This window comes from Euleptes europaea, chromosome 19 (genome assembly GCF_029931775.1).
Source record: "Euleptes europaea isolate rEulEur1 chromosome 19, rEulEur1.hap1, whole genome shotgun sequence".
Taxonomy (NCBI): domain Eukaryota; kingdom Metazoa; phylum Chordata; class Lepidosauria; order Squamata; family Sphaerodactylidae; genus Euleptes; species Euleptes europaea.
The window spans coordinates 30,672,420-31,637,400 of record NC_079330.1 but is presented as its reverse complement, the minus strand read 5'-3'; the positions used below and the strand labels follow the sequence as shown (position 1 = coordinate 31,637,400).

Here is a 964,981-nt window from a genome sequence, read left to right as displayed (position 1 = left end):
TTTGCTGACAGTTTAGTCCCCCTACTCAATTACTTTATAAGTATTTTATTATCTAAGTGGTATGCCTGTAATCATCCTTATATTTTCATATACCAAATAAATGTGAGGCGTTAAAGAGTATCCTTTAAATTGACCCATCAAGAAATATTTTTCACAATAAATTCTCCACACCTCCCACTCCCCCTTAAACTATTAAACACCTATTTCAACAAATACAAATAAGCAGTAAAGATCAGTTTCCGTTATTTAGCTATCCCTTGATATAACAAATTTTTAAAAAAGGTCATTTTGCATCTCCATACCTTTATAATTACAATTTACACTTTCCTTCTTCCGATACAAATTTTCCCCTTTCCCTCCCCCCACGGACTAATTTCACCCAGCCACCCACTTTCTCCCTTTAACTGACTCTCAGCATTCTGTGCCTCCTAGAGCATGTTCAGTCCTCACAAGTCTGTTTTTTTAAAAAGTTTTATTTCTTTTGATTAATTTACAAAAGTCATTTTTAATACCCAGAAAGTCCATTGTGCAGTTTTAATGATATACCAACCCATTCCCTCCCCCAAATTATTCATTTCAAGCCTCTTACCATCCATCTATTGCATTTTCACTCACCCTCTTTTCAAGAAGTTCAGGCTGGTAAACATGGTCCTCTCCCCTCCTCGTTTATTCTGATAGAAGTTTTGACAAATACATCTAATACAATTTCTATTTCAAATAGCTAAAGCGAGTGCCTTCCAGGGTGGCAGATTTCAGAGGGTAAGCCATTTGAGGAGGAGGAGGATAAGAGTTGATTTTTATATGCTGACTTTATCTACCACTTAAGGCAGAATCAAACAGGCTTACAATCACCTTCCCTTCCCCTCCCCACAACAGACATCCTGTGAGGTAGGTGAGGCTGAGAGAGTTCAGAGAGAGCTGTGACTCGCCCAAGGTCCGCCAACTGGCTTCATGTAGAGGATTGGGGAAACAAATCCAGTTCACCAGATTAGCCTCTGCCGCTCATATGGAGGAGTAAGGAATCAAACTCAGTTCTCCAGATCAGACTCCACCAAACCACTACACCACAAGCTATCTTGTGATACCTTCAAGCACAATCCTAAAGAGATCGACTAGGAATCCTACCCAGGTATATAGAACTGGGCTCATTCCCAGGGACGTTTTCTTGGGATTGCACCCTAAGGGTATTGGGGCATCAGTTTTAGTGGACTAGAACTCACTTTGTCAGAGGGCCAGCAGTTCATCAGATGTTCATGTGGCACACAAAAGTGTACACCACAATAATACAATTGTTTTGAGCTGCTGAAGAATCCTTTTGTTGGCATTCAGATGCCAGCAGAATTGAAACAATAGTTCAACACAGCACTTAATACATTATATAATATTCATCTAGTGCACAAAAGGAGTGGTGCTGTGAGGAAGAGGGGTGAATGATGTTGTAAGGTACTTTTCATCAATATTGGGAACAAAAGAAGAGTATAAGTATCTTATTATTTGCCTCATTATATATTTTTTATCATATGCTCCAAATTAAATCATCTTTAATATAGGCTCCACTTTCCCTTTGTTCTCAGCCTAGTTAATTACCCTCCATTTTGCTTGGGGCATTCTTAAATCAAGAGTTACTTATCAGTCCTTGTTCCCTTGGAAAAGGGGGAGTATCTGTACTGCTTTTCACTTTGTAACTAATCAAAGTAACTGATCATATTTTTATCACTTGAGATTACAATACCACAATAACAAAATCATCATGAAAACATGTTAAATCAGCAGTATAGCGTAATAGTTACTGTGTCTGACCAATATTGAGGAGTCCTGGGTACAAAGTCACACTTAGCCACAAAGCTAAAGTACAAGAATGACCTTGTAGCAATGTCTCAATCTAACATTTTATATGCCAGCATGGTGCCATGGTTAGAATGTTGGACTAGCACCTCAGAGATCCAAGTTCAAATCCCCACTCAACCATGGAAGTTCACAAGGTGACCCTGGGCCAGTCAAACACTCTTAGCCTAACCTACTTCACAGGGTTGTTGTGAGGATAAAATGGAGGACAGGATAATTATGTAAACTGGTTTGGGTTCCCACTGGGAAGAAAGGTGGGGTATAAATAAAGTAAATACATACAGCTAGAAGGAGAAAGAAACATTTGGCAGGATAATAGTCTTGAAAAAAAATTCAACAGCACTGGACTGTCCAAACTGCAGAGTCTGGCCCTACAGTTGTATTTCAAGTTTCTTTTCTTTCTTTTCTCTTTTTTTTAATGCCACAAATCAGGTCTGAAAAAAGATGAAACAGCAACACAGGAAACAATGGAATGCAATTGTTATCTGGACTGCTTGTTACAAAGGGAACACATATTGGTGATGGTAGACTGAGCAACTAACTGGGAACCACCCTGAGTCTGAAAGATATCACAGATTCCCGAGGGTTTGGTGGAGGTGGTCTTTTGCAAGAAATACATAAAGGGGTCTTGTAGTCTCTTAACGAATAACAGACTTACAGTGCATGCAGGCGATTGCCAGTGGGGCTGGCCATTCAGAGCAGCAACTGAAGGCGATTAACACAATCTTCCTCAACCTGTTGAGCTCCCTTTAAGTATTTGAAGGACTATCACTTAGAGGAGGGCAAGGAGCTGTTCCTGTTGGCAGCAGAGGATAGGACCCGCAATAATGGGTTTAAATTATGGACGGAAAGGTACCAGCTGGACATTAGGAATTGTTTTTTGTGGTAAAAGTTGTTCAGCAGTGGAATTGGCTGCCTAGGGAGGTGGTGAGCTCCTCCTCTCTTCAAGGACCAGCTGGATGAACACTTGTCAGGGATGCTCTAGGCTGATCCTGCATTGAGCAGGGGGTTGGACTAGATGGCCCCTTCCGTGATTCTATGAGATTTTTCAGGCTGCACCTCGAGGATAGCAACCCTATGAGAAAAATACCATTAAGGTGCCTACATTCCAACATATTTATGAAGCAGTTTCACGCTGGAGAAGGATGACAACTTCGGGGTCAGCAGCAGAGCCTCCTGATAGGAACACCGGACTCTTACTGGGGTTTTTTTTTGTTTTTTTTTAGGAGAAATGCAAGTCAGGAAAGCATGAACAATTCTTCCCTGGAGAACAGCTGGCAAAATGTGCTTGGAATTCAAGTGGCTTTTTTGTCTGTGCTGCTGAGGATGCTGCTCTTTTTTGTTTGCTGTGTTTCTCCCCCCCCCCCCATGCAACCACTAGATTCCTTTGATTGCTTTGGACTCCCTTCTCCTAATACCCCCCTACAAGTTTATTGCCCCAGGGCAGGAAAGGATGGTGGCTCCTCCACCTGCTGCCCATTAAACCAACAGTTTCCTTTTCGAATTAAGCCTAGGGACGCTAGACAGAGGCAGGCAATGGCAAACTCTCCACCACCATCCAAGGGCCCTGGAAGTTGGTATAGACCAAGCTAGGCCACCAGGTTATCTGCCTTTGGAATGCCTTCTCCTGGGAAGCTCGCCTGTTGCCTGCCTCACTCTCCTTTAGGTGCCAGGCTCAAACATTCCTTTTTAACCCAGGCTTTTAACTCAACATTTTATTTATGTTAGCTATTTTAGGCCATGTTTCTGACTCAAAGACTCTTATTGATACCATTTGAGGCTGCATGTTTTATGCTCATCTCATGCCTTGGCATGTTTTAATGGTCGTGTTTTAATAGTTTTAATTGTTATAGCTGGAAGTCCCCTCACACAGGTCTCTGGAGAGGTGGTATATAATTTCTTACAATAAATAAATAATAGGGACCACTATTGTCTACTTTGGCTAGCACTGGCCCTCCAATGTAGGGTCACCCAACTCCAGGTGCGGCCAGGATTTCTCCCAGCATTACAGCTGATCTCCAGACTAGAGACCAGTTTCCCTGGAGAACATGGCTATTTTGGAGGATTGAGTCTATGGCATTACATCCCTGCTCCCTCCTTTCTCCTCCCCAAACTCTGCCCTTTCCAGGATCTGGCCCCAAATCCCTAGTAATTTCCCAGTCTGGAGTTGGCAACCTGATCTCCAAGGCCTCTGGTGGACAAAGGCACCCTTTCCCAGCCCTACCACTTGAATGCCTGTTTTAATGGGCAGAGGATCTCAGTGGGATGGAGTAGCTCCCCCCGCCCAAACTGCTTACAAAATGTGCAATTTTGCTCTGCTTCCTCAGTCTCATCTGACCAGCAGCAGAAATTCCAGGGCCTGGGCAAAGTCCTTCCTTCCCACATTGCTTCCTCACTGGCAACGCTGGGAACTGAACCTCAGCCTTTCTGCAGGCAAAGCAGATACTCCACTATTCAGCTGGTGGTGCAGACGGGGATAATAATCCTATCTCTGCTACTGATGGTGAGGGGTGAGCCACATCCCTCCTATGTACCGGCATTAAGCTAAGGTATGGCACTGCTTGGCTGGACCTGCCCTTGCCATAGAAAAGTATCTGGAGAGTCCCTAAAGCAGGGCACAATCCAGCTGAAGTTTGAACCACACAGATATCAAACACATGCTTAATTCTCTCATGGAAAATCAACACAGCTTAAAGGTGCTTTAGTCATGCTCTTCTACATGGGTGTCCTTTAGGGTTGCCAGGTCCCTCTTCACCACCCGCGGGAGGTTTTGGGGGCGGAGCCTGAGGAGGGTGGGATTTGGGGAGGGGAGGGACTTCAATGCCATAGAGTCCAATTGCCAAAGCAGCCATTTCTCCAGCTGAACTGATCACTATCGGCTGGAGATCAGTTGTAATAGCAGGAGACTTCCAGTTAGTACCTGGAAGTTGGCAACTCCGGTGTCCTTCCATTCTCAGAGTGAGTTTTGAGCTTCCCGTTTCTCCATTTTGAGTTGCTGGTTGGTGAGCACCTACTCGATATTTGGTGAGAGCCTGCTCTAGTTTTGTGCACTTCCCTCTCAGCCCACTGTCTGTGACAGAAATCGTTCAGCAAAGCATCTTGAGACGTTGCCGTTTTGAACTTGATGGTCCTGGATCTTTCCTACACAACAGCAAGCAGGTTGGCAATAAACGCCAGATCCTCCACAAAGCTGCACAGATTTGTGAAAATTACCAGCAGGCTTCATTCCAGAAATCTCATCAGGCTCCCACACCTTTGCTTTTGTTCTTTATGTTTGTTTTTGGACTTCAGCCTCTGAGTACAATCATCTTTCTCCCCACCCCACCCCAAAAAAAGCAGGCGGTGGAAATTTGCAAGATAAGAAGGAGGCAGGTGCTTTATTTTAAGCAAACGTTTCCACTACGAGAAGATAAGATTAAAACAGGCCAGTTTTACAAGCAACAAGGGTGACCTGCAGGAGGAGACTTTTCTACAGCTCCAAGGCAAGATTGTTGGAAGAAGCAGAGATGAGAAGGCAGTCAAAGCCAATCATGTTATAAGGACTGGACCAGTTAAGGGTGATTTGGAATTTCTCAGTGCTGCTGCTTCAAACAAACAAACAGTTTGGATTGTGCTTCTCCAGAGTGGCTTCATAATTGTGTGGTAAAAGATAAATAGGATTCTGACTAGGATAATAATAATAATAATAATAATAATAATAATAATACTTTATTAATACGGTAACTGACCAGAGATGGATTGACTCAATAAAGGAAGCCACAACCTTCAATTTGCAAGATCTGAGCAAGGCTGTCAAAGATAGGACATTTTGGAGGACTTTCATTCATAGGGTCGCCATGAGTCAGAAGCGACTTGACGGCACTTAACACACACACAACTGACCAGAAGAAAAAATAGCAACAGTACTGACTAGGATGGTAAACTGAACCTACTAACATGAACACATGAAGCTGCCTTATACTGAATCAGACCCCCTTGGTCCATCAGAGTCAGTATTGTCAACTCAGACTGGCAGCGGCTCTCCGTGGTCTCAGGCTGAAGTTTTTCACATCACCTACTGCCTGGTCCTTTTAACTGGAGATGCTGGGGGTTGGACCTGGGACCTTCTGCATGCCAAGCAGAGGCTCTACCACTGAGCCGCAGCCCCTCCCCAAACCTCTGTATGATTTGTTTATAGAACTGAGGATTAACTTGTCAAGCTTTGTACCAAATTTCTTTTTAATGAATAAAAATGTTATTTTAAAAACCCTCAGTCATATCACTTCAATGGGAGAAGGAATAAACCAGTTCATTTCAGAGTTTTGTGCAATAATGGCCTTTCATGCATGGCTGTTTCCCTCACCAACTCCTCCAATGACTTTGGGTCTTTGTGTTGATTGTGCCTGCCGTTTCCAACCATCAGAGGTCACTTCGCGCTCCCCCTGCATTTCCCCACATTTTGCCCACGTTTTCAGGGATCTGTTTTATCTCAAATTTGAAAACACGGGCAAAAAGCAGGGAAATGCAGGGGGAGAGCGAGGTGATCTCTGACGAACGGAAATGGCACACATAATCAAAACAAAGACCCAAAGTCATTGGTGGGGTGACTGCGAGGGAAACAGACATGCATAAAAGGCCAACATCTCACCTCACAAACAAGAAATGTGTACAATGTGTACAAAGAAACCAGCAGTGGGAAGGGGGCATCCTACACTCCTTAGATGCTTGATGAGAATTGCTCCTCCCTCTTTGAGGTTTTACTTTACAAATTGTGTGGTGCAGATGTCTCCACCTGTTCAAGTGGAAAGTTTGCATCCACTGTAATTCTTGAACATCATCTCAGATTACTTTTGATTTCCCCACATACAAGTGATTACGCAAGGTTGCCAGAAGTTCAGAAAGTTTCAGTAACTTTGGGCAGAGGTGCCTTGACTCACCTGCCAGGCCAACAGTCTCAGTGAGGACACACACAGGTAAACTTGCGTAACACAGAATCTTGCATAAATTAAGTTGGGAGTAGCTGACCCACTTTCATAGGTAGCCCCAGAGGACAACTAGTTTCACTGGTTAAAGTCAGCCTGGGTTTGTTGATCACACATCCTAGAAGCTGTACAAGGAAATGGATCTCGTTTTCTGAAACCTGGGAACAGTCTTAGCAGCCTCTGGGATGGATCTTGGCCCACAAGATATGATTATCTTGCTCCTGTGTTTGGCTTCATCAATATTTTCCAAAGCAAGGTGCGGCAAAACGTTTGCCTGCAAAGATTATTATTTGTTTCTAAGAGGAATTTCAAGTTATTTTAAAAGACAAGAACTGGAAAAAGCAAATAAGAGGAAAGGCAAAAAATTCAAGACTATTTGGTTTAGAAAAAAGATGACTAGAAAACAGGATAGAAGTTTATATCATCATGGATGGAGTAGAATAAGTGGAGAGATATACCTTTTTCTGACTCTCCCACAATACTAGCATTTAGGTCTCAGCAGAGTACCAAGTAAGTAATATGAGTTCAAGTTCAATATTCAAGATGAATAAGAAGCCACAATCTTCAATAGGATACGACCGTTTCAAATTCACAATAATGTAGAATCCTTCTTCAGTCCTTCCTGTATTTTAAAATTGCAGTACATAGTCATATACTCTAGATTACAGCTATTCAAAATACAACGTTAAATGAATTAAACATACAGAAAATTGCTTCTAAAGAGTGTATAGTCATACACAATCATTTTCATATCCCACACAGGGTAAGTATAAATCAGGTTACTATAAGACGTTCAAAAGGTACTTCACATCATGCAGCATTAGAAAATTAGAAACTAGCTAGCAGCTATGTAGTAAACCCAGGTATGCGTCATTACAGTCAGATCTGAAACGAAAGCCAGACCTTGCCACCGGCATGCATGTATCTTAAAGGGGACAGAAGTATTTTAGAAGAAGCATGTCAGATCGTTGTCCAAATTTAAACCGTGTGGAGCCAGCGTGTTCAGGAGATGTATGAAGAAAGCCTCCTTTTGTCTCAGTATCTTTTCATTATTGCATCTATCAAAACGTTTCCTGTTTAAACGCCAGATCACAAAGTAGCGAAGCTCATTCTCGCTGTGGCGCTGCTGAAGGATATGTTCCACTACTGGGGCAGAAATCAGTTTAGCCAGTATCTTGGACTTATGTTCAAGTATACGACTCTTAATAGGTCTAACAGATGAGCCAATATACATTTTTCCACACGGACAAAGGAGGCAGTACACACAGAAACGAGTGTCACAATTGGTATAGGATCGCAACTTGAAGGTAAAGTTCATGTCAGTTCTAGTAAATTCCTTGACCTCAAGGCATAAATTGAAAGTCATGCATTTGTGACACTTAAAGTGTCCATACATAGATTTACTGTCAGTAACCTTATATATGTCTTATATATGTCGTATATATTCATGATTGAAAATGATTGTGTATGACTATACACTCTTTAGAAGCAATTTTCTGTAAGTATGTTTTATTCATTTAACGTTATATCTTGAATAGCTGTAATCTAGAGTATATGACTATGTACTGCAATTTTAAAATACAGGAAGGACTGAAGAAGGATTCTACATTATTGTGAATTTGAAACGGCCGTATCCTATTGAAGATTGTGGCTTCTCATTCATCTTGAATATTGAACTTGAACTCATATTATTTACTTGGTACTCTGCTGAGACCTTTGAAAGACTTTTTGCCCTTTGATGGTATATTTTGTACATACTGTGTGTTGGTTATAGTGTGGTTACTTGTGTTTGTACATTGCATGTATATAGGTATCTCAATAGCTTATATAAATTGCACCTTGTTTGTAAATGTTCTTCACTCCTATACTACTAACCTCCAGGTACTAGCTGGAGATCTCCTGCTATTACAACTGATCTCCAGCCGATAGAGATCACTTCACCTGGAGAAAATGGCTGCTTTGGCAATTGGACTCTATGGCATTGAGGTCCCTCTCCTCCCCAAATCTCTCCTCCTCAGCTCTGACCCAAAATCCTCCCGCGGGTGGCGAAGAGGGACCTGGCAACCCTAGGCACAGAGCAGGATCCAAAGGTAGCTATGCTAAATCTGTCTTCTCCATTATAATGTGGAGTCCTTGCCAGTCTTCGTGAGATCCTGGACAGGTTCTGCAGCAGGATGGACAGTAATTAGTTACCGTAACTGGAAGGGCAAAGTCCCACCCATTGGGGAACCAGGCAAAGATGCCTGATTCAGACAGAGGGAGTCAGCTTCTGAAGTATGTATTTTTGCTACCTCTCTGCGTGTGGAGAGACTGAATAATCAAAGGCATGAATTATAGGAGACAGCACAGGATTACCCACCCACAACAGCGGCTGACTGATTGCAGGCAAAGCCAGAGCAGTGAATCATGCAGACATGCAACAGGCAGCCTCCTCTATATGGTGGGTAATTGGGGCTTTCATTATTTAGTTTGTGGTCTCACACGAAACGTTCTTGCGCCTCAGCAAACTAGCTATGATCTTTGGTTCATACACTGGGCTCCCTCTGTCGAGCTGGCTGCAAAAATGTAGACTTCTTTACTGGCTATATTGCAGTCAGATTTTTTCTCTCCCATCTTCACCATGTGTGGAGGGGGTGTCATATCAAGAAACATTGCGTAGCCACCAAATGTCACTGGGCGAAGGGATACTTGAGTTATCTCTAGAAATACGAGATGGTCATCTTGGTTCATTTGAAAGTAAAAAATTCTCATCTTTCTGACAATTTTATTTTTAGGACTGCATTTGACTGATTTAGTTTTTATTTATCGGCAGTCCTAACTGGAGTTTTGAAATTGTGACATTTTATGTATTTTAATAATTGTTGTTTTACTTATGTTTTTATTGTGTTTTTATAACCATTTTATTTATATTGTAAGCCGCCTTGAGTTCCACAAGGGAGAAAGGTGGGCTAATGAATGTTTTAAATAAATAAATACATATCTTCATCCAGGACCTAATTAAAAACTTTCCATCGTAATACAAAGATCTGGCCTCCAGAAAAAAAAACCAAAATATCCAACTTTAAATTTGTGGAGCCCTGGTTGGCCCTGGTTAGTATTTGGACGAGAGACCACCAAGGAATACCAGGTATTGTATAGCGTGGGCGATAAACGAGGCATGAGGCAGAGATAATACAACATTGCTTTATTGTGTCTACAGCTACCTAACTCAGTGTGCATCGCGCTTATATGACAGCTGCGCATGCAATGAGGAGTTGTGGTGGTCTTTGTAAAGGGTATTTTCTGTTTCATTGTTGCCAAAAATACTAGGCACTATGCCTGGGACAAAATGTGCCTCCCTGGCTCTCCTGGCCAAACCACCCCCAGTATCCTATTGGGCGGCTACAGCCGTTCTAGCCAATGAGAGCACACAAGCCCTCTAGTCTGTGATTGGACAGTTACGGTCTTTCAGCCAATATGAACACGCAGCTCAGGAGCCTGGAGAGAACTCCAAGCTCTGTATAGATGCTGCTTTCCCCATGGATTAGCCGTCCCAGTGCATCTTTCATGGTGCGCACCATTCTCTCTGCTTGCCCGTTTGTGGAGGGGTGGAAAGGGGCCGAAGTAACGTGCCTTACAAGATTCCATGTCATGAACTCCTGGAACTCGGCAGAAGGGAACTGTGCCCCGTTATCCGAGACGATGGTGTCCGGCAAGCCATGTGTTGCAAAGATTTCTCGCAACACTCTTATCGCGACCCGGGCGGTCATTGGCGTGATGGGGACGACCTCCAGCCATTTGGAGAAAGCATCTACGACCACCAGGGACGACCTCCAGCCATTTGGAGAAAGCATCTACGACCACCAGGAAAGTCCTCCCTTGGAAGGGCCCCGCGAAGTCAATGTGGATGCGGGACCATGGTGCATGCGGGGTCTCCCAACACTGTATCGGGGCGTGTGGCATCTCGGGCCGGGATTCCTGGCACACCTGGCAGCGCTTGACCCATTCTTAGATTTCTGCATCGATGCCCGGCCACCACATGTAGCTCTGCACGAGTGCTTTCATCCGGACGATGCTGGGGTGGCAGATGTGGAGGGACTCTAGGACCCTGGCGCACAGCTTGGCGGGGATCACGACTCGGCTTCCCCACAGCAGGCAGCCCTTGTGTGCCGAGAGTTCGTGCTGATGGCTGTGAAGGGCGCAAATTCGGCGGCTGGTCGCTCAGATCTTGTGGGTATTGTCCGTCTCCTCCTTAACCTCGTGGTGGACAGGGATGGCAGCGGCGGGGGGCGTAATTGCTGCCAGGGCCGCAGGACGGGGCACCTTCTCGGTGGCCTTGGACGCCATTGCTTCCTCTAAGGCCACCGCGAACGTGGGGGCCTTCTTTGCGAACAACTGCAGCCTGGTCTTCTCGTCCCAGAGTCCAATAACCAGCTGGTCTCGGATTCTATCCTCAAGGTCCGGGAACTCGCACCCTCGAGCAGCCTGGCGGAGTGTCGACACGTACTCGACTACTGATTCCGTGGGCCCTTGCTGGCACATCTGGAAAGCATTGTGCTTGGCGAGTAGGGACGGTTGGGGTGCGAAGTGGGCTTCATGATGCTGTCGAATGTGGCCGCGTCCAACTGCACGGGAGCCCGGAGTCCCTGGGCGATCTCGAATGTGGGCAGGCCGCAGCTGCTGAGGATGGTCGCCCACTTCTTGTTGGCATCCGTGATGTCATTGGCCGCCATGAAGAATTTCAGGCTCATGGCGTAAGAGTCCCACTTCTCTGGAGCGGCGGGGTTGAACGGCTCGAACTTCCCTGGGGCAGCCATCGCTGCGCCTCTGCGACTCTCCCCGTGTATCAGCTGGTGATGGGCTGGATTGCCTACCAGCGCCTAAATCCCATCCTCGTCGCCACTATTGTGTAGCATGGGCAATACACAAGGCATGAGGCAGAGATAATGTGACTACAGCTACCTAACTCAGTGTGCATCGCGCTTATATGCTCATTCAACCTTCCCAGCCAAACCACCCCCAGTATCCTATTGGGCGGCTATAGCCGTTCTAGCCAATGAGAGCACACAAGCCCTCTAATCTGTGATTGGACAGTTACGGTCTTTCAGCCAATACGAACACACAGCTCAGGAGTCTGGAGAAAACTCCAAGCTCTGTTTAGATGCTGCTTTCCACTACATACATAACACCAGGATTGCTACTTAGCAGCAGGCAATGGCAAACCACCTCTGTTAGTCTCTTACCTTAAAAACCCTACTGGGTTGCCATAAGTCAGCTGCCACACGACAGCATTTTACACACTTTACACACACAAGAGCAGCAAAGAGAAACCAGGGAATACCAGAGGTAGATGGAGGGAACATCCAGGACTGGGTAGCTGCCTCAGGGCAGAGGGACGGCAAGCGAGCATTTGAAATCAGAGACTTAAGAGCTGCTTTGAAAGGCAAGAAAGGAAGCAGCATGCTGACCTTTGGATGCAAAAAGAGGAGGTGAAGTATTCTTGAAGTTAACTTTTTGCAAATTAAAACTGAGAGTTTAACTCGTAGAGAGATGAAAGGCGCCAATGTAATTTATCCATACCAGCCACAGAAAGCCTAGGATACATTTCTGAGACAGTACAAGAACCACTTTCAAGTCTGACACCAGTGGGTAAGTGGACAGGAGCACCCTACAGGAAGTGTCTTGGTTCCAGACCAGCTGGCCAGCTATTCTGACTAGCAGTGGCTCTCCAAAGTCTCAGGCAGAGGTGTCTTTCACAGGGGACTGAACCTGGGACCTTCTCTGGGCAACCCATGGGTCCCTCACAGAAAAGCTACCTAAAAGGATGACATGTCTGAGCAGAGAGATAACCATGTCTGAGCCGAGCTGGATTTACCCACCAGCTAAGTAAGGTAAAGGCCTCAGATTATGAAGAACTTCTAAATACCATATGTGTGCCATCTGCACACACACACACACCCTGATCAGGGTAGCCCAAGTTAGCCTGATCTTGGAAGCTAAGCAGGGTCAGCCCTAGTCAGTACTTGGATGATGATGAAGAAGAAGATTTGGGTTTTGTACCCCGATTTTCTGTACCGTAAGGAGTCTCAAACCAGCTTACAATCACCTTCCCTTCCTCTTCCCACAACAGACACCTTGTGTGGTAGGTGGGGCTGGGAGAGTTCAGAGAGCACAGTGACTAGCCCAAGGTCACTCAGCAGGCTTCGTGTGTAGGAGTGGGGAATCAAACCCAGTTCTCCGGATTAGAGTCCACCGCTCCTTTTTTTTTTTTTTTTATAATTTTTTATTGATTTTTATAATAAATCCAAAAAAAAAGAAAAAAAGAAAAAAAATAATAATAGTAAAATAAAAAGACAAAAAATAATACAAACATAGATAGAGCGTACAATTCTGTTACACATACGTTGTTATACATATAGAAATATATATTACGCCCTACTTCAAAAATCCACCACCCACCACAGTGCCCATCACCAATGGACTTCCGATGGGGTGTAGTGACTAATAAAAGAAAATCACATTATTATACATTAATTAAAATCACGTTATACTATAATTCGTTAATTAAATTTTTAAAATCCGTTTTTGCCGATTTATCCCAATATGCAGCGGCCTTTGACCACATAATTTTAAATTCCTCCATGTCTTTACCATGTAAAGATGCTGTAATTTTGGCCATCCGCATATATAACCATAGTTTTTCTCTCCATTCTCTAATTGAAGGTTTAATCGTTTGCTTCCACTTTTTTGCAATTATAATTCTAGCTGCTGCAAAACTATATTGGCATATGACTCTATCACCTTTATCCAATTCTCTATTTGGAATGCCCAATAAACAAAAAGCGGGATCTCGCTTGATTTTTACTTTAATAAGATTGTTAGTTTCATTCATAACTAATTGCCAAAATCTTCTAATTTTTTTACATAACCACCAACTATGCATAAACGTTCCTATATCAGTACCACACTTCCAACATAACACTTTGTCATCTTTTTTCATTTTACTCAATAGAACTGGGGTTATATACCATCTATAAAACATTTTATATAAATTTTCCCTTATTTCATTCGAAATAGTAAACCTAAATTCATTTTTCCAAAGCTTTTCCCAAATTTCCAAATCAATATTATATCCTAGATCTCTCATCCATTTCAACATGACTGGTTTAATCCTTTCTTGTTCTAAGTTCAATTCTATAAGTACTTTATAAATCCTACCAATCAATCCTTTATTACCTTTCAATAATACTGTCTCAAAATTAGATTTGGTGTGATTAAATCCCAATCTATTATCTTTAATAAAAACATCATTTAATTTATAATACATAAACCAGTCTTTTAATTGGAGTTCTTCACGTGTTTTCAATATCCATACCCCATCTCTATAGTCTATCAATTCTCTATAAATATCACAGTCCAAATTTAAATGTGCACCTCTTCGCATAAAAGCTTCTATAGGATTTATCCAACCGGGAGTTTTACTTTCTAAAGCATCTTTATATTTATTCCATACATATAATAAATTTTTCCTAATAATATGAAAATAAAATTCCTTATTCACTTTCTGCTTCTCATACCATAAATAAGCATGCCACCCAAATCGTAGCTTATATCCTTCTAATTCTAATAACTTTGGATTCTCCAAGAGAATCCAATCTTTAATCCAGGTGAAACATGCCGCTTGGTAATACATTTTTAAATCCGGTAATCCCAGTCCTCCCGTCTCCCTTAATTCTATTAAGTTATTATATGCAATCCTGTGTCTCTCTTTACCCCAAATAAATCTCAGAATATCTTTTTTCCATTCCTCAAATGTCTGTACGCCTGCCACTATTGGTAAATTTTGAAACAAAAAAAGCATCTTGGGCAATAACATCATTTTAATTACTGATATTCTTCCCCAGAGTGATAAAGGAATCTTTTCCCAGCTTATCAAATCTTTTTTTAATTGTTGCCATTGTTTCACATAATTATCCTGAAATAAATTAAGATTATTATTTGATAACCATATTCCTAAATATTTAACTTTATGTTCAATATTGAGTCCCGACTTTTTGGTCAATGTTTGTTGCTGTGAGAGAGTCATATTTTTAACCAAAATTTTTGTTTTTGCCTTGTTAATTTTAAAACCTGAAAGCTTTCCATAAACCTCCAGTATTTTATTCCATTTGTCAAACTGTTCATTCGGGTCAATCAAAAAACATACTAAATCATCCGCATAAGCTTTAAGTTTATAATGATTTCTCCCTATTCTTACCCCTACTACATCATTAGATTTTCTAAGATTATTCAATAAAACCTCTAGTACTAAAATAAAAAGTAAAGGGGAAAGAGGACAACCCTGTCTCGTTCCCCTTTGAATTTGAATCTTTGGTGATAAAGATCCATTCATAATCAAATTAGCTGTTTGATGTGTATATATATTTTTTTATGGCAGTTTTAAAGCTATCACCAAAACCCATATATTCTAATACCTTAATCATAAACTGCCAATTAACATTATCAAAAGCTTTTTCAGCATCCAAAAATATAAAAGCAATTGGTGTTGTGTCTTGTTCCGCATATTCTAAAAGATCTATTACCACCCTAACATTTTGACTAATCAATCTCCCTGGTAAAAATCCAGCTTGATCATCATGTATTAATTGATTCAATACTCCTTTTAGTCTAGTAGCTAAAATTGCTACAAATAATTTATAGTCAATGTTCAACAATGAAATCGGTCTATAGTTTTTAACTTCCAATATATCAGAATTCACCTTTGGTATTAAAGCTATATTTGCTTGCTTCCATGTTTGAGGAATAATACCTTTTGTCATCCCTAAATTCATAACTTCCAAAAGATAGGGGATTAATTGTTCTCTAAATGTTTTATAATAATATGCTGTAAAACCATCTGGTCCAGGAGATTTATTCAGTTTGGTTTTTTTTATAGCCTGCTCCAATTCATCCTTGGTTATTGGAGAATCTAAAAGTTCTTTATTTTCTTGTGTTATTTTCCGCCAATCCCATTTAGCAAGATATACATCCATTTCTACCTCTGAAACTAACTTTTTTTTATATAAATCTATATAAAATTTCACAAATGTATCTACTATCTCCTCTTTAGTTCTTGTTATCTTGCCCTCCCTTCTTATTTGAGTTATTGATATTTTTTTATCTTTCTGTTTAATTTGCCAAGCTAACATTTTACCTGGTTTGTTAGCATGTTCAAAGAATCTTTGTTTGGTATACGTAACTTTTCGTTCAATTTCCTCAGCAAGTAAGAATTCATATTGAAGTTGGCAGTTTCTAATCTTATTTTGTTGTTCTTGTTTAGCCTCTTTATCTTGCAATCTAGTTAAATATCTCTCCGCTTGCTTTATTTCATCTAATATACATTTTTTCTTATTCTCCCTTTCCCTATAGTATCTTGTGTTTTGTTGAATTAAAAATCCCCTAATTACTGCTTTACCGGCATCCCAAACTATGTCTTCACTGGTACCTTTATCGATATTTTCTATGAAATAATTTGATATTTCAGTTTTCAATTTATCTACATTTTTTTTATTTTTTAAAAGAAAGTCATTCATTCTCCAGGGTTTGTAACCTCTATTTCCCATTTCAATTTTAACTGAAACCGCGTTGTGGTCTGACAGCACCCTAGGTAGAATCTCACATTTTTCTAACTTCTGTACCAGACCCTCTGACATCCATATCATATCTATCCTGGAACACGTGAGATGTCTCTGTGAAAAAAAAGTATATTGCTTCCTATTACCATGTGTCAACCTCCAGACATCAAACATATCCCACTGATCTATAAGAACATCAAAAATCCCTGGTAACTTTCCTTCATTACTTGCTTTTTTCTTTTTCCCAGATCTATCTAGCTTAGGTACCTTAACTCCATTAAAATCCCCCATCCATATCATTTTTTCAGTAGCATATTCAGCTAATAATAATGCTAAGTTCTCATAAAATACCTTTTGATTTGTATTAGGTGCATATATTCCCACAAGCAATACCTTTTGGAAACCAATTATTACCTCCAACAACAAAACTCTTCCCTCTATATCTTGATAAATAACTTTTGGTTGTAATAAAGCAGATATATACATAGCTATACCATTAGTTTTTTTAGTGCTATTACAAGCTGTAAATAAAGTACCCAACCTAGCATGTTCCAGCCTCACAACATCCTTTGGGAGTATATGCGTTTCCTGTAAGCAAATAATATTAGCATTAGATTTTCGTAAATGATGAAATATTTTCCTCCTTTTGTTGGGAGAGTTCAATCCATTAACATTCCAAGATATAGCCTGTAACATATCAAATTATCAGTTAGATTCCATATATTTTCACAGTAAATACATACTTGACTCCTACTACCACAACCCCCCTCTACCCCCCATCTGTTCGATCTTCAGTCTTCAGGTTCATCATTTAGAGAGTCCTCTGATGAAGCTACTGGCAAATCTCCGCCACCAGAAGCTTCAGATGCCTTTTCTTCTTCTGTAGATTCTCTAGTTGGAACTTGTTTAGCTGACTTGAAAGGTTTAACCAGTTCTGCATCATATCTTCTTAAAAACTGGTCTGCCTTATCCACTTCTGTGTACTTGAACCTTTTCTCCTTAAAAATAAAAGAGACACCCTGCGGATATTCCCATCTGTATTGAATTCCACTGAGTCTTAAGCGCTGGGCAATCTCCATGAAGTCCTTCCTCTTCCTCAGTAGTCTTGCAGGTATTTCTTTCATCAGCCTCAGAGACTCACCTCCAACCTTCAGTGGTGTTTTATAATGAGTATTAAGTATTAAGTCTCTGTGGCTTCTAGAAAATAGTTGAATCAGGCAGTCCCTCGGTACTTTATTCCTGGTTGCATATGCTGAATTTATTCTGTAGGCTGTCACAATCATCCCTGCAGTCACCTCCTCAGATTCTTGCAAAAAATCTGCCAAGAGAACCGACAGATATTTGCGCAAATCCCGCTCCTCAATTTTCTCTCGCAATCCACGAATACGTAGGGAAGATTCTTTTATCTTGAGCTCCATCATTGCCATCTGATCATTTTGGGTCTCCTGTCTGTCAGCTACAGATGTTATTGACATCTCCAGGGTATCCACCTTCTTCTTAGTTTCTTTAGTATCCTGTGAATTTTTTTTGAGCTTGGTTTCTACCCTGTCTTGCCTGACAGCCAAAGATGAGATTGTATCCTGCAAGGCAGCTATTGCAGCTGAGTTCTGAGCTATAGTAGCTGTATTCTGAGATAGCTCCTGTTTCATTTCAGTGACATCCTGATGGGTCTTAGTTAGCAATTCAAAAACAGAAGTCAAAGTCACTTCAGGTTTAGTTTTTAAAGGCATCTTGGCAGCAATAGATGTTGTTGCAATTGGAGAAGTTGTCTGTTTGGTTGTTTGAGTTATTTGAGTCACAGAGGACCGTCTAACAGGAGGCTGTACCACCAACTTTGTGTCTTTTAAAATGTCCTTAGTGTGTTTCTCTTTCTCACCCATTGGTGAGGCAAAAAAAAAACTGGAGACTGAAGTTACAAATCCATTATAATCCAAGGGAAGGAAGGGGGGGGGCAGAAAGTTTCTTTTATTTCATTTCATTCAGAACAAACCACTTTGGAGAAAACAATCACTGTGACCACTATAAAGTTTCTATGCCATGTCACTTGATTATCCTCCAATTCTTTTCTCTTAGCTCAATGGTCTTTAGTTTTAAAAGAAACTTTTTTTTTTGTGAGTGCGTCACTCAACTGGCAAAAAGCCAAAAAAAGAACAAAAAAGCGTAACTGAATTATAGATAGTTTCAGAACTGTCCTTCAAGAAAGAAAACTGCCACACACCCCAAATAGTGATTTTTAAAAGTCAGAAAAAAACTTTATTAATAATCCATAAAAGAAAAAGTCAGGTCCCACCTCGCTCTCTCCTGCCGTCTTCTTTAAGATGGCGCCGGCTATTTGGTGGAATCTGCCAGAGCGACCGCCGCCGATTTCTCGGCGGCTATCGCTCCCATGGCAGCTCCGCCACCGGCACCCAGGACTGCATCCCCTCTTGTCCCGAGGGGTGCCGCTTGCAGGCTCTTCCCGGGGCTAATTATGTGCCCCGTAGCAGCGGACAGCAGGAGCGCTGCTTTCGCGATTGCAACGGGGGGGTCACCTGACCCGGAAGTCAGAGTCCACCGCTCCTAACCACTACACCACATTGGCTCTCACGATGGGAGACCGCCAAGGAAGTCTAGGGTTGCTAGACAGAGGCAAGCAATGGCAAACCACCTCTGTAATTGCCATTGTTGTTGGTAAATCTATGGGGCCTCTTCAACTTGACATAGTTAGGACCCCAGCATGTCTGAATTTGGCTTTGTATTTGAGGAACCACTCAAACCCTGGACCATTCAATGAAACATCTGTGCAGCTACCTCGACAACCAGACTTGTCCTCCCTCCCACTTTCCTTCCTGGGAAAGCATTTCCTCTCCTTCGATTGTCCTAGCAACTCGGAACCAATTTGCCTCAGAAGTGACATCACAAAAGTCGGGCTACCATCAAAACACCCACACACACTTCACTACAATTCATAAGTCCTTTTCATCTTTGCCGCAATGGAGCTCCTTGGGAGCAGAGAAGGAAAAGGCGGGATTTGGCTGGCGGAGAAGGTTCTCCTGAGCGAAGGAAAAGCCAGAAGAGGAGTGGCCCTAGGAGACTGGAAGACCAGCCAGGGCTTCCAGGTGTGGCAAGGGATATTTCCATGTAGAATTCTTCTTTATCTCTAGTTATTTGTCATTTCATACACCGCAAGGTAACAAAAATGGATTATAAACCAGTCGATGATCAGTCACCAATATTCCTATTTTATAAGAAAGAAATTGAAAGATGGAGGCCCTGATCCAACTAAAAGTTGTTCAAGACTAATAGTGAACACTTAACCTGGGATTAAACCCCACTGAACACAGTGATGGACTTCTTGAGAAATCATGCCTAGTGTTGCTCTGTAAATCCCAATGAAAGGTTGAGTGAGTTGAGACTAGGGTTGCCAGATCTGGGTTGGGAAATACCTGGAGATTTTGGGGGTGGAGCCTGAGGAGGGCGGGGATTAGAGAGGGGAGGGAGATCACCTGGAGGTCACCTGGAGATCACCTGGAAGGGAGGTCACCTGGAGATCAGTTGTAATAGCAGGAGATCTCCAGGTACCACCTGGAAGTTGGCAACCCTAGTTGAGATCAAATTGTTCAATCGCTTTCAACAGATGACAACTAGCCGGAAGGGACTTGACCAAGCCTCTCCCGCTCCAATGAGTCCATGGGAAATCAAAGATTTAATCCCCTGGTCCTCTTTTCCAGGTGAAAAAACTTTACTATACTAGCTAAATAAAGCCCAGTTCACACATCTCCTTTGCGAGGTATCAGGTGATTAATTTGCGGCTTTTATTTGATCTGTCTGTTGTTTTATTCATTTATGTCATTTATAGCCCGCCTTTCTCTCCAGTAGGGATCCAAAGAGGCTTACATCATTCTTCTCCATCTTATCCTCACAACCACCATGTGAAGTTGAGGTTAGGCTGAATGTATGTGACTGGCCAAAGGTCACCCCAAGCTTTAGTGGCAGGGTGGGGATTCGAACCCGAGTCTCCTGGATCCTAGCCCAACATGCTAACAACTACACAACAATGGCATAGTAAAAAAAAGTTGCATCTCTACTTTTCAATAGTGTGACTCCCCCCCGCTCGCCCTTCTTTTGTTTGCTTTCCTCTCACACTTTTCTTCTATATGTTTTTTGTGGGCAGGAGGCGTTCTTCTTGTATCGACAGTTCTTATAAACCTCCTGTCAACAGTATGAAAAATGTGGGTGATATTGTAGAAATGTACAAAATCTCTTTCATACACAAAAAAACTGGTTTTAGTGGCCAAAATCAGTGGGTCTCACAATACCCAGAGCCTGTTTCAAACACCTAAAGCCTTGAGACACACTTTCCATGTGAGGTGGCAGGTTACTTTAGTTTAGTTGTATGTTTTTAAAAATATATTCCATAACTCATACCACTTCTGGGGGATGTTATCAGGTATTTTTGTGACCAGACAGAGGGCTTGGAATGGATGTCCCTAGGATACTGAACAAGGCATCCTCCGATCAGTGCTGTCTGTAAAAACTTGGGTGGTGTTTTTTTTTTTTAACCCCGGTGCATTTGCTCAGGTAAAAAATTACCCTAAGCACAAAAAGCAGTGATTTTTTCTTCTGGCATCACATCTAGTTTTATTTATTTCACTTAAAACATTGATTAGCTTCCTTTCTTCCTTGTAGAACTCAAGGCAGCTTACAATGCAAATGAAACAACAATGCTAAAAAACACACACACAGAGAAGACCACAATTTAAAATCTCACTTAGGACTGCCAATCAATAAAAACTAAATCAGTGAAATGCAGTACTAAATAAATCGGTCTTCAACTGCCTCCTGAAGACAGACACACATGAACACATGAAGCTGAACCAGACCCTTGGTCCATCAAAGTCAGTGTTGTCTACTCAGACTGGCAGCGGCTCTCCAGGGTCTCAGGCAGGGGTCTTTCATATCACCTACTTGCCTGGTCCCTTTAACTGGAGATGCCGGGGATTGAACCTGGGACCTTCTGCATGCCAAGCAGATGCTCTGCCACTGAGCCACAGCCCCAGGGGGACAGAGGCAAGTTGTTCCATAATTATGGGGACGCTACTGAAAAGGCCCTCCCGTGCCCACCAGGTGAAAGTTTTACACCTCACCGCATTTTCTGTTACAGAAAGAAAACTAAACAGCTACACTTTGGGGACCTTGTTGAATAACTTGCAGCTGACAATATCCTAAAAGGGAAATTTTCTAGAGCCACTTCTGTGTGCGTACTGCACAAAATAAGTGCAACCGGGAAGGAATTTCACCCAGAATGCTGGTGAACATTTAAAAAAAAAACTTGAACAAAAATCTTAATAATTACAGAATTTAAAAATATGGGGCTGTAACAACTAACCTGCGAAGTGCGACTGTTTGCAGGCGACAGAGAGCCAGCTTCCAACCAGCCGGGCAAAGGAGGCAACGACCAGAGAGACCCTCGTCAGGCCTACGTCATCTGGAGAGTCACTCGTCTGTTACACCGATGGGCTCACGCAGGACGCTTTCAAAATAGTGAGATGTTGTGTTAGTTTTACCATAACCAAAATAAAGAATACTCTTATGCTGTTGCAATAGGTCACGAAAAAAAGTTACAGCATATATTTTGAAGCAGTACAAACGGTTATTGAGACACGTACCAAATGGCCTCGATGAAAATGTAGATGGGGGCTTCATATATATGAATGCATACCTTTAAATGATTTTCTGTTGCAAATGTATATCAGGACCAGGTGAAAGCAATTGCATTTGACCAAGGTTTTGGCAAAGATGAAGCAGCGAAATATTACTGCCCTCAAGAATTAATACTATGAGTACAATTTGAACATTTTTCAGGGTGAGTTATAATTTGTATAATGATTATTGGTTTAGTATATTATGAGGTTGACAAACAACTTTTTTAACTGTTTTATTGATATAGGAGAATTGAAAAAGCTAAAACACCTCGGGAGTAATAGCGAAACGACTTTATTTAAGGCTGCCAAGTCGTCTTCTCTCCTTCACCACGTTTGCCTTTGGAAATTCTTCTTGCAAAAGGAAGAGATAAGAACTTCAAAACCGTCACATAAACTGTTTATTAACTCACCTGTGGCTCCAGTGAGGTGCCTCTGTAAAGAAAGAAAGAAGAATAACTTCATATTCACTTACAGACTTAAGAGTTGTTAAACAGACATTATACATTGTATGTTACGTGTGTGTATATGTGTGTGTACATGTTATATGTCTATATATATTTAATGTGTCTCAGTAACCGTTTGTACTGCTTAAAATATATGCTGTAACTTTTTTCATGTGTTAGTTTTACCGCCAGATTCCTGAGCACCTTGTCTTTTACAACGCAGGGAAAATGAGACTCCAGGGGCAGATGAATGACCAACACATTCCTTCATTTACAAAAGAAGCTGCTTTAGGTCTTTCGCTTTATTGAGGGACACAAGCAGGTTTGCATACTACCCAGTTGATCAAGAAAGTGCATCTGGGAGCCATTGGCCTCACAGCATTATAAATTGGGGGGGGGTGCACTCCTCTGGGCCCACCATATAGCGCCCCTTACGAATGCCCAAAGTGAGTTTAAGTGAGTTTCTACCTAAACGGGACCCAAAGCAGCTTGTCACATCTCCGCCTTATCCTCACAACAACCCTCTGAGGTAAGATAGGCTGAGAGACTGTGACGGGTACAAGGTCATGACGGGCTTCCAGGGCAAAGCTGGGATTTGAGCCCAATTGGCCCAGGTCCTAAGTCTATGCTCTAACCACTACGCAATGTAGCTTGGCCAGTTTTCTATGCTTATCAAAGTTTCTCTTCTAAAAATGCTATGCATGGTGTTGTTTGTCCCAAAGAAAGTCCTGAAGTATCATGAGCAGTGCAGAATCCCCAGCAAAAATCCAGAAGCATCTGAGACCCTGCCCCTTGAAAACGCTGCTTTGTAATTGGCTGTAGTGCTTACTGTGATAAACACATCACCACCACCACCCTGGTCCCCTCTCCCCCCTGGCAACTGGCCATTTTATAACCCAAGCTCTTTAAAGAGGACAGGGTGAGCGGGAGAAACCCAAGTGCCATTTTACAAGCCGTTTTACAACCCAAGTGCTGTTTTCTTTTTCTTCTGGCTGCCTTCTTCTCTGGCTGCCCTCTGCTGTTGTTGTTTTTGTTTCTCCTCCTATGATAATATATTGATATATCATTAAAAATATCAATACAAATGAAGGGAGAGGCAGCTGAGGTTAAGATCAGGTGATTGCTCGCCCCCCCTCCCCTGGGTAACTCATCACCCAAATGCGGGGGGGGGGGGTCCAATCTAGCCTCAGCTGCCTCTCTCTTCAATTTTATTTATATTTTTGATGATCTACTGATATACTATCATACCAGGAGGGGGGGGGAACGGCGGAGGGCGGCCAGAGAAGGAGGTGGCCACATGGCCAAGTCCTTCTCCGGTAGTCAGTCCATGAGTCAAAGTACCCATGCATAAAAGACCTACGTCTTTCCAGTTTTCCACATCCTGCATCAAAATATCTGTTTCTCAAGTGTGGCCCTCATCTGTGGATACCTAAATCTGTGGATTGGGGCCACACTTACCCAAAACAGATTTTTCTGTAAACTGGGGTGACCCCCCCCCACACACACACACAAGTTTGCAGAAAAATCTGAAATCTTTTTTTTTTTAAAGTTGGAGGTTAATTCCCCCAAAAGTAAAATAGTGTTTTCTGTGCAAGAACAGAGAGTGCTCTTTCTTACCTTGAGCATGGCAGTTGGCCCAGCGTTGGCTGTGGTGGAGCCTGGGACCTGAAGCAGCTGCCTCAGTGCCCGGGACCTGCAGCAGGCCCACCGCGAAAGCGGGTGGGGGGAGAGATGGGATTCCCCACCACGGGTCTCACGGGTCCATGCTTGTAATTATCTCAGTCTCTATCATGTTTCCTCTTGGTTGCATTTCTTTTTCTTTAAGTGCTTCTGAAGAGGATTTACTTAGGGTATTTCCAGCCCAACCAAGTCTGATGGTCCCCCCCTCACCACCACCAAAGTTCCTGGTTACAGATTGATCAGTTTATCAAAACCCTCATAAATTATCTTTGCCAGGATGAAAAAGCAAGTTCAACAATCACTCAAAGAAAACACATTTGCATTGATCCTATTTTAATAGCCACTGTTTCCAGCAGTGTGGAATAATGAAGCATTGTGTTCTATCTTACACAAACGAGTGGCAGTTTTTATTTTTTCCTCTTTGCTCCCCAGTGCAAGGAATATCTGAGGCCCTTCAAGAAGTGCCTGCGGAAGCTGAATCTGCCCAAGGATTTGCCCAAGGAGAAGAGGGTCAGTTGCACCAGAAAGAACTTGACCATCCTCGGAGACCACATTAACATGTTCCTTCAACACTATTGTAAGACGTGGGAACTCAAGCGCTGGAAGAAGTAAGGCATTCTCCACCATGGGGGCTGCTCTTGTGTGTCAACCTTCTGCAGCCTGACAAATATCTGCAAACTAGCCCATCACTGTGACATATTCTCCCCCTACAGAAACCTGACAATGGGGGGTGGGGAGCTGCCACCCAGAGTTGGGGAGAAGGGGAGGTTTGTCCGAACTGTCCCCAAGAATGTTGTGAACCTACTGGAACCTGCTGAGCTGTCCCATTGGAAATCAAGGCTGGTCGCTCCGCCTTTTTATCTGCATAGCCCCAGTCTAGATTCTTGTAGGACAGAATATCAGAAACTGACTTCAAGTATAGAGTTTCAAAAAGTGAGGACACATGAAGCTGCCTTATACTGAATCAGACCCTTGGTCCATCAAAATCAGTATTGTCTACTCAGACTGGCAGCAGCTGTCCAGGGTCTCAGGAAGGGGTCTTCCACATCACCTTCTTGCCTAGTCCCCTTAACTGGAGATGCCAGGGATTCAACCTGGGGCCTTCTGCATGCCAAGCAGATGCTCTACCACTGAGCCACAGCCCCTTTCCTCCTCCCCCAATGTCTCTGAGTGGTAGCACATTCTAAAGGTGTCTTAGTAGCAGTAGTAGTAGTAATAATAACAGTATGTCATCAAGTTGCAACCAATTTATGACGATCCCAGGATCCTGGGGTTTTCAAGGCAAGAGATGAGCAGATGTGGTTTGCCATTGGCTTCCTTTGCATAGCAACCCCAGTCTTCCTTGGTGGTCTCCCACCCAAGTACTGACTGTGGCAAACCCTGCTTAGCTCCCAAGCCCTGGCAAGTTCAGGCTAGGCTGAGTTATCAGGCTGCTGTGTTTGTGGTGTAAAGTGACATCAAATTGCAGCCAACTGTGATGGTGACTCCGTAGGATTTTCAAGGGAAGAGATGTTCAGAGGTGTTTTGCCATTGCCTTCCTCTCCATAGCAACTCTGGACTTCATTGGTGGTGTCATATCCAAATACTAACCAGGGCTGACCCTGCTTAGCTTCTGAGATCTGATGAGATCAAGCTAGAGTGAGCCATCCTGCTGAGGGTTTCTTTGTAATACCTACCTGCAAATACACAAGCAGAGCTTACTACAATGAGCAGGTCTCACAAACAGGCAGCACAACCACTAATCCTGCATCAGAAATCAATGGACTCAAGAATGTGCATCTCTGGCATTGTATATCCTGTAAAAAGAAGGAGCACTTTTGAGATTTTTTTCTGATAAATCAAGCCACGAAATAATTTTTAAATGAATTATCATCTGCCTTTTAATCAATAGCCAAATGATTATATTAGTACGAGGCCAGAATTGCAGTGCAGTGCCTCTCTGAGATACTGAAGGAAGCGTGAGGTAGTTTTCCAACCTAGTAGATAAGCACCACTGTTCATTGCTCAAAGGAAAAATAATTTTGGTTCTTTTTTCTATAGCTTATTGAAATTAAGACAGCATAATAGCTATGGAGTCATAATAACTAAAAAAAAAATAGCCAACAGACCCTTAACCCCCAGTGTCATTGACTAAACTTGGGTTGGATCTGATTCATCAAGCTAAGCTTTAGCGGATTTCACGCCTAATTAAAGCTGGCCGGCTGACTTGGAATCGGTGCCTTGCACAACTATGCAGGTCAAGGAGACGGGAACCACGTGGGACGAGCAGCAGCCTCAACCTTCCCCACGTAGATCAGCACACATCTGCTGCCATCTTCTCTCACTTGTAGGGTTGCCAACTCTGGGTGCAGAAATTCCTGGAGATTTGAAGGCAGAGCCTGGGGAGGGATGGGAGGGGTTCTCATTTAGGCATATAACACCATACAGCCCACCCTCCAAAGCAGCCATTTTCTCTAGGGGGAACTGATCCCTGTTGTCTGGAGGTCAATTTTAATTCTGGGAGATCTCCAGGTCCTCCCCACTTGGAGGCTGGCAACCCTACTCACTTGGGTGCTTTTGTCAGCCAGCTCTCAATATATTTACTTTCATTATCTGCCTCATAAAGACTCATTATTTCTTCATCTTAAACCCCAAAATTTCCTTTCAGTTCCCACCTTGGCAAGCGTTAAGGTTGCCAGCCTCCAGGTACTGTAAAATAATTTCACCTATGCTGCCTAATGTATGGTCACTATAATATAAAGCAGCACAAAAGCTCCAAAGCAACAGATATATTATCTACATAGCTTTAGTGTAATTGATAAAAATGTGAAATACAGAAAACAATGTATACACATAACACAAATATCGTATACAAGAAACATGCTACAAATCACACCAGGGGAAGTCCAACAAGTTCATATTCAAAGTCCTTAGAGACTTATAGTGCCAAACATAGGGTTGCCAACTGCCAGGTAGTAGCAGGAGATCTCCTGCTAATTCAACTGATCTCCAGCCGATAGCGATCAGATCACCTGGAGAAAAATGGTTACTTTGGCAATTGGACTCTATGGCATTGAAGTCCCTCCCCTCCCCAAACCCCACCCTCCTCAGGCTCTGCCCCAAAAATCCCCCGCCGGTGGCGAAGAGGGACCTGGCAACCCTAGGCCTGGAGATCTCCCAGAAATACAACTGATCTCCAGACTACAGAGATCGGTTCCATGGGAGAAAATGGATTCTTTGGAGGGTGGACTTAGGGTTTCCAGCTCCGGGTTGGGAAATACCTGGAGATTTTGGGGATGGAGCCTGAGGAGGGCGGGGTTTGGGGAGGGACATCAACGCCATACAGTCCACCTTCCAAAGCAGCCATTTTCTCCAGGTGAACTGATCTCTGTCGCCTGGAGATCAGTTGTAGTAGTGGGAGATCTCCAGCCACCACCAGGAGATTGGCAACCCTAGGTGCACTCTATGGGATTGTATCCCCCCCATCCCACCCTCCCCAGAGTTGGCAACCCTACCTGGTCTCCTTGAGAGGCAGGACTAACCCTGCAGATTCTCATTTGCCAAGGTCTGGAGGGCAGGAGCAGGCAAGGCCTGGAGCTGGAGGGCAGGGGCCCAAAGGATCTGGCAAAGCTCCCTTCCCGAAGAAAAGCAACCCTGGTTGTTCTTTACCCCCGGGTCTGGCACTTTCCTGGTAAAGGTCTTAATTGGGCCAGAATCCTGCAGAGACCGAGGTTCTACCGCAGCCGCAGGGGTTTCTAACCCAGCATTTAGGTTTGCCAGGTCCCTCTTTGCCACCGGCGGGAGGTTTTTGGGGCAGAGCCTGAGGAGGGTGGGGTTTGGGGAGGGGAGGGGCTTCAATGCCGTAGACTCCAATGGCCAAAGCGGCCATTTTCTCCCGGGGAACTGATCTCTATTGGCTGGAGGTCAGTTGTAATAGCAGGAGATCTCCAGCTAGTACCTGGAGGTTGGCAACCCTACCAGCATTACGCCTCCTCTCAGCTACCTCCGCATGAGCCCACTGCCTCTGCTGTGCCTGCTGGGTAGAGGCTAGCGTTGCCAACCTCCAGGTGGTGGCTGATCTCCAGGTGACCGAGATCAGTTCCCTTGGAGAAAATGGCCTTTTTGGAAGGTGGGCTCTATGGTATTAGACCCCACTGAAGTCCCTTCCCTCCCCAAACCCCAGCCTCCGCCCCCCAAATCTCCGGGTATTTCCTAATCCGGAGCTGGAAACCCTAATTATACCCCATTGATGTCCTTTCTTCACCAAACCCTGCCCACCTCAAGCTCCAACCCCCAAATCTCCAGAGATTTTCCAACCTGCAGCTGGCAACCCTAGGGTCATGGCAACCACCTATCCATAAACGCTCCTTTTACCTCTGGTTGACAACTAGGGAACCAGGAACCATCTTCCAGTGGGGCAAGATCTGGCCCCAAGGGTTGCTGGTTGCTGATTCATAGCATAATTGGACTACCCCCCTCCCTGCCCCATACAGAGTTGTAAGCTTTAAAACCACCCTTCCATTTTCAGGCAGGCAAAGCACAAATAGAACCAAAAAAAAGAGAAGCTCATCTTATCTGTCGGAGCAAATAATTATTTATTGTTTATAGCCAGAACGTTGATGGATCGGGAGGGAGGCATAGTGATTGCAATTTGGTCAGCCCTGCAAAAAGAAAATAAGAACATCCGTTATTCCAACAGAGTTTACCCTCTAAATAGGTCAGCAAAGGGGTTGAATGGGACGATTTACGAGGGCAGCGTGGCACTTGATAGCCTGTCGGTTCGATATCAGCCATTGTTCAATATCTTGTTAAGCAGGGATGAACTCTTCGGCATCATTATGGTCTTCCAGACATGACAGGTCTGCCATATTGCCCAGAAACAGGAGTTAATCAAAAGCCCGTTTGCATAATTGATTCCATCCGATCAATAGGGCAACCAGGAGGCTGGGTTTCCTGGACCTTGCAATAGTCCTCTGAGCTTTCCAGCAATGCACCGATACAACCAGGGAAGATCCTGAGGTTCACACCAAAGACTGGATCTCCCCTCAATTGTGCGTTGCTGAAGATTCTACTCTGTTGCAAGCTGTTTTAATTGCCTCTCTAACAGCCAGTCCTCCAATGATCTAAAAACCAAGACAGTGCTTGTTCTGTCGGCTAGAAATATATCGGAAATCATAATTTATTCCCCACCTTTCTTTCTTCGTGGAGTGTGAATTGGCAGACATGAAGGTCTCAGGAGACAGGACTGCCAAACTTCCAGTGGGACCTGGGGCTCCCTGAAATTAGAACTGATCTCCAAACTACAGAGGTCAGTTCTTTTGGAGGGAATGATGGTTTTGGGTACCAGGCTCTATGGCACCACATCCCCGCTGAATTCCCTCCCCAAACTCTGGCCTCCCAAAGCAGCTCCCCACCCCACCCCCAAGATCTCTAGCATTTTCCCAAGCCAGGGTTGGCAACCTTACCAGGAAGTGACCTTGGGCTAGACACAGTTCTCTCAGAACTCTCTCAGCCCCACCTACCTCACAGGGTGTCTGTTGTGGGGAGGGGAAGAAGTGATTGTAAGCACTTTGATTCTTCCTTAAGCGGTAGAGAAAGTCGGGATATAAAAACGTCCTCTTCCTCCACCTCCTCCTCAAACACTTCCAGACTGGCTTTCCCTCAGCAAGGATGCCATCTCGTATGCTTTCAGACAATGCCCTGGTGTGATTCTTTGGTATTGGTGAGTATATAGTTTCTGGGTTCAAAATATAGCTCCGTGTCTGCAGTGTCATATCTTCAAAATGGACATCGCAGGGCTGGATAAAGTACACAAGAGGGCAACCAAGATGATTAAGGAGTTGGAGCACCTTTCTGGAGATTGGTTGTAATTCTGGGGGAATTCCAGGTCCCCACATGGACATTAGAGTCCTGCGGCACAGAGTGGGAAGCTGCAGTACTGCAGTCAAAAGCTCTGCTCATGAGTTCGATCCCAACGGAAGTCAGTTTCAGGTAGCCGACTCAAGGTTGACTCAGCCTTCCATCCTTCCGAGGTTGGTAAAATGAGTGCCAGCTTGCTGGCGGTAAAGTGTAGACGACTGGGGAAGGCAATGGCAAACCATCCCGTAAACAGAGTCTGCCTAGTACATGTCAGGATGTGACGTCACCCCATGGGTCAGTAATGACCCAGTGCTTGCACAGGGTGGACTACCTTTACCTTTTTGCCTGGACATTGGCAAGCCTAGCCCTAGAACAACGGCCTTGGGATAAAGATGGTTTGAGCCCTCATATGGTGCTGGATAGCCGTAAGGTATGGAGTCTTGTCTACCCTCCCATTTTATGAAACAGTCATGTTTCCACCGTCTGCTTCTAGGATGCTGTGGAGGTTTGTTGCCCTTTTCTCAGCGCTCGATGAGAAGCAACTGTGCAAATTGTACCGGTACAGCAAGACCAACCAAGTATCCAAGTTCCTGGTAAGATTCTTTGCTAATGAGCTATGACCTAATGAGTGGTGGACTCTAATCTGGAGACCTGGGTTTGATTCTCCTTAAAAAAAGGTAGAGAAAATCGGCATATAAAAACCAACTCTTCTTCTTCTATATGGCAGGAAGATCTGCCAAGTATTGAGTGTGTGTGTCAGCATTATGGGATAGCCCCAGACAGCCTATAAAGATCCCAGCAAGACTCACTCTTCTCTGGTATTGCTCTGTAGTGCAGACGATCTGGGTTCTAGTCCCCCTACCCTACCAGATAGAGTGATTCCTCAGTGGAACCGGCTTCCTCGGGAGGTGGTGAGCTCTCCTTCCCTGGAGGTTTTGAAGCAAGGCTAGATGGCCATCTGTCAGCAATGCTGATTCTATGACCTTAGGCAGATCATGAGAGGGAGGGCATCTGGGCCATCTTCTGGGCATGGAGGAGGGGTCACTGGGGGTGTGGGGGGAGGTAGTTGTGAATTTCCTGCATTGGGCAGGGGGTTGGAATAGATGACCCTGGTGGTCTCTTCCAACTCTATGATTCTATTATTAGACCTCGCTTCCCCGCCCCCCCATCCAAAATGATTGTTGACATCAGGATCCCAAAAAGGAGGTCTTTGCCTTTCCCATCTCTCTAGGGTGAGAATCAACGCCCTGCCTCCTGTTTTCCATTGACGTGCACTTTCCTAGCAAGCTGCCAGGGAAACGACAGAGCATGGACTGTACAGGCTGTTGCAGCTTCCATAGTACTTCGTTCAGGTAGCCCCAATCCATCAAAACCTCTGTCTCACTGAGAGGGCAACATAAACATGCAATATTCTGAAAATGGTTGGCATGCATTTTATTTCTTATGAGGAATCTGTGGTTCTGCATGCCATAGCCCCTTGTACGTAGGGAAGTGTAGCTGTGTGTGGAAAGAGCTGAGAGCTACCACCACAAGCAGTAGTTGGCAACATACAGCTCAAAGGCAGAGATCGTCCCCTGTCCCGCTAAAGATAGCTGGTCCAGAAGGGCAATTCCTTGCCACAACCTTGAATTGTCTTCATGGAATCAGTCCAATTTATTTTAAAAGGCCCTTTTCCTCCCTTTGGTATAGCCAAGGCAGCTTTGAAAATGGTTATCAACAGCTATTGGCCAAGGAAGCTAAATGGAACTTCCATGTTCAAAGGAAGTATACCAGTTTTCCAGATGAGGGTAAGCATTGGCGCAGGTAATGGCAGTCACCTTCAGGCACTGTGAGTGCCCAGAGGCACTGGGACTGGCCAGTACTGGGAACTGTATACTGGGGTTCGGTATGCTCTAGCAAAGCAACTGCACTCTTAAGTTTGGCTCTTGTCCCATTCGCCAGTTGTATTTATTTATTTGTTTGTTTATTTTTTTAAATCATGTCTATGCCACCTTTCCACCCAATTCGTGGTCCCCAAGATGCAAACATTAAAAACATTTCAAACACTGAAAAACATTTTAAATGCAGATAAAATATTTAGAACAAATCAATAAAACATATAAACACATCGGCACAGTTGCAGACGGGCAGCTGTTTATTGACCTGTTTGGGGCTTCCAAACAAGTTTGCTTCAATATATTCCTTCCTCATATGTAGGGTTGCCAGCCCTGGGTTGGGAAATACCTGGAGACTTTGGGGGTGGAGCCTGGGAGGACAGGGTTTGGGAAGGGGAGGGACCTCAGCAGGGTATAATGCCATAGAGTCCACCCTCCAAACCAGCCATTTTCTCCAGGGAACTGATCATGGTCATCTGGAGATTAATTGTAATAGTGGGAGGTGCTACCCGAAAGGGGACAACCCTACTCAGCCCAATGACCCACAGCCCAATGGAGATCTATTCCCCTCCCACGATTGCTAGATTGTTAAAGCAATCACAAATCATATAGATCAAACCTGTATGCCAGGCACTCAAACCATACTGAAGCAGATCAATTGCTGTGATAAATGGCTATGTTTCTAGATCTTGTATTTCACTAAAAAAAACATTATCTTGCTTAACCAGCCTCTTCAAGCAATGACTCAACTTTGAATTGTGTTAGAATTCCTTTTTATTGTTAATGCTTCAATAGTATTAATGAAAAAGTAACTGAAGAGATTGGAAATTCTTTGCCAGGCATGCTTACATGCTGTCTGTCTGAGAATTCTCCCTGGCATGACACATTAATGGGTATGTAATTCTATTGTATTTTTACTGTATTTCAGATCTGTTATAATTTGTTAGAATCTGTTAGATTTTTTCATGTAATCTGACTTTCATATATTCCATATAAGTGTTTTTTACTTTTTCATTGTATTGAAGTATTAACAATAAAAAGGAATTCTAATACAATTCAAAGTTGTGTCATTACTTGAGGTGGCTGGTTAAGGAAGATAATGTATTTTCCAGTGATAGACAAAATCTAGAAACATAGCCACTTATCACAGTAATTGACCGCTTCAGTTTAATGTCAAACTCAACAGACCTGAAGATGAAGTTTGATCAACACAGCTGAACATTTGAAGCAGGACTCTTGAATACATTTGCTGCAATATTCTCAGCATCCCTCATCAATAGGCAGAACCAAAAGGATATTTGGCATGTTTCCCAACACTGCTGATTTTCTTTATGGCGGTCTTCGAGTTTTATTAAATCTATGGAGATGAGCAGGACAGTCAGGGTTGACAAGGTCTGCTATGACTGACAGGCGTCCTCCTTCCTGAGGCCTTGGAAATGGCCTGTTTCTCCCAATCCCATAAAAAAAAGCAGCAAAGGCGTTTCTAACCAACATGGGGAGCTAAATCAAGGTGGAAAGCTCCAAAGAACAAGAATGTTGCATTCGCACAACGCCCCTGCACAGAAAGCCAAAGATTTCTTCCTTTAAAGTGAAGTGCCTGGTTGTACCAATCCAATAATTGCACAGTCTGAGGAAGCAAATTGAACTCTTATGCAAAACAAGGATACTTGTTACTATCTCATGTGCTATATACATCACAACAACAAACAACGCATAGCTACAGGTGCTAGCGCTTGTAACCGGCTCAACCAGCAGTAACGGGATTTGAACCATTGGATTGGTCTACGCGTGATCAGCTGACCGCGACTGAGAACGATTTTGATTGTACTGCCTGATTCGTGGCGGATTTCAATACACCTGTAAAGACTTTGTGGACCTTACTGCTGATCGTAAGAATTATTCCCCGGGAGGTTTTATGTTCTGGAATGTTTGTAATATTAAGAAGAGAATTGTGAAGTTGTATAGAGTGTTAAAGCCTATTATTGTCATCACGTTCAGGCTATTTGCAGCTCAGAACTTTATTTAAAAGAGTGTTACGCATACATAACGTGCATATTGTAGTAGTATATAAGTAAAGTTGCATATGTTGAAACGATTAGTGGCTGTGTACTGAGATTATCTCCTTAGGGATTTACTAGCTATATATCAGTACACCTCCAGTTTATAGTACCTGGAGCTTGGCAACCTAACGGCAGATGTACCCAGTAGGTCCTACTGCCTGCAGCTCTGCCTAGTAAGCCAGGGTCCTTGCCTGCAAATAATTTGTATTTGGCTCTTTGTTACTGGCTAACTGCACAAGACCCTGGGAAAAGGAGGGATCAGTTTTTGTTTCCTCCTGGAAAATAACTTAGGAATGCATACCCCCACACACCATAGAAGTCCAGACATTGTTCATAGGCAGGGCTATGTGTGCTTCCATACTTCTGCCATGCGAGCCTGGGATTCAGTAAGCCGGCAGATTTAACTTGGCATTCTAAGAATTTCACATGACTTTCAAAAGGCAGGTTCCTAATCCCTATGGTTTGCAGAACTTCCAGCGTACAGGGCAGAGCTAGAGGATTCTCAGAAGTCAGAAAATCTAGAGTGAGACTTCCAGGTAAGGTTGCCAGTCTCCGGGTGGGGCCTGGAGATCTCCCAGAATCACAAGTCATCTCCAGAATACAGACATCAGTTCCCCTGGAGAAAAAGGCTGCTTTGGAGGATGGGGGCTCCATGGCATTATATGTTGCTTTGGCCCCTCCCCTCCTCAAACATCACTGTCCCCAGGCTCCATGCCCAAATCTCCAGGAATTTCCTAACCCAGAGGTGGCAACCCTCCTTCCAGGGATCATGCTTATGTAATACGCATCTTACCAAGATTTGGTGGGGATTGATCTATGAAGGAGGCAAATCCAAGGCTACTGTTATGAATGCCCCAAACAATGGCATTGCAGTTGCACAAATTCCTTATGAACACAGCACACCGTTAATGAAGTCATATCAGATTTTAAAATAGGGGCTTCTAAAACCAGTGGCAGATCTACTATGAAACTAATGAAGCTTAAGCTTCAGGGCCCCTAATCCCGGAGGGTTTGGGGAGGGACTCCGATGGGGTATGATGCCATAGGCCTTGCCTGCGTGGCTGTTTCCCTCGCCGTCACCCCTCCAACGACTTTGGGTCTTTGCTTTTATTATGCATGCCGTTTCTGACCGTCAGAGGTTGCCTCCCTCTCCCCCTGCATTTCCGCACGTTTTACCTGGGTTTTAAGGAACCACTTTTATCACGCATTTGAAAATGCAGGGAAACGCGGGGGAGAGCGAGGCGACCTCTGGCGTTCAGAAACGGCATGCACAGTCAAAACAAAGACCGGAAGTCATTGGAGGGGTGACCGCGAGGGAAACAGCCATGCATAAAACGCTATACAGTCTACCTTCCAAAGCAGCCATTTTCTCCAGGGGAACTGATCTCTGTCACCTGGAGATCAGTTGTAATCCCAGAAGATCTCCAGCCACTGCCTGGAGGTACAGGATTTGCAGCCGCGGCCTCATCAGGCCTCTGCTGCCTGCAGAATGTCTCTCCTCTATGCCGTGAGCATGCCTGGGTTGAGGCAAATTACTACCACATAGCTCAGGTTTACATTGGATCATTAACTTTCATCTGAAAATCAGAAAGAACACAAACATCTGTATACCCAAGAATGCTGTCAAGGCAGTTGAGTACCTCTGCTTTAATTCTTTCTAAAGAGGGGGGTTCTTAGAGAGAGTCAGGCCCACATGAAATCCTGCCCTGTTCGTACATCTGAATTAATGTTTGTTTTATAAAATTGCTTTTACATTCTTGTCACCCACCTTGGGTTTGGAGATGCTCACAAGAAAGGCCGGCACGCAAATGTTTTAAATAAAGGCAAGGGAAAACTCTTAGCATTAAGCCCTGTATCATACAGAGGGAACAGTTCTCCGTATATGAACCCACAAAGTAGCCGTATACTGAATCAGACCATCAGTCCATCAAGGTAACTATGGTCTACTCCAGGGGTGCCCAAACTTGTCCAGTTTGCGGTCACCTTTGGGATTTGGACACAGTGTGGTAGGTGCAGCCAGGAAGCGGCTGCCACAGAAGGCAGAGCCAGGCCTAAAATGGTCATGCAATGAAGATCCTTGTGCTGTGATGGCAACTGTCCCCATAAGGATGTTTTTAAAAATCGACACAGCCAATCAAATCCCCAAAGGTCAATCAGAAGCCCCACTTTCTAAAACTACTTGGCAGGTGCCAGGTAGGGTTGCCAGGTGGGTGGTTTCGGCAGGCGATTGTACGCCAATCTGTCCGCCAGGCGTCCCTGACAGTGGGGAGAGGGAAAGAGGGAGCGGCTCCGCCCAGGGCAAGCTGGTGGGGCGCGGCAACACCTGCTTCCCCACTGTCGGAGCAGGAGGAGCGCCTGCGGCTTCCCAGGGAGCGCCTTCCACCAACTCGCCCGGTGCCGCTCACCAGCTGGGTGGTGGGTGGGCCCGGACGTTATTGCGCCTTCCCCAGCAAGCACAAGGGAAGCCGGAGGGAGGGAGGCCAATGACAGGCCCTCCCAGGGCAGAGCCAAGGGCTGGGAGGGGGTGGAGCTGCGAGGAAAAGGGGATTTAAGCCCACGGGAGCTGAGGCCGAGGAGGATTGATGTGAGGTCCAGCGTGGACTTGCTGTGTCAAATGGGCGCAACCCTGGCAACGTCAGGAGGGGGAAACAGCTCTGGTTCTCCTTCTGAATGGTCTGAGGTTGAGGAGGCTATACCTCAGGACGACTCAGGTGGAACCGCCAGCTGGGGGTCAGGGCTTCACACAGGGCCTCAGGCCAAAGTAGTATCCTTTTATGTTTCAGCCTTTTTTTAGAACAAATGCAGCTTTGAAATAAATGTTTTGTAGTATGTGCAAATTTTAATATCACCTACAACCTCATCCTTTTAGCTGGAGAAGCCAGGATTTGAACAGCAGACCTTCTGCGTGCCAAGCAGGTGCTCTGCCATTGAACCGCAGCCCTGTGTACTTAATTACTTCAGATACAAGTCTTTTGAGGTCAAAGAAACCATGGGTAAAGATGAACGGGGGCGATGCCCAGTGGGCAGACCAAGAGAAGAACCACCGAACTTCCAACTGGCTCTGCAGCTTTCTTATAAAATCTAGAGTCTAAAAAGCCCTCTCAGCAAGTGACTGACCAGCCCGGTGCATGGATTTCATTTCAGAAGGCTTACCATCTCGTGGAAAACCCGGATTTAGGCGCTCTGCCTGAAAACAGCCACCTTCTGAAGCTGCGTGACTCCTGGGGTCTCTACGGGGGTGTGAAGAGGCAGGAGAAACTGACCCAGGTGTGCCCACAGGCACCAGGTGGTGACCTACCTGCAGGCAAGAGCATTAAGAAAAGGTAAGTCGAGGAGAGGGGATTGGCTACTCTGATCAGGACTTGGGGGATGAGCTAGAGAAGGAGTGTTGAACTCATTTGTTACGAGGGCTGGATACGACATAAATGTCACTTGGCCATGCCGGGCCATGCCTCGCTAGCCCAGATTGGGACTGGGTGTGTGTGGCTGCTTCAGCTGGTTTGCGGGCAGGATAAGACCTGTCAAGGGGCCGGATCCAGCCCGCAGGCCGTATGTTTGATACCCCTGAGCTAGAGAGTGAGACAGGACTGAGGCCAGCCTGCCTCAATGCGATTTCTTTATTTGACACTTTGAACCTGCTTTTCCCCATTCAGTGAGGAGGCAAAACAGTTTGCAGTGTCAAAAATGACAACAGAAAACCACCAAATGCTACAAACATTTGAACCCGGGATATTTAACAGCCAATCTACCTGCCCTCAGCAGATGAATCCGTCCGGGGTGTGGGTGGGGGTAAGAGCAGGTGATAAGAGCTTTGCCCTTGATGATAAGTCTTGCCTCTTTTCTTCCTGTGACTCCTGTGATGGGCTTGCGGCTCTGACTAGGGTTAGAATAATAGAATCATAGAGTTGGATGGGACCACCAGGGTCATCAAGTCCAACCCCCTGCACAATGCAGGAAATTCACAACTACCTCCCCCCTCCACACCCCTACTGACCAGAAGATGGCCAAGATGCCCTCCCTCTCATCATCTGCCTAAGGTCACAGAATCAGCATTGCTGACAGATGGCCATCTAACCTCTTCTTAAAAACCTCCAGGAAAGGAGAGCTTACCACCTCCCGAGGAAGCCTGTTCCACTGAGGAACCGCTGTTAGAAAATTCTTCCTAATGTCTAGACGGAAACTCTTTTGATTTAATTTCAACCTGTTGTTTCTGGTACGACCCTCTGGGGCAACAGAAAACAACTCAGCACCCTCCTCTATATGACAGCCCCTCAAATACTTGAACATGGTTATCATATCCCCTCTCAGTCTTCTCCTCTTCAGGCTAAACATACCCAGCTCCTTCAACCTTTCCTCATAGGACTTGGTCTCCAGACCCCTCACCATCTTTGTTGCCCTCCTCTGGACACGTTCCAGCTTGTCTACATCTTTCTTAAATTGCAGCGCCCAAAACTGAACACAGTACTCTAGGTGAGGTCTAACCAGAGCAGAGTAAAGCGATACCATCACTTCGCATGATCTGGACACTATACTTCTGTTGATGCAGCCCAAGACCGCATTTGCCTTTTTAGCTACCGCATCACACTGCTGACTCATGTTCAGTGTTTGGTCTACTAAGACCCCAAGATTCTTTTCACACACACTACTGCTCAGACAAGTCTCCCTCATCCTATAATTATGTATTTGATTTTTCCTACCTAAATGCAGAACTTTATTTGTCTTTGTTGAAGTGCATTTTATTAGTTCTAGCCCACTTCTCCAGCCTGTCAAGATCATCCTGCATCTTGGCTGTCTTCTACTGTATTTGCTACCCCTCCCAATTTAGTATCATCTGCAAATTTAATAAGCATCCCCTCTATTCCTTCATTCAAATCATTTATAAAGATGTTGAACAACACAGGGCCCAGAACTCCACTAGTCACTTCTCTCCAAGTGGATGAGGAACCATTAACAAGCACTCTTTGGGTACGATCTGTCAACCAGTTGCTGATCCACCTAACAGTAATAGGATCTAAACCACATTTTCCCAATTTGTCAACTAGAATACTATGTGGAACCTTATCAAAAGCCTTACTGAAATCTAGATAAACTATGTCTACAGCATTCCCCTGATCCAGCAAGGTAGTAACTTTCTCAAAAAAGGAGATAAGATTAGTCTGACATGACTTATTCTTGAGAAACCCGTGCTGGCTCTTAGTGATCAGATCCATCCTTTCTAAATGCTCAAGGACTGATTGTTTGATGATTTGTTTGAAAACTTTCCCTGGTATAGAAGTCAAGTTGATGGGTCGGTAGTTACCCAGATCCTCCTTTTTCCCCTTCTTGAAGATGGGGACAACATTTGCCTGCCTCCAATCTTCTGGCACCTCACCTGTTTGCCAAGACTTTTCAAAAATAATGGACAGAGGTTCCGAAATTACATCTGCAAGTTCTTTGAGTACCCTTGGGTGCAATTCATCTGGCCCAGAGGATTTTGTTTCATTTAAAGAAACCAGGTGTTTGTGCACTACCCCAATGCCAATTCTAGGCTGCAAATCCCTTCCCTCATCACATGTTCTGTTTATGCCATGTTGAGCACCACTTTCCTCACGAGAAAAGTAGGAATTGAGGAGTTCTGCCCTCTCTTCATCTCCCATTACAATTTCACTTTCCGGTCCATTTAGCGTCTCTCGCTAGCCTAAGTTCATACTGAGCTTTAGCTTTCCTAACACTCTCCCTACAAGCACTAGTTATTTATTTGTATTCCTCTTTGGTTATAAGGCCCTCCTTCCACTTCCTAAATGAGTCTTTTTTATTTCTCAACTCTTTAAAAAGCTGTTTATGGAGCCACCCTGGCCTCTTTAGGCTCCTCCCATTTTTCCTTTGCCAGGTCCCTCTTTGGTGGGTTTTTCTGGGCAGAGCCTGAGGAGGGCGGAGTTTGGGGAAGGGAGGGACTTCAATGCCAAAAAGTCCAATTGCCAAAGCGGCCATTTTCTCCAGGTGAGCTGATCTGTATCAGCTGGAGATCAGTTATAATAGCAGGATATCTCCAGCTAGTACCTGGCGGTTGGCAACCCTACCTCTGCCATTACGTGGGCATTAAAACGGTGGGTTCTAGGTCTGGGAAAGTTGAAAAACAATATGGTATCCTGTATCCAAGAAGCCTCCCATTCCAGAGTTCAGTTTGCCTTACATTACTCAGACCCATGGGAGTAGAGCTCCTCTCTTTCTCTGCTGTGTACAAGGGATGGATAGAACTTGGTAGGGCCTGAAGTTCTCCCAGAATGACAACTGATCTCCAGACTGCAGAGATCAGTTCCCCAGGAGGAAATGGCCAATTCAGAGGATGGACTACATGGAATTATATGGCTGCTGAACTCCATCCCCTCCCCAAACACCATCCCCCAAACATAGGGTTGCCAACCTCCAGGTACTAAAATCTCCTGCTATTACAACTGAATTCCAGCCGATAGACATCAGTTAACCTGGAGAAAATGGCTCCTTTGGCAATTGGACTCTATGGCATTGAAGTCCCTCCCCTCCCCCAAACCCCCCCTCCTCCAGGTATTTCCCAACCCAGACCTGGCAACCCTACCCAACCCCCCAGGAATTTCCCAAGCTGGGGTTGGCAATCCTACCTCATAGGGGTTTTATTTCTCCAGGCCCTGTAAGACTTCTCTGACCGGGAAGAAGAAAAGCGTTGACAGACACAGGTTCATCAAAAAGCCCCACGATGGTCAAGCTTCTAGCATTGCCAGAAGTGATGCGGGGGAGTTTTCTTCGCCGCCAGAAGCAGCTCTTTGAGGATGGACCAGGATTTGTAACAGAACATCAAAAATATTCCTTGCCAAACTGAGAATTTGAAGCTTTGCTAAAGTTTGCTAACTGCATCTCAACACACAATTGAAGCAACCACCCCTAAACCCAGCCCTATGCTTCATTCTTGGCATTTATTAAACCTGTCGTCTTGTACGGTTTTGACTTTGTGCTTGGGAGGAGAATCTTGTTTGTAAAAGCCAAGAGGTGAAATTATCTTGGAATGAGCCAGAATATTTTGGTAACTTCCCCTTAACATCGTTAAGGGCCGTGTAAGAAACAGGGCATAGCAAAGGTTTAGGGGAGAGATCAAATGCATTTTCCCTCTGCTCCCCCATACAGATGGTTTATACAAATAGTACAAACATCTGGAACAGCCTCCCAAAAGGCTAGGGAAAGGATCGGTGGAAGAGTCTCTGTTTTGTATGCGGAAGGTCACAGGTTTGGTATCTCCAATTGGAAAAAAAAATCAGGTAGCAGGTGATGTGAAAGAGCTCTTTCCTAAAAAGGAGGAGGAGTAGTAGTTGGTTTTTATATGCTGACTTTCTCTACCACTTAAGGAAGAATCAAACTGGCTTACAATCACCTTCCCTTCCCCTCCCCACAACAGACACCCTGTGAGGTCGGTGGGGCTGAGACAGCTCTAAGAGAGCTGTGACTAGCCCAAGGTCACCCAGCTGGCTTCGTGTGGAGGAGTAGGGAAACAAATCTGGTTGACCAGATTAGCCTCCACCGCTCATGTGGAGGAAGTGGAGAATCAAATTTGGTCCTCCAGATCAGAGTCCACCGCTCCAAACCACCGCTCTTAACCCCTACACCACTCTGGCTGCAGCCAGTCAGAGGAGACAATACTGACCTTGATGGACCAATGGTCCGACTCAGATTCATTGGTTCAGGGCCAGATAGATTTGACTGGACGCTGTGAACTGCTCAAGACTCTCTTGAGCCTGAACTAAAATAATGTAGCAGTGACCTCTAGTGTCCATTTCTGTTCTCTTCCTGGGCTCTGGGAGTCTCCTGTGAAAAGCAAAGCCTATCTCAGCAGAGGGGCTTGTGACTCATCTGTGTTCACCTGTCCATTAGGACAGTCCACCTCCCCCATCTTTCCTCCAAGGAGCTGAGGGTGGTGTTTGTGCTTCGCCTTGCCTCAAAACAAACTTGTGAGGTAGATGAGGCTAAAAGAGAGTTATTGGCCTAACATTACCCAGCAAGCTTCCATGGAAGAATGTGGATTTGAACTCAGGCCTTCTGGATCTTAGTGTAGCATTTTAACAACTAGACCACAGTGGCTGTAGTTCAGTGATAAAGCACACCCTTTTTATACTCAGGGTCCCTAAATTCAGTCCCTGTCACCTCCAGATTAAAAATAAAATCTGAGCTCAAGAACATGAGTACCGGTCCACTAGTGTATAACTGAACATCCCTTTTTGCTCCACATAGGCCAGCCAGATGCCTTAGGGTTTTCAAGGCAAGAGATGTTCAGAGATGGTTTGCCATTGCCTGCCTCTGCACGGGCTGAGAGAGTTCTGAGAAAACTGTGACTGGCCCAAGGTCACCCAGCAGGCTTCATTGAGTGGAGAATCAAACCCAGTTCTCCAGATTAGAGTCTTTTGCTCTTAACCACCATATCATGCTGGCTCTCTCCAGTTCTCATAGCAGAAGTTAAATTTCTAATCTCTCAAATGAAATCTGGTAAGGCACCAGAATCTGATCTGGTGCCTACAGGGTTATTTAAAGGAAATGCTGACTGGCGGGCCAAGATTTTGGCACCTATTTTTACTCAATGAGACAGGTATCATGCCTCCCTCTTGGTGACATGCAATAACATCCCTTGGTGACATGCAATAACTACAGAAAAGGTGATCCAAACAGATCCATGTAACTATTGTCCAATAAGTCTGCTGTTAGCTGCGGGAAAGTCATATGCTTCCCTGCTTCATAAGAAATTATTATCATGGATAGAGACGAAGTTATTTTGGGATGAGAGAAAGCTAGATTCTGTAGAGGCATTAGTACAGTTGATCACCACATTCCTCAGTTTCTTGTGGATAAATATACCAGCTCAAAGGATGGCATGTTGACTTTGGCCTTTATGCGCCTTAGAGCTGCCTTTGATTCAGTGCCTAGGCAGAGATTATGGGATAAACTAAAGAAATTGTCTACTGACACGCATCTCCTAAGTTTGATTCAACAATTAGATGATCGGCCTACAGCTCAAGTAAGATATGGTCTATTTGGTGAACTGACTAGAACTATTGTATTGGGCAAAGGAGTGAAGCGTGGATGTATCCTCGTTCCTCTGTTATTTAATTTGTATATCCTTACCTTTCCTTTTATCCCTTAGAAGCTCCTTGATCAATTGATCTTGAGCAGCATATATCTATGTTGGGGGGATATAAAGACTGAAACAAATCTTGCCACTGACAATGTAGCCTTGGGGTCCCTATCCAAAGATCTTTTCAAACCAATTCTTGTGCGGGACAGGAGAACTGCATCGTCAGCATAGAGCAGAATTGGGTTGGGATGACTTGCAAGCTTTGGGTGGTGGCAAAACTCAGAAATTGGTTGCCATATCATTCAGGTATGGATTAAACAAGAGAGGAGCAAGGAGGCAACCTTGTCTAACTCCCTTGACCAGTTCAAAGGGCTCAGTTAGTTCTCCTTGGTTGCCACAGCGAACCTGAGCTGTGAGGTCAGTATGAAATTGCTGAATAAGCCATAATAACCTCCTATCCATAGTAGAATTTGATAGTTTCAACCATAGCCTCTCCCTCGGGATGGTATCAAAAGCCCCCTTAAGATCCATAAAAACCGTATAAAGGGTGCCATTTCGGGGGGAGGAATATTTCTTGGCTAGATGGGAGAGCACTAAACAGTGGTCCGTGACAGACCAACCCCTTCTAAAGCCAATCTGTTCCCAGCCAAGGATGTCATTACTCTCAACCCAGTCCAACAGCCTCTTTAATAAGTAGGAGGAATACAATTTGCCTAAGCAAGACAAAAGGCTGATTGGATGATAACAGCTTGGGTCAGAGCGCTGACCCTTTTTAAAGATTGGGATGATAATAGTATGTCTCCAAGATTTTGGAATGGCTCCTGATGCATTAATTTGTGTAAATACAGGAGCAAGAATGTTGGCCCACCATTTACTGTTGACTTTAAAAAGTTCGTAGGGAATTAGATCAGGACCTGGGGCTTTGCCTGAGCATAAGCGATCAGTGAGCGGTTTAATTTCATTAGGAGACACATCTGGCCAGGAATTCAACAAAATAGAAGGTGCTACAGGTATAAGTCCCTGGTTTTCCACAGAGTAGGAGAAGAGGCTCTTGAAGTAAGCTACCCAGACCGATGGCGACATGCGGGGACTCTGGCATAGCCATTACTTAAAGAATTCACAGTCCGCCAAAAGGTTGAATTATCATTGTTGTTTATAGCTGTAATCAAGCTCCTCCAATTTTTATATAGGGCCTCTTTTTTCCTCCAGTTTACCAAGTCCTTGTAGTTCTTTTTAATGGTTAACAATTCCTACAATACTGAAATAGTATTGTTCCTTCTGAATTCTCTATGTTTCCTGGTTATTGCTCATTTGAGTAGTCTACACTTGCGGTTAAACCAAGAATTTTGTTTGTATAAAGCATGCAAGCTTGAGGTGGTTTCTTTAGTAAATAAAGGTTTAAATAAATCAATTAATCTGAAAAAAACATTTAAGACAGTGGCTGCAGACTCTTGCTTAAGGAGGGCAGCTTTCAACGAAGTCACCTCCAAAAGCTGCATTTTGCCACGCGCCAAGGAATCAAGCTCAGGGCTCCAGTAAACATGAGCTAGGGCTTTTTGGGATTGGTGCAATATTTGATGGTAAGACGGTATTAAGTGTTGAACACATAATTGGTTGATCGAAAGAGAGATAGGGAGATGGTCACTACCCATGTAATCGCAGACTTCCATATTACTGATTAGATGTAAGAGATCTAATGAAACCAGAAAATAATCAATAACACTGGCACCATTTTGGCTAAAAAAAGTAAAATCTCCATTAGGGTCGATCCGCGATCGCCCATTTACTATTATTAGGTTCCTCTGAATAACGAATTGGGCCAGACTTAAGCCGCAAGAATTAATTACCGAGTCCCTGGAAGTTCTAGTATACCATAGGGAACTCAGGAAAGATTCATCGAAATTCCCTATAAGATTTTGGAAGAGAGTATTATCATCCGGCCCTATTCGAAGATCTAAACTCCTATATTTCCAGAGATGAATCCATGTGCCTCATCTAGCTCATGTTAAATTCCCATGTCTTTCGTATGCAGATGATACAGTTCTTCTCTCAAGATCCGTGGTTGGCCTACATAAACTTATAGCCTCTTTTTCAGAGCATTGCTCCAAAGAGAGCCTAACTATTAACGTTTTTAAGCCAAAAGTCCTTCTCTTTAGCAAAACCCCCCCGATGAGTATAAGTGGACTGTAGCAGGTCAGTTTATAGAGCAAGTAGAGCAATTTAAGTATTTAGAAGCTAGATTTCAAGTGTATCTTTGAGATTTTCTTATTCCTCTCAGGGACAATATGTTCCGGCAACAGTTAAAGCATTTAATGTTAAAGGTTCTGGCCAGGTTGACAAGCCTTTTTTTTCCCCCCTACTGAGGGGACGCACACAACTTCCTAAGATTTTTGGGGTCTAGGTTTGTTTTGAACTAGAAACCTTCCCCTCAGTTTTCACGTGTTCTAAAGGTACCAATTGTATAGGCTTTGGGTTCGCTGCCCTGAGGTACGTTTCGTGGTGCACAAGGGGAAGATGGAGACCACTGAGGCAGGATTAGCGCATCAACAACTAAGAAGATGTATTTATTGACAGGTTGGTTCAAAAGGAACAGATCAGCAGCACAGGTCTCCAGGGAGGCAAGGGAGAAACCGGGCTGAGGCACACACATTTCAACTTGTTCTGGCTTCAGAGAGCAGTTAGAAGAAGTGTCTTTGATGCTTTCAGGCACAAACTGGCTTTTGCTGACTAGCCACTAGGTTGGATCCTCTCTCACACTCAGGAATCAACTCACACCAGCCTGCTCTTTTCCCCAAGAGCCAGACTCAATGGTACCAGGTCTGCTCATCCCCAGAGACGGGCCTCACAATCCCGGGTACTCTGTCCTCTCCCAGAGGTAGAGTTCAACCACTCTGCCACATCACCAGGCAGAGACACCCTTCTTCGCTCCATCTCCATCCTGAGCCAGACCTGAGCGGTTCCTGCTCTCTCCCCGAGGCAGATCTTCACTCTCCTCCTCCTGTTTTCCACCTACATTCCTCAAAGAGCAGCAATCCTGTGGGCTCATCTTAGTGGCTCTTTTCCTCTTCAGGGGCAGGACAGCTTCCTGTCCATCATACCAGTTTTTGTATGCTGTAGGGGTGTAGATTAGTGTGGTAATAGATAATATTGATGGACTGTTACCAAGATTTTTACACAATATCCTGGGAACTCGGAGATCTGTGGCAGGAATAACTCTGAGAGCCAAGATTGGGGAGATGTCTTTTGAAGCAAAGACTTGGTGGAGTTTAATGTGAAAATGCGGATATTGAAATCAAATTTAGAATCAAGTCTTCTTGGATTAGTTATTATGCTGGATTACCATACAAGTGATTGGGACACAGATTTGGCATTCAAATTATTATGTTTGGGCATCACCAATGATATGATAGAAACTATGAGTAGCTGTGAATCGAGTCAGTCAATTAAAATACGTTTGAGGGATCGTGATTATGAGAGTATGCTGGTTACAGCTCACAGAATATGCTCATCCTTTTCTGTTAGTATTCTTCCCGACAAAAATGCCAAACTCCATTTGAATTATCTCTTCCAAATACAGGGTGGCATTTATGCTTGCACGTTTGAACACTTTGCCATTGGTGGTATTGTTAGGAAGGTTTAATGGTATTCCGTACTTTAATAGATTTTGTGGATGTGGTACTAACCACATTGACTGTATAGATCATATTCTTTTGGACTGCCCTGAATTTTAAGATTTGAGAGCTGAATTGATTTTTCCTTTGCTTAGGCAGGACTCTCTCTCTCTAGAAGCTAAGTCTTCTTGGGTACTAAGATGAAGACGAACAAAAGTGTTGCTAAATTTTTGATGGCTGTAGTAAAATCATGTTGTAACTCAGGTAGTAAACCTCAGGCTTCCTTTTTAGTGTGCAATGGCTCACTGCTTATGACTTTTATCATGAAAACAGTAATTAAGAAGAACCTTGCTTCATGTGAATTGCTTGCATGAAATTATAAGATGCTGCCTCAGATAAACAAACAGTCCAAGGAGTACATTAACACGTCCCTCTCTCATTTCATCTTCACACACAACCCCATGAAGGCAAAGAAAAGAAGCAATGGGCGTACGACCACCCAGCAAGTTTAATGAGTTGTGGGTAGATTTGAACCCAGGTCTCTCAACACACTGGCCTTTGTACTGCTGACAGACTCAGCTTCATACTCCCCGGCCCTTCAATTCCTCTAACCTCAATCTAGCCTTAATTCCATCTGGCCCCCCCATCTCCACTATGGAACTCCAAGATTTGTTGGTAAATGGGTCCCTTGTACAGTGCATGATGAAGTCAGAAAGTCCAAAAAGCCACAATGGATCCCACATACCATTTGCTACGGACCAACCATCCTGAGTCACAAACAAACACCCCCCCGCCAACGCAGGAACACTATATTTATTAGGTCAATAATTCATTTTAGCAATACAATTACAGAATATCACAATGTCAGTTACAAACATACTCAGTATGGTTTTTGATGGTTACAAAGAATAAAATCGGGCACTGCAGTCCATTGTGATGTCAGATATACAAAAATAATAATGGTGGACACGAAAAGGAGGATGACGGCCGAGAGTGATCAAGATTACCTTCATATAAATAACTGTGGCACTAAACGAGAAGGGGATTCAGATTTAGAGACGCTGGGCAGGTGTGCTTGTTCTACTTTCAGCCGTTGGCTTCCAGCACTCTTGCTGATGTGGTTTTTTAAATATATATATTAATCCCCTATTAGTTTCCATACAGAGTTAAAAAAAAATAGTAGTGAACCAGTAATATTTGATAAAATGTAAAATTCATTCACCTCCGAGAAATAGCTCTACAAGTTTTTTTCTTGTTTTAAATTACCATGGCAACAGAACTTCCTATAAAAGGAATATACATACAAAGGAAAGCCCCCCCCCCATTTTTTTTTAAAGTTACACGCATGGTACCTGCGAAGTTAGTGATCCAACACTGGAAGAAAAAAAAACTTGTGCGCCACAAACCAAGTTTCTAGATATCTATATATATTTTATATAGTATATATATTTTCCCATCTTAAAATCTTTTTAATGTCTTGAAACAAAAAAAATGTGCACTTTGAAAACAATTTACTAAGGCCTCTCATGCTAGAAGTTAACCTAGGATTGCAATGAACCTTTTTGCTATCAAGAATGCTAGAATGCGCACTGCGATATACCCAACAGAAAGAGACACCCATTTGCACTGCCTCAAACATTCCTGAGTTTGGGAAGGGGGACACAAAAGCATTACCGACCTCACAGACGTTCTCCCCCAACATAGGTTTTCCTCTTCCCTTCCTACCTCACCACAACAAAAATCCTACACACTCAGCAAAGAAACTCCCAAAAGGCCAAGAGGTGAAATGTGCAACAAGCCAACAGTGTCAAAGACACAAAACCAAATGAACTCTAAAAAGCAAGCGTCCACAAAGAGCACGAATGTTCTGAATCACAATTAATAGCACTTGAGCGCTCAGACTGATGTGATGGGGGAAGGGGTGCTACCAAAAAAAGGGAGAAAAAGGTGCCCCAGGTATCCAACCCAAGTTTTCCCCTTCCAGATATGCCCATCTGATAAATTCCAACACAAAAATGGCACCAGAATGGAGGCTCAAGGCTGTTCTTTGAAGAGCAGCATCGCGAGATGGATTGATGGTTGGATGCCATGTTTTCTTGCCACCACGGCAGAAGAACTGGCTCCCCCTCACGCATGAAGTCAAGCGGCACCTCTACAGCCAGGCCAAGGTGGGCCAGAACACATGGCCGAGCCCATTTCCTACCGGTATTTCTCTTTCCAAAAGGAAAAAAGGACCTTGTACAAAATACAGTGTTGTATATGTAAGCATTTACACAGTCAACGAGGATAAGGAAACATTGATTCACAAGATACTTTTGTTATCTCCGTCCATGCCAATCTGTTACCGCTTGCTTCACCAAACAGCTTTGAGGCACGATGCGTTAAAGTCTGCCAACGAGTGGAAAAGGAAGAGAAACTACAAGAGACCCGCTCTCCATTTCCCGTAACATGATTAAAAGGTTATCAGACCAAAACCCCTAACCGTGTTAAGGGGCTGTGGGGGTGGGAAGGCAAAAAAAAATTTAAGCAATTTTATAAGCCCCACTACCTTCAGTGGAAGAGACCTGAGGACAAGTTTAACTCTCTCCTCGAAATCAGCAGAACTTCAAAAACACTTTTAAACCTCTCCCACTTCAAACTTAATGGGACTTGTAAGTACTTTGGTTTGGATGAATTGTGCCCACTGCTTATAAAGGAAGGCAGGGTTTGTGCATCAGGTAGGGTCAGTTTTTCACCTACTTAGGACTCAGTCCCACATGGATATCACCCAACGTGAGATGCAGCAACTCTTGTGGGCCAACTGGATATACATTAGTAGCATCCAGAGTTCATTTGGGGTATCAGCTGTCATGGAACGACTAACAGAGCCAGACCAAAAGGTACCAGCTCACATGGCATCATTCCCATGAGTGAAGTTGTGGGAATTATTTCAGTATCATTGGATGTTCTTAACTGGTCCTTAGAAGATAATCCAAGAATAGACTCCTGCTTCAAAAGGCCGTTTTCAAAAAGATATGGAAACAATGGGTTTCTGTAGAATCAACAGGAAAAAGCTTCAGCCCATAAACAATTTAACCTCTAAATGGGAACAGGACCACTCCACAGAGCCTGAGGTATAACTCAGAAGCAAATCCTCCCCACTTGAAGCAAAGTACATTTAAAATTGCAGTTTCACTTAAATGAATATGTGCCAAGACTTAACAGACTGGTAGAAAAGAAGGATTTTATCAGTCAAGCAAGTGGGTAAAGACAGTTCCAAAATTTTGCTATCTTACCATCTGTTTCCCATTAACCCTATTTCAAAGCAAAATCTGTAAACATGGAAAAGATTCTTCCAAGTGCCATGAATTCTTCCTAAAATCCTTCATGAATTCTTTTAGAGGTGCTTTGCTTCTCTCGTGTAACATTTTCTTTCACTTGCACAACCCTAAAGCATTCTACGCAGGGATTACACCTAACTCTAGATTACACAAGAGAAGAAAAAAGGTGTGAGATCTGCAATATATACAACCATGTGGCCTCTTCTGGATTTTAGCGCATGGCCAGTCAGCTCTGAATACTTGCTGATTCATATGCCTACAAACCATAGGGAGATTCTGTAGAAGAGGGCACTTCTAAATCTGTGTACACACTGGGTGGCAGAACAATCTGGAGTTCCTTTCCCTTCTTACTAGAGTCTGGTTCACATATGCAGGGGAATGTTGTGGCAGAGACCTGGTAGAAAGGACTGATCCTTCAACCTCAAGTAGCACAGAGTTTGGAGTGCTCTCCTACGTTTTAAAAAAATTCCTCGCAACCAGAAAACCAGCCTGCTCTGCTAACTCTCCATCTGCAGGAAATTTTTCATGCCAAGCACCATTGAAGGCTGGCATCCACCACGTGCCATTGGAAGCAGCCCGGCCCAGTGCACCAACTCAGTGGGTGTGAAGCAGATGTGAGGCACACAACCCGTTAGCAAGCACTTTAAAAGCAAAGAGGGTGGGGCCCCACAAGGATGGGAAAGCCCAGACCTTCATGGGCAGGGCTGAGACTTCAAACTGAAAAGGCATCTTTCATGTTATTTATATCACAGCCACTGTGCCTTTGTGAAAACGGTGCTCCCACCAGACAGGCGTAACGGCACATTTTACAACCTTGTACCGAGTCAAACATAACTAAATGGTTTCTTCTGAAAGCTTGTCAGATCAGTTCATGTCACTGGGTTACAAGCTGCATGTTCACATTTCGACTGAATTAAAAGCCGGAGGGAACGTCATATTGCAGCTAAGTCACTATCCGTTGATCTCTCTGATAAAAATTCAATTTGGCCCAAGCTCTACAGAAATTTCTGGGGCAAAAATACCCCTCCCAGACAGCACAAGAACAAAGTTTCTCTGCGCATGTGAAATCTTCCACTGTTAAAAGCGAGACACAGAAATATGCTATTTGCCTTTTAAAAGACCCAAGACAATTCTTTATAATATAGCAAACCTGCAAGGGATTTTGGCCTCCCCTGTATCTTTGAAGCTGAAATGTCACAATAGCCGTGCCATCACAGGGGCAACTACACATTACATTTGTTCATTTCTTTACACCAATTTTCCTGTGTTCTCCACAGCCACACAGCACCTGTGACAAACTGTTTCTAAAAAAAGGGGAGCTCAAACAGGCTCAGAATGGCACCATGGGAAGAGGAAGCGCTCCCGCCTCCCCCTGTAAGCAGTTTTCTTGTGCAAAGACTGCAAGGGGGGAGGGGTTATTTCACCAATTTCCATTTGGAGCAGAAAAATGGTAGAAGTTCGTTGTAGGAGCTGCGTGTATTTGTGTGGACCCTTTCTCTTTTAATAATCAATTGCCTGTCTTTAAATATCTTAACTCCATAACACAAACATAGCAGAAGCTACTAAACCAGTGATGCAAGACAATCCAAAGTAAATCCTGATATGCAAATAGCAGCCTTTGGCCAATGTAATAATGCCCATCCCCAAAACTGAGAGTCTACCTGAAAAAGCAAGTGAAAACTCAGACTCCTGCCTTGACTTCCAAGGAGCACAGGATTTTAAAGAAGCTATTCTTCTGAATTTGCTCAGTCTCCAATTAGTTCTTTTACTCATTTGCCCCCTTCTGAGGACTATGCTCCAAGCAGAAAGCTAACCAAGTAGTCAAAGATTTTTAAAAGTTCAGTAGTTAGCTGTTCAAAGGGTTTGTGGGGCTTTCGAGGGGGGGCTGCTGAGATTTCAACTGTGACTAAGCTCCTACTCTGCAGGAAGCAAAGAGAACCTAAAGAAGTTCTGCCACTTTTGTGTTCTCCAGTAATAAAACATAAGCCCCTCAACTACACTGAGGGCCAGTTCAGCTACCAAGGATTTTGCTGAAGTCGTCATGAGCAAAATCATGCACAAGGCGGGGGGGGGGGGGGACAGGGGACCTAAGTTTGCATTCTACAAACTAGAAGTTAGTTTTGTCATTTCAATTTTGTGGGGACTGCAACAGGCAGAGATTTGACCGCTTCGGTGCCTAAATAACGCTGCCCATATGTGTGAAGTCAAAAGGGCAGCAGAGGAACCTGCCATTGACTCACAGGTCACTCATGGCGATTCCAGGCAGGAGATGAACAGAGGCGGATTGCTACTGCCTTCCTCCATGTAGCAACCCGTTTTCCTTGGTGGTCTCTTCTCCAAGTACTGACCGTGGCCAACCCTGCTTACCTCCCGAGCCCTGACAAGCTCTGGCTAAACTGGGCTAATCAGGTTGTTCAACAGGGCACGAGTTGACCAGCAAAACAGTTCCAAGAGAATCTGGAAACATCTAGACCTTTTGGAACGCCAAGGCAAAAGCTCTCCATTTTCCCTGGAAGAGGTGCAAAAAAATCATACTTCAACCAAATCTTTTTGTATTACCTTTCCTTTAATGATACAGCTTTATTGGCCAGAGCCTAAAGCCTAATTCCTTTCGTACTACAAAGTTATCAGTATGTTCAATTGGATAAACGCAAGTGGAAAGGGTATACAGACCACCGGCACAAGTAAACATAAAACAATCTCCCTTCTTCAGGTGTCTGGATCAATCTGGCAAATCCCCAGTCAACATGATTTAGAAGGCAGGCCTGTGCATTTAATAGTTATGGGGGTGGAAGTTTGTTTGACAATATCACATGTCATTGGGCTAAAAAGCCTACAAATGACTCAAGTAGTTTATACTGCGACTTCACACAGTAACACGGGGAAAACATGAGAGGGAACAGCTCAGAAACCATTCTTGTTGACAGGAACGGTACGTTAGACCCTTTTGTACTCCGAACAAGCTTTTCTGCTAAGAAGATTTGGAAGGGGATGACCCCTGGCCTACACAAGCAGGAGACTCCATCGGTCTCACTCCATCGGTCTACTAAAGGCTGCCCTGCATACATTTAGGAGCACCCCCAGAATGATATGCGCAAAGACCTTGTGGACTGGCTATATAGCATCCTAAACCGTAAATCAAGACAAAACTAGAACGGCAAAAGGCCTAAGACAGCACTGTTTCTTATTAAATTTGGATTCTAGAGACTCGACAGGCTTGTCCAAGTGTTGCGCTCAAGGAATCTCAGGATTTCTCAAATCCCTTTCGATTGTGGGAAGTCATGAACAAACTGGACTGCACCATGTTTAGCTCAAACAAGTTCTTTTGGACCACACAGTCAGTACCTGGAAACTATGGGGGGAGGGCTAAAATGAAGGAGAGTGTCCTCTTCAAGTCAGTACGGCAACCCATTTTGTCTGCCGTTCTCTCTCTGGGATAAGGGGGAACAGGTAAACATACACACACACACAGCCTTTGACCAGCCAGGTGTTTGCTCTCGATTGCACTGGCCACAATAGGCCCAATGATGCCAGCATTCTGTCTTTTCTCTAAAGGTCTCCCTTGGTTGGAGAAAATGATTTTCTAGCAATCTACACCAAGGTTAACATCCTGCGGAAGATAATGGCAAAGGTCATGTCATGGAGCAAGCTCCTAAAGTCCATTTTAATCTACTGAACAAGGTTTTAAAGAAAAAAATTAACTTGTTACTTCAGTCAGAGTATTCCAGTGGTACACTGTTAGTCTCTTCCATCCCATTTTTTATTTTGTAAGGCAATATAACTGGTATTATTATAAAGGCGGGAGCAATTCCAAAATAGCAACAGTGGAAATGCAATGGGTTGCTTTGAAATATATTTTTTGTTACAGCTGAAACTTATAAAATTGTTGCACTTCAAAAACCAACAAAATTCAGAGCTTCATATTGTTTGACATACCACAAACACTCCCATTGTGTAGTAGAAAAGAGCAAGAGTCCAGGTATCTTCAGGTATCTGAAGAAGTGAGCTGTGGCTGACGAAAGCTCATACCCTGCCAGAAATCCTGTTAATATTTGAGATGCTACTGGACTCTTGCTCTTTTCTACTGCGATTGACAGACTAACATGGCTACCCATCGCGATCTATGCCATTGTGTACTAACTATAGATCTAGAGCCCCTTGCTTCATTGTGGTGCCGTCCCAATTATTGGATCAAACAATTTACAGAGTAGCCAAGGAGCACTTGTTGAATGAAAGATACTAACTGAAGACTTGGTACTTTGGGTTATGAGTACAAAACTTTTATTCTTGAGAACATTTCAGGTTAAAGGTTGACAAATTAGGATACAGCTGATGGCCGCGGGGTGGAAAATGCATTCAGAGAACACGACACCCTGGTTTTGGAGGCTCGTGTTACCCAATCTGCACAGAAAGCACCGTGGAGAAAGGTTGACTCTGACATACGATGACAAGTTGTTAAGATTATCCTACTGCAGATGATTCTGCAACCCCTTTTGACTACAGTGATTCCTCTAAGAGCTAAATCCACACAGCTAAATACATCCATTTGAAGCAGGATATCACTGGACATTCCCCCCCTCCCAAAGGAAAACATTTTAAAAGGCACAAACTATCAGCCCACCATATTCCATGTTAGAAGCCAAAGGTATTGCTATAAGTTAGGGAATAAGAGAAAACTCAAAAACCACCAACTGGTAACTCATCACACAGGTCTCTCCCCGAAACCCTTCACACTCCAAAAATATGCAGAGATTAATTTAGAATACTGTAGAGAAATTTGGGGGGTTAAGCCTGAGCTCAGAGGGAGCTTTCCCATGGCCAACTTCAAAAAAACCCTGAAAATAGGGGAGCCCCCCCCAAAAAAAACTTAAGTATGGAGACACTTCTTGTGACTCCATATCAACAACTGAGGTAACAACAACAATGATTTTTCCACCCTTATCCTGCTGGCCACACTACATTGGTCTTCCAAATTTTGATTAATACCGCAACATAAAAAAAAAAGACTTGATCAAAGAAAAAAATAAAAGCATAAAAACAAGCCATGTACACAATGGAAAAATTAAGACAAGCTAGTGAGACAGGCATAGTTATATATCTCTTTTTTTAAAAAAATATGACAAGACGTTTTAAAAATATAATAAAGGAATCAGGATCAGGCTGTTGTTGGAAGTAAAAATAATAATGAAGTTTTTGTTTAAAGAGAGAGACTGACCAGTTGTGCTTTTTTGGCATTATCCATCGACACACACCCCGCCTGCAATTTGTATAATAAACTGTCATCTCCAGAAATTCAAATAAAACCAGAGTCTTAAGGGTTGATCCTACGGTCTTGTTCTGCCAGCACTTGTCAGGCGAAGGGTCGCTGCACTGGAGGAACACACAAGCACCAGGGGAACAAACCAGCAGGATCCGACCCAACATTTGCACAAGCAAGTTATAGCCTTTTAGAGAGAGCCTACTTTGAAAATGCTGAAAGAAAAAAAGAAAGAAGAGGAAATAAGAAGCATCTTAAGTTTTGCTTATGGCATTCACATCTAGTTTATCTGAGTAACCTTAGTATTTTGAAAAGACATGCCATCGCTACCGCCAACGAACATTGAAGCTCCTAGTTTTGTTACCTATTACATGTATATAAAGTGTTCATTATCACTGGAAATACACCTTGATGAAATAACTCTACTGGGATAGAAGTGAATGCGGGGGGCGGGAGAGGAGGGGGGAACTCATCACATAGAGCCATTGGTCCAAGACAGCACGCTTTTTTAAGGACGGGCTGGTCCGTTTTTAATTCTCCTGGTCCTGCGGCAGAAAAAAACTCAGAACTGTGGTAACTCTTGTCTCTCTACCAACAAGGAAAGTCAAGACAGGTTTATATTGACTTCCGACGATCACTGGTCCAGTACGGATGCTCGTAGAAAACCCAGGTTGGTCAGCTGGCAGCCTAGCACAGTTCACAACCCAGCGTTGCTTCCCGGAGGAGTTTGTTGTCACGCTTCCTCGTAAGGCAGAAAAAAAAGGCAAAAGCCAGATCTTAAACCCCCCTTTTGTGTGTGTGAATATCCGTGATGTACCACCGCTGTTTTCTGACAGATCCATACTGAATAAGACAACCTTAGTGTAAAAAGGAACAAAACCACCTGGTGCTCTCCGACTATGACTTGTCGGAAGTGTTGACCAGACGGCCCCCTTCCTCTCACAATGAAGAATGCAACTCTTAGGACATTTAAATGGTTTTATTTCTCGCTTTTCTTGCAGAGATTTCCTGTAAAGTAGCGTCTTTTTCAACAAAAAAAGAAAAAAAGACGAAAAAACCAACATGGATGTCTTTTTTTTTTTAATATCAGGTTGAAAATGTGAGCTGAAAATAAACATGCTGGTAAGAATTTAGCACACATCTGTCTGTACAGGCACTCCACCGAAGTTGGGATCACCCCAAACTGGGGGATTTTTATGGACTGGACCAGTGTTTCAATGCGACTCCAGCCTCCTCAAGAAAGAAAAAAAACTACATGGTTTTCAGATTTCACAGTATGACTTTCCCGTGTAAATTTGGGGAAAACCGGGGGGGGGGGAATTAGCAGTTGGTAAAATTGACCAAGTTCCTTAGCAAATCTGTTCATCGATCGTCTGAGACATCAGAAAAGACTGGACCACTTCTTCAGTGGACTGAAGGCTGGTGCTGACATCCTCCAGGGCGTCTGTCACGGAAAACTGCCGGTCCCGCAACCGGTTCCAGTTGGCCAAAATATTGTGGTATTCAAATACTTTCTCATAATTGCCAATGGAGTTGTACAGTTTAATGAGGCCCCGGTAGTCGTATTCTAGTCCACTGTAACCTTCCCCAAATAACTTCTTTCCTGAAACAGTAATATAAAGAGAGAATTACTTTTTAAAGTTGCACAGGAAAGTATCTGTGAGGCAACTGTTTAGGACATAAGATTAGGACATTTAAAAATCTCATTAGTTGGAGCTAATTTTAGTGTGGAATAAAAGGACAGAAGAAATTCTGATTTTGTTTAAGCAAAGAGTTGTTCTTAGCTTCTCTAGAGGGTAAGACTAGATCTAACGGGCACAAGTTACAGCAGGCAAAGTCTCAGGCAAACATTAGGGGAAAACTTCCTAATGGTAAGAACAGTTTGACAACTGATCCCATTACTTGATGTGTGGGCTCTTCCTTGCTAGGCAGCCTTCAAGCAGAGCGTGGACATCCATCAACTGGAGTTACTGTATTTACTTGAAAGAAAGACAATATTTTTAAAATGTTTTTGGGCTTTACAAAAGCGGGGTGTCTTCCAACTTGCATACCAATTTATTGATAAGTTACCCTTTCCGAGAGACAATGTGGCTCTGGAGAACAGGGTTTCATTCCCAACTCCTCCATATGAAGCCTGCTGGCTGACCTTGGGCCAGTCACAGTTCTCTCCGAACTCTCTCAGCCCACGCAGTGGCAAGCAATGGCAAACCACCTCTCAACGTCTCTTTCCTTGAAAAGCCTTTGGGGTCCCCATAAGTCGGCTGTGATGGCACGCACACACAAGTTGCCCCCATACTATTACTGGCAGGTTCTGTTGGAGAGGGCCTGTGAATCTAACAGGTGGCACAGAGGAGGAGAAGGAGAAGAAGAAGAGTTGGTTTTTATATGTCGATTTTCTCAACCTTTTAAGGAGAATCAAACTGGCTTACAATCTCCTTCCCTTCCTCTCCCTACAACAGACACCTTTGGAGGTAGGTGGTGTTGAGAGAGTTCGGAGAGAACTGTGACTGGCCCAAGGTCATCTAGCTGGATTCATGTGCAGGAATGCAGAATCGAACCTGGTTCTCCAGATTAGGGTTCGCCGCTTATGTGGAGGAGTGGGGAATCAAACCCAGTTCTCCAGATTAGAGTCCACCACTCCAAACCACTGCTCTTAACCACTACACCATGCAGGTATGCCTTCCATAAGCTGGGTCCTGCGGGCTGGAAGCGCTGCCAGGTGCATGCTCTTCCTCCGGGATTGTGGTTGAGCCGTTCAAAAGCATGGAGAGAGGCCAGCCTCTACGTCAGCAGCAGAAGAGGCTGGAGGCAGCCCAGTTGCCCTGTGTAAGGAGAGGCCTTGCCCAGACTGGGTAGGCAAGAAGGAAGCCAGGAAAAAGATGAAGGGTGAGGAAAAAGCTCTCTTGCCCTGTGCAAAGCAGCAGGGCTGTATCTGGAGGGGGGGGACAAGGAGGGCAGCCACCACCCCTGTGGCATGCAGAAGGGGCAGCAGAACTGCCTTTCCTACAGGAGGAGCGGGCCGGGTAGGAGAGGCAGTTCTGCTGCCCTTTCTGCATGCTTCCCCTCATTACCCAGGCAGCAACCCCTGGGGTAGCACCAGGAGCATCAAAAGACCCAACAAGTGCCAAGTCCTGCTAAGACCACCACGATGGCTGGCCTTTGTATGGCGCCAAGGAAACAGGAGTGCGCTCAGCTCACGAGCCGGTGGAGGAATGGGAATGGCCTGGTCCTGCGGCAGAAAAAAACTCAGAACTGTGGTAACTCTTGTCCCTCTACCAACAAGGAAAGCCAAAACGGGTTTATATCACCTTCCGACGATCACTGGTCCAGTACGGATGCTTGTAAAAAGCCCAGGTTGGTCAGCTGGCAGCCTAGCACAGATCACAACCCAGCGTTGCTTCCCGGAGGAATTTGTTGCCACGCTTCCTCGTAATTACAACCAAACAAAAGGGCAACTCAGGCTGTGTTTAAACATACATGAACTTATATTTCAGGTTACCAATTCTCCAAAGTGACTCACAGTGTTTGCAACTAAGATTCACATGAAACAAACAACATTCCATAAGCTTCCTCGTAAAGCAGAAATAAAGGCAAAAGCCAGATTTTAAGTGCCCCTTTTGTGCGCATGAATATCTGTGATGTACCGCCGCTTTTCACAGGGCTGTGGTGAGAGGAGGAAGCAGCACGTGGGACTCAATGGAGGGGAGGGGGCTGGAAGGGGAAGACAGAAGCAGTTGCGAGGGGGCATCTCTGGCTGGCTGACCTCTTGGGGAGCATCGCATTCAGGATCATCTGCTTTTATGTATTGGCTTCTTCTTTTTTTAAAGGGGTCATCTTACATTCAAAGTCATCTTCCTTTCGAGTAAATACAGTAACTCTTAGTTTTTGATTCCGTGCAGTGAATCCGGAGAGTTGCAATAGACGGCTCTAAGACCCCTCCTGAAACCCTAAGGCATACACTCTGCCAACACTCTCGGTAGCGACCTGCTTGCCACGGTAATGGTGCAAAACCCGCCCAACCAGCATACACCTATATCACACGCAGGGCTTAGGATTCACACACCAATCGCTATTGATCTCAAGTACAGCTTTTCAGCGTTCTCGTATTGGTTCATGTCGTAGTTGTAAAGCGAGGCCAGGTGTCCCACGGAGAGGGCGACCTCATAATCCTCTTGGCCCAGAAGTTGCTCCTTGATCTGGATCGCCTTGATGTGCATTTCTTCTGCTTCCTGAAACGACCCCCAAAAGTTTAACCCTGATTATAAATTGTGTTAACACACATACGCTTAAAATTAAGGCAGGAATTTCTGAATCTCTATTGCTCACACACAGAAAAATCAAATACCAAGATGGTATTAATTAAACCACTGCAAAGATGGCCTGTTCAAAGAACACAGTGGTGGAGAATTCAAGGACTCCAGGCTGAAGGGCAGAAAAAGTATGGGGTTTGGCACAGCATTCTCAACTAGGCCTCCAGAGTGCTTCAGTTTACCTTAAATCAGGATTAAGAACATAAGAAAAGCCCTTCTGGATCAGCCCAAGGTCCATCAACTCCAGCAGTCTGTTCACACAGTGGCCAACCAGGTGCCTCTAGGAGCCCACAAGCAAGACATCTGCAGCAGCATTATCCTGCCCGTGTTCCAAAGCACCTAATATAGTCCCTATGGCTGTAGAACTAAATCAGGAGAATGCCAGTAGCTAGGAGACAGCCTGGATTGCTGCTCCAGGCTCAGGGGCAAGGTTTCAGGGGTAATTTTAGGCTGCTGTGGGGTGGGGTGGCGGGAAGATCATGCTCTACGGCCGGAAGTCCTTGCACCCATGTCTAGTCTGAATCCAACCATGTGTGCGCACACGCATAGCAAGCAGGCAGCCAGGCGGATTTCCAGGGCTTTAGCACCTTGCAGACTTTCTTGCATTTCCCCAGTAAAAGTAGAAAAGAGCAAAAGTCCAGTACCACCTTAAAGACTAACAACATTTCTGGCAGGGGATGAGATTTTGTGAGCCACAGCTCACTTCTTCAGATACAGCTGGAATGTGATTCCATCTATCCTTAAGTAGAGAAGAGTGAATAAGACACACAATGGTAGCAGTAAGTCAAAAGCAAGTACATTTTGTTAGTCTTTAAGGCGCTACTGGACTCTTGCTCTTTTATACTGCTATTGACAGACTAGCCCGGCTACCCATCATGATCTATCCCCAGTAAAAATAAAAACAGAATTATGACTAAGCTGCTGTATGCGGTTTGATGGTTGCTGTTCACACTATGTGCCTATTTTAGTAGTGCTTCTGTCTGCTATTAATGTAGGTCTTAGTTGTATTCATTCTACATTTTAGAGGTCTTATTTTGTAAGCTGCCCTGTGGGCTTCTACAAAACAGACAGGCAAGATATAAATGCCTTAGAAATAAATAAAACCAACATCTGTAAGCAGTAGCAGAGTTTTGATTCAAGAATCAGTATTCTTAAGGTCCAGAGATAATGATGACCATCGTTCAGTGAACGTGGCCTTACACAGTCAGACCACTGGACTATTTATCACAATATGGTCTACTCTGGGTAGCAGTGACTCTCCTGGGTTGCAGGCAGGGAAAGGGTGCTTAGGCACCTGATGCTACTGAGAGCCAGTGTAGTGTAGTGGTTAAGAGTGGTGGTTAGGAGCGGTGGACTCTAATCTGGAGAACCAGGATTGATTCCCCGTTCCTCCACACGAGCAGCAGGCACTAAACTGGTGAACCGGGTTGGTTTCCCCACTACTACACATGAAGCCAGCTGGATGACCTTGGGCTAGTCAGTTCTCTTAGAGCGCTCTCAGCCCCACCTACCTCACAGGTGTCTGTTGTGGGGAGGGGAAGGGAAGGTGACTGATTCTTCCTTAAGTGGTAGAGAAAGTTGGCATATAAAAGCCAACCCTTCATCTTCATTTTTTTATTAGAGACACCAAGGCTGTCATTGTGGTGAAAACGCACCTAAGCACGAGATGAAGCTCCCTCCAGGAGCCTGCCTGGCCAATCTACCACTGAGCTCTTCCCTTCTCAGGTTCTATCGGTGATCAACTGTCCCGCACAAGGAGAGAACGCCTTTCATTGATCAGCAGATAATAATCACACCCATGTTTTACACACAACAGGGGACAACCAGCATTTAAAGCCATGGATATTTCTCTCATGTGTGTCAGGTTCTTCGCTGAACACAAGATTCAGTCAGGCTCTTGACATAAGTTCAGGCCAAGTCCTGGCCACAAGTCAAGTCCTTGGTTCCCAGGGTTTGGATCTCCTGTATCTCCTGTGTATACTTCGTTTGTGCCGGTGCTCACAGCTACGGTGTGTTTTGTCTTCATTCATGGAAACTGCTTATCTCGCTGTTGCCTAGCAATGTTTATCTTATTCTCCTGTCCTAGTGGTTTTAAGCAAGTAACCTGTACTGGGTCTCCATTGCTAACCTCGCCTGCCTGCGTGCAGTCAGTTCTTTTATTTTGCCTTTTAGTTCCTAATAAAGTATTACTGCTTCAGATCTACCTGTCTGGATGAGTTTGCTTGAGGGATACTAGGGGCAGACGCCTGAGACTGACATTGTGGAGCCAAGCCCACATCTGCGATTGACCTGGGAGCTCCCAACTCACTGTTGTTGTTTAAGAGGCCACTTTGCATATGTAGGTAGGATGGAGGAACCAAGCCTACCAGCAGATCCGGGTGCCCCGACCTCTGCGCTCTGCTATTGCTGTAGGGCTGGTAAGCAGATCAGGGACCGGCCAGCATTAGATTGCAGTGTGCTGAGCTGGGCTGGACTCAGAGGCATCTAACTGCTGACCCCTATTCCAGATCTATGGTGGTGGAAAGTGGCATCAAGTCGCTGGCAACGTATGACGACCCCATAGGTTTTCAAGGCAAGAGACCTTCAGAGGTGGTTTGCTATCGCCTGCATCCGCATAGCAACCCTAGACTTCCCTGGTGGTCTCCCATCCAAGTACTAACCAGGACCAACCTTGCTTAGCTTCCAGGATCTGACGAGATTGGACTAGCCTGGAGACTGGACTAGCCATCCAGATCAGGGCAGAGACAAGCAGAGGTGGTTTGCCATTGTCTGCCTCTGCGTGGAGACCCTAGACTTCTTTGGTGGTCTCCCTTCCAAGTATTAACCAGGACTGACCCTGCTTAGCTTCTGAGATCTAATGAGATCTGGCCAGCCTGGGCCATCCAGGTCAGAGCATCCTAGATCTATAGCCATGTCTTTATTTACAGAATTTATATTTTGCCTTTCTACCCAAACAGGGCCAACGAGGTGGCAAAACTGAGAAGAGGAGTTGGTTTTTGTATGCTCTCTCTCTCTACTACTTAAGGAAGAATCAAACCAGCTTACAATCACCTTCCCCTCCCCACAACAGACACCCTGTGAGGTAGGTGGGACTGAGAGTGTGTGACTGGCCCAAGGTCACCCAACTAGCTTCATGTGTAGGAGTGGGGAAACAAATCCAGTTCACCAGATTAGCATCTGCCGCTCATGTGGAGGAGTGGGGAATCAAACCCGGTTCTCCAAATCAGAGTCCACCGCTCCAAACCACTGCTCTTAATCACTGCACCACGCTGGCTCTCTAAGAAGGTATGGAGCTCGTCAGTGGCTGGATGGGAAACTACAGGAAGCCCCTGGTAAGTTAATGTAGCTTTCCAAGAAAGAACAGGATCTAGTAGAAAATAAACTGGGGGGGGGGGGAGAGAAATATGAGAGTTCCTGGCGCCAGTGGAGATGTATCATAAGCACCTGCATAGTATCCCCTGCCAAAGCAAGCTGCACTTACCTTAAACTTCCTCATTGACTGATAAAGTCTTCCAAGGTTACCGTAGTGTTTTGCTGTCTGCACGTTGAATTCCCCAAAGGCTTTTTTAGCGAGCTGGAGGGAGGACAGGTGTAAGTCGTGGGCTTCCTGGAGCAACCGCTGCTCCGTTTCCTTGTTGTGACAGTCGATCGCAATCTCCTCCAAGATAAGTGCTTGCATGTGGAAGGAAGGAAGGAAGGTCACATCAACATGCTGAAAGGCACCAAGTTCAACTGGAAATCGAGTCACCAAAGTGTCCTTCTGCTCAACCCTTACCTTCTGTATTGCCTGTTACCAGATCAACTAGACCATTCGGAAAGAGAAAGCGTACATGCATACAAACCCTTTCACTCCCACACATATCATACCCTCATGTCAGATAATTGTTCTACCTAGTTCACAACTGACTACTCGTACAGAAGTCGTTCTTCAGTCTCAGACTGTCCCGGCTCTGCTATCCAAAAATCTTTTTAACTGGAGATGCAGCAGATTGGAACTTAGACCATGTGCCTACAACTAAGTGCTGGATCTCTGAGCTCAGGACTCTCCCAAAGGCTTCTCTACACTGCAAGTAATTTCCCTCCCATCAGCAGCCAAATCTCAAGAAATAAAAAAAATGTGAGTATGTGTGGTGGGGTGTCTGGAAAGCTGTGCTATTAATCCAGTACACTGGGGAGGGAAATGTCACAGAAAAGAATGGGAATGACACATGGGGTTGGATCTAGACTAAATTTTTCATCTGCTGAATGGAACTTTCCTGCTCTCCCCTCCCCCTGCTGCCCACTGATCTCCACAAAATGCTGCCCTGGGGGGGGGTGGGGGTGGCGGACAGGGACCGTGTGAAACAAAAAAAGGGGGAGAAATCAGTGGACATCACCAGTTTAGTCTGGATCGAGCCCAGGGTCTTGGAACAGACACTGAAATGCTGTGACTCTTTGCACCTTACATGGTACATTGAACGGTCTCAGGAAATGCTCTTTGGGGGAAGTTAATGGCACAGCACTGCTGAAACCAAGCAGGCAGGGACCTGAGTGCTACCCTGATGAGAGAGCTCTGGGTATCCCCAAGGAGAGTAATTCTGAGCTTTCTAAAGCATGAGCAGGATATTATAAAAATAAGTGGGTGTGTGGAGGAGGGCAGAGACATTGGAAGACATGGAGCCAAACAGTATCACTTAGACACCAACAGCTGAAAGAAGTTTGTTGGAGAGAGAGTTTAAATGGGAGTCACGCAGCGGTAGCTTGAGGCCACATGTCTGCTAACTATATTTCACCCAGCATCACTGCTTCGTCTTAAGCTTTCCCCCTTGCCCTTCAAGATTTTTTGCAGGAGCAGCCGTCATTCCTACTTCACCGAGCATGGGAGCTAAAAACAGCTCGCAAATACCTTTAACTCTCTTGGAAGAGGCCAGAAGAAGATGATCTTCAGGAAGAATGTGAGTTATGATGCCAATGGCACGCTCCGCGTGGAATCTAAAAGCAGGACAACAGCAGGTAAGAAAAAAAGATCCCTTTGTCTTGAAATGTTATTTAGTCAAAATAAGACAAATTCAATATGTTTTGTTTTTTTAAAACTAAGAGGGACAATTTAAACCATACTCTGACAAGGGATGCTTAACCTCTAAAATCCCGGTCTCCAAGAGTGTCAAACAAGGATGTGTTTTGGCCCCTCTTTTGTTTAACTTATTCTTGAGCAATCTACCTCAAAGCTTTCAATCCATCAATGGCCATCCTCCTAAACTAGGAGGCCGCACAGTTCCATTACTACTATATGCTGATGACACAGTCATCCTGTCTTATACGATTGGCCTCCAAAGATATCTCAAAACTTTCCATCAATATTGTCAGAAAAATAAATTGCAAATTAATTACTCCAAAACCAAAGTGATGATCTTTGCAAAAAGCTGGCATCCAGTGAAATGGAGTATTGATAGCACCCCAATAGAACAAGTTAAAAACTACAAATATTTAGGCATCACATTCAATTATCATCTATCTTGGACAGGGAACAGGAAAAGGGTGCTAAATTTGGCTAGACATTCAACAGCACAATTAAAACACTTCTTTTTCTCCAAGGGCAATCAGAACGTTACCGCAGCTATTAAAATTTTCGACCTCAAAACATGTAGCCAAATACTCTATGGTATTCCAATTTGGATAAGGGCCTTTAACAGCAATGTGGAGAGCCTTCAGGCAAATTTTATAAGACAAATACTAGGAATACCAAAATGTGTCTCATATTCAACCATCTCTCTCAAAATTGGCCGCAATTTAACAGAGATGAAAGCCTGGATATTGACTTTTAAATACTGGATTAAATTCCACTTTAGAGCCAACTTGAAAGATCTAATGTTCCATCTTCTGAAGGATCCATACAGGGCCAGCTGGTTCTCGGCAATTTTAGCCAAGCTTAATCAAATTGGAATTAACCTGGATGAATTATTAATGCTAGAGGAAAAAGCAGCTTTTTATATAATCAAACAACGACTCTTAGATCACGAATACCAGAAAATATGCCCGCTTACTCCGCCAGTATGTTCCCCACTTAAAATGGGTTTGTCAATATTACCCGGGAGGATGCAGCAATATTTTAGTACACTTGAGGAACCTCTTCAATGGAGAGAATTTATGCTAGCTCGACTCAATTCCTTTCCATCTAAGGTTTTATACGGGAGATTTACTAAGACTCCCTTTCACAAGAAGGTATGTCCATGCGGAACGGGCCAGCCAGACGCCCTACATCACATTATTTTAAATTGTCGTTTACATGAAGAACCCTGTAAAAAATGTATATTACCCTTAATCAGCAAATGGATGGCCCCTTATAGAACATCCACTTGCCAATTCTTGCTGAACGACATTACAACTGATGTTACGGTGAAGGTGGCGGAGTTTTTGGCAGAAGTTGTTAAGGTTAAGATTCAAACTCAATTTTAATCTAGATATGTATTATCTGTTTATCTCTGACCTTCTGACCATCAATTTTATTGTGCCAATAAAGGTTATCTGATTCTGAATTTAAACCATGCGCTTGAAGGACTGCCACCCCCCTCCCTGGCATCCTCCTGTGCCCGCACTTACAGAGGCGAGGTGGGTGGCAACTAGAGACAGGGCTTTTGCGGTGGTGGCGCCTCATCTTTGGAATGCCCTCCCCCTTTAAGCTCACTGGGAGCCTACCCTGCTGCCATTTAGATGATAGGTCAAAACATTTCTCTTTACTCAGGTTTTTAAGTAAAGTTTTATCCCATCCGCTTCTGGTGGCTATTTTGCAGCCTGCCTCCCATTGGAGTACTGTTACCACGGTTCTTTATGATTCCTTCTATTTCATGATTTTTAAAACAACTTCCAAAATAATTTGTTCCTGTTTTTTGCCGTTTTTACCCTTTTATTTATTAAAAAATGTTTACCCTGCCTTTCCTTGTGGTTCAAGGTGGCTTACAATGAGTTTAAAAACATTTCCAATTAACACCAAATTATAGCGAACCCCTCCAAATTTCCCCCCCTCCCCTTAAAAGATGCCTGCCATTTAAATGCCCTCAAAAGAGTTGGTGAACAAGAAAGCTTTGCAGTGCCTCCTGAAGATGTCCAAGGGGGGGGCCTCCACAAATCTCTTCAGGGAGCCCATTCCACAAAGCCGGAGCCACCGTGGAAAAGGCCCTAAGCTCTGGTCGATGCCAGACAGGCCACCCTAAGTGGTGGGAGAGCCAACATATGGCTACCTGAAGACTGAAGTTGGTGCACAGGGACATACGGAAAGAGATGGTCCCCTTTATAGGGCTCTTTCATGATTTTAAGTGTTTTTACTTTGTCAGCAGGCCTCTGAAGAGGCAGCGTCTAAATTTCCAGAATAAAAGGAGGGCTGAATGTGAAAAGTCTTAGCAGAGATACAAGGAGTTACTTCACATGTCCTCTTAACACAGTGGTTAGAAGCCCACATGCATAGTTCCCTGTGGGTCTCTCCAAAGTGGGTGGCTGTTTTGCCAAATTTGCCATCTCTTCTTTACTGTGGGCGGTATTCATTGTGTTCCCACCTCTTCTCTTGTCAATCATGGTTTGTTCCACTGCTAGCTAATGTCTTTAGTTTTAACCCTTTCCTGGACCTTCAAGGCAGATAACAGAAGGAAGCCATCTTCCCATGTCCCTGGCAAGTAAAAAATAAAATAAACAAAATCCCAATTCTTTCCACACATCGCTTCCCAGAGCGGGTACCCTGAAAGAGAAGCAGAGATCTTGAATATCTCAAGCACTCTTTTAAAAAAAGTGGCTAAGCATTTTCAACAACATCGTTGCTATGAGAAAATGAGCAGGTCCAGATTATTCTGAATGCATAGAGGGACTCAAAGTTTATTTCAGGACAACTGTTTACTACACGCTAAAACAGAATACAAAAGTAAGGATGAATGCTTTCATCAGAACTATGCTAAGTTTATATTTCTATACTACTTTTCTGCACTGCTCAAAGCAGTTTACAAGAAAACAAGTTAATTATAAACATTAACACACCCACACCCCTCGCAATTCCAACATTAGTCCTCATTGCTGGCAGTTGCTCTCCCTACATAGAGAAGCCAGAGGGGAAATGGCGGATGGTGGGGGGGGATGCAGCTTTCATTTTAAAATAAAGTGATTATATCCAGTAAGGAGAGAAATTCACACACCCCAATGGTGAGGAAAGACACTTTTATTTTGCTGATTCTTTTAGAATTCATGGTCACCCAATGAAGCTGACAGGCAGACACTAAGAAATGCCTCATAATGCAACATGTACTTCATCATATCACATGTCACACGAAACTACCTTATACTGAATCAGACCCTTGGTCCATCAAGGTAAATCCTGTCTACTCAGACTGGCAGTGGCTCTTTAGGGTGTCAGGCAGAGATATTTCACATCACCTCCTATCTGGTCCTTTTAACTGGAGATGCCGGGGATTGAACCTGGGACCTTCTATATGCAAAGCAGAGGCTCTTCCACTAAGCCACAGCTCCTCCCAATTATAACTTTACCAACTCCCCATAATAATGACTTATGATGATCCCTACCTTAGGCTTGCCCTGACCTGAACGGCCCAGGCTAGCCCAATCTAGTCAGATCTTGGAAGCTCAGCAAGGTAGGCAATGGTTAATATTTGGATGAGAGACTGCCAAGGAAGTCCAGGTTTGTGACACAGAGGCAGGCAATGGCAAACCACCTCTGAATGTCTCTTGCCTTGAAAACCCTACATGGTTGCTGTAGTTCAGCTGTGACTTGACAGCAATTTCCACCGCCGCCACCTTAGTCTTTTAAAAAAGTAATTAGGGAGGTGGATGGGTCTACTAATGACTTCTAACTATACCCAAAGAAGAAAACCCCCATGTATAGATATTTCATTTATATATGAGTACCCAGCTTGCTGGGGGTAAAGTGTAGACGCGACTGGGGAGGCAATGGCAAACCACCCTGCAAACATAGTCTGCCTAGTAAACGTTGGGATGTGACATCACCCCATGGGTCAGGAATGACCCGGTACTTGCAGTGTGGTGTAGTGGTTAAGAGTGGTGGTTTGGAGCGGTGGACTCTGATCTGGAGAACCGGGTTTGATTCCCCACTCCTCCACATGAGTGGCGGAGGCTAACCTGGTGAACTGAATTTGTTTCCCCAATCCTACACATGAAGCCAGCTGGGTGACCTTGGGCTACTCACACTCTCTCAGCCCCACCTGCCTCACAAGGTATCTGTTGTGGGGAGGGGAAGGGAAGGTGATTGTTAGCCTGTTTGAGTCTCCCTTAAGTGCTAGAGAAAGTCGGCATATAAAATCCCACTCTTCTTCTTCTACTACCTTTACCTTTATAGATGAGGCCTACCTGTGAGTGCCTGATACTGGAGACAAACAGGGAAGGGCCACCACCCTCACAATAAACATCTGGCTGGCTTCTGCTGGAAGAATAATTCTGGACTATTTGGACTTCAGTGTGATCCATCAAAACAGTTTTTAATATTTAAAGCAAAGCTTTAAAGGGACAGACAGCCTGTCATTCCAGCACCCTAAACCATACTGTGCCTTTGGCTATTTTAAAGGAAAGGGCACAATCTGTTCAACAGCTGTGGGATGCAGGTAGGATTTTCAGTGGTCAGGGAGAGCCACCCCTTGCTGCAGACATTCCTCTCCCGTCTGACAGGGCCCACTACTGACCATTCCTGCCTTCCTCCTAAAACTGCACAGGCTCCACCCCATCAACAAGGTCTTCACTATGCATCAACAAGGTCTTCACAAGGAGCACCACCTCGCCAACGTAGCAACACAGCCCCTGCACCCACAGTCAAATACTAGCAAGCAATGTTTCCGTGGTTTTATTTGCATAATTTATTCTGCTGGCAAAGGATGAGAAGGGTCAAGCGGTCCCAGCATACCTTTCAGTTTTGGATTTGCAGTAAACAACTATCTCCGTTTACAAAGTCCACCTCTGCCAATTCAGATCACAAATGGCCAATTCAAAGAAAAAACACTGGAGGCACAGGCCTCTCTGGATGTTACCAATTCAGAGTATGGAGCAGAGACAGGGAATTTACTACCTAGGTGCTCCCCCCAACCCCAATATAAAGAACTGAAAATCATCCTGTGAAGTAGGTTAAACTGGCCCGAAGTCAGCTAGCGAGCTTCATGGGCAGATAAGAATTTGAAGCTTCTCCCTCCCAGTCTAAAACTCAACTCAATACACCAGGCTGGCTAGTAGTGGTCTATGCAGCTCAGCCCCATCTAATTCTGACTGGCAGTGGCTCTCCAGGGTCTCTCATGCAAAGGCAGATCCTTCCCAGTGTTTGAGATGCTTTAACCGGAGATGTCAGGAAGGGAACCTGGGACTGTCTGCATGCAACTGCTCTATTCCCCGAACCACGGCTTTTCTTCCTAGGAGGATTGCACGTACAAACAGACTAGGATTTATGAGAGAAGAGAATTTTGGTCTAAAGGGAATGCAATACTCACAGCGCATTGTCAAATTTCCCCGAACTGTACTGGTGAACGTAGGAAGAGTACGCCAAATCTTCATGAGCCGTGGCTACGTGGATGTTTTTGCCACCGAACACCGACTGTCTGATGTCTAGCGCCGTCTGAAACGATTTGTGCCAAAGAAAACAGAGTTTCACTTACCTGTAGCTGTTGTTCATCTGGTGGATCTTCTATGCAGTAACACATTGGGACGGCGCAGGCCAGCCACGGATAAGATTTGTCAGCTTCTAGCAAAATCGAAAGTGAGAGTGCTCCCCCTCCCATCGGGGCATGCAGCCTTCCTGCCCAGCGGTCACATGACCCAGGGGGAGGGAGCACTCTCCCCTCCAGTTCTCCAACCTGCCGCCACGGAACCAATAACCACATGATTGCGGAGAGGTCCCACAGCAGGGAAGGAGGGAGGGATGTGTTACTGCATAGAAGATCCACCAGATGAACAACAGTTACAGGTAAGTGAAACTCTGTTTTCATCTGCGTGGCTTCTATGCAGTCCCACATTGGGAGAGTAGCAAGCTCGGTTCCCCGGATGGTGGGTGTGGGACAGTCACCGAAACAATGACTGCAAGACGGCACGTCCCACTACTGCCTCTCTAGAAGAATCCACGTCGACCTCATAGTGCTTCATGACGTCGCCACTCGACAGATGTCTCGGAGGTCAATTTTAGACGAACAGGCGACGGAGGCAGCATAAGCCCTTCTGGAGTGCGCCTTGATCATGTCTGGGCAATCCACATGTGCTCTCTCATAAGACAGTTGAATGGCTGAGGCAATCCACCTGGACAGGGACTGCTGGGAAGCCCGGTGCCCCCTACGGCAGTCACTACAGCAATAACATATTAATGTTTTCCCTGCAAACAAGATTCTCTGTAATAGAGCCCTCTCCGTATCGGAAGAAGGGGTCGGCAATGACACGGGTAAGACGAGACCTTGTGTGGGAAAGAAAACTTGGGTTTCAACACCACTTGATCAACGTGAAGCTTAGTAAATGGTGAGGAACGACAAGAGCCACTAAATCTCTGACACGACTGGCCGAGGTGACTGTGACCAGACAGGCAGTATCAAGGATAGCAAGAGAGGCCCCCGGTGGCCAAGGGCTCAAACGGTGTTTCATGAGTTGGGACAACATGAAGGGAAAGCTCCACTGAGGAACAGTGGAGATACCCGGGGATAGAGGTTGATTATGTCCCTGTATAAAAACTTCTGTGAGTCTGGGTGTGAAAAAAACACAGAAAGAGAGTCCAACTCAGCGTGAGAAGCTATAGACACGTCCTCTCTCCGTGGCGGCAGGTTGGAGAACTGGAGGGGAGAGTGCTCCCTCCCCCTGGGTCATGTGACCGCTGGGTGGGAAGGCTGCATGCCCCAAGGGGAGGGGGAGTGTAGCAGTCTCTGACATGATCATGGTATCTTATGAACATGTGCAGAATTAATTCCATATAGAGCTTAAACACATCATACACATACAGAGGTTTGTGTAATGTATAATGAAAGTCTGTGTCATGCTGACAGGCTAAGCTCTGTGTCGGGCTGACTGACTACTCTCAAGGTTAGCTCTATCAAAGCTAACTACTAAAGTTACTCTGGCTTTGTCCTTGAAGGGGCAGTGTAAAAGTCACCTTTCTGACTCAGCTGCCAGATGTCAGAATCTTAAATGGCCTTTTCAAGGTCTTAAGATATCTTAATGTACTAAGAGTGCATTAATAGTTGAACTTGTGCTTAAAGTATAGCCTAAAGGCATTATAAGTTCTCTCAGGATAAGAGTAACAAGCTTTCTTGCCTTTTGTAATCTGCCCAAGGCTGTCAGTTACTAAAAGATGTTACAAAGTGACAAATGTAAACAATAATTGTGTTTCATGAGTTCTATGGTTAAACGTTGTGCTACAGATTTCTAAGTAGTCTCATTTAATGCGTATAGTCCTAACGAAGAGGATGGTATAGAAATTAAATATGTAACTTGATCATGTAACTCAGAAATGAGTATTTATACTTTAGGCACAGAGAACTGAAAGAGAAGGAAATCCATATAAGGACATAAGACAGGAACAGAAACCACTAAGCTCCTGGTATTGGATAAGAAAGGGAAAATAAAGGTACCCTTTTGAAGGCAAAGGAAGAGGGGAAAAGGAACATTCTTCACTCTTAATGGGTCTAGAAATTGTATAAATACCAGCCACAGTCCAGCTTGCATTTTAGAATGCTATGACTGGCAGACTGCAGCTGTCTGATGTAGCACTTCTCCATCTCAAAAGGCTTGAGATGTAAAACATTGAAACTCTGATCCTTGCGTGGACAGAAGTTCAGAGATATCTTGAAATATCAAGATCTGGATATTTCAACATATCTTACTTACAGTCTTCTTGTGAGACTGCTCTATTCCTAGAAGATAGAGACCCTTAGAATTCCTATACTTTGAATAGGAATCTAAGTGCAGTGATCTTTCCATGTAATGGAACACTGAGAGTCCATCAGATTTATGGATTCTTACAGACTAAGCCTATTTGGCTTACCAATGCTAAGAAGCATCCTGAACACAGGGCTAATAGCTAGACCTCTGAGATTGTGTCAGAACATCCTCTACTTAACAGAGGGACTTCTGAACCTCCTCAGAGCAAGAGACCAGAAATGTTCCTGAAGGGAAAGGAGACTTTCTGTACTTTGTGAGATATGCACAATGCACATACACAGATTGGCATAGTCAAAGAGACTGTAAACAGCTTTAAGCTAACACATAGTATTTATATATTCAGCATTGCTGTCTAAAACTAGAAAGAGCATGCATAGCATGTACATAGACAATGTCTGATCTTAATGATGATCAGTTAAGAATATTAATAGAAGTCTTTAAAGGACTCCAGGTGACACAGATGACACAGCGAGGTATAGTGTGTCTTCTGTACAGAAATGTTATGATGTTTTGAATGATTTAAGTTAGGATGTTTCTAACCAAATCTTTCTCCAAAGAATTAACCATATTTTGACAGGATTTCTGTAACCTTATATTCTGAATGAAGGTGCATTGCACTAAGGATACTTTATGAGTATATTCTGACTAAGATACTCCTTTATGGAGGCATAGAGAATGTGAATGGTTACTTGCTACATAAACATGTTTAAGACTAATGATGTCTATCCTTATATGATATTTTAAGGCTTTGCAACCAGAAAGCATATATTGTATAATGTAAATAAATGTGTTTTATATATACTTCTACTCTTGTCCATTATTATAAATTTATTGGCGTGTTCAAAAGATGTCCTAGAAGCAATAACAAGTTTCTAGGAACCGTTGATTCCGGTCTAGTGGTGTCTTGCTGAATAAGATAACTCCATTTCTCAGTGAATGGTACATTCTAAGAGTGTAGGCACTTAACGGCCCGAACCGCGACAGGAGCACTCTCACTTTCGATTTTGGTAGAAGCTGAGAAATCTTATCCGTGGCTGGCCTGTGCCTGCGCAGTCCCAATGTGGGACTGCATAGAAGTCACACAGATGAACTCTTGTTATGCTGTCCACATTTCAGATGCTTCCACAGCAAATTTTCAAGAATCACTCAAAGTGCTTCCATATACAGGCATCACCGCGAATGTCTCAGAACACCGCTGGCATACGGCCCACTAAAACGGCCTGTGGCCAGAGCTACATGTTGGGACTGCGCATGCAGCAGCAGGAGGAGAATGAGCCAGACCACTTCAGAACACAGGCAGGGGTGGGGGATAACCCATCCAAATGTTCACCCATGTAAATAATACGTCCTCACAAATCTGAAGTGCGCATGAAAGATTCTAGCCCAGACCAAAGCTTGCTGTAATGGTTCTGCTATCTTTAAAATCTGGGGAACATTAAAAATAATAATGTGGTTCCCCACCCTCATAGTCTGAAGGGCACGTAGCCCGTTCAGTCTTCCCACCATTCCCCCATCTCATTCGGTTTCATATGTAGACCAAAGCCATGCATTAGGTCCATCCTCCAGTTAAGCCCTTCCAGGTGTTTAGGGTGGGATACTGAATTTTTATATGTTTCTCCCCCACTTACAAAAATCAAACAGCATCAACACCATTTCATTGTGTGGCTCTTCAGTCTTGTAGTTCTGGTTTAGTTTTTCCAATGCACTTCCCACTTTCGGGGCCCAGTTCTTGCTGTATTTTATACATGTTGTTTTTGTTACATGTATTATGTTGTATATTGTTTCTATTCTATTGTTTAATAAATAACTAATTAATTTTAAAAAATCCTGATAGTGAGGCAGGGGGTAGTTTAAGGAGCAGGATTCAAAAGCCACTCATTTCAAAAGAACTGTTTAGAACTGCAAGGCTGATTTAATCTGCTGTGAGCCAACATTTAGAAAAAATATGCATTTAGTTTCAAAAAGTCAAAAATTTGCACTCTAAAAATGGAGAGGGCACTGAAAATAGTGACATTTTACTGCCAGTGTCAGTTTGAGAGGTCACTGCCTCACTTGCAAGCCAGGAATTCCAAGATTTAAATGGCAACACATGCCCAATAAACAGCATTCAAAAGGCACAGACAGGAACCATACCTGGTAAATCGCAACCGACTGGCATATGTTGTCTACGTTGAGTAAATAAAACCCATAGTCAAGTAGTGTGTCTGAATATTTTGGGTGCTTGGCTCCAAAATGCTCCCTGAATGACAAAAAGAAAATGCACGTTAGAATACAGATAACATGCAACAATATCGGTTTTCAAAACACCTTTAGATACTCACCGAGCTAGATACACTGCGTGTTTTATCAACTGTTCGGCTTTCTTAAATTCACGTTTTACAACACAGGCCTGAACCAACAAAAAAAGAATGCACGAGTGAGAGACTATGAATATTCAAAGCATTCCTGTACACCGACTTACAGGAACCCACGTTTCCAGAACTACCACAGCCTCTTACTACAAAACTGGCACTACTTTTCCCCAGGAATGTTGGATGGGAGGAACAAAATAATAGGGAAAATAAACAAAGATCAACAACAGTCAGCTGCTTTTGGGGGGTGTAATTTGCTACTTCTAAAGCAGCAAAAGCATTGTGTAATTTGGCAAGCACAAAACAGAGTTGGAAATATTACTGGAGAATGAATTATCTGAGGATGGAATACACATAGCCAAGGAGCTTTTAAAACAGGGGTGGGGAACCTTTTCTCTGCCAAGGGCCATTTGGATATTTATAACATCATTCGCGGGCCATACAAAATTATCAACTTAAAAATTAGCCTGCTATATTTGGTCAAACATTTAGCCAAGAGGCACGACCAGAGACGACTCTGAGTGTCTGCCACATAGAGCGACTCGCTTTTGAGCTCTGCTGTCCCCAGCTGGGCCCAAGAGATTCAGGCAGGGCAGCATCCTTCTGAGCTAGAGATCTGCCAGGACCCATGAAGGGCCAGAACAAATGATTTTGCGGGCCTTATACGGCCCCCGGGCCTGACGTTCCCCACCCGTTTTAAAATAAAGCAGCCATCTGCCCAATGAAGACCTTTAATGGGACAAAGTCAGAAAAACCCACACAATCCACTCTGAAGGAAGAGTGGGACATAAGTTAAGAGTTTGCACAGGGCAGTGTTGCAGCTCAAAAGCAGAACTGGAACTCTGCTCCCATGCATGGTGCACACCGAGGGCAGAATGGGCAATACCACCTTCAGTCTGCAGGTGGGTAATCATGTTTCTGGATTACTTCTTGAGTTAAAACCTCCTTGACCTGTATCATCATCATCAATTTTATTAATGTTTTAGTTACAGACCTTAACAATATTAAGATTAAAACCATACAAAATATATAACCCACAACACCCAGAATTACATGAATAAAATATTTAAAATATTAAAAAGTCACGTATATACATATTATTGCTGATTTAAACATTATAGTTCCCCTAAAATATTCTTTCTATGGCAACTTTGGAGCCTAATTTTCAACAAATGTCTTCCTTAACTTAGACGCTAACATGATAAAAAAAGCCACGCTAAGCATGAGCTTAGAATTAACGTCTGCCATTAAAAATCTAACTGGACCTCAACTGTATCTAATACAGCTGGGATATGCTGGGGCAGGGGTCGCCAAACTCATTAGTCAAGAGAGCCAAATATCAGCAGTACAACGATTGAGATTTCTTTTGAGAGCCAAATTTTTTAAACTCAAACTATATCGGTAGGTACACTGTTTATTAACTTAATAAACTTTAATTAAACTTTAGCAGAAGTGGAAACCAGTAGAGCACCTACTGCACAGTGGGGTGGTGAATGGCTGTGGGGAGAGTGTTAAACCCCCCCCCCGGTTCCTTTTGAAAGAGGCACAAAGTAGCAGGAAGAGGGAAAACCTGTAGTAATAGGCCAGGGGAGGGCTAACAATTGCCAGACAAAAAGGCCCACTGTTTTCTCCCCACCACCACCATCACCCAGCGAGGGTCCAGATGTCCAGGGATCCCAGGCACAGAGGAAGAGGCCAGCAGGTCCCCGGTCTATGTGTGTTCCATGCAAACAAACAAGGGGGAGATGCACAGTCCATCCTTCCTTCCCCCCGCCACGGACATGCCAGTTCCCTCCTGGCCAGAGGGAGGGGCAGGTGCTCACCCCCCCCCACCATTCTGGGAAAGACGGGCTCCAGATTCAGGGCAGGCAGGCGGGTGCCTGGGCAAGGTGGTTTGGCTGGAGGAGCCCCCCCCAGCTGGGGGGCAGGCAGGCAGGGCCGCCAACTGCCCCTCCCTCCCTCCCTCCCTCGAGGCCACGGCGCCAGCCCCCTCCCCCCTCCCAGGGGCGGCCTGAGCATGGCCTTGGGCCCGCTCTGCAGCCCTGGGGGCGAGAGCGGCCGTACCGAAAGAGAAGCCCGCGCGGCAGGGAGGGAGGAGGTGGCGGCCGCCGGGGCAGCTCGCTCTCTGCCTCCCCCTCCCCTCCGGGCTGCGGGCGGCCTCAAGCGAGAAAGGCGCTGCGCGGGGCTTCCTCGTCCGGGCGAAGCGCGTCCAAAGCAATGAGAATTTCTCTCGAGCCTTTCTGAAGAGGGACTCGAGGAGCCAACAGCAGAAGCCAAGAGGCAGCGGGTGGGCTTACCATGCAAATATCGAAACGGCGGCTGCTCCCTCCACTGCTTAAGAAACCCCCAATCCCCACACCAGGCCAGCCAGCAGCAGCAGCACGTGGTTGCTCCTTTGTAATTCGAGCGCAGACTCTCTCCCCACAGCAGGCCCGCCAGCAGCAGCGGCACGTGGCCGCTCCTACGTAACCCAAGCGCCTTCTGCGCAGACTCTCTCCCGCCCCCCGCCCCTTTCGCTACTCAGCCGGGCCCGGAAATGGAAAGAGCCGCACTCAAGGGCTCAAAGAGCCGCATGCGGCTCGGGAGCCGCACTTTTGCGACCCCTGTGCTGGGGTAATTTAAAACGATTGGAGTCATAAAATGGGAAACTAAACAAAATATGTGGGAGGTCCTCTATTGAACCTGTGGAACAGGGACATGGCCTTAGAACTTGACCTGTAAACACACCAGCTTCTGAGTTACTATGGAAGATACATTTTCTGTTAATATTTTATTAATATGAATCTTACACTTTATTACCATTAAGCATCAATGCTAATTTTTTTTACACATTTGATGTTTCAGCACTAACACTCTACCAGCATTATCCTATTTTTATCTCGCCTTGTGCAAGACTTCAATTAAAATATTTTTAACTTTACTAGTAATTAAAGCCACAGACTACTACATAAAAACAAACTCCTTGAAACAGAAAGCCAGCACATTTGGCAAACAGCCAGGATAGTTCATTCTTCCCACTGCACTTGTTTTCTACTTGTTAAAGAGGCTTTTAAGAAACTGGACATATATTCAGAACAGAATCCCTTGCCTACACTACCGCTTAATTTGCTGTGTGGGTGAACTAGGCCTTGTTCAGATGAATACAGATCACACAAACACCGGCTGGGAGCTACTTTAGGGCTTTTGGCCAGGCTGAAGTGGAATATTTTACACAGCAGATCCCTGTGACACCTCACAGAGTTTTGAAAGTCTTTTTGTTCCAAAGACAGCTTGCTTATGAAGCTGGAGAGACTGCTGTTCAAGTTCAAATCCTCTTGAGTTGTGTGGTGTATTTTTGGGTTCCAGCCCTAACATTACGTATGGTACAGAGATGTACCCCCACAGACAGCTATGGCCCCAAGCAGCTATCTAAGGAATCATTATAAGGCAACCACAGAATACACCCTGACAATGTCGCAAATGTCTTTACCACCCCAGCATGCAAGGATTTTGCGGCCCTTTTCTCAGCTTGGTATAAGGCCTGGTTCCTGCACATCACATGCTGACCCCAAGAAGTGTGAAACCGTCTCCACTCCCACTCAGTTGTACATCGGTTGTTTACACCAAAGTAAAACCCACCTTTGAAGCTTGCCGTAAAACATCCACTACTACTTTTACTGGCAAGCCAACTGTGATCTCTTTCATGGCTTCTATACACCACTTGTAAGCCTGTGGAGCAGCAACAAGAAGAAAAGGCAGAGAGAACTTGAAAATAAGAACATGAATTTCTCCAAAATAGCAACCTTCCTTCATAATTAAAACATCTGCAGGTTTGATATGGCCTAATTTTGTAAGCACTAACAGCAACGTTGTGGCATACCTTGCAATTAAAAGAGGGAGAAAGATATAAAGGGACATGCCTTCCCCCCAAAAAAACCCACAGGGCTTGCAACTCTTCCTCTCTCTGGTGCAGAACTAAGGTTCCCCCCCACAGCTCTTACAAGACTGCACAGGTGAGCAGTTCCATATCAGCTGTCTTGCTGTCCTACTGCTTATCAGCTAAACTCTAGCCATTAGGCCAAAATCCGCTTTTGCGCCTTAATCCAGATATTTACAGAAGTCTGGTTACAGGCCTCTAGAATGAGGTTTTCAAACTTTGTACCTCAAGAAGTCACCGCTCGAATCTCTCCAGCCAGAGTGTGGAGCAAAAGGCAAGATATCCCAAACCCAGAAACAGGTTACCCAGGGGCAAGAAGTTTTGGGTAAGCAGGAGCCCTAAAGCAATTCCAGGAGCTGATCTGGAGACTAGATGTTCCAGCAAGTCCAAACGACTTGAGCCTGGTGACAGTCCATGGAAAGGTTCAACCTGCAGCTTCCAAGAGTGGCAGAGGCTCGAGTGCAGCCTGAAAAGCTGATTTTGTTTGGCATCAGCTTTCTGAATTACCATTTGTTGCCCAGCAGAAAGACTCAACAAGGCAAGCTTGTATGTGCACACGCGTCGCTGAGGAGTCAACCCCAGTAAAGTTTGCCCAAGGGAAATACTTGTGTGCATGCAGAGAAATTTTGGGATCGGATTCCTTGCAGCTGGACACAAGACACTCACCTCATCGTAATGGCTCTTTGCAAACAGCAGGGCGCACAGCTCCCCGTACAGGGCTGCTTTGTTGGCTTGCTGGCCGTGCTTTGCTAGTTTGTCCATGTACGACTGGGCTAGTTTGAACGTCTCTTCTCCCAAATGGTATTTACAATTGCCGTTTCGAACGTGCAGCAACCTGGGAAAAACAAATCAGGAGCTTGAACCTTGATGCGTTAGTAGAGTTGCCAACCTCCAAGGGGGGCCTGGAGAGCTCCCAGATCTCCAGACAACAGAGAAAATGGCTGCTGTGGTCTGAATGGACTGAATGGCATCATATCCTACTGAGGTCCCTCCGCAAATCCCACCATCCCCAGGCTCCACCCCAAAATCTCCAGGAATTTCCCAACCCAGTGTTGGCAACCCTAGCTGTTAGCTATGCAGTGCCTCACAACCCAGTGAAATGCTAATACTGGCACACAGTCTTACATCCTTGAGGAAACAGGGCACTGTACAAGGACCTCTCACCCCATTTTAAACACTAATGTCCCAAGCAGATTTTCAAAACGCATGGCAGTACAGCAGATGTTCCAAGCAATAAGACCTGGCAGAGAAGTTCGGAAGCAGCAAAGCTCTGAATACCTGATGTAGTTCTGTGGGTTCATTGAAATTATTTATCTGACCTATTCCTTATGTAAGTCTGGGCATCGCCCTCGGGGTCCCTCTCTCCCGTCCCAGTCTGGACGGCCTTAGAATCCCTAACTTGAGCCAGCCTAAGAAAGGGTGCAGACCTTCTCCAGTCTTACAGCCCAGGACTTCTGCCTACCACTCACTCTCAGTCAGGCTTCAGTCCACTCTCCTCCCCTGGCATGGCTCATTCTGCTACCTTTTATTCCTCTCTCCCTCTTCAGTCCTAGCCCCTCCCATTTCTCCCAGGTGCTTCCCTTTCCCCCTGTGCCTCTGTTAACCCATGGTTGTCTGAGCCCGGGTCTGGCTCTTCCTGTCCTCACAGGGCTCCTCGTGAGCCGTCTTCCCCAGCTTTGATGGCCTTCCCTCGCTCCCTCCACCTGAGATCTTGCCTCCCAGGTGTAGAAGAAGAAGAAGAGTTGGTTTTTATATGCCGACTTTCTCTACCACTTAAGGCAGAATCAAACCACCTTGCAATCACCTTCCCTTCCCCTCCCCACAACAGACACCCTGTGAGGTAGGTGGGGCTGAGAGAGTGTGACTAGCCCAAGGTCACCCAGCTGGCTTCGTGTGTAAGAGTGGGGAAACCAACCCAGTTCACCAGATTAGCCTCCGCTGCTCATGTGGAGGAGTGGGGAATCAAACCCGGTTCTCCAGATCAGACTCCAATGCTCCAAACCCCCACTCTTAACCACTACACCACGCTGGCATTCGGCAGCTTCTCCTCCCTGCTTGGCAGACAGTGCTTTTGAAGGGCTGCTGGCCTTGGGGAAGAGGGTTCTGCTGCTGCTGCACCTTCCCCTGAGATGGCAAGAGGGCAGGGCCGGTACCCTCCTGGACTGTGGGTGCTGTGGGTGCCCACTCTTGCCCCCTTGCAGGTAAGTGGGGCTGAGGGTTTCTGGTAGGGGCTGGCAAAGGAAGCCAGGAAGGCCTCCATGCCTGGGCTGTCGGCTCTGAAGGCCGGGATGGACTCTGCTGCCCTTGCTTGTGCATTAAGAGGTTTGAAAGAGCAACTGTTTGCTCCAAGGCAATGGAAGACGCCTCTCCCCATGCTTAGCTCTCAAAGGCAGCAAGAAGAAAACTTCCAGATATTTGTGTACGGTTTGAATCTATTTTGTAGCTCTTTCTCATCAAAAATTCACTGCCTGTAAACATTAAGTGAAAGATACTGGTCGTTCAAGTCTTTAGCTCAAAATTCGGCCCCTGATAAAAGCTACTTCCTGACCAGGGGCCAAACAGGTCCACACTTGGGTGTTTCTAATAGACAATGTGATTCTAAAGGCATTCTCCAACAGCTTCCATCAAGGACAAATCAATTCCTCATGATTAATGGCATACCAATTTCTCCTTGAGAACACACTTGGGGACTGACGGACATGGTTAAGGCCAGAGCAAACTACATAGGACACCACTGAAAAGAACCACACAGCTTCACTAGCTTAATCTTGTGGAAACTTGTTAATTCATCCTCACAGAGTATGTTTGCAACAGACATTTGTCATGGAGCGGGGAGAATCACACCGCCTGTTAACAAGGAAGAGCTTACCTCACACAACACTCCACTGCACGAAACCAATGGAGCATTTCGTCATGAAGGGTACATAACTGAAGGCAGGAAAGGAAGACCTTCTCAGCATCGCTATACCAGCCCGCATCTGAGAGGAACCCTCCTGGAAAGGCAAATGTTATCAGGGACATCAGGACACCACCCAGAGACAGAAAGGCCTGTGTCTTAATCATGCTATTCCCTTTTCCTCCAAGGACATTTTTTGAGCAACCGAATTTTGAGCTGCAAGCTGGAATTGGCCCTTCGAGAAGTTTCAATGCTAACTGAACAGGATATCTGAACTGGCAATTTTGTGATTAAGGTGGTGCAGAAAAAGGTAAAAGGACTGGAGCAGGCAATGGGATCTGAGCCTCTGAGGGACATCAGATGGAGCTGCCAGCCAGCTCTGGACAAGGGAGGGAGAGTGGCAACGGAGCACCTTATGAGCTCCCTGGACAAAGGGCAGGATAAAATGCAGTTGACTGCAAAGGCTTCTGATACGCTGTCCCAAATCAACATACTGGTTAGTATATTTGCAAGATACCAACAGCAGTAAAATACATGCGTCAGGCTCCAAAAAGCTGCTTGAAGAGTGGACACAGACTTATATAACTACCCCATTCCAGATGACTTGCTCCAGCCCTCAGGGAGCAACCTAGAACTAAGGAATTGGGTCTACAAAGAAGATGCCATAATTGATAGCTATTTTATTTCCCAGACGAAATTTGCCCCATGGTTTAAAACGATAAAAAAGATCACATTAGAACCTCCTATCTGGCAGATATCACAACCTATAGCCTTAGAGCAGCCTTTACATTGCTGCGCTTCCAAACTATGCCCACGGAACTTCTTGCCGGTCATTTCTCAAAAAACAACAACACTCTAGCTCAACTTATCTGCCTATGTAGTGGGGATGTAGAAGACCTTACCCATTATGTCTTGGCCTGCCCTTTATATATTGAACCCCGAAATAAGTTCTTGGCAAATATTCTATCTGCATTACAATCATTATCTGATGCTGATAAATAAATGTATTTGTTATCAGACACGGATCCCTATATTTCCCAAAAAATGGCACTTTATGGCCTGGCGGCCAAGAAAATCAGCAAGAAACTAATATAAATTGTGGAAAGCTGGATAGAATTGACTGGGCACATTTTAATGTGCTTTTTCTTTTTTAATGATATTGGCTTGTCCGTTTTAAAATTGCTGTTACATTGTTTTCAGATTGTAATGGCCTATGGTCTTATACAATAAACTACTATTACTTACTTGCTATATACACCCTAGATTGGGCTAGCCTGAGCCATCCAGGTCATGGCTGTGCGTGCCCAGAAGGCATTATACGCTTGTGGTAATTTTCAGAAGTTTACCCAGCATTGCTCCTTCTAAATAGCCTGCCCCCCTGCAGTTACCTAGCACAAATCCAATCTGGATAGCCTTTTCCTTCACGGCAGCATCTGATTCTGCTATGTAGGAGCACCGCCGGCTGAACGAATAGGCCAAGACTGAGGCCACCTTCACGCCATGGTCCATCAATGCCTGAAAGCAGTGATGAAGTAAGTGTCTGGGAAGGCAGAAAAGAAAAAGGAAATTAGAATGTGTGTCCCCCCACACACACAATTTCTTAATTAAGTAACATATACTGAAATACCAAATTGATTAAATTGAAATATCCACAGTATCCAGAATAAAACAGACTGAAAAATCCACAGTATCCAGAATAAAACAGACTGAAAAATCCACAGTATCCAGAATAAAACAGACTGAAAAATAACAGTCTGGTGAACTATTATGGAACAGATGTAGTTTTCCTTCTCATCCTTCTTGCTGTTAACAGAGAGCCAGAAACAAAGGTGAGATGCTAATGGATTCATCTTAGCTCTCTCTCTCTCACACACACACAAGCACACAGCATCTGCACTTTATACTGCTGAAAGGATGCAAGTAAGGTCCCTGACAGAGATAAACAAAATATTTTTGCAAAAACTCAAATGCTGCCAACGGCTGTTTTGAAAACAGGAAGCAATCAACTCTGAATTCCAACCTAGATGGATACATCAAGCCATATGAAATATAGTAACTTCACAAGCCTAGGAACACTTTTTAATTAAAAAGCACAATAGGGCAGGGGAGAGGAGCATGCGTGTGCACAGATACAGAGCTGTGAGAAGCGGGTGGGGCAAGAACATTAGGCAAGAGGATGGAGGCCCCCTGAAATGAAACTGCCTCTTCCCCCGGTCCCCGAGCCCAGTAGTGAAGCTCTGGATTATGTTGTATTTGGGGGTGGGGTGGGGCTCACATTATAGAATCCCCTTTGCGTGAAGACAAGGTTCCACACAGCCTGGCTTAGTTAAACATGCAGCTGCTATCAATTCCCCATTGACCCACCCAGTACTCCAGCATGCTGGGAACCTGGGAAAGAGGCAGAGGTGATGTATCAGGCATTCACTTTGATGCTGGGCATTAGAGAGGCAAGGACAAAGATAAAATAAGGGATTATACTGAAACTCACCAGACACTCAGCCACCTAGAACCATAGAGTTGGAAGGTACCCCCAGAGTCATCTAGTCCAACCCCCTGCACAACGCAGGAAATTCACAACTACCTCCCCCACACACCCCCAGTGACCCCTACTCCATGCCCAGAAGATGGCCAAGATGCCCTTCCTCTCATCATCTGCCTAAGGTCATAGAATCGGCATTGCTGACAGATGGCCATCTAACCTCTTCTTAAAAACCTACAGGGAAGGAGAGCTCACCACCTCCCGAGGAAGCCTGTTCCACTGAGGAACCGCTCTAACAGTTAGAAAGTTCTCTCTAATGTCTAGATGGAAACTCTTTTGACTTAACTTCAACCCGTTGGTTCTGATCCGAACTTCTGGGGCAACAGAAAACAACTCAGCACCATCCTCTATATGACAGCCCTTCAAGTACTTGAAGATGGTTATCATATCACCTCCCAAAAGAGAGGGTACACTTACATGTAGAATCCATTCATCATAAGCAGCACTGAGCTCTGAACTTGATCATTACAGGCCAGCATGGTGCAGCGGTTAAAAGTAGGGGTGTGCAAAAAGTAAAATCGGTAAAATTCAGATTTTGGATCTAATGGACCCAATTTTTTTCAGGTCCATTAGACCCCAATCCAAATTTGACCCCCTCCCCCTCACTTACTTTTACTGAGGCAGCTGGGGTGCCTGCCACCGAGCCCCACATGATGGATGCAGTTGGAGGCAGTGGCCAGTGCAGAGCTGCCTCCAAGCCCCACATGGAGCACAGAGGCAGCAGTGTTGTTCTGCCCTGGCCACCAGGTAAGTGAGGGGCAGAAGGAGGGTGGGAGGGAGAGGGATTTCCCCCCCCCCCAGTCTCTCTGTCTCTTTAAAAAAAATTTTTGGCAAGGCCAAAGTGGCCTGAATAATGTTGAATATATTCGGCATTATTCAGGATCCTCTTTTCGGTTCCCTTTAAATGCTGCCTTTTCCCCGGGAGAACCCCCGCAAATACCAAAAAGGTATTTTTCAGGTTTTTTGGTTTGGCTTTGCCGAATGCACATCCCTAGTTAAGAGCAGCAGACTCTAATCTGGTGAACCAGGTTTGATTCCCCACTCCTACACATGAAGCCAACTGGGTGATCTTGAGCTATACAGTTCTCTCACAATTCTCTCAGCCCCGCCTACCTCACAAGGTGCATGTTGTTTTTTGGGGGGGGGGAAGGTGATTGTAAGCCACATTGCGACTCCTTACGGTATAGAAAAGCGGGGTATAAAAACCAACTCTTCTCCTTCTTCCAGTCAACCAGACACAAGTACAAAATCCATGTCATCCCTTTTATTAGGACTAACCAGATAGACACAAAACATTAAAAAGTGTCAATTCGGTTGGTTCTAATAAAGGGTATTACACAGATTTTGTTCTAGTTTCGGATTTTGCATGGACCAATGTGGCTGTTTGCAGCAGAATTGAACAAATGCCAGTTGAACTGTATGTTTGTTATACTCGTAGTGTTAAACTCTGCAATCCAACAACATAGCCCCATAGCTCCACAGGAGGCCGAGGAGCAACCTGGCAATGTCAATCCAAATTACGTGTTCACAAGAGAATACTAGACCAGCAGAGTAACTACCTGAACTCTGCCGACTGAAAGACTCAGGCAGGGGTTATAAACCTTGGCCTGGGCTGTACCCACTTCAAATGGCAAGTGTGGACTCCCAGATTAATATTAAATATAAAAACAAAATGCTTCCTATCAAAAACTAGATGCAAGGTTTATATCTAGATATCCATGTTAATTGTATAGACATTAAATACCCCTCACAGATAAGTTGGTGATCACTTTTTGATTATATTATGTGATCAGCAATGTCTGAAAAGTTTTATATAATTTGGGTAACTATTTGACTATATGATTAGTAATGCCTGACTAATTTTCTTTTTCTTCTTTTCCCCCCTCAGAATTTGGGTAATTATTTGATTGTATAATGGCTCTGAAAAGCATGGCAATGCAATCTGTTTGATATGTGTGCTTATTTTTATTTTCTCAATTGTACTGAGGAAACCCTTTTTTTCCCCGTTCCATTTTTTTCTTTTGTACTCATCTATCTATCTATCTATCTATCTATCTATCTATCTATCTATCTATCTATCTATCTATCTATCTATCTATCTATCAACCTACCTACCGACCGACCTACCTACCTACCTACCTACCTACCTACCTAAACTAGATGCAAGGGAGAACAGTCAGCTATGAGCCACATCCTAGGTACAGGATTAATAGCACAATAAAAATTAGAATGTACAGCCCATTCCTAAAGGAGGGGTGGATACACGGCGATCGTGGACGGTGCAACCACGCCGCTCCTGTCAGGTTTCCCAGACGAAATAAAGGCAAATAAAGTATATTTAAAAATAAAAACTAGAAATATTGCCTCATTGCTTTTACCAAGGCTATGCTCGCAAAATAGATGGCATAGCAATGCCGCAGCATGAGGGGGGCATTCCTGGGGCAAAAGGGGTTAGGAAGCTGCCTAAAGGCAGCTCCACCCCCAGGAACGCCTCCCAGGATACCAGCGCGGGAGATATGGCGGGGAAAAGCTGGTGGGAGGCCGTTCTGGTGTCCAAGAGCCACGCTACTGCCACGGTCCAAAAGGGCAGACTTTTACAGTGTCTGTGCCAGTTCACATGGCACAAGTGGTATGGAGCCGTAGAGGTGACGCCGGCTCCTATGGGCTTCCCCCCCCCCTTCAGGATTGCATGGTTAGTCTCTTCCAGAGGGTGTGTGAGGATCTGTCCCGTGGACCCGGCCTCTTCACCCCCCCCCCCGGCCTGTTTGACTCTGGGGCGCTTCCCTGGCCTCAGGTTGGGTCGGATGAGGATCTCTCTCTCTCTCTCTCTCTCTCTCTCTCTCTCTCTCTCTCTCTCTCTCTCTCTCTCTCTCTCTCTCTCTCTCTCTCTCTCTCTCTCTCCTTCACACCCACGGCCAGTCCCTGCTCCACTGAGCCCGAAGCTCCACAGCGGACTGCCCCCTCTTCCTCCACGCTCCTCCCCAGGTCACTCTTTCTCTACCGAGGAAGGCTGCCGCGGGGCAGGGTGCCCAGGAGCGGCTCGCGGATGCGGCGCCTCTGGGGACCTCCCGCTGTGGGGCCGCGTGGCTGGGTTGCCCAGCTCTCTCCCTCCCCGCCAGGCCGTTTGTCCCTCCGAGGGCTTCGCGGGCGGCGGAACAGCCAGCTCCACACACACCCCCGACCACGGCCGGCCGGTCGTCCTGCCCGGTAAGTGCGCTGCCGGGTAGTCCCGCTGCCGGGGCTTGCCCGGCCGCGGGACAGGGTAAAATGCAAGGTTAAAACTGACAATACAAATCTCAGCACGAAAGGAGCACTGAAACTCCCCTTTTCCTAAGGTGCTTCCCACGTGACATAGGAATCTAAGTAGAAAGAGGAACGTGTCTCATGTCCTAATAGATGTGTGAAAGTCTGCAGGGGAACGTGGAAAACTTCAGAGGGCTGAAGGATTTTTTCCCTTCAATTTTTCCAATGGGAAAATTGAAGGGAAAAAGTCCGTCAGCCCTCTGAATTTTTCCAATGGAAAAACTGAAGGGATTTTTTTTTCCAATGGAAAAACTGGGACATTTTGGGGACCACTACAAAAGCTATTGAATGTTTTGTTTTATGAGTGGAATGAATTTTTAGGATAAGGTTTCATTCAATCTGAATGGGAAGTATCTATTGAAATTTTTATGTAAGAATCTACAGCATTAGATAACTGTAATCACTGAGTATACTGTAAACATACACAATATTTTCAGGAATATATTTACTTTTAAAATGTGACTCGTCCAGTCCACAATTAATATTCTATAAGTTACGTCATGTGGATAAGTTACTGAACAGTTCAGTGTTACCCATGTTATACAGTTTAATTCTATCACCAAATATGCTACTAGCCCAGGGGTGGGGAACGTCAGGCCCGGGGCCCCTGCAAAGTCATTTGGTCTGGCCCTTCATGGGTCTTGGCAGATCTCTAGCTCAGAAGGATCTAAGACTGGTGATCCGTCCCCTCCCATGGACAGGAATAGCCTCTGTTCAAGCCAGATGTTTGTTTTGCTGAGAAAAGGAACCTTTTTTTCCCTTGCAGAAGAGTCATTAGCTATGGAGCTGCTAGGAGTGCCCAAGAAGCTGTGTTAACCCTTTCCCACCTGGGCCATGGAGAAACATATTCCCTCTGTACTACAAGAGGGCTGGGGGCGGAAGTGGCAACAATGGAGGGGTTAAAAAAGGCAGGGCCAGAATGTGCGTGGTGGGAGGAGTTCTTAGCCAGTGTGTCCTCATTTCATCCCTGCAGGCGGAGGTAGCAGGAGCAGGCTGTAGAATCTGGCCCCGACCATGTGGAGCAGGAGCAACTCCGGCGTGCGGCTGGACGGCTACGCCCAGCTGGTGCAACAGACCATTCTGTGCCACCAGGTGGGCGAGTGCGCCACCGGTTGGACGCCTGCCTGCTTGCCCGTGTGTGTGTGTGTGGGGTCATCTGGGGAAGCTGCCTGCTTGGAGCTTGGTCGACTAATTTTTAAGTTGATAATTTTGTATGGCCCGCAAATGATGTTATAAATATCCAAATGGCCCTTGGCGGAAAAAAGGTTCCCCACCCCTGTGCTAGCCTAATTATGTCTGTATGGGACATGTCCGAACAACACACTTTCTTTTGTTTACCACAAACGTTGTGTTTTCTGTTTTCAACTTCTAATTTTTTCTGCTTCTCTCAGATGCCAAAAACAAAGATACTCCAAATAACAAATACAGCACGCTGGCCATAAAACGAAAATTAATCTTGTTCACACAAAATGTGTTCAAACTGCATAGGGTGCAGTAGTTTGCAGCTCTCTCTTTGACATTGTGTGTACAGTACTGAAAAATTGGAGGTAGAACAGGATAGAAATGGCATATCATGTTCTCACTGTTGTATAAATGAGGTATGATGTACCATGTGGTTTTATTAAGGTTGTGGGAACTAGAAAATGTGTGGGAAGGTGGGGAGGTAGAGAGAGAGAATACTGGGGGGGGGTGGCAGTCAAGTTGCAGCAGACTTATGGTGACCCCATAGGGTTTTCAAGGCAAGAGATGTTCAGAGGAGGTTTGACACTGCCTGACCCTGCATCATGCCCCTGGAATTTCTTGGCTGTCTCCCATCCAAATACTTGCCAGGGTCAGGGCTGAGAGTGTGCGACTCAGCCAAGGTCACCCAGCAAGCTTTCATGGAGCAAGTGGGGATTTGAACCAGGTTTTCCCAGAACCTAGTCGGACAAGCAGATCCCAAATTGTAGCTTGAAGACAACCACTGTTCCTGTTCTTAAAAGCTGAAGACTAAGCAGAACATGCAGCGTCTTACACAGGCCCCTCAGTGGTCCACAGAGGTCCAGGCTGTTTCCAGCCATTGAGGTACCTAGTCACAATGGCCACTGAGAGGGCAATTCTAATACTGCTTCTATTGCTTGGGCGACAGTTTTAGAACCCTCCTTTTTAAAAAGATTTCAGATTTTTCTGCATATCATTTGGGGAGGAAAAAGGGGTAGGGAGAAGCCAGAGGTTATGCAAAGGTGGCTTCAGAATCAGATGATTTATCTGCCTGAAAATTAGTAGCTTGCCTCTTCACTCATATTTAGGATGGTCATACTAGGCATGATTCATCCTTTTCTTAACCACTTCCAAGTTGCATAAATTTCAATAGAGAAGATTTATACACATGCTTAAATTTCTTCTATGGACACCAATGGAACTCAGCAGTGCTTAACTGGAGCTGGGACTGTACCCATTCCTTTCCTATTTGTTTTCCTTTCACACAATCCTTTTTGGGGGGGGGAGGTTAAGAGGGATGAGAAACTGCTAAAAAGAGGAACTGAATTATTGTTCTCTAAACATACGAAACTGCTTCATGCCCATCTACCCAGTGTGATCAATTCTGACTGGCAGCTGCTGTCTGGGATCTTAGGCAGAGAAAGGTCTCACCTGATTCTTACCACCCGAGAGCCTCTAACTGGATATGCCAGTGTCGTGTAGTGGTTAAGAGCAGTGGTTTAGAGCGGTGGACTCTGATCTGGAGAACCGGGTTTGATTCCCCACTCCCCCACATGAGCGGCCGACACTAATCTGGTGAACTGGGTTTGTTTTCCCCCTCCTACACATGAAGCCACCTTGGTGACCTTGGGCCAGTCACACTCTCTCAGCCTCACCTACCTCACAGGGTGTCTGTTATGGGGAGGGGAAGGGAAGGTGATTGCAAGCCAGTTTGATTCTTCCTTAAGTGGTAGAGAAAGTCAGCATATAAAAACCAACTCTTCTGCTTGCAAAATGGAGCCTTGACTACTTACCGTGAGGGCTCCTTCTCTTCTGAGGCGGAGGGCATCTTGGAACTGTGGGTTATTGTCCATGCCCCTATCCGGGGAGGCAGGACCAAAAAGATTTCCTGCTGCCCCCTATTGGGACACTAACCCGTTGAACCTCAGTCACAGGCTTGCTTAGCTCTTAAACAGGAATAAAACGAGGTCTAACGGAATGAAACGTAACCTTAACCAAATAACACAGGAAGGAACTTGACAAACAGACAAGAATTGGGACCGGCATTAGGTCTGAAGCTGTCTTCTGAAGATATGGTCGATAGCACGTTGTCTTGACTCTTCGTCCGGGTGGGCAAGATGCCCTCCGCCTCAGAAGAGAAGGAGCCCTCACGGTAAGTAGTCAAGGCTCCATTCTCCTCTGAGGCTCGGGCATCTTGGAACTGTGGGACCTATCAGAGCTCCCATCCGGGTGGGTCATGCGTTCTCTTCCACTACGTGCTGTAAGACCCTGCGGCCAAAGGCCGCCTGTGCAGATGACCATGTACTAATCTTGTAATGCTTGACGAATGTTGACACGCTTGACCACGTGGCTGCACGGCAAATTTCGTCAACAGGAGATTGCTTGTCAAACGCCGCCGTTGTAGAGGCGCTGCGAAGCGAATGAGCCGTAATTCCCGGTGGAAGAGGAGCCCCCGCGGCTTTGTATGCCTCAGCTATTGTTGACTTTAAGGTATAACTAATGGATGCCGCTGACATTCTGAGACCTTTGTTAGGGTTGGATATGTTAACAAACAAATAGTCCGTCTTTCTCAGGTCCGATGTTCTATCAATGAAGATGCGCAAAGCTCTACGTAGGTCGAGAGAGTGCCAAGACCGTTCCTTTGGGCAAGATGGTTTAGGACAGAACGATGGTAAGGAAATGTCCTGACCGCGATGAAAAGGAGAGTTAATCTTGGGGATGAAGGTAGGGTCTGGTCTTAATACCACCTTATCCCTATGAAAGATGCAAAGTCCCTGACGGATGGACAGGGCTCGCAATTCTGACACTCGACGAGCCGATGTGATGGCTACGAGGAATAGAACTTTCATCCTAAGAAGTCTAAGAGGAGCTGTCCGAAGGGGCTCGAAGGGTTCCTTCGTTAGGGCCTTAAGAACGATGTTAAGATTCCAGGTAGGGAACCGATGAACAGTAGGAGGTCGAGTCTGGGAAACTCCCTTCAGAAAGGAGACGATATGCCGATGCTTGGACAACGCCACTCCATCCACCATTGGAACTACTGTTGCTATGGCCGCAACCTGTCTGCGAAGAGTAGAAACTGCTAGGTTTAGTCTCACTCCCTCCTGTAAGAACCCTAGGATGTTGCTAACTCCTGGTTGAAGAGGGTCAAACTTCTTTCTACGTGCCCATCTGACAAACGCTTTCCAAGAAGCGGAATATATGCGACGGGTTGCAGGTCTGAACGCCTCAAGAATGGTGTTTACGACCTCTGTAGGGTAACCCAGTTTGACCAGGCTCATCCTCTCAAGTGCCAGACGGTCAAGCAGAACCAGTGGGGGTCTGGGTGGGCTAGAGGACCTTGGCGTAAAGTCCCCCACTGGGTTGGTATTCTCCATGGTTCTTGAACTGCTAGTCTTTGTAGAGTGACGAACCATGGACGACGAGGCCAAAACGGGGCCACTAGAAGCACATTGGCTTTTTCCAGCTGGATCTTGCGAAGGACCTTCGGAATGATTGGCAGAGGCGGGAAGGCGTACAACAGAGTGCTTGGCCAAGGACTGAGAAGAGCATCGATTCTCTCTGCGTCTGGGTGGAAGAATCTGGAGAAGAATCTTGGGAGTTTGGAATTGTCTGACGAGGCGAACAAATCGACCTCTGGAAGACCAAATTTTTGAGTGATGAGACGAAAGGAGTCCTGGTCTAAGGACCACTCTCCTTCGTTTACTTGCTGCCTGCTCAGCCAGTCGGCTTCCACGTTGAGAGCGCCCTTTATGTGTTCCGCCCGTATTGATAGAACCTTGAACTGGGCCCAGCGGAATAGTTTGACTGCTTCCTGATGTAACGTCGATGATCTTGTGCCCCCCTGTTTGTTCAGGTGGGCCTTGGTAGTCGTATTGTCCGTCCTGACTAGGACGTGGTGGTTGCAAACGTCCGCTGAGAAGAATAGAAGAGCCAGTCTCACCGCTCTTAGCTCCAGCACGATGATGTGAAGGGTCGACTCCTGAGCAGACCAACGTCCTTGGGCCATTTTTCCATTGAGGGTGGCTCCCCACCCCTCCAGACTGGCGTCCGTAAAGAGCTGGAGAGGATCCTCGTGCAGGTACTGTGTGGGTTTGGTTAAATTCTCCCTGGAAGCCCACCACCGCAGGCTCTTGCGGACACTGAGTGGTAAGGGAATGATTCTGTCCCTCTTCATCCCAATGTCCCCTTGGTAGGGGCAAAGGAGCCACTGCAATTGTCTGGAATGGAACCTGGCCCAAGGCACCACTGCTATGCACGAAATCATGTGCCCTAAAAGTTTCGCTAGGGACATTAGCCTGGCTGATTTGGAACTGGCGGCTGATGCTGCCCGACTGACAATTTTTTCCACTCTCTCTCGGGACAAGGTTACAGTATTCTTCCGAGAGTCTATTCGCACTCCCAGGTGTACCAGAGATTGTGCGGGGCTGAGGGAACTTTTCTCGAAGTTCACTAAATATCCATGGTCTTGAAGAACCTGGACTACTCTGTTGGTATGGGTCCGGGATTGTTCCCTGGATTGTGCACAGATCAGGATGTCGTCCAGGTACAGATGTACCTGGATAGACTCCTGTCTGAGGGTGGCCATAACAGTCACCAGGGTCTTTGTGAAAACCCGGGGGGCGGAAGCTAACCCAAAGGGGAGGGCCCTGAATTGATAATGATTGACGCCATGGGTGAACCGAAGGAACCTCCTGTGGGCTGGATGGATAAGAATATGGAGGTAGGCCTCCGTCAAATCCACCGCCGTCATGAAAGTCTGAGGCTGAAGGGACTCCATGATAGATTTTAACGTTTCCATCCGGAAATGTTTGCGCCTCATTCTTCGGTTCACATACTTTAAATTAAGGATAGCCCTCCAGTCCCCATTTTTCTTCGGAACCGTGAAGAAGATGGAGTAGATCCCCAACCCCCTCTCCTGGTTGGGGACCCTCTCCACGGCTCCTATGTGCAAAAGGTGTTGAATTGCTGTGGCGGTTCTGGTCCTCTTCTCTTTCTTTAGGGGTAAGGGGGAAGAAAGGAAACGATCCCGGGGTAGGGAAGAAAACTCCAGGAGATATCCCTGAGATATTATTTGGGATACCCACGAATCCGGGTTGGAACTGGCCCATATGTGACTGAAAGCCTGAAGTCTCCCCCCCACTGCCAGCAGTGAGGCGTCATTGTGAATTGTTGTTTTTGGGGAACTTATCCCCTTTGTCGGACCTAGCCGGGCCTTGTCTCTGGAACTTCCCCCCTTTCCGAAAGGATCTACTCTGGTTCCATGAGTTACTCTGGTTCCAGGAGCCCTTTCTGTAGTCTGCCCGATATCTGGGAGAGACCTTGGAAGAACGAAAGGACGGGTAGTAAGAGGATCTATTCTCCTTCCGAATTTGCCTAGGGAGAACGTGCTTCTTATCCCTAGTTTCAATCAAAATCCCATCCATTTTTTCTCCGAAAAGCCGACCCCCTTTAATGGGGTAGGACATGAGAATGGTTTTAGATCTGAAATCGGCCGGCCAGGCCCTTAGCCACAGGGCCCTTCTAATGGATGTGGTAGAAGCCATGGCCCTAGCCGTGAAGGACATTGTGTCCAGAGAGGCATCTGCCATAAGAGTGATGGCACTAAGCACTCTTTCCAAACCCCCAACTACCCTGCGGTTGTCGGGCGGTACCAATTGTAGGAGTTTTTTGACCCATAAATAGGAAGCCCTGGCAAAAATGGAGGTAGTAGCGCTAGCCTGAATGGCTAGGGCCGAAGCCTCATGAGCCTTTCTTGCCAAATGGTCAGTCTTCCTGTCCAGCTGGTCACGGATGGATCCCACCCCATCCTCGGGAATCAATCCAGGGGTCTGAAGGTCAGCCACTGGAGCATCCACTACATGAACCTTCAACATCTGCATGGCGTGAGGGGCCAGGCTATAATGTTTTTTGACGTAGGCCGGGACCTGCTTATTAGAGGAGGGGTTATCCCACTCATCCGTGAGGGCCCTAATGAAGAACTCTGGGAAAGGAACCAGATTGCTTTGAGTCCTCCTTCTGGGGAAGCACTCCTTCACTCCCTCTTTAAATTTTGACTTAGGTTCCTCTGAGGGCTGTTGCTCCTCATTAAGATCTAAGGCGATCATAGCCTTTGCCAACAAACCCTGAAAATCCTCTCCCGAGAACAACCTGGGCTGTTGGTCATCAGGACGGGGGGTCTCGTCCTCGGAGTCGAACTCCCCTTCCTCGCGTTCTTCCCCTTCAGATTCCTGATCAGTGGTAATGGTATCCTGATGGCTAGAGGAGTCAGAGCCAGTTTGAGAGATTGGCTGTGACTGTGCCTTTTTGGCGGCCTTAGTGGGCCAAGAAAAGGAAGTCTCCTCTCTGGATGGCCCCCCCGAGGTGGATGAACTGCCCTCCTCCCCCACTGCTTGGGGATGGAGAACTGATCCTGAAAAACCACTAGAGGTCTGAGTCAAGCGCATTTGGAAAGCCTGGAAGGCTTGCCACTGCCTCTGTAAGGCTATATTAACCATGTCATTAGCCTGATCTGCTGTTAAAAACCTCCCTGTTGCCGCCCCTGAGGTGGGAAAGGGGTTAAGAAAAGGCTGGTGGGCTGAAGCCTGCTGCATTGGCATAAAGTGGCCCCCTATAGGTCCCAGCGAAAAGGCGGGAATAGGTGCTGCAGGCTGTCTTCCTGTTTGCTCCGAAAGGGGGGGGGGTACGTTACCACCTCCCGACGGGAGACTGTCTGTCGCCACGGGATCTGACGTCGCGGGCGAAGATGCTGCCGAGGAGGGCTGGATCCGCGAGTAGACAGCCGGGGCCTTCCCGCTGGCTCTCGCCGCGCCGGCGAACTTCCCGCTGCCGCGCTTCCTGCGTTTAGCGCCGGCAAGGGACGGCGCCGTTTTTCGCGCCTTTTTTTGCTTGGGCTGAATGGCGCCTCCGCGATCTTCCTGCGGCTCTCCGCTCTCCTCCGTCGCCCGGGTGTTCTCTCCGCCCTTGGTCGGAGCGTTGTTGTTCGGGGCGAATTGGACCAGCCCCACTGAGTAGTCCTTCTCCGAGAGAAGGTCGTCTTCTCTGTTCAAAATGGCGTCCGCCATTTTCTCTCCCCTTCTTCTTCTCGCCCCAACACTCAGGACAACACCAGGAAGGTCGGGGGAAAGGACACCGGGTAGGTCAGGTCGGGTGGGGAGGTAATTGGAAAGGAAGGTTGAGGAAAGGATTAAGGGAAAAGACACAAAAAGCCTCTAAATCTAGCCTAAAACACAGAGCTGTGAAACTCACTGCTCTCCCCGCTAGGCAGGACAAAAGACTGAGGTTCAACGGGTTAGTGTCCCAATAGGGGGCAGCAGGAAATCTTTTTGGTCCTGCCTCCCCGGATAGGGGCGTGGACAATAACCCACAGTTCCAAGATGCCCGAGCCTCAGAGGAGAAAGCCCGTGCTCCAAAGCCGAGCTATTCTATTTTATTTACTTATTAATTATCTTAAGATTTATATATCCCGTCCTCCCCAGTTGAAGTCAGGCTCAGGGGATCATAACTCAACTAAAAATGGGGGGGGGGAGGTAGGGAGACTAGCATAGATGACATCTGCGGCTGCCCTCAGTTGTAGACCTGGTGGAGCAGCGCTCCATTTTACAAGCCCTGCGGAACTCTTTAAGGTCCCGCAGCAGGGCTCTGATGTTGCTAGGAAGGGTTTTCCACCAGGCTGGGGCCGAAAAGGCCCTGGCTCTCGACGAGGACAGCTGCACATTCTTAGGGCCGCGGACCACCAGTAGGTTATTATCTGCAGAACATAATGTTCTTTGGGGCGTGTACCAGAAGAGGTGGTCCCGAGGTGTACCTCATCTGTTTAGTTTGCCTTCCTTTCCCCCCTCAATATATCCAAACAATACTCAGAGGAAAGCCCTTTGGGGTTAGGGACAAATGTTGATGGAACTGCTGTAAGTCATTGTACAGGTCATGAAGGGTCTCAGATATGGGGTTGGGTCCAAAAGGTAAGCTTCCACAATCAGAAGGCGGACTTAGCTCACAAAAAGGCTACTTTATTGGGCACTTTCACACATGCTGAATAATGCACTTTCAATCCACTGAAGCTGGATTTTACTGTGTGAATTGGCAACACCCACTTGCAAACGATCGCTAAAGTGCACTGAAAGTGGATTGAAAGTGCATTATTCGACATGTGTGAAAGAACCCTTTATCTCTCAGGCTAGAACACTGCACGAAAAAGCTGTAACAGAATCCAAAGCTGCTGACCCGCCTGTGCAAGCACAAGGGCAGGCATGGTGCAGTGATAAGAGTATCAGACTAGGGCCAGAGAGAATCTGCGTCAAATTCTCACTCTGCCATGAAGCTCACTGAATGACCCTGGAGTGCTCACTCACTCTGAGCCTGTCCTACCTCACAGGATTGTCTGCAAGAATGAAGCAGGAATAGAAAACATGAGAAAAGACAAGCTAATCTAATAACCTAAATAACATGTGGACATTTGAGCATAATGTTGAGCATAAAGTCTCTGTGGAACTGTCAAGTCACTACTTTTCTTCCAATCACAGTTCTTTGAATCCAATCCAAACATGCATCTCACAAGTCATTTACACCTCCTACAGTGTCGGAAGAGACTTGAAGGCACTTAACACACACACACACAGGGTGGCTAAATAAAACTGGGCGTACAAGGCAACTGTAAGTTCAGAACAAGTAATTTTACTTATTATACAAACAGAAAGGAGGTAGAGAAATAATACATGACAAATTTAAAATCCTGTAACTCTCAAACTAAGGGCAATTTCAGAACACTTTGAAAAACAAAGCTAGGTTCAATCTTAGCATTGGTTTACAATCCCCCACAGGAGAAACCACACCTGACTGAGTTATTTAGGGTGGGTCAGATTGAGGCCTCCAGGCAAACTTGCCAAATTTGGTTGATCTCTTCCTTCTAGTTTTCAATCAACAACAACAATGAGTCTGTTGGTATAAGTACCCACAGGTGATCTAGTAAAAACGTCTGTAGGCTAGTAATACTTCTTATTGACAAGCGTAGAACTGTGAGGCACTTTACAAAGGCTGGGTGCAATCCAGCCCTTTGGAAGACCCACAGATTCCTATGAAGCACAAGCTTAAATCTTTCCCACTGAGACCAAGGAGAGGGGACAGAGGAACTGTGTCCAGTATGTTTTACAGGAAACCTTTTCCTTTTGGAAAGCGAAAAAGCAGTACTTTTTTGTGTGCATAGGCTTACCTCTTGTCTAAAGCTCGAAGAACCTTCGCAAAAACTTCTAGCTCACAAAATTCGCTACCCAACTGGCACAGTCGTCCTTGCTGGTAAAGCTGGGAGAAGAAAAGACAAGTGTGAATGGTGTAAATGATGGAAATGCAAATATTAAGACATGCACTCGGCCCAGCGGTTACCAAGCTGCTCCTCTACAGAACTCAGACACACAAATATTGACTCTTACACAGAACAAGCCATTTGGTGCACATCTGTGACTGTCGCTTAATCAAGGAACATACACCACTTGGTACAGTGTGTTGATGTTGCTAGGCTAGGAGGACAGTGACCTTCCCACGCTCTGCACAGAAAAATAAAAATGGTAAGGACACACGGGTCATTCATCTGTCTACCTTGTTCATACGCAGACCAAAAGATTTTAACTGCGTAAGGAGAAACGGGAGAAGGTGCCGACACTATTCTCCCAAACTATGCCTCATCTCTGCCTTGCGCTCCAAAACTTCCATTCTTGGCTGGAACCAGAAATGGAGGAAACAATGGGCTTCAGTGAGGTATGCTGTGCAGGGAGGGGAGTGGGTGTTTCACACTCCCACCTTCTGCTCTATTGTTCAGGATAGACCCCACCACTTTTAATGGGGTGGACAAATGAAAAGCAGGAAGTTTATATCTCCTACTCCATGCCCAGAAGATGGCCAAAGTGCCCTCGCTTTCATCATCTGCCTAAGGTCATAGAATCAGCATTACTGACAGATGGCCATCTAACTTCTTCTTAAAAACCTCCAGGGAAGAAGAGCTCACCACCTCCTGAGGAAGCCTGTTCCACTGAGGAACAGCTCTAACTGTTAGAAAATTCTTCCTAATGTCTTTTGATTTAATTTCAACCCGTTGGTTCTGGTCTGACCTTCTGGGGCAACAGAAAACAACTCGGCACCATCCTCTATATGACAGCCCTTCAAGTACTTGAAGATGGTTATCATATCCCCTCTCAGTCTTCTCCTCTTCAGGCTAAACATACCCAGCTCCTTCAACCTTTCCTCGTAGGACTTGGTCTCCAGACCCCTCACCATCTTTGTTGCCCTTCTCTGGGCACATTCCAGCCTGTCTGCATCTTTCTTAAATTGCGGTGCCCAGAACTGAACACAGTACTCTAGGTGAGGTCTAACCAGAGCAGAGTAAAGCGATACCATCATTCACTATACACTATACTTCTTTTGATACAGCCCAAGATCTCATTTGCCTTTTTAGCTACCACATCACAAAGAAGAAACGAAGACCCTGTAGGGGGCAGCTAGACAGGGTAGTGAGGTCAGACCTTCTCTCCTGTGCATCTTTCGTTGTCTGTCTGCAGGCGGCTACTCTTAGGGCAATATCCTCCTCCTTCACAGAAATTCCACAGCCAGTTCTCTCTCTCAGCTAGTTATGTAAGTTAGGAGACTATCTCTGTCTCTACCCTTTACATGTTAGTTCCTCAATAAACCTTTACCGACACTTTAATCAGTTTGTGCACCTTTGCTGTGTTAGTTACTCTGTCAACAAAGCCCAAGTGCCTAGAACCCTAACAATGAGCTATTTAACATATTATTCCAGCCCCTCTGCACAGCTGGTGCTTAAAAACACCATGCTGGCAAGCATAAAGGAAGGTGAGATATTTGCCAACTCTACTTTGAACAATAACTTGGCACAATTTCAAGATCTCCATCATTCTAATACAGGATAGTATTCATCTGTATTCTAAAGCAGTGGGCTTGTTTAAGACATTTTAACCCCCTTTCCCCCTCAATGACCAATGATAGCCAAATATGATACCATAAGAACATAAGAAAAGCCATGCTGGATCAGACCAAGGTCCATCAAGTCCAGCAGTCTGTTCACACAGTGGCCAACCAGGTGTCTCTAGGAAGCCCACAAACAAGACAACTGCAGCAGCACCATCCTGCCTGTGTTCCACAGCACCTAATATATTCGGCATGCTCTGATCCTGGAGAGAACAGGTGTGCATCATGACTAGTATCCATTTTAACTAGTGGCCACAAATGCCCCTCTCCTCCATGAATATGTCCACTCCCCTCTTAAAGCCTTCCAAGTTGGCAACCATCATCACATCCTGGGGCAGGGAGTTCCACAATTTCACTATGCGTTGTGTGAAGAAATACTTCCTTTTATCTGTTTTGAATCTGTTACCCTCCAGCTTCAGCAGATGATCCCATATTCTAGTATTATGAGAGAGAAAAGCTTCTCCCTGTCCACTCTCTCCAAATCATGCATAATTTTATAGATCTCTATCATGTCTCCCCTTAACCGCCTTCTTTCTTACCATCTCATTCCAATGTCCCATTTTTGTTTAAATTTTGTTTTTAAGCTATATACTTATTCAGTGTATTTTAAATTTTGGTTACCTGCCCTGAGCCTTGCTGTGCAGGGGGAGAGCGGGGTATAAATAGTAGTATAAATAAATAATATTGTAACAAATAAAAAATCAATTACTGACAGAAAGAACAACACAACATATCTAACCACTGGCCCTCTTACACTGCATAATCCAATTCAAATGAGTGGGTCCCTTCCAGAAGGCCATTGCATGATGTGGGGGGGGGGGAGTGTCGAGAAAAGGCTAAAGATCGTTCAAATCCTTCCAAAAAAGCAACAAAAAAGCAACACCTCAGCAGGAACTTGCAACCCACCTTAGAGTCCTGACTCATGTGACCACTGCTGTAAAAACTGAAGAAATTTCTGTCTTAGTATTATACCTGTTGAATGTTACCATTACATCCTAGTGTTATCCCTTGAAATCACACCAGTAAAGTATAAGCTCTATTTAAAAAAAAAAAGTCAGGCAACTTCTCCCGGTCAATAATTATATTCCACCTCCATTTTTTCTCAGAGCTACATAAATCTGGGATGTTGAGCATGGATTTTGCATGCACAAGTCCATACTTTTTCATTAATATTTTGCTAGTTTTACCTTAGCTTGGCAAGTCTCTTAAATGGGTAGGGAAGTAAGGATAAAATATGAACACTGTGGCAAAGGGGGTGGGATGAAGTTGGGGTGGGCGATCTGCCAATAGTTTTCACACTCTACATTATGTCTACATTGCAGGTTACTTTACATCTGTCTACATCGCAGGTTACACAGAGCTAGAATGCAAAGGGGGCCATGAACAGACATGGGGTGGCGGTGGTAAATGGCTGGGAAATTCTTCTCCCTGTTCCAGCCATTCCCTTCCAGGATAACTCTTGGGGGATTCAGAAGGCCAAGTTCTCCAACTCCATGTTTCTTCTTTTCTCCTCCTCAAATACCCACGGTATCTGACAAAGCAAGCTTTGACTCTCAAAAGCTTATTATACCCTGAAAAACTTGTTGTTCTCTAAGGTGCGGCTGTACTTGAATCTAGCTGTCAAGTATCCATGTCACAGTGTGCTGCAGGAAGAAGGCATTTAAAAAAAAATAAACACAGTCACAGTAATGTTTTTCTGCATACCTGGGGCAATCCTCCCAATATATAGGAACTCCCACCTTGCCTACACTTCACTGGCCTATGGACAGAAGAATGATCAATCAAGTTGGCTATCTGAGGGAACGCCACTAATACTAATTTTCAATTCCTTGTATGCTTCCCTTGGTCCCATGCATTCACATGCATAAACATATACCTGGGGAGATGGCAACAAGGGGTGCCAATCATGCCACTCAAACCTCGTCAAACCAGAGCTGTACTATGGAAGCAGGGAGCAAGTCACTGCCTATTAGTGAAGTGCGCGAAGAGCCATAAACCACAGAAATTCCTCTCTCTCACACCCATTTTACTAGCACTCAGTCATTTTACTAGCAGGTCAAGAAAAAGGAAACAATGATTTTTCAACATGGAATTGATTTGAAGAATTCCACGAGATGTGCAAATTGGCTACTGTAGCTCTGTTACTCACCGAGAGGGCTCTTTCCACTCCGAGGTAAAAGGGCATCTTGAAGCTTGGGTTTTCCCACCCTTTGCTCGGGGAGGCAGGACTAAAATTCTCATTTCCTGTCTACTGGGCGGGAAAGCCTCCAACTTCCAGTTTCCCTCCTGCCTTTGCGGGGAATAGCACGCTGTAGCAGAGCTCTTCTACTACTTTTACCTGTGACTTGTTCTGCTGAATGGGGACACTGGCTCATCTAAATCCAGCATTCTGTTTCACACAGGGCACAGAGGTCTTTCCCTGTTGGTACCTCCTAGGTCTGGTATTCAGAGTTTTACTGCCTCTGGATGTAGAGGTTCCCTTTGAATTTGTCTAACTCTTTTTTTAAAATACCTGGGTCTATTGATGTGGAAACCCCCTTGTGACTACCAGATGCAAGGCAAGGTGATCTCCTTTATACCCTGCTTGGAGTCTGCCAGGATATCCTGTTTTCTGCTGCTGGGAAGAGAATGCTGGCCAGGTGGAACTTCAGTTTAAGCCCATTAGGCAATTTTTACATTCTGAAAATCGTTAAAATACAGTGAACACTACAACTCCTCTCTCAGGGTACAACACACTCATCATTTTTCACAAAATATATTTAATCCTTAACAGAGAAAGGGGGTCAGGGGAGAAAACTGTGAATTACTTTTTTTAAAAAACAGCTTATTAGATTGTACACACTTTGCTGTTGGTAACACTCCTGCAAGCCACTTGGCCGTAAAACAGCTTTGTTCATTTGAACTTGGCATAAAAAAATGCAGCTCTTCCACTGACTTCACTAGAGTATAAGCCAACAAAGTTTGTTTACTACATTCACTGTTTGCGCTCTTTAACAGACTATTCAGTGGAAAATCAAGTTACAAGAGGCACTGTTAAAAGTATGGGCGTCAAACTTTAAGCAGGCAAAGATAGTGTTTTTTTAAATGCATGCCACAGAAAACATTTCATTTTTTAAAATCTTAGTCAATGGCTTATTTGTTCACCACGGTAGGCAAGAACCAACTGAGTCAAAGAAGTGGGGAAATGTGAACAGACTAGTAGACAGGTCTCCCCTTTCAAGCTACTGATGTGCCACATGGGTAAATAATTAACCTGAGAAGCGGGCTCTGCCTCAAAGACATCCATACCACCATAAACATGTTAGACTTTTAAGATGCCATCCCTTTGTTGTTTGGATTACAACAGATGAACAGTGTTGCCCTTCTGAGATTTAATTCATAGCAACATACCGGGAGATGGGCTACTACTTTTGATCTTTAGAAGGCAGTTGAAGACGGTTTTATTTAGGATTACATTTGGTTCAGTTTAGCAGCAGCCCTGAGTAGTGCTTTTAAATTTTGGATTTATGTTTTTAATGTATTTCACTTGATGTGTTTTATCTACGTTTGTAATCCACCTTGAACTCTGTAAGGAAGAAAGGTGGCGAATAAATGTTTTAAATAAATAAATACTTTTGTGGGCTAAGATGGCTGGGCAAGATGGTTACACAGTAATTTTAAATCTTTAGGCTGAGCAACCTCATAATATTCTACCCTGCATTACACCAGCTGTGTTATAAACCCTTAAGCATTTTAACATCAAGACAAGGGTGGGAAAGCATAAACTTGTTTAAATAGCCACAAGCAGCACTTGATTATTCAGTAATTATTACACTGAAAGTGTTCATAAAGTATTTCACCTCCTAGTAAAAAGGGTCACAGAAGCAGCAGCCTTTGGCCCAGTTTGCCAACTTGACTGGTGCCATGTCACCCCCCCCCTTTCTCAACTTGACTGGTGCCATTTCACACCCCCCCCCCTTTACTTAGAGGCACTGCAGGGTTTTTGTTTTTTTTTAATCTTCACTGGCCTCCAAGAGAAGGAATGAAAGAGAACAAGATTATCAAGTTAAACATTAGTTTCTCTCTGTTTAGTGGTACTTCCTAGGATGGAGAGAGACATATGAACTAACCCAAGCCTTCTTAAACTTTTTCCACTCACAACCCCTTTTCACCCGAGAAATTTTTACGCGACCCTGGGCGTATAGATATATAAAATAGGTATACAAATCAAACATTTACTGATAATAAATAATAAAGAAATTTATTTCAAAACAATTCTTTGGTTTTCATATAATTTTACCATTTATTAAAGACGAAAGCAAATTTCCATACTGAGATGGATGTACTTGTTTATTTTTACATAAAGAATTAAATCTTGCTGCCACATTTTTCATGACCCCCACATTCAGTTATGTGACCCCATACGGGATCGCGACCCACCATTCAAGAAGCTTACATCTAACTGAAGCTATGCATTTTTTAAAGAACACTGATATTCAGTGGCTGTGGAGACACCTGCAGCTCTTCCCCAACGTGGCACCCTTTCCATGTTCCAGGAAAGTGAGTGATGTGATAGGGTTTGCGGTTAGAAGGTGGTTACCACTTTAAAACAGCTGCTGCTGGAGGGACTGGGGGATGAGTAAACTATGGGTCTTACTTCAAGGGTGGAAGCAGTAGCAGAAGAGTTGGTTTTTATACCCCGCTTTTCTCTACCTTTAAGGAGTCTCAAAGCAGCTTACAATCGCCTTCTGTTCCCCTCCCCACAACAGGCACCTTGTGAGGTAGGTGAGGCTGAGAGAGTCCAGAGAGGGCTGTGGCTAGTCCAAGGTCATTCAGCAGGCTTCATGTAAAGGAGTGGAGAAACCAACCTGGTTCTCCAGGTTAGAGTCTGCTGCTCTTAACCGCTACACCATGCTGACATGTCCTCTCCAACACCCACTCCTCCTTCTCCGCAGTCTCTGCGCTCTCATCTCAGGATTGGGGCAACTGGCGGGAGGACAGGAAGATGAACACAGAGAAAAGAGCAAAACCACCACAGCAGACATCCAAGAAAAATGCCAGCTGGCCACAGTGGGGTGGTGAGTTTTACTCCCCTTTCGGCATAGCCAGATGGTCCTCCTCTGGACCCCTTGGCAATCTCTCTCACCTGAGTGACTGTGCCTCATCCTGATGAGAGAGCAAGGTGGCAAAGATGGGAGCTCTTCCCCTCATTCTTGATACACAAGGGCTGGCTAAGGCTCAGCAGGGGTGGGCAGAGACAACCACTTGCTCAGAGGCATTCCAGTAATTTACATACAGTAGAATCATAGAATAGAATCATAGGGTTGGAAGGGACCACCAGGATCATCTAGTCCAACGCCCTGCACAATGCAGGAAATTCACACCCCCAGTGACCCCTACTCCATGCTCAGAAGATGGCCAAGATGCCCCCCCCTCTCATCATCTGCCTATGGTCATAGAATCAGCATTGCTGACAGATGGCCACCTAGCCTCTGCTTAAAAACCTCCAGGGAAGGAGAGCTTACCTCCTCCCGAAAAAGCCTGTTCCACTGAGGAATTGCTCTAATTGTTAGAAAAGAAACTCTTTTGATTTAATTTCAACCCGCTGGTTCTGCTCTGACCTTCTGGGGCAACAGAAAACAACTCGGCACCATCTTCTATATGACAGCCCTTCAAGTACTTGAAGATGGTTATCATATTAATAGCTATATCTTATGTGTATGTTTGGTAGGGCAGTGCACAAGGTATACAATAGTTACGTGGCTCTTTTGGTTGCTGGTAATTGCAAATGCACCCTGGCCTGGATGGCTCGGGCTAGCCTCATCTCATAAGATCTTGGAAGCCAAGCAGGGTTAGTACCTGGATGGGAGGCCACCAAGTAAGTACTGGGTCGCTATGCAGAGGCTGCCAATGATAAACCAAACTCCCTGTTCATCTCTTGCCTTGAAAACCCCTTGAGGGGTTGATATAAGTCAACTTTGACTTGATAGAATTATACACACACACACAATTGTGAATATGGCTCTCTGTAACTGCGGAGTGAGTACCACTGACATATAGAGGCATAATCTGAATTCCTTTTGAGCTGGTTTCATTTCCACGAAGTAAACCACACTGGAAGGTGCCTTTGGTGTTTAATAACAATCAGAAGTTCAGACAGCTTCAAACAACTCTACTCCTCTTCTCCTTGTGTGTGTTAAGTCCCGTCAAGTCGCAACACCTCAAAATGTGCTTAAGTTTCTGGATCTCTGTTAGAATTTGAAAACTATATGTCCAAGCAACATGAGGTGGGTGATCTGGTGCAGGGAAAGGAGTCAGCCATTAAAAATTCATGTAGAGATGCAGGAATGTGTTTCCCGAACGGTTTTCAAGTTGTGTGCTGATAAAGCCTGGGGTGCCCCTGAGAAGAACATTAGGGAACCCTCAATGGTAAGACCCCTCATCAATCTTCTGAGAGCCAGCATGGTGTAGTGGTTAAGAGCGGTGGTTTGGAGCGGTGGACTCTGGAGAACCAGGTTTGATTCCCCTCCTCCACATGAGTGGCAGGTGTTAATCTGGTGAACTGGATTTGTTTCCCCACTCCTCCACATGAAACCAGCTGGGTGACCTTGGGATAGTCACAGCTCTCTTAGAGCTCTCTCAGCCCACCTACCTCATAGGATGTCTGTTGTCCGGAGGGGAAGGTGATTGTAAGCCAGTTTGATTCTTCTTTAAGTGGTAGAGAAAGTCGGCATTTATAAAATCAAATCAAATTTTATTTTGATACAATATTAGCTCTGAATAAAAATCAAAGTTAGCTTAAAATAATAAAAGTTGATGGTTCTGGGAGGGATGATTTGAAGAAGAGGAGGAAAGGAAAGATCTTCTATGGGAAAAGGTTTTCAATCAGCCGTTTACGAATCCCACTTGACCGGAGGCAAAATTTGGCTAAATCCGGATATAAAAACCAACTCTTCTTCTTGCACAAATCCACTGAATGGCCTCTGGTAATCAGAGATTCCATCAGGTGCACAGGGGGAAGTCTCAGGCAGAAGTCAGCACGCCACGCCGTCAGCCTTGCAGCATGGGATCCAAACCTGAAACAGAAGTGTTCCAGCCACCAGCCTCGCCCCCGGAGTCGCAAGAGCCCTTGGAATGCCAGAGAAGGCACAGCCCAGCACCGGACAACCTCAGGCTGCAAGCCTGAGTCAGATAAGGATCAGGAGGCCGACAGCCGTGCAGGCTGCTCAGCCACTGAGCAGAAGCACCTATCCTTGTATGACTCAGCAGGTTGAGCAGTTGCCCATTCCTGATCAGGGTTCTCCCGATAAAAGCAGCCAGAAAAGAGGTGAGCCAGCGTGGAAGCAATTTGTCCACAACCCTTGTGTACTTGCTGGTGTCCTGTGCCTTAGCTCTCAGCGTGTTGACCTTGCACCGGACCTGGACTTTGCTTATTGGATTCACCCCGACTTTGGACCGCGACCTGGCCTGTGCCCTTTGGATCTGCCCCTCTGGTTTGAGGCTTGGCTTTGGGAAACCTGTGTTTTGACCCAGGATTGCATTTGAACTATTCCTGTTACCTCTTGCCCCAGGTGCCTACCTGAACCAAGACAACCAGTTTACAGCTCTCCCTAGAGAAGAGGCCCCCATCTTTTTAGATAGATAGATAGATAGATAGATAGATAGATAGATAGATAGATAGATAGATAGATAGATAGATAGATAGATAGAGATAATTTATTAAGAGAAAAAAAGAAAATGGAAATATACCAGTACTAAAATACTCATAATACAAATTCTTGAAAAGAAACTAAAACAGTGCTGCTAATATAATTAAAATACCCATAACAGTGAACCAATTATTTATCTAAAAGCTGCATGATTATTACATCACTACCTCTCTATGATTTACACACGGGAGTGTTTTTTCCATCCTTGAAATTGTTAAGTTCCAGCGAGAGTCCAGTCCTTCTGTATTTTTGTCATTATTATAATACGTCAACTTAATTAAAGCATAAGTTTCTTTAACCTTATCAAGCAGGGGTCCCCAATCTTATTGAGCCTGTGTGGGCACTTTTATAACTTTGAGAACTGGGAATGGGCGGCACCATCACAAAGCGGCTGCCGTGGAGGGCCCAAAACCAATAAATAAATGGCTGTCATGGAGAACTGGAACAAAACCCAAAATGCGGGAAGTTGGAAGCCTCCTACTATGAAGTCAGTTGTTTCTGGGTTCTCCAGCAAAGGACATAGAGGAATGCTCTTTGCTCTGGGGAAGAAGCAAACGGGCAGCAGGGAACCCATGTGGTACATGTGAGTGCAACGTTTGGGATCACTGCCCTAGAGGCTTGAGGAGCCAGGAAGTGGGGCTGAGCAGCTGGGAAAGCTCCACCACTGGTGGAAAGTTCTCCCCAGGTGAACCATGAGGGGGGGGGGACCCAGAACTTCCCTCCCAATTTATTCCCCCTCTCCCACACCACAGATGTTTTGAAGAAACAGACAATTCTTATTCTCTAATCAAATTTAAGCTTCTTTTACTACCTCAAGAATATAGAACACATCATGATGTTTGATTTATTTGTTCAGATTTCCCCCAAAAAAACAATAATTACAAGTATTAGTAATGATAGAGATGGAAGTGCAATCTTCGTTTCTGGCCCTTGGCAAAATAGGAAAACTCTGTAAGAGCGGAAAATAGAAACCATCAAAATTGTAGTCAACAAAAGGACACTATTAGCTTAAAGTAGTCTTATTTCCATATAGTCAGTATTATCCATAAACTGAAGAAACGCACATTTTGAGAGGGCTGAGAAAACAAACAGCCCTATAACTAAGGCTGAAGGCAGAGTCAAAACACACTCTGAGAGAATGGAACATTGGAACTTACTGGGAAAGTTCCTTTTACCTAGAACGCTAAGGATATTGTTTTGATGAACGGGTATTTCCAATAATCCTAGAGGCAGGAAGTTGACTGCAAACTTTTATCTCCACCTTACTGGAAGCGCCCACCAACTTTCAGTTTGTAGACCTCTATAGCCATATAAGTAGTCCATCATGAAAAATTATTTATGTCTACTCAGAAAAGTTAAACATGTAGAACCAAGGGGAAAAAACAGAGGCAGTAAGCCTTGATCATAACGTCACAAACAGACATTGTAGGAAAATATGTATAGGAAAGGTAAGAACAGGTGCCTTGATCCAACTCCCAACACTTCTCCTTAAACAGGTTGGACAAAATTACTTCCTCCAAGTTCCAGAGAACTTTCATAGCAAGTTCAGTGTTTTGCTCTTGCCTGAAACCAGATTTTGATGAATGGGGTATTACAAAGCTGTACAGAATGAGGGCAGAATCACTGTTCACTTCCAGCTATTCAAAGGATTTGCTGGAGCACCCTTCGCCTGAATGCTACAATAGCCAAAACAATTGTATTCACATTTGTGGTGGCCAACAAATGTAGACAGTGAAGCCCAAGATACTGCTTCACAATTTTCTGCCACTGAAACATTCTCATCAAAGGCAAGCAGAACTCCTAATGCCTTGAGTAGTGATGCCTTCTGGGGACATGAGACCCATGGACTTGGAAGCTATGTAAATACTGCCTCTCAACCACTTGCTTACTGATGTCTTAGAAGCCTTCCTTCATCTAGCCATGGGATGGAAGAAGAGAAGCAAGGAATCAGATTTGCAGAACAGTGCCATCCTTCGAATACAGATGTGCTGAGACATGTGAGAGTTGAAAGCAGAACTCCAATGTGGCACCTGCCAAAACCTTCCCTGTTGCTCGCCAAGTGCTTTTAGAAATTGGGTGGGGCTTTTGCCCAGCAGAACTTCTGATTGCCTGGGTAGACTTAAAAGGCATCCTGTAAAACAGAGCTTCTACCTGAAATGTTGAAGAGTTACTATTAAAGTTACATATAACCTTGATCACTGACATTTTGTGGTTGGCTGTGCCTCCTGAACCCATTTTGTGATTGGCTCCACCTAGTGCAGCAGCCATTTTGTGGTGGTGCCCATCACCCAGTGTCAGAATTCCAAAGGTGCCCACCGGGTCAAAAAGATTGGTGACCCCTGGCAAACCACCTCTGAATGGTGCTTGCCTTGAAAACCCTACGGGGTTGCCATAACTCAGCTGTGACTTGACGGCACATGCACACCTCTAGCTAATACTTAAATGATCTGACATATGAAAGCTAATTAGACACCTAGGGCTTCTTACGTGCATGCCTATATCTGACTCAGGCCTGACCAGAGTCACCCAGAACACCTGGTCTGATGGAGAGCGTTCCCAGTTCCAACACACACCTCGCTGAGGTGACAGCAACAAAAGAGAACCTTGAGGGTGAGGTACTTCAACCATAGGTTAAAGGATGTCTCATAAATACCTGGAGGACTACATGGAGATGCCAGAAAGGAAAGTGATGAGGTGTAGGAGGGCATGACAGATCTGCTTAACATCAGGATGTCTGGAGATAGATAAACCATATACCTGAGGGAGAATAGAAGCCAAGCCAGCTACTTGCTAGCATAGCGTGTTGTATCTTAAACTCTGAGCCATGCTGGTTTGAAGAACCAAAATTCCCTTGCAACAGTACCACCTACACAAAGCCTTTCAAGTGCATTTATATACACATTGGCTGTTGAATGTATCCATGAAGTCATCATAACCACCGTGACTTCCTCTGGGAAGCCATGATTCAGGAGTGTTTGCAGCTTAATCACCATGCAACTGGGTGGAGTCAGGTAAGGTCAGGATGGAGAATCTGATCCTGTGAGAGTAGGTTTGTTGAAACTAAAATCCTTCAGGCAGGTGTTGTGGATAGTCCCACCAGGTTGGAGAACCATGGCCTCCTTGGCCAATAAGGATGGAGTGAACCTTGGCCCAAGGCACCATATCTATTAAAGCAATCATTAAGCCCTGTAATTGGGCTAACAGCAAGATGTCTGCTGAGTCCATTGTCTGTAACTTCCGAACCTTCTCCAAAGATTTTTTTTGTGAACTGTCTATGATGGCTTCCAATCATACAGCACACAATCAACCATGCACTACAGTGAGAAATCCATTTGTTTAGCTGTATAACAGGAACAACACTGGCTCGTCTTCATCCAGTTACACTTGTCAGAAAAAATCCAGGCCAGCCCATATCTAGCTAACCAGACTTTAAAAAGAATCCCTCAAAAGTAGGTCAGATTTTTTAGATTCTTCCTTTCTGAGATGAAAAGTGAAGTACAGTGGCAAGAATGAAACTATTAATCTATGTTAAAACAATGTACTGTGGAACTATCAGATACCAGACCATGCTTGCAAATAATATTCATTTGAAAACATTCAAAATGCTTTGCATACATATATCAACAATCCTTCACCACAGTTCTGTAAGCTAAGCCAATATTATTGGCTACATATTGTTGATAGGAAGAAGGGAGCGGAGATATAGCAGCTTAAGAGCCGTAGTTATTTGAAAGGAAGGCAACTCAATGTAAGACGACCTCCCTAAAGAAAAAAGCTATACACAACCAATAAAATTACTGGACATAACCTGTAACTTGTATGTCCGGGGTGGGGAACGTCAGGCCCGGGGGCTGTTTAAGGCCCGGGGGCTGTTTAAGACCCGTGAAATCATTTGGTCCAGCCCTTTGTGGATCCTGGCAGATCTCTAGCTTAGAAGGACCTAAGACTGGCGATCCGTCCCCTCCCGCAGACAGGAATAGCCTCTATTCAAGGCAGATGTGAGTTTGTTTTGCTGAGAAAGGAACCTTTTCCCCCCATTGCAGAGGAGTCGTTAGCTATGGAGCTGCTAGGACCGCCCAAGAAACTGTGTTAACCCTTTCCCACCCGGGCCATGGAGAAACGTATTCCCTCTGTACTACAAGAGGGCTGGGGGCGGAAGTAGGGACAATGGAGGGGTTAAAGGGGGCAGGGGCAGAATGTGCGGGGGGTGTCCTCCTTTCACCCCTGAAAGTGTGTCAGTGTGTCCTCCTTTCACCCCTGAAGGCGGAGGTAGCAGGAGCAACTCCAGCATGTGGCTGGACGGCTACGCCCTGCTGGTGCAACAGACCATCCTGTGCCACCAGGTGGGCGAGTGCGCCACCGGTTCAATGCCTGCCTGCTTGCCCGTGTGGGGGTCATCTGGGGCAGCTGCCTGATTGGGGCTTGACTGGCTAATTTTTAAGTTGATAATTTTGTATGGCCCACAAATGATGTTATAAATATTCAAATGGCCCTTGGTGAAAAAAAGGTTCCCCACCCCTGTTGTATGTGAATGTAAGATGACCCCCCCTTTTGTGTGATGGCATTCCTGGGGAAAAACCTAGTCCTGCAATGGAGTAAATACCATATGTGAGAATTCTGACATGTACCCCTGCCCTTATTGAAGGGAGATATGCACACAATCCTTATGCCCTGCTAGTCGGGCAAGGTAGAAACTATTGAACATGCCCTATTATACTGTTGTTTTTACCAGGAGATCAGAAACAGGTATATTAGTCCAATACTGCATAACTATCCAGGCAGACCAAATTATTTCTACACCGCCCTTCTTCTTGCCAACAGCTTTAATGAAACTACCCTCAAGGTGGCAAAATTTTGTGCATTGGCATGTCTAATAAGGCAGAAGAACGTAGCCTAATTAATATTAATTGTTAAATTCATGCTTTTATTAATTGCACTCCCTGTACAGAGATTTATGTGTATTCAAATGTAATTTTTGTTAATATCTATGTTTATGTCTGTAATGTTGGAATAGCACTTAGTAGCCATGTATTTAGATCAGGGATTTATCATTTTAATTGTAGTAATAATACCTGATAGTTTTAACAGGTTTTTTGGTCTTATATCAGATTTTGCTGGTCATTGACTGTAAATAAATTGATTGATTGACATGTACCCATCACCACTATTATGAAGCTGTATTGCCTCACTAAATCTCACGCATTGCGCAAATGGCCAAAAGCCCGGAACAAATCCATGTGTGTGCACCTGACCAGTAGGTGGGGAACTGCCTAGAAATCCATCCTTCCACGGGTGCTGTTCAGAACTCCTTGGAGAAAGAGGAGGGACAGAAGTAGAAGCAGCGTTGGTTTTTATACCCTGATTTTCTTTACCTTTAATGAGTCTCAAACCGGCTTACAATTGCCTTGCCTTCCTCTCCCCACATAATACACCTTGTGAGGAAGGTGGAGCTGAGAGAGTTCGGAGAGAACTGGGACTGGCCCAAGGTCACCTACGGTAGCAGGCTTCATGTGGAGGAGTGGGGAACCAGACCCAGTTCTCCAGATTAATGAGTAAATATTCAAGAAGTCAACCCATCAGTATAAAGTATATTAAGCTTGACTAAAGCTTTTTTGCTATAGCTCCATAGCATGAGAAATCCATAGCAAGAACCACCCCACAGACTTCACTACAGGATTAGAGACTTTAATTGTAACTCCATGTTGCTATTTATGGGGGGAAACAAAATGAAATCCCCTATCAGGCTTTTTTTGCTTTCTTCTCCAAAGCAGGGTTGCTAGGGTTTTCTCTCTCTACGAGATAATTCATATAATTCATATTCAAACTATAATCCTGCCTTTAAAAAAAAAACACTTCATAACCTCCTGGTTATATCTGGAAAATAAATTTTACCAGTTTCTCCTCCTTTTGGAGAAGAAAGATCATACATACAAGAGAGGAAATGGATTTAGCTAGCTGTAGATTAAGTGGGAGGCCTGAACATAGGAACTAGATCAGACTGAGAGTCCATCTCAGCCCGCATTCTCTTTCAAGCAAAGGCTAATCCGATGCTTCTGCCCACTCAGAAGCAGGGCATCAAGGCAACAGGCCCCCACCCCATTTCTACCCATAATCTGGTGTTCAGATGTAAGTTACACTGAACTTCCATGGCTACAGCCACTGTTAACTCCATCCGGTGCGACCATCTCTATTTCTTAGTCAGTTCCATAAATCAATTGCTTGATTAAATTTAAGCAAAACACACAAACTGGGAGACAAGGAATCACTGGGAAGGAGAAAATATTTGGATTCTTCGCCCTCCTCCTGAAATCTCCCACTCTAGGATTCTTCATGGTCTCAAGGACCTTCTCTCCTCTCTTATCCTTCAAGTGCTCTGAACATTTTGGTTGTTTCCACACATGGGGCATGAAAGAGGAGATGACTGGAGAGGAGATATGATAACCAACTTCAAGTATTTGAAGGGCTGTCACATAGAGGATGGTGCTGAGTTGTTTTCTGTTGCCCCAGAAGGTCCGACCAGAACCAATGAGTTGTAATTAAATCAAAAGAGTTTCCGGCTAAACATTAGGAAGAACTTTCTAACAGTTAGAGCAGTTACTCAGTGAAACAGGATTCCTCAGGAGGTGGTGGGCTCCCCTGGAGGTTTTTAAGCAGAGGCTAGATGGCCATCTGTCAGCAATGCTCATTCTATGACTTTAGGCGGATCATGAAAGGGAGGGCAGGAAGGTCTGCATCAGTGTTTGGCTCTCAGGGCCCTTTCTTGCATGCCCAGGGTAGTGCCGATTACCACTTTGGGGTCAGGAAGCAATTTTCCTCGGGCCAAATTGGCCAGGGATGCTGGAGGGTGTTTTTTTTTTTTTTTTTTGGCCATCTTCTGGGCATGGAGTAGGGGTCACTGGGGGTGTGGGGGGAGGTAGTTGCGAATTTCCTGCATTGTGCAGGGGGTTGGACTAGATGACCCAGGTGGTGCCTTCCAACCCTATGGCCGCTTATGCTTGGTAATTAGCAGCACATTCCAGGCTGAAGTGCCGGCATATTTTTTTGATTTCTTCATGCTGAAGCTTCAGCTGGCACATACCTGCTTCGCATTTCTTAACAGCCCCTTTAACATGAAGCATTCACTGAAGGAAGCATGCAGAATCCCAGCTGAGCCTTAGCTATGCAAACGACCATTGTTAATGACTATGAAAATGAAGTAGTAGAAAAGGGCAAGAGTCCAGTAGCACCTTAAAGACTAACAAAAATATTTTCTGGTAGGGTATGAGCTTTCGTGAGCCACAGCTCTCTTCTGTGGCTCACGAAAGCTCATACGCTACCAGAAAATATTTTTGTTAGTCTTTAAGGTGCTACTGGACTTTTGCCCTTTTCTACTACTGCAGACAGACTAACACGGCTACCTACTGTGAATTATGAAAATGAAGGAATGAAGGAGCAGGCAAGTGGGGGGGGTGGAATTTGTTTGACTTTCTCCTTTTGTATTGGGACCATGAATAGTCATTTTAAAGGGCGGATTTAAAAAATCAGCATTGAGCAAGGAGCAGAATCGACCCTGCATAAATGGCCTATGAGTCTATGAAAAGACACCTCTGCTGCAGAAGCAGCATCAAGCAGTGTGGAAGCAGGCAGAGGTTGCGTCCACATGCCCCGTTCCTGCACAGCTCCTGATGCTGTCCCCCTCCCAGCCCATCCTTTTTTGCTCCATCACAGCAACTCAGACAAATCACATAGCCCCTACCCTGTACCTTCCCCTTCTCAGCTGAGCTGAGGTACAAAACAATAAATAAATGAAACTGCTCAGAGAGTGTGTGTGTATGGGTAGGTGTGTGGTGTCAAGTCACACCTGACTTACAGCGTCCCCATAGGGTTTTCAAGGCAAGAGACATTCAGAGGTGGTTTGCCATTGCCTCTCTCCGCATCACGACCCTGGTAGTCAATCCAATCCAATCAACCTTTATTGGCATATAGACCCTGGTAGTCCATGGAGGTTCACCAATCCAAATTCTAACCAGGGCCAAACCTGCTTAACTTCTGAGATCTGATGAAATCAGGCTAGGCTGGGGCTATCCAGGTCAAGGTGTGTGTGTGTAATTAAAGGGCCAAAAATGGGGGAAGGCAAATGCAGAGCTTATTCCCCATATTTGCTGCAGGCAGAGTTTCCACACAGCTTTGCCCACAGCCACCTGCAAATCCATGTCTAAATAAGACCAAAGAGGTTATTCTTTGATCAGATTTAAAGAGGGAAGCCCTGGGAGCCCTACGAGTTGTGAGCATGACATCATGTCAAAGCTCCCCAAATATGCAGGGGCATTTGGCTCTCCATGGGGGTAAAAAAAAAACCATGTGGAAGCAGCCTTCCAGGACAATAAGCAGGCTCAGTCATCTTTAAGTTTTTTTTTACTATTATTTTTTATTAATTTACAACATCATCACATTTTTCTGCAGATCTAGAGAGCCTCAAGTGTTCAGAAACCTGTACCTTGTCTGTGGGTGGCCTAGTTTTGCAGCTTTAATATTAGATATAGCAATACATAATTTTCGCACATGACAGGATATGCAGCAACGCATACTCTATGACAGGGAGGCTGCCTCTTTGAAGGAATCCTGAAGAACACACAGGAAAATGGTGTGACAAACAGAACTGAAGTATTATGCAGACAGAGCCATTATATTTCCTCTGAAAATAACACAAATCAATAATTTAGGAGAACATGCTGCAAACTGGGGCACACATTTTTATCTGTTGGAGACTGTGCACCCCCACCCCAGATAAAGTAGTTAACCCCCACCCAGCAAAATTGGTTTAAGCACTAACATTAAGGATGCACTTGTGCATGATACTGAAAACCACAACGCCTCATAAACCTTTCTCCCATGGGTGAGTTTGGGGGAAATGAGAATGCATAGAATCATGCTTGGTTAACAATGCATTCTTGTCAATAATCCTCTGCAGACAACAGAAAAAACTTTTAAAAATCAGAATTCTGCAGACAAGAAGCTGGAGTAGCCCTATATCTGACAATTTCACCAGCAAATGAAATGTCCCATTTTCACTTGCACGGTGCACTTTTAAAAAATCATTTGTCTCCAGTTTTCCTTCTTTGGAGCTGTCCCATCTGTCTCCGCCCCCGCCCCCATACTGCAGGATAAATTACAGCCCATTCCTGAGGGAAGGGGCTGCTCTGGTGGCTGGAGGCAGCTGCCTCCAAGGAAGGTTTCAGCCCCCCCCCCCATGAAGGAAAAACCCTGCCCTTACCTTTGAGGCCCATGGAACCACTCCACTGAGTTCCTCGGGGATAATCCATCTTTTTAGGTAAGGGAAAAGGGGGTGTTCCCTGCCTGAAAGGGCTTAGGAAGCCGCCTGAAGGTGGATCCTCCCCTGGACCGGACCGGGAACACCCCCCAGGAGGATGGCACACAGAAGTGCACTGTCAGGATGCCGGCGCAAGGCTGTACTGCCGCAGCAGCGCCGAGAGGAGAGCGCACGTCCCAACATCGGCATCTGTGCCACTCTGGGCGACGTAAGTGGCAAGGGTGCCGGCGCAGGGGGCACGGATGCCAGCATGGGCCCCTGTGCTTCTCCTAAGCACTTTCAGCCCTCAAGGTGAGGAATGGGCTGTTAGGCTGTCACAGGAAACCAAAGCTTTTAACGATGGATAATATGATTATCTGAATGCAGGTCACCCCACTATGACTGGTAACAAACAAACCAGGTTCATTGGTTCTTGTAGGTTATCCGGGCTGTGTAACCGTGGTCTTGGTATTTTCTTTCCAGCAGCTGTGGCAGGCATCTTCAGAGGAGTAACACTGAAGGACAGTGACCGTGAAAGCCTTCGACAAACCCGTTTCAGATGCCATGGTTTGAGGATGGTTTGTCTTAGCTACAGTTTTGTATGAGGAATGAGTGTGGGTATCCTGGCTGGCTCCCTGGCGTTGCCCTTACTGCAATGCAGTCTGGGACACCAGCTGGGTCTTTGCACTGAAGAACCAAACCAGAATTTGTCAAGACAAACCAGGATTTGGATGACCGTGAGCCAAGTCTTAGTTTCACAAACTAATTATAATTAAAATATATTGTGATTTTATGTTATGTATGAGCCCAGCTTGTGACAGATGTCACCCAGATAGTGGGGTCAAATTGACCCAGAGAAGAGGGGAGAACATGATTTTAAAAATGATAAACTTCATTTTCAATCTGCAATCTTCAACCTTAATAAGGCAGGTTACTCCTCTGTGTTAATGGAGCATTCATATTTGTATTTTTTTAAATTGGCTGTGTATATGCTGGGCCTGTTGGGGGAATTTTTAACCCTGCTTGACTGAATGGGAAACTGAAGGAAATATAATGGGTGAAACATTAAACAAATGCAATTCTCCCTTGTATTTTACCCCAGGTTGCTGCTGTTCTATTTCTTCACCGCCAAAGAGAAATACTTAATACAAGCTAGATTTTGGGGGGAGGGGGCAGCTGGAGTCATACTCAATGGAACTCCTTGGAGATTTTCAGACTACCACATCCAGTTTGTGCAGGACACTTCATCTAAGCGAAGATCACCATGCCAGCTTTATCTGAATCCAGGTCTCCCCAAACACTAAACTCCAGCCTCTACACCAGAGGTGTCCAACATAAGGTCCGAGGGCCAGATCCAGCCCCTTGAGAGCTCTTACCTGACCTGTGAGCCACCTGAGGCAGCCACCCCCACCCCACTTTCAATCTGGGCTGGCAAGCCGGAGGCAGCCTCTCCCCCCCTCCCAATCTGGGCTGGCGAGGCATGGCACGGCCCGACCAAGTGACATTTATGTCATATCCGGCCCTCTTAACAATTGAGCTCGACACCCCTGCTCTACACCAAACTCACACTTTCCCTCCCCAATATTCAAATGGCTTCACGTACAACCTTGTGGTAAAACAGCACAACACCCCTCTAGTATGGATCTCTACCACAGGCTACTGTATGCATTAAGAATGTAAAAAGCAAATATAAACGGAAAACAAAGTATCCTTAATATTAAGAATACCGAGGCAGCATGTGCAATACATTTCAGCAAAACTTCACAATATATGAGCACCTGGAGGACTACAACCAGTTCTTTAACAGTCCAGCATTATGTTCAGCAGTCTCTGCGGAAACAATCTGAATCCACCAAAACATCCCTGTCTAGGAACTGGATCTTCTAGCAGACAACTAAGTGACTTTATCAGAAACATCTCACAAACCAAAAAAAAAAACCCCACAGTTCATTTGAATGTCTGTACTGCATGCCACTGTAATTTACATGCTTCACTACCAAAACAGCTTCAAATGCCTGGTCACCTTAACACTATTTGAGCTATGGCGCACCCTGCCTCAAACACACAGGCTGGGTAACACTGTTGTCTTGTATGTTGGGTTAACCCTCAGGAACCTAATTGTTTTAAAATACTTTTCCATCTGCAAGGGTCCATGAAGCAGCTATCACACTATGAATACTAAGGACAGACTATTACAGATAATTTTAAAAGGAAACCCTCCGATGTTCTAGGGCAGGGGTGTCAAACTCAGTTGTTACAAGGGCCAGATATGACATAAATGTTACTTGGTCGGGTCGAGCCATGGCTCACCAGCTCAGATTGAGAGTGGCCAGATGGCTGCTTCAGCTGGCCAGATAAGAGCTCTCAAAGGGCCGCATCCGGCCCACGAGCCTTGTGTTTGACACCCCTGTTCTACAGTGAAATTATACTACTTCAGATGGATTTTCTTTCTTGCACACTGAAAAAATTGGGGCCCCTTCTTGATCCAGTGTTGCTGCTGGAGAAACAGGTCAGCTTGGTGACTAAGAGTGCTCCCCCCTCCCCAAGTTGCATGTGGCTTGGAAATTCCCTACACTCAGTTGACTCAGCCAAGTTGATCCATGCTACTGCAACCCTTAGGCTTGATTACTGTAACAAGCTCTAAGTGAGGCTGCCCTTAAAGACATCTCCGAAGCCATCTCCGTGGCCCATCTTTCAACTGGAATCAGCTAACTGAGCACATTAAACCCGTTATTGAACACCTGCACTGCAAAATGGTTCAGGGCTCTATTTACCTTCCCTGGGACCCATGTCACTCTCTGCAGGAAGCTGTGCATTCTTCTCAGCAACTTCTACTGGCTCCACAGTTGCACAAGGGTATGAGGCCTGCCCTAGCCCCATTCACAGGTACTTTCTTGTAGCCCTCAAGTGCTCAAACTATCTCTCAGAAAAGGTCAGGCTATCACCTCTCCTGATGTCCTTTAGAAAACAATTTAGAAGAGATTTTTGGTGAAACAGGGTGTTGGATGGAATTCTGTTCTCAAAAGCAAAATTACACCCAGAAGTCTCTGAAAATCAAGTGAATATTATGTGTCATTTTCAGCTACATTAACTAGACACTTCTTTGCCATGTTTCAGGATATGGCCATATCAAGCTTTCATGTAACAGCACAATAAGGCCCCAAAGTATAAACCTTTACACTGGTGTACCTGCTTTTAGCACTGCAGTGACAGAGTTTGCAATGGTGCTCTACTTCCGCAGTCAGTAAGGTCTAAGAGAAGCACTGAACCACTCACACAGAAAATCTTGGTAGAAGGCCATGAACATGAAAAGCAACTGATAATCATTACTTTATTATTATATCCATTTTAACAACAGGGCTTGGTCAAGGACACTGTTATGATATGAGCTATGATCAGGTCTCCTTTCTCCAAAGCTGGCATTTTCTCCTGGATGACACCAGAACTTGGATATACATTTAAGGGCACCCTGATCATTAAAAAAAAGGAGATATATATCTCTAATAAAGGTAAAGGTAGTCCCATGTGCAAGCACCAGGTCATTACTGACCCATGGGGTGAAGTCACATCCTGACGTTTACTAGGCAGATGGTGTTTGCCATTGCCTTCCCCAGTCATCTACACTTTACTTCCAGCAGCTAGGTACTCATTTTCCTGACCTCAGAAGGATGGAAGGCTGAGTCAACCTCAAGTAAGTTAATATAAGGGAACCAGAAGGTCATCCAGTCGAACCCCAAAGGGACAGGTTTATTTAGATATGTATACTTCACTTTTCTCCCCAATGGGGACACAGGGGGATTTAAACTTTAATCTCCCCTCCGGCAGTTTATTCTCACAACAACCTTATGAGGTAGGTTAGGCTAAGAATGAATGACTGGCTCAAGGTCACCCAGCAAGCCTCCATGACACAGTAAGGTTTCAAACCAGAGTCTCCTGGATAGCGGTCCAATCCTCTAACCACTACACCAGGCTGGTTCATCCATCTAGTCTTGCACTAAACAGAATCCAACCTACCGTACTACCTCCAACCAGGAGAGATGCACTGCTCAGATATTCCAACAGTATAATAATATACATTAAAGCAATGGAAGTCATCAAAACGCTTATTTAGCATTCACAATAACTATTAAAGAGCGTGTAAAATGTGTGTTTTTCTCGCTTTCCTCACCTCAGCAAACCAAGTAAACAAGGTATTATTCGCAGTTTTCAGCTAGCATAGGGACAATTTCCTCTCTAGTCTTCCTCAGACACACAGATTCCAACCTCCCCCACCCAAATCGAGTTCATCCTCCCTTTTCGAACTAGTGCAGCTCTATCCCACTGAGCAACGATTTCAGTCTTTAGCGCATAGAGACATTTCTGGAAAACATACCACTTTCCTGGAGACTGTGCTAGATGTTTAAAGATTCTTTTGAGCGTGGGAGGGCCCCTTCCTCTGAACCAACACTTTGCCTATCCCTACTCGCTGGCAAAAGATGTCTTTTTTTCCCTTATAGAGGGCATCTGGAAGTGACCTCAATGGATCACATTACATTTCATTGCCCTTCTATACTAGGTCAATGTTTAATATAAATGGGGGAAGGGGAGAGTCCCTCCTATCTGAGACATCCTTTAAGGCAGACATATAGAAAAACATGTACATTCAAACAAGCATTTCAAGGTTAATAAAATCAGTCACTGCTCTGTCTTCTCAAAAAACAAAACAAAAAGGCCCGCATACTGGCAGCCCTCTAGACCACAAGAGAGGGTTGACCCTCTTTTAAACCACTCTCATTTTTGTAGAAGGCTGGATAAACAGCACAGCACAATGTGAATGATTGAAATGCTGCACAACAGTAAGCTTCATGTCTGAGGATGAATTCAATCACATCCAACTCACAGCAACCTATGAAATAACAAACATCCCTAGGAAAATATCAAGGCGAGACAGATGTGCACGCAGGTCAGCAAAGTCGGCAGTTCTGAGGTTTCCAAAGGCTCATTCGGAATGTTTATCCAGATAGCAAAAAAGCAGACACAGCAATCAAAGGAACAGAGGCAATAATTTTAGAAAAACAAAAGCTACATTTTTCTGTGTTAAGTGAATGTCTGAAGGTAAACACCCCATCTACACAGCCCCTGGTCAAAGCCTGAGGGAGGAAAAAAGCCCTCCTTAATTTGTAAAGAGCACCCCAATTCCACGGCCGATAACCCTGCATTCTCCATGCACGTGAGGACAGTATCATCCAAGATCACAACTGTACATCATCCTGCCCCTCTCAGAGAACACACACAAAACGTGCTAAATGCGTATTTGGAACAATTTGCCAGCCCTGCAATGAAGATGGCCAGCAGGGAGAGCAGAAAGGTGATTTGCCACTTAGGATCAACCCCCCACCCCCAAAACTCCTATCTTTGTAACTAAAGGAACTGCTTTTTAGGGTGTCTGCGATGCAAAGACAAGACTGAACAGATTTGGAGGGAACATATTCTGTAATTATTGGACTGTGTGTGCAATGGGTGGAGGGAGTTGCCAAAGAAATGGGTTTGTATTTTGCACACTCAGGAGGAAAGTATATAAAGGTTAAAATAAATTCTGAGGGGGCAAAGCTTAGCATAAGGGATGCAAGCAAACGGGTAAAAGGAATATTGTCGAAGGCTTTCACGGTCAGAGTTCATTGGTTCTTGTAGGTTATCCCGGCTGTGTGACCGTGGTCTTGGTAAAAGGAAACTTGAAAAGGCTGGTGCCAGGGAGGATTGCAAAAAAATAAGAGAAAGGAAGTGTAAAATATATTTTGAGGGGGCCCAAATTTCTCAAGGGGTGGGAAGCCCCTCCTGGATGGCGAAAGGGAAAAAGCTTCCAGGGAGCAAGTTTTACAGCTGGGTGTGTGTGAAGAAAAGAGGACAGTTAATATTCAGGTGGAATAATTATGTGTTCGAATATGTGCAAACAGATGTATTGGGATACTTAAAACAACAGACGATGGGAGAAACAGAAGAAATGGAACTGAAGACTAAGTGGAACCCATACGTTAATTGGGTGAAAAGAGGAGAAGCCAACGAAGAGACTTTAGTAAAACGAAAAAGGCTATGCTCAGGGCTGAAAATATGAAAATGTGATATTATGGATTGGTCCGCGGGGGGAGGGAAAGGGGGAAATTTGTATTGGAAGAAGGAAAGTGTAAAGTGTAATTATAAAGGTATGGAGATGTAAAATGACCTCCAATGCAATAAAAAAAATATTTAAAAAAAAGTTAATATTCAGTGGGGGGGAATACAAGGTAGACCAAAACAGTAAGGTAGTTTGGAGTGGTGGTTTCTACAGTGTGTGTGTGTGTGTGTGTGTGTAAGGGGTGGGGGGGATTACTTTCGCAGACAAGGGGGACGGAAGGCAACACAGACTGCAGGGGGGGGGGCAAATTCCAAAACGAAAGGGGGTAAAGAAAAGAGAAATGGGGGTCGGGCTTTTTAAAAAAAGGGCAAAGTAACCCCGATGGACAATTAATTCGCCATGGGAAGGGCTCCAAGTGAGAAAGGCGGGGGGGGGGGATGACAGCAGGCGACATGAGCTTCTGGGGGAAAGGGCCTTTTTCCCTGCAGCGGGGGTTGCACAGAAGGGGCAGCGCAGCTTCCATCCTAGAAATAAAGCCCTGCAGGGTCTAGGCGGGGGCCTTCTCTACAGGGGGCTGCAAAGGGGGGGGGAAGTGTAGGGGGGGAAGTGTGTGTGGGGGGAGAAAGCGCTTCGCAGCCATGCAAGACCAAGCTTGGGGGGGGCGCCCTTTAAAAGGGGGACCTCGAGGCCCCATCCCCACGTTCATACACGGGGGTTTCCTCCTCTCGTCGTCGTCGTCGTCGTCCCCCCTCATCGCCGCCGCCACCAGCACCCTCGGCCTGGCTTGCCCGGGCCCAGGCCTCCTCCTCCTCCTCCTCGTCCCCCTCCTCACCTTGTAATAGACGTCGAACTGGATGTTCTCGGGCAGGGAGCGGATGTCCCTGCGGCGCGCCCGGCCGTAGCTGTCGACCACGGCCGAGATGGCGGTGTTGTAGAGCGTCTCGGGCACCCACTCCAGCTCCACCGCCGCCATCTTGCGTGAGCCGAGAGGGCTCGAGGAGGGAGGGAGGGAGGGAGGCCCGCCGAGCCGCCCGCCCGCCAGCCCCTCCCCCACTCTCCCTCACCCCCGGCCTCGCCTCAGCGCAGCTCGGGCCTGCCGCGGGGCCTGCCTGCCTGCATCAGCCCTCCTGCTCCCACCGACCGACCGACCGCGCGCCCTCGCTCCGCCCCAGCCAGCCAGCCAGCCAACAGCCGCCCCGGCGCTCCCCGGGCTGAGGAGGCCTGGCCGGACGGGCGGGAGAGAGAGAGAGAGAGAGAGAGAGCCGCTGGGGGCGCCATCGGCCGCCTCGGCGGGAGGGAGGGAGGCGGCGGAGCCCTGAGGGGGACGAGGGAGGGAGGGAGGGAGGGAGGCCGCGAGCCTCCTTCTCCTCAGGAACGCTCACGCGTGAAGCGGCCTTCTCCTGAACCAGGCCCTGGGTCCGTCCCAGTCAGGGTTGTCCACTCAGACCGGCGGGCCAGGGTCTCAGGCGGGGGTCTTTCACATCACCTACTTGCCTGGGCCTTTTAACTGGAGATGCCGGGGACTGAACCTGGGACCTTCTGCAAAACTGTGTGAACACGTGAAGCGGCCTTCTCCTGAACTAGACCCTGGGTCCATCCAAGTCAGGGTTGTCCACTCAGACCGGTGGGCCAGGGTCTCAGGCGGGGGTCTTTCACCCCTAGTCCCTTTGACGGGAGATGCCGGGGATTGAACCTGGGACCTTCTGCAAAACAATGTGAACCCGTGAAGCGGCCGTCTCCTGAACCAGACCCTGGGTCCGTCCCAGTCAGGGTTGTCCACTCAGACCGGCGGGCCAGGGTCTCAGGCGGGGGTCTTTCACATCACCTACTTGCCTGGGCCTTTTAACTGGAGATGCCGGGGAATGAACCTGGGACCTTCTGCAAAACTGTGTGAACACGTGAAGCGGCCTTCTCCTGAACTAGACCCTGGGTCCATCCAAGTCAGGGTTGTCCACTCAGACCGGTGGGCCAGGGTCTCAGGCGGGGGTCTTTCACCCCTAGTCCCTTTGACGGGAGATGCTGGGGATTGAACCTGGGACCTTCTGCAAAACAGTGTGAACCCGTGAAGCGGCCGTCTCCTGAACCAGACCCTGGGTCCGTCCCAGTCAGGGTTGTCCACTCAGACCGGCGGGCCAGGGTCTCAGGCGGGGGTCTTTCACATCACCTACTTGCCTGGGCCTTTTAACTGGACATGCCGGGGACTGAACCTGGGACCTTCTGCAAAACTGTGTGAACACGTGAAGCGGCCTTCTCCTGAACCAGGCCCTGGGTCCGTCCCAGTCAGGGTTGTCCACTCAGACCGGCGGGCCAGGGTCTCAGGCGGGGGTCTTTCACATCACCTACTTGCCTGGGCCTTTTAACTGGAGATGCCGGGGACTGAACCTGGGACCTTCTGCAAAACTGTGTGAACACGTGAAGCGGCCTTCTCCTGAACTAGACCCTGGGTCCGTCCCAGTCAGGGTTGTCCACTCAGACCGGCGGGCCAGGGTCTCAGGCGGGGGTCTTTCACCCCTAGTCCCTTTGACGGGAGATGCCGGGGATTGAACCTGGGACCTTCTGCAAAACAGTGTGAACCCGTGAAGCGGCCGTCTCCTGAACCAGACCCTGGGTCCGTCCCAGTCAGGGTTGTCCACTCAGACCGGCGGGCCAGGGTCTCAGGCAGGGGTCTTTCACATCACCTACTTGCCTGGGCCTTTTAACTGGAGATGCCGGGGACTGAACCTGGGACCTTCTGCAAAACTGTGTGAACACGTGAAGCGGCCTTCTCCTGAACCAGGCCCTGGGTCCGTCCCAGTCAGGGTTGTCCACTCAGACCGGCGGGCCAGGGTCTCAGGCGGGGGTCTTTCACCCCTAGTCCCTTTGACGGGAGATGCCGGGGATTGAACCTGGGACCTTCTGCAAAACTGTGTGAACACGTGAAGCGGCCGTCTCCTGAACCAGACCCTGGGTCCGTCCCAGTCAGGGTTGTCCACTCAGACCGGCGGGCCAGGGTCTCAGGCGGGGGTCTTTCACATCACCTACTTGCCTGGGCCTTTTAACTGGAGATGCCGGGGACTGAACCTGGGACCTTCTGCAAAACTGTGTGAACACGTGAAGCGGCCTTCTCCTGAACTACACCCTGGGTCCATCCAAGTCAGGGTTGTCCACTCAGACCGGTGGGCCAGGGTCTCAGGCGGGGGTCTTTCACTCCTATGACGGGAGATGCCGGGGATTGAACCTGGGACCTTCTGCAAAACAGTGTGAACCCGTGAAGCGGCCGTCTCCTGAACCAGACCCTGGGTCCGTCCCAGTCAGGGTTGTCCACTCAGACCGGCGGGCCAGGGTCTCAGGCGGGGGTCTTTCACATCACCTACTTGCCTGGGCCTTTTAACTGGAGATGCCGGGGACTGAACCTGGGACCTTCTGCAAAACTGTGTGAACACGTGAAGCGGCCTTCTCCTGAACCAGGCCCTGGGTCCGTCCCAGTCAGGGTTGTCCACTCAGACCGGCGGGCCAGGGTCTCAGGCGGGGGTCTTTCACCACTAGTCCCTTTGACGGGAGATGCCGGGGATTGAACCTGGGACCTTCTGCAAAACTGTGTGAACACGTGAAGCGGCCTTCTCCTGAACCAGACCCTGGGTCCGTCCAAGTCAGGGTTGTCCACTCAGACCGGCGGGCCAGGGTCTCAGGCGGGGGTCTTTCACCCCTAGTCCCTTTGACGGGAGATGCCGGGGATTGAACCTGGGACCTTCTGCAAAATTGTGTGAACACGTGAAGCGGCCTTCTCCTGAACCAGACCCTGGGTCCGTCCAAGTCAGGGTTGTCCACTCAGACCGGTGGGCCAGGGTCTCAGGCGGGGGTCTTTCACCCTTGGTCCCTTTGACGGGAGATGCCGGGGATTGAACCTGGGACCTTCTGCAAAACTGTGTGAACACGTGAAGCGGCCTTCTCCTGAACCAGACCCTTGGTCCATCAAAATCAGGGTTGTCCACTCAGACTGGCGGGCCAGGGTCTCAGGCGGGGGTCTTTCACCCCTCGTCCCTTTGACGGGAGATGCCGGGGATTAAACCTGGGACCTTCTGCAAAACTGTGTGAACACGTGAAGCGGCCTTCTCCTGAACCAGACCCTGGGTCCGTCCAAGTCAGGGTTGTCCACTCAGACCGGCGGGCCAGGGTCTCAGGCGGGGGTCTTTCACCCCTAGTCCCTTTGACGGGAGATGCCGGGGATTGAACCTGGGACCTTCTGCAAAACTGTGTGAACACGTGAAGCGGCCTTCTCCTGAACCAGACCCTGGGTCCGTCCAAGTCAGGGTTGTCCACTCAGACCGGCGGGCCAGGGTCTCAGGCGGGGGTCTTTCACCCCTAGTCCCTTTGACGGGAGATGCCGGGGATTGAACCTGGGACCTTCTGCAAAACTGTGTGAACACGTGAAGCGGCCTTCTCCTGAACTAGACCCTGGGTCCATCCAAGTCAGGGTTGTCCACTCAGACCGGTGGGCCAGGGTCTCAGGCGGGGGTCTTTCACCCCTCGTCCCTTTGACGGGAGATGCCGGGGATTGAACCTGGGACCTTCTGCAAAACAGTGTGAACCCGTGAAGCGGCCGTCTCCTGAACCAGACCCTGGGTCCGTCCCAGTCAGGGTTGTCCACTCAGACCGGCGGGCCAGGGTCTCAGGCGGGGGTCTTTCACATCACCTACTTGCCTGGGCATTTTAACTGGAGATGCCGGGGACTGAACCTGGGACCTTCTGCAAAACTGTGTGAACACGTGAAGCGGCCTTCTCCTGAACCAGGCCCTGGGTCCGTCCCAGTCAGGGTTGTCCACTCAGACCGGCGGGCCAGGGTCTCAGGCGGGGGTCTTTCACCCCTAGTCCCTTTGACGGGAGATGCCGGGGATTGAACCTGGGACCTTCTGCAAAACTGTGTGAACACGTGAAGCGGCCTTCTCCTGAACCAGACCCTGGGTCCGTCCAAGTCAGGGTTGTCCACTCAGACCGGCGGGCCAGGGTCTCAGGCGGGGGTCTTTCACCCCTAGTCCCTTTGACGGGAGATGCCGGGGATTGAACCTGGGACCTTCTGCAAAATTGTGTGAACACGTGAAGCGGCCTTCTCCTGAACCAGACCCTGGGTCCGTCCAAGTCAGGGTTGTCCACTCAGACCGGTGGGCCAGGGTCTCAGGCGGGGGTCTTTCACCCTTGGTCCCTTTGACGGGAGATGCCGGGGATTGAACCTGGGACCTTCTGCAAAACTGTGTGAACACGTGAAGCGGCCTTCTCCTGAACCAGACCCTTGGTCCATCAAAATCAGGGTTGTCCACTCAGACTGGCGGGCCAGGGTCTCAGGTGGGGGTCTTTCACCCCTAGTCCCTTTGACGGGAGATGCCGGGGATTGAACCTGGGACCTTCTGCAAAACTGTGTGAACACGTGAAGCGGCCTTCTCCTGAACCAGACCCTGGGTCCGTCCAAGTCAGGGTTGTCCACTCAGACCGGTGGGCCAGGGTCTCAGGCGGGGGTCTTTCACCCCTAGTCCCTTTGACAGGAGATGCCGGGGATTGAACCTGGGACCTTCTGCAAAACTGTGTGAACACGTGAAGCGGCCTTCTCCTGAACCAGACCCTGGGTCCGTCCAAGTCACGGTTGTCCACTCAGACCGGTGGGCCAGGGTCTCAGGCGGGGGTCTTTCACCCCTCGTCCGTTTGACGGGAGATGCTGGGGATTGAACCTGGGACCTTCTGCAAAACTGTGTGAACACGTGAAGCGGCCTTCTCCTGAACCAGACCCTGGGTCCGTCCAAGTCAGGGTTGTCCACTCAGACCGGCGGGCCAGGGTCTCAGGCGGGGGTCTTTCACCCCTAGTCCCTTTGACGGGAGATGCCGGGGATTGAACCTGGGACCTTCTGCAAAACTGTGTGAACACGTGAAGCGGCCGTCTCCTGAACCAGACCCTGTGTCCGTCCAAGTCAGGGTTGTCCACTCAGACCGGCGGGCCAGGGTCTCAGGCGGGGGTCTTTCACATCACCTACTTGCCTGGGCCTTTTAACTGGAGATGCCGGGGACTGAACCTGGGACCTTCTGCAAAACTGTGTGAACACGTGAAGCGGCCTTCTCCTGAACCAGGCCCTGGGTCCGTCCCAGTCAGGGTTGTCCACTCAGACCGGCGGGCCAGGGTCTCAGGCGGGGGTCTTTCACCCCTAGTCCCTTTGACGGGAGATGCCGGGGATTGAACCTGGGACCTTCTGCAAAACTGTGTGAACACGTGAAGCGGCCGTCTCTTGAACCAGACCCTGGGTCCGTCCCAGTCAGGGTTGTCCACTCAGACCGGCGGGCCAGGGTCTCAGGGGGGGTCTTTCACATCACCTACTTGCCTGGGCCTTTTAACTGGAGATGCCGGGGACTGAACCTGGGACCTTCTGCAAAACTGTGTGAACACGTGAAGCGGCCTTCTCCTGAACTAGACCCTGGGTCCATCCAAGTCAGGGTTGTCCACTCAGACCGGTGGGCCAGGGTCTCAGGCGGGGGTCTTTCAGTCCTAGTCCCTTTGACGGGAGATGCCGGGGATTGAACCTGGGACCTTCTGCAAAACAGTGTGAACCCGTGAAGCGGCCGTCTCCTGAACCAGACCCTGGGTCCGTCCCAGTCAGGGTTGTCCACTCAGACCGGCGGGCCAGGGTCTCAGGCGGGGGTCTTTCACATCACCTACTTGCCTGGGCCTTTTAACTGGAGATGCCGGGGACTGAACCTGGGACCTTCTGCAAAACTGTGTGAACACGTGAAGCGGCCTTCTCCTGAACCAGGCCCTGGGTCCGTCCCAGTCAGGGTTGTCCACTCAGACCGGCGGGCCAGGGTCTCAGGCGGGGGTCTTTCACCCCTAGTCCCTTTGACGGGAGATGCCGGGGATTGAACCTGGGACCTTCTGCAAAACTGTGTGAACACGTGAAGCGGCCTTCTCCTGAACCAGACCCTGGGTCCGTCCAAGTCAGGGTTGTCCACTCAGACCGGCGGGCCAGGGTCTCAGGCGGGGGTCTTTCACCCCTAGTCCCTTTGACGGGAGATGCCGGGGATTGAACCTGGGACCTTCTGCAAAATTGTGTGAACACGTGAAGCGGCCTTCTCCTGAACCAGACCCTGGGTCCGTCCAAGTCAGGGTTGTCCACTCAGACCGGTGGGCCAGGGTCTCAGGCGGGGGTCTTTCACCCTTGGTCCCTTTGACGGGAGATGCCGGGGATTGAACCTGGGACCTTCTGCAAAACTGTGTGAACACGTGAAGCGGCCTTCTCCTGAACCAGACCCTTGGTCCATCAAAATCAGGGTTGTCCACTCAGACTGGCGGGCCAGGGTCTCAGGTGGGGGTCTTTCACCCCTAGTCCCTTTGACGGGAGATGCCGGGGATTGAACCTGGGACCTTCTGCAAAACTGTGTGAACACGTGAAGCGGCCTTCTCCTGAACCAGACCCTGGGTCCGTCCAAGTCAGGGTTGTCCACTCAGACCGGTGGGCCAGGGTCTCAGGCGGGGGTCTTTCACCCCTAGTCCCTTTGACAGGAGATGCCGGGGATTGAACCTGGGACCTTCTGCAAAACTGTGTGAACACGTGAAGCGGCCTTCTCCTGAACCAGACCCTGGGTCCGTCCAAGTCACGGTTGTCCACTCAGACCGGTGGGCCAGGGTCTCAGGCGGGGGTCTTTCACCCCTCGTCCCTTTGACGGGAGATGCCGGGGATTAAACCTGGGACCTTCTGCAAAACTGTGTGAACACGTGAAGCGGCCTTCTCCTGAACCAGACCCTGGGTCCGTCCAAGTCAGGGTTGTCCACTCAGACCGGCGGGCCAGGGTCTCAGGCGGGGGTCTTTCACCCCTAGTCCCTTTGACGGGAGATGCCGGGGATTGAACCTGGGACCTTCTGCAAAACTGTGTGAACACGTGAAGCGGCCTTCTCCTGAACCAGACCCTGGGTCCGTCCAAGTCAGGGTTGTCCACTCAGACCGGCGGGCCAGGGTCTCAGGCGGGGGTCTTTCACCCCTAGTCCCTTTGACGGGAGATGCCGGGGATTGAACCTGGGACCTTCTGCAAAACTGTGTGAACACGTGAAGCGGCCTTCTCCTGAACTAGACCCTGGGTCCATCCAAGTCAGGGTTGTCCACTCAGACCGGTGGGCCAGGGTCTCAGGCGGGGGTCTTTCACCCCTCGTCCCTTTGACGGGAGATGCCGGGGATTGAACCTGGGACCTTCTGCAAAACAGTGTGAACCCGTGAAGCGGCCGTCTCCTGAACCAGACCCTGGGTCCGTCCCAGTCAGGGTTGTCCACTCAGACCGGCGGGCCAGGGTCTCAGGCGGGGGTCTTTCACATCACCTACTTGCCTGGGCGTTTTAACTGGAGATGCCGGGGACTGAACCTGGGACCTTCTGCAAAACTGTGTGAACACGTGAAGCGGCCTTCTCCTGAACCAGGCCCTGGGTCCGTCCCAGTCAGGGTTGTCCACTCAGACCGGCGGGCCAGGGTCTCAGGCGGGGGTCTTTCACCCCTAGTCCCTTTGACGGGAGATGCCGGGGATTGAACCTGGGACCTTCTGCAAAACTGTGTGAACACGTGAAGCGGCCTTCTCCTGAACCAGACCCTGGGTCCGTCCAAGTCAGGGTTGTCCACTCAGACCGGCGGGCCAGGGTCTCAGGCGGGGGTCTTTCACCCCTAGTCCCTTTGACGGGAGATGCCGGGGATTGAACCTGGGACCTTCTGCAAAATTGTGTGAACACGTGAAGCGGTCTTCTCCTGAACCAGACCCTGGGTCCGTCCAAGTCAGGGTTGTCCACTCAGACCGGTGGGCCAGGGTCTCAGGCGGGGGTCTTTCACCCTTGGTCCCTTTGACGGGAGATGCCGGGGATTGAACCTGGGACCTTCTGCAAAACTGTGTGAACACGTGAAGCGGCCTTCTCCTGAACCAGACCCTTGGTCCATCAAAATCAGGGTTGTCCACTCAGACTGGCGGGCCAGGGTCTCAGGTGGGGGTCTTTCACCCCTAGTCCCTTTGACGGGAGATGCCGGGGATTGAACCTGGGACTTTCTGCAAAACTGTGTGAACACGTGAAGTGGCCTTCTCCTGAACCAGACCCTGGGTCTGTCCAAGTCAGGGTTGTCCACTCAGACCGGTGGGCCAGGGTCTCAGGCGGGGGTCTTTCACCCCTAGTCCCTTTGACAGGAGATGCCGGGGATTGAACCTGGGACCTTCTGCAAAACTGTGTGAACACGTGAAGCGGCCTTCTCCTGAACCAGACCCTGGGTCCGTCCAAGTCACGGTTGTCCACTCAGACCGGTGGGCCAGGGTCTCAGGCGGGGGTCTTTCACCCCTCGTCCCTTTGACGGGAGATGCCGGGGATTGAACCTGGGACCTTCTGCAAAACTGTGTGAACACGTGAAGCGGCCTTCTCCTGAACCAGACCCTAGGTCCGTCCAAGTCAGGGTTGTCCACTCAGACCGGCGGGCCAGGGTCTCAGGCGGGGGTCTTTCACCCCTAGTCCCTTTGACGGGAGATGCCGGGGATTTAACCTGGGACCTTCTGCAAAACTGTGTGAACACGTGAAGCGGCCTTCTCCTGAACCAGACCCTGGGTCCGTCCAAGTCAGGGTTGTCCACTCAGACCGGTGGGCCAGGGTCTCAGGCGGGGGTCTTTCACCCCTAGTCCCTTTGACGGGAGATGCCGGGGATTGAACCTGGGACCTTCTGCAAAACTGTGTGAACACGTGAAGCGGCCTTCTCCTGAACCAGACCCTGGGTCCGTCCAAGTCAGGGTTGTCCACTCAGACCGGCGGGCCAGGGTCTCAGGCGGGGGTCTTTCACCCCTAGTCCCTTTGACGGGAGATGCCGGGGATTGAACCTGGGACCTTCTGCAAAACTGTGTGAACACGTGAAGCGGCCTTCTCCTGAACCAGACCCTGGGTCCGTCCAAGTCAGGGTTGTCCACTCAGACCGGTGGGCCAGGGTCTCAAGCGGGGGTCTTTCACCCCTAGTCCCTTTGACGGGAGATGCCGGGGATTGAACCTGGGACCTTCTGCAAAACTGTGTGAACACGTGAAGCGGCCTTCTCCTGAACCAGACCCTGGGTCCGTCCAAGTCAGGGTTGTCCACTCAGACCGGCGGGCCAGGGTCTCAGGCGGGGGTCTTTCACCCCTAGTCCCTTTGACGGGAGATGCCGGGGATTGAACCTGGGACCTTCTGCAAAACTGTGTGAACACGTGAAGCGGCCTTCTCCTGAACCAGACCCTGGGTCCGTCCAAGTCAGGGTTGTCCACTCAGACCGGTGGGCCAGGGTCTCAGGCGGGGGTCTTTCACCCCTAGTCCCTTTGACGGGAGATGCCGGGGATTGAACCTGGGACCTTCTGCAAAACTGTGTGAACACGTGAAGCGGCCTTCTCCTGAACCAGACCCTGGGTCCGTCCAAGTCAGGGTTGTCCACTCAGACCGGCGGGCCAGGGTCTCAGGCGGGGGTCTTTCACCCCTAGTCCCTTTGACGGGAGATGCCGGGGATTGAACCTGGGACCTTCTGCAAAACTGTGTGAACACGTGAAGCGGCCTTCTCCTGAACCAGACCCTGGGTCCGTCCAAGTCAGGGTTGTCCACTCAGACCGGCGGACCAGGGTCTCAGGCGGGGGTCTTTCACCCCTAGTCCCTTTGACGGGAGATGCCGGGGATTGAACCTGGGACCTTCTGCAAAACTGTGTGAACACGTGAAGCGGCCTTCTCCTGAACCAGACCCTGGGTCCGTCCAAGTCAGGGTTGTCCACTCAGACCGGTGGGCCAGGGTCTCAGGCGGGGGTCTTTCACCCCTAGTCCCTTTGACGGGAGATGCCGGGGATTGAACCTGGGATCTTCTGCAAAATTGTGTGAACACGTGAAGCGGCCTTCTCCTGAACCAGACCCTGGGTCCATCCAAGTCAGGGTTGTCCACTCAGACCGGCGGGCCAGGGTCTCAGGCGGGGGTCTTTCACATCACCTACTTGCCTGGTCCCTTTAACTGGAGATGCCGGGGATTGAACCTGGGACCTTCTGCAAAACTGTGTGAACACGTGAAGCGGCCTTCTCCTGAACCAGACCCTGGGTCCATCCAAGTCAGGGTTGTCCACTCAGACCGGTGGGCCAGGGTCTCAGCGGGGGTCTTTCACCCCTAGTCCCTTTGACGGGAGATGCCGGGGATTGAACCTGGGACCTTCTGCAAAACTGTGTGAACACGTGAAGCGGCCTTCTCCTGAACCAGACCCTGGGTCCGTCCAAGTCAGGGTTGTCCACTCAGACCGGTGGGCCAGGGTCTCAGCGGGGGTCTTTCACCCCTAGTCCCTTTGACTGGAGATGCCGGGGATTGAACCTGGGACCTTCTGCAAAACTGTGTGAACACGTGAAGCGGCCTTCTCCTGAACCAGACCCTGGGTCCATCCAAGTCAGGGTTGTCCACTCAGACCGGCGGGCCAGGGTCTCAGGCGGGGGTCTTTCACCCCTAGTCCCTTTGACGGGAGATGCCGGGGATTGAACCTGGGACCTTCTGCAAAACTGTATGAACACGTGAAGCGGCCTTCTCCTCAATCAGACCCTGGGTCCATCCAAGTCAGGGTTGTCCACTCAGACCGGCGGGCCAGGGTCTCAGGCGGGGGTCTTTCACCCCTAGTCCCTTTGACGGGAGATGCCGGGGATTGAACCTGGGACCTTCTGCAAAACTGTGTGAACACGTGAAGCGGCCTTCTCCTGAACCAGACCCTGGGTCCGTCCAAGTCAGGGTTGTCCACTCAGACCGGCGGGCCAGGGTCTCAGGCGGGGGTCTTTCACCCCTAGTCCCTTTGACGGGAGATGCCGGGGATTGAACCTGGGACCTTCTGCAAAACTGTGTGAACAAGTGAAGCGGCCTTCTCCTGAACCAGACCCTGGGTCCGTCCAAGTCAGGGTTGTCCACTCAGACCGGTGGGCCAGGGTCTCAGGCGGGGGTCTTTCACCCCTAGTCCCTTTGACGGGAGATGCCGGGGATTGAACCTGGGACCTTCTGCAAAACTGTATGAACACGTGAAGCGGCCTTCTCCTCAATCAGACCCTGGGTCCGTCCAAGTCAGGGTTGTCCACTCAGACCGGCGGGCCAGGGTCTCAGGCGGGGGTCTTTCACATCACCTACTTGCCTGGGCCTTTTAACTGGAGATGCCGGGGACTGAACCTGGGACCTTCTGCAAAACTGTGTGAACACGTGAAGCGGCCTTCTCCTGAACTAGACCCTGGGTCCATCCAAGTCAGGGTTGTCCACTCAGACCGGTGGGCCAGGGTCTCAGGCGGGGGTCTTTCACTCCTAGTCCCTTTGACGGGAGATGCCGGGGATTGAACCTGGGACCTTCTGCAAAACAGTGTGAACCCGTGAAGCGGCCGTCTCCTGAACCAGACCCTGGGTCCGTCCCAGTCAGGGTTGTCCACTCAGACCGGCGGGCCAGGGTCTCAGGCGGGGGTCTTTCACATCACCTACTTGCCTGGGCCTTTTAACTGGAGATGCCGGGGACTGAACCTGGGACCTTCTGCAAAACTGTGTGAACACGTGAAGCGGCCTTCTCCTGAACCAGGCCCTGGGTCCGTCCCAGTGAGGGTTGTCCACTCAGACCGGCGGGCCAGGGTCTCAGGTGGGGGTCTTTCACCCCTAGTCCCTTTGACGGGAGATGCCGGGGATTGAACCTGGGACCTTCTGCAAAACTGTGTGAACACGTGAAGCGGCCTTCTCCTGAACCAGACCCTGGGTCCGTCCAAGTCAGGGTTGTCCACTCAGACCGGTGGGCCAGGGTCTCAGGCGGGGGTCTTTCACCCCTAGTCCCTTTGACAGGAGATGCCGGGGATTGAACCTGGGACCTTCTGCAAAACTGTGTGAACACGTGAAGCGGCCTTCTCCTGAACCAGACCCTGGGTCCGTCCAAGTCACGGTTGTCCACTCAGACCGGTGGGCCAGGGTCTCAGGCAGGGGTCTTTCACCCCTCGTCCCTTTGACGGGAGATGCCGGGGATTAAACCTGGGACCTTCTGCAAAACTGTGTGAACACGTGAAGCGGCCTTCTCCTGAACCAGACCCTGGGTCCGTCCAAGTCAGGATTGTCCACTCAGACCGGCGGGCCAGGGTCTCAGGCGGGGGTCTTTCACCCCTAGTCCCTTTGACGGGAGATGCCGGGGATTGAACCTGGGACCTTCTGCAAAACTGTGTGAACACGTGAAGCGGCCTTCTCCTGAACCAGACCCTGGGTCCGTCCAAGTCAGGGTTGTCCACTCAGACCGGCGGGCCAGGGTCTCAGGCGGGGGTCTTTCACCCCTAGTCCCTTTGACGGGAGATGCCGGGGATTGAACCTGGGACCTTCTGCAAAACTGTGTGAACACGTGAAGCGGCCTTCTCCTGAACTAGACCCTGGGTCCATCCAAGTCAGGGTTGTCCACTCAGACCGGTGGGCCAGGGTCTCAGGCGGGGGTCTTTCACCCCTCGTCCCTTTGACGGGAGATGCCGGGGATTGAACCTGGGACCTTCTGCAAAACAGTGTGAACCCGTGAAGCGGCCGTCTCCTGAACCAGACCCTGGGTCCGTCCCAGTCAGGGTTGTCCACTCAGACCGGCGGGCCAGGGTCTCAGGCGGGGGTCTTTCACATCACCTATTTGCCTGGGCGTTTTAACTGGAGATGCCGGGGACTGAACCTGGGACCTTCTGCAAAACTGTGTGAACACGTGAAGCGGCCTTCTCCTGAACCAGGCCCTGGGTCCGTCCCAGTCAGGGTTGTCCACTCAGACCGGCGGGCCAGGGTCTCAGGCGGGGGTCTTTCACCCCTAGTCCCTTTGACGGGAGATGCCGGGGATTGAACCTGGGACCTTCTGCAAAACTGTGTGAACACGTGAAGCGGCCTTCTCCTGAACCAGACCCTGGGTCCGTCCAAGTCAGGGTTGTCCACTCAGACAGGCGGGCCAGGGTCTCAAGCGGGGGTCTTTCACCCCTAGTCCCTTTGACGGGAGATGCCGGGGATTGAACCTGGGACCTTCTGCAAAATTGTGTGAACACGTGAAGCGGCCTTCTCCTGAACCAGACCCTGGGTCCGTCCAAGTCACGGTTGTCCACTCAGACCGGTGGGCCAGGGTCTCAGTCGGGGGTCTTTCACCCTTGGTCCCTTTGACGGGAGATGCCGGGGATTGAACCTGGGACCTTCTGCAAAACTGTGTGAACACGTGAAGCGGCCTTCTCCTGAACCAGACCCTTGGTCCATCAAAATCAGGGTTGTCCACTCAGACTGGCGGGCCAGGGTCTCAGGTGGGGGTCTTTCACCCCTAGTCCCTTTGACGGGAGATGCCGGGGATTGAACCTGGGACCTTCTGCAAAACTGTGTGAACACGTGAAGCGGCCGTCTCCTGAACCAGACCCTGGGTCCGTCCCAGTCAGGGTTGTCCACTCAGACCGGCGGGCCAGGGTCTCAGGCGGGGGTCTTTCACATCACCTACTTGCCTGGGCCTTTTAACTGGAGATGCCGGGGACTGAACCTGGGACCTTCTGCAAAACTGTGTGAACACGTGAAGCGGCCTTCTCCTGAACCAGGCCCTGGGTCCGTCCCAGTCAGGGTTGTCCACTCAGACCGGTGGGCCAGGGTCTCAGGCGGGGGTCTTTCACCCCTAGTCCCTTTGACGGGAGATGCCGGGGATTGAACCTGGGACCTTCTGCAAAACTGTGTGAACACGTGAAGCGGCCTTCTCCTGAACCAGACCCTGGGTCCGTCCAAGTCAGGGTTGTCCACTCAGACCGGCGGGCCAGGGTCTCAGGCGGGGGTCTTTCACCCCTAGTCCCTTTGACGGGAGATGCCGGGGATTGAACCTGGGACCTTCTGCAAAACTGTGTGAACACGTGAAGCGGCCTTCTCCTGAACCAGACCCTGGGTCCGTCCAAGTCAGGGTTGTCCACTCAGACCGGCGGACCAGGGTCTCAGGCGGGGGTCTTTCACCCCTAGTCCCTTTGACGGGAGATGCCGGGGATTGAACCTGGGACCTTCTGCAAAACTGTGTGAACACGTGAAGCGGCCTTCTCCTGAACCAGACCCTGGGTCCGTCCAAGTCAGGGTTGTCCACTCAGACCGGTGGGCCAGGGTCTCAGGCGGGGGTCTTTCACCCCTAGTCCCTTTGACGGGAGATGCCGGGGATTGAACCTGGGATCTTCTGCAAAATTGTGTGAACACGTGAAGCGGCCTTCTCCTGAACCAGACCCTGGGTCCATCCAAGTCAGGGTTGTCCACTCAGACCGGCGGGCCAGGGTCTCAGGCGCGGGTCTTTCACATCACCTACTTGCCTGGTCCCTTTAACTGGAGATGCCGGGGATTGAACCTGGGACCTTCTGCAAAACTGTGTGAACACGTGAAGCAGCCTTCTCCTGAACCAGACCCTGGGTCCATCCAAGTCAGGGTTGTCCACTCAGACCGGTGGGCCAGGGTCTCAGCGGGGGTCTTTCACCCCTAGTCCCTTTGACGGGAGATGCCGGGGATTGAACCTGGGACCTTCTGCAAAACTGTGTGAACACGTGAAGCGGCCTTCTCCTGAACCAGACCCTGGGTCCGTCCAAGTCAGGGTTGTCCACTCAGACCGGCGGGCCAGGGTCTCAGGCGGGGGTCTTTCACCCCTAGTCCCTTTGACGGGAGATGCCGGGGATTGAACCTGGGACCTTCTGCAAAACTGTATGAACACGTGAAGCGGCCTTCTCCTCAATCAGACCCTGGGTCCATCCAAGTCAGGGTTGTCCACTCAGACCGGCGGGCCAGGGTCTCAGGCGGGGGTCTTTCACCCCTAGTCCCTTTGACGGGAGATGCCGGGGATTGAACCTGGGACCTTCTGCAAAACTGTGTGAACACGTGAAGCGGCCTTCTCCTGAACCAGACCCTGGGTCCGTCCAAGTCAGGGTTGTCCACTCAGACCGGCGGGCCAGGGTCTCAGGCGGGGGTCTTTCACCCCTTGTCCCTTTGACGGGAGATGCCGGGGATTGAACCTGGGACCTTCTGCAAAACTGTGTGAACAAGTGAAGCGGCCTTCTCCTGAACCAGACCCTGGGTCCGTCCAAGTCAGGGTTGTCCACTCAGACCGGCGGGCCAGGGTCTCAGGCGGGGGTCTTTCACCCCTAGTCCCTTTGACGGGAGATGCCGGGGATTGAACCTGGGACCTTCTGCAAAACTGTATGAACACGTGAAGCGGCCTTCTCCTCAATCAGACCCTGGGTCCATCCAAGTCAGGGTTGTCCACTCAGACCGGCGGGCCAGGGTCTCAGGCGGGGGTCTTTCACATCACCTACTTGCCTGGTCCCTTTAACTGGAGATGCCGGGGATTGAACCTGGGACCTTCTGCAAAACTATGTGAACACGTGAAGCGGCCTTCTCCTGAACCAGACCCTGGGTCCATCCAAGTCAGGGTTGTCCACTCAGACCGGCGGGCCAGGGTCTCAGGCGGGGGTCTTTCACATCACCTACTTGCCTGGTCCCTTTAACTGGAGATGCCGGGGATTGAACCTGGGACCTTCTGCAAAACTATGTGAACACGTGAAGCGGCCTTCTCCTGAACCAGACCCTGGGTCCGTCCAAGTCAGGGTTGTCCACTCAGACCGGTGGGCCAGGGTCTCAGGCGGGGGTCTTTCACCCCTAGTCCCTTTAACTGGAGATTCTGGGGATTGAATCTGGGACCTTCTGCAAAACTGTATGAACACGTGAAGCTCCTCCTCAATCAAACCCTGGGTCCATCCAAGTCAGGGTTGTCCACTCAGACCGGCGGGCCATGGTCTCAGGCGGGGGTCTTTCACCCCTAGTCCCTTTGACTGGAGATGCCGGGGATTGAACCTGGGACATTCTGCAAAGCTGTGTGAACACGTGAAGCAGCCTTCTACTGAATCAGACCCTGGGTCCATCAAAGGGTTGTCCACTCAGACCGGCAGCGTCTCTCCAGCGTCTCAGGCGTGGGTCTTTCGCATCACCGACTTGCCTAGTGGACTGCCAAAAAAATAAACCAGTGGGTTCTACATCAAATCAAGCCTGAACTGACCCTTGAAGCTAAAATGACTAAACAGAGGCTATCGTATTTTGGTCATACTATGAGAAGACAAGAGTAACTAGAAAAGACAGTCATGCTAGGAAAAGGTGAGGGCAGCAGGAGAAGAGGAAGACCCAACAAGAGATAGATTGACTCTGTAAAGGAAGCCACAGCCCTCAATTGGCAAAATCTGAGCAAGGCTGTCAAAGATAAGACATTTTGGAGGACATTGATTCATAGGGTCGCTGTGATTCGGAAGCAACTTGACGGCACCTAACACACACACACTTGCCTAGTTCCTTTAACTGGAGATGCCTGGGATTGAACCTGGGACCTTCTGCCTGTCAAGCATATGCTCTAACACTGAGCCACGGTTCTTCTCATGCTGGATCTCAAAACGCTTCAGAAAGACTGTTCTCTTTTCAGGGTTCCCCCCTCTTGTGTAACTGGGTCTCTCCAAGTTATGGCTCTCTGAACATATGCAGGGTGTCTCCTCTGGGGACCATAATTAATTTTTTTTAAGAGCCCCAGGATGAAAGTGTTGTGCAAATATTCAGGATTCCTCACCCAGCTAATGTTTACCTTGCCCTTCCTTCAAGGAGCTTGGGGGTGCGGACGTGCTTGTTTCATTTTATCCTCCCAACAGCCCTGTGAAGGAGGTTGTATGTGTGTTAAGTGCCATCAAGTCGCTTCCGACTCATGGCGACCCTATGAATCAATGTCCTCCAAAACGTCCTATCCTTAACAGCCTTGACAGGTCTTGCCAATTGAGGGCCGTGGCTTTCGTTACAGAGTCAATCTATCTCTTGTTGGGTCTTCCTCTTTTCCTGCTGCCCTCAACTTTTCCTAGCATTATTGACTTTTCCAATGACTCTTGTCTTCTCATATTGTGACCAAAGTTCAACAGCCTCAGTTTAGTCATTTCAGTTTCTAGGGTCAGTTCTGGCTTGATTTAATCTAGAACCCACTGATTTGTTTGTTTGTTTGTTTTTGGCAGCCGATGGTATCCGTAATACTCTCCTCCAACACCACATTTCAAAGGAATCTACTTTCTTCCTTTTTTTTTTTTTTAGTGTTTAAGGTGCTACTGGACTCTTACTCTTTTCTACTACTGCAGACAGACTAACACGGCTACCCACTGTGAATTACTTTCTTCCTATCGGCTTTCTTCATTGTCCAGCTTTCACCCCCATACATAGTATTAGGGAGTCCTGTGGCATGAATTGATCTCGGTTGCCAGCAACACATCCTTACACTTACGAATCTTTTCTGGCTCCTTCATGGCTGCCCTTCCCAGTCTCAATCTCCTTCTGATTTCTTGGCTGTAGTCTCCTTTTTGGTTGATGATGGAGCCAAAGAATAGAAAGTCTTGAACAAGGAGGCTAGGCTGGGCTAAAGGGAGTAGCCCAAAGTCACATAGGGTTGCCACCTTCTAGATGGGGGCCTGGATTACAAGTAATCTCCAGACTACAGAGATCAGTTCCCCTGGAGGAAATGGCAGAGGGTGGTCAGATAGATAGGTAGATAGGTAGGTAGGTAGGTAGGTAGGTAGGTAGGTAGATAGATAGATAGATAGATAGATAGATAGATAGATAGATAGATAATTTATTTGCGGCACTTAGCCAGTCAAAACATGATAAAACTAGCATGGACTAATAGAATCTTACAATCAAAGAATTATAGTCTGAGTCTTAAAACATTGTTAAAACATTTAAAAAAAGAATTACAGCTGGGACACACCTGTCAATTGCGCTGTTCTAAGGCGACGAATTTTCATTGTTGCTAAACAAAATTTCGCAACCTGAAGAGTGGTTGAAGGATTACCCCCTTGTAGGAGCATCTCAAACCTTTCACCTGCCCTGTCAGGTCTCAGTCTTGATAAGAAGGGCTCAATAAACTTCGAATGGGGTAATGTATAGAAATTGCAGTTCAGGAGGGCATGCTCAACAGTTTCTAAGTCCCCTGATTTGCAGGGGCAGAATCTCTCTTCCCAGGGTGTCTTCTTATATTTCCCCTCAAGCAAAGCAGATGGTAAGGCTGCACTGGTGTGTTTCCAGTTGCCCACTTGCTTCCCTTAAACACCTCTTCTCCAATGCAAAGAGCCAGTCCAGACTTCCTTCCCCTCAGTGGAGCAAGCAGTTCTTCAGAAGGTATCACCTTTGTATTTGCAGGGAACACCCATTCCGAAATAGAGGCCCTCACAATAGAGGATGCCTGGCTTGGGAACTCTTAATCTTTCATAATTGCCTCCCTAGTAGCAGCCATTGTGTGATTGGTCCCACCTTCCATGGCAGCCATCTTTTATGTCACCCACAACGTTTTGTCAAAATTCCAAAAGTGCCTACAGATTCATCAAGGGACTTGATGTGCATCATAGGTCAACCACTGATTCAGGGCCCTTTTCCTTGGTCACTCGGACAGGTGGTTATTGTGTATAGCTTACCGAAACTAGGATCCTATTATATAATTTTTGCATCATTTAATGTGTCACATTCATACTTCTGCTTTGCTTCAGTTCTGTTTTTAGACTTCTGCTTGGTTCTACAACCCTAATTCCTATTGCATTGTTCATTGAATGTTCCATACTGTCGATTGTATTGAGTCATTCCATGCAATCTGCCTTGAGTCCAAGTGAGAAGGGCAGGCTATAAACAACATAAATTAAACAAATGAAAATTACCTGTCCATTACTTTAAAAAATTGCTAGGGGAAAAGTATGTGGCACTGGCCAATTATCTCTAACCTGCCCTTTCTGGGCAAGGTGATTGAGTGAACAGTGGCAGAACAACTTCCAGTCTTGCCAGATGATTCATCTGCTCTAGACCATTTTCAGACTGGTTTCAGGCCAGGCTAGGGTTGTCAACCTCTAGGTACTAGCTGGAGATCTCCTGCTATTGCAACTGATCTCCAGCCCATAGAGATCAGATCACCTGGAGAAAATGGCAGCTTTGGCAATTGGACTCTATGGCATTAAAGTCTCTCCCCTCTCCAAACCCTGCCCTCCTCAGGCTCCACCCCAAAAACCACCTGCCAATGGCGAAGAGGGACCTGGCAACCCTAGGCCAGGTGATGGGACAGAGATGGTGCTGGTAGCTTTAACTGATAATCTTCATCTGAATGTAGTCAAGTGCCATGCCTCCCTGTTGCTCCTACTGGATTTGGCTGCAGACCTTGATACAGTGGGCCCTGCCATTCTGTTGAGGTATTTGGAGGCAGAAGTGGATAAATTGGTCTGTGCAGACCAGACCAGATTCAAAGGGTTGCTGTTGGAGACCAGTTGTCATCAGTGTGGATTTGTCCGATGGGGTCCCACAGGGCGCAGTCCTATCCTCCATGCTATTGACTCTCTATGTAAATCCCTTAGGAGAAATCAATGAGTCTGGAGAAGCACCAGATCCTGAAACAGGTGGCCCACAGGTGCGTGTCTTGCAACTGAAACAAAGTGTTTCTACTAATATATACTCAGGCCTGGTTCACACATGCAAGATAATGTATACCCCACCTTTCCTCTTGGTTCAAGGCAGCTTACAGTAAGTTAAAATGTCCTCAGCTAAAACAAAAAATGTAATAACAAGACCTGTCACCCAAATCCCCCCCTTAAAAGATGCCTGCTATTCAAAGCCCTGGCAAACAGGAGGATCTCCAAGGAGGGGGACCCTCTTGCCTCTTCAGGCAGGTAATTCCACAGAGATGGAGCCTTGATGGAAAAAGCCAGTGCTGTGGTCAATACCAGGTGGGCCACCCTAAGTGGTGGGAGAGCCAACAGATGGCTGCCTGATGACCATAGAGACATATGGAAGGATGTCCTTCAAATATGTAGGTCCTAGGTCAAGAAGGACTTTAAAGGTCACAACCAGGAGGTCTCCCACAGAAAAGAAAGAAACAAGGGACATTCCAGAAGGGGTCCCAAGGACCAGTGTTGTAACAGCAAGACTACCCCGCCCTTTTTTGCCTCGCAAGCACTGGAGTCATTAGTTCCTCGAGGTAACCAATACTGAGCATGTTTTCGACACCATGAACAGAGAGTATTCTCCCAACTTCTCCCAACAAGTACCCAAATTGTGGGGGGGGGGGAACTGTTGCTGCCACCATGGGAAAAGGCGACCCCAACAATCCTCAGAGCAAAATGTCCTCATATGCTTATTTTGTGCAAACATGCTGCGAAGAGCACCTAAAAAAAGCACCCGGATTCCTCGGTTAACTTTGCTGAGTTCTCCAAGAAATGCTCCAAGAGATGGCAGACAATGTCTGCAAAAGAAAAGTTATAGTCTGAAGATATGGCACAGGGTGACAAAGCTCGTTATGAAAGAGACATTCTTCCTAAAGGGGAGAAGAAAAAGGATCCCAGTGCTCCAAAGCGACCACCATCTTCATTCTTCCTGTTTTGTTCTGAACATCGTCCAAAGATCAAAAGTGATCATCCTGGTTTATCTATTGGGCATACAGCAAAAAACAAACAAACAAACAAACAAACAACCCCCCTCCATAGATTGAAATGTGGTCTCAGCAATCAGAAAAAGAGAAACTACCCTTTGAGCAGAAGGCAGCAAAACTAAAGGAGAAATATTAAAAAGATGTTGCAGCACACCGTGCCAAGGGTGATGCAGGAAAGAAGGGTGCAGGTGGGCCATCAGGCTCTAAGAAGAAGGCAGAACCTAAACAGGATAAGGAAGAAGAGGATGAAGAAGAGAAGGAGGAGGAGGAAGAAGGTGAGTCAATTGATAACTTGCTGTAAAGATTTGTGCTCAAAAGGCTGTAAGGGCCTCCACAGAGAATGAGGCAATAGAATACAGAGGTGGTAGAATGGACTGCACCCAAATGAGGAGGATTGCATATTGGAATGCTCCCCTATGTTAAAAACTCCTTGCAAAAATAAAACCAGTATAGCGTGCACAGAGAGGAGGTCGGAACTTTCTCGCTGCTGTGATAGGTTTGTATTCTCATGGAGGTTGTGTGTTTTTTAATGTGAAGGAGAAATCAAAGTTGCCTTGCCCACCTGCAGTTTGAAGTGGTGCAGTTAATTCAAACATGTCACTGTTTAACCACTTCATTGATTCCTAACACTTTTGTATGTGTGAACTAGCCTTCATCTACTAATCCCTGAATCACCCCAAATCAGGGTGTCAAAAGGTGAATTTCTTCCACTGTTGTAATGTGTGCTTATAAGTGAAGAGTCTTTCTGAGAGAGTATATGACACTAACAGCTTTACTCAGAAAAAAATTAGACCTGTACTGAATAAATACAGAAAATGACAATAAATCTAAAGGTGTTTTACTGTGTTTTAAAACTCTGTTCAGTCTTACAGTTGATGTTTCCCTTGGATATTGCTTTGGACAAAGTGCTGAAATAAAAAAATCTAATAATACAATCCTGCAGGACAAAAAGATTTTGTACAGAAGCTCTAGGATAACTGTGATACTATTGAACTGCACACAGAACCAGTGATATTCTTGCCGTCTGTACCTGGGCACTATTTTCTGGAACCTTTCCCTTCAAAGTCATGACTGACTTCCCACTTCCTTAAAAGCCAATGTAGAAGCAGATTTTTCCCTGTGCAGCTGGAATATTTGTGAACCTACCTAGATGTCACTGAAGCTCAGCCATATGGCTAGACAAGCACTATCTGGTAGTCTTTTTTATTAACACTTTGTACATATACATGACAACTTCCAGCAGTATAATACAGCATATTCAGTGAGTCACCATTTCATTTCATTAACAGACATCATAAAATGACTATGTGGTAAACGACAGGCCGGTCTTGATTCATTAAGATGGAAGAACGAGCAAAAACAATCACAGTGAAGATGTCTTTTGATATGTTTTTTCTGACAATGCAGCTCCCTTCCTTGCCAAATGTTAAATAAATGAAATAAATTTCAAATACCTTTATTGGCATAGTACAATTTGCGGTATATAAAAGGATAAAAGTTAGAGTAAAATAAAATTAATATAAATCATTCCTAATGCCAAATGTTGCAAACGATAGCATGTGTTCCTGTAGATCACTCACTTACCAGAATAGGCGGGAGGGAATCTTGGGCTAGTACCAAGTGGTTGGGATTATGCCAAATATTAAAGCTTGTATATGGCAGAGACCCTTTCTGTGTAAAGTGCCTCATTGATTCACCATAAAATTATTATTGATAATTAAAGTTATAGTAATACCCACTAAAATCCTTTATATTCAAAATCTGATTTTATGGTAAACAAGTACATAACCCTACTTTAACTTGTTGGGAAACCCAGCTGTGGTGGAGATTCTCTGAACTTCCGCTCTTCCTCCAAACCACAGTATTGTTTGTCTGGCTGTCCAAAACATACTGACTTGTCGTTCCCACCTCTTAAATAGAGTTGCCAATAGGCAGGTCCTGTCCCTTCAATAAAGGCTTAAACTTGTGTAAGTAAGTAAATATTTTATTTGTATGTAGCCAAAGGCCATTGCAAAATAAATCAGACTATAAAACAAAAAAATTAAGACTTGTGGAAATGGGAAGCTGAAGCTTTTCATGGTACAGAGGTTAGTAACATCCCCTGGTAAATAACATCCCCAGACATTTCGCTCTCTCTATGCAGTTGGCAAAAAAATTCCCCTCCCCATGCAGACTTCTTTCCTCTGCAATGCATAGAATAGGGGCTCTGCAACTAAGGTTGCCAACTCTGGCTTGGGGGAAACTCCTGGAGATGTTGCGGGTGAAGCCTGGGGAGGGCATGGTTTGGGGAGAGATCTCAGCAGGTTATAATGCCAAAGAGTCCATCCTCCAAAAGCAGTCATTGTCTCCAGGGGAACGGATTGATCTCAGGTCTGGATCTCAATTGCAATCTCGGGAGAGCTGCAGGCCCCACCAGGAGGTTGGCAACCTATCAGCAGCTGAGCCAAATCATGCCGGCGTGTGCTGTCTGGGCTCTTCAAGCACCAGCCCCAGACCTAGGAACGAGTGAACAGCATCTGCAACAATGGAACCTGGCAGTAAACCATGTTGTGGGGTCGGGGGCATGGGGCTTTACCCGCCCCCCTTTGCAGACAGGCCCTCCTGCAACCCATCTTCTCCAGCAGAGATCTCAGCCTGATGGAGAAAACTGATCAAGTAATTCTGTCTTCTCATCCCAGAACTCTGAGCTCGATTGGTTGCACCTGGCTGCCCTAACGACAGCTAGCGGGTGGTTTTCTTTCTCCTTCCCAGCATGCTGAAGGTGTGATGACGTACCAGGGGGACATGCGTTGAGCGATTGGACGGGCCCGGAATGACGTGGATGTATTTTTCTGCTCTGATTGGTCGGCTTTCGTTCCTTCCGGGCAGCGTACTCATGGAATGCTGGGAAGGGTGGCGGATTCACTTGTGGCCGTACAGCGATGGCGGAGGATGTCCTCTTGAGCTTTCCTGCAACCATTTTTTTTTTTTTGGCTGGGTCAGAACAAAACAGTACCCTGTTTCCAACAGCAAGGTACTTTTGGGTAGCTCAGGAACAGGGCACGAAGGCCGCCGTCCTCCCTATTTACTTCATCTACGCCCTGCCCTTTCCCCCAAGCTGCTCACATCGTTCTCCTCTGCACGATTTTATCCTCACAACAACCCTGCTAGGTAGTTCACAGTGGGTAGCCGTGTTAGTCTGTTTGCAGTAGTCAAAAAGGGCAAGAGTCCAGTAGCACCTTAAAGACTAACAAAAATATTTTCTGGTAGGGTATGAGCTTTCGTGAGCCACAGCTCACTTCTGTGGCTCACGAAAGCTCATACGCTACCAGAAAATATTTTTGTTAGTCGTTAAGGTGCTACTGGACTCTTGCCCTTTTTGACTCCTGCTAGGTAGGTTAGGCTGAGTGTGTGATTGGCCCAAGGTCTCCCAGCAAGCTTCCATGGCAGAGTGAGGATTCAAATCCGGAGTCTCCCAGATCCTAGTCAGGCACGCTAACCAGGATGCACTATGTATCTTTCAGAGGTAGTGTATCTCTGAATATAGAGTTCCAGTGCTAATGGTCATGGCTAGTAAGAACTGCCTTGCGGGACCAGATATCTGGTCCATTGAGTTCAGTGCCGTTAGGGGGCAACCAGATGCTTCTGGGAAGCTTACAAGCATCAGGCCGTGAAGCTGATGCCAATCTCCTGCTGCTTCTAACCAGCATCAGCTATACTGCCTTCGCGCATGGAGGTTCACCAATCATTATAAAATAAACAAGACTCTCGAGGCACCTGAAAGATTTTTATTCTAGCTTAAGCTTTAGTGGACTACAGCCCATTTCCAGCTCAAAGGTTGAGCTGGAAACTATAAAACCAGCAAAATGATTATATTTATTTTATGGTGTACACAATAAGTTTGTTAAAGACCCTTAACAAACTTATTGTGCACACTATATAACAAATATAATCACTTTGTTGTAGATTTTACAGTTTCCATCTCAACCTTTGAGGCTACCTGTACTTTTCTGGTTGAGTCCCCCCCCCCTTTTGTTGTTTACTTGTCATTAGGCAGTCCTTAGGAGGTATATAATATGGCGTATATCTGCTATTTAAAAAGTCTGCCTAATGAGAAACCATCCCCTGCATCTGAAGAAGGGGGCTCTAGTCCACCAAAGCTTATACTAGAATAAAATATGGTTTGTCTTAACAGCTAAAGTCCCATTTTATTTTTGCAGCAACAGATTAACAGTACAATAGTAAACAGTTACACAATCACCCTGTTATTTTCAATGATCTTAAAAAAGTGTATGCAACTCTGCTAAGGATTGCACTAAAGATTGCACTAAGGATTGATTAGTCGTCCTCTGTGAATTTGTCTGATTTCCCTCCTTTTAAGGCTACACGTAGCAGTGGATGATCACCAAACCTTTGTGCAGTGAATGCAACTTGGCAGAGAATACACACGACCAATCTTTCTCGCTAAACCTGCTAAATTGGGGACTGGCAATCTCCCGGAATTACAACTGATTTCCAGACTACATACATCACGTATTTATTTGTTATTTATTTAAAACATTTGTTCCACTTCTACTGGAGAAAATGGCTGCTTTGGAAGGTGGCCCTGCAGGGCATATTATCCCCTCCCAAGTTCCCTCCCCTCCCTTAACCCCACTCTCCCAGACTCCACCCTCAAATTTCTAGGTATTTTCAAACCTGGAGTTGGCAACCATACCCACAACTTGCAAGAAATGACCTACCTTACCGGGTTGATGTAAAGACTACAAATTGCTAAGTGTGAATGACTTCAAGCATGTATTATTAATTTATATTCCATATTCCATTTGAGGCAGTATGCATAGGGTGTTTCTGTAATTAGTATTAATGTTATAATAATATTATTGTGGGTCTCCTGGAACACATACTAATCACTAGGCCCTTTCTAAATATTAATTTGCTAAGTCATATTTTTCTGCATACTTTGGGAATCCCCTACTTAAACATGGCATATATGGCTTTGGTGTTTTCCTGATCATAATATGGGCCAGGCTTTTCTCTATTAGATATAACAATTTATCACTACAATTAGTATCATTCATAATAAATATGTATGATTTGAGTTTCATAGAAGAAAAATGGGAAATCAATGCCAACAAAGGATTATCAGCATTTGTGTTTCATGGAAGAGAAGTTGGATAAAACATGAAGTAACCTGCTGGATCAGACTGATGGTCCATCTAGTTCAGCATCCCACTTCATTTAGTGGCCAACAGTTGCTCTGGAAGATGAACAAACAGGGCATAGAGGCTGAGGCCTTCTCCTGATTTTGCCTCCAAGCACTGGTATTCAGGGTTGGTGTCTCAGACTAACACAACCTAGTCCAGCATAAATGTTTGTGAATCAGAACTCCCCATGTCAGATTCATGCCGTGTTCATTCATTAGCTCTCACTAAGGCTTATGCCGGACTTCCAAGTCTTGAGATGCGTAATGATGCTTGTGGCCATCCCTACAACCAGTGGCAGTGAATTCCCCCCATTTAATTCTTCACTGAGCCAAACACAACTTCCTTTTGTCCCTCCCGAAGTGGCATTAGTGCCAACGAAACACAAACAGTGGCATTTCCATCTTTTCACTCAAATCCTCACACAAAAGGGCCTGAATTAAAAACCAAAACACAAACCACGTAACACCTTTCATTGGGACCAAACCAAAATGTATGGCATAGCAGTGTGAGTGTTGAACTAGGATTTGGGAGACCCAGGTTCGAACCCCCACTCTTGCTATAGAATCTGGCTGGGTCACACACTCACAGCCTCCCCTACCTGACAGGGTTGCTGTTGTGAGGCTAAAATGGAGAAGAGGATAATGTTGTCTGCCACTCTGGGGAGAACAGTTGTGCATAAACAAAGTCAGTAAATGTGTGCTTGTAAGTGCTTGGATAGGAGACTGCCAATGAAGTCCAGGGTTGCTACACAGAGACAGGCAATGGCCAACCACCCTACAGTGTGGCCATAAGTCAGCTGCAATGTGGTGGCCCTTTCCACAGCCACATTATTTTAGTTATGTTTCGCAGGTGGTTTGCTTGCCTGCCTCCGCATCACAGCCCTGGTATTCCTTTGAGGTCTCCCATCCAAATTCTACTAGCCAGGGTCAGGGCTGAGAGTGTGTGACTGGCCCAAGGTCACCAAGTATGCTTCCATGAAGCAAGTGGGGATTTGAACCTGATTTCCCAGGTCCTAGTCTGCCACCTTAACCACTACATCACACTAGTCTCCCTGCGTCACATACTACACCATCAATCCTCTTCCCCCTTTCCTCACTTTCCTTTACTGGACCTCAGCCCTGAAAACATATCTGAAGAAGCCAGCTCTGACTCACCAAAGCGCATATTGAAACCAACGGCACTAACCTTTACGGGACTTTTGTTATGGAACTCCTACCTCAAAAGATGACCCTGGACCCTCAGCCTAGCCTACCCCATAGGATTGTTTGGAGGATGAAACAAAGGATAGGAGAATTAATGTCAGCCGCTTTGGGTCCTATTACATTAGGTGCTGTGGAACACAGGCAGGACAATGTTGGTGCAGTGATCTTATTTGTGGGCCTCTGAGGGGCACTTGGTTGGGCCAGTGTATGAACAGACTGCTGGACTTGAAGGGCCTTGGTCTGATCTTGGTCTTGGTCTGATTTCTTATGTTCTTATGGCTGCTGGCCCTGGGTCTGATCCAGCGTGGCTTTTCTCGCATTCTGATGTCCCCCCATTGGGGAGAAAGGAGGGGGAGGAAGAAGAGCGAGTCAATACTGATATGCCTGTATTATTGTATTAATTCCCAATGACAATAACACTGTAGGAGGTTGAGAGTTCAAAGCAGTTTGTTTATTAGGCCCAATATACACACCGGGTGAGAACAGCCCCAAATGTGCAGGACAATTCACACAAACATCAAAGGAGTGCAAGCACGGATATAATCTTTGGTAATGGGAGGTACAAAAGACGAAATACATGGCATCAATACATAGAACCAATAATAGACATTTAAGGATCTGAATACCCTATTAGAGATTCGGAGGCATTACATAGAAATGGTGATCTAATTCTCACTAATGAGCAGTGAAGACCCTCATGGTCAGGTGCTTTTCTATTTGATCCTAAATTACTGCAGTTCTTCTTATCTTGGACCCTGGCAGCTGCCAAGGCTGACTAAGAGGAAAACTTCGATCTGACTAAGAGGGTTCCTAGCTGGTTCTCATCTCTGGAAAACCAGCTTATGCGAGCATACTAAAGCCATCTATGGATTCTTTAATTAGCTTCTAACTAAGGAGCAACAGTGGGCCTCTTATACTTGAGGCCTGTAACATATGCAAGGGATTGGTGTAACTATACAAGCCACCTCTGATATGCTGAGTGTGGCATGTTCATGAGTGCAGATATACTTTACTGAGCACAAAGAATATATTTCAAATCAAAGACTACATTTCCAAGACATTTCCCATAGCATATAATGATTTCAGGCATTACAATACAAGCGGCCCGATGTATGGTGGTTATATAAAAAAATTAAATGCTTTTGGAAAAAAGTACTGAGGGAAACGAATAATTTGATTAATGGTAGTGTAAAAAGGAAGTCAGTATTTTGTTTATTGGGAATTCCACCAAATAACATGAGTAATAATGATAGGGTTATTTGTCAATACAGTTTTGCTGCTGCAAGAATTGTGATAGCTAAAGTTTGGAAGCAAGTGAATAAACCTTCAATTACTCACTGGAGAGAGAAATTATGGATGTATATGAGGATGGCCAAATTAACGGAATTCCTACATGGAAAAGATATGGAAGAATTAAAAAAAACCTGGTCTAAGGCCGCCTCATATTGGGATAATTTGGCAAAAATGGATTTTACAACACTGATTAATGAGTTATAGAAATTAGTTTTACTAACTTTATATTTTTGTTTTATTAACTATAATAAATACTGTTTAGACACTTCTTCGGAAGTCGGGTGAAGGGTCACTTTTCCTTTTGGTGGGTGGAGGGTGAAGGGGGATCTTACTGAATTTTATAATTAAGTAACTATGAATGTAAAAAATTGGGTATATAGATACCCTTTCTGTTTTCTCTTTTATTGTATATATTTTTTATGTTATACCCTTTTCTATTGTTTTCTCTTTTATTGTATATATATTTTTGTTATAGATACCCTTTCATATTCTGTTTTCTCCTTTATTGTATATATTTTTTATGTTATAGATACCCTTTCATATTCTGTGTTCTCTTTTATTGTATATATTTTTTCATGTTACAGATACCCTTTTGTATTCGGTTTTCTCTTTTATTGTATATATTTTTTATGTTATAGATACCCTTTTCTATTGTTTTCTCTTTTATTGTATATATATTTTTATGTTATAGATACCCTTTCGTATTCGGTTTTCTCTTTTATTGTATATATATTTTTATGTTATAGATACCCTTTCGTATTCTGTTTTCTTTTATTGTATATATTTTTATGTTATAGATACCCTTTTGTATTTTGTTTTCTCTTTTATTGTATATATATTTTTATGTTATACCCTTTCATATTCTGTTTTCTCTTTTATTGTATATATATTTTATGTTATAGATACCCTTTCGTATTTTGTTTTCTCTTTTATTGTATATATTTTTTATGTTATACCCTTTCATATTCTGTTTTCTCCTTTAGTGTATATATATTTTTAGGTTAATTTTACTTTATTTGTTTTTGTTATGTTTTGTTAGAAAAAAAATTAATTAAAAACATTATCTATTTCGCCCGCCCCCGCCCCGCCCGCCCGGCCCCTCCCCGCCGCGCCGCCTCCTGGCCGCTTTCCCGGGAGAGGCCGGCGGGCCTCGCCTGGCCCTGCCCGGCGGCGGGCTGAGGGCCGCGCTCGGCTCCTCCTCCTCCTCCTGCTCGGAACGCGGAGCCGCGCCGCGTTGGGCGGGCGGGCGGATTGTTGCGCGCCGAACGCGGCCGCCGGCCCCGCCGCCATCGTCGCTGCAGCGAGGCGAGGGAGGCCCCGGGCCGCCCGTGCCCCTCCCGCCTTGCCTCGCTCCCTCCGCGTCCGCATGGCGGGGGCGCCGCGCTGGCTGGGCGTGAGCCTCTTCTCGGACCAGGGCGGCAGGAAGTACATGGAGGACGTGACCCGGGTGGTGGTGGAGCCCGAGCCGGCGGGGCCGGCGGGGGGCAGCCCTGCCTCGGCGCCGCCGCCGCCTCCCTCCCCCGGCGGGGCCCGCTCGGTGGCCTTCTTCGCCGTGTGCGACGGGCACGGCGGGCGGGAGGCGGCCCAGTTCGCCCGCGACCACCTCTGGGCCTTCATCCAGAAGCAGCGGGGCTTCCGCTCCCGCGAGCCGGCCGCCGTGTGCGCCGCGCTCCGCAAGGCCTTCGTCGCCTGCCACCGCGCCATGTGGAAGAAGCTGCGTGAGTGGCGGTTGGGGGGGGCGCGGGGGGGGACACGCCGGGGGTTGGGGGGCGGGGGGTTCCCCCTCCCCTTCCCCCTCCCCTTCCCCTTCCCTCCCCCCCCCCCGCGCCAGCGCATCTCCCTCGCCAGCGGGGTCCGCGTTCACACGAACAAAGGCGGGCCGGGGTTCAGGGGTTCGCGGGGGCGGGGGCGTGAATTCGACGGTTAGGAACCTTTTTGGGGGGGGGGGTCGTTTGAGCGCTCCCTCCTAACGTTTTGTTTGGAGGCAGCCGTGCCGAGTAGACAGGGTCGGGTCCCATTCTTCAATGTTTTAAATTATTATTATTATTTTATATAAAGGGATACAGAAAAGGGGGGGAAAGGGAGAAAAGGGAAAACATTTCATCCTCTGAATAATTATTATTATTATTATATTTTATTTTTATATAAAGGGATACAGAAAAGGGGAAAAAAGGGAAAGGGAGAAAAGGTAAAACATTTCATCCTCTGAGCCTCACCGTGATCTGAACTTGTGTGTGTGTGTTAAGTGCCGTCAAGTCGCTTCCGACTCATGGCGACCCTATGAATGAAAGTCCTCCAAAATGTCCTGTCTTTGACAGCCTTGCTCAGATCTTGCAAATTGAGGGCCGTGGCTTCCTTTTATTGAGTCAGTCCATCTCTTGTTGGGTCTTCCTCTTTTCCTGCTGCCCTCAACTTTTCCTAGCATGACGGGTCTTTTCCAGTGACTCTTGTCGTCTCATAGTGTGACCAAAATACAATCTGAACTTAAAGGAGGCTATTACCATAGTTTCTTCACAGTGGGTAGTCGGGTTAGTCTGTCTGCAGTAGTAGAAAAGGGCAAGAGTCCAGTAGCACCTTCAAGACTAACAGGAATATTTTCTGGTAGAGTATGAGCTTTCGGGAGCCACAGCTCACTTCTTCAGATACAGCTAGAATGTGAATCCATCTGTCTGTACCTGTGCAAGTTTCTTCACAAGGTTGATGGATTTCCATTCTGTACGGCTAAATGTGGTGCCTTCCATGAAGATAATTCACAGTGGGTGGCCGTGTTATTCTGTCTGCAGTAGTAGAAAAGGGCAAGAGTCCAGTAGCACCTTAAAGACTAACAAAAATATTTTCTGGTAGCGTATGAGCTTTCGTGAGCCACAGCGAAGTGAGCTGTGGCTCACGAAAGCTCATACCCTGCCAGAAAATATTTTTGTTAGTCTTTAAGGTGCTACTGGACTCTTGCCTATTTCTACTACCTTAGTTTCTGTCATTCATCCTGGACGTTTAAACATCTTAAAACTCACTAAAACACATTTCGTCCTCCAAGCCTCAGCATAACTTGAATTTAAAAAGAAAAAGAAACATTTAAACATCTTAAATCTCATTTAACATTTAAATGAGGTTGTTGTCTTGTTTTGATGTTGTGGGCATGGGCTGCTAGGCTCCCCGTCTGATTTGTATGGCTGCTGTGGGCAAATAAATGTAAACAGGCAAGCTCAGAATCCGATTAAAAAAGAAAGAAAGATGATATTTGGTATGCGTGTATCCACGCTAAAGAAGCAGGCTTCAGGTTCAGAGTTTTGTTGCTATATTGTGTGTGCCTGCAAGCATTAAACTAGTCTATGTTTTGGCCATCTTCAATTTTGTAGGGGAGATTTCTAAATCTACCCCACTCAGCAAGAAATTGCCCTTGTGGGAAGACCTGTATTGAAACAATTGCACATCTGCTCTTCCATTGCTCCTATTATGAAATTCGATCAAAATTTTTAACACCTATTTTGGTAAACAAGACTGGATTATCTGATCCTGTAAAGGTGTCTTTTCTCTTGAATAATTGTTCTCCCGTCATAATTGAGAAAGTGGCCAAATTCTTTCAGAGTGCCATAAAAGTACAACATGACAAAACCCAGGGATGAATATTGTGTACAACTATAACATTATTTGAGCCGAATGTAATAGTTTATTGTATAATTTCAGGTTTTTTTATGCCATTAAAGGTTTTGGTATTGGTGTTGAGAGAGAGATGTAAGGCTTGAAAGCAATTAAGCACTGTTGCAAGCAAGTTATGCCGATGATCTCTGGGTGCAGTCATATGCTAAATTATAACGTCTGCAAAATACAAACCAGCTGTTGTCGAAAGAGGAGGAATGTTTATCGTCTCTTTAGAATGACTTATTTTTTTGCCACTCGTTCATGTACGTGTATATGAATATTCTCTTCCAACCCACCATAATAACTCTGGCAAGTGTGGCATGCATTCCAGAGGTGTGGCCGGATCCTGTGCATGAATGTTGTCAGACTCTCTAAGGCCCACCAGAGTCCAATGGGGCTTGGTCCCACTGTGTAAACCTGAGTGTATGCTCCCCTTGAAGTGGGGAGTAAACTCCCCCTCCTATTGAAAAGGGGAATGTGGGATTGAGGCCACAGTTTTGGGACACTTAACTTGAAACTAAGGTTGGCCTACCTAGAAGTAAATCCCACTGAGTTACAGAGGGAATTGCTTTGGAATAGGCATGGGTAGGATGTTGTTATAAATCCCACGAAGATACGCAGTACTTCTAAGTAAACACAGATAGGATCCGGCTGCAGAAGGGGTCTTTTAAAAGTTCAGCTCTGCATTAAAAGTGTCTTACTTTCACACGCCTGTGAATGGGCATTGCCTCTCCTTCACCCAGAACAACCAGTTCTCTGTGTGGATGACCTTATCTTGTGTTCTTGTTCTCCTGATAAAGGGAGTTTCAGTGAGGCAGAAGCTCCACTTTTAAAAGGACAGGGTGTGTGGCTGCTCCCTCTGTTAGGATCGGCGGACATTGTAAGCTTGAACAGGGAATAAATGTTCCTTTGAAGCATGTGTACCATTAGCGGTGCCACATCTTTAATTCTGGCTCATGAAACATACCCCTGCAATAAATGAGTTAGACTTTAAGGTGCCACGTGTATATTGACATGGACAGTGATGTGGTTGCTTCTCTTCCTGTGGGCACTGTCTCGTCTTAAAGAAATCACCCACAAAGGCTCTGCACACCTTTTTCTTCGTGCCTTCTATTTTATCATCTGCTGTCCTTTTTGTCACCTAGTTAAAGAGAACCGAATTGCAGAAATTATAATTGATGAAATGTACTTTAATTAGGTTTTAGCGTCCGTAGCTTGCAGCTGCTTTGGCCTTTAGCTTAAATAAACTGATGAAGTCTTTTTACCCTACTCGGCTGGTTTTAAAACAACTTGATTATGTAGCTTGAGTGCTATCTCAGTCTTTTGTGAGCATTCTCTAGCTCTCATTCGGAGCTAGACTGCGGCAGATAATAGAGTGGCTCTTGGCGGCTGGACCACTGTTCATTAGGTCTTTTATTTAACGAATTTAGATCTGGCCTTTTCTTGAAGCTGTTTAAAGCAATTGCAAGAGATAGGACAATCACATTTGTTAAAATGTAGGCACATATCAAGAAATTGCTAGAAAGAGTTCAGGTTTTAAAAAATAACATCACCAAAAGACCGTCTGTGACAATACACACAAAACAGCATTGTCTCTAAAAGGTCTTAGGTGCAAGAATCAAAAACCTTTAACCAATAGCAGATTTTAAAAACTGTGTTTGATGCCCAGAAGGAAAGAGGCTAGACAAGTTCCGGGGGGGGGGGAGGAATTCCATAATGGGGGGCTGCTGAAAACCCTCCCTTCAGAGTCTGTCATGCTCACTTCTGTTACTGTAGACTTCTTGAGAAGGGCATCATTTGCAGTTTACGGAGTTTGGGTGGAGGACGTCCGTCAGGTACTTTGGTCCCTGGCCACTTACAGCTGAAAAGGTCATTGCTTTGAACTGAGCTCGAAATCAAACTAGAAGTCAGGGCAGCTAATATAACACCGGACTGTTCTGTTAATTCCAGCAAACTCCAGTTAGAATCCAGGTTGCTCTGTTCAGAATGAATTGTGGCTGCAGGTCCGGCACAGGTCTCAGCCTCTTTCAGAAACACTTTGTTAGACCTGCGGGACCTGGCTTTTGGAGACGAGCTGTAAACTAGAACACGACCCCGTGCCTGTTTTCTTTGAAGTAAGGCCAATAGGATTCAGTGCAACTTGCTTCCAGGCAAGCATGCGCAGGATTGTAGCCATAAGTCATTGCTTGTTGGTATTCTGTCCAGTAATTGAGCAGGAAGCAAACGGAGTTCCTGCCTTCTCCCAGTAATCTGAGGAATGAGTGCTAAGGTCCTGGGATGTGTTGACATATGTATTTTATCACTTTTTCATTAAAACCAGCTGAATGGAAGTATTTTTGCCTGTTTGCATTCAGGCTACTGCAGTATAGCTCTGATTTATGATGGCCCTTAGACAACAACCCCTTGTTGAATCCCAGTTGTTCTGTCTTCATCACCTTACATCTCTTATTTCTCAGAACATGCTAAATTTGGCTTGTGAAGTTAAGCAGAGATTATTTGAAATTATTTTTTGACAGCCGTCTTGATCTAAGAGGAAAGGCAGATTATAAATATTTTAATGAATTAATACATATTTTTAAATCATTGCAACCTTGGGAAGTAGTAACTTGAATGCATTATACTCTTTGACCGGTTAATGTCCTTGGAGATACACTAAAATGTGCTTGTGTAAGGTCTCTTTGCTGTGGCCTGGATGGCCCAGGCTACCCCAATCTCCTCAGATCTCAGACTCTAAGCAGTGTTGACCCTGCTTAGTACTTGGATGGAAGAAGAAGAGTTGGTTTTTATATGCCAACTTTCTCTTACCACTTAAGGAAGAATCAAACTAGCTTACAATCACCTTCTTTTCCCCTCCCCACAACAGACACCCTGTAAGGTAGGTGGGGCTGAGAGATCTGTGACTAGCCCAGGGTCACCCAGCTGGCTTCATGTGTAAGAGTGGGGGGGGGGGAATCCAGATTACCAGATTAGCATCCACCACTGATGTGGAGGAGTGGGGAATCAAGCCCGGTTCTCCAGATCAGAGTCCACCACTCCAAACCACCGCTCTTAACCACTACACCATGCTGGCTGTCCCTGGAGACCACCAAGGAAGTCCAGGGTCACTATGCAGAGGCAGGCAATGGCAAACCACCTCTGAACGTCTCTTGCCTTAAAAACCCCATGAGGCATTGCCATAAATTGGCTGTGACTGGATGGCACTTCACACAAACACGGTCTCTTTATTGCCACTTGTTTTGGAATCAAATTGATGATGCCGTCGGAAGAAGGGCGGGGGGAACGAGCCACACCTCCCTCATGCCTGGATCCAGCTCTGTTGGGAATGTGCTCACCAAGGGACATTGGCTATTTTTGGTGGGGTGAGCATATATGGATAACATCTGGGACACAATTCCCCCCACCCCGCCTCCTGAACTGACAGTGTCAGTATAACGCTGGGTCCCAACATGTGCTTCTGTATTTTGTGAATTTTCATTTATTGTATAGGGGGAAATCCCAATAGAGCTTTGCATCTCAACAGTTTTCAATTTAACAATGTCATAGATTTAATTAGAATTTGTAAGCCACTTTGGGAGCCGATCTTGCTGAACAGTGAGCTATATAAGTACACCCAAATAAGTTTGGTATTGAATTTTCATGCCTTTTATGTTGATATTTCTCTCCCTCTCCCTCTCTCCCTCTTTTAAATTCTGCATTCCATTGACAGCAAATTTTATCTGACAAGCAGGATTAAAATAAAACCTTCTAGTGTTACATCTGAAACAATGAACATTTGAATAGTAATAATCATTATGGTATTTTTGAAGCTGAGCAAGGACTCAGAGGTTGAGGAACAGTGTAGATTGTTATTAAAGAAAGCATTTGTGTGTGTGTGAGTGAGAAAGAGAGAGCTTGGGGTTATCCTTACAATTACCCTTTCTCTTTTAGTTCACTTGGTCCCCCTTCCCCATCTCAGCAGTCGGCTTGTTCCATGTATTTTTTTTAAGGGTACACTCAGAATTGGCTGGGGGTGGTATAAGCAGTCAAACAGGCATGGATTGTGTTAATGGCAGGAGGAGGGGAAGTGGGTAAACAAATTGCAAGGGAAGGTTTTTGGTAGAGAGCGGCGGGGGGGGGGGCGTTCTGGAATTGCCTTCCTTTAATGCTGCAGCCAGCTTGATTCTGGAGAGCTGACTTAAATTGTGTGTGTGTGTGTGTTCTGGTGCCATAGAAGGAAGCATAGGGGAGAGTTGTTTCTTTCCTTCTGTCTCCTGGAGTTTCAGAACACAAGTTGACGGTTTCTCAGGATTGCCTTTGGCCCCTTTCAAACGGCCCTTATAATCCATTTGAGCAGCCGGTTGCTAATGGATTTTTTGTGTCATTTCAGACACAACTGTTTTGGCTCCCGGCTGCTAACAGATTTTTTTTTAACCTTTTCAGACAAAGCCTCTTGCATTCCGTTCATGACGGCGGTAGACTTAACCGAGGCCTACCTCCACGTGCCCATTCATCCACGACACAAACAGTACCTCCGTTTTGCAACTGGTCAATTCCATTTCCTCCAAGGGAACTAATGTATGTAACCTGAAGATCAGTTGTAATTCCAGGAAAACCCAGGGCCCCAACTTGAGGTTGGTTTCTCTAGCTTAGATGCTGCTTTACCACCTCAGTGAGAACTAGGTTGAAAATGGGGGCAGCTAACACCTGTTGGTTAACACCTGTTATCCATACTGAAGGGTGGCACATCAGACCAATTTGCTTGGCACATGGGGCCAGTTCTCCTCCCAAGCAACTGAAGTGAGCCCCTGAGGCGCGGGCAACATGCTGGGGCTGGCAGCATGGGAGAAGACGGTAAGCACGGGCACATCTTCACCTCCCATGGTTGTGTGACTGCCAGCCAGTTACACACTGGGCCCCTGAGGTGCTGGCTGCGCTCCTGGGACTTGGCTTGCCAAGGACAACCCTCGCCTATCTCTCCCCTCCCATTTTGCTTGTCGCTCCAACCCACAACTTCACAGGCAGTGCAGGGTTTTTTTTTGTCATCACTTGGGCCAGAAAAGCCTCTACATGATCCGGCAAATAACTGCCTTGTTGGGGTTAGACCAGATGGTCGTTTAGTGGCTTGGGAGTGGCACGTGGCTCTTTTGACGTGCCAACTGTGGCTCCTCTAAGCACCATTCCCCAAAGTGGCACCTGCCCCCTGTTCCAAGGAAGTGGGCAAGGCCCTTGCCCACTGAGCCTTGTGGTCAGTGCCCAATTTACCTATAGGCTTGGCAGACTGAAGCCTAGGGCCTCAAAATCTAGGGGGCCGCCAACCTAGGTGTATAATATTTTTTATCACTACAGTATTTAACAATAACATCTTATGTCCTTTAGAGGAGAAATTGTGAATTGCTGGATTTTAAACACCCGTCATCATCCTCGGCTTTACTGAGTTTTGTTTAAAACATTCTTCCATCTTTCTCTAGCCATGAGGGTGGGGGATTGGGAGGGGCCTCACAAGCGGAATAGCCTAAGGCCTCTCTTCATCTAAATCTGGCACTGCTTGTGGTTGTCAGATGGCTCTCACCGCTGCCAGAGGATGGGTGAACTGCAAGCCGCTTGCTAGGGATGGAAGTCAAGGGCCTGGAAAATCACATGGATGCAGCCAAAAAACATAGTTCAATATTTAAAATTAGATCCTAGTTAGTGCGGTGCAGTTGTTAAGAGCGGCAGACTCTAATCTGGAGAACCAGGTTTGATTCCCCACTCCTCCACCTAAAGCCTGCTGGGTGACCTTGGGCCAGTCACTGTTCTCTCCGAACTCTCTCAGCCATTCCTCCCTCACAAGGGGACAGAAAGATGCTTGTAAGCCGCTTTGAGACTCCTTAAAGGTATAGAAAAGTGGTGTATAAAACCAACTCTTCTTGTTGTATGTATGTGTTGTCGCGCTGCCCCGTGAGCGGGGGCGTCCGGAGGGTCTCTGGCCTGGAGGACGTCAGGGCTGAGACAGTCTCTTCCGCCTCAGACCAATCCGAGGGGGAGTCAGAGCTCGACTCTCCCTTGGGTGTCGCCAGGGTGCCACAGGACACACCTTGCAGCTCACCTCTGGCTTCAACATCCTCCCCGGCAGGCAGACTTCTCTGGCCTTATATACCCTCCAGGCCAGAGAAGTCCCGCCCAAGATCCGCCCCTAGCCCTCCCCCCGGAAGTCCATATAAGGGCTGGGAGGATCCACCTCCCCGCCAGGAGACGTCAGACGCGGGCGACGCCCCTTCCCAGCTCGCACCCGCCCGACGGTCAGCTGAGCTGCGGGGAGGCCGGCTATTGCCGAGGCCCCACCCACGCTGCTCTCGGGATCCCCTCCTCCTGCTGCCGGATGTGCAGGCCGGCGGCCCTCGGCGGCCCGGGCCCATCGGGACCAACGCTGGCTCGTGGCTCCTGTGCCGGTGGCGTCTGGGCTGACACGGTGGTGGGGCCCGGCCCCCTCGGCGGTGTTGGGGCTGGCGTGGCGGTGGTCCGCGGTCCCCGCGGAGGTCTGGGCCGGGCTGGTGGTCTGGCCGCCGGCTGCTCCTGTGGCTGCTCCCGCCGGGCTCTCTCCTTCCGTGCTGGCCTGGTGGGGTGCTAAGGAGAGAGGAAGCCTCGGAAATGCCGCCCCCCCCTGGGACACCCGGTGAGTGTGGGGGCTGCCTCTCGGCCCGGGAAAGGGGGTTGGGGACCCCTCCCGGGACATGTGTTAGGGTAGGTGGCACATGGGGCATACTGTAGTCAGCGTGGTGTAGTGGTTAAGAGTGGTGGTTTGGAGCGGAGTCTGATCTGGAGGACCGGGTTTGATTCCCCACTCCTCCACATAAGCGGCGAAGGCTAATTGGTGAACTGGATTTGTTTCCCCACTCCTACACACGAAGCCAGCTGGGTGACCTTGGGCTAGTCACAGCCCTCTCAGCCCCACCTACCTCACTGGGTGTCTGTTGTGGGGAGGGGAAGGGAAAGGTGATTGTAAGCCAGTCTGATTCTCCCTTAAGTGGTAGAGAAAATTGGCATATAAAAGCCAACTCTTCTTCTTCATCATCATCATTTATGTCATAACAATTCAGTTTGACGCCCCTGCTCTAAGGAGCCTCAGAGTTCCCTGGGATTCAACAGCTGCTCAGAGAGAAGCAGGTGGTTGGGGTGTGTTCAGGTGAGGAGCCGCAGGCTGCTTGTTCAGACTTGCCAGGGATGTTTTTGTGTGTGCAGAAGCTCAGCTGCATGGCGAGGTGTTTCCTTTGGGTGGAGAGGTTTTAAAATATACAAAGCTTCCTTATGCAAAAACTGGAGCACCGGTTCATCTAGGTTGCTGCTGCGGAGGAAGGATCCTCCCATCAGCTGTCACTTGAGAGTCTTCTGCTCGAACCCGGGACCTTCTGCATGAAATGCATGTGGTCTGGAAAGCCAGTGTGATGTAGTGGTTAAAATATTGGACTGGGATCTGGGAAATCCAGGTTTGAATCCCCACACAGCCGAGGAAGCTTTCTGGGCGACTTTAGGCTAGTCACACACTCCCAGTCTAACCTACTCCACAGGGTTGTTGTGAGGATCAAATAGAGGTGAGGAGAATGAAGTAAGCTTTAGGTCCTCATTGGGGCAAAAGATGGGATACAAATAAAGTAAATAAAATAAATCTGTTGCTTAGCCACATCCCTCCTCCCTAGTTCGAGAGTCAGCTCTTGCAGGGTTTCTCGCTATGTGCATGAAGATGCATTTAACCCTCCATTGGAGTCTCTCTCAGTTGCTGCTGAATCACCCCGATTTGAGGTGGGAAAGCACATGTTTTTCCCTCCACTGCATTATTGTTCCCCAAGAACTACGTTTTACTTTTGCTTTGTGGCTGTCATTCCCTGCTGTAGTCAAAACTAAAGAGGTACACTTGGGTTCCATTGACTTGGGATTTATTTATTTATTTATTTTTAAAATCTTTACACCCTGACATTTTCTGCCGTGGAGACCCAAAGCTGCTCATGTTGTTCTTCTCCGTTTTCTCCTCACAACAGTCCTGTGAGGTAGGTAGGTAGGGCTGGGGATGTGTGGGATGGGCCCAAGGTCACCCAGCAAGCTTCCATGGCAGTGTAAGGATTTGAACCTGGTCCTTCCATATCTTAGTCTGACACTTCCCACTGCACCACACATGCCCTCAAAGACCGTATTTTCTTGATGGGGGGGGGGACAGTTTTCCCCCTCCCCCCAGCAGTTTTGCCTCATGGTAATCCATAGAATTTGCCTCCTGTTAACCCCACGCTGGAGAGCCAGCATGGTGTAGTTAAGAGCGATGGTTTGGAACAGTGGACTCTGATCTGGAGAACTAGGTTTGATTCCCCACTCCTCCACATGAGCTGCGGAGGCTCATCTGGTGAACCGGGTTGTTTCCCCACTCCACATGAAGCAAGCTGGGTGACCTTGGGCCAGTCACAGCTCTCTTAGATCTTTTTCAGCCCCACCTACCTATCAGGGTGTCTGTTGTGGGGAGTGAAGGGAAGGTGATTGTAAGCCAGTTCGATTCTTCCTTAAGTGGTAGAGAAAGTCGGCATATAAAAACCAACTCTTCTTCTTCTTCTTAATGGGCACCACTACCCAGAACTGTCTTTTCTCTCTGCCCTGTTTCTTGGTGACATCATAGTGGCACCTTTGGACTCTCATTTTGGCGGTGGGTTGTTGGAAAAGCGCTTCGTTTGAAAAGTTCAATGGTCCAAGCAAGTTTGACAGCCAAGCAGATGGCAAGCCTTTTCCCAGCTTGCTCAGTTCCTTTGTGGTGGGCAAGATAAAACAAATAATATTTCCTGTCTGCAATGTACCGAATACCAATAACGATCATTGAAAAAATTTATTTCCCAGTCCCCTGGTGTGACCAAATACTGATTGGTTCTTTGGGTCCAGGAGGGCCAGGTGATTTCTTGGGCAAGGGGTGGCTGTTGTTGACTCGTCCATGTGGAACATTGGTGGCCCTTGGCACGGGTTGAGATGTGTAGATAGGGGTGGCAAAGGGAGTGGTTATTTATCACTGGCCTTCACCTCCGTGCATTGTATCTACGAGAGAACTTTTGCTCAAGTTCGTTTCCTTCCCCTTGCAGCAGAGTGGCCGAAGACCATGACAGGCCTTCCAAGTACATCCGGAACGACAGCCAGTGTGGTGATAATCCGGGGGTCGAAGATGTATGTGGCTCACGTGGGCGACTCGGGAGTAGTGCTTGGAGTCCAAGATGACCCCAAAGACGACTTCATCCGGGCCGTGGAGGTGACGCAAGATCACAAACCTGAGCTCCCGAAAGAGAGGCAGCGAATCGAAGGACTCGGGGGCAGGTGATTGTCTTGTTGTCTTTCTCGTGGGTGGGCCTGATTTTGTACGCCAAATATGACCCATCCAAGTTGTGTGCGATTTCTGATTTTAAGCCACCAATAATGGTAACAGAGAATCCCGGACATTGTGGCCAAATACCCAGCCTGTGATGATTGAAGACGAAGAGTTGGTTTTCATACCCCTCTTTTCTCTCTAAGGAGTTTCAAAGCGGCTTACAAACACCTTTCCTTCCCCTTGTGAGGGAGGCGGGCCTGAGAGAGTTCTGAGAGAACTGTGACTGACCCAGCAGGCTTCATGTGGAGGAGTGGGGAATCAAACCCGGTTCTCCAGATTAGAATCTGCTGCTCTTAACCACTACACCATGCTCTTACCCACTACACCAGAGTATGAGCTCTGTCCCTATAGTGTGTTTGGATCTGGGTTGTGTACTTACAACCCCGCAACTTTTGTATGGAATCCCAGTTTGGATCCAGGGTTTTAATAAAGAAGTGGAGCGTCTCAGGGCAGTTTTTTTGAGACGCATCCTTGGCGTCACAAACTCTGTTTGTTATTTCTCTCTGTGCGCTGAGCTGGGACTGCACACAATAGAATCTGGTGCTTGGATCACTACTATCAAATACTGGTTACGCTCTCATTTTCGATCCCCCCCAAGTAGTTTATTGGCAGCTTTACATACTGACTCAACTGTTTCTAGATGGTCTCGGCTTATCTTAAATAGGATCAGATCACTCGGGATTGATCTTGATTCCTTGTCCAATTCCAGTGAATTATATATTTTTAGGTCAATCCAAAAAAGGATATGGGACAGTGATTCCCAAATAATAAAAGCCGGTGCTGAAGGTATCTGCTCCCCTCGTTTTTTAGGCCTTTCTTATCAAACAAACTCTATGGCCCAGTATTTTTTTAACTTAACTATACCTTCTCACCGTAGAGCATTTTTGATGGCCAGATTTAATATACTCCCTTCAGCTGTTGTTAGTGGTAGATACAAGGGAATACCACGCGAAGCAAGATATTGTAGGTGTCAATGCAAAGAACCTGACACAATACAACATATTCTCTTGTACTGTCCACTTTTCACACAGCTTCGATGCAGCTTAATTAGCTCCCTTCCTCAATTTACTATTGCAATGACTACTGGAAACATAGCCCATTTATTGGATGACAAAAGCTTTGAAGTTACCACTCAAGTAGCCGAGTTCCTGGCCAAGGTCCTAAAGGAGGGAGAAAGAAGGAGGGGAACCCTCATTTAATTGTTTATTATAATATTTACCGATGAACTGTGTATTTATTCTTTTTTAGATCCATATCTAGCTGCTTTACATGTTTGTTTTGTTACTGTTAATGCCAATAAAGGTTCTGTTTTCTGTTCTGTTACAACCATGTCAGGTCATAAGACATGCTCTGCTGGGTCAGACCAAAGGTTTACCTATCCCATAATTTGATGGTCCAGCTGTGGCTATCAAGAAGTTTCATAGAAACCTCAAAGTCACGCGTGAAAGCAGCAGCCCTCTCCCCAGTGTATGTTCACAGCATGTGGCACTTAGAGGTAGACTGCCTCTAAACATGGACATTCTAAGTATGAATGGCTAAGAAGAGTATGAGAGGTCTACCATTTTCTTGCACCACATTTGCTGTCATGCCAACCAGGGCTGATCCCAACCAGGGCTTGAAAGAAAAATTTGAAGGGAGGTTTGCAAACCTGGATGGGGGGTGGAACCTGGTTAGCATTAGCCATAGTTAGGTTTGGGGCAGATGCAGCCACAAGACAGCGTAAATATAGGAATGTAAGAGAGCCAGTGTGGTGTAGCGATTAAAATGTCGGGGTAGGACCTGGCAAGCCGGGGTTCAGATCTCTGCTCTTACATGAAGCTTACTGGATGATCTTGGGTGTGCCACAGTCTCTCAACCTAACCTCCCTCACAGGGTAGTTTTGAGGGCAGAATGGGGAAAGCAGTCTCCCCTGAACTCCTGGGTGGGAGGGCAGGATAAAAAGGTATTAGATAGGATTTTAAAAAGAAATTCGGGTGGTTTCTGATGCTGGCTGTATTCTTCATTTTTAAATTAGTTTTTGTATCAGTGGTTTGAGTGTTTCTGTTCCTTTTTATCTTCCCTTTCAGGTTTCTGGTCCTTATGATGGTCAAGATAAGGCTGGCAATGCAGGAAGTGGGTGATGGAATTTAGCATGTCAGGCTGGTCCTGAAAATTATCGAGTGGCGTTGTTGTTTGTTGCCTAAGGGGTGCACAACAGAGCCAGATTCTGCATTGTGGGCCAGGGCCAAGCTGTATAGAGCAATTTATTTATTTAAAACATTTACTGTTTCCTTTCCACCCAGATAACAAACATAACAACCCAGATAATATAAAACTATTAAAATATTTCAGTATTCAATATTAAAATATTTCAAACATTAAAATGGGTTTTAAAATACGCACATACACACACACATATATATGTGTGTATATATATGTGTGTGTGTATATATATATATATATGTGTGTGTGTGTAATATATTTTTATTTATATTATGAATATCAAGTCTTTAAAACAATTAAATAAAACATATAAACATGTACAGTGAGGAGGGCTAATTAAGAGTTAGTGAAGGAGTGCCAAACAAAACAAAAAAGTCTTCACCTGCTGGTGGACGACAACGTTAGAGGGAGACAGATGCATAAAAGACCGAGCGTTTGAGGAGAGGTATAAATAATTACAGTGGTTAATTGGGAAAACCAGGATTTTGCGTCCATGAAGAATATGGCAGTTTCTTAAAATTCATATTTCTAGTTCTTATGGTTTTAGTGGTAAAACCAGCAGCCAGGCACATGCAATTTCACAAGGCAAAGCGGTGATGAGTAATATTAAGCGCTACTCCCAGGCAGGTCCGGGGAAAAAATCTAGCTTTCCTGGGATTTAGCTAGCCCTACTAGGGGTTCAGCTCTTTAACCCTGTGGCCCAAAGCCTGTCGTTGTTATGCTTCTCTTGCTTGCTAAACTGAGATGTAGGTTTGTTATTTCACTTGCAGACATCTGGAAGCATGCCCCGCAAATCCAAGGCATGTGCAAATATTCTTAGTTTGCCAACTCAATAATGGAAATTATTTAGCATTTACCATGCATTTTAATGATTAGTCCAGTCACCCATGCAAAACCATCCTGGCAAGGGAGGTCAGTATGATGACCTCAATATTGCAGGCCCTGCTAGTGTGATATCTGAGGCGGCAGAGGTAACATTTGAACCTGGGACTTCTCATAGTGCGTGCTCCTAACTCAAAGCAGGGATGGAGGGTGGAGTCCCTGCTCTTCAGGCCTTGCTGCAGACAGATGTAAAATTTCCACTCTTGCGTGCACTCTGGACCTTCTCCCCTGTGATCCATATTGTTGTTGCCATTGTTCCTCCGTGGGGCAGAGACAATATAAAGAGCAGGTGAGTGGGCCAATCAGCTGCCCTACTGCTTTGTCGAAACACAATGTCTGGGGCATAGGAGCTGGCACTGCTCTTTCGCTCTTCAACTCCACACCAGCCAGGTGGGCACACTTCCCTCTCTTTTTTAGTGTTTGGGAAACTGCAACGCCCACAAAGTTTTCTTGCCAACGTCGCCCTCACCAGAACCCTCCCAGTTTGTTAATCTCCAGATAGTGGCACTTGTGGCAAGTGTCTGCTCCATCAGGGCTGGCAAAGGTCAGCCGATGGCTTTCCTCTTCGACCGGCTTCTGCCTTTGGATGCTTGTTTATCTTGGCTGGCTGAGTCTGAATCCAGGACCTTAACAGATACAAAACCTTTTGTACTGCTGCTGACCAGGGGACCCCCCTCCCCATTGTTATTCTAGTATAGCTGATACTCCTGCTATTGTTGAGTTAATACCCCCCTCCCCATTGTTACTCTAGTATAGCTGATACTCCTGCTTCCTTGGATGGCATGTTGTATGACCTTGGTTGGCGCTTCATGTGTCTTATAAAGTGGACCTCCAGTCCAAGAAAGCCTCTGCCGCAATCAAATCTGCTGAGTACCACAAAGACTTCAATCTGTTTTTCTGCTGCAACACTCCTTTTAAATTTGGGACCAGGAAGAGAGAACCCTGCTTGCTTAGACCAGTGGTCCATCGATCCCTGCATCCTCTTTTCCCACAGTGGCTGGTGAGATGCTTCCTGAATACTTGCAAGCAGGTCACTGAGGCCAAAACGCACACATCCCTCCCCGCATTACTGTACTTCACCAGCTGCCTTTCACTCTGACCTGGATGGCCCAGGTTAGCCCAGTCTTGTCAGATCTCAGAAGCTAAGCAGGGTCAGCCCTGGTTAATACTTGGATGGGAGACCACCAAGGTAACCCAGGGTCGCTATGTAGAGGCAGGCTATGGCAAACCCACCTCTGAATGCCTCTTGCCTTGAAAACCCTACAGGGTCACTGTCAGTCAGCTGACGGTGACCACCTCAGCTGCTTTTCAAAGGTACACTGCCTCTGGACGTGAAGGTTCCATTGAGTCACCATGGTAGATTTCAGTTTATCTCGGTAGTGTTTTATTTCTGTTTCGTTCTCCGTAAAACTCCTTTAGTTTTTCCCTGAAACATTAATAGTGAACTGGCATTGTGTGTGTGTGTGGGTGGGTGGGAGGGTTATTCTCCCCCCTCCCCACTTCTTGGCACTAACACCTGTCCTGCTGTTCCGCATCTGAGAGCAGGTGCTAAAAATGCTTAAAGGCGCAGCTCTCCTTCATCTCGATCAGGCCTCGCAACAAACCTTTGCCTCCGGACAGATGAGGCCTATCCTGTTATCTCCCTCCCTCCTTCTTTCTATTTAAAATTCTGTCTCCTGTTGTTGCTGGCGGAAATCCCAGGAGAACCCCGGCTGCTTTGAATCTTCCAATTAAAAAAGCAACTCGGAGCCAGGCCTAACTTCTGGCGGAGGCAAGAGATGATCTTTTGAATGCCTCTCTGCCCCATAGTGTGTGATTTGGCATCGGCATTACGGTTGCTGATGTCTCATAGTCTTTTTTTTAAGTCCTTTGGTCTGTTGCTCCCTTTTTTGAGGGTTAATTTTCACAAAGCTGGGAAGGAAATGTACTTGAAATAGAACATGAGGCAGTCACCCAGCTGGCCGGGAAACTGGTTTGTTGTGAGTCCTGACTCATGTCCAGAGGTGGGGAGGGAAGGTCGGTTGGGGAGGGGTTGAGGCAACAGCCGTAAAGAGACTATCAGAAAGCAGCAATGCTTCAGACTCCAGTTACCAGTCCTGACCTGGAAGTGGGGTTGCTGGGTCCCTCCTGGCCACTGGTGGTGGTTGTTTTATTGTTGTTGTTGTTTTGCCAGATCTAGATTGGGAAACTCCTGGAGATTTGGGAATGGAGCCTGGGGAGGAAAGGGACCTCAGTGAGGCACAATGCCACAGAGTCCACCCTCCAGTGTGGTACAGTGGCATAGTGGTTAAGAGCAGTGATTTGGAGTGGTGGACTCTAATCTGGAGAACCGGGTTTGATTCCCCACTCCTCCACATGAGCAGCGGATGCTAATCTGGTGAATTGGGTTGATTTCCCCATTCCTCCACATGAAGCCAGCTGGGTGACCTTGGGCTAGTCACAGCTTTTTCAGCCTCACCTACCTCATAGGGTGTTTGTTGTGGGGAGGGGAAGGGAAAGGTGATTGTAAGCTGGTTTGATTCTTTCTTAAGAGGTAGAGAAAGTCAGCATATAAAAAACCCAACTCTTCTCCTCCTTTGCCATTTTCTCTAGGGAGGCTGATCTCTGTCATCTGGAGATGAACTGTAATTCCAGGGGATCCCCAGGTCGCACCTGGAGGCTGGCACTTTTAAGCTCGCCCTCATGGTCTAGAAGCCATTTTCTTTCTTTCTTGGAATTAAGAACATGATACCTAGGATTCTGAAGTTGTGCAGCTTTTAAATGGCTTGTTTTGTTTTCTTCGCCTTTCCCCACTCCTCTGATTCCCCCCTCCCTCCAACTTTAGTGTAATCAACAAATCCGGCGTAAACCGGGTTGTGTGGAAGAGGCCTCGTCTGACCCACAACGGTCCTGTGCGGCGGAGCACTGTCATTGATCAGATCCCGTTCCTGGCTGTGGCTCGAGCCCTGGGTAAGTGGTGGCCAAACACAGAAGGCTTGGGTGGTGGAGAAGGTCTAATCGAGAGACCGGCATCACAAAGTAGACAGGGTGGACAGATCTTTTAGGGTAGCAAATCACCACTTCTGTGTATGCTTACTTGGGAGTAAGTACCTCCCCCTCCCACCCTGTAGGAGTGAGTGGCACTGATGGGGAAAAGGGGTGGGGTTTATTGAGGGACGTCATTGGGATGGGGGGGAAATGCTTCCTTCCCTTTCATGACCCCAGCCATTTAAGACCAAGCCACCCCTGGTAGGTGGCGCTCCGCCCCTTCATCTGCATAACCTAGGGTTGCCAGCTCCAGGTTGGGAAATACGTGGAGATTTTGGGGGTAGAGCCGAGGAGGGTGGGGTTTGGGGAGGGACTTCAATGGGGTATAAAGCCATAGAGTCCACTGGCCATTTTCTCCGGGTGAACTTACCTCTCGCCTGGCAGTCAGTTGTAATAACGGGAGATCTCCAGCCACAACATGGTGGTTGGCAACCCTAACATTACCTCATCATGGCTTCCATTCCCCCCTTCCCATTCTGAAGCAGTGGTACTCAGTCTGTGGCTTGTGGAGAGTAATTACCGTCAACCAAAAGAACCACATTTACTTCCAACCCTGGCGTGATGCCTACCTTTCAGGGAACCAAATGCCAACCACAAGCCCCACTGGGCAAGGGCCTTGCCCTCTTTCCTGAAAAAGGGGGCAAGGGCCACACTGGGAATGGTGCTCAGAAGAGTCAAGGTGGCTCCCGAGCCACTGAGCAGGGGGGGACCCCTTTTCTAAAGTGTGACCGAATGGCTGGAGCTAGTTTTTATTTCTATAACTAAATGCACGTGTGCATATCCCACTTCAGCACTGTACCCGTTGTAACTAACATTGGAGATTGTGTAAAGGACTGGTCTGTAAACTGTTAGGGCCGTTGGAGGCTAGAGCACATCTATTCGCATGGGGGTAGACTGCCCCCCACTTTGTGGTGCACCCTCAGTTGAGGAACGGGTGGATTTTTGTCAGCTCTGCAGTCTCGGAAAAGGGTTTCGGTCCACCCTAGACATGAATGGCAGTCATTCACGAATACGGGAGAAAGCGAAGGGCTGCAGTTAAGATGTTGTTGAGTTGTGGGGAGGCTAAGCCAGCGCCCCTCCTCTGGTGACCCCGCTGACTCCCTCAGACATTCATAGAATCATAGAAAACATAGAGTTGGAAGGGACCACCTGGGTAATCTAGTCCAACCCCGTGCATAATGCAGGAAATTCACATCTCCCCCCCACACCCCCAGTGACCCCTACTCAATGCCCAGAAGATGGCCAAGATGGCCTCCCTCTCGTGATCTGCCTAAGGTCATAGAATCAGCATTGCTGACAGATGGTCATCTAGCCTCTGCTTAAAAACCTCCAGGGAAGGAGAGCTTACCACCTGGTAATTTCAACCCGTTGGTTCTGGTCCGACCTTCTGGGGCAACAGAAAACAACTTGGCACCCTCCTCTATATGACAGCCCTTCAAGTACTTTTGAAGATGGTTATCATTGCGAATCAAGCCGACCCCTTTTTTCCACAGAGGGTTTCTGTCTTCTGATCAAGATAAGACAGGGTGACAGACTTTTGCACATATCTAGAAAATAGATACCACTCTTCCAATTTCCTTAGATTTTAAGGAAATCGAGCCAAGCTAGAATTTGAATCAGTATTACTCTGGCTAATGATCCAACTATTTATGTTTTTTCCTTTTTGGAATGCTTGAGAACGGCTCACATTGCTCCCCACAGTCTCCCATCCAGGTGTTGATAAAGCTAAGCTTCAACGTTGGGGCAGTAGCTGTTGCTTCTGAGCCATTCATTGTTTACTTGTTGCTTCTGCTGGTAGTCCGGGGTGTCATTGTCATTTACACTTTTAGCTGAGAAATTATTTACGGAAGCATGCCTGGCTAGAGTTGCCAGGTCCCTCTTCGCCACTGGTGGGAGGTTTTTGGGGCGGAGCCTGAGGAGGGCAGGGTTTGGGGAGGGGAGGGACTTCAATGCCACAGAGTCCAATTGTCAAGGTGGCCATTTTCTCCAGGGGAACGGATCTCTATTGGCTGGAGATCAGTTGTAATAGCTGGAGATCTCCAGGTAGTACATGGTTGGCAACTCTATGCGTGGCTAAACAGGCTAGGAAAACACGTTTCGCTTTGGCTGATAATTCTCAAGGACTTCTTTGTAGAAGCTATTTTATCTGCTGTGTCTCCCTGCATCGGTGAAGTTTCATTTCTTTTTCTCCCATGCTCAGATTTGCTTTTACACTTTGAATTGTATATCTGCAACAATGAGGAGTAGAAACTTATTTCACCCATTTAAAAATACTTTATGGTTACATGAACTAATTTCATCCAGTTTCTCTCAGAACTGAAGCAACAATGATTTGGACTGCCTCTATGTCCAAGGAAAGAGATTTGCAGGAATGCCTGGTCCTTGAGCAATGTATAGGGTTGCCAGCTCCAGGTTGGGAAATACCTGGACATTTTAGGGGTGGAGCCTGGGGAGGGACTTCAATGCCATAGAGTCCAATGGCCAAAGTGACTGTTTTCACCAGGGGAACTGATTTCTATCACCTGGAGATCAGTTGCAATAGCAAGAGATCTCCAGCCACCACCTGGAGGTTGGCAACCCTAGCAGTGTCATTTCTATTTGAACCCCTCTGTGCCTCTCTCCTCTTGCAGGCTTGGTTTCTTTTTTTTCTGCTCTGGGAGTTTTCAAACTGCCCAGATTTCCCTTTTTGGTCACTCAAGGAGGCATGCAGGCCCAGCTGTTCTTGTTCTCCCCCTTTCAAGAAGCTCATGTGGTGAAAATGGGGCCATGTTTGGTTTCCAAATTAATTGTCAACACCCAACATTCTTACTTTTATTTGCACTTTTGCCTCTGTAATTCTCGAACCAAGAAAGAGTGCTTTGGCCTTTAAAAGACTGTATAAGGCAAGCACAAGGTTATTTTGCCAACACTTGGCCTGGCAGCTGGATCTCCCCCCACCCCCATTCTTGCAGGGTTTAAAAGCACGCAGCATGGTTTTTTAGTCTCAACAGTAAGGATCTTAACCAGCCTGTTAGATCCCTCCCCTCTGCCCTGGGTTTGTAGCTGATCAAACAGCAGATTTAATCTTTTTGTAGGAGGATCGTATTAGAAAAGACCCTGTGAAGAACTTATTTGAATCCATATTAGGTGCTTTCATTGGATTTAGAAGGTGTAACTCTGCTTCAGACGACTTTGCAACTTGAGTAATCTTTGTAATCTGGACAAGACAAAACTTTTTCTTACATTGTTGGATGGGGAGAAAGCCTTCAACAGAGTTGAGTGGTCCTTATTGCTAGATGTGGTGGAGAAATTTAACTTTGGATCCTCCTTTGTTTCTTGTGTTAGAACTCAATGCAGGGATACAAGAGCCGAGACTGCAGATCAACAACGTTCTGACTAAATCGCTAATAACACAAAATGGCATAAGACAAAGTTGTCCTTTATCAGCTTTAATATTTGCTGTCAAACCCTTAGCTGTCACTGAAAATTCAAGTGCTTGCTTCTTTGGATTGATAGTAGACAGGAGTTACTTTTAAGTATATCTGCATGTTGCTTTAGCTGTGACTCATCCTGCAGTATCTGTTCAAACTGTTATCAAATTAATCTGTGGTTTTGGTTCTCTTTCTGGATATAATACATCAAAACACTGAAATACTTGGTGTGACAATTTCAGGTGCGGGTGGGAATCCTGTTAGCTCCCAGGTGCAATTTTTTGGGATTAGATACACTAAGAATTGGGATGGTACCCGTTGGAGCAGCAGTGTTTTTAGGTTCCCTTGCATTTTGGTGTTGTATAAAATGGAATACGATGCAGGCCAATACATCTGTAGCCTCCATATTAGAAGTCTGGGATACAGTGAGAACAAAATTGTCTTTTGTTTATACTTCTTTTATCCGGAATCAATACTTAATCATTTCTGGAGATGCAGTTGAATGGGTTTGACATGGTGTGATTAGATTTAATGATGCCATTAAGCTAAACTCTTGCTTGATTGAACAGGTAATTGGATGCATGATGGATGGGGCCGATCCATTCTGGTTCCATTAATTCACAGCTGAAAGTTCATGCTGATGTATTAACAGAGGTGGTATTAATTTGAAAGAGATTAAATTTGAAACCCTGTTTAAGGCTGTTGACTTATTAGAAAGGCATATTATCAAAATTTCTGTTTTTAACTCAGATGAGCTTTTTGTGTGTGTGTGTTAAGTGCCGTCAAGTCGCTTCCGACTCATGGCGACCCTATGAATGAAAGTCCTCCAAAATGTCCTATCTTTGGCAGCCCTGCTCAGATCCTGCAAATTGAAGGCCGTGGCTTCCTTTATTGAGTCAATCCATCTCTTGTTGGATCTTGCTCTTTTCCTGCTGCCCTCAACTTTTCCTAGCATGAGCTTTTTAGGGGACACATTTAAGGGGTTCTTGACCGGGAGATGGTATATACAAAGCTCTGCAACGTTTCCATGTGTTACCTTGAAAGAGAACTTTTAGAAAAAGTTGTACGAGTGGTTTTTGACCACTCTGTGATTAAATATATTTACCATACTGTTGAGGATAAGTGTTGCCAAAGCTCTCTGTCTATTGGGAATGCCTAGTTACTCAGAAATTTTGGAATGGGGTTGTGTGTACTGTTGATGTAACAATTCTTTTTGAGATACCATCAGATCTTTGAAATATTCTGCTTGGCCCTCTGTTCAGACCGGCAGAGAAGCAACATTATGAGCTGGTTTGGAATTTATTGAACGCAGTTAAAACTTTAGTAGCAAAATGTTGGTACAGTGCAGAACCTTTTTTGTTTCATCCCTCGCTTATTAAATTCTGGGACGTTCTGCCAGTGCCAAAAATAACAGATATCCTCTGCAGGAGAAAAAAGGCAAAGGAACTTATCATGCTTTATAGCAACATTTTGTTGAATTCATGATTCACCATTATAACATGGATTTTTAAAAAGTGTTTCGCTTTGGTGTAATTTGAGTCTTAGCTACTAGTTGTGGTGACGAAAACGAACCTCCACTTTCAGAGGCAGTAAACCTCTGTATACCAGTGTCAGGAGGCAACATCAGGGAAAGGCCTTGGCCTTTATGCCCTTTTATTCAACTTCCAGAATAACTGATTGGCCACTGCACAGTTCGGAATGCTGCACTTTTGATGGACCTGTGGTCTGATCCATCAGAGCTCTTTTGATGGGCTCTGTCTCCCTCCTCAGTGGAGGTGCTGTGACATCACAGAATGTTCACTTGCATTCTGATTACTGTTTGGGGAGCACAGTCACTCACAGAATGCTGGAAAACAGTGCAGCTTCTCTGAGGGATGGTGAAAGGTCAGGTTGTCTGTAGAGAAAAACTCTCTTGGGGGTCCCAGACCCCAGACCCCAGCCAAGGGTGTGTGTGCATTGCAAGAGGGCTTAAGAGGTGTGTCTGTAAAAATGAGATGGGACGCACCCTACGCATGCTGTAGTTGATGGGTGGCTCATGTGCCTTTTTTAAATAAAAACAATATTATATTTTTATGAAGTTTAGTACCTACTCGTCAATCAGTCATTTAGCTTTTAAACACACACTCTGTCTCTCTCTCACACACACACACACTTAATTTTTGCCCCCACTGAATTTCCCAACTTCCTTTTCAACAAAGTCCTTGTAATCCCAACCCCTCTTTTAAAGTTTAAAATCTCTGGATTTTATTTATTTAGACACCAGATAACTCTTTGGTGCTTGGTAAACGTGACAAAGACATAATCGTATAAGCAAGAAAGCCGAAGTGAGAGGGGAATAGGGAAAAGGGAAAGAAAGGGAGGGAGGGAGCAGAGAGAGAAAATAGGGGGAAAATATCCTGCCAGATAATCCTCATGTAATTGTATGTATTTGTACAGAGTATCCAGTTGACTGGGGAGTGCAGAGGCTGAGTGGTATTTATTTATTTATTTATTGCATTTATAGCCCACCCTCATTCCCAGCAAGCCGGGCTCAGAGCAGGTCACAACATTAAAATTCAGAAAACATCAGTTAAAACATACTCTAAAACATACTTTAAAACTATAAACAACAAACACAATAAAGCAAGATGGCACTAATACAAGATACAATCGCAGGCACTGGAGAAACCTGGCCAGGCAACCCAAGTTGGGGGCAACGATGGGGAGGCTAGCAACGGTAGTAATGGAGAAGAACTTGCAGCTGCCGTCCGTTGTAGGTCTGGTGGAACAGTTCTGTTTTGCAGGCCCTGTGGAACTCATTTAGGTCCCTCAGGGCCCTGATAATACTCGGGAGACTGTTCCACCAGGCCAGGGCCAGGACCAAAAAACCCTGGCCATTGTTGCGGGCAGCCGCACACTTCGCAGGCCGGGAACCACCAGTAAGTTGTTGTTCATTGAGCGTAAAGCTCTCTGGGGGGTGTACCAGGAGAGGCGGTCCCGTAGGTACTTCTAGTTTGGCTGTGCGGCCTAGGAACACCCCGAACCAAACAACTGGTATTCATTGTCCCATGAAATGTTTCAGTATGGCTTACTGGGGAGAGAGAGTGTGTGATCCCCTTTTATATCCACACAACACCCCTGTGAGGTAGGCCAGGCTGCAAAAGGGTGGCTAGCCCAGAGGCCACCCCCTTAAGCATTTCCCTGGAGAAAATGGCTGCTTTGGAGGGTGGACTCATGGCATTGTACACATCGTGAGAATCTGTATGAGCTGTCTTTTGTACTATGCCTATTAAAGGTTATTGAATTGGATTGAATTGCACTGTACCCCGCTGAGGTCCCTGTCCTCCCTAAAACCTGCCCTCACAGGCAGTACCCGCAAGTCTCCAGGAATTTCCCAACATGAAGCTGGCAACCCTAATCCTGTCACTCTGCTGGGCTGAATTTGAAGCCTTCCTACAGCCTAAAGGAAACCTTTTCCTCGGGCTGCAGGAAGACTTCAAATCTTGTCTCAGGGGAGCAGTAGGATATAAGCCAGTTTTGTGGAGGGGGGAAAGCCAAGCAGGCTTAAGTTGAACTTTTTCTTTTCAAGAAAATCTATTATCTGAAAGGCACATGGCAAAAACTGGCTCCCCCCCCCCCGCCTATCATAAGAACATAAAAGCCAGATGGACACCAGCAGATGGTTTGTGTTTTAATTATGCACTTCATTGAGTTAGATTAACCCCTTCCTTCGTGGCCTATCTTCCATCATGGCTGGGATCAGAAATGTAGCGTTTTTATTCACTAAAAGTGTCCATGTCCTTCCTTTCCACTATGCTTCAAGGCAGCTCATGACACCATTCATAGCAATATAGATTAAAACAAACAAGAAACAGTTAAATGAAACACTGGGGACCTAAAGTGGCTTAAACCATTTTCCTCTCCTCCCTTTTTATTTCCACAACAGCCCTGTGAAGTAGGCTATTCTAAGAGTGTGTGACTGGCCCAAGGTCACCCAGTGAGCTTCCATGGCAGAGCGGGGATTTGAGCCTGGGCCACGCAAATCCTAATCCTATGCTCTAACCAGTACACTACACTGGGTTAGTGGGGTGCCATTATGGCTCAGAAATTGAGTTTTGGTTCCCAGTGGGAAAGAAATAGGGCTGAGCCGAAAGGGATCAGAGGAGTGGGTTTCTTTCCTTTTTTGTTTTTGCTTTCCCAAATAGCATGCACACCCCTTTTGACATTTTTTTTTTACTCTGCTAAAAGGGAGCATTGCTGTTCACAGGGAGGTGATTGTCAGGATTGCTTTACCTTGCGCTGAGATGCGCATCCTGTTGGAATGCGCAGCAGCATCGAGGGATGACATCTGTCTTTTGAACCCAGCTCAAGCATATGCCTGTCTAGTTGTCTCTGTAAAGGGAAGGAATTCCCTCTCCTCCTGAAGAGGCAGCTTAAGCTATATGTTTTCTAGCCCTCATTGTGGTAGCTGAACACCTACGGGCTGGGATGTGATTGTGTTGGATGCTTACGGGTCGTGTGGTGAACTGCAGATTTGTTGTTTAAGTTCTGATGCACTTGTTAGTCTTAAAGACTACTGGCTCATTTTTATGGTTGCCTACGTCCAGGTACTAGCTGGAAATCTTTAAGGAGGTCTTTAAGCAGAGGCTGGATGGCCATCTGTTGGGAGTGCTTTGATTGTGGGATCCTGAATGGTGGGGAGAGGGTTGTGGGGGGGGGGAGGTAGTTGTTAATTTCCTGCATTGGGCAGGGAGTTGGACTAGATGACCCTGGTGGTCCCTTCCAACTCTATGATTCTATTACAGCTGATCTCCAGCCGATAGAGATCAGTTCACCTGAAGAAAATGGCTGCTTTGGCCATTGGACTCTATGGCATTGAAGTCCCTCCCTTCCCCAAACCCTGCCCTCCTCAGGCTCCACCCCAAAGACCTCCCACCAGTGGTGAAGAGGGACTTGGCAACCCTACTCAGTTTAAAGAAGAGGGGTGGGGAGGGGACTTCAGCCACAGCTGGGGGCGTAGATTTCAACACAGTTGCTGCCTCCCTGTGGGGCTTTTTGCAAGCCCCCTGACCTCCCTTTCTGTCCCGTCCTCTCCCTCACTCCCCAGTCTTGTGCCTCTCATCCTTCAAGCCCCTTCTCAAAATCCACCACATCTGTCAGGCTTTGGGCTTAACCCTAAATCCTTGCCTTCTAATTAAAAACCAACGCCTTAATTTGTGCAACTGCATTTTCTTGTGTCTGTGTCTGGTTTTCCTTGCATCTCCCTCCCCTCGGTTCTCCCCTCCCCATCTGGAATTTCCATTGTAGGCTTCCTAGGGGAAGGGACTTGTCTGTCTTGTTTGATATTCTTGATATGATATTCTTTAAAAACAGCCTGCAAGCCGCTTCTATCAGGAGCGGTTAATTTCTCAGCCTCACTCCCGCCCATCCTCCTGGCCTATTTCACAGGGCTCTTGGATCACTTAACATATGGTACCTTTCCAAATTAGGTCAGTTTCAGGTCAACACCGTGCAAAAGAATGCTAAGAATTTGGCCTTTTGTTTCTTGTCTAAATTGTCTGTTCTTGAGTAGATTTGCCACAATTTCTCATGGGTCGGATCCTGCAGACTTTGTGCTAGTACAAAGGCAAGATGATCTTACCGGAGTCCCCTTTTTGCCTCCCATTTTGCGTGGCTTTTTGCCCCTGGGGGTCCCCCAGCTGCCTTTTTGAGGGTCAAATGGGGTGTGCTGGGGGCAGGAGAACAATCTGGTTCCACCTCTGGAAAGCTGTTAAGACCCAGCGCTGCCTTAAGGTGGCTAAACGTATTTTGCCAGTTTTCAGAGGTTTGGATTGCAAGCTTAACAGTATAAGCATGATACATTAGGATGGCTTCTCCCATATGTTGAACACCCGTAGGGCAGGTTTCTTTGCCCCTGGATTAAAATAAAGGGCATGCTTCACTATTCCATTGATGATGAATAAGTTGTTTCCCAATTAAGCCTCCCTGGCCTGATCTCATCAGATCTCCCTAGCCTGATCTCATCAGATCTCAGAAGCTAAGCATGGTCAGTTCTGATTATTACTGGGATGGGAAACCACCAAGGAAGACCGGGATTACTACACAGAGGCAGGCAATGGCAAAACACCTCCATTGATCTCTTTCCTTGACCTGGGTGGCCCAGATCTCAGAAGCTAAGCAGGGTCAGGCCTGGTCAGTACTTGGATGGGAGACTGCCAAGGAAAACTGGGATTACTACACAGAGGCAGGCAATGGCAAACCACCTCTGAATGCCTCTTGCCTGGAAACCCCCCTAAAGCATTGCCCTGATTCAATGATGTCACTTCCAGGTTGGCGCTGGAAGTAATATCATGCATTGGAGTGCCAGCAATTTACATGTCTTTGCCCCTAAAAAGCTCCTGTTGATTGCCAGCATGGGACTGGCAACCCTATATGCGGTGTTTGGGGAGAAGGTGATTATACCTCCCCCCTGGTCTGTTTTCCTGACCTGTAATGCCCCCCCCCGGGGGAGCACTGGTTACCCAGTTGATTATTCCATCAGTATATGTTGGGCCCCAGTGTGGTGTAGTGACTTGAGTGTCATACTAGCATCTGGGTGACGCAGGTTTGAATCCCTACTCTGCCATGGAAGCTTGCTGGGTAGCCTTAGGCTAGTCACATACTTTCAGCTGAACCTTCCTGAGTTGTTGTAGAAGAAGAAGAGTTGGTTTTTATATCCCGCTTTTCTCTACCATAAGGAGTCTCAAAGTGGCTTACAATTGCCTTCCCACCACCCACAACAAGCATCTCATGAGGTAGGTGGGACTGAGAGAGTTCTGGGAGAACAGCCAAAGGTTCCTCCACAGGCTTCATGTGGAGGAGGAAGAAGAAGAGTTGGTTTTTATATGCTGACTTTCTCTACCACTTAAGGAAGAATCAAACCGGCTTACGATCACCTTCCGTTCCCCTCCCCACAACAGACATCCTGTAAGGTAGGTGGGGCTGAGAGAGTGTGACTAGCCCAAGGTCACCTATCTGGCTTCGTGTGGAGGGGTGGGGAAACAAACCCAGTTCACCAGATTAGCCTCTGCCGCTCATGTGGAGGAGCAGGGAATCGAACCCAGTTCTCCAGATAAGAGTTCAGTGCTCTTAAGCACTATGCCACGCTGGCTCTCAAGGATAAAATGGAGGAGATGAGAATGATGCAAACCACTTTGCGTCCCTATTGAGGAGAACGTGCAAAGTCACCTGATGAGCCTTAAGGCTGCGTGGGGATTTGAACTTGGGTCTCCACATTCCTAGTTAGACAGCCTAACCACTGTGCCACACTGGGGTTGTACGACTGTGTAATGGTGATGCTTCTGTGATTCCCCCCCCCCCCCTCATGGTAGCACAGGCTGTGCCAGGGAATTCTGGTGCATCTCCCACCTTTGGGATGAGTGGGAGGGTAAAGTCTGATGGAAGTTGTCAAAACTAGGACCAAAGTTTAAACTGTATTTAAACTGAAAATGAATGGACAGAGAATTTTGTGCACTGCTAATGTTATGTTTCGGGGTATATGCCAATAAAGGTTGATTGGATTGGAATAAGTCACGTGGCCTAGAGAGGTAAACAAACGCACCCAACATGACGTCTTGATTTTCCAAGAGATGCTGCCTTCCTTCCCAGGGCCCACTGCTGAGCGAGGTCCTTAGCCGTCGGTTTCCTGCCCACTCGTAAAAATAAAGACTTCATTCCACAGACATCACAGTTTTCCCTTAGAAAACAAACAGGTTGGGTTTGTGCGGTGTGGTATTTCAGGCACAGCCGACATTGTCGTGCTTTACACGCAGAGGAAATTGGATCTCCCTCCCCATCCTAGGCTTTGAGTGGGAGGGTCTGTTTTGTTCTCACCAGGTCTAATTAGATGCTTCTACAAAAGCTGAGCTTTCACGCTTGCTGTAGCCAATTTCTGAAAGTGTGTGCGTGTGTGCGTGTATTGGCTTGTGGTCATCCAGTAATGTTTCTCCTGTTTTAATTGGTGATGAAGAGCTAATGCATATTTCAAATCTGTTGTGTTTATGCAGTGTGTCTAGTCGTTGGAGGTTTTGTATTTTATGGTATTTATTACACACCTTTCTTCCAGGGAGCTCAGGTCAGCATGTGTGAGGTAGGTTAGGGTAATTAACAATGGTCGTCATGTGGCCCTCAGGAACGCGTGGGGGATTTGAACGTGGGTCTCCCTAGTCTAAGTCCAACACTCGTACCATATTTCCAGGACTACAGATAATATCCGGTTTTATTTTACTGTTTGTTGCGTTTATTATTTTTTGTGCTTGATTTCTGATTCTGTAATCCACCTTGCATCTCAGTGGGAAAGGTGGACTACAAATGATGTAAATTAAGTGAAAAAATAAATATTTAATGTTGACAACAGGCTTGTTAACAGCCTGGTCACCTGAAATTTTCCTCCAGGTGACTGAGGGGAAGACTTTGTATACTGGAAGTATCCCCCCACCCTTTCATACCATGGATATACTGTAAACTAGAGCTGGTATGGTGCGGTTGTATTAAACATTGATGCGCTAGGTGCTTGTCAGTCATCCTAGTGCCTGTTGCATTCTGTGACTAGAGTGCTGGAAAGAGAGAGCAGGTTTATTCCCTGGTCAGTGAAATATCCACAAGTGAAGGGGCTTAATTTTTTTAAAGTGAGTGTTGAAAATTCAGGGAAGGGGCCTGGAATCTGCTCCAGGGATCCTGTCTCCCATTGAGGGTTCATGCGTCCAGTAAAATGCCTTGCCTTTGCTAGACTGCCTTTGTTGTTTGGCCTGTAAATGGAGTGGGTTTTATTTGGGAAGGGGGAAGCTTCCTATACCCACCCCCCCTTGCAGGTCCAGCAGTCTGAACTGTGTACTGGAAATTTGCATTAGTATTGGCTTACTCAAGGCTGGATCTATAAGCATGAAGGATTTCTCCCTCCTTCTCTCTCACACGCGCAGTTGTCGTTTTTCTTTCTAAAAGCTGCTGGTCCCTTCTTCCCATTCTACCCCCCCCCCCCCGTGCAGACTTTCTGTTGTTGGAAGCAAATGCCTTGCAGAGCCTAACATAATCAAAACCAGAAAACAACGGCTGTGTCTGTGCCCGGATTCCGACCAGGGCTGCCTTCATGTGAATTCATGTTGTTCCCTCTAGGACACATGTGGATCTGCTTACCTTGCAGGAATTTTGCCTTTCCCCCATCAGATGCCACTGAAGCTTGAGGTTCATAACTTCATTTTTCCACCTGAAGATTCTTCTTTCCTGGCCTTCCTCTACAGGAGGCAATCCTCTCCTTGGGCTGTGTCTCTCTCCTCCCCAGCCTCCTTTCTCTGTTCTTTTCCACCAGCAGCTGTTTTCCCCAGCCCGAGAGCTTTGCCAAGAAGCATCTCTGCTCTTATGGAAACTTTTATTATGTCCTTCTCCCCATATTTGCTTTGACTTTTTCTTTAAAGTCCAATCCAGCAATAATGTAGGGATGTGTGGATTTCTCCGTCCTGATAGGGTTTTTTTTAGTAGACATTGAAAATCTTTGTCGTCGTTGTCCAGTTCCTGAAGAGGAACTCCCAGATTTTCTTCAAATTTTGCTTGAGGCAACAGTTTAGGGGCAGCTTTGCCCTGGCCAGTGCCCCGTGGGGCCGTTTTACAGGATGCATGTGGGGCTCGATACAGTTTTTAAAAAGATAACGACAGCTTAGATGAAGTACCGGGAGAAAGAGGGATAGGCTGTGGGCCTAGGATAGCAGGGCAGGAGTGAATCATCTGTGTAACTGGATGATGCTGACAACTGAATGTATTCAGACATCACATTGAACCGCTGTTGAGGGGGAAGGCGCATGCATCAGGCTTGTTGCTTGGCTTCTGCACATGTCTTGCTCCTCTTCCAGCGTGGTGTAGTGTTTAAGAGTGGTGGTTTGGAGTGGTGGACTCTAATCTGAAGAACTGGGTTTGATTCCCCACTTTTCCACATGAGTGGCAGACTCTAATCTGGTGAGCCGGGTTGATTTCCCCACTCCTGCACATGAAGCCAGCTGGGTGACCTTGGGCTAGTCACAACTCTCTTAGAGCTCTCTCAGCCCCACCTACCTCACAGGGTGTCTGTTGTGGGGAGAGGAAGGGAAGGTGATTGTAAACCGGTTTGATTCTCCTTAAGTGGTAGAGAAAGTTGGCATATAAAAACCAACTCTTCTTCTTCCTCTTCCTCTTCTCCTTCCCACGTGGAGAATCGTTGAAAACTTAACTCCAGTGATGTCAAAGTGCAGGTGTGTAGGGTAACTGGAGTTGGTTTCTGCTCCACAAATTGGGCTTTTAAACCCACATCTATAGGTTTAGGATCCCAGTGAGTGAGGAGAAAACTAACCCAAGCTAACCTGTGCATTTATACATCACAGGCTCGTTTTTAATGTCAATTTTCCATGTGAGGTGGGGGGGCAAGGTGTGTGCAAGCCCAACCACAAGCTGGGCTTGTGCTAAGGTTGCCAATTTTGGGTTGGGAAATTCCTGGAGATTTGGGGGTGGAGTTTGGAGAGGCGAAGAACGTCAGCGAGGTATAACACCGTACAATCCACTCTGCAAAGCTGCCATTTTCTCCAGGGGAACTGATCTCTGTTGTCTGGAGATCAGTTAAAATTTCTGGAGATCTCCAGACCCCACATTAGAAGTTGGCAACCCTGGTTTGTGCACATCTCCCCCCCTCCAGTCATGATTACATGTGATGTTTGAACGCAACCAGTATCTTCTCAGTAATTGTGCTAGTCTCTTCTGCCTTTGGGGTAAGCTTGTTTGCGGATACTTGCGTTGGATGAATAAGAATCTCCTCCAGATTAATAATAGTATTTGTAGTAAACTTGTATGGGGTTTGTTTATCCATGAGGTTGTAGGGCCTGAGTAGGAAATGTGTTCTAGGGCTGCCTGAGAAATGTATGGCGAACTGAGAGAGAGGCCTTGGCTGGAAGTGCCCTCTGCTGGGAGAAAGCCCTGGTCATCTCTTTGGTTGGCCGGTGAAACTTCCTAGGGCATTATCATCTGTGAATGTCTGCCTGTTAAGCTAGAGATACAGGAGAGGGCTATCTTGCTTGTTTTTGATTTGCATGCCCTTGTACTTCTGGCGAGCAAGAAGACACAGGAACACTTGCGGTGCAGAAAAGTTTGGAAGATGCTCAATGAACCCCAGCTTATTTCAGCAATCTAACAGTCCCTGGTTACTGCAGAGCTTTTATGCTCGCTCGTTTGAACGCCGCTCCTTCGGCGGTGTTAAATGGAAGATATGATAACTTACCTTATTCAGATAGACTTTGTCCATGTGATCTGAAGAGAGTTGACACACTACTTCTTATGGAATGTCCCCAATACAATTCTTATCGCGATCAATTTAATCAAATTGCCTGCCACTGTAACAAAAGATACCTTTTTGCTGGTGGATAGAGATCCAAGAACAACACTGGCAGTTTCCTTAAAGAAATAAAGGCTCCCCATTTACTGCTCAAGACCTTTGGGTCATGGGAGCTTGAAAAAGAAAAGGAACGGAAGATACTCAATGCTGCCACCTTGATTAAAATGCCTGGGACTGTAATTGTGACTGTGGGTTGAGACCCCATTGTAGCATAGATGCCCCTTAGGGTGAGAGAGGGAGAGACTTTGGTCATTTATGCATGGTCGCTTTAACCTTCTTTATTCCCCTTTTCAGCCAGGATCAAAGTAACCCGGGTTGGGGGAAACTGTATGCATTGGCTGAAAGGATCAGGGATGAAACTGTGTGCTAATGGAGGCATGAATACAGAAAAGCAGTCTCCCAAGTTCAAATCAAGTCCCACCCCTTTAAATGCTGCTCTGTAATTGGCTGACTGCAGTACTCACCCTGAGAAAAGATCTTCCCCCCAGACCCAACTGCTGCATAAAAAAAACATTTTAAGAACAAAAAACGGAGCAATCTGAAAGAAGGGGGCGGGGGGAGAAATCCAAGACTCGTTTTAAAAAAGCCTTTTTTTTTCTCAGAAAGAGCTCCCAGGAAGCAGGAAGCACTTGAATCCCTGCCTCTTTACCCACTGCTTTGTGATTGGCTGTGAGAGAAGCCAATCTTCTGTGCTTCCCCTGTTTGGCTATCTGCATGCTGCCTTGAAGAGGGGTTTGGAAAAGGGTGAGGCAAAGCTCAATCTGAGAACAGAGTATTCATGCTCAGTGACTCCAGGATGAGCCAGGATGAACGGTTTAATTAGGGCCAGAAGAGGAATGGGAAAAGCCGGGTTCGTTTTGGGTTGAAACACCGTTGAGCTTTCAAGGAATGAGGTAACGTGCATACTGAAAAATTTGATCCTGGCTGACACAGGGAATAAAGGAGGGTAAAGCTACCGTGCATAAATGACCTTTGTGTGCCCACGTTATTTGGTATCCTCTTGTATGCGTATCCTTAATGGTGGAAGGGTCAAAGTAGATGAGGTGCTAGATCAGTGGTTCCCAACCTTTTTCAAGTCGTGACCCCCTTTTACAATTGCCAAGTAACCTGCGACCCCCGCCACATTTGCATAATAAAGCCATAAATGACATTTGCATAATAAAGCCATAAATGACATTTTCAATAGGATAAAGAAAACATAATACAAATAGATTTTTCAGAATATAATTCCAACGTAATATTTAACTAATTTCATTAAATAATTAATTAATATTTAATGTGATGGTTGTGCTTGCATCTGGGTAACCAGCTTCAAAATTCATGGCTGAGTGTTTGTTAAAGCCAACCTCATGTCATCCTCAACATTTAGTCTGTTTCTTGTCTTTGAGCAAATAAGTATGTAGTATTGCCAACCTCCTGGTGGGGAGATCTTCCAGAATTACAACTGATTTCCAGATGCCATAGATCAGCTCCCCTGGAGAGTGTACTCTACTATAGAAGAGTGTTTTGATATGAAGAAGCGTTGAAAATCCACTCTCGCAGCGATATGTAGAGGCAAATGGAATTAAAACTCGAAAGGCGAGCATGGTGACATTTTTATGCTTTGGGCTGGTTTTACCTGATTACATTAGGGCAGGGGTGGGGAACCTTTTTCCTGGAAGAGGCTAGGGTTGCCAGGTCTCCAGCCACCACCTGGAGGTTTGCAAACCTAGCAGAGGCTATGCAGGGGAGGGAGAGAAGGAAAGGAAGGAAGGAAAGAAAAGAAGGAAATAAATGAAGGGAAAAAAGGAAAGGAAGGAAGGAAAGAAGGAAAGGAAGGAAGGAAAGAAGGAAAGGAAGGAAAGAAAGTAAGAAAGGGAAGGAAGGAAGGGAGGAAGAAAGAAAAGGAAGGAGAAAGGAAGAAAGGAGAAAGAAGAAAGAAAGAAAAAGGGAAGGAAAGGAAAGGAGAAAAAGGAAGTAAGAAGGGAAGGAAGGAAGGAAAGAAAGAAGGAAAAAAGAAAGGAAGGAAAGAGAGGGAGGGAGGCCCCCCCCCACACACACACACGCACTCGCCAGTGGCCCGGGGATCTCGAGCACACACACGTATACGGGGAGGGCTGGAAGTGACCCTCGAGCGGCCTCAAGGGGGACCGCCCTCTTCTCCAAGACCTGAACGGGCCGAGCCAGGGGAGCTTCCTCAGCCTCCCACACATCCTGCTGTGTCATCCAACCGACAGGCGAGACGAGGAACCGGAGAGAGAGAGAGAGAGAGAGGCGAGGAAACGGCCGGCCGACAGCCGGAAGGAGTCAGGCTGCAGAGACGCGGGTGGCTCGCTGCCGCACACCAGCTGTAGCCCCGCCGCCCAGGCAGGCCCGCTCGCCTCTCAGCTGGGCGGCGGGGCTACAGCTGGTGTGCGGCGGCGTGCCGCCACGTCTCTGCAGCCCGGCTCCTTCAGGCTGTTGGTCGGCCGGTTCCTCGCCTCTTTCTCTCTGGTTCCTCGCCTCGCCTCTGTCGGTCGGCCGGTTCCTTGCCTCTCTCCTTCCGGCCATCGGTAGGACGGTTCCTCGCCGGGATGGGAGCTGTCCCAGGACAGGGGCAGCGACCCCCCCAGAAAACACGTTGCGACCCCCTTGGGGGTCGCGACCCACAGGTTGAGAACCATTGCTCTAGGTGATCTGCAATTGGATCTCCGGCACATTTTTTTTCTTGTTTATATGGTGGATGAAGGCCGCCCTTATTTGGACCACAGCTGTGGAGAAGGGGAGAGGAGGATTGGAGTGGTCTTTCTCCCCCCCCCCCATGCTGATCTCCCCACAATTGTCAGGCAAATGGCATGTTTCTCCCTCACTGGGAAAAGATGGGGGAGATTAGCGTGGGACAAAGAGATAAACCTCCCCCTGCCGTGGCCTGAATTATCTTCAGCTGGTGTTTACCATGAAAAATCATGCTGGAGATCTGATCGTGGATCTTTGAGCTTCTTGTCTGGTGTGACCCTGAGCCAGCCGCTTAAGAGACAGAGTGAGTCACTGGTGAACTTGGCAGACATGTTTTTCTGTCTCGTTTTTTGGTCTTTTTTGGCTCTTCTTTTTTGTCAAGTTGCAGAACCTGTTAGATGGGTAGGTGATGTCACACTGTGCGTGTTTTGGGGTGGGGAAGGGTTAGCGAAATTCAGGCAGTGTGCCGTGACCCCACATAATCCCGTTCATTGTATTATGAGCTGCTGTTGAAATGACAAACGGCCGCGCCTCGCGGAATCTCCTCAGCTGCTCTTGTCAGTATGCTTTTGTCGTGTCTTGACGAATGACTCTGCTTTGGAGAAATTTCAGTTCCTTGGTGTTCGACCCAGGATGCTCGTAGTGGTTAGGGTGTCGGACTAGGTCTGGGGAGACCCAGGTTCAAATCCCCATTCACCCTTGCAGCTCATTGGGTGATGATCTCACTCCTCTCTCTCCTAGCCTGCCGCACAGAGTTCTTATGAGATTAAAAAGGAGGAATGGAAAACGCATACTTCCTGCCCATAAATGCTTGGAGGGTAGGGGGCATAAAAATGTATCACACACAGGCGCACACAAGAAAAAAAGAGCAAACACCTCAACTAATAAAGCAGCATAAAAGGTAGCATTAACAGCGGCACTGAAACAGGAAGAGTCAAAAACAAATAGCCGTGAGCCAGTCAATAGAGAAATAACATGTTTTTCACCTAACTCCTGATATTCAATACAGCAGCCAACAGATGAACTGCTGTAGGGAGGGTCTGTATTTTGGAAACCAAGATCTGACCCTGGAAACAGTATCTTCCATGTAATTTTTTTGCCATTAAGTCATAGCTAATTTATGGAGACCCCATGAGGTTTTCAAGGCAAGAGATGGTTTGCCATTACATGGCTCTGCGTAGTGGCCCCAGTATTCGTTCGTGGTCTCCCATCCAAATACTAGCCAGGTAACCTGCTTAGCTTCTGGGAACTGACGAGACTGGTCATACATGATTAAAAGGTAAAGGTAGTCCCCTGTGCAAGCACCGGATCCTTACTGACCCATGGGGTGACGTCACATCCCCACATTTCCTAGGCAGACTGTGTTTACGGGGTGGTTTGTCATTGCCTTCCCCAGTCGTCTACACTTTACCCCCAGCAAGCTGGGTGCTCATTTGACCTACCTTGGAAGGATGGAAGGCTGAGACAACCTTGAGCCGGCTACCTGAGACCGACTTCTGTCGGGATCAAACTCAGGTCATGAACAGAGCTTGGACTGCAGTTTAGTTGATATTTTTTCTTCACTGCGTAGTCATGCTCATAAAATAAAACATGTCCAGATGGTTACTAGAGTGAGTTTCTTAGAACCTTAGGGGGGATTAGAGGGAGACATGGAGAAGGGGAGGGTGGTCAAAGGCTGGAATATAACCTCCACATGCAAAGGCTGTGTGTCTCAGAATGCCACTTGCTTGGGGCTCATAGTGGGGGCAGCTGCACCCTTTGTGTGATGTTTGTTGGTTTCTCCAAAACATCTGGTTAGCCCCTGTAGAAAACAATTCTGAACTAGATGGGTGCCAAGGTCCTAGTTTTCCCAGGGTGCCAAAAAAACACCTTGAGCCAGCCCTGGATGGGTCACCATACCAAGTGAATTTGGACTTGTGGTGTAGCCAGCGTGGTGTAGTGGTTAAAAGCAGTGGACTCTAATCTGGAGAACCAGGTTTGTTTCTCCTCTCATGAAGCCTGCTGGGTGACCTTGGGCTAGTCACAGCTCTCTTAGAGCTCTCTCAGCCCCACCTACCTCACAAGGTGCCTGTTGTGGGGAGAGGAAGGCAAGGCAATTGTAAGCCGCTTTGAGACTTCTATAAGGTAGAGAAAATCAGGGTATAAAAACCAACTCTTTTTCTTCTTCTTATGGGTCACCATTCCGAAAAGGGTGTGGGAACCGCTGCCCTAGTGGGACATGAGGGTGTCCAATGCTCCTGTGGAAGGTAGTTCATTTGACATGTTCTCAGCCACCTCCCGGCCATCAATCGAGGCACTTAGCAATCAATTGTAGGTGGGTCAGCCTCCGTATGCTCTGGTTGTGTCCCCAAACCACACCTTGATTGGACCGTGCAGCCTGTTGCATCTGTTGTTATAAACTGCTGCTGTTGCAAAGAAGTGCGATGGGGTGAGCTCTGGGGAATGATAAACGTGTGCTTGCAGAGCCAATTAAGCCTTGGAATAATGCCACATGAACACACTTAGGGCTGATTCCAGTGTTTTGCTTTGGCCGTGGCTGCTGGCTGCATGATCACAAAGGGCAGAGCATGCACTGTGCCACATTCAGGCTGCTGGCGGAGAAATGTCAGAACTGGAATATTCCCCGCATTAAAAAACAAAACTCCCTGCATTTTAAAATTTAATTTAAAACATCTGTGCGCCACCTTTCCTCCCCTTAGGTTAGGGCCCTCAAGTCAGTGAGCAATTAAAAAGACATTAAAAACAGGATAAAACCACCACCGTGTATATAAAAAACACATTTGTTTAGTAAACTAGTATTGTGAGAAAGAAGGGGGGTCTAGGCTAAGTTTGCATCCTGTTCTAGTTTTCTACACACGGAGGGGTGTGTGTTTATAATGGGGTATCTCCTTCACTCTCATTTGAACTTTCCGGCACTTACCTGCGCCGTTCTGCTATCTGCTGCAAATGAGCTTGTGTGCCTCGAAGTTGCTTTTTTGATCATCTTTGCCAGAAGCGGCTTCAGTTTTCTTGTGCCTAATTGGTGGACGAGCCGGAGAGTGAATCCTTTACAAGCAGACTTGGCTTTTTAGTAGAGTTTTTTTTAATAGAAGTGTAGTGTTCTCTGTCTCTTTTGTTGGCTGTGGTGGCGGAGGTAAATTGGCTGTTGAACTAAAGGCCGGCCTGGCCTGTTTTGCTACAGTTAAGTGGAGCAATTGATGTGAATTACTGCTTGTTACGTTCTTGAAAACCCTGTTCAGTTTGATGGGCTCGAGCCCGGCTAATGACAAGATGTCTGCTCCAGAAAACAAAGGCCTTTGGGGAGGGGTTCTCCCCCATTCTCCTGGCAAGGATTACAAAGTGCGTGTGGAGGGGGGAGATGTGCAAAATGCCTGCTTTGTTCAGGGTCTGGATACTTAGAGGTCCAAGGTTTCCAGTTCGAGTGGGGTTGTTACTGTCTCATCAGATGTGAAGTCTTTTCCCTCTGTTTTTTTTTTTGCAAGCTGCCCAGACAGGCAGGCTGCGCAGTGGTGCTGGGGAAATACTGTACACCAGTCTATTATTATATGAACTTTTAAGAGCCAGTGTATATATAATCAGCAGGATTTGTTACCCTAAATAGGCAGTCTCCACTTAAGTTGGGGGAATTAGCTGTGAGACAGAGCAAGAGGCAGGTAACAGGGATTGATAACCTATGTATGCCTGGATAAGCCCGGGGGGAAACTCTCAAATAAGCAGTTATACGATTAAATAGGCTTCATTAAAGAATAAAATAATAAGGAATATACCTTTCAAGCAGTGAACACACACACCTAAATCATACAAGAGCTAAGACAGAAATGGGTGGAAAGGTGAATAGAGTTCAGGGGTGGGTGATATTTACCTGTCCAGGAGAGACATCCAGAGAAAGCAGCGCTGAGGAGGGAAACGGCCACCGTTTCCAGGAGCAAAGGAGCCCACATGCAAGTGGGAGTGAGCGCATGGATCCAATACACATGCTATGAATGGCCAAAGGGGCAGTATTTATACCTCAAAATGGGTCCTGAGGTAAGCTGGCAGGAAAGCCAGAGACAAAGAATTGATTGCTTTACCAGGGTCTGAACAAACAGTTAGGAGAGGCTTGATGAGTCGTCGGGATCCAAGAGAGTGCCTGGGCTATTCCTTTGAATACTGATTGGTTGCTAGGATGGGTGCAAACAGGATCATTAACTGTCAGAGTGCTGATTCAATCACTTTAAGGTGATACAATGGAGATTAACCAGCCCCATTGTGCAGCCAGGCACACCTTCGAACCAGGGAAAACGCACAGCTGCTCACCGCCTTCCTGCCCAAGTTAGACACACAAGATGGATCCCAAAATTCTTCTGAGAGGCATCGATTTTGTGGAGAACAGTGTCTTGCTTTGCTGTTAGTCTTTGATCCGTCAACTTACAGGTTGGCTGTATCACATTGCAGATAGGGGGCTGTGTAATCTATATAAGTCCACAGACTTTGTCATGCTATACATTTTGAATATATATAAAAAAATCTTACATTAAGATGCCTTTTACTTATTCTAAAAGAGGAACTATTTCATGGGAGGTTCTTCTCAGTGTTCCCCCAAATGTTCTGATTTTTCTGTTGAACAAATTGGGAGAGGGGGGGAAGGTTTTGGGGGCGGAAACTGGTTTTCAAACTGCACCCTGCCATGGTAATCTCCTGGGTGACCTTAGGCAAGTCACACACTCTCAGCCTAACCTACCTCACAGGGTTGTTGTGAGGATAAAATGAAGGAGAGATTAATGATGTAAGCTGCTTTGGGTCTCCATTGGAGAGAAAGGTGGAAAATAGCAGAGATTGCACTTTATATTGTTTCCTTGCGTACTGCTCCCAGAGCCAGGCTTTTGGAAGATATCCTTGATACTTTCCCTGACTTGCTGAGTAGCAGAGACAAGACTTGTCTGTTGCTTTGCGATCAAAATAACAATCTTCCAGGGGGGTCTTTGTTTTGGCTGTTCCCAACAGTTGCTGTGAGCTCATCCAATTGTTTTGCAGTTCCTTGCCATGGAGACAACAATAATATAATTATTGTTGTGGTGCACATCCATAGTACTGCTTGATTTGAATGGGATGTTGCCTGCCTGCATGGTGTAGTGGTTAAGAGCAGTGGTTTGGAGCGGTGGAGAACCCACTCCTCCACATGAGCAGTGGAGGCTAATCTGGTGAAATGGATTTGTTTCCCCACTCCTACACATGAAGCCAGCTGGGGTGACCTTGGGCAAGTTACAGCTCTGCTATGGAGCTCTCTCAGCCCCACCTACCTCACAGGGTGTCTGTTGTGGGGTGGGGAAGGGAAGGTGATTGTAAGCAGCAGCAGCAGCATTGGGAAGGTTGTGCCCCTGCTTTGGCAGTACTGGATATATTGCACTTTGCTTTAGACCTTTGGGTTTTAAATGACAAATGGATTGATGCTGCTGGTCTTGTAAATGGGCCTAAAGGCGAGGAAATGAAGGTTGTGGGGTTTGGATCCCACGAGGAAGGGGGGGATTAGACAGATTCAGGGAGGAGAGGTCTATCAGTGGCTACTAGCCATGGTGACTAAAGTAAACCTTCACGTTCAGAGGCAGTCAACCTCTGAATCCCAGTTCCAGGAGGCAGCATCAGGGGAAGGCCTCGTGCTCTGTGCCCTGTTGTGGGCCCTCCAGGGGAACTGATTGGTCACTTTGTGAGACGGGATGCTGGACTAGATGGACCACTGGTCTGATCCAGCAGGGCTCTTTTGATGTTCTTAAGGGATCATCCATCCTGGTGCACCCTTGAAGTTCTTCTGGTACAGCTTAACAGCCAAGTAACTGAGTTGTGGATCAGCTGTGAAGTCCCCGATGCCAATGTCAACTTCGCCATGACTTCATGTCCCGTTAGACATGTTGCATTCTCTTTCATTCTTAGCCCCTCCCCCAACATCTGCAACTTGACCCATTTTACAGAATCGGGGGTTGGCACTTGAACCCCTGCAATGTTGTGTTTGATAATGGCGCCTTTCCCCCTTTAAATAAACCTCTGTTCCCCTTTCCTCAATCCAGGAGACCTGTGGAGCTATGACTTCTACAGTGGAGAGTTTGTGGTGTCTCCTGAGCCGGACACGAGCGTGCACACGCTGGATCCTCAGAAGCACAAATATATAATCCTGGGAAGTGATGGACTTTGGAACATGATTCCACCTCAGGAAGCCATTTCCATGTGCCAGGACCATGAGGAGAAGAAATACTTCATGGTAAGCGGGGGCCTACTGGAAACCATACTGACTGACTGACTCTCTTTTTCCTGGGACACCTGTGCCTGGAATCTTGGGTGGGTGTTAAAATGGATCCTAAGAGTTCCTTCCTTCCTTCCCTCCCTCCAGCTCGGTTTTAGTGCTTTGCCGAGGGTCACATTGGATGTTATGAGGGAGGTACAACTTCCAGAAGGAGCAGCCCTGAGTCCCCTCCCTGTGTCACCCTGCTAACATCTGGCAAATAAATAAATATGGCAATTTGTTTTTGAGTTTTCAATTTGCCACTACGTCATAGCAGGGCTGGCAGTTAAAAGTGCAGTCATTTCACATCATGTGTTATTTTTTGATGAGATGCTAGCAGGGTGACCTGGGGAAGGAGAGGCAGGTGGGCTGGTCCCTCTTTACGCCGTCTTGTTTGACTCTGTAAAAGTGTGGGCTTCTAATAACATAGCCTTGCTTCAGAAACAAAGTGGTGAATTTGCTCTTACCTTCTTCTGGGGGATGGCTCATGGCCTGTGAGAGCCAGCGGGGTGTAGTGGTTAGGGCATCAGATTGAGATCTGGGAGATCGAGGTTGGAATTCCCCACTCTGCCATGAAAGCTTGCTGGGTGAGCTTGGGCCAGTCACATGCTTTCACTTTAACCTACCTTACAGGGTGGTTGTGAGGATAACAAGGAAGAGGGGAGAGTTATGTGAGCTGCCTTGGGTCCCTGGTTGAGGACAAAAGCAGGGTATAAATTGGGTGGGGAATCTTTTTTCTGCCAAGTGCCATTTAGAAATTTATAACATCATTTGAGGGCCAAACAAAATTACACACACACACACACACACACGCACGCACGCACACACTGGAGTCGTTATGCAGAGAAAGGCAATGGCAACCCACCTCTGTTGGTTTCTTGCCCGTCCCGGCAATACTGTGGATTGAACCTGCAAGGGTCCAGATTGGGGAGGGCCACAGACTACACAGAGAGAGATGCTGCACGTTTGGTAGTCCATCCTGCACCTGGGACCTTCTGCATGCCAAGCAGATTCTCTACCACTGAGCCACAGCCCCTGCCAAGCAGATGCTCTACCACTGAGCCTCCAGTTCGGGCTCGGGTCGAGCAGGGGGCGAGCGATATGGAGCGCCCCACCCACTTCAGCTGTCGGCCTCGGGGGAGAGCGAGGGGAGGGCCATGGAGGGGCCCACCGAGTCAGCGGCATGGCCAGCATGCAGGCCAGTGAGGGAGGAGATGGCTGCGCGAGTTTCGGGCGCCCTAGCAGCATCAGGCTGCAGTGCGGGGGGACAGACTGGGGGATCGCAAGCTGGGAGGGGAAGGTTCAGGGCCGGCATGGCCGGAGAGCCTAACGGCCGGCGTGGGGAGGACAGTACAGGCCCTCCAGGGACGGGAGGTCTGGAGGGCCTAAGCTGGCAGAGGGTGCGGCTCGGCCAGCATGCCAGCCGGCGAGGGGGGAGATGGAGGCACGAGTCTCAGCCGCCCCAGCAGTGTTAGGCCGCAGCGCAGGGGTGCAGCTGGGGGTCAAGCGGGGGGGCTGTGCAGGGGCTCACCTTTCCAGACCTTGGCTGTCTTCCAGCAATAACCTATTCATTTCACTGTGTTCCTGTGTGAAAGGGGAAGGGAGAGAGGCCCCTCAGAGCAAGAGAAAGAGGAGGCAGACTACAACAAGGGAGGAGAAAGGGGCAACTGGAAGGAGAGGTGGAAAGCAAATGCAAAGTCTGTTTGGAGAAGGGAAAGGCGAGCTACAGCAAGAGGGGAGAGGAAAGGGGCGGGTGGAAGGACAGCTGGAAAGAAAGTGCAAAGTCTGTTTGGAGAAGGGAAAGGTGAGCTACAGCAAGAATGGGGAGTAGGGTTGCCAACTGCCAGGTAGTGGCAGGAGATCTGCTAATTCAACAGATCACCAGCCTATAGAGATCAGATCACCTGGAGAAAAATGGCCGCTTTGGCAATTGAACTCTATAGCATTGAAGTCCCTCCCCTCCCCAAACCCTGTCCTCTTCAAAATCTCCCGCCGGTTGCAAAGAGGGACCTGGCAACCCTAGAGGGGAGAGAAAAGAGGCATCCTGCAAAGGCAAGCTGGGAGGGGAAGGAAGGTTCGGGGCTGGAATGGCTGAGAGCCCGATGGCCGGCATGGGGAGGAGGGAAGGAGAGGCCCTCCAGGGACAGGAGGTCGGAAGCTGCGGAGCGCGGCACACCACTCACTCACCTGGAAACAGCCGGTGGGACACGGGTGAAGGGGAGGAGTGCCAAGCAAACAAAGTTGGGCTGCCGAGAGAGCCAGCCTGGCCAGGCACACATTTTATCTCTCCAGGAACAGGAAGCAGGGAACAGGAAGCGGGGAGACTTGGGAGAAACGCCCTCACAATCACCCAATCAGCCTTGAGTTTTGTGTGCATGCACTCCCGCCTGCCAGCAAAGCCTGAAGTGCCAAGAGGGGGGCCTGGCTAGCGACAGCTAGCTCCGTGGAGCTCCCGGCCTCGGCAGGCGGGTCGTGGAACTCCCAGCCTCAGTAGGCGGGCCGCGGAGTTCCCAGCCTCGGCAGGCAGGCCAGATAAACGACCAGCGGGCCAGAGGTTCCCCACCCCTGGTATAAATAGATGAGAGAGAGCTCCTTCTTGACATGCAGAAGGTCCCAGCTTTAGTCCTTGGCTGCTCCATTCAAAGGATCTCAGGTGTTGGGAAAGACCTGTCATTCTGGAAAGCTGCTGCGAGTCAAAGGATACCATACTAGGGTAGGTAATTGGTATGTGACTTGATAGAAGGTACCCTGATAGGTTCGTATGAGGCACTCTTTCTTTATGGAGAGGGGCCGTTGCTCAGTGGAGAGGGGTTTAGTCATAGAGCACCTGGATTGTATGTAGAAGGTCCCAGGTTCAGATTTTGGCATCTCCTGTTAAAGGGTCTGGAGTAGCAGGATGTTTACCTGAGGGAGGGAAGAAGAGTCACTCTACATCAGCACAGAATCTAGATTGTCCCTGTTACACGGATTCAATAGAGGACCTCCCACATATGTGTTTAGTTGCCCATTTTATGACTCCGTTTGTTTTAAATTAACCCAGCATATCCCAGATGTATTAGATACAGTTGAGGGCCAAGTTAAATTTTTAATGGCAGACGTTAACTCTAAGATCATGCTTAGTGTGGCTTTTTTTTATCATGTTAACGTCTAAGTTAAGGAAGAAAATTGTTGAAAATTAGGCTCCAAAGTTGCCATAGAAAGAACGTTTCAGGGGAACTTTAATGTTTAAATCAGCAATAATATGTATATACGTGACCTTGCTGAATGTAACATTTAAAAAAATTATTCATGCAATTCTGGGGTGTTGTGGGTTATATATTTTATATGGTTTTAATCTGAATATTGTTAAGGTCTGTGACTAAACATTAATAAAATTGTTAGAATCTGGATGATATTGCTGTGAAGGGACCACTGCCCATGACTCGTATTAAGATGGCTTCATTGTTATATTCCTGTGTCTCTTTCCCCTGAACCCACAGGGAGAACACCAGCAGTCGCTGGCCAAAATGCTGGTGAACAGGGCGCTGGGCCGGTGGAGGCAGCGCATGCTCCGCGCAGATAACACCAGTGCCATTGTGATCAGCATCTCTTGTGTGGGGAGCAATCAGAGCGGCTTGGAAAGCGAAGAGGAGCTCTGCTTCAACTTGGCGGAGAGCCCATCCTATCACAGCCCAGAGACGTGGCCGATGACTCCCTCGCGGTGCTCCACTCCACCCGTCAAGGTATCGAAACCCACGAGTGTCATTTCTTGTTTGTGAGAGGGTTAAGCCCTTTAAGCCAAAATCAAGCAGTTTAGCTCCCTGATCGGTGGCCAAGTTTTTAACCGGAATGAGTGAGATTTTGAACATAGACCTAACACATAGTCTAGAGCAGGGGACCCCCACCCCCAGCCTTTTTGTGCATGTAGGCAGAATTCTGACACAGCATGGTGGGCGCAGTCAAAGAATGGCTGCCGCAGGAGGCTGATCCAGCCCCCAAAATAGCTGCCGCAGCTCACCATCAGTCGTACAGTGAAGATCCGTGTGGTGTGGTGATGGCTGCAGCCAACGCAACATTTTTAAAAATCTGCACAGCCAGTCAAATCTCCAGCAGCCAATGAGAAACCTTGCTGGGCAAAAGCCCCACCTGGCCCCTTCCACTTTCTAAAAACACTTGGCTTGCACCGGGAAGGGTGCTTGCGGGGGCCATGGCGCCCATGGGCACCACATTGGGGATCTCTGGACTAAAGTGATAAACAACTGGACATAAATCAGAAGCTATCACTGGCAATGGTATTCTATGGGTAAAGATGGGGTGTTGTTCTATCCCTGCTTCTCTCTGGTGCAAACTTAATTTTCCTGGCATTGGCTGTTATTTATTTATTTACTTTATTTATGTCCCACTTTTCACTTCAATGGGGACCCAAAGCAGCTTACATCATTCTCCTCTCCACTGTTTTATCCTCATAACAACCCTGTGAGGTAGGTTGGGCTGAGAGTGTCACTGGCCCAAGGTCACCCAGTGAACTTCCATGGCAGAGTGGGGATTTGAACCTGGATCTCCCAGATGCTAGTCCGACACTTTAACCACTATACCATGCTGCCTGTTAGAATGACAGCGAGTTCTGTGCATCGCCAGCGGTGTCAGTTGGGACTAAAGCCACTCGGTTTTTGAGTGGGGCGAGGTCTGAAAGGCCACTGTATCCACTGACATGCGATTGAACTGAGGAGGAGACAGGAGGGGCTTTGTAATCCCCTCCTCTGCAGTGCGGGCAGCAACGGAGGCTTGGGCAATAGGCCTTTCCTTCGGGTGCAGCTCACTCCATTCCAGTAGACAGGCAAAGGGCTCTTTTGCTCAGCTGTCTCCCCTCCATCTCCTTGCAAGCAACGGGGGCTCAGGCAGAGTCCCCTCCCTCTTATTTTGGCTGCCCATTGGCACATAGAAACGAGAAAGGTATTCGAGCGGGGTAGAAGGTGGAAGAGCCCTTTGAGGTTCACCTTTGTCTAGCGTAGGAGAAAATGGCTGAAGTTCGTAATGGGTAGGGAGTCTTTGGGAATGGCAAGAAGTGTTGGGGGCCAGACAGAAAGGTCTTGGAGACTGGGTAGAGCCCCTGGGGTTAATTGTGGCCTGTCCTTTTCTTAGCTGGTTCTGTGGCCTTGATTTTAAATGTCCGTTTGAAAGGTGGCATTAGGGGCAGCTTCATAAATTCTGTGACTTTGTGCCTGTTTTGCATGTGAACAGCAAACTTTGCAACAGATGCATCATTAACCGGTGGAACTGGTTGCCACAAGAAGTGGGGATAGCCACCTACTCCAGACAGCTTTTTAAAAAGCTGCGGGTGAAGCTGTTTCAGGCACGTTGTGGAGAGGTGGGGACAGAAGTATTTTTTAAAATTCAGGAAATTCACCAGTTTATGCCTCAGAGGCTGTAACTTAGAATGTCCCAAAGCAGAGGAAGTCTGTTTCTGCTCACAAGTTTTTTGGGGCTAATAGTGGGAATTCCTGCTTGGAGGAGTCAGCGACCAGATTTTGAGCTGTCTCTTTTCTTTCCCACGGAGGCTGTTGACTTTGGTTGCAGACAGGTGTCACAATTTCAGACCAGCAGGGCTGCTCTGGAAATAGCTTTGTGGCATCCGCTCCAAATGGTACCTTCCCCTTCCAGGATAGAGCTCTGAACTCAGAAAGTTTCATATAGAAGATGGTTGGGTGCCCCTGCAGTGGCTCCAACTGCCCCCCCCCCCCAATAATTCCTGGAGCAATTTTGTGTGTTGTTTTTCAATAAGGCGACAAATGGAAGAGGACCAAATGTAATTCTGTGCAACTGCATAGGGCAAGACTAGATCTAATGGGCTTATGGTCCACACATTATTTCTGCCTTGTGATCACTATGGGTGCTTCCAGCTGTACAGCCTGATGACTGCAGTTGGCACACAGGAACATGTGGAAGGAGACAGGCCTTCAGATTTTGAAGATTTTTGTTGAACATTAAGAAAAATGTTGTAATAATAAAAACAGTTCAACAATGCAACCAGTTCAACATTGCAACCAGACAAGTATCTGGGAGACCTAGGTTCAAATCCCTGCTCATGCCATGGAACCTCGTTGGGTGACCTTGGGCCAGTCACACTCTCAGTCTAACCTACCTCACAAGGTTGTAGTAAGGATAAACGGGAGGAGAAGAGAATGATGTAAGCTGCTTTGGGTCCCCGATGGGGAGAAAGGTGGGGTATGAATGAATTAACATAGAGGTGGGGTGGGCTGTCCCTTGCTGGAGGTCTTTCTTCAAGCAAAAACTGATCAGCCATCCATTAGGGATGTTTTTATTTTGGGCTTCCTCCATTAAGCAGAAGGAGGGAGGTTGGGTTGGAGGGTCCTTTCCAGTTCTGTGATTCAGAATGAACACACATTGTGTCGTGTGAACATTAGTGCATTTAAGAAATGGAAAAGATGGCAGCCTATCTGGATGGTCATGGTAGCTGATGAGGAGCATTTGATTTGTTGGCGCGCCCATCTTTCATTTCAGTGGTAGGATTCCTGGTGGCAGATTAGGACTCTCTTTCTGCATTTCACCTGTTTTCACTTTTTAGTTGAAAGAAGAAGCCTCGTGAATAGTTGCTTTGAATTTTAGTAGCATGAAGATTGGTTTCCTAGCCAAAACTGCCCTCTTTGGGAACAGATAAGTAAAGAAAAACCAACCCCACAATAGCCCGTGGAGTTACTTTTTAACTGCCTTCCTTCCTTCCTGAAGGGTAATGCCTTTTTTCCTGCTCTTCTGTAGAGGATTCTTGACTCACCCTAGGTGACCTTGAGAGTTGCTCATTTCCAAGCAGCAGAAAAGGCTTTTACTACTGTTGTTGCTGTTTAATAGCTTCAGTTCCCCATGTTTCTTGGGTGGGCACAAAACAAACAGCCCTCCCCCCAAACAAGAGATTCCCTTATTTGTCATCTGCTCAGTTTTTTCACATTTCTACCATCATCTTTTGTTGTCACTGTTTTATGAAAAGACGGGCTAGCACCCTCAGGCCCACGTCTGTCCCCTCCTTCTGTTCCAGTTGGAAATTTGGCCCGGTTGTTGTCCGAATGGAACCTTTTTGGACGCCTTTGTGCTGTCTGGCTGCAAGGACGGGGGGGGGGGGAGAGGGCAGCGCTAAGTGGAGTGTTGTGAAGCGGTTGGCAATTATCGCAACGACAACTGGCTCTGAATAGCTCTGTTGCTTTGATGTCCCTGCGAGCCTTTGAATAGCTGTCTTCTTGGCAAAGCGAGATGGAAAAACAAAGATTTGGACAAGCGGGCTTAACGCTCCAGATCCAAACGCTCTAACAAAAGTGAGAAGGTGGGCACGCTGTCTTCTGTGTACCTGCATGGGCGGGCATCTTTTTTCTTTGAGCAGCCGCATGAAAACCTAAATTGCCAGGGGGGCAAGAAAGAGCAGGATCTGGACTAAGGGTGCTCAGGGCAAAGGGGGGGGGGCACAGGACAGCATCCTAATACAGCAGAAAGCGAGATGTGAACATTTCTAATGTGTTTAAGTTGGCTGTGGTGGAAAGCACCCTCAAGTTGCAACTGACTCATGGCGACCCCTCGTGGGGTTTTCAAGGCAAGAGACATTCAGGGGTGGCTTGCTGTGGTCTGGCTCTGCGTAGGCCATGGTGGTCTCCCATCCAGGTACTAACTAGGGTCAACCCTGCCTAGCTTCCAAGATCTGATGAGATTGGGCTAGCCTGGGCCATCCAGGTCAGCCAGTGTTTAAATTGAACACATGAAGTTGCCTTCTACTGAATCAGACCCTTGGTCCATCAAAGTCAGTATTGTCTACTCAGATTGGCAGCAGCTTTCTAGGGTCTCAGGTAGAGGACTTTCACATCACTTACTTGCCTAGTCCCTTTAACTGGAGATGCCGGGGATTGAACCTGGGACCTTCTGCATGCCAAGCAGATGCTCTACCACTGAGCCATGCCCCCTACCCGTTCTTTAATAATTGAATTGTCCCGGGTCGCCCTCCAGCCGGGGCTCCCGGGACGTCCGACCCACCCCCAACAGGAGAGGCGACCCCCGGGAAAGGGAGGACTGGCCCTCAGCACTCCACTCACCAGAGAGGAGGCCAGGGGCCACCACAGGCGGCAGGTGGCCAGATCCCCCTCCCCGTGAACCGGCAACCCGGCTGGAGGCCCCAGTGGAGCCGCCGGAAGGCCTGCCCATCAGCTGATGGACCGGGGAAGAGGGCCGCAGGTACAGTGCCGAGGCGCTGAGACCCCAGGGCGGCAGCTGGGCAAACCAGGCTTCAGCCCACAGCCGCCGCGGGGAAGCGGTCAGGGAGGCAGGGAGGGGAATAGAAGCCGGGAGATGGCGCCTGACAAGGGGAAGACTCACCCCGGGCAGGACAAGCCCGGAAGAGCGAGGGCGGGGCAAGGGGAGACTCACCAACCAAGGAGAGGAAGGGACACGGGGAGGGGCCTTTGTAGCCTCTGATTGAGACACGGGGGGTGGGGTGGGGGTGGAGCCATCCATCAGGAGGGGTATAAAACAGAGGGGTGGAGGTCAATGAGGAGGCTGGCTGACTACTACTCTCACCACTTCCTGAGAGCTATCAAGCTCAGGGGAGGAAGGTTCGTCCTCCTCCTCCTCCTCTGAGTGGTCTGAGGCTGAGGAAATCTTCCCTGCTAAGGCGTCAGCCGGTGCGGGCAGGGCCCAGACAGGGGAAGCCCCTGTTGAAGGTGCAGCGGCACCAGAGGGGACACAACACGAATTATGCTTTTAAAAATGCTGAGTGCTCTGTCAGTCACCCCAGTGCCTTTGCACTCATTGGGCCAGAACACTGGAAGGCGGGCATAGGCTGTGTTTCATACTGAACAGCTGGGCACACCTACCCATCGGTCATCCCCCTCCCTCCAGCTGTGGTCAGTTGTTAGGTTTTGTTGGAGGGCCACTTTGAGGAGGGGCGGTGGGAGGCAGGTGGTTGGCCAGAGTCCCACTGCATTTTCTTGCTCACTCCCCCCCCCCCCACAGCAAAATAAGTCTTCGCAATCATCTTTCCACAGGTATCTCCTCCCCTCTAGCAGCTGAAGGCCAGCTAGGATCCTTTCAGGGGCTCTGTTTGGTCCTGGGGCGGCCACAGTTTCTGTTTGGGAGGAAAGAGGGGTAGTGGTTAGAGTGGGATAGTGGTTAGAGTGTCAGGCTACGACTGTAGAGACCCGAGTTCAAATCCCCACCCAGGCCTGAAGCTGATCAGGTGAACTTGGGCCACTCCCTCTCTCTCAGCCTAGCCTAACTCACAGGGTTGTTGTGATTATAAAACTGGGAAGGGAGAACCCTGTATGCTGCCTGAGTGCCTTGGAGGAAGAGCGTGAAAAAATGTGATAGGCGGGTTATTTTCTTGTCTGGCTTGAGCCATGAGCAATTGTCTGGAGAGGCAGCATATAAATTTTCTAAATATAATAATGTTTCACAACTTTTTATAGTTGAAGCATACTTTTTTGGCACATGCTGCCAAATCTTTTACTTTTAGAGGGTGTAAGGCTAAGAATTACATTTGAGGACAAATTAATTCAGCAGGGTTTCCACATGGAGAGTGAATGAATGTGTCACTTTATTAAGGCCAGTTGGAAGGAGGGACAGCCACAGCAGTGACTCTTCCAGAGTTGTGGTGGGCAGCCTCCTTTGCAGATGAGTACGTTGAGAGGATGGTTTCATTAATTTATCATGGCATGCTAACTGTTCCCTTGTGGCGCACTGTTTCCATTGCGGCCTTGGATCAAATGAGGTCTTTTTAAAAGGTTTTAGAAGCCCTGTAGGACCCTGAAAAATGTATTTGAACCGAGACCATACCTGGACACGAGAGTCTGTACGCAACCTGGGACGGCTTTGAACCCATGGTCACTGCATTTTTCAGAGGCAACATAGGATGCGTTTTCCTTGTTTGGTAGTCAAATATGCGTCAGGTTGCCAACTCCAGGTTAGAAAAGGCCTGGAGGTTGGGAGTGGAGGCTGAGAAAGGCGGGTTTGGGAGAGGGGAGGGACTTCCCCAGGGAGCAATGCCATAGAATCCACCCTTGACATCAGCCATTTTCTCCAGGGAAAGTGATCTGTGTCACCCGGAGATCAGTTGGAGTTCTAGAAGATCTCCAGGCCCCACTTGGAGGTTAGCAACACTAAATATGCCCGTAGGGTGTTTTTATAAAAGGCCGGTTCAGCCTTGGGATAGCTTCTGTGATGCCAGGCGCTTCTGTGAGTAACGTGGTGCCCTCTGTCCTCAACAGAAAACCCAGCTGTGTAGAAGGAAAGGCACGTGGGCTCGAGGCAAGACGTGGGGCAGAAGGAGGCGGGGTCTCGGATCATTCCCAGTAATGATCCAGAGGTTCTTAAAGAAACCCGGATGACTTGGCGCAGATGAGAATAAATATAGTAGCCTGACAGCCCGTGTGCCCGTGTGTGTTTTTGGGGGAAGTGGGGGTGGTGGCCTCCTGCCAGAAAGAAGACAAATAAGTTTGTGGAGCATTACCAGGGGTACCATGACAGCATGAACCGTTTCATCACATACATAAAAAGTTTTTAAGAAGAAGAGTTGGTTTTTATATGCCAACTTCTTCTACCACTTAAGGAAGAATCAGATCAGCTTACAGTCACTTTCCCCTCCCCACAACAGACACCCTTTGGGGTAGGTGAGGCTGAGAGAGCTTTGACTAGCCCAAGGTCACCCAGCTGGCTTCATGTGTAGGAGTGGGGAAACCAATCCAGTTCACCAGATTAGCACTCATTAGTGTTCATGTAGAGGAGTGGAAAATCAAACCTGGTTCTCCAGATCAGAGTCCACAACCCCAAACCACCCTTCTTACCCACTACACCACTACATTCTGTTACTCTCCAGTGTTACCAAGGAACCAGAGCAAGGCTATGCCAGTGAACTGTGAGTGGAGGGGGGGCATCTGTATTTAGATGCAGTCCTGGTTTTATAGTAGCCAGGGTTGCTGTGATCACAGAGCAGGCATCTCCTCCTCCCTCCCACACTGATGTTGTGCATGTAAATACAACCACACCTTCCTAGGGAGAGAAGTGATGCACTGCAGATCAGTGTTGAGGAAACCAAACCTGCCACGTAATTCCACGTGAAGTGGCTCATCACCATTGATAGGGACCCCGCAGGGGTGTCATGAATCTTGGGACCAGTGAGAGGTTTGGGTGGACTTTTGGAGACAAGCGTCCCCCTGAGTTCCCCCTTCGCCCCACATTGCTGCCATTCACAGCCAACTTTCCCCCTCCCCGGCAGTCTCAGCCCGGCAGCCACAGCCATTCCTGACTCTCAGTTTTACCTTCCCTTTTTCTCCCCACCACACTGGAGGGAGCAGAGAGTGGCCCTCCTACCCTTTTAGTTTCACCAATGCCAGTGGTACACGAAGGGCTTGCTGCAGGAGTCTGCAGTCTGTTTTCTATGGGTGCTCAGAGGCAACGTATTATGTGTCTGTGCTGCCTCTCCACACTCTCTGGGCCACAGGCAGGTTTGCAATACTTTGAAATAACTCGCAGCTGTCTAATAATCAAATAGCCACCTGTCTTAAAATCCATATGAATCATGTAGAACAGAAGGAGACAACATGAGTTTAATAGAGGAAAGAAACAATCCATGGAAAGCTTGCTAAGATCTTGGCCAGGTGCAGTGATAGGCGAAGGATGTTCCACAGCTAGGGGGCTACCACTGAAAGGCCCTGTCCTTCATGGCTGCCTGTCTCACCTGTGAAGGCAGGAAAGCGGGAAACGGCGTGTGATGACCAACGTCGCACTCGGGCAGGATTGCCTGTCACACGATTCCCTTGTGTTCCTCTTCCACCACTGCCTCCAGTTGTATTTTCTATGGGGAAAATGGAGACTAATCCAGCATCTGCAGAAGAGGGTGGGCCTTTGGCTAGGCTATGGTCCATGGCAGGTTCCAAGCGTGCTGGTCCTTATTGCTGCTCTTGATATGTTTCATTTTTCTCCCATTACACTCCCTTTATTAGCGGACTGTTTTTTCCTTGGTTTTGCAGCCATCCTCAGCTGTTGGTGTTGTGCGTTCGAGTGTGCAAGGCCCCTTTCTCATTCCAATCCATTCCACCCAACAATAGCAGAAAAGTCAGTGTCCTACTGGGTGCTTTCCTCTCCATGTTGCAAATCGGGCACCAGAATTCTGAGGCCAAGAGAACAGAATTCTGCAAGTTCATAGTTACAGTAATAAATTTATGTGAAGGCACAGTCGTTGATCAGTGTCAGCAGCGGTGGTAGGACCTTGACACCTGGCTTAAATTTGATATTTATTGCAAAGCAGTGTAAGAATATAAGATCAGCTCGAAGGCCCCTCCAATCCTGCATTCTCACCATGGACAGCCAGGTTCCTCCTGGAGATGACTAGCCCTCCCATTTTGTCCCCAGCACATGGGATTTCGTCATTTACCTCCACTGAAGATGGGAGCTTCCATTGAACTTATGGGGCTAGTAGCCATCGATAGATTTGTCTGTAGGATTTGTGTACAGGGACCATTGTATCTGTGCGCCTCTCCTGGTATGCCCCCCAAGGAGCCTTATGCTCTATTAATAGTAATCTCCTGGTGGTCCCCGGCCCGAAGAATGTGCGGCTGTCCTCAACAAGGGCCAGGGCTTTTTTGGTCCTCGCCTGGTAGAATAGTCTTTCTGGTGACATCAGGGCCCTGCAGGATCTTAAGGAGTTCAGCAGGGCCTGTAAAATGGAGCTATTCTGCCAGGCCTATAATTGAGGACAGCCGCGAGAGGATCCAATATTACTGGCCTCCCCATCCCTCCCCCCCACTCGTAACATCTGTGGGGGGTTGATCTGCTGATATTTTGTTATACGGTGGCACCTAGGTAAATTTAAGGCCACCTTTTAATGAGCGTATTGTGAAGTTTTATTGAGGTATTGATGTTTTAATGATACTTGATGATTTTATGTATGTTAATGGTTGTTACCCGCCCTGAGCTTGGTGGGCTATAAGTTTGAATAAATAAATAAATAAATACAACCCCTCTAATACAGTAGTATGGAGGGAAGCAGGAATCATTTTCTGTGATCATGTAAACAAACTGATTAATCAAATCTGCGGATAAATGATTTTCTCTCTAATTCCATCAGGTTTTGGAAGAGGATTTGTGGCCACAGCTGAACTCCTCGGAGGCTGTTCCTTCACTTACGCGTACCAATACAATGTTTGGTAAGCCTTCCGAGTTGCCCAATGAGATCACCAAGAGCAACCTGCCCTTACCGGTTATGTCTCCCTGGGATGTTGGTCCGCAGGAAGAAAAGAACAGTAAAGCCCTTGGATTGAGGGTACGAGAATCATGTGGCAAAAGCCCGCCAGGTACCCTCTCTCCTTCCAACTCTGGGAACACTGGCATGGACCCAAAGGTCTTCCGAACACCTCCGGGTGATCCAGCAAAAACCCAGGAATCGGAGAAGACATCAACAGCGAGCTTCAAAAGGACATTGGAAGAATCCAATTCAGGACCGGCAGTCAAGAAGCCCAAGCGAGGCCTGTCCCGGAATATTGGAGTCCAGCCTGAGAGTTTATCCTCCGCGTCCCAGCACAAAAACTCCAGCAAGCTTGCGATGCGCCGTAGCCTACGAGGACAAAAGAAACTGGGAACTCCGTTGTTCCAGCAGCCGAGGAAAGCACTCTGTGTTTGCTGAAGGGTGTCTGCAGTGTTGCAGTTCACACCTGGCCAGTTTGAAGTTGGTGCAGATACTTGAAACTGCAATTTTTGTCTCTTAAAAAAAAAAAGTAGAAAAGAGTTACCTTCCTCTCTCTTTTTTTCCCCCCCAGACAGCTTTATCCCTACCCTTGTAATCGCTTGTAATATAACTGTGAATTTTGTAGACGGTATTAGTATTAAAAGGAGTTGCTGTAAAAATGTGTGTAAATTTATATTCCTTCATACAGATGTAGTCTCTCTTTCTCTGTTTCCCAATCTAACTTCATTTTGCATAATCATTACAAACAGGGCTAAACCTTGGGTTTTTTTGTTTTGTTTTGAATTATATCTTTTTGTGGGGGGGGGCAGGGTAGGTTAATTTAGTACAAAGTGCTGAATTTATATAAGCTTCTTGTGATGACTTCACAACCCTTTTTAAAAAAAGTAAATTATTAAACAGAATGGAAGATATGTATTTTCGTAGTACTTAATACGTTCTGCTTGGCAAGTGTGTTCTAGAGAATATAATATTAGGCCTATATTCTTTCGTAGCTTTTAGATTTCTCTATTCAGAAATGAAATGGAGGAGATGTTGAGTTGTCTTTACATGACTCAATGGTGATTCCTGTATTTTAATTACAATACTATGCAGTACTTATTTTGGTTGTATGTTTTTGGTTTGTTTTGTAAAGGTGGAGGGCCAATATTTATTGTAGCCCTCACCAAAAGATTTCCTCCAGGAATTCATGGCTCCCAGGAACTGCTTTTTGAAATGTTCTTCAGCTACACGTATGGAAAAACTACACATTCCTTTAATACGAGCATGAGGGATTTTAATATTTCAACCACGGATGGTGCTCTTGATGGTGCTTTTTCCACCACAAGTTCTTAAGTTATTGGGATGGTTTTATAGTTTTCATTGCATATGTGGACCATGTGTACTTATAATGAAATAAAACTAGGCAAAAACTTGCTGGGGTGTCTTTCTGTGTGTACTTTAAAAAAAATGCTGCAGGCACAATCCTATATCCCCCCAAAGTTACATGGAACTCAGTGTGTATCAAAGCACATGGGAATGGCACAAATTGGTGTCAGAATCTGAGGTATGGGTCCTTCAGTATTCCAGCTCACAGAAGGTCTTCAATGGATAACCTGAGGGAAATCAGATGAGGATTGTCGTGCATGCTACCACTCATCTCTGATACACTATACCAACAAAAGAAGAAGAAGAGTTGGTTTTTATATGCCAACGTTCTCTACCAGTTAAGGGAGACTCAAACTGGCTTACAATCACCTTCCCCTCCCCACAAGACACCCTGTGAGGTTGGTGGGGCTGAGAGAGCTCTAAGAGAACTGTAACTTGCCCAAGGTCACCCAGCTGGCTTTGTGTGTAGGAGTGGAGAAACAAATCCAGTTCACCAGATTAGCCTCCGCTGCACATGTGGAGGAGTGGGGAATCAAACCTGGTTCTCCAGATCAGACTCCACTGCTCCAAACCACCGCGCTTAGCCACTATACCACACTTACACCAGTAGGTTACCGCTCTTTGATCAGCAGTCTTTTAGGGTGAGGCTTGATTTTGACGGTCTTGGTACCCTAAGAGCTCTCCTTATGTTACATACTGACTGCCTTTGCATATGAACACATGAAGCTGCCTTATAAGTGAATCAGACCATTGTCTATCAGAGTCAATATCGTCTACTCAGATTGGGAACATCTCTCCAACAACTCAGGTCAAGGTCTTTCACATCACCTACTACCTCATCTTTTAAACTGGAGGTGCCAGGGATTGAATCTGGGACCTGCATATGATGCCGATACTCTAGTACTGAACTGCAACCTACCTCATCTCATTTTTTGCTGCACAGGACCTTGAACTGACAGATTACTGGGTTCATGTCACACTGAGCATGCTCACGTTCGGTCAGGATTGAAACTTTGGTCTGTTCACCAGATGTTATCAACAGAGCTTCATTGAACAATAGCTGTGTAATTGATTCCCCCCAGTCAACATGTATTAAAATATTTTTGGTTCAGATTTATTTTAAAAAAACAGATCATTTACTAACACTGGGCCCTTGTTCTCTCACCTATTTTCTGAAATAATCGTTCTAAGGATGGGAGAGGGTGGGGTTGGAGCTGATTGGCTCTGCCTGTCCAGTCTCTGTCCTTCCTAACTAGGTCTCACCTGCCTCTAGAAATGGACCTCTGAGCATTCTGCATCTATTGAATGTGGTTCTCCCTTAGATGATCTTACTTTCAGCCTTTGCTCTATTTCTGTGTTAGTGTGTGTCTTTTTTGACAGTATTTGTGAGGAGCTGCATATTCCATGGAGCCACCAAATGTACTGCCACGTAGGCAGCTGGCTCTTATGGGATCTTCTAATAGCAAAGGCAGAAGTTCATTCCCCAGCAACATTGAATATAGGGAATACGTCAACTTACTTTGGAAAGAAACAAATGCTCCCAGCAGCCTCACACTGTTATCTCAACCACATGTTAAAAAATGGAGCTGTAGTGTTTGTGTATGATGTTTCACCAGCTGAGAATTGCACATGTAGGGTGATGTGTGAATAAGTATTTCCTTTTGGCATCCCTTGGTTCTGCTGGTTTGCAAATAGTTAAGTCCAACTGTGACTTTCTGCCACTCTCTGCCCTGGGAGAGGGGCATCCTTTTGTGCTGGTTTGCTCTCTTGAACTCTCTCCAGCCCAGCCATACCTTGACGTTTCTCTTTTGCTTTTTCCAAGTCAAGTCTCTTTTCTTACTAATGCTTTCCCATTCCAGAATCAAGTATCTTCTCTTTCTCCCCCCGAAAGAACTGAGTTTCCCCTTTAAGTATCCTCTGGACTCCTCCCATCTTACCTGAGGGGAAAATGCCAGCCCTTCCCTAGGCCTCAGACTTCTATGATTCCATCACTCCTGACATGGCATATGAAAGGCAATCCTTCACACCCAGGCAAACTGAAAGCTAGCTAGCAAAACTTGATCGGCAGTCTTTTGCACACCTGGAGATTTCAGCTTAACCTCCAAGCACTAACCATGCAAATTAAACTTTTATCTTCAGAAATTTTACACGAGCTACTTGAGGGCTGAATTGTTATTTCAGCACAGGAACATATTGTATAGGCAGTGTGACAGCAAGATAAGATTTCCCCTGAATGTGGAGGATCCACTTAAGCAGTATAGTATAATTGGTTCTTGTAGGTTATCCGGGCTGTGCAACCGTGGTCTTGGTATTTTCTTTCCTGACGTTTCACCAGCAGCTGTGGCAGGCATCTTCAGAGGAGTAACACTGAAGGACAGTGTCTCTCAGTGTCAAGTGTGTAGGAAGAGTAATATATAGTCAGAAAGGGGTTGGGTTGAGCTGAATCATTGTCCTGCAAAAAGTATCAAAGGTAATGTGCTAATCATTGTCCTGTAAGTATCAAGATAATGTGCTAATGAGGGTGTGGTATGTTAATATGGAACCATTGTATCCTGAAGTGATCTGTTAATGAGTGAAATCCAAAGCTAATCTGCATGGCTATTGTTGACTAGTCTTGCAGTCAATAGCCATGCAGATTAGCTTTGGATTTCACTCATTAACAGATCACTTCAGGATACAATGGTTCCATATTAACATACCACACCCTCATTAGCACATTATCTTGATACTTACAGGACAATGATTAGCACATTACCTTTGATACTGTTTGCAGGACAATGATTCAGCTCAACCCCCCTTTCTGAGTATATATTACTCTTCCTACACACTTGACACTGAGAGACACTGTCCTTCAGTGTTACTCCTCTGAAGATGCCTGCCACAGCTGCTGGCGAAACGTCAGGAAAGAAAATACCAAGACCACGGTCACACAGCCCGGATAACCTACAAGAACCAATTAATTCTGACCGTGAAAGCCTTCGACAGTATAGTATAATGTTTTAAACAAAAATATGTATATATCTGGTTTGTGAAAAGCAGCAGTTTTCCCTATCCACTCAAAGGCAGGATGGTTGTCCTGGGGTGGTAGCCCTACCCCTGAACTCACCAGCAATGGGCGGCCCTGCCTAGGCATCGCTGAGTCGGGCAGCCTGACTGGGGCAGTGGAGGGGTTAGGCGATGCCCAGAAATAGGCCAGCACCAGCCTCAAAGCTTGTTGGGCCTGGCTGAGGCCTCAGAGGGTAGGCAGGGTTCAGGCAGCAAACTGCACCCAAGAGCAGGTCAGAGAAGGAGACTAGCAGCAGCCTGGGCCTCCTGAGGCCTGGGCAGGCTGGCAGAGCAGCCTCTGAAAACCACAGGAAGGGCGGAGCAGGTGAAAGGAAGGCCAAGCCAGGAAAGCCATTGGCTCAGCTTACCTTTGCTCACCGTGGGCCCATCCCTTAAGAGAGGGCATTGGGGGCGTCTAGGGTCAGCGCACCCCACACAATCTTTTATGAGGCCACCCCACAGAGTGCCTGGGAGAAAGAGCTAGGGGGTGGGTATAGGGCTGGAGAGGGGGGGGGTCCATGCTGTGAGTGAACCCCCCTCCTTTCCTTATCTGAGGCACCAGCTGGACTTCTCACAGAAAAGGATGCTGGAGGTCATGCCCATACTGGATTGACTAGTAGAAGGCAGAGTCTGACAATGGTGTAATGGTTAGTGTTAAACTAGGTTCTGGGAGACCCACATTAAATTCTCCCTCTGCCATGGAAACTCACTGGTCGTCTTTGAGTCAGTCACACACACTTAAGAGAGAAGAATGATGTAACCTGTTTTCTTGCTGTCAAGAAAAACTGAGTATAAATAAAGTACATAAATAAAAAATAAAAGTAATTCTTACCGTTCATACAGCACTTTCAGGGGTTGCAAGTTCTTACAATTATTTTGTAATTTTTACAACAACCCTGTAAAGGGCAGTCTTATTTAATGTAAACAGGTATTTCTTACATTTGCATCAGATTATCTGGCTTAAAAAGAAAGTCCCCACTAAAAATCAATACAAAGAACCAAATTAAAAATACTGTGAGCACAGTTAGCCCTATACAAACAGAAACAGGGTAAAAAGGCATATTACATAAGCCGCTTTGAAAGAATGGGCCGAAAGCAGCCCGTATTTTAACAATAATAGTTATTATTTGATTTTTCTTTTATATTATGTGCATGTTAAAGTGTTTTAGAAGGTTTAATAATACTGCTTACATTTTCCCTTTCAAAACAGGTAATTACTTTTCCTACTAAATAACATACATGTTTACAATGATACACTAAACGTTTTTGAAAATTATGGTATTTGCAATTAATAGTGGGCCTACTCTGTACAGAATTTTTCAAGGTTTGTCCTTTTCCCATTATTAATATTAAATGCACAATTTACACAATGCTTTCCCACATTTTTAATAGTGAATGTACAATTTAAAAAAGTGCTTTCCTATGCAAAAATAGCTCTTACACCTTTAACTGAGAGATGCGTGGGGTTTTTTTTATTTTTATTTTTTTTAATTTTATTTATATAATTAAAGGGGTACAGGGAAAAAAGGGAGAGATAAAACATGAGTATAAAAACAAAACAATAATAAAAAATAAACTCAATTGTATGTTAAGCGACATTCTCTGTACTAAAAAAAAAACTTACAAAATGTCATTCTGTTATTACTTATATTAGTATTCTATTATATGAAGGTCTAAAGTTACATTACATTACTATTGTGTATAACAAGTTAAATATTACATAACCATCGTGTTACATTCAATTAACTGGAATTCATATTTTTTATTTTTTAATAGTCCACCGCTTTCCTTGCACCTTCACCGTTGCACCCATAGAAATAATTAACGGCTAGACTGACACCAACCCAGATCTTGCTGCAGAAATTGCAAGCCTCTCTCCGCTGATGCCACTCTATGGTCGCCGCTCTATCTCTTAGCCATTTGTATGGCTAACATCCCTTTGTATTTTCTCATCGGAAGTTAAACCCAGATGCCGTTTCAGAAAAGAAGTCCCGTTTTTTCTTTATGGCACACAGCAGTTATAGTCTAGTCTTCTCTCTCTATGGTCCAGTATGTACGTCATCACGTCGACCACGCCCTGGCGTCCCTCGCCTTTCCCCTGCAGCGAAAGAAGTAAACAACCTTCCCGATTCGTCGCCGATGGGCGTGGCTCTTAAGCCTCCTGACTCTCTTGAAGCCCATTGGCTCCGGCAGGGCCGCGTTTTGACTGGCCCGGGAGCGCCCCCTCCTTACGGGAATCCCCGGATGTAAACAAAGCGCTGGTGGGCGGGGCTACCTGGACGGCTGACTAGCCAGTTCCTCCGGCGACGCGCTGTCTCAATCTACCCTGGCTGCGGAAGGAAAAGGAAGGCAACGCGTAGCCGGCGGCGCAGGGAGAAGACCCTGGCGCAACCTCCCACAGTGTCGCCGCCGTCCCCTCCCAGTTCTCCGCTCGCTGATTGGCCGGACGGAAGCAGAGAGCCCGCCTCCTCCGTCAGCCGATTGGCTGAGTCTGTGTTGACCGGCGAGAGGGTCCCAAACACTGTCAGTGAGGGGGGGAAAAGCGAAGACGCAGCAGGTAGAGCCCGAAGGTGGGGGAGGGGCGGCAGTGGGGCTGCCCGTGAGGGGAAACATGGCAGGGACTTTGGGGGTGGGGGGAAGTTGTCGCGTAGTGGGGAAATGGGGGGGGGAGCCTGGTAGTTGCAGCCCCTCCAGGCTGGGGGAGGGGAAGTGGCCTGGGGGGGGGGCGCGCGCGCGCGTTCATCCCCAGTGTGGGAGGCAGGTGTGGGGGAGGGGAGGGGAGGCGGGTGTGGGGGAGGGGAGGTGTGGAGCCAGGGGAGAAACGGCCGGCGGATGAAGGAGGGGGTTTGAACACATGAAGCCGCCTGATCCTGAATCCGACCCTGGGCCCATCCCAGTCAGTATTGTCTCCTCAGGCCGGCAGCGGCTCTCCGGGGGTCTTTCTGTTCAGGGGCCGTGGCTCAGAGGTAGAGCCTCTGCTTGGCATGCAGAAGGTCCCAGGTTCAATCCCCGGCATCTCCAGTTAAGCAGTGGTTCCCAACCTTTTTTTGACCAGGGACCACTAGGACTTTTTTGTTCGGCGCAGGGACCCCAAGGTTCAAAATAAAAATTCCGAGAGTTTGAAAATAAACTTTAATCATAGCTGTTAGTGAAACATTAAACGCAGAATAATATTCGAATATATATTTTTATAATAGAGAACTTTTAATTGAAAATATTAATTTATTATGGGTTTATAACTTTGTTTTGAGGTCCTTAATTTAGTTCTCGCGGGCCCCTGGGGGTCCACGGACCCCCGGTTGGGAACCAGTGAGTTAAAGGGACTAGGTGGGTAGGTGATGTGGAAGACCCCTGCCTGAGGCCCTAGAGAGCCACTGCCGGTCAGAGTAGACAATGCTGACTTTGATGGACCAAGGGTCTGATCCAGTATAAGGCAGCCTCATGTGTTCATCACCTTCTTGCATAGTGAAATTGTGGAACTCCCTGCCCCAGGATGTGGTGACGGCAACCAACTTGGAAGGCTTTCAGAGGGGAGCGGACATGTTCATGGAGGATGGGGGATATCCATGCCCCGTTATCCTGTTTTAGCCCTACCCTACGCCATAGCATTGGTTTAAAGGGGGGGGGGAGAATTGGGACTAGCCCATCCAGGTATACTACCCAGGGATCCCTTGGTGGAAGAGTTGGATATAAATGTGAGAAATGAATGAGCAGCTGCTGTCTGACTCTGTGGGGAAAGCATAAAAGCACCAAAGTACCCAGTGGTGCTTTTGGTGGGTGGGCACTAAATACTGAGAGGGACAGTCCCACTACTCCACTCCCTCTTGAAGCTTCAAGCTGTGTGAGAGCATGGGTGGAAGTGGAGGAGGGGGATTCTGGGGGCCTGAGTTGACATATTGGCGGGGGATGTTCTAGTGGTAGTTCCTTCATTGCCAGGGAGATTGGGCTAGATGCCTCTGGTGGTCCCTTCCACCCCTGAGATTAAATAAATATATATCCTCTCTAATGGGGTCCTGAAGTGGCTTACAGCGTCGTTCCCCTCTTCCCCCTGTTTTATCCTAACAACAAACCTGTGAGGAAGGTGCAGCTGAGAGAGAGTAAGAGACCAGCTCAGCGAGCTTCCATGGCAGAGTGGGAATTGGAACTGGGGTCTTCCAGATCCTAGTCTGATAGTCTAAGGGGGTCTTCCTGATCCTAGTCTAAGCACTACACCCTGCTGGTCCTGAGTGGGGGAAGTGGGAAAACTGGGAGGTGTACTTGGTGTGTAGGGGGAGGAGAACTGTTCAGGATTAGGAACTGTTCTGTGTACATTGTGCATGGGGGGAGGGATCTGGGGCAAGATGGGAATGTGGAACTTTTGTGAGTTGTTGAAAATATGCATTCAGGCGATATGGGAAAGCTTGGAGGGGAGGGGGGAACATAATGTGTAGTGGCAGAAAGAGTAGTTGGAAGAGAGGGGGAGCTTTCAAGGCAAGCAATCCTTGCCCCTGTTTGCAAGAAACAGCTCTTGGTCTCAGTGCTGGCACACATGCAGGGGACTGTGGAGGAGGTGAGTGGGAGTTCAATGTTCTGGCCACTCCATGCCCTAGCAGGAGAGGGTTAACACCCGGAATCTGCCTGTGTGTGTTTGTATTCAGAGGCTGCTCTGCCAGCTCAGCTTTTGGGTCATCACAATGTGGTGTGGCCCCCTGCTGGTCAGTGTATTATATACATTTGAGGCAAGAGGAAGAAGAAGAGTTGGTTTTTATATGCCGACTTTCTCTACCACTTAAGGAAGAACCAAACCTTCCAATCACCTTCCCCTCCCCACAACAGACACCCTGTGAAATAGGTGGGGCTGAGAGAGCTCTAAGAGAGCTGTGACTAGCCCAAGGTCACGCAGCTGCCTTCGTGTGGAGGAGTGGGGAAACAATTACCAGTTCACCAGATTAGCGTCCACTGCTCATGTAGAAGAGTGGGGAATTAAACCCGGTTCTCCAAATCAGAGTCCACTGCTCTTAACCAATACTCCACGCTGGCAAGGAGGGGGTGGGCTTGTTTAGGTCACTTAGCTGGGTTTGACTAGTGACTAAAGAATTTGGATTATGTCCTAGCAATGAAATGAAACCAGGGTTGGGCTTGGAAGACAGTTGCCATAACTCTGGAGCACCTGTGCTTCACAGTGGGCTGACAGAGTGAAGCTGTTTAGAATCAGTCAATTTTATATTTTTCCTGGAAGGTGTGATGGCGAAGTTCCTTGTTGCTACATCAGCTTGCTGTTAACTGCCCTCCTGGTTTCCTGAGAGTAAGCTGACATGATCACATTCCAGGGAACAGGTATATGTGCACAAGAAATGCTATCTTGTGCATACTGTCACTTTAATTCCTCATGTGCATTTCCTTCCCAACCACTGGACACAGGTTCAGTAAGGGGTGAAAACTAATCACAGTCCCTTCTTAGGTTTCATTTGCCTTTCCTGATCTCCTCTGCTTTCAGCAAACTGGTTTCAGAACACATTTGTCCAACAGCTAGTCACATACTTGCCAGTGACATTCAACTGCTTCCCCTCCACACTTCTTTCTTTGAAGTATATAGTCACCAACTACAGAGTCTGAGGGGCCCAAAGTCTACATTTAGCAGTCTCAAATGTCAAAGCTTCTCCTGGATTGTAGCACTTCCAGCAGCAGATGGGTATGTGTGTTGCTCATTTGATTGCTGCCCTATGGGGAGGAGGACTGCCTTGCATGTAGAAAATCAGCATCTCACAGAGAAGCAAAACCCTCCTCCCTTACAGGCTAGTGTTCTACAGGCTTGGATTTTTTTTCTCTGTGAGGAAGCACCATATCCAAATCTATCCTGTGGGAGATGAGCTGGGCCCCAGTGTTTCAGGTTCTGGGCCCCTACAGCCCCTGCAAGAATCTACGTGGTTCACATCCTCAGGTTCCTCTGCCTTTTTATGTATTTATTTTTGGATTTATAAATAAATGCTTTGGCACCAGTGTGTTTCCTGAGTATGAAACATACTGGTGGATGTGCATCTCTCAAGCATCCCTCCTTGCGAAAAATATCCCAAACACTGTTTTCTCCTTGTTAATGTTTTTTGCTTTATGTCACTAGCTTGCCAGCATTCTCTCTCCTCAGCTGTTGTGAAAACAGGATGGCATTTGCAATAGGCAAATACTTTACACACACAGGGTAGGTGTAAAAATCTCTACCCAGGCCACTGTTGGAGTAAAGATGCCTTTTACAGCTCCACAACTCTGTATTAGGGCTCACATACAAACTGTAAGACATTTTGAAAATCATATTGCTTCAAATAACACAGAGGTGGGTGGGCAGGCAGTGGCTGGTCACCGCCAAACTATGAATAGGGCATGGATTGTTTGGCTCACACCAAATCAAAAGCTCAAACTTTTCTTCCTCTAGTTTTTTGGTAGAATAACTTGCTTTGTATGCGGAAGGTCCCAAGTTCGATTTCTGGTGTGTCCACTTCAAAAGGTCTGAAGTTTCAGGAGCTGGGTGAGCACTTTCCAAAGCTGAGCTAGGTGGGCCAAGGGACAGTACAGAGCAGCTTACATGTGTGTGCATCTTCCTCAGGCTGGGAATAAGGGAAGCTGTGGCCCCTGTCACCTGCCCTTAGCAACAACCATGGCAGTGGTTGTCTCATGTTTGGCTCTATATGAGTGGGCTGCTCATTGAAACAGCCAAAGGCTGCCCATTGGACCCCCTGTACTGCTAGCTTGGTTGAGTTGCTGGGGGTGGAACTAACTGGAGTTTGCTGTTGCACCTGAAAGTAGACGCTGCTCCTCCTTTTCTTTCCCTAGTGGTTTTTGCCTAGGGGAGGAGGAGCAAAAGGCTGAGAGAAAGTGTCTGCTTTGCCAGTAAGTCAATGAAAGGTAATAGCCCCTTGATTAGCTTGCCTGCTTGCACATCCTTCTGTGAATCATCTGTGATCTCAGAGGAGAGAAAGCCATACTTTTTATTAAGGTCAACCATAACAACACAGTTCAGTCGGTGGGCTTTATTGAGTTCTCCACAAGTTTTTCATAAGGCTGGATGTCTAAAGGGTGGGGGGATCTCTCAGACCATGACTTTGAGGCTCTTGGGCTCCTACAGCAGCATCCCCTGTATCCATCCTTCCATAAACCCAGCCTTGACAGATTATCTTTGGCTTCAGGAGCCCCTCCAAACATTTTGGAGCCAGCTTTATTTGTCAGCTTTCAAGGTTTAATATTTTAATGGCCATATTCTATAATTATTGCTACGAAAAGAAAACCCCTAATCCTAAACTCTTCTTGTCATATTTTAAAAGCTATAACAAAAGCATTGTAGTATATAAATTAATATGAGGTGACCCTTCTTGTTGTCATAACAAAAAGCTAACCTCTTTTTTTCACCTAAATAAGTTCTACTGAGGATCGATCACCAAGAGACTCTACAGTAAATGACTGCTAAAAATGCTAGGTGAAATTCTTAGGCTCCATGGTGCCCTGGCGCCTGGGATTTGTCAAGCTCTGCCATAAAACTTTAGCTTGTTGCTTGGAGATGATCCTTAATGGATATTCCCCAGACAGCCACTGCCAGTCAGAGCAGACAGCATGTAAGTCAGCTCTCACCAAGAACTTGGTGAGAGCTGACTTACATGCTGTCTGCTCTGACTGGCAGTGGCTGTCTGGGAAAGCAAGGAAAAGTCTCTAGACGCTTGTTGTTTGTTTAACTGAAGATGCCGAGGATTGAACCTGGGACTGTCTACATGCAAAGCATGTGCTTGGCTATTGAGCCATGCTCCCTCCCCTTGTATACCTACATGTGTAAAGAGAAGCATATATTTACATGTGAATGTATGTCAGTAGAAGCACACATTTCTATCTCTCCTTTCCATTAGTAAATGCATGTTCAAAGCATCTTGTGTTCAATTTAACAAAACAGTGCAAAACCAGAAAGGAAACTCAATCATCCAGTGTCATTAAAGAAGCAGCAGCACTGTAGATAAAATTATCCACAAACTAGGACAACAGTGAATATGTAAAACAGTTCTCACAGTAAGGAAGGGTGAAGGGCATTCCACAGCCATGGTGCCACAGCAGAAAATACCCTTTCCCTGGTTGCCAACTGCCTAACCTCCAAAGAAGCAGGACCCCATCTGATCATCTTAACATAGTGGCGGATTAATATTTAGTGAATGAGGCTCCTTTACAGGTTGAAAAATTAGGAGTGTAGTCCCTGAGCCGCTGAACATTTCCACCTGTATCATCTGCCATTTCAGCATGGGGCTGAGTGGAGCAGAGTGACCTGAGGCACGGCTCATTTGTTTCACTTTTCTGTCCAAATTGCCTCTCCCATTCTTCTGCTTCAGTGATGCCTTGGGTGCTATTTTGTTTTGGGGTGTTTTTTTTTTGCTACCTCTCCAGAAGAATCTTCCCCATGTGTTTAATATCAAAATAAAACAATCAGTAATTAAAATAACCTTCCAGCAATAAATCAGTTTTGCAGCAGTACATTATAAAAATAATCAGCATAGAAATAAAAATCTAACAGCAGAAAATCAAGGCATAGTCTGGACCCCCTTCCCCCAAAAAAAGTCAGGTTGAAAAAACTTATACGTGACCATAACAGAGATGGAAAACCTAAAATGATTAAAGGGAGGGCTAATCTTCATATAAAAGCCTGTGCAGCTGTAAAATGCCAGAAGAGCAGGCATCAGGCTGAACTTCCAGAGGGAAATGTATTCCACTGATGTAGTTCCATTGCGGGAAAAGCTCCCCGCAATTGACAGATGTCTCATAGAAACATAGAGCTGGAAGGGATCTAAAGGGTCATCTAGTCCAACTCCCTGCACAACACAGGAAATTCACAACTACCTTCCCTCCCCCCCCACCATGACCCCTGAAGTATGCCCAGAGAAAATCAACAAACCTCCAGGATCCCTGGCAAATCTGGCCTGGCAGGAAATTCCTTCCTGACCCCAAAGTGGCGATCGGCATTACCCTGGGCATGTAAGAAAGGGCCATGAGAGCCAAGCTCTGACTTATCCCTTCCTGCCCTTCCTCATGATCTTCCTGAGTTCACAGAATCAGCATTGCTGTCAGATGGCCGTCTAGCCTCTGCTTAAAAACTTCCAAAGAAGGAGAGCTTACCACCTCCCGAGGAAGCCTGTTCCACTGAGGAACCACTGTGTCGGGAATTTCTTCCTAATGTTTAGCCAAAACTCTTTTGATTTAATTTCAACCCGTTGGTTTAGGTCCAACTTATCAACATAGCAGTCTCTTGTTTGTCTTTCTGATGGGCACTCGAGGAAAAGTTGTCTTTGAGAGTGATCACTGGAATGGATCACTCTTGAGTCGAGAAGTTACAAGACCATGTGTAGAAAGGACTTCACAACTGCAGCCTCCTTCTGCTTGCAGGAATCTCCGGATTATCAATGGCTGCTGAATCTCCCCGCCGCCCGAGCCGATGTACCGGAGGAGTGGTGGTTCGCCCACAGGCTGTCACGTAAGTGTTTGTGGCATTGTTGACAGACTTCTGTGTGGGCCACTTGGGGTTGTAAGTGAAAGATGACCCATGAGGATGTTCCTGTGCCACAGAGATGTGGGTGCATTTGAGATTGGCTGAGTGCCTTTCTATGTTTTTTCCCCATTTTCTGTTATCTTTCAGGCAGTGGTATGTTGCATAGGTGCAAACACATGAAAGCAACTTGGAAAGGACATATTAAAAAAAGCCACATGTATGTGTAGGAATTTTGTCTGTTTCTTGGAACAGAACAGAGTCCAGCCTGTATCATTAGTTCCATGTGAATTTGTACCACAAGTCTTGGGAAATGCTCTACTGTGCCCTTTCAAATCCTCTGCAAATGTGTGTTCTGAGGACTGACAGGCCCATAACAAAGATCTTACATCCTTACAGGCCCAGCAATGTTGCAATTAGCACAAAACCTTTGTATGTTATTGTTGCATGTTATAGTCTTCATATGGGATTTGTCTTAATGCCCACATGATCATGTGCCCTATGCAGGTGGAGACTAGCCGTTGTAACTTATAGGGAGATTTCCCAGTGGACAGCTGCCTCCAATGGCCACTGGTAGCTGTGAGCAAGCAGATCCAACTGTGTAGTAGCTCTGCAGGGGCCACTCAGCCCAGATCTGTCCAGCGCTGCCTGTAATGGGTGCCAGCACCCCTGGTGGGTGCTGCTGGCAGGGTCTGGACTGAGTGGCCCCTGCAGAGCTGGCTTGTAGATACTCTGTGGATCTCTCAGCCTGGCTTGTTCCTGGGACGTTTTAACATCCTGGCCCTGTCCTGCCCACATATAGGGGTTTTGCAATAGTCAAAGCAGTTTTTTAGTCACTGCTCTTGATCTCTATTGAGTTGAAAGTTGAGGAATTCTAATTTTGGGGGTTTCTTTTGCAAAACACACCACTGAGGGGTTTTTTTCCTGTTCTTTCTGGGGCTGCTTTGCTGTATGACACTGTAACCCTTTATCACAACACAAATCTGCAACCTTATCTTTAGATTCTGTTACACAGTTTCCTAAAATTTAAAGTTGGCTTAAAATAGAATAATTTCTAAATTGTGCATTTGTATTTGAAACTAAGATCTTACAACAAAACCTCTTGCCTTTTAAATTTTGAATGCTTGCCAGGTTCAGCATGTTCCAAAACCTATTGTGTGTTTATGAAAAAACAAACCTATGTGGTTTGTTCTGTTCCTGTGAGAAAACCTAATTTTAAGTCTGTGTGAGTCTGCTTGCATTAGTCTCCAGCAATCTGTTTTGAGCTTAAAAGCCCAGCCCACTCCAATATGACAAAAAATGAGTTAGGCCAGAGAGGAGCAGACCGGGGGGGGGGGGGGATCAGTTCTCAGTGGCTCTTACTGAACCCTGTGGAGAAAAATTAGCAGGTTACAAACTGGGGCACAGAGGAAGCGATATGGGGGCCCTTGGGAAAGGTTTGGTCTTTATAGGGGCTACCAACAATACCCCTTTCTCCCCATTAAATTTAATGGCTGCTGTTCCTGTGAAGAATTTGGCCTTTCTTTGGGGAGGGGGGAGCTGTCCACAAGTTCTGACAGTGGCTAGCCTGAACATCACCACCAGAGTCTACATGGGTGCACATGTACGTGTTTCTCTGTAATATGCACACTTTTCCTCCATGAGCACATTCCTGCCTATCATATCGACAAGCATTTTTCTGATTATTTTAAAGGTTCTCTTTAACATGTTGTCAGAGAAGTAGTTGCATAGTTCCTGCATGTGAATTGTCATGTGTAAAGCTTTTTTTGGAACTGTTGTATTTCCCCCCCCCCCAAACATGTTTTGGGAGCTCTTGAGACAAAGCAGGAGATTCAATTATTTCATTTACATAAGAAAGGCCATGTTGGATCAGACAAGGCCCATCAAGTCCAGCTGTCTGTTCACACAGTGGCCAACCAGGTGCCTCTAGGAAGCCCAAAACAAGACGACTGCAGCAGCATTATCCTGCCTGTGTTCCACAGCACCTAATACAATAGGCACGCTCGTGTGATCCTGGAGAGAATAGGTATGCATCATAACTAGTATCCATTTTGACTAGTAGCCATGGATAGCCTTCTCCTCCATGAACATGCCCACTCCCCTCTTAAAACCTTCCAAGTTGGCAGCCATCACCACATCCTGGGGCAGGGAGTTCCACAATTTAACTATGTGTTGTGTGAAGAAATACTTCCTTTTATCAGTTTTGAATCTCTCACCTTCCAGCTTCAGCAGATGACCCCATGTTCTAGTATTATGAGAGAGAGAGAAAATATTCTCCCTGTCCACTCTCTCCATACCATGCATAATTTTATAGACCTCTATCATGTTTCCCCTTAACTGCCTTCTTTCCAAGCTTAACAGTCCTAAGTGTTTGAACCGCTCCTCATAGGGCAGGCTGAGAGATCCACAGAGTTTCTGCCCCTAAGCCATAGGCTTCTGAGGTGACAAATAATGAAGATGCAGTTGTCAGCACAAACCCATCATAAGAATTACCATATTTTAAAACAATCTAGCAGTACATCAGAAGAATCTGTTACCAATAAACCCATCAAAGCAGAATAAAAACTGTTAAGAGTCAGCGTCCAAGTGGAGGGATTCACTTGCTCCAGAGCACAATTAATCAAGTTGCTTAGTAAATAAGCAATTTGCTGTGAGGTTCTAAGCCCATTGATTTCCATGGACTTAGAACGGTGGAACTCTGCTTAGGATTCCACAATTAATATAGAACCTGAATACAAGATGATCAGATACGTGTGTATGTGTGTGTGTGGGGGGGGTAGTATTCCTTAAGCGAAAAGTTATTACAGAAATGGCCCTCTTTCTGATAGTCATCCATCTCACTTCTCAAGATGTGGGGGTGCATTCAGCAATGGACCTTGGCATATGATATGAGTTCTTTGATAGGCACATCTGGCAGACAGTAGTCCTTTAGGGGTACAAATCTAATAAACATGTTATAGTTTTACATGTATGTAAAGTCACTGAGGAGTCTCAACTGGCTACCATGTCTTAATGCATGTATACTCAGTAACTCAGTCTTGACTTGCATGGAATCAGGTGTGCCTTGGTTTGTCAGAAGGCTACTGTATACCTCAGCTTGTGCGTGTACCTGGTTCTATGGATGTTCATGGCTGTTTGCCATGTGAAGATTTCAATCACGCAGTTTTTAGACTTAGTACAATCCTATGCAAAGGGACTCTAGTCTAAACCCAATGTACATAAATGGGCTTAGACTGGAATAACTCTGCACAGGATTGAGCTGATACTGTAGTCCTTTTCTGAACAGGACCTCCTCCCTCTGACATTCTGCAGTATCAGTTGTACTTAAACTCAGTGACAGTATTTATAGCCCCTTTCATGTCCTTTCTCTGCTTTAGGGAACAGTCCTATATGGAAAGTGTTGTTACGTTTCTACAAGATGTTGTTCCTCAGGTAAGTGCCTACTCTTCATCAAGCAGACTCGTGTGGTTTGTTTTTAAAATGTCTTTGCTGCCTTAGTCCTTTGGCAGGGGTGCACCGTGGTGGAGATAGAAAGTGCTGTCAAGTCACAGCTGACTTATGGCGACCCCACGGGGTTTTCAAGGCAAGAAATGTTCAGAAGTGGTTGGCCATTGCCTGCCTCTGTGTGGGGTTGAGAGTTCTGAGTTATGTAAAATCAATGTAAATTGGAATAGTTGTAAAACTGGTGGTGACAATAAAAAGCACTATCCTTCTGTTTGTAACTGTATTACAGATTGGTAGTGTTGTATGGTCTGAATTGTTTGGGTAACATGAAACCTTTCTGATATCTGTTGTCTGTGCTTACAAAAAGCATCATCTTTTTGCATTATGATCTTTGGTGTTTTGGAATATTGTCTTTCAGGCTTACAGTGTTACACCCCCAACAGAGGAAAAAGAGAAGATCGTGTGGGTCAGATTTGAAAATGCGGACTTGAATGGTATGGCTGTTCTCCTCATCCCTGCCCCAATTCTGTGTTATTGGCATCATTGTCAGAAGGTCTGAAATACTGGGTGTCTTGGCATTCTTTTTTCCCATAACCTAAATTGGAATGCCCATCAAAAAGCAGTGTCCAACAAAATTAAACCTGGGGTTGGTGCTATTGTCAACTTTTTCCATACCAAAGGTGGCAAATATATTCCAGGGGCTATTCAAGTTTTCAATCTAAAAATTATTCCAATTGTTCTTTTTGGTATTCCCATTTGGATAACTATTGTCAATGAATCTATAGATCATCCATTGCTTCAGTTTTTACGAAAACTCTTAAATGCCCCTCGAGGTGTTCCTGGCGTTACCCTTCTCTCCGAGTTTGGCCAAATGTCGCTCGAAGCTAGGGCATGGATGGCTGCCTTTAAGCTATAACTTAAGCTGCGCTTTAGTACTGAGGGGCTCCTAGCTTCTCTGAAGCATGACCCTTTTAAATTTTCTTAGCAAAAAATCTTAGATGAGCAATTGTCATTGCTGGGCTTCTCGCAGGATATGTTATTAGATCTTGGGAAAATGGAAGCTTTCACCAAAATTAAAAAGCTCATTAAAGAGCTTGATTATAACAGCACTACTTTTTGTGCTCGACGTGTTTGTTCATCGCAGTTCTTTGGAATACCACCACCATGTGATTTGCCTGCTTATAATTATTTGACAACTCCTCATCTTTCTAGAGCCTTCTGTTTAGCTAGACTGAATGCTAACCCCTCTATGGTTATGCAGGGCAGAATTCTGAATATACCATACCCAGGCAGGACCTGTCCTTCCTCTTCTGGCTCTATTGATTCATTAGCTCATGCCCTCTTAGAATGCCGTTTTTATGAGGAACTTCGATCATATTATATCTCTCTCCTTTTAACATAAATCTAATGCCTCTGTGTCTGACATAATGCCTTTTTTTTACTAAGTGACAGGGATCCCAATGCTACATTGTCAGTGGCAAGATTTGTTTCAGTCCTTATATCCCTCAAACATTAGATATATGCTGCTCAAGATCAATGGATCAAAGAGCTTCTAAGGGATAAAGGAAAGGAAATACTGGGTGAGGGGTAGAGGCAACACTTTCAGTACATATTTTGTTGTCAGAGACAAATAATTCCTTTGCTCCCTTTGGATGGAACACTTCTTGTTACCGTGGCAGCCGTGAAGATGCTAGAGCCAGCAGGTGTTTTCTAGATAGCTATGCTACTATGGCAAGCCACTAAATGTGTCCGAGAATTCCTAAGAAGGGATTGGATGGCGGCAAGAGAAGGCCGGGTCCCACTCAACTGGCTTGTTGCTGTAGAAGCCAGTCTCCTCTGCATGTGTCTGAGTTGCTGTATCTGGCCAAGGATCCATCTGGACTAGCACAGCATTCTGTTTCCTCTAGTGGTGATCCTGGTGTTTCCAGGAAGCCAACAAGAAGGGTACCCCTCAATCTTAATATTCCAGTCATGAGTAATATCCCACAAAGTTTCAGTAATGCCTATTAGGTCAACTTGAAGCCCTAATACAGGAAGGGGATTTTGACCTAATAGGCATTACTTAAACTTGGAATATTAAGATTGAGGGGTACAACTTGTTTAAAAGGGATAAACAGATAAGGAAGGGGGGAGGAGTAGCTTTATATGTCAAAGATGTGTACACTTGTGAAGAAGTACATGAATCTGAGCATGGTAGTGCAGTCGAGACTCTATGGGTAAGGAGTAAGAAATAATAGTGGAGTAAGAAATAATAGTGATATTATGGTAGGGGCCTGCTATCGACCACCAAACCAGGTAGAGGACTTGGATGGGACACTCCTAGACCAGATCACAAATTTCTCAAAGAGACGGGACATGGTGGTCATGGGAGACCTGGATATCTGTTGGAAGTCCAACTCTGCTAAAAATGCAAGATCCAATAAATTCCTGACTTGTCTTTCTGACAACTTCCTATTCCAGAAAGTCGACAGGGTAACAAGGGGATCTGCTATCTTAGACTTGATTCTCACCAACAGGGAAGAACTGGTTGATGAGGTTAAAGTAGTAGGCACCCTGGGTAGTAGTGACCATGTAATCTTGGAATTTACAATCTTGAGGAAAGGAAAAACTGTATGAAGTCAGACATATAGGTTGGACTTTAGGAAAGCAAATTTTAACAAACTTAAACTTTTGCTAGGTAGAATTGCATGGTCAGAAATACTTAAGGAGAAGGGAGTTCAAGAAGGGTGGGAGTTTCTTAAAAATGAAATACTGAAGGCGCAATCACAAACCATTTCTATGAGAAGGAAAAATGGGAGGAGCCTAAAGAGGCCAGGGTGGCTCCATAAACAGCTTTTTAAACAGTTGAGAAATAAAAAAGACTCCTTTAGGAAGTGGAAGGAGGGCCTTATAACCAAAGCGGAATACAAACAAATAACTAGTGCTTGTAGGGAGAGTGTTAGGAAAGCTAAAGTTCAGTATGAACTTAGGCTAGCGAGAGATGGTAAACACAACAAAAAAGGGTTCTTTTCCTATGTACAGAGTAAGAACAAGGACAAGCCCATTGTGGGGACCGGAAAGTGAAATTGTTACAGGAGATGAAGAGAGAGCAGAACTGCTCAATTCCTACTTTTCCTCAGTCTTTTCTCGTGAGGGAAGTGGTGCTCAACATAGCATAAATAGAACATATGACAAGGGAAGGGAGTTGCAGCCTTGGATTGGCATTGGGCTAGTGCACAAACACCTAGTTTCTTTGAATGAAACAAAGTCCTCAGGGCCAGATGAATTGCATCCAAGGGTACTCAAAGAACGTGCAGATGTAATTTCTGAGCCTCTTACTATTATTTTTGAGAAGTCTAGAAGAACAGGTGAGGCCAGAAGGCTGGAGGCAGGCAAATGTTGTCCCCATCTTCAAGAAGGGGAAAAAGGAGGATTCGGGTAACTACAGACCCATCAGCTTGACTTCTATACTGGGAAAGGTTTTTGAACAAATCATCAAACAGTCAGTCCTTGAGCATTTAGAAAGGATGGATCAGATTACTAAGAGCCAGCACGGGTTTCTCAAGAACAAGTCATGTCAGACTAATCTCCTTTTTTGAGAAAGTTACTACCTTGCTGGATCAGCGGAATGCTGTAGACATAGTTTATCTAGATTTCAGTAAGGCTTTTGATAAGGTTCCCCATAATATTCTTGTTGACAAATTGGGAAAATGTGGTTTAGACCCTGTTACTGTTAGGTGGATCTGTAATTGGTTGACAGATCGCACCCAAAGAGTGCTTGTTAATGGTTCCTCATCCACTTGGAGAGGAGTGACTAGTGGATTGCCTCAGGGCCCTGTGTTGTTCAACATCTTTATAAATGATTTGCATGAAGGAATAGAGGGGATGCTTATTAAATTTGCAGATGATACTAAATTGGGAGGGGTAGCAAATATGGTAGAGGACAGAGCCAGGATACAGGATGATCTTGACAGGCTGGAGAATTGGGCTAAAACCAATAAAATGCATTTCAACAGAGATAAATGTAAAGTTCTGCATTTAGGTAGGAAAAATCAAATGCATAATTATAGGATGGGGGAGACTTGTCTTAGCAGTAGTGTGTGTGAAAAGGATCTTGGGGTCTTAGTAGACCAAACGCTGAACGTGAGTCAGCAGTGTGATGCGGTAGCTAAAAAGGCAAATGCAATCTTGGGCTGCATCAACAGAAGTATAATGTCTAGATCATGTGATGGTATCGCTTTACTCTGCTCTGGTTAGACCTTACCTAGAGTTTTGTGTTCAGTTTTGGGCACCACAATTTAAAAAAGATGTAGATAAGCTGGAACGTGTCCAGAGGAGGGCAATAAAGATGGTGAGGGGTCTGGAGACCAAGTCCTATGAGGAAAGGTTGAGAAAGCTGGGTATGTTTAGCCTGAAGGGGAGAAGACTGAGAGGGGACATGATAACCATCTTCAAGTACTTGAAGGGCTGTCATATAGAGGAGGGTGCTGAGTTGTTTTTCTGTTGCCTCAGAAGGTCGAAACAGAACCAGTGGGTTGAAATTAAATCAAAAGAGTTTCCATCTAGACATTAGGAAGAATTTCCTAACAGTTAGAGCGGTTCCTCAGTGGAACAGGCTTCCTCGGGAGGTGGTAAGTGCTCCTTCCCTGGAGGTTATTAAGAAGAGGCTAGATGGCCATCTGCCAGCAATGCTGATTCTATTACCGTAGGCAGTTCATGAGAGGCAGTTTATGAGAGGGAGGGCATCTTGGCCATCTTCTGGGCATGGAGTAGGGGTCACTGGGCGTGTGGCGGGGAGGTAGTTTTGAAATTCCTGCATTGTGCAGGGGGTTGGACTTGATGACCCTGGTGGTCCCTTCCAACTCTATGATTCTGTGATTCTATTCTATGATTCTAAGGTATAAAGATGGCAACTCTGCCCTGTGTGCCTCCGAGCAAACTGGTATTCGGAGGGAGACTGCCTTTGAACACACAGGTTTCACTAAAAACATAAGAAGTGGCTCATGGAATCAGACTGAAGACTTTCAGTTACAATATCTTGTTTCCCATAGTGGCCAGTCAGTGTGACTGTTGTTGTCCTGGTATGTGTGTCCCCAGAAAATCAGGAAATACCAGTACATATCTATTTTTGGAGCAGGTGGTCAGGCAAACATTTACTTTCACCCGATGTTGAACATTCACTATAATACATGTATGTATGTTGTGATAACTATCAGCAACATGAATATTGACATCAAGAGGCCCTGAGGGAAATGTCAGAAGTTCTGGGTATTTATCAGTAGAGTAAACTTGACCCAAGTCAAAGCCAGCTTGAAGGCCTTCTGTAAATATCTACAAGTCAGCCGCATTTACAGTTGGTGTTGGTTCCATTGTGCCACATTTAAATACCTACAACAATGAGACAAATGTGTCTGTCTTGGCTTCTTATGGCCCAGAGTTAGAAGCAATTGTCATAACTCACCAAGTTTTGGTACTTACCATAAATCTAGTTTAAGCTCCCCTGAAGAAGAAGAGGTGGTTTTTATATGCCGACTTTCTCTACCATTTAAGGAAGAATCACACCAGCTTACAAGCACCTTCCCCTCCCCACAACAGACACCCTGTGAGGTAGGTGGGGCTGAGAGAGCTCTAACAGAGCTGTGACTGGCCTAAGGTCACCCAGCTGGCTTCATGTGTAGAAGTGGGGAAACAAATCCAGTTCACCAAATTAGCCTCCGCCGCTCATGTGGAGGAGTGGGGAATCAAACCCAGTTCTCCAGATTAGAGTCCACTGCTCTTAACCACTACTCCACGCTGAGTGTCAGAATGCAGCCCCTGCTGAAAGCCTCCCTCCTTCAAACTTCATCTGCCACTGAGGAGGCCATCAAGGGAGGGCAGGAAGCAGCCGTGGTGCCTGGATCCAGATCCAGCTCAGAGGCCCCTCCCCAAGGAACCTTTTTGTTCCCTAATTCCTTTTGTGTCCAGAAAGGACCTGTCCTTGCTCTGCTGGCTCTATTGATTCATTAGCTCATGCCCTTTTGGAATGCCACTTTTATAAGGAACTTAGCTCATGTTATATCTCTCCCCTTTTAATATATAAATCTAATGCCTCTGTGTCTGACATAATGCCTTTTTAATTAAGTGACAAGGATCCCAACGCTACATTGTCAGTGGTAAGATTTATTTCAGTCCTTATATCCCTCAAATATTAGATTTAAAATTGATCAATGGATCAAGTAGTTTCTAAGGGATAAAGGAAAGGATTCCTTCTGTGGAAGCCAGTTGTCTGAAAGGCAGAATAAAAATCATGAGCCGTAATTAATGAACGAGTTATTAATCTGTCTAGAATTTTAATTTTATTTCCGCATACGTCACTTGTTATAGTTTTATCGGGCAGCGAAACTTGCATTAGAAACTGATCAGTACAAAAAAGGAAGAAGAGCTTACCCAGGCAATAAAAACAGTCCTTAAAAACTGTTTTGTTTCCAGGATCATTAATTTTCAAGCAGGCGAATTAAAAAAAATGTTAAAATGATTCTATAGTAGAGGAAAATTGAAATGTGATTGTTCTGATACCGACAAGTGTGATTACAATTTTGATAAATATAATGTATGGTATTTGATCGATGACAAATGATATTTGAGTGTATGACACCACCTTATGGTGGCACCATTGGATTATTTACTCTGAGTGCCGCCGGTTCTCCAAGTTCCCAAGCAGAGAGCACTCCTTCCTTGCATTTTTCTTTTCCTTTTAGCTGTGGCATTGAAGCTTGGACCTTCTGTGCCCAAAGAATTTGCTCTAAAAAAAAAGCCAAACTCTCAGCATTTAAGATAACCTCAGGAGGAGACTCTTTATCCTTCTCCCCCCATGTTCATACTTTTTTGATGATTATAGATAGCAACATTTGCCCTGCTTTGGTACTCCATTACGGTGACTTCTGACTTCTTGGTTTTCTTCTTAACCTTTTAGATACGTCAAGAAACATGGAGCTGCATGAGATACACAGCGCTGGGAATGAGCCACCTTTGCTGCTAATGATTGGCTACAGTGACGGGATGCAGATATGGAGTATACCTGTAAGCACCTTTGTTAGCTGGAGAATGCACGCGTTCTTCTGGATGCCCTGGTTCTGTTGGCTACAGCTTGGATTATAGCAGAGGAAAGTACGATGGAAAGTGGGGGGCCCAGTCCTAGGTGAAAGAGAGGAGCCCTGCTTTTTTGGAGTTGTTTGGTGGAGGCAATTTGATTGAATTAGATATGAGGAGAGGGAGCCAGTGAGAACACAGCTGCAGAGTTTGAGTGAGAGCACGGAGAAAGGTTTTAGCAATAGGCACAGTCTCCTTCATGCACGGAACTTCTTTCCATGTAACCTGGAAAGAAATCTTGGTATTAAGGTATATTTGCACATGAACACATGAAGCTGCCTTATGCTGAATCAGACCCTTGTTGCATCGAAGTCAGTATTGTCTACTCAGATTAACAGTGGCTCTCCAGGGTCTCAGGCAGAGGTCTTTACCATCACCTACTGCTTATGAAACCATCAACCAGTGTGAGAGCCAGAATGGTGTAGTGGTTAGAGTGCTGGACTAGGATCTGGGAGAACCAGGTTCGAGTCCCCACTCTGCCATGGAAGCTCACTGGGTGACCTTGGGCCAGTCACGCACACTCAGCCTAAGCTACCTCTCAGGGTTGTTGTGAGGATAAAATGTAGCGAGGAGAATGATGTAAGCCACCTTTGGTCTCCATTGGGGAGAAAGGTGGGGTATAAATGAAGTAAATAAATCAACGGTGTGCAGCAGCAGTGGTTGGAAAAAAGGAGGGCAAATTCAATTCATTCTAGTTAATTATTACCAAGAATGGGGCTGACTATAAAGCATCCAGTGTCAAAATGCTGTTGCGTACATTCATGAAAAGATTGCATTTGGGATACTGCTTATGTCTCTAGTCACCCAGTCTTGAAAACAGTCTTAGTTGGAAAAGTGCTATCCTTTCCTTTTATTTCAAGCTCATCTGACTAAAGATCTTGAGCGCGACATACATAAGATAAAAACAACATTTACAACATTATAGAATGTTAAAATATTATAAACATAAAATAAAAGCTATATAAAATACTATATAACTTTAAAATCTTAGGATTCATAAATCATTTTAAAATTACAAATATAACAATAAATAAATAGCTTTATAGGGATAGCAGTTTAAACAGTATGTTGATAACATCTCTGTTTAGCACATAATTTAACTTTATCGTGACTTTAAAGACAGTACTATTGCCAAATATTTGGCGACACCTCTAGTTATTTCTGGGTCCGAGTCTCCCATCAGTAATGAAACCACCCAGAGGTCAGCAGGAAGATGATGTCTTGATAGAATAGGAGCAAGCCAGAGGACCCTGGGTACAGACCATTGATCACAAAATAATAGAAGGTGATCTATTGTCTCAATTGCTCCTGATGCACAAGCATATAGCCTATTCGAGAATGGAGTTTTAAAGTGCTGTCAAGGCACAGCTAATTTATGGCAACCCTGTAGGGTTTTCAAGAGACGTTTGGAGGTGGTTTGCCGTTGCCTGCCTCCGTGTGGGCTGAGAGAGTTCTGAGAGAACTGTGACTGGCCCAAGGTCACCCAGCAGGCTTCATGTGGAGGAGCAGGGAATCAAACCCGGTTCTGATTAGAGTCTGCCGCTCTTAACCACTACACCATGCTGGTTCCGCAAGCAGTCTTAGGGCAGGATAAAATTGGAAAAAGCGTTCACTGCTGCAAGGTGCAGTGACAACTACTGGCTTGAAAAGGGAGACTTAGCAAATAGGTCTGTATTTTCTGTTTAGCCATTACGGCTAATAGCCATTTTCCACATTCAGGGGAATGGATCCGTAGTCTGAACCAGCACGGCTGCTCTTGTGTTTTTCTTACTTTTGGGTAATATTGTATGCATCCCTAAGGACCAGAATACATAGATGTGATCCTGGTGATCTGTGTTTCAGTTCCAAAAGTCTAGTTCAGCTGCAAAAAGCAGCCGGGGGTGGGGGCTTGATATGGGTTGGGGTAGGGGGTATTATGTCTCCAATCTGGTTCCTGTCTTCTCTGCCCCCGGGCTTACAGAAACTTGTGGGGAGCCATTTTCTGTTGGAAAAACAACACCAAGGAAGGAGGCCTGTTTCACCTGTACTGCCGCCCCGATCTCTGCCCTTCCCAGTGTGCTTGGCTGGGGTGGGGGTGGGGGAATGGACCTTAGTTGTATTTATAACCCTAAGGAGGCAGAATATAAAATATTTCACCATTCTTCAGAGATGCTTCAGATGAAAGACTAATCCTTGTACCAAAGTGTGAGGTGAACATGGAGAAAGGCTGTGCATATTTTTTAAATTTAAAAAGCCCAACTAATTGTTACTCTGGGATCTGGGTCATAATGCTAGCAGCTTATTTTTCAATCGTCTTGGCTGAGTGTGTGTCCCTTCACTGGCCTGTTTCTGCCAAAGGTGAGGATGAGTTTGGAAAGCTGCCACCCAGCATGCTGTAATGGGAGGCGTAACATTATCTGGCCTAATTTTACTTGCTGGATTTGTGTCCCATCCTCTGAGTAGTTCAGAGCGACTACTACTCCTTTTCCTCCTCCTCCTTGTTATTGTTATTATTATTGATTTATTTGACTTCTACCCCACCTATTCCCAACCAAGATCGGGCTCAAGGCAGCTAGTGTAGTTTCCTGAAATTCTTGTGAAGTACAATTGGCTTAATGAGAAAGGGACCGGGTTTAGATATTGGGGTCCTTGTTGCCCTTTTCATAGTGGGGAAGGAAACAAGAGCCAGGGTGGCACCATAGCTAGGGCTGGGGTCCAGGGCTCAGTCCCCACTCAGCTATGAAACTTATTGTGTGAGCCCTACCTGGCCACTCTGTCAGCGTGGCGAGTAGTTAAGAGCGACGGACTGTAATCTGGAGAACTGGGTTTAATTCCCCACTCCTCCACATGAGCCGCAGACTCTAATCTGGTGAACATGAAGCCTGCTAGGTGACCTTAGGCCAGTCACAGTTCTCTCAGAACTCTCTCAGCCCCACCAACCTCACAAGATATCTGTTTTTGATCAGTTACAAATCCGGGGGGGGGGGGGAGGATCTAACAGGATGGTTAAGATCGAGGCTAAAAAACCATGCTGCATGCTTTTAAACACTGCAAGGGGGGGAGAGAGACTCAGCTGCGAGGCCAAATGTTGGCAAAATAACCTTGTGCGTGGCTTGAGACAGTCTTTTAAAGGCCAGAGCATGCTGTCTTGGTTCGAGAATTACAGAGCCAAAAATGCAAATGAAAGTAAGAATGTTGGGGGTCGCCATGGTGTAGTGGTTAAGAGCAGTGGACTAATCTGGAGAACCAGGTTTGATTCCCCACTCCTCCGCATGAGAGGTGTATTCTAATCTGGTGAATCAGGTTGGTTTCCCCACTCCTCCGCATGAAGCCAGCTGGGTGACCTTGGACTAGTCACAGTTCCTTCTGAACTCTCTCAGCCTCACCTACATCATAAGGTGTCTGTTGTAGGGAGAGAAAGGGAAGGTGATTGTAAACCGTTTCGAGACTCCTTAAAGGTAGAGAAAACTGGGGTATAAAAACCAACTCTTCTTCTTCTTACAGGTTTGTTTGTGAGGATAAGATAGCAAGGGAGAATTATATATAGTGCTTGGAAACTCACTATGCAAACAAGGTCATGAGTAATCTAGCCAATCCTGCATGCAAATGCTCATGTGATTTGCCCAATGTAGATCATATTTTTATCCCAGCCTTCCTCCAGTGAGCCTAAGGTTGCAGGTGATGTTCCATTCCATTCCATAAACCTTTAATGGCATAGACATTATGACAAATATCACAAACAGAAAGCATACATCTTAAAATCGGTACGATAAGATCAAAACTGAGAACCATAAATATCAAAGATTTTAAGATTTTGGATTTTCATCACTTCAACCAAAAACTTGGCTACGTCCACAGTGATCTCTGGAGTTACATCATTCATTAAGAATTGGCATTTTACTTTATTAGGCAAGTGGGACCCCTGAAATTCCATATCCAAAAGTCGTTGCTTGATAATTTTAAAGATGTGGGCCTCAGAAGATAGATCTAGATGGTCAAGAGAGACTCCAATTGATCTTATTTTGGTCAGAATCATGTTGTCCCAGGAAGTATTGTGGAGTTCCTTTAACAGTAAAGATAAAAGGGAGCCTGCTCCGTTCTAAAATGTAATTTGATCCAGTAGCGAATAGTTGATAACCAAGCCTTGGTTTCGCACAGACTTTGGCCAAGTTCAGAGGTGGTTGACAAAATAAGATACACAACAAGGAAAACCCAAAATTTGTCTAAAATTAACTTGGAGCACTTCTAGGTCGCGATTAAAGGCGTTTATCCAAATAGGGATGCCGTACAGAATCTGGGGTAAAATTTTAGAGTTAAAAACCTTATCTGCGGCAGGGACGTATTGGTTGCCCTTACAGAAAAAAAAGGACTTCAGTTGGCTTAAAGATATTTTCCCAAGTTTGATGGTTCTAATTCTATGCACTGCCCATTTAAGGTTACAATTAAAGGTCATACCCAGGTATTTGAAACTCTTTACTTGTTGGATTTTGGCCTTTCCAATACGCCAGCTAGAGGGCAACCACTTCTTCGAGAAAACAAGAACATCGGACTTTGAGTAATTTATTTTGAGAAGGTTCAGCTGACAGTATTTCTCAAATGCTATTAAATAGCGCTTGAGTCCAATTTTAGAGTAAGATAGGATGACAGTGTCATCAGCATATAAAAGGATGGGAACTGGTTTACCACCTAATTTTGGAGGGTGTCCGTTGATAGAGTTTAAGGAATGGGCCAAGTCTGACAAAAACAGGTTAAAAAGAAGGGCAGCGAGAATGCAACCTTGCTTCACACCATTGTTCAATGTAATTTTATCGGTGAGGCCTCCACAAGAAGAAAATCTAACTTGGTTCGTTGTAGAAGAGTGCAATTTCTTTAGAAGGAATAGGAGGCGAGGATCGATACCTAGTTTAGACAGTTTGGCCCAAAGAATGTCTCTACAGATCGAGTCAAATGCAGACTTTAAGTCAATGAAAGAGACATATAGTTTCTTGCTGCCCAATTTCATGTACTTTTCTGCAAGAGTGGTGAATACTAAACAGTGATCCAGAGTCGTTTTATTTTTGGAAAATCCAATTTGCTCAAGTCGACGATGGAGTTATCTTTTACCCATCTTGAGAGACGCTGTTCCAGGTGCTTCGTGTACATTTTGCCTAAGATTGATAAGAGGCTGATGGGACGAAAATTTTCAGGCAGGGATGGGTCGCCCTTCTTATAAATTGGAATTATGATTGAGTTGAGCCAGGAATTTGGTAAAATACCGTATAAGTCAATGGATGTAAATAGTTTGGCAAGGAGTGGGGCCCACCATGTGATGGTCATCCCTTCCCATTTATTGACAGGCATATTGGGTACTTGGTCATGGCATAGTTTGCACGATGTCAGGTGCATCTGCTCCCAAGACCCTTCTGCACAAAGAATGTTACCGTGAACCTGAATTTTTTTGAATAGGAGCTTAATAGTTTTCCAGAAGCCACCCAAGGAACTCGGTGTTTTAACTTGGGTTTCCCAAAGTCTAAGCTGAGAACTGTCTCCTTTATGGCATGGTGGAAATGGTGAGAACTCTGAAGGGTCTCCACACTCTTCTAACATTTTATTTGCAGAGATCAGGAGCACAGGCTGAGGTTGTCCACATCACCTACAATCCGATCCTTACTAGAAATACCGGGGAATGAACCTGGGACCTCCTACATGCCAATCAGACGCTCTATCACTGAGCCACAGTCCCTCCTATATGGGATTCAATTACCAGGTGTTGAGGACTGTGAGGACCCAGCTGTACGGGAACCACAGCCTGGAAAAAGTGAAGGACCCGCTCGATTGACCAGGGAAGAAGACCAGGCTCTCGGTATTTGGACCAATCCAGAAGCTTCATACGGCCAGTCAATTGCAAGGGCTTACACCGCACACCTGTTCCCTTCTGTGCCTTGGCTAGGGGTCTGAACACACAGCCCGAGCAAGTCAACAGGTTGAGTCCAAGCCTCCTGCAAGGCTCCCAGTTCAAGTCCCAGAACCCCCAAGAGTGGCAAGCAACAAGAGACGGTGTAAATTAGACACCACTTTTTGCTGTGGGCATTCAGATGCCTGCAGTTGAACAAGACATGCCAGACAAGGTGGACCAGGGGTCTGATCAAGCAGGGTCCCATTTGTGACCTTAACAGAATTCTAGGCACCGCCTGGGCCATGCAGTCCGTGGCCATTTGGCCTCATAATCAACGTCTTGCACAACCCCCCCCCAACCAATTGTAAATTGCCTCGCTTCAGGCAGCAAGGTTTCCCATTCAATCAAAATTAAAAACAGAAACCCTTGTGAAATACGGGCAGGTTTGATGTAGCTCTCTAAGTCCACGACCTCTTCTGTACAGTGTACAATGAACGGTTTGGCTCATTAGCCCTGTGCATGCATTCCAACTGTGCATTTGATCAATGTGCGTAGAAGGGGAGTGGGTATGAGCACACTGGCTTTGCCCCGATGTGGTCACTGGATTGTGAGCGCGGCATCCAGGCCAAGGGGGACTGTGTGTGTAAAGGTACCACACCATCCTTGCGACTGGGAATTCTGCTTTTCGAATCTTCCTGGAGATAGCACCATTGCATATACTCATGGACACCATGCTTATGAGCCGGTGCTTGCTGAGAGGCAGGGGGCAGGTCTGGCACGCTTGTGCCTGTTTCAGCTCTGTGTGCATTGATGAAATGTGCGAACAGCTCATATGCAGAGGGCTATGAATAAAAAGTCTTCAAGGAGCCCCCAAACGCAGTATTTTTAGCTATATCATTGAATTCCAGATGTAATGCTTGTTACGAGGAACTGCTGTTCATACAGAGTTGGGACGAAGGACATGAAATAAGCAAATGATTAAGAAACGAGTGGAACGTTGTGCCTGAATTTGTCCTCTTGGAAAGGGTGGGGTAGTCTTGAAAGAAAAGGCCATCTGCTGCCAAACCTGTCGTCCCAGGGAATGAACACTAGGTGGCGGTAAGATACTGAGCTAAAAGATGGAAACTGTGGCTGTCTTTACCGCAGCAACTTTCTAAAGATCGCCCGGACAAAGGAAGGAGATAGACTCAAATCATGCTACATTTTCTTTGTCATGAGATGACATTCCCTGAATCCTTTTCAGACTTTCTACCTTCCCATGTTGACCTGTCTTGCTAAGGGACCCCTGCGTGGGGCAGAGGTTTCTGGGGAGTATTTGAAAGTGCGTGCACACACAGGGCATTGACTGGACCTGCGGGGCCCCGTAATCTCCCTGTATAGACTGAGAGCATCCCAGAGTGCACCCACCATTTTCCTGCCGCTTTCAAGATACCCCCAGGGCTTCCTGAAATATATGAGGGAAGTATTGTCCTTTTTGGCAAGTCACCTGAATCTTCAACGGTGTGATGCCACTTCCTTACGAGAGCAATCCCTTAGTTTTCTATATTTAGAGATCTTAGAGGGTTGGGTTTTTTTTTTCCCAGAAAGAGCCCCCGAAGTGCCAGCACTCTAACAGCGAGCACAAAAGCCTCACATTAAAGCAAACTTTTATCTGTAGTGTTGTGCTTTCATTCTCCATTCACCCGGACACCTATTCAGCACTTAATAACTAACGTGCTCCAGGCAACCCGGTTTGTGTCTTGAGTGATTATGAACTGTTTATGACAGTTCCTAAGCCGACACCCTCCATAATGGTGTTACACAAACTTGGAAACACTTCTCGCCCCTTCCTCTCTGACGGTGTGTCTCTCTCCAGTCTGAGTGGTTTTGCATTAAGTCCCCTCAGAGTAAGATCTTTCGGCTGCAGAAGTGTTACTTGCAAATGGAATATCCCATTTAGATTTGCTTCAAAGGGTTCCAGTAACAGTCGGGTTGCAATAACAGCTTGGGGGATTTTTTTTTTTTTTAAGTGTGGCATGTTAATCTATGATGCACAAGAAGCTGTTGACTCCAACTGCCTTTCCTTCATCGTTTTTTTTTTCCTTTGAAAGGGTAGGTGGGAAGGTTAAAAGCCATGTTTTTTTTAAAAAATTGCATGACTGTGGAATGGAATCAAAGAAGTGGTGCAGAGTCTGGCTTGTGAGTTGTGTAATGTGGGACTTCAGGGGAATAGAATCTGTATCTGGAAGATGCTGTCGTAACAACAACTGATCATTTGGAACAGTTTACTACTTAAAGCCAGTTTCCAAGCATTTGTTCAAGATGACCGTATCTTATATGTTAGAAATGAGTGTTCACTGATTTTTGAAAAATTGTCATTATTACATTGTACAGAAGAGGTCGTGGACTTAAGAGAGCTACATCAAACCTGCCCGTATTTCACAAGGGTTTCTGTTTTTAATTTTGATTGAATGGGAAACCTTGCTGCCTGAAGCGAGGCAATTTACAATTGGTTGGGGGGTTGTGCAAGACGTTGATTATGAGGCCAAATGGCCACGGACTGCATGGCCCAGGCGGTGCCTAGAATTCTGTTAAGGTCACAAATGGGACCCTGCTTGATCAGACCCCTGGTCCACCTTATTTGGCATGTCTTGTTCAACTGCAGGCATCTGAATGCCCACAGCAAAAAGTGGTGTCTAATTTACACCGTCTCTTGTTGCTTGCCACTCTTGGGGGTTCTGGGACTTGAACTGGGAGCCTTGCAGGAGGCTTGGACTCAACCTGTTGACTTGCTCGGGCTGTGTGTTCAGACCCCTAGCCAAGGCACAGAAGGGAACGGGTGTGCGGTGTAAGCCCTTGCAATTGACTGGCCGTATGAAGCTTCTGGATTGGTCCAAATACCGAGAGCCTGGTCTTCTTCCTTGGTCAATCGAGCGAGTCCTTCACTTTTTCCAGGCTGTGGTTCCCATTCAGCTGGGTCCTCACAGTCCTCAACACCTGGTAATTGAATCCCATGTAGGAGGGACTGTGGCTCAGTGATAGAGCATCTGATTGGCATGTAGGAGGTCCCAGGTTCATTTCCCGGTATTTCTAGTAAGGATCGGGTTGTGGGTGATGTGGACAATCTCAGCCTGTGCTCCTGGAAAGTTACTGCCATTCTAAGTAGAAAACACTGACTTCAATGAAACAATAGTTTGATTCAGTATAAGGCAGCTTCTTGTGTTAATGTAATTATAATACTCAGCCATTGGTTTAGGTACTGCAGCTAGTAGATGTTTAGACCACTTCTCCATTATGATGCCTGATCTGAACTGGGGGCCACGGCCGATGTTGTGCTGGTAAATTCCCTAAGCAAAGCCTTCCTTAGCCTGTTTTGAGCCTCCCACCATTCAGTGTCTGAGTTCTAGAACTAAGTAAGGAATTGTCTATCCGTATCAGTTTTAGGAAGGTTTTGTGCAGTTCGTTATAATGTGGTCTTCAGTAATGACCCACCTGGTCAGTCTGGCTAGGAGTAGCTTTGAAAGTGTTGAAGCTGGAAGGAGGGCAGAGCTGGAATTGAAATATAGTGAAGAAGTGTAACCAAAATACAGCCTCATACATATGAATTGCTGTTTCAAGTCTTAGAAATAGCTATGTGTGTGTTTCTCTCTGTTCTCCTCCAAAGGCTTTGCATGCTCAGTCTCTCACTTACAGATGACCGGATGTTGGTTCCTTAGCTGTGCTCATCCTCTGCATAAATGGATTTTTGAAATAACCAAAGAAACAGTCATCTTTTTAAAATGAAGGCTTTTCTGGCTCCCAACTTCTGGTTTGAATATTTAGAGTTTTACATCTACCAGTAGTTGGTTTATGTAAACATGTATATATTTAAGGCTTTAGCAGTGTGTTGGGATTCTCTTAACTCCAGCCCTACTTTAACAATGGTTTAAGGGATATATTGACATAGACATTATCTGAGATTAAGAAAACATACAAAACATTTCTGAGCTTTCATAATTGAAAGCCAGCATGGTATAGTGGTTAGAATGCCAGATAAGGATCTGGGAGAACCAGATTCAAATCCACACTCTGCCATGGAAACTTGCTGGGTGACCTTGGGGCTGTCTGACCTCTCAGGGTTGTTGGGGGATAGCGTGAAGGAGGGGAGAACCCTGTCATGAACTGATTGTGTCCCCGTAAGGGAGAAAAGTGGGGTATAAATAAGAGTACTTCACATGCTTTATCTCAGCTACTTCCCATCAACACCGTTAGCTAGGTCAGATTTTACACCCGCATTGGTGATGGGGGAATCTGACTCCACCGTTTGGAATGGTGGAGTCTGATCTGGAGAACTGGGTTTGATTTCCTACTCCTCCACATGAGTGGCAGACGCTAATCTGGTGAAGTGGATTTGTTTCCCCACTCCTCCACATGAAGCCAGCTGGGTGACTTTGGGCAAGTTACAGCTCCCTTAGAGCTCTCTCAGCCCCACCTACCTCACAGAGTGTCTGTTGTGGAGAGGGGAAGGTGATTGCAAGCCGGTTTGAGTCTCCCTTAAATGGTAGAGAAAGTTGGCATATAAAAGCCAACTCTTCTTTTGAAAAAGGAATGGTTTGCTCATGGTCATCTAGCAGGGTAGTGGCAGAGGAGAGAACCGAACTGTGGAATTCCTGGTGTGTAGCTCCCAGTATAATCCTCAGTAACATCCTTCTCATCCCATTGATGTCAGTTTACTTAGGGAGGTGCAACTCTGCTTAAGTCTTCATCACTGTTAGTCTCATACCCCTTATGATACGCTAGACTGTGCGTGAGACCAAAACCTGTTGGCCTTTACAACAGTTTGTCTCTGTTGGCAATTCCCTCAGTGGGAGGAAGTGTGTGAGCCTTCAGGCCCAGTCTTATGTCTGCCCCAGTTCATTGAAGATGAACGATTCACAGGCTTAGCCAAGGCTTAGTTCTCAGCATGCCTGGTGAAAGCCTTAATGTTTAGGAAAGCAAATGCCTGACTATTGTCTTGCAATTAGTCAAACAAAATTAAAATTTGGAGCCAGCATTTTATGAGATGCACAAAAAAGGGAAGCAGTGTCAGTTTGTTGACTGGTATTGCTAGGGCTGCCAGACTTCAGAACTCCACAGAGACTCTTGCAAGTCTCAGCGGTGCCTCTAAAAACCCTTGCTGCCAAATAATGAGCACCTCTTCTTTGATTTGGAAAATTAAAGTATCTTTCCTTCCTCCAATCCACCAGCCGCAGCCATTACAGTGCAGAGTGGGAAATTAAAAAACAGCAACAGTTCAGAATTACTAGTATGGAATGCATCAGTGGATTGGGGTATTACAGGTAAATTAGGATTTTTAATGCTCATCATTGTCATTTTATAGATTATTGCCTTGGGTATGACATAGGGTTGCCAACTCCAGGTAGGGAAATTCCTGGTGATTTGGCGGTGGAGGGGGGGGTGTGGAGAGGAGAGGGACCTCAGATGGTATAACATCATAAGAGTTCCGCTTCCAAAGCAGCCATTTTCTCCAGAGGAACCAATCTCTGTCATCTGGAGAATAGTTGTAAATTTGGGAGATCTGCAGGCCCTACCTGGAGGTTGGAACCTTAGTATGGGTTGACCCCCTCCCCCAGCCTCACCGCTCTAAAATCATGGTTCCCCTCACTATCTGGGTTCTCAGAACGGGCTGTTATTGGCGTCACTGTGACCGAAGTCCAAGAATTTTGGACATTGCGTGGAACACCACTTCAGGAGAGCACTTGTTGGCCGCCTCCTTGTTTGGGCAACAGCATGGTGACCTTCATGGTGTCAACTCAGAAAATGGAAAGGCGTTCATGAGATGGACCCATGTAGCCCTTGGGGTACTGGGTTATTGAACCCCTCTTAAGCCCCGCCTTAGGCAATGTGACGGGCCCTCCCCAGTGCAGTAAATAGGCAGTTAGTTGTTACATTTTTTACCACCCCAAATGGTGGGTGCTTGGATCTTCTGCCTCAGCTATCAAAATGGCATAGTCCATTTTCATCCAGTGTGAGAGCCAACATGATGTAATGGTTAAGAGCAGTGCTTTGGAGCAGTGGACTCTGATCTGGAGAACCGGGTTTGATTCCCCACTCCTCCATATGAGCGGTGGAGGATAATCTGGTGAACTGGGTTGGTTTCCCCACTCCTCCACATGAAGCCAGTTGGGTGACCTTAGGCCAGTCACACTCTCTCAGCCCCACCTACATCACAAGGTGTCTGTCTGTTGTGGGGAGGGGAAGGGAAGGTGATTGTAAGCCGGTTTGATTCTTCCTTAAATGGTAGAGAAAGTCAGCATATAAAAACAAACTCTTCTTCTTCTTCATCCTCTGGCTGCAGTCTCATCCCCTTTGTGGGTGTAAAGAACCGTCAAGTCATATCCAACTTGTGGTGACCTCATAGGTTATTCAAGGCAAGAGAAGTTCAGAGAAGTTGCCATTGCCTTGTTCTCTGTAGCGACCCTGGACTTCCTTGGTGGTCTCCCACCCAAATACTGACCAGGACTATCCTTAGCTTCTGTGATCTGGCAAGATCCAGCTAGTCTAGGCCATCCAGGTCAGGGTCTCATCCTTTTAATAACAGAAGATATGCTTTTTTACTCTCCAGGATGTATTGATTGACGTAGTTTCAGAGGGTAGCTGTGTTTATCTGCAGTAGAAGGGCTAGTTTCAAGGGACATTTGACTCTCGAAAGCTTATACCCTGAAAACCTGGTTGGTCTCCAGTGTGCTACTGGAAGCGAATCTATTAATTGACAAGTCTCTCTTCTACCTCCCCCCGCCCCCCCCCCCCCCGGGAAACAAAACATAGCTTGTATATATTTGTACCATAGCTTGACTTTCCACAGGCTTCAAAAAAAAAAAAAAAAAAAAAAAACCTCTCTTCCTCTGGTTTGGTGTACATTTTTCATCCTTTCATTTCGTCTTTTTCCCCCTCCCCATCTGAAAGTTATTTTCCATGGTTGGAAAATATTTGTTCGCACTGTAAGGAAAATAATGCTCCTCTGGTGTTGTTTATTATGGATGTGAACTGGTATGCTCCCAGACAACAAAGCCTGTCATCAGGCATTAAAGCGATGATTCAGATTTATCCTTGAAGTCGCTCTCCCCCGCCCCTTCTTTAGAAAGTAACGGTCCAAATTGTGGAGGGGCAGAAGGCAGAACTTCGCTTCCTCAATCTGTTGTCTCCTTGAAGTTGCCGAGTCCCCTCTGCAGCCGTGGCTGTCGGCTCTCCCTTCGGTGGGAAGGAAGCACCTGAGGCTGCTTTTAAGCCTCATATTCCATTCTCGAAACCTGTCTGGAAACATCTTTGACGCCTGGAAAGGCGAATGAGGAGAGGGGGGGGAAACTTTTAAAAGCCTGAGAGTTGCCACTTGGGACGTGCTTCTTAGTTGGAACATGTCCGAAATGGTAGCCATGAACAGGTTTTTCCACAGGTGCTTTTTGAAACTTTGTTTCTCTCTCCCCCTTCAGTTCAGCTTATGAAATTCACATGTTAGCTTGGTTTGGGACTTGCTGAACAGCTTGAGGGGCGGAGAACAGAGGGTGCTGTCCGCCTTTTATTTTTTTCTTTTCAAATATATGACGCATATGAACTTTTGTCAAAACTTTGGCCCTTCTGATCTACTCTGCTTGTCAGTGGCTCTCTAAATTTTTTAAATGTTATGTATTTAAAACATTCATTAGCCACCCTTCACCTGTGTGGAACTCAAGGTGGCTTACAATATAAATAAAACTAATTTTAAAAACACAATAAAAACAATATAAATAAAAAAGCAATGATAAAAACACGTAAAAAGTCACAATTTAAAAGCTTTACTTAGGACTGCCAATAAATAAAAACTAAATCAGCCAAATGCAGTCCTAAATAAATCTGTCTGCAACTGCCTCCTGAAGATCGACAGTGAGGGGGCCAGGTGAAGCTGTGTGGCGAGGTTGTTCCGTAATGAAGGGGCTGCCACTGAAAAGGCCCCCTCTCAGGTATCCACCAGGTGAGTTTCTTTGATTGATTTTGAAAGATTGTTTGATGCAAGTCTCTCTAATGTTATGGGGGATAATTCTCACACTACAGCCTTGATCCAGTTACACACACATTGCCTAACCTACCTCACAGGGTTGCTGTGAGGATAAATGGAGAAGAGCAGAGCAATGTTAGTTGCTTTGAGTCTCCATTGGGGAGAAAGTTGAACACATGAAGCTGCCTTGTACTGAATCAGACCCTTGGTCCATCAAAGTCATTACTGTCTACTCAGACCGGCAGCAGCTCTCCAGGGTCTCAGGCTGAGGTCTTTCACATCACCTACTTGCCTGGTGCCTTTAACTGGAGATGCCGGGGATTGAACCTGGGACCTTCTGCATGCCAAGCAGATGTTCTGCCACTGAGCCACAGCCACAGTTGGGGTATAAATGGAGGAAAATAACTAATAAAAAGTGTAGTCTACCAGCCACTGTCCAGAGTTTCAGTCAGAAAAGGTTAACGTTAGCCATGGTTGTGGAGAGAAAGGGAAACGGGAGCTGGTACTCGAGAGAGGAATTGTGGGGGCTGGGGAGTAGACAGGCCTGTGGCTGAGCTCTTCACCATGGTTCAAGGTGCTGTGTCTGCTGCATATTAGAGACCTCTGAAGGCTGTGTTGCGCCCCCCCCGTTAAGCCAATGAGAATTGCATGTTGTCAAATCACACGTTCAGCCCCCCTCCCCAACATCTAAGCATTCTGCGCTCACTTGCTTTTTGAAGGCTGAGAGGGGGTGGAACGACAAGTCTCTGGGATGCTGTCTGTGGTAGAACTGAACAAGCCATGTGTTTCCCATAGTTACAGGAGCAACCACAAAGTGTCTGACTAAAGGATTTCAAATATAGAACTTATTCAGGCTGGGATAGTATGTTTTCAGTCCCCCTTGCCTCAAGCTTCTGTCTCAAATTACAGGAGGTAGTTAGAAAAAAGAAAGCACAGATAAGAACATTAATTAACAGTTCAATATTTGTGGACATATAAGCGCTTAAATGTACTGTTAATATTGTATACCTCTTGTTCCGCCAATTTTATTCCAGAGTTGTCTTTATGTCAGGACCTCTCTCTTTATAAAAAAAGTTTAACCTCATTACATCTGTTTTAACTTCTTGGTGATTTGGCACGCTGCTTCAGAGTGTTTGCCATTTTCCCAGAAGTTTTGACATCCCATATCGGATCCATTACCAAACAGTTATGAAAATGTGTTGTGATGAGCCATTTACAGGAAGTCTGGAAAATACTCCCCCCCCCCACTAACCTTGAATTGATCTCTTCTAGGATTCCATTAATGACCAAATTAGTTAGATCGGGGTCTTCAGACGTGCTCGCCACGTGCCCCTGACCTCCAGCCGTGTGCAGATCCCTCTCCCAGAGGTTTCATTTTCACAGTGGTTTGGAGACTCCTGTGGTTCCTCACCTCCAGACCATGGCGCGAATGAGAGAAGATTTCTGGTTGTCTCCCAAGCACGCTGTTCATGCCAGAGAACCTAGGAAGGGGAAAAGGGTTGGCGGCAGCTGCAGACAGTGGCTGGCTAGTGAGGCAAGCTGTCATTTGTGGACCCCTGAATTATACTTTTGATTTTTGCACCTGCTCAACCAATTGAAAGCTTTACTTTAAGGGGATATTCGAAACAAGGTTTTTTTTGGGGTGGGGGTGGTTCCTTTCAGGTTACAAGTGAAACAAAGGCCACTTATGCATGGGATGTTTTGCCTTGGATTTGCTGCTCTCCGGATCCACATTTTCCCCATCCAAATTCTCAAAATTCTGCATGGGGGCTTATTTTTCAGTTTTGAGAATTCGGATGGGGAAAATGCAGCCAGAGAGCGGCAAACCCAAGGCAAAACCTCCCATGCATAAATGGCCAAAGGGGGATCCCCTCTGATAAGATATTTAACTTTTTTAAAAATCTACTGAAGTTCTGTTAGATCAGCAGTTCCCAAATTCTATGCCACAAAATGGGAATTAACCCCCCACACACACACACACTGAGGAGTTTTCCCTTTCCATCTCAGCACAGTCACTGCTCTGTCTTTCCCCCCTTTTCACCAGCTTCTGGTGGTGCTTTTTTGTTGTTGTTGCATCTCTGCTTTTGTTTTTTTTGTTGCATCTCTGCTTGTGGTATCAGTCAGGCACTCCTGGTACAATGATGTAGCAGAGAAGGAGTCTTTCTGTTGTGGCTCTGATTGAATAAATGCTCTGACTTCCTCCTAGTCAGGAGACATGCCTAAAACAGGAACTGATGCAGAAAATCAGGCAACAGGCTCTTTCTGGGAAGGATAATTTTCATGTGTTCTGAAAGCAAATCTTTTCATCTGTAAGGGTAAAAATTGCCTCCAATTGTAATTGGGGGGGGGCAAACCAAACCCCATGCCTCAGCTATTATAAGTTTGGCAAACATTGCCTAAAGATCAGTAAAGACCACCAAATTCCAAAAGTAATCAGTCAAAGAGACAACTTTATACAGTCCAACTTAATTCAAGTCCAACTGTATTAAGTTTATAAAGGTTGAAGGAGCTGGGTATGTTTAGCCGGAAGAAGAGAAGACTGAGAGGGGATATGATAACCATCTTCAAGTACTTGAAGGGCTGTCACATAGAGGATGGTGCCGAGTTGTTTTCTGTTGCCCCAGAAGGTCAGACCAGAAACAACAGGTTGAAATTAAATCAAAAGAGTTTCCGTCTAGACATTAGGAAGAATTTTCGAACAGTTAGAGCAGTTCCTCAGTGGAACAGGCTTCCTCGGGAGGTGGTGAGCTCTCCTTCCCTGGAGGTTTTTAAGCAGAGGCTAGATGGCCACCTGTCAGCAATGCTGATTCTATGGCCTTAGGCAGATGATGAGAGGGAGGGCATCTTGGCCAACCTCTGGGCAAGGAGTAGGGGTCACTGGGGGTTGGGGGGGGGAGGTAGTTGTGAATTTCCTGCATTGTGCAGGGGGTTGGAATAGATGACCCTGGTGGTCCCTTCCAACTCTATGATTCTATGATGGTGCTGAAGGGATTTGGTGGTGGTAGTGAAGCCTCTAGCAGTGATCGACTCAGCTGCCTGGTTGCCCTAGGTCTCTGGAAAGGTCTCTGTTGGCTGTGTTGCTGTGATCCTGAGAAGTGCTAATTTGCAATTGATCGAGGCTCTGAGAGGGACCAGGCAAAGCAGAGAAAAGACCCTCGGAATGAAGGGGTACAAAAAAATGTCTTGGGAAGTGTGGAGTGATCCTGGACAAAGGGGAAGTATTGAAGAAGGAGCGGAAAACAGAATGGTTTGGACAAATATCCCTTTTTGTTCATCAGAATAGTACAAGGAATAGTACATTTGCGTTAGTAAATTGGTTGAGTTTCCTCCACTGAAAGTTTAAGCTCGGCCAGAGACGTTTTTCGACACTCTGTGTATTGAAATTGCTGCAGAAACACTGGTGTTATGCTGATGGTTCTCTGCAGCAGATTGGTAACATGTGGACGCAATATTAAGCAAGCGGGGATATCTTTTAAGCCCCCCTTTGGGCATGCCTCAGGGTAACCTGATAGGGCCACTTTCCCTAGAACCTTGTGCACATCTGCGTGACGATCACATATTATGTGTCTGTTGTGGGCAAATAGTGTGTTTCCTTCTGTAGGATGTTAGGGGCCACTGATCTCAGCAAATTTAAGGTGGCATTGTTTAAGAAGGCATTTGAGGGAGGCTAATTTTATCTTTTCTTTTGGCTGTTTATTCCATGCTGTTATTGGATTGGTAATGCAGAAATACTTTTGGTAAATTGTGATGTCGTCTTGCTTTTTTTTTTTTTAAGTGTTTTGATCACTACCTGTTCTTTGACGCAGTCTCTTTTTATAAGCCTGCTTGGGCCTCCTTTTGGTGGGTAGGGGAGGTGGGATATAAATGTTCTTCAGTAAAAACTCTGTGCATTTGACTCTTCAAACCTCAAGCTCTTTAGTCGGCCTAATTATCTTTGACCTGCAGTTGAATTCCTTCCTTGGCAGAACAATAACCGCATATCTCAAGTGGTTCTTTATTTATTTTTTTCTTCCTCTCTCAGGTTTTCAGAGCATTTTTGTACCTCTCTGAAAGGGTACAGCAGTTGGTTCCAAGGCCGAGGCTTCCCTGTGCTAAGACTGTGGTGTTTCTTCTTTTTGTCTCCTGCAGATCAGCGGTGAGGCTCAGGAACTCTACTCCGTCCGACACGGCCCAGTCCGAGCTGCTCGAATCCTGCCGTCGCCACAGATTAGTAAGTGTGGGATTCTGCGCATTCAGTTCCCCCACCCTACCTTATCTGTTAAGTTATCTGTTAAGTTTCCTTATCTGGTTACGTTTATTCAGCTAGAGAAGAGGGAGTTATTGTGTCTGCCTCTGAAAGTTAAGGAGGAGACTGCCACATTTGCTCAAAGATGTCTGTCGTGCTCTTGAACAAAGCAAAGAATGGGGGGGGGTTGCGATTAATGTGCAGGGAGCAGAGCCAGCCCCCTCCTCATGAACACATGCAGTTGCCTTATATTGAATCAAACCTTCGGTCCATCAAAGTCAGTATTGTCTACTCAGGCTGGCAGGGCAGTCTTTCCGGAGCACAGGTTTTTCACGTACTGTATAGCCCAATCCTTTCAACTGGAGGTGCTGGGAATTGAACCAGCGACCTTCTGCATGCCAAGCAGGTGCTCTTCCGCTGAGCCACGGCCCTTCCCCTGGGGAACCCCCCCCCAAAAAATTTTTTCTCCTAATTCAGTGCACTTTACAGGGTAAGAGTTGAGCAGGGAAGAGAAAGAATTTAGAGGACTGACCGCAGGGAGTTTGAGCAGGTCACCCTTCCTGTAGCCACCAGCCCTTCAGAAGGTGGGGGAGAGACGTGGGAACCAGGGCCTCTGAAGGTGGCCCCAGCTAGCGTGGCCATCTGTCCAGTGATACATGTTGGGATTTCCCCAAACAAGTGTAAGCCTCTTGTGTGAGTATTTCCTCGGGTCTTGGTAGAGTTGCCAACCTCCAGGTGGGACCTGGAGACTTCCCGGAATGCCAACTGATCTCCAGACTAGAGATCAGTTCCCCTGAAGAAAATAGCTGCTTTGGAGACCCTATGGCATCACGTCCCTGCTGAGCTCCCTCCCCGGGCTGCACCCCCAGATCTCTAGGAATTTCCCAGCCCAGAGTTGGCAGCCCTAGGTTTTTATATGCTGACTTTACCACTTAAGGAAGAATCAAACCAGCATACAATCTCCTTTCCCTCCCCTTGGGAGGTAGGTGAGGCTGAGAGAGCTCTAAGAGAGCTGTGACTAGCCCAAGGTCACCCAGCTGGCTTCATGTGTAGAAGTGGGGAAACCAACCCAGTTCGCCACTCATGTGGAGGAGTGGGTAATCAAACCCGGTCCTCCATATTAGAGTCCACCGCTCCAAACCACCACACTTAACCACTACACCACGCTGGCTGTCCACTTCAGTGGACTGTGCCACTTCAGGCCGCAGGTGGTGGATTCTAGCTTGGAAAGTCCCTTTGCAGAAAAACTCCCCTGCAAAATAGAAAACGAGCGCATCAGGGCTGAAAGGTTCTACCCCCTGTCTTGGGTTGCAGTGCAGTTTTTCTGTTTGCCAGGGACTTTTAGGGGAGAGTTCAAAATGGAATCTGCCCCTTGCAGTTTGAAGGAGTATAGACCATTTTACCAGTTCAGTATAGAACCATCTCTTTCTCCCGTGAAGCAGGCTTTAGTCTCTCAGATGATGCAGCACCTTCCCTTCCTTGTGGAGGGTCATGCTTAGGTGGGCGTGTAAGAGTTGGGGCCAGGGGAAGATTTCCACATGTGCTGGAGCACTAGCAGAAGCAGAGACTGCACTGGCAACATGCACTAATTTAAGGTTATCGCATGCCAACTTGCATTTCGGCTTGCACAAGACATTGGGAACATAATTACAGCTGTTGTTCTGCATTGCACTATGTCTGTTGCTTGCACAAGTAGCCTTGTGCTATTATATATTATTTATACCCTTCCTTTCTGCCCTCGTAAGGGCCATTAAGGCAGCCAACAAATTTAAACATATATAATAAAATCACAGTTTAAAACACAAAACATCTTAAAAAAATTAAAATCAGAGCTAAAATACATACAAAATCATTAAAACAACAATTAAGCGAACTTGTGTTTCCATTCATGCATCACTGGATCCAACCTGAAGTGTGAAGTGGCACAGTCCATTCTACTGCTGCCTCATGCTTGTGTTTATGGGAACCAGGGAGGGGCTGTGGCTGAGTGCTGGAGCATCTGTTTTGCATGCAGAAGGTCCTGGGTTCAATCCCTGGAATGTCCAGTTAAAAGGACCAGATAGCAGGTGATGTGAAGGACCTCTACCTGAGACGCTGGATGGACCAATAATCTGATTCAATATAAGGCAATTTCATCTATGTATGTACAGTTTTGTACTCAACTGGGTGCAGTTGCCTAGTTGTGCTCCAAAAGTGCGGAATTTGTTGTTGGGCACAGAATTCTGTGTCCTAAGAATAATTCGAAAACAAGTTTCTAGCCCTCATGGTTAGAATGAAAGAACTAGTGAATTTATTGTCAGAAAATACGAATTCTACTGTGTGGTTGTCTCCTTTTGTTTGGGTGGCTTTGTATTCAGTCATCTCGCTTGCTACATAAAAGAACAATTCAAATTAGTTTGTATTAAATTGAATCAAATCTGTGTCCTTTTTTAATAAAATGTTTTGGATTTTCTTTACATAGTTTGGTAGAAAGTAAATCTTTGATTAAAAGCAACTGGGTGCATTATTGACCAGTCTTTGGAATGGGATGAAAGTAACTCTGTAATCGGAGGCCTCAGATAGCCAGCACATGAAACGGGATTGGGAGAGGAATAAAAGGGAATTTTGTAAAGAAGAAGCTGATAGCCATCAGCAGTGCTGAAACAGCCTCTTTACTGGGAAACTATTAAAAGGGGGGATGGTTGTATGTAGGGGCTGCTTGTGGAGGAACTTGGCGTGTTCCTTGAAAGAGATCGTAGCCTGAGATAAGTGACTCATTCCCAGGTGTGAAAGGGAAAACTCATGCTTTTAACTTGGTGGCTGTTTCGACATCACGGCTTAATAGTTTGTCCGCTATGTTGCAAAAGTATCATAATCCTTTGATGTTGCGTCCTTAGCTGCGTTGCGCTCTCAGAAGCATAAAGTGGCTCTGTTTGGAAGAGTTACTGCGTGCCTTAGCTTGGGGGAGATGCTTTGCTCTTTATCTGATTTAGCGAGCCTCTATGGCGAGGTCTGAGCGCGTGTGGGCGTGCTTGTGTTTCTTTCGATTTGAAGGCAGGATCAGACCCCTGGAGGTCTTGCAGTTCTGTGGTTTTGAGACTTTTCTAGCTTCAGGAAACCCTTTCCGCACCGTCTCATCTATCAAGGAACCCCAGCGCTGACTGCCATGGAACTGTGTGTTGCAGTGGATTGTGGGATGTGTGCCCTGAGGGTGTGCCGTTGCTGTGCATGAACCACAACAGCATGTTAAAATATGTCCAACCGTTCCCCTGCAGCTGATGCAGTGCAGAAAATGATAGATGGGCAATTTAGTTTTCAGGAAGGTTAGTCCACCATTATGGGTCTTCTCAGTGAAGAACCACTGGAATGCTTTTGAAGAAAGTCTAAAACAGGGCTCAACAAATCCTGGGTGCTAAAAATTTCATTTTGGCACCTAGTGTTTTCAGAAATGATTTTATTGTAGTGTCTCTTAGGCCATTTATGCATGGCTGTTTCCTCACCGTCATCCTGCCGACTACTTCGGGGCTCTGCTTTGATTATGCTTGCATTTTCCTACCGTCAGAGGTGGCCTCGCTCTCCCTGCGCGTTTCCGCACTTCCCCCCCATGTTTTCTGAATGCTGGCTAAACATGAATCCAGAAAACGCAGGCAAGACTCATGGAAATGGTTGGAAAATGCAAGCATAATCAAAGCAGAGCCCCGAAGAAGTGGGCGGGGTGACTGTGAGGAAATAGCCATGGACAAATGGCCTGAGAGACACTACAATAAAATCATTTCTGAAAACACTAGGTGCCAAAATGAAATTTTTTGTTACACATCGGAATGTATTTTGTTATATGGCATACAAATCCATGTGCATGAGGTTCTTGTCATTGCTTGTTTATGTTAACTTTACTCTAGGTAGATTAATTCATTTCTTAACCAGCTGATTTCTGTACTGGTTCCAGTATCCAATTAAATGCAACTTTTAAAAGCCTTAATGAAAATATGGAAATTGGGGAGAGAAGTTGGGTTAGGGTTAGACGTGAGCTTTTTGTTGTATTTATTTATTTATTTATTTATTTTACTTCATTTATGCCTTGTCTTTTTCCTCAATGGAGACTATTTTAAGATTAGGTTTTGTGGTAGCAATAATTAGAAAATAGTGGTGGAAAGTGCTGCCAAGTCACAGCTGACTTATGGTGACCCTGGTAGGGTTTTCAAGGCAAGAGACATTCAGGGGTGGTTTGCCATTGCCTGCCTCCATGTGGGCTGAGACAGTTCTGAGAGGACTGTGACTGGCCCAGGGTCCCCCAGCAGGCTTCTTGTGGAGGAGTGGGGAATCAAACCCGGGTCTCCAGATTAGAGTCCCTTGCTCTTAACCACTACACCATGCTGGCTCTCTAATTAGAAAATATGGTCGTTAAAATTCAGAATCCTAAAGGCTGAAAATGAGTCTAGCTCCTAAAGCCAAAGAAAATTTCATAGAATCATAGAATTGGAAGGGGCCATACAGGCCATCTAGTCCAGCCCCCTGCTCAATGCAGGATCAGCTTAAACCATCTCTGACACGTGTTCGTACAACCGCTCCTTGAAGACTGCCAGTGAGGGGGAGCTCACCACCTCCCTAGGCAGTCAGTTCCACTGCTGAACTACTCTCACTATAAAAATACTTTTCCTAATACCTAGCTAATACCTTTCCACCCATAATTTATACCCATTATTGTGAGTCCTATCCTCTCAACAGGAACAGCTCCCTGCCCTCCTCTAAGTGATAGTCCTTCAGATACTTAAAGAGAGCAGTCATGTTCCCCCGCGACCTCCTCTTCTCCAGACTGAACATTCCCAAGTCCCTCAGCCTTTCTTCGTAGGGCTTGGTCTCTGTTTGTCAAGGCCTCCCCTAAGATTCTCCAGAACACTATTTTGAAAGCTAGTTCTGTAGTTGGTTTTCACGATAAGGCTGAAATCTGTGTGTGGTAGTGAGTTCAACATCCCTGGGTTAAGGAGCTCGTTGCCGTGTAAACAGTTCCTATTCCCAATCTATCCTCTCAAACAATCCTGTGAGGTAGGTTAAGCTGAGGGAGAGTGACTGACCCAAGGTCACCCAGCAAGCTTCAAGGCATAGTGGGGATTCGGACCCAAGCCTCCCTGCTCCTGTTGTCTGGCCCAGACAAGCCTGGTTCCCTGTCCTAATAGATATGTCACAGAGTTGCTACATCGGCCTTCCAATGGTGCCCAACGGCCACACCCTGATATTCCATGTCTCTGCCTCATGGCATGAAGAATCTGGGCCATGAACAGTTTTCGTCAGAAGTGCAGGATATCCTGCTCCAATTGCGTAAACCATCTACAAGAAGATCATACGATATGAAGTGGACTCATTTCACAAAATGGTGTAAAGAGAAGGGGTACCCCTCTATCCATCATTTTTTATTATTTGTTATTCTTTAAGTCAACAGGGTTGAGTTTTGCAACTGTCATTGTCCATATGGCCGCAGTTTCGACCTTCCATAGCAGAGTGGGGAACTCCACAGGTTCTCACGCAAGCTGTCAAAACGCTTTTTAAAAGGTTTGTTCAATTCATACCCGCCTAGGTCTCCCATACTTCCCCAATGGTCATTGTCATCAGTCCTGGCCAAACTAATGCTTAAACCCTTCAAGCTGTTGGCCACCATGTCACTACATCTACTGTCCATGAAGGTCTGCTTCCTCGTTGCTGTCACTTCAGCACGAACGATCAGCAAAATCGCTGCGCTCAGTGTTGATCCCCCCTTCTTGAAGACTGAAAATCAGCTGCAGGTTCATTGAGGTCTTCTGTGCAGGTATACATTCCCTCCTTCCTACCCTGCTGCTAGCTCTCCTCATGCCGTAGTATGGGTGAGATGCTCCAGTGGCTCAGGAGGAACTGAGGGGAAGTGGCACAACAGCATCAGGACATGGGACTGGGCGGAAACGGACATAATGGAGCTGACATGCTGCACCCCCTAGTGGTAGAGCTGTCGAAAAAACCTCCGGTAACAGGCCTGCACATGCGCAGTTCCAGTGTGTGCCTGCCCAGAAGACTTCAATGAACGTCAGTTACAAGTTAGTGCAACCCTGTTATTTGGTGATTGATTTGGATGGTGCATTTGCACACACCAGTCATCCCAAGATGTCATAAGTCAGTGCCTGGAAACATGTGAGTCTGACCCAGCCCCAAAGCTGCAAAAATAAAGCCATGGTTTCTGAGCCATTTTTCCACTTTGCTTAGTTGACACCAAACACGAATATGATGTTGCACCATGATTAGTGGGCACAGTTTCCGATTGAATTAATTAAGGGAAAGTGATGTGCTGTCAACCAAATGACGGCCAAAGTAGTGTCTGTGAACCTGCCTCACAGGGTTGTTGTGGAGATAAGACAGACCCATGTCCTAAGCCCTGTGGAGGGAGGAAGTAGGATAACAAAAGAAATGGTTGCTTTCTCCCCCCTGTTCCCCAACACAAATGCTGCATTCCTTTTTTGGGGGGTGATTGAAGTTCAGAGAAGGCAGAGTGTTAAAAAATATTCTCTCTTACACAGCCTTGAAGCTTCAGGAGGGAGTGGAGTGGTGGGACTGACTCTCTCAGTATTTTGTGCCCACCCACCAAAAGCACCACTGGGTACATTGTTGTTTTTATGCTTTCCCCACAGAGTCAGATAGCAGCTGCACATTCATTTCTCACGTTTATCTCCAACTCTTCCACCAAGGGATCCCTGGGTAGTATACCTGGATGGGCTGGTCCCAATTCTCTCTCTCTCCCCCCTTTAAACCAATGCTATGGCGTAGGGTAGGGTAGGGCTAAAACAGGATAATGGGCCCAGGATGTGGGGTGCATGACAGAGTAGGAAATTGGGGTGTCCCCAGTGCAAGTGGGCCACTCAAACCCCAACATCACTTTGGCTTTTTAATGTTATATGGACAAAAGGAAAGGTGCGAGCTTGGGGCCGCTGTTGAATAGACCCTCAGTCTTTCCCCAGCAGTCCCTTCTCAACTATGTCCTACATTGCAGCTCATGTCCTTTGTCTTGTAGAACTAAATGGGAGCCACTGAGAACCGGGGAAGACTCTTGTAATGAAATGCTCCCCTTCATCCAGTGCTAGTCTGGGTGCGCACTGGAAGCTTATCAGAGCAATGCTCATGAAGGAACTGGGTGGACATATCACATTAGAGTCTCTGCACATGCTGCAGCCATTGGGATTTGAGAATTGAAGGTGACTGGCATGAGAAAGAAGCGTCGAAGAGAAAGATACATGGTAGCTGGCTCAGACAATGCAATGTGCTTGCAGTTTGGGTCTGCATTGTGCTTAGATTTTTAATTCCACTGAATGCGTGCAACTTGATTTAAAAACGTGTTTTTATCGGCATAACCATTTTATGGTTAATGTGGGGTCTGCTGCTCTTGCTCTTACAAAGCCACAGCAATCAGAGCTACCCGAGTAAGAGGCGCTGAGGTGGAAAGCCCCAGTTGTATAGCACCAAATCTTAAACCTCTTGAAAGAGTGATGGCAGGTTGGGAAAATCCCAGGTGAACCCCAGAGTAATTCCAGCCTACCTGGTCAGCAACTGCATACACTGAACATGTGTGATTTGGTACAGCTCTGGTCTGCATTTTCCTTCTTTGCAATTCCCGAGTAGAAGAAGAAGAAGAGTTGGTTTTTATATGCCGACTTTTTCTGCCACGTAAGGGAGAATCAAACCGGCTTACAATCACCTTCCCTTCCCCTCCCCACAATAGACACCCGGTGAGGCTGAGAGAGAATGACTTGCCCAAGGTCACCCAGCTGGCTTCGTGTGTAGGAGTGGGGCAACAAATCCAGTTCACCAGATTAGCCTCTGCCACTCATGTGGAGCAATGGGGAATCAAACCTGGTTCTCCAGATCAGAGTCCACCGCTCCAAACCACCGTTCTTAACCACTACACCACGCTGGCTATGAAACTATTTTGAGTGGGACAGAGTTGGCTTCTTCTGATCATCTGAGGTGAGGGGCAGGGCCTTATCCAGTGCAGCACCCAGATAATGGATTTTGCTAGGTCATATATAAGATCGTTTGTTCTGCTTCTTTGCCCCAGTTCCTTTAGATTGCTGTAATGTTTTTATTTTGGTTTTGAATTCTGTTGTAAACTACTTCGGTGACTTGAATGGGTAGAAAGGTGTGGTAGAATTGTTTTAAACTAAATAACACCGACGGAGGTTGATACTCTCCTGGTCTCCTGAAGTGGACCACTGGAACTCATCTTCTGTTGAAACTGGACACCATCTATTCTTGTCCAGCTTCAACAGAAGACTTGTTCCAGTTATCCACTTCAGGAGGCCAGGAGAGTATCAACATCCATTTTCCAAACATGCAGAAATCTGATTAGTGGCTATTGGGACCCCCAGTTTAAGATCCCCCTTAGTATCTTACAGAGTGATAAATCTGCTCAATACAGTTCATGCGGTGTGAAAGCACACAACTCCTTGGATGGAAACTACCCTATCGTGAAAATAATTTGTTTTTGAGAGAGTGCGTGAAAGCAGCAGAGGAGAAAAACACTTTGCAGCGCAACTCAGAATTACAGCAAGGATCGAAACATTTTGCAGGGGCCTTGGGTCTCGTTCCCAGTGATACAGAATTTTGTGTTGCTCACATCTGTGACTGGCTCTTAGAAAATAAATTAAAAGGCAACCTCAAGGGCTGACTTAGCACGTTTCTCTGTGTTAAATAAAGTAATAATTATTTTGGTTGCTCTGTAAAGGAAGGCAGATGTTTTAATGCTTGCATGTGGTCAAGCGTCTTGGGTGGCTTTGTGGTTTCTTGTATCTTAATACAAAAGTAGCTCCTTGGCATACATAATTTGCAAACCTAACAGTAGGTGACCTGGTGGCTGCCGTTTTTCCAGGCATCCTAAGATGGAGCTAGGTGGGCACAGGCTTATTAAATGCTGGTGTTTAATTTGCACTTTGCTGGTTTGATGGTGGAGCAACGAAAGCTGGTGCGTACAGAACAATGACAGAACATAGTCTTTATGTGCTGAAACCTTTTGAGGGCTGAGTATTGAAAGAGTGATAAAATCTATAGTAAAACCCAGTTTTAAAACCCTTTCTTGATTGGTCAAAACGTTTAAAAACATATGGTCTTTGTTGCCCTACTGTGACCACATTAGAACTTTTGCTTTTGGCCTTACCTGCTTTCAAGATCGACTGTTGGCATTATTTTTACTAATGCGACTTATTTGTATCAATTTTTACTGCGTGGTTTGTCACTAAGGTGTGTGACCATCAAGAGGGGTGTTAGTTGGCAAATGCCTCCCAGGTTCACTTTAACTCCTCTTGGTGAGGCTGTGGTGCTATATGCGAGCTTGTTCTCTCTCTCTCTCTCTCTCTCTCTCTCGCTTTAATTGCAACTGGCTCATTCTGACAAAAGCTTACAGAACTCCTGCTTAATGGACACTTCCATTATGTTTGTGTTTTTATTTCGGGGCAAACCTTTAAAATAAATGATTCCACTAAATGGAATTGTGGAGGAGGTGGCACCTCATTGGCAGGGGAGATGTTTTTCATTACTTTAATTGTACGGTTTATCAGGGATTTTCAGCTTTTTTTGTCTTTTGGTGGGGGCTAAATGCTATAGTGTTATAACAGAATTAAAAGGATTTAGAATGAAAAGAGTTTAAGAAAAAGGCCTTTGCAACAGGATTTCCATACTTGTGGATTTGATGGATTTAGAGAGCTGTTGGGGGCTTTTAAGAAAAAAATTGGGTTTTTTTTCTCATCGAGTTGCCATTTGGCATTCTGTTAAGCACACTTTACAGAGCAGGGGTGTGTGATGGCAGTGTCACACATGTGAAATGAACATGATTTTATCTATATAAAAAACCTTCTAATCCACCATAACTTTGAAAGGATTAAATCCCTTCCTATCCTCTGCTCGCGCTGCTTGCTTGACGGGGCAGTCATGCCTCTCTGGCTCTGTTAAGTATCGTAGCGACCACTTGCTCATGAGCAGGATTTCTACTAACTTGAGTCAACATGCAGGAAAGTTCTTCAGCCTAATCAATTCTTTGAGAACCACAATAAATCAATGGTTACATTTCCTACACCAGACATCTGTTATTGAAGCAGATAATGGCGTTTTTTCTTTTTAAATGTGAACATCCAGTCTTGAGTGTCAGCCCATATGCTTGAGTTTCTGTCCTAAACTGGTTTATTGCTTGGTTAATAGTGGCTTTGATTCCTAAAAATTCCAGTTCTCATTTTACTTTATTCTCGGTAGAATAGTCTGTAAAGCACAGCAGCGATTTTGCTCTAAAGGTGACTCACACAGAACACACACAACAAGGTTGGAAACAAACAAGGTTTTTCTGCTCTTGAATGTTGTTGCTCAGTGAAAGAGGCCTTGGTGTCTGTCTGTCTCTCCCCCCCCTCCTGTGTAGTAAGAGGCTGCTGATGGCATGGGGGTACCATGTAAGCAGCCCTGAAAAGGTGGGATAGAAATATATTAGATTCATGTCTCCGTGACAATCAATCATATGTTACCTGTGTGTAAAACAGAGATGGAATTAGGCTGTGAACATTTATTGCCTCTGAACAGCAGGCCCTGTTCCGTCCTGCCCTCTGAGGTATCTGGGTACCAGTGGCTGTCCTGGGTCTCCACCTGGCTTTCCCAGGATAGGCTTTTCTTTCTTTCTTTCAGTTCAGTCACTACCATCACCTGGCCTTTGTAGGAACTACCTGCTGGGAGGAACAGGGCTGCCTGCATTGCCATTCTAAGTCCTTGCCTCATGCCTGTGTCCCCTGCTTAGGGTCGCCAGCCTCCTGGTGGGGCCTGGAGATCTCTCAGAATTACAGCTCATCTCCAGACTACAGAGGTCAGTTCCCCTGGAAAAAATGGATCATAGAATCATAGAGTTGGAAGGGACCACCAGGGCCATCAAGTCCAACCCCCTGCACAATGCAGGAAATTCACAACTACCTCCCCCCTCCGCACCCCTAGTGACCAAAAGATGGCCAAGATGCCCTCCCTCTCATCATCTGCTTAAGGTCACAGAATCAGCACTGCTGACTGATGGCCATCTAACCTCTTCTTAAAAACCTCCAGGGAAGGAGAGCTTACCACCTCCCGAGGAAGCCTGTTCCACTGAGGAACCGCTCTGTTAGAAAATTCTTCCTAATGTCTAGACGGAAACTCTTTTGATTTAATTTCAACCCGTTGGTTCTGGTCCGACCTTCTTGAGCAACAGAAAACAACTCGGCACCCTCCTCTATATGACAGCCCTTCAAGTACTTGAACATGGTTATCATATCCCCTCTCAGTCTTCTCCTCTTCAGGCTAAACATACCCAGCTCCTTCAACCTTTCCTCATAGGACTTGGTCTCCAGACCCCTCACCATCTTTGTTGCCCTTCTCTGGACACGTTCCAGCTTGTCTACATCTTTCTTAAATTGTGGTGCCCAAAACTGAACACAGTACTCTAGTTGAGGTCTAACCGGAGCAGAGTAAAGCGATACCATCACTTCGCGTGATCTGGACACTATACTTCTGTTGATGCAGCCCAAGACTGCATTTGCCTTTTTAGTTACAGCATCACACTGCTGACTCATGTTCAGTGTTTGGTCTACTAAGACTCAAGATCCTTTTCACACACACACTACTGCTCAAACAAGTCTCCCCCATCCTATAATTATGCATTTGATTTTTCCTACCTAAATGCAGAACTTTACATTTGTCTTTGTTGAAGTGCATTTTATTAGTTTTAGCCCATTTCTTCAGCCTGTCAAGATCATCCTGCATCTTGGCTCTGTCTTCTACCGTATTTGCTACCCCTCCCAATTTAGGATGCTTTGGAGGGTGGACTCTATGGCATCATACGCTGCTGAGGTTCCTGTCCTCTCCAGGCTTCACCTCCAAATCTCCAGGAGTTTCCCAAGCTGGATCTGGCAACCCTACTCCCCTGCTCCCGCTGGTGGCCAGAGGGGACCTGGCAACCCTATTCCCACTAAACAGTATTTGGTTACCGCAGGGACATCTTACTGCACTTATGTACCACTGGGAAAGTAGCTACTTGCCAATTGATTGCCCCTTCCTTTCTCCTGGCGCTTGTTTTAAAACAGTGTGTTCAAATGGTGGAGGTTTATGTGGTACAGAGAACAGCTGCCAGCATTACAATTTATAAAACATTTATTAAAAAGAAAATGCGCACATACATATTCTCAGCAAATCAACAAAGCAAAGGATCTAAAAAGAAAAGAGTAAACAGGCAATTCTTCTCTCCCTCACTCTGAACATGCCCTCTTTTTTGCCATCAACTCACAGCTGACTTATGGTGACCCCGTAAGGGTTTCAAGGCAAGAGAGGTTCAGAGGTGGTTTGCCATTGCTTGCCTCCATATCACCCTGGTATTCCTTGGAGGTCTCCAATCCAAATACTAGCCAGGTCAGGGCTGAGTGTGTGTAACTGGCCCAAGGTCACCCAGCAAGCTTCCATGGTACAAGTGGAGATTTGAATCTGGGTTTCTCAGGTCCTAGTCTGACACCTTAACCACTACACCATGCTGGTTCTCATGCCCTAGCTGACATTCCTTAGCTTAAAAGTTTTTTTAACCTTTATTGGCATAGACAAGTTACAGTTGTTCTTAAAGGTTCCTTGGCATCTTTGTTCAGGCCTGCAGCCCACCACATGTTAATGGCTACCTTCAGCAGGAGCTCAGGTAGAAGACCTCCTTCCTCCTACATGGGATCAGGTGAAAAGAGACCCTCTGCTCTGTGCCAGGGAGTTTTATTATCTCTCCTTGCCCATGCCCTGAGGGTCAAAGAAGCCAGCATGGTGTAGTGGTTAAGAATGGTGGTTTGGAGCAGTGGACTCTGATCTGGAGAACTGGGTTTGATTCCCCACTCCTCCACATGAGCGGCAGATGCTAATCTGGTGAACCGGGTTGGTTTCCCCACTCCTCCACATGAAGCCTGCTGGGTGACCGTGGGCTAGTCACAGCTCTCTCAGCCCCACCTACCTCACAGGGTGTCTGTTGCAGGGAGGGGAAGGGAAGGTGATTGTAAGCCGGTTTGATTCTTCCTTAAATGGTAGAGAAGGTCGGCATATAAAAACCAACCCCTCCTCCTCCTCCCCTTCTCCTTTTCTCCAGGAAGTTACTTTCTAGCACTGTAACCCTTCCAAATTGCTGTTCCCTGCTACGTGTCTGGGTGGAATTGCAGAAGGTGTGAGCTGACCACTTCACTGTATTTGGGTGTGCCTGCCATCTGCATTTCTAAAGACTGATTGGGTGTGACTGGAGAGTAATTGACCCCCCCCATGCCTGTTCTGCCAAGAGAGAGAAAAACTTTTTAAAACTCAAAGTTAAGGTTTTGTATTGTCCCAACCTTCAAAGATGCATTTCTCCACAGCTGAGCCATGACCCCCTCCAGCCTACTCAGTGATTCTCATTTGGAATCGCTAGGGGAGGATCCAAGGTCAGTGACTGGGGAGGACCAGAGGGAGCAGAGAGACCTCCTCAGTGCCAGAGGCTCCCCTTCCAGAGACTTCAAGGGAAACCTCTCCACCAGCTCCGGAGAGAGCCACCTAGTCCTGTATCCCATGATGCAAGGTGTGCATAAAAGTTAAGATAACTTGGAGCTCCCCTCTATTCTCAGCTGTTCCTTCTAGAGCTAAATAGTTGGTATGAGCACTAATGTGGGTTTTCCAGGAATTTTCCAGAACATTTTCTGATTCAAATTTAAATGAATTATTTAAATATTTAAATAATGCTAGCAAAAATCCTGGACCATATACAAGCACTGGGGTCTGTCCATGCTTCATATTCCACATTCAGCCCATCTGAACACTAGATCTGCAGCACAACAGCCTTGACAACTGTAGACAAACAGACTATATGTGGGGCAGAAGATTTTTCATCAAAAAATATAGACCTGGAAATATTCTGTTTTGGGAAAATTTCCACCCCAAATCACTCAAAGTGAGGCGGCAGAAGGCGGAACTTGTGGGAGACAAAGGGCTTGGTGGAAATGTTCTTGCATTACCTTCCCATTCTTCTGCTTCACACTACTTAGGATGATGGAAACAAGGTTGGGAGAAATGGCTTACTGCGCAGAGAGATCGCAAAGAGCTATGGATTCTCAATCAGTTTTTTAGAGATTTGTGCCACCCCTGTCTTTTGGTGTTCCTGGACTTCAGAAAAAGGGATTGGGGGTTGCGTACTCACCCACAAGAAAAGCTCTTTGTGCATAGAAACTTCACTCCCTAATAGGCAGATTCATACTTAAAGGGGGTCATTATTGTTGGAGATCATTCAAACATGCCTCTGCCCCTGTTCGAAGTGGTCCAGCTTATGAGCATCTTGTATGGTGACCTGTTTGCCCTGGAGAATCTTGATTAGTTTAATCTGAAGGAATATTCCACTATGCGGAGGGACATTTATGCGAAATAATTGTAAAACCCAATCCTTACTTTTAAGCCATATTCTCTTATTTATGAATTATTTTTACCCAGTGGAATTTTAGTGATATAGTACATCTTGTATTAGGTTAAACCCCCCAGTCAACAACTGGTTTTACTGGAGAGAGTTGTGGGCAAAGGCCAACTTAATTTTCTCCTCTCTACCCCCCCCCCCCACCAACCAGTGGGGGAGGCAGGAAAGGTCTATTCTGCTGATGGAAGTGCCTCCCATTAGCAATAAATTCAGTCTCGATCTATCCCAAAATTTAGAAATATGGCCCACCATAGATTTCTGTTGTGGCATTCTGATCCTTGCCTTCTAATTTCAACCCTTTCTCAATTTCCCCCAGCAATGTCTTTGCCTTTTTGACTGCTATGGCGCACCTGCTTGGCATTATGAAGGAGTTTTCCACCCCAGCCCCGAAAACCCTAGTTTGTACTCAGTTCCACAACATAAAATTCTGGCTGGGTTCAGATATCTCAAACAATCTGCAGTTTACTTGTGATGGTGATCAGCCAAAGACATCTTTGCGCTGGCAGACTCTCTCCCCCTTCCTCCTCCCCTTGTGTGTTGAGTTGAGATTTGAAGACTTCCAAGTTGGAACACACACTTTTGGTGAAGTATAAATTGGGCATTTCAACAAAAGGTTTGTGCCTTGCCTACAAACTGGGGTTCTGCACCATGGTTTAATCCTGGGCTGTATGCAAAACACAAACTGCAGGTTGTGGAAGCGCTTTATTGGGCACTTCAAACTGTGGCTTCTTTCAAACCAAGGAGGCTTCTGTTTCAGCTCGGCACATGCCGAGGTGGCAGAGGTGGGTGCGCTTGAGCCTGGACACTTTGTGGCAGTTTCTCAACGTGGATAAACGGGTTGGTTTATGACATCTAAGTTTATGACATCTAAACGGGTTGGTTTATGACATTATGACATTTATGACATCTGCCTCTGTTTTAGCCTGTATTAGTTATAAGCAAGAGCCATGTTAAATAATGTGGTTCATTGTGGTATACAAAACATTTGATGCTACTGTCTTCCGTTATGTCTACATTTATTTAAAACCCAGGCTTGTCCATTAGAACTTTTTAGATAGAAATATTTGGGTGCCAAGTTTCTGAAAGGCTTTTAAATGTTTATCAACAGTTACGGTTTGTAGAATGAAAATGTGGAAGGCAGTGTTGATGCTGAAATCTTCAAAGTGAGTCGTAAAATCTTGACTAAACCAAGCCACAATTTGGAAGAGAAGATTCATATGATTGTAAAACCTTTCCTGTGCTTAAATTGTACCCATGCTGTTTAATCTTCTAAAGAGATTGTTGAGTCAAAATGGTGTGTGTAATAGTTTTCCGTTTAGATTATTTCAGATTAATATGTTTAGAAGCCTTGATGGGAATAGCTTTTCCGCAATACTTTGTGTTGACCAAATAACCTGGGTTCTAATGAGGAGCTAAACCAACAGTCGGACACATTTCCTGATGAATTTATAAGAGTTGCCAACCTCCAGGTGGCCCCTGGAGATCTCCTGGAATTACAGCTGATCTCCAGGCTACAAAGATCCATCTCCCTGGAGAAAATGGCAACTTTGGAGGGTGGATTCTGTGGCATTATACCCACCGGATATCCTGCCTCTCCCCAAATCCCACCCTCCCCAGGCTCCATTCCCAAATCTCCAGGAATTTCCCAAACTGGAGTTGGCAATGCTATGGATTGATTGCATTTTATCCCACTTTTTAGGCAAAAAATAATACTGAAAAGACTCCCAAAGTAACTTACACCTGTTTTTAAAAGAAGCACATTTTCAGCTTAAAATATAACTCTAAAAGGCGACCAAGGAGCGGTTTCTTGGTGAGGATTTTTTTTGTAAATAATTTATATTTTTATATGTTAGGATACAGAAAAAAGAGAGGGATAAGAGGGGGGGAAATCAAATAAGAACAATATGTCCGTATCCAAGCTTCTATATAATAATAGGTACATACCCCCATTATCAACTTTTAAACTTACACTAAATCTTATATTAATTGTCCTTCTGAATTACATATTAAGAAGCAAGAAAATTGGAAGCACTTGATTGGTTGTTAATAATCAAATGAAGACTATTACAGTGCTATTAGTACATACTCTTTTTTATGCCAATGATCTAAGATTACAAACTTCTAATACTAAATACTAATTTGAAATACTATCTCTGTGTCTGCAGAAAGCAGAACTTGGAACACATTAATATTTATCATATAATGGTTGCCATTTCAATTTAAAATAATCTAATGGATTCTTTTTCATCAGGTGTGTTAATTTTGACATCAAGGCAAAGTCAAATAGTTTATTAATTCATTCAGCCATATCCAGAGACGTAGAGGTTTTCCAGTATGTTGCATATAAGATTCCAGTGAGGATTCTTGGTGAGGATTGAGCAAGACCTGGATCCGGGAATGGGGCGCACAGGAACGTGCCGGCGGCCTCTTCTCCCTCTGACCTGGCTGACAGCAACTGGTAACTAGGGCAGTTGCCAAAAATTTTTCCCAGACAATTAAGATTTAAAAAATATTAATTTCTTTATGGGCTAGTTAGATAGTTACTTTTTTGATCTCAGTGTGACATTGTTCAGGGCTGAATTGGCCATGTGAAAGATATCATTAAAGTAAAGTAAACTGGTAACTAGGAGAGGGCTCAGCTGAACCCAGATCAAGGTGTCTGTCTGTTTCCTGTATTTCTTCCTGCATTGCTGATGGCAGCAGACAACTTCTTTGCTCTTTAAAGCCAGGTTGTCTCTTGTATTTTTGCCAAATGGGTAAATATTTGCTTTTAATAGGGAATGGAACATTCCTCAAGAAACATAGAACTGGAAGGGACCTCAAGGGTCACCTACACAATGCAACCCCCTACACAATGCAGGAAATTCACAACTGCCTGCCCCACCAAACCCCCAGTGACCGCTGCTGAATGCCTAGAATAAAGTCGGTTAAGTTTTTGTGTTACGTTGTGGGATCTTCATAATTTCTTTCTTGAAAACTATATTCATGAGTGGATTCCCCTTACCCTCACTCAAGTATTATGGTTTCAAAAGGGGGATTTTACAAACGATGGAACAGTAAGGATTCGTTTACTGTTTATATGTTGCTATAAACATTTAAACATTTCCCCGTTGGAAAACTGGCAAAAGTTTACCTGTGCAGTCTAGAGTTACCTGTGCCTGAAGAACATGTGTTTTCTCATGCCGGCCTTGCTGTTAGTTCAGAAACAAGAACAAAATCCGTTCAATACTTTTTATTAGGATCAACCAAATTGCTGCAAAACACTGTGCAACCATCTCGCAGAGGACGCATGCAAGACCAGACCTTAACAGTATGGCCTGTAAAATCTGCCTTCTACCTTTCTATGTTTTAAAGTTCTGTGACATCCAGTCTGAAGAAGAGTTCTGGTGAGTTTGAAAGATTGTACAATGTCTTGTGTTTGTTAGGTTGGTCCTAATAAAAGATATCATACAGGTTTTATTCTTGGTTTTGGATTTTTCTTGGGCCATTACAAACACACAAATGAAACTGTCTTATACTGAATGAGACTATCAAGGTCTGTTCATAATGACAGCGCCTCTCCAGTAGGTTCACAACACCTACTGCCTGATCCTTTTAACTGGAGATGCCGGGGACTGAACTCAGGACCTTCTGCATGCAAAACAGGTGCTCTACCACTGAACCATGCATGGCCCCTCCCCTAACTACATAAGAACATAAGAAAGGCCATGCTGGATCAGACCATCAAGTCCAGCAGTCTGTTCACCCGGTGGCCAACCAGGTGCCTCTAGGAAGCCCACAAACAAGACGACTGCAGCAGCACCATCCTGCCTGTGTTCCACAGCACCCAAGATAATAGGCATGCTCCTCTGATCCTGCAGCCCCTTCTTTTTTAATATGGCTATATAACTTTTCTAGTCCATACACAAGACTGACTCCAAAGTGTGTTAACATGCTAATGTTCCTTAACTAGGGTTGCCAGGTAGAGACTGGAGATCTCCTGCAATTACAGCTGATCTCCAGGCAACAGAGATCAGTTCCCCTGGACAAAATGGATTCTTTGGAGGATTGACTCTATGGCATTGTACCTGACTAAGGTCCCTCTCCTCAGCAAACCCTGCCCTACCCAGACCCCACCCCCAAATCTGTAGGAAGTCTTTAATCTGGAGTTCACAAACCTGTTCTTAACAAAGTAATCAGTAACAGAACTGATGAGAAATGTGTAAGAATGCAATATGTACGTGTGAACTAGATTGTAAACCTGTTGATGAATAAACAATAAAAATGTTGGTAGTTTAAACAGTTGCTTTATTAAATAGAATTTTGCATCTCTCTTTGAGAAATTAATGAGGATAGATCTATGGAGGGCTATTAGTCATGATGACTAAATGGAAGCAGTATACCACTTAATTAATTAAATATCTATATCCTGCTTTTCCCAATGGCTTAAGGTGGCCAGTGGCTGCGAGACCATCGTCAGAGAGGGCTGCTGCCTCAGTGCCCTACTAGTGGTGGCCTCTGGTTGGTCATATTAGGAACTGGATGCTCTACTAGTCCTACCTTTGCTCTGATATAGTTAGTTGATTATTCTTTTGCTGCCCAGTTGCTGCGGGTGTTAATGCGTATCCTTGTTTTGTCAACAGAAAACCAGCTTAGGCTAGAATTGTTCTCCCTGACATGCTAGTTTTTTACATGTGAAAACTTTTTATTTTAATGTGGGGTGCATTCCCTGCCCCTCTGAAGTAGTACAGGCCAATAGGAACTGTGCCACATGGGTCTACTGCATGATGTACATGAGTAGGATTGCCAACTCTGGATGGGGAAATTCCTGGAGATTCAGGGGAGAGGGGGATTTGGGGAGGGGAGGAACCTCAATGCCAGACAGTCCACCTTGTAAAGCAGCTGTTTTCTCCGGGCCCCATCTGGAGGTTGGCAACCCTATCCATGAGCAGTATGGAGGCAAGAGCATTTGATAAACTGAAGAAACAGCACATTTGAACGTGGTTTTGAGGATGCAGGATTTAAGCCGTTAATTATTAAACTAGCAGCTGTGGCATTCCATAAAAATCATTCTTTTCAGGTTAACAACAGATTTATAGGCCTTCTGGTCTCAGTGAGAAATACGTAATTCATGCTTTTGCAGAGTTGGGCTGCAGGGGCTGGAAGCGTTCTGTGGATGCTGCCTGCTTGTCAAAGATGGGGTGGTGCTGCTGATTTTAACTTTCTGAATTTTAATTTTTAACCCCCTAAGTTAAATAAAAACAAAGTAACTTTTTATTGTTCTATTCTCATCAGGTCCGCAGAAATGTGACAGCTTTGCTGAAAAGAGACCTCTCCTTGCCATGTGCAAAAGCATTGGATCTTCTGGGTAAGATGAGAATTTTTAGAGAAATTCACCATGTTAGCCTGTTGCAACAACCTTAACAGTGTGTCTTGTGGCCCCCAAACAGTTTATGGTGGCAGAAGCTTTCGTAGGCCAGCGTCCACTGCATCAGCTGCAGAACACATTTTTCTTGACCCGGGTAGCCCAGCCTTGCCCGATCTCATCAGATCTAAGAAGCTAAGCAGGGTTGGAGGTGGTTAGTATTTAAATGGGAGACCTCCCAGGAAGTCCAGGGCCTCTACGCAGAGGCAGGCATAGCAAACTGCCTCTGAACGTCTCTTGCCTTGAAAACCTTATGGGGTCCCCATAAGTCGGCTGCAACTTGATGTCAAAAAACAGTCAGTGTGTAGCTGAAGGCTGACAAGTCATCATAACAGCAGGACTGGTAAATATGGAGATCCTTTGGTTCAGTACTAGTGCACCTGTTTTGCATACAGAAGGTCCCAGGCTCAGTTCTTGGCATCTTCAGTTAAAGAATTTCAGGTAGCAGATATTGAGCTAGACCAGTGGTTCCCAAATTTTTTGAGTCATGGAGCAGTTTTCAGGAGAGAAATTCATCACAGAGCACTAATTTTCACCTAGCACCTATATACTAAACCGAATGACAATAGTATTTTTCTTTCCAATCCCTTCATGGAGCACTAGGAGATGTTTTGCGGAGCACCAAGTGCTCCATGGAGCTCAGTTTGGGAACCTCTGAGCTAGACGAATCGGAGTGAACTTCACGTAAAGCTGCTTCTTACGTTCTTCTATATTTCTGCAGCATTTAAATGAGCTTAACCTGGTATCGTTGATCTCTTCCTCTACATGGAGCCACTTTGATGATTTTCCACTGCTCTAGAAAAAAAACATTAGAAGTTGTGGCTTTGAGTCAGTTCTACCACTATGGAGTCAGTTCTACGCAGTCAGTTCTACCACTATGGTAGAAAAGAGCAAGAGTCCAGTAGCACCTTAAAGACTAACAAAATTTCCGGCAGGATATAAGTGTTTAACCCAGATTCTGTGCCCTGAAAATTTGAATTGTGCCACCTCCATAAACTTAATCAAAGTAAGCCCTTTGCATAACTTAACCCTGGTTTTACTGATCATTGACAAGGCGTTGAAACCTGCCTGATGGGAACTTCTTTATTTGTTTGGGGACCCAAAGCGGCTCACATCATTTCCCTCTCTATCCTCACAACAACCCTGTGAGGTAGGTTAGGATGAGAGGATGTGACTGGCCTAAGGTTCCCCAGTGATCTTCCATGGCAGAGTGGAGAGCTAGAGACTAGTTTTTTTCATAAGAGCTAGAGACTAGTTTTTTTTTTTAATTTAATGAAAACGGGGGATTCTCAGGAAGCTGAATTCTATGCCTGGTGCCACTAACATACAGCTCTGCCTGCAAGCAATAGATTTAGTTCTTGTTCAGCTCTTACTCCGCTTTGATGGTTGCTGTGCATAAAACTCGCTTAGTGGATTGCACCTACTGTGTGTAACTGTGAGAGTAGGGGGAGAGTCTCTCTTACATGTACTGTGTTAAAACATCATTCTTTCAGATATGTTTACAGCTCGCAATGCTGTTTACATTGGTGATTACGCGCTTGTCAGGATGTTTATAATCCCATAAGAAGCCTTTTTGGTCCACAGGGCTGCACGTACTCTTTGGCCTGCAAATGTTGCTTTCTGGTTCTTTTTCAGTCTTCTCTCATTAGATCACATCCAACACGTCCTCTTTTTATTGTGGTAGTTTGAGGATAAAGGTGGGGTATTTGGCTCACGGCACAAGGGGATGTAAAGAACAGAGGTGGAGCTGTGTATTCTGTGTTTTAAAAGGTCAAAATCCTGTATCAAGGGGAGCTGAATTCTGCAGCCTGCCTCTGTTCTGCCGTTTTAATGAATCCTGCTTTGCCCCCATTGATGCTGTTCTTTAGCTCTGGGGAGGCGCGAGGGCTTCCCACTGAGAATGTCCTTCGGTTTCTGTGGTTCCCCTACAGAATTTCTGCAAGGCTTATTCATAGTGTTAAGGGCTAGGAACACAACATTACTACTCATACATCTATGGTCAAGCAGAAAATAAAGGAATAAAAATGCCCTACTTAGTGTTATTCTTTTGGTATTTAATTATGGCCCCCGTAAATTTTGCCACAGACAGAGTAACAGAATCATTTGTATCTGATAGTAGCCACGTCACCTGCTCCCTCGTACTGCAAGGTGCCTTGTTGGACCTTTCCAACGTTGGATTCTTAATAGCTGTGGATAGCTGAGGGCAAACATTCTTAGGTAAAAAATAATGTCTTTATGCACCGTCTGAGTTGAGGGTGAAATATAACCACCAGGGTTATTTAACCATTCTAATTGCAGCTATCGGGGTAGTATGCCAGGGCTCTGTATTGGCTCCACAACTTTTTAATCTCTACTTGTATGACCTTCTCCAGAAACTTACTACAAATGACATACATGTTCCTAAATTGGCAGGTCACCCAGCCCCTATGCTGATGAAGCTGTTTTACTTTCCCTCTCAGCAGTGGGCATGTGGCGAGTTCTAAAAATCATTTCACTTTACTGTGAGGCTGAATTTCTCCACATACATTACCATAAATCAAAGTAATGGTCCTTTCCGAATCTAGGCAGCATCAGTCGCTTTCTTGGTCTTTTGATAAATGTCATTTTGAGCAGGTTTATTTGTTTAATTATTTAGACTTATTATTTCATGCCTCTCTTTCATGGACTCCCCATTTCCATTGTACCTTAGCAAGTACAAATACCAATATGGCAGCTATCCAAAGATGCTTCTTTACCAGTGGTGGCCAACATATCCTATCTGCTTTACAGGTGTTTTGGGCAAAAATCACAGCCCAACTCCTGTATGGGGTCTCTATATAGATCCAAGCTTTTGGTTCCAACATGGAAGTCATAGAATCATCTTTCCTCCAGGGAGAAAAGCTTCTCCCTGTCCACTCTCTACATACCATGCAACATTTTATAGAATTCTATCGTGTCTCCCTTTAACCGCCTTCTTTGGCGCTTCCAGATGTGTGGCTTTGTCAGCCCTGCACCTTGAAGCTGGCACGAAACAGCTTGCCACTTCTGCTGGGTTGGCTGTCCTAAAGTTTAGACTATTCTTACACTTGGTCTCTCCCTCCCCTTTTGCTTTGGTCACATTCTGACTCCTTTGTAAGTCCATGGCGCCAATTTCTGGATTCTAAAATAGCAGGACTAGGCTTTGATAGAGATTGTACTCTGGTTAAAAAACAGCTTGGACTATTAGACTGGAGTCATCTTCTCTCAGATGCCAAACGAATTTGCTCTCCACTGAATTTCGCTCCCCCTTAGATGCTTGTTGTGGAAGGAAGACTGGTAGTGGACAGCTTTGGTCATAGAATCATAGAGTTGGAAGGGACCACCAGGGTCATCTAGTCCAACCCCCTGCCCAATGCAGGAAATTAACAACTACCTCCCCCGCCACGTCCCCAGTGACCCCAACCCTCCCCTCACCATGCAGGATCCCACAATCAAAGCACTCCCTACAGATGGCCATCCAGCCTCTGCTTAAAGACCTCCAAAGACGGGGACTCCACCACCCTCCGAGGCAGTGCATTCCACCATCGAACAGCCCTCATTGTCAGGAAGTTCTTCCTAATGTTTAGGTGGAATCGCTTTTCTCTTAGTTTAAATCCATTACTCCGTGTCCTAGTCTCTGGAGCAACAGAGAACAAGCTAGTTCCCTCATCAACATGACATCCCTTCAAATATTTAAACATGGCTATCATGTCACCCCTCAACCTTCTCTTCTCCAAACTAAACAAACCCAACTCCCTAAGTCTCTCCTCAAAGGGCATGGATTCCAGACCTTTGACCATTCTGGTCGCCCTCCTCTGGACACGCTCCAACTTGTCAACATCCTTCTTAAATTGTGGAGCCCAAAACTGGACACAGTATTCCAAGTGAGGTCTGACCAATGCAGAATACAGTGGTAGTATTACTTCCCTTGATCTAGACACAATACTCGTATTGATGCAGCCCAGAATTGCATTGGCCTTCTTAGCCGCCGTATCACACTGTTAACTCATGTTCAGTTTGTGGTCCACTAAGACTCCCAGATCTCTTTCACATGTTCTGTTGTCAAGCCAACTCTCTCCCATCCTGTACCTGTGCCTTATGTTGTTTCTGCCTAGGTGAAGTACCTTACACTTCTCCCTATTGAAATCCATTTTATTACTTATGGCCTAGCTCTCCAGTCTATCAAGGTCATTCCGAACTCTGACCCTATCGTCCGGGGTATTAACTACCCCTCCCAACTTGGTGTCATCTGCAAATTTGATTAGCATGTCCTCTATTCCATCATCCAAGTCATTTATAAAAATATTAAATAGTACCGGTCCCAGGATAGACCCCTGTGGCACCCCACTGGTCACTCCTCTCCAGGATGAAGTTGTGCCATTGGGTTCGGTTGGTCAACCAATTACAAATCCACATAACAGTAGCAGTGTCGAGCCCACATTTTACTAGCTTTGTTTCAAGAAGTTCATGGGGGACTTTATCAAAGGCTTTACTGACATCAAGGTACACTACATCTACAGCGTTCCCTTCATCTACCATACTTGTCACTCTTTCAAAAAAAGAGATGAGATTAGTTTGGCATGACCTGTTTTTGAGAACCCATGTTGACTGTCAGTGATCACAGCATTTCTTTCTAAGTGCTTACAGACCGTCTGTTTAATTATCTGCTCTAGTATTTTACCTGGTATTGATGTCAGGCTGACTGGGCGATAATTGTTTGGGATTTCTTTTTTCCCCTTGTTAAAGATAGGGACCACGTTTGCCCTCCTCCAATCTGCTGGAACTTCTCCTGTTCTCCATGAATTCTCAAAGAGTATTGCCAGTGGTTCTGAAATCACTTCAGCCAGTTCTTTTAACACCCTTGGATGCAGTTCGTCTTGCCCCGAGACTTGAACCTGTGTTGCAGGGAAGCTGGTGTACCATTACTGATTTGTGTCACGAAGGCTTTCCAGCACACTGTTTGAAAATCCCGATTGTGGCTTGGGGAAAAGGGGGGGAAGAAAGCAGAGCAAGCATTCTCAAGGCTTTGTGCTTCAGCCTTGACCCAGCATAACCCAGCCAGGGATGGTGCTTTGCTGTCTGTCCTTGCAGAAATAATGGCCTGTTTCATGATGGCCTGAGATTACCAAGTCGGTATGTTATGTTACATTCCCCAAGCAAGCAAGCAAACAAAACTTCTCGGCTCGGCTCTTCTTCACAAATAGTCTTCAGATGGAGCTGTTGGAAGAGGTCTTGTTGGTAACCTGTGGATTAAGTGTTCCTTGTTGTTTTCCACGTGTCCCGACTGCGTTTGCCAGCTGCCTCTGGTGTCCTAGGAACCTGCCTGCTTGAGTGTAGTACGTGACCCCCACTGTATTAAATCGCTGCCCTTCTTTTGGGCCTAGGTCGAAAGAAGCCCTGGCATGTGAGGAAAGAGGTCTAAGCAGAGCTGCCCATGGAGAGCCAGCGTGGTGTAGTGACTAAGAGTGGTGGACTCTGATCTGGAGAACCGGGTTTGATTCCCCACTCTTCTATATGAGCAGCAGAGGCTAATCTGGTGAACTGGATTTGTTTCCCCACTCCTCTACATGAAGTCAGCTGAGTGACCTTGGGCTAGTCACAGCTCTCTTAGAGCTCTCTCAGCCCCACCTACCTCACAGAGTGTCTGTTGTGGGGAGGGGAAGGGAAGGTGATTGTAAACCAGTTTGATTCCTCCTTAAGTGGTAGAGAAAGTTGGCATATAAAAACCAACTCTCCTCCTCCTCCTCCTCCTCCTTCTTCATCATCATCATCACTGGCTGGAAAGAATGTCTTTGAAGTCACAGCTCTTTAAGTGTTCTAAATGATTAGGACTCTGGTCATTTGAATGCTGAGGAACCTCTGTGCACTGCAGAGGGCTTCTGGAGAATAGCAGTTCATGAGGGGCCCGGGCAAGGCTCCTTGGGGCCCACCCTTTTCCATGCGAGCAATGAAAAAAAAAGATAAAGGTAAAGGTCCCCTGTGCAAGCACCGGGTCATTCCTTACCCATGGGGTGACGTCACATACCGACGTTTACTAGGCAGACTTTTACGGGGTGGTTTGCCAGTGCCTTCCCCAGTCATCTTCCCTTTACCCCCAGCAAGCTTGGGTACTCATTTGACCAACCTCAGAAGGATGGAAGGCTGAGTCAACATTGAGCCGGCTATCTGGAACCGACTTCCGTCGGGATCAAACTCAGGTCGTGAGCAGAACTTTTTACTGCAGTACTGCAGCTTACCACTCTGCGCCTTGGGGCTCCTGAGCAATGAAAACAGGCCCTGAAATTGTATGCTGTAGGGGGAAGATGGATTGTGGCTGGGCAATCCATCTTTCTTTCGGGGAACCTTGTCCACTCTTACTAATTTTCTTGTTGAAGAAACCCTGATAACCTTCTGAAGGATCCCAGGATTTCTCCCCTTGCAGATGAAACCACCAGCTTTACCAACTCTTTTTCTATATTTTTTTTAAAAAAGGTTTCTGCAATGTTCATTAATTCTAAAAACTAAGAAAGTTTGCAGGGTGGCACTTCTGCCGCTTTACAACTATTTTGCACAATTTTATTCTGTTTTGGCTAGTCACAGGAAAGAGGAAGGAGCCCCAGCCCCTTACACTCATATTCTGACACCCGTTTGGCTTATGAACATTTATCAGGCAGTGCTTACATGCTTTTAAGTTTCACATGGGTCTGCAGCAGAAGAGCAAGCTTCGAGTCCAGAAGCATCTTAAAGACCAAGAAGATTCCCAGGGCATACGCTTTTGAGAGTCAAAGCTCCTTTTGTCAAATACAAGAAGGAAACTACTTGTTTTCCTTCTTGTATCTGACAAGGGGAGCTTGGATTCTCAAAAGCTTATACCCTGGGAATCTTCTTGGTCTTTAGGGTGCTACTACTGAACTTCAATCTTGCCAAAAAGTACAGTAAGTTGAGAAAGTTGGTGCTGCTTCAAAAAGTTTGAAAACCAGCGGGGTCATGTTATCGCTGCCCCTTTTTCAGCTCCCATTTTCCTCTCCTCTAAGTAGGATTGCCAGGTCCCTCTTTGCCACTGGCAGGAGGTTTTTGGGGCAGAGCCTGAAAAGGGCAGGGTTTGGGGTGGGACTTCAATGCTATAGAGTCCAATTGCCAAAGCGGCTGTTTTCTCCAGCGGAACTGATCTCTATCGGCTGGAGATCAGTTGTAATAGTGGGAGATCTCCAGGTAGTTCCTGGAGGTTGGCAACCTTACCTCTAAGGCAGATTTGAGACTGGAAACTCCTTGGAGCAGAGACAGGTCATGTTTACTACTCGGTCCAGCACAGCGCTTATTAGTGGTGCTAACACAAAGTCAAACGAAGTCACTTACCCTCTCAAAAGCTTAGATGCTGGAAATACTTTTAAGTGTATATTCTCTGTCCCAGGACCTAGAAACTTGTTTTTTCTTATAAAAAAATTAAAAGTGGAAGTTCTCGAAGTTCTGTGGTAATTGTCACATTTTGTACATCTGCAGAATTACAGTAGACACTCACTCCTGGGATTAAGTATGTGGAGAAGCGTTTGTGTGGAAATTAAGAAAAATTGTTTATGAAGTGTGCAGTTTATTTTATCAGCTAAATAAATAATAATGCATGAGTGAGAGCCAGCGTGCTGTGGTGATGAGAGTGTCAGGCTAGGATCTGGGAGGCCTGAATCCCCCCTTTGCCATGGAAGCTTGCTGGGTTTACCAGTCATGCACTCTCAGCCTAACCAACCTCACAGGGTTGTTGTGACGGTGAAATGGAGGAGGGGGGTATTGATGTAAGCTGCCCCGGGTCCCCATTGGGAAGAAAGCCAGGGTATAAATGAGTGGATACATAACCACGAGAAGGAGCCTTTAGCAGTCGATGCATTTAGTGTTTTCATGGAGTTCCTTTCTCTGCCAGTGCAGGCTCTGAAGCTGTTATGTGTGGGTGTCGGGCAAAGAACCAGACTCTCTTAAAGGTGACTCATCATCAACTCTCAAGGCTATACATGGCCGTGTGTTTTTTATTTGTGTGTCCACTGCATTTTACGGGGGTGGAAATAGTGTAAGCTCTGACACATGCAGTCCTGGACGCTGCTTAACCCTGGGAAAATGTCTCTGGTGTAAGTCCTTGAGAACTCCACGCACATTCCTGTGTGCTGTGTGAGAGGGTCTTATTTACAAACATGTTAATATACTGTATAACCATCACTCGCAATTCCAGGAACAGCTGCCGCCGCCTTCCATTCCTCACACGCCTTTGATGCGTCTTAAAAGGACAGTCTTGCTGTTGTTCAACAAATGGAACATGGCTCATCAGCCACACGTAGTGACCCATGAGATGCTCAGTAGACTTCCTCTTTTTGCTGGGGCTGCAAAAATTCAAGCAAGGGAGCGGGTCAAGCATCTGGGAATCCAGGCTATCAAAGAATGTGAATGTTTTTGGCAAGGAAGTGGAGCAAAGTTGGAAGGGAGGAAGTGTATGGCGTTGGGTCTCATGGGTGGTACTTACAGAGATTGCTGTAGTATGCAGCGGTGTAGTGGTTTGGAGCGGTGGACTCTGATCTGGAGAACTGGGTTTGAGTCCCTACTCCTCCACTTGAGCGGCAGAGGCTGATCTGGTGAACTGGATTTGTTTCCCCACTCCTACACACAAAGCCAGCTGGGTGACCTTGGGCTAGTCACAGCTCTCTCAGTCCCAACTACCTCACAGGGTGTTTGTTGTGGGGAGGGGAAGGGAAGGTGCTTGTAAGCCAGTTTGATTCTCCCTTAAGTGGTAGAGAAAGTCGACATAAAAACCAACGCTATTCTTCTTCTTTCTTCTTCCTTCTTCGTAGAAGGTACTGGGCGCCCAAGGCCCAAGGCCCAGCTTCAGTTCCTGGCACCTGCAGCTAAAAGGTTCCCAGGGAAAGATCTTTCTCTGCCTCAGGAGCCTGGAGAACTGTTGCCAATCAGAGTAGACCAGGGGTCCTCAACCTTTTTGAGCCTGTGGGCCCATTTGCATTTCTGACACGGCATGGTGGGCGCAGCAGGAGGCGGAGCCAGCCACAAAATGATTGCCAAAGCTTAACTTTAGTAAGCCAGTGAATAGAATAGAAAATTGTATTGTATATAGCCATTGGTCATCACAATTTACTAAAACAAATAAATAATAATACAAATACAGTGGATTAGCAAATAAAATATTAAAATAGATAATGGACTATACTACAACATTTCAATTTAAAAGATAAGTAGCTGCTCCTTCCAATATCACATTAAACCTTAGTTTCTTTGCAAACAGAGACTCTATATGATGCATATGCATCAATATAAGATAACAGAAATGTAATTTTCTCCGTATCCGAGTATGTATTAATACCAGATAATATTCCTGCCAAATATTTAGCCCTGGGGCCTAAATGCAATTGGGCAAAATAGGATGTAGTGAGGTAGGTCCTCTAGAGTTGAGGATCCACAAATACAGATCCATTGATCCTTTGGTGTTTGAGAGTAACGCCTCGCCAATAAAGCTGTTGGCATAGTTTGAAAGCATCATGATGTAAAGGATGCTCTAAGATTACAATTTGCGATGTTGGCTAAATAGGGAGTTCTGAAGTGGTCATTTTTAATTAATTGAATGAATGAATGAATTTATTTTTATGGCATTAGCCAGAACAATTAATTAATTAATTTGTACCATGGTGCTGCTTTTGATTTTAAAATTAATGATTGATCAGTGCATCAGCTTTAAATACCCAGTCTCTAAGCTGGTGGTTATCAGTACCACAGTGTAGTTCCTTGTGCTGTGCTGGCAGCTGCTGCCAAAGCAACTTTTTTTAAAAAAATCTGTGCGGCCAATCAGAAGCCTTGCTGGGCAGAATCCCTACCTGGCCCCATCCACTTCCTAAAAACATTGTCAGGCACCCCAGAAGGTGTCAGTGGGCACCATGGGACCCCTGGAGTAGACAGTCGTGAGGTAGGAGGACCAAGAAGAAGAAGAGTTGGTTTTTATATGCCAACTTTCTCTTCCACTTAAGGGAGACTCAAACCAGCTTACAATCACCTTCCCTTCCCCTCCCCACAACAGATACCCTGTGAGGTAGGTGGGACTGAGAGAGAGTGACTTGCCCAAGGTCACCCAGCTAGCTTCATGTGTAGGAGTGGGGAAGCAAATCCAGGTCACCAGATTAGCCTCCGCCACTCATGTGTAGGAGTGGGGAATCAAACCCGGTTCTCCAGATCAGAGTCCACCGCTCCAAGTCACCTGACTTGGCATAAGGCAGTTTTCTACGTTCATATTCACTCCTGTGGGCCTGCTTGATCCCTCTTTCTTTGGTTTCTGTACTTTCACTGGCACCACCGATGCTGTTATGGGGCATGTACTGGGGGTAGATCCTGGGCCACTCAAGCAGGCATCCACATCTGATCTGGCCCAAATTGGAGTTCTTGAGAAATGAGTGGGGTGGGGCAGGGGAGTCCTCCACGGTGCACTGCAGAACTGAGGCCTGTGGTGTAGTGTTTAAGAGCGGCAGACTCTAATCTGGAGAACCAGGTTTGATTCCCCGTTCCTCCACATGAGCAGTGGAGGCTAATCTGGTGAACCAGGTTGGTTTCCCCACTCCTCCACATGCAACCAGCTGGGTGACCTTGGGCCAGTCACAGTTTTCTCCAAAATCTCTCAATGCCACCTCCTTCACAAGGTGTCTGTTGTGGGGTGAGGAAGGGAAGAAAATTGTAAGCCGGTTTGATTCTCCTTAAAAGGTAGAGAAAATTGGCATAGAAAAAATGACTCTTTTTCTTTTCCGATCATAGTCAAGACTGCTGTTAAAGGCCGTGGGTGGTCTTCGGAGGAGGAGGATTGTAACTCCAACAGCCCTCCTCCACTGTGTCTCTGAAGCTCTCCTCTGTAACGGTGAATTTGGCTTCTCCTCCTCCCGGTGATCGGTGAATTTGGCTTCCCCTCCTCCCAGTGATCGCTACTGGTTGGTTGGTTTTCAGCAGCCCCCCCCCCCAGGTTCTGCTGCTCACCACTGCTGTGCTTTGAGGACCAGGGTGGGCTTTGCCAGTTGCCTTCCTTGGGGGCTGATGCAGCAAGGCGGAAGTCCAGTGTTTCCAATATCCCTCCCCCCATGCAGCTTTCAGGATTGGTAGGTGCCCTTCCCAGTTTGAGAGCCAGCATGGTGTAGTGGTTAAGAGTGGTGGCATGGAGTGGTGGAGTCTGATCTGGAGAACCGCGTTTGATTCCCCACTCCTACACATGAAGCCAGCTGGGTGACCTTGGGCTAGTCACCGCTCTCTCAGCCCCACCTACCTCACAGGGTGTCTGTTGTGGGGAGGGGAAGGGAAGGTGATTGTAAGCTGGTTTGATTCTTCCTTAAGTGGTAGAGGAAGTCAGCATACAAAAACCAACTCTTCTTCTGCTTTGACTCTGGGCCCTGATCCTGATGACTTTTCTGTATAGAAGCCAGCCTGTGCGTCGCACTTAAATGAGCTTGTTCCATTTCATGGCTTTCTGCATGCTGGTGGCTCCCCCACTCCTATTTCAACCACCAGAAAGGTTACAGCCTCGATGCACAAATAGAAAACAGATTGTCTCTTCTGGCAGACGTCGCAGCGCTGGTTTCGTTGCTGCTTCAGCTAACTTGGGCCTTAGATTACAAGATTTGCAAATTAAAGCAAAACCCCTAAAAAAAACAAAAAACCTGACGGAACATCTGCAGAAACGTTGGTTGTGTGGGACCTCAGAGAGGCACACTCGCACTACCAATGTAGAGCGAGCAGTCAATGGGAAAAGACCAGGAAGAAGGTTCTGACGCCTCCTTGAACAGCTTGGAAAGATATTAAGTGGTCAAAGACTGAGATTCAAAATCCATGGAGTAGAGTTTGGGTGACTTTACCCACACTCCTCTAAGTAATTACTTTACCAGCAATGCAGAAAGTGTTCAATTAGGTGCAAGAGCGCGTGGGATGTGAGGAAGAGGAAGCGCTAGTTAAGTCTGGTTGATCGCTCCTTTGCAAGAACCATGTTGGGAATCTTGCAGTGAAGGTAGCTAATACTGAAAACCTTGATAATCCTCCGCAAGGAAACTCAGTTGGCCCCGAAGAGCGTATGTCAGCCAAAATGTTGGTTTTATTAAGGTGCACACTGATGATGCTTCTAAAAATACAGTGGTTTCATTGGAAATGCAAACTGACAGTATTATGTTTATGTATTTGACTTTGTTTGTCATCTGCCTTTCCCACTGAGATGCAAGATGGATTACAAATACATATTCTAATATAAAATAGACAATAATAATGCAATAAAACTGAATCACACAAGTAGAGAACAGTGGCATAAAGTCAGAGTAATGACCAAGGCAGTACAAGGGTGGGGGGAAACTGCCCCAAAAATTCACGGGTGCAGTTAAAATGACAATGAAGATGCTTTGGCGTGTGGTGAACTTTTAATCTTAATGCTGAGTTTGATTTCCCTGTCCTGTGCTGAGGGAGAGAGTGAGAGAGCTTACTTATTTGTTTGCCAGAATGTTTATTTGGAGTTTTTAATTTTTCTCCTTAGTTCCCTTTACTTATTTTACCTCAGTAGAAATGAGACACCAGAGGTTTTTTTCAAGTTAACAACCCAGAAAAAGAGATTTATTAAACACCGCACAAGGAATGGATTTGGAGGGGAAATGGTGGTTAGGAAAGGCATAGAACCAGAGGTTTTTTTTGTTTTTTACTAAGTTTCACTTCAGAGAAGGCATAGATCTTAGATGGCTTAGTTAGTACAGAATTACACTTCTTAACTTAAGTTCACAAATTCAGTTCAGTTCCCAGAAGTTCTTATAGATGTTTCTGTTCAGACTCTGCTGCCTAGCAGGGAAGTTGAGGATTACACAATCTCTCTTCCCCAGAGAAACCCAGAAGTATGGAGATTTCTCCTCAACTCTCTCTTCTCAGAGCCTATTCCCTTTCAGTGACCCGAGAACGGGTCCCTTTCCTCCCAATCTGTGCCTGTCACTCCATAGGATTTGTTTCACCCAGTTTAGGCAAAACACAGAGTCAAACACAGCTTCTGAACACGCAGGTTACCAAAATCAGAATACCGTTCCTTTCTTCAGAACAGAGAGAGTGAGTTCCTTAGCTCCGTCCACTCCCTTTCTGTGAGCTTCTCTCAAAGATTGACTCTTTGTTCGTCACAATGTCTTTTATTTTTGATCCTTTGCTCTTTTCAAGGAGCTCAGTGCTGTGATTGTGGCTTTGTTTCCCCCTCCCCTCTATTGTTGCCACACCCTAAAACAGTAAATTACAGTGGGTGGGTATGATCACATGGTGAACTTCATGGCTGCTGGGTGAGGTTGCCAGGTGCCCAGTGGTGGCGGGCAAACCTCCGGCAATTTGCCCCTCTGCCCACCGACCACCTGAGGGTCGGTGGGCAAACGTGCACGCGCGTGCACACACCACGCGCACACACCCCTCGCAAGGGGCCTTTTCCTCTTAGTTTGAGTGGTAAAGGGCCGCTTTACCACTCAAACTAAGAGGAAAAGGCCCCTTGCGAGGTGGCACTTAAACTGGAAGTGACACGCACGCGCGCAATCCCCACCGCAGCCCCATAGCCTCCCGCCGGAGGGGAGAGGGGACCTGGCAGCCCTACTGCTGGGTGAGGATTTGAACCTGGAACTCTTTGACAGTGCAGTCCCACGAACAGAGTCCCGGGAGTCAGCCCCACTATTCTGAGTAGACCTGCTTATAATTGCTCAGTTTTTTAATTTACTTTATTATTGTTCAATTTCTAGCCTTTCCATTTTTCCATCTAAGCAGGGCTCATGGCAGCTTACAACAGTCGGATATACAAGTCATTAAAATTCATTCATATAAAACCCAATAATTACAATATAAAATACAATAATACTAAATTATAAAACAGACTAAATCTAGACCTAAGGTGCCATTTACAACATTCCTCCCGATGGAGTTTACCAAACAGATAGTTTGTTTCACCTTTAGGCTATCTTTGTGCAGCAAATGCTTGCTGTGTGTGTGTGTGAGAGAGACAGAGAGACCGTGCACTACTAACTTTTGGCAGGCTGAGTTTGCAAGGCACATTAGAGTGTGTGTCTGCCTTGGCCAGAACTATTCCTCTACCCTTTCCTTTTAATTTACTGGCAAAAGTTCACCATGACAATAGAATCATAGAGCTGGAAGGGATCACCAGGGTCATCGAGTCCAACAGGAAATGCAAAACTACCTCCCCCCACACCCCCAGTGACCCCTATTCCATGCCCAGAAGATGGCCAAGGTGCCCTCCCTCTCATCATCTGCCTAAGGTCATAGAATCAGCATTGCTCACCACCTCCTGAGGAATCCTGTTCCACTGAGGAACCGCTCTCACTGTTAGATTATGATAGGTGCTGTGAGTGTGTGTATGTCAGGAGGGCATATATATTGCGTTGCACTCTGTATGTCGGTCCGCGTAGAAATTCATGACTTCTCTGTGGCAAGCTATTTGTTGTTGGAAGCAGGGCCAGGGTAGAATTTTTCATAGAAAAAAATATGTATTTGGTTTATGGTATTAGTTGCTTTTCTATAAAAAGGACATAGTAGCATCATGTAGAGATGTAGAATTTTTGGAAATTTTGAAAGCTTGGGGAAAAGTGTGCTTGTGTTTGCTTTGGGGAGGGGGCGGAAACAGAAACTTCGGAAAATTGAAATATATGCAATACTTACTGAGCCTAAAAGTATTTTACTGTCTTAATAATATAAAACTTATTGTATTGTTTAGCATATTTGTGGAGTTTAAAAGTACAAATGCCTTTGAGGTTCTGAACAGGTCTATTCACAGTCCTACTGAAGGCTACCCATTGGGTCTTAATCTCAGGAAAGTGCTTTTAGGATTGTACTGTAAGTTTTCTACAAGCAAAATTGTGACTGTACCTAACGCTGTACCTAAGAGAGAAACAGCTGTAGACTGCTGCACTCAGTTTAGGGTTGCCAGGTCTGCTGCTTTGATGGGTTGCCTCCTGCCTGCTACCCTTTTTTCCTGTCACTGCTTGGAGTGACGGCAGGAGAGAAAAACGGTCAGTGCCGCAGACGGTGTGTCACTTTCAGGGAAAACCCAGAAGCGACATCATTTTGGTCTAGGAATTGCTGGCAGAGGTTCCCAAACTGTGCTCCAAGGAGAAGTTGGTGCTCCGTGCAGCATGTCCTAGTGCTCCGTGAGGAGATTGGGAAGAAAAATATTACTGTCATTCAGTTTAGTATATAGGTTCTAGGTGAAAATTAGTTCTCCATGACTAATTTCTCTCCTGAAAAGTACTCAGTGACTCAAAAAGTTTGGGAACCTCTGCTCTACAGTGACACGAAGTTGCTTCCGGTTTTCCCCAGAGGTGATCTCATGGCATGTGTAGCCCCCGTCCTCCATCTCCCACCGGTTGCCAGCCATCAGCTGGCAACCCTAAGTACATCTTACTTTTTGCTATCTGAGTACCGTAGTAGAAAAGAATAAAGTGTTGAAAGCAGAGAAATACTTTTTGTAACGAAGAGGAGTATCATTCCTTGGACAGAAAATCTTATATGAGCGGAATAAATTTGTGCATCAAAGTTGTGAAATGAGCTGCAAATGCATAACAAGGTACTGAAAGTTGAACAAATCGTGTGTGTGTGTGTGTTATGCAGCCTGGCCCTGCAAAGCACTAGGGCTGCCAGCTCCGGGTAGGGAAATACCTGGAGATTTTGTGGGTAGAGCATGAGGGGGTCGGGGTTTGGAGAGGGGAGGGACTTCAGTGCCATAGAGTCCAATTGCCAAAGCAGCCATTTCCTCCAGATGAAGTGATCTCTATCAGCTGGAGATCGGTTGTAATAGCAGGAGATCTCCAGCCACCACCTGGAGGTTGGCAACCCTACATAACACTGTTGATGAACATTGCTTTAGAGAGGGGCAGAGAGAGGCAAAAAAGGGCAAGTTCCCTGCCTTGAGAAGCTTAAAATCAGAAATATGCCAGGAGGAAGTCACATGACAGAGGCCACGTTTGGAGAGAGATCGTGCACGTGTTCAGTTGTGCGTATGTCGACTTAAACTTTAAGGCTCAAGTTGGCACTGGGATATTTTGTGGAGCCTGTTACTACTGCCTGCTACGTGTTAACATTAATAGCCTGGTTCAATCTCAGGACATTTATGGAAGTGTTAATGTTTGGCTAGAAAAGCCCATTTCAACAGGCAAAATATTTCCCCAAAAATGTCCTGCATTTACAGCGGAACTATATTACCACCTTTCATCAGTTATATATAACATTTAATATGAGCTCGTGGCCATTACGTTGCAGGCCAGCCTGCAGCGCTGGTTCTTGATGGCAGGCTTCGGTATTCAGTTGTCAAGAATCTGTGATGGTTAATGTTTGGGGTTTTCCCCCCTTTTATTTTTAAAAACTATCTAGCTGTGAAATGACTTGGAAGTAGCAGACAGGAGGACTGCTCTTGGGTTCGCCCAGGAGAAGGGAATTAATCACGATGAATGAAGTTCTTATTCACAGCTCTCCTGTGGCGGCTCAGAGTAACACACCCTCTTGCATTTTAAAACTGGAACATCTTTGCAGAGGTTTGTTCTCATGCCTAGCAGCTACCAAATCCTTTTGGATGCTCACAGGTCTCCATGTGTGGAAGGAAGCATCCTCGTTCTCAGGGTGGAGGGAGCATTTAATTTTTTGGGTTTTGTCTTTTCTGCATATTAAACCAGAGTGCTGTGTCAGCCAAGTCCCGTTTGATCTTCTCCATTTTGGTGTCTACTGGAGCAGCATGGGGTTAAATCATTGCCTGTGCCCTCACCCCAAATACAATGATGTGATTTTGTGAAGCTGGAGGCAACCAAAATGGGGGACAGGGAATTGTGCAGATGTGAATTGGGGCCATTCACAAAATACGAACTCCTGAAACGTGAAAAGGTTCACTCCATGTTGAGTTATGGAAGAGGAGGATGTAGTCAGATCCGGGTCTGGCCGAAATAGGGTTTGCTGCTAGCTAGTACCCCTTGCTAGTCCCCCCCCCCTCCCCCAATAAGCTTCCATACTGAGTCAGGCTATTAGTCCATCAAGTTCAGCGTGGTCTGCTCTGATTGGCAGTGGCTCTTCAGGGTTTCAGGTAGAGGTCTTTCGAATCACCTGTTCTATTCTAGGGGTCCCCAGCATCAAGCCCATGGGCGCCATGGTACTTGTTAACAGCTTTCCTGGCACCTGCCAAATGTTTTTAGAAAGTGGGCGGGGCCAGGCGGGGAGTTCTGATTGGCTGTTCAGACTTTTTAAAAGTTGCTTTGGCAGCACCCTGCCATCATAGCATAAGCCTCTTCACTGTGTGACTGAAGGTAAACTGTGTGTATGCAAGAATATATTCTTAAGCAGTATGTTCATTTTAAAAGGCACCCTGCTATTTCTTCTTCTGCCTGAACTGTTGAAGAGTTATTATTAGAGTTATTTATTACTTTAATCCCTGATATTCTGTGGTTGGCTCTGCCTCCTGCAGCAGACATTTTGTGGCTGCACCCACCACCCTGTGTCGGAACTCCACAGGCTTCTACAGGCTCAAAAAGTTTGGGGACCTCTGTCAGGATCCTTAAAATGGAGACACCAGGGTTTGAACTCGGGACCTTCTGTATACCAAGCAGATGCTCTAACACTGAGGTATAGCCCTTCCTCTCCCAGGCCAAGAAATTATTACCTATGAGAGAGGGGGAGGGAGAAGGGTTGCCAGCTGCGGGTTGGGAAATTGCTGGAGATGTGAGGGCATAGCCTGGGGTGTGTGGGGTTTGGGGATCTCAGCAGGGTACAATTCTATACAGTCCACCCTTCAAAGCAACCATTTTCCCAGGGGAACTGATCTCTGTAGCTTGGAGATCACTTGTAATTTCAGGATATGTCCAGGACCCACCTGGAGGTTGGCAACCCTTGGAGGGAGGTAACCATCCACAAGGAGTGTTTGTTAGTTCAGGTTTGATGCTGCCAGGCTTCTAAACCAGAAATGGCTCTCCTGAGCATGCTTAGCGACGTTTCTTGCTAGGGAATGGTAGATTTGTGGCTTTCTCTGTTACCCGAATTGTTAGCTTAGTCTCTGTAACAAGATCTGTTCTGTCTGTATGAGCTGACCATCTCGTGAATTGACAGACTCCATAATGAAGTTGGTGCCATGATGGATGATGTGTGTTCTGGCATAGCATTTTTGGGACACCTAAGTACATTTACATTTTTACATACATCATAATGGGTAGCCGTGTTAGTCTATCTGTAGCAGTAGAAAAGAGCAAGAGTCCAGTAGCACCCTGAAGACTAACAAAATTTCTGACAGGGTATGAGCTTTTGTGAGTCACAGCTCACTTCAGACTAACAAAAGAAATTGTGTTAGTCTTTAAGTTGCTACTGTACTCTTGCTCTTCTCTACTGCTGCAGACAAACATGGCTACCTATAGAATGGAAATCCATTTTACATACATGTTACAACTCCTTTGGCTTTTGTTATCTGTAATGATGAATGGTGAGATATGCTTCTTTATTTCAAATTTCAATACATTTTTCTTTATGAATGAAATCATAGCCAAACATCGGATCACACCTTGATTAGAATTACATTGAGGGGGCGGGGGGGGGGCAGCTAGATTCAGTTGGTGGACTACAAGTTGGCCAATCTTTATCTATAGGGGCAGTACAGAAATTTGTGATAAAATACTCCTAAATAAATTTCTACCCAATTCTCTTCTTTACAATTTTAAGTTTTTGCTGGCCTTGTGAAAATGAAACAGAAGTCCAGTGGAACCCTTAAAGACTAACAACATGTATTTTGCCACAAGCTTTCATGCATCACTTCCTCATGGAAATGAACTCTGAATCACAAAAGTTCAAGCTGAAATAAATGTTGTTAGAAGTCCAGTGGCACCCTTAAAGACTATTTTATTTTGCTGCATTAGACTAACATGGCTACCCCTATGGAATTATTGAAAATAGGCGTGATTAAACATTTGCAAAATGACTCGCATGAACTGAGGTGTGATCCTCCACCATCTCGAGCTCTTTCATTCTCCTTCCCCCCACACCCCAGTCCATTACAGTGCCTAAAAATAGACTTAAATTAAAACTTGCCCCTTTTCTCCAATATTAAATGCTCTTTGGGGACCTATAGGGAAATCTGTGTGTATGTGCATGTCTGCTTTGGGTTACTGGAAGCAACCCAATGAAAACACAAAGCAGCAGCTGACTCAGACCGCAGGTTCCATTTGCTTTCAGACGTTTTCATTTGTGGTTCTAGTATGGCTGAAAGAGAAAAAGGGGTCTTTTAAAATGATTTTGAATGCATAGATTTAATAAAATGTCTACAGCTGGAATTATTGGGGGGTGCTTTAAGTGATGTGGGAACAACCCCTAAGCCCTTGGGACAGGAGGGGCCATAAATGTAAATAAACAGGAAGTACTGGTATGCTAATATCTCAATCACTTTGTCCCAGCTATAAACCAAGGCATCTCTTTGGAAACCTGTGAGCATTTCCTCCCCCCGCCTGTACTGCGGAGTGGTTGGGAAGGCTGGAGAAATTACCATGGTTTGACATTCCAAAGTCACTGAAAAGCATTTGAAATGTAAAAGGATGGAGACAGCTCAAAGCAAGCTGGGTATTAGCAGCATGGCAAAAAACATTTGAAGATCTTGGAAGCCTAGCCAACTTTGTAGGGGCCATCTTGGAAGGAAGGAGTGAAAGATGAGGAAAGGCATCTGGTGAGGCCAAAGTCCTGCTCTGGTTTCTACCGCTTCTTCCCTTCCTTCCTTCTTGCAGGCTGTGCTTAAGAGAGAGCCCCATGGCACAGAGTGGTAAGCTGCAGTACTGCAGTCCAAGCTCTGCTCACGACCTGAGTTCGATCCCGACAGAAGTTGGTTTCAGGTAGCTGGCTCAATGTTGACTCAGCCTTCCATCCTTCCGAGGTCGGTAAAATTAGTACCCAGCTTGCTGGGGGTAAAGGGAAGACGACTGGGGAAGGCACTGGCAAACCAATCTGTAAACAAAGTCTGCCTAGTAAACGTCGGGACGTGACATCACCCCATGGGTCAGGAAGGACCCGGTGCTTGCACAGGGGACCTTTACCTTTTACTCAGGGTTCCAGCATGGTTGGAAACTGTAGAGTTTGGAGTCTTGTCACAAATGTGTAGCTGCTGGCTGTGGTTAGGGAGTTCAAGAAGTAAGTGGAAATAGATCCAAGCAGGAGAAAAGGAGGGGCAGCAACAAAAATCCAGAGGGAGGCGATAACTCAGAGCAGGCTCAGAAATTGAAATTTATCATAACTTATGGCGTAGTTGTTCAAGTGATCACTTGCCCCTTCTTTCTTTCAGACAGGGTAGACCTTGTCATTATCCAAATCAGTTTTCTCTCTTAAGAACGGTTTAAACTTCAGCTCCTTAGTTTCCTCCCTGAGCTGCATCAACTCATTATCTAGTTGAGAGATCGTCAATTCAGAGTCGTGGCTACCCAGAGCCTCGCAATGTTTCCAGTGCAGTCCTGTGCAGAATTTAATTACTGCAGTCTAACCCCACTGAAATCCTGCTTAGGATCGTACTCTTAGTCTCTTGTCCTCCTAGCATCCCCTTTGTGTCAAAGTTTGGCAGGCATAATCATAGATTATGATGAATTTCCACTTCTGCACACCAGTCTGGGATTCTGACTCTCTGTTTGGTTCTTTGGCAAACAGGCTTCTCACATAGGAGCAGAGAAACCTGCTTCCTGTCTTCTTTAGCAACCCCAGGGGCATTTAAAAGAAAGCAGTAATGGTGACAGGGCCTGGATATAAAGACAGAGGCGTCAGACTTAAATGGCGAGGCTCAGCAGTAGAGTATGTCCTTTGTGTCTAGAAGATCCCAAGTTTGATTCCTGATGCTGACAGGCGAAGGGTCTCTGGCAGAGCAGATCCCAGGACAGACTTTTCTCCGGCACCAGAAGGTTACTGCTGTCTGGACTATACCGTGCTGAGCTAGCTGAACCAATGGTCTGATTCAGCACAAGGCTGCTTTGTCCATAAATGAGACGGAGAGCCAAATCCTTCATCCAGCAGATGCCCAGCACCTATATTTATCTATTTTTTTAATGATTTCCACCAGACCCTCCATTTCACACTGGTGTGTGTGTGTGTGTGTGAATTAGAAGGTAGTTTGTAGGATTTCCCCCCTTAGCTATGGCAACTATCTGTTCTTAAATGTCCATAGCTTTATCATAAGAATAAAAGTGTCACTTTTGACCAGTTTGTCTTGATGTATCCCAGTGGTTCCCAAACTTTTTGGGCCACCGCCCCTTGGTTCCACAAACTCAACCCCAGCGCCCCCTACTCTACCCTATAAAAAGCATTATTCAAAATAGGGGTTTGCATGACTCACTAAGAAATCAGAAGGAGATTGAGACTGGGAAGGGCAGCCATGAAGGAGCTAGAAAAGATTTTGAAGTGTAAGGATGTGTCACTGGCCACCAAGACTAGATTAATGCATGCCATCGTATTCCCTATTACTATGTATGGGTGTGAAAGCTGGACAGTGAAGAAAGCTGATAGGAAGAAAATAGATTCCTTTGAAATGTGGTGTTGGAGGAGAGTGTTACGGATTCCGTGGACTGCCAAAAAAACAAATCAGTGGATTATAGATCAAATCAAGCCTGAACTGACCCTAGAAGCTAAAAACACTAAACTGAGGCTATCGTATTTTGGTCACGTCATGAGACGACAAGAGTCACTGGAAAAGACAGTCATGCTAGGAAAGGTTGAGGTCAGCAGGAAAAGAGGAAGACCCAACAAGAGGTGGATTGACTCAATAAAGGAAGCCACAGCCTTCAATTTGCAAGATCTGAGCAAGGCTGTCAAAGTTAGGACATTTTGGAGGACTTTCATTCATAGGATCGCCATGAGTCGGAAGTGACTTGACGGCACTTAACACACACACGACTCACTAAAGAAGATAATAACAATACAATTTCAAAACAGTAACAATTAATTGCACAGCTATTCAAAATCAAAGTAAAACTTTTTTGTTGAAATTTATTCAACAAAACTGATAAACTTGATCCAGTGGTACCAGCTGAAAGTCTGGAAAAAAATTCTGATCGTTTCTACCAAGTTTGCCAGCGTGGTGCCATAGCTGGATCTATTGTAAATTAGTGAACAACACAGTTGAAGGTGCCCACCTCTAGTGCCCCCCTGCTGCCCTCTTGCCTCTTAGTGCCCCCCTAGGTAATCCCACCGCCCCCCAGGGGGTGGTACTGCCCACTTTGGCAACCACTGATGTATCCCATGGGTCCTCAGCTTCACACACACAGACACAGTGTTGTGTAGTAGTTAGTGTCAGACTAGGATCTGGGAGGCCAAGGTTCGAATCCTCACTGCCCTGGAAGCTAGCTGGGTGACCCTGGGCCAGTCCCATATGCTCAGCCTAGCCTACCTCACGGGGTTGTTGTGAGGATAAAATGGAGGCAAGGAGAATGATGTAAGCTGTTTTGGGGTCCCCGTTGGGGAGAAAGGCAGTAAAATAAAGAAGTGAATGAATTTCCTATCCACAAAAGACAGCTACGCAGCAGTGCTGTGAGCACACCTGATACTTAATTAAGCTGTTTTGCTCAAACGGTTGGTCCACCTAGCTCAGTACAGTCTTTCTCATCGCCTGTTTCCCTATCCATTTTAGCTGGAATTGGCAGGGATAAATCCTGGGACCTTCTTGCATGCAAAGTCAACACGCCACCAAAGAGCTATGGGTCCCTCCAAGATAAACACTACCAGCAGGTGCTAATGAGTTGGCCGCATTAAAGGTTATGACTTCCTAGCACTGGAGGCAATTCAGTAATTCATGTGGAATTTGGCTGGGGTGCTCTGAACCGCGCTAGGCACGCCTGAATGGCTTGATAAGCCCTCTCCCAGATCCTAATGGAATTGAATATGTTCAGGAAGGCAGGGAAGTAGATCTGGAAGGCTTGCAGCTTTTGTGGATGGATGCCATGAACTGTCAGAGCTGGCAATCTGGAAGTGGCCTGGTAAAGTAAGTAAATAAGCAGGAAGCTAGCCAGCAAGTATGCACAGACAATCAGTCTGAGGGCTCAAATTATACCGGGCTGTCATGTCACTCAGACTGAGGACCCAGGCCAGAGTCAGTAGCTGCACAGAACCCGGTGGCACCCTGATGGCACTTGTGGGGGGGGCACCTGACCGAATTGATAGTTGCAATGCCATGCTCTAGCCATCCACGGTGGCGGCGCTAGAGTTCAACAGAGAGAAGCCCAGCAACTCCCTCCTCCGGCCTGCTGGCACTTTGCGGATATTTTGCTTTTTGATAACACAGAAGTAGTCGTGAAAATTAAGTTCTGCCCTTTCCTCTTTACGTTGATACTAATTAGAACTACACCAAGGATTTAATTTTAGCTCTTAGCTGGTGAGACTTCTGGTGTGGAAGTCCGGATGGTAGAAACAAGGCAGAACGCTCCAGAACACGAGCCCCCCGTCTGTGAGCTGACCTTTTGCTGAGCGACCGCTTCCCCGTGCACGTCCGTTGGAAGCTTTCTAGTTAGACAGATGAACCCATCTGCTGCATACTGTTTGGTTTTTTGGGGAAGGGTGGTTCATGGGGAGTGAGGGGGCCTTGCTAATTCTGAGCGCCAAGAGCAGGGCCGTTGCACTGGTCTGAGGACAGCTTTTTAAAACTCCCGCTCCACGCTCTTCACGAATGTAAATGCTATCACGTTTATTAGGAAAAGAACAAATTCCACCAAGATAAATGTGTTTTCAATATGGGTTTTGTCCGGGGTGGGGATGGGATACAGTAGAAACGGGAGAATGGGAGGAAATCTTATTTCTGGCAGCTCTGTAGACATGGAACTGTGGTTGAACTTTTTACCCTAATTACGTCCTAGCTAATGCCTGGAGCAGTCTGGAATCAAAGCGGCCCTTCAGGCCCTGGAAAGTCTCTGATGTGGCCAGCGTTTGTTGTGTGATGGGGGTTACTTAAGGGGGAAGGGGGGGAAGCCCCTGGAATATTGTGACAGGGTTGGGGTTCCCCCCCTTCAAAATTTTCTCAGTTACCACCCACCTCACTTGTTGCCTACAAAAATAGTGTAATTGTTTGCATCTGTGTGTTTTTGTCTGCCTTTGGAAGAGCTGTTATAAATCAACGCGACAGACTGGAGAGCCCGCTCGTCTTTCTCTGTTTTTTTTGGGTTTTTTTTTATATTGGTGCTATCTTTCTTTCTGCTTTGCTTTTCGGGGATCTGTTATGTGAGGCTTATCGACAACAATAACAAAATGCTTGGCAATGCTTTGTCAGGTTCCAGTTTGACTTGTCCTTGAGCTGTAACTAAAGGCAGGCTTATAAAAATACATTAATGGCTGCAACATATGCAGAATTGTACATTCACGCAAGAAAACACTGAGCATTTACCCAGAATTTTATAACATCACATGACTAATGACCTTATGTATCAAATTAGCAAGTCGGGGGCAAAGGTGGCCAGGTAATTCTGAAAACAAGAACAAAATCTGTGTAACACCATTTATTCGACTGACCTAGGGTTGTCAACTTTGGGTTGGGTAATTCCTGGTGATTTTAGGGGCGGAGCCCGGGGAGGGTGGCATTTGAGGAGAGGCAGGACCTCTGCAAGGTATAGTGCCATAGTGTACACCCTCCTAAGCAACCATTTTCTCCAGGGGAACTGACCCTTGTTTTCTGGAGATCAGTTGTAGTTAGGGTTGCCAGGTCCCTCTTCGCCATTGGTGGGAGGTTTTTGGGGCAGAGCCTGAGGAGGGTGGGGTTTGGGGAGGGGAGGGACTTCAATGCCATAGAGTCCAATTGCCAAAGCATCCATTTTCTCCAGGGGAACTGATCTTGGTCGGCTGAAAATCAGTTGTAATAGCAGGAGATCTCCAGCTAATACCTAGACGTTTGTGAATTAACATGCAACAGCTTTTGTTTTAAGCCCTGCGAGGCACTTGATCTTGTTGCTTTTCGTTGCCCTTTTTGAACTAGTAAAATTTTATTATTATTTTTCATAAGCTTGGTCTTATACATTTGGTTATTAATTTGAGCCTCGTGGTTGGCAATCCTGTTTATATTAATCGCCTCCCCTTCAGCTGGCCTGCTTTCACCTGTTCTGTGTAAGATCGTCAGATGTTCCACCAGTGTGGAAAGGCAGCATTTTTGAAAGCAGCTCATCTAGGTAGTCAGAATGATCTAATGATGCCTCATTGTTTCTATGGTCTTAAGGAAAAGGAATTATTTTTTTCAATTGTCACCTCTTTCTCTCTCACCCTTTGCTCAAAGACACACAAATCTTTATACTGAAATCACCCAACAGGAATGTATATTAACCTTCCTAGTCTCCTGAATGCCTTTCTCAAATGTTCCTGACAGAAATAATGGTCTTTTAAAAATTGTGCTGAAATCCAGCATAAGAAGCATTTAATTTTTTTAAAAAATTGATTTGCAGCTTATGCTCCTTGGCAGGCCATCCGACACACAGGCCAGCTGGGTCTCTTAACATCTTTAAGTGGCTCTGCAGAATTGCAGTGTTTTGCCTTCTATGCTTGCTTGGTAAAAGTTTGGCTGCCGGTGGAAGTCTTCTGGGATGAGCTGGAGCCAGCTTTTAGTGCTGCAAACTTTTCAGCAACCCCATAACTTTCTATTAAACCATGTGGCGTGTGGTTGCCGCTCTTGATCTGCAGAATGCAGCCTTGTTTGGTGGCTGTTGGTTTTTTTTAAAATCCTGTTTAGAACGCAAGTAGAGGTTTCTTCCTTGGGTTCCTTTAGTCTCTCCATTATAGTGGCAAATTTGTTTACAGAATGAACTGTAATCCTTTATGTGATTGGCTGGCTGCAGGTTCCCTTGTGCTGGAATTTTTGCCTTTCGCCCTATAGGGGTCTTTGTAGCGGAATTGAATAGGGCGTCCCGTTCCGTGGTCAACCACAAGCCCACCCTCTCTCATTCTCGAGAGGCATGAGCTAAACTTTCTGAGCCAGCTAAATTTCCCCTTTAAGCATACGCATATTGTTTTTGTGCCTTCATGCTGGGAAGACAAAACGTGCACCCGAATTTGATGCATTAGCCAAGTCAGATGTTTTCTTTGTTTTTGGCTTTTAGAACATAAGTGTTTTGACTTTTGGAACATTTCTGCCACGCACACCTCTTGCTGCATGCAAATAATTTTTGTCATGAAGGACTGCTTAAGTGGTAGGGTTGCCAACCTCCAGGTACTAACTGGCGATTTCCTGCTATTACAACTGATCTCCAGCCGATAGAGATCCGTTCCCCTGGAGAAAACAGCCACTTTGGCAATTGGACTCTATGACATTGAAGTCCCCCCCATCCCCAAAACCCTCCCTCCTCAGGCTCTGCCCCAAAATCCTCCCGTTGGTGGCGAAGAGGGACCTGGCAATCCTATTAAGTGGGCTAAAGTAGGGCAGTTGGGTTTAACTGATGGAAAAGTGAAGCTACATCTTGACTCTCCGGGACAGCTGTCCAAGTTCAGGGGTCTGGGCAGGAGAAATGAATGCAAGTTAACGCTCCTCCAGACTGACATCTTGGGGACACCAGGCCTCGATGCAGATCCTCCTCCATTTTTGCTTGCTAGTCTTTCAGTTCATGGAAGTGCAGCAGTTGTTTGGGGTGGCAGACTCTGGAGCAGGCGGTCCCCAACCCTTTTGAGCCTGCGGGCACCTTTGGAGTTGTGACACTGGATGGTGGGCACAATCACAAAATGGCTGCAGAGTAGGCGGAGCCAGCCACAAATTCTCAGGGAGTGGGGTCATACATAACCCTCATAGTAACTCTTCAACCTTTCAGGCAGAAGCTGTGTTTAACAGCATGCCTGTATTGTTTAAAAATACTTTCTGGTACAATGAAGAACCTTGTGCTGTAGTGGCAACTGCTACCAAAGGGACTTCCTGAAAATCTGCAGAGCCAATCAGATCTCCAGTGGCCTGTCAGAAGCTCTGCTGGGGGAAAGCCCCACCTGGCCCCACCCACTTTCTGAAAACACTTGGCTGGCACCAGCAGGCACCATGATACCCACAAGCATCATGTTTGGGAACCGAGTCCAGAGGATATTGCCGTTTTCATGAATCAAAGAATGGTGCTATTAAATACCAGAAAACAAGGGACATTAGGCATGCCAGGGTTGCGACTGGGTCCTTTGTGGGTCAGGCATGTGTTCCTGGTTGTCTGTGTCACCAAAGATAAAGGCCAGAGAAAGAAACTTCAGGCAGATCCAGTTGAGATATGGCACCAAGTTCTTTTGGTTAATGGAGTTAGGTGACATCAGAGGGCCAGACTCTTGTACTTTGATGACCCAAAACTACCTGCTCTCCTGCCTTCCCTCAGCCCAGAGAACTTGTTGATTAATAGGGTTGCCAGGTCTTCCCTTGCCACCTGCGGGAGCTTCGTTGTGGTGGTGGGTGGGTGGGAGAATTGGTGCAACAATGTGGGCGAATGTGAACAAGATGCAATTCAACAAGGATAAGTGCCGAGTTCTGCATCTGGGTAACAAAAATGAAGGGCACACATACTGGTTGGGGGATACACTTCTGGGTAGTGTAGTGCCCTAATTAACTTAGTTTATAGAGAAAACATATATGCTGTCACATATATGCATATTCACATAGCATAACACACACACACATATATAGATTCTTATGTACAGATCTAGAATCACGATGCATTATGGGTAACCTGTATTCTTTGGTCAAAAGGCATTCATTGCTGAGGAGCCTGGGTCAAAGTGACCCAGCAAGCAGTTTGCAGGCAGCTGACTAGGTGAGGTCATTCCCTCTTGGTACAGGCAAGTTCCTTAATTAAGCCTGGAGCGTTGATTTAAGACAAGAAGTGTCATTTTGGAATGTAAAGCTGTGCTTCCTCATTAACCATTAGGCAACGCCTTGAAGAGCATTTTCTATTGGATATGCAAATAATTGCTTATACGTCCAAAAGGTTTATTGGACAGTTCAGTCTGACGTGTGTATTATGTTTTTGTAATCACCCATCATCAAAGTCTATATCCATGCTTGCAATCCTTTGATGTGCGTGGAAATTGCTCTGTGCTTTAGGCAATTTTCACCAGCATTTTATTATATTGGCCAATAAAATAACCTGCTTTGAATCTTCAGCTTCCAACTGTTTTATTGTGATTGAATATTAATACAATAAGGCAGGAGACACTACAGTAGCACGGTGTGTGAACAAGATCTTGGGGTATGGGTGGACCGTAAGTTAAATATGAGCAGCCAGTGTGATGCAGTGACAAAAAAGGTTAATGCAATGTTGGGGTGCATCAACAGAGGCATAACATCCAAAGAGCAAGATGTCTTAGTTCCGCTGTACACAGCATTGGTTAGGCCACACCTGGAGAATTGTGTGCAATTCTGAGGGCTTAATTTAAAAAAAGATGTGGACAGAATCGAGTGGGTGCAGAGGAGAGCAACGAGGATGATCAGGGGCCTGGAGACGAAGCCCTACAAGGAAAGGTTGAGGGACTTGGGAATGTTTAGTCTAGAGAAAAGGAGGTTGAGGGAACATGATTGCTCTCTTGAAGTATTTGAAGGGCTGTCACTTAGAGGAGGGCAGGGAGCTGTTCCTGTTGGCAGCAGAAGATAGGGCTCACAATAATGGGTTTAAATTGAGGGCGGAAAGGTACTGGCTGGATATTAGGAAAATTTTTTTGGAATCAGCTACCTAGGGAGGTGGTGAACTCCCCCTCACTGGCAGTCTTTAAGCAGAGGCTGGACAAACACAATACAATACCTTTATTGGCATCTTGAAATAGTAAAACACGCCGTACAGCCGGCATAAAAGAATAGGATAAAATCATTATTATTATTCATTAAAAAAGATTTATAAATTGGAGTTAAAAGTTTGTGGTGTGTTTGAGCTCTCTTGAATCGAATGATCTTTGGACAAACACTTGTCAGGGATGATCTAGGCTGATCCTTCATTGAGCAGGGGGTTGGACTAGATGGCCTGTATGGCTCCTTCCAACTATATGGTTCTATGATTCTAATGTCACTTCCGGGGTAAATCCAGAAGTGACGGGGATGCTCTAGCACATTCCTCCATAGAGTTTTTGGAGGAATGTCCTAGAGAGCCCCTCTCACTTCCAGGTTTACCCCTAGGGTTGCCAGGTCCCTTTTCGCCACCGGTGGGAGTTTTTTTGGGTGGAACCTGAGGGCAGGGTTTGGGAGGGGAGGGACCTCAATGCCACAGAGTCCAAGTGACAAAGCAGCTCCAGCAGAACTGATCTCTATCAGCCGGAAATCAGTTGTAATAGCAGGAGATCTCCAGCTAGTACCCCTTCAGCTGGCCTGCTTCCGCCTGCCGGCCAGCTGAGTAGTAGCGAGCAACCCCCTTAAATGGTGGGCAATTGCCCACCATTACCTGGTATTGGGCAACCCTATTGATGAACAAAACCTATCTTGCTCTCCCTCTGTGCTGTCAAATGGTCAGCCTGTAGCCTGCTTGTTTGCTCAACAAATGTTTCTGCTGTCGGGCATGAGCACCTGGCAATCACCTGGCATTTTTATTACAGCTTTAGTAGATGACCTGTTGAAATCTGGCTTGATCGTAGATTTCATTCTTTTTTCTGCATGTGTTTATCTGTTAGGCCTGGGTGTGGCAAAATCTGTCCGCAAGGTTGGATTAGACATTGTGGTGCTTCTGTGGAAAAGCCAGCATTTTGCTTGTTGAGATGGCTACCCTTGGACATCATGAAAATTGGGTGGTGGTGGTGGTGAGGGGAATTAATCTTTATTTCCTGGATTAAGCCTCACCTCTGATCCCGTTCCCATCGGCCATCTGTGGAACGGCGTCATTTTGCTTAACATTTGGCTAATTTAGAACTCACAATGCAAGTTCGACCCTAGAAAAGGGGGAACGGGGGAGGGAAAATACCGAGGATTTAGGAGGAAGCTCTCTGAGGGGATAGGAAAATCCAATATATGTATTTTTGTAATCTCTTAGTCCATATTAAAACAGAATTGTTTATCTGTGTATGTTAAGTAATGCAAAATGTGATGAGATGGGTGGGGGTATCTGATGACACGTGACTTGTCTCACTGGAGCGGAAAGCAGGTCACATGCTGAATTCTTTTTTTTAAATGAAGCTGTCTGTGGTTGGAATGCCAGCTTTTGCCCTTAACACTTCAGTGAGACATAGTGCCCCATATGGCACAGATAGCTGCAACGATGGGCTGCTGGCAAAACCTCAGGAAAGAAAATTCCAAGACCACGGTTACACAGCCCGGATAACCTGCAAGAACCAATGAACTCTGACCGTGAAAGCCTTCGACAATATTTTGATGGGCTGTGTATTTTTGCAGGAGATACCCTCTGTCATTTCATATACGAAAACTGGAACCTATACTGTATACTGGCTGGCAGCCGTACTGTTAACATGCCTTGGCTCATTAGACCCCTCCCCTTCCCTCTCCATATTATCAACTGCTGAATTACACTGTATCAATTAACTCTGCAGTAGAATGCATTGCTCCAAATAAAGCAGTCTGCACGTTTGAGGGCCGGTGCCTGGGATCGGCACGATTAGGCATCTGCTGAGGCCCACAGCCAGTCAGAGAAACCTGACCCATCTGCTTCCACGAAAATGGAGATCATCTAGGGTTGTCAACCTCCAGGTACTAGCTGGAGATCGCCTGCTATTACAACTGATCTCCAGCCGATAGAGATCAGTTTTCCTGGAGAAAATGGCTGCTTTGGCCATTGGACTGTAAGGCATTGAAATCCCTCCCCTCTTCCAACCCTCCTCAGGCTCCTCCCCAAAACTTCCCGCCAGTGGCAAAGAAGGACCTGGCAACCCTAATATCATCCCAGAGCGCCCCCCCCCCCCACATTAGAGGAGCTTCTGTGAGGATCTGCAGTTTCTTGGTTGGGAAACGTTGCAAAGCAAATGGAACATCAGCTTGGGCTCCCTCTACCACTAGAGATGCGAAGGCCTAGAAAAAAAATGGAAACATTTTTGGGAAAGCATTTTTTTCTGAGGCCTTTAAAAAAAAATTCTGATGGAAGAATTCAAAAATTTGATGTTGGGGAGGGGGGAACTCTGAAAGAAACATCCTCTATATGACAGCCCCTCAAGTACTTGAAGATGATTATCATATCACCTCTCAGTCTTCTCCTCTTCAGGCTAAATATACCCAGCTCCTTCAACCTTTCCTCATAGGACTTGGTCTCCAGACCCCTCACCATCTCTGTTGCCCTCCTCTGGACACGTTCCAGCTTGTCTACATCCTTCTTAAATTGTGGTGCCCAAAACTGAACACAGTACTCTAGTTGAGGTCTAACCAGAGCAGAGTAAAGCTATACCAGCACTTCGCGTTATCTGGACACTATACTTCTGTTGATACAGCCAGAAGAGTATTTTAGTAATGTTATATTTCCATTTTCTTTTGTTGTATTTCCGTTTTCCTTCGTTGTTGTATTCTCATTTTCTCTTTATAAAATATTTTTTCAAAAAAAAAATGTTACCAAGAGTTCAAAATGAACCTCAGGACTGTGTATTGCATGGAATCACATTAAGGTGCTGGTGAGATTGATCTTCCTTCCCTTGCTCAGCGCTCTCACTTAGAAAGGGATGCAGGGGCCAGGTGGGTATGGGAGTGACTTACATGGGGCTGGAAGCCTGGAACTGTTCCTGGGAACTGGAAGCCATTGGGAACAAATGCTGCTGTGTACAGCCTCCATTCTGAACGCATAGATGCAGGTGCCTGTTTAGAACTTGAAATCCTCCCTCCCCTAATTCAAGGCCAATTTGAATGTGTGAATAGGCAACCTAACTCTTACTGTCTATTGTTCTCTCCCCCCCCCCAAACACACACACCACCATATGGCTTTGGCTTGTTCTGTGCTAGTGTATTAGCTCCAGTTGAGAGAGGACCAAAATGCTGTTGGTGTTTCATATGTATAAGAATGTCCTCTTTTAAACATTGTAGTAACTGGGTATTTTAGACCAAGAATTGTGGAACTCCCTGCCCCTGGATGTGGTGATGGCTGCCAACTTGGAAGGCTTTAAGAGGGGAGTGGACATGTTCATGGAGGTGAGGGCTATCCATGGCTACTAGTCCAAATGGATACTAGTCATGATGCATACCTATTCTCTCCAGGATAAGAGGAACATACGTTTTATATTAGTTGCTGTGGAACTCAGGCAGGGCAATGCTGCTGCAGTTGTCTTGTTGGTGGGCTTTCTAGAGGCACCTGGTTAGCCACTATGTGAACAGACTGCTGGACTTGATGGGCCTTGGTCTGAACCAGCATGGCTTTTCTTATGTTCTAATTTGACACATTTCTGCCCTCTACCTGGTATGGTAAAGAGCTTTTAACCACTTTGGGTGTAGAAAATGTCCTACTTTTAGACTTTCTTATGCAATGAAAGAAACAATAGAGGCATGCAATTGATGGTTAAGGCACTTCCAAATCAGTTCGAAAGCTGAAATGGTGTATAGTACAGCCGTTAGAAAGAATATGGTTTTTAACACCCGTGTTAGCCAGAAGCTGGAGCATTTCCCCCCCACCCCCCATCATGGCTGATTATCATTCTTCTGTTTCAACTGCCTAAACTCAAACCTCTCTATCAACTGCTCTGTCCTGCATTCTCCCCCATCTCCCAACAATTAAGGAGCTCCTCTATGTGCCTGGGTTTGTCTTGCTTTTCCCAGCCCTAGTTTGTTTTTAATTCATTTTGATTCACAAATGTTTCCTCCGTGTTCTATTTCTTCTGATTGCAGTATTGTGGTTCAGCCTTCCTCCTCCTCTTCTCAGTCATTATCCCTTAATAACATAAGCCAGTGTATATGAATTTCATTCAGTGCAACAAAAGCAGTACTAATTATTTGAGGGCACAGCTGAGTTATAAGTGAAGCAAGATTAAAGTCTGGTTTATCTTGGTTTTTTAAAAAATTAAAAACATGTGGGGGGCTTGGAAATGTTGTTTTTCTTCCAAAGGAAGAATATAATGCCTTTTGATATTGCTAATTTTTATATGTTTTAAGGGTTTTTCCCCAGTAAAAGAACAAAACATGTAGGGTTCTCCTGTACTTGCCAAATAGCTTTTCAAAAAATTTAAAATATCAGAATATGTATTTTTAATCTTGATTTAAAAAAAAAACGTTACTTATGAAATAACTGTCTTGAAAGTCAGAGGGCCTTTTCAAAGTTAGCTTGGAAAGAAGGTGGTTAAGGGGAGGTGATAGAGGTCTATAAAATTATGCATGGTATGGAGAGAGGGGACAGGGAGAAGCTTTTCTCTCTCATAATACTAGAACATGGGGTCATCTGCGGAAGCTGGAGGGTGAGAGATTCAAAACAGATAAAGGGAAGTATTTCTTCACACAACGCATAGTTAAATTGTGGAACTCCCTGCCCCAGGATGTGGTGATGGCTGCCAGCTTGGAAGGCTTTAAAGGGGGAGTGGACATGTTCATGGAGGAGAGGGGTATTCATGGCTACTAGTCAAAATGGCTACTAGTCATGATGCATACCTCTTCTCTCTAGGATTAGAGGTGCATGCCTGTTATATGAGGTGCTTTGGAACACAGGCAGGACAATGCTGCTGCAGTCGTCTTGTTTGTGGGCTTCCTAGAGGCACCTGGTTGGCCACTGTGTGAATGGACTGCTGGACTTGATGGACCTTGGTCTGATCCAGGATGCCCTTTCTTATGTTCTTATGTTTTCATGTAAAGTTGTATGTCTGTATATAAATGAATAGTTTATGGATTATGCAATTTATAGATATCTCCAGTCCAAAACTTCTGTTAGGATTGTGAAAGATGCCCATCCTTGGAGGATGCAGTCCTGGCTTGAGCCAGAAATCCTTGGGTCTCAGATAAATTGTCCAGGAGCCAAGCCATATCCTCATCAATGGCATCATGGCAAGGGCAGTCCCCACTTTCCCCCCAAGTCCTAACGTACTGTTGTCCTGAGCTGGATGGCTCAGGCTAGCCCAGTCTTCTCAGATCTTGGAACCTAAGCAAGGTTGGTCCAGGTCGGTATTTGGATGGGAGACTAACAAGGAATACCAGCGTCATTATGCATAGGCAGGCAATGGCAAACCATTTCTGTTTGTTTCTTGCCTTGAAAACTCTGCAGGGTCACCATAAATCAGCTGCGACTTGATGGCACATTCCACTTCCCATGTACTGGTGTGGCACCAAAAAAGCTAAATATCTATTTACTTTGAGGCTTGGCGCAGCATCGCTGTTTTCAATGGGTCTGTTTCCCCCATTTTCGCTTTTCCTTTTTTAAAAGGTTTTTTTTTTAACCTTGCAGTGGCTGAGAAACCTCTTTGGAGGCTCTGCGGTGGCACCTCGGCTATGCTGTCCTCGGCCGCTGCAAGGCTCAGGAATGAGCTGTGGATAATCTTAGGCCAATCACTTACTTTTTCAACCTAATCTACCTTACAGGATGATTGTGAGGATAAAATGGAGAAAAGGGAGAACCAAGCCCATGATCCTCAGCTCCCTGGAGGAAGGCTTACAGTGCATTCCTAAGGAGAGTTACTCCAGTCTGAGCCCATTGAAATGAATGGGCTTAGACTGGAGTAACTCTCCTTAGGAATGCATTGTTAGTTAAAAACATAATAGCTCTATACTGAGCAGAAAGATCTGGCATCTTTAAGCCCTGGAAATGAACACCTACATGCTTATTGTACTCGGACATGAGTGTGTGTGTCCTCCTCTGAAAGAGGCCCTCGGTCTAAACTAAGTGCATTACTTTCAGTGGAAAAAAGACTCAAAGCTTCTATTTGACTTGCCTGATGAAATCACGGGCTCAGTTGTTCTTAACTTTGGATTGTATCCTAAGTTTGGTAATGCTATATTCAAATGTTTTCTCATTTTTTAAATTTTTTAATTTTTTTAAAAAGAAAACAAAACTTAACTTGTCTAGCATCTTCAGAGCCAGATGCTGAAGCTCTGACAGTTTTGAACCAACCGCTCTTCTGTCCAGTAACAATCTCGTGCCCTTAGCCTTTTCAAGTACATCTCAGCTCCATGGTTTCCCAATGTCCTCATGGCAACGCAGACGGGCGGCTGTCTCTGAAAGCCAGATTGCTGGATAGCTGGATAGCTGATTTCCTGTCTGGCTGGTGGAGACCGGCCAATTTCAAATGCAGCAGCTGATTGAATAAACTACGCAATGGGCTTGCTGCGTGATTAACGCTGCTCTCTCTTCCTGCACAGTTGTTAACCCTAATTTGGGATTGTCCTTTCAGTCTCCTTTTGGACTGTCTGTGCAACTAAGCAAGACGCTAAGCGCCAGAGATCCACGACTCTCTAATAAATGCCAGAACCAGTCCTAGGATTAAGAGTGGCCTTGGACAAGACCCCTTCAGTGTAGGGTTGTCCCACTTACCAGACATGGGCAGGTCAGGCCCCACCACTTCCACCCACAGCCCTGGCAACAGATAGGCTGAGCAGTCTGCCCAAGAGTACAAAGTCCAAAACACAGTCCAAGGTCAGGCCAGAAGTTCCACCTCCCGAGCAGGGTGTGAGCATAGGGTTGCCAACCTCCAGGTAATAGCTGGCGATCTCCTGCTATTACAACTGATCTCCAGCCGATAGAGATCAGTTCCCCTGGAGAAAATGGCTGCTTTGGCCATTGGACTCTATGGCATTGAAGTCCCTCCCCTCCCCAAACTCCGCCCTCCTCAGGCTCCGCCCCCAAAATCTCCTGTTGGTGGTGAAGAGGGACCTGGCAACCCTAAATAAGCAGAGTCCAGGTCTGGTCCAAGGTCAGGCACCAGGTTCTCTGATTGAGGGGCCCAGTTCCAAGGCAGGATTGTCCACTAGCACATAGTCACGTTCATCCCACACTGACCTGGGTCTCACTGCAAGCTCAAGTAGCCAATTTCCCTTCCGGGTGCAACTGGGTGCAGTCATTAGGATCAGTGCTCTTAGCTGAGTCACCCTCCCTCCTCCTGAGGAGCATAAGGGCACAGATCTTGTAAAGACTCGTCACTGGAGTTCTCTGCTTCTACAAAGGAAGAGCGGCTGTGGGCTGCTCGGCATGCACTCCTGTGTCTGCTCAAGGCCTTCCCCCCTGGCTTTTTGCCTTCTCTTTTCCTGAGGTCGTTCAGGAGACTGTGGTGGGTATGGAAGGACATCTACCCATATAGATGTCTCCTGTCTGGAGGGCCCTTCTGGCTCAGGGGCTGGTGATATACTGGTGAAGGGTCCCTTCTGGGAGGAGATTGCGCTTCACAGAGGCTCAGGGTCAGGTAATCCTCTGATGATGTTTCATCCTCCCACGCTGATTCAGGGCTGCTCACGACAAGATTCCTGGAGATTTGAGGGTGGAGCCTAGGGAGGACAGAGACTTCTACAGGACATAATGCTATACAGTCCATCCTCCAAAGCAGCCATTTTTTCTGGGGGAAGTGAAAGAGGAGCCCAGCACATCCGTAAAGGTCCCCTATGCAAGCACCGGGTCATTCCTGACCCATGGGGTGACGTCACGTCCCGACGTTTCCAAGGCAGACTTTGTTTACAGGGTGGTTTGCCAGTGCCTTCCCCAGTCATCTTCCCTTTACCCCCAGCAAGCTTTCACCGTTTCACCGACCTTGGAAGGATGGAAGGCTGAGTCGACCTCGAGCCAGCTACCTGAAACTGACTTCCGTCGGGATCGAACTCAGGTCGTGAGCAGAGCTTGGACTTCAGTACTGCAGCTTTACCACTCTGCGCCACGGGGCTCCTTAGCACATCCTGCTTAGGGCCAAATTAGATGATACATGTGACACATGTTGGGTTGGAGTCCCCGACTTGCAGTCATCCGTTTAGGGCTGTTTTAATGTATTGTTTTATCTGATTTTACTATTGTATTGTATATTTTACAGATTATGTGAACTGCTGGGGTAGAGCGGGTTATAGGTTTGACTAAATAAAATAAGTAAATAAATGTGAGTCCAGGGCCTAAATTAGGTCACAAATGTGGTGCAGGGGGGAGGATGGACTTCAGACTTCCTTCCCATGCCAACATATCACATGTGTTGTCTAGTTTGGTCAATTCAGGGCCAATACGACGAAGTGTATCTTAATATCACTTGAATTTCACTGCCAAATCTGCTTTCTACATCCTTCTCCTAGCCCAAAGATTAGATTTTGTAGCACATGCCTATGATTGGAGCATGTGTTTCTGAGCATGTTACCATTTGCATTAGGTTTTAAAGAGTTTCTATTTCCTATATACACACTTTTGGTAAATTTTGCTTTTGGAAATTATCTTGGTCCCCCTCCCTTTCTCTATGCCATACCCCTGTGCCGTTTTTGGCAGTTTTGCTAAGTATCATGAAAGGTATCCTGTGTACAATCACTTACCAACAATTAACTTGAAATTGTGTCTGTTAAGTGCCATCAGGTCACTTATGACTTATGGCAACCCTATGAATAACCTCTAAAATGTCCTATCATTAACAGCCTTGCTCAGGTCTTGCGAATTAAGACCCATGGCTTCCTTGATAGAGTCAATCCATTTCTTGTTGGGTCTTCCTCTTTTCCTGCTGCCTTCATGTTTTCCTAGCATGATTGTCTTTTCCAGTGATTCTTGTCTTCTCATAATGTGACCAAAGTACATTAGCAGTTTAGTCATTTTAGCTTCTAGGGAGAATTCAGGCTAGATTTGCTCTAGAATGTCTTTTTGGCAGTCCATGGTATCTGTAAAACTCTTCTCCAACACCACATTTCAAAAGAATCCACTTTCTTCCTGTCAGCTTTCTTCACTGTCCAGCTTTCACACCTATATATAATAATGGGGACTACTATAGTAAGAATTATCTTGATCTCAGTTGCCAGCAACACAACCTTACCCTAAAGAATCTTTTCAAGCTCCTTCATGCCTTCCTTTCCCAGTCTCAATCTCCTTCTGATTTCATGGTTGCAATCTCCCTTTTGGTTGATGATGGAGCCAAGAAATAGCAAATCTTGAACAAATTGAATTTCTTCATCATCAGCCTTAAAGTCGTGTAATTTCTCAGTAATCATTACTTTTGTCTTCTTGATGTTCAGCTGTAATCTTGCTTTGGCACTTTCTGCTTTAGCCTTCACCAGTAATTGCTTCAAGTCTTCACTATTTTCTGCCAGTAATGTGGTATCATCTGCATATCTCAAATTGTTAATCTTCCACTAATTTTCACTCCACCTTCTTCTAAATCTAATGTATCTTTCCTTTTGATGTCTTCTGCAAATAGATTGAAGAGGTTGGGAGATAAAATAAGCCCTAGTCTGACATCTTTGTCCAATCGGAATCCATTCTGTTTCTCCATATTCTGTCCAATAGGCTACTAAGTACAGGTTGCACATCAAAACAATCAGACATTGTGGCATACACATGTTTTTTTTAAATTAAATTAGTAGCATGTGTGAATTTGGTCTATTCCCCCCCCCCAGTATGCAAAGAGTCATTCCATTTCTTTTAATATATGGATAAGCATCCAAGCCACGTTGGCCCCACCTTGGATCCTGCAGTCGGGAGGAGTACAGCTTCATACCCAGTTTTACCACTTCAATAGCTGTTCCTGTGAACTTGGCCACAGCTGAACACCCCTTTCCTTTTTATATTTTTTTTCAAATGCATTTTTGATCAATGTTTACACAGCTGGCCATTTTGGGCAACTCCCCCTGCACTGGTCCTAGAACAATGTACTGGGGGGCGGGGCGGGTTATGGGTTGCAGGAACGACCTGCCAGATGAAAGCCACTCTCCATTTCCCCCCCCCCTGCAAGATGGTGCCCATTCCTATCCCTTTAGTCTCTTCGGGTGTGCTTTCTGCTCTGTCTGTTGGAAGAAAGCTGGCTTTTTCTGAAGGAACAGCTGGAGAACCTTATTTATATTAAAATGATAAAAGTGGCACGTGCTGCATATTATATTTTTTTGTTGTCGTTAAAGCAAATAAGGAGTTTGTTAAAACCGACTGTGGGCTCTTTGTACTTGGACGACATGAGCAGCTGTGCGTTCAGCTGTTTGTCCATTAAGATAGGGATATCCATTCCAGCAACGTGTGTGTTTTGCAGGGAAATCTCAAGATCCTCGGCCACCCAACATCCTGCCATCCATGTGACCAAACACTGAGGCCGAAACTATATGTTAGGGAGGCTGTGTGGGTCCAGCTGAAATAGCAGCCCTGTTTCTCCTCTTCTACCACACACCCCAAGCACGTCTAGAAAATTAAAATGTGTGACGTGATGTCACATTTCTTAAATTTCTCTATCCTCCCACCCTACAACCATTTCGTAGGTTGCCATGTAAGGGCGGGAAGGGAGGCACTCACAAGATGATCAAGTTCACGTGAATCCAGATGAGACTGAGGGCAAGCTAGTCGGCAAGAATAAGGGTCCGGAGGGGATACCATGTCCCACCTTTGATAAGATACAGTTATAGAAGAAGAAGAAGAGGAGGAGGAGTTAGTTTTTATTTGTCTTTCTCTACCACAAGGGAGAATCAAACCGGCTTACAATCACCTTCTCTTCCCCTCCCCACAACAGACACCCTGTGAGGTAGGTGGGGCTGAGAGAGCTCTGAGAGCTGTGACTAGCCCAGGGTCACCCAGCTGGCTTCATGTTCAGGAGTGGGGAAACAAATCCAGTTCACCAGATTAGCCTCTGCCACTCATGTGGAGGAGTGGGGAATCAAACCCGGTTCTCCAGATCAGAGTCCACCCCTCTTAACCAATACACCACACTGGCTCCCAGTGGCTTTGGCTGGCCATGTTAAGAGTTTGGGAGTGTTGTTAAATCCTGCTCTTACAGTGAAGAGACAGATTAATGTAGCAGCTAAAAACACTTTCCACTCTCTACATGTAGTGCAGAAATGCCCCCCTCCATCTTAATTTAGCTGATCTGGCCATTCTGATCCATGCTAAGGCTGCACTGTTGTAATACACTCAACATGGGGCTGCCCTTGAAGACGATCCAGAAACTTAAGCTAATAAAATATCTTGTGGCTCATTTACTAGCTGAAGTTAGTTACATTTTTCATTCTAAACCAATGTTAAAAGATATTGCATTGGTTGCTCATTTGGTACCAGGTCCAACTGAAACTGCTACTTATCGCCTATAAAGTCCTTCCTGGACTAGGAGCTACATGTCCTCAGGACTGTGTCTCCCGGTATACCCTTGGGCAACATCTTCAGATCTACTTAATAGTGCCCTCCTGCAAGCAGACGAGGTCAGCACCTGACTGCTCCAGAGTTTTTTTTCTAGAGTGGCTCATGAGTAGTTGAATGACCTTGCTATACTGATGAGGAAGGCCTGTAAGGTGTGCACATTCCAAGCTAGTTACCTTCAGCTTCGCAGGCTGCCAATCAGGGAAGCTGCAGCTAGCCCATAAAACGAGTATAGATTCTCCCCACTGGGAACAGGTGTAAACGCAGCTTATTGCCACAAAGCCAATATCTGGTCATTCTTCTGTGTTGCCTGATGGATCCTGGGCCAAACTGCGAAGCCAGAAGTAGGGTTGCCAGGTCCCTCTTTGCCACCGGCAGGAGGTTTTTGAGGCAGAGCCTGAGGAGGGTGGGGTTTGGGGAGGGACTTCAATGCCATAGAGTCCAATTGCCGAAGTGGCCATTTTCTCCAGGGGAGCTGATCTCTATCGGCTGGAGATCAGTTGTAATAACTGGAGATCTCCAGTTAGTACCTGGAGGTTGGCAACCCTAGCCAAAAGACTTTTCCCTGCAGCTCCTTCTTCTGCTTCCCTTTGGAAGGAGAAGCCTGGAACTTGGACCGAAGCACCTGTGGCCAGGCTCCAGAAGACAGTGCCATACACCCCCCTGGTTCCTCTTAATGTGTGCTTCTTGTCTTACATTTTGATTTTAGCTGCTTCAAAAGCCAAACTTGGCAGACAAGCAAAGTAGAAATATGATAATAACACCAGCCTTCTCTTGCTTAGCTTTAGCAACACTCAGGGTGCCCACAGACCTTTCACTGCACCCAGAAGTTTGCTGAATTCCATTATTAAAAGTCAGAATTTCTAAACGACTTCAAGTAATTCACCGTAGCCAGGACCAAGTGTTGTAAATCACTGTAGCCAGAATAACTGCTAAAAACCTTAAAATTCTGCACTACCAGAAGCTGAATCCTGTGATAGTGTATATATTTTGCAAATCAATCAAATGCACATGGTCTCCCTTATTTTGCATAACATTATCAGTTTTTATAAATAATGTGTTCCAGCCTTGGTAGTCGTAGGAAGACGAGAAGGCTTTTATACCTTGCTTTTCTCTACCATAAGGAGTTTCAAAGCGGCTTACAATTGCATTCCCTTCCTCTCCCCACAACAGGCAACTTGTGAGGTAGGTGGGTAGGGTTGCCAGGTCAGGGTTGGGTAATACCTGGAGATTTTGGGGGTGGAACCTGAGGAGGGTGGGGTCTGTGGAGGGGAGGGACTTCAATAGGGTATAATGCCATAGAGTCCACCTTCCAAAGTGGCCATTTTCTCCTGGTGAACTGATCTCTGACGCTTGAGATCAGTTGTAATAATAGGAGATCTCCAGCCACCACCTGGATGTTGGCAGCCCTATAGGTGAGGCTGAGAGAGATCGGAGAGAACTGTGACTAGTCCAAAGTCACCCAGCAGGCTTCATGTGGAGGAGTGGGGAAACCAACCTGCTTCTCCTTCTCCAGGTTAGAGTCCTCCGCTCTTAACCACGACACCATTACAGTACATGGACCCCCCACTACCACCTCTGGCCACTGTAAATAATGATGAATAAATAATAACTCATAATCTCTCTGGTTTCTATACTTGCCACGTACGTTTGAGCTCATCTTAAGAGCTAGAAATATATGGATTTCTTTATAGGTGAATGCCGGGATCCTCGGAAGACTGGATCCTACATATTTTCCCTATTATATGACGTGTTTTTTCCTTCTTTCCTGAAGACTCATGCTCTCCCCATAGCCCTGACCCCAGGCTCTAGATTTGCAGTTGGTGAACTCTTGTTTCTGTTATCTTTTGCAGTACCAGCCCCCTATACTGCTGCGTAGACCTGCACTCTTTGCGTACCGGAGAAATGGTCAAATCCATACAGTTCAAAACACCTATTTATGATCTCCACTGCAACAAAAGGTAAGTGCCAGTGTTTGGATTTCTTTTCCATCCAGTCCTCAAGGCTGCAATAGGTTTATAGCACTGCTGCATTTATTCATTTCTGTCCCATCTTTTTCCCATCATGGTTGAGGGCAGCAACGGTTTCCATCAAAACTGGCTTCTATGTTCCTGCTTATGGTGTATAGTTAAGCCTGGTTCATGTTGCCCAGCCGCCAATCTCTCCTGACTGGGGGTTTATACATGCTTCATTGTTGCCTCTGGATCTGATAATATGTTGCTTGTGGATTTTTACTGGAATTTTAAACAGTAATTTTATACGTATTAATATTTAAATGAGGGTACAAGGTTTTGTTTATATTGGTTTTAAGCTGCCCTGAGCCCAATTTTGGTCAGGGAGGAGCGGGATTTAAATTAATTAAATAAATAAAACTTATGACGGTATACCTAAGGATGCTCAGGAGGTAGGGTTGCCAGTTCTGGGTTGGGAAATACCTGGTAATTTTTGGGGTGGAGCCTGAGAAGGCCAGGGAGAGGACAGAGAGACTTCAATGATGTATAATGCCAAAAACTGCCATTTTCTCCAGGTAAACCGATCTCTGTTGCCTGGAGATCAGTTGTAATAGCGGGAGATCTCCAGCCACCACCTGGAGGCTGGCGACCCCATCAAGAGGTCTCCCATTGAGGCACTGACCAGTCCTACACCTGTTAAGTTTCATCAACGCTGCTGCATCAAATGCCTTCCCAACCATACCCTAGGACCCTTGGCTATGTTTACACTGACCCTGGGCAGGCCTCTCTGCCATCTCTTTTGCTTCACATGAACTGAGAGTACACCCTAGATTCAGCCAGCGCTCTCCTGTGACTGCCCACTGCCAGGGTTTAGATCCAGATCAGATTAGTGCAGTGCATGTAATGCATTGCGACTTACCCAGACTCCTCTCTGTGGCAATAAAGTTTTCAAGGCACCTCCAAGCACATTTTGAAATCTCCTACCTAGGAGGTAGGGTGTGTGTGGGGGGGGCGTGTGCGGGTTAAAAATATGACAGATAAATTAATTTATCTGTCCAGTGCCCCAGGCAGATTGAAGCCTTTCCTACTACTGAGATCCTTTAACTGGGAGATGTCATGGGTTGAACTGGGACCTCTCCAAGGGAACGTGAGTGCATGAACGTGGGGGTTGCCCTTGAAAAACATTAGCAAACATTGGTACAGAATGCTGAAACCAGCATGTTGACTGCAGTGGGTCATAGGGACCATATCCCTCTAGTCTTGTTCCGTTTACACTGGTTCCCAATCAGTTTCTGGGCACAATTCAAGGGGCTGGTGTTGACCTTCAACACCCTCCATGGCTTGGGACTAGCATACTGAAGGACCCTACTGAACCTCTGTGACCATCTTCTGAGGTCCTGCTTCAGGTGCCCCTGCCATATGAGATCAGTAAGGTTGCCAACCTCCAGATAGCACTTGAAGATCTACTGCTATTACAATTGATCTCCAGATGACCAAAATCAGTTCCTCTGGTGAAAATGGTGCTTTGGAGGGTGGACTATATGGCATTATACCCTGATGAGGTCCCTGCCCTAACCCTGCCCTTAAAATCTCCAGGTATTTCCCAACCCAGAGCTGGCAACCCTAGGTTGGTGGCAACCTAGGAGAGGGCTTTCTTGGTTGTGGCACCAACCTCTGGAACTGTTTCCCCAGAGAGACTCACCTGTTCCCTTCTGTTGTCAATTGGTGGGTGATGACCTTTTTGTTTCCGCTGGTGTTCCCTCAGTGATCCCTCCTTCCTGCCCTGTGTTTTAATTGTTGCTTTTATGGTTCTGTATGTGTATTTTAGCTTTGGTTTTAATGGTTTCAGTTATGTGTTCTTGTTTGTGTTTGCTGGTTTTTTAAGACAGGTTGTAATCTGTTACGTTTCTAACTTGTTAGATACCTTGGTGGCCCTAATGAGGGCAGAAAGATGGGATATAAATTTTGAAAATGAAAATATTTTAAAAAGGGAAAATCAGAAATGATAGCTGCTGCTAGGGGAAGTTCCCTGCCGTTATTCCTCTCAATGGGAAACCTCTGTAAGTTTGTGAGGAATGTCTGTACTTCATGTTATTGCTGCAATTGTGCAGTAAAGTCAGGCTGAGACAGAGGGAGGGACTTGTCTCAGCCACTGAGTGAGCTTCCTTGCTAAACGAGGGTTTGATCCCACCTTTAAAGGCTGCGCTTCACACCCTTAAAATGCATTTCAACATTCCAAATACTTATACTGCCGCCTTATACTAAACCAGTCCCTTGGTAAATCAAAATCAGTATTGTCTACTCAGACCAGCAGTGGCTTGCCAGGGTCTCAGCCAGAAGTCTTTCACATCACGTACTTGCCTGGTTCCTTTAACTGGAGATGGCGGGGATTGAACCTGTGACCTTCTGCATGCCAAGCAGATGCTCTACCACTGAGCCATGGCCCCTTCCCATTATCAGGGTATTATCATATTAGGGTAATCCTTTTTACAGTCCTGCAAGGTAGGCCAGTATTATTTCCATGTAGCATATGAGAGTGGCTTCAGTCTGTGGTATAGAGGAAGGAAGGGTGGTGTGGTGTTTTCACCATTTGCTTCCACCGATCTGGGCCTGGCTATAACTGCTTCTGAGTCAGGCTTATCTCCCCTGCTCCTGCAAAGCTTCTGGGCTTATCTTTGTGCCTTCCTCATTTTGTCTGGATATCTCTGCTTGTCAAGCCTGTAAATTGCTCTCCTGATCTCCTTATCCACCTGCCTGCCCTCTGTCCCCCCCATGTTTCTTCCCACCCCCTTTTGGTCAGACTCCTTTTCTTAGAGGAAAGGTTGAAGGAGCTGGGTATGTTTAGCCTGAAGAGGAGAAGACTGTGAGAGGTAATATGATAACCATCTTCAAGTCCTTGAAGGGCTGTCATAAAGAGGATGGTGCCGAGTTGTTTTTTGTTGCCCCAGAAGGTCGGACCAGAACCAGCGGGTTAAAATCAAATCAAAAGCGTTTCCATCTAGACATTAGGAAGAATTTTCTAACAGAGCGGTTCCTCAGTGGAACAGGCTTCCTCAGGGGGTGGTGAGCTCTCCTTACCTGGAGGTTTTTAAGCAGAGGCTAGATGGGCATCTGTCAGCAATGCTGATTCTATGACCTTAAGCAGATGATGAGAGGGAGGGCATCTTGGCAATCTTCTGGGCATGGAGTAGGGGTCACTGGGGGTGTGTGGGGGAGGTAGTTATGAATTTCCTGCATTCTGCAGGGGTTGGACTAGATGACCCTGCTGGTACCTTCCATCTCTATGATTCTATGACCCTTGCTGGTCATGTATTGTGCTTTGACTTCCTGTGCTGGCTCGACGGACACCTCCTTGCTTCCCCGCTTTACCCCATCCTGGTCCCAGGATCTTGCACCTTCTGTTTTTCATCTGCCCAACCTGCTTACGGTCTACCACCAACAGGAGGACCTGTAAAAAGAATCAGCGTGGATGCAGTATTGGGGCAGGGTGTTTTTTTTGTTTTGTTTTTTAATCCTTCCATGTTGGAAATTGAAAGAGGCCCCAGTCTGATGCAACCAAATTAAGAACCCAAGTAGTTCTCATTTTGTGACGTTGTTTAGACTGGCAGCAGCCCTTGACAAGACCAGGCAGCTGCCAGGAGCCTATGAGGATTTGGCGGGTTGCGTTGCAGACCTATCGTGATCTCTGCCTACCTGCCTGCCCTGACATGGGAGATTATGCTCATTGGTTCTAGGCAGTACTTCCTGCCCTTGGCAAGAATGTGCTGCTCACTTGCAAGCCCTGGCCTAGTGTTGGGCTCCCAGAGTTCTGAAGACCAGAGGGGAGGGGCTGTGGCTCAGTGGTAGAGCATCTGCCTGGTATGCAGAAGGTCCCAGTTTCAATCCCCGGCATCTCCAGTTAATGGGACTAGGCAAGTAGGTGATGTGAAAGACCTCTTCCTGAGACCCTGGAGAGCCACTGCCAGTCTGAGTAGACAATATTGACTTTGATGGACCAAGGGTCTGATTCAGTATAAGGCAGCTTCGTGTGTTCATGTGAGGGAAGGTGGAGATTCTGCAGCAGTGAGCTAGGGGCCGGCTGTTGGTGGGGAAGGGGCGTGGCCATGACTGACAGACCCCACAAAACCCCGGGGCCATCCTTGTTCAGACCCTTATTTTGTGTTGTGCCACCTACGTTACCAGAATCTAAAATGGCTTCCTAATTATTGGCAAATTGCTGTCCTGGTGAGCTCTCGGCTGCTTGGCTTTTTTTTCGTCCTTGCGCTTCTCATCTTGGTAATCGTTTAAAGTGATTTATTATATAAACCCTATTTTTTCCTCCTCTATAATTCCATTGCATTTGTGGGGGGGGGGGGGAAGACATTTTTAGCAAATAAAGCACTGTTACGTCTGGCAGATTTGCAATAAAAAAGCTCACCGATGTGATTATTTTCGAGGATGAAACACTTTTTTAGATTAATACGCTATATGCCAGTGGCGGATTTTTACTTTGAGTCACCGGGGAGAGTGAATTATTTTTAAAATGTAAATTACAGGAGGTAGAACATGATTTGCGCGCGGGGTGTGTGTGTTAACATTGCATCCTGGGGGTGCCCCTGCTTCCATTTTTCCACATGGTCGCAGGCACATAACCACGTGAAGACACTGTTAGCAGGGAGACAGGCAGTCTGTGGAGAAGAAACCACTTCTGAGTATTTCTTTGTTAAACCAACACCCTTAAAATTATTCATGCTGCTTTTAATACTTTCTTTCTCCTTTATGACATTGGTTGACTGAAGGTCTGTTCACATGTCATGAAGAAATTCAGGTTTCTTTGGATGGGGTTACCAACTCCTGCTTGGGAAGTGCCTGGAGATTTGAGGGTGGGGTTCGAGAAGTGGAGGGACCTCGGTAGGTTATAATGCCATTCAGCCCACCCGCCAAAGCAGCCATTTCCTCCAGGGGAACAGATATCTGTCATCTGGAGATCAGTTGTAATTCTGGGAGATCTCCCTCCCCCACCTGGAGGTTGGCAGCCCTAGCATCAGCCAGGAGCCTGTTTTATTCTCAGGCTCATACGCGAGTTTCCTCCTCCTCGATCCTTGCATGCGGAACTGCAGTTGAAGCCTGCCTGGTTAATCTAAGTCCAGTTGTCGGTGACATCCAGATTTACAGCACGTTCCTATGCAGAATTACTCCAGTCTAAGCTCATTGAAATGAATGGGCTTAGACTAGAGTAACTCTCTTTAGGATTGCATTGTCTGGCACCAAAACACATTGGGTTTTATTTCTTACTTGGTAACCGGGATTCTAATCCTGGTTTAGAATCCCAGTTTGTTTATTTGGAGCATTTTTAGCCCTTCACCACAATCAGACTCAAGGTAAGTTACAGTTATAATGAAACCAATATATAATTAAAACAAAGTTAAAAGTAGGGTTGCCACCTCCAGCTTGAGGAATTCCTGGAGGTTTGTGAGTGGTGCCTATGGAAAGGGGACTTTTTGGGGTAGGGTTCACCTAGAATCTATGGTATGCTATAGTTTGCCCTGTGAAGCTGCCATTTTCTCCAGGGTAACTGATCTCTGTAGTCTGGACATTAGTTTTAATTCCAGAACTCCAGGCCCTTCCTGGCGGTTGTCAATCCTAGTCAAAACTAACTGTATGTAAAACTGGCAGTGTTAAAAGCCCTCCTGAATGATTCTGCCTTGAGAGACTTCAAGAATCTCAACAAAGTGGAAGCCTTCTAATAACTAGTTATTATAGGAAGGCTAGTCCATACAATCGGATTAGCCACTGAAAAAGCCCTGCGTTCCAGTTATGGGGAAAGCAACAAGCCCCAGTTTGTTAAAGATGCTTGAATTTGGATGTCGCAGCCAACTGGAGTTGTCAATTGCAGTTCTGCGCTCAGCACAGGAGCTCGAGAACAAAGCCGGCTCCAGCTCCTCATAAAGGAACACCAGGGACAAAATACCAACAAGGAGAGCAAGGAGCAGAGGATGGAAGGAGCACGCGGGCCCGAGGGCTTGAGGCTCCTTCTCGGTCCCAAACTTGACATCTGAATGCAGCCTGAGACTAAACATGTGCGACAGTCTAATCCCCACCCACCATTTTCAATCACATCTCTTTATTTTTAGATGTTGTAATTATTTTTGCTCTGGCATTAGTCCTTTTTTATATGTTGTTTTGTAAAATTGTAATAAATTAAAAGGCAAGAAATAAACTGATGCCAAAGAAGTGCAAGTTTCTAACTGAAGAATTCTGTTTTTTAAAAAAAGAGCTTCTCTGTTAAATTATGGGCATGGTCCTTCCTTACACAGGTGGAACACTCCATGTACAACAGAGTTCTTTTTGCTCCTCTTTCCTACTTGGCATATGCACATCAGGCTGTTATAGGCTGATACGAGGGGCAGTTTTCCTGCATTGTGCAGGGAGTTAGACTAGATGACCCTGGTGGTCCCTTCCAACTCCATGATTCTATGATTTGTATGCTCTCTGAGCTTGTGTTCCTTGACCTAGCTGGGAAAGGTTGGTGGTGGCAGGCAGTGGGTATGGGAAGTTATGCGCAGACCTGCCATTCATACAGTCTGGTGTGGTGCACATTTGCATGCCCTTGTGCATGGTTTTATTTAGGATTTAGGGGCTGCTGTAAAAATGTGTGTAAATGTATATTCCTCCATACAGATGTAGTCTCTCTCTGTCTCCTTCTCTGTTTCCCAGTCTAACTTCATTTTATATAATCGTTACAAACAGGGCTAAACTTGGGGTGGGGGTTGTTTTGAATGAAATTTTTTTTGGGGAGGAGCAAGGTAGGTTACTTTATTTATTAATACAGTCACAGACCAGCATAAACCACAACAAAATTCTAAACAGGTCAAATAAATTATTAAAATTACTCCCACACGTGAGTTGGCTTATACTTTAGGGGACGTGCCAGTTAGGTAGAATGATAAATAAGGTTGCTAAAAATTCTATAATAATCCAGCAAAAAAAATGTAAACTCTCAGTGTTTGGCAAATTTTACAGACTGCCACACAGCAGTACATGCTGAAACCAGTGGTTTTTCGTCAGTGAATAACATACAAGCATAAACTGAGTCTGATTAACAGAGATACCCACTCAGGAAGGGAAGAATACACTTAGAACGAACCTCTTGATATAAAGGGCAACGAAGTAGAACACGTTCCATAATTTCAGTCTTCCCTAAACAACAATTTCAGTCTTCCCTAAACCACAGCTGTGTCTGCCTTGGAATCTTTTTGTATTACCCACCCAAAACCACAGAATGGGGCAGGGTAGGTTGGTTTAGTACAAAGTGTTGAATTTGTATAATTTGTGAAGCCATCATCTTCTGATGATGACTTCACAAACGATTAAACAGAATGGAAGATACGCATTTTTGTAGTACTTAATATGTTCTGCTCAACAAGTGTGTCTTTAGATAATATAATACTAGGTCTATTTTCTTTCTTAACTTTTAGTTCTCTCTATTCCAAAACCAAGAAAATGTATTGTTTATGGCCGTTGGCCGCCACAAAGTTCTCTCTACTCAGAAATGAAATGGAAGAGATGTCTTTACTTGACTCAATGGCGGTTCCTGTATTTTAATTACAATACTATGCAGAACTTATTTGGGTTGCATTTTTTTTTTTTTGATTTGTAAAAGTGGAGGGCCAATATTTATTGTAGGCCCCCACCAATAGATTTCCTCCATGAATTCATGGCTCCAGGGAGCTGCTTTTTGAAATGTTCTTCAGCTGCACATCTGGGAAAACTACCCAATAGGACTGCACTTGGTTAAGTTTACTGGCAGTCCTGAAATGTCATTTTAAATTTTGGTTTTGTGTCTTTTACGTTTTTTATGCCTTTTTATCTCTCTTGTGAGCCACCTTGAGCCCTGATCTACATGGCCCAGGTTAACCCGATCTCATTAGATCTAGGAACCTAAGCAGGGTTGACCCCGGGCTAGTACTTGGATGGGAGACCACCCAGGAAGTCCAGGGTTGCTACGCAGAGGTGGACAGTGACAAACCACCTTTGCCCATCTCTTGCCTTGAAAACCCTGTGTGGTCGCCATAAATTGGCTGCCGCATGACCCCACTTTCCACCCTGTAAGGAGCTCCGTTAAGAAAGAAAGGCACCTTGTAAATGTTTTAAATAAACGAAACAGATCTCTGTTGTGCCCTTCCACACACAGGCATACATTGTGCCCATAGTTTGGTTTCTGTGTAAAAAGCAAAAAAGTAAAAAATATGGTTTGATGCACACATGGCTTTTCTTGTGATGTTTCCCATTTCTGCCAATACCTGGGGGGGGGGGGCGGGGAATCATAGATACTGCTTGAGAATTGGTGGTTGGGAGAAATGTGCCTCATAGGGTTGCCAGTTCTGAGGTGGGAAGTTCTTGGAGATTTGGGGTTCGAGCCTAGAGAGGACGGAGTTTAGGTAGGGGAGAGATCTTAGCAGGGATGGAGTTTGTCCTCCAAATCAGCCATTTTCTCCAGGAGAAATTATCTCTGGCGTCTGGAGATAAGTTGTAATTCTGGGAGGACTCCAGGCTCCGCAGCCTACATGGCACGACGCCATCACTCTCTGGGTTTCCTCCACACCGCTGGTTGTTGAGAGTGGACTCACATCTCGTCATGTGGTGGAGCTTCACTAGACCCTGCTTATGCCTGCTGCTTTCAGCAACAGCCTTGTGTCTTCCATGGCATCTAGTCCTATCCATAATGGTGTTTTGTTATTCTGTCTCAGGATCCTTGTTGTGGTCTTGCAGGAAAAAATTGCTGCCTTCGACAGCTGCACCTTCACCAAAAAGTTCTTCGTTACAAGTAAGTATTCTGTCGGTTTCCATTTCCCGGCCCCTCTTTCCTCTGAAGGGTGCGTGAATTGATTGTTGACTCCTTTAGGAACCAAATGCTGTTACCAGTTGCACGGGGACTTGATTTGCAAATTGTTGTCATTGTGCTAAATATCACAGGAACAAATTCCATTGAAATATGTGAGATTTCCATTATATTCTGGCACAATGTAGTTTTTTTCATTTCACTGAGAATTTGCACAAGAGAAATTCACTTGTGTACAACTTAAACACCATCTACACCAGAGTAGTATAGCGGTTAGCGCAATTCTAAGCAGAGTTATATCTATTGAAATTTCAGAAGTATCTCTGGTTTAGGATTGTACTTCACAGTGGGTAGCCGTGTTAGTCTGTCTGCAGTAGTAGAAAAGGATTGTACTGTGAGTGTAGGATTGGCACTGGGAGCTTTATTTTCCAATCCTTGATCACCCATGAATTTCCTTGGATGATCTTGGGCCAGTCTTGCTTTCTCAGTTTCACAGACCCCTCTCGGCTTATGAGCATGATGGGACAAGGAAAACCTATATACTGATATATGCTTCTTGGAGGAATTTTGGGATAAAAATGTAAACAATCGAGATCTGTGGAAGCATCATAGAATCATAGAGTTGAAAGGGGCATACAGGCAATTAGTCCAACCCCCTGCGTAATGCAAGATCAGCCTAGAGCATCCCTGACAAGTACTTGTTTAGCCTCTGCTTAAAGGCTGCCAGTCTTTAATCAGAGAGGGAAGGCATCTTGGCCATCTTCTGGTCACTAGGGGTGTGTGTGTGTGTAGGGTGGAAGTAGTTGTGAATTTCCTGCATTGTGCAGGGGGTTGGACTAGATGACCCTGGTGGTCCCTTCCAACTCTATGATTCTATGAGTGAGGGGGAGCTCACTACCTCCCTAGGTAGCCGATTCCACTGTGGAACAACTCTTACTGTAAATCCCACCCCCCAGTATCCTAATATCCAGCTGGTACCTTTCCACCTGCAATTTAAACCCATTATTGCCAGTCCTATCCTGCTGCCAACAGGAACAGCTCCCTGCCCTCCTCTAAGTGGCAGCCCTTCAAATACTTAAAGAGAGCAATCATTTCCCCCCTTCAACTTCCTCTTCTCCAGACTAAACATTCCCAACTCCCTCAGCCTTTCCTCGTAGGGCTTGGTCTCCAGGCCCCTGATCACCCTCGTCGCTCTCCTCTGCACCCACTCCATTCTGTCTACTCCCAGCTCCATGCTTTACGATTTAGAAGGGAGCCCTTTTTTTGCAGCTTTCATGAGCCTCAGAGTTGAGGCCAGTGACTAGTAGCAGCAGGGACTTTTCAGTGGTAGCCTCTGTCTTGTGGAACCCTTTCTCATCAGAAGTTCCCTAGATCTGTATGGTTGGCCCTTCTAAACCCTCTTCCTTCCTCACCGGCCTGTTGGGACTAGCTGTAAATGTTGCCTTTTAATTGATGCTGACTTGAGGTGTTGCTTTTGGCTTAGTCTTTATTTTTTCCCCAAAGCTCCCAGTCAGTGCGTCACAAGAGGAGTGCTTGTTGAGTGTATCCGTCACTCTCTGACCCCTGAGATGGGAGGACTTTACACAGCAATGAGTCTTCTCCCAATGTGATTGAATTAACTGCCAGAGTAATGATGGCCACAGGCATAGATTGCTTTACAAGGGTATTAGACAGATACATGGAGGATAGGTCTATCAGTGGCTATTAGTCATGGTGACTAAAGGAAACTTCCTCATTCAGAGGCAGTCAACCTTTGAATCCTAGTGCCAGGAGGCAACATCAAGGGAAGACCCTTTTGCTGGACCTCCAGAGGAACTGGTTGGCCACTGTGTGAGACAGGATGCTGGACTAGATGGACCGCTCGTCTGATCCAGCAGGTCTCTTCTGATGTTCTTTTGAAGGTCTCGACCTCTGTGTTCTGTTGCTGGAAGAAGCAGAAGAGTTGGCTTTTATATGTCAACTTTGTCTCCCTTTTTAAAAGGAGAATCAAAGCGGCTTACAGTCTCCTTCCCTTCCTCTCCCCACAACAGACACCTTGTGAGGTAATTGGGTCTGAGAGAGTTCGGAGAGAACTGTGATTAGCCCAAGGTCACCCAGCTGGCTTAGTGTGGAGGTGTGGGGAAGTAAACCTGGTTCACCAGATTAGAGTCTGCCACTCATGTGGAGGAGTGGGGAATCAAACCTGGTTCTCCAGATTAGAGTCCACAGCTCAAACATTACACCACGCTGGCTCTGGACTGGTTGGCCACTGTTTGAGAGAAGATGCTGGACTAGAAGGACCAGTGTGCTGATCCAGCAGGACTCTTCTTATGTGAGACTGACTGAAGCAGTAAGGATTCACTTGGATTCTGTGATGCAGTGTATAATAGCTAACAGTTGTGAGGAATCCCAGAAGCATCCCCATGGCTCAGAAAAATACACTCCCATCCCTGAGCCTTGACTGACTGAGCAATGAGGAGGGCGAGACATTAGAAAGCAAAATGGACTGGGCTATCCTGCAGCGGCACAGAGATTGCAGGCATGTCGTCCTTGGGAGTTGTTTAAGAAAATTATTTGCACGTATGTGTAGGTAGGAAGTTATTTCTGAATGTCTAAAAATGCAAAGCCTTGACCTGGATGGCCCAGGCTAGCCTGATCTTGTCAGATCTCAGAAGCCAAGCAAGGTCAGTAGTACTTGGATGGGATACCACCAAGGAAGGCAAGGTTGCTATGCAGAGGCAGGCGATAGCAAACCACCTCTGTTAGTCTTTTGCCCAGAACACTCTACTGGGTTGTGATAAGTAGGCTGTGACGGGAACTTTACACATGCAGAAACACAAGCCTTCCATTTTAAGTCATGGTACGGCATATTGTCTTGCTGGGAATGCAGATTGCAGGGAGGGTTTACCGGTAGTGCCGAAGGGTTTACAAGCTTCAGTCCTGCGGGTGTGGCAGCACAGACATCTTTTAGGAGCCAGGGCTCAAAGAGGCCCGCCAGCAGATATTTAACACAGGGCACACTGGGGCCAGGGAAGACTTCCTACTGCCTTAGGTTAAGGCAGGCTGGAGTGGAGGAAATGGTAACAGGAACCCCCTTTCCTCTGGAACCAAGGCCCAGTGGGGTAATGGAAGCGCTCACGAGCCAAGAAGTGTCGGGGAGATAGCGCAGTCCTCCATCACGGGAGCAGATAACTACCAATCCCCAGCAGGAGGGGAGAACCCTCATGATAATTTAAGCATGGATCAGGGCAGCCATGGAGGTGGCGAGCAAGCAACAGAGTCTGAGAACAAGGGAGATGGCAGTTGGCCCTGCTGAGAAGTGCCATCCTTGCTTTGGGAAGCAGAAATCTGTCTGTCTGTCTGTCTTGTGCCCAGATGTTAAACGTAAACTCTTCCCACCCTTTGAAGAGAGTTAACGTGGCTGGCCTCGATGTGTATTTGTTTGATTTTTTTTCCTCCTCCCATCGGAAGGATGCTGAAATTCAAGCTTATGCTAGAAAGCGGTTTTTCTCCTTAAAAGGAAAACTGTAGTCAAGCTTGCTGAAAACTGAACGGGGGGGGGGGGGATTGCTTTCAATTTAGTGGATCTTTGCATTACAACATTCTACATTTGCGTCTGTGTGCTGTAAAACGGGAAGCGGCTTTTAAAGCAAAGGGGGAATTAACATTGTGTGTGGAGCAATCTGAAAGTTACCAATAGGTGTCAGTTTCTCCCCACAACATGGCCTTCTCATCCCCCAAGAGTCTGTTAGCAGCCTTGATTTTGGAGACACTAGATGGCTCTTTTGTGGCGGCCGCTATTGATTGATTGATTGATTGGATCCTTGTGAAATCAGACCTGCATAGGGCAGTTCCTTTCCTGCCCCCCCCCCCCCCGATTTTCCTGCACAGGTTTCTTGAACTAATTTTAAGCAAGATGAACGGAAGTTGAATATCTGTGCTAGGGGAGCGTGGTGGTGGAAGAAGATGGAACAGGCCATGGTTGGAGTTCGTTGATAAGGTAGGGGCTAAGAGAGGGACAATGCGGCAGAAGTAGGATAGCGAGGGGCAGAGTGCCCCCCTAACTTAAATCACCTATTGTGCTGCCCATTATATTTAAAAGCAGTTGCTTTGGTGAATGTTACTTAAATTTCTTATTGGAGAAGCCTATTCTAGCACAAAAGAAGAGACAAGGCTGTATCTAGAAAGCCTTTTTGTTGGTGGAAAAGGAAAGGGGGGGTCCCCTTTGACCGCCAAAAATGGGTATGTTGGGGATCATTGGACTTGCATGTGCAAAAGCCTTACGGGGGTGGGGCTGTAGTCAGAAGGTGAATTGGGCCAGATTGAGCAAAAAAGTTGCCTGGATCCAAACCAAAGGCAGGAAATAGAAATTTCCGGAACGGTTGGAATGGAAAGTCCTTGAATATACACCCGGTGCCAAAATTATAAGTGGTGTGTCTAAATTTAATCAGCTTAGGATGGATTCATCCACCAAGATTTCAGCTTTTAATATGAGATCATCATAAAAATGTTCAGGGTCCAGATGAATGGCTGCTTTGTATCTGAGCGTTTTGTAAGAACACATTCTTAATTGGAATACTGTGGTTACATCGGACATAGTAGGAGAGCTTTAATTCAAGAGCTCAGCTGATTTTTGTGGCCTTCAACAGTCTGCTTTCAAGGGCCAGTTTGTGATGTTAGACTGATAACGCAGTGAATCACCATAAGTTTCCCGTTGTTTGGTATGATTACTGGCCTTCCAAGTTCTCCCACTTCCTTCTTCCCAAGATCACCACACTCCAAAAGTATGTTCCTGGCCCTCAGCTCATACTGGATGCTCAACTGTGATTTTGGCATATGCACAGATATTCACGGTCACCTTAATGAGAGATGAAAACTTGTTGGTTTGAATTGGTTTTACTTCTGCCGTAATCCAAGGAGCTGCCTGCTTTTTTGGGGGGTGGGGGGAGGGAGAATACCAAGTGCTCAGTTGATTTTTAGTGGTTGAATTGGTGGGAAGATTTACACTGCAATTTTAAGGAGAGTTACTCCAGTCTAAGCCCATTCATTTCAGTGGGTTTAGACTAGAGTAGCTCTGCATAGGATTGTACTGTTAGTTGGTTAATCGGTGGGGCAATGTCCAGAGTCTGCCTGCATATGCTTTGAGACAGGGGGCTGTAATTTGAGCGGTGCATGAGAGTCAGTGTAATGGTCAGAGTACTGGGCCTTGATCGAGGAGCTCCTGGTTCAAATCCCTGCTCATCCATGAAGCTTACTGGATGATCTTGGGTTGGTCATCTTCTTGCAAGCTAAGCTACCTCACAGAGTTATCATGAGGATACTATGGGAGGGGATAACCCTGAGATCCTTGGAGATAAAAATGGGATAAAAATGCAATAGATTTGTCCCAATAAGGTATTTTGCCAGCAAGGAAGAAGAAGAGTTGGTTTTTATATGCCAACTTTCTCTACCACTTAAGGGAGACTCAAACTGGCTTACAATCACCTTCCCCTCCCCACAACAGACACCCTGTGAGGTAGGTGGGGCTGAGAGAGTGTGTCACCCAAGGTCACCCAGCTGGCTTTGTGTGTAGGAGTGGGGAAACGAATCCAGTTCACCAGATTAGCCTCTGCTGCTCATGTGGAGGAGTGAGGAATCAAACCTGGTTCTGCCGATCAGAGTCCACTGCTCCAAACCACTTCTCTTAACCACTACACCACGCTGGCTCTGTAGGGTTCCCCCTTCTCCTGCTTATTCTGCACCACAGCTCATCACACTAGGTCAGCAAACTGCGGCTTGGTTCGGAGCCCCTGCTCTCGCGCCCGCTCGCGCCGGCAGCCGGGCTGCAGAGCCGGTGTGCCTGAGAGGGAGAGAGCGCGAGAGAGCAGGCGAGCGGGCACTCTGACTCCCCCCCCCCATTGTGGAGAATGGCCAGGTCCCATTTTCCCTTGCCCTCAATGGTTGAGAGGCTAAAGCCTCCCCTCCCCTCTAGCGGCGCGATTGCTGGGTGGGTGGCTGTGCGGTTCCTGGCCCGGGCCCGCCCGCCTATCAGCTGTTGGGCGGGGCGGGCTTCCATTAGCGGCGCGTCCCCGGCAGCGGCGCTGGGCCGCGCTGCCCCGTCTTCTGCGGTGCCGACTCAGTTCCCCCGTCGTTTTCTGGGCCTGCGGGTCCCTGTAAGCCGGGAAGAGGCACACTTTGGAGCCAGCGCAGGGGGTTGTTTGGTAAGTGGAGGGTGCTGGGAAAGCCCTGGGGCGCGGGGTGGGGCCCCCGACCCGGGACACACGTAATTCTACAACTCGGGGTCATCTGCTGAAGCTGGAGGGTGGGAGATTCAAAACTGATAAAAGGAAGTATTTCTTCACACAACGCGTGGTTAAATGGTGGAACTCCCTGCCCCAGGAGGTGGTGATGGCTGCCAACTTGGAGGGCTTTAAGAGGGGAGTGGACCTGTTCATGGAGGAGAGGGCTATCCATGGCTACTAATCAAAATGGATACTAGTCATGATGCATGCCTATTCTCTCCAGGATCAGAGGAGCAGGCCTATTATATCAGGTGCTATGGGACGCAGGCAGGACAATGATGCTGCACTGGTCTTGCTGGTGGGCTTCCTGGAGGCACCTGGTTGGCCACTGTGGGAACAGACTGCTGGACTTGAAGGGCCTTGGTCTGATCCAGCACGGCCTTTCTTATGTTCTCATGTGTTTACTGCATCTGTGAATCTAGAAGTTTCCTCACATTGTTCACATTAAGTGTTTGTCAGTCATTGTCATGATTTAATTTTATGGATACCTTACTTACTTTTTTCCCTCCTCAGAGGCCATGTCTACCCACTGGCTTTCTTAGCTGTAGACCTGGACTCCGAGGAGGGGAAAAAGTCCCCCTTCAGTGGCCAGGTCCACCAATTGGCTTCTATGGGCCTCCGGAGGCCAAGTCTACTGCCAAGAAAGCCAGTGGGTAGACCTGGCCTCCCAATGGGACTCAACCAGAGGCCAGGTCTACCAATAGGCTTCTATGGCGGTAGACTAGGCCTCCAGACGAGGACTCCGGATGGGGAGGGGGAAATGGCAGGGACTTACAATTTAATTTTTATCGATAAATAAGATCACTATTAAGTATGATATCAAGTTTTATTCAGTGTACCTATAGTTTAATTAAGACTTAACTTTAATTAAAGTTTATTAAGTTAATAAACAGTGTACTTACCTATATAGTTTAAGTTTAAGAAATTTGGCTCTCAAAAGAAATCTCAATCGTTGTACTGTTGATATTTGGCTCTTTTGACTAATGAGTTTGCCGACCCCTGCACTAGGCCTGCTTTTGCTTTAAAATAAAGGTTAAAGCGCGAATTGCTCTTTCCCTTTGAAAAGAAACGATGGAATTAACACCATGATAGGACATGATCTTTGTGTCCAATAATGAGGGATGGCCCATCTTTCTCTTTTCTGACTCTTGTCATCCTGATGTTGATGTGTTCTTAGTCTCAAGGGAGGAAGACAGTGATTGAAGCCATTATCTGGCTCCAAGTATCTATTGACAAGGTACCGTTGAGTCCCCAAAGAGGCTATTTTCTTGAGCAATTTATTCTGTGTGCTTACGCTGTCCTATATTAAAAATGATGATTCTGCCCTTGATATGACAAATTGTATAGACCCATTATTTATTTATAGAAGATAATGTAGGACCGGTGCTGATTTTTATTTTTGGATGCGGACAGACAGGAACTCTACATTCCCAGACCGGAACTCTACATGTGGCACTAGGGTTGCCAGGTTCCTCTTTGCCACCGGCGGGAGGTTTTTGGGGCGGAGCCTGAGGAGGGTGGGGTTTGGGGAGGGGAGGGACTTCAATGCCATAGAGTTCAATTGCCAAAGCGGCCATTTTTCTCCAGGTGATCTATCTCTATCGGCTGGAGATCAGTTGAATTAGCAGGAGATCTCCTGCTACTACCTGGCCGTTGGCAACCCTATGTGGCACTCACATCCCGAATTCTCTTCTCCCCCCAAAGATTCTCACTCTTAGTTCCCATTTTCACTGTTCTGCTGCTCCCCCGCTCCAAAACAGGGATTCCAGTAAGGAAATCACAATAGCCAAAGTATATCTACTGATAACTTCACATGAAGTTAGTTTATACTGGGTCAGACCATTGGTACATCCAGCTACTCTCAGTGGCAGTGGCTTTCCAGGGTCTTGGATAGAGACAGGTATTTCCTAACACTTGCTGCCTGAGATCTAGGGTTGCCAACATCCAGGTGGGGCCTGAAGTTCTCCTGGTGTTACATCTGATCTCCAGACTACAGAGTTCAGTTCCTTGGAGAAAATGGCAGCTTCAGAAGGAAAACTCTATAGTATAGCATAGATTCTAGGTGAAATCCTTCCCCAAATTTCTAGGAATTTCCCAGGCCAGCGTTTGCAATCCTACTAATGTCCTTTAACTGAAGATGGTAGAGATTGAACCTCTGGGGCCTTCTTTAACCAAAGCATATGCTTTCCTGCTGAGCCACAGCACCACCAACTTTCTGACCCCTTTCAAGTTTTTCAAATCAGGCTTCATCTCTGAGCAACTTGGGGGATTCTTCCTTCAATGCTGGCTGCAGACCTCTTTCCTGTTCACCATTGACTTGCCTCGAGTATCCGCTAGCCTTAATGGTGTGCAAGAAGCCAAGACCAAATGCTGGATGTATATCCTCCAATGTGATATACACCATCATCTTCCAACAGTGCCCTTCTGCCATTTGCATAGGCCAAGCAGACTGTGTGCAATAGGATAAATGGAGGGGGGGAAAATGAGGTATCAAAAATGAAATTGCTCAGAAATGGGGAGGAGAGGGGAAAAGGGAAGTTAAAGTCCAGCCTAAGCAGAGTCACACTCTTCTCAGCTCATTGACTTCGAAGGGTGTCACTCTGCTTAAGGCTGCCTTGTTAGTTTCCCGGGATACTCTTTAGCAGGCTTTTGCAATATTGCAATATTAAAGTCGTCTCTGTTATAAAAAGGGAGACTCCAAAACGAAGCATGAAATTCACTAGCTCATTGGAACTCAGTCTCAACAAATCCTGGGAATTTCAAGCTCGATTCCAGAAGCAGCTGTACTTTTTTAAGGTGCATGTTTACACTGATCTGTCTACAATTCTCTGTTCACCATCAGTGGCCAGTTTGGAAGCTGGAATCTGTCTCCTTGTGAGGAGTAGGACAGGAGGAACTGACGCCACTTGAAAACCTCTGTGTACAAGCAACATTTCCATGGCATGCAGGGACATTTCCCTGCAGTCACCCCCGCCAACTACTTCAAGGCTTACTTTTGATTATGTATGCCTTTTCCGCCTGTCAGAGGTCGCCTTGCTCTTCCTGCGCATTTTGCCCGCATTTTCCAGACTTTGGCTAAAACAGCATCTGGAAAACACGGGCAAAATGCGCAGGGAGAGCGAGGTGACCTCTGACAGTCAGGAAATCAAAAGGATAATCAAAATGAAGCCCCAAAGCAGTTGGTGGGGGTGACCGCAGGAAAATGTCCCTGCATAAAAGGCCCATGTTTCATTCCTTTTCTTTGATTCTTCTGTATTTCTTCCACAAGCCATGCCTTCTCCCAGTATTTTCTTGAGCCCACCGTGTGCCATAGTCTCTGGCTGTGTGAAGGCCTTGAACCAGGAATTTTCGGTGAGTTGATCCTCAGCCCTGTTCCCTGAAGCACCTCTGTCAGACCTGTGACTTTTTCCTGAGCCCCAAGCAGAGTTACTAGTCCTCAGCTTTAACGCGCCCATCCCAGACATGAGTGGTTACCACCCTTCCCTGCCTCTATACAAGCTTCAGCAGGCTAGAAAGCGCCTCCCTTTGTTAAGCTCAGGCTCCATGCTTGAACTTGTTTCTGCCTGTATTCTTGCCAGGCCTCTCTGCTCCTTGGCCCTGGCAGCCTCGTGAACCAGTTCTTTTGCAACTCATCCTTGCCAGCTTGGACCACTTTTTTGGAACGCATCTGAGCTTGGCTGCCTAGTTGCAAATCTGCCTCATGCAGACGCCTTAGCCTGGCTCTTGCTGTTAGGAACATCAGCCGTGCTGCTTGACCCCCTGGAGGGCCTAATCCTTCAAAGGCGGATGCAGCCCCTTTTCAAGCCTTGACCCTTCAGTGCCCCAAGAGCCACACCCTCAGATTAAAAGGCTGCCCTCGAATTGCACCTGTTTTCAATGCAAACCCTGAAGCACTGGTAAGCGTGCCAGCCAGCAGCTTTCAATGGCTGTTACAGCACTAGGTATTCCCAGCGATGTATCAAGAGTTTGGAAATGTTATAAAAAACATCGCTTTAAAAGGGTTTTTGGATGCCACGGCTAAAAAATGGTTGGAAGACGACTTCACAGCTAAAGGGGCCAAACAAAGTGCAAACAGTATTTTTATAACAGTTTCAAACTCTTAATACATTGGTGGGAATACATTGAAAGTGTGAACAGAATTTTTTATAACATTTCCAAACTCTTGATACATCGCTGGGAATACCTAGTGTAACAGCCAATAAATGAGCGATTGGATTATACACTGGTTGATGCTTTTCATGAAAGGAAGATGTACCTCTTCAACTTGTTGGCCTGCTGAGAAGTTAAAACCCCAATGGAGATGGAATGGCTTGCCTTTAAACTTGGCCCGGCTCATTGGAGGGAACGCTGGTTCAGCTTCCCAAGGCAGCTGCCTTTGATTAAGAAGCTGCTTTAAACTCCACTTGCCCATTCGTTTTGAGTTTGAAAAGGCTTTGTCATCAGCAACCAAGCAGTTAGAAGGTGCGTATGTGCATAGCGCCCTGCCTGGTTTTAACATGCTCTTTCTGCTGCATTCCGCAAAGAGCTTGAACACAAGGAAGGACGCATGGAAGCTGCCTTATAGTGAATCAGACCATTGGTCCACCAAGGTCAATACTTTCCACTCAGACTGGCAGCAGCTCTCCAGAGTCTGAGGAAGAAGTCTTTCACATCACCTACGACCTGAGCCCTTGAACTGAAGACACTGAGGATTGAACTGGGGACCCTCTATATGCCAAGCAGACGTTCCACCACTGAGCCATAGCCCCTCCTTCTTTACTCTCAGAGCTGTTTAGCATTTCCCAAAGCTTTGGTAGCTGAAGGATGCTGCTTTTCTGTATTCAAGTCAGAGGCACTTGTACCCCTGAAAAAGCCTGCTCTTAGAATGGGCAACAGAAGGGATTTTGCTGGGCTTCAGAGGAACGCTCTCCTCTGCCTTTTGCCTGCTCAGCTGTGCAGAATTCTATCACATTTCCTGTCCACTGCATTCAGGATCCCCTCCCACCTCAGCTCCTGCCTGCAGAAGCTCGTACTAGTATGGTACTAACAGTGCTGCTGTTGGACTTTGGAAATCAGCTCAGGACAGCAATTCTCCAGTGGTATGTGTTGCAAGAAAATTAAGTCAATAAAGGCTCCTGCGTTCCCAAACTACCCATGAATGGAGGAGGCCGCCTGTGAAGTTTTTGCATGATTTAGTACTCTAGCCAGGCCTCTTTCCAATCAGACCACCCTACGGGTGGGTGGTCCTATTATACTGAACGCTGCACCATCAGTGGATCTCTCCTGCTGCAGAAATGAAGCCAAATTATCAGCCCTTCAAGGAAGTGAGCCCAGAACTGTGATTCACAAGAAACATGGGTGGGCTCCTCTGAGGGTAGGCAATTCCACTCTCTACAAGTACATCTGTTTAGGAGGGTGTCCGATTTTCGGTTTGGAAAGGGTGAACCTCTTCTGTTAGAAGTCTGGGCCAGTAATAGTGGGAGGGGGTCCCTCAGTGTGCAGTGATAGTGCTGTAGTTTTCACTGCACGCTGAGGGTAGCCCCAGGGTAGCCTGCTCTCATGATATCTCAGAAGCTAAGCAGGGTTGGCCCTGGTTAATAATTGGATGGGCAGCCTCCAAGGAATCCCAGGGTCATAATGTGGAGGCAGGCAATGGCAAGCCACCTCCAAATGTCTCCTTACTTGAAAACGCAACGGGGTCGCCATAAGTCAGCTGTGACTTGACGGCAAAAAAAAAAAAGGTGGCTAAGGAAAGGCACAACAGGCAGACTTCAGAACAAAGGTGAAGTTGTGCTTTTAATTATGGAGGAGCAGAATTCTCCAAGGGACTGCTGTTTTCATTGATAGCCCCATATTCCTCACAACGTCCAGTTGTCTACATGATCCCACCCACTGCACCCAGACTTGTTGTTCCAGTGTTCTCGGAGCCTCTGTCAGAGCCCTTTAGAGGTCATGGGTGGCTCTAAACTGGAGGAAGTCTAAGAACAATGGATGATGGTTTGGGGCTGAGAGAGTCATGGCATTTCTGTCGGGGTTTTCATCTCGAAGGAGAATTCGTAAACAATGTTGTAAACCATATTACTTCATATTCTTTTATAAACAAGTTTACTTTTTTCTTTTTGGTGAGGAACAAACAAAATATTATTTGAAAGGACTGAATGATTTGTTGTCATCTTCTGGAAATAAACAGTGCAGTACAACAAAGCGTTCCCTCCTATCCTTTATTTACTCATCATTCTTGCGCTACACCTCTTTTTGTCTCGATCTGTTACCATTTCGGTTAAATTATCTAGCTGTAGGGTGGTGGATTCTTAAGAGGAAAAGAAAGGTCTTTGATCTCTTATGTCTTTGTGTACTTCTGTATGCAAAGTGTTTCTTTTTTATTCTTGTGGGATTCTATAAACTGTCCTAGTTCGGCACAAATTATCTGTTCCCTGGGAGAATCTAACCTTTGCTGGGGCCAAAGTTCAGTGGTAGAGCACATGTTTTGCATCCAGAAGATCCCATAAAATGACATAGTCTGCTTGAATCCCTTACTTCTACATACCTTTTCACCCATAGGTGGTCCTATGAATTTCTCTTTCCATAACTCAGTGGTAGAGCACGTGCTTTGCATGCAGACAGTCCCATGTTCAATCCTTACTAGGGATGTGCATTTGGATATGCCAAACTAAAAAAAGAGGCACCATTTAAAAGGAGCCCAAAAAGCAAATCCAAAAAAGCTGATTTTTCCGGATTTTTTCTGCGGTTTCCAGGTCTATATTACCCATGAGGATCTTTGCAGGGCTTTGGAGAGACTGTATTTTGAGGTAGAGGCACCAAATTTGCAACATAGCAGCAGGTGACTCTCCTTAGAAGAACTCCCAAGATTGGTGAAGATTGGGCCAGGGGGGTCCAATTTTATAGGTCCCCCAAGGGTGACCCCATCCATTTTCTATTGTTTCCAATGGAGAAAAAATGGAACTCCATAAAATTGGACCCCCATGATCCTGGTTAGAGGAATATTTGCAAAATGTGGTTCAGAATGTACGGTGATTAGTGAAACAGCACCAGCTCTGCTGTCAGAGTGGCCTTGGTTAGACCCCAGAATGAAAGGATTAGAGTGGCTGCTCCCAATCTCTTAACCATGGTTGGCCCTGGTTAACCATGGTTAAGAGATCAAGTATTGTTATATCAGGTATTAAGAGATCAAGTATTGTTATAGCCGCTCAATCCTGATTTAAAACGAGCAAAGAAAAGAATCCCAAACGTAGACATTTTCGCAAGAAGGATGAATGAGCATTGTTTGCCATAGGCTTTTGTGAGAAACCCAAAACCAGCCTAAGTGGGATGAGATGAAAGGACATCATTGGTATATATTTTAAAAGCCTTATAAAAAATTGTGTGTCCCAAGCAGGGAGTGATATAAAAAGTATGTATTTCTTTTTCAGTTTAACAGCACATATTGGCTCGTGTTGCATATTGAGATGATGAACAATATGTCCTGTAAGCTGACTGCAGTGATTTATAGGGCAGTCCAAAATAGAGATACGTCTCTCTAAATTTAGACTGTCATGAAGCAAACAAGTGCTGTGACTTTTCCTCAAATGTGTAAATCTTGAAAGATTTCCTGGGGCAGGGCAGACTCAGTGCCCCCCACCCCTCAGTTTCTCTGTGTAGGGAACACTTCACAGGCAGCACCCAAAACCTGAACAAGGAAGACCAAGTGATCCATGAGACCTACTTGGAAGGGGGATGGCAGAAAGCTGCCAAGGCTGGAAGTGGCAGATAAGGGGGGGCTTGGCACAAAAGGAGATAGATACCCTTGTGATGTGTGGGAAAGGCAGAGGAAGAGGAAGAATAATAAGAGTTGGTTTTTATATGCCAACTTTCTCTACCTTTTAAGGAGAATCAAACCAGCTTACAATCTTCCCTTCTTCTCCCCACAACAGAAACCTTGTGAGGTAGGTGGGGCTGAGAGAGTTCGGAGAGAACTATGACTAGCCCAAGGTTACCCAGCAGGCTTCATGTGGAGGAGTGGGGAATCAAACCCGGTTCTCCAGATTAGAGAGAACTGTCACTCTTCACTACTACACCATGCTGGTAATATTGCAGAGCCAAGCTGAGTCGAGTTGCACAAGCTCTACCATCCCTGGTCTTTGATGGCCAGCGTATCTTCCTAAAGATGCTATATTTGCCTACTAATCATGTTCGCGCACTCATGATACCTTTTCCATGGTATGCAGTTTATTTGCCCATGCACAGTTGCCATGGAAGTTTTGCAAAGGATTCTGGGACAGGTTTGAGGGCATGCAGGCCTGATGCTGGCCAGACCAATTGGGCCTCATTTTCATTCTGCGTGAACTGAGAGTGTGCCCCGGATTGCACCGAAAATTGATTGGGGGTTGCCCATTGGAGGAGATCAGTTGTGGTGGGGCAGCTGTCTTTCCAGGAAGCTGGTCTGTCACAAGTGTTGTTCTCCTAGAACCCCAGGATTCCACAGATTCCTACTTGAAAACAGGACACAAATGTCCCATAAGTTTACCAGGCTTTCTGCAAACCTCACTTAAAATTATGATTCCTTGGCTGGGAACTAACAGGATCTAAAGAGCTACTTTACGGTGCCCAAGGTTTTGGGCTTGCTCAGTGGGAGCTTTACCTCACAGGGTGTCTGTTGTGGGGAGGGTAAGGGAAGGTGATTCTCCTCCTCCTCCTCCTCCTCCTCCTCCTCCTGACTGACCCCTATACCATGTCACGGTCTACTTCAAAAGTCCCCAAGGTGTGAAAAGTGGATTGCCAGGGGGCATGGAGAGCTGTTGCTTGAGCAACACACGCCCAGTGACCTCTTTGAGCCCCAGGGATCACTGTGCAGTTTGTTAGATTGTGGCTCATTGTTCTGGTGGTTGGCATGTCTGGCTGAAAAGTGTGGATTGTCTACTGGCTGATCAGCTTCTGATCGACATGCAGGAAGGGGCAAGCAATGCAGGTGTCCTCTCCTCTAGCCCCAGCCTTGCTACAAAACGAGGAAGCATCCTTTAAGTCATGCAAGCAGCCACATAAGCTTTTTTGGTTCAGCCTTTTGTTTTCTTGGCAGGAAGTAGAATTCTTAGTATGAAGTCGGCTCCAATATTTATCAGTGCTACTTTTTGAATATTTTTCAGGCTGCTATCCTTGTCCGGGGCCAAACATGAATCCCATAGCTCTGGGAAGCCGGTGGCTTGCTTATGCTGAAAACAAGGTAAGGAGCTGATTGCTCTCCCTCCCCCTTAAATCTGTGCCCCTCCAGCGTTATTTTACAGACAATTCACGGGCAATTCTGTGAACAGAGAGGGAACGAGGCAACAGAGGCAAGACGTCTAGATTGTCTTTTGGGGGGCATGATTAATTATTGCACTGTGTAGGGTTGCCAGGTGAGTGATATTGATGGGCAATTGCCCACCAATCCACCCAGTGGCTCCAGGACCGGAGCTGAGTGTGTGCGTGTTGGCAGCACTTCCGGTTTTACTTCCAGAAGGACCGCATAGCCTCAGCTGTTTTAACACTCAGTTTTGAGTATTAAATCAGCTGTGGCGATGGGGCGCTTCTGGAAGTAAAATCGAAAGTGCCATCACCGCGTGTGCACACCTGCGCATGCACACGGCCACCGCAGCTCCGCCCCGTAAAACCTCCCGCTGATTGGGAGGGGGGACCTGGCATTGTGGCTCTTTACAGCAGGGGTCCCCAAGCTTTTTGAGCCCTTGGAATTTTGCGAATTTTGGTTAGCACCACGCCAATATGACTGCCTCAGGAGGTGGAGCCAAACACAAAACCTCCCTCACTTTGTAAAAATGCTGGAAAAGGGGGATAAAAATAAGCCTGGAGGAGGGAGAGAGAATGACAAGGGGGAATAAAAAGAAGGAAATCTGGAAGGAAAAATGGAATCGCACTAGGTGGGGCCTGGCGATTTCTCCGGATTACAGTTGATCTCCAGACTACAGAGATCAATTCCCCTTGAGAAAAGGGCTACTTTGGAGGGTGGACTCTATGGCATTATACCCTGCAGAGGTCCCTCCACAACTCCCACCATCTCCAGGCCCCACCCCAATATCTCCAGGAAGTTCCCAATCCAGAGTTGGCACCCCTAAATCACACACTGGCTGAGGAAAGTGCAGGTGCTTACTAGTCCTTCTGACTCTATAGTGACTATGGCTGAGGGCAGCCAATAACATGTCCTGCCTTACAATGACCCTGTCCTCTTTTTGAAATGTTCCATGGGGGACTGTTGGGGGACATGTTGAACAACCCTGAAGGTCCCAGGGTTAATCCCCGGCATCTCCAGTTAAAGGGACTAGGCAGGTGGGTGATATGAAAGACCCCTGCCTGACACCCCAGAGAGCTGCTGCCGGTCTGAGTAGACAATACTGACTTTGATGGACCAAGGGTCTGATTCAGTATAAGGCAGCTTCATGTGTTCATGTGATAGAATTGGAGCTCCTCCCCAATATTTCTTCGTTTACTTCATTTATAATCAGCATTTGTCACTGAGACTCAAGGCAGACTACATGGTGTAATCAAATAGCATGGGAGATCTAATAAGCAATGCAATAGGACCAGGAATACAAAAAGCAGAAAATTTTAGGGAAAGTTCATGTAATGCCGTGATGGTAGCTTTTGTTTTTATATTAATATTAAATTTAATTTAAAAAGACATGCCCCTTGCTATGGGGCTACAGCACTTCCAAGGGCAAAGTCTCTCTTGGCAGCCTCCCCCAGGAATCTCTGCAATGTACAAGCACCCCCTCCATGCATTCTGCACCTGAAATGAAAACAGGCATTTCACTAGTAAAGGTAAAAGTAGTCCCCTGTGCAAGCACCGGGTCATTACTGACCCATGGGCTGACGCCACATCCCGACGTTTACTAGGCAGACTTTGTTTTTACAGGGTGGTTTGCCATTGCCTTCCCCAGTCATCTACACTTTACCTCTAGCAAGCTGGGTACTCATTTTACCAATCTTGGAAGGGTGGAAGTCAACTTTGAGCCGGCTACCTGAAACTGACGTCCGTCGGGATCGAACTCAGGCTGTGAGCAGAGCTTTTCACTGCAGTACTGCAGCTTCCCACTCTGCGCCACGGGGCTCTCATTTCACTAGTAATGCCCGGTAAAGAGAAGACAGGTGACAGGATGAGAGCTGGTACAAGCCCAGCATACGGGGCAGCTCCTGATAATCAAAGGTATAGAGAGATGAGAAATCCCAAATGCAGGCTGTCGCTCAGATCCTCCGATAAGCAGGCTGCGTCCTTCTCACCGTTTGGTTCCAGTGGCTTGGCATCATGCACTCTTTTTCTCATGAGTCATTTCCCTTCTTTCCAGAAAATGCCTGTATACTTCTGACATTTTGCTTCCAGATTCTTAGCTTGTCAACGACTTCGCGTTGACACGGCATGAAGCCTTTGATTATATCTGTTCAAATTTATTTGCATGAGGGCAGCCAACCTCCCCCCCTGCCCCCGATTCCCCCAAACCTCCCTGTTTAAAGTTTATAAACAGTAAGGGACTATTCAGCTTATAATTGAAAACCAAAGGCTGAGTACATGACAGTCTGGGTGGCACCCAAAAGATTATTTATGAAAAAAAATGGTTATAACATCTTATTGGGTTTTTTTTTTTTTGCAGTCTGTGGGGAGGGGGAGGCAGAATCTCGCACCCGCAAGAGACGTCCAGCTGGGTTAGAATGATTGCTGTACAATTGACGAGGAGTGACTTGCTGGCTTCCTCTCTTCCTTCTTGCAGCTGATCCGGTTCCATCAGTCCCGCGGCGGGGCCTGTGGAGACAACATTCAGTCCTACACGGCCACAGTCATCAGTGCAGCCAAAGTGAGTGAATCGGCTCGGCGTCAGAAGGGGGGGCGATCGTCTGTCTTCCCAGCAGAACAGCACTGTGACTCCTCTGCATGCCACCCCTTCCTAGTTTGCTGTTCGGGCCAGGTTTATACACACATCAGGACGAGGTGGTAGTCATAGAATCATAGAGTTGGAAGGGACCACCAGGGTCATCTAGTCCAACCCTCTGCACAATGCAGGAAATTCACAACTACCCCCCACACCCCCAGTGACCCCTACTCCATGCCCAGAAGATGGCCAAGGTGCCCTCCCTCTCATCATCTGCCTAAGGTCAGAGAATCAGCATTGCTGACAGATGCCCATCTAGCCTCTTCTTAAAACCCTCCAGGGAAGGAGAGCTCACCACCTCCCAAGGAAGCCTGTTCCACTGAGGAACCGCTCTAACTGTTAGAAAATTCTTCCTAATGTCTAGATGGAAACACTTTTGATTTAATTTCAACCCGTTGGTTTTGGTCCGACCTTCTGGAGTAACAGAAAACAACTCGGCACCATCCTCTATATGACAGACCTTCAAGTACTTGAAGATGGCCGACGGAGAACCGTGACACTTCAGACTGTAGGCCTGATGGGAGGAGAGACAGAGATAGTTACTGCATTTACATCTAGTGTTTTCCCCATCATGAAGCAAGAGGGGATTGCCAGGGCTCTCTGATCTAGGCACTGGCCAGAGTGTGTTTCACCATGTTCACCTGGATAGCCCCAGGCTCGCCTGATCTCGTCAGATCTCAGAAGCTAAGTAGGGTCGGCCTGGTTAGGGTTTTGATGGGCAACTTCCAAGGAATACCAGGGTCATGATGCAGAGGCAGGCAATGGCAAACCAAGGACTCATTCTCCCTTTTCTCCTATTGTGCTAATTCTTTTTCTTGCCAGAAGTGTTTTTTTTAATGTTATTAGTGCATTAAAAAATGACATCTCCTACATACATACAGCCTGGGGCTGTGCATTCCCCAACCTGACAGGTAGACCACACTGCAAAGTAGATCCTAGAGACAAAGGGCGGGATACAAATTGAAATAAATCCAGGTGCTAAAGCTGATCACTGAGTGCCTTTCAATCCATCTGAAGCAGCGGCATATTATATATTTTCTCCTCCACCCTAACTCCTGCTTGACCCCTTCCCTTTCCTTATCTGCTCCACCTAACAAGTGCCAGTTCTTTGCTTCTCCAGAGAGCCAGCGTGGTGTAGTGGTTAAGAGCGGTGGTTTGGAGCGGTGGACTCTGATCTGGAGAACTGGGTTTGATTCCCCACTCCTCCACATGAGCAGCAGAGGCTAATCTGGTGGGTTGGTTTCCCCACTCCTCCACATGAAGCCAGCTGGGGGACCTTGGGCTAGTCACAGCTCTCTTCGAGCTCTCTCAGCCTCACCTACTTCACAGGGTATCTGTTGTGGGGAGAGGAAGGGAAGGTGATTGTAAGACGGTTTGATTCTTCCTTAAGTGGTTGAGAAAGTTGGCATACAAAACCCATCTCTTCTTCTTCAGCTGTGGCCTGACAGCACTTTTCACCACATAGTCCACCTTTCTCACTGAAGGCAGGTTACACGGAGTAAATCAATACAACCAGTTCCTGCGGTTCATAGCAATTTTTTTTTGGGGGGGGGGGAGTCTGTCAGCTCCCCTCATTCTCCATTCCAAATGAGCTCTGCAGTGGCATGTCTGAAAAGGTCAGGCAGCAAACCACCTGATATCTTGATATTTGCATGCTTGCATTTACATGTATGTCCATTAGAGGTGACATACATTGATACCCTTGCCCCCCGTTCCAATGTTTAACTTGTGGGGACTGGGTGAAGCATTACTGAGCCACTTGGCGATAAACCAGAGGCCTCAGAAGGCCCATAGCCGGGCACAGAGGACAAAGCATAGTTAAATTGTGGAACTCCCTGCCCCAGGATGTGGTGATGACTGTGGGAAACTGGCAGATGCTGCTGCAGTCATCTTGTTTGTGGGCTGCCTGGAGGCACCTGGTTGGCCACTGTGTGAACAGACTGCTGGGATTGACGGGCCTGGGTCTGATCCAGCAGGGCTTTTCTTATGTTCTAAAGCCGCCCCCTGCAGCTGCCTCCCAGCAACTTCCATGCAAAGGTACAGTGCCTCTGAACATGGAGGTCATATCCAGCCATCTCAGGGCTAATAGCCATTGATGGACCTACTGCTAAGGGAGTCAAACATCCTCCCTCGTTGCTCAGACTGAAACCTGTCTCATGTGCTTTTGTCACATGACCTGCTTTTGCCAATCACTGTTCGCAACCTTGGTGCTCCAAATCCTGTTCCTTAAGCTTCAAGCTTAGGACCTCAGGCTGAGCTTCCCCCTGTCCCCCACTCCTATTCCATCCTCTTTTGTCTACTGAGAGTTCACTGGGCATTGCACTGTTAGTATTTATTATATTCCGCCTTTCTCACTGAGTTTCAAGGCTGATTACACAGTGCAAGTCAATGCAATCGGTAGGATGAGACATCTAATAAGCAATCTAATAGGCCTAGGATTACAGAAATCTGAAACAGGCAAAAAGTATTCGACACAAAATGTCCAATGATGCAGAAAATGGTGTTACAGAAGTAGAAAACAATGACGGGAGAGCAGGGTAATACATGCAACACACAAATACATACGATATGCAGTAGTATAGTTCACAGTCCCGATTTCTGTATAAAAGCAGCTTCCCCAAACCACCCCCTTTATAATATAGCCCTATTCCTTTTAAAAAAGCCCTCCTGAACAGTTGTTTTACGTACTTTGCCTAATGGCAGGAGCGTCGGAGCCTTCCTGACCTCCTCCAGTAGGCCATTCCATGAGGGCTACACACTTGGTGGGTTTTTTAAAATTAAATGCCGTCTGACTATGCTGAATGCTGCCCTGGAATGTGTGCACCTCTACAGCTATCCCAGCGTGTTCTCTTCTCCGCAACAGCTTGGCGCGCTCTCCCAAACCACTGCTTACCATCTCACCAGCCTCTCCCTTTGCGAGACAAATGCGGTCGCTGCAATAAGAGAGGCTTGCAAAAGGAGTTTTTAAATTGGCAGGCCGGAGAGTCCTCAACAAAACAAGGGCTTAAAAGTAACCCACAAAGGGAATGGAAACAGAGGTCATGCCGTTTCCTTCAGAAGAACAAACAGAGCAGAAAAGAAGTGTGTGTTTCTGTAACAACGGGTGTCGATGCCAGCGGATCTGTGGTTGGACGGGGAGAAAAATCACAGGTTTTGCTTTGCTCAAGGCAGACGTGGGCCTCCACCCCAGGAGGAGTACTCTGCTGAACTTGTGTGGCCTGCGATAAATTCCTTTGCCATGACTGAGACGGAGAAGTGATATGTTTTCCCCTTAATTTCATTGTCATTTGAACATGGGCATCTTTATTCTTAGGCTCTCTTCAGACATCGCATCTATCCCTTCACGTAACTGTAGTTAGCTTGAGTGCCCAAACGCAGGCTGCTCCCCTGACTGTGTTTGGTTGGGATGCATCAAACCAGGGTCAGAAACCATGAGTTGGATCCCATGATCCCTCAGCAGAAGGCTCTGATGATTGGGGATCCCTAGTACTGAGAAATTAGTATTTTTGTTAAAAGACACTGATGGGTTTGTTTCTTATAGGACTTCCCTGTATGCTCTGGCGGCAAAGAAAATAAAGTCCAATATGGTTGCTAAGAGAGCTGAACCTTTAGGTTGATTTTAATGGTTGCTAGGTCCCATTGGCCGGTTGGGACACCACCACAATTTTTAGCTATTATTTCTCTGAATGCATCGATTTTAGCATAGTTTCATTATGTATATTTTAGCATAGTTTTATTATGTTTATTATCAATCCAGAATTTTATTAATCTAATATTTATTTTATTATGTATCTGTGGTATCCTTGACATGTTTGTAATGGCCTATGGCTAAATGCAAATAAAACCATTCATTCATTCATTCATTCATTGGATTGGGGATCCTTCCTGTGCCCCTGCCCACAACCTCTTCCTGCCCTGGGAAAGTTGGTTCCAAGGGTTGCAGAATCCACACAGACAAGCTGCCATGTGGGTCGGAAGGCTGCATGGAAATCGCCGGGGAGGGTCCCTCATGTCAGTGGGACTTGTGGAAATGGTAGAAAAGGGCAAGAGTCCAGTAGCACCTTAAAGACTAACAAAAATATTTTCTGGTAGGGTATGAGCTTTCGTGAGCCACAGCTCACTTCTTGTTAGTCTTTAAGGTGCTACTGGACTCTTGCTCTTTTCTACCCTTTGTGGAAATGGGCCGAGGCAGCAATTTTGCCCCATTCCCCCTCCTTAGTACAACCTCTGGAGTCACACAGCTGTTTGTCCAACATCTCTGGGAATCAACTTTCCTAAGGCTGGAAGGGATTGCTGGAGAAAGAAAAAGAAGAGTTGGTTTTTATATGCCGACTTTCTCTACCACTTAAGGGAGACTCAAACCAGCTTACAATCACCTTCCCTTCCCCTCCCCACAATAGACACCCTGGAGGTGGGTGGGGCTGAGAGAGTGTGACTAGCCCAAAGTCACCCAGCTGGCTTTGTGTGTAGGAGTGGGGAAACCAATCCAGTTCACCAGATTAGCCTCCCCCGCTCATGTGGAGGGGTGGGGAATCAAACCCGGTTCTCCAGATCAGAATCCACCACTCAAAACCACCAGTCTTAACCAATACACCACGCTGGCTCTGGGTCTCGCTCAGTGGTCCCTTGCATGGGGCGGTGTGAACAACAGCCCTTTCCCAGAGACCTTGGTGGTTAGGGTAAAGAGAAGCAAAAAGTAGGGTGGCCAACCTTCAAGTGGGGCCTGGAGACCTGGAATTACATCTCAAGATGACAGAGATCAGTTTCTCTGGAGAAAATGGCAGCTCTGGAGGGTGGCCTCTTATGGCATCACATCCATGCCGAGTGTCCTCCCCAGGCTCCACCCCCAAATCTCCAGGAATTTCCTAACCTGGAGTTGGCAAATCTAGCGGGAAGAGGGGCTCTCGCTCCTTCTGACCACCCTTTATGCTTCGTGTGAAGTCAGAGGCTGACTCTGAGCCAGACGACTGGTAGTATTGATGTTGGCAGAGGTTGTCTCTTTGGACCAGTGAGAAGTGGGAAGTGTGACCTTCTTTCATGTTCACTGTTAATGTGGGTGTCTGTACAATTGCAGTCATCAGGAAGAGATTCCAGGATTCTTGTGGCAAGTTGATTTGTGGAGCCCTGGTCTTTGCGCTTTTGAATGTCCCCCTGCCCTTTGCCCTTCCTGTACCCCCCTCTGCTAGACCTATATGTCTTAGCTTGCTTAAATAAGCCACCGTTCATGTGGGTAGATATCCCTTATCTGTGTGAAATGGTTTAGGATTCCGCCCCTTTGATCAACGGAGGTGTTACTTTCTTTTAAAGAGGCAGCCTTTTGTTTTATTTTCCGCTCTTATCACTTGCAAGGGAAGTGTGTGTCTCTCTGTGTGTGTGTTGGGGGGGACTGGCTCATAAATATATAGTTTTCTTAAATGACCTTGGGATTCAGCAATTTGGGTTTTCACACAGTAATCGTGCAGAAAGCTGAGTTGAGATGGCAGAAATTCAGCTTGGGGGAGGGTCCTTTGAGAGAAGTGAAGCCTGAGTTGGGGGTCAGGTGAAATGGGACGGAGACAAAGTGGGGGCAACAGCAAGGAATGGAAAGGGGTGACAGGCAAGAAGGGCTGGTGTAGTGGTTAGAGCATTGGGTTCTGCTGTAGACCTCCCAGGGTGAACTTTGGGCTGGGATTCCCATTTCATTTATGCCTTGCCTTTCTCCCTAATGGGGACCCAAAGGAACTTATATTGTACTCTCTTCCAGCATGGTATAGTGGTTAAGAGCGGTGGTTTGGAGCGGTGGACTCTGATCTGGAGAACCACATGAGTGGCGGAGGCTAATCTGGTGAACTTCTACACATGAAGCCAGCTGGGTGACCTTGGGCTAGTCACACTCTCTCAGCCTCACTTACCTCGCAGGGTGTCTGTTGTGGGGAGGGGAAGGGAAGATGATTGTAAGCCGGTTTGATTCTTCCTTAAGTGGTAGAGAAAGTTGGCATATAAAAATTCTTCTGCTTCTTCTTCTGCTTCTGCTTCTTCTCCTCTTCCTCCTCACAACAATCCTGTGAGGTAGATTAGGCTGAGAGTGTGTGACTGGCTCAAGGTCAGCAAATTAAACTTCTGTGGCAGAGTGGGGATTCTTTTTCTCTGATCAGGAGCATGCCTGACCAGAGCTGCATCCATAGGTGTTGGATGTTATGGTGCAGCAGTCATTTGCTACTGAATTAACTGGTGTGGACAAGCCTATCCCATTGCAATTGGGATACATTGCAACACCAAAGGAGTATCCCACAGTGTGTGGGCAGAGCCCTGGAAATGTTCAGTGCCGAAGCTTCTTTGTGGTGGGTTGGCATATTTCTCTTCTGGCGTACCGACTCTGTCGCAGCCTGACATCTTTTCATCTCCAGGTTTGGCATCAGCCATGGACATGTATTTCTCTCATTTCATTTATACCTTGCCTTCTTCCCCAATGGGGACCCAAAGGAACTTATATCATACTCCTCTCTTCCACTTTATTCTCACAACAGTCCTGTGAGGTAGGTTAGGTGGAGTGGACATGCTCACGGAGGATAGGGCTATCCATGGCTACTAGTCAAAATGAATACTAGTCATGATGCATACCTATTCTTTCTAGTTCTCTGGTATCAGAGGAGCATGCCTATTATATTAGGTGCTTTGGAACACAGGCAGGATGCTGCAGCAGTCGTCTTGTTTGTGGGCTTCCTAGAGGCACCTGGTTGGCCACTCGGTGATCAGACTTCTGGACTTGATGAGCCTTGGTCTGATCCAGCATGGCAGCATCTTCTTAGGTTCTGAAGCTTCCAAAGAGGGCAAACCCAGACCACCATTACGTTTAATCTTTGTCTAATGCCTTGCTGCCGGGACCATGGCACCTGATTTGGCAAGAGAACCTTGTAGATATCAAGATATCAAGAGTCTAGTAGCACCTTAAAGACTAACAAAATTTCTGGCAGCGTAGGAGCTTTCGTGAGCCACAGCTCACTGAAGAAGATATCTGAAGAAGTCAACTGTGGCTCACAAAAGCAATTACCCTGCCAGAAATTTTGTTAGTATTTAAGGTGTTACAAGATACTTTATAGATATTCTGTAGACTGTATAGATGTTGGGACTGTCTTGCAGTCCACAAGGTTGGGGGCACAGTGATGCCCATGGCATTGTTTGTGGCACAGCTTCATCCAGGGCCTCGCATGAGAGCAGCTGCATTGGCCACCCCTTCCGTCCTCTGGCAGTGTTAACGGTTGGTGATTTGGGGCCTTTTAAATCACAACAGGAGCAGAGGTGGGGTTCAGAAACTGGTCACCTTCCCAAGTACCAGAGGTTTTATCTCTCACATCTGGACCGACCTTGGTTGGCACTCAGAATCCTGACTTGCAAACTGACCATTCCTGCATTCACTTTGAAGAGTGAGGAAGGAAGAAAGAGAATGGAAGCATATGAATGAAATAATTATGGGGAAAAACACTTAGTTTTGGATGATGCATCCATCTATTGCAAACAATATTTTTGTTTTATTTATTTCTGAACCGGAACAGATTTTATTTAGATATTTATACCCCTCTGTCTCCCTTATTGTGGAGCCAAAATGGCTTACACCATCATTTTCTTCCTCCATTTTATCCTCACAACAAAAACTCTGTGAGGACGCTTAGGCTGAGAGAGAGTGCCTGGCTTAATGTCACTCAGTGGGATTCCACAGGAAAGTCGGGATTCCAACCTGGGTCCTATGGATCCTAGTCCAACACTCTGACCACTAATAGAAGGGGAATGCCTCTTATAAAACAGCAGTTACCACCTTTAGTTTTTTGTAAGTAACTGCATTCAAATAATTTCAGCTTAAAACAGTCTGCTCTCCCCTCAGTCAATGCACTTTATCAATTACGGTGTAATCTTACACAGTGACAACCTTTTAAGCCCGTTGACTCCAGTGAATTTGGAGGGGTGTAACCCTGCTTAGGATTCTACTACAAGTCAGCTAGATGTTTCAGATCCTCCACCTTTTTCAACAACTCAATACCATGTCATCAGAAACCATAACAAGGTTGTACCTTAAGAGATTTTATGCTGACAGTGATGGGGTGGTGCTGTTACTTTTAACAAAAAAATCCCCAGGTTTCCTTGTCGCCTAATAGCATTTGTACTTCCTTTCTATAAATCCTAAACTGGCAAAAGTGATTTAGCGGGAAAATGACAACAAAAAGCCAAGCTGGGGCATCTGTTTTCTCTTGTTACCTGATAACTCCTTAATGAGCACTCACAGCCGAAGTGAGAGCAAAGCCATTAGCACTAATGGATTGGGAGGACAGCCGATATGGCATGGGAAAGGTTAAAGATTACCAAAGAAGTTTTTGCAGATGCCCATCCGGCAGGAGGGAATAAGTGGCATGATGGTTTTGTTGCGGACATTTATGGATTAACGGATTGGGTCAAACTGAAGTTCGCTTTTTGGGGAATAAAGCATGCAGTGGCGAGGGGTTATCTTGCGCTCTCTCCTTCCGATACACGGGCAGCTGTTTGCTGTCGTTGCTTACATGAGCACAGACATTGCTTTTAATTTCTAAAAACATCTACAGTTTCCTCGGGAGGTGGTGAGCTCTCCTTCCCTGGGGATTTTTAAGCAGAGGCTAGATGGCCATCGGTCAGCAAGGCTGATTCTATGACCTTAGGGAGAGGATGAGAGGGAGGGCATCTTGGCCATCTTCTGGGCATGGAGTGTGAGTCACTGGAGGTGTGGGGGGGAGATAGTTGTGAATTTCCTGCATTGTGCAGGGGGTTGGACAAGATGACCCTGGTGGTCCCTCCCAACTCTATGATTCACGTTTGTTATGCAGCTGAATTGATCATAAAGGTGAATTTCTTTAAAATGTTGAGAAACCTTTCTGTCTGCTTTGTTGTCCAGTGGCTGGAACTAAGAAGGAAGTTTTCCTTAATCTGTCTATTGCTATAAAAATATTAGAGCAATGATATTAGAGCTTTATTAGCTTACAGTCAGCAAATTAATTGGCTCAAGCTTTAGACTCTGCTCCCACTCTAGGCATGCACACACAAAAAATCAGTACAAGTACGGACATGAAGCTGCCTCATACAGAAGCAGCCCCTTGGTCCATCAAGGTTGGTATTGTCTACTCAGACCTGCAATGGCTCTCCAGGGTTTCAGCCAAGGTCTTTCCCATCACCTACTTTAACAGGAGATGCCAGGGATTGAACCTGGGACCTTCTGCATGCCAAGCAGATTCTCTACCACTGAGCCACGGCCCCTTCCCTGAGCACACACACCCAGCTGATGCAGTCTGGCCTGTCTGTCATGTTGGCTGATTGATGTCCACATGGACAGTTCAGCACATAGAAGCTCAAATTTACACTCAACCATGCAGCTGACTTTGTGACAACGACTATCTCTTAGCCTAACCTACGTCTCAGGGTTGTTGTGGGGAGGGGAGAACCCTGCAGGAATAGCCTTCAGCTCCTTAGAGGAAGGGTTGGATAAAAATGTGTGGGCTGCTGAATCCCTTTGAAAGGTTGGTGGCCCAAACGGAGTCATCGTGTTCTTGGGTGCTCTGTGATGTGTTCGCACACCTCCACAAACAGGGCATGTTATATCTGCATAAATAAATTAAATGAAGCTCTTTCTAACCTGCCCTTTGATCGGATCATTTCTCTCTGTGTAAAATTTACTGTGCGTTTTTAATGCAGTTCCTTTCCCGCTGCCTGCTTGCAATTACAGACTTTTGTTTAATCGCTTGTGGATTATAAAACGGTAGTGATTAATGTCTTGTCAGATGGTTAGCGTGGGGTTTTTGTGTGTATAGGAAATGTTTTATTCCCCCCCTACTTTCTCCCAACAAGGCCATCCTGCATAGGCATTACAGCGTGAGCCCTTTTCTTTTTCAGTCGCTTTCACCCAGTCCCAAAGGCTTAGGTTGGGTTACAGGGTGGTGTGTTATTAAAAGGCATGTTTTTTTTCTTCTCCTGAGCAATTCCTCTGTCTCTGGTAGCAGATTCTGGATGTTCTCTAGGGCAGCAAAGTGGGAGAAGGCCAAATCTGAATCTCTTGGGAGATTCTGGGTTCCTTCTAGGGTAGCAAAGCAGGAGACAGCCAGTTCTTACCCTTGGGGTCCCAGCCCATGGGGTGCTCTTATGCACAAACCTCGATGAAACACCAGGGGCTTCTGCAATGTCATGGTTTGGGGCTCCTCCTGTTCATTTCAACGAGGTTTCTCTGATGAAGTTGGAGAATGCACTGCTAGAAATGACAGCCAGTGTGGTGTAGTGGTTAGGAGCAATAAACTCTAATCTGGAGAACCAGGTTTGATTCCCCACTCCTCTGCATGAGCGGCAGATGCTAATCTGTTGAGCTGGGTTGGTTTCCCCACTCCTACACATGAAGCCTGCTGGGTTATCTTGGGCTGGTCCTAACTGTTTCAGACCCACCTGCCTCACAAGGTCTGTTGTGGGGAGAGGAAGGGAAGGAGATTGTAAACTGGTTTGATTCTCCTTAAAAGGTAGAGAAAATCGGCATATAAAAACCAACTGTTCTTCTTCTGCTTCTGCTTCTTCTGCTTCTGCTTCTTTGCTCTTATTTTGGTAGGGAAGAGAAGTGAGCTGAGAGCCTCTTATCCTCACCTGTGTTGCTCATACTATCTTACCGGTTCCAGAGGGTTAGTCTACTTCAGCCAAAATAACAACAGAATCTGGTGGCTCTTGAAAGTCTTAACAAATTTTGTGAGCCAGAGAGCACACTTTGTCCGATGCATGCATGCATCTGCCCGAGCTGGCTTTGGCTGATGAAAGCTTTCTGCCACAATAAATTTGGTGGTCTTTAAGATGCCACACGACTCTGTTGTTTTATCTGTCTCTCTTTATTTCCAAATGTATATCCCATATTCTTTGCCATGAACGCATTACCCAAAGCAGTAACCAGCTCAGTTAAAAAAAAAAAGGACTATACAAACAAAGAAGACAGGCGTTAAAACAGCAGCAGATTTCAACATGAGCCCCAGCAAAAGAACTGGCTCCAGCCATTGTTAAAAGGTAAAGGTCCCCTGTGCAAGCACAGGGTCATTCCTGACCCATGGGGTGACGTCACATCCTGATGTTTACAAGGCAGACTTTGTTTACGGGGTGGTTTGCCAGTGCCTTCCCCAGTCATCTTCCCTTTACCCCCAGCAAGCTGGGTACTCATTTTACCGACCTTGGAAGGATGGAAGGCTCAATCAACCTTGAGCCGACTACCTGAAACCAACTTCCATTGGAATCGAACTCAGGTCGTGAGCAGAGCTTGGATTGCAGTACTGCAGCTTACCACTCTGTGCCACGGGGTCCATTGTTAAGTAGCAGGAAAAAGATTTTCTAGAAAATCTCCATTTCGACTAAGCACCAGAAAGCCAAGAAAGATGTCGCCAGCCATGCTTTCAGTGGCAGAGACTTCTGCTGAGTGAGCGCCATCACGGAGAAAGCATGACTCTGTGCCTGTGTGTTTCTTGATCTTTCATGGGTTGGACAGGAGGGAAGGCGGCATCAGATCTCGGAAGCTAAGCAGGGTTGGTACTTGGATGGGAGACCACCAAGGAAGACTCTGCAGAGGAAGGTCAGGGCAAGCCTCCCCTGCTTCTCACTTGCTTTGAAGACCCCAAAAGTCGGCTGCAACTTGAAGGCACTTTACACACACAATGGGTTGGAGGTGCAGCAGCACTTCACCTGCTGATCTGGGGAACATCTGGAAGACTGCACTGCTCTTCATTGTGTTTCACCGTTCTTCACTGCCTGAAGCATCTGAACTCTTTTCAAAGGCAGCTTCATGCAGGCCATGTTGCAGAAGTTAATACAAGAGGCTGTGGAAGCGTGAATGACTGAGGCTATGTCTTTCTCTTTGAGAAGCAGTGAAAGTACACACCCACGCCCTCCAAGAATACTTCCCACCCAGGATTTCCAGCTTCAGATTGGCTTGCAAGCAGCCATAATCGTGCATTGCACCTGTTTAGACATCAGATAGTGGAAGGGAACAGAGCTCTACAGTATGAACATGTGATTGGCAGGCAGTATGAAGCCTCTGGATTGGTAGGGTTGCCAGCCTCCAGGTAGTAGCTGGAGATCACCCGCTATTACAACTGATCTCCAGCCGATAGAGGTCAGATAACCTGGAGGAAATGGCCACTTTGGCAATTGGACTCTATGGCAATGAAGTCCCTCCCCTCCCCAAACCCCGCCCTCCTCAGGCTCTGGCCCCAAAATCTCCAGGTATTTCCCAACCCGGAGCTGGCAACCCTATGGATTGGCCATGCCTTGTGTAAATCCTAGAAGTACTTCCTACTTCACTGCAGCTTCCGCTGTCTAGCCTTCCCTCTCCACTGGCTGACCCCAAGCTTGAGCACACGCCCTCCTAGGCCTAGATTTGGGTGCAGCTTCCCACAGCCCTGCCTAGATCTGAAAATAAGCTGCTCCAGGGCTGAAGAGCTTTCTGGCATTGTTACCCTTGGACAACCAATCAAATCAATAGGTCCATGGAGGCTAAGCATAAAACATCCCTCTTGTTTGCTGTGTATCCCCCCCCCAGAAGTTGTAAGCATGCCAATTGTTTAAGGATTTTATTTCTTTCCATTTGTTGGGGGAGTTTAAGAAGAGCATGGGGTTTGTGTGTGTGTGTGAGTGGAGAGGATAAGACACAAATGACAGGATATGTCTATTGCTAAGAGATGTTATAACACAAAGAGGTTCCTTTGATAAAGGCTTGGCTCCGACTATTCTTTCTTTCTTCTGTCTTTTTTTTTTTAAGCGGTAGCATCTCCATTAGCATTAATGGGGTAAGTACCTCCACGGAGGCATCTCAGAGGTTAATTGGGCTTCCTGGCTGGATCGGCGCCGTCAATACACACTGGCGCCTGATTCTGTTGGCCCTTCAGAGGTTTTCCTGACAACACACTAACAGACTCTGGTGTGTAAGTCATTTCCCATGAATAATTCAAGTGAACGCCTGGCTGCTAATTGATGAACACTAATGTGTTTTCTAATCACTGCAGTTTGAGTTTTTAGCACTAAACAAAGCAGTTGCCATTGATTTGTGGCTTCTGCTACAGTCCCTGATCTGAACCGATCTCCTCCTCTCTCCCACCCCTCTGAATTTGAACAGGGAGCTTCTCTTGTAGAATCATAGAGTTGGAAGGGGCCATACAGGCCCTCTAGTCCAACCCTTTGCTTAATGCAGGAGCAGCCTAAATTAATTCATGGACCACTTACCCCACCACCCCTTCTTCTGGTCTTGCTTCTGCCACACCTGGAGGAACTCCTTGAGTGTGTCCTTGGAAGAGGGCTGGTGTTGAAAGCCTGTGGATGGTGTGGGCTCCCTAGTGCATGGTCATTGGGGGGGGGGTTGTGATGCTGAAACTCCTTTGGATAGGGTTGCCAACCCCCAGGTAGTAGCTGGAGATCTCCTGCTATTCCAACTGATCTCCAGCTGATAAAGATCAGTTCCCCTGGAGAAAATGGCCTCTTTGGCAATTGGACTCTATGGCATTGAAGTCCCTCCCCTTCCCCCACCCACCCTGTTCAGGCTCTGCCCCAAAAACCTCCCACTGTTGACTTGGCTGCATACTAAGCTGGGTTTGAAGGTCATGCACAGAGTCTGGGAATGAGCACAAAACTAGAAATGCCAGGGTGATGCATGATTCCTGGTTTGCAGTTTGATTGGGGAAATCTGATCTCTGCTGGCTCTGTTCTCAACACACACACCCCAAATATGGTATACTTTGGTGGGTGGGATTGTCGTTTGTTTGCCTGCCCTCTCTGTGTCTCAGCAGCATCCTTCCAAAGACCCCGCCCCCCAAAAAAAACCCAGAACGGCCTAGTCTGGCTTCATTCCAATTAAGATAATTATGTACCTGCAATGCTTTCATGTCTACTTATCTTTGTGAAATATTGGAGGTTATTATGGTAAAGGGAAATGGTTTAAAATCTGGCTTTGCATCCTGGATGGCTCTGAGATGTTTGTGGTTATGGCTATAGGAGACACAGATTTCTGTTCTTCTTTTGATTCTAAAGCACAGCTGTCTGTTACGTCTTACAACGTAAATGTGATATGGCACTGCAAACGAGCTGTTAACAGTTGAAATTTACTGCTGTATTTTCATACCTATATCTGTATACTTCTTCTGGTTTGGAGCAGCTCTTTAATGGAAACACAGTTTGCAGCTGTGAAGTGTTTTACCTCCTGTAACTGGGCTTTACTTTGTAAGTTTTAAGGACAGCAAGGGGCCAAACTCATTTTCTGTTCAATGTCCTTTTTTTGATCAGAGAAAATAACTTATCTAAATTTGTGGAAAATTGGAAACCATTTATGGACTTTCTGCGGAAAAGAATGAACTGATGATTTGTGGGTTTGAAGAGTAGAAGAATAAGAATGTAGGTATGATAGAGAAAAGTTTGATTTTTTAGTTGTAAGAATAATTTAAAAATAATTTTGTATATGCAGCTAGAGAGGTTGTAATTTCTTAATTAGATGTATATTTGATACAAACAAAAACGGAAGTATCTTTTTGTCTCTATGTTTGTTTTTTCATTTTTCTTTATTTTGTTTATTGCAATTTTGTTAACAATAAATTTAATAAAATGAAAAAAAAAGGTAGAGAAAAAAAAGTATGTAATTTTTTTCATTCCCTAGACAATAAAAACCGGACTCACCATGGTGGGGAAAGTTGTGACCCAGCTGACGGGGACTCTTCCATCGGGAGCAACGGAAGAAGAGATCTTGGCTCATAGCAATAGTCGCCGCAGCCCCTTAGTGCCTGGAATTGTCACCGTCATTGATACGGAGACGGTTGGAGAAGGACAGGTAAGACCCATTTTTCATCATGCACTAAACCCAGGGGTATGGAAACTCTCTTTGCTTAGGTGACTTTTTCGTCCTTGATTGGTTCTCAAGGACACCTGCCCCCATGCTTGCCATGAACCCCCCAGGGAGTCTGGAAAGGTTTCAGGGGTGCATTCCAGGTCACCAAGTTAATGGAGGCAGCAGGCCTTTTATGAGTGCTCTGATACTCACTGGAGGAGAAGGTTGGTGGTGAGAAAAGAGCAGCCTCTCTGAGATACTGGTCCATTTCGGATCCCATCAAGGAAACCCAGTGAGAAGGTTCTGAAGAAATTCAGGGTTCTGTGGCACGCAGTTTGAAAACCACCATGTGTAAGAGCGCCAGTGAACAAGAATCTCAATCTGGAGACGCTTCTGAGAAGACCAGTCCTGCATTGAGTTCTTCTCTCTTTCCCCATCCTACTTTGGCAGACTTATCCATGTTTTGAACTCATCGAGTTGTACATCTTCAAGTCCACATCATTGGCCACTACTGGTAGGGATAGACAGGACTGTGACTCTGGTACAGGACTGTGATTCAGTTGGGATTTATATTTCTCTGTAAGATCTTCTATTTCTCCATTGATTTCACACTTTCCTTTACGTTCACATAGTTATCATCTGATTTATCTGCTATCTGGTAAAGATAAGGCTGTTACTCTATCCATAGTTTATTATCTAATGGCAGCCTTGAAGATACGCCGAAAGTTATGACCAAGTTACGCCTAAATGCTCATACGCATACCGGTGCTCTTTTTGAACTGGAACTGGAAATGCCGAAACCTGACACAGGGTTGCTGATTTTTGGCAGCTTGCCCGTATCAAGCATCCTGTCCCAGCAAAGGCGTTAATAAATACGTCTGTACTGGCTGCAGAATTACAGCCCTTGATTGTCTTTGGGGAGGGGGGAAGGGAGGCTAAGGTTGTTTGTGGGGGTGGGGAGTGCATTTCTCTTAACAGGAAGGGCTAATTGGGAATGAACGTGAGCCAGCCCGTGTGCGGCGGGAGAGCCTTCGTGAAAGTGACACTTCTGACAGTGCCAAGTGTCATTCTGCGTCATCTTCGGGTTGGCTCGACGTTGATGTTGATTTGCGGCGACCGCTTGTAATGCAGAGGCCGCCTGATTGTGGCGATGAGTCTGTAACGGAGCGGGACCCAAGGGCTCAGAGCAACTCCTGGGAAGACTGCTGGCTCCTAGAAGGCCTCGTTGCTAGACTCGGCTACCCTGTTAGCAAGCCAGGAAGTGCATGAAGGAGTAAACTGGTCAGGGCCCTTCAGCAAGCACGAGCCCTCCGACAGTTCACAGACGAGACTCGTTTTGGTCTGGTGCCCTTGTCACGCTTCTGTCTTCACGCCAAAGAACCATCGAACGTCTTTACTTTCTCCACGTGTCCCACTTGTACATTGCGCCGGTTGTGCGCAGCATTCCGTTGCTGTGTAACGGCCAGGTGAGTCTTTGGCTCCTTTGGGCTGAAGACACACCATAGTGTTAAGACATTATCGTCCTATAGTATCTTAGCCTAATTAGCATTCCATTAAGAGCCTTATCAAGCATTTCTTAAGGAACCAACGGGTTGAAATTAAATCAAAAGAGTTTCCATCTAGACATTAGGAAGAATTTTCTAACAGTTAGAGCAGTTCCTCAGTGGAACAGGCTTCCTTGGGAGGTGGCGGGCTCTCCTTCCCTGGAGGTTTTTAAGAAGAGGTTAGATGGCTGTCTGTCAGCAATGCTAATTCTATGACCTTAAGCAGATGATGAGAAGGAGGGCATCTTGGCCATCTTCTGGGCATGGAGTAGGGGTCCCTGTGTGTGTGTGTGGGGGAGGTAGTTGTGAATTTCCTCATTGTGCAGGGGGTTGGACTAGATGACCCTGGTGGTCCCTTCCAACTCTATGATTCTATGAAGCCACAGCCTCTGAAGCAGGGGTAAATTGGTTATTTATGTTACCAGGAAAAGTCCAGGAGGGCTGCCGCCCTGCAGGGCCACCTGAACCAGAGCACAGGCCCCCTGCCCTCCATGGTGGGGTCAGCAAAGAATTGGTGTCTGGCTTTGCTCTGCCTACACAGGTGTGGTGCGGCTGGGGAGACAGAGCACTGTGGCCCCTCCTTTCCAGCCCTCTTCGACCTTCCATCAAGCAACAGGGGGTGGAGTAGCAGGAGGGGGTGGGGCCCTTTTCCAGGGTGGTTTTGCCCTTTCCCAGTCTGCCCCAGCCCTGACCTGGATGGCCTAGGCTGGCCCAATCTCCAGATCTCAGAAGCTAAGCAGGTTCGGCCCTGGTTAGTACTTGGATGGGAGACCCCCATAAGAACATAAGGAAGGCCATGCTGGATCAGACCAAGGTCCATCAAGTCCAGCAGTCTATTCACACAGTGGCCAACCAGTTGCCTCTAGGAAGCCCGCAAACAAGATGAATGCAGCAGCAGCATCCTGCCTGTGTTCCAGGGTACCTAGTATAATAGGCATGCTCATCTGATCCTGGAAAGAATAGGTATGTATCATGACCAGTATTCATTTTGACTAATAGCCATGAATAGCCCTGTCCTCCATAAGAACATAAGAAAAGCCCTGCTGGATCAGACCAGGGACCATCAAGTCCAGCAGTCTGATCACACAGTGGCCAACCAGGTGCCTCTAGGAAGCCCACAAACAAGACAACCTCAGCAGCTAATATAATGAGCCTTCTCCTCTGATCCTGGAGAGAATAGGCAAGCATCATGACTAGTATGACCAAAGAAGTCCCAGGTCGCTACTTAGAGGCAGGCCGTGACAAACCATCCCAGAAGGCCTCTTGCCTTCAAAACCCTGAGGGGTTGCCATAAATAGTCTGCAACTTGGCAGCACTTTCAACACCACTCTGCCCCTGCTCTGAAATGACAAGCTGTGCACTGTGCTTCAGTGTTCATTTAAGTGCATGTTTGCTAGGACCGAGATACATCTGCCTCCCGCCTCAGATTTAATTTCTAATGCACAGAAATCAGTGGTGGAGGTAATGGATGGGGGAGCCCGTGAAATATACCAATTAGGGGAGGGTCTGGGAGATGCAGCATCAGACCCCCCACTCTGCCATGGAAGCTTGCTGGGCAATCTTGGGCCAGTCACTCTCTCAACCTAACTGACCTCGCAGGGTTGTTGTGAAGAGAGGGTTGTCAGCCTGCAGGTGGGACCTGGAGATCTCCCAGAATTACAACTGATCTCCAGGCTACAGAGATCAATTTCCCTGGAGGAAATGGTGGCTTTGGAGGCCCCTCCCGTCTCCAAGCCTCCAAACCCTGCCCTCCACAGGCCCCACCCTCAGATCTCTAGGAATTTCTCAACCCAGAGTTGGCAACCCTATGTGAAGATAACAGGAGGCGGGGAATGTTCCACCCCTCCCTGAGAACGTTGGAGGAAGGGCAGGGTAAACATAAAGTAACTCTTGTTTTGCTGCAGGCAACTTGGTGAGTGTAGGTAGGGTTGCCAGACGCAGGTTGGGAAATACCTGGAGATTTTGGGGGGTGGAGCCTGATGAGGGTGGCATTTGGAGAGGGGAGGGACTTCAATGCCATAGATTCCAATTGCCAAAGTGGCCATTTCCTCCAGGTGAACTGATCTCTATCGCCTGGAGATCACTTGTAATAGCAGGGGATCTCCAGCCACCACCTGGAGGTTGGCAACCCTAGATGTAGGCTTGAGAATCAGTATTTTGATATGGCTCTGCTTGGCTATGGTCTGGACTGTATAAACTTTATATGCTGGTAATTCTACCCCTCCCTACACACACACATTTTACACAAATAACAATTGACATTAGAGCTTATAAATATGTTTTTTGAGATTATTTTTCATGAACCAGTTCAAAGAAATACCTTTGTATAAGTGTATGAATTATGGCAGTTGTTCATTTGACCTTCGAGGCCATACTGAGTTTAAACACAAAATAACAGAGGAAGGAGGGGAAAATTACTAAATATTTCACTTAAGTTTTTACAAGGTTCAGTTCTCTTAGAATAAGGTAGTTAGTCCATTTGGGGTTTATTATTCTTTTCCTGGAAAAAATTCTCTTGGCTTTTCGTAGAATGCCAGAAAAATAGAGAGAGAGAAATTCTAGTTCATAAATGTCTCATGAAGCCCCTTTAAAAAAAACACGCAGTCATTATTTCTGACGCTCATTGTCTGCTTCCAGACTCCTCTTGCAAAAGCTTTAGCAATAAAATGATTTATCTTAGGTTTTCAAGTTGCCTTATATATGATTTAGAGGATTTTTGTCTTTAATGAACTTGGCCTCTGATCTTTGCAGTAATCGTGAGTTAGACTACTTAATGGATACTATGAAAAACTTGGCTTTCTTTTGTGTTTTTTCTTTTACCCTTTTTTGCAAAAAACAAAACAAAACAAAACTATGGCGCTGTAGTTATTCAAGTACAGGCTGAAATATAAATAAGAAGTTATTGCTAAGCTGAGGGTTCCCTTTCTGTCTGAAGCCCCCAAAATAACACAGAATAACCATAGACAGAAATACAGACCCTGATCTTGGATCATCTCAAGCCAGAAATAACACTGCGGTGCTTGTATGGCTTTGTCTTGGGATTTAGAAACACCGCTGGAATTAACAATTTAATACTTTTTGCAGTACTGAGGCGGGCCTCAGAATTTTGCAATGTACTTGTCATGAAAGGAAACGATACTGCTGCTGCAGCCCTGCTTTCATGATTCCTGCAGGTCCTGCCAGACACACTACAGGTCTCCCCTTCTCAGCTTTCGTGATTCCTGCAGGTCACAAGCAGGCACGGAATGGCCTGGATGTCTCCATGTCAAAGTGGGGTGTAGTGGCTAAGAGCGGTGGACTCTGATCTGGAGAACCGGGTTCGATTCCCCACTCCTCCACATGAAGCCTGCTGGGTGACCTTGAGCCCGTCACAGTTCTCTCTGAACCCTTTCAGCCCCATAAGGTGCCTGTTATGGGGTGGGGAAAGGCGATTGTAAGCTGCTTTGAGACTCTTTACGGTTGAGAAAAGTGGAATATAAATACCAACTCTTCTTCATCTGGAGAGCCAGCATGGTATAGTGGCTAAGAGCGGTGGATCTGGAGAACCGGGTTTGATTCCCCACTTCCGCACATGAGCAGTGGACACTAATCTGGTGAACTTGATTTGTTTTCTCACAAGGGTTGCCGGGTCCCTCTTTGCCACCGGTGGGAGATTTTGAGGGTGGAGCCTGAGGAGGGCGGGGTTTGGGGAGGGGAGGGGCTTCACTGCCATAGAGTTCAATTGCCAAAGTGGCCATTTTCTCCTGGTGAACGGATCTCTATTGGCTGGAGATCAGTTGTAATAGCTGGAGATCTCCTGAGACTACCTGGCAGTTGGCAACCCTATTTCCCACTCCTACACATGAAGCCAGCTGGATGACCTTGGGCTAGTCACACTCTTTCAGCCCCACCTACCTTACAGGGTGTCTCTTGTGGGGAGGGGAAGGTGACTGTAAGCTGGTTTGATTCTCCCTTAAGTGGCAGAGAAAGTCGGCATATAAAAACAAACTCTTCTTCTTCATCTGTTGCACATGTTGGAGACCCCATAGAGTGAGGCTATCTATATATATCCTCATGCACAGGGCATGTTGCCTTTTCTCTGTTGTTCACGTTCTTCTTCTTCCTTCTTCCTCTTCTTCTTGTCAGTTTGAATTCCTCTGGATAGCTTTAGGCAAGATTCATCTCTCATTCCCCCACCCCCACTTGAGCAACTTAGAGACCATGATACTGACCGACCTAGCAGGGTTGTTGTCAAGATTGCTGAGCATGTACTCAATATAAATTTCTCTTTCCTTCTCAGTAGCTCTAGTGCTTGCTGCCCTGCCTTTTTATTTATACCCCACTTTTCTCCCAAAGGGACCCTAACTGGCTTAAAACAGAGAATAGACCTGCATAAATAAACCTGTGCAGGATAAACAAAACTAAATGAACAAGCCCCTCTCATGCCTGTCCTGGACTCACTAGCTGGCTTCTTCAGCAATATAGGCCGCAGACCAGGGGCCACAACCTGCTCCCAAGGGCAGAGATCACCTGAGATCACGGCCAGACTTGATAAGGTACCCAAAACAGGAAGCGGAAAAACAGTCCTCAGCAAAGATGTTACACAGCTGGAAAAGATGTTTCTTGTCTTACTCCTTCCCTCCTTGGAAACTTGTATCACACAAGAGAAAGGAAAGACAGTCTGAAGTCCTGTGGCAAAGTTTGATGAACTTTTGAGGGTCGAGGCTCACTTGTGTTCTGAATTAAAATTGAAGGCATGCTTCTTTATTTTGCCTGGAAAAGGTTTACTTTGAGCAGGAGTTACCAGTTGTTCCAGAGGTGCAGTTAATGGCACTGCATCTCTGCCTTGGGGAGTGGTTGAAATCTCCCGCCCCACCCTGTGAAGAGACGTGGAAGAATGTGAGGCCAGCTGGAAGGAGGCAAGGACAGAACCGTGGCTGGTGCAGAGGTAACAGCGGGCCATCTTCTCTGCTCCCTACTGTTTCATTCTCTCACTAGTGAACTTACTGCCTTTGTCAACCTGACGGTTTTCATGTGGCATGCTCCTACTTCATAATTTGTGAATGATTGCGGTATGCCGTGCCCAGGCAGGAGAAAAGAACTTCTCCTTCCATTGTCTGCACTGGAGACATGTAGAAGCAGGAACTTCAAGACCCGTGACTGGCTAGCGGGATGAATGAATGAAGAGACACACCCCAGCACCAAACGCAGAAAGAATAGGAACCTGCCAACGTTCGACATTTTTATTTTTGAACAACAAATGGGAGGAAGAGAGGGTGTATACACAGATATCTGCATGAAAGAACTAAGCTCATCTTAATCCACCCTTTTATAGGAAGGTGGTTTTAGTGTGTGCAAAGAGTCATTCTGTGCATTGTTTAAATAGGGTAGTCTAATATGATAGTTAATCTTCTCTGGCCAAAATCTTGGTATGACGAGGCAATCCTTGAAAGAAGCTTAAAGGAGAAGGGCCATGGCTCAGTGGAAGAGCATTTGCTTAGTTTATGGAAGGTCCCGGCTTCACTCCTTGGCATCCCAGCCTTCAAGCCTATTATACTAGGTGCTGTGGAACACAGGCAGGATAATGTTGCTGCGGTTGTCTTTTTTAAAAAAAAATTATTGGAAAAAACCAATGACAATAACAACAACTAAAAAAAGCAGAATTACTGACAGTCTTCGTAATTCTAAATACAATACACACACACACACACACAATAAAATAAGATCAAGTCTCCCATGCTACAGCTTATTTCTGTGTCTTCATATTCATCATTACCGTATATACTCGAGTATAAGCCGAGTTTTTCAGCCCAAAAGGCTGAAAAAGCCGTCCTCGGCTTATACGTGGGTCAATACGGTAGAGGAGGGAGGGAGGAGGGAGGGGGAAACTTACCGCCGCCACCATTGCCGCCGGGCCCGCGCGGCTTCCCCCGGCCAGGAGCGCCCTGGGGGGGGCCTCCTGTGGCCGCGGGAAGGCCCCGCCGCCCCCGGGCGTGCGCGGCTCCTTCCGGCCTGGACCGGCCTGGGAGGGCCTCCTGCGGCTTCGGGAAGGCCGCGCCTCTGCCGGGTGCGCCCGGCTCCCCCCGGCCTGGACCGACCTGGGAGGGCCTCTAGCGGCCGCGGGGGGGGGCCCACCGCCGACGCCTTCGCTGGGCCTGGAGCGAAGGTAAGCCTGCTGGGGGGGAGGGGTTATAAACCGACCCTCGGCTTATCCACGGGTGCCTAATTCCCCCCCATTTTTGGCCTAATTTCTCCCCATTTTTGGGGAGAAATTAGGCACCTCGGCTTATACGTGGGTCGGCTTATACACGGGTATATGCGGTATGTCCTGACTGAGCGCAGCGCATTCCTCTTTCCCGCCCTTATTTATGACATTCTCTATTTAACTTATTGTTTGTGGCCATACCGCATCCAATCTTATTGTATCTCTGTTTTTCTGATATGCTGTTAGCTTAATTAAAACATATATTTCTTTAACTTTAACCAGCCATTCCTCTGTCTTTGGAGTTGATTTTTGTTTCCAGTGACTGGCAGAGGTCGTTCTAGCCACAGTTATCATATGTAACACCATAGAAAGTTGATCTTTAGCTAGATTAGGTACCAGATTTAACGAGAATATCTCAGGTTTACATGGAATGTAAACCTCAATTCCAACCGTTAGAAATTTCACTATTTCAGACCAAAATGATATAACTCACATTTCTACCACGTGTATAAAATCTGCTTGTTTTCTATCACAGTACCAACAGCTGTTTTCTGATTTATGGATTTTACTTAGTCTAAGTGGGGTTATATACCACATATATACCATCTTTATTAGATTTTCTCTCATTTGCATACTGACTGTAAAATCTAATCCTTTTGTGAAAATGTGTTCCCATTCTTGGTCACTTAATGCTCTGTCTAAGTAAGTGTTTCATTTATCCCGATATCCCGTTGTTTGATTTAATTTATCTTTATGTATAATTGTATATATTTTTGAAGTTGGAGTTTTGTCTTGTAACAACTGCTGCGGTTGTCTTGTTTGTGGGCTTCCTAGAGGCATATGGTTGGCCACTGTGTGGCTGGACTTGATGGGCCTTGGTCTGATCCAGAAGGGCTTTTCTTATGTTCTGAAGATCTTAGGTGGCAGGTGTTGGAAAAGATCTTTCTCCGCCTCTGATCCATACACAAAAGCTTATTTATTTATTTGCAGAATTTATGCCCGCCTTTCTGCCCTCATCAGGGCCACAAAGGCGGCCAACTTTAAAAACATACATAATAAAAACACATCTTAAAAACCATTAATCAAAAGAAAAACGCATCATGGAAGCAACTAAAACCAAAGCTAAAACGTGCATCCCAAAACATAAAAACAACTAAGAGACGGCACAAAAGAGCACTGAGAGAATACCAAATTTTTAAAAAAGTATTCACTCACTGGCAGATAGGGTTGCCAACCTTCAGGTAGTAGCTGGAGATCTCCTGCTATTACAACTGATCTCCAACCGATAGAGATCAGTTCACCTGGAGACAATGGCCGCTTTGGCAATTGGACTCGATGGCCCTCCCCTCCCCAAACCCCGCCCTCCTCAGGCTCCACCCCAGAAACCGCCCGCCAGTGGTGAAGAGGGACCTGGCAACCCTACTGGCAGATGACGGGTGAATCTAGGGTGGACTCTGTTCATATGAAGCTTGACGATGGGAGAAAAGCATGAAAGAAGAAAAGTTGGTTTTTGTACCCTGCCTTTCTCTGCCTTTTAAGGAGGCTCAAACTAGCTTACAGTCGCCTTCCCTCCCCCTCCCCAAAGCAGACACCTTGTGAGGTAGGTGGGGCTGAGAGAGTTCTGAGAGAACTATGACAAGCCCAAGGTCACCCAGCAGGCTTCATGTGAAGGAGTGGGGGAATCAAACCCAGTTCTCCAGATTAGAGTCTGCTGGTCATGTGAAGGAGTGGGGAATCGAACCCGGTTCTTCGGATTAGAGTCTGCTGGTCATGTGGAGGAGTGGGGAATCGAACCTGGTTCTCCAGATTAGAGTCCACCACTCCTAACCACTACACCCAGAATCCTGCAACACTTATTGGGCTCCTGTAGCAAGGAAGTTGATATACGCTGTCTTCCCTGAAAGTCCAACAGCCCGTTTGCTATGAGAAACAGTACCTGGGTTTATGCCACTTTCCCTTGGCAAGTATGCTTTGGTGTAGGTGAAAATGCAGTGTAGGTTAAGGATGGGGTGGTGGTTTATAAAATCAGTTTCTGAGAGGAGAAAGAAAATAATCTTTCTCCCATACTGTTAGAACTGTGTCTTTGCCCATTGAAGCTGCAGTCGGACAAAAGGATTTCTCCAATTTTAATTCAGAAAAAGGAAGGTGACAACACAAAATTCACTTCACAGCAACAGAATGTAACCATTGGCCAGTGGTTTAGATAAGATTAGACAAATTCAGGGAGAAGAAGTCCAGTCAATGGAGGTTAACTGCGGTAACTAAATGGAACTTCCATGTTCCTGGGCAGTGTACCTTTGAATAACAGTTGCTGGTGAACAGCATGTACGAACTGTTCATTACCTTTATTAATTTATTTACAGAATTTGTAAGCCACTTTTTATATTGATGACACCTTGCTTATGTTTCCTGTCTGGCCACACTGGGAAAGCAGCTGCCGGTCTAGATGGACCCTTGGTCTTGACTCAGCCAGGTTCTTCTAATGTTCTTGGAATGACTCGCCCAAGGATGGTCTTGATAGGGATTTAAACCTGGGCCTCCTTGTCTGGTTCCAGCCCTCCTTCTGCCCTGCCGCACCAGCTCTGAAATCTATTTGCAGGAAAAAATATTTTAGCGATCCTTATTAACAACCATTTTTGAGAAATTTCACATGCGGTAGCTGTTTATGTACTAGTTTTACATTAAAAAAAAATTCCCTCTTTCCCAGAAAAACCAGTGCTACTTTTTGAAATAGGACTGTAGTATCATTTTTAAAAGTGTAGAAATGTTGAATTATTGGGCTTGGCTGTTGTGTTTATATTTGAACGCTGAGTAAAAATAATTACCAAGAAGCCCAAACAACCTTGTGGTCAACCAAAATGCATTAACAAGGTTTGTGAGCTTGCTTAAGCTTCCTTTTAATGAAGTGTTAGCAAACTTTTCAGTTAGATGTAATGGCTATTTCTTTGGAGCCATTAATTAGTCGAAATGAGCAGAAATAAAGATATACAGATTTCCTCTTTTTCTCCCTCCCCCCTAATTGAAATTAAACGCATAAACATTTAGTGGGTAGAGGTCTTTTTTTAAAGTTTTCTTTTGACCTTTGATTTTGGACTTAATTAATTCATTGGGTGGGACCACCCAGCATGAGTCTGAAAGAACAGTCTTTCTCAACTGTCTGCAATGTAGGGCTTTGAGCATAAACCCATTAAACAATCTATATAGCTGATGAAGAATACAAGTTAACTTAAAAAAAATGTTAACATTTTCATTGAAATAATGAAACTGGATGACAGTGGTCAGCAGTGCTGCTTCAGAAGTTCCGGCTCCCAGAATTTATTACAGATTTGCCCAATCCACAGTCTTTATATTGCCTGCCAATTACAGAGACTGATGCTGGATACCCCATTTTCTTTTCATGCCTGAAGGGGGAATCCAGGAACCCACAGGATGTACTCTCCCAAGCCAGGTACCTGAACAGTGGTCCCTTGGGGTTCCTTCGGTGAGGCCTGGACTTCCAGATACATATTTAGCCATGTGGGTTGCTATACCAGGTGCAATCTCTGTGAGATGCAAAAATTTGTGCAGGATCAAAACTTCCCATGGTGCATGCGCCATGATCTTTGCTGGATTCAGTCTATATGAGTGCCTTTGAACCACTGGCACCGAATCCTGCACAAAACAGCGTGCACCAAAACCGCTTCATCTAAATGTGGTTTTATAAAAATGTAGTTTCTTCAACCTTTTCAGACCTGTGAACCACCATTTGACTGTAGGCGGCAATATCACAGCTGTGTGTAAGCTGTCCAGGTTGGAAAAGCGGTCTGGGACTCGGTTCTTGAGATCCGTTGTGCAGAAGGCGGTCTCGCGCATGCACACAGAAGAAGCTTCCAGGCAAGGGCCTTGGCCCCTTATGCATTTGAACACATGAAGCTGCCATATAGTGAATCAGACTGTTGATCCATCAGTCAGTAATCTCTACTCAGACCTGCAGCGGCTCTCCAGGGTCTCAGGTAGCGGTCTTTTGCATCACCTAGGGGCACTTTCACAAATGCCGAATAATGCACTTTCAATCCACTATCAATGCACTTTGAAGCTGAATTTTACTAGGGCCATTTATGCATGGGAGGTTTTGCCTTAGATTTGCTGCTCTCTAGATTCCCATTTTTCCGATCCAAATTCTCAGAACTCTGCATGGGTGCTTATTTTTGAGTTTTGAGAATTCGGATGCAGAAAATGTGCATCAAGAGAGCAGCAAATCCAGGGCAAATCCTCCCATGCATAAATGGTGTGAACTGGCAAAATCCACTTTCAAAAGATTGTTAAAGTGTACTGAAAGTAGACTGAAAGTGCATTATTTGGCATGTGTGAAAGTGCCCCAACTTGCCTAGTCCCTTTAACTGGAGATGCCAGGAATTGAACCTGAGACCTTCTGCATGCCAAGCAGATGCTCTACTACTGAGCCACAGCCCCTCCCCATTCTGTGTGACATTCTCCCCCCCCCCTTAACATTTTACTACAGTGAAGACAGTTTAGTGAGGAGAAGGGAATGGCATATTGCCACAACATCCAAAGTTAATTTCCATTTAGTTTAGGATTGATTAAAAACCGAGGCCAACAAAAGATGCTTATCGAATATCAAGAATCTATGAGAAAAGCCAACCCATGGGCCCCAGGCCAAGCGCTTAACAAATGAATGACCTCCCGACAATAAAACTTGAACCGACCACATAGGCTGTTGTCGCCAGTGTTTATTTACAGCAAAATGCCATTTTCACAGATGATAATGCAGTCTGAGTACCCTTGGCATCGTCTTCCTCCTCGCCTCTTTCCGTCTTTGTTTTTTATCTATGCTTATTACAGAAGAATTCTCTTTATATAAAAAGGCAACAGGATTCCCTCCGAGCTTAATACTGTCTGCCTTAACTTTTATTAAAGGGGTTCTGCTTTTTGTCAAGAAGACATTTTTGCCACAAATTAATGGCTCCGACCAAGCGAAAGGCTGCTCCGAGTAAAGGCAGGATTCTCTTAAAAGGCGCAGGACAGTTAACGTAGTTGCAGGTTTATCGTATTTCTCTCCCCCCACCCCGCCCGGTTGATGTTTGACCTCCCTTGCAATGCTTCAAGGGGCCGCTTGTTTTTTCTCTCTCTTTTCTGGGCCGTTTGGTTTTTCTTTGCACATCTTAAAACATTTGAAGACAAACTGGCTGGATCTTGTGGGGTCCACTCTGCTGGGGGAGGAGGTTTCCTCAGGGAGAAGGAGCCTCTCCCCTGAAACTAAGAGAATGGATTTTCAGAATCCAGTGTTACGTTGGCTCCATTAGACTGGATGGATACTGTGCAGGGATCCCACCCATGCTGGGTGGGGCATAGGGTACCCTTGTTTGTGCCTGTGCCTGTACAATGCATCAAAGGTAGCCTGACGTCACAAGAGCTGGGACTTCTGTTACCTGTGTTTTCAGGAGCACCCAAGCCCTCCCTTCACCTTGTTCTCTTCCCAACATGGAGAGACCTTTCTCTGCTGCTTCTGCTGTCCAAGAATGTGGTGGGGGAAGTTCCTTCCGTGTCAGGAGGGAAGCTGAGCATGTGGAGTTATCATTCAGAAGGTTAATTTTGGATGTCCAGCAGACATAGTATGAACCTGTTTTTTTCCCCAGGCTCCACCCCTAAAAATGCCAGAATTTCCTACCCTGGAGTTGGCAAGCCTAAAACTCAGTGCTGTGTATAGACTACTGTAAAATTATGCATATGGGGCATCAGCTGACACTGGGGCTGTGCCCTCTTAGTTACGAAATCCACACTTTCTGAAGTCTGTGGGCATGTTTCACAGTGGAGTGAATTCTACACTCGACCTATTCAGGTTTCAATTTATAGTTTAGATGCATAACTGATCATCCATACATTGGTCTGTGTGCTGCTGGGGGTGTTTGACCCATTTAGTGGACAAATATGGCTCTTGTTAGCCAACCAGCACTCAGGTGGTTCTTCTAGTCTCGTAATGTGTTATAAGCATACTTGAGATAGGGAAGTTGACCATCCATTTCCCCTTGGAAGGTGAAGGTACACAGAGCAGAGTGCCAGTGGAGTGGCCTTTACAGCGGTGGACTGCAGAGACCCAGATTCCAGTCTATTCATGAAGTTCCTTGGGTGACCTTGGGTGGATCACTCTCTCCCAACCTAGCTTTGCCTTACAGGGTTGGTGTGAAGGTCAGATGGAGGTCAAACATATCATCATGGAATTTCCTATATTTAATAAGCTGAGGGCCGGGTTAATTACTTCTTTATTTTAAAATATGGAAATGTCCGACGAGGCATCTGGCGGTACAAGTGCACAGATTCTGTTACTCTGTCTGTGGCAAAATGTATAGGGGCAATAATTAAATACCGAGAGAATAACACTAAGGCCTTTTTATTTCTTTATTTTCTGCTCAGGGCTATAGCTGTATGAGCAGAGATAGATAGATAGATAGATAGATAGATAGATAGATAGATAGATAGATAGATAGATAGATAGATAGATAGATAGATAGATAGATAGATAGATAGATAGATGATGGAGGAGAGCACCATGTGTGGATCTCTGAGGAAGGGCAGGAATAAAAATGTGATATCCCCTGCGGAAGATCATTTGAGCTCGAAAGGAACATCTGAGGAGTTTTTAGGGATGAAAAACTGAAGCCACAAAAGGCAGCAGTCCTTCTCCCTTTTTGTCAGCCTCTCTGTCTTTTACCCATCTATCCTTGCAGGCATGCTTAGGAAATGATGATAGGGACACAGCAGTTGCACAGCCTTACTTTAAGATCCAAGTTGGTGTTCTCCTGGGCAGACGTGAGACCATATCCTTTCATCCGTTGCATGTACTTTGGCTCTTCCCTTTGCATTTGCTGACCCTACTTTAATGGTCTCTCATTTCCCCCCTCTTGAGGAGGCCTCTGACTGACAGTTATGGACAATTGCAAAAAGCTGTTGAGAAGCCAGGGAGACCAGATCTTCTGGACTTCAAAGTTAAGGCAGCCACAATTTCCACTCTTAAACAGGACGAGAGAGAGAGAAACCCATCGAATATGCTCATTAATTACACGCCGCTAAATTCTTCCTGGCATGTTTGTGCTGCTGATGACAGAATGTGTATTTTTTAAAAATAATAATAATGCTGCTATATATTAAATAGATGGATTCCTTTCTCTAATGTAATCCAGATTCCAAATATTGTGCTGTCTGTTAATGTCAGAATCAAAGTAAAAGGTATTTATGGTTCTGTCCACAGTTCATGGAAACTCAGCGATGGTTGGGTGTGTGCTCCCTTTCCATGCTTTAGCAAAGGTTTTCCTCATTTTCCTAGAGCATACAAGGATGTTCTAATAAATTACATTGGTTACCAGGAACTTTAATTTCATTTGTGCTTTTGAGGGGGCAGGTAGGGTTGGGGTATAGACAGTGCAGTTACAATGCTAGTGCAGCTTCCAGACGCCCGATGGGAAAGCTAGCGAAAGGGGGCGGGATGGGGTCAGGGTGAGAACAGCCAACTCTCCTATTGAGTGTTATGGGGAAGGAAGTAGGGCTTATGGGAAGTGGTTATCCCAACCCCCCAGCTATTTATCTAGGTATTTATTTATTTAATTCTTTTTTATCCTACCTTTTCCCCCAATGGGGACCCAAGGTGGCTTCCATCAGTCTCCTTTCCTCCATTTTATCCTGTGTGAGGTAGGTTAGGATGAGAGAGGGAGAGGGGTCCAAGGTCACCCAGTGAGCTTCCATAGCATGAGTGAGGGTTCAAACCAGGGTCTCCCAGATCCTAGGCTGACTCTTGTTAACCGCTGCACCCCACTGACTGTCAAGCTAGAGGAAGGGGAATGGGTTGGGAGCAGCCACAGCTTCCCTGAGAGGGTGGGGTGGGGGGTTCTTAGCCAGTAGAGACAGGGCCTTCTCTGTAGTGGCACTTCACCTATGGAACACCCTCCCCACATCAGTTTGCTGGGTACTTACTCTTCTTTTTGTTTTCCCAGGCAATTTGCTAAAAGTGGAATTTTTAAGTGGTCACGTCATTGTTTTTAAATCTTGGTTTTTAAATAGTTTCTTTTATCCTTTTTATTGCTGCTGCTCTGTTTACTCCTGATTTGGATTTTAGTTTTGCCTGTTACATTTCAATGTGGGCAGAAGGTTACCAACCAGTACAAGGGTATGACACCATCCTTGCTGCTCTGACACTCAAGCTGATGCTCCTGAAGTCACCACCTGCCCTCCAGGGTACCAGTGGTCAGCATGGGTCTTGGGCTAGTCCCCTGGGGTTTCTAGATCTCTGCGTTGCTGGATTGCCATTCTGGATGCTCAAGAACACTTCTGACTGGAAGGGCCACAAAGACCCCTGTAGATATAACTGGGGTGTGCACGCAGCTAAAGCCGAAGGCCCCCCCCCCTGAAAAATACCTTTTTGATATTTTTTGGGGTTTTTTAACTGATTAAAAAAATGGTGGCAATTAAAAGGAAAAAATGGAAAAAGCAGATCCTAAATAATGCTGGTTTTTGGCATTATTCGGGGCTGCTTTGCCCCCGTCGCTATTTTCTACTGCCGATCTTCTTTGAGTGACCCCAAGTTCTAGAATTATGAATGAGGACAGCAAAATTCTTCCCTTTTCTCTCTTGTCTTGCTTCAGCTCAGGTAGAATTTTGTAAATCTTTATCATGCCCCCCCACCCCCCAGCCATATGCCTTGTCTTTAAACATCTCTAAATGCTTGGTCGAGGTCAGACCTCCTGCCCCCTCATTTACTTCTGAGGAGACGGAGGCCTCCAGACCGTGCCAAGGGAACTGGCCAGGGAGGACCACAGAAGCCCCATGTGATGCCAAAGGAGCAGCTTCCCAGCCCCACACGACACCCAGAGATGCCAGGCAGGCCAGGGGCCGGCCAGCAGCCAACCCCTGAGGGCCAGCAGCAGAGGCACAAGGGTGGCAGGGGAGCAGCAGAACCCCACCACAGGCGACGGCCTGTTCCTCATCTGTTATGGGAGCCAGGAAGGCTTCTTTGCAAGGCCAGGGCAGGAGACAGGCTGCAGTGACCTCCTTAGGCCAGATGGGCCTAAAGGGCTTCTTGGGGGGAGAGGGGCAAGGCTCCCAGACAGGCAGCGGCCCATTGGGCCTAGGACCTGCCACTCCCATAGGCCCGTCCCCCAAGATAGAGGGAGTGGGTGAAGCCGGAATCGTCCCACTTCCAGGCAGACCTGAGAGAGCTAGGGAGGAAGGAGCAGACCTCACCTAAGGCAGCCAAGGAGAGGTTACTGGCAGGAGTGGGAGAGGAAAGAGGGTACTGTAAAAAACAACAGCACAGCCCTCCTTGCTCATTTCTGAGGTTCTCCTCCCAGGGCAAGCCCTACTAAAGGAACCCTGGAGAATAGGGTTGCCAGGTCCCTCTTCTCAACCGGCGGGAGATTTTGGGGGCGGAGCCTGAAGAGGGCAGGGTTTGGGGAGCAAGGGACTTCAATGCCCTAGGGTTCAATTGCCAAAGTGACCATTTTTCTCCAGGTGATCTGATCTCTATCAACTGGAGATCAGTTGAATTAGCAGGAGATCTCCTGCTTCTACCTGGCAGTTGGCAACCCTACTGGAGAAGGAGGTAGCACCGGACTGCAGCCCAAGGCTGGAGTCTGACAACACTTTAGTGTTTCTTTGTAGAGAGAGAGATCTGAGCCCTTCTTTATTTTTTGTTCTTTTCTGCAGCATTTCCAAGCTATTTTGCCCAGCTTCTTTTTGAGATGAGGCCATTTCTACTGCATCTGCACAAAAGATTGCTCCAAATGTTCTGTAGCTCTGTTCTTGAATAGAGAGGCCAATTAGAGACTGCATCCAAAAACACTCAGCATCTCAGCAGTGCTGAAATCTAAGTACCATGAGGTCCCTGGCTGTCTCCCACCAATTGATAAATGTCTCCATTTCTGGTTGAACTAGGGTGAAGGACACAGAATGGACATAGCATAGCCAGACTTTAAAAGCTGCGCTCTAGCATTTGGGGAAGTGTAACACAGCTGTCGTCCCATCAAACTCGTGATCTGCCTGCCTGCCTGTCTCATATGGCAGGTGTCACCAATTGTGAAAAGCCTGTGAGTGTTTTTGAAAGTTTGAGAGCAGGTAGTGGGCACCATAACAAAATGGTTGCTGGGGGAATAACATCTGGGTCCAATCGCAAAGCCCTGGGAGGTTCCACAGAATGTTAGGAGATTCTAAGGCAAGCATGATGGAAGCAGCCATTTCAGAATTCGTGCTCCCTACAGGCTTAAAAGTGATGCCTCCTGAGCTCTTCTGAAGCACCTCGTACTTCTCGGAGAAAAGGTGAGTGGGTGTCACGTTGAGGGTGTGTCTGTGTGAAGTGCCATCAACTAGCAGCCCACTTATGGCAACTCCTCAGGGGATTTTCAAGACGAGAGATGTTCAGAGGTGGTTTGCCATCGTCTGCCTCTCCATAGCGACCACTCATATTCCTTGGTGGTCTCCCATCCAAGTACTATCCAAGGCCAACCCTGCTTAGTTTCCGAGATCTACATTGGGCTACTGGGCCATCGAGGTTATGGCAAAGCAGTGGTGGAAAGGGCTGTCAAGTCTCAGCTGACTTATGGCAACCCTTTATGGGGTTTTCAAGGCAAGAGATGAACAGAGGTGGTTTGCCATTGCCTGCCTCTGCAGAGGGACACTGGACTTCCTGGGTGATCTCCCATTCAAGTACCAACCATGCCTGAGCCTGCTTAGCTTCCGAGATCTGACGAGATTAGGCTAACCTGGGCCATGCAGGTCAGGGCAGATGATGTTGAGGGTAGCTATTTAAAAAACCCTGTTCTAGGGGGAATGATGAACCAGAATACAGACAGTGCTGAGAAAGAGTCTTTAGGTACTGCATGGCCATTAATGGCAGGCTGCTTGTTGTTCTCAGGTGGTTGACACTAGGGCTGTCAAAAAAAAAAATTCGGTACAGTTCGGATTCGGCCGAATTTGACCCTTGTGGGTTCGGTACGTGCCGAAGTCCGAACTCCCCCGCTTCGGATCCCCGGTAATTCGGGGGGATCCAGAGTTCGGGGGAAAATTCGGCCCCAGCGCGCCTTCAGAGGGATTCCCTGAAGGCGCGCGGGGGCCCTTTAAACTGATCTGAGCCTTCCAGCTGGGAGGCGCAGATCAGTTTAAAGGGCAGCCCGCGCCTCTCCAGCGGAGCCCGCTGAAGGGGGGCGGGCTGCCCTTTAAACTGACCTGCGCCTCCCAGCTGGGAGGCTCAGATCAGTTTAAAGGGCGGCCCGCGCCTTTCAGCGGGCTCCCCTGAAGGGGGGCCGAATTTGCCGAATTTATTCGCGAACTCCCGAACTCGCTGAATTCAGGCCCCCCGGTTGCCCGCCAGTTTTGAGTTCGGATCCGTCCGAACAGAAAATCACCGAATCAGGGGAAATTCGGTTGATTTTCAGTTCGGACCGAACCGAATTGACAGCCCTAGTTGACACTATATGTGTGGGATGGGGGTTGCTTATCAGCATTTGGTGTTGGCAGAGTGCGAGTCACGCAGCAAACTCATATTCACTGATTAAAGATAAAAGTGTTTATTAGGAAACTACATTATAGATAGGAAAGCTGAGAAACAATGATAGCCTCTAGCTACCTAGCTGACTAAGAGGAGAGGAAGAAGAGTATTTGAGAAGAAGCAAGAGATTGCTCCGGAGAATATCAATCTAGGGACAGACAAGAGGTGACACATAAAAGAATGGAAAGGCCCCTAATCTAGCTGACCACTTGCCCGCCCCCTGCTGGGTCGTCTTCTCATTGCTAATTCCAACATCCTTGGAAGTCCTCCAAGTTCTTCAGCAATGTCAAGGGAGGGATTTGCTGGGGAAACAACCCTCAAGTGGATCTGGACCCAGTGACATGAAGAGCTGGCAACTGTGCATTCTGTTTCCCTTCCTTTTCTTGTAATGTAGTTGAGGCAACCCGTGATGTGATGTCTTCCCATTGAGTGATTTTTACACCTTCATTCAATGTTGCTGGTTCTACTGATGGGATTGGGGAGGGAAGAGGTAGGGAAATGCTTGTTGTAATGAAGTCATGCATAATCACCTGTTCAGCCAAGGAGGAATAATTTGATGGAGTTCCATGACTGGCAGTAAATGTCCTGAGATGCTCAGGAGAAAGGCATGCATATAAATATTTTAAATAAATACGTCAATAAATATGTCTGCTTCCACCTCTGTTGGAGGTTGTTTGGCATGGTGGGAAGGAGCACCTTTGTTAGAAACATAAAATTCGGTGTGGCAGATTTTCCTTTAAGCGTTTTTCTTTCCACTTAGATTTTTAGTTCAGTTTGTCATTGAACATTCTTTTTAGCATAGTGATGGAAAATCAGGCAGCCCCCCCCCCCCCAATATTTGGGCTGGGGAAAAAAGCATAAACCAAATATGTAACTCACCTCCAGTTGTGTCTCATTTTACACAGGTGCTTGTGAGCGAGGACTCAGATAGTGACGGAATTGTGGCACACTTCCCTGCACATGAGAAACCCATCTGCTGTATGTCTTTCAACCCTAGTGGTAAGTGCCTTGATTGTTTGGCCATTCTGTAGCAAGCAAAATGCTGTAACTTAGGGGGCTTGGCTCAAATGAGTCAGATCCTTGAGACCTTCTTGCTGGGGCTCCAGAATTGCAATTCAGAAACTCTTAATGATAATAATAGTAATACTAATAATAATAATAGAAGAAGAAGAGTTGGTTTTTATATGCCGACTTTCTCTACCACTTAAGGGAAAATCAAACCGGCTTACAATCACCTTCCATTCCCCTCCCCACAACAGACACCCTGTGAGGTAGGTGAGGCTGGGAGGAGCCCTAAGAGAGCTGTGAGTCACCCAGCAGACTTCAGGCGTAGGAGTGGGGAAACAAATCCAGTTCACCAGATTGGTCTCCGCCACTCATATGGAGGAGTGGGGAATCAAACCTGGTTCTCCAGATCAGAGTCCACTGTTCCAAACCATCGCCCTTAACCACTACGCCACACTGGCTGTCTTATTATAGTAATAATAATAATCTTTTGTTTATACCCCGCCCTCCCCCGGCCAGCCTGGGCTCAGGGCGGCTGCCAACATGATTAAACATACAAAAAACATTTAATTAAAAAATTAAAACATTCTAACACACTGTAATCTCTCCAGTTCTAACTTTGGCGCCCAATATATCCCTGTAGGGAGAGATGCTCTTATGGAAAATATAGATTGCTGTAACACCCTATCAATGTTCCATATCTCGGGGGTGGGGGGAATGGACCGAATCCAAATTTAGGAAAAGTTGTCAGACAAGGCTGGAAAAGGGGGGTAGGAAAGGGAGGAGAGAGAGGGGAGGGGGGAAGGAAAAGGGAGGGGGAGGGGAGGCCTGTATTCCGATGGTACCGTTGGTGTCCTCAACCATAAGCCTGTCGGAACATCTCTGTCTTACATGCACGTAAGCGGCATGCACGTGGCAAACCTAACTGTGGTTAAGCTAAAACAGAGGTTCCCAAACTGTGCTCTGTGGAACACTTGGTGCTCTGTGAAACATCTCCTAGTACTCCATGAAGAGACTGAAAAGAAAAATTCTACTGTCATTCAGTTTAGTATATAGGTGCTAGGTGAAAATCAGTGCTCTGTGACGAATTTCTCTCCTGAAAAGTGCTCCATGACTCAAAATGTTTGGGAACCTCTGAGCTAAAATCTACACAAGCCCCAATTAGAAACTTATTCAGGCTACCTGTAACATTTGACTACAGGCACGTGTGTTGACCATTCCCCCCCCCCCCATCCCTTACTAACTAGGTTTCTAAACCAGACCTTAATCCAGGTTAAGAATTCCAGATGGGGGAAATGGGCTAACCCGCCTTGAGTTCTTTGGCAGACGGGTGGGATACAATTGTGAGTAGTAACAATAAATATAGCATTACAGCTCCACCGGGTCATGATACTACTGCCAATATTGCAAGAGTTAGTGCATCTAAAATGTAAGGTAATAGAAAATTTCCTCATCCGTTGCATTTCCAGAAAGGAACCTTTCCCCCCAAAAGATTATATTTTATTTCTTGAGGTTTGTGAAAATATTTTCATAGATTTGATACCACTTAGCCTCTTGCACTTAGTGCTAATGCTTAACCTGGGGTGTAACACAGATTTCTTTCCTAGTCAGTTTTTGGACCTGGGGGGCATTGTTGGAAGGGGGAACGATCTGAAAACAATATTTAAAGCCTCAAAGAAAGCACCTTTGCTCCCTCTCCTTCCTACTTTTTGCTGAATCAGGCTTGTGGGCAGGTAGGATGCATCCTGTCCGTGTAATCTTGTCCAGTCGACAGAGTAACTGGTTTATTATCCTTCCTGCGACAGAGTAATAACTTTTTTGATTGACTGCATGGCGGTCAGCGAAGAGGGGCTGGGGGAGATCAAGAGCTTCCGCTTGCCTAAATTAATGAGTTCTAAAGTGAATTAAAATGCCTTGAAGAGGTTTGGGATGAAATCACATTTCAAAGAACAGAAATGGAATGGATGTCCGATCTCCTGCTTGCTGTGGCCAGTCGGACTTACGGTTGACAGCCCATCTGTTATGTCAGACCTCCTTAATAACTGCACATGGGTTCAGAGCTCTGTTGCTCGTAATGCTTTTGACGGGAGGGGGGAGAAAACGCCATATCCTCTTTGTAGCATTTGTAGATCTTGACTAGTAATTCTCTGGAGGATTTGCGCTGGCCTCTCCCGTGTCTTGGTGTCTTATTTAATTAATTAATTACATACTTATCCCTCCAAGAAGCTCAGGGTGGAGTATATGGTTCTTCTTGCCTCCATTTTAGCATCACAACTACCCTTTGAAGTGGGCTAGATTGAGTGAGAGAACGGGAGGGGGGAGAGAGAGATGGGCCCCAGGTTTGTTTCATGGCATAATGAGATCTGATATTCTAATAACTACACTACACCAGCTCTCTTCTAGTATGACATGGTCTTCCTAAGGTGGCAGGGATGCTCGCTCAAGGATGCATAGATGTCTTTGTGACCAGTTATGTTCAGTTTAGAAAGAGGCATATCTCCTACCCACTGAGACCCTGGAGAGCTGCTGCCAGTCAGAGTAGAAAAAACTGACAACAAAATGGTAGACTGGCTCAGCAGGCAGATGATTTAGCTGGCTGAAGCTCCATCAGGTTTTTGTTCATATCATGCAAGGGTTTGAAAATCCAGGAACCAGAGCTCTTTGCAAACCCGGAAGATCTTCTGGTAGGTGTGCATCTTCCTGTCAAAGTTCTGATACCGAGAAGAGGTGGTTCCCAACCTTTAGCAATGGAAAGACTCCCATTTGATTAAAAAAATTCACAGTTCCCCCCTAGTCCCTGCCTTCATCTTTCTAGCACCTGTGAGACACTGGACAACTCCTTAAATAAAATAAAATAATAATTTTTATTTTATTTTATTTTATTTAAGGAGTTGTCCAGTGTCTCGCAGGTGCTAGAAAGATGAAGGCAGGGACTAGGGGGGAACTGTGAATGTTTTTAATCAAATAATTATAATTTTCAAAGTGTATGACAGGGCACCCCTCTGTCCTCTCATGTACTCTGAATGAAATAGTGAGAACCATAATAGCTGCACTTTAAAAGCAAGTTTAAATAAACATTATTTTCTGTAAATGTTCAGTCTCATAGAAGAGCTGATTCTATGGAGCCACATCTTGAAAGGCTGTGGCTCAGTGGAAGAGCATCTGCTTAGCACGCAGAAGGTCCCAGGTTCAATCCACGGCATCTCCAGTTAAAGGGACTAGGCAAGTAGGTGATGTGAAAAACCTCTGCCTGAGACCCTGGAGAGCCTCCGCTGGTCTGAGCAGACAATACTGACTTTGATGGACCAAGGATCTGTCTGATTCAGTAGAAGGCAGCTTCATGTGTCCTGACTCAACATCTAACCAATCTTGTCTCTTGATTAGAAGGGAGTTTGCACTTGCACTATCACATTGCTCATTAGGGGCTTCATGCCGTTGATTGCATTGAGTTACACTGTGTAGTCTTCTTTGAGTCTCAAGTGAGAAAGGCAGACGATAAAAAAAAATAAGTAACAGCTAGATTCTAATCAGGTAGCACCTTATAGACCAACAAGATTTTCAGGGTATAAGCCACTGAGAATCAAAACTCCCTTCATCAGAGTGCTTCGACTCTCGAAAACTTATACCTTGAAAATCTTGTTGATCTCTAAGGTGCTACCTGATTAGAATCAAATGTTAACATTTGAACCATTGCCATGTTGCCACCAGTGCAGCTGAAGTTGTTGTTTAGTAGCGCAAGGGTTCCAGAGGCATCTGGGAGGGCGGAGAGGCTCCTCCTTTTGGTACGGTTAAGTGCTAACCCGTCCTTCCACTCTGTTTACTTTCTCAAGGCCAGACATTTATGGGAAGCAACATTTCCCATTTGGAGTCCGTGTGATCTCACAAATCAAACAAGGCAGTATGATTTCTTAAGTTATTATTGTGCATCAACAGAGCAAAGAGGCTTAAAACATGCATCTTGTTTGGCCTTAACAATAGTCCTACTGATTTCAAATTTCACATTTGGCAAAGCAAGATCAAAAGCAACTTTTCCTTTCCTTTATCACCTTAGCAACCTTACCCCTGCAGTGTGCACAGGTTTTATCTTCCCAGGAGAAGAAGAAGAAGAAGAGTTGGTTTTTATACGCTGACCATTTAAGGGAGAATCAAACTGGCTTACAATCACCTTCCCTTCCCCGCCCCACAACAGATACCCTGTGAGGTTGATGGGGCTGAGAGAGTGTGACTAGCCCAAGGTCACCCAGCTGGCTTCATGTGGAGGAGGGGGGAAACAAATCCAGTTCACCAGATCAGCCTCCACCGCTCACATGGAGGAGTGGGGAATCAAACCCAGTTCTCCACCACTCCAAACCACTGCTCTTAAACACTACACCACGCTGGCTCTCAGGAGATAAGCTAAACAAGCAGTGAACTGTCCAAAGTCATCCAGGGAACTTTGTGGAAAATTTGGACCCAGTTCAGTTCCATTTCCCATACGCCACACTGGCTAACAGCTCGCCTAAGGCCACCCAGTGAGTCCAAAGGTGATCTGAACTCTGGTGTGCCCTATCTCTGTCCAAGGCTACTGGTCCGTGGGACAGTTCTGCCATTAAAGTTGCATGAGAAGGGATTAAGGCTAGAATCATCCCCTCTGCAAAATATTTAAAGAGGCCCAAACAGTTTACAAAACACCATGGCTGCTGCAGCGGCCCAGATAAAAACACATCTGACCCGCAAATGTAAATCCACAAGCGTTTCTCGGCTGAAGGCGCCTTGCATGGCAGTTTGGGAGGTCGTTGCGGGCGGAAGAAATCTACGCTGGGGGAGGGGGGAGAGAGATGATTAAGATGTTTATGAATTGGCCTCCGAGCTCGTAATGTTGTACGCGACGTTCTGCCAGGAATTCCAAGTGTGTGTAATCTTGATAAAAAGAAGAGGAGGAAAAAGGATTAAACTGCTGTCCCGTGGAATCAATGGCTCCATCTTAGGCCAGCCTAGACTAAACTGGAGATTGTCTAGACTCCAGTCGGCAGGAGCTGAACAAGTGACTCCTGCATTATTGAGCGTACATTATTAAGGACATGCCGTAATTTAGGTTGGAATCAAGCAAGCTGCCGAGCGTTAATAACTCCAGAAGTTATTAAGCTAACGACGTCTGTCCCATCCGTTTCCCTCGCAAGTGGTTTAATAGGACTGTAGGTTTTATGTGGCGTGCCTAGTCTGAACTGTTTTGGTAATTCCCCTAAGTTCTGCTGGCTTCCCAGAAAGGAAGGCCTTGCTAAGGAGGCATAAGAGAGTTGCTTGGGGAAGACATGGCTAGGGCCTGCTGCAGAAGGTGGGGGCTCAAGAACGGCAATCCTCCCCCATCAGGTGTACCAGTCTTTACTTCGCACAGAGTCGAAGGTCAGAGTTAGAGTGATCCTGGTTTTGGGTTTGCATGCCCTGCCTCTTCTGACCTGGTCCTGACTAGAGTTGCCAACTTCCAGGTACTAGCTGGAGATCTCATTCTATTACAACTGAACTCCAGCCGATAGAGATCAGATCACCTGGAGAAAATGGCCGCTTTGGCAACTGGACTCTATGACATTGAAGTCCCTCCCCTCCTCAAACCCCGCCTTCCTCAGGTTCTGCCCCCAAAACCTCCCGCCAGTGGCAAAGAGGGACCTGGCAACTCTTGTGATGGCTGCTGCTGCTGAAGCAACTGTTTAAAAACTCTGCACAGCCAATCAGAAGCCCTACTGGGCAAAAGCCCCACCTGGCCCCGCCCACATGGGCCCACAGGCACCACATTGGGGACCCCTGTAGTAAGTTGTTTCAAACTGGGAAGATAGCATTGGGTGTGGGGGAGGCTGAAGGCCCTTCTCCCCACACTAGGGCTGCCAGCCTCAAGGTGGTGGCTGGAGCTCTCCTCTATTACAACTGATCTCCAGCCAATAGAGATCAGATCACCTGGAGAAAATGGCCACTTTGGCAATTGGACTCTCTGGCATTGAAGTTTCTCCCCTCCCCAAACCCCGCTCTCCTCAGGCTCCGCCTCAAAAGCCTCCCGCCGGTGACAAAGAGGGACCTGGAAGCCCTAGTTCTGACAGCTCATTGATCTCTGAGGTTCACATGTTTTACTCCTGAGGGGTGTTGCATGCAAAGAGAATCTAAGATATCCGATTATCTTTCAAGGGTGTTTAGCTTCTGACTTATTTTTCAGCATCAGGTGCTCTAACTAGAGAGGTGCTCTAACTAGGGTTGCCAACCTCAAGATATTAGCTGGAGATTTCCTGCTATTACAACTGTTCTCCAGCTGATAGAGATCAGTTCCCTTGGAAAAAATGGCCGCTTTAGGAATTGGACTCTATGGCATTGAAGACCCTCCCCTCACCACTCACCACCCTCCTCAGGCTCAGCCCCAAAAACCTCCCACTGGTGGCAAAGAGGGACCTGGCAACCCTATAGAGAGGCAAGGCGTGGAACCCAGGACTTTCTGCTTGCCAAGCGTGTGCTGTACCCCCTGAGCTTGCTACTGCTCTTCAAATTATTTTTCTTAGGCATGTTGAAGAGCAGGTCTCCACAGAACTGTGGAACCCACAAAGAATAATAGTTTTCAATAGTGAGGGTGCCTCGAGAACTCCTGCCATTTTCTCCAGATGTTCCCCTCCCCCTTTTTAATTCTCTGTTTCTATCTGGACACCTGAAAGGGAATTCTGACTTGCCACGAATGACCAGAGAAGCATGCCTGCTTCCAACTCCACAGTGAAAAATTCCTGGAGGAAGGGGAGGGGGCGTGGCCCAGTGGAAGAGCCTCTGCTTGGCATGCAGAAGGTCCCAAGTTCAATCCTGGTTAGAAGGACCAGGCAGTAGCTGATGCGAAAGGCCTCCGCCTGAGACCCCGGAGAGCTGCCACCAGTCTGAGCAGACATTGCTGATCTTGGAGATTTGGAGAGGGTGCTTGGGGAGGGGAGGGTGCTCAGTGGAGAAGTGATGCTATGGCATAGTCTTTTCTCTTTGCAGCTACTGCTGTTTGCTCCAGGAAAATTGATCTCTTTAGTCTGGAAGAAGTCCAGGCCCCTCCTGGAGATTCATGACCCTTTGAGCAAATCAGCGATTGTTAATGCTACTGTCGGAGGCATCCAAATGGAATAGAAAACTGCTGTTTGTTGTTGTCATTTTAGTTTGTCACTGTGATCAACGGAGCTCATGACATTGAAAAGAGTCGCTTTTCATCTAAACGATAGTCCCTGGAAACGCTGACACATCTGTCAGAATGTTCTGATAGACACGCCTGTCACTTGTCCCTGAGAATATTGTAACAAAGTGCAGTATGCATCTTTAAATATGGTGGGCATTATAATGTGTAAAGCATACATAAAGCTTACATAAACTTACCAAGAGTGGCATAGCTGTCGAAGGCTTTCACGGTCAGAGTTCATTGGTTCACGTAGGTTATCCGGGCTGTGTAACCGTGGTCTTGGTATTTTCTTTCCTGATGTTTCACCAGCAGCTGTGGCAGGCATCTTCAGAGAAGTAACACTGAAGGACAGTGTCTCTCAGTGTCAAGTGTGTAGGAAGAGTAATATATAGTCAGAACGGGGTTGGGTTGAGCTGAATCATTGTCCTGCAAAAACGTCAGGAAAGAAAATACCAAGACCACAGTTAGACAGCCCGGATAACCTACAAGAACCAGTGGCATAGCTGTTATTTAGGAGACCAGGCTGGGAACCAGGAAATCCTTGGGTTCAGATGCGCTCCCTCTGCCCCCATCTGCAATATGGGAATAGTTGTAGAAGAAGACGAAGAAGGTTGGTTTTTATATGCTGCCTTTCTCTACCACTTAAGGGAGAATCAAACTGGCTTACAATCACCTTCCCTTCCCCTCCCCTCAACAGACACCTTGTGAGGTAGGTGGGGCTGAGAGAGTGTGAGTAGCCCAAGGTCACCCAGCTGGCTTCATGTGTAGGAGTGGGGAAACAAATCCAGTTCGCCAGGTTAGCCTCCGCCATTCATGTGGAGGAGTGGGGAATCAAACCCGGTTCTCCAGATCAGAGTCCACCACTCCAAACCACTTCTCTTAACCACTATACCACATCCTAGAGGCAAACTGAAGCGATATTTGTGAAACTCTTGAACACCTCTCATGCTGTATCTGTGCTGCATAGATTAAAATGCCGTGAGGTGCACATCAAAAGATGGGAACTGTTTAAAATTTGCAAGCATGGTTTTGCTTGACTTTTTGAGCTCAGACTTTTAAAACACACAAATAGAGAGGATGGAGTGCAGCAACTGGCTGCTGCTGGCTCTTCACTTTCCCTGGCAAAGAGAATGCATTCCATCACATATCCTATGGCTTTGTTCTCTTGTCTACAAACTAGGTTTCCAAACCAGGATTAAAGAACATAATTTGGATTCTTGGTTTTCAGCCCACAGAATGGAATACATCTCGATTCGAATCTGGTAGCACCTTACAGACCATCAAGATCTTCAAAATATAAGCTTTCAAGAGTCAGAGCTCCCTTCTGGACTCATAGAATCATAGAGTTGGAAGGGACCACCAGGGCCATCTAGTCCAACCCCCTGCACAATGCAGGGAATTCACAACTATCTCCCCCCCACCCCCAGTGACCCCTACTCAATGCCCAGAAGATGGCCAAGGTGCCCTCCCTCTCATGATCTGCCTAAGGTCATAGAATCAGCATTGCTGACAGATGGCCATCTAGCCTCTGCTTAAAAACCTCCAGGGAAGAAGAGCTCCCCACCTCCCGAGGAAGCCTGTTCCACTGAGGAACCGCTCCAATTGTTAGAAAGTTCTTCCTAAGGTCGAGACGGAAACTCTTTTGATCTAATTTCAACCCGTTGGTTCTGGTCTGACCTATTCTACTGTTCTACCTAGCTGTTCTACTGCAGACCAACACGGTCACCCTCTGAATGGGAGCATAGTTTGTCAGTGTGTCTGATTTGGACTTTGTGACAAACTGCACTGTCAAAGGACCATAAAATCTTCAATATCTGAGCTGCAAGCGGAGAGGAGGGGAGGAGGCAAACGCAAAACCTTCGGAATCTCCTCCTTCTTCGTTGCATCCAAAGGCTCCCTGTGGGGTGGATCCTTTCTGCTGGCAGAAGACGTTTCCACTGGTGAAAAAGGAGTGTATGTGATTTTCACCAATTCACCCCTCCCTCTTCACACACCCTTCTGCAAACTGTTGCTGGCTCTTCACTCTCCCCCAAGGACATGATTGGGGGGGGGGTGGGACAGGCTGCAACAGGAGCAGGGAAGGTTTGCTGCCCTGGGTTTTGCTGTGAAAGGATCCATCCTAGACTCTTTTTTTAACTGCTGCTCTAAGGGAGATACGGGTGGTCTCCCATGGGGAAACATCAGAGGTTCCCGAACACAGTCATTATCGCGATTATGGCGTACAAAATATATGTTGAATGTAACATTCGAAGATCTACCCCCAGCCTGTATCATTAGCTCCACAATTTGATTTTTAAGCGCTTTTTTTGCTCTCCCGATTCTCTGGATCTCGAGGGCTTCTGTCACTTGGTGTGCAGCCTTTATGAATAGAGCTCCACCAAAGCCTGTTTATATAATGCCATTAGCACTTGGCTGTTAGTAATTATACAGGCCCTGCCAAGCTATTTTCATAGGCTGTATAATAGGGCTCTTAAAAGCAATATAGCTACTTGTTAAAAATATATGCCAGTGCGTTTTGAGAAGTCCATAAAATGCAGCCATAAGGCTTCCTTATGCCTCATGTGATGTGGTAGCTAAGAAAGGAACCGTGAGCCATTCCCAGGTTTACTTTGGTGGCATTAGGCACACTGCAATTCTATATCCTCCAGTCTTTTTATAGATGAAAATAAGGGTGCTCTTGTTTACCTGCGGTACCCAGATTCTCCCATAAGGTTGCCAACCTCCTGGCAGGACCTGAAGATCTTCTAGAATCCCAACAGATCTCCAGGCTGCAGAGATCAGTTCCCCTGTAGAAAACAACAGCTTTGCAGGGTGGGCTTTATGGAGTTATACCCCACTAAGGCCCCCCTGTCCAAACTCCCCCTTACTCCTAGGCTCCACCCCCAAGTCTCCAGGAATTTCCCAACCCAGAATTGGCAACCCTACAGAATCCCAACTTTGAGTCCTCAACAATTGCTCATCACTCTTTTCTCTACCTGCTGGGTTCATGTACTCTGCCTTGCACTAACATCTGAATCAGGTGTGCTAGTAAACTGGCCATAAAAAATTTAAAAATGTAATTTGTATTCATTTTTAATGCATGTTCTGCTCTTTGGCCGTCTGAAGTTTCCTTTAAAATTTGCAAAAGTTTATCAGAATATTTAATCTTTTGTGTGTCTGGTTGCATGAATTATAGAATAGCCACAATTTTAACATGGTGAATGACATTTACTATCTGGTTAGGTAGTGGCAGAGGGAGAAGAATGCAAGGGGGGCCATCACATTTTGGTGCTTCAGGCTAACAACTTTTAAAAGACCTTGTCAAGTTATCCTCCAGTGGCAGGGACAAAATAGGTGCATTGATGTACCAGGATCATATGCCAAACAAGAGGCACAGTCTTTAGAAAAGAGAGTCCAGAGGAACACCTCCTGTTCTTTTAGTTTTCCATCAGGAATGTCACCTTAATTAGTACTGGCCTACTTTGAAGTGTCGTTGTGAGGATTAGTGAGAAATGCTATTCAGTGCTTATATTCCTTTAGCTACATAAATGTTGAATATTATGAGGTCTGATTGAATTTACCTTTCGCTTTTGTGTGATTGTGTGTGTATGTGTGTGCATGTGTATAAAATTATATTAATTCCATCCCCTTTCTTCAATGGCTCCTTCTTTTACAAATGAATAAGCCTGATAATTTCTGTGACCCCATTCATACTGTGGAAAGTGTTGTATTGATCTTCTTGTTTTAAATGGCAAAGTGGCTGGGATATGAACACATGAAGCTGCCTTATATTGAATCAGACCCTCGGTCCATCATAGTCAGTGTTGTCTACTCAGACTGGCAGCGGCTCTCCAGGGTCTCAGGAAGAGGTCTTTCACATCACCTACTTGCCTAGTCCCTTTAACTGGAGATACCGGGGATTGAACCTGGGACCTTCTGCATGCCAAGCCGAGGCTCTACCTCTGAGCCACAGCTCTTCCCCTGGCTCCTGTGACTTCAATCTCTGGTTCTTGTTGAACTTGTTTGGTGTGGTTTGACTATGTGTTCTCCTTTTCATTTTAAGACATTATATATTACATTTTTGTAGTGTGCACAATTGTAATTCTTGTCAGACACCTCAGGGTCCTTTTTGTAGGCTTGTTTGTGGGGCATAGATTTGTAAAGTGATGTATGTAATGTTCTTGTAGGTTATCCAGGCTGTGTAACCGTGGTCTTGGTATTTTCTTTCCTGACGTTTCGCCAGCAGCTGTGGCAGGCATCTTCAGAGGAGTAACACTGAAGGACAGTGTCTCTCAGTGTCAAGTGTGTAGGAAGAGTAATATATAGTCAGAAAGGGGTTGGGTTTGAGCTGAATCATTGTCCTGCAAAAAGTAACAAAGGTAATGTCTTGATACTTATCTTGATACTTACAGGACAATGGTTAGCACATTACCTTTGTTACTTTTTGCAGGACAATGATTCAACTCAAACCCAACCCCTTTCTGACTATATATTACTCTTCCTACACACTTGACACTGAGAGACACTGTCCTTCAGTGTTACTCCTCTGAAGATGCCTGCCACAGCTGCTGGCGAAACGTCAGGAAAGAAAATACCAAGACCACGGTTACACAGCCCGGATAACCTACAAGAACCAATGAACTCTGACCGTGAAAGCCTTCGACAATATTATGTAATGTTAATTTAACATCGACACTTGTGCTTGCAAATTAGGGAGGTGATTCTTGTTTTCATGATGTTGCAGCAGTTTTACTGAAGTCTGTGGGACTGTTCTGATTCCAAATGCATCCAGGGAACCAAGTTGTAAAATATAGTATTTAGAATTTTTTAATGCTGCCTCTCATTAAAAATAAAAATAAAAACCTAATAAAGACACTAAAAGTTGTTAAATGAAACTCAACATAAAAAACCCACCAGAGCACAAAAACATACTGAGCAGCTTCATGATGAACAGGTTTCAGACACACTATAAAATGATGTTAACAGATCAGCTGCTTAATTAAAAGCCTGGGTGAACAAAAACATTTTGGCCTGGTACCTAAGAGAGGGTAGAGTAGACACCAGGTGAGGCTCGGGGGAAGGGCATTCCATAGGTGTGGTCAAGGTGCAACTATTGAAAAAGCCCTGTTTCTGGTTGCCACCTGCCTCACCTCTGAAGATTTCAATGGGATTAATTTTTTTCTTGTAGTAACATATTTGCACAATTGTTTCGAGGCCAGGCTTGGATAGGTTCTATAATGCCACAGCTGTACCTTGAGACACAGAATGCAAAATGCAATATGCTGAATACTGTTTCTGTCTGTCAAAAATAAACTTTCTAGCCCTCCCAGCTGCAAATACAGATTTTCTGCTAGGGTACAGGGCTGCAGAGACCTCACAGTGACAGCCCCCAACACCTGCTGCTGCTTGGTAGAGTGGTAGGGGGGAAATGAGCCAAGAATTGCTGTTGCGTCAGTTGCGTGACATCATTTCCAGGGCGAACCTGGAAGTGATGTCACACCATGTATGCCACTCTCTGGCGTTCATCAGAAACTCTCTGGTAAAATCAGGGCTCTAACTGGATATTTTACCTCTGTTGTGAAATCTGCATTGATGTCCACATTTTGGCCACTGGATCTCCAGCTATATGGGATCCCCTCTGGGCCCCTCATGACTAGTCTGCCTCTTTCCTCCTGTTCTGCAGTCAGCCCTAAATATGTTTAAACATATTTAACCCTCCAGTCAAGTCAAATATTCCAGCTGGAATGACATTTGAGGGACCGGATCAAAATAGGGGACCAAAGGTATAGGGTTGCTAAGCTCCAGGTACCAGTTGGAGATCTCCTGCTGTTACAACTGATCTCCAGCCGATAGAGATCAGTTCACCTGGAGAAAATGGCCGCTTTGGCAATTGGACTCTATGGCATTGAAGTCCCTCCCCTCGCCAAACCCCGCCCTCCTCAGGCTCTGCCCCAGAAACCTCCCGCCAGTGTCGAAGAGGGACCTGGCAGCCCTACAAAGGTAGGAACTTACCAGCTGGGGAAGATAAATCCACAGCTTTCAGACTATATAGCCTGAGGCCAACCTTTCCGTGACATCTTGTCTGCTGTGGAACTCATGTGCTTCTGCAGTGGAACCCCCTGCGTTCCAGAGCATTCAGGGAAGTGTCATGGGCACTCGCTCACACTGGATCTAATGTAGCAGAATTAGGTGGTGGAAAGCAGAGGTGTGGTGGGGGCTGTACCACTTAGGACTCCAGAAGCAGTAGCACAGTTTTTGATTTCTCTTAAAAAAAAAAACCTCCCCAAAACTAGAACAGAAGGCTGAGCTAGATTTTTTCCTCTCCCCGATGTATTAGTCCTCTGCTTCCATCACATGTTTTTAACCACAAGAAGCATTTATGAAAGGTATTCTCTCCCCCCTCCCAATCTGTGATCCTGTCGTTGGAAACAGGATGCCGGACTCGATGGCTGGGTCAGATGGACCCTTCATCTGGCCCAGCGCGGTAATCTGTTGCCTCCAGGAAGCTTGTTAAAGTAGCAAGCAGTGACTCGTTTTGCTTTTCTGGAAACAGTCCTGAGGGATACATTTAAAAACGCTGTAAAATGAACAAGTACGGCATGCTAGCACAGAAAAAAAAGAAGAAAGAAAAGAAAAGAAAAATGGTTTGGAGAGGGGAGTGCGGCTCACTCGGCTGCTTGGCTTGCAACGTGCCGTCTATGGGTTCTATTCATAGTAGCTGAAATTAAAGGATGCCGTTAAAGGCTGTTGTGAACCAGCCCAGTCCGACAGCTGCATTGAGTTTGTTTTTCAATTTCCCACTGCCTTTTTTGTTTATTAGCTGTGACTCTGAGGTCAGAATTAAAACAAACATTTTAATGGCAGCATTTACGACCTCGGCAGCGGGCACCCCTGGCTCGGGGCTGTGATCTGGACCGGCACCGTATGGGTGGTGCAGGGCAGTCCTCCCCCCCCCCACTTGAAACGCCGCTGCAACTGGAGAAACTTCTCCCCCCCCACAAGAGTACATTTCTTGTAAATCACGTAGTTGATAAGAATCACACAATCTGAATTTTTCGGTTACATTGGAAGAACTGGTTACACTTAAATTTTTGTTTGAGGAGGCCCTGGAAGGGGGAAAATAAATGGGACTGTGAACATTTTTATTTAAAGCTTACATACTTCCATGGTTTGCTTTGACAGATATGTAAGACTTGCAGGCTTTGTAAGATGATTAAAATCGAGGTTGAATATAAGTTATATAAACTTGCTCCTGGAAGTGATTGTTGATTAGGACTGCACAGAATTTTCTCTCTCTCCCTCTCTCTTGCTTTGTGAGGGAGGTCAGAAATATTTTCACCAGAATTTTTTATTGTTAAGAATGTTCACTTTTCCCCCAATTCAGTTTCCGTCTGTCATTTCCCCTGCCGCTTCATCGTCAGCTTTTCCATCTTTCTGCCAAGTTCTTCTCCTTCCTGGCTTACTTACAAGGGTGAATGTGGACATGGAGAACAGGGCAGGAGATCTCCATGCCCCACCTGGCTTTGACAACCCTAAAACAATCCTAGTTAGCCAGTTAAGTTTGACTACATGCTGACATCATTGGGGGCAGGTAAAATCAGTTAAGAGCAAGGGCCATGCTCTTAGATAGACTAACATTTAAAAAAAATTTTTTGTGGAATTGGGAGGAGACCTTATATAGGCCAACTAGACCAGTAGGTTTGGCAGCTCTTGATTGGGAAGTACCTGGAGAGCCTGAGGAGGGCGAGGCTTGAGAAGGGGAGGGACTTCAATGGGGTATAATGCCATAGAGTCCACCTTCCAAAGCAGCCATTTTTCCAGGTGAACTAATATCTGTCACTTGGAGATCAGTTGTAATAGCAGGAGATTTCCAGCCACCACCAGGAGGTTGGCAACCCTATAGGCCAGCCATCTACATAGTGCAGTGAATGAAAAGCTACAGCATCCCCAACAGATGGCTGTCCATCCCTAGAGAGAAGAACTTCTCCTCACCTCCCAGAAATTGGTTCCATTGTCAAACCTCTCTTAACACTAAGATGTTTCTCCTAATGTTTGACTTAAATCTACCCTCCTGTAATTTAAGCCTTTTAGATCTAATCTGGCCCTTTGGAGCAGCAGAAAAGCATTCTTCCAAAAAGTGAAAACAAGGAAGGGAATTGCTAGTCTGGGTTGCCAAACATATTCATGAGAAGAAGGGAGCAGTTGCAGCTCAACCTAAGAGTAATACTGGAGTGAGGAAAGTCAGAGTAGAGTGATTAAGAGCGGTGGTTTGGAGTGGTGGAGTCTGATCCGGAGAACCTTGTTTGATTCCCCACTCCTCCACATGAGCGGCGGAGGCTAATCTGGTGAACCGGATTGGTTTCCCCATTCCTACACACAAAGCCAGCTGGGCGATCTTGGGCTAGTCACACTCCCTCAGCCCCACCTACCTCTCAGGGTGTCTTTTGTGGGGAGGGGAAGGTGATTGTAAGCTGATTCTCCCTTAAGTGGGAGAGGAAGCTGGCATATAAAAACCAACTCCTCCTCCTCCTCCTCCTCCTCCTCCTCCTTCTTCTTCTTGAAATTCATTGTACTGCTTACTCCATTAAAATTAATGGCTACAACCCCCCCCCCCCCAGCTCTTTACAAGATTATGGCAGCTGCACGTTCTGTGGGAGTTTCCTTAGGAATATTCACATGTTTTAAAAAAGAAATTAAAAGAAATGTCCTAAGTTTTATGTAATCAACTGTGATTCTAGCCTTCATCTGCTAGGGCATGGGGCTATCAGCAGATTGAATGTTTTTAATGCAAAAGCTATTAATTTTCCATCTACTTGAGGAATATATACATTTTGAACACACTCACACCACTTTTTTTTTACAAGACTTTGTTCAGTGCTATGAAAATGAGTCTGTCGTTTTGCATCTTTTGAAGGATGCAATACATTGTGTTTACATTTATGATACCAGCTGAAGAGGGAGGGGGAAAACCACTTGTGGTTTCATATTGAGCATATAAGTGATGCTATGCTCCTAGGTCTGACTGCAAATAGTTGGTGTATATCTGTTGTGCCTACAGTGGTTGGTTGGTCTTCTTGCTGAAGCAAGTGGTGTTCAAAGGCCTTGACTGCAGTCCATAAACCTCTTCAGCTAGCTGCTTACATGCCCGAATGTGTCTCTGCAGCAGTGCATCTTGCCCACAACTGTTGGGTGTTCGGACATTGTCGGGATGCGTCCCAGCAGACTCAGGATCCAGCAGAGCACAACAGAACGGAGTGCGGAGCTAGGAGTTGGTTGCATGTTGCAGGGGCTCCGGGGGATCACAGAGTATTTGTGGTCTGGCAGCAGGGTGCCTGAATGACCACCTCCTTCCTGCCCAAACCTGGGGACTCCCCGCTCCAGATCCAGATGTCTTCTGGGATTAGGCGATCAAAGGGCCTATTCTGTGGGTTCTTCCTTGGGTTGCCAACCTCCAGGTTCTAGCTGGAGATCTGCTATTACAACTGATCTTCAGCCGATAAAGATCAGTTCACCTGGAGAAAAACGGCTGCTTTGGCAATTGTTCTCTATGGCATTGAAGTCCCTCCCCTCCCCAAACCCTGCCCTCTTCATGCTCTGCCCGCAAAACTTCCAGGTATTTCCCACCCCAGAGCTGGCAACCCTAGTTCTTCCACATATATGGAATTCCCACCGGAGAGAGAGCCACCAAGCATATTGTCTGATTTTAGGCGCCAGGCAAATTCTCTCCTGTGTGCCTGGGGCTTGGGAGATCAAGAGTTGACCCCCCATCTGATTGTTCTGCACCTGGCCTGATGTTAAAACTGTTCTTCAGTTTTATGTTGGCAGTGTTTTTTAAAAATTAAATTATTTATTTGAATATTTTATCCCACTTTTCTCCTGCAAAGCAAGACTCAAAGTGGCTTACCAATAAATATATATATATATATATATATATATATATATATATATATATATATATATATATATATATATATATATATATATATATATATATATAAATCATAGTTAGGGTTGCCAGGTCTCTTTTTGCTACCAGTGAGAGGTTTTTGGGGTGGAGCCTGAGGAGGGTGGGGTTTGAGGAGGGGAGGGACTTCAATGCCATAGAGTCTGATTGCCAAAACGGCCATTTTCTCCAGGTGAACTGATCTTTGTTGGCTGGAGATCAGTTGTAATAGTGGGAGAACTCCAGCTAGCACCTGGAGGTTGGCAACCCTAATCACAATGCAATCATAAAAGAGAAGGAGCAGTCAGGAGGGAGGGGCTGAGCAGCTGGAAGAACTCAGCCCCTGGTGGAACTGTCTCCCTTGGCAAGCGGCGGCAGGGAGCAGCTCCTTGTGAGCAGTAAATGGGGGGATCGAGTGGCTGGCTGTACCGGGAGCTTCCTTGCATTGTTTGTATTAATGATTTGTAAACCACCTTGGATCCCATGATGGGAGAAAGGGAATGCAGAAATAAAATGACATTAGTAATCGAGCAGTGCAGGCGAGGATCTGAGCCAAGGACTCCAATTGAAGGGTGCAAAGATGCAGAAAGCGGGACTGCAGGTGGGTAGATAAAGGGCTGGAAGATGGAGGAGCAGAACAGTTCTCAAGGCTAGGCAGGGTGGCAGGCGGAGACGTCTCAGCAGGGAGCCATTCAGCCAAGGCCAGAGTGAGCTGTTCCCAGGCAAAGACTGCTGGGCTGTTCCCAGCATGTACTGCTGGGGACGAGTGGGAATACACTGGCTTTCTGGGTAGATGGAGTCACACTGGGTGATACTTCTCTACGGTTCTTCCATTCTGTAGCCTCACCATAAGGGAAAGAAGTGCCCAGACTAGGAAGCTTCCCGATATAGGGCAAAACCCAGTGGTATGAGAAATGCCTTGAGAAAGAGACACATCACACCTCCATTCTCTGGCAGAGCAAATTGGAAAAGCCACTCTGTTGCCTTTCAGCCACAGAGAATGGTAGGAGTAGGGTTGCCAGCTCCGGGTTGGGAAATACCTGGAAATTTTTTGGGTGGGGCCTGAGGAGGGTGGGGTTTGGGGAGGGGAGGGACTTCAATGCCGTAGAGTCCAATTGCCAAAGTAGCCATTTTCTCCAGGGGAACTGATTTCTATCGCCTGGAGATCAATTGTAATAGTGGGAGATCTCCAACCACCACCTAGAGGTTGACAACCCTAGTTAGGAAGCAGGCGTGCCTTCAAGCACCCCAAGGCTTTGGGGATTAGAAGTTTCCACCCAGGATGGCTGTTCCAAAAAAAAAAAGGACTATCTGGGTGGACTTGTGAATTACCTGGGTGTAAAATACCAGCAGCCCTGACCTGGATGGCCCAGGCTAGCCCAATCTCGTCAAATGTCAGAAGCTAAGCAGGGTCGGTCCTGGCTAGTACTTGGATGGGAGACCCCCAAGGAATACCAGGGTCGCTATGCAAAGGAAGACAATGGCAAACCACCTCCAAACATCTCTTGCTTTGAAAACCCCGTAAGGGGTTGCCATAAGTCGGCTGTGACTTGATGGCACTTTACACACTCAGAAGATACCACCATGCCTTAAGAAGAAGAGTTGGTTTTTATATGCCGCCTTTCTCTACCACTTGAGGCAGAATCAAACCGGCTTACAATCTCTTTCCCTTCCTCTCCCCATAACAGACACCCTGTGAGGCTGAAAGAGCTCAAAGAGATTTGTGACTAGCCCAAGGTCACCCAGCTGACTTGATATGGAGGAGTGGGAAAACAAATCCAGTTCTCCAGATTAGTGTCTACTCCTCCTAACCACTACGCCATTATCGCTCTCTAAACACAAACCAGGGGTTAAGCCTGAAGCATATTTGTAAGAATGAAAGGAGGGGGGGTATCCTTTGACCCTGGCTGAGCAGAAGTATCCAGGGAGGCCTGCGTGCAGGAAGGTGCTGTGGTTTGTGTTGCAAGTGGAACATACCCAGTTGGTTTTCTGGCAGCCAGCCCTGTGGCCTGAGCTTACAAGCGAGTTGTTTGGATGACAGCTCAGGGTCCAAAATAAACCCTCCATCCTGAGCTGACCTTGGAGCAGCACTTTGTTCTGGCATGATCCAGCACCTCCACTGAGTCACTGGAATACCAGACGTTTATTTGCCATAACCAAAGCATGATATACTGAGGCATGTTCTTTCAGCAAGCTGGCAAGAGTGAAATTTCCACCATCAAACAGCCACCCTGCTGTGGTTGCTGATGGCACTGTAAGACCAGGGATGTTTGAAGCCTGTCTCTGTGTTTCCGAAGACATTTTTTACTTCCTCCAGGATAGTATCAGATGGCTGGCATTGCTGGGACTTTGATTGACTGGGTTTGTAAACAGACAGTATACTGGTCACCTTTGCTGAGTGAAAGGTGCTTCCTGGTTAGTATGCCCTTCCAGTGCGGTCTTAAGGAGTTGTGTGAAACATCTCTTTCCTCTGTGGAAGAGTATCTGATTTGCAAGCCAAAGGTCCCAGGTTCAATTTCCAGCCTCTCCAATTGAAAGGACCAGTCGGTAGATAACATAAAAGATCTCTGGCTGGGACACTAGAGAGCTGTTGTTAGTTAGAGTAGTAGAAGAAGAAGAGTTGGTTTTTATATGCCGACTTTTTCTACCACTTAAGGAAGAATCAAACTGGCTTACAATCACCTTCCCTTCCCCTCCCCACAACAGACACCCTGTCAGGTAGGTGGGGCTGAGAGAGTTCTAAGAGAGCTGTGACTAGCCAAAGGTCACCCAGCTGGCTTGATGTGGAGGAGTGGGAAAACAAATCCAGTTCACCAGATAAGCCTGTGCCACTCATGTGGAGGAGAGGGGAATCAAACCCGGTTCTCCAGATCACAGTCCGCCGCACCAAACCACTGCTCTTAACCACTGCACCACACTGGCTCAGTAGGCAGTACTGACCTTGATAGACCAAGAGCCGGCCTCAGTAAAAGGGATCTCCATGTGTTTTCATGTAGTGCTCTTGCACAGTCAGGTGATCGCCGCAACCCCAGCAGCTTGGTCCCCATTGACAGACTGACCTCACAGGGATGTCAAAATCGTTAAGTGGCTGCCTGATGAACCAGAGCCCTGGTTTTAGGAACGTACGTAATCCAGAGCACCTTGATAATGAACATCTGAAAACAGGATATCCGGGCATCTCTTCTTTCAAACAGCAAAAGCCTTATTACTGCTTCTGGCAGAGTATGCTAAGTATGCAGTGAAGGGTCAGTCTCAATGATTAAAGATAAAGTTGCCTTTATTGAAGGAACTGCATTTTTAGGGTATGAAAGCTATGAGACAGAGCCTCTAGCTGTCTATCTAGCTAAGGAGGGAGGGAGAGGTAGAATGACTTCCCAGAAGAATATCAGTCTAAGGACAGACAAGAGGTGTGAAAAAAGGGTGGAAAGGTCTCTAACCGTACAGCCCTAACTAGCTGACCACTTGCCCGCCCCCTGCTGGGTCGTCTTCTCAGTTCCTTTGCACGCTAGACATTGCAACTCTTCCAACAGTTTCCACATTAAACAGTTGAAATTTGGTACATATATGGTCCAAGGCTGGCTGATTACTGGATAAATCTGAAAGGAAGGCATTTGTAAGTCCCTCCCCTAGAATCAGGTGAAAGAGGCTTAACCTCCGTGGTCAAGATACTTCCTGGCCACCCAGAATGTAGTGATTTAGTACAATGCTAGCACAACTGATTACTGAACATATACTATGATTGCACCAAGGCATTGCAGCTTAAAGGAAGTAGAGCTCTACATGGGACAGAGTATTTCATTCATGGACCTCTGTTGCCCTTGGAAAGATGGATTTTGCATGTCAGCAGCAGCCAAAAGTCAACACCTTCAGAATGCAGGTTTCATGTGTTTGTAATCTATATAGCCCCAAACAGTATGGGCAACCAAGATTATTGCCCATCTCCTCCCACGTTGCCTCATTACAATCTCCACTGAACGACAGCATCAATGCTTTGGGTTCACACTGTGGTAGAACTATCAAACTAGTCCCGCATTCCGACTCACACACCGTGCATGGACATGCTCTGTTTCCTTCAGCCCGGCAATAAGGCTAGATGGCCATCTGTCAGCAATGCTGATTCTGTTACCTTAGGGAGATCATGAGAGGGAGGGCACCTTGGCCATCTTCTGGGCATGGAGTATGGGTCACTGAGGGTGTGTGTGTGGGGGGGGAAGTAGTTTGGAGTTTCCTGCATTGTGCAGGGGGTAGGACTAGATGACCCTGATGGTCCCTTCCAACTCTATGATTCTATGAAACTATGGAGAGTCAATTCAGTTCCCTGACATGATAGAGCTACCTTTCTTCCACAAACTTGTCTACTCCATCTGTAAAGCCGTTAAATCGTCTAATCCTCGTTTCCCACTAGCAGTGGACTGGTGATTAAGTGCTAGCGCGGATGCAGTTTAGGGCATCCACCCTGTAGCAACTGAGTATGCTGCTGCTGCTGCTGGAGAGCTTCAGTGTAATTTCTTGGCCTCTGTGCCGTGGAAGGAGCTGCAGTAGCAGAAGCTGATCGCTTCTTCCTGTGGCAGGAGCAATATTTCAGCTTTCAATTTTTAATGCTGAAGCTTAACCCAGAGCTATAAATGTTACAATTGAGTTAAACATTAGTGCAGCAGTGGATAAACATAAGTTCCGTGTTGCCGCTAGCGCTTATTCTTCTTGTGGCTTTCCTCGTTTAGCAGCATCAGTTTGAGTTTCGTGCTGAATATCCTCTAGTTTAACTTTCCAGGTAGAAACCAGCAAATTTGATGGGGCAGCATTCCCTCCCCCGTAATATTTAGAATTGTTTTTCCTCGAATAAATAACACAATGCAAATATTTTCTCTGTTTGCCAAGTACCCAAATATTTCACCCCCTTTGCCACCATTGGTTTCCCTTGCCTGCTTTCTCCTTTCTGAATCGTTCCCATGGTCCAGTTGAGTTGCGCAACAAATGGAATGATTTCACAGTGCTACATAGCGAATTAGGCTTGTGTTTGGGGGGCAGGGGAAGCAAAGGCAATGAAGCCAGCATTGGTGGAGGCAAATCAGAATCTGCAAGCTAAATCCTGGATTGACAAATTACATGATGAGCCCAGCATTATATAGAAGAAAAAGAAGAGTTGGTTTTTATATGCTTTCTCTACCACTTAAGGAAGAATCAAACCGGCTTACAATCACCTTCCCCTCCCCACAACAGGCACCCTGTGAGGTGGGTGGGGCTGAGACAGCTCTATGAGAGGTGTGACTATCCCAAGGTCACCCAGCTGGCTTGATATGTAGGAGTGAGGAAACCAGCCTGGTTCACCAGATTAGCATCCACTGCTCATGTGAAGGAGTGGGGAATCAAACTACCACTCCAAACCATTGCTCTTAACCACTACACCACATAGACTCATAACAAGAATATATGCGAACCCTCCCAGGAGGTTATGGTGAAGATGGGCATGGAAATTGGAGCGGTCTTGGAAATGCAGGAAGATGAAAGAGAGTCCTGTGAGAAATGGAGGAGTAAAGTGGGGTTTCATGGCTTGACTTGGGTTTAGAATACTCTACCAGTTGTGTAGTAACCGCACAAACGAGGAATGGCTCAAAGCTGAGTTTATGGTTATAGCATGAGAGGAGCAAAAGAGAAGTGGGAGGGGACAGAATGGGCAGAGCAGGAGGCACTAATAGTAGTGGAAAGTGCTGTCAAGTCACAGCCGAATTATGGCAACCCCATAGGGTTGTCAAGGTGAGAGACCTTCAGAGGTGGCTTGCCATTGCCTGCCTCTGTGTAGCAACCCTGGGCTTCCTTGGTGGTCTCCCATCCAAGTACTCACCAGGGCCAACCATTCTTAACTTCTTAGAGCTGACGAGATGGGGCTAGCCTGGGCCATCCAGGTCAGGGCTCTAGCCAGGGAAAAAACAGAGTTGTAAGCAGGCAACAGCCAGCACTGACTGTCCTTGGAGCTGAACGAGATGATGGGTATTGGTGGCCTAAGTTTGTGGCGAGGGCACGTGTGTGAACACCTGGCTGCTCGAAGGCTAGTGAACTCACAGACTCCTAACAGGAGGGTTGCGGTTGTGTCTAGGAGGGCTGGGGGGATTCCCCTTGAGGGGCCGTGGCTCAGAGGTAGAGCATCTGCTTGGCATGCAGAAGGTCCCAGGTTCAATCCCCGGCATCTCCAGTTAAAGGGACTAGGCAGGTAGGTGATGTGAAAGACCCCTGCCTGAGACCCTGGAGAGCCGCTGCTGGCCTGAGTAGACAATACTGACTTCGATGGACCAAGGGTCCGATTCAGTATAAGGCAGCTTCACGTGTTCATGCCTTAGGTGTAGGTGTGCAAGCTTGGTGTGGTGGGCAGTGTTGGTCAGTCATGATCTCTCATGTATTTGAGCTTCTTGAGCAAATGTCATGTGATAAATTAAGTCCTCTACTAAAAACTGGCCGAAAGTACAGCTTTTGCATTGTGGGGCTACAGCCCAGCTGCACGGAACCAAAGCTGAGCATCTGCAAGTCCTTGTGGGTTGGGGGCTGTCCTGTGAAATTATTTCAGGGAGTGGGTGCCACTTGCCGTAGCGGAGTCCAGTCCCTGTCCTCAGGCATCATTAACAGACATCAGTCCCATTTGCAGCTGAGAATCTCCAAGGGAAGGAACATGCACCAAGTTCTCAGGCAGCTGGTTTCATATTTAAATCAAAAGAGTTTCCATCTTGACATTAGGAAGAATTTTCTAACAGAGCGGTTCCTCAGTGGAACAGGCTTCCTCGGGAGGTGGTGAGCTCTCCTTCCCAGGAGGTTTTTAAGCAGAGGCTAGATGGCCATCTGTCAGCAATGCTGATTCTATGACCTTAGGCAGATCATGAGAGGGAGGGCACCTTGGCCATCTTCTGAGTATGGAGTAGGGGTCACCGTGGGTGTGGGGGGAAGCTGTGAATTTCCTGCATTGTGCAGGGCGTTGGACTAGATGACCCTGGTGGTCACTTCCAACTCTATGATTCTATGATTCTATAATTATGTTGCATCTTGGGAACAGAGAGAGTGGAGATCTGCAAAGATCTGACAGCCTCTCCGTCTGCTGTCATAATTCCCTTGTATCCCTGGTTGTGGTAAGCGTCCTGATTTGAAGAGGAGTGACACCTCTTTCCCAGTGGCAGTCTAGGGAGAGGCCAGAGTTCAGTGCCAGAGGGCATGCTTTGGGTGCCATTTTCTGAATTCCGGTGCCATTCAAGGTGAATTCAAGGACCTCAGGTAGCAGGGCTGGCAGAGACCTTGGTGATCTACTGCTGGTCAGAGAAGGCAATTCTGGGTTAGTGGACCAAAGGCCTGACCCACCTTCATTATCTGCCCAGCTCTTGTGCCCAATCGCTATTTAAATGTGTGGTGATGGTGTAAAGTTCTGTCAAGTCACGGCTGACTTATGGCAACCCCATAGGGTTTTCAAGGCAAGAGATGTTTGGAGGTGGTTTGCCATTTCCTGCCTCCGTGTGGGCTGAGAGAGATCTGAGAGAACTGGGACTGGCCCAAGGTCACCCAGCAGGCTTCATGTGGAGGAGCAGGGAATCGAACCCGGTTCTCCAGATTAGAGTCCGCCGCTCTGAACCACTTCACCAGTCGGGTAGATGCATTTAAACAGCAGGCTTGGAGTTAGGTTTTGTGGAGATGGTGACATGGAAACTTTCAAAATGACTAACGCACGTGCTTCTAAACTGATTGGCAAGGAAGGAAACCCGTTCAATCAAGAAATTAAAATATACTTGGACGGTTTGGGTTTACTTCCAAACAGCTTGATGTCTGATAAATACCCGTTTTCTCCGTTGTAATTTAGTAAATAATTGATCTTTCCTTCCACGGGCGTCACTCCTGCCAGCAGAGAGCTGTGAAACGCGACACGTCTACATTTTAAACAGTGATCCCCTCTTTGGCTCCGAAAGTGCTTTTCCACCCATTAATAACAGGGAGAATTAATGTTAGACCTGCAGTAAAACAGATTAAACTATGTACCCCTACGGATGCCTCACTGCACCTCTAACAGGGCTGAAATTCCTCTGGTTAGTTAAATGCGGTATATTGAAATATGATGGTGGTCTCGGGTTAATAGTTAAAGAAGTTTAAATTGGAATTTTCTCCGCAGAAGTGTTTTCCCATTTATCAGAGTAAGTGGGCAGGCAAGAATACCTTGTTAGGTTGTTGGGAAGCTTCAATAATGCCTCACAGATTAAGTGAGCATGTTGCATGGGGGATTTTGGGGATGGTGGGGTTTTTACAAGTGTTTGAAAGCTGTGTGTTTTCCAAAGAGAGGGCTTGTTTTTGTGGGCATAAAGGAGGCGATGAGAGATATTTGTACGAATTAAAGATTGACATATTCACTGTTCCTGGATCTTTCTCTTCAGTCCCAATTGCAGATATCCCCTCAATGTATCAGACTGCAGCATCACCGTGTGTTTTGCAAATTAGTCCTGTCACGTGTCAGCATGTGGCCTTCGTAAGCACAGAGAAGTGTAGCAGTCCCAAGGGGCAAGTGTCCACAGGAAGAGCATTTGGGATTCTGGGATTCAAACAGAGTCGCTTCCCTGTTGTACAGGGTTGTCTGTGCCATTAGGAATGCTGGTCAGTGTAGGGAACTGAATGCCGTTCGATCTGGGGCATTCCCACCACAACCTAAAATCCTCCTATTTTCCAGCAGATGTGAAAGGTCCAGTCCAGTGCTGCTGGCTCATTAAAACTCATTGGAAGAGGCAAGAGCAGAACAGCAAATCATGCAGAAAGATCACGGGGAGCCTCCTCTGTGGGTGGGTATAATGGGCTCTAAGCCTGCTCCTGTAAAGGGGTTGAACTCTTGACTCTGTAATTAAACAGGCAGCCCCGAAAATGCAAGATGGCCTTGAGTTCCTTTCCAGAATGGAGCTCGCGGAGAAAACCAATTTCTGTACTGAAGAAAGCTTGGGCTGCCAGCAAAAACTGCTTGCGTTTTGTCAATACGCGTCTCGTCAACAGCTCTGCAATTAGATAGGTGTTATAAATAGGATGTACCGGAGATGTCTGAGCTGTCTTGGTTTCCTAATTTTTTTTAAAAAAAAACTGCAAGTACCCAGCGGAGATCTCCTACCCTTTAATTTCTCCTTCCCAGGCTAACCAACTGACGCCTAGTTGAAAAGACTTATGTTACTACATGGCCACAGAGGCCGTGGCGAGCCCATCGCCATCCCGCTTCGGTGCTGGAGCTTTCCTGCATCTCATCAGCAACTCCCATCCCACCCTTTAGGCCAACCTCATCTATCAAGGGGGAACGAGGAGAGGAAGCTCCCAAGTAAACATACAGCAGTGCCTCAACTCCTAATCACTCCCGGCTTCCGCTTCCAGCCCCTATAATTAGAAGTTCTTCTTTTCCTCATATTCCCAGTTGACGCACATTCTTTTTGTGGCTTGGCACCTCGTCGAGGGCGTGGGTTTAGTTTATGGCCAGGCCAGACTCTGGTTTAGTCTTCTGATACTGCAGAAATAGCTCTCCAGCCACAATCTACAAGTGTACCAATTTTTCCCTTTTATGTATATCTTCTCTGTATTTTTCTCCCCCCCCCAACTTTTTTTCCTTAAAAGCAGCTTATTTTGTTTGCCGCAGAACTGTGTGTGTAACGAATAGGAAGTTGTAAATTATCGCAAATGGATCTTTCCAGTGTGACGAACCTGATGTAATATTGGGGGTAGGGGGGAGAAAGTTGTGGATCTTGTATGCAAGGAAGAACAGTGATTCCTTTTCAGTGGATTCCTTTTCAGTCCTCTCTGTGGATCCAAGAAGCCATGGAGATCATTAATGGAACTTAGCTTGCCCCCTTTGAGATGGCAGCAGAAAATATTGACAGGTCCACCGAGCAATATCCACTCAGTTTCTAAATTCTCTCCAAGTTATTAGGCATATACAAGACGTGGGAAATGCTATATTATCTGGTAAATGAGGTTAACGCCACTTTGAAAAACAAAAAGAGCATTATGGGGAATTCTCCAGTTTTTCCAACGTTTGACCATTCATGCCCCAAAATATATTGGGGAGTGTGTGTTGTGGATGGACCTTTAAAAAAAAATACGACATTGCATTAAGGGTTATTGGGATGGGAGCATAGGGTTGGGATGGGGGCATAGGGTTCACCAGCGGTGGGAGGTTTTTGGAGTGGAGGGACTTCAATGCTATAGAGTCCAATTGCCAAAGTGGCCATTTTCTCCTGGGGAACTGATCTCTATCAGCTGGAGATCAGTTGTAATAGCAGGAGATCTCCAGCTAGTACCTGGAGTTTGGCAACCCTGGGGGGTCATGATGCTTTGTCCTGACATACCATATCTCTTTGAATGCACCACTCTGTCCCCAGTGCCAGAATTTGGTGCTAGGTGAGCTCAGGGCCTAATTAGATACAAAGGTCAGATGGGTGGACACTGCTGAAAATAGCAACTGTGCCTTTAGCTCCATGTCTTAGTCTGTAATATCTATTCGTGCTTTCTTCATGCTGTGATGTCACAACATTCTGCTATTCCTCTCCCTCACTCTTTGACTGCCAAAGATCTGGAGGCAGGGAAATATGTACTGTACCAACATGGCCACACAAGGTAAGTTCTTCTGGCCACTGTGGAGGGGGAAGAAAACTCACAACTGCCATTTTCTTCGGCAAGTCCAAAACAGATGTAAAACAAATCAGACGCCCAACAGCTTATCCTTTTTTTGGCCTGCACCATTTCAAACTGCAGATGTGTGTGTGTGTGGGGGGGGGGGTTGAATGTTTGATCACTCCCTTTGTTAAATATTTCCTACACTCGCAAAACAAGCAGGTCAGGAAAATGATTAGGTTGAGAGCTTTTCCCTGGCATGCCAGTTCTGTATGTAGCACTCACACGTAAGAACATAAGAAGACACTTACTGGGTAAGACCAACTATTCCAGCATCCCATTTCACACCAGGGCCAACCAGTTGACCTGGAGGGCCAACAAACATATGCTGAAGCCTTCCCCTGATGTTGCCTCCCAGCACTGGTATTTGGGGATTTGCTGCCTCTACATATGTCTGCTCCCTTTGGTCACCGTGGTTAGTAGCCATTGATGGATTTATTGCCCATGAACCTGTCTAATCCCCACTACTGATCTCCCACTATTACAACTGATTTCCAGCCGATAGAGATCACTTCACCTGGAGAAAATGGCCACATTGGCAATTGGACTCTATGGCACTGAAGTCCCTCCCCTCCCCAAACCCTGCCCTCCTTAGGCTCCACTCCAAAAACGTCCCACTGGTGGTGAAGCGGGACCTGGCAACCCTACCTGCCGATGTCTCCACCCTGCCCTTCCCCAACTCCCCCTCCATGAGTCCTTCATGTGTCGCTAGCTCACCGAAAGCCCTCCTACCAGACACACTCCCAGTGGCTTTCACATCCTTCTGCTGACAGAACAAAGCAGCACGTTCAGCCGGGAGCATGGATCTGGGAGGGGCTGCACATGAGTGGGGGGGGGCAGTAGTGGTGGGCCCCACTGGAAGCCATGGGCTCCAGCAGCTGCCCCACCTGTGGGCTATAAAGACATTTGTGAAGAGCGCCCGTATCAAAAGTTAAAGCAACATCATTAGGCTTTGCATTTGTCTGTTCCAGCTCTGGATATCTATAGAGACGTTGAACGTACCGTTACTGTTTCGACAGCCAAAGTGAGCAACTGAAATAGATGAGCCACAAAAACTGGAAACCAAAACTCAGTGAGAAGTAATGAGAGATGGAAAATAGCACATAAAAGGGAAACATTATATATACCATTATGTGTGAAAAGAGACCAGCGTTCCAAAACCTCAGTGATTTATTATTTTGAATAACAATGTGGAGTATATTTTAAAGATTCTAGTAATCTTACAGGAATTTACTTGGGTGCACTGTAAAAATCTTGCAGAATGGAAAAAGTTGTAGATCAAATGCTCTACACATTTAAAGGAACCTCTCTCTCTGCCTCCTTGAGTCAAGAGCTCTCGCAGCGCAGGGCAGCAATCCTGCAAATGGCAGTGTTTACAGAGACTGCATTTGACTGCCAAGTGGCTTTTTCACTATTGGGGTCAGTTTGCTGTTGGTGGATGGCTGCATTTCTGTGCCTTGGGGCCACTGTGTGGAGAGAGGCCACTTTGGAAGGCTTCTGAATTAAATCTCAGCTCCTTATACACTCCACTGCAGCTGTACTGTTAACTCCAAAGGCAAGAAGAAGGGAAACTAATTAAGGGGCCCTGAAGAGTCTTGGTGGTGCAGGGAACGTACAACTCAGGCCAAGTCTGCTGGTGCTTAGCATGGCTGCACTGGAGTTCAGAAGGAGTAAAATTCCAATTTGGCATTTATCCCTGCTTCTTTGGCGATGGCTTTAATTTTCCACCAGATTATCTGGTAGTCCAGCATGGGCCACAATTTAAGAATCATCGTATTGCTTTACCCAGCAGGGATCATGGAAAGGTGCCAGGGGTTGGTGGCTCAGAATCTGAGCCACAAGGGGTTCTCTTGTTCCTGCTGGTTCTGTCTCTCACTTGAGGCCTGTCTGTCACCAGCGTGGTGTAGTGGTTAAGAGTGGTGAACTCTAACGTGGAGAACTGGGTTTGATTCCCCGCTCCTACACATAAGCGGTGAACTCTAATCTGGAGAACCACGTTGGTTTCCCACTCCTACACATGAAGCCAGCTGGGTGACCTTGAGGCAATCACAGTTCTCTCTGAACTGTCTCAGCCCCACCTACCTCACAAGGTGTCTGTTGTGGGGAGGGGAAGGGAAGGAGATTGTAAGCTGGTTTGATTCTCCATAAAAGGTATAGAAGTCGGCATATAAAAACCAACTCTTCTTCTTCTTCTTGTTTGATCTTCTTCCTGTTTGATCTCATGAAGTTTAGGTGATGAGCCTTGATGGAGGAAAGTTCTGTCAAGTTGTAGCCAACTTATGGCAACCGGTACAGTTTTCAAGGCAAGAGATGTTCAGAGATAGTTTGCCATTGCCTGTGTCTGCATGGCAATCCTGGACTTCCTTGGTGGTCTCCCATTCAAGTACTAACTAGGGCCGACACTGTTTAGGTTCAAAATCTGACAAGGCTAGTCCAGGCCATCCGGGTCAGGGCTGATAAGCTCTACTACAACTTCTTTTCCGGGACACTGCCATTTAAGCATCAATGTGGCTTTGGCCTCTTTTGCTGCAGCATCACATTACAGTCTGGCCTCTATCTGCTCCAACCCTCCAGTCCTTTCAATGGCCCATTTTATCAGCTTGATAAACCTTTACTGAGATCTTTGCTCTCCTCTGGCAGAGAATCTGACGTGGTGAGACGTCACAGCAACCAGGAGCAGTACTTAGCCCCTTTTCATTTGTTTGCTGGGCTCTTTGCATGTGCATGTCTAGGAGCACGGAAATGCAAGTCCCAGTAGGATAGGGACCAGAGGCAATCTACAACTTGGTGCCCAAGAGAATTAATAAGCTGTCTTCCACAATCATTTGCCAACTGGGGTCTGGGCTGCAAAATAGAGCCAGACAACGACTGGAGCTAAGACACAGGCAGGCTGAAGAGCAGTCCAATAGGTAGGGGAGCTGGCAAACTGGAAAGGGGATAGAGTTGCCAACTCCAGGTTGGGAAATTCCTGAAGATTTGAGAGTGGGGTTTGGGGAGAGGAGGAACCACAGCAGGCTATAATGCCAGAGTCCACTCTCAGAAGCAGCCATTTTCTCCAGGGGAGAAAATGCCTGGAAGAACAAAATGTCTCCTTTTGATCGTGCTCAGTAGCCTTGGGTAGCTCACCCCAGGGGTAGAGTTGCCCAATGTCTGAAGAAGAAGAAGAGTTGGTTTTTATATGCCAACTTTCTCTGCCACTTAAGGGAGACTCAAACCGGCTTACAATCACCTTCCCTTCCCCTCCCCACAACAGACACTCTGTGAGGTAGGTGGGGCTTGAGAGAGTGTGACTAGCCTAAGGTCACCCAGCTGGCTTCATGTGTAGGAGTGAGGAAACCAATCCAATTCACCAGATCAGAGTCCACTGCTCCAAACCACTGTTCTTAACCACTACACTACGCTGGCTCCCTGCCAAGGGGTATGCAAGTGAAAAAAAGGTTGGCAACCACTAGTCTACTGGGTACTTGCTGATAAATTCTGCCTCCTTAGTCTCATGGACTGTGTCCAGGGGTGCTCTGGCGTTACAAACTAGGAGGCTCCTCAATTATCCTGGCAGCCTCGGTTAGCCTCACCGCTACTTTAATGAAAGACCCCCTCATTCAAACAGAAATGCAGGAGACTTCTGGATCACCCAGGTGGATGGCCAGATGGGATGTGATCCATCTTTCCACTGGAAAGGGCCTTCTTTTCCCCTCTCCCAGCTGCTGTATCACTGGCCATCTCTTTCTCCGCATCCAGTGAGCCAATGATTGCTGTTAAAACCATTAAGAGGCCAGGAGAAGAAATTCTACGTATGGAACTGAAAGTGGGCGCGCCATCTGGATCAAGTTATAATCCCAAGTAGCCAAGCATATTTTACACGCCTAAATGGTGGGGGTGGGGAGGTTGCACCTTTTGCACAGATTGCACTCTGGTAATGTGCTCCAGCGGCAGGAAAAGAGGAAGACCCAAGGTGAGATGGATTGACTCAGTCAAGGAAGCCACGGCCTTCCATTTGCAAGACCTGATCAAGTATGTTAATAATAGGACTTTTAAAAGGTAAAGGTAGTCCCTTGTGCAAGCACCGGTTTATTCCTGACCCATGGGGTAACGTTACATTGTGACGTTTACTAGGCAGGCTATGTTTACGGGGTGGTTTGCCATTGCCTTCCCCAGTCATCTACACTTTACCCCCAGCAGCAAGCTGGGTCGTCATTTTACCGACCTTGGAAGAATGGAAGACTGAGTCAACCTTGTGCCAGCTACCTGAAACCGATTTTTGTCGGGATCAAACTCAGATTGTGAGCAGCGCTTTTGACTGCAGTACTGCAGCTTACCCATCAGCGCCACGGGGCTCCCATAGGACTTTTTAGATGTCATTAATTCATTGGGTCAAGGTAAGTTGGAAGCAACTTGATAGCACATAACATACACACACAAACACACAAAAAATGTGCTCCTAAAAAGTTAGTGTCAAAACAAGAGATTCTTGGTCTGAGGCATGCTGCGAAGGAAGGTACTGGCCCTTCTGATTCATTTCCATGTGTTAATTCATTTATGCATCTCCCACGTGATCCTCTGTGCTCACATGGATTTTCACCTGCTCTGGGAGGGTGTCAGCTAGAGATGGGACCTTTCCAGGGTCTGCTGCTTAGCAGAAAGGGAGGAGAAAGGAAGAGAGGGCAGCGGGGCCCTTTCTGTCAGCCTGTGCTGCCCACCACCTCTCCATTCTTGTGTCAGCAGCTTGCTGCTCTGCAGAAGAGGGAGGGAGAGACCACAAAACACTTCCATCACCAATTTGTATCTAATATTTTTCACTGGACCCAGATCCATTAAGGTGATTGGGGCAGTGCCCCACCAACTCAGGCTTCTCCCACCCCTGTCCTGCCTGCTGGCTTCCTTGCTGTCCTTGCCAGTCAATCATGGGGGTTGCATTGCAGGCTGCCAGCTGAGCCAGGCCCTGTTTTGGCTTTGCTCACTACTTCAAACAAGCCAGTCTCTCCCCACAAAGACAGATGGCTTTCCTTCCACTTTAAAACAGACACGTCCACACCAGGACACTAATTCATTGGGTGGGAAGATGCTAGGGTTGCCAACCTCCAGGTAGGACCTGACGATATCCTGGAATTGCAGCTGATCTCCAGACTACAGAGATCAGTTCCCCTGAAGAAACTGGCTGTTTTCAAGGGTGGACTCTACGGTATTATACCCCATATTATTCCCTCCCCTCCCAAATTCCCACCCTTCCCAGGCTCTACCCCCACATCTCCAGGAATTTCCCAGCCAGAGTTGGCAACCCTTGAAGCGACCCTTATGGCTCTGAGTCCCTGTTTGGTCAATGGATTCATAAGAATCTATTAATCAGGACTTTCAATCTTCTTTGCTAGGGAGGAGAAAAGTAAAAATAAATTGACCAGTCAGGGATGGGGTTGCCAGCATGAGGCTGGCACCTTGCAGGGAATTCACCTGGGGGGGGGGGGTTTGCTGCTGATGTAATGACCTTCCTGGTGATGTGGTGACGCCACTTCTGGCGTGACCGGAAGTGATGTCCGTGTGTCAGGATGCTGATGATTCCCCACCCATTGTTCTCTGCCTCCAGTGGGCAAATAGTAACTCTAGTCAGGGACTCTTTCACTGAGGAAACATTATGGTTACCAAAGCCCCAGAGAACTAGCGTGCCATCTCGTTAAAGCCTCCACCCCAACTCCTGTTCAGAATCAGGCCTATGCAATAGAATTAATCCAGGTTGGTGGGTTGTTTCCCCCCCCCCCCATGCTCATTTCATTAAGGATATTTAGCTGTCCCCCTTCATAAGAGAAAGAGGCAGCTGTTTTCTTTTAGTAAGAGGGGAAGCCCAAGAGAGGACAACTCAAGTATATAGGGTTGCCAGCTCCGGGTTGGGAAATACCTGGAGATTTTTGGGGTGAAGCCTGAGGAGGGCAGGGTTTGTTGAGGGGAGGGATTTCAATGCCATAGAATTCAATTGCCAAAGCGGCTGCTTTCTCCAGGGGAACTGATCTCTATCGGCTGGAGATCAGTTGTAATAGCAGGAGATCTCCAGCTAGTACCTGGAGGTTGGCAACCCTACATATATCACAGGTATGTGTCTCACAATGACATTTCGCAGCATCAGCAGCAACTTCTCCCTTAATGCAAGGGCAAAAAAAATGCCTTTCAGCCTTTTCCCTAGCTCTGAGAAATTAAAGAAGGGTGCTGGTGGTGGGAGGGGAAACTCCTTCAGTCTTGGAACAGTAAGCTGGAGTTTCCTTCCTCCCAATATAAACTTCCATGCCCCCCCCCCAAAAAAAAAACTCATCCCCTTTCTGGCTTCAATCCTGTACACATTTGCTTGAGTGTAACTCCTTTTGAATATGGATGAACTTTCGTTTGATTAAACATGTGCAGGATTGTACCATTTGTGGTAAATTAGAGGCATTCTGCGCATGCTCTCTATCATTTTGTTACCAGAGCTTCTAAAATAATGGTCTCCTAAAGTTGCAGGGGTTCCTGAAAGTCTCTTTTCCAAATCCCCCACCCCTTAATCTGTTTTGGGCTGGTTGTACCTAGCTCATTGCCCAATTGAGAAAGAATGCCTGTGACTTTGATTTCGGTAACTTTTTTCGCCATCAAGTCACATCTGATTTATGGTGACCCTATAGGGTTTTCTAGGCAAGAGAAGTTCGGAAGTGATTTGCCATTGCCTGCCTCTGCATCACACCCCTGGTATTACTTGGAGGTCATCTATCCAAATACTTGCCATGGTCAAGGCTGAGAGTGTGACTGGCCCGAGGTCACCCAGCAATTTTCCAGGGTAGAGTGGGGATTCGAACCTGGGTTTCCCAGATCCTACTCGGACACCTTAACCATTACTCCACACTGGCTGTCTTCTGTTACTTTATAACATGGAAAATAAGTTCTTGAATCAGAGATTTGTAGAGTAGGCATGTGACAAGATTTCTGTCCTTCATTGGGTAATATTTCTACTGTTTGAAACACATTTGCAGAAGGAGAGGTTGCATTAGGTGGCACCTGCATATGAATCACCATTCCCTTTTGTACAGTTAGAGTTACATTTCTGCAGTGTCTTCTAAAAATGCAGTTGTCTTCTGCAGTGTTGCAAAGGAGGAGGATGGGGGAGTACACCATAATTAGTTGGCTCCGCCTACCGTTGATTCTGGCTCCGCCTTCCATTGACCACCATGCCCTCTGCCCCACCATCCTGGGGGGGAAGGCCAATTTCCGCTGATGTTTCCTTTGTTAGCTGCCTTTTCTATATTGAAAAAGAAGGCAGGATAAAATTTAATAAATGACGCTTTTATCTTGAATGCTGTTCACTTTTTACAGTTGCTGATGCTGGTCTTTTTGATAGTGCCATATAACATACAGTTTTGCGGTAAGACGATCTTCCCTGTGGGGAGGAGGATTTAAATGCCCCCCAGACTTCCTCCTTTCCCTCTCCTGGTCCTGAGCCTACTAGCCTGAAATGCCAGCTGGTGGAGTCAACAGTTGCCCCCCTGCATGACACCTGGAGCCGCTGAGCCCGTGGTCCACTTCATCGTTGCCCCGACTCAGCCACATTTCTTGGCCACATCAGCCTCTCTACACTTCCCGCCTCCCTGAGCTGCCTCCCTGTCAACTGAGACTGTCGGGCTGCCCGGTAATTACCAACTTTTCTTCTTCCATCAGCCATGTTTCATCGGGCCTACTGCAGAGGTCATTCATTGTATTTCATTCGTTGTATTTTAAAGTTTGTTGTGTGAAGTTTATTATTATTTTTAATTATACTGGCCATTCTAAGTGCTCAAGTTTTTTATATTTGATAATTTATCTTGGGGAAACCTCGGAATTCGTAGGAGTGAGTTGAGGAAGATGGTGGATGGGTAGACACTAAAAAGGGCCGGCGGGCAGGGAGCAGGCAAAGGGGCCAGCAGGACACTGGGAGAATGATGGCAGAGGCAGCCAAAGTAAACAAAACAGGCTGGGGGGAAGGATAACCAAGAAGTCCGAGGTAAAATAAATGATGGCTGCTGCAGGGAGCACAAGTGGCAGCTTTTGGCCCTGCCATCTTGTAGAAGAGCCAGGAAGACTTTGATGATCAGTGAAGTGCCTTCTAGCTCCCAGTCTGTAAACCTGGAACGCCACACAAAAGAACAGCTTTTTTAGCGTTAACAGCGTCACCATCCACTGCCGAGAGAGGAACACAAAGGTAGTTATGACTAAATATTGTCGAAGGCTTTCACGGTCAGAGTTCATCGGTTCTTGTAGGTTATCCGGGCTGTGTGACTGTGGTCTTGGTATTTTCTTTCCTGACGTTGGGCGAAATGTCAGGAAAGAAGATACCAAGACTACGGTCACACAGCCCGGATAACCTACAAGAACCGGTAGTTATGACTTTTTACGGGCTCTCTGAGAGTCTTTGCATTCAGGCCTTACAGGAGCGAAGCAGGCCCATTTTCCATGGCAGTTTATCTCACCCACCCTTCCACCCACCACACAGATTCCGCCTCAGTTTGTTGAGTCAGATGTCTGCCATGTGGAAAGGAGGGGACCTAAAGAACATCCACAGTTCTTTAATGTGGGTGGCCCAAGCCTAACACCTACAGATTTCCTTAGTGGATACATTTAATGGGCTGGATGGATGTTATTTGAAGGTTGCTCGTGTTGGTTTCAGGAAAGCGTACTGCCGTGTAACCCCCTTCAACAGATTGAATGAAAGTTTGGATATAAACTGGGTCCAACGTGTAAGATATGGCTGGCTTCAGCAGTCCATCAAATTCCATTCTTAGACCTATCCAAAAGTTGTGCCTCCCTGTCTGTCCACCCACCCCTAAACTGCAGGACCATCATTAGGGGAGGGGCTGTGGCTCAGTGGTAGAGCATCTGCTTGGCGTGCAGAAAGTCCCAGGTTCAATCCCCATCATCTCCAGTTAAAGGGACTAGGCAAGTAGGTGATGGGAAAGACCTCTACCTGAGACCCTGGAGAGCTGCTGCCGGTGATAAACCAAGGGTCTGATTCAGTATAAGGCAGCTTCATGTGTTCATGTTGACTGAGGGATTGGTGCGTCCCACTAGTTTCTTTTATCCCACATCTGCTCTGGTGTCTAGACCAGACACAAGTTTGCCCATTCTCAGCTGTGTCTCCGATCGCATCCTATTTACTTGGTCCTAGAGAGCCTGTTGAGAAATGAGCCACCTCCTATCCTTTCTAATCCTGTCCTACCTATATGGGCCAGTCCTCTCCTCTGCATAGCTCCACCCTAGGCTCTACTTTTTGGATCTGGTGTGCACTTCTAGCAAAATTAGGTAGGAGAATCGTGAAGTGCGAGAGGGAAGCTAGCAGGATGGGCGAGGCCATTTTTCAAACACTTCTCCCATGGAGAAACTCCTTTCAAATTTTAAATTCAGAGAGAGTTTCTAGCCTGGTCTGCTCTTTCCTGTGTTAATTTTCTGCTTGGAAAGGTTTTTTTAAATATAGCAAATATGTTGTTCTTATTGTTTATTTCAAACATTTATATGCTGCCTTTACGGGCACCTTCTAGAAGGAGGCAGCTTGCAAAGTACAGTCCATTCTACAATCTCAGGCATCTGTTGAAATTTTTAAGACTCGAATTACGTTGTCATTGGATTGAACTGCTGTTTGCCTTTCCCCCCTGGAATACTGGTCAATGACCATAATAAAGTTATGGTGATGATGACTCTCAGGCGTCTGCCACCTTGTTTCTGCCTCGTTTTGGTGCATGCATGGATCAGAACATGGGAATGGAGCATGACAAAAAGAGAGAACGCTGAGAACAGGAAGCACCAATAACATACCTCCATATAGCTCCCTTCCTGATAAGGGCCATCAGAGGTTCACATTCTTCTGACCAACAGACTCTGTCTTCATTCTGCCCTTCTGAATTGTATTTTGTAGATTTTATTTTTAAACAATGTCTGTTAACTACAATTCCATTAATCACGCTCAGGTCATGAATGAATAAACTAACAGAATACGCAACTATGGCAAAGCTACCATCTCTTATACATAATAGATCAATTTCAGAATTTCAGGAAAAATTGAATGTTTTTATTAATTAGATAGCTAAAAAATTGAGAATGCAATTAAATTAAAACAGAATAAGAAAGATTTAAGAAATATATGTTAAATAAATATGTTACCAGATATGAGAAATATATTGAGAACAAAGAGTAATGCAATTCAAAGAAGTTAATAACTGAAATGTAATTTTAAATAGTAAACTCCACATATATCGTAATATTATGATTGTTTATATTTCATTGTTTGTATGATTGTTTGTTTATGTTCAAATATAAAACTTTATTTAAAGGGGGAAAATCATGCTCGGGTCCAAGTGAAAGTTGTGCTATATGGATGTGATTTTTTAAAAGGAATCGGCATGGTGGGTGGCTTCCTGGCATGGCAATAGTACAGGGAGCAGTTTGCCAAAATCAGCTTGGAATTTTCCCCCCCAAATGGAGATTCTTTGGCAAACTTTCTGTGGTTCACCAAAGAAGCACAACTGACAGATCTACCAAATGTGGCAGCTAAAAAGGAGTATTCAACATGAAATGGGGTGTGGGGAGAAATCATTCAGTGTTATACGGGCTGCCGAGGAACGCTTGTGCCTTGTAGGAAGTTCTGGGAAGTATTCGACACACTCACCTCTCACAAGGATATGGCCACATCCTTTAGGCCTTGCTATAGTTTTGCATAAGATGAGAGATCACCTTAAAAGACATCCAGTGCTGTCCCATGGCTGACATGACAAAGGAAGGAAGCCATGGAGGACAAGCTATACTTTGAAGAAGAAGAGTTGATTTTTATACCCCAATTTTCTCTACCTTTAAGGAGTCTCAAAACAACTTCCAATTGCCTTCCCTTCCTCATAACAGATACCTTGTGTAGTAGGTGGGGCTGAGAGAGTTCAGAGAGAACTGTGACTAGCCCAAAGTCACCCAGCAGGCTTCATGTGGAGGCGTGGGGAAACCAACCCGATTCACAAGTTTAGAGTCCACTTCTCTTAACCACTACACCACGCTGGCTCTTTGGGGGAATGTTGTCTGCTACTGCTGCTCTTCTCTATAGGGAACCCCACATAGGGCTGCCAAGATCTACCACAGGCCCTCAGAAAGAGTTCCTTCTCCCATACCTAAGAATCATCGTATTACTTTACCCAACAGTGATCATGGAAAGATGCCAGGGGTTGGTGGCCCAGAAGAGGAAGGGAAGATGATTGTAAGCAGGTTTGATTCTCCTTAAAAGGGAAAGTTGGCATATAAAAACCAACTCTTCTTCTTCTTGAACTTGGGACCTCTGTGTGCAAAACTTGTACTCTTCCACTGAGCCATGGCCTCTCCATGATCCTGCTTTTCTTTCTTTCTTTCTTTCTTTCTTTCTTTCTTTCTTTCTTTCTTTCTTTCTTTCTTTCTTTCTTTCTTTCTTTCTTTCTTTCTTTCTTTCTTTCTTTCTTTCTTTCTTTCTTTCTTTCTTTCTTTCTTTCTTTCTTTCTTTCTTTCTTTCTTAAATTTCTGTTCCACCTTTCTGCCCAAACAGGGCCACCAAGACGGCTAACAGTTAAAAGCAAAGCATTATAAAACACACCATACAATCAATAAAAAAACAAAAATAAAGTGCATATTAAAAAACAGCAATGAATATATAGGGTAGGAAGGCAAGATCATTGAAAGAAAGCCAAATGAAACAAATAGTCTTCACCCACCAGTGGAAGAGAGTGATGGAAAGGTTCCAGCAAATATCCCTGGGGAAGGAGTTCCACAGTTCTGGTGTCACAGCTGAGAAGGCCCTCTCTTGGGTTGTTACCTGCCTAAGAGAGCCAACCAGGCAGACTCTAATCTGGAGAACCGGATTTGGTTCCCTGCTCCTCCACGTGAGTGAGGAGCGGCGGACTCTAATCTGAAGAACCAGGTTTGATTCTCTACTCCTCCACATGAAGCCTTTTGGGTGACCTTCAGCCAGTCACAGTTCTCTCAGAACTCTCTCAACCCCGCCAGTGTGGTGTAGTGGTTAAGAGCAGTGGACTCCACTCTGGAGAACCGGGTTTGATTCCCCACTCTCCTCCACATGAGCAGCAGACTAATCTGGTGAACCGGGTTGGTTTCCCCACTCCTTCACACGAAACCAGCTGGGTGACCTTAGGCTCTCTCTCAGCCCCACCCCTGAACTCTCTCAGCCCCACCTACCACACAAGGTATATGTTCTTCTTCTACCTCTCAAGTTGCCTGTTGTGGGTAGGGAGGGGAGAAAGGCAATTGTAAGCCGCTTTGAGACTCCTTACGTTAGAGAAAAAACAGGGTATAAAAACCCACTCTTCTAAACTCACAAGGCAAGGGCATTTGAAGCAAAGTCTCAGAAGATGGTGTAGTTGCTGGATAGGTTTGTGTGGGATTTTGTCCAGTTATATGATTTCTGAGGTTTCCTTGCTAGAAATAAAGCATTTAGTTGGTCTTTATGATATCCTCATATGATGAAGGCCATATCAAACTCTGCTAAACCCAAGATAAGCTGCACAGGGCAGTTTGCTTTCATTGATGGAGGCACGGCCTGGCCTGGCAAAAATGGTATCAGCTCCTGAAGTTGGCTCACAACTGAGGCATGTTTGATATTGTATGCATGTTAAAGTGTTTTCTTGAGGAAGAGTGGAAATTACGAGGCTTTGGCTCCGTGAAGAAGGGGAAAATTTTTGTGAGGGCGATGCCAGATTCAAACAAGCAATTTAAGAATGGTTTTCTTGGGCAGAGTCAAGAGCAATTTTGTCCCTTCCAAAAGTCACAGACAACTTGCTTACCATCTACATGGTAATTATGTTGTATTTGGAGCCTAAATGCAATTGCAAAGAGCGGCGAAAATGAGAATAATTGCAACCTTGGCTTCAAAGTGAAACACACATGGCTCAAACTCATGAATCATCCATAATACATTCTACTTTCACAGCTTTTTTGATTTGCCATGGAATGTTCAAAATCCATAACTTCTGTGCTTTCAAGGTCCAGGAATTCAGTCAGTCAGTCTCTAATGGGTGTATATAATTTGTGCAGATATGTACTTCCTCCTCCATTTTTGCTGTAGCATAAGATTTGTCAACTTGAGAACCTCAGCTTCCTTTAGAAAAAATTAAGACTGGCTTTCCTTGGCAGAATATTCAACTGTGAAGTTTTAGTTGATTAATCGGTAAGAGCCATGGGCCAACCTGTACCTCTCAGCTTAACTGGGTTTAATTAGGGATTGGGGAACAATGACAATATGTGCGCTGCCCTAAGCTCCTAGCAAGAAGGATGGGATAAAAATATAGCCAGTGTGGTGTAGAGGTTAAGATGTCATACTAGGATCTGGGAAACCCAGGTTTGAATCCCCACTCTGCCATGGAAACTTGCTGGGTGACCTTGGGCCAGTCACACTCTCAACCTCGACCCTGGCAAGTATTTGGATGGGAGACCTCCAAGGAATGGCTAACCACCTCATTGATTAACCAGATTTTTCCAGAAGATATAACAGCCTTATTTCACCATTGTTTGACAACAAGTTATTTCCTATGGGATCAAGAATTTTATGAACAGATTGATGGAGTAGCTATGGGAAGTCCACTCAGTCCAGTAATAGCAAACTTTTACATGGAATATTTTGAAAAGACAGCATTAGAATCAGCACCTTACAAACCTACAGTCTGGTTCAGGTTCGTAGATGATACATTTACCATTTGGAGCCATGGTGAAGAAAAATTAATGGACTTTCTAAACCATCTTAATAATATCCATCCAAACATTCAGTTTACCATGGAAAAGGAAATTGAGGGTAAACTCCCATTTCTTGATACCCTTGTCATCCGTAAAACAAACCTTCAGTTAGGTCACAAGGTCTACCGGAAACCAACTCACACAGATCGCTACTTACACAAAAACTCCAACCACCACCCCCGACAGAAAAGAGGAATAATCAAAACATTAATGGACCGTGCAAGACGGATCTGTGAACCACAGTTCTCAAGGAAGAAACTAATCATCTAAATCACGCACTGCTAGCAAACGGCTACTCCAAGAATGAAATCAGAAGGGCCATTAAACCAAACAAAAATCAGAAAACTCAAGAAAAACAGTCTCCCATAGGAAAGGTATTCTTGCCATTTATTAAAGGAGTCACTGATAGGATGGAGAAACTTTTGAAAAAACATAACCTACAAACAGTGTTTAAACCCACCAAGAAAATACAACAAATGCTACGATCAGCAAAAGACAAAAGAGACCCCCTCACCTCTGCAGGAGTATATCGTATACCTTGCAGCTGTGGAGAAGTTTACATCGGGACCACAAAACGCAGCATACAAACAAGGATAAAAGAACATGAAAGATACTGCAGACTTGGCCAACCTGAGAAATCAGCAGTGGCTGAACATGGACTGACCCAAACAGGATGCAGGGTCTTATTCCAAGACACTGAAAGACTGGACAATTCTACCAACTATTTTGTCAGATTGCACAGAGAAGCCATTGAAATTCATAAACATCAGCACAACTTTAACAGAAAAGAGGAGAGTTTAAGAATGAATAAGGCTTGGCTTCCTGCCCTGAAAAACCTCCAGACAAAGACAACATTCAACAATAGCCATACAGATTAGCTTTGGATTACACACATTAACAGATCACTTCAGGATACAATGGTTCCATATTAACATACCATACCCTCAATAGCACATTATCTTGATACTTACAGGACAATACTTTTGCAGGACAATACTCAGCTCAAACCCAACCCCTTTCTGACTATATATTACTCTTCCTACACCCTTGACACTGAGAGACACTGTCCTTCAGTGTTACTACTCTGAAGATGCCTGCCACAGTTGCTGGCGAAACGTCAGGAAAGAAAATTCCAAGACCACGGTTACACAGCCCGGAAAACCTACAAGAACCAATGAACTCTGACCGTGAAAGCCTTCGACAATATTTTGAACACCTCTGAACGTCTCTTGCCTTGAAAATCCTATGGGGTCACCATAAGTCAGCTGTGATTTGACAACAAAAAAAGATGATACATCCGTGCAAATAAATTATAAGATTTATTTCCAGCCTTTCCACGTAAGGTAGCTGACGGGGAAAACAAATACACCTAATAAACGCAATGGTATTATAGTAAAATTAAGACTCTCGTAAAGCTTGTAATAATCCACTAGAAAATGGAGGGCTGCTCCTCCCTTGGCTGCTGGCAAAGGATGTTGCTCTGTGATTTTGGCAGAGGTGATAAGTGCAAATCCCTAAAAATGGCCCAACAATACGCACCCGCTTTTGCTTACTAAATGATAAGTGCTTCCTCATCATTCATTATCTTAGAAAGGTATCCCTATGGAAGACGTGGAAAAATTCAACTTCATTTTAATGTAATTGATCAATCAAAGAAAGTTATCAGCTAAAAAGAATACGTCTCTAGCCCAGGGGTCCCCAATGTGGTGCCCATTGGCACCATGGCGCCCACCAACACCTTTTCTTGCACCTGCCAAGTTTTTTAGGAAGTGGGCAGGGCCAAATAGGTCTTTTGCCCAACAAGGCTTCTGATTGACTATTGAAGATTTGATTGGCTGTTCATTTTTTTTTTTAAACTGTGGCTTTTGCAGCAGCTGCCACCACAGCACAAGGATCTGCACTGTGTGACTGAAGGTAAGCTGCGGTAATAATTGTGTGACTGGCTCTGATTTAGGGTTGCCAACCTCCAGGTACTGTCTGGAGATTTCCTGCTATTGCAACTGTTCTCCAGCTGATAGAGATCAGTTGACCTGGAGAAAATGGCCTCTTTGGCAATTGGACTCTACGGCATTGAAGTCCCTCCCCTCTCCAAACCCCACTCTCCTTAAGCTCCACCCCAAAAAACTTCCTGCCAGTGGCAAAGAGGGACCTGACAACTTTACTCTGCTTCCTGTAGCAGCCATTTTGTTGCTGTGCCCTGCATTCCATGTCAGAATTTCAAATGTGCCTGTAGGCTCAAAAAGTTAGGGAGCCCTGCTGTAGCCCAGAGAAAATACTCCAGAATGTTTCCATGTTTGTTCCCTGTTTTCCCTCTCTAACCACTTTCATTACCAATGCAGTTTAATATTAGTTATAGACTTGAACGATGGGTGTAAAATAACTGATGCAACACTGCTAGCTGATGTATTTTGATTGAATATATAGCATTATGGCTTATTTGATGTTTGGTCTCTTTCTTGGTGCCAGTTAATCCCACATCCTTCCCCACCCCCTATTCTTTTTTCTCCAGGCATGCTTCTGGTCACAACAGACACGCTCGGCCATGATTTCCATGTGTTTCAAATACTGACCCATCCCTGGTCATCTTCACAAAGCGCCGTCCATCATTTGTACACGTTGCATCGCGGGGAGACCGAAGCCAAAGTAAGTGGCAATCAGTCACAAGCCCTTTATCTGAGTCAGTAAGTGAGAGGGCAATGTGTGGGTTTGCCAAGGACCCCCGGCAACCAGTCGGCGGTGGGTGGGAACTTACCGGCAGCAAAGGCAGGCCTAGGCCGTGCTGCTAGCAATGCTGCGACATCACTTCTAGCTAGGGTTGCCAACCTCCAGGTAGTAGCTGGAGATCTCCTGCTATTACAACTGAGCTCCAGCCGATAGAGGTTGGTTCGCCTGGAGAAGTCCCTCCCCTTTCCAGGTGAGTCACTCTTACTATCCCAAGACTTACAGATAGTGGTGCAGTGAGGTGGCCGTGGCTCGCATAATTAGGGTTGCCAACCTCTAGGTACTAGCTGGAGATCTCCTGCTATTACAACTGATCTCCAGCCAATAGAGATCAGTTCCCCTGGAGAAAATGGCCGCTTGGGGAATTGGACTCTATGGCATTGAAGTCCCTCCCCTCCCCAAACCCCACCCTCCTCAGGCTCTGCCTCAAAATCTCCCACCGGTGGCGAAGAAGGACCTGGCAACCCTACTTCTAGCACACACCGGAAGTGATGCCATTGTGATGTGTGGATTCTCTGGTATTTGGATAGAAACCCTGTGGTAGAAATCATTTTTACCGTATAGTTTTGCCCAAATACCAGAGCATCCCCACATCACCGATGACAGGATGATGTCACTTCTAGTGCACCCTGGAGTTGACATCATTACACTGCTAACAATCCCCCGCCTAGGCCTGCCTTTGCTGCGCGTAAGTCCCCTTGCTGGCCTGCTGATCGGTGGTATGGGGAGGGGCCCTGGGGCAGGGGATTCCCCGAACTTGGCAGGGGCCTGGCAACTCTGACAATGTGGGTGTCCTCGGCAGGTGCTTTCTTTGCAGTAAAGTCAGAGGTGGGCCACGTCAGATGGAGTTGTGTGTTTTTTCCTGGCTGTCTTGTGAATGATAAGATATCCTGGTATTGGCACAGAAATCTACAATTTTCAAAATGGTGATAGGGTTTGATGGGTGTATCAATATAACAGTCGGTGTTGGTGGCATAGGCATGAATGTGTGCCGCATTCACTGAAAAGTTAACTTTTGTTCTTTCTCTTATTTCCTGTGATGGCAATTTATCTGAAGCGCATGTACATTAAACAATGGTCACACATCACAGTGGCAAATCTACTTCTTGCAGAGTAGCTTATTAGAATATAATTGTGGATAGCCTGTTAAAATGTTCTGGACACCAATGAAACATCACAAAAACTAGATTCTCCCTACTATTTTAGTGCAGCACTTTTAGTGCACTGGGTGATCATAGCCTATCACGGATTGCGTCGTGAACAAGATGACATCACCAAAGGCAAAATATTCCAACTTGCAGTGAGAACAAAAGAAGGCAACATTTGCAAATATGTGGTGGCAGGTTTTGCGCCCTTGGGTTGATTTTATGGTTGCCCTGAACATTCAGCCCTAAAATAGTGTTTTTGGTGAGGTAAAAATGTTTCCTGAAAAGAACGTTGGTCATAATTGTATTTAAGTTTTTTAATGGTCATTTCAGTGAGAGAATGAAGCTCGTTAGGGGCGAGGCCATGGCTCAGTGGTAGAGCATCTGCTTGGCATGCAGAAGGTCCCAGATTCAATCCCCGGCATCTCCAGTTGAAAAGATCAGGCAGAAGGTGATGTGAAAGACCTCGACCTGAGACCCTGGAGATCTCCTGCCAGTCTTAGTGGATGGTACTGACCATGATGGACTAATGGGCTGATTCAGTATAAGGTAGTGGCCTGTGTTCACACATGCTAAACTTTCTTCCACTGAAACCAATCCACGTTGGCTGGTTCATGCCCTTTAAAAGTAGCCTTTTTGCAGTAATATGGAATGTCATGTTTATTGTCTGGCTGTCAGTTTCTTCGTCTTTGATTAGCATAGGGATGTAAAATTTCCACACATTTTGATGTTATGGGAATTTTTTTTCTGAGAAGGAAAAAAAGTTAGATTGTGGGGGGAATTAAAATATCTGCAATACTTTCCTATCAAACCTAGCCTTGTTTAACAACATAAAACATATAATTTATAACTTAGCACTCCTTTATATGCTAACTGGCTGGCATATTTAAGGAATTCAACTGTAGATATACCCAGTACTAGAGAGAGAGCTGCAAACTGCTACACCATGTGCTACCTTACTATCTGGGTGGTAGGACAAAAGAAAAGTTGAATTTGGAAAAAATATTTTGGACTAGACCAAAGAAAGTGTATTATTGGAAAAGAAATAATCTTATACAGTCACACTAATGCTAGCAGTATATATAGAATATTAAGTTAAACTGTGTGATATTGAAAACACTGAGCTATTTAATAATGAATGATCATCACATTATAGTATATGAATGTTTGCCAAATTATTAATGTTTAAACTATAGACACCAACTTGTCTTAAAAAGCATTTCACTCATTCCCAAAAAGAACATATTTCATAGGAGTTTGTTCCAGTGGTTTCCCAAATTCCCCCCATCTTTCCATTAAAAAAAAGTCCAAGGTGAGACAGGAAGAAAAGCCCCCCCTCCCCCCAAAAATAAGTTTCTGTTTTGTTTTGTTTTTTCCTTCTGGGCCTTCACATCTCTAGATTAGTGCCAAGGGGACCCCAGCCAATTAAGATCTTGTAGCGAGCAGAATGACATCTCCGAGGACAGTTGATCTTGGAGTGAGAGCAAGATAAGGCAGTGTGAATAAGTAGGTCAACATTTTTGCAGTGATTTTTTTCGTGAATGTTTTCAGAAGTTTTTTTTTTAAACTGCTTGCCTTTTGTTGATAGCATCAAGGAATCATCAAGAAAAGGGGAGCAAATGTGTTGCTTTGCCTCAGGTCTAATTTATTTTAAAATGTGCAGTTTGAAGTTGGCATCTTGACAGGGGTTGAGACTGATTCTTAGAACAATGAAGAGCAAAACAAAATAAAATAAATAACTGTGCAAGAACTTCAGACAGAACCTTAAGTGATAGTATGTAAAACTAGTAATGATGGCTGTGTTGTATATGAACAAGAACAATGAAGGGGCCAACAAGGGAGGAAAAAATGTCTGAACCACTTGAAAACCAGCCCAGTTGGGATTCTTATTAGCAAGAGGCATCTGGTCCCCTTGTGCCCCCCGCAACATATTGAAGGCATCAGGCAGTGATGCCAGATTGGCAGCTGAGATTGCCAAGGATTTCCTATCATTTGGAACTTTTCAGTAATCACTTGGGTATCTTTTTAGCCTTTGCACAAAACACAGTACATCCACTTCAGCAGTGAGAAATGTACCAGTGTCTTGACAGCCTCTTATTCCCTAAACAAGAGCCAGCATGACGTAATGGTTAAGAGTGGCGGACTCTAATCTGGAGAGCCGGGTTGGTTTCCCCACTCCTCCACAGGAAGCCTGCTGGGTGACCTTGTGCCAGTCACAATTCTCTCCGAACTCTCTCGGCCCCACCTACCTCACAAAGTGCCTGTTGTGGGGAGGGGAAGGGAAGGCAGTTGTAAGTCGTTTTGAGCCCCCTTAAAGGTAGAGAAAAAGTGGGGTATGAAAACCAACTCTTCTTCTTGTGAACTGTGTGTGTAAATTTTAGTAGAATTTTAGGCGTGATGTTTTCAATCTGAAGTCTATGAAACTCAGGTGTCTCAAGGCTGCTGTGGAAAGATAATGGTATTTTGTCAGCATGGTGTTTGCAGCCATGTGAACAGGGATGGCAGACATATGACTTGGTAGCCCCGTGCTACTGCTGAGCCGATGTGCGACTTAGGCTCTTATTTATTCATTCTTAACCATCTCAGCTAAAATCAGGAAAGATGGAGATATTTTATTTGAGGTTCTTTTGGGGCAGGAAGTTGTTGGGGAGCCTTTAGCATTAGTTGTTGGGAAGATAGGAGCCTTTAGCAACCACCTGAAGCCATTGGGAAGGGGGAAAGCCTGCTGTAAACGAAGCAGACCAATAAATCCTCACTGCTCAGAATGGGTGATAATGTGGGGAGGAGATATAAAGAAACCAGTTAGCAGAAATTTGAATACATTTGTCACAGTATTAAAATGCCGAAGATTTTTGCCTTTGCTAATGTAACCTGTTAAAATTGGCCTTCTATTTATTCCTGTGCAGAAATGTGATTGGCTCCACAGGGAGTTAGTATCAACAGAGGCATATCATCCAAATCGCAAGATGTCATAATTCCGCTGTACACAGTATTGGTCAGGCTGCACCTCGAGTATTGTGTGCAGTTCTAGAGGCCTGACTTCAAAAAGGATGTGGATGAGGATTATCAGGGGCCTGGAGACTAAGCCCTACGAGGAAAGGCTGAGGGAGTTGGGAATGTTCAGTCTGGAGAAGAGGAGGTTGAGGGGGGACATGATTGCTCTCTCTAAGTATTCGAAGGGCTGTCACTTAGAGGAGGGCAGGGAGTTGTTCCTGTTAACAGCAGAGGATAGGACTCGCAGTAATGGGTTTAAATTGCATGCAGAAAGGTACTGGCTGGATATTAGGAAAACGATTTTTTACAGTAAGAATTGTTTGACAGTGGAATCAGCTACCTAGCGAGGTGGTGAGCCCCCCCCCCCCCCACTGGCAGTCTATAAACAGAGACTGGACAAGCACTTGTCAGGGATGCTCTAGGCTGATCCTGCACTAAGCAGGGGGTTGCAATAGATGGCCTGTATGGCCCCTTCCAACTCTGTGATTCTGTTATTCTAGTGCTGATCAGATTTGTGATCTGCATTCATAAACTGCAGCTGACATTTGGACAGCAAACTAGAATCAGCATCGGTGGTGATAAAGGGGGTTTGCAAACCACAGTTCATGCTAGATTTGACTCAGTTATTCACTCAAAAAATTGCTGCTCTCTTGAGGCGGAGCAAAAAAAAACCCGAATGTAAAAGGTTATTCATGGAATCGAATCGAATTCATAAAGCCCGATGTAGCTTGGATTACTCATGAGAAAAAGGCCGCAGCATTTGACAGCGGTTGTGTCTGCCCCTGACCTTTCAGCCGACAAGCTCACTGTTGAGGCCCGCCCCCACCTCCGTCACAACTCCGCCCATTGCAGCTCCGTAGAGGGGAGGCATTCAAAGGAGAGGGGGAAGGAGAAGTCTTATCGGGCTCCAAACCGCTCGACTCCACTTTCATGCAACCGAATGCATGGGGAGTTCTGCCTTGGATTTGCCGCTCTCTGGATGCACATTTTCCCCATCCAAATTCTCAAAACTCAACGATAAGCCCCCAATGCAGCCTTTTGAGAATTTGGATGGGGAAAATGTGCATCTAGAGAGAGCGGCAAATCCAAGGCAAAACCTCCCCTGCGTAAACGGCCCTTGTCTCCCTTTCTGCTATGACTCGGCACGGTTCCCCACCCCCTTTCAGCTTTGAATTCATTTCCCCGTTGACTTCTGTTTTCTGCTTCTGTCCGTTTTCATTGTTTCTCTTAGTTCCCCCCCCCTTTTTGATGGTGTGTCCTGACTTGTTGCTTCGTCCCCCTTTGGAATAGTTCTTTTCACTTCTCCCCTCGTGATATACGCTCGCGCACCTTTTTTTTCTTCACCTCCACTTCTTTGTTTCCCCCTTATTTTTTCTTTCTTCATTAGTGCAGCAAGGCCCAGGGCCATTTATGCATGGGAGGCCACACATCTCTTGTAATCTTGCCCTAGAGATTTGGATTTGGTACATGGATCTAGTGGCCCGAAAAGGGGCGGGCTTCTGGTTGGAACAAAAAAAAAGCCCTTGGCCAATAGCCGCCCCTGTGGGTGGGGAGATGTAGGAGAGGGAGGACACATTTGCCGGGATGGGCGGGGAGAAGAAATCCGACTCCAGTGAGTTTTTCATGGGACCCTCCGGCAGAAAGGGCGAGGCAAAGGGAAAGATCGTAGCAACACAGGTTTGAGTTGCTGCTGGGATGCTGCGAATTTTATGGGCCACTTCACGGCAGCTGTGAAAAATCAAAAATAAGGTCCTGAATAACAAAGCATTGAAACCGCAGCAAACAGCCATGAATAAATAACCTCAGTGTCTGAATGGCAGACTTGGAAGCTGCCTCTGAACCAGACAGATGGGAGGGAATTCAGGTGACTGGGCACTAAGAGGATGGGAAAGAAAGCAAGAAGCATCCCTAAACCACTTTTTACCCGTTTCGTGCTTGGAAGCTCACACATGATTTGGATTCTAACTGAATGCCGTCACAAAGCCCTGAGTTACAAGCTGGCTCCGAGCTGATGCAAGCAAGGGGTGTGGCTGAATTATCTTGGATCTTCTTGTTTGTCTAACCCCAGAGAAACCTTTTTATAAGCAAGCCTGAACTAGAACCCTGTGTTCCAGGGCTGATTGGAGGGATGTTTTTAGTATTATAGAAGGTCTCTCGGCCTCAGGACTGGACTAAAAATTCAGTGGCCAGCGCACTGCTGTGAAGCCCAGCCTCCGTATCTCTGCATCTGAACTGGAGCAGGGGGGAGTTTGCTTGGGATGAGCAGCAATGGTTGCCTGCCAGTTCCCCCCACGCCCTGCAAATGGACACAATAAACACAACTCCAGCTGGGGGAAATGTGGCTAAAGGGAAGGCAAAGCTGAGAGTGAGGGGAAAGGTTACGTAGCCCCATTTCCTTTACTGTCTCTCCTCCCAACCTACCTCATGCCACTGTATAGGGTTAGAGGTACCTGGACATTGGAGCATGTAAACACATGCAGCTGCCTTATACTGAATCAGATCCTTGCTCCATCAAATCAGTATTGTCTACCCTGACTGGCAGTGGCTCTCCAGGGTCTCAGGCTGAGGTCTTTCACATCACCGACTTGCCTAGTCCCTTAGATGCCGGGGACCTTCTGCATGCCAAGCAGATGCTCTACCACTGAGCCACAGCTCCTCCCCTAAACATATAGCTCTGTCTTATTCTGAAACAGACTGTCAATCCATGTAGCTTCATGCTGTGTACTCTGACTGGCAGCAGCTCTCCAGAGTCTTGGGCAGAGAAAGAAGAAGAGTTGGGTTTTCACATGCCAATTTTCTCTACCTTTTAAGGAGAATCAAACCGGAATCAAATCCTTCCCTTCCTCTCCCCACAACAGACACCTTGTGAGGTAGGTAAGGCTGAGAGAGTTTGAAGTGAACTGTGACTAGTGGGGAACTGTGACTAGTGGGGAAACCAACCCAGTTCACCAGATTACGGTCCGCCGCTCATGAGGAGAAGTGGGGAATCAGACCCGGCTCACCAGATTAGAGTCTGCTGTGCTCAACCATGACACCACGCTGGCTCTCACTTGCTAGCCGAGACCCTTGAATTGGCGGTGCAAGGTTTGGACCCTGGGACCATCTGCATGCACACAGCCTGTGCGATCGTGCCAAGCCCCAGCCCCTCCCTGAACTGACAGTTGAACAGTTAGTTCTAGCCTCAGGCCCTCCCCCATGTGTGTGAAGTGCTTTGAACACCCCGAAATGTGCTACGTAAACGCTGAGTGTTGTTGTTGTGAGGCAGCGGGGGGGGGGCACACCATGTTCTTGTGGCATGCAGTCCTCCTCTGCAAACAGATAAAGGGTTGGTGCTTTGCCCAACCACACTCCTCTCTTTGATCCTTGAGCGTAAACACACACCAAAAGGCCCGCAGCCCGCATTATCTCAACCCCAAGCAAATAAATGCGGCGATAGCGAGGCGGCCGATGGCCAGGAACCCGTGTAATCTTTTCAGCTGTCCGACTCTTGCTTATTCTGACTCTCGGGCTGTTGTCACAAGCGAGCTTGCTTGAGCCTGTGCAAACAGAGAGGACAATACAATCGTGCCGCCATGCGCCACTGAAAAGCAGGCGCTACTTTTTCAGGCTGAGAGAGAATTGTTCTCCCCCCCCCCCCGCCACACACACACACACAACACAGACTTTGCCAGAAGTATGTTTAAGGTTAAGCTGTGTGTACTGTGGTGCTTGGTGTTTTCTTTGTCTTAAACCAACTCACCGCTATGGTGTGGTTGGTACAGGACATGAAGAATCCGCCCACTGCGGGGAGCCAAAGGAGGAGAAGTTCCAATGTGGTCTCGAGCAGCAATTCCTCTGGTCATTTGAACAGTTTTCTACCTTCAGTCACCATCACAAAGCATATGGGGGGGGGGGTTCTCCATAGAGCTGGAAGGCTAGAGCAGCTCCTTTGTCAAGCCCCTTCAGGGTTAATGGCCAGTGACCACATTCAGTTTAATACTGAAGGTTCACATTGTGTATGCCACTAGACATTTTCTTTCTCCACTGGTGGGGGGAGAGCTGGAGCAGGCATGCGTGCTCCGTCCACCAGTTTCAGAGGGGAGCCACATTGGTCTGCAGTAGAACAGCTAGATTCAAATCCAGTAGCACCTTAGACAGCTTATACCCAAGCAGGGTCTGGAGATTCCCCAGAATAACAACGGATCTCCAGACTGCAGAGATCAGTTCCCCTGGAGGAAATGGCAGCTTTGGAGGGTGGGCTGTATGGCATTATAACTTGCTGAGGTCCCTCTCCTTCCCAAACCTCACCCTCCCCAGGTTGCACCCCCAAACCTCCTGGAATTTCCCAACCTGGAGATGGCAACCTTAACCACCGGTGCGAAAAGAGTCTCATTAATTTCTCAGTAAGATACACTTTCATCAAATCAGATGGCTTTTGAAATTCATTCTCATCCCTGATTCCTTGTATCGTGAGAGTTGTCTGGAATACAAAAACTGGAAGAAAAATGGGAACCCCCCCAAGGGGGTTCCCCTGGGGGAAGAATTCTCCTGCTATTGTAGTGAGCAGATACAGAGTCCATAGTTTAAGTTGAGCAAGGATTGAAATTAAATCAAAAGAGTTTCCGTCTAGACATTAGGAATAATTTTCTAAGCAGAGGCTAAGTGGCCATCTGTCAGCAATGCCGATTCTATGACCTTAAGCAGATGATGAGAGGGAGGGCATCTTGGCCATCTTCTGGGCATGGGAGTAGGGGTCACTGGGGGTGTGGGGGGCAGTAGTTATGAATTTCCTGCATTGTGCAGGGGGTTGGACTAGATGACATTGGTGGTCCCTTCCAACTCTATGGGCGAAAACGCACGGTCGCTTTATCCTCCTTTAAACCCTGTTTCAGCCAGGATTCAGCCAGGATCAAACACATGCGTTTCACTTAATGTGCGTTCGCTCCTGGCTAAAAGAGGCAAGAGGAGTCACAAATTTCCCCCCACCCTGCAATGTGACCGAAGGTCTCTCTTTATTGTGTTTCCTGTTTATTCAGTATGTGAATTTAAAGAAATAGACTGAAGACAACATATACCAGGTGACAGAATTGGGAGTGCGGTTGGTGTATCCAATCGTGGAGTGTACCTCCCCATAATATGATCCTAAGAAATACATTAACCAGTGTTGTAGAGAAAAAGCTAGCCTACAACATTCCCTTTAACATGCTAGTTTTGTATTTATAAGGATTATTTTCATGTGGGCATGCATTCAAACATAATACTGTCTAGGATCAGAGACATGTTTCATGCCTGCTGTTTTCCTGCCATGGCTTAGCTTAGGTTGGCCAAGCCCAGTGGGCGGGCTTTCTTGGTTGTTGCCCCCAGGCTGTGGCATTCCCTTCTCCTGGAGGGGAGAATGGAGTCATCCCTGGTGGCCTTTCTTACACAACTAGAGGTTTTTCTTATCTAGAAGGCTTTCAAACTGGAGTGAAATGGACAGTGATGCTTGTTGTTTCTACCCTTGAACTTGCCCCCTCTTTTCAGATATTTTCATTGCGCTGATTTCTCTTTCATCTTGCTAGTTAGCGACCTTTGGGCCTGCTGCAGGGGCGGGGGCTTCCTCATCTGCCAGGGCCTCTCTTGTCCTTCACAAAGCAGATAAGAGCACTAACAAGTCCTTTGCTTGTGCCTGAGGTGGATCATAAGGGGAGGTCGCTGCCGCGGTTACCAAAGGGAAGAAGGTTAGCTGGATTAAGCCCTGGGCCTCTAGTTGTGCATTCCTCTGGTACAGATGTTGTAATCCCATAAGCCTCCCTGCTTTTCGAACCAACCTAACGTAGGAGAATGTGACACGCTGCTTTTCACCCTCAGAGCACCAGCACAACCAACCGATCAGTCTCCCCCATCTTCGGTCTCATCCTTCATCTTTCAAGCTGTCTCTTCTTCCCGTTGGTATCTTCTTTCTTGTAATTGACATTGGAATAAAACTTTAAACAGTGGTTTCTAAGTGTACCCAGTGTTGTATTACTCAATAGGTCTGTGATTACCGAGCGTATCTTTTCACTGATCTTTAACGGAAAAGGTGCTTCTAGAATAGGCAGAGCTGGCAAGCCTTGGGCATGCATCTGCCTCAGTGCAGACTGGCAGAAGGCCTGGGAGAAGCCAGTATTTCCCAAACTTACGACAGCTGGCGTGCGCTGTTTTTTTAATCTGAATTAAAAAGTGCTGGCACAGTTCACCCTTGCACTCGAAAATACCGGCTGCAATACCAGACTGGATTTTTGCACAGAGTGTTTGCATCGCCATGCCCTGACCTGGGAGATCATCAACAAACAGTGCCACTTGCTGCATAACTTTTGCCAAGTGCGGTATAATGCCACCCACAGAATCAGAGACCATTCTGACATCATAGCCAGAGGCTGACAAGGGGACCGTTTTGTCATGTTCAAGTTAGACTACCTCTAGGGAGCTGGCAATCAACTGTGCACCACCACGTTTTGTGTGTGTGTGAAGTGCCATCAAGTCGCAGCTGACTTATGGCGACCCCTTTTTTGGGTTTTCATGGCAAGAGACTAACAGAGGTGGTTAGCCAGTGCCTTCCTCTGCATAGCAACCGTGGTATTCCTTGGTGGTGTCCCACCCAAATACTAACCAGGGTTGACCCTGCTTAGCTTCTGAGATCTGACGAGATCAGGCTAGCCTGGGCCATCCAGGTCAGGGGCCACTACGTTTTACCATCCAGTAAATTCCTGACTTGTCTTGCTGACAGCTTCATTTTCCAGAAAGTGGAGAGGGGAACAATGAGGTCTGCTATCTTGGACTTCATTCTCACCAACAGGGAAGAACTGGTTGATGAGGTTAAAGTAGTGGGCACCCTTGGTAGTAGTGACCATGTAATTTTGGAATTTACAATCTTGGGGAAAGGAAAAGCTGTACGTAGTCAGACATATAGGTTGGACTTTAGGAAAGCAAATTTTAACAAACTTAAACTTTTGCTGTGTAGAAACTTAAACTTATGCTGGGAATATATGGTTTAGATCCTATTACTGTTAGGTGGATCTGTAATTGGTTGATAGATTGCACCCAAAGAACCAAAGATTCCTCATCCACTTGGAGAGAAGTGACTAGTGGAGTGCCTCAGGGATCTGTCCTGGGCCCTGTGTTGTTCAACATCTTTATAAATTATTTGGATGAAGGAATAAAAGGGATGCTTACTAAATTTGCCAATTATACTAAATTGGAAGGGGTAGCAAATACGGTAGAAGACAGAGCCAGGATACAGGATGATCTTGAGAGGCTGGAGAATTGGGCTAAAACTAATAAAATGCATTTCAACAGAGATAAATGTAAAGTTCTGTAATTAGGTAGGTTGTTTTCTGTTGCCCAAGAAGGTTGGACCAGAACCAGTGTGTTGAAATTCAATCAAAAGACTTTCCAGTTAAACAGTAGGAAGAACTTTCTAACAGTTAGATTAATGGAACAGGCTTCCTCGGGAGGAGGTGAGCTCTCCTTCCCTGGAGGTTTTTAAGCAGAGGCTAGATGGCCATCTGTCAGCAATGCTGATTCTGTGACCTTAGGCAGATCATGAGAGGGAGGGCAGGAAGGTTTGCATCAGTGTTTGGCTCTCAGGGCCCTTTCTTGCATTCCCAGGGTAGTGCCGATCACCACTTTGGGGTCAAGAAGCAATTTTCCTCTAGGCCAGTTTTGTTAGCCAAAATGCTCAGTTATGAATATTTATATGGGGAATTAGCGAATCAATAACCGGCAAGGGGCATAACCTCGGGATCTAACCTGTGTTTACAGGTTAGTCCGTTCCAAGATTCAAACAAGAGGCGGAAGCAATGGTTTCTTTTAAGAAGTTTACTTTAAAAATATGTGCACAAACAATCCAATAACACGTACACAACACACAGAGTCTAGGAATTAAAGGTAAGAATACAGAGACGTTTGCCAATGTGGCAGGCCCTCTGAAGACGGATAATACTGCACCTGGTCTAGTAGCGGAGATGTCCTGAGTTCCGTGTGGCTAATAGAAAGGAGGGGAACGGGGATTCCCGGGGCTTGACCAGCAAGTCGGGGGAGTATATTGGCTAGGCCGCGCAAACCCATGCCAACAGAGTGACATCAAGTATAGGAGGGGTAAAAGAAGGCTCTCTCGTGGCTCAAAATCTACCCCAGTTATACTCTTGGGGCTGGGGTATGATGGGCTTACCCCCTCATGGTTCCCATGGCAGACAAAAGGTAGACAATAGTGTTAACAATCGGCTACTGGGGTGGGGCGATGGGCGATTTAGACGGGCTAACTAGAATCTATGGACTTTGTGCAATTCCGGGAGGTCCGGGAGACGATCGCTGATGGGTTTATTGAGTTAATACAAAGGCACGAACAGTTGCGTCCGGGGTGAATCACTTCCTGGTTGCCTGAGGTGCAATTCTTTGGTGCTGATGCCTCGGGAGCTTCCGATGGATCGTTAGTGATGCAGATGGAGTGGGGGGGGCTGGCTAGGTATTTAGTTGTTCCTTGCAAAACGGCATCTGCTGGATACTGGGATGGGATTGCAGGAAAATGGATTCCCTCTGGTTCACTTGGAGGGGTTGTCCTGCCTGTGGATCCTTGGTGCATGTTTCGCGGGGTATGGCATGAGTCTTTCCCTTTGCGTTTGGGCTTGCTGCATGTCTGGAACGGTGGCGACATGTGTTGCTGTGGTGGCCAGAGAACTTAGTTCGGGAGAGGGCCACTGCCAGACTTCAGTTTGGCCAGGGATCCTGGAGGGGTTTTTTGCCATCTTCTGGGCATAGAGTAGGGGTCACAGGGGGAGTGGGGGAGGGGAGGTAGTTGTGAATTTCCTGCATTGTGCAGCGGGTTGGACTAGATGATCCTGGTGGTCCCTTCCAACTCTATGATTCTATGATCCACGACTCCCAGGCTTTCCAAGAATACCAGTAAGAACTGTCTAGCCTGATGACAGCATTGTATGTACTTACCTCAAGCAATTCTTCCAGGTGGTCTTCTGCTACCACCCAAAAACACAAACCAGGGACATTTTGGCATCCTATTGTTTTGGGCATTGGTATGAATGGTATCTGGCTGTGTGCACACCATACTCAGACACGGTGCTACCAGTGCACCTAGTTGTTTACAGGAGGCTTCTGACTTCCTCAGGAAAACTCCATCCATTCCAGTCTCCTGGAAGCCGAGGATGTAGAGATACTATTATTGTTCCTCACATAGATTGATGACAAGATAGACCCCAGGACATCTGGCACCAAAGCTTTGTCCTTCTCTATGGTCACTTTGCATTGAGGATCAGCCTGTATCTTCGGGTCAGTGGGGTAGCCACATGGCTTCCTGGCCTGCCAGCAAGTTAATGGCTGACTGATCAGCGCTACCTTGTCTCCTGTCTCCAAAGGCCTGTTGTCTGCCTAAGATACACGAGATGACATTATCATCTGGATCAATGGGAAGGCGGTTCTTGAGAAATTCCGTTTGGGTTTAAGCAATAGCAATAGCTACCCCACCCTCCGTTCTTCATCCTAAATGAGCTGGCTGAGGATTTTTGAACCGTATATGAATTGAAAAGAAAAATGAGAATAAATAAATAATGCATCAGTTGCCCTAGAAAGTGAAAGTTGAGTATGATTATTTTACTTCATACCATATACACAGTTGTTTTGGCAAAACTCTGGGAGTATGCTACCGCTGACTGCCTTCCCAGGTGGTTACATGAACCCTGTGACAGGTTACCACTTGGTAAATAGGCACTGGCATTCACTGTTGTGTGTGTCTGTAAAGTACAGTCAAATCACAGCTCACGGCAACCCAGTAGGGTTTTCAAGGCAAGAGACTAACAGAGGCGATTTGCCAGTGCCTTCCTCTGCGTAGTGACCCTCGTATTCCTTGGTGGTCTCCCATCCAAATACTAACCAGGGCTGACCCTGTTTAGCTTCCCAGAGTTGTTGAGATCAGGGTAGCCTGGTCCATCCAGGTCAGGGCCATTCACTGTTACTTCCATTTAAATGTGTTCATAATCAGGGAATCAGACTCTCCTGTTGTTGAGAGCCTTTTACACAGATTGTGTGTACTCCAGCCAGGCTAAGAAGGAGAAGCCACGGTTGTAATCGAGCTCCCGTTCCAGTGGTCTTTCCTGTGTAACGTCCGAGAAAGGAAGATGAGGCATGTAAACAAAGAGAGCTCTCAGGTTAGTTTTACAAGTGTCTAGAGGTGATAAACTGGACCTGAATCCAAACAAGATGGAGGTGATGAGGGTTAGGAAGGTTGATGGGTCGCAAGGGACCGATCTAACAACTCTGCATAGGGTCTGACCTATCTTTTCTATGTCCTCTAGAGGATTTGGGGATGCTCTTGGAACCTGCTTTGCTAATGGGAAACCACGTTCTTATGGTGGTTGCACCTTTTTTTTCAACAACTTGCTTGAAAATTGTCTCCCTACCTGGACCATCCTGGCTTAGCTATACTGATGTGGGCTGCTGTACCCTCTAGATTGGGCTACCACAACATGTTCTACACTGGCGTTGCCCTTAAAGAAAACCAAAAGCTCCTTGTTTGCGCAGAATGTGTTTTGTGGCAATCCACTCTGAATCAGTGCGAGCACTGTGACTCTGAACAGCAGGGCTGTGGCTCAGTGGTAGAGCCTCTGCTTTGCCTGCAGAAGGTGACAGGTTCAATCCCCAGCATCTCCAGTTAAAAAAAAAAGACCAGGCAGTAGGTGATGTGAAATTCTTCAACCTGAACCCCTGGAGAGCCACTGCCAGTCTGAGTATACAATACCGAACTTGGTGGACCAACAGTCTGATTCAGTATGAGGCAGCTTCATGTGTTCCGTTACTATATTGGCTGCATTGGCTGACTGTTTCATAGAATCATAGAGTTGGAAGGGACCACCAGGGACATCTAGTCCAACCCCCTGCACAATGCAGGAATTTCACAACTACCTCCCCCACACACCCCAGTGACCCCTACTCCATGCCCAGAAGATGGCCAAGATGCCCTCCCTCTCACAAGGTGCCTAAGGTCATAGAATCAGCATTGCTGACAGATGGCCATTTAGCCTCTGCTTAAAAACCTCCAGGAAAGGAGCACTTACCTCCCTAGGAAGTCTGTTCCACTGAGGAACTGCTCTAACTGTTAGAAAATTCTTCCTAATGTCCAGAGGGAAACTCTTTTGATTTAACTTCAGCCCGTTGGTTCTGGTCCGATCTTCTGGGGCAACAGAAAACAACTCGACACCATCCTCTATGTGACAGCCCTTCAAGTATTTGAAGATGGTTATCATATCCCCTCTCAGCCTTCTCCTCTTCAGGCTAAACATACTCAGCTCCTTCAACCTTTCCTCATAGGACCTGGTCTCCAGACCCCTCACCATCTTTGTTGCCCTCCTTTGGACACGTTCCAGCTTTTTTGCTCCAGGCATGAAGTTCACTTTGGACCCGTCACATACTCTCAGCCGAACCTACCTCTCAGGGTTGCTGTGGATGAAGGGGAAACTATGTACATGTTCCTGAGCACCATAGAGAAAGGGCAGGATTTAAAAAATCTGATTGCTTGATAAAACTTTTGTGGGAGTCAAATTGTGCTTGAATCTTAGATACTGTGGATATAAATTTGTTCAGAGCTGCACTCTGTGCTCTAAGCAAGTGCGGCTGAATCATAACGAAGGGGTGCATTTATGAACTTTTCTGCCCCAGATTCTGAGTAGTGTCCGGGCACACAGGCACTCTCCGGGTAAACTGACCCTTTGATCCTTTTGTTATCGGAAGCTGACATCCCCAGAGCGATTGACAAATCTGAGAGGATGAAATTTCATGCTCTGCGGTATTCACGCTGCTCCACTCCTTGGGTTTGTTTCCGAACATGGGACCTCTGTTTCCATTTCAGCTTTGGCAAGTTTGTGCCACCTTTGATGCAGAAGGATTAGCGAAGTGTGGGAGGGGAAGGCTGAATAAGAAAGTGGTTTGGAAGAAAGGAAGAAGTGAGGCAGGGAGGCAGGAGAAGAATTAGACAAAAGACTTCTGAGTTCGCTTCATCAGAGCTGGGAATAGAACCAGCCAGGTTTATGTGGGCAGGTTTTGGGGAGCTTGTCCCAGAATCTTGATGTGATCAGGGATAGGGAAGAGGCTTGGTGGGTCTCAGGCACATTCAAGTCCAGGCAGAAAGCAAAGCAAGAATCAGATCAAGGTAGGGATGCCAGCCTCCAGGGGGGACCTGGGGATTCCCCGGAATTACAACTCATCTCCAGATATCAGTTTCCCCGGAGAAAATAAATGCTTTGCAGGGTGGACTTTGCAGCATCATGCAGCACAGAGGTCCTTGTCCTCAGCAGGATCCATCCCCAAATCTCCAGGAGTCTCCCAGTCTGGATCTGGCAACCCTACCCCTCATCCCCTGCTGGTGGCCAGGGGGGACCTGGCAGCCCTAGATCAAGGGCAGTGATGAGTCCATGGAACATTTAGGAACATTTTGCACAGAAATGTTTAGGAACATTTTGCACAGAAAGACAAGCAGAAAAAGGAATTAGTGGAGTCAGGGGGGGAAATCCGGGGGGGGGGGGGCGCAGAAAGAGATCCAAGGACAGATAGTTGGGTTCAGGCAGGTACAGGTACAGATTTATTTTATATAGCCAAAGGCCATTACAATCAAGTAGACAAAATCAAATCAGATTCAACAAGAAAACAGTTAAAATCAAGTACAAAAATAAATTTAAATCAAATACAAATATTGTCCAGTTTAACTGCAGTGCTGGCCGCTACGGCAAAAAGAGACATATTGTAAGTGACAGCAGAGTCTGTATCGGACAGGGGAAAAGAAAGCTTCTCCTGATCACTAAAACAGCTAATTTTGGATAAAAATTAGGCAAGAAATTTAGAACTGGGTTCATGGTGCAAAGAACAATACAACACGTAATGGGGGAGGTCCTCAAGTTCTGAGGATGTGCAAATACATAAGCGAGAGGCCATCGGGATTTGGGCATAGCGTCTGGCTAACATGGCTGTTGGCATGGTCTGAAATCTTATTGACGTAAAAGCGGCTCTGAGCTTGAACACAGAGATGTTGGATAGATAGTGGGCTCTTTCATGGTTCCTATTAAACAGCTTAAACCAGGGCGAAAATTTAGACTGGGAGATCATCTGGCCGTCGGATGCGGCATCACACCTGAATACCCAATCCTGCATGGTAAAACCTGGGATAGGAACACCCTGTGAATCATTCATGATGAGAATGTTGTTATAAATGTTGACCAGGCCCCATTCAGGCATCCAGATCATTCTGTGAGGCAGTCAGATAACATCAGATCAATGTGGCAGCAGATACCCTTTGCTGCTCCTGCGGCTCCTCCTTCTTCAGGCTGGAGGCCAGCAACACAAATCTCAGCCTCACTCTGAGTGCTACCAAGGTAGGTTTGGGGCTTTTTCCCAGCTGTCCGCCACCACCTGTGAGGTGTCTGGCTCCACACAGAATTCACTAAGAACCCCCCTCCCCAAGCCCTTTTAATGCCTGTTTTTATTGATACTTGCATTAGTTTTTCATTGGTTTAAGCTACTTTTGGAGCTAGCTTTTGGCCAAAAAGCGGGGTAAGAATCCCCATGAACTGTTAATTTCTCCTGTGCACTGAAATGAGTGAAACTCGAATGGGAGTGCAGGATTAGAGTGTAGACCTATCTTGAGTTGTTAGACGGACACCTCTGGGAAGTCCACAAGCAGTTCATCAAAGCGAGGACCTGCCCTACTGAGTTGTCCCCAGCAACTGGAATATTCATAGATAGACTGCATCAGTACATGGAGGTCCATTAAGCTATCAGGGTGAATAGCTATTGATGGAGTGATTCTTCATGAATTTTCTAAGCCCATCTAAGATAGCAGCCATCACCAATTCTTGTTGTTGTGAATTCCTATAAGACAGGCACTATGTTGTACAAATAACTTTTTTTTGGCTTGTTTTAAACTGCCAGTCGCTTTGGATTACCCCTGAGCCCTAATATCATGAGAGAGGGAGTAGAATATGAAGAAAAGTTGGTTTGTATATGCCAACTTTCTCTACCACTTAAGGGAGAATCAAACCAGCTCACAATCACCTTCCCTTCCCCTCCCCACAACAGGCACCCTATGAGGTAGGTGGGGCTGATAGAGCTGTGACTAGCCCAAGGTCACCCAGCTGGCTTCGTGTGGAAGAGTGGGGAAACCAACCTGGTTCACCAGATTAGCCTCTGCCACTTATGTGGAGGAGTGGGGAATGAAAGCTGGTTCTCCAGATCAGAATCCACCGCTCCAAACCACCACTCTTAATCACTACACCACGCTGGCTACAGATTCCCTCTCTCCACCCTAATTCTATAAATCTCTATTATGCGTCCCACTTAGTCATCTGTTTCCTGAACGAAAGAAGCCCCAAATGCTTTCAGCTGTTCAGAGCGTTCTGATAAGGAGGACTCAACACACGGCCAAGTCATGATGTCCAATCGATTTCTACTCACGCCTGGTCCTGCAGCTGAAGTCAGGAAATCAGTCGTCCTCCAGACACTGGTTGAAATGCACATTAGGAAGGGTGCTGGTCAGACAGGCTTTTCAATCACTGCTGACTTGCAGTAAACAACTCCTGCAGGCAAACACCCCCCCCCCCACAAGGTGAGAGAGTAGCTGATCCATCAAGTGTCTGACTGCTTCGATGAGAGGCTACTTTGGGATGAGCTGAACTGGGGTGGGGCATTTTTCTTTTCTTTTTTTAAAAGTAATTTTTCTCCAACATATTATAGAACATACAGCAAAAAACATACAAACCACACAGCATAACAATTCTGCCTGTCAATACATCTCTAGGACAAGTTACTGTTTGTGAATAACTGGAATGGGTTTATAATCCTTCTAACCTGAACTGATATAAAACTATTAAATGCTTAAACAACATAATATTGATTGGTTAAAACTACATTGACCTGCTATATATTTGTCTATATATTTTACTTTACTAAAACATTATACTTTCGTATCAGTGAATAGTTAATAGAATTAAACTCAATTTGCTGATATAAAAAGTTAGCTTATATGGAATTTTAAAAGCAGGGTTTTTTTAAAAAAATTCACAAACATTTTCATGAGCATCGAAAGGTCCCAGGTCATTTGGGAGGTAGGAGTGGTTTTGCCGGTGCGATCCTATGTGTGTGTGTGTTGGGGAGGGGCATCCTGAGAGAGGCAAATCCAAGCCAAAACCCCCATCACCCTTCTGAAGAGGGGCAGCCAGTCTGCTTTGGGTCTCCCTCCTGCTGGTGCAATGCTGTTAGAGTGGCAACTCCCCCAGCCAATCACCGTTCTTGGGGGAGGAGAAAGGAGACGTCCCGGGGAGCGAAGCAAACATTTCTTCATGGGCATCCGAGCAACAAAATGCTCTTTTACTGGAAAGTACGGCTCAGAAGTGGTTTGGATTGCCTCTCTTTTAAACCGGCTTATTTTGCTCAGTGGGGGAAAACACGGCTCTGCAGTGAATAACCAAAATTTGCCTCCGACGCAAAACAGCGTCGAAACAGCACCAAATCTCCATGAAGAATACCCCTTTGTCTCTACCCGCCCGCCCCCCCCCCAACCTAGTCACTAGCTTTGATTGCCTCAACAGCTGCTTTTGGAAGTCCTTTCCCGGGGGCGGGGGGGGGGTTGTTTGGTTCCCACCCTATGGAATGTATAAAGTTTCTTCTCTGGTTAGATTTTGCACATTTTTGCAATGCTGTGTTATTTTAGCATTAACTGGTGATGTCTTGATGGGTATGGGTCTGTATCTGAATGCTGGAGGGAAGGAATTTTTCTTACTCTCTGTGGGTTCTTGTTTGGGATACTAAGACAATGTAATTACGTATTTGAGCTTTAACTTTGGTGTTGGGCTATGTATTGTTGTTTGAATTGTATTTTATTGTTTTTTGAATTTCATGTTGGAAGTCGCTTTGAGTACAGACAGATAACAGATTTTTAAATTAAGTAAAGCATTGCCCTCATCCTGCATAAGTTTTGCTTGACTGTGGTGGCATCAGAACATAGCCAGATCTCACTGGCTTGGTAGCATCGCATGTAACATAGCAATGTGATTGGCCAGGCACACCTATGTGACCTAACCTCACCAGTCTCTATGTGATCCTTGATTGGCTGGGATCATTCTGGGAAAGAGAAACAAGTTCTAAGTGGGAAACAAAACGAGGAAAAAGAATTGGTTTTTATAAACCGATTTTCTCTACCTTTAAGGAGTCTCAAACCGGTTTACAATCACCTTCCCTTCCTCTCCCCACAACAGACACCTTGTGAAGGAGGTGGGGCTGAGAGAGTTCGGAGAGAACTGTGGCTAGCCCATGGTCACCCAGCAGGCTTCATATAGAGGAGCAGGGACTCAAACCCACACAGGTGTCAAAGGGACAGCTGATGTGGGAACAATGCTAGTAAAAAGCTTTTTTTAAAAAATGAATATTTTCATATTTTTAATGGAAATATTTTCAGGTATATTGAGGGAGCTGGAAATATTGCAGTATTCTTACTGGAGCCGAAAGTTGCACAGGAGCCAACTTCAGTGTCCCAAGGCCTGAGTGAGTGAGTTGGCCCAAGACATGGGAAGAATTCCATGCTGAAATAAGCCCAGGATCCTTCATAAACCCAGTGACCGAAGAATGGTCAGACTAGTGGGACACCCCCTTCTGGAGCACCGTAATGAAGGCTGTTAAACTAATACCAAGAAGAGAATGAAACAGTGAAAAGGCCAGGCAGTAACGTGATCCTTCCACAAGGTTTACAGCCAACAGAATCACCTTCCACAGTTCTTTACAAACACCTTTTTGAGTTGAGAAAATATTAGTTTGGCTTCAGAAAAGTTCCTTTGCTTGAAACACTACCAGATGCAGAGCCATGGCTGAGCTTCAAGGAAAGGTTCCAAAAGAAATACCAAATTGATCTCACCAAGGATGCCGTTTTGATTTCCTTATTCTGCATCCAAATTAGAGATCCTCTGAAACCAAGAGTGGACGCAGTTCCTGCCTTGGTTCAAAACCGGCCCCCAAAGAGTTTGTTAACCCAGTCCAAGCACTCAAAGCATGTAGTGCCGATTTTACGACAACTTCACCAGCTCCCTGTTGGTTTCCAAAATAGCTGGTTTTTAACTTTAACACAATTAGCAGCCTGGGTCCAGGATGATATAAGGCAGGGATGGGGAACATCCGGCCCGTGGGCCAGAAACAGCCTGCGAGGACATTTTCAGCGGCCCTCAGGAGCTCCATAGAAACATGGCGCAGCAGGGTGGCTTCAGGAACAGTTTTGGAGAGGGCCCTGGAGCTCTCAAGGGCCACTGAAAATGTTAATCAGTGAGTGGAGGGAGGAGGGAGAAAGACGCTTCCCCCAAGGCTGCCCCTACAGCTGCTGCGGTCAGGAACGCCGCCACACACTAAAAAAACCCCTCTCACCGCCTCAGCTGTTGAGCGGCAAGAGGGTTTTTTTAAGTGTGCTGCCGGCATTCCTGTATGCCACAGCGGCGCACGCAACCCCGCGGAACCAGGCTTCAACCTTCCCGCCTCCCCACCCCGCCCCCAGAGTCGCCTAATCGGCTCCCGTGCGGATGCTCCGCTGCCGGGAGCGTCTGGCTTCTTCTCCCCCCTCTCGCCACTCAACAGCTGACAGACGGCAAGAGTGGGGGAGAAGAAGAAGAAGCCAGCTGCTCCCGGCGGCGGAGCATCCGCATGGGAGCCTATTAGACGACTCTGGGGGTGGGGTGGGGAGGCGGTAAGGTTGAAGCCTGGTTGCGGGGGTGGGGCCAGATGGGGCTTTTGCTCAGGACGGCCTCTCACTGGCTGAGCAGATTTTTTAACATGTTGCTTTGAGAGCAGCGGCCACCACAACACAAGGAACTTCACTGTGTGACTGAAGGTAAGAAGAAGAGTTGGTTTTTATACCCTGCCCTTCTCTACCTTTAAGGAGTCTCAAAGCAGCCTACAATCGCCTTCCCTTCCCCTCCCCACAACAGACTCCTTGTGAGAGCTGAGAGAGCTCTAAGAGAACTGTAACTGGCCCAAGGTCACCCAGCAGGCTTCATGTGGAGGAGTGGGGAAACCAACCCGGTTTTCCAGATGAGAATCTGCCGCTCTTAACCACTATACCACGCTGGCTGTCCCTGTGTGTAGATGCAAGGAAATATTCTAAAACAGTATGTTCGTTTTAAAAGGCATCCTATTAAACAGAGCTTCTGCCTCAATTGGCTGAATAGTTACTGTTTGAGTTACACATAACCTCACTCCATGAAATTCTGTGGTTGGCTCTGCATCCTGCTTTGGCCATTTCGTGGCTGCACCCACCACCCTGTGTCAGAATTCTAAAGGCGCCCATGGGCTTAAAAAGGTTGGGGACCCAGGTTATAGAGAGATGCTGCTGGTCGGGTTTGCTCCAGCAGCAGCTGATGTTTCCTTCCTACGGAAATGCAGTTACCATTACAGAAGTCAGCGGATGGCTTCTTTAGAAAGAAGGCAGGTCTCTGCGGAATGACTTTCCCTCCATGCTTCTGAGAGTTGGCGACAGACTTAATTTCTCCACTCTGCTGACCGTTAGGGATGCTGATGGATGAATTCTCACCGACAGAGGATGACTTCCATGCAAGCAGCAGAATATGATAATGGAGTAGGCATCTGTCTCCACCTGTGCTTCAAATAAAGTGCTTCAATTAAAAATATCAGCATCCTTGAGCTTCTCTGGAGCCCGCTTTGGCTTTGGGGACCTTCTTTTGCTCTGCAGCACATTCAGTTAAACACCATCCAAACCAGTTAGATGGAAAGACTGATTGCACTCGAGCATCTCAACAGAGCGTACCTGAAGTCGTTCACCAGCCAGTAGTGGTTAAGTGTGGTGGTTTGGAGCAGTGGACTCTGATCTGGAGAAACAGGTTTGATTCCCCACTCCTCCACATGAGCGGCGGAGGCTAATCTGGTGAACTGGGTTGGCTTCCTCACTCCTACACATGAAGCCAGCTGGATGACCTTGGGCTAGTCCCAGCTCTTTCAGCCCCACCTACCTCAGAGGATGCCTGTTGTGGGGAGGGGAAGGGAAGGTGATTGTAAGCCAGTTTGATTTTTAAGTGACAGAGAAAGTTGGCATATAAAAAACAATTCTTCTTCTTCTTCTTCTTCTTCTTCTTCTTCTTCTTCTTCTTCTTCTTCTTCTTCTTCTCCTCTGTAATGTAAATATATGGGAGACAAAGAGCTCTGATTGATCTTCCCTCTCAAAACATAACCTCATAATTAACAACAAATGCAGAAAGACGTTATAAATAAATGGTACGCTTGGTACATTAGCCCACAGGATGGCCGTAAATTGGAGGGCCTCAGCATAAACTTGGAAAACCACTAATGGGATCCTGCACTGCTTGTTTGTTACTCGACCAGTAAAGAATTATTCTGTGATGGACGCATGCAGTCTGTTACGACAGACTTGCATGTGATACTTTTCAAAAAAATATCCTGGACACTTACTTTGAAGTGCCTGCTGAGATTATACTTGGCTTTTGTAACACCCTTGTTGGCACTTTTCACTTGATATTTGCTGCTAAGAAGATGAAGAAGATGGGAAGGTGCATAATGGTGGATCATCAGGTGTACCATACAACATCAGAATGCAACCTGGAGAACTTTGGGCAGTGGGAGTTTTGCCAACTTTGATTAAAAACATATTGGTTTCTTGGATGGGTCCGAAGATGGGTCCGGGCAGGAAAGACCAAGGCACCACCCTCGAAGTATGGAATACAACAGAAGGTACCCAAGCTTCTTCCTTACTGTGGTGCCAGACCATCATGCAGGCAAACGGTATGTGATCAAACCAAGACAGGCTACCAGCACGGCTTTTGAAGACAGCTTAGATGTTTCAAATAGCTGAAAATGCAGTAGCAAAGTTGCTCTCTGGTATATTTCACCAATGTAAAGGATCTGCACTGGCTACTGATTTGCTCCCTTGCTCAATTCAGAGAGCAGGTTATGACTTTTAAATCCCCACACAATCTGGGACCACCTACTCTTATATGTACACGCTTGATTATCGGGATTGTCATCTGAAGACCTGCTCCATTATCTGAATTAAGACAGGTGGTCACACAAGGCATTTTTTTTCTACCTTGATCACCTTGATCACAGAATTCTTTCTTTACAGACATTTGGCTGGTGCCATTTGTGCGAAGTCTCCAGCACCAGCGTAGCTCCTTTGTAGTGTGCAGAATGGCTCTCAGTCCTGTATGTTTGCATGGATTTGTGAGGTGGAAAGGGAACGGTTCTGCATCCAAATTGGGCTTCAGCAGTTATGGTAACCACAACTGGCTACTTTAGAATGTGCAGATTAGAAATGGAGGCTCCAAAGGACTGGGAAGATCTTGAGCAAAGCATCTTGGGCATCCGGTCTTAGAAAAACCAAGTGTAATTCATCTCCAACATGGATCTTATGAGATTTAACAGTAGACAAAGGATGTCATGTTAAGGAAAATTACTGGCCCAGATCCCTTTGAGATCCTTCCTGAATTCCCCCTAAAGTGTTTTCTAATATCAGCTGTGGAGGAATGCCCTCTGCCCAGGAATTCACCTGGAATTCAATCATTATGGCTGCATTCTGTGTGTTGAAACTCAGCTGCAAACTCAGAGCTGGCAGGAAGGAGTGGGGTGGGGAATGAACTATCAGGCTCCAAGTACAGGGAACTTGGGTGCTTGCTCCTACCAAAGGTAAGAGAATAGTTTACCATCTCACACCCTCCTAGAATGTCACACTCCAAAAGGATAGCCACTGCTAAAAGCCAAGTGACTAGATGGTAAACACTTCCTCTTAAAGCATGAAGGGCTGAATGACCCCAGGTGGAGATGGACTTCCCAAGAGGAAACTATAAACTCTCTGGACACAGAGAAGAAGCTCTCTTGCTGTTGCCATTTTCCATGGATGGACACAAGCCAGGGTGGACTAAGCTTTTGCCTGGGGATTCCATCTTGTCTATGCAGCAAGGAACAATGGGAAGAAGTCCCAACCATGAGAACTTTAAAGTATTGTAAGTAATACTAGCTACTAATACTAGCCCGTCCTATTTAATAAGAACTATGTATAAGGAAAGGAGATGGTGTGCTTTCACCTTTTCTTTGTATCCTTGCTCATCCTGAATGCTTGTACAGACTATGTGTATTCTTTTTACATAGTGTATTCTTTATTAAACTTTCTTGTATTTTGAATAAGACTAATCTCTCTAAACACACCACACCTATTTGGTCTTACTGTCTGAAGTCTGAATATTGCTTCTGTGCTAATTTGTACGAGCGAAGCGGGAGGTAAGACAACTAGGTGGAGCCTCTGAACAGCAGTTCAGAAACTGAATGCTTGATGTGCAGCTCTGTTTAGCAGGAGGTACTCTCAGTGGTTGTTACTCAGTTTGTTTTTGGCATCCCCTGGGAAGAGAAGAGAAGGACCAGCATCACTGAATGGAGACTTGGAATGGCCATGGGGTTTTCCAACTTCCTGAGGACTGACCCTTCGGTCAAGAGGGTCTGCAAATCCATTCCTTCACATCAGCACTTCTAGTTTGGGGTATTTCCTTTCCTTTTTAAAAACAAAGCTATTTGGGTCATTTTATAGATTTCAATATGAGGACATTGCTTCCTTAATATGTAGCTGTTCAAGCAACTAACAAAGTGGTGGTATGGAGTGACGGTAGAGTTTTGCTCTGAAGCCAACAGTGCTAGGTCAGAAGGAAACTGGGCCTGGTTTTCGTGGTTGCTTTTAGTTCTTCTTAGCTCTATAACAGTAGTCTGTAGGATAGGTTGGTGGGGAGGAGGGCTCAACCCCTCTTCCCCACATATTGTTTGCACATGTTGGAGACCCCAGTGATTGAGGCAATCTGTATATATCCTCATGCACAAGGCATGTTGTCTTTTCTCTTGTTGTTCATGTTGTAGACCAAGAGACAGAAACAAGCATGGGTAAGTATGGTGTAGTAGTTAGGATGTGGGTTCAAACCCTACAATCAACTCACAGAGAGAGACTTCTATCCTGTTGCTCTTTCTCAGCCTTAATCTATTCCACACAGTTGTTATGAGGACAAAATGGAGGAAAGAGAAACCATATGCTATTCTGAAGTTCTTGTAGGAAAGGTGGGATAAAAACGTAACAGACAGAAAGAACAACAGAATTAGATTTTTGTATGCATGATGGTACCCTGGTTTTTCTTAATTTCCCTTACTATAGGACTTCCTCTCTCTCCACCTGTCTTGTACCCCCTCTCCAGGTATGGTAATCCATTTTGAGCAATGATAAATTCAAAGCATTTTGTGGAACAAACTGGAACATTAGGCGCTAGCAAAACCATTGTACATTATTCATACCAGAGTTGCCAAAGATGGCTGATGCTGTCGGATTGCATTCAGACATTGCAATAAACTGTGGTTTGATCAGACCCATTAGTTGTGACGTGTGACTGCAGACTGTCCAACAAACTGTTGTTGTTTTTTAAGTGGCTATCAAAGTAGGCTTTCAAATCGGGTTTTTAAGCTGGTTTCGTGAAGAGGCCTGTGGTGCAGAGGGGGAAGCTGCAGTACTGAAGTCAAAAGCTCTGCTCACAACCTGAGTTTGATCCTGATGGAAGTCAGTTTCAGGTAGCCGACTCAAGGTTGACTCAGCCTTCCATCCTTCCGAGGCTGGTAAAATAAGTACCCAGCTTCCTGGGGGTAAAGTGTAGATGACTGGGGAAGACAATGGCGAACCACCCCACAAACTGTCTGCCTAGTAAACGTCGGGATGTGATGTCACCCCATGGGTCAGTAATGACCCGATGCTTGCAGAGGATTACCTTTACCTTTTTTCCATGAATACTCTTTGTACTCATTATTGTTTTGTTACAAGATGTGCATTCACAACCTGTACCATGTGGCTACTTGACTTCAGTAACAGCAGTATAGGGAATTTGCCCTCCATGTGGGGTGCAGAGAGGAAGAAAGAAGGAGGCGACCCTGGAGTTTATGCACAAACTGGGATTTGTTACTGAAGACTGAAGAGAGCTTGTTGTGTCAACTGGTTAAAGCGAAGCGCTGCTCATTGCATCATCTGAATCCTGTCTCAGGATTTTGGGGGACCTCCTGAACAATATACGTAGTGCCTCCTTTTGCTTTGCCAATGGAATTGAAAAGGACAGGTGGGCAACTGAATTTGGAGCAGGGGGGGAGAGGTGGAGGTTCTCCACGTCTTGTTGATGAAGTACTGTGGTGAGTGATATGCTTTCAGGCAAATGTATTACTGTGAGTCACGTGGTCTTTAAATCCATTTCTCTTTTGAAGGCTTCAGATACAGAGACATACAGCTCAGCAAATCCTCACGACTTTTGTCTGGGATATTCTGAAATACGTTTCTGGAATACTTTGTTTAAGATTTGCTTGTGGCCTTATCCCAACAGAGGAGCACTTCTGGCATTGTGAAAGCCGGCCTTGTCGAAACTCTGCCGAATTTGACTTAAGCTCGTGCCATTTAATCATGTAATGAAAGCTAATCCCCTCCCTCCTGTGTTTTCATTTGCTGCATTCAAACCCCATTCACCTGTGTTGGGCTTACCTTTGTTGCAAAAACATATTTTCATTCAGCCATTGCTTTTGAGGGGTTTTCTTTGGCTAAAGCACTTGAACCCCAAGCTACTTGAAGATGTCTTGCATGCCCTTAAAAGAGGAGGAATGTGATTTCCATCACGGGGTTGCATAAAATCCAGCTTTGAAAAGAACTAAATCCTTCCCTCGCTTTGGCTCCAAGACCCCCATAAGAGGTAATTATACAAGGGACCTCAGCTTTGTAAGGAGGCTACTGCAGAAAACTGAGCTGGTCAAAAGATTCAAAGAGCTTCTTTATGTAGAGTTGGACCACTGGAGGGGGTGTGTCTCTCCCATTACTGTCAACTTTGATTGGCAGCATCTCTGTTGGTTTTGCGAGCAGAAACCTTTGTCTAAGTCCTTAACTCAGTCAATCCAGCACTGTTTGTCGCAAGGCAATTGCTCGTCAGCTATGAGAAAGGCAGAAAAATTAAACAATCTCAAAACTCCTTTGAAACCCACTCACTTGGGGGGGGGTTTCCCCACTCCTTCTCTCTGAGATGGAGTCTCACCTTTGGTTTTGCCGCCTTCCTGTTGGGCCCCAACATCAGGACTGATTGGAGCATTTAGTCTCCCCCCCCCCCAGTTCCCTGGAGAGCGGATGCCGGTCAGAATAGAAAACACCGACCTTGATAGACCAGCGGTCTGATTCAGTAGATGGCAGCTTCTTGTTTAACTGTGCCCTGTGTTCAAAGTCACTGCAGATGTTTGTAGGTGCAGGTGTTCAGGAATGGTACCCAGAGGCACAATCCTCTTTCTCTCTATGTGCTTAGCATGTGCACTTTTTGAATGAATGTCTTGCCTGTATTTTGGGAATCCTAATTCTGTGTTCATCGAGTGGGCCTCTGTGCAGTCCCACATGGGTACTGCGCATGCACAGGCCAGTGGGTTCTAGATCAAATCAAGCCTGAACTGACCCTAGAAGCTAAAATGACTAAACTGAGGCTATCACATTTTGGTCACATTATGAGAAGACAAAAGTGATTGGAAAAGACTGTCATGCTAGGAAAAGTTGAGGGCAGCAGGAAAAGAGGAAGACCCAACAAGAGATGGATTGGCTCAATAAAGGAAGCCATGGCCCTCAGTTTGCAAGATCTGAACAAGGCTGTCAAAGATACAACATTTTGGAGGACTTTGTTTCATAGTGTCACCATGAGTCGGAAGCAACTTGACAGCACTTAACACGCACACATCAAGCACTGTGGATGTTGGCCTTCCATCTCATGGAGAACAATGATCTGGTCAATAACCACCACCATCCCTTGCTTTTACTTTTTTCTTTTTTTTGGGGGGATGGGGTGAGCCAGGGCAGTTACATGGCAAAGCACAAGGGTAGACATGGCCATCCAAAGACAAACTCTGTAGATCCCGTGGAAGTCAAATACCTTCAAATGCTAGGCAATGGCGTTCAGGACGGGTCCCAAGACTGTTAGGCAATGCCAGTATCTAAGGAGGTGCCAACAATCTGTCTTGCCCAGAGTGGTAGGAGACATGTTGCATTTTGATCTTGCCGAGGTCTGCAGTAGCTTACAGGACTATGGAAACATGCCTCTCGTCATATGGGTTGGGCTTGCCAGCCACTTAACCACACGTATGCTCGAGCCCCCTGCTAGTTTCTGATTGGGCTTTGACTTTTCCAGTTCAAGGAAGCGGTTTCACAGGGTAGGCACCTAGGAAGGATCAGGCTTCGTCTTCAAACCCTTGGCTCCAAATTATAGGCAACGTTGACACGCATGAATTAAGAGGGAAAGTTCAGAGTTCTACCTCCTGAAGGCCCCCCTCTTTAAACCTTAAATGTAGACCACATCCAAATTTTTGGCACAAATCTGTAATTTCTTCTGGCAGTTATTTACCTCTCACTTTTCATGCTTCCCCAGAATGAAAAATGAGCAAGTAGCCAATATGTACCTTACATGCTGTTAAAAGGGGGGGAAGGCTCACAAGACTAGATTCAATTAAAAAATTACACCCGGCTCCAGTGGTTTTTTGTGGCATTTTTATTTTTTGCACAGCAATTTTACTTTATAGATCTGGACCCTTGACGTTGCAAGAAAACGTTCAGAGCAGCATTTGAGGCACTCTGCTGCTTTATGGAGAATTACTAAATTCCCAGCAAAGTTCTTAGGTTAGCCTTAGCAGGAAAATCAACCCTTTGGCCCTAAAGTTGGGGTCCAAATTTATGATCCAGTTTGGAGCCTGCTCATCTTTATTAATCAATTATTTGTCTTGACATTGCATAATTTATTCCGGTTTCGTTAATCATGGGGAGGAGAAAGGAGGTGTTCAGGGCACTGAAGCCACCAGTCCCCATAACTGGGATCTTATCCAGCTTGCCTTTTCAGCTTTTGATATTTCAAGCAGACATTGTCCACTCTTTCCAGCAAGAGCCAGCATGGAGTTGGGTTCAAGAGTGGTGGTTTGAAGCGGTGGACTCTAATCTGGAGAACCGGGTTTGATTCCCCACTCCTTCACATGAGCGGCGGATGCTAATCTGGTGAATTGGGTTGGTTTCCTCCACACAAAGCCAGCTGGGTGACCCTGGGCTAGTCACAGCTCTCTTAGAGCTCTCTCAGCCTCACCTACCTCACAGGGTGTCTGTTGTAGGGAGGGGAAGGGAAGGTGATTGTAAGCTGGTTTGATTCTTCCTTAAGTGATAGAGAAAGTCGGCATATAAAAGCAACTCCTCTTCTTCTTCCTCCTCCTCTTCCTCCTCCTCTTCTTCTTCCTCCTCCTCTTCCTCCTCCTCTTCTTCCGTGATCCCCCCTACCCTGAGCTGTGGGAGGTTCCAGGTGTCCAACTCAATTTAAAGACAAAGACTTCACTTGCCAATTTTCACTCAGTTAAGCCTGTGTGGTTCATTAAGGGCTTTGGTGCTATCGTGTCTACTCAGCCTCAACAATCAGAGTCAAGCAAAGGAGGGGTGCTGAGGTAGAAAGTTCCCCATCTTAAGACTCCTGGTATAAAGGTGACAGGCTACAAAGGTCTCAGGGCACCCATCCAGCATGATTTCAGTTGACACGTGGGCCGGCTGCATGTACAGAACACAGCCAATGTGGAGGGTTCCAGCTTCAGGCCAGTTCCCTCCCCTCCCCCTTACCACTAGTCAACAGCCCTTAACATTGGGTGCATCCTGCAGGTGAGCATGCTGAGGCTGATTGGTCATTTCAATTACAAGGAGATTTCCTGGTGGGTGGGCCACTGCCCTAGGGGGCCCCTGGTGGCCAAGAGCAAGCAGAGGCAAGCCCCAGCAACTCTACCCAAGCCTCAGGGTCCCTTCAGCCTGGATCCTTCATCAGCCGCAGCACAACACGGCTTCCTTTTGGGGGGGATGGCACGGTGGGTGAGCTGATGCCCATTGCCAGCCCTGAGCTAACTGACCCTGCAGTGCTGGCACAGCAGGGGGCCACTCAGCTTGACTTGCTCCAAGGCTGTTTTCACTTCCCGACCAGCTCCTGTGAGTGTGCCAAGTTCTGATCCTGCATTAAGCAGGGGGTTGGACTACATGGCCTGTGTGGCCACTTCCAACTCTATGATTCTATGAGCCATTGATATGGGAGATGATCTTTTGTCCATTTTTGAAAACTGCAAACTAACTTGTTTCAGCATATGCAGGGATTTCCCCCCCCCCCAATGTATTCAGAAACTTCATCCTTGTTTGGGGGTGGCTCTCACTTCACTACTTATGAGCACGAGGATTTCAGGTTAGCTGTGAGAAGGAAGGGGTAGGTCTTTTCGTATGGTGGAGGTAGAAAGTGTTGTCAAGTTACAGCTGACTTAGGGTGACCCCATAGGGTTTTCAAGACAAGAGACATTCAGACGTGGTTTGCCTGTGTAGCAACCCTGATATTCCTTGATGGCCTCCCATCCAAATACTGACCAGGGCTGACCCTGCTTAGCTTCTGAGATCTGACGAGATCAGGCTAGCCTGGGCCATCCAGGTCAGGGCTTTTGGTATACTGGAGTAGATTTCTTATTCCTGACATGTCTGTTAACTGTACCGCATAACATCTGTCCCCTTCTCATCCTTTTCTTCAGGTGCAAGACATTTCCTTCAGCCATGACTGCCGCTGGGTGGTGGTCAGCACTCTCCGGGGCACATCCCACGTCTTCCCCATCAACCCGTATGGAGGGCAACCCTGTGTCCGTACACACATGTCGCCGCGGGTGGTGAACCGCATGAGCCGCTTCCAGAAGAGTGCGGGGCTGGAAGAGATCGAGCAGGAGCTGACTTCCAAGCAGGGTGGCCGTTGCAGTCCTGTCCCTGGGCTGTCGAGCAGCCCATCCGGTTCCCCTCTTCACGGTAAATGCTGGCTTTTTTGTGGGGGGAGAGGTAGTTCTATGTTATGGAAAGAGTGGCTCCCAAAGAGAACTGTTTCTCCCCTTCCCTCTCCTGCTATTTTCAGGAAGAGCTTGGCTCCTGTGGACACAGGTTGAGTATCCCTTATCCAGACATCCGATATCCAGACTGATCCAAATAGCAGACGTTTTGAGCTGGCTTGCAGGCGTTACTCACAGGCCCTCAGCAGCGCTATTGATGGTTCAATGTACACAAAATTATTAAAAATATAGTTTAAAATTACATTCATGTGTATACAGTATATATAAAACATAAATGAATTTCATGTTTAGACTTGGGTCCCATCCCCAAGAGATATCCTTACATATATGCAAAAACTCCAAAATATTTCAAAATACAGAAAGATCCGAAATACGGACCAGTTCTAGTTCCAAGTAGTCCAGATAAGGGATGCTTAACCTGTACAACCTTAGAGCCGTTTGGCCTTTTTGTTGGTGTTGCTGAAGGAACTGTCCAAACGGCTTTCTGTCTGTATACGAGTCCAAACTTCTCCTTTCCATCATCACAACATGGCTGGGAGACTTGAAGGAGGGGGAAAGAAAGCTGACAAAAGACCTCCCCCCTCCAACCCTCAGAGGGTTTGGTTCCTGTTGTGAGTGGCTGCTGTTTGCTTTCATTGCTTCCCCCACTGTCTGCCCCTGTGGAAAGGCAAAGACAGAAACACTTACCCATTTTTTATACAGTTGTGATTTATGTTCTCCTGTAAGTTCTTTGTTTATTACTTCATTGATCTCACACTTTCCAGTATGTTCACACGATTATCATTTAATATATTTGCTATCTAGTAAAGATAAGGCTATTACCCTATCTGTAGTTCGTTATTTAGCAGCTGCCTTGAAGATAGCTGGCCAAAGCTATAATCAACTTATGCCTAAATGCTCATTTGCATACAGGTACTCATTTTGCACTGGAACTGGAATTGGCTTCTTCCACCACCAAGAGTACTGGGAGTTATAGTTCTCAGGTTTCTACCAGATAGCTTACCAGGCCCCAAAAAACTAGAAATCCTAATATCCTTTCATGAAGACTGACGGATCATTTTCCTGTCATGTTAAAAGAGCTGGATGTGAAGGCAGAGGTGGTGGTCTCGGGAGAGTCACAGTATAACTGTGCAGCTGAATTGGCTACCTGTTTGTTTCTGGGCTCACTTCAAGCAGCTGGTTCTTACCTGTAAAGCCTTTTGGCAACCTAGAGTTTGCCTGCTTGAGGAACCGTCTTTCCCAATATAATCTCCTGCCCAAGATTTGCTCTTCTGATCTTCAGCTGCTCGTGGTGCTGTCTCCCATAGTGGTCTCAATCTGCTCCTGGGGTCTTTTCAGTGGTGGCCCCAGTTCTGTGGAATGGTTTGCCAATAGCATTTGGGGACTTAATGGCGGCCTTTCGGAAGAGCCTGGAAGGCGTACCTTTCAAGTGGCCCTTCTATTAATTTGGAGACTGTTATATTATACAGGATGCTTATGGATAGCATGGTTTTAAATTGTCATTTGTTTTCAAACATCGGTTTGATTTCTGATTTTATTGTGAGACACCTTGGGGCCCCTTTGCGGACATGAGAAGGAGAAGGAGGAGTAGGAGGAGTAGGAGTTGTTTTTTATATGCCAACGTTCTCTACCACTTAAGGGCTATCAAAGTAGGATTTCACCGACTTACAATCACCTTCCCTTCCCCTCCCCACAACAGACACCCTGCTAGGTGGGTGGAGCGGAGAGAGTGTGGCTGGCCCAAGGTCACCCAGCTGGCTTCGTGTGTAGGAGTGGGGAAACCAGTCCAGTTCACCAGATTAGCCTCCGCCACTCGTGGAGGAGTGGGGAATCAAACCTGGTTCTCCAGAGTCCACCGCTCCAGACCATCGCTCTTAACCATTGCACCATGCTGGCAGAAAGGTAGGTTGTAAATAACGAGACAACCTTTCTGGTCTCTCTGGTGTGTGGCCAGACATGTGTGAGATGTAACATCTTGTCCCATGTGACCCATTTCCCGGTCCCAAGTGCCGGACTTTCTGCAGGTTCAAGATCCAGTCCTCAGCACACCAGTATTCCGAGCCCCTTTCTCTCTGTGTTGGCGGCGGCTGCCTTAATGATAGATCCCCTCTGCTATTGTACTGCTCCCTACCCTTTAATGGAGAGACTTTTCCTGGTGGATTTATGGCTTCAGCTATCTGCTTATGGACATTTCCGTTCTCTTCATTACGCTTTAAAAGAAGAAGCAGCTTTCAGGCTTTAAAATATCAGGTTTTATTTCATGGGCCTCCCAAGGTCAGCAGTCTGGTCTCCATTTAAAGGTGGTTACCCGACAATCATATTGCTGGTTGGTCAAGAGCAGCTGGTCAGCACATCTGGAGGTCCTGAAGAAAAAAATATTGACTGTTTTACGAGGAATCATGAAAGAAGGCAAAGATGAGCTCAGAGGCAAAGCTAAGATGATGATAGCTGTTTTGTTTCCACTGGTTGATGAGCCGCTCCTTTGGGGCAGAACAGCATTGCTGCATAGCCAGCCTCAATCTGGTGCAGTGACTCTCTCAGGGAAGCAACTATCGCTGTGTGCAGAGAGGGGCGTTCCAAGGAGGCTCCCAACTTCACATATATACTGATGGGATCTGTGCTGGCAGCGACAGACCAAGAAAGGGATCTTGGGGTGGTAGTGGATAGCTCAATGAAGATGTCAACCCAGTGTGCTGCTGCTGTAAAAAAGGCAAATTCCATGCTGGCCATAATTAGACGAGGAATAGAGAATAAAACTGCTGATATCATACTGCCCTTGTACAAATCTATGGTGAGACCACACTTGGAATACTGTGTACAGTACTGGTTACCACACCTTAAAAAGGATATTACAGAGCTTGAGAAGGTGCAGAAAAGAGCAACCAAAATGATTAGGGGACTAGAGCAACTGTCCTATGGGGAGCGGTTAAGATGCTTAGGGCTGTTTAGCTTGGAAAGAAGGTGGCTAAGGGGTGACATGATAGAGGACTATAAAATTATGCATGGTTTGGAGAGAGTGGACAGGGAGAAGCTTTTCTCCCTCTCCCATAATACTAGAACGCGGGGTCATCTGCTGAAGCTGGAGGGCGAGAGATTCAAAACAGATAAAAGGAAGTATTTTTTCACACAACGCATAGTTAAATTGTGGAACGCCCTGCCCCAGGATGTGGTGATGGCTGCCAGCTTGGAGGGCTTTAAGAGGGGAGTGGACATATTCATGGAAGAAAGGGGTATTCGTGGCTATTAGTTAGAATGGATACTAGTCATGTTGCATACCTATTCTCTCTAGTATCAGAGGAGCATGCCTGTTATATTGGGTGCGGTGGAACACAGGCAGGATGGTGCTGCTGCAGTCATCTTGTTTGTGGCTTCCTAGAGGCACCTGGTTGGTCACTGTGTGAACAGACTGCTGGACTTGATGGGCCTTGGTCTGATCCAGCAGGGCCTTTCTTATGTTCTTATGTGGTGCTGCAAAAGCGCTGTTGAGCTCAGCTTTTAACACGCGTGGGATTTTAGCACCTGAACAACTCCAGCTGTGCTGTTGCTGACTTCTCTGGTGGTGTCAGGGAGGGAAGCAGCTAGTTGTCTAAGGTGGGTCACTTCCCTCTCAGGTGCTCAGTTACTGGATGGTTTCATTCTCAGGAAGCAGCACAAATTGGTACCTGACTGCTGGGTAGGGTTGCCAGGTCCCTCTTCTGCATTGGTGGGAGGTTTTTGGGGTGGAGGAGGGCGGGGTTTGGGGAGGCCAGGGATTTCAATGCCATAGAGTCCAATTGCCAAAGCGGCCATTTTCTCCAGAGGAACTGATCTCTATCAGCTGGAGATCAGTTGCAATAGCAGGAGATCTCCAGCTAGTACCTGGAGGTTCTCCTGAGAGAGTATATTATTGGACAGGGAAGGGTTCAAAACAACCACAACAGAGAGGTAGAATCAGAGACACCAGACACTCTGGTTCAGAAGGCTCCTCTTTGGAACGTGGTAATTCTGGTATCACCAGCGGGGGTTCTTTTAGTTCCTCTTATTATCTACGCCCCAGTTGGAGGGATTTTTCTTATGCTCCGACCGAGACCACAGAGGGGTCCTTGGCGCAAGAAGACCTCGTAATTAATCTGTCCAACAGGTTCTTTACTGAAACTGAAAAACATGTACTCAATTTAGGTATTGGTTTTGTTCCCACACCAGGCTATTCAGGCTTTCAAACCAGAGTAGACCTTTACAAATTTTTCAGAAATATTAAACTAAGGGAATTATTTAAAGGACAACCTAATCAAAGTAAAAATGAATTTTGACCCAAGTCCACCTTTGTGCCAAAAAATTCTCATCATTTTGTAAATACCTTTCAATCTTTGGTTTTACAAGATGCAGAGCTACTAGAAAAAAGAAAAAAATGGAGGCTCCGCTAATTTTTCTCCTGAGGAGCATAGAATACTGAAAAATATCTCAGAAGATTCTAATATAGTCTGTAGACCCGCGGATAAAGGCGGCGCGCTGGTTGTTATGAATATGAATCAATCTGACATAGAAAATATGAGACAACTTAATAATAAGAAATATTATAAAAGAATTCCCTCAGACCCCACTACGAGAGTGTTAGGAATTATTAGAACAGTGGTCTTTGAGGGTTTAGCATTAAATTATATTACTAAACCAGTTGCAGATTTTTTGTCAGAAAAGTTTCCACGGGTCCCCATTTTTTACTCATTACCAAAAATTCATAAATCCCTGGACAATCAGGGCGTCCAATAATATCAGCGGTAGGAAGTCTCCTTGGACCCTTGTCCCAGTACATTGATTCTTTTTTACAACCTTTTGTACAATCTACACCTTCTTTCATTAAAGATACAGGACATTTCATTCAACAGATAGAACATTTCACTGTCTCAGAAGAGGCTGTTTTTGCCACCCTGGACGTCTTATTGCTTTATAGCAGTGTTCCGCTAGAGGAAGCCAGAAATATCATTGAAGATAGACTCGATTCGCGCTCTGCACTACAACCTCCCACACATTTTTTGTTAAACTTACTTGATATCATTTTTTAGAATAATTTTTTCCGGTATAGAGATCAGTTTTTTTGTTCAGACAGAGGGAGTGGCAATGGGTGCAGCCTGTGCGCCGTCAGTCGCTAATTTATATATGATTTTTTTTTAACAGCAGCAATTGTTCCAACATGAACTTTTCCATTCACATGTGGTGTTTTATTGATGATTTGTTTCTTATTATTGATACGGCTGAACACTTTAAAAAGCTTTTAGAATGGATAAATTTGGTTAACACCAACTTGCAGTTTACAGGGCAGTGCAGCGCTGATTCTATATCTTTTTTGAACGTGACAGTCTTTAAGATAGAGAAGAATACGGTAGCAGTCAAACCCTACCGTAAGACCACAGATCGTGGCGCAGGGTTGCATTTCAGATCATACCATCCATTGCATCTTAAAAATAATTTGCCTTTTGGACAACTTCTTAGATTAAAACGCATTGCAACATATAAAAGAGACTTCACGAATGCAGCACAGGAATTAAGTACTAGGTTTAAGAATCGGGGCTATCCACAAACAGTAGTACAACATGCATTTGACAGAGCTGCTGAAAGAGAGCAGGCTATTCTCCTACAAACCAGAACAAACACACACCACTCACAATCTCGGATCTTTGGATCCTTACAATTTAGTCATCTTACTTATGACATTAAGTGGATTATATACTGCCACTGGCACATACTGAGGAATGTGCCTGGATGTGAAAATTTTCCAATGTCCGGTCTTAGAAAAACAGACTCCTTGAGGAATTCTTTAGTAAAAACTGACTTATTGGAGAGGAGACAAAGAGTTAACGCACCTGGCCATTACAAATGCGGCGCATGTGCAATGTGTCCGTTTAACTTGCAGGTTAAGGAAGTAAGTTCACCTTCATTCAATTTCAAATTCCAACTAAGAAATTTTACTAATTGTTCTTCTCCAAATGTTGTTTATGCAATTATTTGCCCTTGTTCTTTGATGTAAATCGGCTCTACCAGCAGACAAATTAAATTGCGTATTGGTGAACATAGAGCTCGGATACGTGCTAAAGTCTTAGAAGCGCCTCTCACAGAGCACTTCCTTTAAAAATGACATATGTATAATGACGTACTCTTTTTTTATCATTTGGCAATACAAACCTCGTTCTTATTTTTATCAAGACATCAGAAAAATACTTCTAAGGCAGGAAATGAAATACATCTTTCTCTTTAAGACGCTAGCACCCGCTGGTTTAAATACTGATTTTGATTTGTCTTGTTTCTTGGATTAGTTTGGGAACCGTTTTTTCTTTCGTAGATAGTGCCTTAGCCATTTACTCCTATCCTTTATGACTCTAGCCATGTACTAATTAGACACAGCTGGCCATTTTCTAATCATGGTTAAAACAGAAGGGAAAACATTAATTCAATTATGTAGGTGTTTCAGTAAAGAACCAGAAACCCAGAGAGGTGTGATGGTCTTCCGTTATTGTGGTGAGCATGACATTCCATTTATTTTGTAAAAAATGTAAAAAATAAAAAATAGACTGATGTTGAAAGGAGATATGTTTGTACTTAGGAAAATACTAGTTAGCTGTATATGTTTATTTACAGAGGTTGTTATACCCACGAACACATAAAGAACAAGCAAATTCGCTTAGACACAATAAAAGAAATAATATTGCTGAAGAAGCCGAATTCGACGAAACGCACACTGATCTGGAGGTGGCGTCCGTTGCAGGGCTGCGCCTAGACGTGACTCCTGGGCTATGCCTTTCCTTGTTGGTATCTTCTTTCCATAGGATACAAGAGACGACCTATCTTGGGCAATATTAGCCCCGACAATAGACACTCTTAAAGGACTTTGCAGTCTCTGTATATTGTGATTGTCCCAATGAGGGTTCTTTTGGATTTTGTTATCGCATTACTGTACAGTTCGAGTTTGTGCATTGATATTTAGAGTTAGGATTTAGATTGTAGGATTTAGATAGTAGGATTTTTTGCCTTGTCTCATTTGTGATTATAGTAAAAAATTACTGCATTTAATTGAGTCTACATGCTGTTTTTTGATTGTAGTACCTGGAGGTTGGCAACCCTACTGCTGGGCTCTGTCTTTTGTTGCTCACTACTTGTAGTAGAAGAGTTGGGTTTTTTTGTACCCTGCTTTTCTCTACTGTAAGGAGTCTCAAAACGGTTTCCAGTTGCCTTCCCTCCCCCCCCACTCAGGCACCTTGTGAGGTAGGTGAGGCTGAGTGAGTTCTGAGAGGACTGTGACTAGCCCAAGGGCACCCAGCAGGCTTCATGTAAAGGAGTGGAGAATCGAACCTGGTTCTCCAGATTAGAGTCTGTCGCTCATGTGGAGGAGCGGGGAATCAAACCCAGTTCGCCAGATTAGAGTCCGCTCCTCTTAACCGCAACACCATGCTAGTCTGTCCTACTTCTGCCTCTTTCCTTCTGAGCTGGCCATTGCTAGCAGCAAGTACCTGAGACAGAAGAGGTCCAGTTTGACTGCTGACCGGTGGGGCACGTCGTTCCCCAGCAGAGGATGTGAAAGGAGCACTTGGGAACAGCAGAGCTCCGTTTGCCTCAGATGCTGCAGTCACATAAGCAGCAGAGAAAGCCCAAAGCGCACTCTGGGTGCTCTGAGCCTCTTTTAAAAGCATTTCTGATCCCCTTGATTTGGCATTGTAACAACCTATTGTTGTTTCATTTTGCAACACCCTCTCAAAATAGAATTAAAAACTTTCAATTATATGCAGTATAAACAAAATAAAAAGTATTTAACTATGTGTTCAATTCAAGTGGGAACACTGATGTTTTTGTAGCAATTGCATATGCCAGCATAATTTATAGTTCAGTTTATGGAACAGAAATTTCTAACTTCTCTCTTTGCTCCCCAAAATTCAGTTCTTGGTGGTTAGTAGCCACAGTGAAAAGGATTCTTAGGATCCAAACCTACACATTTACAGTTTTGAAATTTACCCCTGGATAGGGTTACCAGGTCCCTCTTCGCCACCGGCAGGAGATTTTGTGGGCGGATCTTGAGGAGGGCGGGGTTTATGGAGGGGAGGGACTGCAATGCCATAGAATTCAATTGCCAAAGCGGCCATTTTTCTCCAGGTGATCTATCGGCTGGAGATCAGTTGCGTTAGCAGGAGATCTCCTGCTACTACCTGGCAGTTGGCAACCCTACCCCTGGAACAGTGTTGCATATATTTGTTTTACTTGAAGTATCATTAATTTTGTTTTGAGAACTTTTTGAGAAGTGCATGACACCTCTTGAGATAACTGGAGTGTTGGGTTTGCAGTTGCTGCAGTACACGGCCTAGCTCAGTCTCCGCTTTTGTTTACCACTATGTGTACTTTGCAGTAAAAGAAAGAAGTTAAAATCAGTACTCAGACAATCCAGATTCTTTGCCAATTATTTTTTAATTAAAATCCATTTTTAATTTAAATCAGATTTTTTAATTTAAATCAGATTTTTAAAAATAAAATGCTTTTTGAGGAAAAATCTATCAAAAGATAATTTTTATTTAAGATACATTATAGTCCAAAGGTTATTCATCATGAAACAAGGTTTAGTTTTTAATTATGTAGTACAGATATGAGGTTGTATATTCATGCAATGTTTACATTTTTGTTAAATGAATTCCATTAATCCATTCATAATTTCATGCTCTTCCAGAGGTTTCTGTAAGTTTATTTTGAGCAGTTTTTCTATCTAGAAGATATTATTGCAGATGCTTGGTTTTGCAGTACTCAAAACTGTGAATTTGTGTCTGCAGAGATAACATGCCTCTTCTTTACAGCAAAATGTTATAAACTAAACACACAGAGTTAAGGAAAAAGTCCTTAATCTCATTGTTTCTTTGCAAATCTATGTACACAGAATCAGCCCCTTATATCTTAAGTGCTAAATTTCAAGAAGTTCACTTAATACAAGATTGTTTGGAGTGGAATAGATCTGCACAAGGAGCTAAGTGTGAGGAGGGAGGAGCAAGCTGTAAAAATGAATGTGAAACCTTTTGAGCAGAATTCTCCACAAGTCTTGGGATCTTTGTGTGCATCACCTGAAGTTTATGATATTATTTTCTCCCTGGAGGAGAAAATCTATAATGGCAGCAGGCCATAACAGAGACCCAGTTTGGGAATATTGTAATGAAATTCCTTTACCTATGGGTAAGGCAGACAAAATGCAAACACTGCAACAAAGAAATGCAAGACCTGGTGGTCCAAATGAACTGGACATAGTTCACCTCACAATAATTGTGTGTGTGTGTGTGTGTGTGTGTGTGTATATATATATATATATATATATATATATATATATATATATATATATATATATATATAATAGTATAACCAAATCAGTAATTTTTTGATATAACTAAAACTAATCTGAAAAGTTACTATTCTAAAAATGAAATTTCATTTGGTTGTAAATATTAAGATTATACCAGCAAGAATGAGTCCTTATGCAGAAAACCATTATTTAAATCGAGTCTTACTCACTAGTAAATTAAATGTATCCTATTGTCAAGCAAAACAGAATTTGTGACCTGTGCTATCTGAGCAAATTTGCATTGTTCAATTTATTTTACTTGCTGTATGTTGTAGTGCTGACTAGCTGCGTACCGTAAACTAGATCTGGTAGTTGTGGAGTGGAACAAAGGGGAATTGGGGGATTTGACCTCTATTCCCAGTAAAAACTCATTCAGCCACTTCTTTGACATCTGAGATTTCATGAGAAGCTGCTTGCAAGCATATATTTGCACCCAAAAGGAACATACTTTGTTTAAAATGTGAATTTTTGCTGAGTATCTTCGCTGGATTCTGTGCCCATTTTCTGTGGGATCACTCCATGCATACTCTTCTATTGGTCTGTCTGTCATATTTATATCCCTCAGTTACCCCAAGCGAGCTCAGGACTATCAGTCTCAGGTGGGTAGCTGTTTTTGGAAAATTTTATTGGTCCCTTAGGTGGTACTGGATTCAAATTTCATCCAGGACTGTCAGGTAGATTAGGCTGAGACAGAGGAACTGGCCTGTGGCAAACTTCATGGCAGAGAGGGGTTTGAACCTGGGCCTCTGGGACTAGCAGTCTGCACCAGACTGATGCATTTTTACCATGCTGGGTGGTAACAACTGCTTCCAGCTTTCAATTCTGATAAATGGGCGTCAAAAATAGGAACACAGACTCAAGTCAAGGTGAGCCTTCTTGGTGGGTGGCAGTTTTGCTTTTAAAGGCTTATATGGAGAACTGAGTATGCTGGTCACATCTAACTAGCCAATTGGTCTCTGCTCCCTTGTTATTGTAAGGTGGCTGGAAGACCTCTAACACCCCCCCTCCCCTGTTTCTCCTGAGATGTAATGTAACTTACTCCTTGCATTACAATACAGCAGTCAAGTGTGACATGCCTGGAACAGACACCAGATTGCTGTAAACCATTATTATAACACATCCAATCATTTTTAACTACTGACATCACGTAGGGAACAGGAAGGAGCGATCAGCGTCTGCAGCTTTCATCCTTTGGTGTCTGTTTTTTGTCATGGGAAATTACAGTAAGTTGTCACCTTTATAGGGTTTTCCAAACACATTTTGAAGCTTTTTAAGAAAAAAAATGGATGTAGTGTTTGATACTATAGACGCATCTGTGAAGTTTCATTTGTTTTTGATTATCATGACCAGAAATTTCAGGACCAGGCAGTGATTTGTTTTTCTAAATTAGAGGAAACTGTGGAGGGTGATGATGAAGTTTCATTACTGAATTTCAAAGGCAAATAAGCCAGATTTGTTGAGGGATTCTTGCGGGGGGGGGGGGTCAATTTTTTTTTCAATGCTATGGGGGCTCTTCACGTCCACTCACCATTGATTGTGCCATTTATTGATACAAATACTGTTTTATTCCATGCAAACAAGTTTCTGTGTACTTTAGAGTCCAAATTTTAAAGAATGGTTGGATCCTACTAACTTCTCAACGGATGAAAGAGGCCCTTTTTTACCGCAAAAAAGTCTAAGCTTGGGATTCTGGGTTCTGCATGGACAAAAACCATAGATGGAGTTCCCATGAAGCTAGTAGGATCCAACTCGATGTTGGCAGCCGTGTTAATTTTTTTCACATGTCTGCCCTGTTCATATATCAGGAAAGTGAGGGTTTGGAGCTCCTGTGTTTACATCAAAAGGTGTGCGTGGATGGGGGGAGCTAAACCTGCCCCAGCCTTATGTTGCTCCATCACTTCAGGCACTTTTCTGCCCAGCCCAGCTCACTTTCAGTTTCCTAGCTGGGCTTATGGGAGAAAAGAGTGTGCAGTGATGAAGCCAGAGGAGGTAGAAGGGTTCACCTCTCCTACATCTCTTTAAATTACAAAGTTGTGATAGATCTCCCCGTGCTAGCTTAGAGGAGGATAGCAGGAAGCATGGCAACTTGGTGGAGCCTGTAAACAGCAACATATGTACAGAGTGCTAGACATGTGACTCTGTTTAGCAGGAGATACTCTCAGAGTTGTTGGTGGCAGAAGTTGTTTCCCAGTTCATTACTGGCACCTCCAGGGAGAGAGGGGAGGGAGCAGCATCACCAAGTGGACGTTTGGGACAGCTGTAGAGTCTCCTGATCTCCTATGAACCAACCCTAAGGCAGAGGAGGGCTTGTGAGGGGGGCAATCTGGGGGAAGATGGAATTCAACTGATCAAACTTTCTTTGGACTATCTCAGTTGAACCTGAGAACATTGATACTACACGTATATGGAAATGACCCTGACTGTTTTCATCTGTGAAATGTTGGGTGGTGTGGTAGTTCTGTCTTGGTAACTGTCTCTCACAGTACTGCTAGATCACAGTAAATTTAAAAGGTTTGGTCTGGTTTAAATTTTTCAAGAGCAAGATGTGTGATAACAAAATGCAACAGGTGTCTGCCACCCAAGAATCACACTGGCCATTTATTCATGGTCAATTTTGATGCTTACTCAAAGCTCTTTTTAAAAATGCGACTTTAAAAATGCCTATTCACTGTCCCGATGCAAAAGGAGAAATTCCACCCCCACCACTCGCCTGCTCCTTTGTTCCTGACTGCAGAGTCATTAGCATGTGTATAGCTAACTCCCCGCTGTTGCTTTGCATGGTTCTTTGAGGAGGCTTCCCGTTAAGTGAGCTCTTTAGTAATGTGAAGCAGGTATGCACTGGCTTCACAGTCACTTCCGGAATGACTGTTCAGCATATAAAATTCAAAAAAATATGCAGGGCAATTCAGCCTGGAACGCGCTGCTAATTACCATGAATAAATGGCCACTGTTTTAAAATATGGGGAGAGATTCTGCAGTCTGGGAATAATAATCCTAGAAGTCTGCCAGAGGCAGCATTGCTGATAGCAAGTGGTGAAAAGCTGTTTTTTCATTCCAGTGGGGCAGTTTACATGCTTACCTGTCATACAAGGCTCTTCCTGTGGTGCTTCTTCCTTGACCATGCACACAGTGTGTGATATGGCCTGATTGGTGTAATTTTGCCCCCCCCCTCCGGGAGTGGGAAGAAACACATTGGGTCTTTGCCCACACATGCCTCCATGGAGTGGTAGACAGAGGGCACGTGTCAGAGCCAGCGTGGCGTAGTGGTTAAAAGCGGTGGACTCTAATCTGGAGAACCAGGTTTGATTCCCTACTCCTCCGCATGAGCGATGGTCTCTAATCTGGTGCAATGGGTTGGTATCCCCACTCCTTCACATGAAGTCAGCTGGGCTACCTTGGGCTAGTCACAGTTCTCTTTGAGCTCTCTCAGTCTCACCTACCTCATAAGGTGTCTATTGTGGGGAGAGGAAGGGAAGGCAATTGTAAGCCCGTTTGATTCTCCTTAAAAGGTAGATAAAGTTGGCATATAAAAACCAACTCTTCTTCTTCATCAGGCGAGGAAGTGTGTTTGAACACAAAGTTGCTGTTGTGATTGTGGTTTTATCTAGTGAATGGTCAATGATTATAACTATTATTGTTTATTGTATTGTATCACTGTCCGGCTGGATGGGAAGTTTATTTTAACCTTTTGCTTAACTCCAATAATGTGGTATATTTTATATATTTCATATTTATTCTTATTTTATATATTCCGTATATTTCTGAGCCTGATAGGGGCCCTGGTTTGTTCATCTTGGGTTGGTGTGATTTGATTTTGATCATGAGAATCTGTATGAGATGTTTTTTGAACTATGCCTATTAAAGGTTAATGATGATGATGAACACAAAGTGGGTTACGTGTCATCACACAATTGGTGGCCACTGTAGCAATGCTGTGTTTCCTGTATTAAGATGAAGATCTTAACTAGCAAGCAGGATAAAATGGGAAGAGGCGGTCCTTCAGGTATCCTGGTCCCAAGCTGTTCAGGTGTGTGCAGACAGACAATCCTTGCTGGTCTTTCAGCATGGGGGTGATATGTTCCCTGTCTCCAACTCCCCACAGTGATCTGGTTGCTGCATTTTGGATGGACTGGAATTTCTGAGCAGTCTTCAGAGGCAGCCCCACATAAAGCACGTTACAGTAACCTTACCTGGATATGATCAGAGTGTAGATTTTAATTCATCGTGGTTACTTTTCAGATTCCAGTACTGGTTTCCTAACAGAAAACAGTTTTAATGGTCAGATCCATAGGAAATTAGCAGCATGGCACAGGAGATGTGCCTAGCAGAGGAAATCCTGTACGTCCTAACTAAAAATGGACTCTGCTTTATATTTTCCCCTTTATGAGTGAATCTAAGGACAGATTTGCAGTCATGCCCATACTTAAAATTGCTGGCTTTACCAGGAGCCGGGGGGGGGGGGGATGCTCAGAGAAAGTGTCCCCTGGGCCACCAGTTGGCTGCCCTTCCATGGATGGCAAGGTCAGCGCTTTCCTCCAATCACTTCTAGAATAGTTTCCTGTTCCCCCACCCCATTTAGCCATGAAAACTAAGTAGAGCTTCCAGATTCAAAGGCAGCATACCACTGAATTCTAGCTGCTGTAGGGAAAACAAGCATGGAGAAATCTTGCCTGTGGGTGCTGTTCGTGAGGTTTCCAGAAGCCTCTGGCTTGTCCCAGATGGAAACAGAATGCTGCGCTTGCTAGACCCAGCTCAGCTTTACCTGCAGCCGTACAGCTTGCAGCCACAGTTGGCTTTCCAGCAGCACTAGGCCGCGACCATTGCTCGTGTCTTGCTGGAGGTGTCGTGGAGTCCATCCACCCCAGGTTCCTGACCCCCCCCCAATAGTCGGAGAACTTTTCACAAGGGCGTTCCTATTGTGTGTGTTGTTGTCCCGTCCCCCGTCCCCCCGCTGTCTTTTATCTTCCTGGAATGTTAGGCACAGTGGAGACACGATGTTTTCCCAGTTTATTCCAGCAGCTCTCTAAATTGTTTACTTGTGCAGTATAAACCTTCTATTGGGGTGAGGAGCCATCTCTTGAAATGAATGAATCACATTTTGGCACACTTCAAATTCATCTCTTAGCAGGAAGACAAGAAAGGAAACGGTTAACAGTTGATAAGAAGATATTTCCTTTGCACCTTTTCTAGTCAACGCAGATTCTTTTTGTGGCTTGGCTTATTTTATCCATCAATCCCATACCCGGCTACATTTTTGCCATTTGTTAGGGTTGCCACACAAAACAGTGACCTCAGCCCCAAATCAGTCTCCTTCTATGGACTTCTTTAGGCTACAGGAATAGAGTGATACTGTCGTGTTGTGTTGGGTGAACAGGACAGAATTAGACTTCCTGCATCTGATACCCAGCTTAGTAGTTGGCGTGCAGTTTTTTGACAGGGGGGTGAAAACATCTGGAATAAAGACAAGCACCATGACAAAACTGTTGGGAGTCCCTTCCTTACAAGAAAAGGCTAAAGCGTTGAGGTTTCTTAGCTCAGAAAACAATCGAGCTAAGGGGACTTGGTAAAATGTTATAAATTATGCATGGAGTAGCAGAAGTCCTGGTCCCCAACAGAATTTATGGATGGTCAGACAGAGAAAAAATGGATTTCTTCATAATTAATGCATAGGATTCATTGCAAGAAGTGGTGATGACCACTGGGTTAGTTGGCTTTAGAAGGGGACTAGACAAATTCCTGGTCTGTGAGAGACTGTTGACCATACTGGCTAAATGGATAGGGTTGCCAGGTTCCTCTTCGCCACCTGTGGGAGGTTTTTGGGGCGGAGCCTGAGGGCGGGGATTGGGGAGGGGATGGACTTCAATGCCATAGAGTCCCATTGCTAGGGTTGCTAGGTTTCTCTTCGCCACCGGTGGGAAGTTTTTGGGGCAGAGCTTGAGGATGGGGTTTGGGAGGGGAGGGACTTCAATGCCATAGAGTCCAGTTGCCAAAGCGCCCATTTTCTCCAGGGGAACTGATCTCTATTGGCTGGAGATCCGTTATAATAGCAGTTCCCGGGGAAAATAGTGGAGGTGGTTGCCACTTGTGGGCTTCCTGGAAGGATCTAATTGGCCATTGTTGGAAACAGGCTGGTTAACTAAAAGGACCTTCAGTCTAGGCCTGTGTATATGAGGACCTACTTCCTCCGGTGCAGACCCTTGCTCATACTTAGATGAGTCCAGACGTCAGTACAATGTATTCCCTTTTACCAGGGGACAGCAAGGCGGGCATTAGCAGGTATTTGGGGTGACTGCCCCAAAGTTGTGGAACAGTCTTGTAGTGAAGGTTCATCAGTTCCCTTCCCTGTTGATTTTCAGAAAGGCCTAGAATGGGGGTGTTGAACATAAGGCCCGAGGGCCGGATTCGGCCCCTTGAGAGCTCTTATCTGGCTAGCGAGACACCTGAGGCAGCCATCCTCCACCCCCACTCTCAATCTGGGGCTGGCGAGGCATGGCTCGGCCCCCATCAAGCGACCTTTATGTCATATCTGGCCCTTGTAACAAACGTGTTCGACACCCTTGGCCTAGAAGCTATGGCTTTTAAAGAAGGCCTTTGGGCAAAGTCTTTTGGGGCATTATTTGGAAATAACATTAGCTGTAATAATGTGGGTTTTGGCAGAAGAAATGTATTGGTGATTGTGGGTTTTTTACATATTGGGCTTCATACATGAATAATTTTAATTCAGATATTGTATGTCATTCTGAACTTCAGAAGGGGACTAGACAGATTCCTCTTCTGTTATTGGCTGTTGATCACTCTGAACAGGGTATAATTTTTTTAATATATATAAATTTGTTCTGATTCAGCAATGCTCTTTTTAAGTCCAGGCATTATGAAGCCAACTTAAACTACGAGGAAAGGCAAGGTATTTTAATTGATTAACGAGTACATAAATGAGCCACTTTGATGTACAGCTATGAACATTTCCCAAAGAGGTTTCTAAATCCAGTACTGAGAAGAGGTTGTGATCCAGTTCCCTAATAGACAGGCAGGTCTCCATCCAGAGCTTGTGATTTCACACATTTTAGTTGCAGCTCCTGCCCTGTTTCTCCTGTGGTCCTGCTGCCCCTCCCCTCCCTCATTCTCATTTTGATGATGGGAGAAGGGGGGGCAGGAGAGGGGACAGGTGTTGCTGGTGGGGTGAGAGGAGATCCAACAGCAGCAATACTCCACCTTGCTTAGGACATTTCATCTCATATCTGGGTGAGGATCTGGCAACATTGCAGGAAGGAAAGATTGTGTAGATCTGCCCCAGTAAGCTTCAGCGTTGGGCATAGATTTAGAAACCAAGTGCATCCTTTTTCCTTTTCAGTAGCCATCCTTGGAGTTGTCCTCCCTGCCCCGAGAAAGAGACACGGCAGGAGGGATTGGCCTGGGGAGATTTCCCACTATTACAACTGACCACCAGGTGATAGGAATCAGTTCCCCTGGAGAAAATGGCCTCATCTCTCCAACCCCCACCCTCCTCAATCTCAACCCCAAATATCTCTAGGCATTTCCCAACCCTGAGCTGGCAACCCTAGATTGGCCCAGGGCTTTTGTGGTTGCGCAGCCCCTCTGGAAGCCCCCTTTAGAATCCTTCCTTCCCCAGTTTTGGGTTCTGGGGATCTAATCTGGGCATTGTGTCTCTCCTCCTCTCCTCGCTGCTCTTGTTTGGTTGGTACAGCAAAGCAATTGTCTGCAGCAGGCCTCGGCATTGAATTCTGTGCCTTGCCCATAATGGCATATTAATTTTGGATGGCTAGGGCAGAAGAGGCAATGTGGCCAATGGCTTTTGAGACAGTTGTTCCCAAACCACTCACTGAGTGAAATCAATTAAATAATGAACTGCTGCTGGATTCCAGAGAGGAGGTTGCATTTTGTATGACTGACTACTCTGGCCTTGCCTCTTTCCAGTCAGGAGTCTACTGAAGTACATTTTATTCTGCTGCATCACAGCGTCAGGCGTAACTGCTTCAGTCAATCACCCTGGATGCAAGAGAGAAAGCAAAATGGTCAGCCGTTGGAGGAGGTTAGCCATTGCGTCTCTGCATGAGTCGCTACTGGAGGCTTGCCTCCTTTCAGTCAGGAGAGCCACCCTAGAAGTCACTCTCACTTCAGGCTCTCTGCAGGATTGCAGAATCCTACCTTTTTTTTTTTTTTACTCATAAAAGTTTCTATTTTCATTGAGTGTTTCACACACAACCTTTTATCATAGTGGATGTGTGTCTAAGATGCCTTGCTAGGGAGAAAATGAGGACAAAACTGAGCAGTTTGATAAATATACAAATCTCAGAATGTTTGCAATATTTCTCCATCACTGTGCCTGATTTCCCATCCTTTCGCAACAGGATTCTTATGGGAAAGCAGACTTGAAAGACGTGACAGTCCCTTCCTGAGAAAACAGATTGGCTTCCTTAAAGTAACACTCAATTAAAAAACCACCTTTTAGAGCACAGTGGACTAAAATAGTTTTGGTGAAAATGAGCTAGAGCGTAATTTGAAGCACTTGAGGGCAGTTCTCTTCCAAGTTGCATTGAATAGCTGAGCCTGTAAACAAGAAGGCTGGCTGCTTGGACTGGCATGCCCATCTTTGTCTCGAGCCCTTTGCTCATTTTCTCCTGCCATGCTAACCGGACATTATGCATGTAGGTTTTTGAACATCCAAGGAGATGTTTTCCCCCCAGGTCTGTGGATTAATGGCCACAATCCTGAGAGCTGATTTAAGAGCGGCTATTTCGGTTAGCCCAATCTTATCAGATCATGGAAGCTAAGAAAAGTCAGCACTGGTTGATACTTGGATGGGAGAATGCCAAGGAAGCCCAGGGTTTCTACGCAGAGGCAGGCAATGAACCTCTGTTCATCTCTGCCCTGACCTGGATAGCCCAGGTTAACACCATCTCATCAGATCTCAGAAGCTAAGCAGGGTCGGCCCTGGTCAGTATTTGGATGGGAGACCACTAAGGAAATCGGGGGTTGTGACGCAGAGGCAGGTGATAGCAAATCACATCTGTTAGTCTCTTGCTTTGAAAACTCTACAGGGTCACCATAAGTCGGTTGCGGCTTGACCGCAGTTTCCACCACCACCACCAAATGCCAGGGATGGGGCTGTGGCTCAGTGGCAGAGCATCTGCTTGGCATGCAGAAGGTCCTAGGTTCAATCCCCGGCATCTCCAGTTAAAGGGACCAGGCAAGTAGGTGATGTGAAAGACCTCTACCTGAGACCCTGGAGAGCCACTGCCAGTCTGAGTAGACAATACTGACTTTGATGGACCAAGGGTCTGATTCAGTATAAGGCAGCTTCATGTGTTCAACTCCTGATTATCCTGTAAAATGAGTGGACGGTGAGTTCAGGACAGGGAGAAGAAAGGAGCAGAGTGAAACATGTTCAGTTCACTGGCTGGTAGCTTAGATGGTGTGACAAGGGGGATGAGACAAACCACAGTTGCAGTGAATCCAGTTTCTGGGGAGGGCTCCTGCCTTTGTGTCCTGCTAGTGGCTTCCCAGAAACATCTGGCTGGCCCCTGTGGGAAATCAGATGCTGGGCTCGCTGTATCTTTGGTGTGACTCAGCAGGGGTCTTTGTACATTCTTGAAGCTTGTGTGATGTTACTGCTCTTAACCATGAAACCTGGAGCGCTTTCTAAGGCCTGCACATAAATAATCATGTTGCTGCCCTGACAGCAAGTCTGTGCAGAGGTTGGTGGTGGTGCGATTCCTGTGTTGCAGATGGGAAGCTTGGGGGAGAACTGTGGGGCAGGGGATCTTGCTGAGGAGGCTGTTTTCCTTGGAACACAGTTTGAAACCCACTGTTGCAGAGGATAGAGAAGTTACACTTGCCCTGCGCAGTAGGCCCTGCGGGACCGTCTCTCCTGGGACGCCCCCCAGAGAGATTTACACTCTGCCAACAATTTACTGCTGGCCCCAGGGCCAAAGAGTGTCCAGCTGTCCTCAACCAGGGGCAGGTAGGGTTGCCAACCTCCAGGTAGTAGCTGGAGATCTCCTGCTATTACAACTGATCTCCAGCCGAAAGAGATCACCTGGGGGAAATGGCCGCTTTGGCACTGGGACTCTATGGCATTGAAGTCCCTCCCCTGCCCAAACCCCATCCTCCTCAGGTTCTGCCCCAAAAACCTCCCGTCAGTGGAGAAGAGGGACCTGGCTGCCCTAGGGCCAGGGCTTTTTCTGCCCAGGCCCCAGCCTAGTGGAACTCTTTCTAGTGGGACCGGGGCCCTGCAGGATTTTAAAGATTTCCGCAGGGCCTGTAAGACGGAGATATTCCACCAGGCCTATAGTTGAGGGCAGGAATGGTTTATTATCAGAGCTGGCCTCCCTACCCCCTCCATGCTGTCATCAACTTACACTTGGGGCCCCTGACTGCTCCTCCAGGCCCAATATGGCCCTGTTCTCTTGTGAGGAGTGCCACTTGTTTTAATTATTCAATTGATTAGTAATGAGGAACTGGTTTTAAATTTTAAAACTTTATTGTTTATTGTTTTATTATATGGTATGTTGTTTGATGATGTTAGCAGCCCTGAGCCTGGCTCAGCCAAGGATAGAGGGTGGGATACCAATCGAAAAATGAATAAATAAAATTGTGTGCTGTCTAAGGGCTAGTTCCTGTGCGCATGTTTAGCACTGACTGAGAGCATGATTGCAGGTTAACCTGTGGTTGGGAGTGAGCCACTATTGGCAAAATGCCACCAACATTACTTCCACGTCACCCCAAACACACGGTGTTTCTCTTCTCTTCCCTTCCATTATTCTTTATTATAGTTTTAAAAGCCAATAATTACAAAGACATAAGGTTACCAAATACAAAAAACAACAGTAATGGAGGGGAAAATAACAATTCCTCAGTCACAGTTTTACTGAACAAATGTATTCGCAAACAGTCGTAAAAGTTTTTATGTTTGATACATAATCAGCCTTAGCAACAAAAATATTAGAAATTGATCACTGACCAATAAATGCAAGATAATATTTGCAGGGCTTTGAGCCACATTAATCTGTCTTAGCCACATAATCTACACACTGGGACCAAATTCCCATAAATGCCTCAGCTTTGTGCTGACCCTTTTTTCCACCAAAATTGTAACCCAGACTTTCACTGGCTGCCAAGCCTCATAAGGACACAAGGAGCATACCCCCTAAGCCGGGGTGTCAAACTCAATTGTTACAAGGGCCAGATATAACATGAATGTCACTTGGTTGGGCCAGGTCATGTCTCGCTAGCCCAGATCAAGAGTGGGGTGTGTGTGTGTGGGTGCCTCGGCTGGCTCACGGGTCGGATAAGAGCTCTCAGGGGCCGGATACGGTCCTCAGGCCTTATGTTTGACACCTAACCTAAGCCTTTGCTGCAGTGAACATATGAAAAATAAGAACTCTGATCCCTGCAGACAACATGAACATTGTTCAGATTGTTTAGCAAAAGAGCCATTTGGTCCTTTATGATACGATAAGCCAGTTTCATTGATGTATTTTTTTTCAAAACTGAATGCCAGAAGTCTTGTACTCTTTTGCAGTGCCCACCATCAAATGAAAATATGTTCCCCATCTGACCACACCATTCCCAGCAACTGGGCCGACCCTAAGTTTTGGATCCTGCTTGGGGTTTGGTGCCATCACCTTATGGGACCTGCAGCTTTCCCGTGACTGAGGTCGTTCATGTGCTTAGCAGTAAAACCTTGAGTATCGAGCAGCTGAGAGAGTGTATGTTCCTGTGTCAGCTATCCCCGAAAATACTTATACAGGGTCACCTTCTGGCTGACTCAAGTTCCTAGGGTGGGCACAAAAATCTTCAAGAGCTCCCCCAAACACTTTGCTTGCATTATGTCCTCTTGTTGTTATTTTCCTTTGGACTCACCATTCAAAAATCTGGCCCCCTAATCTTCTGAGAGGAAAACGGGCCCAGGAAAGGAAGTAGGCTTCTCCCCCCCCCCCAAAAAACCCACAGGTCTGTCACATTTTAGCCATGATGGCTAAAATGGAACCCCCATGTTCAGAGGCAGTGTACCTCTGAATAACACTTTCTGGGTGGTGTTGGTGTCTCTGCTGCCGCTTGAGGCCTTCTAGGGGCATCAGGCTGGCTGGTGTGGGACTAGATGGAGTCCTTTCTGATCCAGCGGGACTCAATATGTCTATTCTTAACAGTGCCACAACACTCTCTGTTGATTTAGAGCAGTGGTTCCCAACCTTTTTTTGACCAGGGATCACTAGGACTTTTTTGTTCGGTGCAGGGACCCCAAGGTTCAAAATAAAAATTCCGAGAATTTGAAAATAAACTTTAATCATAACTGTTAGTTAAACATTACACTTAGAATAATATTTGAATATATATTTTTATAATAGATAACTTAATTGAAAATATTAATTTATTATGGGTTTATAACTTTGTTTCGCGGACCTTAATTTAGTTCTTGCGGACCCCTGGGGGTCCACGGACCCCTGGTTGGGAACCAGTGATTTAGAACAAATGAGATGAAGTGAAATAGGAGAATCTGTGTTGCGGATTAAACACTTCAAGATTCCCAGTTGATAGACAAGTACCTCTAGGGGACAAGAAATCTGTTTCCCCTCACTTTTTAAAAATCAGAACCCTTCCCTCCTTGATTTCGATGCCATCAGGGAAGACTTTGTGCTGAAACACACAGAACTGCCACCGTGTCTAGTTTGGCCCCCAAACGCGTGCGGGAATTAAAAACCTTTCAAGCCCTTTTGGCTGAATGGAAAACAGTGACTCAGACATCCTCTAGAGGGCGATGTTTTCTCAACCTTTTGGCCGTGGTGCCACAAACCCACCTTTCGCTCAGCGCTGTGGGTGCGTGAAGCCGACGGCCGATTTATGATGTACGAGGTAGCAATATTATTTTATCTTGCCTTTCCGCGATAGGGGAATGCAGTCCCGGTCGCTTGTTGACTTCTTGTTTGAAAGGCGCTCGGAGCCGTTGTTTATAGTTGGGCCTCGGAAAGAATGTGCCCCAAGATACCTCTGCTTTTCCCATTCCAAATGACTCTTTTAAAGAACACAATTGCTCGTGGTTGTCGGACGGCATCTCGAGCCGGGACCACGTGCGCCTCCTCTGCACTGAAGGGCAGTTTATATGTTGCGCAGAATGAGGTGATAAAATTGTGGACCCTGAAACTTCAAAAGACGAGAGCTGGGGATCTTTCCTTTAAAAAAAAAACAAAAAACCCTGTACTCTCTGCATGAAGTGAATTAAAACTTAAAAAAAAGAGCTCTAACATATCCCTCTCCCTGATACACTCGCTTAGTATATGCGGAGAAGGGTTTTTCCCCCTCCTGAAACTGGGCAAGCATTGAAAAAGTAACACTCCTTCCAGCACAGTCTGAATTGTCTCATCTTATTGAACATATTGTGTAGATCAGCCTTACATCTTTCTAAAACTTATAATCAGTCAGAATCCGTATCTGTCAAACTGGGCTGTGGTCCACAAAAACGTCAGTAAGGGGCCACAAAACTCCTCTGTTTGTTTGCTTGCTTCTCGGCCTTTTGGCTAAGATCAAGTGTAGTTTGCTTGCTTGCTTGCTTGTTTTTACTGCAGTGGTCTTACAAGGTTATCTCTCTGGAGCGTCCAGAATAAATTGCCTAGGCTAAGCAAAGGAGGGAAGCATTGGAGACCCGGGCTTATTGGGTTTTTGGGCCCAGGAGTAATACCTTTGAGAGAGGGCCAAGCTAAATCTTGTGGCAGCGCCACCCAGGTTGTGCCAGTGCAGATTCATAAAAAATGTGAGAAAGGGAGAGACGGCTGAAGGGGCTTAAAAACAGCATGGATAGGTGAGAATCATAATAATAGTTAGCATTATGAGCCAGCGTGGTGTAGTGGTTAAGAGCGGTGGACTCTAATCTGGAGAACAGGGTTTGATTCCCCGTTCCTCCACATGAGTGGTAGACTCTAATCTAATCTGGTGAACCAGGTTCTATTCCTCACTCCTCCACATGAGGCCTGCTGGGTGATCTTGAACCAGTCACAGTTCTCTCTGAACTCTCTCAGCCCCACCTACCTCACAAGGTGTCTGTTGTGGGGAAGGGAAGGCGATTGTAAGCCTCTTTGAGACTTCTTAAAGATAGAGAAAAGTGGGGTATAAAAAACCTACTCTTTTCTTCTTATCTTCATTTGCATAACTCCCTCAGAATTCAACACATTTTACATAGTGTTATAATCACATCTTGTTATAATCCACACAACAAACTGTAAGATAGGCCAGTATCAGCATTCCCATAATTACCAGTTGGGAGATGGCAGCTGATGGAGAGAACAGTGTGACTAAAGCCAACTGGAAAGTTTGTGACAGAGCCAAGGTTGGCATTGGGGACCTCTGTGATAAGTAATATCCATCCTTTCCAGAGCCAAGTCCCACTGAGCTGCCAGCATGTGACAGGAAATCATGTGACATCGAGGCTCTTGACAGCCAGAGTTATGACCTGCGTGCCCCCTTTTCCCATGCTGGGGACCCCAATAAGGGGTTTTTGGGGAGGCCTGGATTTGGACATGCCCAGTCGGGGGCTGTAGGGATGGCCTCCTCCCAAGTGGCAGGGGACCCCACAGTGGCTGGATGCTGGGTCCTGGATGCTGCCATCTCAGGCTGTGCCTAGCGGGGGGCTGGGTCCAGGATACATCAGCTGTCATTTGGGTCACCTGATGGCAGGTGTACTGATGTCACCTGATGTCACCTGATTTCAGGTCACCGCCTCCAAGCTTGCCAGTGCCTAATGCTGTAACCAATAAAGTTCTGGCCATTTTTAATCCAACCGTGTTTGTATGTGTGATTTGTATACTGCTAAACTTTGCATTCACATTGGTTTGGGGCTCCGGGAAAACACTGGGTGTTATGGGAAGAGGGTGGGCGACCCCTGTGGGAGAGGGCCGGTCCTCTGGGCCCCCCCATTCGGCCTGGGCCCCCTTATCATGAGTCAGGCCCTTGTTCCATCAAGGTGAGTCTTGTCTACACTGGCTGACAGCTGCTCTTCAGGGTAGAGGTCTTTCACATCACCTGTTGGCTGATCCTTTTACCTGGAGATTGAACTTGGGGGCCTTCTACATACAAAGCCCTACCACTGAGCCACAGGCTCTCCCACAACCCCTGAATGATCTCACCTCACCATCCCTTCCGTTCTCCTCTGAGTGTGTGCAGAAAGAGGCAGAGGGCGTGGCACCGGGCAGGCCCTCCCAAAATACTGCAAAAAGCGAATGAAAGAAAGAGAGAAAGAGAGAAAGAGAGAAAGAGAGAAAGAGAAACAGTCAACTCTGGCATGTATTTGGTTGGGAGACCACCAAGGAATAGCAGGGTTGTTATGCAGAGGCAGGCAATGGCAAACTCTTTCCTTCCTGGCTCCCATGACCCATTGGTCTTGAGCAGTTAATGGGGAGGATTTTTTTTCCTATTTCTTTAAGGAAAATATGGTGGAGAGATACTTGGCCACAATGGCAAACCACCTCTGTTAGTCTCTTGCCTTGAAAACCCTACAGGGTTGCCATAAGCCAAGTGCGACTTGACGGTGCTTTACACACACATTTAATGCGGGGGACCTGAATACGCTTCCCCACTTTGTTAAGAAATGAATTGATTTCTGTGTCCTGATTTATGAAATGTTGAGAGTGGGGTTGACTTGTCACCTAAATATGTAGATGTGAAGAAAAGGAACTTCTAAATGACAGGATGAAAATAAACCATTTCTTAGATGCAAGCATACTTCTTCAGTGCTGAGAGATGCTGATGGCCTCTGTGAAGTGTGGGTGTTTTTTCCCTCCTGTGGTTTTCAGCGGGTCCCTTTTTCCCATCTGAAGGAAATACATCTTTGACACTTCTCATGACCTGAGTCATGATTTCTGAGATGGAGCCAAAAAAATATCCTCAGCAGTAAAAGCAGGAGTTGATGAGAGAAGAGTGGAGCAAAGGATCAGCCTTGGGCATCTTGGCACCCTAATCGGAATATTAAAATATGTCCCCTTCTCCCTTTATCCCCCCCCCCCGCCCACCTAGTTCTAGTTCCACCCTGGTGCAAGCTGTTAAAATCGGCTCTGCAATTAGCCAATTAATGCACCGAGCTGTAGATGTGGTCCACTTTTAACGGGCATGAAATGCATCCACTGTGCACAGAACGAGACGGTACAGTGCGAGTGGGTAAAATTGCAGGCGGGGCCATCTTTTTCATGCTTCCCTCTCCCTTAAAAATTCAATGCATGTAGAAATCTAGCTGGTCAGGATACAAGGTTTAGTGCCACTCTCTGATGCTCTCTGATGCTGTAAATTGCCCGCCCTCCTTCTGCAGCCTAGAACAGCCCAGCTCCCGAATCCCACCTCCTCCTTTTGCGTAGTCTGTGGAATGGCTCGCAGCAGCAGTGTGCCCTGCTACACTAGCCAGGTGAGTGAAAGTGCTTGGCAGGATGATAGAGACAACTGCCCAGACAGGTTTCCTGCTTGGAAAGAGTTGCCTGTCTTTTCCCTCTTGCCTCCATGAAATGCCACTATTCATTTTGTGGTGGTTCTGGCTCACATATCCAAATTAACACAAAAATCTTACAATTCTGGTCAGCTACTTATTTTTTACAGGGGCTGGCTGTACTGTGGATCGAATAAGGGCTGGAGGGTCAGCAGCAGTATCTCTACCCTGTTGACTTTTCCCCATGAGGCAAAGGGCTCCTTAACACCCTTCTGCCCCAGGGGAACAGCAACAGAGGCTTCGCTTTCACACTTGCCAAGTAATGCACTTTCAATCCACTTTCAATGCACTTTACAGCTGGATTTTACTGTGTGAAACGGCAATATCCACTTGCAAATGATCATTAAAGTGCATTGAAAGTGGATTCAAAGTGCATTATTCAGCATGTGTGAAAATGCCCTAGCAGTTTGCTCATGCACAGAGATCAGCAACTGAAATGTGCAAGAGAAGAATCCTGCCTAGCAGCTTGTTACTTTTCACAAAAGAAAGGGAGTTCAGAGCCCTCTGCTGTTTCTAGGGCCAGCCCAAGGCTCTTTGGTAGCCTAGGCCAGACAGCCCTCCAGCGGGCCAGACAGCCCAGGGAAGCTCCCTCCTTTGTGGGGGTCAGGGCAAGGGGAGGCCGGCTGGGGGTGCTGCTCTTAGCAAACCGCTTTTGGTGTCCCTGCTGGCCCCCTCCACCCCGTGGTGCCCTAGGAAGTCGCCTAGGTCCATCTAGTAGGCAAGCCGTCCCTGGCAGTCCCTGCAGCTGCACAGTAAAGACACTCTGCCAGAGCTTCCATTGCCCTTCAGTGGAGAGCCAGTGTGGTGTAGTGGTTAAGAGCAGTGGTTTGGAGCTGTGGACTCTGATCTGGAGAACTGGATTTGTTTCCCCACTCCTACACATAAAGCCAGCTGGGTGACCTCGGGCTAGTCACACTCTCTCAGCCCCACCTACCTCACAGGGTGTCTGTTGTGGGGAGGGGAAGGGAAGGTGATTGTAAACTGGTTTGATTCTTCCTTAAGTGGTAGGGAAAGTCGGCATATAAAAACCAACTCTTCTTCTTCTACTACTTCTACTTGTAGATTCAACATGCTGAGAGAAAGGGAATGCAGGTGTCCTTTGCCTGACTCTCAGGTTCATACTCCTGGTCATCTGCTAACGTGATTTATGTCATCACATACCAGCAATGCCCTTCCGCCTTCTACATTGGACAAACAGGCCAGTCCCTGCGACAAAGATTAGATGGACATAAGTCTGACATCAGAAACCACAATATTCAGAAACCGGGGGGGGGGGGGACATTTTAACCTTCCAGGACATTCAGTTGCTGATTTAAGAGTAGCAGTTTTCTTACAAAGGGATTTCAAAGCGAGATTAGGAAGAGAGACTGCTTAATTACAACTAATAATGAAGCTCAAGACAATGCATTCTCTTGGATTGAATAGAGATCTGGGATTCCTGTCTCATTGCCAATACTGATTTCTCCATGCCTACTACCCCTCTACATATCACACCTAATTCAATCACGCCTGCTAATGTCATTCACTTGCTTTCGACATTGCATGTCTAATTCACTCTTCTCTACTTAAGGATAGATGGAATCACAGTCTAGCTGTATCTGAAGAAGTGAGCTGTGGCTCAGGAAAGCTCATACCCTGCCAGAAATTTTGTTAGTCTTTAAGGTTCTACTGAACTCCTGCTCTTTTCTACTGCTATTGACAGACTAACACGGCTACCCATTGTGGCCTGACTCTCAGTTGGCCTGAGCAATAGCTCTGGAGGCACATTGTGAGGGAGGTTCCTTGGTCTTTGGTATTCTGTTGGGGGCCTGGTGGGAAGTTCAGACATATCTCCTTGGCTATCCCTTACTTGGCTGTCACTATGCTGTGCCATCAGTGTGGAACCTCCACAGGTGGACGTGCTCTAAGGAAGCTTGTTCTGCCAGCAAGTGACTGTGTCCAAAGAGGGAAATGTACCTCCGTGCTGGTTCAGCGCTGCAGGCCTATTTATCAGTGCAAACATCGACGCTCCAGTGTGCAAAGCAAAACTCTGCAGGCTTGCAGAAGGATCTCATTACAGTGGGTGAGTGGGTAAGAAGACGGTGCGTGAAGTCCCCCCTAACTGGTTGTGCAGCAGTTTGAATAGGTACACAGCCTATTCTTGTGATGTGTATCAAGTTATGAGCTGATTTTGTACCAGACACTGGAGCATGTCCTCCGAATGTACCCGTGTGGCTGGCACAGTTCCATCAGCATCACCGGAGAGTTGAATCTCACAGGTTTTCTAGCCCGGTTTGTCCTCTTTCAAGATTGACACGTTGTTTTCCAGTTATAAGGTACTAGTGACAGCATCCAGCATTGGACTCTCTGGGTCTCTTCTCTCAAATTAATTGCTTGGCCTTGGCCTCCTAACATTCACGGTCAAAGACTGAAAGGCACGTGCACCTGTTACGGCCAGCTTCTCTCAGCAGACTGTTGGGTTTCTCTGGCCACCGCCACCTGGCTGGAATTTCTTGTCCAGCTTCCTGGCACACTGATGTAGAACATTGCTCACGATTCAGTCCTGCAATGCCTTGGGGATTTGGGAGGCTATGACATGCAAGATTTCTGAAACCATGGGCATTCAAAACTAAGCCAGAGACTTTGGTTTTGCTTTAACCCCACAAATAGGCAGTCCTTAGCCAGGAGTACTGGTTTGCAGGAGCATGGCCACAGAAGTATTGGCTGAGGAGTCCAGCTATAGACAATTGGCAAAGGGTGGCTCAAATGAAATCCTGAGAATGGGAGAAAGAATGTAAAAGGAAGCTTGGAATTAACGAAAACGAATCTGCAGCAGCGATTTTTTGTTTCAGTTGCCATTGTGCAGCCGTCTGTTACGCACTCTCCCAAACTATTTTGGTAAAGCAGGATTGCTTCCGCCTTTGGGTCCCAGGCCCACGATGCCTCTCCAGGCTGTTTCCTCTTCCGACTCTCGCAGATTTGTAGATTGCGCTACAGCAGGTCTGAGAAAAGGTCAGAGGGGAGGGTGAAAGCCCTGGAACTGTATCTGGGAAGCTTTTCATTCTCATCTAGTGGAACTTTTTGTGTGTGCGTTACACACACAAAAATTAGTGAAGTAAAATAAACGGACACATGAATGATGATTATTCTTTCTCTTCCCACCCCCTCTTAAAACAACATCCTGGCTTATATATTTAGCAAGATCTTGTTTTGTTTGTGTTTTAAAAAATTAGCGATTCCTTTGACCAAAGACGCTTTATAAGACGGAAAAGCAAAGCAAACCCCCCGTCTCCTCAACTCCATCTGGACTGTACAGTCTGGCGTACCCATCTTGTTTAAGCGCCAAAATATTTTTGCAGCGTTTGAAGTAATAATAATATTTTTGAGCATGTGCAGAAAGCATTTTCTTTGACTCTGAATAACCATGGCCCACACCACTCAGCTAGGATGGGTGGGTGGGCCTTCAAGGTCACATGATGTTCATCCAGCTTGGTAACAGCCATATCAGCCCCTGCACCGCCACCCCTCACGGCAATTTAACCCCATCCTGATTCTGGGAGGCTGAGCAGGATGTGATAGGGCTTCTACACCAGTGTGTCATCCTGCCTTTCATGGAATACTAGAAGTTCCTGGGCCCAATTCAGATGCTTAAGGCTGCTCACTGACCACAGAGAAACTGCAGTGGTGGGCAGCTATTTATTTTGTATTAATTCATTTTAGAACACTTATACCCCACCTTTTTATGCAGAATAATCACTCAGTGTGGCTATGTCTGAACTTTGTCTACACGGACGTGTTCCCTAGCTCTAGATCTAGGGTTGCCAACCTCCAGGTGGCACGTGAAGATTTCCCGCTATTACAATTGATCTCTGAATGACCAAGATCCAGTTCTCTTGGAGAAAATGGCTGCTTTGGAGGGGGGACTCTAGGGCCTTATACCCTGCTGAGGTCTCTCCCCAAACCCCGCCCTCCACAGACTCCCCAAATCTCCAGGTATTTCCCAACCCAGAGCTAGCAGTCCTGATTACAATTGATCTCCAGACTACAGAAATCAGTTCCCTTGGAGAAAGTGGCTCTTTGGAGGATGAACTCTGTGGCATTCTACCCCGCCAAGGTCCCTCCCCTCCTCAATCCCCACTTTCCCCAGGTTCCACCCCCAAAGCTCCAGCAATTTTCCAACCCAGAGCTGGCAGCCCTGTCTGGATGCCTGAGGGGCAGTGGTTGAATCTGGAGTCTGAAGTTCAGCACACTGCTGCCCAGTGAAAAGTCTTACTTTGGACCATTTTGAATCCTACCGTGTCCCCTCCCAGTCGTCACATTCTCCCCTGGTAGCAAGTTATGGTTGCTCTGTTGATTAGGTGGGTCAGGTTCTTGCAGTTTTAGAAGGGGAGTAGACAGATTCATGGAGGAGAGAGAGCATGTCTGACAGAGAGGTAGTAGTCGCAATAGGTAAATGGAATCTCCTTGTTCAGGGGCAGTCCATCTGTCTATACTGATTGCTGGGGGGACAAAACAAGGGGAATGCCCTACTTTTAGCTTCCTGAAGGCCTCTAGCCATGTATTGAATGCAGGGTTAAATGAGATCAGGCCCAGCAGGGGCTGTTTTTGCATTCTGCTCAGGTTCAGAGCAGTTTCTTCGTCTTCCAGACTTTATACTGGGTGATAGTCTCTTGATGATCACAAGGACTTTGCCTCTTCTTTCCGATAGTGACATCTTCTCTGACAAAACAGGCGCTCAAAGCACTGAACCAAACAACATTGTCTTGAACTTGTGACAGTCAAGTGATTAAATCAGCGGGCTGGCTGGCTTGCCTGTGTGTGTGTGTTTACGTGTTAGTCAACAAATTCTTGCCGGTTTCCGCCACAGGGCAGTTTTCCCACAAGCTCCATCATCTTCACCTTTGACTCTTATCCCAAGCTCCTCCATATATAGTTATGGGTTTCTTGCCGCTTTTGGGATTGGAAATGTGAGTCCAGTCGCAGTTCTTTGTCTGTGTGCTGTTGCCAATATCAAGACAGGGCTGTCTCAAGACATTTTGCTGCATAAATGAGGACGAGCCAAGAGAGCCCCCTGAACAGTAATAATTGTAACAATTTAAAGACAGACAGTCGCACAAATCACTGTTAATTTTTGTATTCATTTAAATAATTTTTGTGCCATTTTTTGGCCACAAAGCTTCCCGAAGCACGGACCTGATAAAATGCAAGTATGAACCAGTCGTTTAAATAATACAGCAAAACATGTTTTAAAACCAGCAAAGCAGATACAGGAGAGCCGTCAAGTGTAGTGGTTAAGGTGTTGGACTAAAAGGTAAAGGTAAAGGTCCCCTGTGCAAGCACCGGGTCATTCCTGACCCATGGGGTGACGTCACAGATTCCTGACGTTTCCTAGGCAGACTTTGTTTATGGGGTGGTTTGCCAGTGCCTTCCCCAGTCATCTTCCCTTTACCCCCAGCAAGCTGGGTACTCATTTTACCGAACTCGGAAGGATGGAAGGCTGAGTCACCCTTGAGCCGGCTACCTGAAACCAACTTCCGTCGGGATCGAACTCAGGTCATGAGCAGAGCTTGGACTGCAGTACTGCAGCTTACCACTCTGTGCTAGGACCTGCGAAACTCAGGTTCAGATTCCCACTCGGGCCATGGAAGCTTGCTGGGTGGTCTTAGGCCAGTCGCACACTCTCAGCCCTGACCCTGGCTAGTATTTGGATGGGAGCCTCCAAGGGGTACCAAGGTTGTGATGCGGAGATAGGCAATGGCAGACCACCTCCAAATGTCTCTTTCCTTGAAAAACCCTACAGGGTTGCCATAAGACAGTTGTGACTTGATGGCAAAGGGGGGGGGGGAAGGCAGAAACAAGCAGAGAAGTGGAGGGGCGGTGGCTCAGTGGTAGGACATTGGCTTGGTATGCAGAAGGTCCCAAGTTCAATCCCTACCATCTCCAGTTAAAGGGATCAGGCTCCCAGTGATATGGAAGACCGCTTTGCCTGAGATCCTGGAGAGATGCTGCCAGCCAGAATAGGCAGTGCTAAACTTGATAGATCAATGGTCTGACTAAGGCAGTGTCATGTTCTTGTGTGGTTAGGGGGGTGTATAAATAAATAAATTGCTCCACAATTTTTCTTCCTTTGACTTGCGGAGGGCCAACAAGCTAGGCCAAGTACTGCGCCCCTCCCCCTGACCACTGGAATACTGTATTTCACCACCTTCTGGAATCGAAGTTTTTATCAAGCACTACCCAATGCCATGAGGATAGAAATTTGATTTAAAACAGCAGCAGCAACAGAAACAAATGTTCTGCAATTTTTCAGGAATTTGAATTCTACGCCGAAATTCCACTTCCTGTGCTCCAGCCAAAAGCAAGATTTTTGAAGCAGGACATCTTTTCTTGCCTATCCTCTCATTCAGTGAGCAAGAGTATTAGCCATCCAATTTTTTCAGAGAGAGATGGAGGGAGGGAGAGAAGGCCAAGGGGAGGAAGATAAAACAGAATGAGGGATGCTTTGCAAATGGCATTACCTGGTAGTTATTCCTGATGTCTTTTGCACAAACGCCCAACTTTGTCAAAACCCCGTAAATCTCACCAAGTTTATTTTCCTTCCAGCATCTGCGTTTTATAAGGGCACTTTTAATTTGTTTTCTCTTTGTCTGCTGGGATTTCTTTTGTCCGGAGTTTTCAGGCCTCCCTCTTTTTCTCTCTCTCCCTTTTTAACGAAATTCCAACTGGAAGCAAGCATGTAAATGATGGCCATCTTGGGACTATCTCCTCCACAAAGATACTCTGGCAGGCAGCTATCCTCTGTGCGAGCCACAGAGGCAATTGCTGATTCCCCCCCTCCCTCCTCGCTTTTTATCCTTACCTTAATCCATTTTTCCTCTGTGCATTTGTGGTAGAAATACTGTATGTCTGGAAAAATAAGGATTTGTAATGTTGAATGGATGATACAGTGATTCCTCCACCCTTTCTCCCAACCCCTTCCCAAAACGCTAAGCGTGCAAAAAAAAAATGTTATGGGCTTCAGTTTGCCATGTTTTGCCCATGAGTTTGTTAATCAGGGAAATGTTCCCCATTTTTTAAAACGTCTGTTATTGTTAGAATGTGCTTAGAAAAGCCAGAGTTATTCCCTCTGAGAGCTAGTGCTCTGTTCTCTGTCCGATGGATCTGTGGTCTAGTTCACATTGTGTCTGGGGGCACGAATTGTACATGTGCAGGACACAGAGGCAAGCCATGAGCTGGCACACGTGTATGACCTTAGGAGGGCCCATGTGAATAAAGTAGGGTTGCCAGGCCCCCACCAGGGGCGGAGGATACCCCGCTCCCCGCCACTGATTGGCTGGCCTGGGGGGGGGGAACTTACCACCAGCGGGGGAGGCCTAGCCCAGTGTCTCAGCAATATCATTGCTGGCGCGCACCAGAAGTGATGTTATTGCGATGCGGGGACGCTCTAATCTCTAGGCAAAAACTCTATGGTAAAAAGGGCTTCTACCATAAAGTTTTTCCCCAAATACAAGAACGTATCTGGCAGCCCTAAGGTAAAAGGCCCCACCAATAGGCCTCATTTGTACAATCTCCCAATTTTTCATGCTGGGTAGAAGCTAAAGCCCTTTTGCCATTTTACAGGTGAAGAGCTAAAGCCAATATGTGGTGATCTGCCTAAAGTCCAACCCTAGGTTTGCTAGGTCCATCTTTGCCACCGGCGGGAGATTTTTGGGGTAGATCCTGAGGAGGGCTGGGTTTGGGGAGGGACTTCAGTGCCATAGAGTCCAGCTGCCAAAGCAGCCATTTTCTCCAGGTGAGCTGATCTCTATCGACTGGAGGTCAGTTGTAATAGCAGGAGATCTCCAGCTACTACCTGGAGGTGGCAACCCTATCCAACTCAGTGAGCTTAAAGTGGAGCAAAAGACTGAAACCATTTATCAACCAGTGGCCTGGCCTTGATTCAGGAGACATTTAGCTGGTCACAGTCAATCTGTGGTGAAGGAGTGGATCTAATGCACCTCCCCTTGCTTCTGTGTGCTTCAGTGGTGGCACCTCTCTTGTGGAATGCTCTCTGCCAGGAGGTGTGCCTGCCACTACTCTATCATCCTTCAGGTGCATAAGTATAGAAAATTTGATTTGCTCAGACTTTTGACTGAGTTTTTGTCCCGATTTGTTAATTCTTCCCCTTGCCCTAAAGGGGTGGGGGCTCGTACAGGTGATATAGTTGCCTCTGGTGGGGCAGCTGTCTTGGGATGGGGAGGGGAGGTGCTTATGTGCCCCCCCCCCCAGTCAGTGCCCGGAAGTTGCCTGGGCCAAACCTTTGGAGGAAAAGTGATCCACATTTAGTTCAGTTCTGGTTAAAGAAGGGCTGAAAATGGATTCAAATGCAAAACCCCCCCCAGTCCATTTATGGTCATTTATGCATGGGTACCTGTCTGACTCAGTTGTTCCTTGGAGTTCTGCATGAGTTTTCCGTCTATTAGAAATGACCTTGCTGCTAATCCTCAAAAATCCTGGACCTTCCCGTTCCTCTGTTAACCCGATTCTTCCCTCTCCCCTGAGCTCAGCCTGGCTGATATCCCCATGCATAAGGCAAAGTGCGGGACACAGAAGCTTTCTTTCTTTCACAGCCAATCACAAAGCAGGGTGTAAAGAGGTGGGGATTCAAATGCTTCCTGCTTCCTCGGGGCTCTTTCTGAGCAAAAGGATGGCTTTTTAAAACCGAGGCTTGGATTCCCCACCCCAAACTTTCAGAATGCTCCATTTTTTGTTCTTTGTTCTTAAAATGCTCTTTTATGCGGCAATTGGGTTTGGGGGGATTTTCTCTCACAGTAAGCACTACTAAGTAAGCCAATTACAATACAGCATTTAAAAGGGCGAGACTTGATTTGAGTTTGGAGACTGCTGGTGCAGAGATTCCCAACAGGAAAGTGTGGGTCCAGCCGGCAACGAACCTCAGGTAAAACTCCCATGCATTAATGACATATGTTAGAGGTCCAGCAATGCAAGCAAAGAATAGGTGTCTGAGGGAAACAAGAATGTGTTTATAAGACTCTAGATTCTAGAGTCTTAAAAGGTTCGCCATCGCTGCTCTAGAATGTGAATTATTATGGCAATTCAAGTAGCTTATTAAATATATATTTTTGCTGTTGCATCTTATTTTCTTGTTACGCTGTGAACCCTGGAAGTGTAGCAAAATCTAAAAAAAAAAAGATTTGACCCAATGTCCCAAGTCCAGCAGTGTTTATGGGATCATACCAGTTCATGAAAAGGTGCTGATGTGAATAAAACCACCCCAAAATTAACGATTGCTGCACAGGAGGTGCAAAGAGACCCTCTCTGTACAGCCTGCAGTCTCATTACAAGTAAAAGCTGTCCTGCTTCGGTGGGGTGGGGGTGGCTTTGCCCGACAAATGGTTAACCAAGAGTGCCGTGTGACTAGCTTGGAAGGTTTACTGAACTCGGGCACCAAGGTCAGAAAGCTGCAGGGTGGTGAATTTGTTTTCACGCACCCCCAAGTCCAGCGGTTGTGAAGATCCGTTTGGTATGCACATACTCTGGACCCTGCAATTCAGCGTTCCCTGCCTTTTGCTACTTTGAAAAAGAAACAGATTCGAGTCCGGTAGCACCTTCGAGACCAAAAAAGAGTTTCAGGGTGTAAGCTGTCGAGAGTCAAAGCTCCCTTCTTCAGACAAAGGTCTCACAGGGTCTTCTGGACTCAAATCTAACTGTTTTACTGCAGACCAACGTGGCTACCCTCCGAAACTATCTTAAAAAAGAAATTAAAAAATAAAAAGAAATAATCCTTCAAGGTCATCTATGCATATGAACCAGGGAAATAAGCTATACAATTGGTAGTTTTGTTGAAAACTAAATGGAGGGAAGGAAGATTGAATGCCTTCTGTCTTTTAAATCTTTGCTAAGTAGAAGAGTCAGGGTGGTATAGTGGTTAAGGTGTCGGACTAGGATCTGGCAGACCCAGGTTCAAATCCCCACTCTGCCATGGGAACTTGCTGGGTGATCTTGGCCAGTCACACGCTCTCACCCCTGACCCTGGCTAGTAGTCGTCATCCACCGTATTTGGATGGGAGACCTCCCAAGGAATACCAGGGGCGTGACATGGAGGCAGGCAATGGCAAACCACCTCTGAATGTCTCTTGCCTTGAAAACCCTACAGGGTCTCCATAAGTCAGTTGTGACTTGAGGGAAAAATGCGCACACACAAGTAGTAGAGATGTAGAATATCGATGATCGTTAGAAGATGTGGGTTTCAGTACTTATTGCACCAGCCTTTACAAAGAAACCAAATACTTAATTATATCAAATGGCCTCTTCACAGTTGCAGCAAAAGACAGATTTTGTTATATAGTTTGAAAAAGCAAAAGCAAATTTTGAATTGGTGTTAAATATTCAATCATTTTAAATTTTGTGGTGAGTCTTTCAATTCCACAGAGTTCACAAGGATTTAGAGCACTTTCCTCGATTCAGTAAGGTTGGGGGTCCACTTGCAGAATAGGGTTGCCAGCTCCAGGTTGGGAAATACTTGGAGATTTTGGGGGCAGAGCCTGGGGAGGGCAAGGTTTGGGGAGGGGAGGGACTTCAGTGCCATAGAGTCCAATTGCTAAAGCTGCCATTTTCTCCAGGGGAACTGTTCTCTGTCGGCTGGAGATCAGTTGTAATAGTGGGAGATCTCCAGCCACCATCTGGAGGTTGGCAACCTCATTGCAGAAACAGCCTGCTTTGTGGTATCCTGTACGGGTGTATGTAAGGGCTTCTATCTGCATCCCTGCAGGTAATACATTACTCAGCCAAACCCCATTGAACTGGCTATATTTTGATAGGTTTCCTCAGTCAGCAGCATACAAGCAACTCCAGCTGATTTAGAGCCACTGTATTCTGATAATTTTCAAATAGGCTGAATGCATGGTGACCAGCCTGCATAGTCATGCTGTGGAATATGTATGCTTGTGCATTTTTGTGCGGGCATATTTGCCTTTAGAGGTTTTATGCACATTTTTAAGACATACATAAAACTTGCCGGGCTCAGAACCCTTTCTCTCCAAAGCACCCCAGCATGCTTGGATGATGATTCAGTATAGTGAAGATTTTAACCTTTGAGGAAAACAAAATTCAAAAATAAAACATTTGTCCTCATCCTGGTAAAACGCAGACACACCACCTGCAGTCTGGAGCACTTTTGTATTGGAAGTACACATGAACACATGAAACTGCTTTGGTTCTCTTAGGTTATCCGGGCTGTGTAACCGTGGTCTTGGTATTTTCTTTCCTGACGTTTCGCCAGCAGCTGTGGCAGGCATCTTCAGAGGAGTAACACTAAAGGACAGTGTCTCTCAGTGTCAAGTGTGTAGGAAGAGTAATATATAGTCAGAAAGGGGTTGGGTTTGAGCTGAATCATTGTCCTGCAAAAATATGAAACTGCCTTATACTGAATCAGACTCTTGGTCCATCAAAGTCAGTATTGTCTACTCAGACCGGCAGCAGCTCTCCAGGGTCTCAGGCAGAGGTCTTTCACATCACCTACCCACCTAGTCCCTTTAACTGGAGATGCTGGAGATTGAACCTGGGACCTTCTGCATGCCAAGCAGAGGCTCTACCACTGAGCCACAGCCCCACCCCTGTTATATTTGGTGGTCCTTGATTTAAAGTGTGTGGGGGGGAGCGGAAGCTGAGTGGGAAGCTATGGAACGTATCTCTTGGGGTGAGGAATTTGTAAGAGACCACCCCGGCCCCCAGTGGGTTATGTTTAGAGTAACTAAATGTTCTCCGTATATGGAAAAGTTGTTGTGGGGGGGATATTGGGTTGAGTTTGGTATTTAAGAATTCTGTTCATCCCCTCACCTTGCTTACGAAGTCTGTTTTTATGGGGCCATGAACCTGTACATCCTATTCCATTGTTGCTAGTTATCCCGAGTCCTTAGGAGATGCCAATCCAAATAAATAGATCGCAGTCTCACCTCCAGGATTGGAGTAGCGGGGGGGGGGGGGGAATCACAGCTTGATCCATGTTAGTGAAACCCATTTAAGAGAATTCTCTCAAATTTTGCTAGTGCACAGGGAATGAGTACACTGGAACGGTGTATGGAGGTATAGCCAGAGTGGTGAGGGTTTTTTTGAATGGGTTTTGTAGGTTCAGTTTATCCCAATTTCTGCACATATTTTTGTGCCTTAGGTTTTCACTTTGGTTTTGTTTGTTTGTTTTGAGACCACTTTTTACCCCAGTCTTTTTTCTTGAAGCTGATTTTGAGCCAGATTTTTCCTACTCCGTAACGTTTCTATTAGTTTTCTTTGTCCCACCTACTCGCTTCCACCTCCAGCCCACTTTTCAATGATTAGATTGTCGTTGTCCTTAGACTGCTGTCTCTCTCCCCCCCCTCCACCCCAAGACAATATTTTTAAGGTCCTAAAATATCGATATAATGCTGTGGTGTTGTAATGATAGTTTAAGCAGGTTCTCCGAATTCCCAACTTTCTTTTTTTTTTAAGTAAGTCTCTATCCGCTTCCCTTGAAGAGAGATAAGGAAAAAGGCATACCTTCACGAGGGAGGAGGATAAAGAATTACTTTTTCGAAAAAAATAAAGCTTGAGATTCAGAGAATCATTGTAACACTACAGCATTATATCGATATTTTATGGCCTTTAAAAAAGAATAAGGGGGTGCTGTGATTCCACCAAGGACAACAACACCATCCCTTGAAAATCCTCATTATTTAAGCCATGTGCACAAGAAACTAAACTGACTCCACCACAGTAAAAATGCACAGGGAGGGCAGATATGCAGGAGAACCCTTCTCAAACCGATTCCAATGCTGGTGGGTTCCAAGAAAATCAGGGGTAACTCCAGCATGCGTAAAAGGTTTTGGTTGGGGGGTAGAAGAAACACCGATGCTGGACTGCATACTTCTGGTCTCTTGATCTGTTCTAAAGCACTGCAGCTGTCCACAACTACATTTGTTGCATTGGGGAGTTACTGGCTTATTAGAGCGGGGTGTATTAATGTTGCCAACCAGGTGGTTGCTGGAGATCGCCCACTATTACAACTGATCTCCAGGTGACAGAGATCAGTTCACCTGGAGAAAATGACTGCTTTTGAAGGTGGACTATGGCAATATACACCACTGAAGTCCCTCCCCATACCCCTTCCTCCTCAGGCTCCACCCCAAAATCTCCAGGTATTTCCCAAGCCAGAGTTGGCAACCCTAGGGTGTGTATTAGGGTGATTGTTTATTATCAGTGGTATTAGCAGTGAGTGTTTGTTCAGGGCTGGATACAATAACATGCCGCAAAGTTTCTCTCCCCCCCTTTATAAAATTGACCTGTTAAATATAATCTGTGGAGTGCCACTTTATCCCAGTAGCATGTACACAATGCAGCTCCTCTTGAATGCAAGATAAAAGACCTACTGGGGTGCATTTGCTCTCTCTCCCCCAGGGCTATGCAATTAAGAAGTTACGGTTGTATCTTTATGGTGCCGACTGTGACAACATTTTCTGTGCAATGTGTGTGTGTGGGAGGCTGTTGTGTAGCATGCGTCTGCTCTGTTCCACAGTTAAAAAGCACCTAAATATAAGACACTGGAAATAAAAGCTAACAACGTTACCATCTCTTAACCTGATTCGATGGGCTTTTTTGCCGAGCTGTTTGAAAACCCAAATGGTCAGCTCAAAGCAAAGCGAAAGCTTTAGATCCATTCGGGAAAATGCAATTGATGCTGTTTATCGGTTAGCAATCGACTAATTTAATATTTATGGCATTCAGCCAGAGACAAAGAAACCACAACAACAGGAGCAGAGCCTCAAAGGTCCCTTTTAGACTTTCCTGCAGTGGGCAACAGCATGTTTCTGAGAAGCCCCCAAGGAGGCCATGAAGGGGGTGGCCTTTCTCTGTGGTTTGATGTCAGAATCTGGTAACCAATGGTGGATTGCCTCTAGACATGGAGGCTTGGTTTTATGCACTATACTGCTGGCTTGTCTCTAGGGGTGTGCAAAAAAAATCCGGTAAAATTCGGGTTCAGGTTTATTGGGCCCGATTTTATTTGGGAAACCCGAAATAAGCCGAATTCCCATACCGGTAAATATGGGAATTCAGTTTATTTTTGGGTTTCCCGAAAAAATTTGGCCCAGGGGGAATTTGTTTAGGTAGAGCCCCCAAACTTGTAGGGTAGCTTGCAGGGACTCTCCTTGCAAGAACCCCCAAGTTTGGTGAAGATTGGCTCAGGGGGTCCGAAGTTATGGGGTCTGGAAGAGGTCACCACCTCCTGCCTCCATACATAAGCAGGAAGGTAACAGTCAGATTCTCTGGTTGTTCGCTAATTGGCTAATGCTTGTCTATGGAGGACGGAGTGGGTGACCTCTCCAGAGCCCATAACACTGGACCCCCTGACCCAATCGTCACCAAACTTTGGGCTTTGTGCAAGGAGAGTCCCTGAAAGCTATCCTGAAAATTTGGGACCTCTACCCCCAAAAATGCCCCCACAGGAGCTTCACAAATAATCCCCTTTGCTTGCTATTGTGGGAACTTTCAATCAGCCTACTTCCGCAGAATTGCGTCTATGTAGCGAAAGTAGACTGGAGCATTTGGAAAGATAGCAGCTCCTTCATCTAGCCAACTTGTGCAGGCAATGTAATGTTTGGGGAGTAGGGCAGCTCTGGGTAGTGAAATACCTGGAAAATTTGGGGGTGGAGGATGGGGAAGGCAGGGTTTGGGGAGGGTTGGGGCCTCAGCAGTGTATAATGCCACAGAGTTCACTCATCAAAGCAGCCATTTTCTCCAGAGGAACTGATCTTGGTCAGCTGAAGACCAGTTGTAATAAGGAGACATCTCCAGGTGCCAGCTGAAGGTTGGCAACCCTATTGGGGAAGGAAGAGCACCAGGGGGCAATGCCTGTGAATGGAGGTATGTGCCTGTGGCTACTTTCCTCACTCTGTTCACAGAGGTTGTAGGTGCTGCGGTACTGCCATGCTCTGTTCCTGTGTTACGCCTAGGGTTGCCAACCTCCAGATGGTGGCTGGAGAACTCCTGGTATTACAACTGATCTCCAGGTGATAGAAATCAGTTCTCCTGAAGAAAATGGCCACTTTGGCAATTGGACTCTATGGCATTGAAGTCCTTCCTCTCTCCAAACCCCACCCTCTTCAGGCTCCACCTGTCAGGCCTAGCCTGTACAGGAAATGCCAGGCAAGATCTGACTGAGAATGTTATGCTTACTGCAGGTGCTGGCCAAGGTCAGCTGTAGCAACTGCCAACTCGTGTTTGGACTCTGTGTGAATCATCTTCCCTCAGGGGGAGGGGGGTTCTCATGGCATCCAATGCTTTTGATTTCATATATACTCTGTACCATGCTCTTAGTTCTCATTAATGCCATCTTGCTTTTAGCTGCTGTAAACCTATGGATCTTCCAATAAATCAACTCTCTTTTGGACTACTTGTCTATGGATGTTGTTTATGGGATTGTCATGGGACAAGTGCTCACACCACCCCCAAAATCTCCAGTTATTTCCCAACTCAGAGCTAGCAAACCGACTTACGCCACTCCCCGCAAATAGATGCTCACCAGGCCGGTTGATAGGCAAATGATAATGCACAAATTGCCGCCTTCTGTTTTCAGGATGAAGAGATTTCTGTGCAGTGGGGGTTGTCAGGTCACCATGGTAGATATAGATGTATTTAATTTGATATCTCCAAATTATTATTACAACATGTTGGTGACCTTCAGCAGATAGATCTGTGGCCTTTTATCACAAATCGTATTTCTGACTCAGGGTGGGAGATGCGTAAGGAGGGATAGAGAAGGCAACAAGGATCGATTGAGAGCATTTCTTTACATTTCTGGGCAAGGGAAATGGAATACATTCTCTTGACAAACTGGACGCTTAACTAATTAAACAACAAAATGCTGACTACTCCCCTTTTTATGTAAGCCAAGAAAGAATCTTTAGAGGAATTAATTAGTAATCTACTTGTTTTTTAATAGCAGGGATGATACCTTTGTGTCGCTCCATAAATTGACAACCCCCCTTCCTTTTTTAGTTTCTTTCCTTTTTATATATATAAAAAATGCTTGAAAGTCTATAAATGGCAATTTAAGGCTCCTTTTGTCATTCAGTGGATTAGATTTTCACAAGAGCCAGGGCGCCCTTTCATTTTTTGTTCTTGGGCTGCACATAGCAAAACTCTTCCTCGGACGTGGGCTGCAATGTGGGAATTCTGGGCCATCTGATAGGAAAACAAACATTAAAACAATGCCAAGGTAACAGTCATGCAGGCATAAAATGACCGAAAAAGAGAGAGGAGGGCAAAGGAAGCCTTGAGTGTATTTAGGAAGATGAGGCCCTCCATTAAGATAGTTCACCCTCCCCCCTTTCCTTTTCCTATCTTCAATCCATCTGAAGGACCATTATAGTTTTTCAGGCAGCTTCCTGTGAGAAACCCTCTCCCCTCTCCCCCCTCCCCCCCCCCCACGTTGTTATTCTTCCTTACTGAAAGCAGCGGCTGCACTTCAGCTGAGATTTTTGTGTGCTTCTGCCCTGGACTTGTATAATATCTATACAAAACACAAGCGGTTGTTTAGGAACCTAATTTGAACATGGCTTCCTTTTGATTTCACCCCCCTACCCTTCAAGAGAAAGCCCCCCCTGTTTTGCAGCACTGGGCGGAAGCAGAAAAACAAGCTAATGATCTAACCCTTTTAAGTCTGGGGAACTCGTCTGTTTTGGAGTGCTTTTGAGTCTCCCGTAGCAGACGAGGCCCCCTCTTTCTTCTGCATCCCTCGTCCGCCCTCCTTTTCTTGCTCTTGGCTGGCCGCAAAATTTGCAGCTTGCTTCCTTTCCCTCCGCTCGGCCAACTGAAGGGTAAAAGCTTGTTGGCTGAAGAGCGATATGTAACGGAACAGAATAATTTCACATGATGGGCATATGTTTTGCACTGTATACCTTCAGGATTGTTATTTTTTTAACCAATTGTATGGTGCCTAACTATATAGGTGCGTAATAAGTATGACTGTTGTCGTTCCTATTACGGGTCCAGCACATGTATTCTTTCTTTGCATAGGAATATAACTTTACACCAGTAAAGGGGAGGATGTATTATTAGTTCTTTAGTATTACTAGCACTTTAAAATGGTAAACATCACAATTGCTGTGTATTGGAAGAGTTAAGACTGCCATCTTGTGTACTCTTACTAAAGGGTTATTCCCACTGGATAATTGCTTTTAAGTAAACACACGAGTTCAGGCTGTAAAAACGAGTAACATTACTCCTACACTACCACCACCACAATCAATGCGACCTGAAGGTCCCATTCCTTTCTGCCACCAAGGTGAAACCTGGTCTCCCTCTGATGCAAATACACTTATTTATTAAACCACGTGCATCTAGCCTTTTCTCAAGAGAGAATCAAGGAGGCTCACAGATAAATGTGCCTACAGGCATACCCCAAACAGTATAATATTTAAACAGGTCAAAACAGATACTAACATGTGACCATCACAGTTCAACCTGGGAAATATCTGGCTCCCCCACCCCCCAAAACAAACAACAGGCCCATCCACAGAATAAAATACACCCCAGCATTTTATGCAAAAGGACTGCCTTTCTGAATGCTTGTAAAGACTGCACATTCCTAAGCCTACCGGGCAAGCCATCCCATAAAATCGGGACAGTGATCAAGACGCCTGAGTCCTGGCTGAGCAGGAACGCAACCCTGTATGTGATGAAATGGACAGCAGGGAATGGCCACAGTAAATAGTATTTGGAATGTGGGCATGATCCTGCTGAAGTGAAGCACTTCAGACTCCACCGATTTTAAGGGCAAGTATATGTTCAGCTCTCATATTGAAATCAGTGGTTTGTCAGGTGTGTAACTTTGATTGGATCGCACCCACATATACTTATTTCCTTTGACCAAAGGCCACAGGATGAAAAGAAACAAAGAAAGCACAGGTGTATATGAGGATATGCACGAACATTATTAGATGATAGTTTCATGTTATCTGAGGTGCAACCAAGGCTAAATCTGCCACGTGATTAGTAATGTGTGGGTGTCAAATAGCAGAAGCACTGTTATGCAAATGAGACCAGAATAAATATCCATATAACATGAGAGCACCATTATTTGCTCCAACATCCGGATGTAGAGAATGTTGTAGAAAGCATTGAGGATACGGTAAGTCCTTGAGCCAGGTTCAGATAACATACCAAAATTTACAACATGCAAAAACAAATCCTTTAAAATGTCCCCAAAGGACATCTGCTTTGAGTCAGCTTGATGCTAGCTTGGTTTAACTTTTGTAGCTCTTTTTCTGTGGGAGGGGGAAGCTAGGTCATCGCTGCCAACCGCCCCGCCTTGCCTGCCATTAGTATAGAATTCCAAGTTTTTCCTTTCTGCTGGGAGCTTTTAAAAAAGTTTATTTAAAAAAAAACTATTTTCATAAATCTTTTCAGTTTTATATATGGTACTCATCTAAATATTTTTTGAAATGAATTGGAAAAGATTAAGTTGAACCAAAGTGAACATACAGTAGTAATAACAGAGTCATGCACAATTAGATAAGGTACAAAAAGAAAGAACTTGCCACAAAAGCTCATAATTAAAATTATCAAAATAAACAAAGAAGAAAAAAGAGGGCAGAATAGGAAATAGAGAAGGACATTTTTAATCAAATCAAGTTAATGCTAAAGGAAACATGAATTTTAAGACCCTTCTTAAAAGCTAAGAGAGATTGAATGGAGTGGGTTTCTTCAGACGAAGCATTCCAAATGTAAGGAGCAACCAGGAAAAAATGCACTTAGTCAACACAGGGAAGTGGAAATGTGTGGCTGGAAAACAAGGAAGAACCAGTAGAACAGAAAGTATGGGCAGGACAATAATTTGGCAAGATAAAAAGAAGCAAGGCAGCACGTCCTGGAAAATGAGGGGCTCGTTTAAGATGCGATTGGAAAAGATGGTTGTTGGGAAAGAGAACAAGGAAGAGAGCCTTCAGCCCAATAAAAGAAGATGATCAGATGCCCACTGATACAAAAAAGTTTGAACAAAAGGGTTCAGTTCTTAATGACCAATCTACAGATTAATGACACTAAAGAGTTTGGTATAATTTGGCATTGCCCCCCTCTCCCCCGAAGTGCCTAAGGACTGAATAATCAAATCAACCCAAACTAGCAGTTTGCAAATACTTTCCTCTGTCTCAGGTCGCACATTTAATTTACGCAGCTAATTTAATAGAGAGCCAATGATTAATCGTCACAATCCTGACATTTTGTTTCTTTTCATCCCCTTGTTATGAAAGAACGTGAAGAGTGTTTTTTGTTTAAAACAGTTTTAATTTCTGAGACTGAATTAGAGGTTTTTCTTTGTGACTGCATGTTCGGCAGTTCTCTTTGTCACTCGATTGTGTGGATTACATGGATCAGTGGGGAAAATGTCCTTTCCAAATGTTTTACTTCTAAAATTTTAATTTTTTTCAGTGGCTCCCATTTTTCTTATAAATGAGTTTGCTACTAAAAGTGGCATAGTTTCTAACTGTATTAACTGTAGACTTGACAAGAAAATAACCTGATGGTGTTAAGGTTTTATTTCCCAACTAGATGATCCATTAAGAAGCTACCACTTTTAACAACAACATGTACAAGGGTCATCGTTTTACAAGGGAGGGGGGAATCTGGACAGATAGTATTTTTTTAAATGTTCACAATTCAGCTCTGCGTGCTTAAATCCAATTGACTAATGGAAATTAAGCACAATTAATTTTGCACAAGCTGGTATTCAGTAAGCTTTAGCCTTGGCTCTGCCTCCGTTCAGACTTTGTACCAAACCCAGGGAGAAGGAAGCTGAACAATGGTTTGGTGCAGTGTCTGAATTGTAAATCCTGGCTTTTCATCATCCTGCAAACCAGAATCACAAACTGTGGTTTGAAGTGAGTTTGCAAATGGTGGTTTGTCCTTACTTAAACTAGCCATGTCTGAATTGACCACCTATTATTATGACTGTTGCTCCGCCCCCCTCCCCCTCCCCCTCAAAGGCTGCTGTGCCTTGAATGGGAGTGCGGCTGCATGCACTTGATGCTGAGAGGACAGAAAATGAAAGCAAGCAAGCAGTTCAGAACCATAATTTGTTCATTGCAGATGTCAAACTGAAACTGTAGCTTGGAATCTGAACCATGAGTAGCGCAAAGTATGGTTTAATGTGATGTCTGGATCAAACCTCTCTCTTTTTATTTTTTTGCTATCAAGTCACAGCTGACCTATGGTGACTCCGAAGGGTTTTTAAGGCAAGAGACGTTAGAGGAGGTTTGCCATTGCCTGCCTCTGCTTCATGCTGCTGGTATTCCTTGGCAGTCTCCCATCCAAATCATTGCCAGCTGTCCATGGCAGAGGGGGGATTCGAACTTCAGACTACCCCTTGATTGGATTGCATCAGCTAGATGACAACACTCCCTAGTTTTCTATATAGAGGAAGTGTTAAATGTACCATAGACCTTAATACTTTATAACTGCTCCAGATTTTGGGACATGTTTATGACTATGATATTTTGACCACTTTATGGCTGAAATACAACATCTCCTCATTAAAGAAGGAAACACACATGGGGGTTAGTTGCCCATTTGTATGGAAGAATAAAATAGTTAAGGAAGTTTTGCAGAATACCTACAGTCATAAAGATTTTTAGAAAGTCATGTACATTTTTAGTCTGGAACTATGATTGTTTTGACACTGAAGAAGGCCATCTGACCGAAACACGTTTGGTCAAAGTCTAATTCTGTGATTGTATGTCCATTTGTGTTGTATGTTTACATTAATGTATTGGTTTGGTAGGCTATTGCAGGGCCTTATATATGTTATTGATTTTAGCCTGTAATAAATATATGCATATTATGTATTGATATAACCTTTACATTGTATAATCTTTGGCCATGGATGTTGATTTTTTCTTGACCTTTGGGTGCTTATTCTGTTAGAAACTAAACAGGCCTATAGGTACTGATGAACAAAATTTGGAATCATTTTGACAAGTTATAGAATCACTTTGTTCGGCCTCATCCAGAATCAATTTTAAATTAAATTGGGGGGAGGAATCCACATTTTTTCTAAGCAACCTCCCTCCAACTGAAATGGTTCCTCTCCCAAAGAAGGCATTTCATAGAATCATAGAGTTGGAAGGGACCACCAGGGTCATCGAGTCCAACCCCCTGCACAATGCAGGACATTCACAACTACCTCCCCCCCACACCCCCAGTGACCAGAAGATGGCCAAGATGCCCTCTTTCTCATCATCTGCCTAAGGTCACAGAATCAGCATTACTGACAGATGGCCATCTAACCTCTTCTTAAAAACCTCCATGGAAGGAGAGCTTACCACCTCCCGAGGAAGCCTGTTCCATTTGTTTGGAGGAAGGCTTCAAACTTTGCTCAGCAGCGTGGTAGTAGAGGGGCAGGAGCCTCCCTATCATTTCTGGTTAGTGGGATCATCTGAATGTGGTTTAATTATGGTACTGAACATTGTGGTTGGTTGGGGTATGTAAAAAAATCATACTTTGGAGGTGGTTTATTGATCACAGTCAATGCCCATGAATGCTGCTGGCCTGGATGGGGATTTGCACCCAAGAGGCAACCAGCCGGCTCGGGAAGGCCAGATAAGCATCACTGTGTAGATAGGGGTGTGCATCCAGATGCACATCTGTTGATACTGCTGTGCGTGCAGAAACCTGCTTGTAAAGACTGGGCCACACGTGCAACTTGTTTGTCTCATACTCCTTTTTTTAAATGTCAATGATAATTTGGTGACATCTCCCCCTGACTGTGTGTATATGTGTGTGTGCATACAGGGATAACTGTCAAAAGGAGATAGTCAGAGGGTAGCTATGTTGGTCTGTAGTAGAACAGCTAGATTTGAGTCCAGTAACACCTTAGAGTGTTACTTAGAGTTACTTAGGGGAGGGGACATGGCTCAGTGGTAGAGCATCTGCTTGGCATGCAGAAGGTCCCAGGTTCAATCCCTGGCATCTCCAGTTACAGGGACCAGGCAAGTAGGTGATGTGAAAGACCTTTCTCTGCCTGAGACCCTGCTGGTCTGAGTAGACAGTATTGACTTTGATGGACCAAGGGTCTGATTCAGTATAAGGCAGCTTCATGTGTTCATGTGTACAGATCAACAACACTTTGGTGGTCTCTAAGGATGCTACTGGACTCAAATTAGCTGTCAAATGAAAAATGTGTAGAAGTATATGTGAGAGAGCAAAATTCTCTGTAGTAAACACTGCTTCTTTTTTCTCTCCCTCTTGCCAAGGTAAATTGAACAGTCAGGACACATACAACAATTTCGCCAACAACAATCCTGGGAACCCACGCCTTTCCCCTCTTCCGAGCCTGACCGTAGTGGTACCTTTAGCTCAGATCAAGCAACCCATGACTCTGGGAACCATCACCAAACGCACAGGGTAAATGAAGCTGTATATACGTTTATGTTCTTTGGGTTTTCTTTGTAACGTCCTCTAGCGCGAATTCATGTTAGCAGCAATACCTCTGTTTGATGCTTTACATTTCTCTGGTACGTACCAAAGAGAGACAATTGGATAGAAAATCAAGCGTGTAAAGAACCACAGGGCATCTGAAGCGGGGATGTAAATATTTGTCTGGAACTTTCAAAGAGGTCTTTTAGGGGGGGAAATTGATGGCTCGTTTTCTTTAAACTATTCAAGGGATTTTCTTTCTTTCTTGACATCAGAGCTAATTAGTAACTAAAACAGAAGATTTTCTGGGTTCTGCTAAACCATCTGAAGTATGTTTCTGAGGCGTATAATAGAATATGGCATGCATGGGGGAGAGAGAGAATGCTCCGAGTTACTGAACCTCTTTCTTATTTTCACATTGGATCATACTTTATTTTGTATATTCTTCCTCCTCACCCGTCCCTCTACCGCAGCCTTGGTATGTTAAATTAAGGGCATACTCAGGATAAAGATTAGGATGCATTTGTCACAGTGGCTTCACTTGATCTGGGCTGGTCTCTCTGGTCCCAATCCAGCCTGAAAATCGGGATAACCAGGCAAGCGCAGTGGAGGCATTGCGGTACTAAAGTTCTAATTCCAGGGGTGGGGGGAAGGCATGCATGTTTGGAGCATGAGCAAACCTCTTTTGCCCTTCTAAAATGGCTGAGTCTGCCTTCGCCCACAGAAGAGTAGCATGTTTGCCGTCTCCCTTTACGTCAGTCCATTCTTAGTTTTCCGTCTCAACACTTTTCAAGTTCAATATGTTGTTATGTCGGCTTGGAGCCAATCAACCACGAAACAGAGCAGTTTGTAGAAGAGACGTTAGCTGCCTTCTGTGTTCCCACTGCAGCATGATGCGCACTGTCCTACCCCCATGCAAAAAGCTGCTCCTGAGAATTGGAGGACACTTAGGAGTGGCAATGGATGCAGCACCAGGGGCCCAAGAGGAAAGTGGGGATCGGTGGAAATGGCCCCCTCCTTGTGCAAACTCCAATTCTGCTCAGGGAATCCTTTAAGTCTGTGTGTGAGTGTGAGTGGGGGCAGTGATGTCCGTTGATGTCCCCTTCCCACTGCAGCCCCCTGAGCCACCTCCCATGCTATCCCCTGAACTTAGGGGCAGATTTTCAAGGGGAGTTGGAGGGAAGGTGATAAAGAAAGCTCCCATCTGGGAAATCTCTCTGTTCGCTGTTAAATCCGTGTCATCATCTTGATGGTAGGTCATAACAAATCAAAATTGCCCTTACAACATAACCAGTGTGTATAGCAGTTCCAAATTTGGAAACAATACAAAGCCAAATAATATAAAAGATCAGATGTTTGTTGGGGAATCTATCACATGGATGTTTTATAAAGCGTTTAAGCTTCCAGTGCAAAGGAGGCTACCTCTTTCCAACAATATCGCTTTGCTCTGCTCGGATTAGACCTCACCTAGAGTATTGTGTTCAGTTTTGGGCACCACAATTTAAGAAGGATGTAGACAAGCTGGAACGTGTCCAGAGGAGGGCAACAAAGATGGTGAGGGGTCTGGAGACCAAGTCCTATGAGGAAAGGTTGAAGGAACTGGGTATGTTTAGCCTGAAGAGGAGAAGGCTGAGAGGGGATATGATAACCATCTTCAAGTACTTGAAGGGGTGTCATATAGAGGAGAATGCTGAGTTGTTTTCTGTTGCCCCAGAAGGTTGGACCAGAACCAATGGGTTGAAGTTAAATCAAAAGAGTTTCCATCTAAACATTAGGAAGAATTTTCTAACCTCAGTGGAAGAGGCTTCCTCGGGAGGTGGTGAGCGCTCCTTCTCTGGAGGTTTTTAAGAAGAGGTTGGATGGCCGGCCATCTTTCAGCAATGCTGATTCTATGATCTTAGGCAGATGATGAGAGGGAGGGCATCTTGGCCATCTTCTGGACATGGAGTGGGGATCACTGGGGGTGTAGGGGGGAGGTGGTTGTGGGTTTCCTGCATTGTGCAGGGGCTTGGAGTAGATGACCCTGGTGGTCCCTTCCAACTCCTGTGATTCTATGATATTTTCATTTGCCAAAAGATTGGACCAGGAGTCAAACTTAAGCCTGGCCTCACTGTGCACAGTAGAAAGTAAGGAGAATCCTCTTTGATCCCTCAGTTCCCAAAATATTGTGCCACGAACTGAGTGTATGAAATGTTTTTGTAGCAGTCTCTGAGGATAGCCAAAGGAATTTGCTTTAATTAGCAACTAGAGCACACCTCAGTGTACCTGGTTTCACACGTTCTAACAACCTGTGTACAATTATTGAGACGAAATTGCTCGTAGTGGCCTCTGCTGCTTTGGTAATGAGTAGATTTGTCATGTGTAGCCATTCCATATTGGCTGCACATACAGCAACTGATTTTGGGACGTTGGACGAAGCCTCAACAGGTTCATTGTTACCATGTAGACCTGGTTAAACCTAAGCAGGAGACCCCTCAAGTGCTTGCTCAGTTCTGAGAACCATGTTGGAAATGCATCTTGAACTGGAGAGGTTTTGCATTTGTGAGTAGAGGATAATTGGCATGATACACACATATTGATCATGAAAGTTCCCAGTGTATGAATCTAGGGTGAGATTGATACTTGGTCCCTTGTTTCCTGCCCTTTCTCAATTTTTGGCCATGAAATTTTCAAACTGATCCAGGGCTTGGAAAATGAAAGAAAACCGAGAGCCTGAATAGTTCTGACTAGCCAGATATCACCAGAGTTTAGAAGCTATTCAGGGTTGGCCCTGGTTAGTTCTTGGATGGGAGACTACCAAGGAAGTCTGGGGTTGCTATGCAGAAGAATGCAATGGCAAACCACCTCGGATCAGCTCTTGCCTTGAAAACCCCATGGTCCTGGGGAAGTCATGAGTAATTTGCAACTTGATGGCACATTATTACTGTTGAGATTGTTGTCCAGATCTGTGAGGTGCATGAAAATGCTGTGGGGAGACTTACTGTGCTCCAGAGCTGCTACACTGGCCTTTTAAGGCTTAACTCACACATTATGTACTCTCTTAATTGCCCAGAGCCACTGAGCTGGCACATGTTAAAAATCAAAATAAACTTACAAGCTTGCATCACAATGTTCTGGAGGCTGTTACATCACAGTGAATTTCTTTCAAATTATCAAGTTAATTTCAAGTTACCCCATTTCCATTTTCCCCTCCCTCCCCCCTATACAGGGCATGGGGGTTGAGCTGTTCTTTCAGTGAAATGCACAGCTGTGCCAAAACACGGACTAAATTTCATTCCGATGCTTAATAGCTGAAGGAGACAGAGCATCATGACCATTCCTTGGCTGGCAAAGGAGAGCAGTGAGGGTGGTTCGATGGTGGAATGCGCTGCCTCGGAGGGTGGTGGAGTCCCCGTCTTTGGAGGTCTTTAAGCAGAGGCTGTATGTCCATCTGTCGGGAGTGCTTTGATTGTGGGATCATGCATGACCGGGGGAGGGTTGGGGGTCACTGGGGATGTGGGGGTGGGGAGGTAGTTAATTTCCTGCATTGTGCAGGGAGTTGGACTAGATGACCCTGGTTGTTCCATTCCAACTCTATGATTCTATGAAAAGAAGACTTATTCATTCAAACTGTATACTACCCCCACAGTGCTAGGAATGTTCCCAGTCCACTTGAGGCCTTTACAAAGAGTAGATCAGGTTCACCAACTTTGCCAGCCTGTAGGCTTCATTGAAATTCTGACACAGGATGGTGGATATAACCACAAAATGGCTGCCGCAGGAGGTGGAGCCAAGAAAAAATGGCTGCCACAGGAGGTGCAGCCAATGACAAAATGTCAAGGAGTAAGCTTATGCATAATTCTAAAAGTAACTTTTAATGTTTCAGACAGAAGCTCTGCTTAACAGGATGCCTTTTTAAATAAAAATATTGTTTTAAGATATTTTCACTTTCTGTCATGCAGCAAAAATCTCTGTGCTGTGGAGGCAGCTGTTTCTGAAGCAGTTTCTTAAAACATCTGCACAGCCAATCAGTCCTTCAGTGGTCAATCAGAAGCCCTACTGGGCAGAAGGCCCACCTGACCTTGTCCACATTCTAAAAACACTTGATGGGCAGCAGGAAAGGTGTCAACAGGCACCATTTTAGGCACTGATGTTGCTTATGTCTGAGTTAGTCATCGAATGCAGGTTCCTCATAAGGGGATGTTTCTTAAGCACAATGGCTTTTGGGGGATTGGGGCAAGAAAAGATTAGGCATTTATTTTCTTTTAGATTGGAGCTGGTCTATATGCAGCATGAGATGGTAGACTGAGGTGCATAGGATTCTGGATTGGGCTCCCTAAGAAAATCAAGGGTGCCTGTCATGCTTTTGAATGCTCTCTCATATTAAAAAGAAACTTGTTTCCTGTGTGTACTAGATTAGCATCTCAGAGAGAGAGAGGGGGGTTATCTTCTTGTTAAGCTTATTTACTTCATTACTTCATGTGGTCAAGTATTCAGACAAATAGCCCTCCCCAGCTCCCCACCCCTCAATAGCAACATTTTGTATAACGAGTTGACTGGTTCTACCTGTGCAGCAGTATGAGGTGCTGGAATCTGTACTTTGGAATGCAGGTGGATGCCCTTTTTGAATGCTCTGCTCCGTTAAAAAATGCCCTTTAGATCTGTCTCGATAATGGAAGGGGTAGATTAGAACTTTTATCATAGATGTGCTTAAAAATATAGTTGACCGGTTGTTGTAGTTAATAAGGGCAGTATGTATTGAATTGTATTGTATGATATGATAAATCAATAAAGTGTTAAAAAAATTGATGTGCTTAAAAAAAACAACTTGCAGTTTGTGGGGGAAATTCAGAACTCATATGCTTCCCCTGTAATCTGTAGTAGCATAATCTGCTCAGCCACGTCATCATGTACAACCTTTTACTGTCGGTAAGAAGCAAGCCAAGTTTCTGGAGGGAGGACTGTGAGAACCATCTTTTCACTGTGTATCTGAACTAGACTATTTTTTTAAAAAAAATTCTTTTAATATTTAGTGGATTTTAGTTTCTTAAATATTAGTCAAGAATTTTAACCAGGTATTGTCTTTTTTAAATCTATGTAATCTTTTATCTCATGTATAGATGATACAAATGTTTTACTAGCATATGCCGTACTAATAAATCTGATTCTGATTCTGTACATGAAGCTAGAAGTGCATGCCCCAACATGGACGAGGGCTCTGTAAGAGCCCTGGCGAGGCTGGAGTCATGAGTCTCGAGGAGGGGAAGCGCACCGTGGATCGGGCCTTCATCGCTAAACGGGGAAAAAAAGCCCTTTGTAGAGCAAAAGCCGAGCGTCACGCCGATGTTCCCTGGAGCTCGGCGAAGCCTAAAATGGCCAAATTGAGACAGCAGCTTCAACCTAAGCCTCCAGGGGGCAAAGCGTGTGTGTAACGTCTTTAACATCTGCCCCTTTATTTCTCGCAACGCACAGCGATGCGCTCCTGTGATGGGGAGAGAGGACGGGGACCATCTGCCTGGCTCCGAGAAGTGTAGGACGCTCTGCGCATCGCCGCAAATGGCAAAAGACAGATGTATTTACACCTACGTGGGCAACACCTTTAAGCAGTGCTCCAAGGAAACAAGCCCCCCCCCCTCCGTTTTGCACTCTGCAGAAGCAGCTGCCGAACATTGACGGTTGTGCTTTAGTCATGAGGAAGAGCTCTGGAACTAAACTGGATTTTACAACCGTCTCCTTTGCAGTGGCCAGTGGAGCTGGGGGGGGGGGGCAGGCAGACAGGGGAGACATAACTGCCATTTTTTTCATCTGTTCACCTTTAAAGCCTAAAATATAACCTGCCACCCAAACAATTCTGGGTTTTTAAAAAAGCTACACATGGGCAACATCGCTAGGGTTGCCAACCTCTAGGCACTAGCATGATAGTGCGTGCTGCTGGAATGCAGCAAAATAGAGAGGATAGAGACAGCACTGCAGACCACAAAAAGTCTTATGCACAACTATTTATATATAACAACTACAATACTACATACTACAGACAATATATGAACGCTAGACAAATACTACATACTATATCTCCAATATATGAAAACTAAACAACATTGAGTGCAATTGTCCCTCTTCATTTCGGTCGTTGGGACAATTGCTCTCAGTGTTGTTTAGTTTATTGCGTCTGCAATATGAGGATACGATTCCTGACAGTTGTGTGCATCTAGCTTCCATATATTGTCAGTATAGTTTGTAGTATTATGGTTGTTACAGATAAATAGTTGTGCATAAGACTTTTTGTGGTCTGCAGTGCTGTCTCTATCCTCTCTAACCTCCAGGTACTAGCGGGAGATCTTCTGCTATTACAACTGATCTCCAGCCGACAGAGATCAGGTCACCTGGAGAAAATGGCCTCTTTGGCAATTGGACCCTATGGCATTTAAGTCACTCTTACACTCTGATACTCTCTCCAACCTCATGTGGGATGATAAAATGTTATGCTTATTTTATTAGATTTTTTTGGATTTGTTAGATAAATCAGGTAACCCCTTCCCCCAGATGCTTGGAAGGCAAGGCAGGGAGAAGAAGAAGAGGAGAAGGAGGAGTTAGTTTTTATATGCCAACTTTCTACCACTTAAGGAAGAATCAAACCAGCTTACAATCACCTTCCCTTCCCCTCCCCGCAACAGACACCCTGTGATGTAGGTGAGAGAGCTCTAAGAGAACTGTGAGTAGTCCAAGGTCACCAAGCTGCCTTCATGTGTAGGAGCAGGGAAACCAACCTGGTTTACCAGATTAGCATCCACCGCTCATGCGGAGGAGTGGGGAATAAAACCTGCTTCTCCAGATTAGAGTCCACCACTCCAAATCACAGCTTTTAGCCACTATACCACGCTGGCTCTCTGGTTGGAAGTCTGGGTGGAAATCTGTGGTTTATTAATTAATGTTACTATTGTCCCTTTTGCAGCAATCTGTAATCTGCTGTCTGCCCAGTTCCAGGATTTAAAGGGCACACCATTGGGGAGGGGCAGTGGCTCAGTGGTAGAGGATCTGCTTGACATGCAGAAGCTCCCAACTTCGATTCTCAGCATCTCCAGTTAAAAAGATAAATAATATATGATGTGAAAGGGTTTCTACCTGAAACCCCAGAGAACTGCTGCCGGTCAGAATAGGCAATACTGAGCTTGCTAGACCATGAGTCTGATTCAGTATAAGGCAGCTTCAAGTATTCATTATCAGATAACTCCTAATTCCAGACACTCTGCTGTTGCTTATTAGTTTTTAATTATTTTTTATTATGAATAAGAGCTAGCTTGGTGTAATGGTTAGAGTGTGAAACCAGGACTAGAAAATCCAGGTGAAAATCTGCATTCCTCCATGGAACTCAATGGGTTGCCTTGGCCCCATCACTCTCTCTAACCCTAGCCCACCACATAGGATTGTTGTGAGGATAAAATGGGGAGAGAAGAGTCATGGACGCCACCCTGAACTCTACTTGAAGGAAGATAGATCTGAAGGAGTGAGCTGTGACTCACGAAAGCTCATACCCTGCCAGAAATATTGTTAGTCTTTAAGATGTTACTAGACTCTTGCTCTTTCCCTGTAGGAAGTGTGTGATAAAAACTAATAGAAGAAGAAGTGTTGGTTTTTGTATGCCAACTTTCTCTACCACTTAAGGAAGAATCAGACCGGCTTACAATCACCTTTCCTTCCCCTCCCCTCAACAGACACCTTGTGAGGTAGGTGGGGATGAGAGAGTCCAGAGAGAACTGTGACTAGCCCAAGGTCACCCAGCTGGCTTCATGTGGAGGAGTGGGGAAACCAACCCGGAGTGGGGAAACCAACTAGCTAACAATAGTGAGATTTTAAAGCATTTTTTAAAATTTAGCCCAGCAAGAGCTGGAGAAGCTGCTGGCGAAGAGATGTGAGTCCCAAGTGCCCTTGGATTCAGCCCTGAGAAATGAAGGGCGCCAAAGCTGACAGATCTAACCTTTGCTCCATCCCAGAAAAGTTAAGTGAGTGAAAAGTCCCTCTCTGGCATGGTGGAACTCTGGCCTGTTCTGTTTGTTTTTTTGCAGAATGGCGGGAGGAATGCAGATAACCCACTTTTTATGTAGGATCTGGCCGAGATGTTATTAGCGCTAATGTCTCCCATCTCGTGTACAATTTGTTCATAAAATCACTGATATCCGCTTGGTCCCTTTTGAACTCTGGAGACCGTAATCCTTTCCAGGAGCAAAAAAAAAAAGCAAGAAGAACCACATCAGCTGAATAGGAAATAACAAAGGAGATGCAAAAACAAACCTTAAAAGAAGGGAGAGGGGGAAAGTCTGAATTAAATTCCTTACATTTCAAGTGCACAAAACAGAGTTGGCACATTTATGGGAATTATTTTCTCCAGTGATAAATATTTCAGAAGTTTTACTGTTTTAACTGTTGTTGTGATTTATGGGCTCAGCTTTGTAGCCCTGTCTGAGCTGGGGCTCTCAGGGGCAGTGATGCAAAGCAGAATATGGGAAGGGCTCGTTTCCTACTTTCACCATCTTTGACACAGTGCGTGCATGCTGGCGAACCTGTGGAAAGGTCCTGGCCATTGCTTCCCAGGATCCTTCTTTGCTGCCCCAGATTCTGGGAATCAGTACTTGTCTTCTGGCCCGTGCTGTAAGAGGAGGGTTTCTATCCTCTAGGGTCTTCCATGAGCCCTGGCTGCACGCATAGAGAAAGTCCCTGGTTCAGATCTAGCAATTAGCACTAACAGAGTTTCTACAAGGGATTCCTAAAAGGCAGAAAAATCGGGGCAGTGGTATTGGAAAACGGGGAGCCCCTGCTAAATTGGGACAGGTGGTGCAAATTCTCGAGGTGACCTTTGGCAAGACACTGTTCTTTCAGCTTTGGTCCTGCGTCTGCAAAATGAGGAAACGATTCCTAACAGTTGTGTGCATCTATGAAAAGAGTTTTGAACACTCTTAAGTTTTACAGTGCGATCCTATCCACATTGACTCAAGAAGCCAGTCCCGCTGATTTTGATGGTACTTACTCCCATGTAATTCTGCATAGGGTTGCAACTGTTCATCTTAAGCCGCTCAGTATGTTCTTGTGCTCTGGTTGATTTTTTTAAATGTTGAATTTTAATTAACAACCTGCAATATTTATGTTTGTATTATATTTTATTTTAGAAGCTGCCTTGGGCAGGATCCCTGGGGAGGTGGCTGCTTACAATTTTTCTAAATAAATTTTAGCACATTCCACTTTGAACATCCAGGCCAATAGAAAATAATCTGGTAAAGGCTTCTGAGTAAATAAATGAAACACATTGGGGCAGAGCACACATGCTAAAGTCTAGATCATGGTTTCTGACCTAGGATAATTCAGTGTTTTGCTTCCCCAATGATGGGGGCACTAAAACAGGAAGTGGGGCAGGAAGGATGGTAAAGAAGATGTACTTAGTGGCCCAGGGATTTGATGTACTTTGGTTTCTTTCATGCCATAACATTGATCCTGCAGGCGGTGGTGCTCTTCTGGATTGGCACAATCCCCATGTATGTTTTGGGCACACTGAATTGCTTAAGCATTACCCTGCTGGTGAAACTCAGAGAGTTCCTTCCCCAAGCAGTCAGCTACTTCAGCAGGGAGCCCAAGGCAATGTAATCTCCAGGGATGAGGAGGCTAGATTCTCAACAAGGTTTGAACACGTTCAGGACTCAATAGCCAAAAAATGAATTGCACATGAAGGAGGAGGAGAAGAAGAGTTGGTTTTTATATGCTGACTTTCTCTACCACTTAAGGGAGAATCAAACCGGCTTACAATCTCCTTCCCTTCCCCTCCCCACAACAGACACCCTGTGATGTAGGTGAGGCTGAGAGAATGTGACTTGCCCAAGGTCACCCAGCTGGCTTCATGTGTAGGAGTGGGGGAAACCAACTCGGTTCACCAGATTAGCCTCTGCCGCTCATGTGGAGGAGTGGGGAATCAAACCAGGTTCTCCAGAACAGACTCCACCGCTCCAAACCACCACTATACCACGCTGGCATGGGTGGTTACTTTCCCCCCATAATGCAATAGAACAATAGAATCATAGAGTTGGAAGGGACCACCAGGGTCATCTAGTCCAACCCCCTGCACAATGCAGGAATTTCACCTGCCTCCCCCACACACACACCCAGTGCCCAGAAGATGCCCAAGATGCCCCCCTCCCATGAACTGCCCAAGTTCATAGAATCAGCATGAACTAATCAATGTTATTAACTCATTTTGAGAGGATTTGTGACCTTGATTTGCATACATACAGTACAAGCATAATAATAATTTATCACAGAATTAATAATTAATAATTTATCACAGAAGTTGATGTATATAATCTGTCAGGTGGGCTGCAGAAAGACAGGCATTCATGAGGACTAGACACCAATGGACGGAAATACAACTGGAAGAGCCAAGGCCTACCCATTCTACATGGCCTACCTATCGAAGAGGCAGACATGCTTTTTCCGCTTGATGGCCGTGTTAATTTTGTTCTATCACCAAAGTCCCATCTCCTCTCTGCGCTTGAATCATTGTGTGATACAGTTTCCAGTGATGTTTATGCTAACTGGAAATCGCTGCTAATGTTTTATTAAGGATGTGCTTCATTACATGTCTATTAAGGTTGCTGGGGGGTAGGTATGTGTGGGGGGAATTAAAAGCCATCTTTCCCAGATGGCTCAAGATCTGGATTATTGGGGGGTGGGGTTTGAGGTCACAAATGAACACGAAGAATTATATATATCTCCATTGAAAAATATGTGGAGATATATTTATATAATTCTTGGTGTTAATTTGCTTTAAATTGTTTCCCCCCGCCCCAAAGAGTTTGAAAAATGGAACTTAAACCCATTCTTTAAAGGAAAAATATGTATCTTAAATAGCAGTAATCTGTTTTATGTGCACAGTGAAGCCAACGGCCTTGGACAGCCCCAGCGGTTGCCTTGGCTTGACATCGCTTTGTTATTGTCACCCGGCAGAGCCATCTGGTGCTGTCGATTTGAGGACAGGCTCTCTTGTAAATTTTGTACACTGTCCTTCTGTATTAATGCACGCAAAGCGACGCTGTGTGAAGCGGCTCGGAAAAAGGGGAGACAATCCTGGACATGAGTGTGGGCGGCAGGCTGGATTTTGGTCAGTTCTTTTCAAATGTGATTTGGCCTCCTTCTAAAAAGTAAGCTGGGGGAGGGAGGGTAATGCACTGCCTCTTTCCCATCCCTCTGTGGATTGTTGGGCAGAAAGTGTAGTTGGAAAACAAGTGAGATTTGCTTTTCCTTTCAGCCCCCCCCCCCCATGAGGGTGTACTCCATGCCCCCAAAATTGCATCCAGTCAATCAAAATATTGTACTATGTAAAGTTCAGTGGTGCAAATGCACAGAAATTGCATTGTTTCTCTTATTTTGCATACTTTATTCAACTTTTGCTAGTCGGGCAGGGTGAGGGAGCCGTGCAAGGCAGCAAAGCCCGCCCCCCCCCCATCACAGGAAATTTGATGCAGGCACTCCTTTGGCCTTCTGAGAGTTCAGGAGGGTCTGCCCTAGGGTTGCCAACCTCCAGGTATTAGCTGGAGATCTCCTGCTGTTACAACTGATCTCCAGCCGATAGAGATCAGTTCAGCTGGATAAAATGGCCGCTTTGGCCATTGGACTCTATGGCATTGAAGTCCCTCCCCAAACCGCACACTCCTCAAGCTCTGCCCCAAAACCCTCCAGGTATTTCCCAACCTGGAGCTGGCAACCCTACTCTACCCCCACAGTTCCAAGCATCTTTTTATAGTGGAGAGGACTAGAAATTTGCTTTTCGTTCTGAGATCAAATCCCACAGAATTATGTTCATTCTGCACACCCACAGAATCTCAAGAGACCAGTAAATCCTCCCTGTGATCACTGGGGTGAGTGTCAGAGGCAGGGCTTTCCTTATCAGGTGGTTCTTCAACATTTCCAGATGAGTTCAGAGTTGTCCTAGTCAGGGAGGATCTACGCTGCGAAGATGTTCACAGTCCTGAATGTAAGTTAGTCCTCCTACCCCCCACCCCCGTCATGGTGAAAAGAAGAGTTGGTTTTTATATGCCAGCTTTCTCTACCACTTAAGGAAGAATCAAACTGACTTACAATCACCTTCCCTTCCCCTCCCCACCACAGACACCATGTGAGGTAGGTGGGGCTGAGAGAGCTGTGACTAGCCCAAGGTTACCCAGCTGGCTTCATGTGTGTAGGAGTAGGGAAACAAATCCAGTTCACCAGATTAGCCTCCGCCGCTCACCTGGAGGAATCATAGAGTTGGAAGGAGTGGGGAATCAGACCCGGTTCTCCAGATCAGAGTCCACCTCTCCAAACCACCACTCTTAACCACTACACCCCACCAGCTGAAGTGAGACGTTGTTTCCCAGTCTTAACACAAACCTGCATAAGAAATAAGAATGGCCTTGTTCAAAATTAGGTCAAAACTGCTCCAGGTGGATGATACACCTGTTGCTTCCACTCTGGCTACTGCCTTGGTAGGAGAGCTGTTAAAATTAATTTCCTCCAGCTGGCTAGTGAGATACACACAGGTCTCTAACTTCCAGGCCTTCTTTTTAAAAAAAATATCAATGTTGATATAAAACAGCAACTGAAACAAAACAAAAAATTATAGTGCTATAATTTCGTGGTGGCAAGGATCTGTTTTATCCTGAAATAGGAGTCTGGCAGTAACTGCAGCCTTGGCTATGCTAGCTCCTGTATTTTCAAGAAGCCCCACACCCGAATGTCACCAGCAGTATCCCCCCCCCTATTTATAGCCCACCCTCCAGGCCAAGCTCAGGGTGGGTAGAAATAAATCCTTCTTTTCTGCACTGTTGCTTCATTGTGAGTGCAGCCTCTGTTACTCTGCTGTGCCTGCCCTGCAGTGCAGGCCTGTTAAGGGAGGTGGGCTACAAGCAGATTTGATTGCCTTGAATTTTAATATGATACCTAAGGGAGAAAGATATATCAACTTTTTCTGCCTGATTCATAATTTTAAACTGTGGTTTCCTCCCTTTGAGTCAGCCCGCCCCACAGCCCACCCCAAATCTAGGAAACCCCAAATACTGAATCCTTATCTTGTGGGAATATGTCAGACTCACTTGAGAATGAGGTAGCATGGAAATAGTCCATAGGCTCGGGTGCTGAGAGGAGGGTCCTAGAGAGACAACATGTCATGGGCCCTGCTCTCCTTGGAGACCCATGGAGCTGGGTAAGTCTTATGACCTCTTTTCATGTTAGGTTTGGGTAGGATGTGTGGGTTGTGACCTGGGTCGCTAGCCCGATCTCGTCAGATCTCCGAAGCTAAGAAGGGTCGGCCCTGTTTAGTACTTGGATGGGAGAACACCAAAGAAGTTCGGGGTTGCTGCGCAGAAGAAGGTGATGCCAAACTACCTGTTTGTTTCATGTTTTGAAAATCCTACAGTGTCATCATAAGTCAGTTAGGACTTGCTGGCACTTTCCACTATCAAGGTGTATATCTGTGGGTGTGTATTCTGAAGTGAAGGGTGTGTCACTGGCCACCAAGATTAAGTTAATTCATGCCATCGTATTCTATATTACTATGTATGGGTGTGAAAGCTGGACATTGAGGAAAGCAGATAGGAAGAAAGTAGATTCCTTTGAAATGTGATGTTGGAGGAGTTACGGATACCGTGGACTGCCAAAAAAACAAATCAGTAGATTATAGATCAAATCAAGCCTAAACTGACCCTAGAAGCTAAAATGCCTAAACCGAGGCTGTCGAATTTTGGTCACATTATGAGATGGCAAGAGTCACTGGAAAAGACAATTGTCCTAGGAAAAGTTGAGGGCAGCAGGAAAAGAGGAAGACCCAACAAGAGATGGATTGACTCAATAAAGGAAGCCACAGCCCTCAGTTTGCAAGATCTGAGCAAGGCTGTCAAAGATACGACATTTTGGAGGACTTTGATTCATAGGGTCACCATGAGTCGGAAGCGACTTGACGGCACTTAATACCCACATCTGTAGGGGATTGTGGTGGCTCTTGGCAGCCCTAGTAGCTTGGACAAGCAGACTTTCTTTGTTGATCACCTTCGGGATCAAAACTGACCTAGCAATCTTAGGAGGGATCCAGTACTGGCTCCAAACTTGTTCTGGTCTTTTGGTGTTAAGGGACTTCCTTCTTGTTGTGGCTGGTTTCTCTGCATGCTCCTCCTTTGGCCAGATCTGGGGAGTGGTGCACTTGTTGAATCCTGGCCTGATTCAGGATCCAGAAAGGTACTCCAATCCCACAGTTCTTACCATGATAATACTTAGCATTAAAATCGTGCTTTTGCTTCGTGGCCACTTCCTCGCCAACGACATACTTGCTAGACCGATCCTGGCAAAAACCTGCATTTTCATTTTTTGTTCCTTTCTGTAAAAAAGGTGTAAGAATGACGTGTGACACAGTCTTGCGGTGAAGATGAATGAAACACCCTTTCAAAGGACTCTGCATGTTAAAAGCATTTATCCGGATGACCGTTGCACTTGTTTGTAATTTCTTATTTTCATAAATCACAGCAGCAGCACACCCAAAGGCCTCAGGGCAGCATATATGAAAATTATCTCTTTTATCCACACAATGACCCTGTGAGGTAGGAATTGGCTCAAGGCCACCCTGGTGAGGTCCATGGCACAACAGGACTTTGAACCCGTATTTCCCAGAACCAGATTTTAACCGCAGCATGTTGGCCTTCATTTCTTCTTCTTTAAAAACCAGCTGAGGTTTTACATCGAATGTGGTATTATTTTTCAAAAAATTAAAGTCTAGACATGTTTCCTTTGATCTCCAGGCTGCTCCTCAGCATTTCTGTCTTAGAAAACGCAGGCTGTTGGATGCACCAGTCTCAGTTGAGGCACCAATCTTGCAGTCTGTCACAGTTTGTACAATTAGAGTTCGGGCGGGCTCACACAGACCTCATGTACATTTCCTTCCCTCAGAAATCAATAGGAAGCACTCGGTCATGTGTAATTTGGATTATGAGCATGTGCATGTCTGAGACTCCCCCCCCCCTAAAAATCTAATGGAATCCTGGGTGCACGATTCTCAGGATTAAGTACTGCATTACTGGGTCATAGGATGATCCACTAGTCCAGCATTCTGTTTCCAGTAGTGGTCAATCGGGCACACAGTTGATCATCTTTCCCTATTGTTTACCCTCCACAATCTGGTGTTCTGGGTTATACAGCCTTTGTACATGGAGATTTCTTTGGCTGTCATTGCTGATGGTTCCTGGTAGACCTCTCCCCTGGAATTTGTTCAGTCTTTAAAACCATCTGAGCTAGGGATAGGTTTACAAAACCTCCAGGAAGTAGCTGGAGATCTCCTGCTATTACAACTGATCTCCAGCTGATAGAGATCAGTTCACCTGGAGAAAATGTAGGGTTGCCAGGTCCCTCTTCGCCACCAGCAGGAGGTTTTTGGGGCAAACTCCAGGTGAACGGATCTCCATCAGCAGAGATCAATTGTAATAGCGGAAGATCTCCAGCTACTATCTGGAGGTTGGCAACCCTAAGAAAATGGCTGCTTTGGCAATTGGACTTTATGGCATTGAAGTCCCTCCCCTCCCCAAACTTCACCCTCCTCAGGCTCCACCCCCAAAATCACCAGGTATTTCCCAACCTGGAGCTGGCAACCCTAGCTAGGGACAATCTCCACATCTAGTGGCAGTGAATTGTACCATTTAATTATATGTGTGTGTGAATCAGTGACTCCCCCCCCCCAGCCGCCCATCCCTTTTTGAGTTCTGAATCTACCTCCAGCAGCTTCTTCAGGTGATCCAAGTTTGGGTAGCAGGAGGGAAGGAGAAACAGTTTGTGGAGCAAACGTCACACTTTTGGAAAACTCCTGAGCCTCATTGCGTAGAGACTGTGTGGATCTCCATAGACCATTTCGTCCAAAGGCAGAGTGAAGAGAGCATGGAGTTAGCCTGGTGTGCATGTAGGGGGAAGCACATTCCAAATAAAGGATTGCCTCACAAACCCCTGCACACCCCTGTATGCCTTTCCACATTATAGTTTTTAGTACCAAATTGTTTATTGCCAGAAAGACCGTAGGACCTATGAGCCTATCATGCAGAGCTGAGTGACAAGCAATTGCAGCTATGCAGGCAAGATTTTCCCCTGTAGATTTTGTATCTCTGGTTATAGCCCCCATGTGTTATGGGAAACCCAGTACCGCCATTGAAAATGGCAGCACCGTGTCGAGCTCTCTCCTTCCCCTCCATAACGAGTAGTACAACTTACTCCTCTTTCCTGGCATTGTTGTTTTATGAGTTTCTCTCTCCCTGCCATGTATCATTGGCTTTTGTTGGCTGGGTTGGGAAACACCTATGTTAGGTTTAGGAATTGCAACTATGCCTGGGCAGTGCCACTTTGGACTGGACGGCACCATTTCGGACTGCAGGGACAGGTGCACAGGATCCATTAAAGTATCTCTGTACGTAGAAAACTGTCATATCATGGAGAAGGCTGGGCTAGAATCCTTCTCCCCTGATATCTAATTTACTATGAGCAGGGACTTTTTTAAAAATGGAAAGCTATTCAATCGTGAGTCTTCACCTGCGATTCATACAACCAAGGTGCAGCTGTGCCCCTTCAGTGACAATAAGCTCCAAGTGATGTTGGGATAAGGAGCAAGTTGTACAACACATTATGGAGAGGGAGGAGGAACTTGGCGCTGGGCTGTAATTTTCAGGGGCAGCCCTGTGTTTCTTTTAATGTGTGGTTCTACCCTCTGTTTCCTTGGGGAGGGCAGACTACATTTTCCTTGCAATGCATTTTGGAAAGTTAATAATTTTCTTTTGAAAACTGTCCAACTTTATTTTTTAATAGCATGATTTTACACTGTTGCTTGTTGATGACAACAATTATGACGAATTCCTCATCTAATTTCTGTGCATTTTCCCCCCTTTCCATGAAGACCTTACCTGTTTGGAGCAGGATGTTTTTCCATAAAAGCTCCGTGGTGAGTTCAGTTCAATCCCGGCATGCCTTTTAATTAATTTGCTGTACTCACTGGAAATCGCCATTCATTGCTTTAAAAAAAAAACCTGCATGAGCTTATTCCTTACATGAAAGTGATGCGTGATTTAGGGCGGAACTAAATGTGATGCTGAGCCTGAATTGTTGATGAAAACGGCAGCCTCGTCCTATGCTCCCTACTTCTCCTCCCAATTGTGTGCAGTTGTGGAGTCAGTGAGGCCGCAGAGCATCGTGCATTTCCTCAGTGCCTTCTCAGAGCAGCCAGGAACGTAAAGCTGGATAGAAAAATGCCCAACAGGGTGGGTTTATGGCCCACATTTCTGTAACTAGGACAGTGTTCCAGGAGAGGGGACTCGACACAGAGTTGCCACTTTTCTGCGGCAGGCCTGTGTTCGCCCTCACGTTTAGTTCTGCCCTTATATTGTGAAGCAATATTCTTTGTTCTCTATTGATGTGTCTGTACTAGAGGAATTGGCTCCGGAGGCATTTCCTGCAGGTCACGGCTGGCTTGAGGCTGGGCACAAATAGCTTTCCGGATACTTGAAGGTGGCATGGTTAGGGTTGCCAACCTCCAGGTACTAGCTGGAGATCTGCCACTATTACAACTGATCTCCAGCCAATAGAGATCAGTTCCCCTGGAGAAAATGGCCCCTTTGGCAATTGGACTCTATGGCATTGAAGTCCCTCCCCTCCCCAAATCCCACCCTCCTCAGGCTCCACCCCAAAAATCTCCAAATATTTCTCAACCAGGAGCTGGCAACCCTAGGCATAGTAGGAACCATGCTGCTGCAGCTACAAGCCATCGTCGTGGTTTTCTTTCCTACCGTGATCTCCAGCACTGCTGCCACTCCCGGGCAACCTGTGAGGACCCAGCTTCCTCAGCAGTGTTTCAGGCCCTTTAAAGAAAAGGAAACTAAGCTTTTAGAAGAAGAAGGAGAGTTGGTTTTTTATATGCCGACTTTCTCTACTACTTAAGGAAGAATCAAACCGGCTTACAATCACCTCCCCTTCCCCTCCCCACAACAGACACCCTGTGAGGTAGGTGGGGCTGAGAGAGTTCTAAGAGAGCTGTGACTAGCCCAAGGTCACCCAGCTGGCTTCAAGTGTAGGAGTGGGGAAACCAACCTGGCTCACCAGATTAGCTTCCACCGGTCATGTGGAGGAGTGGGGGATCAAATCCAGTTTTCCAGATTAGGGTCCCGCACTCCAAACCACCACTCTTAACCACTACACCATGCTGGCTCTCTTTACTCCTTTCACCTGTGGAAATAAAACATGGCGGTAACATTCTGTTCAGTCAATCTGTAAGACCTTTCACCTTTTGGGCCAGAGGAGTGGCCCATGGCAGGAAGAATCTTCCCTTGATGCCAGAGGCTCTTCTGAGTGCCTCAGGTCAGGCAAAGGCGGCTTCTGCCAGAGGAGACTACCTTCACTAGAGAAATGGGCCCATGGGAGCCAAACATGTGTCCCTGAAGATCCTGTGGTGAATGACCAGCATCAGTCACTTATTATTTTAGCTGTAATAGAACTTAGATTTTATCGAAATTCTATTTTAATCCCTTTAAACAGATGGAATTATTGGTTTTTTATTTATTCTATTTATTAAGGTGTGCAAACACCAGGTCATTCCTGACCCATGGGGTGACTTCGCATCCCGACGTTTACTAGGCAGACTTTGTTTGCGGGGTGGTTTGCCAGTGCCTTCCCCAGTCATCTTCCCTTTACCCCCAGCAAGCTGGGTACTCATTTGACCGACCTCGGATGGAAGGATGGAAGGCTGAGTCAACCTTGAGCTGGCTACCTGAAACCGACTTCCGATGGGATCGAACTCAGGTCGTGAGCAGAGCTTGGGCTGCAGTACTGTAGCTTACCACTCAATGCCATGAGGCTCCTATTTATTTACAGTATTTGTATTCCAACTTTCTGCTTTTTCAAGGGCTGCTGAGGTGGTTAACAGTTTGAAACATACATGATAACATTACATTATCAAAAACATTACATTATTAAAACCAACCCCCCTCCCAAACACACATCATTAAAACAACTTTTAAAAGAATTTAAACAGCAGAGTTAAAATACATACAAATCATCTTATCTGAGCCAGTCTGGAATAGTGACTAAGGGATTGAGCCAGGAAGTCCCTAGTTCAAGTCTCACCTCAGCTTTGAACTTACTAAGGATCCTTGGGGAAACCCTCTATGTCCCAGTTTATGGCCAGCTCTTCCTGTGGTGAAGGAATGCACACCTTCCACATGCACCTGTAAGGTGTGAAATGAGGGCAAGGTGCAGATGATTGCTTTGCTGTTTTGAGGAGGAAGAATTGCTTAAGATCCTGGGATACAGCCTGTGTTATGGGAGAGGTCTTGTGGAGGCGAAGTAGAGCTGTTCAGAGCCACCAGGGACCTTTGGAGCCAGCGTGGTGCAGTGGTTAAGAGCGGTGGTTTGGAGCGGCGGACTCTAATCAGGTGAACTGGGTTGGTTTCCCCACTCCTACACATGAAGCCAGCTGGGTGACCTTGGGCTAGTTACAGTTCTCTATGAGCTCTCTCAGCCCCACCTACCTCACAAGTTGTCTGATGTGGAGAGGGGAAGGGAAGGTGATTGTAAGCTGGTTTGATTCTCCCTTAAGTGGTAGAGAAAGTTGGCATATAAAAACCAACTCTTATTCTTTTCCTCCTCCTCCTCCACCACCACCTCCTCTTTCTTCTTCTTCAACCCCCCTCAGATCTATACCAAACAGCATATGTAAAGAAAAAAATCCACTTGTCCAGCTCAAGGGCAACCAGGGTCCCTGGAATTTTGCCTGTTTGTTGCCCAGGAGGGGCAGTAGTTCAGTGGTAGAGCACCTGCTTGGCACGCAGAAGGTCCCAGGTTCAATCTACACATCCTTCAGTTGAAAGGATCGGGTAGTGGGTGATGTGAAAGAGCTCCACCTGAGACTCTGGAGAGCCGCAGCTAGACTGAAGTAGGCAGGTCAACTGACCTTGACAGTCCGATGGTCTGATTCTGCATGAGGCAGCTTCTTGTGTCTCCAAAAGAACTCAGCAAATGTATGAACCCTGTTCTGCCTCAGCTTCCCCCGTTTGGTTTTGCTGTAAGTATCCTTGAGGTGAATGTACGTGAAATGCTTTGAACACTCTAAAGTGCTTGCGACTGCGAAGCATTATTCCTTTTTATTATTAGTCTTCTTCGCTCTCCACAGATGTGATTTTTTTTTCACTTCAGTGGGCCCTTTTTAAAAAGAAAAGAAAAGGAAGGTTGCATATGGATTGTCTCTCCAACGTACATCACCAGCTCACGTTGGGAGAAATTAAGTGGATGCTTGTAGAGTCTGTCAGGACTCTCGCAGTCCCTGATCTGCCGGGGATGACGTTGCCCCGTGCCAAGATTAAAAGCCCTAGATTAAAGTGAGGAACATATGAAATGTAATAGACCTTAAATCATTGTATGCGCTCTTGCAAGAGTCTCTTGTGGTCCGTTTGATGCCGTCGCTACAGTGCGCTCAGGAAAAAGAACCTTTGTTTGCTTATGCAGACATTGGAAGAATTAAAAAAAGAGAGAGCTTTTTTAAGGGGGGGGGTTGGTCTGCATGCTGTTTTCATTAAATTCTTAATGAGACCTAAAATTATGTCAGCAAAATTGAACATGGATTCGTCAGCTGTATTTGCTTGTGCAGAGTTTTTTTTTTAAGCCTATAATTATTTTTAGTGGTTGATTTAAACTGGAAAAAAAAATAGAATCTCCTTCAGAAGGAAGAATTTGCCTTACTTTGCAACAGGCTAATTAACTATTTCCAGATATATCTTCTTGGAACTGTGGGGATGGAGCAAGAGAAAGGACATTTCAATGAGATTCCTTTCCTTTATCTCTTAGAAGATTCTTGATCCATTGATCTTGAGCAGCATAATTTTGAATCTAATGTTTGGGAAATATAAGGACTGAGATAAATTTTGCCACTGCCAATGTAGCCTTGGGATCCCTATCACTTAATAAAAAAAGGCATTATATCAGACACAGAGGCATTGAATTTATGTATTAAAAGAGGAGAGAGATATTGTGCTCTAAGGTCCTCATAGGAACGGCATTCCAAGAGCACATGAGCTAATGAGTCAGTGGAGCCAGAAGTGCATGGACAAGTCCTTTCTGAATATGGTAAATTTTCCAGTGAAATTCACATTAGAGTACCAGTTAGTTGAATGAGCAAGATTCAAGTCCAGTTGTGCCTTAAACAACAAGATTTTCAGGGCATATATTTTCGAGAGGCAAATCTCCCTTTGTCAGATACCTGGTATCTGATGAAGGGAGCTTTGACTCTTGAAAGCTTATACCTTGGAAATCTTGTTGGTCTCTGAGGCACTACCAGACTCGAATCTGGCTCTTCTATGGCAGATCAACATGACCACCCACCTGAAGCTGTTAGTTATAGATTTTTCAAATTTCTGCTGATACTTAGTTTGGATTTTCCCTTGATTCCCATTCCCTCAGTAATGTCAGCTACAGCCACTCTTCTCTCCTCTATCCAAGGGTGGGCTATGACATCCAGGATATTGGCAGGCTTGTGAATCAAATGGGAGGGAGTCCAGTAATCCCCTTGTTTGTGATATTGAGCGCAAAGATAGTTTATACTGAAGAGGGCGACCAAGATGGTTAAGGGGTTGGAGCGCCTTTTCTGTGAGGAAAGGCTGAAGAATCATAGACTTTTCAGTTTAGAAAAGAGACAACTAAATGGAGACATGATTGAGTTTTATAAAATTATGCACTGGGTACCGAGAGTGAACAGAGATAACTTTATCTCCTTCTCCCAAAATACTAGAACTTGAGGGCATCCAATGAAGTTGATGGGCAGAAGATTCAGGACAGACAAAATAAAGTACCCAATTTAAAACTGTATTTTGAGTCAGTGGTATTAACTTGGTTTAAAGAATGGATTACATTAAGAAATTTAAAACTCTTGGCATTAGAAGGGGAGGGAATAACATTTAGTTGGCATGCTTATATTTGGTATGGAAAAGAAAAAAATAAATAAAAGATTTGGTCATCATATACTGAGATTTGCAATAAGTAAGGTGTGGAATAGATATAGAAAGAAATTAATGGATAAGATCCCCTTATGGCTTTCACCACACGAGGCTCTATTTAAGAGTAGGACAGGTACAGAAAAACACTGGCTTACATATAAGAGCTTATTATTAGAAACCATTGAAAAAGACAGAGTAGTACATAAACTAAAAACCTTGGACATGTTGGAAAAAGAGGCTAAACTAAGCGAATGGTGGCTTTTTGCCCAGTTAAGAGACAGATATATTAAAGATAAAAAAGAATATGGATTTGAATTAAAATCAACCACATTAATGGATCAACTGCTAAAAGATGAGGACCATTTAATCAGAAAAATGTATGAGGAGAGTTTGAAATTAGATACAGAAAATGAGATTGTCAAAGAATTTATGGTGTCATGGGCAAGAAATTTGGGACATAATATTCAGTTAGAGGATTGGCAATATACAAGGGAAAAGGGCCTCCAATTTTCATCTAGCTATTATATAAAAGAAAATTACTATAAGATGCATTATAGATGGTACCTCATGCCTTTTAAAATATCAAAGATGAAGAGGAATGAAAGAGGGATAGAAAAATGTTGGAAATGACATTTTTCCACCAATGGTGGAGTTGTAGCAAAGCAAAAAAAAATTGGAACGATATTAACGAGGAAACTTCTAAAGTAATGGGAGTAAAAATTCCACTCAAACCAGAAATATATTTACTGGGTATCTTAGATAGGACATTAGAAAAACAGTTGGGAGATATACTTAGATATTTGACAACAGCAGCAAGAATTGTATGGGCGAAAAAAATGGAGAATAAAAGAAGTACCCACACTGCATGAATGGCATCAGAAAGTTATGGCCAAGATAGCCAAGTTAAGTAAATATATTGAAGATAGTTGGGTTTCCGACTTTGATATAGGCTAGAAGGTATGGTCAGTATATATAAATCAATATTTTAGAGATTAAAAACTGACCTTAGGTTTTAGAACCTAAATTTATTAAATGGTAGACTAAGATGAAAATTGTTAAATAATAATTAAAAGAAAAAATATATTAAATCAAAATTATTTGCAAGAGAAATAAGGTATATGGTGGTCTGTTCTGTGTGAGGAGAGTTGGAGGTCGGTTTCTGTAATGTTTTGTGTCTCACTTTTTCTTTTTCTTTTTTTCTTCACTTCTTTTTGTATATTGTGTTTTTGTATGCTGTATGTACTTTGATGTATTCTGTAGTTTTCTGCATATTTCAATAAAACTTTAAAGAAAAGGACAGGACAGACAAAAGAAAGGTCTTCTTTACTCACTGAGTGACTAAAATATGGAATTCACTGCCAGAGAATGTAGTTGATGGCCACAGATATAGATGGCTTTAAAAGGGGATTAGATAAATTCATGAAAGAGAGGTCCATCAGTAGCTACTAGTCATGGTAACTGAAGGAGGCTTACATGATAAGAGGCCGTCAACCTCTGCATCCCAGTGCCAGGAGGCAACATCGTGGGGAGGCCCAGGCTGCTATGCCCTGTTGTGGGACCTCCAGAATAACTGTTCGAGATGGGATGCTGGACCATCGGTCTGCTCCGGCAGGGCTCTTCTTATGTTCTTGTATTGAAAAGCAAGTTTCTAGCCCTTGGGGCTGCAGAGATACATCTGAACGTAGGAGGGCTGTGCCTGCTGAATTGGTAGAAGCTGGAGGGGTGGCTGAAGAAGGTATTCAGTGGTTAGGGGAGTAGCTGTAGCTCCATTTGTAGACCCCCCACCCCCTCCAGCAAAATCTAAATAACGTATGCAAAATATGCAAATTGCTGTACTTTGTAGAATTTATGCTGATTATGAATTTATACTTGGAGCATAACTTACATTACTTATTTATTTTTAATTTACAAAATTTGTATCCTGCCTTTCTCCCCTTACAAGGGCCACTAAGGCGGCTAACAATTTAAAACAGATACATGATAGCATCACAGTGTAAAACCATTAAAATCACCCCCCCCAAAAAAAAACACATTTAAACAAATAGAAAAACAGAGTTAAAATATATACAAACCATAAAAGCAGTTAAAACATTGGCTTACTTTTCTAACATGGAGTGTACCCACAATTCTGGGTATTTGGGTTGGATACACAGGTTGGGCAAGAAGACTTTGTTGTCTTTGGGGGCAAAGCAGAATTAGACAAGTTATACCAATCAGTGCACTTTGTATAATGTTGCAGAATTCTGCTTTTCTCAGTTCAGAATTTATTTGGGGCACAAAACCTCTCCGTCGTGGTACAATGCAATGGTATGCCCCAAGCAGGGCTGTGTGTTTCTTCTGTGCCAGTGATTGTTTTTAAACTTTTCAACCTTTTGCAAACCTTTTCCACATCAACTTGTATTTCAATGAATTGTCTAGGGTTTTTTAGCCACCCATCTGCTAAGAAATAACATCAGAGGCTGCTTACAAACTTAGAATAATTTAATTAAAACTGGTGATGAAGAAGAGTTAGTTTTTATATGCCGACTTTCTCTATCACTTAAGGGAGACTCAAACCAGCTTACAATCACCTTCCCTTCCTCTCTCCACAACAGACACCCTGTGAGGTAGGTAGGGCTGAGAGAGCTCTAACAAAGCTGTAACTTGCCCAAGGTCACCCAGCTGGCTTTGTGTGTAGGAGTGGGGAAACAAATCCAGTTCGCCAGATTAACATCTGCCACTCATGTGGAGGAGTGGGGAATCAAACCTGGTTCTCCAGATCAGAGTCCACTGCTCCAAACCATTGCTCTTAACCACTACACCATGCTGGATCCATCAATAAAACACAATACCATATTTATCCAAGAGGAGAACTACCTTGAAATAGTTGTGGACTTAATACAACTGTCCCCCAGGTGGTTGCAATATACCTCCCCGCCCCAAGTTGTAACATACATGCATAAATGTTGTCAAGTTGCAACCGAATTGTGGAAACCCCAGCAATGGGCTCTCAAGGCAACCCTGACAACCACATTTGCAAGCCACTATGCTATAACTAATTTGCGTAATTTAGACACTCTTGATTTAGGAAGATTGCATGCCATTTTCATAAATACACTGGCTCTTAAGTCACCAGTTCCTATCCATCCAAGGAGCTTAAATTTTCTTGCTCTAGGCAGGGCTGGTTCTCCACCCAAACAGCTTCGTAGGGTGCCATCTTGATGAGGGTCCTGATGGAGCACAGGTCCCTCTATGGGCCAGAGTACCAGATATGCTCCCTTGACGACCTATCCTTGGCAGAAGAAACATAAATATTCAAATATATTAAGCAGAGATTCACAAATATTGAATTCCAAAGGTTTCTACTGGCTCAACCATGTATCTGTTCGCTTGCCATGCTCGGTTTAACTAACTGTATAGGTAAAATGGCTAACTATCTTTCTTCTTTGGATGTTCCCACACAACATAGAGCTATTTTATTAGCTAGAGTAAACGCTTTCCCATCTATGATGCTTTCCGGCAGATATTCCCAAATCCCAAGGCATGAACGTTTATGCTCGTGTAATCTTAATTCAATCGATACTATTGATCACATAATTTTAGATTGTCCTTTTTATGAATGTATGCGAGAAAAACTATTGTCTGCTTTATTAGCTACCAAAAGATCTTTGAACAACGAATTGAAATGTCAGTTTCTCTTGAATTACTCGATCCCTGAAATAACGGCGATGGTAGCTCAATTTCTTGCTGAGGTTCTGAAGATTAAAACTGTTTTTAACTAGTATATTTTGTAAATCATAATTTATAGGGATTTTTACTAATCCCTAATTTAAAGGGTGCTGTACTTATATCCTGCTTCGATCATTGGGTAAAGTATTGTAATTATGCCAATAAAGGTATTGGCTTGTATGTACATATTTGGTATGTGTATGTACCAGATATGTACACATACATGTGTATGTACCAGATATGTTTTTAACAAGTCAGGTCCAGGTTCTATGCCACTCCAAAGTTATGCAATAAATAAATAAATTTTATTTGCGGCTAATATGCCAGATAAAACAGAAACTGACCATACAGAGTATATGTATGGCCAACAAAATTAGGAATCACCCAATTTTACACTTCCACAGATTAAGGATGTACATTGAGGCGACGTAGCTTCATTGCTACGGCACAATATTTTGCAACCTGGGTGGTGATTGGTGAGCTGCCTCCCAGCAGAAACCTTTTGGCCCATTCACCCTCATCAACAGACTCCATTTCCCTAATGAAAGTGTCAATAATAGTGAAGCGGGCTGACTGGTAGAGGGGACATATAAAAAATACATGCTCAATGGTTTCCAGCTCCCCTGTGTTACATGGGCAATTCTCTCCACCTTGGGGATCTTCTTAAATCTCCCTTCTAATATGGCAGATGGTAGGGCTGCACATCTGGCCAGTGTATAGGCCCTCCTATGTGTGTTCCTTTCCAGGGAGTATAAATATTCTGCTGGTGCTAGAATATACCTGGAATGTTGAGGTGCTATAAATGCAGGGGAACTCAAGAGATCTGTTTGACGATCAGTATCTTTGACTCTTTCATTTATAGTTACTCTAGCTTGGTCCATACCCATTTGCAAAAGTGCTGATGGAGCAAGTCCCAAACTATTTAGTTTATCCCCTATAGCAATGATCCATCTTGACCTAAAGGAGTCACTCAGTACCAGTGGCAAAAGACCTCTAGGATTAAGATGCATCCTAAGCCATATGTAGAGCGAGAATAAGCAAACCTTTGCCTCTACCCTCATCATACCAGTTTCCAATCGGATCAGGAAATCTGACACGCATCTTGGGAGTTGAAGGGCAGCTCTAAGAAATTTGGATCGCACCAGTTCAAGAGGTGTAAAGCAAGAAGGTGTAGAGCCAAGGTTCGTTCCATAGAGCATCTGAGCTAATGTTTTTGCCTGGAAGAGTTTAAGTGTGGCCGGGACATAGTGAGCCCCTTTTGTCCACAAGAACTTAATTATATTGCCAGCTGTTTTTGTGCCTAGATTGGTGGCATAGGTATTATAGGCCATCTTGGATCCAGAAGCCTGAATAATCACACCTAGGTATTTAAAACAGGACACCTGTTCCAACCTTTGTCCGTTGACACTCCAAATCCTATTTCTAGGACGTTTACCAAAGGCCATCACTTTTGTTTTCTCATAGTTGATTGTTAATCGTCTATTTTCACAGAACACCGCCACTCTTGCATTGCACTCCTTAATCCCACTGGTGTCCTGGGTAAGATCACAGCATCATCCGCATAAAGCAAAACAGAGATGTGCCTAATATTGTCGAAGGCTTTCACGGTCAGAGTTCATTGGTTCTCGTAGGTTATCCGGGCTGTGTAACCGTGGTCTACACAGCCCGGATAACCTAAGAGATGTGCCTTTTCGCCATTTTAGGTGGATGAAGTTCTGGTGCATTAAGAGAACTAACCAAGTTGTTTATATAGAAGGTGAAAAGCATAGGAGCAAGAAGACAGTCCTAACTCCTCTATATATGTTTATAGGATCAGTGAGATGGCCATTTCTGGTGCACCTAACTCTTAGCACCGTCTGCTCATGAAGGGCATGCATCAGCAACAAGAGCCTTCTATCTACGTTTGAGGATTCTGGCTTGGACCAGAGTAGGGGTCTAGATATTGAATCAAAAGCTGCCTTGAAATCAACGGATGCAGCATATAGTGATGACCGACCTGATGCAAGGTATTTCTCTATAAGATGCTGCAACGTAAGGCAATGATCTATTGTCGACCTCCCTTCCCTAAAGCCTGCCTGTTCTATAGCTACAATGTCCTCTTGATCAATCCAACAGGCGAGCAAAGTTATGCAAATAACTCCATTTTGGCTCCGGAAAATGGTGCAAATAACTCCCCATTGAGGCCACTTTGGCTCCGGAAAATGGAACCTCCCCCGCAACACAGTCCCAAACTGACTCAGGCTCCCGCAGGCTTTAAAGATGATGTTGCCACAGCTGCTATGTGGCTGTGGGGAAAACCGGAACCTGACTCATTAAAAACTGTATTGTATAGGTTGGCGCTACCACTGCAGTTGTCTGCCTTGTGCATGTACAGAGACTTCCAAGGTATGTCCCACAGCCAGCGATGCTTGACTTCCTCTTCCAAATTTTCCCTTCTTAAAAAAATAATTAAATAATAATAATAAAAGTAACGCACACATAGATGCGTTGGAAATTTTGTGTTTGTGTTGCCAGATATTGCAAACAGGCTGCAGCTTACATAATGGATTCAGAGCCCAAACTGCATTTTCAGAGCTGGGAGCTGTGAAGTGAAGCATGCTGAAGGCTTGTTAGCAGTTATGAGTGCAGGTTGGGCAGGGAGTCCATCCTCTGCTGATTAACCCACTGTGGAGTCAGGTCAGAGTCAATGGTTGGGCCCCTATTGGCTCCTTAGGCCATCTGATCCTGCTGGGCTGGAGGCTGCAGTACTCTTTCTGGCCTTTGGTAGTGGCTGTGCTGTAGAGCAGCGAAGACCAAATCAGCCGTTCCCTCTCCTTTCGTGCTACTCTGGTAAAAGTGCACCTAGAATCATAGAGTTGGAAGGTACCACCAGGGTCATCCAGTCCAACCCCCTGCACAATGCAGGAAATTCATAACTACCTCCCCCCCCACACATGCCCAGTGACCCCTACTCCATGCCCAGAAGATGGCCAAGATGCCCTCCCTCCCATGAACTGCCTAAGATCATAGAATCAGCATTGCTGACAGATGGCCATCTAGCCTCTTCTTTTAAACCTCCAGGGAAGGAGAGCTTACCACCTCCCGAGGAAGCCTGTTCCACTTGAAGAACCGCTGTAACTGAGCCCTCCCACCAGGATTCCTGGTTTGAAGCCCCAAATACCTTATACACATATAGCGCTCAATTAAGAACCACCTTGAATTATAAGAAAATCTCTCCCTTGTGTCTGTTGTATCTCCTGCATAGCCGGAGATTAACCCTTAGCTTCTCACAGTGGTTGAAATAATTGCTTTGGATATTGCACATCTGCTAAAAGAAACTTGTGGCTTAACATGCTGTAAGTTTTAGTTCTTATTGTTAAGGTATTATAGCAAGGCCAAACTTTTCTTTTTAGCTTCTCCAGTTCCCATAATTTACAAGGTGTTGACAGGTTAAGTGGTGTATGCTGGTGTACGCATGTGCGCAGTGCAAGCGCTGGCAATAGAGGAAATCATCAGCCACTTACCGTTCTTCATATTTTTGTTATCATTTAATAAAGCCTGAAAAAGGTAACTCCTGTTTGTGTAGAGGGGGAGGCTGATTTATAGTTTCCAAGCCAGCATTCAACAATTGCATTTAGGTGAAACTAGAGTTCTCAAAAGTGTAGCCATGTCCATCAATTTGGAAAACAATTGGTTTTCTTTTATAAGAGAGAGTAATTTGAAGTGGAATGCATTAATGAATACTCCAGGGTAACGTTAAGGTTGGGCAGGCAGGGGTGGCAGCGGCGGGGGTGGGAAGGTAATAATATTAAAGATTCCAGTGTTATAAACCTTTTCCAGTATGGATTGGATGACATTGGTTCAGGATATCCCTCCTCTTGCCAAACAACGTTTAAAGCAAATATTATATACCAGGTTTCTCCCTTCTTCCCTTTTCCCCATTTAAGTTTTCACCGTGAGAGTAATTGTGTTTTACAAAGCTGCCTCTTTCTGTCTACAAAACATCAGTCTTGAACTGAAAATGTTTTGGCACGGCAAGCCAGAGCTTCAGTGTGTGTTGGAGAAGACGTTTGTTTTAGAGGTTTGGTGTAAATAGAACATACTTTATTCCGTTTCCTTTTAAACTGTTTATACTTGCATTGTGAAAAATCATAATTCTTCGGGGCATCGAGGGCTTGGAAAGAGGCTCCGTGGAAGTGACCTTCCTGCTTAGCCTTGGCCGCCAGTTAATTCTGCAAATGCTCCTGTAAGAAGCCCAAACTCTGCCTAGGGGAGGGGCTGTGGCTCAGTGGCAGAGCATCTGCTTGGAATGCAGAAGGCCCCATATTCAATCCCCAGCATCACCAGTTAAAAGGACTAGGCAGTAGGTAATGCAGAAGACCTCGACCTGAGACCCCGGAGAGCCGCTCCCAGTCAGAGTAGACTATACTGACCTTGATAGTCGAGCAGTCGGATTAAGTATAAGATCGCTTCATGCAGTCATGTGGAGGCAGCGGAAAAAGGTAGTAACCATGGCTCACTCACTGGTAGAGCATCTGCTTGGCATGCAGAAGGTCCCAGGCTCAATCCCCAGAGCCATGAGTTAAAAGGACCAGGCAGCAGGTGATACAAAAGGCCTCAGCCTGGGACCCTGGAAAGTCACTGCCAGTTTGAGTAGACAAGACTGACCTTGATATACGAGTGGTTAGATCCAATATAAGGCACCTTCATGTGTAGATGCACAGAGGTCTAAAGTGTATGTGCACATCCTTCTTGCAAGAATAATTTGCTTTCTCTTAAGTGCTGTCAGAGATGGGAGGAGATTATACTACCATGCTTCTTCTTTGTCTCATGGAAGGTTGTGTTGAGAGTTGCCATTCCATATTTCCATAGGTGGCTCTTCCATAAGGCCAGGCAATTGGGCTGCCTCAAGGGGAGGATTTCAGGTTGCATTACGGGTGACGGAACAGGGGGAGAGCTCCTGCCTGGGGAGGTATATTTTCCCCTGCGCAAGCCTCACGGAAACGAACAGGATCTACACGAAAGCTTGTCAAGCTCAGTTCTTGGAGTAAATAGAGATGCGCAGAGTAAATACAAATGAATCCCCATACAGAGACGCGTTCGTAGAGTCACAGTGGTGCATTAGAGTTTATTCAGTTAATTATTTAAAACACTTATGCCTCGCCTTATCTCCTCAGACTCAAGGCAGCAACCATTGTGACCCCAATGAAAACCAGTACACACGATTAAAAATGTAGCCAGGTCTACCCCTCCACCCAGTGCCCTCAGGAATCAAACCGTCTGATGTGCCTTCCAGAATGCGGCACGTGAAGGCCCCCCCCCCCTCTGTGTCCCCTCTGGGTGGCCATTCCAGAAGAGAGCACCTACCATGGAGAAAGACCATGAGCTAATTTTTTACCAAATGGACAGTCCCAGGCAGAAGAAGACGAAAAAGAGTTGGTTTTTATATGCCGACTTTCTCTACCACTTAAGGGAGAATCAAACCAGCTTACAATCACTTTCCCTTCCCCTCCCCACAACAGATACCCTGTGAGGTAGGTGGGGGCTGAGAGAGCTCTAAGAGAGCTGTGACTAGCCCAAGGTCACCCAGCTGTTTTAATGTGGAGGGGTGGGGAAACCAACCCAGTTCACCAGATTAACCTCCGATGCTCATGTGGAGGAGCGGGGAATCAAACCTGGTTCTCCAGATTAGAGTCCACTGCTCCAAACCACCACTCTTAAACACTACACCATGCTGGTGAGAAGGTGGTCTAGGGAGTGTAACTGGCGATGCAGTTTGAGGTCCTAAGATTCCCTTCTACTGGTGGAGAAGCATGGAGCTTTGTTCCCGAGGAAGAGGCTTGTTCCGCTGGAGTGAGGCTCTTTGCAGGGGAAGCTCTTTGTATTGAGGGAAGGCTTTTCCATTAGCAGAAGGGAATGTTACGCTCCACTCCTGTATCATCAGATTCCAGTTCCTCAGTATTTATGTATTATTTCTTTCCTGCTTTTCAATCAGTTGTCTCCCAAAGCAGCTCTTCTCAATCAAGAGACATAACCCTGCCTTGGTTGGTTTTTTGGTGTGTGTGTGTGTTTTTAATGTACCCTAATCTCCTCTACTTTTAAGGAGTCTCAAACCAGCTTACAATCTCCTTCCCTTCCTCTCCCCACAACAAACACTTTGTGAGGTAGGTGGAGAGAACTCTGACTGGCCCAAGGTCACCCAACAGGCTTCATGTGTAGGAGTGGGGAATCAAACCCGCTTCTCCAGATCAGAGTCTGCCACTCTTAACCCCTACACCACACTGGCTCAGCTTCACAGACGAAAGAAGAGCCATTGTAGTAGTCTCTGAGTATTTGTTCTCTTTTAGGGCCAAGCTCTTCCTTTGCTGGTGCCCTGAGAAGACGGGATTGTAGTCTCCTTGTAGTCTCTGCACCGGTGGGCAGTGACAGGAGGACAGAGCATCCTCTCCCCTCTGCTTAGGGTTGCCTCTTTGCCACCGGCAGGATGTGTTTTGGGCAGACCCTGAGGAGGGTGGGGTTTGGGGACGGAAGGGACTTCAATGCCATGGAGTCCAATTGCCAAAGCGGCCAATTTCTCCAGGTGAACTGATCTCTATCGGCTGGTGATCTGTCATAATTGCAGGAGACCTCCAGCTAGTACATGGAGCTTGGTAACCCTTCCTCTGCTGTCCCTGGGCAGCTGACAGAGCAAAGTTCTTCCTCACAGGGGGTGGAGAGCAAGCCCTGGTTCTCTGGCTAATGGCTGGGCTATGGGATGAATTAAGCAAGGATCGGCTCACAGGACATTTCTAAGGTTGGTACTGCATATGACTTTCAGTCCATTTTGGAAATAGTCCAGCCTTCCTTTCAGTGGATTAAATGCTTGACAAACTGCTTAAGTCTTATAGACCTATTTTGGTCCTGACCTGGTTGTTCCTTTTCCTCTGTGTCCGTCAAGAGGCTTCCTAATGTTCAACGACTCCCCCCCCCCCGGCCGACACAGATCGAAGAGGCAGCACGTGTGACTTGTGATGTACAACCCAGGCGGATGGACTCCGAGCAAACTCTCAGGCCTTGGCCTCCATCCTGTTGTCACCTGTTCCCCTGTGACTGATCCCGATGGATAGCCGTCTGTAGCAGTAGAAAAGAGCAAGAGTCTAGTAGCACCTTAAAGACTAATGAAATTTCTGGCAGGGGAAGAGCTTTCGTGAGTGAGTTCATACCCTGCCAGAAATTTTGTTAGTCTTTAAGGTGCTACTGGTAGGGTTGCCAACCTCCAGGTACTAGCTGGAGATCTCCTGCGATTACGACAGATCTTCAGCCGATAGAGATCAGTTCACCTGGAGAAAATGGCCGCTTTGGCAATTGGACTCTATGGCATTAAAGTTCCTCCCTCACCAAACCCCGCCCTCTTCAGGCTCCGCCCCCAAAATCTCCCGACGGTGGTGAAGAGGGACCCGGCAACCCTAGCAATTGGACTCTTGCTCTTTTCTACCCCTGTGACTGAGAGTAGCTCCCCACTGTGCCAGTCTCAGGCTTTTTTACAGCCCAGCTACCTGTCATCCTTTTGCCAAGGACTGAAAGAGGAGGGACTGTGGCTCAGTGGCAGAGCCTCTGCTTTGCATGCAGAAGGTCCCAGGTTCAATCCCCGGCATCTCCAGTTAACGGGACAAGGCAGGTAGGTGATGTGAAAGACCTATGTCTGAGACCCTGGAGAGCTACTGCCAGTCTGAGTAGACAATACTGACTTTGATGGACCAAGGGTTTGATTGAGTATAAGACAGCTTCATGTGTTCATGTGAACCCGGGACTTCCTCCACGTAAACAATGTGCCCGGCCTGAGCTGCAGACCCTTTCTGATCACTCGAGTACCATCTACGCGGCTTTGTTTGCGACTGATGCTTGTCTTAGATGGTTGAGTGCTTCGGTTCATGAACAAGACAGAACTGTAAAAAAATCAGAACAGCCGAGAACTCTTGTGCTGCATTAGGGGATGCTTTTTGGGTCTTGTCATCTTGGCATGCTTGTGGATGTCATGTGGATGTTGTCTCTCTTATGTTCTGCATGTTTCTTCATCTTGTTTCATGCACTTCCTGCATGATAGGCTGACGGCTTGTATTTCTATCAACGGCATAAGAAGGCCAAATAAATCTCTCACAGGTAGTGCCGGCATCAACTTGAGAAAATTGGCGTGTGTGTGCTTGGAAATGAACATCCCCTGTTCAGAAAGCCTCAAACCCAGGATGAGCTGAGCCCAACCTCTAGGGCTGCCAGGTTCCTCTTGGCCACCGGCGGGAGGTTTTTGGGGTGGAGCCTGAGGAGGGCGGGGTTTGGGGAGGCGAGGGACTTCAGTGCCATAGAGTCCAATTGCCAAAGTGGCCATTTTCTCCAGCTGAACTGATCTCTATCGGCTGGACATCAGTTTTAATAGCGGGAGATCTCCAGCTAGTACCTGGAGGTTAAACCAAAATTCACACAGAAAACCTATATTCCAAGCAATTTCAATATAACTCCAATATTACCATCATAATGCAAAAGTCATATCAAAGCACTGGTCATAAATTACAAAGTCACATGTATCGTTCACAAGTATTGTTCACAAGTAGGTGCATGCAAACAGGTAAGTGTATAGTCCTGATTATAAATATAGGTAAGTAAACACATCACCATGTATAAAATAATTCTAGCAATATTTTTTCTTCTTCTTTATCAGCAATATATTCATCAGACGTCAGACAGGTGAGGAAGACGGCCGTTTCGTTCTTCATCAGTTCCTCAACCTTAATCTTTTCATTTGATATGTATTTCTTTTTTTTTATCTTATAAGCACAAGTTTAAACTCGTCATGGGTAGAAGAGTTTAGGTATCTAGGTAATAGAACTACTTTAGGTATCCTTTCTGGGAACCTCTGAAATGGACTGAATATACTTGCCTGGTTAGGCAGAAGGATCAGTCTTCTACCCATGGGGAGTTTAAACTTGTGCTTATAAGATAAAAAAAGAAATACATATCAAGTGAAACGATTAAGGTTGAGGAACTGATGGAGAACGCAACGGCCGTCTTCCTCACCTGTCTGACCTCTGATGAATATATTGTTGCTAAAGAAGAAGAAAAAATATTGTTAGAATTATTATATACATGGTGATGTGTTTTCTTACCTATATTTATAATCAGGACTATACACTTACCTGTTTGTATGCACCTACTTGTGAACAATACTTGTGAACGATACACGTGACTTTGTAATTTATGACCAGTGCTTTGATATGACTTTTGCATTATGATGGTAATATTGGAATTATATTGAAATTGCTTGGAATATAGGTTTTCTGTGTGAATTTTGGTTTAACTATAATATTCACAGAAGTGTCTATTTTTGTACCAGTACCTGGAGGTTGGCAACCCTATCAACCTCCCTCCCACAGTGCTGGCCTGGCTCATCATGGGCCTAGTCACACCCAACCTTAGCAGGCTGTGATAATGGCGCCTCTGTTAAACATTCACCTTTGTGTACTGGGTGCAAGGAGCTGTGGGAGGTGAAGTCATCATTGGAAACTACCTTTCGCATGGATTCTTACCCTTGAGACTCTGCTATAGTTCTGATGGTTGTAATGGAGGCCAATACCGAGGCCTCCTGATTGGCCCTTTCTTAGGCTACTGCCAAGTAAGAGTTTGGGGAAAGGAGGGGGAGAGGGATGGATTGAGAAGGTCCCAGAGGAGCCCATTCTAAATGGAGCCAAGAGGTTAACCCCTTACTCCCTGCAGATTGAATTTATCTTGGTTTGACTCTATGAAGGAAGCCACGGTCCTCAGTTTGCACACCTGAGCAAGGCTATTAAAGATAGGATGTTTTGGAGGACATTAGGACATTAGGCTTAGGTTGGAATTGACTTGACAGCACTTAACAGACACACACAAACCCATGAGGATGGCCAGTTCTTGAAAGAAAAAATGTTAGCACAAGGAAAGAGGCTGGGGCATAGCACAATAGTCTTTGGCAGGCCTGGGAGTGGGACCCAGCGCAAAAGAAGGTGTAGGTGAAAAAAGTACAGGTAAAAACTGAAAAAGGGACCCTGGGGGTGGGGGTCAACTTACTTTTCTGACAGCTTCCCCAAGCCATGCTATTTTTAGATTGTGGGCAATCCTAAATCTACCCTTCCTCCTTTGACCGTGTCCATGTAGCATTGCCTCCTGGCTTTGGCTTTGCCCATTCTTTAGGGAAAGAGACAATCAGTAAATAATGGCAATGCTATGAACTGTGGCCCCAAACAAGAGAGAAAATGTTCCCACGCCAGGCTGACGGGAAGATGGTACAACTTGCCGCCCACCTCCGCCATGACCCAGGGTATGGAGAGGCCAGTATAGGGGTGCCTGGGACTGGACAGGTGAGGTGGGCACAGTGAGCAGATGCCCGTGAGGCAGAGGAGAACTGGGAGATGGTGGGTTCCAGGTTCTTTTCAGTAACCAGTAATCCTGCCCACACAAATACACATGAGCATTTCTGCAGAAAGAGAATGGAGGGCGTTAGGCTGCCCGAGGGGGGTCTGATGGATTACCAGTCCCTGGGGCTTACCTTCTGCAGCTTCGGCTTCACCCCCTTTCCTTTAGAACAGCTAATTCCACTAGATTGGCAGTACTGGGGAAGCCCAAGAGCCTGCCCTTGTTGGAGAGGAAATTAAATCTACCTGCAGCCATGGTAGGGTTGCCAACCTCCAGGAGGTGGCTGGAGATCTGCTATTACAACTGATCTCAGGTGATAGAAATCAGTTCCCCTGGAGAAAATGGCCGCTTTGGCAATTGGACTCTATGGCATTGAAGTCCCTCCCCTCTCCAAACCCTACCCTCCTCAACCCCCACCCCCAAAATCTCCAGGTATTTCCCAACCCAGAGCTGGTAACCCTAGGCCACAGGGGTATTGTTCTTGTAGAGGGAAAGGTTTGGCACAGGATTGCCCATTTCCAGGTGGTGCCTGAAGATCTTCAGCAATTACAACTGATCTCCAGACTGCAGAGATCAGTTCTCCTGGAGGAAATGGCTGCTTTGAAAGAGGGGGCTCTGTGGGCAAATCCCCTCCACCCCAAGTGCCACCGTCTCCAGGGACCACCCCCACATCTCCAAGACTTTTCCAACCCAGATAGGTTGCCAGGTCCCTCTTTGCCACCGGCGGGAGGTTTTTGGGGTGGAGCCAGAGGAGGGAGGGGTTTGGGAAGGAGAGGGACTTCAACGCCATAGAGTCCAATTGCCAAAGCAGCCATTTTCTCCAGGTGAGCTGATCTCTATCAGCTGGAGATCAGTTGTCATAGCAGGAGATCTCCAGCTAGTACCTGGATGTTGGCAACCCTAAACCCAGAGTTGGCAGTCCTAACAGAGGCTGCTAGCTGGGGACACTGTACAGGCAGGCCAATCCAATAATAACAGAGGTATTTTTGCTTTCTGCAAAGAAAACGTTAAACTTGCGTTTCGGAAGTGCTGAAAAGCCACTGTTCTGTCTGCAAGAGTTATTGATTCTGAGGAGTTCTGAGAAAACAGGTCCCTGCGTCTTGTATTGCTCCTCATGCAAAATCCCTCTTTGGTGGACTATTCAGTAAATTGTTTGACTTTGCTCTTTCTCTCCCCCACCCCTTTCTCTTTTTAAAAAAGCAAAAGCAAACCAGCTCCGCAAATTTCACCCAGCAAATCTCTGGGCGGAGAGTTCTGCGTTGCAGCCATCTTCGGGTCCTCGAGGTCTTGGTTTGCAAGCAACCCAGGTCTGAAAAGAGAAAAAGGTTTGTGCATCAAGGGAAAAATAATTTGTTTGGGACTGATGTTTTTGCCTTATTTATTTATTTAGGGCACTTCTTATCCCGCTTTTCTCCCTGGTGGTGACCCAAAGCAGCTTACAAAAATACCATTACTATTGAAACAGTTAAAAAAAAAAAAAGGGGATGTCAACAAACAGAAAAAAGGTGCACTAAACATCTTGGCCCTGGTTAGTACTTGGATGGAGACCACCAAGAAAGTCCAGGGCTGCTATGCAGAGGCAGGCAATGGCCAATCACCTGTGCTTTTCACTCGCCTTGAAACCCCTATGGGGTGGCCAGAGGTCGGTTGTGACTTGATGGCAGTTTCTGCCATCTGACATTTGGCCTGGTCTGGGATCCCCTAGAGGGGTCCCTAAAGGCCATGGGCTGCAAGCCCAGGTTGAAGAGCCCTTTGGTCCTTGCCCGAAGGCTCGCACCTCTGCCTGAGCCCAGCCTTTCAGTACCTGCCACAGTAGGGCAAAGCAGCTCGGCCAAGACCTTAAGCAACTGAAGCGGACTTTGATGTTCAGTGAATAAGCTTATAGAATGAATCCCTTCCTAAGAAGTGATATTTTATCTTACTTAGCTTGTGTGTGTGTTAAGTGCCGTCAAGTCGCTTTCCGACTCATGGCGACCCTATGAATGAAAGACCTCCAAAATGTCCTATCTTTGACAGCCCCGCTCAGATCCTGCAAACTGAAGGCTGTGGCTTCCTTTATTGAGTCAATCCATCTCTTGTTGGGTCTTCCTCTTTTCCTGCTGCCCTCAACTTTTCCTAGCATGACTGTCTTTTCCAGTGACTCTTGTCGTCTCATGACGTGACCAAAATACGGCAGCCTCAGTTTAGTCATTTTAGCTTCTAGGGCAGTGATGGCGAACCTTTCAGAGACCGAGTGCCCAAACTGCAACCCAAAACCCACTTATTTATCGCCGAGTGCCAATGCGGCAATTTAACCTGAATACTGAGGTTTTAGTTTAGAAAAAACAACACATACATTAACATCTTTTGCCTTAAAAGAAAAACACAATAACAGAGCTTTCAATGATACAAACAACTTTTTATTGAAAGGTAAAAGTTTTCATTTGGCATGCTTTTGAACAATTAATGTGATTTTTGTTGTTGTGTGCTTGCTGATAATTTGTCCACCCTTGGCTCATAGTTTGTAAGTTTGAGAGCAACACATGCTGCACTCAGGTCATCTGTTAGTCTGTTACTGGTGTCAGATTTGATATAATTCAAAGCTGAAAACAGCTGCTCACAAGCATAAGACGATCCAAACAAAGTAAGGAAAGCAATCCCAAGTGCTTTCATTGACTTAAAATTATTTGGCAGAGAATTCCACACTTTAAGGATTTCGTTTTCAGAACTAACTGTGCTATCCTTTGGCATCCCTTCTATCTTCTCAAGTGTTTCACGCAGGTCATGGAATGTATTTTGAAGCACGCAATAAAAATCGAAGTCAGTATTGTCAGTATTGTCTACTCTACTCAGACTGGCAGCAGCTCTTCAGGGTTTCAGGCAGAAGTCTTTCACATCACCTCCTTGCCTAGTCCCTTTATCCGGAGATGCTGGGATTGAACCTGGGACCTTCTGCATGCCAAGCAGATGCTCTACCACGGCCCCTCCCCAGGCAAACTGCCACCTCACCCGACCTGCTGAAGCAGACCCTTCCCTCTCCCCCCTGCAAACTCCACCAGCAAACGACCCCCCCCAAACCCAGACTATGCAAACGGAGGCTGAAACCCCCCCACCCCCTCTGGCTGAAGCAGACCCTTCCCTCTCCCCCCTGCAAACGACACCCCCCCAAAACCCAGACTATGCAAACGGAGGCTGAAACCCCCCCACCCCCTCTGGCTGAAGCAGACCCCTCTCCCCCTGCAAACGACACCCCCCCAAAACCCAGACTATGCAAACGGAGGCTGATTCCCCCCCCCCGCGCGCCATTTGAGCTTTACCACTCAAACCGTTGCGGCAGCTCTCTCTCTCTCTCTCTCTCTCTCTCTCTCTCTCTCTCTCTCTCTCTCTCTCTCTCTCTCTCTCTCGGCAGGCGGACGCCCTGGTGGGAGGGCTCGGGGAGGCTCAAGCACACTCCGTGGGGCAGGCGACTCACGAGTAGGGAGGCGACTCACGAGTAGGTAGCCGGTGAGCACCAAGTGCAGCCGAGCTGCTGCTGCTGGGCGTGGGAGGGCCTCCGGAGGCGACAGGCAGGCAGGCAGGCAGCTCCTACCTCGAACCAAAAAACCTCCTGGGAACCACGAGGCACCCGGGAGGCTACAGTGGAGGTGGGCGGGGCAGAGCCGGAAAGGCCAGCGACTTGCAGGAAGAGCTAAGTCACTGCCTCAGCTCAGCGAGGGAGGGGCGAGGAGCAGCTGAGCCACGGTGAGCCGGGCGTGCTGGCGGAAAGAGCGACGCGTGCCAGAAATGGCACGCGTGCCATAGGTTCGCCAACACTGTTCTAGGGTCAGTTCAGGCTTGATTTGATCTATAACCCACTGATTTGTTTTTTTGGCAGTCCACGGAATTCGTAACACTCTCCTCCAACACCACATTTCAAAGGAATCTATTTTCTTCCTATCAGCTTTCTTCACTGTCCAGCTTTCATACCCATACATAGTAATAGGGAATACGATGGCATGAATTAATCTAGTCTTGGTGGCCAGTGACACATCCTTACACTTAAGAATCTTTTCTAGCTCCTTCATGGCTGCCCTTCCCAGTCTCAATCTCCTTCTGATTTCTTGGCTGCAGTCTCCCTTTTGATTGATGGTGGAGCCAAGGAATAGAAAGTCTTAAACAATTTCAATTTCCTCATTGTCAGCCTTAAAGTTGTGTAATTCTCCTGTAGTCATTACTTTTGTTTTCTTGATGTTCAGCTGTAGTCCTGCTTAAACTTAGCTTACTTAGCTTAAACACCTACAATAGGCAGGACACAACTTATTGGAACTTGAACAAAATTATTTTTATTGTAAAACTTCAAACATAATATATGAATTACGGAAACATATACGAGTCGTAGGAAAATAACACAAAATAATACAAACTCGCTCTAACATAGAGTCAGCAATAGATCTGATTTAGTATATCTAATATAAAGTATAAAATATTGAAAATCCATACATACCAATATATGAGTTTCGAGACTCTCTTATCTAATCCAATAGATTAGAGAAGTCTACCTTATCATGTTTACATGTATAACATGATAAGGTAGACTTCTCTAATCTATTGCATACACACCCACACACACCCCTGCAATATAATTAATTAAATCATAAAATCTGTTTGGACCTGACACCTTGCTGTGTAACAAACAAGACAGGCCCTGCCCTTTTCACCCTCCTTTTCTCACTTAAGAAAAAAGGTCTGGTCTGGTGTTACGGTACTTCCAAACGTAAAGATAAGAACTGTATTTCTCATGCTTTGATATACTTGACTGGCAGAAAGCCCAGTTACAGGAGGTACATTACATTAATACAGAAAATCAAATAAATGAGGGAATGTTTTCTCATCCCATTAGAAGATCAGGAAGGATCCTCCAAAATCAAACAGGAAGGACCTTCCCACTCTGAGTTAAGAATGCTGAATATGTGCAAAGAAAACCTCATTGTGACTTACTGGCGAAAGAAATAAAGGGCTTTATATCTCTGGGCCCATGACACAACTGTCTGCCGCCTTCCCGCAATTCCACCTGAGTGAGTTCTGGGCAGTTGGTTTGGCCTGAATTGTAGCCTCCAATGGGGAGCGTCGGTCATTGCTGTGGAAGGAACAATTGATCAAGTCTGGGAACATTGGCAGTCTGAGGGCCAAAAGGGATGAAAGGGACTGATGCACGTGCTTTTTTGCATGTGTCTAGTCACTCACGTCTGAAGCAATGTGTGTTCAGGTGAGGGGGTGAATTCCTGCACTGCCCCCGGCCTCCTTACTTCATTGCAGGCTGTTGCGTTGAGCATTTTTCTCCAAGCCGAACTGCAGTACTGGAAGCGATCCAGTCTTAAAGAACAGCCACAATGTGGCAAGCTAAGGTAAGGCAGGGGACAGGTGTTAGGTCCTCTTGCCCACCTATTGCATATTAAGAACATAAGAAAAGCCCTGCTGGATCAGACCAAGGCCAATCTAGTCCAGCAGTCTGCTCACACAGTGGCCAACCAGGTGCCTCTAGGAAGCCCCAAAACAAGACGACTGCAGCAGCACCATCCTGCCTGTGTTCCACAGCACCCAAGATAATAAGCATGCTCCTCTGATCCTGGAGAGAATATTCATTTTGTTTAAGTAGGCCCCTTCCCTGTTCAGGGAGAGCCTGCGGTTGCAGTGGTTAAGAGCTGTGGTTTGGAGCGGTGGACTCTGGAGAACCGGGTTTGATTACCCACTCCTCCACGTGAGTGGCGGAGGCTAATCTGGTGAACTAGGTTGGTTTCCCCACTCGTCCACATGAAGCCAGCTGGGTGAACTTGGGCTAGTCACAGCTCTTAGAGCTCTCTCAGCCCCACCTAACTCAGAGGGTGTCTGTTGTGGGAAGGGGAAGGGAAGGTGATTGTAAGCCGGTTTGATTCTGCCTCAAGAGGTAGAGAAAGTCAGCATATAAAAACCAACTCCTACTCCTCCTACTCCTACTCCTTTCTCTTCTTCCTCTTCTTCTTCTTCTTCTTCCTCTTCTTCTTCTTCTTCTTCTTCACAGGTTGGCACCTTTCTAAATAAACACAAATCTTGTCAGGCATGTCTGGTTTGACCCTGAGCTGCAGGAAAGAGCAACACCCAACCACCTCAGTCTTTTAAAAAAGCATGAACAATCCAAAAAGAAAAAAAAAGTTTTTGTGTGTATGTGCATGCATGCCAAGGTTTCTGGTTTAGGGTATAATGCTCTTCAGGGAATTACTGGAAAAACAGAGAATGGATGTCCTGGGTCTCTGCCTGGAGCATCTTACAGTCTGAACTTTGATAGAGAGGGAGACTGATTGAGGGCTGTAGTAAAGGTGGATGAAATAAAGAACAGCAAGGGTAACACGGGATGAAGAGTCTGGGGTCATGAGGAATCAAGAGATCCTGCTCCAAGGTCCAAGCACCAGAAGCCACAAACTCTTCGGGATTCTCATGTTTGATACAAACCTGAGCCACAAGTTTCAGAGGGTAGCCATGTTGTTCTGCAGTAGAAAAGCTAGAATTGTCAGGTATCTGACAAAGGGAGCTTTGCCTTGGGAAAGCTCTCACCCACAAAATCTTGTTGGTCTCTAAGGTGCTACTGGTGTTGAATCTACAAGTAAAAGTAGAAGTAGTAATAGAAGAAGAAGAGTTGGTTTTTATATGCCGACTTTGTCTACCACTTAAGGCAGAATCAAACCAGATTACAATCACCTTCCCTTCCCCACAACAGACACCCTGTGAGGTAGGTGAGGCTGAGAGAGTGTGACTAGCCCAAGGTCAGCTGGCTTCATGTGGAGGAGTGGGGAAACCAACCCAGTTCACCAGATTAGCCTCCACCACTCATGTGGAGGAGTGGGGAATCAAACCTGGTTCTCCAGAACAGACTCCACCGCTCCAAACCACTGCTCTTAACCACCAAACCATACTAAGTGGACAAGTTAGTAATTCTAAAGTTTCTCTGGGTTTGGGGTGGGGAATCCCTGTGGCTGTATCAGACGTCTACCATGATCTTGGGGAGGGAAACAGTTAAATTTGTACATCAGTTCCTTTAAAATGTCCTTTTTAATGGCCAGAACAACATGGGAACTTTCTGCTGGCAGATGCCATGTTCACGTGTACCCTCTACTGGGATTTTTGTTTGCCAACAGAGCAGTCCAAACAGTTTGTAGTGGAGTCCTTGTATATCATCAGCTGCTACGGGACTTTGGTGGAGCACGTCTTGGAGCCCCGACCACTCAGCACCGCCCCAAAGATCAGTGACGACACCCCACTGGAGATGGCCACTTGTCCGAGGGCCAGCTGGACGCTGGTTAGGTAACCCATCATTTCTTTGCCACTCCTTTTGTTCTGTCTTGCTGTTATAGTGTGTAATGAGTTCCAGCTCTTGGATGTTTAGATTTGGAACGTCCAGATCTCTGAAGCCACATGGGGTCTGTGCCGATCCCTGGGCAGTCTGCAGGAGAGGATTAGTGGGTTTCTTGCTACCCAAGCAATTTAATCTGTGCTAAGAAAAAGCAAAGGAAAACATTGTAGCCACTGGCAGATGGGTCCATATTAGGGTTGCCAGGTCCGCCCTAGCCACTGATGGGGGATGTTTTTTTTTTTTTTTGCGACATCCAGGTTGGGAAACTTCTGGAGATTTGGGGGTGGAGCCTGGAAAGGACAGGGGCCTTGGTGGGGTACAATGCCATAGAGTCCACCCTCCAAAGCAGCCATTTTCTCCAGGGGAACTGGTCTCCAGTCTGGAGATGAGCTGTAATTCTGGGGGATCCCCTGGAGGCTGGCATCCCTTGTCCATATAACAATTTCCTTTATTTTTGCATCCCATGTCCTGCAGTTTAACTACCTGCCATAATTTATTCTGAATATTTTAGTCACGGGTAGTGGCAAGCCATTGAAAACCCCTCTACCTCCTGAGATCTTATTTAGTCATCACTGCGGCTCCTGACATTTCATCAGGCATTCATCTTCACATGGCCTTGCGTGCCTTTAGAAACCGGTTTTAAAAACTAACAGCTGAGACGCTCAGTGGAATTCTGCCCTCTTTCCCTTGCATTGTGCCTTTTCTCTCTTCCTGCAAAATTGCAACATGTACACAATCCTGAGAATATTTGGCAGTTTGACTAATTATTTTATTCTTTACTTTGTGTTTATGTATGTACTTTATAGACAGCCTGCCTTTCTCACTGACACTTAAGGCAGATTACAAAATATTTAAAAAAACAATTAGATTGCATAAAATTTCCAATAAGCAGTGCAATAAGGCCAGGATTGCAAAGTTGGAAAACAATGCAAACACAAAGCTGCCTAAGGCAAGATATACTGTAAACATTGCAGGAAGAGGATTACAAACATAGAAGACAATGTGCTAAAAGCAAGATAATACGTACAATCAATGTTGCAGTAGCCTATAATCATACTCCATTACAAAAGTGCCCTCCTGAACCATTCCATTACTACAGCTGAAATCCCTTTATAATAATACTCTCCCGCGTTTTTCTGCTTTGCACATTCTGAAAAATGGTAGAAGTGTGGAAGCCTTCCTGCCCTCCTTAGGCAGGCCGTTCAACAGAAAATACACTTGTACAGGGCACTGGTGATCATTTCCATTTGCAGGGCGGCAAGTAAGAACATAAGAAAAGCCCTGCTGGATCAGACCAAGGTCCATCAAGTCCAGCAGTCTGTTTACACAGTGGCCAGTGAGGTACCTTCCAAAGGCTTTGTTCAGATGGGCAAAACTGTCAGAGAGTCAGCGTGGTGTAGTGGTTAAGAGCAGTGGACTCTAATCTCGAGAAACAGGTTTGATTCCCCACTCCTCCACATGAGCGGCAGACTCTAATCTGGAGAACTGGGTTCGATTCCCCACTCCTCCACATGAAGCCTGCTGGGTGACCTCGGGCTAGTCACAGTTCTCTCAGAACTCTCTCAGCCCCACCTACCTCACGAGGTGTGTGTTGTGGGGAGTGGAAGAGAAGGAGATTGTAAACTGGTTTGATTCTCCTTAAAAGGTAGAGAAAATCAGGGTATAAAAACCAACTCTTCTTCTTCTTCATGACCGAGCACCGCAGGGGAGGCAGTCCTGTTGCTACAAGGAGCCTGACTAATTGCCTCCAGGAATAGGAATTATTATACTCAGGGTTGTGTGTACTTTGTGCTTGAAAGAATACTCTGAATTCTGGGCTCAAAGGTCACCTAAATTTTATGCAACAGTAGTCTACCTCAGTGACACATTTTGTTAATACAGCATAGCTCATTCTGCATCTTCAGTCACAGAGAGGAGTAAAGAGTATGTAAGCCCCACCCTTTGGTGAACGGAAGCCTTACTCAGCTCTGCCTGAAATGTCAAATATACATTTTCTACACAATTCAGAATTATTCTTTGCAGCCCAGAGGGCTAGAGCAGAAACTCCCTTAACTGGGATGCACTAGACTTGCATAGCGCAACAAGAGAAATACGTTCATTAGATAGTTAAAGGTTTCAATCTCCCAAAATACTCTCTTGCAAAGGAGGATGCCTGCTGTTTCTCTGTGCGAATTGCTATGGTCATCTTGCCTCCTTCCAAATAGTTCTGCCATGCCTTTGTATCATATTTGATTAGAGTACGCAGTCACTCCTAAAGCAGCAATTCCATAGAAACAACGTGGATAAGTCTGTGTAGTGCATAAGTCTGTCATATTCGACTCTGGTTTAATCCTGGGATCTGACCACCCTTTCCTCCTTTTGTTGTATTTTAAATTGTAAGCTCCTCAGGGCAAAGACCAGCCTTCTTGTGTTTCCTAAAGCACCATGCACACCACCGGCCCTGTATTAAATGCCAGAATTGCCCCCCATCTTCAGAGGAGACTGCTTGTTGCATCTGTGCATGAATCAGAATTCTGGTTTAGCCTCCTTCCATTGCCCAGGACCATGACTTGTGCAGAACTACAATAGGTGTACTGCTCTGAGGGCAACACATTTTTTCTTGAAAAATAGGTGTACTGCTCTGAGGGCAAGACATTTTTTCTTGAAAAACGAAACCTGTGGAAAGTGAGTGAAGGGTGCTCTCCATTTTAGTTCAAGAAAAGTCTGCTTTGTTTATTAAGAGCCTGGGCCACGCTGGAGCCTTCTTTTTTAAAAAAAGCTAAGATGTAGAAATGCAGAAGACGACTGGGGAAGGCACTGGCAAACTGCCCCGTAAACACAGTCTGCCTAGTAAATGTCATGATGTGTCATCACCCCTTGGGTCAGTGATGACCCGGTGCTTGCACAGGGGGACTACCTTTACCTTTTTAAGATGCTCAACGGACAGAGGGAAGGTGGCACGGTATAGCCCGATCTTGTCAGATCTCGGAACCTAAGCAGGGTTGGAGAACACCAAGGAAGACTCTGCAGAGGAAGACAATAGCAAACCTCTTCTGCTTCTTGCTTGCCTTGAGAGCCCCTTGCTGGGGTCGCCATAAGTCAGCTGTGACTTGGAAGGCTTTAAGAGGGGAGTGGACATGTTCATGGAGGAGAGGGCTATTCATAGCTACTAGTAAAAATGGATACTAGACATGATGCATACCTATTCTCTCCAGGATCAAAGGAGCATTCCTGTTATATTAGGTGCTTTGGAACTGAGGCAGGATAATACTGCTGCAGTCATTTTGTTTGTGGGCTTCCTAGAGGCACCTGGTTGTCCACTGTGTGAACAGACTGCTGGACTTGATGCTCAAGTAGCTGAATTGTTTAATATATCAGGCCTTCTTTACCCCGAGTCAGCCACCTAGCCCGGTCCTGTTAGTACAGCTTGCAGAACCACCCATGCCCAATCCACAAACTTTGTTCCCTACATCTGCATTCTTTGCCCTCCCGAGTGGAGGCTGAAGCAGCATGCCTCTGTCTTCCTGCTTGGCAGCCCAGCTGGGAAAAGAGACTGAAAGGAGACAGACAGGTTGGCCCCACCGAAAGTCCCTTGGGCCACATCCAGCCCAGGGGCCGCCATCTGTCCCCGTCCCCCACCCCCAGCGGCACATAGCAAGAGGCTAGACAAAGTGTCCTATATGGGTCTCCAAAGCCAAAGTATTCTCAAGGCGATTTAGAGAAACTAGACCTGACTTAGAAACGAAATGAAAGGGGAATTGCTGAGAAAATATTATCAGTGCTTTTGACATTTTAAAATATTTTTCAATTGATTTTTTTTGGGTAGGCTCCAGTTTTCTTCACTGCTGGCTAATTCCTGGCCCAGCCTGATCAATATTTGATTTACCAAGCTATTTAAGAGAGGCCAGCCCTAATTAAAATGACAACGGCAGCCTTTCAAGGGTGCCGTTGTCAAAACGAGCCAGTTGTAATGGGATTGCAGATCCTGGCCGGATCGATGCTCCGTAACTTTGCACAACTCGGTGTTCACAGTTTTGTGATCCTTTATATGCTTTCCCTGTTCTTCAGTGTGGTACGATGCTACACAGCACCACGTTAGGATTATATCGGGCTTAAAATACACATGATGGGGAGACGTGGGGGCATCACAAACCCGTGTCTTTCCAAAAACCTTACCATCACACAAACCATGTGATGCAAGCATCTTGCATTTCTGTGACCCCCAGGTACCAGTTGAGCAGAGGTGTAGGGAAATGGTGTTATGTTCTTCTCATGCTCTTAAATGTTTATGTCATGTACTTTTTTCAATTGCACATTGTGTGGAGGGAAGAAGTTGGTGGATAACACACAACACTGGTATTTTATGCAAGGGACTTTTACCTTGGGTTCGATGCTCCCTTGACCTAGACTTTTCTGAATTTTCAAAATCCTTTGCATGGTGGTTGTTTGCCCTGAAGAAAGTCTTGGAGTATCAGGAGTAAATGTTTGTGCTGCAGAATCACCAGTACAAATCTGGAGTGTCTGAGTCCCTGCCCCTTGAAAATACTGCTTTGTAATTGGCTGTAGTCTGCAAAGGGATGTACTAAAAGGGGTGACAGGATTGCCCGCTGGAAACAATGGGTGGGGCTGGAAGGCCTATTGAAGATTATGGGAGCCAGGATTGCCAATTGACTTGCCTGAGCTCCATTGAAATACATAGCACAAAAACAGTTACAAAGAAAATGCAGAAAGGATTTCCCATGAAGGTCACTTCGCCCAGATAGACTACTCTGGCACTGGACTGACAACCCCCAGAGTGCACTGACATTCCACTCTGGGAGCTGTCATTCCAGTCCCAGAGCACAGATTCTGTTCCCTGGGTCTGTCATTCTACTCTGGGGGCTGTCATTCCAGTCCTAGAGCACAGACTCTGTTCCATTATTCCACTCTGGGGGCTGTCAATCCAGTGTCAGAGTAGTCTATCTGGGCCAAATTACCTTAATGGGAAATCCTTTTTGCATTTTTTTGCAACTGTTTTTGTGCTGTAATATATTTCAATGCAGCCCATCCAAGTGCAGCTAAGTTGGTTCCTATTATGCAAATACTTGTTTCCTTCCCACGGCTCAGCTGGAGGAGGAGGGGGAAACCCAAATGCCTTATGCACACAAATGCTACAATTTGAACCAAGTTGATCTCAGAGCAGACTTTAAATGCGTAGCAAAACAGCATTGGGAAAACCCAAGAAAAGCGCGGGGTGGGCACGAGGTCAACTGAGGGACAGAAAACTTATTCATAACTCCAAGGAACAACCAGGTCAGTCCAGGGGTGAACATGAATGTGCTGCCTCGAGGGGTGGGGGGGTGGAGTCCCTGTCTTTGGAGGTCTTTAAGCAGAGGTTGGATGGCCATCTGTCGGGAGCGCTTTGATTGTGGGATCCTGCATGGCAGGGGGTTGGACTGGATGGCCCTTGTGGTCTCTTCCACCCTTGTGTGATTTTGTGATTTTGAGTCAAAGTACTCATGCATAAAAGACCACTGTCCTCTGATGAAAGGAACTTTGACTCTCCAAAGCTTATATCCCGAAACCCTTATTGGTCTCTAAGGCGCTGCTGGACTCATAGCTAGCTGTTCTACTGAAGACCAACATGGCTACCCTCTGAAACTACCTTGTAACTGGGATCTTCTCCTTGAGGACTGATTTGAGTGGATTTTTCCAGCTATCCACACGTGCATCGCTTGCTTTTGCTTAGGAATTCCAACAGATGAATGGAAATATGTCAGTCTTGGACTGGATATTAAACATCACAGCAGATAGGGGGAAGGGTGGGTCTCGCGTCCCCTACTCTCCCTAGCTGCATCTGCAAAACACCCAACAGATATATATTGCACTTTTCTCCCCAATGGAAGTCTAAAGCATTGTACCTTGTCCTCTCCTCCTCCATTTTATCCTTACTCCAACTACCCTTTGAGATGGGCTAGGCAGACAGTGTGTGACTGGTCCAAGGTTACGTGGCAGATTTCCATGGCAGAGTGGGGATTTGAACCTGGATCTCCCAGAGCCTAACTGGACACTAACAATCACACTATCCTGGCTTTATCATGCCAATAAAGGTGACTGAAACTATCCTGGCTTGCTTCAGTGTATGGCAGGTTTGTCCATCCCTGTAACCGGCAGCCAGTGGAGTGGGGTGCGGGAAATTTGCACTGATGTCACACTATGTTGTCTAAGCAAGCTGCTACAGGGTTGGAGGAAGAGACACAAGGATGCAGTTTCAAGCAGCAGCTATGTGTCTTCCATAAGGATTCAACTTTGCGTATGATTTGATCAACAGAAGCCATTTCAGGATACAAGTCAGCAGATCAGGCCCAATTCAGAGATTATTGATGCAATGTGGCAGAGCACACTTGGGCATGATCTGCACCTCAAACCACACCAGTAACACCTATAAAAAGGGAACATTTTCCTCTCCCATACTCGAGAGAAGAGTACATGGGCACCTTCCTGGAATGAGTATCTGAGATTTGCAAGGCAAATCTGTTTGTTTTTTAATCAAAATGGAAATGAATTTCAAGTGTCGGGAACGTAATATGCCAAGTGTCCTCTGGCACATATTTAATTTTCTCATCTTGACTCGGGGATTGGGGCCATTTGTTATCCTTTTCCCCATCTGTCTGTGAAGTGTTTCATGCCTGTAGCGAATGGGTTTAAATAATTATAAACACTTTCACTCTCTTGCATAAATAATCGGATGCAATGACACAGACGCTGCTTTTTGTTTTTCCAGCTTAAATATTAATACTCTTGTGTTGCTTCCTCAGGACTCCCCTGTGGAATGAGCTGCAGCCGCCCTTTAACGCCAATCATCCGCTGCTCCTGGCTGTGGACGCCGTGCAGTGCTACCAGTATCTGCTTGTGGGCCGTAAGTACCTTGGGTGGTTCCTCGGTTGCAAGGCGCCATGTGCAGCTCTTCTGATAAACACTTGCCAAAACAAACAATTGTACTAACATCTGCATTTAAGGGGTATTTACAATCCTCCTGCCCTTCGGGGGGTCATCTATCCAAAAGATTATTAAAAATAAGACCCCACCCCTCTAAATTTGCTGTGTTTCTCGTTCCATTGTAACGGGGTTGATTTTTCTTTCTTTATTTATTTTTTAATTTTTCAGGATTTCATTGAAATGGTGTTAAAGACATTGGAGGTGGTGGTGGAAAGTGCTGTCAAATACAGCTGACTAATGGTGACCCTGTAGGGTTTTCAAGGCAAAAAATGTTCAGAACTGCTTTGCCATTGCCTGCCTCTGTGTACCAAACCCTGGACTTCATTGAGAGTCTCCCATCCAAGTAATAACCAGGGATGACCCTGCTTAGCTTCCAAGATCTGATGCCTGGGCCATACAGGTCAGGGTATTGAAAGACATTTGCCATGAGTAAAAGTGAATTGGGGAGTGGGGGGAATGAAAAAGCTCATATCCAATTTACTGGAAAATGGGTCTAAATGACCCCAGTGTGGTGAAAACTCTTGTTTAAGAATGGAAGAGCTAATTTATGTTGATGTAGCAATTACAATACAAAGTGTTAACCAAACTTTGAGATGAAGAAAAAGAGCCATGGTAAAGGTATTAAAAGGAGGGAAGGCGACATGGTATAGCTTCATCTCATCAAATCTTGGAAGCTAAGCAGTATAGGTGCTTGGAAGGGAGACCACCAAGAAAGACTCTGCAGAGGGAGGCCATGGCAAACCACCTCTGCTTCTCACTTCCCTTGAAAGCCTCTTTCTGGGGTCACCATAAGTCGGCTACAACTTGATAGCACTTTACACACCCTCAAAGGTATTAGACATCTGTGAGAAATTAACATTGGGATCCTTATAGATCCCAGGTAGATTACACTTTTGATATATAATTAGATTTACTGTCACATAATTCCTTTTTGTTTAAAAAAATGACTAAGTTAATATATGTGCTTACAAGTGTAGGAAAATGTCTCCCCGAAGATCCCCTTTCAGTTAATGGTGTCTCTCCTCTTTTATCCCCACTTGAACCCTAGGAGCCCCATGGTGCAGAGTGGTAAGCTGCAGTACTGCAGTCCAAGCTCTGCTCACAACCTGAGTTCGATCCCGACGGAAGTCGGTTTAGGTAGCCAGCTCAAGGTTGACTCAGCCTTCCATCCTTCCGAGGTCAGTCAAATGAGTACCCAGCTTGCTGGGGGTAAAGGGAAGATGACTGGGGAAGGCACTGGCAAACCACCCAGTAAACAAAAGTCTGCCTAGTAAATGTTGGGATGTGACGTCACCCCATGAAAGACCCGGTGCTTGCACAGGGGACCTTTACCTTTTTACTTGAACCTTGGAGCGCCAGGGATTTCAGCTGCAGCAAAAGCCCCACCTGTGACCACATGCCATCCTAGGTAGCCGCCCAGGACTTTTCCATCTCTCTGTGGCCATTTATGCATGGCTGTTTCCTTGTGGTAAATTGTCCTTCCACATAAAGGTAATGATAATGGTGATGATGATGATGATGATGACTGCTTCGGGGCTTTGCTTTGATTATGCATGCATTTTCTGACAGTCAGAGGTCACCTCGCTTGCCCCACATTTTGCCCACATTTTCTGGATTTGTGTTTAGCCAGCATCCAGAAAACATGGGGGAAATGCACAGAAACGTGCGGGGAGAGCAAGGCGACCTCTGATGGTTGGAAAATGCGAGCATAATCAAAGCAAAGCCATGATGAAGTTTGCAGGGTGACTGCGAGGAAGCAGCCATGCATAAATGGCCAGTGTGTTCACATTCTCAGTTAGGCAACTGCAGCAGAGTTGAGGTCTCTGTGCTTTGTTCCCGCTGCAGAAACTGACAATGTGCTGCTTGGCTTGAACAATTAAAAATGTGTCAAGTGTATATCTGGGTCAAAGGATTATATATAAGTCTCAATTGCACCTCAATTGCAAATGGTAAAAGCAGTGGTGGTGCCAAGTGAATGATGTTGGCTGTGATCCAGCAAGAGATGCAGGCTAGAGCAGTAATTTCTTAAAACGAGTCCTGGGGCACACTAGTGTGCCATGGGAGAATTGCTAATGGGACTTGATACCTAAAGAACACATGCAATTAAATGCTCCTGTGAGCCTTGGAGGAATGTTGGACTGGGGGATCCCGGGTTCAAGCCCCCTGCCAGCCCATTCTCTCCTAGGCTCACCTACCTAACAGGATTGTTGTGAGGATAAAATGGGTGGGCAGTGAGTGTGAGAGGTGTGTGAGCTGCCCTGAGTGCCTTGGGAAAAGGGTGGGACAAAAACAGTTTGTAAATTGTCCTTCCACAGCAGACGTTGCCCAACTTGTCTGCACAGTTTACCAACTGGCTTCCTTCCAAGTCATTCTCTTCTGGGTAAGGGAATTGTCTTATATGAAGTGCGACTAGTCACTTATAATGTAGAGGCCCAGCAGAATTACTGTTGTTAGAGGAGGCTGCCTGTTGTATATCTACATGAGACATTTCCCTGCTCTCACTGCTTGCCAGTCAAAAGATATGCTAAGATCAGTGACTCGTGCAGAGAAACTCATGCAGAGAAACATGATGAGTTCTTTTAAGGCAGCATAAGGCTTACTCTTAAATTCTAAGGAGTACAGTTTCTGAGGAGTATCAGAGGGAAGAGTGCCTCCACTTTAAATTCAGAGAAAGTTGTGTTTCAGTGTTATTGGAAGTCTGGGATACACTTCTCTGGAGAATGCCACACAAACCTAGCTTGGCATCGTGCAACCCCCCACAAGACACTTATTAACCTTGAGGGAGTTTGGAGCAGGATTGCTCTGGGGAGGATGGGCAGAAGGAATGTCACAGCCTCCCCCAATTCCACCCTCCCCAGGCATCTCCCCCAAAATCTCCCAGCATTTGCCCAGTCAGTGTTGGGAAACCTAGATACTGTGTGTAAGCTAGGGACTTCAGAGTGCTTAATAGAAAATGAATTTATATGGCGTTCGTAGTCCTGTATAAATACTAAAATGAAAGCTCTTTGTGTACTTTTTAACAGCTGTTCGACCAAATTCTCAACCTGCTTTTTTCCGGCGCAAAGGTGGGGTCTCTCTGTTTACTGTCAATGCTGTGATTTTGCAGGCAATTGATAAAACAGTTGGGAGTCTCCACCTGATCTTGCCCTTCAAATTACATCTCCCCTTGCATGTTGTTCTTTTTTGTCATGTTGTTTGAAAATTCTGGGGTAGGATCGAGACATGCAGATTTCATTTCGCTTCGTCAGATGCTAATTTGCTTGCAAAAACTGGAGATTATCATTGAATACCCTCCTATCCCAGGCAGCAAAGTGGGAAGTGCTTAATCTGGCCATCTCGGTTGATAGAAGGCCTCTTGTAGCCTGTTGAACACAGGAACACATGAAGCTGCCTTATACTGAATCACACCTTGGTCCATCAAAGTCAGTATTGACTGGCAGTGGCTCTCAGGCAGGGATCTTTCACGTCACCTCCTTGCCTAGTCTCTTTAACTGGAAATGCCAGGGATTGAACCTGGGACCTTCTGCATGCCAAGCAGATGCTCTACCACTGAGCCATAGCCTCTCCCCAGTTCTCTTATTCTCTTATATCGGCAGATGTCTTTGGTGCGGTCTGGCTCACACGGCTACGGGGTGGATGACAAAGAGAAGAGAAACAGGGCTAGTGAAACCAGAAGTGTTTCCCTGGAGTAGAAAAAGAAAGATTTAGAAGCTCAAGGTTCGGTCTCCTCTGGTAGCTCGTGGCACACGTCTGTCATCCTCTCCTTTTCCTCAGATAAGCGGGACCACAATAGGCACCCCCCCTTGCAGGTCAAGACTCCCCCCTGATGTATCCCAGCTATATCAGGCTACTGTTGGCAGGAGGTGAGCTGGAGGCAAGGCAGAAGGGACCAGATGAATCCAAGGGAAATTCATCAGGGGAGTAGGCAGACCTTCAGGTTCTAAATCCAAGCAGGTGTCTCCAGCTGGGGCCACCATCTTAGGGCAAGAAGGCACAAGGAGGGAGTGCCAGTGTCAGGCCAAAAGCAGGGCGTTGTGCAGCTTCGGGCTGTTTAGCTTGGAAAGAAGGTGATTAAGGTGAGACATGATAGAGGTCTGTAAAATTATGCATGGTATGGAGACAGTGGATAGGGAGAAACTTTTCTCCCTCTCTCATAATACTAGAATGCAGGGTCATTGCTGAAGCTGGAGGGTGAGAGATTCAAAACAGATAAAAGTCAAATTGTGGAACTCCCTGCTTCAGGATGTGGTGATGGCTGCCAACTTGGAAGGTTTTAAGAGGGGAGTGGACATGTTCATGAAGGAGAGGGCTATCCGTGGCTACTAGTCAAAATGGATACTAGTCATGATGCATACCTTTTCTCTCCAGGATCAGAGGAGCATGCTATTATATTAGGTGCTGTAGAACACGGGCGGGACAATGCTTCTGCAGTCGTCTTGTTTGTGGGCTTCCTAGAGGCACCTGGTTGGCCACTGTGGGAACAGGCTGCTGGACTTGATGGGCCTTGGTCTGATCCAGCAGGGCCTTTCTTATGGAGTAGAGCTGTGAGGCCAAGCAGGGCTGATTGTGGACTAGGACTGAGCACTAGGGTTAGCCTACTGGAGGCATTGGACCTGGAGGTCTCCTGGCATTACAACTGACCTCCAGACGACAGAGATCAGTGTTCCTGGAGAAAATGCCGGCTTTGGAGGGTGGGCTCAATGGCATTATACTCCACTGAGGTCCCTCCCCTTTCCAAAACCCTCCCTTCCCCGCGCGCCACCCCCAAATTTTCAGGGATTTCCTAGAGCTGGCAACCCAGAGCTGGCAACCCTAACTGGAGGGTCAGCTTGGAAACAGAGGGGAACATTGGCGAGAGGTAGAGCACAGACTGGGGCACCGCACAAGCAAGGTCATGCTGTGGCTGTTGCTACAAACTGCAGCCAGCATGGTGTAGTGGTTAAGAGTGATGATTTGGAGCAGTGGACTCTGATCTGGAGAACTGGGTTTGATTCCCCACTCCTCCACATGAAGCCAGCTGAGTGGCCTTGGGCAAGTTATAGTTCTATTAAGAGCTCTCTTAGCCCCACTTACCTCACAGGGTGTCGTTGTGGAGAGGGGAAAGAAGGTAATTGTAAGCAGGTTTGAGTCTCCCTTAAGGGGTAGAGAAAGTCAGCATATAAAAACCAACTCTTCTCCTCCTCCTCCTCCTCCTCCTCCTCCTTCTTGCTATAGCTGAGCCAGGTCAGAAAGAACCAGTGAGCTGCGTGTGGGGGTGAAGGTGGGGCAGGAAGTGGAACCGAGCCGGGAGAGCAGTACTGGGGTGTTCCTCCTGGGAATTGTATACAAACCACTTTGAGTTCTTTGATAAAAACGGTACTTTAAACATGTACACAGCACAGGCAGCTCGTCCTAGCTGATCCGTAGGGGCACATGGTAAGAGCAATGCAGGCAGTCAGGCGGCAAAGCGTCAGAGGAGGGGGCTCTAGGTCAGAACACAAAGAGCCAAAGAGGATCTTTGGGCCCAACCATTAGGCTGTTTATGCTTGGTAATTAACAGTGCATTCCAGGCTGAAGTGCCCCACATTTTTTTTTTATTTCTCCATGCTGAACCGTCATTCCAGCTGTCACTGCAAAGCTAGCGCATACCTGCTTCGCATTTCTTAAGAGCCCCTTTAGCACTACCTTTTGTATTTGCTCCTCCCCCTGCATTGAAGCATTTACTGAAGGAACCATGAAAAATCACAGCCGTGGCTTAGCTATGCAAACGACCATTGCTAATGGCTATGCAAACCAAGGAACGAAGGAGCAGGCGAGTGGGGTGTGTGTGTGGAATTTGTTTGACTTTCTCCTCTTGCATCAGGACCATGAATAGTCATTTTAAAGGGCAGATTTTAAAAAGCGGCTTTGAGCAAGCATCATAATCGACCCTGCATAAATGGCCTTAGTTTTGGGTGCCAAGCATTCACCCCTCTTGTTTCCTGTCCTGAAAGACTGAAATCAGGAATGGGAACGCTCGGTGCAGTCCACGGTTGACAGTCCTGTTTTGCCAGACTCTGTCCAGATGCCTGGTGGTGTGTGATGAAAATTGCTGTGGCTGGGAAAATAGGCAACCGACGTGCACGGGTTTGGTGCTGTTTCAACTCCTTTCTCTGCAGTTTATTTTCCTTTCCTTCCGCACTGCATGCCACACACTAGTCGTTTGTCAAAAGAATGTGTGTTCCCACATGGACCTCCATGAATAATGTCTTTCAAGAGGAAGAGGACCTCCCAAAGAAAGGTGACCAAACCCACCCATCTCCTGGTGGGAGGAATATGTGGAACAATTTTTTGCAAAATTGCTCCTGGTGGTGACCGCATTGATTTCATCTAATGTTTTCCATTTCTGAACCAAAGTAATTATTCGGGCCCAACAATTTTTTAAAATGTCTGCCAAGGAGACTAAATCAGGGCCAACTTGTTTCATGATCATGGTGCTTCGCCTTCCTATGAGCGCTTTGCTCGAGCCCCCATCCCCCTTTTTGTGATACTAATCCTGATAACAGCCTTGCAAAGTATCCTGTTGTTGTTATTCTGGCATTCTGAATGAGGTGAAGGTGGCGAGTCTCGGAGCAAGAAGAAGAGATGGTTTTTATACCCCATTTTTCTCTACCTTTAAGAAGTCTCAAAGTGGCTTACAATTGCCTTCCCTTCCCCTCCCCAGAATAGACACAGTGTGAGGTAGGTGGGGTTGAGAGAGTTCTGCAAGAACTGTAACTATCCCAAGGTCACCCAGCAGGCTTCATGTGGAGGAGTGGGGAAACCAACCCGGTTCACCAGATTAGAGTCTGCCGCTCGTGTGGAGGAGTGGGGAATCAAACCTGGTTCTCCAGATTAGAGTTCGCCGCTCTTAACCACTACACAATGCTGGTTCTGAAGGCTGTGAAATAGCATTAAGTGTCATATCAGACATCTTTCAAGAACTGGAGCAAAGCTACTTCAAAACCTTTCAGTGTGCTCGCAGGGTTCTGAAATGTATATGGCACTCTATTCAAACATGAACGATGCCATTTTTTTTCAGTGGAAGGGAAACCTTCCCTTTGCCCAGTTCTGATGACGATGAGTACAGCACGACTCTGCTTGTGCACAAGTGAACTCTCTGGAGCTTTGGGTGCACAAACGAGCCAGACCCCCTGATAGTCCTGCACCAGAGAGCCCGGCCAGCTCAGATTGTAATCCATCCTTGCTCCACATTTTCCTTAAAAAGAGCCCCGTGGCACAGAGTAGGAAGCTTGCAGTACTGCAGTCAAAAGCTCTGCTCACTACCTGAGTTTGATCCCAATGGAAGTTGGTTTCAGGTAGCCGGCTCAAGGTTGACTCAGCTTTCCATCCTTCCGAGGTTAGTCAAATGAGTACCCAGCTTGCTGGGGGTAAAGGGAAGATAACTGGAGAAGGCACTGGCAAACCACCTCGTAAACAAAGTCTGCCTAATAAATGTTGGGATGTGATGTCACCCCATGGGCCAGTAATGACCTGGTGCTTGCACCTTTAGAGGCATCCTTACACTGAGGCAAGACAGCCATCTAGGGGAATCAGAGCAGATTTGGATGTGCCAAACAGTTCTGACTGTCATCCAAGAGAGCAAATAAGATCTTGTCATTATTCTTAAGAAGCATCTTTGTCTCTGGCTAGGCTGCTGATTCCACATGCTAAGTGACTACATGTGTGTTAGCTGTGCATGCCAGAGGAACAAATCCCTTTGATTCTAGTGTATGTTTATGATGATTTGGCTCATGTAAATATCACTGTTACAATTATTAACAAGTAACCATAAAACATGCTCTCAAATCCTTATATTTTTCACAGTTTAATTGAGAATATATCCAAGAGTGTGGCTTTAAACCTTGACCAAAACCTTGTCTCTCCCTCCCCTGAAATTGGACCCATATTTATGAGGCACTGAGTGCGACCGTGATTACAGCAACTAAGCCAACATGTATCTTTTAGTCATGTGTAGTGATGAACGGAAGGGAGGGAAGGCAGCTCTCCTTCTGAAAGATTTCCCCCATAAAACTACTTGAATATCATAGACTACAGTATTTTGGGGGAGGGAAGGTGGCGTGGCATAGCCTGATCTTATCGGATCGTGGAAACTAAGCAGCATCTTTGCTGGGAGACCGCTGAGGAAGACTGTGTGGAGTAAGGCAATGGCAAAGCACTTCTGCCTCTCATTTGCCTTGAAAGCCTTCGCTGGGGTCGTCCTAACTCGGCTGCGACTTGACGTCACTTACGTAGTGAGGCACAGAACATCCATCCAGTGCAGAGCCGGTCCTACTAAACCAGTGGTTCCCAAAGTGAGCAGTACCACCCCCTGGGGGGGCGGTGGGATTACCTAGGGGGGCAATAAGAGGAAAGAGGGCAGCAGGGGGCGGTAGAGGGTAGCAGGGGGGCCCTCAACTGTGTTGTTCATTAATTTACAATTGATCAAGCTATGGCACCATGCGGGCAAATTTGGTGGAAACTATCAGAATTTTTGCCCAGACTTGGAAGAGCTGGTACCATTGGATCAAGTTCATCAGTTTTGTTGAATACATTTCAACTAAAAAGTTTTAATTTGATTTTGAATAGATGTGCAATTAATTGTTACAGTTTTGAAATTTTATTATTATCTTTTTTAGTGAGTCATGCAAACCCCTATTTTAAATAGTGCTTTTTATAGAATAGGGTAGGGGACACTGGGGTTGAGTTTGTGGAACCAAGGGGGTGGTCCAAAAAGTTTGGGAACCACTGTACTAAACCAAGTGAAATTAACAACGGGTGAATTTTGAGTGTCATTTTCAACTGAACCCATGCCAGATCAGGAAAGCCTATATACCCTGTTGTGCTACCAACCCCCTCCTCCTGGCCATGAGCCTGCCATGCCTCATTCTCTCACCATCTTTACAAAATCAAGGAGAGTGGCGAGGTGGGTTTATGGCCCACACAGGGCTGTAGGCCGTTGTTCTGGGACCTGTGGGAAATGTCACAGGCAGAGGTGCGGATGGTTAAAATGAGGCCATTTTGGATCCGTTTGGACTTTGGGGACTGGCCCATTCCAAAATGGACCAGTAAGGATAGTGGAGATCGGGCATCTGCTGCTGGATTCCCCCTACCCAATTCTGGAATCTGTCCCTCAGAGTGATGCTCACCTGGGGATATACAAGCAGTAGTGTGTTTGTTCCAGTGGAGCGAATAGAGGTTTGAGACATTATTTCATGTCCGTAAAACAAGCTTATCCTCCACCAGTCTCAGATCAGGCCCCCGTGTATGTACTGGTACCTATTGAAAGGATAATAAATGCTGGGAGCTCCATTCACCAAAGTAGTATCATGCTTGGTTTGGCCCTAAATAGTAGTCTCCTAGATGGATGCTTGGCTGCATTTGCTCCACTGAGCCCACTGAATACTTGTTCCTTTCAAGTTACTCTGGGAGCAAGGTCCATGAATGTTGAAGCAGAAGTAGTAACCCTGGGCTGGTTTTGTTTATGTCAAACTGGCCTTAGTTCTGGTGAATCTCAGGGGGAACACAACTTATAGAATTCCTGATGATTTCTTTTGTAAAGTAGCATGATGCTATGCTCTTGCAAGAAATAATGGAAGCAACATACAGAACTGGACATTTATTTAAAAAAGAAAAAGAAACCCAAAGAGCATGTTACCTGTTAGAAACTCAGAGGTTAAATTTTTGCCCGTTTGAACAGTACTTCAAATTAAATGGTACATAGCCAGGGCAAAACTGAACAGTAAACTACAAAATGTGATAAGGAAGGTATCAGAGCTACCTGATTCTAAACACAACACGATTTATTTCCTAATGTATGACAGCAATAGATTAGATTTCATACCGGTATCTGATACACTTTTAGCACAGCGAACGTATACTGCTTTCAAGGCAGCCACTCTCGCAGCAGGAGTGTGTGAGCTGTGTGAGTGCCTCACTCCTCTTCTGTATAGACTTTTGCTGCTGGCTCCACACATTTCTTTTGGACTGAGACATGGCCAGGATGAATTCTTTGCTTTGGGATTCTGGCTCCTGGATGTCATTTTCTCTGCCTGGGGCGCTTACATCAAGTGAAACATGTGGGTGGCTTTCCTGACCTGTTGAATGGAAATAACACCAATTGAGAGGACGTGCAAACTATAATAAACTTTGGATAAACCAGATTTATATCTTTAAATTTTCATTTGATAATTAGCCTTTGCTTTAATTACTACATACACTGACAGCCTAACACTACATGCATTTCCTTGAAAATGTTGCAGGGGTTTCAGCTGCACTTGCTTTAAAAGAAATATGTTTCAGGACTAAAGCCTATTTTTTTCAATAAGAATATCCAACTATGATGAAGTAAATACTCCCTATAAAGCTAAGTGTGTGTTTAAGAAGCAAGATTGAGCCAATCCCACCCAGATCATAGTCACTAATCAAGATGGGTATTGTAGGTCCAAAATCACGCTGATTACTTCCTCAAAAGGAACCCCAGTAGGACTTGAGGGTTGTCACTTCAATAGCAGGATATGTTTTCAAAGAGGTTTTTTTTAAAATTCCAGATTCAAGTTGCAGGAATATATCTGAATGCTAAGATCTACTACTGCATTTAGTTATTTGGCACACTATGATCCAACAGCTAGATTTGAGTCCTGTAGCACCTTAGAGAACAAGAAGGTTTTCTGGGAGCTTTGACTCTTGAAAGCTTATACCCTGAAAATCTTGTTGGTCCCTAATGTGCTACTGGACTCAAATCTAACTGTTCTACCACAGACCAACACGGCTACCCTCTGAAACTATGATCCTACAGTTCCTAGAACTATGGAATAGCTTCTACCAAACCAAAATTAAATAGAATTGTAACATATACGACACAGCCATTATTTAACTGAATGAGTTTTTAGCCTGCATAAAGAGTAGAGCATTTGGACATGGTATAATTCAAACTCTTACCAAAGTGGCCTTCTGCATAGTCAGTAAGACGCCTTCTCCAGCGAGATCCTCCACAAATAAAAATAACTGCTCTGATTAAATCTCTTCCACAAAGCTTAACCAATCTCTCTTCACTTTTTACTTCAGAGATAGCCATGAAGAGAGAGAGTAAAAGCAAGCCTAGCAATATTCCCTTCATTGTTCAGAAATGGTACCTGAAGGGGAAGAAACAGGAAAGAAAAAAGGCTACTGGAGCCAGAACCTAAGAACTCTCATCTATTTATACAGAATGCTCATCTTTTCTGTTAGTCACATGACAGATCTGACAATACTCTAATGGTTGGCAAATATTTTCTCATACATTTTAAGTACTTTAGGATTTGTGCTTGGATTGTTCTCAGACAGTAATTAAGGTTATAGTAGGCTATCTGTGTTGGTCAACAATAACAATATGCACAGTAGCCTGGCATATTTATAGAACTCCACACCTTAAGTCAATACTGGAAATTTGCACCTGATACCAAAAAAAGGTTTTATTGCATTTTTCATTCATTACAGTTGTCCATGGATTGTGCATCACTGTTTTGATAGGAGGAAACCCTCAACCAGTATATTTGAAGTAAATACTGCCTACTCTGATTTTAATGAGAACTTTGATCCAAAGTGAGACTTGTTTTGACCAAATTTACAAAGGCCATGATAATTATTTTCATTAAATTTATAACTGCACGCTTTAACAATTGGGAGGGAAGTTGGTAGGGTTGCCAGCTGCAGGCTGGGAAATACCTGGAGATTTTGGGGGTGGAGCCTGAGGAGAGTGGGATTTGGAGAGCGGAGGGTCTTCAATTCCATAGAGTCAAATTGCCAAAGTGGCCATTTTCTCCAGGGGAACTGATCTCTGTCACCTGGAGAGCAGTTGTAATAGCAGGAGATCTCCAGCCGCCACCTAGAGGTTGGCAACCCTAGAGGTAGGCAAGGCTGATGTCTGGAATCTCTGTGTCCTAAATGTAAAATATTATTATTCTGCAACAGCCTCAAATGTAAAAACGTGACTGAGCTCTTGCTGGGAGATCTTGATATACAGCCTTAGAAATCAGTTATACCACATTATAAAATGCCTGGGCAATTAGATCTCATTAAATACAAGAAGATGGCAGAAGCCGGGGCAGGAACCCTACCTGGGTTTTCATCTTCTTTTCCCCCCTCAGGGAAATATCTGTTAAAACGAGAACGCTCTGCTTACCTGCAGCGGCAATGTAATGGTCTCACATTAGCCGTGGCGGCCTGCGGTTTGATGCACTATCGCTTCCGTCAGTATGTTTAATTGCCAGCAAATGGCTAAATGGGAAGTTGGAGGGTGAATGGCCACGGCTGTCTGCCATGTGAGCGGTAAAAGGAATTCTGGCGCCATTTCAGGGTCGCGATTTGTATCTGTCTATCAGAGTTCAGAATGCAGCCGTTTTCTCTCGGTTTCAGGCCTCTGTATAGCATTTCTGCCGATTGTTTGGCTCCATTAAGTGTGCGGCGGTGGGGCGGTGGGGGGGGGGGAGGGAGGAGTGGAATAAAAGCCTGAATGGCCCGAGCCGCAAGGGGCTACGGATAAGCCCTTTCTTTGTCCACTGTCGGAATACTGCATTAGGTCTCATTATCCATTTATAATACGTGACCTTTGCCCCCCTCCGGGGTCATTGAAGAAATACTCTCTGTGCTTTTCCAACAGAAGGTACCCCTCTATCAGCAGAGGGCTGCAACAATGAACAGTCTGATCGCCCGGGCGAAGGGTATACTTTGGAGAGGTTTATAAATATACAGCTCAATGCCAGGGCCTCTTCTTCTTCCTCTCTTTCATCTTTTTGTGTGTGTTGGGGGGGGGGGGAGTTGAAGGCAAACCCAAGGCACATCTACTGGAGGCATAGGAATCTTTTTTTTTTTTTTTTTAAAGTAAGCCCCCAAACTTAGTTTGAGCGTGCTTCTTGAGCAACATTATGACAGGGCATTTAAAAAAGAAAAAGAACTGCAGCTTCCGCATCAAGAGGTTGGAAACAAGGCACACGTTGTTTAGAGAAATATTGGGCAGAGCAAGTGTCCGAGAGCCGTTTCCCAAGGGGCGTTGTAATCAGGTTTGCACAGCTGTGTGATTTGCTTGTGCGTGTGTGTGTGTGTGTGTGTGTGTGTGTGTGTGTGTGTGATAGATAGAAAGAGAGAGAGAGAGAGAGAGAGAGGAGGGGGGTCATCTGTGACATCTGCTGTGAAAACCTGGAGGCAGAACACTTCCATCATACCCTACCTGGGCTGGATCATGCCCCCCCCCACCGTGTTCCCTTTTTAGGAACATTTCCAACTGTATGCTTTTTTCACACTTTCAAAAGGCTGTCAAATTTGGCTCCTGTAAAGTGGGGGAGGGATTGGGGGGGGGAGGAGAAGGCAGTCAATAATTGGGATCATCTACAAGAAGAGTCTTGTTGCTGGGAAGAGGGAGTTTGCAGAGAGGTCAGGGCCTGCCATATGACACATTCTGGCCTATTGTTGGGATGTGGCAGTGCTGGCGTCAGCAGTGGGCTGGGTGGGGTCCATGCCGAGGCCCACCCCTGCTGTGAGATAATTGTGGGGTTTTTCCCCCTCATACTGGAAACTTCGCAGTAAAGCGGAGAATCACCACTTTATTACTTTATGTTGATGGATGCTAAGCTCTCACCAAGGGGCCAAGGGACAATTTGCTTACTCTGTTCATAAAACATTCCCCCTATTTGTTAACAGCAAATCAGTGGACATCAAGGAGATTTTTTTTTAATTCTGCATGTCACAGATACAGCAAGAAAAAGTCTTGCAAGGTCGTTTATACATGGGTACTTTCACTCACACACACACACACACACACATGAACCTTTATTGACGTAATAACCATATTGGGTACTTTCACTCACTTTCGCTCCTGGCCTGTCTTGGTTATACCTTGGAATTTATGCATGAGTTTTCCATCTATTAGAGATTACTTCGCTGCCAGCCTCACAAATCCCAGACCTTCCCATTCCGCTGTTAACCCGACTCTTCCATATTCCCTGAGCAAAGTCCAGTTAAAATCCCCATGCATAACACAAAGTGCGGGGCATGCAAGCTTAGTTTCACTCACAGCCAAGCAGCATGTCCTGAGGTGGGGATTGAAATACTTCCTGCTTCCTCGGAGCTCTTTCTGAGCAAACAAAAATCTTTTTAAAACCAAGGCTTCCAAGATCTGACTAGATTGGGCTGTTCTGGGCTATCTAGGATTGGATCGACCTGAATTCAAATCTCGGCTCAACCAGCCATTCTAGAACAATTAGTCTAGCCCCGTGAAAAGGCTGTTGTAAAGATAACATGGGAGAACCTTCACGGGCACCACGTTGAGATCTTAGGGGGGAAAGTTGGATAACGATATGAGAAAAGAAAATCACTTCCCCGCGAGGTTTGTGCCAGCTTACGGTTGCCCTATCTCTTGAGGACCCAAGCCCTGAGAGCCTGGGAGTGAGGAGTGGTTGGAGACCAGTTGCAATAGCAGGAGATTTCCAGCTATTACCAGGAGGTTGGCAACCCTAATGCCAGGTGACCCATGTCACCCCTGGCTACATGGCACTGTGCCACCCCTGCGCACCAGCTTTGGCCCTGTATACCATGTGGGGGGTGTCGCAGGATTGCCCAGGGACTGGTCTGAGGCCATAACACTCCATGTGGAGAGAAGGAGGCTAAACAGCCAGGCCTGGAGACCCGGCAGTGGTAGCTAGCTGGCTATCATGTCTGTCGGCTTGCCTCCAACCTGTCTTCCTTGGCTGTCTTGGATCTGAGCCTAAAAAAAATATACATCCTCAGCTCTCATGTTCCTCCACCACACCGCAGTCAGAGGCCACATAAATTGGTCCAAAGCGAGGCCTTAAAGGAGTCCAAAAGGAGTCACTCCAAAAAAAAAACCACACACACAAAAATTGAAAGGATAGCAAACTTCAGGTGATGCATGAGGTTATATTTTCCATTTCCTGTATTTAGATTAATAGAGTCACAGGGAAAGGGGCGCCTCCTGGTTCCGGGCACACTCAGTCAGGGTTTTTTTTTTTTTATGAAGAAGACATGCAGAAATTAGGAGGAGGCTGATGGCAAGAATTAATATATTAACTGGTCTGCAACATTCTTTGACAAATTGCTTACTAAATACATCAAAATTGATTGGCCGTTGTGTGTTTTTGAATTGACAAATGAGTGCATTAAGGGAAGGGGAGAAATCCATTAATTACAGCTGCCCTCGACCGTAGGAAATGTAATGATATAAATATAGATTTTGTTAAAACAAAACAAAAAAGAGACATTACCCCCCCCCCCCCAAAAAAACCCTATATTATAGTGTTTGCTGGTAAGCTTACGTGGCGCGACTTTACTATTCAATCTCTGTCAGGAGGTCTTGGAGGCAGGAGTGAGAGATTGATTTTTAAGCGATAAAATAGAAGGCCCTCCTGTCGAAAGATGTGATGTCACATTCTTGTACGGCGAGAATTTCACTCATTCTACCTTCACGGACCCCTTTCTGTGTGGACGGGTCTGCTTTGGATCACCACTGTACCGTAGAACACTCAAGGAGGTACTTGGAAGGGCAGACTTCACGTTTCTGGGAAGTACTTGAAAAAAATTAAGAACCTCAGGAGCTGCCAGTTCCAAAATGGCAGCTTGTCATGTGGAGCTGGTCACAAAATGGCAGCTGATGCAAAAATTACAGACTTTCAGAGCAGGTATGCGGGGCTCAGGAGCGGGAAACATGCCCTCTGCTGTTTCCTCAAAGCAAACAGTCACCCCAAATTATAAATTTTCCTTCAGTTATATCAATGTTTTCTAGGGTTGCCGACCTCCAGGTACTAGCTGGAGATCTCCTACTATTACAACTGATCTCCAGCCAATAGAGATCAGTTCACCTGGAGAAAATGGCCACTATGGGACTCTATGGCATTGAAGTCCCTCCACTCCCCAAACCCTGGCCTCCGCAGGCTCCGCCCCCAAAACCCTCCCACCAATGGTGAAGACAGACCTGGCAGCCCTAATGTTTTCTCTGGTAGAGACCAATAGCAGCTTTGATGTGGCACCTTTAGGGTTCTGATGCAGTGTAGTGGGTGCTGCCACAAAACGGCTGTTGCAGCTTACCTTCAGTCACATAGTGAAGACCCTTACGGTGTGGTGGCAGCTGCTGCCAAAGCAACATGTTTTAAAAAAATCTGCAGAGCCAATCAAATCTCCGATGCTGAATCCAAAGCCTTGGTGGGCAAAGGCCCCATCTGGCCCTGTCAACTTTATAAAAACTCTTGGCAGCCAGCAGAAAAGTTGCCAGCGGGCACCGTGGCACCCATGGACACCATGATGGGGACATAGGGTCTTGGCCAGGCCTGCTGGACATTGTCATGAATCTGCATAAACTGAGGCTGTGCCTTCGAATCCATCCAGCAGCCAAGTTCTCCACTGTGCCTTCTAATGGCAGGCAAGCTGTCTCCAGGAGAACCTTGTCTTCTGCAGATGGTTCAGATCCTTGGTCAGCTGTGAAACTTGGCCAGTCACTCTTTCTCAGCCTCTCTGACCTCACATGGTTGGTTTGAGGATAAAACAGAGGAGGAGAGCACGTTGTACACCTGAACTCTTTGGAGGAAAGGCAGGATAAAAATCTGACAGGCAGATGAAGAAGGTGGAACAGGGCAAACAGCACCAGGAAGATAGCGTTACTTTTTCTCCTGAACTGGTCAGACCTGGCCAGGGCTGAGTGAGACATACTGAGACCCTAAGCTAAATTTAAGAGTCGCACGAACACACGAAGCTGCCCTATACTGAATCAGACCCTTGGTCCATCAAAGTCAGTATTGTCTACTCAGATCAGCAGTAGCTCTCCAGGGTCTCAGGCAGAGAGGTCTTTCACATCACCTACTTGCCTAATCCCTTTAACTGGAGATGCTGGGGCTGGAACCTGGGACCTTCTGCATGCCAAGCAGATGCTCTACCACTGAGCCACAGCCCCTCCCCAAGAGTCCTCATGGCATTACCAGAAATGGTAATATAGTAATTATAGTACCTTTTTATATTTAGAACAGTGGTTCCCAACCTTTTTTTGACCAGGGACCACTAGGACTTTTTTGTTCGGTGCAGGGACCCCAAGGTTCAAAATAAAAATTCCGGGAATTTGAAAATAAACTTTAATCATAACTGTTAGTTAAACATTAAACTTAGAATTATATTTGAATATATATATTTTATAATAGAGAACTTTTAATTGAAAATATTAATTTATTATGGGTTTATAACTTTGTTTCACGAACCTTAATTTAGTTCTCGCGGACCCCTGGGGGTCCATGGACCCCTGGTTGGGAACCAGTGATTTAGAGTCTCCTCACAATCTGCTCTGTGACCTGGATGGCCCAGGCTAGCCCAATCTTGTCAGCTCTCAGAAGCTAAGCAGGGTTGGTCTTGGTTAGTACTTGGATGGGAGACCACCAAGGAATTCCAGGGCCATTATGCAGGGCCAGGCAATGGCAAACCACCTCTGAACATCTCTTGCCTTGAAAACCCTACAGGGTCGCCATACGTTGGCTGCGACTTGATGGCCCTTCCCCCCACCACAGTCTGAGGTCCTCCTGTAGTGTACACCGCTTCCATGTAGATCCATTTCTGGGCTTTGCCCCTGCCCAGGTAGGGTAGAGTGTAAACAAAGCAAGGTTGAGAGGATTCAAGGACTTAACTCTCTCTTTCCTCCTTGGGAGGTTTTGGCATATTTAGCTGAGCCAACAGCGTCCATCATGGAATGGGTGTGGTGAGACGCGCAACAGGATGACGTGTTGAATGTAGCATAGGTCACATGCAACATCTGATTGCAGCCTGAATCTCTCTGGAGCTCTTTGAAGGCGCAGGCCTGCTTGGACCATCCCTGGTGCTGGCACCCATGGTTGCTCCCTCCACTTGGCCTGGCGTGCCCATGGAGTTGCCGGGCCCTGACGGTGGAGAGCTGACCGTGTCACATCAGCACTTCAGCATTTTACATCATCGAATAAACGGTGGTGCCACATGTTAGAATATCTGTCGTGGAGATATTCCTGTATTTAGCAGAGTGCGTTAAGCTTAGCATCAGCAGAAGCCACACGTGCGTGAGTGTGTGAAAAGAAAGGGAGCATCAGTCGTGTGCTCTAATTAAACTAAAGTACATTTATTATTGAAATACATATTTGATAGGAAAGGACAAACGAGGGTTCTCTATCCTAATCTATCTTGCTATTTCTCTAGGTATAAAAGGGTATCTGCCTTCCACTCCATCTTGGGGTGGGAAGGCCTGGGCACAGAGAGCACCCGGCTCCTAGGTCTTGCTTGGTCGATGGGTAAAAGGGAAGAGAGAGGGAAGAGGATATTGTCCCTGACAATATAGCTCTAAACATCAAAGGGCAGGAAATGAGGGGAGAGGTGCAACTGTTAACATCTTCCCATCTATCTATCTGACTATCTGGTCAGTTCCCCCTCTTAATGTGTAGCCAAGTGACACCGCTAGGAAGGGCAGATTTTCCAACACCCCCTCTCGGTGTAACTTGACTCACTCTATCAAGTTCATTTTTCTTCTGAGATCTTCGAATCTCACTCTGGTAAGCGGCTTGGTAAGGATATCTGCAGTCATCTCTCCAGTAGGACAGTGTTTCAGCGCAATAATCTTGTCTTTATGCATTTCCCTTACCAAGTGGTACTTGACATCAATGTGCTTGGTTCGTTTGTTCGTGTCTTCTTGTTTTGCTAAAGATATGCAGCTCTGACTATCATCATTAACTTCTACAGGATCGGAAATATCCATTCCTAGGTCTGTCAGGAGTCTGCGTAGCCATGTTAACTCTTGACAGCCTTGTGCAAGGGAAACGTACTCGGCCTCTGTGCTGGATGTGGCTACAGTCTCCTGTTTCCTGCTTAGCCAACTAATAGCTCCACCTCCATAGAAAAATATGTGGCCACTGGTGGATTTTCTGTCCTCTAAGCTTCCAGCCCAGTCTGCATCTGCGTATGCTATAAGTTTGGGCCTTTCACTGGCAGGGAGCTTAAGTTTGTAGTGCACTGTGCCAATTAAGTACCTTACAACCCTCTTTATTGCATTCCAGTCCTTGTTAGTTGGAGCCGAAGCCTTCCTACACAATATGCCCACCGCTGAACTGATGTCTGGTCTAGTTAGTGTGCTTATATATAGCAGCTTACCTAGCGCTTCACGGTATACGTTTTCAGGCGGTAGTGGAGCACTGTTGTCCAGCTGTTTCACATAACTGACCTCCATTGGAGTTGGTGAAGAGATGGCGTGGTCCATCCTCAGGAATGATATCAGCTCTTTAATCTTTTGTTCTTGGCTGATTAGGAAACTCCCATCACTTTCTCTCTGGATTTGTGTTCCCAAGTAGTGACTGGCAGGTCCCAATTCTGTCACTTCTACTTCTTTGCTTATGTGATGCACGAGTGTCTTGTAGTCAGCTGGGTCTTCAAAAGCAATTATCAAATCGTCAACGTACGAGAGAACAAAAGTCCATTTACCTTTTTCATGTTTGGTATACAGGCACTGATCATTCTCACTTCTCTTAAAGTCCGCTTGAAGCAGAATGTCATTCAGCTTTGCATTCCATGCTCTGGCAGCCTGCTTTAGCCCATAGATGCTTTTCTGCAGCTTACATACAAGTCCCTCTTCTCCCTTTTGGACGAACCCTGGGGGCTGCTGCATGTAGATTTCTTCTTCCAAGTCGCCGTGCAAAAAGGCAGTCTTCACATCAATGTGTCTGACATGCATGTCCTTGGCTGCTCCTACACTCAAAAGAGTCCTGATAGTGGTATGTCTAACCACAGGCGCAAATGTCAGGTCAAAGTCTGTGCCAAATTTCTGTGAATATCCCTTCGCCACAAGCCTGGCTTTGTAGCGCTGGACCTCACCATTGGCATCTCGTTTCCGTTTAAAGACCCATTTGCACCCTATTGCCTTCCTGTTGGAGGGCAACTCAACTAAAGTCCAAGTCTTGTTCTTGTGTAGAGAGCGGATCTCCTCTCGTGCAGCTTGCTTCCACAGCTGCCCTTGTTCCGGGGGTAATTTGGAAACATCACTCCAGGAGGTTGGCTCGAAGTCGTCCGCCGTTCTTGCAAGGTAGGACAACCTCAGTGGTGGGACACCCCGGTTGGTGCGTTCTGACCTCCTCAATCCACATTGTGTGGCCTGTTCCGCTTCATCAAGCTCCTGTGAGTCAGCGGCCCCTTCCGGTTCAACATCTGTGGTTTTTGCCTCATGTTGGTTCCTCAAAGGTTCCTCAGTGTCTTCCTCTTTGGGGCCAAAGCTACAAGGGTACCTGAATGTGCTGTCCACTTCTGCCTTCACCCCCTCTGAAGCTGGCCGTCTTTCCCTTTCATCAAAGTAGACTGCTCTGCTTATTGAGATTCTCTTGGAGACTGGGTCTAAGATCCTGTAACCCTTGCTCCTGGCTGAGTAGCCTACAAAAATTCCCTCATGTGTGGTGTTATCTAGCTTCCCACGCTTCTCTTTGGGAATATATGCATGGGCTTTGCTGCCAAAAACACGTAGATGTTGCATGGAAGGTTTGTGGCCATGCCACAGCTCAAAAGGTGTCTTCCCCGTAGCCTTTGTGTGCACCCTGTTCCGTATGTAGGCAGCTGTCATTATGGCTTCCCCCCAAAAATCGTGTGGGAGATGTGCATCAGTAAGCATAGATCTTACCATCTCAATCAGAGTCCTGTTCATTCGTTCTGCCACACCATTCTGCGCTGGATTATATGCCACTGTCAGTTGATGCTCAATGCCTTCATTTGCCAGGAACTGCTCCATTGCTTTAGATGTGTTCTCCCCCGCTCCATCCGAGCGAAACACTTGTATTTTCCGGTTAAACTTATTCTGCACGAGAGCTGCGTATTGCTTCAGTTTTTCCAGTACCTGGGATTTCTCAGAGAGCAAATACAAGACAGTATACCGTGAGTAATCATCTATGAATGACACAACGTATTGGAAATTACCTAGTGTTTTATCCAGAGGGCCGCAGAGATCACAATGGATTATTTCTAGGGCCTTTGTAGTTCTTCTTTCACTCCTTCTCGGAAAGGGTCTGTTTACTCCTTTGGATTTAATGCAACACACACAGTTAGTGTCAAAATCACAATCTGAGAAATATAAATCTTGAGTTAGATCCCTTTTTGCCATTTCCCGAAGTGTTTGGAAATTGCAGTGGCCTAGCCTTCGATGCCATAGATTGACTTTATCTGCTTTGTCACAGTGTTTTGTCATATGAGTCTCTTGTTTGGGAACGGTGGCATCCAGATCAGGGGAGCCAACAGCTTTCACTTCTTGAACAACAGGCAAACCGTTCCGTTCCTCTGTCATCATGCATGGTTTTCCATTTAGTGAAATAGTACATCTGGTCCCTCTTCCATTTATGTCATATCCTTCAGCAGCAAGTCTACTCCAAGAGACCAGGTTACTAGTGAGGTTTGGAACATACAAAACACCCTTCAATTGTAATTCATACGTCTCATCACCTTCTAGTTGGCAGTGTAAGATTCCCGTGCCCCTCTGTCGGGCTAAAACTTTTGTTCCATTCCCCATAGTTACCTCCTGAGGGGAAATTTCTTCTAAGTCAATGAGAAACTGTCTCATATTGCAAAGGTGAGTAGTGGACCCCGTGTCAAGTAGGAAATGTGACGATTCGTGAGAAGTTACCCCAACGGAATAGTTGAAATGTCTGGGCTTGTCATGAAACCGCCTCCTGTCTGAATCTTTATATCTGCGGTCCGGGTCGTCTGCATATTCACTCTGTTTATGTGGACAGTGAGACACCTTGTGGCCAACCTCTGAACAGCCAAAGCACACAATAGAAGCCTGATTCCTTGATCGCATTGGAGGGGAGGGGCTCTTTGCTCTCGCGCCAAAACTGTTCCCTTTAAACCTGCCGTTTGTCTCCCTCTTCGGCCCCTCCCATCTTCCCTCATGGTTGGACCTTTCTTTGTTCTCATGAAGAGAGGCGTTTGGTGGTTTACAACGGTGATCTGTTACAGCCACCTTATGCGCGAACTCCTCAGAGAGGGAATTTCCCGATCCCTGCAAAAGTTCCCTGCGAGCGATTTCTGTGCTGATCTCGTCAGCCGCTGACTCTAGGGTCAGATTACCCTTACACTCGAGTTGCCCAACCAGGGCAGTAAGGTTGTCTGGGAGACTCATGAATAGAAATGCAAGCTTATCTGCATCGTCCAGGGTGGATCCTGCTAGCTCCATTTGCGAGATCAATTCTTTCAATTTAAAAACGTGTGCGTCAAAATCATTCCCTTCCTTAAAGGGTGTGCTGATCAGTTTTCTGTATAATGCAACTCTATACGGCCAGCCCGTTTTGGTCACCGATTTAATAATTCCTTCTTTCATCTCCTTTGCAGTCTCTAACCCTTTCAAGGTACATAACAATTCATCCCCAATGCTAGCCGCAAGTATTCGTTTGGCTTTCCTGTTGCCTGCTTTCCAATCCTCATTTGGAGTTGCGGGCTTCGATTCATTTACACATTTAAGCAAATCTTCCGACTCAAGGGCAAACTCCAGACGGGTTTCCCAGGCCGAAAAATTTCCTTTCCTTAAAATCACAAGGTCATGAGTCTCGGCTATTTTATTGGACGTCATCGTGACTTATTGGCATGGATATATCCCCCAGAAATATAGAAATCGGTTCGGTCTCACCCTTCCTCTTTCCAAGAGATGCTTCCTTTTCTCCTCCGTCTGTGGGGAAACGATTGGATTCCACCAGTCCTTTCGGCGGCCAGAAAGCAAATCTGTAACCCTTCGAGGTTCAGGAAGCAGCTTCAAGACGGGCTCCACGCAGGAACAAAATCAGGAACAAAATCCAGGCAAACTCATAACTTTTAAATCTGGGCCCATAACCTGTTAGAATATCTGTCGTGGAGATATTCCTGTATTTAGCAGAGTGCGTTAAGCTTAGCATCAGCAGAAGCCACACGTGCGTGAGTGTGTGAAAAGAAAGGGAGCATCAGTCGTGTGCTCTAATTAAACTAAAGTACATTTATTATTGAAATACATATTTGATAGGAAAGGACAAACGAGGGTTCTCTATCCTAATCTATCTTGCTATTTCTCTAGGTATAAAAGGGTATCTGCCTTCCACTCCATCTTGGGGTGGGAAGGCCTGGGCACAGAGAGCACCCGGCTCCTAGGTCTTGCTTGGTCGATGGGTAAAAGGGAAGAGAGAGGGAAGAGGATATTGTCCCTGACAATATAGCTCTAAACATCAAAGGGCAGGAAATGAGGGGAGAGGTGCAACTGTTAACATCTTCCCATCTATCTATCTGACTATCTGGTCAGTTCCCCCTCTTAATGTGTAGCCAAGTGACACCGCTAGGAAGGGCAGATTTTCCAACACCACAGACACATCCCCCTTTGTGATCCAAGGGGGAAGTTAAATATTCATATTTTCTCAGCTCTCCCTTTGATTTTTTCTTTCTTTTCCAGCTTGCTGTGAAATGTTGCCTCTAGCTAGTGTTGTGTTCTCTTCCCAGAACTGCACTCAGTTTTCAGCTCAGTAATTAAGCACGGCGGCGGCCTTGTCAAGATGGCTTCACAATAGTTGTGAGCTAATTGGAAGCCTGGCTTGTCCCATCCTGTGCTCCATTCTAGCCCCACATTTCAAGACTTTGGAACCCCCATGGAAAGGCCAGGCAGGATATGCCTGATTTGCACATGCACGGAATTGGAGACGGCAACAAAAATAACCTTTGCTGTGTTTATCACACTTGGGAATGTGTGGTGCCATGAACTGTGGCAGCAAAAGAAGAAGAAGAAGAGTTGGTTTTTATACTCCGCTTTTCTCTACCTTTAAGGCGTCTTACAATTGCCTTCCCTCTCGCCCCCCCCCCCAACAAGCACCTTGTGAGGTAGGTGGGGCTGAGAGAGTTCGGAGAGAACAGTGACTGGCCTGAGGTCAGCCAGCTGGCTTCATGAGGAGGAGTGGAGAATCTAACCCGGTTCTCCAGATTAGACTCCGCCGCTCTAACCTGGTTCTCCAGAATAAAGTCCGCTGCTCTTAATGGAGATGGTGCCTAATTTTCCGGGAGAGGGTCTCCAGTGGCAAAAATCTCTTGGGTGATCACCCCGTCTGAGCCTGAATCCACCCAATGCGTGCTGCGGTAAAGCGAGCCCGTGCGGTGTAGTAGTTTGAATGGAGTACTGGGTTCCGGGAAACCCAGGTTCAAGTCCACGGTCAGCCATGAAGTCGGCCTGTCACGTTCTCTCCGCCTACCTCACAGGGTTGTTGTAGGGGCAAATGGAGGAAGGGAGAAGAATGAATGCTGCCCTGAGCACCTTGAAAGATGGGAAGGATAAAAAGGTGAGAGAGAGCAGGTGAGGGATGTTGTAGTTGAAAAGCTTGTTTTGAATATTTTTAAAGCACCATTAGTGCGATCCACAGTGATCATCCCAATACGTTCTCTCCCCTCTTTGTCCTTCTTAGAGCTCTCTCAGCCCCACCTACCTCACTGGGTGTCTGTTGTGAGGAGGGGAAGGGAAGGTGATTGTAAGCCGGTTTGATTCTTCCTTAAGTGGTAGAGAAAGTCGGCATATAAAAACCAACTCCTCCTCCTCCTCCTCCTTCTTCAAGGCCACATTTACTCGATTTCATCACAAACAGCCCAAGAGGAAAAGGAAATCTGTCTGTCTGTCGCTGCACAGGGTTCCTTCTATGAAGTGTCAGGGTCATTGTGATCAGCACTTGCTTGTCTTAATTCCACCTTTTTGCAGGCCAGCCTGCATTGCCTCCCCTTTACTTGAAAGGCATTTGTAACTGGGAATGTCAGCGTCTCAGTTCCGTGGGGAAAGGAAAAGGGCTGTGTTTCCCCCCGCTCCTGGAGACCTGACTGTGTTGCCCTTTTCCTGAAGACAGCGAGGTTAAGTGGTGAAAGGAAGTACAAATAATTCCTTTGCCGAGGAGAAACCAGGCAGGGTTCCTCCCCTCCTCGCAGCTAAGCTCTTTCGGGCAGGTGGCCGCTCTCCAGGGGCTGAAGGAGTCCCGTGCGGAGTCCCATTAAGTGGCAGCTTAATACGTGCGAGTCTTCCCGACCCAAACTGTCGTGGGATCAGCCAGGGGCTGTTCGCACGGATGCGAGATGCTTCCTGGGAGTTTTGTATCCTTTCGTGGCTCGGTGCATTTTCACTGTAACAGAACTGTAAACGCCAGCCTGTCCCCGTGCACCTCTCGAGCGCGGAACACTGGAAGTGGTTCCGAGGGCAGAAGAATTAAAATAACTTTCAGATGCCGGCAAACAACACCACAAAGTGCCGAAGTGGTTCTTTTGCCGGTCTTGCTTGGTCATCTGGAACTTCTTAAAGGGCACTGGTGGCTGGGAGAGAGTTGGGGGGGGGGCGATTCCATCAACTCGAAGGGGTCAGTTTTCAAAGCGGCGTGTGAGGATTTAGCCGTGCGAGCCCTCCTGACGCTAATGGGAGTCAAACGGCTAAATCCCCGTGCTCCGCTTTGAAAATTTACTACTAAGCCTCTTGACTTCTCACTACATACTTTGATTGTAACAGTAATCCATGGTTAACATAATTTTCCCGACAATAATGTCAAACATACTTTTGAAGTCGGTGAATTACAGAAAGAGTTACCTCTTCCGTAACTCTTTAAAGATGGCCCCATCAGCCTGATTTCACAGTCAGCCCTCGCCACTGCATTTATCCTTCCAACACAGGAGAGGAATGGATTTGTTGCCAGGGTTTGAATCACCGGCTGCAGACTCGATGTGTTTAAAACCTTCACTGTTTCATCATGCAGTATACCCCAGCCCTTAACTCCATAGCTGCCTTTTTCAACCAAGGCTGCCTCTGCCTTTTCATCCAGAGCTTAGCTAGATTCGAGTCCTGTAGCACCTTAGATTCCTACAAGATTTTGGGGATATAAGCTTTTGAGAACCAAAGTTCCCTTTGTCAGATACTTGAATCTAGTTGTTTAACTGCAGACCGACATGGCTACCCTACAAAACCCTCCGGAGCTTGTTTCTGAGTTTATGAACATGGTTAGAAATGTTTTGCAACTCAGGAAAAGCCGACTCCTTATAACACTTGGAGCTAGTCACAGCCCACCGGCTATGTCGAGTGAGTTGCATCTATAAAGGCCCAGCTCACTCACACATTTTTCCCTTGTGTGTCTGTAATATGAACAGAGGATTTAAAACTGGTGAATGAGCCACAAAGATCAAATGCCACAGTGTGGGTGGGCGACCTTTACCCAATGTCAGTTCCATTGCAAAATATTTCCAAGGAGACAACTGAGACATTCACCTAAGGCCTATCATGATGAGAATCAGTGGTGTACATGCATGTGTGAATTGGTTCTGTGAAAGGGGGACAGGCATCTCTGCCGCTTTTAGAGAGGAGGCCCTAAGCAGAGTTCTCCAAAGGTAATGAAAGCACTGCCTTGGCTCCCGTATTATAGTGCATATGACTTATCCTGCCCTTTCCCCAAAGAGCTGAGGGATCTACACATAATCATCTCCATCCTGTGTAGCTTCACAACAACCTTGTGAGAAAGGACAGAGAGTGACTAGCCCAAGGTCATCATGTGAGACATTATCAACCTGGTCCCAAGGCAGTGGTTCACTGGTAGAGCATCTGCAGAAGAAGAGTTGGTTTTTATATGCTGACTTTCTCCACCACTTAAAGAAGACTCAAACCAGCTTACAATCACCTTCCCTTCCCCTCCCCACAACAGACACCCTGTGAGGTAGGTGGGGCTGAAAGAGCTCTAAGAGCTGTGACTAGCCCACGATCACCCAGCTGGCTTCATGTGTAGGAGTGGGGAAACAAATCCAGTTCACCAGATTAGCATCTGCCGCTCATGTGGAGGAGTGGGGAATAAAACCCGGTTCTCCAGATCAGACTCCACCTCTCCAAACCACTGCTCTTAACCACTACGCCACGCTGGTCCCAGGTTCAGTCTCCGGCATCTCCAGCTCAAAGGATCAGGTAGGTGATGTGAAAGACCTCTGCCTGAGACCCTGGAGAACTGCTGCCGATCAGAGTAGACAATACTGACCTTGATGGATCAACAGTCTGATTCAGCATAAGGCAGCTTCATGTGTTCCTAGTTTGACACCAGGCTGCTTTTGAGCAAACCCTTTGTTCTTGGCCTCTTTTTGGCCTCTTTTCACACTGCATTTTTTTCAAGTGTATACTCCAGATCTTTTTAAAAAAGTCTACTCCATTTTGTTTGTTGGATGCTCTCTGTTGAGTGTATACTGGTGGGCAAACTAGGTCAATAGTTGCTTAAGGCATGAAGTGGTACCCGTTGTCCTTCATTGGTCTCAAATCCTCATCCATGCTTCGAATATTTTCATTCTGTATTTTTTTATTTATTTATGGTTCGGCTTATACCCTGCCTTCTGTGTGCCCCTACTCTGAATTCCGCCAGCTGCACCACCGGCATCCCTTTTGGAATGCCGACTTACAAGGCCGCGGAAGTTCTGCGGTGTCGCATGTGTTCTGTGGGGGAAGCACCGCACCTGCGGTTGTCAGGAACCCACCATGTCAAAGATCTCTTTGCAGCACACAGAGATGCCTGTTTCGTAATGATACCCTGTCTATGACTGTTCTCCTGGGAGGAATGTAATGAGAGGAAAAGGAAACCAGATCCCTGCATTGAGCTGCTGATAGAAAACCTTAAAGATTAATAATTGAACATCTATTGTACCTTTGCGTCGGAGGCCAAGAAAGAGCATTGACAGGCAACCCCAGCAAAATGTGCTGCTTTTCCAAGTTTTTTTTTTTAATTACTGTAGTTCTTGGTGGAGTGGAATACTTCTGCAGAGATCAAACCTGATGGTCAGGTACAGTCTTAGGTTAGGCTGGCCCCAGGTCACCCACCATAGAATAATAGAGTTGGAAGGGACCACCAGGGTCATCTAATCCAACCCCCTGCACAACACAGGAAATTCACAACTACCTCCCCCCAGTGACCCCTACTCCATGCTCCACCAGTTTCATTGTTGAATGGGGATTGGAAACTGGGTCCCCCAGATCCTAGTCTGACACTCTTAACTCCCGTACCACAGTAATGAAGTAGACCAGGGGTCCCTAACACGGTGCCCACTGGTGCCATGGCACCTGCCAACAGCGTTCCTGGCACCCACCAAGTGGGCAGGGCCGGGTGAGGCTTTTCTCCAGCAAGGCTTCTGCTTGGCAGTGCAGATTTTTGAAAATGTTGCTTTGGCAGCAGCTGCCACCACAGACCAAGGATCTTCACTGTGAGACTGAAGGTAAGCTGTGGCAGCCATTTTGGGGCTGCGCTCCAGGTACTGTGCCAGAATTTCAAAGGTGCCCACATGCTCAAAAAGGTTGGGGACTCCAGTAGACAATACTCAGCAGTTGGACCAATGGCCAGACTTGGTATAACACAGCTTCGACTAGGGTTGTGTTGGAGCCAGCATGGTGTAGTGGTTAAGAGCAGTGGTTTGATCTGGAGTCTGATCTGAAGAACCAGGTTTGATTCCCGACTCCTCCACATGAGCGACGGAGGCTAATCTGGTGAGCCGGGTTGGTTTCCCCACTCCTCCACATGAAGCCAGCTGGGTGACCTTGGGCTAGTCACACTCTCTCAGCCCCACCCACCTCACAGGGTGTCTGTTGTGGGGAGGGGGAGGGAAGGTGATTGTAAGCTGGTTTGAGTCTTCCTTAAGTGGTGGAGAAAGCCAGCATATAAAAACCAGCCTCCTCCTCCTCCTCCTTCTTCTTCAGGGTAGGTGAACACAAAAGTCTGCGTGAGCATCCTTTCAAGGATTCTGAAGGAAGTGAGACACAAATGTTTTCGTTTGTGTATTAGAGTTACTTCCTGGTTCATGCATGTGATACTGGCCAGGACTATGATGCCCCTTAAATAAGCTGTGTTTTCTGTCTGTCCGTAGCAATGCGAGGAAATCCAGCATATGCCAAGAACCCAATGCGGCTATATTAAGATATGCTCATAGTTGTACGCATGCAAGGGAACATTATTTCATGTAATATATGGATTTATTAATACAAAACTGAACTATTTATGTCACAGAGGCGCCAGCATCTATTTGCGGTTGTGTTTGTGTCTCTTTCCCATTATTAACTAGTTCATAGCCCTCTTATAAAAATTTTGTAGCGGGCAAAAACTTCACACATCACATTTCCTTACCCCTGGAGCAACATTTTTCTACACTTCCCCACCCCCACCTTCAACACAACCTCTAAAGTTGGGTCATGCTTAATTCATGTGATTTTTGTTTAGCTTTGACTAACACACAGGAGAACAGCAAGAAAGGGCGACTGTGGGCTCGGCAGGCCAGGTGCTGGAAAGTCCCTCAGGACTTTCTCTGAGTCTGGGAGCAAATCCTGCGCCTTAGTGCAGAGCAGGACAGGCAGATTGTGGGGCGCCAAGAGCTAGCCAAGGGCAGGCACAACTGCCTGTTGTCTTCCATCTTATGGTGACCCTAAGAATTAAGGAGCTCCAAAATCACTGACGGCCTTGCTCTGTTCTTGCAAACTGAAGGACGTGGCTTTCTTCATTGAGTCCATCCATCTTCTTTTGGGTCTTCCTGTTTTCTGACTGCCTACACCTTCCCCTGGCATAGAATCGTAGAGTTGGAAGGGACCGCCAAGGTTATCTAGTCCAACCCCCTGCACAATGCAGGAAATTTACAGCTACCTCCCCCCCACACACATGCACCCAGTGACCCCTCCTCCAGGCCCAGAAGGTGGCCAAGGTGCCCTGCCTCTCACCATCTGCCTAAGGTCATAGAATCAGCATTGCTGACAGATGGCCATCTAGCCTCTGCTTAAAAACCTCCAGGGAAGGAGAGCTTACCACCTTCCGAGGAAGCCTGTTCCACTGAGGAACCGCTGTTAGAAAATTCTTCCTAATGTCTAGATGGAAACTCTTTTGATTTAATTGTCTTTTCCAGTGAGGCTGGTCTTCTCATGATAGGCTCCAGTCTTATCCCAAAGATTTTGGACGTGTCCAGTCATCATAGGCGTGCCAGCTCTGGGTTGGGAAATACCTGGAGTTTTTTTTGGGTAGAGCTGGGGGAGGGTGGGCTTTGGGGAGGGACCTTGGTAGGACATAATGGCATGGAGTCCACCCTCCAACGCAGCCACATTCTCCAGGGGAGCTGATCTTGGTAGTCTGGAGATCAATTGTTATGGTGGGAGATCTCAAGGGCCCACCTGGAGGTTGGCGGCCCAAGTCAGCATAGGCCAATGGGCTGTCTACGTGGGTGGAGCTGCTGTGGAGTCTAGCAGTGCCAGGTCTCCTGTTTTTGTGGGAGACCTCACGCTCCAGACTCCTGCTGGGCTTCTGCTGCTGTTCTGTTGAGCAGCAGGAGAAAAATGGGAGGGGGGTTGGTGTTGCACCGCTGCCATGGCATCCAACATGAACCCAGAAGTGATGTCACCACACCACATCGGGGCAATGCTCTAGGATTCACCCAAAACTAAGAGTGTTGTTCCAACGTGATGAACATCCATACTTAGGGTTGCCAACTTCCAAGTGGGGCCTGGAAATCTGGAATTGCTGCTGATCTGCAGACAACACCCCTGGGAAAGATGGCTGATTTGGAGGGTAGACTCTGTGGCATTATACCTTGCTGAGGCCTCTCCCCTCCCTAAACTCACCCCCCCCCCAAGTTCTACCTCCAGATCCCCAGGTATTTCCCAATCTGGGATTGGCAACCCTATGGACTCTGTCCCCACCCCACCTCCCAGTTGTTGCCAGCTCTCAGAGTAGTGTCTGATCTTATGACTTGTAATTCCTAGTAGCTTACCTCATTGTCAGGGCCCTGAAAACAAGATTCCTTCCAGGGATCTCTCGTACACCACCCAGACCCAACCCAAACACCATATGAAAACATTTCAGATGACTTCTCCACCTCCGAGGGCCTTCAGACTTTTCCCCTTCCAGTCCCCCCTCCACCCTCCCCAGGCCCTGCATGCCTCATGGAGCAACACAGGCAAAGGAATGTTTAGAGTCCACTGCTCCAAACGACCACTCTTAACTACTACACCACGGTGGCTCTCGGAAAGCACCATGGAGGCAGAACCTGCTGGCAGCCAGCAGAGGCGTGCAAGACAGAGGTACAATCTGGTTTTCCTGTGGCCCATCCTAGCCAACAGCCGGGCCTTGGTGAGTTTTGCACCAGCTGCCGAACCATCTTCAAGGGCAGACCCCTGTGGAGAACACTGTTGCAGTCCTGACACAACATTGGAAGCTGCTCCAGCGTGCACTAGGCATCCTTTAACCGTCACTGTCCGGTTGCTTGATATAGCAGCTTCAGAAGGGAGTCGAGCTTTTTAGCTCACTTCCCATCAGGAAAAATGAATTTTTGGAGCTTTAATTCTTCCCTCGGTAGGATGAACGCTGACCGCACCATAAGCCTCCTTGACACTCATTTTAATGACCCAAGGAAAAATGGCCACGAGCCAACATTAAACTTCCATCTCTCCACAGTCCCGTCATTCTCTAATCCAGAGCTTTCCTCGTTTTGGCAACTCCTTCGCATCCCCCGGTATCCCCCACACTCATTATGTCACCCTTAATTCTGGATGTCCTCAAACTGTAGACAAATTCTTTGTCCCCTAAGGTGTCCTGACTGGGGGAGGGGGGTGTTCCACACCATTGTGTCTTCCAGTTATAGATTTCACTTTACAGTGATAAAATATGGCTGCTTGGCCAAACAGCTGCTTCCGAAATGTAAATCATCCGCTCCCACCTGCCAAAAAGATCTCGGCCAACTTAATTGTTGAGGCAGCTTCGAATAAGTTGCATTAATGTCAAGACGATGTGACGGTTGTGGGCACCCCAGGCCAAAGGAGACTGGCTGTTGAGGTCTGGCTCCCTGCTGCTGCCGGGGTGGGGGGGAGGTTTTTGTCACTGCCGCTTAGCTTGCTTTCTGCATCTCCCAAAGTGGACAATTTCTGAAAACTTTGCGGAAGGCGTTGTATCGTTGACAGTGGCGCTTGTCTGGGGCGAGATCCCTTCTGAGTTGTCAGTTCTGCAGAAGCTGTTTTGCGTGTGCTTTGGCACTGCCTAGCAAACATTTTTCTGAGCACTGCTTCAGTTTTAGGATGGGAGGTGTTGGGTTTCAGCCAGGTCTAGGATTCTGCCCTTTTGGATCCAGAAGGGCTTGATGGTATTACTTTATTTGTAATATTTTATTGTCACTTTTTGAGTCTTATCCGTCTGCTAAGAAACTCAGGGACTTCCCCTACTTTATTTATTTAAAATGTTTTTATGCTGCCTTCCCCCCTATCAGGGTCTATAAGATGTCCCTGTGAGGTAAGCCAGGCTCTGAGGATTTGGATGGGCCCAGGGTCGCTACAGTAAACTTGGATGCTGCACAGCGATTTGAATCCAGATCCTCCCCAAGTCCACCAGTTTCAAGACATATTTGTCTCCTGTTGTTAAGAGCCAGCGTGGTGCAGTGGTTTAAGAGTGGTGGTTAGGAGTGGTGGACTCTGATCTGGAGAACCGGGTTTGATTCCTCACTCCTCCACATGAGCGGCAGAGGCTAATCTGGTGAGCTGGATTTGTTTCCCCACTCCTCCACAGTAAGACAGCTGGATGATCTCGGGCTAGTCACAGCTCTCTTGGAGCTCTTTCAGCCCCACCTACTTCACAGGGTGTCTGTTGTGGGGAAGGGAAGGTGATTGTAAGCGGTTTGATTCTTCCTTGAGTGGTAGAGAAAGTTGGCATATAAAAACCAACTCTTCCTCCTCCTCCTCCTCCTTCCTTCCTTCCTCCTCCTCCTCCTCCTCCTCCTCCTCCTCCTCCTCCTCTTCTTCTTCTTCTTCTTCTTCTTCCAAGGTATCCAGAGTATAGTTTTTTAAACCTTCACAACAGACCTGTGAGGTAGTTCATACTTCATCACACTAAGGTTTTGTTGCAACTCAGCCTCAGCTGAGGGCACCCAATGGAAAGCCAGCATGTGTAGTGGCTACAGACCCAGATTTGAACCTCCACTCTGCCGTGCAAGCTTGCTTGGTGACCCTGGGACAGTCACACACTGTCAGCCTGACCTACCTCACATGGTTGTTGCAATGATAAAAATGAGGAGGGCAGAACATTGTAAGCCACTTATAGTAATTAATTTATTGCAGTCATAAACCAGAAAATATCATATTACATTTCTATGTTACATTTCCAAAACCTAAAACCTTGCATTTCAAGAATTGCTAACAAAACAGATAAAATACAGATGAAATACTAATTAAGCCAAATATAACAGTAAAATCTTGGAGCAGTATTTCTGTACTTATTACAATTCCTTATCCTTTCCAGCAACCCCTTTCTTGCTCTGTGCTTTTATCACACAGGCACAAAATTTGGCCACTTGTTTCAAGAAAATCATGGGATTTTCGCCAATTAATAACTTTTCTTGCCATACCCGCTGTGAACTTTCCATGAATTTAGTTGTTATAGGATAAAGAAGCTTTACCCTCCATTTTAGTTCTGGGATATGGGAGCTGCAGAATGGTTGGGATGTGGGAGTGATTCCCATCTTAGAATTGCCTTGGCTTTCATGTGTTACATTTTTGATTTTGTGTTCAAAACATACTTACTTTAAAATGTTTTATGATGGTCTTTACAGTACTTAATGGTAGATGTTAATTTTTTGTTTTGCTGTCCATTTTGTTTCTCCTGGGGGCTGGTCATGTGGCCTGGGTGGGATTTTTTGTATTTTCTGTTCATATAATTTCTTTCTATATATATTACGAAGAAGAAGACGCTTAACCCTCAATCCACTATAATATGGGCATCGGGGGAAAAAACATGTATCATCGTCTCCACCTCACCCATAGCACATGGTATGGGTTTTTTAATAGTTGCCTTCCAGTATTGCCAAGAAGCTAGCCTCACATCTTGCCAGAGTGAAGGCTCTTCTCATTTGGTGGGCTTCAAGTTGGAGAGATAAAGAGCCGGGGCCATTTTGACTTCATAGGGGCCCTAAAACCTGGTGTCTTGTTAAGATCATGTTGTCGCTCTGTCCTCAATCCTTTGTTTAACTAAGCTTTTTGCTTGTTCATAATCTAACTTCAGCAGCGCGCTTGAAGAAAGGCCCACTCTCCCTAAGTTGTTTCTAACTGCCTGTATCCATTTAGGCTGGAAAGGTTCTTGGCTTAACAGCTGAAGTAGTCCTCTTCCATTTTTATTTATCTTAAGCCATTGGAAGAAAAACTCTTGCCTCAATGTGTAAACCACTTTGGGTTCCCACAGGGGAGAAAAATGGGGTATAAATGAAGTGAATAATCACCTGACAACATGCTCAGGTGTGCCTGATTGTTAAGAGTCGTCTTTCCTATGATTTCATCCTTTGGGGGAGCGAAGTCTTGGCACGCCAGCCAAATCCCTGCCTGACAGCTGACATGTTTTGTATTGGAATGGTGGCCATAGTCACCCACTGCACACCCCTGCTTCGTGATTTGCATGACAGACAGACGTACCAGCAAATCAAATGTGGACTGAGCCTTGCCCTCTCCCCATCCCACCCCTGCTGTACTTTTGGTGGGCTGTTTGCTAAAGAAGCGCACTGCTGAACCTGCAAGCCTGAGTACTTGGGAAGCCCAGCCTGGGAGGTGATTTTGGAGTTAACTTAGACAAGGGCAGGGGGATTCAGTTGACTGCCCTTTGGGATTTTGCTGTCATCTCTGCAATGTACCACTGTATACATCGTAATGAATCTGTAATAGCAAACTGATTGGGGCCAGTTCTAATTGCTGGTTTTAAAAAAAATGTTTACAAAATCTTTGAACTTGCACGTGGTTTTGCCACTGGAAAGAAGAGGAGAGACAGTTGATGGGTTTTAGCTTCTGCAAAGAGGTTCATGTCCTGACCTGGATGGCCCAGGCTAGCCCAATCTTGTCAGATCGTGGAAGCTAACAATATATCAACTGGTACTCAACCTCTGGTATAAAATTATTTCCAACACTCACAATAATATATTCATAAATATATTTGTGTGTACATGAATATCCATTCAATAATATGGTTGCAGATCAAAGGTATATTTTACATTTGTAATTCAAGTCTTACAAATAAACACCTTCGAATACAAAATAAATTTTATGCCAGAGGTTGGGTACCAGTTGATATATTCTTAATTTTGCACATTTAGTACCTGACTCCCCCCATAATTTTTATTCAGATTGTGGAAGCTAAGCAAGTTTGGCCCTGGTTAGTATTTGGATGGGAGACCTCCAAGGAAGCCCAGGGTCACGACACAAAGGCAGGCAATGGCAAACCACTTCTGAACGTGTCTTGCCTTGAAAACCCTACAGGGTTACCACAAGTTGGCTGCAACTTGATGTCACTTGCCGCCACCACCAAAGAGGTTCGTGCTGCTTCCCATCGCAGCAGCCCCTTTCAGAATAGTGTTTGTACCCAAGGATGGTACCTGCCTCATTGGACATCTAGTTTATATTCCACAACAGTACTTCAGGGTACTGAGTAGCTTCTATACTGTTCCCAAGTGGTCTCCTATTAACACACATTACAAGGCTATGGACTTTTAGAAGTTCAGGCGGGTGCCAGTGTGGTTTAGTGGTTAAGAGTGGCAGACTCTAATCTGGAGAAGCAGGTTTGTTTCCCCACTTTTCCACATGAAGCCTGCTGGGTGAACTTGGGCTAGTCGCAGTTCTCTCTGAACTCTCTCAGTCCCATCTACCTCATAAGGTTTCTATTGTATGCATGTGGGGGAGGGGAGGAAGAGAAGGCGATTGTAAGCCACTTTGAAACTCCTTTCAGTAGTCAAGCAGGCTATAAAAACCAAAGTCTTCAATTCTTCTTTTATTGGTTTATAGCTATTGTTTTAGATATGCTGTTAATTTTTTAATTCTGGTTTTTATTCTTTTCTTTGTGCATCTTTTAACATTTTGCATATTTGAATTGCACTGTGTTATTCTGAATAAGCCACCTCAAGCAGTTTTCTAGAGAGGTGGGTTAGAAAGGACCCAAAGAAGCAAATAAGTCCTTCTCAGCCCGAGAGGTGTTGAACCACAGCTTCATATCTGGACTCTGTGCCACGTCTCACTTTCACTTTCCTCTCTTTTGCCACAGTGGTTCCTCCTGGAAGTCCAGGACCCATCACTCGGCACGAATCCTATGACAGCTTAGCCTCTGACCACAGTGGACAGGAAGATGAAGAGTGGCTTTCTCAGGTATGGAGATGGTGCACCCAACTCCGGGGTGGTGGCGTCAGCTGGATTTTTGCAAGGATAAAACTGAGCTCAGGGCGGATGAAGGGGATGGGCTGTGGCTCAGTGGTAGAGGATCTTCTTGGCATGCAGAAGGTCCCAGGTTCAATCCCCAGCATCTCCAGTTAAAGGCACCAGACAAGTTGGTGATGTGAAAGACCTCGGCCTGAAAGCCTGGAGAGCTGCTGCCGGTCTGAGTAGACAGTACTGACTTTGATGGACCAAGGGGGTCTGATTCAGTATAAGGCAGCTTCATGTGTTCAAGGTGAAAATGGCAATATGCTGGGGTTAGTAACAAGATGTTCCCTGCCACACTGGCCATTTATGCATGGCTGTTTCCTTGCAGTCACCCCGCCGACTACTTCGGGGCTTTGCTTTGATTGTGCTTGCATTTTCCGACTGTTAGAGGTCACCTCGCTCTACCCACGCATTTCTGCGGATTTCCCCTGCATTTTCTGGATGCTGGCTAAACACAAATCCAGAGAACATGGGCAAAATGTGGGGAAATACAGGGGGAGAGCGAGGCGACCTCTGATGGTTGGAAACGGCGTGCATAATCAAAACAAAGACCTGAAGTTGTCGGAGGGGTGACTGCCAGGGAAACAGTCGCACATAAATGGCCAATGTGTTTTGGGATCATCAAGGGTTAGGTTTAACCAAAAATCCAAATGGCAAGACTGGGATGACCCCTGCCACGGGCACCCCTGAATCTTGAAACCTTTAGGTATCTGGCGGTGTACCCCAGCTTTTCTCTGAGTTTTTGGGCATTCACAGAACTCTTCTGGGATTGTCAGCATTCATGTTGACATCCAGCACCTTTGGGACATTCACAGTAACGTAACATATATTTTGAAGAGAATCCCCTGTCAGAAATTCTTTGGGTCACTCAAGGAGCCTGCAGGAATGCTTTAAGTTCTGCTAAGTGGAAAGAGCAACTGTATCTCCTCGGAACACGAAAGACGCCCGCGTTGCCTGAGCCAGCCACTTTAGATTAAAGCCTGCGGTGCGTGTTATGTTTTTCCGAACGCAAGTGTCGTTATCAACGGTAACAGCATGCGGCGAAGAAACGCGGCCCTTCGCTTCAGCTTCTCAATTAGAAGAGTGGGTAATGCATGCTGTCATTGGGAGTAGATACAATATGTTTGCCCTGCACGCGGCGGGGGGAGCGAGTAGGAACATCTGGCCGTATCCTCGGTGAAATTGCGGAGGCATCTGTTTACCTCTCGGCTGTGCGGCACTGATGGTTTCGAGCTTAAAATATACAGAATGCTTTAGTCGTGGCCTAATTTACATAGCTGGGCAAAGAGCTGCTCACATCAGGCAGTCAGCCCAAGTTACCCCCACGAGAAGGGGAAACGTGGGTGCTGGACGGAGCGGCCAGGGTGCTTGTTCCTTCTGAGCTTGGAAGGAATTGCCTGAGAGCAAGGCTATGTTAAAAAAAATTACTTATAACAATCAGAAGTCACCTAGAGCACTGAAATTTGAGCATCAGCGGAAACAGTAGGCACTCGCTTAGTCAAGGAAACACTTCTATGTAAATAAACAGTAACGTGGAAAGGGATACAGATGTCTCTGAATGTCTGGGTTGATTTAGATTGGGGATCTTGGTTTCCTCCCTCCCCTCTTAGCATGGTTGCTTTTTCCTTTTCTGATCTTGGAACATGTAGTCTTTGAAAATTTATTCATTTATTTAAAACATTTGTTAGCTACCTTTTCCCTTGTGGAACTCAAGGTGGCTTACAATATAAATAAAACATTATAAAAAAAAAATAGAAACCACAATTATAAATCCCATAAAAGCCACAGATTAAAAGCTCCAATTGGGACTGCCAGTAATAAAAGCTAAATCAATCAAAATTCAGTCCTGAATAAAACCGTCTTCAACTGCTTCCTGGAGATCGACAATGAGGGGGCCAGGCACATCTCCCTGGGGAGGTTCTCCCATAATTGTGGGGCTGCCACAAAAAAGGCCCTCTCACATGTTCCCACCAAACAAGGGTCTTTGATTAGTAGAACAGGCAGAATCTTTCTATGCTTGATTTCTTTGCTCTTGCTCACGTTAGTAATTCGGAGAGCCACAACTGATGTGACTGGTGATCAGTTTTGATATTATTTCCATAGAATGGAAAGATGGATGTTCATTTCAGCCTTTTGTCGTTGATAAGGGCAAGGGGGACAGGAAAGAAAGAGCAGGGTAGGGTGTGAATGTACTGTACACTTTGTCTGTTTTAAACAGGAGCTGAAAACAGAACTACATGTTACAATCAAACACAGAATTTCTGTCAATCACAACATCTCCACGCTGACTTTGCTCCCGGAGCAGGTAGCATTACTGGCTCCAAGACATGTGGTTACTCCCTTCTCCCCCTACTCAGTTCACATCTTTAGATGCTGCTGGGAGTGGTGGGAGAACTCAAAAGAAGATGACATCTTGGAGTGGGAAAAGTATTCCTACGTGTTTCGGGGTGGGGAGACCTGGCATGGGTTGGCGGTAGCTCTTTGTCAAGCATAATGTGTAACATCACGTTTCGGTTCCCGAGATGCTGATCTCTGTTCAGGAAACAAACATTTTGTGCTCATAAGGTAGAGAATACGTAGAGACCTGATAAGCTTTGGAGCTTAGCTGTAATATGCTCTTTGGCTTGGCTGTAATTCTGTGTTGGTGACACTCTCCTAGGTTGAAATTGTGACCCACACCGGACCCCACCGGCGCCTGTGGATGGGCCCCCAGTTCCAGTTCAAAACAATTCATCCCTCCGGCCAAACAACAGTCATTTCATCCAGTTCTTCAGTGCTCCAGTCCCACGGCCCCAACGATACCCCACAGCCTCTCCTGGACTTCGACACGGACGATTTGGACTTAAACAGTCTCAGGTTTTAAAATATATATATATACATTTTGGCAATAGTTATTCCTAGTTCTCTTTCCCCACCAGTTCCCATCCTGCCACTACACAACCAATAGCCAATCAAAGAAGCAATCCTGTGACTTAAAACAATGTGAAATCGATTCCATCAGCCTGTCTGCTTTGGATGCTGGTAGCCAACTGATTTTTGACGGGCAGTATTTTTAAATTTATTTTATTTTTAAGTAGTTTCTCCCCACACGGGGAGAAAACCCACCATATGATTGACCAAGCACCCACCTTTGAAACAAATTTGTGGAGCCAGTGAGGCCTCAATGGTGTCAGGTCTTCACTTATACCCCTTCCAGAATTTATTTCCGTTTAATGTGTACTTTCAAAAATTCTGGTACTCAGACTTACCAGTGCCTCAGATAACCTCTTCCCTCATGTATGATTTTTTTCATTGTTATTACTGGACAAAACTAAATCATACGGTGGAAATATGTTTTTAGCTGCCTCTTTGCCAACAGCGATAAGATCCCAGGATCACAAAGCAGGAGCTAATGTTAGTTCGTGACTTCTGTTCCCTCTTAGAGTGACTCATTGCCTGAGTGGAGGAGAGCGGCCCTTGTTTCGTGTTACTTGTCTTTTCCGATTTGCTTTGCTTCGTTCTTGCATTAGATGTATACACAAAAATCACAATCAGAAATCCCAAGAGTGGAACAGAAAGCCTCCTATTTATCAATCACTGCTGTCGGGTTGATTTTCCCTTCTCATACTGCAAGCTTGTTAACATCTCAGGAGTTTGGGGAAGGTAACAACAGGGGCTAATATAAAGTTGTTAAAAGGGTGGAGGTGGATTGGAGGTGCCATTCCCTGATGTCAAAACATACCCTTTTGGATGGCGATGTTGGTGGATTTGGGGGAAAGCACTCTGTAATGGGGTGCCTGTTGGCTAGTGCAAGGTTCCCCAATGTGGTTCCCGTGGGTACCAGGGTGCCCACCAGTACTTCCCCTGGTGTCAGCCAAGCTTTTCAGAAAGTGGGTGGGGCTTTTGTAAGGCAAGGCTTGTTATTGGTTTTTCCATGACTGCGCCAGCAGCAGCAGCTACTGGAGGATATGGTTGCCAGGTCCCTCTTCGCCACCGGTGGGAGGTTTTTGGGGCAGAGCCTGAGGAGGGTGGGGTTTGGGGAGGGGAGGGACTTCAAGCCAGCGTGATGTAGTGGTTAAGAGCGGTGGTTTGGAGCGGTGGACTCTGATCTGGAGAACCGGGTTTGATTCCCTACTCCTCCACATGAGTGGCGGAGGCTACTTCTACACACAAAGCCAGCTGGGTGACCTTGGGCTAGTCACACTCTCTCAGCACCACCTGCCTCACAGGGTGTCTGTTGTGGGGAGGGGAAGGGAAAGTGATTGTAAGCCAGTTTGATTCTTCCTTAAGTGATAGAGGACGTCGGCATATAAAAACCAACTCTTCTTCTTCTTCTTCTTCTGCCTGACTTTGGCAAGTGCAGAGAACCTTGGGACTATACCTGCGTTTACCTGATCCAGGAAGTGTACTGACATTCGCACTGCCCATCCTAAGTGTCATCTCTTTGCTTACATCCAGCGGATGCACACTTACCCTGACCCCCATGGTTGAACTCTGTCTTCACCTGAAGTGTGCACATCTGATGCTTTCGGAACTCAATCCCCTCTCCCCCCTCAAATTTACTTGCCATATTAGCAAGCCTCAGTCTGTGGTCAGCTGCCTCTTTAGCAAGCAAGTATCTACACATGAACACATGAAGATGCCTTATACTCAGACCAGCAGCGGCTCTCCAGGGACTCAGGCTGAGGTCTTTCACATCACCTACTTGCCTAGTCCCTTTAACTGGAGATGCTGGGGAATGAACCTGGGACCTTCTGCATGCCAAGCAGAGGCTCTACCACTGTGCCACAGCCCCTCCCCTAATCCCCACGCAGAATTGCACGACTGCTATCTGTGATTTATGTGGCTGAGGATCTGTGGAAAGGAGCACTAATCCTGGGAGAGGAGGACGGGAACCGGGCCTCTCAGACTCCTGCTGAAGACCAGCCTGGAGGAGAGATGCTGTCATGGCAAGAGGTTCCAGAGGCCGTCTTGCTGCTCCCATGGTTAGCATAGCGGTTGCACAGCCCGCAAAGCTGAGCTGCCATGGCTTGGAAAGCGCCTGCCTGTTTAGGGACTGTGAAACTTCCTGCCCACTCCCACAGGTGTCTTGCTGCCCCCCAGAGAGTCCACCCCACAGCTGGAGAACCATAGACCTCAGATAAAAAGTTCAGGCATGCCCCTCAACTCTCTAGTCCGGTAGCACCTTGAAGGCCAATAAGATTTTCGGGGTATGAGCTTTCAAGAGTCAAAGCTCTGTGGTATCTGATGAAGGGAGATTTGACTCTCAAAATCTTATACCCCGAAAATCTTGATGATCTCTAAGGTGCTACGGAACTCAAATCCTGCTCATCTACTGCGGACCAACATGGCTACTCACCTGAAATGCCCCTCAAATCTGCACCTGAAATCTGTTTAGAGGCTGGCCCTGGTACATGCTGATTCTCTTAGGGATTAGTTGTCTTCCTATCAATATGTGTGCGTGTGTGTGTTAGCAGCATTCAAGGTTTATTTTCTGTTTAACAAGCAGAGATTTGGACCCCCAATAGCCAGTTATCATTTCCGTTGCAGGATCCAGCCTGTTCGCTCTGAACCCGTCAGCATGCCAGGGTCATCCCGCCCAACTTCGGATCGCAGAGGGATTTCCACATTGACCGATGCTACCTCAGGTAGGACAGCACTTGTGAATGGTTGCTTCTGGCCTTCCCGAAGGTGCTGGTTATGTGTGTGTGTTTTAATGTGCACATCGCTTTTCTTCCTACTGAATGGAAAAATGTGTTGCAGATGTGATGGCCTGAAGATTTGTGCCATGGGAAAATCATGTGATTGAAAAGAAAATGTATGCTTCTCGCTTTATTTTCGCATGTTGCAGGCGATGGTCCAAGGATGAGGGGAGAACAGGGCATAGCCAATGTGCCGTCAAACGTGGAAACGCTGGGAGTTGACTTGGTGATAATATGATCAGAGGGTAGGTCCTGGTTAGTGGACATGGACTGGCCAGGTTGTCCTGGCAGAACTGGGGAGAACACCCGCATCATTGTGAGCTGTGGATAGTGTGTGATCCAACGGAAGTATTTCAGCCTTGCCTAAAAATTCTTCTTACCTCCAAGTGCTGGAGAGTTGTCTAGGAATCGAGAGCCATTCTGAACCACCCTGACTGCTGTGGGTGGTGGGACAGAGTGGGGTGAGCAGAGGACCTGTCATCGGTGGGGAAGAGGAGGGCTTTCCTTAGCATTCATTGGCTTCGGTTTCTCAGTGTTTATAGGAAGCCTGCAATGGCCTCTCATCTGATCACCTGTGGCGAGTTTAAAATCACCTCCAGGGGATCAAGGAGGGAAGGGTTTTGTGAACAGGACCAAAAGATATTTTGTTTTCCTCTTTAAGCATCTTTGTTGTGCCAGAAAATGGCTCTTTGTGGGAAAGTTGGCTGATAAAAAGTTCAGTGGGCTACTGGAACATTCTGTGGATTAGGGTGGATCTGTTTGGAAGGCTGTGGCGATCCATATGGCTCTGAAGGGTAGGTAGCACACAGAGACGCTTTCCCTGTTCCATAGATTAGTTACCAGCTCCCTAGAGATATGTATTTTGTAGCGTGGCACAGGCACATCATGGTCTGCAAATGGAAAAGTGTTGGAAGTTCGCACTGGGTATACCCAAGCCCCAGGGCATGCCTAAAGTAGTTGATGGGGCTTAAACTTATTGCTGTTGTTTGTTATCTATTAGGGAAACATTTTTTTCATCAGAATCAACCTGCTTCTGTGGCTCTGTTAAGCTGCCTTAATTCTGCAGGTTTAGCCGAGCCCTGTTCTCACGATTCCACCAGAATGTCTGCAGTTCCCACCCAAAATGGCATTTTTATGCTACCGTCTGAAAAAATCATATTCTTCTGCAAAACCAGGTTTCTCATTTTGATGGTGTCCAGGAGAGCTCCCCTGATAGGCCATTTCTGGGCCACCTCTGTGATACGCGGTGTTGCTCTTTACTGTATTTATCCAAAGACGAGGACAGCAGAGATCTTGACGTTTAATTCAGCTGTATAGCTTTCTGAGGTTCAGCACTGCCGGATTTTCTCCAGGAAAATCTCTCACAAGTGGAGTTATTAAACACACGGCATTAGCAAAAACACTTGGGGCTTGAGGGGGATTTTAATCTTTAGTGATTCGGAAATCCCTAGAGACTGATGATTGGATTGAGGTTTAAACTGTCAAAGGAAACTGAAACACACAGAGAAAATTGATTTGCGCAAGTTGTTTAAAGGGGAGTGGGGCGGGGAAGATTCCACCCCTCCGTCCTTCTCTGCCTCTCAGTGGGAGCAAAGTTTTAATCCAGGCACCGTGCAAACTGCCAAGGGTATTTATTGAAATGTTTTAATAATGGCTTTTTAGGCTAGTGTTTGAATAACAAATGACCTAACTTTCCGGGCAGCTGCTCTGAGCTGCCTGCCTGCAGGAAAAGGTGGTGGGCAGCGTGGTTGTGGCACTGGGACTAGCGGGGTTGTCTCTGGTTCGAATCTCCCTTCTGCAAGGGGAACTGGCCAAGTGTATCCTTTTGCAAGCAGTCTTCTGTTCTCCCTGCCTGTTTGCCATCCTGCCTCTCTTGGGGCCAAACTGAAGATGAAGGGGGAAGATGGGTTTGTTTTTCAGTCTCTGTCTGCTAAGAGTTTCCCCCCCTCCAGGTCTCTGTCCACTAAGAGGATTTCTGTGGACAGTGTCGGGCCTAGGTCTCTAAGTCTCCCTCAATTCTAGGATCACAGCCTGCCCCTTATTTAGGGTTGCCAACCTCCAGGTACTAGCTGGAGATCTCTCACTATTACAACTGATCTCCAGCCAATAGAAATCAGTTCATTGGACGCTGTGGCATTGAAGCCCCTCCCCTCTTCAAACCCTGCCCTCCTCAGGCTCCGCCCCAAAAACCTCCAGGTATTTCCCAACCCGGAGCTGGCAACCCTACCTTTATTCCATTTCCCTCGTGTGCAGCTTAAAACGAAATTTGAATGGACTTTTATCCAGGGCTATATAAATGGTTTCCTCCTTCTTCTTATCCTCCCTGCAGCCTTGTGAGAAAGGCTAGAGCAGGGGTTGGAAATGGCATGCATAGCCAACACAAAGACCTGAAGTAGTCAGAGGGGTGACGGCAAGTGAAACAGCCATGCATGAAAGACCCTCAAGTGCTATACCAGGGACAGCCTCACACATTCCCTTATTAGTGGAAGTGTGAATGAATGAGTTTCAGGAAGCACATGTGGGCAAACATGTGTCAGGCAGGCACACCTGTCAGGGAGCCACAATTGGCTTGCAGCTCCCCCAAGAAATCTGTATGCTCATTGGCCAGCCTGGTTTTGCAGCTTCATAATGCGTGAAACGGACCCCTTGAATTTTTCTTTAATTCCAGTTGATTTGGTTTGAGTCCGGTTGCCCTGTTCCCATTGCAAACCCGCTCAGCCAAATAAGAACACAAGCTCTCTCTCCCCGCCATGGTTCTGAATAACCCCTTCTGTCTCCGCTAATGCAATGGTATTGTTCCCATAATTCCTTTAACATGTGTTTCTATACAAAGACTGCCAAAGGCAGTAGTGGAGGTTAAGGTAAGTAAAATATCTGTCTGCTTTCCAGCTGGGCCCAGGTTCTGCTCTTGCATCTTGTACGTTTTGCCCAAGACTTGTTCTCAGGTGGTAATATATCACGGGGCCCAGCCATGGAACTGTTGAGTGGCATTTCTGCTAAGGAACCCAGTTTTGTGCCCCTTTCATCACTGGAGGCTTGGTTCTTTCAGGCTTGACTTCCCTACCTTGCCAAACAGGTGTTTCAGTGGAACCACTGCAAATTTTGCACCGTGGGAGCTGGGAATTAGTGCGCCTTTGGCAGGAACCTGCCTTGGAATAGCTTAGATTGTAGCATTCTGGAGAGGGGCAAATGCAATTTGAAGGGGTTTATGAGCCCCGTGGCGCAGAGTGTTAAGCTGCAGTACTGCAGTCAAAAGCTCTGCTCACGACCTGAGTTCGATCCCGACGGGAGTCGGTTTCAGGTAGCCGGCTCAAGGTCGACTCAGCCTTCCATCCTTCCGAGGTCGGTGAAATGAGTACCCAGCTTGCTGGGGATAAAGGGACGATGACTGGGGAAGGCACTGGCAAACCACCCCGCAAACACAGTCTGCCTAGTAAACGCCGGGATGTGACGTCACCCCATGGGTCAGGAATGACCCGGTGCTTGCACAGGGGACCTTTACCTTTACCTTTATATGTACCCTTATATAGATCTATGGTGCAGGCTCATTTTGAATATTGTGTACAGTTGAGAGCTAGGGTTATCAGTTAGCCAACGATTTGGGCACCAGGGAACACCACATCTTAAAGCCTCAGGTGCCATTTGAAAGAAGAACATGAGAGAGAGAGAGAGAGAGAGAGAGAGAGACATCTAGGCCCATTTCTCTCTCTCTCTCTCTTGCCTGTTCAACCCCTTCCCTTCTTAAAACCTTTCATAAATTGCACTAAACAGTTTGCCAAGCCTTCTTAAATGGAAGCCTCCTGTTTCCAAATCGTGTTCTTCGGTGTTACATGGTGTTCTGTAGTAAATACTGTAGCTTCCTGCTGAGATTGCCAGTACAACCCCCAAACAGTTTTATGTTCTTTGCAGGGACTGGTTTATTGGAAAATAAGTCTTTCTCCTCTTCCCCCCACCCCTTCTGTTTTTGAAAACTTTGGGGGAGGGTTAATAGGTCATAAATTTTTACGGCCCATCCCGAACGAGGAAGTGATTCTTCTCTGATGGCCAAGCAGGTCCTGAGTCTCTCTCTCTCCTCGGAAGATGCTTATCTCGCCCTTTGATTGCCTGTTGCTGGGAGATAGGGCCGGAGTCGGCGCCTTCCCTTATCGAGGCCCATCTTTTGGTCTTGGCCAGTGTGTGTTTTTCATTTTTAATTGATCTCCCGGCACATTTTATTGCGGTCCGTGCTTCCCCCTCAATATGGAGGACAGTTCTTCCTTTGTGTTCCAGGACACGACGGCAGCATAACTGATTTGGATGAGGGCTTTTGGGTGGGGGGGTTATGTAGCTGGGTTATGGATATTTTTATGATAACAGCCCCCTGTGCCGGAACACGGAAAGAGCAATTGATCCGAGGACAAATGAGCCCTTATCCTCCTAAGTGGCCAGTATCTCCTCCAGCAATCCAGGGAACGAACTGTTAAATTCTCAGCCTTGGAACCTGTTTTTGGCCTCCAAAAACATGAAGCACATATATTAAAGCTTTTCTTTTCTTTCTTTTTTTTGGGGGGGGGGCAGGCAAGCTTTTGGTATCTGAAGATTTTTAAAATGTATATATAAATTAAAATGAGAAGCCACACTTTAATCTTGCTCTCAAAAAGGTTTGCCATTGAAATGCAGTAGAGTAAGACTTGTCTACCTGCAGAGGTAGACGGGGTGTCTGCTTGAGTCTGGATGTGCCTTGTGGCTAGAAGGAAGCGTGCCAAGAGCAGGGAAGCATACAGAGTGACAGCATGCTGTCTCCTTTCAGGGTAGGTGATTCTGCATCAAGAGGGATCAACCCATCACAGCCAATTCAAAGAAGCAGCAGAATTATCCTTGCTCAGTAGAGGCTGATTTGGAAAGAAACAGGGCCACAGCAGGGAATCATGCAGAGACACAGCATGGAGTCTTCTCTGTAGGCAGGACACTTTGTTACGATTGCTTACAGGAGCGATTGACTTATCCAGTCACAATGGGACCGCTTCCTGGTCTCATAAGCAGACGAGAGCAGCAGGCTTGAAGGAGAATCCTGAAAGGAGAACTCCTAGTTGAGAGCTAAGGCATGTGTTTGGAATGCAGAAGAGCCCAGAAAGCTGGAATGCTTCTTGAATTCCTTCATTCTACATTCCCATTCGCCAACAGGACATGCTCTACGGCATGAATAGGCAGCAGACACCTCTAGGCCGTGCTTTCTTTGGCCTTGCTTCCTTAGATGCCATCACATAATAAAAATAAAACATATCTAGGACTCTGCCACTTGATAGCATGCAATATGGTTTTTGCACACTCTGCACATGTCCTCTGTGAGGTGCAGCGCATGTCACCTGTCTTTTACATTGTGAAATCTAAATGTGCAAACAGTCACCATCCGTTGGGGCTGTAGAAACAAACAGCACCACTAGTAAAAGCATTTAACTGATCGACTGGTGACAGCCTTCAAAGCATTTGACATCCCTGGGTTTAAAGGCCTGGCCTTGCGGGCAGAATTTCAAAAATGTCAGGAGGCTTGCCAGGCGGTTCTGGATTGCGTTACAATAATATTGATGGTACGGCTGAAAAATGTCACACGTCAGAGTTTAGCCTTGTAACTATCAACCGGTTTGGTCCACGCTGCAGCCAAGAACGAGAGAATGGCAGAATTGCACGGAATCCAACGGAACGTGTACTGGTGGATAGTTTGATAGGTGGTACAGGTTCCCCTGGATTGTACCACTTCAGGCTGTGGGTTGGGGTAGGTTTGATTCCCAGGAGGCTCCATGCATATTTTTGTTTTAAATTAAATGTCAAGGAGTTCAGCCTGCTACACGATTTTGCGGTGCTCAGGATATTACTTTTAATTGAGCATCCAGCCCGTCTCCTGCAGTCACTAGTAGTACAGCCTAGGAGAACCTTTCCCCCCGATTCTGCAGCTTGTACAAACTGGCACTAAGTATGGAATGAGTCAGGTGGGCTAATGGATGGTCTCCTTCCTCTAAGATACCTAAGCAAGGAGAGCTGTTCTCTCCAAAATGTGCAGGCACCTGCGACTGCCAGGTGAAGGTATTTTGTCACCCGAAAGCCTCACCCCTCATCACCTGAGCTTGGACATGGCTGGCAGTGGCACAGGCGTAGGATGCAGTGCTGATCTCATGAATACATGAAGCTGCCTTATACTGAATCAGACCCTGGGTCCATCAAAGTCTGTACTGTCTGCTCAGACCGGCTGCGGCTCTCCAGGGTCTCAGGCAGAGGTCTTTGACATCCCCTACTTGCCTAGTCCCTTTAACTGGAGATGCCAGGGGTTAAACCTGGGACCTTCTGCATGCCAAGCAGATGCTCTACCACTGAGCCACCGCCCCTGGTCAGCTCCTCTGCTCCTTCAGCATGTCGGCCCCTGTCTCGTTGTTTGGTCCGAAGCAGTTGCTTGGCCAGAGAGCCAGTCCTATCCCCGCATGCTGGCAAAGAGACCTCTGTGTTGAAGAGACTTCTGGGAAAGGTTATAGGGCAGGGGTCCCCAATCTTTTTGAGCCTGTGGGCACCTTTGGAATTCTGACACAGCATGGTGGGCACAGCCACAAAATGGCTGCCAAAAAATGACTTCTGTGGCTTCCCTTCAGTCACACAGTGAAGATCCTTGTGCTGTGGTGGCAGCTGCTGCCCAAACAACATTTTAAAAAAGTCTGCACAGTGAATAAAATCTCAAGCGGCCAATCAGAAGCCTTGCCAGGCAAAAGCCCCACCTGGCCCAATCACTTTCTAAGGTGCCAAGCACCAGGAAAGGTATTAGTAGGAACCATGGCACCCAGGGGCACCAGATTGGGGACCCTTGTTTCAGGGCATGCACCCAGTATTGGGTGCTGATTAGATCTGTTGGGCCTCTTGACGGTTTAGATGAACTCAGGGTGCCTCTCCACTCCTCCACCCAGCACACTCAGTCGTAGCTGAGCAAGATGAGTAGCGGTCACAAGCTACTTTTCAGGGGAAGTTTTCCACCATTACTGATGTTCTTACTGAAGGGCACTTCAGCATAGCTAAATTGTGGAACTCCCTGCCCCATGATGTGGTGATGGCTGCAAACTTGGAAGGCTTTAAGAGGGGAGTGGACATGTTCATTGAGGAAAGGGCTATTCATGGCTACTAGTCAAAATGGATGCTAGACATGATGCATTCCTATTCTCTCCAGGATGCTCTCCAGGAGCATGCCTATTATATTAGGTGCTGTGGAGCACAGGCAGGACAATGCTGCTGCTGCAGTCATCCTGTTTGTGGGCTTCCTAGAGACACCTGGTTGGCCACTGTGGGAAAAGACTGCTGGACTTGATGGACCTTGGTTTGATCCAGCATGGCCTTTCTTATATTCTTATGTTCTTATGTTCACTTCATAAGCTTCTGAGGGTTCTCGCCAAGTTGGTTGACAGTCACTTGTCTCCTCCTGTATACAAATGCCACCCCCACACACACACATACACACAAATGGTAGCTGGCTAAGCTATCACTTAGGGAAAGAAAGCTCCCTTAGGCTTTAATTGTCCTAAAAACTAACTGCCGCTCTGAAAGAGAGGCCTTGGGCTTGACAGGGTCACAGGGCAGGGCTCAGTTTGCGGGCGAGCCAAACGATCCAGAAGCAGCAGTTTGGCGCCACGGCCGTCCCCTGCTTCGCTGAAAATGTTGTTACGGCCCTGGATAAGTGACAGAAATGATAGGATCAAAAATGTACGCTGGTGAAATCTCGTTAAGGAAACGTCACCGTGGAAGGGGGGGCGGAATGGCCCTCTGAGGCCATCACAAAGAAAGAGGCTGGTACTGGAGGAAGCAAAGTGTTCTGATGTATTTGGCCGCGTCGAGATAAAAATTAAATTCTGCCACATAATGTGGCGATGGAGCCTCGATTGCTCGCAAAACAACCTGAAAATTTGAAGGCATCACTGAAACTCTGGCAAGGATTTCATGGGGCGCTTGCAAAAGAAAAAGTGAAGAGAAATATTGGGGGGGGGGGGTTTCCCAGCATTATTATTTCTGTATCCTTAAAGAGGCAAATATATTTTAAAAAAATGTGTTTTGCCTGTATTATACACACAAAGGATGGTGGCCTGGGGATGGGGGAGATGTAAGATGAATTATTTTAAAGAAAACAAAGAAGCCCCTCTTGCTAAAAGGCAGTGTGTGCTTTCTCCGTGAACAACAGACAACCCTGCGCATCATGGGAAGAATATCCCCCCCGAGGAATGAGCAGCATGGAAATTCCAGATGCTGTTCCAGATTGACAGAGATGAAATGCCAGATTTCAAAATTTAGAATTTCAAACACAGACAAAATGCTAACTGTTGGTAGTCCTGACGGGAGGGAGGGAGAGAGCGCTGGTTCAGAGCTCAGAGGTTGTCCTTGTCTACTGCCTGTTTCAAACTAGCAATCGGGCTAATAATTCTCAAAATAGTCATAGTTCTTGGCACTTACAGAATGCTCTGAAGGAATGGTTTTGAGGCTTCTGAACTTCAGAGAAACCTTTCCTTGCGATCTCATTTGCCAAGGAACCCCTCCACGTCTACCACAGAACGGAGTATTGTGAAAGATTCTGGGAAGTATTCTCACATAGTTGTTCCAATTTAGCTGAGAACTGCGCCCAACGCCTCCCTGCCACGGCAGGTTGTGGGAGCAGATCAGATGTGATGAGCCAACTCTCTTTCAGGAGGTCTTTCCCATTGGAATTGACCTTATCGTTGAGGAATGCTTGATAAGTTTGTAAGAATCCCCAGGGATTCCCCAGAGCAACTGGCAAACCTGGAGTGTTTCAAGTGCTTCCTGTACATTCTCTGTCATTTGTGCAACACCCCTGCAAGGTGCAGTGAGCATGTGGGGGGGGGGCAGAGGTGTCCAGGCTGAGATAACAGTGATTTCATAGAATCATAGAGTTGGAAGGGACCACCAGGGTCATCTAGTCCAACCCCCTGCACAATGCAGGAAATTCACAACTACCTCCCCCATACACCCCCAGTGACCCCTACTCCATGCCCAGAAGATGGTTTGTCTAAGGCCTTGTAGTAGTTTTACCATTTTCCCCCTGGGGACAGAGTAACCCCTAGCTCCTATTGCCCTCTGCCACTGAGCTGGGCAGCAAGAGGAAATGCCTGGAGGAATGTGGGGGGGGGCACAAGTGATGTCTCTTCCAATTTGAGCCAAAAGTGCCATCATCGTGCCGGGTGACGCTCTAGTATTCGCTCAAATCTTTGGTTAAACCAGAGAGTCACACATGGCATCATGATGTTGCTTCCAGCTTTTGAACAGTTGATTGGTTTGGACTTCTTTAGAGTCAGATTTGGTTCGGGCAGAGGGTGCGAGAGAGAGGGAAGGGTCAACCTGTTGTATGCAGGAGGCACTGACTGAATCCATTCCTTGCAGTGTCAGGATACAGCATCTCTGGTCAGAGAGTCACTTCTGAGAAGAGAGTGCTGGCTCATTAAGGCAGGCTGTGTGGCTGGCAGGGTTTGAGCAAACTTCGGAAAACTTCGAGAGGAAAGTGGAGCACAAACAGGCTACAGACCGGCAGTTATATAGGGGCAGGGAAGGGGTGGGCGCAATCACAGAGAGTGGGGGCGGAGCCATTCAAAGGACCTGTCAAGCTTCTCAAGCCCAAGAGGATCAGTGGATTTGGCCCAAGAGGATCAGAGGGCTACTACCCGCCCCTCCAAAGGTCTGGCTGATGGTTTCAGCCTCGGGGCCACACTGGGGAGATTGACCACTTCCCCAACCCATCTCTCTCTCTCTCTCTCTCTCTCTCTCTCTCTCTCTTTCTCAGTTTCACAAACACCTCTTGCCTGCATTGGTGCTAGGGTTGCCAACCTCCAGGTACTAGCTGGAGATATCCTGCTATTACGACTGATCTCCAGACGATAGAGATCAGTTCCCCTGGAGAAAATGGCCACTTTGGCAATTGGACTCTATGGCACTGAAGTCCCTTCCCTCCCCAAACCCCACCCTCCTCAGGCTCCAGCCCAAAAACCTTCCACTGGTGCCGAAGAGGGACCTGGCAATCCTAATTGGCACTGTAAAGCTTCCAAGGCCATTTTTTCTGGGGGAGGAATCAAATATTTATCCCCAAATGCTGTGCAGTCACTTGAAACGCTGCCCGGGAGTTACAGAGAGCAGCTACTCAGATAGTGAAGATGTGTGAATGCAACCAGCCGGCAGAGGCTGCCAGCCGTGGGGGAATCCCTGGGGGTCCCTTATCGCCGCTGGCAGTGGCTGACAGGCCTGAGTGGCCACCGGTTTCCTATTACCGGTGGCGGCATTGAGAGGGCCCACGGAGGCCCGGCGTCATGAATAAGGAGGCTGTGCCCACAAGAGCCGCCGCCCGAGGGGTGCCGGTTGGCTGCAGAGACGTGTAATTAAGACGCCCTGAAATCCTTCACCTGAACCTGTAATTACCTGGATGGTATCAGGGAGGTTGGCAATCACAGACAGTGGCTTCATTCAGGCCCTGCTGCTGATCTAAGAAAGGGTGTGTGTTTGCTGTTGGGGGGGGGGAGGAAATCTGTCCCCCCTTTTTTCTGTTAGTGATAATGAAGAAGGTTACATTTGTTTTGGATGTGGAAGGAGATTGCCTTGGCTCTAGAGTTGCCAACTCTCGGTTGAAAAATTCCTGGAGATTTGGGGCTGTATCCTGGGGAGGGCAGGATTTGGAGGAGGAAGAAGAAGAGTTGGTTTTTATATGCCAACTTTCTCTTCCACTTAAGGAAGAATCAAACCAGTTTACAATCACCTTCCCTTCCCTTCCCCACAACAGACACCCTGTGAGGGAGGTGGGGCTGAGAGAGCTCTAAGAGAGCTGTGACTAGCCCAAGGTCACCCAGCTGGCAGTGTAGGAGTGGGAAAACCAACCGGGTTCACCAGATGAGCCTCCGCCACTCATGTGGAGGAGTGGGGAATCAAACCCGGTTCTCCAGATCAGACTCCACTGTTCCAAACCACTGCTCTTATCCATTACACCACGCTGGAGAGAGGAGGGACCTCAGCAGGTATAATGCCATAGAGCCCACCCTCCAGAGCGGCCACTTTCTCCAGGGGAACAGATCTCTGTAGTCTGGAGATCAGTTGTAATCCCAGGAGATCTCCAGGCCCCAACCCTACTTGGCTCAATTTGCAGCAAGTCCCCTGTTGAGTCCTTTGCATCACCTCTCTGAAGGATCTTGGGGCACCTGCTGGTTAGATTTGGCTGTGCTGGCTGTGCTCAGAGGGACCAATGGTCGGATGCCTCAGATGTGAGTCACAGGCTGCATTTGCACAGTGTGAGGGCTCTGTGTGTGCCATTCACAATGTGCACAGATGCACACATTCATTTATGTGTTTGTTTTAAGCATTTAGAACCCTCACCACTCCAAAAGAAAAGCTGTTTTCTGGGGCAGCTAACAGCATAATTTTAAAATAATTAACATCACAATAGTAAAAAAACAAACAAATTGTTAAGCTAAGCAGTCAACAATAGTGTGCAAATATCAAGAAAAATCTTAAATCCACCAAAACAGAAATGATAAAAATCAGGAAATTGCAATAAGAATAATAACAGAGAAGGAGGAAAACAAGCCACCTGTTGGTTTATTTGCTTACTCTGTTTATAGTCTACCTTTTTTGTTGAGACTCAAGGCAGATGATAGAATTAGGGGAAAAATGCAATAAACACCGGTATAATATATCCCACAAACCTTGCAATAAAACTAGATTACAAAATTAGAGAACAATGAAATAAAAACAGTATAATGCATCTGATAATAGGAGGGGCTGTCTAAATGTCCAAACGTTAAGTCATATTGGCTTTATAAAAAGAGCCGTATTCAACACTTCTCTTTTACTACCATCCTATTGTCTTTATAAAAATGCCCACCTGAACAATTCTGTTCTGCACATTTTGTGGAATGATAAAGGCATGGGAGCTCAGGTACGGGCAACTGTTGATCCAGCCCGTGTGCAGGGCAGTGTCTTCAGGCCCTCGCCTGGATGGCCCAAGCTAGCTCAATCTCGTCAGGTCTCAGAAGCTAAGCAGGGTCGGCCCCAGTTAGTACTTGGATGGGAGACCACCAGGAAGTCCAGGGTCACTATGCAGAGGAGGGCAATGGCAAACAACCTCCGCTCGTCTCCTTACTGAAAACCCTCAGGGTCGGCATGTCAGTTGCAGTTTGACAGCACTTTCTACCACCACCTTCAGAAGGCTTTGCTCAGATAAGTGAAGCTGTCTTGGTGGAGCCGGTCTAAAAGCCCAGGAATGTCAAACGTTATACCTAGATATACTTGATGCCAGAAAGACAAAAAATATGATGCCAGTCAAGCATCCAAGGGGAGGGCATTTCAAGATTGGCGTGCCACAACTGATAAGGCCCCGCTGATGCCTGCCTCACCTCAGAAAAAGGAGGGAGGTGGAGCAAGGCCTCAGATGCCTATCTCAGAGGATGGGTGATAGGGCTGCCAGGTCCCCCATGTCCTCCGGCAGGAGGTTTTTGGGGTGGAGGTGAGGCAAAGACTGCATGTGGCCACGCCGACACAATTGCGTCACATCCAGTTTACACCCGTAAATGCTGCATCACAAGGGGCCATTTACCACTCAGACTGGGAGTTTACTTGGTGAAAACCAGAAGTGATGTGGCATGGCAGGCAGGCACGTGTGCACGCGTTGCCCACCGACCCTCAGCTGGTCGGCAGGCAGCCAGGTGGATTGGCAGGGGTTTGCCCACCACCACCTGGCACTTGGCAACCCTAATGGGCAGGAACATGTGGAAGATAATCGTTCTTTAGATACCCTGATCCTCAACACTACATCCATGTCAGGGCCGAAGGACAAGGTTTGCCTTTACTCCAAGTAGGGTTGCCAGCCTCCAGATACTAGCTGGAGATCTCCTGCTACTACAACTGATCTCCAGCCAATAGAGATCAGTTCCCCTGGAGAAAATGGCCATTTTGGCCATTGGACTCTATGGCATTGAAGTCCCTCCCCTCCCCAAACCCTGCCCTCCTTTGGCTCTGCCCCCAAAATCTCCCACCGGTAGCAAAGAGGGACCTGGCAACCCTAACTCCAAGTGGGTCCGTCCCATTCCTACAATGCACTTATTACCAATTTCCCACAGAAATGAATGACCACTTACATGAGGAAAATTCAACAGTCGTACTCAGAAAATCCTTGAGGTGCGTTTTGCTCATGGAGACCTTAGACATTAAGAATCAACACTGCTTCTCTTTCCAAAGTCCAGGCGCTGTGTTGTATTCCTTGGTCGCTCCAGAATGGGACAGAATGCTGGGCAAGTGGCGCTTCTGTGGATCGCAGAACCCCACAGGCAGTCAGTGGGGCCTGAGGATAAGGTGGGGAGGTTGTCAGAAAGCCTCCCTGTGGGCTGTGTGGCGCTTGCTCTATCTGTTCAGTCAGAATAGGTGAAGAGCATCACCGTTCAAGCCTTGCCCATCGCAAAGGGCTCAGTGTGAGGAAGGCCAAGTTGAGCCAGTGGCCGCAGGCAGGGTCTCCTGCTGCTGCTACCCCCGAAATATCACTGGCTCGGTGACGAATGGCCCACAAAAGGGGAGCCCAGACTGTCCCTCTTCCCAAATGCATCGTCTCTCAGTACAAGGAAACATTACCTTTCCCATAAAGGCTGGCAGAAGGTGGGGCAGGGTCGCTGCTGAATTTTGTCCAAAGTGAGACTGAGGTAAATCTGGAGGCTCTTGTTAGGGAACAAAAGGTAGTCCTGAAAAGCCTGTTGCAGTTTCTGCTGATCCCTACATGTAGGGTTGCCAAACTCCAGGTACTAGCTGGAAATCTCCTGCTATTACAACTGATCTCCAGCCGATAGAGATCAGTTCCCCTGGAGAAAATGGCCGCTTTGGCAAATGGACTCTATGGCATTGAGGTCCCTCCCCTTCCCAAACCCCACCCTCCTCAGGCTCCGCCCCAAAAACCTCCCGCCGGTGGCCCAGCAGGATTGGGGTTGAGCGCTTTGTGTTCTCTTCTCCCCACCCCCCATCTTTCTTTCACCAGCGTTTAGCAGTTTCCACCACCACACGGGTCGGACTGCCATGCAACAGAAGTGTCACTGATAGGGTTGGCAGCTCCTGGTTGGGAAATTCCTTGAGATTTTGGGGGTGGAGCCTGAGGAGGGTGGGGTTTGGGGAGGGGAGGGGCTTCAATGGGGATTAATGCCATAGAGTCCACCTTCCAAAGCAGCCATTTTCTCCAGGTGAACCGATCTTTAATAAAGGGAGATCTCCATCTACCACCTGGAGGTCAGCAACCCCAGCCACTGAGTCCATGGCAAGCTCAGCCTCGACTGCTGCTGGGTGCAGATTGCTGTGAGTTGCATTTTTGGGGGGTGGAGAGATCTTAACTCCTAATGAAAGGCTATCATTGCCCCGTCAACCTTAACCAAAGCAAACCTTTTTGGAAACTGAGACTTTAATCACAGGGATCACTCCCAGCAGCAATGCTCAGCGCCACCGCAAAGCTGTCGCTGCCTTTCCCGAGTCTCCCCACACCTTCTTTTCTTTCACTTTGGCGGTTTCCTCCTTTCAGAGCCTTCTGTAGGTTTTCTGCGACAATTATTCGACTGCCGGTGTCAGAGGAGAGGCCAGCAGCTGGAAGCAGGGAGGGGAGGTCCGCGGGAGCCGTTGGGTTGGTTTTCACAGCCGGTCTTTGCCCAGCCGCTGACACCGGACTCAGTCTGCCATCGACACCTCCTCCGCTGTGGGTTGTGCGTTGGCTACCTGCCAGTGCACGACCAAGGGTTAGCAGTTGTGCAATAGGTTGGCATAAATCGCTGCGCTGTCATCTCTTTGGGGACCACAGTAGCGATGTCCCCAAATAGCCAGTTCCCCTTTTAATCGATTTGAAACAGCAGTGCCGATCAATGACATAGCATTTTTCGAAGGGTTCAGATAGCTTCCCATGTATTATCAGGGGCCATCCATAAATATTTTTAAAGGCCCTGCTTTTTTATGAAATCCGCTTTCCCAGTCGTACTTTTCCTCCACTGCAACATTAAACCATTCTTTTGACATAATTCTGCTGCTCCCCTCCCGTAGGTCCCTGATACGCCTTAAGGCCAGTCCAGTGAAAAGCTTTCAACAGCAATAGCGGTGCTCAGCGTGGGTAATAGTGTTGGGTGCTCACACCGCTTCACATAGATTATCGCAGCAGTCCTTACAACGGCACCGCCAAAATGCCCAGTAGGGTGGCTAAACAAACAAAAAGGAGTATCTATGCTGAAAATAACCAAAGTGATAGAAACAACAGCATATGCGGCTCAATGAATATAGTAACAATAGGAAACATCCAGGCAATGGCTACAATAAACAATATGATTAGTAACTTATAATATGTGCTTCAAACATGCATAGAAATGCTATGTAAGAAACACTAGTATATAAGTACCACAACATCTCTACCTCATGGGCAGACAGAAAAACAAAATGAAGACCAATAGCAGGTCAACAAAGGATTTAATGATAAATTATAGACATATTTTCAGTGCTACATGTAACAGAATACATTCCAGTGACAAAATAGTGTAGTAGAACAGTCAAACACTGGTAATGTAGCACTGAAAATATGTCTGTATAATTTACCATTAAATCCTTTGTTGACCTGCTGTTTTGTCTTCATTTGGTTTTCTGTCTGCCCCTGTGGTACTTATACCCTAGTGTCTCTTACATGGCATGTCTATGCATGTTTGAAGCACATATTATAAGTTACTAATCATATTGTTTATTGTAGCCATTGCCAGGATGTTTCCTATTGTTACTATATTCACTGAGCCGCATATGCTGTTGTTTCTATCAATAGGGTGGCTAAGGCATGAGTTTGCCTAGGTGGGAGGTGGTGGCTCACATATTTTTGATCAGGTTTTATAGCTTAGGGGGGTAGATGACCCATAAAAATCCTCAGCATCTCCAGTTGACAAAGACCTTTCTCTTCCTGAAACCCTGAAAAGCAGCTGCTGGTCAGCGTAGACAGTGCTGGACTAGAAGGACCCAGGGTCTTTATCGTTACCAGGTGGCTTCAGAGGCTCATGCTTCCAGCCTGGCGATCCACTTTTGCTCTGAAGCCTAGTCAAGACCATGTGTACTGTCGATTTATTTACTCGCTTCATTTATGCCCCACCTTTCTCCCCGAGGGTAGCCCAAAATGGCTGACATAATTCTCCTCTCCTCCATTTAATACACACAGCAACCCTGTGAGATAGACTGGGCTGAGAGTGTGTGATTGGCCCCAGGTCACCCAGCAAGCTTCCCTGGCAGAGTGGGAATTCGAACTCAGGTCTCCCAGATCCTAGTTTGGCAATTCAACCACAATGGCTTTCCTGGTGCAGCTCATCAATGATATTATCCTACTTACTCTGCATTTCTGAAAAGATCTCCCTTCTTCCAGATATTGGAAAGATTCCTTCAGGATGTATAAACTGGAAAAACAAATCCCTTGTCCTTTTGTGGTTTTTCTCTTCCATGGTGTAATTCACAAGTTCACAAGGTTGGAAGAGACCACAAGGGCCATCCAGTCCAACCCCCTGCCATGCAGGATCCCACCATCAAAGCACTCCCAACAGATGGCCATCCAGCCTCTACTTAAAGACCTCCAAAGATGGGGACTCCACCACCCTCCGAGGCAGTGCATTCCACCGTCGAACAGTCCTCACCGTCAGAAAGTTCTTCCTAATGTTTAGGTGGAATCGCTTTTCTCTTAGTTTAAATCCATTACTCCGTGTCCTAGTCTCTGGAGCAACCGAGAACAAGCTAGTTCCCTCATCAACATGACATCCCTTCAAATATTTAAACATGGCTATGATGTCACCCCTCAACCTTCTCTTCTCCAGACTAAACAAACCCAGCTCCTTAAGTCTCTCCTCATAGGGCATGGGTTCCAGACCTTTGACCATTCTGGTCATCCTCCTCTGGACAAGCTCCAACTTGTCAACATCCTTCTTAAATTGTGGAGCCCAAAACTGGACACAGTATTCCAAGTGAGGTCTGACCAATGCAGAATACAGTGGCAGTATTACTTCCTTTGATCTAGACCAGGGGTCCTCAAACTACGGCCCGCGGGCCGGATCCGGCCCGTCAGCGTCCTGCACCCGGCCCCCTCCTCCCTCCGGAGCCGCTGCCACCTCGCCCGTCCCTTCCCCAAACTAAGGTGGCCGTTCACCGTATAAAGCGTCGTTGGCAGCAGCGGAGCGGCGACACCCGCACCGACCCGGGAGCCGCCACCGCCTCTGAGCCTTCCCCGCTGCAGCTGCCCTGAAGAGCTGCCACCGCCACCTTCCTTTCCCCAGGCGTACGCGTGGCTCGGGGGACGGGAGGCGCCGCCTCGGACTGCAATGTGCCCCTCGCTGCCGCTGCTCCTCCTGCCGCAGCCCTGAAGGAGCCATGCCGGGCTGGAAGAAGAACATCCCCATCTGCCTGGAAGCCAAGCGAAGCGAGCGGGCGAGCGCTGGGCCCCCCGCGCAGGGGGCTTGGGTGGCGGCGCCTCCGGGGAGGGGAGGGCTGAGAGACCCCCGTTTCCTGCCTGCCTCCTCCCGCGCCCTTCCCCCTTCCCCTCAGGCGCTCTTTGCCAAGCAGGGGGCCAGCCCAGCCTGCCTCCCGCTCCAGGAGGCGGGAAAGGCGGGCGCGCTTTGGCAGCGGGGGGGTGTCTCTCAGCCCAGCGAAGGGGGGAGTGTCGGCCATGGAGAGGCACCTGGGGGAGGGGCGGCACGTCCTCCTGCCGCAAGTTAACTTTTCTTTGCCTGGGCGCCTGGCTGCCTTCCCGTTTGGGCGGGGGGGCAGCGGCCCCCAACAGTGTTTGAGGGACAGTGAACTGGCCCCCTGTTTAAAAAGTTTGAGGACCCCTGATCTAGACACAATACTCCTATTGATGCAGCCCAGAATTGCATTGGCCTTCTTAGCCGCCATATCACACTGTTGACTTATGTTCAGTTTGTGGTCCACTAAGACTCCCAGATCTCTTTCACATGTACTGTTGTCAAGCCAACTCTCTCCCATCCTGTACCTGTGCCTTATGTTGTTTCTGCCTAGGTGAAGTACCTTACACTTCTCCCTATTGAAATCCATTTTATTGCTTATGGCCCAGCTCTCCAGTCTATCAAGGTCATTCTGAACTCTGACCCTGTCCTCTGGGGTATTAACTACCCCTCCCAACTTGGTGTCATCTGCAAATTTGATTAACGTATCCTCTATTCCATCATCCAAGTCATTTATAAAAATATTAAATAGTACTGTTCCCAGGACAGACCCCTGTGGCACCCCACTGGTCACTCCTCTCCAGGATGAAGTTGTGCCATTAATGAGCACCCTTTGGGTTCAGTTGGTCAACCAATTACCAATTCACCTAACAGTAGCAGTGTCCAGCCCACATTTTACTAGCTTTGTTTCAAGAAGATCATGGGGGACTTTATCAAAGGCTTTACTGAAATCAAGGTACACTACATCTACAGCATTCCCTTCATCTACCATACTTGTCACTCTTTCAAAAAAAGATATGTGATTGTTGCTTTTGTGGGTACCTCTGGTTCAGTTTGATGGATAGGAAGGAAGGTCTTAGATTGGACGATAATTCTGCAGCAGAGCTTTTATATTAGCAATGCTACACATTTTATTAGAAACGCACGAGGTAAGCCCAATCTGCTATGGATCTTTACAAGAGATCAGATCTTCTCCCTGGGCGACGGTCCAGTTGAGCTGGAAGCTTCCCAGCTCTGAATCTTGGTACATGCCTGTCCACCCATTTAGATTACACTGGCTCTGGAAACCAAATCCCATCTTAAACCGAGCAGTGCATGAGCTTGAAACCTGCTGGAGGGTATTTTATTTTCATTTACTTTATTTACAAAATGAATCAACTTCTTTAAAGCAGTACCATCTAGAAAACTATGTAAGTATTATAAACTATGAAGCAAAAAAATGAACAGAGAAGGCAGGTAAAAATAAGGCCCAGGTAACAAACCAACGCATTCTAGTTACTAAAAGTCTGAAACAGAAGGCTTTTTGCCTCTCTGCGAAATGCCTGTAGAGAGGGGGGCAGGCAGGTCCTATTTTGAACACATGAACACATGAAGTTGCCTAATACTGAATCAGACCCTTGGTCCATCAAAGTCAGTATGGACTACTCAGACTGGCAGCAGCTCTCCAAGGTTTCAGGCAGAGGTCTTTCACATCACCTACTTGCCTAGTCTCTTTAACTGGAGATGCCAGGGGTTGAACCTGGGACCTTCTGCATGCCGAGCAGATGCTCTACCACTGAGCCACAACCGCTCCCCTTTTTATTTATCTTTAGTCTTATATCTCACCCTTCTCCCAGCCCATCTCAGGGCAGCTCACAATAGATAAAACAGCATAAAAACACAGCAGCACATAAAATTATCTGAATTAAAAGCAACAGTCTCTGAGTTAAAAACATTTGTGGGCAGTGTTATGGGATGGCCCTACTGCACTAGCTTTCTACATGCAGGGAGCTACTTTTAAGATGACGGAAATTTTGTGCAATGGGATACTACGGATACGGAGGGGCATTACCGAGTTGTGGCAGGGCTGTCACCAAGAACACCTGGCCTCTCACAGCAGTTGGTCTTCCTAAAATGACCTTATCATTTTTTAGCACCTGGAAGCACTGAATTCTTTGCATCAAATTGTTCCCAGTGGGGCTTGGGCTGGAATTTGCCCCCCATCTCCCCCTCCCAAAGCCACACTTTGCCATTGTCCTCTGTATCCATTTCCAGGAAGCCATATTTATTAGGGTTCCCCACTCTGCCAGTTCCCCACTCCCTGCATTGTGTGAGAGGTAAAGGTAAAGGTCCCCTGTGCAAGCACCGGGTCATTCCTGACCCATGGGGTGACGTCACATCTCGACGTTTACCAGACAGACTTTGTTTACGGGGTGGTTTGCCAGTGCCTTTCCCAGTCATCTTCCCTTTACCCCCAGCAAGCTGGGTACTCTTTGTGTGAGACGGGAGCTACATAAATCTCAAGGGACCACGTGCTCCAGGGTCTGGAGTCTTCCTTGCATCCGTTTCAGAGGGTAGCCATGCTGGTCTTCATAGAAGAGCTAGATTCAAATCCAATCGCACCTTAGAGACTGACAAGATTTTGGGGGTATATAGAACAAATAGAAAAATTTGGACAATATTCAGGCTATAAAATTAATAAGCTTAAGACGAAAATAATCTTAAAACACCTTTTGAGACAAGAAGATGCAATAGGACTTATTACAGGATGTAAGGTGACAGATGAAGTAATAAAATACTTGGGAATAAAAAATATCAGGACAGAATAAGACCTTGTTCAAAGATAATTAAAAAATAATGGGGGGAAATCGAAAAGGACCTGGCGAAATGGTCAAAACTAAAAATTTAGTGGCTGTGAAGAATCTCAACAATTAAAACGAACGTCTTGCCCAAACTTAATTTTTTATTGCAAATGTTGCCGATCTGTCTGGAAGAAAAGACTTTGAAATGCTGGCAGCAACAATTAAATCAATTTGTGTGGAATGGCAAGAAACTGAGAATCAGATTTAAATCATTACAGGATGAAAAAGCTAGAGGTGGTCTGGCCTTACCGAATTTGACGTTGTTCTACCAGGCTGCTGGACTAGTATGGATCTCAGATTGGATTGAAAATCCAAAAGCAAGTTTAAATAAAGCTGGAGAAAGTTGAGGTGAAAGAAGGGCTACGTTATCCTCTATGGATGAAAAAAAACACAGAGAACTTTGGCAGGGCAGGAAACACAACATGTAATCAAAGACAGTCTGTTGAGTATACGGAGGACAGACAAAGAGGCTCAGCGACACCATTAATGTCTCCAACAGAAGCATATTATGACAGTGCAGAAAGAAAACTTATTGATTATATAACATATCAGCATGTGATCAACATACATAGAGAAATTAAAACATGGCAGTGAAAGAGGAGAATAAAAACATAAAATGGCTTACATCATCATCATCATCATTCCTTTATTGCCATAAAGTCACAGTGTAGAAGGTTACAAAAAGGAATAGAAATATTGGAATGTAGCATTTACAAAATGGTTAAAAGACAATTATATCTAGTAGTACTATTAGTTAATACCGTCGACTAATTAACTGATTGGCGGACTTCTATAGCAATTTTTAAAAACTGTACCACCTTCTCCAATATATACAGCTTTCTTGGACCTGAAGGGAGCCTTTGATTCTATCCCAAGAAAACTACTATGGGATAAGTTAACAAGTATGAACATCGATAAGAGACTATTAATTTTAATCAGACCATGGTACACCACCACAAGTTGTCAAGTCAGGTGTATGCCACTGGGCAAGCTAACCCCTAAAATTAACATCAACAAAGGAGTTAAGCAGGGCTGCATTCTGGCCCCGTTTCTATTCAACCTCTTTTTAAATGGCTTACATACTGCCAACTGGTTTCAAGATTAAGAAAAGACTGCCTAGTAGTGGGTAAAATGAGAGAAATGACGGAATTCGAAAGCCTGATTATGAAAAATAAAGATCACATCCTGGGCAAGATATATAAATTGTTCCTGAAATTTGTCACCGAGTCTGAACAAGTTAAACCATGCATGGTGAAATGGATGCAGAATTTTGGAGATGATGTCACGATGCGACAATTGGACTAAAGCAATTAAATTTACAGAAAATCAAGCTTTGAGATAAAATTGGTGCAAAATGTTTTTTCATTGGCATATTACACTAAATTATATACAGAAGATGAACAAGAAGACAACTGGACACTGTTGGAAATGTAAGGAGATAAATGGAACTTTCTTTCATATATGTTGGTCATGTAAAGAGATTTTTAAAATGTTGGAGTAAAGTTCATACTGAAATTCAAAAAAATTTAAAAGTTAAATTCGCAATGGATTCTAAAAGCATGTTGTTAGGAATTCTGCCATCGACTATTGCAAAATCCATGGAAGAACTGTTTAGGCATATGACCACAGCTGCAAGAGTGGTGATTGCCACAAAGTGGAAGTCAGAAGATTGTCCAGACATAGAAGATTGGAAAGATAAGTTAGCAGACAAATGCAGTGAAGGCCAAGTTGACAAACCATATGAAGAAAAGATCCTTTCCTTTCCTTTCCTTTTATCCCTTAGAAGCTCCTTGATCAATTGATCTTGAGCAGCATATATCTAGTGTTGGAGGGATATAAGGACTGAAACAAATCTTGCCACTGACAATTAGCCTTGGGGTCCCTATCACTTAGTAAAAAAGGCATTATGTCAGTCACAGAGGCATTGGATTTGTATATTAAAAGGGGGGAAATATAGTGCGATCGAAGTTCCTCGTAAAAGCGGCATTCCAAAAGGGCATGGGAAAAGATCCAGTGAAGAGTTCCCAAAAAATTGGAAAATATATTATGCATATGTCTTGTAAAACAGAAAGGAAAATGTTTAGTTACAATGCTACACTTCATTATAATGCTGTACTGGAAAAGTAAACAGTAGAATTTAATGAATATAAACAAGATTATAAATGACTTTAAAGGAGTTAGAAAGATTTAACAATGGTTAGTTTTATTATGCAAGTTCAAAGTATATTGTGAGAATGATTGAATAAAAAACAATATATTAAATGTTATGAAGTTACAATATATAGGGAAGATACAAGAGGGAAACAAAATCTTATATGTTCACCCAGTTAAAGATTGTTATTGTATGCCCCAGATTTCATGTTTGTATTGTGCTCTGTGTGTTTTGTTGTTGTGTATTTTATGTTTGTATTTTTAAGGTTATAAAATTAATTTTAAAAAGATTTTGGGGGTATAAGCTTCCGAGAGTCAAAGTTCTCTTTGTCAGATACTGGATAGGAGGTATTACAATAATAACAAGGGGAGTTGAGTTCTGTCCCCCTAGCCAGCAGTCTAGAAGATTGGATAGCTCTCAGTTACAGAGGTTGGCCACCTCGTCTGTAGACAATCCCTTGGTAGCAGTCATTCTGTCTCCCACTGCTTCAGAAGAGTTGGTTCTGAATCCCTCAAGTGAATTAACATCAGTTAGAGTTGTTGCTGAAATTTCATAACTTTACAAATTTAGAGAGGTGCTCTCGGGGAAGATGCAAAAACATTTTGCAGAAAATCAAAAGAATTGTGATAAAAGTAGCAAAAAGAAATCGGTGTATGTATGTGTGCAGGGGCCACACAGTTGCAGGTAGATGCACAATTTCCAACTGAAGGGAAATTCTGAGCAAATGTGGAGATTCCTCCAAGGATGCCATATCTGAAAAAGCGATCAGCGTTTCCATAACACTGGCATGATAGTAATAAAAGCCCTGGAATGTCTCGCACTCCCTGTTACTTCCAGACTTCTAGCTGCTCCTATAAAGGTCTTGCCAACTGAAAAATGGTCGCGCTCAGAACATACAGCAAACATCCCGGATCAGAAATGGTTCTCATTTGACTGTGAAAAATGATTAATATAAATGCACAGGGGGATGCCATACATAGATTTGCTGGTCCAGAAGAAAGGACAGGGTTTGCCTCATTTCTAAGGTCTGCCTGCTCTTTTTTGTTTTGTTTGATTACAGCCATTGTTAATCGTCTTGCACAGATAGAGTGAGATCAAGAGAGGTGGAAAGTGTTGATTCTAATTAGATCTGACGCCCCGATCTTCCTTCACAGAGCCATGCATCAGCCAGGCTTCCCAGTAGGGCTCCAGTAGGAATGCAATATTCATTGTGTTCATGATAAAAGAACTTCCCACTCCTGTGCCGCTTCCAAGGTGTTCCCAAACCCTGCTACCACCTTCAGACATTCATATGGCCATTTGGTAGCCTTGGGAGGTTTCTGTGCTTTTTAAAAATAGCTCATAATAGCTCTCTGAGCTGGACATCTGATCCCCACGTCCAGAAGGACAGAGTGACACCACCACTGCATATGCTCAAAACAGAGTTGGCAGGTCGCTTGGATTGGTGGGCAATTGCCAATCAGGAGCGGGGATCGCGCACCCGCACACGATGCGGTGACATCACTTCCTGTTTACACTCAGAATCACCCCATTGCGACGGGCCGCTTTACCACTCAAACTGGTTTGAGTTTGGGCAGTAGCTGCCACCCTAGCACAAAGGTGTTCACCGTGTGATTGAAAGTAAGACATGGCAGCCATTTTCTGGCTGGCTACGCCTCCTGCAGCAGCCATTTTGTGGCGCCATTTTGTGGCAGCAGTGCAGTGCCCACCACGCTGTGTCAGAATTGCAAAGGTGCCCACCAGCTCAAAAAGTTGGGGACCCCGATGTAGTGGATTATAAATGAGCATAGGTTAAGGGAAAACGCTGCATATTTTTTGTATATTTGGGGGAGATTGGCTGTGCCCCCAAGTGTGAAGAGTTAAAACAAAGAGTTGAGCCCTAGCTTGGATCCCAGCCCTTCTCTTCTAGTGCAAGTGACACCAACTCAAAAATAACTTCGAACAAGGAAAGAGTCCCTCCGCCTCTGGCCAAGTGCATGCCAGCCTTCTATTTTTTATCCATTTCCCTTTTTGTTTTCAAAAATAGCATATTGTAAAACACAGAGAAGTACATTTTTGCCTTAAAAACACAGATGAAAAATTCACCATCTCTTAAGTGAGCCATTTCCCCTTTGATTTGAGTCTAAAACATGAGCAAAAAAATAAACCCTCACTGCATCTGCATGATGCATTTTACAACAGAACATATGTGTGCATTTAAATCATTTACATTTCATCTTTTGATTTCCGTTATTTTTAAACCAGTGCTGTAGCAAAGCGCCATCCTCTGCACAGAGCTCAAGAAGAGAGGCTGAAAGCACAATTTTAAAAGTTTGGTGCAAAGAAAGGTGAGCTAAATTGGAAGCGATGTCCTGACAGCTCGCGATTTTATTGCAAAGTTTGGGCTGCACCAATTATGGAAAATGCAACTCTTGACCTGAAAAGCTGTTGATGGTTGCATGTCATGACTCTAAGCCATGGGTCCCCAACATGGTGTCCATGGGTGCTATGGTGCCTGTCCACACCTTTCCTTGTGCCTACCTAGTGTTTTAAGAAAGTGGGTGGGGCCAGGTGGGGTCTCGCACAGCAGGGCTTCGAATGGGCCACTGGAGATGTTATTGCTATCCAGTTTAAAATAACATTATTTCAGTGACAGCTGCTAGCAGAGTGTTGCTTTTATTCTGTCTCTCCTCTTTTCCAATGTATATTTTTAAAATTACCCCTCTTGTCTTTTGCACGTGGGTTTCCTTTATGTGTGTGGCCATGATGTAGCCATGTTGTGGTTTGCTCCGCCTCCCACAGCAACCATTTTGTGGTTGTTCCCACCACCACGTGTCAGAATTGCAAAGGTGCACACAGGCTGAAAAAGGCTAGGGACCCCTGCTCTTCTCTATTCTTCCTAATGGTTAGTTAGAGTGTCAGACCATGATCAGAGGAACCTGGGTTCAAATCCTTGCTCTGCCATGGAGCTCACTGTGTGACCTTGGGCCATCTCCACCCCTTTTTCCAACTTACCTCACAGGGTTGCTGTGATGATAAAATAGCAAGGGGACCATGTACACTACTCTGGACTCCTAGGAGTAAACTGTTTTGTTTAGCACTTTTGGAGGTTCAGCTCCATACTTGTTGGTGCTAATCTGTATATCCCATTACACAAGGAAGAAAATGGAATATCTTCAGCCATCTCCAAAAAGTACTGGTAAGCCTAGCCTTATTGTGTTGCTTACTGGATGGCTTATGCTGTCTGACTTTATTTTTAAAAAAAATATTTTGTAATCCACATTGATTCTCCGCAAGAAAACCAGACTTGTGTATAGTAGCACCTTTGGGACCGAGAAGACTTTCAGGGAATGAGCTTTTGAGAGTCAAGGCTCCTCTGAAACCATCAGCAAGAAAGGCGACCTGTAAACAAAAGTAAATAATTTATAAACAAGACAATAGCTTTATTTGAGCTTCTTCTCATGCTGAGTTGGGATAATGGGAACATTTGCAGATGGGTTTTTAGGGCGTGCATTTTTGGACACTTCCCCATAAGAAAAAAAAGTCTCCCCGAACATAGTAAATTAGTGTGCAAAGGAGAAGTGTACCTGAAACATTTCCCCTGCATGCTACTTTTTTTACATGCAAAGAGTTGGGTTTTTAAAACAAATACTAGGGAACATTCCAACATGCAGTTCTCCCACCCACAGCCTGAAGCAGCACACGCCAGGAAAAGCTGGATTGTGCTGAAAAGCTCGCCCGAATCAAATAAATTCTGATGCTTCCAATAATTAGTGCAGCAGAGCACATGCTCGGAGGTGACGTTTGGATCTTGGCTCCCAGAAAGGTGACAACTCCGGTGTTTGTCATTTACTTTAACATTCTATATATATTTCAAGAGGAGTGCAGGGTTCGGAGATCTCGAGCTGCCCCGCTTTATGCTAAACGGGCCTGACAGTTCGGCGATGCGGAAGGCCATTATCTCACCTATGTGCTTCTAACTGCCGCCACTTGCCTCTCCCTGTTTCATAATACATTCCCCATGTGGCGGGAGAGAAACTTTTTAACACCTATTGGAGACATTAAATAATCAGCCGTGCCACAGGGGTGGGCCGATCAAAACTGCATGAAGGGCAAATCAGTTTGGTTCTTTTGCTCTGTGCAGGCCTGTGGATCTCCCCCACCCCACCCCCACGCACACACTCTTACATGTTCAAACATACACACACACACACCATTTTAAACTCCAGAATAATTGTGGTTTCAGAACGGCTTGCTTTAGTTCTGCACAGGCTACAGACACTGTTCCGGCAAGATTGTAGCGCTCATGGTTTCCTATTGTTTGACATAATGCCCATGTGGTAAGATGGAGGTAAATATTAGGGCAAGTTCTCCCCTCCTTAGATTTTGTACCTGGGGGAAGGTGTAACAGTGAAATAGCATCTATCGTCAGTGGAGGTATATGAATTTAAATGCTGCCTGCGTTTGCTGTTTTCTTTAATGCGAGCAACAACATTGCTTGATTATAATAAATGTAATAAAATAATGTTAGCTGTAGTGGTTAAGAGCAGTGGTTTGGAGCGGTGGTCTCTGATCTGAAGAACCGGGTTTGATTCCCTACTCCTCCACATGAGTGGCGGAGGCTAGTCTGGTGGATTTGTTTCCCCACTCCTACACATGAAGCCAGCTGGGTGATCTTGGGCTGGTCACAGTTCTGTTAGAGCTCTCAGCCCCACCTACCTCACAGGGGGCAGATGTTGTGGGGAAGGAAAGGTGATTGTAAGCCGGTTTGATTCTCCCTTAAGTGGTAGAGAAAGTCGGCATATAAAAGCCAACTCTTCTTCTTCTTCTTCTTCTTCTTCATTTTAACACTCACAATAAAGAGAAGCAGCCAAAGCAATAATAGAAAGCATATTTGCTATCTTTAAAAGCCAATAGCCAACCTCAAATGCTGGGGAGGGATCATGACTCAGCAGTAGAGCATCTGCTTGACATGCAGAAGGTCCCAGGTTCACACATGAATTCACATGAAGGTGCCTTATACTGAATCAGACCCTAGGTCCATCAAAGTCAGTATTGTCTACTGAGACCAGCAGCAGCTCTCCAGGGTTTCAGGTAGAGGCTTTTCACATCACCTACTTGCCTGGTTCCTTTAACTGGAGATGCTGGGGATTGAACCTTGGACCTTCTGCATGCCGAGCAGATGCTCTACCACTGAGCCACAGCCCCTCTCCTATCCCCGGCATCTCCAGTTAAAAGGATCAGGTAGAATATGAAGTGAAAGACCTGAGTCACCAGAGATCCTCTGCCACTTGGAACAGACAATACTGAGCTCAATAGACCCGTGATTCAGGACAAGGCGGCTTCATGTATGTTTATGTGCTCACATGCCCTCTGGAACACTTCAGTTGTCTGTGATTTCCTAATGGATATGAGGGCAGATTTGTGCTTTGCATTGTCTGGCCAAGCATTCTGTAAGAAGACTAGAGCTGCTGCAGTTAGATGTCTGCATGGTGGCAGCGGCTGACCTTGCAGGTCTCCGGGAGGGAGGGGAGCCAAGGGGCTAGGAAGTCACACAGGGCCATATGAAGAGAGACCGTCCTTCAAGCATGGGAGAGAATATTGACCCCACAGGTCAGAGCCCCAGCTAACAACTCTGCATTTCCAACCCTCAGCTTTTCAATATTAAGCCAAGTAGAAAGGCCTTTTCAGAGCCATCTTGGTGTAATGGTTAAGGTGTTGGACTAAGGTTGCCGGTTCTGGTTTAGGGGGTGGTGCCTAGGGAGGGTGGGGTTTGGGGAGGGAGGGACCTCAGTGGGGTATAATGCCATAGAGTCCACCTTCCAAAGCAGCCATTTTCTCCATTTGAATTGATCTCTATCACCTGGAGATTAGTTTTAATCCCAGGAGCTCTCCAGCCACCACCTGGAGATTGGCAACCCTATGTTGGACTAGGACAGGTTCAAATCCCTATTCACGCCATGGAAGCTTGATGGGTGGTCTTGGGCCAGTCCCACACTCTCAGCCCTGACCCTGGCTAGTATTTGGATGGGAGGCCTCCAAGGAATACCTGGAGCGTGACGCAGAGGCAGGAAATGGCAAACCACCTCCAAATGTCTCTTACTTGAAAACCCTACGGGGTTGTAGGGTTGCCAGGTCCCTCTTTGCCACTGGCAGGAGGTTTTTGGGGCGGAGCCTGAGGAGGGTGGGGTTTGGGTTTGCTATAGAGTCCAATTACCAAAGCGGCCATTTTCTCGAGGTGAACTGATCTCTATCAGCTGGAGATCAGTTGTTAATAGCAGGAGATCTCCAGCTAATACCTGGGTCGCCATAACTCAGCTGTGACTTGCCCGCCTTAAACCCCACCTGATAGGCTGCTTGTTGCAAGCACCATGCTGAGCTGTCTCCAAACTGAGACCTGAAGGGGGCGCCCTCTCCACTCCGCTATCCCTGGGGTCTGCTGCTGGAAGCCCAGGGAAAAGCTAGAAAGAAGCAGTCAGAAGCTCTGTGGCCTAGGTGAGGGCATAAGTCAAGCTCCTGGTATCTATTGCAGACTGGGCCAAGTGATGTCACACCACCTGTCACTCACAGTGTCAGGAACCAGCTTTGGTTGTGCAGTAGGGTTGCCAGGTCCCGCTTCACCACCAGCAGGAGGTTTTTGGGGTGGAGCCTGAGGAGGGCGGGGTTTGGGGAAGGGAGGGACTTCATTGCCATAGAGTCCAGTGTGCAAAGCGGCCATTTTCTCCAGGTGAACTGATCTCTATCAGCTGGAGATCAGTTGTAATAGCAGGAGATCTCCAGCTAGTACCTGGAGGTTGGCAACCCTACCAGCACTGGGTCCCTGAAGTCAGCAGCTTCTGGGGCATGAAGTGCAAAAAGCAAAGGGTCACCTGCAAGAAAAAGGCTGAAGGCCAGGCCCTGAGTATTTATACCAGGCCCAGCCAATCAGAGGGCTTCAAATTTTTAGCCAATCACGGGGGCTGATGTTGCAGCTCTCTAGTTCCTTCTAGGACAGAGTTGACATTTTTGCAATATTTTACAAAGCTCCTGGCCCCTTATGAACAGCCATTTTGCCCTCCCCCCAACAGAGCTCAATAGCATAGTTTGCTACCTGTTGTACAGTACTCTCCTCCCCCCCCCCCTTCCAGGAAAGCTTTTGCCAGGAAAGTAGGAGGGGTGATAATTTCACAAGCAAAGAGTGATTTTTTTTTCTCCGCCAGAGTGCTGCTCTTCCAGTGAAGAATTTGTGAGTCCTGACTCAGCACCTTGTAGTGATTGCAAAACAAATCCTGCATAAATCAGGCAGCGCTCGATTTCCGTCTGCACCCCAAGCTGGCCTAAGCTCAGACTGTCCCAAAGAGCTCCTTACGCTGCTCTGTGGGGGTCAGCCTCCACCAATTCCCTGAGCTGACCCACTGCACAGGTTTTACAGTTAGACTAGAGCCAGCTGGGGAGACCTGGGTTCAGATCCCCGCTTAGTCACCCACAGTCAGCATAACCAACCTCACAAGGTTGTCCTGAAGATAAAATGGAGGAGGAGCAAACCCTGTGCACCTTGCAGAAGGGGCGGGATAAAAATACACCGGAAGATAGGGTTGTCAGCTCCGGGTTGGGAAATATCTGGAAATTTTTGGGGCGGAGCCTGGGGAGGGCGGGGCTTGGAGAAGGGAGGGACTTCAATGCCATTCAGTCCAATTGCCAAAGCGGCTATTTTGTCCAGATCAACTCATCTCTGGAGATCAGTTGTAATAGCTGGAGACCTCCAGCCACCACCAGGAGGTTGGCAACCCCATGGATAGAATCATTTCATTAGGAATGATGACACCACGAGGGGTTTTGCTGCCAATAATATGAGATCATAAGACGTACATTTGTGTTCGGAAGTCTTCTTCCAACGTGATGATAGGAAATCCACCGTGTGTTTGTTAGTTGGTGTTCATGCTCTTTCTCTCGCTTCTAACAAATGAAACCGGCTCGATTTTTGGTCACCTCCTCAACATCTTTGAGCTACTCCCCGAGCAGTTCCAGGTGTGGGATTGCAGCAGGTAATTTCCTGCAGCCGTGTTTCTTCGGGATGACTCTCTCAGTTGGAAGATTATATCTGCTCACCTGGCCCTCGGTGGTGACAGAGGAGCCCTTTGTTTATTCATTTAGGAGGCAGATTAACCCTAATGAATATGGCTTCCTGGAAATGGATACAGAGGACAATGGCAAAGTGCGGCTTTGGGAGGGAGAGATGGGGAGGGGGCAAATTCCCTTTTCTTTCTTCACTTGTAAATAATGGCCGCCTTTCATAACAGAGCTTTGTTTTAAATCAGGAAGGCACGCAAAATATGTCAACTAAAAAAAATCTTCCATTTTAAATAACCTTTATTTTGCAGCTCAAAGCAGCGCCCCGGCATGTTTCTTTAAAGCTTCGACTGCGGCCCTTTTCTTCTCATATCGTTAGCATATTTAATTTTCCCCTTCCTCTCTCCTCCCCTGTAGCTTTTTGAAATGGAGACATATGAAAGATTTGACAATGTACATTAAAAAGAAAAAAAGGCTTTATAGACTCTGGGTTAATGGTATTCCCGGTTGGAAAGACAGACATATCTACGTGCTTATTTTATTGAGCTTGGCTTTTGCCAACATTCACAACTTTATGGCTTTTATTTTGGGGTAGGGGGAGAGTTTTGGATTCACAGTGGAACTTGTACGTGACTTTCCACAGGAATTGCTGGGACATTTATGCTTCTCCGCTACCGAGTGGCTCAAGACGTAATAAATTAAATTCAGGTTCGGGGCTCTGTTGGTGAGAGAGCAAATTGACTTTACTGCCACCTGTTAGAACTGTTGCATTATATGTGATTCCCAGGTGAAAGCAAGGACATCCTTTTGTATACGCAATGCCTCTGTCTCACACAAAGGACCTCTGCCTCTTCCTTCCCTATATTACACATCGGCAACAGTTATTCTTCACCTGCTGTATACAGTTTTCCTTGGCTGTGTTGTAGGGCTGCATAAGTGATCAGAGTATGTGTTACTTTGCTTCAAGAATGATATACTTCAAAATCCTGAATTGTCTTATAAAGGTAGCAGTAGGGTTACCAGGTCCCTCTTCGCCACTGGCGGGAGTTTTTTTGGGCGGAGCCTGAGGAGAGCTGGGTGAGGGGAGGGACTTCAGTGCCATAGAGTCCAATTGCTAAAGCAGCCATTTTCACCAGGGGAACTGATCTCTATCAGCTGGAGTTCAGTTGTAATAGCAGGAGTTCTCCAGCTATTACCTGGAAGTTGGCAACCCTAGGTAGCAGGCACAGTGATTCAGAACCAATCTCACCAGCTACAGTGTGAGAAATGGCAGGCCGTCTGTTTGCTGTGTGAGCATACCAAAGATCAGGCTTGCATTCCCCCTTGCAAGCCTGATCCTCCAACTGTGTCCGGCAAGACAGTGTTACGTTGAAGTCAGCAGGCTTAGAAGAGTGTGGGACAGCACATAGGATGGCACATCCTCAGCCTATTGCATTGCTAAGGGTCTAGAAAAGGAATGCTAATTGGTTGCTTCTTTCCTTTATTTTTTTAAAGTGTTATTCACCACCTTTCCAGCTTCTGGGCTTGATGGAATGCCCCCAGAGTTTATCAAGGAAAATGTAGAGTGGCGGGCACTTTTTTTAAACTCGTACATCGATGCTACAAGGCGGATTCCTAGGGACTCGGGGTCAGTAGTAATTGTGTCTTTATATAAAGAAGAAAGCAGGGAATACCCCTCCAATTACAGGCCAATTAGTCTCCTTAATGGTATTAGCAAAATATATGCAAGGCATTTGCTTGATAAATTCGCCTGTTGGCTTGATCAAGAGGACATTGTAGCTATAGAACAGGCAGGCTTTAAGGAAGGGAGATTGACAATAGATCATTGCCTTACGTTGCAGCATCTTATAGAGAAATACCTTGCATCGGGTCGGTCATCACTATATGCTGCATTCATTGATTTCAAGGCTGCTTTTGATTCAATATCTAGACCCCTACTCTGGTCCAAGCTAGAATCCTCAAATGTAGATAGAAGGCTCTTGTTGCTGATACGTGCCCTTCATGAGCAGACGGTGCTAAGAGTTAGGTGTACCAGAATTGGACATCTCACTGATCCTATAAACACCACCTTCCCATAAAGCTCAGGGAGACTTGCAACAGGACCAAGGGATACAAAAATTCAGTTTGCCCAAACATGCTTAAACGGAATACAGCAAATTTAAACTATGGGACGCATCATGCCATAAAACAGATACTGTTCTAAAGCACCAGCAAAAAGTTCTTGTCCTGTCCTCTCAAACAGGACATCGTTACTGGCCTTCCAGAAGAGGCTCAGAGTAGTAGGGTCATTGGCCAAGGAACGCTGGAAACTCAGGGCTGAAGAACTTATTTATTTTATTTATTTTGTTGTTTTTATATCCCGCCCTCCCCAGCCAAGGCGAGCTCAGGCGGCTCACAGCACAATCAACATCAAGATACAGTAAAATACAATAAAGAGCAATAAAAGACAATAATTCATAATTCAAAAATCCAGCAGTTCAGATGGCACCAATTGCAGCAATATATGTTTCTTTTATCCCTTAGAAGCTCCTTGATCCAATTGATCTTAGCAGCGTAATTTTAAATCTAATGTTTGAGGGATATAAGGACTGAAATAAATCTTGCCACTGACAATGTAGCATTGGGATCCCGGTCACTTAATTAAAAAGGCATTATATCAGACACAGAGGCATTAGATTTATATATTAAAAGGGGAAAGATATAGCGTGATCTAAGAACCTCATAATAGCGGCATTCCAAAAGGACATGAGCTAATGAATCAATAGAGCCAGAAGAGCAAGGACAGGTCCTTTTTGGATATGGTATATTCAAAATTCTGCCTTGCATAACCATAGAGGGGATAGCATTTAGTCTAGCTAAACAGAAGGCTCTAGAACAGTGGTTCTCAACCTGGGGGTCGGGACCCCCAAGGGGGTCGCGAAGTGTTTTCTGGGGGGTCGCCACCACTGTCCTGGGACAGCCCCCATCCCGGGCTGTCCAGGACTAACCCAAACGCCCTGTAACCCTGATCCGTCCGTGAGGGCAGGGAAGACCCCAAGCAGAGAGGTGAGGAACTGGCCGACTGACAGCCAGAAGGAGCTGGGCTGCAGAGATGCGGCGGCGTGCTGCCGCACACCAGCTGTAGCCCCGCTGCCCAGCTGAGAGGCGGGCGGGCCAGCCCTGGGCGTGGTTGCACCTGCGCCGGGCGGATGATGCGGCAGGATGTGTGGGAGGCCGAGGAAGCTCCCCTGGCTCGGCCAGTTCAGGTCTCGGAGGAGAAGAGGGCGGTCCCCTTGAAACCACTACAGCCACGTTGTTTTTACTTTTAGCCGCGCTCGGGTGGGGCGGGAGCTTCAGCCTGGAATCCAAGTGCACATGTCTGTAGGGTGGCTTCGCTTTTCTGCCCTGAGTCATCAGTTCCGCTCTGGCAAGGCCAAGGGGGAGAGAGTCGAGATGCATGCGCAGTTCGGGATTTCCCCCTCGAGCGCGCAGGTTCGGTGAGGCGCAGAAGGAGCGGTGACTGGCGGAGGGGAGAAAAAGGCAGGAAAAGTCCGAGCGGGATAAGCGGCCCTCGGCTCTTTCCTGGCCCTTCTCTCTCGTGAGGTGATTAAACGGAGCTCCGCTTTGAGGGATAACTGCAGTTCTGTGCACAAGCAGTGTCCCAGTCACAAGAGAGGGGGTTTCCTCGCGAGAGCCCCGGCCTGCTTGGAAGAGTTTTTGGGGAGAGAGGGGAGGACAAGGAATGCAGTGCATGCTCAGAGGCACTCTTTCCTCCTTGCCAGGAAAGGTTGCCGTGCCACACAGTCACAGCTGCTGCACAACACGTGGTAGTACCATTTGCTTGCTTGTTTTAAACTTTAAAATTTAAAGTAATTATATATATGGATACCCTGGACTGCCAAAAAAACAAATGTGTTTTCTTTATCCTATTGAAAATGTCATTTATGCAAATTTATGCAAATGTGACGAGGGTCGCAGGTTACTTGGCAATTGTAAAGGGGGGTCGCGACTCGAAAAAGGTTGAGAACCACTGCTCTAGAAAGACGAGGAGTTGTCATATAATAAGTATAAGCGAGCAAACCGCGTGGTGGTGGTATTCCGAAAAACTGAGATGAACAAATGCAGTGAAATATATGCTCCAGCAGGACCTGTGAGATGTCAGAACCAGCCATACCATTATTGAAAGTAAAAGGGGGTGTTAGGGGAGGCCAGCATTGATGGCAAACCATAGCTGCCCTCAACCATAAACCTGGTGGGATAGCTCTGTCTTGCAGGCCCTGCAGAATTCCTTAAGGGCCCTGGTCTCATTTGAGAGACTATTCCACCAGACAGGGGCCAAGGCCGAAAAAGCCCTGGCCCTGGTCGAGGACAGCCAGGCACTCTTTGGGCCAGGGACCACCAGCAAATTGCTGTTTGAAGGACTGGAAGATCTTGGAATGGATGGAGCCAGTTCTTTGCATGAAATATCCCTGTGGGCAATTGCTAAAGGAAAGTAAGGACATTTTATGCAAGAGGCTGGGGGTGGGGGTGGGGGCAGGCTGGAGAATTCCATCCTTCTCCAAATAAACTTCTCTCCACATTTATATGTTCTCATATATATTCAGAATTGCTTCCAGGGAGCAAGGCAACTGAGACAGGTATTTCTCAAAAAGAAGCCAGTAGGGTTGCCAGGTCCCTCTTCACTACCGGCAGGAGGTTTTTCTCTAGTTCACCTGGAGAAAATGGCCGCTTTGGCAATCAGACTCTATGGCATTGAAGTCCCTCCCCTGCTAAACCCCGCCCTCCTCAGGCTCCCCCCCAGAAACCTCCAGCTGGTGGCGAAGAGGGACCTGGCAACCCTAACTATTATGGCCCTGGTCCAAAGCTTGGGCATTCTCCCTGTTAAATCGATAAGAGAGAAAAGTGTAGCTAATGGACAAGCCCACCAAATCAAATGTTCTTTAAACAGTTCAGGGGGAACGCCATCAGGTCCTGGCGCCTTTCCTACCTTAAGCTGATTGATCAAAGAGATGATTTCATTGTGACTCACAGGAGACCATTCAGGAAGGTCTGAAGGAATAGGGTCTGGTAACTCATGCTGATCTGAGGAAGCAACAAAAAAGATAATAGTGAACTGATCCTCTCAAGCTTGAGCCGGAATTAAACAATCAAGAGGGACAGATCTGTCAGAAAGGGCACCTGAAACAAGGGCCCACAATTGTTGGTTATTAATTCATGTGTTATTGCATTGGAAATTTTTCTTGGGGCTGAGGAATGCTTTCATCAGACCTCTGTCTGTCTAGTGCCCAGGGCTTCTCAGACCAGGAGTTGGTGGCATATTTTTTATCAGACAGAAATTCTTTTATCACTCAACAAGTAGCCAGATATCTGCCAGCTGCATCAAGAAAACGCGAACAGCTTATACATGTTCCTAGATATTGTTACTGACATGGTTGTTTTAATGGTTTTATAGACTGTTTGGTCTTTGCGGTTTTGTTTTATAAACATGGTGTGACAAATGCCTAATAAAGGTTATGCTGATGATGATGACGATGAGAGTTTGTGGGTTCAGGACCTGGAATGGGCTTAAGCCCTCTTGAGTGATTTTGCCTTCAAGTCACAGCTGACGTATGGCGACCCCATAAGGTTTTCAAGGCAAGAGACATTCAGAGGTGGTTTGCCATGGCCTGCCTCCATGTGGGGTGAAAGAGTTCAGAGAGAACTGTGACTGGCCCAAGGTCACCAAGACGGCTTCATGTGGAGAGCGGGGAATCATAGAATCATAGAGTTGGAAGGGACCACCAGGGCTATCAAGTCCAACCCCCTGCACAATGCAGGAAATTCACAACTACCTCCCCCCCCCACACCCCTAGTGGCCAGAAGATGGCCAAGATGCCCTCCCTCTCATTATCTGCCTAAGGTCACAGAATCAGCATTGCTGACAGATGGCCATCTAACCTCTTCTTAAAAACCTCCAGGGAAGGAGAGCTTACCACCTCCCGAGGAAGCCTGTTCCACTGAGGAACCGCTCTAACTGTTAGAAAATTCTTCCTAATGTCTAGATGAAAACTCTTTTGATTTAATTTCAACACGTTGGTTCTGGTCCGGCCTTCTTGAGCAACAGAAAACAACTCGGCACCCTCCTCTATATGACAGCCCTTCAAGTACTTGTACATGGTTATCATATCCCCTCTCAGTCTTCTCCAGGCTAAACATACCCAGCTCCTTCAACCTTTCCTCATAGGACTTGGTCTCCTGACCCCTCACCATCTTTGTTGCCCTCCTCTGGACACGTTCCAGCTTGTCTACATCTTTCTTAAATTGTGGTGCCCCAAACTGAACACAGTACTTTAGTTGAGGTCTAACCAGAACGGAGTAAAGCGATACCATCACTTTGCGTGATCTGGACACTATACTTCTGTTGATGCAGCCCAAGACCGCATTTGCCTTTTTAGTTACCGCATCACACTGCTGACTCATGTTCAGTGTTTGGTCTACTAAGACCCCAAGATCCTTTTCACACACACTACTGCTCAGACAAGTCTCCCCCATCCTATAATTATGCATTTGATTTTTTTTACCTAAATGCAGAACTTTACATTTGTCTTTGTTGAAGTGCATTTTATTAGTTCTAGCCCATTTCTTCAGCCTGTCAAGATCATCCTGCATCTTGGCTCTGTCTTCTACCGTATTTGCTACCCCTCCCAATTTAGTATCATCTGCAAATTTAATAAGCATCCCCTGTATTCCTTCATCCAAATCATTTATAAAGATGTTGAACAACACAGGGCCCAGCACAGATCCCTGAGGAACTCCACTAGTCACTTCTCTCCAAGTGGACAAGGAACCATTAACTAGCACTCTTTGGGTACAATCTGTCAACCAGTTGCAGATCCACCTAACAATAATAGGATTTTAACCCACATTTTCCCAATTTGTCAACTAGAATACTATGTGGAACCTTATCAGAAGCCTTACTGAAATCTAGATAAACTATGTCTACAGCCTTCCCCTGATCCAGCAATGTAGTAACTTTTTCAAAAAAGGAGATAAGATTAGTCTGACATGACTTATTCTTGAGAAACCCGTGCTGGCTCTTAGTGATCAGATCCATCCTTTCTAAATGCTCAAGGACTGACTGACTGATGATTTGTTCGAACACTTTTCCTGGTATAGAAGTCAAGCTGATGGGTCGGTTGTTACCTGGATCCTCCTTTTCCCAGGTAACTATCGAACTCAGTTCTCCAGATTAGAGTCTGTCTCTCTTAACCACTGTGCCACGCTGGCTCTTAGCAGGGCAATTTTAAGAGCGGCCATCACAGAGCCCATTTCGGCCTCTCTTGGGTCCCCATCAGCACAGTAAACTTGGCACGGTGGTCTTGGCTGTTTGCATCTCTTGGTCTAAAGTCGGACCATGCCCTATAAAATTCTGGAATAAGAACCACCTCCCAGAAAGTATAAATCTTCTTTCGATAAAGGTTTTTGCTAAAAGGGAGCCAGCATCATAGGAAGGCCCTTGCCCTTGAAGAACAGGGTTGCCAGGTCCCCCCCTCCATTAGTGGGAGGTTTTGGGGCTGAGGCGTTTGCATGTGCACAGCCGCGCATGACGCAATCACATCACTTCTGGGTTTACTGCTGCATCCGTGGCCGCTGTCGCACTCAAACCCCCCAAACGCCGGTGTTTGGGGGGTTTAAATCCCAAAGCTGTTGGGGCGATGCGGTGCTTCCGGGGGTAAACCCAGAAGTGACGTGATTGCATCACGCATGGCCATGAGCGCATGCAGTCCCCGCTCTTGAGCAGCTGGGTGAATTGGCAGGCAATTGCCCACTGAAACCACCCACCTGGCAACCCTACTTGAAGAAGGTCTTTTTGGATTGAAATACATTGGTCCATAATAAACTAGTTTTAGAGGACCTCTTTGAAGCTTGTGCCTCTTTAGATTTTTTTATTTTCCCCATGGCTGGCGGTTCTTTGTTATTCTGGGATAGCCCGAAGGGTGCATGCAGTGAAGCTGAAAATGCCGTTTATGTTACTTGTTGAATCCCCCAACCATACGCTCCAAAGCCAGGCTTAGACCCGAACAGAATGGCTGTCTTGGCTGCGCTGAAGAAGGAAACATTTTCTCACATTTTTCTGTGAACGGAACATGAGACACATTATTCCCAAGGCTTGGATGTGTAGACACAGATGTGAAAACCTCTTTAACTTCCAACCAAACTTTTCCAGATCTTATCGCTATAATTTATTCTTTGACTCCCTAAAGACAAAGGGGGGGGGGTTGGCGGCAGAGGGGGGTCCCTTTGCTCTGTCTTCTTTCACATAACTTTATACATTAGAGGGCAATGCAGAGGGCCTCCACCTCCTTTCCACCACATGCTGTCCGTAGCAGGCATAACACTGTTGGCTTTCACACGCTGGCTTTTGCAGTTGCCTATAAAAACTCTTCACTTTTCAGGCGGCAAGCGAAAAACCAGAATTTATCTTTTGGCGGAAAAAAAAAGAAGTGCTCTGCTTGCTTCTAAAAGCACATTTGTGCTGTCACGGGGTGTGGGGGGGAGGTCTTCCAAAAGGACAGCATATGTCGTATTGCATGGATCGCAGTAAATTAAAAATGCATTTGTTTGCCTTACAGCATGGATTGTTCCGTCTTCCTTAAAGCTTGTGTTTACCTAACCTTTAGCCAAACTGAGAGTAGCCAAAATATTTTCAGAGGCGTGAATTGTTCCTCTGGCGAGCGTCTGCCTTTCGTTCAGTCCAACTGTGTGGCGCGGGGGTAGGCTTTCTTGTGTTCTGCGGCTGTCAAGATGGCTTGCCAGAGAGGCTTTTAAAGGACGGGTTTGGTAGAAGAGGGTCATACAATGTTCTGTTAGAAATGATTGGAGAGAGGGTCACGTTTGTGGGATTTGGTACGCCTAAGTATTTAGTTAGATTTTGAGGCTGCTTTGCCCCAAGGGGCGCTCCCTTCTCAGAGAAAACCGTTTTCTGCTGTCCTTCCTTCATGACTTAAACCAGCTCAGTGAATGATCTGACTACTACTGTGATTGGCCTCTTGATTTGAAACCCATTGATCAGCCCTCAAATGAGCTGGCCATCTGGCCAATGGAGCGTTCCCCTCTGCTAGGGTTGGCAATTCTTGGAGGGCACAAATCTGGCATGGGGTGCGGCACACCTATGCACACGGACCAGTAAAATTGGTGGTGGAAAGCACATGCCTGGGGGCGGAACTGAGGGGCATAAAGGCAAAGCTGCGTTTTTCTGAAATCCCGTTCCATGTACCCACCAAATCAAGCATCTGAATTGTCTTCCAAAATGTGTTTGAAACATTGAATGCTAAATGCTTAATTCCTTAACAGAATGTCACAATGTGTGTGTTATACATTTGAGCAACCATATTAATGACAGCATTCTCAGCTTCTTAGCTCTTGAAAAAGGTTTTCCAAGAGTATGTAATTCTGTGGAACCTTGAAAATGAACGCATTTGGTGGCAAGGGTTTGTGGGGCAGAGTTGACTTTTTCAGATAGCCCCATAGCAGATCCCAGTGGTCTGATTCAATGTAAGGCAACCTCATGTTGCTTGAAGCTGCAATGCTATCAGCATGGTTATATGGGAGTAAGGCCCATTAAATCTAGTGGGATTTCCTTCTCAGTTAATATACTTATGATTAGGGAGATTATCACTGATGCTCCCGGGCTGCTGGGTTTGGAGAAGGTTTTCAGTAGAAAGGAATAGGAAATCTGATTACAGTTTTTTTTAAAAAGAACAACTTTCTCTTCTTACCTGCTAGGTAGCTCCAAAGCAGGAGCAAAATGGAGTGCTTTTTATGTTCTCTCTCGACTCTCTTTTTCTGGCTGCAGAGATATTAGGAGAGAAGAGGGAAGCAGAGAAAGGTAGCTAGAGGCAGCTGCAGTATTTAGAGAAGCTGCTTGTGAGTGACGTTTTCAGCCTCTGTTGAAAATGAAAGTTTAAAAAAAATGGCGGTGGGAAAGATTTTTAAAGTACAGCACATCAAATTTCTTTGCCTTAAAAGGCACTAAACATTTAAAAGATGGCCTATTCCCTCCATTATATGACAAAAACTTCAACTAACAACTGGCCAGAAAACAGCCGTGCAAGTGGAAAACCGATCGGCTGGTGTCCCTGTCTTCTGCCTTTGACTCCAATGCACCTACTCCATCCTCAGGTGCAAATCTGGTTCAGAAATGATTGCGGTGACCTGTGGGCAAAACCAGATGTTCCTTGGCCAGCGACATGTTTGCCAAGACCACAGGATGGATAGAAGCTGGAGAATACACTTACAGGGTAGGATCCAAGGGAGGGTTAGTTATTTGAGCTTGGGCTCACTGTGGGGGGAAATTGTGATATAAGTATTTTAATAAATGTAATTAAAAATTAACCCTATCCTGCATCTGCCTTTTCTCCCCAGCTGACACCCCCACTGGTTCTACCCCAACCTCACAGCAAAAATTATTTTTCTATGTAGTTTTTTTTTTAAAAAAGTTTAAAAATTAACATTTAAGCAAACATTTTAAGAGAGAAAGAGATGCATTCTAGTGCTGCTGTTGTTTTTACAGTGTAAGCCTTTCATTCTATGTTTAGAATGCTTTTTTCACAAGCGTTTTCTGAAATGCTTTAAATATGCACATTGCAATTTAAAATTGTTTACCATGACTTATGTTTAGGGACCTGCTAGATTGTGGTTTTGTTTTGTTTTTCCAGTTAAAGACTCAAAATCAAATAGAACTGTTTGGAAATTATTTTAATGCACTGCATTGTGTATGGAGAGCTCACTGTATTTTGCTGGTGAGGTTTTGTCAGAAGTGTCAGGGGTGGCTACAAGACCAAGGGCCTTCTCTGTGATAGTGCCATTCCTATGGAATTCCATGTTTTCATTTGGTCACCAGTTTTGGCTAGCAGGTGAAGTGACTAGCTTGAAACTTTCATGCTGTCATCTCATTTAATGTGTATTTACTTTTCTTTTCCTTTCTTTTTTTCCTTTTCTTTTTTTGCTGTGTCTATGGATGGTTTGTACAGTGTATTTGGAGGGCAAGATTGACTAAGGGCAAAATTGTAAGAAATAAATAAGACCGTTTTATGTGCAGTGACCTAAGATTCTGCAGGGCCAGGAACAGCTAAACAAATAAACGTATTTTAAATGTGCTGGGACTACTGAATGTTCTGTGCATTTGTTTTTGAGGGCAGCAGGGCCTATCCCTCTCTTCCGCTTGGGCTTCCATTTTCTTCTCCTTTAGCGCAAACCCAAAAGACAACAGTGATTATCCGATTTTGTATTTTAAGTATTTTCATAATCCAACATAAATTGGCCCACCCAAGGATTATGTCTGTCTTCTAAAGATGTGTTTATATAGTCCTTGGGTGAAAGATTGCAGAAGCCGAACCACCAGTTTGGAAAGCTGAGCCAGACCAGGAAAAAATCAGCATACAATTTGGCACTTATGGAGACTAAATGATTTCCTTTTTAGCTGCTGATTTCTACTGGGAAATGTATCCTTGGACTGAAAATTGCATCCGGAAAAATGTTTATGTAGTGTTTTTTTCAAATGACTGATTATTCCTCTAACCTTTAACACGCACTGTGTATAATTTTGTCCCCTTGTTAACTCTTTCCCAGCCGGAGTATTTAACTGTTTACTTAGCGGGGAAACATAGCCAGTAAAATTGTGTCATTCACCTCTGCACACACATTTTTTATGCAGCATTCCCGTGCCACTTATCTGCCGCCGACCATTCCTGTTCACTAGCTTGTTGGAGATGGAAATCTTGTTACGATAAGAGTGGACTAAACTCAGATACTTGCAAGATACTGGGAACGGGAACAGCGGATACAATCCCTAATGCATCGTCTAGACGAGACATTCTAGTGAGGTGCAATGGACAGTGTGCTGAACTAGGCCTGGGAAGGCCCGGGTTCAAATTCTCAGTCAGTCATGAAGCTTAATCTGTGTCCTTGGGCCAGGCACAATTTTTGCTGACCGTAAAAAGACCAAAGGACTATCTTGCTTTCTGCAGCAGCCATCCAGAAGCCTCCAGAAAGCCCACCAGCATGGTCTAAAGGTAGTAGCTCTCCCCTGCAGCCACACCCCAGCAACTGGTAGTCATAGGTTCATTGTCACCAAATATGGAGGGTTCTCTTTAGCCATCATGGCTGCTGGTGGTGGAAAATGCCCTCAAGTAACAGCTGACGTATGGCGACCCCATAGGGTTTTCAAGAGACAAACTGAGATGGTTTGCCATTGCTTGCCTCTGTGTAGCAACCTTGGACTTCCTTGGTGGTCTCCCATCCAAGTACTAACCAGGGCCGGCCCTGCTTAGCTTCCAAGATCTGACAAGATCAGGCTAGCCTGGGCTATACAGGTCAGGGTAGCCACAGTGGCGAATAGCAGTTAATAGCCCTGTCTCCTGCTCCCTAAATGTGTTTAATCCCTTTTAAAAGCCATCTCAGTTAGTGGCCATCACCCACGTCTTGTGGCACTGAATCTCATTCTACATTGTGAGAAGGGGTTGTGTCTATTTCTGCCCCTAATCTATCTCTCAGATTTGTTGGGTGAGCCCGAATTTTAATGTTTGTCATTTTCGGCACACCATTTAGAAATTTTAAAATCCTTTATCAGCCCCTTCTTGGTGCTTGTAACTTTTCATTGTGCCATTTCAGAGGTTTATTTGATTAATTTTAATTGTTAAAACATTTATATTCCACCTTTCCTCTTGGTTCAAGGCGGCTTACAGTAATAGTTAAAACATCCCCAGCTAAAACCAAAGATAAAATAGCAAGCCCCAAATCCCTCCCCCCTTCAAAGATGCCTGCCATTCAAACCTAGGGTTGCCAACCTCCAGGTTCTTGCTGGAAATCTCCTGCTGTTACAACTGATCTCCATCCGTTCACCTGTCTGAGTGAGTCTGGCTGTCTGAGTGTGCACTCCAAGGCCCTTTCCCTTTTAGACTGCATGTTCCCCAGTTGCTCCAGAATAACCTGGCAGTCTGAGGATGTGGGCTAAGGTTCTCTACAGTAGCTCTAGAAGGATCAGATGGTCAGATTCAAATGTGTGGGTGTGTGCGTGCTGTCAAGTCACTGCTGACCTATGGCGACCCTGTAGGGTTTTCAAGGCAAGGTGGTTTGCTGTTGCCTGGCTTTGCGGGGGGGCTGAGAGGGTTTGGAGAGAACTGTGACTGGCCCAAGATCACCCAGCAGGCTTCATGTGGAAAAGTGGGGAATCAGACCCTGTTGTCCAGATCTGAGTCCACTGCTCTTAACTACTACACCACGCTGGCTCCTCAGATGCAAATAACAATCAGTCGAAAGGCAAATGAGCTGATTTGTCCTCGGTGAATTTACCTGCAGCTCAAATGGTTGCCCCCTAACAATGCCATCCCCCCCCCGTAGCATTTCCCCCTTCTCACATTCTTCTGTCTGTGTTTGTTTGTTTGAAGCAACAAATCAACTTCTGCTGCCCTTGAGGAAATAGTTGTATCTGTTTGTGTTTGCACAGACTGATCACACATATTTCGTGCAACAAATTGGCCATTGAGGAAAGTGCATGGCACTTTCCCCTATTATCCCCCTACTGTGGTCATTGCAACTTTAAGACATTCTCAGATTGTTGTCCATTCAAGATTCTTTAAGCAGCTCTTGATGATTTGGAATTTGGCAGAAGGAGGGAGAATTTTTCCGTTTGATTCCTGACTTCTAAATAGTTTGACAGCTGTGTAAAATCCCCCAATCCTTGTGAAATCTGGAAATTGGTTTGGGTCTTTCTTTCTTTCTTTCTTTCTTTCTTTCTTTCTTTCTTTCTTTCTTTCTTTCTTTCTTTCTTTCTTTCTTTCTTTCTTTCTTTCTTTCTTTCTTTCTTTCTTTCTTTCTTTCTTTCTTTTCCCCTCCTTTTAGCATGAACCCAACAGAGTCTCTGGTGGATATCACTGACCCTTCTTTATGCTGCTTCTTTTACTGTCTGGTCAAACATCTGGAAATCGGCGTGTTTGCTAACCGTTCCTCTACATGATTTTGCATTTACATCATGCCACTATCCGGCAAACATTTTCTTGTTGGGGGAGCAAGCAGAAAAGGGGGGGGGAGCAACTCCTGAGGCCGTCAGAAGGTCAAGTGTTGATGGTTGATACGGCCTAAACATATGTTTAGCTCAGAAAAGCTGAAGCGGTTCCCAAAAATTTGGTAACCATTAGAGTACTTCCGAAGTCAGTTCCGGATATCGAGCCTAAGGTGGAAAGGGGGAGAGCCGTGGGGGGGGGGGAGGGGGGAGGATGAAGCTGGACTGAGTTTCCACGAAAAGGATTTTGGAGTCTGGCAGCCAACATATCTGAGGAGCAGCTCACGCAACAGTAAGCAAGGGCAGGAAGCGCTTTGGAAGGGGCTGTTTGGACAGCGGATCAGGAGCCAAGGCCTGGAGCTGTGAACTTTTCATGCATCCGAGGCCAAACGGCACCGGACAAGCCACCTGAGGGCTTTAGGAAGGAGAAAGGAAATTAAAGGATCATTTAAGTGGAGCGGCACCAGACAGTTTTTAAGCGGCCATTTTTTTTCATCCCTTTGTAAAGGAATGCTGAAAAATATGGAATTCTTTGAAGTGAAGGCACATAATTGACACAGAAGAGAGGATGCAGGAGGGGGGTGTTCCTTCTTACATTCCACCTTGATTACAAAACCGTCTGTTTCAACAGCTTTTGTATGTAGCCGGCCCTTCTGCATTCAATCCTCCATTTTTGGAAGGTATACGCTCTAATCCAGGCACTTCAGAGCAAGCAAATGAGTTTAGAGATATCGCTGGGTCTGGTTGGCCGCTGTATGAAACAGTGCGCTCGTCTAGATGGACCACTGATCTGCTCCAGCAGGGCTCTTCTGATATTCTTATTATTTTTAGCCAGCTGTTCCCCACTTAGTTGGGGGAAGGGAGTTCAAGATATTTTGTCACCCCAATCAAGGTACACCCACCGCCTCCTAGGCCTGCACTGCCAAACCAAGCCCCTGGTGGCTTTGCTGCACTCACTTGGCTTGGGCCTGGCTGGCTGTGGTGCACAGTTAGTATGAGATAACAGTTCTCTAAGAGCCCCATGGCGCAGAGTGGGAAGCTGCAGTACTGCAGTCAAAAGTTCTGCTCACGACCTGAGTTTGATCTCGATGGAAGTCGGTTTCAGGTAGCCGGCTCAAGGCTGACTCAGCCTTCCATCCATCTGAGGTGGGTAAAATGAGCACCCAGCTTGCTAGGGGTAAAGTGTAGATGACTGGGGAAGGCACTGGCAAACCACCCCGTAAACAAAATCTGCCTAGTAAACGTCGGGATGTGACAGCATCCCAAGGGTCAGGAATGACCCGGTGCTTGCACAGGGGACTACCTTTACCTAACAGTTCTCTGCCTGCTGCTGATGGCTGCAAATCAGCAGAGCCCCTGTGATGTGCCAACGAAATCCTCTTATATTTTTATTTAATACAGTCCAAGACCAATAAAAATAGAATCAATATAATAATTCAAATTTACAGTATATCAAATCACTTTTGAGAAAGAAACATTTTAAAATTATAAATTCACAACATTATACATTATCTTTATAAAAATTATAGCTAAAAAAGCCTATATATGGCTTACCCAAGTTTTCCTAGGCTTATCCAAATTTGGTGGCTTTGAAAGTGATCTCTTGATTCTTATCTGCTAGCAAAACTGAGATAAGATTCCTTCTATTTTTGCCAGGATGGGGGGAAATTGTGGGGGTAATCAGAGTTTCCCTAATATGACCCTAATAAGTTTCCCTAATTTTGATCTTACAATCAAAAAAGATATGCTCAAGAGACTTGATATTCCCATCTCCACATAAGCATCGACATTCTGTAGATGGTAATCCTCTATATCTACCCTCAAGAATTGCTGAGGGCAGCATATCATACCTTAATAAGGTGAAAATCCTTCTGTGATTTGGGTTATCTAAATGCTTAACATAAGGCATCAAAGCACATTTAACATGCATGGATCATAACTCTATTCAAATCATGCTGCCTTTCAATATCCAGAATCCTCTGACGAGCTCCTCTTTGTGCTCCCCAACCAGTCGTTCCGGTGGCTTTGCTGGAGAATGAGGAATGATATATTATGTATCTTCTTTGATTGAGGACACAATTAGAAGTTTCTCTTGACACAGGATGCTACCTAAAAGTCAGCCCAATCTCATGTTCTTTTCCCCAGTAAAACGTAAAGACAGTCCTGTGTGCTGTGACATCATCCGTTCATTCTCTTCCAGCTGCCAATGATGTGGGGCAGAGAAACGAGTAACATGATGATGTCACAATATAGGTAAGGATGGCTACATGGAGAGGGGGGAGATCAATCTCTCTCTCACCCTCCCACCCATTAATCTCAGCCTGTGTCGTCTTGTTTGGTAGCAGTCTTGTGCCAAGCGTGATGTCTGATAACCTCAATGATACATGTCGGAAAGCACTATTTGGTGCCCATGCTCCAAAGTTCATTGGGGTTGTGATGGAAGCATGAAAGCTGTTGCATGCAGGAGCTGTGAAATTGCTAAAATAGCCATTCATGAAATTGAAAATTAATATGTTAATGCTGGGAAGTAAGTACATCTACTAATTTTATTTCTAAAGCAGAGGTATAGCCCACAACACTTACTCACTGGCATTCAGGGCAGCTTCCTTAATAATCATAATCAACATAAAAGGAAAAATAAAGATTATTTACAAAATAGGATCAATCAGTTAAAGAAGCTATGATTACAAAAAGCAAGCCCACTAAAAAAAACCAAAACAAGACTGATCTCAGTTCCCCGGAGAAAATGTCCACTTTGGAGGGTGAACTCTATGGCGTTATACTCCACTGAAGCCTCTTCCTCTCCCCAAGCCCCGCCCTCCCTAGGCTGTGCCCTGAAATCTCCAGGAATTTTCCAAGGTGGAGTTGGAAACCCTACGCACAGGCCTGAGCCGAGTCGCACATGCATTGCTGGCCCTGGCCACAGGCGCCCCTGGACTCAGTTTGCTCCTGGCCACCAGCGGCTTCCTTCCTTCCTTCCTTCCTTCCTTCCTTCCTTCCTTCCTTCCTTCCTTCCTTCCTTCCTTCCTTCCTTCCTTCCTTCCTTCCTTCCTTCCTTCCTCCCTCCCTCCCTTCCTTCCTTCCTTCCTTCCTTCCTTGCTTCCTTGCTTCCTTGCTTCCTTGCTTCCTTGCTTCCTCAGTGCCCCCAGGCCTGATGGGTTTCCTCGCAGCCTCCGGCAGCCTGTGCTTTCTGCCCTGTCTCTTTCCTGGAGAGTGCTGATTAGTGACTTGCGGTGGGAGAAGCTGATTTATCGTGGCCGAGAGCCGCCCCTCAGGGGCCGGGCAGAAACGCTCATGAAAGAACCCTGATTAAAAAGAGTTGGTAATGAAGACAAATGTTTCAGAGGGAGTCGAGAGCACGCTGGGCCTTGGCATTCCCAGAGCTCTCTCCTCTCAGAGGTAACAGTGGCCAAAGGAAATATCCCCCCCCCCCCAATGTTGTTTATTTCTCAAGGCACTGGAAGAATTTTCCTTTTCCTCCTGGGTGTTCTGACTCTCACTTGTTAACTGCTTTCCATACAGGGTTGCAATTAACCCTTGGCAGACATTTCCCACCCCACCCCGCTCCCCCCATTATGCTCTGATCTGCCACATAGAGACATTTTTATGCCGCGGCCTACACTGCTATTCTGAGGTTCTTTCAACTTGACGGCTTTGTCTGAGTTCTCACGTCGTTAAACGGGACTTTATTTTTCCAACAGTCTGTTCACACCAGCTTTTGGCGTTTTGATAACTATTTCTCCCTCCTCCCACCATCTACCCTTAGACTTGAAAAAGAAGTCAATAAAAGAGGGGAGGATATATATATATATATATGGAATAGAGGATGTGCTCTACTTTTTAAAGATATTTTGATGTGTTACTGTAATAGGGACCGGGGCGAACTTGGTGGCCAAAACAACCCTGGAAAGTCCCCTCCCTTATCCCACTCCTTCCCTTTATGAGGGCAGAAGTGCTTCCATCTTTCCTAGGATTGCCAACCTCCGGATTATACCTGGAGATCTCCTGGAATTACAAGTGATCTCCAGGTGACAGAGATCAGTTCCCCTTGAAAAAATGGCTCTTCTGGAGGGTAGAGGCTATACCGCCGAGGCCCCTCCCTTCCCCCAAACCCCTCCCTTCCCAGGCTCCCCCCCCCAAATCCCCAGGGATTTCCCAAGCAGGAGTTGGCACTCCTAATCTTCCCCCTCCAGAGCACTTCAACTTGGCAGTCAGACAAGGATGAGGGTGGGCACTGCCTGGCATGGGTGTCCTCACTGGCCCAGCTGTAGTGGTACGCTCCCCTCCTCACTAGCCTCCAATGGGTACTGGGGGGGGGGGGCTCAAGAGAGCCAGGGGTATTTTCCCCAGTGGCCATAATGGCAGATCAGCTCCTGGCAGGGATTGGACACAGAAAAATTAAAGATGGCCTTTCCTTGGAACAGTGGGAAGTAGGTAGTTTTTTGTTTATTCCATGGGCTGAGATAATAGAGTGGTGTATAAATCTAATACCCATATGAATAAACTTGTCTTACGCATCCTTCAGTATCCTCTGAAGGATCTCTGTTAAGTAAGGCTTTGTTGATAATTGTTATTATTTTAATTATTGAAAACATTTCTATTCCACTTTTTCACCCAATTCAGGGTTCCCACGGCGGCAAATGTTAAAACATTTCAAACCTTTAAAAGCATTTACAATACATACATACATACATACATACATACATACATACATACATACATACATACATGTGTGTTTGTTTTTTAAACATATTTTATTCGGTGTATATAGGTGTATATATTATTAGGCACTGGCAAACCACCCCGTAAACAAAGCCTGCCTAGGAAACTTCGGAATGTGACGTCACCCCATGAGTCAGGAATGACCCGGTGCTTGCACTGGGGACCTTTACCTTTTTTATATATATATAAACAACATGTAGAAAAATAAGAATACAAACAGATACAATAGGTTAGTGTGTGTTTGTGAGTGGGTGTATACATTTAACTGGCAGAAAATGGTGAAGATGTGAAGTGACTCCTGATGAATTTTAAAGCAGAAAGTGCCAAAAGTAGGATTATAGCTGAACATCAAGAAGAAAAAAGTAGTGACTCTTGAGGAATCACACAATTTTAAGGTTGATGACTAAGAAACTGAAACTGTTACAAGATTTTCTATTCCTTAGCTGAATCAACAACCAAAAGGGAGACTGCAGCCAACAAATCAGAAGGAGATTGAGACTGGGAAGATCAGCCATGAAGGAGATAGAAAAGATCCTTAACAGTAAGGATTTGCCGCTGGCGATCAAGATCAAGATAATTCATACCACAGAATTCCCCATTATTGTGTACAGGTGTGAAAGTTGGACAGTGAAAAATGCTGACAGGAAGAAAGTTGATTCATTTGAAAAATGGAGTTGGAGGAGAGTTTTATAGATACCGTGGATTGCCAAAAAGACGAATAACTGATCAAATTAAGCCTGAACTCTCCCTATAAGCTAAAATAACCAAACTGAAGCTATGGTACTTTGGTCACATTGCGAGAAGACAAGAGTCTCTGGAAAAGACAATAATGCTAGGAAAAGTAGAAAGCAGCAGGAATAGAGGAAGACCCAATATGGGATGGATTGGCTCATTCAAGGAAGCCATGGTCCTCATTTTCCAAGACCTGAGCAAGGCTGTCAATAATAGGACGTTTTGGAGATCATTCATTCATAGGGTCACCATAAATCAGAAGCAATGTGATGGCACTTAACACATATACAAAAAATATTTAAAGCCATTGAATAAAAAATAATATAAACACATAAGCACATAATAATATAAACCCATAAACAGGAAGGAGGGCCAGTAAGTGAGGGAAGGCCAAACAAAACAGAAAAGTCCTCATTCACTGGCAGAAGACAATGATGGAGACAGGTGAATCTCCCTGGGTAGGGAATTCTAAAGTTTCAGCACCACAACCAAGAAGGCCCTTTCTCGTGTTGTCACTCATCTAGCCTCAGATGGTGGGGGCAGCCAAAGCTGGGCCTCTGAAGGTGACTGGTCGGGCAGGTTCATATGGGAGTAGGTGGTCCTGCAGTAATAATCTAGGTTTGTCTAAAAGTAATCATTTGCAAAGTTTCTGTATCTGAAGTCAGACCTTTAGTCCATCTGTTTCAGCACTAGCTAGCCTGGCTGGCAGTGGCTCTTCAAGATCTCAGCAGAGAAAGATCTCTCTCAGCACCCAGTCCCTGACAATGCCTTTTTTTTTTACATTATTTAACTCCATAGCATTTATGTTTGCATATTTTACTTCATGTATACCCCGCTTTTCTCCCCAAGAGGGACCCAAAGCAGCTTACATCATTCCCCTGTTCTCCATTTTATCCTCACAACACTGCTGTGAGGTAGGTGAGCCTGAGAATGTATGACTGGCCCAAGGTCATCCAGCAAGCTTCTATGGTGAAGAATAATAATAATTGGTGTTTATATGCCGACTTTCTCCACTGCTTAAGGAAGAATCAAACCTGCTTACAATCACCTTCCCTTCCCCTCCCCATAACAGAGACCCAGTGAAGTAGGTGTGGCAGTACAGTACATTTTATTAAAATGGTCTGTGAACAGTAAAATATCCAATACATATACAAAGTAGAAGATGCTCCAAAAGAAGCAGCGCAAGTATCGTATAATACATTTTGTACATTCAGTATAACCTTAAGCAAGTTTAACCAATTTAAAAACCAACAATAGTGCTATACACAGGAATAAAAAGGAAGCTGAATGAAATCCTATTTACATAAAATCTAAACTGTAATGACTTTCGTTTAATAATTGCAATATATAAATATTTAGCCACTACAAGCGATATCCATATTTTCTTATCTTCCAAGAGAAATTTCATAGCTGTACTTTCTGATTGTTGCAAGGAGGTTGTAGATGGATTGAGATGCCTTAATAGGGGTTCTATTAGCCCTTTTCTTTCCACATTATATAATGGGCAATGAAATAAAACATGGCTGACCGTCTCTACCATGTCTTCTGAGCAGGGGCAAATTCTCATAGACAAAGGGGTTCATTTGTATCTGCCAGAGAGAACCGCAGAAGGAAAAGCATCAAATCTTGCCCTCAAAAAAGCCCATCTGTGGTTGGGGTTTGAAATATTGGCTAAGTATGATGCTACAGCTAAGCTCATACTGGGATTTAAATGTTGATAGAAAGGGAGTAGGGCAGTATACTCCGTTTGTAGTTCGATGTCAACAAGACTCTGATGTATCATGTTTTTGGCTTTGTTTAAACCCCCTTCTAAGAGTTTTTCCAAATCTAGCCCTATGGATCTTATCTTGTCTATGACTCTAATTGACCATTTTGGGTAGGGATCAGCAGCTAGCATAAAAGCACTTAAACCCGAAGGGTTTAAGTGAACTCTTAGCAAATAAAAAAGGGTATGGTGCCATAGTTCGGTTGTTACCGTATATAAACCAGTCTCCTGTCTAACAACTACGTTTGGAGTGCCTCTCAGAATATTGAGTAGTGATCTGAGGAATTTCGATTGAACAGTTTCTAAAATGTTAAGATCACCAAATAGGATGGTTTGAGTCCCATATCTCATTTGGGCAAGGACTTTTGATGTATAGAGTTTTAGAGCAGCAGGCACAAATCGAGCTCCTTGTCTCCTAAAAAAATGTAAGATAGCTGTTGTACTTCTCTCTGCAGAGCAAGCCAGTGACTTAATGTGACCATGTGAACTGCCATTATAAGTGAATGTTACCCCTAAATATTTAAAGTTCTTGACTTGCTCAATAACATTACCATTGACTTGCCAGTTCGATTTCATAAATCTTTTATAAAAGCGCATTATTTTAGTTTTTGAAAAATTAATGGATAATAGCTCTTTCTGACATAGGTGTAGGTGGGGCTGAGAGAGTTCAGAGAGAACTGTGACTAGCCCAAGGTCACCCAGCTGGCTTCATGTGGAGGAGTGGGGAAACCAACCCGGTTCACCAGATTAGGGTCCACTGCTCATGTGGAGGAGCGGGGAATCAAACCCACTTCTCCAGAGTAGAGCCCACCGCTCTTAACCACTACACCATGCTGGCTCTCACATTATGGGACGTACATATGATAGAATACCAAACAAAAGTTGAAAGTTGATTGAAATGTCAATGCCACCACTTTTCACTGTGGGTCACCTACAATCCTACTGGGCTCTTGAACTTGCTTGGTTTAATTTGGAAGTCATTTTGGGTCTGCGGTAGGTAGTGTTCCACCTTTTTTTAGGTTGCAGAATGCCCACTGTCAAATTTGTCTGCTTATACAAGGGACACCCACTACAGTGTCTGCAAAAATAAGAATTGTTTGAGACAATGAGATTCACTGTGACCACCTCCAAAGTCTGTGAAACTGCCCTTGTGTCCTTTGGTCTGTCCAGACAAGTATTGTATTTCCTATCTGGCAGCAGCTTTCCAGGGTCTGAACAATTTCCCTTTCCTCACTCCATTCCCCCCCCATTGGAAGTGGGCTTTTTGCTTTTTTTAAAAAAACCCTGGTTGTAGGCATATAGCTATAGCGTTAAAAATACTATAGTGATATGGCAGAGTTTTGTGCAGTGGCCTGTAGAATTCGTCAGACGCTGCTGACATCATCAGTATGCCAGTAATTTTAATGGGTAGTATATATGGTTTGCAAATTGTGCAAATAACTTTTTTACTATTTGTATAAACCTGTGGACAGAGTGTAATACTAAGGGTTTCAGTGGTAAATTGTGAAGCGCTGTGCTGGTCTATGACTGTTTTTAATAAAAAATGATTGATTGATTGATTGATTAATACTATAGTGATATGCAAACTACTGGTTTTAAATAATTATCAAAAAGCCTAGCAGAGGTAGGGTAGCCAGGTACAGGAGGAAAGAGCAAGGAATTACCCAGTGTAGAAGCAATCTGTTTCTGTCTAGCGTGAGCTTTCTCTTTTGTTGCCTTTAATCTCAATCGGGAACTCTTTAGTTTTGCAGAGGGCAAGAGATTTACAGGGCTAAGAAGGTGGTCAGAACAACCAGCAGATTTCCAAAGCTCTGCTCTTGGCTCGATGGGTGTTGCGCCTCTCCCCGGCTCTGGCAACTCTGCCAAAGTTCTTGTGGATGTCGGAGAGCTCGTTCCAGGCTGGTGTCGTTGCACTCGTCAGAATGCATTATTGTCAGCCACCCACTAATTATCAGGAAATTTATAGCTGCATTAGGTAAATGTCACTTCACCGCAGTGGCCTGGAATAAGAGCGTTTTCTGCTCTGAGTTAGCACCATCGGCACATCTCAGTGAGTGTCTCGCCAAGGAAGCTACGGGCTTTATTTATGCACATGCATATTAGTGTTCGGGGAGAGAGTAACTCAAAGATGTTACGTTGCTTCTTTTCTTTTTTAGGTGGGGGGAGGATTAGGAAAGCATTTCAAGACAGAGCTGTGTGCTTCTCTGATATATAACATGATGGATATAAAAGGCTGAACCACAGGATTGCCAACCAGTTACTGTTTCTCTGGATCCTGAGAGGTAGGTTAGGCTGAGAGAGTGTAAATGGGCCAAAGCCAACCATCGAGCTTCTAGGGCAGAGTGGGGAGTCAGACCCGGGTCTCCGAGGGGAACTAACCTCTGTTGGCTCAAGATCAGTTGTAACAGTAGGAGATCTCCAGCTAGTACCTGGAGGTTGACAACCCTACATTTAAGCCCAACTTGAGGAAGAAGAAGAGTTGGTTTTTATACCCCGTTTTTCTGTACCTTTAAGGAGTCTCAAAGCAGCTTACAATCACCTCCCACCCCCACACACAACATACACCTTGTAAGGTAGGTGGGGCTAAGAGAGTTTGGAGAGAACTCAGCAGGCTTCATGTGGAGGAGGAGTGGGGAATCAAATCTGGTTCTCCAGATTAGAGTCCACCGCTCTTAACCACTACGCCACGCTGTAAGTTGTAGAGTGGAAGCATATGAGGTGCAGCCTAACAGGTGCCTGTACTGAAATTGTTCCTCCGCAGCTTAAAGCACCCAGTGAATCTGGTCCAGTCACCAAAACCAGTGTCCTTTGAGCAGAAAATGGGTGAGCCTAAGGCTTGTCAGGAACATGCCTGGAAACCCCAAGAGACTTTGGGGGCTGAGCATGAGGGAAAGGATATCATCGACTCTTTGATGTTAATTCCGGCTAAAACCAGGAAGTGACGTCACTGACATTTTTGGAATTCAATGATTTAGAGATTGGCATAATCCTAGAGTGTCAGTGATGTCAGTTCTGGTTTTAGCCGCATTGATGGTGTCTCTCCCCCTGTTTTCTCTCGCTACTCATGTAAGCACTGGTGGGGAACAGGGGTGCTTCAGCCCAGGTTAGTCTGTCAAAAGCAGGCAAATGGCACCCCTACGTGTGGCCCAGGGATACTATACAAGGAATGAGATGTGCGATTGGGTTGTGGAAAGAGAGAAGTGAAGCGAGGAGAAGCTCAGGGACTGTTCAGTGCGAATCCTTGGGATCTGGCAACACCTTGCGTATGTCCTTGTAGCAGTCGGCATCGGCTTCATCTGTGTGTGTAAATTAATAAACAAGCAGCCTGTTCTGGCATGAAAGTTTTATACTTCTGCTTTTCTATAAGAAATGACCTTATATAATGAGGTACATTATGGTGGCATGAATTTATAATCAATGTATAAGGCGGCTGTTGGGTAGTGCATGATTTAAAACCCCATTATCTTCTAATATGGGAGAAACGTTCTGACAAACGCTGACTGAGCAAAAGGCACTTTCCCCCCTCTAAATTTAATCCGATTGGTCACTTTGAAGATGTATTACCCATTTGCTGCAAACAAGAAGCAGACGGAAAATGAGATAATACGGGATAAAATAGCTCTTTCTCATGCAAAATAAATATCACTTTTTCAGAGCAGTTTACTGCTAAACTTGGATCGTTTGTTTAGAGGTTGCCAAAGCTAGGAGAATTAGGAATAAGTGGATGATGTTGTCGAAGGCTTTCACGGTCAGAGTTCATTGGTCTTGTTGGTTATCTGGGCTGTGTGATCACGGTCACACAGCCTGGATAACCTACAAGAACCAAGTGGATGATGGCCCCTCTTTCATTTTATGTAAGGTGGTAACAGCAGCAATGGAGCATGTTTAGTGATAAGTCTGGACCAGAGCATGGGGTCAATACAGTAGTCAATGAGCAACACGTTGGGGAACCTTGCCCTAGGAATTCATCAGAACATAAGAAAGGCCATGCTGGATCAGACCAAGGTCAATCAAGTCCAGCAGTCTGTTCACACAGTGGCCAACCAGGTGCCTCTAGGAAGCCCACAAATAAGACAAATTCCCTCAATCTCTGTGGTTAAGACCACAGAGATTAGGAGAAATTCCTAGAGCAGGGGTGTCGAACTCATTTGTTATGTAAGCCAGATATGACATACATGTCACTTGGTTGGGCCAGGCCATGCCTTGCCGACCCGGATCAGGACTGGGGGTGGCTGGCTGCCTTGCCTGGCTTGCGGGCCTGATAAGATGGGTTCTCAAGGGGCCGAATGTTTGACACCCTTGTCTTAGAGGGTTGTGGATGCAATGACCCCACTTCCCCCCACTTTTTTCTGCCGCTCAATTGCTTGAGCACAAGCAATTGAGGACGAGGGAAGGAGTTAACCTGCCACAGATGAGCACTTGCTAAGCCCAATTTGAGGTTCAGCATTATAACTTTTGTTCCAATAGGTCACAAATTGAATATTTATGGCATAAAAGGAATATTCCGACCAGACAGCATAGGCATTTCCTTCCTATCTTGGGCAGAACCATCAGTGTGGCCTGCAGCTTCCAGCCCTCATTTCTCAAACATTGTAGGCCTTTAGGCAGGATCCAAACACCCGCTTAAGCTCCCCCTAGAGCAGCATTTCAAAACCGGGGTTCCCCGGAACCTGAAAAATCGCTAGGGGTTCCTATGAGAAATAGTGATGAATAGGCTAATCATATGTAAATCACATATAAATCATATGTAAGCATATGTAGGGGTTCCCTGAGATATGAATATTATTTCAAGGGTTCCACAAGGGTAAATAGGTTGAGAAACGCTGCCCTAGAGGATTGCACTAGGCCCTGTAGAGTTTTTGACCTTTTTAATTGAACAGATGACCCCCACACACACTCACACGTACACGGCATATTACACACTGCTTTGAAACATGTCTTAGTTTCAAAGGCAGGGGCTGCATGACTTGGAAAAATAGGTCTTGAAGTTCCCTTGGAGAAAATGGCTGTGTTGGAGCCTGTTCCACAATGATTTTGGAATACTCTAGAATTTGGTGCCCTAACCTGGATGGCCCAGACTAACCTAATCTTGTGAGATCTCAGAACCTAATCAGGGTCAGCCTTGGTTAGAATTTGGATGGGAGACCACCAAGGAAGTCACAAGTTGCTACTAGGGGTGTGCATTAGATAAAGTCAAACCTAAAAAAAAAAAAAACCCAAAATACCTTTTCAGTATTTTTCGGGGGGGGGGGGTTGCACTGATAAAAATTGTGGCAATTAAAGGAAGCTGAAAAGTGGATCCCCAAATAATGCTGAATTTATTCAGCATTATTTGGGGCCGCTTTGGCCCCCCACCTTCCACCCCCCCACTTACCTGCTGGCTGGATCCGCCTCCGGTTCCGAATTCCACATGACTTTTGTTGCTGGCGGCAACACAGGACCAAAGGCTGGGCTTGCTCAAAGCCCAGCTTTCAGATCTGCGCTGCATATTTTTCGGGTTCAGGTTTAATAAACTCGAATAGTTTTGAAAATCTGGGAAAGCTGATGTGGCAATTCGGCTTTTTTCAGGTTTTTCGAAAATTTCCAGGTGTATTAAACCCAAACCCGAAAAATACCATGAAAAAATGGTGCACTGCCCTAGTTGATAAGAAGAGGCAGACAATGGCAAACTCCCTCTGAATGTTTCTTGCCCTACGTTTGTCAGCTGTGACTTGACGGCACTTTCCATCCCCTAGCATCAGAGTATTTTTGCGGCATCAACTCTGATATCATTCCAGACCTAGGCAAAGCTGAGTCTGTTTTTTGGGGGGGAGGGATGTGTTTATGCATTTGAGTGGTGCTGATATTTCTTTTACCCCAAGTTCATCTATGGTTGCATTGAGCTGTATACCAGTTTCATTGTTGCTTTTATGCTTCTGGTGAGCGGATTTGGGTGTGAATCATGGAAAGAATCACCAAAAGATGCAAAACTAATATGCTAATTATTAGAGTAGCCAAATATAATTTGAACTACTTCTTGGGAAAGTTGCTTTATGTCAGTTAATTCTGTCTTTTAAAAGAGTAATTAATTAGGGTTGAAATCCCCTTCATTTAAATGAAAAATTATATCCACCTCTCTCCTGATCAGAGGAACTTAGTGGGAGTGTTACCAAACACTATGCAGGGAAAGGAGAAAACTGGACCCTGGGACTGTTGATTTTACGCAGCAGTGCCATGTTTCATGGAAGGTATTCCGCTTTTCCAATCTACTGCTGGAGTTTGGGGCAGTTCACCTCCTTTCTGTGTAGGAGAATAACCTAGTGATGACATTATTCATGAACTTTCTGACTCTCCCACCTTGTTCTTTTCTGGTCGAGGATGTAGCTGGTAATTGGGCCCAGATGCCCCGCCATCCTTTTGGCCGCTCTGTTGTTTTAGCCTACACAAGTCAGATTTTTAATACAAGTTTGACCCTGGGTTGAAACATTCTCAAAATGCCATACTTTAATATCAATTTATACACTTTTTGCATCAAAGCAGGTCAATAACCAGAGGGGGGAAGGTAGAGAGGAGGAAAAATGTTGGAAGGAGAAACATATTAATAAAACACTTCTGACTCACAACAATAGCAGCCAGCTTGTTAATCTGAAAGCCTTGTTAAGAATTTGGCCATGAGCTGCTCTTGTAGGGCCTTGTCCCCATTTTAATGAGGATCTAGGGTTGCCAATCTCAAGGAGGTGGCTGGAGATCTCCTGCTATTACAACTGCTCTCCAGCTGATAGAGATCAGTTCACCTGGAGATAATGGCCACTTAGGCAATTGGACTCTGGGGCATTGACGTCCCTCCTCTCACCAAACCTCGCCCTCCTCAGGCTCTGCCCCCAGAATCTCCAGGTATTTCCCAACCTGGAGCTGGAAACCCTATGAGGATCTGTTACTAGGGTTGCAAACCTCCAGGTACTAGCTGGAGATCTCCTGCTGTTACAACTGATTTCCTGCTGATAGAGATCAGTTCCCCTGGAGAAAATGGCCGCTTTGGCAATTGGACTCTATGGCATTGAAGTCCCTCCCCTCCACAAACCCCACCCTGGAGGTTGGCAACCCTATGTTCAGGGGTATCCAAATCTCAGAATGTGGATGTTGCATTCTGGCTGTCATGACTAGTGGCCACTAGTAGACTTGTCTTGTGCATATTTAACTCTTTTTAAAAAAGCCTTACATGATATCAGTCAATACAATACAATCAACAGTCACAGACTGGGAGAAATCTGATGAAAGTCCTGCTGTGGCATTAAACTCACTGGTTGACCTTGGGCAGATCTCTCTCTCTTGACCTTACCTGTCCTAAGGAGATGCTGGGAAGCTAAAATGGCTTGTCCAGTGTTTTTCCTTCTTCTGTGCCCTCACACATGTTGCCTCTTTTGCCCACATGAGAGACTGGCTGTAACAATCTATGTTTATAGACATCCATTATGTCATCACAGAAGTCATAGCAGTAGGACATCATTAGGCCTGTGAGTCCCCCGTGGGAGCAGGGGATTCCCCCCCACACACACACACACACAGCTGATCAACTGACTGGCAGGGAAGACTTACTGACAGCCAGGAGAGGTTAAGGCCAGCATAGCTGGCAACATAGCGATATCACCTCCGGCACACACCGGAAGTGACCTCATCGCACTGGTGGTGACATGGAACACACTAGTATTTAGCCGAAAACTCTACGGTCAAAATGGCTTCTACTGTAGAGTTTTTGACCAAATACTACAGCATCCCGCATGACTGGCGGTGCGATGGCATCACTTCCGGTGCACACCAGAAATGACATCACCGCCAATGCAGGCCTAGGCCTCTCCTCGCTGCCAGTAAGTCAACCCCCCCCTCCCCAGTTGCCAGAAGGGACCTGTCAATGCTTGACATCATTGAGGATAATCACTAGGGTTGCCAACCTCCAGGTACAAGCTGGAGATCTCCTGCTATTACAACTGATCTCCAGCCGATAGAGATCAGTTCCCCTGGAGAAAATGGCTGCTTTGGCAATGGGACTCTATGGCATGGAAGTCTTTCCCTTCCCCAAACCTCGCCCTCCTCAGGTTCCACCCCAAAAATCTCCAGGCATTTCCCAACCCAGAGCTGGCAACCTTTATAATCACATGGACTGCCAGAGTCAATAGGATGCATGTGTACAAAACGAGGCCTGGGACTATAAGGTGTGGTACGGCGCTCACTGTAACGACGCCGTTGTCGAGGAATTGCCAGAAACAAATTGGGGGCCCTTTTCGACACCCGTGAAAAAGAACTCAGAAATGGATGCAATTTCTGCCCATGATGTAAGAGACTGCTTTGGAAGTAAGCGTCGCAGAATGTGGTGGCTCTTGGTACCATCTCTGAAGTGTGGTTCACGCACCATGGCGGCCTCCTGCTCGAAGCCTACATAGCTTTGGGCTCTGTGGGCCCAAAGTATAGAGAGCGAGAAATCAAAAGTCTTTCTTGTCAGAAATGTTCATTCTGGCTCTAACAACTGTTAGGCGAAGATAACAACTCCAGGCCAGCTGTCAAATGTTTACCATTATCGTAACTCTCCCCAGGGTAAGATGCGACTTTGGCTCTCCTCACCGGCAGTAATTTAATTTTTCCTTGATTCTGACTCGGAAATGGCAGTGGTGGTGGTGGTGGGGGGGGCGCGTTGTTTGTTTGGGGTCGTTTCCCCCCCCCTTTTCTTTTTTTCTGACGGCTGAAATTTTCCTCGCAAAAGGATTTCCACCAGTCTCGAGTCTTCCTTGCATCTGCAGTCTTCACCTTTTTAACTGACGGCTCTGCAGCTCATCACCAGCTATGCAAACTGACAGTTCACATCCTGGGGCGGCAGCAGAGGCCCTGGCCTGCAGAAAGGAGCAGCCTGGCTAAATTTACGCTCGCAAGATCTCTTAATTCACAAAAGCATTTGCTCTAGTTCCTGTCATCCGCTGCAGGGGCTGTTGTGGCGGTGCGCATGTGTATGTTGGGGTGGGGGGGGGGAGAGCAGGGGAATGTTCGGAGGAGAGAAAGGCAACCCTTAACACTCTACTGAGTACACGGTCTTTCAAGATGAAAAGCAGACATGGAGAGACTTTTCCAGCCATCTTGCTGATAAGGCAGTGGTTTGTTCAACTGTGTGCCTGCAGACCCTTTTGCCATTGTTAATGTGCGAATTTCTCTTCCCCCCCCCACAAACATCTGTTTCTTTTTATTCAGTGATGGTCTTTAAAAAAAATAGCGCTGAATTTTTGCACTGGCTGAGCATAGAACATAAAAATGTAAGCGCTGATCTTTAATTTCCACCTCCTGAATTTCTCAGGCTTGGTTGGTCTTGGGCTTGGTTTAGACCTATCACAGAACTGTGATTTCACTGAACTGGCTAAAGAGAACAGTCAGGAAGCTTTCCCCCGCTTGCCTTTAGTGGAGCGTAGATGACTGCCACTCTTTCTGTCAACATCTCAGATACTGAGATACATGCAGCAGCGCCAAATGTCATACAAAGTATACGAGAGAGAGGAGATAACTATTTGCCTCAGCAGCTGGCCTTTTCTTGCCAGACACCTCTCTGCTTTCGCTCTTCACTGAGACCATAGGATGGCTTTTAGGATATATTGATAATACATTTTTGCCCAAATACCAGAGCATCCCACATCGCTGGCAACATGATGACATCACTTCCAGTGCATACTGAAAATAGGGTTGCCAACCTTCAGGTACTAGCTGGAGATCTTCTGCTCTTACAACTGATCTCCAGCCGACCGAGATCAGTTTCCCTGGAGAAAATGGCCGCTCTGGCAATTGGACTCTATGGCATTGAAGTCCCTCCCCTCCCCAAACCTCACCCTCCTCAGGCTCCAGCCTGGAGCTGGCAACCCTAGGTATTATATCCTGCTGAGGTATTATATCCCTAGGTATTATATCCCCTCCCCAAACTCTGTCCTTGCCAGGCTCCACCTCCAAAATCCCCCAAAATCCCAACCTAGAGCTGGCAACTCTAACTGAAAATGATGGCAACGATGGTCTAGGATTCTGTCCCAGTAAATCCCCCCAACTCCCACTGGTGTGAACCCCTGAACATGTAACAGGTATGTGTGGCAATGTTTGTTGGAATGTAAATCTGATGCGATTACATGTGCTGGGGGTGGGGCTGGCTGCAGCTTTTACCTTATGCACAATGGTATGGGACATGCTACCTCAGGCATACAGGATTCAGAACCCCCTCCCTTCTGGCTGTCTGCCAGAGACTGCAAAAATAATAGAGGGATGCCAAGTACTTAGTAGGCCACAAGACATGATTGGTGGGCTGCATTTAGCTGAGGGCATGCCAGTTTGTGCAGGCCTTGCACTAGGGTTGCCAGGTCCCTCTTTGCCACCGGCTGGAGGTTTTTGGGCCTGAGCCTGAGGAGGGGGGTTTGGGGAGGGGAGGGACTTCAATGCCATAGAGTCCCATTGCCAAAGCAGCCATTTTCTCCAGGTGAACTGATCGCTATTGGATGGAGAGCAGTTGAAATAGCAGGAGGTCTCCAGCTAGTACCTGGAGGTTGGTAACCCTACCTTCCACAGACATAAGCATGAGAAGTGGCCCTAAAACAAAAGTAAGCTTCCATGCTCCCAATTGCAACCTTAGCCATGGTGCATCCCATTCCAAGGGTGATTCTCACCACAGGCAATGAAGAGGGCATCATCAGGGAGTGTTCGTGTAGGGGCCCCCGTTTCAGGAGTGGGCTATAGACAGGTGCCTGGGTCTGGCCCTTGTGGGAGATGGAACTTGAGCCAAAACACGCTTGCAAATTGGCAAAGGTCATTCAGACACCTTCTTTGTATGCATTGGCTCCATGTAGGAAACTGCTCCCAAAAATAACACACATCCCTTTTTCCTTTTCATTCTTTTCTTCTTCTTTTTCTTTTTTTGTAATAGCTATGATTATTTTGGAGGGGAAGAAAAATGTGCAATCATAATAATACCTGAGTGGAAATGTTTCTTGCAGGGCACAAAAACATTCCCCAGAACTCTTGGCTGCACCTTAAAGTATTTTTGCTTTCTTTCCTGGCTTAAGGATGCATCCTCGGGTCACCAAATCTATGCATGCATGTCCCTGACTGGCAACTACTTTTAAAACATGGAGCATTTGTGGAACTGAGTAAAAAGCGATGCCTTCAGCCACTGTTGCAGTCATGCATGAGCTGAGGGGCAGACAAAGGGCTCTTGAACCCTCTCTTGTCCCGTGTGAACAGCCAGAGATTCTCAGGCAAAGCCCTACGCTAATGTGCCTGCCGTCACCCAGTCCTGTGCATTTGGTCTTGGCTTATCTACAGCAGCTGAGGCTCGAGGGACAACCTCTGGCTAGGGTCGCCAGGTCCCTCTTCGCCACCGGTGGGAGGTTTTTGGGATGGAGCCTGAGGAGGGCGGGATTTGGGGAGAGGAGGGACTTCAAGCCATAGAATCCGATCGCCAAAGCGGCCATTTTCTCCAGGGGAACGATCTCTATCAGCTGGAGATCAGTTGAATTAGCACGAAATCTCCAGCTACTACCTGGAGGTTTAATACTAATATAATACCAATAGTGCTGACTACTAGACTAGTTACAACACAACAGCACAATGCTCTTAATTAATATAGGAACCTCATATATTCTAAATACAACACTCCGAAGAATAATATTCCACTTGCTGTGGTGGGGACTCAGGTAAGTTGGAATAGTTGCCAGGTGTCCTCGGGGAGTCGAAGGATCACCCAGAAGATCACAAGGACGTGCTTGCCGGTTACTACACTATATGTTATTATTCTTCAGAGATCTTCAGGATCCATGACTTATCGCCAATGAAGAGGGATTCCAGTCCGTGACACCCGTTGGTGTCCTTTTTGTGTTGTGAAGTATACTTTATTAGAACTTTCACGTTGGAACGTGGAACATATATTAGTATTTGTGTTAAGCCGAAGTTGGCAACGATATATTTTGGAATAAATTGTGTATATAGTGTGCTGTTAACACTGCTCTAATGTTGTTGAAGTGTTGTATTTAGAATATATGAGGTTCCTATATTAAGAACATTGTGCTGTTGTGTTGTAACTACCTGGAGGTTGGTAACCCTACCTCTGGCAGAGACGCTGCTGCTGCTCATACTGGTGGAGGGCGGGTGAGGAGCTTCCTGAGGCCATTGCCTGTGTGTGCCTGAGACATCTGACATAATGCAGACCTTAGGAAGCCTTGGGGAGAGGGGACCACACTGAGTCCTTGAGGCTCAATCCCTACTAGATAGGGTTGCCAGGTTGCTGCTCAGCACCTGTGGGAGCTTTGCGATGGTGTGGCTAGAGTTTTGGAGGTGGTTGCTAGAGCATCTGCATCGCTTCCGGGTAAACCTGGAAGTGACGTCGGCGCTTCACACGGGTTGCAGGGCCCACCTCCGCTGGCCCTTTTCTGCCTGCCGACCAGCAGAAGATGTGCGGGCAGTTGGCGAGCCTACTACTAGATGTCAGGGTATAATGCCATAGAGTCTACCCTCCAAAGCAGCCATTTTCTCCAGGAGATTGCCTGGAGATCAGTTTTATTTCCAGGATATGTGGAAATTGACAACCCTAGCCAGAACTTATCTAACCAGTTGACAGCAAGTTCCAAAAGGACAACAGCGGACCTCCCTGTGAAGGGTGGGCGTCTAGGAATGGCACAGGCGTCTTTTCCACAGTCTGTCATCAAGAGTTAGTTTCTTCGCTCCAATACCATAGATTCAAAACTGCTTGAGGCCCTGCGCTTTCTTTAAAACTTTGCCTTCCATTTGCAGGATTCGACAAGCTAAGTTTAACAAAGAGGGGAGGAGATGGAGGGACGACATCAATCACATTTTTATCCTACCTTCCAAGGAGCTCAGGGCGGCATGCAACATTCTTCCTTCTTGACTTCATCTCACAACAGTCCTGTGAGGTGGGTTAAGCTAAGAGAGAGTGACTGCCCCATGGTCACCCAGGGAACTTCAAACCTGAGTAGGGATTTGAACAACAGGTTTCCGTCCTCCCAGTTCAACACTCTAACCACTATACTGGTTTGTCTCTCCATTACACTTAACCCTTTCTGACACCCTCTATCAAGCCAGATAGTCTCTCTAATATGGACTGAAGATTCTTGCCAAAATGTTGCTTAACTGTTGGACGTGAAATGATGCATTGTGGTGTCTTTAAATAATAGCAGAAGATGTTCAGTGGGAGTTGTGGGGGATTATGTCCCCTTTTAGTTGTTAGCATTAATTTTCCATGCATTTTCTATCCTGAGCCTCTCAACGGTTTGGAGAAACGTATGAGAGATTTGCAAACAGGGGCAAGGAGGGGTCAGATGTATCAAATGCTTGGATTCCAGCAAATAGTGGGGATTTCTGGACAAGCCAAACTGAACATATGTTTTTTGAGAAACAGGAAATAAAAGAAAGGGCCACCATTTTGCATTGATTTTTTTTTTTGCTTTTGTTTTGTTTTGTTCCAAGGGAGAATAAAAGGCACAACGCTTGTTCCTGAGGCATGTGTCATCCTAACAAAACACATAGTATCTATTAAATATCAACACTTGGGATGAAAGTGTTTGAAGGAAAATCCTGGAGGAATCTCGAGGTAGCTCAAGGAGGTTGAACTCAACCCTTGTTTCTCTTTGAAGTGAATGGCCCCGAGGTTAATTGCCAAAACTGCTTGTGGGAAAGGTGGTAGCAATTTAAGCAGACTGTACAACTTGCAGCCGCTCAGATGAATATCAGGTGTTAGCATATTTTTTAATGGGAGAAAGGGAGCAAAAAAAGAAAGAAAGAAAAATCCATCCTGGAATGAGAAACTGGGGAAGGGGGTTATCTTGGGGGGGGGGGGAATCCCAAATAAGCAGCCAATAATTCTTTGTTTACTTAGTCAATCATTCTGTAATTGGCCAGGAGGTTAATAGAAGCCTATTGATTGGCCAAGAGGATTGCTTACTGCTGGATGCTTTTTCTGTGTGTGACTACAGGAGAGAAGGGCAATTAGGGAAGCTTTTTCCTACCTCCTTCCTACTTCTGTAGCTCTGATGTATGAATCAGAGTAACAAAAGCTGCTCCTGAGCTGATGTTTTAAGCTCAGGTGGCACGTGTTGCGCTCGGCTACCAGCGGTTGGACGTTTCCCTCTCAGAATTTGCTCGTAGGATCCTTGCGATTAGGATTTAGAGGTGCCATGTTGCTACTTTGCACAAGTACCAACCCGCGTTGAACAAGACGCCATGCGAGGGCAAAGTCCCAATAGAAAGAGTGTTTTTCCTCGCCAGCAGTGTCATGTTTATACCAACCATAAATCACAATAGGTGAATCGTCAAGGGGTCTATTCTAGGGTTGCCAGCCTCCAGGTACTCACTGGAGATCTCCTGCTATTACAACTGATCTCCAGCCGATAGAGATCAGTTCCCCTGGAGACAACGGCTGCTTTGGCAATTGGACTCTATGGCATTGAAGTCCCTCCTCTCCCCAAACCCCTCCCTCCTCAGGCTCCACCCCAAAAACCTCCCGCTAATGGCAAAGAGGGACCTGGCAACCCTAGGCTATTCCCAAACCAGGTTAATTATGTCTGAATCCCCTGCCTTGGATCCAGTTCAGGCCTGTTAAGGGGCATAGATTCCCACAGGGGTTTATAAGTGTGATGCGGATACACAGCCTTCCCACAAAATGTGACTGGTGCAGATGAGCCTTTTGGGCACTTCCTAATTGGTGGCTACCCCAGTGTTTCGACTGGAGGGGAAACATGTAGGAATACTTGTAGGGCAGATCAACCCCAGACCTGAACATGGACAGCAGCCTACAACCAGCAAGCCTAAATCAGGGGCTTGCTACTTTGCGCAAGTTAGATGCCCTAAGTTTTCAGTCTCAGGAGGTGGAGCTTAGGAGCTAAAGGGGTGGTGCCTGGCAGATTGGGGTGGCAGATTAGGGCACGTTATGGGCAGACAGTGTTGGTTCATGGCTCTTAGACAGAAAAGAAGAATAAGAGTTGGTTTAATAACTCGCTTTTCTCTACCTTTAAGGAGTCTCAAAGCTTCTACTAGCAAGCTCCAAATTACTTTTTACCATTTAAAAAAAAACCTTATATACCATGGTTTCCCCCCATTTTTATATTTAACATAGCAGTACAAGTCATAGCAATCCTTTCCCCAGTCTCCACTTTTAAACCAGAGTTCCTTCCATGTGACCCATTTCAACAAATGTTTTTCCTTGGCATTATTTATGTCCATTTAAGTGACTTGAATTAAGAGAGAAATTGTTTTCCTGTCTCTGTCTTGCATTCCAAAGAGCCGGGCACTCGGCCTTTTCAGAAGACGTTGCCGTAATCCTTTTACTCTCCTCCATTTTCTGCTTGGAATATACCCACAAAGCGCAACTGTTCCTTACGCTTCCCCCCCCCCCCCCCATAAATGATCCCTTCACAATTCCCAAGACTTGGGGGAAAACATAGAGCCTGTTTTTCTACTTAATGCGTGACTCTTCCCTTGTACAGGAAGACACCCTCCTCAGAAGTCTAATAAACACGGGCTATCACTCTGCTTCGGCTTACTGGCACGGTCTCCTCACTGCAGACTCGCCGAGCCGCCGATTATATATTGGCCGAGCTCAGCCAAATTTTTGAAATAATTTGAAAATCCAAGCTGTCTAAAAAATACTGATGCTTGCAGTCAGGTGGGGGCCCAGCCAGACAGCAGCCCCGCGCTCTGTCTCCTCAGTTATCCTCCTGAACATAATCAGGATTTGTCAGATGAGTTAAACAAAAATAAAAAAAACTGCTTCTTTCCGAGTTGACTTGGACTTCAAAAAGAGAGGCCCGTCCCCTGTTTTCAAAGGGTGGCTGAGGAGTCGGGTTCAGGTCGTGGCTAAGATTGGGAGCTTGGAATTCCTCTCTGTTCAAATCTCATTGCAGCAAAGGGCTCCCACGACCCCACAGCTCTCTTACTGAGCTCCTCCACGGGTAACATGAGGGTAATAATTATTTATTAATGACATTGTCACATGCACTCAGCTGCCTCTTCCCCAAAAAGAGTTTGCTAAGCAGAGCGGGATTTGGGGAGGGGAGGGACTTCAATGCCAGAGTCCAATTGCCAAAGCAGCCCTTTTCTCCAGGTGAACTGCTCTCTATCATCTGGAGATCAGTTGTAACTGCAGGAGATCTCTAGCTACTACCTGGAGGTTGGCAACCCTATATCGGTGGGAGGTTTTCAGGGTGGAGTCTGAGGAGGGTGGAGTTTGGGGAGGGGAGGGACTTCAATGCCATAGAGTCCAATTGCCAAAGTGGCCATTTTCTTCAGGGGAACTGATCTCTATCGGCTGGAGATCACTTATAATAGCAGGAGATCTCCAGCTAGTACCTGGAGGCTGGCAATCCTAGGGGGCATGTTGGCAAGCATCATCTGGATTGACTGGGCCTGATATAAAAATTGAAAGCTTATCCTTCTTCCCTTGATGATCAACACAGCAATCTCGTGTCTGCTGATTTTGGGGCTTCAGCTTCCACCATCCCCAGCTTCCAGCTCCAGTCACTGACTTCAGGCACCCTGAGCTGAAGAATCCCCCCTCTGTCACCCTTCAGGTGATGACTGTGGTCTGGTCCTGGTAGGGTTGCCGTGTCCCTCTTTGCCACTGGTGGGAGGCTTTTGGGGTGGAGTCTGAGGAGGGCGGGGTTTGGGGAGGGACTTCAATGCCATAGAGTCCAGTGGGCAAAGCAGCCATTTTCTCCAGGTGAACTGCTCTCTATCGACTGGAGATCAGTTGAAATAGCAGGAGATCTCCAGCTAGTACCTGGAGGTTGGCAACCCTAGGCCCTGGCAATGGAAAAGTGGTAAGAATTTCACACACTAGAGGCAAAGTTCATTCCTATAGAATTGCTAAATAATATCTAATGAGCAGCAGTATATAATTCACAGCAGTTGGGGCTGTCAACCACCCTTTCTTCCCCACTTGGTATAAATAAAAAATTACCATCTTATTTTATTTGATTTTTATTTTTAAAAAGCTAATGAGATTCCAAGTCACTGGAAAGTGGGGATTAATTTTTTTTTTAAGTACCTTGTTTGACCTGTCCTTTATTTCTCCACACCTGCCCCAGGAGACAAACCATTCATTAAATTGTAAAGGCTTTTTAGATGAGTCTCTTGCAACACGAAGAAGGAACTAAAGCAGCAGAAAATTGTGGAAAATCTCCAGAATTTGCCCTCTGCTTATTTGGCTGGCAAGAAGGGAGAACTGTTCTCCAATCATTTGCAGATATTCTTAGACTCCCCTGTCAGGAACCCTGTGGATTTGGGTCAGGGACAGGGATACGGGAGGGCACTAGAGCGTGGCATGACGTCGCTTTTGGGGGAAACTGGAAGTGATGTCACGTCACTCTAGGAATCACCGGAAACTCTAAGGTAAAACTATAGTTTCCAGCAATTCCTAGAGTGACATGATGTCACGACTAGGTTTTCCCCAGAAGTGGTGCTATGCCAATCACACCACTGGTGTGCTTTTTCCCTCTGCCACTGCACTGAGTGGCGACAGAAAGAAAGGAATGCCAGTGGGAAGTTTCCCACCATAGAGGGGACCTAGCAACCCTAAGCAGAGACTCGGGTGATTGTGTCACGTCAACGGCTTTACATCATTTCCAGAGTAAACCCAGAAGTGACGTCATGCCACTTTAGGATTCAGCAGAAACTCAGTTGTTAGTGCATTGTGACGTCACATCTGGGTTCATCCTGGAAATTGTCACACCATTGATGCAACAACAGTGTCACCATTTTTCCCCCTGCTACTGTACTGATGCCAGGGCAATGGGGGTCAAAGGGCTGCCCCTGAGTGGCAATGGGGGTCAAAGGGCTGCCAGTAGGCAATTTTTGACACTCTGTCAACCCCTCACCCAGAATACGTGATGTGGCCCTTCCCAATGTTCCAAAACCCTTTGCCCAACAGACAGGATGCATTAAAAATATTAAATAAATACATTTCATTACACTTCAATGAGACCAAGAAACAGGACCATGCAGATGACAGCAATTTGAATAGCTGATGGATGGAGACATCAGAAAAAAGAAGCAAATTTGGCTACGATTTCCCCAGTGTCCCCCCTTTTTACTGAGAGCCAGTGTGGTGTAGTGGTTAAGAGCGGTGGTATGGAGCGATGGACTCTGATCTGGAGAACTGGGTTTGATTCCCCACACCTCCCCATGAGCGGCGGAGGCTAATCTGGTGAACTGGGTTGGTTTCCCAACTCCTACACACAAAGCCAGCTGGATGACCTTGGGCTGGTCACACTCTCTCAGCCCCACCTACTTCACAAGGTGTCTGTTGTGGGGAGGGGAGGGGAAGGTGATTGTAAGCCGATTTGATTTTCCCTGAAGTGTTAGAGAAAGTCAGCATATAAAAACCAACTCTCCTCCTTCTCCTCCTCCTCCCCTGTCAATGAATGACTCTTGGTCACAGAGAACACGAAAGTGTAAGGCCTCAGGTAACTTGCGCAGGGGCCAGCCTTGAGCTCTTGGTGATGGGTGGTCCAGCCCTTGGTGACACCCCCGACAAGTATCTTGCATCTCCCTGTTTCCCTGGCATCATATGTCCTGCCTACCCCCCACCCATCCACAACAACGGTCATCTTAGTAGTACGAGTCTTCACAGAATCTTAGTTTTTGGAAGAGGGGAAGAGGCGGCTGATTCTCTGATGTCCAGTCTGCATATGTAAATCTCACCCTGTCCGTGCGTTTTGTCCAGCGCTCACGGGGGTGGCTGGCAACCCCACCGTTGGAATTTATTTGCTGGCGACAGACAAGCACGCGCGAATGTTTCAATGACTCCAGCTCACCTCCTGCTTTCATTAGGTCAGGCTAGCCAATCCCAGATGGCGTTATGGAAATCGGCAAATGAAAACCATATTGATCGGCCTTGCGGACTAATGTGAAAAAGCTGCTCCGAAGAGGGCAAGGTGGAAAGAGTGTGCGCTCCACTCTTCAACCCAATAGCCCCTTGTTAAGGCCTTTAATCATTTATTAATGTAAACTCGCTCCTTCCTCTTCTCCTCCATTTCTTTTCCTTTCCACTCAAATTACCTCGGCCACAGAGCATCCTGTTCCATTTATCTTTTAATGTTTCCTTTATTTAATTTATTTTTTAAGTTACATGTTAAATTTTATTACAACATCAAGTGTGTGTTCTTTCTGAGTCTCTCTCTCTCTCTCTCTCTCCCCCCCCCCCCATTTCTGGAGGGCAACTTTGACTGGCCTGCCCTGATGTACCGTTTCCTCTTGTGTGTTTCAAATGCAAGTGCCCTAACGTGTTTCACTTTCGCACAACCATCCTGTGTGTCTCCTTTTGTAAGAATGTTGCTGGAGCCTGCAGATCAAGGGTCCTTCTAGCTGAGAATTCTGTTTCCGGCAGAAAAGATGATCAGATATTTCTGGACAGTCACAAAGAGGACGTAGAGGACAGCGACTCTCCCTTATCCTGGCCCCTCCCAACTATGTGGATTATAACATCAACCTACCTTACAGCAAGGATTGCAGCAAGATAATGTACCTGGAAGAGCTTTGGAGACAAAGGGGAAATACTATGATTGTAAAGTATTGTTTTGGTAACATGAATAGATCTATCCTCCATGCATCTTCCCGTATAACCCCATATGCCAATTACACTCCTTTGGTTGATCCATGTTTTTGAGCAAGTGGTGGCCGGACACCTGCAGGATTTCTTGGATGAGACATTGGCCTTTTATGCAGGGACGTTTCCCTGTGGTCACCCCCGCCGACTGCTTCAGAGCTTCCTTTTGATTATGCATGCCTTTTCCGCCCATCAGAGGTTACCTCACTCTTGCTGCGCGTTTTGCCCACATTTTCCAGATCCTCACTAAAACAGCATCTGGAAAACACGGGCAAAATGCGCGGGGAGAGTGAGGTGACCTCTGACAGGCGGAAAAGGCATGCATAATCAAAAGGAAGCCCCGAAGCAGTCGGTGGGGGTGACTGCGGGGAAAAGTCCCTGCATAAAAGGCCATTGTCTAGATCCGTTTCAATCTGGCTTCGGCCCTAGATTTGGAACAGAAATCTGCCTTAGTTACCCCGATGGGCTCCTGTTTCTGGGAAAGAGGGAGGGTGTGACCGTGATGATTTCCCTGGATTTCTCAGCAGCTTTCCATACCATCATCCTTGGTATCCTTCTGGATCATTTGGCTGAGACAGGAATTGTTGGCACTGCCCTGCAGTGTTTCTACTTCTGTCTGGCAGATTAGTACCAGAAGATGGTACTGCTCGAGGCCATGGCTTTTACTCCAGGGGGTCCTGCAAGGTGCTGCTGTGTCGCCCATGGCCATTGACATCTAACTGCTGGGAGAGGTCATCTGGGTATTTTGAGTGAGGCAGCATCAGTATTCAGATGACACCCAACTCTTCTTCTCTCTTCCATCTGACTCAGGAGAGGCAATGAGTATTCTGAATGGCTGCCTGGAAGCAAAAATAGGCCCGAAGAGGGCAACAAACTGAAGCACAATCCAGATAAATTATCAGTTTAAGGCACTAATGTGTTCTCAGTGGGGTGGCACTCCCCACAGAGAAGCAGGTTGGTTCACAGCTTGGAAGTACTTTTATATCTGAGCTTCCAGAGGGAGGTGCTGATCTACACATCACCTTTTACAAACTTGGGCTAGTGAATCAGCTGTGGTTTTTCCATGAGGAGCAAGACTGGCCACCATTATTTACAGGCTGTTCACAGCCAGGCTAGATTACTGTAATGTGCTTTATGTGGGGCTGCCCTCGAGGATGTTTTGGAAGCTCCAGTTGGTTCAAAACTCAGCAGTGGGACTGCTCTCTGATATCATTTGCAATGAACATATTGTGCCAATAGTGGTACAACTGGGCTCAATTCAATTCAATAGGGGTACAACTGCACTCAATTCAGTGTGCGGTCCATTACTTTGAAAGCACTAAATGGTTTTGGATCTGAGTACTTAAAGGGGCGACTGCTCCCATTTGTGCCTGCCCATCAATTAAGAGCATCTTCAGAGGCTCTGCACTGCCCCCTTCTCTCCCTAGGCCTGGTCCATATAAAAGCTTCTGGGTCAGGTTTGTTGTCTGAGCAACAAGGTGATTCAGCTTACTGCTCCTTCCACAAACTCGCTGTTGCCTTTCCTTACCTTTTATTTTCTTGCTTTCTGGGTCTTGTGCTGCTTAGGAAGGACACCAGCTGAGCGCCCCCTCCTCCCAGCTGTCAGTGACCTCCAGCTCGGCCTGGAGGAGAAGAGGCAGCAGCGCACCACCCTGGGCCTGGATCTAGCTCCACCTAAGAGCTCCCTCCTCCAGCCACGTACTGTGATTGCTGAGGCCAAAAGGGGAAACAGTCGGCACTACCATGCCTGAACCCAGCCCTCAACAGGAACTGCTTCGCAGAGCACCAGAGCACCTGTTCCTATATTTCATCTAGGTTTTAAATGTCCATAAACTGCTTTGAGAGCCAGTCTGTGGTTGAAGAGTACAGACAAGCAAGAGACTCAGAAATCTGTAGGTGCTACAACACTAAACATAGCTCTGTAACACAAGTGCATCCATACTAATTTGCAAGTCCCGCTTCTTTTCTCTGCCCGAGCTCGCTTCTTGCGTGAAAGCTTCCTTTTCTTCAAGTGCCAAACATACTTCCTGAAACATACGTGGCTACTACAGGGCTTTGTTCTGCCTAGGGCTGCCCAGCGGCCATTTCCGGTAGCAGGAGAAAAATAAAAATAAAAAGGCCATCAGGCTGATAGCGTGATATCATTTCTGGGGGAAACCCAGAAGCAATGTCAGCCCTGTCTAGGAATTGCCAGAAACTTTGTGGTTTTGCCATAAAGTTTTCGGCAATTCCTAGAGAGATATGATGTGGTGTCCAGGTTTTCCCTGGAAGTGATGTCATGCCTTTGCTGATGGTGTCCCCCATGTCATCCCCCCAGTCTCCTACTGATTGCCAGGCCATCCTTGGCAACCTCAGCCTTGCCCCTTCCTGCATTGTGCAGGGGGTTGGACTAGATGGCCCTGGTGGTCCCTTCCAACTCTATGATTCTATGATAATGCCTGCCCTGTGAAAACTCCATCGAACCATTTCCGTCAAAGCCTTCTGCCCTCGTCGTAGTATCCTTTTAAGGTGCGGTAGGCATACATGCATCACACCCATTGTAAAAGTGTGCGCTTGGAACTGTGCTCTCTTCATTGCACTGTAAGTTTGCTTCTGCCCAAGGAGACTTAGAATCGCTGCCTGTGATTATGTTTCCAGATTTCGAGGGCAGTGGCGCAGGGCAGGTATTCCTGAGGGAGCCCCAAAGATGTGCGCGGTGATCTATTTCGAAAATATGTGGATAAAATGTACTCTGCCTTTCCGCTTCCTGGAGCACTCACTCACTTCCCCGTCCTTCCTCCCCCCGCGCCCCCCCCTTGGATTCGCATCGCAATCAGACCTTTCCGTTTCTCTCCTCCCCACTCCAAACTTCAAACAGTATATAAATTACAGCCAGAATGCTCTCTGTGGCAGCCCAGAAGGCCTTGTTTGAGGCAGAAGAGCAGAGCATTAAACAGGGAGAAGACTACGGAGGGCCTTCTCCGCTCTCGCTCTCTCTCTTTCTCCCCCCCCCCATTCCCATTGGGAGTGTTGTTTATAGAGCATTATAATTTATAACTGAAGAGAGTGGATTTAATTTCAGTGGAGGGGGCTCGCCATCAGGGCGCCGGCCGGCAATCATATGAATCAGCAAGCTGCAAACGCTATTGAATGGAAAGTATTATCGCTGGCCACAAACGGACAGTGTTTCTCCTTAAACAGCTCCCTCGGTGCGGGAAGATGCTGTCTTCGTTCATCTATTTTACATATCATACTCCTGTTTTAATTTTGCCATTTCCTTAAAAGCATTTTCTTTTCCTTTTTTTTATTTAAAAGCCTCTCTTCCTCCTCTTCCCCCCCCCATGTCTTTTCTTTAATTATTTCCTGACCTAACATTAGAAACTAATTATCATCTGTACACTACTAGACTTGTAGATCTTCAAATCTGTTTATTCCCTCCCACACACCCTTTTTGGCAGGGTCTCTTTCCTTTTTTTAAAAAACAAACAAACCCATCTTCCTCTGATCCTGTGTACAACAACTTTGTATAGGAGCTGAAGTTAAAACATGCAAACAAGAATGCGATCGTCCATTAGCATTAATATTGTAAAATAGCAGTCAGATTCAATCATGGGGAGTTTTATTTAACCACGGGGGCTTGTGCATTGCTTAAGAACAAATGTGGCCTGGGATTTGGGTGATGGAGAGCTCTTTTTCAAAAACATCCCTGGATTTTGAAGGGGAGGGTGTATCAAGTCCAGATACCAATATCCCAGAGGTCTATGCTAATGCTTGGGTCCGATCATCCCAGTGTGAGTCCGTACCAGCAGACAGGGCTGGCTCCTTAGGGTACCCTCCTTAGTGTGTTAAGAGTCCTTTTGTGGTCCCTTAGTAAGATGTTGTCCAGCAGGCCCTCTCCCAGGCAACATATTGCCCTGACAACATTAGGGAACAGTTAGATGACAGTTGCCATTAATTCCCAGCTGCCATTACTTCTTAGCCATCCATCCAGATAACCTGTCCTCTCAAATTGGGGGGTAACATCTGCTCTTCTTCCTCATGGTCAGCAGACTGCCTCTTGTTTGTCTGTGGTAGGGTTGCCAACTTCCAGGTACTAGCTGGAGATCTCCTGCTATTACAACTGATCTCCAGCCAATAGAGAGCAGTTCACCTGGGGAAAATGACCTCTTTGGCAATTGGACTCCCTCCCCAAACCCCGCCCTCTTCAGGCTCTGCCCAAAAAACTCCCACCGAAGTGGCGAAGAGGGACCTGGCAGCCCTATCTGGTGATGGGGGACCCTGCTTCATCTTCCACCTGGAACAGAAGGGAGGAGGACTATTATGCAAAGTAGGACTTTTGCAGTCATGGTACCCCAACTAGAGAATGCCCTACCCTCAGCTGCTCACCTGGCACCAGATCTGGTGGGTTTTGGTGTCAGGTTTGTGTTTGATTGGCCCTTCAATCATTGGTTGCTTTGCTTTGTTTTAAATTCTATTATATTGTTATTGAACTTGTATTTTAGTTTTTATTAGTGAATTCTTCTTTGGTGCTCCATATTCTTTCGGTAGTGGTGGAAAGTGCCATCAAGTCGCAGCCAACTTATGGCAACACCTCATGGAGTTTTCAAGGGGAGAGGCATTCAGAGGTGGTTTGCTATTGCCTGTCTCTGCATAGCGACCCTGGGCTTCTTTGGTGGTCTCCCCTCCAGGTACTAACCAGGGACAACCCTGCTTAGCTTCTGAGATGTGATGAGATTGGGCTAGCCAGGAATCTACATCAGGGCAGGCTGCCATATTGTTTTAGGGGTTTTTATTAGGGTTGCCAATCCCCAGGTGGTGACTGGAGATCTCCTGCTATTACAACAGATCTCCAGCCGATAGAGATCAGTTCCCCTGGAGAAAATGGCCGCTCTGGCAATTGGACTCTATGGCATTGAAGTCCCTCCCCTCCCCAAACCCCACCCTCCTCAGGCTCCGCCCCAGAAACCTCCCGCCAGTGGTGAAGAGGGACCTGGCAACCCTAGTTTTTATTGCTGCATTATGTAAGTTGATGGATTTGATTTTGGTTTAATTTTTGGTTTCTGATGGTTTTTGTTGTGATCGGGGGGGGTGAGGTTTGGCTATTGTACATTTTTGTATTTTGATTCTAAGTCACCCCAAGAACCTTCAGGCTGCAAGGTGGGAAAGTTTTAAATGAATAAAATTGAAGAGGAGGAGTCAGCGCCTCTCCCAGGAGAAGGGGTAGGTCCTACAAGGGGAGGAGGACAGGTAAGGGGGCCCAGTCCTTCAAGGCAGAATCTTTCTTCCCTGCTCCTCTTTTCAGGCCCTCGACTCACGAAGCAGATCACATTAGTAAAAGGAAACAAACAGCTCTGCTCTCAGGCCTACAAAGTGAAGAGACCAAGCAAGGGGAGGTAGAGTAGAGGGAAGGGGAACAGGCTTTCCAGAAGGGCCCAGTGCCACTGCCAGAGAGAGAGAGAAGGTCGGCAGCGACGGTTGGTGCTGCACAGCAGGGGACCTTTTTGAGGTCCTGAGACTCTACAGGGCACTACCAGTGCTGCTGTCTCCTAACGCCCGTGCTGCGGGCAAGATTCACCCAAATGCACAACCAACCAGTGGAAACTGCAGAGGAGAAGTTGCTGGCTGAATCTCCCAAGTCACAGGTGGCCCCAGATTTGGTCTTGGCACTCTCTGTGATGCTGCAGGAGATTGCTAGGCACCGTCTCAGGGTGTTCCAGGCTGCAACTCGCCCAGGGCTGGCCAGGAGTAATGGGATCAGATGCAATCCGGTACCTTGATGGCCCATTCCCTTTGGTCTTAGGGAACCTTTCAAATGTGCTGTGCAGGCCTAATCTATGTATGAAGGTGTGGTTGCAAGCCTCTTTGGGGGTTTATTTTTGTACTGGAATTGTCATTAACTTGCTTCCCACAGGTGTGGATATGGAGGGCGTACACATATGGCAAACTGAGATTTGTTTTAGACATTTCATTGCTTCCCACAAAGCGCCTGGGGAACTGTGGTTTTGTGAGGGTCCTGAGAATTCAGTATCAGAGAATCTCAGCCCTCCACGCAGAATCACAGTTCTCAGGGTTTTCTGGGAAGAGGGAAAGAGTGTGGAGCTGTTTTAAGCATGAACATAAGAACAGCCCTGCTGGATCATACCAGTGGTCCATCTAGTCCAGCATCTTGTTTCACACAGTGGCCAACTAGTTACTCTGGAGGGCCCACAACAGGACATAAGAGGCCAAAGCCTTCCCTAGAGGTTGCCTCATGAGAACATAAGAAAGGCCATGGTGGATCAGACTAAGGTCCATCAAGTCCAGCAGTCTGTTCACACAGTGGCCAACCAGGTGCGTCTAGGAAGCCCACAAACAAGACGACTGCAGCAGCATTATCCTGCCTGTGTTCCACAGCACCTAAGACAATAGGCATGCTCCTCTGATCCTGGAGAGAATAGATATGCATCATGAGTAGTATCCATTTTGACTAGTAGCTATGAATAGCCCTCTCCTCCATGAACATGCCCACCACCCTCTTAAAGTCTTCCAAGTTGGCAGCCACCATCACATCCTGAGGCGGGGAGTTCCTCAATTTAACTACGCGTTGCGTGAAGAAATACTTCTTGTTATCTGTTTTGAATCTCTCACCCTCCAGCTTCAGTAGCCTCCTAGCTGTGGAATTTCTGCCTCTGAATATGGACTGGATACACCCTAGATGTTTGGCCACTGGTGACTGAAGTCTTGCCTTCGTGCATCTCACCATGGTGTTTCATTCCTTTTTAATTTTTGTTTTAAAAAGCAAAACATGTTAACAGGATGTCGGGGGCGGGGAGCTCCTGCATCAGATCGTGCGCGTTGCTGCAGCACCAGTCTGCAGTGTGGTATGTTCTGATGTTCTGTGATTGAGGCAGAATTTATTCATGCCTTCATGTGCTTTCGTATTCTCACTCTTGGAACAATGCAACTGTAAACCTTGCAAAGTACCCTTGCCTGAAGAAAACAAATGTGACACATGGCCTATGGAGAATGGCTGAGATGCGTCTCACCCAACTCAGTGCCTGGGAAGCAAAAAGCTTTTTGAGAGGAACTGTCCCATTAAGGAGTTCCGGCTGTTTTTCTGTGTCACTCCCTTGAATAAAACTCCCAAAGGCTGCCAGTTGAAAATGTATTTTTTATTTTACTAGGTGGCTTATTGCTGCGTAGTGCCATGTCAGGTTACAGCTGCACATGCTCTTGTGGTAAACCTCACCGGGTTTATTGGTGGGCTTTGAGAAAACTTCGCAGAGCAGTTGGCGGCGTGGCAAAATTGCGATTTGTTCACTCGCACATGCGCTTGGTGGAATTAGTATTAATAGCATAAGTGTTTGAAGGCCTACAGTAACAAGGCACTGTGTGCTGGAGACATAGCCGACCTGGCCACTTCTGCCATCCCTGCAAATTAAGTCTGATCATACGAGGGAAAGGGAATGGGGGGAAATTTGGAGGTGAATGATCGGTTTGGTTGTAAAGTTTAGTTTTGAGTAGACATTTCAGCACACTTGGTGGGGGAGTCTCTGCTTTGCATGAAGAAGAAGAAAAAGAGTTGGTTTTTACATGCCGACTTTCTCTACCACTTAAGGACGAATCAAACCGGCTTACAATCGCCTGCCCTTCCCCACCGCACAACAGACACTCTGTGAAGTAGGTGGGGCTGAGAGAGTGTGACTAGTCCAAAATCACCCAGCTGCCTTCAAGTGTAGGAGTGGGGAAACAAATCCAGTTCACTAGATTAACCTCCGCCGCTCATGTGGAGGAGTGGGGAATCAAACCCGGTTTTCCAGTTCAGAATCCACTGCTCCAAACCACCGCTCTTAACCACTACACCATGCTGGCTCTCAAGGTCTCAAGGTGTGTCCATGGCCCCTCTATTTAAAAAGATATCAGGTGGCAGATGTTTATTTATTTACTTCCTGTATACCCCACTTTTCTCCCCAATGAAGACCCAAAGTGACTTACAACATTTTCCATTAATCCTCACAACAACCCTGTGAGCTAGGTTAGGCTGAGACTGTGTGACTGGCCCAACATCACCCAGCAAGCTTCCACAGCAGAGTGGGGATTTAAATCTGGCTCTCCCGAATCCTAGTCTCACTGACTATTTCAAGGTGTGGAGGGAAGAGTCTGAAGGCCTTGGATAGGCACTAGAAGACATTTCAGTGGAATATGGGAATGAAGAGGGAGCCGGCATAATGAAGAGGAACAGAGTTGTGTTCATGCCAGTTCTCAGATAATTAGCATGGATGAAGTGCAGTTTGTACTCTTTCACTCACATACACATACTGAGAATGTAGTTTTTCGGGCATTACTGACCCCAGGGCACTGGGTGGCATGTTTGTGGTCTGAGAGCAAATCAAGTTTTGCATCAAAAATTGGAGGTTTATTATTATTTTTCATGGCATTGGGGCTCTTTTTGCATTTGCAAAACAAAATATTCAAACCTTGGTCTTCAGATCCTAGTCCAATGCTCTAACCACTGCACCACACTGGCTTAAGCATCTGATAGGCTGCTATACATGAATCATAGGATCATAGGGTTGGAAGAGACCACCAGGGTCATCTAGTCCAACCCCCTGCACAATGCAGGAAATTCACAACTACCTCCCCCCCACACCCCCAGTGACCCCTACTCCATGCCCAGAATAATATGCCCTCCCTCTCATCATCTGCCTAAGGTCATAGAATCAGCATTGCTGACAGATGGCCATCTAGCCTCTTCTTAAAAACCTCCGGGGAAGGAAAGCTCACCACCTCCCGAGGAAGCCTGTTCCACTGAGGAACAGCTCTAACTGTTAGAAAATTCTTACTAATGCCTAGATGGAAACTCTTTTGATTTAATTTCAACCTGTTGGTTCTGGTCCGACCTTCTGGGACAACAGAAAACAACTCGGCACCCTCCTCTATATGACGGCCCATCAAGTACTTGAAGATGGTTATCATATCCCCTCTCAGTCTTCTCCTCTTCAGGCTAAACATGAGATTATGCTCACATTGGAAGTCTCAAGGTGAGAGGCATGGGTTAGATAGTGTGGTATGGGGCAATGAATCAGAGGGGGTGCTTGTGTTGGCATGCCATTCCATGAACATCTAGCTAAGTGACAGTGAGACTTGGCTTACACAAAGGGAACCCTCACACACACACCTCTCATTGCAGGCAGGCATTTTGAAAAGAGAGCTGAAAGAAGCCCAAAAGGCATCTGATTTTCACCACCAGCAAATAGGTTTGGCTCAGCTTTAGTCTCCATAGTCATTGAGCCAAATCATCTAATACATTTCACCCACTGGAATGTTTAGGCCATGGGACCAATTTGTTTCTGGCAAATAAAGCAAAGCGGAAAGAGGGGAAGCAATTCTGTAATCTTGTCTCCTTTTCCTGGTCCAATATCTGTGAGTCAAAAAAAGTTGCTGTCTTTCCAGTGGCTGGAGTCATGATGGTGACCTTTGTTCTCGTGGGGCAAGATCTAGGCCAGCTATGGCTTTCTACGCTTCCTCCAGTTTTGATGTATTTCAGCAGCTGAGATGAATGCTACTAAACCGAGACAGGCTGGCTGGCAGGGACAAATCTCGAGATTCTGACCTGCAAGCATAACCCGAGGCCCGTATTTCTTCATTTAACATAATTAATACCTTGTATTTCCACTGACTTTGATAAAATGACATGTATACCCCTTTCTTTCCCCTCCTTTTGACTCTCGGTAATGTGGAGTAATGAATTCTGGAGATCTATAGTTTAAATGCTTTGCAGACTTAGGAAGAATAGCGTGTCTTAATAAGGCTCAGATCAAAAGTTCCAATTGAGCCAGGGAAAGAGTCGTCTTCCAGGCAGTGGAGAACATTTTGGGCTCCTTGCCAAGTCACACTCCTCATATTCTCATGAATACGTTAGTAGGGGGAATGTGCATGATCAATACAGAGGTGACAATAACCATCTTGCTTGGTTTTCCTTGGTAGTTGCTTTCCTAGCTTAAAGTACAAAGTATTAAGGAATCCAAGACTTCAACCAGGAATGTCATTTCCTAGGATCGACCACAGTGGGCTACTGGAAAAGGGGACAAGACTGTCAAATTTGGCTTCTGAAGGAGGAAGTGACCCACAGCTTGCAAGAACGCTGCCTCCTGTTTTCTCAGAGTGTCGAGCGGTTTTAACTTGGAACCTTCGATAGGATGTTGCAGAGCTTGAGAAGGTGCAGAAAAGAGCAACCAAAATGATCAGGTGGCAAGAGCAACTGCCCTGTGAGGAGTGGTTAAGACTGTTTAGCTTGGAAAGAAGGGGAGACATGATAGAGGTCTGTAAAATTATGCATGGTATGGAGAGAGTGGACAGGGAGAAGCTTTTCTCCCTCTCTCATAATACTAGAACACGGGGTCATCTGCTGAAGCTGGAGAGTGAGAGATTCAAAACAGATAAAAGGAAGTATTTCACACAACACATAGTGAAATTGTGGAACTCCCTGCCCCAGGATATGTTGATGGCTGCCAACTTGGAAGGCTTTAAGAGAGTGGTTCATGGAATATAGGGCTATCTATGGCTACTAGTCAAAATGAATACTAGTCATGATGCATACCTATTCTCTCTAGTATGAGAGGAGCATGCCTATTATATTAGGAGCTTTGGAACACAGGCAGGATGGTGCTGCTGCAGTCATCTTGTTTGTGGGCTTCCTGGAGGCACCTGGTTGGCCAGTGTGAACAGACTGCTGGACTTGATGGACCTTGGTCTGATCCAGCATGGCCTTTCTTATGTTTTTATGAATCCTGGCCTTGTCATTACCTCACCTGTCATGTCCAAAGAGACTTCCATGTTTGTCTTGCTGCTCTCGGGGCTCTCTCCTTAGACTGGAGCTGGGTGGTGGACCCCAGGTTGAATCCTTGCTTGTGCCCCCCAGTCTCAAAACCTATGTTGGCCTCAGATCCTGACAAAGACCAAGTCATTTGTTCATGTGTGTTTGTTCAAGACCTCTACCAGTGCCTCCCAAAGTCCTCATATCCCCATCGCACAGGGGCTGCTCAATCTATCCTTGTTAATGTCTTGCTTGAAAACCTTCGCAATATATCAGAGCAAATGCCTGGGGACATTTGTGGAGAAATAGAGGCTCCATAGGGTTGCTGTGTCTTCAAAGGCACAACTTTGAGAAGATCCCTGCCCATGGGAGGCCCTAACCTATCTGGGGGATACAGGCAGAATAGATTATCGGGGCATATCTGCACCTGTTAAACATAATCCCCTCTCCTCATGGAGCCCTGAGAACCGTAGCCCTGTGGGGTGCGGGTGAGGGCTTTCTAACAGAACTCTTGGCATCCTCACCAAACAATTCCCAAGATTCTTTAGCAGAAGCCAAAGGAGTTTTTCATGTTTCCACATGATATCGTGCTCTGTGCACAGACTGTTAACAACCGTTCCTTACACACACACACACACACACACACACACACACACACACACACCTACCTGCTTTATTTTGAACTTATAAAAATCCAGTTTTTCCTGGGCAGGAGCAGTTTCTTGTGTCTGAAGAAGAAACTGCATAATCCACAAAGATCTAGCCAGTTACTCTATTTATTTGCTGATGACTGAAAGGGGCCAGTTCCCTGCACAAATTTACAGACAACCCAGTTTAGACAGAGGGGAAGGGATAATTGTAGGAGGATTTTAAAAAAAACACATTATAGAGGTATTACATTATTCCTATCCAGCATTACCCATGCATGTGGATTAAAAAAAAGAGAGAGAGAATCCCCCACAACTCAGCCTGCCTTTTAGGGAGGGAGGGGGGGCTCATTGGAGGTATCTGCAAATACATTGAGGTTTTTTGTAAAATTTATTTGAAAGTACTGCATTATTTCTATGCAGCATTATCTAGTTTCTCAAAACTTAAAACAAAAATTAAAACAGAATGGGTGGAGAATCCTGAGGGTCATGTGAGAACATAGCAGTGGAGGTATGTCTTCAGTGTGCATTAAATATTAAAGGGAAACCACTACTGAAAATGAACAGAAAATGAAGTACTGTCTCTTTTACAAGGGTGATTTCACACGTATCAGCAACCAGACAACCATGGAAAATCACCCTGGTGTGGAAGCAGCCATGGTTAAACTAGTAGAAAGCAGTTTGTAGTGCAGATACATTTTCACAGGTGCAAGTGTACATAAACCTTTCTGTATACACTGCTTTGCAGAAATTTATCTGTGACTTAAAAGGCTGGACTCTCCCACATATCTAGAGACATACCGAAGAGGGGAAACTAAGGCCACCGCTACCTTGATAACATAGTAATCTTTTCATTCTGTTTTTGGTTCTTCTACACAAGTCCCCGCATTCCTCTGTCCCTCCGTTCAATAATTTAATTAGGACAGAGGCTGGGAGATCTTGCAGCCGATTAGAGGCCGTGACTTGCTTGAGAGATCAAGAAAGCAAATTGATAAATGTGAGAGCAAAGGTTGCCGGTGTGGGAGAGGCCTGCCCTGCCTGGGAGGCTCTGATCCAGTGATCCAGGTCAGATCTGGTTCGTTAACGTCTTCTGGGACCCAGGTTCATTAGAAGCAGCACTCCAGCAGGTTGCCTTTAATACCACCGTTGACATTTACCAGCAACCTCAAATTTGCAGCGGAGCAATTCTTGTAGCTGATTGAGACTGGAGAGGAGTTCCTAAGAGAAGAAATTCAAGTATCTCCTGGGTTTAATAGCTTAAAGGGAATTTTTAAAGCCTTCTTTTGTATAGGTTCAGGTGGGTAGCCATGTTGGACTGCAGTAGAAGAGCAAGATTCGAGTCCAGTAGCACCCTAGATACCAACAAGATTTCCGGGGTATAAGCTTTTGAGAGTCATAGTTCTCTTCATCAGATACCTGACGAAGGGAGCTTTGACTCACAAAAGCTTTTACCTTGGGAATCTTGGCCTTTAAGGTGCTACTACGCTTGAATCTTGCTTGACTCGTGAGTCTTCAGAAGGTGCTTGGGGGGCCTTGCAGGTAGGGTTGCCAACCTCCAGGTACTAACTGGAGATCTGCTATTACAACTGCTCTCCAGCTGATAGAGATCAGTTCACCTGGAGAAAATGGCCACTTTGGCGATTGGACTCTATAGCACTGAAGCCCCTCCCCTCCCCAAACCCCTCCTCAGGCTCTGCCCCAAAACCATCCCACCGGTGGCAAAGAGGGACCTGGCAACCCGACTTGCAGGGCAAGTACTTCTCCTTTTGGTGCACTGGGATCAGGATTGTGGCCGAGGTGGGAAATCCAAATGTCTTCTGTGAACGTCAGTAGGGCACAGTCATCCAGAAGGTGTTCTGCTGTGTGCTTGCCCAACTATTGTTCCTATCAAGGGGGCTCGCTCTAGGACATTTCTGGGAACATTTTTCCACATGGGCCAGATCACTGTATCCAGTATCAAAAGTCCATGGCTCATATCAATTACAGAAGCAGCAAAGCCGGGGGAACTCTGAGATAAGGGAGGTGTTTCTTATCTCGTCAGGTGTGCAGGAAAGCCTGACTTTGTGAATTTGGGAGAAACCCAAAAATGGCTTGATGAGGACTGAGCATGCTTGGCATGAAATATGGAAGGCGATTGAGAATCAGGGAGAGGGGAGAGGGGAGAGGGAGTAGGAAAATAGCTTCCTGATGTTAGCCGAATTGCTCCGTTAATATGGGGAAATTAGCTGAGCAATCGGTAACTATTCTATACCAGAATCCGGTTAATGAGACCTTGAATAAAGACAGACACAGGATTCCGAATTAAATAGTGTTTATGTCTTTCTCATTCAAATCAATGATGCATACACACATACAGAGAAGCCTAGGAATATTCAAAGAGAGTAGTACAAGCACAGATGCCAACGTGACAGGAGGTCGTTGGTGGAGGTATATTTACCTTCCAGACGAGGTGTTGTCCAAGCTCAAGCAGACTAAGACAGATTGAAAAGTTAAAGCCGAGATGGGGGCAGGGGTTCCCGTAGACTTGGCCAGCAAGGCGGGAGGGAGCGTGGTAAGGCTGCGCAAAACCAAACCAACAGAGTAACGGCAAAGGTGCCAGGAAAGACCTAAGGTGACATAATGGGCTGGGGGCACCCCAGATATACTGTTTTTCTGGGGGCAGGGAGAGGGGTTTCACCCCTCCTAGGTTCCCAGGTGACAAAAGGTAACAAAAGGATTAAGCTGTGGCTACCGGGGTGGGGTAGTGAGAATTTGGAAATCTATTCTGATTCCGATGCGCTTTTGCAACCCGTGAGGAACTGGAAATTCTCTGCTGACCAGATTAGCATTTTGGAACAAAAGGGTGCGATCTATGCAAACGTCCTGGGATCGCTTCTGTATAGCAGGAGGAACGACTCATCTTGATATCAGGATCGCTGTTGATGGTCCATTAAGCTGTGGATGTTCCAAGAGGGGGGGTGTTTGGCACTGACTACGTGTCTGTCTGCTTCTTATGACATGGCTGCGGCTGGAACAGAGGTTGTACAGGAACATGGCTTCTCTCAGGTTCACCGGAGGCTGCCCCTGCATCTGCTTCCTAGCTGCTAGCTGCACGGCGCTTGCAGGAGCGGCCGAGCCTGTAACAACGGAGCGCGCAGTGACCGTCCCGTATCGTTTGGGGCAGGCGCGCGGCCAGCAAAGTAGTCGAGTGCCTTCATAGCGGGCTGCCATGTCCAGTCCTGGAGGTTTGGGCAGGACTGTTTGCTATCACTGAAGTCCCTAAGAGCATCCTGATAAGGGAGATTCAGGTCACATTTGTTTATTTCCCGCCACTCCCTTGTTCTCTCTCATAACAGACTTCCTAGTCAAGTGCCTATGAAGCTGCCTTATACTGTATCAGACTCTTGGCCCATCAAGGTCAGTCTTGTCTAATCAGACTGGTTGCGGCTCTCCAGGGTCTCAGGCAGAGGTCTTTCACATCACCTGCTACCTGATCCTTTTCAACTGGAGTTGCCAGGAATTGAACCTGGGACCTTCTGTGTGCCAAGCAGATGCTCTACCACTGAACCACAATTCCTCCCCAGCAGAATAAGGCCACCTCCAAGCAGGGTTTTACACCAAGGCTCCATCTGCCACCCCAGGGACCTGCTATTGCCTCTGTTCTAAAAAGCACATAATGTATGTGACTGGGCATAAGTTTCACAATGGGGCAGTTTGCAGAGGTGAAAACATCCAGAAGGAGGGAGGCCAAGGCTGCTTTTCCCCGTCTGCTCCGGTCACAAACAGAAAAGACCCTCTTTGCCTCTGGGAGGCACAAAACGTCCACCGCATGTGTGATGAAAGGCCCTCATGTGGTTCCCCAACGAACACCCGGGCTTTGTGACATGTTGATGGAGCTTCTGTGCTCAAGATCCATCGGTTGTCCGTTCTTGGACCTTTCACAGGGCCCCTCCTTGGTTCTGGCTGCCACACCTTGTCTATGAAGATATGGGTGTGGGGTCAAACTCTGTGACCCTCATACCACCTTTTGTTTAGTTGGGGCATATCTAGTTGGTATAACTCATGCTAAGGCAGATTTCCAGCAGATTCTTGGAGAGCACCACCCCGAGTGACCTCAATGTGAGGATGTATTGATCTTTACCTGTGTTGTCCTGTAGCTCCTGCTGTAGTCCTTTCAGTGTCAACCAGGCTGGGATTTATTCTGGACCATCTGCAAGTAAAATTCTTATCCTGTTCTTTCCTCCTCCCGGCTTTCCTCCCTGCTTCACCGACTTATCATTTGGCCTCTCCACAGAGGATGGCCATTTATGCAGGGCTGTTTCCCCTCGGCCACCCCCGCCGACTGCTCCGGTGCTTTGTTTTGATAATGCATGCTTTTCCCGACCGTCAGAGGTCGCCTCGCTCTCCCCGCGCATTTCTGCATGTTTTGCCTGCGTTTTCCAGATTCTCACTAAAACAGCATCTGGAAAACACGGGCAAAGTGTGTGGAAATGCACGGGTAGACCAAGGCAACCTCTGATGGTTGGGAAAGGCTTCCAAAATCAAAACGGGGGTGACCGCAAGAAAACAGCCCTGCATAAACAGCCAATGTTGCTGACCCCAAGCAGGTGTGGGAGAGCCATATGCTGTGATTTCTGGGGGGTTTGCAAGACCCACTGGCCCTACCCACACTGGGCATTCTCCCCTTCTGGCCAAGAGTGGCCACTGATCGAAGCCCTGGGCCCAACCTGCCCTGGCTGACCCACTGTGCCTCCTCCCCCCAATAGTTTTATTCTGTAATTTGCCACTGAAGATCTGAGTTGGAACATCAGAACACTTTGTGATAAGTTTTTCACAGGCCCTAGCCTCTAGATATGAAGTTCAGCTGGTGTGAGAGGTACCTCCACCCCTCCAAAACAACGACCAAAAAAAGCCTTGCCGAAAGACTTCAGAAGTCTCCCCCCCCTGAAACCCAGCTATGAATCGCTTTGAGGTGAATGGTTTTAAAAAATCTAGAACAAAAGAGGTTTTCCCTACAACAGCTGTGCAGTTTTATTAAAAATTTAGAGAAATCTTATGTGTCTAATCCTTTGAGCGGATGTGTAATTACTTGGCGAGGGCGCTTACACATGGATAACCTAGCTGTACTGTGAGACAAGATTCTTATGTTTAATTTAAAGAACCAGGGCTCTGCTTTGGAGATTATCGACACCAAGCCTCGGAAAGAAACACACAACCCAAACCGACCGCTCCGCGTTTTCATTTGTTGCACAGATGTTCGGGGCCATCTGACGAGCAGATAGCGGCGCTTGTGAGCGTTCCCGCAAACAGTGGCATAAGATGTGCAGCTGACATGAAAATCGGTTTTTCACTTATTTACAGGGCTTTCTTCCTTTCAGCTGCCTTGTTTAACAGCATTTTCCTTTAGGTTGCTTGATGTTATTTATTTACTTAGGCTTTGGATCTAGTTTGCACCCTATGCAAGGAGGTCAGGATGGCCTGCAGCAATAGTGGGTTGGGTGTATGGATCCGTGTCCCTTCAAAGGCTCATGCCCAACACAGGGGCCACATTTATTTATTTGTTTGTTTATTGAATTTATACCCTGCTCTATCCCAGCCAAGGCCGGGCTCAGAGTGGCTCACATCAACATCATCAATACAATCCATATCACATTAAAATACTAAAATAAAATAAAACAAGAGCCAGTGTGGTGTAGTGCTTAAGAGCAGTGGTTTGGAGCGGTGGAGTCTGATCTGGAGAACCGGGTTTGATTCCCCCACTCCTCCACATGAGCGGCGGAGGCTAATCTGGTGAACTGGATTGGTTTCCCCACTCCTCCACACGAAGCCAGCTGGGTGACCTTGGGCAAGTTACAGCTCTCTTCGAGCTCTCTCAGCCCCACCTACCTCACAGGGTGTCTGTTATGGGGAGGGGAAGGTGATTATATGCCGGTTTGATTCTCCCTTAAGTAGTAGAGAAAGTCGGCATATAAAAAACAACTCTTCTTTTTCTTCTTAACATAGTTCTACAGTTAACACCATAATTTATAAAACTAAATCCAGAATGGGCTCTGAATTTTGGCGGAAGGAAGGAGGGGAAGGGAGGCCAGCTATGACGGAAACGTCACTGCCTCAACCACATGCCTGGCAGAGCATCTCTATCTAGCAGGCTCTGCGAAACCGCACCAGATCCCGCAGGGCCCAGGTCTCAGTTGACAGAGAGAGCCACCAGGCTGGGGCCAGGGCCGAAAACACCCTGGCCCTAGTTGAGGACAGCTGGACACTTCTCAGGCCGGGGACATGAGCCCAGAAGGGGGGTGGAGAGAGAAGAGGAGGAGGAGGAAGAAGGGGAGGGCGGATGTTAAAACTATCAAGTCAACAAGAAATGGGGGGATGCCCTGTAGCCCAGGCTATTTGTGATGCAGAGTCACTGCCAAATATTATATTGGTTGTGGAATTCAGCCTGGTTGAGGTTTTCAGGTGGAGGGAAAGCAGAATGGTATAGCCTGACCTCATCAGATCTCGGAAGCTAAGCAGGGTCGGTACTTGGAAGGGAGACCTCCAAGTAAGTCTCTGCAGAGGAGAGCACTGGCCAACCAGCTCTGCTTCTCACTTGCCTTGAAGCCCCCCTTGCTGGGGTTGTGTAAGTCAGCTGCGACTTGACATCCCATTACACCCACAAGGATTTAAGATTTCATTAAGAAAGAGAACATTTGTATCCCACCCTTCTTCAAAGGGGTATACAGTGCGGTATGCATGGGTCTTCCCTTTTTCATTTTATCTTCACAGTGACCCTGTGTGGTAGGTGAGACTAAGACAGAGACAGAGGGACTGGCCCAAGGATAGGGTTGCCAACCTCCAGGTGGTGGCTGGAGATCAGTTCACCTGGAGAAAATGGCCTCTTTGGCAATTGGACTCTGTGGCATTGAAGTCCCTTCCCTCCCCAAACCCCACCCTCCTCAGGCTCCGCCCCAAATATATCCCACCAGTGGCGAAGAGGGACCTGGCATCCCTACCCAAGGAGAAGTCAGCTTCATCGCCAAGTGGGGTTTTGAACCCAGGTCTCCCCACTTGTAGGGCCTCACTAAACATTACAAAGTCTTCGCTTTTGTTGGGCTTCGTACCTGACATGCCACAGGAGTTTTGCGTCTTCCAAATGCGTGCTGCTCTTGGCTCCGTGGCAAAATCACATGGCTTTTATGGCTTCACATAATTTTCACAGCAGAGCCACGAAGAAGTTTGAGGATGTGGAAGTGGGACAAGAAGGAAGACTAAAGCTGCTTCTCCCTGTGCCTAAGCAGTAGTTTATGTATGTATGTATAGTCTTCATAATTTCAATCCAGTACCACCTTAGAGACCAACGAGGTTTCTGGGCTATGAGCTTTTGAGAATCAAAGCTCCCCTCATCAGGAATCCCATAGTGTGAAAACCTATAGGAACGGAAAGGAAAAGGAGATTTACACGACGAGTGATTAAAAAGTGGAATTCAATGCCAGAGGATGTAGTGATGGCCACAGACAAAGATGGCTTTAAAAGGGGAACAGACAGATAGCATAGGCCTTTCAGTGGCTACTAGCCATGGTGACTAAATGGAACCTCCAAGTTCAGTGGCAGTCCCAGTGCCAGGAGGAAAGAGCAGGGAAAGGCCTCGGCCTCTATGTTCTGTTGTTGGACCTCCAGAGGAACTGGTTAGCCACTGTGTGAGACAGGTTGCTGGACTAGATGGACCACTGGTCTAATCCAGCAGGGCTGTCCTTATGTCCTTATGATACAACCAGATTACTGTATGTGGAGTGGACGTGATGATTGAGAAACGAAGTTAAAAATACTTTGCATGCGCTCAGGTGCTAACAGTAGGCCAGCTTTCTTCAACACTTCATAACTTTTCTTCATAACTATGGTAGTGATTGCTGTCAAGAGAGAAGGTCCACTTTCCTTATACTCACCCCCCCAACAAAAACCCTAAAGGGAGCTCTGATCCCATAAGTGGTCCCCATTGCCTGGTATGGACCATTGGGTTTTGTATCATTCTCCATCCCCTGATCCTTCCACACTTTAAGCTTTGAAGACCATTGCAGTGTGTTTTGGACATAGGGGACTTTGCCCTTCCCATGCTGGGCAATAAGCAAAAATTCTCCCAGGTGCTGGGGTTGCGTGGAATCCTGGGAGTGCCTGGGAGTACAAATTTGCTCTGACCACTGAACACCCCTGCCTCCATTTAAGGGAACAGCCTGCCGAGATGATCCAATTCCCTTCTGTGCTTGAAAGGGGCTCTGAGGTTCCCAATTTAAGCCCAGCAGCCTCTGACACCGGGTTCAAGCCCTATTAAAATGAAGCGCAGAGGTGCCATAGCAAGCCGTAGCACATCTGCTTGTGGCGATTGGGGCCAAATAGGCGCACGTAAATTGGCTGCAATTATGACCCCAGGTTGGAATAATAGATGCGTCTTCCATTTGCGAGGAATATGGCTTCGGTGGGAACTCTGTGAATCACATAAGAGGAGGAAGCAAGGGAACAAATTCTAGGGGGAAAGGGCAGGAGGAAAATTGCAGGAAGAGTGTGCATCTGGACAGATGTGATGAGCCGCTGAGCTCTTGGTGAGGCCTGACGCTTGGAAAAGAAAATGCCTCCGTTGTAGAAATTAAAGATGTAGCATGCATTTGGAGTATAGGGGAGGGGCTGGGGGGGGTGTATTGGCCTGGCATTTAAGCCCTGTTCTTAACTGTTTGAAGGGTTTTAAAAAATACATGTATATAATCAGAGCCCTTTCACCTCTGGAGGGAACGGCTTTGTTTAATCTGAATAGGTGTCACATGAGTTGTGTTTTAGTCAGGCAAACGGGCGAATCCAGAAGGTAGCTCCGTCGTATGTTTGTTCTGTGCAACGGGATATGCGTCTAAACCAATGCTCCATGTGTTTGTGTGTGTGTGTTGCTTTTTTTATGATGCTCTAATGAATTAGCGGAAAATGTGTTGCTGTAAACAGCTGTTGTATTTTTGCCAAGCATCTGCTGAATTGCCTGCTTTTCATTCTTTCTCCTCCTTCCTTCTCTTTCTGTTGTTTCTCCACTCCGTGAATTATTTTTTAAGTGCGCATCTTCCTAGTTTGAAATTAAATGTTTTGAGAGATGTGCCCCAGAACCCCAGGCTGAATAAATTTAAGTGATGTTACACATTTAAAGAAAATTGCCGATTTTATTGTCATCTGTGCTGGCGAGGTGTCGTGGAATCACTGTTGTGATGTTGATTGCTTTGTGATAAACGATTGTGCAGGGTTGTTGGGGTAATCAACGACGTTGGCCCTTTTGAAGGCCAAACTAGACAGGACACTGGAAGAGCCTGTATGGTGTGGTGGTTCGAGTGTCCGTCTAGGGCCGAGAGATCTTGGTTCAGATCCCCAGTGAGCCATGAAGATGATTGGGTGACCTTGGACCAGCCGCTCTCTCCCTCTGGCTAACCTACCTTCTCAGGGGAGTTGTGATGATAAAATGAAGGGGGAGAGAAGAAGAAGAGTTGTTTTTTATTTGCCAATTTTCTCTACCTTTTGAGGAGAATCAAACCTGCTTATAGTCTCTTTCCTTTCTTCTCCCCACAACAGACACCTTGTGAGGTAGGTGGGGCTGGGAGAGCTCAAAGAGAGCTGTGACTAGCCCAAGGTCACCCATCAGGCTTCATGTGTAGGAGTGGGGAACCAACCCAGTTCACCAGGTTAGATTCCGCCACTCGTGGAGGAGTGAGGAATCAAACCCAGTTCTCCAGATTAGAGTCCATCGCTCTTAACCACTACACCACACTGGCTCTCATGATGTACTTTTGTGAGCTCCTTGGAGAAAGACACCATAAAAATGTAATTGATGGATCTGGGCATATACCTTCCTAAGTGTTTTTTTAATTATTTGTAAATGTCAACCAGGGCCACAGGACAGAGGGAGGGCGGTTCACTCTTCCCCCCTGTACCCCTTTACCAATTTCCATTCAACCTATGAGCTTCTACTTGCTTTGCTGAAAGAAACGTGAATGTTTTGCTCAGTGTTGATAGAGGGGGCTGATTCAGTTTGGGAAAAGTGCAGCGGGATGGAGGGATTAAAGTTTGCAGTCCTGATTTGAATACCCCCCAGCTATTTATCAGTAAAGAATGTTAGGAAGAGTAATTTGTTTGACCCTGAGAGGAGTTAAAATCACTCTTGCTCCAAGCTCTTGGTGATGAGGGTGCTTGGTGCGTTCTTTGGTTGACACTTCCCTCTTCCTCTCTGATGTCATTGGATTCTTCTACTGTCCAAGTTGCTCCAGAGCAGGACGCTGAATTTTCTTTCTTGCATTCCTCTTGAAGTCACCTTGTAATGTGATAGCTAACATGCCCTGACCTGGATGGTCCAGGCTAGCCCAATCTCATCAGATCTCAGAAGCTAAGCCCTGGTCAGTATTTGGAAGAGAGACCATCAAGGAAGTCCAGGGTTGCTACACAGAAGCAGGCAATGGCAAACCACCTCCGAATGTCTCTTGTCTTGAAAACCCTAAGGGGTTGCTATAAGTCAGCAGCAACGTGACGGCACTTTACACACACACACACACACAATGTGTTCATGGTATATGGCTTAGGTAACAAACTAGCAAAGAAAAATGAGCTGAAATTAGAAATGCCACCAGTCCCAGTGTTATCTTAGCTATGAACATAGCCTCAACCCCCTCCATTTGTATTATGGGGAAATAATGCTGGCCTACCTTAAAGGGCTGTGGTAGGGACTGCCGAGCAAAGGTACGTGAAATACTTTGAAAGCTGAAGGCGGTCTTATTATGGCATTCTCTACATAAAGAAATACTCTGTACTGGCTCAGAGGCATTCTTGCCTTGAGTTTTCCCTCACATGCTCCAAGATCATAAGAACATAAGAAAAGCCCTGCTGGATCAGACCAAGGCCCATCTGGTCCAGCACTCTGTTCACACAGTGGCCAACCAGGTGCCTCTAGGAAGCCCACAAACAAGATGACTGCAGCAGCATCCTGCCTGTATTCTACAGCACCTGATATAATAGGCATGCTCCTCTGATACTGGAGAGAATAGGTGTGCATCATGACTAGTATCCATTTTTACTAGTAGCCATGAATACCCCTCTCCTCCATGAACTTGTCCACTCCCCTCTTAAAGCTTTCCAAGTTGGCAGCTATCACCACATCCTGGGGCAGGGAGTTCCACAATTTCACTATGCGTTGTGCGAAGAAATACTTCCTTTTATCTGTTTTGAATCTCTCATCAAGCATCAGCTTTGAAACCACACGCCAGGGCTGAGCTTTGGCAAGGTCCTGCCCCATTTGCAAGCCCCTGTAGGTATCATCAGAGAGACAGAGATGGGCATAGACATTTCCCCCCTCAGGCCAGAACTTTTATGAGTTCTGTCTTTTAAAGAGTTAATAAAGACACCCCGGCGGGTGCCAATCTCGTAGCTTTAGCAAGCTTTAATCCGTAGGCTTGATTACCTTCTAACCTTTGGTTGCCTGACGTGGAGGGAGGGGGGCTCCACAGCGGCTTTCGTGGCCTGGTGCCCGGCCAGGGCTTAAGGGGAACTTGTTCTGCGAGAGAGAAAAGCAGAAGGATGGGCTTCGCCGATAATACAGCGACAGGGCAGGGCAGCTCTTGAGTGCTGTGGAAGTGGACGCATGAATACACATGACCATATGACGCAGCCTTATTCCGAATCAGACCCTTGGTCCATCAAGGTCAGTATTGTCTACTCAGGCTGTCTGTGGCTCTCCAGGGTCCCAGACAGGGGTCTTTCACATCACCTACTGCCGTGTCCCTTTAACCGGAGATGTCAGGGATTGAACCTGGGACCTTCTGCATCCCAAGCAGGAGCTCTAATGCTGAGCCACAGCCATGCCCCGGCAGCCCTCTTGCAACCGCCTTGCTGTCACTTGCACTTCCTAGCCATGCTTCTGACAGGTTCCCCCAGCTACTGGGCCTAGAGGTGGAAGCAGGGCCAGTGTGGTGTGGTGGTTTTGAGCGGTGGACTCTGATCTGGAGAACTGGGTTCGGTTCCCCACTCCTCTACATGAGCGGCGGACGCTAATCTGGTGAACTGGAGTTGTTTCCCAACTCCTCCACATGCAGCCAGCTGCGTGACCTTGGGCTAGTCAAGTTCGCTCTGAAGTCTCTCAGCCCCACCTACCTCACAGGGTGTCTGTTGCGGGGAGGGGAAGGGAAGGTGATTGTAAGCTGGTTTGAGTCTTCTTTAAGTGGTGAAGAAAGTCGGCATATAAAAACCAACTCTTCTTCTTTTTCTTCATGCATGGGCACACTGGGAAGTTGCCCGGGGGCCCCACGAGCATAGGGGCCCCATGCTAATCTATGCATGTTGTGACTTGCTTATTTAGTATGTGTTTCACTAAAGATAATGAACTAAAGATAATGAATTAATGTGAATTTGGGTTTGGATTTGGATTAAGAATAAATGCTGAAGTATAATGTAAGAAAGGACGTGTTCATGATGGAAGCACCAAGAAATAGATCTTTAATTTTATCGACTATTTGCATTTTTATTCCTGTGCATGGTTGTGTGGGTAGGGGCGCCAGAGCACTGCTTTGCCCGGGGGCCTCTAATGCTGTTAAGACAGCCCTGGGTGGAAGGTGGTGTAGCATAGTGGCGAAGAGACGGAGCTGCAGTCCTGGAGGTTATTGGTTCAACTCTCATCTCAGCTGCTAACTTGCTAAGTGGTTGTAGTTGAACCATTCTCTCTCCTTCTCTCAGCCTCAGGCCCCCATCTACAATAAGGATATAATGCTAATTGGACTCACAATAATGGATTTAAATTGCGGGTGGAAAGGTACCAGCTGGATATTAGGGGGAAATCTTTTTACAGTAAGAGTTGTTCGACAGCTGAATCAACTACCTCGGGAGCTCCCCCTCACTGGCGGTCTTTAAGCAGAGGCTGGACACGCACTTGTCAGGGATGCTCTAGGCTGATCCTGCATTAAGGAGGGGGTTGGACTAGAAGGCCTGTTTGGCCCCTTCCAACTCTATGATTCTATTGGCCTATCTTACAGGGCTGTTTTACGGACTATCTTGATGCTGTACATGAAGTCTTTCTTCTGAACACTCAAAGTGGTATACGTATACTACATGTTTTTATTACCTTTCTAACACTGTTTCTATGGCAAGGCCATTTGTCCATGGCTACCGCTAAAGCACCACAGGTAACCTGTGGAAGTTTGGGCTTTCCATGCAGCCATTCCCTCTCTCTTAGGGTCTCCCGCTGATGGTGACAGCACAGGAATGTAGGGTTGCCTACCTCCAGGTGGGGTCTGGAGATCTCTCGGAATTACATCTCCAGACTACAGAGATCAGTTCCTCTGGAGAAAATAGCCGCTTTGGAGGGTGGAGTCTATGGCATTGTACCCTGCTGAGGTCCCTCCCCTCCCCAAACGCCACCCTCCCCAGGCTCCGCCTCAAAATCTCCAGGTATTTCCCCAGCCACAAGTTGGCATTTCTTAAAGGAAGTACCTACGGGATCTGTTTTACCTGCAGCACAAGGGCACTCCAGGGCTGGCCTCCAGGGCCTGAAGTGCAGAAGTGGTCTTGGGACTGGCCGGACGCATGACTTGGGCGGCAGAGCAGGAGGGTGAGGCAGGACAGGCCTCCTCGCCTGGAAGAACAATGGTGAGGGTAGGGGTCACAGGCAAAGGGAAAGCAGGGAGAGCAAGAGAGAGGGGGTAAGGTGGGGAGAGCAAGAGAGAAGGCGTAAGGTGGGGAGAGCAAGAGAGAAGGGGGTGAGGCGGGGAAAGCAAGAGAGAGGGGGTAAGGCGGGGATTCCACCCAGCTGAGATGGATCAGGGCTGGGGAGGGGTTTAGTGCAGCAGAAGAGGGGGGATGGGTATCAAGGGAAGAGACACCAGTTGCTCAAAGAGGAAGATGGCTAGTGAGTCAGAGCAGCTCGGCTGGACCCTATAGTCAGGGGAGTCGGGACCTTCAATTGAAGAGGTGTACCCCCATTCTGAGGCCAGGCGACAACTCCCGAGACCACCGCAGAGGAGAAGGGGTTGGACCAGGACAAGGGGCAGTGGCACAGAGTGGTGGAGATTGTGGGCCCCGCCCTTGGCAACCCCCACCTGCCACCTCCACCTGGTTGGTCCAGTGGCCCGCCTTTGCTGCGGCCGCCTGTCCTGGGAAATACCAGGCTCGCCAGCCCAAGGGTAGGAGAACAGGAAGCAGCCAAACCAGAGGAGAACAGGGGAACCATGGCCGATTTCCACTGTGGAAGGTCAGAGTCCAGAATCCCCAGGGTTGCCGCCATGGATTACACTCAGTTCGGCCAGTGGTTGGCTGAGCATCAGGAAAGAGTGCTACGGTTTGGTGCAGTGGCAACAGGAGTTGCGGGTATATATGCCAAGAGACCTGTGTCAGGTATTGGAGAGAAGGCCGCCTGCTGGTGGCACCAGATCCACAGCGCCCGGGCACCTGGAGGCACCTGGCAGGCAAGAGTCGGGACCTTCAGTTGAAGAGGCTCAACCCCCTTCTGAGGCCAGGAGATGACCCCCAAGACCACGGCAGAGGGGGTTGGGCCAGGCACGGGACAGCGCCACATCTTCTTTGGTGTAGGGAGAATTTTGAGGGACATTAAAAGGATTTCAGAAACATTACCAAAACATCTGCTTGCGGTATCATGTATCTCTCGTCTAATTTTTTTTTCTTGAAATACCATTTTTTGAAATACTTTAAAAAAATAAAACGTTTATTTTTGTGTGTGTATTCAGTGGGGTGTGTTTTTTCTTTCCCTTGGTCTGTGACCACACTGTGACCCCTGAGAATAGAAGTTGCAGATCGGAAGTCACTGGCTCCGAATTACAGTGGTTGATATACTCCAATTTAAATAGAAATGTCCTCCATTTAAAATATGGTTCATTTACCGGTCAAACAGTCCTTACTCCCTTTAATTGAATTAAGATGGGCAAATGAGGGATATGTGCAGTCTAGGGAGGGGGGAAACTCGTTCACAAATATGGTACTCCTTCCTTAGATGGTGTAAAATGAATCGATTAGAGGCATGTCAGAGCATCTTTTACACACACAACTCTCAGGCTGAGAACATTTCATAAAAGTGGAAATTTAAATTATAGGGGAGTTCAAATTAGATTTTACAATTACTCTTAATTTTATGAGAGTTTTTCCCCCCCTGCTTTTGGAGGAAGGGAAGTGACTAGGACTTGAGTGGTTCTTAGATCTAGGATAATTTTTTTAAATAACTTGCACATTTCTTAAAACATACCCATATATTTTTCATCTCACTGAATCCCAGTGGCAGCCACACCAATAGAAGGGAAGGCAGCGAAGAGAGTTTCAATTTTTCAATCTTAAAATGAAAGATTGTATACACAGATCTTGAAAAAGATAGAAAATATCCAGGCAGTCTTCATTTATTCCATTCCGTGTTACGTTTTAGGGTCACAGAGAGCTGTGGATGTCTGTAAAGGCTTTCAGATCTTGTCTCAAAATCTCTGCAGCCGGTTGCTGGAGCTCAGCTGAATACAGTTTTGAAAAATTGACTCAAAGCCTGTTTCCATCCCAGGGAACTGGGCTAGGAAACCACATTCTAATTTATTCTCCCCTATCCCAAACCAAGTCACTTTGAGTAAAAACATCTGACAGGTGCTTCCAGAAGACACCTAGACTTGGTCTTAGGAAAACAGACTCATGAAATCTATGGGAGAAGGAAGAGTAACCTTGAAGGCCACTGTTGCAAAGAAGATGCCAAACTAGAAGAGGAGCAGGAGGAGGAATTGTTTTATACCCCGCTTTTCTCTACCGAAAGGTGTCTCAAACACTCACCTTCCCTTCCCCCTGACAACAGACAACTTGTGAGGTAGGTGGGACTGAGAGAGTTCGGAGAGAACTGTGACTAGCCCAAGGTCACCCAGCTGGCTTCATTTGGAGGAGTGGGGAATCAAACCTGGTTCTCCAAATTAGAGTCTGTTGCTCTTAACCACAACACCACACTGGCTGTCCAGCTTGGATGCTTGGCATGATCCATTGGTGCACTTCTCATATTCTTATGGAATTCCTGGGCTGAGAGGCATCCAGCATGCCCTCATGATACTGACACCACTTTGATAGTGTACTTAAGATAACTTGTCCAGTTGATCTAGAAGCTTTCTTTGGATTATAGGAGGCAGGAGTGCTGAGCACATTAAGCACTTCGCAGTAGTCCAGCCGCAAAGTTACGAAGGCATGGAGTAACAGTGTTGTCTGCCATCTCCCTAAATAGAGCTGGAAAACGGCGCTCCTTTCCAACTTAGTATCCAAGCTGGAGCTGGACTGGGAAGGTGGAGCCGCTTTATCATGACTTGAGTTCCATCGTGGAACCAAAGGTGGTGTTCACAGGAATCCCAGGAGGTCTTTCTTCCAGGCACTGAGTAGACCAATTCCTGCTTATTCAGGAAGGTTGTTCATTCAAGGGAGTTTTACCTGAGGTTTGTTGCTGGCTGGACCCATGCTTTCCCATTGGGAATTTCTGCACCAGTAGTCTCCAAGCTCAAATCAAGTCCCACCCCCTTAAATGCTGCTTTTTAATTGGCTTACTTGTAGTGCTTACTGTGAGAGAAAATCCCCCCCAAAACCCAATTGCCACATAAAAAAAGCATTTTAAGAACAAAAAAAAAAAAAAAACTGGAGCAATCTGAAAGGAAACACGGGGAGAGAAATCCACGGCTCAATTTTAAAAAGTGTTTCTTATGCTCAGAAAGAGCTCCCAGGAAGCAGGAAGTATTTCAATCCCCGCCTCTGTCAATGCTGCCTTGTAATTGGCTGTGAGCGAAACCAAGCTTGAGTGTCCTGCACTTTGCCTTATGCTCGGAGATTTCACCCGGGCTTTGCTCAGGGAAGATGGAAGAGTCGGGTTAACAGAGGAATGGGAAGACCCAGACATTGCGAGGGCTGGGCACAAGGTCATCTCTAATGGAGGGAAAACTCATGCATAAATCCAAGGAACAACCGAGACAGACCAGGAGCGAATGGGAGGTTGCACAAACAACCTAAGACTGCTGCATCCCGTGTCTTCAGATCACACCCTGGCTGGATCCTAGAGCCTAGCCGCCTGGAGGCACGAGCCCGTTGATCAGGCAAGGACAGGCTCCCAGTATGAATACCTGGTCTATCCAATCTGCAGGCCACATACCGCCTGCCAGCCCCACCCACCACCTGATGGTGGACATCAACTTTTGTGGCTGGTGACAATTGTACCCAGCAGTCTTATAATTTTTTCTCCTGGATACGTGAACAAGAATGGTGAGGTTGGCAGGAATGCTGTCAGTTCAATTTCTTGACGTAAACCATCAATTCCATACTCAAGGAGTGCCATTTATTTCCAAAGATGGCTCTTCAAGGACATCAGGGCACCCACAGAATAAGACAGTGACCCTTTTTGGAAGAAGTCAGCAACGCTGTAGAACTCCTTTTGAATTTATTCTGGTCTTATTTTGGAAAGTTGGCCTGGTGACCCCCTCTTAATATGACAAAGTATTTCATTGCCAGCAACTTGGAGGAAAAGGCTAGATTGCTTCGGTAAAGTGAGAAATACCATTTTACCAACATTTTTCAGGCAAACCAATAGTTTTTGTATTAAAAAACACGGATACTGTTGTGGGTCAGAATGTCACTATTGGTGACTGGGCAGAGGTTATTCTATCCACCCCCTGTCAGTCGTTATGATTCCAGTCTCTCAAGAAATGGCATGCCTTCAAGTCCCAATGGATCTTTGAGACATGGGTTGCTTTCACATGAACACATGAAGCTGCCTTATACTGAACCAGACCCTTGGTCCATCAAGTCAGTGTTGTCTACTCAGACCGGCAGCGGCTCTCCAGGGTCTCAGGCGGAGGTCTTTCACATCACCTACTTGCCTAGTCCCTTTAACTGGAGATGCCGAGGATTGAACCTGGGACCTTCTGCATTCCAAGCAGATGCTGTATCACTGAGCTACAGCCCCGCACCTTGTGCAGCTGACCCCTTAATGGAGTGGATGGGGCTGTTTATGCTACAGGTCAGTTTAGTATTGTGGTTCAATAGTTAAGTAGCCCAAGGGTAGACTTCACCCCAACATTTTAGTTTCATGCTTTTAAAAAACTTGGCTTAAGATATTGATTTAGGTACACATGGCTTGCCTTCGGTTTTATTCAGATTTACGTATTCTCATGAAGTATCACAGATTAAATACCATTGACCAAAGTTCCATAGCTTCTCAAAATTTCTTTCCCGTGGATTCTGGTTCATGTTTTCAGGAACAACAAAAGGGGGGGATTAAACTCAACCAAAATGTTGAATCCAAACCAAAGAGGTTGAGCTAGAAAATACTAAAATTGCAAATATATAAATTTTAATAGGGTGCACAGTAAAGTTAAAAACATAAGGCGTATATCATAGGTGAGTCATTCACAGTCAATAAATACATGAAACTCATACTACTTTGGTCATTGTAAGATTTTACATTAAATGTGTATGAATTTCATGTACGGTATTTATTGACTGTGAATGACTCGCCTATGATATAGGCCTTATGTTTTTAACTTTACCGTGCACCCTATTAAAATTTATATATTTGCAATTCATGTTTTCAGTAGCCAGTCATCAAAGGTTAAGTAATGAATAAGAGATCCTGTGATGCACATGTGTGTGTGTGTGTGTGTGTGACGTAACCCTTCACGTCACCAGTGTTTTATTGTGCTAATGATACGGTAATTTCTTTTGTCAGTATGTAAACAGGTGTATTTAGATAAAATACGAGACACTGTGGGCATCACATCTCTCAGGGTTCCTACTTAGCACTTTGGCTCAGGGGATGTGGAGGGTGGCGGGAGAGGCTGAGCGTCAACTGGCAAAATCCTCTCCTTTAATTGTATGACAAATCCGATTCCTGGACTGGGGCAAGAGATGCACACAAATGGTGTGGCCATTAATTTTCTGATGTGGGGCGGGGGGGGGAGTCCTATGGAGAGGCCAGATGGCTTGGCAAGAACTTGTCATCCTGACCGTTGCAAACACGTCCAACTGGAGGAAAAAAGAAGATTGGATGGCGATTTCACAGATTTTTTCATTAGTTAATCTGCACTAGAGAGGCTTCAAAGATTCCATCAGTTTAGTCACTGGGCACGTGTGGAAATTCCTGGCACATTGCGCTAAAGCCGATTTCCAGTCCAAGCTACAAAGCCGGGCCTCAGTTTGGCAAGCGCAGGGGGAGCAGGGCAGGAGTCGTCGGTCAGCCAGACGCATGAATGTTCCCACCACGTTCCTCAGGTGTAAAATTTGTTCTGTTAATCTGTTTCAGTTTAGATCAGCTTCCAAAGTTTGTGCTTTATTGTTAATTAGTATTACAGCTTAGGCGAACTATGTAAACAAATGGGGATAAACCGCATCTGGACTGTGGGGATTGAAGGCAGGGCCAAGTCAAAAGGCACTCACCGTCGCTTGCACTGTTTTCATCCTGCCCTTCTGAAGGCCATACTGCACCTATACATACCACCTAGCTAATGCCATGGATTAGCATGATGCTGTGGAGAGACAAGCCCATGCTAGTCTCCACTGCCCAGTGGGTTAAATGGCCCCATGCGCCAAAGCGGCCAAGGACCAAAGAAAGATAGCAATGATGCAGAGAAGCAGTCACAGCCAAGCAGAGGTGGCTGTGGCTCAGTGGTAGAGCATCGGCTTGGCGGGAAGAAGGTCCCAGGTTCAATCCCCAGCATCTCCAATTAAAGGGACTAGGCAAGTAGGCAATGTGAAAGACCCCTGCCTGAGACCCTAGAGAGCCACTGCCGGTCTGAGTAGACAATACTGGCTTTGATGGACCAAGGGTCTGATTCAGTATAAGGCAGCTTCATGTGTTCAGAACAAACAAGGCACCAAACAGCAAAACAACTGGAATAATTCAGGAAGCCAAGCAGTTTTTCTCTAGGCATATTGAAAGTGTTACTTGCAACGCAGATGTCAAAGTTAGAGAATATTCAATGCAGGCTAGTTGAAAGAACTGGAATCTCATAGTGGATCGCCTGAATATGTGGTCTGGACTTGCCCTTTAATGTGTTATTATAGAATGGTATGTCCTCACCTGGACAGCCCAGGCTAGCCCAGGCTGGTCAGATCTTGGAAGCTAAGCAAGGTCGGCCCTGGTTAGTATTTCTATGGGAGACCACCAAGGAAGTCCAGGGTCGCTACGCAGAGGCAGGCAATGGCAAACCACCTCTGAATGTCTCTTGCCTTGAAAACCCTACGGGGTCTCCATAAGTCAGCTGCAACTTGACAAAAAAAAGATGATACCAACCCTGTTCATCATCATTCATATACAATTCTTAGGGGCATTCAGAGCACTTAAGAGAGCCAGCGTGGTGTAGTGGCTAAGAGTGGGGGTTTGGAGCGGTGGAGTCTGATCTGGAGAACTGGGTTTGATTCCCCACTCCTCCACATGAGCGGTGGAGGCTAATCTGGTGAACTGGGTTGGTTTCCCCACTCCTACACACAAAGCCAGCTGGGTGACCTTGGGCTAGTCACAGCTCTTTCAGCCCCACCTACCTCACAGGGTGTCTGTTGTGGGGAGGGCAAGGGAAGGGGATTGTAAGCTGGTTTGATTCTCCCTTACATAGTAGAGGAAGTCAGCATATAAAAACCAACTTTTCTTCTTCCTCTTCCTCTTCTTTTTCTTCTTCTACCGGGGCTGTGGTGCTTAGGTTGAGAGAAGGTGGCTTGCCTCAGACTACCTTGTTTGTTGGCTAATGTGAGATTTGAACCAGAGACTTCCTGGCTTAAAGCTCGCCTCACACACTTGGTCAGAGCTGGAGATGTACAAATGCATTCACCTACACCCCCCCCCCCCAAGGAATTTCACTAAACTTATCATAATTATTTTGGGTTCCCTCAAAATCTCTGGGAAGTTTTGCCTGAGGAGGACCCCTTCCCCTTTCCTATTCACTTTCATTTATCTGTTTTAAAAACGTACATCCTGCCATTCTATCACAAATGTGGAATTCAGGGCAGCTATATTTAGACTGCAGCTTAGACTGAAATAATTCAAAACACAAAGTGTATGTTAAACACAAAATTTAAAACAACAGGTTAATGGCAGTAGAATACCAATAAGCCCTGCAATAAAACATAACCGTTTAGAACAGCGATTAAAACTATTCAAGCAGCAGATAAAATTGCAAATATAATAGCAGACAAGGCAGTTGTAGCAATAGGCATGCAACCCAGGCCTTTTGGGACTCGAAAGATCATCATTAGCACTTTGAATTGGACCTAGAAATAAGTCAGTAGCCAGTAAAGCCGGAGTGACGCTGGCATTATTTGTTCCTTGAAGCAGGTCTCATTACAGTTCTTCCAGCTGTGTTTTGAACTTCTAGACAGTCTTCAAAGGCAGCCCTACGTTCAAGACGTTGCAGTGGATATTACCAAAGCTTGCGTGACTGAGGACTGGTCCACCCACTTTAGGAATAGCCACTGCTAGCGCACCACTGCTTGAATGTACAAATTCTTAGCCACGGCCACAATCTGTTTCTCTGTCAACATATTTTCCCCCAAGATGCAAACCTGATCTTTAAGGGAGAGTGGAAGCTTGTCCAAAATCTATTCCCAGTTCTGCCATATCATTGGTCCATAGTACATCTTTCTCCTCTGGGTTATGGCTGTTTGGTTAGAATTTGACCTGACAATACCGAGGGACAACCTAGGGATGTGAAACTCCCTTCTATTAAGACATTAAAAAAAAAAAAAAGATCCTCTTGACATCTGTTCAGACCTGTCAGGAACTCCCACCTTCGCATCTAGTTTCTTTTATGCACAATTTCAGGAGTGACACCAGCCTCTCCTTTACCTGAGAGATCAGAAATCTCATAAGACTCTCCTAATGGGTTTCATCTTTTCTTCTTCTGTGCATGTTTTCATTGACTTCCAAATCTCTATCCAACTTTCCCTCTTAATTCAGACAAATATAGAACCTACATATTTTTAAAAAGTCTACTAACAAAAGCGAAAAGAATACCGGGAGGGTCATTTATCATCTTCTTGGCTAGTCCCAATGCTGCTTTCACCTTTGCAAACAGATGTACTAAATAATCATCCAGAGCAATCTGTGAGTTCCTTTCATGTTATTAATTATTAAAGGCCTTCTCAGCCTTCTGTTTGGATGATCTTGGCACCACTTTAAGCGTTAACAGTAAATTTATTTTTAATTAAATCTGTGCATTGAGAATCAAAGGGAGAACTCCTGCAGGCCGAGCAGAACGCAAGTGCCGCCGTGGGTTACGATCAAGGGCCTCCTAATGCTTCTGAAAGCCGTTACGAGCTGCGGTTCATTGTCTGTGTAACTTACCATTAAGGAGCTGTTGTCCTTCGGAGAGCATCCATATTGGATGAGGTTGGCGGTCTTAGTGGCGGCTTAATTTCAGAATTGTCTTAGGGTGCATTCAGGCTTCCAGTTAAACCAACATGGATGTGGAATACTTGGGGGCGGGGGGGGGAGGATCTTTAACATGTCATCCGCCATATAATCATGGGTGGCATGGCCTATTTCCAGACCACAATGAAGTTGTCTAGTGAATGCTTCAGTCCAGACTGCAACACCATGTCACTTTTCAGCAGATGTTGGCAAGCATTTTTCAGAACCTGTTGCGTTGTGGTTAACGACGGATGAGATTTGATGCATCCAAACCCAGTGGAAAATGTTGACTCGGGTTGGTTGCAACATGAGGTTGTGGAGCACATGTTTCGCATATCAAGGGTCCCAGGTTCAACCCCTTGCACCTCCACATCAGAAGTAGGAGGTGTTGGGAAAGATCTTTCTGCGCCTGAGATCCTGGAGAGCCACTGCCAGAGATAACATGGTGCTGGATAAATCGGTGGCCTGACTTTATCTAAAACAGTTTTGTTTTTAGACAAAAATAATAAGTAGGCCTGTAGGATCTATTGATAAGTCATCTTTATAACTAATTAAATTGCCCTTGCTGTGGATGCCTTTTTGAGAAAGTAAAGGAAGTTTGTGATAACTTAAAAATTTGATTTTTAAATAGCTGTCCACTTCTTGTTTAGGGTTGCCAGCTCCAACTTGGGAAATACCTGGAGATTTTTGGGACAGAGTCTGAGGAGGACGGGATCTGGGGAGGGGAGGAACTTCAATGCCATAGAGTCCAATTGCCAAAGCAGCTATTTTCTCCAAGTGAGCTGATCTCTATAGGCTGGAGAGTAATGGCCTATGGCTAAATGCAAATAAAACCATTCATATATCATACTATAGACTGGAGATCCATTGTAATAGCAGGAGATCTCCAGCTAGTGCCTGGAGGTACATATGTCCTTGTATTCAAACAATATTCTTGTTTGAATAAAAGGATATTTGTAATACTTTCTTGTTCCTATTGTAATACCCCACATCCAAATGGAAATAACTTGGGAAAATAAGAAGCGTAACCTTCAGCCCCACTAGTGAACTCTTATCAGTGAAAATTTACTCTCCCAGAACTAATGAAGGCTACAATTCTATGGGTGCTTTCTTGGCAGTAAGACTTGTTGAGCTCAATAAATAAACGTCCACGGGATTGAGCCGCCTAGCTAGCAGCCTGAGCAGCAGTCGGCAGTGACGCAGCCAATGTTAAGAATGACACCGCGACTTACAATATAGCAATTCAAGATCCCCTTTTTGTGTTAATTTGAACTGGGGCCTATTGTGTCCGGGACGCAATTAACCTTCCGGTAACACAAGTGATACTTTGAAACCCTCCAATGCCAAAGGGAACCTCCCCGAAAGGGCCACAAAGTCTCTTTATTTTTGTTTTTGAACTGATACTTCCAGCTCAGGATTTTGTGACATTCGCCCAAAGGGAAACACCGGTCCCCTTCGATCACACTGTGCGTCCATTGTCTCAACTGTCAGGGCAGTAACGTGCAAGACTGTTTGCATAGCGTGCCGGCTTTGTCCGGGTCAGTTCCAGTCTGTGGCTTGTAGAAATGAAAAACATGCCCTGGTCGGGACAAGAGCCGGGTCAACAGCTGGCAAAGGATATGGCAATCATTTATATAAATATGCTTTCTCGAGCCCGCAAAAAAACAAAATAAAACCCCCAACCCAACAGCTGGGAAGGGTTGAAAGTAGCCCGAAGGCTGGTTAGTTCCCTTCCAGATGGGGAGGTTAGACTGAGGCTAGCCAGACTGCTCCACATAGACTTCCGATTTGCATTAGAAATGAAAAGAGTGGAGGAGAGGCAAGAGGAAGCGAAGCTGCAAGCGTGTTTGCCCTGTTTTCCACCTAACTTAATCAAATAAGCAAGGCGTTTCCGAGACGGAAGGCTTGCATTGATTTGGTATTCACGCTCGGTTTTGTGAGCTTATCATGGAGTCTGGCGCGTTCCTTTCCCGTTCAGAGGGGAAGCACATGCTTCCCACATGAGTCTTGAAGGGTAACCTCATGGCCATCTCGAAGAATTGCTTGAGAATTGCATCTTTAGTACCCTGGTGTGGACGACATCTTTGAAGGGGGTCATCATAATTGCAACCGTTCTGTTTGGCCTGAGATTTGAAGACAGGAGAGCACAGTCTACTCCAGTCTTTTGCCTGCTGGCACAAGTATGTACTTGATCACTTCTAATGGTGTAGTGGTTAAGAGCAGTGGTTTGGTGGACTCTAATCTGGAGAACCGGGTTTGATTTCCCACTCCTCCACATGAGCGGAGGATGCTAATCTGATGAACCAGGTTGGTTTCCCCACTCCTCCACATGAAGCCAGCTGGGTGACCTTGGGCTAGTCACAGTTCACTTAGAGCTTTCTCAGCCCCACCTACCTCATAGGGTATCTGTTGTGGGGAGGGGAAGGGATTGTAAGCCAGTTTGATTCTTCCTCAAGTGGTAGAGAAAGTCGGCATGTAAAAACCAATTCCAGGATCAGAGGTGCTGTGGAACACAGGCAGATTAATGTTGCTGCAGTCGACTTGTTTGGGGGCTTCCTAGAGGCACCTGGTTGGCCACTGTGTGAATAGACTGCTGGACTTGATGGGCCTTGGTCTGATCCAGCAGGGCTTTTCTTATGTTCTTATGTTCAACTCTTCTTCTTCTTCTAATGGAGACTCAGACTGACTGGACAACAGCCATTTTTCCTCCTGTGATCACTGTAAGATCATATATCATGGAAGTCAAACTGATTTTTAAAAAAATCTGGTATTACTTCAGGTCCAGAGGAGTTAGGATAGCTTGCCTTTCATAGGGTGAATCATCATTTTGTATCTTGTTCAAGCCAAAGCGTTACATTTTCAGTTTCAAGGGCTTGTAACGCTGTACCCTACACAGATCTAGGTCCACCTTGCCAATCTATAGGAGCCATGACCATCCCAAGTTCCAGAGGTGCCATCCATCTATGAGCAGGACTCACAGGCTGAGCCTGCCAAAGAGATAATTTCTGTTTCTAAGGTATCCCTTTTGTCTTCTCTCTCGCATTCTGGTTTAGTGCATGTGTGCCAGTCTGAAAGACTGTGGGCCACTTCATGTATCGGAGGATAAGTTCTAGTTTTTGGTAACGGCTTGTTTGTTGTATGGTGATGTTTTTTAATCCTAAATGGCCTCAAGCAGGTCTCTGAAGAGATGGCATAGAAATATCCTAAATAAACATTTCCTCTTCAAGATATGGATCAGATATAAACACCTGTTGGAAACAAAAACTCCACTGTGGATTTCATCTCAAGAAATGTTAACTTTGCGCCCACTGAGACCAGATCAATTCATAACTTATCAACATCTTCTGAGATGGGATGGTACAAAATGTTTACTTAAAAAATATGAAGAAGTTAAAGACTCACTATCTTGGTTTCAATATCATCAAATTAACTCGGTTTATCTACAAGATTTGAAAACAGGTTTTTTAAAGACTAAATCAACTTTGCAAAAAAACTTGTTGGATACAAATGACCACTTAATATCTAAAATGTATAAACTATTGCTTGAACTTGATTGTGAACAAGACCGAATTAAACCTACCATGATCAGTTGGGCACAAATGATGGGACATGATATAAACTTGCAAAAATGGGAGAGATTGTGGACAAAAGACTTGAAACTGTTATCTTCGCAACTATTAAGCGAAAACATCTATAAAATGATGTACAAATGGTACTTAACACCTAAGAAATTAGCAATGTTATCTCCCTCAATGTCACCAAACTGTTGGAAATGCAACAAGGAAATTGGTTCGTTTTATCATGCTTGGTGGACTTGTGAAAAAGCTAAGAAATTTTGGGAAATGATATATAATGAAATAAGGGTGGTTCTACAACAGAATATACCTAAAACACCTGAAATGATGCTTCTCAGTATGGTGCCAGACCAAATCTTTACTTATAGAACATTTTTGATATATGCCACAACAGCGGCTAGACTGATATATGCAGCTAAATGGAAGTCTGACGAGATACCAGAAAAAAAAAAGACTGGATAAGTAAAATGCTGGAAATGATGGAGATGGCTAAACTTACAGCTTTTATTAATGAAAGTGATAATGAACAATTTTTGGGGGAGTGGGAGGCGTGGAGAATATACTGTGAAAGTTATTTCTCATTAGGTCAATTTAAAAGTTATTCCTTAATATAATCCCTAATTTGAACTTCTTATTATAGATATTTTAGAATATTTTAGAATGTTATATGAACTGGATTTGATAATATAAGATAAATAAGATAAATATAATGTAAATCTACAAATGAGGATTACAAGTTGGCAAAAGTATATACAAATTAAATGCTAGACAGACTAGAGTGAAGGGGAAATCCCCTTTTTTTGTAATAGATAATTGTCTTTGTTTTCTACTCTGTTTAAATTTATAAGAATTATATGATGGAAACTGATTTAGTTTGTAATAAATGAGAAAATAATAAAAAAATTATTAAAAAAAAAGAAATATCCTAAATAAACCAATAAATGTCTTCCACCAAAGTATATGTGTGGGGTGACCACGATCACACCTGGAGGGGGAGACATGAAAGTACACAGTTCAGACATGCCCAGAAGGTGAAATTGGCATCAGCTTTGCGGGTAGGCATTTGTTAGTTAGGGTTGCCAGGTCCCTCTTCGCCACCAGCGGAAGGTTTTTGGGGCAGAGCCTGAGGAGGGTGGGATTTGGGGAGGGGAGGGACTTCAATGCCATGGCGTCCCATTGCCAGAGCAGCCATTTTCTCCAGCTGAACTGATCTCTATTGGTTGGAGATTAGTTGTAATAGTAGGAGATCTCCAGCTAGTACTTGGAGGTTGGTAACCCTATTGTTAGTGTATGTTGCTGTCGTCGTATTCTCTTGTCACGCACGTTTTGTGCTGTTTAAACCTTGTAAATTGTCATGGGGTCAGCATGCAGAGAGGCAGTCTAGAAACCTTTTAAATATATATGTTTCTCAAAGATTTAGAGGTGGATTAGGTAACAGTTCCATTCCCCCTGTGCAGAGGAAATATGGCAGCTACAGTATGTTAGATGTTCTCCAACATTTTCACCTTCAGGGGTACAGGGATACACTACCTTCAGGTGTGGTATAGTGGTTAAAGAGCGGTGGACTCTAATCTGGAGAACCGGGTTTGGTTCCCCACTCCTACACATGAAGCCAGCTGGGTGACCTTGAGCTAGTCACAGTTCTCTCCAAGCTCTCTCAGCCCCACCTACCTCACTGGGTGTCTGTTGTGGGGAGAGGAAGGGAAGGAGATTGTAAGACGGTTTGATTCTCCTTAAAAGGTTGAGAAAATCGACATATAAAAACCAACTCTTCTTCTCCAAGGAAACTCTGCAGGTCTGCCACAGAAGCATTGCAGCAGGTTCTGGGGCATGTTCAGGGTGCACACTTTGGAAATCTGGCAAGGTGGTTTAGAACATTCCTCACATAGCTGTTCATTATGGGGGGAGATGAGCCGTGATGATTCATCTGTCTTTCAGGGACGCTTATTCACCATCTATTGCTTTCATGAGAGGAACCGATTTTCCAAAGACCTCCAGGGCTCCCCAGAACACAGTTTAGAAAGCACTGTGCAAATTGCACAGTCAGCCTTGCCCTTCCAGGTTCCTAGAGGGACAGGTTTATTTTGCGGCTGTGGAAGGCTTTAGGAAGATTTCTTCCCCCACCCTTGAAACTAGTCTAAATAATGCTGGGAAAATATTTTCAGCTGTTTCCATTTATACATTGCCTCTTCCTGGATTCCAAAGAGTAATCCAACACACTTAACTATCTCCTGTCCCAGACATCCCATTATCTGGGAACGTGCTGAGATCCTCAATATCTTCCCTGGGTTAGGCTCTCTCCATTAGAAGACGACGCTGGTGTCGCATCAGGCTGGCTCAGTTCCTTCCTTAGGAGTGGCGGAACCTGAGACGCTTGTTGGCTTGTCGCATTCCAGGAATAGCACTTTCCTTGAACATTGTTCTCCATTATGATGCTATTCAGGGACAAAGGCAATGTTGGGTTTTTTCATATTTAAGTTTTGCTTCTTTGCTCGAAGAGCATCACTCTGCATGTCTTCCATCTCCACATTCTAGGCCTAAAAAAAAAAGGTAAAGGTCCCCTGTGCAAGCACCGGGTCATTCCTGACCCATAGGGTGACATCACATCCCGACGTTTCCTAGGCAGACTGTGTTTACGGGGTGGTTTGCCAGTGCCTTCCCCAGTCATCTTCCCTTTACCCCCGCAAGCTGGGTACTCAAAGTTGGTACTTTGACCAACCTCGGAAGGATGGAAGGCTGAGTCAACCTTGAGCCGGTTACCTGAAACCAACTTCCGTCGGAATCGAACTCAGGTCGTGAGCAGAGCTTCGACTGCAGTACTGCAGCTTACCACACTGCGCCACGGGACTCTTATTCTAGGCCTAAGAGTGTTAAATTTAGCTTCCTAGGAAATACGTGCTTAGTCTTCTTTGTTTCCCTCCCCCAGTAACCATTTACTAAAATTCCTTATATTGCTTATTATTAGAGCACTAGGTAAATGCCCATTGTCATGATGACAGGTGGGATATCTATATACAAGACAAAATTTGTATTTCCATCTAGATGCATCTCTACTTCAGATAGGGTCCCTCTTTGCCACCGGCAGGAGGTTTTTGGGGTGGAACTGAGGAGGGCAGGGTTTGGGGAGGGACTTCAATGTCATATTGCTAAAGCGGCCATTTTCTTCAAGTGAACTGGTCTCTATCTGCTGGAGATCACTTGTAATAGCAGGAGATCTCCAGCCACCACCTGGAGGTTGGCAACCCTAACTTGAGAGAGCAGTGCTCCCCTCCATCAGCCTGGATGGGACCATCTGCCGCAGAGCTCTTTCCCTTGCAGAACCTTCTTCTCTCAGTGGCCGTCCATTAAGTAAGCAATGCCATATGCAGCAGGAAAGCAGCTGGTTCTTGTGCTATGAACTCTTCAAAATCAGGCTACCCACAAACAAGGATGGGATCGCGACATATTCAGGGAGGACTCCCCCGATATGCAGAAAAACAAGACTTGGTAAAGAACCCCCCCCCCCAACCAAAAAATGCCCTAAAGCGGACAGGTAGGGTTGCCAACCTCCAGGTACTAACTGGAGATCTGCTATTACAACTGATCTCCAGCGGATAGAAATCAGTTCATCTGGAGAAAATGGCCGCTTTGGCAATTGGATATGGCATTGAAGTCCCTCCCCTCTCCAAACCCCACCCTCCTCAGGCTCCGCCCCAAAAACTTCCCACCAGTAGCGAAGAGGGAACTGGCCACCCTACCGGAACTGGATGGCCCAGGCTAGCCCAATCTCATCAGATCTTGGAAGCTACGCAGGGTCAGCCCTGGTTAGTTATTTGGATAGGAGGCCACCAAGGAAGTCCAGGGTTGCTACACAGCGCCAGGCAATGGCGAACCACCTCTGAACATCTCTTGCCTTGAAAACCCTCTGGGGTCTCCATGAGTCGGCTACAACTTGACAGCGCTTTCGGCCACCAGTGAGGAGAGGCCTACTGTGTTGAGAGCAGGTGGGAGTTAGTTAAAGCGAAAAGCAGGGAGAAAAAATCAACCTGCTAAAATCTGTAAGAGCTAATAGGATCGTGGAGCAGGAAATTTTAGTGGTAGGAGTAATTTCTAGTTTGTTCCCCTTTCTTCCAGTGTCTTGGGAGCCATCAGCTGTTTTTGTTTTTTTAATTGTCTACAAGATTGTTTCTGAGTCTGCTTGTGAGCCTTCTCCTATCTGCAGAGCGACAGACTGAAGTTCTGTTTTTTAGGTAAAGGTAGTCCCCTGTGCAAGCAGGGAGGGGCTGTGGCTCAGTGGTAGAACATCTGCTTGGCATGCAGAAGGTCCCAGATTCAATACTCGGCATCTCCAGTTAAAGGCACTAGGCAAGTAGGTGATGTGAAAGACCCATGCTTGAGACCCTGGAGAGTCACTGCCAGTCTGAGTAGACAATACTGACTTTGATGGACCAAGGGTCTGATTCAGTATAAGGCAGCTTCAGATGTTCACTGGATCAATCCTGACCTATGGGGTGACATCACATCCCAACGTTTACTAGGCAGACTATGTTTACAGGGTGGTTTGCCATTGCCTTCCCCAGTCATCTACACTTTACCCCAGCAAGCTAGGTACTCATTTTACTGACCTCGGAAGGATGCGAGGCTGAGTCAACTTGAAACAAACCTGGTGGCTGGAGATCTCCCCCTATTACAACTGATCTCCAGCCGATAGAGATCAGTTCCCCCAGAGAAAATGGCCGCTTTGGCAATTGGGCTCTATGGCATCGAAGTCCCTCCCCTCTCCAAACCCTGCCCTCGGCAGGCTCCGCTCCCAAAATCTCCAGGTATTTCCCAACCCAGAGCTGGCAACCCTACTCCATTGGAATCCAAGGTGGAAAATACTGTGCCCCATTCAGCAAAAGTTCTGGCAATGCGGCCTTAACATGTATTAATGCCCAAGTCATGTGAATGAAGGCTATGTTCTACGCACGTTTCTGTTAGAGCAAAGCTCATGTGACAGACTTGCTTCCAAAGAAACGTGCATAAGATTGGCAGGCATGTGTATGGATGAACACCGCCTTCTTTCCTCCAGCAGCCTACCCTCGCTTCCTCTTGCCAATGAGCCGGCACAGGAGGTCATTTAAAACTACCTGATGAACATCCTTCCACCTGACACTTAGACCCTGAAGTCATAACCCCTTGACCCCGAAGGTTACAGGTCCTGTGCTTTTTTATCCAGCTTGATTCCTTGGTATCCACCCACTTCCCTTTCAACATTATAGCCTTGTTATATAAGAAAATTGGAAACACCATCGAAGGCTTTTCTGGAGGCCGAACTCTTCAGCACTGCAATAACATCTTGCTTTTATATAAAAAGAACAGAACAAGTTGGATCTTCAGGTTGTCTTTGCCAGGCCGTTCTGGCCCTTTTTACTGTTAATCTGCTTTCTGTTTTGCGTTGGTCAGCTGTTATTTTTCTGTGAAGAAAATGGTAGAAGTCGAATATGGATTCCTCAGATGCCTTACCCCAAAGATGTCAGAGATCAATATAAAGACCAGAACCACGCATATATCTGATGAGATACTAAAACTGTTCTTTGTTTTTTCTACTTCAGACAGCAGGTGATCTATCTTTGGTGGCCCTGCTTTGATTGCTTCCACCATCTAGGGCTGCCAATCTCCAGGTGGTGGCTGGAGATCTCCTGCTATTACAACTGATCTCCAGCCAATAGACATTAGCTCCCCTGAAGAAAATGGCTGCTTTGGCCATTGGACTCTATGGCAGTGAAGTCTCTCCCTCTCCAGACCGCGCCTTCCTCAGGCTCCGCCCCAAAATCTCCAGGTATTTCCCAACCCAGAGCTGGCAACCCTACCACCATCTGGGGTTAGATAGGTGGTTAATCTGTCTCTCTCTATTGGTGTCTTCCACCTATGGGTGAAGACTTTTGTTTGGCTCGGCATACCCCCAATAATGGTTATTGGCCACCTAACCGATTTCTGGAGCTGTATGTTTATGTGTTTTTATTTAATAGTTTATAGTGTTAAATGTTGTTTTTAATTGTTCAGAAGTTTTCATGTTGGCTGCCTTGGGGACTCTAATTGGCTGGAAAGACAGCATTAAAATGTTTTAAATAAATAAATAAAATATGAAGGAGGGTGGGGTATGAACATTATTCCCATCATGAAAAGAAGTGATTTTATATAGAAAGCTAGTGCATGTGGAGAGGATCAGAACAGAACTCTTCTTTTGCATCTGATTTTTTCTCTGCAAACATTCTTTTATTTTCAATATGGGGAAACCTAGATCACCAGAAGCAACCAGTGGGTCTTCCAGTGGGAGAGCCAGTGTGGTGTAGTGGTTAAAGAGTGAGGACTCTAATCTGGAGAACTGGTTTTGATTCCCCACTCCTCCACATGAGTGGCAGACTCTAATCTGGTTAACCGGGTTTGATTCTCCTCTCCTCCACATGAGCGGTGGACGCTAATCTGGTGAACTGGGTTGGTCTCCCCACTCCTACACATGAAGCCAGCTGGGTGACCTTGGGCTAGTCACAGTTCTCTCCAAACTCTCTCAGCCCTACCTACTTCACAGGGTGTCCTATGTGGGGAGAGGAAGGGAAGGAAATTGTAAGCCACTTTGAAACTCCTTGAACGGTAGAGAAAATCGGTGTATAAAAACCAACCTTCTTCACTAGGCAGACAAAATAAATGCAAAGTTACTTCAGGAACATCTTCAACACTAGATTGTTTCTAGTGAGTAGCCATGTTAGTTTGTAGTAGGAGAACAAAATTCAAGTCCAGTAACATCTTGCTGACCTACAAAAATTTCCAGGGTCTGCACGCTTTCATTAATCAAAGCTCACTTTGTCACATATCTGATGACGTGAGCTTTGACTCACAAAAGCCTGAGCCCTGGGGAAGTTTGTTGGCCTCTAAGGTGGTACTGGACTCGAATTTTGTTCAGCACTAGAGTATTTTGCTTCTCAACGGTCTACCCTCTTCAGTTTTCTCCCTGCTTAGCTTGCTGTGTGAACAGGACAGAATTGTGGTATGCTGCTGCAGAAGTTACTTCTGGAGTGAACTACTTCTGTTCACAGGGATAATGTAGAACCCGTGCGTGGTGGGGGTGGAAAGTGTCGTCAAGTTGCAGTCAACTACTGGCGACCCTGTGGGGTTTTCAGCGCAATAGAGGTGGTTTGCCATTGCCTGCCTCTGTGGAACAACCCTGGACTTCCTTGGTGGTCTTCCCATTCCAATACTGACCAGGGCCGACCCTGCTTAGCTTCCAAGATTTGATGAGACTGGGGTAGCCTGGGCCACCCATGCTTAGGCCATGCTTTTTTTACTGGACATATGTGAGCTGGAAAAATGTTGTGGTTCCTAGTCTGAGTGTAACACAGTGGGCAGAAAGTGCACGGGCCTTTGTTTTTAATAGCTCAAAACAGCCTGAGACCTTGTAGAGCTGCTGCCGGTCTGAGTAGACAATACTGACTTTGATGGACCCAGGGACTGATTCAGTAGAAGGCAGCTTCGTGTGTTCATGTGAATCCCCAGATAACATGTTCAGCTGCATCCCCCTGATTAAGAGACCACTCTGAGTTGATTTTCGAAGGAATCGCTCGCACTGTGGACACCTCTCTGTCGCTCCGACTTCCAGAGTTCCCTACGGCCAAGCCGCAGGTGGGAGGAGGCATCAGCATTGCCACGCGAGCCGTGCAGAATTTGCCCCTGTTTTGAACTTTGGCGCATTTCGAGTCGTTTGGGAAGGCAACATTGGGAACCGCAACGGGAAGCGAGAGGGAAGACAGAACGCTGCAAATGTGTGCCCCTTCCCAGCTGGAGTTTTGGCAAAGCGGCGCTCCTGCTGTTCAACGGTGGTGACCTCGTTGCCGATGATTTAGTAACTGTTTCACAAACATTTCCTCACTCTGTGTGGCTTGATATATTCCCCATTCTCAACCTCTCGGCAGAGGCTCTCAGCCGCTGAGGCCAGCCCGGCCTTTGTTTACAGCTTTTCCGGAAATTTTTTGCAGAGCAGAAACTTTCTCTTCTTCTGGTGTTTTATATTTAAGTCAACACTTTTCGTTGGTTTATTTGTGCAAACAAGCTATTTGGGTAGAAGGTATCACAGCCGATCCAAATGGAAACAAGCTCCCTTTCTAAAAATACTGCAAGGGTCGTGTGAACCAGCTTCAAAGTATCTGGAGTCGTGGACTTTTAAAGGACCTTTTACGTTTGCGGGCTGGTTTTTTCCATAATATTCCAGTCCTGTGTTTTTCCTTAACTTTTTATTCCCACAATGGTGTCTCTAGAATAGAACGTGGAAGTTAAAAGGCTGAAAAAACAGGAAGAGACCCCCCTTTTTAAAAATCACATATATCATTGTTAAAAATAGCAATTTTTGCCCAGTGTGTGTGATTTGTTCTAAACTCTTCTTATTTAAAAACAAATTCAGGATGTAGAATTGTATTTTTAGGGCAATTCAGGACCTGCAGGCAACTTGTACATGATCCTGGAGTGGATGGGAGTTAGGTTTGGTGCTGATATCCAGTCTTGTGAATATTCCAACGTGATGTGATTTTACCATGTCAGCCTGTCTGTGATGCTCTTTGTGCTGTCAGTGGTTCTGTACAGATGAAATAAGGAACTGGTTTTCAGACTCCTTTTCAGAATTTAGCTGATGGGGGTGGGTGGCTGAGTGGGAATGAGAAACCCAGGGGTGGGGCCAGGGCAGAAACTGGCGAATAATAGGTGGAGTTTGGCAGATGCTTTGCAGACCATCGGTGGAGCCTAATCTCATCCAGGGTCTACACAATTTTAGTGAAAATCAGGTTAAAAATCAAACCGATGAGACTTGGGCCTTGTTCTCAGATAAATCATAGAATTATAGAGTTGGAAGGACCACCAGGGTCATCTAGTCCAACCCCCTGCACAAGGCAGGAAATTCACAACTACCTCCCCCCTCCACACCCCTAGTGACCAGAAGATGGCCAAGATGCCTTCCCTCTCATCATCTGCCTAAGGTCACAGAATCAGCATTGCTGACAAATGGCCATCTAACCTCTTCTTAAAAACCTCCAGGGAAGGAGAGCTTACCACCTCCTGAGGAAGCCTGTTCCACTGAGGAACTGCTCTAAGTAAATTCTTCCTAATGTCTAGACGGAAACTGTTTTGATTTAATTTCAACCCATTGGTTCTGGTCCGACCTTCTGGGGCAACAGAAAACTACTCGGCACCCTCCTCTATATGACCACCCTTCAAATACTTGAAGATGGTTATCATATCCCCTCTCAGTCTTCTTCTCTTCAGGCTAAACGTACCCAGCTCCTTCAACCATTCCTCATAGGACTTGGTCTCCAGACCCCTCACCATCTTTGTTGCCCTCTTCTGGACATGTTCCAGCTTGTCTACATCTTTCTTAAATTGCAGTGCCCAAAACTGAACACAGTACTCTAGGTGAGGTCTAACCAGAGCAGAGTAAAGTGATACCATCACTTCGCAAGATCTGGACACTATACTTCTGTTGATGCAGCCCAAGCCCGCAGTTGCCTTTTTAGCTACCGCATCACACTGCTGACTCATGTTCAGTGTTTGGTCTACTAAGATCCCAAGATCCTTTTCACACACACTATTTTCACACACACTTTTCACACATCCTATAATTATGCCTTTGATTTGTCCTACCTAAATGCAGAACTTTACATTTGTCTTTGTTGAAGTACATTTTATTAGTTTTAGCCCAATTCTCCAGCCTGTCAAGATCATCCTGTATCTTGGCTCTGTCTTCTACCGAATTTGCTACCCCTCCCAATTTAGTATCATCTGCAAATGATCTACCTGTGTCTAGGTATTGCCATTTTAAACTTTACACATGAAGCTGCCTTGGTCCATCAAGGTCAGTATTGTCTACTCAGTGTCTATCACTCCAGGATCTCTGGTAGAGGTCTTTCCCATCACCTACTACTTCATCCTTTAAACTGGAGATGCTAGGGATTGAACCTGGGACCTTCTGCGTGTGAAGCAGATGCTCTACCATTGAGCCACGGCTCCTCCTAGACTGCAGATGGGACTCATACAACAGTGCTCCTCTGTGCAAAAACCCTACTTGAACAATGAAAACTAATATGGGAGGAAAGAAGGCTAGCCTAAAGCCCTTCTCCGTGTCTTGGTACTTAGGGTGTAGAATGTCAGACACGTAAATGAAATAAATGTTTCCTAACAACAATGCCATCATGGGTTAGGTTAGGGTAACGGAGATGACAGCCCAAGGCCATCGAACTTCACACGTGAGCAAGGACTTGAATTCAGGTCTTTGCAGTCCAAGCCTAATCCAACATACTTCTTTTTATCTTCTGTTACAGGTTTTTATTCCTAACCTATTGTTGTTAGCTCTGAGCAGTGTTTAACATTGTCATTGGTTTTATAGTATTCCATCAATGTTGCTGTTGACACTTGTGGATTTGTTATGTTTTTACTGCCAGTTTTAATTTCTGCTTTTGTACTGACTGTTTTATTATTTAATTGCTTTGTGATGTTTCAAGTGCTGCTTCTGTTAGGTCCTTTGAAAGTAAATTTTGCTTAGAAATCAGGAGAGAAGTATCTTAAATGCTACCTCAATCACAACGCTGTGGAGGCATCTCCGCCTACCCACTTAAGCAACTGTCGTCCGCTTCCATTTACTTCTGCAGTCAACTGCTTCTCTTCAGTACTGTTCTTACATCCACCACATCATTACTCCGGTGGGCCTGCTCCGACTGAGACGTTACTGTTTGGGAAAGGTGTGAACACCAAAAGTTATCTTTTTGATGCCTCCTGACGGCCGCTGCTGTTGCTAAGATCACGACCCTGCTTGTACTATCAGCACAATTCGCTCGGAAGCCTTTGAGGGGATTTTAATAGAGAGCATGCCACAATGAGGAGATTCAGAGACCCGGCCGTTCTTTTGATGGCTGTTCCAGCGATCCATCTTTGTGAGCAGGCAGGAAGCGGAGAAGACTAATGTTGGGCAGATGACATATCCTTGAATTCACTTAGTTGGCCTTTGGGATACGCGAACAGCTCCGGCAAACATAGAGGCTACATTATGCTGGCCGTCCGCTTTAAGCCCAAGAAGTGATTAAGATGCTGGCACAAAATAAAAACTGGCTATTGAAGAGCCCTGCCCTGAGGACCTAATTTCAGATCAAATTTTGCGGCCTCGCACGGGAACAATGGCGGTCCAGTACTCTCCAGCCTCCCTTTTTGTCACATTACACAAAGAAAGCCCCTGAAAGTCTTTCAAAGAACAATGACTCCCCTCTGGATTTGCAGCCACGCCAAAGGACGGGCACAAACCATACAAAAACACATTTTAAAAATACATTTTACGCCGCCCTTGACATTTGAGATAGAGAAGAACCTGGGCTGTGGAAATTCCATCAGCCTTTTGCAGCGGGAGAGGCTTCTTCCCAACCCCGAATCTCCAGTCAGTTTGATCTTTGACATTCTGGCCCTTGTAAAAAAAAAATTCAGGGAACAGCAGCTAGGGAAAAAAAGAACGATGCAGATAAATGCATGTTCTAAAAATGATTGCTTGTAACACCGAAAGCAATAAATAACTACTCTTATCCTGGGCACATATGCTCCAGCTGTGTCCCTCTTGTCCCTGATAAATCAGTGTCTTAATTTTGCTTTTTGGGGAGATTGTAAGGATGCCTTTTTTGTAAAAAACAAAAACAAAATTCAGAGTGCACAAACATTGCAGTAGTCAGTCTTCACTCTTCTCTCTGGTCTCTAAGAGCGGTGTTGGCGGCGAAAGAAGAAGAAAAAGAAGAAGAAGAAGAGTTGGTTTTTATATGCCGACTTTCTCTACCACTTAATGGAGAATCAAACTGGCTTACAATCACCTTCCCTTCGCCTCCCCACAACAGATACCCTGTGAGGTAGGTGGGGCTGAGAGAGTGTGACTAGCCTTCACATGTAGGAGTTGCCTTCATGTGTAGGAGTGGGGAAACAAATCTAGTTCACCAGATTAGCCTCCGCTGCTCATGTGGAGGAGTGGGGAATCAAACCCAGTTCTCCAGATCAGAGTCCACAGCTGCAAACCACTGCTCTTAACCACTACACCATGCTGGCTCTCTACCATGCTGAGTCTTAACTTTAGTTTGAGTTCATGTCAATATATGTTTATGAACACCAAGACACCATCCGTTCCACAGCAAGTGATGCTACATGGCTGTAGCTGGTGAGAACGTCATGAATGGTACATATTTGAACCCCCATTTCGCTTTTATAGCTTGTATCCAAAACTTCAGTCAAATAGACCAAAAAAACAAACAAACCCACCAGTGTGGTTCTTCCACAGCATCCATGACCCTCCCCCTCCAGGCCTCGCTCCCCAAAAGCTCCCAGAATTGCCAGGTGCAGGCCTGATAACATTAGACCTGACATACCCAATCCTAGGGACTTCACGAAGCTAGACCTGAGTCTTAGGTCACACGATTCCTGGGGCGGATCTGTCTGCACGCCTAAAGACATTGAGAGTTGGAGAGCCCCTGTGGTGTAGTGGTTAAGAACAGTGGTTTAGAGCGGTGGACTCTGATCTGGAGAACCGAGTTTGATTCCCCACTCCTACACATGAAGCCAGCTGGGTGACCCTGGGCTAGTCACAGCTGTCTTCGAACACTCTCAGCCTCACCTACCTCACAGGGTGTCGGTTGTTGGGAGGGAAAGGGAAGGTGATTGTAAGCCGGTTTGATTCTCCCTTAAGTGGAAGAGAAAGTCGGCATATAAACACCAACTCTTCTTCTTCTTCTTCTTCTTCTTCTTCTTCTTCTTCTTCTTCTTCTTCTTCTTCTTCTTCTTCTTCTTCTTCTTCTTCTTCTTCCTATAAATAGTGGACAGCTCTGGGTTTTCCTGTATCTCCAGGTTTTTCTTTTCCACTGTCTTTTTGCCATGTGGCTTGTATATTTCCTCCCTCCTTTCCCCCCATTTTAATAAAAGTGGTAAAAAATTGGCACTGCTTGGCTGCAGCCGTTTCTCTTGAGTGAGGCAAACCGGCTTCAGACCATATGTTTTAGTGCTGAAGCCATTGAGAGTTGGAGGTATAATTCTGAGTGTCCTCAGCAGAAGGTGTGTGTGTGAAATACCCAGAGTGTCAGAGCTCTCTGAGAGACAGAGAGAGCGTGCGTGCCTTTTTTAGCACTCTCCCCATAGCAACACAACCGCTCAGTACAGTGACTTATGTCATGGACTTCCACTGCACGCGTGCTGACAGCAACCGTGTGTTTTCCCTGCAGTTTTTAAGTCATGCTTGCAGGAAGCCGTAGGGTTGCCAAAAGCCGAGGAAAGGAGAGAAGCGTCATTTCCTTACATGGCTTCTTTTACAAGATTGGCAGGACTCTGGTGTTAACAAAAGAAGGGGTAGAAAGACACCAGCGGGGAAAGGGGGGATGACGCAATGGTGGAAAGAAGGGTCCCTGGAATGGGCCACTGCCTTCCCCAATTTGTATTTCTCTCCAGCTTGAGATGTTATCGAGAGTCAAATGCTGTTCCCATCCAGCCATTGTGCGACTCGTCTAACCAGTGAAGCTTTCTCCTGCTCCGTCAGGGGAAAAGACGTCGCTGGCCTTTACATTATGCCAGACCCTTCCTCTAGTTTATTTATTTACTTAAAATATTTATATCTTATGCTTAAAGCATGCATTCATAAGTGGCTTACAAGAAAGTAGGGTTGGGGAAAGGAAACTGCAAAAATATAAAATCAATTGAACATGTAATGCAATAACCAGAAAATAAAACCCAGTCAGAAAAAGTTGATCAAGGGAAAATCCCAGCGGCCTTGTGACAGCTTCCCAGCCCAAGTGGAATACAAATAAAGCCGGATAAATCTTCCATTCCAGAGGGAGCTCGTTCCATTCCCTCTCAGGGGCCGCAGTTGTAAGGGCCTGGCTTTCTATATTGCATGAGCAGGGCCCAATTTCCCAAGCTGATTGAAAGACACTCCGTTCCATCCTGCTTCTATCCTAGACTGTCTGGTTTTGCCCCGGCTCTGCTGGGACTCCGACTCTTGTGGACGCTTTCCCTTCTCTTTGCTGATTCTGTCTGGGAGCCTTCTTGTCTATTGAGAAGTTACTGCCTACCGTTTTCATTCCCTCCCAATATTGACTTGTATTTTGAGGACAAATCTTTCTTTCTCCCCCTGTTCTTAGATCGAGATACTATCTGGAGATCTCCTGCTATTACAACTGACCCCAGCTGATAGAGATCAGTTCACCTGGAGAAAATGGCCACTTTGGGAATTGGACTCTATGACATTGAAGTCCCTTCCCTCCCCAAACCCCGCCCTCCTCAGGCTCCACCCCAAAAACCTCCCGCCAGTGGAAAAGAGGGACCTGGCAACACTACTGATAAGGGGCTGGAGCTCAGTGATAGAGCCCATGGTTTTCATTCAAAGGTTCTGGGTTCAGTTCCTGGCATTTCTAGATACAGGTGTTGGGAGAAAGACTGCTGTGCCTGAGACTCTGGAGAGCTACTGCCAGTTGGAGTAGACGGTCCTGAGCTAGATGAACCATGCGCCTGCAGCTCCAAATACTCCTTTTCATCGGTTGTCTTTGGGCGAGGCCAGAGTTCAGTTTTGGAACTCCTGATGTGCATGCAGAAGATCCCTGGTTCAATCCCTGGCATCTCTGGTTAAAAGGATCTAAGGCAAGGGTGTTGAACTCAATTGTTATGAGGGCTGGATATGACATAAATGTCACTTGGTCGGGCCAGGCCATGCCTCGCCAGTTCAGATTGAGTGTGGTGGTGGGGAGGCTGCCTCAGCTGGCTCGTGGGCTGGATAAGAGCTATTTGGGGGGGGGGGCAGCTCCGGCCCCTGGGCCTTATGTTTGTCATCCTTGGTTTAAAGTAACTGGTACTGGGAAAGACTTTTTCCTACTCAAGGCCCTGAAGGGTTGCTGACAGCCCGAGTAGACAGTACCAAGCTAAATGGACCAATGGCCTTTGTACAAAGCTGTTTGGGATGTTTATGAGTGTGCTTCTTGATTTTTTATATGTTTGCTTTCAACAAATACCTAACATGATCTGGCCCTCCGTTTCCCATTTTCTTTCTTGAAGTAGCATCCTTTTCTTCTTGGTACGGTGGGGAGTCCTTCTCAAGACGCATGAATTCATTCCCAAGAGAATTTTGCTGGCTTGCTTGTTTCATCGGCACATCCATGTTTGTCTTCAAAGGACAAAAAAATCCTGTTACTGTTCTCAGCTTTCTTTCCCCCGCACGGATTGAAAATAAAAACGGACTGAGCCCAGTGAGGTTAACGTATTCAAGGGCTCATAGCACAGCTTTTCATTCACTTTCAAATGCAGTTGTGTGGGCATCGCCCCAATGTGGGAAACTCTTTTCATTGAAGAATCTGAATATTGTTTAAGGAAGGGAATAATTGCAAATAAGCTTTCTGTAGTACTGAGACGGAGAACAAGCAGGCCATTCTTGGAATTATACTGTAGGACAATTGTTTCCAGTCTTTTACAGAACTCTTTAGAAAAAAAATATTCCAAACTTGACAGATTTGTATCCTAAATAATCTTTCGCTCCTTCATTGGGGGACAGGGTCGCTTGGTCAGCGCAGGCCAATTCAGAGGCTGCCAGCTCTTTCTCAGGACATGGCTTTTGCCCCGTTGAGCCACAAAGGTCCAGAGATAAAATAGAAACTCTGGATGGGGAGATAATTGATGGGGGGATGGGGGGGAGAACTGAGCTTTTATAATAGAAGCACCATCACTCCTTTGGGAGAAAGGGAGTTAACTATTCCAGAACATCTAGGTCATTTATGCATGGGAGTGTTACCCGAGGTCTGTTGCTTTCTGGACCCACACCTTTATGATGGGAATCTATGCACCAGCAGTCTCCAAGCTCAAATCAAGTCCCCACCCTATTAAATGCTGCTTTGTAATTGACTTACTTTGTAGTGCTTACTGTGAGAGAAAATCCCCCCCAAAAAACCAATTTCCAAATAAAAAAGCATTTTAAGAAGAAGAAAAAACAAAAAAATGGAGCAATCTGAAAGGAGGGTGGGAGAAATCCAAACCTCGTTTTTAAAAAGCCTATCTTTTGCTCAGAAAGAGCTCCCAGGAAGCAGGAAATATTTGAATCCCCTCCCCTTGACATGCTGCTTTGTAATTGTCTGCATGCTTTTTGTGTTAGAAACCAAGCTTGGGTGTCCCGCGCTTTGCATTATACTTGGGGATTTCACCCTGGCTGAGCTCAGGGGAGAAGGAAGAATCGGGTTTACAGAGGAACGGGAAGGTCCAGGATTTGTGAGGGCTGGCAGCAAGGTCATCTTTAATGGACAGAAAACTCATGCATAATTCCAAGGAACAACAGAAACAGACCGGGGTGAATGTGAGTGAAAGTACCCATGCATAAACGACCCTAGACTCGAGTCCAGTAGTACCTTAGAGACCAACAAAAAAATTGGGGGGGGGGTATGAGCTTTTGAGAGTCAAAGCTCACTGTATTGAAAGCTCATCCCCCCCCCCCATCTCGTTGGTCTCTAAGGTGCTACTGGACTCAAATCTAGCTGTTCTACTGCAGACCAACATGGCTACCCTCTGAAACTATGTCAGAAGTTGCTGCCGAAAGTGGACAATCTCATAAGCACACCAGACTCTCTTTGCCAGATCAGGGCAGAAACCCTTCTGGATGCCAGCATTCTGCCTTGGATCATGGAGGTTCCATTGATCTGTCATGGTAAATAGCCATTAATAGTTCCATTTACCAGGAATCGCCAAGCCATTTTAGGCAGTAGCCATCAGGACAGCTTGTGGCAGGGCATTCCAAAAGACACTCTTCTTGTGAAAAATTCGGGTCAGGTTATATGATGAACCTAACAGGCTCTAAAAGCAAGGACTTTATGGATTCAGGGCATATGCAAACTCAGATGTTAGGAGGCTGTCGAAGGGGGTTTGGGAGGGGACCAAGAAGAATGTCTTGCTTCTGCCCTTTACAAATGAACCTATGTGAGTTGTGTTGTTGTTGTTGTTTTTAAATACACTATCCCACCTCTCAGCTACAGGCTTTTGGAGGTGGCTTCTGATAAAAAGTATCAAAACAAAGCACAATAAACCAAACACCATACCCCGCTATCAGTAGTGAAACAACTTAGAAGCCACCATCAGCCTTGAAATCAGAACAAAAACCCACAAAAGCCCACAGACAAACTAGTTCTCGGTAAATAGAAAGACCTTAGGCTGCTGTCTGAAACCAGAAATATTAGGTGCAGCAACTGGAAGGGCATTTCCAAAGATGGGGTGCCACCATGGAAAAGGTACTGTCTCTGGTAGCCGCCCCCTCCCTTCTGGTGGCAGGAGCTCTTGAGCAAGACCTTTGAGTTCCCTTATCCCTCCCAGGCCATTTAGAGCATCAGAGGTTGTGGAGAAGCAGGTAAAGTTGCCTTGAAGACCATATCCGACCTACAAGCCACAATGGTTTCTACAGTGTTTATTCTATAACCCTCCTCACGCTTAGGGAACTGTGGCTTTAAACCAAGTAGCAGTATACAGATAAAACTTTAAGTCTGAAGGATCCTCCGAGCTTGTCTAAGTACATAATCCCTACCCCTAACTAAACCTGATTAATTTTACACATCTCCTGGTACGTCTCTTCCTAATCCACTCCAGTGCTTGATTTAATTTTCCCTTTATGTAAAGGCTAAGATTCATCTCGGACAGAATGATTTCAGGGATTCGGTACATATGGGTTATTACTGCCTTTATCCCCCCAGGGTTTTCTTCCTGTCCTCTCTTTCAATCCACTGAGGTGGGGAAAAGACTTAGAAAGTCATCACTGGGTTTCAGACAAATGTTATGAAAAATGGCATCAGATAGCACCTATATATAATTTTCTTTCTTTTTGTCTTACCTTGAGAAATCTGTCATTGTCCCAGATAAGTAGGACCCGGCGGGTAACAATAAAGTAAAAGGTAAAGGTCCCCTGTGCAAGCACCGGGTCATTTTTTACCCATGGGGTGATGTCACATCCCGACATTTTCTAGGAAGACTTTGTTTATGGTGTGGTTTGCCAGTGCCTTCCCCAGTTGTCTTCCCTTTACCCCCAGCAAGCTGGGTACTCATTTTACTGACCTCGGAAGGATGGAAGGCTGAGTCAACCTTGAGCCGGCTACCTGAAACCAACTTCTGTCGGGATCGAACTCAGGTCATGAGCAAAGCTTTGCACTGCAATACTGCAGCTTACCAAAAACATAATTCCAAAAAAGACAAGACGATCAGCAGAAAGGTTCTTGTAAAAACTTCAACAAAGATTGCCCTCTTTCAAGGCACCCATGAAGCAAATCTTGAGGGAGTTCCAGGCGCTTTAGAAACTAGCAGCAAAGAGTTGAGTTGGGGCCATCCTAATGACTACGGAGGAGGGAAGGTGGCATGAAATAACCCAATCTTGTCAGATCTCGGAAATTAAACAGGGTCAGTTCTTGGAAGGGAGAACTCCAAGGAAGACGCTGCAGAGGCAGGCCATGGCAAACCACCTTTGCTTCTCACCTTCCCTTATAAGCCCCTTGCTGGGGTCGCCAGATGTCAGCTGTAGCTTGACGGCACTTTACACACACAATGGCTAAGGGAGCCAGAATTTGCATATTGTCCAGTGGTTAAAGCTGTGGTTGTTACTGCCACTAAATGTATTAGAGCCACCCTGAGCCCAGCGTAGCCGGGGGAGGGCAGGGTACAAATAAATTTTCTATTATATTCTATTCCAGCATGGTGTAGTGGTTAAGAGCGGTGGTTTGGAGCGATGGACTCTGATCTGGAGAACCGGGTTTGATTCCCCACTCCTCCACATGAGTGGCGGAGGCTAATCTGGTGAACTGGATTGGTTTCCTCACTCCTCCACTTGAAGCCAGCTGGGTGACCTTGGGCTGGTCACAGTTCTCTTAGAGCTCTCTCAGCCCCACCCAGCTCACAGGGTGTCTGTTGTGGGGAGGGGAGGGGAAGGTGATTGTAAGCCAGTTTGATTCTTCCTTAAGTGATAGAGAAAGTTGGCATATAAAAAACAACTCTTCTTCTTCTTCTTCTTCTTCTTTTCTGATGGGTAATAGCCTTACCTCATAGTAGTTTATCGTGAATGAGTTCATCAGACAGACTTAACCATGTTAGATGGGAAGTGATTCTCTGGTGAGCCAGTCCCAGGATTACTTTGTGTGTGCGGCAGACATTGCAAACTCCTTTGTGAACAGATTGATAGCTAAACGGTAGCTTTATATTACTTATTGTCATGATGTAGTGATGCACAGTGGGTAAGGGGAGAGCAGCAGAAACAAAGCCCCCAAAAGGAAGAAATTCACTTGGGGTGAGCTTTCCTTGGCAGAAACAGAGCTGCAAAGCGGGAAGAAAATCCTTACTGTGAAAGCAGCCATGGGAAAAATGCAACTCCCATTCTCCATTGGTAAATCACACATGTGTGACACAGCAAGCGTGCACAACACAGCAGGCATGCCTGAAAGCTGATCATTGTGTGTGTGTGTTGTGGTTGTGGTTGTGGTTGTGGTTGTGCTAGACATTCAGCTGCCTAGCAAGCTCAAGTTAATGGATCCCATGATACAATCATCGGTCAATTGGGGAGATAATCACCACTGGTGAACAGAATATGAGCCAGACCTGTAGGGGTTCATGCATCCCTACTGAATATCCCTGTGGGACTGAGTTCTATTTCTTGGCAACACTATTGTGTGACAAAGAGACAGACCTCAGGAACTGGCTTATATCTATATTACATTAAAAAGGTAAAGGTAAAGGTCCCCTGTGCAAGCACCGGGTCATTCCTGACCCATGGGGCGACGTCACATCCCAACGTTTTCTAGGCAGACTTTGTTTACAGGGTGGTTTGCCAGTGCCTTCCCCAGTCATCTTCCCTTTACCCCCAGCAAGCTGGGTACTCATTTGACCGACCTCGGAAGGATGGAAGGCTGAGTCAACCTTGAGTCGGCTACCTGAAACTGACTTCCGTTGGGATCGAACTCAGGTCGTGAGCAGAGCTTGGACTGCAGTACTGCAGCTTACCACTCTGCACCACGGGGCTCTTCCCATTAGTAATATTACATTACTAATGGTATTGATAGTATTAATTAAGAAAGCATTCTTGACAGATGATTCTCATGCTATCTCGTGTTTATTCTTGAAATATAATGTAGGGATAAATTTAGCTCTCATGATTAGTCAGTGGAGGAGTATGCTTGTTTTTTTAATTTCACAGAACATCATTAGGTCTTCAGTGGACTTAGAAGGGTTATAACTCTTCTTAGGGATTGCACTGTAAGTTATAAAATTAATATGTACGCTGGATCCCAGCTATTATTTGTTTGTCTGGTTAGCAAGTTTGTGGACGTGTGACAATAAGAATTGTAAGGTGTGTGATTGTAAGGTGTGTGCTCTCAGCACCAAAACCTTGGTGCTCAACTTAGTTTACACCCATCCACAGGTGATGGGGGAGTCAATTCTCACCATCTTCCCCCCCCCCCATCCTTTGTAGCCAATCAGCATGTTGGCCCCATGTCTTGATAGGGTCCATGCAAAGCTGAGCATGTGTTGGAACAGTCATGTGACTGGTCAGCAAGCTCTATGCATCAACCTACAGGTATCATGGCTACCATCTGAGGCTGTTTCAACAGTGGAAGTTCCAATAAAGATCAGTTTACTTGGATCTTGACTCTCATTGAGAGAGTAAGCCTGTGGTCTGGGCTGTAGCATCTCATACAGCAAGTGGGGAATTATGGGTTTTTGTGTTAAGTTCTGTCAAGTCACATCTGACTTATGGCGACCCTATGAATCAGTGAATCAATGTCCTATGACCCTATAAATCAATGCCCTCCGACATCCACCAAGTGCAAAATTCCCTCTGCATCAAAACATAATGTGACATGAGAAAAGTTCTAGCCCGGCCTTTTTCTTTACAGGCTCGTTCTTTTTGTATAGGAATTTTTATTATGTAGGAAATCTTCTGAACTCACGCCTGCAGGGTGAAGTAATGTATCCCAGACATTGGTTTACCATCTCAGTGGGAGCAGGACCTGCATGAGACACAAAGTGTGTTAACGCATAGCTGTTTTGTCCTGAGATTCTCCTATGAATGTTGCGAATTTCCCTAGTCAACACACATGCTTGTCTCCCGCATGAGGGATTAACCTACCTCCTTCCGCAACTTCCCAGGTTTTCAAAGTCCTGTTTTGTCTCGATTTAATATGAAGCCTCGCAGCAGCCACGAGTGTTTGCCCGTTTGTTTCAGTGCTCGGGTCGACTCCCCGCTGGGAGAAGCCTCTGCTTGGCCCTGGCGGCGGCAGCAGCGGCGGCGGCAACTTTCTGCCCCCCAACCCCACACACCCCTCTCTCTCTCCCCTGGATGCCGCATCCGGAGCCAGAGAACGGTGGTTCGGGAGGCCTGGCTGGTGCTTCTGGAGTCTGGTTTGTGAGGGCTTCACCATGCATTTGGGCGGGATAGAAAGGTGTGAGACAGGAGAGGAAGAATCGCCAGACAAAACGGCCATGCGTTAATCGCCCTAGTAATACTTTTCACACAAACTCGTTCTCCATATCATGGCATGGCTTCTAGTCTCACCATATTTCTGTTTGGCCACGTGAATTCACTGTGAGGGAAGGGAGAAGATCTGGTAGAGACAAAGGAGATGAACGGTGCAGTTTAACCTTCAGGAGATGTCTTAAAGTCCAATTGCCTGGGAAAGAATATTCCAGTGAGGAAGCAGCATGGCTTGAAAATACCATACAAAGGGGGTGGTAGTGGTAAAAACTTATATAAATAAAGGATTAATTTATGGCAAGCTGCCACTCATCCTTTTGGGACTGTCTACAGTTAGGGACTGCCTGAATTGGAAGAAGATCTGTGGCAAGTGAGCACTTCCTTTCTGTTTTTTAAAAACATAAAGACCTTTCCCCTCTCTGTGATGATTTTAACAACATATTTTAAGGTTGTTTTTGAGTCCAAGAACCCAAAATTGGTGTGTATGTGGGAAGACGGAAATGTTTCCCTCTTTTTCCGTAGTATTAGCTCTATGATATCAGAGCATTTTGCTGAATATTTTATTGACCGTCTGCTTGCCCTCTGCTAACCTGCCTGCCATCCTAGGTTCTCCCTCTCTGGAGATACAATGCCAGTTCCAATCAGCCACCAGAGCAGAAATTTCCCCTTCGTATTTCCTATGAATAAACCTCCTCCCAGTAGGCAAGATGCTGTGCCCAAGTGCATTGTGGGATTTTGAAGATGGAGTTACAAACGCACACGAGTGGCTTTAAGGTAGCGCGGGCAAGAGCCAGGTTTCCTAAGCAATGTCTTTATCTTTCAGAACTGCTCCACACAAAAGGTATCAAGGGGGATTTCTTCCCCTTACACTTCAAAAACATTTATTTTAACACCTTTGTATTCTTTTATAATTGAAAAACAGAAGAGCCTCACTAGGTCTATGTAGTTCAGCATCCAGTTTCCAAAACTGGCCAGCCAGATGACTTCAGGAAGGCCATAAGGAGGGTGAGAAGCAACATCTGTCTCTCATTGTTTTGTAGGGTTGCCAACCTCCAGGTACTAGCTGGAGATCTCCTTCTATTACAACTGATCTCCAATCAATAGAGATCCGTTTCCCTGGAGAAAATGGACCCTTTGGCAATTGGACTCTATGGCATTAAAGCCTCTCCCCTCCCCAAACCCCGCCCTCCTCAGGCTCTGCTCCAAAAACTTCCAGCCGGGGGCAATAAGGGACCTGGCAACCCTATTGTTTTGCCCCCTAGCAACTGATATTCAGTGGTATTCTGACTCTCCATAAGGAGGTTCCACTAACATTACCGTAGCTACTGATAGACTCATCCCTTGTTCTATAAATTTTCCACTCCCTTTCATCAAAGGCATCTAAGGTAATCACCAATCACTGCATCTTGTGGCAGTGAGTTCCCCAAGTTAACTGCAACATATTTGAAGGTCCCTCCCCATCTGCCCTCTGTTTACTGCCTGTCCGTTTCTTTGGGTGATCCTTTTCTAATATTATGAGAAGGATGAAAATGTTCACTCTGAAAACCATCCATTTTATAAACTTCTGTTGCCCCCTGGTTTTAAGATGGTTTACAGAAAGTTAAAACATATAGTAAGTGCAAGAGGAAAAACATAATAATAACAGGCAAATAAAATGACAAAGACCAGTCCCTATTAGGCCAGAACTGAAGCAATTTGCGTCAGTTTGTACGTGCTTTTGTGGAGGGACCACAGCGCAGTTGTGGAGCCCCTGGCTGTCATGCAGAAGGTCCCAGGTTCAGATTCCTGACACCTCCAGTTAAAAAGATCTCAGGTAAAAGGACAGACTCTTTTCTGGTTGAGGCCTTTGATGACTGCTGCCAGACAAGAGGGGACAGTACCACTGTTACCTCACAACAACCTAGACTGAGCTAGTCTATACTGGGAAGCCCGGCAAGCCAGTTTACCACACTTGCCATTTATACTGCTGTTTCCATGCACTTCACAAATATTTTCACAGTAATTCCAGCAGCCACCCAATGAAGTAGACCAATATTATTATCTCTGTATTGCAGCCAGTGTGGTGTAGTGGTTAAGAGCATGGTGTAGTGGTTAAGACCGTGGTATAGTGGTTAAGAGCGCGGTGTAGTGGTTAAGAGCATGGTGTAGTGGTTAAGAGCACAGTGTAGTGGTTAAGAGCAGCAGAGTCTCTATAACTACTATTCTGTTATACCTTCTTTGAATATTTTAATTGCATGTTGAGTGGCGCATTTCTTGCTTAAATGTTTACGTTCGATTATTTTTATCAGTTAACAACTATATACTCAAGAAATACTTCCCATTTTTCATAAAAATCAGCAGTTGTTCTGTTATTCACTAAAGTCGTTAACTTAGCCATAGTTGCATATTCTGCTACTTTATTTGTTCATTCGGTCACATCTGGGGTCGTCTTCTGCTTTCCACTTTCTTGCCCACTCCACATGGTAAGTCTGCCTGACGCACTCATTGATGGCAAAGTTCCATTCTAATTTAAGAATCTAATGAGTATGTTTAGAGGTTTGTATGTCTGTATGTTTTGTAATATTTGCTTTAAATTTTTTTAAAAAATTAAAGAGAAAAAAAAGCGTCAGACTCTAATCTGGAGAACCAGGTTTGATTCCCCACTCCTCCACATGAAGCCTGCTGGGTGATCGTGGGACAGTCACAGTTCTCTCAGGACTCTCTCAGCCCATGCAGAAGCAGACAATGGCCAACCACCTCTGAACGTCTCTTTGCCTTGAAAACCCTATGGAGTCACCCTAAGTCAGCTGTGACTGGGCAGCACTTTCCACTACCAGCGTGCATTGCATTCCGTGACCTGGACAGCTCAGGCTAGCCTGATCTCGTCAAATCTCAGAAGCTAGGCACTGTCAGCCCTCATTAGTACTTGGATGGGAGACCACCAAGGATGTTCAGGTTTGCTACGCAGAGGCAGGCAATGGCAAACCACCTCTGAACGTATCTTGCCTTGAAAACCTTACAGGGTCGCCATAAGTCAGCTATAACTTGACTGCCCACACCCCCACACTACAGATATTGGACTGGGGCTAAGAGGAGCAACTCACTTTAAGGCCACCTACTGAGTTTGGGGCAGAGATGAGATCTGAACCAAGGGACCTCCTGGATCACAACTCCCTTGTTGTAGCCACTGGAGATTCCCTGGCTCTGCCGTCGTTCTCCTTCCTGCTTGGGGTATCTCCGTTATTACGCAGGGTAACTGCACACAAAGGCTGTGTCAAAATGAGCCCTGCTCAGGGCGCCTGCTTAGAATTCGGCAGGGACCTGGGGCATCAAAGGCTTTCTGGTTCTGCAAAACATTTGCCCCTGTGGACTCTTTCCACATGTATGGTGTCATAATCTTTATCCATCCAAGCCAGCCAGGTAGATGAAGATGGGCATTTAACTGACAGGGTCATGAGAGAGCAGGATAGTGAGAGATACTGTTGTATCCTCCACTGGTGGCGTCTTGACCTTCTCTCCTTGGCTGGGAAGATAAAAGCGCCACCAGAGGAGCACAAGGGCTGGTTGCGCAGTGCTCAGCAGCTCCGAAGTAATGCAGCAAGCGACAATTCCTCATGGAAGGACTGTGGCGCATCATCTCATGTCTTGGTATTTGCACATTCAGGTGAAAAAAAGGCCCTGTAGATCTCTGAAAGTTAGTGTGAAAGGGAATGTGGAATCCGTGAGGCCTTGGCGTGAGTATATATATGGCTGAAAGGCATTATGTAGCCCTGAATTGACTCTGTACGGGGAGCGTGGACATTAAGGGAGCAGAGAGGACATTGAGATGTTTGGGTTTTTTTCTGCCATCTCTCCAGACCAGGGTACCTAATGAACCTCACAGATCGTGTCCTACATTGGCAGAAGATAGCAATACCACTCAGTTGTCCACTGTATTTTTTTTAAAAAAAGCCAGTGTAGTGTAGTGGTTAAGAGTGGCGGACTCTAATCTGGAGAACCAGCTTTGACTCCCCACTCCTCCACATGAAGCCTGCTGGGTGACCTTGGGTCAGTCACAGTTCTCACCAAAATCTCTCACCCCCACTTACCTCACAAGGTGTCTGTTGTGGGGAGGGAAAGGCGATTGTAAGCCGGTTTGAGTCTCCTTAAAAAGGCAGGGGATGGGGTATAAAAACCAACCTTCTTCTTCTAAATAAACTGTTATTTTTCAAACTAAACATACAAACATAAATATACAAAATTGTTACATTATATTGGAACTTACTTTGATTACAATCCAAATATCCCCTTTCTTGACTTACAGCTTTCTACTTTCTAATCATATTTGCATATCTAATAATACATTTATTGCTTAAATTCTTACATTCTATTTCTTTTACATTCTATTTCTTGTATTGATTATCAGCTATATAATTAAAAAATAGTATCCATTCTTTATAAAATTCAGAGATTGATCTGTTATGCACTATTGATTGATCTGTTATGCCAGAGTTGCATATTCTGCTAATGTGTTTGTCCGTGCAGTAACATCTGCATAATCCTCTGCTTTCCGCTTTCTTGCATATACCAGTCTTGCCACTATCACCATATACCTAAATAGTTTGTTATATATTTTTGGTATATTATTTGGTGGAATGTTTAATAACATGCTTTTTTGGATCTAAGACAAACTTAATTTTCAAGGTTCTTTGCATTTCATTGTGTATCATTATCCAATATTTTCTTGCCTTTCTACAAGTCCACCGCATATGATAAAGTGTTGCGTTTGTATTTTGGCATTTCCAACATTTCCCGTCAAAACCCTTGCTATATCTTTAGGTGTTATATACCATCTAGAGTACATGTCATACCAGTTTAGTTGTTTAGGCTTAGTGTCTGTAGGAAAGGAGTGTTGTATGCAATGCTTCATGGATTTTAGAGCTTGAGAAGGTACAGAGAAGAGCAACCAAAATGATCAGGGGGCTAGAACAATTACCCTATGAGGAGCTGGTAAAACACTTAGGGCTGTTTAGCTTAGAAAGATGGCGGTTAAGGTGAGATACGATAGAAGTCTATAAAATTATGCATGGTATGGAGAGAGTGGACAGGGAGAAGCTTTTCTCCCTCTCGATACTAGTATGCGGGGTCAACTGTTGAAGCTGGGGGGTGAGAGATTCAAAACAGATAAAAGAAAGTATTTCTTCACACAACGCATAGTTAAATAGGTATGCTTCATGACTAGTATCCATTTTGTCTAGTAGCCATGGATAGCTCTATCCTCCATGAACATGTCCACTCCCCTCTTAAAGCCTTCCAAGTTGGCAGCCATCACCACATCCTGGAGCAGGGAGTTCCACAATTCTCCAGCATGGTGTAGAGGTTAAGAGCTGTGGTTTGGAGCAGTGGACTCTAATCTGGAGAACGGGTTTGATTCCCCAGTCCTCCACATGAGTGGCGGAGGCTAATCTCTCTTAGAGCTCTCTCAGCCTCACCTACCTCACAGGTGTCTGTTGTGGGGTGTCTTCTTCTTCTTCTGTTTCAGAGGAGCATGCCTATTATACTAGGTGCTTAGGAACACAGGCAGGACAATGCTGCTGCAGTCGTCCTGTTTGTGGGCTTCCTAGAGGCACCTGGTTGGCCCGTGTGTGAACAGACTGCTGGACTTGATGGGCCTTGGTCTGATCCAGCAGGGCCTTTCTTATGTTCTTATGTTCACCAACCCTGGGCATCCTCTCACAAGGCCTGTGGCACCCTCATGCCCTTGCCTGACAATGCTGAGCAGTGCGTACAGCTGGCACACGGGTGGCAGAGTTTTTGCAAGCAAGCTGGGTGGGGGAAGGGCAAGCAGCCGGGTGGGTTGGTGGCTAGCAGGGAGGGGCGTGGGCAGGTGGCTTAGCGGCAGTGGGTCCCCCCAGCAGCTTTGGGCCTTGGCAGCTTCCCCTCTTCACACTATGGCCTTCTGTGCAGGGATGTTTTCCATGCAGTGACCCCCTGCCAACTGCTTTGGGGTTTCCTTTCGATTATGCATGCCTTTTCCGCCTGTTCGAGGTCGCCTCTCTGTCCCCACGCGTTTTGCCCGCATGCCCCAGATTTTGGCTAAAACAGCATCTGAAAAACATGGGCAAAGTGCGTGGGAAGAGCGAGGCGACCTCAGACAGGCTGAAAAGGCATGCATAATCAAAAGGAAACCCCAGAGCAGTTGGCTGGGGTGACGGCAGGGAAACGTCCCTGCATAAAAGGCCCATGCTGACTAGCTGGGCTGTATCTGGAGATTAAAGTGGAGAGAAGGTCAGGATGAACTTTGGTGTTACATACAAGCAATTTGTGCGGGATTTGGGATCCAGTGTAAAGGAGGGGGCCAGGCGGTCAAAGGAACAATAGAGGTGAATGATTCTGGTGGCCGACTTCTCAAAGGGAGTATCCTCTGATGGTCTGATTGGTCGGTGCTTGCAGACCCACAGAATAGCACATTCAGCCGTTCAAGAATGGCTCAGCGTATGACACTGGGCAGCAGCAACCAGCAGAGGGGTTAGTTTGGCACAGCATCTTGGAACAGGAGCAGCCTACCTGAGAAAAGTTCCCGATTCCAGAAAGGGAAGCTGCAGCAGCAGCCACTCACAGGCCCCGCTATGATGCAAGTTCCTTCCAGTGTGCGGAGTCTAGCGATGACACATGGCTTGGGAGAGCCTCCTGGTGAAGCGCGTCCTCCAATTGTCGAGCCGAGTTTTAAAAGTGTGCCCCACCCGCCAGTGCTGGGCTGAGCTAAAAAATACAAACATGCATGCCGAGCACCTCTTGAGCGACAGGCCCTGATCTGGCCGGCGTAGCAAGCCAGCCTGTTGACTTCCTTGGCGGAGTAAATGCCAGGGATCCGACGGGTGATTTATCATTGTGCAGTCCCACAAAAGTTGTGCAGAGCAGATGAATTTATTGCCCCTGGCCTTTGTTTTGGGAGAGGTGTCTCCGCTCTGGGCATTCCCCCTTTGTTTGGAAAGGGTAGGGCACCGGGGCTTGAAGATATACAGCGCTGGGAAAGTCAGGTAGTGGCTGAATGGCCTCACCTGAGGCATCGCCGTGCCAATAAATCAGTGTAGAGGAGGAGAAGGAAGAGGAGTTTGGGGCTGGAGGTGGCACTTGGGAGCCAGGGGGTGGTGACCAGCAGAGGAGGGGAGCCTAGTGGTGCCTGGGGGGGGGGTCAGGGGGACACACGTGGGGGCAGAGCTGGTGGACCGCTGCATGGATGCTGGTAGGAGCCCGGAGCAAGCTGAGTCCCTGGTAGAGTTGCCAACCTCCAGATAGTAGCTGGAGATCTCCTGGTATTACAACCGATCTCCAGCCGATAGAGATCAGTTCACCTGGAGAAAATGGCCGCTTTGGCAGCTGGACTCTAAGGCATTGAAGTCCTTCCCCTCTCCAAACCCCACCCTCCTCAGGCTCCGCCCCAAAAACCGCCCATTGGTGGCAAAGAGGGACCTGGCAACCCTATCCAGCACTGCTGCCATGTTGTGTGATGAGGCGCAGGCTGAGCCAATGAACACCATCCGTGTCACTGAGAGTCCTGTGGCCCCTGAGGTGCCAGCTCAGGGTCTGCTCAGCTTGCTCCAGTACCACTTTCACTTCCCCATCCATCCAGTCCTGCCTAGGTAGGTGGGCCACACTTTTCTCCTTACCAGATTTGTATCTTCCAAGTAGGGTTGCCAACCTCCTGGTGGTGGCTGGAGAGCTCCCGCTATTACAACTGATCTCCAGCTGATAGAGATCAGTTCCCCTGGAGAAAATGGCCCCTTTGGCAACTGGACTCTATGGCATTGAAGTCCTTCCCCTCTCCAAACCCCGCCCTACTCAGGCTCCGCCCCAAACACCTGGCAACCCTAGTTCCTGGGCAGAGGCACATGAAGCTGCCTTATACTGAATCAGACCACTGGTTCATCAGGGTCAGCATTGCTAACTCAGACTGGCAGCAGCTCTCCAGGGACTGAAGGCAGAGGTCTTTCACATCACCTACTGCCTGGTCCTTTGAGCTGGAAATGAGCTGGAGATGCCAGGGATTGAACCTGGGACCTTCTGCATGCCAAGCAGATGCTCTGCCACTGAGCCTCAGCCCTTTCCCATAGGGGCTACTTGGAGTAGCCCCAGCCAACAACAGGGATGCTGAGTGTGGCTTACCTGTCTCCCCCTCCCTCTGCACCAGTGCTTGATGAGTCAGAGCAGAGCGAAACCCTGCCTGACTCACCCCAAGCAACAGCATGGGAGGTAGGGTTTCCAGGTCCCTCTTTGCTACCGGCAGGAGGTTTTTGGGGCAGAGACCTCAATTTATAGCCATTATTGCGAGTCTTATCCTCTGCTGCCAACAGGAACAGCTCCCTGCCCTCCTCTAAATATTAGCCCTTCAAGTACTTAAATAAAACAACCACCTCAACCTCCTCTTCTCCAGACTAAACACACCCCATTCCCTTAGCCTTTCTTCATAGGGCTTGGTCTCCAGGCCCCTGATCATCCTCGTCGCTCTCCATAGAGTCCACCCTCCAAAGCAGCCATTTTCTGGAGGGGAACTGATCTCTGTAGTCCGGAGATTAGTTGTAATTCTGGGAGATCTCCAGGCCCCACCTGGAGGCTGGCAAGGCAACCCTGCCTTGGTTCAAAGCCTGGCATCCCCGGCAGACAGGCCCCACGGAGGAGCCGCTGCAAGTGCTTCCATGGTGGACGCGAACCAAGACCCAGCCTCGCCTTGGCCCTAGCTACCTCACTTGGTCCATCAGTGATTTCAACATGGGAATGGTGTTGGGTTTCGCACCAAAGCATCCCAGCGCAAAGGTTGTTTTCCCACATGGGTGACGAGAAAGCTGACCTCTGTTTGCCCACACCCCTGGTTTCTTCACAGCTTGGGGAAGTGATGAAATTTTCATGCAGGAATTAGGTTGTTGCTCATCTCGTACCTCCTTGCTCATAGTATTGACAGTACCACTGAAGCGCTTCAGGCGGAGAGCAGCCCGGCGATGGCTTGGCTCTTTCGGCTCTTCCACTGCTGACAACATCAGAAGTGTTTTAACAGGGTTTTAATGGGCAGACTCTGCGGCTCCTCGGAGAGTTGCAAATAGCTGCCATGGAAAGGAGGGGAGGGGGGGAAGGAGGGAAGCCGCTCCATTCTGCTGGAAGGAGCTCGCCGTGGCCTCCTTTTCCTCATCCAGATGCCGTTTCTTGAGACAACGGGAGCCCCATGTCAGTCACAACAAGAGATGTCTTTGGGCGGAGGGCTTTTGAGACCCACACGGGTAAGAGGCTAGGTCCGTCTTTTTAAAAAGCCACCTCTGAAGGATTAGCAAAAGTCAAACAGCGGACATCAAGCTTTTGAAATCAAGGAGGAAATCACACTAGAAAAACCACGCCTGGGCACGATGTGTTTGGAAGCCATTCAAAGGGCTTGCCGTCCTCTGTGCCGGTGGAGAAAGGGTTGAATGGCTGTGATCAATAATTTAAGATGCAAAATCTGCCACAGTCATACTTGGAGGTGGCTGATGACATTCCAAAGCACTCCAGGGCCCAGCATTTCCCCACCCCACCTTGGATCCAACCTACGGCGGAACAGCCGAGTTATGCCAAGAGCATAAAGATGTGTATTTGCATTATTGCTGTGCATGTTGCAAGCTGAACCATGCATGGTGGCAGGTCGCTACCCCAGGGAGAAGAGCAGTTGGATTCAGTTCTCCGGGAATCCTGAGGAAATGACATTTGGCACCCAGCTCAACTTCCTGTGCTTTTTCCGTGCTCACCTAGGTTCGTGGCACGCCTGCAGTTCTTACTCCAGGCCCACTTCCTAACCATGTCATTTCTTCTAATCCCTTAGTTTGGCATCTTTGGCATGCCAGTCTTTCCACATACACATGAATACATGAAGCTGCCTTCTATTGAATCAGACCCTTGGTCCATCAAAGTCAGTGTTGTATACTCAGACCGGCAGCGACTCTCCAGGGTCTCAGGTAGAGGCTTTTCACATCACCTACTTGCTGGGAGTTGAACCTGGGGCCTTCTACATTCAAAGCAGATGCTCTACCACTGAGCCATGACCCCTCCCCTGAATTTTGGATGCATTTCCCTGTGGTGTTCTGCTCCTGACAACGAGGTTGTTCAAGGCCTGCCTTCCGATGGGCTGAAACAATCCCCTATCTTAGCAAACAACGAACCCCCTCCATTAAAAGACGCCATGTCAAATCAAATGCTACCAGGAATGTACCCGTTTCTGGTTTGGTTGTCTGTCCCCCTCTCCTTGGTCCTCGAAAAGATGCTTCCAACATCCAGCTATGTCATATGTGAATATGATTCATCCCAACAACACTTCAAGTTGAATAATCTCAGACTTGGGGAAAAAAATCAGCATTCAATAGCCAGGGGAAGAAAATTGGAGATCTAGATTTTATATCCATATCTTGAACTAAGCTCAGAAAATTTGGTGACAATACAAAGTATATTTTTTTAATAACAGTTTTCCAAAGAGGCAGCATGTCTTCAATTTTACTACAGCTAGATTTCAGTACTGCAGCACCTTAGAGACCAACAAGATTTTCAGGGTCTGAGCTTTTGAGAGCCAAAACTCCCTTTGTCACATGCCATAGTCAGATCTGACAAAGGGATCTTTGATTCTTGAAAGCTCATACCCCGAAAATCTTGTAGGTGTCTAAAGTGACACTGGACTCAAATCTAGCTGTTCTATTTCAGACCAACACGGCTACCCTCTGAAACAATCTCGATTGTACAAGTGTCCATGGCTACTTCTGAATCTGTGTTGGCGCTCTTAATGTGAAAACTATACATTGTGTCATTCCTACTTGAGTTGCATACTATGATAGGAAAGTGTCCTTGGAAGTCAGCCGCCATTTCGCTCCCTACACCAGACATGGGTCATGCTGCCAGGTTCAAAACAAGGTTGCTTCCATACAGAAGTAGAAAAAACCACACCACTGAGGAAGTAGGTGTGAGCAGGAGGAAGGCATGCGGGAACCGCATCTGCATGCCCTGTCCCCGTGCCATTTGTCCACACCCTCATCCCTCCATCGCACTGGTGCAGAAGTGCCAATGATCATGGAGCCCACCCCCAGACCAGCAGCCCCCTTTTCCCACTTCACAGCTGAGGTGAATGAATGGTTTTATTTTCATTTAGCCATAGGACATTACAAACATGTCAAGGATACCACAGATACATAACAAAAGGAAATGCTAGGTTAATAAAATTCTGGATTAATGATAAATATACATAATAAAACTATGCTAAATCGATGCATCAAAAGCAACAGCAAAAATAATAGCTAAAAATTATGATGGTGTCCCAATCGGCCAATGAGACCCACAGCTGAGGTGCAGTGCTCAGAGGATTAAAGCTCAGCTGGGGTGGGGGGAGAGGCTTGTTAAAAGGTTTAAAAGGTAGGGTTGGAGATCTCCTGCTGTTACAACTGATCTCCAACTGACAGAGAAAATGGCCGCTTTGGCCATTGGACTCTATGGCATTGAAGTCCCTCTCCTCCCCAAATCCCGCCCTCCTCAGACTCTGCCCCAAAAACCTTCGCCGGTGGTGAAGAGGGACCTGGCAACCCTACTTAAAAGGGGATACATGGAAGTTAGTTCCGCCATTTTGAAGTTCCACCACCCCTCCACAAATTGACTGGAGAGAGAGCATCCGTATTGATGGCCTGTCCTCTGCCACTCTGCAGTTCCCCATTTTGCTGGAGCAAATGGATTGTTTTAATCTCATTTGAAAGGGGCAAAGTATAGGAGCCCCGTGGGTTGTGCTCTGAATCAGCACAGCATCATGGGGAAGCTCCCCCCCAAAAATGGGGGCATCGAGCTGGCCACATGGGGAAAATCGCAAGGCAAAGTCAGGTCAGCATGTCTACATTACTTTATGCTGCCCTTCCTCGAAAGAGCTCATGGGATCATGCATGGTTTTCCTCTCCTCTGGTTTATTCTCACAACAATCCTGTGAGAGAGGCAGAGAGAGGGACCGGCCCAGTGTCACCCCCGAGTATGGATTTGAATCCAGGGGTCCCCAGTTCTAGACTGAAAGCTGCGTCACACATACATTTCCATGACTGGGTGGCTGCAGCATCACGAACCGAAAATGCTGCATGCATGGTGCCTCAAATGCAATGCTTTTTGATGAAACCAGGCCACACATGGAGAGTGGATCGAGCACCGTCTTGCAATGCTGTATGTAATTGCCATACAAAACTAAAAAACTGCTACCCAAAATGGAATTTGGCAGCCTGTAAATTTCAACATTATTCTGAATGCAAGTTTCTAGTCCCTTTGTCTACCGAGAGAAGCTTTAAAATGTGCAAACCAATAGGGTTGCCAGGTCCCTCTTCACCACCGGCAGGAGGTTTTGGGGGCGGAGCCTGAGGAGGACGGGGTTGGGGGAGGACTTCAATGCCATAGAGTCCAATTGCCAAAGCGGTCATTTCCTCCAGGTGAACTGATCGCTATCGGCTGGAGATCAATTGTAATAGCAGGAGAGCTCCAGGTAGCACCTGGAGGTTGGCAACCCTACTTGCAAAGTGTCACAGGATAGAATGGGTTTGTCCGAGGCAAAGTTATTAACATTCACCTTATGGGAAGCTTGTGCTGGTTTTCATTAGCATACCCACCCCTGGGTGCCCAAGACAGGGTGAGTCCCAAACAAGGCATTTATCAGGCCACAGCAGGGAGGAAAACCCTCTCTGCACACAAACATCCACTGTCACATGCTGTCGATTATTTCTCCTCCCCGCTCTTCAAATTTTCAGACAAATTCTATTAAGCTGCTGCCGGATGAACCCCCGTCAGTCCCGCTCATTTTCCCTTTTCTATAAAAGCTCATCACGCATTAATGAGGAGAGGAGCAATCATGCGCCACAAAGCCACCCCGATGCAGATGGCCCTCCTGTGGGGGGGGGGTCTGGAGGAAATGAGGACCATCTCTGTTTCATTTGGCTTTCCAGTGCCTCTTCCTCGTGCTGGGTTTTTGTTTTTTTGGGGAGGGGGAGGCGGCCTCCGAATTGGATGGGGATGTTTACCAATTGTAATATTTATCCCGTGCTGCTTCTGACAAGCTTCGCGTGCTCAGTGACAGGGTCGGTTCCAGCCAGCGTAGCCAATTGCACTGAACGTTATATTAATTATATTACATTAATGCTTGCGCCAAGCTGAGCGGTCTATCTGGGCCGGATTTGGAGTGTGGCTAAGTCGGGCGTTTCCCAGGACCCCAAGGCCACCCCAACAGCGCTGCCATTCAAGGTTTGCACCCAACAGCAGAAGCAGGGTGGGGGGAAACTCCAAAATGTCCTGTCTTTGACAGCCTTGCTCAGATCTTGCAAATTGAGGGCTGTGGCTTCCTTTATTGAGTCAATCCATCTCCTGTTGGGTCTTCCTCTTTTCCTGCTGCCCTCAACTTTTCTTAGCATGACTGTCTTTTCCAGTAACTCTTGTCTTCTCATAATGTGACCAAAGTACGACAGCCTCAGTTTAGTCGTTTTAGCTTCTAGGGTCAGTTTTGGCTTGATTTGATCTATAACCCACTGATTTGGTTTTTTTGGCGGTCCACGGTATCCGCAACACTCTCCTCCAACATCACATTTCAAAGGAATCTACTTTCTTCCTATTAGCTTGCTTTAATGTCCACTTTGTTTGCCCCCCCCCATTTCTAAGGTCTGAGGGTGTACTGAGAAAATGCTGCTCAAGGGATCCCCAAAATCCTGAAGGCAGCGCTGTGGGCCAAGGGCAACGCTTCAGCCCTTGTGTGTTGCCCTTAAACTGACAGGATGAGATCCACCCACTTGTCATTTCCCCAACTGCTGCACCTGATTTTGCTGTGGTGGCTCTGGTCTTACAATTGCCAACTTATTCCCTCCCCCCCCTCCGTTAATGGTCAGTAAATGACACGACCGGGGGGGGGGTGTCCTGAGGATTCATCAGCCTCCTCATTTTAATTCCCCCCAGTTTTAAGTTGTTCTATAAATATGTCTTTATGGATGTTGTTTGACTAGCTTAAAAACATCTAATTGGAACCAGTTGCTTAAATCTCTTTGGATCAAGAAGGCAGTAATAAGCAAAGAGAGAGCATCTTATCCCTCCAATCCAAAAACGCTTAGCAACTGGTATCCTTGATGCATGTATAATCAGTTTATTTTCAGTTTCTTGTTTCATCTTTTTTTTTTTTTTAAATCCTTAGCTTTCTCTCAGCGTGATCTAATGCTTCACTTTAAAGGCCGTGTTTCTCCTTATCCTTATGATCGTCAGCTTTAGAAATGACAATATGAAAAGCGGGGGGGGGGGAGTTTAAGACGCTGAAAGGTTTAAGGAGCATCTTATTACCGACATAATGATTTCCTTTCTATCCTAAATGTGGAACGTTATGACCCATTCTTCCGATGTGCTAACGATTTGCTCCCATTTGACTCTGATAGTTCTGATTTTGCTTTATTGCCACTGCAATATCGTAAAATGGTCTTGAAATTGGATTTGTTAAAAAACAGCAGACTGTGTTTCGTATTTGGTTGGGTTTCACCAGGAACAAAAGCCCTGAGTTTTGGTAAGTGCTTGGAGCTGACATGTAGTCTAGCGGTCTGGTGACACCAAGAGAGAACCTGGTGGACTCCCTGAAAGTTGTCTGGGCTGGGGGAGGACAAGAGATTGGAGAGCTTTCTCTGACCTCAGTGGCATAGGGTTGGCTATCAGGGATCAGGGGTGGGGCTGTGGCTCAGTGGTAGAGCATCTGCTTGGCATGCAGAAGATCCCAGGTTCAATCCCCGGCATCTCCAGTTAAAGCACTGGTTCCCAACCGGGGGTCCATGGACCCCCAGGGGTCCGTAAGAACTAAATTAAGGTCCGCGAAACAAAGGTATAAACCCATAATAAATTAATATTTTCAATTAAAAGTTCTCTATTATCAAAAAAATATATTCAAATATTATTCTAAGTTTAATGTTTAACATTTAGGATTAAAGTTTATTTTCAAATTCTCAGAATTTTTATTTTGAACCTTGGGGTCCCTGCACCGAACAAAAAAGTCCTAGTGGTCCCTGGTCAAAAAAAGGTTGGGAACCACTGAGTTAAAGGGACTAGGCAAGTAGGTGATGTGAAAGACCTCTGCCTGAGACCCTGGAGAGCTGCTGCCAGTCTGAGTAGACCATACTGACTTTGATGGACCAAAGGTCTGATTCAGTATAAGGCAGCCTCATGTGTTTTCATGTGTTCATCACTGTCAGATTCTAGGACTCCGTTGCCTCTCAGGAATCATCAACTTTACTCCAGATGTTAGCAGAGAGTTAAAGTAGAATTTATTTGAAAGGAAGGGTACAGTAATCTATGAAACACAACGTTACAATGGCGCCAAATCATTTGGAGGGTATTCTTATAGCGTACACACGCTAGCATGTTTACAAGTAACATCTTTGAAATGCAAAACATCAGCGGTTCCCCAATACCAAGAGAGAGAATTCACACCTTAAGATCAGAGCAGGATTACAATCAGGAAGTCACTTTGAAGTGGAGATCTCTCGAGCCTTTTGGCTGTTGCCTCTTCCTTCCCATGGGAAGGAGAGATGAAACGAAAGTCACCTCGCTATCCCGGGTCCGATTGCATGCCCTCGCTGACACTCCGCCTCCCCAAAGGCCCCCCCTCCAGATTTCCTGGTTTGTCCGGGTAATGGCGATGGAAATCCGCTACAAGGGTTGGAGCCTGTACGTGAACAGCGGACACCCACTCATCGTGACTGGAATTTAAATGTTTCCAACGCACAAGATATTCCAGTCGGCCCCTGCGCCTCCGAGAATCGAGCACCCTGGAGATTTCAAAGTGCCGTTCGCCCTGTACCATGATGGGAGTTGCCGCTTCGGGTTCGGGGTGCCATTCTGGTGCTTGTAGAAAGGGTTTTAGTAGACTCACGTGAAACACCGGGTGCACCCCTTGTAAGGATTTGGGTAGCTCCAGCTCTACCGTAACCTCATTGATAACTCTGGAGATAGAAAATGGGCCCACAAACCGTTGGCTCAATTTTTTACACGGGCGTAAAGACCTGAGGTTCTTAGTGGAAAGATACACCTTTTCTCCGACCCTCAATTCCCACTGAGGTGTTCTGTGTTTGTCTGCTTGTAGTTTGTACCTATCTTTAGCCTGTTCCAGGTTTTTTACAAGCCAGGGCCAAGTGTTCCTCACTGTGTGAGCCCATTTAGACACCTCGGGGGGATCGCCTTCTGGCGGGGTGGGTACAGCCCCTAATGGTCCAAAATCCATTCCATAAACTGCTTTGAATGGGCTCACCCCGGTTGCAGAGTGCACCGAGTTATTGTAGGCATATTCTGCCAGTGGCAGCAGATCAACCCAATTGTCTTGGTGATAATTAACAAAACAACGCAAATAACATTCCATCACCGCATTAACCCTTTCGGTCTGCCCATCCGTCTGGGGGTGATAGGCAGATGACAAACCCAACTGCACACCTACAATTCCTAAAAACGCTTTCCAGAACTTGGACACAAACACGGAGCCCCTGTCACTCAGGACCTTCCGTGGAAATCCGTGCAATTTGAATATGCAGTGCACAAACAAGCGAGCCAGTTTATGTGCAGATGGCATCCCTTCACACGGTACGAGATGAACTTGCTTAGAGAAAAGATCCGTGATTACCCACAGGACAGTCTTCCCCTGACTGGATGGGAGGTCTGTTATGAAATCCATCCCAATCACTCGCCAGGGTGCCTCGGGAGTTTCTAGGGGCTTTAATAATCCCGGGGGTTTTCCCATCAAACGTTTACTAGTTGCGCACACAGGGCAGGATTTGATAAATACTTCGATGTCTTGGCGCATCCCCGGCCACCAAAACTGTCTTCTTATTAGATGTAAGGATTTAGCAAACCCAAAATGTCCCCCTATTGTTGAACTGTGGCTCCGTTCCAATATCTCCCGCCTCAGTTCCCTGGGCACGTAATGTTTGTTCTTACAGATACCGTTTTTGTCCGTCATCTGGGACGGGATAGATTCTTCCTCCCGCTCCCGTTGAAGAGCCTCCCCCCACCTTTTCTTGACTACCTCCGGGAGGCTTTCTGGAACTGCCCAGAGGCGGGGAATGGCAACATCCGACCCCGGCAAGGGGGTGGGTACCGGCCCTTCAGCCTGGTCCCTTCGCTCTATTTGGGAGATTCCCCCCCCCTCCCCAGCGGTAGTGGTTGAGAGTTCTCCGGGGACTGCTGGGGATGAGGAGGTGGGAGCGACCACTTCACGAGGGGAACTCGAACTCGAGTCCTGTGCCGCCGCGCGGCTTTGCGCTCTGGTCAGAACTCCTGCACTATTCCCCTCTGGAGTCAAACCCAGGTGTTCCCGTGTGAAAAGAGAACCCACCGGCCGCTCAACCTGACACTCATATTGCGGCATGCGAGACAGTCCGTCTGCTAAGCAGTTTTCTTTCCCAGGCATGTGTTTGATGGTAAAATTAAACTTAGAGAAAAAGGTAGACCAACGCACTTGTTTGGCTGACAGCTTCTGCTGACCCAAAATAGATTCGAGGTTGCGGTGATCAGTACATACCACAAAGGGCTCGGCAGCCCCCTCCAGGAACTGTCGCCAAACCGTGAGTGCATGTTTAATCGCCATTGCCTCTTTTTCCCCAATTGGCCAATTGAGTTCAGGGCCAGAGAACTTCTTAGAAAAATATGCGCAGGGTCTAAGTCTCCCTTGATCATCCCTCTGAAGGAGCGCGCCTCCCATCGCCTTGTCAGAGGCATCTACCTGTAAGGTGAATGGCCTGGAGCAATCTGGGTGCGCCAGAATGGGTTCAGAGGTAAAGCGCTCCTTAAGAATTTCGAAAGCCGCCTGACACCTGGCAGTCCAAGGTACCTGGTATTGTGCAAAGGTGGCCTCTTGCCCCTTCCCCTTGGTTTTAAGCAAATCAGTAATAGGCAAGGCTATTTGAGCGAAATCCTGAATAAAATTTCTATAAAAGTTCGCAAACCCCAGAAACTGCTGAACTTGTTTGCGAGTTCTGGGAGGTTCCCATCCTAACACTGCCTGCACCTTTTCCGGATCCATGCTTAACCCTTGGGGAGATATCACATAACCCAAAAACGACAATTGGTCTTGGTTGAATGCACATTTTGATAACTTAGCATACAAATGATTGTCCCTTAGACGACTCAACACCTCCCGCACCAACTCTCTGTGCTCTGCGGGATCCTTGGAGTAAATTAATAAATCGTCGAGAAATACTATTACACCTTTAAATAGGAGGTCGTGTAGGATCTCATTAATTAATTGCATGAAGCACGAGGGCCCCCCAGACAGACCGAATGGCATGACTAAAAATTCAAACAAACCATAGCAACAAGAAAAGGCTGTTTTAGCTTCATCCCCCTCCTTGATCCGGACCCTGTAGTAGGCTTCCGCCAGGTCAATTTTCGAAAAAACACAACCCTCCTGTAACGCACTCAGGAGATCCGGGATTAAGGGAAGGGGGTAGGCATTAGTTTCAGTAATCGCGTTAAGCCCCCTGTAGTCTACACACAGTCTGAGATCAGATGTACCTTTCTTCTTCACAAAGAAGCAGGGAGAAGAAAATGCAGCCTTGGACGGCCGTATGAAACCCCGCTTCAAGTTCTTGTCCAGAAATTCTCGCAGCACTGTTTTCTCGTGAGGACTCATGGCATAAACTCGAGCCTTGGACGGTTTCACATCCTTAATCAGTTCGATGGCACAGTCCGTTGTGCGATGAGGAGGCAATAAATCACAATCCGTCCCTTCAAATACATCGGAAAAGTCACTATACTCTGGGGGTAACGTGGGCGTCTCCAAAGCAGCGGCGTCTCCCCCTTCCCCTCCAGGTAAATCATCCCGGCTGTGTCTCTCGCACTGGGGAGCTCCAAATACCACCTGCCTTTGTTCCCAATCAATGCTCGGGTTATGCCCCACCAACCAATTGATGCCGAGCACCACCGGGTAGGAAATTTTAGGAACTACCGTGAAGTGGATTTGTTCCCAGTGATTTCCCACCCCCAACCACATCTTGCGAGTGCGCAAATGAACCGGCCCCCCCCGCAGGTCACTCCCATCCATTTGATGGAAGTGTAGGGACTGGTCCAGTTCTCGAGTCCCAATTTTCAGACGCTCTACCACCGCCTGATCAATTAGGGTCCGGGAGCACCCGGAATCCACTATAGCCACAACAGCCACAGGTTCCCCCCCTTGGGGGTTTCGTAACACCACAGGTATCAGTAATGTCTCTCCCTGATCACTCACCCTACATGGAGCCGGTTTGGTTTCTTCCGCGGGTGCCCTCTGTGCCGGTTCCCTCACAGAAGGCCGTCCTCGTTTTTTGCCGGTGAGGGGCTTCGGAAACTATCTCGGGTACAACGATTGTGGAGATCCGATGAGGTTTCAGCTTGCAGGGCCGCCGCCCCACGGCGACCGTTCATCCCCTCCGCTCTCCTGTGCTCCAGATTCCGAGGTGGTGTCGCCTCCCGCTCTTGTGTCGCCCTGTTGCTCGTCCCTTCTGACGGCGTGTTGGTACATTTTGCTGCAAAATGGCCCATCTTCCCACACTGAAGGCAAGCTCCCTCCCTGAACCGACGCGCCCTGTCGAGACTGTAGACTCCTCGATGTCTTCCCTCTCGCCGGGGGCCTACTGCGTTGTCCCCTCTCGCGGGCGGGATAGGGATTGTCTTCGAAGGACGATCCCTGGAGAACTGGAGGGTAAGTTTGCGATTCTCTACCAGAGCTGCTAAACTTATCCACTCCTCCACCGATTCTGGATCTCCCAAAGTCAAACAGCCATCCAGCACTTCCCACCGCAACCCTTCGCGGAAATGCTGGACCTTTGTGGCCTCGCTCCACTCCCGTATCTTGCACGACAAAGATAAAAAGTCTTGTGCATACTCACTTACTGAGCGGGCTCCCTGCTTCAAACGACGCAGGGCAACCTTTGCCTTTTCCCCCCGGTGGGGGTCTTCGAACCTGCGTCGCAGAGCGGACAAGAACTCATCCAGGGATGCCAAAACCCTAGGCATAGTCTCTGCCGCTGTCACTGCCCACTCCACCGCTTCCTTCTCCAGCAGGCTGATCACATACCTGACCCGAGCCTCTTCCGAGGCAAAGGTCTCCCCCTGGTCCTTCATGAAGCCGGAAATTTGGAGTAAGAAGTGAGGCAACTGTGAGCTGGATCCGTCGAAAGATACCTTCAGGTCTCTGGCCGTAGGGCGTCTGGGCGTGGGAGCCTCCCCAACAACGAGCGGTCCTGTAGTCGGCCGCGAATCCGTTTGGGGTGGTTGCACAGGCTGTCCAAGCCCCCTCACTGCCCCTAGAACAGCTGCGAGATCCCGCTGCAAGGTGTCTAGCTGAGTTTGCAGGTCCCGATTCTGCAGAACGAGCATCTGATTCTGTCCGCGTATCAGAGTGGCCGCTTCTGCCGTGAGGGTAGGGGTGTGAGCGAGCGTGGGGTCCTTCCACCCTTCCCCCTCTCCATACCAAGCGGCCAGCGGTCCCCGGTAGAAGTCGCCTCCTGGTTCTGACGCTGCTCTCTGCCGCTGCCCGGCCCCCGAGAGTCGGGGGGTCCACGTCAGCCTCCCAGGGACATCGGTAGGCCCGGGTGGGCGCTGCTCCGGGGTCGCTTCTCCTTGGCCAACCTCAATATCAGCGGGAGTCTGCCGACTTTCCTCTCCCGCGTTGAGCGGCCCCGAGGGTGGTACAGACATCCTAATACTACTTCTGACCCGAAAACAAAAAAGGTTGGGATTGTAACGTACTGTCAGATTCTAGGACTCCGTTGCCTCTCAGGAATCATCAACTTTACTCCAGACGTTAGCAGAGAGTTAAAGTAGAATTTATTTGAAAGGAAGGGTACAGTAATCTATGAAACACAACGTTACAATGGCGCCAAATCATTTGGAGGGTATTCTTATAGCGTACACACGCTAGCATGTTTACAAGTAACATCTTTGAAATGCAAAACATCAGCGGTTCCCCAATACCAAGAGAGAGAATTCACACCTTAAGATCAGAGCAGGATTACAATCAGGAAGTCACTTTGAAGTGGAGATCTCTCGAGCCTTTTGGCTGTTGCCTCTTCCTTCCCATGGGAAGGAGAGATGAAACGAAAGTCACCTCGCTATCCCGGGTCCGATTGCATGCCCTCGCTGACAATCACCTAATTCCCAGGACTGGATGGATTCTGGGCTGTGGCACTAACACCCGGCTTGAACTTCATGGAATTACCTTCTCTGACCACTGGTTCTGATGGCAGTTGGAAGCAGAGAATCAACACCTTGCCCACATACCTTGCATGCTTTCATGGGCAGAGAAACCAAGATGTCTCCAAACCAAGCCCTTCTTCCATCTCACCTCTGACACTGATTCATTCCTGTAAATGTGTAAAGAGATCTGTGGTCTAAGTCTATTCCAAGATTGTTGACCCTATAAACAAGCCTCAAAGATAGGGTTGCCAACCTCCAGGTACTAGCTGGAGATCTCCTGCTATTACAAGTGATCTCCAGCCAACAGTGATCAGTTCACCTGGAGAAAATGGCTGCTTTGGCCATTGGACCCTATGACATTGAAGTCCTTTCCCTCTCCAAACCTCGCCCTCCTCAGGCTCCACCCCAAAACCTCCCGCCGGTGGCAAAGAGGGACCTGGCAACCCCACCCAAAGATTCCTCTCAGGAACAGAAGTGGTACCGACTGAATCCTTCTGATTCATTGTTGATCTAATGAGATTGGATGTGGAGGCAGCCCTTAAAGCAGGAATCTAAGAGAATGCAAAAAGTTTCCAACACACACAAAGTGCATAGATGATATAATTATAGAACATGATGGGTAGCCATGTTAACACGACGGGTAGCCATGTTAGCCATGTCAATGGCAATAGAAAAGAAATGTTGTTAGCCTTTAAGGTGCTACCGGACTCTTGCTCTTTTCGACTGTAATTATAGAAGACGGAGAAACAAGGGACAAACCCAATCGGGTAGGTCACATTTTAGCACAGCCGAGGACGGTAGCAAACTCTCAAGATATCACATTCCGTGTTGTTCTGGCATTACATGTCATCACCTGCCTGTGCAAGGAAGCAGTGACAGGGGTCTTTATATAGAAATTAGGTAACTTTGAAAGTTCTGTGTATAATTTAAAACAAGGGGAGCTCAAGGCCTGTCCTGTTGGATTTGAAATATGCCGCTTAAAGTAGCTTTGCGGTACATTGGCCCATTAATCTAAGGCATACTTTAGAAGGCATAAATTTTCGGGGTGTAATAAATTTGGAGCTTATGTTTTGACGTCTCACCTTTTGCAAAATGTGGGTCATGCACCATGGGTGCCCTTGCCAAAGCAGCGTTTACTGATCATACCAAGGAGGTCAAGAGCGGGTGAATGAGCCCAGAACCGTGCAACAAGTGGTTTTCCTTCTGTGGGGGTTTCATCGGAGATACGTTGGTATAAGCTAGGAGCACGAGTAGTGAATCAGGAAGTCCCTGCTTCAGATGTGACTTTGGCCATCAGCTCACCTTAGGCAAGCCTATTACACTTCATCCTCAGGCTTCCCATCTGTAATATGGCGGTAAAGGTCCTGATCTGTCTTCAAGGTAGGGTTGCTAGGTCCCTCTTTGCCGCTGGGGGGAGATTTTTGGGGTGGAGCCTGAGGAGGGCAGGGTTTGGGGAGGGGAGGGACTTCAGTGCCATAGAGTCCAATTGCCAAAGTGGCCATTTTCTCCAGGGGAGCTGAACTCTATCGGCTGGAGATCAGTTGTAACAGCAGGAGATCTCCAGCTAGTACCTGAAGGTTGGTGATCCTTCTTCAAGGGTAGGTTCCCCCAGTCCCTATTTGCCAAGGGTGGTCCAGATTTTCTGCTCACTGTGCCTGGTGAATTGTTGGCCCCTCTTTTTGTCCTTTTTTAAAAATACATTTGACACTGTATTTTATTTATTTATTTCTCCTGCTTTACCAACCAAACATTGACTCTCAGGACAGTTCACGGGAATCAAAATCTAATTCAAACGACAATTAAGGCTCTGTTAAGAAAAATGATCAAGAAAGGAGATCTCGGCTGAGTTCTGGGCAGGGCAGAGGGCTGCTCGGTTGTTTCGTGGCCTCCGTCCACTGGCCTCATTAATGAGAAGAAGGAGAAGAAGAAGAAGAAGAAGAAGAGTTGGTTTTTATATGCCAACTTTCTCTACCTCTTAAGGGAGACTCAAACCGGCTTACAGTCACCTTCCCTTCCCCTCCCCACAACAGACACCCTGTGAGATAGGTGGGGCTGAGAGAGCTCTAAGAAAGCTGTGACTAGCCCAAGGTCACCCAGCTGGCTTCATGTGGAAAAGTGGGGAAACCAACCTGGTCCACCAGATTAGCCTCCGCCGCTCATGTGGAGGAGTGGGGAATCAAACCTGAATCTCCGGATAGGAGTCCACCGCTCCAGACTGCTCCAAACCACTGCTTTTAACCACTACACTATGAGGGGATCCTCAACTGAATCCTGGCTGCTTTCAGCTCCCCCCCTCGTGGCTTTTGGATTTATGCCTTTTTGAGATTCGTGGGATGCTTTCTTTTTTAAAAGCGTGAGTTGCTCTTCAAGTTTCAGCCCCCTTCCCTGGGTCTCTAGACTAAATCTTCAAGCACATCTTGTCTCGAGTGCTCTTGTTGGTCAATTTGGCACCACAAAGAGTGCAAACTGCCATTTCGTACACCGTAGGCTGGCGTACTAACACAGCACGATTGTTGTTTCCAAAGTATAACTTAACCAAACGAACATACACCAGTTGAGGAAAATAGTCAGTCATATCGCCCTTTATTGGCATAAAATCACTGCACATATGGTAGCATGTAAAAATATAAATACTTGAGTTGAAAAATAGTCCAGGTTATAACACATTGCAGAGTTAACGGATGCAGGACATAGAAAGGCAAGGAAAAGCCCTCAAAAGTGTATAATGATTGAGGGGGACCATCTCAGGTAGCAGTCCTTGGTGTGATGGGGTGCGAGTACAATACTGTTTTGTCTGTACTTTTACCCCTGAAAGAGCTCAGAGCATCATCATACAGGGTTTCTTCAGGGGCTTTTTGACTGAGCCACTGCATTGGACCCTGTAGATCCTCAGGTCATTCCTCAGCATCTCCAGTTAAAAAATCTCAGGTGTTTGGAAAGAGCCCCCCCCCCGAGCCACTGCCAGTCTGAGTAGGCAATATTGAGCTAGAGGGACCAACAGCCTGGCTTGGTATGAAGCAGATTCGTCTGTTCGTGAGCAGGAGCAGATTGGCCCCTTCATTTGCCAGGAAAGCCCCCAGAGAGCTGTCCCCCAGTGGGCTGCTGGCCCTACCTCAGCTCCCCCCTGCCCTGCTGCCAGGCCATTTGGAAGACAAGCAGGTCTGTGCCACCGGGCAGAGGCCGGAGGTGCAGTGAGTGCCTGGCCTCATCCTTGTGTGACTTCCAGGGGGAGATGGAAGCACTTCAGCCCTCCAACTGGGGAGTGGGTGGGGTCAGGGAGGGTGTAGAGCCCTTTCCAAGTCCGTTTTCGCCACCCAACCCTCCCTTTGTTTAGCCTAAATTTCAAACAGGGATCTCCCATCCAAGTACTAACCAGAGCCAACCCTACTAAACTCATGAGCTCAGGCTAGTCTGGCCTATTCAGGCTGTTACTAGGGTTGCCAACCTCCAGGTACTAGCTGGAGATCTCCTGCTATTACAACTGATCTTCTGCCAATAGGGATCAGTTCCCCTGGAGAAAATGGCAGCTTTGGCAATTGGACTCTATGGCATTGAAGTTCCTCCCCTCTCCAAGCCCCACCCTCCCCAGGCTCTGCCCAAAAATCTCCAGGTATTTCCCAACCCGGAGCTGGCAACACTAGCTGTTGCTCTTCTGCAGATAATCTGCCACTGATCCTCTGCTCCTCCCCTGAGAAACAATCTTCTTAGCAAACGCGTAGGTTTCCCAGTGTTTGCAGTGACAATGTGTGTTCAAGAGATTTTTTCTTTTTTATTATTATTTTCTGAATCTCAATTGGCATTTCCTGTTCACATAAGACCAATTCTGTTGCAAGTCTGAACGGTTACATTCATGGTCATTTCAATAAATTCTCCCTCTCTGCTTCCAGTACAGTATGTTAAAGGTTTGTGGAAACTGGTGGTAAAATCATTTGTAGAGGGCATGTTAAGTTCAGGAGGTTCAGATATACAAGTTCAGTTCCAGTATCCTTTGGATATTTCACACTTTAGCATCCTGGTACAGAAATTGGATACTGATTTTTTTAATATGTTTTACAGTTTAAAAAAATCAGCTATACCAAATTTTTGAATGACTGATGAGTTTTGCAGAAGAAAATTGACAGCTTTAATGCCCATTAGCAACTCTGCAGCCTTCGTTCATGACTTAGGAATTAGCTGCCTGCTTCGGTCTGCAAGTCTTACAGCAACCGGAGAGGGATATTGCTTGTTTATTGATAAAAATAGTTATATCCTGATTTTCTTTTAAAAATCAAGGTGGAATTACAGTAATATTTTCATGGACATTTTGATGTAAATTTATCCAACAGCTTTGCGAGGTCCCACCACTCATCTTTTCACCTCTTTAATTTTTTTAGGATAAAGTTTACCAAAATAACACTCAACAGAAATAGGATAAATGTGGCAGGAGAAGAGTTTTGAAAGGGATGGGGGGGCGGGCGGAAAGAGGGGGCATCCTAAGGAGAGTGCTTTGAAGGGTGGATTAAATCATCGTTACTAAACCCTGAGCTAGGAAACATCGTACTATACAGTAAAAAGGCGCCACTTGGAAAGTACTGTTTAGGCTCTGTTTATGGCCACCAGAAAGAATGTGGGGGGGACCTACCTCTCCTGAGCCTGGGGTTGCCAACTTCCAGGTGGAACCTGAAGTTCTCCTGGAATTACAGCCGATAAAGATCAGTTCCCCTCGAGAAAATGGCTGCTTTGGCAATCGGACTCTATGGAATTGAAGTCCCTCCCCTCCCCAAACCCCGCCCTCCTCAGGCTTCACCCCCAAAAACCTCCTGCCAGTACCAAAGAGGGACCTGGCAACCCTATGTCTGACCCAGGCTAGTGGTCAGTCCAGATCTGGAGCCTGTGTCCTCCAGTCCCTGCGGCCAGATGTTGGGGATGAGGCCTGAATCGCCAGACGGAGAAGATACCACTCTGCAAACCACAAACAAGCTCTTTTTGTTTATACGAAGAGTTCACAGCCTGTGGCTCCAGAGCCAAATGGAGCGCAGTACAGAAACAAATATGGCTCTTTTTTAAAAAAGGGAAATCAAATCTTGAAGTTAAGGTATGTTGGAACGGTGGGTAATACACTAGTAAGGGAAGGGAATGGCAGACAAAGAATTTTATGGAACTAAAGGGCTTCTTAGAGATGCTTTACTGAAAGGGAAATGAGAGAGAGGAGAGGTTGCCAGGAATCCCAAGTGCAAACCATGTGCAGATGTACGCTGGTGCCGTACAACAATTGTGTTCCATTCATTGTATATTTATTGTGAGATCTTGTGTGTTCCACTTCCTAATAAAGGACTCACAACAACCCATGTTTGGGCTACAGAAATGTAAAGGATAATGTCAGCAATGTTAAAATGTACATTTCACCTTTTGTCATTTAAATATCAGATAATACTAGTAATTAATGTTTATATTCCTCCCTATATTCCTATCCTTTTTATTGTGATCATTGTTGGCTCAGTTTGGAAGATTATCTTGTTAAACTGGAGGCTAATATCCTCAGGCAAAAATTATGCTGTTAGGAGAATTTAATGCTCACATTGGCGACTGCGGTCTAAGAAGTTGGGGTGATTGTTATGATGTGGATCTCTTGGTTAATAAAACTGGAATAATTTTTTATCGATTGACTACTAATTAAATGGCAACATGGAAGGAGACAAGTATGGTGAATTTACCTATTTTAGCCAGAGGGGAGCAAGGGGGATTGATTACATATTAATATCACCGGGTCTCCTGGGTGATATCCTAGAGTTTTCCTGTGGGGTCCGTTCACATTCACAATCCTGAAACCTTTTGGGATGGTGGGCATCTTACCAATAGCTCAAGCTGAAATTACAGCAGATATTCGGTTGAAATGGACCCCCATACTTCAATCTGAAATACAACAGGAGCTGATTAACTATTTCTTAAACTTCGAGATGGAATCCTCACAGCTCAAGTAATTGATACTGCCCTGGTCCTTTATGATGACTTGATTAAATCGTTGAGCCTTTCTTGGTTAAGAATATAGGGATGTTAAATGAAAGGCACCAAACTAATGACACCTTGTTCAATAGTGAATGCCTGGATAAGAAAAAAGAGTTCCAGAACGCTCTTCCAATATAGAAGCAGGTGCCAAATAATTGTTTAGCAAAATCTTTTTTTTGAACTCCATAATAATTATAAACAGCTTCTTGGAAGGAAAAAGCTTACTGCACAAAAAGAGTCATGGGAGGAACTTTCCTTGGCATTGGTCCAGAAGGATATGGTAAAGTTCTGATGCTTCCTTGCAAATTCAGATTCAAGAGTTTTCATGCATATCTAAGGACAGCTGGGAAGAACACTTCTTCCAGTTATTTAATGATTCTAAGCAGGGGTTTGATATAGTTGAAACTACCATGACAAATTCATCAAGTGTATCATCTGCTTGCCCTAGGGTTGCCAACCTCCAGGTACTAGCTGGAGATCTCCTGCAATTACAACTGATCTCCAGCCGATAGAGATCAGTTCCCCTGGAGAAAATGGCTGCTTTGGCAATTGGACTCTTAGGCAGTGAAGTCCCTCCCCTCTTCAGGCTCCGCCCCCAAAACCTCCTGCCGATGGTGAAGAGGGACCTGGCAACCCTAGCTTGGCCTGCTGTCACGTCTACGAAAATAAAATCGCTAATATCAGCAATGAGGAAGAACAAGGCTCCCGGGGGAAATTTTATTCCCCCTGAGATACTTAAAGCCTTTCAGGATTGGTGGGCTAGTCTCTTCACTCATTTGGACAGAGCTGGAAAGTTCTCTCAGGAATTGACTTCTTCCATTGTTGTGCCCATCTAAAAGGGGAGATGAAAAGATCCATCTAACTATAGGAGAGTAAGCTTACTTGAGACACCTCCTATCAAAGTTAGAGGAGTGGGTGTCTGAAAATGACCTGCTAGTTCCAGAAGAAATCGGATTTAGGTCAGGACGTTCAACTTTAGACCATTGATTTTTACTACAACTTCTTATTAATAAATATGTGAATGGGCTATCTAGGCAACTATATGTTACATTCCTCGATCTGAAAGCTTTTTGATTCTATCCTAAGAGTTTCAGAGGGTAGCCATGTTGGTCTGCAATAGAACAGCTAGATTTGAGTCCAGTAGCAGCTTAGAAGCTAACAAGATTTTCAGGGCTTTTGAGAGTCAAAGCTCCCTTTGTCAGACACTAGCTGTATCCCAGTCAGAAGGTGGGAGGGATGTTGTAAAGATTGCTTATAAAGGATAGAAAAGAGTAGGAGTCCAGGTGCACCTTAAAGACTAACAAAATTTCTGGCAGGGTATGAGCTTTTGTGAATCTCGGCTCACTTCTTCAGATACAGCTCACTTCTTCAGAACCTCAGCTCACTTCTTTAGATACAGCTCACAAAAGCTCATACCCTACCAGAAATTTTGTTAGTCTTTAAGGTGCTACTGGACTCCTACTCTTTTCTACTGCTAGTGACAGACTAACACGGCTACCCATTGTGATCTATCTTATAAAGGATAGATAGGTACAAGGCATCAGGTTGATTAGAGCAGAGCGGAAATGCTTGGGGGCAGAAAATTAGCATCTGGAGTGAGATAAGAATCCTTTGTCCCTATCCAACCCTGGGGGGCCCATTGTTCTGAACATGATAGCACCTCTGGGGAAAATTAAGCAATCTGAATATTGATAGTAGGTTATTGGACAGGATTAAAGGCCTCTATACTAACACCACTCACTGTAAAGGTCAGACTGGGTATTTACGGTAAGTTGTCCAGCCCAGTTGTAACATTAAAAGGAGTGCACCAGGGAAGTATCCTGGCTCCTTTGCTTTTCCATCTCTGTATAAATGATATTGTTGAACATCTGTCAGGAGCACAATTTTCCCAGTCAACCTTGGTGGGAAGGCCATTTCAATATTCCTTTATGTTGACAAAACTCTGCTTATATCTAGGGTTGCCAAGCTCCAGGTACTAGCTGGAGATCTCCTGCTGTTACAACTGATCTCCAGCCAATAGAGATCAGTTCACCTGGAGAAAATAGCCACTTTGCCAATTGAATGAAGTCCCTCCCTTGCCCCCACAAAATCTTCAGGTATTTCCTAATCCAGAGCTGGCAACCCAATTTATATCCCATATGCAAGCTGGCCACAGAAGGTTGCTGAAACAGTTTAGTTTCTACTGTAGAAATAATTTACTAAATGTAAACTGTGATAAAACAAAGATCATGGTTTTCAGTAGAAGGAGGGGAAAACCAAAGGGGTTGAGCTAAACACTAATAAAACAACCAATACATCTATTTTTTTATATATATTGTGCACATTTGTATTTAAAAACACAGGGCCTAAAATACAGGCTTACTAAAAAGCACAAACATACGGTAGTTACAAATACTACCAACATGTTAGGATATAAAATGACCAAGTTCTGACCAGATGCGTTTCGGCCTTTTACAGGCCTTCCTCAGCGGTCATACATACACAGTTTCACAATACACATCCTGACACATACACAAACATTGTTCAAGGTAAAAATATATATAAAAGCCTTTTATTCTGTGTGGCTTTATGTCAAAATAGTCAGTCCATGTGTCTTAAAACATAGCGCACGGCTCCCACCTTGTATGTGGGTGGGGTCCAGCGTCTCAGGATGTGTATAACATCAACAAAAGTGAAGAAAAGATTCTTTTTAGGTTGAGTTATAAATTATATTGTTGAACATCTGTCAGCAGCACAATTTTTCCCAGCCTTGGTGGGAAGGCCATTTCAATAGTCCTTTATGCTGACAATACTCTGCTTAACTCTAGGGTTGCCAACCTCCAGATCTCCTGCTATTGCAAGTGATCTCCAGCCAATAGAGATCAGTTCACCTGAAGAAAATGGCCGCTTTGGCCATTGGACTCTATGGCATTGAAGTCCCTCCCCTCCACAAACCCCACTCTCCTCAGGCTCCACCCCAAAAATCTCCAGGTATTTCCCAACCTGGAGCTGGCAACCCTATTTATAGTGAATCATTCCAGTGGTCCATCAAGCCAGTGTTGTCTGCTCAGCTGGCTTCAGCTCTCCAGGGTCTTAAGTAGGGATCTTTCACATCACTTCCTACCAGAGCCTTTTAACTGGAGATGCTGGGGAATGAACCTGGGGACTTTCTGCATGTCAAGCAGAGGCTCTATTACTCAGCCACAGCCCCTCTCCGCCTCTAAATGCAGCCCTAGTATATTTCCTGAGAAGTATCCGCTATACATTTTTAGAAAATGAAGTCAACGTGGAAGCTTTTGAAATTTGCTTTTTGAGCTGTGTAAGCTCCGTGGAAGATTGCAAATGCTGTTGAAGACTGCATCTTGGTCTTTCTTGATTTAACCATTTCAACTATTTACTTGAAGAAGCATGTCGATGTCCTCCAAAGAGAAAAGGATCACATGCTTAAAGTATTGTGTGTGTGTGTGGGGGGGGGATGAAATACCAAATTTGTTTCACAGCCTTTCATTTAGGTGCAACCACTAACCCCCCACCACCCTCTTTTTAATTTTCTATCTCCTTTTCAACAGCCTGCTATGAAACCTCCTGACCTTTTCCCCTTTAAACTTTGCTTGAACTTGGAAAGAAGACTTGTGAATTGTAAAGTTGTTGGGGCGGGGGGAAGGGGGGGCTGATTATATGTTACCGCAACAGTAATACTAGGAAAATAATCCTTCTCTTGTACACCAGTTTTTGTTACTGCAAACTCACATGACATGCCTAACAGCTAATGCTGGCCTATGGGGGAAGGATGGGGGTGGGGGTCCCCCCCCCTCTCTTTTGGTACACTTTTAAACAAAGGCCCAATTATCCAAACAAGAATTTGGACTGTAACAAGCAGACCCGTTGAAATGATAGTTAGGAAAACTTGGAAATGCTACAATTACAGCTGGACTCTTATTTAATAGAGAGGACTTAGAAACTAATAAACTCGAGGGGGGGGGTTGGCTTTACAGAACGTAGCATAATTATTAGAGGGACTGAACTCTGGCCAGAATGGGGGAAGAACAACATCGGCCCGAGTCCTTTGTTGGAGGACGGCAAGCTAGAAGTGGCCTAAATAAATATGTATAGATAGCTCTTGCCCGAAAAGTCGGGTCAGTGGGACCAGGCAAAGTGGGAACAGACGGATAAACCTTCATGTGAGACTCCCAGGTCCCCAGGGCAGGCTCTCTGCCCTCCGTTGTTTCCTCAAACGAAAAGGGGGTGAGGAGGAGACCCACACTCTGGCCTCAAAATTGGGAAGGAGAGAGGGCTCTAAACCCTGATCTTTAGGTTGGGAAATACCAGATAGATAGATAGATAGATAGATAGATAGATAGATAGATAGATAGATAGATAGATAGATAGATAGATAGATAGATAGATAGATAGATAGATAGATAGATAGATAGATAGTTTATCTGCGGCACTTAGCCAGTCAAAACATGATAAAACGGACAGCATGCACTAATAGATTCTTACAATCAAAGAATTACAGCCCGAGTCTTAAAACATTTTTGAAACATTTAAAAAAAGAATTACAGCTGGGACACACCTGTCAATTGCGCTGTTCTAAGGCGACGAATTTTCATTGCTGCTAAACAAAATTTCGCAACCTGAAGAGTGGCTGAAGGATTACCCCCTTGTAGGAGCATCTCAAACCCTTCACCTGCCCTGTCAGGTCTCAGTCTCGATAAGAAGGGGGAAATACCTGGAAATGTTGGGGGCAGAGCCTGAGGAGGGCAGGGTTTGGAGAGGGGAGGGACTTCAACACCATAGAGTCCAATTGCCAAAGTGGCCATTTTCTCCAGGGGAACTGATCTCTATCGGCTGGAGGTCAGTTGCAATAGCAGGAGATCTCCAGTTAGTACTTGGAGGTTGGCAACCCTACTGATCCTCTTTCTTCCCTGGATTGGCTCGCTCTTGGGTTGCCAGGTCCCCCATGGCCTCCAGAGGGGGATGGGGGGATAGGGTTGCCAGATCTAGGTTGGGAAACTCCTGGAGATTTGGGGGTGAAGCTTGGGGGGCTGGTTGGGGAGGAGAGGAACCTCTGTGGTATACAGTGCCACAGAGTCCACCTTCCAAAGCCTCCATTTCTCAAGGGGAACTGATCTTTGTAGTCTGGAGATGAGCAGTAATTCCAGGGGATCCCCAAGTCCCATCTGGAGGCTGGCATCCCTAACTCGCTCTGGCCTCCTCTCTCATCTTCTGGGATAGGGTTGCCAGCTCTCGGTTGGGAAATACCTGGAGGTTTTTGGGGCGGAGCCTGAGGAGGGCGGGGTGTGGGGAGGGGAGGGACTTCAATGCCATAGAGTCCAATTTTCCAAAGCGGCCGTTTTCTTCAGGTGAATGGATCTCTATCGGCTGGCGATCCGTTGTAATAGCAGGAGATCTCCAGCTAATACCTGGTTGCTGGCAACCCTATTCTGGGAGCTTCCTGCCCGGATTTGGCGCCTTCCCTTTTTGTGGGATTCCCTGGCCCCAACCCCACCTGGCCTGGATCCAGTTCCCTTCCACCTGGGAGACTAGAAAAGGAAAGGGAAGCTTTCCCCCCCGCTGCCTGTCTCCCTGCCTTACTCCTTCCCCATGTTGCGCAACAAAATAAGACCATAAAAGGTGCGTGAAACAATAATAAAAACAGAAGCAAATTAATACTCTTAAAACGTTTGTACTGCAAATGAACCCAGGGAGAAATAGTGTAATTTCTTGGTGTTTCTTTTCACAACTGTAGCTTGGATAATGTACTGTGTTTTAAGTCAGCCAGCCGCTCCATTTCTCAGTGATTGCTTGGAGGACCAGAGGATGAAAGTAGTTTTCAAGATCCCTGCAGGCATCTGGGGCATCACTGGTTGGAAGGAAATCTGCTGTGCAACAACTTTGGGGCTGCTGTTTAGATGGGGAGGAAATTAGGTTTCTCCTGTTTAAAACCAAGAAAGTTTTTTTTTGGGGGGGGGGTTTAAAAAAGATTTTCAATCAAGATAAACCCGCAGGTTCTTCTGATGTAGATTACTCTGGGTGAAATGATACCCACTTTTGAAACAGGAGAAATGGACAGAGAAATTGCAGGTTAATGTTTAATCTTCCATTGCTGTTTTAATCAAAGACTTTCTAAGGTTTGACCTTTTCAAATGCAGAGCTCAAGATCCTAGACGCAGCCCCACAGCTCTCACTGATGTGGCGACCTGGTCCACTGAAGAATGCGCTTTGCCATAAAGTGGAGCAGAGCATCACATTCAGGATCTGGGTTGGGACAAGTAATCTCCAGATTAAAGTCCACCTCTCTTAACCACCCCACCACGCTGGCTCTGTAGGATCCCTGTTCCCATTTTATAGATAGGAGGGGTGTCCAGCAGTTTCTGCTTTATGTTCTACTTTACATTGATACTTTTAAAATCTTGTCCCTGGTTTCTGATCCTACAGATTCTGTTGTCGTCACACTTGACTAGAACAAAGAGGGCTAGAAACTTTGTTCTAATTGTGAAAGTCAATATTCTTGGGATGTGAGGAGATGAATCTGCTATATTCTTCAGGGAGGGATTACTCACATGTGTTGTACACACAAACATACACACTACTGGGTGGAAATCCACTTGGAAGCCCGTTTGTGGATAGATCACAGCCACACTCCCCGATGGCCTTTGTAGTCTGTGACAGCCTGCAAAAAATTAGATGCAACTAGCTGTAATTCTTTTGATCACAGTGGCTAGAAAAAATGCTGTGAAAATTAAGGGTGCTGCTTCCAGTCACACTCGCAATTCCTGTGTTCACACATTTCATTAATCCAGGGGAGGGGCTGTGGCTCAGTGGTAGAGCATCTGCTTGGCATGCTGAATGTCCCAGGTTCAATCCCCAGCATCTCTGGTTAAAGGGACTAGGCCAGGGGTCTGCAAACTGCGGCTGTCAAGCCGCATGCGGCTCTTTGGCCTGTTGAGTGCGGCTCTCCGAACTTGGTTCGGAGCCCCTGCTCTTGCGCCTGCAGCCGGGCTGCGGAGCGAGCACGCCTGAGAGAGAGAGAGGGCGAGTGGGCGCGCTGTATCCCCCCCCCCCGCCGTGGAGAATGGCCGGGTCCCCCTTTCCCTTGCCCTCAATGGTTGGGAGCCTCCCCTCCTCTCTAGCCGCTCGATTGCTGGGCGGGCGGCTCGGCAGGTCCTGCCCCCCCACCTATCAGCTGTTGGGCGAGCCGGGCTTCCTTTGGTAGACCTGGTCTCCAGCTGAGTCCCATTGGGAGGCCATGTCTACCCACTAGCTCTCTTGGCGGTAGACCTGGACTCCGAGGAGGGGAAAAAGTCCCCCTTCAGAGGCCAGGTCTACCAATTGGCTTCTATGGGCCTCCGGAGGCCAGGTCTACTGCCAAGAAAGCCAATGGGTATACCTAGCCTCCCAATGGGACTCAGCCGGAGGCCAGGTCTACCAATAGGCTTTTATGGCGGTAGACCAGGCCTCCAGACGAGGACTCCGGACGGGGAGGGGGAAATGGCAGGGACTTACAATTTAATTTTTATCAATAAATGATATCATACTTAATAGTGATCTTAAGTTTTATTCAGTGTACCTATAGTTTAATTAAGACTTAAAACTTTAATTAAAGTTTATTAAGTTAATAAACAGTGTACCTACCTATATAGTTTAAGAAATTTGGCTCTCAAAAGAAATCTCAATCGTTGTACTGTTAATATTTGGCTCTTTTAACTAATGAGTTTGCCGACCCCTGGACTAGGCAAGTAGGTGATGTGAAAGACCTCTGCCTGAGACCCTGGAGAGCCGCTGCTGGTCGGAGCAGACAATACTGACTTTGATGGACCAAGGGTCTGATTCAGTAGAAGGCAGCTTCATGTGTTCATGTTTTCAGTGCATGAAGAGTCAGGTCTGCTCACAAGGATGAAAAACCTTCTGTGCAAATCACAGTACTTAATATTTAGTTTTTATGAAAACAGTGTATGATTGATTCTGCCTCCTCCCCCCGGACTCCTGTTAGCTATTACTTCCACTCTTTGTGATTGTTTCTGAGTTGAATCAGGCTGCCTTCTGCCATGATAAGTTGATTGAAACAGCACTCGGGCAATTTCAGAGGCCTCTCTTTACGGCCTGAATTCAAACGTCAGTCGGTCCTACCTGGAATACCCATCAGGAGGCAGGCCGACAGCAATAAAACACAGAAAAGGTTAGCCACATCAAATTGAGTATTTAACGTGAGAAGATAGCCAAGTTGTTGACAGGAGGAATCTAAAATTTTACAACCTCCTCTCTTCAGATGTTCTGAAAATCGTTTTGGTTGCCAACAGGGAGTCGACGAAATGTGGTTTCTGTATAAGTGAAAGCACTTAATTCTCATGGTGAGGTTACCTTGGGGTGGAAGAGTTTCCCCAGCATTTTGTGAGGACTATAAACTGCGTGTTTTCCTGCTGCTTGGCCATCCCTTCCTTTAACCAGCTAATCTGTCTTTGTTCCTATGTTGGGTTGGCTTCTCCCAAGGTTCCTGAGGAAACGAAGGGAAGGAAGCAGGCCCAAATTCCTCCACGTGATACAAAATTATTATTTGACCATTTCCTTCCTCCTGACTTTTAGGCTAATTTGATTTCACAAAGCTGAGACAAGGTGTCTCTATGGCTCGATGGGAAGGACCTGCATGCATCATCCAACCCCAGAGGGATGGATAGGGTTGCCAGCCCTGGGTTCGGAAATACCTGGAGATTTGAGGGCGGATCCTGAGGAGGGCGGGGTTTGAGAGGGGAAGGACTTCAATGCCATAGTCCAGTTGCCATAGCGGCCATTTTTCTCCAGGGAAACTGATCTCTATCGGCTGGAGATCAGTTGTACTAGCAGGAGATCTCCAGCCACCACCACCTGGAGGCTACCAACCCTAGGGATGGAGGAATTTCCCCTAACTCAGGATGGCTAAGCTTGGATATGGAAAAGCCGTGTTACTCACTTGGGTCCTCCAGCCTTTGGAATAGATTCTGTCCTTGCTTCTTAGAGACCAATGAGATTTTCAGGGTTCAAGCTTTTGCGAGTCAAAGCTCCCTTCAACAGATACAAGTTGGAATGGAGAGCTCTGAGCCTTTATATCCTAGTCAAAAGGACTCAGATCTCCATTTCAACTTGTATCTGACGAAGGGAGCTTTGATTCTCGAAAGCTTATATCCTGAAAATCTTGTTGGTCTCTAACGTGCTACTGGTTCAAAACTTGCTCTTGTACTGCAGATCAATACGGCTACTCTATGAAATGGCCCCTGCTTCTGTTTGTGTGGCTGCATAGAAGCTAGAAGTAATTACTGGGATGCAGAAAACAGATTGCTCTTTAAATTACTTGCAATAAATATGAATATTTAAATAAACATTTCCAATCAGTCAGTAGAAGCTCTTCTGCAAAAGGTGTAACAGCCTGCAAATACATCAGAGGTGGACGGTAGTACAGGGCAGAGGGGAAGGTGTTTGAGTGAAGGGAGGCTGTAAGGGGAACAGATGAGAATTGGTCACCTTGGTCGACACATATCAAGGCTAAAGCAGAAATCCCACACATTTCCAATTCCCATCACCATTTAGTTAATTAATTTCTTTCCTTTCTTGCTGGTGGGAAAAAGGAATTTGGACCTCAAGAGAAAGTTGATTGAACTTCAGTCATTTTCCTAAGGTTCAAAAGGTTGTTTCCCAGGCAGTCTGTCTGGTTTATAAGCATGATGCATTTCAGCTTCTATTCTAATGTGCTGAATGACTTATTTCTTGGAATATTGGACTGGTTTGTGCATGGACCCTAACCATTGACAGATGGCAGATTCAGTTTTTAAAAATATATATTAGATTTCCCCAGCAGATATGATGGTAGGGAGATCATTCTAAAAAGACTGTCTTGACCTACTACACTTCCTGTCCCATTGTGAGAAGGGGGATCCAGCACCAGAGGGGCAAGGCAACATTGGAAACCGGAAACTGAGCTGGGAAGGCCAACTGAGGTCAGTTCCCGGAATAACAATCTGAGTAGTAAAGGCTGAAGGGAAGAGAGTATTGGGAAGCAGTGCTGGTGGCGCTGGGCAGCTTGGAAAACCGCTTGCAAAGTCTAGAGTGCAGAATGAGGGACATTCTGTGCGTTTGGGGTTGCCAGGTCCCTCTTCGCCACTGGTGGGAGGTTTTTGGGGCGGAGCCTGAAGAGGGCGGTGTTTGGGGAGGGGAGGGACTTCAATGCCATAGAGTCCAATTGCCAAAGCGACCATTTTCTCCAGGTGAACTGATCTCTGTCGGCTGGAGATCAGTTGTAATCGCAGGAGATCTGCAGTTAGTACCTGGAGGTTGGCAATCCTATGTGCGTTTGAGGATGCTTTGTTGCAAAGAAATAGGTATACATTTGTAGTAGCACAGAAGAAGTTTTCATTGGGTCAAAGAAGGTCGAGGACTGATCTCATTGGCGATGAGGGGGGCAAGGCCAAGAGTCCAAGGAGCCACTTGCATCCAGGTGGGGCCCGGAGATTTCCCAGAATGAGAACTTATCTCCAGGCGACAGAGATAAGTTCCTCTGCAGAAAATGGCTGCTTTGGAGGGTGGACTCTACGGCATTATACCCCACTGAGGTACTGCCCCCTCCCCAAACCCCGCCCTCCACAGGCTCCACCCCCAATATCTCCAGGGTATTTCCCAACCCAGAGTTGGCAATCCTGTGCCAGGTGTTGAGCACAAATAGTTTTGACAACCCCCCTCCCCCAAGAGTGTAGCAAGAAAGAAAAGCAAGTAGCAAATGTTGGAGGGGAACAAAAGGCAAACGAGAGTTGGGTTGTCTGGGTCTGGCTGTTGGGTTGTTCCTCTGAATTAAGAAATTTAAGCTGGGAAGGGAACAAACAAACTCTGAGGAACTCCTAAAGCTGGGACTTTGGGAGATGGGATTGCTCTACCAATTCCCTGGATTTCTTTGTACGGTTGACTTGTATACGTGTTTCCAAGAGGATTCTAGACTCAGAGAGGCAGAAGTGGCCTTGGGGCCATCTTGTTCAAGCCCCTTCTTGATGCTAATCTGGTGAACCGGGTTGGTTTCCCCACTCCTCCACATGAAGCCTGCTGGGTGACCTTGGGCTATTCACAGTTCTCTCAGAACTCTCTCAGCCCCACCTACCTCACAGGGTGTCTGTTGTGGGGAGGGGAAGGGAAGGTGATTTTAAGGCAGTTTGATCCTTCCTTAAGTAGTAAAGAAAGTCAACATATAAAAACCAAGTCTTCTTCAAAAAAATAAAAAAATAAAAAATTCAAAACTATAACATCCCTGACTGATGCTTTCCAGCTCTGCTTTAAGAGCTCTAGAGAGGGAGAGCCCCATGCTGGCATCACAGGTAACTGGTTTGAATTGTTGAACCTTGTTTGCATGAGTAGGGTTACTACCCGCGGGAGCTTTGTGGGGGTGTGGCTGGCAGCTGTGATTGGTGTGCACACGACCTGTGCAATGTGCCAACGTCTCTTCCGGGGTTACCCAGAAGCGACATGGATGCTCTATGGTTTCCATAGAGTTTTGGGGGTGTTTAGTAGTGTCCACATCACTTCCGGGTAAACCCAAAAGTGGCATGGGTGTGTTTCCCATGTGCCAATCGCAGCCCCCCACCCGCAAGCCCTCTTCGACCTGCCAACCTGCAGGTTGGGGGGGGGGGGGCAGCCCGGTGGATTGATGGGCTTTTAACTGCATCAGGTAGTTGGCAAGCCTATGCAGGAGGAAGTTCTAGAAGTTCTGTACCCTGACTCCATGGGCACCGTGTGCCCATGTCCACCACATTCATACTTATTTTATATTAAGAAACCTTTGGTCTGCAGGAAAAGTCCGTTTGCATGAATACACTTGGAGAGTCATGTTGTAAGTTACAGCAAGAAAAGAGTAATGGCTTTCATTGGAAAACCAGCCTCTCGGGTGGGGGTGGGGGGGAAATCTAGTGGTGGTCAGTTTCCTTTTGCTTTTCTCTTACTCACTGGGAATAGAAAACAAAACAGGGGGTTCTTTGTGCCTGTCCGGTTCCCCTTCACTCTTGTGAAATCCTGTGTAGTAATTGCTGCCAACCACAATACCACCTACTGGTGAGAGCGGAGCTGACCATGGGCCAACTTTGCTTTATTGCTGACCACAGCTGCTTTTGACTTCGACAGCTGTTTCTCTTTCCAGGAGAGACGGTAAAAATTTATTGAGCAGCTCACTGGCAAAAGCAACATCTTGTCCCCGACCAGCAATTCAAAGTTGGGTCCATAAAGCCAACAACCCGCAGCAAGATTAGTCTCTGGTTCTCTCCCATCTCCCTGCTTCTTTTTTCATGGACCAGTCCTCAGTTGGTCGTGTCAGCCAGCGTGGAACCTTGGATGCCATGGTTCCGTTGAAGGACATGACGGTGTGATGAGCTTAGGCGTCAGTTGAGTCCATAAGAACATAAGAAAAGCCCGGCTGGATCAGCCCAAGGTCCATCAAGTCCAGCAGTCTGTTCACACGGTGGCCAACCAGGGGCCTCTAGGAAGCCCACAAACAGGACGACTGCAGCAGCACCATCCTGCCTGTGTTCCACAGCACCTAATATATTCGGCATGCTCCTCTGATCCTGGAGAGAATAGGGATGCATCATGACTAGTATCCATTTTAACTAGTAGTGAAGTGCCTATAAACTTCATTTATGGGAAAAAAACATATATTCTGCACACACATGGAAACTTTGGGAACGTTGGCATCCACAACTATAAGAAGCCAACAGATTACATACTTGCCTGGTACGGGCTTTCCCCAGTAGAGAAAAACAGTGTCTTACCTTCACTGTTAGGAATGTGGATCACAAGACCAAGTGCTTCCTTAGAGACAGCCTCGGGCAATATCTATAGGCTATTCTAATGAGATATGGGAGTAGACACCCAGTGTGCATTGAATGTACGCAATTGTAACGCCCCTGACCGGAAGTGATAAAGGTTCTTGCAATCCTTTGTTCTGGTGTGTAAATTGTCCTGCGCTCTGGGCAGTTTCCACCCGGTATGTATATTAGGCCTAATAAACAGACTGCTTTGAACTATCAACCTCCTACTGTGTTATTGTCATTGGGAATTGATACAATAATACAGGAGCACTTCAGTAGCCATGAATACCCCTCTCCTTCATGAACATGTCCACTCCCCTCTTAAAGCCTTCCAAAGACCTGCAAAAAGCCCTCCTCTTCTGAGGGCCCCAAATCCTGGCGCTGGCACAAAGGGCCCAGTTTCAAATCCCACTTGGAGATGGTGGGTGTTTGGATCCAAGTCAAGTCAAGTGAGTTTATTTGCATCGCCATAGGCCATTACAAAGTATCCTAAAATATTTTAAAAATTCTAAAAAAAGGATTAAAAATTAATTACAGGATAAAAAGTAAAACAATAGTAATTACACAATCACAAATCTATAATCATACAATAAAGGGGAAAATCCATTAAAACTAAAAGTGCTCTCACTTGCTATGCCTAGACAGTTTCCTTCTTTGCGGCCTCGAGGGCTCTTATCTTCTTAGCAGCCGGGGCAAATTTAGACATTCTTTAAGTCACGTGTGCATCAGAGTCTGAGAGTAGAAAAAGTTTTCGGTTTCAGAACAGAAGTTTACATCTTTCAAAATCCCATCCAGAAATTTAGTTCTGGGCTGCCTATACAACGGGCATAATAAGACATAATGAAATATGTCCTCCAGAGACGGGATTCCACAGATGCATAGATGTTGTTCCTTTGGTGTTTGACTATACTGACCTAACAAAAAGGCCGAAGGCATGGTCTAGGTATTTGGATTCAGAAAGTCTGCACTTCAAATCTCATTTGAAATGAGAACCGGTGTGGAGTGGAGGTTGAGTGTTGGACTAGGATCTGGGAGACGCAGGTTCAAACCGCTGCTCTACCACGGGAGCTTGCTGGGTGACCTTGGGCCAGTCACAAGCTCTGCCAAGTTCTCACTAGGTGACCTTAGACAAGACAACTTGCATTATGGGGGGAAATAATACTGGGCTGTGGTGGCCGTTGCCCTGACCTGGATGGCCCAGGCCAGCCTGATCTCGTCAGATCTCAGAAGCTAAGCAGGGTCGGCCCTGGCTTTAGTACGTGGATGGGAGACCACCAAGGAATACCAGGGTCACTATGCAGAGGAAATCAATGGCAAACCACCTCTGTTAGTCTCTTGCCTTGAAAACTCCATAAAGGGTCTCCATAAGTCGGCTGCGAGCTGACAGCACTTTACACCCACCCACATGGTGGTCATTGGTTGTTGTAAGCCACATCCCAGTGATATCTCTGAAATGCTTTGAACTCTGTAAAGCACTGGGGGTTACCGCACTTGTATTCCCAGCGATGTATTAAGAGTTTGAAAATGTTATAAAAAATACTGTTCGCACTTTGTTTGGCCCCTTTAACTGTGAAGACTTCTTCCAACCATTTATTAGCCGTGGTATCCAAAAATCCTTTTAAAGCGATGTTTTTTATAACATTTTCAAACTCTTAATACATTGATGGGAATACAAAGTGCGGTAACCCCCAATGTTTCAATAGTCAGCCTTCTTTTCAGACATGAAACTAACTGGCATCAGTTACCTGGCGTTGCCTGAGGAAACGGCTCAATTTCACCAAGCCCAAGGAAGGGATATAAGCCTCACTTTTGTCCCCAAACAAAATGGATCTTTTTTGGACACTATTTTCCTAGCTAACTGGGTCAGAAATGCCTGACTTTGTTGAGAAGAAGGAAGACCAGCCTGTCTCTCCTCTCTCCCTACTCCACACCCAAAGTGGTTTTCATTCCGTGAAACAGTCTTTTTTTCCCCTTGCAAAATCTCTGGGTGGTTAAATAAATTAGCATTTCTACATATTTTATGGAATAGCTGCACAAACAGAAAGCGATGTGGGATGCATCCCAGTTACCTTTCTGTCACCTTTTCTGCTTGGCAGATGCTGAAATTAAAATGGGGGGGGGGTCTTTGCAGTGCAACGTAGGCCTCCTTGAGAAGACCCCGGTAAGAAGAGGTAAAAATGCCTCCTTAGCTCTCTTCTGCTAGTAGCAGACCAGTTAAAAGGACCGCAGGGACCAAACTAGACAAGATCTGTTCCGGGGTGCTTTAAAAGCAGTCACCCCTGCAGCAGGCCTTGCTGAGCCAGATCTGAGGCCTGGTACTGAGTAGGGTTGCTAGGTCCCTCTTCGTAAACGGTGGGAGGTTTTTGGGGCGGAGACCGAGGAGGGCGGGGTTTGGGGAGGGATTCAATGCCATAGAGTCCAATTGCCAAAGCGGCCATTTTCTCCAGGGGAACTGATCTCTGTCGCCTGGAGATCAGTCATAATCCCAGGAAATCTCCAGGCCCCACCTGGAGGCTGGCATCCTTACCCATGTTCTCTACACTGATCACAATTTTGTGAACTCTCTCTTGGTCATTTATTTTCTAGACCAAAGAGCCAAAGAGCCATTGGCCTCACCTCAGTCCACAGGGTTACTGATGGCCCACCCATGCCATGTGCCAGAGGTAGGATCAGCTCTGGGACCTACACCAGAGAAGGGATCTTTTTAAAAACACATTCTAAGGTTTTGCATAGATCTTGTAAATCGGTAGGATGGTGGTTCATCACTTAACACTTCATAGTTTGAGTTAGGGTTTCCAACCTCCAGATGGTAATAAGTATAATAATAGGGAGTATAGGTCCCAAATATGCTGAAGGTAAATAACCAACAGTGATTTATGTTTTGAATTAGGGTTGCCAAGCTCCAGGTACTAGCTGGAGATCTTCTATTACAACTGCTCTCCAGCTGATAGAGATCAGTTCCCCTGGAGAAAATGGCTGCTTTGGCCATGGGACTCAATGGCAATGAAGTCGCTCCCCTCCCCAAACCTTGCCCTCCTCAGACTCCACCCAAAAAACCTCCCGCCAGTAGTGAAGAGGGACCTATTAACTTTAGTTTTGAATATATATGCATATATATTTTATTATAGGTACTACTACTTTGTTATTAATCTCCAGGTACTAGCTGGAGATCTCCCGCTATTTCATCTGATCTCCAGCCGATAGAAATCAGTACCCCTGGAGAAAATGGCCACTTTGGCAATTAGACTGTATGGCATTGAAGCCCCTCCCCTCTCCAAACCCCACCCTCCTCAGACTCCACCCCCAAAATCTCCAGGTAGTTCCCAAGCTGGAGCTGGCAACCCTAGATTAAATACAGGAGTGTAGATACAGTGGCCCTACATGGCTGCCATCTTGAGGGAGGAGTCAAATGACAGTCACTCCCAGGTAGCCTCAGCCTATTCGGTCTGTTTTACTTGATAATTACTTTTCGAAGCAGCTGGGAGGATTAGGGGCAGGGAAGATTTGCCCAGCAGAGAGATGCAGAAAGTTTTTCCCCAAAAGCACTTAGCCCTTCCTTCCCTTTGGCCATGATTTTAGGCTCCTCTGGCAGGGATTCAGAAACCTACACATTTCTGAACACGTCAAGCTGGGCTGCTTTTCACATGGCACACACAATTCTTAGAAGCACTTAGCATGTAGTAGAAGAAGAGTTGGTTTTTATATGCCGACTTTCTCTACCACTTAAGGAAGAATCAAACCGGCTTACAATCACCTTCCCTTCCTCTCCCTACAACAGGCACCCTGTGAGGTAGGTGAGGCTGAGAGAGCTCTAAGAGAACTGCGACTAGCCCAAGGTTACCCAGCTGGCTTCATGTGTAGGAGTGGGGAAACCAACCCGGTTGACCGGATTAGCATCTGCCTCTCATGTGGAGGAATGGGGAATCGAACCTGGTACTCCAGATCAGAGTCCACACTCCAAACCACTGCTCTTAACCACTACACCACGCTGGCTTCTTCCACATTTTCTGTGGCCACAGCAGTATCCCACTCAACAAACTGCAAAAGGTCCAAGTGTTTCAGACACTGAGCCCTCTATGGCCATGGCTTCCCAGCACCGGTGAAGTGTGGGCTTAGAGAGTTGCATCCCTCTTTTGCACTTCTCTTGAGTGTAAAAACAGCCTCTCGGCCCATTTCCAATTCAACTGGATCCATTTAGCAAAATGAAGTCCCCATGTGAACTTAATTCAGATAACTTATTCCAGTCTACCCTGGACCCATCTAACCAATTCAAGCTAAATCTGAAAAAAGGCATTCTTTCATCCCACCCCCCAAAAAACCTGTGTAGAAAATTCATTTGGTTTTACAAAATGCTGTTTTCTAGAATCCTTATTAACTTTCTCATGTACATGGTCCTGAACAAGTAGTAAAGACAGAATGGAGGAATAAAGTCTGTTCCCATTGCTAAGCAAACTAGACACAGAGAAATAATATTTAGAAAACCAGCTACTTAAAGGAGCCCGGCTGTTTTAGCCAGATGGATATGAGCTTCTGGTATAAAGCAGTTATTCCCCCGGCCTTCTCTTTATTTATAGAACTCATTTTCTGGAATCAAGTGTTTTATAGCGAGGTGGAGATTGTAAAAGACTTGTTTGTAATGAAGTTTCTCTTCAGCCAAAAGCTCTTTCCAGCTTTATATCAAAAACGTTCTGACGGTTTCTTTACCGGGGTGGCATTTGAAGAAAAGAGGGGGTGAAAAAGCCAGGGGTTGAAGGGGGGGGGGACCGGGGAGGCAAAGGGGGGGAGAAACTCATAAAAATAGTTGAGATCATTCACCAGTTATCAAGAAACAGATACTGCTCTCTTTTATATATATATATAACAGGGAGCACTCTAAAGTATCTGCACTCTTAAAAAGGCAATTAAAACCTTATAACTCCAGAACTATAAAACATTTTTCCTTTTCATCTGGAACGTCGAGGGCCGATTACAACACATTAATAACGTTTTTGTTTAGAGTTCGGTTTTTGATGGCTTCCAAATGCGAGGCTGCGTCGGAGGAGTCCAGTTTCTCTTTTTAAAGAGGGCTTGTAAAAAAGAAAGGCAAACGTGGTGAGATTGTTATGAAAAGCGAGTGTATTTAGGAAATAGCACTTAGTGGGGTCTCTCTGAATGCCTGCCAGGTCAGGAAACTGGAGTGCAAGGCTTGGCCTGCGTTCAGACAGCCCCCCCCCGGCTGCCCCCCCCAGCTCCCTGACCACACAGTACGTCAAAGAACATGTCACGCGCAGCCCAGAGAAGCTCCGCCACGCCTACGGACCGGCTTGGCACCGAGTCGTTCACATAACCCAGAGCACAAGAGAGGGAGGGAAGGAAAGCATTCCAGAGCGGAGGGAACATTTCTTTTTTTAAAATAGAAATGAATAAATAGATTTATAAAGAAGAGGAGTAAAAGGTCTGGGAATTAAACGCTGGCTTCATTCTTTATGGCACACTTAGCCGGGTCCTTTTCCGTTTCCAGGGAGGGTGGAGGAAACCGCGCACAGAAGCTGAGGGAGAGCAGAGTGTGCGGAGAGCGTACCTTTCTGGCTCCTGTGCATGTGCGGTGGTGTACACGCAGGAGATCCTGGTGTGCACGGACCTCCCCATTTGTTTCATTGGAGAGAGTGGATCTTCATTGGAGAGAGTGGACTTGGGGATCCCCTGGGATTACAACTCACCGGACGTCAGAGATCAGTTCCCCTGGAGAAAATGGCGGCTTTGGAGGGTGGACTTTATGGCATTGCACCCCGCTGAGGTCCCTGTCCTTCCCAAGCTCCACCCCCAAATCTCCAGGAGTTTCCCAACCTGGATCTGACAACCCCAACCCTCCCCAGCCTCCTACTTTTGGGGGACCTGGCAACCCTACAATGCATACTAGTAGCATTTGCCATTTGCCATTTCGGCATCTCTTTTAGGGTTGCCAACTCTGATTTGGGAAACGCCTGAAGGTTTGGGGTCAGTGCCTAGGAAGGCTGGAGGTACGGATGGAACTTAGCAGAGATGGGATGTCACTTTAGGGCTGCCATTTCTCCTAGACTCTATAGAGTCCACCATTTATTTCAGGGGAACAGACTTAGGTAGTCTGGAGGTCACTTGTAATTCCAGGAGAACTCCAGGCCAGCTCTGGGTTGGGAAATACCTGGAAATTTGGAGGTGGAGCCTGGGGAGGGCGGGATTTGGGGAGGGGAGGGACTTGAGCACGGTGTAATGCCATAGAGACAAAAAGCTCTTTCCAGCTTTATATCAAAGCAACCATTTTTTCCAGGGGAACTGGCCTTTGTCGTCTGGAGATCAGATGTAATAGTGGAAGATCTCCAGGTGCCACCTGGACATGAGCAGCCTGAAACCCTCACCTCTTACATTGATCCAAAGCTCTTTAAATGCATAGAGTATCTCAGTCCTAAGGACGTGCCTCCAGCCGGCCCCCGGGTTGACCTGCAGCTCCTTCTGGCCCCTCTCTCTGGGAGAGGAGCCCGGTACCTGAGACCGGTCAGTCATGACCAGAAGACACCCATCTGCATCCCTCTAATTTTTTTTAACCTTTTCTCTTGGATCTTAATGGTAAGCAACTCTGCAAGCCCAATTTGGTAGAAGAGCAGGTAAAAAGCAGGTCACTCCTGGACCATGGGGTGACATCACATCCCGACAGGGTGGTTTGCCAGTGCCTTCCCCAGTCATCTTCCCTTTACCTCCAGCAAGCTGGGTACTCATTTTACTGACCTCGGAAGGATGGAAGGCTGAGTTAACCTTGAGCCGGCGACCTGAAATCAACTTCCGTTGGGATCGAACTCAGGTCGTGAGCAGAGCTTGGACTGCAATACTGCAGCTTGCCACTCTGCGCCACGGGGCAGGTACAAATATAATAAATGAACGGATAAATAAAGGTGACCTGTCCTCCTGGATTTAACCCTCCATCCAGTGTTTTGGATTTAACCATCCAGTGTCTTGGATTTCACCCTCCATCCAGAGTCCTGAATAGAGATCAGTTCCCCTGGAGAAAATGGCCGCTTTGGAAATTGGACTCTGTGGCATTGAAGTCCCTCTCTTCCCCAAACCCCGCCCTCCTCAGCTTCTGCCCCCCAAATCTCCAGATATTTCCCATCCTGGAGCTGGCAACCCTATTGGTCACTGTGTGAAGCAGGATGCTAGACTAGATGGACCCTGAGTCTGATACAGCAGGGCTCTTCTGATGTACTTACGGTGATACTACCTTCCTACGACATTGTTGAAGTGGTATTCTGGGCTTTAAAATGAGAGCCAGGATCCCTCTATAGCAGGGCCATCAATCTCATTTGTGACGAGGGCCGGATATGACATAAATGTCACTTGATTGGGCCGGGCCATGGCTCGCTAGCTCAGATCGAGGGGGGGGTGGCTGCCTCTGCTGGCTAATGGGTAGAGTTGCCAGGTCCTTCTTCGCCACCGGCAGGAGGTTTTCAATGCCATAGAGTCCAATTGCCCAAACTGCCATTTTCTCCAGGTGAACTGATCTCTGTCAGCTGGAGATCAATTAGGGTTTGCCACCAGCAGGAGGTTTTGGGGACAGAGCCTGAGGATGGCGCGGTTTGGGGAGGGGAGGGACTTCAATGCTATAGAGTCCAATTGCCAGAGCGGCCATTTTCTCCAGGTGAACGGATCTCTATCGGCTGGAGATGAGTTGTAATAGCAGGAGATCTCCAGCTAGTACCTGAAAGTTGGCAACCCTACCCGCGGGCCTTATCTCAAGGGGCCAGATCTGGCCCACTGGCCTTATATTTGACACCCCTGCTCTATTGCGTCATCCAGATAATGGCTTCCCAGGGTCTGTTTTGGGGCACTTTCACAAACAGTCGAGAACGTAAGAGTCTCCCAAGACAGAACAGCCGCCTTAATTAATTTCTTTTAATATAGAACATTGAAGTTAAAAAACAACCCCCGTTACATGACCCACTTAAACAATGTTGTGTTTCCTCGAGAAACCCAGCAGTAGAAGACAGGCTAGCCAGCCTGTTTAATCATCACATGAATGTAAACCATGTTGCAGAATGTAAATGAGGATCCATGTCTATCACCAAAATGATCGATCTTAGAAATGGCCGCCCCAGCCAGACTTCCCATTGTTTGTTTCTTGGCACCCACTTAAATTTAAATCGACATTTGCTCATTTGCTTTATTTCCTTCATTTATCTGTCCCAAAAGAAATTATTATTTTATTAACTAAAATGCTTTTAAACAAGAAATGGTTATTTGCTCGCCGCACAGATCTTGCGTCATTCTTTACAGACCTTGGTCGGCTGTTCTTCGTTCTCTGCTTTGCTGGTGGCTAACAAAACTTCCCACATCTGATTGTTAATAATAATGTTTCGCATAAATATGGTGCAGGGTCCCTGTTGAGCCTGTGGGCACTTCTGGAATATCGAGAATAATTAAGTGGGCACCACTACAAAATGGCTGCTAGTGGGGGGGGGGGTGTAGCCTTGGGATTTGGGGCCAGTCACAAAATGTCTGGAGCTTCAAAGCCAAGCATCGTCCTGTGATGGAGGCAGCTATTTCCAAATGGGAACTCCTTGAAGCTCTTCTGAATCCCCTCATTGGAGATGATGGGAAAGCCAGGATTGGCTCTTTGCTAGGGCTGCCAGGTCCTTCTTCGCCACCATCAGGAGTTTTTTTGGCGGAGCTTGAAGAGGGCAGGGTTTGGGGAGGGGAAGGGAGGGACTTCAACGCCATAGAGTCCAATTGCCAAAGCGGTCATTTTCTCCAAGTGAACTGATATCTATCAGCTGGAGATCAGTTGTAATAGCAGGAGATCTCCAGCTAGTACCTGGAGTTGGCAACCCTACTCTTCGCTTTGGATCAGAAGGGAGTGGGCAGTGGGAAAGCGCATTGGCAAGCTCTACGTTGGGAATCACTGATACAGTACTTCCAATTCCTTACAGCAGCCCTTTAAGGCAGTTTGGTAAGAGGGATGGCATTCAGAGAGAGTGGCTTGCCTAAGGCCCCTTAGTGAGTTCATAGCAAGGGTGAAATTTGACCCCGGGACTTCCCCAGTCACTTAGCCACTGCAGTCTACCTGATGTCAGCTGGGAGCCCGTTCATCCATGGAGGTACAGTGGATAACTCAACCTTTAAGGCTGCAACTGATTCTGTAAAAAATAATAATAATATTGCATTAGAGGGGACGTCAGAGGTGAGACAAATTGTCTGCCTTCAGGTTAGGGTTGCCAACCTCCAGGTAGTAGCTGGAGATCTCCCGCTATTACAGCTGATCTCCAGCCGATAGACATCAGTCCACCTGGAGAAAATGGCCGCTTTGACAATTGGACTCTATGGCATTGAAGTCCCTCTCCTTCCCAAACCCCGCCCTCCTCAGGCTCTGCCCCAAAGGTCTCCCACTGGTGGCGAAGAGGGACCTTTTCTGCTGCTTTTCTGCTGCTTCTCTGCTGCCAACAATATCCCCCAAAGCAGAAGCGAGGGGGTTGGTCAGGGACCCAAGTTTGGAAACTCAGGACTGCGCTTTACCTGGAGTTCAGCCACATATCTCACTTGTGCTGGTAGAGAAGCCCTTTGCATACATACAGTGTACAGACCAGTTTCTATAATGTGGATTTAACTTAGGTCATAATTTTATGTATGTGTGGAGCGGGGTGGGGGGAGAGAGGGATAACAGATAAACCGGGGGTCTTAAGTTGTTTCCTGGTTTCAGACAGTAACTCATTAAACCTTTGTAATGCTTTGAACATTCCACCCAGGGTTGTTGCAGTGTTAGCACATTTTCATTTCTCTGCATGAAGATCTGTGCACATAATGCTCTGAGATGAGAGTATACCTCTTGATTTTTTTTTTTTAATTTGTCAAGCTATGCTAAACTGGCAGATGTTGCAGACTAGATTTTAGGTCCTAGAGACATCCCCTCCCCTCATTTAATTTCTGATTAAATGAGTTTTTTGGGGGGGAGTCTTAACCCAGAAAAAACTAATTGTTCACCAACACCAGACTTTTGGTCACTGACATCACACTTTGGGGTTGGGAGGTGGGGTAGGGTAGTACTATTTGTGAAGGTGGGGTTCTTGGGAAACCTCTGTTTCCTAAGACAATTACATGTCTGCTGGGAATGATCCTAGGAGAATTCATTTACCCAACCCATTCATTAATAAAAGACATACTGGCAAGGAGAGACAGGCATGATGAGAACTGAAGCTAAAATCTATCTCATGTCCTTTTACATGTGGGCCAAACTAAATATACAAAAACCCGGCCTCCTTGCAATGATTAGTCTGGACGCATATCAGTCCAAATGGTCCGAGGAGGTGCAATTAAACCTAAGAAAACTTGGGTTTTCACCCCAAGATCTATTGACACTGAGTGGAGATCAGTTTAAAAAAGTAATAAGGCAGAGAGTGGAAGACACTGAGAGACAGCATGACCTCACAAGGTCCCCTGGTTCCATAGCCTCACAGAAGTTCAGACACCTGATGACGGTAGTCCCATATCTGATGACATAGGAAGTGAACAAATTTAGAATGGCTTTCACATTAGCCAGATGTGGTGCTTTGCCATCGGCCATCCTAGAAGGCAGATATAAAACTGGCAGATGTTGCAGACTAGATTTTAGGTCCTAGAGACATCCCCTCCCTTTCTGAGAGAGTCTGCCCGTGCAATGGTGAAGAAATTGAGACCCTTGAACACGTCTTTTTATACTGTTCTCTCCATCATGAGTTAAGATCTAAGACTATTAAAGAAACTCTAAGAAATAATGCAGGGCTACCTGATAAAATCTGTATCCAACGACTACTGGAAGATAGTAACACACAAACTTCGAGATGAGTGGCCAAATTTTGTGCTGCTATATATAAGGCCCGAAAGGATGTAATGTACAAATAGGTACAATTTGATAGATAAACGTTTTAGAAGCTAGCTTGCTTACCTTTTTAGATATGGGATTTTATTGATATATTTTATTTTGTGGACTTTTCGATTGACTGATACTGTTTTATTACAAATTTATGTTACTCTTGATTAGATGTGTTCTATTTTTGGTCAAATGACCATAAAATAAAGATTGACTGATTGATACTGGCAAGGAAGCTGGGGGGTGGGGGGGAAGGCTGAAAGATGGCAGAAAACAAAGCCAGTTATTTTATGGCAGTTTGTGATGGTTAGGGTTGCCAACTTGGTGTCTTGGTTAAGAGCGGTGGTTTGGAGTGGTGGACTCTGATCTGGAGATTCAGGTTTGATTCCCCACTCCTCCACATGAAGCCAGCTGGGTGACCTCAGCTCACTCAATTGGCATATAAAAACCAACTCTTCTTCTTCTTCTTCTTCTTCTTCTTCTTCTTCTTCTTCTTCTTCTTCTATTACAACTGATCTCCAGCCGATAGAGATCAGCTGGAGAAAATGGCCGCTTTGGCAATTGGACTCTATAGCATTGAAGTCCCTCCCCTTCCCAAACCTCACCCTCCTCAGGCTCCGCCCCAAAACCTCCTGCCAGTTGCAAAGAGGTACCTGGCAACCCTAGTGATGGTTCAGCTGGGACAGGTTAATAATTTCCAAAAAGACACACTTCAATCAAAATTTGTATGTTAGGTACTGGCAATGTTAACAATTTCAGGAGGATTGGCAAATATCCATCCTTCAAAAGGAGCTGGGTTTGCGGTACAGATGTCCCCCCCCCCCAGCAAACTGTTTCAAAATAATGGAAAAATGTGTTGCCTGTGAAACTGGGGGTCCCTCCCCTCCAGTTTACAGAACCTTGAGCAATAGTTTGGGCTGGCCCCACTGCACAGATTTGCCTATCTGCCCAAGAAGCTAGTCCTTCACTGTTCGTGATCATCTATGATAATACAGTTGATGAACCCTCTAGATTTGTTATGTGTTTTACAGACATCACTACATTGTAAGTAAAGATGAAATCCGAGGGGCCTTAAATACACTTTAGGTAGACCCACCGTAGCTTTGGTGTGGTATTTGTTTTCTGACAGACTTCAGGAGGTATGGGCAAATGAATAAGCACTGCATTTCTGCAAAAAAAACCCAAAAAGGATTCATTTATGTATATATATTTTTACAGTGGGAACGTGTTGCAAAACATTCTGCCCTTGTCACCTCCCGCGGGACTCCCAATGAGAGACAAGAAGGCTGACAACTCTTTTCCTGTAGTAGGTCAGCGTTTCAAGGAACTTTGCAATCTTCCCACCAGCCTTTTCTCTCTCCTGGAACTCACGGTTAAAATTAGACGTTGGCCTGAACTTTGAGGAGTTCACTTTGAAAACTGTTCTGCAGGCAGCAGAAGGACGGCTCACAGCCGAGACGGCGTTTCTCATACTGCTGCTTTGGGGTTTCTCCTCACATGCACCCATCCCTTCAGATGTTTTCTTACCCATTTCCCCCATAAATCTTAATTAACAAGAGGTCCCCATAGTGTGGCATGGCAAATAAGCTATATAAATAAATTGTTCATTAGGATCCTTTGACCAAAAGGCAAATAAGTTAGAAGTGTGCTTTTACCCGAGAGAGGTTGTTTTACTCAGCAGCGTGATTACGATAGGGTGATTAGGCCATGCACCCCCACCATCATCTGGACGGGGGGGGGGGAATCAGCTTCATAGGTCATGTATATTATGAGATTTACATTGAATAATATAACATGTTCTTGTGGTTGGTGAAAGCTGCTTCCTCTGAGGCTTAGTAAGGGCAGCAGGCCAGGCTGAGAGGTAGTGTTTTGCTTTTCAGGTGCATGTCAGGGGTAAGTCACTGTTCTGTATTTTATTTATATACACGCATCAGATCTAGTTGGCTTTATGCTGGTTACGTACCGCAATAAAGATTGACTGACTGACTGATCTTGTTGGCCTCTGCTCCTGACCTACTATATGGGCCATGATTCCGTCCCTTCCTTGAAGATCCCTCCAGACTCGTCCCCACGCCTGCCAGAGTCTTCCCCAACTCTTTATCTTACTCTGGCTCCGCTGCCCCCCTCATCTCCCACCCAAATTGAAATAATTTGCCGATTCTGTTTTTGATTTTCAGATAGAGATTCAGGAAGCCATAGAACTGAAGGGCCCTGTTTCTTCACATGCCTTTCCCTCATCATCATCTACCCATGCCTTGTCAAGAATTCTGGGGCCTGCAGTCCTGGGCCCGCTGGGTCTCACCATCACCTGGCACAAGTGACTTCCTGTAACACACCTAACTCCATGATGCTTGGGGAACCTGGGTAATCATGGCAAAGCTTCCTTTCAGGGATCCATTGCCGCTGATTTTTTTCTGAGAGGAACCCCCTGATTAGCTTCCAGGTGGGCCCTTTAACAAACTGGGAGGATTTGAAGTGTGCCAGGGCTCTGTCCAGGCCCCTGTTTGTGTGATGGCAAGGACCACTGACCACTGCATGAGCCTCACACATTGCTATCCCTGTGAGGAGGATGTGGTGTCATTGAGAAGTGCACACCTCAGCCTCTCCAGTCTGGCTGGACCAGATGTGACGAGAACATAAGAAAGGCCATGCTGGATCTGACCAAGGTCCATCAAGTCCAGCAGTCTGTTCACACAGTGGCCAACCAGGTGCCTCTAGGAAGCCCAGAAGTGAGATGACTGCAGCAGCATTATCCTGCCTGTGTTCCACAGCACCCAATATAATAGGCATGCTCCTCTGGTCCTAGAGAGAATAGGTGTGCATCATGCCTAGTATTCATTTTTACTAGTTGCCATGGATAGCCCTATCTTCCTTAAGAACATAGGAAAAGCCCTGCTGGATCAGACCAAGACCCATCAAGTCCAGCAGTCTGTTCATACAGTAGCCAACCAGGGGCCTCTAGGAATCCCACAAACAAGATGACTGCAGCAGCATTATCCTGCCTGTGTTACACAGCACCTAATACAATAGGCGTGCTCATCTGATCTTGGAGAGAACAGATATACATCATGACTAGTATCCATTTTTACTGGTAGCCATGAATAGCCCTCTCTTCCATGAACATGACTGCTCCCCTCTTAAAGCATCCCAAGTTGGCAGCCATCACCACATCCTTGGGCAGGGAGTGCCACAATTTCACTATGTGTTGTGTGAAGAGAAGCGAACTTGGCCCCAGGGCGGTTTTAATGTCTCAATCTGCCTCTTCTTCCAAGAAACCTCAGGGGTCTCTTGAACTCAGTGTGACTACTGCTGCTTTCTAGGGTTTAAGGTCCCTGCCCTGAGAAGTCTTAATTTTTATGGTAAAGAGGGAGTACAGAAGGGACTAGAGAAGGAGAAGCAGGAGCAGCTTCTGAGTTCTGCCCACCTGTTTGTTGAGGATGCTTAGTTCTCTCCTTCTCTGTGGGGCTGCTGGCTGGTTGTTACATGGAGGCCAAGGGAGCAGTCTTGTCAAGCAGTCATGTTGCTTTGGTAATCTCTGAACTGGGCCAGTGTATCATCTCGATGGGCTTGGCATCATAATATCCCTTTGAAAAATAGCAGTGCGAGTGTAGATCTGGAAAAGACAATGGAAACTTGATGCGATCAGCAACATGAAAGCAAGCAAGGGCGTCTTGGGGGGTGGCGCGTGTTTTGTGAGGTGGCCGCTGAACTCTCACATCGAGTTGGGAGTTCTGGTGGTGTGGGAGATGTTACACGAACCGTATGAAGGGGGAGAGAGGTGTGCTGTTTAGTCTCTGCAGCAGCAGCCTGAACTGGCCCGTTTATAAATCAACTGCTTTAATTCAAAACTCAGAGCAGCCTGTAAATAATTATTTTTGGCCATTCCAAGCCCAGATTGTGTCAGCTTCTTTAGGTCATTTGCTTTCTTCCTGTCCACATCTGTTTCCCAGTCTTATTACTCTTCTGTTGCTATGTTCATTAAAAGGAAGAGAGTGGAGGATTTCCCTCCATCCCACAAATTCAATTGTAATTTTTCATTATTATCAAATCTATTGACATGGGAACAGGTAGAGCGGGGGTGGGGGGGGGCAACCTTTTTGAGCCTACAGGCACTTTTTGCAATCCTGACACCTACTTTCTAAAAACACTTTTGGCAGGCGCCATATAAGATGCTGGTGGGCCCCATGGCGAGGGTTGGCAGGTCCCTCCTCTCCTTTGGCGGGGGATTTTTGAGGCGGGCACCAAGTGTGCGGCAGCAACACCATCCCAGCCACTTCCGGTTTACTTCCAAAAGCATCACAGTGCAACGGGACAATTTACCACTCAAACCCTTGTTTGAGTGGTAAATCGTCCCTTCGTGATGCGGAGCTTCCGGAAGTAGACTGGACATGATGGGATCGCATCGTTTGTGGTCGCGCACGCTCCTTGCTGTGAGCCGGCTGATGGATTCCAAGCCACCTGGCAACCCTAACCATGGCACCCATTGGCACTATGTTGGGGACCCCTGGGTAGGGAATATTTCTGCTCATTAATTTTTTTAACCTCTAATGCTAGTAAGCCAGGTGTTGGAGCTTGTTTCATAGAACAAGGAGTTGCTGAGCATGCAGGTGGGTCTGAGGTAGGCATGGGGATTGGCTGTTAACTTCACAAATATATTCACAAAGGTGAAGTGAGTGATATCCCACATACATTTCCTGGATGGACACAACATTGCAGATGCATTTTGTAGTGGTCAGCATGTCAGACTAGGAGCTGGGAGACCCAGCTTCGAATCCTTACTTCTGCCATGATGGAAGCTTGCTGGGTGACCTTGGGCCAGTCACGCACACTCAGCCCAACTTACCTTGTTGTGAGAATAAAATGGAAGAGATGAGAATGATACCTTGGGTGAGAAAGGCAAGGTGTATAATAAATAAATAAATAAATAATTGACCTTCCGAAGGTTCCATTCCCACCAGGAGACAAGTTCAGGAGAAGAAGGCAGAGACTGATTGACTTGTGGGGGTTTGGGGCATGGTGACTACATTTCCCAAGTTGCATTCTGTCACAATAACACCCAGACCAAGCAGAAGACACAGATCTAACCTGAAAATGTGGCCTGGGCAGATGAGGGAGAGCCAGTGCGCTATTCTGAGGACAGAATGATGCTGAAGTCTAAATGGGGTTGCCAACCTCCAGGTATTAGCTGGAGATCTCCTGCTATTACAACTGATCTCCAGCCAATAGAGATCAGTTCACCGGGGAAAAACGGCCACTTTGACAACTGGACTCTATGGCACTGAAGAAGTCCCTCCCCAGGCTCTGCCCCAAAAACCTCCCACCGGTGGTGAAGAGGGACCTGGCAACCTTAAATCTAAAGATGAATGGCGCTCCCCTTTCTGCCCTCTACTACCATGGAAAGGGGCCCCCATACACAGACTAGGAGGCCCCCGGATGAAGTTCCCACTGAACCCAACATCCTGGTTTCATGTACGAACATTTTACAGGCTATGGAATGACAAATGTTCCAGGGTACGATCTAAACCAGCCTAGGATACAGTTAAAGATCCCTAAGACTACCATCTTGAAGTAACTGTTCATACGAATGAAACATGTGGTAAGCCAGGGTGGTGTAGTTGTTAGACCGTCAGACTAAGATCTTGGTGACCTATGTCTGAATTCCTACTCAGCCATGGAGACTTGCTGGGTGACCTTGGGCCAGTCACACACTCTCAGCCTAACGTGCCTCACAGGGTTGTTGTGAGGGTAAAATGGAGAAGATTAAAATGTTGTAAGCTGCTTCAAGTCTCCGCTAGGGAGAACGGAAGGGTATAAATAAATAAATAAATAAATCTGCTAGTTGGTTTGCAATGCAACAAGTTGTGTTTCTACCTGGGCTGGGTTTTTAGGAGGTCCCGTGGGTAGAGAAGGAATTAATTGAATCAACAAACACCACTCTTAATGTTCAAGTTTAAAGTGTGATCAGCTATCAGAAGCATTGTGCTAAAATAACATTTCACTAGGAACTTCTAGACAACGTTTTCTTAGGCACAGTGGGCCTTGGTTCCCTGGAGAGAGCTTGACTCACTCAGTATAACATTAGCTAATATATTTTTTGGAGGCAAAGAAAAATACTTTTTCTGTATTCTTGGCATGCATTATTCATTCAGCAGGGATATGTATTTTTCTCACTCTTAATAGAGAATTTCTGGTTGGTGCTTCTGAGAGCAGCTTCCCCAGTTCTAATTCTGTATTGCATTAGCATCTTTGGCTGGCCTCTGGAAAGTCCGTTGCCTTTCCGTTAGGGACAGGCATCAAAGACAAGCTGGAGGCCATGAGGAACTGGCAGGAGAAAACAATCCGGAGCTTCCTTTCTCTTAGAAAATCCCTTAGATTCTTTCAAGGGCTGAAGCAGACTGATTCCTCCTCTCCGTTCCCTGCCTTTTACTGACTTTTAGCTGCTCTCAACGTTCCATCCCACCTAGAACATGCTCAGTCCTGGTCAGGCATTTTAAAGGTTTTATTTGTCTTCTCTTTCCTTTGGTAAATTTAAAGAGTCATGGTTTTTCTGCAAATCTAGGGAACCCTTGAATATGTGGACTTCGTCTGGCTTTGTCATCTACAATTTTACTCTTTGATTCTAGCCAACTTCCATGTTAGAGACTCCTCTAGACCAGGGGTCGGCAAACTCATTAGTCAAAAGAGCCAAATATCAACAGTACAACGATTGAGATTTCTTTTGAGAGCCAAATTTCTTAAACTTAAACTATATAGGTAGGTACACTGTTTATTAACTTAATAAACTTTAATTAAAGTTTAAAGTCTTAATTAAACTATAGGTACACTGAATAAAACTTAAGATCACTATTAAGTATGATATCATTTATTGATAAAAATTAAATTGTAAGTCCCTGCCATTTCCCCCTCCCCGTCTGGAGTCCTCTTCTGGAGGCCTGGTCTACCGCCATAAAAGCCTATTGGTAGACCTGGCCTCCGGCTGAGTCCCATTGGGAGGCCAGGTCTACCCATTGGCTTTCTTGGCAATAGACCTGGCCTCCGGAGGCCCATAGAAGCCAATTGGTAGACCTGGCCTCTGAAGGGGGACTTTTTCCCCTCCTCGGAGTCCAGGTCTACCGCCAAGAAAGCCAGTGGGTAGACATGGCTCAATGGGACTCAGCCGGAGGCCAGGTCTACCAAAGGAAGCCCGCCCCGCCCAACAGCTGATAGGTGGGGGGGGGCAGGAACCGCCGAGCCGCCTGCCCAGCAATCGTGCGGCTAGAGGGGAGGGAAGGCTTTAGCCTCCCAACCATTGAGGGCAAGCGAAAGGGGGACCTGGCCATTCTCCACGGCGCGGGGGGGGGGAGAGACAGCGCGACCGCTCGCCTGCTCTCTCTCTCTCTCTCTCTCTCTCTCTCTCAGGCATGCGGCTCCGCAGCCCGGCTGCCTGCGCGAGCGGGCGCGAGAGCAGGGGCTCCGAACCAAGTTTGGAGAGCTGCACTCAATGGGCCAAAGAGCCGCATGCGGCTTGGGAGCCGCAGTTTGCAGACCCCTGCTCTAGACAGCCCTTTCAAGTGTATTTTGCCCAGGGTTGCCAGGTCCCTCTTCGCCACCGGCGGGAGGTTTTGGGGGCGGAGCCTGAGGGTGGGGTTTGGGGAGGGGAGGGACTTCAATGCCATAGAGTCTAATTGCCAAAGCGGACATTTTCTCCAGGGGTACTGATTTTCTATCAGCTGGAGATCAGTTGTAATAGCAAGAGATCTCCAGCTAGTTGGCAACCCTAATTTTTCCTCACAAGTAGAGTTGCCAGCTCCAGCTTGGAAAATACCTGGAGATTTTGGGGGTGGAGCCTGAGGAGGGAGGGGTTTGGAGAGGGGAGGGACTTCAAAGCCAAAGAGTATAACTGCCAAAGCAGCCTTTTTCTCCAAGACATCACTGATCACTGTCACCTGGAGATCAGTTGTAAGAACATAAGAAAAGCCCTGTGCCGGATCAGACCAAGACCCATCAAGTCCAGTAGTTGCTCACACAGTGGCCAACCAGGTGCCTCTAGGAAGCCCACAAACAAGATGACTGCAGAAGCAGAATCCTACCCGTGTGTGTACCTAAGATAATAGGCATGCTCCTCTGATCCTGGAGAGAATAGGGATGCATCATGACTAGTATCGATTTTGACTAGTAGCCATGAATAGCCCTCTCCTCCATGAACATGTCCACTCCCCTCTAAAAGCCTTCCAAGTTTGCAGCCATCACCACATTTTGGGGCAGGGAGTTCCACAGTTTAACTCCCTGCTTTTCTTTGAAGGGGGCCTCTGTAATAGCGGGAGATCTCCAGCCACCACCTGGAGGCTGGATTCAAAGCCAGAGCACAAGCAAAAATAAGCCCATAATAAGGCTACTTGAATACAATATTGCTGTTTAGAAAAATATATTACGAGGTAAAGCCTCACAAACACAACCGCAGTTGAGAAAAAAACAAGAAATTAACAGACTGGTTAGGCATACTGGGAAAGTACACAATCTTATGAATGAACCTTTGGCATACAGAAGGACTAGAAGCTTGAGAAAATTCCACATGAAATGGGAATTATACCGGAAGCCCATTGCACAGTGTCTTGATTCCTTTGCTTGATTGTTGCACTTTATATGTATGGACTTGATATGAATTGAGCGTTTTCACGCCTATGTTTACAATTTTGTAACGCCTAGTGCGCTATTATATTGGGTCTGCAATAGACCAGTCTGTTAATTTCTTGTTTTTTCTCAACTTATTTTTCTGAACAGCAATATTGTATTCAAGTAGCCTTATTGTGGGCTTATTTTTGCTTGTGCTCTGGCTTTGAATCCAGAACTCCTGTTTAGCACTTGTAGCCTCTCTTTGACTACTACCACCTGGAGCTGGCAACCCTACTTACAAGCCAAATGGCTGAACTCTGTGGTAAAGTTGGCACCATCCAGGAGCAAGTCACAAAGACCCATGTGCTTGCTGGGAGCAGCAGGTACAACAATGGGAACACAATCCAGAGTCTTGTGACCCTTTGCAGACTCACAGAGTTGTTGTGGCAGAAGCTTCGGTTGCCAAAAGTCTACTTTTCCAATCAGGGCTTTCCATGGTGGCCAGTTTCATTGCCGGAGAAACCTTTGTGGACTACTAGATGAACAGCTTGTGTTAGCCGAATTGCTCAGTTGTAATTAATTAACTATGAGGTGGGGATATTAGCTTAAACAACGGGCAACGGGCGCAACTTTAAAGGATCTTTAACCAGAGTTTATGGGAGTGCATTAAGACTATGATCCCCAAATAAAGGTCCGGAAGCAATGATTTAGTTTAAAGCTTTACTGCATTATATGTACATTCAACAAGATATCACTCGAACTTCATGCAAAGAACTAAGAAACAAAGGTCGTAGGGAATAGTAACAGTTGCCAATGTGGCTGGAACCCTTTGAAGAGAGAAAATACTCACCTTTCCTGGAGAGAGAAGTCTCTGGTTTCCATGTAGCATGGAAGAGGGAGTGAGGGCAGGGGAATCCCGTGGCTTGACCAGCAAGAGGGGGGGGGGCGTTTGATGTGGGCTGCGCAAGACCCAAACCGGCAGAGAGAGAGAGGGCAAGGAGGCAGGAGCAGAAAGAAGGTGCTGAATGTAAGTTGCTCTCCCTTCTTATACCCTTTTCGGGGGGGGGTGTCGAAATTACCCAGTGGTTCCCAGGATCCTAACCAATTGGTTTGATGGCTCTAGATGGCCAGTTTTATAAGATGGTGTGCGTTTGTGTAAAGTGCTGTCAAGTTGCAGCCGACTTATGGTGACCCCTTATGGGGTTTTCAAGGCAAGAGACGAACAGAGGTGGTTTGCCAGTGCCTTCCTCTGTATAGAAACCCTGGACTTCCTTGGTGGTCTCCCATCCAAATACTAACCAGGGCTGACCCTGCTTAGCTTCTGAGATCTGACGAGATAAGAAATCCACCGCTCCAAACCACCGCTCTTAGCCACTACACCACGCTGGCTCTGAAGAAAAAGGAGGAGGAGGAGAAGGAGCTGGTTTTATAACCCACTTTTCTCTACCATTAAGGAGTCTCAAAGTGGCTTACAAATGCCTTCCCCTTCCCCTCCCCACAGCAGACACCTTGTGAGGTAGGTGGGGCTGAGAAAGTTCAGAGAGAACTATGACTAGCCCAAGGTCACCCAGCTGGCTTCAGGTGTACAAGTGGGGAATCAAACCCAGTTCCCCAGTTTAGAGTCTGCCGCTCTTAACCACTACACTACACTGGCTCTCAATCCCCTAAGACTAAGCAGGGTTTTTTTTTTAATTGGAGGCTATGGGGGAACGACACTTGGCAAATTGCAACACGCAAAATGTCAAGGATCTGTCCCACATGTCAGCTGCTGTGTGTTGACTCTTGCTCTGCCCTTGGGCATGTTTGCATTGAGGCGGGTGGTGTCTTTCTTGTGGGACGGGTTGCAAAATATGTTCCTAATTGTATACCAAGGCCCTGGTGCCACAATGGCTAGGAGTTGTTCAAACCTCCCCTTGCGCAACGGCCAAGCATGGCAGGTAACCACAAGACGTCTCCCCCACCCCCTTGAATGACTGGGCAAGTGTTGGTTGTCCTCGGCACTTCCTAGATTTCCCCTCCGTTGCTCTCCTTCGAAGTTTAAATACCGACTTCGCTTGGCCAGTGTGGCTGCTGGCAAGGAAGCCTTTTCCTTTTTCCCCCCTAACACAGATCTGAATCTCTTTTTATCTTTGGAACTTCCCCTCCGCAACTCATGCTGTTGAAACCTAAGCGGATTCATGGTGTCGGGTGGGTGGGCGGGCGGGCAGCTTTGCATGTGGTTGTCAAAACGCAGCTTGGATTTCTCCCCCTTTTGTGCTTTTCTGGCCAATTTTTTTTAATAAACAAAAAAAGAAAAGAAAGAGAAGAACTGTAGCTTGGCCTGATGGTTTCTTTGACCACAAGATAATAGCAGAGCACAAACTTAAGCAAGTTCAAACAGCTGTAATTTAGGAGACCGGATGTGCTGTTTCAGCACATCTGATCCCTGTAGTCCACACATCCAGGGTTCTTAAGCCTATGATCTTCCCCTAGAAGTTCTCACCATGGGCTGAAACGATGGCTGGTTTCCCGTGAACTCTGAGAGAAGTTTTGGGACCTCTTCCTAAAGCTGTCTGGTTTATGGCTGTTCTATGGATCAATACGCTTTTGGCATCAGCAAGGAATCTGGCCTTGTGTCTCTGTTTCAGGGAAGGGCTGTGGCTCATTGGTAGAACATGTTCTTTGCCGGCAGAAGGTTCCAGGCTTCTCTAGTTAATGAGATCTCAAGGAAAGATCTTTGTCTACCTTGGACCCGGGAAAGCCTGGGCCAGGCTACGCTTCAGAGTCATGTTGCCAACTGCCAGGTGGGGCCCGGTGATCTCCCAGTATTACAGCTGTCCTCCAGACTATAGAGATCAGTTCCCCTGGAGAAAATGGCTGCTTTGGAAGGTGGACTCATTGATAGACCGGCTCCTCAAAAGTAAGTCTCTGGTGTCAGTAACGAGGAGGAAAATTTGCTACCAAGATGGCGCTGTGCATGATTGTTGGTTCCTTGGGGAGATGGTCTCAAGCATTACCAACTTATCTAACGTGGCACCACCGTAGAGCAACCTTTAGAGCACTGTAGAGCAACGCTATTCCTATCCACACCAAAGTCTGTCCCCCAAAAGGACCTGTTCAGTGACTTCCATATGGTGTGCAAATTATGCAAATACATTTCTTTTGACCGCTATCTGTGAAGAGGAATGCTTAACCCCTTCTCTAGCTTTGGAAATTTCAGTCAGCTCTGCCCCTATGGGCTAATGTGATCTTGGGGTGCATCAACAGAGGCATAACATCCAAATCGCAAGATGTCATAGTTTCACTGTACACTGCATTGGTCAGGCTGCACCTGGGGTATTGTGTGCAGTTCTGGAGGCCTCACTTCAAAAAGGATGTGGACAGAATTGAGAGGGTGCAGAAGAGAGTGACGAGGATGATCAGGGGCCTGGAGACCAAGCCCTACGAGGAAAGACTGAGAGAGCTGGGCATGTTTAGTCTGGAGAAGAGGAGGTTGAAGGGGGACATGATTGCTCTCTTGACGTATTTGAAGGGCTGTTACTTAGAGGAGAGCAGGGAGCTGTTCCTGTTGGCAGCAGAGGATAGGACTCGCAACTGTGGGTTTAAATTGCGGGAGGAAAGGTACCAGCTAGATATGAGGAAAATATTTTTACAGTAAAGATGTTTGACAGTGGAATCAACTACCTAGGGAGATGGTGAGCTCCCCCTCACTGGCAGTCTTTAAGCAGAGGCTGGCCAAGCACTTGTCAGGGATGCTCTAGGCTGATCCTGTATTAAGCAGGGGGTTGGACTAGATGGCCTCTATGGCACCTTCCAATTTATGATTCTATGGCTTTCTAGTTTGTCCCCAGTCAAAAGAACTAGAAACTTGATTTCTTTCAAAAACAAAAAGCTGACATCCTTCAGAAGCTGCACGATGTTAATTGATAGAAATATGCCCTGTATGTGTTGCTGATGTCTCCCTCCTTACATCTGTGTGTGCATGCTTATTTATAAACTGAAATTAAAATGCCTCCCTTAGATAGCAAAGTTTTAAAAAAGCACATGAAAATGCACCTTCTTGTCTTCAGCCTTTCAGCTCTTGTTTGGATAAGCTCGAAAGAGCGTGCACTTTCTTTCTTGGTCTTTCTGCATCTCCCATTTTATCCCTAATACTATCTCTGTGGCCATTTATGCATGGGTGTTTCCTCGTGTTCACCCTGCCAACTGCTTCAGGGCTTTGCTTTGATTATACTTGCATTTTCCAACAGTCAGAGGTCGCCTCGCTCTCCCCGCTGGTTTCCCCACGTTTTCTAGATGCTGGCTAAACACGAATTCAGAAAATGTGGGCGTGTCTACCCCGTAGACAGAGTTTTACTCTGAACTCGCTCAATTCTGGACACTGCAGATCTACAAAAGACACCCACCCGTTCAGACGGACGACCTGGCACCAAAGCAGTTAAAAGTTTCCGCCTGTAAGCGGCCAGCAGGAGTTGGTGCTTTGAGCAAACGGGGACGCCAGCCTGTCTCTAAACTTTCTGGCCCTCCTCGAGTGCTGAGATGAAGGAAGAACCCTCCATAAATCACTGGAGATTAGAGTCCCCGTTCCTGCAACTCGGCAGGCCTGCGCTGCTTAACGTCAAAGCTTCACGTATTACTTTAACAGCGCTCCCTTTCTTTATTAAATCCACTTTGGGGGGGCGGGGGAGAGAAAGAAGGAAAAGAAAATGATGATCTTTCCAGTAAATGGGGAGAAGGCCTAAAAGGATTTAGAACGTATCTGTTAGGTTGCATTACTGAGACTAATAACCAATCGGGGAGTAGGTAACATTTTTTTGCAGTTTCAGAAAACAAAACCAAATAAGATGGATTTGAGGAAGGTTAGTTCTTACAAACGCCCCGTGCAGCAGACTTCTGTGAAGCCCACAGACAGACGAGCAATTTCCACTTCCCTTGATATTAGAGTTGCCAGGTCCCTCTTCGCCACCGACCAGAGGTTTTTGGGGCAGAGCCTGAGAAGGGCGGGGTTTGGGGAGGGGAGGGACTTCAATGCCATACAGTCCAATTGCTAAAGCGGCCAATTTTCTCCAGGTGAACTGATCTCAATCAGCTGGAGATCAGTTGTACTAGCAGGAGATCTCCAGCCACCACCTGGAGGCTATGTGACATATATTTATGTTACTTTTTAAACAGCTGTTATCTCTGGTCAAACAGGGTTTGCAGGTTTCTTGAAATGAAACAAAAGTCTGCCAAATCTGTCAGGCAAAACTTGCTGGGTGCATATAGTGCCCCCCCCCCCCAATACTGCCTCCTTTGCCTTTCTGGAAAACAATATGATCGTCTTTGTCTCCCTCTGCCTAGTTACTTTATGCTTTCTCCATTGAGCCAGGAAAATGTAAATGTTAGGAGAGAAATGAAGGTGCCATTTCAGCGAAGCACATTTTCCAGCATCTGGCTTCACGCAGGCCTTTTATGCAGGGACGTTTCCCCGCTGTCACCCCCACCGACTGCTTCGGGGCTTCCTTTTGATTATGCAGGCCTTTTCCACCGGTCAGAGGTCGCCTCGTTCTCCCCGTGCATTTTGCTCGTGTTTTCCAGATGCTGTTTTAGCCAGAATCTGGAAAATGGGTGATTGCAGGGAAATGTCCCTGCATAAAAGGCCATCCTTCCTCATGATACACAGATTACGGTGAATGTCCAAAGATACATGCCAATGGATATTGATCGTCATCTGGCAAGATACGTGCTTGGTTCAGTCCTATGCACTTCAGCTTCCACAAACACATGACAAATTGCAGAGTAACATGAATGAAACAGATAGGGCCTGCCCCAGGGAGCCTACAGTTGCAACTGTAATGGTTTGGAGATAGAGGGAGGGAGGAAAAGAAGAGCCACAATGGCCTCTACTTAGACTTTGCTTTAGTTGAAGCCAACAATAGACACTGAAAGCTTGATTCAGAAGCACTCTGAAGAAGACAGAAGATTTGGCTTGGCTGTGGGCAAAAGCCCACCGTCTACCGGGCTGCCCCCCGAACAAGTGAGGGTCGGCGGGCAAAAGAGAGCCAGATAGAGGAGGAGGCATGCAATGCACGCGTGACCCACACTACAGGCCGACGTTGCTCCGGGGTTTACCTTAGGGTTGCCAACCTCCAGGTAATAGTAGAAGATCTCCGGCTATTACAACTGATCTCCAGCTGATAAAGATCAGTTCGCCTGGAGAAAATGGCTGCTTTGGCAATTGGACTCTATGGCATTGAAGTCCCTCCCCAAACCCCGCCCTGCTCAGGCCCCGCCCCAATAACCTCCCGCCGATAGCGAAGAGGGATCTGACAACCCTCGTTTCCCTGGAAGCGACGCAGACGCTGTAGCAATCTCAATCAAAACTCTATAAAACCATAGAGTTTTGGCAAAAATTGCTAGAGCGTCCACGTCACTTCTGGGTGAACCCGGAAGTGACATTGGCGCATTGTGTGGGTTGCACGTCACGTGCCCCCAGCCACGCCTCCGCAAAGCTCCCGCCGGTGGAGCAAAGGGACCTGGCAACCCTACAGACAGGGCAGAAGGCTTCTGGCCAATCCAGTAGCTTTGTGCTACTGGCCACCTGAAAATGGCAGAAGCCAGTGAAGCATGCAGTATGGCCCTTGTGAAGATGGTGCTCAAGCCCAGGTAGCTCACAAGACTGCATAGCTCAGGGGTCCCCAACGTGATGCCTGTGGATGCTATGGTAGCCACCGACACATTTCCTGATGCCTCCCAAGTGTTTTTATAAAGGGGGTGGGGCCAGGTGGGGCTTTTGCCCATCAGAGCTTCTGATTGGCCACTGAAGATCTGACAAATACGGCCAGATGAATGTTTCTCAGCTAGCTCAACCTGTACACCTGTGTGTATGCAAGAACATACTTTTAAACAATGTGTTCAAGTGCTGAAGAGCTACAATCAAGAGTTATACATAACCTCATTCCTTGACTTTTCGTGGTGGGCTCTGCCTCCTGCGGCAGCCATTTTGTGGTTGGCTCCACCTCATGTGTCAGTCATTTTGTGTTTGCGCCCACCACTCTGTGTCAGATTTCCAAAGATGGCTGCTCAGTAGGGTTGCCAGCACCGGGTTGGGAAATAACTAGAGTTTTTTGGGATGGAGCCTGAGGAGGGCAGGATTTGGGGAGGGACTTCAGTGCCATAGAGTCCAGTTGCCAAAGCGGTCATTTTCTCCAGGTGAACTGATCTCTATTGGCTGGAGATTAGTTGTATTAAGAGGAGATCTCCAGCTAGTACCTGGAGGTTGGCAACCCTACTGCTCAGTCAAAAAGGTTACAGACCCCTGGCATAGCTATTTCAGCCACACAAACTCCCTCTGAGACCCAATCATCCTGTGTTAGACTTGCTTTGGCTCCGTAGGTACTAGTTTAGGCTGCTCAGTTTTCTGTGGATTGCACCCTGCATTTGAAAAATTGACTTTATTTATTACTGCGGCATAATTTTCAAACACATGACCAGTTTGATACATTGCTTTAAATATACCCCTCCTTTAAAATGATTCCATTTAAGAAATTTGGACATTTAATCTGCTGGATTATCCAACAAATCTTTGAAGACCAGTCCTGATTTACGGTCTCTCCTGCCCCAGATGTTAAAGGAAATATACTTCTCCTTCCCTTCACTAGAATTAATGCTTAAAGACCTTGCCCATCTTTTATTATTCATTAGCATCAAAACCTTCTGACTGTTTCTTCATTCATAGCCAAGTTTGTGTTTCAGTAGTATCTGTCAAGGTCTCAAGGCCTCAAGGATAGGATTCTATTGCAAAGATTCCCAGTCAAACTCCTAACAAACGCTTTCAAGTTCCTTTGTAAGGCTGTAGTCCTAAGTACACTTTCTTGGGAGTAAGCCCCAGTCATTGTAGTGGGACTTGCTTCTGAATACACATGCATAGGATTTAGGGTTGCCAACATCCAGGGAGTTATACAATTCAAAAATGGTCCCTCGTTCTATAATAACAGAGTTGAAGGAAAATAACAAGCACTGATGGCTACTGGAAACATCAATAAGACTTTTTATAATTCAGTCATAAAAATCAAACCTTATACTGTTTCACTGTGTAAGGTTTGATTTTTATGACTGAATTATAAAAAGTCTTATTGATGTTTCCAGTAGCCATCATAAAAATCAAACCTTATACTGTTTCACTGTATAAGGTTTGATATTTATGACTGAATTATAAAAAGTCTTATTGATGTTTCCAGTAGCCATCAGTGCTTGTTATTTTCCTTCAACATCCAGGTAGTAGCTGGAGATCTCCTTCTATTACAACTGATTTCCAGCTGATAGAGATCAGTTCGCCTGGAGAAAATGGCCACTTTGGCAACTGAACACTATGGCATTGAAGTCCCTCCCCTCCCCAAACCCCGCCCTCTTCAGGCTTTGTCCCAAAACCTCCCACCGGTGGCGAAGAGAGTCCTGGCAACCCTAACAGGATCGCACTGTAAAGACATCTTCTCTCATTAATAGGACTGTAAATCCCCCCCCCCCGCCCTTTCTCTTCTTTCTTTTCTTCCAACCTTACAAAAACAACATAGGACATGAATCCAGTTTAATGTCCCGGCTCTTATCATCTTCCACCGACGGATCACGCTTCAAGGGTAGAAGGTGTAAAAACCTTCAGCATCAAATCCTACTTAAAGCCGTGCTATTTAAATTCCCCTCATTATGATTAAAGCAGCCTCCTTTGTTTCCATCTCTGCTCAATGCCCGTTTGTGTTTTTTCTCCTTGGTCACAGCTCATTTGGAAGCACCGCTTTTCATGTGTTCTGAAGTTTGCTTCACACCTATAAAAATGTGGGCTTCTGCCACTTTGCCAAGGAAAAAAGCGGACATTGGTTTTCAGCAGACTGCATCCAAAATCTGACTGGGAACAGATTTTCTGCTCATTTGGGGTCTGACAAACAGCTTGAAGGCATCACCTTCGGAAGGCGTTTTTTTTTTTCCCCCTTTCTCTTTTGTGCGTCCAGGAAAATGGAGCAGTTTGAAAGTTTGAACTTTTAAAATAACGGGAAGGTGGGAGGTGAGGTCAAACCTCTCTCCCTTTCCCCCCCCCCCAAAAAAAAATATAGGGCAACTGTTTTGGAGCGTGGGTTAGGCAAGTGTTTAAGATTAAGGATCCAGCGATTAACTTTTCACAAGTATGCCAGTTTGCAGGGCGGAGGGTTGGGGGAGAGAAAAGGGCAGAAGGTTATCGTAAGATTGTAACCAGGGGTCCCGAAACAGACTGGGAGACCTGCAGCAGCTGTTTTATTACAAGAGAACAAGTCCATAAAAGGAACGGGAGCCTCAATCATAATAGAGCAGGGCGTGATGAAGGCAGCTGACAGCCGGCCTTCAAAACCCATTGAAGAGCCGAGGCAGGAGTTGCCACATCTAATGCGCTGCAGCTGGAAAAAGGCTGACCCTTGCCCAAAAGCGTGCCAGGTTTGCATGATGGGGGGGGGGATATCCCGCTTTCGAGAGCAGAGCAAAGGTGCAGTCCCATGCATGCGTCAAAATGCAGGGAGGCCGCTCGGCCAGGGCGGCCGTCTGTTATCGGATCGCTGGATCTAATTTCTACTTTTAGCTGGGGGAGTGGAGGAATGTTTCGAAAGGCTGGAGGTGTACCGTTCCAGAACAGGCTTCCTAAAATAGTCACTGGAGCAAAGGAACATCACAGCTTCGAGAGAGGGAGTTGAATGTTTTTTGGAGCCGGGCCTCAGGTTGGAGCGGGGGCTGGGGGTGCGGACTGGAAACACAACAGCCTGCCGTTTGGGTTAACTGCTGGGACCCAAGAAGAGTCAGACCTCTAGCCCTGCACAGGGTGGCCATCCTCCAGAGGGGCAAAAACAAAAGCAGCACTATGGCCAATTCAAATTCAATGCAAGCAATACCTACTCATAAGGACTCATGTAAAATGAACTCAGATGTTAAATATAATGAAGATTATGCATATATACGAAAATACAATCCCTCATACAATAAATACAATAATTCCAATTATCTCAAATAACATGTACAATAACTCCAAACTCCTAGGGAATAACCAGTTCTCAAAGGCATGAGATAAATTTCAACATAATGTAAAGAATACTATAAACAATGAGTGATGAATTCTGGCAGTACCCATCCAAACATGAAATAAGTCAATGGTGATCAATTCCAGCATGCATTAAAGTCACGAAAGGGGAATCTGGTATCTTTCCCTTTTCAAAAAGGCTTTCTTCAGTCGCATGTGAGTCCGTGGAATGATTGCCCACCAGGGTGTTCTATGGGGTGAGTCTCACAGTCTAGGGTTGCCAGCTCCAGGCTGGGAAATTCCTGGAGATTTTGGGGGTGGAACCAGGCAAGGGGAGGGGTCTCTGCTGGATATAAAGCCATAGAGTCCACTCTCCAAAGCAGACATTTTCTCCAGGAAGGTAGATCTCTTACATCCAGAGATTATTTCTAATTCCAGAAGATCTCCACGTTCCGCCTAGTGGTTGGCAACCCCATCTCACATGCATGTTCATCATGCAACAATGCTTCACTTGTTGACCAGCTGCTGAATGGGTGAACAGCCACGTCTTACAGTTCCCATTCTGTTGGAATGTTCTCTCTGCAGTACTTCTGTTCACTCTTGCAAGCCACTGGCACCATTTCTTGCCGCAGTCACCAAGTGATGAATGTTGCAACGGCAGAGTAGGCGTGTTTTGCATTTTTCCAGGTGTCCTGAAGTAGAGTCATGCTTCTGGCACCCTGAGTAGGCACCAATTCCAGCCAAGATGTCTCTTTATGAGCTCAAGTACCTTAAAGGTCAATCAGATGACTCTGAAAAATCCATGAATTGCTCTCTGGTCTTGTGTTGTTTTGTTGATAAATGTCAGCTATGCCCCCCCCCCATTTGAATCAGGGCTGCAAGTAGGGTTGCCATCTCCGGGTTGGGAATCAACGGGAGATTTTGGGGGCTTGAAGAGGGCCGGGTTTGGAGAGGGGAGAGACTTCAATGCCATAGAGTCCAATTGCCAAAGTGGGCATTTTCTCCAGGGGAACTGATCTCTGTCGGCTGGAGATCAGCTGTAATAGCAGGAGATCTCCAGCCACCATGTGGAGGTTGGCAACCCTAGTTGCAAAGGAAGAGAGTTTAACTCTTACACCCATATTCAGACTTATCACAACCTCAAACGTCCCCCTCGCAAGCTGTTATTTAGGGAGAACATACAGATTGACTATATATTTCACTTACTGGACAGATAGCTATAGGGGGCATTTAGGGAAATGGCAGGGGTCGCCAACATGGTGCCCATAGGTGCTGTGGCACCCAAATATTTTTAGAAAGTAGGCAAGGCCTGGTGGGGCTTTTGCCCAGCAAGGCTTCTGATAGGCCATTGGAGATTTGATTGGCTGTGCAGATTTTTTTAAAGGTTGCTTTGGCTGCAGCTGCCATCAGAGCACAAGGATCTTCACTGTGTGACTGAAGGTAAGCCATTATGTGCCTGACTCCACCTCCTATTGCAGCCATTTTGTGGCTGCACCCACCACCCTGTGTCAGAATTTCAAAGGTGCCCAGAGGCTGAAAAGGTTGCGGACCCCTGACGCAGGGGAAAGAATTAACATAATTCCATCAATGGAATTATGAGCATGCTGAATATCCTCTGTGTCTTGGCACCCTAAGCTTACTTAGCATTGGCCATGATTTATTGCCATTAATCTTACAACATGCCATGAAGGACTGGCTTCCTTGCTGTCTTCTGTAGTTTAAAATACCTCTCTGATCACTCTGGTTTGTTTTTTTTTATTGCTTGTGTTTGCCGCTGGGGGGATGGCATAGCACATAGCTGCTTTCTTGCTTCAGTTGTTGGGAAATCTAGCAGGAAAGAAGATTGAGGATGAACACAAGGCAAGTGTCCGTCATCCCCCAAACAAGTTGCTTTGAGGATTATAGACCAATTTCACGCTTAATATATGCCTGACCACCATGGAGCACTGGGGGTGTGTGCATCTATCGCGGGGAGAAAAAGCATTGGTGGAGTAAGCTGGGACCTTGATTTGCCTCTAAACCTTCAGATGGGTAATATCCTAATAAACTGGCTGAAACGGGATATCTGGAGAATGAATTCCTTTTTAAGTAGGTCACAACATCTGTGATTATCTTGTTGGGATTACTAGCCTGATCATACCGTTGGGATCGTGTACAGTTCTCTGTAGGGTCTTACTGTTCTGTCCAGGGCATGCAATGATGGTGTCTGAGGACCTTCCAGAATTGAGCTATTGACCCCATAGTTTCCACCCTGCATGTGTGATGCGTATAAACTGAAAGTTGAGACGAACGGTATCCACCCCAATTCTGGAATTAATTTTTAAAAATTCTCCCCACTAGGCTGGGACTGAGGAGGAGTGAAGCTCAGTGGAGAGCAAAATTCCTTGGGCATGGTGAAGCTGAGGACATCTGGCTGGGTCAATGCAGGGAGAGGAGACCACTGGGGAATACTGCCTGTGCTTCCCTGATTGTCACCAAGAGAGGAAAGTGGGAAGGGATGCAATAAATAAATAAAGGAATAGAACCGGGAGGGATTCTCTCAACCCTACATCAGAACCCCTGAATATGAACTGTTTTGGCATCTGTCAAAGGAACTTTAGATTCTTGAAAGCTTATATCCTGAAAATCTTGTTTTTATATAAGTTGCTGCAGTTCTGGGTTGGGAAATACCTGGAGATTTTGGGAATGGGGTTTGGGGTGAGGAGGGACCTCAGCAGGGTATAATGCCAAAGCATCCACTCTCCAAATCAGCCATTTTTCTCCTGGGGAACTGATCTTGGTTGTTGTTGTTCTTAAGATGCTTTTCTATGCAGCAAATGGGTTTGGAGGGGGGTGGATTTTCTCCCACATTAAACACTACAAGTAAGCCCATTACAAAGCAGCATTTCAAGGGGTGGGACTTGATTTGAGCTTGGAGACTGCTGGTGCAGAGATTCCCATATGCTCCGAAACTAATCAAAAATTAGTAAAAACTATGGCCTGGCTCTCCACCATAAAAGTTTGGTTACAGATTCACTACCATGCAGGGGAATCAACCCTCTTAAATAATCTACTGGAAGACCCTTTTTGGACTGACCATTCCGAATGGACTATTAAAATCAGAAAGAAAATTGCCCAGATAGGCATCTATCTGGACTCCTTACTCTTATTCAGTGAAAGCTACATCCTAAATCTAATAAAGCAAAGATTAACTGATCACGAGTTACAGAGTAAATTTCCATCCACTCTGCCAATTTGCTCACCCCAATATTTTGGAATTTCCCCCAATTTCAGCTTAAACTATTTGGAATGTCTCGATAATTCTAAACTCAGGAAAGCTTTCATGCAAGCCAGGACTAACTCACTGCCTTCGGCGATCCTCCGTGGCAGATTCTTGAAAATACCTTACGAAGAAAGGGTCTGCAGATGTGGTGCAGGATGCCCTGACTCTCTGTCCCACATACTTTTGGACTGCCACCTATGTGATATCCCAAGAGAAAATCTCATAAAACTAGTCCCGTACACTTCTCCAAACAGCAGCAAGATGCTTCACAAACTACTAGCAGACCGTGATTCACGGATCACTGAAAAGGGGGCAAGATTCCTGATGACAGTGGTCAATCAATGGGCACTTAGTTTGAAGAAGGACTGCAGTATCGGGGATTGAATTATATTCAGACTCTATTTAAAGTTTTTATTCTTTATCTTTTAGTTATTTATTTTTCTACAATCTGTATTATGCCAATAAAGGTATTTGAATTTCCATGCCCTTTGGAATGCCGCTTTTACGAGGAACTTTGATCTTATTATATCTCCCCCCTTTTAACATACAAATCTAATGCCTCTGTGTCTGACATAATGCCTTTTCTACTAAGCGATAGGGATCCCAAGGCTACATTGTCAGTGGCAAGATTTGTTTCAGTCCTTATATCCCTCAAACACTAGATATATGCTGCTCAAGATCAATGGATCAAGGAGCTTCTAAGGGATAAAAGGAAAGGAAAGGAAGGAAAGGTGTTTGAATTTGAATTTTGATTCCCAACAGGAAGGTGTGGGTCAAGCGAGCAACGAACCTCAGGTAAAACTTCCATGCATAAATGACCATAGAATGTTGCTCTGCTCTAGAGCCATTTGAGTTAGCCTACATCAGGCCTTGTTGGTTTTGGTGCAAAACCAAGGCTTTGGAATCGCAGTCCTTTCTGGTGTGGAGGGTTAACTTCACTCCCAGGAGCATTTCCAACTATTGCAAAATGAGTTTGACACCCTGTTCTAGGAGGTTACTTCCTGGCTCGTTTTCACCAGTAGGTTTGCATTCATTGTTAAAAGATGCGGCCTCTTGGTTGCATTCAGACATTAGGGACCGATGTCGTTAAGCAGAGGTTTCTTTGCAGTGCTCATGTGCGTCCCACATTTCTCCCACTACCCGGCTCCCTTTGCCTCAGCGTTCAGTTTCAATACTTCCTGGTTTAATGAAGCTCCAGTTTGCTATGATGACTGGATGCAGCTACCTAAGTAAGTCTGAGTTCATCTGCGTGGCTTCTATGCAGTCCCACATTGGGACTGCGCAGGCGCAGGCCAGCCACGGATAAGATTAGTCAGCTTCTAGCAAAATCTAGAGTGCTCCCCCTCCCCTTGGGGCATGCAATCTCCCCGCCCATCAGTCACATGACCCAAGGGGGAGGGAGCACTCTTCCCTCCAGTTCTCTTTCTGCCGCCACGGAGAGAGAACGTGTTAGCTTCGTCTCTAGCCATGGAGTCCAAGAAAGCTCCACTTTTCAAAAAATGTACCTCTTGTGGTACCAAAATGGCGAAGACTGATCCTCACCTTGAATGTCTCCTTTGTTTGGGAGAAGGCACATTCCTGCAACTTGCAAAAGTTACTCCAAACTCTCCAACAAGGCCCTGAGGGTTCGGTCGACTCGCCTGCTCTCTCACCTCTACAAAGAGTCTCTACGTCCCCGGGGTCAATCTGCTGAGTCTGGTACTTCAACTGGTAAGCCGCAGTCCGAAGCAGGACCCCCAACGAAAAAATCCAAGAAGGGTGGCCCTTCTAAGACGCCCTCGTCGGTCATTGTTCGTCCGGCAAAGTTTACTGCTCTGGATTCTGAAGATGGCCATGCTTCCCGCTCTAGATCACCTCAGCACCGATCGCCTTCGCCGAAGTCTTTTCGACGCCGATCACCATCTCCTCGATGCCGATCTCAAGCCAAGTCGTCTCATCCCTCGGCGTCGCTCGCCTCCGACGTAGCTGCGCAGCAGCCCATTACTATTGATGATTTGCCTCCTCATTCCCTGGCTACCCCCTTGGTTCCGTGTCCGAGCAGGGCCCAGGAAGACTAGGCTGAGTTTAAACAGCACCTCCTTCATTTCTACAAAGATGTGCCTCCGGTGCTTACAAAGTTCCCACAGCCTCAGGCAGAATCTGCAGACCTCCAGGAAGGTGCTGTTCAGCCACCCCCTCCTGTGAGCACCCAACGAGACACTCAACGGTCAGTCGAAAAGACCCAAGTAGAGTCACTGAAAGGTTCATCCCATCTCGAACCTGGTCAATGGCCTCGGCATCGATCGACTTCTCGACGCCATTCTCGAAGCTCGGCTTCGTCCAGATCCAGTCGGCATCGGTCTACTTCGCGCCGTCACCACCCCACCCGTCGGAGTTGATTCTCTTCTCGACGTCATTCCGCCCGTCGGAGTCAATCCGTCTCCCGCAGACGCCGGTCGTCCTCTCGTCAGAGCCAATCCTCTCATCGAAGCCGTTCGTCTTGTCTGAGCCGATCCTATCGTCGAAGCCGATCCGTTCATCGGCGGTGCCGATCTACTTCTCGCCGCTCCCAATCTTGCCGGTCTTCATCCAAACAGTCAATCTCCGGACATAGCCGTTCACTTCGCTCACATGGTCCAGATGTTCACACTCGTCTTTCATCATCCAAGCAGTTAATCACCGGACATAGCCGTTCACTTCGTTCACGCAGTCCTGTCATTTGGAGGCACCGTTCCCCCTCTAGGAGCTGGTCTCCCTCCCATCAGCGCCAAGATGTTTTTCGACGCCGATACCCGACTCCCTCTGTTTACTCGGGTTCTTCGGTCGACCGTCGTCGTCACCGTCGCTCCCGTTCACATTTGCCTTCCGGAGGCTCTCGTCGGTGTCAACACACGCCATCTCGCCATCCTGACGACTGCTCCAAAGATTCCGTCCGTCAAAGGCAAGCGCCGCTTCGCAAGCCTCCTCTATCCAGGTCTCCTTCCATGTCAAGGGACACTGATCATTCCGCGTATGACACCTTCTTCTCTCCTGGTTCGGTTGAGGATGAGGAATCCTGCGCTTCAGTTCCCTCACCCGAGGACACTGTCGGGGACTCTAAACCGGTTTCTCCTACGGAAGATGTTCGCTTATACGCGGAACAGCTAATCCGCATGGCGAAGGCTCTGAAAATTTATTTTAAACCGGAGGATTCTGGTCCGATAGATGATATTATGGATATCCTCCATAGCCCTGATGTAGGCCCTGTGGCCCTCCCCATGATAAAAAGCATTCTCGAAGTGGTCCGTACCAACTGGGCTAAGCCTGCCTCAGTCCCCTCATCCACCAAAAGAGTAGAGAATCTCTATAAGATTCGCAGGGAAGGTGGAGAGTTCCTTTATCAGCACCCCCCACCTAATTCTGTCACAGTGGAGGCCTTGCCTGGTAAATATAGGTCAGGAGCACATTCCTCTCCGCAGGATAGAGAGGGTCGTAAACTAGATACCCTTGCTAGAAAAAATTACATTTCTAGTGCGGTAGGCCTCCGCATTTCCAACTTCCTTGCTGTCATGGCCAGGTATTGCGAATCCCCTCAGATTTCCCCTCAGATTTCCGTCCTTCCTGATGACCAACGTCCTTCAGCGATAGCCATTCAATCAGAAGGCATGTCTTTGGCAAGACAGCAGCTCATGGCGGCACGCCACATGGCGGATTCGTCCAGTAAAGCCATTGCGTCCGCCATAGTTATTCGCAGACATGCTTGGCTACACCAATCTGCGCTCCCCTATGATAGTAGATCATGTGTCGAAGACCCTCCGTTCAAAGGGACGTCCTTATTCAGCGATCAAACGGATACCTTCCTGGATCGCTTGAAAAAGAATAGAACAAATGCAAAGTCCCTAGGGATTACCCCTCAGGCGCCCTACTTTAAATGGCGTTACTTTGGCCGGCAAGCCAATCAGCCTTCCCGCCCATACCGTTTTCAGGGTTCCTTCACACAACCTTTATCCACCCATCCTTTCCTCACCCTCAAAATGAAAGAAAATTCCAAAACAAACCTAGGGTTCGCAAAGGCCCCAGAGGGTCTCCGGCCATTTTAACAAGGCAAAACAGGCATGACTAGACGTGTCCGTTTGTTTTCTTGATCGCCTGTCTGCTTTCTATCATGCTTGGTTTTCGATTACCAATGATGTCTGGGTTTTGAAAATAATAAATGTCGGTTACTTCATAGAGTTTGTTATGTTACCTCCATACAGACGGTTGGGCTGCTCTCCAACACCAGCCCCTGACCTACTTGTACAAGAGGTTGACAGTCTCCTCTCCAAAGGGGCTATTGCAGAGGTTCCGTCTTCCGACCAGAACCGCGGGTTTTACTCCCGCTTTTTTCTTGTGGACAAAAAGAGGGGGAAGCGCCCTATCCTGGATCTCCAGGACCTTAATGCCTTTATGTGAGGATCCGTCCCCTCGGGCCCCGCCTCTTACCCCGCGGCCTGGCCGGCTTGACTTGGAGAGGGCTTCCTTTGGCCTCAGAATGGGCCTCCTGAGAGGATTTCCTTTCCTCCGCTTCAGCCCACGGTCTTTTCCTGCTCCTCTGAGCCCCACCAGCTCCAGGGACGCCCGGCACCGCTTCCTCCCTGGCCTTCCACCCCCTCCCCGTCATATAGCCAGCCAGGCCCTCCGGGGTTCCACCCCTTTCCTACCTCCCCTCCTGTCTGACAGGGGCTCCACCAATCAGCCCCTGGCAGCTCCGTCCATCCGCCCTCCCCCTCAGGAGGGCTGCAGCCCCGCCCCAGTTGATCGGCGGCTCGTGCTCTGCCGCTCCCGCTCCCATCCCTTCGCCCCTCCGGCCCTTCCCCGCCCAGCTCCTCCTCTGCCGGGGGACTTCGCCCCAGTGCCTGGGCCGGCGGAGGCGTCGCCCCGCAAACCCTGCCAATACCGGGTGGCGTTGCCGAGTCGCTCGGCCCCAGCCCTCCCGGCCAGGCCAGCAGTTCTCCCGGGGCTCCCGCGGGCTGTGGCACTGTCAGCCCTGCCCCCTTTTCCCCATCCGGCTTCGCCTCCTCCTGCCCGGTAAGTGCGCCGCTGGGCAGTCCCGCGCCCGGGGCTAGCCTGGGTGCGGGACACTTTATGACCAGAAAATTCCATATGCTCTCGCTCCCGGAAGTGCTTCCCCTCCTGGTCAGGCATATGTGGTTCGTAGTGTTAGATCTCCACGATGCTTGCTTCCACATCACGATTCACACAGTCGCCAATATCTGAGATTTGAATGTAATGGAAAATGTTACCAGTACAATGTGTTACCGTTCGGGTTGTCTACGGCCCCCAGGACCTTTACAAAGTGCCTTGCGGTTGTGGTAGCTCACCTTGCCCTGAAGGGTTGTGTAATATTTCCCTACCTCGACGATTGGTTAATCGTGGGTCCATCTCAGTTGGAGTTGGCCACACAAGTCGAATTAGTCCTTTCAGTCTTTAACAATCTGGGTCTTTTAGTTAATTTTTCCAAGTCCAAACTTGTCCCTGCACAGGTGCAGACCTTCGTTGGAGCGCGTTTTGATGCTGAGCAAGCCAGGGCCTTCCTCCCTGTACAAAGAGGTCACGCTATTAAAAAACTGGCGGCTAAATTCACTAGGAAATGTTTTCAGACAGCCTATCATATACAACAGTTGTTAGGCCTCATGGCCTCTACCACGGCTGTGGTAGATTATGCACACCTCTGTATGCGCCCGCTCCAAAATTGGTTCCTCCAGGCGTTTAGGCTCAACGTAGATCCTCAGCACAAACGCCTATCTATCCCCAGATACGTCATTTCCTCCCTACAATGGTGGGCACATGATATCAATATCCTCTCAGGCGTCCCCTTTCATTGTCCTTCCCCTGAGAGGCACCTGTTCACAGATGCTTCCCTTTCTGGATGGGGGGCTCATTGTAGTAACCTTAACGTCACAGGGTACATGGTCGCACCTAGAGTCCCGGTTGCACATAAATTTATTAGAACTTCATTCCATCCGTCTCGCTCTGTCTTCATTCACAGGGCACCTGGACGGACATCACATTCAGCTCGCTACAGACAGCTCCACCGCCCAGTATTATATAAATAAGCAGGGCGGCACAGGGTCCATTTCGCTCTCCAAAGAGGCCAGCGACATTTGGGAATGGGCCATAACTCACCATGCTACTCTTGTAGTGATTCACATCACAGGCAAGAGCAACACGTTAGCAGACGCTCTGAGTGGCCTTCCCAATCAAATGCACAAGCTCGCCTTAAACAACGACTGTCTCCACCAAATATTCCGACAGTGGGGTTACCCGCAAATAGACCTCTTTGCCACAAACCTCAACTCCGTGTGTCACAGGTTTTATTCGAGGGCGGGAGCCAGCCCGGGCTCACTGGGGGATGCCTTTCAGGCAATTTGGAACGGGGCTCTCTTCTATCTCTTTCCCCCATTCCCTCTACTTCACAAGGTCCTAGCCAAGTTGAACCACGACAGATGCCTCATTGTCACTCCGATTTGGCCCAGGAGGTCGTGGTTCACAGTGCTCATTTCACTTGCGCAAGGGAACTACATCCTTCTTCCAAAGGATCCCTCCCACTCCCCCCCCAGACCTACAACTCGCTGCCTGGAGGGTGCGGCCCCAGAGCAGTAGTCTGACAGGGTAGCTAAGGTTTTACTACACTCCTTGAAGTCCTCCACACGACGGTCCTATGATGCTAAATGGAGACATTTTTCTAATTGGGCTAAGGTCAAAGATGTTTCTCCAATTACTTGCCCACTATCTACTGTATTTGATTATCTGTTAATCCTCAAAGATGAAGGTTTATTTAATTCATCCATTAAAGTTTATTTAGCCGCTATTTCGGCTTTTCATCCGGATATCGACTCCTTTTCAGTTTTTTCTCATCCCCTTTCCAAAAAGTTTTTGAGAGGTCTCACTAATTTGTATCCTCCCGTCACTCCTCCCGTTCCTCAGTGGAGTCTCTCCTTAGTCCTCTCACAGCTCATGAGACCTCCGTTTGAGCCATTAGCCACCTGTGAACTGGCTCTACTTTCATTTAAGGCGGCCTTTTTGGTCGCAGTCACCTCAGCCAGGAGGGTAAGCGACTTAGCGGCGCTCTCACATTCTCCTCCTTATACTAAGTTCCACTCGGATAGGGTGGTACTGAAGCCAAGGATATCCTTTTTACCTAAGGTCGTATCGGCCTTTCACCTTACACAGGACATTGTCCTCCCTGTTTTTTTCCCTCACCCATCCTCAGACGCTGATAGAGCGCTACACTCCCTCGATGTCCGAAGAGCCCTCCTTTTTACATTAAGAGGTCTCAGAACTTTCGTAAGGACGATAACCTTTTTGTTTGCTTCGGGGGACACCGTAAAGGTCGTCGTGCTTCTCCTCAAACCCTCTCGAGGTGGATCTCGTCAACCATTAAACTGGCCTATGATCTTGCTCACCAAGACTGCCCTCCTATGATTAAAGAGTACTCTACCAGAGCGTATGTTGCTTCCATCACCTTTTCTTCCAAGATAGATCTCCGGGACATCCGTAAGGCTGCCACCTGATCCATGCCTTCCACGTTTATGAAACACTACACTATGGATGTGGACTCAGTGAGAGATGCAGCTGTGGGACGTGCCGTACTGCAGTCTTAATTTCTGTGACTGTCCCACACCCAACGTCCTGGTAAGCGAGCTCGCTACTCTCCCAATGTGGGACTGCATAGAAGCCATGCAAATGAAAAACAGAGTTTCACTTACCTGTAACTGTTGTTCATCTGGTGGATCTTCTATGCAGGCACACATCCCTCCCTCCTTCCCCGCTGTGGGACCTCTCCACTAGACCAGTGGTTGGTTCCGTGGCGGCAGGTTGGAGAACTGGAGGGAAGAGTGCTCCCTCCCCCTTGGGTCATGTGACCGATGGGCGGGGAGATTGCATGCCCCAAGGGGAGGGGGAGCATTCTCTCTAGTTTTTGCTAGAAGCTGACAAATCTTATCCGTGGCTGGCCTGTGCAGTCCCAATGTGTGCCTGCATAGAAGATCCACCAGATGAACAACAGTTACAGGTAAGTGAAACACTGTTTTTCACCCTCACTCCCATGGTTTAATTATATTGTAGGCCATTTATGCATGGCGGTTTCCTCACGGTAACCCTGACGACTACTTTGGAGCTTTGCTTTGATTATGCTTGCATTTTCTGACTGTCAGAGGTCGCCTCACTCTCCCAGTACATTTCCCCGCATTTCCCCTGCGTTTTCTGGATGCTGGCTAAACACAAATCCACAAAATGTGGGCAAAACTCAGGGAAATGCACGGGGAGAACAAGGTGATCTCTGACGGTCGGAAAATGCAAGCATAATCAAAGCAAAGCCCCGAAGTAGTCAGCGGGGTGACCGCGAGGAAACACCCATGCATCAATGGCCTTAGAGTCCCAGCATGTGGAGGATAACAAGACTCCAATTCACCCAGTTGCCTGCAATCATACATCAGAGCAAATTGGAGAGAGATCATAACAGGATGTTTTGAATCAAGCTCTTTGCAAGAAGATTTATGCAGCTAAATGGAAATCGTTGGAAATTCCAGACAAAAATGACTGGATACTAAAAATATTAGAAATGGTGGAAATGGCAAAACTTACTGCTCTGGTAAACCAAAAAGACAATGCTCAGTTTATGGGTGAATGGGAGACATGGAGGGCATATTGTGAGACAGAAACTTATATGGGAAAACTTAAAGGTTATTCACTGATCTAATCCATTGACAAGCAGAATCACTTCTATGGTATATTTAATATGCCACCTTGCTTTTTTATTTTTTATTGCTATATACAGCAATGGAAAATCAAAGATACTATGCTTTGTTCTTTTTAAAATTGTTTTATGATTAAATCGATGATATAAGAACTCTCGATAAGAGATACAATAAATAAGTACATTTAAATATAATGTAACATCAAACAATATCTGGATTAGGATTTTGAGTGCAAAAGAGTATGCAGGTTAAGAAAAGGATGAAGGGGGATGAAGGGGAAGTTTCTCTTTTTATTTTCAATATATAATGATATATTTTCAACAACAACGGGATGATATGGAATATTCTGTAACTTTCGATTGTTTGTTGGAAAGTTTATATGTAACTTTATGAAAAATTTAAAAAATTCTTCAAAAAAAAAAGCTCTTTGCAAGGAGGGAGATGGTTGGAAGGAAGAGTGAGAGGCGCTTTTGGGCGCAGCAAACAAATTGTGTTCATACCCATCACAGGCAACCCTCCTTTTAATCTGTTTGTTGTAACACCTGAATGCAACCTTTACACTCGTCTGCTGCTTCTTGGGCTTATGGATGATTCTCTGACTGATGGAAGTCCTGCTCTCAGAAATTAGAAGCATCATTGGGGATGGGCTGTGTCTCAGAGGTAGAGAATCTGCTTGGCATGCAGAAGGTCCCAGGCACAATCCCTGGCATCTCCAGTTAAATGGCCAGGTAGGAGGTGATATGAAAGACCTAAATTAAGTCCCTGGAGAGCTGCTACCAGTCAGAGTAGACAATACTGACCTTGATGGACCAAGGGTCTGATTCAGTATAAGGCAGCTTCATGTGTCCATGTGTTCATTACTCAGATTATTATCAGTCTGTCAGCAACTGAGTGCCTTGCCCCATTATGTGGTTGGCCACGTTGTTCTTCCACTTGCTCTGTCTTGTTATGTTGATTTTTAACACACAGTTCCCTGAGACCCATAGCCGTGGTCCAGCGAGTTGCATGCTGAAGGTGGCACATATGCCTCGAGGTGTATATGGCTTCATTTCCCATGCACAGCACACTGTTGGAGTGCCAGAAGTAAAGTAGCACTAATAACCTCCTGCTTGATGGGAAGACTCTTAGTGACTCGCTCATCCTTTTATTGCCAGTGAGCTTCGTCCATTATTAAAAACATCAGTTGTGCGATTTTTCAGGCTTCCCTTCGGTGTGATTTTTCACACTGTCATTTTTCCAGCTAGGCGGATCAGCAACTGGATAAAGTGAGTTCTGATACTTGAATGCTCCTACTAGAATAACAGCGCATTCCTGAAAGGAATGCCCGCACCAGGCTTAGGAGGCAAACTGGCGGTGTTGCCTCCTAAAGAGGTTTCGGCTGTGCCTGGCGCCAAAAACCCGCCAAAAACAACTCTGCCTGGCGCCAAAAACCCGTGCAATCCTCGTAGGGTTGCACGGGAGATATGCCAGCTAAAAGCTGGCGTATCTTTACAAAAATAAAAAGGGGAGTTCCCGAGCCAAAAGTGGTCAGGAGGATGACTAATGTTGGCCCCGCTTGCCGGCTCGCTGCTGTGGCCTTTGCCAGCGGCCAATCGGGGAGCAGCGGCAATCGGGGTGCAGCGCCCGGTCCTGCATGCCTGCGCTGGGGCCACTAACAACGGAGTGCGCCTTCCAGGCACCAACGGTGTGGGGCCCTGCGCTGGCGGAGGCCGTAGTCGGCCTCCTAAGGGCTTTGGTCCCAATTTTCAGGAACGGGCCCTAAATGTTCGTAGTCTTTAAGGTGGCGCTGGACTTCTGTTTTATTGTACTATGACAGACTAACCTGGCTGCCCCACTGGAATCTTGGCGCAGGCTGACACATTGGAAGGAGGATGAAGAATAAGCTTGAGCGGAGGGTCGTAGCAGCAGCTTCTTGTCGGCAAACTTTGGCCGATAAAGAAAACACTCGTATATCTGACACGTCGTCAGCTCTTTGTGTTTACTTACAGCCGGTGAGCTTGTCACTTAGTGCGGTTGGCCCGTGTCCTTCCAGGGCTGCTCTGAGTCAAAGCCCTTTCTTCACCTCATCAAGTCAAGTACGGTGGGCTCCACTATTCTTAGGGCAACATTCCTCAGAAAGGGTCGACCACTCAAGGGGACCCTTTTGAAAGCGCACGTTCGTTGAGCGCATGGGGCAGAAACCTCTTGGGTGATACTTACTTTCAGCTGATAAGGAAAGAATGCATGCTTACTCTACTGCCAGCCTTTCAAAATGCAGAAGGTTTTGGCCTACATTCACATCTCACGAAATCGGCCTGACCCATAGGGTTGCCAGGTCCCACTTTGCCACTGGTGGGAGGTTTTGGGGGCGGAGCCTGAGGAGGGTGGGGTTTGGGGAGGTGAGGGACTTCAATGCCATAGAGTCCAGTTGGCAAAGTGGCCATTTTCTCCAGGGGGACTGATTTCTGTTGCCTGGAGATCAGTTGTAATAGTGGGAGATCTCCAGCCATTACCTGGAGGCTGGCAATACTAGGAGAGACTCACCTTATGCTAGGCAGTCCCGCACAAAGGGAGCATGAGCTGTAGGGTTGCCAGGTCCATCTTTGCCACCGGCCAGAGGTTTTTGGGGCAGAGTCTGAGGAGGGCCTGGTTTGGGGAGGGGAAAGTCTTCAATGCCATAGAATCCAACTGCCAAAGCGGCCATTTTCTCCAGGGGAACTGATCTCTATCGGCTGGATATCAGTTGTAATAGCAGGAGATCTCCAGCTAGTACCTGGAGGTTGGAAACCCTACTAACCCAGGAGTTCTGATCGTGAGGCTCCAAGAAACGCAAATAGTGTTCTTTTTTCCCCCTCCCCAGGTCTAGTTGTCTGTTGGAGCTCCTGACCTGAGAGTCACTCCACCCATGACATTTTTTGCACCTTGGTTCACATGTTGAGGGGGCACCTGCCCGTTACAAAGTCTTAGCGGCCTCTTCTCCCTTGGAAAGTTCTCTCTGGGGGGACAAATGGCACCAGAGATGGGAAGGGAGAGCTTGACCCCCTCCCAAGGAGGTTTCCCCCCCAAATATTCCCCCACGCTCATTGTTTTTACCCACATGAGCTTCTAGGGCCTGGGTTTCTGAAGTAAATGCGGGGCCCTGAATCTTGGTCTGGATGGAGTTTCTGGGGGGAAGTGAATGATCTCTTTCATCTCTTCTACGGGGGAAAATGTTCCCTCTTAGGAGCTGTTGGTTTATTTAAAGCATGTTTCACTCGACTTTGAAACAGAATTCAAGGCAGTTGACAATGATTATTAAAACAGAAGACAATAAAAGCTAACAGACAAATGTAATGGAAGATGAGGTGGCAGAGTCAAAAGCCCTGAGCAACTCCACCATGCACAACTGGCACAATCTCAACGAAGTGGAAGCCGTCCTAACCACTTCAGAAGGCCTGTTCCATAAAATTGGAGCAGCCACTGAAAAAAGCCCTAGACCTAGCAGTGAAAGTCCTAACCATCCTACGGGAGGAAATAACTAACAGGTGATGGTCTGAAGAATGGAACTGTTGCAGGTGTTGACACTGGGATAAATGGTCCTGCAGATATAATGGAGAAGGGACTATTGGGGTTATATTCATTATTTTATTGCTATGTGATCTCACAAGGTATAAAGAAAGAGTTACCACTATCGCCTAAGGTTTTCTAGTTGAATTACATGGATTCTTTTCCAAAAGAAGTCCATGAATTTGTGCTTAATGCAGTAACATTGGCAAAGTTAATACGGTAAGGAGGAGACTATTTCCATCAAGCTCTGACCTGGATGGCCCAGACTAGCCTGATCTCAGAAGCTAAGCAGGGTCAGCCTTGGGTAGTATTTGGATGGGAGGCCACCAAGGAAGTCCAGGGTTGCTATGCAGAGGCAGGCAATGGCAAGCCATCACTGTTCATCTCTTGCCTTGAAATCCCTACAGGGTCGCCACAAGTCAGCTGCGACTTAATGTCACTTTCCACCACCACAACCACTATTTCAACCAAAATCAAGAATTTTTCTGTCCTTATCTTGAGGAAGGATGGGGGGTGTACATACTTCTAGATCTCTGTGTGATGTTCAGTACCATCAACTATGGTATCTTTCTGGGATGTCTTGCCAGGTTGGTTCCTAGGGTTGCCCCTCTCCAACCGGGGGGGGAGGTTTTTGGGGCGAGGCTGGGATGTGATCCCATGTGCGCTTCCAGGGGTAAATCCAAAGTGACATAATCGCAGTGCATGCAACTGTGCATTCAATCACTGCTCTTTGTAGCCAGGTGGTTTGGCGGGCAATTGCTTGGTTACCATTATGTAGGTTACCATTATGTAGGTATTCTAATCCTTTCTGGCGGGTAGCTCTGAGAAGGTAGTACTGGGCACTCCTGTTCTGCCCTGAATGCCTGAGGGTTCAGTCTGGTCCCCTACTTAAAATCCTGACGCTTCAGGTAAAGTCTGGGACCTGGCAAACCTAGCTCAGTTCTTGCCACATGGAGCCATGATGCTCAACCTAACTCATAACCCCGTGTGCCCATTCATTAGTCATGCAATTTGCAGTGAGTGACTTGCATATCTTTAATAATAATGGCTTTTTTTTGCTGTCAAGTCACCACTGACTTATGGTGACCCTGTAGGATTATTAATACAAGAGACATACAGAGGTGGTTTTTCATTGCCTGTCTTTGTGTCATGATCCTGGTATTCCTTGGAGGTCTCCCATGTAAGTACTAGGCAGGGTCAGGGCTGAGTGTGTGTGACTGGCCCAAGGTCACTCAGCAAGCTTCCATGGCATGAGTGGGGATTCAACACCATAACCACTACACCACACTGACTCCCTACCAATAGTAAGAAGTTAGTTATTTGTAGGGCATCATCTTGCAAGTAGCCACGTGCCTGGTCATAATCTGGTGACAAAAACCATTTCCAGGCAACCAGGCAGATAAGCTGTTACCTCGTACAAGAGAATTTATATCTCCCCTCTCCTTTGCGAGGCATCAGTGCGTGGCAAAGGTAGGGACGGGGACACAGAATACTAAGATTTTGTTTGCGGGGAGGAATAATTTATTCCAGACTCATTTTCAAGAGCGATATACAACTTTTCCTAAGTTCTGGCAGTTGCTTGCTTGAGGCCAGTTTATAGAGCGGGCCGCATCAAGCGGTGCATCTCTTTGCACTTCAGACTGCAGGTGTGCCAGGCTTACATGTTTCCATCTACTGTACAGGGGGGCGGGAATCACCCTGCTACTGAAAAATCGCCTATAAAGTTAGGCTTCCTCCTTTCCCCTGCCATTATTTATTAATTTGCTCATGCATTATATTTTTTTTACCCTGTTTTTCAGCCAAAAACCACCTTTCAAAGCAGTTAGGTCACGATGGGTAGCTGCATTAGTCTGTCACTAGCAGTAGAAAAGAGCAAGAGTCCAGTAGCACCCTAAAGACTAACAAAATTTCTGGCAGGGTATGAGCTTTCATGAGCCACAGCTCACGCTGGCTTCCCTGCACTGGCGTGGCAGCTCATCCCTGGGATGCCAGTTTGGCCTCCCATTGGCATCCTACTGGCGCAAATCCCTGTGCCTGCGACCGGGGTGTGTGTGTTCCCGGGGCGTTCTGGGGGGTGGGGCTGCCAGGTTTTTGCTGGCCAGCCTCGCGGTTTTCAATGGAGCAAAATGCCCCATTTTCAGGGATAAAGACATTTAAAGACTTTTAAAAGCCTTTTGGCACCCAAGGAATGGCTTTGGAGGCACTATGGTGGTGCCTTGGCTACGCCGGCCACCGAAAAGCTCAGGAATGGGCTGCCGATCCCTCACCTGGAGCTCTAAATCAAAGCTTCTTAAACTGTGGGTTGCGACCCCATATGGGGTCGCGTAACTGAATGTGGGGGTCACAACTAATTTGGCAACAGTAAATGGTAACATTATATGTATACCAAAGAATTGTGTTAAAATAAATTTCTGTATGATTTATTATCAGTAAATGTTTTATTTGCATATCTATTTTATATATCTATATACCCAGGGTCGCGTAAAAATTTCTTGGGCGAAAAGGGGTTGCGAGTGGGAAAGGTTTAAGAAGCCCTGTTCTATATAACCCCCGAAAAGACTCACCATTTGATTCGGCTGACCCCCACCTTGGGTGATCCTTACCACAATCAGCAAACTAGGCTATAGTATTATAATCCCCTCTATTACAAATGGTGAAAGGGAAGGCTTTTCCTAAGGCCGCCCCGTCATTTTATGTGATTTTAACCCACAGCTCAGGTTCTTCGTTGCCCTGTCTACCAGCCCTGTCTCTCTTGGGGCCCGACGTTCTTCTTTCTCGGCTCAAATCCAAGCTCCCCTGCAGAAACGAGAAACAACAGTGCGGAGAGATTAAGGTCACATGCCCATCGCTGACCTCGATACCGTTTCACAACTCCGAGTTTTCATTGCAACGCAAAGTCCCTGCATATTTTCGGCGTGAACCTCTGAAAGGGGGAAATGTCCAGCCGGAGTTTCCAAAAACACTCACTCGCGTTGGGAAATCAGGCTTCTAAATCAGGCCTGTTACATGGAGGCTAATCACGTTTGATGAATCAGAGAGGTATGGTAGTAATTACTCTGAACTCTCTCGGCAAAGCGCTTTCAGGAACTTTCGGCTTGCCAAGATTGCCCGCTGCAGCCGGCAGGAGTCATGTTGTCTTCAAAGTTGCCTCCTGGACTTTTTTCCCTGAGAGGCTGGTCACCCTTTGAATGATGAAACGGCCCTCGGGTTTCTGAACTGTATTCCTGAAACGTATTATTTGGCAGGAGAGGAATGTGCCCAACAAACTGATGTGTCACGCCGCAAGCGGTCTGTTTTTGATCAGCGATTCCTGCTTCACTTATTAAACAGATTTATACAATGAATGTATCTAATAACAGAAATTGTAACCCCCCTTTATTGCTTTGCATTATTTATGACTCTTTGGGTTTTTTCCAGCTCCCTCCAGAAACTGCATTTATTGTAGTGGTTGTATTTTTTTTTTACCCAAAAAACCCCATTTGGGGATTAGGGAGAACAGTATAATGCTTCCTTTCCTTACTGTTCACCATTTTTTAAGGACAAAAGTCCATAATAGGACACTAAACAAATGGGATTTCTCCAGCCCACCCTTGTCTAAAGGCACAGCGTGGGTTGCCATACTGCACACAATATTTTAAAAACCTCTTCCCCCATTATTGGCTGAGCTGCCATGATGTCACAGAATGTTCATAATCATTCAAACTGCTGAAAGAGATGACCCAATTGCAGAATGCTGATCAGAGGGTTTAGGGGCAGAAGGAAGCATGGAGGGAGAATGGCGAAGCAATAGTGGTCAAGGAAGGGAGATGGTGAAGCAGGTATACCTTGGGGGGAGGACACAGTGGAGGGAGGAAAAGGCAATGAGATGGGGTGCTCATATCTGAGGAAAGGTAGGATATGGGTGGAGGAATGAAAGATGTGGAAGAAGAGTTGGTTTTTATATGCTGACTTTCGCTACCTTTTAAGGAGAATCAAACCAGCTTACAATCTCCTTCCCTGTCCCACACCAGACACCTTGTAAGATAGGTTGGGCTGAGAGAGTTTGGAGAGAACTGTGACTAGCCCAAGGTCACCCAGCTGGTTTCATGTGAAGAAGTGGGGAAACCATCCCGGTTCACCAGATTAGCCTCTGCTGCTCCTGTGGAGGAGTGGGTAATCAAACCCGGTTCTCCAGATTAGAGTCCACCGCTCTTCACCACTACACCATGTTGGTTGAACTGATGGAGAGGCAGGGTAAAGCCCTCACACAGAAGCAACACAGAAGGAACAATACAACAAGTTTCAAATGGGAGTAGGAGAGGCAGAGACAAGGAGACTGAGATCCTTCAGGTGAATCCCTCCTAGCCAGTCAGTTTAATCCACCAGATATTTGGCTATGGTTTGTGGTTTTACTGTTTCAAGAGGGTTACAACATTCTTTAGAACAACCCTGTAAAGTAGGTCACAGCAATGTCGGTTTTAAAGCCAAGGATGAAAAAATAGCTACTTCCTTACAATCAGCAAAGGCTGCTAATACCATCACGGTTTGTCATCACCGACTCGAAGGTCTCAGTGTAGGGTTGCCAGGTGGCTGGTTGCGGTGAGCAATTGCCCGCCAATTAGGGTTGCCAACCTCCAGGTACTAGCTATTACAACTGATCTCTGGCTGATCGAGATCAGTTCACCTGGAGAAAATGGCCACTTTGGCAATTGGACTCTATGGCTAGGGTTGCCAGGTCCCTCTTTGCCACCGGCGGAAGGTTTTAGGGGTGGAGCCTGAGGAGGGTGGGGTTTGGGGAGGGAAGGGACTTCAATGCCATAGAGTCCAATTGCCAAAGCGGCCATTTTCTCCAGGTGATCACTATCAGCAGGAGATCAGTTGTAATAGCAGGAAATCTCCAGCTAGTACCTGGAGGTTGGCAACCCTATCTATGGCATTGAAGTCCCTCTCCTTCCCAAACCACGCCCTCCTCAGACTCCACCCCAAAAACCTCCCACCAGTGGTGAGGAGGGACCTGGCAACCCTACCGCCAATCCACCTGACTGCAAGGAGCGGCGATTGGAACCGCAGCCACGCGCGATGTGATTACGTCACTTCCGGGTTTACACCCAGAAGCGCTGCATTGTGGTGGGATGCTTTAGCACTCAAACCCCCATAGTGGCGTGCAGGATCACGGCCTCAGCCCCACCCCAAAAACCTCCCACTGGTGGAGAGGGAGGATCTGGCAACCCTGTCTCAGGGGCTAGGGATGCATGCCTGAGAGCACCATGCTGGGAACTTACTAACTTGTGCCAGGATTGATGAGAATTATAGAATTCTCAGCCTCTGGTTCAGTTTAGGAGGCCATGAAAGCTACAATTCCCATCAACTCTGGCAGGATGTCATACTGGGGATGATTGGGATAAGCAATGCACTGGAAACGTAGGCCTCAGTGGATACAGGCTCTGTTTCCAAGAGCAGGGTTGCTAACTCTGGGTTGGGAAATTCCTGGAGATTTGGGGGATGGAGGTCTCACTGGGGGATAGTGTCATAGAGTTAGGGTTGGCATTATACCATGCTGAGGTCCCTCCCCTCCTCAAACCCTGCCCTCCTCTAGCTCCACCCCTAAATTTCCAGGTATTTCCCAACCTAGAGTTGGCAACCCTACATATAGTTCACTCTCCAAAGCAGCCATTTTGTCCAGGAAAAGTGGAAAGCAGTTGTAATTCCAGGAAATGGTTGGCAACTCTATTAAAGACGCATCCTTTAGGGCTGTTTATTTATTCTCTCCCCCCCCCCCTTTGAACATTTGTGGCTGGGGAAAGAACTAGTAGAGGGGAGGCGTCCGATTGTACATTTGCAAATGCCTATTTATTTTTGAGTATTTAATTTTTTAAAAATCGGGAAGTTTTGGGTCAAGCAATGGGGTTCTTTTTTTCTTCACTTGTAACTTCGGTATGCACCCAGCAATTCTCCTGCTAAATATTATCCCCTTTCTTTAAAACATCCTGTTATGTTGGAAACATTCCCTCTCCCCACCAGTGGCTCCCAGACTGTGGCTGTCTTATGCAGAATTGCAGCCTTTTAAGTACATCGAAGTGAGCGGCTTAGAAGGATGCAACTCTGCTTAGGATCACAGTGTAAGAGAACTTATTCCCAAAGAACAAACTCTCAGGTCTCTGATTTCAAATGTTTTGAATTTTTCACGGTGTGATTCATGATGGAGAAATCCATTTATATGGCTTGCAATTTGCACAAAGGACTCACACGCTTTATGTAAGAGGTTGTTGTTGTTACCTCTTACATAAGGTAACAACATGTTACCTCTTACCTCTTACAAGAGGTTGTTACCTCTTACATAAAGTTGTACAAAGTTGTACAAAGCAACCTGTAATACAGATTATTTCAGCGTCTTCGACAGCTCTCTGCTCCAGCTCTGTAGGGTGACCCACAAATGCCCTGTTTTGAGGATGAAGAGAACTCAGCCTCCTGGGCAGCTGGCAGAGCCAAGGTGTGATTCCTGGAACTGGGAATTGCTTTTCCTACTTGCAGTACCCCTTTATGAGGCAACTCCCCCCACCCCACCCCACTGGCTATTGATGGGAGCTGGGAAGACAGCAGGGTCAGAAACTATCTGTGGCTCTCAAGGTCCAACTAAGGAGGACAGAAGCAAGTAGGATTGCAGAAGAAGAAGATGGAGTAGTAGTAGAAGTAGTTTTTTTATATGCCGAGTTTCTCTACCACTTAAGGAAGAATCAAACTGGCTTACAAGCTCCTTCCCTTCCCCTCCTCACAACAGACACCCTGTGAGGTAGGTGGGGCTGAGAGAGTTCGGAGAAAGCTATGACTCGCCCAAGGTCACCCAGCTGGCTTCATGCGGAGGAGTGGGGAAACCAACCCAGTTCTCCAGATTAGCATCCGCCGGTCATCTGGAGGAGTGGGGAATCAAACCCAGTTCTCCAGATTCGAGTCCACCACTTCAAACCACCACTCTTAACCCCTACACCATGCTGGTCTACCCAGGGAGGGAGGGGACATGGTTCAGTGGCAGAGCATCTGCTTGGCATGAAGAAAGTTCTCAGTGCACTCCCTGGCAATCTCCATTGAAAAGGATCAGGCAGAAGGGGGTGTGAAAGACCTCCACCTGAGACCCTGGAGAGCTGCTGTCTGAGTAGACAATACTGACCTTGATGGACTGACGATCTGGTTCAGTGCAAGGCAGCTTCATGTGTACCCAAATCCCATATCAGGTGAAGTGGATGATCTGGTTTTGAAAGCAGTAGGGTGGGATTGCTAATCGCTCCACAAATCAGTACCCCTACCCATTGCATTATTTATGACTGGGGAAGACCTGGTTTTCAATACATGTGTCCGTTGCCCCAGGATGTGGTGATGGCTGCCAACTTGGAAGGCTTTAAGAAGGGAGTGGACATGTTCATGGAGGATAGGGCTATCCATGGCTACTAGTCAAAATGGATACTAGTCATGATGCATACCTGTTCTTTCCAGGATCAGAGGAGCAGGCCTATTATATTAGGTGCTGTGGAACACAGGCAGGATAATGCTGCTGCAGTCGTCTTGTTTGTGGGCTTCCTAGAGGCACCTGGTTGGCGACTGTGGGAACAGATTGCTGGACTTGATGGGCCTTGGTCTGATCCAGCAGGGCTTTTATTATGTGCTTATGTTCTAACCCCACAATTACTAATATTCATTGATCCTGGCAATTCGGTGGGAGTCCCAGACCTGGCCGGAGAGACAGCCTGAAAGGGGTGGAGCGTGGGGTTACGGTTGGCTGTTGGTCCCTTTCAAAAATATGCTCCTGATCCTGATCTTCACCAGTTTTGCAGGAAAGTAGCTGATTGCATAATGCTAACCCAAAAAGAAAAGAAAAGAAAAGAGTTCTTTCAAGGCAATTCCGAGACTTCCACACACCCTTTGCTGTCAGTTTCAGTACACGCCCTTGTAGAAGTGACACAGGTCAGAAGGTCACTTTGGGTTTTCCCAAAAACTGGTGACGGTTGGGGCATGTGTCAAGAGGGTGGACTGGTTGGAAAAAGCACACATGGGCATGCATGCCAGAGGCCAGTCTCTGATAGCGCTTACTGATTCTGCTATGTACAGATATCCCGTTTGTCCTTGTGTACCCTTGGCTGCATCCTGCATCTTTCTTTCAACATCTCTTCAGAATTTTACAGGGAGGGTGTCTCCTTCTGTGTTTGTAGGTTATGCCAGGACAACGGCATTATCCCTCAAATGCACACCCTTCCAGACTGAACTGGTGACCAACACTCCTTGATTTATTGTGCGTTCCCAGTGTCATGCCAGTGTCATGGCTGCAGCAAAGAAAATCCGCACCCAATTCTGAGCCAACAAAATTCCAATTCTGAAACATGAATAAATTATGTCACTTGAATCAATTGGAATGCATGGGTTAATATGGAGGAAAAGAGTGATGTCTTGAAAGCAGGAGGAGGCCAAGGTACTTTGTGCTTGTCTTGAGAGGGTTTGCTATTCATCCCACTCCCGGCCATGTCCACTCGGGGCCCTTAGCCAGGCTGTGCTCCTTGTCCCACAAGACAGTACCCCAGCCAGATATCATTTGTTCCCCACCCGAGTTGCCAGCTCCAGGTTGGGAAATAACTGGAGATTTTGGGGGTGGAGCCTGAGGAAGGTGGGGTTTGGGGACGGGAGGGACTTCAGTGACATAGAGTCCAAGTGCCAAAGTGTCCATTTTCTCCAGGGGAACTGATCACAATCCGCTGGAGATCAGTTGTAATAGCGGGAGATCTCCAGCTAGTACCTGGAGGTTGTCAGGTACTAGCTGGAGATCTCCCACTATTATACAGCTTCAAGGCTGTGCCCTTGAGTCTTGGAGTCTGAGCCCTGGGAGATGGCACGATCCTGTTTAGAACAGAAACTGTTTAAAAACCGACGGCACAGTTCGTTTCTCAACATTCCCAATATTAAACCCAGCTTTCCTCCCTCCCTCTCCTGTTCTCCTTCATCCTTCAAAGCGTCCCCCTCCCTTTTCCTTTTCAAAGGGGAAGGTAGAGGCGAAGGTCATTAAGAAGCTCAGTTCTCTGTTTGAAACTCCTGAACTCGGAGACATTCCAAGAGAGTTGTAATTCATTGCTGGCGCTCTCTCTCTCTCTCCTTCCCCCCCACCCACCCCACAACCTCTCTTATTTGGAATTCTTGAATTTCTTAATTACACATTTCCAATTTATCATCATCTGGAAGGGCAGCAAAAAAAAAAAAAAGGCGTCTCAAAACCTGACACATAAATGCAAAGAGTAGATTTCAAGGAAACGTCCCAAACTGCTCCATCTTCTTTCCCCCCACGCCCTACTCGTGAGTTATGGATGGACAGGGATTAATTGCTGGGAGGCCGAGTCGACTTGTAATGCCACATTTGCAGATCTGAGGGTTTCAGTCGGTAACAGCTCCTCGGAATCACTTTTGGATTCTTCGGGGGTTGGTCACAACCAGGAGGAAATAACAGAAAAATCTTAGCGGCATCAACCACTAGCTTGCAAAATGCAGACACGCCTCAGCATGGGTGCTGCTGTTCCAGACTTTTGTGAGCTGGATGAAATCCCAAATTCGACAGCAAGCTTTAAAGGATATATTTAAAGAGAAATGAGTGGGGTACAATGTAGACTAAGAGTGCTTCTGTTGTTTTTCATCTTTATAAGATTTATTATAAGATAATAAATACCAGCAAAGTTATCAACAGAAGATAAAATACACTCTTTTTTTTTAAGCAACGGGATTTGTGCCTTCGAGTTGCACAGGCGCAATCTTGAGCAGAGGGTTGCTAGGTCCCTCCCCGCCACCAGTGGGAGATTTTTGGGGTGGACCCTGAGGAGGGCGAGGTTTGGGGAGGGGAGCAACCTCAGTTGCCAAAGTGGTTCTTTTCTCTAGGCGAATGGATCTCTGTTGGTTGGAGATCACTTGCAATAGCAGGAAATCTCCAGCTAGTACCTGGAGGTGGGCAGCCCTAGCTGGAGGGTGGTGTGGGGGAAAGGGATGAGGTTAATCCTTTTACCTCCCATTACATTTCCAGTTGTCTGGAAAAAGATAACAGTATTTGGATAGTCCCCCCTTCCCACGTGCAAAACTGGTGCTTTGTCAACTAAGTTATGAACCATTTTCTCCATGTATGAGGATACCGTTTTCTAGTCTGAGGTAGTAAAAAAATAATAGTGGTATCCTGGAATTACATTAGTCATTCAGTAATAGTCATCCTCCAACTTTATTTCAGACCTTTGGACCTTCCCTATAACTCCAGCCCATAACATAGAATTAAAAGAGGATTTCACTGAATTTATTTTTTAAAGCTGCATATTATTGTATTTTCTCCTCTTTTCTCCCTCCTAAGCTCATATAATATGAAAATGTTGGCACAACTGGAGTGACCCATCTTCGATCACCAGTTGACAGTGAGTGCTCTAGAGCTCTTAAGGAACATCACACATATTTTCTCAGTAACTGTTACAACAGCCCTGTAAGGTAGATCAGTATTCTTGTCATCCCATCCCCATCTTGCATATAAAGGTTGAGGGGTTTGGGACAGAAAGAACACGGCTCGTTCGCAACTCCCAACCTTCTACTTCTAGATTACGTCACGCTCTCCTCACGCTTGTTTTGGGAGCAGGGCTGATGATCCGGCTTGCAGGCAAAGAATTATCGGAAAAGGGCAGATTTATGATGATAAGCCAGCACTTAGCCCCACATCAAGAACTGGCCTTTTCTCAATCAAAAATGCACAAAAAAAAAGCCTAGTAATTTTCATTGGAGTTTCCATCCGGACCACAAGTACGCTATTGTGACTCACTTGCCTTAAGACAGAAAGTGACAAGGGAAGGAAGGAAGGAAGGAGGCCTTCTTCCTCCTTCCTTTAAAGACAAATCTACTTGCTGGACAGTAACCTGAGGATATTTTGAGCGTCGTACTTGATAATGTGACAGGGAAAGAAGAGCTTGTAAAAATTTCCCTGCGCATAAAACGATGTGTGACCTCGGATTAGAACTTGATGAGATCTAGAGACACAGAAAGCCTGCCACAGAACGACCCTCATGAATGCCATTTTATTTAGTAATGATATGCATCTGCGGTACACACATGAAGCTGCCTTAGATTGAATCAGACCGTCAGTCCATCAAGATCAGTGTTGTCTACTCAGACTGACAGCAGCTCTCCAAGGTCTCAGGCAAAGGTCTTTCACATCACCTACCACCCAATTCTTTTAGCTGGAAACGCTGGGGATTGAACTTGGATCTTCTGCATGTAAAGAAGAGGCTGTTCCGCTAAGCCACAGCCACACCGTAGTACCAGGGTACAAAGATGACCAAGTCTTCATTTGATTCCCTGCCTTTTGTGTGTGTGTGTGGGGGGGAGATAAAAAGATTGAAGTTCTTGTGATCTCTTTGACTGATCAGGAAGCAATTTTCCTCCAGGCCAGATTGGCTAGGGAACCTGGAGGGTTTTTTTGTTTTTGTTTTGCCATCTATGGGTGTGGAGTAGGGGTTACTTGGGGGGTGGGGTGGGGGGGAGGTAGTTGTGAATTTCCTGCATTGTTCAGGGGGTCGGACTAGATGACCCTGGTGGTCACTTCCAACTCTATGATTCTATGATTCTATACTAACAAAGAGAAGAGGAACTCAGCAAGTACCACGGCAGCTACTGGCTGAATGCTCCATATTACCATGAATGCCTTCAACTGTATAGATGCAAATCTTCTCAAAACGCTGCTCATTTTAAATGGCAAACAACTCTGCAGCGCTCGCAAGGGTGCGATCCTTGCAAATAACATGCCTGATCATTGACCTTTCCTTGCTTCAATGTCCATTTTCTCTAGAGTCAAGCACCTCCTTTGCATGCTGGCACTTCTTTCACCATTAAGGGCTTCCCTTCACAGCCATTCATTCGGGATCCACTCGACTTGTTTGCTGAGCCATCAGGATTCTGAACGAAAGGTTATGTCTGCATTTGACTCCTTGCCTATTGTTTTTGTCTGCATGGAGGTAAAAAGAGTGAAGTTCCTGTGACCTCCTGGACCGATGCCGCATGAGGGCTGCTAATTGAATGCTTGGAGTCCTTTTGGATGCCAAGAGCAGGCCTCCTCCTCTGTCTCACCTCCTTGACAGCCCCCCCAAAGCTCCGGCACCCTGGGAAGAGCTTTGGCAACGCTGCCCATGATGTTTTCAGTTGAACTCGGCCCAGGAACGACCCCGGCAATAAAGGACTACCTACAAGGACTGATGCGAAGATCAGACACTGGAAAGCCGACAGTTAACCTCTCTGCCCTCACCTCGTGGATGGGCTGGCCTGTACCATCTCAGGCACTGTGACTCTGCCCAAAGCAGAGGACCCCTCCCACTGCGTTGACTCCTCATATTTAAAAAAAGACTTGGTTATTTAGCAGTTAAGAACATAAGAACGTATCTTCAGGACCTCCCCTCCTGGTATACCCCCCCCCCCGAAGATCATTATGGCCATTTTCTCCAGGTGAACTGATCTCTATTGGCTTGAGATCAGCTGTAATAGCAGATCTCCAGCTAGTACCTGGAGGTTGATATTTAAATAGCAAACCTATGCTGGCAAATTAGATACAGCTGAATTAGATAAGCAGTATGAAGGCTCCAATGCTCAAAAATCAATTGTTCAAATATACAGAAATACAAAACTTATTTTTAAACATGTAACTTTTGTAAATGAGAATTTTACTAAAGCACTAGAGTGATACTAACACATTCCCAATGGAAAAACAGATACATTTCAAAACGGGCATTCAATTCATGCTAATTCCATCCATTACATAGCACACGCTTTAGTAAATTTCTCGTTTAGAATAAATTGTTACATGTTTAAAAATAAGTTTTGTATTTCTGTATATTTGAACAATTGATTTTTGAGCATTGGAGCCTTTGTGCTGCTTATCTAATTCAGCAGTACCTGGAGGTTGGCAACCCTACCGTAAGGAGTTCCGCAGGGCCTGCAAGACAGAGCTTTTCTGCCAGACATATAGTTGAGGGCAGCCATGGGCATTATATTTGCTGGCCTCCCTACCCCACTTCTTTATGTTATATGCTGTATCGATCTGCATTGTTGCTGGGAACCATTCAATGAAGGGCGCATAATTCTGTGCACTGCATCATCTCTTGTGGCTAGTTTCAGAGGGTAGCCATGTTGCTCCGCAGTAGAAGAGGTAGATTTGAGTCCAGTAGCACCTTAGATCATGTTGGTCTCTGAAGTGCTATCTGCTTGTGGGATAACTGCATTTAAACTTGACTTTAAACATGAGTGCCACTTTCTCCCATGAGGAAAGAAGATCTCTCCCTTTGTTGAGCCTACTGTTGATTTAGCGAGACCTCTTAATATTGCTAATGGTTTGCATCATTGTTTCTGGTGGACTGATTTCTTTGCTGTAGTTCTGCCACTGATATTAGTCCAGGATTTTCTTGCTCCTTACTGGTAAGAAACTTGTGTGTAGGAAAGGGGGGGTGAGGTGACCATTTGGCACAGTGGCAAGAGTGCTGAACTTTATGTATTTAATTAAAAGGCTTCCAGGTAAAAACCACATAACTCACAAGTTCAGACAATTCAATAAATAATGAAAACATTAAAATCAAGCAGCAATCCATACTGTTGTTATCCAGCCATGCTCAAGGAGCCCAGCATGCATTGCACGGAGAGAGAGAAAGAGAGAGAGAGAAAAGAAAGAAAGAAAGAAAGAAAGAAAGAAAGAAAGAAAGAAAGAAAGAAAGAAAGAAAGAAAGAAAGAAAGAAAGAGTTGGTTTTTATACCCCACTTTCCCTCTAACTTTAAGGAGTCTCAAAGCGGCTTACAATTTCGTTCCCTTCCTCTCCCCACAACAGACACCTTGTGAGGTAGGTGGGACAGAGAGAGCTTCAAGACAACTGTGACTAGCCCAAAGTCACCCAGCAGGCTTCATATGGAGGAGTGGGGAATCGAACCCGGTTCACCAGATTAGAGACTACCGTTCCTAATAGAAGGAAGGAAGGAAGGAACGAAGGAACGAAGGAAGGAAGGAAGGAAAACTCTACTTAAAAAAAATGAACAACAAGGTGGGTAAACAAAAAAGAGCTCACCTTGTGCCTGAAATTACACAGGCCAGATGTCAGGCAAACATCTGCTGGGAGAAGTTCCACAGTCAGGGCACCACCACAGAAGAGGCCATTTCATCTGAAGCCATGGGTGTACCTGAAGCATAAACACATGTAACTGCCTTGTACAAATTCAGACCATTGGTTCATCGGAGACATTATTGTCTACTCAGTGGCTCTCCAGATATCAGGCAAAGGTCTTTCACATCAGCTATTACCTGGCCCTTTCAAATGCTGGTGATTGAACCTGGGACCTTCTGCATGCCAAGCAGATGAGTCACAGGATTATTGTGAGGGTAAACCTGGGTGGAGAGCCCTGTGGCGCAGAGTGGTCAGCTGCAGTACTGCAGTCCAAGCTCTGCTCACGACCTGAGTTCGATCCCAACGGAAGTGGGTTTCAGGTAGCCGGCTCAAGGGTGACTCAGCCTTCCATCCTTCCGAGGTCGGTCAAATGAGTACCCAGCTTGCTGGGGGTAAAGGGAAGATGACTGGGAAAGGCACAGGCAAACCACCCCGTAAACAAAGTTTGCCTAGTAAACGTCGGGATGTGACGTCACCCCATGGGTCAGGAATGACCCAGTGCTTGCACAGGGGAGGACCATGTATACACCCACACCCCGCCCCTTTGCAATCTACATTTGTTAATTTATAAATGTGCCATATTTATAGATGGTCTTTCATCTCATAAGGCAGTCTACAATTATAAAATAAACCAGTTATGGTGACAGGAAGGGATGCTACAATGTGTGTAATATTCAGTCCTCACCTGATCACCAATGACAATTTAGCCTTGATCTTATTGGGCAGTTGCCCAGATACTCAGGGGGGCACTTGACTTTTTCCAGACAGACCCCACCCTTTACAATGACATTTCGTTAGCATAAATACTATTTTTTTAATTACTCTGCTTTTGCTCGAAGAGGCAGTATCCATTTATTTCTCTCTGGAAAAATCATCCTGTCTGGGCGGTCTCTGCAGTTTGGTAGCCAGATACTGGTTGGAGGATAGTCGGGGGGGTTAGCACACAAGTGGGATTTTAAATGATTTTGAACTCCCCCCCCCCCGCCCGGACCAGCAGGGAGAGGGTCTCTTGTGTGCAAAAGCACAGTTGTTTTTCATCAATCATCTTTGCTTGCGCTCTACCATTCGAGGGATAATAGTGATGGAGCGACTGTTTTTTTGTTTAGTCTGGGTTTTAGCAAGGCTAAGCGGTGAGGCCAAAAGAACTGCTTGTAGTCTTGGTGGGAAGCCAGTCTTTGTCGAGGGGAAGAGCCATGGCCTGCTTTGACCGCAGCTGTCTAGATGTGCAAAATCAGGGTACCCAGTAGTGGCTCAAGGCATGTTGCTGCCAGTGTGGTGTAGTGGTTAAGAGTGGTGGTTTGGAGTGGTGGACTCTGATCTGGAGAACAGGGTATGATTCCCCACTCCTCCACATGAGCGGCGGAGGCCAATCTGGTGAACTGGATTTGTTTCCTCCACACGAAGCCAGCTGGGTGACCTTGGGCTAGTCACAGGTCTATTAAGAGATCTCTTAGCCCCACCTACCTCACAGAGTGTCTGCTGTGGGGAGAGGACGGGAAGGCGATTGTAAGCGGGTCTGATTCTGCCTTAAGTGGTAGAGAAAGTTGGCATATAAAAAACCAACTCTTCTTCTCCTTCTTCACCCAACCCCTTGCCCTGCTATCTCCCTGGCCCCAGCCCAGGAGCCAGAGCAGTTATTCCTTCTACAATGCCAATACCAAAACCTTTAATGGCATAAAATCTTAAATTAAACAATAAAAATATATTACATATAGATCAAACTATGTTACAATTGTAAACAGTATTCATCCCTGAGTTTTGTCACGTTGTACTTTTATGACACTCTGGTTGTTTATGCGTGGATACTTTCACTCACGTCCGACCGTCCCCCCACTTGTCTTGGTTGTTCCATGGAGTTATGCATGAATTTCCCCTCCATTAGAGATGACTTCGCTGCCAGCCCTCACAAATCCTGGACCTTCCCGTTCCTCTGTTAACCCGATTCTTCCCTCTCCCCTGAGCTCAGCCCCGGTGAAATCTCCGTACATAAGGCAAAGTGACACAGAAGGACACAGAAGCTTGGTTACAAAGCTTGGTTACAAAGCAGCATGTCAAGGGGCGGGGATTCAAATACTTCCCGCTTCCAGTTTCCTCAGAGCTCTTTCTGGGCAGAAGAAAGGCATTTTCAAATCCAGGCTTGGATTCCTCCCCCTTTTCAGATTGCTCTTTTTTTTGTTTTTTGTTCTTAAAATGCTTTTTTTATGTGGCAATTGGGTTTGGGGGGGGGAGGAAACTTTTCTCTCAATACAGATAATTACAAAGCAGCATTTCAGTGGGTGGGGATTCATTTACTTCCTGATTTGAGCTTGGAGACTGCTGGGGCATAGACTCCCAACAGGCAAGTTGCTCCAGCAAGCCACGAACCTCAGGTAAAACTCCCATGCATAAATGACCTCCGAAAGAATTTGGCCACTTTCTCAGTTATGACGGGAGAGCGATTATTCAAGAGAAAAGACACCTTTACAGAATCAGATAAGCCAGTCTTGTTTACCAAGATGGGTGTTAAAAATTGTGATCGAATTTCATCATAGTAGGAGCAATAGAAGAGCAAAGGTGAAATGGTTTCAGTTCAGCTCTTCCCACATAAGCAAACCCTTGCCGAGTGGGGGAACCAGAGCAGCTATTGCTTCTCACCTCTTTGTTCCCCCAAACCTCTCCAAAACCAGAAAGGCAAAGCCACGCGTCCCCTACAGGGCTTTCCAAATACACATGAGGTTTGGTTGCTAAGGCAAGCTGCACGATGTCTAAACTCTCACGCGAGGAAGACATGTCTCAGTAGTTTGGGAAGCCCTGTAGGGCACGCACATTTCCCTGTGCTGGAAGAGACAAGGAGTTTTAGGTCAGGGGTCCCTGACATGGTGCCCATGGGTGCCATGGCCCTGGGGTTGCCAGCTCTGCATTGGGAAATACCTGGAGATTTGGGGGGCGGAGCCTGAAGAGGGCGGGGTTTGGTGAGGGAAGAACTTCAATGCCATAGAGTCCAATTGCCAAAGCGGCCATTTTATCGAGGTGAACTGATCTCTATCGGCAGCCGATCAGTTGTAATAGCAGGAGATCTCCAGCCACTACCTGGAGATTGGCAACCCTACATGCCCCCCCACCGGCATATTACCGAATGCCCCCCAAGTGTTTTTAGAAAGTGGGTGGGGCTAGATAGGGCTTTTGCCAAGGAGGGTTTCTCCTTGGCTGAGCAATTTTTTAAAAAAATGTTGCTTTGAGAACAGTTGCCACCACAGCACAAGGATCTTCCGTGAGTGACTGAAGGTAAACTGTGTGTATGTGCAAGAAAATATTTTTAAACAGTATGTTCATTTTAAAAAGCATCTTGTTAAACAGATGTTCTGCCTCAAATGTTGAAGAGTTACTATTAGAGTTGCGCATAGCCCCTCTCCCTGACATTGTGTGGCTGGTTCCGCCTCCTGCGGTGGCCCTTTTGTGGTGACACCCAGCACCCAGTGTCAGAATCCCAGAGGTGCCCACAAGCTTAAAAAGGTTGGGGACCCCTGCTTTAGGTCCTCTGGCTCCTGGGCATGGGAGGAGGCAGAGGCAAAGTACAGGCAACGACAGGGGCAATAGGGGAGGGGAAGGCTCCTGCCCCCTAAAATTGTCCACCTAAAGCAACTGCCTTACTTTGTCTCATGCATGAACTGGTTCTAAGGTGACAGAGGCTGCTGAAGTTCTTCTGCTCAAAATTGTTTCCTAGATTTTGGAATTCCGATCACCATCTTTATCGCCCCACTGTTGAAACAATATGTTAGGAATCCTCCTTGATTTCATTTTTCATTTCTGGGTTTTGTACCAAGCTCTGAGCGTACAGAATTTGCTACAGCTTTTCCTTCACTTTGTTTCCATCTTTTCCTCCTCTGGCTTACCACTGTGCATTGAAAAGGCAGGAGTCTTGATGTGATTGTATGTACCCTGATTGTTTTTGTGTGGTGTTTTACTAACGTGCGGGTGTGCATCAGTGTGCATCAGTAGATTGCTGCCTAAAAAGAATCTTGATATAATCAGGCATATATATGATCATATATCACAGTTGCTTTTTATCCATTTGTTTGTTTAGAATATTTCTTCCAATGCATCTGTAGCCCAAGGCAGGTAATGGGATAATAATTGTAATAAAAACAATCCTGAAACAGATTTAGAATTGCCTGGTTGTTGCATGGCTGCAAGATTATGCATTGCAACACGATGGAAGCCAGTTCAAGCTCTGTGTATTGAGGAGTGGGTCACCGGGGTCTGGAAATTAGCTTCATTAACTAAATCGAGCTATTATTGTAGCTCATTGAGGCAGAATACAGATTAATTTGCCAAAAGGTGCTCTTTATTCATAATGGACTACTGTCATGTGCTGTCTGTGGGGCTGCCTTGGAAGACGTCTCGGAAGCTGCAGTTGATGGAAAATGCAGCAGCAAGATTCCTGTCTTGCATGTTAGATTCTGCCAGTGCAGAATCAAGTGTCAGCTACATTGGGTAGCTTTTTGTTTCTGGGACCAATTCAGAATGCTGGTTAGCCGCATCTACCAGTATACTCCCATGTGCTGACTACATTCTTCAGATAACCTTCTCCTAGTGGAGTCCTCTCTTAGAAGTGTCTGTACGGCAGCAGCTGGGTCCCGAGCGGTTTTTGGTGCTCGGCCCAGTGCTTTGGAATGGCTGGCCAGAATGGGCACAGAGAGCATCTTCATTGACTCCAGTAAGGAAGGCACACAAGACAGTTCTTTTTCAGCCCCGGCTCTCGTCAAGGACAGCCGCACATTCTTAGGGCCGGGGATCACCAGCAAATTATCATCTGATGATTGTCCCTGGCTCCGGCCTGATGAAATGCTCTGTCTAGTAACATCAGGGTCCTGTGGGAGCTTACAGGGCCTGCAAGACAGAGCTTTTCTGCCAGGCCTACAGTTAAGGATGGCCGCGGGTACCATCTTTACTGGCCTCCATACTCCCCCCCCCCATAAGTATATTGTATGGTTTTGGAGGGATGACTGCCTGCTTTACAATCATCACAAGGGGCACAGCACGCCATCTTTGGTTCTGATTTTTAATTTAATGATTTTATGCTTTAGGGTTTTATATAACTGTTCTATAGATGTTTTATGGATACTATGAATTTTTGTATGGTTTTAGAGGTTGTTATTCGCCCTGAGTCGGCTGCGACCGGGGAGGGCAAGTTAGAAATGCAACAAATAAATAAATAAATACTGGCTTAGGATCAGGCACATAGTCGAGGGACAGTTGAGAAGCCCCTAACCCTTCGTTGCCAGTTTAGACAGGTGACAAAGGCCCTGAGCTTCCTCTCCCAATGTTAATGTGTGGAAAGTCACATCCAGGGAATAATGTCGGTGCCACCTCTGAGAAGCCGATTTGTCACTTAAGGGCATCAGCCCATCTTAGCCTCAGCAAACCCTTGGCAGGCAGCTGTATCATTCCAATTGGTTTTAATGGGAAGTGACTCCTGGAGTGGCCACACCCTGTTAAATGCACTTGCGTCTTCCCCGTGCTGGGAACATTCGCTCGGCTTAAAGGGTTTAGGCAATTAACTGTTTAAAGGTTCCCTTCTGTGTTGCTGTTTGGCATGGGTGGATTCTCATGCCTTTAATAGTTTTACACATTTAACTATTAGCCCCTTAAGTGGACCCCCACAGTAGCAGCAGGGTGAGGAGGGGGAAGAGAAGAGCGAGGGCAGTCAGTGATACGTGGCACGTGTCACAAGCGTCTCTGTGACCTCCTGGATCTGCCTGCCCGAAGGTTGCTGTTCTCTAATCTGCCACCAGCTGTTGTATTGTGGCTGGCTGCAGGCTGAGAGGGCAGGTGGCAGGGATTCAGGTAGCTGCTTGGGTGGGGGAGCAGATTGCAGGAAGCCAGCAAGGGCCTTTCCACCAAGGCAAAGCACATCACGTACGAAGACGCCTGGATGGCGTGTTGCTCTTCAACCTGGGGGCTGTTGAGCAGTGCTGCCAGTTATGCCACTTTTGTTGGGTTTTGTTTTTTTACAAAAACCTCATCCAACACGCTACTTTCTAAATTCTGTATCATTTCATTTGTGTTGTTTATTTTATTTTTATGCTCTGCAGCTAGAATGGTCTTTGCTAAGCAGTGGAACCAGAAAACCTCCCCTAAGATACATGATTGGTTGTCAAAAATAAAAGAGGGTATTTTTTAGTAAAGTTAACCACTTACCTAAAAAAAATGATATTAATGGTGTAGACCTGTTATGGACAAGAACCATTCAAAGAATAGAAATGACCATTTTATAATAAGATATAGTTTCGGCTAAGTGAGAAAGGGCTATGGATGCAGGATTGTAAAGTACTGCTTTATGTGATTATGTGACTATTTGTTTTTAGTTTATGTATATATTTACTGTTGACTGTCCATTTGTAGTAATAAAACTTTAATAATAAAAAATAATACATTTTAATGCTGCCTTTCCACCCACATCAGGGTCCCCGAGGTGGCAAACATAAAAAATTAAAACATTTGAACAATTAAAAACACATTTAAAATAATGAATTACTTCACTAACAGCTCATTCCTGAAAGGAATGCCCGCGCCAGGCTTAGGAGGCAAACTGGCAGCGTTGCCTCCTCTGCCCGGCGCCAAAAACCTGTGCAAGCCTCGTAGGCTTGCACGGGAGATACACCAGCTAAAAGCTAAAAGCTGGCGTATCTTTACAAAAATAAAAAGGGGCGTTCCTGAGCTGAAAGTGCTTTGGAGGCCGACTAATGTCGGCCCCGCTCTGCGGCAGGTGCCGTTACTAGAACGCCTCCTGGCTCGCCGCTGCAGCCTGTGCCGGCGGCCGGTGCTCGTCATCAGCGGTCGGGGAGTGGCAGCTGGCCCTGCATGCCGGCACTGGGGCCACTAACGCCGGCGTGCGCCTTCTGGGCGCCAGCAGGTGTGGGCCGCTGCGCCGGCGGAGGCCGTAGTCGGCCTCCTAAGGGCTTTGGGCCCAATTTTCAGAAATGGGCCCTGAAACACACCAAAGCCACAGCACCAAAATCAGGGAGGTGGGCCAGCAACAGGTATTAGGGGTATGCAAAGGAAACAAAAAAAGTCTGGTAGAAGACCCCAGTGGAGGGAGAAAGAAGTTCCCTGGGGAGGGAGTTTTGGTGCCACGACCTAGAAGGCCCTTTCTTGGGTTGCCGCCCATCCAGCCTCAGATGGTACAGCAGCAAAGCCTCCTCTGGAGGGCAAGGGGGGTCTTCTTGCATCTGGTACATCCCCAACACATGCCCCACTCCATGATAGAAGCAGCGGCTCCAAGCATTCTTCCTTGTTTTTTCTCTGCCTGGCCTTTTGGGTAGTCCTGAACCAGTCACACTTGTTTTCCAGGTGTGCCAGGTTTGTGGTTCTCCCCAAAGCATACTCCCCAGCATCATTGCCTGGGAGACTAGGGTTGCCAGGTCCCTCTTTGCCACCGGTGGGAGGTTTTGGGGGTGGAGCCTGAGGAGGGCGGGGTTTGAGGAGGGGAGGGACTTTAATGCCATAGAGTCCAATTTCCAAAGCGGACGTTTCCTCCAGGTGAACTGATCTCTATCGGCTGGAGATCAGTTGTAATAGCAAGAGATCTCCAGCTAGTACCTGGATAATTTTTCCATGTATCCTTTTATGGTGATAATGTTAATTTTTATATGAATAAGATGAGTAAGCATGCCTTATTTTTTCCAGAGGTATTATTTACCCTTGGGAGTTTGTTATATTGTAGCAATTTGCAATGACAATAATTTTGGAGACTGATGAAGCGATTTTGCGAAACGTACACCAATCTAGAGGTGTCGTCTTTGTTGATGGGACTCTACACGCTTATTTTTCTCATCAGAAGCGCGGAGTGGTCCGGCTGGGCACTTTTCGCGATCTTGGAATAGTGGAATTTGCTACGGTTTACCACTCCTTCGAAACAACTTCCACTTACATCAACGTTTGACTCCAGCTTACGTTAGCGTTTGAAAGGATTATTTCCTCCACGGACTTCGTTCCTTTGAGATATTGATGGTTCTTTACTTGTGTTTAAGCATCGCAGGGACTTATGATAGATGTTATAAGCAATTAGTAAATGATTGTATAATTTATCTTTAAGCTGAGCCTTCGTGCTGTTGTTTGTTAATAACTCTGTTAATTCAGCATAGGTGTTTCTTCTTATATAAGAGTACCTGGAGGTTGGCAACCCTATGGGAGACCCAAAGGGATTCTTCTTGCTTCCATTGTCATCTCTCATCTCACACCTCAGTTGGGCTCACCTGTGCACAGGTGCTGTTATTTAAAGGTGATTAGTTTTGGATGTTTGGCGTGCCAGTCACTTGTATTGATGATTGTCTCAATGGGACCAATATGGCACTTGCCAAGAATGCCAATGAAAGGAAACGTGGTAGCTTGGTCTGGCTTCCCATTGGTTATGCACTGTGGCACACTTTCTTCGCTAAGCATTTGCTGGTGGGATTTATTTTCACCTTCCTCAAAATGCTGATGTCTGCGTATGCTCATCTGTGCGCCGAGGTGTAGCTGGAAAGCATTCCACGCCTTTTGCCGAACAGCCCTGCTCGGTCAGGCGTTGCCTTTTTGAGTCCTGGATTGTGGATTGTGGCTTTCCAGCCAAAGGCGACCACCTGCAAGTTTGTGCTAGGGTTAGCAGTTTTCGTCTCGCCATGATTTGGATCCAGCTGGCTTTTCTTTTGAAGTTGGTTCCCTGATGTTAGATGTTAAGTGTAATTTCTTTTGGCCGAAAAGCAAAATGCGCATTCTTTCCTGCCTGCATGATAATCCTAGCCACACATGAGCCAAACTGAGTTTTACAACTGACCTGTGCCTCCAAAGAGTTTTTTCACTTGGGGAAGAATATAACAAATCGCAATAATTTTAATGACGAGCTGGGGTAAGTGTATTGTGATGGTTAGTTAGAGTGTCGAACAAGGGCTGCAGCCACAAGCTGTGGGATGTTGTGCTCTCGTTGCATCAATTTACAACTGAATTGGCTTTTCCACATGGTCGGGGATGGTTGCTGTAACACAGTGATGGCACAGAGTCCAGCAATGTGGGGATGCAGCCTCTGACTAGGCTCCCAATCCTGGCCGGCCATGGATCTCACCTTGTGGCCCTGCTTGTTCAGTCTGGCAGCCTAACTTACCTTTAGCGCTGTTTTACCAGCCAATAGAGATCAGTTCACCTGGAGAAAATGGCCGCTTTGGCAAGTGGACTATGGCATTGAAGTCCCTCCCCAAACCCGCCCTCCTCAGGCTCCACCCCAAAAACCTCCCACCGGTGGCGAAGAGGGACTTGGCAACCCTACTTCTCCCTAATGTGTCACTTATATCCTATGGGGCCTGTTTCCCCCCCATGTGGAGTACCATTTAAAACAGTGGCCATAACTGCAGCCTGAAGTGGCACCGCCTACAATTCTACCACCCCCACTGTGCCACCCCCCCATGCCGAAGGTCTTAAGTTCAGTCCCCAGCATCTCCTGCTCCGAGGGTCTTGGGTAGTGGGCCTGGCCACCAATGCAGAGGATACAAAGTCCCGCTGGCCACCCTGGGGGTTTTGGCTCAGGCTGGCTGTGCAGGCCATTGTTTGTTGTTTTTGCCCATGGCGATATTTTTGCTAACATCCTCTCGCCATGCGCTTTCGCATCCAGTGCGTCAATGTTGAGAGGGACCTCCTGACCATTTGAACTCAGCCGCCCCAGAGGAGTGCCTAAGACTGGAAATGTGATCTTCTTCCCTTTTAAGGCAAACATACAACTCGGGCCCACTTTTTTGACAGATTGTGGGGGGGATGAAGGTTTACATTATAATTCTTCTGGGATCAGTATAAAGAATAATTAAATCTATTCATGTATTCCAAGGCCAGAAAGTTGACACTAGTTTTTCATATTGTCTCTGTGAGTAAGAATCATAATTAAATAACATGTCAGAGGTATTGATCATAGAGTTCTAAATTTGTGTGATATATCACAAGGGCCTTTTGTTATTAGACGGTAACATGCAATTTTTTTTAAAAAAATGGCAAACCATCTGTCTTGTGGCATCTGTCTTGCGTCCTGAGACATTTCTGCCCTCTAATAAGCCACAAATTTTGATGACTTGTCATTTTTTGACATTGAGTAAAGCAATATTTCTGTGTCCTGCACACCCCATCCGCCAAACCTACTCTTAGACAAAATCAAAATGGATATGTATAATTAGGTTAAACCGTAAAATAACACACGATTTCTGTTGCGTTTCTAAACATCTTTGCCATTAGGATTCTCTAAACCTCAGTTGCGTAGGCAGGTGGTAAAGACTCTTCCTAGCTCTTAACCTTGTAGTATAGTTTGTATAAGTCATGTAAGTCATACAGAGTTGGATTGTGAACCAATTCATAATTGTTAGTTGATTAAGTGCTGCCTTCTTTTTTGTCTCTCTTCTATCACCCCCTCCCGAGGGTGCTTTCCAAGGGAGAAGGGGCCGGCATAGCTTTGTTGGAAATAACTACCCTTGCCCCTTATCGTTGAATAAGCAAGAAGCAACCACATCATCGGAAGAAAAAGGCATTGTGGGATATTTCCTTTTTGTTGCCAATGGCAAAATGCATTACCAAGTATCTCCAGATAACCTGCCAAATGTGCTTGAATTCAGTTAAAATGTATTCTCATCTTTATTATCTGTAGCATTTATTGCCCACCTTTCTTTTTTAAAAAAGTTGTCCTGCCCCCTACTTTAATTGATAGATTGATTGATTAAAATGTTGAAGCCCTGATAGAAAGGTAAAAACTGCCATTGTTTCTGCCGAGAGCGTCATGAGCAGAGATTATTAGAGATGTGTGCACCGAAATTCCCAAGGTGAAAAAATATTTTTGGGTCCTTTTGTGTATTTGCAGAATGAAAAATGGAATTACAGAACTTTATGGCATTGCAAAAAAAACCCCACAAAATCAGGTGGAATAGGGGGTCTGGAATAGGTGTTCTTAGAGCAAATAGCATCAAATTTTCAGCTAACCAAGTCCATCTCCTCTAAAGTGACCCCCACCCCAAGATCGAAGGGGATTGGACAAAAGGATTTCCATTGGAAACAGTGGAAACCAGGATGGCTGGGGGCACCTTCTTCAGGGGTCCATATAGTCAGAGAGGATGATCTTGGTAGACTGTAATCTTCATGCAGTTTTCTGTACAAATACTTACTCCAGACCCCAAGAAAGATCCCCTATTCCCCCCATAAGAAATAACAGAGACCAGGTTAGCTGGAGGCACCTTTTTCAGGGGTCCATGAAGTTCCCTGAAAATGTGGTGCCATTTACTCTAAAAATACGCACTGCAGACTCTCAGAAGGATCCCCTATTCCCCCTGCCATAGGAAACCATGGGCCCATATATCTGGAAATTAAAAGAAAATGAAAATAAACCTGAATTGACCTAGGGATACCCGAAAATTTGGAATTATGGTATTATTGTGTGTTCTCCTATTCTGAATTTTACGGATTTCTTTTTTTCAAAATGCATACCCCTAAACATGGTAGTGAAAGGCAGTGTGGTGTAGTGGTTAAGAGCAGTGCACTGTAATCTAAAGAACCGGGTTTGATTGCCCGCTCTTCCACATGAGCAGCAGACTCTAATCTGGAGAACCTGGTTCGAGTCCCCATTCCTCCACATGAATGCTGTTGAGTGACCTTGGGCCAGTCACAGTTCTCTCAGAACTCTCTTGGTCCAGGTGGAGGCGGGCAATGGCAAACCACCTCCGAACATCTCTTGCCTTGAAAACCCTACGGGGTCAGCTGTAATTTGACGGCACGCGCGCGCGCACACACACACACAAACATGGTAGTGCCAGCAGTGTTCCCTTGCTCAAACGTTTCCTCCATTCTCCTGAATTGCATGGCATTGGGCGATATCTAAATGGGACATGAACCATCCTTGTTGCCCCAAGTATTTTGGTTTCTAGAGAGGTAAGGTGGGGGGAGGGTTAGCTCTCCTTACCCCATGCTCTTTTTGATGTAAATAATAGACTCTGTTTTTTACTTCCTTTGTACATCATGCCTAGTTTGGACCATAGAGAGGAAGCATACAAATGCTCCCTCAGAAGATGGTATAAATGTTGCTAATGCCTCAGGTATACACGTTTGAGCTCTTCTCTCTCGACATCCTCGTACATTTGGGGAAAGCAGCAACTGTTACAAAATTCCCAACCCCCCGGGGGGGGATCAATGTCCCCATATGCCCCGCTAGTGTGTGTTTCCCCCACTCCTCAAAGTCACTTTTAATGTGCAAAAGATCACATTGCTACTTACGGTGTGCCATTTCTTGCACAAATCTCTTTTAGGAAAAATACATCAAAATAGGCATTTGCAATTGAGTGTTGTCCTCCCCGCCCCCCCGCACCCCATCTCTGTTCTTATAAGAACATAAGCTATAAAGACTTTGTTCAGATTTGGTGGCAGAATGCATGCATTAAGATTACATTTTCTTCTTTAAAATTTTTTGCATGCTTTGCCTAAATGGGCCAAGAGGGTTTTCCCTCAAGCCCTTTGGTGGGGAATTGGGGGAGGGGCGAAATCTTCATCTTGGAAATCTAAAGTAGCAAATCTTTGTTCTAATGTGCTTTGCAAATCTGACCTAAAAAGTGTGGTGCGGGGTCTTTGAAATGAGTTTCTTCCAACAACTTCTGAGCTGATTGTGTGTTTTAGGGGAGGTTAAATGGGTTAAGGTTCTTAGCTCTTCCAAAGCCACCAGAGTGATTCCTTATTAATCTTTTTCACCCTCTAAGACATCATCTGAAGCTCAAGGTGGATTTACTGCGTGGGATAATATGGTCGGTCACTTCATCGCAGTCTGTCCTGGCCTCTGGAAATGTAATTTTTTTCTCAAAAGGACGCAGAGTGGCAATATATATATATATATATATATATATATATATATATATATATATATATATATATATATATATATATATATATATATATATATATATATATATATATAACTGCATTATTAAAAATAATATAAAGAGACCATTGTCTCAGGCTCGCGCTTCAGCCAAATGCCTCTCTGTTCATTGTGCAGTTCTTCAGCTCACTGTCCTGTGCAAAGGGAAATTTTGTCGTCATAAGGAGGTTATCAAACGTAGCTTGTGACTTCAATGAGAGAAGGCGTTTGTTGTCTTCTGCGTACTATGGCAAAATCGGAGCGTGAAAGCTTGTGTCTCCAATTAGGCTTCCCAGCCTGGGGTGAGGATCCGGTTAATTCCAGCTTCCTCACTGGGACTAACGAGGTCCTTGCCTGCCCCAGACTTGCTTGTCACGGTTGGTGAAACGGGTGAGTCTCGGAATGAGCAGTGTTGTCAAAGTGTAAACATCCTGGGATTTTTTTGATCACTTGGGGAATGAATTTCCTTTTCCTGCCAGAAAGAAAAGAAAGGGGGGGGGGCAAAGATAGCTAGAGATGATTTATGCCTCTGTCTGGTAAACGTTCCTTGACATCCAGCCCGGCTTCTGGTGGGAAGGTCACCAAACCGCTGTGAAGGAAGGAGTTTTCCATCATCCATGATGATACTTTAGGGGAGAAAGTAAAATCCAGTTATCCTCTGATAAGGTACTGCAATTTTCTCGCCGTTTTTATTTCCTGTATCCAAGTCGCGGGAGGATGTGGAGTCTTCTGGGTGATTTAAAAGGGAAGGTTTGGTGGACTCTTGTACACGTCGACAGCTTGGGGAGTTATTAAAATCTTGGCAAAAGGATACAGAGAGACCAACAGGGTGCTGATTTCACTCCCCTTGCAGGCCCACATCGGCTTATTCCTCACAGGCGCACCGATATGTCTGGTTCTACACACGGAGTATGGTTATGAACAATTGTGTGAGCCATAAGTCAGCTGCGACTTGAAGGCACTTTACACACACACACACACACATGTACTGGGTATTACACATCAAAATTAAAAATCCCTTTGCTTTAAAAAAGGGTTATTTCACATGTCTGGCTAAAATTGCTGTAGTTTTTATGAGGGTTAGACTAGGGTTGCCAACTTTCAGGTACTAGCTGGAGATCTCCTGCTGTTACAACTGATATCCAGATGATAGAGATTAGTTCACCTGGAGAAAATGGCCACTTTGGCAATTGGACTCTATGTAGGTTTGCCAACCTCCAGGTAATGAAGGAAAATAACGAGCACTGATGGCTACTGGAAACATCAATAAGACTTTTTATAATTCAGTCATAAAAATCAAACCTTATACAGTGAAACAGAAGCAAACAAAGTCCCGTGGTGAAAATAATTTTCGCCAGGTGAGGTCTCCCGGTTGCCAAGTTCCAGGTGAAGGCTGGAGATCCGTTCACTGGGGCGGCACTAGCGGCATGCCAAGCCGCAAATGAAACAGGTACCGCAAGCAAAGGTAGTTGCAGATCGATATTGGCTGTATGTAGCCGAAGAATTTTGAGCCAAAACTTGATTTTAAAGTAAATTGTAACAAAAATTGGGGCTAAATTGCCCTTTACTTTGAGGAGAATTTCCTTAGAATATTTTAAGCCCGAAATAGGATTCCGGTATTTTCCTATTTCGCTGATGCTTTGTCCATCGGGCTTAAGGTGGCTTGAGCTAGTATATTTGACTCAAATGCCAGTGAATAATATCACATCTGTCATGAGGAAGGCTTGTAGCATTCTACAAGCCTTCCTCATGACAGATGTGATATTATTCACTGGCATTTGAGTCAAATATACTAGCTCAAGCCACCTTAAGCCCGATGGACAAAGCATCAGCGAAATAGGAAAATACCGGAATCCTATTTCGGGCTTAAAATATTCTAAGGAAATTCTCCTCAAAGTAAAGGGCAATTTAGCCCCAATTTTTGTTACAATTTACTTTAAAATCAAGTTTTGGCTCAAAATTCTTCGGCTACATACAGCCAATATCGATCTGCAACTACCTTTGCTTGCGGTACCTGTTTCATTTGCGGCTTGGCATGCCGCTAGTGCCGCCCCAGTGAACGGATCTCCAGCCTTCACCTGGAACTTGGCAACCGGGAGACCTCACCTGGCGAAAATTATTTTCACCACGGGACTTTGTTTGCTTCTGTTTCACTGTATAAGGTTTGATTTTTATGACTGAATTATAAAAAGTCTTATTGATGTTTCCAGTAGCCATCAGTGCTCGTTATTTTCCTTCAACTCTGTTATTATAGCACGAGGAACGATTTTTGAATTGTATAACCTCCAGGTAATAGCAGAAGGTCTCCTGCTTTTACAACTGATCTCTAGTCGATAGAGGTCAGTTCACCTGGAGAAAATGGCTGCTTTGGCAATTGGACTCTTTGGCATTGAAGTCCCTCCCCTCCCCAAACCACGCCCTCCTTAGGCTCCACCCCAAAAACCTCCTGCCGATCACAAAGAGGGACTTGGCAACCCTAACTCTATGGCATTGAATTCCATTACAGACTGTGAAAAGTAATTGTAAAATTCTCCTGGGGAGGGGGGCATTTTTCAAGGTAGAGTCACCAAATTTGCAGCTTAGCTCCAAGGGACTCTCCTTGCATGAACCCCAAAGTTTGGTAAAGTTTGGGGCAGGGGATCTGATTTTATGGGGTCCCAAAGGGATAGCCCCCATTCCCTATAGAAAAACAATGTAAACTTTACCATGCATGGAGGAGGGGGGGCGACCCCTTCCAGACCCCATAAAACCGGACCCCCTAGCCCAATCTTCACCAAACTTTGGGGTTCATGCAAGGAGAGTCCCTTGAAGCTACTCTGAAAATTTGGGGACTCCAAATTTTACCTCCAAAAATGCCTCCGCAGGAACTTTGAAAAAAAATCCCCATAGACTACAATGGGCCCGAATTTTTCAGCTGAATACCGAAATATACCAGTATGGGTATTTGGCTTATTAAGAAATAAGCCGAATACCGAAATTTACCAGTATGGGTATTTGGCTTATTCTGGGTTTACCGGAAAAAATTGGGCCCAATAAACCCGAACCCGAAATTTACCGATTTTTTTTTTTTTTTGCACAACACTAATGGAAGCTTGTTGGGTGTCCTTCGATCGGTCCCACGCTCTCAGCCCTGACCCTGGCTTGTATTTGGATGGGAGACCTCCAAGGAATACCAAGGATGTGATGCAGAGGCAGGCAATGGCAAACCACCTCCGAATGTCTCTTGCCTTGAAAACCCTACGGGGTCGCCATGGGAGAGCTGTAACGACCGCAAAAAAAAAAAAAAAAGTGCCATCTTGAGTCAAGGATTTTGGGGGGATAGAGTTCCTTTTCAGTGTGGGTGGGAAACCCACGATGAGATTCTGTGCCTGCATGATTTATTTTATGCGTTTGTAAAATGCCACACATAGCCGCACTGAACCACCACATTTGAACCCAGGTCTTCCAGTTGAACTTGTCCCTGATATACTTTTTTTAATAATCTTGCAGAATTTGCAAGAAATGTTTGTCGCTTACAAGTTTGGGTTGGGGGGATGTGGAACAGTATCGTAGAGCCTGATCTCATCAGATCTCGGAAGCTGAGCAGAGTCGGTACTTGGATGGGAGACCACCAAGGAAGATGTTGCAGATTAAGGCCATGGCAAACCACCTCTGCTTCACACTTGCCTTGAAAGCCTCTTGCTAGGGTCGCCATAAGTCGGTTGCAACTTGAAGGCACTTTACACACACAGTTGGGGGCTGGGGGGGGGTCGTCAGTTGGGCAAAAGCAACATTTGCTTGCCTGCTGTCGAGACTCTAAGCCCCTGGAGCAGTTTTGTGTGTGTGTGTGTGTGTTTGTGGCTTGTTTGTGTGCAGCTCTCTTAATGACTCCTAATCGGACTTGTCTTTCTAATTAAGGCACCTTGCAGCTGTTAAGCGACTGAGGCTGTTAGCAACATTTTCATTGCATTTGGCACCTGACCTCAGATGGCACGAGTAAAGCTCTTAGACGGATCATTTGGGCCTCTTCTTGAGAATTATGGCGCCAGGAAAGGGTCAGTGGTGTGAGACAGGACAACTCAAGGTGCGAACTGTGGTGGCGTCTGACACCCTTTACCTAGCTGAGACCAGCAATCCCTTAAATGGCTGATCTGGGGCTTTAAATAGGGATCCCTCCCCTTCCGAGTTCACTTCTCTTCCTGGCTAAGAGGACATATTCTTTTCTCTCTTCGGTGGCCTAGTAACCTTGAGGCCTCAGAAAATGGCCTGTCCATTGTGACTTGCCTCGGCAGACTCATTTCACACTCAATTCCACCCCGTGGGGCCGTGTCTAATTGAACAAATTTGAGCAGCAGGCAGGAGAGAACATTGATATATGGGCCAGACTAAAATCTCCACTCCCCTACTTGCTTCCTGAGCAGATGTCAGCTAAGTTGAGTTCACATCACACAACTGCTGCAGCTCACCTTCTAACAGTAGGGTTACCAGGTCCCACCCTCCTCCAGCAGGATGTTTTTGGGGTGGAGCTGGGACAGGGATTGCGCGTATGCAGCCACACCGATGCTATCGTATCACTTCAGGTTTACACCCGGAAGCCCTGCACTGAGACGGGCCTTTTACCACACAGACCCGAGGTTTTAGTGGTAAAAGGCCCATCGCAATGCGTCGCTTCCGGGTGTAAACCTGAGGTGACGTGATCACATCTGTGTGGCCACGATCCCAGCGATGCCCTGATGCTTTCCCAGAATGCCTAGAACATTTTGGCCAATCTGTACCCTCATTCTTTTTCTGCTGGGGGACAGCTGCCCTATGTATCTGTCAGCCACATTTGAATCTTCCACTTTTTCTCTTGGAAGCACAGGGGGGTAGGGTTGCCAACCTCCAAGGGGTGCCTGGAGATCTCCCACTATTACAACTGATCTCTAGGCGACAGAGATAAATTCATCTGGAGAAAATGGCTGCTTTGGAAGGTGGACTCTGTGGCATTACACCCCATTGAAGTCCCTTCCCAAACCCACCCTCCTCAGGCTCCATCCCAAAAACCTCCCGCCGGTGGTGAAGAGGGACTTGGCAAACCTACAGGGAGGGGCTGTGGCTCAGTGGTAGAGCCTCTGCTTGGTATGCAGAAGGTCCCAGGTTCAATCCCCGGCATCTCTAGTTAAAGGGACTAGGCAAATAGGTGATGTGAAAGACCTCTACCTGAGACCCTGGAGAGCCGCTGCCAGTCTGAGTAGACAATACTGACTTTGATGGACCCAGTTTCTGATTCAGTTTAAGGCAGATTCATGTGTTCATGTGTTCATGTGTATGTATCACTCTCAGTTGCAAAATCTTATGCCCTTGTGATCGGTTTTGCAGCTGTTCTGATGTGGTCTAGTTTTTTATATTTTAGTAATCCGCTTAAAACCAATAAATTAAGAAGAAGTCCACTGCTCTTAACCACGGTACCATGCTGGCTCTCTGGCAGAGGATCCTCTGCAGGTACCTTGCCCAGATCCTTGATGGACCACGTCATGGCTCTGCATCCTGACAGCCGACCAACCCAGCCAAACACTGGTGTCAAACTTAGTTGTTTGGGTAATACTTGGGAGCTGCCAGGGCGATGATCCGTGCTTTACCTGAGAGGGAAGGTGAATGTTTCACAAACACTAAGTATCATCACTCCTCAGACACCTTTAAAAAGGAACAAGTCCCAGAGGTTCAGCTTTGTTAAATGAAGACTCGTAATCTCTTTATGCAGTTAACTAATTTGTCTGGTTTAGCAGCAGAATAGTGGCTCACAAGGACTTGGAAACATATATGAACACTCTTTATTAATTACCAGAACATAGAAGGATGCCACCGAGTACAATCATCGGGGAAAATTAGGAAGTCACTTTTAGTTTTTAATGGAAGGTGGGAGAACCAAATGAAGAAGAAAAAGAGTTGGTTTCAATATGTCTACTTACTCTACCACTTAAGGGACACTCAAACCGGCTTACAATCACCTTCCCTTCCCCTCCCCACAACAGACACCCTGTGAAGTAGGTGGGGCTGAGAGAGTGTGACTAGCCCAAGGTTACCCAGCTGGCTACATGTGTAGGAGTGGGGAAACAAATCCAGTTCACCAGATTATCCTCCGCCGCTCATGTGGAGGATTGGGGAATCAAACCCGGTTCTCCAGATCAGACTGCACCGCTCCAAACCACTGCTCTTGACCATGCTGGCTTATCTTTCGAAACATTACACCAAATGGCTCATCTTTCGAATAGTGGGACTAAATGCAAAATAGTATCCTCCTATTGTACCTCTTGGGTCATCGGGGGAGGGCTAAACACTCTAGCAAAGATGTAAAATGCAAATAAATCAACTAAAGTTTTTGTTGATTAATTTTTAGGGAGGGCAACTTTATTTGGTGGGGCTGAGAGTTAAGGGCCCACTTGCTTATTTTGTTTCTCGTATAATGGGGACAGAGAGCGAAATTGGCCTTTTCTCCCTAACAAAGAACAGATGGGTTCGTTTGTTACATTGTTCATTAGCTCACATTTCCTTCAGTGTCTCAAAGAGGCAGCTAGAGCTTTCGGTAACATACAAATATATTTCAATATAATTGATTAATTAATTGGTTAAAGCCGTGACTTTTCCTCTGGGAATTCTTACCACATCTATTTGCCTGCCAAGGAAACTCCACTGAGAGTTAGACCATGCTCCAGAATTCTTTGTCTGTTGTAGAGGATTCTGGGGTATGTTCTAGGATGCACACTTAAAGCAAGATGTTGACTCGATCAATTAGGATCTGCCATTACTCTATATCAACTGAAGCTAGGCTATATCAAACTAATTAACTAAAAATCCTTTAGTTCATTGGCAGTTCCATTTTTTTTCCCTCTTGGAAAGGAAGAAGAAGAAGAAGACTTGGTTTTTATATGCTGGCTTTCTCTACCACTTAAGGAAGAATGAAACCAGCTTACAATCACCTTTCCTCCCCCTCCCCACAACAGACACCCTGTGAGGTAGGTGAGGCTGAGAGAATGTGACTAGCCCAAGGTCACCCAGCTGGGTTCATACGGAGGAGTGGGGAAACAAATCCAGTTCACCAGATTAGCCTCTGCCACTCATGTGGGGAGTGGGGAATCAAACCCGGTTCTCCAGATCAGAGTCTACCTCTCCAAACCACCGCTCTTAACCACTACACCACGCTGGCTCTCATGAAGGGAATATAGAAAAGGCTATGACAATTAAGTGATACACCCAGACCCCATAGCTACCTCTCCCTTCCTGGACTTGGCTGGCCTGGTAAACTCTGCACCTGGTCAACCATCACTTCCTTGTGCCATTCAGGACCGGCGTGTTAGACCTTTAATCCTCGCTGTGCCAAAAGTCTGGATGGATTGGAGGATGTTTTTGTTTTATTTTTGGAACATCCCAGCAACCGCGGCCAAGGACCACATGAGGAATGCAGTTGCTAGGACGGAGGCCAATTGCAGAAGCAACTGTCTATAAAATCGTGCATTCTTTGGACAGCAGATCTCTGTGCTGAATATTCTGCACTCTAATACAAGCAGCACACGGCGGCCCTTTGGGTATCTCTCGGCTGCTGCCTGAACAGCCTCGGATGCGGCCAACAGGACTGCGAGGCAAAGCAGAGCTCTTCTGTCTCGGCCGCCCCAGAGAGCAAAGCGAAACTTGGATATGAAAGCCGACAATGTTGGGGGCGAGGATTAATGCTTTAAGTAACTCATCTGAACCCGTCTTTTCTCTTCTGTTACTCCGACATAAAGTAAGCAAGTCGATGTAGCACATATGGCTGAAGGGAGCACAACGTGGAACATGTGACACATACACACAGAGAGAGAGCTTTCCTCCCTTGAGGTCATTGATTCCCATCCAGCCCAAGCAAATGCCAAAGGAAGTTACCATCTGACAGCTCTTTGGTGGCCTGTTGGAAGGGATTTGGTGGTTTCTGACGAATCCTCGATGGGCAGGTGTCCACATTGCACTTGGCAGCAAACGGCATTCTTGCTGGCAGCCTGCGCAAGAAACATCGGAGAGGGAACAGATGGGAAGTCGTCTGCTTGGTTGGATGGCTCTCGGTTAGCTGTGGCTGGGCAGAGACCAACCTGGAGTGTGAAGAGGCCAAGTGGTCAGAAGGCTGGCACGATGGAAACGTTTCAAGTCCTGCATCCTAATGTCACTGCATTTGGTGTGTGCATTTTCTGGCCAGGAAGCCAGATCCGTTGGTGCCTTCTATAAACATACCATCAAAATGTTCACTAAGTATTACAGAAATAAAGGGAGAAGTCTTTATAATGTGGAGCGCCAGTGTGGTGTAGTGATTAAAGTGTCGGACTAGGATCTGGAAAACCCAGGTTTGAATCCCCACACTGTCAGGGAAACTTGCTGGGTGACCTTGAGCCAGTCACACACTCCGCCTTGACCCTGGCAAGTATTTGGATGGGAGACCTCCAAGGAATATCAGGGACATGTCATGGAGGCAGGCAATGGCAAACCACCTCCAAACATCTCTTGCCTTGTTGCCAACAACCCCTACGGGGTCACCATCATTCAACTGTGACTTGATGGCACTTTCCACCACCATACTGCTCTCAACATCTCTCCGCCCAAGTTCCCTTCCTACCCACTGGACACATGCAGGAGACCCCAAAGAACCTATTAAAGTCCCTGCACTTTAAAGCCTCCATTACAAGAACACAAGAAGTGGAAAGGGGAGCCAAAGCTGACCACTGACAGTGAGAAGGTAGTGGGGTCTGTGCTTTGTTTCTTGGACAAGATGGGACATGAGGTTTGCTGATGGCTGATCTTGAAAATTTAGGACTGTTTGGGAGGCTCAACGCAGGCAAAGCCAGGGCAGAATGTTGCAGGTCACAGGAGACAAAACCTTGTGGGTCCTGATGGGTCATGGGAAACCGAATTTGGCATGGGTAGTCGAGCAACATGTTTTGGGCCAACCCTGACAGAACATGGAGTTTCACTGGCTTTTGGAACTGCAATATGGGTTAATTGACAGAACATGGTATGACTGCTTGGACTGGTCAAATACTGACTGGCTGGCACCGCTAACAAAGCATACATATATGGGGTGATGGGTCTCAGGACAGAGCTGGAGGCAAGCAATCTATGTAGGAAAGGAATAGTAGTGGGGTTTCCAACCTCCTGGTAGGGCCTGGAGAACTCCTGCCATTACAACCGATCTCCAGACTACAGAGATCAGTTCCCGTGGACAAAAAGACTACTTTGGAGGGTGGCCTCTACATTATTGTACCCTACTGGGGTCCCTCCCCACGCTTCACCACCCAATCTCCAGAAATTTCCAAACCATGGTGTTGGCAACCCTAAATAGTAGTCATGTGGCTTTGTAAATGTGAGAAGAGTCAGGCTCCCAGGTAACACATGCACTTCATGATGCTTGAGTTCTGCCAGTTGCACATGAGACGCTCTGATGTGAGTATCTTCACAATATAAAGAGTATATATTTTTGCCTCCGCATTTAGCTGAGAGAGTTCAGAGATAGCTGTGACTGGCCCAAGGTCACCCAACAGGCTTCATGTGGAAGAGTGAGGAATCAAACCCGGTTCTCCAGATTAGAGTCCACCATTCTTAACCACTACACCACACTGGCTCTCAGTAGGGGTATGCTTAAGAAGCAATTGGAAGTGAACCTACAGCAATGCCACTGGATAGATTTTGGCTGGCAAGGTGTGAAATGTTGGCATTGGATTTGGATGGAGAAGGTATTCTGAAGGTTACCCATGGTCCCATATTCCATCCAGGCCAGCAACGTCCCAGTGCAAAAGTAATGGTCTGTCTCCTAGGCACCTGGGGAGTGTGGAGCTTGGCTCGCCATCGTATTTGCATTGGGTCAAACTAGACAAATGCAAAACTCCTGGGTTTTTTTCCTTTGTAAGTAGCCACCAGATCAGGACAGCAGTGAGTTGACTTATCCCTCTCCCAGCCCCCCAGTGCTATTTTCCTGACCTGTAAGAGCCACATGGAATTTCTAGTAGGCCTGTTAGGACAAAAATACAGCCCACATACAGAGAGTGTGTGTATTTTTTGCCCCTGTGGACCTAGCTTCAGCTCCACGGGGACATTTTGATTTGGGGAGGTCAAGTGGAGGGCAAGTTACTCCCACTTTCTCCACACCTGAGGAGGGCAGGGTTTGGGGAGGGGAAGGACTTAGAGTCCAATGCCATAGAGCCCAATGCCATAGAGCCCAATTGCCAAGGCAGCCATTTTGTCCAGGTGAGCTGACCTCTATCAGCTGGGGATCAGTTGTAATAGCAGAAGATCTCCAGCTAGTACCTGGAGGTTGGCAACCCTATCCAAGTAGGAATTGGCTTCTATTAGGGCATGCCCAGATGGACACAGCAAGTTAATGTCATTCGTTATCATGATGCTTATTGTTATTGCTTTTATTTCTAAATAACTAGTCATTATGCAACAGCTACAAAAAATTAGGCCCTGCCTGTTAGCATACCAACGGCCAAAAATGAGACCCTCTTGCTTGGCTTTGTTTAGAAGATGTTTCTGAGGTAATTATCTTCAGCCATTTCCGCTCTTTCAACTTCAGGCAGGTCCCGTATATCCAGACACAAAGCTGGAAATGAAACACATCTGGATGTCCAGAAATGACGGCCGACTCTTGTTTGCTGTGAATACAAAATTATAATGAAGAACAAAAGTTCTGTATCTTGCTAATTGAATACACGGACTTTCCATTTTTGTGAAAACCACACCCTGGTTTCCCATGCGCCATTAATGTGGCTCCGCCGTTTGATCTTGTCGAGCCCATTTTTACCATGTGTTTGTGGTAATCCAGTAAACGTGTAAGGCTGGGGGTTTGTGTCTGTCCTGACCCCCCAGGAAGAAGTTACCTCTCTCAGAGGGGTCTTGCGCTTCCTCCTTTAATGCTGAATTTCACCAACAGCAGTTTCTTGTGGTAAAGGGCCTTGATCTTTGGAAGATGTATTCTAGGTATATATTCCGTTTGTATTACAGTACCCAGCGACTTGCCCACACCAGAGAGTCCCTAACACGTTTTTTTTTTCTGAATTAAAATCGGAGGCACTTTTCATTCTTACAAGTGGGAAGATTCACTTTGACGCTCTGAAAATAGTCATAAGAACATAAGAAAAGCCCTGCTGGATCAGACCAAGGCCCATCAAGTCCAGCAGCCTGTTCATATAGTGGCCAACCAGGTGCCTCTAGGAAGCCCCCAAACAAGACGGCTGCAGCAGCATTATCCTACCTGTGTTCCACAGCACCTAATACAATAGGCATGCTCCTCTGATACTGGAGAGAATAGGTATGCGTAATAAGTGGTATCCATTTTGACTAGTAGCCATGGATAGCCCTCTCCTCTATGAACATGTCCACTCCCCTCTTAAAGCCTTCCAAGCTGGCAGCCATCACCATATCCTGGGGCAGGGAGTTCCACAATTGAGCTATATGTTGTGTGAAGAACTGCTGGTCCTTGGAGGAGACTACCTCCTGTGTTTCCTGGTGTGCCTCATAATTAGAGGGAAGCAAGTAGAGATCGGTGACTCATGCAGAGACATAGAGTGCCTGACTTCTCCAAGGATGAACAGGTCTGCTATTAGGAACGACCCAATGACACTCAATGCAGGAGGAAGATAGGATGGGCCAATATCTGGCAGAGTTGGTTATAAGGATAGACAAAGCCAGGGCTGCCAATGAATCAGACAGAGATGCAGCGGGCAGTCACCTCTGTGGATGGGTCCTTTATTCAGTTTACTGGAGCTGAAGCACAAGTTGCAGCAAGACAGAGGCCAGAGTTGGGTTAAGGAATGTTGGAGCAAATCCACAAGAGGGTTAATCTAGATATAGGGGTTGGAATGGGAAGGGGACCGACCAGGGTTGGGATAATGATGGAGGAATCAATGGACCACGGGGGAAGGGGGGAACTTACACTGAAGCTTCCCTCACTCTGCAGCCTTGGCCAGGGGCACCAGTGGCCAGACCCAGATGCTCCCTTAGTGTCATGCCCTTAGTGTCAGCTAGCACAGCATAATGGCTAATGGTGGACTCTAATCTGGAGAACCGGGTTTGATTCCCCACTCCTCCACATGAGCGGCAGACGCTAATCTGGTGAACCGGGTTCATTTCCCCACTCCTACACACGAAGCCAGCTGGGTGACCTTGGATTAGTCACAGCTCTCTTAGAGCTCTCTTGGCCCCACCTACCTCACAGGGTAGGGGAAGGGAAGGTGATTGTAAGCTAGTTTGATTCTTCCTCAAGTGGTAGAGAAAGTTGGCAAATAAAAACCAGCTCTTCTTTTTCTTTTTCTTCGGGACAAGGTGTGATCTGGAAGGTCTCTGATTCAGATCTCACTCAGCCATGAGCTTTCAGGAATCCACAGTCCCTCTGCTTCAGCTCTCAACCCATCCCCGGCCAAAGAAGCACAAAATGCTCAGGGCCTGTTATGGTGAGGGCCATGGGAGCTGAGCGAGTTACAACAGGGAAGTAGTAGCAGTATCAAGTATCTTGTGTGTCTTGACAGGACCCTTGGCTAGCGCACGGCAGCCCTGCTTTCATTGGCAAGATGGGAGAATACTATTGGCCTACCTTCCCAGGCTGTTGTAAGGATTGTGAGTGCATGCCAAGCATTTTTTATGATCATCACTGCATAATGACATTGAACAGAGAGTATCCTGACGATGACGTTGGCTCGATTATCATAACCTCCCCCAAAAATGGAAAGGCAGTTCTCTTCCCCAAGGAACTTGCAGTCTAAATTCCAACACTATGTGGAAACAAGTTGGAGAAGGGAGCCGTGAATGTGATTCACAGAGTAAATGGTGTTGGGTCGTATTGCAGTATCTCATTTGGGAGGAGGTCATTGGGTCTCATTTCATGGTAAACATGGCGCTTAGAACTGAGTTGTTTTTTCTTTAAAAACATTTTTTTAAACACCAAGGTTGTGCAAATTAAGCTTTCTAACCTGCAGTTCATATGTGGGGATCAGGCTGGCTGTGTCTCCAGCTAATTCTTCCCTGATTGGTTTTCAAGTGATGAATACTATTGAAACTAATCATATTGTTTAACCAGACAAGGTATCTCTTCCCAGATGGCGGATGACCCTCAATTAGATTCTTCTGCCACAGACAATTTAAAATTTCTTTGGAGCAGAAGATTCTGCAGCATAGGTGTCTTCTTTTTCTCCCCCCCCCCCACTCCTTGTCATGCCCATAGGGAGTTATGCTGTAATATTTAGTTCTAAATTGTTTCCAGACCTCCTAATGGTGCTGGTTAGCTAAAAAATCAGAATGAGAAATCGGGGTGGGGGGTGTTAATAAATGTGGAACAACATGACAGCCATCAAATTCCACGGTAGTGTCAAGTGTGCTGTTAGAGCAATTGTTTTGTGGTTGCACAATGCTGGATGAGATCCAGCAGCACAAAAGTGGAAACACAAAAATGGCCAACAGTGAACTTGGCCCCCAGAATTAGGCCAGCTTTTAACTCAGAGGACTCGTATGAAAAGCATGTGACTCCAGAATATTATTGAAAGGAGGGTTTAAAGCAGGGACGGGCTTGACTTTTTCGGTCTACCAATGGCCGTTTACAAAGTGCAGGTACATCCTCCCTATTCTCCCCATCTCTGAACGGGTCAGGCATAACAGATCTATGTAAAGTGATCTTGAGAGCATGCTTGTGCCTAAAAGTATGTCTTACCCTGTCCAGAATCCCAACTAGCAGACAGCGGGGGGGAGGGGGGGAGGTACTAGAATTTGGCCATCACTTCACCATGATCCACCATCCATCTACCTACGTATGATCAAAACTGTGTGTGTGTGTGTGTGTGTGTTAAGTGCTGTCAAGTCACTTCCAACTCATGGTGACCCTATGAATCAATGTCCTCCAAAACGTCCTATCATTAACAGCCTTGCTCAGGTCTTGCAAACTGAGGGCCGTGGCTTCCTTCATAGACTCAATCCATCTCTTGTAGGGTCTTCCTCTTTTCCTGCTGCCTTCAACTTTTTCTAGCATTATTGTCTTTTCCAGTGACTCTTCTCATAATGTGACCACAGTACAATAGCCTCGGTTTAGTCATTTTAGCTTCTAGGGACAGTTCAGGTTTGATTTGATCTAGAACCTACTGATTTGTCTTTTTGGCAGTCCACGGTATCCGTAACACTCTCCTCCAACACCACATTTCAAAGGAATCTACTTCCTTCCTGTCAGCAAAGTTATTTCTCATTATATTTATTCCCTTCCCACATTCTTCTAAGGTCCTCAGAGCAAAACAACACATTCTCAGAGGTGCAGGGCTGCTGCCAAAAACAGCAGCCCCGGGTCTAACCCATCCCTTTTCATAACTTCTGTTCAGCTGGTCATGAAGTCATGGGCCAGTGTGTTTCCCTGCCTTCCACTCTACATCATTGGTTGCTATAGCTGGGTGTGAGGAAATGTGATTTACTTGTAATAATACTGCCAGGTAAGTTCTATTAGATGTCAGTTTTGGGGTTGGGGGGGGACTAGGCTCATGATGGTTGTTACTGGAAGCAGCTGCTACCACACCCCCCATAATGCTGCATTTGGCCTCCAGTGTTATGCAATGGACAACATGCCTTTTGCATGCTTTTAAATAAATTAACATATGCAGATAAGCTGTGGACCCTCTGATATAATGTGGAGACAGATGATATAACAGCATAATGCACAGAAGAAGAAGAAAAAGAAGAAGAAGAATTGGTTTTTATACTCCACTTTTTTTCTAACTTAAGGAGTTTTAAAACGGCTTACAATCACCTTCCCTCTCCCCCCCCCCCAACTGGCACCTTGTGAGGTAGGTGAGGCTGAGAGAACTGTGACTGGCACAAGGTCACCCAGCAGGCTTCATGAGGAGGAGTAGGGAATCAAACCCAGTTCTCCAGATTATAGTCCACCAGTCTTAACCACTACACCACACTGGCTCTAAGCAGAGTTATACCCTTCAAAGCCCATCGAAATCAGTTGAAGTGTTAAGTCTCTGTGAAGCCATTCCTACATCACCTCTTGAGTCCAATGATACCAGGATACAAATTGAAGTCAAAGGGATTTGAAAAGGGTATAACTCTGCTTAGGTTTGTACTGCATGACATAAATCAGGAGTTAGCCCATTGAAGTCAGTGGTCTTAGAAGGGCATGATTCTATTTAGGATCGCACTGTAAGATACGAATCGGGACGACTCTTACCTTTGCCATGAACTCACCGCTGGCCACTCTGAGGCATAGCCCTCTCTGCAAAATGGGGACGATAACGCTGGCCGACCTGCTGGGGTTGTTGTCAGGACTGGCGCCATGGTTAAGTATACATTCCAGGCTTGAACATGCTAAAAGCACTTCATAAACGCTATTAATAATAATAAATAATAATATCCTGCTGCTGCTGGACCGCACGTTCCTTGATGGATGGAACTTGTCAGTGGGGCTGTCTGGGCATCCTCCGTTCTTTCCCCTGAGCATCCCGTGGAGCCTGAGAATAATTTAAACTCAATCTGGAGTTGCATTTGAAGGCCTCTCCCTCCGCCCCTTCTCCAATCAATTGAGGAATGACAACCTCTGAAGTGGGGGGTTGTTTTAACCAAATGCATTTAAGATTATTATTCATAAACACACATGTTATGGCTTCAGCTCTTTCACTTCGTTCTTTTACAGCCCTATAAATCGCAGGCAGAACACCAGGGCCCTGCGTCTCCAATGAATGTTTTGCAGCCGTCGTAAATTATCTTTTTCTTGCATTCGTAATGAAAGAGAGAGAGAGAGAGAGAGAGAAAGAGAGAGTGGGGCTGGCTGTTTGATGTTTTATATCCTCTTCCCTAAAATGTAAAAATACGGGAGATGGAGCCAGATTTTATCTTGTTGGAAAATAAGAGCAGAATCGTTTCCTGCATGGAGTTTCCATCCCCCTCGTCGCCTCCCCAGATTCTAGATTGAGTAGCCTCCTGAAATGTCATGGAGAAGTTCTGAATAAGTCCTGCTTTGTGTTTGGTTGTCTGTCTGTCTCCTTGCCTCGCTGCCAGCTTTCAGGGTCGCGATCCAAACAAGAGTTACAAATAGGGTTGTCAACCTCCAAGTACTAGCTGGAGATCTCCTGCTATTACAACTGATCTCCAGCTGACAGAGATCAGTTCACCTCGAGAAAATGGCTACTTTGGCAATTGGACTCTGCAGCATTCAACATGAGAACATAAGAAAAGCCCTGCTGGATCAGAGCAAGGTCCATCAAGTCCAGCAGTCTGTTCACACAGTGGCCAACCAGGTGCCTCTAGGAAGCCCACAAACAAGACGACTGCAGCAGCATTATCCTGCCTGTGTTCCAAAGCACCTAGTATAATAGGCATGGTCATCTGATCCTGGAGAGAATAGGTATGCATCATGACTAGTATCCAATTTTACTAGTAGCCATGAATAGCCCTCTCCTCCATGAACATGTCCACTCCTCCTTAAAGCCTTCCAAGTTGGCAGCCATCACCACATCCTGGGGCGGGGAGTTCCACAATTTAACTATGCATTGTGTGAAGAATTACTTCCTTTTATCTGTTTTTAATCTCTCACCAGCTTCAGCAGATGACCCCGCGTTCTGTTATTATGAGAGATAATGTCCACTCTCTCCATACCATGCCTAATTTCATAGATATCTATCATCTCCTCTTAACCGCCTTCTTTCCAAGCTAAACAGCCCTAAGCATTTTAACCGCTCCTCATAGTCCCTCCCCTCCTCAAACCTCCCCTCCTTAGGCTCCGCCCCAAAAATCTCCACGTATTTTCCAACCCAGAGCTGGCAACCTTAGTTAGCGAACTAAGCCCAAGATTGGATGTCTTTTGAAAGCCAAGTTCCCTCCCCAGTTCCAGTCTCCCGTGATTTCCAGCGGCCATCCCGCTTTTCCAGCCAACCTTGATGAATCGGTGCCCCTGCTTGCCTTTTAGAGGTCACCATGGGAGGTGATTTTTAAACCATTTTGGAGTCTGCTGCAGTTCGCCCTTTTTCAGGTCATAGCTCCCTAGATGCTAAATCATGATGGAGCACTAGGGTTGCCAACCCCCAGGTGGTGGCTGGAGATCTCCCACTATTACAGCTGATCTCCAGGTGATAGAGATTAGTTCCCCTGGAGATAGGGTTGCCAACCTCCAGGTACTAGCTGGAGATCTGCTATTACAACTGATCCCTACCTGGAGAAAATGGCTGCTTTGGCCATTGGACTCTATGGCATTGAAGTTCCTCCCCGCCCTAAACCCCATCCTCCTTTGGCTCCAACCCCAAAATCTCCAAGTAATTCCCAGAGCTGGCAACTCTCTGGAGCATGCATGCACTGCACACGCATGAGCACGAAGGCGTCAATCCATGTGCAGCCTGTCCTTTCATGCGCTGCTGCCAGTGAGGTTCAGTTTGAGGTACTGATAAGACCTTAAAGCAGGTGTGGGGAACGTCAGGCCCAGGGGCCATTTAAGGCCTGCAAAATCATTTGGTCTGGCCCTTCATGGGTCCTGGCAGATCTCTAGCTCAGAAGTGCACCACCGGTTGGATGCCTGCCTGCTTGCCCGCGCGCGGGTGGAGTCATCTGGGGCAGCTGCCTGCTTGGGGCTTGGTCGGCTAATTTTTAAGTTGATAATTTTGTATGGCTTGCGAATGATGTTATAAATATCCAAATGGCCCTTGGCGGAAAAAAAGCTTCCCCACCCCTGCCTTAAAGGACCTGTATGGTTTTCCTGGAATATCTTTATTCAAAAGAAAAACACTTTGCATTTGTTAGCTCTTCTCTCCCAAAAATAATGGGGGGGGGGATGATGAGTGAGGAGGCGGAATCCTGAGCAGACAGATCCTACAGACCCTGTGGCACGGCTCCCAATATGGCACATGGGGAAATCCTCCCTGCCCACCAGCTCATTCTGCCCTGCGGTCTATCCTTCCAGTCCAGGGCCATGTCCGCACTGCGCGTTTGCAGCTCCAATTTCCGCGGGCTTTCCTTGCATGTTCCCACTTCATCTCACCCGAAGGATTCAGAGGACGTCTCCAGAGCACAATTTCTCCGTGTTAAGCGCATCCACTTATATGGCGAATTAATAAAATAAAACGTCTTCCACACCCGATGCCTTAAAATGGGAACATGCTATGTTTGTTCAATCCACTTCCTGCTGCCAGCCCAGTTCCTGCTGCCAGCCAACCCCCGCACTCCCCCCGCCTCCCTTGCTAACGCTGGACCAATTGGCGTCTTTGCTTGGAGCGCCAACTGGGCATGCGTGGGAGCGTGCCGGTCTTCGGGCTTATCAAATGCAATGGAGAAAGGCGGCGCGGTGGGAACAGAAATTTACAGTCGTTTTGGATTCATGTGTACTGGATGTGTGTAAATTGCGAGGTAAGTTGCTAGTTCGTTCACGGGCCCTGTTAAGCAGAAAAGACAGAACCCGCCTCCTGCATTTCTGTGTGAATCCCTGCTCTGACCATGACTTCTAATGAGACGGATGGAAGTCCAGCACAGTGACTGTTTGCAAAGCAAACAGGCAGTCACACCTGATGGCCAGTACTTGTGCTACATCCTCAATCAGTAGGGTTGCCAAGTGCCAGGTGGTGGCAGGCAAACCCTCGCCAACCCACCTGGCTGCTCGCCATCGGCGGGCAACATGTGCACGTGCGCCTGCCCGCCGCGCCATCTCACTTCTGATTTACACCTGGAAGCGCTGCATCGCAACGGGCCTTTTACTACTCAAACTCCCAATTGGACTCCATGGCACTGAAGTCCCTCCCCTCCCCAAACCCTGCCCTCCTCAGGCTCCACCCCTAAAACCTCCCGCCGGTGGTGAAGAGGGACCTGGCAACCCTAACTAACCAGAAGGAAGGAAGAGTAGAATAGTGACTCATGCAGAGATACAAAAGGCATGGCCTTCTGGAGGCATGTATCTTCTGAACCTCCATATCGGGAATGATCCCATCATGCTCAATGTAGAGACAGGGCAAATTTAATAGCCCCGGTGAAGGCTGATTTGAAGGGGGCAAGGCCAAAGCAGAGACTCATACAAGGACTCAGTGGGCAGCCTCCTCTGTGGCTAGGTACTTTGGGAAGGTGAGAGCCTCTGATTGCTTTCCCTAACTCCAGTGGTAGTTGTCTCGTGACTCACAGTTTGGAAATGACTGAAATCCAGCATGCAGGGAACAGCCTTCAGCACTGTGTAATTGAGGATACGGGGTTGAGATCCACTGAGTACTCCTGTTTGGGGTTTTTAAAAAATCTTGTTTTTAAGCAAAGGACCCTTCCCCAGCCTGGCTGTCCTGGAAGCGGGCTTGCCTGAAAACTCCCAGCTCCCTGGTTTGCAAAGCAAACTTTTGCCTTCTACTATTTACCTTGGCAAATGCCCCACCAGATTGATGATCTGTAAAGTGGATTCGTTATTTAGCTGTTTGCTTTGGCAGCTCTTGAAAGCAAGCCCCCCCCCTTGATTACAGTCCCAGATGTCATTGCATACCTTACTGTTCACTCCAAGTTTCTTCCTAAAGTTTTAATTTCCACTACAAATACCATTAAGTCTCTCTCTCTCTCTTTTATTATTATTTTTTTCTTTGCACCTCTTTCTTGGTCTTTAACTCTGAGTGGACAGCCTCCAGTTCCATCGATGGCTTCATTATTATTATTGTCTCTGTCAGCTTCTCTGGTGTTAGGAAAACAAGCAGTGTGGTGGTGGTGGGGGGGGATGTCCCGTTCAGTGCCATGCCATCAGGTGTTTTAACAAAATTATCTGTCTTTTTTTTAAAAAAAATAATTGACTACTTGTCTTTCTTCAACACAAGGCTTTGCATTTACTACCAGCTCTTCGGGAAGACAGAAAAAATAGAAGTATGGAAAGAGCTCAGCACCAAGAGGCGCACAGCATTCATTTTAAAAGAGGTCCCTGGTCCTCATGAGTCTGTGCAGGAAATGCCGGCTGAAATTTCAGCAGAGGCAGCTGAATACTGATGGAATTCACACTTCCGTGCAGTTCGTTACTGATTGCTCAGCGCTGCTAGTCTGGTGAACCGGGTTGGTTTCCCCACTCCTCCACATGAAGCCAGCTGGGTGACCTTGGGCTCGTCACAGTTCTCTCAGAACTCTCTCAGTCCCACCTACCTCACAAGGTGTCTGTTGTGGGGAGGGGAAGGGAAGGTGACTGTAAGCCGGTTTGATTCTCCTTAATAGGTAGAGAAAGTCGGCATATAAAAACCAACTCTTCTTCTTCTTCATTACTTCTTTTAGGCGTGTGCTTTCTAATGACATTTGTGGATGAAACAAACGGGTTTGGAAACGGGTGCATCAAAAAAGTCGTCTGGCTGTCAGAAAGGCGAGATTGGCTATAGATGACAAGAGTACAATCAATGGTCTCCTCCTGTAGAATCATAGAATCATACAGTTGGAAGGGACCACCAGGGTCATCTAGTCCAACCCCCTGCACAATGCAGGAAATTCACAACTACCTCCCCCCCACACACCCCCAGTTACCCTATTCCATGCCCAAAAGATGGCCAAGATGCCCTCCCTCTCATCATCTGCTTAAGGTAATAGAATAGATAGATGGCTATCTAGCCTCTGCTTAAAAACCTCCAGCAGTTCTATGGAACCACCCCATGGAACCGAAAGCAACAAAGATGGTGAGGGGTCTAGAGACCAAGGAAAGGCTGAAGGAGCTGGGTATGCTTAGCCTGAAGAGAAGAAGACTGAGAGGTGATATGAGAACCATCTTCAAGGGCTGTCATATAGAGGATGATGCCGAGTTGTTTTCTGTTGCCTCAGAAGGTCCGACCAGAACCAATGGGTTGAAATTAAATCAAAAGAGTTTCCTTCTAGACATTAGGAAGAATTTTCTAACAGAGCAGTTCCTCAGTAGAACAGGCTTCCTCAGGAGGTGGTAAGCTCTCCTTCCCTGGAGGTTTTTAAGCAGAGGCTAGATGGCCATCTGTCAGCAATGCTGATTCTATGACCTTAGGCAGATCATGAGAGGAAGGGCATCTTGGCCATCTTCTGGGCATGGAGTATTGGTCACTGGGTGTGTGTAAGGGAAGGTAGTTGTGAATTTCCTGCATTGTGCAGGGGGTTGGACTAGATGACCCTGGTGGTCCCTTCCAACTCTATGATTCTATTAATGTCTCCTTCCTCTGCCAACTTGCCAGCAATGCTGCTTCCGGTCAGGGCTGCTGCCTCCAGCTTGGAAAATTCCAGGAGGTTTGGTGGTACCTTCTGGGGAGGAATGTGATGTCAGGGGTGCAATATTATAGAGTCTGACCTTCAAGCTGCCATTTCCTCCGGGGAACTAATATTTGTAGTCCGGAGATCAGTTGTCATTCTAGGCAAACCTCCAACCCCTCACTAAAGTTTGGCAACCCTACTTCTGCCCTGTATGGTCGTTTATGCACGGGAGTTTTACCTGAGGTTCATTGCTTGCTGGACCCACACTTTCCTGTTGGGAATCTCTGCACCAGCAGTCTCCAAGTCAAATCAAGTCCCGCCTCTTTAAAGGCTGCTTTGTAATTGGCTTACTTGTAGAGCTTACTGTGAGACAAAATCCCCCCCCCAATCCAATTGCCACATAAAAAAACATTTTAAGAACAACAACAAAAAGGAGCAATCTGAAAGGGCGGGGGGAGAAATCCAAGCCTTGGTTTTTAAAAAGCCTTTCTTCTGCTCAGAAAGAGCACCCTGCAAGCAGGAAATATTTGAATCCCCGTCTCTGGACATGCTGCTTTGTAATTGGCTGTGAGTGAAACCAAGCTTGCGTGTCCTGCACTTTGCCTTATTCAGGGGGATTTCACCCAGGCTGAGCTCAGGAGATGGAAGAGTCAGGTTAACAGAGGAATAGGAAGTCCCGGGATTTTGAGGGCTGGCAGCGAGGTCATCTCTAATGGAAAGAAAACTCATGCATAACTCCAAGGAACAACCGAGACAGATCGGGGGCCAACGTGAGAGAAATAACCCAAAGGACCTTTGTTTTGTGCATGCCTTCCCCTCCCCAGAGGCCAGACGTCAACCTGTTTGTGCTGGAGGATTAAGGCTGAAAGCTACCTGTGTGTGTGTTCTGTCTCTTTGCAGCATCCCAGAACGATTGTTTCCTTCCAAAGGACAGTGCAGGACCCCAGACTTCTCTTGGCTGTATCTCTCTCTGCTGTTTACTAAAGTCCCTGTGTTTTTGCAAGAACAGATGAGATGTGGGGGGGGGGGAGATGAAAAGGGCCACAATTGCAACAGATCCCTGGTGATGAGATGGGGGGGTGTTTGGCATCGTCTTGGAATGGCTCCATGTTTATGGCAAAAAGCAGACCCTTTCTCTGGGGAGTGTGCTTTGAGATATTCCAAGCTGCAGAAGCAGACTCCTTGTTAAGTGTGTTTTCTTTTGGGGGGCAAAGGTGGGGAGGGCTCCTTCACAACACTTTTGGCTGAAATCCTGATATTCCTCTCCCTCATAATTAGCAAATTGAGCTGATTGAAGGCTCCTTAGGGTGTGGAATCATTTTCCTAACTGTGCAGAGGAGCTTAAGGAGGGAGATAGATGCATTCTATGTAAAATGTGTGTGGGGGGTGATGTGAGGATGGGGGCTGTTTTGTTTTACTCTAAAAAGCACTTCCTTTTCTGCTGTGTTTGAAGTACGTGCGCTGACTTGTCAGGGGTGGATTGGTCCATATGGAAGGTGTTTCTTCAAGTTTTTAATCATTTAAGGGAAAGCAAAAAAAATGCAAATCCGATTTGCAGATGTCTTTGGTTTGGTTCACAGATGGCTTGCTGCACGTTTTTCTAAATGTGTCATAATAAAATGAATGGGAATGCAGAGTGAATCACCCAAAATTGGCTTTCTGAAATGGTACTGGAAGCCCCAGGAAAGTGCAGACTATGGCCTTGAGTGCTGAATTCAACTTCTTGAGAATCATGACTTCAGTATCTTTTAAAAAAGAGAAAAAACACGTTTGTGAAGACAGGCATCGCATAACTGACGTGAGTGATAGGATTCCACGTTCCTTGGCACAGAAGAACTGCCTTGGCATGGAATTGTTAGCATAAAATAAATCCTGCTGTACCAGGATGCTGACCAGAGTATGTGTGAGTGTGTGTGAGTGTGTGTGGGGGGTGTTCCATTTTGTATGGTCTAAAAACATAGCAACACCATCCTCTCTCACTTTTCATGTGTGAAAAAAAGGAACACCCTTGGGTGTTTTGAACCCCCGGAATCGCTGCCTGAGATGTGCCATACAGCGTATTAGTTTATCCATAGCTTCTGAAACAGATGGGCTAGTCAATTGACCATCACTGAGTTTTCAAAAACTCCTTAAGGATGTTTAGCAGAGTATTCTGGGTCTGGCTCTACTTCTTAATACTGTGAATTCAGATTATTTGAATCAGTAGTTACAGGACAGGGGGAGGGAAGCGAGTGGAGTGTCCAGAAAAAGAATAAGATTTTTCTTTGAAAATGCATAGTCAAAAAAGAAAATAGAAACTTAGCAGAGACCAAGGAATTGGGACTGTAAATACAAACACTGAGAGCACGTGGGAATAGAAGCCTCCCCACTTGCTAAACTTGCAATACTGTTTTGCCCCAAACAGTTTTGCCCCAAGCTAACCCCAAAAGTGGCATTTGGCCATACTTTTTGCCAATAAGAAGTCTTTTCAATATAGTTGCTTCGTCAAGATCCCCAAGGTCCCCAATGTGGTTCCTGTGGGCACCAAGGCATCAACCGCCACCTTTCCTGGCACCCACCAGTGTGGTGTAGTGGTTAAGTGGACAGTTTAGAGTTGCCAAGTGTCCGGTGGTGGTGGGCGAACCCCCGCCAATCCACCCTGCTGCCCACCGACCAGCTGAGGGTTGACAGGCAAACGTGCACACGCGCCTGCACACCGCGGCACAACACTTCCGGTTTACACCCAGAAGCGCCATATCGCAAGGGGCCTTTTATCACTCAAACTGTTAGTTTTACTACTCAAACTGTGGGTTTGAGTGGTAAAAGGCCCCTTGTGATGCGGCGCTTCTGGGTGTAAACTGGAAGTGACGCACGTGCATTGGTGCTGTCACGCTCGTGCGATCCCCTTAGCTCTGCCCCCAAAGCCTCCTGCCGGAGGAGAGGGGAGACCTGGCAACCCTAGATGGACTCTCATCTGGAGATTGCCCACTCACTCCTCCATATGAAGCCAGCTGGGTGACCTTGGGCTAGTCACAGTTCTCTCCGAATTCTCTCAGCCTCACCTACCCCACAAGGTGTCTGTTGTGGGGAGAGGAAGCTGATCGTAAGCCGGTTTGATTCTCCTTAAAGGTAGAGAAAAGCGGGGTATAAAAACCAACTCTTCTTCTTTTAGAAAATGGGTGGGGCCAGGTGGGGCTTTTGTCTATCAGGGCTTCTGACTAGCCATCGGAGAGCTGATTGCCCGTGCAGATCTTTTAAAATGTTGCTTTGGCAGCAGCTGCCACAACAGCCCCAGGATATTCACTGCGTGACTGAAGGTAAGCTGTGTGTATGCAAGAAAATAAAACAATATGTTCGTTTTAAAAGGCAGCCTGTCAAACAGAGCTTCTGCCTGAAATGTTGAAGAGTTACTATTAGAGTTATGCACAGTCTTACTCCCTGACATTTTGTGGTCAGCGCCACCTCCTGTGGCAGCCATTTCGTTGCTGGCTCCATCTTCTGCACTATCCATTTTGGGGCTGCTCCCGCTACCCAGTATAAGAGTTCCAAAGGTGCCCACAGGCTCAAAAAGTTGGGGACCCCCTGATCTAGATCTTCCTGTGCTTCTTCCTCTAGAATATCATTCCCGCAAGCATCATATTAAAGAAGACTTCTCAATTTTACGTCCCTGTGCGGACAAGATAATCCATTCGTGGATGATTGCTCCAGCACAGCGATAGCACGAAATTGGATGTTGTGGGAAAGCAGCCTAACTAAATTTTATTCCAGCTCATGTTTTCAGAAGAAGAGTTGGTTTTTATATGCCGACTTTTTCTACCACTTAAGGAAGAATCAAACCGGCTTACACTCACCTCCCCTTCCCCTCCCCACAACCGGCACCCTGTGAGGTAGGTGGGGCTGAGAGAGTTCGGAGAGAACTGTGACTCGCCCAAGGTCACCCAGCTGGCTTCGTGTGTATGAGTGAGGAGACAAACCCAGTCCACCAGATTAGTCTCCGCTGCTCATGTGGAGGAGTGGGGAATCAACCCCGGTTCTCCAGATCAGAGTCCACCGCTCCAAACCACCACTCTTAACCACTACACCACGCTGGCTCTCTCAGGGAGTAGTGGCCACTTCTGCAGATGCAACGAGTGGATCCTCACTATCCTCGGTGATGGTACCAGGGCCTGAAACAACAGGGTGTCCCGGGAAGCCACTCATGCATATTTTAGCCTGGGGGCAGAATGTTCCTGACCAAGGTTCTTGAGGAGTATCCATTTGGGCCATTTATGCATGGCTGTTTCCTCGTGATCATCCCGCCAACTATTTCTGGGCTTTGTTTTGATTATGCTTGCATTTTCCAACAGTCAGAGGTTGCTTTGCTCTCCCCGTGCATTTCCCCGTGTTTTCCGGATTTGTGTTTAGCCAGCATAGTTGGCGGGGTGACCACGAGAACACAGCCATGCATAAATGGCCATAGATTTCTTACAGTACAAATTCACAGTGGGTAGCCGTGTTAGTCTGTTTGCAGTAGTCAAAAAGGGCAAGAGTCCAGTAGCACCTTAAAGACTAACAAAAATATTTTCTGGTAGGGTATGAGCTTTCATGAGCCACAGCTGAAGAAGTGAGCTGTGGCTCACGAAAGCTCATACCCTACCAGAAAATATTTTTGTTAGTCTTTAAGGTGCTACTGGACTCTTGCCCTTTTTGACTATTACAGTACAAATGTGGATGATTCTCTCATTATTTGATTTATCTTTCTGATATTCCTTTGTGGGGATCTGGGGACAGTGATTTGAAAATGTGATGCTGGAGAGTTTTTCTTGATTCAATTTGAATTCTGCATAATTACATTTCACCCTGTATGTCCCACATCTCAAGGCCCCTTGCCCCTACTGAGCGTTTGTTTGTTCATACTACATAAAATCACGGCATACTAAGGATGCTCTTTGCATCTGAAGAAGTAAGCATTAGACCCCGAAAGCTGATGCTAGAATAAATGTTCATTATTCCACAAGTCTGTTTGTATTTCAGCCTCCTTTGTTCTAGAAGTCCTTCTGCTGTTAAAAACAACCCCCCCCCAAAAAAGAGGTCTTTTGCTGCTTATTTTTATCTGAAGATCTGTTAACGCAGCAAGAAATTCCAGCTCAAGTTAGTTACAACAATGAGTTACGATTTGAATCTGTACCCATTAAAAAAAAAACTCGCAAGGACTATAAATGCCTTTTATTGGAATCTCTTTAAACTTAACATTAGATTTGTATCAACATTTAGGGTGAAAAAGAGCCGGGACGGGGGGGAGATGAAACATGGGGTTATTTTACCAGAGGCTGTGCTGTCCCAAACATAAATGTCTTCTGCTTTCTAAAACGATTCTGCCCTCCCGCCCCCCGCTGCCCCCATGCCTGTAACTCCCCCACTGGGCCAACCCCCTCTTTTTTGAAACCCTTCCTCAGAACCATTGCCAAGAAGCTGAAGCCTTGATTCCTCATTCCCCACTACATGTAGATCTGCTTCAGCTCACATCATCCCTGGTTAACTTCCCCTTCATCCCCCAATATCTAGGGTTGCCAACCTCCAGGTGGGGGCTGGAGATCTCCTGCGATTACAACTGACCTCCAGGCGACAGAGATCAGTTCCCCTGGAGAAAAATGGCCGCTTTGGAAGGTGGACTCTATGGCATTATACCCCACTAAAGTCCCTTCCCTCCCCAAACCCCACCCTTCTTAAGCTCCACTCCCAAAATCTCCAGGTATTCCTCAACCCAGACCGGGCAACCCTACCAGTACCCCATGTAGGGTCGCCAACCTCCAGGTAGTAGCTGGAGATCTCCTGCTATTACAACTGATCTCCAGCCGATAGAGATCAGTTCCCCTGTAGAAAATGGCCACTTTGGCAATTGGACTCTATGGCATTGAAGACCGTCTCCTCCCCAAACCCTGCCCTCCTCAGACTCCACCCCCCCCAAACCTCCCACTGGTGGCGAAGAGGGACCTGGCAACCCTAGAGGAGAGCTTCCAGGCAAACCTAACTACTATTACTCAAAATTAACTTTTGTGGATTTCGCTGTAAAAGCAGGAGATCTCCAGCTAGGGTTGCCAACCTCCAGGTACTAGCAGATCTCCTGCTATTACAACTGATCTCCAGCCGATAGAGATCAGTTCACCTGGAGAAAATGGCCACTTTGGCAATTGGACTCTATGGCACTGAAGTCCCTCCCCTCCCCAAAGAGGGACCTGGCAACCCTAACCCCACATCATCACCCCACTGGCAAAATTTCAACTGTAAGCTCCTTAGGCCGAGGACCTCTCTGTTGTCCCTCTCTTGCATTTCTCTACTGAATTTTTATTCCGTCCTTCCTCCAAGAAGCTCAAGGCAGCTGCCATGGTCCTTCTGTTCTTCCATTTGGCCAAAACAGCAATCCTATGTGGTAACTTTGTCTGAGGCCTGACCTGGATAGCCCAGGCTAGGGTGAGCTTGTCAGATCTCAGAAGCTAAGCAGGGTTGGCCCTGGTTAGCACTTGGATGGGAGACCACCAAGGAAGTCCAGAGATGCTACACAGAGGCAGGCGATGGCAACCCCCATCTGTCTCTTGCCTTAGAAACCCTCTGGGGTCACCATAGTTCAGCTGTAACTTGACGGCACTTTCCACCACCACTAGGCTAGAGAACCAGTTTGGTATAGTGGTTAAGAGCAGTGGTTTGGAGCGGTGGACTGGAGAACCGGGTTTGATTCCCCACTCCTCCACATGAGCGGCGGAGGCTAATCTGGTGAACTGGATTTGTTTCCCCACTCCTACACACAGAACCAGCTGGGTGACCTTGGGCAAGTTACAGCTATTAGAGCCGTCTTCTTCTTCTTCTCCTTCTCCTTCTCCTTCTTCTTCTCCTCCTCCTCCTCCCTCTTGATTTTGACAGCATTCTAACCACCACACCACACTGGCTCTCTGCAAAAACTGTGTCCACTGATGGCAATCACAAGAATATAGCCATTTTCATGGGATAATTCTTCAGATCAAAAAGAAATTGCCTAAGGAAATCCACAGTTGCTTTTATTGCTCTGACCTGGATGGTCCAGGCTAGCTCAATCTCATCAGCTTATGGAAGCTAAGCAGGGTTGGCCCTGGTTGGTACCTGGATAGATCACCAAGGAAGTCCAGGGTTGCTATGCAGAGACAGGCAATGGCAAACCACCTCTGTTCATCTCTTGCCTTGGAAACCCTACTGGGTCACCATAAATTGGTTGCAGCTTGTTGGCCCTTAATTCTTGCCCTGACCTGGATGGGCCAGGATAGCCCGATCTCGTCAGATCTCTGAAGCTAAGCAGGGGTCAGCCCTGATTAGCTCTTGGATAGGAATTCACCAAGGAAGCCCAGGGGTGCTACACAGAGGCAGGCGATGGCAAACCACCTCTGTTTGTCTCTTGCCTTGGAAAGCTTCTGGGGTCGCCGTAAGTCAGCTGTAACTTGACGGCACTTTCCACCACTCTTTTCAACATTCCCTCTTTCCTGCCTCCTGATTGCGTGTGTATTAAGTGCCATCAAGTCTCTTCCGACTCACGGCGACCCTAAGAATCAATGTCCTCCAAAATGTCCTATCTTTGACAGCCTTGCTCAGATCTTGCCAATTGAGGGCTGTGGCTTTTTTATTGAGTCAATCCATCTCTTGTTGGGTCTTCCTCTTTTCCTGCTGCCCTCAACTTTTCCGAGCATGATTGCCTTTTTCAGTGACTCTTGTCTTCTCATAATGTGACCAAAGTACGATCGCCTCAGTTTAGTCATTTTAGCTTCTAGGGTCAGTCCAGGCTTGATTTGATCTAGAACCCACTGATTTGCCTCCTGCTTGGCATTAGGTATTGCTCTCCCAGTTTGCAGGGCATGTCTCTCTCTCTCTCTCTCTCTCACACACATACACACACAAGATTTGCGGAAGGGTAAGCTCTCCTGCCCCTTTGAAGCCAGCCTCTTGCACGGATGAGAAGGGGATGAGTTAAGTGACGGAGAGCCCGAGGCCGGGACGTGCCAGCTGCAATCAGTTTTGCACTCCATCATCTCACCTTGCAATGCCACTCTGCCTTCTACAGCCACCAGATGGCTGATGGATCATATAAGTGACAAGGGCAAAACCTCGCCAACGCGGTCGGAGGAGATGCTGGGAACTGGCTGATCCCCCGGCTCGAGACCAGCTGGGGCTCGCTTGATGCTTTCCATCGCAGGCCCAACTTGGCCCGCTTCGACTCGGATCTCGTGGAAAAGAAGACTTTTCTCTGAGCCGCAGAAATAGTCTCGGTTGTGCTGGGGCTGCATGGCGTCCACATTGCCCGGAGCGTTTGCTGCATCTGCGGCCTCCTTCTCTAATGAACGTTTTAGAAATCATTTCCACAGGACTACAAAGAGCTTTGCCACTGTTCCTGTCCTTGAGCGCAACCCCGTGAAGTAGGTCAGGGCTGAAAGAGAAAGTGTGTGTCTGGCCCCAAGGCCATCTGGAAGACTGTGGACAAAAGGCAAGCCTTTTCACACAGTGCGGAATTAGCCTATTGGATTCCCTGCCACCGGATGGTGGGTGGGACACCGACAACATAAGTGGTTTTTAAAAGGGTTAGATGCAGACATGGCGTTCAGACTTTTTACCTTGAGGGAGATTCTTGCCTCACCTGCTTGTTCACCAAGGAACTCCAGCACAGCGGCTCACAGGATTTGTAGTCCTGGCACTGGGGATTTCATAGTAACAGTGCTCCATATTTGCATAGCCCTTTCAGGGTTCAAAGTGCTCCATGTATGCTATCTTGTAATCCTCAGGAGGCAGGCCAATATTGTCATCCCAGAATCGATCTCAGAAGCTAAGCAGGGTTGGCGCTGGTTAGTATTTGGATGGGAGACCACCAAGGAATTCTAGGGTCTCTATGCAGAGGCAAGCAATGGTAGGCCATCTCTGAATGTCTCTTGCCTTGAAAACGTTATGGGGTCGCCATAAGTTGGCTGCGTCTTGATGGCACTGCACACACACACATTGCAGATGGGAAGCTGAAGCAGAGCAATAGCTGCTCATCTAAGGTCTGACAAATGAGTTCATTGCAGAGGCACGATTTGAATGGGAGACTTCCCAGATCACAGCCATTCCATTACCTTCCATGGCCTATAAGAAGGGGAGACCAGGTGTGGCCTAGAGATAACTCATAATAACAATTGTTCTTCAGATAACAAAGATCAGTTCCCCTGGAGAAAATGGCTGATTTAGAGGGTGGAATCCATGGCATTATACCCTGCTGAGGTCCCTCTCCTCCGCAGACTCCACCCCAAATTTCCAGGAATTTCCCAACCCAGAGTTGGCAACCCTATCTGCAAGCCTCTCCCAGGGTTGGGAGCCTTCTCTGGTCCAGGGAACACAGGAGTTTCCCCTTGAGGGCATTCTTGTTCCATCTTGCTCCCTGAGGACACCCCAGGCCTCTGTGGGTCACTTGATGGGAGTCATGTGGAGAGCTCTGGGAGGTCAGCTGATCACCTGCTAAGTCATGTGGAGATAGGGTTACCAACCTCCAGGTGCTCCAGATACAGGAGGTAGCTGGAGAACTCCTGCTATGACAACTGATCTCCAGCCGATAGAGATCAGTTCACCTAGAGAAAAAGGCCGCTTTGGCAATTGGACTCTATGCCATTGAAGTCCCTCCCCTCCCCAAACCTCACCCTCTTCAGGCTCTGCCCTAAAAACCTCCCGCCAGTGGCAAAGAAGGACTTGGCAACCCTATGTGGAGAACGCTGGGAGGTCAGCTGAACACCTGCTGAGTCATGTGGAGAGCTCTGGGACTCACCTGACCACCTGCTGAGTCACATGTGGGCCAGTTACCCACAGGGCAGCATGCCAGGATCAGTTTCTGCTATCTCCCCCCTCTCTTAGTGGCTGCAAGTCCTCCTGTTATAGAGGTTGTGCTTTCTCGTGCCGCTCTTTGGCCCACAAGGTTTCACAAATTCAGAAGAAGCCCAACCGACACTCTAAACTCCTTGCCTCGAGCCTCCACCACTAATTCTCAAGAATTAGACAAATCCATCCTTGGGTCTCGCAGCGTAACTGAAAACCACAGTTGTTCCAAACAAACAAATATAAACCCCACATCAATAAAATGTCAGATTTCCCCCCTCCCCTCTTACTTGCGGGTAAATCTGATTCCTTTTCCAGGCATAATGCATCCTTTTGTACGCATGCATCTGTGCGCAGGCAGCGCACACCGCAGGAGCTGATGTTGTCCCTGATAACCCGCAATTCTTTTCTTAAGCAAAACAAAGCAATGTGTTTTTTCAGTTGCCTCTGACAAAAATCAGCATTTCCTTAATCGGAGTGGTGTGATGTCGGTAAGATATAGCTTATGCATCCCAGACTTTTGGAAGAGATCAGAAATGACTTGGGGTGGGGGAATCAACATGCAGACATTTGGGCTTCCTGCCAGGTCCCAGTTATTCAGTGACTTGCTGAGGTTTATAAGCTTGTTACATGTTTGTTTGTTTATTGTATTTACTTCGTTTATACCTAGGGTTGCCAACCTCCAGGTACTATCTGGAGATCTGCCAGTACAATTGATCTCCAGTTGACAGAGATCAGTTCCCCTGGAGAAAATGGCCGCTTTGGCAATTGGACTCTATGGCATTTTTTTTATTTATTTGGTTAGTTAGTAAGTTTTTTTTCCGATTTATAACCCGCCCTCCCCAGCCAAGACCAGTTTCAGGGCGGGTTGAAGTCATATAGATAGATAGATAGATAGATAGATAGATAGATAGATAGATAGATAGATAGATAGATAGATAGATAGATAGATAGATAGATATAGATAGATATAGATAGATAGATAGATAGATAGATAGATATAGATATAGATATAGATATACACACACACACACACACACACACACACCCCTCCTCAGGCTCCGCCCGAAAAACCTCCCGCCGCTGGCAAAGAGGGACCTGGCAACCCCATTTATACCCCACCTTTCTCCCCAATGGAGACCCAAAGTAGCTAACATCATTCTCCTACCCGCCATTTTACCCTCACACCAACCCTGTGAGGTTGGCTGAGACAGTGGGACTGGCCCAAGGTCACCCAGTGAGCTTCCATGGGTCTCCCAGATCCTAGTCCAACATGCTAACCACTACACCACACTGGCTCTCAGTTGTCTCCCTCCCTTCTTCGGAGCAGCTCAGAGCTGCCTTTCTAGCCTCATAATAACCCTGCAAGGTAGAGACATCCTTTCCCACCTGTGGCCTTTAAGTGTGGATGTCAACATTCAGATGAACTGTGTGATACAGACTTCCTGAGGCGGTACTGTCTTCGACTGCAGATGTACAGAACTGCGTGTTCTCCTGCAGCAGAATCTCCCTACCTGCTTGGGGAAAATGCTGTGTCAGGGTTCCTTAGACCCTCTCCCTTACAGGCAAATATTCCACTTGCAGGGAGTTTATTTACACTGGAAAATGTTGAAACATGCAGTCTGAAATAATACATCCTCTGGAACGCTATGATGGGGGATAGATCCATGTATGAACAGATTGCCTCTCGATAGGGTTGCCAACCTCCAGGTACTAAATACCAATAGGGGAGTGGAACCCAAAGCACATATAGTGATATTTTTTCCTGTATATATGAACCTCCAGGTACTCGCTGGAGATCTCCCACCCCCCTTTTTATTTTACAACTAATTTACTGGGGGTGGATAGCTGACCCGATTCTGAGTTGCTTTTTTGGGGGGTTGGCATCCTTTGCTGCAGTAGGCACTTTTTAATAATTGAAGAATGGCTTTATGGTTTTATATGTTTTATTGTTTCACTGTAAATTTTGTTGTTGTTTTTTCTGTCTTTGGTATGCCAATAAAGGTTAATGAAATGAAATGAAAATGAAATGTTAATTTTTATGTTGTCACCCGTCCTGAGCCCGTCCTGGCCAGGGGAGGGCGAGGTGGGTTAGAAGTACGAAAAATAAATAAATAAATATTACAACTGACCTCCAGATAATAGGGATCACTTCACCTGGAGAAAATGGCCACTCTGGCAATTGGGCTATATGGCATTGAAGTCCCTCCCCTCCCCAAACCCCGCCCCCTCAGGCTCCACCCCCAAAATCTCCAGGTATTTCCCAACCCAGAGCTGGCAACCCTGCCTGCCCCGGTCTGAGCCTGGCGGTGCCAGTATTACTTTGCAATCAAAAGATGGCAGCCAGCTCAGGAGCATCTTAATGAAGTGCCACGGGGAGTATCTGAAACACTTTTTTGCCTGAAGCCCACATTCTTTATTTTATTTTACTTTTCGTGAGACTTCTCAGACTCAAGCAGACTTTGTCTCGGCCTCTTTGGCCGCTGCGCCGGTGAAGCCGGACGGCCTGACGCTGAGGAAACGCAGATCCTTCAGAAAAGAGAATAAAAGGTCAGGAGTAATCCGAAAGGACAGGCTGAGTGGATCTGTGTGTATATTGGGTTTCACGTCTGAAATCCAGTCGTGATAAAGCTGATGGCTTTGGAAACATCGGCTCTGATTAATGAAAACATCGCTCGCCTCGACCGCAGGTTTCATACTTCAAAAGATCGCCGGGATTAAGAAATGATGGGGAGGGGAGAAGGGCAGGGGAAGGGAATTGCTTATTCATATCACATCCCAGGAAACTGTTTTGCCAAAGTCTAGAAGGGAAGGATTTCCAGCACAGAAGAAAGGGGCAGGGGGCGGAAACGCAAGCGCTGGCTCTGGGCCTGCTGCAAATCAATTAGGCGATCGAGAGGGCCGTTAACACCAAGCAAGACGACTTGTGACACAAACTGGGGATGTGGCTTGCGTGTGACAGACCTTCCCTGCATCTGTTCCAAAGCTTTCGCTCAACGGAAGAGAGTAGGGTTGCCAACCTCCAGGTACTAGCTGGAGATACGCTTGCCAACCTCCTGGTACTATTGAATTCATATTTATATACAAATACGTTGTGAGTCTTCAATATAAGTTCACACCAATAGTTGGATGTGTGTGTTGTGTTAAGTGCCATCAAGTCGCTTCTGACTCATGGCGACCCTATAAATCAAAGTCCTCCAAAATGTCCTATCTTTGACATCCTTGCAAATTGAGGGTTTTGGCTTCCTTATTGAGTCTATCCATCTCTTGTTGGGTCTTCCTCTTTTCCTGCTGCCCTCAACTTTTCCTAGCATGACTGTCTTTTCCAGAAAAGTTAGATACTACTTTATATTTTGTTGGTCTTGTACATTTAGTACCTGACTCCCCCCTTTTCACCATTATTCAACCTCCAGGTAGTAGCTGGAGATCTCCTGCTATTACAACTGAACTCTACCCAATAGAGATCAGTTCACCTGGAGAAAATGGCCACAGCTGGCATTCACCTTGGGTCCTCCTGTCTGTATGCCAGGCAGGCAATTAATGTCCTGCTAGCATTCAAAGCCAGGACTATTTTTAGCACAGCTACAAACAATTCTGGAAAACAAAACTGGGGAGATGAAGAAGGCGACAGTTCGGTGGCCTCACCTTTGGCGGGGGGTGCGCCTGCGACTGTTTCCAGAGCTCGTCTTCCCCACTTAAACCTTGATTTATTAAAAACATACCAAGGGGCAAATTGTATCATCAGATAGGGAGAAAGGAACTGCTTGAGCCTCATTGAGAGGGAAAGGCTTTGAGCCAGACGCAGTGCAGGAGACCCTGTTCTGTTTGTCCTGGAACCTGGCGCTGAAATAATCATTCACCAGTCCTAGTCGTCTGAAGAAGAAGAGGAGTAGTAGTTGGTTTTTATATGCTCACTTTCTCTTCTACTTAAGGGAGAATCAAACCAGCTTACAATCACCCTCCCCTCCCCACAACAGACATCCTGTGTGGTAGGTGAGGCTGAGAGAGTGTGACTAGCCCAAGGTCACCCAGCTAGGTTCATGTGGAGGAGTGGGGAAACAAACCCAGTTCACCAGATTAGCCTCCGCCGCTCATGTGGAGGAGTGGGGAATCAAACCCAGTTCTCCAGACTAGAGTCCACCGCTCCTAACCACCGCTCTTAACCACTACGGCACGCTGGTTCTCTCACATTCCAGGTGAACTGATCTCTGTTGGAAACGTGCTCATTAATAATGCCACAATCAATATGCGTCATTCCAACTTAAAACCTGTGTGGGTGGGTGATGGTATAAGAGAAAGCAGAACATAATTGCTAAGAATGTCTGTGTGCTTCCTCTGTCCTCATCCCCTCTCTTCCCAGTGGCTTAAAGACTGAGGACCTATTTCCATTATTTTAAAAATATCCTAAAATTATAGTGCTCAAGGGTTTATAGTCCTGAAGGCAATACCTGAAGGGGCTTAGTAAGTAGGATTTCTAAGGGCCCAGGGTAGGGTTGCGAGGTCCTGGTTGGGAAATACCTGGAGATTTGGGGGGCGGAGCCTGCAGAGGGCGGGGTTGGGGGTATAATGCCATGGAGTCCACATTCCAGTTGAACTGATCTCTGTTGGCTGGAGATCAGTTGTAATCCCAGGAGATCTCCAGCCACTACCTTGAGGTTGGCAACCCTAGCTCAGGGGCAGACTGCAACATCCTTCATAGCTCCTTGTCTCACCCCATGAGTAACAAAACCAGAATAAACGGTGCAAAACAGCCTCTCTGAGCCTGACCTTCAGGTTGGGGAGAGCGGGGTAGAAATGTAATAAATAAAAAAGGGGAGAATAAATTATGCAAAATCAGGTTAACGATGCAAATGTGCTTAATTTGGGCACTGTGTAGAATTCATGGTGTTTGGATTGCTTTGATACAGAAGTGGGGGAGGTTTTTTCACCCGGACAAGCAGAATCCTGCACAGCTCTGTGACTATTAGTTGCTCTTCAGCAATTCAGTGTGACAAAGAATGGGAGATTAAATCAGGTGAGGATTAATTCCTGGCCAGGGACTGAGTGAAGCCGATAACCTTAATCCAAAATGCAATTCCAAAAGCCAGGTGCCAAACCAAGGCTGAAGTGATTAAAATCCTGCCAGACGTACATTGGCCAGGAAGGGCCCACATAAACTAGGGTTGCCAGCTCCGGGTTGGATAATACCTGGAGATTTTGGGGGTGGAGCCTGAGGAGGGTGAGATTAGGGGAGGGGATACTTCAATGGGGTATAATGCCACCTTCCAAAGCGACTATTTTCTCCAGGTAAACTGATCTCTGTCGCCTGGGGATCCAATGTAATAGCTGGAGATCTCCCTCTACCACCTGGAAGTTGGCAAGCCTACGCATAAACCCATATGCTCCAATAGCCCCAATTTTCTGGGACTTGCCCTAGCAAACTGATGTCTTCAATTTGCCTTTTGGAAAGATTTGGGATCTGTCTTTTAAAACTTTATTGAGTACTAGTCTGCTGTTCATCTTAATTCATGGTTCTGCCTCCTCCAGTCTCCCAAAATTTAAATCTTTGAGAAAGAAACCTTTGCTAACCCCCCCCCCCCCGAGAAGTCGGTACAGCTCAGACTGCTGGGTGGAAGAGGGTTCAATTCTCTTTAACCCCTCCATCTGCAGGTGGGATTGCCAACCTCCAGGTGGTGGCTGGAGGTCTCCTGGAATTACAACTGATCTCCAGGTGACAGGGATCAGTTCCCCTGGAGGAAATGGCAGCTTTGATGGGTGGATTCTATGGCATCATATCCCTGTTGAGCTCCTTCCCCTCCCCAAATTCTGCCTTCCCTAGTCTCCACCCCCAAATGTCCAGGGATTTCGCGATCCAGAGCTGACAACCCTGAGTATGTTGCAGGCAGTCTGCCCGATATGGTTGCCAGGTGCCTCTTCGCCACCGGTGGGAGTTTTTTTGGGTGGCGCCTGAGGAGGGCGGGGTTTGAGGAGGGGAGGGGAGGGACTTCACAAGTAGCCACCCGTGGCAGAGACAGACCTGGAACCCAGCCCCCCCACCCCGCAAATGGCTTTCATAGCTGGTGGCTGCTTGGGCAAAATACCTGAGGAATTCAGAGAGAATCCAGAAGAGTGACAATAAGACCATCAACCCTTTTAGCAGGCGGTTCCAATGTTTGTGCACAGTTTGGACCAAAATCTTGGGCACCTAGCAGTTCCTTGGTACTTATAGCTGTTGAGTTCTTTGGACCCTTTTCATGTTAAATAAGGATGGGGGATCTGTTCCAGAGGCTCTTCGAGGGCTCCCCACCCTCCTGGTTAGAACATGATGATGGGAGATCAAGTCGTTATCACGTTTCGAAAGTGAGAAACCCAAACACCCTCGCCCTCCTTTTATGCGGGCTTCTGAAAAAGAACACACAAATAGCTTTTGATGCTTTGCCAAGGAGGCTGCAGAGACGCCCAAATCAAAAACTTCAGAGAGTCAGACGGACTCGAGTGCCGGAGATAGCTTGAGTGAGCGCCGAAGAGAGGAGGGCAGCGTTACCTCCCCAATCAAGGCCCAAGAAAGGGTTGCCAGGTCCCTCTTTGCCACCAGAAGGAGGTTTTTTGGGTAGAGCTTGGGGAGGGCGGGGTTTGGGGAGGGGAGGGACTTCATTGCCATAGAGTCCAATTGCCAAAGTGGCCATTTTCTCCAGGTGAACTGATCTCTATCGGCTGGAGCTCAGTTGTAACAGCAGGAGATCTGGAAGTTGGCAACCTTATGCATTAACTACGGTAGCCGTTTAGTAAAATCACATTGGAAAAGGGCCTTGGCTAAGTTTGGTAGCCCGCCTCACAGTCCTTAATATGATAAAGATTTGTTTTCTCATTTACAGATGTTCATACAACACCATATATATATTTTTTGAGCAGGCCATTAGAGTTTCAGATAATCTCTGCGCTTTGCTGTTGCAAGGCTTACCCGTCTGGCCCAAGTGTTTACCACTGATTATCGGCCCCGTACTTTGGACGTTATCGGAGGAAGGGATTCCTGCCGCAGGGCCTGGTCCTCTCACCCTTCCTATTACTGCCTGTCAGAAGCCCCGAGTGATCGCTGAAACTGTACAGTCATTGCAGAAGTGCAGATAGTTTCTGACGGCTGATCAAAGAGGAGCACCAAAGGCCTGATAACCGGGGATGTGTTTTGGGCGCTTTTAACTTTTGAGAAAACTCCGGCGTTTGCATTCTCCTCTGCTCTCCCCCCACCCCCGACCTCAGCAGGCTGGCGAAAACCAGGCCTGCTAAGCGCTACGTATTCGGTTACCTAATTGTCGAGCGAATTGCATGCCATCCCCGCGCCAAAACTGGAACTGTAATCTCATTCCAAGCGGGAATGATTTAAAGTAAGCCTTTGCAGGAGACTCGCTGTATAATAGACTTGAATAATTTTAATTTGTACTTTGAAGTGATCTGGGGTCCACAATCTAATCTTTGCACTTAGTCGAACGCCGTGTCCTATTTTTGAATTAGGAAACAACTGTGAATTAAGAGAATGATTTTTTAAAGTAGCGTTTCTGGAGAATGTATAGGTTTTCACTCTCTCACGTCAGCCAGCATCTCAGTTCCCGAGGCAGGCCAATGCTACAAATGTCCCGATTTACCAGGAACGATCCCTATTTTCTGATCCCTCATAAATCACTGTCCCAATTTCAGTTGATGGCTTGTTAAAACTGTGATAATGTACTCGTTGCTAGAGTCGTCGTTCTTTAGGGATCAGACCCCTTCCTAATGCCTCTGTGTGGATTTGCATGTGCCGTTTGTTTTTTAGTGCGCATGCAAATAAAAGCATGCACATGAACAGTAAGGTCCTGTTCTCTGACCCTGCAGCTGCTGTACTAAACTGTCAGACAAATATGTTTGTCTAGTATATCTTCAGTGGAAAGAACAAGCATCCTTTTGGCTTTTGAATCAGTGCAGGAGTACAGTAAATGAATCCAGCACACAGAAGAGAGAGCGAAGCCATCACAAGTGTGTAATGATGGGTGGAAGTCTTGGTGTGAGAGCTGAGGTGTTACAAGGGAGTTGCTATTCCACCTGTGACATTTGTTGGCGGGTATGTGCGTGCAGCCCTGACCTGGGTGGCCCAAGCTGGCCTGATCTTGTCAGATCTTGGAAGCTAAGCAGGGTCAGCCTCTCTCCCAGGCATGTTTTCTGACGATCTGGCCCTGTTGGCCCAGCCGATGCCCTGCCTGCCTCTCCGGCTGTGTTACCAATCCCGGGTCTCTTGTTTGTTTCTCTTAGGTACCTTCGATCGAAGCATGACCCTTCTGGAAGTCTGCGGGAGCTGGCCCGAGAGCTTCGGTCTGCGCCACATGTCTTCCATCGAACACACGGACGAGGGCCTTAGGGAACGGCTGGCCGATGCCATGTCTGAATCGCCCAGTAGGGACATAGTGGGATCTGGAACAGGTACACAGAAGAGGTGTGATCAGAGATCACATGCGTCTCTCACCCAATGGTGATTTCCTTTCACTAACTTATAATCTTGATTTCCCCTTGCATTTTTATCCAGTGATGAATGCCCAGAAGCCACATCTTCCAGGGCGCTGAAGTTTTTTGGGGGGAGGAGGGGAAAGAGATGAGATTGTCCAATGCATTTCTGTCATTGGCAGTTAGGGGGAGGGGATGGCATTGGGAAGGTGCCCACAGCACAACTTTCTGGCAGAGGTTCTAACTAAACAGAATGCCAGAGAGCTGTGATCAGGCCCTTGTAAGGCAGGGGAAGGGTTTCTGTTAGGGGGAGCTTAACCCTTTCATCTCATGCCTCTAAACCCATCGTTTCCTCCCAGAGAGCTCATTGCAGTGGGAAAGGGGGGGCAGTTTAAACTGTGGATGGGAGAAAAGGGTCGAACACCTCCTTCCCCGTGCAGCTCTTCCATAATCTCCAAGGCAGCTGCTAATTACCTTTCCCCCCCCCCTTTATTAAAATTGAGAGATCCTGCACAGCCAATGAACACATGAAGCTGCCTTATACTGAGTCAGACCTTTGGTCCATCAAAGTCAGTATTGTCTACTCAGACTGACAGCAGCTCTCCAGGGTCTCAGGTGGAGGTCTTTCACATCACCTACTTGCCTAGTCCCTTTAACTGGAGATGCCAGGGATTGAACCTGGGACCTTTTGCTTGCCAAGCATATGCTCTACCTCTGAGCCACAGCCCCTCCTAATCACACAGGGAATCTCTGGTCAAGCCTGATTTGACACTAAAGGAGGCCTTGAAGCAGGTTGTGAGTGCCTGGGGATTGGTTCTTGGAACCACCTCCTTCTCTGGGGGGCGGGGACTAGTCTCTTTGTGAGGGTCTCAGCTTGAGCCATTTCTGGTTCCCTCCTCTGACCATTGGCCCAAGTGGCACAAGGAATCAGCCCCTGATCAGAAGGCTCAGTCCTGCCCCACAGCGTGATGTTCCGAGAGCATCCACTGGCTGCTACTAGGTGCCGAGCAAATAGGCCTGGCTTTGGCCAGTGGTTCTGCAACACAGCAAAGGAAATGCGGATTTAATTTTGCAGTTCCCAAACCTACCTGCACTGGGTTGTTGCTCCCTTTTCGGTGACATCTCTGCTAAAGTGATTGCCGATTGTCGACCCCTGACATGTGCATGATGTGTCCCCTTCTCCCCATTCCCACCTATTTGGTTCTCCCTTGCGCGATGGCACTCTGATTCTCTCCAGGCTCACGGGGGACATGAAAATCAATATTAGCGTTTTTAACTTCAGCAAGTGTTTCAGGCTCTGGGGAAAGCGCCCTCCAAAGATTTATGCCCCTCCCTTTCTGCATTCCACACGCATGTCACATGCCTCCCACATGTGGCAGGCACAAATTGGCAGTGATGTTCGGCTGAAGGCCGCCCTGTGTAATTATCTGCCTTCGACAAAGTGCTGGCTTCCATAATCCAAATTAATCCATCTTCATCAGTGTCCATTATTGTGATAAATTAAAGGGCCCATTAACATAAATGGAACGGCACTCCAGAGATCGCGCTGTGCTCAAGTGGCCTTGGGGATGAGAAAATGCTCACAACGCATTGCAGCTCCTACCGTTGGGATTTGTGTTAACCAAGTGCTCTTCCCGCCAATGAGAAAGAGTCCAACTCTGGGTTGTGATTGACAGCCCAGGCCAATGCCAGTGTTGAAACAAGCTTTCCATGTGGTATCGGATCCTCTATCTGGTGTTCTGGAGGAGAGAAAAAGGAAGAAATACTTTCAGGTGTGAGTGGTTTGCAGCCATTTCTGTGTAGTGTGAAGTATATTGCTTGCCATCGAAAATGGGGATTTCGGAATTTCATTGTTCTTCATTCTTTTTTCTTTTTTTAAAGGATTTAGGCTTCTGTTTACAAGATAGTTTCAGAGGGTCTGCAATAGAACAGTTCGATTCAATCCTCAAATGTAGATAGAAGGCTCTTTATTGCTGATGCATGCCCTTCATGAGCAGACAGTGCTAAGAGTTAGGTGCACCAGAATTGGGCATCTCACTGATCCTATAAACACCTATAGAGGAGTTAGTCAGGGCTGTCTTCTTGCTCCTATGCTTTTCACATTCTATATAAGCAACTTGGTTAGTTCACTTAATGCACCAGAACTTCATCCACCTAAACTGGCGAAAAGGCACATCTCTGTTTTGCTTTATGCGGATGGTGCTGTGATCTTATCCAGGACACCAGTGGGATTAAGGAGAGCGCTTGCAAGAGTGGCGGTGTTCTGTGAAAACGAACGATTAACAATCAACTATGAGAAAACAAAAGTGATGGCCTTTGGTAAACGTCCTAGAAATAGGATTTGGAGTGTCTATGGACAAAGGTTGGAACAGTTCAATTCAAGTCCAGCTCACAAGATAAACTCAAAAGATACCATTAGTGGGTCAGATGCAATAACTGGAGGTTGGACCATTGGGTTTCTCAGGACCAAACTGGCTTTGCTTTGAGAGTTGTGTGTTTGGAGCTCCTGACCATGTTTCAAACTTAATTTTCAGGCATATGGAGGGGGGGTCTTCTTCAGATCAAGCCTGTAACATGCGAGGGTTTAAACCACAGAGTTGCTGGCAATTCCTGGAGAGGACTGACCTCACTTCCAAGTTTTCCCTGGAAGTGATGTCGCGCCATTGGCTCAACAGTCATTTTTCTTCCACTGCCTCTCCAAGTGGGAGGCGCAGGCTCAGCAGCTGTACCTATTGTCCAGGATATATGCACAATCAGTTCAGGGCCTAGGAATCTTGATACATTCACAGATGTGGGGGCTGCTTTTCGTAGGCTGGATTCACATAACCATTACAAATGACCACTGTGGGGTCTCCCACCTTCAGTCTTACTTTTTTAATTTACCCCAGACAGTGTATGCTGAACTTGATATGAATACATGAAACTTCCTTACACTAAGCCAATATTAGCTGCTGTAACTGGTAGTGAGTCTCAAGGCGTACCTACTTGAACAACATGTACACGAAGTTGCCTTATAGTGAGTCCCAGCACTGGTCTGTCAAGATCAGTATTGTCTACTCTGACTGGCAGCAGCTCTCTGGGGTCCCAGGCACTTCCTGGGATCCTTTAGCTGGAAATTCCAGGCATTGAACCTGGGGCCTTCTACATACGGAGCTCAACAGCTGATCCAATGCCCTGCCCCTAAGCTAGATCAACCACTCATTCGAATTTGGGATTGACCTCCTTTTGTAAACCCTGGGTTGACTCTTGACCTAGATATATACTGAACCATTTGCAAGACTTTTTAATAGAAGAAAATGTGACCTCAAAGCAAAGAATCTGACTTCTCCTTTGTAGCTTTAGATCTGAAGAGGGATAAAAAAAAAATCCCTGTGTATGCTGATTCACAATTTACAGATGACTAAACTCCCCGACAATAATTCAGCAGCTGACTGACTCCCTTAAGGAGCCAGAGTTGCTAGGCCTCCACCCACTGGCCTACCTGAAGGTCCCTCAGAGGGTTGCCAGCCCTTTGGCGACAACCCTTTGGCAACTGCCCAAAGGCAGGACACCAGGGATGGTTCACTAATGAAGTTATTGTTTTCAGTGTCTTATCAGCTATGACCATAAGTAAATTAAAGGGCGCCAAAAATTTTCAAAGGGTGTAAAAAAAGAACCCAGCTTGCTGGGGGCAAAGGGAAGATGACTGGGGAAGGCACTGGCAAACCACCCCGTAAACAAAGTCTGCTTGGGAAACATCGGGATGTGACGTCACCCCATGAGTCAGAAATGACCCGTTGCTTGCACAGGGGACCTTTACCTTTACCTTAAAAAAAAGGACATTTACAAAAAGATCACTGCACAAGTTCAGGCTGTTTCAACAAAATTAGAAATTGGTCATTTGTTGCAGGTGCTTGAATGATTGGATGGGGCAGAAGAGGTGGCCATTCAAGAAGATCAGTTAACTCGGGGGGGGGGGTCTTGAAAAGGGAGCTGAAGGGGGAAAATGGTTTTGTAAATCCTTCCTCAGCCAGAGAGGCAGCCAATCATTAGCCAGCTGTATATCTCATTAAAACTTTTGCAGTGCTCAAAACTGATTAGCAAGCAGAAGTCAAGATAAATGGACTTTCTCTTACATTACATCAAAAGAGAACCAGCCTTGTCCTAACCCCACTAATATTTACTCTGTTGTTGAAAGCATTTGTCTTGCTTTTATTTCAAAACACATTTTTTGCTTAGTCTTCACTTTCTCTAATGCTTTTCCACCCAGTCAGCCGGACTAAATGATCGCAGGGAAGTCTTTGTCGAGGAACAGCATAAATTTCTCCCCACAACTGGTTTTCATATTTTGCAATAAGTTTGGAATAAATCTTTTAACTCCTAGGATGGGCTTCTTTAACTGTAATGGCCACTTGTGTAAGTAAGATGGAGAACGGATTCTCGCGTTAGGTTTGGTGTGGCTTGGTCATTGATAGGGGACAGTGAGGCCTAATGGCTAATAGGCCGTTTTTTCGTCTAAAGGTGCCTTGGTATGTACTTTGACCCACATCATTGCACTTTGACCCAAATCAACCTGTCTCCACCAGGTTGGAAACATCCCATAAATCATCTCTAGATCCTTACAAACAAGTTCACCCTAACCCTAACCCGCATCCATCTACCCAGGTGAGGAATGGAACAAATAATTGTCTGTTCTCAATGATCAAGGCCTTTTATGCAGGGACGTTTTCCCATGGTCACCCCAGCCGACCACTTTGGGGCTTCCTTTTGATAATGTGGGCCTTTTCCGCCCATCAGAGGTCGCCACGCTCTCCCCGCGCATTTTGCCTGTGTTTTCCAGTTGCTGTTTTAGCAAAAGGCATGGGAATAGTGAGGCAACCTCTGACGGGCAGAAAAGTCATGCGTAATCAAAAGGAGGTGACCGCCGGGAAACGTCCCTGCATAAAAGGCCCAAGGGTCTAACTACATGTCACATATTTCCCTAGGTTATCTTCAGGGGTGTGAAATCAAGCATGTATAGCGAGTGCTGTGCTGAGAACTTAGTCCCATGCATGCATGGGCCCAATTCCAATTGGCACTGCAGCGCATGTGAGGAGGCGGCTTCCTCATCCCCCGCACAATTTTCCTGACCTGAAACAGCTGTAGAGGGGCGTTGCTTACCCCTCTGGGGGCTCCACCTGTACTGATAAAGGACACCTAGTTTCCCCCAAATAGCACACCTCTCTAGGTAATGGAGGTAAAAAGGTAAAGGTTAGTTCAGGTACTCTGCATTTTCACTGGCCATGCAAAAATTTACTCCTAGTAATCCCAAATTCTCCAGGTATTTATTCCAGGGGAAATGCCCCTGTGCAGAGTGATTTGAGAATTCGGCTGCAAATACTGTGCATCAAGAGAGCAGCGTATCTAACAGAAACAACCCGTGCATAAAAGGCCAGAGATGGTTTGCTGTTGCCTGCCTCAGCATGGTGATCCAGGACTTTCTTGGTGGTCTTCATTCCAAGTACTAACCAGGGTCAACCCTGCTTATCTTCTGAGATCTGACCAAATTAGCCCAGCCTGGACCATCCAGGTCAGGGCTACCATTGTGTAGATTCTGCTGATTCACCACACAAGTGCAGAAACTAATATTTGGTGCAGAATTCAGCATCCTAAGAATTCTTGGAGGTATCAGTTTTTGGAGGTGTCAGAGACAGGATATGGTCTTGACACTCTGATCTGTGGAACACAGGCAGGGTGCTGCTGCAGACATCTTGTTTGTGGGCTTCCTAGAGGCACCTGGTTGGCCACTGTGGGAACAGACTGCTGGACTTGATGGGCCTTGGTCTGATCCAGCAGGGCCTTTCTTATGTTCTTATCTAAAAGGGCTCCTCTTACATCTCAGTATCCCTCCAGAGAAATGGGGGGGGGGGGGGCAGAATAAGATCTAGATTTTAAAATGCCACATAAACCACATGTTGCATGTCCAAGTGGGTCTCGGGTTGTGCTGGATTCGCACCCAAGTCCCACTGAAGATAAATGTGAGCTGCTCACTTGCCAGTTTCTGGCCCCAAATTGCCCTCCCTAGTCCAACTTGGATGATCTTATTTTGACTTCTGGTGATGCATGGCTATAATTCCTGTTTATACTTCTTGAACTCTTTGCTGTCTAAGTGTTTAAAAAATGTTTTGAAAGATGTTTAGCACAACGTTGGAACTCTCAAGCAAAGGCCATTGAAACAAGGGCAAGTTGAGGGGGCCAGTCTGAAAGGCAAAAACTTCCAGCCTTCAATCAGAATGCTCTTTCCAAGCTTAAGAATCATTGACCGGGTCAAAGATGAAACCAGAACAATGAGATAAACAGGGAGAGGTTAAGAAGGATTTTCTTGGCTCCTCGCTCACTGAATGGAAAAAGACAGAAGCCCCATTCCTTGAGCAAGCGGAGATTCCACATATTTGGGGGAGGGAGAAGGATCACATTGCCTCCCTGCACATAGATTAGTGTACTGGGAAGGAAGCTGGCATGGAATTAGGGTTGCCAACCTCCAGGTGCCACCTGGAGATCTCCCGCTATTACAATTGATCTCCAGATGACCAAGATTAGTTCCTCTGAAGAAAATGGCTGGTTTGAAGGGTGGACTGTAGGGCATTATATCCTGCTGAGGTCCCTCCCCAAACCCCACCCTCCCCAGGCTCCACCCCAAATCTCCAGTTATTTCCCAGTCCAGAGCTGACAACCCTACTTAGAACTCTTCTCCCTGACATGCTAGTGTTCTACAAGAAGAGAGGGCTTTATTTAACATGGGGAACAGTCAAATATGCTATTCCGTCATCCCCACCACTGAATTCTATGATGCTTTAGACCTACAAGGGCTCTACCACTTGCATTTTCAGAACACGGGGAAGCAGAATTTCCTTCATTGGCTGCCCCTACCACAGTGCTGGTCTACACAGTTACCAAGGGTCCCCACCCCCAAGGCTAAAAGCAATAATAATGAAAACATTATTTTTACTTTGGAGTGCAACATCCTTTAGTCATCTTAAAAAAAGGTAAAGGTCCCCTGTGCAAGCACCGGGTCATTCCTGACCCATGGGGTGACGTCACATCCTGATGTTTACTAGGCAGACTTTTGTTTTACGGGGTGGTTTGCCAGTGCCTTCCCCAGTCATCTACACTTTACCCCCAGCAATCTGGGTACTCATTTTACCGACCTTGGAAGGATGGAAGATTGAGTCAGCTACCTGAAACCAACTTCTTCCGGGATCGAACTCAGGTTGTGAGCAGAGCTTGGACTGCAGTGCTGTAGCTTACCACTCTGCGCCACAGGGCTCCTTAGTCATCTTAACTGGTGCATTAATCCAGAAAACTTTGATGTGGGACTGTTTCAGTTAGCGAAGACCAATTGTCATTGGTGGGACTATGAATTATGGGTGCCCTTGTTGATTTTGGGGGAGCTGCTCTGATGCTGTCATGGTCCACCTATTGGAAATTGGAAGAAGAAGAAGAAGTTGGTGTTTATATGCTGCTTTTCTCTACCTTTAGGTAGTCTCAAAGCAGCTTACATTCACCTTCCCTTCCACTCCCCACCACAGACACCTTGTGAGGTAGGTGGGGCTGAGAGAGTTTGGAGAGAACTGTGACGGGCCCAAGGTTACCCAGCAGGCGTCATGTGGAGGAGTGGGGAGACCAACCCGGTTCACCAGATTAGAGTCCACAGCTCATGTGGAGGAGTGGGGAATCAAACCCGGTTCTCCAGATTACAGTCTACCACTCCTAACCACTACGCCATGCTAGCACCACACTAGCAACAAGCAGTTGTATGAATGGAAGACATTTGGATTGTGGATTGGATTAAAAACCTAGATCAAAGAGCAATAAAATTAGAAACAGCAGATTTGGAAAAAGATTGACATAATTGCCTATGGACTAAAAAAATCAGTCAAAAATACAACGCAAAATAGAAGCCATGTAATTAGAGATGGGTTACTCACATTGTGGAATCTACCCGAAGAAGAGGTTAGTCCTCCAGTATCCCCTATAATGTCCCCTTTTGAGGCATACTATAATAAGAATGTGAGAAAAAATAATGATTGTATAACATATGGAGATATGATAAACTCTCAAGGAGAAATCAAGTACTGGAAAAAGATGAAAGATGAAGGCAAAAAAGTGCAACGGCTACTATATTTTCAACAACTTTCAAGATTAAAAAAGAACATTCACATAGCAAGAGGAGTAATAAGGTGATGACTGAATTTGAAAAGGTGATAATGCAACAAAAAGAACATTTATTAGGACAAATTTACAAGCTAGTACTTCAATTTGACACAGAAACAGAACAAGTCAAAACTTGTATGGTTAGATGGATGCAGAACTTTGAGGAAGAAATATCTATTCACCAATGGGAAACTTTATGGATGAAAGATATAAAATTTACAGCCAGCCAAACATTAACCTGAGAAAACTGGTATAAGATGTTTTATCAGTGGTACATTACTCCAAAGGATATCAAGAAGATGGATAAGAACTGTAAAGGGAAATGCTGGAAATGTAAAGAGGTGGATGGTACTCTTTAACATATATGATGGACGTGCAAAAAGACAACGAAATATTGGAACCTAATACATGCCGAAATCCAGAAAACGTTCAAAATTAAATTTACTATGGAAGCAAAGAGTATGCTATTAAGCATTTTACCAAAAAATATTCCAAAAAATTTGGAAGAATTGTTTAGATATATGATAATGGCGGCCAGAATTACATTTGCAGCAAAATGGAAAGCAGAAGAATGTCCATGCAAAGAGGACTGGGAAAGCAAGCTAGCTGAATATGCAGTAATGACAAAATTAACAAACTATACGAATAAAATACCAATTGAAGAATTTCAAGATAAATGGAAAGCATTCTACTTATATTCTTTAAAAATGAAGAGCAGAGGAGGTTGTTGAAATCCGACATATGAATTATTTAAAATCTTCTTGATATACTGTATTAAAAAGGTGTTGCGAAGGGGAAAATATTTAAACATATTATGAACAGATGATAATATGCAAACTCAGTTTTTATTATCTGGTATTTTTAGAAACATATAACAGTAATCATCATTGCAAGTTTTTTTAATCTATTCTTATCAGTTATTGTATAGAATATCTTATGATGTATGTTAAGATATATTATTATGATAATCACCATTTGATGTGATTATATCACTATTTACTGTTCATAATTGTTGCTATCATCATATTTTGTTTATTATATCATTGTATATTATATCATATGTACCTTTTTTCTTTTTTTCTTTGATGTAATTGTAATTGTTTGTGAGGGTTTCAGTTTTTTTCCTGTTCTGTTTATACTATTATACTTTTATAATATTATAAAAATATAATATTAAGAAAAAAACACTCTGGTTCAGAACCATGATGGTTGCCTCTGGGGGCTTAGATAATTAAATATAAAGCTGGGAGTCATCTCCATATTGAAGATAGATCAGCCTCTGTACCAGAGGGCTGGAGAATGGCCAGTGTAACACCCATTTATAAAAAGGGTTCCAGGGGGGATCCAGGAAATTACAGGCCAGTTATCTCAACGTCTGTTCCAGGTAAATTAATGGAAAGCATTATTAAAGATAGAATTGTCAAGGATCAGATGAGCATTCCTATTATATTAGGTGGTTTGGAACACAGGCAGGATGCTGCTGCTGCAGTCGTCTTGCTTGTGGGCTTCCTAGAGGCACCTGGGTGGCCACTCAGTGAACAGACTGCTGGACTTGATGGGCCTTGGTTTAATCCAGCATGGCCTTTCTTATGTTCTTATGAATACTAGTTATGATGCATACCTATTCTCTCCAGGATCAGAGGAGCATGCCTATTATATTAGGTGCTGTGGAACAGGCAGGATAATGCAGCTGCAGTTGTCTTTGTGGGCTTCCTAGAGGCACCTGGTTGGCCACTGTGTGAACAGACTGCTGGACTTGATGGACCTTGGTCTGATCCAGCATAGCCTTTCATATTTTCTTATGTTCTTATGTAAGATACCCAACCCCAAAGTTCTGGATGATCTCATTCAACATTCTCAGATAGATATTGAATAGCATGGCCAGACACACCACAGGACAAGTGCCAGCCTGCTGATTCTGGTCTTCTGGTAAAAACTCTTTTGTGTCCCATCAGACAAGAAAGACTTAAACCACAGAAGGGCTGCTTCCTCAGCTCCAACTCCATATTTCAGCCGATGGATAAGAACGGAGTGGTCAGCTGTGTGTCAAGGGCTGCTGAGACAACTAATAGATCTAAGAGTATCAACAGGTATCCCTGTCCAACTTTAAATGAAAATCGTCCACCAGTGCAACTAAAGCGCTCTCGGTTCCAAACCCAAGCCCGAAGCTGGATTGAAATGGGTCATGGAGAGATGTGTACTCCAAGAACCGCTACCACATGCTTTGTCACCTTCCCCACTCTTGTTCTGTGTGCCAGGAGAACATTGGATGCTTCATTTCAAGCTTTTGACCTCCAAACTTCTGATAGCCAAGGTACAAGTGATAATTCACCTGTACACCCAAAAAGGTTTCTTTTTAGAATGCAAAACCACAATGGTTACTTGTCCAGCCATCTGCATGACTTGCTGTTCAAAGTGTGCTCCTGATTTGAAGGTTGTGATGGAACAGGGATTCATGCTGGGACATGACAGGCCCTACCTTTCGGAGGGTAGGTAGTCCTGCTGCACTTCTGCATCTAAAGGGGTTACACCACATTAGATTCAGAGACACAGCATGATTACCCGTCCCCAGCAGATTCTTCTTGGGGGGGGGGGGCTCAAGCAGAGACACAGTAGGTAGCCTCCTCTGCAGAAGGGTGCTGTAGGCTCATAAGAGACAACTTATTTAACTAACCAGCAGTTGTCTTTTGGTACACAGTTTGGGGAATGTCTGATACCCCTGGATGCTTGCATTTTTAAAGGATTTAATTCAATTCTGCCCCTGCTATGTTTGCATTTCATTCCTCCAAGAATGCTTTTGTTTGGAGTTTTCTCTCCTGCAGCTTCCTGCTGCTGAGTCCGTTTCATCTTCCTCCCATCCCATCACTCCCCATGTCTGTTTTTCTGTCTTGGAAGTGCAGAAATTCATATACCTGCCGTCAGCAGTTATAAACTATTTTTGTCCTGCAAAGTCCATTAAAGAGCTTTAAAAGCTGGCATCCCGTTGGATTTGTCCCTCCACAGCGCTGAGGTGAGGAAGCGTGTACTTTATACGACTCCCCATAAGCTTCCCAAAAGGAAACCGGCCATTCCTCGCTCCAGCTCCGTTGCCAAGAGGTGCATTTTTTGGCTTTCGAAGTACTTCCAAATCGCTGGAATCTTGGCTATCAGCCATTCTTAAGCCTCCTCGGCAGGGGAGAAGCAACAGCCTGATCCGAACGTAGGCAGCTAAACAAGCTATTTCCTCTTCCCGGCTTCTGTTGAAGGCTAAAACATGCACGGTTTGAGAAGGGAACTGTGTTTTGCTGGAGTCCTTGCTGCGTTTTTCTGCTTGGTGTGGAGACGACAAGAGCCGGGCTAAAAATACTTCAAAAGGGGAGAGAATCCAACTCTCATTTTATAAAGCTCTACATCTCGTGGCATTTCCAAAACTAGAATGCTTTGGGCCATATTCCCAGCACAAACTGAAAGTACGCTGAAGCTGCACTTCTGGCTCCTGTGGACACCCCTAAACAACCTTCCGGGAGTTTGGTGCTTTAATGTGTATATGTGCTGAGAACGTATTGTTGCCTTGCACACCCCGTTTCCAAAAGATGTAGTGGTGACCAATGGCTTTTTAAAAAGAGGTTGAGGAGGCCTCTTTTTCCCATAATTAAGGGGTGGAGATGAACTTGAAATCCTTAACGCCACGATTTAAAATGGCTTCCGTACAGAAGACTAAGAGATCTGGTTGCACAATGTCCTCCATTCATACAACTGCTTGTTGCCAGAATAGTACCAGCAGGGCATAGTGGTAATGAGTGGTGGACTCTAATCTGAAGAACCAGGTTTGATTCCCCACTCCTGTGCTTGAGCGGTGGACTCTAATCTAGTGAACTGGGTTGGTTTCCCCACTCCTACAAATGACGCCTGCTGGGTGACCTTGGGCCCGTCACAGTTCTCTCCAAACTCTCTCAGCCCCACCTACCTCAAAAGGTGTCTGTTGTAGGGAGGCGAAGGGAAGGTGATTGTAAGCTGGTTTGAGACTCCTTAAAGGTAGAGAAAGTCAGCATATAAAAACCAAGTCTTCTCCTTCTTCTTCTTCTTGAGTGATCTCTTGTAGCTGTTATCTTCCAGCCCATATCCAGCTGGCTGTATGCATGTACCATCATTAGGATTACCAGGTCCCTCCTCTGCTCTGGTGGGAGGCTATGGGGCTGTGGGTGCAATTGTGCACGCTTGTGCGCGCGCGTACCAACACATACAAGCGGCACTTCCAGTTTACAACCGGAAGTGCCGCCTCACGAGGGGCCTTTTCCTCTTAGTTTGAGTGGTAAAGCAGCCCTTTACCACTCAAATGAAGAGGAAAGGGCCCCTTGTAAACCGGAAGTGCCACGCGCACGCACCAGTGTGCACGTGCACGTTTACTCACCGACCTTCAGGTGGTCAGCGGGCAGAGGGGTGAATTGCCGGGGGGTTGCCTGCCACCTCCAAGCACCTGGCCACCCTAACCATCATGTATAAGATGTGATGCTTCTCTCTCATTCTCTTTTTCTTTTAAACATTTGCAGTAGAATGCCCAAAGGGTTAATTCTGCGCATGCTGGCTTCTGATGCAGCTAGTTGAGTTCATGTGTGTCGTTTGGTTTTGGGATGTCATCGTTTGCCCTTCGCAGTGGCTGCCGATGGCTGCATGTACACACCGGGCCCTGGCTGAGGACTGAGGCATGGGATGCACAGGAATTCTGAGTGCTTTCCCTATGGCACACGCTTCCTGATGCTCCATAGTTGTAAGCATTGTGCAGTATGCTTTGGATGGTGCCTTAAAAAGTTCACCGCCTAGTAAAATACCCGTCAAACACACAAAATGGCGTCGGTGGGATTCTTTTCTAATCCTGCAACCAGCACCGTTGAGGGTTCCCCCCTCCATCCAAAGAAGTTTCTAAGATGGTTATGATTCATTCTCTCTCTCTCCCTCTCTCTCTCTCTCTCTCTCTGTGTGTGTGTGTTTGTGTGTTTTAAAGTCAGATTTGGGATTCTGTTTTTCAGAGCAGGGAGGTCACAGGGTCCTAATGCATTTAGCATTGACTGCCCTCTCTTGTACTGCTTCTATTAGTCGGTAATTTGATTTGTACCTTTTCATTTGCCGTCCCTGCTGGAGCTCGGAGCTGGCCCTGCATCTAATTGGTGCTGTCTCTATTTTAGCCTCATTAAATTAGCCCTGACTCCTGGCCACTTGGTGTCTGCGCTTGTCTGTCCATTTATACAACCTAATGTAACACAAAATTCATTACTGATCACATTACTTTCAACTCTGAAGCCAGCCTTGTGATAAACATTTTCTTAACCCTTTTCGAGCCAGGGCCTGGAGGAAACAGAGTGCCCTTTCCCGAGGACGGGGCTGGCGAGGAGGAAAATCAATAAGGATGATAAAGCAAAGTGGAATCCCATTTCTAGATTTGTCATTAAAGAGAACCGGCGAGGTTAGGAGGGCCTTTATGCTCGCATCGATGGCTGACGGAGCCGGGGCTCTGGCAGCCGAGCACATGGGAGCTGAGGAGGGGAAAGGGTTTGGAACAGGGGTAGAAAAGAGCAAGAGTCCGGTAGCACCTTAAAGATTAACAAAATTTCTGGCAGGGTGTGAACTTTCATGAATCACAGCTCACTTCTTCAGAACAGGTTTGCCAGTGAGCTTCAGAAACTGCCTTAGTCCAGCTCAGGCCCTGAGTCCATCTAGTTCAGGCTGGCCCACTCTGACTGGCAGGGAGTCTCTGGGGTCTCTAGCAGAAGGTCTTTCCCATCACCTGTAACTGGAGATGCCAAAGATTAAATGGGAGACCTTTGGCGTGCAAAGCATGTGCTCCATCTAAAAAGGAGGGCAAACATACAAGAGCCCTGCTGGGTTAGGCCAGTGAGGGTCCATCTAGTCCAGCATCCTGTCTCACACAGTGGCCAGCCGGTTATTCTGGAGGGCTAACAAAAGGACATAGAGGCCTCTATTCCCTGTTGTTAGCCCTCCAGAATAACCGGCTGGCCACTGTGTGAGACAGGATGCTGGACTAGATGGACCCTCTTAGCACTGGTATTCAAAAGTTTATTGCCTCTGTTCGTAGGAGGAGAAGAAGAGTTGGTTTTTATAAGCCGGCTTTCTCTACCATGTAAGGAAGAATCAAACCGGCTTACAATCACCTGCCATTCCCTTCCCCACAACAGACACCCTGTGAGGTAGGTGAGGCTGAGAGAGCTCTAAGAGAGCTGTGACTAGCCCAAGGTCACCCAGCTGGCTTCGTGTGCAGGAGTAGGGAAACCTACCTGGTTCACCAGATTAGTGTCAGCCGCTCATATGGAGGAGTGGGGAATCAAGCCTTGTTCTCCAGATCAGATAGGGTTGCCAGGTCCTTCTTCACTGCCGGCAGGAGGTTTTTGGGGTTGGAGCCTGAGGAGGACGGGGTTTGGGGAAGGGAGGGACTTCAATGCCATAGAGTCCAATTGCCAAAGCAGCCATTTTCTCCAGGTGAACTGATCTCTATCAGCTGGAGAGTAATTGTAATAGTAGAAGATCTCCAGCTACTACCTGGAGGTTGGCAACCCTAAGATCAGAGTCCACCACTCCAAACCACTGCTCTTAACCACTATACTACGCTGGCTCATAAAGGTTCCTATTAGTCACCATGGCTAGTAGCCACTGACGGACCTGTCCTCAACGAATTTATCTCATCCCCTTTTAAAGCCATGTATGCTTCAGGCCGAGAACCAGCGTGGTATAGTGGTTAAGGTGTCAGACTAGGATATGGGAAACCCAGGTTCGAATCCCTACTCATGCCATGGAAGCTTGCTGGGTGACCTTGGGCCAGTCCCACACTCAGCCCTGACCCTGCCTATTATTTGGATGGGAGACCTTCTAGGACAGGGGTGGGGAACGTCAGGCCTGGGGGCCGTATAAGGCCCGCAAAATCATTTGGTCTGGCCCTTTGTGGGTCTTGGCAGATCTCTAGCTCAGAAGGATTGAAGACTGGCAATCCACTCAAAAGCGAGTCGTTCTATGTGGCAGACACTCGGAGCCATCTCTGGTTGTGCCTCTTGGCTAAATGTTTGACCAAATATAGCAGGCTAATTTTTAAGTTGATAATTTTGTATGGCCCGCGAATGATGTTATAAATATCCAAATGGCCCTTGCCTGAAAAAAGGTTCCCCAGCCCTGTTCTAGGAATACCAGGGGTGTGACTCGGAGGCCAGCAATGGCAAAACACCTTCCAACATCCCTTGCCTTGAAAACCCTGTGGGTCGCCATAAATCAGCCATAAGTTCCACTATTTTAGGAGAGGGAGAAAAGGTTCCCTCTGTCTACTCTCTCTACCCCATGCATAATTTCATAAACCTGTACCCTGCCCCCCCAGTCATCTCTTTGCTAAACCGAAGTCCCAAACTCTTCAGCCTCTCCTCTTAGGAAAGATGTTCCAGTCCCTTAATCGTCTTGGTTGGCCTCTTCTGTCCTTTTCCCAGCTATGCAGTGTCCTTTTAGAGATAGAGATCCTGTGACCCAAAGTGAACACAGTATGCAAGAGGGTCAGCCTTGCAGGCCAGGGCCTGAGCCAACAAATCAAGCCAGAAGAGAGCTGCACAAGGGTATGAGCCAGTGGGGAGACCGAGACCACTTGAGCTCGTCTGGGGAACCATGCCAGGGAGGCTATAGCCCAAGCAAAGACCCAGACCCAAGCATCACTAGACAGGCCTGCTCCAGAGGAAGCAATGAAGTTTTACCATAGAGTTCCCTAGAACTACCTATGTCACTTCCTTTTTTCCCCATAAGTGACATGAACACATAAAGCTGCCTTCTACTGAATCAGACCCTTGGTCCATCAAAGTCAGTATTGTCTACTGAGAGCGGCAGCGGATCTCCAGGGTCTCGGGCGGAGGTCTTTCACATCACCTACTTGCCTAGTCCCCCCCCCTTTTTTTTTTTGCCTAGTCCCTTTAACTGGAGATGCCAAGGATTGAACCTGGGACCTTCTGCAGACCAAGCAGATGCTCTACCACTGAGCCATGGCCCCTCCCCAACCAGCGTCATGCCTCACCCATATCTCCGCCCACAGCTCAAAGGCCAAACTGCCAGTCCTGTGGCTGCGCCTCTTGCTGCCACAGAGGACTGGATGCCACTTCTGCATCCTGACCTGGAAAACACTCAGTGATGCGCAGAAGACAGATTCTGAAGGATCATGAAAACCGCGGTCTTTCTGAGCCCCTGAGATTTGAGTAAAAGCTGTTCACCAAGATGGCTAGATGAAGCATCTAGGCTAAGAGGCACTCTACCTTCAATTAACAATTGCTGAGAGATCAATGATGAGAAAGGAAGGATATTGTCTTAGAACTGTGCTTGGGGATTTCCCAGAAGTATGTGGCTGGTCATTTAGGGAAAACAAGATGCTGGACGAGATGGAGCTGCGGTCTTATGCAGCAAGATTCTTTTCATTAGCAATGATAGTGAAGAATGTAAACATTCATGTTCAGAGGCAGCCTATCTCTGGATACCAGTTTTGGAGGGGTAAGCAGTGGGAGAGGGCTGCTTGTGAGCTTCCTGGAGGGCTCCGGCTGATACTGCCAGAAACAGGATGCTGAACTAGATAGACCGTTGATTGAATCCATCCAGGGTGCTTCCTTGTTGCTAAGCATGACTTAGAAGCACTGGGGTGTCACCTGCCCTGCCTGGGCCATTGGGTGCAAAGAGTATCCCTTGGTAGGTAGAGCCAGTCTCCCTCCAGCTTCTTCCTGGTCTCCTCCAGTTCCGGATTCAGAACCCTAAGGCTATTTATGCATGGCTGTTTCCTCGCGGTCACCCCGCCAACTATTTGGGGGCTTTGCTTTGATTATGCTTGCATTTTCTGACTGTCAGAGGTCACTGTCCCTGCGTGTTTAACCAGCATCCAGAAAACGCGCTGAAAACGTGCGGAGATGTGCGGGGAGAACGAGGCGACCTCTGACAGTCAGAAAATGCAAGCATAATGAGAGCAAAGCCCCAAAGCAGTTGACAGGGTGTCCGCGAGGAAACAGCCGTGCATTAATGGCCATAGTGAGCATTCATCCTGCCTTGGCTTCCTGTTGGTTCATGCTAGGACCAGCCCCCGTTATTTCCCCCTCACCCTGACTTCTTCTCTCCCCAAACCCATTAGTTAAGATTCCAATCGGATCAGGATCTTTTGGACTTGGTGTTGTTTTTTCCCCATCCAGACTCAAAAGGAGGTTGCTCTCCATTAAAAAGATTCCAAAGCACATTATCATCCCGTTTCCCACACCTCCCCCTCTTGCTCACATGTGGAGGAGTGTGAGGCACAACAGACTTTTCTTCATTAACATTTATGGAAAAAATGTCGCTATCAGACCTGCAAAGAGCAAAAGCCCCCTTTTATTGAATTCTTCTGCTGTGTTACGGCGGCTAATTACATTCTGCGTCTCAAACGCAAACCAGATGACTCCGAGGACGCTCTGGCGAGCCTCCTGCAAGTGAGAATTTATCTGACGATCTGGGTAAACAGTGTCTCATCATTTAACAGTTATTACAAATAATGGCTTTCTAAGCACTTTGCTGGGAGAGATCACGGCGGCTCTGTGGCTCTGCGGCGGCAGCGGGGAGGAGGGAAGGTGCGGTGATGACTTGCAGGCCTCCAGGTTCAAAGGCAAGACATCCGGAGTCGGTTTCAGGGTGTGTGCTGGTGTGTGTGTCTCCCATCCAGTCCTGTCCAGTCCAGCATGGTGTAGTGGTTAAGACTGGTGGTTTGGAACAGTGGACTCTGATCTGGAGAGCCGGGTTTCATTCCCCACTCCTCCACATGAGCGGCGGAGGCTTATCAAGTGAACTGGTATTTGTTTCCCCACTCCTCCACACGAAGCCAGCTGGGTGACCTTGGGCTAGTCACAGCTCTCTTAGAGATCTCTCAGCCCCACCTACCTCACAGGGTGTCTGTTGTGTGGAGGGGAAGGGAAGGAGATTGTAAGCCGATTTGAGTCTCCCTTAAGTGGTAGAGAAAGTCGGCATATAAAAACTAACTCTTCTTCTTCCTGGTTAGAACCAATGCATCAAGGTGTCCATCCTGAGGCCCACCTAGTTTGGAAAAGAGCAGAGAAGATGGGATGCGTACTGTAGTGGTTAGAGTATAGGGTTGCTAACCTCCAGGTTGATAATTGCACACATTTTATATGGGAGACATTTACAGCCAGCATAACTGGAGACAATCTTGCTAGATGTTTGTATAATTGGTAATATATTATACAACCAATAAACATGCCTGGTCTGAATATATTGTCTGTATATGTATGTGTGTATATATATATATACATATATATAATTTTTATCTTGACATAGCGCTTTAAATAAATTATATTTTCATTAAATATTTTATTGATCCCACCCAACCTTGGGTACCCCAGCTTCTGTTTTCTAGGTTGGGTTTCATTCCCCTCTTTTTTCTTCTCTTTGAGGGTTTTCCTCCTCCAGCCCTGCCATTCAAAACAGTTGCATTTCCTGCAGAATGTGAGTCGAAGGAGACTGATGCTAGGCCCTGAGCAGAAACTCAGCCCAAAATCATTTCAGTTGGTTTGAAATCTCGTGGGATGAGAGTCCGGTCTTTTTTTTCCTTCAGGAATCCACTTTTGTAGTTTGGTGGGCTGTAGTTTGCAAACGAGATTTTTAATGGTTACCCCTATTAGTTAGGTCTGTGGTCCTGGACAGTTTGAAATGAATCTGATAGCAGAACTGTGGGATGCGGAGAAAGGAATTCCTTGGTTTTCCATTAACCCTTCGAAACTTTCACATAGAGCAATTTTTCTCATCTGTGTGTGGTTCAGCCGTTCACCTGACAGCACAGAGCATGAAATGATCGGTCATCATTTCAAAAGGTGTGCTGTAACGGTGAATTTTTGTTTGTTCGACTACCATGTTGGGAGCTGTTGTACAAGTCGCACAGAACGTGGTGGTGGAACTTTGGACTTATTCTTGCTGGTCAGCAGTAGTATTTTTTAAAATGCTCCTCTGCATGTAGGAGTTAGAAAAAAGACACCTTACCTGCACACAGAAATGCAGCTTATCAGGGAGAAAAGTTTAGTATAGCCCTCTCTCAGTGCATTAGGTTACTACTTGCAAGGAGCTTTTTAGGCTGAAGAGCTTTCAGAGACATGACACATCTAAATCTAAGAAACGTCTCAGAGGGTAGCCGCGTTGGTCTGCAATAGAACAGCTAGATTTAAGTCTAGTAGCACCTTAGAACATAAGAACACAAGAAAAGCCCTGCTGGATCAGACCAAGGCCCATCAAGTCCAGCAGTCTGTTCACACAGTGGCCAACCAGGTGCCTCTCGGAAGCCCCCAAGCAAGACGACTGCAGCACCATCCCATCCTGCCTGTCTTCCACAGCACCCAAAATAATAGGCCTGCTCCTCTGATCCTGAAGAGAATAGGTATGCATCATGACTAGTAGTATCCATTTTTACTAGTAGCTATGAATAGCCCTCCATGAACATGTCCACTCCCCTCTTAAAGCCTTCCAAGGTGGCAGCCATCACCACATCCTGGGGCAGGAAGTTCCACCATTTAACTATGTGTTGTGTGAAGAAATACTTCCTTTTATCAGTTTTGAATCTCTCACCAGCTTCAGCAGATTACCCTGCGTTCTGGTATTATGAGAGAGGGAGAAAAGCTTTTCCCTGTCCACTCTCTCCATGTGTGTGTGTTAAGTGCCGTCAAGTCGCTTCCGACTCATGGCGACCCTATGAATGAAAGTCCTCCAAAATGTCCTATCTTTGACAGCCTTGCTCAGATCTTGCAAATTGAGGGCTGTGGCTTCCTTTATTGAGTCAATCCATCTCTTGTTGGGCCTTCCTCTTTTCCTGCTGCCCTCAACTTTTCCTATCATACCATGCATAATTTCATAGATATCTATCATGTCTCCCCTTAACCACCTTCTTTCCAAACTAAACAGCCCTAAGTGTTTTAACCGCTCCTCATAGGGCAGTTGTTCTAGCCCCCTGTTCATTTTGGTTGCTCTTTTCTGCACCTTCTCAAACTCTGCAATATCATTTTTTAGGTGTGTTGACCAGAACTGTACACCTTAGAGACCAAGAAGATTTTGGGGGTATACCGCATTGACTCTCGAAAGTTTATACCCCCAAAATCTTGTTGGTCTCTTATGTGCTACTGGACTAGGATCTAAGAAAAGTCTGGGCCTAAGAAAAGCATGGCTGTTGGACCCTGCCACTTGCAAGCTGTTAGCATTCTTGAGAGCTGTGTTGTTCTCTGTACCTTGTACAACTCATGTGTTGTCAAAAGGAGATGTTTGTTAAAGGACCCAGTAACCCAAACCACTTCAGAAGGGGGCGGGGGTGATCAAGTCTTAGACATGAAAGACACAGCTGAAGGTTTGAGGTTAAGGCATGTCTGAAATCCCTCATTCAGCATATCAGCAAAATGATGTCCAGACTATGAGATAATTGCCAGATTTATGAAGACAGTGTCGTGCAAAATAGGTTTTCCGAAGTCAGTTTTCTTCCCAGGGCGGTGGGGTTGATGTTCCCTGCTCGCAAACTCTTGACTTCAAGATCTTGGTTTATTGCTCATTAACAAAGCCATAAGCAACTACATAAACAAATATGCATAAACTTATAAAATACCTAAAATTCATAAACAGAATGCATAAAATACATATAATAAAATTATACAAGTTCAACAATACCCCTTGGAGCGAAATGCCTATATCATTTAGCAGGACAGTTTTAAAGCCATTACTTGTGTTAAGTATTTTGTCACCTGATAAATTTTCTCGGTATCTATCTCTAGATCTGATAAGAGAAAAGGGGCGATCCAGAGTTCTAAAGGAAGATTATACTTTGTTAGAATGGGTATGATCCACCTGGTTCTCTCCTTATTCCAATTCTTACAAAAAAATAGATTCCCTAGGGTTTCAATTTCACCAACTCCGTAGTCACACAGGCACTCGCTGAATGAGTTTGGAGGACTGTTCGTGCTCGCAAGGGATCGAGTCTTGCCAGGTATAAAAAAAACTCTGACTGTTGTCTCTCTCTTCTTTTTATTATCGTGGTGGCAGCCATGACTGTAACATTTGCTGGCAATCTTGCTTACCTACACACCATCTGATGGCCCCGCACATTGAGCGGCTGTTGTAGGAGAAGGCCGGGATAATTATTATCCGATCAGCTGACAGCCTGATACTGAGCCTGATACAGTCTGTGCTGCCCTTAGGGTTGCCAACCTCCAGGTGGGGCCTGAAGATCTCATGGAATTACAATCTCCAGACTACAGAGATCAGTTTCCCTAGAGTTTTAGAGGGTGGTTTCTATGCTATACTGTAGATTATAGGTGAAATCCTTCCCCAAAGACTCCCCTCCATAGACACTACTTTGAAATCTCCAAGAATTTCCCAGGCTGCCCACTAGACTATGAGGTTCCCTGGTCAAACCTAGCTAATCCTGATCTGGTTGGTTCCGACATAGGGTGAAACCATGGTTCATTTTAACTATGGTTAGTCGGCAGGTGAACTTTCAAATGTATTTACTTTGTTTATGATTTGCCTTCCTCACTGAAAATTAAGGCAGATGACATTTGTTTAAAAAATGCAATAAAAACACGATCATGCATACAATAAACAATGCAGTACAACTGCCTATAGAAATTCACAGGCATTGCAACTGCAACCATATCACCTTTCTAAAAATGGCCCCCCAAACAATTTTGTTTTGCACATTCCGTGAAAAGATAAAGGTTTGGGAGCCGTGCTGTCCTCCTCAGGCAAGTCGCTCCACCAAGTGAGTGGTCATGGTTTCCCCTGCCTCCCCCACAGAGACCCAGTTGGTCTGCCAGGCCCTACTGTGGAAAGGGCAGTGCCAAAGAGGAAGCCGGGATCCTTCAGACTGACCGTGGTTAATAAATGAACTTCAAGTTACGCTTTCAGATCCTGACTTGACATATCTTAAGCAGCCATAGTTAGTGGAGTGGCCTGCATTCAGATAGAATCATAGAATCATAGAGTTGGAAGGGACCACCAGGGTCATCAAGTCCAGCCCCCTGCACAAAGCAGGAAATTTACAACTACCTCCCCCCCACACCTAGTGACCAAAAGATGGCCAAAATGCCCTCCCTCTCATCATCTGCCTAAGGTCACAGAATCAGCATTGCTGACAGATGGCCATCTAACCTCTTCTTAAAAGCCTTCAGGGAAGGAGAGCTTACCACCTCCCGAGGAAGCCTGTTCCACTGAGGAACCTCTCTAACTGTTAGAAAATTCTTCCTAATGTCTAGATGGAAACTCTTTTGATTTAATTTCAACCCGTTGGTTCTGGTCCGACCTTCTTGGGCAACAGAAAACAACTCGGCACCATCCTCAATATGACAGCCCCTCAAGTACTTGCACATGGTTATCATATTCCCTCTCAGTCTTCTCCTCTCCAGGCTAAACATACCCAGCTCCTTCAACCTTTCCTCATAGGACTTGGTCTCCAGACCCCTCACCATCTTTGTTGCCCTCCTCTGGACATGTTCCAGCTTGTCTACATTTTTCTTAAATTGTGGTGCCCAAAACTGATCACAGTACTCTAGTTGTGGTCTAACCAGAGCGGAGTAAAGCGATACCATCACTTCGTGTGATCTGGACACTATACTTCTGTTGATGCAGCCCAAGACCGCATTTGCCTTTTTAGCTACCGCATCACACTGCTGACTCATGTTCAGTGTTTGGTCTACTAAGACCCCAAGATCCTTTTCACACACGCTACTGCTCAGACAAGTCTCCCCCATCCTATAATTATGCATTTGATTTTTCCTACCTAGATGATGAAGAAAGAGAGTTGGTTTCAATATGTCTACTTCCTCTACCACTTAAGGCAGAATCAAACCAGTTTACAATCACCTTCCCTTCCCCTCCCCACAACAGAAACTCTGTGAGGTAGGTGGGGCTGAGAGAGCTCTATCAGAGCTGTGACTAGCCCAGGGTCACCCAGCTGGCTTCACATGTAGGAGTGGGGAAACAAACCCAGTTCACCAGGTTAGCCTCCGCCACTCATGTGGAGGAGTGGGGAATCAAACCCGGTTCTCCAGATCAGAATCCACCGCTCCAAACCACCGCTCTTAACCACTACACTACTCTGGATGAGCATACTAACCATGGTTGCTTTAATTAAACCATGGTTTTGTGTGACTTTTTTGTGCACATTTTAAAAATTGTATGTGTGTGTATATGTATACACACACATATATGTAAACACAAAGTAGAAAAATAAGAATACAGAATAGAAAAAATAGATTAAAACAGTCCAATCTTACAATCATTACAATCATTATATTTAAATAAAAACTGGTATTATGAATAAAAAATACACAGTAATGCAACATTACATATTAATAGTCATAACAGTCTTATTGTAAAACATAATTTTTATATGACAGTTATAAAATACTGTTTTTAAATTAAACTGGTTTTGTGTGACATTGATAGGGTGCTATGGTTACCCTACAGAGAGCAGCCTACGTCTGGATCTGGAACTAACTCCCTTCCCAAATCATGCAGCGATGTAAACTCTGCAAATGGATTATGGTCCTATATAGAGTCTCTTCTTTATCTGGTGTACTTTTAACCTTCTAGAAATTGTGCCGAGTCAAACCGGGCAGGGTTCCAATAGGACCGCGACTGAAGCCGTGTCCTACCAAGTTTTCTGTGGTCTGTAAAGCAAAGATCTTACAAAAGAAAACTCAGCATTATCTATTCTTGTAAAACAAAGCCAAAAATAAAAACATTAAAATAGAACAGCCCAAGAACAGCAGTGGAAACAATTAAGCTGTCGTAGGAAAATGCTGTTTCAGTCTCCGTGGCAGTGGATAAGGATCTACCAGCATGCTCATATGGCTTTCTTGCTTCTCAGTGCATGATGCATTTATCATAGTGGGCTATTAAGAACATAAGAAAGGCCACTCTGGATCAGATCAAGTACAGCAGTCTGTTTGCACAGAGGCCAACCAGGTGCCTCTGCAGCAGCATTATCTTTCCTGTGTTCCAAAGTACCTAATATAATAGGCATGCTCCTCTGATCCTGAAGAGAATAGGTATGCATCATGACTAGTATCCATTTTTACTAGTAGCCATGAATAGCCCTTTCCCCCATGAACATGTCCACTCCCCTCTTAAAGCCTTCCAAGTTGGCAGCCATCGCCACATCCTGGGGCAGGGAGTTCCACCATTTAACTATGTGTTGTGTGAATACTTTCTTTTTATCTGTTTTGAATCTCTCACCCTCCAGCTTCAGCAGATGACCCTGCATTCTAGTATTATGAGAGAGGGAGAAAAGCTTCTCCCTGTCTACTCTCTCTATAGCATGCATAATTTTATAAACCTCTATCATATCTCCCCTTAACCTCCTTCTCTCCAAGCTAAACAGCCCTAAATGTTTTAACTGTTCCTCATAGGGCAGTTGCTCTAATCTCCTGATCATTTTGGTTGCTCTTTTCTGCACCTTCTCAAGCTCTGCAATATCCTTTTTTAGGTGTGGTGACCAGAACTGTACACAGTATTCCAAGTGTGGTCTCACCATAGATTTGTACAAGGGCAGTATGATAGCAGCAGTTTTATTCTCTATTCCTTGTCTAATTATGGCCACAGGTGGAATGTGCCATGCTAGGGGAGGTTTTACTCTGCTGAGAATAAGTGCCAAACCTCGCTTTCACATTTCCGGGGGGAGTTTATATGTATTCCTCAACTCTGCATTGTGTAAATAAATGCAGAATATGACACCATGTGCAGAATGCAATGGATGGTTTTGCCTAGTGCTTCACACTTGCTTGCCTCACGAGGTTGTTGTGAGGATAAGCCCAGTGTTCCCTGCCAGAAGGAGCAGGGGTGAAAGGAAGCCAGCTGGAGCCAGGACAGAGTACCACTAAGAAAATGGTTGAAGCACTGCCTCTAGGGTTGCCAGGTCCCTCTTTGGCACGGGAGGGAGGTTTTTGGGGTGGAGACTGAGGAGGGCGAGGTTTGGGGAGGGGAGGGACTTCAATGCCATAGAGTCCAATTGCCAAAGCGGCCATTTTCTCCAGGTGAACTGATCTCTATCGGCTGGAGATCAGTCGTAATAGCAGGATATCTCCAGCTAGTACCTGGAAGTTGGCAACCCTAACTGCCTCCCACCTTCTGCTTGGAGCCCCCAGGCAGGGCTGGCTTGATCACAAGGCAAACTTAGACAACCGTCTAGGGCGCCAGGTTTTGGGGGGTGTCGTACAGGTGAGAGGAACCTCGTCTTTCCTTTGTGCCTTTCTCCTGGAGGCCGAAGGGAAGCTGCTGTCCACTAGCCACCCTTCTTTGCCTTCTTCCTCCTCGCCCTGCCAAAGCATCAGCTGTCTCTGCCAACTCCATTGCCACCACCTAAAAGCCCAGGTGGGAGAACCGAGCAGGGTTTCTCACTTTGCTCTCTACTGACTGCTCGGTGCGTGTGCGTGCCAAAGTCATAGTTTCCTGAGAGCACCAAGAAATCTTGGGACGGCCCTGGCCCCCTGGGAGAGATGGTCCCACTGTGGCATAGTGGTTAAGAGCCATGGACTCTAATCTGGTGAACCGGGATGGTTTCCCCACTCCTCCACATGAGCGACAAACTCTAATCTGGAAAACCGGGTTTGATTCCCTGCTTCTTCACATGAAGCCAGCTGGGTGACCTTGGGCTAGTCACAGTTCTCTCTGAACTCTTTCAGCCCCACCTACCTCACAGGGTGTCTGTTGTGGGGAGGGGAAGGTGATTGTAAGCCAGTTTGGTTCTCCTTAAAAGGTAGAGATAGTCAGCATATAAAACCCAATTCTACTTCTTCTTCTACCTGCAAGAAATATAAGTTACGTTCACTCCTGGGAGAAAGGTTGGGATTAGGGTGGCCAACCTCCAGGTAGTAGCTGGAGATCTCCTGCTGTTATAACTGACCGCCAGCCGATAGAGATTAGTTCACCTGGAGAAAATGGCCGCTTTGGCAATTGGACTCTCTGGCATTGAAGTCCCTCTCCTCCCAAAAACCCCACCCACCTCAGGCTGTGCCTCTAAAACCTCCCGCCGGTAGCGAAGAGGGACCTGGCAACCCTAGCTGGGATAAAAGACCTCACTTGCTATTTCCCCACTTCTACCACCATCAGAAACCTGGGTCCTTTGGTGAAAAGAAAGTCAATTGATGAATTCAAGTTAAAATGGCAACCACTTTATGATAAATACACATGTCGTTAGGATAATTTAATTCTTGTGGCAGTCAGAAATATTAAATGCTTATAATGTAATTAATATTAGAAGTAGGCGATGTCAGTTTAACCAATACAGAATATATATATATATATATATATATATATATATATATATATATATATATATGACATTTTTAAGATAACAACATTATACAATAAGCAACCTAAATTAGTACTTGTTATAATAGATAATAACGGACAAAACCAGCTTGGCAGTTATAGTATTTAGTAGTTGAATGTTGAAATTTCAGGGGCGCCAAGATATACAGTTATCTATATATAGAAACTTGGGCACAGATATGTCTGTCATTTATGATTTCCCCCCAATTTTTTTCTTTTCTTCTCATTTGTCTTTTTCTGTATCCCCATATATTAAAAAATATTTTTTAAAAATTAATTAAAAAAAAGAAACCCGGGTCGCTTAAAAAAACACACACACTTGCAGTGTGTATCTCTGAATCATTCGGCAGAGAGATACAAAAAGGAAGGGGAACCTTGGTTGGATTTCAAGAACTTGGTGCTGTGAAAAGTGACTGACGTGTGAAAAAGAGACGACAATGAGTCCTTTTTTGCGAGCGTTCTCCCGTTCAGTCTGGGGTCACTCCTTCGGCGAGCTGGGCGCTTGAGCCTAACGCGTCCTGACAGCTCGAGATGATGAAGAAGAATTCCCGGATCCGGAGCTGCGGCCTCTTGCTTCCCCGCTGCCCCATCAACGCGTCGGCCCACCAGTCATTGTATCATTGCGCCTGGCCGGTATCTCTGCAGGAATTTGTGCAAATCTCACTGGGGAGAGGGATGGATCCATCCTTGCAGCAAATCCTTCCCTCTCCCTCCCCACCCCCCTTTTCCCCATGAAGGATATTTTGAAACTTCTGCCTAACGGCCCCTTCTATAAAGGAAAGGAAAAATCATTAGCAGGAATAATGCACCAGAGAGGAGATTCCACAGTTTGGAGAGAGCCATGACACAGAGAGAGAGACAGCAAGCATACGCAGAGCAAAAAAACAGTATAATTTATGAGTGTTCCAGGCAACAGAGGGCTATATAGATTTTCTAGCAGGCCCTGGATTAATGTCCCGTATAAAAATGGTTTCACGTTTAGCCAGCCAGGCAGGGGCTTCCTCTCTTTCAAGAATTCCCTGTCATCTTTTGACAACTCCTGGGGCTCTTCTTTCGTCTTGATCAGACAAACGGCCTGACTTGGCCCTGACGACGGATGCAGCCTGACTTTCCTCCCTGTGCCTCGAAGACCATAAAATCGAAAGGGGAGTGACGATTTGTCTTGCCCAGCTGTTCTCGAGCTTTCTGGCCCAGCGGCTTCCTCTCGTTGAAGAAATGGATTGTCCACGTTTTTGCAAATGGGTCACGCCGGAAGATTCGGTTGGGAACGCTCAGTCTCAGGCCTCAGCAGAAAATGGGGAGGCTGGGACCTTGATGGGGGAACTTGTCATTGGAAGAGTTGGGGCGATGCCCTGGACAGCATCCGCTGAGGTCCAAGAGACCTCTTCATGCACAGAAGGGAATTAAAGGAGTACAACGTCAGCCTCTCCTATTGGCAGACAGTGTGAAGCTTTTGAATAGTTGGTGCCTGGTATAAATATTAGGAAGTTGGCTTTCTGTCTTTGTCTGGCCAACAGAGGAGTAACAGCTGCCTGCTGCATCCCCAGACCCAGCAACTGGTTGAAGACACCTTAGCCTGGGTAACATTTGTACCTGATGGGTTTCAGATAGGGCTGTCCATAGGATTGCCAAGTCTCAAGAGGAAGTTGGTTTTTATACCCCAGTTTTCTCTACCTTTTAAGGAGACTCAAACCATCTTACAATTGCCTTCCCTTCCAATCCCAACAACAGACACCTTGTGAGGTAGGTGGAGCTGAGAGAGTTCAGAGAGAACTGTGACTGGCCCAAGGTCACCCAGCTGGCTTCATGTGAAGGAGTGGGGAAACCAACCCGGTTCACCAGATTAGAGTCTGCCGCTCATGTGGAGGAGTGGGAAATCAAACCCAGTTCTCTAGATTAGAGTCTACCGCACTTAACCACTACACCATGCTGGCTCAGACAGTGTACAATCTGGAGAACCATCTGGTGGGTTGAGGCAGAACGTGTTTCTTTCAGATGGCACGAGTGGAGCCTGTTAAAGTTCACACACTCAAAACCACGTTGTCCACTTGGACAATGGCCTGCCCCTTGCTTCTGGTAGCTCACTGTGAAATTTCACCCCTCCACTGGAGTCCCTGAGAAGAAGGCTTAAGTCCTGAGATTTCAGAGTCAAACCTTGAGATTGAGCCACCGTAGCTACCTGTGGTTCCAGCAGTGCTTAAGGAGCCAAGATCCAAAGAACAATTATGTTGTTGAGTTCCATGTGCCCCCTAACCTTGCTCAAAGATTCTAGACTCAGAAGGTCTGAGCCGTGTTGGTTTCCTTCAACGACAAGTCAATTCACGAGGTAGATCTCCAGTTTCTGAACCTAAAGCGAAAAGACAACATCACCTTCCTGTCCCAAGCACTGTTATTCTCCCTTTCCACTGTCATTCATGTATGGTTGATCATCTCTACTCATGGTGGGGAGAATGTGTCTCCAAGATAAGATGGCACTTCCCAGCCCAGAGAGATCCTTGTAGGAAATCTGTGTGAAGGGCTCATACCAGCCTCCATTTTGGGAGTGCTTCCTTTCCAGGAACTCCCCAGTTCCTCTGACCAGACCTGCTTTCTCTATCTACATTCCTGCAGCAGATCTGCCTCAGCTTCAAAACTCCTCCCTCTGTGTTCTTTTCTTGTTCCCTCAGTATAGTTAGAAAGTACCAGATGAATTAGTGTTGTATTTATTTGAATGCAGGATCTCCCTGGTTTATGTGGCACTTCCTGACCTTCCCTCACTTGACCCTTATGCCCGCACCCCACAATATGGTGATGGTAAGTCTGACTTACCTCACAGGGCTGTTGTAACAATTGGTGGTGGAAAAGGCCATCAGGTCGCAGCCCACTTATGGACAGCAGGGTTGTCAAGGCAAGAAACAAACAGAGGTGGCCTGCCTCTGTGTCGGGACTTCCTTGGTGGTCTCCCATCCAAGTACCTACCATGGCCCACCCTGCTTAGCTTCCAAGATCTGAAGAGACTGGGCTAGCCTGGGCCATCCAGGTCAGGCCTTTGTAACTATTATACCAAGATAGTGGGGGTTACCGCACTTGTATTCCCAGCGATGTATTAAGAGTTTGAAAACGTTATAAAAAATACTGTTCGCACTTTCTATGGGGGTTACCGCACTTTGTATTCCCAGCGATGTATTAAGAGTTTGAAAATGTTGTAAAAAACATCGCTTTAAAAGGGTTTTTGGATACCACGGCTTATAAATGGTTGAAAGACGTCTTCACAGCTAAAGGGGCCAAACAAAGTACGGACAAAATATTGTCGAAGGCTTTCACGGTCAGAGTTCATTGGTTCTTGTAGGTTATCCGGGCTGTGAGACCGTGGTCTTGGTATTTTCTTTCCTAACGTTTCGCCAGCAGCTGTGGCAGGCATCTTCAGAGGAGTAACACTGAAGGACACTGAAGAGACACGGTCCTTCAGTGTTACTCCTCTGAAGATGCCTGCCACAGCTGCTGGCGAAACGTCAGGAAAGAAAATACCAAGACCACGGTCTCACAGCCCGGATAACCTACAAGAAACAAAGTGCGAACAGTATTTTTATAACGTTTTCAAACTCTTAATACGTCAGTGGGAATACATAGAAAGTGCGAACAGTATTTTTTATAATGTTTTCAAACTCTTAATACATTGCTGGGAATACAAGTGCGGTAACCCCCAGAGTATTCCCACCGATGTATTAAGAGTTTGAAAACGTTATAAAAAATACTGTTCCCACTTTGTTTGGCCCCTTTAGCTGTGAAGGCGTCTTCCAACCATTTATAAGCCGTGGTAGCCAAAAACCCTTTTAAAGCGATGTTTTTAATAACATTTTCAAACTCTTACTACATCGCTGGGAATACAAAGTGCGGTAACCCCCAATGTCTGTGAAGTGCTTCTAGTGTTTAGAAGCACTACGTTAACACTTAAGTTGTTGTTATTTTCCTGAATTAGGCCCTAATAGTTGTTTTCAGACATGGCATAATACAAGACAACAGGAAACACGATTTCTGCTTCGTATTCTCCATGCTTCCCTTAAAATAGGCGAGGAGTGCCTCGCCTGTGTGCCTCCTTAGGACAGGAAATGAAAAGGAAAAGGTGAGAAACAGAAGTGTGAACCACTCATATCCCCCCACCCCAGCTTATGTTGCATCCAAAGACCTTCTCCGGTCTTGTGGCAGGAGCTCTGGTTGCAGGACCGGGAGAGCCCATCTTGAAATGCTCCCCGGCATAAGAAAAAGAACTTCCCTGCAAATGGAAAAATAACATAGCTGGCGAAAGTGGGGGCTAGGAGTTAGAGCTGGCCAACCAGAGATGTTTGGCTTGACTGCTCCCACGAGGATTGGGGGATCCCCCCCGAAATGTGCTCCGCTTCCTCCAGCTTCCCTGGGGGAGTGGCCCTTGGAAGAAATATTGTGGGGAGGACCCTTCTGAGCTACATAAATCCCCATCTCTTCTCCAGGACAGCTTGCGTAGGCATACAAGGGGAATTGCTGGAGGGCATCTTGCCCAGTCCCCTCCCAAAAAACTTGTGTGGGGGACTATTCACCACAAATATCTCCCATGCTCCCACCTCATTCTACTGATTCAGCTTTGTATCAAAAGAAAACAGGTTCCGCTCCTCACTTGGTCAACCTCCCTGGGCCATTCACTGCTTCTCCGCTTAATCTACCTCACAGGATTGTTGTACGGATAAAACCGGGAAGGGGGCCCCTGAATATCACCCAGAGCACCTGGGAAGAACAACAAAATGCTAAGTCAGTGACAAGATCTATTCAAACCAGTAACGATTTCCATCTTCTGAGCAACTGCTTCTGATTCTTTTAGTCATTTTTTGTTTCTTCAATTCTGCCCCCCCCAAATGAACACAGCCCTCTATTTATCCACAGAACAGGCACCGCCGCCACCGTCGGTTCCAAACACAGCGACCCCCAAGCGCCTCTCCCCAAAGCGAGTGGGAGCACCCCGTGGGTCGAGAAGGTAATTCCCGCACAAACCCCCAGCCCGCCTGCCTCTTGCATTTGAGGCCCCCATCAAGGTTTAGGTAAGTAGTGCTGCCCTCCTCTCAAAGGCAGCACAGAAGAAACACAGGTAGGGATTGCCATGCCCAGAATGACACTGTGGGGCTTTTCATCCGCAAGATCTCTCCCTCCGGGTTCTGAGGATTCTAGGGTCTTTTGGCACTCCACTTCTCGCATGCGTGTAGGGCCAGACCGGATCCAGGACACATGTCTGCCTGGTTCACAGGTCGAAGTCCAACATGCAGTGTGGCATGTTGGTATCTCGCGCTTCATGGGGAGAAATCTCCAGCTCTTTTCCAGCTCCGCATGCTTAGGGATATCTGTCTACCTACCTGTCTAGATGGTTCCTGCCATTCTGTCATACTCTAGCGTCACTTAGGTACAGAGTGCAGAATGGGGCTATACAGGCAAAATGGCGGAGTTATGCAAATGAAAGCCAACTCATTGGCTGGGCTCACCATCATCCCTAAACCCCTCATGGGGATGGCACACACCTCACAGATCAGGCCTGCTTGTGCCGGGAAATTTGGTAGTTCACTAGACTATACCAATTCAGACTGCAAGTGGAGCATGACGGCCAGGCTGGTGTAGTGATTTGTGTGTCTGACTAGGATCTGGGAAACACCAGTTCAAATTCCCACTCTGCCACGGGGAGGGACTGTTGCTCAGTGGTAGAGCATCTGCTTGGGATGCAGAAGGTCCTGGGTTCAATCCCCGGCATCTCCAGTTAAAGGGACCAGGCAAGTGGGTGATGTGAAAGACCCCTGCCTGAGACCCTGGAGAGCCGCTGCCGGTCTGAGTAAACAATACTAACTTTGATGGACCAAGGGTCTGGTTCAGTATAAGGCAGCTTCATATGTTCATATGAGCTTCCACAGCATGGCTGGGTGACTTGGGGCCAGTCACTCTTTCTCAGCCTAATTTGTTACCCTAAGTAATCGGTCCTCATCCTTAGTTGGGAGAATTAGATGGAGACAGAGAGCGGGGGGTGGGGGTTCGATAATTTTGCCAAAAGCAAAATTCAAAGCAAACTCCGAGGTTCTTCCTCAGGGAGCACTTGAGGAATTTGGAAGGAAACCAAAATAAGTTTCAATAAGACAGGCTACGGATCTTGGGGGAATTTCACAGCTTCCTAAAATCTGTCATTCCTCTTTTGCTAGATTCAAGTCCAGTAGCGCCTTAGAGAACAACAAGATTTTCAGGGGGTTAGCTTTTGAGAGTCAACGCTTCCTTCGTCAGATATACAGTTGCCAGCTCCGGGTTGGGAAATACATGGAGATGTTGGGGGTGGAGACTGAGGAGGGCAGGGTTTGGGGAGGGGAGGGACTTCAGTAGGGTATAATGCCATAGAGTCCAATTGCCAAAGTGGCCATTTTCTCTAAGTGAACTGATCTCTGTTGCCTGGAGATCAGTTGTAATCTCAGGAGATCTCCAGCTACCACCTGGAGGTTGGCAACCCTTTTACTCTCAAAAGTTCATACCCTGAAAATCTTCTTCGTCTCTGAGATGCTACTGGACTCCAACCTAGCTGTTCAATTGCAGACCAACACGACTACCCTTTGAAACTTCTCTTTTACTGTATCTATGGCTGTATACTTCTTTCCCTGAGGATTACCTGGAAACATCGACAAGGGATGTTTTCCTGGGCCGAGCTGGGCGTAACACCAGGTCTAGTGCCTGCTTTCAAAATGGAGACGGTGCCAACTGCTCAAAACAGGCTACCTGGCGTGGGAGACTCTGAGTCGGTGCGCTCGTGGTGTGATTCTTAATCATTCTTGCTTCGGAAGCAGGGGTGGCAGCCCCTGCTCCCAAGCTGCGCTTTCTCAAGCCCGCATGCTTTGCCATGGGGTTCCATAATGGTTACTAACAGCTCTGAGTATTGATCTACTTGGTCCAAAAATAGTCCTAAAAATCTTGCTGCCTAAAAAAAAACATGCAAGGAGATAGGTCAAAGGAGGTTATAAGCTCAGCATCTCTCTGGCAAGCCAGGCAGATGCTACTGAACCGAGACAGAGACTGGTGGATTTGCAAGTAAAGGTTCTCTGTGTGGTCTTCAGGCTCATAAATTTCTCTGATCCCCCCCCCCCAAAAAACCCTGTTGTTTATTTGAGTTCAAACTACATAGAGATAGGGCCAGCATTAGCATACCCTGAGGTGGGGCATCTGCCATAGCCCAGGGTTTTTGGCAAGGCCTGCCCTTTGCCACCAGTGGGAGGTTTTTGGGGCGGAACCTGAGGAGGGCAGGGTTTGGGAAGGGGAGGGACTTCAATGCCATAGAGTCCAACTGCCAAAGCAGCCATTTTCTCCAGGTGAACTGATCTCTATCAGCTGGAGAGCAGTCGTAATAGCAGTCGTAATAGCTGGTACCTGGAGGTTGATGATGATGATAATAAAGAAACAGTGCAGGCTTAACTATATCAAATACATCTATTCAATTTACTACAAGGTGCAACATGACAACATACAGTGCTTAACAATACAAGTGCTTACAAAAATTATATATACAAATTTATACAGCAGCAGTCAACAATATGACCGATTCTATGTATAAGGCACAATGGCTGTCTCGAACGAGATCTAAAAAGGTCCAATTCAAATGGAAACTCTGTAAGCCAGCGTCTGAAGAATCAAATTCACTGCTCCAATAATGCTTGTAAACCAGTGAAAGAAGAGGGAGGAAACGCTATTCCGGATACTCGTAGCGCTTTCACCATACGCTTGGCTTCATCAGCCTCAATGTTAGAGGTTAAAGCCCATAAGTTTGTAATCTTTCCAGGAGGTTCTTTAAGTTCAATCCAAAATTTTTGGTATTAATTTTTATTTGGTTTTTAATTTTTAGTTTTGATTTTATAGCTCCCACAAAGAATGGGTTGCTAGGGTTGGCAACCCTAGTAGACAAAAACATTCTGGGCTGGAAGGATTACCTCGACTGTCTCTCTTCTCGGTGTAGCCCCCTGTGAGTCAGGGTCCCGGGGATCCCAAATGTTCTTATTAAAGATTTGGGGAAGATCCCCTGACAGGTCTCTCTCGAGCTTGTCTGCTCTGACCTTGCAAACAAGGATTAGAGAGAGCACCAGGGTTACGCCACCAAGCCTCTGCTGAAATCTCTACAGGCCAGAGCTCTCTTTACCCCCCTGGCAACCTCATCTTTGTTGATCTTCTTGAATCAACAGCATTCCCACCCACCCCCCAAAAATGTAAACCTGTTTCTTTTTTAAAGTGGAAATACCACATTGAAAAATCAATGGAGAAAGAAAGAAAGAGATGGGTAATTTCGGAAGGAGTTCCGAAGTCACAGTGATGCTTGGGTGGGGCTTCCTGCTGACGGCAACTGGTCGAGTGATGTGCGATGCTTAACTGAAGCCAGCTGTGGACGAGGGGGAGATAAAAGGACACAAATCAGACAGGATAAGGCCAGCATTAGTGCGGGATATGCCGCTCGTTTCAGAGTTAAATTGCTGAGGGTTTTTTTACTTCCTGAACTCATGGGAGGAAAATCAAGTTCGCCTCCACTTAGAGGTCGACTGAGTTCCCATAGATTAGTTTTCCAGGCAACCGTGACAGTACCTCGGATACTTCTCAGGGCATTTCCTTGAAAGAAGATCAGTAGGGGGTGTGCAGACTTCCCTGAGAGTTAGCAGCCCCATCTGCACATATTTCCTCCCACCCCAGCAGGGTATGTGGGCTATATCATAGAATCATAGAGTTTGAAGGGACCACCAGAGTCATCTAGTCCAACCCCCTGCCCAGTGCAGGAATTTTACAACTACCTCCCCCCCACACACCCAGTGACCCCTACTCCATGCCCAGAAAATGGTCAAGATGCCCTGCCTCTCATGAACTGCCTAAGGTCATAGAATCAGCATTGCTGACACATGGCCATCTAGTCTTCTTAAAAACCTCCAAGGAAGGAGCACTTACCACCTCCCAAGGAAGCCTGTGACGCTGAGGAACCGCTCTGTTAGAAATTTCTTCCTAATGTCTAGATGGAAAAACTTTTGATTTAATTTCAACCCGTTGGTTCTGGTCCGACCGTCTTGAGCAACAGAAAACAACTCGGCACCCTCCTCTATATGACAGCCCTTCAAGTACTTGAAGATGGTTCTCATATCCCCTCTCAGTCTTCTCCTCTTCAGGCTAAACATACCCAGCTCCTTCAACCTTTCCTCATAGGACTTGGTCTCCAGACCCCTCACCATCTTTGTTGCTCTCCTCTGGACCCGTTCCAGCTTGTCTACATCTTTCTGAAATTGTGGTGCCCAAAACTGAACACAATACTCTAGGTGAGGGGTGGAGGGAGGCACTGACTTTTTTTGTTGATGTTACCTACCTTTTGGTCCCAGATATCTGGTAGAGAAAAGGGTTTGCAAATGTGTGAAAGATCCCTGCATACAAAAACATTCCTTGCAAGTAGAAAACTAGCATCGCAGGGGAAAGGCTGAGTGAGAACTTTGGCAGCTAGTTGTCTATGGGATGGGAAATTCTGTCTGTTGAGGAGAATTGCATTATGAGAGCTGCCTACCAGACTCAGAAGAGATACTGCTCATGGACGGACCCCCCCCCCATTTATCTAATATTACTCACGCCAAATATAGACGGGCTTTTCCCAGAGCCTGCTTTGATGCCCTGCCTTCTTCTGTTTTAGATGGAAGGTTTCAACATTGGCCTATGGAGCAACGGTATTGCCCCGTTCGGCCAATGCTGTCAAATCAATCACACATACAGCGCTGCCCTGTGAATTCTGTGGTGAAGTCAGAACAAATACTATTTCCCCTCTGCTTTCTTGTTTTAAGCATGTGAACTTTTTTCTGGGGTGTATGAAGTTAGCCATGGTCAAACTATTGCTTGAGAACAGGGAGGCTGCCATGGCTCAGTGGTAGAGCATCTGCTTGGCATGCAGAAGGTCCCAGGTTCAATCCCCAGCATCTCCAGTTAAAGGGACCAGGCAAGTAGGTGATATGAAAGACCTCTGTCTGAGACCCTGGAGAGCTGCTGCCAGTCTGAGTAGACAATAGTGACTTCGATAGACCAAGGGTCTGATTCAGTATAAGGCAGCTTCATGTGTTCGTGTGTTCATGTGTATCCCATGCAATGGCAAAATTCTGCTTCTTAGCCGTTAAGAAGAGAAACGCGCTCACGAGTAAGGATGGTCTTATTTACACAGTACTAACTTATATTGTAGCTGAGGTTCGCATAATTCACTTGTGACAGCTATATAGTTATTCTTAGCTTGTTTATTCGATCAGGGTTTTTAGTTTTTGATTTTATACAGTTTTTCTCTTGTTATAACAATTGATTGTAATTTGTATATATGCTGGTCTTTGATGGTAACAATAAAGATTGGACTGACCACCTCAATCAGAGGATGACCATAATCCTCAGCAAGGGCAAAATTCTAGCCTGACCCCTGAAGTCTTTATAGCCCTGTTGGGTTGAAGAATGGGTGGGATGGGTGGAATCACATGTTTTCAGAAGCCTGTAGTAAAGACGGAGGTAAAGACGCCTTCTTTCCTATCATATGAAGAGGATCAGTGAGTTGGGTGAATGATCAGCTGCTATTGGGATCTGCAGGGAAGAAAAGAGATCCCAAGGCCCATGGCTTATAGGCAAGGCCATCAGCATACCCTGAGGTGGGGCAGTGCCAGGGCCCAGGACTTCTGGGGGGGCCACTGCTGCTGATCCTCCCCACACACCTCCCCTTCCACCTGTCTGTACTCAACTGCTCCCAATTGCCCAGGGGCATTAAGGAAGGGCATGTAAGTGGGCACAGTCGTGGCACTCCTGCTGGCCGTGGCAGCCTCACTCCCGGCTGCACCTACTGGCCAGTGCCATTGGGGGAAGGACGTGTAGGTGGAGCAGCAGCTGAGCATACGGTTACCAAGCTCCAGGTTCTAGCTGGAGATCTCCTGCTATTACAACTGATCTCCTGCCGATAGAGATCCGTTCCCCTGGAGAAAATGGCCGCTGTGGCAATTGGACTCTATGGCATTGAAGTCCTTCCCCTCCCCAAATCCTGCCTTTTTCAGACTCTGCCCCAAAAACCTCCCGACAGTGGCAAAGAGGGACCTGGCAACCCTAGCTGAGCATGGGTGGTGGGAGGGCTTGCATGCAGGAGAAGGATGCTCAGGCAGGTAAGGGGCATGCAGGTGTGGGGGTGTAAAGGAAGGCATGAGGGGGCCCTGGTGGTGAGTAGATGGGGGGCCCTGGTCACTTTCTGCCCAGGACTCCCCCAAAATGGACTTGGCCCTGCTTATAAGAACTGAAGGGCAACCATTCTGGATCAGACCAGTTCTCCATCCAGCACCCCGTTTCACAGTGAACAAGCAGGGAATGTACAGCTTAGGGTTGCCAGGTGCTCCCTGGGCACTGGTGTTGGGTGGAGATGGACTTGCCAGATCCATGTTGGGAAACTCCTTAAGATTTGGGGGTGGAGCCTGGGCTGGAAAGGGACCTCAGTTGGGTACAATGCCGCAGAGTCCGCCCTCCAAAGCATCCATTTTTTCCAGGGGAACCGATCTCTGTAGCCTGAGGTGAGCTGTAATTCTGGAGGATCCCCAGGTCCCACCTGGAGGCTGGCATCCCTAGTACAGCCTCACCCTGCTTTAGCCCCCTAGCACCAAGACTCGGAGGATTCTGCCCCTGAATGTAGTGGTTACACTTAGTATAAAAGAAACTGCGGGATCGAACAGATGGTCCATGGGGGAGGGGCCATGGCTCAGGGATAGAGCATCCGCTTGGCATGCAGAAGGTCCCAGGTTCAACCCCCGGCATCTTTAGTTAAAGGGGCTAGGCAAAGAGATGATGTGAAAGACCCCTGCCCGAGACCCTGGAGAGCCGCTCCCAGTCTGAGTAGACAATACTGACTTTGATGGACCAAGGGTCTGATTCAGTATAAGGCAGCTTCATGTGTTCATCTAGTCCTGCATCCTGTTTCAACTCTATGTGGAGAGAACACAAAAATGCAGCATTTCAAATATCTTCAGGGTGAGCAGGTTGACCCCTCTGTTTGCTGCGGCCCGAGGAAGCCACCACAAGGAGGCCTGTTAAATGCACGGGAAGCCATGGCAGGTGTTGCACGCTCAGCAATGGCAACTGTACTCAGATGACTGACAAGCACATCAACAACCAGCCTTCATTTCTTCTACTTTAACCTGAATGATTATTAAGCCCTTGCCAACAAGACTTTCTTTCCATTTCAGAGCTTGGATTTCAGCAAGTGTGAGTTCTTCTGTTTAGGGATGGATGTGTTTTGTATGGATGTAGCCTACAAACAGCTTAGAAGATGGGATTTGAGGATACAGACTTTGGGTTGAATCTTACAGAACTTTTGACTAGATACATTGACCTCTAACCCAAGGGAGGACTGGCCCTTTTACCTACAGAGAAATTTCCTGGTGGGCCACTATCCTTGGGTTGCCAGGTCACTTAGATGGGCAGGCAATTACCCACCAATCCAGTGCCCTGCTTGGAAGGGGGATCACGTGTGCATGTGGCTGTGCCGGCACAATTGTGTCACTTCCAAGTGTAAACCGGAAGTGATGCGATCATGTCAGTGCAGCCATGTGCACACAATCCCTGCCTCAGCTCCGCCCCAAACACCTCCCGCCAGAGCTGAGGGGGGGACCTGGCAACCTCACCTAGAGGGAACTTGATGGCCAGGACCAGCCACTCTGGCAACTCCATGGGGGCCAGTTGGCTCCAACCTTTCACTGGCAATCAGTGTCCGCTCACCAATGGTCTCCTCCTGTAGAATCACAGAGTTGGAAGGGATCACCAGGGTCATCTAGTCCAACCCCCTGCACAATGCAGGAATTTCACAACTACCTCCCCCCCACACACCCCCAGTGACCCCTACTCCATGCCCAGAAGATGGCCAAGGTGCCCTCCCTCTCATGATCTGCCTAAGGTCAAAGAATCAGCATTACTGACAGATGGCCATCTAGCCTCTGCTTAAAAACCTCCAGGGAAGAAGAGCTTACCGCCTCCCGAGGAAGCCTGTTCCACTGAGGAACCGCTCTGTTAGAAATTTCTTCCTAATGTCTAGATGGAAACTCTTTTGAATTAATTTCAACCCGTTGGTTCTGGTCCGACCTTCTGGAGCAACAGAAAACAACTCGGCACCATCCTCTCTACGACAGCCCTTCAAGTACTTGAAGCTGGTTCTCATCTTCCCTCTCAGTCTTCTCCTCTTCAGGCTAAACATACCCAGCTCCTTCAACCTTTCCTCCTAGGACTTGGTCTCCAGACCCCTCGCCTTCATTGTTGCCCTGTACTGTACTGCTGCCATTTTGTGGGATGGGGCAAAGGGTCTGCTGTCAGGGCAACTGAGGTCAGTAGCCCCTGAAAGTCTGGCTTGGAGCAACACAAGGGCTGCTTAGCTAGGCTTGTTCCAGGCTGGGGTTGCCACCTCCGGGTTGGGGAATACCTGGAGATTTTAGTGTTGGAGCCTGAGGAGGGCAGGGTTTGTAGAGGGGAGGGATTTCAATGCCACCTTCCAAAGCGGCAATTTTCTCCAGGTGAACTGATCTCTGTCACTTGGAGATCAATTGTAATAGCGGGAGGTCTCCAGCCGCCACCTGGAGGTTGGCAACCCCATTCCAGGCCCATTTTCACTTCCCAGCCCGTTCCTTCTCTAACCCCGGCAAATGTAATTGGAGCCTATTTCTACACGAACCCTCCTTTTTCTTTTGGGCCTGAGACATTAACTGGGCAGGGGGGTCCTTTCTGTTTCCACTGCAGAGCTGCAGCGCGAAGGAAGCATAGAGACTCTCAGTAACAGCTCTGGCTCCACCAGCGGAAGCATTCCACGCACCTTCGAGGGCTACCGATCACCTCTTCCGACTAACGAGAGCCAGCCATTAAGTCTGTTTCCTACGGGCTTCCCGTAAACAGGTCCCACCAGTCCAGGAGAAGGAAAAAAATCAGATTGGCCAACAACCCACTGATCCGCAGAATCTCTTGATCTGCATTTCAACCCAAGGTTGGCTCCAGCATTGGATGGCTCTTGTTACCCTCAGAAACACCCTTCCAGAACTGTGCGAACAAAATACCAAATTTGCTGTACCGTGCAATATTAATAAGGAGTCTATTCCTCTTTGCTCCTAATGGTTCTCTTGCTTTCTTTTCCATCCCTGAAACAATTAGAAAAGTCTGTTTTAAGGAAGTATTTTAAACAGTTTTTTGCTCTCTTAACCATAACCTGCTTTTCCCCCACAGTGAGCAGAGACTTGTTGTCAAAACCTGAATATAGTTGCTAAAGATTTTGTACCACTTAGAGCTGCTACCCGTATTTGGGGGCGTGCATAATGTTTTTGGAGAACTAGGCCTAGAAGCAGAGGCCATCAGCATGTAACTCTTTGAGGAGGGAAAATCCCAAACATAGACAAGCAACTTTGTGGGGTAAAATTTCAAGCATTATCTCTAAACTGGACAATGGTTTGTTTGCAACCTCATTGATCATGGTTCTCCGTCCTCCGTGTTCCCCGCAGATATTTGGTCGATGTCAAGAGTATTACAGGCGACTGTTGTTTCTTTTTCAGCCTTGGGAAGAATGATTTTTGATGGTTCCATGTATTTTGGAAATATCCTTAATTTCTAAGTCGTCACAAAATGTGCATTTGGAACTGATCTCTATCCCAAAATGCATGCTATCTTGAATAAATGTCTATGGTGAAAGAACCTCCTTTTGTGTCTCAGTATAGCAAATTTCTGATTTTTTTTAATGAGGGACTTGGAAAGGGCATAGCATTGACCCCAGGAGCACAAATTGACCTTACGGCAACAACAGACTGCCACTGAAAACCGTAGCCTAGGGTTGGGTTCTCCCCTCTCCCCCATTAGGCAGAATTCCCTGTCATAAAATGATCACATTGTGGATTCCTCCCCCTCTCCCATGCCCCACTGGTAGCAAATAATAATAGGGGGCAAGATAATACGATAACATCACAGCGTGTATAAGTGTGCTTAAATATTAACAGGTGACAACTTGATAAGAGGATGCCTTTTTCTGCAGTAGCCCTGAGTTGAGTGCAATTTTAAGTTCTAAGAATAAATTTTCATTGGAGCGCATTAGTTTGTTTTGCAGAAAGGACGGGGGTGTTGTCCAGCCTCAGGCTAAACATTTCTCTAATTCCAGCCAAACCAAACAGGTCCTGCAAGCCTCTGTTCCTGGTTACTTGGGAGACTGGAAAGTTCCGTGGCAGTCCTGGGTTTCCACCTGACACCTCTGCTGCTTTCCTATACTTCTGAGTAAACTCCTCCTCTCTCTCCCCCCCTCTCTTTCTCACCACTGCCACCATCTAATTTCTAGAGTATCTCTTACCAATGGATTGGAACATCAGTGCCCTTAGAATTCATTGCCACTTTAAGGCTTCGTCTCTTTACAGCGTCTCTCACTTCGCTCTCTCCAGCTACTGTGGGGAACAAACCACCCTTTGCGCCCTCCAGGGACCTATAGCCACCCCCTCTCCTTGCTTCTCTTTGGTAACCATGATGGAACTTCGGTGTGGTGTGGGTACAGAGATCAGACTTCCTGAATTCTGAATGTACAAGAGTTTAATAAAATGATTAAAAGCACACACACACACATTCTATTTACACAGGTACTGAGCAAGGTTTAAAAGTCAATATAAATGTTTCTTCTAATCCTGCTGTGGATATATTCTTGAGAGCCAGCATGGTGTAGTGGTTAAGAGTGGCGGAGTCTAATCTGGAGAACCGGTTTTGACTCCCTGCTCCTCCACATGACCATGGAGGCTCTCATAATTGGCACACCCCAATTCGTCATTGGCATGACAAAACAAAAAAGTCTTCACCCACTGGCAGAAGACACCAATACAGGGAGGCAGGTGAATCTCCCGGGGGTGGGAGTTCCAACGTTTTGGTGGCACAACCAAGAATGCCCTTGTTACCCATCTAGCCTCCGATGGTGGTGGCAACCAAAGCAGGGCATCCAAAGACGACCAGAGCGAGCGGGTAAATTCACATGCATAGTGTGTAATTCAGTTTCAATCCAGTTAAGATATCACAAGTCTCTGAAGAGGCCAAGGAGATTGTCTCTAGACAAGAACAGCTCATTATCTCCCACAGACTCGAAGAGAAGCCTTGGCTGTTACCGCACTAGGTATTCCCAGCCATGTATCAAGAGTTTGAAACTGTTATAAAAAATACTGTTCGCACTTTGTTTGGCCCCTTTAGCTGTGAAGACGTCTTCCAACCATTTTTTAGCCGTGGCATCCAAAAACCCCTTTAAAGCGATGTTTTTTATAACATTTCCAAACTCTTGATACATCGCTGGGAATACCTAGTGCGGTAACAGCCCTTGTCAGCTAAACCAGTTTCAGATTTATTATGGAAACTGGCAGATTCTGTTTTAAATAAAGGAACCGGCTTGTTTGTGTCCCATATGAGATTTGATCTTGGAGCCTCAGTTGACTGGTGAACCTTCTGCAGTAATTAGATCTGTTCCCCATAGTTGGCACCTTCTGACATCCCCAAATCTCTGCCAGTTTGTTTGTTTTTAAAGACCTTTGAAGCCCTGAAGAGTTTGGCCAGCATTTGACATTTCCTTCCTACTTTCCCCTTTTTAAAATACTAGACATTTTGAGCCATGAAATGAAAGGAAACCCATCCAAACCCACAAATCTTTTAACGCTTCCTCAGCTTTACAGCAGTCGTATCAGTTGAAGCAAAATTGACCATTTCGGCTCTTTCATAAAAAACAAGATTCTCCCAAAGCAACATTTGTTCTGTGTCTCCAACTTTGCCAAGGCTTGGAGGGGAGGTGCTTTTTTTTTTTTTTTTTAAGGAAATCACTAGAAGTTAGGCAAGCAGAGTGGAAGAAGGTGAGGCTTAGGGGGAAGGGTCAGTGGAGGGCGTTGTGCATGCTCCCTTTCCCAAAAAACTGGCACCAGCTCTGCTGAGCGGGCTGGCCAACCTTGAAAAAGTTTCAGAATCCAGTAGGATATGCAGGGGATCTTCAGCAGACCAGTTTCTATGGAATGAATAAACAAGTTTCACCCAAAACCATGACAGGAAGGTGGTGGGGAGGGGGATGTATCTACCACGAACACAGACAGCTCTAAAAAAAAATCACCTCCAGCTTTCTGAAAAAGTTTGTGTTCCCCATTCACAGAAATGACTAATGGAGGTGGCGGAGCCACACTCAGAGTAAGCCCGAGTGCAAGGGGGAGAAGAGCGGTAATTTAAAAAATACACTAGGAAAGAGAAAAAACCAACACTGTGGTGGTTGCTGACACTGAAAAAAATTTCTTTAATCTGCACAGCCAATCAGAGCTCCAGTAGCAAATCAGAAGCTCTACTGGTAGAGCTGCTAAGCCCCTGGTGGAGGTGGTGAATCCCCCCTTACCAGGTCATGTTGCCCACCACCACTTGAAACGGAGGTGGAAGAATTTTTTTTAATGCAGCCTTGTGTACTTACCAGAAGTGACAAAGGGTTGCTCTAGGAATCACCAGCAACTCTATGGTTTTACCATAGAGTTTCTGGCAATTCCTGGAGCTACCCATTGTCACTTCTGGTAAGTACATGAAATTGCATTTAAAATATATAATTATCCTATGATGCTGCACCTCCCCCAACCCTGCCACTGCTTGTCAGGCCCTGCCTGGCAATTGTACCTACTGGTCAAGAGCCCCACATGACCCCACCCACTTTCTAAAAACACTTGGTGCACACCAGGAAAGGTGTCAGTGGGCGCCATGGCACGTTGGGGACCCCTGCTCTAATGGCTCTAAAATAATAGCTCAAACAGAGCAAGGACCCCAAGTTTGTGAGCAAATAGGAAAGGCAGAGTTGGGGTCAATCCACTCCAGGTAAGATTTTTTTAACTCCCAGTCCATGCCAAGGTCAGTTCCAAAAGGTCATTCAAAATGAAGATGATGAAGAAGAAGAAACTTTAAACTGGCTTACAATCACCTTCCCTTCCCCTCCCCACAACAGACACCGTGTGAGGTAGGTGGGGCTGAGAGAGCTCTAAAAGAGCTGTGGCTAGCCCAAGGTCATCCAGCTGGCCTTATGTGTAGGAGAGGGGAATCGAACCCGGTTCACCAGATTAGAGTCTGCCACTCATGTGAAGGAGTGGGGAATCAAACCCAGTTCTTCAGATCAGAGTCAACCGCTCCAAAGCACCGCTCTAACCACTACACCACGCTGGCTGTAGCTGGACTCTCTAGACACCGCTTCATTGCTTGCTCTCTCTCTCTCTCTCCCCCCCCCCCACCCTAAGCATAAGGGGCAAAGTTAGTTTTCAGGGCAGGCAACACACCCACAGCCTCAAACAATTTTTTTCACTAATTCTCAATGGACAAGAGACAGCCCCGACTTCAGAGCAAAGCCTTTCAGAAAAATATTCCAGTTGGCAAGCATTAAATCTTTTTTCATCTTGTGTCTTTTTTCAGCATCGCTGTCATGCAGCCATTTGGAAATTCCCACGTTTTGGTGCCCCTTTGAACCCAGACTCCCCCCCCCCCCATTTTGCTTGACAGAACAGGGGAGAGAATTGCAGAATAAGGTAACACCTGAACATCTTCCATCTGACTCACCGAGGGAAGGGAATTCCCTCCACGGCTATTCAGCCCAAACCCTTGCGTCCTCTTTCAGGGTCCCTCCCCATCCAGGAAAAGGGATCCATGCGCCACAAGAGCTGTCCTCATGTAGGCTGATGTGCACTCTATATTGTGATGCTCATCCACTTCTCCTCTGGATATGCCTCTAGGTGCTCATCTGGGATTGCTGGTTGTTACAGGATGAAGCAGAACATTTTACTGCTGAAAGCTTTTGTGTTCAAAGTGCTTCATTCACATATTGTTATAAATGATTGTTGCAACAACCCTGTAAGGTGGGCCAGTATTGCAGATCTGAAAACTGCAAATGAGTTGCCTATGGCCACCTGGGTACTATGTGGCAGAGGTGAGATTTGAGCCAACGTCTTCACAGGTGACAGCTCATTCCCTTAGCCAGCAAATATGAATGTACGTGTTAATGGTAAAGACAGAAGCCAAATAATTTAATTCCCAGCCCCTTTGCTTTATCAGTCCTTTTATGTGTGTGTGTAGAAGTGGAGATAGAGTGGGTAACGTACTTGGTACTTGGCAGACAAAAACAACCCCAAGTCCAGCTCCTGCCCCAAAGAGACTGCATTAGGGTTGCCAACCTCCAGTACTAGCTGGAGATCTCCTGCTATTACAACTGATCTCCAGCCGAGAGAGATCCGTTCCAATGGAGAAAATGGCTACTTTGGCAATTGGACTCTATGGCATTAAAGTCCCTCCCCTCCACAAACCCTGCCCTCCTCAGGCTCCGCCCCAAAAACCTCCTGCCGGTGGCAAAGAGGGACCTGAGAACCCTAGACTGTATAAAAACTGTTTAGAAAGAGAGAGGAAAGGAGCCATAAAGCTTTTAAAAAGAAAAATAGTTTGGTTCCATAAGCTTTTTCTAGTAGTGCAAGAGAGGAAGATGGGACCTAGACTTACCAAAAAAGGCTCTGTTGGGTAGGGTTGCCAGCTCCTGGTTAGAAAATACCTGGAGATTTGGGGGGTGGAGCCTGAGGAGGAGAGGGGAGGGACCTCAATGCCATAGAGTCCAATTGCCAAAGCTGCCATTTTCTCCAGGGGAACTGATCTGTCTCCTGGAGATCAGTTGTAATAGCGGGAGATCTTCAGCCACCACCTGAAGGTTGGAAACCCTAATTTTGAGGGTCATGGGACCTGTGCAGACAAAAAGCCACAAAGGATGGGGCAGCAGTTAAGTGGAAAATAGGGCAGTATCGCCCCCCCTCGTGTTGTGCTAGTGGGAACAACTGGCAGGATCCAACCCAATGTCACCAAAACCGAGCTTTAGATCAGTTGTAATAGCAGGAGATCTCCGGCTACTACCTGGAGGTTGGCAACCCTATCAAGGTGCCACAAGATTCCTTCGGGCTGCAGCAGGCTAACATGGCTATGCCGTGTACGCCGCTGGGATTGGCATCCTCTGGAACTGGGCATTCATACTTTTCAGTGTTTTCGAAGGGTTTCATATACGTCTTGCAACCCTTAAGACAACCTTGTTCAATATTATGATCCTCATAATGAAGCTGAAGAGCCAAGACTGAAATCAGGTGCCTGGTCTAAGGCCACCAAGTGAGTTTATGAAGAAGGTGAGATTCGAATCAGGGACTTCCAGGTTCCCAGCTCAGTTCCATAGCGGCCACATTACACCAGCTCTGAACTAAGGGCAGGCTAATGAAGAAGAAGAAGAAGAAGAAGAAGAAAAAGAAGAAGAAGAAAAGAGGCTAGGGTTGCCTCTTTTGCCACCAGTGGGAGGTTTTTGGGGTGGAGCCTAAGGAGGGCGGGGTTTGGGGAAGGGATGCCATAGAGTCCAATTGCCAAAGCGGCCATTTTTTCCACTGAGCTGATCTCTCTCGGCTGGAGATCAGTTGTAATAGCAGGAGATCTCCAGCTAGTACCTGGAGGTTGGCAACCCTAGGTGGGGCTGAGAGAGTTCTGAGAGGACTGTGACTAGCCCAAGGTCACCCAGCAGGCTTTATGTGGAGCAGGGAATTGAACCCTGTTCTCCAGATTAGAGTCCGCCTCTCCTGACCGCTACCACCACTTGCCTGCTCAGCAGAATTACACGGCATAAAATTCAGTCTTGGAGGAAGCCCTCCAAGACCGCCTTGTGGAGGCAAGATTGAAAAAGCCAGCGGTAGCCACGGGCCGCTCCCCCCGCCGAGTTCAAAAAGCAAATTGTCTCATTGAAGGCCTGGCCTGGCTGTAGATCACTTCTTGGGATGAAGCAAAAGCCTGCTAATAAAGATGGGCTCAGGTTTCATGAGGGGACATAAAATATTGCTTTCTTAGGCTTCCCTGGTTTCTGTAATAAACACGGCCATGTATTGCCCTTAAATCATATTGGGGGGGGCACAGTTCACCGCTGAGAGGGTGGTAAGGAAAAGTCGGCAGGGGATGCAAAGTTCAAATTCATTGCATCTGGAGAGGGAGGAAAGGCCAGGCTCTTCCCCACAGGCAGGAGAGCAAGGTGCCAGAGCCCGGAGGCTGCAGAACAGCTGCATTTATTGATTAGTTAGCTATTTTTACCCTGCTTCCCCCCGCCCCCCAAAAAAGGGATCCAAAACAGTGTTCAAGGATAGTTCTCCCCTTTCCCCACTTTACTGTTAGGGAGGTCGGGCTGAGAGAGGCAGACAGACAGACCCAAGGCAGGGATGCCAACCTCCAGGTACTAGCTGGAGATCCCCTGCTATTACAACTGATCTCCAGCCAAGAGAGAGCAGTCCGTCTGAAGAGAAGGACCACTTTGGCAGTTGGACTCTACAGCATTGAAGTCCCTCCCCTCCCCAAACCTGCCCTCTTCAGGCTCCACCCCCCCCCAAAAAAACCCACCGGTGGCAGAGGGACCTGGCAACCCTAACCCAAGATCACCCAGCGATCTTCCATGGCAAAGTGGAGACTGGAACCCGGGTCTCCCAGATCCTAACCTGACAATCTCAGCACGGCACCCCTACAGTGCCACTTTTGGATGAAGCTGAGGTGTTGTAGTATTGGGGGGTGGGGGGCAGTGTTGCCAGATCCAAGTTGGGAACCTCCTGGAGATTTGGGGATGGAGCCTGAGGAGGACAGGGGCCTCAGTGGGGTACAATGCCATAGAGTTAGGGCTGCCAACCTCCAGGTGGTGGCTGGAGATCTCCCACTATTACAACTGATCTCCAGGTGGCAGAGATCAGTTCCCCTGGAGAAAATGGCTTCTTTGGAAGGTGGACTCTGGGCATTATACCCCATTGAAGTCCCTCCTCTCCCCAAACCCTGTCCCCAGGCCCTATCCCCCAAAATCTCCAGGTATTTCCCAACCTGGAGTTGGCAACCCTACATAGAGTCCACCCTCCAAAGCCCCCATTTCCTCCAAAGGAACTGATCTCTTGAGCTGTTATTCCAGGGGATCCCCAGGTCCCACCTGGAGGCTGGCATCCTTATTTTCCATGTTTTTTTTTTAAAAAAAAACACCTGTACATAAATGACTCTCTGTATCAGGGAGGAACGTTCTAGGCCGCCCTGCTTCCTGCTGAACAAGTTTGCTACTTGCAGGAAATTATGTGCCCACATACAATGTTGGCACATTTAGCCCATTTCTTTCTCCATTTCTAATCTCTGCCTCTCTTCTCCAGATAGCTCGAAGTAGCTTACAAAAGTGTTTTTTAAAATCTGTAGAAATTGCTCCACCCCCGCCCCAGCACTTACATCAATTCAGCCATTGATTTTTTTTAAATCCTCCAAAACAAAACAGTTCTGCAGTGTCTCTGAAAAGCCACCCAAGAGGATACTCAACATAAGGCCTCCGGTAAGTTGATCCAGAGAATTGAGGCAGAGGCAGAAGATATCTGAGATCTCCCAAAAGGTGGGCAAACTCTTGGAGAAGAAGTAGGGTTGCCAAATACCAGGTGGGACCTGGAAATGTCTCTGTATTCCATCTCCAGACAACAGAGACCTATTTTGTCCTCTGGACAAAACGACTGCTTTGGAGGGTAGACTCTATGGCATTATACTCTGGCGAGATCGCTCCCCTCCCTACACCCTGCCCTCCCCAGGCTCCCCCCAAGCGTTGCCAGCTCCGGGTTGGGAAATATATGGAGATTTTGGGGGCGGAGCCTGAGGAGTGCAGGATTTGGGGTGGGGAGGACTTCAATGCCATAGAGTTCAATGGCCGAAGCAGCCATTTCCCCCGGGTGAACTGTTCTTTATCTGCTGGAGATCATTTTTTTAAATATATTTTTTATTGCATTGGAGGTCATTTTACATGTCCATACCTTTATAATTACAATTTACACTTTCCTTCTTCCAATACAAATTTCCCCCTTTCCCCCCCCTTCCCCTCCCCCCACGGACCAATCCATAATATCATATTTTCATATTTTCAGCCCTGAGCATAGCCTTTTTCGTTTTACTAAAGTCTCTTCCTTGGCTTCTCCTCTTTTCACCCAATTAATGTATGGGTTCCACTTAGTCTTCAGTTCCATTTCTTCTGTTTCTCCCATCGTCTGTTGTTTTAAGTATCCTAATACATCTGTTTGCACGTATCCGAACACATAATTGTTCCACCTGTCCATCGTCCACTTTGTTTTATCTTTCCATCCAAAAGCTATAACTGCGTGAGCCGCTAATATCATCACTTTAAACATCTCTTGTTCATTCTTTTCTACCTTCTCACACCCCATTATTCCCATAAACATCAGGTCTACAGTTACTTGAAGTCTAATCTTAAACAATTCTCTAATTTTACTAAGTATTTTGTTCCAAAATTCTATTACCCTTGGGCACTCCCACCACAAATGTGAGAACCACCCCTCTTTTGCGTTACAATGCCAACAATTTGGTCTCATTCCTTTGATCTGTGCTATTTGGGCCGGTGTTCTGTACCACTTCAGCATTATTTTCCTTTCCAACTCTTTATATCTATCCATCTTCAACATGTTAATACCCTTCATCATTTTATTCACCATTTGTGTTGATATTGTGGTTTCTTTTGCCCATTTTGCCTGTATTATTCTAATCATAAATTCTTTATCTCTTATCATCATTCTGTATATTTTCCCAGCTAGTCCTTTTCTAATATATGCTTCACTCTTTATTAACTCTTCCAATTCATTGTCCTCTCTTTTCATACATTCTCCCCATCTTCCTTGTTTTACTGCTTCATATAGTCCCCTCAGTCCCAACCAATGTCTTTGGCCCACTTCATCTAATACTCTCTGAAAAGGTTTCAAATTTCCTTGATGATCTAATATGTCCTTCACTCTATAATAACCCTTCTTTTTAATTTTTAACCCTAAGTTATCATCTATGACACTTTCTTTCACGCAGACTATTGGGGTCCATCTTGATTGTTTGTTCATCCACTTCATTTTCCATTTCTTCCAAACACTCAATACTGCCCGTCTCGGGCCCTTGGTTTATTTAGCTTTATTTAAATTTTCTGTAAATATCCCATATTTCCCCATACCTTGATTTAATTCATTCTCTACTCTTATCCATTTCATATTTTCAGCTCCCTCAATCGGCTGGAGATCAGTTGTAATAGCAGGAGATCTCCAGCTAGTACCTGGAGGTTGGGGGAAAAAAGGGAAGGCTCTGTGCTGTATGGTAGGTAAAGCAAACCAGAAACAGCATGCAAGAACAATATGATATAAATACAAATATATTAAAGTGACAAGTAAAAAGGTGAAATAAGCAAAAATACAAACAGAACAAAATGCACAAATATATACAACAAAAAATCCCCAGCCTAGACAATTCAAACAATGGTCAGAAACTGATATAATATAACAAGTTCAAAGGTAAGTATTCAGATCACAGATCACCAGACTGGTTCCTCACAAGGATCTCCTGTCTTTGAGATCCTTGTGAGGAACCAGTCTGGTCTGTTATGAAATGATACCTATTAGGTGCATTCAATTTCCTTTTTTATTGATTGCATAGCTGATGAAGCCCATAGCGAAACGTGGTCACATGATCTAGACAACACGTCCTATCAATGAAGCTATGGATTAACTCTTGGTGTTTGTTCCCAATCCTTTTGTCTACTTCTTCCTGCAAAAGAGAAATACAAGATTACATAGAACAAGCATTTTTCAAGATCTGTGATCTGAATACTTACCTTTGAACTTGTTATATTATATCAGTTTCTGACAATTGTTTGAATTGTCTAGGCTGGGAATTTTTTGTTGTATATATTTGTGCATTTTGTTCTGTTTATATTTTTGCTTATTTCACCTTTTCACTTGTCACTTTAATATATTTGTATTTATATCATATTGTTCTTGCATGCTGTTTCTGGTGTGCAGTACCTGGAGGTTGGCAACCCTAGTCACACATGCTCTACACTCTCCTGGCTAATCTCTGCAATATGCTCTGTAGTTCTTTGTGTGACCTCAAATATGGTGCCTTTTGAAAGTCTGCGTTCTCACCTGCACCACTAAATATTTAAACCAGACTGCTAAATGAGATCAGCTGCAGCTATAAAGATTGGTGTTCCCAGTATGCTGAAGACACCCAGATTCGTATTTTGTTAACTAAGTCTGCAGATGCGTAGGGTTGCTGGCTCCTCCCCGCCACCCCTGCCCCAGCCACAGGTGGCGGATTGGGGTAGGGTTGCCAAATTCAGGTTGGGAAACTCCTGGAGATTTGGGGAAGGAGCCTGTGGAGGGAAGGTACGCTCAGTGGGGTACACAGCCATAGAGGCCGCCCTCCAAAGCACCCATTTACTCCAGTGGAACTGATCTCTGTATTCTGGAAAATATGTGTGATTGTGGCCTAGGATGCCAAATCCAGATGCAGAAATTCCTGAAGATTTGGAGGTGGAACCTGGGGAAGGCAGAGTTTGGGGAGGGGCTGGACTTCAGCAGGGTACAATGCCATGGAGTCCAACCTCCAAAGCAGCCATTTCCTCCGTGGGAACTGTTCTTCGTAGTCTGTTGTAATTCTGGGAGATCTGCAGGCCCATCTGGACGTTGGAAAGCGTACAGTGGCCCCAGGGTTGCCAACTGCTCAGAAAGGGGCAGAGGAGGGGAGCAGCCTCTGTTCTCCTTTCCAGACAGATTTGATCTGCAGATAAGGTTGCCAATCTCCTGGTACTAGCTGGAGATAGGGTTGCCAGGTCCCTCTTTGCCACCGGCAGGAGATTTTGGGGGCAGAGCCTGAGGAGGGCAGGGTTTGGGGAGGGGAGGGACTTCAGTGCCATAGAGTCCAATTGCCAAAGCGGCCATTTTCTTCAGGTGAACTGATCTCTATCGGCTGGAGATCAGTTGTAGTAGCAGGAGATCTCCAGCTAGTACCTGGAGGTTGGCAACCCTATCTGGAGATCTCCTGCTTTTACAACTGATCTCCAGCTGATAGAGATCAGTTCACCTGGAGAAAATGGCCACTTTGGCAATTGGACTCTATGGCATTGAAGCCCCTCCCCTCCCGCCCTCCTCAGGCTCCCCCCCAAAAAAACCTCCCGGCATTGCTGAAGAGGGACCTGGCAACCTATCTGTAGACATGAGAGGAGTGAAGCTTTCTCTTGGAGCTAACCGGGCTCTCCTGTTCACTGCTGCCCAGATGACTGCTGTTCAAGGGACACGGCGACAGGAATGGATCCACGAACTGTCAGCCCCGTCCACCCACCACCCTTTTGGACCCACCCGCAAGCTCAACTTTGAGCCAGCTGACGTTCTGCTAACATTAGGTCCAGGCGCAGAGTCAGGGTGCCTTTCTGCCCTCGCCAAGAGGTCCCCTCGGCTCCTTTTCCTCCTCAGAGCTGGACGCGTCCAAAGGTTTCTTCTTCCGAGGAGGCGAGCGAAGCAGCTGTGAGCCATTAAGGAGAGGTGGTGGGGGCTTAACTGGCGGATGCGGCGCGTTTTGACAGTATCTCAGGAGCGCGAGGGGGGAGCCAGCAGGAAATGGAAGAAGATGGCCTTTCCTGCGTATCGACTATCCCTGGCCCCTGGATGCTTGCTCGCGAGGCCTGAGGAGAGAGGAAGAGAACAGAACGTGCAGGGAGGAACCAGGGCAAAGAGAAGGAGCTGGCTGTGAGGCTGGAGCATAGCAGGGCCTGGTTCAGATACGGTTGCCAACCTCCAGGTTGTAACACACAAACTAGCACAGAAAGGCTGCACAATATATAAAGATGCATGAAGATGTATTCTCTACCAGCAATGTAGACCTAAATTTACAACAACATATCCTTAGTACAGCATCTCAAGTACAAATAGGAATTCGTAAATAACAAAGATACGATATGTATAAATCTTCTTATTTCTATTCACAGGTTTGGCACAGGTAAGTCCACCCCAAGGTAGAAGAGGAAGACGGACGTTTCTATTCTGCATCAGTTCCCCTTCATGTACCTAATAATGCATTTGTGCTTCTCCTTAGTTTCTTGCCTTACAGTATTCCACTTATGCACTCCATGGACCTAATGCCATTCTCTAAATTTGAATCCATTTTTCTCAATTTACAACATGTAGGTTCCCTGCGGGGATACTTTTGATACCTTGGGGTGGACTTACCTGTGCCATACCTGTGAATAAAAATGAAAAGATTTATACATATCGTATCTTTGTTATTTACAAATTCCTATTTGTACTTGAGATACAACCATGCTGTGCTAAGGATATGTTGTAAATTTATGTCTACATTGCTGGTAGAGAATACATCTTCACACATCTTTATATATTGTGTAGCCTTTCTGTGCTAGTTTGTGTGTTACTATTATTTACACAGAAGTGTCACTATTTTGTTATTAACCAGGTTGTGGCTGGAGATCTCCCACTAGGATTGCCAACCTCCAGGTACTAGCTGGAGATCCCCCGCTATTACAACTGATCTCCAGCCGATAGAAATCAGTTCACCTGGAGAAAAAGGCTGCTTTGGGAATTGGGCTCTATGGCATTGAAGTCCCTCCCCTTTCCAAACCCTGCCCTCTCCAGGCTCTGCCCCCCAAAACTCCCGCCGGTGGCGAAGAGGGACCTGGCAACCCTCCTCACTGACCTTCAGTGTTGAGGGCAAGACGGAGCCGGGCGTGGGTATACCTGAGCATACTTCAGTTTATTTTTAATTACTTCATTGATACCCTGCCTTTCTCCCTGATGGGGACCCAAAACAACTTACATCATTGTCCATTTTTTCCTCACAACAACCCCAAGAGTAGGATTACCAACTCTGGATTGGTAAATTCCTGGAGATTTGGGGGTAGAGCCTGGGAAGGGCAGAGTTTAGGGAGGGGTTGGACTTCAGCAGAGTATAATGCCATAGAGTCCACCCTCCAGAGCAGCCATTTTCTCCAGGGGGACTGATCTCTGTTGTCTGGAGATCCATTGTAATACTGGGATTAATGCTGATTCTATGACCTTTGGCAGATGATGAGAGGGAGGGCATCTTGGCCATCTTCTGGGCATGGAGTAGGGGTCACTGGGTGTATGTGTGGGGGGGAGGTAGTTGTGAAATTCCTGCATTGTGCAGGGGGTTGGACTAGATAACCTTGGTGGTCCCTTCCAATTCTGTGATTCTATGGGAAATCTCCAGCCACTACTTAGAGGCCGACCCTTGAGACCGACTAATAGTCTGTTCATGGATCATGTGATTTTGCACTTTCATCCAGTGATGTGAATGTTACACATCGAGCAATTGTGTTTACGTGCATCTTCAGCACTGACCGCAGCTTAAGGCTTATTAGTGAATGACTTTGCAACTGAAGAAACTTTGATGTGAAATGGGAGTTATACCGGATGCCCTTCTCGCCATTCACTTTATAACTTTTTCAGCACTGCTTGAGGTTGAATTTGCAATCTCTGTATTGTATTTAGAAGGATTCTCATTTTATTCCACGTATAAAAAAATCTCTTTTAGCACGTAGGAATTCTATAGCTTATTTCGGTTATTCTATCTTTACATGTACTTTACCTCCTCAGGAGGTTGTGATATTGTATGGTGAATATATTTGTTTCATGTCTTGAAATCGTCTACTTCGTTTAGCCACAGTGCTGTGGTTTTTGCTGTTCTCCTGGTTTAGCACAAGGTTTTCTTCAATTACAACTACTTAGAGGATGGCAACCCAACCCATGACGGAGGTTAGGCTGAGAGAGTGTGACTGGCCTGGCACACACCACTCAAAATCAGTTCATGTACAATACTTGCCTGCCCTCACAACTCCCTGTTTTTTGCCTGAGTCACTGCTCTTGTCTTTTTTCTTACTGGAAGGAAGAATATCAAGAAGAGTGACTCATTCAGAGATGCAATTGGAAGCCTCTTCTGAGGACAGGTAATTATGTATCTGAAGTGGGAATTTGCACACAACACAGAGACATTGCAGAATTACTTACTCCCAGTGAACGCAGTTTGGAAAGAGACAAGCCCAGTGCAGTGATTCATGCAGAGACACCACAGGAAGCCCCACCCAACAGGCAGGTCATTCTACTGCATCTCTGCATTGAGAATCCTTCTCCCGTTGTAGAATCAGAATCACCTCCCGTTGTAGAGAAGGAGCGAAATCACCTGCCTTCTCCAGGAGACTCTAATTGAAAAGGCAGAGTTGGGAATCATGCAGAGATGCAGAGGGCAGCCTCCTCTTGTTAGAGAAGTGTCTAATTACGTAATAGCTTCTCCCCCCCCCCCTGCCCCCAACAGTTTTCTTCCAGCCTGCCTTGGCACACCATGTGGGAATTACTGCTTTTGAAGGACAATTAGAAAACACATCTGTGTGTGTCATCTGCAGGGGAAATCCAAGTCAATGCTGGGCAAAGCTTCCCCCACCCCAACACACACACAAGCCAAGGATCAAATGTCCTTTGACACCTCCCATAGGCTGAGACGGGCTTAATGTGTGGGCAATTTCACACATTGCCTAATCTACGCAGCAAGCAAAGTAATCCCGTAATAACAGGCAGATTTAGTTGTAATTCAGGCCATCGATCCAGAAAGCCCCACATGGCTCAGTGGCTAAAAATACTGTTTTAAAAAAACAGACACACACACACACAGCTTATATGTGTGCAAGAGATTTTTGTTCCACTGTCAGATTTTGGACAAAGCCAGCTGTAGAATCTTCTAATCCTTTTCCAGAAAATAACAGATCGAAAAAACTGTGGCTGTATGTAGTCTACCCTCCGCTGTGTGTCTTTATGTTAATAACACTCCCCCACCTGCTTCCGCCTGCCCCCCACCACCAAATGCACCTTCTCTGCTCTCCCTCCATCCAACTTGGCCACGTTACCAGCATGGAATGTTCACAAACATTACAACTGCTCTGAGGAAAATGGGTCCGTCATGAAATGATGGCGGCAAGCACAGCTGCTATGAAGGTCATTTGGGACGGGGTGGGGAAACATCTATGGGGCAGGAGTGGCTGGGAGCGGCTAGGAAGCAGACATGCAGGTGTTTCCAGGGAGGTGGGGGAGCCAAGGGCCAGGGATTCCAAATAACAGCATGTGGGTCTAAAATAATGTTGTAATTAGCTTGGTTGGGGGAGGGAGTCAAAACGGAATTAACTTTTTTTTTTTTTTTGCATGAAGACGTTTAGGGGCTGAGTCACATTTAAGGGCACCTTTGAGTGAAAGACAGGGCAAGTGTTTGGGATTAAAAATGACAACCAAACAAGGGGAGAAGGAAGAAGACAAGCAAGAAGAAGAGTTGGTTTTTATATGCCGACTTTCTCTACCACTTAAGGAAGAGTGAAACCAGCTTACAATCACCTTCCCTTCCCCTCCCTGTGAGGTAGGTGGGGCTGAGAGAGCTCTAAGAGCGCTGTGACTAGCCCAAGGTCACCCAGCTTCATGTAGAGGAGTGGGGAAACAAATCTAGTTCACCAGATTAGCCTCCGCCACTCATGTGGAGGAGTGGGGCATCAAACCTGGTTCTCCAGATCAGTCCACAGCTCCAAACCACCACTCTTAACCACTACACCACCCTGGCGCTCTTAACCACTACACCATGCTGGCTCCAAGGAATGGAAAGCCTTGACTGAGAGAGTGCAGAATAGGCAGGCAGAAGCCCTGCAAGACTGGAACCCAGCACAGGCTGCCTGCACCACTGGGCCTGCTGGTCAGAGGAAGGAACTGCAGGCAGCTCAAAGCGGGACACTATCAACCCAGAATCCTTCTAGTGAACAGATGGAGCCAGACAGCCAATCTTGTGCAGCTCTCCGCTATATGATTCCCACTTCTGCAGCTTTCCCACAGTCTCTACCCCACCTCAGGATTCAGGGTGGTGGGTATGGAAATGAGCTTAGAAGGAGAAGAGTTGGTTTTTCATATGCCAACTCGCTACCACGTAAGGAAGAATCAAGCCGGCTTACAATCACCTTCCCTTCCCCTCCCCATAACAGACACCCTGTGAGGTAGGTGGGACTGAGAGAGCTCTAAGAGAGCTGTGATTGGCCCAAGGTCACCCAGCTGGCTGCAAGTGGAGTGGTAGGGAATCAAACCCAGTTCTCCAGATAAGACTCCACTGCTCTTAACCACTACTCCACACTGGCTCTCACACCACACTGGCTCTTAAATGAACTTGTAATAGAGCTATAACTTGCCCAAGGTCACCCAGCTGGCTTCGTGTGGCGGAGTGGGGAAACAAATCTAGAGCACCAGATTAGCCTCTGCTGCTCATGTGGAGGAGAGGAGAATCAAACCCGGCTCTACAAATCAGAGTCCACCACTCCAAACCACTGCTCTTAACCACTACACCATGCTGGGCCCTTCCTCCCAAAGATGTGACCGTTAGACTGCAGCCTGAAGCACTGTTTGGTGGCAAATGTGGGTAGGGTTGCCAACCTCCAGGTGGTGGCTGGAGATCTTCTGCTATTACAACTGATCTCCAGCTACAGTGCGATTGTGAACTTTTCCTGTGGTGGGCCCTGTCCTTTGATATGTGTAGTAACTCCACAGTGCCCAGTACCACAACACTTCAGAACTTTATTAGAACATAGCCAAGTAGGGTTGCCAGCCTCGGGGTACTAGCTGGAGATCTCCTACTATTACAACTGATCTCCAGCCTATAGAGATCAGTTCCCCTGGAGAAAATGGCCGCTTTGGCAATTGGACTCTATGGCATTGAAATCCCTCCCGTCTCCAAATCCCACCCTCCTCAGGCCCTGCCCCCAAATATCCAGGTATTTCCCAACCCGGAGCTGGCAACCCTAAATGTGGGCATTATGGAGGGATGTGAAGAAGGAGTCGGCCCTTTCAGGAATCCATCTGAAAGTGCCCAGACCAGAATGCACCATGCAGTATCCAGATTGGCTGACAAACATGGCTCGTTCCTGGGTATGACTGACAGGTCATCACCTTTGGAAATGAGACTGGTCCCTGGGAGATAGGAAGGGCTCCGTGGCCTTTGATGAGAACAAAGGGGTCATTGGCAGAGGGCCATGGAGTGGCCTTATCACTCCTCCTCCGGCGTGGATTCAAGGGGTAATAGCATCCTCCCCTTGCCTCTCAGAGGACGAGCGATTACAAAGGCATGAGTCTTCCCCCTTTGATTAGCCAGCTCTCAGACGAAAGGTGCTTGATAACCCCAGGGCCGGAAGGGTCTCCAGGCTTTGCCAGAGTGGGCTTATCGCTGGGAGAAAATGCTCAGCACAAATATGTGCCCAATGCTGAGAGATTAGAAAGGGCTTCAGTACCTGCCTCTCCCCTTCTTAGACGGGAAAGAGGACTAGGCTTTGAGGCTGTGAGCCCTTCTGGCTAGAGGCAGCTCCAGTGCTCCAGGTCAGGAAAGCTCTTGCTACTATAAGCCTGTCCTGAAGAGGCTTTAAGACTCTTTGTTGTTTTTCTGTGTACTGGAGAATGCTTTGTATAGGAACTGAATGGAAGCTTGATGATAACATCACTACCACTAGTAGTAGAAGTTACTACCAGTAGTAATGTTTGAGTAGCGATACTATTTTTATATATTTGAGTTGAGTAGAGATCAACAAGATTTTCAGGGTATAAGCTTTCCCAGAGTTAAAGCACCCTTCATCAGACATGAGTAGGAATTCAGATCAGAGTCTTTTTTATCCCAATCAGAAGGTGGGAGGGATGTTGTAAAGAATGCTTGAAAAGGATGCAAAGATACAATGCATATTGTCATCAGTTTGATTAGAGCAGAGGGGAAATGCTCAGGGCCAGAAAATTAGCATCTGTAGTGAGATAAAAATCCTATGTCCCTGTTCAGCCCTGTGGGAAGTCCATTGTTCTGAACTTGTGAATGAACTCACATTTAGCAATCTCCTGTTGTAATCTCTCCTTGTAATCTCTGTTTGAGGGCTGCCACTCTTAGGTCATTAATGGAATGACCTGGAAGGTGAAAGGATTCTTCCACTGGTTTTTGAGAGTTGTGGTTTTTAATGTTGGATTTATGTCCATTTATTATTTCGAGTAGGGACTTGTCCCGTTTTTCCAGTGTAGCAAGTGGAAGGGCACTGCTGACATTTGATGGTTTATATAACAATGGAAGATAAACAAGTAAATGTACCTGAGATAGTATGGCAGGTGTTGTCAGGTCCAATTATTGTGTTGAACACATGAAGCTGCCTTATACTGAATTGGACCCTGGGTCCATCAAAGTCAGTATTGTCTGCTCCGACCAGCAGCGGCTCTCCAGGGTCCCAGCCGTCTTTCACATAACCTACTTGCCTAGTCCTTTTAACTGGAGATGCCAGGGATTGAACCTGGGACCTTCTGAGACCTTCTGCATGCCAAGCAGATGCTCTACCACTGAGCCACAGCCCCTCCCCAACACACGGCACAAACCAAGAATCAAATGTCCTTTGACACACACACACACACACAGAGTTGGATTTGTCCCCATACCCACTTTGCACAATTACAAGGCCAGATTGCTGAACCTGAGTTAATTTACACTTTCAGAACAATGGACACCCCCCCCCCCCAGGGCTGAATAGGACCATAGGATTTTTATCTCATGATAGATGCTAATTTTATGTCCTCAAGTATTTCTCCTCTGCTCTAATCCAAGCTGATTTCAATATGCATGGTACCTCTGCATCCTTTACAAGTATTCTTTGAAACACCTCTCCACTTTCTGGTTGTGATAAAAAGACTCAGAGATCTCCATTCCTACTCGTGTCTGACGAAGAGTGCTTTGACTCTCGGAAAGCCTATACTGTGAAAATCTTGTTGATCTCTATGGTGCTACTGGACTTGAATCTAGCTGTTCTACTATAGAGCAGCGGTTCCCAAACTGTGCTCCATGGAGCACTTGGTGCTTTGCAAAACATCTCCTAGTGTTCCGTGAAGAGACTGGAAAGAAAAATACTACCGTCATTCAGTTTAGTATATAGGTGCTAGGTGAAAAAGTGCTTTGTGAGGAATTTCTCTCCTCAAAAGTGCTCCATGACTCAAAAAGTTTGGGAACCGCTGCATAGAGGAGGAGGAGGAGGAGGAGGAGGAGGAGAAGTGTTGGTTTTTATATGCTGATGTTCTCTACCACTTAAGGAAGAATCAAACCAGCTTACAATCACCTTCCCTTTCCCTCCCCACAACAGACACCCTGTGAGGTAGGTGGGGCTGAAAGAGCTGTGACTAGCCTAAGGTCACCCAGCTGGCTTCATGTGTAGGAGTGGGGAAACAAATCCAGTTCACCAGATTAGCCTCCGCTGCTCATGTGGAGGAGTGGGGAATCAAACCCGGTTCTCCAGATCAGAGTCCACCGCTCTTAACCACTACACCATGCTGACTAACATGGCTACCCTCTGAAAGGAACCAATTTTATAGTAGCACTGAGAATGGGAGGTTGTCAGCAGTCTGGTGAGAGCAGTATTGACTCCGATACTTTTAATGTCATTTATAGCCCCCCTTTCTCACTTGGATTCAAGGTGGATTACACAGAGTGAGTGCAATCCACAAAATGAGACATTCAATAAACAATGCAAAAGGATTAGGGTTTTAGGACCAACCAGAAATTTTAAAAAAGAACTGAAGCAAAGCAAAAGTATTAACAAGACACATGAATGATGCAAAATTCCATAGTAGGATCCTGGTTGGTAATAAATATTGAGTTTTGTTTGTTTGTTTTGCCGTCACGTCACAGCTGACTTGTGGTGACCCCGGAGGGTTTTCAAGGCAAGAGACATTCAGAGGTGGTTTGCCATTGCCTGCCTTTGCATAGCGACCCCCAACTTCCTTGGTGGTCTCCCATCCAAGTATTAACCAGGGCCCACTCTAATTAGCTTCAAGACCAGATGAGACTGGGCTAACCTAGGCTATCCAGCTCAGAGCAAAAGCTGAGTAGGAGATGTTCTATTCACTTTATATTCATAAATTTGGGGGGACAAACCAATGTTATAAACCTTCTGGTACAAATGTTGGGTTTTGGTGTCCTATATATTACTTTGCTTGGCAATATGTCTTGAAGAAAATTAACGATGCTATTAAAAAGGTAAAGGTCCCCTGTGCAAGCACCGGGTCAATCCTGACCCATGGGGTGACGTCACATCCCAACGTTTTCTAGGCAGCCTTTTTTTTTACGGGGTGGTTTGCCAGTGCCTTCCCCAGTCATCTTCCCTTTACCCCCAGCAAGCTAGGTACTCATTACTAGTAGTAAATGTTCAGTAACTAAATGTCCAATAGAAGATGATAAATCTTGCATGTTTTAAATAAAGTTATGAACAGTAGCATTATTTAACATGCTCCTGATGTTTAGCAACCTACATTTAATGTTTGCAAACAAATATTTATATAACACTTCAGGGTGTTCCAAGTTCTTAACAGATATTCTGTTTTAATCCTCACAACAACCCTGCAAGGTAGATCATAAAGGTTTGAAAAGTTTTGTTTTAATTTAGAACAGCCTTTTAACTCTTGCCTTTTCGGGTCCTGACTGTACGGGCTTTGAATTTCAACTGTTGATGGAGCTAGGTTATAGCTAGTATGGTGTAGTGGTTTTAGTCCAGGCCTGGGATCAAATCTTCACTGTGTTTGTGAAATTCACAGTTAATCACCCTTTCTCTACCTAACCTACCTCGCAGGGTTGTTGTGAAGATAAAACAAAGGAAAGAGGCCGGCTGACCTGAGTTCCTGAATGGGATCTAAGGTCGTTTATGCATGGGTACTTTCACTCACATTCGCCCCCAGTCTGTCTCAGTTGTTCTTTGGAGTTATGTATGAATTTTCCCTCCATTAGAGATGACCTCGCTGCCAGCCCTCGCAATGTCCTGGTCTTCCTGTTCCTCTGTTAACCCAACTCTTCCATCTTACCTGAGCAAAGCCCGGGTGAAATCCCCATGCATAAGGCAAAGTGCGGGGCACGCATGTTTGGTTTCGCTGACAGCCAATTACAAAGCTGCATGTCCAGAGGCAGGGATTGAAATACTTCCTGCTTTCTCTGAGCTCTTTCTGAGCAGAAGAAAATGTTTTTAAAACCGAGACTTGGATTTCTCCCCACCCCCTTCCTTTCAGATTGCTCCATTTTTTATGTCGTTGTTCATAAAATGCTTTTTTATGTGGCAATTGGGTTTGTGGGGGGGGGTGTTCTCTCACAGTAAGCACTACAAGAAAGCCAACTACAAAGCAGCATTTAAAGGGGCGGGGGCTTGGTTTGAGTTTGGAGGCTGCTGGTGCAGGGATTCCCAACAGGAAAGTGTGGGTCCAGCCAGCAACGAACCTCAGGTAAAACCCCCAGGCATAAATGGCCAAAGTGTAAGTTGAGCTTTCCTTCTCTTCCACATCCAAGTGTTGTTGTTTTTTTCCCTTGGAAAACTTAGGTAACGGAGGGAATAGCTGCTGACGGAGGCACGCTGAGGCCCTGTCTGTTCTTGGGAGTGTTTGCCACTTTCATTAACAGCCTTTCCTTTGATCCTCCTGACTTGGCCTGGAACCCGGGGACAGATGCTGCGTTTGCTCCTTCTCCTGACTTCTGGTGGGTGGCTTCGGGATTTCTCAGCGATGACACACGCGTTCGGAGAGAGGCTCGACCGAAGCCAGCTCCCGGGCTCCGTTTCAAGCAAAGCTCTTCAAGGGAGCCTTGGAGAGAAGCCCGCAGACCTCTCCGCGGGCGCCTTTGATGCGGGAGGCCAAGTTCCGAACTTGGTGCCTCAAGACAGCCCTGAGGGGCTCGTGTTAACTACCCAGCTTTGCACGGTTCGGATATGGCACCTCGGGACATCTGCATGACGGGGAGGCGAGGGCCTATCCTTTCCAAGAGGATGAGGGCCTCTGCTTCACATGTACACATGAAACTGCCTTATACTGAATCAGACTATCCGTCCATCAAGGTCAGTATTTTCTACGCAGACTGGCAGCGGCTCTCCAGGGTCTCAGGGAGAGGAAGGTCTTTCACATCAACTGGTCCTTTAACTGGAGGTGCTGGGGATTGAACCTGGGACCTTCTGCATGCCAAGCAGAGGCTCTTCCACTGAGCCACAGCCCCTCCCTGAGACTGGCAGTGGCTGTACAGGGTCTCAGGTAGAGGTCTTTCACATCACCTACTACCTGGTCACTCTGGCCTGGGTGGCCCAGGCTAGCCTGGATCTCATCAGATCTCAGAAGCTAAGCAGGGTCAGCCCTGGTGAGTTATTGGATGGCAGACCACCGAGGAATGCCAGGGTTGTTATGCAGAGGAAGGCAATGGCAAACCACCTCTGTTAGTCTTTACAAGGTTGCCAGAAGTCAGGTGTGACTTGATGACACTCACTACCTGGTTCTTTAACTGGAGATATCAGAGATTGAACTTGGGACCTTCTGCATGCCAAGCTCTTCCACAGAGCCACAGCCCCTCCCTAAAACAGGCAGTGGCTCTCTAGGGTCTCAGGTAGAGGTCTTTCACATCACCTACTACCTGGTCTTTTAACTGGAGATGTCAGGCATTGAACCTGGGATCTTCTGCATGCCAAGCAGAGGCTCTTCCACTGAGCCATATCTCCTCCCCACATTGCAAAACTGTACATAAGCACTTGCTGGGCAAAACCCCACAGGGTCACCCTAAGTGGGTTGCAACTTGATGGTGCCTCCCACCACCAAAGTCCTCCAAACCACCCTCTGAAGACCACTTGGAGGCTAAGCTCCTGTCCTGCATGTGAATGTCGCATCTCATTCCCCTGCACATGTCCCACATTAGTCTTCTCTGTCTTTTTCTCTTGGTTTTTCAAGCTGCTCCTTCAAGGGGATCCAGTCGGCTCTCTGGGAACTGCCGCTTGGCACCACCAGCCTCTCCAGCTTCCTTCTGAAGGGCCTCTTTGATATTTGACCAGCCATGTCAGAACACAGCTGATGGCAGGCAGGGCATCTCAGCGGAGTGTGAAACTCACCCCCTGGTCGGGAGGCCAACATGCTACTTACTTCCCACTTCAGTCTCCATGATAGGGATGAAGTGGCAGACAGACCTCTGCGTGGCCCGGAGCTCCAGGGTCACCTCTTGAACTTCTGGCAGGCTTTGAAGCACCGAAAAGGAAAGAGGGGGGGAACTGGGCTCCTACACTTCATAAAAGCAAGTGGCAGGGTTACCAACAGCCTGGAGAATCATAGAATCATAGAGTTGGAAGGGGCCATACAGGCCATCTATTCCAACCCCCTGCTTAATGCAGGACCAGCCTAGAGCATCCCGGACAAGTGCTTGTCCAGCCTCTGCTCGAAGACTGCCAGTGAGGGGGAGCTCACCCACCCCACCCCCGGCAGCTAATTCCAATGTCGAACAACTCTTACTGTAAAAGATTCTTTCCCAATATCCAGCCAGTACCTTTCTGCCCAGAAGCCCCGTGGCGCAGAGTGTTAAGCTGCAGTACTGCAGTCAAAAGCTCTGCTCACGACCTGAGTTCGATCCCGACTGAAGTCGGTTTCAGGTAGCCGGCTCAAGATTGACTCCGCCTTCCATCCTTCCATCCTTCCAAGGTCGGTGAAATGAGTACTCCGCTTGCTGGGGGTAAAGGGAAGATGACTGGGGAAGGCACTGGCAAACCACCCCGCAAACAAAGTCTGCCTTGGAAACGTCGGGATGTGACGTCACCCCATGGGTCAGGAATGACCCGGTGCTTGCACAGGGGACCTTTACCTTTTTTTTTACCTTTCTGCCCACAATTTAAACCCATTATTGTGAGTCCTGTCCTCTGCTGCCAACAGGAACAGCTCCCTGCCCTCTTCTAAGTGACAGCCCTTCAAATACGTCAAGAGAGCAATCATGTCCCCCTCATCCTCCTCTTCTCCAGACTGAACATTCCCAACTCCTTCAGCCTTTCCTTGCAGGGCTTGGTCTCCAGGCCTCTGATCATCCTTGTCCTCCTCTGCTGCCTCTTGCTTCTGTCCACTACCTTTTTGAAGTGAAAAAACATCTTGTCCATTTACTACAGACTTAATGGCTATTTATGCTTGGTTATTAGCCATGCGGTCCCCGTGGAACTGCCCTGGGTCTTCTTTTGAGTTATTCATGACTTTTCCATCCTTCAGGGAGTCACCCGGTGACTGCCCCGCACTTGTCCTGCAGTTTCAGGAACCTCTTTTAGCACAAATTTAAATTTTGCCTTGATCCCAAAGTGAAGCTAATTGAGGCAATTCTCATGAGTCGTCTCAACTCTGGGTTTTCTCTTTCCCCACCCATTTCTTGCTTGTCCTGCCCTCATCCAAGCCCTCCCAGAGAAACCATTTTTGTCAGGAGTGTAAAGATCTTGGGAAGGGAGATGAGTTCCCCCCCCCCATAGGGATAGAATCCTGCCGCTGGACTGGCAGGGGGCTGGTGACTTATGGGCAGGCTGCTGGGCTAGTGAGGCGGTGGTCATTTTTGTTTGTTTGTTCTATGAAGAAGAAGAAGAGTTGGTTTTTATATGCCAACTTTCTCTACCACTTAAGGGGGAATCAAACAGGCTTACAATCACCTTCCTTTCCCCTCCGCACAACAGACACCCTGTGAGGTAGGTGGCGCAGAGAGAGCTCTAAGAGAGCTGTGACCAGCCCAAGGTCACCCAGCTGGCTTTGGGTGTAGGAGAGGGAAACAAATCCAGTTCACCAGAATAGCCTCCGCCGCTCACGTGTAGGAGTGGGGATAAATCCAGTTCTCCAGATCAGACTCCACTGCTCCAAACCACCGCTCTTAACCACTACACCACGCTGGCTGTTTTAATGACAAAACGCATACATGGCCAAGGTGTAGAAATTGGCAGCTGAAGCTTTTTGTGGTACGAAGGTCAAAAAACACCACCTGGTAAATAGCATCTCATTAAAGGTGTAGTGGTTAAGAAAGGTAGGCTGTAAGCTGGGTAACTTTTGATTCCCCGCTCCTCCACATGAAGCCTGCTGGATGACCTTGGGCCAGTCACAGTTCTCTCAGAACTCCCTCAGCCCACATAGAGGCAGGCAATGGCAAACCACCTCCGAATGTCTCTTGCCTTGGAAACCCTATGGGGTCACCATAAGACAGTTGTGACTTGACGGCACACACACACATGCTTATGTTCCTCCAGGCAGTTGGCAACCCAGCCACTGGCAGAGACCTAACTAGGATGAATCACCTACTCAAGGATCAGATGGAGAGGGGGAGACATCAAGTACAGGTGAAATGATTGTGGCCATTGTTAAAATTAGATAATTACACACACTTTCAAGAGGGCAAATGAAATGCCTTGCTCAGAGACTTAGTAAGGGCAGCAGTCCAGGCAGTCCATTGCAGCTTCTCAGTGGCCCAGTGCCTGCCAGTGATGCATGCTCAAGGCAGTGACGAGCTCTGAGTGGACATGTTATCAGATTGCTCCACTGATGTCACCTTACATCTTCTCCCAGAAGGATTATGGGTGGTAAAGTGAATATCCCAGCGGGAAGTGACCATAGCCAGCCTCTTTTGACTCATGTATTTCCAGGTTCAGTCCCTGTTTGGAAGATGGTTATTGAAATGCCAGATACTAACTCACTCTGAAGCACAGGGAAGGCAGAGGCCAGGCAGAATAGCACTGATTGGCCAGCAACAATGCCCATGAGCATTTTTGGTGGGAGTGTGGTGGTTTTAGGGAGGCATTTCTGAGCAGGTGTAGGTTATCTAAGAAGAGAGGGGATTTTCAGCAAGTAGACCCTTAAAAATCCTCAGGGGTTTGCTCCAAACTCACTTCCAAGATAGAGTGTAGAATGGGGTGTGGGGGCTTGCACCACACATAGAATGAGTACCTATGATGTTGAGCAAGGAATTATTCAGGGATTGGCAGCATGGTGTACCAGCGTGGTGTAGGTGTCTGTTGTGGGAAGAGGAAGGTGATTGTAGGGGTCATGGCTCAGTGGTAGAGCATCTGCTTGGCATGCAGAAGGTCCCAGGTTCATTCCCCGGCATCTCCAGTTAAAGGGACTAGGCAAGTAGGTGATGTGAAAGACCCCTGCCTGAGACCCTGGAGAGCAGCTGACAGTCTGAGAAGACAATACTAAGGCAGCTTCATGTGTTCATGTGTAAGCCTCTGTGAGACTCCTTAAAGGTAGAGAAAATGGGGGTATAAAAACCAACTCTTCTTCTACATTCATGAGGTTCATTGGAACATCAGATAGGGTCAAAGCCATGGAAACACATAAAATTGGCATCAACTAGAAATGGGGAGGTATGCACTAGGAAGTTGTGAGGTCATTGTGGGGCAAATATGTTTCTGCAAAAAATAATAATCAAGGAACAGTTGGACAGAACTTAGGGTTTCCAAATGGGCGATATAATCAGCCTTATATGCTCCTCTACCTTCATCAACAGCTTCAATTGCTGAAGTTTTTCCAGGTAAGGAGACATGCATTATTGTTTGCTAAGGTCCGTGGATCAAATCCCAGTCCAAGGCACAGGCGCAGGGACTGTTTTAATAAACTGGCAATCCAACTGATCCGAATATGGACGCTGAGGTGAAATTGGAAATGGACGTTCATCTTTGTGGCCTCTGTGCAGTCCCACATGAGTACTGCGCATGCAGAGGCGGCTGGCCTGCGCATGCGAAGTACCCATGTGTGCTTGCACAGAGGACCACTCAACGAACAACAGTTACAGGTAAGTGCAACACTGTTTTCATCTTCGTAGCCTCTGTGCAGTCCCACATGGGTACTGCCCATGCGCAGGCCAGCCACTGGAGCTGGCCTATGCATGTGCAGTACCTATGTGGGATTGCACAGAGGACCACTCGATGACCAACAGTTACAGGTAAGTGTAACACTGTTTTTCTGCAGCCGGTTCCTATACATGTTTACCCAGCAGCAAATCTCTCTGATGTAAGGAGTCTTACTTGGGACTAAACTGCCTTGAATTCTGGAAGACTTGCTTCCGAGTAAACCTACCTAGGCCAGGACTGCCGTGGCTGACACCTGAACCTCGTTTCCTCCCTGATTTATTCTCACTAAGGGAAGCGTGCTGGATCCTATCCTATCCGGTCCATCTGGATCGAGTTTCTTGATTAGACGGGCCAGAGCCGACCAGCTGGCCGCTGCTTTGGGTGTTCTCCGCCGCACGGTTGGGGGGCAGATGACAAGCTGGGGAGGGGTCACTGCAGACCAAGGGAAGGGGGGCTACCACCCCCCGAAGCCCGTGGAAGACTGAGGGGTCCAGGAAAGAATTAAAATGTGGTGAAGGGCCGGATCCAGCCAAAGAGATGCGCTTGGCATTTCCCAGTGACCTTTGTGGGACGTGAAATGGGGTTAACGTTGCTGTGCTTACTTGGAAGTAAACTTCAACAAACTTAAGGGGATTTCCTTTTGCGAAAACCTTCCCAAGGGTCCGGTTGCATCTTCGGCTGGGTTGGGTGCTTCGAATATGCCCGGTTTCTCAGCATCACGAGCTTCTCGGCAAAAGACAAAATAAGGAGGTCAAAGTGGGAAGCAGAAATGATGGGGGGGGGGCTGTTGGGCGCTCGAAAAGGGGAAATGAGGGCAGTGAAGGTGGAACTTGCATGGGCTTGTAGGGCCAGCGTGGGGTCGGGTGGGGCCTGACAGCCCAGGCTGAAATCCTCGATGGCGTTTATTTAATAATCTTGGGGCAAACACTCCTTCGGCATCAACCTACCTTACAGAGTTGTTGTGAAGAGAAAATGGGGGAGAGGACAGACCCAATTATGCAGCTCTGGAGGGGGGCCGGTGGGGGCCTGGCTCTAACCGAATTATTTTCGTGGTGGAGCGAAAAGCTCCCGTTGACTTAGAATAGGGTAACAGTTCAGGGCCGCGCCTAACTCTGGCTGGGGTGGGTAAGGACATTCCTATGAAACCTCCAGCGATATTTGGCGTAAGACCTGGTTTCCCCTTCCTCCCCCAAACAACGTCTATTTCAAACGCAATTGTGTCATATTTCATACACAGTTTGCATTTCTGCTCCGGAATCTTTAAGGGGGGCTGATACCTTGGGCTACCAAGAAGAGGATAGGTGAGAGGAGGGGGCATTGAAGGTTGCCCCTTCCGTTAAAAAAAAAGTGGGGCTAGAGTTCTCCTTGGTCTGCAAACGTCTCTCTGCTTCCTGGGGGTGGGGTGGGGGTCACTCCCGAAATTTTAATGAGTTCCAGCTTGGGAGGAAGGGCGTGCTGGGGGAGCACTTGAGGTAAAAGGGGTTAATTCTGACCAAACGAAGAGGGTTTTTTTTTTCCGGGGGGTGTTAACTCCAATCACTCAGCCCCCTGAACTGTGGGGTGGGGGCGCTAGGTCAGCGCTCAGAGATCAAAGCGTCTAGGGAGTGCGGAGGGAGAGGAGGGTTGATTCTCGAATGTGAACAGACCACCGAAGCTTATCGAGTTATCCTGTATTTAGGGTCTAAGGTGGTGGTGGTACGTGTTTGTTCCCTCGCTGCCTCCTGGTGGGGGGCGGCAGGGGTGGTAGGCCCCCCCCCGCCAACCCCGGGCACGCTTTCCTGCGAGAAAGCCCCTTTCACTTGCTTGCGGGTCCACGGGCTGGTGCGGCGATGCTGGAACCGCGGCCTGTCTCTGCCTCCTCTGCTCCTGAGAGCCAGTGTGGAGTAGTGGTTAAGAGCGGTGGTTTGGAGCGGTGGACTCTGATCTGGAGAGCCGGGTTTGAGTCCCCACTCCTCCACATGAGCGGCGGAGGCTAACCTGGTGAACTGGATTTGTTTCCCCACCCCTACACATGAAGCCAGCTGGGTGACCTTGGGCTAGTCACCGCTCTCTTAGAGCTCTCTCAGCCCCACCTACCTCACAGGGTGTCTGTTGTGGGGAGGGGAAGGCCGTTTGATTCTTCCTTAAGGGGTAGAGAAAGTCGGCATGTAAAAGCCAACTCCTCTTTGTCTTTCCGAGGCGACCTTGCAGGCTTGTCGGGACCTGCTCCTTCCTTGGGAAAAGGAGTCCCTCTATTGCCATTTCGCTCAGGGCCGGCGTTGTCCTTCTTGGGAGCTGGATGGCTCCTGGCGGCGGGCTCTCCTTTTCATCTGCGCCTGGCAGCGTCTCCCAAAACCACGCTCGCCCCGGGCTCTTGGATCTTCTCCTCCTTGCAAGGGACGCCGCTTCTCTCGGTGTCGCACACATGAACGCATGAAGCTGCCTTCTACTGGATCAGTCCCTGGGTCCATCCAAGGCAGTATTGTCTCCTCTGGCCGGCAGCGGCTCTCCGGGGTCTCAGGCTGGGGTCTTTCCCATCACCTACCTGCCTGGCCCCTTTAACTGGAGATGCCGGGGACTGAACCTGGGGCCTCCTGCATGTCGAGCAGCTGCTCTACACTGAGCCACAGCCCCTCGGTCATTGCTGGGCAGAGCTGTGCGGAGCTTTGAACGCAGACGGCCCCCGGTTCGATCCCGGCTCCTCCGCTCTGCAGGTGCGGCGCCGGGCTAATGTCAGGTTCTAGGACTCCGTTGCCTCTCAGGAATCATCCACTTTACTCCAGACGTTAGCAGAGAGTTTAAAGTAGAATTTATTTGAAAGGAAGGGTACAGTAACCTATGAAACACAACGTTACAATGGCGCCAAATCATTTGGAGGGTATTCTTATAGTGTGCACAAGCTAGCATGTTTACAAGTAACATCTTTGAAATGCAAAACATCAGAGGTTCCCCAATACCAAGAGAGAGAATTCACACCTTAAGATCAGAGCAGGATTACAATCAGGAAGTCACTTTGAAGTGGAGATCTCTCGAGCCTTTTGGCTGTTGCCTCTTCCTTCCCACGGGAAGGAGAGATGAAACGAAAGTCACCTCGCTATCCAGGGTCCGATTGCATGCCCTCGCTGACACTCCGCCTCCCCAAAGGCCCCCCCTCCAGATTTCCTGGTTTGTCCGGGTAATGGCGATGGAAATCCGCTACAAGGGTTGGAGCCTGTACGTGAACAGCGGACACCCACTCATCGTGACTGGAATTTAAATGTTTCCAACGCACAAGATATTCCAGTCGGCCCCTGCGCCTCCGAGAATCGAGCACCTTGGAGATTTCAAAGTGCCGTTCGCCCTGTACCATGATGGGAGTTGCCGCTTCGGGTTCGGGGTGCCATTCTGGTGCTTGTAGAAAGGGCTTTAGTAGACTCACGTGAAACACCGGGTGCACCCCTTGTAAGGATTTGGGTAGCTCCAGCTCTACCGTAACCTCATTGATAACTCTGGAGATAGAAAATGGGCCCACAAACCGTTGGCTCAATTTTTTACACGGGCGTAAAGACCTGAGGTTCTTAGTGGAAAGATACACCTTTTCTCCGACCCTCAATTCCCACTGAGGTGTTCTGTGTTTGTCTGCTTGTAGTTTGTACCTGTCTTTAGCCTGTTCCAGGTTTTTTACAAGCCAGGGCCAAGTGTTCCTCACTGTGTGAGCCCATTTAGACACCTCGGGGGGATCGCCTTCTGGTGGGGTAGGTACAGCCCCTAATGGTCCAAAATCCATTCCATAAACTGCTTTGAATGGGCTCACCCCGGTTGCAGAGTGCACCGAATTATTGTAGGCATATTCTGCCAGTGGCAGCAGATCAACCCAATTGTCTTGGTGATAATTAACAAAACAATGCAAATAACATTCCATCACCGCATTAACCCTTTCGGTCTGCCCATCCGTCTGGGGGTGATAGGCAGATGACAAACCCAACTGCACACCTACAATTCCTAAGAACGCTTTCCAGAACTTGGACACAAACACGGAGCCCCTGTCACTCAGGACCTTCCGTGGAAATCCGTGCAATTTGAATATGCAGTGCACAAACAAGCGAGCCAGTTTATGTGCAGATGGCATCCCTTCACACGGCACGAGATGAACTTGCTTAGAGAAAAGATCCGTGATTACCCACAGGACAGTCTTCCCCTGACTGGATGGGAGGTCTGTTATGAAATCCATCCCAATCACTTGCCAGGGTGCCTCGGGAGTTTCTAGGGGCTTTAATAATCCCGGGGGTTTTCCCATCAAACGTTTACTAGTTGCGCACACAGGGCAGGATTTGATAAATACTTCGATGTCTTGGCGCATCCCAGGCCACCAAAACTGTCTTCTTATTAGGTGTAAGGATTTAGCAAACCCAAAATGTCCCCCTATTGTTGAACTGTGGCTCCGTTCCAATATCTCCCGCCTCAGTTCCCTGGGCACGTAATGTTTGTTCTTACAGATACCGTTTTGGTCCGTCACCTGGGATGGGATAGATTCTTCCTCCCGCTCCCGTTGAAGAGCCTCCCCCCACCTTTTCTTGACTGCCTCCGGGAGGCTTTCTGGAACTGCCCAGAGGCGGGGAATGGCAACATCCGACCCCGGCAAGGAGATGGGTATCGGCCCTTCAGCCTGGTCCCTTCGCTCTATTTGGGAGCTTTCCCCCCCCTCCCCAGCGGTTGTGGTTGAAAGTTCTCCGGGGACTGCTGGGGATGAGGAGGTGGGAGCGACCACATCTCGAGGGAGACTCGAACTCGAGTCTTGTGCCGCCGCGCGGCTTTGTGCTCTGGTCAGAACTCCTGCACTATTCCCCTCTGGAGTCAAACCCAGGTGTTCCCGTGTGAAGAGAGAACCCACCGGCCGCTCAACCTGACACTCATATTGCGGCATGCGAGACAGTCCGTCTGCTAAGCAATTTTCTTTCCCCGGCATATGTTTGATGGTAAAGTTAAACTTAGAGAAAAAACTCGACCAACGTACTTGTTTGGCGGACAGCTTCCGCTGACCCAAAATCGATTCGAGATTCCGATGATCTGTACAAACCACAAAGGGCTCGGCCGCTCCCTCCAGGAACTGTCGCCAAACCATGAGCGCATGTTTAATTGCCATGGCTTCCTTTTCCCCAATCGGCCAGTTTAGTTCAGGACCAGAGAACTTCTTAGAAAAATATGCGCAGGGTCTAAGCCTCCCTTGATCATCCCTCTGAAGGAGTGCGCCTCCCATCGCCTTGTCCGAGGCATCTACCTGTAAAGTAAATGGCCTGGAGCAATCTGGGTGCGCCAGAATGGGTTCAGAGGTAAAGCGCTCCTTAAGAGTTTCAAAAGCCGCCTGACACCTGGCGGTCCAAGGTACCTGGTATTGTGCAAAAGTGGCCCCTTGCCCCTTCCCTTTGGTTTTAAGCAAATCAGTAATAGGCAAAGCTATTTGAGCGAAATCCTGAATAAAATTTCTATAAAAGTTCGCAAACCCCAAAAACTGCTGAACCTGTTTGCGAGTTCTGGGAGGTTCCCATTCTAACACTGCCCTCACCTTCTCCGGATCCATGCTTAACCCTTGTGGCGAGATCACATAACCCAAAAACGACAATTGGTCCTGGTTGAATGCACATTTTGATAACTTAGCATACAAATGATTGTCCCTTAGACGACGCAACACCTCCCGCACCAATTCCCTGTGCTCTGCGGGATCCTTGGAGTAAATGAGCAAATCGTCTAAAAAGACTACCACACCTTTAAATAGGAGGTCGTGTAGAATCTCATTAATTAATTGCATGAAGCACGAGGGCCCCCCAGACAGACCAAACGGCATGACTAAAAATTCAAACAACCCATAACAACAAGAAAAGGCTGTCTTAGCTTCATCCCCCTCCTTGATCCGGACCCGGTAGTAGGCTTCCGCCAGGTCAATTTTCGAGAAAATACAACCCTCCTGTAACACACTCAGGAGGTCTGGGATTAAGGGAAGGGGGTAGGCATTAGTTTCAGTAATCGCGTTAAGCCCCCTATAGTCTACACACAGTCTGAGATCAGATGTACCTTTCTTCTTCACAAAGAAGCAGGGAGAAGAAAATGCAGCTTTGGACGGTCGTATGAAGCCCCGCTCCAAGTTCTTGTCCAGAAATTCTCGCAGCACTGCTTTCTCTTGAGGACTCATGGCATAAACTCGGGCCTTGGACGGTTTAACGTCCTTAATCAGTTCGATGGCACAATCCGTAGTGCGATGAGGAGGCAATAAGTCACAGTCCGTCCCCTCAAATACATCTGCGAAATCACTATATTCTGGGGGCAACGTGGGTTCCTCCAAGGCAGCGGCGCTTCCCCCTTCGCCCCCGGGTAAATCATCCCGGCTGTGTTTTTCGCACTGAGGAGCTCCAAACACCACCCGCCTTTGTTCCCAGTCAATGCTCGGGTTATGTCCCGCCAACCAATTAACGCCGAGGACCACCGGGTAGGAAATCTTAGGCACTACCGTGAAGTGGATCTGTTCCCAGTGGTTTCCCACCCCCAGCCACATCTTGCGAGTGTGCAAATGAACCGCCCCCCCCCGCAGGTCACTCCCATCCATTTGATGGAAATGTAAGGGTTGATCCAGTTCTCGAGTCCCAATTTTCAGACGTTCTACCACCGCCTGATCAATTAGGGTCCGGGAGCACCCGGAGTCCACGATAGCCACAACGGCCACCGGTTCCCCCCCTTGGGGATTTCGTAATACAACAGGTATCAGCAATGTCTCTCCCTGGTCACTCACCCTACATGGAGCCGGTTTGGTTTCTTCCAAGGGTGCCCTCTGTGCCGGTTCCCTCACAGAAGGCCGTCCTCGTTTTTTGCCGGTGAGGGGCTTCGGAAGCTATCTCGGGTGCCACGGTTGTGGAGATCCGATGAGGTTTCCGCTTGCAGGGCCGCCGCCCCCCGGCGACCGTTCGTCCCCTCCGCTCTCCTGTGCTCCAGGTTCCGAGGTGGTGTCGCCTCCCGCTCTTGTGTCGCCCTGTTGCTCGTCCCTTCTGACGGCGTGTTGGTACATCTTGCTGCAAAATGACCCATCTTCCCACACTGAAGGCAAGCTCCCTCCCTGAACCGACGTGCCCTGTCGAGACTGTAGACTCCTCGATGTCTTCCCTCTCGCCGGGGACCTGCTGCGCTGTCCCCTCTCGTGGGCGGGATAGGGATCGTCTTCGAAGGACGATCCTTGGAGAACTGGAGGGTAAGCTTGCGGTTCTCCACTAGAGCTGCCAAATTTACCCACTCTTCCACTGACTCTGGATCTCCCAAAGTCAAACAGCCATCCAGCACTTCCCACCGCAACCCTTCGCGGAAATGCTGGACCTTTGTGGCCTCACTCCACTCCCTTATCTTGCACGACAAAGATAAAAAGTCCTGTGCATACTCACTTACTGAGCGGGCTCCCTGCTTCAAACGACGCATGGCAATCTTTGCTTTTTCCCCCCGGTGGGGGTCTTCGAACCGGCGTCGTAGAGCGCACAAGAACTCATCCAGGGATGCCAAAACTCGGGGCATAGTTTCTGCCGCTGTCACTGCCCACTCCACTGCCTCCTTCTCCAGCAGGCTGATCACATACCTGACCCGAGCTTCTTCCGAGGCAAAGGTCTCCCCCTGGTCCTTCATAAAGCCGGAGATTTGGAGTAAGAAGTGAGACAACTGTGAGCTGGACCCGTCGAAAGATACCTTCAGGTCTCTGGCCGTAGGGCGTCTGGGCGTGGGAGCCTCCCCAACAACGAGCGGTCCTGTAGTCGGCCGTGAACCCGTTTGGGATTGTTGCACGGGCTGTCCAAGCCCCCTCACTGCCCCTAGAACGGCTGCCAGGTCTCGCTGCAAGGTATCTAGCTGAGTCTGCAGGTCCCGATTCTGCAGAACGAGCATCTGATTCTGTCCGCGTATCAGAGTGGCCGCTTCTGCAGTGAGGGTCGGGGTGTGAGCGAGCGTGGGGTCCTTCCACCCTTCCCCTTCTCCATACCAAGCGGCCAGCGGTCCCCGGTAGAAGTCGCCTCCTGGTTCTGACGCTGCTCTCTGCCGCTGCCCGGTCTCCGAGAATCGGGGGGTCCACGTCGGCCTCCCAGGGACATCGGTAGGCCCGGGTGGGCGCTGCTCCGGGGTCGCTGCTCCTTGACCAACCTCAATATCAGCGGGAGTCTGCCGAAGCTCCTCTCCCGCGTTGAGCGGGACCGAGGGTGGTGCCGACATCCTAATACTACTTCTAACCCGAAAACAAAAAAGGTTGGGATTGTAACGTACTGTCAGGTTCTAGGACTCCGTTGCCTCTCAGGAATCATCCACTTTACTCCAGACGTTAGCAGAGAGTTTAAAGTAGAATTTATTTGAAAGGAAGGGTACAGTAACCTATGAAACACAACGTTACAATGGCGCCAAATCATTTGGAGGGTATTCTTATAGTGTGCACAAGCTAGCATGTTTACAAGTAACATCTTTGAAATGCAAAACATCAGAGGTTCCCCAATACCAAGAGAGAGAATTCACACCTTAAGATCAGAGCAGGATTACAATCAGGAAGTCACTTTGAAGTGGAGATCTCTCGAGCCTTTTGGCTGTTGCCTCTTCCTTCCCACGGGAAGGAGAGATGAAACGAAAGTCACCTCGCTATCCAGGGTCCGATTGCATGCCCTCGCTGACAGCTAAGACCTTTTGCCTCTGCAGGAGACCCGGAGGAGCTGCGGCCCGCTCGAGGGGACGGGGCTCAGGGGGCCGAGGAAGGGCTGACTTCGCGGGTCCCTCTTGTGCCAAATGGCGCCTCTTGGATCCCTTTCCTGGGGGCCACTTCGGCGGCAATCGCTGCCTCAACCCGGCGCTACCGCCGGGGCCACAAACCAGAAGGAGCAGGACACGCACGGTTGCCAACCTCCAGGTGGGGCCTGGAGATCTCCCGGACTTACAACGGATCTCTAGAGGACAGAGATCCGGCCACAAACCAGAAGGAGCAGGACACGCACGATTGCACACCTCCAGGTGGGGCCTGGAGATCTCCCGGACTTACAACGGATCTCTAGAGGACAGAGATCAGCTGGAGGAAATGGTTTCTTGGGAGGGTGGGCTCTGGCAGCCAAGTTCTCTCCCCTCCCCAGGCTCCACCCCCCCAATCTTCAAGATTTCCCCACCCTGGAGTTGGCAAGCCTGATGTGGCTGGGTGGGCAGGAGCAGGCCTGGGAGGGCAGGCAAGGCTGTGGGGCACTTGGGACCCACTCCCCTCCCCCGCCGTCTCCTCGAGAGTCGTGGCTACAGCGGCCCAGAGCGCAGGGTCACCCAGCGCAGCCGCACGGTGGCCGGCACTCCTCGGGGCGGAGCCCGGGGCAGCTCCCCCCCCCTTGCCCCATAGCTGAGGCTCCCCCTGCCGTAGACTCTGCTCTGCCCCACACCCATCTCCTGCAGGTACTTTGGATTTTTGTTTTAAACCCCACGGATCAACTCACGAGTTCTGTTATTCGTTCTGCCCCCCCGCAGCTGGGTCCCCACTCGCCACCGGAGCGATGAAGGGAGGCTGAATGGTTTTTAACTGGAATGAGCGTGTTTGAAATGGTACGCTGTGTTGTGAGCCGCCCCGAGGCCGGCGTTGACGGGGAGGGACGGGATGTGCGGTCAAATCGCTTCCAACTCTTTGGGACCCTATGAATCAAAGTCCTCCAAAACGTCCGATCTTTGACAGCCTTGCTCAGGTCTTGCAAACTGAGGGCTGTGGCTTCTTTTATAGAGTCCATCCATCTCTTGTTGGGTCTTCCTCCTTTCCTGCCGCCTTCCACTTTTCCTAGCATGATTGTCTTTTCCAGTGACTCTTGTCTTCTCATAATGTGTCCAAAGAACGACAGCCTCAGTTTAGGCATTTTAGCTTCTAGGGTCAGTTCAGGCTTGATTTGATCTAAAACCCACTGATTTGTTTTTTGGGCGATCCAGGGTGTCCATAACACTCTCCTCCAACACCACATTTCAAAGGAACCTACTTTCTTCCTATCAGCTTTCTTCATTGTCCAACTTTCACACCCATACACAGTAATAGGGAATGCTGTGGCCTGAATTAACTTGATCTTGGTGGCCAGTGACACATCCTTACACTTCAGAATCTTTTCTAGCTCCTTCATGGCTGTTCTTCCCAGTCCCAAGGATGGGAAATAAATAATAAATAAACAAATAAACTCTTCAGTAGTAGAAAAGGGCAAGAGTCCAGTAGCACCTTAAAGACTAACAAAATATTTTCTGGTAGGGTATGAGCTTTAGCCACAGCTCACTTCTTCACTGTGAAATAAACTCTTGAGAGCCAGAGTCCAGTAGCGCCTTGAAGACTAACAACGTTTCTGGCAGGTATGAGCTTTTCATGTTAGTCTTCAAGGTGCTACTGGACTCTTTTCTCCTGCTGACCCTCCGCTGCTTTGTTGGTGGTGGAAAGGGCTGCCCAGCAGCAGCCGATTTAGGGCGACCGGGTAGTGGTTTCCGGGCAAGAGGTCATTTGCCATCGCCTGCCTCTGCATAGCGACCCTGGACTTCTTTGGTGTTTCCCGACTAACCAGGGCCCACCCAGCGAAGCTTCCCAGATCGGATGGAATTGGGCTAATTCGGGCTGTCAAGTTTAGGGCAAAACCGTGGCGGGAGGGGCCGTCAAGTCGCAGCCGGTTTATGGAGACCCCGAGGGTTTTTAAGGCAAAAGACGAACAGAAGAGGCTTGCCAGTGCCTTCCTCTGCACAGCAATCCTGGCATCCCTTGGTGGTCTCCCATCCAAATACTAACCAGGGCTGACCCTGCTTAGCTTCTGAGATCTGACGAGATCGGGCTATCCTGGGCTATCCAGGTCAATTCATTGGGTCTTCCTACATGAGTGGGGGATGGGGAAAAAATTTCTCTCCCCCCTTCTGAAGACCTCTGTCCCACTGTAAAGGCCGAAGGGATTCCAGGCTCACCCATTAGACCCTTCCCCTCCCTCAGCCGTCCTCGCTGGACTCCAGTTTTCTAGGCCGTTGGTTCTCTGCCCCGAGGAATGAACCAGAAGCCCTCCCCGCGGCCAGCGGCCATCTCCGTGTCACCCTTCGGGCCTTTCTTCCGAAGGCCGGCCGATCTCCCGCAACCGGCTCTTGGGGAGGGGGTTTATCTCCCGCTTTCTCGAGGGCTGGCGAAGGCGGCGGTTTGCACGCAACTTTCCCCTGACAAACAGTCTGGAAAATGTGTTTATAAAGTTCTTAAACTCTGCATAAACTTCAGGGGAAAGTTTGGGGGCCGGGGGGGCGGCGGCGGCTCTTTCTTGGCGTGTTGTTATTTTCCAGAAAGCTGGATTACTGGAAATATTTTCTTTTAAAGACAGAAAGCGATCTAAACAGTCGAAAGTGAAGGGAAGGTGGGGGGAGGGGGTTGTGGAAGAGAAAATTTGGTGGGAAATTGAACAAGCCGGTGAAACTGGCCAAGAGGCTGCCTGGAACAGACTGCATCCGATGGGAACCCGCCGGCTTCCACGGGCAATCTGCCGATGTGTAAATCGAATTAATATATAGGCTTTAATCCTGTCAGCCTCCGTCTTTGCTCCTTCTCCCTCGGCTCCGGCATCTTTTCTTTCTTTCCCTGTTCTTTCTGTGATCTTCCCGGTTGGATTCTCCCTTAAGTGCTAGAGAAAGTCGGCATATAAAAACCAACTTTTCTTCCTCTTCCTCTCCTCCTCCTCCAGCTGGAACTATTTTTAACAGCTGAGGGGTTGGGGGGGGGTCAAAGTGTGGGATTTTTGGAAAGTGGGGGCAATTTATCCCCATTCACAATCGCCCATATTTCTCTAAAAGGGGTCGGTATTCCCTCTGGAAAACTCTCAGTCCAGAGTGTCGCCTCTGGACTGATCAGGGAGCCCGGAAGTTGGCGGAGGGCAGCTCCTGCATGTATAGACCCCCCCCCCAGTTACCCCCTCCCCAATTCCTTGGAACTCTTTCCCTCCCAGCCAAGGTTTTATTTAAGAAGCTTCCAAAGCCAGGGTGTCTGTGATGCAACCCAGACTGTCAGGCATCCTGTCAAGGGCCTGGGCGCTGCGCAGAAGTTACAGGCGGGGTCCCTGCCCCGAAGCGTTTACAACCCCTCGCGCGACAATTTAATCCATTTGGATATTTGTGCTTTACTTTTCTCCCCAGAGGCGACCTCGATCAGCTTGCCGCATGGTCCTCTCTTGTTATCCTCACAACAACCCTGCGAAGGAGATTAGACTGGCCGAAGGTCACCTAGTGGAGTTTCCAGGGCAGAGCTGGGATTCGAACCTGGTCTCTTAGATTCTGCTTGGTCCCTCTGACCGCTGCAGCAGGCTGGGATATTTTCTGATGGGTCTTTGGCAAAGAAGGGAAGGAGATCATAGCGCCCAGGGCTGAAAACGTCTGGGAAGGATGTACAGCCCCCTGCGCGCCAAAGGCACCGGCAGGATCAGAAGCAGCAAAGGGGCACGAAGGGATCGAGGGAATCCGCCGGGGATGGGGAGCTGCTGGCACCGGCGGCGCACTAGGGAGACCCGCTGCCATCTCTGCAGGAGACGTACTGCCGATGGAATGAAGGAAGTTTGCAAGGGAAGGCTATCCTTGAACACATGAACATATTAAGCTGCTTTATACTGAACCAGACCGTCGGTCCATCAAAGTCAGTATTGTCTACTCAGACCGACAGCAGCTGTCCAGGGTCTCAGGCAGAGGTCTTTCCCATCACTTACTTGCCTAGTCCCTTCAACTGGAGATGCCGGGGATGGAACCTGGGACCTTCTGCACGCTGAGCAGATGCTCTGCCACTCAGCCACAGCCCCTCCCCTAAAAATTAAGAGGAAGGAAAGTGTAGGATACATGCTAATCAAGTACACATGAACACATCAAGCTACTGAATCAGACCGTCGGTCCATCCAAGTCAGTATTGTCTACTCAGACCGGCAGCGGCTCTCCAGGGTCTCAGGCAGAGGTCTTTCCCATCACCTACTTGCCTGGTCCCTTTAACTGGAAATGCCGGGGATGGAACCTGGGACCTTCTGCACGCCAAGCATATGCTCTGACACTGAGCCGCAGCCCCTCACGGCTTCTGCTTCCTCGGGAGCAAAGCCCACTGAAGACAAAGGGAAATTTGGGGTTATAAAATTCACCCGCGGGAGGAGAGAAGGGAGGTGTAAATGCCGCTAAGTACACGTCCCGGCAGGTTTACTCGGAAGTAAGCCCCACTGGGGTCAAGGGGGGGGGGTTGGTTCCCTTTCCTCCAGATAAGCCTGCCTCCTTTGCGGCGCCCGGGGGAAAGAATGCGGAGCCGGTGCAACTTTTTTTTAAAAGTGCCTATAAAAGTTGGCATCACATCCTTCCCCCAACAAAGCCTTGACTGCAGAAGATACTACAAGCCAGTGTTTTCCCATTAATTCCTACACAATCCGTGATTTTGAGCTTCCTGACCGCGCCAGGAGAAATCTTGCATTGGCGCAGAAAACGGCTCGAGTCCGGCTGGCCGGACATTTGTCGCCAGAGCGGCTTCTGAGCTTCTAACTGCGCGTTAACAAGCGGGGGTCGGATCGGCCTGAGTCTGACCTCCGGCTTGTGAGAAGCGCCAGGTGATGATTCGTCACAGGACCGGACCAGGCATCACCCCCCACCCCTCATCATTTGGCAACTCCTAGCCAAAGCCCCTGGGGTTTAGGATTTCCTCCGGGCCCTCGCCAACGCCACCCTAAAGGAGGAGGAGGTTTCTATATGCCGACTTTCTCTGCCACTTAAGGGAGAATCAAACCGGCTTACCATCACCTTCCCTTCCCCAGGACAGACACCCTGTGAAGTAGGTGAGGCTGAGAGAGCTCTAAGAGAGCTGTGACTCGCCCAAGGTCACCCAGCTGGCTTCATGTGGAGGAGCGGGGAAACCAACCCAGTTCTCCAGATCAGAGTCCACCGCTCCAAACCACCGCTCTTAACCACTACACCGCGGCGGAACTGGTGTGACGCTGGAGGTTCCTCTGGGGCTGGCTTCCGCAGCTCTGCCCGCAGTGGATTTCCACTCCCCGAGGCTGGACTTGCAGCCCGACTCCGTGCCCGCAAACCTTACTGGAGTCCTAACTCCCAAGTAAGCGCATAGGATTGCAACTTGGTTATTTTGAAGGGCTTTTTAAAAATGCAGAGGGAAAGCGAAGGTGGAGGCGGTGTGCTTGAGGCGTCAAGGAAGGAGACGCTAACAGGCGGTGCGACCCCCTGCGCAATGGCCTGGCAGTACGCACCGCGGAACACAACGGGTCCGACTCCGAATCTGCGCGCTACAAAACATCGGAAGGGGGCGCTTCTCTGGCTGCCCCTAAATTTATTTCTGGATTGGGGGAGGGGGCGAACTGAATTTACCCAAATGTCGGAGGAGCGCCCCCCCCCCCCAGCCTCCTGTGCCATCAAATAAAAGTGGGGGTCGTCTTACATTCGCAGACAAGTTAGTTATATCCAGAAAAAACAAGGCGAGGTCCTCTTACATTCAGGGTGGTCTTCCTTTCGATTAAATATAGGTATTTCTCTGGCTGGCTAGTGACTATTTAAGGCCAGGCTCCCGATCCATCGCACGATCACACCAGCGAAAAGAAAAAAAGGGGGAAAGCAAAGGTATTAATTCCTTTATTTATTGAACATTTCCTCTTTCTCACTGAGACCCAAAGCGGGTTAGTGGGTGTGGCTGTGGGGAGTTGAGCTCTGTGGTTTGTTTCACACCCGCAAGCCATCACGATGTTGCAACACGGAAGCCTGGTCCACACGTGTTTATGTATCAAGTGTGTGCACCTGCCGAGGCGCCGTCGTACGGGGAAACCGGCTCTCTTGAAAAACGTCGACGGGAACGTTTGGCTTTGGGTGTCAGGCCTGCGGTGGCCCATTCTCACGTGCAAAAGACATGACTGGATCTTGCTGTTGCGGGGGTGTTGGTATTCGGCCACTTGTGAACCACTTTCCCAATTAGGTGGATTCACACGTTATAGTAATGCAGGGAGAACTCAGGTGCCTCTGTCGGACCCAAAGGGGTCGGCAGGCAGGTCCGGAAGGGGAGGGATTTGAACCCAAGTGTCTATTCTCCACCAAAGCCTCACCGAAGGGCGGTTCTCAAGACCGGCGGTCCAATCCTTTCCAGGCATATGCGTTGCGTCTGTTTCGAAGGAAGCCTCGCAGGATTCTGGTCTAGAAGGGGGGGTTATTTGCTGCATTTCTTTGCCTCCTCCAGGCTTGCTAACCAAATGGAGAAAACAACATATTTTGCTCCTTTAATCTGCCTTGAGTCTGGGAAAAGGGGAGGGTACGAATGCATTTATTTTTTTGAAAATAAGAGTAACCATCTTAGAGGCTGAATGAGTGTAAATGGGCAATTGAAGCTTCTTCTTCTTTGTCGGCAGGGAGATAAATAACATCACCAGTTAAATAACTTCCTGAATTAAAGGGACAGGGCATCTCCCCGCACCTTCTTTTTTTTTTTTTAGAAAGTTTGAAAAAGGGGCGAAGTGCAATTTTGCTTTCTCAGTCTAGACGGTGGGGAGCCTGTGGGGTCCTTCCCACCACCACCAGGTTTAGCCCAGACGATCACACATTACATTCTCAACCTAGCCCAAAGGCCAGGATCCGAAGCACGCCCGTTGCAATCTATACAGCTTGCAGTGGAACAGGTGGTCTCCGGTGGGAAGCTCGGGGAATGGCTGGTACCCCCAAAGGCTGGTCCCTGCTCTTTGTCTGTTCCTAAAGTCCGGGTGCCAGGCCGGTTACCTCAGAGGAATCGCCTCCGATTGTGACCACTCTTGTTTTCTGCGTTACCTGGCCTCGGAGTTAAGCGCCCCGATCCCTCCCGGCCCCGGTGCAACTCAAAGGCTGAGAGTGGAAACGGGTTTCCCGCACGGAAGGAAGTGGGACCCCAGACATCTGGGAGGGCGCCAGAGGAGATTTTGGGTGGGTGGGTTGGCTGGTGAGTGACTGCAACAGCAGCCCGAACCGAGCAAGCTTTACTCAAAAGCAGGCCCCGCTGCGGTCACTGCTCCTTACTTCTAAGTACGTGGCTGCAGAATTCTTATCTCCGAAGTCAGAGAGGCAGAAAATCTCCTTGAAAATGCATTCGCTCCCTTTTTGGGAACGGCAGCTTTCTTTCCTTGCCTCTCATTCCCGTTCTCCTCTTTCCAAGCACGCTCCCCTCCCGTTTCAAGGCTTAAAACCAGGGCGGTGGCCACGATCCTGCAACCCGGCAGGTCGAGGGGAAACGCCTTCCTGGGCGGACTTCGCTCCTCTAAACGTGCCCCCCCTCGCCTCCCGGAATGGGAAGTAAGCAGTGTGCAGGTCTACTCGGAAGTCATCCCCTCTGAGGTTGGCGAGGCCGACTCCGAGAACAGGATGGACAAGATTCCAGCGCGACACACCGCGATCCTCACGGTTCCTTCCCGAAGACGGATTTCATTTGCTGTTTCAAACTTAGGAGGCCAGAGGCAATTGGAGTTCGGGGGAGGAGGGAATCCAGGGTGACGCCAAAACGACTCCGGACACGGAGGAAACGGGAGCCTTGGTTTTAATACCCCCCATCATCACCAGCTAATGTCGCCCTGTTGGGAGAATTCTTGTCCTCCCCCTCCCCAGATATAACAGATTCGAATTCAGTAGCTCCTTAGAGACCCAGACTTATGCACGGGAGGGTTTGCCTTGGATTTGCCGCTCTCTAGATGCACATTTTCCCCTATCTGAATCCTCAAAATTCTGCATGGGGGCTTATTTTCGAGTTTTGGGAATTCGGTTGGGGGAAATGTGCATCTAGAGAGTGGCAAACCCAAGGCAAAACCTCCCGTGCATAAACAAGAGTTTCAGGGTGTCAGTTTACAGTAGGAGTCCAGCAGCACCTTCAAGACGAACCACATTTCTGGCAGGGTAGGAGCTTTTGTGAGCCACTGCTCCCTTCTTCCGATACCTGCAGAAGGGAGCTGTGGCTCAGGAAAGCTCCTACCCTGCCAGAAATGTGGTTAGTCTTGAAGGTGCTGCTGGACTCCTCCTCTTTTCTCCTGCTAGGGTATCAGCTGTGTACTCCTGACCAACACGGCTGCCCTCTGAAACTATCACCCCTTCGGCGTATTTGTCAATTTCGACACCCCCCACCCACAGCGTTTTAAAGCCGTCGCTCCCCCAACCTGTTGGTCTGCACACCCAGAGGCCTTGAATGCAGCGAGAGACCTTCCTGGGTTTCCCCGTGTGGTGGTGGTGGGGGGGGGGGGACGGGGAGGATGCTTTTCTTTTAGTTCCCAATGGACGTCCTCTTTCTTGTCTTCCTAGTAAATTCGGAGCAAAGGAACGACAATACCCCAGAGAGGCGTGAATGTTGCTTTCTTCAGCCTTTGGTGCCTCTTGGGTGTACCCTAACACCCCCCCCCCACACACACACCTCTGTTAGGAACAGTAGGGACGACAACATTATCCTTGTGTGTATGGTGAAAATACTACAATTTTGCAGACGTTTTTGGCTGTTTATGCATGGGAGGTTTTGCCTTGGATTTGCCACTTTCTAGATGCACATTTTCCCCATCCAAATTCTCAAAACTCAAAAATTAGCCCCCATGCAGAGTTTTGAGAACTTGGATGGGGAAAATGTGCATCTAGAAAGTGGCAAATCCAAGGCAAAACCTTCCCTGCATAAATGGCCTATGGCCATTTTTTTCCTTCAAATATTCGTGGACGCTGGAGCTGGACATCATCCTTAGCAATACATTTCCTCCCCCCGCCACATTTTTTTTGCGTCCACGATCGCATTATCAAGTATACAAAGGTAGTCATGGCTGCCGAGTTACTTTTTCTCCGGCCATTTATGCCTGGGACGTTTTGTCTTGGATTATTTGCCGTTTCTAAATGCACGTTTTTCCCATCTGAATTCTCAAAACTCTGCATGAGGGCTTATTGTTGAGTTTTGAGAGTTCAGATGGGGAAAAATGTGCATCTAGAGAGCGGCAAATCCAAGGCAAAACCTCCCGTGCATAAATGGTCCTCTGTTTTCACTTGAAAAAGTAAACTCCGCGGAAATCAGCGGGGCTTCGCTTCGGAGTCAATTCTGTTTTCCGGATTGGGGGAAATCTCTGGCCTGCGTTTCTTTCCGGAAGGCTTCGTTCAGACAGGGCCCGCGAGCCTCATAGGTCGAGTCCGCAGCTCCCCACAGGTGCTCGGAGACACACCGGCTGTTCTGGGGCTGAGGGCCGCGGGTTCTAATAGGTGCCGGGGCCGGACGAAGCAGGTCAGTTTGCGTGAGGACAGCAACCAGGAGGTCGTTTCCCCGCCCCCTCTTTTGGTTTGAGACATATCGTGGCTTGAGGGGAAGGAGGGGAGAAATTAGGGGCCGCCTCCCCCCATGGGACCATCAATCATGATTCCTTTTGGAGCACTGACAGTTCTGTTAGAGAAAAGGAAATACAGAAAGAAACCAGAACAAAAGATCCTCGCGTACATTCTCGTTCTCTCTCCCTTTTTGCCATATAATCATTTGCCTGTGAACATGGATGGCTCCCCCCACCCCCCAGTTTCTCCTGCCCCTCCCCTACTAAATCTTGAAGCGGTGCTTCAAGTCCCCCAATAAAGGGGAACTCCTGTATTTTTCTGCTCTGATCCGATGCCCTTTTCTATCGCGAGGCCGTTCCAGATTATAATCCAATTTGAAGTCTAGGGGTGGGGGGTGAGTACGCCACATTTTTAAAAACTCACCGCCTGGAATGGTTTGGTCTAGATTTGGACTGCACCCCTCCCTAGAGATTCCTGGATCATTCCATTAATTTAATATATTGCTTTGGAAAGTCCTGGCGCAATCCATGAGTTTTAAACTTTGCCTTGTGGAGGACAGCCCAGTCTTATGCATGCCGACTCGGAAGGAAGCCCCGCTAAATTCCACGGGAATTACACTTAAGTAAATGCGCCCGCCACAGAGGATGGCGTCGCTGAATTGCGGTGGAGAATGCGGGTAGGGAAAAAGTCGAATGCTTCCAAACCTACAGTAAGAATCTATATGGCCATTTCTGCATGGGAGGTTTTGCCTTGGATTTGCCGCTCTCTAGATGCACATTTTCCCCATCCAAAGTCTCAAAACTCAAAAATAAGCCCCCATGCAGAGTTTTGAGACTTTGGATGGGGAAAATGTGCATCTAGAGAGCGGCAAATCCAAGGCAAAACCTCCCCTGCAGAAATGGCCTTTGAGTCTGTCTTTCAAGGGCTCGATCCATCAGTGACTCCTTTCTACCTTCGGTTTGTATTGTCCGTATTGAAATGTACTACAAAAGCGGGAAGATGGGGGAGGGGCTGTGACATTGATTCCGGTACCACAATTCTAAAATTCGGTGTTCTCCAAAGTGATGGGTTATATTTCTTATTTTGCTAGGATTTTCCTTGTCCCTCTGTGTTTTGTTTTGGTTTTTAAAGACCTGATAGCAATAGTCCAAATTCAGCTGGGCGTGATCTTAAATTTGTCCCACGGAACTCAGTGGGACTTGACGTCCTAGGCATTCTCCGGTTAAACCTGGCCCTGATTTCCGAGTAAGCACGCCCAGAGTCGGATTGCGACCTTTGCGCTGGATCGCGCCTAATATGTCTTCTATCTTCCCTCCCTCCCAAACTGCGGGCAATATCTGGCGCATTTCTGAAGATAAGCCGTCCCGAAGATTGTATTTAATGGAGTCCAGGCAACTGGGGGAGGGGAGATTGTTGCTGCATTGAGGAAAATCACAACGGGAGTCAGAAATCATTTTATTTGGAAGTTTATTTTTTGTCTTAAACCAGCGAGCAAAAAACAGAAAAAAAACCCAAAACAAATCTATGCATTTTTTTCAGCTTAAACGCCGAACCCTTCCAAGCGATAAAAATAAAATCCATATTAAAAATAATCTCAATATTCCGCCCCCACCCAAGGATAACAGAGTAGGGAAGGGCTGTTTCGTCCGTCCGTCACCCGTCGGAGTCGGTTAGACTGGTCCCAACAGAAAAGATTTCTGAAATATAAAAACAAACGTCGAAGGTTTTTCGCTTTGTTAGGTAGCTAAAGGCGATGACCAGAACACGCCAAGATTAGGCGGAAAATGCAGGGGTCACGGCTGCAATCCTTCGGGCGTTGACAGGAGAGCCGGCGGGTCTTACTCCCGAGTAACTGCGCCGGGAGCTGTCCTGGCCGGGCCCCCCCTCCCCAGCGCAAGGCTTTCATCCCGAAGGCGCTTGCCCGAAGGAAGTTCTAGGGGAGGGCAGGGTGGGCTTACTCCCGAGTAGACGCGCCCGGGAACTCGCCCCGCGCCTCCTAGGCGCTTCAGGAAAATCCCCCCACCCCCGGATTTCTCGCCCAGTCCCCAGTTTTGCGGCCGCCCAGGCGGTGGTCTCCCTCCCTCCCTCCCTCTCACCGGCTGGCTTGTTCTGGGTGCAATTTTCCATTCATTTCCGAGGGAGCCTGAGAGGGTGGGGGGGGGTCGGGGGCGGCAGGGAGGGAGGGAGGGGGGAGGGAGGGGCCGGGCGGCTGGTGAGAAATGTTCTTTTTCATCAATCAGCCGCAATTTGGCTAAGTGGCCCGGACAGGAGACCAGCAGCCCCGCTGGCTGAGGTCAGCGCGCCGAGGCCGCTCTGGAGAAGAGCAAATTGCAGCGCCCGGGCCGGGGCCTTTGGGGGGGGGGGCAGGTCCCCCATGTGACATGAGGGAAATATGAAGGACTTTGACAGGTCTTAAACGGCCTGGCGCCAAGGCCCGAGTCTCCCGGGCTAAAAATAGCGCCGGGGTGAAGGGAGGGGGTGGCCGGAGGTGGGGGGGGAGAGGGGAGAGAGAGTCGGCTGGGTGGGACAGGGACCTGCTGCGGGGTGAGCCAGAGACCCGGGGAAGGAGAGAGGCTTGGGCTTTTTTCTTAAAGGGGGGGGGGTGTTAAATTAGGATCCAAAGTCCCTCCCGGTCAGATTTTACGCACGGTTTTTCTGCCCTTGGAAAATCTTTTTTCTCACCCTCCGTTGCTTTTTTATTTTTTTATTTTTTTTGCACCTTAGATTACACCCCCCACGCGCTTTTTAAAGAGAAGAGATAAGACAGACCCTCCACCCCCCCTTAAATCAGAAAAAAACACCCAAATTAAATTTCCATGGCCTTTGTCTTGTTCGCCTTGCGCGGGCTTAGTTTCCGCGCTTCCTTGGGATCGCACCAGGCGGCTCTGGAGGGGCGTCCGGCGGTGTGAACCAAGATCTGCCCCCCCCCCCAAGCTCTACCAAGAGGACTGCTGGAATTGAGGCGGGGGAGGGCGGGGGAGTGACCCGGTAAGGAAATCCCCTCTCTTTCGACAAGATAACGCTCTTTCCAAGATAACCAGAAAGGTTATTGGGGGGGGGGGAGTCAAAATGCCTTTGGGGAGCGGAGGCGTGGCTGATTCGGGCTGGCGGATTAGAGGCAGCAGAATAGGGAGAAAGTAGCTTGAAAATGATCTTGGGGGGGAGGCTTCTAGACTCTGGCGCCCCCCCATTCAAGGCCCCTCAGTGCCCAGATCACCCTGTTTCAAAGCACACACACACCCCGTTAGAGGGACACTTGGGCAGACCTCACATCCCATCTGCACAGGCAAGAATATAATCTGGTGTCTATTAAAACCAGTGCCGGGTGTCTTCTTTCCAAACGCACCAGGCCAGAGGACTGTTTACATCCTCTCCGTTCAAAGACAAAAAATTCCAGGCCGGGATAAACGGGGCAGGCTGGATTCTCATTCATTTACACACACACAGTAGAGGCCGGTGTCAAACCATCTTGGGGTGGCCTGGAATCAAATTCCGCACCCAGCTCAGAAGCTTGCTGGGTGACCTCGGGTCAGCCGAGCGCTCTCAGCAGAATCTACCTCGCGGGGCTGTTGCCAGGACAAACGGGCTGGCGGAGGGAAGAGTAAGATCGTATGGAAAGAGGGGGGGGGGGATATTGTGGGAAAGCATACGAAATATTTGGGCCAATTCTGAACAGGCTGAAGGTCACATTTATTTTCACACTGATCATAAGCAAATAGAAGTTGAAGACAATACAAGAAGCATTAAAATTATTTATTACAGGGAAAGGAACCTTGAGAGAAATTTGGTTTATCCAGTTTCCCTCTTTTTCCCCCCAGAACGATGAAGGATTAGAGAATTCCTCTCAGGTTGACATTTTAGCAGGTGATTCTGCTGCTTGGCCTTTAAATCTAATTTATCGTCCTGAGTAATTCTGGGAGTCTTTTTACTTTTTGTAATTTACTGAGGACATCACTGTCTTCACAGCGGTTACTTTATTTTAAAAATCGGCTGACTTGCTGTGATCTGCGAGGAAAGGGTTTCAGGCCAGAAATGATGTTTACTGGGAAGCAAATCCTACCGGTTGGAATGGAATTTACTTCTACGTCCTAAGTAAGAGCAGGATCCAGACAAAGGGGAGCAATTTTAGCTCCCCCTCCCCGGAAATCACAAGTGCTTCGATTCCTCTTACAGAAAGCAAATCCGGAGTATTTGCATTTGATTAGATCTGACCCCTTCGATACTCTCAAGAGGGGACATCAATACATGCCAATCAGAACCGTGCCCATTATACACAAACACGCACCGCCCCCTTTGTTTAAAAATACAAGGAGGCAAAAGTGCTAATTCAGGGAGCATTCCTAAACAGGCCTACTCGGAAGTAAGTCCAATGTTATTCAATGGGGTCTCAGGATTTAAAAAATAAATAAATAGGATTGCAGCCTTATAGGACTTTGGGAGATTCCTGTCGAACTCAGCGGAGTTTTCCTTCCTCCTTTTCTGTACTTCTCTACATTTCTCCACACATGCTTGTTAAGAGATTAAATGTTAGAGGGGGGGGGGGCAGCGGAGGCCGTTCGTTCCGAATTGCGGTCTCCAGATACTGGCCGACTTTGTTCAGATAAGAAAATGTCCTTTTTCTATTTCATTTCCTTTTTCTATTTAGTGACAAAAAGAAACCAGGCTCCACACACGCCCCGATTTCCCCCCACCCCCTTCTCAAACTGGCCATTCCCCCCCTCCCCACAGCGAATTCTAAAAACCCAGCTCTAAATTTGTTAGGAGAGAAGATCCTCTTTCTTCTCCCCCCCCCCCACCATCAACTCGTTTAAAAGGAAAGTATGATCAAAGTGAGAGAAAAGAGGCTAAGAAAATGGGGCTGCCCTAAAGAGAAGTAATATATTGGGGTCAATCCTTTTCAAGTTAAGGGGCATCCTTGAAGATAAAGGGCAGGTGCCACTTTCAAGAGGCTTATCCAAATAGCTCCCACCCACCCGGGCTTCCCTTCTTCACATATGATTCCCTGGTGTTTCGGAGTCAGTGTCATTTTAAACTCCAGGACGCCAGACCCGCGTGTGAGACCCGTGTATCTTATTTTATTATCATCTCTAATACTCGAGAAATCTCCATGGACCGAATGAGGATAGTCTGGGGCGGAGGGGGGGAGAGCTCTTGCCTATATCCACCCCCCTAAATTCTAGTTTATTGGGCCATCCAAGCTGGGTGTGAGAATTGTGCTGGATTAGATCGTGCAAGTCAATTTCCTTCGAAATCTCAGTCACATTATCGACAAGAAGGTCCCACTGAGTTCAATGAGTTTACAGTCAGGGAAGTGTGCAGGGGGGTTGCATTCCTATAAGTGTCCTTGAAAATCAGGAGCTGGTGGGGGAAGAAGATGGGCCACTGACCCAGAACTGACTAGATGGGGTCACTGTCGCTGTCTATCCCCCCCACCCAATCTGCATCAGGGAGAGAAAAACGATGCCGGGCTTTTTCTAATGACCCACCTTGCAAGTTTGTTGTGAGGACTTAGAGGAGGTAATTTTGGAAGAAAAGTGAGTGAATGAGTGGACGGGTGGGTGCCCTTTGGATAAAAGCAAGCGCCAAGGACTTTTCAGTTACCACAAAGGTGGTCATCCCCACCGGCAGCCACACGTCGCCCCATCGCCTCCTCCCCAGGCTTGCCTTCTGTTTGTCATCGGTGTCTGTTCCCACACGGGTACAAAGAGCGATAAGAATAACCTCCGGCCAATTTCGAAGCCGCCCCTCTGCCCCCAAACCCTTGCCTTCTCCAAATCAGGTCGGCTGGCAAGGGCTTCCTAGTAGCCGAGGACAGGCCGTCTGCTCATGCACAGAGGCCTGGACCCTAGTTCCCCGTCGTCCAAGGCTGAGAGCTCCAGTTCCACACAACTTCCGAGACTGAGTTTAGGCCAGAAACGGAGGCCTCCCTCCGGAGGCGAGAGCACGCCCCATAGGGCCAAGAGGAGAGTCTCGCTCCACCTGGAGCTCCACACCCCATAGGACCAAGAGGGGGGTCTCTCTGTACCTCTCCACACCCCATAGGGCCAAGAGGAGGGTTGCAAAATCATGTGGGACCTCCTCATACCCCCACGTATGCGTTAAGGATTTTTTTACCTATGGGTGGGGGAGGTCCTTTTATTACCTTTGTGTCTCACAGCCCCCTCCCCAATTTATTTTGTAAGATCTTCGGGGCACTCTTTGCAAAAC

General features: G+C 46.5%; 4 protein-coding genes, 2 non-coding genes and 1 pseudogene across 6 annotated transcripts; 5 read left to right on the top strand and 2 right to left on the bottom strand.

The window, feature by feature from the left end:
* Positions 1–19,371: 19,371 nt before the first annotated feature.
* CHCT1 (CHD1 helical C-terminal domain containing 1) lies at positions 19,372–30,664 on the top strand. The gene is made up of 4 exons (XM_056865032.1): positions 19,372–19,497; positions 21,791–21,922; positions 24,639–24,814; positions 30,538–30,664. Exons 1-4 carry the CDS (start codon positions 19,372–19,374, stop codon positions 30,662–30,664), a joined length of 561 nt encoding a protein of 186 aa, XP_056721010.1.
* A 25,831-nt stretch (positions 30,665–56,495) lies between these two features.
* On the bottom strand, positions 56,496–123,657 carry APPBP2 (amyloid beta precursor protein binding protein 2). Its single transcript, XM_056865119.1, has 13 exons — positions 123,511–123,657; positions 97,845–97,933; positions 82,986–83,137; positions 81,571–81,694; positions 79,368–79,536; positions 78,404–78,493; positions 74,756–74,823; positions 74,568–74,673; positions 70,010–70,134; positions 64,432–64,517; positions 63,028–63,218; positions 59,300–59,465; positions 56,496–56,839 (listed from the first exon to the last, which is right to left on the bottom strand). The coding sequence occupies exons 1-13, from the start codon at positions 123,649–123,651 to the stop codon at positions 56,586–56,588; spliced, it is 1,761 nt and encodes a 586-aa protein (XP_056721097.1). The 5' UTR covers positions 123,652–123,657; the 3' UTR covers positions 56,496–56,585.
* Positions 123,658–143,769: 20,112 nt separating this feature from the next.
* Positions 143,770–144,333, top strand: LOC130491474 (high mobility group protein B2-like; annotated as a pseudogene).
* An 8,827-nt stretch (positions 144,334–153,160) lies between these two features.
* Positions 153,161–208,320, top strand: PPM1D (protein phosphatase, Mg2+/Mn2+ dependent 1D). Its single transcript, XM_056864968.1, has 6 exons — positions 153,161–153,512; positions 164,499–164,727; positions 170,688–170,812; positions 194,401–194,591; positions 198,092–198,334; positions 207,706–208,320. Exons 1-6 carry the CDS (start codon positions 153,161–153,163, stop codon positions 208,258–208,260), a joined length of 1,695 nt encoding a protein of 564 aa, XP_056720946.1. The 3' UTR covers positions 208,261–208,320.
* Positions 208,321–214,771: 6,451 nt separating this feature from the next.
* BCAS3 (BCAS3 microtubule associated cell migration factor) lies at positions 214,772–912,940 on the top strand. Its single transcript, XM_056864967.1, has 25 exons — positions 214,772–214,789; positions 221,617–221,704; positions 225,094–225,148; positions 225,579–225,654; positions 232,092–232,198; positions 250,240–250,321; positions 270,051–270,123; positions 312,098–312,205; positions 320,926–321,002; positions 336,397–336,473; positions 339,007–339,090; positions 353,816–353,986; positions 374,147–374,240; positions 418,227–418,360; positions 450,184–450,448; positions 498,563–498,713; positions 515,638–515,682; positions 536,024–536,148; positions 541,951–542,116; positions 548,942–549,042; positions 585,158–585,258; positions 587,972–588,168; positions 590,842–590,939; positions 872,293–872,460; positions 912,754–912,940. Exons 2-25 carry the CDS (start codon positions 221,634–221,636, stop codon positions 912,900–912,902), a joined length of 2,775 nt encoding a protein of 924 aa, XP_056720945.1. The 5' UTR covers positions 214,772–214,789; positions 221,617–221,633; the 3' UTR covers positions 912,903–912,940.
* Positions 709,631–709,699, bottom strand: TRNAV-CAC (transfer RNA valine (anticodon CAC)). The gene has a single exon. It is a non-coding gene; the product is annotated as a tRNA-Val (tRNA).
* TRNAP-GGG (transfer RNA proline (anticodon GGG)) lies at positions 904,666–904,740 on the top strand. Its single transcript has one exon. It is a non-coding gene; the product is annotated as a tRNA-Pro (tRNA).
* Positions 912,941–964,981: the final 52,041 nt, after the last annotated feature.

Bases quoted from the DNA above. Each gene is read 5' to 3' on its own strand.
- BCAS3 (XM_056864967.1), top strand. From the start codon at position 221,634: ATGGCTGCTGAATCTCCCCGCCGCCCGAGCCGATGTACCGGAGGAGTG. The intron at 225,149-225,578 runs GTAAGTGCCTAC...ATTGTCTTTCAG, and splicing joins TACAAGATGTTGTTCCTCAG to GCTTACAGTGTTACACCCCC. The intron at 498,714-515,637 runs GTAAATGAAGCT...CTTTCCATGAAG, and splicing joins ACCATCACCAAACGCACAGG to ACCTTACCTGTTTGGAGCAG.
- CHCT1 (XM_056865032.1), top strand. From the start codon at position 19,372: ATGGAGCTCCTTGGGAGCAGAGAAGGAAAAGGCGGGATTTGGCTGGCG. The intron at 19,498-21,790 runs GTGTGGCAAGGG...GACTGTTTGCAG, and splicing joins AGACCAGCCAGGGCTTCCAG to GCGACAGAGAGCCAGCTTCC. The intron at 24,815-30,537 runs GTAAGGCATTCT...GTCTGCTTCTAG, and splicing joins GAACTCAAGCGCTGGAAGAA to GATGCTGTGGAGGTTTGTTG.
- APPBP2 (XM_056865119.1), bottom strand. From the start codon at position 123,651: ATGGCGGCGGTGGAGCTGGAGTGGGTGCCCGAGACGCTCTACAACACC. The intron at 79,537-81,570 runs GTAAGCTCTTCC...TGTTTTTCCCAG, and splicing joins GCAGTGGAGTGTTGTGTGAG to GTTGCTGCACGTTCGAAACG. The intron at 74,824-78,403 runs GTGGGTTTTACT...TTGTTGGTTCAG, and splicing joins TTTTACGGCAAGCTTCAAAG to GCCTGTGTTGTAAAACGTGA.
- PPM1D (XM_056864968.1), top strand. From the start codon at position 153,161: ATGGCGGGGGCGCCGCGCTGGCTGGGCGTGAGCCTCTTCTCGGACCAG. The intron at 153,513-164,498 runs GTGAGTGGCGGT...TTCCCCTTGCAG, and splicing joins CGCCATGTGGAAGAAGCTGC to CAGAGTGGCCGAAGACCATG. The intron at 194,592-198,091 runs GTAAGCGGGGGC...CTGAACCCACAG, and splicing joins AGGAGAAGAAATACTTCATG to GGAGAACACCAGCAGTCGCT.